This window comes from Schistocerca gregaria, chromosome 1, assembly GCF_023897955.1.
Source record: "Schistocerca gregaria isolate iqSchGreg1 chromosome 1, iqSchGreg1.2, whole genome shotgun sequence".
NCBI lineage: Eukaryota > Metazoa > Arthropoda > Insecta > Orthoptera > Acrididae > Schistocerca > Schistocerca gregaria.
Window position 1 is genome coordinate 1018930974 of NC_064920.1, and position 1153433 is coordinate 1020084406.

At 42.5% G+C, this 1153433-nt stretch overlaps 1 long non-coding RNA gene and 1 pseudogene across 1 annotated transcript; both read right to left on the reverse strand.

Annotated features, from left to right (window-relative positions):
- Positions 1-78421: 78421 nt before the first annotated feature.
- LOC126291564 (5S ribosomal RNA) lies at positions 78422-78539 on the reverse strand (annotated as a pseudogene).
- Positions 78540-439208: 360669 nt separating this feature from the next.
- LOC126312789 (uncharacterized) lies at positions 439209-967754 on the reverse strand. Its single transcript, XR_007554815.1, has 3 exons — positions 967714-967754; positions 636929-636966; positions 439209-439250 (listed from the first exon to the last, which is right to left on the reverse strand). It is a non-coding gene; the product is annotated as an uncharacterized LOC126312789 (long non-coding RNA).
- Between the last annotated feature and the right edge of the window lie 185679 nt (positions 967755-1153433).

Consider the following 1153433-nt stretch of genomic DNA (forward strand, 5'->3'; position numbering starts at 1 on the left):
CAAGCGCCGCTGCTCTTGTTCGTTAAGTGTAGGCCATCAGCCACTGCGTCGTCTATAGTGAGAGGTAATGATGGAAATCTGATATTCTCGGCACACTCTTGACACAGTGGGTCTCGGAATAATGAATTCCCAAACTATTTCCGAAACGGAATGTCCCATGCGTCTACCTCCAACTGCTATTCCATGTTCGAAGTTCGTTAAATCCCGTCGTCCGATTACAATCATGTTGAAACTTTTCAAGTGCAATTGATAGCTTCGCAAATGCACTGCCCTTTTATATCCTATGCACGCAGAACTTCGGCCATATGTACGAGTATGTGAGCATATAGCTATCCCATGACTTTTTGTCACCTTAGTGTTTCTTAGAATCTGTAGGAATGTCAACCACGAACTCGCTGTCAACGAAAAGAAACTTTCAGTTTGAGAAAGAATATTATCTAGAAAGTGATGGACTGCCCATGGGATCCCCAATATCAGGAACACTAGGAAACATTTTCATCAGTCACCTAGAAAATCAGATATTTGAAATGAAAACCCCTAATGAAAGTTTCAAAATCATATATTGGTACAGAAACGTGGATGACATTATTTGTCTGGTAGATGAACCAAGTGAAAAAATAAATGAACTCTATTCAGAAATAAACAATGCTCATCAGAACATAAAATTCACACTTGAAAAAGAAACAGAAAATCAATATTTTCTTGACATTATAATAAAAAAAAAGAAAATGGCAAACATTCAATTAACATCTTTGGAAAACCAACAGCCACAGACACAATAATACATTTCACATCCAACCACCCCCACAGCCAGAAACGTGCAGCACTAAGCCACATGTTACATAGACTAAACAGAATCCCACTCAGCAAGAGAAACTATCTACAAGAAATGAGTACAATCATACAAATAGCTAGGAACAACGGGTATGACACGCATGTGGTACACAGGCACAATCAAAAAATAAAAACACAAATACAAAGCAAACACAACATTTCCAGAAAACAAAAGAACTCACCAGCTGAAAACTTACAAACACACTCAACAAACACACACAATGACAACACCACACAGAAAAAAACCAGATGGTACACCATGACCTACACACATAAACTAACACACAGAGTTGCAAACATACTAAAGAGACAACGCTTCAAAATAGCATATAAGCCTGGGCAAACCCTGCAATCACACCCAAGCCAGCCAGCTACCAAGAGGCACAAATTCCAACAATCAGGAATATATAAACTTGAATGTCAAAGTTGTGATGCACTATACATAGGCATGGCATGCAGGGATTTTGAAACAAGATAAAAATATATTTCAGATGTTGGAAGTATGAAACAAATCATTCCACATTTGCAGAGCATTTAAAACACAGTAACCATCATCCTACAAACATGGAACAAGGAATGAAAATAATGAGAATAAGCAACCATGAGAAACATCTTATATAAAAGCAAGAAAACTTCCACATCCATAGCAGAAAACAAACATGTGATAAATGAACAAACACACGTCAGCACAGGCTCCTTGCTATTATTAATAAAGGAAGTGATAACATAAAGCAAAAAAACTCTTCCCCACACCATCTGGATACACACACACACACACACACATACGCAAACGCACACACAAATGGATACACGAACAGATCACAGATACTTCAATAATTACACTCGAAAGTTTCGCAATAACATTCGATCTTCAGTAAAAACATTTGACGGTCGTCAACAGAAACCAAAACATTGCATTGAAACAAGCGTTCAGTTCATAGTGCTGTGGAATGTGGGGAATAAGCCGCAAATTGGCATTCATAAGAAGAAGAACAACACCAACAATTCAGCAGGAGCGTAATATGTAAGAAACTGTCCACGCAACCTGTAAGTACAGTTCAAAACATTACTACTTAATAGGAAATACCAACCACCAGAACTGTTTCTAAACTATAGGCACAGTGACAAAAATGTAAATTAAATAGCTAATATAAGTGCATATTCCAGGCCACTGATGATGCCTTGCAGAAAATAAAGGCGAAACGCGTATGGCACTAAATGGTGTTTTAATCAGTTGCTGTCAGACGATCCATAAGTAAAAATTATCAATATACCGTAATATTACACCCAACTGAGGAATACAGGACTAAAAAAGTTGAAAAAATACCAGTTTACCTAAATAACTTTCTCGAAAAAATAAATAACCTGGAAATTCCTTAGTGTTTCCGAGAATTCAGGATTCAGACGACAAGCTGCGCCTTCTCTAAGAGCTCACGTGCGAAAGCAGCCGTTACGGAGCTGGCCGGCCTTACGTGGCTGGAGTGACGCTGAATGTTGTCGGCGACGCATTGTGCGTTCTCCCGTCCACTGTAGAAAAGGTTGCTACAAGGTTTCACCATTAGGCAAGCAGAGTCGTGCAGAGCCTGACCTGCAGCGGCATCTGAAAGAACACAGACAGCAGCCGGCGTGAAGCCCACAGGATCTCTTACAGTGGAGTGGTGCTGTAATGTTTACTGACACGGTGCGTTTCCAGGTAGCAGCCCAGGTACCTTTGCTGAGGTGGGTTCCAGCAGGTGTGCAGTAAGGAAATAAAGGCGATAATGTTTTGGGGACATTCCGAGATTCTTATATTCTGACTTACATCCTACGTACTGCACCATTTAATATCTTAGGGAACTATATCTATGTGCCTTATGACACTACAGTAATCTGTCAGTACTAGGTTGCTGCATTAGTTTTCGTTTTGTACGTTAGTATTCTGGTTGCTGTTGGTTTATTTACTGACTGCCAGTTTTTTATTTGTAGTTCACTGTTGCTGTCTAAGGTTACATTTGTCATTTGTAGATAATGAGTGACGCTGTGGACGCTATAAAATGGAGTGCAACTCAGAATATTTCCGACATATTTCCTCAGTAGAGGAGTGACAGCATCGGAGGCAACCCCAAACATTGGCGCCGTGTCTGGGGATCATGCCCCTGGTTAGAGAAGATCAAGAAAATTATTTTCTCGTTTTAAGGAGGATCGTTTGGACATTAGTGACTCTCCACGTTCAGGAAGTCCTTCGGGGTTTGATGATCAGCGTTTAAACTCATTAATTGAACTGATCCACCTCAGTGTACTCGAGAACTGGCAAGTGCCATTAACTATGATCATTCCACAATCGTGCGACATTTGTTGGGAACGGGGAGGTTCAAAAACAGAGTGTATGAATAGTACCGCATGCTCTAAGTCAAACTCACAAAAATCAGTGGGTGGCCATATGGGGTCTTTGCTAGGTCTTCATCAACTGGCTCGTGAACAGCACCGACTATTCCCATCCTGTATCTTTACTGGTGACGAGAAATGGTATCCTTAGGCTAACATAAGGACAAGAAAGGATTGGTTTAGCCCAAACAGAGAAGCAACTCCTTGTGCGAGGACCTGCGCGCATTCACCAAAGATAACATTCTGCATATGGTGAAACAGCGACGGTGTGGTGCCCTACCAATTACTTCCCGAGGTGTAACCATCGCTGATGACATACATTGTCAACACCTGAGTCGTTTTGCAGACGCAGTCTAACAACGGTGACCAGGAAGATGGCGTAAAGTGATGCTACCACACAATAATTACCTTCCGCAGTCTGCTAGACTAACAAAAACGATTGTACAGGAGTTGAGTTGGGTAGTCATTCTGCAGCCACCTTATTTCCTTGGTCTGGCGCCCTCATATTTTCTTTCTCGCTCTCTATTGAACAACCTTTCCAGCTGACACTGCGCTTCGAACAAGGCTCGACGAGTTCTTAGCCTGAAAACCACGTGATTTCGACATCCACTGAATCGAAAAGTTACCCCAACTTCGGCAGCCTGCTGTAAACAGTGAAGGATAACATATTTTTGATGACTTACGTCTCACTTATGTGTATCTATTGAGTTTGTTAAACTTACGGAGAAACGCTACGGACTTATGCACCAACCTGCTATATAAGAAATGTTAGATGTACGCTATAAACCAACCGAATGTTAATTTAATTAAACGATCTATGCTCTCAGAATGAGATTTTCACTCTGCAGCGGAGTGTGCGCTGATATGAAACTTCCTGGCAGATTAAAACTGTGTGCCCGACCGAGACTCGAACTCGGGACCTTTGCCTTTCGCGGGAAAGTGCTCTACCATCTGAGCTACCGAAGCACGACTCACGCCCGGTACTCACAGCTTTACTTCTGCCAGCATCTCGTCCCCTACCTTCCAAACTTTACAGAAGCTCTTCTGCGAACCTTGCAGAACTAGCACTCCTGAAAGAAAGGATATAGCGGAGACATGGCAAGTTTCAGACCTATGCTCTGTTTAAAGGTTCGATATTATAATAATTCTGCAACATATACTATCTAATATCATTAAATCGAATTACTGCGTTCATATGACCACATCCCCGCAGGCGAGGGAAGTAAAAAATGTAAGCAGATGTTTCTGCTTTTATCTGTCAATTCCAACGCCATTCCGGTGATTTGGGATATTTCTGCATTACTGTAAGGCCATGTTGTTCCTTGGACGTTTTCTCACTTTTGGGGAAAACTTACTTTTCCAGATTAATATTTGTAACCTTAGAAAATGACTGCAGCACACAAAGAGTAAATGCTATCATATAAAGATGAAATAACAAAATGTATTAAAAGTCTATTTGTCATGAACCTGGTATCCACGGAACCTCTGCTTGTTAACCGAAATGTTTGATTCCGTATGAGTTGTGGCTAGACTTTGGTTAATTTTCCTAATTAAATTACATATTTATGATCTGATGATATCTCAGAACATATTTGATTACCAAATAGATATTTTTCTGATGATACATTTATATTATTCATATCGTTCCGCTTTGTAATATTGATCTTGTAGCAATCACATTTGTTAACCTAAGTGATCAAAAAACAAATTAACAGTAAATATAGTATTTTCATGCTTCAGTTTTCATGTAACCAAAATTGCTGTCTTCATTTATAAGTTTTCTCATTTTACGATCGATAATGAAACAGACTGCATAAAATAATAAGAAGTTACCACTTCTCATATTGTCGTATTTTTCAACCTGTGTTAGCATATTGTCGTATTTTTCCAACCTGTGTTATTAACCATTAAGACTGTAAATCTTCACTGAAATAATTATTTTCAGTATACAGGATATAAAAACCGAAAAAGAATTTCAGGTAAGACACTTGTGTAAATGCCAATTTGGACTATATCCCGTTTTAGAAGGCACTGGAGGCAGTAAAATACACTGTGCATCAAAAAGAATCATGCTATTTGGCACGCCCATATTTATGAAACTAATATACATACAAAATGAACTTCGTTTTTGGATGAATGGGAAATTCAAAAGTTTTTTTCGATATTTTTAATAGGTGTTCAGCATGCTCCCCTCGAGATGCACGGCATATGTCAATGCGGTATTCAAATTGTTCACAAACTTCGGCGAGCATATCTGGAGTTACAGCTTCCACAGCTGCTGTTACGCGATGCCTTAGTTCATTCATTGTTGTTGGTAACGGAGGCACTTAGCCAGAGTCTTTTATAAACCCCTAAGAAACAATCATATACAGTCAGGTCCGGTGAGCTTGGAGGCCAGTAATGAAAGGCTGAATTATTTGGTCCAGTGCGACCGATCCTTTGTTCAGTAATCCTTTGCTTTAAAAATTCCCGCATTTCCAGATGCCAGCGTGACGGTGTCTTGTCCTGTTGGTAAATGAAATCGTTCAAATCAGTTTACAACTGTGGAAAAGAAAGTGTTAAAAGCATATCGAGAAATCTGCTTCCTGAACAAGTTTTCTTGACAAAGAAAAATGGGCCACAAACCTTATCTCAAATAACATAATAGTTTTCAACTTTTTGAAATCGGGTGATACTTTTTTATGTACCATGTAAAACTCGAGAGTTTTCTCTTTGCAACAGCACGTTGTTCAAGCACATATCTCAAATAACGTAACAGTTATGATTTTTTAAAATCGGTTGATTCTCTTCGATACACCCTGTGTGTTTACTAATTTTTGGATCCAAGCGCATGGTTTTATCGTTTATTGTGTTTGTTACACGTTGGTGTCTGATCGATTATGCTCTTTGAAAGTCTCAGCTACGTTGTACAATGTACACTACTGGCCCTTAAAATTGCTACACTCCGAAGATGACGTGCTACACACGCAAAATTTAAACGACAGGTAGGAGACGCTGTGATATGCAAATGAATAGCTTTTCAGGGCATTCACCCAAGGTTGGCGCCGGTGGCGACACCTGCAACGTGCTGACATGAGAAAAGTTTCCAACTGATTTCTCATACACAAACGGCGTTACCTTGTGAAACGTTGTTGTGATGCCTCGTGTAAGGAGGAGAAATGAGTACCGACACGTTTCCGACTTTGATAAAGGTTGGTTTGTAGCCTATCGCGGTTTATCGTATCGCGAGATTGCCGCTCGCGTTGGTCGAGATCCAATGACTGTGAGCAGAATATGGAATAAGTAGGTTCACGAGGGTAATACGGAACGCCATGCTGGATCCCAAGGGCCTCGTATCATTAGCGGTCGAGATTAAAGGCATCTTACCCTCATGGCTGAAACGGGTCGTGCAGCCATGTCTCGATCCCTGAATCAACAGATGGGGACGTTTGCCAGACAACAACCATCTGCATGAACAGTTCGACGACGTTTGTATCAGCATGGACTATCAGCTCGGAGACCATGGCTGCGGTTACGCTTGACGGTGCATCACAGACAGGAGCGCCTGTAATGGTGTACTCAACGACGAACCTGGGTGCACGAATGGCAAAGCGTCATTTTTTCGGATGACTCTAGGTTCTTTTTGCAGCATCATGATGTCGTATTAGTGTTTGGTGACATCGCGGTGAACGCACATAGGAAGTGTGTAATCGTCATCGCCATACTGGCGTATCACCCGGCGTGATGGTATGGGGTGCCATAGGTTACGTCTCAGTCACCTCTTGTTTGCATAGAAGGTCCTTTGAACAGTGGATGTTACATTTCAGATGTGTTACGACACATGGCTCTACCCTTCATTCGATCCCTGAGAAGCCCTACATTTCAGCAGGATAATGCACGATCGCATGTTGCAGGTTCTGTACGGGCCTTTCTCGTTACAGAAAATGTTCGACTGCTGCCCGGGCCAGCACATTCTCCAGATCTCTCACCAATTGAGAACGTCTGATCAATGGTGGACGAGCAACTGGCTCGTCATAATACGCCAGTCACTACTGTTGATGAACTGTGGTATCATCTTGAAGCTGCATGGGCAGCTGTACCTGTACAAGCCATCCAAGCTCTGTTTGACTCAATGCCCAGGCGTAACAAGGCCGCTATTACGGCTAGAGATGGTTGTTCTGGGTACTGATTTCTCAGGATCTATGCACCCAAATTGCGTGAAAATGTAATCACATATCAGTTCTAGTATAATATATTGGTGCAATGAATATCCGTTTATCATCTGCATTTCATCTTGGCGTAGCACTTTTAATGGCTAGAAGTGTATATCTGAAAAGCGTCAAATATGTGATTGTAAATGTTATCCTAGAAAAAGCAAAAATGATTAAAAACAACATAATTTTCCAGCAACTTGTCATTTAAACGATCCTGGACAAATTTCTTACCACAGGTACACAGGAACAAAGGAACCAGCCCCGGAACTGAAACCAACTTCGCACGATAAATATTATTTACCTGCAAATGTAATGCTCTTTCTCCTTCAATATATTTTAATGTTGTTTAAACTAGGAGATAGTTGTTACTCAGTAATAATTGTTCCTCGTAATACAAGGTCTGTAAGTAAGGGAATAACAGCGGAGTCTGAAGTCTGACAAGTACTCCTAAGTACAGCACACTGCTCTACAAGAATTGTTTCTGCGAGTGAACATCAGAAAAGAAATCCAAGATGGTCTGTTGTGGCTGAGTATAGCAGCTTATTTGCACGCCACGGCGACTGGCTAGCGTGCTGCACTGATGTTTGACATGAGGGCCGAGAAGGCGTGGACTTTGTGCGGGGTGGAAACGGCCCGGGCTGTGGAACTGTGGAAGTCGTGCGGGTCCGGACGTAACGTCACGTGAGTCGTTGCGATTCGCACAAATGATAGCCAGCATTTGCACATGTCTGCAGACGTCGAGCAAAAATCATAAGGCTTACAGCAGAGTACAATACATCAACTCGGAGCACAAAAAAAAACGACTCTTCATAAACTTAGGGCTGTGGAAATCATGTATTTAATTAGTTTTTAAGGAAAGAAGGAATCAGTGAAGATTCAACAACAAGGTACTAAATAAGCTAAAGAAAAGATCTACCAACCATATGAAAGCACTCTTCGAGACGAATCCATTCAGCTATTTGCATGTTTATTTGTTTACTTAATTCGCCTATGAGAGCTGTTTGAATCAAATGTTTAATTAATTTTAGCATAATTAATTTTACAAGATATATACAAGAATAACATGGTAGCATGTGATGGATATCGTTAGCACTTTTCGTAAACAACATTCAGATTCTAATGTGTCTATGTTCAATTACCGAATTTAATTAACGAATAAGAATATTTGATATTTTTACCCGTATAATAATGCTTCATTGAAGACACGTAGAGTTAGCAGCAGTGAAAAAAGCAGGTCATTAAATATGTGACGGATGTGCCATTAGTAAATTTATTGTAACTGTTCGAGTCGCAGGGGCAAAAACTAAATATCGTTCTCATTATATGAAATTTTCAGTAACTTTAATTACTGCTGGGGAAACTGCTCCACCAAAAAATTACTGTAATATATCATTCCAATCACCATTTGAGTATGCATCTTGATGAACTTCTAGTTTTAAGATAACATACATGAATAGAAAGTAATGTTTTGGAGTAGTGAAATCTTCTGCTAGCTTTATGACGTCAGTTCATGGAAATCCCGTGTCATGATTGACCACGCCCATAAAAGTGGGTACAGGCGTAATAGACGGACAGTATCTATCCCTCTCTCCTTGGTGATTAAGTTGCTCGATTTTGTCATAGAATATTTAGCTTCTGTAGTCAAGGAATCTTAGAATAATTTCCGTGTTATACTTGCGTTTTGCACGTGAAGAGCCAGTCTGGACTTCGAATTAGTCCAACTGGCTGAGAAATTATTCTGACTGTTGAATGTAGACTCAGGATATTCCGTGTTTGTGGACAAATAGAATTGTTTCGCAGGGAGTTGATTGGATTTGTGTTATTCACAAGTAGTCTGGCCTCAGAATGTTATGCACTGTTCTTAGAATAATTTTGAAGTTAAGAGATTTTATTTGTAATATGGTGGTTCAAGTCACATTTACATCTGATTAGCCACATCAGTTAGTTTCACTGCAATCTGATATTTATTACGTGGTAGTACTGATCTTTAGACATGCTATTGGGGAACATTATTTATAAGCCACACCTGTTAACCAACATAACAGTCTAAATTAGTTAAAATTTTTGTTGTAAAAGCGACCAATGGGACCACAAACCCTACCATATACAGGCGGGCTAAAGACAGCCGTCAAATGTTTTTATTCCCACATGATAGTCTTCGAGATTCTGCAAAGCTACACAGCAATCTCCTGATCACGAGGTGCTCGGACAACATAACTGTGTCAACCGGATGACCGAAGACGCTTTTCGGCTCCTGACGTTTCGTCCAGTGTTGCGACTGATATCTTCGGAAGTGCTCCTGGCGACACTGAGTCTTGCCTATTTTCTTGTCTGTATCGAGCCAATTATAGGAATGCTAATCGAATTGTCATTTACCCCAAAGTTTCAGCGTCTAATTAATGCAGTTTCAACTGTATGTAACTTTCAATAATAGCCGCTCGTTTACAATTGCTCCGAGATAAAAATTCGACGTCTACCACAAACAGCGTTTTATAATCTCGCCACACTGCTGTGGTTTCTAAAACCCATCATACGGGTTTACCCACCTCCCAATCGCCTCCTTACGTTCGCACGTACACACACACACACACACACACTCACTCACTCACTCACTCACAATATCTCCCCATTTCTTAGGTTATTTTACTGCTACGTCTGTCGAAATCAGGGCAACAAAGGACACCAATGGAGCAGAAATGAAAGCTCTACTCTACCTTAGTTTGAACGTTCCTGACTTATTTTGTCAATCCCACAACTGACAAAATCCGTCATGAACGCTCCGATCTGAATGCAGCGACGTCCGCATGCATACTGGATAGCCACCGGGTCTCGACGCCGGTACACGCCGCCCCCCCCCCCCTCCACCCCCTCCACCATAACCACCGACGCGGTACCCCCTTCTAGAGGAACGTGATTGGCCGGCCTACAGTAGTGGACGACGGCCAAGCAGCTATACAGGGTGTTACAAAAAGGTACGGCCAAACTTTCAGGAAACATTCCTCGCACACAAATAAAGAAAAGATGTTATGTGGACATGTGTCCGGAAACCCTTAATTTCCATGTTGGAGCTCATTTTAGTTTGTTCTTCCACCTACGCTCAACGGAGCACGTTATCATGATTTCATACGGGATACTCTACCTGTGCTGCTAGAACATGTGCCTTTACAAGTACGACACAACATGTGGTTCATGCACGATGGAGCTCCTGCACGCTTCAGTCGAAGTGTTCGTACGCTTCTCAATAACAGATCCGGTGACCGACGGATTGGTAGAGGCGGACCAATACCACGGTCTCCACGCTCTCCTGACCTCAACCCTCTTGACTTTCATTTATGGGAGCATTTGAAAGCTCTTGTCTACGCAACCCCGGTACCAAATGTAGACACTCTTCGTGCTCGTATTGTGAACGGCTGTGATACAATACGCCATTCTCCAGAGCTGCATCGGCGCATCAGGGATTCCATGCGACGGAGGGTGGATGCATGTACCCTCGCTAACGGAGGACATTTTGAACATTTCCTGTAACAAAGTGTTTGAAGTCACGCTGGTACGTTCTGTTGCTGTGTGTTTCCATTCTATGATTAACGTGATTTGAAGAGAAGTAATAAAATAAGCTCTAACATGGAAAGTAAGCGTTTGCGGACACATGTCCACATAACATATTTTCTTTCTTTGTGTGTGAGGAATGTTTCCTAAAACTTTGGCCGTAGCTTTTTGTAACACCCTGTACAGATATTCAGAGCACAGATCCTGACACTTCGCCAGAAGATAATGGGTACGAAACTCATTGAAACGTTGCGACAAGACGGCGCAAATACTTGGCTGTTAACCCGAGAAGAATTCATCATCTGCTGCATGTTCGACCTCTTAAGCTATCACAGTCAAGCAGACAGTTTTTCATGCAACGTAATTTTTATCTCTTGGTCTCCCTCTACGATTTTTACCCTCCACGCTGCCCTCCAGTACTAATTTGGTGATCCCTTGACGCCTCAGAACATGTCCTACCAACCAATCCCTTCTTCTAGTCAAGTTGTGCTACAAACTCCTCTTCTCCCCAGTTCTATTCAATACGTCCTCATTAGTTATGTGATCTACCCATCAGCATTCTTCTGTAGCACCACATTTCGAAAGCTTCTATTCTCTTCTTGTCTAAACTATTTATCGTCCATGTTTCACTTCCATACATGGCTACATTCCATACAAATACTTTCAGGAACGACTTCCTGATACATCTATACTCGATGTTAACAAATTTCTCTTCTTCAGAAGCGCTTTCCTTGCCATTGGCAGTCTACATTTTATATCCTCTCTACTTCGACCATCATCAGTTATGTTGCTCCCCAAATAGCAAACCTCCTTTACTGCTTTAAGTGTCTCATTTCGTAATCTAATTCCCTCAGCATCACCCGACTTATTTCGACTACATTCCATTATCCTCGTTTTGCTTTTGTTGATGTTCATATTATATCCTCCTTTCAAAACACTGTCCATTCCGTTCAACTGCTCTTCCAAGTCCTTTGCTGTCTCTGACTGAATTACAATGTCACCTGCGAACCTCAAAGTTTTTATTTCTTCTCCAAGGATTTTAATATCTACTCCGAACTTTTCTTTTATTTCCTTTACTTCTTGCTCAATATACAGATTGAATAATATCGGGGAGAGACTACAATCCTGTCTCACTCCCTTCCCAACCACTGCTTCCCTTTCATGTCCCTCGACTCTTATAACTGCCCTCTGGTAAGATAAGTCGTAGGGTCAGTGTTGCCTCACGTGTTCCAACATTTCTATGGAATCCAAACTGATCTTCCCCGAGGTCGGCATCTACCAGTTTTTCCATTCGTCTGAATATAATTCGCTTTAATATTTTGCAGCTGTGGCTTATTAAACTAAGAGTTCGGTAATTTTCACATCTGTCAACACCTCCTCGCTTTGGGATTGGAATTATTATATTCTTCTTGAAGTCTGAGGGAATTTCACCTGTCTCATACATCTTGCTCGCCAGATGGTAGAGTGTTGTGAGGACTGGCTCCCCCAAGGCTGTCAGTAGTTCTAACGGAATGTTGTCTACTTCCGAGCCATGTTTCTACTTAGGTCTTTCAGTGCTCTGTCAAACTCCTCACATAGTATCATATCTCCCATTTTATCTTCATCTACCTCCTCTTCCCTATCCATAATATTGGCCTCAAGAACATCGCCCCTGTATAGACACTCCATATACTCCTTCCACCTTCCTGCTTTTCCTTCTTTGCTTAGAACTGGGTTTCCATTTGAGCTCTTGATATTCATGCAAGTAGCTGTCTTTTCTCCAAAGGTCTCTTTAATTTTCCTGTAAGCAGTATCTATCTTACCCCTCATGAGATAAGCCTCTACATCCTTACATCTGTCCTCTAGCCATCCCTGCTTAGCCATTTTGCACTTCCTGTCGATCTCATTTTTGAGACGTTTGTATTCCTTTTTGCCTGCTTCACTTACTGCATTTTTGTATTTTCTCCTTTCATCAATTAAATTCAGTATCTCTTCTGTTACCCAAGGATTTCTACCAGCCGTCGTCTTTTTACCTACTTGATCCTCTGTTGCCTTTACTATTTCATTCCTCAAAGCTACACATTCTCTTCTACTGTATTTCTTTCCCCCATTCCTGTCAAATTGTTCCCTTATGCTCTCCCTGCAACTCTGTACAACCTCTGGTTCTTTCAGTTTATCCAGGTCCCATCTCCTTAACTACCCAACTTTTTGCAGTTTTTTAATCTGCAGTTCATAACCAATAGATTGTGGGCAGAGTCCACATCTGCCCCTGGAAATGTCTTAAAATTTAAAACCTGGTTCCTAAGTCTGAATCCTTCTAGTATGTCCAGGGTTTTTCCAAGTATACAACCTTCTTTCATGATTCTTGAACCAAGTGTTAGCTATGATTAAGTTATGCTCTGTGCAAAATTCTACCAGGCGGTTTCCTCTTTCATATCTCTCCCCCAATCCATATTGACCTACTACGTTTCCTTCTCTTCCTTTTGCTACTGTCGAATTCCAGTCACCCATGGCTATTAAATTTTCGTCTCCCTTCACTACCTGAATAATTTCTTTTCTCTCATCATACATTTCATCCATTTCTTCATCATCTGCAGAGCTAGTTGGCATATAAACCTGTGCTACTGTAGTAGGCGTGGGATTCGTGTCAGTCTTGGGCACAATAATGCGTTCACTATGCTGTTTGGAGTAGCTTACCCGGACTCCTATTTTTTTTATTCATTATTAAACCTACTCCTGCAATACCGCTATTTGATTTTGTATTTATAACTCTGTATTCACCTGACAAATAGTCTTGTTCCTCCTGCTAGCGAACGTCACTAATTCCTACTATATCTAACTTTAACCTATCCATTTCCCTTTTTAAATTTTCTAACCTACCTGCCCGATTAAGGCATCTGACATTCCACGCTCCGATCAGTAGAACGCCAGTTTTCTTTCTCCTGATAACGACGTCCGCCTGAGTAGTCCCCGCCCGGAGATTCGAACTGGGGACTATTGTACCTCTGGAATATTTTACCCAAGAAGACGCCATCATCATTTAATCATACAGTAAAGCGGCATGCCCTCGGGAAAAATTACGGCTTTAGTTTCCCCTTGCTTTCAGCCGTTCGCAGTACCAAAGCAGCAAGGCCGTCTTGGTTAGTGTTACAAGGCCAGATCAGTCAATCATTCAGACTGTTGCCACTGCAGCTACTGAAAAGGCTGCTGACCCTCTTCAGGAACCACACGTTTGTCTGGCCTCTCAACAGATACCCCTCCGTTGTGGTTGCACCTACGGTATCTTTGAGGCACGCAAGCCTCCCCACCAACGGCAAGGTCCATGGTTCATGGAGGGGGAGGATGAGAACAGAAGCATTTAAGATGAATAGACCATTTATGATTTGGTGCTAGAGACGAATGTTGAAAATTTGGTGGACTCATAAGGTAAGGTATGAGGACGTTCTCCGCAGAATCGGAGAGGAAGGGAATATACGGAAAACGCTTACAAGAGGAAGGGACAGGATGATTGGACATCTGTTAAGTCATCGGCGAATGGCTTCTATGTTACTAGAGGTAGCTGTAGACGATAAAACTGTGGAAAGACAGAGATTGGGGTAGATCTAGAAAATAACTGAGGCCGTAAGTTGTGAATGCTACTTGAGGTGAAAAGATTGGCACAGGAGAGCAAATCGTGGCGGGCTGCAGCAAACCATTCAGAAGACAGATGACTCATTTAAAAAAAAAGTGGAAAGCAATAAAAAATAGAGTAGCATACCTTCTCTCAAGGTATGCTCCTGTGATTCACCACACATCGTATAACATTTATACATATTTTCGCACACTCCACAATTTCGTGACTGCTTTCGTACATTACTTATTGCACGAAATTGCTGTAGTGCGTACATGTTACATGATAGAGCAGGATGTGATGGTCGGGAAGTTTAGCAATTTGTGTCATCGTAATTGGAGGGAATTTATCGCTGTAGATACAAGTGTACGAAAAATGAAATTGTACATGTCACTGACGACTGGTGAAGGTTCTAACAACCCTACCACAACAAAGGTCAAAAATTAATTATGATTGTAGTGTTGCTCACGCTATAAAATATTGCATTTTCGGGCAACAACAACGTTATATTATGTGGCAGGTGACATTAGAGCACAGTTAATAAAGTCATTTCATAAAATAATAAACTAGGCACTCATCTTTTCGTGTTTCCCACACTGGTCTCGTTGTGAACGCATGGCTCAATTGTCGAACATCTAGGTAGTGAAGATTCCAAGCTGGGATGCAAAGAGGCCTAGGTGTTATTCTGCGATATTCAAAAGTTTTATAGATGTGTTTCATAAACCATTCTTGAAGATTTTGAAAGTTAGCAAAATGATGATGTAAAAAAGTACTCAACACTTCTTTTTTATTACTTTTGCTGCAATATCACGTAATTCACAGAACATCAATTCAGAATATAAAATATACTTCAAAATATCTTCCTCACTGTTAAAGTTCACATTTTATGAACTGACTACAGTTTGCGTCTTTTCAACATGACGACCAAGACTTGACTTTCTAATAACCGCTTACGCGCCCAAAAATCAGAGTTACAAGTACGTCAAAGATCATAGTGACAAAAGAAAGAATACACATAAGAATAATATCATTGCAATATAAACATATCGATGTATGAAAGTACCTCTACATTAATGAAACCAAGTCTGAATGTTGTCTCAGAAATATGTAAACTACGTTACAGAAACACAGTAGATTATTGCTGGTATCGAGAGGTTGAGCTGAGGTGCCGTAATGGTTACCTAATTCAAGTACCATTACAAGGTTCTTGACAAGGAATGTGAGCAGACTGGATTGGGTAGTGTGCCAGAGGATTTATTAATCAACACCCATTAAAATGGCCGCTAAATGCAGGATTCAATGGATACAGCATGGAGTGATTGCTAAAGAATGATTGTACCTTTACCTGTAACAATGTGTGCAAACTATGGGTGTAAATTAGTAGGGTCCCAGCATCAGTTCTGTCAGTGGATTATGTTGTGATATTCGGAGGGAACCACAGTGTCAAGAGTTTGCCGAGGCTACCAAGTTATTAGGCATTACCTCTTACCACGAAAAATACAGTTGCCGACGGCCTTCTCTTACGGCTGACATCAGCGGCGTTCCTGTGGTGTAGCCAGTGCTAACAGACAAGCAGTACGGCGTGAAATCATCACACAAACCACTGTAGGGCGTACGAGAAACGTATTCGTTAGGACAGTGCGGCGAAACGTGACTTTAATGTGCCACGGCGGTAGAAGACCAATGGAGTGCCTTTGCTAACAGCACGACATCTCATGCAGCACCTGTCCTGGGCTCGTGACCGTATTGGTTGGACTCTAGACGACTTGCAGTCCGTGTTGTGGTTAGAAGAGGCCAGATTTCAGTTGGTAAGAGATGAAGAGTGTGCCGCAGACCCACGAAACTACGGTCCCAAGCTATCAACAAGGCACTGAGCAAGCTGGTGGTGGCTTAGTGGGCTGTGTTTACATGGAATGGACTGGATCGTCTGGTCCAACTGAACCGATCATTGACTGGAAATGGTCATGTTCGTCTACTTGTTGACCATTTGCAGCCCTCTTGGACTTCATGTTCCCAAACAATGATGGATTTTTTTACAGATGACAATGGGCCGCGTCACCGGACCACAGTTGTTTGCGAGTGGTTTGAAGAATATTCTGGACCAAAAAAAAAAAAAAAAAGAAGTTATGAAAAAAAAGTAATGAAAATATAAAACTTTGAACATAGCTGCTAAGTTTCAGTGACCGTGTCAGAATTATATTAGAACAAATAAGGCCTCGGTCACAAATACTAAGTTAAAATTGACCAGGTTTCGACGCCATTATGAGCGTCGTCTTCAGAATTAAACTAACAGTTCTAAAACATATTAGGTATATAATACATTAATAAAAAGTCCAGTCAGTACAAACTTTAATTTCATTAATGTATTATATACCTAATATGTTTTAGAACAGTTAGTTTAATTCTGAAGACGACCGAGGGCTTATTTGTTCTAATATATATACTGGACAGTTCGAGCCAACGATGTCGCCACCCATATCGTCCGATATGAATCCCATCGAACTTTTATGGGACATAATCGAGAGGTCAGTTTGTGCACAAAGACTGCGCCCGCAACACATTCCCAGTTATGGACAGCTACAGAGGCAGAACGGCTCATATTTCTGCAAGAGACTTCCCACGACTTGTTGAGTCCATGCAACGTCTAGTTTATGCATTACCCCGGGCAGATGGAGATCCGACACGATATTAGATGGTGTCCCATGAATTTTGCCACCTCAGTGTATGTCCGAAGGCAGCTGATGTGGCAAAAGCAAGTGCGCGCTACATTCAAAACGAGAAATTGTAGTCTGGGTTATTACTTAGGTCACTCTTACTTTAAACTGGTAAATCTCGCGAGCTTGTGAACTTACGTTTATCACCGGTTATTACGCGGTTATCACCGCGCAAAATATACTCTCGAAAATCCTTTTCCTCCATCAAATGCTCTTCAATATAAAGCGATGCAATGACCAAGCACCACAGATAGGTTTGTCCACTATTTTAGCGTAGCGTAATTTTGTCTTCATTAACTAATAATGGAAAGTTATGCGGATACAAGAATCTACCGGATAAACGTTTTCTGCGGTTTTAATGTCATAACTTCAATATTTAGTTTTTCCTCTACACAAAAAGTATTTCGCTTTAAATTGCTAGGATGCATGTAATTCTAGTGGAATTCGAACACCGTGACGCCAGACGCTTTATTTATTTATACAAATTTTACGTTGGGTAGCTGCCGCACATTTCAGTGATTCGCTCCCATCGCATGTCTGTTTCGTAAATATTGTCTTAAACCCCTGTTTCAAAATTAACATTCTCTAACGCTTGTTAAATGTAAATAGTAAATATTGTCACAGTGTTTCTGTTGTAGTTTGTAACATCAAATAAAGCTTTAAAACAAACTTAACACAAAGTACTAAATAAACACGACAGCTATTTCTGTGACTGTAAACATGACAGAGCGCTCTCGACCTACTTTGTTTCGCAATCAAATTGGTACAATAAAACATATAACACTCAACGCTGTACAAATGCAAGGAGACACGGCATGTATGGTGCCATTTTTTAAAGTTTTTCTATAGACGGGTCACAATCATCAGGATCATGTGTCCAAAGCTAATATCGTCTTCTTGTCAAAATTGCCTACAGTTCACGTTTCACTACCTTGCAAGGATACACACCAGATAAATACCTTCAGAAGAGCCCAACACATTTATGTTCGATGTTAACAAATGGTTCAAATGGCTCTGAGCCCTATGGGACTTAACAACTGAGGTTATCAGTCCCCTTGACTTAGAACTACTTAAACCTAACTAACCTAAGGACAACACACACACACACGTCCATGCCCCATGCAGGATTAGAACCTGCGACCGTAGCAGAGGCGCGGTTCTGGACTCAAGCGCCTAGCGGCCGGCTGATCATACTTTTTTTTGTTTTTTTGTTTTTTTGAAACCCTTTACTAGACACGTGCAGTCTGCAATATTCTCACGACCTCAAACATCGTATGTCGTATGTTATTCTGCTGCCATAAAAGCAATACTTTTTTATAACTTATAGCGTCTGATTTCCTAATGTATCCCCTGATTTAATTCGACTACATTCCATTAGACTTATTCTGCTTTCGTTGACACTGGCCTCGTAACCTCTTTTCAAGATTCTATCTGCTTCGATAAAAAGCTCTTGCAACTCCTTTGCCTTCTCTAAAAATCAGAACACCTCTGACATATGCTGTTCCGTAAATTCCAACAAAGTGAAACAATGCGTTCTTTCCCTAGGGCATTTAGTACTCATTTTGCAAGAAAAAACGAGTTCTTCCTTGTTCCGTCCTATAATTTGATTTGTTATTTGCCAGTGGTCCAGTACACTTCATGCAAGAAGCCAGAATTTTCTTTTTGCTTGGATGAAATTAAATATTATCATTTTGGCGCATATATAATATGTTGCAGAGAACAGCTTATGCGTCTATTTCTTATTTGTTCCGTTTCTTATTAAAGAGCTTTTACATTCCAGAATGAGATTTTCACTCGGCAGCGAAGTGCACGCTGATATGAAACTTCCTGGCAGATTAAAACTGTGTGCCCGACCTAGACTCGAACTCGGCACCTTTGCCTTTCGCGGGCAAGTGTCTACCATCTGAGCTACCGAAGCACGACTCACGCCCGGTAGTCACAGCTTTACTTTTGCCAGTATCTCGTCTCCTACCTTCCAAGCTTTACAGAACCTCTTCTGCGAACCTTGCAGAACTAGCACTCCTGTAAGAAAGGATATAGCGGAGACATGGCAAGGTTCGCAGAAGAGCTTCTGTAAAGTTTGGAAGGTAGGAGACGAGATACTGGCAGAAGTAAAGCTGTGAGTACCGGGCGTGAGTCGTGCTTCGGTAGCTCAGATGGAAGTTCCGCTTGGGACGCGACAGCGACCGGACGTGTCGGTACTTCCGCGTAGTCGTAGCGCCGCAAGCCGTGTTTATAATAATTCTTGGATTGTAACCTGTGATATTCTCAGTGTTTCTTCACTTCCGTCGTATATAATCTTCTTAATTTACTCAGAGCGGTCCCGACCGCTCATAAAGTGCAGTTATGGCTCCCAGTGTACCTCGTAAGAACACCCTGTGTTTTGCATTTGAGAAATCTTCCAGGAATGTGCAACCGAGTTCTCTAGAAATCCATGACGGGATAGTAGATATTATTGGAATCACATCCGATCAGGTCCACACAGCATATTATGACATGGCGGAATACTGTTTCTTTGTGAAGTTTTTAGACCAGATACAACTGGAGAAAAATTTGGTGAACACTGGTGGGAAAACAGAGTTCCGACATCGTGATCAGTCGGTAAGTACAGTTTCAATAACTAACGCTGACAATGAGTATAAACAAGTGCGAGTGTTCAATTTGCCATCTGAGGTTGAGAATTGTTTTCTTAGAGATGTCCTCGCCAAATACGGAGACATCCGACAGATTAGAAACGAAAAATGGTCGAGCCGTCAAAAACTCCAATGTTATAGTGGGGTTCGTTCAGTTGACATGGCCGTTAAAGTCAATATCCAATCCTATATAATTGTTTGTGGTTATAAGGCTCATGTCCTTTACGAGGGGCAAGTAGGCTCTTGTTTTATTTGTAACACGAGTGGCCATTTACGAGAGGATTGCCCACGGTGAGTTGTCGTACTTCGAAACAATCTGCAACAACGACAGAGATTAACATTGGCTGATTTCCTAACTCAAAATCAGACGCCTTCTGTGACTGACTCCCAACCGAGTGCATCTGTGTCAGAGGACAACGATCTCGGTAACAGCACCTTCCCGCCCTTGCCTCAAAAACCCGTGGCCAGTCACGCCTTAGTCAACGGTGTTGCATTATCTGTCGGTAACAAACGACGACGTACTATAAGTGACGGTAGTGTTTCCAGCGACCAGGTAGTAAAAAATCAAACGGATGACTCGGAGCCACGGTCCCCCACACAGGACACGCATGTGTCGGGTGGCGGAGTTACGACCCGCCAAATTCCCGTTCATCCGCCCGACGCAGAAACTGTCAATACGAGTGCAGCCGAGTGTTTACAGCAATCCGTTCCGATGCCGCTTGCCGACTCGCCGCAGGTGGCCAACACACAAGAGGCGGCAGTCAGTCAACTGCAACTCGTAAACACGGCGGATGAAGCACGCGGTGCAGAGCATGACATAAAGAGCCACCACCTCGAAACTGCTTCCAAACAACACGAGGACCCGGACAGCTGTATACAAACAGCCAGTGCGGCTCCAAGCAAAGCCGCATCTTCAGACTTGCCGTCACCCGTTCCGAAGCAAGGACATTCACATACTGCTTACAGCCAAGACTCGCCGACTCCGCCGTCTTCAATGACACTTCGGACGACTTTGCGACGGCAAAATAAAGTTAAACCAAAGGACTCTGTGGCTGGAAGTAACTCAAAAAGTAAAGTCAGCGCGAAAACTGGTACAAAACATGCGGATGTAGGTTCGAAGTCCGGCGGTGAGATGGACTGGGCTTCCTACGCTTCCCATCACCCACAAGTATCGGACGATCATGAGTCAAGCTGATAAGTCTTTGTCCCTGAACATAAATAGAGTTAGGACACATTTTAAATTAGCAATGCTACGGCAGTTTATCTGTGAGTCCGAAGCTGATATAGTTCTGTTACAGAAGTGTCCATTTTAAGTTTTCATGTATCAGGATTTGCAACAATCGTAAACACCGTGGCGGACGTGGGTACAGGTACGGCCATTCTATCACGAGACGGAATCCCAGTGAGCAATATGGAAATGTTGGACTCCGGTAGAGGCATAGCTTGCCAAATTTTTGACGTCACCCTCGTCAATATCTATGCTCCATCAGGAACGACCTTAAAATCAGAAAGAGCTAACTTCATCAAACAAGACATCATATACTTGCTACGCCGCAACCCAACCCAGTTGATAATTAGTGGTGATTTCAACTGTGTGATCCACAGGAAAGACCAATCGCCAAACTTTAATTACTGTAGGGAACTACATGATCTGGTGCGTCACCTGCAGCTGAAGGATGCGTGGGAACTAAAATTTCCTACCCTGGTAAGGTACACGTACCTGACCACCGCCGCATGTAGCCGTCTAGACCGTTTGTACATCTCTGAGAACATTTGCCAACATGTTCTGGACGCCGATGTCATTCCGGCTAGCTTCTCCGACCATTGCGCTCTCTGTGTCACGATAAATCTGGCCAAACAGCATACTAAATGGCATAGGATTCCGTGGAGCCTAAATGTTTCTATTCTCGCCGATGCCTTGCTACAAGAAGTCATCTCCACGACATGGGCGGACTGTCTCAAGCAATGCTGCAGATATCCGAGCATTCCTGGTGGAATTCTGTGGTCAAACGGAAAATGCGATTATCCTTAAGAAACTACAGTTGGCAACGGGCGCAAGATGTCAAACGCACGATTGATTTTTACCAAACAGTTTTGCGAGAGTTGTATGCGACTACGACACCAACCAACACACAGCTGACGACCATCAAACAAATAAAGGCGAAGCTTATAGGCATAAAGCGAACGCAGCTCGAAGGACTGAAGATCAGATCTAAAGCAAAATCGCTTCAAGAGGACGAACGTGCATCGTTGTATCACCTCTAAAACATTGTGCCCATCGCAAGCAAGCTTTTATCGGGGAGCTGGACACAGATGATGGACTCCGTTTGACCCGACAGAGTGATATTCTTACTGCAGTTTACCGGTACTTCACGGATCTGTACTCGCAATGCGATACAGATGGTGATGACGGCGGCGATATCGTGAGTGCTCTGCCCACCGTAGTCACGTCTGCGGACAACTCGGCGGTCGTACACGATTTTGCTCCAGACGAAGTCCTTGAACTGATTTCTGGCTCGCCATCGAATAAATCCCCTGGTCCTGATGGTTTGCCACGGGAATTTTATGTGCGCTTCTGGCCCATAATCGGACACGCATTTACAGATGTTCTCAATGAAGTGATGCGAGGGAGTGACGTGCCGGCCGAAATGAAGGAAGGCCGAATTGTATTGATACCAATAAGCAAACACCGAAAAACCTTAGATAACTTCCGACCTATTACTTTACTTAATTTTGATTACAAAACCTTCGCCAGAGCACTCAACAGTAGATTGTCTCCGTTAATGAAGCAAGTGATTCACAACCATCAATCATGCATCCCTGGTCGCACTATTATGACACCCTTTTCGGAATATAGAGATGTAATAGCCGTAGCGTCAGTCACTAACGTGAATCTCGCATTGCTGTTTATCGACTTTTGCAAGGCTTTTGATCGCGTCCGCCACGAGTACCTCCTACAGCTACTGCAGCGTTGTGGTTTCGAGCAACGGGTTATAAATGTCGTGCAACATTTCGTCACGGGCATTACAACCAGAATCAGCGTAAATGGACAGCTTACTCAACCCATCGAGGTCCAAAGAGGAGTACCGCAGGGGAGCCCTCTCTCCATGATGTTATTTGTTTTGTCGCTCGAGCCGCTCTTACCCTCTATTCATGACAAACTTGCAGGCCTTTCGATCGCCGGGACGTCCTTCGTGGTTCATGCTTACGCCGACGACGTCGGAGTGTTATTGCGCAACGACGGAGACGTATCAACCCTCAAGACCGCCGTAGACGAGTACTGTCGTGCTTCCTGTGCTAAAATCAACGCCGGTAAATGCACCTTTGTCAACATTCGAGGATTCGACGCAGTAAATATACCTTGGGCGAAGCGTGTCGAAACCCACACCACTCTGGCGATGATTATAGACAAATGCCCGCTAAAAATGAATGCAAAAAATTGGAAGCAGGTCATCAATAAAATGCAAGGTGCCATCTATGAAAACAATTGGCGGTCCGTTGATATACTCCAACGCATACGACTCCTCAGCAGTTATATATTCAGTAAAGCGTTCTATATGGCCCAACTATTTCCAGTCCCCAAGATGCAGGCCAAACACGTGATGAAACTCTCTAATAGATTTATCTGGCAAGGGCATCTATTCAAAGTGAAATACACCAGGCTGACGTCTTCCAGACAGGCCGGCGGACTAAACATGCCTGACATTAACCGAAAGTGTACTGCTTCATATATTAAACGAATCACCCATTTGTTGGACAAGGAACCTCTCAGCGTAACCAGTTGGCTCTTCCGAACCTTACAACCCACCGATATGCATCCACCCATTGATGTAGGTAGAATACATTACAAATTACGACATGTCAAGCAGTTTTTTCTTGATGTAAGTTATATTGATGGACATTATTTAACGCTGGATTTACCGACGACGCGCCTGTTATTAAAAAGAAGGACATCTCCTATAGTCCGGAATCCCATTGATTTTAAATAACCGAGTGTTCATTGGAAGGCAGTTTGGGACAACGTAAGTTTAACTGTCCACACTACTGAAGTGGCGTCCACGTGGTATAGAGTGGTAGACGATGTTATACCCACTAATGAAACGTTGCATAGAATCGGTTTAAGTGACAGTGATAAATGTGCCCGCTATGGTTTAGTCGACACCTTATGCCATCGCATCACTTGTGGCGGTCATCTCACTAAGTGGAAATGGGTGCAGCAGAGACTGGGCCTGATTACCCGCAGCAGCCCAGCCAGCCACTGCACCGACATCCTGCTCTGACCGAACATGAAACATTTTCCCGCCACCAAGAACAACACCGTGATGTGGATGTTAGGACAGTTTGTGACATATATCATCATCCACAATAGTGAAGATAATCTCATTAGTTTCGAGGCTTACATGAGAACGGCACGCTGGAAGATGAAACGTTGCCCAAATTTCAGGAAAATGTTATCTAACATGTTAGACATAATTTTTGAAAAACAAGGCGTAGGGTAATTCTCGATGCCGGTAAGCACACAAATCACATGCAATACTATGTAGCGAACAAAAAACACAACGAATAAGGGGTCATACCAGATCCTAGGACTACTCCCGACTTCTCATTGGTGTTATAAACTTCATTATGACGTTTTCATTAATTTATGTTCCTGTGCATCTCTTGTTATCCGTTTGTGTGCTCCAAATGACTTTGAGCTTTGGACGGTTATGAATCAAATGACAGATCTGTCAATCCAGTTAATACAATCAATTATATATATGTTTGCATTTCGGTTCTACGTCTCTGACTGGACTAAAGAGGCTATTTTCAGTTTACTATAATGTTCTATTTTGTAAGCTTACAAATGGCACTATATTGAAATGTATTCTTCAGTCTATTGTAGGATACATTTCGTGTTGAATCAGTTCCAGCACTTCAATATTAGTTTTTGTGCTTATGTACATATATGGTTGTTTTAATAAAGGAAAAAAAGATGGTAGAGCACTTGCCCGCGGAAGGCAAAGGTCCCGAGTTCGAGTCTCGGTCGGGCACACAGTTTTAATCTGCCAGGAAGTTTCAGATTTTACATTATTTCTTCATTTCTGGGCAGTTGCCGTATTTGCAAAAATTCCTCCTTCATTAACTGTTTCCGTTCGTTTCATCTCCAGTCGTATTTTCTTTCTTCACGACCAGTATGGTTTTATACACGGTACCTGTCGTTAAACTTGCAACTATATTATGATGAATCTGTTGAGACACATATCTTATTAATAAGGATTGGAATGCTTGTGGAATGTTCTGCCTCTAGTTAGTTATTGGAACATCTACACTATTAACCGACGAAATCTTGTGTCTGTCGAATATAAGATTATCTCCTCATATGCTTCTGAAGGCATTTATTAATAACTGTTTAATTTAGAATATTCCATTACCTTACTGTTACCGTTTTCCAAGTACATTTGACACTTTCTCCGTCCTGTTTTCGTACCAGTACAATGCGTTGCTATTTCCGTGGTTAACATTGTTAAATAATTCTCCCTTTCGCCCGTATCTGCTTAATGTCCATTTATAAGATTTCTAACTTGTTGCTTCGCTTAATTTACACTTCTCACTGCCAGTCCTACAATTCATTTCCTCTGTAGTCTTGTATCTACTGTTTCTATGTACCTTACGAAAGCTGGCCATTTGAAATTTTATAAACTGGTTTGGAGCGGGCACACCCGGTACATTTTCTTTTGGGAAATACACTAGTTTAATTGTTGGGCCCATTTGATCATTGTTGAGATCCAGAAGAACGGCTTAAGAAAAATACATTTTTCTTCTATGTATATTCCACTGAAGTACGACTTGTATCATTTCTGATGCCTTATCTGAAATTTACTAATGGAGTAGTCAACGTTACATTGCATTCTAACGCTTTACAGGTTAGGCATTGCTTATCAATAGTAAATTTCGGTTGATACCAAGATATGCAAATACAGTAAGCAGATGTTTGGAATAGGAATCAAAATCCGCGGAGAAGAAATAAAAGCTACAGAGACAGCACAGGACCTGGAATAATAGTTGATGGAATGGATAGTGTAGTTTAAGAAGATTGTACGATGAACAAACACAGTAGGATGTGATCCAATTTAATTAGGTGGTACTGAGATAGTTAGATTGGCGAGTATTGTTATCTGTGGTGCAAAATAAGGAGTAGAGAGCGTAAAATGAAGACTCGCAGCGGAAAAAAAGTTTTTATGAAAAAAGAAGTTATCATCTAATAAACACATCAAGTGTTGGGAAGCCTTTTCTGAAAGTATTTGAATGAAGATATTCAAGTCAAATGACTAAATTACAGCTATCGTTTCATTGAACAAATCCCGAGACATCAACGATGGGTCAGTTTTACGATAGAGGAAATTGTGTAGCGTATAAGTTGTTGAGACAGCAGAGGCTTCACTATAGTAATTAGTTCCAAGAGGCTTTAGCTTTGTAGTAGTTATGCACAGAAGACGAGACCTGGAGGGAAGGACTAATTTGATATGCTATATGAATTCAATTTTCAGACTGACGACAAAATTTCTCTGAGCACTATGGGACTTAACATCTGAGGCTATCAGTCCCCTAGAACTTGGAACTACTTAAACCTAAGGACATCACACACATACATGCCCGAGGCAGGATTCGAACCTGCGGTTCCAGACTGAAGCGCCTATAAATGCTCGGCAACAACGGCCAGCAGACTGACGACCAAAAGCAGATATATGACTCAAACTGGAACAGGTCTATTGGGAGTTTGTTATTCGCATTTCGGGAATTTCGATGTACTCTGGATGTCTCAAACTCTAAGTGACAATTGTGTCGTTGGAAGGTGCGCTTGTTTTGCCATCGCTTCTAGGCAGTGAGGAGTGCAGGAGTTCCATTGTGAGAGGATTAGTGAGACAGACTCCGAGCAGAGGACTCTTGGCAAGGTAGGCGTAAAGTTAAAATGCATCTGTGTTTAAGTAAAATGATTTGGGTTTGTAAGTTGAGAAACAGAGGGCAAAGATTTGATTAGGGATTTAAAATGAAATGAGATTAGAGAAGCATATGAAGAGGAATGAAGGTAACATGTTTTATTTACAGCACTGCAGTCGCACGTAGTTTGGAACCATTACTCAACCATTCTTGAATGAGACAGCCATCACAGAGATCTTTACATTTTTCAGTAAAAATTGAGTAATAGTTCTCATTATAAAGTATTTCTCATTTGTTTGTCTAACATTTGTGTGAGTAAGAGTTTGGTATTAATTTTGCCCTCTATAAACGTCAATGAGCGTTGATACATGAGTTTCATACTAGTAATAATATATCAGATAATTTGAAAACAGTTTGTTAAAGGAAAATTTCACCTAAGAACATTGTCCATAGCTTCGACGCAAGTCATTTTTACTTGAAGGGTGTGTCACTCAATGATTCTGTCTGGAGCATTGCACTAAGCTCTCAGCAATTGCAGTTCGAAATTTACAGTTGTCTCATAGAGAGCAGTAAACATAGCTTTTAAAAGCAATTACATTACGAGGTAAGATGTTTTCATTTCAGTATCAGTTTGCTACGAAAATTATCAACGCACAGGGAGCATTTCATGAACAACATTATTAGGCAGATCATTAACGCACAGGGGAGTGTAATTAAAGAAATTAATAGTAAAGATCAGTAAATATTATAAAACACTGTACAGTATTCTCGTAAGCAGATATATTCGGTTTCTCTCGCAGGTGTAAAGGCACGATTCACCCAACTGCAATAGCAAAGTTACAACCAACTAACCAAGTCAGTAAGAGTTCAATATTTAAAAAAAATACTTTTTAAAGAAAACTTTAAAAACGTTTGTGTGTTTAGTTTAGTGTGCATCTGTAATTATGTCTGCATAAGCCGCGCGGAGTGGCCACGCGGTTAGAGGCGACATGTCATGGATTGAGCGGCCCCTACCGCCCCAGATTTGAGTCCTCCCTGGGGCATGGATGTGTGTGTTGTTCTTAACGTAAATTAGTTTAAGTAGTATGTAAGTCTAGGGACCGATGACCTCAGCAGTTTGGTCCCATTGGAATTCACAAACACACACACACACACACACACACACACACACACACACACACACACACACAGACACACAAGACTTATATCTATAATATGAACTAGTTGCGAACAACTGAAATACGTTGACATTGTAATAAGAGTGAAAAGTGCGAAATAGCGATATAGGGGAGAGGAGAGCGCTATACCTCGACGAAAGCGAACGTAGGAACACATGATAGTTTCTGCTCGGTGTTTGACTTCCGTGATTTATTTTGGAATCGCATGAAGGAACACGCACTAGAAACCGCCATAAGCGGTTTCCGCGTTTTTCAACTGTTTTCGTTGTATTGAGGAATGAGGTCGTGTTATGTGCTGTGTTTGTGAATATTGCGAGTTCTATATACGTGGGTAAGTAAATTATCATCTTCCATTTAGTTATATTTTTGTTTATTTTGGTAGTACTGTCGTTTTACATTGATGACGCATGCTTTATTTATTTATTGTCACACCTTTGCAATTTTCAATCTTCTGGTTTAGTTTCCTGCTCCGCTGTCTATTTGTACCAAAAACGGCAACTTTCGGTGATACGTATTGTTTAATTATTTTTATTTTTGTGGTCGGTAGGCCTATCAGGGACAGAAATTCATCGAATCCTTTCAGTACAGTACGGGATCAGTGTTTTGCCACAACGGAGTGTTTACGAAAGGATTGAAAAATTCCGAAATCGTCGCACAAGTGTTACGCACGATTAATGGGCCGGACAAACATTAACCGCCTCAAATGAAGAAACCATTGAGCGTTCACTTGAAATGATTCTCATAGACAGAGGATTAATTATTGGCGAAATGGCACATCGTCATCAAATTAGTTACGGTTCTGCCAACGAAATCATCCACAACAGACTTGGGTTTCATAAAGTTTGAGCAAGATGGGTCCCAAAACAACCAACTCAGTTGCATAAACAAACGCGCTTGGACATCTGCAAAAAACATTTGGGTCGCTATGGTAACGAAGAGGACAACTGCTTGGACAGAATCATTACTGGTGATGAGACATGGATCCATCATTACGATCCGGAGAGTAACGGCAGAGTATGGAATGGAAACATCCAAATTCGGAGTGCCACAAAAAGTTCAAGACCCAACCGTCCGCAGGAAAACTGATGCTTACGGTTTTTTTGGACGTACAAAGTCCAGTACTGGAACATTATACGGAAAGGGGCACAACAATAAACAGTGTACGTTACAGTGAGATGCTTACTGCCAGGCTAAAGCCTGCAATTCGAAGTAAACGCCGACGATTGCTGTCAATAGGTGTTGTGTGGTTGCACGACAATACCCGTCAGCATACTTCTGTCCACACTTCTGAAACGCTCCAGAAATTCAAATTTCAAGTACTGGATAATCCTCCATATAGTCTCGATCTCGCCGCTTCTGACTATCATGTTTGGCCCACTCAAACAGGCATTAAGGGGCAGTCGATTTGCCTCGGATGAAGCAGTGAAAGAAGCGGTGCATTCCTGACTCGCACCTCAACCGATAACATCTTTCATGAGAGCAACAGGAAGCTTGTAAAACGATGGACCAAGTGCGTTGAAATGCGAGGAGACTATGTCGAATAATGACGTTCTTGGAAGTTTCTTATTTGATTACAATAATATTTTACAACTCCTTTGCGGCTAATAATTGTCTTACCCTCGTAGTTTGTTGTCCGTTGTCGATTTGTAAAGGTGAAAGACCCTCATAGAGGGGCTTGGGATTCTATTCCCAACACTGTCACGGCCTTTTCCTTGACTGGAGAATTGGGTCGGTGTGCACTCAGCTTTTTGATGATAACTGAGGAGTTACCTGACTGAGGTAGGGGGACCAAGGTCTAAACGTCGCCAACGGCCGGCACTGTGCTGAGCTTACTCCATGCCCTACCAAACCTCATGATGAATGACTAAGTATGATATGGCGGTCGGTCGACTATCGGGTGATCTTCACAGCCTGATTAGAGGGTGAAAGGTTTTTACACACAATGTCGGATAGAAAACGGAACACCAAGAAGTTGTGCGACAGATACGAAAGTTGCCGGCCGGGGTGGCCGTGCGGTTCTAGGCGCTACAGTCTGGAACCGAGTGACCGCTACGGTCGCAGGTTCGAATCCTGCCTCGGGCATGGATGTGTGTGATGTCCTTAGGTTAGTTAGGTTTAAGTAGTTCTAAGTTCTAGGGGACTGATGACCTTAGAAGTTAAGTCCCATAGTGCTCAGAGCGATTTGAACCAGACAGATAAGAAGGTTGATAGCTGTGTTTCTACATCTGAAAGATGATGTCTGTTCAGATTTTGCACCCATCACATACGAATGGCGACAGTAGCGCCACTATGGTGATGCAAATCGGATTTGCTTTAAATACGCGCTGTAAGGGTCGTGGGCGTAAGTTACCTTTGAGACTGGACATGTTGAGTTGATGTTAGTGAAGAATGCCTTCAAGAGACTACAGAGACGCCTCTACCAACACCTCACTGAGTTTGAACGAGGTAGTGTAGCACGGCTACGACAAGTTGCATATTCCTTCTTCGATATTGCAGAAAGACTTGGTACGAATTTAGCCACTGTAAATGACTGCTGCCAGCGGTCGCAAGAGGATCGGGCTCCGGATGGAACTATCGAGAACGAAAACCACCGTGTTCAGCTTATGGCTCAGGTCCATCGTACAGCATCTGCAGCAGCAATCTGGACATCTCTTGGCACCACAGTGACCAGCTTTTAGGAATCGGTTACTTCAGTGACAGCTCCGAGCCAGATGCCCTGTAGCGTGCATTCCACTGATCTCAAAGTACCCCAGTTGCCGCAGGTGTGAAGCGCAATCTTATTAAAGGACAGGGGTGGGATCTGTTATGTTTTCTGAGGAAGCTGGTTCAGCCTCGATGGCAGTGGTGGCCGTGTGTTGGTTAGAACCCCATTTGATGGACTGCACCCACTCTATTTGCGTGCTAGGCACGCTGAATCTACATCTAGAGTTAAGGTCTGGTGTGTCATTTCGTACGACAGCTGAAGCACTCTAGCGGGTATCCCGCGCACCCTTAAATACAAATTTCTACAGTCTGATGATTCGACGTCTTGTGCTGCCGTTCGTGAACAGCATTCCAGAGGTTGTTTCCCAACTGGATAACGCTCTCCCACATGGCCGAGAGGTCGTAGGCGATTCAGTTCGGAACCGCGCGACTGCTACGGCCGCAGGTTCGAACTCTGCCTCGGTCACTGATGTGTGTGATGTCCTTAGGTTAGTTAGGTTCGCCGTCCTTAGTGGCCGTGCGGTTCTAGGCGCTACAGTCGGGAGCCGACCGACCGCTCCGGTCGCAGGTTCGAATGCTGCTTCGGGCAGAGATGTATGTGATGTCCTTAGGCGAGTTAGGTTTAATTAGTTCTAAGTTCTAGGCGACTGATGACCTCACAAGTTAAGTCGCATAGTGCTCAGAGCCATTTCAACTATTTAGTTAGCTTCAAGTACTTCTAGGTAGTCGTCCGATGTTAAGTCCCATAGTGCTCTGAGCCATTTGAACCATTTGAGCTCTCCTTCATACCGCTGTCGTACCCAACATGCTTTCAGAACATATGGTACAATATCGGACGACAGCTGCAGTATCATCAACAAATAGCGTTAATCGTACCTGTATCGACCGACGAAGTGCAATAGGCATGGAATTCCGTCCCATAAACATTTACATGCTTGCAATGAACTTTCCGATGGTTACTTTGGTTGCTAATCTACCGGCATTTCACATTTTCAAAGGCTTATCTCACACTATTTTACACTGTTATCCTGCAATGTTAATTACTTAAATATGTTACTTACACAAATGTATACTCGAAATTTCATTATTCTACGTTTATTACTCCTTGTTGTTGCGGTTTTTTGCTGTTAGTGTATGTAGAGGGCATTTGGAGGAAAGATGCTGTTGTAAGCATTCTTGATCACCAGACTTAATGACAACGTCCTGGGTTACATTCTACATCTTTCGTCACTGACATTTTGTGACATGTGACATTGTTGATGTTGGTACGTTCCTCGAATGGGGACGTTGAGTTCAACCTGCATTTGGGAGGAGTACGCTGAATGCAAGTTCCTCGTTTCACTCTTCAATGTTAGGATAAACTATCTCCACCATCATCTGCGTCCACAGTACACTCTCAACGGTCACTTACAATCGACTGAGTAAGGTGCTTGATAAGAATGTCACAGAACTGGAAAGTAAAGAAACTCTTGTGCGAGATTGGAAGTCATACGACTAAACATAATAAGGGCCAACATAATTACTGAAAACTCCAAAATTACAACTCTACGTCACTTTATTTGAAACACTTTTCAATGACTTCTGTGCATCCAGAAAAACGTGGGTAGAGTGGTCTGCAAGTTTTTTTTTTGTTTGTCCAGAATCCCAGAGCGCCATGAATAATAAGATAGTTGAGGCAAGAAAATGAGCTCTCTTGCAGAACTGGGACTCTACGCCTCACTAATGGGTGCGTCGCCCTTCGCTACAGTCTTTATCCAAACAAAGAAGTTCGGTCCAGAAAGGGTGACGTGTCGTAGACGCGCCGCTGAGTTACTGCCGACATTCGTCGCCTCCACCGCGCCGCGCAGGTGCATTCATCACGGGGTAAATGGAGAACGGTGTAGCGTTTTTCCAAGTTCCTGATTCCTTTTAAATAATTAGCAGGCGTCGTGCCGAGACAAATGGCGACAGCAGCGTAACAAATGCCGACGTCGACGCCTCTTTGGCTCGCATCGCCTCCCGCCGCCCAAATTAACTAGCGCTCATAGTAATGCTCAAATCCTTTAACGTCAGTTTTTACCCTGCAGCGTAGCGAATTTGCTCTTTCGCTCTTGGCGCCAACCCAGAAAGGCCCAACTACAGTTGGCCTAGCTCACGACATTATTTATGCTGCCGTTGCTCTGAAAAAGGAGACCCGCTCCTAAGGCAAGCCTTTTTATTTTCATCATCGTTACAAGGTATTATACTTTGCTCTCTTAGGGTTCACTTCGAAATTTATTTGAGAGAGAGATGCGAGTTACACAGAAGATATATGATCGGTTACAGCAAGAGAAAGTTCACGTAAGTACGTAACAACAAGTAATAAGGATGCAAAGATAGATAGCGGATATATTTTTCATAAAGTCAGAAGATGGCCTCACCTTCTGCGACAATTGTTCTTACCGACTGAGCTAGCCACACATAACTCAAGGAACGCCCCCCCCCCCCCCCCCACCAACTTCTTATTCACCTTTAACCCTCTCCTACTTTACGAACTATACAGAAGCTTTCCTGTATAACACGTAGGACTAGCACTCCTCGAAGAAAGTATATTACGAAGTGGCTTAGCCACGTTCTATGGTAGTATTGATTCCGTGTTGTACACTACTGGCCATTAAAACTGCTACACCAACAAGAAATGCGGATGAAAAACGGGTATTCATTGGACAAATATATTGTACTAGAAGTGACATGTAATTACATTTTCACTCAATTTGGGTTCATAGACCCTGAGAAATCAGTACCCAGAACAACCACCTCTGGCCGTAATAACGGCCTTGATACGCCTAGGCATTCAGTCAAACAGAGCTTGGAAGGTGTGTAAAGATACAGCTGCCCATGCAGCTTCAATACGATTCCACAGTTCATCAAGAGCAGTGACTGGCTTATTGTGACGAGCCAGTTGCTCGGCCACCATTGACCAGACGTTTTTAGTTGGTGAGAGATCTGGAGAGTGTGCTGCCCAGGGTAGCAATCGAACATTTTCTGTATCCAGAAATGCCCGTACAGGACATGCAACATGCGGTCGTGCATTATCCTGTTAAAATGTAGGATTTCGCAGGGATCGAATGAAGGGTAGAGCCACGGGTCGTAACACATCTAATGTAACGTCCACTGTTCAAAGGGAAGTCAATGCGAACAAGAGGTGACCGAAACGTGTAACCAATGGCACCCCATACGCCGAGTGATACGGCAGTATGGCGATGACGAATACACGCTTCGAATGTGCGTTCACCGCGATGCCGCCAAACCCGGATGGGACCTTCATGATGCTGTAAACAGAACCTGGATTCATCCGAAAAAATGACGTTTTGTCATTCGTGGACCCAGGTTCGTCGTTGAGTACGCCATCGCAGGCGCTCCTTTCTGTGATGCAGCATCAAGGGTAATCGCAGCCATGGTCTCCGAGCTGATAGTCCATGTTGCTGCAAACGTCGTCGAACTGTTCGTCCAGATAGTTGTTGTCTTGCAAACGTCCCCTGGTGTTGACTAAAGGATCGAGACGTGGCTGCATGATCCGTTACAGCCTTGCAGATAATATGCGTGTCATCTCGACTGCTAGTGATACGAGGCCTTTTGGACCCAGCACGGCGTTCCGTATTACCCTCCTGAACCCACTGATTCCATATTCTGCTAACAGTCATTGGATCTCGACCGACGCGAGCAGCAATGTCGCGACACGATGAACCGAAATCGCGATAGGCTACAATCTGACATTTATCAAACTCGGAAACGTGATGGTACGCATTTCTCCTCCTTACACGGGGCACCACAACAACGTTGCACCAGGCAACGCTAGTCATCTGCTGTTGGTGTATGAGAAGTCGGTTTGGAAACTTTCCTCATGTGAGCACATTGTAGGTGTCGCCACCGGCGCCAACCTTTTGTGAAAGCTCTGAAAAGCTGATCATTTGCATATCACAGCGTCTTCTTCCTGTCGGTGAAATTTCGCGTCTGCAGCACGTCATCTTGGTGGTGTAGCAATTTTAATGGCGTGTAGTGTATGTTCCATCGCGCAGCGGATTGTGAGCTGTATTTAAACTCCCTGATAGATTAAAACTGCGATAATTATTTTAGAAAAGGAAATAACTTCATACTAAAAGAAGCTTTAACTACAGATCTTTATGCTGTTGAGGCATACAAAATTTTTTATTTGGTATTAGATGCGTAGATCACTACCTCCTTTAAGTATTTTATGAAGACCGGTAGTGGGTAGAGCATAGTTACAGATGGAATAACTCTGGAACTTTTAAAATGTGCCAGTGTTAAATGGGGAAAGTTGTTCTGTTGCTGAATGATATTTGGTGCTTAGGCAAAATTCCAGTGGAAGAGAGCAAGAATTATAAATATGTAGAAGAAAGGAGTTACAACGGAACTGACAAATCCACATCTACAGCTACATCTTCATCCATACTCCGCAAGCCACCTAACGGTGTGTGGCGGAGGGTACTTTGAGTACCTCTATCGATTCTCCCTTCTATTCCAGTCTCGTATTGTTCGTGGAAAGAAGGGTAGTCAGCATGCCTCTGTGTGGGTTTTAATCTCTCCGATTTTATCCACATGGTCTCTTCGCGAGGTATACGTAGGAGGGACCAATATACTGCTTGACTCCTCGGTGAAGGTATGTTCTCGAAACTTCAACAAAAGCCCGTACCGTGTTACTGAGCGTCTCTCCTACAGAGTCTTCCACTGAAGTTTATCTATCATCTCCGTAACGCTTTCGCGATTACTAAATGACCCCTTAACGAAGAGTGCTGCTCTCCGTTGGATCTTCTCTATCTCTTCCATCAACCCTATCTGGTACTGTAACCTACTTCCTTTGTTTTTGGATTCCATTTCCTTATGATTCTTCCAATGAACCTCAGTCTGGCATCTGCTTTACCGACGATCAACTTTATATCATAATTCCATTTTAAATCACTCGTAATGCGTACTCCCAGATAATTTATGGAATTAACTGCTTCCAGTTGCTGACCTGCTATGTTGTAGCTAAATGGTAATGGATCTTTCTTTCTATGTATTCGCAGCACATTACACTTGTCTACACTGAGATTCAATTGCCATTCCCAGCACCATGCGTCAATTCGCTGCAGATCCTCCTGCATTTCAGTACAATTTTCCATTGCTACATTCTATCGATATACAACAGCATCATCCGCAAAAAGCCTCAGTGAACTTCCGATGTCATCCACCAGGTCATTTATGTATATTGTGAATAGCAACGGTCCTACGACACTACCCTGCGGCCCACCTGAAGTCACTCTTACTGTGGAAGACTTCTCTCCATTGAGAATGACATGCAGCGTTCTGTTATCTAGGAACTCTTCAATCCAATTTTTTTCATTAAACGACTGTGGGGAACTGTATCGAACGCCTTGCGGAAGTCAAGAAACACGGCATCTACCTGCGAACCCGTGGCTATGGTCCTCTGAGTCTCGTGGACGAATAGCGCGAGCTGGGTTTCACACGACCGTCTTTTTCGAAACCCATGCTGATTCCTACAGAATAGATTTCTAGTCTCCATAAAAGTCATTATACTCGAACATAATACGAGTTCCTAAATTCTGCAACTGATAGACGTTAGAGATGTAGGTCTACAGTTCTGCACATATGTTCGACGTCCCTTCTTGAAAACGTGGATGACCTGTGCCCTTTTCCAATCCTTTGGAACGCTACGACCTCCTATAGACCTACGGTACACCGCTGCAAGAAGGGAGGCAAGTTCCTTCGCGTACTCTGTGTAAAACAGAACTGGTATCCCATCAGGTCCAGCGGCCTTTCCTCTTTTGAGCGATTGTAATTGTTTCTCTATCCCTCTGTCGCCTATTTCGGTATCTACCATTTTGTCATCTGTGCAACAATCTAGAGAAGGAACTACAGTGCAGTCTTCCTCTGTGAAACAACTTTGGAAAAAGACATTTAGTATTTCGGACTTTAGTCTGTCATCGTCTGTTTTAGTACCATTTTGATCACAGAGTGTCTGGACATTTTGTTTTGATCCACCGACCGCTTTGACATAAGAATAAAATTTCTTACGATTTTCTGCCTCCTCACACTACATTTTGCTGCGCGTAATTTTTCTTTGTCTGCAAGGCTTTGGTTGTGTTTATGTTTGCTGTGAAGTTCCCTTTGCTTCCGCAGCAGTTTTCTGACTCGGTTGTTGTACCACGGTTGCCCTTTTGCATCTCTTACGATCTTGTTTGGGACATACTCATCTATCACATATTGTACGATTATAGGGGTGTATCCATTTCAAACGCTGCTGATAGTATCTATTTGTCTAGAGTTGCACTGTGTGTTGTAGCGTATTTCTCAGTAACCACTGTTGTAGGAGAAAATGGTAGACAAAAACAGACGGAATAGAACGATGAGTTTCACTACTACGCATCCTCTGTTCGTTCATTTGTTAGAGCGATATTTGTACCTTCTGTGGGACAGGGTTCTTCAGAGATAGACCATATTTCTTGCTCCACTTCATTCACAATTCTTCATTATCGACACGTGTAGGCGCAAGCGCATGAGCCGTCACGTCGGAGCACTTTTCAGTTAGGTCACTCTACAGGTGAAAAGGCTGACTTCGAAAGTATCATCTGAATTTAATTCTGTATTACGCTCAAGATTGAGCAGTTCTCTTAGATTGTTCGCAGATGATGCTGTAATTTACCGTCTAGTAAGGTCATCCGAAGACCAGTATCAGTTGCAAAGCGATTTAGAAAAGATTTCTGTATGGTGTGTCAGGTGGCAGTTGACGCTAAATAACGAAAAGTGTGTGGTGATCCACATGAGTTCCAAAAGAAATCCGTTGGAATTCGATTACTCGATAAATAGTACAATTCTCAAGGCTGTCAATTCAACTAAGTACCTGGGTGTTAAAATTACGAACAACTTCAGTTGGAAGGACCACATAGATAATATTGTCGGAAAGGCGAGCCAAAGGTTGCGTTTCATTGGCAGGACACTTAGCAGATGCAACAAGTCCACTAAAGAGACAGCTTACACTACACTCGTTCGTCCTCTGTTAGAATATAGCTGCGCGGTGTGGGATTCTTACCAGGTGGGATTGACGGAGGACATCGAAAGGGTGCAAAAAAGGGCAGCTCGTTTTGTATTATCACGTTATAGGGGAGAGAGTGTGGCAGATATAATACACGAGTTGGAATGGAAGTCATTACAGCATAGACGTCTTTCGTCGCGGCGAGACCTTTTCACGAAATTTCAGTCACCAACTTTCTCTTCCGAATGCGAAAATATTTTGTTGAGCCTAACGTACATAGGTAGGAATAATCATCAAAATAAAGTAAGAGAAATCAGAGCTTGAACAGAAAGGTTTAGGTGTTCGTTTTTCTCCGCGCGCTGTCCGGGAGTGGAATAGTAGAGAGATAGTATGATTGTGGTTCGATGAACCCTCTGCCAAGCACTTAAATGTGAATTGCAGAGTAGTCATGTAGATGTAGATGTAGATGTAGAAGATAACGAACCCCGCCCTTGCATAGTCATTGCTGTGACTTCAGATGAGCGCGAAATCTTGGAACTGAAGTTTTAGTAGCCTATCACAACATAATTACTTTTAAAATCCACGAATAATTGTTTCCTAATCTTATAGGTGGAACTCCAACACTACATCTGAAAACATTGAAGAAATTTGGGTTACGTTTGTATGTTCATCGCAGTTGGGCGGAAAAAGAGTCGCCCAGTGCAAGGAAGATTTCCACTTGCGGCAGTTTTCTCCGGAAGTCCCAGAACATAGCACGTGCGCCATCTGCTGTGGGCTACGTATACTGGCCGTGCACTTCTTATACTTTTCTATGCCCAGCACTATGGGCACAGCCAGCACTACGAACAACTGCTCCTCCTCGCAGCTATGCAGGCTTCATCTTTTTTAGTGGACGTGGATGCTGTCGTATATCTGACAAGGACTACGTGCGAGACTTTTTTTAAAATAAAAAAGTTAGAAATGCAACTACCTCCTGGGGTTTGATGTGTTTCAGGCATGGTTCCCCGTGCATATAAGATCTTCTGTATCAGGCACCGCACAATTGCTTTTTTTTTTTCAGATTCTGACCGCGGCGGTTTCCTACTGGGACATTTGTATGCGCAGCATTCTACGTGCATAGCAACATATTTTGTCAGCCAGTCTGAAGATGCCTTGTATAAGGCCAAACGAGTCACTGGAGGATAAATAAAATTTATGCAACTTTGCAACCAAGACTTTTTGTTCTTTCACATTCATTTGATGTATTCCCAGGTGTGATTCGAAGGCTTGCGCACTCATTGATTGTACGATTATTGTGATGTAATCCAATATAACACTGTTAGCGAAGATTTTGGAAGGCTAGAGCTTAACGGTAGATGATTATATCATTGCAACATTTGTTTACCGGACAATATCAGTATTTCATACGCCAAGATATATTGGCTTCTATCAGACTGGCAATGGCAAGGAAAGCGTTTCTGAAGAAGAGAAATTTGTTAACATCGAATATAGATTTATGTATCAGGAAGTCGTTTCTGAAAGTATTTGTATGGAGGGTAGCCATGTATGGAAGTGAAATGTGGACAATAAATAGTTTAGACACGAAGAGAATAGAAGCTTTCGAAATGTGGTGCTACAGAAGAATGCTGAAGATAAGGTGGATAGATCACATAACTAATGAGGAGGTATTGAATAGGATTGGGGAGAAGAGAAGTTTGTGGCACAACTTGACTAGAAGAAGGAATCGGTTGGTAGGACATGTCCTGAGGCATCAAGGAATCACAAATTTAGCATTGGAGGGCAGCGTGGAGGGTAAAAATCGTAAAGGGAGACCAAGAGATGAATACACTAAGCAGATTCAGAAGGATGTAGGTTGCAGTAGATACTGGGAGATGAAGAAGCTTGCACAGGACAGAGTAGCATGGAGAGCTGCATCAAACCATTCCCAGGACTGAAGACAACAACAACATCAGACCGTGACTACCACACGCTATTTCGTGTTCCTACCGCTCCTCACTTGGCGTTCACCTCAATACCTGGTACCATATATCAGTTCCTGCACCTCTAGACATAGCGTTGTAGCTGCACCCAACCACAAAAGAAAAACATTCACATGCTTCTTTCATGTAGTTGATGTCCACCTGTAGAATAAGTTACTCTGCATTCTGCGAACAATTCAGTGCTCTGTTGATTTTAAGAAGAAGCTGAAGTAAATGTCAAACAGTGAAGTAAGTGCTCCCATCTTCTAAATGAAAGTTAACACGCTTGTGGACTATATAAAAGTGATTGAGAACCTGGCAGTGCCCAACACAATGTAAGTTATCCTGGAAGGGTCGTACACAATGAAAATTATCCTGGGATGGGACGCCACAATGAAAGTTAACACTTGGGGTGACTATATAAAATCGTTGTTTTGATTAAGAATGCAAGCAAAATTTAGTTAACTGACAACATTTATTTTCCCAAAAAAAAAAAAAAAAGAAACAAAGCCAGGCGTAACTAAAGTTAAACAGATTATGGTAGAATATCATAAACAACTAACAGGTGTGTTAAGACCACAATGGACAAGCATCCTTGGTGGCAAAAGTGATCAGATACTCTTGCCCTAAAAAATGTGTACAACACAATCTGAATTGTTCTGACGCTGAGCAGACTTTGATCAATTGATCTACAGAAGTCTATATGGGTGCAATTGAAAGCAGGTGGCGATTGAGATTTCTACGCCCAGACAAGGCCGGAGCAGCAGAATGTTACCCCGTTTGCTTCGTGCACCGATGTAATGTGCAGCTACTAGACATGTGCGGCAGAGACGAGGTGTAAGGCAGCACCGGTGAATCGATGGCGGCCACGTAAGTAATGCAAAATCCTGTAGACTATGCTGCAAATGGTGAGCTCTGCTTTCTTCCCGCAAACAAGACTGGCAGCATTTACCACTTCTGACAGCCGCTCGAAACCAGAGAGAACCTCTTCCGATCCAAAGCGACACGCATCATCATTGGTACCGACGTGAGCCACCACCTGTAGTTGGCTGTACACTGTGCTCTCCATGGCATCCAGAAGGATCCGTTCCACGTCTGCAATGGCTCCACCCGGTGTGCAAACGGAGTGCACATTGGCTTTCTTCCCCTCCTTGGCAAATATGTCTCTAAGGGGCCTCATTATGTGCCTGACGTTGGAGCCCCTAATTACCAATAATCACACCCTCTGTGATTGCTCGGATCTTGCAGACTGAAAGGTTTCCTCTGATACATGACAGGCAACAGCATCTGGCTGCGTGACCGTGTCAGCCACAGACATCACCTGAAACCTATTTGTCAGACTAACTGGAGAGGCCTTACTTGCAAACGAGCGAAGTAGTGCAGTGGATAGCACACTGGACTCGAATTCTGGAGAGCGACAGTTCAATCCCGCGTCCGGTCAACCTGATTTAGGTTGTCGTGATTTCCCTAAATCGCTTCAGTCAATGACTGGGATGATTCGTTTGAAAGGGCACACCCCACTTCCTTCCGTAATCCGATGAGACCGATGACCTCGCAGTTTGGTCTCCTCTCAAACACGTCAACCCTCTCCCAAATCTACCCATGGCCGTCCCACAATAGTGAGGCCCATCACTGCATCTTGAAGCTGTGTTACCGAAGCCATCACAGCCTGGTGCTTAGAGCGAAGGGTCATCACTGACCTCGCATCCGCACACTGCAGTCGCGGTCCCTATCCACGTTAAGGACCGTGGAAAATTGTACTATGCAGACAAATAAAGGCTTATTGTCACACTCTATGGAGCTTACTGTAGATACTGACGAAAACGCGAGAACTGTGTTTAATAAATTAGATTAACAAAGCAGAGATTCAGAAACGTAATTACCAAAGCACTCAAGTGAGACAAAATAATTCGCTCCTCATTAGGAACTTGGAATAAGTCAGAAATCGGTTTTTTACCGGCACAACTGCAAACGTGAAAATCGTGTCTATTAAATATTAAATGAAAACACAGAGATTCAAGAAACTAAACTACCAATCGGTTACTTCCTTGTCGTTGCTTGCGCCTCGGCCGGTTGCTTGTGCTTGACTTGTCTTCTTGCGTGTAATTTTGTCTGGTTTTGGTTAGTGATTTTCATATTGATCTTAGTCGCCAATGTGGATCAGCATTCCGAGATATTTTGAGCCTATTTGTAAGAGCGAACGGAAGTTAGATTTTAATACTGATTGATTTTCTGGAAGTATTATTTCTGTTTTTAGTTACTAAAAAGCTGTTAAATTTTTCTAACCGCGTGCTTCTTTATGGAGGACTTGTGTTAAAACTATTACCAAAAGTTAATCGCTTTGTCAAATTGCCTCAATTATTTTCAAGATTTCTAAATTACAGTTAAAGCTTGAAAGAACCCTCATGAGATTTTTCGCCGTGCGATTTGTGTTTCTTTTTGTTGTTGGTACCTTGCGTCTAAGCGGTTTTTTACCTAGTTTGTGATTTAGGATATGTAATCTAAGCTGAATGAAAGGCCTGAGCGATGTCTAGGCTAATTTCAAGACGGTCACCTTATTTAATGCCTAATACGATAGCCAAATCTATTTATTACACCTCCTAAAATTGGGATTTAATTTTGTCAATGGTTTCATTACGACAATTGTGTTAATACTGACGCTCTCACTGTTGACGTTATTCAAAACACATATGAGTCAAATTTTAAAACTTCCATTAAATGCCAAAATAATGTTTAGTGTCGTTCTCATTGATCATTTTATTAATCTTTAAATGTCGTCGAGTCGAAAATATGTTTAAACAGTTGCTTCTTTTGGGTTCAGCACTTTAACACTCCCAGTTTCATCCTCCATACTATTTCAGTGTTTTTTACATTCGAACTTGAAAATAAGTGACTGTACGCTAATGAAAAGCTGTGACTGCAGTGATGAACGGCTTTGTTTCAATGATTGCCTCCCCAACTGGCTTATCACATCCGTGCCGCCCCTTCGCTAATTCGCGATAATACAAAATAAGCTCCATTCTCTAAACGGTTTCGGTATCTTCCGTCAATACTATGTAGTAGGAATCCTATGCAGTGCAGGAATACTTTAGAAGAGAATGGACAAGCTTAATCTAGGGAATCACTTTAGGAGATTATGTGAAACTACTATCAAGATTAATTAAATCACTCAACATTCTATTTCAACGGCTTCCCTGAAAGTGGAATCCCAGGATGTTGACAATATCTGAACGTTTTCGTAGTCGATAGTACTCAGCCACAGCAGGTTTATTAGTCTGTATCAGAGGGTACTCTGCCACGTCAGGTTTATTTGTCTGTATCAGGCCGGTATACTGTCATTGCTGCATGCAACGTTCTTGGTCTGTATTAAGAGCGACCGGTAAGTGTGGAATCTTATGCACGTCCACATTGTGTAGAATTAAGCCACACTTCACAGATCTAACAAGTGTGGCTGTCTTTGGCTCTGGCCGGAAAACGATCTTGCCTTTAAATATGATACGAAAGACAGATTTTCAGTGAATAGTTGGAAGGCCGTGTAGTTGAACTTTTCCTCTTTAGCTTCTAGAGGTGGCATATTCAGCTTCGATTCAAACTGCAAAGCATTGCCTATCTTCCGGTAACGGACAGCCATTACTGATACATAGACACTATCTCTAGAATCTTCTTATAGAGGCATTCCAGTTATAACTGTAGAATGTCGTTATCAGCAACAATATATGCTCAGTGTGCAGGTGTACTGAGGACACTACTGATGTGCCCTGGGTGAGGAAAAAAAGTTGATAGCTGTACGACTGACAGTAGAAAGATTAGCATCTTTGTATACGGTTGAATTTTCGCAATTTTATTGATCAAGTAATACGCTGTGAAAATATGAAGATTCACAAAATAAACGTGTGTGTCGTAATCCATGTAGTGAGACATTAGTAAAATGCCAGGTTAGAAGTAAGAATGGGACTGGCGGACCTACTGTTGTCAGGTTAAACGACACAATAAACAATATGCTATATGCAGTAAAGTCACTTCCCTTGCTCACTGCACTGTGCCTAGGTTGCTGTATACGTTTATGGTTTCATCGCGGTGCGCAGGAACGGAGTGTGGCGCATTTCAGCACTTGGAACTAGACCATCCATCATAGACGCATAGTGGCGGTGAGCGTGAACACAAAACTACTTGTTGTGTTGCGCGCTGGATGTAGGCAGTCGTACATAATGCAAAGCCAACGCCGCCCGCTGCGCTACCCACACACGCCCTGCCGGTGGCCGGAATGCATATCTATAGCGCTGCAAGCAGCGCGTGGGTGGTGAATGACCTATACGTGTGTCCGCATCCCCAAGCGCAGGAAATAACGTCAAGCTTAATTACATGTGAAGTGACCTGCGAAGCACGGCTCGAACTTGCTCAGAATTCCTAGTGACAGAAGTGGCGTTCCATCCATTTTGCGATAACACTCGAGTGCTAATCAGTATTCTGAAGATCTTTCATGTTGCTCTGCCCATTAGTATACACACGACTGCAATATTTGTCTTTCACGGATGTGCTATGAGGCACCATACACAGTGATTTGTTCCACAGTCAATAATCGTAACTACTGACATATATTGCCGACCGATTAAACGGATTGTCATCATGATCAAAGAGAATCGACCAAGCAGAATACACAAAATTCTGTTGGATAACTATATTGCACATCCTAATCCAATTTACACGATTAAACTAGCTATTTTGAAGCTTGCCGGGGTTATGGTTCCACGTCGAATTCACTCGGCTATTTCACCCTTCTCGTTATTCCGTGCACAGTACGCAAATAAATAAATAAAAAATAAAAATAAAAAGACCTGCATTTCCACTTCGACTTGACGTCCTTCTGAAGTAGAAACTAGTTAGATTTTTTGGACATGGAAGTGGAAACTGCGCTACTCGCCGACGACACAAGGCGAATTATTTTTACTCCTCTAACTCAAGACGCGGCGCAAGATTTTCTAGTTGACAGGAGAAGTCATCTATCACACCAGAAACCTCAAATTAAACTATATCATGTGGCTGTTGATGAATACGGTGAGGGGAAGAACGAGAGCGAAAACCAATACCAGAACATAGCACACTCTTCTCCAAGGATCGTGATAGCACGTTGGCTAAGATTCAGGAATTCCCTTTTTTATGTGATCAATTTGCATCCTACCTCGACTTCGTCTAGTGTGGCAGTATCCTCGTCACCTGTACACAAAGTCCTCTAACACACTGATCAGCCAGAACATTATGACCACCGATCTACTACCTATATAAACTCGTCCAGGCGATAGAAATGTCACCTCGCAAGACATACACAAAGTGCATGTAGCATCAGTGAGCGTACTGAACGTGTGTAGAATGGGGAAGGCTCGCGATCCATCTGACAAGGGAACCTCCCAATAGAATCCCCCTCAGATTTAGTTATAAGTTGGCACAGTGGATAGGCCTTGAAAAACTGAACACAGATCAATCGAGAAAACAGGAAGAAGTAGTGTGGAACTATGAAAAAAGTAAGCAAAATATACAAACTGAGTAGTCCATGCGCAACATAAGCAACATTAAGGACAAAGTGAGTTCAGGAGCGCCGTGGTCACGTGGTTAGCGTGAGCAGCTGCGGAACGAGAGGTCCTTGGTTCAAGTTTTCCATCGAATGAAATGTTTAATTTATTTGATTTGATTTATGATAATCACATCCACAACGAAACCTAAATCGGGCAAGGTAGAAGAATCTTTTTACCCATGTGCCAAGTGTACAAGTTAGGTGGGTAGACAATACATTTCTGTCATGTGACGCACATGCTATCACCAGTGTCGTATAGAATATATCAGACGTGTTTTCCTGTGGAGGAATCGGTTGACCTATGACCTTGCGATCAAATGTTTTCGGTTTCCATTGGAGAGGCACGTCCTTTCGTCTACTAATCGCACGATTTTGCGGTGCGGTCGCAAAACACAGACACTAAACTTGTTACAGTGAATAGAGACGTCAATGAACGAACGGACAGATCATAACTTTGAGAAAACAAAATTTTCACTCGAGGGAAGGCTTGAATCAAGGACCTCTCGTTCGGCAGCTGCTCAGGCTAACCACAGGACCACAGCTATCCTGAGCTTACGCTCTCCTTGATGTTGCCTGTCTTGGGCATAGACTACTCAGTTTGTAGATTTTGCTTATTTTTTTCATAGTTCCACACAATTTCGTCCTGTTTTCTCGATTGATCTGTGTTCAGATTTTCAAGACCTAACCACTGTGCCAACTTATAACTAAATCTGAGGGGGGTGCGATGTGGAGGTTCCCTTGTGAGTTTGACCGAGCGCTGATTGTGACGGCCCGGAGGTTCGGTATGAGCGTTTCGTAATATGCACCAACTGTCGGGTGGTCGAGGAGTGCTGTGGTGAGTGCTGTAACGACACCAAGGTGAAACCACGTCCAGATTTCGTAGGATGGGGCAGATATCGGACGTCGTAGGTTCGGCAGAGTGGTAAAAAAGGACAGGTGGCGAACTGGGGCCGAACTAACATCAGACTTTAACGCTGGACGTACAAATTTGTCTTAACATGCAGTGCACCAAACACTACTAACGATGGGCCTCAGCAGCCGAAGACCCATGCATGTGCCAATGATAACACCACAACATAGGAAATTACGACTGAAATGGGCATGTGACCATCGGCAGTGGGCGCTGGCGCAGTGACAGAGCGTTGCATGGTCTGATGAATCCAGATAACGTCTTCATTCTTCAGATGGGGGGGAGCGAATCCGACGTCTTCCAGAGGACAGCTTCTTGGCAGCGGTACTGTGGGATGGAGACAATCTGGCGGCGGCTCCATTATACTCTGCGGTTCAAGTGGGCACCCATGAGTCCAGTGAGGTTCACGCAAGGCACCATGAAGGCTAAGGAGTATCATATACTGGTTACTCACCACGCACACCCCATCGTGACGATCATGTTTCCCAACGGTAGTGGCATTTTTCAACAACATAATGAGCCATGATTGAATATCAAGAGCTCATATGGAAACTCAGTTCTAAGCAAAGAAGGTAAAGCAGAAAGGTGGAAGGAGTATATAGAGGGACTATACGAGAGCGATGAAAATGAGGGCAGTGTTATAGAAAGGGAAGAGGATGTAGATGAAGATGAAATGGGAGATACGATACTGCGTGAAGAGTTTGATAGAGCACTGAAAGACCTAAGTCGAAACAAGGCCCGGGAGTATACAACATTCCATTAGAAGTAGCAACAGCCTTGGGTGACCCAGTCCTGACAAAACTCTACCATCTGTTGAGCAAAATGTGTGAGACAGGCGAAATACCCTCAGACTTCAAGAAGAATATAATAATTCCAATGCCAAAGAAAGCAGGCAGATGTGAAAATTACCGAACTATCAGTTTAATAAGTCACGGATGCAAAATAGTAACGCGAATTATGTACAGCAGAATGGGAAAACTGGTAGAAGCCGACCTCGGGGAAGATCTGTTTGGATTCCGTAGAAATGTTGGAACACGTGAGGTAATACTGACCCTACGCCTTATCTTAGAAGCTAGATTAAGGAAGGGCAAACCTACGTTTCTAGCATTTGTAGACTTAGAGAAAGCTTTTGACAACGTTGACTTTTTACAGAAACCAGGTGGCAGTTATAGGAGTCGAGGGACATGAAAGGGAAGCAGTGGTTGAGAAGGGAGTAAGACAGGGCTGTTGCCTCTCCCCGATGTTATTCAATCTGTATATTGAGCAAGAAGTAAAGGAAACAAAAGAAAAATTCGGAGTAGGTATTAAAATCGATGGAGAAGAAACAAAATTTAAGGTTCACCGATGACATTGTAATTCTGTCAGAGACAGCAAAGAACTTGAAAGATCAATCGAACGGAATGGACAGTGTTTTGAAGGGAGAATATAAGATGAACATCAACAAAGGCAAAACGAGGATAATGGAATGCAGTCGAATTAAGTCGGGTGATGCTGAGGGAATTAGATTACGAAATGAGACACTTAAAGTAGTAATGCAGTTTTGCCATTTGGGGAGCAAAATAACTGATGATATAAAATGTTGACTGGGAATGGCGGGGAAAGCGTTTCTGAAGAAGAGAAATTTGATAACATGGAGTAATGCTGAAGATTAGATGGGTAGATCACATAACTAATGAGGAGGTATTGAATAGGATTGTTGAGAAGAGGACTAGAAAAAGGGATCGGTTGGTAGGACATGTTCTGAGGCATCAAGGGCAGCCTGGAGGCTAAAAATCGTAGAGGGAGACCAAGACATGAATACACAAAAAAATTTCAGAAGGATGTAGGCTCCAGTACGTAGTGGGAGATGAATAAACTTGCACAAGATAGAGTAGCGTGGAGAGCTGCATCAAACCAGTCTCAGGACTGAAGACCACAACAACAACAACAATGCGCCATGTCGGAAGTACAGGAATGTGATTGAGTGTTCGTGGAGACACAGTGGCAATTTTGGATTTTGTTCCCCCAAATCAACAGACCTGTTCAAGAAATGTTCAAATGTGTGTGGTATCTTATGGGACTTAACTGCTAAGGTTATCAGTCCCTAAGCTTAAACACTACTCAACTTAAATTATCCTAAGGACAAATAAACACACCCATGCCCGAGGGAGGACTTGAACCTCCGCCGGCATCAGCCGCACAGTCCATGACTGTACCGCCCTAGACCGCTCGGCTAATCCCGCGCGGCTTAGCAGACCTGTATCCGGTTAAATGTGATTGACCGTGGCGCCAGAGCCCATCTCCCCCCTCATTAAGTTTATGAGAGTTAGGCGACTTGTGTGTACAGATCTGATGAACCTCTCTCCGGCGTCCTACCAAGGCCTAACTGCTTCCATGCCACGACGCGTCGCCGCTGTTACGCGTGCCTAAGATGTACATATCGGCTGTTTGGTAGGCGGCCTTAATGATCTGACCGAACGGTGTATTTATTGTATTATTTCAGTCTATAACTAAACCAACTATTCTGGTTTCCTCTCACACAGTGGAAATTATTACCTACTGATTTATCATCCACACCCTTAAAATTGTCAACGTTTTCCAAATTTTATGAGGAAAACCTCATCTATCGCCATATGGAAGTTAATAGGAATAGAAAAAAAGGGAGGAAGGTTTATCTGTTTAGCAAGAGTAATAGAAGGCAGATTTCAGACTACCTAACAGATCAAAACGAAAATTTCTGTTCCGACACTGACAATGTTGAGTGTTTATGGAAAAAGTTCGAGGCAATCGTAAAATGCGTTTTAGAAAGGTACGTGCCGAGTAAAACTGTGAGGGACGGGAAAAACCCACCGTGGTACAACAACAAAGTTAGGAAACTACTGCGAAAGCAAAGAGAGGTTCACTCCAAGTTTAAACGCAGCCAAAACCTCTCAGACAAACAGAAGCTAAACGAAGTCAAAGTTAGCGTAAGGAGGGCTATGCGTGAAGCGTTCAGTGAACTCGAAAGTAAAATTCTATGTACCGACTTGACAAAAAATCCTAGGAAATTCTGGTCTTACGTTAAATCAGTAAGTGGCTCGAAACACAATATCCAGACACTCCGGGATGATGATGGCATTGAAACAGAGGATGACACGCGTAAAGCTGAAATACTAAACACCTTTTTCCAAAGCTGTTTCACAGAGGAAGACCGCACTGCTGTTACTTCTCTAAATCCTCGCACAAACGAAAAAATGGCTGACATCGAAATAAGTGTCCAAGGAATAGAAAAGCAACTGGAATCACTCAACAGAAGAAAGTCCACTGGACCTGACATGATACCAATTCGACTCTACACAGAGTACGCGAAAGAACTTGCCCAGCTTCCAACAGCCGTGTACCGCAAGTCTCTAGAGGAACGGAAGGTTCCAAATGATTGGAAAAGTGCACAGGTAGTCCCAGCCTTCAAGAAGGGTCGTCGAGCAGATGCGCAAAACTATAGACCTACATCTCTGACGTCGATCTGTTGCAGAATTTTAGAACATGTTTTTTGCTCGAATATCATGTCGTTTTTGGAAACACAGAATCTACTCTGTAGAAATCAACATGGATTCCGGAAACAGCGATCGTGTGAGACTCAACTCGCTTTATTTGTTCATGAGACCCAGAAAATATTAGATACAGGCTCCCAGAGAGATGCTTGACTTCCGGAAGGCGTTCGATACAGTTCCGCACTGTCGCTTGATAAACAAAGTTTGAGCCTACGGAATATCAGACCAGCTGTGTGGCTGGATTGAAGAGTTCTTAGCAAACAGAACACAACATGTTGTTTTGTTATCAATGGAGAGACGTCTACAGACGTTAAAGTTACCTCTGGCGTGCCACAGGGGAGTGTTATGGGACCATTGCTTTTCACAATATATATAAATGACCTAGTAGATAGTGTCGGAAGTTCCATGCGGCTTTTCGCGGATGATGCTGTAGTATACAGAGACGTTGCAGCATTAGCAAATTGTAGCGAAATGCACGAAGATCTGCAGCGGATAGGCACTTGGTGCAGGGAGTGGCAACTGACCCTTAACATAGACATATGTAATGTATTGCGAATACATAGAAAGAAGTATCCTTTATTGTATGATTATATGATAGTGGAACAAACACTGGTAGCAGTTACTTCTGTAAAATATCTGGGAGTATGCGTGCGGAACGATTTGAAGTGGAATGATCATATAAAATTAATTGTTGGTAAGGCGGGTACCTTGGGAGAGTCCTTAGAAAATGTAGTCCATCAACAAGGGAGGTGGCTTACAAAACACTCGTTCTACCTATACTTGAGTATTGCTCATCAGTGTGGGATCCGTACCAGATGGGGTTGACGGAGGAGATAGAGAAGATCCAAGGAGTAGCGGCGCGTTTCGTCACAGGGTTATTTGGTAACCGTGACAGCGTTACGGAGATGTTTAGCAAACTCATGTGGCAAACTCTGCAAGAGAGGCGCTCTGCATTGCGGTGTAGCTTGCTCACTAGGTTTCGAGAGAGTGCGTTTCTGGATGAGGTGTCGAATATATTGCTTCCACCTAATTATACCTCCCGAGGAGATCACGAATGTAAAATTAGAGAGATTAGAGCGCGCATGGAGGCTTTCAGACAATCGCTCTTCCCGCGAACCGTACGCTACTTGAACAGGAAAGGGAGGTAATGTCAGTGGCACGTGAAGTGCCCTCCGCCACACACCGTTGGGTGGCTTGCGGAGTATAAATGTAGATGTAGATCCGGCCACTTACTTTTCATCATCCTTCTGTAATACCACATCTCAAACTCTTTGATTTTCCTCATTTTCCCATTTCCCAGCAGTCCGTTTGTGGTACTTGTTTCTTTATTAACCGAGTCATTAGACGAATTTAAACCTGAAAACGTAAAATACAAATTTTGTATGCTAAGATTAGACACGTCACCATGGTTTTCTCTCAGCTGTCGTTCTTAAAAGTCACGGTTGAGCAGTACTGGTGCTCCTCGGTTGCTGTTTGGTGGTGAAAGTTTATCCACTTGTATAGATTTTATGCACAAATTCCGCACCGCGTGCGAACTCTGTTTAAAATTTTCCATCTCTGATGAGGGAGATGAAATCTTCTGGCAATTTTTGATAGATCTGTCACGTAAGCAACCGGGGACATTTTCATTCCAGAATATCGATCATTTAGCATTGAGTTGCCAGCGAGCTGTTGAACAAGGCCCCAGTGGCTGTTCTGGGACCGCAGCTGATTCGTTGCCAGACGTGGTATTTCCTGGAGGATTGACAGTTTAGAATTGTTCACGATTTTTGTGCATTCGTTTATGAGTGCTTACAGTCTACACAGAGTGGTTGGAGCTAATATGACTGACTGATGGAAGCCAATACAGTGTACACATGATACACCTGGTAGCCATCTTCATTGTAGTACGTAATTCGACGGCAGTCGTGTTGCAGTGAGCGCTGTCCAAACAGGCTGATGCACAAGATCTGGCCACAGAGTACACCTGACGTATTGATGAGGATCTAAAGCGTTTGTCGAAGCTCCCCATGTAGCGCCATTAGGGTATTGGATAATCTTGCTACATGTCGTTATCTTGGAGGCAGTATTTACAATGTTTTGTTTGAAGAGTAAGATGCTGTCTAAAGTCACTTTTAGATATTTAGTGTTACTCGTATTAAAAGAGATTTTCAGTTGACGAACTGTATATCTATTACCTAGGTGAAAAAAAAGTATCCGGTCAAGATACAATGTAAATCTCCATATCTTGGAGTTTCGTTTAGAGTGTATGAATCATGTGTTAAAATATTAGTAATCTCGGAAAATTCACAGTTTTTGTGTTGAAGAGATAAAGCTAGGTCGTCACCATACCCAACAGTTCTTTGCAGAATTGTTAGGAAGTTCTCAGGCACACTGAAGATCCAAAGAAACTCCTACATCTGCCTAATATCATCTAGGGTCCCCCCGAGCACGCAGAAGTGCCATAACATGACGTGGCCTGGACCCTACTTATGTCCGAAGTAGTGCTGGAGGGAACTGACACCATGAATCCTGCAGGGCTGCCCACAAATCCGTAAGAGTATGAGGGGGTGGAGATCGCTTCTGAACAGGACGTTGTTGGCATCCCAGGTATGCTTAATAATGTTCATGTCTGGGGAGTCTGGTGGCCAGCGGAAGTGTTTAAACTCGAAAGAGGCTCCTGGAGCACTCTGTAGCAATTCTGGACGTGTGGGGTGTCGCACTGTCCTACTGAAGCTCCCCACGTCCGTCTGAATGCACAATGGACACGAATGGACGCTGGTGATCAGATACGTTGCATACGTACGTGTCACCTGGTAGAGTCGTATCTAGACGTATTAGGGATCCCATATCACTCCAACTGCACACGCCCAACATCATTTCAGAGACCCCGCTAGCTTGAACAGATCTCTGCTGACGTACAGGGTCCATTGATTCATGAGGATTTCTCCATGCCCTTACACGTCCAACCACTCGATACAATTTGAAACGAGACTCGTTCGACCAGGTAACATGTTTCCAGTCGTCAACAGTCCAATGTCTCTGTTGCCAGAGTGATGACATTAGGTAGAATGGTTTACACGCTGACACTTGTTGATGGCCCAGTATTGAAATATGAAAAAAATCTGTGGCATGGTTGCACTTCTGTCACGATGAACGATTCTCTGCAGTCGTCGTTCGTCCCGGTCTTGCAGGATCTTTTTCCGGCCGCAACCGTGTCAGGGTTCTGATGTTTTACCGGATTCCTGATATTCGCGGTACACTCGCGAAACGGTCGTATGTGAAAATCCCAACTTCATCGCTACCTCGCAGATGCTGTGCCGACTATAATTCCATGTTTAAACTCACTTAAATCTTGATAACCTGCCTTTGTAGCAGCGGTAACCGATCTCAAATCTGCGCCAGACACTTGTCTTATACACTCCTGGAAATTGAAATAAGAACACCGTGAATTCATTGTCCCAGGAAGGGGAAACTTTATTGACACATTCCTGGGGTCAGATACATCACATGATCACACTGACAGAACCACAGGCACATAGACACAGGCAACAGAGCATGCACAATGTCGGCACTAGTACAATGTATATCCACCTTTCGCAGCAATGCAGGCTGCTATTCTCCCATGGAGACGATCGTACAGATGCTGGATGTAGTCCTGTGGAACGGCTAGCCCCGCCATTTCCACCTGGCGCCTCAGTTGGACCAGCGTTCATGCTGGACGTGCAGACCGCGTCAGACGACGCTTCATCCAGTCCCAAACATGCTCAATGGGGGACAGATCCGGAGATCTTGCTAGCCAGGGTATATGACTTACACCTTCTAAAGCACGTTGGGTGGCACGGGATACATGCGGACGTGCATTGTCCTGTTGGAACAGCAAGTTCCCTTGCCGGTTTAGGAATGGTAGAACGATGGGTTCGATGACGGTTTGGATGTACCGTGCACTATTCAGTGTCCCCTCGACAATCACCAGAGGTGTACGGCCAGTGTAGGAGATCGCTCCCCACACCATGATGCCGAGTGTTGGCCCTGTGTGCCTCGGTCGTATGCAATCCTGATTGTGGCGCTCACCTGCACGGCGCCAAACACGCATACGACCATCATTGGCACCAAGGCAGAAGCGACTCTCATCGCTGAAGACGACACGTCTCCATTCGTCCCTCCATTCAAGCCTGTCGCGACACCACTGGAGGCGGGCTGCACGATGTTGGGGCGTGAGCGGAAGACGGCCTAACGGTGTGCGGGACCGTAGCCCAGCTTCATGGAGACGGTTGCGAATGGTCCTCGCCGATACCCCAGGAGCAACAGTGTCCCTAATTTGCTGCGAAGTGGCGGTGTGGTCCCCTACGGCACTGCGTAGGATCCTACGGTCTTGGCGTGCATCAGTGCGTCGCTGCGGTCCGGTCCCAGGTCGACGGGCACGTGCACCTTCCGCCGACCACTGGCGACAACATCGATGTACTGTGGAGACCTCACGCCCCACGTGATGAGCAATTCGGCGGTACGTCCACCCGGCCCCCCGCATGCCCACTATACGCCCTCGCTCAAAGTCCGTCAACTGCACATACGGTTCACGTCCACGCTGTCGCGGCATGCTATCAGTGTTAAAGACTGCGATGGAGCTCCGTATGCGCCGGCAAACTGGCTGACACTGACGGTGGCGGTGCACAAATGCTGCGCAGCTAGGGCCATTCGACGGCCAACACCGCGGTTCCTGGTGTGTCCGCTGTGCCGTGCGTGTGATCATTGCTTGTACAGCCCTCTCGCAGTGTCCGGAGCAAGTATGGTGGGTCTGACACACCGGTGTCAATGTGTTCTTTTTTCCATTTCCAGGAGTGTATAAGCCTTGTATGTGAATACTCATACCTATACCAGTTCCTCTGACTCTTCAGTGTATAAACACCAAGTTCAGTGGGAACGGGAACAATCACCTTCCCCCTTTCCCACAGACCTTGAATTACTTAAGTAATATGTATGTACTCAGATATCTATTTGTCTAATTAATGCGTAGATTTGAACTATTAGTTCCAATGAGGAACGTAGCCCTATTTCGATCTGCTTCTTACGTCCTACTTGCTTCGTTCACCGTGCGTTAATATCCTCCCAGGCAGCAATATTCTGTCACATCGTTTACCATGAGCTACCCAGTTTGGTTTCTACGTTTATAGATAGTTCTGTTTCTGCTGCTTCTCAATACGTCGTTTATCTCGTTGTCTACTGTCGCCACATATTTTGCATTCAGTTAATTTCGTACTACCAGAATATAACAATGTCATCGGCGAATTTTGTCATTGACATCCTGTCGCCATAAATTTTAAGCCAACTTCTTAACACTTCTTTTATTTTCTACTTTCTTCTTCGATGTATAGGTTGAATAGCAGAAAAGAAACGCTTCTGTTCTGATTTACGTACATACACTCGCATATACATTACCAGCGATCATTACACCTGAGGAACAGCGCTGCTTCTAAAAACTGCCTTTCTGTTTCGTGCTGCCTCCCGTGGTGGCCGAGCGGTTCTATGCGCTTCAGTCCGGAATCGTGCGGCTGCTACGGTCACAGGTTCGAATCCTGCCGCGAGCATGGTTGTGTGTGATGTCCTCAGGTCAGTTAGGTTTAAGTAGTTCTAAGTTCTTGGGGAGTGATGACCTCATATGTTAAGTCCCATAGCGCTCAGAGCCATTTGAACCATTAGTTTTGCATTCGGTTTGTCCACGTGTCTTCAATCTCCAGGATTACCAGGACCGTCGCTAGGTCTCCCATCTAGCTCTTTTTAGGTCGACCTATGGGGCATCTTAGTGTTTGGTTTCCCCTCTAGAGCTTTCGTAACCTGTCTGGGGTACGCGGCTCATCCACTGGACTCTTTTGCTCTTCAGCTTCTGTAGGATTCTTGTTTGGTTCACCCAAAGGCAGATTTCTTCTTCCTGATTCTCATTCCCCTTAATCTAAGATCGGTCACCACATCTTCCTCATTAATCTTCTTTCAAATATTACTAGTTTTCCCTGTTCTTGCTTAGCTATGCTCCAGTTTTCTGAAATGTAGATGACTGGTGAGCAAATCACAGAGTAATACATTCTTATATTCGTACTCGCTAACATTGATTCTGAGTTGAGCGTCTTCCTCAGAAGATACAGGGTGGGTCACTAACTATTGCCACAAAGAGTAACTCCGAAAACATTATAGGAGCTGAAACGTTTGTGGGACAAAAGTTCTATGGGACAACAGGGACCATAATATCATGTGGTTTCTATGTTGCTATGTGGGATCGCTTCAGAGATATTAAGGTCAACTTTTTTTTATGGGATGACCTTTGGTATCAATGCACTGCTGCAATCTTCTTATCATGGATCGAGGGTTGTTGCTTATCACATCGGTACATTTCGAAGCAAATGCTCTGACAATTCTCGCTGGTACATCTTCAGGTGTAGTTGTAACGTCTTTATAAACAATGTGTTTTATGAATATTCACAAGAAAAATTGCAGAGGCATCAAGTCTGGCGCACGAGCCGGCCACAACACATCGTCGGGTCCAATCCAATGATTTGGGAATTGTCTCTGGAACTTATTTCTAGCCATCAACGAAAACTGTGTCGGACAAACATTGTCTTGATGCCACATTCTGTTCCTTATTCCTAAAGATATGTCTTCCAATGACAGACCTAATGTTTCTTGCAGGAATATGGTGTGCTTACTACCACTAAGATTTCCTTTGATGAAATAGGGGCCTATAATTCTGTCCTCCAGAATCCCACGACATACGTTCACCGATCACGGTTTTTGGTGTGCAACTTGCCGCAGCCAAAATGGATTTTCAGTTGCCCAATAATGCATGTTATGAAGATTAACGTGAATGTAGCCTCTTCAGTAAATAAAATGAAATTAATAAATGTGCTATCCCTCTGAATCCGAAGTTGAGTCCATTAGCAGAATTCAATTCTTGGTGGAGACTGATATGGTAAGGATGATATTTATGGCGATGCAGAACACGAACAACACTTCTCTGGCTCATGCCAGAGTCCCTTGCGAATTGACGGGAACTAACACAAGGATCTCGAACCACAGTGGCAAGAGAACCAATTTACATTTCCACGTTAGTAACTTTCCTTTACCCGATATGTTTCCAATGCGTTAAAGATCCAGTTGTTCTCAGTTTATCATACACATATTTAAACGTACGGCTTGTAGGGTGAGCACGTTGAGGATATCTTTCAGCGTAAAAGTCTCTAGCTCTCACTTAATTTCTTTGTCATTATCCGTAAATGAAAAGGATATCGACTTGTTCTTCCAAGGAATATATCATTCACATTCGCCTGATTCGACGATGCTACTCTTACCGTTCCTATTAGTGTTGTATTGCTCAACCGACGAATGGTGTTCAAATATCAATGGCACGTTGAAGGATACGCCATATTCGGCGAATATTTACTATCAGCACAACATACGAGTGAGAATTGTGGGAAAATGTGCTTCGACAAGTGCCGAAATGGTAAGGAATACCACTCAATCAATGATAAGAGGATTGCAGTACTGTATTGATACCAATGGTCATCACTTCGGACACCTTCTGCAAATGGACCTTCATGCCACCTTTTCGTTGACCTTCAAAGACCTTACTGTTACACGTCATTGGATTCGTCTCGATAACAGCTATCAGAAAATAAATACCAAACCAAACCATTCCATTAAAAAAAAAGTTGACCTTCATGTCTCTGAAGCGAACCCACCTAGGAACAAAAAACCAACGTCATATTATGGCTCCCGCTGTCCCATGCAACATCTGTCCCACAAACGTTTCAGCTACTATCATAGTTTCGGAGTTATTCTAGTGGCACTAGTTAGTGACTCACCCTGTATATGCATTTTATTCCTCATACTAATCTCTCCTAATTATCCGTTCCTTTCCTGTCGTCACTGGCAAAACCAAGATCCAGAGTATTGGAACTGGTGAACTGCTTTGACCGTCATCCTGTCTGCCTCAAGAAATCTTTATGTTCTTGCCTTATTCGTAACTACGTAATTTCCTTTTTGTCATCATTCACCTTTATTCCAAACTTTTGTGCATAGCTGTCCTCTCTTTGGTACATTTCTTTCAACACATAATTTGATTAACTTAGTAGTACTATATCGTCTGCATATGCGCAACAACTGCTAACTACTATCCATCTGTACTTCAGCCCACTACTGTTGCCTTCAATCCCTTATTAGTTCGTCTAAGATGACAATGAACAGAGTTGTTTGAACCTTCTTGAAAGATTAAAACAGTGTGAAGCTGAACCCCAAACCGACAATATTTTCCTGGCTTGCAAGGGACTGGGATTGAGTCCCAGTCCACCATGCAATTTTGTTCTCCTTAGATATTTCACTTTTTGGTTTAAAAATTCCTTCATAATGATTAAAAAGTGTTTTAGTTCATTAAAAGCGTGCTGGGAACAGATATTTTCACAGTGCGACAAGGTAACCTGATTCTGAATTATTATAGCTTTGTTAGTAACAATTATTTTTCTTATACAAGTGTTTTATATTCTACAGAATATATTATTTCAAACAATAACTTGTGAGAAACAACTGCAGACAAGCTATGTTTTGAAAAGTACCTCCAAAGATTTTTACATTGAGAAGCTCGAGAACTGTGGAACGTGATGCAATGTCCAGGGGATCATCAAAAATTGTGGAGACATTTTAATTGCTGTTTTTTAATGACAATCTCATTTCTGTTCATCTCACTGAGTCATTCTTTCAGTTACCATTTGTACTAGACTGTAGCAATTCTTTCTATGTATGGTGGAAGTTCCGCAGGGCTATGTTGCTTGGCAGTGACACACCACCCGAGAGCTATTTTCGTCCTTAAGTTTTGCAATGATGTATTATACACGTATCAATAGTACTGTTCATTAAATCTAACTAGAAAAGTATTTTATTTTCCATTATATGTTTTGCATTTTATATCAAATTTAAATTTATGAGACTGCTACTAGTTTTACGCAGTTAATATTGAAAATAAATGATACTAATTTTATTAAAATTTATTATTCAATACAAGTTAATTAATGATTGGTCTGATAACAAATATAGAACTGAAATAAAAATGTGACTGATAGAGAGAATCTAGTCAAAGATTTCACGATTACAACAATAAAACACTATGCAGTGGGCTACTAGAAGCTGTTTTTAAATGACTGAAATGCTTGTACACCATAGCGCTCCAAAGCGATTTCCTCGAGTTTATTTCAGAAATGCGTCTTGCTCCTTTATCAGCTTGATGACGGGTCTCTAAGTATCAGGACACGAAGAGGTTAGTCCACAAGGCCCTTAGATCTGCCTTCCTTACCTAGCATACATGCTACATCCTGTCATATAGTAGCATATGCTTTACACAATACGCTTTCAGTGCATCACTTGTTTTCGTCTCTCCATGTTCCACATGGTTGCAGCATGTGCTTGAAGAACGCTACTTCTCGCATTGTTGGCATTTCTTCGAGAAAGGAAGGTAATTTTTGTTTGTTTTTAGTAATTCTGGAATACAGTGTATTTGGAATATGCTGCGATATGCCAATACACCACATATTATCGAATAACTGTCGTTCTTTCATCACAACAAAACAGCGGAATATTTTTTTATGTAGCGCTGAGACTACATTTTGCAATGACCCGCACTTTCAAATTCCCGTGGCATTATTTTCTTAATCATTAATTGTTTCATATTGCTTTTTTGAGTAACATCAGACTTTTAAATATAGTGTTTTAATCTTATTTTGAACCAGTATAAAATATAGACGACCAATATAAGCTTCCCATTGATAAAAGCTCAAGAAAAACACGGCAGGCGACATAATCAGCTCGCTATCCTCAGACGAAATGGAGGCATAGTGGTTATCGTCAAAGTTTTTTAATTTTTGCGCCCCGTAATTGAAACTCGATGATTAATTTTTTTTCATTTGTACACACATGACTATACGAATCTTTTGCAATATGTATTGAAATAATGTTGTCCTTATTCGCCTACTAATTGTATGTCAGATGAATTAATTAAAACAGAATGAGAAAATTATTTGAAACCGTTGTCAGTGAAATTTTTGTAGCGTATCCTGATCCATAATCAACTGCAAGCGCCAGTTTTCGAAAACGTGATTCATTATACATGTTTTGCTGTGAAATCATTTGTGTTTCGAACCATGGAAATGCACCAAATCGTCCTGGCTAAAGTACAAGAATTAATACAAGATTTTGTATGAGAATGAAATATTAGATTCTTACCCTCAACATACCATACACATATATGTTATTTTATCTTAGCCGCTGCTGCTTCGTTCCAATTTCGTAGTAATTACATGTAAGTAATTTTATAAACATACCTTAGGTCTACTGAAAAATTGATCTATTCGTGAGCCGTTTCCTTTTCTATGCAATTCTGACAAAGTAGATTTGTCGTGGTGACTGTAACAAAGCTTTCTTTGATTTAATTCACTAATTGTATTACCTCCCAAGTTTTTCATGCTAATTATGGATTCTGAAGCATGGTATTTTCCGAATGTACTTCCGACCAAAATGCAATTCTTGTGTCGGAAGTCCAAGGTTCTTGTTAATCACGTCTTTTCCGTTATTGTGGTGATATTTGCATAGAAACTTTAATCCCGTTATACATACTTCTTTATATCTAACCGAGAAGTGAAATACCGTGGATTTAGCATTATTTAAGATAACAAAATATTTTATGAAGAAATTCCACCTATTTCACCCTCTTGGGGACTGAAATTGCCAACACAGTGGAAGACGTACATTTTTTTTATTTCTACCAGAGATGGAAAGGTAAACTTTGAGAGATTTAGCTTTGAAAACTGCTCCCATGTGAATAAGAATTTTCATCCCGTTTTTCGCTCCTTTGGGGTGCTGGATTTATAAAGATGCTGTAAGATGTATTTTTTTAGTTCTAACCGAGAATTCAAATACCAATGTTCATAGATGCAGCTTTAAAAAATGGCCTAGTAGTTCTTTAATAATGATTTATTCTCAAAAATATTTAATAATTTTAGCCTCCGAGTGGTTGAATTTCCAAAAATTCTGAAAAATGTATCTTTTTTTTAAAATTTCTAGCTGAGAAACCAAATACCAATTCTCGTACTATTAGCTTCAGGATTGTCTTCATAGTGAGATATTTTCAAGACTTCCATCTCTTATATAGCCCCGTTAGAAGTAGAATTTCGAACAGTACTTTTTTGGAATATGCCTACAGTACAAGGACAACACCCTTGCAAAATTTCAAGTTTCTATGCTTTGCGGTTTGGTCTGCGTGGTGATGAGTCGATGGGGAGACTGCCTTTTTATATACAGAGATAACAAATGTATGGCATTTATGGTGAAATCCAGTTGCAATTTTGAAATTAATATAGCCCTCTTGTATTTCCTAACTTGGTAAGAAATGTTCGTGTATTAACTTACTGTGGTCAAGGATAGATAAATGAAAACAAAAAAAAACGAAAATAAAATATATAAAAGAAATAATCGTATTTCTAATACGTGGAACAAAACGAAGAAACTCAACTTTTTTATGTCTTTTTTAATCTGTAGCGCGAAAACTTTGCTTGGTGATACCTTAAAGTTCACTTTCAAAGAGCTGTATTTTTTTATAATGCACTAACTGCTTATACCTGCAGGAAAGAAAGGACACAGTCATCCTGAGACTGGATGGTGGCACGGGAAGGGCGGGGGGGGGGGGGGGGGGGCAGGGATCGAATTTCGAACCCTTACTCCTGGCCACGATGCCACACCTCCCTCCTGTCACTGTGCTGCTCTCTCACATGGTTCCGGTCTTTTCTAATTCCTTTACTTCTGTTGTTTTTATGGTTTTGAATCCTTACAATTATCTAAAAAAGAAAAGAAGTTAATACTATTTGGCTTTCACTACTCAAAGGAAAAGAAATTCGCATCTTCATATTTTCACTCAGTTTTGATGTAGTGTCGTTGTTAACAAAAGTTGTTTCTGATTTTAAAAATTTTCACTAATGAGATTTCAGTTTTGTATGGACATATTTTGACGTATTTTTTATTCAATAGCGAATTTCATGACTAGACTGATGGTGTCACCATGCGTAGTCATTTGGCGCCCTTGGTGGCCAACATTTTTATGGAGGACATCGAAGAGAAGGCGCTGCAATCTGGTAGCTTGAAGCCCACAGTTTTTTGGAGGTATGTTGATGACACCTTTGTAGTGTGGCCTCGTGATGAAACAGGTTAAAAGAATTTGTAAATAATTGGAATTCCATCCGCAGACAAATACATCTCACGATGGGTATCGAGAGGTACGGCGCGATGATAGTGGCAATTTGGGACATGCAGTAGATCGAAAACCCGCCAATACGGATTTATTTTTACATGCAAAAGGCTACTACCATCGTCATTGCTGACGGGAGTACTGTGGAGGACGAGCCTTTACACCTGAGAAGACTTTTCGAAGTCAACGGGTTCTCCCCACAGCAGATACGTAAGACACAGGTGGATACACAAGCGGCCAAAGACACTGGTAGCTAGGGCATAGCCACCTGTGGTAAACTAACATACGCAAACAGCGACAAACGTCGGTAAGCCCCTGCACATCAGCAACACTGACTGGCAACTACCAGCTTCTACTAGAGCCGATCAACAGGCCACAGCAGGGACACCGACGAGCTCGCCCACAGACGCACAAACAATCTGCCAACATTCCCTCACACTGTACTTCCGGTATTTGACCTATCGGACACAAGATCGATAACAAACCTAACTGTTGCAGGTTGCTGACGCTGAACGAGGACTCCGTACCAGCACCCAGCGCCAGCCGCCGAGCAGCACAACGCACAACGCCAAGGTATCGACAAGCATGATACCCACTACTAACAAAGCCTATCCTTGCACAACCTATCACAGGCAGCAAGACAACCGCTACTGCTCTTACCACCCGATCTAACTATCGCAGAGGTTTTTTTCCCTTGGCTGTTGCCCTGGCACTTTTTTTCCTCTGCCCTTAAAACCGCTACCCTTCGTCAGATTTCGACCAATCTATCTCCAGATGAGCGCGTATTAATGGTTAATCCTAACGAGACGTACGCAAACATCGCAGTACCCACATCCTGCGACACCTCGCTTTAGTGAATACTAACCCTTATGCAGAGATGGCAGTAGACCTTTTGTGTTGGCCATTATGCCGGTGCGTGCGAGGAGGGGCTCCACCTCTATTTAAAAAAAAAAAAAAAACTACAAGTGCAACCGACAGTGGCTGTAAGAAAAGCAGAAGAAGACACGGAAAGTTTTTAATCTATGGCTTTTCAGCCATACGTGGCAATCCTATCGACAAAAATAGGACGCATCCTCAGTAAGTCGCCCTCCACCAAAGACAGCAGCACTCCTCAGAACCGTTAACGATGATTTGGTGCTTCGACAGCCTGGAGCTCACAAGATCCCATGTTAGTGCGGCAGTTCATTCATCGCGCAGACGACACGTTCAATGCAGGAGAGATGCACAGAGCAACGCAGGTACACGCAGCTCTCACAATAAATCTGCGGTGGCAGAGCACTGCATTGACACTGGGCACTCTGTGGCGTACGATAACGTCTAAATATTAGCCCCGACTGCATCTTTCTGGGATTCAGTAGTGAAAGAAGCGCCAAAAATTTAATTGACGGAGATACGGGCTTCAGCTTGGACAAATCATGGAATCCGGTACTCTCTGTAATAAAATCACAAAGACGTCACGATGGTACAGGTCGCATTGATACATCGATATCTGTGTGGACGGACTGCGCGACAATCGATCTAATTCCATCCATATTTCATACCTCTCTGCCGCCGATCAACGCCCATAGCGCCTTGTGTATCTGTGGCCGCATGCACGGTGGTTCGGTGCATGAATTTAAAGGGACGAGCAGGTGCTGGAGCGTCAGTCACCTCGGTTCACTCTGAAGATAGCTGTGAAGTATTCAGACGAAATATTAGAAGAAGAAGTCGAATTGCCGGCCTCTGTGGTGGGGCGGTTCTAGGCGCTTCAGTCCGGAGCCACGCAGCTGCTACGGTCGCAGGTTCGAGTCCTGCCTCAGGCATGAATGTGTCTGATATTCTTAGATTAGTTTAAGTAGCGCTGTCTTGGGGACTGATGACCTCAGATGTTAAGTCCCATAGCGCTTAGAGCCATTTGAACAATTTTTTTTGAAGTCGAATTTACGCAGCTGAACGTCCGAAAATATATATATATATGGAACAGAAATTAAATCATTTCCACTCGTTGCCTGCAACAACATTTGTTCATTTTTTTCTTATTAATTAAAAAATAAACGTGAAACAAAAACGCTCACAAAAATGAAATGAATTGCGTAACAGTACTTCTGAAAAGGGACCATAACGAGAATACCACAAGGCCCACTTACCCCACAAATACCTTGACGATGAAGCCACAGAACCACCTCTTCGTCTGACATCGCGAGGTAAAAGGCACATGCAATACATCGAAAATATCTCGAAGCCTTTGACGTACTCTTTTTTCTTTTTTTTTTTTTTTTTTTTTTTTTGAAACGATCGAGTATCTACAGATAAAACTACACACGTGCCCTCTTATTTTGACCCCTCTTCCACTGAACGAAGTTTTTGGGAAGTTAGGTGACGGTACTTGCCTTATTCTCCTCGTTCGCTCAGGACGGCAAGGTTAGACTGAAGCCTGTGTAGCGACTTGAGGGCGTCTCTGTGGACAGACCAGGTGCACCAGCGGTGGAGCTGACGTAGAGCCGCCGTCAGATTTGGCGTAGCGGACGTTGCGGGCAGCGGGCGATTAGGGGCGTCCCTTCCGCCGCTGTTGCCGGACTCGAGGGCGGCGGGCGCCGGGTCCCGTGAGGGGCCGCAATCGATAACCGATCGAGTGTCAGCGGCTGGCCGAGAGCGGCGGCGGCGGCTTAACTGTCCGCCGCCGCAATGGAATTAATGCGCGCTCGGCCGTGCAGTGCCCGCCGCGGGGCTCACGTCAGTGCTTTCCGCGTGCCGCCCACCTGCCGCTTCGAACCGAACCACTTCAGCGCTCGTAGCGCAGCCTCTTGTCGGGAATCCCCCTGGCGTGCTCTGACTTTGGCTACCGAAGACGTGAGTTGTGCTTTTCATTTGCACCGCACGATTCATCTTCATGAGCTCTTCATAGCCTTACTGCCTTAGCTAATGCTTACGAAAAATACATCTTGAATTACACTGAACAGCCAAAGAAACAGGTACAATTGGGCAGTATCGTGTCAGGCCACCGCGAGTACGCAGAAGTGCTGGACTCTAATAGTCTCTGAAGTAGTGCTGGAGGGAACAGACACAATGAATCCTGCAGGGCTCTCCATAAACACGTAAGAGTGCGAGGGGGATCTCTTCTGAACAGCACGTTGCAAGCGTCTCAGATATGCTCAGTAACGTTCATGTCTGGAGAGATGTGTGGGTAGTCCCATTGTATTTCTGAAATTGCTCAAGTCCGTCGGAATTCACAACGGACATGAACGGATGCAGGTGATCAGACAGGATGCTTACGAACGTGGCACCTGTCAGAGTTAATTGGACGCAGGTGATAATACGGGATGCTTTCAAACGTGTCACCTGGCAGAGTCGTATCTAGACGTAGCAGGGGTGCCATGTCAAAAATAATGACTCTCAGCACTATGGGAGTTGAGGTCATCAGTTCCCAAGACTTAGAACTGCCCAAGGCATGATTCAAACCTGTGACCGTAGCAGCAGCGCGGTTCCGGAGAGAAGCACCTAGAACGGCTCGGCTAAAGAGGCCGGCTGGTCCCATACCACTCCAGCTGCACACGCCCCACACCCTTACAGAGCCATGCATTCATGAGGTTACCTCCATACCCGTACACGTCCATTCTCTCCATATAATTGAAACGAGACTCGTCCGACCACGCAATACGTTTCCTATCATCAACAGTCCAATGCCGATGTTGACGGGCCCAGGCGAGGGGTAAATCTCTCTGTCGTGCTGTCATCATGTATGGATGATGTTTCTTTGAATGTTCGCCCGCACTGATGGCCCGTGCAAGGGTTGTCACATTAAAGGACTCTCTTTAGTCGTCGTTGGTCTCGTTCTTGTAGGATCTTTTTCCAGCCGTAGCGATGTTGGAGTTTTGATGTTGTACGAGATTCCAGATATTCATGGCACACTTGTGAAATGGTCGTACGGGAAAAACCCCACTTCACCGCAACCTTGGAGATCTTGTGTCCTATCACTCATGTGCTGACTATAGCATCAAGTTCAAACTCACTTAAATCTTGATAATCTGCCAGTAATCGATCTAACAGCTGCGCCAGATACTTGTTGCCTTACATAGGCGCTGTCGACCGCAACGACGTGTTCTGCCTGTTTGCGTACATCTGTATTTGAATACGCGTGCCTATGCCAGTTTCTTTGGCGATCCATTGTATAAATACAAATGCCGCTTAGGTAACTTGTTTATTCTAGGGGATTACCGGTTTCCACCCTTTTCTAGAACTGCCTCAGAACCAGAATGTACTGAAAACGAAAGACAGATAGATCAAAGACACTCGATAAGTTACATAAAAATACACACATGGCGAAATTGCAAATTAAAATAAAAGGATATTAAACCTAACTACAGCAAACTGGTGAGCGATAGATGGCAAAGATTCATTTACACAGAAGTGGCCGAAATAACCTACGAAGAAAGATACGCATACACTGCCGCGTGGTTAATAATATACTTTACCATCTTCATAAAAAAAGAAACACCTTCTCAATAAGTTGACATTTTTTCTGCACGTTTTTTCAGGAGAAATGGTCAGTATTCAGAGATATGACGCGAACGATCATTCGAAGCAAAAAAAAAGTGTATTAAAATGGCTCTGAGCACTATGCGACTTAACATCTGTGGTCATCAGTCGCCTAGAACTTAGAACTAATTAAACCTAACTAACCTAAGGACATCACACACATCCATGCCCGAGGCAGGATTCGAACCTGCGACCGTAGCAGTCGAGCGGTTCCGGACTGAGCAAAGTATATTAAACATGAGATCTAAATTATCTTTAGAGATATGAGCATTTTTAATCTTTGATACTGTGAAACAAATCTTTTCTAGTGCAAGCTCTTTGGCTTTCGTATGTTGAGATGAGAAAATAAAAAAAAGTTGCCCAGTAAACATGGGCTCTAAAACGCCTACTTTCTAAGCTGTGAGCACTTCCAGAATGAGATTTTCACTCTGCAGTGGAGAAGAGATGCGTCTCACAGCAGCGAAGATGAAGAAGTGCTCATAGCTCTTAGGGTATGCCCTTTAATGTTCAAGTTTACTAGACATTTTTTCTTGCTTTGGTCCATAGTACCGCCTCTCAAAACATGGAAAGCAAAGAGTTCACTGATTCGTAGTATCAAAGATGGAGAAATGGTCATACCTCTTCGGGTACGCTTTTTAGAGCCCATTGCTCCTGGGACAGCCTGTTTACAAGGAGAGTAGTCATGGTGCCCTACTGACATTGAGTCTTCAATTATAAATTAGGTCTTCGAAAACTGTCGCGAGTATTTAGAAGTATTTTGAGAAATTCTTTCGCAATCTGCGTGTGTTTTAATTCAGTATATGGACATAAATTATGATGAAAAATTAATGTTTTATTATTCAAACAAGGCAGCAGTTAAGGGAACGAAAAATGATGCCAGCGTCTGACTTTTTTTATTTAAACTTTTAAAATTAGTCACTGCTGGACACAGCAGACAAAATCTATTTCAGTGACATCTAGTCGTGGGTGGCAAAGTCTTTGAGAATACAGTGATGATGTGAACAGCGGACTTCGTGATGTGTACTTAAGCGCCTGCCAAGAAAGTAATATTCGATGATAATTGAATTTTGCCTCATCTGAGAAACGATACGTTAATAGTCCTAAATCTATGGTGAAGTCAGATGTGAAATTTTTTCCTTGATGAGCATGTGTAAGCGTTGCGCAAATTTACCTCTTTAGGTGAGCAGATATTGAATAGCCGAAGTCTGTATTTTAACTTGTTTGTGTAGAAGTTCTATTTTTGCGAATAATGCAGCTGATATAATGTAGTTGTTACTCCGATGTGTGTAATACGTCTGTCAATATTGAATTTTCTGTAAACGTATATTTCACTGCAAATTCTGTGAAAGTCTTGCTATTACGTAGGAAAAATTCTTTTGAATAATTTATAAGCACATTTATATTTCACAGAAAATCCTCTGGACTAGCTGAATGTTTTTACTAGTTTAATAAACAACTTCTGGGAATACATATAATATTTGTTCGAAGTGTTGAGAATTGTGTGTTTGAATATCGTTTACTTCATGAGTAATAGGTTAAAACTGCTTGTACAACGAGAAACTTTGTTTTAGAGGAAAGAAAAGATGACCACCGTGTTGAAGACAGATATCAAAAATTAAAGCTGAACAAAAATTAAGAGAGAGAAGTGAATGAAAATTCTCAAGTGCCCAGGACCGACACCATACGCCCCAGTTACACTCCTTGGACGTTACACACTACATTACAGCATTTATCGCCACATTCAGAGCTGTTTCAGTGGCATGAAATCGAATGTCATACGCTCCCCAAAGACGATATCTACTGAACAGCTTCGACCAGGGTGAACTTGTTTAGAGTGAAGAGTCTAGCAACTTATACCACGTCACCAATCAGTCTGATCTCGATCCGCGCCTTTTCCCTGTCAAGATTTCATTGTTATTATTGTTGTGTTGTTTTTGGGGAAGGCCAGACAGCTAGGTCATCGGTCTCATCGGATTAGGGAAGGACGGGGAAGGAAGTCGGCCGTGCCCTTTCAAAGGAACCATCCCGGCATGTGACTGGAGCGATTTAGGGAAATCACGGAAAACCTAAATCAGGATGGCCGGACGCGGGATTGAACCGTCGTCCTCCCGAATGCGTGTCCAGTGTGCTAGCCACTGAGCCACCACGCTCGGTGTTACTATTGAAATGCAGGTTATGTCAGACATTAGATGTCAAGTTGTCACAAAGTTGATAATTATTTACATTGTTCACAATACCCAGAAACTGCTCCCTAGTGTGAAAATTATCCAAAACGCCGATAGCATAGTTACTGCGGGCACTTTATTGCTTTCCCTTTGGGTTCAATGATTTCCACATATCTCAGCACCGTGTACCTGCTGCATTACTTTGCACACCTTCGGCCTACGCAGTTTTACGTTTTATGTGCTCGTTTAGTAATCTTTACAGTCCTCATAGTCAAATCTTCCTCTTTCTCAGCGCCACTAAAGTTAATAACGCTAAGATTTTCTGTACTTTCACTGTGAGGTGTCAACGTGTACTACTGAGAACTGAAATGTAGCTGTACCTTGTATGTGACCAAGTTAGTTGCCAGTAATGCCTGGTCTAAGGTTCACTTTGTTGAGAAACACAGACATTCGTCACAGTCGTCCAGAGAATGTGCATATTCACTTCGCACCTCTTACCAGATCGGTGCAAGGGAACAGTATACCACTTCCACTAAGAAATTGTCCGGGTTGGTTATGCGCGATATCTGTAACTGCCCTAAAGTCTCATTTCCTGGGTATGAGAGTAACTTTTTTAAAAATGGTTCAAATGGCTCGGAACACTATGGGACTGAACATCTATGGTCATCAGTCCTCTAGTACTTAGAACTACTTAAACTTAACTAACCTAAGGACATCACACAACACCCAGTCATCACGAGGCAGAGAAAATCCCTGACCCCGCCGAGAATCGAACCCGGGAACCCGGGCGTGGGAAGCGAGAACGGTACCGCAAGACCACGAGCTGCGGACCAGTACCTTTTTAAAATAAGGGTTTGTGCAGAATGTCGCTCCTACGAGTTTTAGCGAAATTTTCAGCATCTGACTCCTCGATGCCTGCCACAGCAGACGAGGAGACCAGCTCCACAGCCTCCATATTTGATTGACTTCAGCTGTCCGGATTGTTTGGCTGTGATGATGTCTAAAACAATTTGTCCAACTGGTATATCAAGCGCAACAACTTTATAATTGCATCATAAAAACCTACCGAACTTTTCAAAAGAGTTCAGGAAATTTTGAAAATTAATTTTCGCTGGAAATAAATGTCGATTGTATATTCCATGAGGTTCCTTGCCTTGACATAATTTTTAATATGAACTCGTGGGTGCAAAGTAGTAGTGTCAACTTTTCAGCATTCTTTCAGTAGTGGTTCACAAAAGAAAAGTAATTACATGATACATTTGAGCATTTTTTAAGAAAGGAATCAGACCACAAAAATTTCATAATAATTTTTGGCATGTTCGAATACGTAATTACGCAAGGCTAGTTAGAGAACTTATCATGAATATGAAACAAATCCTATAATCGGTAAATTAAGTTGGTCGAAATTCACACATGTCTTAGCAAAAGTTATCAGTCTTTAAAAGTTCAATGAGTCAAAGCGGAAGTTATTCCCACTATATAAATATATGGAGTTCAAACTTTCACGATTAAAATTATTTTGCATATATATTAGAAAGATAAAAGGATAAAAGTTATCTTACATCGTGACAAATAATACACTTTCAATACCATAAAAATTTTAAGCTCACGATTTTGAAAATCGACGGAATGGGACACATGTGTCCCATGAACTTAACTAGATCGTAGTTTTCATTTGAACCTAGGATTTTCAGAATTAATTATTTAACTTCAGAATGATTTTATCAGGATGGCAGTTATAGCAAAAAGTGCAACGAATCACTGCCAACACATATTTATTTTTCTGAGAATGAAAAACGTAAAATATCGCGGAGATATTTCCTAATAAAATTTTAAGATAGCTTTGACGCAAAACATACCAATGTTTTTTACTGTCTGTCAAGTTTTCTGTGGCATATACGACCCATTACGTATACATTATGTACAAACCAACGAAGTTACTGAAATATGTAATAATGTACCATAACACCGAGGACTTGTTCACGAAAGCTGACTGTTGCACAAAGTCAGGCAGGATTCGAACCTGCGACCCAAGCGATCGCTCGGTTTCAAACTGTAGCGCCTAGAACCGCACGGCCTCTCCGTGAACTGGGTTTATCGAGCGTTTCAATGAATGGTAGGTAGGGGTTATTAATCTGACTTCCTGTGGAATGTCAGGTCAAGAATGACGAACTGGCAGAAGCTATCATTTTGACCGTGGAAGGGTACTGATAGCTATTGAGAAATATGTTTTGAAGGTGTAGTATTCTTCATCATAGTCTAAAGACCGTTGAGAAAGAAATGTCTAATAATTGCATGTAAACAGGTAAGCAGTAGTAGTATCACACACTGTTTGCCAGATTTATTTTTCATTGCTTAGTGTAGTTCGTTGGTGACAAGTTCATTATCTGAAAGCAACACATACACATACTTACTCCTTTTTTTCCTGGACTTCACTCCGTATCTTCAAAGGATCGGTATGTTACTCTGTATTGGACAATGTTAGTGATAATGTTTGGCCTGATAGCCATCCTGTCACCATGCCTTTCCCACTGGGACGGAATATGTATACCACAACTGTTTGCGTTTAGTGTTAATTCCTTGTGAAATTGTGATATCGTTTGTGCTAAGATTACAAGTCCTGGAAGTGTGGCGGGACGTGGGCACCGGCCTCATATTAATCTAGTCGGATGTGGAAAACCACCTGAACGTCTCATCCAGGCTGGCCAACACATCGGCCCTCGTCGTTAATCTGCCGGGCGGAGTCGAGCCGGGACAGAGCGTGTTCGCGAATCCCCGAAACAGCGTGTAAACGCGACTTGGCGTCTGGCTGGGCAGAATACCACACACACCTAAACACATGATACTATGGAAAACATCCTTCCAACTGAATTTACAAAATTTTAAGGTTGCACATAAAGTAAACTGTTTCTGTTCTACGGATCTTTATTTCAAACTAATTTTCGTCATACTGAGCCATCATCAGGAAAACTTATTAGCGGCTGGAAGGGACGCGTATTCTTAGGTAAATTCTTACGTAACCAAATATTATAAGCAAAGATACAATCCTCTTAGACAGAGTATTGTGCATGAAACTTGTTACTTAAAGTTGAAATTGTACGTTGCGCAATGGACATTATTAAGCACAATAAATAATTAAACTTCACAGTATTGCAGGTTAAATGGTTATAAAGAAGAAATTGTGAAGTCTTGACAGTGGCTGAGAAACTGTTAAACTGAGTACTCTTCAGTGACGTTGTGAAACAAACATGTTTCTTAACACTGCAATTTAAAATTTGAACAATGGCTAGTATTATGCACAATAATTAAAATACACAACATTGCAGTAATAAAGGTCATATAGTGATGAGTCATAGGTTCTGAGACTGTGAGACTCGTTGAGAACTATCTAACTGAGCAATACTAATTTATTTTGGGCAAAAAACTTGTTTTACATTTTAAATTACATTTTATGCAATGACCAATATTAAACGCAGTAGACGGCTAACACAAACGATTACTGTATTACAAGCTATATTTCTGAAGTATGTGGGGTAAGCAAGGCAAGGAATAGGAAACTCTATTTTGTTTTAATTTTTTGGGGATGTGCTTTTGAGCCAAATGCTCGTTTACTCCAAGCACTTCTGACAGGATTAATTTCCTTCCTTTGTTGACTACATACACTTGATATCTCTATCCTTCCATATTCCACAAACTTCAACCACATGACTTGTAATGTTGTAATACTGTCTACGAGTATTTTAACGATGTAATGTGTTTAATATTGCCATTTGCATGAAATGTAATTTACAGAGTAAAATATGTTTGCTGCACAACTTAAGTTACTGGCCCTCTGTTAGACAGTCCCTAGCCAATATCACGACGTCACAAACTATGACATCATAACCATATAACATGTGGTGCTATAAAATTGCGTATTTCAGTTATTGTGTATAAGATTGTCCGTTGCCTGAAGTTTAATTTACAGTGTTAAAAATGTGTTTCTTGCAGAATGGAAATGGAGTTTCTCAGCCAATATCAAGACCTCATAACTTAAGTATTAGAGCCATTTAACATGTAACAACATTTAATTATTTATTGTGTTTAATAATCCATTGTGCAGCTTACAATTTCAACATTATGAATCTGCCAGGAAGTTTCATATCAGCGCACACTCCGCTGCAGAGTGAAACATCTCATTCTGGAAACAAACTTCCCCCAGGCTGTGGCTAAGCCATGTCTCCGCAGTATCCTTGCTTTCAGGAGTGCTAGTTCTGCAAGGTTCGCAGAAGAGCTTCTGTAAAGTTTGGAAGGTAGGAGACGGATACTGGCAGAAGTAAAGCTGTGAGTACCGGACGTGAGTCGTGCTTCGGTATCTCAGTTGGTAGAGCACTTGCCCGCGAAAGGCAAAGGTCCCGAGTTCGAGTCTCGGTCGGGTACACAGTTTTAATCTGCCAGAAAGTTTCATTATGAAACAAGTTTGTGCACAACAGTCTTCGAAATGGATTGCGTCTTTGCTTATAATGTTGTGATATGAAAGAATTTGCCGAAAAATTTGTATCCATTTCAGACGCCGCTCCGTTCTTTCTGAGGCTTGACCAATAGGCCGAAAACTAATTTGAAATAAACAAAAATCAGTTGGAATAAAAGAGGAGAGTAGTTCTATATCGTTTACTATAAAGTTTACGAGCAATAAATTAATATCTAAACGCAATAAAATTGGTATGCCAAGCATCCGATACGAGTATACTCCCGTCAGTAACGTATTATTTTATGAGTAAGTATGTGCTTTTCCCTGTAATATCATCACCATCACTGTGACTATAAATATTTTAGATGGAATGTTATAAAATATTATGGTCACCGTAATAGATGTAATCAGTGTACAACGTCCGCTTTCATGCAGACCATAAATATTTATACGTGTTTGAATAACTACCAGTTATTTTCATACGATAATGTCGCCTATAGGTTGTGAGTGACACAGCGGCGATATTAAGCGCATGACTACACGTGCTGGCATGAATATGTCATTAAATTACCCAGCATTACTAATTATTACGCCATACGCAATGTAAACTGAACCTCAATAAAACAGTGATGCACCAACGGCAAACAGTCTAGACTAAAACGCTCATCTGCAATGCGCACAAATAGTGGCTTCTGTCGGGTAGTGAAGGGACCAGACATTCAATTGTAGTTTCACGGAAAAGAAGAGGGGATTCTTGAAAGTGTTTAGGTTCAACTGAGCTGTGGTAAAATTTGCTGTTTTGAAGAGCACGCCGCAGCGCGCCATGTACAGCAGTCGCCCTCCGTTTCTGGCGGTGGCGCCGCTGTGGCAATCGCAGCTTTGGTGTCTCCCTCTGGTGTGAAAGGGGAAAGGTAGTCTGTTCACATGCATTTAAGGGGCGCTATGAGCTCACTAGGCGGCAAGTCTGATCAGTTGGTCAGCCGGGTCAGTGTGGGGTAGTCAGTGTCTGTCTGTTGTCCGGAGTGCTAGTACGTGTTAGGTCGCCAGTGTGCTCCAGTTTGTTCAGGCAATGGTCAGTGCCGGTTGGATCGATCGGTTGGTCGGTCGCGCACTGGGGCACAAGATGACTTGTCCGCCTTGAGCATCGCCGCATGTGAGGTCGCCACGTGAGTCCAGTGGGCCGCGCCGCATGGAGAGGGGTAGTGGCTTCGCGGCCGACATGAGAGCGTGAGCTGTGACGTCTGAGACGGGAGATCGGCGCGCCTTCCTGCGTCCGTTGAAGCGGCCGGCAGCGGACGGTTCGGGAGAGCGTTTTGGGGCTGCTGCGCCAGGTCTTCGCCAGACATCGCAGTTTATTAGAAGTTCAGTGATTCGTGATACGTTGTTTCATTTACTTGTTAAATTCTACTTGTTTTCTTGGTCAGTCTCTCGTCCCCAGCTTGCTCGTCTGTCTCTCGTCCGCTTTTGTTAGGCAGTTTGCGACTGTCTGTCTGTCGGTCTACCGTACGTTAATAGCTGCCTCTGTCATGTTTGTCAGATTCGGTGTTATCGAATTTATTCCTTGAAGTGTAACGGCCGAATTCCTGAAATATGTTTTTATGTTGCTAATCATCTTGAGAGGCGATATATGTGTAATGTAGAGCACTTGCCCACGAAAGGCAAACGTCCCGAGTTCGAGTCTCGGTGCGGCACACAGTTTTAATCAGCCAGGAAGTTTCAATGTAGAGCATGTTTGTACATTTTATGTAAGACTGTATTTCATGAGTTTTTATTTAAATGGTCATTTTAGTATATAAAGTTGCCACCCTTCCACCGTAAGAATTTTCTTTTAAAAACGGTGGCAAGTAATTTTTTTTCATGTGAGTGTATTGTACCATTTCCACCCCTCCTACGGGGTGCATAGTTTGTGTGTTTGTGTGAGTTGCTAAAATTTTTAGTTTGAGGTATTCTGGTGTGTTGCAGATTTGTACCAGTGTAATCTTCCAGAGGTTGTTGTGAGCGGTCGTGACTACGGCCATGTTAAAAGGGAGCGGCAAGGATCTCAGCCCGAAAGACCATACTGTCAAAAAAAAAAAAAATGTTATTTCTGCCTCTGAATAAATTGTAACTTGATATTTAGAGGGTGCTTTCTGATAATAATTTTTAAATCTGATTACAATTGAATTTTTTTAAAAAAGCTTTTAGGGAATAAAATTTCCATTTCTTGAAATGTAATTTGTTTTCATCAGTTACCCACTGGTAACTACTTCCACGATCACATAGTGTGATTAAATGTGTTAATGTTCATGATGAATCGCTAGTAAACAAAGTAAATTCTTTAAGCAAAGATTTTGAAGGTAAATCCACGGTTCAAACAATGTGCATTGGTCATTCTCGTTTGAATAGATAATATCTCCAATATTTCTAGTTAGATTATTATTATTATTATTATTATTATTATTTAAATTTTCAGTAAGTAACCATCAGCCAAATCTTTCGTTGGTTGCTTTTACTTTATTTCTCAAAAGTTCTGTTATGGAATATTTCTTTTCGTTTGTAGTGGACATTTTACTTTCAACTCCTACTTACAGAGGAAAAAAATTGTTAGTTACGCAAAGAAGTAATTAGAAGTAAAGATGGTAAATTATTAATAATAAGGCATAAAATTTAATTGTTATTAACAAGTAGTTGAAACTGAGTGGTTGAAAGTCAAGTGAATTGCTTTTCGTACCTATCTGAATTAATGAACTCAGAAATTGGTTGTTTATCGAGGGTAATGAGGTAATTAGTTAAAATCGATAGAGTTTTGGAAAAATAAGGTATTGAGCTTAAGCTCAGAAATCGGCTGAGTTAGTTAAATAGATTGAATTAAAAAAATCCGTTGAGTTAATTCGAAAATGTGGTACTGACCTAGTGATTGAGCTAGTGAGCTAGAGTCGGGTATTTTATTCTACTTTTGAAGGAAACAAAATGTCCCGTCCCTCTTGTTTCATTACCGGGCAGTGTACTCTTGAAATTTTCTAGTTATGACATCGTGGCTGTAACGCGATGTGTAAATTATATAGGTGATGGTAACACTTTGCTGTTCATGGTAGCCGCTCGGTCTAGCGCGCCTTGTCCGGTTAGAGTGGCTCTCCTCATCGGAGGTTAGAGTCCTCCCTCGTGCATAGGTGTATGTGTGTTGTACTTAGCGTTAGTTTCTTTAAGTTAGATTAAATGGTGTGTAAGCCTAGGGACCGATGACGTCATTCAGTTTGGTACCACAGGAACTTACCACAAATTTCCAATTTTCTTGACTCATTTCCGAACGTAATCTTCCTGAGGTTTGTGAGTGAAGCCCTCCACAGTGGGTAGCTCACGTCGATTTGAACGCAGACTTTAAATGCAGCAGCATGAGACAAAAAATCAGGGTCGCATGGGAATAGCTGTTTAACGTGATATGTCGTCTCAATGTTCTCCAGCGGCAGTTGTGGGTTGTATCTGGCTTGCAAATCACAGAACTTGTTTACGAAAATGGACAATCATAAAACTCCTACGTCAGCTCCATTAAAACGCTCACTTTCTCTCTTGTCTATAGGATAGCAATGGACATGGAAATGAGCGTTTGGCGTCGTTGGCAGGGAGGTCCTGCCGTCTTGGCGCAGGTCTTATTACAATCGACGCCACATTGGGCGACCTGTGCTCCGGATGGGGATGATATGTTGGTGAAGACAACACAACACCCAGTCCCTGAGCGGAGAAAATCCCCGACACAGCCAGGAATCTAACCCGGGCCCGTAGGACGGCAATCCGTTACGCTGACCACTCAGCTATCGGTGCTGACACAGAATAGCAATGTTGTCTGTTTATCGTATGTGCTTGAATACCCACGAACATATTATAAGAAAAAAAGGAAATTTACATCTACAGTCATTAACGGTATCAACTTATACAGTTTTACAATTTTCGTGAAGAGTTAAAAAAAGTATTTCATCCTCCTTTTCTGGTAAAACCATAATGACATTCTTACACAATCACTGTTTCTATTTATTAGAACAGTTTTTAGAACGTATGAAATATAAGTCTTGAAACAAGAAAGTGCAAAATATTCTGCTGAAAGTAGTGCGATCTGTTATAGGATAAGAAAAAGAAAATCATTTATTTATTGCAATTTTTGTAATATTGCTGTCATAATTTCTGTACTTCAGTTTGTGTGTGTGTGTGTGTGTGTGTGTGTGTGTGTGTGTGTGTGTGTGTGTGTGTGTGTCTCCACACACGCGCACGCACGTGCATGAATCCACACAACCTTTAACTATATTTATAAAGGAACTATGTATCCCAAAGTCTACAACGGTTGTTAGATGAATGAACTGCGAGCGAATGAAGACGTGATTTATAAAGCATTCGTGCAATGCTTTGGCTCTCGTTCCTTGGCATGTTTACAAAATCGAACAAACTCTCCCCTGAGAGAGTGCTCTTATGTCTATATGACATCGGATGTTACAAAAAGCACTATTACATTAATCAGAAATAACCAGAAAAGCTTAGAAAACGCGGATGCGAAAATGTTTTTTTTAGATACAGCAAGGCGCGAAAGAGCTACACATTACTTCGCAGACCTGCATTTTTATACGGTACACTGCACTGAACTCAACGATAATGGCTTTTATCTTACAATCTCCTGAAGGATTGAATAAACTTTGCTTAGATTTGTCAGACTACTTTAGGTTATAGTAGTTTTCCTGATAGCTTTGGCCAGTGAAGATAGTACATGCATTACTTATACATTGGGTGTTCAAAATGGTTCAAATGGCTCTGAGCATTATGGTACTTAACTTCTGAGGTCATCAGTCCCCTAGAACTCAGAAGTACTTTAACCTAACCAACCTAAGGACTTCACATACATCCATGCCAGAGGCAGGATTCGAACCTACGACCGTGGCGGTCGCGCGGTTCCAGACTGTAGCGCCTAGAACCACTCGGCCGTACATTGGATGTGTTGCATACCTACCGGACATTACCTCATAACGATCGCATTCCTTACATATTCGACCTGTGTTTTGCTAGATCCCTATAAGAACCGGAAGCCATGAACCATCTTAAAACTGAATGAGGATATTCGTAGGTTGAAACTTAAATAGTGGAAACACTGCTGTGGAAACACTATGCAATGGAATCTACTATTGTCGCTGATAGCACAAGTTGTAGATATACCAGCCTTATTTTTTTTTTTAAAAATTAACTCCTCCCGGACAGGCCATGAAGGTCCAAAGGTACTGACCGGCCACCGAGTCATCCTCAGCTCACAGGCGTTACGAGATGCTGATATGGAGGGGCATGTGGTCAGCACACCGCTCTCCCGGCCGTATGTCAGTTTCCGAGACCGGAGCCGCTACTTCTCAAACAAGTAGCTCCATCGTTTGCCTCACAAGGGCTGAGTGCATCCCGCTTGCCAACAGCGCTCGGCAGGCTGGATGGTCACCCATCCAAGTGCTAGCCCAGCCCGACAGCGCCTAACTTCGGTGATCTGACGGGAACCGGTGTTACCACTGCAGCAATGCCGTTGGCCGACATACCTGCCTTACTTCCAAGCAAATGGACTCACCCGTCCCACGTCACCGTCGTGCACACAAACGAGGGAAACACAGTGAGCGAGCGGTCTATCGTAACGGTGTCAGTATGTTTTCGAAGCAGGAACAACGAATTTTGATCAAGATTGAATGCGCCAGAGGTCGTGCAGCACGGCAATGTCGTCAAAGTCTTCAAGAGACGTGCGGGGAATCGGCATTGCCGTACAGAACAGTGGCACGTTGGGTATAAGCCCTCAACGAAGGTCGGCAAACTTTGGTAGACATGCATCGGGCAGTCCTTGCGTCTCTGAAGAAGTGCATGCTGTTGCCGCATTAGTGGACACTGATCGACGCAATACGATTCGTGAGATCGCCCACGAAACCGGATTAGCGCATACGACTGTGCTTCACATCCTGAAGTAACGCCCAGACATGCGAAAACTTGCATCACGAGGGGTTCCGCATAACTTGACGGAAATGCAGAAATGGATGCGTTACTACGCTGCTCAGACGCAGTTGGAGCGCTATGAGTGCGAAGGAGAGGCTTTATTACGCCGTATCGTAACACTGGATGAGACGTGGCAACATCGTACGATCCAAAACTGTAACGCAAGTCCAACGAATGGTGTCATCATAGGTCGTCTCATAAGTCGAAAGTGCGTCGGAGCCCGAGCCCCAGTATGGTGAAAGTTATGGTGATTCTCGTGTACGAATGTGATGGTGTAATCCTAACGCATTACGTTCCTCCACGGCAGACCTTCAATGAGCAATATTATTGTTCGTTTTTGGAGCGTCACCTGCGACCAGCTTTGCCGAAGAAGCGGTGACACTTTCTGCGCAACCCACCCATCATTTTCATGACAATGCGCGGGCGCATACAGTGCAAAGCTGGGCTGTTCTGTTCGGTCGATGGGACTTGGAAGTATTGTACCAGCCACCATACTCCCCGGGCTTAAGTCCTTGTGACTTTGATTTGGTTCCGAAGATGAAGGAATCACTTCGTGGCATTCGCTTCAGAAACAGGTACAAATATGTAACTCTTTCGTATCGGTTGTTAATAAATAGTTGCCACTGTTAAAGTTCCAACCCTCGTATACAGAAATGGAGGGCTGGGTAACCAACGAAATGTTTTTTCTTCTACACATGTATCCTCCTCTCCGTATTCCGGAATAAACAGTACTTGTAGGAAAACTAAAATTTTAGATGCTTAGTTGAGGTTTTATTCGAAAATTGTTAATTTGTAACTTGGAACAAAGGAAGGTTGTATGAAAAGTTATAAAAACAATACAGATTCATTGTACCAAGCTAGAAAACGCAATTTCGTCAACAAAAACGGAAAATGGAAAAAAAGACGCAAAAAATATATCTAACGTTGCTTCTTCGTCGAAGTTATATAAAACATGCTTCTGTCTTTCACAACTAACTTTCTCATTTATCAATAATAACAGGAAACTCTAGCCTTTGATCATGGTGAAGAACGTTCTATTGAGAACAAAATAACAATCCATATGTTTTACGTTTGTGTACATAAACTGTACTTTCCTCAAAAGAAATTGTTTTGGTTACACAAAAGAGCAGAAATTACATGATCCACTGATATTTGTTACTTATAAAATGTAATTTATATTCCATAAAAATATAAAATTCACAATGGACGAACACAAAATGATGTGTGGCTCTAATTATGTGCAAAACATTCAATCAAAGAAACAAAAAAATAAAAAAAAACTGTTGCCTTGTCCCACCTTCTCCATTAAACATTCATTTATTTTTCTTTCTCTACCAATTCTAGCAATATTGCTGGTAATCCTACCATTTACTACTTCGTAAATGTAGTGTACCATAATAACCACAAAGTACGCTTCACCATACGATAGGTGACGGATTAAGTATGTAGATGTACATGAAATAAGAGCTTCAACTGGAAACGACGAAATCCAATATGACGTCTCCCAAGCGCTGCTTGTGACATAGAGAGCTTCATACCTCTTAATGGTCAAACGATGCATTGCACATTGGTGAAATATCGCAGAACTTGAAACGTGTTTCACGCTCGGCGATGCTTTCTCGAAGTTCTTAGGAACAACACATCGAGCTCTATTCACTAGATAGTTTTCAGTAAAATCGTTTGTAAATCAGTTGTCTAATCCGATATTCAGTACATGCAGATGAGTTTCATGTGACTCTTCCTTAAATGCACTGATACCTTGTTCGAAACCAAGAAATGTATGTTTCATGTTACATGGATAATTTGTAGGGAAGAGTACCTTGAAAACTTCTCTCACATTCTCGCCTCTGGCTAGTCATGTAATATAGACTAAATATATTTTCTGATTACACTTTAAAACGATGGCATTCATATTATATCTGCTGACGTCTTCTTCTAAAATTACAAAAATTACTCTGGAAATGTAAGTTTTTCCAAAATGAGTACATGTTACAAGGGGCAACATCGACATGTACTTAGAACCAAACCTTTTGCTGAAATTTAAAAGCACTGCAATCGAAAAAATCTTGTCAATACTGTTGTAGACGTCTATCAGTTACATTATTACTCCACCGCACGCCGGTAACAATAGCCAGCAGTAAGAATGCAACTAGGATGAAATAAATGTTTGTTGACGTTGCCGACCACACTGATAACGAAAACGACATTGAAAAACTATAATTAGCCATCTTTCCCAATTTAAAGGGATCTCATTTAATTATAATTATATTTTATTAGCATTTGTTGTGCATCCGTTCCTATCTAGGCTTCGAAATCTCGCTGATCGTAGAAAGAGTGATTGAGTTTCAGGCAACAATAGCTGTGTGTATTTTGATCATTATTTTTAGTCTGGGCCCACAGCAACAAGGGGAAGGAGAAGAGGAAGTTTATGAAGTGTGTTTAGTGCGTGTGATCATTGTAATTCATGTGATTCAATATGCCTCGCAAATGCGTAAACAGTTCTGACAGTTTTTGTTACACTTACGGACAGGATAACTGAAATCGCAAAAGGTGCCAATGATGCCACATATTAAAAAGGACGTGCATGGTGTACTTCTTCTGTAAAATCAGGGGCCAGGACAAGCCCTGTGCACTTCCTGTACGTTGCACGTCTTTTTTCTCTGGTCTTTGTTCGTGGTGGAACCGTAAAAGAACTTCCATAAACTTTACTATACCCATGACCTGCCGAGAACAATAAAAGCTTATTACTTTTCTATCATAGCTCTTTAAACACAGCTATTTGCAAGAAGGAAATGTCTTCCTTGACATATCCTAAGGTTCCGTCGGTCATGTGATCACGGAGAAGGACTGCATATTCATGTTCGGCCTGATTGTAATAGTGACGAGGGCGGCAGTGAAACTAGTGCTGCACCATCATCTCCAAACACAGTTCTTTGAAAGATCCTGGTGCTGCGTTTAACGATGAGTGTACAGCGACTCACAAAATAACACAGTCTGAACTTAATGACCTAGTGAGAGATCTGGAATTGCCGAAAGGTAAAGCTGAACGGCCGGCGTCAAGCCTACGAGAGTGGAATTGTCTTGATAAGTCGTCAAATGTTACTGCTTTCCATAAAAGCCATGTGCCATTCATTCCATTTTTAGAAAAAGAAAAATACTTGATATTTTGTAGTGATTCATTGGGACTAATGGCAGGAATGGGCGTTGACTATAAAAGTGATCAGTGGAGGCTGTTCATCGACTCCTCCAATGTAAGTCTCAAGTGTGTTCTACACATAATAACAGCGCGCTGCCGTAGATTCCGTCTAGCATGCACCTTACACGAAAGAAGCATATGGTAATAAAAACAGTTACTGCGACTAAACTATGACGAGTTTAAATGGCAGATTTCCGTGGATCTGAAAGTCACAGGCGTATTCGCAGGTACCTTTGACTGGGGGACAGTTGCGCCAAAGCACTTCATTATAAAAAGAAAGACTGGCCTAAGCCCATGTAACCTTATTATAGTCCAGGTAACATGCCTGTGACTTTCAGATCTCTGGAAATCTGCATTTGAACTTGTCATAGTTCAGTCGCAATAACAATTGTTTCATATTATCGTACGTTTCTTTCGTGTAGGATGCATAATCAATCGGAATCGATTGCAAAACGTAGTCATTATGCAGTAGCATCTCTGAACCAGGATCTCACAATGTTATGAACAAACCACTTGTCGTATAAAAGAACATGATTCTCTCTGCTCTTCATATAAAATTCGGCCTAATTACAAACTTCATTAAGGCCATGGACAAAACTGTGGAAGCACTTCTCTAATTGTGCGAGAAATGTCCATGTCTTAGTGAATCGAAAATGGAAGAAAGATTTTAGACACGCAAACTGTACTAAGATGAGCATTTCAATACCATCCTGACAGGTGATGGGAAGCTAATTTGGGATGCTTTTCTTAAAGTGGCAAAAAACTTTCTAGGAAATAAAAGGGCGGAAAACTATAGGGATATTGAGGCAAATCTTCTGCACTGGTGGAATAGACTAGGGTGCAACATTTCCTTGAAGTTACATTTCCTAGGTTGGCATTTCGACTTATTTCATGATAACAAGGGTGCTGTAACCGATGAGGAGGGAGAACGCTTCCATCAGCAAGTTTCGGACATGTAAATGAGATACCAGCGAAAGTGGAGTGCATCAATGTCAGCCGATTACTGCTGAACACTAATCAGGGAATCACCAGTAGAAAATTACAAACGCCAAGCAAAGTGGCTGCGCCTCAGTGACCTTCCTCTGAAAGATAGCACCTAGGTAAATATGGGCGTAACTTATACAGGAAGTAACGCAAAGTTACCACAACTTCCAATCGAGAGCTGATCTAGCATTTTCATTAACGTTTTCGTTATAAGAACACTACAAAACATGAAGATAAGCTATTAAGACAGTTACTGAAAAAAGTAAAATGTAGTTGGTTAGTGTAATACGTAAGTAAAATCAAACAAAGCAGACATACTGTTAAAAACCTGTTACAAGTTAAATACATTTTTATAGCTACTACAACTCTATACAAATTTTAATTTTCAAGACAGTGAAAATTGTTGACTCGTTAATGAAACACAGCTAATTTCCTAATATCACATGATCCATTAGACGATACCTTTCTGTGCACGACTGATGAAGTATTTCTTAACTGTTCACTCATTATGTAACTGGCTTTAAAAATATATGGAATTTTACTTGCCATTAATTTTTGTAACTGGAGGATTGACAACGTATATCGAATAGCTTTAATACACTATACAACACTTAAATGCTTCAGGAATTACTGCAACCAATCGCCGTTTTTTCTTCAATTTTTATTTATTCATGACTGGTTTAAAATCGCCTGGCGATTCATCATCAAATGATACAATTTATTTTGGAGTATTGTGAGGGTCGTGCATCTGTGGCAAATATACAGACGAAACAATGAGCACTGTGTGTGAGAAGACTATTAAGATCGTAAGATTAATTTGATGGTATTACTCACTTTTTATTATCGTCGCAAGTCCTGCTCTGGAGAACACAATGTATGCTTTGCAATATTGTTAAATATCAAGTGAAACAGGCACTTTTCCACCGATGGCGACTCCCACATACTTTACAAGATATAAACAAACCAAAGGATGAGGCTGTTGTTGTCTCCAAAGAGTTTTATGGAGTCAGATTTCCTTTGTTCGTTTGTCGTTTTGTATGGCACATTCGCAATAAAATAACAAGAATAAAAGCAGTGAGTAATACCAACATATTAATCTTACAATCTTAATTGTCTTCCCACATACAGTGCTCAGTTTTTAGTCTCTATATTCGCCAGAGAAGCACGACCACCACAACACTCCAAATTAAATTGTATCATCTGATGATGAATCACCAGGTGATTCGAAACCGGTCACGAATAAATAAAAATTGAAGAAAAAACGGCGTTTCATTGCAGTAATTCCTGAAACCTTTAACAAGACAGCCGCAGTGATCCAAATCCAGAATGGATAAAAGTTTTACAATAATTAAACGTATGGACCTCGAAATATTTAGAAATGCTGCTCAAAACACAACTTCGTATCCAACACTAAGAAACTGTAGAGAACGGCGGAAACTGCTTATGGCGTTCTCTAGTGCACGTTCCTTTATATGATTCTAAAATCAGCTACTACAATGAAGTTTTGAACAGAAAACATGGCGTGTTCCTAGGTACAGTATCTTCTAGGAACAACACATTCACCTGTAATTAATGGCAGCGATGTGGAACGAGTCATTTCAGATGTAAATTATAGATTTATGCATAAATACAAAAATATGTGCTGTGTATTTACAAAGATTTTTAATTAACATTAATGTGTGGTGGTAGTTCCCACCTACAATCTTGCACATATTACGTAGATATAAATTCTTCTAGGGAATAGAAGAGGTTGTCGTGAGGAAACTTTTTCAGTTTGATTTCAAATTTACCTTGGTTATCTGCCAAACGTTTATCACCACTCGATAAGTGGTGTAAAAATTGAGTGGCAGCTTTTAGCACACTTTTTTGTGCTAAAGACATTCTTAAGGAGTAATAATTAACAGCATTCTTTCTTCTGGTATTATAATGAAAACCACTATTGTTTTGAAACGTAATGCCTTACTTAAAACAAATTTTGTGATGGAATACACATATCATGGCACAGTAGCCAAAATGTCTAATTCCGTGAATAAATGGTTGGAAGATGATCGTGGGTAAGTACCACATATTATTCTTTCAGCATATTTTTGAGCAATAATTCCATAAATTACTGAATGAAAATTCGCAAACCGTATTAACTTAAATAGCTCCAAGATTTATAGTTCATGTGACTAGCCTATAATATAGCCTAAATACTATCAGTGAGGACACCTAAAATTTTTGATGTCGTCACCATACTCATTACTTCCTCCTGTTACACCTGTCACTGGTTTAGTACCTTAACATGTGCAGAACTGATCGTGTTATGTCTTCTTTTTTTAAAATTGACAGTGAGACTGTTGGCAGTAAGCTCCTCAAATAATTTTTTAGAACATTACTTGCTTTTCATCTGTTGCTCTGTGTATGTTTGTATCGGCTTTAATACTAGTGTTAGCTCCAAACGAAATGATCCTGCTTGTTGTACAATAGATGGAGAGACTTTTACATATGTCAGACACAACTGCACACCTAGGAATTCATTTTGTGAAACCCCACAAGTGATTACTCACCTGTCAGGAAATTCTCCCCTGGTTGCATTGGTTAAACTATTAAGTCCAACATCCTTGATTCTTTTAGTTAGATATCACATTATGCATTGGTTGGTTCTACCAACAATTAGACAAGAACTCATATTATCTAGGAGGATACTGTGAGTCAAATTCAGCAAATAAGATAGGTCACAGAAAATACCGAATCGTGGTGTTTTGTTTTTAATACCAGTGCAACTCAGTGAACCTGTAAATGCTATTATCAGTTGAGCAACTCTTCTTACGTCCAACTAAAGATATTATCGTTGCTCAGGTCCCTGTCAAAAATTTAAAAAATAATGTCAACAGTGAAATGCATCGCTATTTACTCTCATATCTTTTATAGAGGGATTTAGCAATAGGATATTTTACTCTCTCTTAAAAAATGAATAAGTTATGCCTAACATATTTCAGACAAGGCATTCATTATTATATGGAACATAGTCTCCAATCCACTGTTGGTAATATCATAAACTGCATATGATCTTTTATTTTTGAGATATTATTCTTTCTTTAGTTTTAGAAGGAGAAATTGGTAAGGCACCTGTGTTTCATATGGGTTGCTTTTTCAACATACTGCTTTCATTTTTTCCTTTATTCACTTGTCTCTATATATCCAACTAAATTTAAGAAATTATTATTAAATTTACCTGATATCTCTGATTCATCATTTATAGCCCCTCCATTCAAATCAGTAGCGATGTTATTCTGCTCTGTGACCTTCGTTCTGTCTCTCGTTTCGCTACATTCCGTTCAGAATTACATTGTCACAATTACTGATTTAGACATAACACACATGTTCCTCGGTTTTTTAATACTTCTCTAACTGATTCTGAGTAGTTTATGTGGGGTGCAGTTACTGTAAGTTGTTTTCTTATACTTTCCAATTGTCCCTCAAGTAATTTACGGTTTCTTACATGGCTGTTGAACTTCCTTTCTCATTGTGAAAAAAGCTATTATCAAGTAGTGATATGAATTTATCATAAAACAGATTTATTTTATGTGAGCATGTGATTCACTATAAATTACATCCAGAGTCTTTTTTTGTAAGCCATTTACAAATATATTTGTCCCCACTGAGGGGAACCTATACTGTTAGATACGATCTTATTTATCCTAACAAATCGTGAATGAGAACCAGAGAGAGCATTTATCGCTAAGTATACAACTACTTCATTGCACTTAAATTCTTTGAAGTAAAATAATTATCAATGAAAGTTCTACGGCAATTACCCACCTTTGCTGGAACGAAAATTAATGAGATAAAACTGTAAGAGAGAAATCAGATTTCGGGATGATTACGCCTGTGGGAAAATTTAGACGATCTCCTCTGATATCACCATAGACTGTTAACTGTTCGTTGTTGTCTGACATAAAGCACAGGAAGAAAACTATTTGCCTTATAAGTAGTTCAAAATTTCTTAGTGAGGATATTACATTAATACATGAAGTATTTTTCGGTTTTAACACACAGTCAGACGTTTCTGTATGCTTATATCTACAACAGCTACCTGTTTCAATGCTTTTGAGCGTTCCTTCACTAATTAGTTCTATATGAGTAACGTGCAATATTGTGTACTTAAGTTCTCTAACGTTGTGGTCATATGGTTTCCCGTGGTGGTGAGCCTACGTGATCGTTCCATCTCATAGCACTATAAATTGTTCATGGTTTTACATTTCTGGAAATTTAAGGCACGATGGCAATCATTGCACCACTTACAAATCTTATCAAGGTCTGGCGTAATATTTAAGCAATTTCTTTCAGACAGTAGGTCATTGTAGATAACTGTATCGTCCGTGAAAAGTCCAACGTTACTTTTTTTTGGGTCATCCGTCTACTGACTGGTTTGAGGCGGCCCGCCACGAATTCCTCCCCTGTGCTAACCTCTTCATCTCAGAGTAGCACTTGCAACCTACGTCCTCAATTATTTGCTTGACGTATTCCAATCTCTGTCTTCCTCTACAGTTTTTGCCCTCTACAGCTCCCTCAAGTACCATGGAAGTCATTCCCTCATGTCTTAGCAGATGTCCTATCATCCTGTCCCTTCTCCTTATCAGTGTTTTCCACATATTCCTTTCCTCTCCGATTTTGCGTAGAACCTCCTCATTCCTTACCTGATCAGTCCACCTAATTTTCAACATACGTCTATAGCACCACATCTCAAATGCTTCGATTCTCTTCTGTTCCGGTTTTCCCACAGTCCATGTTTCACTACCATAGAATGCTGTACTCCGGAAGTACATCCTCAGAAATTTCTTCCTCAAATTAAGGCCGGTATTTGATATTAGAAGACTTCTCTTGGCCAGAAATGCCTTTTTTCCCGTAGCGAGTCTGCTTTTTATGTCCTCCTTGTTCCGTCCGTCATTGGTTATTTTACTGCTCAGGTAGCAGAATTCCTTAACTTCATTGACTTCGTGACCATCAATCCTGATGTTAAGTTTCTCGCTGTTCTCATTTCCACTACTTCTCATTACCTTCGTCTTTCTCCGATTTACTCTCAAACCATACTGTTTACTCATTAGACTGCTCATTCCGTTCAGCAGATCATTTAATTCTTCTTCACTTTTACTCAGGATAGCAATGTGATCAGCGAATCGTATCATTAATATCCTTTCACCTTGTATTTTAATTCCACTCCTGAACCTTTCTTTCATTTCCATAATTTCTTCCTCGATGTACAGATTGAAGAGTAGGGGCGAAAGGCTACAGCCTTCTCTGACACTCTTCTTAATACGAGCACTTCGTTCTTGATCGTCCACTCTTATTATTCCCTCTTGGTTGTTGTACATTTTGTATATGACCCGTCTCTCCCTATAGCTTACCCCTACTTTTTTCAGAATCTCGAACAGCTTGCACCATTTTATATTGTCGAACGCATTTTCCAGGTCGGCAATCATATGAACGTGTCTTGATTTTTGTTCAGCCTTGCTTCCATTATTAGCCGTAACGTCAGAATTGCCTCTCTCGTGCCTTTACTTTTCCTAAAGCCAAACTGATCGTCACCTAGCGCATTCTCAATTTTCTTTTCCATTCTTCTGTATATTATTCTTGTAAGCAGCTTCGATGCATGAGCTGTTAAGCTGATTGTGCGATAATTCTCGCAATTTTTTCAGCTCTTACGTTACTATTAATCCGTAATATCACATTTCAATGTCGTATCTCTGCATTAGTGGCTTTTACAAAAGCTTTCATATTGGCACTTATAACTTGCGTTTAGAGCTTTACTAATAAATATGTTTTCTCAATTGTTTCATTATTTTTTGCATTGATGAGGTGGGTACCGCAAGTGTGTGATATCATAATTCTTCATTTTCTGAATACAAATAATAAGTGTGGAAAACTATTTGCAATGTTTTTTTTTGTTTCTCCTAACAAATGCAACATTTGGTAGTTAGAATCTCTTCTATTTCCTTTTTCCACCTGACGATGGTTACACGCAGAAATATATCCAAAGCTTTGAATTAATTCTGGATATTAATGAACTGTCTCACGATGAGAAATCAGTTTATGATTTCTTTTAAATTTCTTTTTGTGGTTATGATGTAAGAAGCTTATACGAAATCTTCCTCTACTGAGTTAACCATTGTTTACATAGTTTTAATACTTCTTATATCGACATGTTGCGAAATGGGACGCCGCGTTTCTCTCCAGCGGACATTAAACGCCTAAGAATTCGTTTCTGTGGGCCGGAAGCTGGCGGCAGAGTTATTTTTCGGAGCAGTCAAGTGGAACAGCGAGTTTGGCGGCCCCGAATGGGCTGCAAGTATTTATGCGGGAGAACTTGCCCTGGCCGTCTCGCCGCAATAAAAGCGGCGGCAAGTGGCGCTGCGCTGTGGCCGCCGCCTAACTTTGGTTTAGGGCCGACTCAGCGGGCGCGCCCAGCGATGCCGGACAAATACCTCCTGGCCTGAGGAGGAGCCGGGGCCAAGCGGTAAGCTGGAATTATTTCGCGCGCGCAATTCTCGCAGGCGCTGCGTGCGAAGCAACTTTATTCCGGGATTAGGGCGAGCCGGGGAACCCTACTCACGGTGAAGGTACATGGCTACAGCTAAAAACTGACTATGAAATGTTCTTCAGCCCCCCTCCCACATACAGTGTTATGCACTTATTTTACTGAAAATAAGTGGAAGATATGCTGAAACTCATTTCACGGAGGATGTAACGTGTTATTCAATCCACTCAGTCCACTGACACAGACTACATGTACTAGATGGTTATAATTAAACTGCAGCTATTCAGAGAGGTCCTGTGTGGGCTGTAATTACCCTATGGCAGCAACACTAGGTGTGTAGTCAAATCTTTTAAAGTGGAACCGATTTACGCTGCACAAATATAGTGCCAGTTCTGACCACCAGGTTCATAAATGGCGATGAAAGTGCAAGAAACAAGTACAGAAATGTTCTGTTATGTAACGCTTGAGGACTGGGACGAGGGCAGGAAAGGTCAAGCAACTGAGAAAATCATAATGTTGATTTTATTAATAATCGCCGCATTCACAATTCGTTCAGTATGAGAACCGGACACGTCCATGAGACGCTGCATCTGTAAAACGACATTATCGACAGTTGCTCGCAACTGTTCCGGCGGAACCAGAGCCACATCACCCGGTGCATTGGATTTCAGATCGGGTAGAGACTGAACGTGTCCCTGATCAACCGTGTTCTATTAGGTATCCACGGAGCCAGAAGCCACATGGGATCAGATCACGTGATCTTGCAAGCCATGGTGAGCGATGCAAGGCTCGTCTTGGTGCCATATCTCATTTGACATCATATTTTTACTGTACTACCACCGCGTTATGTTAATTTCAATTACTGGTATCACTGAGTTGCCGCCTTGCCTCTCCATAAGCGGCAGCAGCGGTGCTGATCGATATAAGCCCTGTAGTAGGAGTAATCCATTTAACTACAGACCTATATCATTGACGTCGGTTTGCAGTAGGGTTTTGGAGCATATACTGTATTCAAACATTATGAATCACCTCGAAGGGAACGATCTATTGACACGTAATCAGCATGGCTTCAGAAAACATCGCTCTTGTGCAACGCAGCTAGCTCTTTATTCGCACGAAGTAATGGCCGCTATCGACAGGGGATCTCAAGTTGATTCCGTATTTCTAGATTTCCGGAAAGGTTTTGACACCGTTCCTCACAAGCGACTTCTAATCAAGCTGCGGAGCTATGGGGTATCGTCTCAGTTGTGCGACTGGATTCGTGATTTCCTGTCAGGAAGGTCGCAGTTCGTAGTAATAGACGGCAAATCATCGAGTAAAACTGAAGTGATATCAGGTGTTCCCCAGGGAAGCGTCCTGGGACCGCTACTGTTCCTGATCTATATAAATGACCTGGGTGACAATCTCAGCAGTTCTCTTAGACTGTTCGCAGATGATGCTGTAATTTACCATCTAGTAAGGTCATCCGAAGACCAGTATCAGCTGCAAAGCGATTTAGAAAAGATTGCTGTATGGTGTGTCAGGTGGCAGTTGACGCTAAATAACGAAAAGTGTGAGATGATCCACATGAGTTCCAAAAGAAATCCGTTGGAATTCGATTACTCGATAAATAATACAATTCTCAAGGCTGTCAATTCAACTAAGTACCTGGGTGTTAAAATTACGAACAACTTCAGTTGGAAGGACCACATAGATAATATTGTGGGGAAGGCGAGCCAAAGGTTGCGTTTCATTGGCAGGACACTTAGCAGATGCAACAAGTCCACTAAAGAGACAGCTTACACTACACTCGTTCGTCCTCTGTTAGAATATTGCTGCGCGGTGTGGGATCCTTACCAGGTGGGATTGACGGAGGACATCGAGAGGGTGCAAAGAAGGGCAGCTCGTTTTCTATTATCGCGTTATAGGGGAGAGAGTGTGGCAGATATGATACACGAGTTGGGATGGAAGTCATTACAGCATAGACGTTTTTCGTCGCGGCGAGACCTTTTTACGAAATTTCAGTCACCAACTTTCTCTTCCGAATGCGAAAATATTTTGTTGAGCCCAACCTACATAGGTAGGAATGATCATTAAAATAAAATAAGAGAAATCAGAGCTCGAACAGAAAGGTTTAGGTGTTCGTTTTTCCCGCTCGCTGTTCGGGAGTGGAATAGTAGAGAGATGGTATGATTGTGGTTCGATGAACCCTGTGCCAAGCACTTAAATGTGAATTGCAGAGTAGTCATGTAGATGTAGATATTATCTTTGCTGACTGGTGTTACTTGCCGCTTGTTGTGTGTCCGGAGTTAGTTCGGATCTGCCAGTGAGCTGGGAGACGCTAGCATTGCAGTTCGGCCCTGGCAGTGTTTGACTTCAGTGTTCAGTCGGGGTGCGGCTGCAGTGAGATCCAGACAGCCATGACTCGCCTGATGCTTGCCGCTACGTATGAGCTGAGTGCGCACCACCTTGGCTGGTCGTCGGTCGCTCGTCTTGTCGGACGACGTGTGTGTTGGCCGGCGATCGCTCATGGGTTGCCTGCGTGTGCCGACTCCTGATTCGTCCTTGTTAGTACACAGTCGCTGTCGTTAGTGTTGTTTAGTCCTTCGTGCAAGTGTTCGTGAAACTGTGCGTAGCTTGTGATGTCGACTGCTCAGTTATTTTAGTGCTGTCTCTGTGCTGATGTGTGGCAGTTGGTCGGTTGGCGTTGAGCAGCGAGGAAATCTGCGTGGGGCGTAGTTTGGCAGGGCCCGCTGGCGGTCTCTACACAGTGTCGGAGTGTGTGGGGCTGTTCCCATTGCTAGGAGGTCAGTGGCTCACCGGCCATGGACAAGAAAGTTGAGTTTGGATTTAATTTTTCAGCAAATCAACACTGTTCGCATCGTGCTGTCTCGTTCACATTGTTGGCAGTTGGGGCATTCCCGCGAGCAGCAACGTGTGTGTTCGAGTTGGTGAAGGTTTAGCCACCGTCTGGTGGAGTCTTAACTGCATTTGGTTATTTGCAATTCAAGTGCACCAGCGGAATTTTCTGCCATGTGACCGATTACGTTCCGCTTACCTGCCTTGGCCGTTGACATAAATTCAGGCAATGTCTTTTCCTCACCGTGTTGTCGCTGTCTAACACGGTATGTAGATTGACAGCTTAATGAATGCTTGGCTGTGGGCGTTCATGCATTTTACGATTTGCATTGAACTCCCGGTTGTGTACTGGCCGAGTGCAGCACACGTTACCTTGCCGGTGGGTCCGTTGACAGTCTGTCGGTTGGCTTGTCATCGGATCGAGGACGCTTGGGCCGACTGTCTACCTCACCTAAGTGAAGGTTTGTATTTCAAGGGCTGGCCGACCTCCGAAACTTCTGAGCCTTCAGCCGCTTTCAGATTAAAATCTTTGCTTGTCAGTGTTAGATTGTTCGGGCCATCGGCCTTATTAAAATGTTGTTTATAGATGAAGCCTTGCGTCTTCTGTCTACTAAAAATTGTTTTAGTTACGTTTTAAGTCATGGGCCTTCAGCCGTTTTTAAATTAACGATCTTTGCCTTTCGAGCATCAAAATGTTTGGGGCCTTCAGCCTGATTGAAGATAAGGCCTTCTACCTTGTGTTTTTAATTTAATTTTACCTTGAGTCTTAAATCATGGGCCTTCAGCCGTCTTTAAATTAAGTTTGTTGCTTTTAAAGTGTTAGATTTTGGGCCTTCAGCCAAATTGTAAAATTTACTTAACGTGACGTCTTCTGCCCTCTAAATATTGTCTTTGGCGTCTGAATTTCGAGTTAATGGCATTTAGCCGTTTTCTTTTAAAATTGAAGTGGTTGTGCCCTTAAGGAATAACATAGTGTGGCGTATTCGGCCGATAACTAAGTTCAAGAATTTGTACTGTAATGTTTGGAGAAATAAATAAAGTTATATGTGTTTGAGTGTAACTCACAGCCGCTCATTTTGGCCCCTTTCCACGATTCCAACTACCTGTCCTGTCCAGCGGGTTTACCAGGGCGTTTCACATGCATCTGGAAAATCTCTGGAAATAACACTTTCGTGGAAGCTCGCGTTTAGCAGCTCTTTCGCTGGGCGACCGACACGAGATGTTGCACCATCTGGCATGTAAGCAGTTGTTTCCATACAGCAGCGCTCTTCCAAAGCAGGAATCGTATGCCGTCCAAGGAGGCCTCGATAACGTGGAGGCGTCACGATACATCTGACAGCCCCTATGGATGCATTCTGTTCGAAAAAGGACGGACCGGTAATAAAGATGGTTGTTAATCCACACCATGTAGTCACACAAGGCGAGCACTGTAGCTCATCGTGCACAACGCTTGGTTTAACAGCCCAAAATCCGGCAGTGCTGTGTATTCACTGCACCCTGTATCCGCCCCCGGTAGCTGAGTGATCAGCGCGACTGAATGTCAATCCAAAGGGGCCGGGTTCGATTCCCTGCTGCGTCGGAGATTTACTCCGCTCAGGGCTGGGTGTTGTGTTGTCATAATCATCATCATATCATCCCTACCGACGCGCAAGCCGCCGAAGAGGTGTCAAACCGAAAGACTTACACCCGGCGAACGCTCTACCAGACGGGAGGCCCAAGCCACACGAAACACACACTGCATCCTGTAGTGTAAAATATGCCTCGTCGTTCAACAGAACATTTCCTGATGACACGTCAGCAACTTTGATCCGCGCCAAAAATGGAAGAGGAAATTCAGAACGTTGCTGCGGATCATGAAATTCCAGGTGCTGCACCATATGGATCTTGTACGGGTACCAGCGTGAAACAGACTGCAAAGCATTTCGTACTGTTGTATATCGGATAGACAATTCTCGTGTCACCACACGAACACTGGCACTACCCGTGGCACGTGTTATATCAGCAGTTGCAGCACCACCAATGTCGTCAGTAAGTCCTACCGGGCCACGACGCCTTGCCCCTCTTGAATCTTGGCGTGGCATGTAGTAAGTCGAATCTTGGCGTGGAGTGGCATGCAGACGTGTTCGGCAAACACTCCGCTTATTTTTTTGTTTGTGCCGGGAGAATGTAGAGAATGTATCGTGACGCCTCCACGTTATCGAGGCCTCCTTGGACAGCCTACGATTCCTGCTTTGGAAGCGCGCTGCTGTGTGGAAACCACTGTCACGTTACGCAGTAAATATTAGCTCCTGGACTGTAGTTTTTGCCGTGAGAGGTTTTCCGTAACAGGGAATGTATTTTTTGCGCGCCATATGGCAAGTTTCGTAGGCGGAGTGGAAGGCCATTGTCTTCCCTGGCGCCTGCGACTCGTTGCGCCTTCTGCTGACGCCGCGGCTTGCAGGGGGCTTCGGTGACGTCGAACTTCAACGGTGCTGACAGCGTATCTTGCGGCGGGCTGACTCCGCGAGCTACAGCTGATCGTTACGTCAGTCGTCCCAAACAGAGCGGCAGACTCAGCAGATGCCGTCTATGGAAAGCTGGCTGCAGGTATTTTCAACCGGCGTGCGGCTCTTATTTCTTCGCTCTTCTTTGACTTTGGCGCCACGTAGTACCGGCGCGGCAAACTGTGGAACGAATCACAGAGCGCACTGCGCTTATTGCGACTGATTCCACTCTGTTTAGAGACGAACTAAACGGACCCAGAATTCGGCAATTGGCGGCGGTACAGAAAATTTCGTACAGTGCATGCTCGTTTTGCCTTACTTTGTCGAGCATTTGGGACATGTGCATCGGGTTTTTGACTAACCTGAGTTCCACGTCCTCGTATATGCACGGACATTGGAGCATACAACCTGGTCCACGGGCAGGAGTACAGGGGAAATAAGACGAATTGTATATAGCGAAGAGTTAATTTCCAAAAGAAATGTTGAACGCTGCAGGCGAGATCGCAGCAGAGCTCTAGAACGAACCAAAACGAAACAGGGCGTCAAAAACAATTGCAGGTTAGAGATAAAGTTTGGGCACCTGCACTAGGTGAAAACAGGCTTTATGGACAAAATGAAGAGCTCAGCACTGAAAACGCCACACTCAGGAAAGAACTAGCTGTGGCAAACGCACCACATGCACAGAAACGCATTCAGCGCCTCGAGCAAGAAATATCGGGACTCAAATCCGAAAATCACTGACTAAAGTCAGGGAATAAACCACTCTCACTTCAGCTGTTGCGACTGCCGACCCGATTGTAAAACCTGAAAGCAAAGTTCCAGAATGAATCCAACAAACAAAAGCTAAAATGTCTATCATACCTTTCTTGAATCCAGAAACCAAGATGCCAGAAGCATTAGAGGAACCATCACTTAAATAATTAACCCCAAGCAAGACAAATTAAAAATAAAATCAGTCATACCAACAGCAAAAGCTGTAATAATTGAAACTGAATCACAAGTAGACAAGAGATAGGTAATAGAAAAAACAGCACAGCTTAATGACAAGAACTCATGAAATTTAGACCCCTTCTGGCAGTGCACCACACCTCAAAATATTTAACAGATCAGGAATTGTTAGGAAAAGCTATATGAAATAAATCTAAGCGAGCGCATTGCTAAAGACGAGTTCGGTGGTGAGGCGAGGGTAATATCAAGTTTAAAGTGGCAAAAGGAAATTAAACAATATTTTAGAAGCATTGCCAAGAGTGCGATTACTGCTGCTTCAAAAAGAAAAGGGTTTTTATTCAGTTTGAATCTTTTTACATCAACGATCTTGTGGCTATACGAAAGTGTTTCACCTGTTGGGGTTTCGGCCACCCAACTAAGCGTTGTGAAAAGGACCCAGTACGTGGGAGACCTGCAAAACCAGGACACAAAAAGTCGGAATGCAGGGAGGAAAATCCTGTGGGTTGCGTACCATGAAAGCACATAAACAGCTCTGCGAAAGACAAATAGGAAGACGCCCATTGATAAGGAGTGCCATAGTAGCTGTCAGTATCCCCCCGCCCCCCGCACCCCCCCTCCCCCCCGGACCCTAACACACAGGAACAAACGTAGCTAATAAAGCAAACAGGCAAAGGTACAGATCGCCGTAGACTAGGATGAAAGGCTGGCGGCGTGTCGTTTCCTGGTGGCAGCACACGCGGTTATTACAACCCATAAACGCAGATATTGATCATAATGAAATGGCTCAGTTCTGGGAGACAATACAGTTTAGGTACTTCAGAATTACCTTCTACACAGACGACATGTGCATGCAGGGTGAAACTGAATATGAACTGGCCAGACACCTAAAACGTCACGTGTTTTACTGGACAATCTTACAAGTTGGTCTCCTTTTAGAGTTGAAAAACTGAAAGACGAAATTCTACGAGATAGTACAGAGAAATGTAACGGCAGCCTTGAATATTCTGAGGATGAAGATGTCACAGAGTTCACAAGAAATGCAACACCACAGGCAAACACGAAGACAATTTTACACTGCCTGCACAACAAGTACAATACGATACAACCAAATATAGATACTACACCATAACAATTCGTTTTGTGTACGGGCTCATCATTCGATATGTCTTCAGGGTTATCACACACAGTCACTATGAAAAATAGAACAGTAAGGTAGCCGAACAAAAAGACATATACTGTACCGACACAACACCAGGCATAGGCACTAAAGAAACTGACTTTGCCGGCCGGTACGGCGAGCGGTTCTAGGCGCTTCAGTCTGGAACCACGGGACCGCTACGGTCCCAGGTTCGAATCCTGCCTCGGGCATGGATGTGTGTGATGTTCTTAGGTTAGTTACATTTAAGTATTTCTAAGTTCTAGGGGACTGATGACCTCCGATGTTAAGTCCCATAGTGGTCAGAGTCATTTGGACCATTTTGAAACTGACTTTGTGCAACAGTCAGCTTTCATGAACAAGTCCTCGGTGGCGATCATACACCACAAGTCACTAAAATGCCCAATGCTCAGCTAAAGCTCATCAAAGTTCACACTACCAGAAACCATGAAACAGAGAAAACATTCGATACTACAAAATTACTCGTAATCAGAGCACAAACGAAAAATCGTGAACACCAACCAGACAGAACCGAGGACTCCAATTTGAATACCGTTAATCACTTGGACCATGACAGAAGTTAATCTGTGGCTTAGCAGACTAGAAAACAAGGTTATGTTTGAAACAGCTCTTCACTACGCGATACGAACCAAGCACGAAATGGAAATAAAGTATGCCTCCCAACTACAGATCAAATTAACAGGTTGATCCTAAGGGTTGAAAATTTCTCGACAAAACCCAAAGAACTGCGTAGTGACTTAGGAGAGGCACATACGCGAAGGAGAGAGGTCCTGAACCTAGGGAAAGTATACAAGGACCTCTTGAGGGCACATGGACGTGTGATTCTGGATTTTAAAGAAACCACACCCTAACTTTTTCCCTTCATTAGATACCCCTTGTGAATATAATAGAACTAAATTACCAGGGCAGTAACCAAGTAAGCGTGGAATTAGGTAAGCTCTTAGGCGATGTCTACTTTTGTTTCATCTGAGTTCAGGAACCCTTTCTGTAAGACGGAAAGTCTCCAGGGCCCCCTTACATTACATCATAACAGGAGCACCAAATGCGAAAGCTGCAGCTATAGTAGTTAATAAAAACCTCAACACAGATCACCAGTTTTGCTCTGAACACATCATCACAACAGAAATAAGAGACGGATGGGATGTATGACTGACGTCTTCTATATACGCACAACTAATTCTGAAATATACATCTGTGTAGACCAGGGACACCAGTACATGTTACACTACTAAACATCATGGCAGCACATGTGAGATAAATACAGAACGAAAGCGACATCACTAGAAAAATAGGTGCCTCAATGATTGGAACACAATAACTAATGTAGCCGATATTATATTGAACACACTTCATGAAGAGAACGAGCGCGAAAACCAGTATGGAAGGGGGTGTAGATAAGCACAAACAACACAAAAACCACATTGGAGGACACAAGCACAACTGCTGATTTCGAAACTGAGGAAGGAATCAACACACTCAATGAACACGACACTGCATGCCGTAACACAGCCGCAAATAGCGCAAAAGGCAGTAACAATCATATAACAAAGCACCTACACAAACAGTTACATCGCATACGAAGATTGTAGTAATAAGGTAACATCGCTTTGGAGGAGGAGGCTCTAAGGACTTTTGTTCAGAGAATCCTCCTTCCCAATGAATCAATGCATATAGCTGTGCACATGCATTAATGTATTTTTAGTCTTAATATGTGTAGGCAAAAGCATATTCTCTTCTTTATGTAAAGCTACAATCAATGCATTTTATATATAAAGTGCGTTTTCTGTATAAACCTTATAGACAGAAGTAAAAATGTAATGTAATACCACAACTACCAAGAATTAGAGAAACAAACAACTACTGAATATTATGTAATGTCCTTCCCACACGTAACACTCAAAGGAATATATCAATACACACAAACACAACAAACATACGTAAACAAACATCATTTCTGAAGAGAATAGCTCGAGGTTGCACCGAGACTTCCTCACCTGAAATAGCCAATTATAAACCAATAAGCTGCTTAGAGTATATTAGATAACAAAATATAGTGTATCACTTCACTCTTCATATTGGAACATACTTTCACCACACTTATTGCAGTACATTTTTATACATTTTAATTATATAAATTACATTCTCCTCAACTAGACAGAAACAAATTACGTAGAACCACTTTAATAATTGTAAAGCATTAAATTCTCTGTAACCTTAGAGAAATTTTTATATATTATGTTCTTTATAGAATTAAAAAAAAGCATTAACAATTGCGTACCAACAAGACTGTAACAGTAAGAAGTGATAATATTCTTCTCGGGTGTGCAGCCTGATCATAACGTCATCTTGACACAATATTTCAGCGGTCCAACTGGCCGACATCTTCAGGTGAGAGTGCTGGTACACGATCTCAGTTTACCTGAGAGCCCGCGGCCCACCTATCGTTGGCTGGGGTGAGGAAGCACGCTTCTGACGTTTGAGCTAAGTACAGCTATTGACATAGTACACATGCACCGTTTGTTTTACATTTTATGCGAGTCTTTTGCCCTTTTCGGCGTTCTGTATTAATGTTGGACCATGCCTCTTTAGGCAGTTTGTAGTTTTAGTGTGTTTCGAAGACGCCGTGGTTACCCGCGCCGAAACCTAGGTCAACATCTGGTTTCTATTTGCAATCGAGACGGATTCTTTATAATAATTCTTCTTATTTCGATTTGACTTTAAAACTACAATTTGACTTGTATTATGGGTCAGTTTCCTATACATACCAACGCCAGCATTCGTAGATGACTGGTCTCAATACTAAGATAATTTACATATGTAGGCTGTATTATAGTTACCAGTGAAATTACAATGAAATTAAGCTGTTTACAGGCGTTGACATACGTCAAAGGGGACAGATGAAAATTTGTGCTCCTACTGGGACTCGAACCCGGGATCTCCTGCTTACATGGCAGGCGCTTTATCAATCTGAGCCACCGAGGACACAGAGGATAGTGCGACTGCAGGGATTTATCTCTGGCACGCCTCCCGTGAAACCCACATTCTCAACGTATTGTCCCGCACTACATTCGTAGTGCCCCCGCCCATTATACCCATTACTCGCGGCGCGTTGCCGATTCCAGTAAGAGTTCGGGCACTTTTTGTGCATTCGCACAGAAGAAGAAGAGGGTCAAGTGACCGGTGAGCCTTAACTATGTATATACACTAAGATGTTATCTGTTCTTTCGGACATGTCAGAAAGAACATATACCATCTTAGTATATATATAGTTAACAGCACATACTGACACAGGCGACAGCATACGATAACTGAAGCAAAGTAGTTCCAGTAAACATTGTTTTGCAGGCTAACCGTTGGGGTGATTGATGTGTGGTTAAGAGAGACCACCGACTTCCGTACGATGTATTATATTTGTACTTTTATATTAAGTCCTTAGTTAACAGGGCTAATGTTACACCCATAGCCAGCTTTGACAAGAAATACTATTTCACCATTTTGGTACTCTCGTACATTTACAGAGGTGTTTCTCGAGTCGTCCAAGCATTTTGATGCATAGTTCACTGTTTCCTGCAGTGAGTTACGTATTCGAATACAGAGTATCTCGTAAAGTTTTACAAGACTGCTCAGTTTGCTGTTCCAGAACGTAAACCGTTACAGTGGGAGAGCTGTATACTTTACTTTTGACAAAAATCTAGAAAACAGAAGTTAGTTAGAGGTCAAGATGCACGCCTTACTCACCCATCCTTTGTACAGAGTATGATGGACATAAATGGAAGTATTTCTGTTGGCGATTGAGGAGGGAGTCCGAACAACATTACATCAGCACGTACGTCAATGGCTGACTAAGAATTTTTTATACTTACAGCAAGTAGATTTTAGGCTGGTTGGTACCTCCCAGAACACATAACAAGACTAAACAAAAGTTTTTAGTGGTAGACGTAATCATGAATACTGTGAGCAGGATGAAAAGGATGCAGATGTCAGTAATTATGTAGAGATTAGTAGGCTTGCACGGGTTATACTAGCCTGGAGAGAGACATCAACCCAGGGTCCTGACTGGAGACTACAACATCAAGTTTCCTGTTACATCCTTTTCCCCAATCATTTCATTGAAGACATTATTCTTCTACCATTAGACTAAGTTATATAGGGTGATTCAGTTGCCCCTAGCAATGGGTGTTAAGCAACGAGCAAGTGCAAGATTTTCATAGTCTTTCACTCGGTACATGCAAACTATTAGTAGTACAGAAAAAGTCAACAGGACCATCTTGTAGGAAGTTTAATGCAGTTTAACATTGTGCCGGGATACGTTTTTTCTACAAGCTTTACTTTTCGAAAATCGCACAAAATTGTCTTTCAGACGCGTTTTCCTTGAATAATGAGGAAACAATATTCTGCAACAAAAATATATCCCAGTACAAAATTTAACAGTCTTAAGTATCATACTGTTCATTTTTTCTGTAGGACTAACAGTTGGCGCGTAGTGAGTAAGAGAAAATGAAAATCTCCCTTGTGGCTTTCTAAGGCATTGCGGGTTGTATGAAACGCACCGGTAGGGGCAGATGAATCATACTGCGTATCTAACCATGTTATTAAATTATATTATATATATACATTTGATTATATATACTTTGCATTACAAGCAAGGAGACCTTGAATGCGAACGACCAAAATGAATATTTCTGTTGTACTCTAAATACGGAGGAAATTAAATGAGATTCGTCGAGCTCCAGGGCAAGTGCTAGCTAGAGATATTCTGGGCCGTGTAAAAGCACATCCTAGAAGTAAACTGCTTTTTATAGCAGACAGCAATTTGAGGTTCCCGTGTTCCCGTGACTTAATTAAGCTGGCGACTGAGGCGGAAGCATTTCTCGCGGAAGCGACTGGCGTCACAGCGACGTTGTCTCCAGCTCCTTCTTGCTCCTATCTGCACTCGTTGTAGGTGCCCACTACCCAGTTCTTCATTTGCAGGAGGAGTCCTGCGTAATGACGTCTCCCAAAGCTAATATCTGAAGTAGTGGTTTATTTTCGTCTGCATTCATTGTTGTAGCCTTTAAGTACTTAATGCTGCCACGATAATATGTAGTAATGTCATCTTCTTAGTGTGTATTTCGACAAACGTGGCACGCTGTTCTCGTTATTCGACATACTTATTATAAATTTGTTGCCAAATGTCATTCCTGTCATCACAGTTGTCAGTGAAACCAAGTAGGGAAGTTGTGTGCGCCACCTGTCAGTGAATCGAGTTTACTTTGTCCTGCGTGTCGCCGTATTTTTTTCTATATCGTATTTTTTGAAACAGGGATCCGAATCAGTTGAATACCACCTAAAAACCTCCGCCAAGTCGGACGGTGTACCAGGCCAATAGTCGTTAATCTGCTACACGGATTCAATACAGGTCTGGCGCACCGCGTTGTCATGCAGGCTGTTTGTGTCTCTTACACATATACACTGAAGCGACAAAGAAACTGGTACAGGCATGCGTATTCAAATACAGAGGTGTGTGAACAGACAGGATACGGTGATTCGATCGGCATCGCTTATAAAATACGACACGTGTTTGGCGCAGTTGTTAGATTGGTTACTGCTGCTACAATGGCAGTTTATCAAGATTTAAGTGAGTCTGAACGTGGTGTTATACTCGGCGCACTAGTGATGGGACACAGCATCTCCGAAGTAGCGATGAAGTGGAGATTTTACCGTACGACTATTTCACGAGTGTACCGTAAATATCACGAATCCGGTAAAACATAATACCTCTGACGTCGCTGTGGCCGAAAAAAGATCTTGCAAGAACAGGGCTAACGACGACTGAAGAGAATCGTTCAACTTCACAGGAGTGCAACCCTTCAGCTAATTGCTGCAGATTTCAATGCTGGGCCGTCAACAAGTGTGAGCGTACGAACCACTAAAAGAACCATGATCGATATGGGTTTTTCGGAGCCGAAAACCCACTGGTGTTCCCTTGACTGCACGACGCAAAGCTTTACACCTTGCCTGGGCCTGTCAACACCGACATTGGACTGTTGGTGACTGGAAACGTGTTGCCTGATCAGACAACTCTCGTTTCAGATTCTATAGGTCGGATGACCGTGTACGGGTATCAAGACAACCTCAAGAATAAATGGACGATGCATGTCAGCAGGGGCTGTTTCAAGCTGTTAATGTAATGGTGTGCCGCGTGTGCAGTTTGACTGATACTTGACCGCTGATACATCTAGATACGACTCTGACAGGTGACACGTACGTAAGTACCTGCATGCATTCATGTCCATTGTGCATTCCGACGGACTTGGGCAATTCCAGCAGCATAATACGACACCCTACAATTCCAGAATTGCTACAGAGTGGCTTCAGTAACATTCGTCTGAGTTTAAACACTTCCGCTGGCCACAAAATTTCCCAGACATGAACATTATAGGACGTCAAGAACGTGCTGTTCGGAAGCGATCTCGACCCCCTCATACGCCGGCCCGTGTGGCCGTGCGGTTCTAGGCGCTTCAGTCTGGAACCGTGGGACCGCTACGGTAACAGGTTCCAATCCTGCCTCACGCATGGATGTGTGTGATGTCCTTAGGTTAATTAGGTTTAGGTAGTTCTCAGTTCTAGGGTACTAATGACCTCAGATTTTAAGTCCCAAAGTGCTCAGAGCCATTTGAACCATTTTGAACCCCCTCATACTCTTACTGGTTTATGGACAGCCCTTCAGGATTCGTGGTGTCAGTTCCCTCCCGCTCTACTTCCGACATTAGTTGAGCCCATGCCATGTCGTGTTGCGGCATTTCTGTGAGTTCTCAGGGCCCTACCCTATATCATGCAGGTGTACCAGTTTCTTCGGCTCTTAAATATATATGGTGGTCAGAAACAATCAGACAATGTTGTAAGAGTGTTGCAGAGTAGGCTGTGCTTATCAATAACTGTTAAGAAAGAAATTCGATACTTTGCGCCGTTTCCGATTTACTTAGCAATGAATTAGCTCATCGAGCCGTTGCGCGCACAAAATCGTGTGGCGCGTCAGGGATGGCATCGCCAAACGTGTCCTTCGTTTGGTTACTAAATCGGAACAAGAGAGCGATACAAAAATTGGAAATGGGACAGTAATAAGTATCGAATAAGAGCGAAAGGCTGAGCAGTCTCGTGCTCTATCGTCTACGTTATGAGCACAACAGACACTGACATTGTGTCTCGGGAGCCAGTTCACCATACGCGCGCAACGGCGTGATTGGCTAACTTGGATGCTAAGTAACTCCGAATTCTCTTCTTAACAGTTATATCTCAGTGCAGCCTACCAAGCAACACTTTTACCATATTTCCAGACTGTTTCTGACCTCTTTGTGTAATACTCCGCAAACCACCATATGGTGCCAGGCGGGGCCTACTTTGTACTGCTGTTAGTCATTCCGTTTCCTGTTCTATTCGTAAATGTGCTTGCGTAAGAGCTCTGAAGTTTCTTGTCTAGGAGATCATTACATGATATTAATGTTGATAGTAGTTTGGACAGTTCTGTAGTTTGCCGCAAATGATGGTTCTCAAAATTTTCTCATTAGCTCTTCGTACCTCCATGGGCTCCCATTATAGTTTATGTGGGACATTGCGTGTGCGCTACACACTAACGGCTGCGAAAATCTGCTATAACCAGAGAATGGTCCAATGAATCTCAGCTTGCAAGAAGCGTAGAATTACATAGTAAAATTAAGTAGTAAAATTTTGATGGAGGAAGGTGATTACGCAAGCCCAACAGTGCGTTCTCTTGAGTAAACAGTAGGATGTGTGTGATATCTTATGGGACTTAACTGCTAAGGTCATCAGTCCCTAAGCTTGCACACTACTTTAACCTAAATTATCCTAAGGACAAACGCCCACACTCATGCCCGAGGGAGGACTCGAACCTCCGCCGGGATCAGCCGCTCAGTCCATGACTACAGCGCCCTAGACCGCTCGGATAATCCCGCGCAGCTCAGTATTACACAAAGCACTGTTGGTGCAGAGCAGGGGTAGCCAAGATTTCGGCTCGCGACCCATGCCCGGACCCCAATGCTGAAGGGGTTCAGCCTTGCTTCACATTTCCCCGACCGCCATGCCGCGCTGTCTAAGCGCTAGTAGGTTGCAGAGAGGAAAACAGCAAACGCGCCGCAATCAAATGTCAGCACAGTCATACTGCATATGACGATTTATATTTCATACCACAAACGAAACAAGTTAACAACATTAATTAATCATTTTTCGCGCGATGAAGGTATAATATAATTTTTACCTGGTAAGAACTGTCGGCAGACGGACTGACGTGGTACACTTTCACAGAGTTTCGTACTCCAGTTGCTAAGTAATCATGAAATTTTTAGTTTCATAATGGGAAAAAGGTCTTCCACGGAAACTTCCAATATCTACATGAGAAAAGCAATGTAGAAGTGCTGGACAGTTTTGAAGTAAAAAAAATAAATAAAATTGTAATGTGAACTGAAATTACACTGCAGGTCAATCAGTCCCATCTGCACATGCCCCGGGGCGCTTTCAGATGAAACGGCAAACTGTCTCGAAAACAGGTGGAAAACAGATGTAAGAGTGACAGTGCCCTCAAAACCTTTATAAAACCACCGTTGTAATTCCTGAGAGGCCATAATGACTTCTTTCAAACTTGCACTTTCTTTAACTCCAGGGAACTCGGAAAACTGGTTTGTTTATGTAAAAATGCGTCCCTTCTGCAACGTAATTTTCTTTTTAAATGTGTCCCCGTCAAATAAGCAAGAAGTTATCTTGCAATGTCATCCTGTATGTCGTAATTTTCTTTCTTACACTCCTTTTCTCCTCGTAACTTAAACAATAGCGAGATTTAAATCAAAAAATCGTTCCAGTCATGCCTCTTGACTTAACTAAAGCAGTTTGCAGTAACATGTGAAATCTCTAGACTCTTCGTTCATTTCCACTGAAAACTGTTGTAAGTGAAAATAGAATAATGGATGCGACTTCAGATATTTTACAATTCATACCGGCAATTTATGCAAATGCCCTGTGCCTCAAAATGTTGCACGAACTGCTTCTTGATATACGGAACAATGAATCCAGTCAGTCTAGCGGTGATTGTCATCTAAACGTTTGAATTTTTTCTGCATGGTGGAATAATGTCGTTTCGTAATAAATAAGCGGCACCCGTCTCTTATGCGAATTGAGAATTCTCATTTCTCTCTTCTGATATTAAAATTCATTTTAAAGGATTAAAGATGGATTGCTAGACTGCCTCTTTTTGTGCGAACAGCCACTGGACCTGTGAACGTCCTTCATACCACGAACAAATAGCGAACAGTAAACAGCACTGCCACCACGATTCTGCTGAACTGAAAAAGTTGCGCCGCCTGCAAAATGACGCACCGAAATTCTAAATGAAACGTCGCGCTGTACCGAGTACCTCCGAGGACGACCGAACAAAGCCGAGTGACCGAGCGAGCCTTGGCCCACCCGCGGGGCTCTCACGCTGCACACGTGAAGTTCAGCATGCAGTGGCCCGCCCTCGTGTAGAGCCATCAAATGATGTGAAAACGTGGAAAAGAGTGCCAAGTATCAACAAATGTTGAAATTTGTGTGAAATCTAATGGGACTTAACTGCTAAGGTCATCAGTCCCTAAGGTTACACACTACTTAACCTAAATTATCCTAAGGACAAACACACACAACCATGCCCGAGGGAGGACTCGAACCTCCGCCGGGACCAGCCGCGCAGTCCATGAGTGCTGCAGCGCCTGAGACCGCACGGCTAATGCCGCGCGGCCAGTGTTAACATGCGTCGTCGACTTTAGAGGGCACAATCAGCATTTGAGTGAGGTCTGACGCAAAAAGTGTGACCAGACTAGATAAAGTACATCACGACATTTCAACTAATGTTGTCTTCATCGGTATGTTAGTGTTTCATTAGTGGATTCAACTAGATAATTTATCATGAGTGTAAATCAAAATTGTTTGTTCAGATACTTCAATCAACGGAACATTCAACGATCTAACATGAAGCCAGACGTTACCTAAAAGTTACAATCTTGTGTGGACGGCAGTAAATAAAAATTGACATTTGATATTAATTTCATTTAGTTTTATTTACCACGTCACTTTGTATGTGGCTCCATTTTAATTTGTTTCTTGAAGTACAGCACCCGCTCAGAATATTCATGAAGCTCTCTACGTATACGTTCTTTAACATAGGAACACCTAAAATCCTAGTTACCACATATATTCAATCATAAAGTTACGTGATACGCGGTAAACAGCTGGTCTTTTCTATACCGTTAATATAAAAGAGAATTTATGCAGCTCCTTGCTTAAAACGACTGTTCGCAAATAATTAACAGCTGTTTCTTGTCGATCTATGAAAATACTGGAAAGTCTCGAAGTACTGCGATTTTTTAGAGGTTTCAAACTTGATTTCTCCGGAGTGTACGTTTTGCATAAAATTGTACCAATACGTAGTGGAAACACATGCTGGGCCCTGACTCACGCGAGTTCGGCTCAGTTGTAAGTAAAGCAAGTGACAAGCATCACCTCACTATTACGATATTGTGAAAAAAGCTCCCCATATAGGTGACTCCATACGTAACACTCTTTAGATTCATTCTAGAAGACTGGTCAAAAGTATTTATTCTTCACTGAGATTGTAAAAGAATATGTTGTGCCCACATTCCAGCATAACATGTGCTTCATGGTTCTGTGCTTATACCACACGGACTTGACCTTATAGTTTACCCCCTTTTTTAAAACTGTATTCCTGTTTACGTCCTCTATGTAGTGTCATATGATCTTATGTTTCATTGTCTTGGTAAGACATAAAAATAACGTGAATAATTCTTCGCCTTATTAAACTTACACTATCTTGCATAACTTGCTGCGCTGTAAGGAAGTATTTTTTTCATTTTTTGAGATGAGGAGTAACATAGTTACAGCACATGCTGTATAGTTCTCTTAAGCAGAGTTTAACATTTCTTGTTTATAACAGCTCTACATGGATACCAGTGTAAAGGTGCACTAAATCCTTCAGTTGTAATGTGCCTTGATTTATTACATGTCACTATATAATTGTTTATTGAAGTTGGGCAGTATCATATTGAATGGCTTTGCTACAATACTTGGAATCTGTAAATTGTGGTTCTCAGAAGAGACGATACAACATGGATATAATAGTATAATTATGGACCCCCTAATCTCAGATAAACATGCGGCATCACTTTACAGATCAGAAGAGGTCAGTGTGAAGCTTGAACCTGGCTGTCAAAAGTTTCTTCAAAAGAAATACAGATAGCTTCTTCCATTCTCAAATTATGAAAAATTTTAGTCAACACTGTTCAAGTTTATTTGACACATACTATATTGTACTAATAAGTAATATTACACTATACACAGAAGCGCAGCACGATTGGTGAGAGATGTGTTTGATCCACTGGAGAACAAAACGTAAACGCCGACACAAGAAGATAGATAACTGTCTCTCAAGCTCCACTTACTAAAGAATCCCAAGTAAGTGAATACTACAGCTCACTACCTATCATTCACGTAGGGATCAAGAAGTCAAAGTTTGTCTGATTACAGTACACTGGACTCGCATTCGGAAGGATGACGGTTCAAGCCCGTGCCCGGCCAACCGGATTTAAATTTTACGTGGTTCCCTAAATCGCTCCAGGAAAATGCCGGGACTGCTCCTTTGAAAGGGGATTGACACGTCGTCCTCCCGAATGCGAGTCCAGTGTGCTAACCACTGCACCACCTTGCTCTATAAAGTCAAACGTGGATAATGGGAAACGTAGAAAACAATAAGTATGAATAATTGGAAATATGATGCTGTCAAAAAAGTAAAAAATTTGGTAGACTGGTAATCTGCGAAGCGATGAGGTTCTGAAGACCAACAACCAATTACATGGAAAATTCTCACTAGCAGGATGACAAGTTATTGGGATATAGACTATAGTGTCCGTTAATAAGTAACTTAAACAACCAATAGAGGGAAAAAACTGAATGGGCTTACAAAGGTAAGACTATGTAATAAAAAGAAATACATTTTTTGTTTAGTACACGAAGGAAATAGTTTACTAGACAGAAAAGACAGAAGACAGCATTACAACACTTGAAAACTGAGGCTCTGAAAAACTGTGTGATACTACAAATCAAAACAGCCACCATAGAGTAGATTTTTTAAGGGATCCCTGTTGCAGTTAACACTGTATTTTTCGTGAGCCTTTAGAAGGACTTCCTCACGATGGAATAGTCTAGTTGATTAGATCTAGTAGCAATATCTCGATCCGTTTTCCAAATTAGAACTTAAGACACGGGTAGTTGTTCTGTAGACTGAGGCGTGGAATGGCTTCGACAAGAACTGGAACAATGTTGATTCTGAGAAATGTATGAAGAAGCGTTTCACGGTTGTTTACGTACACACTGGCATAATAAACGCGCTTCGGAATGAAACTGAGATGAATAGTATTTTTTTTACATTGTTTCTTCGTGCACGGACTGGTAGGAAAGATTACGAATAATAACTAAAAGTATAAGAGCAATAATGGATCCAATTCCTGAAATAATAAGCGGGAATGCTTTCTGTGGAGAGCTAGCTCCCACTTGTGTGAAATAAAGAAACATGTGCCAAACAAAGGAAGTTAAATATTGAAATCGTGGTGTGGTGCGGTGTTTGCTAGCTTCACAATGCCCTCCACCTTATTGTCTGGCAGAGTCAGAGAGCGAAAGTTCACTGCCACAGTTTGCAACTCGGCTTTCAGGTGCGCGAACTACGGCGTACGGTGGAGTCAAATATTGCAGCAGACCTACTTACCAGAGAAAGCTGTAATTTGAATGTTACAGCTCGATTTGCTAAATGTTAACACAGATCACAGTTTGAAGGTGCCAATTAGGACTCAACGTTGGTTGCAATATTTATGTTACAATATATATAGAATAGTTCAACTGTATTTTCTGCCTCAGGTAACAGTACATGTAAGGACTGGGATCATTGGAAATAAGTTTGTATTACATTACTACTCAAGTACAGATTGAAAAGCTAATTTCTACAATTTTATTACTACTATAATTGCACTCACAGCACGGTATTACAGATATAATCTGTTTCGACTAGTAAGGTATGAAAATTGGTGCTATCCGAGGACTACATTTAGCTGAAACAGTATACAACTACAAATTAGAGTATTGTGCAGTTGCACCGTCGGCGAGCCAAAGCGGAAGGCGTGCTTTGTTGGGGTCCATATTTGATATTGTCTTAGTGAGACGTACTGACGCTGAAGTGTTCGGATTTAGTAAGCTCATGTAAAGGGTGACTCGAAACCAGCCAAGATCAAAACCAGTGCGATACACTCAGTTATTTACTTCATATAAATAAACCGACTTTCAAAAATTCTTTTACCACGTGAGAAAGATGCATTTGCTTCGAAATGCTAGGTCCAAACTCATCACGTAAAATTTATACATGCTTTTGCGATTTTATCGAAACTCGTGCTTGAGTTGTGTTATATTGTATATTTCCGTACGATGAGTGCCGCGAAAGCAATATTTTGTGCTGCAATCTCGCCTGTAAAAAGTATTGGTGTTTCTTGAAGTTTTAGCAGCAATATCCTAAACAATAGGGTCTTTCGCCCAGAATTTCAATGTGTGTCTCCGTTAACACTCACATAGTTTTTTGTCCGCAACTTGTGGTCTCTCGGTCGCATTCTCGCTTCCCGAGCACGGGTCCCGGGTTCGATTCCCGGTGGGGTCAAGGATTTTCATCTGCCTCGTGATGATTGGGTGTTTGTGATGTCCTCATGATTTCATCATCATTCATGAAAGTGGAGAGATTGGACTGAGCAAAGGTTGGGAATTTGTACGGGAGCTGATAACCACGCAGTTTAGCGGCCCACAAACGAAACATTACCGTCATCGTATAGTTTTGAGATTTTCCAGAAATCACGTAAAATGCAGTGTACTATACGTGTTTTTGGTATACAGTTAGTGCAGTAAAAATTATAACTAACAAATCGTGTAACGACAAGTTTTGCCCAATGATGAATATTGTTAGCATTTATTGTAAGTGAAACCTAGTTTTTAGTTTCTCAGTAATATAGCCTCAAAATTATTTCAGGGAATTAGTAACTTTTGTTCCAGTCTACTTTGTTACTCCGAAAAGAAGAAAAAGAGACCTCCTATGTACTAAATGCTACAGTTCTTGAAGGGAATGAGTAATACTTCTAGCTTAACAGATCCATACGTTGAAAGACAATCAACAAGCTTATTTTAGAGTTATTTGTTTATTCCTGAATGAGATTTTCACTCTGCAGCGGAGTGTGCGCTGATATGAAACTTCCTGGCAGATTAAAACTGTGTGCCCGACCCAGACTCGAACTCGGGGCCTTTGCCTTTCGCGGGCAAGTGCTCTACCAACTGAGTTACCTAAGCACGACTCACGACCCGTCCTCACAGCTTTACTTCCGCCAGTATCTCGTCTCCTACCTTCCAGACTTTACAGAAGCTGTCCTGCGAACCTTGCAGAACTAGTACTCGTGAAAGAAAAGATATTGCGGAGACATGGCTTAGCCACAGCCCGGGGGATGTTTCCAGAATGAGATTTTCACTCTGCAACGGAGTGTGCGCTGATATGTTCTGAAAAACAATGCCCGAGCCATAATTCACGATCACTGTAAATGCTGTTTTCGAACATAGAATCAGCTACTCGACGTTCATAAAGAGATAGAAATAGTGCTGATTATTTCCAGTTTCTGAACGCATTTGCGAATGTTAATGCTGGGAGGGTTCTAGAGAGTTGTATACTAGATACCTAAGGTACCTCAAGTACCATCCCGTCCTGTGGGTCTTCTTGAGACACATACGTACCACAAAATTAATGTATTATTTATGGTCCTTGGGAAGCATACTTACCATCAGCTTAGGGGTATCCCAAAGCTTTTGAGAATTCGTAGTACAGGCTCTGTCTATGCCTGACATCTTGGGGTAATACACCGCAAATGACTTATGAGAACTACTGCAGTAACCAGTTTCTGTTTTTCATGGATCAACTGTTGACGCACGAAAGGGAAGTGGTAAATTCCTTTACCACTATAGTTTTATATACCTCATAAAGATGCTATGGTGATATATGTACTACCATAGTTTTGGTCTTAAATCACAAAAATAAAATTAACAAAAAATAAATATCGTCAGTTGATCACAGTTCTAATAGAGGACAGAAGACATTTATCTTGGCTGAGTCGTTATATATAAAAAAAGAGCTCTAGCGCAACGGTTTGAAGACGGTGAAACACTCTTCACCTACTGGGAAACCTGCTGTGTCATGTTTCAGGAGCAAGCAAACGTCACAGGGTAGACGTATATTAATCGTATTAAACATCAGAAGTTCAAATTACGACGAGTGATGGTACCTCTTAGGGAAATGGCTCCAGATGTCGGAAAGAAAACTAGGTGCAGCGACAATCAGTGTGTATGCCTAGGGGATTAATCAGTATACCGAAGAAGCAACTTCAACAATCATCAAGGGAACTGGGAACAACCAAATACAGATGTCGGCGAACGTTAGAACCTCTTAACATCACCTAGCAGAGATCCCAATACACCTCCTCCAATAAATCAAAAACAAATACTGTATGTTTGATGACATCTAACATTATTTGCTCCACAATTCGCCTCTAGCGATCTGAATGGAAAGTTCTGTCACCCAACAGACAATCATTTGCATTATCATCAGATTCTAGCGCTCTAGTTTCATAAGCAATTTTATCATCACAGGACAGCATGTTTCACACAACTTTTAAACATGGAATTGTGCCGATAACAATAACAACAGTCATGAATCACTAAGAATAGATGCACTCGATTACTATTAGTTTTATGAGCAAAACAGTTATAGTTTGAGAGCATACCGTGTATTAAAATTACAAACTGTCATACAGAAGGGCATTATTTTCATTTCAGATCTATGAAATACTGATCAGGTGAGCGACAATACAGTCATTTAGTATCCTCAAGGGCACTCCTCATCATTATTTTGTAATATGTAGGGTAGGTAAAAAGCTACAAATTATCTGATCCAAACAATAACCAATCATACCACTCTTTGTAACAGGATCTCTTATAAAATGTTACTGCGTCTTTCTCTTTCTACTTGCCGAAAATATACCATCTGTATATTGACATCGTGCAAGTTACATATCCACATATCATTCCACTGGAGCAGGGGGCTAGTGGTCGAAGTAGCTTATACAGTCCTGTGTAAAGTTTTGTCGCCTGTACTGGAGGAAAGCCATATCCAACAGGCTATCAATAACAAGAGAGGGGTCCCGTGTTGTTCTTTCATCAGCAGTTTAATATATTGATTTTCAAATGTAACGTATGCAAGCACTGCATGACTACAGCTTTGTACACTGCCATACATGGTGTTTTTCCACCATGATTTTGTCTTCTGTGTCACGTGCTAAACCGACATTAACACGTTTTGATCAATTCATTCTTACAGAAAGCTGAACATGTCATGGTGTAAATTATGCAGCTCCCACAGCACACAGGATGGTGGAAATAAAACACAGAGGCGATGTTTATCAGTGACAAAAGAGTGGAAGACCTCGGAACATATTTGAAACCGGATGAGTTTGTGCCATTGTAGAGCGTTTCCAAGCAACTATTTGAAGATGGTGACCTATACAGCTAATCTCACCTTCTACAGTGACAGGCTGGAAGATTTCTCAGCATTCCATTTCGAAGACCTTTGTTCCCTCATTTTGCAGCCATGCACACAATTACTCTTCCAGTGTTGAATATCACCGGATGGTGCTGCTCACAACATGTCTGAGGTAGTGCAAATAAAAATAAATACTGTTGCCTTATTGGTGAAAAAATGGGAAGGGAATCGCAGCTTATGGCAATAGGACGAGTCTGCAGCATTCAGGAATGCTTCCAAACAACTGTCTCAACGTCATGATCTCTACATCTAATCCCTTGAACCACAGTGACAAGTATGACATATCCAATCTCCTGTCAACGCTCTCTCCAACTCAACCAAGTCGTGTCAGTGAATCACTATGTTCCAATCAGCAGTGGATGCATGGGATGGGAAAGACATGACCGATATGGGACAATGTACCGAAATACACACTGTAGTTGATAGGGTGATCAATTATAGCGATATTACCAGTTGTTTCGTAATTTCAACGATAGCCAATGACTCAGCAGAATGGTTCCCAATTTCTGTATATTCGCTAAATCACCCTTTCACTACTTTTCAAGTACCATATACTGCATTGTCAACGCAGATAGATGACTGTGCAGTATGTCCAATCGGCCAAATATACCAGCGTATGCCAGACAGAGTCCTAGGCAGATGCAGTTAGGTTATCTATATATTTCCAGGACATCGATCAAAGTGCAGAATATACGATTACTAAAGGCCATCTTTCTCTGTATTGATGAGAGCCATTCGTAGGAAATTTTTGGAGATTGATCGATTCGCCTCCCCCTCTCCCAAATTGTCCTTGACCAGTCCTCCTTACAACACAGTCGCCAATTTAATCTGCAACTGACCAGAAATATGAGGTTCCTGTACCCACTACTTTCGACGTCTTGTGACGGAACAGAGAGAGCTGTGTCTGTAACTGCTTTTCAGCAAATACTGATCCACGCCAATCTTACCAACAGCATCCATACAAGGACACTAGATTTCACCAAATGCGCGCATGTCGAGGAAGGTAGCACCCTTTATCGACCTATGGCAGACATGAGAATGTTGTGGTGATATACAGACGGTTAAGAGGAAACGTTTGGTTTATAAATGATGGAGCTCCATACTGATGGAATTTGAAATATTTTACGTAAATCAACTGTGCTATCAATTCTGAAGTATTATGCATTGTCTGGAGCCAGTACTAGAAAGGTACCGCAATGAGAGAAAACATCATAAAGCAAAAACACACACTCCTAAGACCACACGTTTTGCACCTAAAAATGCTATACTGTTAAAACTACATGGTTTTCGAAGCACTAGTCCTCGGTAATACAGTGCTGTTAATACTGTAATGCATAATATATTTGTCCAACATCAGACATCTAACCACCCTGCAAGTTTCCTAATCCAACCACTACGGTAACAAATGTTAAAATGATAAAACTACTTGCTTCTGCACTATTGTGGTGTCCTACATGGTCATCGTCGGGGTATATACGTAGCTCGAGCTGCTTATGAATTAACTAGAATGAAGTCAGGAGACTGCTGTTCCGTCTCTTAGGAAATTAATGGCTTTTATGCGTCTTTTTGAGTCAGAAACGTACGTACGCTCGATCAGACTTCCCGCATCAGTTTGTTTATTGCAACTAGTAGTAGTGATTTTGACACTTGCGACTATGTCTCACTGGGATATAGAGCGGGAAAAACGGAAAAAAAATTACATCAATATTTGCGATAGCTGATACACTGAATTACCACCAACTTCTTGCTGCATGAAAATTAACACGAAGAAGCTGCAGCTTCTTATGAGGGTGTGAGCATCGTGATCAGTAGCCAAAGGATACGTAACAGTCCTCTTTCTGTTTACAGTAGCAATACAACGGCTCTGGTAGTTTTCCTTTTGCACACAGGAGTTATGGTCTGATGTTAGGTAGCTTTTGCTCATTAGTAAGACAATACAGAAATTTCGTCCTAACAGCACGTCTCTTGAGTACACCGTCGTCAAGGTGATGTAAGGTGATCTATGTGGCATAAGTCCGCTCTCCTACAGAACACTCTAGGAAGGGGCTTAAGTCTGATAAATGCATTGATTCCTCTCCTTAATATTGCTTGTGAGAACCGACCATAATTCGTTAGTATCGATATTGGAATGTATATGAGGGAACAGAGTTCCGAATTGGGATACATATACGTTTCAGACAGAGCATAGTTCTTAGGCTTTTATCTGTCTCGAAAACATTATATCAGATTGGGAGTACCACTTACGCCCATCTAGAGAACGAATGGTAGAAAAACACGTCCTTCGAGATCGCTTGTGAAGCCGAAGAAATTGATAGAGAGGTCAATTCATTCTGTAAGAATGAACGAGGCTGGCAATGCAGTCGGACCCCTTTCATTTGCCTACGTTTGAGTTGGAGAAGTTTGGCCTTCACACAGTGGACGTCGATGACCCTCAAGGGGGCATCACAAGCATTATCGTAAAGATGGCGAAGGACTGCATAATAAAATTCCCTAGTGCGCCTTATTTCAGCCGCTTTTTCAGCGTTAAAATACTTTAGTATATTTCGAATCCGGGGTTTAGCAAAGGTAACCCACCATTCGAAAAGTGAGGAACAAAGCGTCTGGGACTTTCAGTTTCCACAAAGGGCACGAAAGGTGGACCCACTGTGGGATGTGGTTAAAAGTCATTGAAACAGCACAGTGAGCAGTGAAGCTGGCAGAAATTACATCAATCGATGGAAGCTGACTACATATGGGGCAGATAAATAAAAGCGATCCAATCGGATACTTGAGGTAGCTGTAAAAAAAAAACGTAAACCGCACGAATGAAAGATATCTGCAAACCCAAGCATCCTGGAGATGCAAGGACGTCACCATATCATTAAGTTCACGACAAAATGTATAATTGTGGGTCTGATCAATACGGCGTAAGAAGCAGTTAAAATTGCCCCCTAACAAAACCTTGCGCGGGTTCCGTCGGAGTAAATAAACAACTTCTTCCTTATATAACTGCTCGCGATCCGATGAACGACCGGGTCCAGACGGAGCGTAAAGAGATATTAAGGTGAGGTTATAAAAACTACAGCCTATACCGCGACTATAATCTAGCGTTTCGAAGTCCGTCAGCGGGATTGCATCTCGATAAAACAAAGCCATACCGGTAGAATTTTCAGGCGTTACATTGAAAAACATAGAATATCCAGGAAGATGAAACACATCAATTAATATCTCTTGTAAATAAACTGCTGTAACGCAGCAAGCCGTAATTGGGAACGTATTCTATTAACATAGAGGTTTAGAAATGTATATGCCTGCATCCGTTAACACATCTAAGTTCAATAAAACGACATTAAGGTAAAAGCACTATTACGTCCGTCTCTCCCCAACGTCCGGAGGTGGGGAAAGGAAGGTATAACGTAGTTCTCCCCACCTGACGCCGAGGAATCCTCACTTTTCCTTTTTCGACGCGCCGCGGCACGGGAAGGTTGAAAACGCTGTTTCACACCACTCCGTGAAAACATACTCTCTTGATGCGGAGGTGTTGGGGGCACGTCAAGCTCCGATTTGACAGAGGAGCCATCGTCACCGCACTTATCGGAAATCGGGGAACACAACTCAGAACGACCAACAGCAACATCAGCAACAGCAGACAGGTAATGCAGTGCCGGTGTCGGGTGGCATCTCCTGAACATCAGGAAGAGAACCCGTAGAATCCTGTTGCTCGACCGTTTCTGCATGGAGGAGGGGTGGTAATGCACTAGAACACTGTAAAGCCTGGCCAGCAGGCGGCGTCTCTGCGGTAACAACGGAACCCACGGGAACTTGCACGTCGACGCAGATTGAACGCACATTTCAACGTCAACAGAAGCAGCTACAACCTCTCTGGTAATACTGGAATCACAATTAACATCAGTAGACAACGCATTACCGCCAGAAGGTGCACCTTCTGTCAACGCAGTGACAGAAGAACGAGACTGGAGTTAGGCGTCCTCGAAATCTGTACCGTCCTCAGTCCGCCGGCGTTTGACGTGCTCTTCAGGAGCCGTCGTCCCCTCGTGAACAGAAGCCGCACCGGTACGCGTCGCTAACGGTGTAAATTCGCGAGGAGTAGGGGGTAATGTTGCCCCTACATCGCTTAAAGCTGGAGACCGATGACAGCTGACTGCGAAGTTACTATGACTGCTAACGTTAAAGGAAGACGTTTTTGACAAGAGGACGTCAGAACAGTAGTACGGCGATGGCAATCAGATCTGCGAGGACCGCTTTCGTTATAGAGAAAACAAGTTCCTTCTTGCCCTGTATACGTAACATGGATTCGGTGACCGCAAACAGTTAAGTGGGAACGAATATTCTTTTTAACGCACATATCCACAGTCTGGATACCTTTACAACATTGGAAGCGATTCTGTGCCTACCAGCGTTCCCATCGGATATGCCGTATGACTCCAGACGAAAGCAACGCTGTTTTAAGAAATGAACCGTCCACTTCAGGAGGAAGGTTATAAATTCTAACCGGAGTGTACTCGAGTGCCGCATTTTCAAGGAGGACTTGACTAACAGAACCATCGCAATGTGTAAACACTTTAGAACCAACCCGGGAGAGTAGTCTTTCCATTTGAACGGGGTCATAAAACTTCACTAAGAATGCATAAAAATCAGAATCAACGTAAGCAGCATGTACCTGATCGGGTGTAACACGGATAACATCAGCCAACCAATCGTGAATTTCTAAGGAACCAGGCTGAACGCGACGCGTACTCTCGTCAAAACTGAAACGAACAGTTAGCTCGACGAGGCCAGAGAACACCGCCGCCATGAGGAAAACGACAACAAACTCTGTTACGCAACTACGATGTGACTCCGGCGGATACACCAACAAGACTGAGCAGCTTCGACACAAGCGGCGCTGCGGCACAGGCGGAAGTTCGTAACCTGCTCGCTCTATGCGCAAGGCGACACTGATCAAGTTCGTGCAGACGGCTGGGCTTACAGACTTCTGAGTGGTGTTCACTTTTATTGGCGTTTAAGCGAACGACTCGGATTCAGTCTCTACAGCGACCAGCCAGCGGCCAGGTTTTATGCAAAAGACTGTACATGTTATGGCCGTACTATTCTGCACAGCTGAGTGAACTATATGGTGTCTATCATGTAGCATCTTGAGGTCCTGAATCCAATTAAACTGACCAACATGTGTATCAATGTTCCCAAACGGCAAATGCAGTATCCTTAAGCCACGGTGTTGCCCACCTTTGCACTCTCATACACGTAGCGCTTTTCTTACAAAACGGTTTTTTATTAACACAAAACGTTGAAATGGGATTTCGAAATAGTAAATCCGCTGCAGAATCTAAACCTACTAGAAGCCAGTAATGCATTCAGGTTAATCTGACGATTGATACAGGCCACCTTCATCGTGGAGCAATGTTAATGCGAGCCATGTACGGTATATGTTTTATTGCGTAAGCAAGCGTTTCACGCTTGGGTGATTTACACATTCCGAAAACAAAATGAAGATGTTCTGGTAGTTCAATAAGAGTATTTTAATAATTCGTGGTAATGTAAATGAAGATGGCCTACTCGGGAAATGAATCGTGATTTTCTTGGTTCCAAATAAAGAACCAGAAAGTCCTGGGGTTCCGTTCAAGTAGCTTGAGTTATGTATCTTGCTTTAAGTTTCCGTAAATCACTTCAATAGATTACGTGGCCGTTCTTTTCAGCAACTTACATTCGATCCATACTCCACACCAGCTGCACTTTGAACAGTGGTCTATAGACTTCGCTGTCCACATCACATCAAACTTTCCGTTCATTCGTTCGTGACTTAGGAGCCGAGAGTTATGCATCGTTTCGCTTGCATGCCGCTTTATGACACTGAAGAAAACCCTAGCAGATAAATTTAGCTATTCGGTGCCGCGATCATGTCTTCCACTTCACTGAACACGAAACTGCACCATTTTCTGCGTACGATGTGGTGGACGTATGTGCGTTTTGCGGTGTAACGCCCACACGAAGGCGCTGATAGAGCAAATCGCATCTCCCCCCATTATCGGAGCTGCGTCTGCGTGCTGTCGCCTCTACCTTGTCTCTGAAAACGCTGCGCAGGCCATAGCTGCTCCAAAAACTTTTCACGGTCGGAAGCATTCAATGGCACCTCGGGGCACTGTGCTCTGGCGCCGTTCTACGCAGCTGTGGCCGACTCCACGGCAACGTGTTTAACGGGACGCTACCATAAAAAAACGTCACCGGCGTCGTGGGATACCGTGACAAAACAGAAGCTAAGATTTCCGGAAATCTGTTACGCGGAGCATACGGAATTTGTGACCTTCCTCGTCCCGAAGTCTGAAAAGTGGTGTTGCGCTGACAACAAAAGCCTGTGTCACTTTAGACTTGACAGCAAGCGTTCCGGCTTTGGTTACCACTGGCTGGACCATCAGTTCAACTACAGTAGCTGATACCATTTTGCTCTCTCTGACTGGTAATCTGTTATTGTTTATTTCTCTTTTAAATTGTTTTAATTCTCCACTATATTGTCCTGATAAACTAAACAGTCGGTGGATATCCAGCATTCTTCCTAACGTAGATGAAACCAACCTGATCAGTAACATACAACTCATTTGCCCCTATTACCCTCAATTCGTAATACATGCAACGTCAACCACTAAATACGTGTAAAACAGTATCAAAGCAAACCACACAGAGACATCAGTCTCTCAATATGGAGAGCTAATGGTTCAAATGGCTCTGAGCACTATGGGACTTAACATCTATGGTCATCAGGTGTGCTAATGAGCGTGACTTTATGTACAAATGAAGTGTCATATAGAACATAGAAAACATAGGAATTGAAGAATATGTATCCCTATAGTACACACTTCCTTTGGTGAGTATTTCTTTACTGGCGTTTGCGTGTCTACCGAACATTTAACTTTCTCGCTAAACTGTCCAACAGCAATCATCGACACTGATCGCGTGACTCCGTGATGTCACGAAAATTTTCACTGCTTTCGTCGCTGATAGAACGCAGGTTGTCTGGGAAGAAGTCAAAATGTGAGTCACGGAGCTGAATTTTGGAGAATGTGTTGTCAGTCAGCTGTTTGTAACGAATAATGCGCTTCTGCTCAGCACTTATGTAGTCAGTAGATGTATTTATAATTTACAACTAAATTTGCTACGACTGACTTGAGTTCTGTCTATTCATGCGTCCTAGGACCACTTAATAAGGCCCTCACTTGGGTCGTTTTCTGCTGTAGCCTAGTACACTGCAGCTGTAATATCGCTCACGTCACTTAGCCAAGTACACTGCAGCTGTAATATCGCTCACGTCACTTTCTCTTATTTATTTTTTTATACTTGACATAAACTGTTTTCGTTTGTATGACACTGAAGTCACCACAGTGTAATGAGTATGTAATTTTGATTCTTCAGCTTCTCCCGGCGTATTTATTGCTCGAACAGTCCACGGGTGTACTGCCGGTCCATAGTGTCCAATGGGCACAATATTTCGCCGATCAGACATGCCGCCTTCGTCAGGTGCGCTGACGAACTGAGCCCCTGAGGGGGGGTGGGGGGGCTGTCCTAAATCCCCTTCCCCCCACGAAGTGGATTACCAACATACCACGGTCTTGGCACAGACGTCTAAATACTGGGACAGCGTCGTTAGGCTATCGAAATTCGTACCAGGGACGGAGTCATCAACAGAGATTGCGGCTATAACCTCAGCAAGGCATGGGAACCAGCACTTAGTCAAAAAGAGGCTCAGCAAAGAAAACGAACGAGCGACCAGGGCGGACGAGGCAGTTACACCGACGCCACCACAGACGCCGACGCCAGCCTCTCAGCGATCGCTGACGCGCGGGCGCGGACTGTGGAGAGAACGCCTGGCTGGGGAAGGAGATTTAGGACGGCCGCCCGCCCTCAGCAGCTCAGTTTGTCAACGCACCTGACGATGGCGACAGGTCTGATCGCCGAAATACTGTGCCCGTTGGACACTATTAACCGGCAGTACACCCGTGGACTGTTCGAGCACTATGTAATTGATTTGTTGTTTTTATATAAACCCAAAATTTGTGATTTTCCACAATTTTACAGCTATACACATCTCGAGAAATCGTATGTCTCTTATATCACAGTGTCGAGGAAACGCACCTGAAGAGAATCAAATCAGTTCCTTTCGCGTGTATCACATAATAATACATGAGTTACTTTTTATTATACATTGACGAAGAAAGATAAGAGATTGCGGTTTATCAATACATGGACGAGGAGATCATACTCATAAGAAGAGGTATATTAGAAGAAATCTGGGTAATACTCAAGTGGGTAATGTTGCAAGAATCCAGTAACAGTTACAAGACACCAAGTATGAAAACTATGGGAGTAATCACACTTTAACCAATAACAGTTATGCACCTGACACGATTAAAGAAATAAAGTTTTACCGCAAACTGTGATCCATAGTTTCAGAAACATATCTGAGTAACTAAAAAGAAGAACAAATTCTTTTCTTTTTCAGAAGGCGGACTTACATAATTCAGACCCTCGTAAACAGATCGTGAATCTTACACATCCCCAACCTAATGAGGCAAATGCAGAAACAGAGCCCCAGAAAAACGAGCATAGAAACCGTAAAGCTGCCTGATTGTGTGCGGATTTTGCCTTTGAAGCACAATAAAGACAACAGTTGAAATAGGGAAACACGTCATACAATCGAAATGGATCTAACCCTTTTCCTTGGAGTGGATGCTTATTTGATACTTACTAGGACATTAAAATTGTGAGTCGAGCTGGGATCCGAAAGTGGAACATTTGATTTTCTCAAGCAAATGCTCTACCGACTGATCTACCGAGGCACAGAGTTTTAATTTGCCAGGAAGATTCAAATGAGCACACACACACTCCACTGCAGGGTAATTTTTTTTAATTCAGTCCCATAAACTACGGTTAAGCAATTTCTTCGCAATATCATCTCTTCCAGTCTGTCTTGAGGCCTCGTCGTGACGTGTCACTGAGCTGTGAACTGCAAGAAGCAGGGCAAGTTGCCGTATTGGTCGTTGAGCATTTGGCTACTGTACTGTTGTTTCTGTGGTTTAACTATGGTGCACTACAGATCGACATGGATGCTGTTAATTTTGTTTTCATTAGTATATATTTTCTGAAGCTGGTTTTCATTTCAGGAAGAGATCTTTTAAGTTGGGTTCCAGTGTGCGTGAATGACTCGTGGTGAATTTGAGTTTCATAGTTTTATTGTTGAGATACTAAGAATATCTTTATATTTACAGACGTGTAATTCTATGAAATCCACGTAATTATATAATCAATTTTTAAGTGAATACAGACTACTAACTTCTGCTAGTGAAGAGAGATGGGGTCAGGTGTTTTGCTTCCCTGTTGTTGACGGAGTTTCTCAAGTTCAGATTGGCTTCTTTCCCTTGCCTGTTCGCAGTGGAGTTTTTCTATTTTAAGTTTGACTTATTGAAACACGTTCCGTAATTCACAAATGTGTCCCATGCATTGGTAATCTACTGCGTGGTTAACATTAAATTTTCTGAATTAAACATGTTACAACACGGAAAGTAATTGCCGTACGAGTACCAAACTTGTTAGAATTAAAGTCCAGAGCGTGAGGTGCATGATTTCCATGTCTCACATGGCCACCGTCCAGTTCAAACTATGGCCACCAAGAGTCGTGATCACTCATCGTGATTCATAATCTCACACACCTGACCAGTCGCACTGCACTTGTTGACGAGTCAACATGGGCTTGAACAAAAGGAGCAGGGCATTATTGCTGAAGCTCTGTTATCAAAACAACAGCAATGCTGCAGCTGCACTTTAGGAATATCGTCAGCGGAAATAATTAAGGAAGGGTCTCTTTCTCCACCTGCTGTGCTGAGCATGAAGAAGTAGTTTAAATCAGCTGGAGAACCTGGCGTCGATCCGGGAAGAGACCGAAGACCGGTTGCACCACAGGTGGTTCATGAAATCGCTGTTGCTATGGCAGACAACGTTGCGCGCAATTCCCCATCGTTATGCAGTGCGCGTAACGTATCACGACAGTTGATCATCCCGTGGTTCACTTTACGATCCATTCTCAAATGGTATCCGTACAGGATCCAAATCGTACAGCAGTTTGCACAACACGACGTGTTGATTTCGCTCTTCACTCTCACGCAAGGATTGAAGATGACAAGGGCGGCCCCGGACCATCCTATGGACAGATGAAGCACATTTTTCTCCGAGGGGTGACGTGAACACACAAAATTGCCGTGGGGATCTTCACCTTCAGTCACTGTGCATGAAGTTCCTCTGTGTGGTGAATGTGTTACTGTATGGTGTGGTCTCAAGGTTACGCTCATCATTGGCCCATTCGTTTTTGAGCAGCTTGACGCTCAAGGACTAAAGATGCGCAGTCTGACTAGCCAGGGTTACTGAAATATGCTTCGCGAGCTCGTCATATCCACCCTGCAGTAGAGAGAAACATTGAACTCAACAGTCTTCATGCCAGATGGGACCCCACCCCACATCACTCATGAAGTTCACCGGCTTCCCCGAAACACAATTGGGAAAGACAGAATTATCAGCTGGCCGTTTCCAAATGATTGGCCGAAACGATCATGTGATCTCACTCCCTGTGGTTTCCGGTTGTGGTGCTACCTGAATGATGGGATTACTAGGGGAACATTCACTTATGTGCTGATCTGGATACAATTGTACGCTTGCAGACTCTTCTCTACACTGATGTGTACGTAATGTTCTGTTGTACGTGAACATACCGCTGACGTATGCGTGCACAGTCGCCAGTACAGCCCAGCCCCGCATGTGACGACAATGCCCCAGAAACGGAAAAATAGAACGTCTCACACACTTAAAACTGAGGCAAAGACTCTGAGTCTGGACGAACCAATTGCAGTCAACGAAAAATAGGACATACATAAAACACTGAAAACTGTGTAGTTCCCCACATGAAATCCATAACGGATGCCATAACTATAGCGGAAACAACTGTAAGCGTAAGACGAACAGCTTATCCAGCAACTGAAAATTAGTCTTCCAAAACAGAGGACAAATCTCGTCAAATCAAGGTTTGTTCTGGACTCAATCCTGAGTTACTAAGGCACACAGTGGGAAATTTGTGGCATTGTATTACTGGAGGTCATGATCTCCGTTCATTATACAGGGCTATTCAGCTGCTCCTAACGATGGGTTTTATGCAAGCCGCAATGCCTTCAAAGACAACATGCGAGATTTTCATATTATCTTGCTTTTCATATTCTCTCGCTTACTAAACGCAGACTATCAGTACTACAGAAAAAATGAACGGAACTTTTTTTTATAGGAATTTATGTACTTAAGTGCTGTTCTGGGGTGCGTTGTCGCTGGTGGCCATGATTTTCGAGTTATTTAAGAAAAAACGCGTTTGAAGGTCCCCTTTGTGCGGTTATATTCATTAATTCGGAACCTGCGGTGTACATTAAATTTACTGCAATGTAAATATCGTGTGACTAGGGCCTCCCGTCGGGTAGACCGTCCACCAGGTGCAAGTCTTTCGATTCGACGCCTCTTCGGCGACTTGCGCGTCGATGGGGGTGAAATGATAATGATTAGAACAACACAACACCCAGTCCCTGAGCGAAGAAAATCTCCGCCCAGCAGGTAACTTTTTTATTTTTGGTCTCTTTTTATTTTTTAATTTACTTTTTCTTTTTTTAAGTTGCAGGTAAGGAGAAAGCAAATAAAAACCTCTTGTGTATGAAAATAAAAGACGACGTTCTTCATAAAAGAACAGTGAAAACTTTGAAAACGGAAAACATAAAAGGTAGCTATATTTCCGCAAAGGCCTTTTTTATTTATTTATTTTTATTTTATTTTATTTTTGTTTCGTTTTTGTTAACATAAATGAGTATACAGTCTCACCATCAGCAGCAACTCAATTTTTTTATGTTATTGTTTTTGGGGGGAGGAATTGAATCCAGGCCCTTAGCATTGACATTCTGTCGCACTGACCACTCAGCTATCGGGGGCGGACATTTCCTGCTATAATGTCCTGTTCGTTTTTTCTGTACGACTAATAGTTGGCGAGTAGAGAGCCAGAGAATATAAAAATCTTTAGTGTGATATTTGAAAGCGATTCTCTTCTTTTCCCGTTTTACACTGCCCGTCATTCAGAGCCGTACAATGGTTTACTCCAAAGTAATATTATCAGATATTTTTCCTCAAGCTAAGACTTGTGTTTATTACTTGTAGATTTACTTTGGCCAAGAATTGCCTCTTTGCCTGTTCTAGTCTTTTTTGTGCTCTATTGCTTCATTCGGCATGGTTTATTTTGCTCCCAAGGTAGGAGATTTCTCGTCTGCTTCGTGGCGACAAATTTTGATTTTAATTTTGTTACTATTGGCATTTCTGCTACTTATTGCTTTCCTCTTTTCTGTCATCAGTGAATGCTGTCATTTCACTCATTTCACTCTCAACTTATCCCACGATTGAACCTTTCTTTTATTTCCGTCATAGCTTTCCGGTGTATTGATTGAACTTTAGGGGCGAAATAGTGCGTCCCTGTCATACGCCCTTTTCAGTTAGACTACTTAGTTCTTGATATTCCATTTTTTTTGTTCCCTTTTTGATTCTCGTACTTACTGTACAGCTCCCGTATTTCCTGTGGCTTACTCCAATTTCTCTCAGCATATCCAATATCTTGCACAAATTGGCACTGTCGAATGCTTTTTCAAGATCGACAAATACTATGCACGTATCTTGATTTTTCGTAGCATACATTTCTCACGGTTACCTCCCTCTCGGACGTTCCTTCCCAGGGATTCGAATGGCGGAATAGCCGGGAATCTTCTGCCGTTGAAGAGATCATCATGACATTTTTCAATTACAGCTTATATGTTCAGTGGATACACATTATGTATCTTTAACGCAATGGTTTCCATTCTCTTCTGCATTCTCTTACCACCTTTAGGGGCAGTTTCCCACCCCAAGGGCAAGAGAGTCCCTTAAACCTCTGTCCAATCCTTCGCACTTTAACAAGGCCCTTTTATCAGAGCGAGGGTGACTTCTTACGCCGAAAGTCTTCAGTCGCTGGTGATAATGATATTTATCCAAAATGTAAGCTGTGACTAGGTTTGAACGCGGGACCCCTGACTTCTTTGGTTAATAGGCAAAGACGATACCCTCTTTTGTGGTAGCAACTGCTGCAATACGCTTTGACTGCAAGCAGAACAAAGACAAAAATGACGTTGTTCACCTTAATATTAGAAGTTGCTTGAAATCTGAGGGGGGGGGGGGGGGGGTAGTTTCTGGCGCAGGTCATAAGTGCTGTCTGGTTTATGGCGAGCTACGCTCATAAAATGCAGATGACCCGGGCTCTGGCGCGATCGCTAATGTAATTGCCCATTTCCATAGGCCAGGCGCGCCTCGCCGTGCGTTATTGCGCTGTCGGAATCGCGATTCAGCCAACGCTAATTTATGCATGATTCACCAGCGCGCTGTTTTGTAGCTGAATATACTGTGTACTCCATTACCCATGTATGGAATTAACCCTATACTGTTATTTATTGATGTCTGCTATGTGTGGCAGACACTGTACGCCACCAACCATTAGTTCACCCTCTGTACAAAACACTGTGGGGAATAGATATCTGCCCTTTTTTTATTTACTTTTTCACAAAAACGAAACTAACTGTGCTGGGATGCTGTCGATACGAGCGCTTGTTTATCGAATGGGACAAAGCGTGTTACTATCCACTTTGCAGTGAATTATCGTTTCTCTTGAAATTGGTTGGTGTCTCACAAAAACATTTAGCGCCGTGTTTACTGTGTCATACTATTATTTCATTGTTGATATTGATGTCAAGTGACAGTTCCCTAGAAACTAATAATACGTTTGCTAGGCTTTGATAATGAAGCACGTCAAACATTAGCGTGAACACATGAATGTAATGGGTTGCTAAAAAAGGCTGCCAATAGTTACAAAGTTTTAATTGTCACTTAATAAAATTAAGTTACATTATAATTATAAAAAATTATATTCAGGTATGTATTCAGTCTTGTTAAAAATTGTGCATATTGAAATACCTGCGTCACACTGTAGATAATCATGTACGTAGAGCAACCGCAGCTAGGGGTAATCATCTTGGATATTAACAAACCGCGTCACCCGTATTTAATCCCTTATATTTAGATCACTACCGACTAAGATTTGATATTTACAGAAAGCCAATCAAGCTATCAAGTACAAGATGTCGGCTGTCAGGTGGTTTCTATACACGCTCCATAGTGTACCGTTTTCAAAGGAACCCTTCCACAGAGAGTCTCAAATTCTACACTACATAGCCTACAAAAGTGGTTGTGACAGCTCGTCAGTGGTATTAATCAAGCTACCCTCAGAAAGGTAAGAACGAAATCTAACTCAACATACAGTTCCTTATCAATGCTGATAATCTGAATGCCGCTGGTACCATGTATCTTAAAATTCAATATTTCATCAGTATTTCCGAAAAGATCCACAAACAGCTTCGTTCTAAATACATTGAATCAGATTTCTTGATTCCCGGTTAAGTTGGCACTAACTATAGGCACAGAGAACATGCCACTTGTTTCACAGATTATGCAGCTGGGGTGTATTGCATCACTCGCAGTGATCGCCCGTGCGGTACATTACACAAACTGGCAAGAATCTTACTACCAGATTTAAAGATCATCTTAGGGTTTGTAGCTCAGTATCTGCTTTGAGTACCCACTTCCGTGAGCAGAATCCCGTGACCGGTCTCCCTAGTAATTTAAGAATTTTACATTGTGAAAACAAGAGCCACACTTTTAGTATCTTGGAGGAGGTCGAAATTATGAGCTCTATCCATCGTTTTCCACACCCAACCTTGAATGGGCAAACGGAGTCGAGACTCCGTAGCATTTCAGCAAATTTCGACTGCTTAAATTAGACGACGTAATACTCTGTAGGTTGTTTAACTAGTTCTTCTTTGTTCCCCTGGGCCTTTCCAATTTGCTCCCCATCCCCTCCCCACCTCAGTTCCCCACTTCCTACGCATCTTACTTATTATCTTATGTTTTGCACATCTTCCTTTAAAGTATGTTTTAAAAAAAAGTATTATCTATATTTATAAGTGACAAAATTCAGTAATCTTGGATCCTTTTAACTGTAAAAGACACGAATTTTTGAAACATTTTTACAAAACAATAATTTTTAGAATTTTGAGGTCCCTACAAGTTTTTAGAGGTTTGGTGTATTCAGTGGACACTGTTGGTAAATCTGTTTAGTTACCGTAATATATTCATATGATCTTCGTTTTTTTTGGTCATTAAACGTTCGAGAGGTACCTTGGGTTAGCGTAACTTAGTAAGTCTCTTCACCCAAATCAACAAAACCCCAAGTACGGCCAGCAGATGTCGATGACTAACAATGCCAGGCCGCGTTCTAGGGAGGCTCGCTCCGAGGAAGGTGTCAGTGATCATAAGGCTGTCATAGCATATGTGACAACGGGTCTTACAAAGAATGTTAAGGAAAGTAGGAAAATATTTTTGCATAACAGGAGTGACAGGGTATAGATTTATGAGTATATGAGCAGTCCGTATCAAATATTCGGTGATGAGGACGAAGAAGTGGAGAACAAAAGGAAGAAATTCAGAGGCGTCGTGCAATATGCCCTAGAGAGGTATGTTCCGTGTAAGATCTTAAGGAATGGGAAAGGCCCATCATGGCTTAACAACTCTGTTAGGAAACTAATAAGTGAACAAAGAAAATATCTCAGATTCAAGAGAAGAAAAAATTTAGCCGACAAACAATGGATGATCGAAGCGAAAATGAGCCTAAGGGAGCAACGAGAGAAGCCATCAATGACTTTCAAAGTAAAACGTTGTTAACCTACCTGAGCAAAAATCCTAAGAGGATTTGGTCGTATGTTAAGTCTGTAAGTGGGTCAAAGCGTCTGTTAATTCAATCAGAGACCACGCAGGCACCGAAACGGAAGATAAAAGAGAGAAGAGCGAAATACTGGTTTCGATCTTCCGAAATTGTTTCCTCACGGAAGATCGTAGCATGGCCCCCCTTTCTATTGTCGAACGAACATCCAACTGACAGATATTGAGATAACCGATTGCAGAACAGAAAAGCAACTACAATCTCTTAGTAGTGGAAAGACGACAGGACCAGATGAGATACCTATAAGATTCTACAAATAATATGTGAAAGAACTTGCTCCACTTGTAGCAGTAATTTATCGTAGATCGCTTCAGCGACGAAGGGGTCCTAGCAAGTGGAAGAAAGCGCACGTAATTCTTATTTTCTTTCTAAGAAGGCCCTTAGGACAGATGTACGCAATTATAGACCTACATTGTGGTCGTCAGTCTGTTGCAGAATTATGGCACATGTTTTGTGCTTCAAAATTGTGACGTTTTTCGAGAGTGAAAGTCTCTCTATAAAATTCAACATGGATTTCGCAAGCAAAGATTATGTGAAACCCAGTGAGCTTGTTAGATAGATTCTTAAGTACTGTTCATTTGTCTGGGATACGTACCAGGTAGGACTGATAGAAGAGATGGACAAGATCCAAAGATGAGAGGCGCGTTTCGTCACGGTGTCGTTTAGCCGGCGCAAGAGCGTTACGGAAATCCCAACGAACCCCGCTGGCAGACGTTACAGGAGATTACTATTGAAATTTCAAGAAGCAATGTCCGGGAAGAGTCGGAAAACATATTACTCCCCCGCCCCCATCCCCCACCGCCCCTCCCCCCCCCCCTCCCCTCTTCCCCCCCTCCCCCACTTACGTCTCGCATAATGAACATGAGGAGAAATTTCGAGAAATTAGAGTCAGCGCAGATGCTTACCGACAACCATTCTTCCCACGTTCTACTCGCGACTGGAACAAGATTGGAAAGCTCAGATAGTGATACAAAAGTACCCTCCGCCACACAGTACAAGGTGGGTAGAGGTGTACGCTATAGATGGAGATCTAGATTACCCATCCCCCAGCAGACAGACCATAGAGCGAGTTGCGCGCGTTCCTAAATGCCGCTCGAGGCATCGCAAAAATTGCTCCTCACGCGACGCCTTGGAAACAGTAGGTATGTAAAGGACCAAAAGAAGTTTCGCAAGGACAGGTTTTATCGATATGAGCACGCGGACAGCTTATAAACACATGCTTTTATTCGATAATGTAGAGGGTCATCTCAAAAAGCCGCTATGCATTGTATTTTCCTGCAGAGGTATGCCTAGATAGCGCAGAGCGTACGGGATACCTACACTTCAAATGGAACATATTTTTCACGTTTTCGGGGTAGGTTCCTTACATCAAACCCAGGAAGAAAGCATACATAAATATATTCCAGTGTTGATTTACTGAAGAACGACGATTCTAGTAATGTCTCAGGTAAGAAATTCACAGCAACTTCTAGACTGTTTTTGTTGTTAGGTGAATTACGACCAGTGAATTGATACAAGCTTTTATCTGAACGTCGACAAATTCAGTCTTATCCATACTTGGAAAGTATGAACTGCTGGTTGCGGTCTGGTTCAAATGGCTCTGAGTACTATGGGACGTAACGTCTGAGGTCATCAGTCCTCTAGAACTTAGAACTACTTAAACGTAATTAACCTAAGGACATCACACACGTCCATGCCCGAGGAAGGATTCGAACCTGCAACCGTAGCGGTCGCGCGGTTCCAGACTGTAGCGCCCAGAACCGCTCGGCCACTTCGGCCGGCGGGTGCAGTGTCCCCGTATAGCTGCTATAGCAGGTTTCCATGTCAAAAATGACTGGCAGCCATCGAGTGTTGAGGGTATTGTCATGGAACTTAATCTCAACCGATTCTTTAGTTATGTCGACTCGGCACTACTTTTTTTCTACAATTAGGAAGAATGTCTTTCGCTGAAGTTGCGTATAACCACTACTGACGTATACCGCAGACGTGTGCACCTAACGCGTTCCACGAGGCAGAGAAAGACAAACTCCTCTCTGTCTCCTACATCAAGCCTCCTTCACCCAAAACTGTGAGAATCTCCGGTATAAAAAGAAAATCAAAGCCATCTTTCCACCACTACAAAAAACGAAAGATATACTTGGCCCGGTAAAGGATGTACTGCACCTGCGAGTGTCAAACACAATTACTCTGGATCATGAAGATAAGTCAGCTGTATCAGAACACAGCCTCAACAGAGGATATAAGATCGAATTGTTGTGCCGAGTTAGAGCATCATTAACGAATAAGTTGAGATAAGGGTTGGAACACAACAAAGTGCATAATAAATTTTTCGCATAATTAATTGTGTAACAACAATGCAACTGTGATGTCATATCTGTTACATGTACATTTTATTATTTTATTAATGTCATCATACAGTTATATGTCAATGAATTAATTTAAATAAACGAATTAATTAAGAATATTGTAATTATAACGAAGTGGAAACACTGACGTAGTCAGGGACGTTTGCTATTGTATGTAGTCGAAAAAATACGTTTGAAGTAAGGAGTTGTTCGCTGGGCCCGTAAACGCGGGCTCGGGCCAAGGTAGTTGGCAGAGATTGCTGCTAGCGACAAGTAGTCAGCTGTAGACGTTTGTGCGCGGGGATGTAAGTAATAAACTGTAAGATTTTTAATATATTGCTAGGTACATTATGAGGTTTTAAATGGCACAGTACGTTGACGCCAAGAGAAATTAATATTCAAGATGAGTACCTTGCGCCCAAACTGTTTATGCGGAGCGACGATAAAGAAGAGCCTGCTGCCTTACAGTGTTGACGAATAAGGCGAACAATGCCTCACATCGCACTAGCAGTAACTCATCAAGGTAAGATCCAGACAGTGTCATCTTTAGACCGTACAAGGTTAGTCAGCATAATAGTTCTTCTTAACTGAATAAGTGTTTAGTGGAGCAACCTTTTCATCTACATATATACTCCGCTAGCCACCAAGCGGTGTGTGACAGAGGGCACAAATTGCATCGAAGTTATATCCCCCTCCCCCCCTCCCCGTTCTACTCGTGGATAATGCGAGGGGCCGGCCGCGGTGGTCTCGCGATTCTAGGCGCTCAGTCCGGAACCGCGGAACTGCTACGGTCGCAGGTTCGAATCCTGCCTCGGGCATGGATGTGTGTGATGTCCTTAGGTTAGTTAGGTTTAAGTAGTTCTAAGTTCTAGGGGACTGATGACCACAGATGTTAAGTCCCATAGTGCTCAGAGCAATTTGAACCATTTTTTTGATAATGCGAGGGAAAAACAACTGTCCGAACGCCTCAGTACGAGCTCTAATTTCCCTTGTCTTGCAATGGTGATCACTGCGTGATTTGAAAGTTGGTGGTAATAATACAGGGTGATTCAAAAAGAATACCACAACTTTAAAAATGTGTATTTAGTGAAAGAAACATAATATAACCTTCTGTTATACATCATTACAAAGAGTATTTAAAAAGGTTTTTTTTCACTTAAAAACAAGTTCAGAGATGTTCAATATGGCCCCTCCAGACATTCGTGCAATATCAACCCGATACTCCAACTCGTTCCACACTCTCTGTAGCATATCAGGTGTAACAGTTTGGATAGCTGCTGTTATTTCTCGTTTCAAATCATCAATGGTGGCTGGGAGAGGTGGCCGAAACACCATATCCTTAATATACCCCCATAAGAAAAAATCGCAGGGGGTAAGATCAGGGCTTCTTGGAGGCCTGAGATGAAGTGCTCTGTGACGGGCTGCTTGGCGGCCGATCCATCGCCTCGGGTTAGTTGACGTTCAGGTAATTACTGACAGATAAGTGGCAATGTGGTGGCGCTCCATCCTGCTGAAATATGAATTGCTGTGCTTCTTGTTCGAGCTGAGGGAACAGCCAATTCTCTAACATCTCCAGATACTGTAGTCCAGTTACAATAGCACCTTCGAAGAAAAAGGGACCAAAAACATTATTGGCTGAAATGGCACAGAAAACGTTCACTTTAGGCGAGTCACGTTCATACTGAGTTGTTTCCCTAGGATTGTCAGTGCCCCATATACAGACATTGTGACGGTTGACTTTCCCGTTAGTGTGGAAAGTTGCTTCATCACTAAACACAATCTTTGAAACGAAAGATTCATCTGTTTCCATTTGAGCAAGGATAAAATCACAGAAATCGATTCTTTTAATCTTATCAGCTGCAGACAGTGCTTGAACCAATTTCAGACGATAAGGTTTCACAACTAACCTTTTTCGTAGGACTCTAAATACAGTTGATTGTGGAATCTGCAGCTCTCTGCTAGCTCTGCGTGTCGATTTTCCTGGGCTGCGAACAAATGCTTGCTGGATGCGTGCTACATTTTCATCACTCGTTCTCGGCCGTCCAGAACTTTTCCCTTTGCACAAACACCCATTCTCTGTAAACTGTTTATACAAACCTATCAGGAGGTTTAACACCATACTTCGTTCGAAATGCACGCTGAACAACTGTCGTCGATTCACTTCTGCCGTACTCAATAACACAAAAAGCTTTCTGTTGAGCGGTCGCCATCTTAGCATGAACTGACGCTGACACCTAGTCAACAGCGCATCAAGCGAACAAATGTACAACTAAATGATACTTTATAGCTCCCTTAATTAGCCGACAGATAGTGCTTAGCTCTGCCTTTTGTCGTTGCAGAGTTTTAAATGCCTAAAGTTGTGGTATTCTTTTTGAATCACCCTGTATATGCTCTACATCCTCGGCAAAGATCAGATTTCGGAATTTACTGAGCAGTCGCTTCTGTTTAGCGCGTCGTCTATCTGCAAGTGTGTCCCACTCCAAACTTTCTATTAGATTTGAAACGCTCTCGCAATGGCTAAATGTACCAGTCACTAATCTTGCCGCTCTTCTTTGGACCTTCTCAATCTCTTGAATCGGACCCAACTGATAAGGGTCCCATACAGACGAACAATACTCTAAGACTGGACGAACTAACGTATTGTAAGCAATTTCCTTTGTTGAAAGACTGCATAGCCTTGCCAGCTACTGGTGTAATCTGATCATTCCATTTGAGATATTTTCGAATAGTCACACCCAGATAATTGGCGGATGTTACCTCTTCCAAAGACTGGGCATTTATTTTGTACCGGTGCATTAATGGGGATTTTCGCCTTGTTATACGCAGTGGGTTACAATTACTAATATTGAGAGGTAACAGCCATTCATTACACCACGCATTTGTTTTCTGCAGATTCTCATTGTTTTGTTCACAACTTTCGTGTGATACTACTTTCTTGTAGACTACAGAATTATCGGCAATATTTACCTTACAGGATCGTATCCTATCACCGCTACTGGTTCCGAGAATCAAGTGAAAGAATAGGTAAATACTGAAAGTGATGAGTTTGTTTTATTTCGGTAACTAAGAAAAGGAAATGCAATTTGCAAAAGTGAAAATCAACCAAAACTGTCATCTAACAACAGTGAATTTTGTGGCTCGGTACAACAATAATTAATAACAGTAAAAATGTAAAAGCATAATTCAAATGAATGTTGGCAAAATATTACTTCAGAATAAAACCTTTCATGTTTTTTGAGTGCATTGCAAACACTGCTCACATTTGAAAATTACGTTAACAGTGTAGCGTAAAATTACTAATTCTTTGGTAAATGAAACATTACGGTCTTTCCACAAATAACGTACTGTAATAGTAAACAAGTATTTATGAACATTTCCATTTTTAAATTCAGTAATGGTTAGCATCGCAATGAGTGACGCAAAGTCTAGAAGCGAACTACTCTGCAAACAATTAACTTTACATATATGTTTTCATTAGAATTTAATTTGCAGCTTTTCTGATTGACTTTAACTCATAGTATTAACTGTGTGTTTGCATGTGAGCTCGAGTCACTGCTTTTGGTTCCGCTCTCGCGTGATTAAAATTCAGTGACTGGTTCGTAATTACTGTCAATAATCCGTTAGAAATCACGTTGTAATTTTTTCTCACACAGTGAGATGAGGACTGTACTTAAGTAATTTGCATTATAAAATTATAAAACATTCACTTTATTTGCTTCAAATTTCGCTATTTATTTATTATTTTTACTTTTTTTGTCAAATTTCTTTCGATCTGTAGCGTTCGAAAGAAGTCGCACCATAACGCTTCCTTTCTAATGCAACTGCACGTATCTGAATATTCACTCTTTCCCAAACGGCAGGGAATATTAGGTGCACATGTCATTTAAAAATATTGATTAACTGGAAGTGCACGTCCGTTGTAAGATCCGTGACAGTTTCGTTAACTTGGACGAGGGCTACCGTTAGGACGGGGGTGGAGAGGACACGGACGCTTAGGTACACATAATTAACAATCGTCTGATATTTTTACGAGCCACCACCTACTCACGTTGGACGCATTGTTTATAGTGACTACGAGGCAGTGCAGTTTGGTACTTAGGCTGTTCATGAACATTAGCCAAAGTACGTGGCATACAAATGGCTTCAGAGAACCACTCCTCAGGATGGGATCCTTGCAATTCAAATGACGCACAAGAGAGCGTTAGGTATCACACGTGAATCGACCGGTAGGACTTCGTGGCCATCAGTTGCCTCCAAGGGCGTAACAACAGTAGTCGTTCTAACTTCACCTGAATGGGTGACCTCAAGGGAACAGATGAGTTTCGGGGAGCCTCAATTTCCTGGAGATGAATGATTGGAACTCCTGAAAGCTGAACGACATCATCACCCTGGGGTTGTTCCGGATGAGTTATCTCAAACGCGGGAGGAAAACTAGAACGAAGATTAGAGAGCTCGGGAGATGTTTTCGCACCAACGGCCCCATCAGGAGTGTAGGACTAAGCATTACAAGAAACACCATCCAACAAACACACTTCAGTGAGGGGAGGGTAAGGGGAAGACGTATCTGACTCCTTACCATGCTGCTTACGACGGCTCTTATGTTGCACTTCCGGCTTGGCAACAATCGTATCAGGACCGCGTTGCGATGGCGGAAATTATGGAAGCTGCACATCCCTGTGTAGTTCCATTTCACCGAGGACATACGGGGCACCTATCTCTAGAGCCGTAGAAACGAGACCAGCTTAAGTCAATTTCAAATGATGTTCAAATGAGTACTTCGATGGAAATACCCGCCGAGGGCAATTAGTTCTCAGGTGGTTACAGACCTATAGATGGGAGGCAATACATCGGTTGACTATCTTCCCTACTAGAATGAGATTTTCACTCTGCAACTATTACAATGCAAACGGTGTTCAGTGTACCAGCACTCGTTTCGTATACACCCCTCACGTCATCACAAGGGACCAAAATCTCCTTAAGTAAACTGTCGTCATCTTGTGGAGGGAGACTGGACACTCTGACATTTATACAATCCAGTTAAACGCTAGGAAGAAGCACCATAAATGCCGAATAATACCGATGCTTAAGGGGAACTTGAGAACCATTTCGCAAAAGCAGCCTATCTACTTGGAGGGGATCCAAAAACTTAACGAAAAAGTCATAGTTATCAGAATCAAAACAGACGCTATTAACCTGATCAAACGTTACATGAATGCTGTCAACGAGCCAGTCATGGAACCTCCTAAGATCCCAGCTGCACGGAACGCTTGAATTCGTGAAAACTAAAGCTTACTGTACCGTGGACTACGCCGCTACAAACGAACGCACACGACAACTAGCGGTGCAGACCCAACTACGATGTGACACAAACGAAGACACAAACAACACTGAGGGAAAGCTGTCCAGTCTTGCACGGCGCTGGGATGAGATAGAAAACTAGCAACGCTCCCGCACGGCGCACCTGGCCGGGCTTCCGTTGGACCACCTGGATGTTATCTAAAGGTTTTGCTTAGTGAGTTTTCACGTATCAAAAGATGTGACATATATGGCCGTATCTTTAGATTGCCTTGGCTTAGGAGTTTATAGTTTTTACATCGCCGAAGGACCGTAGAGCTTAGTATGTGAAACAAATTTTAAGGTGATATCTCTAACCATTTCTGAGAAAAAGTGGTCTTGACAGTCGGAAAGATAGACAGGCAGACGGACAATAAAGTGATTCGATAACCATTCCGTTTTTACCGACTCAGTTATGGAACACTAACGCCGCGAGACAAGGAAAAACGTTTTGTGAGTGTGACTGTAGGCTTTCCCGGCTTAAACTATTGATGAAGGTTTCTCGGGTCTCCAGCCGGGTGGTAGCGCTGATATCTCGCGACGTTTCGGGAAGTGTCATACTACCCATCTTCTGGCGACACTTCCCGAAACGTCGCGAGATATCAATGCTACCACCTGGCTTGGGGAAGATGGGTAGTATGACACTTCCCGAAACATCGCGAGATATCAACGCTACCACCCGGTTGGAGACCCTAGAAACCTTCATCAACGTTTTGTGAGATCAACTGGATTAATTAATTAGTTTTGATGTAAAATAAATTAAATCGTTATTGGCATTTCTCACTCACAGAAATTTTGTGTTGTTGAGCACCAGAGTGTGGTATCTACACTCCTGGAAATGGAAAAAAGAACACATTGACACCGGTGTGTCAGACCCACCATACTTGCTCCGGACACTGCGAGAGGGCTGTACAAGCAATGATCGCACGCACGGCACAGCGGACACACCAGGAACCGCGGTGTTGGCCGTCGAATGGCGCTAGCTGCGCAGCGTTTGTGCACCGCCGCCGTCAGTGTCAGCCAGTTTACCGTGGCATACGGAGCTCCATCGCAGTCTTTAACACTGGTAGCATGCCGCCACAACGTGGACGTGAACCGTATGTGCAGTTGACGGACTTTGAGCGAGGGCATATAGTGGGAATGCGGGAGGCCGGGTGGACGTACCGCCGAGTTGCTCAACACGTGGGGCGTGAGGTCTCCACAGTACATCGATGTTGTCGCCAGTGGTCAGCGGAAGGTGCACGTGCCCGTCGACCTGGGACCGGACCGCAGCGACGCACGGATGCACGCCAAGACCGTAGGATCCTACGCAGTGCCGTAGGGGACCGCACCGCCACTTCCCAGCAAATTAGGGACACTGTTGCTCCTGGGGTATCGGCGAGGACCATTCGCAACCGTCTACATGAAGCTGGACTACGGTCCCGCACACCGTTAGGCCGTCTTCCGCTCACGCCCCAACATCGTGCAGCCCACCTCCAGTGGTGTCGCGACAGGCGTGAATGGAGGGACGAATGGAGACGTGTCGTCTCCAGCGATGAGAGTCGCTTCTGCCTTGGTGCCAATGATGGTCGTATGCGTGTTTGGCGCCGTGCAGGTGAGCGCCACAATCAGGACTGCATACGACCGAGGCACACAGGGCCAACACCCGGCATCATGGTGTGGGGAGCGATCTCCTACTCTGGCCGTACACCTCTGGTGATCGTCGAGGGGACACTGAATAGTGCACGGTACATCCAAACTGTCGTCGAACCCATCGTTCTACCATTCCTAGACAGGCAAGAGAACTTGCTGTTCCAACAAGACAATGCACGTCCGCATGTATCCCGTGCCACCCAACGTGCTCTAGAAGTTGTAAGTCAACTACCCTGGCCAGCAAGATCTCCGGATCTGTCCCCCAATGAGCATGTTTGGGACTGGATGAAGCGTCGTCTCACGCGGTCTGCACGTCCAGCACGAACGCTGGTCCAACTGAGGCGCTAGGTGGAAATGGCATGGCAAGCCGTTCCATAGGACTACATCCAGCATCTCTACGAACGTCTCCATGGGAAAATAGCAACCTGCATTGCTGCGAAAGGTGGATATACACTGTACTAGTGCCGACATTGTGCATGCTCTGTTGCCTGTGTCTATGTGCCTGTGGTTCTGTCAGTGTGATCATGTGATGTATCTGACCCCAGGAATGTGTCAATAAAGTTTCCCCATCCTGGGACAATGAATTCACGGTGTTCTTATTTCAATTTCCAGGAGTGTATAATATACAGGGTATCACAGGATGAATAGTCAGTATTTAGGGATATGTTCGTAGCAAGAAAAGCCTACTAAATGTGGTCTTTAAAATGCGTATCTTGAGAGCTATGAGAACATTTGCATCTTGGCTGTTGTGAAACATCTACTGAACAAGTGCTCATAGCTAGTAATTTATGCATTTTACAACCTCTGTTACTAGGCCGTTGGTTTTTGTTTTGGTCCATACTACCCCCACACAAAATGTGGAAGACAACAAGCCGGTCTGGTGGCCAAGCGGTTCTAGGCGCTACAGTCTAGAACCGCGCGACCACTACCGTCGCAGTTTGGAATCCTGCCTCGGGCATGGATGTGTGTGATGTCCTTAGGTTAGTTAGGTTTAAGTAGCTCTAAGTTCTAGGGGACTCATGACCTCAGAAGTTAAGCCCCATAGTGCTCAGAGCCATTTGAACCATTTTTTTGAAGACGAAAAGTTTGCAGAAGAAGAGATGTACTTCACGGTATCGAATAAGAATAAGTGATCATAGCTCTTCAGGTATGCATTTTAGAATCCGCCTATGCTGGACTGTTTTCCTTCAAATGGCTATTCCAGTCACATCCCTGAACACTGTACATTCCGCCTGAGACATCCTGTGTAGTGCATAGCACACTTTGTTACTAGTGAACATACGTGTGATACCGAACAAAATTTTTCTCTCATTTTACATTGCCATATCATATCGAACGATAGAGTTACTACCGGCGTCGGTGGACGAGTGGTTCTAGGCACTTCAGTCCGGAACCGCGCTGCTGCTACGGTCGCAGGTTCGAATCCTGTCTCGGGCATGGATGTGTGTGATGTCCTTAGGTTAGTTAGGTTTAAGTAGTTTTAAGTTCTTGGGGACTGATGACCTCAGACGATAAGTCCCAAAGAGCTCAGAGAATTACCTTTATCACGTTATGTGTTGGCTAGTGATAAGGCATGTATCACAGAACAGTCCACTTTATTCTGCTAAACATAATTGACATGCTGATTCTTTGTGTGGAGTGTTTCCTTTCATTTAAGTCTTTCTACTATTCATATAAAATGTAACATCTACGCATAATAGCTGTGCTAAAGACAGAGAGCTGTTAAGTATCGATATTCGAACAACAAACACTGTGACCGTGTGCAGTACAGGTAGATAAGAAACTATTACTGCTAGACGTAGCTCGCTGGTAATATAAGAGTGATCAAAATAACTGTTTTATGCGGTAGAAATGTCACGTTTAGTAAGTGCGGGCGAAAAAAGATAGCACTAGTGGTTACCTCCAGTGAATGTGTATCCTGCGGGAGCAGACATAATTATTGGTATTAATGAGTCTAAACCGACTTTACTCACATCAGTTGGAATGCATCGGCTGTATTTTGAATACGTATTTATAATCATACTACGTCGTTCCCCCACCACCTAGCATCAGACATCGCTGGCAGATATAATTCAACACGAGCTTACAGCAACACGAGAAACACTCTCCCTTAGCAAAATATGCAATCAGTTACATTTTCTTCTAGAAGGTATACACGTGTTAAATGATTCGTGGAATTATTATTCTGTGATGAATTCGCTTTCAGTGAAGCCTGAACGTCCACTTCCTCATTGTTACTCCCTGTGTTCACGTGGCACATAGTGAAATTTTTATTTCACTCATTTTCCGTAATTCTATTTCAAAATAAACGAACTAAAAATTATTTTTGATTTTGCATCCACAATGACATGTTAAGCTGTTTCAACTTCTGTTTCGATGTCGATACACAAACGTCACATTTTTAGTTATCAAACCTAAATGCGATTTCTGAGTTGGCGCATTTCTCGATTTTGTCATTGAAAATGATTTGTGGTGTCTTTTGGGGGATGTATACTCACACGAAGTTTAGCGCTTTTACGTGTCTTTGTGTCGCAGTTTATGAAATACGCTCAGCTTTAATGTTCACCATTAGATGTCAAACCTCTTGCTAATCAGAACATAGCAAGTTATACCTCATTACTGGACACTTGAGGAAGCGTTGGTGGATGTGAACTGACAGGTAGCTGAATAAACCTTTAGCTTACTGTCGGAAACATGTCAAATTGCAGCTGGATCGAGCAGTCATGGATAAATTTCCTTGTTCTCTCAGTTATTATTGAGTTATTCATGGACATAAGTATGGTCTATGTTGGTTTCTATGGTGAAAGTGCTCATGTTGTTTACGTAATTTACATGCATTTTTTTAACGGGTTTCCTAATGGCGACCTTGGCTTTCTACCAGTAACTGTGACAAAGAGACAGGTTTCTCCACCCCTTTGTTTCTAGTCTATTTTGAATATAATTATGCAGTGGCAGTCAAAATAAAATGAATTTTTTGCATATAGTCTTAGAATGGTTGGACTTCATACAGAGTATCGATAGCCATGAAAACTCGGATATCACCATTTCATTACAGTCTATGACGTAATTGTTATGGGAGACACCAGCCAATCCGCTCTTAAAAAACTTTCGGAACATAGCCTCAGAAAACGGCTTGACGTACTGAGATCACAGATAACTCTTCCATCAACTATAATTCAGCACTCAAAGAGGAGGAGAGTGTTGTTCGCACAACTTTCTGATCGTGTCGTACAGGACAGTTGTTTCCACTGTAATCAGCTTGTACCGATTTCAGTCTGAAATGCTATATCCTAAGCAAAAAACATACAACATTACATGTCTTTCTGTGGCATAGGAGATGGATGAGGGCACAACAAGTCCAGCCTTGTATTTAGTTGTTTCCTACTTCTGCATTACGTATGAGTAATGTAGTTAGATTCGAAATGATATTTCTCGTATTCAGTTTCACATATTCACAACGTGCCTACTCGGTGGACAATCACAGGTCACACTAAAAATCACATTGCCCTTCGCTGAACTGTACTGTATGAGGGAATGAGCAGAGTTATTCACAGGCGGTGTGTGAGAGATGTAATGAGACTTTATCTACAAAAATTTTAATTTTTTTCATACTACAATACTTTCCCCTTCAAAAAAGTTCCCTTCGGCAGCTATACATCGGCGGAGTCATTGTTCCCAGGATTCACTTGGTGGGGCTGATAACTATCGGTCACATTCTTTTGAATATTCTCCACAGTCCAAAAATAACGTCCTTTTAAGACATTTTTCAGTTTCTGGTAAAGAAAAACAGTAATTGCGATTCAGATCATGTGAATAGCGGGGGATGGGCTGTGAATCAACAGGAATGCATTTTGAGACCAAAACTTCCATGTTGGAAGTGGCTGTGTGATATGATGCAGCTTCCACTTGTCTGCAATGTCCGGTCTCACTCGATTCACCCTTTTCCTAAGCCTTTGGTTGGTTGGTTGATTGGTTGAGATGAGAGGGGGGGGGGGGGGGACCAACAGCGAGGTGATGGATCCCATAGAATTACGAAAGGATGGGGAAGAAAGCCGGCCGTACTCTCTCGAAGAAACCATCCTGGTGTGCGTACTGTAAGACCTTCGGTACACACAGCATCAGATTATTTGACTTGTCGCTCTAATGAAGTAGGCGAGTGTCAGCAATATGTCTCGTGGTCTTATTGTGGCGTGTTTATCTTCTGCCGTTAGGTCAGACGATAGAAATGCCACTTGCACGCTTAGAGTAGCCGATTGACGGTGACAAACTTTAAACACAACTTGATTAATTTTCACACACATTTATTAAAATAATAAAAGCATAGACATTACGTAACTTGGTTCTCGATGCTGTTTACAATTGTCAATCTGACGTTCCTTTGGTCTTATTGTTTCAAAAACTTTCCCTATTACCGGAAGTAGGGTGATGGGCCGATAAGATCTTGGATCATTTGGTGGTTTCCCTGGTTTGGGGAGCATTACTATTTTCGCTTGTTTCCAGTGTACTGGGATATTGCCTATTTTCAAGGTCGCATTGTACAAGGTCTTTAGACAGGTGATTATCTTTTCTCTAGGGGCCAATCGTATCTGGATTCTTTTGATGCCATCTTTTCCCGGTGCGCTGTTTTTTCCATTTAGGATTGCTTCCTCCACTTCTGAGTCAGTAATTTCCGCCGTTAGCGCTGCTTCGGCTTCTGTCGGTGTAACAACGGTTTTTTGTAGTTTATCTAACTCAAGTGTGATCTCCCTTTCGTGCCTTGAGTCGAATTTTGGGTCAGTTGGGAAGCTGTGTATTTCGTCTTGAACTTCTGTGAATATATTAGCTTTTTGAAACTTCCTGGCAGATTAAAACTGTTTTAATCTGCCAGGAAGTTTCATATCAGCGCACACTCCGCTGCAGAGTGAAAATCTCATTCTGGATATTAGCTATTCGTTTGTCATCTGTTATAATACTTCCTTCATGGGGAAGGGGTGGATCTGATTTGTGGTGGATTCCTGTTACTTTTCTAAAGGCATGCCAATATCTGTTTGTATGTCTGTGATCTAGGTTCTTGCTTTTTCCTGCCCACTTGTCTGATGTGAACTCTTTCAGCTGCTGCCTGACCAAATTGTTTAATCTATTCTATTCCCGTTTATATGCGCAGTCAGCCGTTTGTTTGAAGAGCTTGTAAATGCGTCTTTTTTCTTTTATTGTACTGAGTATTGTCTGCGGAATTCTGTCTGCGTTGGGTTTAATGACTTTGATCGGCGCGTTGTTTGTCGTCGCGTTCGTGATTGCCTGTATAATGTTGGTGTTATATTGTTCCAGATCTTCAATGCTTGCGATTTCTTTGGCTGGCGGTAGGCTCTCCGTGAGTTCATTTTCGTAGTTTTGAACGTTTGGATGTTTAATGTCGATTATGGCTTTTCTATTTTTGTTGTTATGTGGTGAGTGCATTAGGTGCGTTCGTGTTATTAGCGGCAGGTGATCTGACCCTGTACTGTCGCCTGCCCATGGCGGGTTGAAGTGTGTGTATGTATAGATTTTGCACAAATGATGTGGTCCGGGATGGAAGTTCCCTGGTGGTTAATAAAAGTTGGTTTGTTGTAGGGCAGTCTTACTCCATTTTCGATGTTTTCCAGGTGTGTTGTTAATGCTATTCCGTTCCTGTTGTTCTTGATGTCCCGAAATGTTTCTGGCCTTGCGTTAAAATCCCCCATGATTATAAAGTCGCCTAAGTTGATGATGTATAGAAGGAATTCAATTGGAATTTCGTCACCAGGTGGGATGTATACGGTTATTAGGTGTAGGAATTTCCTTACACGTGTTTGTAACTGTAGGTGAATTGCCTGGACATGTGAGAACTGAGGCGGTAATTCGACCCTTATAGCTGGGGTGGAAAACCGCCACGCCGCCTTTAGGAGTGCTTCTGGGCACGGGAATGGCTTTTAGTTCATGCGTGACGAAGTTAAGTAAGCGTAGAGGGTAGTTCGTTTTCGTCGTTTCCAGGACCCCTAGAATGGCGCGCTCTTGTGCTTAGCGGGGCGCGCTCTAGTGGGAAAGTTGTGTACGCGCTGACTACGCGGAACTATGTACACAACAGGAACTCACTGAAAAGTTAAATCAGGATGGCCGGTCGCGGGTTTGAACCGTCGTTCTCCCGAATGCGAGTCCAGTGCGCCAACCACTGCGCCACCGCGCTCGGTCCTAAGTCTTTCAGCGTCATCTTTATAAAGCACTTGGCTGACAATTTATCCTGGAGGAAGAAATTCTTTATGTACGATACAACTACAGTCAAAAATGCAACTCAACGATGTTTTCATCCGCTTGTCTCAGGATAGTACTCAAAACTTCACACGACTCATCAACTGTGAATCAAGTGAATCATTCGTGGTCATTGTCAATCCTCTCAAGAAGATCAACGCACACGTATCTTAGATTGCCTTTCTGCACAGTTGTGGCTTATTTCTGCACCATTTTGGCGCAAACCTTTCGCATCTGCAAAACGTCGGTCAAAATATGATGTAGAGTGAAAGTGTTATTGTTAAATGTCGGTCTGATTTCACAAGATCGCACATCCGTTAGACGTTTTCGTCGGTTCCCCTGCGCAAGATTCATCTTAAATATGTTCTTGGTCTTCAACGAATGATTTGTGCCAATGAAAAGCTCGTGCTCTTGATAAGGAACGTTACTCATAGGCCTGTTTCATCTTTTCCAAGGTCACACTCGCGGATTCCCCAAGTTTAACGCAAAACTTGACGACGTAACATTACTTTTAATTCCGCTGTTCCATTTTCGTAACCCACGACAAAAACATCACTGATCGCACTCTCAAAAATAACATAATGGTTGCTCGGAGCTTAAACTCGAACTGAGCGTCTGAAAGGGATGAGCAAACCTGTCTACACAAGTAGTACAACACAGCATTGCCAGATCGCTCGCATTGTTTTCGGTCTCAATACTTTTATCGTACACCTCATAAATACCTCTGGGGTTTCAGAAGACGACTACGTGAAAACTACGAGACTTACATAAAACAGCCACTCATACAATTGGACGAAGCCCCTCTCCAAGTTTTGATTCATAGTCGGCGCCGTGGCGTGGTTTCAGAGACGCACAGCTAAGAAGAGATCGATTTAATGGAACGATGCGTTTTGTTCTTAATTTGTGTTAATCGAGACAGTTCAACGATAATTTCGTACGAAATGTCAGGTAAAAGGTCCATCAAATAAAAGAGTCCGGGTGCGGCAGGCTACAACACATTGCGTGAGACTGGCTGCGAAGAAAACAGGGTGGCGGGAATGTTATCACAAATGGAGCGCTAGTGGAGATCACTCGTCAAGAGCTCATTCTGCGCAAAAGTAAGCATGTAAAACCATAAGGTCTCCATTAGCTGTTACATGCACAAGTAAGGAGGACAGTGAGCTTCAGTCTGACTTTTTAAATGCATTTGTGCCAAGTTCGCTCTAAAATTTATGTACTAGTTTTCTTTGACGCCACAATTACACCTAATCAGACTTCGCTTTTCAACGTGATGATGCTTCACCACAATTTCTTTCAGATGTTCGTAATTAGCTCAGTACCAAATGTCTCAGCTTCGTATTGGACGTCTTTTGCATCATGATTTTCCTCTTCTCAGTTGCCCCATTGCTTGTAACTGCTTGTGACTTTCTCTTATTGTTATATGCCAAATGTGCCAACGGCCTTGCCATAGTGGTAACACCGGCTTCCGTCAGACCACCGGAGTGAAGCGCTGTTGGGTTTGGCTAACAGTTCGATGGGTCAACGTCCGGATCTATGAAGCTCTGTCGGTAAGCAAGATGCCCTAAGCCCTTGTAAGGAAAATTGAGGAACTACTTGGTTGAGAAGTAGCGGCACCGGTCGTGAAAACTGACAACGGCCGGGTGAGACGTGTGCCGGACACATTCCCCTCTGTATCTGCATCCAGTGACACCTAGGCGTGAGGATGACATGGTGGCCGGTCGGTACCGTTGGCTCTTCAAAGCCTGTTCGGGCGGTGTTTGTTTTATATGGCAAATATCATTTGTTCCTGCCTACACTACAATTTAAAACAGGAAATTTGTAAGGTAGGATAAATAATGCTGTAGCTTATATGATGGAGTGCCTGTGGCAAGAGTCTTACTATCGTAATGACGTTTCTTGCGTCAGGCACGCTACTTATATTGAGCACCTGTGATGTGAGTTACAAATTTGGAGAGATGATGAATTCATTTATGTGTGTTTCTGTACGTCCTTTGGTTTTTATGCAAACTTCTTTTGTAAACCAACCGAGTACTATCTATATCCGCCCCAAATTCAAGTGATCGTATGAATTTAGGGAATCAGAAGATGGAAATAACATGAAATCAAAACTGTTCCACGATATTACAGAATTATACGATATGTTGCTAGCTTACGGTTGGTAGGTCAAGTGAGAGCCTAGGCATTATTCGGTATTTTAATAGTGTTATTACATTATGGAAAAAGACTGTTAAAGCTGCAATAACGTAGCGATGAGACTATGAGCATGTAGCTAGATAGGCTTTTATTTAGTCGTCAGAGTGCGGGATGCATTGCCACCCGGTCCGTCAGATTTCGAGTTTCATATACTTCCTCACTTCATTTTGCCGGAAAGCGATGCTGTCTTTTCAAAGACATACCACTGGAGGCGTGTATAAAATCCTAACTTCTCCAATTGACACAATTCTCTTAAGTATCACACAATTTTTAATTTGGCGGGACATGGAACCTGTCTCCCTGTTCGTGCTGTCTCTTCTCTTAGTTATTCTGGATGTTTAAGAAGTGTTATTCAACCAGTGAAGTACAAAACACACTGACTACACATAATATGTAAATAAAAAAGTGCCAAAGGAGGCACACATCTAAACTGTAAAGAAAACACTTTCTTAGTGATGTGTAAAGTTTAAATGCAGTAGCATGATACTGTCATATTTATGGACTATGAAGCCAATAACACCATTTCTCTTCAGAGACATGGTAAGCATGATACATGCAACAGATATTAGCTTAAAAAGTGAATATACAGTTTTTGGAATTAATAAAGAAATATTAGCAGTTATATCTTACTACAGAAAAAATGAACTGTATGTTAAATGCAGATAGGTGAAGGAACAAATCTAAACACCATTTTTTGGTATGACTGTTATGATTACAAGGAGCAAATGCCAGTTAATTACCTTTAGCTGTATTTTGACAGCTCCCCTATGAATCTGAGAAGAACGGATCACTTACCCTGAAAACAAAAGAAAAGAAATCTGTCAGTATAGAGTAAAATAAGTAACTAGAAATTAATCACATTGGGTGCTTAACTGGAGAAGAGATGCAGGAGGACTGCCTCAAACTTAGTGTATATGCGTCCGATTTTACAGCACAACAGTGAAACCTCATCGTGTGTACCTCCCATACGCGGTGATCGCAATACGGCTTTGAATTGTTTTTCTGTTCCACGCGCTGTTAAGTCGGAGACTTCATTTTTTTTGTGAATTCTTTTATTGTTCTACTACTCTTTAACTGTTGCATGGCATCCGTCTAGCGGTGGACGCGGCAAGTGGGAAGAACTGGTAGCTTGTACTGCAGGGAGAGATGGATGCCTTAGTGAACAAACTCCACCTCCGTTTACTGTAAGTACTCAATGCAGGCCACTGAAACCTGTAATATGAGCTTCATTGAGCTCCTGATAATCTGTTTCCTTTTACGAACTCGGTAGACTGTAGGCCAGCAATTGGTTCATCACTCATTTTCGAAAACGAGGCAATGAAAACGGCGCAATAATAGAAGAAAACAATAGAAAACTATCACCCAGAAAGAAATACTAACAACAAACACAGCAGCAAGTTGAAAGTCAAGCTGTTCATAATCAAATTGCCTAGGTACGATACTATGCCGCAGGCGATAGCGAACCCTCCTCATAGGATGTCAAATTCAAAGTGACTCGATGCTGGTGTGACGACTTTTGCATACCCATTATACCGCGTAGTGAGATATAATGGTTTGTTGGGTCATGCAAGACGCGCAGTCTGAATGGATTTTCCAGACTGCACATTAGCTGCTGTGGAATATCTACTGCTGTCTGGAGTGTTAGGCACACTGTTTCCTTTCACTGAAAGACACAACCAGTATTGAAGCGCCTTGCTTGTGATGATGATGAGGAAATCTTGGTCAAACATCTATTAAATCCCTGTCTTGTCAGTATTTCTCCTGACGTTTTCTCGCAGGTTACTGCTAATAATGAGTAGTCATTTAGAAGCCACAATAACTCATTTCCTTGTAACTGCCTGATAAAGTATTAAATTCTTCATTTCGCGAAGCTTGCAATACAGAAAAACGTGATTACTAGTTTCAGCCGCTTAAACGATCGTCTTCATATCAGGGCAAGAACATGGTGAGTGTAAATCAAGAGAATAAGTGAGACACTTTGTTAATATAGTGCACACAACTTCTCCGGTTTCGGCAGTTACCAAAGAATGGGTTGGGGTTGGGTTGTTTGGGGAAGGAGACCAGACAGAGAGGTCATCGGTCTCATTGGATTAGGGACGGACGGGGAAGGAAGTCGGCCGTGCCCTTTGAAAGGAACCATCCCGGCATTTGCCTGGAGCGATGTAAGGAAATCACAGAAAACCTAAATCAGGATGGCCGGACGCGGGATTGAACCGTCGTTCTCCCGAAAGAATGGGTAGCCATTCCGCTAACGACCATCATAAACCTCACCAAAAGTGTCCCTAGCAGAGTTGAAGCCGTCAGAAAGACGAAGGGTGGGACACACACTATATTCATTTCCACTGATAGGTGTCTGGATACTTTTGATCGAATTTTGTAGTTATTAATAAGAGAAATAAATTTCTCAAAATGCAAGTCTCGACTACAGTGTTGTATATAAGAGAATCGTTGCGTCCAGAGAAACCGGAAAAGAGGAGCCTCTAAATGGTTGAGACGTGAAGACTGATAACAAAGGAGATTTTCCATAGAAGCGACGAGAAAGGAAATATATCGGTAAGGACGACTGGAAGTAGGAACAGCGCGATAGAAAATTTGTTTGGGCACGTTGGGATAGCTTCCATGATAGTAGAGGGAGTCCCAGAAGACCTTGATGGTACTTTGAGATTAAGAGACTGGTACAGCAAAGGGAATCGTAGAATCCGTATCAAAACTAATGACAGAAAGCATTATCTAAGATCAATAATTTGGATAATGTGCTTCTGTAATAGCGTACGTTTCAGATAAACTCCTGTTTCTTTCACGGCCTTTTTGAGCAATGAATACAGAAAATAACCTTGCCGATAGACACAAATAATATGCATCATATCCGTCTCTACAGGACAACCACCTTTTGTCAACAAAATGTCATTGGAGCGATGATGTAAAACAAAATCTCTAACACTACAGGTTTTGCTGCATTTCTTTTTTGATTAAAAAATAACAGTTCTGACAGACTACTTGTCACAGTATTAGATGGAACTCATGGCTACCTTGTTGATGCTTACCTTGTAATTTACCACATGCGCAATGTAAAGGACCTAATTCTAGTTCCAGGTCTGTAACGAGGATCGTTGTTTGAAGTGTGTTTATCTGTCACAGGAAAATCGTTCGTTCACCTACGCCAGGAGTTCAAGAACAGAAAGGTATCATTACCGGTGAAATGAGAAAATAACATTCATCACAGGACTCTTTGTCATTGTACGAATATTATTACTAGCTGCAGAATAACATCTTTTGTTTGCTAGCTTTACGTGACGACATCTTGCGAACGGAAACGCTCTGCTTATAAAGGAAATATTAAAGCTCAAGAGAAAGCTAAATGCCAATCATAAATGTAAACCACGTTAACACACTCTGCGAAATTAAATACCGATCTAGACAAAACATATCTATTTACTTGCTACTCATTTTCGGAACGTTTCCGTCGTGAATGACAAACTCCCATAAATAACAATACCAGCCGCCTTATCCATGGTACTTATAGGACGTAACAGCAGAAGTTAAATGTGGTTATGTTCGCAATTTAAACAACCGAATATTATGAAGCCACAATCACTGTGTCAGAATTTACTGTTTAATGGCAGAAATATTTCCTCCCTAAGGTTTGCAAGAAATTTATCTGTAGCTGTATAAGTGATGATTATAATGCTTTATGGAAGAAAATACCTATTTCTTACTGTTTAAACTCAAGGAAAAACTGTCAGGTGGACGCTTCGCGCTCCGAGAAATACCAAAGGACGACGAAGATCCTGTGGGATTTATGACGACACATGTAAGTTTATAAACAAGATTACATTTTCGGAAAGTAAAGTGAATGTAAGGACAACTTCGTTAACTTCTATTTATCAAAACGACTAGACGATTTGATGAAGTATGTAATCAATTAGTGTTCCTAACGTGTTATATTCAATCAATAACTTCATTTATCATAATGAAAGCGACAGACTGCAGCACACCAAAGAAAAGTTTGACCTTTGGTAGCCTTGGAAAGCACACAGGAAGCGTGTCTGAGTGTCGTTAAGAAGATTCTGGAAAACGTTGAAAATCCGTTCAACATTCATGAGCTAAGCTTCACTAATCGGAATATTTATGATCTAGTTAATAAAGGAGGCCGAAGAACTACTCTTTTTGAGTAGGTGAACTGTGCAGACTCAAAGGGTCCGACTTTTTTATTTCCACGATTAGTAAAATGAACGACCCAATGTATCTCAGTATTTCAAAAGCACTTCACATACATGTACTAGGAAGAGCCACGTATAAATTCATTTTCTGCAAACTTCTTTAGTTTTCTTTTCCCATTTACTACTAATCAAGCCGCGTCTAGTTGTGTGATTAAAGCATGAGTTTATGAAAAAGTATATATAGAGTTCTGATTTGAAAATTGAATTTCCTATTAAGTAAGTGCTTCACAATAGTTTTATCTAACTTTCGAAATATTCATTGCCTTGAGTTTCTGGGAAATAATGATCATTTCATTTATTAATAATTCTTAAATAATAAGTATTTAAATCACTCAGATTTTAAAATACTGTCGTAAAAATATTGCTTACAATTGACACTTTTTTAAGAAGTAAAACAGAATTACACTGTTTTCCTTTGAATACTGAAAACTTCGCAAACGGTGAGCGAAGACTTTTCAGTCGGCGGCAATTCTGTGTCACATTTGTACCATAAATTTGCAATTCGCCGCATGTTTCATTCCTTGCTCCAATCACCCAACTCCATTAGACTACACCTACATGACCGTGTTTTATTCTCGTGTTTCTACCAGCAATAGAAGCATTGGTCACTGTTTGTTGAACGGGACTGGTTCTACCACTTCTTTTTGCTCACTGCGAGCCACTGAATTCTGCGTACACGCCGCGCGAACGCGTTGGGATGCATTAGATCTCAGTTCTTTTCACTTTGGGCGCTAACCACATTTGCGGGAAATGCGCTGCGTTTTTATGATCTGTCTGGGGGAAGCAGCCTTCCAGGAAGAACGGCTGTACAGAATCTGTTACCTGGATACCTGCACAGTGAAGTGACCGGTGATTTACGGAAATTCTATTCGTGTGCGTTTCTTAGGTTTCATCGTGGTTCTGTTGGTTTTGATGTAAAGATAAAATATAATTAAACTAAATTAAAAATTTCATATCTTTTGATACGTTACGGTACGAGACTTCTGAGATATAGGAAATATCAGGAATAAAGGACATAGCACAAAAAGAGCGCTCCTGAAAATCTGAATCGTTTCAGAAACCTGCTTTGTTCACGCGCTGTTGCTCCGGAATTCATGCAACACGCGCAGCACTGTCAGTGTTGGCCACACGGGCCCTTTTCTCACAAAAACAAAAAGTTCAAATGTGTGTGAAATCTTATGGGACTTAACTGCTAAGGTGATCAGTCCCTAAGCTTACACACCACTTAATCTGTTTGCTTCCTACCGCCGTTGGATAAGCAGCTGCAGCAGTTTGTCGTATACCCCTAACTTCTTTATTTGTTACATAGTTTAATTCTTAATTTCTTTGGGTGTTTTTGTTACTTGCATTGTTTAATTCATAAATTTCGGTCGTATTTTAGTATTTGAGAGTAGTAGCATCGCGCCTTAGTACCTGAATAGTTTAAATTCGCGTAATCGCCTGTCTTCTGTTTTTGTTTTGAATGGCCAGTGTCGGTTGGTTACAGCCAGCGTGCTCCCTACCGCCGTTGGATAAGTAGCTGCAGCAGCAAGTCGTATACCCCTAGCTTACTTATTTGTTACATAGTTTAATTCTTAATTTCTTTGGATGTTTTTGGTACTTGGATTGTTTAATTCATACATTTCGGGCGTATTTTAGTATTTGAGAGTTGTAGCATCGCGCTTTAGTGTTTACTTCGTAGATTCTTACTTAAATTGCGTGTGAGTATAGGAGGTGTAATTTCGAGTTTTACTTACTGTAATCGTAAATTCAGGCAGATTGTAGCGCAGTCGTTAGGCATTTGTACATGTTAGTTAATACATTCTTTGCGTGTTTCGTTTTCGTTATCTAGGCACAGACTCTTGTTTCAGTAACTGTTGTTCAACATCGATTAGAATGGAGAGGGACTGCGATTGCTGTGTTCGGATGAGGGCAGAGTTGGCATCCCTTCGCTCACAGCTGCAAGCGGCGCTGACTTCGGTCGTGCAGCTTGGGGCTGTTGCCAATGGGCACCACTGTGGGGAGCCGGACTTGTGTATCACGGGGATGTCAACCTCGTCCCGTCTGTCCCCAGATCGGTCTGCCGCTGTGGTTGCCCCGGTTGCTGTCCGCAGTGGGGCTGAGCCCTCACCTGTGGTTGATTGGGAGGTCGTTCCAAGGCGTGGCAGGCAGCGAAAGACGTCCCCGGAGGCTGATCAGAAAGCCCCCCCCCCCCCCCCCCCCGGTGCGTCTGACAAACAGGTTTCAGGCACTGTCTCTGGCTGAGCCAGATGCAGCTGCCTGCCCTGTTTCAGAGGATCATTCTCAGCCTTCAATGTCCGGGCAATCGCAGAGGATGGGCTTATTGGTAGTTGGGAGCTCCAATGTTATGCGCGTAATGGGGCCCCTTAGGGATATGGCGGCTAAGGAGGGGAAGAAATCCAGTGTGCACTCTGTGTGCATTCCAGGAGGAATCATTCCTGATGTGGAAAGGGTCCTTCCGGATGCCATGAAGAGCACAGGGTGCAGCCAGCTGCAGGTGGTGGCACATGTCGGCACTAATGACGTCTGTCGCTTTGGATCTGAGGAATTTCTCTCTGGATTCCAGCGGCTATATGATTTGGTGAAGGCTGCCGGTCTTGCTTACGAGATGAAGGCAGAGCTCACCATCTGCAGCATCGTCGACAGAACTGACTGCGGACCTTTGGTGCAGAGCCGGGTGGAGGGTCTGAATCAGAGGCTCAGATGGTTTTGCGACCGTGTTGGCTGCAGATTCCTTGACTTGCGCCATAGGGTGGTGGGGTTTCGGGTTCCGTTGAATAGATCAGGAGTTCACTACACTCAGCTGGCGGCTACACGGGTAGCGGAGGCTGTGTGGCGTGGACCGGGCGGTTTTTTAGGTTAGAATGCCTTGGGAAAGTACGGGGTGGGCTGCAATCTCAAAGTGTGCATGGTAAATACAGGACGTGCTTGGATCAAGGAACAGTCGAAATTGTAGTTATAAATTGTTGTAGTTGTGCTGGGAAAGTCCCTGAGCTTCAAGCGCTAATAGAAAGCACAGAAGCTGAAATCGTTGTAAGTACAGAAAGCTGGCTAAAGCCTGAAATAAGTTCTGCAGAAATATTTACGAAGTCTCAGACGGTGTTCAGGAAAGATAGATTAGGCAGAATTGGTGGTGGAGTGATTGTGTCTGTCAGTGGTGGTTTATCTTGTAGTGAAGTAGAAGTAGATACTTGGTGCGAATTGGTATGGGTGGAGGTTATACTTAACAGCCGAACTAAATTAATAATTGGCTCCCTCTACCGACTCCCAGACTCCGATGATATAGTTGCGGAACAGTTCAGAGAAAATTTTGGGTGGAGGTTATGCTTAACAGCCGAACTAAATTAATAATTGGCTCCTTCTACCGACTCCCAGAGTCCGATGATATAGTTTGCGGAACAGTTCAGAGAAAATTTGAGTCTCGTAACAAATAAATACCCTACTCATACGGTTATAGTTGGTGGAGACTGCAACCTTCCCTCGATATGTTGGCAAAAATACTTGTTCATAAATTGTGGTAGGCACAAAACATCTTCCGAGATTGTCCTAAATGCTTTCTCCGAAAATTATTTTGAGCAGTTAGTCAACGAACCCACGCGAATTGTAAATGGTTGCGAAAACATAGTTGACCTCTTAGCCACAAACAATCTTGAGCTGATAGAGAGCTTCATGACTGATACAGGGATTAGTGATCACAAGGTCGTTGTAGCTAGGCACAATACCGTTTCTTCCAAATCCACCAGAAACAAACGCAAAATAATTTTATTTAGAAAAGCGGATAAAGTGTCACTAGAAGCCTTCCTAAGAGACAATCTCCATTCCTTCCGAACTGACTATGCAAATGTAGACGAGATGTGGCTCAAATTCAAAGATATGGTAGCAACAGCAATTGAGAGATTCATACCTCATAAATTGGTAAGAGATGGAACGGATCCCCCGTGGTGCAAAAAACAGGTCCGAACGCTATTGCAGACGCAACGTAAAAAACATGCGAAGTTCAGAAGAACGCGAAATCCCGAAGATTGGCTAAAATTTACAGACGCGCGAAATTTGGCACGGACTTCAATGTGAGATGCCTTTAATAGGTTCCACAACGAAACTTGGTCTCGAAATTTGGTAGAAAATCCGAAGAAATTCTGGTCGTATGTAAAGTACACAAGCGGCAAGACGCAGTCAATACCTTCGCTGCGCAGTGCTGATGGTACTGTTACCGACGACTGTGCCGCTAAAGCGGAGTTATTGAACGCAGTTTTCCGAAATTCCTTCACCAAGGAAGACGAATGGAATATTCCAGAATTTGAAACACGAACAGCTGCTAGCATGAGTTTCTTAGAAGTAGATACCTTAGGGGTTGCGAGGCAACTCAAATCGCTAGATACGGGCAAGTCTTCAGGTCCGGATTGTATACCGATTAGGTTACTTTCAGATTACGCTGATACAATAGCTCCCTACTTATTACTCATGTACAACCGCTCGCTTACCGTTAGATCTGTACCTACAGACTGGAAAATTGCTCAGGTCGCACCAGTATTTAAGAAGGGTAGTAGGAGTAATCCATCTAACTACAGACCTATATCATTGACGTCGGTTTGCAGTAGGGTTTTGGAGCATATACTGTATTCAAACATTATGAATCACCTCGAAGGGAACGATCTATTGATACGTAATTAGCATGGTTTCAGAAAACATCGCTCTTGTGCAACGCAGCTAGCTCTTTTTTCGCATGAAGTAATGGCCGCTACCGACCGCGAATCTCGAGTTAATTCCGTATTTCTAGATTTCCGTAAAGCTTTTGACACCGTTCCTCACAAGCGACTTCTAATCAAGCTGCGGGCCTATGGGGTATCGTCTCAGTTGTGGGACTGGTTTCCTGATTTCCTGTCGGGATGGTCGCAGTTCGTAGTATTAGACAGCAAATCATCGAGTAAAACTGAAGTGATATCTGGTGTTCGCCAGGTAAGCGTCCTGGGACCTCTGCTGTTCCTGATCTATATAAATGACCTGGGTGACAATCTGAGCAGTTCTCTTAGGTTCTTCGCAGATGATGCTGTAATTTACGCGTCTAGTATGGTCATCCGAAGACCAGTATCAGTTGAAAACCGATGTAGAAAAGATTTCTGTATGGTCTGGCAGGTGGCAGTTGACGCTAAATAACGAAAAGTGTGAGGTGATCCACATGAGTTCCAAAAGAAATCCGTTGGAATTCGATTACTCGATAAATAGTACAATTCTCAAGGCTGTCATTTGAACTAAGTACCTGGTAGTTAAACTTACGAACAACTTCAGTTGGAAAGACCACATAGATAATATTGTGGGGAAGGCGAGCCAAAAGTTGCGTTTCATTGGTAGGACACTTAGAAGATGCAACAAGTCCACTAAAGAGACAGCTTACACTACACTCGTTCGTCCTCTGTTAGAATATTGCTGCGCGATGTGGGATCCTTACCAGGTGGGATTGACGGAGGACATCGAAAGGGTGCAAAAAATGGCAGCTCGTTTTGTATTATCACGGAATAGGAGAGAGAGTGTGGCAGATATGATACGCGAATTGGGATGGAAGTTTTTACAGCAAAGACGTTTTTCGTCGCGGCGAGATCTTTTTACGAAATTTCAGTTACCAACTTTCTCCTCCGAATGCGAAAATATTTTGTTGAGCCCAACCTACATAGGTAGGAATTAGCATCAAAATAAAATACGAGAAATCAGAGCTCGAACAGAAATGTTTAGGTGTTCGTTTTTCCCGCGCGCTGTTAGGGTGTAGAATGGTAGAGAGATAGTATGATTGTGGTTGGACGAACCCTCTGCCAAGCACTTAAATGTTAATTGAAGAGTAGTCATGTACATGTAGATGTAGATACTAATGACAAACGCACACACCGATGCCCAAGGGTGGACTCGAACCTCCGCCGTGATCAGTCGCGCCCTTTTCTCACACAGTGTGAAAACCAGGGAAGTTCTGTCTGTAGTACGTTAGTGCAAGCTGCGACAAATGAACTGGGCACAATTTATTTCAACTATTACGTCTCAAAAAATAGCCTTCCAATATGATTTAACCAAATATCTTGTATATTAAACGCATTGAAACAACGCAGTTACATGTCCACAGGCGGTAATGGAGTATTCGCACTTACAACTATTCTGAAACACTTCAAAGAAAGACATTCGTTTGTGAAATACATACGGACTGATAGATGTTGTGGAATCACCATTGCTTCCCTGGTTTTTTAAATATTTCATACACCTATCTCGCATGGTTTTTCTTATTTTGTGTAGCTCTATTCATAAAAGATCCTGATTGAAATGGTTATCGATTTGTGTACTTCCCTGTTCTTATTTAATAGTTTCTAACTGAAACTAAATAATTTGATAGGTTTGTTTATGAAATAACGTCTTTCCTAGCAAGCCAAGAATTTCGTTTTCTTTATATTTTGCACGACACATTTCAGAAACGGTCCAGATTTTTCTGTGTGCTTTGCCATTTATTCGAGATGTTTTTCACGTCTACAGTGCTGCATTTTCCTGTTCTCTTTACTGTCATTAATTAAAAGACGAGGTTTGTTTCATAAACGATCGATCTTTATATGTAGTTTCGCCACTAACTCCACTAAAGGATCGATCATTAATAAAAAGTTGTGCGTGTCTTTATATCTTAAAGGCAAGAGAACAATGTAAATAAGGTAAAGTATGCATCAAATAGAACTTAGCCCAGTGGACTGCACAGCTATCCAGGTAACAGATCCGGTACCACCATTCGTCCTGGAAGGCGGCTTTCTCCAGCCATATCATAAAAACACAGCGGTTGCAGTCGGCGTGGGCAGCGTCCAGCGTGCAAAAGAAGCAGATCGAATGCGCCTCAACGCTGTGAACGCAGAAGAATGCGAATGTGCAGCGCGCGAAAACGCGTTTTGTGGCCGGTCTCATTCAACGAACAGTGGTCTCCATTGCCGGCGTTAAGTCCGTCCCAAACGCACTTGCAAAGCACGCTCGTGTGGTCTTAGTCTAAGTGCTGTTCTCGCCGTTGGTACCACTCCGAACCTGGATGGGGAGCGCGAGATGGGCTGAGCAGCACTCACGCTGGAGTCTTGGACCAACCTACGGGCATCCTGGACGGAACAGTCGGCCCTTGGTCTGCGAGTGGCGGCGCGCGATGGGCAGCACAGAGTTGTCCTGTGGGCAGTAGTCGCACACATGCGCTCTAGTGGTTGACCACAGAGCAATAGGAGTGCAGTCATTTTGCGGAGAGCCAAGAATGAGATACCTTCTTCACGGTGGTACGCCAGGGAGCTGTCTACATCACCTCTCTATAGTCATCCTCTCACGGTATGTGAAAACACGTCACGAGAAGCTGTTGACGTTACAGCGTGGAAATCCGCGTTCCACATCACCGTGGAGCATGAAATAAGGAATCTGGCATGTTAGATACATTCCTTGTGGAGGGGAACGTGGCCACTGCTTTGTGACATAATCTTACGTCCCAAGCAGAACATAGGAGCCGCCATATTGTATGGCGTTAAACGTAGTATTTGGTGGATTTTCTTTCTCATCAGCACGTGGTACAAATATCAGCTGTTTCGAAATGTCTCCAAATGGAGGATCTCTTGAGAAAGCGATGTTTTAACTACAATTTGTTGTAATGCAATGGCAGGAAACTACATAACATTAGGTAGCGGATCCCTGTAGTTGATGTTTCTAGTGTTGTAACTTGTGCTTTTACGAAGGTATACCATTTCAGCGCCACGGCACAATGATGATCTATCAAAAGCGTGTCTTTTTGGTACAGTCTCCATATTCAGTATCGAGTAATGATGTTCGTACATACGGACTTCAGACAGAGTACGTTATATTCGAGGTGTGGCTGCAATGTCGAAATTATAGGACAGTTGACAGTGTTGTGAGGTTGCAAGACGTGAAAAGAAAGGTACCAAATTCTCATCCACCTCCTTCCTATTTTTTTACCTTTCGTTTTTCTAAAAGTTTCTGTGTCTTTCGTATTCAATTAATAAAACTATCGTATCAAAGGTCGATACTATTTTCTATAAAAAAAAAGCATTTGCTGCAAGTCTTGTTGCGAAGGTAACGACTGAAATGTTTCCCCAATGGCCAGACACCTTAATTTATGTATGTATGTCACCGGCCGCTATGGTCGGGCGGTTCTAGGCGCTTTAGTCCCGAACCGCGCTGCTGCTACAGTCGCAGGTTCGATTCCTGCCTCGGGCGTGGATGTGTGTGATGTCCTTAGGTTAGTTAGGTTTAAGTTGTTTCACTTTTTTGTAATATACATCTCTTCGATGATAGTGAGCAGCTTTGAAAAAATCTCCTCTTCCATTCGAATGAAATTACGAAACGCATCTCGATCTTGGAACCTGTGATGAAGTACGTCGTATGTGATGAACTTATTGCCCTACCACTACTATTGCAATTTAGTATGCTTTAACGTAAATAACAGAAACCCTGTCTCTATATTGCCACGTATAACCCTCTTATTAATATTTAGTTTAGTTTAGAAATACACTATGGGAGGATAATTCTTTTAATGGGAAAAGCTAATCATTGCAGTTACCATTTTTACAGGATTTAACCGTGTGTTGTGTCTAATGGATATGTTAATTAGACTATTCAATCCTTTTCTTAAGATCTTACGCAGCGGTTAGACAGAAACGCAATATGAATAGTGTTATATTAAAGCTAGGACAGCTCAGTTGCTAGTTCATGTAGTAGTTTAAAACACGTACTAACGGTAGCCAGGCAATGAAAAGTGAAGTATTGGAAAAGCAGACGTATGAATTTTGCCCACATTCATGCTACTGTTTAAGATGCTTCTTCAAATGAATAATGCTTCACGTAAACAATGTTGGTGCAGACACCGGAACTTCTTTTAGACTACTACACCTTTATACATTACGTTTTTGAAACAGAAAAAGACCCGTAGATAACCTTGAGGAACCTAAAAAATTGACACGGGGGGACCTTCAGAAAAACATTTTTCATTATCAACAAACTTAAATACTAAAATACTTAAGGCACTAAAGCACACACCTTTTATACTGAACATTACACTTCAGTAAATGTCATCAGAAAATTATTTAACTTAGTAAACAATTTACATATTATTCCACATACATCACTCACATAAAATGCAAAGAACTTTAACGTGCAGTATAGTACACTTTACTTTAGATATAGAGAAAATATAGTACCAATATGTGAGAATTTTAAAGGAAAAAATTATAAAATTTTAAATCAACCATAAACAAATAAAGTTATAAAGTATGTCATTTCAGAATGTTGGTAGTCAATGAAACGTCGAAAATACCTATATTAGGCGTGTGCAAACTGACATTAGACACAAAATATTTGCTACGCTCCAATTAGAATTGAAGATGAGAGGAAAATACAAGTAACTTAATGAGTAACATCTGCAAGTATGTACCTCAGATCGTTTCGTTGTACAGCAGTATTTTGTATTGTACGTCTACAACGAATTCGCTGTTTAAGCTATCGACCAGTCCAACCTCCTTCGCAATTTACTCCGCTCTTCTGGTAGCAGAGCTAACGCAGATATTACAGGAGTGTCCATTTTGGTAAAGAAACTGTGTGGTTTTCGAGCCAACTAAAGCCGACAACGGCCGCTGGAGACCGCTGACAGAGCAAATCACATTAAGCACATCGTCTCTCCAATGTGCCGACGGCGCTGTCTGTCGTGAGGTCGGGTGTCCCGACTGCGTTCACGTCAACGTAAATTTTTTCATCCCGTGGGAGGACGGCTTAAGGCTCAGCGCCGAGCGTGTGGACACAAATCACCCAGTGCGGCGATTTGTGTCTTTTCCCGGTCTATGGGGTGACGATTCCAGTGGAGTCGCAGACAAGGGCCACCATATTACAAGAGGAGCGCTAACTTGGGGATTTACTAATTGGTGCAATGATTTATCATAGATTACAGTGAAGTCGACAGTTCGTGCATTCAGTGTATTGGATGATCGGTAATATTACATACAGATGATCCGTGGGTACTGTGCGTCTGTTATATGTGTTGGGATGCTTAGTTTGCGGATGTTTTCTCAAAACGACAGCGGTGATGATTTTGCTATCACTGTGAGCGTCATTAATTTTGTGTGTGCATTTTACTGCAGGAGATCTTATTACTACGCTGTGAGTTTGGCTGACAAGGTTTGTGCTGTTGTATCGAAAAGCCGGCCGGAGCGGCCGAGCGGTTATGGGCGCTACAGTGTGGAACCGCGCGACCGCTACGATATCAGATTTGAATCCTGCCTCGGGCATGGATGTGTGTGATGTCCTTAGCTTAGTTACGTTAAGTAGCTCTACGTTCTAGGGGACTGATAACCTTAGAAGTTAAGTCCCATAGTGCTCAGAGCCATTTGAACCATTTTTGTATCGAAAACTACACTCCTGGAAATTGAAATAAGAACACCGTGAAATCATTGTCCCAGGAAGGGCAAACTTTATTGACACATTCCTGGGGTCAGATACATCACATGATCACACTGACAGAACCACAGGCACATAGACACAGGCAACAGAGCATGCACAATGTCGGCACTAGTACAGTGTATATCCACCTTTCGCAGCAATGCAGGCTGCTATTCTCCCATGGAGACGATCGTAGAGATGCTGGATGTAGTCCTGTGGAACGGCTTGCTCAGTTGGACCAGCGTTCGTGCTGGACGTGCAGACCGCGTGAGACGACGCTTCATCCAGTCCCAAACATGCTCAATTTGGGACAGATCCGGAGATCTTGCTGGCCAGGGTAGTTGACTTACACCTTATAGAGCACGTTGGGTGGCACGAGATACATGCGGAAGTGCATTGTCCTGTTGGAACAGCGAGTTCCCTTCCCGATCTAGGAATGGTAGAACGATGGGTTCGATGACGGTTTGGATGTACCGTGCACTATTCAGTGTCCCCTCGTCGATCACCAGAGGTGTACGGCCAGTGTAGGAGATCGCTCGCCACACCATGATGCCGGGTGTTGGCCCTGTGTGCCTCGGTCGTATGCAGTCCTGATTGTGGCGCTCACCTGCACGGCGCCAAACACGCATACGACCAACATTGGCACCAAGGCAGAAGCGACTCTCATCGCTGAAGACGACACGTCTCCATTCGTCCCTCCATTCACGCCTGTCGCGACTCCACTGGAGGCGGGCTGCACGATGTTGGGGCGTGAGCGGAAGACGGCCTAATGGTGTGCGGGACCGTAGCCCAGCTTCATGTAGACGGTTGCGAATGGTCCTCGCCGATACCCCAGGAGCAACAGTGTCCCTAATTTGCTGGGAAGTGGCGGTGCGGTCCCCTACGGCACTGCGTAGGATCCTACGGTCTTGGCGTGCATCCGTGCGTCGCTGCGGTCCGGTCCCAGGTCGACGGGCACGTGCACCTTCCGCTGACCACTGGCGACAACATCGATGTACTGTGGAGACCTCACGCCCCACGTGTTGAGCAATTCGGCGGTACGTCCACCCGGCCTCCCGCATTCCCACTACACGCCCTCGCTCAAAGTCCGTCAACTGTACATACGGTTCACGTCCACGCTGTCGCGGCATGCTACCAGTGTTAAAGACTGCGATGGAGCTCCGTTTGCCATGGCAAACAGGCTGACACTGACGGCGGTGGTGCACAAATGCTGCGCAGCTAGCACCATTCGACGGCCAACACCGCGGTTCCTGGTGTGTCCGCTGTGCCGTGCGTGTGATCATTGCTTGTACAGCCCTCTCGCAGTGTCCGGGGCAAGTATGGTAGGTCTGACACACCGGTGTCAATGTGTTCTTTTTTCCATTTCTAGGAGTGTATTTGTTGCTTCACCCTGTAAGACTGATCTGTTTTGTATGTCATATTGTATAGAAAATCTTATTGAGAAATTTCCGTAGATGGTTGATGAAATGAGCGTTTGGCGTCGTTGGCCGGAAGGCCCCTTACGGAGCAGGTCCGGCCACCTTGGTGCAGGTCTTACTACATTCGACGCTACCTTGGGCGACCAGCGCGCCGGATGGGGACTGGGTGCTGTGCTCTCCTCATCAGCATACTTTCATCCTCATCGACTGCAGCTCGCCGAAGTGGTGTCAAATTGAAGGACCGGCACCTGGCGAACAGTCAGCCCGGGGGGTAGGGGGTGTGGGGGGGGGGGGGGTTGGCTAGCCATACGATAAAATAAAAATAAATAATTCAAGGATCCAGTATCTCACAGGAATCATGAGAATAAGATAAGAGATTTGCGTGTGAGTCAAAGAATACAGTAAATTATTTTACCGTAGTTCCATACGCGAATCACATAGGGTAACACTTGCTGGCATGTGCTGTGCAACCTGTAGCAGACAGTATATGAAAGTGTCATTGCCAGTGTTTACAAATGTCAACGCAATTTTTGTGTTGTATTTGATTGTTAGTGACAAACTTAAAACGTTTTGTTGGTAATTAATTTGAAATTCATCATGCTTCACAAAAGGACACTAGTCTACTTCTATAGGATGAAAGCAGCGTTATTTCCAATGGGGTGATCCCATCATAAGATAGCTACTTGGAAAAGTACGTTTTTAGTATGGCTCACGGCAGCGTAATGAGGAAAAGTCTTATTGCTTTAGCTAAGTTTTATGTTTTGTGTAAACTGAAGGTGAAGGCGCGATAAGGAAAGGGAAGGAATGTAGAATATCACTGCATAGGGAATTTACAATCAATTACCGTATATTATCAATTATTATATTATGTATCACAGTTGCGGATCTCGCGTGGTGTATGTCCTTTCGGATATTTATATAATTGATTCGTCTGGCCGGGCAATGAATCCAGAATCTTCACTGTGGATGCACATTCCGGTTGATCTCCTAAAAAATTAATAAGAAGGGGGACATGGACGGGAATGATAGATAGGTGGCGGTAGATGAGAGTGTGAGCCTGCCAAGGGGCGTGTCTCGATAGTCTGCGCATTTTCGATGAACGCTGTGTCCGGATGGCACAGTGGTTGACGCGGCTGGAGCGGGAGGTCCGGGGTTCGAGTGCCGGTCCACACAAATTTTCAGTCGCCGTCGCTGATTGAGCATAAAGTCCCGAAGCACGAGTTCATTCACTCTCCTTTCTTTTCTCCCTCCTTCACATTTAGTTGGGTAATACGGATCACAGCTGTGAGTTTTGCATTCAGATAAGTTACCTTTGTGGAATCTTTCATTCGCCTTCAGCTTCATGCTACATATTGAACTACTTTAAAAGACGTCTTAACCTCTTCTCATAAAATCATTTTTACAGACACTCTTATCAACACATGCAACTATTATTTCTGTTAGTGCACATATATTTGTTATTGTTTTTGACATCAGGGTAACTTTTCTTTTGTTACTGGAGGGGAAACTGATGCCGATGAAAGTGAATCATCTTGGGCTAGCCATGCCAGTAGGTCCAGCCACTGTGACTATAACAATTTGTAGAAAGGTGTTGATGTTCCGTGTAAATTCACTCTATTCTGTGAAAATGACTGGGTATTTTTCCTTTAACAGCCTTTGTTAGCATAGCTGTGTTGGCAGCTCAGCGAACACGTTAACAATGCTATATTTTTAAGGAGAATTATGCTACTGTTATGTACTTCACTACAATAACCAGTCACTTTCTGTAAAGAATTACTTGTTTATTAATACGTCTCAGATTCAGCTCATTGTCAAGTCAAAAACAAAGGTCTTCATGCAGTGCGTGGAGTCACATGTGCGATGGGCGCTCAATATGGATGAAACCCTTTTTTTTAATCAGGTTGGTTTTACTCAGAATTTCAGTATACAAAACTATTCGCCACTCTTTTCGTTACAAACACTTATTTTTCAACATAAGCTCCGCTCAATGTGACGGCCTTACCCCACGTTTCTGGGAGAGCCTATATGCATCGTACCACCCTACTGGTGGCGTCAGAGCCAACGTACTGCAGCAACCGTAACCTTCTCATTACCCATATATTGCTTACTGCGGTGTGTATCCTTCATTGGGGTGAACGAATGGAAGCCGAAAGTTGCAGGATCTGTGTGTGCTGTTGGGCGGATGAGGAAGAGCAGTCCAATGAGGTTTTGTGATCTCCTTTAGAATAAACATACTTTTGTGAGGCTTAACGTTGCCATAGAGATGTAGATGTTCGTTTGCCTTTTTGTTGCGACGAAAATGCTGAAGTCATGTCTCTAATTTCCTGGAAGCAACACGATACACTTCAAATTATATTTATGCACCATGAGGGAAGACTTAAAATAGCGTCCCAAAAGTCCGTCGGCATGACATTACCGGCTGAGAGCGCAACTGGCCATTAAAATGGCTACACCACGAAGATGACGTGCTGCAAACACGAAATTTCATCCTCAGGAAGAAGATGCTATGATATGCAAATGATTAGCTTTTCAGAGAATTCACACAAGGTTGGCGCCGGTGGCGACACCTACAACGTGCTGACATGAGGAAACTATCCAACCGATTTCTCATACACAAACAGCAGTTGACCGGCATTGCCTAGTGAAACGTTCTTGTGTAAGGAGGAGAAATGCGTACGATCACGTTTCCGAGTTTGATAAAGGTAGCATTGTAGCCAATAGCGATTGCGGTTTATCGTATCGCGACACTGCTGCTTGCGTTGGTCGAGATCCGATGACTGTTACCAGAATATGGAATCGTTGGGTTCAGGGGGGTAATACTGAACGCCGTGCTGGATCCCAACGGCCTCGTATCACTAGCAGTCGAGATGACAGGCATCTTATCCGCATGGCTGTAACGGGTCGTGTAGCCACTTATCGATCCCTGAGTCAACAGATGGGGACGTTTGCAAGATAACAACCATCTGCACGAACAGTTCGATGACGTTTACAGCAGTATGGACTATCAGCTCGGAGATCATGGGTGCGGTTACCCTTGACGCTGCATCAGAGACAGGAGCGCCTGTGATGGTGTACTCAACGACAGACCTGGGTGCACGAATGACATAACGTCATTTTTTCGGATGAATCCAAGTTCTGTATACAGCATCATGATCGTCACACCCGTGTTTGGCGATATCGCGGTGAACGCACATTGGAAGCGTGTATTGGTCATCGCCATACTGGCTTATCAACCGGCGTGACGGTGTGGGGTGCCATTAGTTACACGTCTCGGTCACCTCTTGTTCACATTGAACAGTGGACGTTATATTTCAGATGTGTTACGACCCGTGGCTCTAACCTCCATTCGATCCCTGCGAAGCCCTACATTTCAGCAGCATAATGCATGTCCGCATGTTGCAGGTCCTGTACGGGCCTCTTTGGATACAGAAAATGTTCGACTGCCGCCCTGGCCAGCACATTCTTCAGATCTCACACCAACTGAAAACTTCTAGTCAATGGTGGCCGAGCAACTGGCTCGTCACAATACGCCAGTCACTACTCGTGATGTACTGTGGTATCGTGTTGGAGCTACCTGTACACACCATCCAACCTCTGTTTGACTCAATTCCCAGGCGTATCAAGGCCGTTATTACGACCAGAGGTGGTTGTTTAGGGTACTGATTTCTCAGGATCTATGCACCCAAATTGCGTGAAAATGTAATCACATACCAGTTCTAGTATTATATATTTGTCCAATGAATACACGTTTATCGTCTGCATTTCATCTTGGTGTAGCAGTTTCAATGGTTAGTAGAGTATTTTCTTTGGAGGAGAAGTGGTATGGTGCCACTTCGTGGTTTGCCGTTCTGTGTCCGATTTATAGTGATTAAACCATGGTTTCACCTGTGACGATGATCGACAAAAAATTATCGCTATTAGCCTTGTGATGCACAAACAATTCCGCCAACATGCTCTTTCGTTGCTCTTTATGATCTTGTTTTATGGGACAAGGAGCACAGCTGGCACACACATTTAGGTATCCCGACAAGTGGACGAGTGTGTACCCACTACCAACGGATACCTCTAGATGAGCAGTGATCCGTCGATCACCTCCAACATTGCAGGGGTCACAGCTGCGTGCGGTCTGCCGGCCCGGGGGCGATCGGACAAGTTTGCGCGACCTTGAAGTTACCTTAAGTTAAAATCCTTTGGATTATTAGGCCGCGTCATATTTCTACTAAAATGATCGACGTTTCGACCGCTCTGCTGGGATCTTCCTCAGGATGTTCTGGTGTCCACTACTACTGTTCTAGCAATATGACGCGGCCTATAAACCAGAAGATTATAACTTCAGTGACCACGGCCACCAAAGCCTGCAGAATTACATAGAATTACATATTACGGGACCTTGTTGCGATGATGTCAGGATCCTCGCCCAACGACTCACGGTACTTTTGTTCACAGCGAGGTTTCCGAAGACATTCTACAACTGCCTATGAATATCTCCGTTGCTCTACTTTTCTGCCAAAACTAACTCAATGACACTCACTTGGACCACAACTCCGCTAAAGACACCATTTTGAAGGCTACGTATATCGCCACTACCAATCAGAGCTTCATGAAACTACTGAAGTGAGGCTGGTGTATTCCGCAATGTCCCACAACAAATTCCGCATCTTTTCCAACCGAAATGGCTGACAAAGAGAATGTGTTGCATTACGTGCTGAACTCCCCTTATCATCCGTCACCATCAGAGCTCAAGATAAGATGATAATTTAAGAAATATTTACAATTCATACATGTAACAGAAAAAGGATATCAGGGCTGTTTTCTTACAGACATCTACGACAATCACCATCCCCTCACAGAGTCGTACGCAATTACGTGGATAGATGCAATGAATAACTGCAACGCTTCAGTCAGTAACTGGGAAGACGCTTTATGCGTGTAACAACCCTTCGTCTGAGATCCCTTCATTAACACCATCTAGGAGTAGTCAACGATCATTATAAGTAACATGTCCGGACATTGTAGGAACAAAGCGCTCGAAATATACTGAAGAGCCAAAAAACTGGTATACCCGCCTAATATCATGTAGGGTCCTCATGAGCACGCAGAAGTGCCGCAACACGACGTGCCATGGACCTGACTAATGTCTGAAGTACTGGCATGAATCCTGCAGTGCAGTCTATAAATCCGTAAGAGTACGAGGTGTTGGAGATCTCTTATGAGCAGCACGTTGTACTACATCCCACATACGCTCAATAATGTTCATGTGTGTGGAGTTTGGTGGGCAGCATAAGTGTTTCAACTTAGAAGAGCGTCCCTGGAGACACTCTGTAGCAATTATGGACGTGTGGGGTGTCGCGTTTTCCTGCTGGAATGCTGGAATTGCCCAAGTGCGTCGGAATGCACAATAGACATGGATGGATGCAGGTGATCAGACAAGATGTTTACGTACGTGTCACCTATCAGAGTCGTATGTAGACGTATCAGGGTCCCATATCACTAGTCCGCACCTGGTGGTCTCGCGGTCGCATTCTCGCTTCCCGAGCACGGGTCCTGGGTTCGATTCCCGGCGGAATCAGGGATTTACTCCTGCCTCGAGATTGTATGTTTGTGTTGTCATCATTTCATCATCGTTAATGAAAGTGGCGAGACTGGGCTGAGCAAAAATTGGGAATTTGTATGGGCGCTGATAACCGAGCAGTTGAGCGCCCCATAAACAAATCATCATCATCATTATCATCATCATCATAATAATCATCATCATCATCACCATCCTCATATCACTCCACCTGCACACGACCCATACCATTACAGACGCTCCAACACCTTGAACAGTCCCCTGCTTATATGTAGGGCCCATGGATTCACAAGGTTGTCTCCATACCCGCACACGTCCACCCACTTGACACAATATGTGGAATGAGACTCGTCCGACCAGGCAACATGCCTCCAGTCATTAACAGTCCAATGATGGCCTTGAGGAGCCTAGGAGAGTCGTAAAGAGTTGTGTTGTGCAGTCATCAAGGGTACACGAATGGCCCACAGGCTCCGAAAGCCCAGATCGATGATGTTTCGTTGAATGATTGGCACGCTGACCCTTGTTGATGGCCCAGCATTGAAATATGCAGCAATTTGCGGAAGGGTAGCACTCCTGTCACATTGAACGATTCTCTTCAGTCGTATTTGGTCACGTTATTGCAGGACCTTCATGAGGCCACTGCGATGTCGGAGATTTGACGTTACCCTATTCCTGATATTCACGGTACACTCGTGAAATCGTTGTACAGGAAAATCGCCATTTCATCGCTACCTCGGAGGTACTGTGTCCCAATGCTCTTGCGCCAAATATGTGACCACGTTCAAACGCACTTAAATCTCTACAAACTGCTATTGTAGTAACTGTAACCGGTCTAACAACTGCGGCAGACACTTTTTGTCTTATATAGGAGCTGCCAACCGCAGCGCTGCATTCTGCCAGTTTACGTATCTCTGTATTTCACCACGTATGTCTATACCAGTTTCTTTGGCGAATCGGTGCGTATTTGGGAGTGACTGTAAGAAGAAACATAAATCTCAGTTAGCCACCCCAGTCACCTTTAACAACGCGAGCACTACTACGGGATCGTAGGCTGTTTTGTTACGAATTGCTTTCACTCTGCGCCGACACAGATTCACCGGAGGCAGCAACTTCTGGTGCAATAACAGGGATTCCACATTACAGTGGATTCGAGGAACACTGCCAGACGATACTGCGTGGTAATTAGTTTCCCACACAATGTTGCACAGGTTCTCTAGAGACTGGCAGTAACAGATTTAATGGCTTTGTGAGAGATTGTAAGGCATGTTGTTTGTGCGTAGGTGTGTTGTGCTTACGCGTGAAAGGGAACGTGTAACCTGAACAATCGGAGCAGGCTGTGATGAATGTTGCGGCGCTGTCTGAAGGAGCAGTAATTATCCGAGATCAAGTTTCAACCCACAGAACATGAGACTGTCTGCTGTCTTCTGAGCTTTGTATCTCCTTTATCTCTGTCCGCAAGTTACTAGCGAAAGAGAGAAGAGGTGCACCCGGATAAATACGTCACGATCAGTGTACTGCAACAAGTATTTAGTCGCTTTCTGTTATATACTGGACAGAAAATCGCATTGCGCTTATATCCATTCCACGATGATTTTTGGACAGTCTGTTGCAACGTTCAGGGAGAGGAAATAAAAATTTTGCTCATAGGTAAAGGATCTTGACGGGTAGTGGAACACATATCCGTATATTAAAATTATTTCTGTACTTTCGATGTGCTGTACTCCCCCTGTGAGTGTGTGTCATATGAAACCTTCGACTCTCTTAGCTCACGTTCTACCAAGCTCCTGCATGTTGGCTTTGTTCCTTTCATCCCGCAAGTTGCTTCAGATTGGAAGAGCCCCAGTCACATTATAAGAAAAAGTGACGGGGAAACTGCAGTCGGGGCCTGCTATGCACTCCGCCAGATGAGAAATGTCTTCAGTTTAAGAGGGCGGCAGCGTGTCTCGGCTGCTCCTAAGAAGCGGGTGGCAGCCATTGTAGTCCCCTTTCAGCAACGTCTGATTCCATTCTCGAGGCTCCGTACTTTACCTGGAACGTGTGATACTCTACGTAATGGCGTCTTTCAGCCGCTTTCCTCTCGTGTGGCAGAGTTTGTAGTTGCGAAGAACCGTTCTAAAACATCAGGAGCGCAAACAGAAAATTAATGTACTGGCCCTTCCATTGTTTCTAGTATGAAATAACGTCAAAAAACTGAATTAGACTTTGGGGGAAATTTCTGAACCGAATAATCTGTTCAGTGTAAGATCTGGAGGACTCTGAGACAAAGAAAGTACCCGTAAAACATCAAAGTACCTTGTCACCTTCCTGTAGCTGAAAAGGGCCCACGTGAGATCGCTTACGAGGAAAAGTTACCGGCTGTAAATAAACGATCTTGATGAAACTTGGCGGGAACGAAAAGGGGTCAAAATTACCCCATACATATTTTTGGTTTTTTGCCCAATTTCAATTTTAGGGGATATATCACCATCTCGAAATGTAATTTCACATATTAGGTTTAGAGTGAATATTTTCGAAATGATGAAATACGAGAAATGTGTTTCATAAAAACACAGAAAAATAATTAACGCTCTTCAACAATGTAAAATCAATTATATAATAATTTGAAATTTTGCAGAACACCCCACCACCATTAATTAATTCTGAAATACTGTCTTTGGAAAATAAGCTGTACGCAATGTGCTGTTGCAGTATTTTCAATATATCTAATTAAAATGTCTAAACGTTCATTATTTTTCTAACTTATTTTGGTTTCAATGTCTAAATGGTCATTATTTTTCGAACTTACTTTGGTTTCACATTTCAAGTTGTTACTTTTTGTTTGTAATTCATGTTTTCTTTGTTTCAGATTTGTTTTTTTGATTTTCATTTGTCATTTTACACATGTGTATTTCGTTAATCGATAGTAGTAAGTAAATCATTATTATAATACACAATGATTGCAATAATGATAATCCATCAAAAATGCTTAAAACAACGCATTTTTCCATCATGCACATAAAATGCACGAAATATCTTCACATAATACACACGACCAACAATACAATGTAAAACAAAATTCAGCAGGGTTTCAAACTTCGGCAGGTGATTCCCTAAATATCTTACCTGCACCAAGTATATTTCAGTACACTGGTAAACTTCAGCGAGGGTAATTGATACTAGTGGCTAAAGTTAGATTACTTCGTTTCTCAAACGAAGACGGACATCATGATCATTCTAATCTAGATCTAAACATTTTCTCATAAAGTTCATCCAACATCGACTTCCAAAACGGTTTTCTCACACTGACGTCCTTTTCATAATTTTAAAAGAAACTAATGTAGAGTTTGGATCGAGAATTCGAGTATCTCGTTTTGAAGACTGCAGATAATCTTTTGACGGCATATAAATCTGGTAAAGCTAACGTCTGATCACGTCAAAAGATTCCTGGGATGGACATGCTTATATATGTCATTCTCAGAAAGTTGGACGTATAAGCTGATGAGCTGATTATGCGATAATTCTCGCACCTATTTGTCATTGCTATCTTCAGCATTGTGTGGACGATATTTCTCCGGAAGTCTGCTGATTTGCCTCCACACTTGCAGATTGTAGAAACCAACTTGAACAGTCATTTTGCTGCCACTTCTCACTACGATTGCGCAAAACACATAGAAAGTGAGTAATTGGCATTTCCTGACGAATAAATATTTACGTCAGCACTCAGCAAGGCAAATTACCTGTTTTCCACACTCATTTCCTGTTGCATGCACTATGTGTGAGCACATGAGTTCGAATTTCTACAATCTTATCGTCACGATGATTTCACGAGAGGTATGTGCGACGAAGTAATAACACTTGTCTTGACTCATGTTGGAGTGGCACACTCTAGATTATGACATTAAACAACACAATGTTAGACAACATCTCCCTTGTTGCGTTCGCGACTGTAGTAGTCCCACTCAGTCCGTGACGTAACACGCTGCTCTTTTTTAAATCCTCCATCTCTTCAATTAATCCCACCTGGCATTGGTCCGAGACTGATGAGTATCAGTCTGAATGAGGGATTTGTAAGCTACTTCCTTCCAGAGTGAATTATATTTCCTTATGATATTTTCGTCTGAGATCAGCCTCACGTAAAATTTGTGCTGCTACTCCGTTCAATAACCTGATGTACACTTCTGCTCCTTTAATATTTTCCAGCTGATTTCTAGTGAATGAATTTAATCCCGTTTTTCACAAGATTCGTTTTGGTGGTCATTCGTCTTTGAGATTTTGCTATCCACGTTACATCTTGCAATTTTTCTTTCTGAAACCTATCTTACTTTCGTTCTACAAATTTTTTCTCTGTGTTTGTTAGTAAAACTACCGAATTTAGCAATGAAGTGAGAGAAAGAATTTTTGAATTTTTGTGATTATAGATGTTGAGACTATCAGGACAGAAAATATAAAACAAAGAGAAGTGCAAATATACAGGGTGGTCCATTGATCGTGACCGGGCCAAATATCTCACGAAATAAGGGTAAACGAAGAAACTACAAAGAACGGAACTTGTCTAGCTTGAAGGGGGAAACCAGATGGCGTTATGGTTGGCCCACTGGATGGCGCTGCCATAGGTCAAACGGATATCAACTGCGTTTTTGTAAATAGGAACCCTCATTTTTTATTACAAATTCGTGTAGTACGGAAAGAAATATGAATGTTTTAGTTGGACCACTTTTTTCGCTTTGTGGTAGATGGCGCTGTAATAGTCACAAACATATGGCTCACAATTTTAGACGAACGGTTGGCAACATGTAGGTTTTTTAAATTAAAATACAGAATGTAGGTATGTTTTAACATCTTACTTCAGTTGTTTCAATGTGATACATGTGCCTTTGTGAACTTATCATTTCTGAGAACCCATGCTATTACAGCGTGATTACCTGTAAATACCACATTAATGCAATAAATGCTCAAAATTATGTCCGTAAACTTCAGTGCATTTGACAATACGTGTAACGACATTCCTCTCAACAGCAAGTAGTTCGCCTTCCGTAATGTTCGCACATGCATTGACAATGCGCTGATGCATGTTGTCGGTGGATAACGATACCAAATATTCTTTAATTTTCCACACAGAAAAAAATCCGTGGACGTCAGATCCGGTGAACGTGCTTCGACGACCAATCCACCTGTCATGAAATATGCTGTTCAATACCGCTTCAACCGCACGAGTGCTACGTGCCGGACATTCATAATGTTGGAAGTACATCGCCATTGTGTCATGCAGTGAAACATCTTGTAGTAACATCGGTAAAACATTACGCACGAAATCAGCAAACACTACACCATTTAGACTGATATCGATAAAATGGGGGCCAATTATCCTTTCTCCCATAATGCCGCACCATACATCTACCCGCCAAGGTCGCTGATGTTCTACTTGTCGCAAACATCGTGGATTTTCTGTTGCCCAGTAGTGCATTTTATGCCGAATTACGTTACTGCTGTTGGTGACTGACGCTTCGTCACTAAATAGAACGCGAGCAAGAAATCTGTCATCATCCAGTAATTTCTTTTGTGCCCAGTGGCAGAAATTTACACGACTTTCGCCATGCAATTCCTGGTGCATAGAAATATGGTACTGGTGCAATCAATGTTGATGTAGCATTCTCAACACCGACGTTTTTGAGATTTCCGATTCTCGCGAAGTTTGTCTGCTACTGATGTGCGATGTACGGATTAGCCGCGACAGAAGCTAAAGCACCTACTTGGGCATCATCATTTGTTGCAGGTCGTAGTTCACGTTTCACATGTGGCTGAACAGTTCCTATTTCCTTAAATAACCAAACTATCTGGCGAACGGTCCGGACACTTGGGTGATGTCGTCCAGGATACCGAGCAACATACATAGCACACCCCCGTTGGACATTTTGATCACAATAGCCTTACATCAACACGATATCGACCTTTTTCGCAATTGGTAAACGGTTTATTTTAACGCGGGTAATGTTTCATGAAGTAAATACCGTCAGCACTGGCGGAATGTTACGTGATACCACGTACTTATACGTTTGTGACTATAACAGCGCCATCTACCACAAAGCGAAAAAATGGTCAAACTAAAATATTCATATTTATTTACGAATTACACGAATATGTAATAAAAATGGGAATTCTTACTTTAAAAAATCAGTTGATATCCGTTTGACCTAGGGCAGTGCCATCTATGGGGCCAACCATAGCGCCATCTGGTTTCCCCTTCAAGCTATACGAGTTTCGTTCTTTGTAGTTTTTTCATTTGATGCTTATTTCGTGAGATATTTGGTCCGGTCACTATCAATGGACCACCCTGTATACTGAACAATGCTTTCTAACAAAAGCATCCTATCTCCCTAACGACGCTTCTAGAGTGTGCGTTTCACCAGTTTTGGCTTACCCCGGTAAGAGTCCACGTTTAAATGCAAAAATAACGTTTAAATGCTCATTGAGCTGTTCTGTAATAGATACTGAAAATTATTAGAGCGGACAAGAAGACAATAAGATTGTATGAGTGAACTGACTGCAGTGATTATAACACTGCAGATTCTGTTACTTCTCCATGTACGTCAGTCCAAGGGTGCATACAGCTCTATTTTCATCGAACAGCTCAGGAACGAGAGGATATTCGGCGACTTGACTGGTCTTCCCCTGTGCCCTGACTTAAATCTCACTGTGTACGTTGGTATGTGATGCACAGACGTATTGTTGCACGTCCACGTGCACCAAGGACCATCCATCACTTGTCAACAGCGTTGTTGGAAGAATGGAAACTCCTTCGAGAAGAACACTTGCAGCCAGCTTGGAAGCCCGTTTTCAGATTGCGCTTTTCCGTCCGTGGTGATCAGGCACCCTTTTACAACAGTTTACCCTCCTTTCGTAAAAAACAGAGTATAATCATGACGCTCGGTGACTTAAGTGCAAATATTGTCTTTTAATTAAAGTGTTACTTCCGTTTGTCGCATTGCAGATTTCTTTATGTTAGTCACTGCACGATATTATAGTAGTACTTTCTACACTGAAGAGCCAAAGAAACTGTTACACTTGCCCAATAACGTGAAGGGCCCCCTCGACCACGCGGAAGTGACGCAACATACGGTGGCATGGACTCGACTAATGTCTGGAGTAGTGCTAGAGGGAACTGACAACATGAATCCAGCAAGGCTGTCCATAATTCCCTAAGAATCCAAATGGGTGGAGCATATCTCGCTGCGAGTCATCTCAGATATGCCCAAAAATGTTCATGTCTGGGAAGTTTGGAGGCCAGCGGAAATGTTTCAACTCAGAAGAGTGTTCCTGGACCCACACTATAGAAATTCGGGACATGTGAGGTGTCGCATTGCCCTGCTAGATTTACCCAAGTGTGCGGGAGTGCACAATGGACATGAATGGATGCAGCGATCATACATGATGCTTACGTACGTGTCACTTGTCAGAGTCCTATCTAGACGTAACGGTGGTCCCATATCATTCAAATACACACGCCCCACACCATTATAGACCTTCCACCAGCTTGCACCGTCCCCTGCTGACATGCAGGGTCCATGGATTCATAAGGTTGTCTCCGTACCCGTACCGATGTTGGAGATTTGATGCTTTACCGGATTCCTGATACTCATGGTACACTCGTGAAATGGTTGTAGGGGAAAATCCCTAGTTCGTCGCTACCTGGGAGACACTGTGTCCCATCACGCCTGCACCGACTATAACACCACGTTAAAACTCACTTAAATCTTGATAACCTGTCATTTTAGCAGCAGTAATTAATCCAAAAACTGTGACAGGCACTTCTTTTCTTATGTAGGAGCTACCGACCGCAATGCCGTATTCTGCCTGTTTGCAAAACTCTTAATTTGAATACACATACGTATACCAGTTTTTTTGGCGTTTCAGTGTATTTATGGTGCAAGTTTCATCGTACTATGTTACTTGGCGATGACAATGCATATCAGAATTACTTTCAGCTTTGCATTTTGTACAGCAGTATATTTTCCAATAAAATTTCCACAGCTGCATCTTCGTATATAAGATAGTTACTGTATTTAAGGAAATACACGGGATAACAGTTACCTTTAAAATATTCATCGTCAGAGTACGTGCGTGGGAATTGGTTGGTCGCTCCAGATCTTTATCCTTAAGCTTTCAGTACACACGTACACGAGCCAACACACACACACACACACACACACACACACACACACACACACACACAAATTTAAACCAGTTTTCTCTTATTTCATTGTGGGAGGGACATCTGAATTAGATTTCTTAAGTTATTGTTTAATTTATTCCCATAACATTGTCAGTTTCCTCACACATAGGATCACATAATTTGTCATTTCATGTATAGCCGTTTTAAGGCTATATAATCTCATTTTGAGATACCGACACTGTCTCGGAATCGAGTGCAGTTAACTACCTAAAAACGCTCGTCTACCAGTTCTGCACTAGCGCTCGTGGTGTTATTCGATTGTGGGAGCTATACTTACAAAACCAATGATTCTATGGTAAGAGCTTAGTTAAAAAAGATACCTGTGGCCGTTAGACATATTTTTTAATTTTTTTAATCACGTATGTTGTGCCCACACTAAAAACAATAAATTACATGCAATGAGGACCTCACGGAATTCGTTTAAATTAGGTTATCACCATTTTCATGGTCATAAGGGAGATTTAGGATCACCTTTGTAATATTAGGCGAATATTGTAAGAGAATTGCTAATTTTGTGGTTGAAGTAGTGCAGACAGTCGAATTTTTCGCCAGAGTGAAGGTAGCTAAATGAATGTAAATATTACAATGTATGCACAGTGGTGTCCGTGTAACTCCAGTTTTATTAGACAAATTCTAATAATTTTATTACTGTGAGTGTTCTTAGTATTATTTGTCTTCTAAATTACCCTATATTACTGCAGCGTGGTGGCGTCTTTGCTAACCCGTCTGCCCATGCAAAAAGTATCAGTCAGCCTGTTTGCTGCCTTGAACGTGTTAACCTCGACCGAATCTATGGCGAGGCACTGTGGCGTACCTTATGTCACATTCAACTTTCTACAGCCATGTTTAAGAGAATCCCGGCTAAAATGACATACCATTTTGTTTTTAGGTCATTATTGTTTCATAAACCATAATGTCAAATAAAATTTGTATCGGGACCAATGAAGACCTGTAGTTTTCGCTGTTGAGTGCCATGTTTTTAAAATACCTTTTTGGCATTCTTGTAAAATGTGCATAATATGTCATTTGAAACCGATGTCACGGTAAATGACAAAGAAGGAATTTTTATATTTTATACATTCCGCGGCCCTGTCAGCAACTGTATAAATATAAATTTTAAATTAACAACAGCTTCGGTCGCAATGTTTTCCTACATTTACCTAGGTTTCAGTTGGGATAACCCAACCTTCTTCAGAATAAAAGGAGCTACGATTTGTCCATAACGGAGAACGTCAAAAACCAAAAACTATAATTTAGTAATATATCGTCATATTGCATTAACATATCTGGGAAACAGCCTCGGCCCCACTTCGCCACCGCAGTACGGCAGCAACGGACGTTGTACTGGAAGTGGCTATAGCCTCGAGAGCACATGCTCGATAGTGGGCCATGCGTACTTGTTAACAGTGGTACCAACATGTACTCCTAAACTTAAATTTTTTTAATGAATAACCAGGTGCGCCTAACGAAATTGACGCATACGTTATCTTGTGAGGAACAAAGACATAGCGACTGTCTTAACATTCGTAATAATTTGTTGGACGTCAAAAGTGAAGGGAGCAACGCGTTTACTATTTTAAGCCAACCTAGCATTTTCGGGCTAATCATCGAACGTGACCGCATAAAGATAGCTGCGGGTTTGAAATATCAGGCAATCCTAGCTATTCAGCAAACGGGAGTGCTAAAAACACGTTGGCAAGTGTATAATGATTACTCCCTAAAATTATGGCGGATGGAATAACGGTAGAAAATCTTCAAACAAGCTTTCTTTCGTAGCTGCAGCTGGTCGTTAAGAATGTTATTTTTGTCATATAGTAAGTGTTTAAAAATTTGTATTTCTTCCAAAATATGCAACCTCGCACCCTTCACTTCGCAGTGCAAGAGCTGAGTGTTATCCGGAGGGCCGGGTGCGTGAGCCGTTTGCAGTAAGTGTTCAGCGAATGTCGAACCACGCGTGCCATCTCCAACTTTACTAGGATATGTTCCTTGTATCTTGTTAATAAGGCTCTTCCTGTTTTGCCGATGTAAAATTTCGGGCAACTGGCACATGTAACCTTGTAAACGCCGGATAATGACAATTTATCTTTAGGCTTTTTTAAAGTGTGAATGTCCTTCTACTGCTTTTGACGCCCGCTGCCATGCCATCTCGCCGATAGCAACAGCATCTGTAGCCTGCAGCTTGTGCACCGCATCTCAAGACTACGTTAACGATTTCCTTTCTTTATTGCCTACCACCTGAAAGGGGAAATTCACCTTCTTTTGATAGGCTTGATTGCATTTGCAAACCACCTTACATTTAACAATTCATGTTTAATGTTTCGTTTATTTTATTATAGAATGACATACTTCGGTTTTTGTTAAATTTAAACAGATACATAAAATAAATAGCTGAATTAAAATCAGAGGTCACACAAGGCAATACTAGAGTCCACGTCGGGGTAAGATGACACTGAGTCATTTTACCCCGACGCATGGTATGTCATTTGTAACCTGAAACACCTTCTTTGATTCATCCGAGAAGCGCTCTACTACTGCGTGCTCTAGCAGAATTTTCTTTCTCTCAAAACATAGCTAAAAGTATGCTTTGAAGATAATTTATACGCTTCTTAAGCACGTAATTACCCACAATATTAATAAATCAATACAAGTGAATAAAAGTAAAAAAAAATTGGGGGCTCACCTATAAGTTTTTCGTTCCTAGTATCCAGACAAAAGCTAGCAGCTTGTCGCCATATTCATAGAACAAGGTTAGCTATCGACCTTTCTATATAGGTTATTATTAGTGCAGGAGGCACCACTCAATTGGTTTCGTCCATAGCTTTGCTATGTGATTTTACCTGGGTAAGTCGTTGTAACCTGACTTCACCTACATGGTATTACCACATACATGTAAAATGTTGCACTTACATTGATTGTAAATAGCATTGCAAGAAATGTTTTTATTGGAATCTTACTACACAAAGCTTCATGCCATTGACTTTGGATCATACTCATTTAATTAATTGTAATTTGTACTACAGTTGACATTTCCTTAAGGATGTTACACCTGAAATTACTGTGTGTTGCCTATTCTCTTGATGTAGCCACCACACCTTTGTATCCTAGTATGTAGCCCCAAATTTTTTTGTATAATTACGTTTGTATTCCGAAGTATTTCTAATCTGTGACCTTTTGTATCCATTTCCAGATCCGATAATGACAGAATAAGCGGCCGAAACTTGTAATCACTGTTTCCCTCATTATGATCTTGGCAAATATAGGTTTGAATAAAACATCTATACCATTGAAATCCACTACTGCTACATAAAATTTTGGAAAGCAGTATTAATAAATATAAATACGTAGATTAAGACAGAGTATAAAGTCAATCAGAAGGAAACCGACAGGATGAATGAAGAAAACGAATATACCTAAGACTTCCTTAATACCTAGCTAACGTAAGATAAGGTAAAGCTGCTATCAACTTGAAGACTGGTTTGAGATTTGAGCACCCCAGTTCTCTCGTACGTATGGTTCTGTAGGAAATAGTATGCCGTTCTTTACTCAGAACTTCGAACTGCCTTAGACAGTCAGTTACAGTCAGAGACCTACATTCAACGTGTACTCCTAATCTCGATTCAAGTTGGAAATTTTCACAAACAAACATTTTCAGAGGTGAAGGAAGAGATAAGTGACCGGTAAAATCCTAGAAGCGACCAGGTATTGAACCGGAAACCTTCGGCTCCGTAGTCTGGCACTGACCATTGGGAACCGCTGAGCCACTAACATGACACTGTCATACTAACAATCTGTTATTGTGATGAAATATAATGAGTTACGTCGTTTTACAAGTGTTGATACATTGCTTAACTATAAATAATACATTCTCATACATTTTATCAAGGTATTAAAAAACAATAAGTAAAATATTTATAATATGAAAAGGAGGCAATGACAGTATACATTTTCTATCCATAATAATATGATACTATTCTAAACATCATAAATTGATCTGAAGTACATCTTGGAGAAAATTTTTCTGTATTATGTTGCTTTGCTGACTGAATTTCTTTTTTATGTAAATTAGAGATGTTATTCAACAGAACTGCATAGACACAGAATGTAAGTTTCTTTCCTAAAATAAGATTTTTCACCAGTATTACAAATAAGTGAACATGTGATACAGCGGTTACGACATGATTTACTCGAATTTGTTGTACACGAAAGTGATTTGCCCTAATTTCAGTTAATTAAACTGTATACAGAATACAATTACATGTGAAATGCAAAACATCTGAATTTCTTCATTTTAATTTGGGAAAGAAGGAAACGTTACAACAATGAAATTTTATCAATGTTGCACTCACAAAAGTGTATTTTCAATCTATTTTAATCATAATTTAAATGATTTTTGCAACTCTCATGTTCCATCAAGTTCTTTACTTTCTTGAATGTGTACTGTTCAATCTTAAAGTGCTTTGAGAATTGCACGAAGGTAACTGTGCACTTAGTGTAATCTGAGATTATGAGTATCTTGAGACAAGGATGCCTCTGACCTTTAGCAAGAGCCTTAACACCCTCTCAGTAGTACAAGGGACAGAAGTAGCGTTATTGTCAGTATACGAGTTCCGTTGTTTTAACATCTGCTCTCGTAGTTTAAGAGCGGAATAAAGGAAACAGTGAGGGCGCAGTGATTCAGCGTTTCTTCAGAAAGGACGGAGGCGACGCGGCTGGCAGGGTATTTGTCGCCGTAACACTTTGCCGGACCAGAGGCGCACATTGCTGGCAAGGGGGGGGGGGGGGGGGCGGTCGGTCCTAACTCTCGCCTAACTGTGCCGCGGCCGTCTCCGCCGACCTAATGGCGGTAATAACCGGGTCGCTATGCCCTTTGCCGCTCTGCTCCACCCATTCGTCTATATTTCGCCCCGGATTCCTCAAACACTTCGCAAAAAATGCCTCGTAAAACACGCGGCAATTCCAGAAAGTGGACGAAATTAGTGCAGTTGCTTCCGGTAGGGCATCAACTTCCTGAACAACTTTCCTTACAGTGGGAGATTTATATTTTTGTAACAATCATGTACTTCGTCCTCCAAAACAAGTGTAACTGCGTTAGCTTGAATGCACGATTACTTCATTAATTGTGCAGCAGACTAGTATTCGTGTAAAATTACGTCTGGAAACACAGAAGATTCCTCACATAACGTAGACACCTCAAATGTTTCATTAGGTCAGTGACAGGGTGTTAGAAAGCAGCAAGTAGGATTAAAATTCACCGTGAAGAGATGTCAGTAATAAGATTTACTGATGGCTTTGCTATCCTCAATGATTCTAAAATCCAAATAAAAACATTACGCCAGCATCTCGTGGTCGTGAGGTAGCGTTCTCGCTTCCCACGCCCAGGTTCCATGGTTCGATTCCCGGCGGGGTCAGGGATTTTATCTGCCTCGTAATGGCTGGGTGTTGTGTGATGTCGTTAGGTTAGTTAGGTTTAAGTAGTTCTAAGTTCTAGGGGACTGATGACCATAGATGTTAAGTCCCATAGTGTTCAGAGCCATTTGAACCATTTCTTGAAAAACATTCCCGATCACGTTTCCAGATTTTTATTCGTTACTAATCGGTTTCGGACCTTTCCTCAGACCAAGAGATTTCTCCTCGCCATTGTGGCTGCTGCTGGCGGCAAACGGAGCGAGATCCACAGAAGTAAGGATGTTACTGCAGTGCTAGCCTGAGGAGAGCGACGAAGCCGGTTGCTAGCAAATAAAAATCTGAAACAAGATGGAGATGTTTTTACTAGATTTTCAGCGTTTTATACCAATCGCTGCTTGGCTCAAAATGTAGAAATCTGTCTAAAATTTTAGAGTGAAGGACAATTAAAGGATCTGTTAAATGGAATGAACTGCCTAATGAGTACAGAAAGCGGAATGAGAGTAAATCGATGAAAGACTGGGGTAATGTGAAGTAGCAGAAGTCAGAACAGAGAGAAACTTAAACATCAGAATTGGCGATCACAAGCAAATGATTTTAAGGATTTTGGCAACCTAGGCACCAAAATAACCAATGATGGACGGAGTAAGGAGGATGCAAAAAGTAGACTAGCACAGGCAGGAAGTGCACTCCGGTCAAGAGAAGTCTGCTAGTAACCATCATAGGCCTTAAACTGAGGGAAAAATTCCGAGAATGTACTTTTGGTGAATAGCATAATGTGGTACTGAAACATGGACAGTCTGAAAATCATCGAAGTATTTGAGGTGTTGTACTACAGAAGAATGTTGAAAATGAGGTGAACTGATAAAGTAAGGAAGAGAATGTTCTCCACAGAGTCGACGAGGAAAGGATTATATGGAAAGCCTTGAAAGAAGCAGGGACATGATGGTAGGACATGAGTTAAGATATCAGGAAATAACTTCCATGGTACTAGGGGGTCAAAACTGCAGAGGAAGACAGAGTGGAATACATCCAGCAAGCAATCGAGGACATAGGCCATAGGTTGCAAGTGTTACTGTAAGATGAAGAGTTTCATCCAGAAGAGGATAAATAGCAAGAGAGTACCAAGTGAAGAGCACGAAAGTATAGTTCATGTTCCTCCTTCCCCTCCCCACCCCCCAAATTCAGTGTGGCCCTCCACCGTCAGCCCTACCTTAATAAAAAAATGTTTGCCAACGAAACTGGCATCTACCCCTGAAAACAAGACAGATGTATCAACTTAGTACCGGTCTGAAGAAAGTCAGGACATGCCATTTGTCACCAAATCGCTCACCTACGCTGCCAGAAAAAGAATTTCGACATCTCCATACCTAGTAGCGCCAGAATGTAACATGTTCATCCTGAAGAGTTGTTCTGTTAGTGATTCTTTTGTCACGCTCATCGGCGATCAGTTGGTTCTCCGGAGTCCTGTCCGTGCGCTCTGCCTTTCCAACTAGCTGGCAGTCACTGGGCTGAGTTTGGAGATGAACAGCATTTGCAACGTTCATTCTAGGACACAACCGTGCCCCATTGAAGACTACGTTCTCCTGCTGAACAACTTCTTCCGTTTGAGCAAAGTGGAATTTTGATGGAAGTACTGCTGAACAGCTGCACCTGTAGGAAATAATGTATCGGTGGCGAGTAATTGGTCTGAGTAGTGGCCTGCGGTGGCCAACCGAACATCATCCAGGGAAAAAATTCGGGCATTCGAGCATATATTCCCATGTGCTGTGTCACCGAAGAACAAAGAACCGTCTGCTTGCAGCAGGCCCATCTTCATATGTGCCTTTGGCCCAGATTACATCGACGTAATGACACTGCCAAGCACGGCTGCTAAGTTGCCTCGAAAGTACTTTGAGGCTTGGAGACTCAGTAAGTTCTCAGTTCCCCACGTCCCACAATTGGGGAGAGATCTGGTGCCTTTTCCAGTCCATGGCCGTGGTAGTACTCCATTTTAATATGTGCCTCTGACCAAGATAACATCGACGTTATGACAGTGCCAAGCACGGCTACTACGTTGCCTCGAAAGTATCGACTGGAGAGTGCAACGGCGCTCTGCTGTAATCAATGTCTCTATGTGAGTGTCCGACGTACACATGTGCGTCGTTAACCTGGTCAGCGGCCTCTTTAGTAGTGCATTCGCCCACTGCACAGGTTGTTGTTCGTCAGCTAATGTCATTTCTTCGACACAGAGGTGATGTGCTTTTTCAGCAAAATAGTGCACATCCACGTACGGAAGCTGCACCGAAACGTACTCTTCATGGAGCGCTACCACTGCCCAGTACTGCAAAAGGCACCAGATCTCTCCCTAATTGTGGGACGTGGGAAACTGAGTCTCCAAGCCTGCAAGAACGACTGCCGAACTGTAACAACAAGATGCCTGGAGCACTGAATCGCAGGAAGCGATTCGGTAGCTATATGTTCGCTTTCATGCGAGAGTGCACGCCTTCTATGGCACCAGGGGAGTGGTGGGGGGGGGGGGGGGGGGCGGTACATAGTGTATTCATGCGACTGTTTGGGCATCCTTTACTGCGACATGCGTATTTCATTTGGTCTGAATATGTTATCGTGTACTACTACAAGGTACACAAATCACTTGCACATAAACTGGCGCCGGCCGCGGTGGTCTCGCGGTTCTAGGCGCGCATTCCGGAACCGCGCGACTCCTACGGTCGCAGGTTCCAATCATGCCTCCGGCATGGATGTGTGTGATGTCCTTAGGTTAGTTAGGTTTAAGTAGTTCTAAGTTCTAGGGATCTGATGACCAAAGATGTTAAGTCCCATAGTGCTCAGAGCCATTTTTGAGCCAATAAACTGGCCTTGTTCTCGAGGAGCTTCATTTTTTCTTTTCAACAGTGCGTTTCGGCGTTCATAAACTTCTGTAATGTTTTGCTGTAGTCAATATTTACGCCTTCCACTTTACATAATTAGTCCTATTCTTGTCAGAAATCGTCTTCCTATGTGAAAAAGCGTAGTTGAGCGGCTGTAACTTTGTCACTCATCGTGATTGGTAATTATTTTTCCAGTACTTCGCTGCAGCGGAACAGTCACAACTGGTATTCCGAATATTGCTCTAATATTTGTCTTCTATGTGTTTAGGATATCCGCCTTCGTATAATCTCTACCATGGCCTGTTGCCGTTCACTCAGTCTATGTCCTTTTTGAAGTACTTGTATTTTTCAGCTAGTCGTACAGTAATAAAAATTTTATCAATCGACGAACGTTCTTTCCTTTTTATTTCTAATTAATCTTCTTTGTAGATATCACGTACATTCAGTCTTACTTAGTTTGCGAAACATTCAAAACAGACGTTGACATTATACGACTGCTGAATGTCGAAGTGAAACACGGTTATTTTCGTGCTCGCTTGATCATGAAATGTCAACAGCATGGTAGCACTGGAGACCCGACGACCTGTTATGTCGTCTTGTGCTGAAGCTAATGTACCACTAAACAGTGTCGGCGGAGGAATACTGTATATGGCCAGCACACAGTTTACCCTGCCTTTATTTGGTAGCTACTCCAATGTCCGAACGAGTGTGACAGAAGCATATTGCACACCATTTGAGACTATCGATTATCGCTCTTGAGTCTTCAGTTTGGCATTCAAACGCCGACTTCACCGGTATAAAGAACGGCAAATATTCATTTTTTTTCAAGTAAAATTCGCATTAACAGTTACAATGAAACCACAGTTTGTCTGGGCTCACGTTCGAAAATAGAAAATAATGTCTCGAGGCACGAACGTTTTCCTTCCATGTGTGTATTCGGTATCGAAAGTGGGCAGTTCTGCTTATCAAATCCATAGGTATCGTTTCACGTCAATGAATCTTGACTAAATAATTCAATCGCTTACGTCCCATTTGGCATACTACAAAAAGTGTAAAATGTTTGCGTATCTGAATTATTTATCATATTGACCTTTTGAAGCGAAAATATTCCCCAAGCACATAAGAAATCACATGAACAGCACAACTGAGAATGGTCAGTATTGCTGAGCAATAGCAGTGATGTCAATGTACGATTTCTCTGGAAATACGTGGTTTGCTATAGTGGTTTTATGCATTCAATAAAGTAAAATAATCACATAATCTTAAGGAAATTTCAAAACATTTCTTCTGAGACCATGATGCAGCGTTTTATAAAATGCGTTGACTGTATTCAAGCTGCCTCGGCAAGTGCAACGATGCAATCATGCCACGACGCATTAACTTTCATTCAAATCGTATTGTCCATTATGTTTCCCAAGTGATGACTGATTTTGCTCACATGTCTTGCACCTCACGAAGTTTTATATTTTTTTGTCGAACTTGCACTTGCAAATGATGGTGTCCTGAAAAGCTCTCACAAAGGATTGTCTAGTCTGGTATGCCGAAACCTGGCCTGGAAACTATTAAACAGGAAGAATACAACGAAATGAACAGAGTGTCAAAATCTTAACTGCTAAGACACACTGCAAGTATTTAAAAAATATGGAAATATGCCAGATTCCTTGCCGGGTGGCTGGAGAACAATACACCGCTGCAGTAGCTGCAGCAGCCAGCGAATGTAGAACACGACAGGTAAACATCCTTGATTGACGGCACATCGGTAAACAGATAATACGGCACAACACCATCGTAACTTGTAAAGTGAATTTCAGCTGCCGTTGACAGTTCCCCTGATGCAATGTCTCACAGTTAGTATTCCCGCGAATTTACAACTCATTTAATATCCATAATAATTAGCATTGGCCTTTGTGGCATCATTAAGTTTTAACAATAGGAATAAAAGTAAATTTTTCTTGTTGTTTAAATTGAAGGTAATCACTGCTGTCAGCTGCAACGAAACATAACACTGAATTAGCAGCGATGAGTGAAAATGTGTACCGGACCGGGAATCGAACCCAGTATCACCTCCTTACTAGGCAGGTGCGTCAACCACTGCGCTATGCGGGACACAGCTTTATGATAACTGCTAAGACTATCTCGTCACGCCTTCGGGCCGGTGCACATTCCGACCGAGCGCCACCTGTCCACAGTCCATGTCCATTGGCACCTGTTCGCTACTCTGAGACAAAACGAATTCATTTTGATTTTCTTTGTGATTGCTTGACACATTCTTGCTGAAAACATCTGTCTTTGTTCATTACTAATGTGAAATCCTATTAATTCTGAAGACCTACATGCATGTTATTTATTAGGTAATTTCTTGGACATTCATTTCTGAGCGCCGCTCGTGTTCATGCCGTTTGTTGTTTGTCATCTTCTATTACGGTATTACCGATTTGTTTTCTTATTCCATTTACTGGCGTTACTAACTTCCTGCCTTCCCTGCCCTGCAGTGCTTATCGGTAAGTGCACTGTCGTACCATCCCTGGAGCGACCGAAAGTATTTCCGGGTCGTATTGTGTCGGCAGTACAGTTGCGGACGACCCAGCAGTGGAGTCAGTTGGGGGCTCAGTGGGGACGCAGCAACACTGAAGTGCCGTCGGGAACGGAGCGCTAGTGAGGCGCGGACAGCCAGTGCTCGCCGACCGCTGGCGACACACATGAACTGTTCGAAGGAAGAGCGGGACGACCGTCGGCTGGTCGTTCTGTTTGTCGTCTCATCGGGCTACGTGTATTTGGTCTTTCGACCGTGTCTGGGCCTCGTCAGTTGGTCATCTTGCGGGAAGTGGGTCAGTTCCTTGTTCAGAGATGTCGTGGCCAATGGGTAAGAGTTACCTATGCGTGGTTGGTTCAAATGGTTCACATGGCTCTGAGCGCCATGGTACTTACAATCTATGGTCATCAGTCCCCTAGAACGTAGAACTACTTAAACCTAACTAAGGACATCACACAACACCCAGCATTACGCATGGTTGGGTCCGAGCCAATGTGGCCGTGTCTCCGAGTTCCTAACCGACATGGAGTCAAGTGGGATTGGAGCTGCAGTCAGCTTCGGACATCTAGGACTTTCCCGATCGTTGCCGACGCACGTAACTTGAGCGGGAAAGACGTGGTTTGGTCCTTCTGTCAGTCATCTCATCGGACGACATGTGTTTGGTCGCCGAGAGCTTGTGGAAACTCTCTGTGTGTCCAATTTATTCCTCCTTGTTGTTCCACAGCGACTGTTTTTACGAATGTTCGAGTTCTTGCTCAAGTGTGTTTACGTGGAACCGTGTGTAGCTTCCGCGATTTCCACTGAGCATAAATGCTATCTGCATACTGTAGTAGGCAGTTGGTCGATTCAGATAGAGGGAATTGATTAGACTGTTGGTTGGTTCTTCAGCTGTCCCTAGGTCGTTCTGCAAGCCGATTGTTTAGTGTTACGCATGGTTGCCTGTCTCACCTAAACTGTTATTAGAGTTTTCTCCCCAGGCAGACCCTTGGAACACTTCTGACCAATACTGTTTGTTGTTTGTGATTGTCGTTTTATTTTGTCGCAGGTATTGTGCCTGGCCTTCAGCCGTGTATTAATAATGTATGTTTTATGTTTAGTATATGGCCTTCAGCCGACTTCATGAGAACTATTTTAAGATTAGTTTTTCAGCCGTGTTTTATTTAAAATGTTTTTTTTCTCTGTATTTAGGCATTCAGCCGTGTTTGTTTCAGAATCTGTGGCTTTAATATGTAAATCCTTGTCTGTAGGGTTTCACTTTAAATATCTCGAACTCTTGAAACGGTCCTCAGCCTTGTTGTGTAAGTGTTTATCTTAAGGTTGTCTTTAATTATTCTTGAGTAATTGTTTGTCTATTTAGCCGACAAGATACTTCAAGTTTTCTTATTATGTTTTTGTTGTACTGTGTAAAACCTTATCTTGAAAGCATCTCTTTTTTACGTAAAAAGTTGGTTATTGGGCTTTCAGAATAAGAATATATTTGAATTTTCCTGAATATGGTCTTTTGCCGAAAATTGTAAATGCTTGGCTTCTAAAGAATATCCTTAGCTGATGTGAAATGTTATTTCGGCCTTTATCCAAGAAGATATTGCAGTTTTACACAGTAAGGCCTTCAGCAGTTACTCAAAATCCTGGTGTTTTAAAAGGAATCATTTAAACGTATTTTGGAGAAGTTACTTGGACCCTCAGTCATGAATTGTACTTTGTTGTTTAAAGAGAAAACTGTGCATTGGTTCGAGCAATGAAGTTGTGTGTTCTTGTATAACAGTAATTGACCTTGACCCCTTTCCATAACCTGATCCGTTCCGTCCTGCAACAACCAGGATTTCAATTCGAGTGGTATCCAATTGTAACGAGAAATTGCGGAAATATTAGAAGAAGCAGGCAAAATCTGAGAGAATGCTATGATTTGTGGCTTCAAAGATGACTGTTTTATTAATTAATGTCCAGAATAGAAGTACAGTAACTTCGAAGACCAAACAAAACATGTACGTCACAGCGACGAAGAAAAGACTGGAAATTCTTTCGTTAAACGAAGAAATGAGAAGAAGTTTTAACTTAAGCAGGGTGCAAAGCCAGTTTCTTTCCATAGCATCTTAACATAAATTGTCTACATGAAAGAGAGACTGACATGAAGTAAGAAATATGCACCAAAATGAAACTCTCTTAATTGCGAAAGAAAAACTATTTTCAAGAGTTACAACAGCTCATGAGAGTCAATGCAACGTCACTGAGGGAGATCTGCAAGACTGGGAAGCCCTGAATTCCTAGCGAGATGAATATTACTTATTTCCGGGCTTCTTCAGCCTGGGTAAACAAATTCAGTAAATTATACATTAAAAGGAAGTCGTCAAATTAAGAAGTTTAGGTAGACGACATGCCATTAACAGGTAATACTGTAGAGAAATTGGTAGCTGATGTGAAGACGAAGCTTCTTGTTTTCCCCAAAAAGCTGCGTAGAAACCCAGTCAGTCAGGTTCCATGCAAACCGCACTTCATCATTGAAGCGGAGAAAAGACAGAGTTGGTCGTGCAGTTGGTGAGTACTATGACACATTTGCATATAAAAATGCCAGTAACAAATATCGGTGGATTATTGTTTCCACATCTTTCTCTCTGTCTTGAGGAACATCAAGGAAACTTAGGGCCAAAAATTAAAGAAAAAGGGTTGTTTACTAGCAAAAGTCTTGTAATCGACGTAGCCAAATCTCGAAAAATTGACGAGAGTAACTTTCAATGTTAAATCAGAAATGTATTCTTACGTTTTTCAGAAAATAATCCATTAATTCTGATGGAATCTTGGCCTAGCCGTAACTTACGTTTTGCAGAAAATAAGCCATTAATTCTGATGGAATCTTGGCCTAGCCGAAGCAACACTTCTGTGCTTAGAAAGACAACAAAAAGACTGTTAAAATAATTCGTATGTAGATATTCTACCCGAAACTAATTATGTGATTTATCTTCTAGAGAAAAACATTTTATGCGATCTAAAGCATTTTTCAACTACTTGTCGTACAATATAATTTCCGATAGCTCTTCGCTATTTCAGATTTATCAACAGAACTTTACAGTTGAACTTCAGTCATTTCTGCATTGCCTGTTTTCATCACAATATCGTAAGAATTAGATCAAGTATGCCCAGTACGCAGCTCAGTATGTGGCATAGTGACTGAAACCGTTTCTCAGTCCAGTCCAGTTCTGTCTAAAAATGCTAGTAATTAATATTAAGTGCCAATGCTTGGTGTAAGGAACACGTTTGTTTTCGCCATCCAATAGACACTTCGCATTTTTGTGTCGACAATAGGAATAAAAAAGAATTTGAAACACGAACATCTGCTAGCATGAGTTTCTTAGAAGTAGATACCTTAGGGGTTGCGAAGCAACTCAAATCGCTTGATACGGGCAAGTCTTCAGGTCCAGATTGTATACCGATTAGGTTCCTTTCAGATTACGCTGATACTATAGCTCCCTACTTAGCACTCATATACAACCGCTCGCTCACCGATAGATCTGTACCTACAGATTGGAAAATTGCGCAGGTCGCACCAGTGTTCAAGAAGGGTAGTAGGAGTAATCCATTTAACTACAGACCTATATCATTGACGTCGGTTTGCAGTAGGGTTTTGGAGCATATACTGTATTCAAACATTATGAATCACCTCGAAGGGAACGATCTATTGACACGTAATCAGCATGGCTTCAGAAAACATCGATCTTGTGCAACGCAGCTAGCTCTTTATTCGCACGAAGTAATGGCCGCTATCGACAGGGGATCTCAAGTTGATTCCGTATTTCTAGATTTCCGGAAAGCTTTTGACACCGTTCCTCACAAGCGACTTCTAATCAAGCTGCGGAGCTATGGGGTATCGTCTCAGTTGTGCGACTGGATTCGTGATTTCCGGTCAGGAAGGTCGCAGTTCGTAGTAATAGACGGCAAATCATCGAGTAAAACTGAAGTGATATCAGGTGTTCCCCAGGGAAGCGTCCTGGGACCTCTACTGTTCCTGATCTATATAAATGACCTGGGTGACAATCTGAGCAGTTCTCTTAGGTTGTTCGCAGATGATGCTGTAATTTACCGTCTAGTAAGGTCATCCGAAGACCAGTATCAGCTGCAAAGCGATTTAGAAAAGATTGCTGTATGGTGTGTCAGGTGGCAGTTGACGCTAAATAACGAAAAGTGTGAGATGATCCACATGAGTTCCAAAAGAAATCCGTTGGAATTCGATTACTCGATAAATAGTACAATTCTCAAGGCTGTCAATTCAACTAAGTACCTGGGTGTTAAAATTACAAACAACTTCAGTTGGAAGGACCACATAGATAATATTGTCGGGAAGGCGAGCCAAAGGTTGCGTTTCATTGGCAGGACACTTAGAAGATGCAACAAGTCCACTAAAGAGACAGCTTACACTACACTCGTTCGTCCTCTGTTAGAATATTGCTGCGCGGTGTGGGATCCTTACCAGGTGGGATTGACGGAGGACATCGAGAGGGTGCAAAGAAGGGCAGCTCGTTTTGTATTATCGCGTTATAGGGGAGAGAGTGTGGCAGATATGATACACGAGTTGGGATGGAAGTCATTACAGCATAGACGTTTTTCGTCGCGGCGAGACCTTTTTACGAAATTTCAGTCACCAACTTTCTCTTCCGAATGCGAAAATATTTTGTTGAGCCCAACCTACATAGGTAGGAATGATCATCAAAATAAAATAAGAGAAATCAGAGCTCGAACAGAAAGGTTTAGGTGTTCGTTTTTCCCGCTCGCTGTTCGGGAGTGGAATAGTAGAGAGATAGTATGATTGTGGTTCGATGAACCCTCTGCCAAGCACTTAAATGTGAATTGCAGAGTAGTCATGTAGATGTAGATGTAGATATGAAGCTGATATGTGCACAGATATCCTTGGTGATCTTGCAGCTCTAGAACAATGAAATTATAATGAAATCTAGACCTTTAGCTGCCTGTTTCATTGTTAGTAAACATACATTATTCAAAAATTGTCATAAGAGCTGTGGTACAGGAGTTGTTATAAAATATTTAATGTCAGCAAATTAAAGTCCCGGTTGATGGAATTTGTCTAATGTAACATATTACAATGCCTTGGTTAAAAAATAGTTAATCATATTAGACATTTTTGTATGGTTTGTGAGCTTAAAATTCACTTGTCTGCTCTTTGGACTTCGAGCTATGTGGCGATAGGTCTGCTTGTTCACCGATTCTAGAGCTACGCAGGAAGGGCTGTACAAACCGCTGTCAAATGCCGTTACTCTTGGGGGGAGGGGGCCAAAATTGAGTATTTGTTTATTTATGGTGAGGAATTTAAGTAGATTTCTGTTTTGGATCACGTTATTGTGCATTACATATACTCACAGACAAACATCTACTCTTTGTATATGTTCAATAGATTTTTGGGATGCCGTGAGGAATTCTTCAAAGTACTCACTGAACGCTCTGGCGCTGCTTTCTTTTCTGATGTGTTGGATGGACTACTTAGGCGCGCCGCAGTCACATGCTCGCGAAGACAGCAGCCCTAATTTGAATAGTGAGACAGCACATCCACCACGCACACCGAGCGAGGTGGCGCAGTGGCTAGCACACTGGACTCGCATTCGGGAGGACGACGGTTCAGCCCCGTGTCCGGCCATCCTGATTCAGGTTTTCCGTGATTTCCCTAAATCGCTACATGCAAATGCCGGGATGGTGGCAACCTGTTGGGGCATTCTGGAGCCAATCTCTTCTCCAAGAGTTGAGGTCAATCCCAGTGAGGATGTCGAGAGCAAGTGGAGGATCTCTTGAACGAAGCCTCTTTATACTCGGATCAGGAATATCGATGTATACTGTAGTTCAGTGTTTCCTTCCATCTTGTAAAATTGAAGTATACCTTGACCACACACGCCTCAACCACAACATGGAGTCAAGGTACCTAAGAGCCACGTGAGACAGAACCTTGCATTTAAATCACATCTTACAAAACGAGTTGCCAAGGTGAAAGCAAGAAACAGCCTCATCCTAAACTCTGCAATACCACATGGGGATCAACGGCTACAGCCTGAAGACGTCTGCGCTGAGCCTGGCATTCTCTGCGGCGGAGTACGGTGCACCAGTATGGCTAAACAGTAGCCATGCCAACAAAATCGATGTTGAACTAAACAACAATATGCGCATTATTTCATGAACCGGTAGTTCTACAGCTCACATATGGCTATCTGTCCTGAGTCATATACCACCCCCAAAAATGCGACGAGAAGCAGCCTTGGTCAGGGAGAAATACGGAACATTTAAAAAAAGTATTCGCAGTGCGCATTAGCAATTAAAATTTTGACGTACACTTCTTTCAGTGTATACTACATGCGTGAAAAATTTCAGGATTGGTTTCGACATGACGGATTGGAGCATTCCCCTGTGAGTCAGAAATGAAGAAATGGAAACTTCCTGGCAGATTAAAACTGTGTGCCGGATCGACACTGTAACTCGGGATCTTTGACATCCGCGGGAAAGTGCTCTACCAAACGAGATACCCACGCAGGACTCGTCCTCACTTCGTACAGTACCTCGTCTCCTACCTTCCAAACTTCACAGACACTCTCCTTCGTCCCTCGCAGAATCGTCAATGCACACTCCGTTGCAGAACAAAAATTTCATTCTGGAAAAATCCATTAGTCTGTGGCTAATCTATGTCTCCACAATATCCTTTCTTCCAGGAGTGCTACTTCTGCAAGATCTGCAGGAGAGCTTCTGTGAAGTTTAGAAGGCAGAAAATGAGGTAGTGGAGGAATTAAAGGTGTGAGTAGGGCTCGTTGGTTGTGGTTGAGTAGCTCAGTTGGTAGAGAACATGCCCACAAAAGGCGAAGGTTTCGAGTTCGAGTGTCGGTCCGGCAAACAGTTTTGCTCTGCCAGGAAGTTTTACTTCAGCGAAGATTCCGCTGCAGACTGAACATTTTATTCTGATGAACAGATACGTTTAACACAACGGGGCAGGTCTCAGTCTCGCAAAGGAAAAGGTGTTGTCACTGTTGTGGCCACAGCCACGAATGATCTGGCACAGTTCTCCACGTTAGTCTGTTCTGTGCAGCACTGTTCATCTCAACAACCTACATTCACTTGAACTCTTTCACCGTTTACATTCCTTGTTCTCCCCTACAATTTTTGTGTCAACTTTCTCCATTATCAAATTAACTAGTTCTTGATGCCACAGGTTGCGTCCTATCAATAATCAAACTAACGCCGAAGATATAGCACTTCATTAATTGCTGTATCCACTCACCTAACGTTCAACATTCTTGAACAGTTTCAATCACTACTAGTGCTCTCCATTATAATCACACTGTCCATATGACTTGCTGATTAGGTCCATCGACCTCTACAACATCCCATAAGACGGAAACAATTTTTCCATCCTTTATAGAGGTCATATCAATCCTAAATCTGAGAGCCCGCCGGGTTGGCCGAGCGGTTCTAGGCGCTACAATCTGAAACCGCGTGACCTCTACGGTCGGAGATTCGAATCCTGCCTCGGGCATGGATGTGTGTGCCGTCCTTAGGTTAGTTAGGTTTAAGTAGTTCTAAGTTCTAGGGGACTAATGACCTCAGAAGTTAAGTCCCATAGTGCTCAGAGGCATTTGAACCATAAAACGGACAAAACAAAATATCTGTATAGTCATGTGAGCAGTACAAAAAAGTAAAAACACATGTGAAGCAGATGGCTGGCAAGCTAAAGACGGAGAAACGGTCGTTTGGAAGCCTTTATGAGCTTGTATAAGGTTAAGTGGAATTCGTGGTTACCAGCATGAAGTTCTTGGCGTTCTAATTTCGCTAGTTCGTCTTCAACAACAAAGAAATAACGGCTTTGAGCCTATTAAAGGCATATAAGAAACCTACGTAAAAACAATAACTTACTTTCTTGAATACTTACACCCAAAGATATGTATGACCCCCATGTATCATAAGGTTAATTTAGCGAAACTTTACGGGAAAATACGCACACAATTTGCCTAGCCAGTATTCGGGCAAGTCTTTACGCAAAAAATCGTTATTCGATTACGTCATTAGTCGAGCAATTCGTTATTGGAATGCCGCCTAGCCAACCGGTAAGTGTATGTCTGTCTAAGAAGCTGAGTATGAAAGTTCACGATTTTCTCCTAAATTAGCCTTAGAATATGCGCGATCAGTTCATTATTTGTGAATCCCTGATGTGTGTAGAAGTACAAGGATCCTGTAAATATTAACTGACATCAGAATAAACTCATAAATACACACAATAAATGATCAGTTGCTCTTAATGGACTACAGGTGGGAGGAATTATTAGTGATATGGCTATGTTAGCTGTCTTCCGAATTAGGAATCTCATAATGATTCTGCTCTAGGATATAACGCAACGAGTTGCGTACTGTACAAAAGATCTAGAGCTGGAGGTTTGTCAGTAAATTGGTGTGGAGCGTTGCTGCGGTTTCCCGGTCCAAATAAAAGATGGCATGAGAGACGGATTTTTATTTGTTGTCTTAAATCTTGCTCACGTTCTCTCATTTCGTTCTGTCCGCGTAAGAAAGAGGTAGGCTTGCGCCTGCCGAGGGCCATTTCCCGCTTGGTTATGAGTTCCGCATCCTGCACAGAAGGAAGAAAACCTCAAGATACATGTCGCTACGCACTGGAAAAAGGCAAGGACTATTCTTGTGTCCGCAGAGATATTCATTCTTTTATAGTGCCTGAAAATTATTTCCACTGAATACACCAGTGAACTTCTTGTCTGCATGTTGCTCTTCAATATTGATTAAATTATACATGTCTCTTCTTTTTCCCAAAAACTTTTTTCTTTCAAACCCATTATGATAGTTACTAGTTATTTATACAGCCTTCTTATTCTCGGAATTGCTCTTCTGGTCAGGACTCGTCACTTCTCCATAGCCTTTCTATCGCCTCTTAAGTATATTCTCATTTAGAATAATAGATTCACTTATACAAGAACAAATTAACACGTATTTTGTCTTCTCTTATGTTGATATTAATTACGAAAAAAATTCCAGTAGATTTAATCAGGATTCAAAGTATCTCTGGTTGCACCTAGACGACAAAACGGACAGCGAAACACTTCGTAAAATGAAGGGCAATCACTATTTTATTTCAATCCACGGTGCATTTCGAGTGCTAGGGGCTCGTTTTCTGGTGCTATGGCAGTTTATGTCGTTCATCTTCTTCAGATTTAATTAATAGTGGTCCTGGTAATTTACAATGATATGCTGTATTACAAAGTGGAACATCGTGAACAGAACTTTACAGAGCTAGTACAAAACTGAAAAATAACTTACTGTTTCCAAAACTTACTGCTTACAAAACTATAACAAATTGGGAAATACGTTACTGGGAACAGTAAATCATTTTTCGATTTGGTTAGATTCGTAAACTTATATTCACAATGTACCACTTTGTAAAAGATCAGGACAAGGACCAGAATTAACCTAGTTCTAAAAAAAAAAAAGAAAAAAAACCGATCGATTTGACTTAATCCAGTTATCCTTAAATTTCCGAAAGTAATGCGGTGATAGAAAGAAGACTGATAGCAATGGATGAAATTATGTAAAAAAAATACGTAACAAAGTGGTTACCTAGGAATCACTAGGGTTCTGAATTCTGCATATACATCAAAGCCATACTGCCGTATAGAACTGAAGTCCTAATATCTCTTGACGTACTTCCACTGGAATTGGAAGACAAATTAAGCTCTGCAGCTATGAGTATAATTATGCAAATAGTAATTACGAATGTTTTTGCTAGAAGAACCTAGACCTTTTACAGTATGAAAAATTAATCATCTTACTATCAGGCCGCAAATAATACGGTTTTTTAAGACAGGAAGTGCAAAAAATCACAAAAGGGCCTGTTCAAGAACAAACGGTTACTTCCCATTCCCACAAAAAGCAAACTTAGCCACTCTGTCATTTCAGTTTGACTTAAGTCATCACTAAATTAAATTTAACGAAATAGGATTAAAGAAAAGGTAAATAACATTTAGATCTCTTAAGATCCATCTCCATCGACATGATTAGTATGTACCCTCTGATATAACTATGGCAGGTGTTAACTGCAGCCGGCCGTGGTGGTCTAGCGGTTCAGGCGCTCAGTCCCGAACCGCGCGACTGCTACGGTCGCAGGTTCGAATCCTGCCTCGGGCATGGATGTGTGTGATGTTCGTAGGTTAGTTAGGTTGAAGTAGTTCTAAGTTCTAGGGGACTGATGGCCACAGATGTTAAGTTCCATAGTGCTCAGAGCCATTTGAACCATTTGCTAACTGCAACCTTGTTGTTAATGCTGATTAAAGTGTATAACTATGGAATCACTAAAGTGATTCAAGTTATTGAGATTCTTTAAGCGATTTATAAGATAGAAGTGCAGATGTATGAGCAGTAAATGACGGGATAATGAAAATTCCTACTGAATTACGACGAAGAAAGGTTGATTACTAAATAATACTTTTGCGAAGGTGTAAATCCATTATGTGTCTATTTTGTTTAATAAAACATTGTGCCCATAACATTATATATTGAATGTAGAGACCACGTACTGAAAAACGGCGATTGTGAGTATACCGAAAATATTAGTCTTGCTTGGATATTCCTGCATATACTGCCCTAACTGTATTTATATTCCTGCTTGCAAGAAAATGTTTTGAATGGAGTATGTCGTTCACGAGCGTAAATAATCTTTCTACTACATATTCGTTTAAAATCAATAATTGTGCCATTTCATCTTAGCAAAAGCAGCAGTGAGAGAGATTGCGGCATCACACGTTGTCTTCATATCTTATGACACAGAAGGAAATTCTTTGCTTATGTATTTAAGCATTTTAAAATATTGACAGAAAAGGTAAACAAAGTAGAGTCACCTATGAATTTGGTTTTCCTGGAGCCCAGGTTTCTGAAACGAATAAATTTTCTATAATGGGGTCTCTACGATGCTTTGGTGTGAGCAGCGATTCTACATCGTATCGCAACATTGGTGCTCGCGTTGGTCAAGATCCAATGACTGTTAGCAGAATATGGAATCGGTGGGTTCAAGATGGTAATACGGAACGCCGTGCTTTATCCCAACTGCCTCGTATCTCTAGCAGTCGAGATGACAGGCATCTTATCCGCAAGGCTATAACGGATAGTGCAGCCACGTCTCAATCACTGAACCATCAGATGGGGACGTTTGCAAGACAACAACCATTTGTACGAACAGTTCGACGACGTTGCAGCAGCATGGACTATCAGCTCGTAGACCATGGTTGTGGTTACTCTTGAGCTGCATCACAGACAGGAGCGGCTGCGATGGTGTACTCAACGAGGAACCTGGGAGCACGAATGGCAAAACGTCTTTTTCCGGATGAATCCAGGTTCTGTTTACAGCATCATCGTGGTTGCATCCGTGTTTGGTTACATCGCGGTGAACGCACGTTGGAAGCGTGAATTCATCGCCATACTGGCGTATCACCCGGTGTGATGGTATGGAGTGAAATTGGTTACACGTCTCAGTCACCTCTTGTTCACACTGAACAGTGGACGTTACATTTCAGATGTGTTACGACCCGTGGCTCTGCCCTTCATTCGATCCCTGTGGAACCCAACGTTTCAGCAGGATAATGCACGACCGAATGTTGGAGGTCCTGTACGGGCCTTTCTGGATACAGAAAATGTTCGTCTGCTGCCCTGGCCAGCACATTCTCCAGATCTCTCACCAATTGGAAACGTCTGGTCAATGGTGGCCGAGCAACCGTTTCGTCACAACACGCCGGTCACTACTCTTGATCAACTGTGGTATCGTGTTGAAGCTTCATGGGCAGCTATACCTGTACATGCCATTCAAGCTCTGTTTGACTCAATTCCCAGGCGTATCAAGGCCGTTATTACGGCCAGAGGTGGTTGTTCCGGGTACTGATTTCTCAGGATCTATGCACCCAAATTGCTTGAAAATGTAATGACGTGTCAGTTATAGTATAATATATTAAGTCCAATGAATACCCGTTTATCATCTGCATTTCTTCGTGGTGTAGCAATCTTAATGGCCAATAGTGAATTCAGTCTTCGATACTGCTAGTGTTGAGTTTTGGCGAGTGCGCCAAATACACCATCATGGCGTGTCAAGGTGTGTTGGCCTTTCAGCGCCGGCCCTGCTACCAGCAGAGGGCGCGTAATGTGCCCACTGCCACTGCGTTAGTGGAGGCCTCGTACTTGTCGCGCTAGCTGACTGTCCACGGCGTCTTCTGCTGTCACCGAGAATACGGAGGACTGCGTCTTCCCCTGTGGTAAGGGCAAATGAGCCCACTTCACCTGTGGAGACGGCATGATCTCAGCGCCGGGGACTATGAGGGTGCGAGCGCGCGCAGCTCCTCAGGACCCGGTTGTCATGTGGCGGTCTAAGTTTCTGGGCCCGGCGATGGTGGTGGCAGCTGTGTCACTGGTATAACGTTGCCTGGCACAGTCTGGATGCCACAGCAAATCCAAGTTCTTCGACGATGGCAGCCTCGAATCGCGGGGTTCAGATACGGCTATCTATGGATGACCATGTGAAGGCGTTGCTTTTCCATGTGATGCGGAAGCGTCTCGAACGTGGGGCAGTGACCTACCCCGCCCACTGTTGTTGTTTTTTTTTTTTTTTTTTTTTTTGAGTCTTTAGACTTCTGTCTGGTTTGATGCGGTCCGCCACAGGTTCACAGATTCTTCTCCTGTGCCATCATTATAATCTAAAGTAGCAACAGCAACCTGTGTCATGATGTATTCCAGTCTATTCCTTCCTCTACAGTTCGTAACCTCTGTCTCAGTACCGTACAATCATGTACTCCAAATTCATATTCTGAGATATTTCTTTCTCAGAATAAGTCCTATGTTTGATAATTTGACAGTACTGCCCTTCCTTCCAGTGGTACTCTGCTCTTTATGTCCTCCTTGCTGCATTCGTCCTGGCTTTTTGTGCTGCCTACAGAGCAGAATTCCTTAACTTTATCTACTCCATTATCCCTTGCTCTGATACGTTTCTCGCCCTTCTCTTCTCTGCTACTTCTCATCACTTTCGTCTTTCTTAGATTTACTCTCAGTCTATACCTTGCACTCATTAAACTGTACACTCGTTTGTAAGAGTAGTGTCATATCGCTGGCTTCGTTGCGGAGTATCCTTGCGGGCAGCTGCGACTGTAGAGTCGAGCGCGGGACACTCAACTGTTGTGCTGTGGATAGCTCTGCATGTAAGATGCATTCTTAGTATGGAAGTCGAAGTGTTGCTACAAGTGCTGTTCCAGTAAAGTGATGAAATATGTAAGTGATTCAGAGGAAATTGCGCCAAGAAGTAATTTAAAAACGAGCAGTGCTGCTGATAAAATATTTGTGAATCGTAACTATTTGCGTATCCCCTCGTTTGCGTGTCGCACAGTATCAATCATCCGCGCCGTGTTCGGTCTCCCAGAATGAACTGATGTCAACCAGTAGAAATTAGTTACCATAAAAGAGTGCAGTCAAGTGCCAGTGTTTAGTAGCGAGCGTGAGGACGTGCGTTCGATCATCGAGTTTTCGCATTATCAACAATCAGCCGCGCCGCGACGGTTACGCGTACGCTCCTACAACTGAGAACTGTGAACTGTAAATTTAACTTTGTGAACAGTGTTAAAGTATCATTACTAGTGCCGAGGAGGACTGGTATTAGATATCTGTGTATACGTGACGAACATAAGAACTTTCGTTGGATCAATCGGCTTCCGGATCATCAACAATCACCCGCGTCGTGTCGGTTACGCGTACGCTTGTCCGAATGAAATTGTGGACTGTTAATCATCAAGACTGTCATTTGGGATAAACATTTATGAATTAGAATGTAAACACTGCAACCTGCGATTTCCTTTAATCGTCTCAGAATATAGTTGTTCATACCAGACGTACAATTGTGTTGTGTTCTGACTATGAGTGGCTTCCCTGACTCGCTTGCATATTTCGATAGATAATTTCAAGCAAGCAAGCAGCAGTGTGGAGCAGAACAATACGACCGCCGCGGGATTAACAGGTACGTGGTGTGGACAGGGCGGACCGTCTACAAAAGTCGAAACGACAACCACTTTAAGATACCCCACCCAATTGTACTCCCAGGCGTGTTACACGTTGCAACAAGGATGGAACAGTGTAAGCGCCCAACTCTCCTGTGTGCTAATTCGGCAGGTCATTGACTGCGGTTGACGCAAATGACTCTTAATATATTAGATAAAATACATGATTGTGGCTGTTGCGTGTTCCGTTACAATTCGATCTTAACAAAATTATCTTTTTCGCAACCGATGCCCTGTGCATCATACTGGCTTCTACTTGAGAGACATAACTACACGCAGCCATTTTGGGAAGTGCAGGCTACCAAACGGATACCAACAAAGAAGCAGCTGGCTCCGGGGCCCCACAGACTAGTGATCACCATCGCTGAAATCTAGCAGAGTGTCAAGAAAGTTCCCGGAGGAACCTCCTATACGAAGTGGTGCGAACTTTCATCAATTGCAAGTCGACTATTTAGCAGTCAGTAACATAATTGGTAACCATGAGCTTTATATTCAGCTATGGTCTTATACATTCAATGTAGCTACACTCCTACACTAACTTTTACTGAACATGAAGCACTCCTTGTCGTAGTCTACCACTTCTGAATCCCGGCTATTGCATTGTATCATGCCCACTGTCAAACACCCTCTTCCCGCCAAACGCAGAAAATAAATCTAACTAAAGCAAGAAGAATTTTCCTATCCCTTAAGACTTCCATCAAGTAATATCTAGGACTGAGTTATATAAGAGTTTGGAGATTTGGAGGTATAATATATTCGGAGGATGATACACAGGTTTTCTATTGCCTGTCAATTCTGCCACATACCACTTGTGGCATTTCGAAACCTGCCTTAATATTAGAGCGGTTTATAATGAATATTTCAAATGTAGCCTGTTTACATATTATAGTACAAGAAATGAAGGGCATAAAATCGAAATCTGTTATTTTTCTGGAAGTACTGAAAATTCAAGCTTCATCACTATTACGACAGAGCAAATAATGTCCTCACCGCAGAAAAATCTTTTGCTCTTACGAACGTATTTTCTGTCTGCTGCCGGGACTTAACATAATATTTTCAGGCAAAGCTCTTTTCTTGGGAACGGAACGACAGGATAAATATGAAACTCAAAGAGAAAAACAGCTGTTTTCTTGTATGTTTTTGTGATATTTGCAAGCAGACGAAAGGGGAAGGAATTTTGAAACATTAGCTTAGTTGATTTCTCATCTCTCAAACTGCACTGAACGTTGTCATGCTATATTGCAGAGGCGAATACCTTCTTAGAGATATTTCTCAGATATCCTGCTTTCGCTTCACGTGAATATCAGACAACTTCCAGCTAATTGAAACAAAAGATTCTGGTAGTGATGCGCCCACGTTGCGTTGAGTTTCAAGGAAAAGTGATGCGGGAGAAGATATTTGCAATTCTTATGGATGCAAATTTCGAATTTCTTCTTTGGTACTGCCACAACTGTTCGTGAAATAGCCGTAAATTCCATCTTTCCGTGACTTTCTCGTACTTTCTGGATAAAGAAAGAACGCTGCTTGAGAACGTTCCCTACAGAAAGAAATTTTACTCTGCCTTAAAGGCTGCATTACAAATTTTCTTCATTCTCTCTTGTGAGAAGGAGATAATCCTCAAGGAAGACTTAAAATATCATAATAAAAAGGAAAATAAATCTTAGATAAACCGTGTGTCATTATGTTGTTATTTGTGTGACTAAATTCAACAAAAAATGTGGTTATGATCATATGCGATATACTGTCACCTTCGGGGGCCTCGTAACCTCAGCATAAGCAGCTTAATTCAGTTTTTCGCTCGTTTTCCTAAGACCATAAATGTTATGAAACTATTCTGGTCTTTTGAGGTGACACTTAGGCTACTAAATGCCAGAAACGGTTCTCAAACCATCAGGTCCTAGGCCTTTCGGATCCATATTGGTTCTTGTATTCTCACATCACCTGGTTTTTGTTGTTGAGCTACTTGGTCTGTCCTAGATTCAAGTATACGTTGCAAGTGCTGTCAACAACTCTCACCTCAAATACGTATTGCCAAGCGACAAATAACACTCAACTTATTACAGGAATTATCAATATACCGTAATACAGGAATTTCATTTCCGTCACGTGCATAGGTTTCTCTTAACGCTATTAACATTGTCCCTAATTCTCTCCCATTCAGCATACAGGGCACTAAAATTACTTTACATAACCTAAGCAAGTAGTCATCGCTACAATGTTCTCACGAGATATCTAAATAGCCTCAAATACCATGAGTAAGATTTTCATATTCTCTACCTGGCTACTGCAATCTATTAGTCCAACAGAAATAAATGAACAGGGCCCTTCTGTAGGAAATCTGATGTAGCTAAATTTCGGTCTGTGATGCGTTTTCGTTAGGGGCTGTACAGCTCACTGACACAGTTCTTCAACACTGCCAACCGGAGTACTTGTTTACATTTTACTTCACCCCAGGCAATAAAAAAGAGAGGAATGCCACCAGGTGACGCAGGCCGCTCCTAGTCTCGGCCATCTTGGGCCGAAATGTTGCTTAGACGCTTTCTTACAATAGCAGCATAATGAGCCAGCGTCCCATCATGCACCTACAGCATGAGCCATGAGTGAAATGAGAGCCCAATTAGATGGAAACTTAATTTGCGTTAACTAGGACAACGAAGTCAATGTCGATTTGTAACCATACGTTAGTAACTGTGTCGCAATGCGAGATTTGCGGACCCAAGATTAGTGGAAATTTTGAGCTTCTACTATCGTTTGCTTTCATCAGTGTGAATGGTCGCTCTTAATTATGGTTCGCCCACTGTAGAAGCAGAATCCTGTCAATTACACACAGGACCTTTGCCTGATTCCTTCATTTCTCTATGTTTACCAGTTCCATTTGTTTTAAATATTGTAGAACTTCTATTGTCAAACGATTTTATTACATTAATAAAGTGTACTTCCATGTCATGTCTTCTCAAAGTAGCCGTTTTCCATATAGAAAACAATTTTGTTGCCTGTAAACGAGACGTTAGTTGTCTTCATAACCGTCAAAAAATACGGTTGCGTAAGATCTTACCTTTAATAATTCATGTTAGGCTTTCGTTGTATACGTTGCCATAGTTGACAGAACCAACATAATATTTTATTACATAATTGTAGAGAGAGATCAGTTAATTTATTCCTCTGGTATTAGAACAGTGACTTCTGTCGCCTTCGCTAAAAATTAATCATTCAATGAATTTAATAAATGCGTCATTCGGATAAATATAGGGCCAGAACAATGTTTTTGGGGTTTTCAGGATTGATCAGTTTGCCCTCCATGAATTCCTCTCCTGCGCGAACTTTGTAAGAAGTTCATAATTAAAGAATTTGTTGCTAGCGCACTCGAGCTGATGTAATTTCGATGAATTGCTCACGCGTTGCCTGCGATATGTAAGCTAGAAGAGAATCTGAGACCAAAGAGCAGTATCGACTGCACTAGGAACTGTGTAGGAGTAGCAGTGTGTTGTTACTAGCGAGCAGTCGTGTCTGGTGTATCGTGTTGGCTGGGCCGGTCGTGTGCAGCGATGGCGGAGCCTGAGCGTTGTAGGACAAGGTGAAAGCAGCCTCGCGCATATGTAGTATTGTTACATCAAGTCCCATGTAAATGTTTAAAAAAAACCTGTTAATAATAATCTTTCTCATAAAAAGTAACTTTTGACATTTATCTCAATTTAAAGGATTCACAAATTTCTCCAATCCTTGGCAATCCCGATTATTGAAAAGAAAAGTCAGTTCTTTCCTTTTTTATAAGACAAATCTATCGGCCAGCACTGCACTTAGCTGCGCCAGGAAAATTTCTTATAGGAGCAAATATATACGCGTTATCCGGCGATCTAATTAAAGTAAGATTTTTCAGTTTATTCAGAACGATGTATCAGGGCCATGGCGCAGCACTGCTGTCGCCCAAAATTTACCAGGTTAAATTGACAGTCAATTATTGAAAGGTTATAGGTTTGTCACATTGTATTATATTTTCACTGTTGGGTAGTTACGCTAAATGAGAGTATTATTCATATTATTTTATTTTGTGGGGAGGTTACACTTATCGACAACCGACCAGGATCGTATTTTTGTGAATTTCTTAGAAGTGGTCAGCTATATATGTGCTCTTATTTACTTAATATTAAAAGTAGTTTGCATCTGTCGCAACGCATTTAATAATTTGTCACTTTTTCTTTCACAGATCATCGGCAATTTATTGCACTTTGTTGTAACTGTATTTGTTCCATTTTTGCTTTGTCTTTGTTTGATTTTGTGCTTAACTTGGAGTTGTGAAAATGCCGCGAAAAACTGCTAACAGTACATCGCGAGTCGTAATGAGTGAAAAAGCCGACTTTCATAATTTGACTGATAATACTAGCGGCACTCAGTGTCTTGATGATAATCCTCCAGTTACAGACAATCAGTGCGTACCGATCACTAGTAATGATTTTAATGCTAATGATGAGCAAAGAAATTCAATTGTGTCCTCTGTTAATTTAACGACAATTGATGACGCGGCACTTTCCGTTACAATGAATGCTGCCCAGTGTAACACACCTGATTCGCAAAATTTACACAGTAAACAGATAAATTTTTCTCACGAAGATGAACAATGTAGTCAAAATACGTCAGATTTATTTGATTCCGAGGTAGTGACCCACAGTGCACGTCCAAGTAGCAAACCTTTTCGTGAATCAGACAATGACCAAATGGTTTCACAAAACGTGACAAATCCAGACACACCATCACACAGTACAGAGAATAGAGTCGGTAATTTTGGCTTGGATCAAGTTGTAGCATTACTGCTACAATTCAATGAAAAACAAGACAACAATTACAAACAACTTAATGAAAAACTTGACAACAATTCCAAACAGTCGAATGATAAACAAGATAATAATTACAAACAACTTAATGAAAAACTAGATAACAATTCCAAACAACTTAGTGAACAGATTACAGCCGTTGCCGTGCAACGTCATGATACTAAAGAACAATTACGTGAGGAAATTAAGGCTTGTGCTAGGAACAGTAGTGAAGAAATTAGATCTGTGGCACAAGAATTAAGTAATACACATGCAGCCACAACTAAATTACTTAGAGATGAAATTAGTGCAGTCGCTAAAAATGTTCTGAAAACGTAACACAGTTACGCGACGAGTTTAAATTAATGTCAGCAGAACTTTCACACACGCTGGACGCGAAAGTAGACAAGAAATTCGAACAACAGAACAGCATAATTGACGAACGTTTTAATCACCACCTACAAAACAGTGAAACGCGTTACCGTAAATTCATACAGGAACAGAACAAAGTAAAGAAACAAGTCATGGAAACAATTACTGCACAGAGACAGGAAGATAAGCGTAATTTATTTACGAAAGCAAAAACATACGTAGACAATAACATTTCTACAGTATCAGACGAAATCAATACTATTAAACAGTTGAACACCGAATTGCATGATGAAATATCCGATCTTAAAACAAAAACAGACACACACACAGTAGACTTTCAGTGACCAACAGACTTAAACAATTAGAATTAATACAGGATCCCGATGCCATTAAAGCAGACGTTAAGAAATTGAATAAAACTGCCCGTAAAATCCAAAAACAAATTAATGCTTATGACACTACAAATGATGATCAGGTTAAACCATTGACTGAAAAATTTGATGAATTGGCCAGTCGTATTGACGTTATCAAAAATAACAATGACACCAAATCAGACGATACGTCACCAGTTTCGTTTAATCAAACACCCGAATTCCAAAATTTACAGCAGACGATTAGTGAGATAGGTTCGTCCAATAATACATTACGTAGAAAATTTTCATCTTTACAGCACGAATTGACGGAGATGAAAAATATTTCAGCCTTTAACACATCACAGCATACGCCACTTTCCGAACATTTCTCACACTCACACAGCCAGTACAATTTAGGTAATTTACAGAGAGTACTTGACTTAGATTCCGAACAGACACAGACAAACGGATTATCATACAATCCTGAACCAGTTCACATATTCAGAGACGATAACGTCGACTATAAGCAAATTTTATACGTGAAAAAATATAAGGTATTTAAAAATGACAGAACACAAATACATGCTTTGGACTGGATACGACAATTTGCTTTTGTATTTTCATCAGCTTGGCGTGTAATGCAGAAACTAGAATTGGCCTGGATACAACAATTTACTTTTGAATTTTCACCGACATTGCCTGTAATGCAGAAACTAAAAATGATTTGCAGCGCGTAAGAGACCTCAGGGGATTCATTACATTTCGATGAATATGTGCCGTAGCGTGCACAGGGCCCCGAGCCGTAGTAGTGCTATTTCATCTTTAGTTTTCTGCACTGCTGCCTTGTCTTTTACTATCCTTTATATCTATCAAAACAGCTCTTCAACTATCGATCTATCTAGGATTAAGAATAAGTAAAGAAAACCTTACATGACAAGTTTTACCGAAAGTGACAGTTTCCTTTAGACACTCCCGAAGCGATAAGAACTACCAGCGTAATTTTAATAACAGACAAAATATTAATCATCAGTATGTACAAAATTTTCAGCAATCGCAGACAATTTGGCAACAATAGAGGCTTTTCTCCACAACGTCAACAAAACCAGTCGGTTAGCATACAATGTAGTCTGCAAGGTCAACCAAGCTTTAATGTTTCGCCGCCTACACGTATAGCGTCGGCTCCACCAAATAGTAACGCACAGCAACTAGGAAATCACTACGTACAGAAAACACACCATTTCAACTCATATCGCAATGCGCCGTATAGCAACGATTATTATGGCAGACATAAAAGTAATGAGCACAGTTTTCAGCGTAACAGTCAGTCTTACCAGCAGCAGAATCATCGGCAACAGCAGATTATCATGAATGAACCAGACAGTAGATATCATCCCGAACGTAATACGTCAGGGAGAAATAACAGAACAGTACAAATAGTCGAGATGCCACAGCATCCTTCCGCAAATAACAGCATGTCAGAAAGAATTTAACTAGATACAGTACAGGTTGCATCTTCCAACAACGTAAGCACTACTTTTGACACGCAGAATGTTATTCACGAAAATGTTATTACTTTTGACGACATCCGAGACACTCTTTTGCACGAAAAACCAGTTATTCAAAAAACCATTTCCCACCCTGTCATTGAAGTAAAGATTGGATCATTCACATTTCCAGCAGTAATCGACTCTGGATCACCTATGTCAGTTATAAATGAGGAAACTTTCAACGCTTGTAACAAAGAGAATACTTATCCTACATTACCATTAGGCAAAACTAAAGTAAAAGGAGCAGTATCTGGTAAAGGAGTAGATGTAAAATTACAGACACACTTATCATTTTCTATTGCAGGTCATACGTTCCACTCAAATTTTTGGATTGTTCCCTTATTGACAACAGACGTTATTTTAGGTACGAATGTTTTGGTACAACACGACGCAATTATTGACTTTCAAAATTCCTATTTAATGTTAAAGGATAAAAATGTACAACTGGCATTAGATTTTTAGCACTCTTTATCTGCAGAAGAACAAACAAATAATCGGACAGAGGTCATTTCTGCATCACGTAACATAGACTGTCATTCCACATTGTTCACATATACGTTCGTACACAACTATAATATACCAGACGAAGCCGACTATGACGTTATGCAAAATGATTTCTGATAAAGTTAAACAGAGCAGCGCAAATACAGACGACGAACGTACGCAACTACGCAAGATTCTTTTACAGCAAGCTCCAGTTTTTGACAACATCCCTGGTACTATGTCCGGTTTCATGTATGAATTTCAAGTTAAACAGCACGACACGTTTAAAGCCAAACATTATCCCATTCCGTATATTCACAGAGAACAAGTTAAGAAAGAATTGCAAACTATGCTTGACCAAGGTATTATTGAACCAGCAGTTAGTCCATACATAAACCCGCTCCATATTGTTAAGAAAAAGGATGGCTCACTTCGACTCGTACTTGATTCGCGTCACATCAATGACATTATTATTAATGAAACAGATCGCCCACAAACATTAGAAGAACTTCTACAGAAATTTCATGGTACTGCTATTTATTCCACATTAGATTTGAGATCGGGATTTTGGCAAATTCAGCTCCATCCGAACTGCAGAAAGTACACAGCATTTCTCTGTTTTGGTGACTGTTAACAATTTTGCAAATTACCGTTCGGTTTAACAATTTCTTCAGCAGCATTTATTCGCGGTTTGAATACTATACTTCCGACAGAATTAAAAGACAGAATCACAACGTCTGTAGACGACATTCTTATTGCAGAAGCTAAATGGTCTGAACACAATCTGATTCTTGAACAACTGTTGGAAACTTTTCGTGCACAAGGGCTCACAGTTAATCTTAACAAATCGCACTTTGGCAGAACTTCCATAAAATTTCTTGGACATGTAATTTCAGCAGAATGCATTGCGCCTGACCCGGAAAAACTTCAAGCTTTACGTGACATTACCGTTCCAACGACGAAGAAACAACTACGCAGCTTTCTGAGTTTAATTAACTTTTTCCGGAAATTTATTCATTACTCTGCTTTAGACACCCCTAGATTATGCCAACTGACGGGTAAAAACTCTATTTGGTCCTGGGATAGCCAAGCGCAGTGTGAATTTGTCAATCTGAAACAAGCTTTGTTGAATGCACCACTTTTATCATACCCAGATCTCACTAGAAATTTTTCCATTGCCAGTTCTAACACGGCTTTAGGCGTACACATTTTTCAGGAAATTGAAGAAGACGGTAATACAGTAATTAAAAACATCGCTTTTGCAAGTCGCGTTCTGTCACCTGCTGAACGCAAGTATTCTGTTACAGAACTTGGAACATCATGTGTTGTATGGGCATTTACCCGATTTCGGCATTTTCTTTATAGAAGACATACTACCGTTTACACAGACCGTAGAGCTATCCAGTTTTTACTTTCCGCTAAACTTACACATGACAGATTAAGCAGATGGAAACTGTATTTACAGGAATTTAATTTTACAATTGTTCACATTCCCGGTACACAAAATATTGTAGCAGACGCACTATCCCGTTCTCTCTGCAACAATCAGCAAGACATCGCAACCAACTTCTGCCAAGCAAATTCTAGCGTCATGTATATTCAACAAGTCGCATTTGAAAATTTCATTTCATCTTCATTACGAGACATAGCACAAGAGCAGAGTAAAGACAACGTATGGAAAGAAATTAAACACCTTTGGCCAGATAAGAATAACGTTACCATTAGAAACCATTACACGGTACGCAATAACATTCTGTTTCGCCGCTCTCACCCTGGGCAACAACTGGTTATTGTGCATTCCTGACGAACTTGTTAACAAATTAATTTGGTATACTCATTTAACCTACGCACATTATGGAGCCAGAAAATGTTTTCTTATACTGAGACAGAACTGTTATTTTGCCAACAGGGAGAAACGTATTCGACGAGTTTTAGCGTCATGTAAAATCTGCCAGAAGGCTAAATCAGATACGACTTCACATATTCCTCCGTTACATCCCACTGTACCTGTTAAATTGAGACAGATGGCCGTTGTAGACATTTTTGGACTGATTCCCAGAACTAATAGGGGTTTTTCTACATCTTTGTCGCTGTTGAACTCACTTCGAAATTCGTTACCTTCACTCCATTGCGCAAAGCTACTGCTAAATCTATTTCGAAAGCATTTGTAAAACATTTTTTATTTCATGTAGGGCATGTATTGAAAGTAATTTCCGACAATGGAGCACAATTTCGATGTGCGATATGGACACGTGTGTTACGAGCTAGAAACATTTCTCCGATCTATATATCCATGTATCACGCTTTTTCGAACCCTTGTGAACGACTGATGAAAGAAATTGGTAAACTGTGTAGAATGTACTGCCATAAAAGACATGTTGATTGGGATACACACATACTCTCATTCCAGGATGTAATCAACTCCATACCAAATGAATCTACTATGCTATCTCCGACTGTTGTATTGAATAATGTTGAACCACCTAACAAAATTAAAGAATTAGTATCCTTTCCTACATCTCGTCGACTACGCCACCATGAAGTAATTGAGATTGCGCTCAAGAACATCAAAACGTGCCGCAGAGCGCCGGAGACGACAGCACAAACAGGTTTGTACACGCCGTGACTTTCACATTGGACAGAAGATATTAGTTCGCACACACTATTTATCCAAGAGAGGAAAGAGTAGATGCAGTAAATTTGAACTTCTATACGCAGGTCCATACAGAATTCGCAGCGTTCCTCATCCCAATGTGGTACATGTTGAAACTTTGAGAACCAAAAAAAGCAAAGGCAATCATCATGTCGCCAATATTAAACCCTTTATTGAATGGACATACTTTGTGATTTATCACATTGTAATGCTTTTTCCGGTTATTGATATGAACACTTACTGATGATTATCATATTTTTTCCTGGCAAGTGCCCGGCAAGGTAAGGTTAGCAGGTCGCTTTTCTTGTCGTTATATATCAGACCGTGCACATTTTCGATTTTTTTGTGTATGTATGATTGTTTTCCAATCGAAAGGAGAATTTTTGTCTGTATGCACTATGAAATGTTTCAGATGTAACAAACACCAGTTGACATTGACATTTTGCATTATGATATCTCAACATCTTGACTATTTTTTACATTATTTTGCTACTACCTTATGATACTGTGTGTACATTTTTTGCACTTAAAAACTGTCTATGTTGTTGACCTAATACGTTTTCTGCCATGCTATGCTGTATGCTTAATTATATCACTAGAAACAAGTTTTCATTTAATGAGTATGTGATTAAATGCAAGATATTAATCCTTATTCATCATTTTTCAGAAAGCAATACCGTGTAAAAGAAATGAATTAAACAACCACAGTGGTTTACTATGAAATGGAAATTTTACCATCAGAATGAACGAAAGAAAATGCAATACTATGTCATGAAGAGCAAATGGATCAGAATTATCAAGCATTAACCAGAATATACTATACACATCGTATGACAGCAGTCTTGACTAATTATTTTTCTTTCAGAATACAAGGCGATTGATGCAGACTGTCAAACAGAACTACAGATGTTAATTTTAGTGATGAAATATGCTAGAAGTAAGAAACTATACTATATGAAGTAATGAATGATAATGAATATTTGTATGAAGTAAATGGTAATATGAATATGCATAATGAAGTGTCTATTTTTTGCAGATGATGATAAATGATGATGAATAGTTATATGAAGAATATGGTAATATGAATAATGAAGTTTTTCTTTAGAGATGATGATAATATTTACTGTTAGTTAAGAAATGCTATGTAGTTATTTAAGTATTTGTTGCAGTTCCTTTTGACAGTATGTCTTATGTCGCATAGTATAATGACTGAAAGTTTTGGGAAAGACAGCTAGAGTACATACATATTGAGTACACGTTTCATTACCTGTTAATTCGAAGTTCACTACTTTTCAGCATAACATGCATTTCTTCTTTCAGCTCAATAATCCACTTTGTATTTTTTCCAGGAGAAGCTTTTCATGATACTTACTATACCTATTACTTATTAAACCTGTTCTAGTATTTGCATTGTTTTACCAGTTGTGTCTATCATTTATGAATGTGATCATATATACTGTACTTGTTTCATAACGTTGCTACAGCTGACTCATAATGAATGATGTTAATAATCCTTATTTCCAGAAATAAGTCAAAAGCAAATATTTTCGTGCCCCAGCAATTAATTATCGATCCCAGTGCAATGCATTGCCAAAAAAAAAATTATTAGTCCGAACTATTACCAGTATAAAACTAAATAATGCTATCAGTTTAAGATATATTTTTAGTCCTAAAGATAATGCAAATTTTCTGTATATTGATTCCATTATGTCTATGTATTATTGGAATACCGACCTTGAGTAATAGTTCCAATGTCTTACATTTTAAATATGTCTTATGTCACTTACATGATATCGTATATAAACACCAGTAACTTGATGCTACACTCAATAACTCCTGTTTTAAATGATGACTTGTGTATAACACTGAATAATGTTTTGTAACACTATTGAATACTTTGTAAGTGGCCAATGAGTGCCAATACACTATATGAATACTTTGTAACTAGCCAATGAATGTCAATAATGCAATAGCTCCTGTTTTAAATGATGACTTGTGAATAACACTGAATAATGTTTTGTTACACTATATGAATACTTTGGAACTACCCAATGAATGCCAATAATTATTCAGATCGGTTGATATATTAGTGTAATTCTATGATGACTAGCATAAGACTTAATGTGTCCTTCACCTTCTGACCTAATTACTGCAATATCCGTTTATCCTGTCCATCCTCATGATCATGGAGCACTATATTGGTTTTTGCACTAATTCTACGTTGCTGTAAGAGTATGGATTCTACAAGAATATGGTGTTGACATATCAAGCTGTCCACAACCTTGAACGATGGAGATGTTATTATGGTCCCACTGTTTGGTGTACCTAATGTACTACCAAAATGATAACATTGAATATTAATACAACATTTCAGTGTCTTGGCTACACTGATAAATACTTCAGGGAAGAGAACTTCATATTGTCTCACTTGGTGTTGTGCTTCTGCAGAAAGATATGGACTTTCAGTGCAGCTACGTGCAACCTACTGTGCTACAACCATGATGCAATCCTTCCCATTCCTGTCCTAGTTTTTATAAAATGGTGAAGACTTATACAGTGCGTTTAAATTTTTCTAAAACGGTAGAGACTTATGCAGTGCGTGTGCACTTTATTTAATTTCTTAATGTTTTCAGTTCATGTAAAAAAAATTGTAAAAACTTATACAGTGCATTTAAATTCTTGTAAAATGATAAAGACATATACAGTGCTTGGGCACTTTATTTCATTTGTTAATGTGATCAGTTCATGTAAAAATGCTAAACACGTATACAGTGCGTGTGCACTTTATGTCATTTGTTAATATATTTTGTACTCATTGCGTATATATACTTTGTCATTGCTGAATATGTTTTGTACTCAGTGCGTATGCACTTTATTTAATTTCTTAATATGTTCTGCACTTATCAAAGATGTATATACTCTGTGATTGTAGACTTAGTAAACTAAATAGATTATAGAAAAATTTGTTGCTCATGGCAAGTCCAATTGACTCACCATCGCTGCTAAATTCTTGCCCCCCAGTGGAGGGTTATGTAAGAGGTCCATAATTAAAGAATTTGTTGCTAGCGCACTCGAGCTGATGTAATTTCGATGAATTGCTCACGCGTTGCCTGCGATATGTAAGCTAGAAGAGAATTTGGGACCAAAGAGCAGTATTGACTGCAGTAGGAACTGTGTAGGAGTAGCAGTATGTTGTTACTAGCGAGCAGTCGTATCTGGTGTATCGTGTTGGCTGGGCCGGTCGTGTGCAGCGATGGCGGAGCCTGAGCGTTGTAGGACAAGGTAAAAGCAGCCTCGCGCATATGTAGTGTTGTTACACCAAGTCCCATGTAAATATTTTAAAAAAATCTGTTAATAATAATCTTTCTCATAAAAAGTAACTTTTGACATTTATCTCAATTTAAAGAATTCACTAATTTCTCCAATCCTTGACAATCCCGATTATTGAAAAGAAAAGTCAGTTCTTTCCTTTTTTATAAGACAAATCTATCGGCCAGCATTGCATTTAGCTGCGCCAGGAAAATTTCTTATAGGAGCAGATATATACGCGTTATCCGGCGATCTATTTAAGGTAAGATTTCTCAGTTTATTCAGAATGATGTATCAGGGCCATGGCGCAGCACTGCTGACGTCCAAAATTTACCCGGTTAAATTGACAGTCAATTATTGAAAGGTTATAGGTTTGTCACATTGTATTATATTTTCACTGTTGGGTAGTTACGCTAAATGAGAGTATTATTCATATTATTTTATTTTGTGGGGAGGTTACAACTTCTTCATCTGAGAGTTGCGTATGGGTTGAGCATCTGTAATTATTTGTTAAATATAATCCACCTCTGCACCTCCCTACTGTGTTTACAGTCTTCACCTCCCTCAAGTAGCATGGTATCTTAGCAAATGTCCTACCACCCTGTCCTTCCTTCGTCTTCGTCTTCTTCTTCTTCTTCTCAGTATTTTCTACATATTACTCTCATCCCCGTTTCTGTCGAGAAATTCCTCATTTATATGGAATGATGATTAAATCAAGATCCTAAGTTGGCGACAGGCGTTGATATACATCAACGGGGACAGGTGAAAGTTTGTGCTCCGACCAGAACTGTAACCTGGGATCTGCTGCTTACATGGTATACGCACTATCCACCTGAGCCACCGAGGGCACAGAGGATAGTGTGATTGCAGGTATTTATCCCTTGCACGCTCCCCGTGAGACCCACATTCCCAAATTGATGTCCACACACTACATTCGTAATGCTCCTGCCCATTACACTCAGTACTCGCGGCAGACAATCTTACCGTGTCTCATAGGAATTCGGGCAATGTGCGTGCATCCAGAACAGAAGAAGGTCATTGGCGGGCTAGCCTTAACTATATGAAGATGGTATCTGTTCTTTCGGACATGTCCTCATTTACATTCTCAAGTCCACCGAATATTCAACTTTCTTCATAAACATAATATCTGAAAAGCTTCGATTCCCTTCCTTTCCCGTCTTTTCACAGTTCATGGTTCAGTACCATATAGTGTCGTATTTCACACGTATATCCTCAGAAATTCCTCCCACAGATTAAGGACGGTCGTTGATGTAAGTAGAGTTCTTTTGTCCGGGAACGCTCTCTTTGCCAGTGATACTGCTTTGCATGTCCCTCTGGCTTCAAACGTCAAATGTTAGTTTGCTTCCAAGCTATAATTTCTCCACTTCACGCGCTTTGTGTTCACCAAGTTTGGTGGTAAGTTCGTAGATGACCTCATTTCTGTTACACATTAATTTCGGCTTTGTTTTCTTATTTTGAGTCCGTCGTGTGTGATCATTTCACTGTTCATAACTTCAATCACGACTTTCACAGAGTGCAGATGTATTGTGCAGTACAATTCACACGGTTTCTGAACAAGGGGTAAGTTTTCTTTCAAGTGCGTTCGACGGTGTTTTACGCACACCGACAGCGGGTTGCGTTGCGACACGTGGTATAAGGTTTGATATGTTTTCTGCAGTTGCAAATACTGTGTTTGGTTTTCATATGTTTTCTGCCACTGCAAATATGTCACCTTTACTGTATTGAGATAAAGGTGCATGAGTGCATTGCACGTGTAATGAATACGATCCTTGACTCTGTGTTCAATATAATCTGTGATACGCGTGGCCCCCAGTCAGTTATGCAGCGTTAGGGCACTGTAATTAGTGGAACAATAGAGAGCAATTGAGTTTCGGAGAAGGACATCCTATATTTGTGAATGTGGGAATAATTATGTGGAATATTTTATTATGTAGATGAAAAGTTGTTTGTAAAATTATTTTCGTGACTGTAGGGATGGACGGATTTTTGGAGCAATATTTCAAGGTAACCAATGCACTCGCAAGAATGAAATGTACATTTGCCAGAGCTGTCAATAGGTGGATATCATTGTCCCTCGGGTAAATAACAGTACTCATGTTTACTGTTAATTCGATCTCTTCGTTTTCATTACGCTACAAAAAACAGAATTGTTTGAAAAGTCTATAGTGAGCAAATTTAGTAATTCTTAGCGTCTTATGTTGTACACTCTTTTTTGACAATAATCACAATTAAATTTTTCAGGAACACTTTTCTTTAAATTAAAACCATCCTCCATCACTCTTAGTAAAGTCTGAAATATTTCCTCTTTCGTGAACTGCACTTTCACTACACACAGCCATAGACTGTTTCTGACAAGCAAAGAAATAGTTACTAGTGAGTAGATTATTTTTCTTTAGTTACTGCATTTGCTGATTTCAATTTGCTCTCGAGAACGTCATTATCTCAGACACAAATTAGCAAGCTGAGCAACAGGGAACTTACTTTTCTTTCAGGGCAGATCTCACATTGAATTCGTGTGAGCAAACAGTACATAGAATTTTTAGGTGTTAAACAGGTTAATTTACAATGGACAGTAAAGGTAACTTTAAACAGTATTCTTCTTCAGAGATGAGCAATACTTTATTTTGTGGATATTTCGCGTCATACGTTGCACGTCGTGTAACATAACTTCCGTAACTTACTTCAGTATTAAGTTTCAGTTAGATAGTTTTCACTAAGTAACAATTAATTTGTTTTGCGATTTAACTGGATTCACTTTCATTATTTTAAGTTCTGGATTTCATTAAGATTAACATTTTGTTTCACTATACTATTTACAAGCGCAATACAGGGCCAATATGCAGTTAGTATCGCTGAACAATTGAGTAATATGCCTTGTTGCAGTTGTTGTGGTCTTCAGTCCTGAGACTGGTTTTATCAGCTCTCCATGCTACTCTATCTCACAGTACTTACTGCAACCTACATCCTTCTGAATCTGCTTAGTGTATTCATCTCTTGGTCTCCCTCTACGAATTTTACACTCTACGGTGCCCTCCAATGTCAATTTGTGATCCCTTGCTGCTTCAGAACATGTCCTACAAACCTGTCTCTTCTTCTTGTAAAGTGTACCACAAACTCCTCTTCTCCCCAATTCTATTCAATACCTCCTGATTAGTTATGTGAGCTACCCATCTAATCTTCAGCTTTCTTCTGTAGCACCACATTTCGAAAGCTTCTATTCTCTTCTTGTCCAAATTATTCATCGTCCATGTTTCACTTCCATACATGGCTACACTCCATACAATACTTACAGAAACGACGTCCTGACACTTAAATCTATACTCGATGTTAACAAATTTCTCTTCTTCAGAAACGCTTTCCTTGCCGTTGCCAGTCTACATTTTATATCCTCTCTACTTCGGCCATCATCAGTTATTTTGCTCACCAAATAGCAAAACTGCTTTACTACTTTAAGTGTCTCAGTACCTAATCTAATTCCCTCAGCATCACATGACTTAATTCTACTAGATTCCATTACAATCGTTTTGCTTTTGTTGAGGCACTGTCTGTTCCGTTCAACTGCTCTTCCAAGTCCTTTGCTGTCTCTGACAGAATGACAGTGTCATCGGCAAACCTCAAAGTTTTTATTTCTTCTCCATGGATTTTAATACCTAATCCAAATTTTTCTTTTGTTTCCTTTACTGCTTGATCAAAATACAGATTGAATAACATCGGAGATAGGCTAAAACACAGTCTCACTCCTTTCCCCACCACTGGTTCCCTTTCATGCCCCTCGACTCTTATAACTGCCATCTGGTATCTGTACAAATTGTAAATAGCTTTCGCTCCCTGTATTTTACCACTGCCACCTTTAGAATTTGAAAGAGAGTATTCCAGTCAACATTTGTACACTTAGCTTTCTCTAAGTGTACAAATGCTAGAAACGTAGATTTGCCATTCTCAATCTTTCTTCTACGATACGTCGTAAGGTCAATATAATCAAAACTGATCTTCTCCCGATGTCATCTTCTACCAGTTTTTCCATGCAGCTTTGACTTATTAAACTGACAGTTCGGTAATTTCAACATCTGTCAACACGTGCTTTCTTTGGGATTATAATTATTATTTTCTTATTGAAGTCTGAGGGTATTTCGCCTGTCTCATACATCTTCCTCACCAGATAGTAGAGTTTTGTCAGGACTGGTTCTCCTAAGGCTGTCAGTAGTTCTAATGAAATGTATATTACCATGGTTTTGTTTCGACTCAGGTCTTTCACTGCTCTGTCAAACTCTTCACGCGGTAGCGTATCTCCCATTTCATCTTCATCTACATCCTCTTCCGTTTCCATAACATTGTCGTCAAGTATATCGCCCGTTTATAGACCCTCTATATACTCTTTCCACCTTTCTGCTATCCCTTCTTTGCCTAGAACTGGGTTTCCATCTGAGCTCTTGGTATTCATACACGTGGTTCTCTTCTCTCCAAAGGTCTCTTTAATTTTCCTGTAGGCAGTATCTATCTTACCCCTAGTGAGATAAGCTTCTATATCCTGACACTTGTCCTCTAGCCATCCCTGCTTAGCCATTTTGCACTTCCTGTCGATCTCATTTTTGAGACGTTTGTATTCCTTTTTGCCTGCTTCATTTACTGCGTTTTTCTATTTTCTCATTTCATCAATTAAATTCAACATTTCTTCTGTTACCCAAGGATTTCTACTAGCCCTTTTCTTTTTACCTATTTGATACTCTGCTGCCTTCACTGCTTCATCCCTCAGAGCTACCCATTCTTCTTCTACTGTATTGCTTTCCTACGTTCCTGTCAATTGTTCCCTTATGCTGTCCCTGAAAGTCTGTACAACCTCTGGTTTAGTCATTTTATCCAGTTCCCATCTTCTTAAATTCCCAGCTTTTTGCAGTTTCTTCAGTTTTAATCTACAGTTCATAACCAATAGATTGTGGGCAGACTCCACATCTGCCCCTGGAAATGTCTTACAATTTAAAACCTGGTTCCTAAACCTCTGTCTTACCATTATATAATCTATTTGATACCTTTTAGTATCTCCAGGGTTCTTCCATGTATACAACCTTCGTTTATGATTCTTGAACCAAGTGTTAGTTATGAATAAGTTATGCTCTGTGCAAAATTCTGCCAGACGGCTACCTCTTTCATTTCTTACCCCCAATCCATACCTACCTACTATTTTTCCTTCTCTCCCTTTTCCTACTCTCGAAATCCAGTCTCCCATGACTATTAAATTTTCGTCTCCCTTCACTGCCTGAATAATTTATTTTATCTCCTCATACATTTCATCAATTTCTTCATCGTCTTCAGAGCTAGTTGGCATACAAACTTCCACTACTGTAGTAGGCATGGGCCACAATAATGTGTTCACTATTCTGTTTGTACTAGCTTACCCATACCCCTACTTTTTTATTTATTATTAAACCTACTCCTGCATTACTCCTATTTGATTTTGTAATTATAACCCTGTATCCACCTGACCAAAAGTCTTGTTCCTCCGGCCACCGAACTTCATTAATTCCCACTATATCAAACTTTAACCTATCCATTTCCCTTTTTCCAAGAGGACGCCATCATCATTTAAGCATACGGTAAAGCTGTATGCCCTCGGGAGACGTTACTCGAGGAGAAAGTTTTTGGAAAAAAGAATATTCAGTATTTCAGATATAGATAAATTACTTAGAAAAATTTACAGGGTCAGGTAATAAAACCTGTGAGATATGCCTATTACCAGGCTCCTTTACAAAAAGCTACACCATGGGCAACGCTGGTAGTGCAACAGCAACAACACCTACCAGCCTGAAAATTTCTCGGGTATTCAGCCGGGCAGCGTCGTCCTAAAGGCGCGATATTTTGGCAAGCCGACTTCTTGATATCTTCAGGCGTTCTTGGAGTCTGATTGATCTCAGATAGATGCCGACTTTATATAATCTTAACCACTCTCCCGCAGCCTCCGTCTGGGCGCTTCCAAGGGTTCCGCGGTCGGTGGTGGGGGAAGAGCGGCGCTTGGTGGTGGGGAATCGCGGCGCCCCGCCACAGATCATGGGCCGCAGTCCTTGCCGCGACAACGGCCGTTTGCGGAACTCTGCCGTCGTGGTGACAATGCTTCTTCTTCAGGTGTCCTGACAGGAGCGCATTTTCGTCTAGACTATCGTCTTTTAATCGTACTTAAAGCTGGATCCCAGGCTTTGCTTAACTGGAAACCGCTGTCTTTATTTATTAGTTCGTCATGCACCCCGATCTCCATTGCCTCTTTGAGGATACAATCCCAGAAGGTGTTCGATTGCTGTAACACCTTTGTGCCATCGTAGTTCATGTCACGTCCATGCGGGATGCAGTACTCTGTCACGGCGGACTTGGTCGGCTGTGCGTTGTCTGTGTGGCGTTTATGTTCACATCTTTTCTGTACCGTTCGGATGGTCTGTCCTAAATACATTATCCCGCACTGGCATGGGATGCGGTAAACTCCCCGTTTCCCGAGTTCTAAGCCGCCCTTGACTTATTATATAAAGTCTGCATCCATCAGAGATCAATCAGACTCCAAGAACGACTGAAGATGGCAAGAAGTCGGCTTGCAGAAATATCGCGCCTTTTGGACGACGCTACCTGGCAGAATACCCGAGAAATTTCCAAGGTTTCTGGACGCCAGGAAAACCTCAGATCAAACATCTACCATACCAGATTCTACAATAGCAACAACAAAGACAGCAATGCCAGAAACATCGGCAACAGTCAATTCTGCAGCAGCAACAATAGAAGTTTGTACGTACTATATTGCCAGGAACAGGGGCTACAGCGCTTTCCGATACAAGAGCAACAATAGAACCTACAACAACAACATTGGACACAGTTAATGCGGCGTCAATCAGGAAATCCTCAACAACGATGGAAACAGCAACAGCTTATTGGCGAATGTAAGTGCAGTTTAAGATGATACTGAAGCATAATTGATCTCTTAATGGAATCTGGTCACATGTTGTTAAGCTTTCTTCCATACTGACGTGTTACAAGAGCAGATAATTTTTTCAAAGCCTGTCAAAGTCGCGAGCATAAGCTAACTTTCAAAAATTATTCCAAGTAAAGGTACTGGAGGTACTACAAAACTATTCAACAAAAGTATTTATACAAAACAAATGGCCTTCATACAAAGTATGGCGCTACATACGTACATCCTCACAATCAGTGCTCAGCTGTTGGCATCGCCATTACAAATCTTAGCTAGCAAATGTGTCACTAAATAGCGTAGCTTGACCAGTACAATGGTATCACTGGCTTCAATAGAAATAAATAACGACTTTGTAACAAAAGATTAGAATTGTTTAAGGAAACAGGGTCAAAGACCTATATACAAAACGTATACACAGAATATTTCAAACTGTATATACAAAAGTGCATTAGTGCATCACACGGTTCATTTTGAGGCATATAAGGAAAGGGATGAAAGGATAACAGGAGAGAGAAGGGGACAGTAGCATGCTGGGGTAGTAACAAACCTATCTAAATCCAGAATTCGTACAAAGAACCAAAATACGTAAAAGAAGAAGGTCACACAAAGTACTAGATAAAATTCTGATACAAGCGGCATAGCGGATAAAGGAAGACAACATGGATGGGGAGGAGGAAGGTTATTACATAAATGGTGCCACTGCAGAAACATAATATATAACACACGACTGAAACACCTAGTAATCTGTGCTTTTACAAGCAACATTAAGCATCGTTACATCAGCTAAGTAAAAGTAAACATTGTTAACATGAACGTATTTACAATTACGATTGCAAACGAGTAAAGAGAAATAAGGAAATAATGTATTTTATAGTTGAAAATGAGGAACTTTCTAACACTGAAGATATTAGCAGGATAAACAGAAATCGCACAGGCACAGGACATAATGTTAATTGATATAAAAGTTTTCTGGGTGTGGTACGGCGCCATAATGTATAAAAGTACAGCTGCTGGAATCATCGTGAAACGGAGTTACACAATTTTCATGAATATTTGAACAACGTGCACGAGAAGATACAGTTCACGCTCGAAGTAGAGAAGAATGGTCCAATTCCATTTCTAGACGTCGAAGTACACAGGACAACGGACGGCACACTGGGGTACAGAGTATATCGCAAGCTTACACATACATTTGCACGCCCAGTCCGACCACCACTCAGCGTAGAAGAACTCGGTCATCCGTTCTTTGGCAATCTGCGCGCAGCGCCTATGTGATGTTCAAAACTGCCACCTGAGCTTAAAAGGCTAGGCACAACGTTTCTAGCCAATGGCTACAGCCATAAGTCGATCCATAAAGCCTTGTCGACGAACACAAGTAAGAAAGATCAGCAAGAAATAGACAAACCGTAGCCAAGAGTGCGCTTACCTTATCTGAAAAATGATACTGACCGAACACCTTGGCCGCGTTGGGGTGCAACATGTCTTCTGTAATGGTCGAAGGATCCAGGGACAAGATAGATGCATTACATACTGCGTGGTAGAATACGAATGTGGAGAGGTATACATCGGCGAGATTGGGAGGCCCATAGCAACATGCATTCTGGAACACGAGCGCTATATTAGTCTAGGGCAACACAACAAATCTGCAGTGGCAGAACATAAGAAAGCAAAATTTAACGAAACCTGTGTGTAGGCCAAGCAGTGGGTTATGACGAAACGAAAAATCAGAAAGGCCATCGAAATACTTAAACAACCTAATAACATGAATAGGGACGATGGATTCAGGCTTGCCCCATCTTGGCTGCCAGCAATGAGGGCCAACAGACCACATTCTCAACACGAAGCACGAGCACTACCGGCGAGTAACAGCCGCCGCGCGGCCGACGTCCAGCATTTGGTAAACAGCAGCCAACTTCTCATTCGACGGTGACCACCAATCATGGCAAAAAACACAAGAGCCAGTAGACAACATCGCCTGTACCGCAATAACCCATTAAAATATAGCTCCCTCTCCTTCTTCCTTACGTGACCCATGAAACGAACTATCTTTTTAAAATTATGACGTAATACTCATGAACAACTAAAAAAAATATATAAGGGGACATTGCATAACTAGAACGCACCACTCGACCCAAAAGAAGGCTGCTGCAACCGTGGCCGAAACGTTGCTTTTTCTCCAGCAGTAGCAGTAGTTTTATACATTATGATGCGGTGCCACACCAAGAAAACTTTTATGTCGACTGACTCTGGCCGTGGAAGCCTACGCTACTATACCGGGTGGTCCATTGATCGCGACCGGGCCAAATATTTCACGAAATAAGCATCAAAGGAAAAAACTACAAAGAACGAAACTTGTCTAGCTTGAAGGGGGAAACCAGATGGCGCTATGGTTGGCCCTCTACATGACGCTGCCGTAGGTGCCACGGGTAACAGCTGCGTTTTTAAAAATAGGAACACCCATTTTCATTACATATTTGTGTAGTACGTAAAGAAATATGAATGTTTTAGATGGACCACTTTTTTCACTTTTTGGTAGATGGGTCTGTAATAGTCACAAACATATGGCTCACAATTTTAGGCGAACAGTTGGTAACAGGTCAGTTTTTTAAAATAAAATACAGGACGTAGATACGTTTGAACATTTTATTTCGGTTGTTCCAATTTGATACAAGTACCTTTGTGAACTTATCATTTCTGAGAACGCATGCTGTTACAGCGTGATTACCTCTAAATACCACATTAATGCAATAAATGCTCAAAATGATGTCCGCCAGTCTCAATGCATTTGGCAATACTTGTAACGACATTCCTCTCAACAGCGAGTAATTCGCCTTCCGTAGTGTTCGCACAGGCATTGACAATGCGCTGACGCATGTTTTCAGGCGTTGTCGGTGGGTAACAATAGCAAATATACTTCAAGGTTCCCCAGAGATTGAAATCCGGGGACATCAGATCCGGTGAACGTGCGTGCCATGATATGGTGCATCGACCCAATCCACCTGTCATGAAATATGCTATTCAATACCGCTTCAACCGCACGAGAGCTATGTGCCGGACATCCATCACGTTAAAAGTACATCGCCATTCTGTCATGCAGTGAAACATCTTGTAGTAACATCGGTAGAACGTTACGTAGGAAATCAGCATACATTGCACTATTCAAATAGCAATCGATAAAATGGGGGCCAATTATCCTTCCTCCCATAATGCCGCACCATATATTAACCCGACAAGGTCGCTGATGTTCCACTTGTGGCAGCCATTGTGGATTTTCCGTTGCCCAATAGTGCTTATTGTGCCGGTTTACGTTACTGCTGTTGGTGAATGACGCTTCATCGCTAAGTAGAACGCGTGCAAAAAATCTGTCATTGTCCCGTAATTTCACTTGTGTCCAGTGGCAGAAATGTACACGACATACAGAATCGTCGCCATGCAATTCCTGGTGCATATAAATAAGGTACTGGTGCAATCGATGTAGCATTCTCAACAACGACGTTCTTGAGATTCCCGATTATCGCGCAATTTGTCTGCAATTGATGCGCGGATTAGCCGCGACAGCAGCTAAGACACCTACTTGGGCATCGTTTGTTGCAGGTCTTGGTCGAAGTTCCACATGTGGCTCAACACTTCCTATTTCCTTAAATAACGTAACTATCCAGCGAAAGGGCTGGACACTTGGATGATGTCGTCCAGGATATCGAGCAGCATACATAGCACATGCTCGTTGGGCATTTTGTTCACAATAGCCATACATCAACACGATATCGACTTTTTCCGCAATTGGTAAACGGTCCATTTTATCACTGGTAATGTATCACAAATAAAATTCCGTCCGCACTGGCGGAATGTTACGTAATACCACGTACATATACGTTTGTGACTATTACAGCGCCATCCATCACAAAGCAAAAAATGTGGCCCAACTAAAACATTCATATTTCTTTACGTACTACACGAATATGTAATAGAAAATGCGGATTCCTATTTTTAAAAAACGCAGTTGATATCCGTTTGACCTATGGCAGCGCCATCTAGCGGGCCAACCATAGCGCCATCTGATTTCCCCCATCAAGCTATACGACTTTCGTTCTTTGTAGTTTTTTCGTTTGATGTTTATTTCGTGAGAAATTTGGCCCGGTCGCTATCAATGGACCACCATGTATAATGCTAACTCTCCATTAGTGCTAAGAGACAATGGGGCGATAATATGATCCGAAATGTCAGCTAACATCAGTGAACAATCATGCAACAACGTAACACAATGCAGCATAATAGTTGGAAGTTTATTTTATTTTATTTTATTTTATTTTAAAATAGAAATGACTAAAGAGAGAGATGAAAGGGTACAGTAAACTTAAAACCTTTGGTACACTTGCCCGTAATAGAGCCAAATTGTAGAGGAAAGGACAATGCTCAGACAGCCTTGTGCAATGGAATGGACATACAAAAAGCATAACTGAGTGTCTCTTCATGTGAAGTACGTATGCTTCAAATGTGCTCTTTACATACCATAATTTTGTTTGTCTGAGAAGCCGAAGTTGTTAATGAGTTTGACTGCACCATCACATGAAATGGCAGCCCTCATGAGCATCAGCATCGAGAGGTTTATAACATTCTGGATCCAGTGGGAGCAGAGATAGGAACAAAGTAATGTTTTTCCCTACTCTTCGTTTACAGGCTGCCATACATGACAAGCACATTGTACAGGAAAAGTGGTGGCTGAGAGATCGACCTGCTTCACAGGGCGTTCTTCATGTCAGATGCAAGAAAATCTTTCCCAGCCCCAATTATGGAGTACTATTAGTCTAGATGGAAGGATGCCTAGGGAGTGAGAGACGCAGGATGGGGTAGCTAGAGAGAAAAGGGAAGAAGGGTGGCGCCAGAGACTGGAGCAAGACAGCGATTGGGGGAGGAGGAGATGCACAAAGAGTGTGGACGAGAGGTGAACACCATGGAGAGGGGGCAGAAGAATTGGACAGAGAGATGGGGGAGGTGAGGAGGGACGGAGAGAGGGGAAGAAGGAAACGTTCAGAGAATAGGGGAAGTGAAGATGTACTATGAGAGGGGGACAAGGAGGATTACCGATGGGGAGGAGACTTACACAGAGAGAGGGGTACGAACAATGATCAAAGTGGGGGAGGGGGGTGACGAAAGAGAGAGGCAGAAGTGGAGCAAAATAGAGAGAGGTGGGGGAGGAGAAGGAGAGAGGGAAGAGGAGAAGGAGATGCAGAGACAGAGAGAAATGGGAGAAGATAGATAGGTGAGAGGATGGGGTGGACAAATTGTTCAAGGCTGAGGTGAAAACAGAGTGAGTGGAGGAGGTGGGGGCAATATTGTGTGGAATGTTCATTTTCTCCCAGAGTATCAGTGTATTGCATTGAGCTCTCTCTGTGATGGTGTTCCCAATATTATACAGGTGCCACAACAAGAAATTCATTTCTTCTTTTAATCTTGAAAGTTAGTTAGGTCATTTATAATTACATGAATTAAATTAAGCTTACATTTCGTTGTTATACATGTTTCAGCAGGATTATCAGTTATCTGTTTGAAAAATTGTCAATTTGACAGTTGTAAATTGTGTTGGATTCATTCTGAGCGTAGAATTGGTTATTTGGTCTTTTGTGTTTTTTCTTCTTCTGTGTTTTGAGTTGGCTAGTGTGGAAGGCAGCTTGCACTAACGACTGCTAAGCCCTGATCGACTCGCGCACACGGACAACAAAAGTATAGACGGCTATATCTCAAACTTTCTCTGTAATGATACAACAAGGAGGTCTTCGCAACGTCTTTCTCGGGCTTGGTGACGCTTCAGACAGCAAGGTGGAGACACATGCACAAACGTCCACAGCTCCGAAGTAAAAGTGATTTGTAAGATGTGTTCATGACGTCACCAGATTTCTGTCCAACGCCATCTTGTAAGAGTCACATCATGAGAACGTCGACTCACTTGCCCTTACTAGTCCGTTTCCTTGCAGCCTCTGCTACAGAGGTCAGTCGTGTGTTTCTCAGAATTTAAATCGCACGGTTTCCTTATGAGTGGACGATTCAATCTTACTCTAAGGATACCGCGAGGCTGCAGTCCCACTGAATGCGATCTCACACCTTTCCAATGTAGCGTGACCGCGTTTTTTATTCTGGTACCACTAGAGACCATTCAAAACCACTCAACCAAATTTGAACGTGGTCCGGTGCAGAAAACCATTCCCCTTTACTCGCCCTCCTGTGGCTGGATGGGGGAGGAGGTGTGGAATGGGAGGTATGACACTCACTCATGTATGCGTAAAATGGCAAAGGTTCCCTCTAAGACCCACTTGTTAGGTAATATCCTCAGTGCCACAAACACAATTGGGAACTTTCAGAATGCCCGTCTTCAGATAGACTCATTCACTGTTCTCCAGACGTTGGTAGAATGGGCAACCCTCTCGATATCACTTGTATTACGTATGTGGTCAACAAGCGACAGTGCGAGGTCAGAGCGCTTTTCAGCTTTTTTGATTCGATGCAAGATAAAATATTTTCAGGATAAAGAAAAGAACACATTCAGACTTTAATGATTTTTTAAGGATTTGAATGATTTTTATGTCATTGTTGGCACTTCACCTCGTATCAGTCAGAACCATCCATCAGTGACTGCAGCTGTGGATCAAGAAATTGTTGTAGGTGTGGGGATTTTGATCTCAGTTTGTAATGTATGCGTCAATTGTTCAGCTGTTTCTGGCTAGGGATTTATGCGACTTAGTCTTCGACCCATGGAACTGTAGACATGTGTAGTTGAGTTTCAGTGAAGATTGTTGGCAGGCCATTCCACCACAAGGATTTCCGCTGTAATTCGATGATTGGGTGGTGTGAGGCCGAACATTGTCCTGTATCAACGAGAAGTGTGGTTGAAAGACTGCGTCTTCTTGAATGGCTACTATCTTATCCATTTGGACCTTCTGTTTTGTAGGGGCACAACGACAAGGGTCGTTTTTCAGTTTCGCTAATGCCTTACCTTATCACAGCAGGTCCATGTTATGTATTGGTCTCCAAACAGAGTAATAGTTTGACTAACCTCTTCGGAAGACATCTGCATCTGTAACATAATTCTGTAAAACGCAACAAATATTTCCTTTGGTGAAATGAGCCAGGGCCCAAGGAACATCATTACTCACATCAGTACTGATGACCGAGAAAGAAAAACACTACAACATGTGATAGCTGCTTGCAGAATGATTTTACTGTGCATTATAACAAAACAGCTGAGTGGCATCAGTCGCCGGACGGGGTGGCAGAGCGGTTCTAGGCGCTACAGTCTGGAACCGCGCGACTGCTACGGTCGCAGGTTCGAATCCTGCTTCGGGCATGGATATGTGTGATGGCCTTAAATTAGTTAGGTTTAAATAGTTCTACGTTCTAGGGGACTGATCACCTCAGAAGTTAAGTCCCATAGTGCTCACAGCCACTTGAACCATTTTTGGCTTCAGTCTGTCACATTGTAGTCCGATTCGTGAACAATGTCAGTTCCCACAGCCTGAGGCACAGACAGAGCCTGCATTTTTGCCAGTTCCAAGCCTCAGTCCTGGTATGTGCATACTCGTGCTTTGTGTCTGAAATGTGTATCGAGCGAATTGTCTTCCGCTTGCATATGTAGAATTTATCACTTACTGCTACCATCGACAACGACAGTTAATAAGAAGTGAGACCCAATTCAATAAGTAACTCACGTTTAATGCTCACACTGACTACGACATTCACAGTAGCGCGTCCAGAACATCGCTGAACGCTCATTGCCTGTCAAAGAATGCGTGATGTACGTGCGCAGAACAAGCCCAAACTTATCGCCTATCACATATGACTCCAATTATGGCACTTACTGGCTCCAAGCGAAATATGAAGGGCGTCAAAAGGGTTACCTATCTCAGTGGCGCTTAGAATTCAGTAAACGGTTTATTTATATACTGACTTTTAGAAGTGTTGACAAAGGGTATAAAACGGTGCTAAGGGTGTTGCGAACAGTGAGGGTAGGGGAGAGGGCACGGTATTACAGGGAACCTTGCCATTTTATTCAAGCAACTGTAATGTATCTGGCCCTCTCACACAAGAGCTAAAGGCCACGAGAATGGAGAGATGAAAGTGTAAACACTTTTTTCTACTTTGGGTCACTTTCAAAATTGGCCAGTTTTGAAAAGTTATTAGCGGTTGTGACATGCACACCAAAGAAAAAATTGGGGTCATGATACGCTCCAAAGGGGTTGCAGCCTCGCTATGTCCTTAGAACAAGATTGAATCGTGCGAGGGTTTCAGGCGCCAATTGCCTCGATCCACATATAAACAGATCTAGACTGTGTAGAAACTCATTGGTTTATCGTGGTTTGTGTTACAAGGATAAGATACTACGATGACATGTGTACAAGTTTGGGTATTTTTAAAGTTTTTCAAGTGCTGTAAAGCAGCCGTTTGAGGTATACCAACTGAACATGGCATTAAGGCGAAAATTGCAATTGTGGAAGTAAGTACGTTCTACAATCAATGATGAATGTGATGGCATTTAGAAAGAAAAAAACTAGTTTTTAAGTACATTTGATTGACATACTGAAAAATAGTAGAATCAATAATGTTAAGACTAATCGTTATACACAGTCTGACATGTTGCATATCGTTTCGATTAAAAATTGTTCAGTTGATGTGTGCAGCACCAAAGTAAGTAACTAAAATAATTTTAGTATAGGTATTGTATATCAAGCGTCTGTCCCTACAGTTTACCTACCACTTTTCTGAAAATGGTTCAAAAGGCTCTAAACACTGTGGGACTTAACATCTGAGGTCATCAGTCCCCTAGAATTGCTTAAAGCCGGCCGCGGTGGTCTCGCGGTTATGGGCGCACAGTCCGGAGCCGCGCGACTGCTACGGTCGCAGGTTCGAAGCCTGCCTCGGGCATGGATGTGTGTGATGTCCTTAGGTTAGTTAGGTTTAAGTAGTTCTAAGTTCTAGGGGACTGATGAAGCTTGGCCACAGCAGCCGGCTTCCACTTTTCTGAGAATTTCGAGTATTTTGGAGCATTTTACATTGTCAGATGCTTTTCTTATATTCTACACACCCTGTGAAAGTGTCCATTTTTTTTCTTATGTATTGTTTCCATTGTCCATATGCACCGATGCAGCGAAGCATTCGGAATGAGGCCGACCCCGCTGTTGATTACAGGACACAGGCGGTTCCTGCGCCCTTGCCCTTTACGTTGATGACGCGAGATAATGTAGAGCGGCGGTGGCGAGGTGACAGTAACGAACTGCACCTCCTGTGGTCTCGCCAGCACACGCACAGACGCACGACGCACGCGAGCCGTCAGCGCTGTGACATATTCCGCTCTCTGCGCGAGGCGCGGCTGAATTATTCATACGCCGCGGTGTGGCAGTCTCGTCCGTCCGTCTCCTCAACTCCCACCGCGGAAAATACTTGTCGCTTCGACACGTGACTGGAGAGCGCTCCGGGCAGTTCTTTGAGATTTCCTGCGGGCGCTGCCGGCGTAAATCCCGCCGGCAAGACGCCGGTTTCGTAACGCGGCCGCCCGCTGTTTACGCCGGTACATTCTGCACGCGCAGCGCGCCACCTTCCCGTCCAAACATCGGTTTCCGTTTAACGCCTCCGTCTGGCCCCAGGGCTCTCCCCACTGTACAACCCGAAGTCTGACTCTCTCCAGATCCGCTGTTCTGTACCAGTGAGCCGGAACAGGTACTAAGTTACACAATTAACTCTTTACACAAGCTCGAGGAAGATTTAACTATTAAGCAATAAATTTTCTAATCATGCAATGTGTTCACAAATTCCCGTTACAAACTCCTAGAACTTATAGAGGGGAGTGAGTGGATAATACCTGGTGATAAAAAAATCAGTATAAATCTTAAAACTTAATAAACCACGGAATAATGTAGATAGAGAGGTAAAAATTGACACACTTGCTTGGAATGACATGCGGTTGTATTAGAACCAAAAAAATAAAAAAAAAATAAAAAAAGAAATTCGCAAAATGTCCGACAGATGGCGCTGGACAGCAAAACGTGAAGGTGAGAGGTACGCTGATATGTTATAGAATCGCATCATCCCCAACCTGGCTGGTAAACACCTGCTTGAACGTACGATGTTTATGCAGGATGGCCCTCCATCCCATATTGCTAGACGCGTGAAAGATCTCTTGCGAGCGTCGTTTGGTGAAGTTCGTGTGCTCAGCCGCCACTTTCGTCATGGTAGGCCTCCCAGGTCCCCGACCTCAGTCCGTGCGATTATTGGCTTTGGGGTTACCTCAAGTCACAAGTGTATAGTGATCGACAACAACTCTAGGGATGCTGAAAAACAACGTCCGACGCCAGTGCCTCACCATAACTGTGCTGTTCACAACATTATTCCTCGACTACAGCTGTTGTTGAGGAATGATGGTGGACATATTGAGCATTTCCTGTAAAGAGCACCATTTTTGCTTTGTCTTAGATTGTTACGCTAATTATTGCTATTCTGATCAGATAAAGCGCCATATGTCGGACATTTTATGAACTTTTGTAATTTTTTGATTCTAATAAAATCCTATTTCATTCCAAGCATGTGTGTCAATTTGTACCTCTATATCTACATTATTCGGTGATTTATTGAGTTTTAAAATTTATACTGACTTTTTGATCACCCGGTATTTTGAGTTGGAGCTCATATATGTAAACATACCGTTTCCTTACTACAACCATTTGAAAACACACAGGTAACGCGACCACGGTGTTAAGGCGTGACCCAGTACATCACTTATTTTTCAGGTCTACATATTAATAGCGAAAGAAATTGCTCGCCTACTCGCTGGCTAGTTCTCTTCAACGTGATGCAGTACGCGTGTGTGACGTCTTCTTGGAGCATCGCAGTCATGCCTGCTGACGGTGATGGTACCCATTCTCGAAGCCGTTGCGTGATTGTGGCGAAAGGGGACGGACTTTGTGGAGAGGGATCTCGATAAAGGAGTTGAGCAGCTCTTCCGTTACTTACAGCTTCACCATTCAGAAGGATTATGGTGGTGTAGTCTGCAAACGTGTACTCAGCCATGTTGCTTTGACACTTGCCGATATGTGAATGGGGTTCGAGCCAGGTCAGAGACGTAGGATGGAAGTCAGCCGCTCCCACGAAACCATCCCCACCATGACTACCCAGTGGCATACCTACCTAGCAATTAGGCACTCAAACGGCTGCAGCGCGGATCCGGTACGTTTCCGGAAATGGATTCCTATTCAAAATACACTGAAACGCCACAGAAACTGGTATAGGCATACATATTCAAATACAGAGATACGTAAACACGCTGAATACGGCGCTGCGGTCGGAAATGCCTATATAAGACAAAAAGTGTCTGGTGCAGTTCTTAGATCGCTTACTGTTGCTTCAATGGCAGTTTGTCAGTATTTGAGTAAGGTTGAACGTGGTGTTATAGTCGGCACATGGGACACAGCATGTACGAGTTAGCGATGAAGTGAGGGTTTTCCCTTAGAACCAATACACGAATTTACCATGTATATCAGGAATCCTTTAAAACATCAGATCTCCGACATGGCTGCACCCGGAAAAAGATCCTGCTAGTACAGCAATAACGACGGCTGAAGACAATCGTGCAGCGTGACAAAAAGAGCAACCCTGCCGCAAATTGCTGCAGATGTCAATGCTGGGCCATCAACAATTGTTAGCGTGCGAACCATTCAACGTGTACCCTTATGACTGCACGGCACAGAGCTTTATACCTCTCCTGGGCCCCTCAACAATGACAATGGACTGCCGGCGACTGGAAACATGTTGCATGGTCAGATGAGTCTCGTTTGAAATTGTATCGAGCGGATAAACGTATACGGGTATGGACACAACCTCATGAATCTGTGGACTGCACCTCAGCAGGGCACTGTTCAAGCTTGTGGAGGCTCTGTAATGGTGTGGGACGTGTGCAGTTGGAGTGATAAGTCACCCCCGATACGTCTAGATACGACTCTGACAAGTGGCATTTATGTAAGCATCGCGTGTGATCATCTGCATACATTCATGCCCGTTGTGCATTCCGGAGGACTTGGCCAGTTCCAGCAAGACAACGTGACACCCCACATGTGCTGAAGTGCTACAGAGTGGCTTCAGGAACACCCTTCTGAGTTGAAACACTTCCGTTGGCCACCTAACTGCCCAGATATGAACATTATTGCGCATGTCTGGGATGCCTTGCAACGTGCTGTCCAGAAGAGATCTCCGCCCCATTGTACTAATGGATTTATGGACGCCCTGCTGCGTTCATGGTGTCAGTTCCCGGCACCACTACTTCAGACATTAGTCGAGTCCATGCCACATCGTGTTGCGGCATTCAAAGTCCTAGAAGTTTGTAATGGGAATTTACAAAAAGGTAAATGCATGAAAGTGACCTATCTGACGTTACCATTTTATGATGAAAGCAAGACTTAAGAAGAATGAAAGACAAGTTCATACTATTTGTGGACATAGAAAATGCATTCGAAAATGTGAAATGGTGCAAGGTTATTGGTGTTCGCAAGAAAATAGGTGTAAGATAAAGCAGAAGGCAGGTAACTTACAATACGGACCCGAACCATGAAGATAAAATAAGAATAGAAGACCAAGAACGAAATGCTGGATTATAAAAGGAGTAAGACGGGGACGGGGAAGCAATGGGAGAAATGAATGAGGTTCCAAGACTCGGATTAAAATTCAGGGTGAAAGCATACCAGTCACAGGATTCGTTGACGACATGGTATCTTCAGTGAAAGTTAAGAAGAATTACAATATCTGTTTAACGGAATGATCAGTCCGTTTGTTGATTTATTTATTTCGTTTTATGCGATATCTACTATTTTATCAGCTACCGTTTTGTTTATACATCTAGATAAGATGCAGTTCTTAAATGTAATGTTACATATGTTAATGAACAGTACAAAGAGTTTCCCGTTCGTTCTGGTAACGTGGAGCTGTCTGTGTAGTTTTGGATTTGTTTCCTACAACAGACATTGTCATATTCTGTACTTCTGTACTTTTTGTCAGTGATAGCGACTAAAATATCTTGTATCCCAAGGAGGATAGCTCATACGGATAGGTATATTATGGTTTACCCTTGTGTTGCAGGACTAATGGTAATAATACTCGACGTAGATAACAGTTTGTTATAATAGGAGTCCTAAGAGCATTTAACTATTTTGCTGTAGAGTCTGGTTTAATTGTCGGATTTTCCTGTTGTTCGCCATACTGGGGTCCGTGTGTCGTGTCAGTAAGAATTTTTTTGCAAGTAACTGGCGCTGAATGTGTAATTGTGTTTGGTTTCCTTCTGTAAGGGGTGTATTTGCCGGCAATGTCGACATTGCATATAAGCCTTTTCTCTTTGCCCAGCATTGTAATTGGTCCATCTTCTCTAGCACACTGATTGCTACATTTCCGTAGGATATCCACCCACAACCTACCTGTAGGACACAGCGTATTAGAGATCTGTAGATCAGAAGATGAGTCTACGTCTCATCTGGCCAACATCTGCGTCCTGTGAATCAGGGGAATATTCAGCTCTTGATATATTTTTACTTTTTCATAACTGATGTGTTGATACCATGACAATCTGCAGTCAACATGTCACAGGAACCTTACTGACGGGTTATGAAAGAAGGTATTCTCAAACAGTATCTGTTGTCGGCGTCAGCTTTTTGGATGTAAGGGTAAAGACCCGCAGTTTATCTGCTGAGAGTATGACAACTGTTTCTACAGATCATGCAAGGAGTGCTGTCATTGCATCAAAAACTCACAAATGAGTAAGCCTTAAGAATGATGATGAAAGGTATATAAACTAGAGTAACTTTAGATCGTGAGATTTATGGAGGACTTTCAAGTGTGAACACATGTTGTATCTGTTGTGTGCTTTATATCTACTTACTCGCTACCGGCGTTAATGATTTCTTTTGCAGAATACTATTATGTTTGCTAACTGTAAAAGGAATCTCAGCAGATGTTGGAAATAATTAAGGTCAAGAAAGTTGTTCTGTTTCTGATGCAATGGGCGTATTCATAAGTGATGCTTGAGATAATTTATAGCAATCACATGCAATTATTTTGTAAATCTAAATGTTAATCTCTAATCAGTTTATTGAGTGTGTTAATTGCGAGCATTAATAATTTTCAAAGAGTCAAACTTCACGTTTTAAGTTAGCGCAGTCTTGTTATGTACCCCACGTCAATACCAGTACATGTCATTTACGAGTAACTATTTTTCTCAAGAAATTATTGTCTCAGTCATATTAGATTTAACTAAAATGTATGCTAAGCAACAGCCTTGCATCATATGTGCTTGGTAACTAAACAATTTAATGTACTAACAGAGGGAAGTGCGAAGAGCGTTACCATTGCGCAGATAAAGATAAGAAACTTCATTATTTCAGCGGTAGCATTCATTAAGCACAGGGACCACTATTTTCAAACTGATCAAGTTTCGTTTTATTACCAGGTCCAATATCAAATCAATAGCATTGCATCCGATTCAGTTTCTTTGTTACGTTAATTCAAGCAGTTCCTGTTTGGTTTAAAGTTATTAACAGTTTACAATCTCGCAGACAAAATTAAATATACATGCTGGCAGCCAGAAAAGTTCAGTACAGGCAAAGGTCATAAGTGACGAGATAAAATACACGTTCACATGCCATTCCCATTCTAAAAGTTGTGTTTCAGACTACTGTCAGTTGCGTGTTTTCAATCATATTTCCAACGCACATTGTTCAGTGACGTAACGTACAGGAAGTCCACATATCGTCTGCGTATTGGAGACTGGGAAAGGTGTTTTAGAGATCGGCTGCGTACAGCACACACAGTATAGGGTTCACAAAAGCCTTTCGAGGTAGCACTTCAGCTGCGGTATTTGAACCTGCATTATCCTGTTCGTTTGGAGAGAATTTCTTAGATATTGTGGATATACATACCTACTATTAATTGAAGTCACAAAGTCTGAAAATTAGTACGTGATCATATTTTGGCACTTTATTGACAGGTACGTCTTGATCACATAAACTTTTACACCTCACTATTACCGGTTTAGAAACTGCCATCTTCGGATTATAAAATATGCAGATGTGGGCATCACCGTCAATTATACATGTAGGTAGGTAGTAAGTGTTTCGCTAATAGTGAAGTGTCAAAATTTGTGTGATCAGGACAGACCTTTAAAATAAAGTTCATATCCGCTAGCCGTATAATTCCGTTTTGTTCATCAGTACTGTTAATTTCACGTTATCATAACCTCCCCTAACATCGAAGAATGCTGCTTTCAGATTTCCTTGCACCACGAAGGTGTTAGTATCCTAACATTATCCACGATGCATATCTTTTCCTAAAACCCAATTGTGTAACAAGGTGTGTGTTCCTAACCATAATTTAAAATGAGCTTTTATAATATGTCTAGACGTCTTACAGACACAAGAAACCAAGAAAATGTGTAGAGAAGAAGAGATCATGTTTTAATCCTCTCCTGGCTTCGGGATGGAAATGACTATATGTGCTCCAGTCCGCTGGATATGTGATGTTACTCCATGGCGGACTGCAAATTTCGATGAGTAATCTTTTAGCAGAACTTGAGGGTCCGCAGATCACTGAGTAAGTTACGTAGTTAATTCATTATGCTAGCCCTTGAATTCAATCCTTGTTCCGACTCTGCTATTGTTAATGATTTTTACAAAAAGGAAGGAGAGGCACACAGCAGTCAGCCGCCATCCCATTAGCTGTAAATGGCCATCTCCAGTGCACTTGAATTAGATTGAGTTTGCACTGAAGATGGCTATTCATAACCGAAATGTATTTATGCAGGAGTAATAAAACCTAATGGGATTAGTTTTGATTGCTGTGTTCTCTCCTAGTTTGTTGTTCACCGTCGCTGTGGCCAACACTTCCTTATGGGATCAAATTTCATTTTTACAATATGTGGACCGGGTTTCCGTGGGTGTTGGAAGGCTCAAATGAAGACATCACTTAGGTGCCCTTTACGAGCACAAGTCTATGTGCGAACTCCTCTGTCCAGCATCTAGAGAATGACATCCATTTGGTTTCTTCTTCAGAATTTTGATCAAAACCCAATCGTCAGCTAGAAGACTGTTTTTATTGATGACAATAATCGTGTAAACAATTTCGCTTTAGTTGCTTAAATGTGTGCTTCATCAGAGCACCAGATCTCTTTTACATTTAATAAAATTACCCAACTACTAATTTTTTTCAATATCCTAAAGTCTGAATTTCGTTACCTAATAACAATCTTACAATGTATTCCATCGGGGTACCGATGGTCCTCTCGGTATGTAGCCTTGATTAGTTATAAGAACTAATGCAGTCACTGTATAATTGATAATACATAAAAAAATAGCACTATCTTTCCACCGGAGGTGTTAATGAGGTTAGCGTCTTCATCCGTTACTCTATTATTGCTTAATTTTTCACCCAGTCTGCTTTGACAAATTTCCAGTTTCTTAGTTTGTTATTGGTTATCCATCGGTAAACTTAAGTTGTTTGTATCTCTACGGCATAGTGATCTGATCCAAATTGATAGTCGAAGACATTTCGGCCGAAGTTTTATAACTGACACACCGCTAGAGATGTTTGGTGAACACAACTTTATATCGATGGCAGTTTGGCGTTTCTCTGGTTTCGGAACCAGTACGGACTATCCATCTTTCAATACATAAAAAACGATGACATTCGCAGTCTAAAGATCAAAGGAGGTTATATAAAATTGTTTAGTTGCTTTTGCCTTTGATAGAACAGATAGTTTAGCAGACCATCATTAATAGTGGTTCGTGTAAGAGAAACGGACCATAAATGAAAGTTGCTTTATTTTTTATTATGCACAACAGGTAACTCAGACGAAAGCCACAGCCTTTGGATTACGAATCTGGGACTTATAGTTTTAATTTTATCACTAGGTTTTTGCTCCTGTCTTAGCCCGCATCTGCTTTGAACCCAATATTGCCACCGGCCGTTGTGACCGAGCGGTTCTAGGCGCTTCAGTCCAGAACCACGATGCTGCAACGGTCGCAGGTTCGAATCCTGCCTCGGGCATGGGTGTGTGTGATGTCCTTAGGTTAGTTAGGTTTACGTAGTTCTAAGTTCTAGGGGAAGTATGACCTCAAGTGTTAAGTCCGATAGTGCTCAGAGCCATTTGAACCATTTTTGAACAATATTGCCCACACCTCCTTCCCACTCTCCTTTCCCACCTCTGCCTCCGTTACTTTGTCCACGCCCTCCCCCCACCTTCCTATCTCCTCCTCCTGTCTCTTTCTGTCTCTTCATCTACTCTTCCTCCTCCCTCTCTCTTTCTTCTCCTCCCTCCCCCCTCTCTTTCTGTCTTACTCCACCTATGCCACTTTCACCTCCTTCTTCCTCTCTCTATGCTTTCTTTGTTTCCCTATCTTTGTGCATCTCTTCGCCAAATCAGCACATTTCCATCACTCTCACTACATCTTTTCTTCCCTCACCCTCTCCCCCTAAATATCAATTTATTTAAATTTAGGTTTTATTGATTCACAGTTACTTTCGTCAAACGCGTTAACAGCAGTATGCTTACAAACTCAAGTCTTCTTTTTAGACCAGCATGACAGTATTCAAATTTATGGAAACAGTATCTAATAGAACGCATCTGAATGTACTCTGGGAGACTGAAGATTGACATGTAAATCACTTTCCAAAATCTGTGTAACTCATAACAAACGCATGTACTGGATAGCATTAACTCTACATCCTAATATGATAACGAACGATTAAATTCAGTTCTAAGTTGCGAAACAGACTCGAAAACTGCAAAAATTAGAATGCTAAGAAAGACGCAAACCTAAAAGCGACACTTACTCTAAACTCGCTCAAAGCCGAAGCCCAGAACAGAACAGAAACTTTGCAACGACGTGGCACTAGTAGCCGCTGTGTGCTCACCGCGAAAGCGGCTCTTCTACTCTCCAAGGGAAATCGGACTAGATGTATCTCTCACACTCCTCAAAACTACAGGAGGATGGGAGGAAACTTCAGGGTTTGACACAGTGACAACTTAAAACCTGCATGTCTCTTCCTGCGAATTATTTATTATTATTTATTTATTTACTCGATCGGCATTTACAAGGCGAAATATTAAATTTGAACATTACAGCATTAAAAATGAGACATTCAGCTTTACCTAATTACATAATACAAAATACAAAATTTTATGCTATATGACTTATTTTTTTTAGCCATTCAATGGCATTGTCCGTGAGATTATGTATATCCTCCAGTTCACCATTAAAACCATGCACAGTACACTCGATCAAGTGGCCCATTGATTGATTGAGTCCACATTCGCACTGAGGGTCGTTCGCGAGGCCCCATGTTGTCATCATCTCCCTGCATCTTCCGACACCCGTCCTCACACGGTTCAGCGTAGTCCACACTCTTCTGGGAAGCTTAAAGCCCTCTATTTGTATGCTTGGGTCAGTAACTAGTTTTTTGTTCTTTACTGCGCTTCTACTAAATAAACTTTTCCATTCATTTTCTTCACCTATTTGCCATAGAGGTGACCTCTATCTCAGGCGTTTTTTTGGTGTCAGGTCCTGATGTATGGGTAGGTTTGGATTTGACAGTATTTTGCTATATTCTCTTGACAGCAGCTGATTTCTTCTGATTTCAGGTGGTGCTATGTTGGACAGTACGGGTAGCCAATCTATAGGGGCAGGTTTAAGTGCTCCCGATATTATTCTCATTGTTTCTCTAAGCTGGATATCGATTTTCGATACATGCACACTTCTGGCCCATACAGGTGCACAATACTCGGCCACGCTGTATACCAGTGCCAAGGCAGAAGTTCTCAAGGTATTTGCATCACATCCCCAAGTGGTTCCGGTGAGTTTAGCTAGAATGGCATTTCTAGTTTTCAGTTTTTGTTTTGTGTCCTCTAAATGGGCTCTGTACGTTAGGGATCGGTCGAGCTTCACTCCAAGGTACCGAGGATTGTCTTCATGTCTAATGGTCTGGTTATTCATGCAGATGTTCAGCTTTCTCTTGGCTGCTCTGTTATTGAGATGCATGTTTACACTTACTGTCTTATCTGGATTTGGTTGGAGATGCCATTTGGTGTAGTATAGGTGCAGCAGGTTTAGGTCTTCGTTCAATTTCCGCTCTATTGTTTCAAAATATTTGCTTTGATAAGCCATTGCCATATCGTCCACGTATATAAACTTGCGGGACGCTGTTTCTGGGATATCCGCAGTGTACAAGTTAAACAATAAGGGGGCCAGTACCGAGCCCTGTGGGAGTCCGTTGTTGAGCGCTACGCATCTGCTGGTTCTGCCATTAAGAGTAACTCTAATTTTTCTTCCAGTTCGAATGTTCTTCATAAGATTATAGGTCTGGCTGCTCTGAATTTTTTCCATCAGTTTATAAAGTAGGCCATCTCTCCACACTGTATCGTATGCTGAGATTAGATCCAAAAGGACAACGCCAGTTTTCTTCTTATCCTGATAACCCTTTTCGATAAAGGTTGTGAGGGCAAGGACTTGATCACAACAATTTCTTTTAGACCTAAAACCTGCTTGCTCATTTGGCAGGGAGGGTTCTATATATGGGGAGAGTCTGGTCATCAGAATTCTCTCAAATAATTTATATACAGTGCATAAAAGAGAAATTGGTCTAAAATGTTTGGGGTTTTCTCCAGTCTTCCCTGGTTTCAGGACAGCGACTACCTTGGCTTCTTTCCATATAGAAGGTAGTTTGTTCTGCTTGATGCACAGAGAGAAGAGTTTTGCTAGCCAGTTTCTTCCTGCTGGTCCTAGATTTTTAAGGAATTCTGGTAGGATTCCATCTACTCCTGCTGCTTTGCCAGCTTTCACTCCTTTCAGTGCGTTATTGATCTCTTGAAACTCTACATCTTTTATCAGATCTGTGTTCTCTTGTTTGTTCTTCTTTACCTCTTTTAGCATATGATCGAAGTCCTTCTTTCCAGATGTTCTTAGATGGATTTTCGAGGTTTGTTTTATGTGCAGCGCTATCTGGGTGGGTGTCATTCTCGTCTGTGGTCTGTGTAGGGTTGTAGCTCCTCCTAATCTTCTTAGCAGACTCCAGCTCTTGCGGCTAGAATGGGTGAAATCCATGCTCTCCATCGTTTCCATCCATCTACACCTGCGTTCTTCGTTCATTGTTTGAACTAGTTGTTCCGCGACCTCACAGTTTTCTCTCTCCTGGTATTCTTCCAATAATGATTCACACTCTCGCGTCCAGCACGGAGTGTATTCTTTCCTCGCACCGCGTGGGATGCTTTTCAGTGCAGATTTATATATCAGAGTAGTGAACCGCTCATAGTTCTCTGGTATAGGTGGAATATGGTTCACTGTTCTCTCTGTAAGCGTCCGAAATGTCTCCCAGTCAGCATGTTTTAGATTCCATCTTGGGATTGGAGGGCTTTGTATGACAGGAATTGACAGTCCCACTTCGACGATCACAGGTCGGTGATGGTTTCTAGGGAACTTTGGTAATACCCTACTTTGCGCTTGGAGCACGTCTCCTGTTGCTCCCGTTGTAACGAATGTCAGGTCAGGTGTTGTTTGTGATCCCTATGCTGTTGATGAAAAGGTCGCTCGGTCTTTTGGATCGTACAGGAGGTGGAGATCTCTTCCTTCAGCCCAGTTACTCAGTCTTTCGCCTTCTGTATTGCATTCTGAATAACCCCATTTAGTGTGGGGAGAAACTCTCGCAGAATTTTCTCATCCAGCTTTTGTTGTATTCTCTGTTAACAACTAACAGCTGGTAGAATACCGGCCTTCGCCTTATGATTGGCGGAAATATGTGTGGGTGTGTAAAGGCAGTTAGTTTGCAACGCGTTTCAGAGGAATGTAGTCGTTCAAATCTCTCAGGGCTTTACATGGCTCGTACTGCCCTGAAAGGAGATTTTGTAGCACTCTCTGGCTTAAAGGATACTCAAAGTGGCTTGGTCGCACAGCTGCTGCTCGTGAGAATTTCTGGTGAGAAACCTCTCAGGTATCCACTTTTGCTAACCCACTGCCTAAGACTTGCAGGCGCCACATTAGACGATCCGAAGAAAGTACGAGCTAATATTCCAGAATTCATAGGCCCTGCTTTTACATTCAGGAAGTTCATGAGAATATGACATGAAATTGTTATATACACTCTCACCTAGCGACATGTGACAAACCAATATTACCATAAGGCTGTAGGCAACTTCGAGCCAGATTTCGAGCTTCCATATCGCAACGGGAGAAACTGACTGGATTTCACAAAAGTGATCCATTAATTTTGTTGAATAGTTTAATTACCACCTACTTCCACAGGCCTAATGATAGACCATGTCAGTCGAAGTTGTATATTTTGGAGACCGTCCATGTAACATTTCTAGGGCAGAATCTGTTGAACGAGAGAAAAAGTTAGGTGCATCGACTGTGACTTAAAATGTACTTCACTTTTAAAAAAAGCCATTTTTATTACAAGGCGAGCAATTTTTCTTCTTAGTCTTCTAACACTTCGGAGCTACAAGCTTTTATCGCTTTCTTCCAGACTCCTGAACGAATTGAAAAATTACAAAAATAGTATCACTGTTGACCATCAATAGCAGTTTATCTTATCGGCCAATAGTACTAAATTTTAGGTTAGGTGCAAATTGTTCTGAGCAATATGGGACCTAACATCTGAGGTCATCAGTCCCCTAGAACTTAGAACTACTTAAACCTAACTAAGGATATCACACATATCCATGCCCGAGACAGGATTCGAACCTGCGACAGTAGTGGTTGCGCGGTTCGAGACTGAAGCGCCTAGAACAGCTGGGCCATACCGGCCGGCTCTAAGGTAGGTCTGTCTTCAGTTACAGTACATATATTTTCGTGTTTAAGTTCGTTTCGGAACTACGCTTCAAGGTTCAACGAATACCTTAAAGTTTTTGGTACATCAGCACCTAGCAATATATGAATTTCTTAAGAGAAAAGTGAAAACGAAGAAATAAAAGCGCCCTTATGGCTTACCTTCACATGCGCCCAAAATGTTAATTTTCTGCATCGATGAAACACTCTCACGTTCGCTAATCTGCACCGAGATATCGAAATTCATTTACCAATTAAACGTTTTGTTTTTTTAACTTCAGGCACTTAGTGAAAACGTTTTCAGCTTTCAGATTTTGTTGCTGTTTGATTATTGATACAGGCACTGCTTTCGTGTCGCTGTAATTATCATCAGAGCTACCAATTTAAAGTAAAAAATACAATTTCTCACTACCAGACCAAGAATGCTTCTTCTTTGAGTGGGAGCACACCGTGAACACGTGTTTTTCGTACGTCCTATCACATAAGATAATTGAACTCGGTAAAGAGGATGACTGCTTTTGGAAGCTAATTGCTTGTGTTTCCACTGATGGGTGTTACTGAAATTGCCAACTGTCTCGCGTCGTTGAAAAGAGTTTCTTTCCACCGCAAACGTCGAGTCATTTCTTCGATTGGAAATTTGTTCCTTGCTTGTCTGAGCATTGACATTTCGACAATCATATTTAATGTGTTGACGGATGTCAGAAAAAATCTGAAGCTAAGTGTTTTGATTAAATGCCGTAATCTCCCAGTTTCCATTGGTGATCACGCACTTCTTCATGCTGCGTTTCAGTGAGTCATTATAACTTTTACGTTGTCTTCCCACTTTATGTTGTCCACTCTGAAGTTGCACTTTCATGATTTCCTTGGCATCACTCCACTCAAGCCGATGTCTGATTATTGACGATGTTTCATTATTGATACTGGCATTGCATTCTTAGAGAGAACAGTTTTTGTTAGGCCGGTTGTGCAACTTTGTTCTACGTATTTTCATGCGAGGTCTCAACCAGAGGCTTCGTCGACTTTGTGACGGTCTTGGTTGCAGATTTGTAGACTTGCGATATTGGGTGCGGAATTTTAGGACACCCCTAGATAGTTCAGGGGTGCACTACACAAAGGAAGCAGCTACTCGGGTATCAGAGTACATGTGGCCTACACATGGTTCTTTTTTTTTTTAGGCTATACAGTAGACTCACCAGTCGACGTACAGGCAGACAAATCAGGACGCGCTCAGTGTAAAGACAGTTCAGCTATCAAGATATTAGCAGTAAATTTTTAGAGTGTTCGGAATATAAAGCTCCTGAATATACAGCCCTCCAGGTAGTGTGTGGCGCGCAAATTATTCACGGGACTGAGACCTGGCTGAACCCTGAGATAGGACGTTCTGAAATATTTAGTGAGGGATCGAACGTGTATCGGAAAGACAGATTAGACACCGTAGGAGGTGTTATCTTCAATGCAGTTGACAAAAATATTGTGTCTACTGAGGTCGAAGGAGAGTGTGATTGTGAAGTTATCTGGGCACGTTTAACAGGGCTAGGGGAAATAAAGTTAATTTTTGGTTGTTATTACCGGCCACCAGGCTCCACCGTGACAGTTCTACAATCATTCAAAGGTAGTCTACATTCTCTATCGCAGAGGTACCCGGATAATGCTATATTAGTCGGAGGTGACTTCAACCTACCTAGTATTGACTGGGATATCTAAGGATTCATTACAGGTGGTACAGACAAGCCATCGTGTGAAATACTTTTGAAAACATTATCCGAAAACTGTCTTGAGCAGCTAAATCGACAGCCAACGCGTAATTGAAATATTTTAGATCTGGTAGCCACGAACAGACCAGACCTCATCGACGGTGTCAGTGTCGAGACACTTAAAAAGTCGGTCAAGTAGGCTAGGAGAGCATTCTTACTAGAAAGAGCACATAAGCAGTTGTAAGCACCCCACTTAGTAGATCAATCGACTTCATTTACTTCCGGTACTATGGACGTGGAAGAATTATGGGCAAATTTTAAACACATTGTAAATCACGTGTTGGACATGTATGTGCCGACAAAGTGGGTTACTGACGGAAAAGACCCACCGTGGTTTAACAGCGCAATTCGGAGAATGCTCAGGAAGCAAAGGCAGTTGCACTCGCGTAGCAAGAAAGATCGGGAGAATGAGGACAGGGAAAAGATAGTAGAGATTCTTGCTCCTGTAAAAAGAGCGATGCGCGAAACATTCAACCACTACCACCGTCATACCTTAGCAAAAGATCTTGCTGTAAGCCAAAGGAAATTCTGGTCTTACGTAAAATCGGTAAGTGGGCCGAAGGCTTCCATCTAGTCACTCACTGATCAGTCTGGCCTGGCAACGGAAGACAACAAAACGAAAACTGAAATTTTAAATTTAGCATTTGATAAATCTTTCACGCAGGAGGATCGTACAAACATACCGCCATTTGAGAATCGTACAGATTCCCGTATGGAGGACATAGTGATAGACATCCCTGGGGTTGTGAAGCAGCTGAATGGGCTGAAAGTAAATAAATTGTCAGGTCCTGATGGGATCCAATTCGGTTTTACAGAGAGTACTCTAATGCATTGGTTTCTCACTTAGCTTGCATTGATCGCGAATCTCTTGCCCAACGTAAAGTCCCGAGCGACTGGAAGAAAGCGCAGGTGACGCCTGTATATAAGAAGGGTAGAAGGACGGATCCTCAAAATTACATACCAATATCCTTAACATCGGTTTGTTGCAGGATTCTTGAACATATTATCAGTTCGAATATAATGAATTTCCTTGAGCCAGAGAAGTTGCTGTCCATGCATCAGCACGGCTTTAGAAAGCATCGCTCCTGCGAAACGCAACTCGCCCTTTTTTTCACATGATATCTAGCGAACCACGGATGAAGGGTCAACTGGTGTTTTCTATCTACATAAATGATCTTTTGGATAGGGTGGATAGCAATGTGTGGCTGTTTGCTGATGATGCTGTGGTATACGGGAAGGTGTCGCCGTTGAGTGACTGTAGGAGGATATAAAGATTACTTGGACACGATTTGTGATTGGTGTAAAGAATGGCAGCTAACTCTAAATATAGAAAAATGAAAATTAATGCAGATGAATAGGAAAAATAATCCCGTAATGTTTGAATACTCCATTAGTAGTGTAGCGCTTGACACAGTCACGTCTATTACATATTTGGGCGTAACACTGCAGAGCGATATGAAGTGTGACAAGCATGTAGCCAGCCGCGGTGGTCTAGCGGTTCTAGGCGCTCAGTCCGGAAGCGCGCGACTGCTACGGTCGCAGGTTCGAATCCTGCCTCGGGAATGGATGTGTGTGATGTCCTTAGGTTAGTTAGGTTTAAGTAGTTCTAAGTTCTAGGGGACTGATGACCACAGATGTTAAGTACCATAGTGCTCAGAGTCATTTGAACAATTTGAACAAGCATGTAATGGAAGTTGTTGGGGAAGGCGGATAGTCGTGTCCGGTTCATTGGTAGAATTGGGAAGATGTGGTTCATCTGTAAAGGAGACCACTTATAAAACACTAATACAACCTATTCTTGAGTACTGCTAGAGCGTTCGGGATCCCTATCAGGTCGGAATGAGGGAGGACATAGAAGTAATTCAGAGGCGGGCTGCTAGATTTGTTACTGGTAGCTTTGATCATCAGGCGAGTGTTGCGGAAATGCTTGAGGAACTCGGGTGGGAGTCGTTAGAGGAAAGGAGGCGTTGTTTTCGTGAATCGCTACTGAGGAAATTTAGAGAACCAGAATTTGAGGCTGACTGCAGTACAATTTTACTTCCGCCAACTTACATTTCGCGGAAGGCCACAAAGATAGGATAAGAGAGATTAGGGCTCGTACAGAGGAATAAAGGCAGTCATTTATCCCGCATTCTGTTTGGGAGTGGGACAGGAAGAGATGATACTAGCTGTGGTACGAGGTATCCTCCACTACGCACCGTATGTTGGATTGCGGAGTATGTATGTAGATGTAGATGTAAAAGATGAAATTTCTCCAAGCACATTAAGAGCGTCTTTTCTGTGGTCCAACTCCAACAATGTGATGGAGGCTTCATATTGTGACTTGCAGTCCGAGTACTGCTCATATGGACTTAATCTGAAAAAATAGGTACATTTTTATATGTACTGCAAATACTGAGAAGCAGTTAAGGCGGTAAAAGAATGATTCATAAGTGAGATTCAGATTCAGGGTAAAAATGTACTGATGGAAAAAAAATCGCAACACCAAGAAAGAGTTGAGGGGTATAAAGCAAAGTTGGTAGGCGTGTAAGCAAATTTCGCGCCAATTGCTCTTGTAGCGCCGCTGTGAGGATGCAAATCAAGTTTGGTTTAAATAAACGCGGCATCGGGAATGTGCGTTAGTTACCATTGACACTAGACGTGGTGAGTTGATGTTACCTCAACAATGCCTTTAAGGCGACGCAGACGCCAGGGTCAACACCTTCGTTTGAACGAAGTCGAGTAATATGGCTACGAGAAACTGGATGTTCCTTCTCCTATATTACAGAGAGACTGTGAAGGAATGAGACGAAACGGGACGAAAGACGATCGTGTTCGGAGTATGACTTTCTCGCATCGTATTGCATCTGCACCAGCAATCTGAGCAACTATTGGCACCGCAATCACTGAAAGACCTGTAGCATATCGATTATTTCACGATCACCTCTGAGCCAGACGCTCTGTACTGTGCATACCACTGACCGCAAACCACCAACATTTCCGAATGTAGTGATTTCAAGCAAGAGAACGTTGGAGGACGGGGTGGAGGTCTGTTGTGTTTCCAGATAAAAGCAGATTCTACCTCGGTGCCAGTGACGGCCATGTGTTGCTTAGAAGGAGGCCAGTTGATAACCTGCATCCAAGCTCTCTGAGCGCCTAAACAAGCTGGACCTACAACTATAGTTATGGTTTGGGGTGCGATATCGTATAACAGCAGGAGCACTCTCGTGATTATCCCATGCACCCTGATTATAAAATTTTACATGTCTGGAGATTCGACTTGTGGTTTTCATGTATTGACGCCATACAGCCAAGTACATTGTTAAGCTTATGGCTGTTGGGAACCATCAAGGACACTACAAGATAGGAAATCAGAGACATAATGCATAGAACAGGCAAAAGTGATACCGTTTAGTTTACCAGAGATAAATAGTAACACTACAGCCCCGCAAACTGCAGACGCTCTGAACAGCAATCCCAGGCGGTAAGTTTCATCTCAGAAAATTAACTGGTAACTCCATCCACCGCCTAGACGCTGTTGTAAGGCGTCACTGTAGAAGATGATCTCGGAAAGACAGGTCTTAGTGGAGGCAGCAAGCTCCTGAGAACTGTAGCGTAAGTTGGTTTACACAGTTTAGAGTGCTTCTACAGCAGTTCCAACCCACAGTTCGGAAGGCGGGACCAACTAACGTAAAGCACTGTTTGGTTGTTTGGGGGGAAGAGACCAAACAGCGAGGTCATCGGTCTCATCGGATTAGGGAAGGATGGGAAAGGAAGTAGGCCGTGCCCTTTCAAAGGAACCATCCCGGCATCTGCCTGGAGCGAATTAGGGAAATCACCGAAAACCTAAATCAGGATGGCTGGACGCGGGATTGAACCGTCGTCCTCCCGAATGCGATACAGCACTGTTGTTTCTGGTCATAATAGGTGTGGCAAAGACATTTAGCTTTCAGCTGAACGCTGTTGATATCAAACTTGGAGTTTTTTAATGTAAAATCCAGAAGCATCCATACCTAAGGAGTAGGATCTTGGAAGGAATCTGTAGTTGGCCACAGCCGCCCTGTAGGTCAGATCGACTAGCCAACCTGGCCAAAGCTTGTTAAGTGCCGGTGGACTGCTGAGTCGACTACAGGGTTGGGGGAAATCGTGCAGCGCCATTATTCCTATATAAAAACACATTCTTTTGTATTGAGAAGGAGTTCTCAATCAGATTGCTAGGGCGTCGACTACATGTGGCTCGTGGCCAGACGCGGTAAGGTCCGACATGTGCGTTTTTCTCACTTGGCGTGCTGCTCTCAAGTTGAACGTGAGGTGCTGCTAGCGTTCGCTGCTTCTGTTAGCACCCCCCCCCCCCATCCCCCCCGCACCCACCCCTCATGGCTTCAGCACTGATTTCTATCGTGCAACCGGTTGCCTCCTATGCCTTCAGCGTATTAGCTAGTTGTTTTGTTGTTGTCTTCAGTCCTGAGACTGGTTTGATGCAGCTCTCCATGCTACTCTATCCTGTGCAATCTGCTTCATCTCCCAGTACCTACTGCAACCTACATCCTTCTGAATCTGCTTAGTGTATTCATCTCTTGGTCTCCCTCTACGATTTTTACCCTCCACGCTGCCCTCCAATGCTAAATTTGTGATCCCTTGATGCCTCAAAACATGTCCTACCAACCGATCCCTTCTTCTAGTCAAGTTGTGCCACAAACTTCTCTCCTCCCAAATCCTATTCAATACCTGCTCATTAGTTACGTGATCTACCCATCTAATCTTCAGCATTCTTCTGTAGCACCACATTTCGAAAGCTTCTATTCTCTTCTTGTCCAAACTAGTTATCGTCCATGTTTCACTTCCATACATGGCTACACTCCAAACAAATACTTTCATAAACGACTTCCTGATACATAAATCTATATTCGATGTTAACAAATTTCTCTTCTTGAGAAACGCTTTCCTTGCCATTGCCAGTCTACATTTTATATCCTCTCTACTTCGACCATCATCAGTTATTTTACTTCCTAAATAGCAAAACTCCTTTACTACTTGAAGTGTCTCATTTCGTAATCTAATTCCCTCAGCATCACCCGATTTAATTTGACTACATACCATTATCCTCGTTTTGCTTTTGTTGATGTTCATCTTATATCCTTCTTTCAAGACACTGTCCATTCCATTCAACTGCTCTTCCAAGTCCTTTGCCGTCTCTGACAGAATTACAATGTCATCGGCGAACCTCAAAGTTTTTATTTCTTCTCCATGAATTTTAATACCTACTCCAAATTTTTCTTTTGTTTCCTTTACTGCTTGCTCAATATACAGATTGAATAACATCGGGGAGAGGCTACAACCCTGTCTCACTCCTTTCCCAACCACTGCTTCCCTTTCATGCCCCTCGACTCTTATGACTGCCATCTGGTTTCTGTACAAATTGTAAATAGCCTTTCGCTCTCTGTATTTTACCCCTGCCACCTTCAGAATTTGAAAGAGAGTATTCCAGTCAACATTGTCAAATGCTTTCTCTAAGTCTACAAATGCTAGAAACGTAGGTTTACCTTTTCTTAATCTTTCTTCTAAGATAAGTCGTAAGGTCAGTATTGCCTCACGTGTTCCAACATTTCGACGGAATCCAAACTGATCCTCCCCGAGGTCCGCATCTACCAGTTTTTCCATTCGTCTGTAAAGAATTCGCGTTAGTATTTTGCAGCTGTGACTTATTAAACTGATAGTTCGGTAATTTTCACATCTGTCAGCACCTGCTTTCTTTGGGATTGGAATTATTATATTCTTCTTGAAGTCTGAGGGTATTTCACCTGTCTCATACATCTTGCTCACCAGCTGGTAGAGTTTTGTCATGACTGGCTCTCCCAAGGCCGTCAGTAGTTCTAATGCAATGTTGTCTACTCCGGGGGCCTTGTTTCGACTCAGGTCTTTCAGTGCTCTGTCAAACTCTTCACGCAGTATCTTACGTCCCATTTCGTCTTCATCTACATCCTCTTCCATTTCCATAATATTGTCCTCAAGTACATCGCCCTTGTATAAACCTTCTATATACTCCTTCCACCTTTCTGCCTTCCCTTCTTTGCTTAGAACTGGATTGCCATCTGAGCCCTTGATATTCATACTCGTGGTTCTCTTCTCTCCAAAGGTCTCTTTAATTTTCCTGTAGGCAGTATCTATCTTACCCCTAGTGAGATAAGCTTCTACATCCTTACATTTGTCCTCTAGCCATCCCTGCTTAGCCATTTTGCACTCCCTGTCGATCTCATTTTAGAGATGTTTGTATTCCTTTTTGCCTGCTTCATTTACTGCATTTTTATATTTTCTCCTTTCATCAATTAAATTCAATATTTCTTCTTTTACCCAAGGATTTCTAGCAACCCTCGTCTTTTTACCTACTTGATCCTCTGCTGCCTTCACTACCTCATCCCTCAGAGCTACCCATTCATCTTCAACTGTGTTTCTTTCCCCCATTGCTGCCAATTGCTCCCTTATGCTCTCCTTGAAACTCTGTACAACCTCTGGTTCTTTCAGCTTATCCAGATCCCATGTCCTTAAATTCCCACCTTTTTGCAGTTTCTTCAGTTTTAACCTACAGGTCATAACCAATAGATTGTGGTCAGAGTCCACATCTGCCCCTGGAAATGTCCTACAATTTAAAACCTGATTCCTAAATCTCTGTCTTACCATTATATAATCTATCTGATACCTTTTAGTATCTCCAGGATTCTTCCATGTATACAACGTTCTTTTATGATTCTTGAACCAAGTGTTAGCTATGATTAAGTTATGCTCTGTGCAAAATTCTACCAGACGGCTTCCTCTTTCATTTCTTAGCCCCAATCCATAATAACCTACTATGTTTCCTTCTCTCCCTTGTCCTACTGACGAATTCCAGTCACCCATGACTATTAAATTTTCGTCTCCCTTCACTACCTGAACAATTTCTTTTATCTCATCATACATTTCATCAATTTCTTCATCATCTGCAGAGCTAGTTGGCATATAAACTTGTACTACTGTCGTAGGCATGGGCTTCGTATCTATCTTGGCCACAATAATGCGTTCACTATGCTGTTTGTAGTAGCTTACCCGCATTCCTATTTTCCTATTCATTATTAAACCTACTCCTGCATTACCCCTATTTGATTTTGTGTTTATAACCCTGTATTCACCTGACCAAAAGTCTTGTTCCTCCTGCCACCGAACTTCACTAATTCCCACTATATCTAACTTTAACCTATCCATTTCCCTTTTTAAATTTTCTAACCTACCTGCCCGATTAAGGGATCTGACATTCCACGCTCCGATCCATAGAATGCCAGTTTTCTTTCTCCTGATAACGACGTTCTCCTGAGTAGTCCCCGCCCGGAGATCCGAATGGGGGACTATTTTACCTCCGGAATATTTTACCCAAGAGGACGTCATCATCATTTAATCATACAGTAAAGCTGCATGTCCTCAGGATAAATTACGGCTGTAGTTTCCCCTTGCTTTCCGCCGTTCGCAGTACCAGCACAGCTAGGCCATTTTAGTTAATGTTGCAAGGCGAGATCAGTCAATCATCCAGACTGTTGCCCCTGCAACTACTGAAAAGGCTGCTCCCCCTCTTCAGGAACCACATGTTTGTCTGGCCTCTCAACAGATACCCCTCCGTTGTGGTTGCACCTACGGTACGGCCATCGCTGAGGCACGCAAGCCTCCCCACCAACGGCAAGGTCCATGGTTCATCTAGTCCGATGGCAAATTACTGTTAATCAGTCCCCCGAATTCCACGCGTCTCCTGCTGCAAGCATCCTGTCGAGTCCCAAAAACCGCATCTCTCGTAAATTATCTGTGACAGTGTTTGGCGCGATCCAAGTCATCAGCCTGCCTTCACAGGGAATTCGGATTTCTGCATGTGCTCCTCACCGCTCGGAAACTGCAGCCTGATCGCAATCAGGGGGGATTCCCTCTATCCCATGTCAGGACACGACTTGGTGCCATTCACACAGAGCAGCCCAGGGGAGGTTTTCCTGCAGGATAACGCTCTCCCACATCCACTGTTGTAACCCGACATGCTGTACAGAGTGTCGACATGTCGCCTTGGTCTGCTCGATTATCAGATAGTATTCAGTCGATCATTCATGGGACATCATCGGACGACAACTCTAGCGTCATCCAAGATCGGCATTAACCGTCCCTGTTTTGACTGACCACATGCAATATGTCAGGAAATCCATCCCACAAACTGACTTCCAGCACCTGTAGAACACAATGCATACACGTCTGTAGGCTTGGATTCAACATTCTGCCGGCTAAATCAGTCATTCATGTGCTAGCATTTCACATTTGCAATGGCGTATATCGCGCTTACATTAACCAGTGATCTTGTAACGTTAAGCACTAAAGTATGATACCTAGGCAAATATATTCGCCCAATTTCATTACTCTACATTAATTATATTCTTTAATTTTGTGATTTCTTTTCGCCAGTGTATATAAATGGTAAGATTCGATGATGGAATTGCTGCCTTCTGTGAAAAAGTTACAAGACGAATATAATGAACATTCGACTGACTACAGATTGTTGAATGAGGTTAAAGTAAAACGAGTAAACTATTAATGAGCAGCAAATAGGATTATAGAGATAAACTTCGCACCAGAGTTAGGACAGTAGGTAAGAAAGTTTGTTATCTTGGATTCCGAATAATGTGTGACGGATGGAGCAAGAAGTGTGTAAGAAGCAGATAATCATAGGGAAAGAGGAGATTTCTCAGTGAAAGATTTCAACTCGATTACAACGTGGAATTTATCTTGAGGATGAAACTTTGTTTGTAACTCTAGTAAGCACTGCATGGAAGTGAAACGTGGCCTGTGGAAATATGAAGATAAATTGAAGTGTTTGTTACATGGTATTGTGCAAGGATGTGTTGAATTAAGAAGATTGAGAAGATAAGAAATGAGGAGGTTACTCAAACAAGGTAAATAAAATAAAGTAAGCAAGTTTGGGCCCGTCTACAGCGCAGTCATTAGAGACGAATCACAAAATCGGATTAAGAAAGGCTGGGGAGAAAAAGGGACTTAGGGAAATCACGAGAAACATAAATCTGGTTGGTTCGACGAGAATTTGAACCGTTGCCCTCCAGAATGCTGGCCAGTGTGCTAACTACTGCGCCACTCCGTTCACTAACTAGGAGATAGTATAGAATGATAGAACATGAGGCATCAAGGAATAATTCTGTGAAGTGCCCGTTGAGCACTTCAGCATTCTCCTGATACGCTACACTTCTATGCCCGCTGACCTGCAGAGATAGGAAGTTCCCCAGGCGTCATGCGAATTAATGGGAAACGAGCTTTGCAATGGATAACTCCTTATGTAATTAAAATCACTAGGCACAATGAAGCATTAAGAAACGAGTACTGCTCCCCGCCCCCTCCACCCCCCCCCCCGCCCCCCCCCCCCCCCACACACACACAAACACTGTGATGTTGGGGTCAATTAGACAGTGAAATGAATCAAAGAATCACTATAATATTTAAATTATGATCAAAAAGCATTAAAATGTTTTGTCTACATAATGCACCAGATTTCAGTAATTGCCACTTGGCCTTCTCCCTCAGGAGCTCGCATTCGCTTGCTAAGAACGGGCTTGGCAAGCACTGGTAAAAGACGCCAGGCCCCTGTCACTGTGAGTTCTGAGCGTTTTTCAGCGACTATTGTTAAGTCGTGGTAGTGGAACGTTGTGAGTGACAGAGAACGGGGATCTGGGCTTGAACGCCCGGATCGCGAGGATGGTCAAAACCTTTAAATAAACCTCTCAATTTCTAGGTGTACTGCACGTTGAATTGATGCATGGATATTGAGGAGGACCTGTATTAGCGGGAAACCTTCGCACCATAGTTCTATACGGCTTACCTTGGCAATCGGGGCCCAGTTTAGGTGTATTTTTATTTCCCTAGCTGCTCGTGGGTCAGTGGAATACGTAACAGGAAGCGTGCTGCAGTACAGAGTTTTTTTTTTATTGGTTAAAAGGAAAGAGGCAAGTTCTGATAAAGTTTCACCTTTCTGCATACAAATGATTTGAAGGGATTGCAGGGACTTTACAATCAGTTAAACAGTTACGAAATTGGACACTGTTAGTGGAAAAATCAAGTTCCCAACAAGTGATGAACCTGCTGACGGCCAAAAGGAATACACCATTCAGACTGAGCTCCGCGCCACATTAAACTATGGTAAAAGTCTAAGTTTAGGCTTCCGCGGCCGCAGTCACTGTCAATAAAAATTTTCTGTGCTATTGACCGCATTGACAATATATGAAATCGTCCGACTTTTCAGCCACTGTTGCGGTCATCCCAGCCCTGAGGAAGACTACCTGCAACAGTGACCGAAATTTCGGACGATTTTATACATTGATAATGCCGTCAACAGCCCAAAAGAATTTTATTGACATGTAGTGAAAGTGTTGTGACATGCAGAGACGTGGTGGAAATCCCCACAGAAGACCTTAAAACTGAATGAGTCCAAGAATGCATTGCAGATGTGCAGATTATTATGAAATGGGTGGAAACGATCTGACTCATCCGTCTTGTTCACACTCACTTTTAATAGCACAACTCCGGAATACATTAAGAAAGGTTCTCTTCCCACCGTGCAGCCTTATGTCCCCTATCCAATGTACTGTTCTGAATGCCAGCGCCTTGGGCACACCACTCTTGGATGTAAGGGAGAAGCCCCTTGTGCCACGAGGGACTCGGATGTTCGCCTCCTCCAAAGTGTGTGAATGTTCTGGGGCTCACTCTGTCTGGACTACAGACAGTTATCTCTTCCTTGAAGAATGGAAGATACAGGAGATTAAAACTACGTGACGGATTCCCTATGATGAGGCCAAGAAGATTTATAAGATCATTTAGCCCTCGACGTTCTCCACCATCTTTTCTTAAAGCAGTATAGAAAAGCGATGATGCTATGCAAACTGAAGCAGCTAATGTTAGCACTAGTAGCTGCGTTTTTCTGTGTACTTGTGATGCTGCAGTTACTTCAAAGCCTACACTTCCTCCAAAGCATAGGAAGATATTGTGGTATTTAACGTTTCGGAGCTGCCCTTAAGGTTCAGTGTAGTCCACCGTCCAACGCTGACGCCACCATTGCCGCGGTTGTGGCTTCGAAGCCAAACCATGATAAAAGAATCAAAGGCCCAAGTGTCCCCAGCGATGGAGTACGATGATGTCGACTTCCTAATGTCAGTCGGCTCGGCGGAGGTTCGAGTCCTTCCTCGGGCATGGGTGTGTGTGTTTGTCCTTAGGATAATTTAGGTTAAGTAGTGTGTAAGATTAGGCACTGATGATCTTCGCAATTAAGTCCCACAAGATTTCACACACATCTGAACATTCAGTCGTCCCTCTTGACTCTTCGATAGAGCTCATGGAGCAATCATCTCGTTCCAAGACTGAGCCTTCACCCATTATGGGCTCCTCTACCTGGCGGAAAGACAACTTCCGTGACAGATGGCTACCGTATTACAATGGGTTCAGGACAAATGTGGAAGAACTGCTATTGCAGGTACACCCCCTGTGTATAAGAAACATGGTTTAAGGCCACTGACAGTCCTGTGCTACTGGGATATACCCTTCACTGAAAGGATGACCTGACTGGGAAAGAACGAAGGGAGGGGTTGTTGTTATTGTCAGTAACGTTCATTACTCCTCTGCTCTCCCCTGGCTACTGACCTGAAAGCAACTGCTTGAAATTCATGGCTGTTGGAGGATCACTGTTTGCTCTCTGTATCCACCTCCGCTGGATGCAATAGAGGCTTTCATATGTCTTGTGAAACACCTCCCGCGACCGTTACTCCTACCTGGAGACTTCAACGCCAATCATGTCTTGTGGGCTTGTCTTCTTCTTGCACTTAGGATCGGGTTTGGAGTGCTTCATGACTTCACACGAGCTGTGCGGCCTCAACACATGTACTGACACTCATCTCTGCACTGCCAGTGGCTCGTTCGGAGTGATCGTTGGTTCAAATGGCTCTGAACACTATGGGACTTAACATCTTAGTTCATCAGTCCCCTAGAACTTAGAACTACTTAAACCTAGCTAACCTAAGGACATCACACACATCCATGCCCGAGGCAGGATTCGAACCTACGACCGTAGCAGTCCCGCAGTTCCGGACTGCAGCTCCTAGAACCGCACGACCACCGCGGCCGGCTCTGAGTGATCGATCGCACTTTCTGCTCTCCAACACTTTCAGACTGTTCAGAGAGAGGTCATTAACAGCTATCATTCCATTTCACTTGTTCTGCGACAGTATAGGAAGTATTCAGCAGGATTTATGGAGAAGGCAGTCATTTACCAGTAGCAGCAGTACTGAAAAAGGGATGTTTCCAAATACAGACGCTGGCAGAGAACTACTGCCAATGCCAGCCAGGATCCGGCGTTTCGTTGCTACCGTGCGACTGTAGAGAGGGGGAAATTAAATCGTCCTCAAATGTTTTAATCGTATATGACAGACAACTAACTTCCCCAACTCGTAGATACAGGCAGTTTTGATTCCTCACTTCAAACCAATAAAGGACCGCACCTGGCCCAATAGTTATCGCAGTATCCCCTTAATGAGCTGTGTAAGTAAGACGATGGAGCGAATGGTTAACAGTCTGGTATGGTTGTCAGACACCAGGTAACTCCTTAGCCGCACTCAGTGTGGATTCAGGAGTTTTCGGTCCCTTTTGGACAACCTGTTCATGCTCGAGGCGGCTATTCAGCAGACTTTCCTTCGTAAACATCACAGTATCGGCCAATTCTTTGATATCACTAAGGCGCACGATTCTACTTGGAGACATTGTATTCTCTCACAGCTGCACCAATGGGGCTTGCGTTGCCAGCTCCCAATTTTTATGCAGTCTTTTTGTCCCAGAAGGTTTTCAGGGCCCGAGTTGTGACTCGCTGTCAGATCGTTTTGAGCAGCTGATTGGTGTTCCTCAGGGCAGTGTTTTATGTGATAACCACTTTGCCATAGGCTTAACAGTATCATGACTACGGTAAGGAGTCCTGTAGAGTAATCCTTATTTGTGGACCATTTTGCTGTTTTATGTTCCTCCTCCAGTGTTGCAAAAACGAGCCGTCAGTTGCAACTTACAATACGAAGATTAGAGGAATGGGCTGAAAAAAACGTGTTTTCAGATTTCCACAGGTAAGTCTGTGTTCATTTTAATCATTCTCGTCGTGTTTTTACTTTACTTGTCCTACATATGAGTGACACCATCCAGCATTTTAGAGACTCAATGAGATTATGGACTAATTTTTGACTGCAAATTGTTGTGGTTGTCGTACTTGAGAGACCTGAAAGTCAGAACCCGGAATGCCGGAATATCTTAAACTGCCTTAGCCACAGGTATTGCGAAGCGCACAGGGCGTGTATGCTCCAGTTTTACATGTCTTTGGTGCGTTCGCGGATGTACTATGGGTGCACAGTGTATTGATCGGCGAGGACATCTTATCTGTAGATCATTGACGCCGTCCACCGTGATGGGACATAAGGTACGGAATTAGAAATTTAACTGTAGAATCGGAAAGGACCATGTGGAGAATATTGACAAGAAGAAGGTAGGATATCAAGATACCAGGGTACAACTTCCATGCTACAAGAAAAGAAAAGCTATGGGTAAACATAGAAACCAAGTTATATCAATTATATAATTGAGAAGGTTAAATTTAAATGCCAGACGTAAATAAGAATTGAGCTCTGTAATTCGGGTAGCCGGCAGTCGTCGAATATCATAACGAATGGAACTAAAATTGACCGCTAAACAGCTTTAAATGGTGATTTCTTGATTGTCACAACCGGTCTCGCTGCATTAAAACAGCAACATGGTGAACTACGTAAAAAAATGCAGATAACGCGATCCTACAGTTTCTCACAAAGGCCGTCAGTCCAACGTCAAACTTCCCCGTTAGTACACACCTGACTGCGTTCCGTGCCCTGCTCTAGCAACCGTCACAGTGTACGTAAAGATTCTCTTTTTATGTTCCTTAACGTTATCTTAGTCATTTACTTTCTTATTAGCTTAAATTTATGCCATGGTTAGGTGTCTTTTCACTTCATATAGTCTGCGTCACAAAAAAATTTAACGTGTCAGTAGTTATGTCAGTATGTTGCGGTTTGAATTTACTTTGCTTCACTTAGTGGCTTCCACATGTATGCGATTATCGGCTTGTAGCTCAGTCAGTCTTCTGCTCTTAGCATTTATTCACACTGGTGTGGGGCGGGAGGATGGTTATTCAGCACCCTCGGGGCCCGAATTTTCCTTTTTTTTCGTTTTCACTCATTGTACTGATATTTGGTCTTTTATGGTAATGAACCACCACAGTATTTGCCCCGATGTCCTGTTTTATTGATTTTGATAACTTTCCGTCTTCAGGGGTTTGACGTTGACCACGTCTCGGTGCTCTACGTGACACGTTGAAAGTCCGCTTCAGTTTTGATTCTTTCTATCTGTTTAAATTCTTTTCAAAGTATTTATAGAAATAGTAGACCGTTTTCTCTTAAAAATCTCAAAAATGTTAAAAAAATTTAAAAGAACATTTTAAAAGTTTCTTGAAGTATTTTGATCTCATATATTAAATGGGTTCGTAATGTTCCTATGTAGTTCACTTGAGGATGTTGAGCCGACCGGGGTGACCGAGCAGCTCTAGGCGCTAGAGTCTGGAACCGCTCGACCGCTACGGTCGCAGGTTCGAATCCTGCCTCGGGCATGGATGTCTGTGATGCCCTTAGGTTAGTTAGGTTTAAGTAGTTCTAAATTCTAGGGGACTGATGACCTCAGAAGTTAAGTCGCATAGTGCTCAGAGTCATTTGAACTATTTTTTGAGGATCTTGTTTTAATGCAGCGAAACCGAGTGTGACAAATCACCAACTGCAGCTGTCTTTCGGTTCATTTTACTTTTATTCAATGTTGTTGTTGTTGTGGTCTTCAGTCCTGAAACTGGTTTGATGCAGCTCTCCACGCTACTCTATCCTGTGCAAACTTCTTCATCTCCCAATACCTACTGCAACCTACATCCTTTTGAATCTGCTTAGTGTAGTCATCTCTTGGTCTCCCTCTACGATTTTTACCCTCCACGCTGCCCTCCAGTACTAAATTGGTGATCCCTTGATGCCTCAGAACATGTCCTACCAACCGATCCCTTCTTCTGGTCAAGTTGTGCCACAAACTTCTCCTCTCCCCAATCCGATTCAATACTTCCTCATCAGTTATGTGATTTACCCATCTAATCTTCAGCATTCTTCTGTAGCACCACATTTCGAAAACTTCTATTCTCTTCTTGTCCAAACTATTTATCAACCATGATTCACTTCCATACATGGCTACACTCCATACAAATACTTTCAGAAATGACTTCCTGACACTTAAATCTATACTCGATGTTAACAAACTTCTCTTCTTCAGAAAGGCTTTTCTTGTCATTGCCAGTCTACATTTTATATACTCTCTACTTCGACCATCATCAGTTATTTTACTTCCTAAATAGCAAAACTCCTTTACTACTTTAAGTGTCTCATTTCCTAATGTAATTCCATCAGCATCACCCGACTTAATTCGACTACATTCCTTTATCCTCGTTTTGCTTTTGTTGATGGTCATCTTATATCCTCCTTTCAAGACACTATCCATTCCGTTCAACTGCTCTTCCAAGTCCTTTGCTGTCTCTGACAGAATTACGATGTCATCGGCAAACCTCAAAGTTTTTATTTCTTCTCCATGGACTTTAATACCTACTCCGAATTTTTCTTTTGTTTCTTTCACTGCTTGCTCGATATACAGATTGAATGACTTCGGGGATAGACTACAGCCTTGTCTCACTCCCTTCCCAACCACTGCTTCCCTTTCATGTCCCCTCGACTCTTATAACTGCCATCTGGTTTCTGTACAAATTGTAAATAGCCTTTCGCTCCCTGTATTTTACCCCTGCCCCCTCAGAATTTGAAAGAGAGTATTCCAGTCAACATTGTCAAAAGCTTTCTCTAAGTCTACAAATGCTAGAAACGTAGGTTTTCCCTTCCTTAATCTAGCTTCTAAGATAAGTCGTAGGGTCAGTATTGCCTCACGTGTTCCAACATTTCTACGGAATCCAAACTGATCTTCCCCGAGGTCGGCTTCTACTAGTTTTTCCATTCGTCTGTAAAGAATTCGCGTTAGTACTTTGCAGCTGTGACTTATTAAACTGATAGTTCGGTAATTTTCACATCTGTCAACACGTGCTTTCTTTGGGATTGGAATTATTATATTCTTCTTGAAGTCTGAGGGTATTTCGCCTGCCTCATACATCTTTCTCACCAGATGGTACAGTTTTGTCAGGACTGGCTCTCCCAAGGCCGTCAGTAGTTCCAATGGAATGTTGTCTACTCCAGGGGCCTTGTTAAGACTCAGGTCTTTCAGTGCTCTGTCAAACTCTTCACGCAGTATCGTATCTCCCATTTCATTTTCATCTGCATCCTCTTCCATTTCCATAATATTGTTCTCAAGTACATCGCCCTTGTATAGACCCTCTATATACTCCTTCCAACTTTCCGCTTTCCCTTCTTTGGTTTTATTCAATACAAAAAAGAATATTACAGAGCCTAATAAAAAGCGATAAGTTACGTGTACCAAATCTGAAAAAAGAATGTTAAAAATTAACGTGCTGACAGATGTGGCCAGAGATTTTTGACGTTAAATGTGTTCAAAAATTTGTCACGGGCGTTGACTTTCCACGTTCGCACGTTGCACGTTGGTTGGATCTCACGGCTTCTTAGAGGAGGAAGCGTTAGCCGAAGGAGCAAGAGAAGGACGAACTTTCTTCCGGCCCACCGCACTAACTTCTGACTTTTCACGCTCGATGTTCCACCGCGCGGAAGTCATTACGACGCTCGATAATTTCCCACGGCACGTAAGCTATCGGGTAATGAGCGCTGCGGGTCCCGCGAATAGTACGCGACGGCCCCGTTTTTAATGGGCTGGGAGGAGCTGGCCGCGCCCTGTTAGGGGGATGCTCACCATTAGGGTCGCAGCAGGTGGGCCGTTGTAGGGCAGCAACGGCGCCGGCGGCGTGGGCGTCGCGATGCCTGTCTGGGGACCCGGGGCAGGGCGGGCGTGGCGCGACGTGACGGCTGCCGAGTAACGACGCCTCGCGTCCCTGCCCCTGGCAGGGGGAGCGTCAGGCTGCGTTGCGGGATAGCTGGGCTAAGGGGGCATTGCTGTCACGAATCTGTTGCGAAAGTCTGGAACACATTACATATCATCAGGATACTGTGACTTGTGAGAGAGTCAACACAATCTTCAGCGGCAGCACCACCACCACTTTTTTCTAGTAAGGGTCTTCCCTCTCCGCAACAAAAATTCACTCTATTCATTCCCTCTGCCCTTTTCATCAACATCAGTATTTTGCAGATCACACTTTGTTTCGAGAAAGGACTACGCTTTCAATTTTTCCCATCATCTTTCCAGGAAAAACAGCGATCTTTATAACATTATAACTCATTTCAATATACACAGTCGAGATGGCATTTAAGTTGGTTTTTTGAATCTTTAGATGGTCGGGTTCGATCTTCTGAGAGATCATCCTCAGATCTTCCGTTCTGTGTACAGGAATGAAACGAAACGCTTCAGTTACAATCGAAACGGACACTAAAATAAAATAATGCAATAAAACATCGCATCGTGATATACCTCTGATAACCATAGGAGCTGATGGCGTGGAGCAGGCCCATCTATCGCTTGCTGGAAGAGCCTCCCATTCTCTCTGGCCTAACGTCCCTGGTAGCCAATGGTCGTAGGGCATGATTACACTGTGCGAAGAATATGTTAGACGTATAATTATTTTGAGTTCAGTCCTTGAGAAAACAACAAAGAATGTTTTGATGTTACAAAGAATAACATACGTTATAAAAAGCGACGAAATAGATGAATAATTAGTCAATGAGAGGGCTCATTTGTACGTGGGCTGCCGTCTCAAGAGTCGCTACAGATAAACGTAGCAAAGACGGTCAGTAGGTAAACATAGCGAAGACGGTCCGTAGGAAGCCAGGTTGGTACCCATGGAGATGATATATTTCCACAACTAAAAGATGTTATGAATCCCTGTCGCAAGAAGGACGCCAACTAGTAACCTTTTGGAAAAGATGTGGAACCGTTAAGTACTGTCATCTACCAACAGATGTACGTAACCATCTGCAGGTAGTATAATACCCTTATGTAATGTGTATTTTGCGTTAATTAGCTGTTTGTTTTGACGCAATTGCGTAGTGACTGTTTCTCTATTTCCTCGCCTATTATAAGAAATGATCTTCTTTATAACGAAGTGTTCTTAGTTATTTTCTCAAACATCAAACTCCTAATAATTATACATTCATTACTTGCTCCTCGCACAGTGTAATCAAGTCTCACGGCTGTCGGCTACTAATGAAGTTATGCCAGAGACAACGGGCGGGGCTTCCACTGCTTAACTACCGGTACCCGAGCCGTATGTAGCAGTGCTCTCTACTCCTGGACACCTCAACTTGTGTCATGTCGACGGTTCCTACGGTCATCAACGGTGTATCGGCTGCGCTTTTTTACTGTATTCTTTTATTTTAGTGTCCGTTTGCATTGCAACTGAAGCATTATGTTTAATTCCTCTTCACTGAATGTAAGATCTCAAGATGATCTCCTACTAGATCTAAACGGGTCATGTAGGTACAGAACTAAACAACTTAAGTGCGATGCCGACTACGTATATTCAAATACGTTATAACAACATTTTCGACTGCATTATAAATTATTTATTCACCACGCTCCCGATTTTTGCCTCTTGTATCACTTTCTAGTCGTATCTGTAACAACACAGCCGGTCGGAGTGGCCGTGAGGTTCTAGGCGCTACAGTCTGGGGCAGCGAGACCGCTACGGTCGCAGGTTCGAATCCTGCCTCGGGCATGGATGTGTGTGATGATCTTAGGTTAGTTAGGTTTACGTAGTTCTAAGTTCAAGGGTACTGATGACCTCAGAAGTTGTGTCCCATAGTCCTCAGAGCCATTTGTAACAACACAAACAAGTTAAAAGACCAGTTAGTCTATGAATACGTTCTGTTCGCTCTTCCGACCTCACTACGAAGTGCATCAATGCATCGCTCCTTTAATGAGGGCATTGTGATGTGTCGGTAGCAGAGAGGTGAAAATCGCTTACCCAGTACGAATTACTACTTCGAAGATTCTAATGAATGCAGACTTTGCTCTCTGAATGCAGACTGAAGTAACTACAAATTTAGGAAAACTTGTTTCAGTAGTTCCTGACTGGGAAGAATAATCTGCTAATAAATGGCGTCCCATGGAGTGATTAATTCCGGTTCTGCACTACCCAGGACGCAGTGTCATTGTGCCTTCAAGCTCTGCAACGACTTACGTTATTCGTCATCCATCTATTCGTCAGAGTGATACAATCGATCAATCCTAGGACGTTTTTCGTGCCACAGTCTTCATGGAAAGAAACCTGCCTACTACTCTTGTCAAACTGTTGTCCTGTGTATATCTCGTCACTACTTGTTCAGTGTAAGCTATATCTTCCCAATTTTAACTGAAAATTCTGTACTCCTGGGCCTTTAACGAAGATGGCTTATATCAAACCACGAATAGTAATGGAAAATAAAATGTGTGTGACGTGCCTGTAATTATCTACCACAATAATTAATAATAAATGATAGTAAGGAACGTAAGAGTGTTCTAAAATAAAATATGACATCGTTGTACGTATTTGTTGAACTCCAGCGAAAGAAAAACAGATATCCGTATCTCCCTCATATACACTGATAAGATGATGATGGTGTTTGATTTGTGGGGTGTTCAACTGTGCGGTCATCAGCGCCCGTACAAAGTCCCAATTTTTACACGGTCCAATTTTTAAACAGTCCAATTTTTACACAGTGCAATCTAGACACGGCCACGAATGATGATGGTGATGATGATGATGGAAGAATGAGGACAATACAGCCACCGTAAAGAAAGTATCCAACCCAGCTGGTACTCTAAGACTTGACCCAGAGGCAGCAATGCTAGCCACTAGATCACGAGCTGCAGACTCACACTGACGAGGTGTGCAAATGCAAATTGCCTTCAATCTGGAAAGCCACAAACTGTTCAGCCTTCCTATATCTATAAATTATGTCTCTCAATACGACTTTTAAACTTCATCAACTTTAAATTTGTATGTTTCTCCCACCACGTTATTTCAACAGATTCTCTGTCGGTCGATTCCAGGCCGTTACTCGCTACGCACGATCGCTACTGATTTGCGTTGTCGGCACGACACGACAATGCCTTGTGCGGAACGACAGAACGCTCTAGAAGCTAAGGCTCATCAGATACCTTATGTTACAAGATAGATCGCTCAGAAGGATCTCGAACACGATACTAGTAGGGAGATGGAGGAGCTGGCGCAATTTTGATATCAAATTCATATGCAAAATAATTAAATTAATCAGTTAATTACTCTCCACAAACACCCACCCACCCCCACACCCAACCCAACCTGTGGACGAAATCATGTGGTTTCCTTAGCTTGCACGTCGATCCACGCCCCTCTCCCTAACCACCCACCCACCGTTCTCCCTCCCGTACCTGACCTGCTGTCAGTAATTTCAATTTTTCGCGTAATTTCAAACTTTGGTGGGGATTTCCAATTCTGGTTGGAATTTCGAATTTTGGTGGGCACTATTTTATCCCAGGGCTGTGCTGATGTCCAATTCCATCACGCACCCGAGAACTGGAGGGAAATTAAAAATGGTTGTGCCGTTTCTGGGACTCGATCCCTGTTCATTCTGCATAGAAAGCCAGAATTTCACCCAGCAACACGTGGAAACTACCCAGATACAGGAGAGGAAGGTTAGGTTAGTGCACTATATTTATTTTTGTTGGGAAACTAAAGTAAAGATCAGTCACAATGCCCCGAGGCATTTGCTAACCTGTTGCTGTGGAAAACGAGATACCCTGCATAGGGTAGTTGTTGGAAACGCTTTACAATGACAAAAACTCTTCCGATTTCCATACGTTGAGATGTATTCCACATTTTTGTGACTAAATGTCGTGTGACTAGGGCCTCCCGTCGGGTAGACCGTATGCTATTTGCAAGTCTTTCGATTTGACGCCACTTTGGCGACTTTCGTGTCGATGGGGATAAAATAATGATGATTAGGACAACACAACACCCAGTCCCTGAGCAGAGAAAATCTCCGACTCACCCAGGAATTGAACTAGGGCCCTTACGATAGGCAGGCTGCCTCGCTGACGATTCAGCTATCCGGGGTGGACATTTTTGTCACTGAGAGATTTTGTCCTTGTGTTTTGTTTCTACCAACCTGTATTATAAAAGCTGCATAGTTAATACCAAGTGATGTGCAACTTTGTGAGAAAGCCAATGGATCGAAATATGTTAATGTCACTTTACCACCTTATACAGATCTCGAAGTCATGACAGGAAAACGAAGTTTACGGCATTGAACAAAGCTGTTGTCATACACTGTTTGGACGTGTCACAGCTTGTAAGTAGTCTGTTTAGGTTTTTTATATTGGTAACGCCACGTAGCGCTCTGTATCAAAATCACAGGCTGTGCTGTGTGCAGTCTGTGGCTAGTTTGCATTGTTGTCTGCCATTGCAGTGTTGGGCAGCTGTATGTTAACAGCGCGTAACGTTGCGCAGTTGGAGGTGAGCCGCCAGCAGTGGTGGATGTGGGGAAGTGAGATGGCGGATTTTTTAGAATAGATAATCTGGAGGTGTGTCCATCAGAAACAGTACATTTGTAAGAATGGATGTCATGAGCTGCTATATACATTATGACTATTAAGGTAAATACATTGTTTGTTCTCTATTAAAATCTTTTATTCGCTAACTATGCCTATCAGTAGTTAGTGCCTTCCGTAGTTTGAATCTTTTATTTAGCTGGCAGTAGTGGCGCTCGCTGTATTGCAGTAGTTCGAGTAACGAAGATTTTTGGTGAGGTAAGTGATTTGTGAAAGGTATAGATAGGTTAATGTTAGTCAGGGCCATTCTTTCGTAGGGATTTTTAAAAGTCAGATTGCGTTGCTCTAAAAAATATTGTGTGTCAGTTTAAGCACAGACTTGTATAGTTTATCCAAGGGCACGTTTCAAGCTGAAAAACAGTGTATTCAACTGCTTATGAAAGAACGATATGGGAACCTTCTTTAGTGATCCATAGTCCGTTGGATATGGTCTTCCTTCAGTATGCTGACAAAATTTTTTGCTGGTCTGATCATGTGACTTCGATCACTGGGCAACAGCTCCAAATGAGTGATAAGTGTATATGTAATATTCTCGATGTCATCACGCAGAGGGTACTAATTTTTCAATTTGTCAGAAGAGGGAGACACCATAAAAATTTTTGAGGGTATCTGTTACAAGACAGGTTCACATAATTTGTTTTGTAAATGCAAATGTGTTATCGCATTGAACTGGTAATACGGGATCTACCGTAGTGTACAAAGCAGCAACATCCTGTTGAACTATAGCTTTTTGTTGATGTACATAAAATGATTGTGTTTTTTTCTGACATGTGATCAAATGGCTTGAAAGACAGTATTGTATATTTGTATTTCATGCGTCCAAACAGTTTGTAATACATATTTCCATGACGTTTATTTACAGAAAGTGATTTGAATGCAAGAGATTCTCTTACTTGTCTCATTGTTTAGTTTCCTTCACATCCTTCTGTGTTAGCGAAGGGCAAATTCTTTGACTATCGCCTCAAAGTGGCTAGCGACCTGAGGCTCATCCTCCATGGGAATGACAGTAGGCCACGAAACAGGATGTGGCGTGCAGGAGTGGTAGCAGCTGGCCATTTGAAGAGGCCTATGTCCCTGCAGTAGGTGAGGGAGGAAGGCAGGGAGGGGGAGGTATGAGGGGAAGTAGGAGTGCATGTGATTTCTTTTGTTCTCAGCTATATGTTGTGGTGAATGCACATTCGACTACAGATTTGTGCAGTCTTTTGGGACAACAATTTTCTCCAATACATGTGCTGCATTGTGACCCATTGATTATGAGCGCTGGTTTTACTTTCATCACAATTTCGATGTGTAGTTAAAACATTGAAGCATTTTCCATCAGTTTTGGTAGCTTGTACTGGCTTCGATTACCTGGGCTGCAGTGTGATGGTCGAGCAGGAGTATGTAGCGAACTCTGACATCAAACAGCAATAGATACAGTCCTGTATGCTTATAGGTAATACAGTTATTAAATTCGTCTGCTTTCAACGCCAGCATCTCGTCAGTTGACCATATTTCCAGCCAAACAAGAAATAAGGATGGTACCTTCCACTCCAGGCTTTCTTTCCAATCAGTCTGTAGGTGGCTGGAATACTCTCTTCCAAATTCTAAAGGTGACAGGGGTAAAATACAGGGAGCGAAAGGCTATTCACAATTTGTACAGAAACCAGAGGGCAGTTATAAGAGTCGAGGGGCATGAAAGGGGAGCAGTGGTTGGGAAGGGAGTGATACAGGGTTGTAGCCTCTCCCCGATGTTATTCAATCTGTATATTGAGCAAACAATAAAGGAAACAAAAGAAAAATTTGGAGTAGGTCTTAAAATCCATGGAGTAGAAATAAAAAGTTTGAGGTTCACCGATAACATTATCATTATGTCAGGGACAGCAAAGGACTTGGAAGAGCAGAGTCTTGAAAGGAGGATATAAGATGAACATCAACAAAAGCAAAGCGAGGATAATGGAATGTAGCCGAATTAAGTCGGGTGATGCTGAGGGAATTAGATTCGGAAAAGAGACACTTAAAGTAGTAAAGCAGTTTTGCTATTTGGGGAGCAAAATAACTGATGATGGTCGAAGTAGAGAGGATGTAAAATGTTGACTGGCAATGGCAAGGAAATCGTTTCTGAAGAAGAGGACTTTGTCAACATCTGAAAGTATTTGTATGGAGTGTAGCCCTGTATGGAAGTGAAACATGGATGATAAATAGTTTGGACAAGAAGAGAATAGAAGCTTTAGAAATGTGGTGCTACAGAAGAATGCTGAAGGTTAGATGGGTAGATCACGTAACTAATGAGGAGGTATTGAATAGAATAGGGGAGAAGAAGAGTTTGTGGCACAACTTGACAAGAAGAAGAGACCGGTTGGTAGGACACTTTCTGAGGCATGAAGGGATCACAAATTTAGTATTGGAGAGCAGCGTGGAGAGTACAAATCGTAGAGGGCGACCAAGAGATGAATACACTAAGCAGATTCAGAAGGATGTAGGTTGCAGTAAGTACTGGGAGATGAAGAAGCTTGCACAGGATAGATTGGCATGGAGAGCTGCATCAAAACAGTCTCAGGACTGAAGACCACAACAACAACAACTGTAAGTGAAAGATAGAGTCTGAGTGCATCTGCTACTAGTTTTGAGTGGTATTGTGGAACTTTCTCCCAGCTGGATAATACTATCAACTTTTGACCTCTATTGCGATTTTAGGCATTCCTTGTGTAGCGCTATGCATGTAGTTGTGTAATTGAAACCTATTTTTATGATTAATAGCATGATTAGGACAGATCTTTACTTTGGTTTCCCAACCAAAATCAATAAAGTACACGAACCTAAGTTTCCTTCCACGTATCCATATGTTCGGTGATGCACTTCAGCTTTCTGGCATGTTAGGCCAGTGTTAGAGTATTAGAAAGGGCACTGCCACTTTTAATTTCTCGCCACTTTCCGAGTGGGGAATGTGGTGGGACTTCAGCACAGCCCTGGGACAAAGAAATTCCCGCCAAAACTCTAAATTACAGCCAAAACTCGAATTGCCAAGATAGGATAGTTGGGGAAGGTGTTGGGATGGGGGTCGGTGGGGAGGGGGGGGGGGGTAGGGGCAGGGATCCACATGCTGGCTGACAAATACATATGACATCATCTGTAGCCGGGGTGGGGATGAGTATGTGTGAGGATGTAACTGATCAATTAAATTAATTTCCATATCAATTTGATATCAAAATTGTACCGCACCCCCTTCTCCCTACTACGCATCTGTTATCACCGCACTACAGTCAGCTGTTGGTGCAGGCTGTTGAAATGATTCCCCCGTAATGTACAGGCGCTCGTCTTCTGGAAGTGCTGTTTTGTGATGTCCAAATGAAAAAAAAAAAAAAAAAAATTGTCGACCCATCCCCTTCTAGCCTGAAGACATTTTTTAAAAAAATTGTAAATAAGATTCTATAAAATATTTTGGCATATTGGAACTACGTAAGATAATATTTTTCCAAAATAGTTTTACTAAGAATTTAATTGGAAAAGCACAGTCGTGCGAATCAGGTTTTCATTTCGTCGTAATTGACTTCTGAGTTAGAGTAACACACATCAGTAATGGATAAAAGTTTGTTCTCTTTTTATTTTAATTTCATAGAAATGCTAGAGAAACTATACACAGTTTACAGTATATCTTTTACGACATAAAACTTAAACAATCACAGCAAACCGATAGCTGTTTTGCTACAAAAACATGGCGCGGAATTTTTCAGTACCTTTTGGAAGAGTTTGAAATAGTCCTTTCCCTTCGAAAAACAGAAGTACTGATTGCATTTTGTACCGTTTAGTTCTGACACTGCAGTGCTTATATTGAAGAGTTCATGGTGACAAAATGTCATCCACTGTGGACAAGTGCTCATATGAATCGTAAAGCGTGTCTTGGTATGGTTTTTGCCTTTTTCGAAGTGCATGAGCCACAGTATTCTGCTCTTCTCTTTCTCTTTACAGAAGCCAAAAGTGTATCATCGAGAAACATCGTAGCAATGGATTAATTCAATGTGCTGCCACTACATTATTTTTCAGCATACGCTTTGCAATAAAGAGATTAATCACGTGAAAGAATCAGTTTCTAATGCTTCTGCTGAGTCGTTTCGTTCAGCGCAATTTGTTGCTGGTGATTTAATCATGTGTTCCAGAAAAACTTGAAGCTTATCTTATACAAGAATCGTTGATATTACTTCTTGCATTGATTTCCCGGACAGTCAAGTAAAATATTATGTTTGGTGATACACTTTCACATTCACCGTGTGAACAAGTTGCCAAATCTCGTCGTTTCCCGGGATAGCGAACCAGACGCTAGTCTCATTGCCATGCATGAGCAGTATTTATTGACATTGCACTTAACTGACTGTCATGTAAGGACATTAAAGGTGTCTGAGATGTTTGTATTTGATGTCAACTGCAACTGCACGTCTTGTGTGTCACCTGTCAGTTACCTTTCTTACAAACGCACACATTCAAGCACGAACACATGCAGATGCATAAATGAATGTACCTCTTCCTTCCTCTCCTCCTACCTTAAGACCCTACCGCCACTCGCAGACTTACGACTCAACTCTTTTTTGACAGAACTTCACCACAAGCGTCTCAGAGATTTTATGAAGCATTCTGTTCGATAGATGAATTACGCACCACTCAAAGTTCTCTAGTTTACAGCTCAAGTAATGCATAATCCAGATGCATAATCTGCATCATAATAATTTAAGAGATTTAGTACCGACTCGTGGTTTACTTATTCACCACTCACAGTTATCTAGTTCCAAGCTCATCAGACTAATGCATCTATACACTGAAATAAATGAAAGATTTAGTACTAAGTGTCGTTTTACTGCCCCGTAGTTTCGACGCGTGTGTAAAATATTGCACTGATCAATCCTTAGAGAGATAAATTATGCTTGGGGAAACTACGTCTTACCTTGTTACGCTACATTACAGAGTTTTGTTCGATTGGAGGGATCTTCTTTAGGTTATCTTCGAAACACTGCAGAGAGACAGGGACGAGTCGGACTTATCATCTGTTAGCTATATAGAAGTTATTACTACATGGCATACGGGAGAGAGAGAGAGAGAGAGAGAGAGAGAGAGAGAGAGAGAGAGAGAGAGAGAGAGAGAGAGATTCCTATATTCCGTTGTCTGTAGCTGTGTCCTTTTCTGAAACCGATCGGCAATTAGCCAAAAATCTGTCATTTCCACACGTACCTGTACCTTTGTGTTTTAATACGTTACATATGAATTAAATCATGGGAGCTGAATTTTTCGGAGACTACTAATGATAATTTCTGCTCTCATACACTACAGAGGTTAAGTGGGAAAGATTGTTAATTATTGAATAATATCTGTTTCGATGCACGAAAATTGGCTGTGGTGCTCTTTCTTGACAAACGCAGTTTAATTACGTGAGGATTTATAATGTTGTATTTAGATACTCACACTCGTGAATAGCCAACGCAATCTTGGATAAGTACGAACATAAGTCAGAACGCTCGTGTGTGCTCGATTGCTTAACAAGCTTCTGAGACCGTGCGTTAATCACACGAACTAGCTGATTCGTACCACCAAGCCTCGAAAACGTGATACTATTTTATTACTAGTTCAGCGTATATTACCGGCACTTAATCGTCGACCGTGTTCAACGAGCGAGGTGCTTAGGTGACTTACACTGGACTCGCTTTCGGTAGTAGATAGTAGCAAATCCCAACCAAGAATTCTGAAACCAGCTTCCCTTATTTATTGGAGGACGGAAGGAATATTAGAGGTCCCATTGACAGTGTGGTAATTGGAGCACAAGTTAAGAAATCATACGTGAGCTTTTCAAAGAACAAGCTCGGCATTTGCCTGGGACTATTCTGGGAATTTATGGGAAACCTATTTGTGGATGAAATGCCGTCCTTCCAAATGTGAGCCCAGTTTGCTAATCTCTGCTCCTCCTCACTCGGTTCATTGAGTAAATGGCTCTACGCGCTATGGGACTTAACATCTGAGGTCATCATTCCCCCAGACTTAGAGCTACTTAAACCTAACTAACCTAAGGACATCACACACATCCATGCCCGAGGTAGGATTCGAACCTGCGGCTGTAGCAGCAGCGCGGTTCCGGACTGAAGTGTCTAGAACCGCTCGGCCACAGCGGCCGGCGTTCATTGAGTAGAACAAAGTTTTGGCTTGGGGTGAACAAAGTCCGCTTCTTCCTGTATCGTTACAGTAACTCACACTCCGTATGTAATCATCTCATCATATATAGGATTGCGAGAAAAAGAAAGAAACCTTGAATTCTTGTCCTCCTAATGGACTAACACAACAAACACGGCGATGGTATCGTTACACAGAGTATCGAATGAAATTTGTGACTGTACTGAGAAGTTCGTGGTAGGGTACAGGAATAGATTACATCTGATGGAAGTTCATCGACAGATATAGAAGAAACTCCATGTGTGCCCCAGAAAATTTGTTGACTTCCTTCCTGTCGGTGTTGTGCGTTAATCTTGTGACAGACATTAATAAAAATAACTTCAGACATTTTCTCAGACGATGCTGTTATATAACTAAGTACTTTTTAAAAATACTGTATACGTTGTTCTAACAGATATTCGTAAGATTAGAAAATAAAAATTATTGGTAAGTTGCTTTGAATGTTCAAACACGTAAAATTATGTACATAAGGTAATTCAGAGCATTCAAAACCGTAGTATGCTATGACTACAATATCCGTGTGTCACAACTGGAATCAGTCAACTCATACGCATTTAACAGCGTATAGGGAAATTAAATGAAATGATCCTGTCGGCTCAATACAGGGTAAATAATGTGACAACTTGCGTTCTTTGGTACGATACTGGCAATAGAACAATGTCTACAAAATGCTTATATGGTGCTCGTGCAGTCTACCGTGGAGTATTGATCAAGTGAATGGACCCACACCAAACTGATGACAGAAACAGGGGAAATACAATAATATGGGCAATGAAAATGATCAAAAGTTCATTTGATTCCGCGAGAGAATGTCACGAATATGGAAAATCTAAACAGGCAGATACTGGGGGAAAGTGTTATGAAAGACTTATTATAAAGATTCGAGAACCAGTATTAAGAGGAACCACCGAATATATTAACGCCCCTACAAGACTCCAGTCCGTGGAGGGGTATTTAAATATTGGTCTTCCCATCCTCTGTGTGTGAACGAAACAAGAGGAAACCCTAAGGCGTCTTCAATGGAAAGTGCCTTCTTTCAGGCACTTCGAAATAAATACAGCAACAGTAATAGAGAAACTGAAAAGAATGACCACAGAGGAAGACCCACTTGTGAGAACAACCGAAGCATGCCAACGAAATTTGATCCAGAAAACAGCAATGTTAATGTTTCATAGAAAATTATACAGACGAATGGGGTTCTCCAAGCGAACCTTGTCCAACGTTGTTGAACATCCATACAGCAGATATGACAAGTATAAGAGAGAAAGACTCAAAAGCAAAATTGATTCTGTTCGCAGACCACAGGTAGACAGAATTAGCAGTAAGAGAGGACGTACAGAAGACACCAAAAGGACTAGAAACACGGGAAAAGGAAAAATGACCTAAAAGTAAACCACGAGAAGAAATTTAAAAATAACTTTTAGGAAGGGAGGAAGACTATACCCAAAGACCATGTAACTGTATACAATTAACCACTGCAAATAATATGGAAATGTGTTTTATAGATTACAGCACAGTCTTTCAGGATGCATAATCAGGAAAAAAGCAGCAGCAGTCATCAAAGCCCCGTACAATATCTTAAACATAACGAACCTACCGGCAAGCACAATGATGTCACTATTCAAAGATGCAGTGGCACCAGTCGTAACATACTGAATAGAGATCATTTGGGGAGAACTTACCGTCGGTGATATGAAAAAAAAAGAACAGAAAAATTTCAGGCGATATTCATGAAACAGGTCGTAGGAGTGGGAAAAACAGCGCAATCCCTACTCGTGAGACTAGTTTCGTGGAGGACATCAGACTTCAACACTACATTCCAGAGAACCATACTAGAAACTGATCGACATCAGCGACCGGAGGGAGAAGAAGATACGACTGGAGTTCTACGGCACAAAAACCACGCTGTAAGAGAGCTGCAGCAGAGAATGTAAGAACCAGAAGCAAGCAACAATAAGACCTGCAATACATGCATTTTATCATAAAATCTCCCATGAAACGAGAAACGATTGTAAATGTGTGTTATGTGGACAAGCGTGTAAAAATTACTACAGTATAATGTGTATGAAGAGAGAAAAATTATAACGACTAAAAACACTGCTATATTAATGCTCAATCTGAGCACATTTTTCACGTTAACCATAGAACAGAGATTTAGGTAGTATGGATGTAGATTAATCACAGCTGGTGCCTACCAGGACCTCACTGCTATTCCATGAATATCCACAGATGTTTTCTAGCGTAACTGACGCAACGGCTATTCTGACATAGCACAAATACAACGATGGTATTCGAGTTTCAGTCTGTCGGTCAGTTCTAATCCACTGAAAAGACACTTTCGTAGCAGTGCACGGTGGAATAGTGTTCCCGAAGTGTCAAAGCAGTAACCATGTGATCCGCTGTACCGAGAGAAATGTCACTTTATGGAACATTATCGGACGGTGTGGGAAATTTGGTTAAAACTGCGAGTGCAGTTCTGCGTGTTGTTAGGAGGTGTTTGGCAGAAGCGCGCACCTCCTCGTCCTCCGCTGCCGAGGAATCGGCTCCGGCCGCCGGGACGCCCTTCTGAATGAATGAGGCCTCTCGACGTAGCCAAAGCGCCCGCACTTGAACACGTCCTGCGCCCAGCCATGGTCTCGCTTCGCGATGGAGTGTCGGAGCATCTGTTGGCTTCAGCTAATTTGAACCTTCTTCTATTGGTACCATGTTCTAAGGCAGATAAAGAGTCATAGTCCTGCGACAAACTAAGTCTCGTGAAGCGTTAAAATTTCTTATTTTTATGTTACTGACGGTGGAAAATCTGAGCCGGAGTGTCTTTGGGAGAATTTGGGGCGGGGAGGGGGGGGGGCAGGGACATAGTTTAATGCATCATACAGTTGTCTGTATTAGAATTCTCACTGACACTTTGATTCTAAAACATCGATTATTTTCACGTCGGGGTCTTGTTGCTCCGTAGCGTTCGTATTTCATAAGCTGACTGTTATAGAACACCACAGAGGATCTGGCAAACAGCGCAGATTTTTACTAGACAAACTGTAAGCAAACTCCACCGTTTGTGCACTTGGTATCTCTTTGCTTTTTTCAGTATATCAATCCTGGTAATCTAACGACTGCTCCTGTCGGTTCGCTCTCTCTATCTCTCTGTCTCTGTCTCTGGCTCTGGCTCTCTCTGGCTCTCTCTGTCTCTCCCTCCCCCCTCTCTATCTCTCTCTCTCTCTCTCTCTCTCTCTCTCTCTCTCTCTCTGTGTGTGTGTGTGTGTGTGTGTGTGTGTGTGTGTGTGAGAGAGAGAGAGAGAGAGAGAGAGAGAGAGAGAGAGAGAGAGAGAGATCCCAAATGAACAGTTGTTAAGTGCCAACACTCACGTTCAAAACATAAGCAAAGGGACACCAAGTCAGTAAGCCGTGTTAGGACGGAGTTTGCACACACTTCTTGTAATAAAAACCTGCAGTGCGTGAAACGTGAGAAGGGGTTTGCCGCAGAAGCTATGAAAAATACATAACATCAAGACAACGACATGATAGTAAATCGGTGTTTTATAACTGAACTGACAGTGAAATGTCCAGCATATAACCAAATGAGAAAGAAGACAGAATATTTCCGAACAGACAGGTAGGTGTAATCTACAATTTGTTCGCATAAAAATTACTCCTATGATGTTGACTGTTCAGAAATGGTTCAAATGGCTCTGAACACTATGGGACTTAACATCTGAGGTCATCAGTACCCTAGAACGTAGAACTACTTAAAACTAACTAACCTAAGGACACCAGACACATCTATGACCACGTTAGGATTCGAACCTAAGACCGTAGCAGTCGCGCAGTTCCGGACTGAAGCGCCTAGAACCGCTCGGCCACCGCGGCCGGTTTGTTAACTGTTGGCTAATCTATAAGTATCATATATAAAACTAAAACTATTATTCCACTTAAAATGTGCTAAAGATGCCTTAATGTAAAAGCCGAAACCTATGGAAAATAAATACTGCCAAACAAAAAAACAATAAAAAATGTTTCAGTTTTTGAAGCGACACTTTTAACTTTGACAGGCTACGTTTTTTTATTTTACTAAACAAAATTGCAACAGGATCACAATTCTGGTACCTCGACAGAGGGATGCAGCACCACAATGTTCCTGGATGGATATAAGGACTTGGTTGGGAATTTAGACAAACAGCCATTTTGAGGTATTGCTTTAACTAGCAATCGATACCCTAGATATCGGCTTTCAGATGGAACTGACATCGGAGCTCATCCCACATATGTGTTGGCTTGACTGGTCGGGTAATCCAGATGGCCGAAGGGTTCAACATAATACAGGTACGTGATACAGACATGTTTCTCTCCTGTTGAAAGACTGTACCAGGGTATACGTCAAGAGGACATAATACAGGTACGTCATACAGATTTGTTTCTGTCCTGTTGAGAGACTGTACCAGGGTATACGTCAAGAGAACATAATACAGGTACGTCATACAGACTTATTTCTGTCCTGTTGACAGACTGTACCAGGGTATACGTCAAGAGGCCAAGTTCTGGGCAGACAATGGCTGCCATGCCGCTCATCGGCTACTTGAAGTCAAGCAGTGCATATCTCTGTACGGGTCTAACAGAATGGATTTCTGGTGCACCACTTTCTAATCTGAGGCGTACTGACTCATCATAGACTATCGTTCACCTCCCATTGGTTTGCTGGGGTAACGTAAAGCACGTTCATCATAACTTGTGATTCTCGTGATCCGCGGTTTTAGCATGCGGAAACGCCTTCTCTGCGATTATAGGGACCCACCTTAGATCCTTTTGCTCTCGGAAACCCGGATCGTTACGTAATCTTCTTTGTGTGATAGTGTACACGTTTTGCAACATTTATCAACACACGTTCCAAATCGGTTAAATTGTGGTTCATTGGACAGATGCCCGTCCCAGTGTGTTCACATTCCACGTGTGCACTCTCGCCATACGCTGCAACTAGCTGCAATGTTCGAGTGTCATGTGTGGCACATCTTCAAGTGGAACACCTCTTTCCATAACTTTTCGTCCCTCTGTTTGTCTCATTTTAGTTAACATGTAGGGGCAAGGAACGTGTGTGACATACTACTGAGCATACATCATATGTCTCACGAAACACTTGGGTGAATCTATCTGCTCTCACACCCCACCCCATCACCGTTGCAGGCATACTCGCAAATAATGTAGGTAGAGCAGGACCGACGTTCATTGCTAAAAATGATGCTACCCAATCCCTCGGCAGTCTGCCTCCCAGATACTGTACCATTCCAACACATTCATTTGTGTTGTGACGTCAGTGAAATAATACTTATAAATGTCGATTTCAGCATACCTCCAACCAATGAGTCGAGACACCACGGAATGTTGTTAATCGCGTATTTGTGCCCGGGTGACAAGTGACGAGGTTACTCCGTGTTTAGCGCACATTGGGGTATTCCCCTCATGGTTTGGTCTCAGTCAGATCTTATATGGCGGGTATTGTCAATCTAAAATTCCCATCCAACAGCAGACCACTGTATAGTACACACGCCCAAATTCGAACAGCCACTTACATGCACCAGCATTGTTACCTCCTTTAGTATCCGTCAAGCAGTGGTAAATTGTTTCATTCGAGGAAGCGTAGTTCGTCAGGGGCCCACTGGACGAAAAATCGTAAGAAGTTTTCATCTTACGTTAAATAACTAAATGTTTCGAAACCACCGATCTAGGCACTCTGAGACCGTAATGACACCAAAACTGATGTTGACAGCGACAAGGCAGAAATATTGTACTTATTTTTCCAATGTTTTTCATTGAGGAAGATCAGTGTAATTACTCTTAAATTGTCGTATGAGCATAGTTATGACGGATATCGAAATAAGAGACGATGAGATAGAAAAGCAGTTTAAAACACTCAATATAGGAACGGTCACTGGACCTGACGGGACAGTGTATTCACTGAGGTGACGTAAATCATGGAATACCTTGTAATATCATGTCGGACCTCTTTTTGCCCGGCACAGGAAAGCAACTCGACGTTGCATGGGTTCAACAAATTTTTGGAAGCTATTTGCAGAAATATTGAGAAGTGCTGAATCTATCGCCATATACAATTACGGAAGTTTTGCCGGTAAAGGATTTTGTGCGCGAAATGACTTCTCGGTTGTGTCCCACAAATGTTCGATGGGATTCATGTCGGGCGATCTGAGTGACCAAATCATTCGCTCCCGTTGTCCAGAATGTTCTTCAAATCAATCGCGGACAAATGTGGGCCAGTGACATAGCTCATTGTCATCGGTACAAATTCCATCGTTGTTTGAGAATGAGAAATGCTCGAATGGCTACAAATGGTCTCCAAGTACCTGAACGTATCCATTTCTAGACAATGATCGCTTACGTTGGACGAGAGGACCCGTTTTGGAGCTACCACAAGCTTGCACCGTGGATTGTTTACAACATGGGTCCATGCCTTCGTAGGATCAGCGTCACAGCGCCACACTCGAACGCTACCATCAGCTCTTATCAACTGAAATCTGGATTTCTACGACCAGGCTACTGTTTTCCAATTGTCTAATACACAGCCTTTATAGAGAGGCGGTGCAAACAATGTCATGCATCTAATTGTCGTCTCCTGCCATAACCATTTTACACATAATTTCGCCACATTGTCCTCAAACATACATTTGTCGTACGTTTCACATTGATTTGTGCGGTTATTTCACTCTGTGGATTGTCTGTTAGTACTGGCAGCTCTACGCAAACCCGTGGCACTCTGTCATTAAGTGAAGGCTGTGTGTCTGTGGCGAGAGCTGATGCGGAATATTTGGGATTCTCGGCACACTCTTCATACTTTGGATCTCGGAATACTGAATTCCCTAACAATTTTCGTAATGGAATGTCCCATGCCTCTAACTGCAACTGCCATTCCACGTCCAAATTCTGTTAATTCCTCTCGTGCGGCCATTAGGTAGTCGGAAACCAGTTCACGTGAATCACCTGAATACAGATGAGAGCTTCGTCAATGAACTGCCCTTTTATACCTTGTGTAGGCGATACTACCACCATCAGTATATGCGCCTATTGCTATCCATGACTTCTGCCACCTCACTGCAGGGTGCGCGAAGTAACTTATTCCTCTTTTAGCAGCAGCGTACCTTCATTCTAGTTTCAAACAGAAGTCGTTGAAGAGAGGGAAAAATAATAGACCTATATCTCTGACAGCGGTCCGTTGTAGAATTTTGGAACATGTTTTGTGTTGGCGTATGACACGTCTTGAGATTGCAAATCTCCTCTGTAGGAACCAACATATGTTCCGAAAATAAGTATCTTGCGAAACCCAGCTCGCTCTTTGCGTCCACAAGCCCAGAAAGTAATAGTTATAGGATCACAAGTTGATTCTGCGTTCCTTGTCTTTCGGAATGTTTTTGATATTGTTCCGCACTACCGCCTAGTGAACAAAATAAGAGCTTGCAGAATACCAGACCAGCTGCCTGACTGGGTTGAAGAATTTCTAGCAAACACAACACAGCATGTCATTCTCAAAGCAGAAAAACTGAGACATAAAAGTAGCTTCGGGTGTATTGAAGGTAGTGCTAAAGGATCATTACTTCTCACAGTATTATATGTAAATGACGTAGTGGATAAGGTCGGAAGTTCGTTGAGGCTTTTTATGGATGGTACTGTTGCAAACAGAGAAATCGTAACGTTAGAAAAATACATCGTAATGAAGCAAGGCTTTCAGAAGGTCGACACTTGGTGTACGGATTGACATCTAACCCTGTTTTGACATCTGACTCTCATACAAAACAAATAAAAGTTATTGCCCATAAATAAGCAGAAAGACATATTATTGTATGAACACAGGATTACAGAACCATCAGTGAAAGTTTTTGTATGCCCAACATTTTAGTAGGACGTCTCTGGGACGACGGACGTGTACCATCTTGATAAAAAAATAAAAACAGCTACAGTCGTCCTTATAATTTTATTTTATTTTGTCGCTACCAGTTACGACGCCTCATTGCGCCGTCTTCAGCCTGATTTTATTTTGTCGCTACCAGTTTCGACGCTTCACTGCGTCATCTTCAGGCTGTTTTGATGCGGTACAGGTGGATACGATTCCCATGCATAACCCATCAGTTGCCAGCCTTACTGGATTCGCTGAGATGTCATCACTCCAACCATCAACTAAGAGTGCTGACACATTATCTGCGTATCCAGTAAGGCAGGCAACTAATGGGATAGCCGCGCGGGAATAGCCGAGCGGTCAGGGGCAGCTGATAGCGGCGGAGGATCGAGTCCTCCCTCGGGCGTGGGTGTGTGTGCTTGTCCTTAGGATGATTTAGGTAAAGTAGTATATAAGCTTAGGGAATGATGATCTTAGCAGTTAAGTCCCATACGATTCCACACATATTTGAACGTTTTTTTGAACTGATGGGTTGTGCATGGGGATCGTATCCACCTGTACCTTTACAGCCTCAAGATAACTCAATGAAGCGTCGAAATTGGTAGCGACAAATAAAATAAAATCATAAGGACGGCTATAGGTGTTTTTATTTTTTGTCGAGATCAGTGAAAGTAGTCAAATACATAATCTATCCAGAAGTGGGCGTGTGAAGCTATTTAAAGTCAAACGACTGCATTAAACTAACTGTAGGTGAGGTAGATGCCAGAGTGAGGCTCATTCGAAGAATATTCAGAAAGTTTAGTCCTTCCACAAAAGTGGTAGCTTACAAAATCCTCTAAGGACCAATGCTTGAAAGTGGCTCATCCTTCTAGGATCAGCGCCAGATAGGACTGATAGAGGAAATAAAGAAGATCCAAAGAAGAGCAGCACGTTTTGTTACAGGTTCATTTAGTAAGCGCGGAAACCTGTCGGAGGTGCTCAGCCAAGACGAGTCACAGACACGGCAAGAGAGAGCTTGCACTTCGCAATGAGGTCTACTGTTAAAATTCTGAGAGTGTACACCCCTAGAAGAGTCAAACAATATATTCGTTCCCTCCACGTATATCTCACAAAAATACCATGAAGAAAAAGCGGGGTTCGAGCTCCCACAGAGTCTTACCAACAGTCGTTCTTCCCGCAAACCATTCGCAAATGGATCAGGAAAGGGCGGGAGGTAATGGCAGTTGTGCACAAAGTATCCTGCGCCAGACACCCTAAGATGCTTGAGGAGTATAGATGCTCTGCACGCACAACATATACTCCGCAGAACTGATGAGATGCTCACATGGTACCAATACTAACGCATTCTGACGACCGTTCTAGCCATCACAGACGGTTGTCACTCGCATTTCTTGCATTCCACCTGGGGATATGGAGAGGTTTAGAATGGCGTAGACAACGCAGACTGCTTTCCCGGCGCCTAATTTCTTTTTGTTAGTGTGCCGTGAAACTGACCGAAAGGTGAAAACCGGTCGTAAACTCAGTTTAATTTTTCGTTCCTGCTATAGTTATGTTTCACTTCTGCTACTGGTCACATTTAAGAAAAAAAAAAATACTGTGCAGCTGTCTGAATGAAATATCAAAATTATTCTTCCACCCCGAGAGCTTTTCGTGGCAATCAGGATGCACAGATACACAAGCACGAACAGAGAATTCAGAGTGATATAACGAAGGAAATAACGTACGGGTAGTGCAGTATCGTTACAGCGTTACCGTATACCAGGTACAGACGTACCAGGGGCGGTTGTATGGTGGGTTGGAGAGACCGTGGGTATTTTTTGAATGGCTGGCGCCAGGTGCGGCGAGCGATATTGAGCGCCCATTGCGGATCGGGCAGTGCGCTTTTATTGGCACTTAGCGCACCTTAACCGAGCGCCCATCATTACGACTCGAAATTTCCCGCTACACGCCTGTATTCAGTTTTATGGCTACACGTTCAGATAGCGGTGACGGATGATGGATTGTACCACTTTCTGTCTCTCCGTGTTTTTCAGACGCCCAAAGATATTTTATTGCACTCTGCAAGGGCAGTGTCAAACTAAGGTAGAATTTTTCAGCTGCAAGTATCCCTTGTACTTATAGTAACCCCTGATAAAATTTGGCGAGACCATGTTAGATGATGGAAATTTACGAAGTGCTTCTATTAAGTTGGCTATGAATGGCCTACACTGCTAATGTTAAATCATCCATTAATTTTTAATGGTCTGCTTCATGAAACTTAATGAAACTTTCGCAGATTACATGTAGGTGCTTCGTGTACTTACTCCTCTACTTTGGTTGAAGTTTGTATTCTACGAGTTAGGTTAGAATTTCTTCTGATGTATCTCTTTTGTTACATTTTCCTTCAATTATTGTGCAATATCTTAAGTGTATTATAAACTGTAGAGCCAATGAAACTGGTACGCCTACCTAATATCGTATACGGCCCCCGTGAGCACGCAGGAATGCCGTAGCACGACGTGGAATGAACTCGACTGATGTCTCAAGTATTGCTGGACAGAACTGACACCATGAATCCTGAAGGGCTGTCCATAAATCCGTAGAGTACGTGGGGGTGGAGCACAGCACGTTGCAATTCATCCCAGATGTGCGCAATAATGTTCATGTCTGGGGAGTATGGTGGGCAGCCCACGTGTTTAGACTCAGAAGAGTGTCCCTGGAGGCACTCTATAGCAACTCTGGACGTCTGGAGCTTCGCATTGTCCTGCTGGAACTGTCCAAGATTGTCGGAATGCACAACAGACTTGAATGAATGCAGGTGATCAGACAGGATTCCTACATGCCACCTGTCAGAGACGTATCAGGGGTCCCATATCATTCCAACTCCACACGCCCATTACAGAGCCTCCACTAGCTTGAACAGTCTTCTGTGACATGCAGGGTCCATGGATTCATGAGAGTGTCTCCATACTCGTGCACATACAACCGCTCGATAAAATCTGAAACAAGACTCGTCCGAACAGGCAACATGTTTCCAATCATCAACAGTCCAATGTCGATGTTGACGGCCCCAGGTGAGGCGTAAAACTTTGTGTCGTGCAGTCAACAAGGGTAGACGAGTTGACCTTCTGCTTCGAAACCCCATATCTATGATGTTTCGTTGAATGTTTCGCACGCTGACACTTCTTGATGGTCCTTCACTGAAATCTGGAGCAATTTGCGGAAGGGTTGCACTTCATTCACGTTGAACGATTTTCTTCAGTCGTCGTCGTTGGTCCAGGCGGTAGCGATACGATTTAATGTTTTGCCGAAATCCTGATACTCACGTGAAATGGTGGTTCGGGAAAATCACCGCTTCATCGCTGCCTCGAAGATGCTGTATCCCATCTCGTGTGTGCCGACTATAACGCCATGTTCAAACTCACTTAAGTCCTGATAGCCTGCAATTGCAGCAGCAGTAACCGTTGTAACAACTGCGCCAGACACTAGTCTTATATAGGCGTTGCCGAACGCAGCCCCGTATTATGCCTGTTTACACTACTCTGTATTTGAATAAGCATGCCTATAATAGATTCTTTGGCGCTCGAGTCTAAAGAAACTGTAAAAAACTCAAGAGTGTATCTTTTATAGTTGCTGAGACCAGATAAAACTGGTCATGAAGGGATATGAAGCAGAAACAGGAAATATTAATGCAATTTATTAAGCAAATGAATAAAAGGTTTACTAAACTTCAACACCCATATTTTGCACATGATTGCTGGTAATTTGCAACAATCATTGGCTAAAAAAGCATCACTTGATTTCTTGAGGTGCAACTATACACCTTTATCTGAAACTTTAAAAACTATATTATGACCCCGACTGCCTTAGCTGAGGTCACGAATTCGTCAGAGCTCTTCGTAGGTCGGCTCTATGTTGACCTCAGTACCAGGGCGCTGCCATGGTGGGAAGGGAGGGAGGCCTGACTTTCAGAAGCACCTCAGATTCGTGGCTGCGGTTTGCAACCAGACATCGCTAACGTCTGTAATGTCGATGTGCATTGCCGATTTTGATGTGGAACCATGATCTCTGGACGATATCACAATAGTTCCTGGGCAAAGTGATCATTTGTAGGAGCAAATGTTGTTTTTGAAACTATAATTACACATTAATTTAAATTAAAACTCACATTTTACTAGCTGCAGCAGTTAAAGACGGAGCTCTGTAATCTTCATCGCCTACAGTGTCTGAACACATTATCTTCCTCCTCCTCAAAGTTCTTGCCTCCTTGGACGCTTTTTGAATTTGTAGCTCAGCTTTGTCGACTCACTCTCTCTGCAGTTCCTCCAGTATGGTTATTGTACTCCAACCAGTCATCACTCCAAGCTCTTCTAGACATTCGGTCTACCAACATTACCATTATTAAATGTAACGACAACGTCACACGCACCAAGCCTCAGTGTATAGAATCCCACAGATACATTTTGGGTTCTCTTATCAAGAGTGCATTGTTGAATGGCCCATTCACATTTTATAGTTTCCCTGTCAGATATTTCTTCAATAGCTCTAGATTTTCCAAATGTCTACAAACTCTAATAGTTATAAGTAACGAATTCTTGTGAGTAAACTTGTCTAAAGTTATAGCTGATTCAATTTTCTTTATTATCATATGTAAACCTCTTCGCCCTTTTCAAGTTTGGCTTCAGCGTAGTATTTGAATAGTTGACTGTTTGTATTGTCTTGCAGACGACTCGAAGTAGCCTTGCCGTCATACTGCGCTGTCTACACCAGCTCCTTCACCTTGTATTATGCCAAGAACATCGCACACACTACATAAATAACAAACACAACTGTTATGCCAGTCCTAACAACTTACGTAGCACGTTTTTCCCACTAGACTTTAAATCACACTACAGCCATCTAGACTTTACGGTGTTCGATATATTAATTTTATCTCAACGTTGTTAGTGAATTAGAAAAACTGTGCTTCGCAAATAATTAAATTGAGTTAAACAGACGTCCAGTCAAAAAAGTTCAATAAATCGTGGACCAAAATGCCCAGTCATAGTCCCCCTAAACACACCTTTACCTCGAGTCACAGTATAAAAGGCCTCACAGCTAAGCTATTTTTCTCTGTAACTTTCAAAATGAAAGTAAAAGGTTTAGATATGTAAACAGAAGAGAAGTTATTATTTCTGCACAGTTATGAACATAGTTTACTTATTTGTATTCCGGACTTACAGCAAGAAGCTTTAATTTTTTAAGTACAATATTCTCTTTTTTATCAGGTAGCCGCGTGCAAATCAATTCATATCAAATTTATGTCAGTTTTAGCTAGGGAACAACAAACGTTCAGAGGTTTAGGGGTGAATGCACCACGCTGCCCATAATTAGCTGTGTTCACATGAATGTTGTGGCGGAACGTTCATTAGGTAACATATCCGCATGAGTGCCCATTTTCCTGAATGCGTAACTCAATGCGCGTTCTAAATGACCTGCGAATTAGATATCAAATTGGCTCTAAGCACTATGGGACTTAACATCTGAGGTCATCAGTCCCTTAGACTTAGAACTACTTAAACCTAACTAACCTAAGGACATCAAACACATCCATGCCCGAGACAGGATTCGAGCCTGCGACCTTAGCAGCCGCGTGGTTCCGAACTAAAGCACCTAGAACCGCTCGGCCACAGCGGCCAGCATGAGAGATCAAGTTGCTAGCATTATGGAGTGACAAGATTCTTTGATGCGTTGTTTATGGTGATCTAGCGTTGTTTATTCACCATCAGTATCCACTGCGGTGTGAACCACATATGTTTTTACATTCCGACCTCCTTTGTCTCCGTCATCATGCCGCAGGGGAGTGTGAAACAGAAGCACTCAAAAAGCATAAGCAACCTTTGCTGCTTCGGATGATGTTCAAATTATGTCTCATGGTTTTGAACGAGCCTGAGTGAAGCCACCCCGAACACCAGAATAAAAATTTCGGTCATACTGCACAACAAAGTGGTGACTATCTGTTCCATGTTGACCTTAGAGAAGCGCTCAGGCGTCAGATAGATGGCAGCATTATCAAATATTGTCACGTATCTCTTCCCATTGCTCATCGCACTGCACACTGTTTTCGTTTGCGAAATGTATGGTAATCAATATCCGGAGGAAAGGTGTGGCTCCACTGACTCTTTAATACCGTTGCGGCGAGTAGTTTCAGCAAGGAGAGAGCCCATGGTTCAAAATGGCTCTGAACACTATGGGACTACACTTCTGGGGTCATAAGTCCCCTAGACTTAGAACTACTTAAACCTAACTAACCTAAGGACACCACACACATCCATGCGCGAGGCAGGATTCGAACCTACGACCGTAGCTGTCGCGCGGTTCCAGACTGAAGCGACTTGAACCGCTCGGCCACTATGGCCGGCGAGAGAGCACATGGCAACCACGGATCAGGGAAGATTAATATACATAAAAGAATGAAATGTGCCCGAAAAAAGGTGAAAGTATAGATAACCACAGCGAATACAGTCGCGCATAGACTCTAAATACACGTTTACTAAAGTGAAGATGTGGTTTACGCTTGGCCGTCTGAGGAATTCGTATTCTGGTTCAAATGGCTCTAAGCACTATGGGTCTTAACATCTAGGGTCATCAGTCCCTAGACTTAGAACTACTTAAACTTAACTAACCTAAGGACAACACACACATCCATGCCGGAGGCAGGATTCGACCCTGCAACCGTAGCAGCCGCATGGTTCCGGACTGAAGCGCCTAAAATCCCTGATATTCTGTGGTTAAGTGATTTTTTTGGGGTTGATTGTCTATTGGGATTCGTAATTCCATCTTCTTTATTAACTCAGCACCTCTATTTCATTTCCAGTCCACAGCACAGATTGTTACTTTATGGTTTAACTAAAGCCCTGTAGGAAATCAAGTGGTAATTCTTGGATACGTCAAAAATAAATAAATTATATTGTAACATGTCCACCGCTAGGCTCTACTACCTAAAAAAATAAAGCTCTACTGCCGTTTTAGCTGAGTCAGAGCAGCGAATCAATTTTCTTAACACATTATATTATATACTGGAGGATCTTCCAAGTGACAATGGTGCTTTCCTACCACGAGACTCACCAAACATCCATTGATATTTAATTTAAAAAACGTTAGTATCACAAAACAGGTAAATAAACTGGCTGGAGACTGTAGGTATGTACTCATCCAACCGTGCCACTATACTTCAACGTTTGCCTCCACAGCTGAGAGGTCAGTCCGCATTTGTAAGTGTTACTGTATGGTCACGTGCCTGTGTTCCGTGCGCGGGGCAGCGCTCCCCTGGGTTTGTATTTATATCGGCTATTACGCGCTCGACAGTTGTAGTAGCAAGACAACATGGCGAACCAATAACGTAAAGCAACGCTGTGATTCACCTTTTGCCCCGACTTTGCACGACTCAAAGAACTCGTGAAATGTCTTCTGGTGCAATACACCGGTAAGACAATTTCTGCCTGCACTATTACAAAGCCATGCCCCAGGGTCAGGAAACAGGATAGGAGAACAAAGGTTCTACATCACTCCAACAAATTAGTAACAAAGTCACACAAATGAGTTAAAAGGGTTTACTTATCTTTGTGACTTTTCGAATAATGAAGTCTGCAACACTCCATGTAATATAACACAAAAAAGGCCCTCAACGGCTAAGTGCAGATAAGCATAGGTTAATTGCACAGTACATAGCAAATCCAATTTACAACAACGGCGCTCACTTCTAGTAGATCTCTAAACGACATTTCTTCATCCTCACCGCCGGCCGTGGCGCTGGTGGAACTCGCGCAAGTGGCGAGGCTCTATGCCACGGGCACCAACTCGCATCTTCGCGCCTATGGTGATTTGCCCTGGCTGTGTCTGTTGATAACGTGGGCTTAGGCATTCGAACAATTAGAGTTTTCGAGCTTTTTGAACTACTTGCTGAAGCTGTAATAACGGCCTTCCTCCCCTGCAGCAGGGTTCTCGTCAGTAGCCGAGAAATGGGTGGAGTTCAAGAAATATCCAGTCTTTAATCGTGTCCGACAGGTGCACGTCAATTTCGATCGACCTCCTAACCCCGCATCAGCGTCTGCAGAGTCATTATTGTATACGATGGCCAACCCCGCACGTGCTCGACATGTAGAAAGGAAGGATAACTTCGGAATGTGTACAGCAGAGGATCGTACGATTACGGACTAAGGACGTGAAGCCTCCACCAAAGCCGACCACTCCGCCAGTGACGCACACAACGGCTCTCACCGCCGCTACGATTTCACGAAGCCTGCTGCTTAGCCACCGCAGTCCGCAACAGCTACTACAAAGCGATGGTCTGAACAATACGAAGGGACCAATCCACACCCAACAATACGATCGGCGTCGCCACAGTATCAGCAGTTAGCTCGCTTATTGTGCCGTTAGAAGCTTTCAAATCTGGACGACGGGAATCGTTGCCGTCGTCTGAGGTAAAAGGATTTGTTTGAAAATGAAATTCGCCACGGCTACGCTAGAGTAGGCTCAGGTTACTACCAGGAACCAGTGACAGTCTCACGCACGATGGTTGTGACTTCACATGTGCAGACAGCACTCAACTCCTGTCAGCTGTGACAATGAGGACAACGTTGTTCAGTGACAACGCCAGCGTCCGGCCCCTCTGTGGACGGTGTAATGAACAACGCATGGTTGGAGATAGTAGTCTGCTCACAACCAACCTTCGCAGCGGAAGGATACTAAAAACTCCCCCACCACAGCGACATGTGGAAACGACGAAGAAGACGCGTCCACGACCCCACTGGGATCAACGCATCCAGTTAGCCTTATCCACCAATGACTTGCAAGTGCGTCCCCTGTGATCGGACAAGCCAAAGTGAAGTCACCCTCTCCCAACGATTATGGATCAACTTTCAGCAACCCCACAGCAAGCGTACAGAGTGGCCACAGTCAACACCAACACGATTTGCAATACAGTGAAGGTACAATTACTGCGAGATATGATTTGCACATTGGAAGTCCACATTGCCCTATTAAAAGAGGTGCATGTTGCCACGATTCAGAATGTTTACGGACGTGGCTTGTAACACTCCGTTGGAGATCAGGTACGATTTGGTATGGCGATCTAGGTCCAAGAAGGGTTACCAGTCATGGACGTGACTATCCTCCCCTATTTATGAGCTATGGCCTATACCACATTCAGGGCGTGTATTATCAATCTACACTCCTGGAAATGGAAAAAAGAACACATTGACACCGGTGTGTCAGACCCACCATACTTGCTCCGGGCACTGCGAGAGGGCTGTACAAGCAATGATCACACGCACGGCACAGCGGACACACCAGGAACCGCGGTGTTGGCCGTCGAATGGCGCTAGCTGCGCAGCATTTGTGCACCGCCACCGCCAGTGTCAGCCAGTTTGCAGTGGCATACGGAGCTCCATCGCAGTCTTTAACACTGGTAGCATGCCGCGACAGCGTGGACGTGAACCGTATGTGCAGTTGACGGACTTTGAGCGAGGGCGTATAGTGGGCATGCGGGAGGCCGGGTGGACGTACCGCCGAATTGCTCAACACGTGGGGCGTGAGGTCTCCACAGTACATCGATGTTATCGCCAGTGGTCGGCGGAAGGTGCACGTGCCCGTCGACCTGGGACCGGACCGCAGCGACACACGGATACACGCCAAGACCGTAGGATCCTACGCAGTGCCGTAGGGGACCGCACCGCCATTTCCCAGCAAATTAGGGACACTGTTGCTCCTGGGGTATCGGCGAGGACCATTCGCAACCGTCTCCATGAAGCTGGGCTACGGTCCCGCACACCGTTAGGCCGTCTTCCGCTCACGCCCCAACATCGTGCAGCCCGCCTCCAGTGGTGTCGCGACAGGCGTGAATGGAGGGACGAATGGAGACGTGTCGTCTTCAGCGATGAGAGTCGCTTCTGCCTTGGTGCCAATGATGGTCGTATGCGTGTTTGGCGCCGTGCAGGTGAGCGTCACAATCAGGACTGCATACGACCGAGGCACACAGGGCCAACACCCGGCATCATGGTGTGGGGAGCGATCTCCTACACTGGCCGTACACCTCTGGTGATCGTCGAGGGGACACTGAATAGTGCACGGTACATCCAAACCGTCATCGAACCCATCGTTCTACCATTCCTAGACCGGCAAGGGAACTTGATGTTCCAACAGGACAATGCACGTCCGCATGTATCCCGTGCCACCCAACGTGCTCTACAAGGTGTAAGTCAACTACCCTGGCCAGCAAGATCTTCGGATCTGTCCCCCATTGAGCATGTTTGGGACTGGATGAAGCGTCGTCTCACGCGGTCTGCACGTCCAGTACGAACGCTGGTCCAACTGAGGCGCCAGGTGGAAATGGCGTGGCAAGCCGTTCCACAGGACTACATCCAGCATCTCTACGATCGTCTCCATGGGAGAATAGCAGCCTGCATTGCTGCGAAAGGTGGATATACACTGTACTAGTGCCGACATTGTGCATGCTCTGTTGCCAGTGTCTATGTGCCTGTGGTTCTGTCAATGTGATCATGTGATGTATCTGACCCCAGGAATGTGTCAATAAAGTTTCCCCTTCCTGGGACAATGAATTCACGGTGTACTTATTTCAATTTCCAGGAGTGTATATGCGGCACATCATACCGACGTCATTGTTCTCTTTCTTACTCCTTAGATAATGGTCCGCATTCCATGGGGTTTCGACCACTCTACACCTCGAGGCGATTTTAATTGCAGACTGCATCCGAAAGACCCCCGATTACTCACCGTGCCGGGCCCTACGTACAAAGGTGGAACTCCGTCTCCTTAACGCGTGGAAGAAGGTCAACAACGACGCCCCCGGCCACAGACACTTTACAAGCAGGTTAGATCGCATTTACGTTTCCGACACCCTCCAGTCCGGAGTGCTCTGTCTGATGTTCGATCTTAGTTACAAGCAACACTTATGAAACATAGAGTTGACAAAAACTCCCAGGGATAACAAGCGAACAGTGTAGGCATCTGTTCTTCTTCGTTGTTACTCTGCCGGTAACAGCTCGTGTAGATTACGAGTAAATCCATAAGCCGTGGCGGTCACAGATTATCTCGCTCCAGTGGACATTCTGCGGTCTACTTTGCGTGGGACCATGTGGTCTAGAAACAGAAGAGAAGACGACAAGGACATTGGCTTCACCAAACCATACATTGTCCATTTAGCACGCCAAGTATTCCCTTTACCTAGAAGAGATTCTTATAAGCGACATGTGCTCAATATCACAGTGAGATACGACAAGCATCTCTTCTGATACAGATTATCGGGAAACTTGATGAAAATGACCAAAATATTAATTTTTTAATGGATCTTCATTTACTGTATGGTATTTAAATTCCAATTCCGCTCCTAAGTGTGACGAAAATAATAGTTAACAAAACCTTGCACAGGACCAGGTCCATTTGTTGTTTTGAATTTCCTCATGTTATTTATTCTTGCAGCGTTTACTTCCGGTTTTAAGCAGTCACCACGTGGGGAATATTTCGGTCTTTTGCAAGTCCATAACGTCTGCAAAAGTATGTGAGTGGAAGAACTCAAAATGCTAATAAAACTTACAACTTTCTGACAGGAAAACCATGTTCCATGACAACATTTGTTTCCATAACTGCGGTTGGAGTATATGATGCTAATCTTGGCAGACTATGGATTCTGTAGAGGCTATCATTTAATCGAGGACCTTTAATATTGCCGATTTTGAAGGAAATCGATAACAGCAGCTGACATTGTTGTTGCTCAGTTTGAAAATCAGGTTAAACTATAAACACAACCAAAGAAAGACTGCTTATGGATGAAAAGGAGAACGAATGTGATTTGTACAAGTTAACTCAGATAATTCTAACACCGTGAAATCTCTGATTCATGTTTCCATAATTTACATTCTGGCAACTTTGTGTTTCCTTTGCTCACAAACCACTGACATTATAGTACCTAACTTGAGCGTGCAATTAGTGAATACTACAGTGAAACGATGAGTGGAAGTAATTTTCGTTCACTGTAATAGTAAGGCATTTATGTCAGAGACAAGCTCTAAGATTTGGTACATACGAGTATTTTCACAAAAATTCTGAGAACTGTAAAATTCTAGCAAAAGAAGAGATCAAAACATGTCTTTAATTTTCTTCCGACACATTACGCTAATCCTAGTTTAGTCTATATTACAGGATCAATAAAATCTTCCGCACTGGCTGAATACTTTTATTAAAACGTCACAACCGGCTTCGCATTAGTAGAGATGTATCATCAGGTGACCTGTAACAGAATCAACACATTACAGAACGACAACGATATTTAAATCATGTTGGCAGCAGTGGAATCGTTCGGCAGTCAGTTTCAGATGCTGGTACTCTAAATTTTCTCAATAGTGCTTCTCGAAAAGAACGTCGTCTCCCTCCAGAGACACCACTTGCAAAAAAATAATCAAATGTGTGTGAGATCTTATGGGACTTAACTGCTAAGGTCATCAGTCCCTAAGCGTACACACTACTTAACCTAAGTTATCCTAAGGACAAACCATGCCCGAGGGAGGACTCGAACCTCCACCGGGACCAGCCGCACTGTCCATGACTGCAGCGCCTTAGATCGCTCGGCTAATCCCACGAGGCACCCCATTTGAGTTCCCGAGGCATCTCCGTTACACTTATGTGTTGTTCGAACCTACCGGTAACAAATATAGCAGCCCGCCTCTGAATTGCTTCGATGTTTTTCCTTAATCCCACCTTGTACCTCGAGCAGCATATGAGTTTTGTCACTTGGGGGGCCAAAGAACAGATGACACCAGCATCCTACATGCGGTCTCCTTTACATGTGAACCACTCTTCCCTAAAATTCTCCCAATAAATCGAAGTCCACCATTCGCCTTCCCTAACACAGTTCTCCCCTGCTCGTTCCATTTCATACCGCTTTGCAATGTTATGTCCAGATAGTTAAACAACTTGACTGAGTAAAGCAGGACACTAGTAAAACTGTAGCGGAATATTGTAGGTTTTATCGTCCTACTCACCCGCATTAACTTCCATTTTCCCACATTTAGAGCTAGCTGTCATTCATCACAGCGACTGGAAATTTCGTCTACGTCGTCTTGTGTCTTTCTACAGTTACTCAACTTCGATACCTTACCATAGCCCACAGCATCTTCATGTACAACCGCTCACTTGACGAAAAATGTTCCTAAAGAGTGGAAAGTAGCACAGGTTACACCAATATTCAAGAAAGGAATTTGGAGTAATCCACTGAATTACAGACCCATATCACTGACTTCAATTTGCAGTAGGATTCTGGAGCATATATTGTACTCGAACATAATGAATCACCTTGAAGAAAATGACTTATTGATACATAACCAACACGGATTCAGAAAATATCGTTCTTGTTACCATGAAGTAATGAGTGCTGTCGGACAGATTCCATATTCCTAGACTTCCAGAAAGCTTTTGATACCGTTCCTCGCAAGCGACTATTAATCAAATTGAATGCATATGGAGTATCGCCTCAGTTGTGTGACTGGATTCGTCATTTTCTCTCGGACAGGTCACAGCTTGTTGTGATAGACGATAAATCATCGATAGAACAGAAGTGATATGTGGTGTTCCGCTAGGTAGTGTCGTAGGCCTTCTTCTGTTCCTGATTTACGTAAATGGTAGTTGGGAGCTCCAAGGTTAGGCACGTAATGGGGCCCCTCAAGAATATGGCTACCAAGGAGCGGAAGCAAGCCAGTGTGCACTCCGTGTGAATTCCGGGGGGAGTCATTCCGGATGTTGAAAGAGTGCTTCCCGACGCCATAAAAAGTACAGGGTGCAGCCAACGGCAGGTGGTGGCTCATGTCGATACTAGTGACGTGTGTCGCTTTGGATTGGAGCAGATTTTGTCTGGTTTCGGGCGGCTAGCGGAAATGGTAAAGACTGTCAGTCTTGCTTCTGAGATTATGGCGGACCTCACCATCTGCAGCATCGTCGATAGAGCCGACTGTGGTCCTTTGGTGCAGAGCCGAGTGGAGGGTCTGAATCAAAGGCTCAGGCGGTTCTGTGACCGCAGATTCCTTGAGTTGCGCCATCGAGTGGTGGGTTTCCGGGTTCCGCTTAATAGGCCAGGAGTGCACTACACACAGGAGGTGGTTATACGAGCAGCGGGGTGTGTGTGGCGGTTTCTTAGGTTAGAGGGTCTCAGGGAACTATAGAAGGGACGTCCGTCTAAAAGTGGACAGTTAAACACAGTAAAGTGGTTGTAGAAACGATTGGTATTGTAGCTGTAAATTGTCGTAGTTGTGTTGGGAAAGAACCAGATCTCCAAGCCCTAATAGAAAGCACTGAAGCTCAAATAGTTGCAGGGACAGAGAGCTGGCTAAAGCCGGAAATAAGCTCAGCCGAATTTTTTTCAAACGATCTATCAGTGTTCAGAAAAGATAGATTAAATATAGTGGAGTATTATTGCAGTGAAATTCAAATAGATAGTTCCTGCGAAATAGTATGTATAGAGGTTATACCTACAATCGGACTAAACTATTAACTGGATCGTTTTACCGCCCCCCCCCGACTCTTAAGATATAGTTGCTGAACAGCTCAAAGAAAACTTGAGTCTCATATCAAATAAGTACCCCGCTCATTATAGTCGGCGGTGACGTCAATCTACATCCGATATGCTGGAAAAATTATACGTCTAAAGCCGGCAGCGCGCATAAAACGTAATCCGAAATTGTACTGAATGCTTTCTCAGAAAATTATTTTGAACAATTACTTCATGAGCCCATTCGAAGCGTAAATTGTTGCGAAAGCATACTTGACTTTTAGCAACGAATAATCCTGGACAAATAGTGAGTATTGTGACGAATACAGGCATTGGCGACCACAAGGCAGTTGCTGCTACTCTGAATACCGTAACACCTACAACCATCAAAAGAAACGCAAAGTGTATCTATTTAAAAAGGTGATGAAAATGCTCTTAACGCCTTTTTAAGAGACAGCCTCCACTCCTTCCGATCTGATCATGTATGTGTAGAAAAGGAATGTTTTCAAAGAGATAGTATCCACAGCAATTGAGAAGTATATACCACATAAATTAATAAGTGATGGTAATGATCCCTCTTGGTACACAAAACGGGTCAGATCGTTGTTGGAGAAGCAACGAAAAAAGCATGCCAAATTTAAAAGAGCGCAAAATCTCCACGATTGGCGAAGTTTTACAGAAGTTCTAAATATGGGGTGTACTTCAATGCGAGATACTTTTAATAATTTCCACAACGAAATTCTGTGCCCAAATCTGGCAGAAAGGTAAAAGTGATTCTGGTCATACATAAAGCACACCAGTGGCAAGACGCAATCAATACCTTCACTGCGCGATAACAACGATGCAGTCACTGATGACAGTGCCACTAAGGCAGAATTACAAAACACGGTTTTACGAAACTCCTTCACCAAAGAAGACGAAGTGAATATTCCTGAATTCCAAACAAGAACAACTGCCAAGATGAGAAACATGGAAGTAGATATCCTCAGTGTAACGAACCAGCTAAAATCACTTAATAAAGGCAAGGCCTCCGGTCCATATTGTATACCAGTAAGGTTCCTCTCAGAGTATGCTGATAAAATAGCTCCATATTTAGCTATTATATACAACCATTCTCTCAGAGAAAGATCCGTAACTAAAGACTGGAAAATTGCTCAAGTCAAACTAATACTCGAAAAGGGAAGTAGGAGTAATTCGCTGAATTACAGTCTTGTAACACTAACGTCGATTTACAGTTCGGAACATATACTGTAATCGAACATTATGAAGTACCTCGAAGAAAACTATTTATTGACACATAGCACGGATTCAGAAAATATCATTCTTGTGAAACACATCTAGCTCTTTATACTCATCAGGCCCCTTTCGACAGGGGATGTCAAATTGATTCCATATTTTTAGATTTCAAGAACCGTTCCTCACAAGCGCCTTCTAACAAAACTGCGTGCCTACGGACTATCGCCTCAGTTGTGCAACTGGATTCGAGATTTCCTGTCAGAAAGGTCACAGTTCGTAGTAATAGAAGGAAAGCAATCGAGTAAAACAGAAGTAATATCTCTCGTTCACCAAGGAAGTGTTATAGGCCCTCTATTGTTCCTGATCTATATTAACGACATAGGAGACAATCTGAGTAGCCGTCTTAGATTGTTTGCAGATGATGCTGTCATTTACCGTTTTGTAAAGTCATCAGAAAATCAAAACGAGTTGGAAAATGATTTAGTTAAGATATCTGTATGTTGAGAAAAGTGTTAGTTGACCCTGTACTAAAAGAAATCAACTAAATTTCGATTACGCGATATGTCACACAAATCTGAAGGCTGTAAATTCAACTAAATACTTAGGGACTACAATTACAAATAATCTAAACTAGAACGATCACATAGATAATGTTTTGGGTAGAGCAAACCAAAGACTGCGATTCATTGGCAGAACAGGTCTTCTAAAGAGACTGCTACACCATGCTTGTCCTCGCTATTCTGGAGTATTGCTGCGCGGTGTGAGATCCGCTTCAGGTGGGACCGACGGATGACATCGAAAAAGTACAAAGAAGGGCAGCCCGTTTCGTGTTATAGCGCAACAGGTGTGAGAGTGTCACTGATATGATACGCGAGTTGGGGTGGCAATCATTGAAACAGAGGCGGTTTTCTTTGCGGAGAGGTCTATGTACGAAATTTCTATCACTAACTTTCTCTTCAGAATGCGATAATATTTAGTTGACACCCACCTACACAGGGAGAAGTTATCATCATAATAAAATCAGAGCTCGAACGGAAAAATTTGTGTGTTCCTTTTTCCCACTCGCCATCCGAGGGTAGAATGGTAGAGAAGTAGTATGAAAATGGTTCTAGAAACCCTCCGCCAGGCATATAAGTGTCAATTGCAGAGTAACCATGTAGATGTAGATGCAGAAGTAGAAACAACCGCAGATTTCTGCCGAACCTGTACGCTAAATCATTTATGTATATTGAGTATAATAGCGATCCTATCACACTTCCTTGGGGCACTCCTGACGATACCGTTGTCTATGATGAACACTTGCCTTTGATGAAAATATAGTGGATTCTATTACTTAGAATTAAAATTAATGTTCTAGAGCTAATTTCCCATTGTCATAAATACCTCTCATACTACTACCATTCTCTATCCTCTCTAGTTTGGTTGCCATCGGTTATTTTGTCGCCCAAGTAACAAAACTCATCTACTGCCTTTCTTCTTCAAGGCACTATACTTTCCGTTTATCTGACCTTCAAAGACCTTTACTGTCTCGGACAGTCAAAACTGTCAGCAAAACTCTCTTCTCCTAAAACTTTAATCCACTTTCCAAATTATTTTTGGTTTTGCTTCACACTTGCTCTGTACAAAATATGTAACACAGGAATTGGGAAGAACTGTGTTTCATTCTTTTCTCTACTTCTACTTCCCTTTGTGTCGTTAGATTCTTACAACAGAACTATAGTTTCCGTCGAAGTTGTACGTATGCTTTCGTTTCTTTTATTTTAATCCTGATGTATTCGGAATTTCAATGAGCGCAGTTCAGTCTTTACGGCGAGTAAAAGCTTTTTCTAAACCTCCATACGCTATAACTGTATGTTTGCCTTTCTTTGGCCTTCCTTGCAAGATACATCATAGGGGCCGGTGTTGCTCCACGTGTGCTGGAATGTCTCCGGAACCCAAACCGATCTTCCCAGTTTACCGTTCGTCTGTAAATAATTAGTGACAGTATTTTGCATACAGACTTACCATGCTGATATTTCGGTAATATCCACACATGCCAGCACCTGTTAGTTTTTCAATTGGAATCAACACACTATTCTTGAAGTCTGAGGTTATTTGGCCTGTCTCATATTTCTTGTCCACCGAATGGAGTAGATTTCTTATGTACGCTTCCCACATGGATTACAGAAAATCAGAGAGAAATCCGTCTACTCCAGGGGTACTGTTTTGGCTTGAGCATTCCACTGATATGTCAAATTTTACTTCCAATATCCTATCTCCCATCACATTTTTATTTACGTCAGCTTCCTTTTCTATATTGGTTCCATTTCCATTGTGCAGGTCTCCTTCATATTCGTTCCACGTTTCGCCTTTTCTTATCTGCTTAGTACCGGTTTGCTATCTTAGCTCTTGATATTCATACAGCTGCTTTTCCTTTCTCCAACGGTCTAGATAGCATATGTCTCTCCCTCAGTCATACAGGCTTCTACCGTCTTTTATTTGTTTTTGCTCCTGACGTCACTCCTATTTTAAGACAAATGTATTGCGCTTTGCGTGCTTCATTTGCTGAATTTTTATATTTTCCTCATTCATCAATTAAAAACCATACTTTGTTTGATGACCAATATCCTGGGCCTTGTCTGTTTTGCCCATTTCATCTCTCAAAGTTACCCATTCGTCTTGTATTGTCTTCCTATCGCCTATTAAGTCGTTGCCTAAGCCTCCCTTTTAAATTCTTGACGAGCCCTAATTGTTTTAATTTATAAAAATCCCATTCCTGTAATTTCCTGCCTAGGTGCATTTTCTTCCGTTTTAACCTGCAGGACATAGTCAAAAGATTAGAGACGGAATCCACATCTCTCACAGTTTACCGGAGAACTTACCTGCGGACGAGATGGTTTGTGTTCTGATGAAGCGGACGCTTAGGAAGGCGGTAGCGCAGCAACTGTCAGGGTAACGCAAGTCGCGATGGTCTCTGCGAAGGAACGAGGCGAAATGTATCTCACATCGCCACATCTTTATTTTATCCTGTCCCGTTTATCGTCTGTTTCTGGTTAGGTAGATAGAGCTTAAAAGCGCACAGAATCTACCTAGAGCATGGTAACCCGAAGTACTTCCCGATTCTCCAACGCGAGGGTTGAATCTTTCGCCCAGCTCCCCATCATTCGTAAAGCACAGATATTCGGCTCGAGATATCTGTCAAAGGCCTCGGATGAACAATGTAATATCACGGAGACGAACGTGGCTACGGAAAAGGAATTATTTCTAGTAACATTGAATATAGAGGCCTTAAATACCAAGAAAAATGAAGTTTACGAGCTGGAAACGTTAAAGTTTGAAACAAAAAGGGGGTAAGGAAATGAAATGGTGGGAGATTATACTCATTTCTACAGTGGTGTCAACAAGGAGCAGATGGCCCAGAGTGTTGTGTCGATAGTGATACATAGAAAGGATAAGCAAGACATTAAGTGAGACACGAGGGAATTACAGGCATTGGCTGAGACATGGCATTGATTGAAATGAATGACGAAATTTGAAAATTTGAGCCAGAGCGGAAATCGAACCTTCGCATCCTGCTTACGGGGCAGATACTTTGACACTAAGCCATCCGGACACAGCGGTTATTGCAACTGCACATACTACCCTAGCACGCCTTCTGTCAGACCCAAATTCTCAACTTACCCACACACATTACTAATGTAGTGCCCCTGGCTCATTATCCCCATTACACTCAACTTTCCCCATTGATTTAAATCAATACTTGCTTGCAGCGAATGTAATTCGTTTGTGTCTTAATTCATGATGGCTGATGGATCAAAATAGATTCTGTTCTTTTGGACATTTCCGAAACAATAGACTCATATATATGATTTGTTCAGTACAGAGGCACAACAGTTTCGAACACCTACCGAAATCGTTGAAATGCCACGAGTAATAAGGAGAATGGGCAGAGGTCACTACATTGGTAGTGTGTGGATAACTTGAGGATTTGGGTATGACGAGAGGCGTGCTAGAGTAGTCCCTGTGTGAAGCGACTGTGGCGTCTTTTGCCGTGCATAGTGGCCTCACGGTTTGAGGCGCCATGTCACGGATTGCGCGACCGCTCCTGCCGGAAGTTCTAGTTCTAGCTCTCCCTAGGGGAAGGGTGTGTGTGTGTTGATCTTAGCATAAATTAGTTTAAGTAGCGTGTAAGTCTAGGGACCGATGACCTCAGTAGATTGGTCCCTTAGGAATTCACACACATATGAACATTTTCTTGACTTTGGAGTTTTGCAAATATGGACATGACTACATTAGTGGGAGTATATTCTCCAACAAAAGCCACTGGTAGCTAAACCAAAAATGGATTTTATGAGGAAATGACAACTGTCATGAGGAAAATAATGCGTAAAATAGAAACAGTCCTTATGGGAAATTTTAATTGGAGAATGGGTTCAACGGTGCCTGTTGAAATAGTAGGAATATATGGAGAGGTAGTCATAAACGAAAATGACGAAACGCTAGTACGAGGGTGAGTCAAATGAAAACCTTAAATTTGTAATAACAAATCTAAATTTTGCGCCATTATCCTGTACGTTGGTAAGCATGCTACAAACAGCGTGTAGAATGGCCTGTAGGGGGCAGCATAGTGCTGATGCACACATACCGTCGCAGTATCAGTATAAAGATGGCCGCCCCACTTGCGTCTTGCACCATGGAAGAACAGCGTTCTGTTATTCGGTTTTTGCGTTGTGAAGGCGTGATACCTATTGAAATTCATCGACGAATGAAGGTTCAGTACGGTGATGCATGTTTGTCACAGCTGAGAGTCTACGAATGGAGTAGGAAGTTCGCAAATGCTTTGACATCAGTGGAAGATGCTCCTCGTCCAGGTCAGGCACAACGAGTTATGACTCCACAGAACATTGCAGCAGTTGAAGCGATAGTGAAGAAAAACCGTCGAGTGACACCGAATGACATTGCAACATATTTACAGATTAGTCATGGATCAACACACCACATTGTGCATGATGTGCTCCAGTTTCAAACAGTGTCTGCAAGATGGGTTCCACGGCAGCTGACTCATGAAATGAGAGAACGACGTGTTGATGCCTGTGAAGAACGAGAATGTGATGGCTTCCTTACAAGAATCGTTACTGGGGACGAAAACTGGGTTCACTTCCACAAACCGGAAACGAGTGTCTTCCTCATCCACCATATAAGACCTCGCAACAAGTGATTTCCATATGTTTAAACCAATCAAAGACGTAATGAGAGGAAAGAAGTTCCGTTCTTATGAAAAGGTACGCCACGCGGTGCAAGCGCGGACTACTAAGAGAACTTTTTTCTATAGGAATTTGTTCACTTTGTAAGTGCTGGGGGATATTATATTGAAAAGTGATACAGCTTTGAACTACTTCTGGGCAATAAATAACATTTAAAAAATATTTAAGGTTTTCATTTGACTCACATCTCATAAATGCTCTCTCGCCTTATAAGTGTATACATAAACACAAGTGTCAGTCATTCAAGAGATTTGAGAACAGTGATAGATGGCATGAAACAAAATAAAATTTCTAGAGTTAGGGAAATGACGTAGATCATACAGAGACCCGGAATGTGGCCGCCACCACTTTCTACTTAGGGAAAAGATTGTCTTTCCACATGATGCAAAAAGATACTTCAAGAAAGCTGTATTCCTATTAAAATTCTGGATAGTGTTAAACAAAATATAAATAGTCTCGGAGATGAAAGTGTTTAATTTCCTTATATACTAAGACTATTAAGTAACCTGCTAAATTTTGTTACAGGCGGAAATGTTGAGGAAAAACTATCAACGAATTAAGAGATGCAGACATGAGGAGGTAACTGAGACACATAGTCAACAAAGTAGAAAAAGGAAAGATTCCAAAGTGGCGGACAGAGAACATAGCAGAAAAGAAAAAAGTGAATAAGAAAACGTATAACACTTGACTGGGGACGAAAGAGCAGGATGATAGAGAAGAGTATCTGGAAATAAATAGAGAGGTTGAAAAATAAATTCTTTTGAGTTACAAATCTCTCGGTTTTTTTATGAAGCCTGCCACGGATTTCTCTCCCTTGACAATCTTTTCATTTTAGAGTAACACTTGAAAACTACGTCCTCAGTTAATTGCTGGATGTATTCCAGTCTCTGTCCTCAACATTTTCTATCTTACACAGCTTCCACCAGTAGTATGGGAGTTATTCTCTGGTGTCTTGACAGATGTCCTATCACCGCGACCCTTCTTCTTGTCAGTGTTTTACATATGTACCATTCCTTGCCGAAATTTCGTCAAAGCCTTTCAAACTTACAGTAGTCTCGAAACAGAGATGTTGCTTGTCCTCTACATTGTTTACAATATGCTTTCATAAACTCTTAGACTTACGGGGGTAAGAAATGAACTGGAATGGGTACTCACATAACAAATTATCAGTTTGTGTACACATTGTTCTCCGCAAAAGATCAGTTAGTCGGGGCTAGTGAAGAGAATGAAATCTGTTTTATGTTAAGAAATTTATCAGAAGGACATGACAAATGTGGGCTGAAATTTTTTTCGAAAAACTGAATAGCTATGTGATGTAAAAATGCACGTGTCTAGCACATCAAGGCATGTAAAAAATGAAACGTTTTGGTAGCATCATATCGGAAGACGGAACAAGCAATTGGGAAATAAATAGGCAGGTAGCCCATGGAAAAGCAAGAACCCAGAAGCGACGCCTTCTGGTAAGGTCTTCCAAGATGAGCTGGAAAGTAAAGAAGATCCTCGGTAGAAGTATTGTAGAGCCTGTAACAACTTATGAATGCGAGTGCTGGGACTTAGAGGGAAAAAAATGCAAACTGAGTGTTGTAGAATCTTAGAAGATCGTGTAGAATACCTTGGCGAGAACACATAAGAAAAACATTTGGGATATGATCCACGCTCAAAAAACAACACTGCAGGGAGGAACGGCAGCTCGCCTGGCATAGACATGTAAAGCGAATGACAGATTACAGAGGGACAAAGAGAACCTCGATGTACTATTCCAAGAGAAGTTGGTGAAGAGGAAGACCGGAGATTGTCTCGCTAAAGAGGTAAAGGAACTCATGACAAACAAAGAAATAGGGCGAGAAAAGGCAGCATGCAAATATAGAAACCAGTAGGGATAGACGTGTGATGTGCGGTGACAGCTATAGAAGAAGTGTCGACATCAGCATCTGTAAATGTTTTGTAGTTTAAACCCTAGTTTAGAAATCTCTGTCGTATCACTATATAATCTACCTCAAAACTTCCTTTTGCTCCATGTGTCTTTCAATACGCAAAGCAGCTAGTAACTCTAGACTACTAAACCCCCGAAAAATTTACGAAATTTACGATTGTAGTAGAGCGTAGAACGTTTTGTACTTAATTTCGTAGGTAACGTACCATAGTACATCTAATAACTATAATTAACGAATGCATAACGTCTTCCTTTGACTAAAATTTAGCAGCAATGTAACATCCGCCCTCTCCCCACCCCCATCCCAAGTTCTAGGGTTAAAATCGCTATAGTGTGTCTGTCACCGAATTTTTGACGTATATAAACTGAAATAGTTGCACCTGTTATCGAGGTACTAAAAATTAGGCTGAGTGTTAGAAAATGATAGTAATTACAGTTGACAATGAGTCGGCAGTAAGGCGAAAGCCAAACGTTTTGTATCAAGGAGAATGTTATTCGTAAAGAACGAGAAAATAAGATTCAAGATGAAGTACATATATTCTTATCCTGAAGGAAGTGGTAATTCCGGGTATTCTAATTCCGATGATGATAATTAAGATAATGTTGGTGACAATGAAATCGATGGAGATGATGCTTGCGATTGTGATGGTGGTGATAGTTGTGGTGATGTACAAAATCTTATTTTGAATGCAAAATCTTGAGGAAATTTCACGAAGTAATGTAACTTGGCTCTCGAAAATAGAAGAACAGAAGGGGAAAAGTACGTTCCTACGAGTTTATAAACTGGTGTTTGTTTCACAGATGTCTGACCCATAGTCATGTGGACTTTTGGAACAACAAATGATTTATACATAGTTTTTTGTTGCTGGTGGAGATACCTATTAAAAGCTATTTTGTACGATTTATCTGAAAAGAACTTTGAACCAGAGGTTGATGGGCTATGAAAGGCATTTGTGAGCAATGGAGCAATGGAGCTTCATTTTTTAGTCTTCCAACATCCTTTCACAATTGTGGAACAGATACGCTCAAAGCTCCAGTTTGGGTAGCCTAAAAAACTACAGGAATCGTCTGTTACCCTTTGTTTATTTGTCTAAAAGCATTGGTCGCATTACATTGGTTTCGTTTGCTCTTTAAACTAAAGGTCCTCCGTCAGTAGGGCAACAGGTTAAAGTTCAGTGAGGGGCAAGAGCGCTGAAATTACAACAACAAAACGCTTGAAACCAACCGCTCAGCGGATATCCGATATATTTCACACCTTTCTATTCAGAGGCAGCTTTCTATTCAACGAAATAAACAAGAAGTATCTAGTGGGGAACCAGAATTATCTACTTTATGCCTGATTCTAATGGCATACTCATATTTCCGTCTGAGGATTTCCTTGCTGCATTTCATTTCATTTCAGTTCGTAATAAGTACAAGAAATGAATAGATGTAATTGTTTACTTTCACAGGCAAGAAATCAATCAGCCATTGGCCAGGTATGAACACTATCACAAGATGTCACTGCATAAATGTTGTTCTCCAGTTTCTTCATCTGGGTGTAAGACCGATATAAGTCTCCTGGGTTACCAAAAGGGGCCACAACAATGTTTTACCTTATTACTGACAGAAATGCATTGCATGCGATTTTATCTGAGTTATCTTCTGCATTAATTGACATAGAAGAACCGATGACAAATCATAGTATCGTATCAGATGAAGGGCGAAAGCTCGAGACCGACCGGACTACATTTTAACACTCAAATGACGAAACTGTTATCACTGAAGCAATTCTACATGATAGCGACTCTCATTGGTAGAAGTATTATTGAGATTGGAATATCTTCACTTCCACAACAAACTGTATAATTTATTGCTTAATATACTGTAGATGTAAGGTGCAAAGTTTCAAGCACATTATTCCTACGTGTTATATGTTCGGCTTCTCGAATTTGCCCCAACGGAAGTCTGGAAGCAACAAGAACAGCATGGCGGGAAAGACTAGTGGCACTGTGGCGCAGCTGCTACTGGTACAGCTTTGGATCGTGGGCTGTCCTGGGAGACGGCTTACCTCGGCAAGAGGTGCGCTGCAGTCAGCTGTTGCCTGCGCCGGTGCCGCTGGCCCGCCGACTACCTTTGCGCTTGGAGGCGGCGCCGGGTGGCATCCAAACCACCCCACCCCACCCACCACACCACTGCGTCTGCGCCCCGGTCTTCTCTCGGCTGCCGTCAAGAGGGTCCCATTCGAAACGATTTCCCCCCTATTGCCAAGGCCCCACAGTCGTGTAAGGGGTCTACTACGAACAGCGGACAATTTGAACGGCACCTCGGCGGGCATTGTGGTGATAAACTAATCGGCTTTGATAATAACACATCTTTCTTTCAGTTACATCACAAACATAATGTCTCATTTAAATATGTAACCATCAAACAGCAATTTAATTAATGAAAAAGCAGTAACGGGTCACGGCCTAAGGAAATTTTAAGCAGTAAAAGATACTTTCCGCAACTGCTTGTTCACACTATTGGAAATTTGTGGTAAGGACTATGTGACCAAACTTCTGAGGTCATCGATGCCTTCGCTTACACGCTACATAATCTAACTTTAACCAACCTCCGACGGGGTAGCCGCTCGAAACGTGACAAGACGCCCTAGACCGCACGGCTACCCTGCGTGGCTGTTCACACTAAATGCAGCTTATTACGTTAGCACGAGCAGAAAGTGTAGATTTCGTTGTTTAGTGCTCCTGATTTCTGAAGTGTATTTTGCATCAAATGATTTTTACGGTATCAGGTACATTTTGTTTATACCGTTTCATCCCATATTATGTTGTACGCGGCAAATCCTGATACATCTCTCTGTTGTGTTCTCACTAAAATCTGAGGTATTTTACATTACCCAAAAATAAGGTTTTGAGCCTCGTGTCCACCACTAGCAAAAAATAACAGCTAGTTACTGTCCAAAGTAATAGTTACTGTCAAAAAATAACAGGTACTGTCACAAATAATACGTACTTTCGAAAATTACAGCTACTTTTAAGAATAACAGCTACTGAGAAAAAAGAAGAAAAGTCAGTAATATAGCCCTTCTGAAATTATAAGTGTTATCACTGACAGTTCATAATAGAAAACATCTAAACATTTCCATGTATCTGTGAAAAGTGATATTACTTCCTTTCCTGAATTTACGAGATCAATTAAAAACTGCACAACTCATCGCCATTTTTTCCCGCGTGCACTGGAATGTCACGTATCGTGGAACCAAAATGATCCTTAACCACGTTCAGGAGCTCTTTCTCTCCTCTGGTCATCAAAAACTAAATCTTAAACATAGGCTACCTATGCAGGTCCCTGATGAAGATGGCAGTACGTAAAATTAAGATTTATAAGTGAGGAGTGAAGTACATACGAAGAGACTGAAACGGGAAGCAAGAACTGTACGATATATCAAATCAGTGCAAGAACCAAAGAGATAACTGAAGACACTGTACTCCCAGAGGAAACACCATGCTACACATATAGCATATCAATACAAAAAAAGTGAGTACACAACATTGTTACGGCCACTGGAATTTTATACGCACAGAGAAGTACCGGTATATTACAAAACGCACTTCTTAAAAAGGTTTATATATTGAAGCGGAGCAGCAACATGAATGTGTAAACTTTTATTCAAATACAAAACTAATTTTTTATTCAGCAGTCACTTGTTCTAGCTCCCAGGAGGCACATATGTAAGGGTTGATGATAAAGTGATAGCACACTGGGTATGCCAAATTGGTATCCACTCATCTTGAGTCTACGTACAGGTAAGTTGCTAATATACTTGACATGCCGGGGACTCAACAAGTCGTTAGAACTCCACTGCAGAAATGGTAAGCCTTGCTGCGTCTGCAGCCGTCCGTAACCGCGAAATCGTTGCAGGTGCTGGATTTTGTGCGGGTCCCATAAATGCTCGATGGCATCCATGTCGAGCTATCTGAGTGGCTAAACCATTCGCTCAGAACTCCGTAATCTTCTTCTAACTCTTGCCAACAATTGTGGCCCAGTGACAATGCACATTATCTCCCACAAATATTTCATCTTTTTGGTAATATGACGTCCATGAATGGCTGTAAATGGTCTCCAAGTAGCCATACGTCCAGAGCACCCTGTCCATTCTGTGTAAAGACAGACCACAGCGTTATAGAACCACCACCATCTAGTGCACCATGTTGACAACTAGAGCACATGGCTTAGTGGTTTCTGCGCCACATGCGAACACTACCATCAGCTCTTACCAGCTGTAATCGAAACGCATCTGACCAGTCCAAAGTCTTCCTATCATGTAAGGTCCAACCAGTACGGTCAGGTGTCCAGGAGAGGCACTGAAGGCTATTTCATGCTGTTAACGAAGGCACTTACGTCGGTCTTCTGCTGCCACAGCCTGTTAACGCCAAATTTCGCCGCACTATCCTAGCATATACATTCTTCGTATGTTCCACGTTGAATCATGTGGTTATTTTACACAGTGGTGCTTGCCTGTTAGCTCTGACAACTCTACACTCGCTGCTCTCGGCCGTTAAATGCAGGCCGTCAGTCGCTGTGTTGTCTGTGATGAGAGGCACACTCTTCACACTGTGGATCGCAAAATACTGTGTTTCCTAATGATTTTCGAAGTGGAGTATCCGATGTGTCTAGCTCAATGAGTCCAAATGATAGCTCCATCAATGCTCTACCCTTTTATACTTTGTTCACTACGCGATACTACCGGCGACTATATATGTGCATATTGCCATCCGATGACCTTTGTCACCTCAGCATACGTAACGGTGTGTAGGATAGAATGTTCCAGTGAGAAATTTTTAATAAGCCACCTCTCCAACATTCAACAATTCCATTTATTCGAGTACCGTTTACAACATTTAATGACTTTGTTGAGTTCGTGCATACAACATCCAGAATATAAACGGAGAGCACTGTTATAACCCAAATACGAAAGAAGGGACTTATGTATGCTGTGTGTCCAAGTGATGTAATTCCGTCGAAAAGGGTAGTACCAATACATGAGTGTGCTTAAACTGACACACAATATTTTTAGCGCAACGCAATCTGACTTTCAAAAATCCCTACGAAAGAATCGCCCTGACTAACGTTAACCTATACGTTTCACAAATCACTTACCTCACTAAAAATTTTCGTTACTCGAACTATTGCAATACAGCGAGCGGCACTACTGCCAGCTAAATAAAAGATTCAAACTACTGAAGGCACTAACTACTGATAGGCATAGTAAGCAAATGAAAGATTTTGATAGAGAACAAACAATGTATTTACCTCAATAGTGTTGAAAAGTCATAATGTATATAGCAGTTCATGATATCCAGTCTTACAAATTTCAAAACTCGGCCATCTCTCTCCCCACATCCACCACTGCTGGCGGCTCACCTCCAACTGCGCAACGCTACGCGCTGTTAACAGCCAACAGCCCAACACTACAATAGCCAACAACAATGCAAACCAGCCACAGACTGCACACGCACAGTCACTGATTTTCATACAGAGCGCTACGTGTTGTTACCATTAAAAAACCCTAAACAGCCTACTTACAGTACTTGTTCCATGCTTTCGCACACGTGTTGCCGTGATCTCTGCTTGGCAGAAAGTGCAACGGGTGCCAACAATAACTTGCACATCATACATCACGGCGACAGTAGCCCAGTACGCGTGAGTCGGAAATTCAAAACCGCCAGCTTACGAGTGGATCAGCAGAGGGCGACATCAGTAGTGGTTGCAGTAACAGCTCCAAGGCGTAGGCGCACCCCCCCCCCCCCCCCCCCCCATCAACGCACGCATGCCGACCTACTTCGTACTTCTACGGAACCTAAGTTTGAGCCAATCAGACGAAAGCTTTACTCCGCTAGACGACTATTTAGGCCCGCGCAGCTATGGCAACCGGCAGTTCCAGCGCAGCTAGCCGCCTCAGCGAGGCGTTATCACGATGAACTCATCGCCATGATAGGGAAGTGGGACTGGAGAAACGGGATGCCGCCAAGTGTATAGGACTTGCTATTCTGTTTTGCTACATCTCCTACACTCCGAAAACACGAAAGGAAATTCACCTATCAGTGTTACTACGTGGAACGTAGATTATTGCAACATTCATTTGATCAAGATTTTTTTTTCTTCCTTTTCTTCAATTGCGTTCACCTAAATCTGTATTTTGTTTTTGTGTCGCAAGCAAAACTGTTTAATCGCTATACCTAGTCAATGTCTTGTGTGATATCACCCAAGGAAGGGACAAATCAGTCTCCGTGGCAACAAAATGGAATCTTCAAACAAATGCTCAGCTGTAGGAGATCCCGGGTTCGAGTCCCTTCAACTGTCCCCGTTGACGTTTATCAACGCCTGTATGCAGCTAGGGGTATTCGTTTCATTGTAATTTTATATTCTGATGTCATATATTTTCGAACATAACAAAATAAATAAGATTGTAACTAACTTGCCCTAAAATCAACTGAAGCTGTTAGATCGATAAGCTTATACATATACAGTTCCTTAATAACTCATTCGCTATTCCCACTGTCATATTGTAGCTTGTAAAATTCACAAGGACCCACTCAGATCTCAATGTCTCCACTATATTTCGGCAACCTGTCTTGTTGCCATCTTCAGACGATTGTTGATTACTACTGCTCGGCGTTTTATGTACCTTGGCCATTACCCTCCACCTCTCCCCTCCTGTCACTGTCCTTGCAGTGACTGCTTTGGGTGATGGCGGTGATGGTTTGGCAACGCCTAGTTGTGTACTGTGGCTCCCAGTCCCCGCAATATCGCCATAGGACACAGGCCTCACTGTACTGGAGCGTCTGTTTCTTCTCAGCGCAATGAAGGGTTCCACGTGTGACTCAGTTGCTTGCTGCTATCTTTGCTAATTGCACTGTCTTAAACACTAGTTTCAGTGTCATCTCTAATCAGTTAATCCCAGACGGTGGAGAGCTGCCCAAGTAACTTGAAAGTAATCTATAGTACTGCCGCTTATTATACTATGGTCAGCCTTGCCTTATTTGGTGGCCTGGTTTAATTCAGGGTGACGTCTATGTTCAGAGAACCTCTCTCTTAGCCTGTGTACAATTTCCACAATATGTCTTTCCACAGTGGCAGACAATTTGGTAGCCCCTCTTTCCTGAACGTCTAGATCATTCCTAGTAGACTGTAGTAATATCAAGGTCTTACGGAATGAGCGAAATGCATACTTCACATTGTGTTTCCACTTCCACAATATCACATATCAAAACTCTCTAAGCTGTTCTGCCGTCTCCAGAGCAGTGTGTGCGTTTCTGCACCATTTAGAGCAATACTGCAAACTTCACTAATCATTTCCTCTTTTATTCAATTGGAACACGGAAAATGTTGCTCCTTTTGTAATATCTTTCGTTTTTCAATAGTAATCCTTCTTATTTGTTGACTAGTCGTCATTTTACATCCTAGGTATCTGAAGTTATCTATTTCTTCCCGTAAAACTCATCGTAAGTATTCACTTTCAATGTTCTTGATTTCAATATACAAGCAGTTACCTTAGTTTTTCTTCACCTTTAGCTTCATCCGATATTAGCCGCCACTATTGCTCAGTTCTATTGACGTATAATAAATCCCCTTTTCATTTCATTTAGTTATACCATGTCAGCAGCAATTCTTATACATCTGATTATTCTTTCTCCTACTATAACACCAGAAACTAACGAATGAAAAGTAAGAAAGAGGAAACTGAGTACCTCTCGTCATTTATACGCAGTGGGTGAAATCAGTTTAAACAAACCCTCAAAAACCTTCCACTAAACAACTACAATATACATGCAAGAGGTAAAAAAAGATTTATAAAGAAACAACATAAGAGAGGACGAAAAATCAGATGGGGACAGTCTTACAATAAAAGTGTTACCAACGGCAGTATTCCAGCGCAGGAAGAAAAAAAATCTAGAAAATACACCAGAATGGATTGTTGTGAGGTAGAGGAAGGCATGACAGCAGATTGTGAACTACTGATATTGGCACGTGGTCCTCAAAGAATGTTTTAGAGAGGGGGAAATGGCATCTTTCTAGTGACTATAAAATTCTGAAGTCCAACCATGGAGCCGTAACACAACCTTCTTTCATACTTCATAACAAGGAAGACAGCTTTACGGCACGAAATAAATTTTGAATGAGTAGAGTAGCGAAAATGTATGGATTGTATCCTGTAGGATAAATTTTACGTTACACAGTTGCTGAAGAAACTTGTTTCCTTAAGACGTAGACTCCTACCTCTTCTTTGAATGCCTCATCCTGTGGTATGACATTTAAGTTAGTCTTTGAATTTAATTTCACACTGTCGTGTCAGCGACATCGACCGACCTCATGGTCATATCTTACGTCTTACATGAACGATATAAAAACAGTCATAACCGAAATCATGCGAGGAGTTCGTTACAAATTCTCTACAGTGAAATAAAGCGTTATTATGACTAAGATATCGCCAACAAAAAGAAGCTAGCAGGTTTCTCTTCAGGGCTAAGAACATCAACATGCAACAGCAATGTCGGCAACACAGGGTAATCCTGACCTCCATTGACAAAACTTGTGAGATTTTTCATGTATATTTTCTGAATATTTTGTTGTTAGGAAATCACTATTTTCGACATCTCGGTACAGAGTAATAGTGTAATTGTTACTTTTTCACTTTTTTATTCCCAGTGACCTTTCCTCCATCAAAACATGGGTGCAGGAGTGAAAAATCTTGTAATAGGCCATCACCAAAACACACAATACAAAACACAGGGTAACCCAATGACCTTCAGACTAAACGCGTACTCTGCCACAAGGGAACAACTCGTTGTTGTTCCCTTCCATTCCATTCACTGAATCCGTACACGAGTCATGCAACTCCCCATCCGTACAGCTATCCTTGCTGTGTGCATAACTGTTAATGTGCAACTACTACTGCTGGGAAATCAAACCCAACACAGAATCGAGCAGTACTTTTAGCAAGGTTCAGAGCGAATAGTTACTGTTGTAAACAATAGGACCCATGGCGCATACTGCTGTGGAGATATTTTCAGGGCAACACAGATCCAATGATAAATGAGGTGTGAAATCACACGAAAATCCATTAGGCTGCAACGAGCCAAACGTGGATTACGAGACCCTTGCACCAAAACACTGAACACAAGATATGACGACATGATACCGGCAGTATTAAAGGAGGCGAGGAGTACTGTGTCTCCAGTAGAGAATTAGAGAGCTCACTGACTTAGAGTGTGAGCTAGTCACTGGATGTCACCCGAGTAACAAATCCAAGAGAGAGAATTCATCCTTTGTACGGTGTCCAAATCAACTGTTGGCGATGTCACTGGTAAGTGAAAACGCGAAGGAAGGCATACAGCTAAACCAAGAACAGACAGGCTTCATGTATTGGGGGACAGGATTGCCTAGCCTTGCCGAGGACATTTGTAAGTAATCGCACCAAATCAGAGGATGGAACCACTCGTTGTATGAAAAGTGCTACCAACTGTAGAGGTAGCACTACGATTCTGCGTGATGAGTCCTAAAGAATGTGGCAGAATGGTCGAGCAGCACCTCATAAGCCACACGTTTTGCAGTCGATGTTAAGCGACGCTTGAGTTGGTGTAAAGAGCTACTGAACAGCGGATGACTGGAAATGAGTAATTTGGAATGATAAATCAGGTTACACGCTGTGGCAATCCGATGGATGCGTTTGTTTTAGTGAATGTCTGTAGAGTGCCACCTTCATCAGGTGTAGTGCCAACAACAAAATTCGCAGGAGGTATTACTACCTTATGACGATGTCTCAAAATTCAGATGTGTCCTCTTTATTGCGCTTAAAAAATGTCAAGTGCATTAGATTATAGATACATTTTACAGAATTGTGTAACGCATACAGTAGAGGTTAAGTTTGGAGATACTGACAGTATCAGCTTGACAATGGGTCCTGTCATAAGGCAATGGTTTAAGGCCAATAACATTTCTGAAATGTCGAAGAAAAGACATTTTTAATTGTTTGCTCACAAAACTGGTACTTATTTATTGGATGACTATCTTCGTGCTTTTCCCATTTTCACTATCCACTTATTATAGAGAAAATAGTTTTATGAGTGGATGAGTCGAATGGTGATAATAAAGGTACCAGTAGCTACACAGTCTGTTCACTACAAAGTAACCACCTCTGTCTGCCGGGGTGGCCGACCGGTTTTAGGCGCTACAGCCTGGAGACGCGGGACCGCTACGGTCGCATGTTCTAATCCTGCCTCGGGCATGGCTGTGTTTGATGTCCTTACGTTAGTTAGGTTTAAGTAGTTCTAAGTTATAGGGGACTGATGACCTTAGAAGTTAAGTCCCTTAGTGCTCAGAGCCAGCTGAACCATAACCACCTCTCAAAATCCCGAATAACCACCTTGTGCAGCGCGGACTTCTGCTGGACATAAAGGAAGAGAGTGAGTGAGGTTCTGGAAGGTACTGACAGAGATTTGGAGCCATGCCGACTCCAGTACCGTGGTCAGCTCCGCTAGGTTTCTCTGTTGAGGACCCATGTCGCGAACAGCCCGAACGAGATGGTCCCTATCGAGGTGGTCCCACAGATTGGCGATTCGGTTTAAATACATGGACTTTGGTGGCGAAGGGAGTGCCCGAAATTCAACCTGGTGCCCTTCCAACCACGCGCGTACACTAAGGGCTGTGTGACACGTTGATAGCTTGCCGAGGTAACAAAAACTACATATTTCGGCGGACATGGCCCCGAGGATAGACGTATACTTTTTATTGGTCCATCGCGCCTTCGACAAGATCACCGATGGAATTCCACGGAAACGTTTTCCAGACCATAATGATCCATCCTCCGGCCTCACCTTCCGAAGATTGTTTGCCTTCAAATGTTCTCCCGCAATGCATGACATCTGTCCGATGGAGCATAAAACGTGATTCAGTAAAGTAGCCACTTGTCGCCACTCAGTAGACGTCTCGTCGCGGTATTGGCTAATTCCAGGCTTCTTCGCCTATGATCAGCAGTCAGCATGGATTCATGAACCAGGCGTCTGTTCGGAGGCCAATAAGGAGTAAAGTTAGCTGATTGGTGGTTGAGAAGACATTGTTGGTAGACCATTGTTCACCTGGGTGGTCAATTGCTCAACAGGTGCCCATCTATTCGCCCGTACACAAACGCATTTCACACCTGTCACTAATGCCCCATGGTGTTCCACAGCTGCCTGGAACCGGTTTTGGATGCACGGTATTCTTTAACCATGGCCGCACGTAAACGGTCTACAAACTTAACCGTTTAGGAAATTCTTCCACCCGTGGCCAGAAAGCTTACAGACCTCAGATAAGTCACCCGTTTTCACATTAGGACAACGACTGCATTGTTTTCGCCGTCCCTCCGACACGATTCAATTACTGTCCACTGCTACTGCTGCATCGAGCCGTCCATGAGTGGTCACTGCACGTTGATATCGAAGACCGGCGGGGTTACATTAATGTGACTGGTCAGTGGGCTTGGTGTGGACAGTTCTTTTTATGTCATCGTACTTTCACTGTACCTCTGATCTGCGTTAAAGTGTCACAACTGTAATTATACACTCCTGGAAACTGAAATAAGAACACCGTGAATTCATTGTCCCAGGAAGGGGAAACTTTATTGACACATTCCTGGGGTCAGATACATCACATGATCACACTGACAGAACCACAGGCACATAGACACAGGCAACAGAGCATGCACAATGTCGGCACTAGTACCGTGTATATCCACCTTTCGCAGGCTGCTATTCTCCCATGGAGACGATCGTAGAGATGCTGGATGTAGTCCTGTGGAACGGCTTGCCATGCCATTTCCACCTGGCGCCTCAGTTGGACCAGCGTTCGTGCTGGACGTGCAGACCGCGTGAGACGACGCTTCATCCAGTCCCAAACATGCTCAATGGGGGACAGATCCGGAGATCTTGCTGGCCAGGGTAGTTGACTTACACCTTCTAGAGCAAGTTGGGTGGCACGGGATACATGCGGACGTGCATTGTCCTGTTGGAACAACAAGTTCACTTGCCGGTCTAGGAATGGTAGAACGATGGGTTCGATGACGGTTTGGATGTACCGTGCACTATTCAGTGTCCCCTCGACGATCACCAGAGGTGTACGGCCAGTGTAGGAGATCGCTCCCCACACCATGATGCCGGGTGTTGGCCCTGTGTGCCTCGGTCGTATGCAGTCCTGATTGTGGCGCTCACCTGCACGGCGCCAAACACGCATACGACCATCATTGGCACCAAGGCAGAAGCGACTCTCATCGCTGAAGACAACACGTCTCCATTCGTCCCTCCATTCACGCCTGTCGCGACACGACACCACTGGAGGCGGGCTACACGAGGTTGGGGCGTGAGCGGAAGACGGCCTAACGGTGTGCGGGACAGTAGCCCAGCTTCATGGAGACGGTTGCGAATGGTAATCGCCGAAACCCCAGGAGCAACAGTGTCCCTAATTTGCTGGGAAGTGGCGGTGCGGTCCCCTACGGCACTGTGTAGAATCATACGGTCTTGGCGTGCATCCGTGCGTCGTTGCGGTCCGGTCCCAGGTCGACGGGCACGTGCACCTTCCGCCGACCACTGGCGACAACATCGATGTACTGTGGAGACCTCACGAACCACGTGTTGAGCAATTCGGTTGTACGTCCATCCGGCCTCCCGCATGCCCACTATACGCCCTCGCTCAAAGTCCGTCAACTGCACATACGGTTCACGTCCTCGCTGTCGCGGCATGCTACCAGTGTTAAAGACTGCGATGGAGCTCCGTATGACACGGCAAACTGGCTGACACTGACGGCGGCGGTGCACAAATGCTGCGCAGCTAGCGCCATTCGACGGCCAACACCGCGGTTCCTGGTGTGTCCGCTGTGCCGTGCGTGTGATCATTGCTTGTACAGCCCTCTCGCAGTGTCGGGAGCAAGTATGGTGGGTCTGACACACCGGTGTCAATGTGTTCTTTTTTCCATTTCCAGGGGTGTACTTTACTGTAATATTTCAGTGTTTAATATCAGTGTATAATGCTCACAATGCAAATGAAATAAAATGTCTCTTTTACATAATGTTGGAAATAAAAATGAAATGGACAAAATGAATCGATCGTATGACTTTCAAGATGATGGCTGGCTCTGAGCGCTATGGGACTTAACATCTAAGGTCATCAGACCCCAAGATCTTAGAACTACTCAAACCTAACTAACGTAAGGACACATCCATGCCCGACGCAGGATTCGAGCCTGCGACCGTAGCGGTCGCGCGGTTCCAGACTGAAGCGCCTAGAACCGCTCGGCCACACGGGCCAGCTTTGATGATGATAATTTCTGGTTTGTGGGCGCACAGCTGCGCGGTTATCAGCGCCCGTACATTTTCCCAATCCTTACACAGTCCAGAGTGCCGCTCACGAATGATGGTGAAATGATGCGGACAACACAGACACCCAGTCCCCGATCGGAGAAAGTCCCCAACAAGGCCAGGAATCGAACCCAGAGGCAGCAACGCTAGACACTTTTCTTTGCATTTAGTTCGTTATTGATCGTTGTGTTTGGTCGTTGCGGACGTCACATGACATCCGTTCAAGTTCGTTGTTGATCGTATCACTGTTTTTCTTTTTAATTACAGATCTCTCTGACCGAACACGCTGAGCTACCGTGCGGGCTGCCACTAGACCACGAGCTATGGACGCATGACATTGATGACCGGGAGTCGGCACCTAGAGAAGTTCGGCCACCGACATGCAATTATTTTCAGTTGACGCCACATTGGGCAACTTTCGACTCGATAACGATCAAATGATGATGAGTACAACACAACATCCAGCCCCAGAGTGGAGAAAATCTCCAACTGCGTCAGGAATCGAACACGAGTCTTTGCGTTGGAGTCAGATGCGTTGACCACTCAGCCGGACAGAAATATAAATGATATAATATGACTCCTCTTACAGAGCGCAAGACATACAAATAAAGTAATATGACTTCTCCTACACAATGCTGGAAATGCTAATGAGATTTACGTCGCCTCTTGCTGGCCGGAGTAGCCGAGCGGTTCTAGGCGCTACAGTCTAGACTCCGCGACCGCTACGGGCGCAGGTTCGAATCCTGCCTCGGGCATGCGTGTGTGTGTCGTCCTTAGGTTAGTTAGGTTTAAGTTGTTCTAAGTTCTAGAGGACTGATGACCTCAGAAGTTAAGTCCCATAGTGCTCGGAGCCATTTTGTCGCATCTTATATAATGCTAGAAATTAAAAAAATAAAAAAAACCTGTCCAATTTAATGTGATGGAACACTTCTTCTCACACTGAACAAAGTCATGATAATTTGTTTCCAAAACTGTCAAATTTGTAATAACGCCTATGTTACATAAGCCAGGGTGACATACAGTGAACTCTAACGAGGAAATTTCGCTATTTTACATCAAATATCGTTGTCACATGGAAGAGATCATACCGGATAATGAAGACACTACAATTAAAGTAAGTATATCTGATACTCATAAGTCTGTACATCACAATAAAGTGTAATTGAAAATGCAATTATGACGTGTTTTAACGCATATCTGAGATTCATCACAAATGTGATGACATAAATGACACTGTCCAAGCGAAGTTTTTTTCAAATACATAATACCATCTGGACCATATTATTGCTGTGAACGTTATTACGCATATCCTATGCATCTACTCTTAAAGTTTTGTTCTCTGTAATAGGTGGTTTTTGAAAACAGGCGATACTCGAATTCGATCAGTCAATAAACAAGTAGTTGCTTTGGTGCAAGCAATTAAAAAGTCATTTCTTCAGTATTTAAGAACTGCAAGGTTTGACGTTCTGAAAAGGACTCTCCTGCCCAGAGCCCCGACCTGAATTCAACGGATAATTTTCCGATTATTTAGAACGTCCACTTCGGTCCAGACTCCAGAGTCATCACTGCCTTCTCTCGTTTCCGCTCTTGAGGAGAATAGATCACCATTCCTCCTCGATAATTCGTATGTGCGCAGGAAATGTCCCCAGGAAAGTTTAAGTCGTCATAGAAGCGAATGGTGGGCACACCCCACATTAATGTTCAGTAACAGGTGTCCAGATACTTTTGATCGGATAGTGTAGTCAGGAAAAAGTGCTCAAGAAACTCGGAAATATTGTTGGTCTTTCGGGTTCGCCATATAAATGTGACGAATCAATAAACCCATCCAGCTGATGTTGAACATTCTCATCTCCGTTCACGGTGTGGATAAATCCAGGGCTTTTTGGCTCTTATCGAAGTCATCAAATTTCCAACTGGAACAAAACCGTCGGTTTCGGTGATGAGCATTCTTGATGTGCCTGTGTGGAGCTGTACAGTAACTGTAAGTTGCTGCGATTGTGGACTGCGTTAAAGATTTCCAGCGATGTTGAACTGAGTGGTCGGTTCTTCCACAGTATTATCTCTATAAGCCACTTACAATATATAATTTGATTTAAGGAAAACCGATAATTAGTTTTCTCAGTTTTTTCCAAAGCTCATCAAGCGTTTGTTTATCTAGTCATTACACTGCAAAGTAGTATTATAGTTTGGAGTAGATGTTTTAAATTATTTTGATCAAAAGTATAATATAAAGCGAAATAAAAATATTTTCCTTGCGGCGCTAGCTTTCTTTTTCGTTTTGAATATCTCGGCTGCTACAGCTACTGCAGCTAAGATTTTCTCGTTTCCTGTATCCGTTCTTGGTAGACGGGAGCTTGAAGTGTGAAGTCTCAGGTGCGTGGCAGACGTGCCGCTGTTCCCAGCAGAGGTTCTGACGCTAGGTGCACCTGCGCCTGTCCGAAGATGAATTGCACAGCACAGCACTGTTTGTAAGATTCCTGGAGAGAGACCGACGTCTTACAGAAATGCTGTAACTTAAAACTCGAGGAGGCCTCCTGCCCAGAAGATTGATGATACGAAATAGTGCAACAAGGCGTAAAGTCGGAAGAAATGTAACAGTGGGTTTGACAAAGCAACGGGGGAAAGAAAATGAATCTCCAGTGCGATAGTGCACATCAAGGTCCACGCATGAAACCACTTCAAATCGGCACTCTTACGGGTTACAAACGGGAGGAAATCGAAAATAGTTTGCTCCCTCTTTTCCTTTAGGATCCAGAACTGAAATTGTGAAACTAACGTCTTTACAAAAGAGTGTACTAACAAATGATATGGGCCCCCTTAAGTTACGTAGTCAGAGCCCCAATCAAATTGTTTCTATTAATATCACGCCTGACAAGCGAATTGATGTCTGCTCCGCTTGCCGAAAGCTACATTTCTAACACACTTTGTATTATAACAAATACGTATTGTGTCTCCCACTCATTATTCTAGCTTGTGTTACTAACTGCTTCCTGCGGAGGACTATCACTCTCAGCAGCTATGTTGTTTCGAAATCATAATTAAAACTTATTGGCTGTACGTTGCCGCGTGTATTCAGCAATCTGTTCCACGAAATACGTTATGAAAATGGTGCAAAGTAATGTAATGGCATTTAGACTCAATAAGTCTATTCTTAGTATATTCAAAAGATTTTATTAAACCACGTCGAGAACTTCCCATACTTCAGCATCTAAGACAGTACTGTTCCTTTTGTACCACTTGCATATTTAAAGCACCTTTTGTAACTTGGCCGGATTAAACGCCGAGCTTAAGGGCTATTAGTATTTGCGTGCTTCTTTAGGATTTCGGGAGACTTAATAAATTCTTTACTATGTGCAAAGATGGAAACTTTCCTACGTTCAGAATATTTTAGTGCCATTCTTTATACACTTCAGCAGCATTTAAAACTACATTCTGTTTGCTTGTCTTTGAGAATTGTAAGGAGATGTCACGCGGGAGATCTGCCTTCTTTACTATACTTTCAGCGAAGTAAAAAGGAAACGACGTTAAGAAAGTTTAACGACGGCATTAAAGTGACATGTAATTGGTGTCTTAAATTTGAAATTTTCCTTAATATATTGCATCCTCTTCTGTAACGATGACGGGCGATGAAAGTAGGCATACGAATGGACTTGTGCAGATGGAAGAGAATTTCTGCCCAAAAGAAAATTCCTAGTATGAAATACAGACCTTAATTTCAATATGGGATTTCTGAGAATGTGCTCTTGGATCACAGAATTGTATGGTAGTGAATTAGTGAATCATGAATCATAGAAAAATAGGAAAAGATGAGAATCGAAGCGTCTGAGATGTGGTGCTACATAAGGAATCTGAAAATTAGATGGACTTAAGGAATGAGGAGGTTCTCCGTAGAAACCTTGAAGTAAGAAACATGTGGAAAATATTGACAAGAGGAAGGGACTGGGCTTTAGGACATCTTTTACGACATCAGGGAATAATTTTCTTGGCACTAGAGGTACCTGGAGAGGTTTTAAAAACTGTAGGGGATAAACAGATTCGAATGCATCCAAAGCATGACTAAGGACGTAGGGTGCAAGTGCTTCCCTGAGATGAAAATTTTAGCACAAAAGTGGAAATCGTGCCACGCACCTTCGGAATAGCCAGAAGGCTGAAGAAGCAACAAGTCAAGTGTGTTGTATATGACGGTAAACATCTCCACCTAAGTTGAGGATTGCAGGTTATTCTTATGTGAGTACTGTCAAAGTTATAATCATCCTTTGTTTTCTTAAGGATGTAACAGCAGCTGTGTTTGTAGAACAAATTGCATTCCGCTTGTTTATATAAATGGCAAAATTCTTCTTTCCTTACAACGCGTTTGTGCTGTTACGAAAATACACTTAATATTTCAACGAAACAGGAATCCCGCTGGTGATGGCAAAATTTTCTGAAACTTGATTATGCAACACGTAAGATATGAATAAATTTGTAGTTCCAAGGGGCCTCTGGCTATTGGACTCTGCGTTTAGCCATGCCATAGGATTGCAGTGACCTGGCAGTGGCTTGCATATCTTGATTTTTGTACTGGTCACCAACTGTTTTAATGCCGTGTTTCTTAAACTGCGATGCACCGCATAAGCAGGTCGCTTAGAGGCGCCATCTAAATTCTCCGGCGATGTCTGCTGCAGCCAAGTCCACAGACGCGTAAACAGATCAGGGCCTTCTGATTCTGAGGAACCTACGCGATAGTAATAACGGCTTCAGATCTACTACTACAAGGACGGCATCGGTATACTTTGTAAAAATCCTAAGTGGTGAGGCATTCATGTAGAGAAGGCGTTGTGTCCTTACGAGAATTCTACATTTTAAGTTGTCAGCGCGATCTCACATTCATACGAAGTTATTCAACAGGCTTGAAGAGTCCCTCGGTACTAAGGACCACGAACGTCCATTCTGACGTGTGGACTGTCCATGATGATTTCGTTCTCACTAGGATTTTATAAGTAGCTTCAGAGTAGGTACTGAAGTTGTCCTGGCAGTAAATCTAATTCTCTGTATAGTTCAAATATAAAGTAATCAACTTCAATTTGATCTTAATTAATTTTATTGTATGCAAAATAACTCCCACCGGTTATGAAATGTAATTTTTTTTCAAAATTACAGATAATTTGAAACCGATGGCAGCCGTAACTAAAGTAATTATAGGTAACTGATAGAATAATTCATACAGCATGAGATCTACTTGTAAAAAGCTATTATATTGTATGAATTGGACAATAAATTAGTTTTTCTTGAAAATATTATTCATAGCGTTCTCAGGCAATGTTATTTGAGCAAGTAGCATTGTCCTGTCCGGTGACCCTAACGACGTGGTAAATAATTAATTATGGTACGTCCATCAACTGTCGATGTTTAAGGAATGCGCCAACGACTTCTCTAAGCATGCCCGCGTTACCTGAATGACACCATTCCAGGACGTTGAATTGGAAGAGGAGAAGCAGAACTACATCGCCGTTGACCTCCTAGGTCTCCAGACCTCACACCTTGCGACTTTTATCTGTGGGGTTTCTTAAAAGACCTCGTTTTTATCACCCTGACACACTTGAAAGTCTAAGACGTCGAATTGTTCAGGCTGCGAATTCGATCACGAGAGACAAGCTGCTTCGTGTGTGGCAGCAAATGAGCCACTGTTTTGATATTTGTCGTGTAACATGTGGTGCTCACATTGAATGCATAACAATTGTGCTTTTCTCTTTCCAGGAACGTTGGAATTGTGTTTCTAGTTTGGAAGCAATAAATATTTTAAATTTGTTTCTTCTTTTTGAATAGCCCTGTATGCGGTGCATTTGAACTGCGGTCGTCGCACGGCGACGCTGGCAGCTGTCCACATACGCAGAGGTGTGTTGGCGCATGTCAGAGTACCGTGCAGCGAGTAAGTATGCAAACGTTTTCAGACTAGGGTGACTGGAGGCTGGTCAAACACAGCAGGTCGTAGCACGGGCCCTCCGTGTGCCACAAAGAGTGATCTCAAGTTTATGGCAATGATTCCAGAAAACAGCAAACGTGTCCAGGCGCGGTGCATTTGAACTGCGGTCGTCGCACGGCGACGCTGGCAGCTGTCCACATACGCAGAGGTGTGTTGGCGCATGTCAGAGTACCGTGCAGCGAGTAAGTATGCAAACGTTTTCAGACTAGGGTGACTGGAGGCTGGTCAAACACAGCAGGTCGTAGCACGGGCCCTCCGTGTGCCACAAAGAGTGATCTCAAGTTTATGGCAATGATTCCAGAAGACAGGAAACGTGTCCAGGCGCTACAGTACGGGACGTCCACAGTGTAAAACCCCACAAAAAGGCCCATATCTCACCGTCAGTGCCCGCAGACGGCGACGGAGTACTGTAGGTAGCCTTGCTCGAGATCTTACCGCAGCCACTGGAACGGTTGTCTCCAGACACACAGTCTACAGACCACTGAACAGGCATGGTTTATTTACCCGGAGACCTGCAAGGTGTATTCCACTGACTCCTGGTCACAGGAGAGTCCGTAAAGCCTGGTGTCAAGAACACAGTACATGGTAAATGGAACAGTGGTCCCAGGTTATGTTCACGGACGGTATAGTCTGAACGGTGATTCTCGGCCTGTTTTCATCTGGCGTGAACCAGGAACAAGATAACAATTCCTTAATGTCCTCCAAAGGGACCTGTATGTAGGTCGTGGTTTGATGGTTTGGGGTGGCTTCATGATTTGTGCACGTACACCCCTGCATGTCTTTGACAGAGAAACAGCAACAGGTCAGGTGTATCGGGACGTCATTTTGCACCAGTATATCAACGTTTTCAAAGGTGCATTGGGTCCCACCTTCCTTCTGATGGATGATAACGTACGGCCCCACAGGGCTGTCATCGTGGAGAAGTACCCCGAAACAGAAGATATCGTGCAATTGAAGTGGCCTGCCTGTTCTTCAGACTTAAACCCCATAGAGTGCATCTGAGATGCTCTCGGTCGACGTATCGCTGCACGTCTTCAAACCCCTAGGACACTTCAGGAGCTCAGACAGGCACTGGTGCCAGAATGGGAGGCTATACTCCATCAGCTGCTCACCCACCTGACCGATAGATGCCAAACCGTTGTGTGGCCTGTGAACGTGTGCATGGTGATCATATCGCATATTGATATCGGGGTACACGCGCAGGAAACAGTGGCGTCATGTAGCACGTGTGTTTCGGGACGGTTTTCTCAACTTACAGCCAACTCCGTCGACATACGGATCTGTGTCATGTGTGTTCCCTACATGCCTATGCCATTAGCGCCAGTTTTGTGTAGTGCCACGTTGCGTGGCACCATATTCTGCAATTATCCTTAATTTATGAGCATGAGTGTACATCACCCGCAGCTATAAGAGGCGATCAGGAACTTTTTGTTCGAGGGCCGTACGGTCTAGGATCATTAGGCCAATAACACAAAACCGCCATGAGCTTGAGGTAATCATCCTGACGAAGCACCAGGTTGAAGATGATTTTTTGGTAAAATACCATACCCTGCTGCGTGAAGAAATCCGTAACTGCCTGCTACACATCCCCGTCTGATAGGAATGGTTCACCCTTCGAGGTCTTTTTAAAGAATCGAAGGCGTGATAATCGCGTGGGAAGAGATAAGGTCTACATGGAGGGTGCTCGAGAGTCTCCCACTTGATTTGGCGTAACTTTTGCGTTACGACATTTGCGGTATGGGGAAGTGCGTTATCATGAAGCAGTAGCACGCTTTGTCGCATTTTTCCCAGACGTTTCGCCTTAATTGTACACATTCTTCTTTCTCCAATGGAAGACTTCTGGTGTTAGTATTCGACAGCCGAGGTAAGCACAGCAGCCCGCTGGTCCTTTTTGGACGCATTTGCTAATAACGTCGCTATAGTTCAAGTTTCTGTATTTACAGCACACACGTGGGAAAGACACGAATGCTGCACTGATCCCTTGCTAAGATGTCGGCGATAATGCACCCCCATCGGAGTCGCGCTACGCTGAAACTCCCTCAAGCGGAAACTCCTTGATCGCCCTTTATATATCTATTCTTTGGTCCACATCTGCCAGACACAGCTGTACTTGTGACCTCGTCCGCCCTTTATGAGCTACAAAATAGAGCACAGCTCCTTGTATTCTCACGTCTGCTTCGTAATAGAAATGAAACATTTCTCATTAGCTGTGTTCTGCAGACGCAAACAGGTCTTTTCACGAAGATAACCTGGATCGCTCTTGCTTTCTCATTCCAGGAAAGTAATTTTCACGGACAAAATAAACTGCTTTATTGAATCAAATTACATGAATTCCAGCTACAAAATTTTCATCTCTCTCAAACTTGACAGTACTTCCTGGAATTCATTTACGTACTAATTGAATGTCTTCGCGCAAGTTACAGATAAAGCTTTCTCAAACAAAGCTTATTTGTACCAGCAGTTGATAAAAAAAAAATATTTTCTCCAAGCATAACCATTTTGATCTACTGCTACACGAAGCCCTTAGGAGTTCTTACTTAATTTGTTTTATAGCTCATGAGTACATTCTGCTTATTTTTCTCTTTCATTGTCACAAAAATGTGGTTTTCCTCGAGAAAAATTCCTGAACACGCTCTGAGGCTTCCCTAGAGGTTTTTGCGAAACAGAAAGGACGTCACACCCCGAACTAATCACTGCAAAATGTTGTACATTCTGGAACTTGTCCAAGACAGTTACCTCGAACATTGTGATCGTTATTTGCTGGTAGGAGGGGCGTTCAATAAGTAAAGTAACACATTTTTTATCTAAAATGGGCTGGTTTCATTCCTGTTTCCAATACACTAAATGATGCCCCACTCTTTTGGCTACAAAACCCTATTTTTCTACGTGATTTCCGTTCAATGCGACGGCCTTACGCCACCTTGCCTTGAGGGCCTGTATGCCCGAATGATTCCACACTACTGGTTAACGTCTGAGCCAACGTCATGCTGCATCAATAAACTCCCGTCATCCACGTACTGATTCTAATGTCTCTGAGCACTATGGGACTTAACATCTGAGGCCATCAGTCCCCTAGAACTTAGAACTACTTAAACCTAAGGCTGCGTCCACACTGCCGGCCGGGCCGGGCCGGGCTGACGCGTAAAGGCTCGGCTCGTGCCTGGCCAGCCCAGGCCGACGTGTAGTGCATTCACATTGCGCGCCGCGCCGATCCGGGACGGCGAAATGGGGGAAAATCCACTTCTCCGAATTTCATGTTTTAAAAATTCTGAGCGGTACATAAGACTTCGCCACATCGTTTTATGAACTTATTTTTTCCTGAAAAGCGTTACTTACGTCGTGAAAAAAGAAAAAGTCTACTTTTCGTTTCGCGTGATTTCTTAGTTTCGTAACGCTTCCCAACGGGTTTTGAAGAAAGTACGCGGCTAAAGAATCTGATTTTTGTACACTTGGTAGTTCAACATCTTAGCTTCGTATCGAATCATTTATCTTTCCATATTTATTAACAGTAACTGTGAAATGTTGCTATTTGTTAACGTTGTGTACTTGATTTACAAATCTTGTAGTGAAACAGTTATGTAGCGGGTAGCTTACTGGTAGATCCGTTTTAGACCATACATTGTTGGGAATGAAATGTAGCTTAAAGTACGCAAAAGTTTTTGAAATGATAATGATACTGATATCTGTCTCTGGTCTCAAGTAATGCGAGCTATTCAGTGGCGTCAGTGCCGCGTCCGCAAGCCACGGAGTTCGCGCCGTTACAGCTAGGTGTAGTGTAGTCATATAATGCAGGACAGAAAAAAAACTAATTACTAGTGATCAGCGCAGACCTAGTGCCGGTCCCTCGTATTATTCTAATGGTCTCCTTCTCTAGATAAATCCAAATGTATAAGAATTTTTCACTCGGCTACTGGACAATCAATTGCTATGCTTTTATAATTGGCCGCACGTTGCATCACAAAAGACAAACAATTATTTGTCATCAACATCCTAAAATTAGTATGATGTACATTTCGTATTTCGAACTAAAAGATAACTGAAGCGCAATTCTGTAGTCTCGCTGTCTACTCTGACAGAAAAAAAATGGAGAGTTAATGAAACTACTGTAGATCGGCACAGATGTGCGTTTCATTGTTCTTCAGGGTTTTTGTTTTGTTTTCTTCCTTGGCGGGCTGCGCTGCACTGTCAAGGTAATACTCACTCTTTGGCTAAATGGCTGGCTGAAGGCCAAATAAATAAACTTAAAAAGATCCCCACACTTCGACAGCTGACAAGCAAGTCAGAAGAAAACGCAGCTGCAGTCAACAGTTGCTCGCCTTTAGCTAGTCTGTGCTGTCGTGTAGAACAATGTCTTCACTCTTTTATTGGTATTGTTTTGACTCTGCAGTAACTCGTCGAGTTCTGAAGTACAGAAGAACTAGGATGTTATGGATTCATACATAAATAGCGACAGACATTTAGGAGAGTTTTTTTCTTTATACGAAGAACTTAAAAACTATCCTGAAAAATTTTATTCAAATTACAGAATGAATCATAATACATTTCAGTATGTGATGCAGAACATTCAAGATAAAATTTCTAAACAGACCACAAGTTTTCGCAGAAGTATAACCGCAGAAGAAAAATTATGTATAACGATAAGGTAAGATTCGTTAGAACACACTTTTTGGTTTGCAGTACAACTTTGTACAGCATTCACTACCTCCAATTAATTGTAGTCATGCTTTTGTATTTTAAATTTCACAAACGCTTACCTCTGAGGGGAAGAGAGTTTATGGGACTCGTGAGAATCATCAGGAAGTAATTAGCTTCGTCATTTTGGGTAATGTCTTGCTGTGCCTTCAACGAAGAATCGCAGAAATACTCCTTCAGAATTTTCCAACTTTTCTCTTCATGATGCAGCGCTTGGCAGTGGTGATGGTTCATCATGTGGAGCCACTGATGACCTCACAGAATTCATTTCATTACCTTGTAAGATAGACAGATTGATAGGCGAAGAGTTTTGAGATAATGCCCTTTGACTCAGTGATTCTATTTCCACTGATAGGGAACTGCCACAGCACGACTTTACAATGCATTATCATCTGGTAGGGACACATTTCCGTCCCTCAGTGACACTCATATCTGTCTCCGTTTACAAGTAAACGCGAAATATTCAGTGGCGGCAATGCCGCGATCGCTGGCAAGCTATTGTTGTAAATTCATGTAAATACTGTAGATTAAATAAATGAAATAAAAGTAATTTCTCATGTATTATTATAATAAACGTGATTTTTACTCACTTATTGTGAAATGTGAGGTAACATCTTAAAATAAAAGACTGATGAAAGCAGAAGGGAGACGTGTGATGCGTGTGCTGCAGAAGCTGTAGTGCTGCTCCACAGGCTCGCGCCTCGGGAAGTCGCCGGCTCGGCTCCGGGAGGCTCACGCCGTGTCGGCGCGGCCCGGCCGCCAGTGTGAACACCGCAATTCAGAACCATGTGTCTGATATCTAAGCGGGCGGCGGCCCGGCCAGGCTCGGCTCGGCCCGGCCGGCAGTGTGAACGCAGCCTTAGGACACCACACACTCATGCCTGAGAAAGGACCAGTGCGTTCGCGCGGTTCCAGACTGAAGCGCCTAGAACTGCTCGGCCACACAGTACTGATTCTCACGGCGTGCATTCTCCCATCGGCCAAACTGATGGAAATATTCTGTTAGGCGGCTAGAAACCCGGCAGGAACCATCTTTCAGTTCCCCAACTTGGCAATGAGTTTGGTAGCACTGCCAACACAGACTTCCAGTTTTTCAGTGAGGTGTCGGATTGTGATCGGTCAGTCACCCCACATGAGTGTGACCAGACGCTCCAATGTAGCAGGAGGCACAGCAGTGTGTGGCCGTCCGGCACACGGGAAACTGGACAGGTCTGGGCGACGTTGTTGCGTTGATGACAGACGCCTAGCCCAATGACTCACCGTGCTTTTGTTCAATGTCTTGTAATCGTTGATATTCTGCAAGGCCTATGAATATCTGTGCTGCTCTGGTTTTCTAGTGAAACAACCGCAGTGACAAATCTCTCATTGGAATGCACCTCCGTTACAGACGCCATTTTGACGTCTACGTTTTGCGCGCCACCAACTGGACCTCCAAGAAACTACAGGGGCTGAAATGGGAAAATTTAACGGTGCCGCACAACAAATTCCGCGTTTCATCAACCTAAATAGGCTGAGAAAAAAAAAGCGTTGCATTAAATATCGAACGCCTCTATTATTTTCGTTCAGTTATTTATGTTTAGGAATCACATTCCTGATGGTTAGAAGGAAGTTACAGGAAACATAATTACTCGTATATGACGTGAAACCTAATCCCTCGAATTAATCTTTCTAACTACAGATATGGGCATTTCATGACTCCACGTACGTTGTTTCCGATTCCTGTCCTCGAGAGAAATTTTAACAACAGCGTGACAGGTGGAAACGTAATCTAATTGCATGCACTCTTAGGTAATGAAAGTAGATTGGTTAGTTTCTACTGACATCGAACAGATTGAAGAAAGTCCTTGTGTAGGGATCGGACAGAAGATACCAGACAGCGGGTGGACTGGATGTTGATCATGCCTTAATGGGGAGACAATAATGAAATTTCGATGCGGAGGGTACGTCAAGGTCTGGTTCCGAAATTTCACGCAAATCTGTTTGTTCCGAGCGTAGAAGCTCAAGCGCAAAACATCGTTTGCTCTCCGCACAGCCAACAATATTACCGAATGCGGTACAGTATAACGCTACTGGGACGTGTACGCGAAGAAAACGGTTGGCTGCTTCCTAAGGCACTCATGGGACTTCACATAGTCTCCAGCAATCGTATTATGGATTTCCCTCCATTCTGAGGTCAACGTGTTTTTTTTTTTTTTTACTTTATTGAGTTTAGATTCCCCCCCCCCCTTCCCAAAAAGGGCGCGGGGGGGGGGGGACGAAATCGCTCTCCAGCTTACGGAATTTGTTTTTAAAAAAATGAAGATATTAAATAATAAAGTAATGGTACAATGGCAGAAAATTGTGGAACTTAAAACATAAAACAAAGGGTTGGTGATGATAATAAAATACATAGGAAGCAGACAGGTAAAATAATAAACAAAAAATTAAAAAACACCGCTTCAGTCTGGTTTCTGTTCACAAGAGATATAAAAACAACACCCAGCGAGAGCATGATTTTTGATCGCAACACTGGGGAAAGAAGCACAACACTGAACACTCACTATAACACTACACTAAAACGTTGGCACAAATATGACATACCACAGCCGAGGGCAGACGGGGGGCACCTTGACAGATGATGGGAAAGAAAAGGGGGAAGAAGAGGAAAAAGGAAATGGGGTGGGGGGGTGTGGAGGAGCCGACGGAGCATGTTGACTCACAAGAGGGGAGGAGGGGGCGTCAAGTGAATGTGGAACGCGCTGAGGAGTCAAAGGATTATGACCGTTGCCCTGCACGAGAATAAATATCGCTTGGAGGTACTGCGAGCACAGTACGCAGTTACGAAACTACAGAGAGATTATAATTTAAAGCCGGCCGGGGTGGCCGAGTGTTTCTAGGCGGTTCAGTCTGGAACAGCGCGACTGCTCCGGTCCAGGTTCGAATCCTGCCTCGGGCATGGATGTGTGTGATGTCCTTAGGTTAGTTAGGTTTAAGTAGTTCTAAGTTCTAGGGGACCGATGACCTCAGATGTAAAGTCCCATAGTGCTCAGAGCCATTTGAACCATTTTGAGAGCCTGTGCACAGACAGAGAAGGGGCAGGCGTAGATGGAACAAATACATCTAGATCTACACAGATACTCCGAAGGCCGTCGCACAGTGCGTGGTGGAGGGCACAATGAGCCATTACTAGTCATCCTCTCCGCTCTTCCACTCGCAAATAGAATAAGGGAAAAACGACTATCTATATGTCTCAGTATGAGTCCTGATTTCTCTTATCTTATCGTCGTGGTCCTTAGGCGCGATGTATGTTGATGGCAGCAGAATCGTTTGGCAGTAAACTTCAAATGCTGGTTCTCTAATTTTTTTTCACTAGCGTTCCCTGCCGCAGTTCTCAGGCGCGTTGAGTAGCCGTGCGGTCTTTGGCGCCTTGCCACGGCTCGCGCGGCTACCACCGTCGGAAGCTCGAGTCCTCCCACGGCCATGAGTGTGTTGGTTGTCGTTAGCGTAAGTTATTTTAAGTTAGATTATGTAGTGTGTAAGCCTATGGACCGGTGACCTTAGCAGTTTGGTCCCATAGGAACATACCACAAATTTCCAAATTTACCACAGTTCTCACTTGTTTGCTCCACTTCATATCGCTTTGCACTGTTAAGCTCAGATGTTTAAACGACTTGACCGTCAAGCGGGACCTTACCATTACTGTATACAAACGTACAGCTTTTTTCTTCCTTCCCATACGGATTACTTATGTTTCTTTACAAGTAGAGCTAGCTGCCATACCTCACACCCACTGGAAATTTTCTATAGATCGTCTTGTATCTTCGTAAAGTCACCAAATCCCGACACCTTACAATACACTATAGCGTCATCAGCAAACAACCGCATATTGATGCATACCCTGTCCGCCAAATCATCTATGTATAGCAACAGTGGTCCTATCACACTTCCTCGGGGCACTCCTTACGATAGCCTTGTCCCTGATGAACACTCGCCTTCGTGAAAACATATTGGGTTCTATTACTCAAGAAGTCTTCGTACCATTCACATATCTGTGAACTTATTCCACATGCTCGTACCTTCGTTAACAACCTCCAATGGAGCACCGTGTCAAATACTTTCGGGAAATCTGTAAATATGGAATCTGCCTGTTGCCCTTCATTCATAGTTCGCCGTATATCATGTGAGAAAAGGGCAGGCTCAGTTTCGCACTAGCTATGCTTTCTGAAACCATCCTGATTCTTGAATATGCTTCTCAGTGTCAAGAAGGTTTATTATATTCGAACTGAGAATATGTTCAAGGACCCTGCAGCAAAACGAAGTTAGCGATATTGGTCATTTTGCAGGTTCTTTTACCCTTCTTATAGACTGGAGTCACTTGCGCTTTTCTGGGCGAGAAATTCACGATAAATTCAAGCTAGGTATGGGGACAATGCCGTAGAGAAGTCCTTGTAAAACCGAACTGGGATTCCATCTGGACATGATGATTCATTTGCTTTCAAACCTTTCAGCTGTTTGTTTACCCCAGGGATGCTTATTGTACGTCGCCCATGCTTGTGTCTGTCCAATGGTCAAATGACAGTATGTTAGTACGATTCTCCTGTGTGAATGATTTCTTGAACGTGAAATTGGCTTTCGTTTTGCTATCTTCAACTGCCGATTCAGAAAATGGCTCCGAGCACTATGCAACTTCTGAGGTCATCAGTCGCCTAGAACTTAGAACTACTTAAACCTAACTAACCTAAAGACATCACACACATCCATGCCGGCGGCAGGATTCGAACCTGCGAACGTAGCTGTCGTTCGGCTCCAAACTGTAGCGCCTAGAACCGCACGGCCTGCCGCATCAGACTGGTCGGCAGGGGCTGAATGGAAACCTCGGACCTGCTTACCGATTTTACATACTACCAGAATTATCTAGAGTTCTCTGCCAGATCCTTTGGCGAGGTATGACGGTGATAGTTACTGTATGTATCGCGCACAGCTCTTTTGACAGACGCACGAAGCTCTATTAACCTTTACTTGTCGTTATTTCTGCGTTCTATTTTGAACCATGAGTGTAACAGCGTCTTACAAATTTCGTTATCAAGCCATAGTTGGTCTTTTCCTTCCCTTATCCACTCTTACTGCATATAAGTGATGTCAATTCACTGTATAAGTGAGATGCTAACAACTGCTTATCTTCTATATGTAACACCATTCACCTCCTTGCGTTCTTGACTGATTTATTAACTTTCGTAGCAATAGTTGCTACAATTACATCATGATCGCAAATCTCCGTTTCTTTACTGACATTGTCGATAATGTCCGGACGGTTCGTAGCTGCAAGGTCCAAGATATTTCCACTGCGTGTGGGCGGCCAAGACAGCTGCAAAACACAGTTTTCACAAAACCTCTTCAAAAGTATTTCGCCTGACTGTCGGTCTGTACGTCCCGCAATGAATCCATAGGCATGCCAGTTTATAGTCTGTAGGTTAAAGTCACCTCCAACTAGTAACGCATGATCCAGATATTTACGTGCTACTGTCTGCATACTTTCTTAGAATGACTCTAAAATTGTCACAGCGGAATAGAGTGGCCGTTAAAAACAATCAACAATTAACTTGAAACTTTCCTGGCAGATTAAAACTGTGTGCCGGACCGAGACTCGAACTCGGATCCCTTAACTTCCGGTAGAGCACTTGCCCGCGGAAGGCAAATGTTCCCGGGTGCGAGTCTTGGTCCGGCACACAGTTTTAATCTTACTCGAACTCGGGACCCTTGCCTTCCGGTAGAGCACTTGCCCGCGGAAGGCAAAGGTCCCGAGTTCGAGTCTCGGTCCGGCACACAGTTTTAATCTACCAGGAAGTTTCATATCGGCGCACACGTCGCTGTAGAGTGAAAATTTCATTGAACAATTAACTTGGTTTCATTTACATCTGCTGTAAGCGAGTAGATAATTTCACTGTTACATTCAACTTCTCCCTGAGTAGAGACAATATTTCTATCAACTGCAGTTAACACTCCTCCTCCAGTGGTCCCTAATCTGTCTTTCTGATATACATTCCACGACTCGCTAAGTATCTCAGAGCTCTCCACTTCGCGTTTCAGTCAGCTCTCGGTACCAAAAAAGATTTGAGCGCAAGAATAGCACTAAATTCGCGAACTTTATTGCGAATAGTTCGACAGTTTACTGATGAAATTTTGACAGTTGAAGTGTCTTTACTCTGAACGCCGTCTGAATACCCACTTTCACTCCATCTCCTTCTCCCATGTTCATCTCCTCTTCCCTCTCTCTGCCTATTTCGTCCTACCCATCTCTCCGTCCATCTCCTCCTCTCCCTTTTCCCCGTCAGTTTCCTCCTTCCTCTATTTGTTTTGTTTTGAAGAGAAGCATCCGTTCATTTAGAAAGCTAGTCAGCCAGCAGCTCTCAGCTGACATACAGGTATATCTGCGGAGCTGCAAGTTAAGTATTTATATTTTCCTTGTTTCTGTTTAAGAGGGTTAATCTCACGTTTGCGTAAGGGTAAATGCACTTTGTGTCTAGCGCAATAGTTGCTCACTCAGCAACCAGCTACGTAGATGGATACCCCTTGATAGGTCATGGGTGCACTACACAAAGGAAGCAGATATTCGGGTAGCAGAGTACTTGTGGATTGCACATGAGGGATTTTTAGGATAGGCGGTAGTTTGAGGTTCTCGAAAACTTGCTAGTCGATACGCAACAAGGGAGCGGAGTAAATGATTACAGTATTCGAAAAGACAGAATTCTTTTTTCAAGTACATATGTGAAATGGACCAAAGTAGTTGATCCGAAGACAGCATTTTATGAGAGTTCCAGTGGTAGAGTGCAGACGCGCAGTGCACGAGGAACTGCCCAACAGTTGGGCATGCCTCTGTGCACGGTAGACAGAATTCTACGAAACATCCTGCACTGCTTCGTCCTTCGGTTCCGTAACAAGCTCATTTTTTTCCGGGGTGAGGTTGTTAGTCTCACGCCCAACCCACATCTTGGACGACCTGGACTTTTTAGGGTTCACTCCCCTAGGAGGATTGGCTTCCATACGCCTATCGAGCTCCCCGCCCCCTTCCTGCCCAGTGTTGCAAGACACACTTCATCTGTTTGCTCCGTTGAGACCAATCCGGCTCAGGTGATCCTGCCAGTAGCTACGCCGCCGTCGGCACAGCTCTCGGTTTCATCGGATCACGCAGACCTTCCCACCTGGCACTGGAGGTGTCCCCTGGAGGGGGTGTCCACTGAGATGGGAAAGGAAGAGGCTTAGGAAAATCTACAGGCCTGTAATGATAGGGGTTTTTGGAGAATCGGAAATAATAAGGAGATAAGAGAGTTGTATAGCTAACCAGATATCGTCACAGAAATAAAGACTAACTTGACTACGTTGGTTGCGCCGTGTAGAAATAATGCTGGGGAAGAGCACAGTCGAGAAAATTTTCAATGGAAACCCCGGTGAACGTCGTTTAAGGGGCAGACCAAGGACCAGATGCCTAGACAACGTGGAGGAGGGCTTAAGAAGGCTGGGAGTTAGAAGATGGAGAGCAAAGGCAGCCAGCAGAGAAGAGTGGGCAGAGATTGTCCAGGAGGCCAAGACCCTACAAGGGCTGTAGCACCAAAGAGTAAGTTTCATATACAAAGATTCCAATAATCAGGAGTTATCGTAATTTTTAACTGTTTTCCGTCTTGTCCTTTAGTTGCTTTAAATTCGTGTAGGTATGTGCCGTCTATGCAACTAAGTGAAGGCAGTTTGTTTGTTGCCATACGCGTTTCGCTTCATTTATTTGGGAAGCATCATCAGTGGCCAGACATTACTTCCAATTTGAAAAGGAATTTTACTTACAAGAAGATGGGCTCCCAATGGGATCCCCAATTTCAGGAACACTAGCAAACATATTCATCAACTACACGGAAAACACAATCTTCGATACAGTCATCACAAAGAAAGGATACAAAATTGTTTACTGTTACAGATATGTAGATGACATAATCTGTATGGTAGATGAACAAACAGAGAAAATTGATAAAATTCATACAGATATAAACAGCATACATAAAAATATTCAATTTACCGTAGAAAAAGAAACACAAAAGCAAATACATTTCTTGGATATACCAATAAAGAGAGAGAACAATAAACACACATTTGACATTTTCAGAAAGCCTACAGCCACAGACATAATCATACATGCTTCATCCAACCACCCACAAAATCAAAAATTAGCGGCCCTACGACACATGTTACACAGGCTAAATAACATCCCACTCAGCAAAGAAAATTATGAAAAAGAGTTACAATCAATAAACTTGTAGCCACTAACAATGGTTACAGCACCCATATGGTACAAAAACTCAATGAAAAAATTAAAACACAACTAAACAAAAATCAAATCAAGCAGAGATTACAGAACCCCACAAACACTACAGCACACACAGAAACACAAAACAATAACACTCATGACATGAATAACAGAAAGAAATGGTATACTCTCACATTCAAACACAAAACAACACACAAGATAGCAAATACATTAAAGAAACAGGGATTAAAAATAGCTTACAGAACAAGAAATACACTCCAATCACATTTACAAACAACAGAAAAACCAGACAAATACCAAGGAGCAGGTATATACCAGCTAGAGTGCCAAGAATGTAAAGCAGTATATCTGGGGATGACAAGCAGGACTTTAAAACTAGGTATAAAGGACATATAAGAAGTTGGAAATATGAGAACAGTCATTCTACCTTTGCCGAACACCTGATAAAACATGGACATGAACCATCCAACATGGAATGTGACATGACAGTTATCAGAGTGAATAATCACAACAAAAACCTCCTGCCATTGCAAGAAAACTTCCACATACAAAGAGCCATTGCAATGGAAAAGAAGGTACTCAATCACCAAGTCCATATAAAAAATAACTCGCTGATTATGCTAGCCACCAAAACAGTAACAAACTGAAGTGCAACCAGGATAAATAATTAATGAATTCCTTCCCCTCTTCTCTCTCTCTCTCCCTCCTACCCTCCGCCCCCATACACACACACATACTCACAGACAAACACATGAACCCACAGATTAAAGGAAAAGTAATGCACTCAGCAAATTACACACACACACTAAAACTCATACCAAAAAAAAAGAGTGAGGATTGCACACACACACAGACACACAACAAATGAAAACCACAAAACACAACAGAAACAAAAGACAAACACATAACAACAGCTGGCAACACTACACACTGCAAACACACAAATGTTGATCGCCAAATGGCAGTGAAACTGAAATGTGATGTGACAAATGGCTAAACAACACCTGATTCGGCTAACTGGAGCATGAAGACCAGCAAATACATCACCGGAAACACATATATGTGTTAGCAGCGCTGGAAATCGTAAGTAAAACGAAAGATACATCATTTTATGGAACTTGTGCTACAAAAGTTGCTTCTAACCTAAAAAACCCGACAAAATGTAATATATCAACAGATTATATCTAGCAGATAATACGCTTGTTGTATATATAAAAAGAAACATGTATTTCAGGCCACTGATGATGCTTCCCAAATAAATGAAGCGAAACGCGTATGGCAACAAACAAACTGCCTTCACTTAGTTGCATAGACGGCACATCCTCCACGAATCAGGAGTTACTTTATTCTGACCTGCCAATTTATAAAATTTCTCCTTAATATCTTTCATCATCATCATCATCATCATCATCATCATTTAAGGCTGATTATGCCTTTCAGCGTTCAGTCTGGAGCATAGCCCCGTTATAAAATTCCTCCACGATCCACTATCCAGTGCTAACATTGGTGCCTCTTCTGATGTTAAACCTATTATTTCAAAATCATTCTCAGCCGAATCCAGGTACCTTCTCCTTGGTCTGCCTCGACTCCTCCTACCCTCTACTGTTGAACCCATGAGCCTCTTGGGTAACCTTGTTTCTCCCAAGCGTGTAACATGACCCCACCATCTAAGCCTGTTCGTCTTGACTGCTACGTCTATACAGTTCATTCCCAGTTTTTCTTTGATTTCCTCATTGTGGACACCCTCCTGCCATTGTTCCCACCTACTAGTACCTCCAATCATCCTAGCTACTTTCATATCCGTAATCTCAACCTTGTTGATAAGGTAACCTGAATCCACCCAGCTTTCACTCCCATACAACGTTGGTCGAAAGACTGAACGGTGCACAGATAACTTAGTCTTGGTACTGACTTCCTTCTTGCAGAAGAGAGTAGATCGTAGCTGAGCGCTTACTGCATTAGCTTTGCTACACCTCGCTTCCAGTTCTTTCACTATGTTGCCATCCTGTGAGAATATGCATCCTAAGTACTTGAAATCGTCCACCTGTTCTAACTTTGTTCCTCCTATTTGGCACTCAATCCGTTTATATTTCTTTCCCACTGACATTACTTTCGTTTTGGAGATGCTAATCTTCATACCATAGTCCCTACATTTCTGATCTAGCTCTGAAATATTACTTTGCAAACTTTCAATGGAAACTGCCATCACAACTAAGTCATCCACATATGCAAGACTGCTTATTTTGTGTTCACATATCTTAATCTCACCCAGCCAGTCTATTGTTTTCAACATATGATCAATAAATAATATGAACAACAGTGGCGACAGGTTGCAGCCTTGTCTTACCCCTGAAACTACTCTGAACCATGAATTCAATTTACCGTCAACTCTAACTGCTGCCTGACTATCCATGTAAAGACCTTTAATTGCTTGCAAAAGTTTTCCTCCTATTCCATAATCTCGTAGAACAGACAATAACTTCCTCCTAGGAACCTGGTCATATGCCTTTTCTAGATCTATAAAGCATAGATACAATTCCCTGTTCCACTCATAACACTTCTCCATTATTTGTGTAAGCTAAAGATCTGGTCCTGACAACCTCTAAGAGGCCTAAACCCACACTGAGTTTCATCCAACTAATACTCGCACTTTCCTTTCAACAATACCTGAGAAGATTTTACCCACAACGCTGATTAAAGAGATACCTCTGCAGTTGCTACAATCTTTTCTGTTTCCATGTTTAAAGATTGGTGTGATTACTGCTTTTGTCCAGTCTGATGGAACCTGTCCCGACTCCCAGGCCATTTCAGTTATCCTGTGTAGTCATTTAAGATCTGACATACCACTGTATTTGATGAGATCTGACTTAATTGCATCCACCCAAGCTGCTTTATTGCACTGCAATCTAATGACCATTTTCTCCACTTCCTCAAATGTGATCCTATTTCCATCATCATTCCTATCCCATTCTACCTCTAAATCTGAAACATTACTGTTCGTATTTTCACCTACATTGAGCAACTCTTCAGAATATTCCCTCCATCTGACCAAGGCATCCGCAGGATTCACCAGCAGTTTTACTGACCTGTCCAAAATACTTGTAATTTCCATCCTAGCTCCCTTTCGAAGACTGCTAATTACACTCCAGAATGCTTTTCCAGCAGCTTGAGCCATAGTCTCCAACCTGTTTCCAAAGTATTCCCAAGATTTCTTCTTGGATGCTGCAATTATCTGTTTGGCTTTGTTTCTTTCTTCAACATAACTTTCTCTGTCTACCTGAGTTCTAGTATGTACCCATTTTTGTTACGCCTTCTTTTCCCTTTTACAGGCTGCCTTGACTGTGTCATTCCACGAAGCTGTTTGCTTCTTCGTACTTTTACACACTACTGTTCCAAGACATTCTTTAGCCACTTCTAGCACTGTGTACCTTGTCCATTCCTTTTCCAATGACTGTAATTTTCTACATTCAACTAACTGGTACCTTTCTGAGATTGCTGTTATGTACTCGTGCCTTATTTCCTTATTGTGAAGTTTCTCCACTCTTATCCTCCTACACATGGACCTGACCTTCTGCGCTTTCGGCCTCACAATGCAAATTTCACTGCAGATTAAATAATGATCAGTGTCGTCAAAGAATCCACTGAGTACACGTGTGTCCCTTACAGCCTTCCTGAATTCCTGATCTGTTATTATATAGTCAATGCCTTCCCAAGTATACCTGTGAATGTTCTTATGTTTAAGAAAGGAGTTTGTGATTACTAAGTCCATACTGGCACAGAAATCCAAGAGTTGTTTCCCGTTCCTGTTGGCCTCCATATCCTCTCCAAATTCACCCATAACTTTTTCATGCCCTTCTGTCCGATTTCAAATCCTGGCATTAAAATCACCCATGAGCAGAACACTGTCCTTGTCCTTCATTCTAACAACTATATCACTGAGTGCCTCATAAAAACTATCCATCTTATCTTGATCTGTCCCTTCACAATGCGAATATACTGACATAATCGTAATTTTCTTGCTAGACACTGTCAAATCTATCCACATCAGTCGTTCGTTTACATACCTTATTGTAACTACGCTGGGTTCCATTTCTTTCCTGATGTACAGCCCTACACCCCATTGTGCTATTCCTGCTTTGACTCCTGACAGGTAGACCTTGTATTCTCCCACTTCCTCTTCTTTCTCACCCCTTACCCGAATGTCACTTACAGCTAAAACGTCCAGCCCCATCTTACTTGCAGCCTCTGCCAGCTCTACCTTCTTTCCAGAGTAGCCCCCATTGATATTAATAGCTCCCTATCTCATTACCATTTGTTTGCCAAGTCGTATCTTAGGAGTCCCTGGTTTGTCAGTTAGAGGTGGGACTGATTGTTGCCAGCATCATATTTAAAGTACCAGGGAAGCAGGTTGCAAGCCTTACTTGCCCTGAGTCCCATTGGGTATTACTCCTAACGGTTGAGGGACTAACCGGTGGATTTCATAGTCTTTGCCGTATGAGCACAAAGGTGACCACGACTCAGAATATGTCCGAGATGCCCTGCATTATTCCAAAGTAACTGGTACCCCGACTGTCGGGACCACTTACTTGGTCACTCATACGTTGCCCGTAGTTCATGAACTAGGACATGACTACAGGAACCCACACCATGAACCACTTAATATCTTTGCATAGTTAAAACTAATACCATATCCTAGACAGGTGAAGTGGAATGCTTGTTCTAAAATGTTTTTGTTAACTATTATTTGCGATTTAACTGGATTCTTTCCTTTTGCCTTACGTACAAATATAGTTGTCATATATTGCGTTTTGGCTCTGTGTGTACACTGCTCTTTGTAATTTATCTTCTCTTTCCTCTATGAATACCTGGCTATCAGCATATAGCAGATTATTTAATGGTACGCTATATCGTATTTTAATTGCTAACTGTACTTCATCTTTCCACTTCATAATTACACCATCATAATATAAAATACACTCCTGGAAATTGAAATAAGAACACAATGAATTCATTGTCCCAGGAAGGGGAAACTTTATTGACACATTCCTGGGGTCAGATACATCACATGATCACACTGACAGAACCACAGGCACATAGACACAGGCAACAGAGCATGCACAATGTCGGCACTAGTACAGTGTATATCCACCTTTCGCAGCAGTGCAGGCTGCTATTCTCCCATGGAGACGATCGTAGAGATGCTGGATGCAGTCTGTGGAACGGCTTGCCATGCCATTTCCACCTGGCGCCTCAGTTGGACTAGCGTTCGTGCTGGACGTGCATACCGCGTGAGACGACGCTTCATCCAGTCCCAAACATGCTCAATGGGGGACAGATCCGGAGATCTTGCTGGCCAGGGTAGTTGACTTACACCTTCTAGAGCACGTTGGGTGACACGGGATACATGCGGACGTGCATTGTCCTGTTGGAACAGCAAGTTCCCTTGCCGACACTATTCAGTGTCCCCTCGACGATCACCAGAGGTGTACGGCCAGTGTAGGAGATCGCTCCCCACACCATGATGCCGGGTGTTGGCCCTGTGTGCCTCGGTCGTATGCAGTCCTGATTGTGGCGCTCACCTGCACGGCGACAAACACGCATACGACCATCATTGGCACCAAGGCAGAAGCGACTCTCATCGCTGAAGACGACACGTCTCCATTCGTCCCTCCATTCACGCCTGTCGCGACACCACTGGAGGCGGGCTGCACGATGTTGGGGTGTGGCGGAAGACGGCCCAACGGTGTGCGAGACCGTAGCCCAGCTTCATGGAGACGGTTGCGAATGGTCCTCGCCGATACCCCAGGAGCAACAGTGTCCCTAATTTGCTGGGAAGTGGCGGTGCGGTCCCCTACGGCACTGCGTAGGATCCTACGGTCTTGGCGTGTATCCGTGCGTCGCTGCGGTCCGGTCCCAGGTCGACGGGCACGTGCACCTTCCGCCGACCACTGGCGACAACATCGATGTACTGTGGAGACCTGACGCCCCACGTATTGAGCAATTCGGCGGTACGTCCACCCGGCCTCCCGCATGCCCACTATACGCCCTCGCTCAAAGTCCGTCAACTGCACATACGGTTCACGTCCACGCTGTCGCGGTATGCTACCAGTATTAAAGACTGCGATGGAGCTCCGTATGCCACGGCAAACTGGCTGACACTGACGGCGGCGGTGCACAAATGCTGCGCAGCTAGCGCCATTCGACGGCCAACACCGCGGTTCCTGGTGTGTCCGCTGTGCCGTGCGTGTGATCATTGCTTGTACAGCCCTCTCGCAGTGTCCGGAGCAAGTATGGTGAGTCTGACACACCGGTGTCAATGTGTTCTTTTTTCCATTTCCAGGAGTGTAAATAAAGTGGCTGATAGACTGCACCCTTGACGAGCACCCTGGTTTATTAAAACTTCATCTGACATTTTCGAACTTCAACTTATAACTACTTGGAATTTACGTGTAGACTCTTTGTGATGTTAATAACGTTTTTTAGGAAAACGTTTTATTTCCAATATTTTATAAAAAAAAGGTGTCTTTTTACCTAATCAAAGGCTTTCTCACAGTTAATAAATGCCAAATGCATTTCTAAACCAAATTCCCGACGTTTTTAAATAAAGTGTCTAGTTGTAAACGTTTTATCACTGCACTAACGTCCCTGTCTAAGGCTTGATTGTACTTTCGAGATTATTGCATGAGAGTTAGTTTTTAATTTTTGGCTAAGAATTAAAGACGGCATCTTCAAGCTTTAAAGCAATGTCAGACTCGTGCTACCATGAACTTAGGAACATGTCACTTAACTCACGTTGATATCTAGGCGACCATATTCGTCTGATCTGAAAGTGATGTAACAGATGCATGGTCAGGAATCAACACGCATGTAATTTACGGGAATGGCAGGACCTGTGCGAAGACATTTTTTGACACAAATCATTTCGTGATAACTACCAAGAACTTGTCGCATCCGTGCCACACTGAAACACGCTGGTAACCAATTTTGGCTCATCCACTGATCACTGCACATGAGGCAAGATAAAGCATGTCCGACGTATACCTAATTACGAAAAAGTCAAGGGCGTCGAGTACAATTAATGAATTAGCGAAAAATCCCCCACACACTGAAAACTACTATCAGATTAAAACTTTGTGCCCCATAGGAATTGGAACTGCTTTACTTTCACCAACACCTCTTTAGCATCTTCCAATTCTCACAGGAATTCACCAGCGTGTCCAGCTGGATTAGCACTCATGAAAGGAAGGATGCAGTGGAGAAATGGCTGAGACACTGCCTAGGGTATTGTCCTCCAAGATAGGTTGCTGATATTTTAAATATCCTGATAGGTTATAACTGTGTTCCTGGCCAGGAGTCGAACCTGGGACCGATATGAACTCGATTCCTTTACCAATAATGCAGCCTCATCAGCACGGGGTAGGATTGTTTCCATATATTAAGTCATAACTTTATAAACATGCGAAGTACTATATTTTTAAAAATCGACTTTATTCGCTCTAACCCGCTACATCCACACGAGTATATTATACTAAAAGCACTTCATCGTATGACGAAGGTAATGAATCGAAATGGTGACTAAGAAAGCGCTGGTGTTACCTCCACGGTCCTCTTCATTCTAAACGTTCCTGGCAGTCTGCGTTGAATTACATTAAATCAACGCGCGAACATAATAGTTGCTATATTGTTCGTCATGTTGTGGTGGTAACAATTATACATTAGCAATCGCTCTGCAACTAGTAAGTATTGTTTGTTCCAAGTCTTACACATTCGAATATGTTCTTGATACGCTAGCTTTCATATTACATGCTCACGACAACCGTGATGCACTAATGTAGATGTCTCCTAGAGGAGAAGCTCCTAGTAGAGTTGGTTACTTAGTATCACGTCTATTCCACGTTCAGAATTGCACTAAAAATATCGTCAATATAACGGCCGTAGTGTCTTATGGCCTATTTGATTACATGATTGCATATAAATACCCAGTTTGAGATCACAGTTTCAAAGCTTTGGATAAAAAAGTTAGAAAAGAACAAGAGGATAGTATTACGTTTCCGATGATTTACAGTATGTAATTACTTCAGTACGCCTTTCTGCGCCATTGAACACCATCAGAATGAAGGAAGAGGATTTTATTGACTTCCAGAATGCTTCTGATAAAGTCAGCCACACAGCAAAGCTGCCCACGAATTTTGTTGCGCGAACTAAGATCACCCCACATGGAATAGTACATATGAGAAGGACGATCAGTGACATTAAACAGTAGGAAAGCCTAAACATCCCAAAGAAAGGCAAAACTGTTTGCGTTTTCTTTCATACACAGCTTTCATTAGCGCAAAACAATTTACGTCCGTCCGCTAAAAAATGGGACTGGCTTGCTATGTTACCCTTTATATCACATTCCTATCGGCAGTATTTTACTGATATGTTTAATAATACTGCAAACTGATGATTTTTGTTTCGAATTGTTTACATCCGGTAAGATACTGTCATTAGGTACTTGTGTCAACCATTATAGCCAGATTCTATTGCATTTACACCACTGTCTGAATAAGGTAATGTGTAAGACAGTTTCTGCTCTGACGTTTTTAATTTTCTTGTTCTGGACAATACAATGAATTTTCTTACACCTTGCGATACAGATTATATTCCTGGGTGATAATAAACGTTTAATACTATAAAAAAGTGCGAGCTAATTCCGTTTATCATGGAATGTGCTAATTTTGTACATCGTGTAATAACATACATGAGCAAGTAAAATTACTTTTAAATCTCCCAGCAACTCTAAGATGCGAAAAAGAAAGTAAAAGCAAGAACTTCTGCATCGCGGTGCATATTTCGAAGCGGTGAAGTGACACACACATTGTAGGTATCGTATATAAGTCGTCGAATGCGTTAAAAAAATAACCGAACAGAGCGAATTATTTCCACAAATCGTCCGTGTGGGTGGTAAATAACAGAACGTAACTGGAACAAATGCTTTTATAACAAATAATAAACCTATGCTTTGATGTACAGGCTTTCACAGGCACTGTATGAAGACTAAAATAATTAAAACACAATATGCCAATAATTAAAAAAAACATTTTATACGTTCCGCAGCTAGTTTCATGTTATAGGTGGAGATCCACATTAGCGTCAAACTGTTCGAAGGCAATTTTGTGTACGTTGGATGAGATCTTATCTTTCGTGGAATTCCAGTAGCATCGAGACCAGTAAAAGACAGTCATCTTCTCCGTGTTACTGGAATTTATACAGTACCTTGTAAATTTGGTAGCAGAACACTGCAACGGGCATCGATTACAAACTAAATACCACGATTTCGTCAGATCTGCTGTTGCCATACACAGCCTCATGAAGAAACTCACAATTATGTTTGATGAAACAGAAAGGACGAACCACGAAGGATGTATACGAACGGGACGGAAATATGTTGATTTACTTACGTCTAGAGACAAACAAGTGAACATAGTATCAAAAATAACTAATGAACTATTCAAGTGAAAGAGATTTACAAACTGATCAAGACAGTAGCGCTTTGGTCACCTGTGACCCATACCAAGCATTTATTCGGTTTGGCTTTGTCAGAGTTGTTTAATGCCCTCCTCAGGTATATCGTGCCAAATCTTGTCCAACTGGCGCGTTACACTGTCAAAATCCCGAGACCGTTGGAGGATCCTGCACATGATGCTCCCAACGTTCTCAGTTGGGGTCAGATCTGTTGGCCCTGCTGACCAAGGTAGGGTTTGGCAAGCACGAAAACAAGTAATAGAAATTCTCGTCGTCTGTGGATCACGATTATCCTGTTGAAATGTAAACCCAGGATGACGTGCCGTGAAGGTAACAACATAGGGCATAGAATATCACTGACAGATCGCTGGGCTGTAAGGATGCAGCAGATGACGACCGAAGGGGACCACAAATAAAAGAAAATAAAACACCAGACGTTCACTACTGGATCTCAGCCCGTTCGGGGTCCACCGCTGTCTGGGACGTACACAGACACGTCTTCGCATGTCATGAGGATTCACTTCGAAGTGGGACTCATCTCTGAAGACAATTCTACTCAATGAGATTTAATGCCGAAGTCGTATCTCTAGACGCGACAGGTAGCGGTGGGATTTCCAACCTGACTGACGCCCATCGTACGGCTCGACAAGCGGGAAAGGTGGTCTGGGCTGTCATTTCCATTCATAGTAGGACCCTTTAGTTGTCATCTGCGGCACTCTTACAACACATCGGTATCTCGACGATATTCTACGCCCAGGTTTGTTGCAGTCCATGGCAAGCCAACACGGGCTCACAATCAGGAAGATAATATCCGCCCGCACACGTTAAATGGTTCAAATGGCTCTGAGCACTATGGGACTTAACAGCTGTGGTCATCAGTCCCCTAGAACTTAGTACTTAAACCTATCTAACCTAAGGACGTCACACACATCAAAGCCCGAGGCAGGATTCGAACCTGCGACCGTAGCAGTCACACGGTTTAGGACTGCGCGCCTAGAACCGCGAGACTACCACGGCCGGCGCACAAGTTAGGTTTTCTACATCATGTCTTCGTGCTTTCCAGACCCTACATAGGCCGACAAGGACGCCAGATATTTCCCCGTGAGCCATGGTAGAATTTGCTATTTTGAAGAGCGTTCCGCAGCGCGTAGTGTAAAGCAGTCGGCCTCCGTTTCTGGCAGTCTCGTACCGCTGTGGCTATCGCAGCTTTGGTATCTCCCTCTGGAGGGAGAAAGGAAAAGCTTGCCTGTTCACTTGTATTTAAGGGCCGCTGTAAGCTCGCCAAGTATTTCCCCCTCCCCCCTTCACTTTTCCTCTCTTTCCCCCCTTTTTTCCCGTCATCCGTCCAGTTTCTCCCCACCTGCTCTCGGTTTTGGTATGTCATGTTTGTGCCAACTTTTTAGTGCAGTGTTTAAGTGAGTGTTCAGTATTGTGCGTCTTTCCACAGTGTTGCGAACAGAAATCATGCTGTCGCTGGGTGTGCATTTTATATCTCTTGTGAACAGAAACCAGACTGACGCCGTGTTTTTTTAATTGTCTGTCTATTATTTTTCTGCTCCCTGTGTATTTTATTCGCACCATCAACCCTGTGTTTTATGTTTTAAGTTCCAGAATTTTCTGCCATTTTACCTTTAAGTCACCGATTTTATCGCCAACTGTTATTTTTTATTATCTTCATCTTTTTAAAACAAATTCTGTAGGCTGAAGAGCGGCGTAATAAGCTGCTGCCAGCCCGCCCCCTTCAGGATGAATCGAAACTCAATAAAGGAAAAAAAAGCTCGCCAAGTAGTCAGTTGGAGCCAAGGAGGTATTCTGTCAGTCTGGGCGACTCTAGTCGGTGGGTCAGTCGGCCAGTCTAGGCGATTCTGGTCAGTTGGTCAGTCGGGTCAGTGTGGGGCAGTCAGTGTCTGTCTGTCGTCCGCAGTGCTAGTACGTGTTAGGCCGCCAGTCTGCTCGAGTTGCTTGGGAAACGGTTATTGGTGGTTGGATCGGTCTGTTGGTTGGTCGCACACTGAGACGCAAACTGACTGGTCCTCCTCGAGCTTCGGCGCATGTGCGGTCCCCACCAGAGTCCAGTGGGCCCCGCCAAGCCGTGACTTCGCGATCGACACGAGAGCAACAGGAGTCCAACCACGACATCGGGCTGGCCGGGGCGAGCTGCGACGCAGTGAGACGGGAGATCGGCGCGCGCCTTCCTGCGTCCGTTGAAGCGGCTCGCAACGGGTGGTTCGGAAAAGCGTTGGGGCTGCTGCGCCAAGTCTTAGCCAGAAATTGCAGTTTATTATAAGTTAATTAATTGCAGGTATGATGTTTAATTTACTTGTTAAATTATACTTTGTTTTGGGCTCGTCCCACCATTCTTTTCCGTTTGAACACCCGCGGGAAGGTGGTTATTTATTAATTGGGTGGTCCGTTCTCCCGTGTGGTGTTGGGGCGGGTTAGATCAATCTGCGGTTCAGGTTGTTCAGTAATCCCCCTGTCAATCTGCCATACATTAATAGCTGCCTCCGTCATGCTTGTCGGATTTGGTGTTAACGAATCCGAATTCGGGAAATATGTTTTTATCTTGCCTATCATTTGGCGAGGTGGTATATGTGTAAAGTAGAGCTTGTTGGTACATTTCATGTAAAACTGCATGTCATGGATTTTATTTAAATGGTCATTTTAGGATATAAAGTGCCACCCTCCCACCGGAGAAGTTCTTTCAAAAACAAGTTGCTCTTTCGGTGGCAAATAATTTTTAATGTGAGTGTTTTGTACCGCTTCCATCCCTTTTATGGGGTGCATAGTTTATGTGTTTGTATGAGTTGTTAAAGCTTTTAGTTTAAAGTAATCTGGTCTGTTTTAGATTTGCACCAGTGTAGTCTTTCAGAGGTGGTTGTGAGCGATCGTGACTACGGCCGTGTTAAAAGGGAGCGGCAAGATTCTCAGCCCGAAAGCTCGAGTTATTTCTGCCTCTGAATAAATTGTAACTTGATATTTACAGGGTGCTTTCTCATAATAATTTTAAACCTGTTTCAAAACAAAAAAAGGGGCTTTTAAGAAAAAATCCATTTATTAGAAAAAAAAATTTAATTTGTTTCATCAGTTACCCTTTGGCAACTACTTCCACGCTCACATAGTGTGATTAAATGTGTTAATGTTCTTGATGAATCGCTAGTAATTAAATTCTTAACAAAAGGTTTTGAAAGTAAATTTATCGGTCACTCCTATTGAGAACGTTTGGAGTATTATGGGCATGGCTCTCCATCCATTCTGGATTTCGATATGCAACACGCCAGTTGGGTGGAATTTCGTACGATATCCTTCAGTAGGACACTAAAAACTCTATCAATAAATGTCAAGTCGAATTCGAATAACTGATCGCACAATGGCCAGACGTGGACGAACGCATTATTGGTTCAAATGGCTCTGAGTACTATGGGACTTAACATCTGAGGTCATCCGTCCCCTAGAACGTAGAACTACTTAAACCTAATTAACCTAAGGGCATCACATACATCCATGCCCGAGGCAGGGTTCGAACCTGCGACCGTACCGGCTGCAGTAAAATGGATAAAATAAGGAATGTTACAGTAAGATCAGATTTCAAAGTATTTGCGTTTAATATAATATAGAAGAGAGTAGAATAAAATCGGATGGTCATGTTGGTAGAGTGATAGAAAAATGATTGCTAAAAAGGATAATGAATTATCCACCGAATGGAAAGAAGGACTAGGTAGTTCTCGTAAGAGATGGATTGATGGATGATAGAGACTAGAAGATGTGGGGAACCACAACACTAGAAAGAACTAGCTATGTAGCTATCGTAAGAGACACATTGATGGATGATAGAGATTGGAAGACGTGCGGGACTACAACATTTAATCCTTCGAAGGAGATGATGAATGGAAGGAGTGGGCTATGTCGACCTCTGGCAAGACCAATTTGGGCTCCAGAGAAATGCTGGAATGTGCGGGACGATACTGACCTTACGATGTATCTTACAAAGAACCGAAGAAAGGCAAATCTACATTTTATAGAAGTTGTAGCTCAGAGAAAGCTTTTAATAATATTGAGTGGACTACACTCTTTGAAATTCTGAAGAAATCAGCTATTAAAACAAGGAGCGAAACGTTATAGAAACTACCCATGTTCGTCAACCCGTTTATTATCTGCGCCCCTTAGTGAAGATTGTTTAAAAATTATTTAAGTGATAAGCTAAAGCTCCTTTGAGATCCAAATTTATTGACAATTGTTGAGTGAAATGAACTTGGAACAATATTTTAGTGTACGAAAGCTGTAATTTAATGTAAATAAAAAAACTGATATCTACCGTTTTACAGATATTAAATGACATTTATGATCTGAAAAAAATATAGCGGTAAAATTGCAAATAAAAGTGCTCTCGTCAAAACGTCTTAAATAGAAAGCCACAAAAAGAATGTGAAAGTTACACAGAAGTCGCTGCATGAAGTCAACATCGATGTAGAAGTACTGAAACATATCATAACAGATAATGAAACATGGATTTACCGATATGTCGTCGACACTATGGTTCATTCGTCCCTTTAGGAGCATTTCGGATCAAAGAAACGGAAAATATATCAGGAAGTGCGATCAGACATGAAGGTTGTCGTAACTGTGTTTTTCAATTTTTAACTGCGCAGTGCACTATGTGTTATAGGTACAAGATCCAACGATAGAAATTGAATACTAATACAGTACATCAACCAGACTGCAGTTATAAGAGTCAGAAGATATAAAAGCGAAGCAGCGGCTGAAAAGGGACTGAGACAGGTTTTTAACCCAGGGCCAATGTTATTCAATCTGCGCAATATGCAGACCATGAAGGAAAAATTTATAAAGGGAATTAAAGATCAGCAAGGAAAAATAAAATGACTGAGATTTGCCTGTAACATCATAAAGCTATCAAAACATACTTCATCAGTTTTTCTTGAAATGTTAGTTGAATGGTATGGAAAAGAGACTATATGACGAAATACCTCTTCGTTATCCTGGCGTTTATCCCATATCTAGACGGTATCGATATATTAATCTGGCAGTTGTCAGTGCTGATGTAGGGTGGTGAGATACCCTTCCCGTCGCCACCCCGCACCGACTTCCCTCCATTAGTAACGAAATTCTGTACCCCATACTTTTTCTTCTGGCAATGGCTTTGCCGCAGTGGGTACACCGGTTCCCGTGAGATCACCTAAGCTAAGCGCTGTCGGGCGTGGCCGGCACTTGGATGGGTGACCATCCAGCCGCCATGCGCTGTTGCCATTTTTGTTGCACTCAGCCTCGGGATGCCAATTGAGGAGCTACTCGACCGAATAGTAGCGGCTCCGGTCACAGAAAACCATCATTACGACCGGGAGAGCGGTGTGCTGACCACGTGCCCCTCCTATCCGCATCCTCAACTGAGGATGACACGGCTGTCGGATGGTCCCGATGGGCCACTTGTGGCCTGAAGACGGAATGCTTTTTAATACTTCTAGTGTAACGTATGACGAATATCAGGAAAAGTAAAAATGTATAACAAAGGTAAGGGAGTGTAGTCGAAGTGAATCATAGATTGCTAAGTATATTAGGATATTAGACACTTAAAAGTAGACGATATGTATTTTTATGCGGGTAGTAAAATAACTGACGAGGGCCGAAGCAGGTCGGATATAAAATGCAGACTGGCTATGGCATGGGAACCCGTTTTGATAAAGGGCATTTATTTAACGCCTGATATAAATTTAAGTGTTAGCCTTTTCTTAAAGTATTTGGAAGTGAAGGGAAATTTGAACGGGTTGCACTTCAGACAATATGAGATGAGAGGTTTGTCGAATGTGGTGTTACAGACCAATGCTAATAATTAGATGAATAAATCGAGTAATAATGAGGAGGTATTGAACCGGAAAAAGAAATTTATGGCTAATATTGTCAAAATGAATATTTCAATTGGTGCTACAGGTTCTGGTATGAAGGATCATCAATTTCTTAAGGAAACGAAGTGCGTGGGGGAACGACAGTAAATTGTCTTTTTCGATATTCATGGAAATGAATATCTTCACTGCGTTCCTGAAGGACTATTACTCAGCTACACTCTCTTGAGGTTCTTCCACAAAGCTGTGTGAAAATAAGAAAGAAACCAACCAGAATTGTAGAAGAACAAGTCATTAATGTTCTCAATTGTAGACAGACACATGATTTGATAAGCACGAAGACAACCAGCGAAACTCTCGCTGTTTGGGGGAGAGTAGTATCTTGCAGAATAAAAGACCAGACTGGCTTGCTGTGAAGGGCAACGAGACGGTGTGGAGGATAGCCAACAGGGGTCCCGCTTTGAAAATAAATGGCAGCCCAGACTATCGCTCCTTGATGTCGTCCGTGTGGCGGACGCCAGTTACGTCGGTACCCCACATCTGTCTGGGGCAACTCCAGACACGACATCGGCCTGGAACCTCATTGACTGGAATAGATTTATCTCAAGTGATGTGTTGCACCTCGAACTGAGCCACGATAAACAAGGAAGACATGTTTGTGAAGCTATTTATCTTAAAGAAATCGTCAAGTTTTTCTGAAATTGTAATCATTTCTTTTCTGTACATATATGTCACAATTACCGCATTCCGTCCATTTATTTAATTATATCGTGATGCGTTATTTTTTTCGGCTGTCATCAAAGACAAATCTGAATGTGTAACAACAAATTAAACCGGGATAGCGGATATACCCCTAGTAGTGTGTGGAAACAGCTGTTGGTCCTGTATGGCTTCTGGGAAATCAATTGAGTCTTCCATCTACTAACTAAATCAGCATCACTCAGTTTTTTTCAATTAAGCAAAGTGACATGTTGTCTGGTGGTATATGGAAGTTCCGCGAAGACTTCATGACGTAACTTGGCCAGCCAATGTGCCGAACGGCCTACTGAAATCTAATTTCCAAACGATGGCGACGGAAGAAGTCATCGAGGGCTTGGGAAGAGATTATAAATAAAATGCGCCAAGAGCTTTCCATGAAGCCTTTATTCATGTATATGACTCTGCGATAGCATGGCTTTATGGAAATCAGCAGGAGACAGTTCAGTTTCAGTACAAATAGCACTAGATAACTGATGGACCCACGCCAGTTAAGGCATCTCAAGCGGTGGTGGTAGGTATCATTATCCTAGCAGCGCATGCACTCAGGTGCGATGGTGTAAGACCGATGTGTTAAATGTTTCTTTGAGCACTTGTGACTGACGGCCACGCCTCTGTTTAAAAGATCCTTAGCCTGTATGTTAGTCATTTACATGCTCCAGAAATAGTACTTTACATGGTAATGATATGGATCAATTTACAAATCACCAAATTAATTTTTACTGCAAAATTGATACAGGTTGACTATTTATTGATCCGTTCATATAACAAAAACAGTATTTAGTTTAATAACAAAAGTACATTGTTTTTATTTTTGTACTGTGTAGGATACAAGTAAGTGAACAAAAATTCCTCTTTGCGGTGGAAGCAGGTCCACAGAAGCCTTATTTCTTGATTACTTCCTAATATAGCTTTTAGATCGGTACCAGTGGTAAGAGTCCACCTTAAAATTAGATTCACGAAGAGGGGTAGCGATCTTTTAAATAGTTACCGGAGCGACTGTCTGTATACTGAATTATCTGGCTATTTCGTAACTTTTTTAAAAGTGAATGAAATAAATCATTCTGTTACATTTGGAATGAAATGTTTTGTTAAAACTTCTCTTTTATGTTTGTTAAAAGTTACGACTAAGTTTTCTCAGGGCGCTATTGCCAGAAATACCATACGTATTAAAACGCGAAGACATCTGCCTTACTCACGATGGATGAAACACATCTTTCTTTATTTAGCCAATTAAACACAATGCTAAATATTTCCTTTTCCGTGATGCTTGATATCCAGTTAGCTGCCTATGTGCAATGGCAGCGTATACACTTATAGAAAACATTTTTTAATGAAACTGTACCTCGCCTAAATATTGAATAGGAAAACGTTATATGACGCCGTTTTGTATTTTTGAAATTAATCATTTCAATACTTTCAGAATTAAATGACTATTAAAAAGGTTTTTATCATTTTCAATTAATACCGTCGCTTCAGCAATGCACTTACACAAAATGGCCAGGACAACATTTAATTATTACGTAACTAAATCTTGTATAGGGAAGACACTTTCTTGCTACTAACAAAAACACACTCTACAGTAATTATTTGGATATATATTTAACAAAAATTGTAATAACACTACAGATAATTGTATTAATTACAGACCGTGATTTACATGCGTCCGTCGTCTAGGACATCAGAACCAAGAAGACACAGAAGACAATGAAAAAAGAAAACGTGCGTTTCTTTTATACCACGAGACAAAGATTACAATTAATACGATTCCAAGAGCGCATTTAGCGCTTCTTTATTGTTGAATATCGGTAAGTTAATTTTGTACTCCTTCTTTTTCCGGAGGCTATGCCTTAAGGCCTAACATTACCTAACACGACCTTGCTATCTTGGTAGTGCGACGACTGAAAGCTGGGAGAAAACTTAAGGCATTTTATTTTCAGACCACAGACAGTTCTGTTACATGACTTAATAATGATACCACCCTTTTGAGTTACATACTAGTTCCTGCTAAATAAAAGGAAAATTAGCCAATTGGGACAACTCTCCGTCCGTTGCCGTTAACGGGTGCAACAGGTAGGTATGCGACATTTGTTCAATAAATGAGTAAATAAATAAAGTAAGAAGACAAAAAAACCACTGTAGAGTATCTTCTCATCCTGAAGAAAATTCGCAAATTGTCGTGAGACATGGACCAAAACTGCAAATCCTTAAATGTTTTTCTATCAAGAAATTTCTTCAGATCTCACCAGGGGTTAACGTTCCACCCATATTCTGTAAATCTAGTAAGCGCACATTGCTTGGCCACCAATGTCTTCGACGAGTAGCTCATGTCAGACGTAAATACGAGTGAATAATCGAAACCCTAAGGTTCTGCTGTCAGAGAACTTCTTGAGGGTACACAATCAGTTGGAAGACTTTACCTACTCTCTCAGAGTCTAACAAGAATAATTCTAAAACAAGTATTACCAAATCAAGCAACAGGAAAATAGAACTTACAAACTGAAACACACTCATGAACCAGAACATTACGACAACCGATCTACTCTGATATTAGTCCTGGCCATAGCAGCGTCACCTGACGAAGAATGACTGTTAGTCCGACACACGCACGGTGCATGTAGTATCAGTTGCCGTGTTGTCCGTGCGTAGAACGGGGAAGGTGGTCGATCTATCTGAGTAAGACCGAGGGCAGATTGTGAAGGCTTGGAGGTTCGGCACGAGCGTTTCTGAAACTGCACGGCTTGTTCGAAGAGTGTTGTGCTGAGTGTCTTCAACACGTGAGGGAACCAAGGTGAAACCATTTCCAGACCTCGTGGTGTTGGGAAGCCACCGCTCATTACAGATTGGGATTTCGAAGGCTGGGCATACTGGCAAATCAGGACAGGTGGAGAACTGTGGTGAATGTTACTGATGGGCAGAGTACAAGTGTGTCTGTACACAGAGTGCCCTGAACACTCCTAACGATGAGCCGCCGCAGTTGCAGCCGACGACCCATGTATGTGCCAATGTTCACTAAATCGGCAACTACGATTGAAATGGGCAAGTGACCATAGGCACAGTGGCAGAGCGTTGCATTTTGTGACGAATGCCGATGCCTTCTTCATCGTGCCAAAGGCAGGGCGCGAATCAGTCGTCTTCCAGGGGAACAGCTCCTTGACATCTGAACTGCAGGACTGAAATAAGCTGGCAGCGGCTCCATCATCTCTAGGGAAGAGCACACATGGGTCGGTGAGCCTAGTGAAAGGCACCATGGCGGCCAAGGAATTATACTCTGTTTGCAGACCACGTACACCCCTTCATGACGACGATGTTTCCCGACGGTAGTGGTATTTTTCATCAAGCTAATGTGCCAGAAGTGTTAAGAAGTGGTCCGGAGAATACAGTGGTTAGTTCCATTTGGTGTTCTGGCCCCTCACCTCACCCGATGTGAACCCGACTGAAAGTATCTGGGATGTGGTCGGACTTGGCGTCAGAGCTCATTGCCCATCTCCCCGGAATTTACTGGAATTAGGTGGTATGCGTGCGAGTTCCTTCAGACTTTAAGGGTATGGACCGTGCATGGCATTTCCACTCTAGATTGGGTATAAGGAAAGTAAAGAAAAGGAAAAATTAAAATCCATAAACAATAATTAAATGGCTCTAAGCACTATGGTACTTAACATCTGAGGTCATCAGTCCCCTAGACTTATAACTAATTAAACATAACTATCCTAAGTACATCACACACATCCATGCCCGTGGCAGGATTCGAATCTGTGACCGTAGCAGGCCCGCGGTTCCGTACTGAAGCTCCTAGAACCGATCGGCCAAAGGGGCCGGCCGACAGTTAAATGACTGCTTTCTAAGTTTATCTGTCATACGCAAGAAAATTCCTGGCAAGTGTCCTAGTGTTAAGACCCAGGTGTCTCAGTGTCTCACCAACAGGTCGATAAAAAGAAAACTGAAGTTCAAGGTCTGTGCCAGTTGTTACATAGAGAGCAGGGAGTTAGCGAGCCGTCCAGTTCAGCGCTCTGGCGCGCCACAGCATGGGTGGAACGGGTGACAGGATTTAAAGCTGCCATCAACATCGATAGCGTGACACCCGCAACACATTGTCCCAAATGAATCAGTGTGCGGACTCCCGCTCGTCACGAGAACAATGATTAACGACACGGCGAAAATGCAGATCGTAGCTTAACCACAAAAAAGACGTCCCGCTGAAACGCCTCGCTGTGCATTGTACTCCACTCTTTTCATTCTCTCCTCTTTGCAGATGCATCAGCGAATTTTTTTTCTCCCCACCAAAATTACGGACATTGAGATTCTACGTAGAGAAGAGATAAAGCGGAACTTCATACAACTACACACACATCAGTTTCTGTATAACGACTTCCGTAGTCCTGGAAAATTGTGATATAATTAAGATGAACTCTTCCTGAAAAAACGAAAATGGAGAGCAATAAAACTTGATTTCCATTGCCTGTAATCTTTCAGGTTATGTCCTTTACGAAGTAATTTTAACGATCTTAGTGTGTTTTATATGATGCTGACAGTGGGCCGTCGGCAGTGTCATTTCGTGGTTACTTGCAGTAGAGGGGCCTTCGAATATTCTAAGTTGGTTTTGAAAGATGTAACACTGATTTTTAAGCTTTTCCACTTTTGGAAAAACATTTCCTGTAGAGCACTATTTCCGGAAATATTGAGATGTGTGTGTGTGATCCGTACTGAGTATGATGCTGAAAGTCCATTATTATCTTTAATTGTTAGCTGAATGAAACACTTCATAAACACTACATAAAAATAAAAAATACTATACTATCACTCGTTAATTTAGGTGATATATATCTCTCAATTGGTGTCGATACTATGTCTTTGAAAACATTCCACAACTTTTCTACAATTACATGATCAGGTCGGAAGGAGTGAAGACTGTCTCTTAAAAAGGTGTTAAGAGCATTTTTATCAGCATTTTAAATAGATATACTCCGTGTTTCTTTTTGTTGGTTGCAGGTGTTACGGTATTCAGCCCAGCAGCAACTGCCTTGTAATCGGTAATCCCTGTATTCGTCACAAAACTCAATATTTGTCCAGGATTATTTGTTGCTAAAAGGTCAGGTATGCTTTCGTAACCATTTACGTTTCGAGTGGGCTCATGAACTAATTGTTCAAAATAATTTTCTGAGAAAACATTCAGTAGAATTTCGGATTAAGTTTTATGCCTGACGCCGTCTTTAAACGTATAATTTTTCCAGCATGTCGAGGGTAGATTAAAGTCACCACCGACTACAATTGTATGAGCGGGGTAATTATTTGAAATGAGACTCAAGTTGTCATTGAACTGTTCAGCAGCTATATCTTCTGAGTCGGAGCGTCGGTAAAACTATCGAATTAATAGTTAAGTTCGAATGACAGGTATAACCTCTACCCATACTATTTCACACGAACTATCTACTTCAATTTCGCTATAAGGCAAAATATCTCTGAGAGCAATAAATATTCCACCACCAGTTATATTTAATCTAGCCATTCTGGACACTGTTAGGTCGTTTGAAAAAATTTCGACTGAACTTATTTCCAGCTTTAGCCAGCTTTCTCTGCTTATAACTATTTGAGCTTCAGTGCCTTCTATTAGGGCTTGGAGCTCTGGTTCTTTCACAACACACCTACGACAATTTACATCTACAATACAAATCGTTTCTGCAACTATCTTACTGTGTTTTACCTGCCCACTTTTAGAGGGATGCCCCTCCTTTGGTTCCCTGAGACCCTCTAACCTAAAAAAAACTGCCCAATCGCTTCCACACAGCCGCTGCTACACGTGTAGCCGCCTCCTGTGTGTCGTGGACTACTGACCTATTAAGCGTCACAATCTGACACAACCTGAACAGCTTCCGAGAAATTTTTGCCATACCACGTTGTTCTGTTATGGGACTGCATGGGTGTAGAGTCTGCAGGTGTCTCCAAGATTACGATTGGGGCGTCCGCAGTCGTCAGAGCTGGACAAAGGTCTAGTTTGGCTAACTGTTTCCGAGCTGAACATGACATCCTCGCCTACACACTGAAAAACCGGAGTTCCCTTTGCAAAGATGATGATGAACCATAGACGTTACCGAAGATGGGTGGTTTGCGAGTTTCAACGGTACAGAAGCTGTACGTAGATGGAACCGCCCTGGAGGGCTATCTGTGGGAGAGGCTAGAATATCCAGTAGTTTCTGAAGAATAGAAGCAGCCTTTTCCGTAGTTGCGGGGGCAATAGACTGTATACGCGACTGACCTTGCTGCGCTGATACTGCGTACAGCTGAAAGCAAGCAGAAACTACAGGTGTTGTCATACCCGTAGGCTGTGGCTACAAAGATTAATGGTCATAGCATCCTCTTGGGTAAAATAGTCCATTATTTGAATCTTTGGATGCGGACAAGCCAGGAGAATAATGTCACCAGGAATTTTGGTAATAGAGAAAAGCGTGGGGAGAGGGACCAAGTTTTAAAGGTATACCTACGAGAAATTAGAGCTAATAGAGTGGAATAAGGAAGGGGTGATCTCTACCAGATGTACCATCCTCCACACCCCACTATGTGGCTTTCGCAGCACCGGTGAAGATATAGTTGTATCTGTAGATACTGAACAGGTTCAAATAGATGTAGCTTACATTCGTTATTCCGACGTGAAGAGGCTGGCGCAGGAGGAAATAGGATGGAGCGATGCATCAAACCATTCTTAGGACTGGACCACAACAAGAACTAAGAATTCATATCGAGACATTTTTTGTGCCTCATTGCATTACAATAAAAAGGGCGGAAATGATATTTATGTTGATCTCTATTCCAGTATTCTCTCCAGGTTCCGGAACTCTCAGAACCTAGGTGATGCAAAACTTCTTTTGACACGTGTATTTAGAACGATACGTCTGAATATCTGTAGCACATAGTTCTCAGTCAGCTTTCGACGAGACGAATTAAGGATCGCCACAATAGATCACCTGTTGGATAAAGGGTCGAACGTACAGTATTGTATTAACCTTTCATATTAATGATTAGTGTATCACCTAGTTGGTTGTGAGAAATCGCCTAAAAACCACATCCATGCTGGCTGTCACGGCACCCCACTTAGTTAATTCGTCAGGCGGTTTCGATCGAAGGCCAGCACACTTCATGACCCTTGAAACGACACTTTAACACCCACGTCTATCCGACAAATAGAGGGGGCGGTGGGTGTGTTAAAAGAAATTAGTGGAAGGTTGCGAATGAAACCAGAAAATGCTCAACTTACGACGTAATGCAAAAATAACTAAAGGGAGAGCCGCCAAATCCAGGAGTCGTACTCACAGGTCTGTGACGATGATGGATTGGGGCAGTTTCGTATACGTGCTCAGACACCTTAATGGTTAAGGCCTTTCCTCGTGAGAAGAAAGAACTCCAGATTCGAATTCTGATGTGGCTGGGATTGGCATGAGCCATGACATTTTGCCGCGTTTAGCTGCCTTGATTGTTGTGATTTCTCTTCAGAAGCGATTACTCTTTAGCACTAAGTTTCAGTTTTTTGCTATGGAATCAAAAGACGGAGGTAGAACACAACTTAACAAAGTTTCGTAGTGAGTTACAGTCTGCTTTCACTAGAAGACTCAATCTACTGCCGCTGATAGCTCCGCTGATAGCTGGTGGCATGGCGATCGTCACTGTCGCTTTTTCCTGTTAATCAATCTTGATTATTTGCGAAGTGTTCCTAAGACGCGCTTGTCGGGTCTGTGATGGATGGGACATGGTAGCGGTGCGCGGTTCATTCACTTGTTCCACCAGCCGCTGCCGTGACGTCGAGCGAAGCCAATCTCTTTACAGACCAGCTGCCGTCACTCCACTATGTCCGACGTCCGCATGTCGACGTCTGTAACTTATCGCCCCGTTGCTGCTACCTGTGTGTGGGCAGTTCAGCCAGATACTACCCAGTTCCTACGACTGATATCTAATTTGGTAATTATTGGCAGTGAGAAAAGTTGCGACACGGTCTTGTCATTAACTTCAAAAACGCACTTAGGTATAACGGTAGTGTAACTGTAGTCTGTGAAACTAAAAAAAATGATGTCTTACCCTAAATGTTTTCCCGTTATGTTTATTGTAAATGTGATGCATTTGTTTTATTCTGTAAATATTTAGTTAATATATAGTTAATGATACGGTACGTGTTGTGACATATATTACGATGTGTTTATTCTGGGTTAAGACCGTTAGAGAAAGTTACGAAAATCAATATCGTTGGCAAGGGATAAATACTTGCCTAGGAGGATCCGAGTGTGAAGTCAGAGCACAGCGCACAGGTAGAGCTACTTCGTTGGGAGACGTAAAAGTGAACACAAGCAAGTGGCGTGCACTGGTTGGCCTCTGTGAGGCGCAGCTGTTAATAGCGACACACCAGGACTATGAAGAGTACAGACAGATGCTAGAGGATCCGATAACATCGAGAACCTGCTCCAAAACCGGGCTCTGAGATTTAAGGTTATAACACTACCGCATGTGTGCTACTGCTGTACCATAGCCTTAAAGCAGGTTGTGAAATAAAACAATCTTATTAAAGCAATTATGGTATAACACAACAGAGCAGTGTTACCCTCTGAGAGGAATTTTTTTGTGTTGACCGTGTTGTACCTAACGGAGGTGGCTTATCGGGAGTGAAAGTCAGAATTACGGATATATTTGAACAGTAACAAACAAAATTTTGTCTACCGTCACTGTTTAACGGGTAAAGAAAACGGTCGCCAGCCTAACTAGGCAAGAGAATGATTAACATTCTCATTCAAGAAAATAGTTATTAGTAACTTTAATGGATAAACACAACCTATACTTTGTCACACGCGAGCGCAGTGAACTCTTGACACATACGTATGTTTTAAGATTGAAGCTAACAACTGGAGCAGCACAAACAATTTGCAAAATTATAACATACCGAAACACACTATTACTTTCAGGGCTTACACAAACTGGATGGTCTTTATAACGTTATTATTACTATTCACTGCAGAATCATTAATTTGATATAGGTTAAGTCTCTCTAAGTTCAATACTTTACTATTTAAAATGAAACTTAATTGGAATCCTCTAACAGGTTGCTTCTCACTATCATTTCAATAAAGAAAAAATATGAACAGTTCACAAAGTACAGACAAAATACAATTTCATAAGTGTGAAGTTATCCACCTGCGTAATTGCGTAATCATGTGTCACTGACACAGTAAAAATATGTTTGTTTCTCTGTCAAATAATCAGATAGCTGTGTAATTCCGTGTTAGAGAAATATGGTACCGATGTGTAAAATTGTATAAGCAAATACCATATTAGCTAGGGCTTCTTGTACTTGCCAAACACATGGCACACAAAGTAGGTGTGTACCCCCCTGAGGATTAATATAATTATATCCTCAGGAGTTGCAGATTACAGCAACGGAATGAAATGTATCACAGAAAACCTTTGTATCATTGTACTTCAAATATCTTTAAAAATAAATGTTTTAAGTACAGAATTAATCACTCAAATACGTGTACTGCAGGGCTAAACTGTGCGGCTTGTTGTAAGATAATCTCTGTGGAAATGTCGTAGTTATCGTTCTCCGAAAGCTAAGTTCTGCAGAAGTCAATGTACTTACCTCATGATAAACAAAAGTGAAATGCTTTGCGTATAGATATCGTAGTTAATACGCTTATTGCCGTGATGAAGTAAGTACTGCACTGTAAGGTATTGTCGTGTTACAGAAAAGGCTGTCTCATTGTAGCTATACCACAAAGTTACTACTAAAACATGTTTTCCTTTCCAGAAGAATTCAGAATAACTGTGCAGATATAAAACAGATACACCACAAAAGCACAATGTAAATTGTGTCACACATTAGTAGCGTTGTGATATAATCGTGTACCTATCGAAGAAACCAAATGCTAAGACATCTTTAATCTCACAGAAAGTACTTCAAATAAAGAATGTCTTTTCAACTAAACCAAAATGTTGCATTAAAATCTCATTAACAGTATATGTTGTAAGTATGTAAGCCTTATAGTCGTTACGTAATCGTGCAACTAACAAGCAAGAATGTACAAATAACAACACTGTGTCGTCTGTTCACTATCACAATGCATTCGTAATTTCTGTTTAAAAATGTTCCCTACGTTCTAGACTGGATAGTTAACTTCAAAACATTGTTGCATGTTAACAGTTTCTCAGAGTGACAAAGCATACTAGAAATGTGAAGCGAAATGTTTTATGGCAAAAACAAAGTTAAAAAGCAGATCATATTTCAATAAACGGTTTTACATGTGAAATGTGGTGTAAACCTTTACTCTTCCTAGTATGCAGAGTTTCAACTTCAACGCAATTATCATGTGGTACACGTCGGATTCTGTAAGGTCCATTGTCAACTAGAAAGAATTTGTGACTCAAGTGTTTCTTCTTATGTGACAATGAATGAGTTTTAATGAGAACTTTCTGACCAATATATAATTTCTTTGCATTTGCTTTACCGTGTAATTTTCTCCTTTTGTCTGCAGCAGAATTTATATTTTTAATAGCCAAATCAATTATGTCTTTGTGTCGAAGTTTACGTGTATTCGGAAAAGGTACAAGCTCTCTGATTCTATTCGGTGGTTCTTTATTCTTCAGTACAAGAACAGGTGGTAAAACAGTGGAGTCATGAGGCCTTTCATTCAGCACGTATTGAAATAAGTGTAAATATCTGTCCCAATGCTCATGCTTTCTGTGACAATAAAGTCTGCAAAGTTTATTGATTTCTTTCATAATCCGTTCAGACGGGTTACAATGTGGTGAGTACAATGATATAAAAACAGATTTTATTTTATTGTTACGAAGCATCCGTGACCAAACAGCAGATCTGAATTGCGGTCCGTTATCTGAAATGACTTTACTAACGTGTCCAACTTCACGTAAGAAATTTTTAACAAAGGCGTTGGATACAGACCGTCCAGTGGCTTTACGTAATGGAGTGAAAGAAACAAAATTTGAAGTAAGTTCAACATCGACTAGAACGTACGACAATCCATTAGACATTCTGACAAGCGGTCCCAAGAGATCAACAGCAGCAAATTCTTTTAATTTAGAAGGAATGATAGGAAACAATGGAGCACGATGCGAGACAGTAGATGGTTTCGACTTTTGACAAAGTTTACAAACAGACAAGACTCTTCGAATTCTCTTTTCCAAATTGTTAAAATAACAAGTCGTTCGAAGAATATGATAACACTTTCGTGGACCAAAATGTGCATAGCTGAAATGAATGTACCAAATGAGCTTATTAACGAAATCGTCTGGAATGCAAAGTACCCATAGCTTGTCATTAACAGTGCAGCGTTTGAACAGTATGTTGTTCCTAACCAGATAATAAGGCCGAATCTGTGTGTGTGTCTTTTCATGCCATTTACTTTTGATGTCTTTCCAAATCGGATATTTATCTTGTTCATGAGCAATGTCCTTTAAAGATGTGGTGATGAAGTTTTCAAAGGCGACTTTCTGAATGTAAAGAATACTGAGATTTTTATTGAGGTGGCTTTCTGTGTTACTGTTCTCGAGCCCAGCCGGTGCGCGTGACAGTGCGTCCGCAACAATGTTCTCCTTGCCGGGAATGTAGACTATTGATTGTAAAGTGGAATTCTTGCAGAAACAATACCCATCGTTTCAACCTGTCATGATTTAATTTTGAAGACATAAGAAATTGTAATGCACGGTGATCACTGTGTACTTTTACGTGCTTACCATCAAGAAAACAACGGAATTTGTTAAATGCCCAAACGATAGCCAAGGCTTCTAATTCAGTAACGGAATATTTTCTTTCAGATTTTGTTAGCACTCGGCTAGCGAAAGCTATGGTTTTCGGAACAGTAATGTCGTTTTCTGTGGCTTCTTGAAATAAATGGGCACCAAGACCGACTTTAGAAGAATCTGTGCTAAGGCAAAAAATCTTGTGAGAGATCTGGATGAGCTAGGATTGGCGTGTTAAGTAGCGATTCTTTCAAAGAATTGAATTCCAACTGTGCTTGTTCGTCCCAGTTCCAAATAGTATTTTTTACAGTGAGAGAACAAAGTTTTGGTGTAACTAGAATTTGCATATTCAGAAAACGACGGTAAAAATTACGAGACCTAGAAAACTGCGGACTTGTTTTTTTGTGGATGGAACTGGAATGGCTGTGATTGCTTCTATCGTTTCAGGATCCGGCTGAATGCCTTCAGATAAAATAATATGTCCCAAAAACCTCACCTTTGACCTACCGAATTCTGACTTTTCCAAGTTAACTGTAATTCCAGATTCTGCAAAAATACGTAACAAACTGTTGAGGATGCGATTATGTTGTTCCCATGAGGCTTCTGCAATTAGAATATCATCCACATATAAGGTATGTGACGTTTTAAGAAATCAGGTAATATGGAATTTAGCCCACGAATGAATGCTGCCGAAGAAATGTTCAAGCCAAAAGGAAGTTTCCGAAACTGATAACAGACGCCGAAACAAAGGAAAGCTGTGTATTTTCTACATTCTGGATGAAGTTCGATCTGATAAAAGCTGGATCTGAGATTAATGGAAGACAACACTTTTACACCATTAAAATTTTGAAGAAGTTCTTCCAACGTTTGCGGCCTGTCTGTTTCAGGAATAATGATAGTATTGATTTGTCTCGAATCTAAGACAAGCCTGATCGATCCATTTTTCTTCTCAACAACATGTAGTGGATTGTTGTATGAGCTTACTGCATCTCAATAATGCCCTCGTCAAGCATAGATTGTATTTCTGTTCTAACACGGTCCCTATAATGTGCTGGAATTTCGTATCGTCTAACACAAAATTTAGTATGCTCACGAACACGAACTTGGTACTGAAATCCCTTGATTGTTCCTGTTTTGTGAGTAAAAACTGGGGAATGTGCTTGTATAATCCCAAAAAGGTCGTGCCTATCAGTGTCATTACAATTATCAATTGTTTGAATTTTATTCTGAATTAACTCATTAGTTTCAAATATGCCGTCGATATCATCCCTGTCAGTACTTGCAGAGTGATTGTTAGTGTCTTGTTCCATAGATAATTCCGAACTGTTGTCTAACAGAAGGTAAAGCCGATTAATTTCCTCGTCATGGTTTGAGAGAGAATCTTCAAATTTCAAAGCTATTGAGTTACCTTCTTTCTCTAAACTTATTTCAGAATCGTGAAAATTTAAGATTGCTTTGTAGTCATTGAAAAAGTCTACTCCCAATATAATTTCCGTCGACAACAATGGAACAATAAGAAAGATCATAGAGAAGCTGCGGCTTTGACAAGAGAATTCTAAGTTGGTTTGTTGTACATCTAAACTTTTCCCAAAGATTGCACCTTGTAATTTAATCTTGCGTAACGGCAGTGTGGGGCAATCGTTCGATTTGTTGCATTTGCTAAAGGCTGTTTCACTAATTACTGAAAAGGGACTGCCAGAGACAAGTACTGCCGTAAATTTTACGTCATTTACTGTAATGTGAATCACAGGATATGCAATGTTGTTATGTTTTACGTTGTGTTCCTGAAGTAAGATGTCTCTAATATCTTCCATGTTTGTGTAATTACTAGCTACGACAGCTGCGTCGTCAGTTTTAGAAGTACGTTTTGTGTTTGCCAGCGGTATGAGTCATTGCCTGTTGTGTCTTTGTTGGCGCGCGTCGTTATTGGGATTTGGAGACCTAACTTCTACAAATTCATCTTGTCGAGAGGGCCCTGCTCTGTTTGAACCCCGCCAGTTCTGCTGCAATTCAGGTCTGTCGTTACGATCATATCGTCCGTCGTCATGTCGGTAGATTCCATAGTTTCTTTCTTGTCGGTCACGTGGTGGAGAATTTCTCTCTGAATTGTAACTGCGCGCTGGACCGTTGCGTCTAAAGTTATTCTGTCTCCCTTGATAATAATTATTTTGGTTCCCATATTGTCTGTTTCTCTGATTGTCTCTGTGATAGTTTCTACCGCGGAGAATTGATCTTTCCCTGTAATTATTACTACTCTGCCAAAGGTTGTCATACGGGTGGTGTCTGTTTTGGTCACGATTTGTATTGTGAGAATAGCCTTGTCGTGTCCAGTTATTATTTCTTTCATCGTGGAATTGTGACGGATGTGACCTGTAATTGTTGTGTTCCTGTTTTCGGGTTCCACGATTGTCAGTGTCAATTTCCAATTCTTGTAACAGTTCCTGAAAAGCTTCAATGTCCTCTTTGCACCGTCCTGCCAAAATAATATGTCGTAAATGTTCAGGCAATTTGATTAAGCAAATGCAGATGAGTTCTGAGGGGCTGTATGGGTTTGAAAGATACTGATTCTTATGTAACATGTCTTCAAAATATTTCACAAGACTGGAATATTCAGATTGTTCGAAATGTTTCATCATTATGATGCCATGTTTTACTTGGTCTTGTGTAGCTTGAGAGCAATACTCTGAGAGGAAGGCATGGTAAAATTCTCCTTCACTGTGACAATCGTGAATGACCGATCGCATTCTTACAGCTGGTTCATTCTCTAAGTAGCCCCACACATAAATTCTAATCTGTGCTCTAATGACCAGTTGGGGGGGGGGGGGGACAATGAGAGAATTGATGGAGCCATGCGTGTGGATGACTGTCGTTGTCAGAATTCTTAAATGTTTTGAATTTACGTGTAGTAATTAACAGCTTATGGTCAAAATCATCATGTCGGTCATTGTTACGTCGTTTCGGCAGTTCCATCTCAAAATTCGGTGTACCTTGCCAATTTCTTTCATAATTTCCGAAGTGTCCTGTGTTTTTATTTTGTGGTTGTTCTGTATTTCTATGTCCCACTTCCAGTACTGGAGCGTGAGAGTCCTCTGAAATATGTAATTCTTGTATTACTTGAGCCAACTGATCCCGCATTTCTCTTTTGTATTGTGTGTTGATTTGATTTTGATTCTGTTTGAATTTTCTAATTTGTTCATACTCTTCAGTGTCAGTGAAGGCTACAGGTTTTGTGTCATTGAGATCATCATCTACCTTTGTAGATAAGTTAGTGAACTGATCTGAATGTTCGGCTCCTTTATCCGATAGTGAAATTATTTCCTCTGTGTGTTTTTCTGAACCAAGTTTCAGAGTGTCCATTTGTGTTGAAATCGTATCTACTGTGTCTTTTAAGTTTTCCTGAGATTTTGCAAGTTGTGTAACCGAAGCGGTAGATGCAACTGAGTCAATTTTAGCTTGCAACGTCGCATGATTTTCATGAACAATAGTTTGCAGTTCTTTTATGGCTGCTTCGTGATTCTGTAATGCATTTTCATTCCGCGAAAAAATAGGTTGAAAATGCTCACAAATTTGTGTTTTTACGTCATTACAGATTTTTTGACATTTCGATTCAATGTTATGTAACTCATTAGTTAAATCTTCACGTGTTTGTTCAAGCGTGGTGTCTAACTTTTGAAGCTTTTGTTCCAATGTGTCTACCTTTGAAGATTTTGTTCCATTGTGTCTAACTTTTGAAGCTTTTGCTGTGTTTGTCTCTGATTTTGTTCCATTGTGTCTAACTTTTGAAGATTTTGTCCCATTTGTTTCTGATTTTGTTCAAGCGTTGTGTCTAAATTTTGAAGATTTTGTTCAATTGTATCTAACTTTTGAAGCTTTTGTCCCATTTGTTGCATTAATGGTAATAACAATGCACTGGTGTCTGAAACATGTTCCTCAGTGCTATTCGGCAATACATTTGAACCGGCAATATTAGCAGTTTGAAAAACTGAAAATGTGTCTTGACTTATTTGAGAAAACGGTGAGGACACAAATCCTAAACCCACAGTATTTGCAAGATTGTGTCCTGTCATTTCGGAATCCTGAGGCGAGCTGGTGCCGACCGATCGATCGATAATGCTTCCCTGTTCACTAATTGTTTCACTGCCTACACCATTATTGCAGCCTGCTCCATTTCCCTATGCACAATTACTGAATTACTACTTTGAACATTAGTTAATTCATTACATGGTGGCGCTAACACAGTGCTTTCGTCTTCACTGTCATTTCTCAGTTTACTTTGGAGCCTAGTATTACGTTTTTCACACGCCATTATTGTCACAATGTTTGACACGATAACACAGAAAAGCACAATTTGAAGAGCAAAAATAAGAGAACACAATAACGTAGCACTGAAAATAATATCTAGTTAATTGCAAGCGCAGCTGCGAAATACTTGGTGCAAACCTACATGCATGCCACAACTGTTTTACTGTACAACAATAAAAAAACTACAACTACAAAGGAGATTCTCTCTACAATTACACGCTAGCAATACACTAACTACACAAACTACAAGAAAAAATCAGAAGATTCCATTGAGGTATCCTCGGCTAAGGGTCGACATGTGAAACGTCCCCTTAGAAAAATTATACACGACTGTGCTTAAACTGGCACACAATATTTTTTAGCGCAATGCAATCTGACTTTCAAAAATCCCTACAAAAGAATGTCCCTGACTAACATTAACCTATACGTTTTACAAATCACTTACCTCACCAAAAATCTTCGTTAGTCGAACTACTGCAATACAGCGAGCGCCACTACTGCCAGCTAAATAGAAGATTCAAACTACGGAAGGCACTAACCACTGATAGGTATAGTTAGCAAATGAAAGATTTTAATAGAGAACAAACAATGTATTTACCTTAATAGTCATAATATATATATCAGTTCATGACATCAATTCTTACAAATTTCAAAACTCCGCCATCTCTCTCGCCACGTCCACCACTGCTGGCGGCTCACCTCCAACTGCGCAACGCTACGCGCTGTTCACATTCAGCTGCCGCTGCCCAACACTACAATGGCAGACAACAATGCAGACCAGCCACAGACTGCACACGGCACAGCCAGTGATTTTCATACAGAGCGCTACGTGGCGTTACCAATAAGAAAACCTAAACAGCCTACTTACAAGCGCTCACCGTTATAGAGCCGTGTTAGTGTAGGAAATATTAATAATAGTAAATAAAGTAACACAGATTTGAATTATATATATTTAACCTCATTTGTACACAAGCGGGCTCTTCTGCTTTCCGTGAAGACCGAAAAGGTGCTAAGAAGTAAGTGAATGATACAGGATTATCTGAACTCGACATCGTCAGTTGTTTTAAAACAAAACCATACCAAAAAATCTGCATCTTTGAAGGCTGGGGATCTTTTTTTTACAATGGTCTGTTACATGTTATTCTTAGACAGCTCAAGCTTAGTTGGTTTGATTGTTGACACCGGATTTCGTTAACTGTTTTACTATTAACTTTTCAAATCAGATGTAGAAATCACGTAGTGAACCCGTTATACAAAAAGTAAGAACATTCTAAATGCACCTTTTTCTACCGGCTCAGTTGATCCGTGCATTCCAAATTACTGGATATTCATTCTCAGAATAACACTTCATGTTGACGTTAGAGGATACGAAAGAAATGGACATCTATGTTGGAACCTGCTGTAACACATTTTCTGTTGATGGACAAAAAATTGTCCTACTGCTCTACTGACCATTGAGAATTTCAACATCACGAAGGCGGAATTCAGTCAATGTCAGATTAAAGTGAAGTGTGATATGCAAATGATTAGCATTTCTGCTCAAACCGCACAGAGTATATACGAGTAAAGCCATCTACATTGTGAGTGCCACAATAGGATTCTCGTCCAGAAATAGCATTTGAATCGAGATTCTTCGTGGGAAGACCATGTTATGTCGCGTGTAAGAAGGGGAAAAGTCTACGAGCCCGTGTCAGAATGGTACCACTGCTGGGTCGAGACTATCAAGACTGCAGTTTTTCGTTACACGATATTGCTTCTAGCGTTGGTCGGGTACCCAAACGAGTACACACAGCCGGAAAAAAATGCAACACGCTCAAGGACAAAGTTATTTCACTGACAAGTGACGCATCAGATAGCTCACTACTGTAGGAGTACGTGATCGATTTAGAGCAAATGAAACAACATGTCACAGTAAAGATTGCTCAAGCAATCGCTTCAGTGCACAGTGTACAGCCTTCTGGCGACAATGCAGACTTGTATCCTCGCATGCAAACGATCGTAAAGGTTTCGAATGTCCTAAGCATCTTGCACCTTTTGTTGCAAGCAGACACTTCGCAATTGTCACTGATGATACAAAAAGCGCAACATGTGCAGGGATTTCAGTCGGCTACGGCTGCCTCCACAATACGTCGATCTCGACTTCCAGAACCTGGTTTGCAGGTATCGGAATGTTACACAGCCCTCTGTTGAAAACAGCGGCACAGCACCGATACATTTGTCCATCAATTGCAGGATCCCATCGATACATCCATTGAGCTTACCGCAGGCCCAAAATATGCAACCTCTTAAGTGGCTGAAACTGATCAACAGGAGTGTGTTCTCGCCCGTGAGACATGGTTGTATTCCAGGATTAATTTTGTAAAGCTCTAAACTGACCACAGTTACTGCCCGAAAAGTCCAAACAGTGTCTTCACAGACAGTCCTCGTGAGCGTCATTTGATCACTGGTACGTTTCCCAGATGATTCGCCTAGAAAAGCACCTATAACATCCCCCTTTGCCGTTGAAGGCAGTCCTACAGGATGCTGCAGTTTTTCTGACAGTACAGAATCAGTCGGTTTAGGAGGAACGTAAGCAGTGCCATGCATCACCTCAAGGGAACCCCGCGGCTAACGGCCGCAGCGGGTATACATAGTGTCCATTGTATTGGGCTGCCACGTCATGTAACTTGAGTCCCGAGTCGGTCTCGTTCGTAGTAAGACAAATATCCACACGGACAGTGCGACGACATGTGGAGAACAACAGTGTGTCGGCACGGCAATCAAGCGGGAGCAGAGAGAAGCGCGCCGACGGCAGTAGGCCGGGCGTCAACACCGCACGCGAGAGTGGTTTCACCTGATCTTCTCAGGAGAGCTCTCGTTCCGTGTTCAACATAATGATGGAAATACCCATGTGTGGATGCTCAGTGGAGAGCGAACGTTGTCACTAGATTACATTCATCATCGTCATCCTGGCTCAGCACTTCGGGTCACTGCGTGGAGTACAGTTGGATATGCAACACAGTTACCTCTAATTCGCTTAACTGCTAAGCCGGCTGATGTGGCCGAGCGGTTCAAGGCGCTTCAATCTGGAACCGCGCGACCGCTACGGTCGCAGGTTCGAATCCTGCCTCGAGCACGGTTCTGTGTGATGTCCTTAGGTTAGTTAGGTTTAAGTAGTTCTAAGTTCTAGGGGACTCATGCCCTCACATGTTAAGTCCCATAGTACTCATAGCCATTAACTGCTAAATTACATAGCGGCTGTTCCGTTGCCAAAGTGTTAAGTCTGGAGACTGTGTCCTACCTTCAAGATCTCCGAGGCGCTGTACACACGTAAACGAAAACATTATGACCATTAAAAATGTTCAAATGTGTGCTGAGGTCATCAGTCTCTAAGCTTAACACTACTTAACCTAAATTATCCTCAGGACAAACACACACACCCATGCCCCAGGGAGCACCCGAACCTCCGCCGGGACCAGCCGCACAGTCCATAACTGCTGCGCCCAAGACCGCTAGGGTAATCCATCGCGGCATTTCTATGACCATTGCATACGGCGACATTGGATAACGCATGGTGGCGTTGCGGACATGTGACGAGGTAATAAAAGTATGTAATAGGAGCCGACAAGGACTGGGGATCTCCCGAGTGAAGATATAAGCTGTAGATGGGGAAATCCATTGAGATAAGCGACTCTGACGAAAGTCAGTTTGTTAGAACTCACACTCTGTGAATGAGTATCTCGAAAACGGTGAAGGTGGTCGAATGTTCGCGTGATACTGTTGTGAGCATCTATGGATTGAGGTAAAAGGGCAATTAAACTACCAGTAGACTCTACATATTTGGACGTCCACGGCTCTTCACAAAAGAGGGGCCCGGAATCTTCTCTGCCGGCCATAGTGGACGAGCGGTTCTAGGCGCTAGAGTCTGCAACTGCGCGACCGCTACGGTCGCAGGTTCGAATCCTGCCTCGGGCATGGATGTTTGTGATGTCCTTAGGTTAGTTAGGTTTATGTAGTTCTAAGTTCTAGGGGACTGATGACCTCAGAAGTTGAGTCCCATAGTGCTCAGAGCCATTTGAACCATTTTTTAATCTTCTCTCTGTGCAAAGTAGGATAAATGGTGATTTGTGGCATCTGTGATGAAAGAGCACAATGATGGTACATGTACAAGTGTTTTGGACCACATCGTTCATTGTACGCTGTTGAACATGGAACTCCGCAACGGAAAACGCCTACGTGTTCGCGTGTTGAGCCAACGACATCGTAAATCACGATTGCAGTGGATACGAGATCTTAGGGACTCGACCGTCGATCAATGGAAACGAGTCGGCTCTTTGGTTGAATCCCATTTTTGCTACACTAGGTCGCTGGTCATCTCCACAAACGCCGTCATCGATGTGAACGACGGTTCGAAACGTGCACGGCACCAAGGACGCAGGCTGATGGGAGAAATAAGATAATAGAGGAGTCTTTCTTCTGCGCTTGCATGGGACCTAAGTTTTCTGTCTAATTTTTCTGTTACCTGGCTAAGGCTACCACTTGGTTTCACAAAACTAGTGACCTGGTACCCTGCACCTAATTTCTCCTGAAGCTGCTGGACCACACCCCTCTTATGACTCCTGCCTATAAGCAGAATTCTACTTTTCCTATTCTGGTTTGATACCGACCTGTCTTTTTTCTTTAATCTGATATTCTGCTTCACCCTACTTTCAACTACACCTGGGTGAGTCGCTTCCTCCACTTCAGATAGCAACCCAAATTGATTTACTAATTCAATTTCTGGAGTTTTTTCAAGTGTTTCCCTTTTTTTGGCCTTTGATTGTTACCTTTTTCCAGTTCCTAGCCTCTTTTTCCTCCCTTAACCTACATAATTGCGCGTTTTCTAATTCAGCCTTGAGAGCACAAATTTTTGCCTCCTGTTCAACGATTTTTCTGTCCTTTCTACATAACCTACACTGCCATGGAAGAGCCTCATTTTCTACCCTCGTTTCCTCGCCGCTACATTCGCCCCAATGAAACCATAACTTAACAGTCTACACAGAACACCCTCTCTTTCAAATTTCTACTGCACCCACTACATTTGTCACACATGGTTTCATAGGCAAACATAACACAAAAGCAGAGAATAAGTTGGCACAAGACCACAATAGTTTCGTAACCTGTAGCCTACTAATCCGTAGCCGGCCTCTGCGACCGAGCGGTTCTAGGCGCTTCAGTCTGGAATCGCGTGACCGCTACGGTCTCAGGTTCGAATACTGCCTCGGCCATGGATGTGTGTGATGTCTTTAAGTTTGTTAGGTTTAAGTACTTCTAAGTTGTAGAGGACTGATAACCTCAGATGTAAGTCCCATAGTGCTCAGAGTCATTTTTTTACTAATAATGTAAACAAACTTTGAAACTTACTTCCGAAATTTTAACTACCTAAACTCTGTATGACTGACACGAATTAATCTGACTTTGAAGCGATAACTCTAATCAAAAACGAGAATCTACACTCGCGTGAAATTTACGACTAAAAGAGTAGGCAAAACTAGCTACTACCGGCCTTTTACGAAATACTTCCTTTTCAATATGAATACGGTCAGAAAAGCAAAACCTGCAATAGATAGCCTAGAGAAGAATTATATACACTAGTCGAAAATGCAATATTAGCAAAATTAGCTCTTATTTCAATATTAATCACTTTACTTAGCGAGAGCTTCGTATCCTCGCGTCTACCTATCTCCAGAGATTATCAAAGTGTTAATATTCGAAGACACACCGACAGCTGCGAGTCACCTGCACCCCTTCATGCTTCATGGCTTCCCCAATCGCGATGTCATTTTCCAGCAGTGTAATTGTCTGTGTCTCGGAGTCAGAACCGTGCTACAATGTTTTAAGGGGCATTACAGAGAACTTACCTTGACGCCTCGGTGACAAAACTCACCTGATGTAAATTGAACCCATCTGGGTAGTTATCGTACGCTATCACAACTTACGTAAATGAGAGGCCTGTATCTACGCTAAATACATGAAATGTGCGTAGACATCTAATGCCACATACCTCCACAAACCTGCCAACAATCTGTCGGATCCCTGATACGCAGGATCAGTGATGTATTTCGCTCCAAAGACAGATATAAAATCTATTAAGCAAGTGGTCATAATGTTTTGGCTCATCAGTGTATAAGGCATGCGCAAGTGAAAAGAAGACCTTCGTATTGAATGTAATCACAGTATGTGACTGTGTTTGCCAAGAGATGTAGTGGCATTCTTAAGTGACTGTGCTTGCAACGACATGCAGTGGTATTCTTAGTTGCTAAAGTAGAGTTAACGGCTTCACAGCAATTTCCTGATTTGTGGAAGGTTGTTCCCGCAGTTCGTAGGATTACGGATTTCTCAAATTCATCAAAAGAGCGATTATACAGTTTCTGCATAAAGAAAGGGAGCGTGTTTCATAAATTTATCACAGTATGAAAGAGTGCGGAGAGCAGTGTCTCGCATGGTGTAAAATATTGCGTTCATGTCAGCTTCTGAGACGTGACTTGGGCAAGCTGCTACCACTATTGAGGAGCTCATCCAGACCAATCGTCGGATCACCGCACGTAACATTGCTGTTGAACTGTTGATAGGAAAAGAGCATCACAAAATTCACAAGAAGCTCCGTTATGTCAAAATCTGCTTATGGTGGGTGCAAAAGCGTCCTTCAGGGAATCAAGGGACACATCTGTTTAGTTACGCGGATCAAGAAACAGATTTCATTGCTCAGATTGCGGCATGTGATGAAACTTGGTGAGCATGGAGTGGTGGTACCCCGGGTCCCTAATGCAAAAATGGTCCACTGTGCCGCGAAGGCAAGGAAAGTCATACTTTGTTTCTTTTTCGATGGAGAAGGACTTCTTCCCATCAACTGGCTTACAAGGGGTGCGACAGTTAATCCTGAACTGTGTTGTGACTTGATAAACAAGAGGATAGCCAAGCTCTTGAATAGGACTGCTTCTCCACCTCAACTACAGGCTACATATGGCGAAAAGACCCTCGAGATCCCTCAGAAATTCCGATTGCAAGTTCTGGAACAACCTCCTTACAGCTCCGATATCTCCCAGTGTGACTCGCATATTCTCGACCCATTAAAATAATCTCTGAAAGGTTAGAGGTTCATCCTCGTAAACAAATGTAGAAGACTATGGAGATCTGTATTCCCCAGCAACGCAGGCGTTACACTCTCTTCCTATGTGGTGGGGTCGGTATATCAATGTCAATGGGAACTAGGAATATTTTTTACTCTTACACGTGAACTGTAACTATAACATTGTTATTAAGATTTCTTTACACATACTTTAAAATCCCAGTTCACTGAACTCGGCTCAATCAAAACGCCTCCAAAAATCGCAAATGAAAAAGCTGCGATGCACGGTTATTGAGGAGAGATGAACGCCTGACGTTCAATTGCTTCGCAGCTCAGCGATTTACCAGTTCAATCGAAGTTAAACTTCATAAAATAGTATATTTGAGTGGTTGTTTCTGTCCGTTGCGTGTGTAGTTTTGTGCTGTGGCGGCTTAGCAGAAGCATGTTGTGATTACTTTCGCTGATAAATTAGCTGCTAAAAATGACGTTGATAAAGGAAATAGGTGAAGTTCTTTGTCTTTGGTTCTCCAAACAACGAGGAAGGGGCATATCTCTGACTGCAACGATACTGGACGGAAAAGCTGAAATGTTAGCAGCGTTGTTCGTTGAGGACGGAAAAGATTTTTCTTCATGCTCTGGGTGGTTAGGTTAAAAGCAGATACGGCATTCTGCAGTTGAACGTAAATGGGGAAAAGTTATCAGCAGACCCAGCCGCAGCTGATGTTTTCAAAACAGAGTCTGAAGATTACAGGACCATATTTGCTATGCGGATGAGACTGGAGTTAATTTCAAGATGCTGTTTACAAAATCGCATTCCTAAACCTCTCTTTTATTTCCATCATTGCTGGTTCGATGTTCAGATTGAACAGCAGCGGTTAAAGACTACGTCTTTGCCTTAATCCATCTGCAATCGGAGGACCTCCAGTTTTTTGTCCCTTCTTGTATTTTACCCGTCATTGCCTATTTTTTCTTAGAATTTTGAACGTCTTGTACTGTCGAATGCCGTTTCTAAATCGACAAATCCTATGAACGTGTCCTGATTTTTCTTCGGTTTTGCTTCCACTATCAAGCGTTACGTCACAATTGCCTCTCTGCACCTTTACCTTCCGTAAAGCCTAAACACCTCCATATTACCTGAAATTTTTATCATGTGTTCTTCATAATGTAATGTAGAAGCAAAATAAGTAAAATTTCTTATTTCCTATATTTCCTGATGTGGTCACTTCGTACAGGCAATGCTTCCGCGGACATTCTTTTCACAGGATTGAATGACAACAAATATTATTCCTTGCGTCAAATAAAACAAAGAGACCGTATTTTTGTAAATCGGTATCACGAAGTGTCTCTCCAGCTGCTAGTGCTAATCCTTTTACTTTCCGTATAAACCAGATAATGTAGGGGAAACCGTATCATGAGTCAGGCCGCAGTAACTCGAAAAAATGGTTCAAATGGCTCTGAGCACTATGGGACTTAACTTCTGAGATCATCAGTCCCCTATAACTTAGAACTACTTAAACCTAACTAACCTAAGGACAGCACACACATCCATGCCAGAGGCAGGATTCGAAGCTGCGACCGTAGCGTTCGCGCGGTTCCAGACTGTAGAGCCTAGAACCGCTCGGTCACCGCGGCCGGCCACAGTAACTCAGATTCGTTACTGTCTTCTTTGTCTGTCCAGTCCTCGCTTCATGAAGTCTTTGTCAGACTCTTATTTTCTCCAATTTTTGACCAGATTAAACGTATAAGGAGCTTAAATGAATGGTGGGTTTTCTGAAACTGTTTGGATACGTGAAACAGTGCTGCGATGTAATAAACTCACGATGAACATACCTTTCGTTTGTGAGCTGATTCCGTAATGGCCCTGGGTGCAGCATTATTGTTCTGAACACGAGATAAGAATAGTGCTTCAGATGATACGTTTTATCTGATGAATAAAGTACGGTCGGCTGATTGTGATTGATGCTGACCTAGCGTGTCAGCCGGGCGACCGACGCCACGCCTTTCAATCTCGTCAACTGACTGCCGTGAGGCTCCACTTTCATTATTAATGAACGCTTAATGTAGGCTGGAGTGGGGAGCCTGTTTCGCTGCGCGGATCACTCCTCATCCACACGTCAACGCACAATGAAGCCTCCCTATCAAAGGCATGACGTGACGCTTTTTTTCCACCGTGTCCCAGCAACGACATAGGAAATGAGGTGCTGCGAAGGGAACAGAATTTGAAAAATAAATTTTATAGAAATCTTCTTACCAACCTATAGTCTCTTTTCTCTTGTGTAACGATATCGCCCTGCCAACAAAATGTGTACCCACGGTGTGCGTCATAAGGCTGTGGCTATCGGTCCATTGAAGCCAGCAGAACGGTAGATAACAGATGTGTGGTAAAGCCACCTCTGGAGATGGTCAGACCCCATGGAATGGACAAGATAATGAAGCTGATGTCGTTTTGTAGCACATGGTAGATCGCTTCAATGAGGCCACTCCTTCATATCAGTATAATTTCTGCATTTACACTCCCCGTCAACCACCGTAAGGTGCACGACAGTTGGTATCTTCCATCATTGCTACTGGTTTCCCATCCCTCGCCTACTCACTAGTGGACCAAGGGAAACACGACTGTCTATAGGCTTCATCATATGAGTGTCCACTAATATGTGTCGACACTTTTGGTGAGGCAGAGTAGCTTTCCTCCCGTTTCTTTAAGACAGATTGAAGCCTGATGGAGACAGTTTGAGTGACGTGCCTGAATATCTGCGGAGGAATAGCATTCCGTTGTTCCTAAACAGCTACAAGGAGAGAAGGTAGAACTGATAAACGCTGGTGATTGAGCGAAGACAACATGCGAACTCATCCTAAAGATGTTTCACTGGGTTCAAATCGAGTTTCTGGTCAAGTACATTCTTCTCAGTCGTCTTATTGCCGACTAAACTAATGTCTGACAGACGCTGATTTATGACAGGGTACACTGTCATGTTGATAGAAACATTAGTCGCCTCTGAACTGTTTCTCAACTGTACACAATACACAGTCCTGTAGCGTTCTCTTACGCGTAGTACGAAGGTCAGACCCTAATCACAAAAAACACCCCATACCGTAATTTGAAGTGGGATACGGAAGTACTAACGAATGAAAAGATACGCTTGAAGTTCTCTAACGCCATAGGTACAGCAATAAGAAATAACTCGGTAAGAAGCAGAGTTGATGAAGAATGGCCATCTCTAAAAGGGGCAATCACAGAAGTTCGAATGAAAAACATAGGTACAAAGAAGGCAACTGCGAAAAAACCGTATGCACAAAAAATACTTCAGTTATTGATGAAACAAGGAAATACCGGTGTACAGAAATACAAGTCGTTGAGGAATGAAGTAAATAGGAAGTGCAGGTAAGCTAAGACAAAATAGCTGCATGAAAAATGTGAAGAAATCGAGAAAGAGACGATTGTCGGAAGGACTGACTCAGCATATAGGAAAGTCAACACAACCTTTGGTGAAATTAAAAGCAAGGCTGGTAAGTTAAGAATGTAACAGGAATTACACTGTTAATGCAGAGGAGAGACCGGATAGGTGGAAAGAGTACCCTGAAGGCCTCTATAGGGGGAAAGTTTGTCTGATGTGATACGAGAAGGAACTAGATTCGATATAGAAGTGATAGGGGTCCAGTATCAGAGTCAGAAATTAAGAAAGCTTTGGAGATTTTATGTTCAAATAAGGCAGAAGGGACACACAACATTCCATCAGAATTTATAAAATCATTGTGGAAGTGGCAACAAAATGACTTTCACGTTGGTGTGTAGCATGTATGACTTTAGCGACATACCATGTGACTTACGGAAAAGTATCATCCACACAACCAGGAATACTGCAACAGCTGCCAAATGTGAGAATTACAACACAATCAGCTTAATAGCTCACGCATTCAAGTTACTGGCAAGAATAATACGCAGAAGAACGGAAAATAAAATCGAGGATGTGCTAGATGACCATCAGTTGGGCTTTAAAAGCGGTAAAGGCACCAGAGAGGCAATTCTAACGTTACGGTTGGTAATGGAAGCCAGAATAGAGAAAAATCATGGCACGTTCACAGGATTTGTCGACCTGGGAAAAGCGTTCGAACAATGTAATGTTCGAAATTCTGAAAAAAGGAGGGGTAAGCTATAGGGAGAGACGGGTAATATACAATATGTACAAGAATCAACAGGGAATATTAAGAGTGCACCATTAAGAACGAAGTGCTCGGACTAAAAAGGGTGTCAAATAGGGAGGTAGTCTTTCGCCCCTGCTGTTCAACCTGTACATCGAAGAAGCAACTATGTAAATAAAAGAAAGGTTCAGAAGTGGAAGTAAAACTCAAAGTTTAAGGTTATCGATGATGTGATTTGCTGATGACTTTGCTCTCTTGAGTGAAAGCGAAGAAGAATTACATGATCTGTTGAATGTATTGAGCAGTCTAATGACTACAGACATGGGTTGAGAGTAAATGTATCAGTATTTACAGGAGCGAGAAACGTAACCTCATGATTGATGGCCACGAAGTAGATGAAGTTAAGGTATTTCTGCTACCTAGGCAGCAAAATAGCCATTGATGTTCGGAGCAAAGGCGACATCAAAAGCAGAATAGCACCGGCAAGAATGGCATTACTGAACAAGAGAAGTCTGCTGGTGTCTTAGATCTGAACCTGTGGAATCAATGTTTGAGACTGTATGTTGGGAGCACAGCATTATTTGGTGAAGAGATATGGACTGGGGGAAATTCGGTACAGAAGAGATTCGAAGAATTTGAGATGTTGATGAGGAGGCTCTGCATAGAATCGGAGAGGATAGGAATACGTGGAAAACTGAGAAAGAGAAGGGACAAGATGATAGGACATCAGGTAATGACTACCATGGTACTAGAGGAGCTGTAGAGGGGAAAATGTAGAGGAACTTAGAGGTGGGAATACATCCAGCAAATAATTGAGGACGTAGGTAGCAAGTGCTACTCTGAGATGGATGAAGAGTTTGGCACAGGAGAGGAATTCGAGGAGGGCAACATCAAACAAGTCAGACGAAAAAAAAAAACCGTAACACTTCCTCCTCCGTATTTCAGTGTTGGCATAGAACACAATGGCAGATAAAATCAGCAGATTATTAAAAAAAATATTCAAAAAACTCAAATCTTCCGAAAGGATTTCCACATGATGTAAAGCCTTCTGTTGGTCAAAATCACACGTTTATGATCATCCACTATCCATTAACGTCGCTGTTCACACCAGCTCAAAGTGTTTTAGCGCTGAAAACAAAAATATGTCGATTATAAGAAGCTACTCGATCATTGTACCACATTCTTTTTAACTCAGTATATGTGGCGTCTACTCTTTCAAACTGTTCGCAAGAACAGACACCTTCTTGATCCCGTAGCCACTGCAAAGCAAGACTCAAATAAATTAAAGACAGCTGCCAGTGGGCAATGATTTAATTCAGCGCCCACTGACAGCTAATGTTTTTAACTCTTTTCTACGTTTTTAATTCTGTGCGCACAGTAATTGTGCTAAGTGGACTGCTGGTATCACTTTGGAAGTCGCGACTGGTGCCATCCGCTAAATTTACGCGGTTTTGTACAACCACCCTTCGCAATACTAGATGCCCCCAGTACGATAATACATTAGGTCTGTCTGGCCTTTGCTCAACCGTGCTCATTCCTTTGCGTTTCCACTTCACAATTACATCACCAACGATCGACATGGTCAGCTTTCCTATTTTTAAAGGTCCCTGTTGGATATGATACTCAGTCCACATTCGAATTCGCTGAGCCGCGCGGGATTAGCCGAGCAGTCTGGGGCGCTACAGTCATGAACTGTTTGGCTGGTCCCGGCGGAGGTTCGAGTCCTCCCTCGGCCATGGGTCTGTGTGTTTGTCCTTAGGATAATTTAGGTTAAGTAGTGTGTTAGCTTAGGGACTGATGACCTTAGCAGTTAAGTCCCATAAGAGTTCACACACATTTGAAGATTTGAATTTTTCGAATTCGCTGAGCTCTACTGACCGACCCATTCTGCTGTTACTGCTTCTACACCGGTAACAGGTCTGGCTCTCGTAGCATCTAGTTATCAATACGGCATTACATACTTCAGTTCAGGTAGTGTACCTCGGTAGCAGTTGAATCGTTCTGAAATCAGCTGGAAATGTCGTTTACCTAAATTTCTCAAAAGTATATTGCAAAAAGAACACTGTTTGCCCTCCAGGGATTTCGTTCTGAGTTCACGATGCATCTCCGTAATAATCGCTTATTGATCGAACCTAGCTAGAAGTGGATGGCACTAATTTTCCGCAAGCGGTCTTGATTACAGGTGACCTACAGTTTCGTGGAATTCTCCCAATAAACAGAACTCAGTTACTCAGCTACCCTATTACCGACCTTACGCGCTCGTTCCATTCCATATAGGTTTGGAATGTTTTGCCGAGATATTTAACCGACATGACACTGTCAAGCAGTGCACCGCTAATGCTGTATTCGAACATAACAGGATGATTTCTTCTAGTCAGATAGCTAATTAAAGCACATTTTTCATAATTTAGAGAAAACTGCCACTCATCACACCAAGTGATCATCCGGTACACTAGAGCGTTATCCAGCAACCAGCTGTAGTCTGATGCTCAGCCTATTCTTCGGACGCTTTATGTATACGAGCACAAGAGCGGTGTAGCAACGTTTGTAGAGCACTTGCCCTCTAAATGCAAACGTCCCGCCCCGGCGCGGCACACAGTTTTGATCTGCCGCAGAGTTTTGTATGAGCGCACTCTCCACTGGAGAGCGAAAATGCATCCTTGAAGAAGTCTGCCGGATCGTGACTGAGCAATGTCTCCGCAATAGCCTTTCTTCCAGGAGTGTTAGTTTCGCATGTTTAGCAGGTGAACAATAAAGTATGGGATGTAAGGGCTGAGGAACTGGTGGAAGTGATACTGTGAGGAAGGGCTGTGAGTCGTCCTCGGGTAGCTCAGATGGCGAAGCAGTTGCCAGAAATATGCAAAGGTCCCGTGTTCGAGTCCTGGTCAAGCACAAATTTTTAATCTGCCAAGAAGCTGCATTGCATCGCAAACTACGCTGCAGAACGAAAATCTTAATGAAATGCTGAGGATGCTCGCGTCTGACGAGAAAATCTGCCAAAGTATAATGCCTGACAAAAAGCAGAAGTACCCAGAAAAGAAGAAGGAAACGAAATGGAACGTCACGCCGGCCGCTGTGGCCGAGCGGTTGTAGGCGCATCAGTGGGGAACCACACGACCGCTACGGTCGCAGGTTAGAATCCTCCCTAGGGCATGGATGTGTGTGATGTCCTTAGGTTAGTTATGTTTACGTAGTTCTAAGTTATAGGGGATTGATGAGCTCAGATGTTAAGTCCCATAGTGCTCAGAGCCATTTGAACCATTTTTTTTGGAACTTCACTGGTTCAACAGGTATGTGACATCATTTAAGTTACTACTAAGTTAGGTCAACAGCATGAGTCCACTTATGATGTTCCACCTCTGCCGGATGCATACAGTGATCTGGTTGGGTAGGGCTTCATGAAGCCTTAGTATCCTCTCCTGAGGCAGGCTGCCCACAAATGTTGCAACTGCGCCTTGGTAACCTGGACACTCGCACCGGGATGGAGCTGACATCCGAAGTGGTCCAACAAGTGTTCTATGGGATGCATTTGAGAATTTTACTTGCCACTGACCACACAGACAATACATAGAGACAAGTACTGTGCGGAGATGAACATTGTCAAGTACAAAAGTTGCAACGCCTTGTGTGAGAGGAAACACACAAGTGCGCATGTTGTCCCTGGTGTACCATTTGGGCATCACAGTTCTCCCGTACAGCACACAAAGCACGTCCAATGCTTTTGGCTCGATATGGCCGCGTGTAGCCAACTGTCGGAGATGCTTACCCTTGGCTTGTCCAAGGAAACAATCGAAAATCGTTCCTTTAGGTCTGCCCAGCCTTAGTTGGTATCCTGAGCCAGATGGTGAGAGAATCATTCAGCATACAAATTTGAATGGTGAAGCTACAAAGCCGCTAAAATGTAGCTATTAAATGGTATGTTACTAAGTCGCTCTTAGTCTTCCCCTGGAAGAATCAGGAGATCAGCAGCATCGTCGACAGTAGAGATGGGAAAAACTGTTCTTTTCAGAGATCGGATCAGAACTGTTCACTCCCTGAAATGAACTAGCTCTTTTTCATGGCTCACCACTCATTCACAATAAGAAATAAATGGAAGGCTCATTGCCCTTTAAAATTGGTTTACTCCAGTACTATACCTGTATTTTGATCTTATTTGATTCTATTTTGAAGTAACACAGATAATAAGTAAGAATTTTGTATTTTTATTGAAATTTCCACGATATGTCAAAGTTTTTGATTATTGATTTATTTTGCACTATCATGGTTTTTTGGCTGATCGGAAAATGTTGTAACTTGAGATTTACATTAACAACATATTTGGCTATAATGTCTTAAAATTTCATTAACCTCGTACAAATACATCGCAAGCCATGTTATTTTAAAGTGTACGTTTCCTTCAGATGACGCCTAAAATCGCAAAATCCGTACAAGAATATGAAAATATATATATAAATTTAACTATAAGACTAAAGTGCTGCATATAGCCTTACACAGAATAAAAGAAGGAAAATATTGGTGTATCACATTTTGCGATACGTTTATCGGTTCGCTCGTAATTAAAGCCTAAATTCGAGTGTCCATAATAAAAATCCTATAGTAAGAGGAGTCATCAGGAACCTAGTCTGATCAGTTTAAACAAATAAAAATAAAATAAATGATGTATACATAACATAATAATGTAACATACATAGCAGTATTATTACAAAGAACAATATCCAGTAGAGACAAACTCCGATGCAGAGGCGCTGAGTCAAGAAGTTCGAGCCACAAGCTGTATTACTGCGTGAGGTGAGACCGCAGAGACCAGAGTGACACCTGAGTTGCTTTGCTCAACGCTCTGGCTAGAGTCGAGAACTGTGGGATGAGCGTTGAGCGGGCGCGTTCCGAGGGTGGGGGAAGCGGTGAACAGCCACCAGTCACCTGCTCCGAGACAAATCGTCCGTTCTCTTGCGAGCAGGTTGTTGCAAGTAGTTCTTATGTTCTCCTATAGGAGGCTCTCTGTCCTGTTGCTCGCATCAGCTGCTCAGAGGGCAGGACGTGCGACTGAAACGATCGCCGACGGAGTGCGATGCTAAGTTAAACTGCGCCAGACACTCAACGCGACAGAGGAAGCCCAGAGACGGCACGGCATATGTGAAACACCAAATCCAATGGGGTGCTGCTGCACAATGCAGGCAGCCAAGGTAGAAGCAGGGTAGGGGCTGGCGCTGGCTGTGTTGTGTGACGTGCAGTGTGCTCTGACCAACAGAGGCCCCACTGATATGCTCTGTCTGTCTCTCTCTCTCTCTCTCTCTCCCTGCTGTGGGAAAAGTTTGGAGCTACAGTTCTTTTTTTCTGAATCACTGATTGTTCACTCCTTTGAAAGATACAACTCTATGAATCAGTTCAGGAGCGGATCCCCCATCTCTAGTCGACAGGACTGACTGCGCACCTTTGGTACAGAGCCGAGTGGAGGGTCTCAATCAGAGGCTGAGACGGTTCTGTGACAGTGTGGGCTGCAGATTCCTCGACGTGCGCAATGGGGTGGTGTGGTTTCGGGTTCTGCTGAGTAGGTCAGGAGTCGACTACACACAGCAGGTGGCTACACGGGTAGCAGCGGGTGTGTGGCGTGGACTGGACGGTTTCTTAGGTTAGATGGCCTCGGTCAAGTACAGAAAGGGCAACAGTCTCAAAGGGTGCGGGACAAAGTCAGGACAATCGGTATTACAATTGAAAACTGTCGAAGCCGGTAAAGTACCGGAACTTAAAGTGCTGATAGAAAGCACCGAAGCTGAACTCGTTATACGTACAGAAAGCTAGCTGAAGCCAGAGAAAAATTCTTCCGAAATTTTTACAAAGGAACAGACGGTGTTTAGAAAGGATAGATTGCACGCAACCGGTGGTGGCGTGTTTGTCGCTGTTAGTAGTAGTTTATCCTGTAGTGAAGGAGAAGTGGATAGTTCCTGAGAATTATTATGGTTGGAGGTTACACTCAACAACCGAGCTAGGTTAATAAGTGGCTCCTTTTATCGACCTCCCGGCTCAGCAGAATTAGTGGCAGAACAAGTGAGAGAAAATCTGGAAAACAATTCACAAAAATTTCCTCAGCATGTTATAGTCTTAGGTGGAGATTTCAATTTACCAGAAACCGACTGGGACACTCAGAAGTTTAGGACGGGTGGTAGGGACAGAGCATCAAGTGACATTATACTGTGTGCACTATTCGAAAATTACACTCCTGGAAATGGAAAAAAGAACACATTGACACCGGTGTGTCAGACCCACAATACTTGCTCCCCACACTGCGAGAGGGCTGTACAAGCAATGATCACACGCACGACACAGCGGACACACCAGGAACCGCGGTGTTGGCCGTCGAATGGCGCTAGCACCGCCGCCGTCAGTGTCAGCCAGTTTGCCGTGGCATACGGAGCTCCATCGCAGTCTTTAACACTGGTAGCATGCCGCGACAGCGTGGTCGTGAACCGTATGTGCAGTTGACGGACTTTGAGCGAGGGCGTATAGTGGGTATGCGGGAGGCCGGGTGGAAGTACCGCCGAATTGCTCAACACGTGGGGCGTGAGGTCTACACAGTACATCGATGTTGTCGCCAGTGGTCGGCGGAAGGTGCACGTGCCCGACGACCTGGGACCGGACCGCAGCGACGCACGGATACACGCCAAGACCGTAGGATCCTACGCAGTGCCGTAGGGGACCGCACCGCCACTTCCCAGCAAATTAGTGACACTGTTGCTCCTGGGGTATCGGCGAGGACCATTCGCAACCGTCTCCATGAAGCTGGGCTACGGTCCCGCACACAGTTAGGCCGTCTTCCGCTCACGCCCCATCATCGTGCAGCCCGCCTCCAGTGGTGTCGCGACAGGCGTGAATGGAGGGACGAATGGAGACGTGTCGTCTTCAGCGATGAGAGTCGCTTCTGCCTTGGTGCCAATGATGGTCGTATGCGTGTTTGGCGCCGTGCAGGTGAGCGCCACAATCAGGACTGCATACGACCGAGGCACACAGGACCAACACCCGGCATCATGGTGTGGGGAGCGATCTCCTACACTGGCCGTACACCTCTGGTGATCGTCGATGGGACACTGAATAGTGCACGGTACATCCAAAATGTCATAGAACCCATCGTTCTACCATTCCTAGACCGGCAAGGGAACTTGCTGTTCCAACAGGACAATGCACGTCCGCATGTATCCCGTGCCACCCAACTTGCTCTAGAAGGTGTAAGTCAACTACCCTGGCCAGCAAGATCTCCGGATCTGTCCCCCATTGAGCATGTTTGGGACTGGATGAAGCGTCGTCTCACGCGGTCTGCACGTCCAGCACGAACGCTGGTCCAACTGAGACGCCAGGTAGAAATGGCAAGGCAAGCCGTTCCACAGGACTACATCCAGCATCTCTACGATCGTCTCCAAGGGAGAATAGCAGCCTGCATTGCTGCGAAAGGTGGAAATACACTGTACTAGTGCCGACATTGTGCATGCTCTGTTGCCTATGTCTATGCGCCTGTGATTCTATCAGTGTGATCATGTGATATATCTGACCCCAGGAATGTGTCAATAAGGTTTCCCCTTCCTGGGACAATGAAATCACGGTGTTATTATTTCAATTTCCAGGAGTGTATCTCGAGCAATTAATCAGAGAAGCGACTCTTGGAGATAACATCTTGGACCTACTGATAACAAACAGACCTGAACTTTTCGACTCTGTAAGCGCAGAACAGGGAATCAGTGATCATAAGGCCTTTGCAGCATTCCCGAATACGTAAGTAAATACGAATTTTAAAAAAAGGGAGGAAGGTTTATCTGTTTAGCAAGAGTAATAGAAGGCAGGTTTCAGACTACCTAACAGATCAAAACAAAAATTTCTGATCCGACCCTGACAATGTTGAGTAATTACGCAAGAAGGTAAAGGCATTCATAAAATGCGTTTTAGACAGGTACGTGCCGAGTAAAATGTGAGTGTCGGGAAAAACCCATCCTGGTTGAGCAACAATCTTAGGAAACTACTGCGAAAGCAAAGAGAGCTTCACTCCAAGTTTAAACGCAGACAAAACCTCTCAGACAAACAAAAACTAAACGATGTCAAAGTTAGCGTAAGGAGGGATATGCGTGAAGCGTTCCGTGAATTCGAAAGTAAAATTGTATGTACCGGCTTGACAGATAATCCTAGGAAGTTCTGGTCTTAGGTTAAATAGTAAGTGGCTCGAAACAGCATATACAGACACTCTGGGATGATGATGGCATTGAAACAGAGGATGACACGCTTAAAGCTGAAATACTAAACACCTTTTTCCAGAGCTGTTTCAGAGAGGAAGACCGCTCTGCAATTCCTTCTTTAAATCCTCGCACAAACGAAATAAGTGTCCAAGGAATAGAAAGCAACTGAACTCACTCAACAGAGGAATGTCCACTAGCCCTGACGGGATACCAATTCGATTCTACACAGAGTATGCGAAACAACTTGCCCCCCGTCTAACAGCCGTGTACCGGAAGTCTCTAGAGGAACGGAAGGTTCCAAATGATTGGAAAAGAGCACAGGTAGTCCCATTCTTCAAAAAGGGTCGTCGAGCAGATGCGCAAAACCATAGACCTATATCTCTGACGTCGATCTGTAGTAGAATTTTAGAACATGTTTATTGCTCGCGAGTCATATCATTATTGGAAATCCAGAATCTACTCTGTAGGAATCAACATGGATTCCGGAAACAGCGATCGTGAGAGACCCAACTCGCTTTATTTGTTCATGAGACCCAGAAATTATTAGATACAGGCTAACAGGTAAGTGCCATTTTCCTTGACCTCCGTAAGGCGTCCGATACAGTTTCGGAATGTCGCCTGATAAACAAAGTAAGAGCCAACGGAATATCAGACCAGCTGTGTGGCTGGATTGAAGAGATTTTAGCAAACAGAACACAGCATGTTTTTCTCAATGGAGAGACGTCTACAGACGTTAAAGTAACCTCTGGCGTGCCACAGGCGAGTGTTATGGGACCATTGCTTTTAACAATAAATATAAATAACCAAGTAGATATTGTCGGAAGTTCCATTCGGCTTTTCGCGGATGATGCTGTAGTATACAGAGAAGTTGGAGCATTAGAAAATTGCAGCGAAATACTGGAAGATCTGCAGCGGATAGGCACTTGGTGCAGGGAGTGGCAACTGCCCCTTAACATAGACAAATGTAATGTATTGCTGATACATAGAAAGAAGGATCCTTTATTGTATGATTATATGATAGCGGAACAAACACTGTTAGCAGTTACTTCTGTAAAATGCTTGGGAGTATGCGTGTGGAACGATTTGAAGTGGAGTGATCATACAAAATTAATTGTTGGTAAGGCGGGTGCCAGCTCGAGATTCATTGATAGAGTCCTTAGAAAATGTACTTCATCAAAAACGGAGGTGGCTTACAAAACAATCGTTCGACCTATACTTGAGTAGTGCTCATCAGTGTGGGATCCGCACCATGTCGGGTTGACAGAAGATATAGAGAAGATCCAAAGAAGAGAGGCCTGTTTCATCACAGGGTTGTTTGGTAAGCGTGATAGCGTTACGGAGATGTTTAGCAAACTCAAGTGGCAGACTCTGCAAGAGGCGCTCTGCATCACCGTGTAGCTTACTGTCTAGGTTTCGAGACGGTAAGTTTCTGGATGAGGTATCGAATATATTACTTCCACATACTTATACCTCCCGAGGATATCACGAATGTAAAATTAGAGAGATCAGAGCGCACAAGGAGTCTTTCCAGCAGTCGTTCCTCCCGTGAACCATATGCGACTGGAACATAAAAGGTAGGTAATGACAATGACACCTAAAGTGCCCTTTGCCACACGCCGTTGGGTGGTTTGCGGAGTATAAATGTAGATGAAGATGTGAGAGCAGTTTCTCCACATGGGGAGGGCTCGTCTCCTTATCACATTTCCTTGCTGCATTCTCCATCCTCTTAACTCTCGTTGCGCCGCTGATACATCTTGGGATAACTAGCTTTGAAAAAGTAATGTGTTCTTCCTATGTTTTCTGTTGAAAGGGTGTTTTTGGATTGCGTGATAGAGATGCTCGGAAGAGCCAAAGAAACTAGTACAGCTGCCTAATATTGTGTAGGGTTCCCGGCGAGTATACACTGCCGCAAAACGACGTGGCATGGACTCGACTAATGACTGAACTAGCGCTGGAGGGACACCGTGAATCCGTCAGAGCTGTCCATAAATCCGCGGCTGGACATCTGAACAGCGCTTTGCAAGGCGTGTGGAATGCCGCATTGTCCTGCTGGAAGTTCTCAAGTCCATAGGAATGCAGAATGGACATAAATGGATGCAGGTGATCAGACAGGATGCGTACGTACGTGTCCCCTATCAGAGTCGTGTATAGACGCATCAGAGGTGCAAATGGTTAAAATGGCTCTGAGCACTATGGGACTTTACATCTCAGGTTATCAGTCCCCTAGAACGTAGAACTACTTAAACCTAACTAACCTAAGGACATCACACACATCCTTGCTTGAGGCAGGATTCGAACCTGCGGCCGTTGCGGTATTGCGGTTCCAGACTGAAGCTCCCAGCACCGCTCGGCCACCAGCGGCCAGCATCAGAGGTGCCTTATAACTCCTACTGTACACGCACCACATCATTGGAGACCCCCATCAGCTTGAAGAGTTCCCTGATGACATGCAGGGCCGATGGATTCATGAGATTGTCTCCATAGCTGTACATGTCCATCTACTCGATACAATTTGAAGAGAGACTCGTCCGACCAGATAACATGTTTCCAGTCATCAACAATCCAATGCCGATGTTTCGATGTTTACGGGCCCAGGCGAGCTTAAACTTTGTGTCTTGCAGTCATCAATGGTACACGAGTGGGCGTCCGGCTCCTGAAGCCCGTATCTACGATGTTTAGTTGAATGTTTCGCACGGTGACACTTGTTGATGGCCCATCACTGAAATCTTTAGCAATATGCGAAAAGTCTGCACTTCTGTCACGTTGATCGATTTCTTCAGTTGTCGTTGTTCCGTTCTTCGGTTTCTCCGGCCGCAACTATGCCGCACATATGATATTTTGCCGGTTTCATGATATTCATGGTACGCTCGTCAAACATTCGTACGGTTAAATCCCCAATCATCGATACCTCGTGGATGCTGTGTACCATCTCTCGTGCGTCAACTGTATCACCACTGTCAAATTCACTTAAATCGTGATAACCTGCCATGGTAGCAGCAGTAACCGATTTGACAACTGCGCCAGACAGTTATTGTCTTATATAGGTGTTTACATATCTCTCTGTTTGAATACGCATGCCGATACCAGTTTCTCTGGCGCTTGAGTGTAGATAGCACGCCCCATTTTCCGAACACTTTTCCATTTAATTTTAAGGTACTCTGCTGCTAGGCGGCAAATCCTGTTGTCGGTACATCGTTGACGCGACACGAGGGCCACCTGGGGTGGTTGCGGAGTGCTGGGCCACGAGCAGCGAAGCAGTCGGTGTCTGGTCGTGAGCAAATACTGACTCGAGAATACGCCTGTCCTTCATTACATAGTAGAGGACTCCGAGAAAAAGATCAACTCTGCTAAGTGTCCTTCTTCATGGTGACAGTGTAATCTGCATTAACACCTACCCTGAATGGAAAGTATTTATTAGCGACACGTGGATACTGAAATTGAATGCTGAAGTGCCAGGGGAATAAATAATTATACATATTTAAATGATAATCTGACCAAGATTTAACGTAGCGGTATGTCATTTCCGTTAGATAAATTGATTTAGGTAAATCCAGACTGTGCGTGGAGTGTAGTACTGAATAGGACTGAAGTCTCTTGTTGACTTTGATTGTGTCAGGATTGGTGCGGGTCGGATAGCTAGAATACTATTTCTTAGGTCGTGCTCATCGATCTGAATTAATGGTTCCGATGCTACGTTTACCGGAGAGGTGGCAAGTGACTGCCGCCTCCACGGCATTTTTTAATACGTTGCCTCTCGTGTGGGTATACGTAATATCGATTCATTAGTAAGCTTGTTGCCCATGGTATTTGGTGTTAGAATATTTCCGCTGTACTTGTAGTTAGCGACAGGATGGTAACACGGTAACCAGTTACATGTAGCACTTATGCTAAAGGTTGTTGTTTAGATTTTTGTAAGGATGTTTGTTGCTTTTAATATTTTGTAATATTTGCAACTGCCAGGCTTTTTGATATCTGATGATGGCAGTAGCCGAAACGAAGTAATAAAGAAAGAAAATTTCAACAGCAAGCTAGACGTTTTTGTTCAGAAAATATTCACAGTGATCGCGGACTCCTACAGGAAATCGAATTCCTTTATCAGTAAGTCGAAGACGCATTTCTACCATTTTAATTTTAGGCAAAGTGAATTATTTGTTCGGTGATCTTACAATCTGCCAGGAGTCGCTATTTGGTTATATCATAGTTTTTCTGATTTCTTTTTTCTTTATCCTCATTCTCATAAGCTGGGAGTGTACTTCATGGGCAACTTACCTTAAGGATCTGCTACATTTAAATTTTTCTGTAATAATTGCAGTCATCTCTCTTCATATAATTATATTTCTTTAACTAGTTTTTTCCATGTTCAACTATCTATCTCTGCCTCCCCTGCTTTCTCATTCCGTATCCACTCTCTCTTTGGCCACACATGCGCGCCTGTACACTGATAGGCCAAACCATTATGATCACCTGCTTAACGGCTTGTTTGTCAGTCTTCGGAACGATATGCATCACTGATTCTGCGTATCCGGTATCCGACAGTGTCTCGGTAGGTTTGCGGAAGTATGTAGAAGTGGATGTCTACGCCAAAGTCATGTAATTCGCGTAAACTGTGGGATGCTGATTTGCTTACGCGGTGATGGCGCCGTTAGCGACCCACTTTGGTGGCTATCGGGCGCTATACTGGTGCATTTTTCACCGAGGCCTCAATGTAACCACTATAACGCTCCTCGGAATACTGTAGGACGAGTCTGGCTCCGAGACACGGACAATTAAACTGCTGAAACAGGACATCGCCTGTCAGTGTAGTGTATCTTTGATTAGTAACACAGGTCCCGTACAAGCGCAGGAGAATGTCTCCCCTAGCATTTAATACTGCTCCTACCAGCCTGCTTCCGTGGAGCCCTGCACGTCTCGAGCCACCGTTCACCTTGATGACGGCGTTTGTGGAGACTACCACTGACATTGTGTAGCAAAAATGTGATTCACTCGAAGAGCCGACACATCTCAATTGATAGACGGTCGAATCCCGATGATCCTGTGCCCACTGCAATCGCAATGTACGATATCATAGGGTCAATCATGCGAACAAGAAGGGGTAGTCAGTTACGCAGTTCCATGTCCAACAGCGTGCTCCGAAACACTTGTGCGTGTAGCAGCACTGTGCTCTTTTGACTTTTATGCCACAGGTCCATCCTACATAACAGGACAGACAAGCCTCGGAACCCGATGTTCTGTGTAGAGTCGTGGATGTCCAACCATTTAGCGCCTAGTGGTAGTTTCACGGTTTCTTTACCTCTTTCCATAGATGCTGAAGGCGGTAGCACGTGAGCATTCGACCACATTCGCCGTTTTCAAGATTCTCGTTCACAGGCTATGAGTAACAATCAGCCCCTTGCCAAAGTCTCTTATCTCAATGGATTTCCCAGTTTAGAGACTATATCTACTACCCGTCCGTTTCTGCTCCCCTTACATATCTTTGTTACCGTGTCACGTGCACTATATACCACAGGGCGGTATCCATCGTGGCGATGACCAGTGGTCATAATATTTTGACTTATTAGTGCATTTGTGGTTCAAAATGGTTCAAATGGCTCTGAACACGATGGGACTTAGGATTTGAGGTCATCAGTCCCCTAGAACTTAAAACTACTTAAACCTAACTAACCTAAGGACGTCACACACATCCATGCCCGAGGCAGGATTCGAACCTGCGACCGTAGAGGCCGCGCGGTTCCAGACTGAACCGCCTACAACCGTTCGGCCACATCTGCCGCCGAATTTGTGGTGTATATACACCCTACAGAACTTACCTAAGCTACAGCCATGCATGTCGCGCAAGATTTTTAGTATACTCTCACTATTTTCGCGCAAACTACAAAAAATTGAATTGAACCTTACTACAAATTTAAAATATTTCAATATTTTAGTGAAATATGTTATCACAAGCGTCTGCAGTTTTCGATTTATACAAGAAGTACGTTCAAAATGTGACCTTAAAGCTCAACCCCATCGCCACACTCCTACTTCGTCCCTCCTCCCTCCTTCAGGACTTTTATTACGTATTTCATGGCGCTCCCCCTGCCCTACCACTATAATAATTTTACGACTATAGGATTTATTTCCCGTACTCGACCATTTGAGATCTTAATTGACTGAGCTATTACACCAGTGAGTTATCGGCTGTTTGACTGATATCATCAAATGAACTTTACCGTGTGGGAAAATGAAAGAAAGAAGGCTTTTGTAAAAAAAAGCTAATTACGTTTACAGTTCAAAATAAACTTAATCGTTACTAACACAGAAGTGTCGTAATATGAACTCAAGAAAAATAGAACGATTTAATTTACTTTACGCAATTCTTATACAATTAATTGCGAGGTAACATTTACACAAATGCCAATTTTACAATGTTTCAGTGCACTACTAAACACGTGGAGTAATATCCAGGTAAACGAAGATCAAAAAAGGGTCGAACATGGGAAATTATTCAGTAGCCGAAAATTTTTTACTGTGAAAGAAGGGAGTGCCATGACCAGAGGGTGGTGAGTGTGGAGGTTGGGGGTGCATTTGAAGGGTACTTCCAAACATTTAACTCGAAAACTGTGGCCTGTTGCGGAAAAGTAGTCTAGAACAAAATTAAACCATATTCAGTTTCCTACAAGAAAAGGTCGTACTAATTTATTTTTCTGGGACTAACAGTCCACGTGAAGAAACGAGAGGAAATAAAAATCTCGCACGACGCATATTCTCTATAACTTGGTGGTTTTTGTGGAGCAGTTTTCCCAGCGTCCGGGACCACAAGTGTCCTGAATCAAATAGTTGGTATCGGCTTCCTCTACGCCATTGGGGTACATCGTAAACATTTATCCTTTTACATTCTGTACACATATTTTTGTGTGTGTGTGTGTGTGTGTGTGTGTTTGAGTTTCTGTTCGTACTCACACAAGGCATGTCGCAACGGAGAGGAGAGAGGGAAATTGTGAAAACTGCAGTAACACCAACTCTCTTCTGATTGCGTTTGTGTTTCTACCACCAATACTGAAATTATTCTGTCCGTGTCGCACCGTAAATGCTATGCACCTGAAATGACGTCAGCAGCCGTACGAGGTTTGCGTGTGGTTGGACAGTGGTTTAGTCACCGATTACAATGCCGTTTAGCTCTAATGAAACCGCATTTCCGATCTGCGTCACTTCGTTTAACACTGTCTGCAGAAATGTCGCTTCGTGCTTGTGACACGTTTTCCGTATCTAAACGTCGTACTGAAGCATGTTTAGTTTAATGTAAGGTCTGCGGAAAATCCGACAAGAAATCATAATTCATCAGCCTGCAATGAAGGAAATAGAGCGCCATCAGTGTACAGCAACATCATGATCGTACAATATTTGAAACCAATTTTTGACGTTTGTTTCAGATTATATTTGTTGGTGGGAATGCCGTACGCGAAGAGACGTTCGTATACCGAAAGTCGACGAATGGATATATTGAAAAATGATGAGAAATACTTCAACTGATCTACAAAGTGGCTGCCTGAAGAATGCTAAGACAGACCTCCCGACACAGCAGCATTAGTGGCAGAACAGCTGTGTGAACATTTGGAATACATTTCACATAAATTTTCTCAGCATATTATAGTCTTAGGTGGAGATTTCAATTTACCAGATATAGACTGGGATACTCAAATGTTTAGGACGAGTGGTAGGGACAGAGCATCGAGTGACATTATACTGAGTGTACTATCCGAAAAATACCTCGAGCAATTAAACAGAGAACCGACTCGTGGAGACAACATCTTGGACCTACACATAACAAACACACCCGAACTTTTCGACTCTGTAGGTGCAGAACAGGGAATCAGTGAACATAAGGCCATTGCAGCATCCCTGAATACGGAAGTTAATAGGAATATAAAAAAAGGGAGGAAGGTTTATCTGTTTAGCAAGAGTAATAGAAGGCAGATTTCAGACTACCTAACAGATCAAAACGAAAATTTCTATTCCGACACTGACAATGTTGAGTGTTTATGGAAAAACTTTAAGGCAATTGTAAAACGCGTTTTAGACAGGTACGTGCCGAGTAAAACTGTGAGGGACGGGCAAAACCCACCGTGGTTCAACAACAAAGTTAGGAAACTACTGCGGAAGCAAAGAGAGCTTCACTCCAAGTTTAAACGCAGCCAAAACCTCTCATACAAACAGAAGCTAAACGATGTCAAAGTTAGCGTAAAGATGGCTATGCGAAAAGGTTCAGTGAATTGGAAAGTAAAATTCTATGTACCGACTTGACAGAAAATCCTAGGAAGTTCTGGTGTTACGTTAAATCAGTAAGTGGCTCGAAACAGCATATCCAGACACTTCGGGATGTTGATGGCTTTGAAACAGAAGATGACACGCGTAAAGCTGAAATACTAAACGCCTTTTTCCAAAGCTGTTTCACAGAGGAAGACCGCACTGCAGTTCCTTCTCTAAAACCTCGCACAAATGAAAACATTGCCGACATCGAAATAAGTGTCCAAGGAATAGAAAAGCAACTGAAATCACTCAACAGAGGAAAGTCCACTGGACCTGACGGAATACCAATTCGATTCTACACAGAGTACGCGAAAGAACTTGCCCCCCTTCCAACAGCCGTGTACCGCAAGTCTCTAGAGGAACGGAAGGTTCCAAATGATTGGAAAAGAGCACAGGTAGTCCCAGTCTTCAAAAAGGGTCGTCGAGCAGATGCGCAAAACTATAGACCTATATCTCTGACGTCGATCAGTTGTAGAATTTTAGAACATGTTTTTTGCTCCAATATCATGTCGTTTTTGGAAACCCAGAACCTATTCTGTAGGAATCAACATAGATTCCGGAAACAGCGATCGTGTGAGACCCAACTCGCTTTATCTGTTCATGAGACCCAGAAATTATTAGATACAGGCTCCCAGGTAGATGCTACACTCCTGGAAATTGAAATAAGAACACCATGAATTCATTGTCCCAGGAAGGGGAAACTTTATTGACACATTCCTGGGGTCAGATACATCACATGATCACACTGACAGAACCACATGCACATAGACACAGGCAACAGAGCATGCACAATGTCGGCACTAGTACAGTGTATATCCACCTTTCGCAGCAATGCAGGCTGCTATTCTCCCATGGAGACGATCGTAGAGATGCTGGATGTAGTCCTGTGGAACGGCTTGCCATGCCATTTCCACCTGGCGCCTCAGTTGGACCAGCGTTCGTGCTGGACGTGCAGACCGCGTGAGACGACGCTTCATCCAGTCCCAAACATGCTCAATGGGGGACAGATCCGGAGATCTTGCTGGCCAGGGTAGTTGACTTACACCTTCTAGAGCACGTTGGATGGCACGGGATACATGCGGACGTGCATTGTCCTGTTTGAACAGCAAGTTCCCTTGCCGGTCTAGGAATGGTAGAACGATGGGTTCGATGACGGTTTGGATGTACCGTGCACTATTCAGTGTCCCCTCGACGATCACCAGAGGTGTACGGCCAGTGTAGGAGATCGCTCCACACACCGTGATGCCGGGTGTTGGCCCTGTGTGCCTCGGTCGTATGCAGTCCTGATTGTGGCGCTCACCTGCACGGCGCCAAACACGCATTCGACCATCATTGGCACCAAGGCAGAAGCGACTCTCATCGCTGAAGACGACACGTCTCCATTCAGTCCTCCATTCACGCCTGTCGCGGCACCACTGGAGGCGGGCTGCACGATGTTGGGGCGTGAGCGGAAGACGGCCTAACGGTGTGCGGGACCGTAGCCCAGCTTCATGGAGACGGTTGCGAATGGTCCTCGCCGATACCCCAGGAGCAACAGTGTCCCTAATTTGCTGGGAAGTGGCGGTGCGGTCCCCTACGGCACTGTGTAGGATCCTACGGTCTTGGCGTGCATCCGTGCGTCGCTGCGGTCCGATCCCAGGTCGACGGGCACGTGCACCTTCCGCCGACCACTGGCGACAACATCGATGTACTGTTGAGACCTCACGCCCCACGTGTCGAGCAATTCGGCGGTACGTCCACCCGGCCTCTCGCATGCCCACTATAGGCCCTCGCTCAAAGTCCGTCAACTGCACATACGGTTCATGTCCACGCTGTCGCGGCATGCTACCAGTGTTAAAGACTGCGATGGAGCTCCGTATGCCACGGCAAATTGGCTGACACTGACGGCGGCGGTGCACAAATGCTGCGCAGCTAGCGCCATTCGACGGCCAACACCGCGGTTCCTGGTGTGTCCGCTGTGCCGTGCGTGTGATCATTGCTTGTACAGCCCTCTCGCAGTGTCCGGAGCAAGTATGGTGGGTCTGACACACCGGTGTCAATGTGTTCTTTTGATGTAGATGTAGATGTAGAACTCATCAATTAGGTTTAAGCAAAGATACTATGTTTTGAATCCTATATGAAAACTAATTCTGACGTAATCAGCACAACCGGGCTCACCCTGGACAACGTTGCATATTGGCAGCAGCTGATTCTTCCAGCACTGGTCAACACAGAAGTAGTAATCTTCTTAAATTCTAACCGGACTTGGAAATTAAGTGAATGAATGAATTCTGACGTAACCAACAACGGGTAAAAGTATTATCGCAAGATAAATTTGACCATCGATAAATACACTTCTGGAAACGGAAAAAAGAACACATTGATACCGGTGTGTCAGACCCACCATTCTTGTTCCGGACACTGCGAGAGGGCTGTACAAGCAATGATCACACCCACGGCACAGCGGACACACCAGGAACCGCGGTGTTGGCCGTCGAATGGCGCTAGCTGCGCAGCATTTGTACACCGCCGCCGACAGTGTCAGCCAGTTTGCCGGACTTTGAGCGAGGGCGTATAGTGGGCATGCGGGAGGCCGGGTGGACGTACCGCCGAACTGCTCAACACGTGGGGCGTGAGGTCTCCACAGTACATCGATGTTGTCGCCAGTGGTCGGCGGAAGGTGCACGTGCCCGTCGACCTGGGACCGGACCGCAGCGACGCACGGATACACGCCAAGACCGTAGGATCCTACGCAGTGCCGTAGGGGACCGCACCGCCATTTCCCAGCAAATTAGGGACACTGTTGCTCCTGGGATATCGGCGAGGACCATTCGCAACCGTCTCCATGAAGCTGGGCTACGGTCCCGCACACCGTTAGGCCGTCTTCCGCTCACGCCCCAACATCGTGCAGCCCGCCTCCAGTGGTGCCGCGACAGGCGTGAATGGAGGAACGAATGGAGACGTGTCGTCTTCAGCGATGAGAGTAGCTTCTGCCTTGGTGCCAATGATGGTCGAATGCGTGTTTGGCGCCGTGCAGGTGAGCGCCACAATCAGGACTGCATACGACCGAGGCACACAGGGCCAACACCCGGCATCACGGTGTGTGGAGCGATCTCCTACACTGGCCGTACACCTCTGGTGATCGTCGAGGGGACACTGAATAGTGCACGGTACATCCAAACCGTCATCGAACCCATCGTTCTACCATTCCTAGACCGGCAAGGGAACTTGCTGTTTAAACAGGACAATGCACGTCCGCATGTATCCCGTGCCATCCAACGTGCTCTAGAAGGTGTAAGTCAACTACCCTGGCCAGCAAGATCTCCGGATCTGTCCCCCATTGAGCATGTTTGGGACTGGATGAAGCGTCGTCTCACGCGGTCTGCACGTCCAGCACGAACGCTGGTCCAACTGAGGCGCCAGGTGGAAATGGCATGGCAAGCCGTTCCACAGGACTACATCCAGCATCTCTACGATCGTCTCCATGGGAGAATAGCAGCCTGCATTGCTGCGACAGGTGGATATACACTGTACTAGTGCCGACATTGTGCATGCTCTGTTGCCTGTGTCTATGTGCCTGTGGTTCTGTCAGTGTGATCATGTGATGTATCTGACCCCAGGAATGTGTCAATAAAGTTTCCCCTTCCTGGGACAATGAATTCACGGTGTTCTTATTTCAATTTCCAGGAGTGTATTTTACCACTGATGGGTGTAACAAGAATAAGTTTAGGTAATCACGGGATGTTTGTATAGCCACATCCTGTAATTAAGTTAACGCACGGTTGCTGGTCCTCAGCCTTCAAAAATGTTTAAAATTTCACTATTGTGGTTTTTTTCTGTCAGCCCTCACTACAAATGAAGAGAGCTCTTAAAATAGTCAACTGTCACTCGTGATTGACAGCCCACGATTTGCTGTTTTTGAATTGTCAGCAATAATTTGACAACATTCTCGGTTGATGTTGGTTTTCCCAGATCAGAGGTCCCTGATATTTGTGCAGAACACGCCATCTCGAGGACGCGGGGATATGACTCTGGAACTGAGACAGACCTCATAGCTGCAGAACGTACCTGCGCCTATTTCCTTACTATCGACATAATCTCCACGGAAGTACTGTAGGATGAGGGAGTCGTGTTTCATGTGTAGAGTATTACCAGGCGCATAGTTACACTTTCACTCATGGTGGACCTCAATAGATCAGGTGAATACTGTGACTGATCCTGCAGACACTTCAGCAATCACTGTATTGTTGTGGTATCTGACGCCTAATGTGGCGTGAAGGTACCAAATGTAGTGGATGGTGCCACGAGGTGCCGTATTAAAACTCAGTGAGACCCTTCCAAATGATTTATTCGTTTCCACTACAGTGCTTTGTCCATCTCGGTCCGTGACACAGGCCCCGCAATGATAGGGCCACTGACCCAGCGACCTGTTCATTGCAACGCTGTGTACTGCTGGCCTTGTTCGCCATCTGTAGAGTTCCGATTACGTCCGGATGGCTGCACCAGCAGCCGACTCAGCGACCACTATCCTCGTTGTCTCTGCGCTACTCCGCTGGGAGCCGTAGGTCGGCCCCGTTGCTGCTTCTTCCTTTGCTGGCGTAGCTGGGAACGAGGCGGCAACGACCGCCCGCGATCCAGCGTCCGAATCTGCGGCCCCTCGCCTCGTAAGTCTCCGGCGAGTGTCGGGAGCTGAGACGACTGCCCGCTGTAACGAGCTGAAGAGTGCCCGCCCTATCTGGCTGCGGACCCCACGTCGGCAACAGAGGGTCGAACCAACGACCCGCAGTGGACTAGGATGCTGTCGCCCCACCTGTTGCTGCCTGTAGCCTAGCGGAGTGACACGCCCCGCTGTCTAGGAGAGCTGCCACAATTCAATGAATCTCTTTAGAAAACAATACCTACTTATTCTCGGCTGCGTGCCACTGTTTTGCTAACTCATCGCTCCGAGTCATGTATGCAATACACCCCGGTTGCGCCAGTGGGTCACTTCTGCCTATAGCTTGCACCATGCAAACCACTGCGTTTACTCTTTTCAGCGGTTCGACTGCCCTGTGGTCGCCATTCCTCTTCGCATCCGCTGGTCAGCGTAACTTACTGCAATCCGGCCCGCACCTGCCTGTAGCTTGTGCTCAGAATATCACACAAAACTAAATTTCCCTATCCTAAACCGCGCTGCCACTACAATACGCAGCTCTCAGAGGAGAAATTTTAGCACGCGAGCGAGTGAAGCAATCCATGTTCGGAAGTGAGGGCTACTTGCACTGTATCACCACTCCGATCATATGTCGGAAAGCTGACTGTGTCAATACTTTGTCCGGTGTGCACTTTTGTGGCACTTGTGCCGTAACATCTGTAGTGGAGCGTGGACTAGGGTAAAAGCTTCTCTTGTGGAGGTGGAGAGTAAGTGCAGAAGATGTAGGTAGCCAGTGGTGTCACACAATTTATATGCTACTGAGTTCGACATGGGTAGATACAACGTCCACAAGAAGTTGGGGGCGTTCGGGTGCAAAGAGGCCGGGGCGGGTAGGCGAGGATGAGTCGGCGTCATTGCTTTTGTCAGTGCGACACGATGGCGGCCTTGCTAGTTGTACATTTTTCGGTATTTGCAAAGCCAGGAGGCACGCTTTCGCTCTGGTAACTGTCGTCTGAATGGGCAAGCATGCGGCCCCAGCAGTGGATGACGGTGGCAAAAGTCGATCCCGAGCCCGGTAATTTGGTATCTGTAGCAGACGCTGACGGAGCCCAGTGGCTCGGAACTGAGAGAACGTTAGGTCGACCTCTGGCCCATCCAGGCTGCGGCTCAACCTCGGTGAACGGACGTTGGCGGCTTCACGGCGAAAGTCAACACACAGAGAAAGCCGACCTCCATGTCCTCCAGGCTCGCCAGTTTTAGATTCCCGCGTTTGCGTTCGACCTCCAGCGCGTTATAAAATCATTGAGCATGGAAGACAAGGGCGCCGACTGCGGACAGGTGGAGCTATGCGGGAGTGTGCCGAGGTGGGCCACGCTTCTGAGATAAATACTGTGACCTGTGGGCGGGGTGGTCGGCCCAGCTGCCTAGTAAGCAGAACATCCGAGGTTCAAGTCCCTGCCTGGCACACATTTTCACTCGTCACCGTTGATTCCACATAAAGTCCTGATGCAGCTGATAACATCAGTCCCTTCCTTTTCCCTTCCCTTCTCCGCTCCCCTTCTATCCTTAAGTTACATAATAAGTGCTGAACTTGCAGGTGTTGACAAGTGTTTGGATTTGCGGCATAGAGCCACTGCTTGTAGCCACGCGATTACATGTCTGACCACCATCTGCAATCCCCAACTGTTGCACCTTCATACAGAGTTATTTGGATCGATCCAATAGTGCTAATGAATGGATGTTGCCATTCTTCTCACGCACTGGAATTCTACCCAATAAACTCTCCATTTCCAATGAACGTCGTTTTCTGGTTGTAACTTGATTAAGTGCTCTTGGACGTCGTGATGGCCCACTGGATTCATATTAGGGAAGACAGTGGTTCAAAGTCCTATATAGGAAGTCAGATTTAGTTATTGCATGGCTTCCATAAGTCGTTCAAGGCAAATTCGGGAATGATTGCTTTGAGAAGAACACTTCCGAATTCCCGCCCCCATACAATTCAGACTCGAAATTGTGCTTCGTCTCTGACAATCGCGACGTCTACGGTAAGTTAAACCCGAATATTTCTTCCTTTTGTACTTCTCCCGAACCCTTGAAGTTTGTTCTGAACTTTCTAACCGACTGCTTACAAATGTTTAGAACATTATTATATTATTTATATAATCGATGGGAATTACGAATGATTTGGAACGAAAGAGTTAATAACTTAAATCAACTAATTACAGTTAGATTCTTTAGCAACGCGCACCTACATATAAAACTTTGTTTATCTCTTGTACACATGGGAATATTTTGAGTTTTGTTTAGCAGATAGTGCTTCAGTGGCCTGCCAATTACCACACAGAACACTGTAGATTGCTTTTAAAGTTACTTGTTTTTTACCTACATAATCTTTTTTTAGATATCGTCTGCAATCTTGGCTGATGCTTTTAAACTGCTCAACAGTTACATAAAATGCTCGTCAGTCATTGTTATGTTGTATAGCCCAAATCTAGTAACTGAGTTAGTCCCTCTATTTTCACTCCTAATGTAGCATCTTATTTATGGGCGTCATCGGTCTGTCTTTGCTGCGCATTCTGGTATTTTGCCTCTGTTTCCGCATTAACCTTCACTTCTAAGCTGACATGAATAATTACAATAAATATAGCACTGCCAATGAAAACTTTTTCATTTCCTATCTCTAAATGAAGCAAAAATAATTATTGTCGTTTATTCTTTAGGAATTTTCTGAAAATAGTGGAGACTGAGTATGAGTAAATTCGAATATTAGAAAGTTTATGCTTGAGTTAGCCTAACAAAAGCTTTTTTTATCCTGTGTAATACTGCAACGAATTTCACGGGTCAACCCAGCGATATTATAGTGCAAACACACACTAAGATTTAGAGCATACAAACAACTGATTGGCCACCTTTCATAGACGATTAAACGAACATGAGACGTCGAAAGTAATATGAGTTACTGTACTGCGGAACACAGCTTATCTCTTACAGTTAAGCCGTAATGAGCAGATGACTACTTAATACAGAGAAGCACCTGACAGTGTGCATGTTGCGTTGATTTATAATTATTGTGAGCTGCCGACGTTTTTATTTGAATAATTTATCGGGATTACGCCGTAGCTGTTGAGAATTATTACATTCAGTACATCCTCTATGATCTGTTTTTGTTGTTCTTTAGCCCGTTTATGGAGTACGTAAACATGGAACGACCATATTGCTCTGACACAGATGTTACTGAAAACGATCTAAACCCTGAGAACGTGATAGGCTGCGCAAACGAAGCAACGAAAAAGTATAGCGTTCGCCACTAGCACAAACAAAATTTTCATTACGTGGTCTGTACTGCAACAGAAGACACATCGTTGCTACCATTCTTTATATTAAGCAAGTGAGGTAAGGAGTTTTGATCGGTATACATACAAAATTGGCTGCATTTATTGATAAAATTGAAATAGTTGGATAACATTTTGTGTTTTACAGTTGTATGGTGTTACCAACTGTAAAGATCAGAAAGAGAATGCGTTGATAGATGTATATAAAGGAATTTACCACCAAAGTGCAATTTTGCGGTACAAGCAAGCATAAATATCGAAGTACCATACAAACATTCTGAAAAATTCCAAGAAACAGAAGTGAAGTTTTATGGCGATAAAGATCAGGTAAGTTTTGCTGGGAATGACGGCGTAATACTACAAAGCTAAATTTTCCATCCTGTGGTCACACTAAGGGGCTGGATTTTGAAATAAACAAAATATATTGAAGAGTGGGCCCTGTTTAGCAGATTTATCGGTTCATAATGTTGCGGTTTCCGTACACACATTCTCGGGAAGTTTCAGAATTCCTTGGCGTTCTCTGCCGTAATTCCTTAACCGACATTCTCATAAGCATTCCTGTCTCCTCTTCTCGTCTTTGCAGCCAGCAACACAACCTGATAAGTGATTTGGGATTGTGGAGGAGTGAACCATTCCCAAGAAGCAAATCATCTTTTAAAAATGTGGATTAAATTAATAGAACCATAAATAAAATTTCTGAAATGTCTTCAGAATCAATAGAAGGAAACGTTTTGTGAGAGGAAACTTAAGCCTACGATTTTAAGAACAGCAATCAAAATCTTCTTTAATGATGCACGAGGAATATAAAATGTTCCGGTAAGTGATCACTCAAAAACTGTGATTCACATAACAGTTTTTATAACCTCTGTTATTAAATCCTTAGTAAGTACTACACATACCTACGAAAAAAGGTGCATGAAAGTGATTTTATTTGTTTGAATTTATCCACAATTAAAGGAGTAAAACTTGAAGAGGGCAAAGCCGATGTTAACGATACCGACAAAAAATAAATTTGTACTTAAAACATAGATCACAGCCGGCCGGAGTGGCCGAGCGGTTCTAGGCGCTACAGTCTGGGGCCACGCGACCGCTACCGTCACAGGTTCGAATCCTGCCTCGGTCATGGATGTGTGTTGTGTCCTTAGGTTAGTTAGGTTTAAGTAGTTCTAAGTTCTACGGGACTGATGACCTGAGAAGTTAAGTCCCATAGTGCTGAGAGTAATTTGAACCATTTGAACCATGGATCACACATGCCATAAAATAAATGATCTCTAATCTTTTTTGCTCAAAATCCCGGCATAGATAAAATGAAAGAACGAAGTGATGTCCGTCTGCTTAGCTGGGTGGTAACGTGCTTGCCTTCCATGCACTGGGCCCGGGTTCGATTTGCGGCTGGGTTGGGGATTTTCTCCGCTCGGGGGCTGGGTGTTGAGTAGTCCCCACTATCATTTCATCCTCGTCATCGGCAGCCAAGGCGCCTAATGTGGCGCCAACTGAAATAAGACTTGTACTTGACGCCCGAGGCCATTTTGGTGCAAAGTAGCACATCGAACCATTTAATTTTTTTTTTAAACGAAGTATACTTTTGTCACATCCCAGTTATACTGTGGAGGTGTAGAGTCGTTTCTTTTAGCAAATTATAGTCACAGCGCCTGGTTCCATATTCAACAAATTTCTCAAGTCCCTCTTTTACGTTGACGCGCCCACATAACACACATATTCTCTGTTCCGTTAAGACTATGTGTTGTCATCAACCTGCGAATTATATAGAAACTTCGTAATAATTATACATTGATTAGTGTCACACCCACAGATCAGCATTATTTCGTGGAACAGCATTTTGCCTTGAGATGGCTTCACACAATGCAGAGCTATGTATGGTAAGATTTCGTATTTAACACACCGACTGCTCATTTTCCTACATGCTATTCGCGAGCGGATGGCTGATATGTCTGACTCTGATACTGGTTTTCGACTAGGGGCCACGCGTACCTCCTGCCTCTCAGTGTGCAATCGCGAAGTTGCTCCCACTTATTTGCTTGTAGGGTGCTGTGCTCTCACCACCAGGGTAAAAGTATCCAGGCACCTATTAGTGGACATTAATACGGATTGTCTGTAGTGGTCGAAATGGAGACCGTATTTAAAATAAAAATCGCTGCTGCCAGTGGAAGAAAAATTTATTTCATAATCAGATCCAATACTTACGTGTACCGAATTTGTGACCATTGGTCTCGTACGAAGGTCAGCCTGAAATTGTGGTTTTGGCTGGTTTAGGACTTTCGAATACGCATTTTGCAGGTTGGCTTCTCACCTCTCCATTATAACTGCTACTGTGCACCTAGGGAGTGTAGGAGCGAAGCATATTGGTGGTTTAACTGGACTAATGTCTTTTCATTATTTATTAATGAAAACAGTCTAAACAATACAGTTCATTGTAAGAGTGGTTTCAGTATAGCTCACTATAACATAGCTTAGTCCCTAGGCACATTAAATCGCATTTGGTAATGAGAAAACAAGTCCTTTATCTTACACCTACGAATAAAAATACATGTTGCAGTAATCTTTAAGGCACGTAATAAAAACAAGAAAACAGTGAGCCATATACATACTATTAAGGCTCCACCACTCACGAAAAATGATAACAAAACTTACTAAGATGATCAATCTCAAAACAGAAGATGTTATGACGAACATCTAAAATAACAACAGGAGCTTCGCGTCCAGTGGTACGTTTTTTTCTTTAAGAATCATCTATGTCGTTTACAAGTAGTTTGCAGTTTCATTGAAAATAAAGCTTTGACACAACACCCTCCAAAAATATACATGAGAGTTCATATATCAGTTGGTTTGGTAAACATTGTCCTCTTCACATAACCATGTAGTGACTGTGGACAAAGTTTCACACAATTAAGTGATGACAACCTTTCATAAATAGCTGTCACATACATCTAACTGTCTGTTGCACAGTCATGGCGCTCATTAAATATTTACAAGCTATCAGGTGGTGGCAAGCTTCATAAATTAACCTCGCAATAAAAACATTTCATGCAACACTTAAAAGACGCACGCTTACAGTCATTTGTAAGCAAAATATAAGGCAAACTTATCACTAGTGCTAAATAGGGGACTGAAGAATAAAAAATCTAGGCAACAAATCAAGCCCCACACTTACACTAAAGACTAATGCACTTACATAAGCAGTTAGTAAGTACTCAAACTCACTCAAGAAGGCAACATTAGCTCAACGCAAAGAATGACACAAACATGACGGAAAAGACACAACTAAAAGGACAATGCTGTAACGGACCTCAATGGCAGCCGAAATAACATCGCTCTTATAGCGATCAACTACAATATCAGCCAAGAGGTGAAACCCAAATATTAATCAACTATTATGCCTGCCGAACGTCTTCTCCCAAACAATGAGGAACCACACTTTACATACCAGTCACAGCTACAGCGGTAAAGAGGAAAACAGACTGAACAGCCTCTACCAGAACAGAAGCCAATGTGAAACGCTGCAAATAGATAGTAACTTCAATTTCAGTGAGCACAGCTGACTACCACACTAGCAGAATCAAATTATTTCCACTTCCAACCTTATTGGAACGTGAGATACATGTAGGGCTCCGTACTCCACACCTGGCAGTCAGACCGGGAAGCAAACGGCACTCGTTGCCTATAACTCGGCATTGCACTCATCGCTCAACGGTCGCACCCGTATGACTAAAGTACAAGAAACTGTCTGCTCACCTGTCCACTCCAGCACACAGTGTGTTCACTTCATCATTCCCAGACAGACGCCTTGCCGAGATGGCTCACTCGCCGAAGCAGATTCACTTCTTCTTTGGGTGCAGATCAAACAACTCTCACACCAAGTATTCTTTGATATCGATAGGGAGTGGTGTACCCGGAATGGCTCATCCAGAAGTATAGGAGCCGAAATGAATCTTCACTGATTAGGTGGATATGTCATATTGTTTAGCGAATACAAAATCGAGATAAATTTACAAACAACATGACAGTGTTAGTCTATCTATGGCTCATCCAGAAGTATAGGAGCCGAAATGAACCTTCACTGATTAGGTGGATATGTCATATTGTTTAGCGAATACAAAATCGAGATAAATTTACAAACAACATGACAGTCTATCTATCAAGGTGACGTTGCAAAGTATGTGGCCTTGATCCAAGCATTGACTCCAATAGGAAGGCAGTCATAATGTCGTTGTATCCTCTCCTGAGGCTCAGTGGCCCAGAACTGCTGTAAATGGACCTTGGTATAATGGATACTGGCTCTGGGACGAAGTTGACCTCGAGGCTGGTCCAACACATGCTCTGTCCGGGATAAAGCTGGGGATCTTGCTGGTTACAGGAGTACGTTATCACTCCGGCGGGTATGTGGGGTGATATGAGACCATACACCATTTGCACTTATTGTGCTTCATTACTTACTGATCCAACAGTAGTCATGGTCTCCGACATCTCTTTCCTAGCTATGATCTGAGGAATCAGTAAAAAGAAATACCAATAACTATTTCTTTAATTTATGAAAGAACGGGAGTGGGCAGTTGAGATCTTCAAAGAGTCCAGCTACTTTGAATGATTAGTGTTACGAGCAAATAGCTGAAGTTGACAAAACATATTACAATGAAATTTATCATTTTTTGATTTCAGACAACATGTCAGCTCATTATAATGTCCTGTAATTGAGGAAATTGTAGCGAAAACTATTGTCCGATAGATTAGAATTTAAATACAGGTTATATTTGTCGACTGTACTTGATGGAAAACTTGTTCGGGATGGCATAGCGCTGACGTCGATAATGCAAGTATTTTAGACATAAATGATGACGAATATTTGACCTCAAGTTGTAAAGAGGACGAAGAGAGTGATGTAATGAGGAGGAAGGTGAAGATAATGAAGTTGACGTCATTCATAGTGATGATGATATAGCAGTAATTGAGGACAACACTATGAAAGATTATTTCACTGGAAAAGCGGTATGATTTAGTACAAAGAGATTCCAAGTAAGTGCCAAGCTCCATCTCATGATATAATTCTGGATAAACTTGCGTCTAAAGCGTCCTAATAGTGTAATATGAAACACTTTTAACGACATAGCAATAATTGAGTTATTTGGTACTCAAGGAAACTAAAATTTAAACAAAAGAAACTTATTTATTTTGTAGTACGTTGTTTACTGAAATTTCATTATGAATTTTTGCAATACTGAGCCGCTATGTGAATATTTATAAGTATGAGAGCACGAGCGACTAGTCTTATGTGAGCCGCAGCTCCATAAAATCATTATCACTTATGCTAAAAGCGTCCACGTTTATGGGACTTCCTAGAATTACTAATAGCTACATATAGGAGAACGACCAAATTATTCCCGTCACTAAGCGTAAGTGAACGTAACGTACCGGCGGCCTTCGTCTTGCTTACTTCAATATCGTCTGTCTTCTCTACTTGAAGGAGCTCTTCTGTCAGACCGCATAATCTACTTAGAAAAGGTAATTGTATTTGAAAACACACGATGCAGCCTGGTAGTGCAATACATTCCTCATCAAGAACTCTCGAAATCAGATATATCTTTGCATCATACTACGGGATCCGTGGCTAAGTACTTTATCCAAATGTCACCTTCTTCCTTCTCTTCAACCATAACAACACAAATCTAACACAGTGTTGTACAAGGACGCATCGCAGTGATCTATACGATAAATATCCATAAGGGCAAGGGCAAAACACCTCCAGTAGCACAATGCCTAGAACGGCAATGCTGGATTACTGCACCTGCTTCCTTACTCTCACTACATGGGTATGGATCTACTTTCACTAATACACATACATATTACTAAATTAAACTCGGCCTCTAATAATAATAACTATAAGCCTTTTTATAGTAATTTCTAAAATATGATACACTGGACAAGTAATTTCGCACAAGTATGACACAGATGCGTGTTCACCAGTATTAATTTATACCCAGCCGTTAAAATTTACTGGATTTTAAGTGTGTGACGTTGCTATTTAGCTTCCTCGCGGAATAATTTTCTATGAAGTTATGATATATTATGACGATTGGTTTCAAATGAGTTTTACTACATGGATGCGATCTGACATACTCATATCCGTAGATAATTCATCAGTTCAAGTTTACCGAATGCATACACACTGAAGAGCCAAAGAAACTGGTACACCTGCGTAATATCGTGTAGGGTCCCTGCGAGCACGCACAAGTGCCCCAGCACGACCTGGCATGTACTCGAACAATGTCTGACGTAGTGCTGGAGGGTACTGACACCTTAAATCATGCAGTTCTCTCCACAAGGGAGTGGACATCTCTTCTGAACAGCACGTTGCAAGGCATCCCAGACATGCTCAGTAATGTTCATTTCTGGGGAGTTTGGTGGCTAGTGGAAGTATTTAAACTAAAAGAGTGTTCCTGGTGCCACTCTGTGACAATTCTGGACGTGTGGGGTGTCGCATTGTCTTACTGTATTTAACCAAGTCTGTCGGAATGCAAAATGGACATGAATGGATGCAGGTGATCAGACGGGATGCTTACGTAGTTGTCACCTGTCAGAGTCGAACTAGATATATCAGGGGTCCCATGTCACTCCAACTGCACACGCCCCACGCCATTACAGAGCCTTCATCAGCTTCAACAATCCCCTGATGACAAGCAGGGCCCATGGATTCATGATGTCTCCATACCCGTACACGTCCATCCGATCGATACAATTTGAAATGAGACTCGTCCGACCAGGCAACATGTTTCCAGTCATCAACAGTCCAGTGTCGGTGTTGACGGACCAGGCGAGGGGTAAAGCTTTGTGTCGTTCAGTCATCAATGGTACACGAGTGTGCCTTCGGCTCCGAGAGCCCATGTCGATGTTTCGTTGAATGGTTTGCACGCTGACCTTGTTGATGACCTAGCACTGAAATCTCTGAAATTTTCTGCAGTTTTCGTTGGTCCAGTCCTTGCAGGATTTTCCGGAAGCAGAGATGTCGGAGGTTTGTTGTTTTACCGGATTCCTGATACTCACGGTACGCTCGTGAAATGGTCGTACGGGGAAATCCCCACTTCATGGCTACGTTGGAGATGTTGTGTCACATCGTCGTGCCCCGACTGTAACACCACGTTCAAACTCACTTAAATATTGTTAACCTGACGTTGCAGCAGGTGCAACTGATATAACAACTGCGCCACACCCTTGTTTTATATGCGCTTTGCCGACAGTTGAGCCGCATTCTACCTGTTTACATATTTCTGTATTTGAATAGGAGAGCCTATTTAAATTTCTTTGGCGCTTCAGTATATTATGACAGACTGTGGCAGCTACTGGTCCGTCTGTAGGTACAAGTAACAATATTATTCATACATGACGGCAAGTTATTAGTAGGATAATTGTCAGTTGCATGATTGTAAAGCTTTAACTATGCATTTAGATGGGATTTTTTGTATCTGTTCATGGCGAGGGACAGAACAGTAACACTGTGTCGAGAGCATCTTCGTTGCTGCCGGCAACCTGAAAGCTGACTCCAGTTATTCACCAAGCGAAACCTATCGGGCGGAAGAGGATTTTGTCGGCACATGTTATCGCCCTGTGGTTTACATAAAATTAAATGAATTTAATTGTCGTTAACAAACTTAATAAACTATGACCAATGTTGTAAGTTGGAAACGTAATACTGATTAATTAGTTCTTATCTTGACCTAATACGATTTACATCGATGTTAATGTAAAATTTACGCTGTAATGAAATACAACGTTGGAAGTGAGAAGTTATTTATTTATCCATCATGATTTTCCTGAACTCATTACACATGTAGAATAATAAATAGCATTTCAATCTCTTTTCATCGCAAGCAGACTGATTTTTTTATGCTCAAGTCTTGGACAGAATTTTGGAGTTTATGGAGTTTGAAGTGAATTGAAGATCGATAGCTAAAGGCAATAGTGTAGATAATACCCTAGCTGTTAATGTTTGGGAAGACACCGAACTTTTGTTGAACTTTAAAATGAACATAAACAGTCGAGAACGTAACAAGCCTTTATTTTTGTTGTAACCGATCTCAGTCAGTTACTGACCATCTTCAGAAGTCATATCACTTTGGCAGTAGGTGATGGTGAACGGAGAATGCGTTAACGAACTCGACGAATGTGGACAGCTCTGAAGACGGTCAGTAACTCACCGAAACCGGTAACCACAAAAAAATACTTCTTGCGGTCGAGATTGTTTATAGAAATTTTAAAGTACTGTGAAAAACCGCTGTTATCCACGACCAAAGTTCACAAATATTACTTTTATGGAACTGGTTCAAATGGCTCTGAAAACTATGGGTCTTAACTTCTAAGGTCGTCAGTCCCCTAGAACTTAGAATTACCTAAACTTAACTAACCCAAAGACATGACATACATCCATGCCCGAGGCAGGATTCGAACCTGCGACGGTAGCGGTCGCGCGGTTGCAGACTGTAGCGCCTACAACCGTTCGGCGACCACGGCCGGCATGGAATTGTAGATACATAGAATAACTGAAATTTAGTTCTTTTCTACTTCCGTGCTTGCAGAGAGTTGATCTAATTGTTTCACTGAACTAATTCAATTCGCACCCCTCTGGATAGGAACACTGAAACGGTCGAGTTGAATTACTAAATTTAGCTGTCTCAAAGTTTCCGTCAACTGGGTGTTAGGTATAACGTTTACTGATATTGTATGTTTAAATAATAGCATAAAAATAGGGTGTCGCGCCACACAGGCATTGGCAGACACAGGTTCTTGCAAATGTAGTTCTTTCAGTTTTTTTATTTTTTTACGCACAGACCTAAGTATTAAGTTTAGTAGAAGCCAATTATTCTTTTCATTGTTGATGAGACGATGGGGAACGCAATAATATGATGATTTAGAGGTAAACATAAATTGACATAGGTCGCAATTAAATATTCCACTTATTATTATATCATGATCGATTTTGAGGATTTCAGCCAATCATCAGATGTGCCAGATACACATATTTCGAAGCTATATGCGGTACGTTCATCTTAGAGCTGTGTCTTAGTGACATTTATTTTCCTTCAGTAGCGTGATTGTGCACTACTGCCACTAATTGTCCTTCAGTGACGTAGGTGATGGAGAATTAGTGTCATCAAGAAATGATCCTAGTATGAGCATACCGCACATCGTTTGGACATGAATGAACAGGTGAACCTGATGGTGTGGCTAGAAGCATCGAAATCGATCATGGTATACAAAACGAAGGCGATTAACTACAGCCCGAGGCAAATTCCTATTGTCTAACCAAATATCCCTCCATATATTTTTCGGACTTCTGATGTTGGATATGAGACGTGTCACGGGTAGTCACACAGTCGAATTGCACCGATAGGGAACGCGCAGACAAATTAATATTCTCCGTCCGCTTGTCCGCAGCGGGTATTGTATTCGCTTGTGCAAACAATGCACGCTGCGTGCTCAGCATTCCGCCCATTGACCCATTGACTTTGGCGAGTAACCTGCATTTACGCTACAAATGGCGAAGCGCTCATGGCCGGCTCACAGCTGAGCTGATGGTCAACGGACCCGGAAGCAATTAACCGTCAGCGCAGCAATCGGCAGCTGCAAAGGGCTCTCCACTTCTCTCCCCCGCCTGCATTGAAATTGATGGAAGCCCACTGCTCGGCTCCGGCTGTTCACTTTACAGGGAGCATTCCAGCCTCACGTACTGCCACAGCGTCCCTCCCACGCAGAGTAAGTGTGTGTTAATAACGCAAAGGTGACTCAAAAGGTCAGCTGTGAATTCTGTCCTTCTTTCAGTCAGGACGTTTCAATAATAGGTTTTCCACTCTTCTGTAGAAGTAAAGCATTCCAGCAACGTCTCAATGTTGTATTCGCGTTTGTATGAATACCTTCCATGATTTATAAACTTTTGCCTGCTTCTAGATTGACATAGTGCCCTGTCTCTTCCCAGAATTGATTCTACACTACTGGCCGTTAAAATTGCTACATCACGAAGATGACGCTCTACAGCGAAATTTAACCCAAAGGAAGAAGATGCCGTGATATGCAAATGATTAGCTTTTCAGAACATTCACACAAGTTTGGCGCCGGTGGCGACACCTGCAACATGCTGACATGAGGAAATTTTCCAACCGATTTCTTATATCCAAACAGCAGTTGACCGGCGTGTCTGGTGAAGCGTTGTTGTGATGCCTCGTGTAAGAAGGAGAAATGCGTACCATCACATTTCCGACTTTGATAATGGTAGGATTGTAGCCTATAGCGATTGCGGTTTGTCGTATTGCGACATTGATGCTCGCGTTGGTATAGATCCAATGACTGTTAGCAGAATATGGAATCGGCGGGTTCAGGAAGATAATACGAAACGCCGTGCTGGATCCCAACGGCCTCTTATCACTAGTAGTCGAGATCACAGGCATCTTATCGGCGTGGCTGTAACGGATCGTGCAGCCACGTCTCATCCCTGAGTCAGCAGATGGGGACGTTTGCAAGACAACAACCATCTACACGAACAGTTCGACGTCGTTTGCAGCAGCATGGACTATCAGCTCGGAGACCATGGCAGCGGTTACCCTTAACGCTGCATCACAGACAGGAGCGCCTGCGATACTGTAGTCAACGACGAACCTGGGTGCATCAATGGCAAAACGTCATTTTTTCGGATGAATCCAGATTCTGTTTACAGCATCATGATGGTCGCATCGGTGTCTGGCGACATCGTGGTGAACGCACATCGGAAGCGTTATTCGTCATCGCCATACTGGGGTATCACCAGGCGTGATGGTATGGGCTGCCATTGGTTACACGTATCGGTCACCTCTTGTTCGAATTGACAGCACTTTGAACAGTGGACGTTACATTTCAGATGTGTTACAATCCGTGGGTCTACCCTTCATTCGATCCATGCGAAACCCCACATTCCAGCAGGATAAAACACGACCGCGTGCTGCAGGTTCTGTACGGGCCTTTCTGGATACAGAAAATGTTCGACTGCTTCCCTGGCCAGCACATTCTCCAGATCTCTCAGCAATTCAAAACGTCTGGTCATTGGTGCCCGAGCAACTGGCTCTTCCCAATACGCCAGTCACTGATCTTGAACTGTGGCATCGTGTTCAAGCTGCATGGGCAGCTGTACCTGTACACGCCATCCAATCTCTGTTTGACTCAATGCCCAGGCGTATCAAGGTCGTTATTACGGCCAGAGGTGGTTGTTCTGGGTACCTATTTCTCAGGATCTATGCACCCAAATTGCGTGAAAATTTAATCCTGTCAGTGCTAGTATAATATATTTGTCCAGTGCATACCCGTTTATCATCTGCATTTATTCTTGGTGTAGCAATTTTAATGGCCAGTAGTGTAAATACTTCCTTCTCTAGCCTTCTCCTTTTCTCATTACAATGTGATCTGTCTAGAGTGTTTTGTGCTATTACTCATTTATCATAAGCAGCTCTCTTCTTAGCTACAATATTTCCTGTTTCTTCGTTACACAGTGGTGTACATTTGCTGTACGCTTATGGACCACTGTTTTTCTCTCGTGGCTTTATTTACAGTTTTATATATGCATGTTTTCAAATTTTCGTATATTTCAATTGCCTAAACTTCTCTTATAATTTCCATTTTCGTAGCTGGCCTCACCTGGTCAAGATATTTCGGAACCCGTCCTATTGCCGTCTTCCATCTTCGGGCGTTCCTGGAGTCTGATTGATCTCTGATGTGCGCCGACTTTATATAATCTTCACCGCCCTCCTCTTCCGCATCCACAGTCTTCGCGCTTCCGTACGGTCAATATGGTGGCTGCGAGGGGGCCATAAGATCATATAAAACCGGCGTCCATCAGACATCAATCAGACTCCAGGGAACGCCAAAAGATGTCAAAAAGCCGATTTGCCGAAAAACGCCCCTGTTGGATAATGCCACCCGGGTGAATATCGGAAAACTTTTCAATATTTCCGTAATACAGGAAAACCTCGGATCAGACACTTCGTTGGTTTCTTTGGAGAATTTATGTGTCCCCTTTCATTACACCTATTGACTCTGTTTCACAGCTGACATGCTTCACCCCAAGTCTCATCCTCACTTACTATACCACCGACAATTTTCTTGTGATCTTCGAGGAAGGTTAGCGCTGCAAACAGCCTTCGTGTTTTGTGGTGTTCCGTCATGATTCTGGGAACCCATCTACCACAACATTTGTGGTAACCTTCTCCGCCGGATGCTGTGGCCGAGCGGTTCTATGCGCTTCAGTCTGGAACCGCGTGACCGCTACGGTCACAGGTTCGAATCCTGCGTCGGGCATGGATGTGTGTGATGCCCTTAGGTTAGTTAGGTTTAAGTAGTTTAAATTTTTAGGGAACTGATGACCTCAGATGTTAAGTCCCATAGCGCTCTTAGCCATTTGAACCATTTGATCCTTCTCCGCCACAAAGTCAAGCACCAAACTCTATAAAATTTCTCAAACATTTTACAGGACCTTCGTAATCGTGAAACGACGATTTTTACGAATTTGGTCGATGATTTTCGTCGCCAGTTCATCAGTCACAAATCTAGGTCTGCCACTGCGGTCTCATCGTGAACACTGGTACGAACATGTTTAAAATCGATGCACTATTGCCTCCCTCGAATTTCACTCACTACTCGTTTTCCGTTCGCATCACAAAGGTCGCGATAAATTGCAATTGGTTTGCAGTTGTTTCCCAACAGAAAATTAATCACAGAACGCACCTCAAAAGTGGGATGTCACTGTGAATGTTAGATGTAACATTATGGCCTACATTTTCTTGTGGAACTGACAGTATATTTCCTGTGTGGTGTTATGGGATCAGTTTAGAATAAAAATGAGATATCTGAAAGAAAATAGCTAACAAGGGACGTCTTTCTGATACGCTAAAGAAAACTGCAGTGTTGGTGTAAAATTTATGAAACCATCGGAAACTGCTGGAAAACTGTAAAGAGAAACAGAGACTGACTTCAGCAGCTTAGGCAGTAAGAAGATGTAGCAGAAATTAGGATAGCGAGAAGTTTAGCATTAAAACCGGTGATGAAGAAGTAGACGAAGTTGGGAAATTCTGCTACCTTAGAAGGAAAATATTCCATGACGGACGAAGCTAGGAGGACATAAAAACTAAGGATAGCCATTAGAAAAAGACTATTCCTCGACAAGAGATGTCTAATCGTTACTAGTATTAAATATCGGCGTTAGCGGAAGACCGCTAATGTGCATTTGGAGCATAACATAGTTGATAGTGGACAGCGGGAAAAACTGGAACACGCGGGAATCGAAGCTTTTGAGATACGGTGCTACTGAAGAATTACGTAACTGATCGTTTCTTAGCTTACTGATGATAACTTGATACCAGTGTCTATGAGTTTAATTTGCACACCAAAGAGAAAGATGTTAATTAATGTTATTAGTGAAGAAATGTTCATTGGATGCTATTTATGAAATTGCGTTATAATAAAGAACGACAAATAATGGAGGTTAACAACGTTGCGTGGTTAATGAGCATGTCCTGTCCAGTTCTGTTACGTACTTCGACAAAATCAATGGACCCTTATTTATAAATAGGAAATATTTTCAGTTCATTTAGTGAGTACTTATTTTCAGTTGTTAAGTGAGCTTTTATGTAAACTACATTCCCAAAAACAGGGACTTATAAGTGTTTAATTTGTAAGAGTGATGTTGGCAGTGACATTTGTAGTGTTCGTGGGAAAGGGACTGGATCGATGAATGTATCACCTGTTGGATTCTATCGTTCACAAAGTAATGCAAAGCGTGTAATTCCGTTGCAGTCACTTGGTGGTGAAATAATGAATGACCACAAAGTTATGCACTGCTCTCAACATTAACTGTGTTACTGGTAGACTGCGTACATATTTTCCATTCAGGAAGTGCTGGAATTTATAGAGTGGGCTGTATTGAGTGGAGAAGCTTGCAACACATGCACAGTATATTCCGTCAGTAAGAGGGTAAATGCCCTTTCAAACCAAGATAATCAAATTTCAACGCCAAAAGGAATTCGTGAAGTGTGGCAGATTTTTATGGTGCTGATGGCTTAGATGTAACTTATGTTTTTTGTCACGTCCTTTGAAAGTTGCTTTCATTAAAACGTTTAAAACAGAGACATAGCATTTAGCAGTACTGCACTGTGCTTAAAAATGTTACTGTTATTCGAGAGGCAAAAATATGTAGCATGTAAGCAGAAGAACTAGCTCTAAATATGAAATGGAAAATACATAGTTAGTTGGGAAGGAAGTGTCTGTAAAACAGTACCAGTTCACGGTTTATTCTTTGTACGTAGTAAGGATGTGTTTGTCACTGATAAGTCAGATATACGTACAACATTGATCAGTCACGTTCTGAATAGGTGACTTAAATAAAAAATTACTTCCTTCAGGGAATAATATAAGTCTCTTAGAAAACGGCTTTAGAAGACTGCTAGCTAAATACACCTCCGCTATACTGAGAAGAGGGAGACAGAGTCAACAATTAAATCGCTCAAGGCTAAGGACTCTCACAAATGTGATGGGGTATCTAGCAGAATATTAAAGTACTGTGATCCATTTGTTAGCACAGTATTTATCCATATTCGTTGTTTTAGCTTTTAGAATAAGTTCCCAGATCCGTTAAAGCAATCAGTAGCAAAATCGCTTTACAAAAAAAAAAGGAAAAGGAGATTATTTTAGACCCATTTCCATTCCATCGGCGTTTGCTAAAGTTATTTGAAGAGGCTTTATTTATAATGGTTGATTATTTCAGTTCACATAATTTGAGTCAAACGTTAGTAACAACAAATAACACCAAAGTAAATAGGTACTGAGATCAACGTGAAAGAATTAATAGACTGCTGAAAAAGAGTGACCAAGAGATATGTGAATTTACACCATGTACTGTTCGGTCTACCCGTTTCTGGGCCAAAAATACCTTGTGTGAATGTCAAAAATCACCCAAAAGTACAATAGCACATGTCATAAGCGAATGATAAAGACAGAAGTCGATCAATTTCCAAGTTGGACTATCACTTATGCACATACTTCTCTTATGGTAAACGTAGTAGACTTCAGGTTTTGAAGAAGATCCTGGACAAGGGCTTCGCATGACAGCTTACCATGTTTCTCAACTTTTAAGATTTTGTATTGTTCATAGTCATTACTCATATACCCATTCTGTGTAATCAAAATGTCAGTTTTAGATAAACTGGGTATTACAAAATTAGAAGTAATGAGACTAACAGTGATTAGTGTCAATTTATTTTCAACAAGCCAGGAACATAAGTCTTGAACTGCACTTTTTGATGCATTGCCTATATTTCATTCAACGCCCTTCATTAACAAGTTATTGCCGTCACTAAACAGAAATATTGCAGCTTCAACTGTCAGATTACAAGGCACATTATTTATATACACTATATATGAAGATAGTAACTGTTCTCGAAAGAACAGATACCACTGATGATCGTGCAGCTTCTCTAGAATAAATGATAATTAGATGAAACTCTCAGCTGCCGACAGGTGTTGCTCGTATACCTCAATGGGGACAGCCCAGATAAATAAAGCGTCTGCCATGTAAGCAGGAGATCCCGGGTTCGAGTCCCGGTCGGCATACATTTTCAGCTGTCCCCATGGTAGTATATCAATAACACCTGTCGGCAGCTGAGGGTTTCAACTAATTATCATTTATTCATATACACCGCCGGAAAAAAAATTGCACCCGAAAGAACGACATCCATGCTGATCCAGTGACGGCATATACTGCATCGGGTATAGCAGACGTACTGATAATGATTTCAGCGTCGTCCACCAACAGAAGGCGTAGTGGTACGGCTACCAGTTCCATCTGTTTATGCCCTTTAATATTGAATGGCTCAGTGTGGTGAAAACGTTCGAAACAAGCAGGAAACCGTGTCCTGGAGACGCACTCATGCTTCCTGCAGCCAAATGAGCGAGTTTGAAAGGAATGAAGTAGTAGCCTTTCGATTGACGGGATGGTCCTTCCGAGAACTGCCACACAAGTAGGACGTCCTGACTCACAAGTGCAGCGATGCTGGCATCAGAGGTCACATGAACATTCTCACAACCGTACACGAGTTTATGTACTTCCACGCGGCACAGACTTACGCCAGGTTCGTCTTTGGGGCAGCAGCGGCAGTTCATACATGCACCTATGACACCACAGATAAGAGGGGTTGTCAGTCTAGACGTGTCAACATGAACTGTTCAAAATGTTTCAAATGGCTCTAAGCACTATGGGTCTCAACATTTGAGGTCATCAACCCCACAGACATACAACTACTTAAACCTAACTAACCCAAGGACATCACACACAGCCATGCCCGAGGCTTCTAAACATTCATTGTGGTGTCTGTTTGTTGTATATCGTGTCTCCCTACCACTTTCACGCAACGACGCTCTGAGCGTGCTTCTTTTTTTTTTAGGGAATTAATTAGTTTGAACCTGGGACCTGTTGCTGGAAAGGAGACGCCAGACCACACATGACATGCAAAAGTTCAGAAGAGTTTAGTGAGACTAGTGATGATATAACCAAATTCTTAATGATCTCAGAGTCAGCTCCACTGCACTCCCTGTAAAAGAATCTTAATACTAACTACATTTAGTGGCAGGGGTTCAAGGCTTTCCTATTTTTAGTTAGCTTGTAAAATATCGTCGAAAAAGCAGTTACGTTTACCATTGGAAATTTTATTCTACTCACAAAACATCGTTTATAAATTGCACTATTAATAAAAGAGAATGTTTTAATACAGGATGGTAAAAACCAACTGCGTTCAACAAAAAAGTGAACGAATATTCCCTGAATGGTTTTCCAAGTTCTACAATCGATCTAAGGATGACCTATGACATATCACATCTATAATCTAGGTTTAAATTAAGTTTCACAAGAGAGAAAACTATCAAAATGGTCTACAGTGACCCTCAATTATCTTTAATAACTTATAGAACGTGTAAATTACAGTGGCTGATGTGGCTTCTCAATAACTATATAACAGAAAAATCATCGCGTTTCAAATTTTTACTTCAAGTGGCAAATATGAACACAATGAGATTTAATTGACGATCGACACTAGTATTACGCAAAAAAGGAGGTGTAACAGATGAGACTTCAGCATTTCTGAGTGAAGCTTTATGAGCTCAAAAATGCGGCATCATGTGCGTTCATTACCTTGTCGGTGTTTAGGCAGCGTCAGGGCGACGGCGGGCAGCACAGCTCCGCTCACCTCGCCATCTCGGAACTAACTCTCTCCTAACATCTCCTTACAACAATTTACCGAAGTTGGTTTAAAAAAACTATCTGGCTGTGTTTTCATCTGACCAATCAGGGTCTCAATGTTAACCTTAAGCTCCGCCTACAAAAATTCTGTCTACCCAATAAGAAACTTCATACTTTTCGCTGTGAGGCAATGTTTTTAAAGTTTGCAACGTAACAGAGACCCGAAAAAGTCTCACGCTAAAACCTGCAGCTGGTGTGGTCCTTTTAGCGTTATCGTAAGATCTATACTGTTCTCCTAGAGGGCTCTATCTTTTAACATGGGCTGGCGGGTGATCCTAATGTAACAGAGACGTGAAAAAGCCTCACGCTAAAACTTGCGGGTGGTAGTGGCCCTTTTTGTGTTATCGTAAGATCTATACTGTTATTCTGGAGGGCTCTAGTTTTTAACATGGTCTGGGGGTGGTCCTTGACATAACAGAGACGCGAAACAGTCTCACGCTAAAACGTGCGGGTTGTGTGGCCCTAGTGTTTAGCTGGCGACGTGGGTGTCCAGTCCGTCCCTTATCGTAGGGCCTTCTAGCTTAACACGGTTCTGCTCTCAGCTGCTGTTCTCGTTTCTCCCCTCGGAACTGCGTCTGCCTCACGGTGGAAAGGTACGACATGCATTTAGGCATTCTTGTGTTAGTCTGTGGTATTCCATTTGCTCAGTCGTTACTCATATTACTTTGGTTAATTTAATGTCACGATTTATTCGGAGCTATGTGACATACTTCTGGAATTGCTTATCATGTCAGGGTTTTCATGGAAGGTGTTGGATTTGCCTGACACCTTACAGGTTGGATTCGAAAAATGGTTCAAATATGTCTGAGCACAATGGGATTTAACTTCTGATGTCATCGGTCCTCTAGAACTTAGAACTACTTAAACCTAACTAACCTACGGACATCACACACATCCATGCCTGAGGCAGGACACGAACCTGCGACCGTAGCGGTCACGCGATTCCAAACTGAAGCGTTTAGAACCGCACGGCCACATCGACTGACGGCTGGATTCGAACGTGGGACCATAGCAGAAGCGTGGTTCCCGAATGAAGCGCCTAGAACCGCTCGGCCACTCGGCCAGCCATGAACTGCTGCGAGCCAGTTAGTAACAGGGGATCTGCAGGCACGTATACCTCTAGCCCGTCTTCCACTAACGTCACAGCATTGATGTACACAGTACGACTGGTTCCGTCAAAGTATCACTTAGAAAAGAGAATAGGCCATCTTCGTCTTCAGCGATGGAAGTAGATCCCGCTTGCAGAATGTTATGAGACCCATTTTCTTGCCCTTCTTGTGGCAGGAAGATGACGTGTTGTTCCAACAGGATAATGCTCACCCACACACTGTCTGTGAAAATAATTCTGCTCTGCAAGACGTGCCACAGCTTCCGTGGGCTGCATGATCTCTGGACTTGTCTCCAAATATGAGAAGTGACTCATCAACCAACAACCCTTACAGAACTACTTGGAATGGTCAAACAGGAGTGGAATAATGTATTCCAGGATAGTACGATCGACTGGATGCCAGAGTCAGGTCCTACATTCCCGCCTGCTGCGGCTATAGTATGAACTAATATGTTTCAACATGGGCTGATGCCTGGTACTTCAGCACCGCTTGTGCTACAGGTCTGTAAATGTAATCAATTCTTATATTCCATATGCATTGTAGCACCAATAAATCTTGACTGAATTGAATTGGAAACCTCTAAAACTTAGTACGCAAATACCAGTATTGGCTCCAACACTGATCTTTAAGGCATACCCTCCCTACTTAATTGCGCCCAAATCAGACACCACGGACTCCACGTCATAGCCACTTTCCACACTGTGGTGAATGACCTTATGCTGTCTGTTGTTTAAGTATGAGACGAACCACTACTCTTATTCCCTTATGGTCAAATTTCTGCAGTGATATATTGTGATGAATGCAGTCAAAAGCCTTAGTTAACCCAAAAAATATGCCTAGTGTTCTAACGTTTTGTTTAATCTTTCCAGTGCATCACATTCATTTACTACTATGCGGGAATTCAACCCGCATTTGAACCGCATCTGCTTGGCTCTTGTGCAGATTGCGTATAGTATTCTACTGCACTGATTTTCAATAAGACACAATAAAATTAAACTGTATCAGCTGTAAGTCACACGCGTTCAAGTCTAATTTTCTCAGCGTCAACTCCTACTCTGTCAGGGAGTTTCTGGAAAGAAAAATGAAGGAAGTTCTTTTGTATATCGTTGATTATGCTAGTGTATACTCAGCAGCTAGTCGTCTGCATGGGATCTGTGTAAATTTTAATTTGTCTATTATAAATTTTAATGATGTTTGTTTCATTTGTTGGATAGCTCCATTTATTCTTTCAATATATACTGTGGTCGCGTATATTAGAAAAGTACTGTGTGCAGCTTAATTGTCACACGTGCCAAATGGTTACCTTTTTCTACCGACTGTCAGTCCTTAGAATTCAAAATGGTCAAATTCACCGACTATTTGACCATCTCCGGACAATGTAACCTCCCTTTTAATCAGAGATACTTCCTATATGACTTCATCCTAAAAGTGCCTATCCCTTATACTCAGGAATTTGGTCTTGATTGAGCGCGGATCCACCTATTTAACTGTCACTTATAAACTTCACCAACTTTCCTTTCCCAATCCCATTCAGTTGTAGGCAGTAGCCAGTATAGATCAACCCATGAACACACCCGATTGGGATCATCAATTGTTGTCTTGTCAACAGCAATCAGCACTCGACATTATCTCGCCTCACAGCACTGACAACATGAGGCTGACAATAATGACGGAACAGCTGTACAAATCAAAAATTGTAGGCCACGTCTGAGTAGCAATACTGCACAACTCACCTTCTATATCGCAGTGCTAGCCCCTAACGAGAGTAATCTCATCCCCTCCCACTATCACTAACTGTACCTAAGCCCTTACACAAAACGCCTAACATTTCTGTCGCTTTATTGCCCAGCCATTGATTTACGAACGCTGGTAGCTTGATATTTCCCATCTAATGTCTCCTGAAATTGCTGTTCCGTACTGCGCCCATGAGTTCTACCTAGCATTGGAATCCTACTCTCTACTTGTCCCGAACTAACTAGGACATCTTAACAACGATGGGTGTTAGCTGCATGTTGCCTGCTCCTACAACTACTGAACACTCCTCTCCATATGTCTCTGACTGTTAAACTTATTCCGAACATTCAAAATAAAATAACCAGAGCGAGTCTTCTTCTAAATAGGGTTACTACTACCTATCACTTACCTCTTTTCCATCTCCTCCTCGGTAGATTCTGCAGTTGTTGCATGCCATCCTCTAACTGTGCCTGAAGGGCACATATTGTTACTTGCTGGTTCGCTACTAGTCCACTCCAGGGACGACCATGATTTCAGCACGTGAGTGAGTCAGCTCTCTCTTCTGGCTGCACACGTCCCCTCACTACCACACTAAAATGTTTGTGGGTGGGAAGGGGAATTATACTCAATATTTATAAACGAAACAGATCACAAACAAACAAATTTCCACATTATATAGTTTTTTGGTGCACTAAAGTCATGATATAGGCTTCATCTGGTACAAGCTGCTGGCATTTGGGCAGACGTAGGCAGTTTCACGTATTTTCGCTGTCAGGTTTCCTTGTAATTATTTCAGGGCCCCAATGAACTCTTCAAATCTGTCGTTTAGTTAATATCAGTGAGCTTCGGGAAATGAACGGTGCTTTATGTCAGGTACTTTACTTTTAAAATGCATCCCATTACAACGGAAATAAACTATTCCTCAGCTTGCAATGTTTTACTGTTAGCAGTGTGCAGTGAAGTGCACTTGAAACGTGAGATCTGTAGTTCAGTGAGGTGTCTAATTTTCGTTCTTACTTTCTCTTTTGCCACACAAATTCAACAATAGAGGGTTTTAAATCGAAAAAAAAACCATTCTAGGCATTTCGCTTGATTTCACCAACGTCATTTACAGTAATGTGTGAAGTCTCCATATACTTCGCAAAACTTTGGTCGATATCTGTTGCTATTGACATTGGATACAACTTCAGAAAATATGATAACCGTTCCACCAAATTCATTTCGTGCTCTGTGGGTGCAAAATTACACAAAGGGATTTTTGATATATAGAGCAATGTGCCACATCTGTCGGTTCTTTTAATTTTTTGCTCTTTCGTCCTCAACTAGATCTTTAATTATTTTCTACATTTTGATATATTCGTCCATAGCATATTTGAAGTCTCCGCAGATTATAGGCCTGAATGATCGTGTGAATACTCATCAATATTTTCTTTCATTCCCATTAATTTTAGCTTGTGACGATAGGTCGCTAGAATGCTTCTGTAGTGCAAACAGTAAGAGGATCTGTAAACTTCCTTTTTACTACGAACAAATAGTGATGGAGCTGACACCACGATTCTGCCGAACAGAAAAATGACGTACCGACGGGAAAATGCCGCACCGCAGTGCTAAATGAAACTTCTCGTTGGACCGAATACTTCCGAGTAGTACCGAGCAAAGCCGAAACAGATCGTGCCTCGGCCAACACGCGCTCCTCAGATCAGCACACGATGGTCGACCGTGGTCGCTGCCTACTACATGTCCTTCAGCAGAAGAAGAGGGCCTCGCTAGATTCCCCACTAGTTTCCCTGTGACATTCACCCCTGTGAAGTCACTCGCTGTACAGTTCATAACGTAATCTACAACTCCGACAATTTTTGCACTCAATGTAATATTTTACAATTCTTGGAACAAATAGAATGAAGTAAAGGGGAAACGTCCCATATACACAACCACTCCGTAAACTGCAGTGCACGAAACTTCCAGTAAACAGCCTATCTTGTCTTACTTAAAACACGAAAACTGTAAAGGGGTAGCTTAGCTTCTGTTATTTTTGGATCAGTCTTTTGACTGGATTAATATGGCCCACCACGAATTCCTCTACTATGCAAACCTCTTCACCTCAGAGTAGACTTGTAACCTACGTCCGCGATTATTGGCTGGATGTGCCCCGAACTCTAAATTCCTCTACAGTTTCACAGGTCTTGCCCTCTACAGCTCCCTCTACAGTATCTTGGTAATTATTTCCTAATGTCTTAACATACGTTCTGTTATCCTGTCCCTTCTTCTTTTCAGTGTTTTCCATGAATTACTTTCATCATAGATTCTGCGGAGTACATCTTCATTCCTTATCGTACAATTCCATCTAATTTTCAACATTATTATGCAGCTCTGCATCTCAAATACCTCTAATACGTTCCTGTTTTCCCACATTTAATGTCTCACTGCCATACAGTTTTGTACTCTAAATGTAGATTCTCAGAAATTTATCCCCAAATTAAGACCTATTTTGATAGTTGTAGACTTGTCTTGGCCAGGAATGTCTCCTTTTCCAGTGCTAGTCTGCTTTTGGTGTCCTCCTTGCTCAGTCTGTCCTACCTTGGTAGCAGCATTTCTTAACTTTATCTACTTCGTGATCAGCATTCTGGATATTACGTTCCTCGCTGCTCTCATTATGGTACTTTTCATTATTCTCGTATTCCTTTGATTTACTCTCAATCCAGATGGTGCACTGTTTAGGCTGTACATTCCATTCGAAAGATACTATTATTCTACTTCTTTTTCAGCGAGGAAAGCAGCGCCATCAGGGAAACTTAACATTGATATCCTTTCGCCTTGAATTTTAATCCCACTCGTGAACGTTTCTTTTATTCCCGTCATTGCCTCTTCGACGTATACGGTGAACAACAGGGGCGAAAGACCCCATCTTTGTCTCACACACTTTTTAATCCGTGCTCTTCATTCTTGATCTGCCACACGAGTTATCACGTCGTGGTTCTTGTATGTATTGTGTATTACTGTCTTTCTCTACAGCTTACCTCTATTCTTCTCAGAATTTCGAATATCTTCCACCATTTTACAATGTTGAACAGTTTCTGCCCAACGACCGATCCTATAAACGTGCCTTGATTTTTCTTCAGTCTTGCTTACATTAGCAACCATTGTGTTAGAACTGTCTTTCTGGCGCCTTTACCATTCCTAAATCCAAACTGATCGTTATGTAACGTATGCTCAATTTTTCTTTTCCATTCTTCTCTATATTATTCTCGCCAGCAACTTGGATGCTTGAGTTATGAGTTATTTGTGATAATTCTCGTACGTGTCGCCTCCTAACAATCTTCTTAACTGTGTGGATAACGTCTTTCCGAAAGTTTGATAGTATATCTCAGTCTCATACGTTCTACACACCAACATGAAATGACGGTTTTGTTTCCATTTCCCCAACGATTTTGGAAACTCTCATGTAATTTTACCTATTTCTTCTGCCTTATTTGATCTTAAGTTTACAAGAGCTCTTTTAAATTCTGATACTAATACTGGATCTCCTGTCTCTTGCCCAATCGATTCCTGTTTCTTCTCCTGCCAGGTTATCAGGTAAGTCCTCCGCCTCATAGAGACCCTCAACGTGTTCTTTCCACCTATCCGCTCTCTCCTCTGCGTTTAACAGTGGAATTCCCGTTGCAATCTTAATGTTACTGCATTTACTTTTAATTTCATCGAAGCTTTTGTTGACTTTTCTATATACTGAACAAGTCCTTCCTACAATCATTTCCTTTTAGATTTGTTTTCATGCAGCCATTTCTTCTTAGCTTCTCTGCACTTCCTATTTGTTGTTTAATTCTTCAGTTTCTGTATTTTTGTACTGCCTTCTTTCGTCGACCAGTTGAAGTATTGCTTCTGTTACCCATGGATTCTTTGCAGCTACTTTCCTTGTACGTATGTTTCTCTTTCCAGTTTCTGTGATTGCCCTTTTTAGAGAAATCCATTCCTCTTCAGCCTAACTGCCTACTAACCTCTTTATTAACGCCGTATTTATAGCCTCACAGAACTATATATCTTCATTATCCACCAGGTTAGCTGGAAGCGCTAATGCGCTGCTTCCTGCACTTGGGTAGGCCTGCGGGCCCCGGATCGAATCCGCCCAGCGGGTGAACGACGAGGGCCGGTGTGCTTGCCAACCAGGATGTGGTTTATAGGCGGTTTTCCACATCCCACTAGGTGATTACCAGGCTGGTCGCCACGTCCTGCCTCAGTTACACGCCTCGCAGACATCTGAGAAACGTTCGCGGTATTCCATGGTATACACTTGACGCAGACAGCTGGGGTGCACTGATTCCATCCCAGAGGGTATGGGGTGGCGGCAGGAGGGACATCGAGCCACCACTCAACCATGACAAATCCGAACTTAACCATGCCGACCCTGTACATGATGCAGGACAACGGCACTAAAAAAAAAAAAAAAAAAAAAAAAAAAAAAGGAGCAGAACTATATCCCTTCATTCCTTTGTGCTTCTCTGTCACATTACGAACTCAGTCTATATCTTCTCCTGGGTACATTTCACAATCCAGTATCTGATTTCTGAATCTCTCTCTGACCATGATGTCATCTCACAGGAATCTTCCCTTCTCTCCCGGTCATTCCCAGATATACGTCTTTCTGTCGTGATTCGCTACTGCTAGCTGAAATTTATTGGAGAACTCAATTAGTCTTCCTCCTCCCTACTACCAAGTTCACATTCTCCTCCTACTACCAACTCACAAGCCGGCCGATGTGGCCGTGCGGTTCTAGGCGCTTGAATCTGGAACTACGTGACCGCTACGGTCGCAGGTTGGAATCCTGCCTCGGGCATGGATGTGTGTGATGTCCTTAGGTTAGTTAGGTTTAAGTAGTTCTATGTTCTAGGGAACTGTTGACCATAGATGTTAGTGCTCAGAGCCATTTTTGAACCAACTCACAATTTCCTGTAACCATTCCTTGTATTTCTTCCCCTACAACCGCATTCCAGCCCCTAAGACTGTTAGACATTGGTGTTGGTTTGCCGTCGATTCTGATGAGAACAACCCTTTTGCAAAACTGTTCATAGTAACTCACCTACTGTGCGACCTCCCTATTAATGGCGGATGTATGCTGCTATTGACATTACCCTACACTCACCTGACCAAAAATTCTTGTCTTGCTTCCATTTCATTTTACTCATGCCCATGATATCTAGACCGAGCCTTAGTGTTCCCCTTTTCATATTTTCTATCTTCCTTGATACGTTCAAGCTTCTGCGATTCCAAGACGCACCTCGTAGAACGTTATCATTTCGTTGGTTTTTGAATCTTTTTGTCATGATCACGTCCCCCTTAGTCCCTGCGCGGAGATCCGAATGGGGTCTAGTCTAGAATATTTTGCCACATGTCCTGTGAACACTCATTCACATGTCCTGCGAATACACGTCATGTATCTCTTATGTTTTGGATTCCATTGTCTTCTGTATCCTCATGCCATTGATCATTGCTGATTCTTCCGCTTTTGAGGAGCAGAAGGGGAAGCGAGTGCCATGAACGTCTGTCCGCTCCCCAGCCATTTGTGTCAAGGCCGTTGGCTGAATGAGGGCTACTGTTTATGCCAGAAGTTTTCGGCTGGTTTGTTGCTGATTTTTATGCAAAATTTAAGCGTTGTCAGTTTTCGTAATTCGGACAAAAACTGTTTCGATTACTACCCCTACACCACAGACGCAGATTTTCAGTATGCAACTCAAAATATCGCAGTCAAAATGAACATAGCGTTCAGAATAGTGAGTAGCAGCTGATGATATCACAGCAACGAACTTCTCGCTGTGTTGTGATTAATAACATATAAGTGATCAACCTGTTGCCATAATTTTTACTAATAAACTGTGCTGTGATCGTAAAACTGACATCACAGCGAGAAGTAAAAAGTATGATTTATAGAACGTGCAGTAAGTGACGTAAATACTTTTAAGTATACGCAGAGATTCATGCAGGGTGATTATGCTGCTCGTACCAGTGAGCTGTATGCAAGCCACAATGCCTTCAAATACCAAGTGCTAGGTTTTCATATTCTTTCACTCAGCATGTGCAAATTATTAGTCCTAGAGAAAAAAGCGAACAAGACTTTTTCTTAGGAAATGTAATGTAGTTAAATTTTATTGTAGGATACGTTTTTGCCAGTTTCCGGATCATTCAGGAGAAACATACGAAAGCTTCATCGGAAGACGATTTTTTTGAACAACCCAAAAACCGAGGCTTCCAGAAAATACGTAAAAAGCACTCCGTCTTCAGGCTACGAGCGGCCTACCGGGACCGTCCGACCGCCGTGTCATCCTCAGAGGAGGATGCAGATAGGAGGGTCGTGGGGTTCAGCAAACCGCTCTCCCGGTCGTTATGATGGTTTTCTTGACCGAAGCCGCTACTATTCGGTCGAGTAACTCCGCAATTGGCATCACGAGGCTGAGTGCACCCCGAAAAGTGGCAACAGTGCACGGTGACCTGAACGGTAACCCATCCAAGCGCCCACCACGCCCGACAGCGCTTAACTTCGGTGATCTCACGGGAATCGGTGTATCCACTGTTGCAAGGCCGTTGCCGACCAAATACGTAAACCATTAAAAAATTTAACTACATCATGTTTCCTGCATGAAAAGTCCTGTGAATTTTTTTTGTGTAGGACTAATAGTTCGTGCGTAGCAACTGAGAGAATAAGAAAGTCTCGTGCATAGTTTTTGAAGACATTGCTGGTGCAGAGAACCAATCAGAAGGGGCAACTGAATCGTTTTGTGTATGCCAGCTTTGATTACCTCTGTGTTCTTTTTTGAGATCATATGCACAACAGAAATGGTGTTTCTTATTTCTTAAGCATATCATCTTGCCTTCCCAGCGTGCATGTTTATTCTGTACTGGGACCGGATTGGTCCCTGGGGCCGGGCACCATTTCGCTGAAATCTGCCCGCGGCCTGTCTGCCTGCCTTACCTCTGCAGTGGTGGGGCGTGCGGCGGGCGGCGGACGATTGCTGCCGATGCAGACGGGGTGCGGCCGAATGCGGCTGTGCAGGCTATTGTGTCCGGGGCGGCCGGGAATATTTCCATTCTCCCAGATGGCTTCTGCAGGCGCTGCCTCCACGCTGCGGCTGCTTTGCAAGCAATTCCTGCGGCGACCCCGCTCTCCCTGTGCTCCCGCCTTTTGCCACAACACGCAATTTCGGACACTTAGCATTCACAGAAAAAGCGTTCTCTACATGCATCCTTCTTTACCTTCGCCAGTTCCTGCACCTCTTTCTTTTTCACTGTGTAATAACACTCCAGTTCAGAATTTATCATATGCAAATGGGCTTAATGTTTCCTAACTGAGAGCATTATCTGAGTACAGTGACTTGAATTTTTGAATCATGTATTTCCAAAATTTATCATGATCCACAAACGAGACATTATAACTACATAGCTTACATTTTCCTTGTTTATAGCCGGCCACTGTGGCCGAGCGGTTGTAGGCGCTTCCATCTGGAACCACGCTGCTGCTACTGTCGCAGGTTCGAATCATGCCTCTGGCATGGATGTGTGTGATGTCCTTAGGTTAGTTAGGTTTAAGTAGTTCTAAGTCTAGGGGACTGATGACCTCAGATGTTAAGTCCCACAGTGATTAGAGCCATTTGAACTTTTTTCATAATAAATGACATTTTCTTATTGTTCTGCAAAGTATTCTTTATTTGACCAAGAATCCAAATTAGGACACATTCAGGTGATGACTGAATGGGACTACCACAGATGAAATGAATTACGACTTACGAAGAATATTAATATCTACCGAATGTGCAAGCGTATTATGAATACAGCCAAGTCAGTGTAACGCTGTTGGTTTATATTTTGTGATAAGACTGAAACAATAACATTACAGAAATTAATATTTGTCTTTAGCTGCAGAAATTTGTTATATCCTAGCGACTAGACCCAGTTTCGCACGGATAGTAATAACTATCCATGCCTGAATGATTTGTTTAGAATATGTCGTGAGGAGCGAAATAATGCATGATGCTGCCAATCAGAGTTACGTCGCGTCTTGCTTTCGGAAGTAGTTTACAAAGAGTGAGTTAAAATCTGATGTCCTCGAGCAGCAAAACATCTCACCCCATGACCGTCATCGGATTACTAAGACTGCATAATCTTCAGTCTCTTAGCCATTTTACTCTAATGAGGTCTCGCCCGTTTTCTAGGCATTTTATTCGTAATTAAAACAAATTAAATCATAATAAGTCAGCACCCAAAACCCAAAGCAAAATCAATAAATTCGTTTTTTCCAGCCAAGAATTGAAATATAAGTAAAACCTGTCGAAAGAAGCATAGCAGTTTGGTTAGTGTTTTAATACAAAAAACGAAATCAGTAAATTGAATATCTTGTCTGAGTAAATGTAATTGTAAATTCCTATTTGTAAAAATAAGACTGCAGCACCTAATTCTGTCATGACATAAAGTTAGGTAAACATCTGTGTCACTGAAGTAATGCACAGTAACAATGCAATCTATTCATGCTTTTGTCTACTTTGAAATCTCTTGGTTCTTTGGTACACTACACTGTGATGATCGTGTCACTGTGGTCAGATGAGCAGACTCCTAGAACTTTGAATTGAGATTTATGTTCTACTGGAATCAAATTTTATGAAATAAAGCCTGTAGTTGCCACAAATTCTTCACGAGTTAACTATGAAAATGTCAAGAACATTTATCTGTTTTGGAGATCAGCGTTTTTAAACATACCGACAAAGTTTCTAAAAACAGTCTTATTGTGTTTGTTACACTCACTACAACACCAGAAATCATATTTTGACAATTTTTTTAATGTACAGACACGATGATGTTGCAGTTTCATTTCTCCGGATTCCATCGTAGCGACCGTCGTATCATGGAAGGGAAAAAAAAAAAAAAGCTGCCGGCCGAGGTGGTCTCGCGGTTCTAGGCGCGCAGTCCGGAACCGTGCGACTGCTACGGTCGCAGGTTCGAATCCTGCCTCGGGCATGGATGTGTGTGATGTCCTTAGGTTAGTTAGGTTTAAGTAGTTCTAGGGGACTAATGACGACAGTAGTTGAGTCCCATAGTGCTCAAAGCCATTTTGAAAAAAAAAAAAGGCTGTAAATCAGATGGCTACGCAGCTCAACTTCCCACTACATGAAATGAAAACCATCAGTCATAAAATCTTTACAGAAAATCGTATAACAGTCTATGATGTAGTTACTAGCACAAAACAGATGCCGCGCGGAGTGGCTGCGCGGTTTAGGGCGCCATGTCACGGACAGCGCGGCCTCTCCCGCCGGAGGTTCGAGTCCTCCTTCGAGCATGGGTGTGTGACTTTGTCCTTAGGATAATTTACGTGAAGTAGTGTGTAACCTTAGGGACTGATGACCTTAGCACTTAAGTCCCATAAGATTTCACACACATTTTAAACATTTGAACAAGTTATGCATGCCAGAAGGGAGTCTTCGTCTCACTTATTACCACTAATGTTGACTGAGTACACTGCGACCTTTAAACAGCAGAGAAAATTGCAGATCGTACCCTTTTTCAACAGCGTCATTGTGTTACCCGCCAGTGAAATTGTCGGTGGCCACTGTGTCAAACGGTGCCTGTCAATCCAGAACAGCTACCTAACGCAAACTTTATATCATGCTCCAGTTGTGTTGTCCTCATCAATATTTCATCCCCATCACCGGCCCGCAAGTCGCCCCGTGCGGTGTCGAGTGAAATAAGACTTGCACTTGGCGGCTAAACTTATCTGGATGGGGCCTCCCAGCCAGTCTGCCTCGGTCATGGATGTGTGTGGTGTCCTTAGGTTCTTTAGGTTTCAGTAGTTCTAAGTTCTAGGGGACTGATGACCTCAGACGGTAAGTCCCATAGTGCTCAGAGCCATTTGAACCTCCCGGCCAATGATGCCATACGCTCATTTCCATTTCCATGTAGCTCCAGAGTGAAATGGTTACTTCTCACACCGAATTCTGTGAGCAGAATTCGAAGTCATTCTCTTGCCCGTCCTGTCTTCCGTCGTAACATTTGCCCCTGCTCCGGCAGCCAGTCCCAGCCATACAGCAATCATGCAATGACAAGTCAGTTCTCCTGGTGCATCCTCCCATTTCTCAGTAATTTTCCAAAACGGCTACGACAGACTAGCATCACCAATCAAATTTCTGCATGTTCGGGCTGAGAGACCCACAGCGAAAGAAAGGAATATGTCTTGGCTCTTTCCTGCGGTTCCTCAAAGGACTGCGTTATTGTGTTACAGCAAGTTGTTTGCTATGATCCTCCTAAGATTCTCATCTACTTTGTATATCTGAGAGATGGGCTACAGGTATTTCTCGGACCAAAAAGTTACAGTCTTGCACACAGAATTCTCACACCTCGCCTGCGTGTTCTGTGAAGGGCATATAGCCACATATACCAGCATCTTTTACAAAATTTGCATAGTGTACACTGATAAATTGTTCTCCTATCGGCAGACCGGCGCCGTCTTCTCTGCATTCTCCTCCCAAAGCTCAACTTGTCCACTTTCTCGGAACTTTACTGTACTTTACAAAGCTCTCAACGCAGAAAAACGCTTTAGGAACGTGAGAGTGGCGGTCATCTCAAGCAGAATTCCAACGAATCCTCCGTAGCCATCCGGACAGCTGTGGCATTGCTTCCTTGTTAGTATTGTGTTGGCTCGAGATGGGCATTCTCTTGTCTTGTCCAGTACTCTCAACAGGCTTCATCAAAGGCTGTCCTGCCTTGGGTCGACGTCACCTTTCACGACCTGCATTCACGATCTGACCTTGTCCAGTACTCACAACAGAATTCATCAAATGCTGTCCTGCCTGGGGTAGAATTCATCAAATGCTGTCCTGCCTGGGGTCGACGTCACCTTTCACGACCTGCATTCACGATCTGACCTTCACACTGCTTTGATCTGCTGTCAGGCTGTGAAACTGCAAACCTAGCCAAACGTAATGTTCAATAAATAAAACCCATAGCAGTACTTCATGTACTGGTAATCACCATCGGATAATCTTTAATTAAAATAAATACGCTATTTTCAAATAACTTAATTCGATCTACAAATTACTCTACATAATTTGCATCTGAAATATCGATAATGCGAAAGTCAACGAAACACTCAGTTTCACTATATTTCAACAGTAAGACTGACACCGTGCGTGGAAGCTATAAGGCATAATAAGACTTCTGAAACTAGTTGAATGTTTTGTGCGGTCCTTTCTCTTAATAAGCATCCCAAGACTTAAACTGCTCCTACACAAATTCCTTAATTATAAAAAACGTTTGCAAGAAAGTAGTGAATTTAAGCTCACCAACAACGCAAGTAAAGTTTGAAGCCCAATTCCGACTGTTTCGTACTAGAAGTGCAATACACACGATGCCACGCTGAAACTGCAGTTCTTGGCGATTGTTCATTGAAGTATTTGCCAACAAAATGGTGCAACACGAAAACGCGTAACCGTCACTGACACTCAGTTTCACCTTTAAGAAACTTGATTTGGAGATAAACGTCGTACTTCTAATGAAACGACAGTTATGAAGATAGTATATCTATTTTAACAGGTGAAATTACCGTCATCGGTGACGAGGAAATAACACGTAAGTGTCCAAAACATGTAATTAGGCGACAATGCTTTACATAGTTTGTACGTATTTGCTAGATACGTTTTCTGAGTTTGGTGAAACGTAGCTAATGATCATGAAATGTATTCCTGACGCTTATGTAAGCTTTCTTAAAATAAGAGTGAGACTGTAATTATCTGCTCAAATACCCGAGATAAACAAATAGACAGCTATAGGCCTCTTTTTACAAAGGTACCTATTTACTTCTAGAGAGCTATGTGGAACTGGTTCCAGCAGAGTGAAATATCATCACACGGGTACGTATCAGCCACAACATACTTTCACATTCTCAAAAACTGCGTCAATCACTTTCAGTGGATTGCACCACCATGTTTATTGCGCTCAAAAGCCGCGTAGAGGATCGACAAGTGAAGATACGCCACAGTTGAATTCTACTGGGATGGACTTGTTCAACAGTTGCATGTCTATTTTTACCACTCCTAGCAGCTAAAACATGTATTTAACTTTTTATGTGTAGAACTGAGTACTTTCACAATACCATTCGTTAAGTTACTGAGGATTTTCATTGTAACAGGAATGCACAGATAATCTAGAAGGCTATGGATCAAGGATATATTTCTTCTGACTTGCTCCAACGGCAAGCCAAGATTTCTTTTCCTATGACTATTTCTTCATCAGAAAGTAGTACGTACCTGTATATACAACGTACTTCACTATTTGTTCTCAACCTTCAATCTTTGCCCTCTACGCCTCTCTTTAGCCCCATCTGTTTCTAGTTCTCTAGATATTTCTTCTCTTGCCGATTCTGCGGATATCTTCTTCATTTCCTAATTTGTCAGTTCACTTAATTATCCTTGTCTAATACTACATATAAAACGACTCTATTTCCTTATTTTCTGATTTTCCCACACTCCATGACTCACATCCTTAAACTGCTGAGCTCTAGACGTACACTCTCAGAAACGTGTAGCTGAAATAGGCCTCTGTTTGACACTAGTAAACATGTGACTGATTACGATTGGTAGAGCAGACAGTTCATTCTTAACGTAACCAAAGACAGTCAAGTGAAATTTCAAATGGAAAGGCATGCTATCTAAAAGTATTCGGATGTTTTTGCATCTTTGTAGGTTATTATTATTATTATTATTACTAACAATATTAGTGTCAAACTGTTAGCGAGCAACATGGGATAATATTCACCAGAAACATGGAAAATAATATACACGTTTTTATTATATATTTCAGAAAATAATAGTCACTAACCTGTTTTCTATTTCAATAATGCAATATAAAGGGTGCTCAGAAAGAAGCTGAAATGTTTGTAAGGATGTTGCTGGGGGTTGTGCTGAGAAACAAAAGTCAAGAAAAAAATTCTATACCTTATATCGTTTACGAGTTAATTAGTATCCGAATTAGCCAATCAGGCCGTTGCGCACTCAAATTTATTCTGCCTTCCAAAGACAGTGCCGCAAAACATATTCTTCGTTCGGTTTCCTAAAACCCCACAAGTGAGTAATAAGTAAATTAGACATGGGGCAGCACTAAATATCGAACCCGTGCCAAGCCTGAGAAAACTCGCGCGTTATCATCCATACAATGAGAACAACTGACACTTATTGTATCTGGTGGCGGATCGCTTAAATTTGCGCACGCAACGGCCAGATTGGCTAACTTCAGTGCTAAATAATTCGGAAACGTAACATGTCGAATTATTTTATAAACAATAACTTCTCAGCAGAATCTACCTTGCAACACGCACATTTTTCAGACTGTTTCTGACCACCCTGTACTATGTGTATAAACTTGAGATTCGCTGTCGTCTGCAGGACGAGACTGATGAGCACTTTCCCGTGACGGGTTAAAATAAGAATTCCAACTGACCTTTGACATGTATATGTCAAACGAAGAAACAACAAAAGAAAAAAAAGTGAGATCTATCAGCATTACGGATTGCTTCATTGCGCCATTAGCTACTTCTCAGATTGCGAAAGATAATTAAACTTACTGAGAATATATGGTTCACTTGTGCAAATCACTACTTGGAAGACATAGTTCCGAGTATCCTGTCTGCAGTTACCACACATCAAAGGTACTGTGAATATGGGTCCTCTAATGTGTAAATTACGGATGAAGCGATGACTACTCGTTGCATCTCCGTTTCTTTAGTTTCATTCGATATTCAACCCCGAATCATATACAGATTAGACATTCTGTGATGCAGAACATTAGTGCTCCAATATTTCTCAAAGAAATTAGTAACTAACAGTTCTCACTTACTTGGTTGCTACAAGTGGCGGCGTCGTTGACGCGTCACAGAACTGCAAAAGAGAGACAAATATCTTAGGATTCTTTTGGCGTTTAATCTACATGATGGGATGAAAAGATAAATACAAAGAAATACAAAGTAACAAAAGAGATTCTGTACTAATAAAAAAATAAAAGAATTGATTGAATTATATATAATATTATTGATCTCATGTATTAAATTTATCGTATCACGGACAATTGTTTCTCGTTGAGCTAACATTTTTTTGTCATTGACTCTGAGACGGGCGCCAAGGGCAGTTATGACAGGGCCAGGCAAGCTGTACCGTATGTACTAAAGAATGAGTGTGACAGCTACCTCTACAGCATTAATGTTTTTACTTCTCTACTTTGAGACCGTAGATTAGAGCAGAAATCTAATAAACTGACGAGTATCTGCTTTACTTAAGTTTCCAGGAACCTATTGCATTCTCTTTGATGGGTGAAATTATTCAGCCTTGTCTGAAAGCACTCAAGAAATTTCCGAATATTTGTTCTTAATTACCCCTCCCCTTGCTTCAAATATCATTTAGAAAGCCTTATTTGAAAAATTTGCCATAGAAATTTCTAGTTTGAACATCGAGACGAAGTGTAAAATCATCCCATGTACTTTGAAATAGATTTAAAGATCAACAAAAAGACACTTTGCCTTATTGTAACAAATGAAAAATTTTAATAAACATTTTTTGAACAGCGATCAAAAAATTTTTAAAATTTTTCTTTTTAAAATTCAGTCTTGATCGCACCACGTATGCTACAAGAACATAGGTGACCGGTATCGATCATATCACATGACAATCGTCAGAACACTTTTTTACGTTTTGACGATTATGTGAACCCGTTTTACACTGATTGGTTGACGTGAGGTAGAGGGAGAAGAAGTAGGCGGAGCATCTTCGTATTTAAGCGTCTGCCTGTCACTTGCTGGCACCAGTTGACATCACAGCAGCTGAGAAGGGTGCTCCACCTACCATCTTCGAAGGATGCCATGGGTACAACAAGTCTTATTGTATTTTATCCTAATATGCATTTTGTAATATTTTATTGTCAATCGAGAAAGGGTTCTATTACTAAAATTAAATTAGTGGTCTGATGATGGTTATGTGATATGACCGAAACCGGTCACCTATGTTCTTGTAGCATGCGTGGTGCGATCAAGACTGAATTTTAAAAAGAAAAATTTAAAGTGAAAAATAGTTGAAAGGAATGTTACATCTTTCACAAAATGTAGTAACTGTAACAAAGTATAAAAGAAAAGTGTAATGTAACGAAACAGTTACGTGAACATTGTCATTAGTTTTAGCCTTACCATTCATAAGTACATATGATTTATTCCCTCATACGACACTTTTTCTTTTTTTTGAGCGATCCAACAAATTAATATGAGGTCATGACTGTTATTGAGACAAAACATAAAATAATACATTACATTCTGCATCCCTACACATGTGGATTCTATTAAACCGGGAAGAGAATGTTACCCTTACCTGTCTATGGCAAAGGTATGCTGCAAAATCGTACAAGTTGCAAATGGAAAACCTCATACATGTAAAAGGAAAAGAAGACATGTTTAAACGGATCTTGAAGACTTGTAGGATGGAGAGTATCTGTCCTGAAATGTAGTACAGGAGGAGTATGGAGACGATGTTGAAGAATTACACTGCTGTCCACTAAAACTACAGCACCAGGAACGGCCTATTAAAAACAGTACACCCAGAACACAAGAAGCGACATGTAGGGACCCTCCAGTAAGGAAAACACTCTGACAATACCCAATAATGTTATTCCTTCTATACCCTATGAATGTTGCAGTTCAACCTGAATAATAGTTCTGCAACTGGAAAAATGTCTTAGAAATGGTCAGCTATCAAAAGCATGTACAGCGAATTCACTGATTACTTACCTTTACCCTGTTGTTGTTCATTCTGTTGTTTACTTATTTACTGTGATGGGATAAAAAATAAAGAAGACTCTAGGTTCAGGTTACATCATATCTAAGAAAATGTTAAACATCAGCTGTCTTGTACCTGCGTTCACACAATAGCATTTGGATGTAATAATTTTCCACATACGAAAAGCACTTCGTTACTTGCACTTTTGATACATGCTAATACATTCTTTGCGAGCACTAAGGGAGTGGCCATAAAGTTTCAAATACCAACTCGAAAAATTAAGCTGTGACCATGAAATTTGACTATAGTATCAATCTTTTATTCTCATATTGACCCTACAATGTTACACTTCTTTACAAAAGAACTATAGATTGGTGAAGGTCTTGGCTGTAGAAGTTCCGCCTTGAACATCACGTCGTCGTCTTTCCGGAAATAGCTGTCACACAATTGTTTCTTCATCCATCGTAAGAAGGAGAAGTCACTATGTGCCATGTCAGACAAATATAGAGATGGGGTCAAATTTGGAAACCCATAGAAGCAGCACTTGTGACTGCATGACCTGAGCAGCGTGACCTGGAGCGTTATCGTCAACACAAAGCGGCCATTTGGAAAGGTTCACACGTCGCTTTGTCTCGACAGTCTCCTGTAACCTGCTCAGAAGATCCGGCAGCATGCTCCCGTAAAGGTTTGCGCCGTGCGAACACTATTTGTTAACACCATGCTTTGGCAGTATTACCACCTCGCCTTTAGCCTTTTTACTGGACATAAATCAACATGTTTCCATTTCTTGCTTTGATCTTTTCGTAGAGAAACGTCCTGTACTCGTCTATGGCTATAGGAGTCTGCAAGGGGGCACAGAAGGGGCCGCCTTTCCTGCCTGCCCCCCCCCCCTCTAGAATCTTGATTACGAAGTTCTTAATTCTTATTCATATATATACTTCTGGAATTCTATTGTACACTCCTGGAAATGGAATTCATTCTCCCAGGAAGGGGAAACTTTATTGACACATTCCTGGGGTCAGATACATCACATGATCACACTGACAGAACCACAGGCACATAGACACAGGCAACAGAGCATGCACAATGTCGGCACTAGTACAGTGTATATCCACCTTTCGCAGCAATGCAGGCTGCTATTCTCCCATGGAGACGATCGTAGAGATGCTGGATGTAGTCCTGCGGAACGGCTTGCCATGCCATTTCCACCTGGCGCCTCAGTAGGACCAGTGTTCGTGCTGGACGTGCAGACCGCGTGAGACGACGCTTCATCCAGTCCCAAACATGCTCAATGGGGGACAGATCCGGAGATCTTGCTGGTCAGGGTAGTTGACTTACACCTTCTAGAGCTCGTTGGGTGCACGGGATACATGCGGACGTGCATTGTCCCGTTGGAACAGCAAGTTCCCTTGCCGGTCTAGGAATGGTAGAACGATGGGTTCGATGACGGTTTGGATGTACCGAGCACTATTCAGTGTCCCCTCGACGATCACCAGAGGTGTACGGCCAGTGTAGGAGATCGCTCCCCACACCATGATGCCGGGTGTTGGCCCTGTGTGCCTCGGTCGTATGCAGTCCTGATTGTGGGGCTCACCTGCACGGCGCCAAACACGCATACGACCATCATTGGCACCAAGGCAGAAGCGACTCTCATCGCTGAAGACGACACGTCTTCATTCGTCCCTCCATTCACGCCTGTCGCGACACCACTGGAGGCAGGCTGCACGATGTTGGGGCGTGAGCGGAAGACGGCCTAACGGTGAGCGGGACCGTAGCCCAGCTTCATGGAGACGGTTACGAATGGTCCTCGCCGATACCCCAGGAGCAACAGTGTCCCTAATTTGCTGGGAAGTGGCGGTGCGGTCCCCTACGGCATTGCGTAGGATCCTACGGTCTTGGCGTGCATCCGTGCGTCGCTGCGGTCCGGTCCCAGGTCGACGGGCACGTGCACCTTCCGCCGACGACTGGCGACAACATCGATGTACTGTGGAGACCTCACGCCCCACGTGTTGAGCAATTCGGCGGTACGTCCACCCGGCCTCCCGCATGCCCACAATACGCCCTCGCTCAAAGTCCGTCAACTGCACGTACGGTTCACGTCCATGCTGTCGCGGCATGCTACCAGTGTTAAAGACTGCGATGGAGCTCCGTATGCCACGGCAAACTGGCTGACACTGACGGCGGCGGTGCACAAATGCTGCGCAGCTAGCGCCATTCGACGGCCAACACCGCGGATCCTGGTGTGTCCGCTGTACCGTGCGTGTGATCAGTGCTTGTACAGCCCCTCGGAGTGTCCGGAGCAAGTATGGTGGGTCTGACACACCGGTGTCAATGTGTTCTTTTTTCCATTTCCAGGAGTGTAGAATAGATAATTCTCATATTTCAGGGATATAACGAATTATTGGTTTCACCTATAAAACCTTAGTATTGTGGCATAACTTATTTATACTGAAAATGGAAATTTTAGAGAGTGTTTTCCCTGTCACCCCACCCAACACTATCCTTCACAATCGTAGCAGCACCACTAAGTGGATTATGCCTGACAGTGTAGACTAAACCTTTTGCACAAATGCAGCCACACTTCAAAACCTGACCTGCTGGCCAGCGGAAAATTGGCATTGTTGGACTGCTCTTGCCACATGTAATTGGAGGTGCAATCCACCCTAAAAATATACGTCTCCTACCTTACGACTTATCTTAGAAGAGAGATGAAGGAAAGGCAAACCTACGTTTCTAGCATTTGTAGACTTAGAGAAAGCTTTAGACAACGCTGACTGGAATACTCTCTTTCAAATTCTAAAGGTGGCAGAGGTAAAATACAGGGAGCGAAAGGCTATTTACAATTTGTACAGTAACCAGATGGCAGTTATAAGTGTCGAGAGGTATGAAAGGGAAGCAGTGGTTGGGAAGGGAGTGAGGCAGGGTTGTAACCTCTCCCCGATGTTATTCAATCTGTATATTGAGCAAGCAATAAAGGAAACTAAAGAAAAATTCGTAGTAGGTATTAAAATCCATGGAGAATAAATAAAAACTTTGAGGTTCGCCGATGACACTGTAATTCTGTGAGAGACAGCAAAGGACTAGGAAGAACAATTGAATGGAATGGACAGTGTCTTGAAAGGAGGATATAAGATGAACATCAACAAAAGCTAAACAAGGATAATGGAATGTAGTCGAAATTAGTCGGGTGATGCTGAGGCAATTAGATTAGTAAATGAGACTCTTAAAGCAGTAAAGGTATTTTGCTATTTGGGGAGCAAAATAACTGATGATAGGCGATGTAGAGAGAATATAAAATGTAGACTGGCAATGACAAGGAAAACGAGAAGAGAAATTTGTTAACATCGAGTATATATTTAAGTGTCAGGAAGTCGTTTCTGAAAGTATTTGTATGGAGTGTAGCCATGTATGGAAGTGAAACCTGGACAATAAATAGTTTGGACAAGAAGAGAATAGAAGCTTTCGAAATGTGGTGCTACAGAAGAATGTTGAAGATTAGGTGGGTAGATCACATAACTAATGAGGAGGTATTGAATAGAATTGGGGAGAGGAGAAGTTTGTGGCATAGCTTGAGTAGGAGAAGGGATCGGCTGGTAGGACATGTCCTGAGGCATGAAGGGATCACAAATTTAGTATTGGAGGGCAGCGTGGAGGGTAAAAATCGTAGAGGGAGACCAAGAGATGTATACACTAAGCAGATTCAGAAAGATGTAGGTTGCAGTAGGTACTAGGAGTTGAAGGAGCTTGCACAGGATAGATTAGCATGGAGAGCTGCATCAAACCAGTCTCAGGACTGAAGACCACAACAACAACAATATCTATAATTGTTAGTCTGCAAATGAAGTAAGTACTGATGCGATGTTGTTCAGTAAACCATTCTCAGTCACCAATAACAAAATCAGAATTTGTACCATTTGCATTCTGTGTCAAGGTGATATAGTTAGCATTCCAGCGATGTGGCGCTGATTCAGGCTCCAACACATGGCAATAGGAAGCAGCAGGAATAGCAGCTGCATCTACTCGTGTGAATACACGAATCAGTGTATGAAGCACCGCAGAATGTAGAGCCTAGCAGTGGACTGCAGCGCAGACAAAGGCGGCTCACAACAGTGACTTGTACCCGCAAAAGCAACGATGGAGACCAGTAGAGATCGCCCTCATACACAGGCGATGCTGGAGACCAACACAGTTCACCCACATGGGAGATGATGGCTGGGAAGTAGACACCAACTGCGGACTCACAGAGCAGATGGCCACAAGAATGTGGACGCTAGCCAGCAAATGGCATGCTGGTTTAACGGTACGAAGCCAGTAACATTCAGATTTATCGCAGGTAACAGAACCACAGTATCCAGCGGCTTTTTTATCCGTTTTTATTTGCAGACTAGCGCAGAACTCCCGTTCTGCCGACTGAAACAGCCTTTGTAAAATTGGTTGTAACGGGTAGTCACATGTAAAGTGCAACTGCTCATGGATGTCCAGTGTAGGCTGTAATTATAGTATGGTAGTGAAATTTGGTAGATATGCTGTTTTATGTGAGCGGTAGACAGGAATCCTGGCTTGAAAGTCACAGGAGAGGCCCTGTGTCGTTAAATGGTTTGAAGAAAATGATAATGAAATTCGAAAATGAGGGTGAGCTTGGTGTAGCACCTAGAAGAGCAAGGTGGAAGTCATTGACGAGGTTGCTGTTATTGTGACTGATCAGGCAGCAACTGCCGCGCATATTGGTAGTCCTCATGCAGTGCCACAGAGTTGTCCATCCCATGGTCAACAGTATGGAATATTTTGTGCTCTAAATTACATCGATACCCATGCATGATCCAGAAGACGCAGCAACTGAAACCTCACGAACTTTAGCAACGTTATGAATTCGCTCTTCGGTTTCTGGCACGGATCGAAGCTGATGACATGTGGTCGGCCAATATTCTATGGAGCGACGAGGCCCATTTTACACCACTGCTAAATTTTGGGTACCGTTAAACCGCGTGTTGTGTACGAAGAGCCGTTGCACTCGCCTTATCTGATTTGTGCTATGGCTCCGGAAGCACTTTTACACTCGGTCCGTTCATCTTTGAAGAGAATACTCCCAGAGGTAATGTGGAGGTGTACTGTGACGTCTGCAAGTTATCGAAACTTCCTTGTGCAAGATGTGATTCCTGCTTTGGAAGAGCGCAACTGTGTTGGAACTAGTTTTCATGCGAGATCGAGAAACACTTCATGTCGCTCGTCTAGTGCATGATCTGCTTAATTCAACCTTCCACGAATATCTTATGCCGCGGAGGATTAGCCTTGCGGTCTGAGGCGTTGCAGTCATGGACTGTTCGGCTGGCTCCGGCGGAGGTTCGAGTCCTCCCTCGGGCATGGGTGTGTGTGTTTGTCCTTAGGATGATTTAGGTTAAGTTGTGTGTATGCTTAGGGACTGATAACCCTTGCAGATAAGTCCCATAAGATTTCACACACATTTGAACATTTTTGAACTAATATGTTAACCCCAGAGGTTTACCATATGCATGGCCTGCAAGATCCCTTGATCTCAGTCTATGTGACTTTTTGCTCCGGTGAAATTTAAAAGAACGACAAGGGGCACTTTTGGTTTCTGCCTGATCAGCAAAAGCATCAGGTTGCTCGGTTCCACCTGAACTGCTGCAAGTAATTTTTCATCGTCGACGTCTCCAGTACTTATATTGATAAGATTGTGTTAGTGACTCTAACATCCTGGGTGGTGTCTGATTGTTCTATATCATGTCTCCCTACCACTTTCGCGCAACGACGCTCTGAGTGTGTTTTTTTTAGGGAATTGACTAGTTTGAACCTGGGACCTGTTGCTGGTAAGGAGACGCCAGACCACACATAACATGTAGAATTCAGAAGAGTTCAGTGAGACTATCGATGATATAACCAAATACTTAATGATTTCAGCGACAGCTCCACTGCACTCCCTGTAAAAGAATCTTAATACTAATTAAATTTGGTGGAATGGGTTCCAGGCATTCCTATTTTTATTTAGCTGGTAAAATAACGTCGAAAAAGCAGTTACGTTTACCATTGGAAATTTTATTCTCCTCACAAAACATCGTTTATAAATTGCACTATTGATAAAAGGAAATGTTTTAATACAGGATGGTAAAAACCAACTGCGTTCAACAAAAATGTGAACGAATATTCCCTGAATGGGTTTCCAAGTTCTACAATGGATCTAAGGATGACCTATGCCTTATTACATCTATAATCTAGGTTTAAATTAAGTTTCACAAAAGAGAAAACTATCAAAATGGTCTACAGTGACCCACAATTATCTTTAATTGCTTATCTAACTTGTCGTTAATTACAGTGGCTGATGTGGCTTCTCAATAACTATATAACAGAAAAATCATCGCGTTTCAGATTTTTACTTCAAGTGGCAAATGTAAACACCAAGAGCTTTAATTGGCGATCGACACTAGTATTACGCAAAAAGGAGGTGTAAAAGATGAGACTTCTGCAGTTCTGAGTGGAGCTTTATGCGCTGTTATGCGGGATCGCGTGCGTTCATTACAATGTCGGCGTTCGTCAGGGGGCGGCGATCAGCACAGCTCCGCTCACCTCGCCGTCTCGGAAGTAACTAACTTCTCCTAATTTCTCCTTCCTACCATTTACCGAAGTTGGTTTAAAAAAATTATCTGGCTGTGTTTTCATCTGACCAATAAGGGTCTCAATGTTAACCTTAAGCTCCGCCTACAAAAGTTCTGTCTATCCAATGCGAAACGTTATACTTTTCGTGGTGGGCAATGTTTTTAAAGTTTGCAACGTAACAGAGACGCGGGAAAGTCTCACGCTAAAAGTTGCAGCTGGTGTGGTTCTTTTAGTGTTACCGTAAGATCTATATTGTTCTCCTGGAGGGCTCTATCTTTTAACATGGGCTGGGGGGTGGTCCTAACGTAACAGAGACGCGATAAAGTCTCACGCTTAAACTTGCAGGTGGTGTGGCCCTTTTTGTGTTATTGTAAGATCTATACTGTTTTTCTGGAGAGCTCTAGCTTTTAACATGGGCTGGGGGGGGGGGGGGGGGTGGTCCTTGACGTAACAGAGACGCGAATAAGTCTCACACTAAAACTTGCAGCTGGCGTTGTCCTATTGGTTAGCAGGCGACGTGGGTGTCCAGGCCATCCCTTATCGTAGGGGCTTCTAGCTGAACACGGTTCTGCTCTCGGCTTCTGTTCTCGTTTCTCCCCTCGGAACTGCGTCTGTCTCACGGTGGGAAGGTATGACATGCATTTAGGCATTCTTGTGTTAGTCTGTGGTATTCCATTTGCTCACTCATTACTCGTATTACTTTGGTTAATTTAATGTCACGATTTATTCGGACCTATGTGACATACTATTGGATTTGCTTATCATGTCAGGGTTTTTATGGAAGGTGTTGGATCTGCCTAACATCTTACATGGCGGTCAATAATAAAATAAATCTGAAGGCCAGTAAAAGCATCAAGTTGCTCGGTTCCACCGGAACTGCTGCGAGTAACTTTTCATCGCGTCGTTTTACGGATGCATCATCTCCTCGATGTCTCCAGTGCTTATATTGATGAGATTGTGTTAGTGGCGGTTAATAATAAAATCAACAATATGCCTTTACCGCTTGATTGGCTTCTTGAGCTCACGTTCCGTTCCTAATCTATTACACGAGGGAACTATATGTGTGTCTTTCTTGCATTCCTTCTTGCAGCTACCACGACGGATTAGCACCTGGTGTCCAAAATTGGAACTATTTCTTTTCCAGCGTAAATCCGTTCCGCATTAATGCATTACAATATGTACAACGTTCTGTTGTCCTACGATAATTACAACCCACACGGGATATCTGTCAGTAACTGCATCTTAATGATAACCAACCGATATTTATGCGAATTTGGTTCGTCGCTGTTTCTGAAACGGTGCCACTTTTCTCTCCTAAATCACGACAGAACCCAGACCCAAGGCTTTGTCGTTGGCCAACCGGCACATCACTGCCGAAGCCTCTGTACAAACAGTTTCACAGTCTTGGATGTGACGTGACGGTATAGCGATTTCTGTTTGGTGTCAGCGTAATTTGCTTATAGCAGTAACTCAAGCAAGACCAGACCTACTCCTGTACTGCCGTTTCTTGCATCAGCGTGCCATGAATTCTCCTGCTACACGGGATGTTTCTGCTGCTAGAGGCTGAGCTGTGGTGCAACAGTCGTGAATTACTCGTGTATTCAGAGAGAGACCCTTGATTCTCTGTCTTTACCTTATCATTAACACGGCAGAGAAAGACTGCTGGCGACGAAGTGCGTCCTGTTTACACGGAGCGGCAACGCAGCGCCGGCGGGGGCGCTACAAAGCCGCACGGGACACACAGGTGCGGGCGGCATCAACAGCCCCGTAAAGACCGCTCAGCAAACACTGCGCACCGCCGGGCCTCGCCACGCCACACGGCCGCTGTTTGCGCGCGCTGCGGCCGCGTGTGCAATCTCTCCCACACTGGCACAGTTCCAGGCGCCACCACTCGCGCGCTGCTCGCTGGAAGAGGGCTGTAGACCCACACAGTATACAGATAGCGTTGACATTTAAGACAGCTTGTGCTTGTGATATTCCACTTGCCTGATGCTCAGTTTGATCGGCGGAACAATTTATTTCATGCTACGTTAGAAAGCAGTACTGTAGTGTCAGAGACGTTAACCGTATGGGCTGGCACACGTTATACAGGGTGTTACAAAAAGGTACGGCCAAACTTGCAGGAAACATTCCTCACACACAAAGAAAGAAAATATGTTAAGTGGACATGTGTCCGGAAACGCTTACTTTCCATGTTAGAGCTCATTTTATTACTTCTCTTCAAATCACATTAGTCATGGAATGGAAATAAAACAGCAACAGAACGCGCCAGCGTGACTTCAAACACTTTGTTACAGGAAATTTTCAAAATGTCCTCCGTTAGCGAGGATACATGCATCCACCCTCCGTCGCATGGAATCCCTGATGCGCTGATGCAGCCCTGGAGAATGGCCTATTGTATCACAGCCGTCCACAATACGAGCACGAAGAGTCTCTACTTTTGGTACCGGGGTTGCGTAGACAAGAGCTTTCAAATGCCCCCATAAATGAAAGTCAAGAGGGCTGAGATCAGGAGACCGTGGAGGCCATGGAATTGGTCCGCCTCTACCAATCTATCGGTCACCGAATCCGTTGTTGAGAAACGTACGAACACTTCGACTGAAATGTGCAGGAGCTCCATCGTGCATTAACCACATGTTGGTCTTACTTGCTAAGGCACATGTTCTAGCAGCATAGTTAGAGTATCCCGTATAAATCATGATAACATGCTCCATTGACCGTAGGTGGAAGAACATGGGGCCCAATCTAGACATCACCAACAATGCTTGCCCAAATGTTCACAGAAAATCTGTGTCTATGACGTGATTGCGCAATTGCGTGCGGATTGTCGTCAGCCCACACATGTTGATTGTGAAAATTTACAATTTTATCACGTTGGAATGAAGCCTTATCCGTAATGAGAAGATTTGCACTGAAATGAGGATCGACACATTGTTGGATGAACCATTCGCAGAAGTGTACTCGTGGAGGCCAATCAGCTGCTGATAGTGCCTGCTCACGCTGTACGTGGTACGGAAACAACTGGTTCTCCCGTAGCACTCTCCATACAGTGACGTGGTCAACGTTACCTCGTACAGCAGCAACTTCTCTGACGCTGACATTACGGTTATCGTCAACTGCACGAAGAATTGCCTCGTCCATTGCAGGTGTCCTCGTCGTTCTAGGTCTTCCCCAGTCGCGAGTCACAGGCTGGAATGTTCCGTGCTCCCTAAGACGCCGATCTATGGGTTCGAACGTCTTCCTGTCGGGACACCTTCGTTCTGGAAATCTGTCTCGATACAAACGTACCGCGCCACGGCTATTGACCCGTGCTACTCCATACATCAAATGGGCATCTTCCAAATCCGCATTTGTGAACGTTGCACTTACTGCCAAAACCACGTTCGTGATGAACACTAACCTGTTGATGCTACGTACTGATGTGCTTGATGCTGGTACTGTAGAGCAATGAGTTGCATGTCAACACAAGCACCGAAGTCAACATTACCTTCCTTGAATTGGGACAATTGGCTGTGAATCGAGGAAGTACAGTACATACTGACGAAACTAAAATCAGCACTAACATGGAAATTAAGCGTTTCCGGACACATGTCCACATAACATCTTTTCTTTATTTGTGTGTGAGGAATGTTTCCTGAAAGTTTGGCCGTACATTTTTGTTACACCCTGTATACCCTAGTCTACAGTGTCGGCTTGAGTTCGAGATTGCGCTCCTTCATCACTTAATAAACTGTAGCGCCCCCCTCCCCTCCGCCCGGTATCTGAGTGGTTAGCTCGACAGAATGTCAATCCTAAGGGCCCGGGTTCGATTCCCGGCTGGGTCCGAGATTTTCTCAGCGTGTTCGGTCAGAGGGCTGCGTGCTCACTGTAATAAAAAAACTGAGCAAGGCATCAACGATCAACTTGAACAGAACTCATTTGACGTCCGCCCAGGCCAAGCGCAGCGAACAGTACAGAACAAAATGAAGATAATTAAAAAAATAGTGGTCAGCGCGACAGAATGTCAATCCTAAGGGCCCCGGTTAGATTCCCGGCTGGGTCGGAGATTATCTCCGTTGTTGTCCTAATCATCATCATTTCATCCCTATCGACACGCAAGTCGCCGAAGTGGCGTGAAATCAAAAGACTTGCATCCGGCGAACGGTCTACCCGACGGGAGGCATTAGTCACACGACATTTATTTTACTTAATACTCTGGCACATAAAGCCTGATCTACCAAAATATAGAGGTGAAGTAATATTTACCTATCAACGTGACCGATATCGCTGCGGCCACCCACCTATTCAGCTTAAAACGGGTGAGTCAGGAGGAAAGATGCGTAGATATGGGGAAGTCATTTAAAATAAATGTTCTGTTCTTAATAGTTTCCGAGGAAACGAATGAAAACAACGGGGAACAGGACAAATGTAGATGATAATGAATGATCTAATGTTTTCTCTGATTATGTCCACTTACGCTCAAAAGATCTTCTAAATGTACACCGTAAAGTGCATGGCATTTTGAAGCTCTTGTAGTCAGTTGTTGTGATGCTAATCTGAGCTCGTTCATACGGACCTTTCCTTGAGGAAACGGTTGTAAATTACGAGGTAGGAGTTCCTCCCTTGTGTCCACTCGAGCCGGCCGGGGTGGTCGGGCGTTTCTAGCACTTCAGTGTGGAACCACGCGACCGCTACAATCGCAGGTTCGAATCCTGCTTCGGGCATGGATGTGTGTAATGTCCTTAGGTTAGTTAGGTTTAAGTAGTTCTAAGTTCTAGGGGACTGACGACCTCAGATGTTAAGTCCCATAGTGCTCAGACCCAGTTGAACCATTTTTTGCCGGCTGGAGTGGCCGTGCGGTTCCAGGGGGTGCAGTCTGGAACCGAGCGACTGCTACGGTCGCAGGTTCGAATGCTGCCTCGGGCATGGATGTGTGTGATGTCCTTAGGTTAGTTAGGTTTAATTAGTTCTAAGTTCTAGGCGACTGATGACCTCAGAAGTTAAGTCGCGTAGTGCTCAGAGCCATTTGAACCATTTTGAACCATTTTTTGTCCACTAGACGCTTTGCAGACTTCACTCTGAAGTCAACCTCACAAACAGTAATCTGATGGGGTAAGTTCGCATGACCTCGATGGTAAAGTAGTGATTCCACAGCGACCTATTCAAACCCCAGGATAAACAACACTTGCAGGACTCGTCGCCCAACGATGCTCGAGTGAAGTGAGCGTTGAAATAGTTAAGACAAGACTATGTATGTCGGCTAAAGTCGCCTTTGGGTCAATTTTCTTGTGAGTGCAGGTCACGATAGGCATGCGACCGACTCCCATCGTTTCCAAACTGCTTTATGTAGGATACGATGCAGAAAAGGGCTTACTTTCATTTAAAGATTTTGTTGTGTCCAAGCAATACAATTACACCTCAAAGCATGTAACTGTCCTCCGTCTCAACCTGTGTGCGCTGATAAGTCAGTACAAGAAGACGAATCGCGTAATAGTGTTGGTCCACATCTCGAACGCAATATAACAGTCAATCGATATGCCATGGATTCGATAAAGCCTTCGCAGGTTTCCGGATCTATTTTCCACAGCATGTGGACGCGCAAGTCAAGCAGTTACGTAAATTAAGGACCAGTATATTGTATGCACACAGTTAGAGTTCCATAATGTCTCAGATGTGGTCCATCGCCTTCAAATCTAAGAAACCTGTTGGCCAGAATATCAACCTGAATTCACTACCATGTTGCTGAAACCAAGTTGCACGAATGTGACTTTGTGAGACTAATAATTATCCTGGTGGACAGTATCTTCGGGGAAACATAAAGCATGATAAGATACAAGCGTTCGGCAATGATGTTCACGTAGTCAGCAGTCCTCATGGTACCGTTGGGTGATACCACATATCCCATGGAAACAGCAGAGAAACATGGCTTTGCACAGCCTCGCAGGCCTGAGTTTTTGACGTCTTATACGGAGTGAATCTTCTGAAACATGCACCGCAAATATTGCATAAATGAAAAGTGCTATTGATGTGTGGTTTTCACATAATGACTTGGTAGTCAGGGGCTCGTATTGTTTGCCAATCAACAGATTGCAATAACATATAGGAAGTGTATTTTTTGTGAAACCATACGCTTTTTAAAACACAACAATGACTACTGACACGAACAAAGTAAATGTAAGGTAATTTTGGATGTCAATGGTGTTTGTTGCAGGATTCCTGTGAGAATATACGACACAATTTATTTTGAAAAGTTCCGACATCGACACTTTTGCAATAACCGTGGTAGCATACACTAAAGAACAACACAAGTGCATAGACTCTTTACGTGGATTTGACCAGTAACAAGACAATTGACCATAGTAGGTTGTGTTCAAAATGACCATTGGCAGAGGCAATACGCGCTTGCAGTCTGGTACTGAACGACTGCTGCACATGTGCTAGCATTTCATCGGAGATGTCCGAGCAGGAAGCAGTAATACGTCGGTGCACAATAGCGGGTGTAGTTGGTATGTCCTTGTAAACAGCGTCTTTCAGCTATCCCCACAGAAAAAAGTCTACAAGCATCAAATCCTAGGAACGCCCGATCAAGGTAGGCCATCATGTTGCTACCACAGGTTCCTCTTAATAAGCAGAGAAACATCTTCTATTACACGTGGAAGGTGGTCTGTTAGAAGGCTGCGATACTTGGGCACGTTAAGTGTACTGTCAATGGAAAATGATTCACTGTCCCATACCAGGCGTTTAAACTTCATGGACGTTGACGTTCCACCTGAAGAAGCCAACGGGGATTGTCAACAGACTATTCGTGTTTGTTTCAGCTGTTTACCTAGCCATGACTGACAAACGTGGCTTCATCACTAAACAAGATATATGATACATCTAGAGTATCCTGTCGTAATGGCCACGCACAGAAGTTAACACGATTTTCATAATAGTTCTCAAACAACTCTTAAGGAGAGAGAAATGGTAGGTATGGAAGCTATGTTGATGGAGAATGTGTAAAACATTTTCCGGACTCATGCCACTTCCTCATGGGATTGAGTGGGAGCTAACGTGTGGATCAACTGCAACGGCAGCAAGAACATTAATTTCTCCTCTTCTGTCGTCACTGTTTCCTACTGTTGCGTTGTGTAGGTGTTACGCTACCACTTTCATGTAACTATTTGAAGAAGCATACAAATAACTCCCTAGATGGTTGACGTCTATTGGGATAGTTTGCCGCACTCGCCGTACAAGAACGAACTGCAATCTTCCTACTCTTTCCATGTATCATGAACATAACGGCTTTCTTTTTACATTGAAAAATCCCATCGTCCACTTAGGTTGTACTGCTTGGACTGTCGCACACCCGGCCGGTGTGGCCGAGCGGCTCTAGGCGTTTCAGTCTGAAACTGCGCCACCGCTACGTCGCAGGTTCGAATCCTGCCTCGGGCATAGATGTTTGTGATGTCCTTAGGTTAGATGGTTAAAATGGCTCTGAGCACTATGGGACTTAACATCGGAGGTCATCAGTCCCCTAGAACTTAGAACTACTTAAACCTAAGTAACCTAAGGACATCACACACAACCATGGCCGAGGCAGGGTTCGAACCTGCGACCGTAGTGGTCGCGCGGTTTCAGACTGAAGCACCTAGAACCGCTCGGCCATACCGGCCATCTCCTTAGGTTAGTTCGCACAATACGATAGCTCCTAAACGATTGATATCGTAATTTAGGCAACTTTTTGTTTTTTAATGTCAAGAGACAAATTTCCATTTAAAAATATGTTTGTAAAAAAAAAAAATACTCTTTCGAAGTATTATTACAATCTGTGTTTGGCTAACAACACGAGTCCCTAACTACCAACGTATTCTGTGAAACCACACATCAATAGCACAGTCCATTTCCGTAATATTTGTGGCTCAAGTCGTAGATGATTAACACAGTACATACTATAAGCTAAGGGATGTTGCGTTAAATTGATTCCAATTGGCGCGTTACATAATTAAAATGCAGAGCTGATTAAAGACGTTCCAGACGTTCTCAACTGGGGGAAGATCCGGCCGTGGTCGAGTTTGGCAAGTACGACGACGAGCAGTAGAAACTCAGCCGTGTGCGGGCTGACATTATCTTGTTGAAATGTGCACCCTATGAAGGGCAACAAAACGGGGAGTAGAATATCTTCAACGTACCGCTGTGCAGTAAGGGAGTCGCTGATGACAACCAAAGGGGTGCTGTGGAATACGTGGCACCCCAGACCATCACTCATGGTTTCGGGACATACGGTGGACAACAGTCAGGCTGGTATCCCACCGCTGTCCGGAGCATCTCCAGACACATCTTCGCTGGCCATTGGCGCTCAGTACGAAGTGGGACTCGTCACTGAAGATAATTTACTCCACTAAATGAGATTCTAGCCCGAAAAGGTTTCAGTAGGCGCCCACGGCAACGGTAGAATACCAAACTGACCTTCGCCCGCCATACGGCCAGACATCGAGGAGACATGGACTGGGGTACCACTTCTTTTCATAGTAGGACCTCTTCGGTTGTCATCCATAGCGCCCTTAGAACCCAGCCGTACGTCGGCGACATTTTACTTGTGGTTATTTTGCTCTTCATCGGAAACCATTCTGGCTTACATTTCAGCAAGAGCTGAACGTCCCCCATACAGAGAGAGTTTCTACTGGTTGTCTTTGTGCTTACAAAATTCTAGTTTTGGCAGTACGATCACCATATCTCTCCCCAGTTGAGAGAACGTGGAGCATTATTGGCGAGGTCTTCCAACCAATCCGGGATTTTGAAAGCCTTGTTGGGAAAATTGGGCACCACATCCCTGAGGAGGGGCACACACCAACTCTGTCAATCAATGCCAAGCTTGCACAAGTCACAGAGGTGAACCGACGCTCTATTGTCTTGCTCGGTCTGTGAAGCTCTTTCTCTAGAATAAATTATCCAATTTTTATTATACTTTATTAATTTGTTTGTCAGTACATGTACATCATATCTGTAGATTTCCGTCCCATTTGGATAAGTCCTTCGTGATGCACAATTTTTTTTCCTTTTGTTCAAATGGCTCTGAGCACTATGGGACTTAACTTCTGAGGACATCAGTCTCCTATAACTTAGAACTACTTAAAACTAACTAACCTAAGGACATCACAAACATCTATGCCAGAGGCAGGATTCGAACCTGCAGCCGTAGCGGTCGCTCGGTTCCAGACTGTAGCGCCTAGAACCGCTCGGCCAACCTGGCCGGCTTTTCTTTTGTATTAAAGCATGTATAGAAGGATATACACATGGTGCCATAGGAAGAGTGATCAATCTTCAGGAATGTGACAGGAACTATGAAGAAAAACATGTCGTTGTATGCCCTATTCTTCAAAATCAAATGGTTGAGATGGGTCTAAGCACAATTGGACTTAACATCTGAGGTCATCAGTCCCCTAGGCTTAGAACTACTTGAATCTAAGGACATCACAAACATCCATGCCCGAGGCAGAATTCGAACCGGCGACCGCAGCAGCAACCCGGTTCCGGACTGAAGTGCCTATAACCGCTCGGCTACAACGACCGGAGCGCTATTCTTAATTGTTTCCGACATAGAACACATTTTTTTACGTTAGCAATTATTTATCTTCCGTATTATTCAACACATAGCAAGGTTTACACACATACAACAGTTTGTAGACATTGCAGCATGCGCTTTATCAAACGAAAAATAGGTATTTTTAACATATTCACCCCTAAGAACTACCTTATGCGCCACGTTGTAGCTGTTATATAGTTCAGGATCATATTAGAATGTCGCACCGTCAGTTTCATTGCATTTGTGCACTCAGGCAGAACGTGTTCCTTGTGTGAGTGTCTCTGAATGTACAAGGGTAGCAGCTTTCGTGATGCGACCAAGTAGTTCATTACGCGTTTTCACCCTTTCCTTGTAGATCTCAGACCTCATTCAAGCCGATAAAGAAAAATCTAATGGCATAAGGTCTGCGGATCTTGTTGCTACCACAACTAATCCCGCGAGACTTTAATGCCCGTGGCTAGGCATAAACATAAATGTACCTTGAACGTGTTATGTCTCGGAAACGTTTCAGAATAGGCCAATGCCCATATGACAGGTAGATGCCGTGTGTCTTGGCTTCCGCAAGGCGTTACATACAGTTCCCCACAGTCGTTTAATGAACAATATAAGAGCATAAGGACCATCAGACCAATTTTGTGATTGGATTGAAGCGTTCCTAGACAACAAAACGCAGCATGTCATTCTCAATGGGAGAAGTCTTCCGAAGTAAGAGTGATTTCAGGTGTGCCGCAGGAGGGTGTCGTAGGACCGTTGCTATTCACAATATACATAAATGACCTTGTAGATAACATCGAAGTTCACTGAGGCTTTTAGCGGGTGATGCTGTCGTATATAAAGAGGTTGTAGCAATGGAAAATTGTACTTAAATGCAGGAGGAGCTGCAACGAATTGACTCATGGTGCAGGGAATGGCAATTGAATCTCAATGTAGACAAGTGTAATGTGTTGCGAATACATAGAAAGAAAGATCCTTTATCATTTAGCTACAACATAGCAGGTCAGCAACTGGAAGCAGTTTAATTCCATACATTATCTGGGAATAGGCCTTAGAGTGATTTAAAATGGAATGACCATATTCAATTAATCGTTACTAAGCAGATGCCAGACTCAGATTCATTGGAAGAATCCTAAAGAAATGCAATCCGACAACAAAGGAAGTAGGTTACAGTACACTTGTTCGCCCACTGCTTGAATACTGGTCACCGGTGTGGTATCCGTGCCAGATAGGGTTGATAGAAGAGACAGAGAAGATCCAACGGAGAGCAGCGCGCTTCGTTACAGGATCATTTATTAATCGCGAAAGCGTTACGGAGATGATAGATAAACTCCAGTGGAAGATTCGTGCAAGAGAGACGCTCAGTAGTTTCCACGAACAATACGAGACTGGAATAGAAGGAAGAGTCGATAGAGGTACTCAAGGTACCCCCTTCCACACCACCATCAGATGGCTTGAGGAGTAAGGATGTAGATGTAGTTTCCTTATTTCAAATGAACGTTCCCGTCATATTTCTGAATACTGACTGTTCCTGCTGGGACATCCTGCATAAATGATAACTTACAAAGAAGCATAAAATTCTTTGAACGCAAATGAGTAAAAACCGACAACAGCAGAACAATACAGAAGCTTATTATGTTTCAGTTACGGACGAGACAGAATATAGACTGATATTCACTGCCAGCAAATTTAGTTAGCTCTAAGACTTACTTGTTTCAAAAGATAAAGTAAGGCTAAGGATTCCTAGAGCAGCAGCATAACAGATCAAAGGTAATTGTTTTAAATAATCCAGCTGAAGCAAGTTTTTTTAGAACGTTCTGATATCAGTTATAACTGTGGCAACGATAAACAATTAAACTAGTTCGTAGCTACAAATGAAATAATTAAACCCAAACTGTAAAGTGAAAAGAGACTATAAACACAACTCGAATTCTATCAATTTATAGCTGTACCAGGACTTACGAAAGTGACATTCCAATAACGATGAAGAAGGTCGAAAGCGATGTAGAGGAGAAACCCGTTACATCAGTCTAGACTAGAGAAAAGTCTTCCACCCGCATAGCGATTTTACGTAGGACCAGAATTTTCTCAGGTTCTCTAAAGTATACGTGAAATGTATTCGCAGTTGCGAATATGGACAACCATCCGCTGTATAGTGGAATGACGACAATGAAAATTCGCGAGCGGTCGCCTTACTATTTGGCTATCCGCGCACGACCCAGGGCCGCCCAAACTTCCGTATGTTGCTAACCATGCCTGTCCGAAGGAACACTGCATCGTAATTCGGAATAACATAGGTACTATGGTAACAGTTGCATGTTTTGCCGAGGACGAGTTAATACTAAAAAATTTCTGTCAACCGTTATTTTCGCGTTTCTTTGATTTTGATTTTTTTAAAAACAAATAGTGTATCAGCCGTTGTTTCCGCAGCAATCTCCGATCTTTTTTTTTATTACACTACTGGCCATTAAAATTGCTACACCAAGAAGAAATGCAGATGATAATCAGGTATTCATTGGACAAATATATCATACTAGATCTGACTAGATCACGCAATTTGGGTGCATAGATCCTGAGAAATCAGTACCTAGAACAACCATCTCTGGCCATAATAACGGCCTTGATACGCCTGGGCATTGAGTCAAACAGAGCTTGGATGGCGTGTACAGGTACAGCTGCCCATTCTGCTTCAACACGATACCATAGATCATCAAGAGTAGTGACTGGCGTATTGTGACGAACCAGTTGCTCGGCCACCATTGACCAGATGTTTTCAATAGGTGAGAGATCTGGACAATGTGCTGGCCAGGACAGCAGTCGAACATTTTCTGTATCGAGAAAGGCCCGTAGAGAACCTGCAACATCCGGTCGTGCATTATCTTGCTGAAATGTAGAGTTTCGCATGGATCGAATGAAGGGTACAGCCACGGGTCGTAACACATCTGAAATGTAGCGTCCACTGTTCAAAGTGCCGTGCTGGATCCCAACGGCCTCGTATCACTAGCAGTCGAGATGACAGGCATCTGGTGACCGAGACGTGTAATCAATGGCACCCCATCATGCAGGGTGATACGCGAGTATGGCGATGACGAATACACGCTTCCAGTGTACGTTCACCGCAATGTCACCAAACATAGGTGCGACCATCATGATGGTGTATACAGGACCTGGATTCGTCCGAAAAAATGACGTTTTGCCATTCGTGCAACCAGGTACGTCGTTGAGTACACCATCGTAGGCGCTCTTGTCTGTAATGCAGCTTCAAGTGTAACCGCAGCCACGGTCTCCGAGCTGATAGTTGATGCTGCTGCAAACGTCATCGTGCAGATGTTTGTTGTCTTGAAAACGTCTCATCTGTTGACTCTGGGATCGAGACGTGGCTGCACGATCCGTTACAGCCATGCGGATAAGATGCCTGTCATCTCGACTGCTAGTGATACGAGGCCGTTGGGATCCAGCATGGCGTTCCTTATTACCCTCATGAACCCACCGATTCCATTTTCTGCTAACAGTCATTGGATCTCGACCGACGCGAGCAGCAATGTAGCGATACGATGAATCGCAATCGTGATAGGCTACAATCCGACTTTTGTCAAAGTCGGAAACGTGATGGTATGTATTTCTGCTCCTTACAGGAGGCATCACAACAAAGTTTCACCAGGCAACACCGGTCAACTGCTGTTTGTGTATGAGAAATCGATTGGAAACTTTCCTCATGTCAGCACATTGTAGGTGTCGCCACCGGCGCCAGTCTTGTGTGAATGCTCTGAAAAGGTAATCATTTGCATATCGCAGCATCTTCTTCCTGTCGGTTAAATTTCGCGTCTGTAGCATCTCATCTTCGTGGTGCAGCTATTTTAATGGCCAGTAGTGTACATCACATTGGATCTTTCCCGTCCTTAACCCACTTTATTTGCTCATACTTCTTCAAAATGATGTCCATTCACTATCTAAATGGGATGCTAATAACTGCACATCTGTTCTTTCCAGCAAAACTATTCTCCTAGCCTCTTCTGATGTATTTATTAACTTCGGTAACCACTTCGCTATGATGACATCGTGATCTCTATCCCCTGTCTGTAATCTGACGCCGCTGTTATGTCAGGCTCGTTTGCAGCTAAAATAGCTAGGTAACTTCCCTAATACACGTGACCATCTATCTCTGCTATTGTCAGAATATTTGTTGACATGTATGGGAGATTAAGTAAGAACAAAAGTACGATTTAGGCAATTTATCACGTGAAAACTATAATTTACCTTTCTTTGTTGCCAGTTAATTACAGAAATACATGTTTCGCAACGCTAGGAAGAAACCTTGCACAGATATGAAATATTATTACAGATTGAAACCGTGTGCTGGACTGGGTCTCGAACCAGAACCTTGCCTTTGGTTGGCTGTGTTCTTCCAGAATCGTCTATCCAAACATGTTATACAACAGGGCTCAAAATCTAGTTCTACCACTATTTCTCCATTACTTTTCACAACTGTTGAGATTATGGTTAAGGTTATTCTACCCATTTGGATTAAATCAGAGTGCTGCTCTAACGTCGCGTTACTTGTTGTAAACAGATAAACTCTTTACTCTGTACAGTGTTCTGCCACAGTGCTATGATCAGAGACTAGACTGCGTGTCGCCCCCCGTCGGGTGTTCAAAAACGGTAAGCTGTTTGGCAGGGGATACTCAGGTATTCGGAATGTATGAGGAGATACACGGCACCACAGGTCACTCACTTCCTATAGATTACTAAGTGCTAGTTTGTCAGTTCTGTAGTGACACTGTAGGGCGCCCATGCACACGCTCCTCAAATCCTGAAGCCAAAACACTGACTGTAGTTATTCGAAAATGCTACGCTCTTTAGGAACATTATCATGTATTATCTTAGATGCTGAGTTCTGTAAGTACCACAGGAGCCGTGTTAACCAATTCAGAGTTTTCCTCGTGGTAGCATTACAGCCATCTGCGTCTATCGCATAATATAGTTCTTGAACAGGCGTCCTCCTGGAAGACGTGGTATACTGGTACGCCAATGACGTCATATAATAGAGAACATGATTCACTATTAGAAATCGGATTTACGACCCCGACACATCTTATTCTCTGTCAGTTCTTCATCACATTACCACGCGTTCTGCCACACAACGCTCATAATTACGGCTTAAATTGTCGTCGACGGGTTGTGGACAGCTTACATCTACGACATTATTTCACAAACATTCTACCACTTACGTAAGACATCAGAAAAATCATATGACAATGGCGACGCGGGATAGCCGCGCCGTCTGAGGTGTCTTGTCGCGGCATTGGCGGCTGTCCCCCGTCGGAGGTTTGAGTCCTCCCTCGGGCAGTGTGTCGGTTCTCCTTAGCGTAAGTTTGTTTAAGTTAGATTAACTAAAGATAACTAAAGATATTCTCGTTACTCCTGGAGGACCGTACGAAAATACAGGACCTACTTCAGGCAAATTATGTAAAAAACTAAATTTCCCGTAATCTGTCTAATGATTAGCCTTGGTCTCTGATGATGTGATGCACACACTATACTGCGTCCCATCCACTGCATGTGAACTATGTATATTTGTTTCGATGGTACAGAGTTGGAGTTCACGTTATGACTTATTACACACTATTATCTGACATACGGAAAATTTCTATAAAAGTTTTCCACGCTTAGACACAAATCCGTGTTTACGTTTACAGTCTGTTCGCCCTTTAACGATCTACCGACTTCAGTGTAACTAAAAGACGACAATTATTTTCTGGGTGTAGTGGAGTGCAAGATTGTACAAATATTCTCAATAATGACAGGATATCCTACTTCACGAACATTAGTAACCGCGTCATGTCCTCCTCTTCGTTCAAAACAATCAGATAATAAGTATTTTAGAACGGATAAAAATGTGCTGTTTCCGGCGTGAAAAACCTAGCGGCTGTTGCAAAATCGTAAAGAAGAGCAAGATTAAATAATGTGTTTTTGCCACTGCTTTGTGACTGTAAATAGCTACTGGCAATTAAAACATCTGAACAGCTAAAATCCGCGTTCTCGGAAATATTGGGATAACTATGTGTTAAAAGGTGTTATAAGGAGGATACACGTGAAACATGTTACACATTATTATAATACGAGAACCAGCGCGGCGAATCATCAATATCGCACGCGGTTTCCTCGAAAACGTCGGTCAACAGAGCCGCAGTGTCTATATAAGGAGACGTGGCGCCCCTGAAATTCAGTCCAGTTCAGCAGCAGCAAAGTGCAAGATGGGGTGGCAGCAAATGCAAGTTCTGACGTGAGTGTACCTATCTGTAATTCAACGATCTCGTCAGCAAATTCTCACCTGCTGCTCTTCATATCTGCGGTCCTTCATATGTACGTCTCATGACTACTCGTTGGCGACCTCACGTGTCTGAGGTTTAACACATCTGTCTGGCAATACTCTTTTGTGACTCCTACGAGTGTGGTAGAGTATTTCACTGAATCTTTACCTTTTGCGCCTACAGGCCTGTGACAGAGACATATTTAGGACTGCACATCTAGCACTCTTGTGTTTCTATGCCCTACATGTCTGTGAATCAAGACTTCGGGGCCTCCACGCAACGCGTCTGAGAATCGTTGCCAAGAGGTCGCGGTTTGCGAATGTGCACTACGCATCCACGAAACTACGCATCCGCGACTCTACGCTATCCAACGCATCCACGAGCCTACTCTGTGTCTACAAGCATGTGCTGTGCCTACGACCGTGTGCGTTGTTTTGGCCAGGAGAAGAACGCTGCACAGCAATGGCATAAGCCTATAAATATAACGCGACACTTTTCCGTGTACTTATGTGTTATGTGACTACCCGTGGTTCTTTTGTGACTATCCGCCGAATACCTTGCATTGCCTTGGTGGACGGTGCATCGGTCTTTCACAGGAGAGTCTTTGCAGTTCACAGTTGAGGAATGGGAGAATGGACGGATAGCGTAGTCTCTCGAGCATGAAGCGCAGGCCGCGTAGTGTAGATTCGTGCACATGTGCTGGGGAGTCGTGAACACTTACATATATGGGGGACTACTAGCGACCGCCTGGCTCGCAGACCTGAAGAGTGCAGGCACGTAGGAGCGTTAGATGTGTTGTCGTTAATGTAGCCAAAACTTAGGCAAAACTCGTAGTAAAGTCTCTGTTCTGCCACCAGGCATATCGGCGTCACAGAAGAATAGTCCCATACAAGTGCGTCGAACGAAGCTGCCAATGTGTAGTCGTGCAGGCGTGTGAACCGCAGATGTGAAGAACCGCAGATCTGAAGAGCCTCGAATGTGAAAAGCGGCAGACGCGTGTTCACCAACAGAGCTTCTGGATTTAACTTGCCTATATTCATGTAAAAGAGTCTCCTCGGTGTAAAGCTAGCTGCCTTTGCCCCGTATTGCGTTCTCCCGCTGAAATGAACTGGACTACTACGCTACGGATCGGCGACAGTCTGCTACATGTTGGCCACTCCAAATTCTAGTTCAGCGACTCTACCACATACTAATGTCGGTAACGCACCGTTGTGCGACGCTTCTACGTGACGGCTGATTAGCGTCGTGACACCGCGGATTGTGCCCAGGCGACTACGAACAGCTGGAACGTCAGTTCCGACCAAGGTTTTCTGGAGGTTTTCCTTGGTTGTAAGGCGAATGCTGGAACTGTTTACCCCCCTCCCATCGATACAGACAGACATAACCAGGAGGTTGGAAAATAAATGCTATAACCTTCTTTTGCTCTGACTTGAAATGTAAATCATGTAACCAAGAGGCTGGAAAATAAATGCTATAACCTTACTTTGCTCTGACTTGAATTTGTAATATAAATGAGTTGTCTTATAGGTGACACTCCCATTTACTGTCCCCCCTTCCATCTCTCTCTCTCTCTCTCTTTCTCACCCACCCCCCTCTCCCTCCCTCTCTCCTCCCTCCCCCCTCTCCATCTCCCTCCCTCTCTCCCCCCTCTCTCTCTCTCCCTCCCCCCCTCTCTCTCTCTCTCTCTCTCTCTCTCTCACACACACACAACAAAAGCGAAGAGAGACAGAGAGAGAGCGAGAGAGCAAGAGAGCAAGAGAGCGAGAGCGAGAGCGAGAGCGAGCGAGCATGGGAGAAAACACGCACACGTATTTATGCCTGGGCTGAAGTGAATGAGTGAGAAACACGATATTACATCTTCAATATTTTATATGTATACCTAAATCATTTCCGCTGTGGTGATTGCTGCCTAGTATCTTTCTGACAAAAGCATTTGTCAGCGTAGTATTGAGAGACAGGACGCTGCTTGATATCAGGAGAGTTAGTTACAATTTCTTCGGCGAAAAATCTTCGTAATATTCAGTTGTTCTTAACTCAGAACTCATCGAAGTGTCAAGTGTTTCCTTTGAACTACAGCAATGTCTGGCCCGGCTTTTACTGGCCACTGTGTTACGTGTAGATTCTCAATGGAACCAAGCCAATGGACATTTGAGTTTGTATTCTGATCGTAGCGACCTGCGTTTTCCGTATAGTCAGTGTGATAAACCAGTTAAATGGAGTACTTCGAAAAATTGGAATCTACCCATACAGTTTAGTGTCTTCTTAAATTCAACCGTGGCCGTAATGAGGTCTTTAATGCATACTTATGCGATGGCACTTATATGGAAGAGATGTCAGTTCGAACCAGGTTTTTGGTGGTAGGGGGAACAGAATTTTCACTGCCAGGTCTTGGCTGGTAGCACAAGCACTCGTTACAACTACCCAAACGATACCGATAAATTCCTGCCAGTTTACAAGAGGTTGGGGTAAGGAATTGAATGCTTGCCATTTTACAAGAGGTTGGAGGAAGGGAATGAATGGCAGATCACGTTCACTAGGAGCTTGCCCAGGACGTCGAAGCAGGATTTGCATCTTACATTTACTTAAACCCGCTAGACCCGCGAGGAAAAAAAAGAACAAATACTGTGCCGTTTGAAATACAGTAACGGTATGCAGAACTGTATTGCAGTTCCAAGGTGTGTAAATGACCTCACTGTTGTGAAGCAATATTCTAATGTTCAGTTACAGAATCTATTTGAACGTGACCTAAAGCACTGAAGGGTACTTAAGCTTTTTCAGCCCTCATACTTCTCGCACTCCTGTGGCATGGGAACGTGTGAGGCAGTCCTAGGCGCCTGGAGAAAGATTCCTAGGATTATTTTCTCTGTAAAATCTCATTTTTAAAATTCTCGGCAAACGTCTACGTCTACATCTACATCTACATTCATACTCTGCAAGCCACCCAACGGTGTGTGGCGGAGGGCACTTTACGTGCCACTGTCATTACCTCCCTTTCCTGTTCCAGTCGCGTATGGTTCGCGGGAAGAACGACTGTCTGAAAGCCTCCGTGCACGCTCGAATCTCTCTAATTTTACATTCGTGATCTCCACGGGAGGTATAAGTAGGGGGATGCAGTATATTCGATACCTCATCCAGAAACGCACCCTCTCTAAACCTGGTGAGCAAGCTACACCGCGATGCAGAGCGCCTCTCTTGCAGAGTCTGCCACTTGAGTTTGCTAAACATCTCCGTAACGCTATCACGGTTACCAAATAACTCTGTGACGAAACGCGCCGCTCTTCTTTGGATCTTCTCTATCTTCACTGTCAACCCGATCTGGAACGGATCCCACACTGATAAGCAATACTCAAGTATAGGTCGAACGAGTGTTTTGTAAGCTACCTCCTTTGTTGATGGACTACATTTTCTAAGGACTCTCCCAATGAATCTCAACCTGGTACCCGCCTTACCAACAATTAATCGTTCCGCACGCATACTCACAGATATATAACAGAAGTAATTGCTACCAGTGTTTGTTCCGCTATCATATAATCATACAATAAAGGATCCTTCTTTCTATGTAGGTCTATGTTAAGGGTCAGTTGCCACTCCCTACACCAAGTGCCTATCCGCTGCAGATCTTCCTGCATTTCGCTACAATTTTCTAATGCTGCAACTTCTTTGTATACTACAGCATCATCCGCGAAAAGCCGCATGGAACTTCCAACACTATCTACTAGAACATTTATATATATTGTGAAAAGCAATGGTCCCATAACACTCCCCTGTGGCACGCCAGGGTTTACTTTAACGTCTGTAGACGTTTCTCCATTGATAACAACATGCTGTGTTCTGTTTGCTAAAAACTCTTCAATCCAGCCACACAGCTGGTCTGATATTCCGTGGGCTCTTACTTTGTTTATCAGGCGACAGTGCGGAATTGTATCGAACGCCTTCCGGAAGTCTATGAAAATAGCAACTACCTGGGAGCCTGTATCTAATAATGTCTGGGTCTCATGAACAAATTAAGCGAGTTGGGCCTCACACGATCGCTGTTTCCGGAATCCATGTCGATTCTTACAGTGTAGATTCCGGGTTTCCAAAATCGACACGATACTCGAGCAAAAAACATGTTCTAAAATTCTACAACAGATCGACGTCAGAGATATAGGTCTATAGTTTTGCGTATCTGCTCGACGACCCTTCTGGAAGACTGAGACTACCTGTGCTCTTTTCCAATCATTTGGAACCTTCCGTTCCTCTAGAGACTTGCGGTACACGGCTGTTAGAATGGGGCCAAGTTCTTTCGCGTACTCTGTGTAGAATCGAAATTGTATTCCGTCAGGTCCAGGGAACTTTCCTCTGTTGAGTGATTTCAGTTGCTTTTCTATTCCTTGGACACTTATTTCGATGTCAGCCATTTTTTCGTTTGTGCGAGGATTTAGAGAAGGAACTACAGTGCGGTCTTCCTCTGTGAAACAGCTTTGGAAAAAGGTGTTTAGTATTTCAGCTTCACGCGAGTCATCCTCTGTTTCATAGCAGTAATCATCCCGGAGTGTCTGGATATGCTGTTTCGAGCCACTTACTGATTTAACGTAAGACCAGAGCTTCCTAGGACTTTCTGTCAAGTCGGTACATAGAATTTTGCTTTCGAATTCACTGAGCGCTTCACGCATAGCCCTCCTAACGATAACTTTGACATCGTTCAGCTTCTGTTTGTCTGAGAGGTTTTGGCTGCGTTTAAACTTGGAGTGAAGCTCTCTTTGCTTACGCAGTAGTTTCCTAACTTTGTTGTTGAACTCCGGGATGTTTTTCCTGTCCCTCGCAGTTTTACTCGGCACGTACCTGTCTAAAACGCATTTTACAATTGCCTTGAACTTTTTCCATAAACACTCCACATTGTCAGTGTAGGAACAGAAATTTTCGTTTTGATCTGTTAGGTAGTCTGAAATCTGCCTTCTATTAATCTTGCTAAACAGACCCTTTTTTTTATATTCCTATTAACTTCCATATTCAGGGATGCTGCAACGGCCTTATGATCACTGATTCCCTGTTCTGCACTTACACAGTTGAAAAGTTTGGGTCTGTTTGTTATCAATAGGTCAAAGATGTTATCTCCAGGAGTCGGTTCTCTGTTTAATTGCTCGAGGTAATAATGTCACTCGATGCTCTGTCCCTACAACCCGTCCTAAACATCTGAGTGTCCCAGTCTATGTCTGGTAAATTGAAATCTCCAAATAAGACTATAATATGCTGAGAAAATTTATGAGAAATGTATTCCAAATTTTCTCGCAGCTGTTCTGCCACTAATGCTGCTGAGTTGGGAGGTCGGTAAAAGGAGCCAATTATTAACCTAGCTCGGTTGTTGAGTGTAACCTCCACCCATAATATTTCACAGGAACTATCCACTTCTACTTTACTACAGGATAATCTACTACTAACAGCGACAAACCCGACACCACCGGTTGCATACAATCGATCCTTTCTAAACACCGTCTGAGCCTTTGTAAAAATTTCGGCTGAATTTATCTCTGGCGTCAGCCAGCTTTCCGTACCTATAACGATTTCAGCTTCGGTGCTTTCTATCAGCCCTTGAAGTTCCGGTACTTTACCAATGCAGCTTCGACAGTTTACAATTACAATATCGATTGCTGCTTGGTCCCCGCATGTCCCGACTTTGCCCCGCACCCTTTGAAGCTGTTGCCCTTTCTGTACTTGCCCGAGGCCATTTAACCTAAAAAACCGCCCAGTCCACGCCACACAGCCCCTGCTACCCGTGTAGCCGCTTGCTGCGGGTAGTGGACTCCTGACCTATCCAGCGCAACCCGAAACCCCACTACCCTATGGCGCAAGTCGAGGAATCTGCAGCCCACACGGTCGTAGAACCGTCTCAGCCTCTGATTCAGACCCTCCACTCGGCTCTGTACTAAAGTCGCGCAGTCATTCCTGTTGACGATGCTGCCGATGGCGACCTCTACTTTCATCCCGCTAGCAAAACTGGCAGCCTTCACCAAATCAGATAGCCGCTGGAAGCCAGAGAGGATTTCCTCCGATCCATAGCGACACACATCATTGGTGCCGACATGAGCGACCACCTGCAGATGGGTGCACCCTGTACCCTTCATGGCATCCGGAAGGACCCTTTCCACATCTGGAATGACTCCCCCCCGGTATGCACACGGAGTGCACATTGGTTTTTTTCCCCTCTCTTGTTGCCATATCCCTAAGGGGCCCCATTACGCGCCTGACATTGGAGCTCCCAACTACCAGTAAGCCCACCCTATGCGACTGCCCGGATCTTGCAGACTGAGGGGCAACCTCTGGAACAGGACAAGCAGACATCTCCGGCCGAACATCAGTATCAGGCGGAGACAGAGCCTGAAACCGGTTCGTCAGACAAACTGGAGAGGTCTTCTGTTCAGCCCTCCGGAATGTCTTTCGCCCCCTGCCACACCTCGAGACGACCTCCCACTCTACCACAGGTGAGGGATCAGCCTCAATGTGGGCAGTATCCCGGGTAGCCACAGCCGTAGTCCGATCGGGGGATGCGCGGGACGAGCTGGTCGTCACCGACAAACCCCCATCCGGACCCCCACAGTGATGCCCATTGGCAACAGCCTCAAGCTTTGTGACCGAAGCCAACACTGCCTGAAGCTGGGAACGAAGGGATGCCAACTCAGCCTGCACCCGAACACAGCAGTTGCAGTCCCTATCCATGCTAAAAACTGTTGTGCAAAGAACGTCTGAATTAATCTACAGAGAGCACAAACAATTCGACACAAAATTTAAACGGTTATTAAAAAACAAGACTGCCTAGTAAATGCAGTAATGCTGCTACTTGCGCACTGCTGACACACTGCTTGTCGGCGGAAGGAGACTACTCGATTTTACACTATTCAGGTACTAAAACGCGATGCTACAACTCTCAAGTACTATAATACGCCCGAAATTTATGAATTAAACAATGCAAGTACCAAAAACACGCAAAGAAATTAAGAATTAAACTTTGTAACAAATGAGTGAGCTAGGAGTATACGACTTGCTGCTGCAGCTGCTTATCCAACGGCGGCAGGGAGCACACAAACGTCAGTGGGAGTCACTGAGAGTCTTTGGCCTTTTCATTCACGCTTGTGCAAACGTCACGCTACCTATCCACCTCCACGTTGATTATACCACAGAAGTGCGCAAAATATGAAAGTACCCGTTTGTTCCTTCGGATCAGATTTCGTCGTTGAGATTGAACGATCAATAGTGATACAAAACTGTCCACGAGTGCAAAAATTGCGTCCGGGCTACAATGCGAAAGGGTGCGATCCCTTTCATTGCGGAAGCAGCCCCACAATGACCTCAGAGAGGGGTCGAGTCAACCGGGCGGGTCAGAAGCGTCCATATTATTCACTAACGTAGTCCTCTTGATGACTGCATTGAGAACTATTATTTTCTACCTCAAATTGTGCACGAAATGGGTTGTTTCCTTTTTGTGTCATTACTGAACGGTAGTTTGTGTGAAATCCTATTCTGAGTCACCTGTAAGAAAAACACTTGGTGTCGCCTTTGTGACCTCAGTCGCAGAGACATAAAGAGAAGGGATGGAATTAGTTTATGAGGGATGATGATGGCTTTCGCATCTTGTGACACGGCCACAGTGGTGTTCTACAGAATTGTGTTGAAATTTGGTGTCAATGTGACATCATTAACCTGCCTTACTCGTTACATGAACTTCTGAGCTCTGGAGTTTGTTCTGCGTGTGTCTACAAATTGCTGTTCGAAGCATCGCCCAGCCCTTTGGTAACGTCGCAGGCGCACACGTTTATGCACAACTGTAAAGGAAGATTGTAGGTACATTTGGACAACATTTCAAACTTACACGTCGTAGTGGGAGGCAGTTACGGGATTTCGATTAAGTGACCCTTTAACTACGTTGCGCATTGTAGAAGCGACCCTATTGACGTCAACGAGTCGGGCTGCTAAGCGGAGGACCAGGATTCTATTCCCAGTACTGGAAGGACCAGAGAAGGGTGCATTCAGCCGCGTGATGTCACCTACTTTAGAGCTAGCAGGTACAACGTCAGGAAAGCCGAGTGCAGTGTGCTGGCTGACCCCGCGAAACCGTATCGAATGCCATCTGAAAATCAAGGAAAACTGCATCAGCCTTCACGCCTTTGTTTACAGCGCCGTGGATATACATCTACAGAGATACTCCGTAAGTCACAGCACGGTGTGTGGCCGAGAGTACCCTGTACCACTACTAGTCATTTCCTATCCTGTTCCACTCGCAAACAGATCGAGGGAAAAAATACTGATTAATAAAATTCTTTTCCGGGCTATTATGCCGTGGTCTGATGGATTTCGCATTGTAACCCAACGTTTCGTCCCCATCTGCGGAGGACATCTTCAAGGGGGTTCGTGGCTTCTGTTAACTTCCGAAACACACACTGTCTCACTACTGACTGCAGCAAATTTTTGTTTTCGCGTGCTCCCGCGCATAGGCGTGACGTCACATGTTTTGAATACGCGAGCGCAATTGGCCGTTGTCGGTTGCCGCCGTCCGCTGTTGCTATCATCCCATGGCGGAAGACTGGTACACATCTTCTTCAGCACCGGCATCCAGATGTCATTCAATTTCACGCCCTCCTCCTTCCTATTAAAATTCCTGGGGTGTTTCATAATCTCTATAGCCTCTCTGTAAAGCCTTTCATGATATCCGCTTGTGGCTGCCAGTACTTGAGTTCTATCAAAATAAATGTGGTGGTCTCCTGACTGCAAAGCGTGTTCCGCAACAGCTGATCTATCAATCTCTCCCCTTCTACAATTGCCCTTGTGCTCTTCTAGTCGTTTTTTGACCGTTCTTTTTGTGGTACCCACATATACCTCCCCACAACTACACCGGATCCTGTAAATTCCTGCTTTTTTCAGCGGTTTACGAGCATCCTTAGCCAATGTCAGGTGTTCTTGTAACTTCCGGGTAGGTTTGTAAATCACCGCGATATTCCGTTTTTTCAATATTTTCCCTATGCGGTCAGTGACGCCCTTAATAAAAGGCAGGAAAACTTTCGATTTTGCAAGCGCTTGTGCATTGCTATGATTTTCACGCGGCGGTCTTAACGCTCTTCTTCTTCTTTTTTTTTTTTTTTTTTCTCAGCAGCCGAGTAACCATTCCCTTTCCACGATCCTATTACCTGTTCTGCCCAGTGGGTTTAGCGGGCGTTTCAAATGTTGTTGCTTAACATAAAATAAAATCATATTCCACACGCTACTTAAAAGGAAACTCTTGTCCCTGTTAACAATATTATGAAATGATCGAATTTCTGTAGATTCATTTAGAACATATTTCCAGTAGTGGAAATCAGGAGCGACTATTTGTGTCTCATTATACAGCTTAAGACCACTGCTGATGCCTCTGGCTGTAGCATACGAGTGTAACGTTTGTGTTCTACGCGTCGGTCCTGAATAGCAGGGATAGTGTGTCAAAAATCATCCTTTACTGATCCAAAAAGGGCCGACTCCTATTAAAATTATTGAAATTTTTAATGATACACTCCCAGGAAAAGACAAAAAGCGGCAGATTTAAAAGTATTCTCTTATGGTTTCCCCTGTCGTCTGAACTGAAGAACAGCACTTATTTTTGATCAGTATAACCTTTCTGCACAGAAGCAGTTTTAACGGGGCCAAATTCCTGTATCAAATTTCCTGCGTCGGTAATGGCGTAGGCTCTCTTCGCCTAACTCTGCATTACTCCTGTACATTGGTGTGGAGGATGGTCATTCTTTCATGGTTTGTCCTCTTTGGGCAGAGGATTTGAATCGTTTTTTTGATGATTTTAACTGTCTCCATTTTAGTATTAAACACGATACAAGATGAGCAGGATGGAAAACTTCTTATTTTTGGTAGTTTGGTTCACAGAAATGGCGAAGGGACTTTGGGGCACAGTGTGTATCGTCAACTTAGTTGATCAGTATGTTAATGTCGCCAGCTTGTCATCCTCCACACCAACGCTCTGGGTTCTTGCGCACCTTTGTGAAGCAGGGCTGTGCCATTTCTGATGCAAGAAATTTGGTATAGGAACTGGACCACGTTAAAAGTGCTTACAAGTGGAGTGGTTATCGTGACCAACAAGTATGTCATGTTACTCAGTTCAGACGGCAAGCGAAACCATCACAGGATTAGCTCCTTTTTAAAAAAATTCTGGGAGTATATCCTTGAAAATTTCATGAATTTTGAAAAGGTGTGACATCAAAAGTGTGTTTATGCCACTGGCTAAGATTAGAGCCCTTCCTGTATCAGTAAAGTAAAATCTGGGACAAAGAAAATACAGAGTATACAAAATTTCTTGTCATTATCGGATGGCTTATTTGGACTAACCATATGTGCTACTCATGACTATATATAGAGCACCATCCTTACACTCGTTTGCTCCACTCAGATAAATCTGCAGTGGCAAAAACACTGTCATAATGACGAATATACGCTGCCGTATAATGAGACACAAATGATTGCTCCTGCTTCCCACTGTTGGAAATGTGATCTAAAGGAATCTATTGAAATTCAAGTACCTGATAATATTATTAATAGGGGTAAGGGTTTCCTTTTAAGTAAGACTTGGAATCCAATTATGTGATATGAAACAACAACGCTCTGCATTTCGATGAGTGGATTCTTTTAGTAAGTGTTGTGCTAGAATTATATCGTTTTGCGGATTTCTTCCACCGGTGCACTATTAGTTCACTTGTGTTGAGGGCAGCAGAACTGCTGCTCGCACAGGCGCTGTTGGCCAGCCGCAGTATACAAGGGGGCCGCCGATTCTGTATGTGACTTCGTTTCGGCGAGATTGTGCATCACTATACCCATCTGAAGAAGGCGGGCAGTTGAGCCACTGAAACAATGTTTAATGATGACTACCTTATCTGGTTGCATACTCGAGAAGAGTCAGTTCGCTAAGAAAAATCATAATAGTATCAAGCCCCTTGACTGCATTGATGAAAATGCATGCAAACGAGGTAGGGTTTTTACTTTGGCAAAGTTTGTATTTTTTCCACTAATCTCAGATATTCCTACTAATTGGAATAAAGAGCTCTAGCTGTTTTCCTGCAGAAGTACAGAAAACAAGTTTCCTTACGAAACTGGTTTTGATAATGCCTTAACAGTAACAATGCAGTCAATGTACGAAATACGAGAGTGGTTTGAAAAGTTCTCGGAATCACCACAAGAGATCAGCGCTAGAGCAACGAGTTGTTCAAGTATAATCATTGGACTGTTGCCTGTAAATGATGGCCACATCAGTGCTCTATGAAGAGAGCTGTGACTGCGACATGGCTCTGTTGTTGTTCCCGCGTAGTGATTTGCGAAGATGGGAAAAATAGAGATTCAAGCAGTGATTAAGTAGTTGGTGAGGAAAGGCATGAAAGCAAAGAACATTCATGCCGAATTCCAGAATACACGGGGGGACTCTGCTCCTTCGTATTCAACTGTTGCCTAGTTGGCAAGGCCAATTTTAATTTGGTCGGGAAAGCTTAGATGATGATCCGCGCAGTGGTTGGCCAATATGTGTCACAGCTCCAGAAATCATTGCCAAAGTGCACAAAATGGTCATGGAGGATCATCGATTGAAAGTGTATGAAATTTATCATGCTTGCCACATGTCATCTGAAAGGGTTTATCTCATTTTAACTGAAGAATTAGAAGTGAAAAAATCATCTGCAAGATGGGTCCCACGATTCTTGGGCCGGCAGCAATGGCCGAGCGGTTCTGGGCGCTTCAGTCCGGAACCGCGCGACTGCTACGGTCGCAGGTTCAGGGTTGGGGTTGTTTGAGGGAAGAGACAAAACAGCGAGGTCATCGCTGTCATCGGATTAGGGAAGGATGGAGAAGGAAGTCGGTAGTACCCTTTCAAAGGAACCATCCCATCATTTGTGTGATGGCCTTAGGTTACTTAGATTTAAGTAGTCCTAAGTTCTAGGGGACTGATGACCTCAGATGGTAAGTCGCATAGTGCTCAGAGCCATTTGAACCATTTCGAACGACCCTTGACACTAGATCAAAAACGCATTATTAAGATTTTTTGCGACGGTTTGTGACCACAGATGATACTTGGGTGCACTGCTATACACCACAGACAAAACACAGTCAAAGCAGTGGATATATGCTGATTCTCCGCCACCAAAGAAAGCAAAGACATTTCCTTCGGCGGGAAAGGCATGGGTGTTCTGGGATGCGAAGGGGAATCTGTTTGTAGATTATCTGCCCACTGGGCAAACAATTACTGGAGAATGCAATTCTAACCTCCTGGATAAATTGCAACAAAAGATACGCGACAAAAGGAGAGGTTTAGCAGGGAAGAAAGTCATTTTCCATGAAGACAGTGCGCGCCAGCACACATGTGCCGTCGCCATGGAAAATTAGACGAACTAAGGTATGAATAGTTGTCATATCCGCCTTATTCACCTGATATGGCTCCGACAGACTTCCATCTCTTCACAAAACTAAAATTTTTATTGGTGAACGAAGATTCACTTCAAACGACGAACTGACAATCGGAGATACAACTATTTTGCAGGCCTGGAGGAAAGTCATTTTCGAGATGGGATCAAGGTACTGGAAGATCACTGGAACAAGTGCGTTAATCTACAGGGAGACTGCATTGAAAAATAAAGAAAAGTTTCTGGGAAGTAAGTCGTTTTTTTCTATTCCGCTCAGAGAAGTTTTCAAACCATCCTCGTATTTTCGAAAATGTGACTCGCGTTTACTGTATAACTACGAAGATTGCTGAAATTAGGTATCATTTGTTGTCTCCCAACCCTTGTTGTGCATGGATGTTGCACAATCGAAAAAATTAAAAAAAAAAAAAGACATCAAATTACGGCGGAATGTAAATTATGATTTCATCCACCAATCTTTCCCGTCTGGTGTCGTGAGAAGCTCGTTCCAAATTCCAAGAACTTCTTTCCTTCGAATAAATTGATAACTTGGCGCTTTTATTATCAATGTGGCTTCGTTACCAGGTAACCGAAATACGTCAGAAAGATGGAGAGTGCTTGACACCGCTAGGACGTTTAAATAATTCTGATCGAGGAGGAGAATTTCACCACTCGAATACGAGGCTTTCCTTAGATGTAGTTCTATCTTAAAGGCTTTTTTGGTGAGCATGCATCCCGAATGAGTGGCCTGTGTCTCAACGACTTCCTCACCCGCTGGAAAACCATTCTTTGTTGTTCTCCCTGCCTTGTCACACAATTCACTACACAATGTGGACAGAGAAACGTCATCGCGTCCACTCTATGGAAAATATTTAATCTGGGGTACAACCGCAACTGAAGAACTTATTTATAGGACAAAAATCTACCTCAGTTGCCAGTAATTTCACAATTCCAGAATGAGATTTTCACTCTGCAGCGGAGTGTGCGCTGATATGAAACTTCCTGGCAGAATAAAACTGTTTGCCTGACCGGGACTCGAACTCGGGACCTTTGCCTTTCGCGGGCAAGTGCTCTACCAGCTGAGCTACCGAAGCACGACTCACGGCCGGTACTCACAGCTTTACTTCTGCCAGTATCTCGTCTCCTACCTTCCAAACTTTACAGAAGATCTTCTGCGAACCTTGCAGAACTAGCACTCCTGAAAGAAAGGATACTGCGGAGACATGGCTTAGCCACAGCCTGGCGGAAGTTTCCAGAATGAGATTGAAGTTTTGAAGGTGCAAAACATGCATATAAATTGTATCGTGACCAAGGTATAACTAAATGCTGTAATAATAATCAACCATTCATCATAATCATCTCATGGCACGTAAAGGTTTCGAGTTCTTCCTTGCGTTGACCGTCGCCTAGGTGAAAATTCAATACGGTGAAGGAGAATTTCGCGCGTAGAACAATCGTTAGCTTTGTGTATCAGTTGTCCTTCCGAGCTACATCTGTTAAAATGTATTCCAGGCAGGATGAGAACTGGTGACCTATGGATTTCTGCTTACAGAACCACTATAGTCGATAATCCATCTAAATTCTTCAAGTCTTAGATCGAGTTTTATTTTCATTCTAAGTACTTTTTCATTTTCGTTTGTAATTACTTGCAGCGTCTTAGGAGCCTACGACCAGCAACCATAGCGTCCTCTTGTCTAGGTGAACGTTTTTTTTACACATTTCAGTGCTGTTACATTAACTGATCAAGAGAACTTTTCGTTTGTGTACTTGAAGACTTCCTTGAATAGCGCTGTTTACTTGGGACTCTTTCACGTAGCTTTCTTAATCTCCAAAACTGTCCTTAATTTCTGTCAACAGATAGACCAAAGTGCATGAGCAAGAGGTCGAGCTAAATTGTGCCTTCTTGTACGAATGGAAGCTGACATATTTATGCCAAATATAACAGAAAGCTGTATGTCAGCTGAGCCTTTTAGCGGGAACAGACAACACAGGAGCTGAACTATTAAGCCCGGTGCACTCTTTACGTCTGAAATCGCCTAAGAGCAAAGGTATAATCCAGTATATAACGGTGACCCGGTCACATAAAACGGCACTGCAGTGTAATTCAAGGCTTCTCTCGTGTCTTACAGTTAATATGATGTAATCCGTGAGCTGACGCAGTCGGCGGTCACCAGGCGACGACGAGTTAACTCCCTGTAGCTAAAACACGGTTCGCTGAAGCGGCAGATCATATTAGCTCGCGCCAACTGCCGCTCGTAGAGACAGCAAATTCAGACGCTGCCTCGAGAAACGTGTTTAACAAACTGTTGTTCGTCGGCTTGCAGGTACGGTAGCCTTTGGCTGTAGCTCTCTACGCCCTGCACGTACGTTTAGCTAAAAGACAAAGGAGGAGATTCAGAAAACACAAACTTAAATTGCTACTAAACGTTATTGCAGGTCATGTTCAGAAATATTTAGTTACATGTCTGGTTGAACAGACATTGTTGAAGGAAGGCAGCCATCTGAAATATTTCGAAATAAATTCGCTGATTGCGAATAACTTGGCTTCGCTGTGTTATGTATGGCTGTACTACCTACTGGTGACATATGAAACTTTTTGTCTGAGTGGTACTGGAATCTGGACTTCCCAAGTATAGCGATCTGTCGCCGTAACCGTTTTTTTGTCCTCTTAACCATTTTTTTTTTTCTTCCGGAACTGAGGTTACACATTTTTCCATGTAAAATCTCATTCTATTTACATGTTCACATGCCATTTCAAGGGATGAACGTCTATAAAATGCCTTTACTTGAGTTTGAATCTGCATAAAATTTCATTTTCCTTCTTCAGTGAATTATATTAACATTTAAACAGGAACAAGAAAATAAAAATTGCCTCTATGTTCCAGTCCAAAGAATGAGAATAACATTTTTTTCCTTTGAAAACTTAACAGAATGACAGATAAGATCCTAACATGTAATAAACATTGTAATAAAGAAGCATACTTTGTAAAGTGAATCAAACATCAGATACTGAAAAACACAATAACATTATTTTTAAAAATACTTCTCCAACTATATTTCAAATTTAGTGAAAATCTTTCGCATTTCACACTAAAAATTTAATCAAATCCTGTTACATGTATAACATGTACGTAAATCTGAATTCCAATAACAACCACTTCATTGTCGTACCACAAATAATAATTCTCTATTGCCTGAAAGTTAGGTAAACGTAACACTGTTTTCTTATAACATAAAGAAACAAACATGCAGCACAATGGAGAATTTGATTTCCACTATTCCCGCTACTCTTTCTTCCCAATATGTGTTCTCGTCAGTATAAGGCATCCGCACTTTTGCCCATTAAAATTGCAACATCAAGAAGGCGGCACGCAACAAGTGTCAAATGTGCATGCATGGCATACAAACGGAATATATTTCGGGTTAGCCCCAGGTAACAGATGGAAGCATTGTGATCTGTATTCTATATTTTAGTTAAGAACAGTCTTAGTAGCAAGTTATTCTTTTGTTAATAACGGTTTCCGCCTTCATGCGGAATCTTCAGATTATCTATAAGAATATCAAAATAAACAAAAATTAAGGAAAGGTTGGACGATTCTAAATGTGAATTAACAATTGTTACTCACATTAACATTTTGCTGCTACAATGAATTAAAATCATAAAACAACTCTGTGCTACCCTGAAACACAGGTCACATCAATCCTTGGAGCTGGTCAAAGACAATATAATATTGTGTAATTACGGGATAGAACGCTGAATTAACTATCAAATTGAACGAGATATACCTTAATAAAGTCGTACGAGCAGGGCACGATGGTGCAATGATAGGAGCATGCACACCAAAGAAGTTTACAAATTTAAATGTAAAACCCCGTGTTGCCCCCTTAAGTTCACGGAAGAAGTATCCAGCGGTACGCAAGCGAACGCTGGTATGAGGCTTGTATGCATTGTCTGCAGAGGACGCATTTAGATGTCATTCAAACGAAATATGGGAAAGTCAGCACATTTAATGCTTACAAGAAAATGATCTAAAATGGTTGATTCACTATAATGTAATGAAATGGTTTTAGTTAATCAGGACACGATCTCCCATAAAGGAAAGTTTAAATTATTAGTCGAAGTAGATAAAACAGTAGCATCAGCCGATTCTAAATCAGACATTAAGAAAACCACCAAAGATGAGCGTTATCCCAATAAGGGGGGATAAAATAAATATCTAAAAACAGCATCTACACTACTGGCCATTAAAATTACTACACCACGAAGATGACGTGCTACAGACGCGAAATTTAGCCGACAGGAAGAAGATGCTGTGATATGCAAATGATAAGCTTTTCAGAGCATTCACACAAGGTTGGCGCCGGTGGCAACACCAACAACGTGCTGACGTGAGGAAAGTTTCCAACCGATTTCTCATACATAAAAAACAGTTGACCGGCATTGCCTAGTGAAACGTTGTTGTGATGCCTCGTGTAAGGAGGAGAAATGCGTACCATCACGTTCCCGCCTTTGATAAAGGTCGGATTGTAGCCTATAACGATTGCGGTTTATCGTATCGCGACATTGCTGCTCATGGTGGTCGAGATCCAATGACTGTTGGCACACTATGGTATCAGTGCGTTCAGGAGGGTAATACGGAACGCCATGCTGGATCACAACTGCCTCGTATCACTAGCAGTGGAGATGTAAGGCATCTTATCCTCATGGCTGTAACGGATCGTGCAGCCATGTCTCGATTCCTGAGTCAACATATTTGGAAGTTTGCAAAACAACAACCATCTATCTGCACGAAAAGTTCGACGACGTTTGCAACAGCATGTACTATCAGCTCGGAGACCGTGGCCGCGGCTACCCTTGACGACGCATCACAGGCAGGACCTCCTGCGATGGTGTACTCAACGACGAATCTCTGTGCACGCATGGCAAAACCTCATTTTTTCCGATGAAACCAAGTTCTGTTTACAGCATCATGATGGTCGGATCGGTGTTTGGCGACATTGCGTTGAACGCACATTGGAACCGTGTATTCGTCATGGCCATACTGGCGTATCACCCGGCGTGATGGTATGGGGTGCCATTGGTTACAGGTCTCAGTCATCTATTGTTCGCATTGACGGCACTTTGAACAGTGGACGTTATATTTCAGATATGTTACGACAATGATCGGCCTGAGCAGTGCGACGATGTATGGAGTGCCAAGGACGTCAACATGGCGATCATCGTAGCGGCTTCACTTGAGGCGGCTGTAGAGGGATGCGTACTGACAATGGAGCATCCAACGACTACACTGAACGCTGGAGAGGCACAATGTTGCCTTTTCAGGCAAATCATCATACCATGTTCTACATCACAGTAGATGCATCCATATGTGGAAACTCCTAACCCAACGAATCTTTCCATACAGTGTAGCTCATCGTAATACAGTGTGTGATTATGAGCTGCCATTGAGTTCTTCAGCTACGTTTTCTACTGAGATCATCTGATCACAGGTTGTCGACCCACTAGTGCGCCAACACTTGACAGACAGTGCAATGTCCCTGACGTTGACTTCAAGCCGTATGGCACGACCCAGCCTGATCTGTCAACCACGCTCAGGTCGATTCGATCCTGAATCGTGTTAGAGTCGTTGTTGCTGCGCGAAGAATGACTTCTGTCGACAAAATTTCTCACCTTACATACCCCACACGTAAATTATATCACATCGTGTACTGTTTCTGCTATACTGTACAGGGTGTTTCAAAAAGAATATACGTATTACAAAATATATTGCCAAAACTACCATCTGCGGCACACACCAGTATTGAAGGAGCGAATACATTGTCTAGTTTATATTCATTACAGCCAAATGTTGGTTATCTTCCGCTTGCTTGGTTACGGTTACATGTTGTAAAATGGTTACCCCTCAGCAGAAATAATTATGTGTTCTAGAGTTTGCGAGGTATAATTCCCTGTACGCAGTGCAAGGGGGCTTAGCTTGAGTACCACCATGGTTTACGGTTGGGTGGAACATTGGCAGTCTGTATACACAGTACGTGTACATAAAGGAAAATTTCCTGGCCGCCTCGTGTGTTCGACGTAAATGTCGCACTAATTCAAACCGCTTTCCAGCGTAGTCCTACAAAACCAAGTCGTTGTGCGAGCTGGGAGTTACAATTGCCTACAACAAAAGTGGCTCTGAGCACTATGCGACGTAAGTGCTGAGGTCATCAGTCCCCTAGAACTTAGAACTACTTAAACCTAACTAACCTAAGGACATCACACACATCCATGCTCGAGGCAGGATTCAAACCTGCGACCTGTTTGTTATGAAGCCGTACGACGTACAGCTCTTTATGTCATAACGACAAATGCAAACGTGTGGCATTTTCTGGCCTTCTTCAGAATGCTGTTGACAATGATAACTCTTTCGCACAATACATCCTGTTTAGTGATGAATCGAGAATCAAAATATTTGCGAAAGTGAATAAACACAATATTCGAATTTGTGGCCTACAGAAAATACATACACACACTGAACATGTGCGAGATTCACCCAAAGTCAATATGTTTTTTGCGATGCCCTACTTACCTGTTTACGGTCCATTCTGCTCTGATGGAAACGCTGTTAACGGCCATCGATATCTTGCTGTGTTACAAAACGGGTGATTTCTGAGGCTGAACGAGGACAACTTTATTTTTCACATCTGAAAGAAATTCCACCAGCGACTTGGCATTTCTTAGCTGGCCTCCAATGTCACAGGATCTCAGAATCTGAAACCCTGTGACTACATGATGTGCGCTTTCTTTAATGACTAAATTAATGTACCAACAACACCACGAAACCCAGAAGAGTTGAAGAACCGAATCCGTACTGCCATAATACCAGCCACAATGGACGTGCTTACTGGAACATGGGAGGAATTCGAGTATCGATGTGATGTTCAACTCGCTCATGGAGGACATATTGAACATCGGTAATTTAATCCTGAGACATTCATAAATCTGTGACTCAAGTTTAATAGTTCGTCTTACAGTTCAGTAAATACAGTATGTTCAATGAAAATTTTGAAACACACTGTATAAATGAAATAGGTAAAAATTTTTAAACACTATCCTCTCTACTGTTGAACAATTAATTGCTTTTGTTGAAAACCTGAATACCCAGTACCGATTTTCCACAACAATATATATTAATGGTTCGGTATCAATCGGCTTTCGGCATTACAGGTAATCATCAGATAACTAAATGCTAAATAGATAGTCCATACAAAATTGGTGAGACTTCATAGCTGTAGAAAGTTTAGTACTGATTATATATCGGTACTAAAACACAAGAATAACCTAATTCGCAAATAATCTCTGAACAAATAAATCTTACATTACTTTATACTTAAAGATGAAACGTCTAGGAATGTATCAGCAAAACATTTGTACAAATGAGGTATGGAACAAAGTACAATGTTATATGGCAAATGAAACCGGCGAATATCAAGAAAGGCCAAAAAAAGGCGGGAGAGTGGGAAATAAATAAATAAGTCCATGCATCCATGGAACGTGGGTTTGAACAGTTATAGCAAGCATATTATCTACGGGCGAGAAAAATATTAATTGGCTGCTACTGCTTTTATTAAGGACGAATAAGGAAACTGCGTTTGTTCATTGAGGGCCAGGACCGGATCTTTTGATTTATAATATTAATAATCGTAATTCCCAATACTGCTAGAGTTCTATCTTTAGTACCTCAATTATGAACATCACATTTAATATTTTAACAATTACAGTCGTTCGATGCATGTTCAATAAGTGTGGAATCCTACTTTTCCAGTTTCTTTTCATGCTCAGTCAGTCTAGTAGTTATAGTCCTACGTCACTGGCCTACGTACACTGAAGCCCCAAGAAACTGGTATAGGCATGCGTATTCAAATGCAGAGATATATAAACAGGCAGAATACTGCGCTGTTGGCAACGCCTATGATAGACAACAAGTATCTGGTGTAGTTGTTAGAACGGTTACTGCTGCTACAATGACAGGTTATCTAGATTTAAGTGAGTTTGAACGTGGTGTTATGGTCGGCGCATGAGCGATGGGACACAGCATCTACGAGGTAGCAATGAAGTGGGGTTTTTCCCGTACGACTATTTCGTACCTTGAATATCAGGAATCAGGTAAAACATCAAATCTCCGACATCCTTCAAGACCGGGATGAACGACGGCTGAACGTTCAACGTAACAGAAAGCAAACCTTCCTCAAATTATTGCAGATTTCAATGCTGGGCTATCAACAAGTGTCAGCATGCGAACCATTCAACGAAACACCATGAGTATGAGTTTACAGAGCCGAAGGCCTACTCGTGACTGAACGACACAAAGCTTTACGCCTTGCCTGGGCCCGTCAACACCGACATTGAACTGTTGATTACTGGAAACATGTTTTCTGGTCGGACGAATCTCGTTTCAAATTAAATCGACCGGATGGACGTGCACGGTTATGGGGACAACCTCATGGGTCCATGCATACTGCATGTCAGCAGGGGACTGTTCAAGTTGGTGGAGGCTCTGCAATGGTGTGGTGCGTGTGAAGTAGGAGTGATATGGGACCCCTGATACATCTAAATACGACTCTGATAGCTGACACGTACGTAAGTATACTGTCTGATCATCTGCATCCATTCATGTCCATAGTATTCCGAAGGACTCGGGAAATTCCAGCAGGACAATGCGACAAGCCATACGTCCAGAATTGCTACAAATGGCTCCAGGAAACCTCTTCTGAGTTGAAACAAATTCGCTGTCCACCAAACTACCCAGACATGAACCTCATTGAGCATATCTGAAATTCCTTGCAATGTGCTGTTCAGAAGAGATCTCCACCCTCTCGCACTCTTACGGATTAACGGACAGCCCTACAGGATTCAAATTTCAGTTCCCTCCAGAACTACTTATGACATTAATCGAGTCCATTCTACTTATTGTTGCGACACGTCTGCTTGATAACGAGGGGCCTACACGTTATTAAGCGGCTGTATCAGTTTCTTTGGCACTTCAGTTTATAATACTTTTCTACAAAAATTGCAGGAAATGCCAGAAATTCCAATCTATTTTTTAAAATTTAGCAGCTTCCGGAACATGCCAATGCAGCCATCTGAATGTCACTTATGGTGATACGAATTTAAGGGCAACACAACACCCGGTCCCCGTGTGGAGAAAATAGAACCCGATCCCCTTTTCTAGGTAGGTCTTCATAGGTGCTTGGCAACAAACTAAAATCCACGAAATATACTCCAGATTGTTATAATACTGTGAATACTCTTAGCCACATTCTGTTCAACATTAAAGAGAAGCACCAGCCTTACCACAATGAATTTTATAGCATTTCCTGCTGTCTGCGTGGTAAATTATAAATAGGTCATTCAAGTGCAGCTATAACTAGTAGATTGACTGAGCATGAAATGAGACTGTAAAAGGAAGTTTCTACTGCTGATGAATATGCTTTGAATGAATGTTATCATATTAAATGTGAGGTGCTAAATGCAGAAAACTTAACATTACTTGAAACTCTGGCTATTAATAAACTGCAATCAAAGAATCCTGACCTAGACCTTAATGACAGAACACTAAATTACCAGCAGCCATTTAGTATTTTTCGGACCTATAGATAAAATATTTCTTATAACTGTACCACTGTCATGTTCCATGGACTCCATTCTCCCCTATTTCTCCTCTTCCCCTTTTCTGTCTGTTCATCACTTTCGCCAGTTTTTCAATAAAACATAGTTGTTTGTACCATTACTCACTTGTACATACTTGTTTTTGGCTTATACATTTCTGTACGTTTAATCCGTAAGTATAAAGAGTTATTAAAATTATTTGTTGAGAGCTTCTTTGGAAATTAAATTCTATTTGTGTTTTCATATCGTTGTTGTTGTTGTTGTTGTGGTCTTCAGTCCTGAGACTGGATTGATGCAGTTCTCCACGTTTCATATCGATGTATATCGTGAAATATTACATATCTTTGAGAAACAAACTTTGTAAAGCTTTGAACTCTCCCTATGTTGTGTGGATTATCTGTTCAGTACTAATTTATCCGATGCTGAAGTATAAAAGCGAAAGCCTATCCATAACGAAAAATTCTTTAAATATTATTGTGGTACAGCAATGCTGGCTATTGAGGTTTTTAATATGTTTATGTTCCTACAAATATCGACAGAATATTTCATAAATATTATCAAAGTATTGCACTTTATGTAATGGAAACACACTGAAAATCACAATTTAATCTGCAAATCTATGATGGAGTTTTGTTTGGACTTGGAACACATTTAATGTCGTTTCTCGTTAATGGTAAGACAATCGATGAGGGTCTTCTATGCCGATGTAGCGCTAGCTGCTGTGGCAAGTCTGAGTTACGAACGTGCAATTGCCGTCACCTGATACCGACCGCTCTCCTCCCAGACTGTAGAGGGATACTGATATACCAATTACGGGGGACAATGCGGGTATCGTAGCATGGGGGTGACGGTAATGACCAATTTCTAAGCGGTATCAGCAGGCAAGCGACAAATCACGACGATTCAGAACAAGAACACGCGGCTCGACTTAAGACTACGTCGTATTCAGTAATAAGAATGCATTGTCGCTCTTTGTACATTCACCATATGGCTCAATAAAAGTTAGACCATATATTGGTGTGTACGTATGAAGAGGTACGGCAGGAAAGTGTGGATAACTCTTCGACGTGACAGGCACTGTCGCAATAGATACGCACTCTACGAAGCCGATTATGGAGTGCCAAATTCTGTGGTTGGTTGCTTAAACGTGGCATATTCACATTAAATGACAATAAACAAGGCGACATAAAATTGTGCACTTGAGTGCTATGGATATAGGGTCTCCCACAAAGGGCTTAGAGTAACTCACGAAGTATTGACGACAACCTGATCCAGCTGCGATTATGTGGTGCTCTCATGACTGTTTCGGGTAACCACTAGTTTCTTTTTCTTTTGTTTATTTTCAGTTGGTCGTAACTACATGGTAGTTGGTAGCAATGGTAGTTGGTAGTAATGACACGATGGATGGATACTTGCCCTTAGAGCAAAGAATGTGGGATGTAAAGTGTTACTGGAGACGTGAAAACATGAAAGACACAAGCGCAGAGACGATGACGGGCAGAGTCACGTGTAACAATGACAAAATTACGCTACAAATTTGAGAGGAAGGAAAATGTGCGTAATCTGAACAAAGCTTGATATGGCAGGAAGAAATCATTAGCGTACGAAACGTGGGTGGACGTGGTGGTACAGGATCCTCAGAGAAAACCATACTACAAGCTGCTCGTGAATCAGGTGTAACAAATCAACTGTGCACAGCATTTTAAGCAAGCAAAGAGGAAACTCTACGTTCCCAGGTTCCTTAGCGCGATAGATGAAGACAATTTGGATAGGCGCCTCGAATTTTGTGAATGGATTTGCGATAGTGAACAGTTGACTGATGTCACTGTTTGGTGTGATGAGACTACATTTAAACTGCAGGGAACCATCAATCGCCATAACAGTGTGTACTGGCGAGAGATAATCCCCATATTAAGCTGTTAATCTTCCTTTGTCATCAGAGTAGTGTGGTATATCTGTCTGTGGACCTGTAGGGCCATTCTTTTTTGAAGGAACAGTGACAAGTGTAAAGGATCTTATGTTGCAGGTACGAATTGTACCAGCTGTTCACCAACTGTACCAATTTCACAACTGCTTTTTTCAACATGACTGTGCACCATTACGTTACCATCATGAAGGGTGGCAATTCCTGGCTGAAGCATTTGTTGAGAGGTGAATAGGACGACGAGGAAGTATTGAGAGTCCACCCAGATCTCCCGATCTAACGGCGTTAGACTTCTTTCTGTGGGGCACTCTGAAGGACAAAACCTACGCCACAAAGCAACATACACTGGATGACATGAGAGAGATGACTGGACTACCTGTGAATCCATTCCAGTGGAAATCATAAAACACATCTGTTGATCTACTCCGTTGCGTTAGAGATACTGTAATGTCGTCAACTGAGAAAATTTTGAAATTATCCTACAGTAAAACACCATAAGTACAGTCGTGACCATATACGTGACTTAAAAATTCATATTTTTGTTTATTTTTTTCATGTTACAAAAATTCAGACTGTGCAGAGCCCTTTGTGGGACAACGTGTGTACATTGGATCAGATGCAACATACACAGAAAAGGAATCACGTGTAGTACAATTAGTATTAGATGGAAAGTACAATAACCAAAGTCAACAATCACAAATGTACGTGCAGCATTATGACAAACAGTAAGTTTCTTCTAAGAGCAACCAAGATTATATTTACAGCATAGTAATGAATAGGACATACGTTATAAACCAAGACAACACATGTACATACTTCTTAGAAGAGGAATTAGAAAGGAACCAGTTTTCGGATACATCGGGTAACAGAAGCGAATTTTGGAAAAAGACGCAGTGCCCCATGAGGAGTATTTTTTATTATTTTAATCAACGCAAAGTTAATTTGATTGTCAAGTATGTTCTCTTGGACTTTAACGAGGTGAGGTCTTACAATTCTGCTTTTCTGTCAAGAAAAGCTTTGGTGTTCTAGCACGTTCAAAGGCGTCTTGTGACGGTCGGTACGGCTCCCCCATCGGAGATTTAATTTCTCCCTCGGGCATGGGTGGGTGTGTTGTCCTTAGCTTTAAGTTAGATTAAGTAAGGGACCAGTGAGCTCAGCAGTTTCGTTCCGTAAGACATTACCACAAATGTGTTGAGCAAGAAGTTGCTCCAACGTGCCGGCCGGAGGGGCCGTGCGGTTCTAGGCGCTACAGTCTGGAGCCGCGCGACCGAAATGGTCGAAATTTCGAACCCTGCCTCGGGCATGGATGTGTGTGATGTCCTTAGGTTAGTTAGGTTTAAGTAGTTCTAAGTGCTAGGCGACTGATGACCTCAGAAGTTAAGTCGCATAGTGCTCAGAGCCATTTTGCTGTTGTATGTCCAGATTCAGTTTGGTCTAAAACGGGCAGTCAAATAAAAACGACAGACTATATAACGAGCATTGCGCGGACGTTGGTAACCATTTAAGACTAAATACTGATAATTAGATATTTTAATTTTCTGTTTTTTGTTAGATTACTGGACATTCATTGAGACAGAATGTTACGTACGTTAATTGCCACGTACTGAGTGGTTTCAAATGGAGCCTCTGGGCATGATTTGTGGTTACGTTTGGTGGTAAGATAAAACGCAGATCCTCCCTCCAGGTAGGCATAGGGCTACTCGACGGAGAGGAAACTTCCATCGGATTCTGTGAGGTTCCTTCTTTCTGTTACAGTGTACACAGTGTCTTGAGGTGCCATGTATTCGTAGATGCTCTGCTTCTGTTGCTTGTTACACTTCTTTGCCAATGGTTCTGATAATTTACTTGAACGTCCAGGACTTTCTGATTAATCGGGAAGAATAATATACCCGAATAGAGATCATTGTCTTCAGCTGAATCTCCACTTCCACTGATGTTCTCCATCTGTGAATCTGCATCAGAAAAAAATCCCTTCCAAAAGCACGCCATAATTTCCTATTTCTTCATTTTGGACGAGCACATAGTGTGAAACTGGAAATACAATGACCTGTCATAGCCAGCCACATTGCCGTTAGAGCTGCAGTGCTTTCAAAAGGAAGCACCACAGCAAATTCGAAAATAAATACACAAATTTAGTGGTTATCTTAACACAGAGTATAGATTTGAAAAGGTCAGCTTTATGTTTCTAATCCACATGCAAGATATGCCTTACAGAACAAATTCAGTCGTAATTTGAAAAGAAATAAAATCATTGCGTGAAGGTTTGAAACATGTGAAGTACTTCAAGCTGCAGCTGCCAGAGGGCAACACCTAATGGAGACGCAAAGTGTGGATACAGATGTAGCTTCTGCGCATATCCCACGAAATGAGTAAATCCTTGGTAACTAGAAACAGAACCATGTCCTCTGAAAGGGGCATCGCAAGTAAGCGTGTTTATAGGAATGTCCTTTGCTGAGTGTCGGGAAGGAACAGCACGAACGTTTATCGGTGAGTCATTTGTCTGTTAGATGTGCTCGACGTGAGACCAGCGAGTCACGCGAGCTCGCGTTTGTTTGTTTGTGTGTGTGTGTGTGTGTGTGTGTGTGTGTGTGTTTGTGTGCGTGGTCGCAGCATAGTGCGGTTTTTGACTACGAGAAGAACGCCAGGAAATGGTATTCATGCTAGGGTGTCTACTGTGAACGTCAAACAAAATAAGAAAAGTACTAGTGTGTTTGCGTTGAATACATAATACAGAGGTCGAGTACCACTGAAGGATAGTAATCAGTCATGTCAGGCCCATTGCGCCAATACACTTTGCTTCATCACTGCAATTGATGCTATTGTCAGAAATGAATGGTGGCGGTCTGTGAAAGACATTCGGCTCATGTTGGGCATCAGTCATGGTACCTTCCACGCCATCATGACAGACGAGTCGTGACGATAACATTGAAAATGTAGGACGTCTTGTTCCTGCGGATCGTCGATTAGATGTTCATACATCGATTAGGGCGGCCCGATGTTATTTGAATAGGAGAATTTCATTGCACACAGTTTCTACGTTTGGGGGAGTCATTATTTTATCACAGTGAATCGATGTAGTTAATTTGCAAGAGAAATATGGGGACAGATACTTGACTTTCTTTGCGACGGACGTAGCCACGGGCACCTCGCAGTGGTCTCTCTTTTAAGTAATTACGTGCCGTGTTTCCTTGATTATCATGTGTGATCGTAGTTGTGAGCCGAGTATCTTGCCGCAGTGGTAACATCGGTTCCCGGCGGATCATCGAAGTTGAGCGCTGTCAGTAGTGTCAGGCTGGGCTAGCATTTGGTCTTGCTGAGCGTTGTTGGCAAGCGGGGCGCACTCAGCCCTTGTGAGGCAACCTGAGGAGCTACTTGATTGATAAGTAACTGCTCCGGTCTCGTAAACAAATAGGGCAGGGAGAGCGGTGTGCTGACCACATGCCCCTCCATATCCGCATCAAGTGACGTTTGTGGGATGATGAAGATACGGCGGTCGGTCGGTATCGTTGGGCCTTCATGGTCTGTTCAGGTGGAGTTTAGGTTGCTTACTATTTTAATTATCATAGGAGTTGCATCTTGATCGGAGTCAATTTCGATGTCTTTGAATAATCTAAAATTTGGCCTTTTCAACCACAAATGAAGCATGGCAATGAATGTGCTTTTGGCCATGTACGTACAAAGCCTTCAGAACTAGAGTCTAGAAGTTACTGTTATGCAATTTAGTTTGTTTAACAAAGGAGTGTCTTATATATTCGAAGGACGACTGCGTGTTGTAGCTTCATTGTTGAATGTCGGTTTGTTTCGGAACTGGTGCAGTCCTCAATCCCCGTAAGTTGTGCGTATGGTGGTGCAATATGATGTTTCATGCCTGTTTTGAGTCGTGTGAGACAGAATATTCTATCCACTCACTTCTTTCATTTTTTCGTAAGATCCTTCAGCTGGTTTTTACTTTACAATTAGTATCCCTGCGGTATTTTTCATCACTAACGAAGAACGATCTTTACAACATATTCGATGTTGTCTTGTTCATGCAAAGAGGACGGTTGTCGTCAATAATAAATTTTGTCAATTTATAAAATTCGTTTGTTAAGAGTAACTGTACCTCAAGCCACTTTCTCTCCTCCTTCTAACATTAGCTCCTTATAAAAAAAAGTACTGGAAAAGGTTCTTAAGGCCACTAACATAGTTGAAATGATCTCATTCAGATAATCCAAGCCAACCCCTATATGTAGTCTGGTTCGATGAAAGGGTGCCTCTCCATTGCGCATGATTCATATCAGGATTATTTCCTAGTTTTAAATACCGTTTGAACAGAAGTCTTCCGAAGTAAGAGTGATTTCAGGTGTGCCGCAGGGGCGTGTAGTAGGACCGCTGCTATTCACAATATATGTATAAATTACCTTGTGGATAACTTCGGAAGTTCGCTGAGGCTTTTTGCGGATGATGCCGTAGTATATCGAGAGTTTGTAACAATGGAAAATTGAACTGAAATGCAGAAGGATCTGTAACTAATTGACTCATGGTGCAGGGAATGGTAACTGTATCTCAATGTAGATAAGTGTAATGTGCTGCGTATACATAGAAAGAAAGATCCTCTATCATTTAGCTACAATATAGCAGGTCAGCAACTGGAAGAAGTTAACTCCATAAATTATCTGGGCGTAGGCATTAGGAGTGATTTAAAATGGAATGATCAGATAAAATTAATCGTCGGTAAATCAGATGACAGACTGAGATTTATTGGAAGATTCCTAAGGAAATGCTATCCGAAAACAAAGGAAGTAGGTTACAGCACGCTTGTTCTCCCAATACTGGTCAGCAGTGTGGGATCCGTACCAGATAGCGTTGATAGAAGAGATGGAGAAGATCCAACGGACAGCAGCTTGCTTCGTTACAGGATCATTTACTAATCGCGAAAGTGTTACGGAGATGATCGATAAACTCCAGTGGAAGACTCTGCAAGAGAGACGTCGTCGTCCGAGGTGAATCGTTTGCCCCTCAGAGCCTTTTTAAGGGGACTAAAGATGACGTAATCACAGACAGATAGATCAGGGCTGTGCGGAGGGCGGCCGAGAACCTCCCATTTGAATTTCTGCTGGACCGCTGAGACCGTGTTGCCGTGTGCGGCTTTGCGTTTTTCATGTGGCACGATGACTCCATTGGTGAAATTGCCTGGTCGTTTTGATTGGATCGCATGGCGAAGGGTGGTCAAAGTTTGCGAGTAACGCTGGACATTCAATGTTGTCCCGTGCTGCAGGAAGTGGATCAGAAGGGGGCCATCTTGGTGAAAGAAGCACGCTAGAATTTCCTTTAGTGCATTCGTGTGGAACTGGTCAACATTACAGCCCCGGGGAATTTTATGAGACAGCCATTCACCGTCTTGTGCCAAGATCAACATTTCTAACGTACAGGCACTAGTTTATGTAATTATGCCTCCGGCTCGTTTCTTTTTGAAGCCTATTATACTAAGATGGAATGTAGTCGCCCGTGGTATCCAGAAATCAGCAGAATGGCACCCACGTTGGTATATTCTTGCTTGACATCCGTACGGTAAGGCTGAATACTGATCCCCTCTATCGTTTACTGGACAAGTCCTAAATCGGACAAGCACTGTAACGAGCTCTGAAGTTTTTCTGCACCGCCAGATCGACATTGGAGAAGTGTATTAAGATATGAACCAGCTTGGGTCAACATTTCCACACTATCTCTTGCTGACTGGTCTGGTGGTATGCATGTCTCTGCTTCGGATTCAACCGTCGAGATATCAGAAACGCCACTGACTGTATGGGCAGCAGATAGCCGTCGCTATCGTGTTGACTGGTCAAATGTAGAATTTTCGGGCGGTTCCCGCGACATGTTCCAGTGCAATGCTGGACTCATAAGCACACTGAAAGAAACATTATAACCACTATCTTAGGAAAATCATTCTAGTACCATAAACAACCACCTGTAGACTTCTTAATGGAGTCAGTTCGGTGAGGAAGAGACTCCGAAAGTTTCTTCAGGTACGTCATAATCAGATGAAGCCATTCACAAATAATTATCATCCCCAAGTGATACCAAATTTCGGGTATGGTAACTGCTACGATTTATTTGCCGTTCCAAATTCTCCCAAACATATCCTCTGGGATTTGGTTACTTAACGGGCCGTGCGAGACGTGATGGCGTGCATGATTCAACAAACGAGATAAGTCTCCGTACAGCTCTCTGTAGTCGGCTGTTGACATCGTGATAGAGGGAATATCCATAGCACACCGATCATGGAGCTGTAGTCGAAAGGGCAACACTTGATCACCGCGATGTTGAAGTGAACATCCTGGTATACGTTCACGGAAATGTTGATGATTGAGCACAAGTTATTATTTGAAAAAAGTCTCTAAAATACCACAGAACTATTTCCAACTTGATTTAACAACTCCATACATTGATTTTTACTTGCATGTCTAGATGAACAGACATTCACAACGATAGACGGCATTTCGAAATTAATGCCAAATAAATTCGTTGAAAGTTAATAATTTGGCATCAGCTGTGTTACGTATAGATGTACCCCCTATTGGTGCTATGAAAACTTGTACCCGACAGGGGGAATATAAGAGAATGTAGGAGACCACGGTATAGCTTTGAGACGTAAAAAAAAAAAAGAAAAAAACTGATTCAAATGGCTCTGAGCAATATGCGACTTATTTTCTGAGGCCATCAGTCGCCTAGAACTTAGAACTAGTTAAACCTAACTATCCTGAGGACATCACACACATCCATGCCCGAGTCAGGATTCGAACCTGCGACCGTAGCGGTGGGTCCACTCCAGCCTGTAGCGCCTAGAACCGCATGGCCACTCCGGCCGGCAAGAGGCGTACACTGATAGCCTACTGGTTTAGGCGAGGGTTTAAAGCGGGAAATCTGGGCTCAAGTTCCAGTTCGGCACAGGCTTTCATAGTAGATCTATACCTAACACAACTAACGAAAAGTTATTCGCATTCAGCGAATGTATTTAGAATCTATACGATGAGTTTTAAATGTCTCACTCTGGCATCACAGCATCTTACATCACATGAAATGAAACCAAATCGTGACTTAGGACAACATACACCTCCACTCGGTGGCTGCCCAGTTTCAGTGCATTTTTTTCCACAAATACTTGCTCTAGAGGCGTGCTACGGTACTGTAGATCGAGAATTTCAATGTATGCCGGGCTTCAGACACATATTCAATACATTTCATGAAAAATCTTTATCAAACTAGGAATCTTCAAAAGCATGCAACGGATTTACGAAAGAGAGCAGCGTCGCCCTGCTTTCAGAGATTACCTTTTCAGTATCCCAATTTCTTCCATTGCAACTCTACTGCTGTGATCCTTAACAAAGCATCACTGAACTTATTCGATGCACTCCAATTTCACAAAACACATGCAAGAAATATATGTTTTTCTTTGGCCCACTTGATGGCTTAATTTAAGTTTTAATTACATGTAGTTTATCCTAGGTATTTGAACAAAACGCTCTGCCCAGTCTTTCTTCATTTTTTAAATGGACATTTATTTCAATTTATCCGCGTTTAAATGGGCCTAAAATTGAATACACAAAGTGCAAACACTGTCTAAGGCGTTCAGAATTTCTCCACAATCATCCATCGACAGCTGTTTAAGCGAACAGACTGATGCTACATCATCAATAGTTTATGTATACTCAAGTATCAACCGGAAGAAGAATTTTTAATCTCTCTACACAATGTGATCAAAAGTATCCGGGACCCCAAAAACACACGTTTTTCATATTCGGTTCATTGTGCTTCCATCTACTGCCAGATACTCCACATCAGCTACATCAGTAGTGACTACACATCTTGAGAGAGCAGATGGGGCACTCCGCGGAACTCACAGACTACGAACTTGGTCAGGTGACAGGGTGTTATGGTGTGGTCGTGTTTTTCATGGAGGGAGCTTGCTCCCCTTGTTGTTTTGCGTGGGACTATGACGGTACAGGCCTACATTGACGGTTCGAGCACCTTCTTGCTTCCCACTGTTGAAGAGTATTCGGGGATGGCGATTGCATCTTTCAACACAATCTAGCACCTATTCATAATGCACGGCCTGTGGCGGACTGATTACACTACCACAACTTCTCTGTAATGGACTGGCCTGCACAGAGTCCTGACCTGAATCTTATAGAATACCTTTGGGATGTTTTGGAACACCGACGTCGCGCCAGGCCCCTCCTCAGTACAGATCTCCGTGAATAACGGGCAGCCATTCCCCAAGTAACCTTCCAGTACCTGATTGAACGTATGCCTGCGAGAGTGGAGGCTGTCGTCAAGGCTAAGGATGGGCCACCACCATATGGAATTCCAGGCACTATGAACTTGTAAGTCATTTTAAGGTCGGTGTCCGGATGCTTCTAATCACACATTGTACTTCATCCTAATGGCATGTTTCATTAGGATTTTCAAGTGAATTTTTAGTCTGACAATTGGTTTTGCTATGATTAGTTTCATGGGATCTTTCAACTTCAAGTCTCTCCGAACGCATAGTGTCAGACGTTTCATGGATATGAATATTTTCAGTGATTGTTCGCCAGCAGTGTGACACACGACCGCAGGTGTATTTACTTACACAAATGATGGGAGACAGAGTTGGAACAAGTTTGAAAACAAGCACTCGTCGCTGATCTCACCTGTACATAACAAGGTTATTGAAACTGAACTCCGCCAAAACAGGCCATGAAGGCCCAACGGTACCTACCGGCCGCCGTGTCATCGTCAGCCCACAGGTATCACTGGATGCAGATATGGAAGGGCAGGTGGTCAGCTCACAGCTCTCTGGCCGTAGGTCAGTTTCGAGACTGGAGCCGCTCCTTCTCAATCAAGCAGCTCCTCACTTTGCCTCACGAGGGCTGAGTGAACCCCATTTGCCAACAGCGCTCGGTCACCTATCCAACTGCTAGCCCAGTCCGACAGCGCGTAGCTTAGGCGATCTTACGAGAACTGGTGTTACCACTGCGGCAAGGCCGTTGGCAACAAGGTCATTTTCCCACAGAAAATAGAGCATTTATTATAAGTCAATAGCAAGATTTTTTGGTTTGTGAGCCGGCCGGAGTGGCCGTGCGGTTCTGGGCGCTACAGTCTGGAGCCGAGCGACCGCTCCGGTCGCAGGTTCGAATCCTGCCTCGTGCATGGATGTGCGTGATGTCCTTGGGTTAGTTACGTTTAATTAGTTCTAAGTTCTAGGCGACTGATGACATCCGGAGTTCAGTCGCATAGTGCTGAGGGCCATCGTTCTGATCGTTCTGATGTTTCATTCATATTCCGTTCAGTTTGATAGGAAAAGCTTTTCTTTTACACCAATAGGCATTAGTGTAATCAATTTTCCCTCTTTCACACACGTGACATTTTTCATCTCGTTAGTTATATTAACTATGTCGCCCACCTTTGATTTATATCTGTTTAATGTTGGTGCTAAACAGTGTGATGAGGCAAATCCACAGTTTGGAGAAGGTTGAAACGAGTTCAAGAAACACGTAAAGATACCAGTGCTGGAAAATAAGTTTCGTTTAGTCAACGTAGAGATTAAATTATGGTGAAGACTCAGTTGCTGAAGAGCTCAATGTACCTTTTCCTCCTAATGAAGAAAAAAGAAAGAAAAGCAACTTTCTTTCTGACGGCAAAGTATTTGTGGGAGAAACGTTGAATAACCGTACGTTTAGCATTGCCATTCAGGAGGAAACCTACACAGTTGAAAACTCCTTAGTAGTTCGTGTTCGTGACGAATAATGGCAGCGTCACAATCGCACGTTGATATTTGGGCCACAGTCTCTGAGAATGTCCTTTCACAAGGAACAACTAAAAATTCATTATTTGTTACGATAGCAGCACTGTCAGTTTCTTGTATTTCCTCCGACTGTATTTTGCGTGTCGCTGAAGCAGCGCACCTTCGAAGTTCTAAGCCTACGGCTAATGTAATGCAAAGCATATTTCACAGAAAAATACATGATGCAGAACGCAGGGAAAAAAGAAATATTAGTACAAGACACACCGTTCGTTATGCATCCTTCTTATGAATACGACACTTCTACCAAGGATACATCCAAAATCTGAGAAATACTCACCTTTTAGATATCTCGATTACTGTTGGTTTTACTATGTGCTGGTGTTGCATTATTCCTTTGTTTATCGACAGTGAAATCTTCTATGAATTATTTTCTCAACATAACGTACACGTCATATAAATCAAGATACAGGTATTTCCAGAAAAAAATTTACGAAACCTTTACTGATGTGGATTTACGACGGAAGAATTGGTAAACCACGCATTGTTTAACACACTATAAGATAATTTTGATTAATTGTTAAAATTCTCGTTTAAACCATCAGCTGGCATTTATTTTGCACGATTCGCTATTAGTTTCGATCAGTGAGCATTATCAAGCCTAATAGTGTTCATCGACGAATCTAGCGGCGAACTGTGCAAAATAAATGACAGCTGAAGGTCTCACCGTTAATTTTGACAATTAATTTTCGACTGAATGTCCCCACCTGTAAACATATATAAAGTTATTATTAACGCAAGAAGAATACAAAACTACTCATCTGGCGCTCCTAATTGGTACGTTGTGGTTGTCTTATCGTGTTACACAATGCGCACCTCCTAGATGTTTGCTTTGCAGGCATATGTGGTGCTTCATTTATCCATTTAGGTTATAAGACGTATGATTTCTAACTGTTAATATGCAAATGGCGACAGCTGCTGTCAACACGAGGCTGCAGTATCAAAACCTTAAAGTTCTTTAAACGCATTGTATCTTCTACATCAATTTTGCTAAATTTTATGCCTGCATTGACTATAGCCACATTAAGAAAGTCAAAAGAATCGGTGGCAACTTTTCATATTCATGGTCAATGTTGCATGTTACTGACTTCTGATCACCTGGTAATTCATCCACTAGCTGATATATCATTTCACTAGTTACGTCAGCAGCGTACTGATTCCATTATTCCATTGCTAAAGGTATAGATCGCCCCTTTTTTTTCCAGTAGCTGTAGACTGAGACGACTCATTACATAGTTCAGTGGGAATGCTAGCTCGTGATAAAGACTTTCTGCAAAGAAAACAAATACAAATGAAGCTTCAACATTTGACGTCAAGAAAAACTCAAATTCTCTGGACTGTACAATCACAACTTACGAACAGACGTTTACACAAGAAGCGTGAGCTACAATGGAAATCTGATAGACAGGAAAGACTGGTAATATACATAGCTCAGAACCGAGTATCTCAGGTCAGCAGCTACGAATCAGTCCCATGGTTCCGTTTTCACACAACTGCTAACCTACACCATTGTTTGTGAAAAATGGAACATCAAGAAAGAGACTTGTGATTACACTGAAATTTATTCTACAGTTTGGAGACACGACAGTACACAACAGATTAGAAATACAGAACTGTACATGCACTCTGATTGTAAGAATGCCGGATGGTGTGAAGCTTCCATGTTGTACAATCAGAGCCCCTAGATGTCATGGCATGGAATCAAATAGGGATAGGATATCCTACTGAGCAATTCAGTGCCACGTTTTTGATAGGCGCACTTAGAAACCATCGACAGTGATTGAAGGAGGACCAGAATGAACAAGTTGCTGAAAAACCATATCCGAAAAATGTTCGATGGATGACTTGTAAGGTAAACTTGCAGTCATTGAAGAAGGTTTACACATTCCTCGCCACATATGGCCAGTCTTTGTTGTGTTAAAAATGGCATAAGGAGATGTCTTTAGGAAGAGCAATACCTCAGTCTAAGACTTCCCAGATGTAGTGGTTTGCATTTCAGTTTGCCCTCAATAAGTAGGAGACAAGATTGCACGTAATAGCTAACGGTGCCTCTCACTTGTCCGCTATGCCAGTCAACTTTGTAGACTGCCCCACTTGGTTCCCATAGTACCATGTAACACGTACGTGGCCTTCAATTTAAGACAAGCTGAAGAGTGATTCTTTCAAAAACTCTTCTTTTTGCATTTCTGGACACCAGTAACGGCGATCACTTTCCAATTTCAGTCTGAGGCGATGAGAGTTTCTGGTCAATGAAAGACGACACAATGGCTTGTGTGACACCAGGCCAGCCGTCGACGTATGCATCTCTACACACGAACTCCAATATGTGGATAACGCTGTTGACAAAACTCTCGTGTCCATTAAAGCCATGCAGGCAAGATGGCAGGCATCCTAGGCTATGGTCACATTGTGTAGACCAGCACCCACTCCTCATTGTGTACGACCCCCACTACCCACTGGTTCCAGACACACATCACTGTCGTAGAAACACACGCCGCAATGACACGGTGTGACAGATCCGTTTCACTGAGACCAATCACTCTACCCTAAATATTGCACTAACTCACCTACTGATACCTCGCTGAAACTTCCTGGCAGATTAAAACTGTGTGCCGGACCGAGACTCGAGCTCTGGACCTTTGCCTATTGCGGGCAAGTGCTCTACCGTCTGGGCTTCCCAAGCACGACTCACGATTCGTCCTCACAGCTTCAATTCTGCCAGTTCCTGGTATCCTGCCTACCAAACATCACAGAAGCTCTTCTGCGATTTCTCCACAATATCCTTTCTTCCAGGAGTGTTAGTTCTGCAAGGTTCGCAGAACAGCTTCTGTGAAGTTTGGAAGATTGGAGACGACGTACTGGCAGAACTGAAGCAGTGAGGACAGGTCGTGAGCTGTGCTTGGGTAGTTCAGAAGGTAGAGCACTTTCCCCCGAAAGGCAAAGGTTCGCAGTTCGAGTCTCGGTCTGGCACACAGTTTTAATCTGCCAGTAAGTTTCATATCAGCGCATACTCCGCTGTGGAGTGATTTCTCATTCTGATATTTCACTCTTTGACGTTAATCGGGCATACCTAAACTTGCTTGCACGTTTCCACTTTGTTCGACAGTTTTCCACCAATTTGGCGTGGCATAAGAGTGACCTGTCCATACACACAAAAGAGGGCACTGCCATCTCACTGCAGTCTTAATCACTTAATTCGATTTCGCAGTTATCCACACATTCCGATTTTGTAGTGGTTCAGACCATTATTTCGATGTGCAGTAGCTTTCAGAAATAAGTAGGTGTTGTTAGTGGATCTGCAAAGGTCGTTTCGCAGAGTAAACATTGGTAAACAAGCGTTTAATTTTAATTAGAGGGTGTGTATCTTGTAATGGCAGCTTGTTTGGTGATCTACAACGGAAACAAGCCTTCTGAGTGGCCCAGTACAGTTTTAACATCTTTATCATTATCCATTTGTCGTTCACTGCTGGGTAAATACCTCCCTCAGACGTTATATGCATTATAGACTTTCGCTATACGCGCCATATAGCTACACACCGTCCACCGTCGTCCCGTTGATTTCTTATCACTTGTAAACCTGAAAATAACGTCCTTGGCCAGTCTACTGTCCTCCAGCCTGGTTATATGCCCCACTCAAGTCACTACCATTTTCTTTAGAGTCATAAAACAGTCTTTCATCCTAAAATCGTCCAATGTTTTTTTTGACTCTATTAGTAATTCCCATCATCAACATATACGGTTCGTCGTTTCTTGAATGGTTCATGCGTGAAAAGGCCGAGATTGCAAACATTCTTCCACAAATACGTCCGAAACTTTACTTCCGAAAATATTGTTTAGTTTACACAAAGCACTCCGTTCTGTTTTCACTCTTATCATCATTTCTTTTGGTCTTCTTCTAGTAGTGAACCTCAATAAGCCTAAAAACAAAAGAACACATGAACTGATTCCGTTAATTCATTGCTAATCAGCTTTATTTTTATGCATTATTAATACACTATTTTAGTCTTTGTAAATTACACTGAAGTCATCTTTTAAGATACTTATTAGGTTCTCCGATACTGACTTCAGTCTGTACTCGAGGCAAACAATAAACATTCATGTAATTGCGTAGGCTTTCGCGGCCAGAGACAGTCGATACAAAAGTTTTCTGGGTATGGGACTGCGTCATGTTGAATAAAACTACTGCCGGAGAAAACCAACGATTCGGCCACGATTGCAGCGACATTCTTCTGAGTCTTCTTAATGGAGACCCAGAAGAAGGCCGCTGCAAACATGGCCGAAACGTTGATTTTCTCCAGTAGTAGTTTTATACAACATGACGCAGTACCATATCCAGAAAACTATTTTGTAAACATTTATCTATTTTTCCACTCACAAGAACTCTTTCTTCATTACCCACATTAATGACTTGAAAGCTTTCTATAGGATGAACTAAAATAATTTTGGTGGCGTAGAAGCTCTTAGCCTGGCTCATGAATTCTGAATTTCTCACTGATGAAGTCTAACTGAACCAACAGTTGTAACGTGTATTTCGCTCAGTGAAAAGAGAAATTGAATTATTGTTTGGTTTGTCAAGGGCTGTTAATACAAATTATGATGAAAGTTAGTGAACCCTTTCGAAAATCTTTGATCCGAAACAATGGAGCAATTACTATTTTTTACCTTTACTGCAGCTTTTGCATTTACGACTTGCAAATGTTCCATTGCTCCTGATACATTTCTGAATGTGTCTTGTTCCTTTGCATAACTGAAGTACAATGTTTTTTGGTTTATTTGGCGGACGTTTTAGTGAATCTCATCCACATGATTTACAGAAAGTTGGAAGTCTATAGTTCCATGCTACGTATGTTTTCGTTTTCGTGAAGCTGATTAATTTTTGTTTCATTTTAGTTTCTGTAAATTACCTTCATCTTCAAATGTTTTGTAAGTGATTTCGGCTAAGCATTTTACATAACATTTTTCCAGATTTAACTGTGTCTAACAAAGGGCTATCACCTGCACACGTGTTCCTTTACTTCAGACCTCGAATGGATTTGTAACCTTATTTGGAATTACTTTTGGAAAGACAACTTCTTTCATCGTTAAATATCAAAATTGCTGATGCGTCATTGATCTACACATTTCGGGCAGCTCAGGAATGTTCGTACAACCGTTAAGAAAACAGAATCGATAATGCACTATCCTGACAGTGATTATCATAAACTCTGAGGCTTCATCAGTTTACTGCAAATGAACGAGTCTCTAAGACTGTATCTCTGCTACTGCACTTTAGATTTACTGGCAGAGTTTCAGTTAATTAGGATGTCAGTCTCTCAGTAGTTTAGGTGCTACGTACGGTGGAAGTTCCCCAGTTTCTGCAAGTTTATAACGAGCAGCGTCTTGTAGATAATCGTATTCCGACTTAACTGCCCTTTTATTAGAATAGGATACTCGCATCTGTGTTTGTGAATCTCTCTTACTAAGCGAGTTTCCCAAGACAAATCAGTAAAAACAAAGTACGTTTGGAAATAAGAGACGGAAAGAATTAAATCTATGCATTTGGATATTTCCTTTCTTTAACAGTGTCCAAAGGTACATATATTTACTGGGTGTTAACTGCATTTTCATGTGTGACTGGTATGTATGAAGGACAATCATAAAGGAGTGTTTAGTATTGTGGGAAAAGACAGGGCGTGACTAAGAGGCTGATACGTTTTGTTCCTAGTTCTTCTGTCTTGTGAAGTGGTGTAGTATTCGAAGGTGGATTTATTATGTCCTACAGTTTTATGTATGTGTTGATTTGTCTCTACCGTCAATTTGCGGTACAAGGTATTCCGGATTTTAAGAACTCTTAAATCGGTCTCTTTGTTTGTTAGGTGATACTTTTGCCCTCTCAGGTGGTCAGCAACTGTTGAATGCAAGTTATCCTAAGTGCTCAGTGTACCTCGGTGAAAAAAATTCAAACGTGTTGATACACATGCGAAGACTGACTGACAGGAACTGCCGACGTAATATTATAATGATACATTTACGAGTAATAATCTTTTATTTCTGAGATTTCTTTATCCTAAGTAGTTAATTGTGTACACACCATATCTGATAGTAGATTATCTTCTATGCGTCCAGCATTGTTATCGTACGTAGTTTGAGTCTGCTTGTTGTTTGTTGTTTGCTGATTTAACGTCATTGGTTTGGTGTCTCTTTGTGAATTGTTTCATGTCTTTCGATCTGTTTATTGAATGTATACTGTGCTCCTCTCCTCCGCAACTCTTTCACCCTCCCTCCCTCTTCTCTCTCTCTCTCTCTCTCTCTCTCTCTCTCTCTCCCTCTCTCTCTCTCTCTCTCTCTCTGTGTGTGTGTGTGTGTGTGTGTGTATGTGTGTTTGCGTTATTATTTCCTGTCCCGCTTAACTAGATGTCTAGTTAATCTAATGTTTTATTTTATACATAAATATAGTACTGTTTGCTCACGTACGTTCAGTTCAGCTTTTGTAGTTAGAATCTGCTGCTGCCTTGTTTATGTTCCATTAAGTATTTAGATTGGTTGTGAATAATTAGGTTTCTTGTAGATTGTGAACTCTTGGTAGTTGCTTTCCACTATGAGTAGCTCTCTTTCGTATTTGAAGACGATAGTGTTCTTTTCATGTCACTATTTCCATTATGTGAATATGCATTTTGCCAGCCTTGTCTATTACTTCAGCTAAATACCGGTAAATGTGTTTTTGTATTGCTTTTGTATTTCTATGCCGCCGAAGATTATTTTCCTTTTCAGCCTCTCGAATACAAGGGTAATCCCAAAAGTAAAGTCTCCTATTCTTTTATAAGTACATAGACGTGTTTATTTCTACAATAGCTTATAAGAGTATACAGCTTGAACATTTAGCTTTTTTTCTACATAATTACCATTACTGTCGATGCATTTTTGTAGACGCTGTGCCAGTTCTTGTATCTCCATGTCATAGCAGCTGTTCAGAAACTTATGAACCTCTTCTTTCACATCGTCGTTGGAGCTGGGACCACAATTAACAATGACAGGTACTGTGAGACTTTGAAAAAACTGAAACGAGCAATTCAGAACCGGAGAAGAGGAATGTTAAGCAAGGGCGTACACATTCTCCATGACAACGCTCGCCCACACATTGCTCGGCAAACCGTTGCTCTTCAGTGGATCTTAATCACCCACCCACCCACCCTATCGTCCTGACTTGACGCCAAGTTACTATCTCCTGTTCCCTAGGTTAAAAGAACATTTTGCCCGAAAGCGATTCAGCTCCGACGACGAGATGATGGAAGAGGTTCATAACTTTCTGAACAGCATGGCGGCGAGCTGGTATGACATGGACATACAAAAACTGCCACACCGTCTGCAAAAATGTATCGGCAGACATGGTGATTATGTCAAAAAATAGGTAAATGTTCAAGCTGTAAAATAATGTAAACCATTGTAGAAATAAACAGGTCTATGTACTTATAAAAAAAGTACCCTCGTATATTAAGCCATAACAATGCCACTAGTTAGTGACTCAATGGGTATTCCAATCTCTGCTTTCCTCTACAGTTCTTACCCTCTACAACTGATTCTGGTACCATGTAACTTATTCCCTGGTGCGCCAACAGACGTCCTAGCATCCTGTTCTTTCTTCTTATGTGTGTTTCGTATATATTCCTTCCTTCGCCGACTCTGCGGAGAACCCAATCAGTCCTTATCTTATCAGCCCAGCGAATTTTCAACGTTCTTCTGTAGCACCACATTTCAGCGTTTTGGTTCTTTCTATTCCAGTTTTCCCTTAGTACAAGATCCACTAACAAACAGAGCTGTACTTCAAATGTACATTCTCAGAAATTTCTTCCTCAAATTAAGGCGTGTATTTGACACCAATATAACTCTCTTGGCCAGGACTATCCTCTTTGCCTGTGCTAGTCAACTTTTACCTGCATTTCTTCGACTTTTATGGGTTTCCTGATCCAAGGTAGCAGAATTCCTTGACTTAAACAACATAGCGTTCACAAATTTTGATATTAAGTTTCTCGCTATTCTCGTTCTGTCACTTCTCATCACTTTTTTTTATATTTCCGGTTTGCTTCTTCGGTGTATACAATGATCATCCAGAATCTTATGAGCACCGGCCTACAACGATATAAGTCCGTCCAGGTGATATTAGCGTCAAGGGATGAGGAATGACTGCTAGGCACACACACGCACACACACACACACACATACACACACACACACACACACAAAGACGCGGCGAGCGCGTGGGGTATGTAGTATCAGTAAGTATGCTGTTTGTGTGTAGAATGGGGAAGGCGCGCCGTCTACCTGGTTCATCGACGGCAGCTTATGATGGCCCGGATCGACACGATGAGCATTTCCTAAACTGCACGACTTTTCGGTTGCTCGAGGAGTGCTGTGGCTAGTGTCTTCAAACGAGGCGAATCCAGGCTTAAACCACGTCCAGCCGTCGAGGCTTACGGCAGCTACCTTCGTTACAGATGTTGGACGTGCTAAGCTGGGTAGACTGGTAAAACAGGGCAGACCACGAACTCTGGAGGGAACTAACATCAGAATGCGGGGCAGAGTACAACTATGAGTGAACACACAGTGCACCGTACACTCCTAACTAAGGGCCTCCGCAGACGACGATCCATGCATGTGCCAATGTTAACACCACGACATCGGCAACAACGACTGAAATGGGCACATGACCGTCGGCACTGGACGTTGACGCAGTGGCAGAGCGTTGCATGGCCTGATGAATCCCAGAACCTTCTTCATCATGCCGATGGGAGGACCTGAATCCTTCATCACCAAGGGAAACAGGCCCTCACACTTGCACTGCGGGACGGAGGCAAGCTGGCGGTGGCTCCAGTAGGTGAACATTCACGTGGGCATCCATGGGTCCAGTGGAACCAACGAGTATCGCACGCTGGTTGCAGACGATTTACATTCCTTCATGACGACCACGTGTCCGGACGGCAGTGGTACTTTTTAAAAAGATAATGCACCATGTCACGACGCCAGGAGTGTGATGGAAATGGCTCGAGGAACACAGTAGTGAGATTCATTTGATGTGCTGCCCCCCCCCCCCCCCCAACTCGCCACATATGAACACGATGGAACACATCTGGAATGTGACTGAACGTAGAGTCAGAGCTCATCGACCCCTACCCGGAATTTACCGGAATTAGATGACCTGTGTGCGCAGATGTGGTGCCAAATTCCTCTGGCAATCTACCTATGCGTCATTGGTTCCATGCCACGGCGCGTCACCTACGTTATCCGTGGCAAAGGTCCACGTTTGGCGCAGATAACAGCAGCCACGTGTGGTGTCACGGATGCAGTGAGGCTATTAGGTTGGTGGTCGTAACGATCTGGCTGTTAGTGTAGACTGCACAGCAGACGTGGAAGACTGCATCCCTGCCTTACATCCTTTTTAAACTGAGAACTTCGTTCTTAGTCTTCCTGTATTATTCTTCCCTTGTTCTTTCTTGTACATATTGTATTAACCGTGTTATCCTATAGCCAACTCCTATTTTTCTCAGAATTTGGAACATCTTGCACCTTTCTACGTTGATTAATTTTTCCAGGTTGACAAATCCTATGCCCATTACTGGATTTTTTTTCAGTCTGAAACCCTTAGAACTGCCTCTCTCGTACCTTTACCTCCCTTAAAGGTACATATATGCAAATGACTCCTCCCCCACCCTACTCCCTCTCCACCCCGTCATTCCACATACTCGCGTACGAGTAGAAGAGTCTCTTCTGATGTTCAAAATGATTTGAAATTGTAAGGAACTACAAATTTTAGACAATTGAGCATCATCAGAAATATTAATACACGAAATGATTGCACATTCAACCTAATCACATGTATCCCATAGAATTACGCAAAAATTTGGATAGGAGCAAGGTGATGCCGTGGTGTAACAAATTAATCTGCAAGGAGCAGGGCAGACGACAGATACAGTGCTCATCCATTTATCCAGAATTAGTTTCTCCACGATTTCCCTAGATCAACATAGGCCGACTTCCCTCTTCAGCTTTCACCAATTTGCAATTCAGCACCATATCTGTTGCCTCTCTCGCCAGAAAGACGAAAGCTAATATGCATTCCATCCTTCAAAAATTGTGACAATGTCAACCTCAGTGATAAATTTAAAAATTTTTGTAGTACCGCATCAGACATTGATTTCTCACTGATACAGCAACCACTTCTGAAAACAATGGAAAAAGAATAATATGCGTTTTCACTGCCTATGAGTAAAACCTTTTAGAAACGTATAATTTCCGAAAGAAACAAGGGAAAGTTATTTTACGAGTAGTAGCTACTTTCCATTTAATTCTATATTTCTATCCCAATTCCTTCACTTTTCGTAGCTGTATTTACAAATTAAACCCATTAGCTCGACAAATGTATTGTGTAAAACTGGTAGTTTAATAGTATATGAAAGAATAGGAGAATAAAAGTTGGCTGTATAAAGCTGTTCGTTCCTGTCTAATCAGTCAACGACACGGTCACGGAGTCGAGGTTTTTGTAAGCTATCAACACTTGCCCACATTAATCACATCACTTCATTCCAAAAAAACGTTCGTTTTACACAACGTATATTTCTTACAAATTCCATTAGTTTCTCTTAAAAATCGTGGCTTAAGGAGTTATTCACGGAAGAACACGAATTAGTCTGAATTAACGCTGACTGTTACGCCACACGGGTGTTCTAGTAAAGAAATGTAATTAGTATCCGCTCAGTTGAAAAGCAGTGTCGCAAAACCCCGGTGCCGTGAGCTCGTTGTAAATTACATTTGCTCTTTGAAAAGGCTCGTGATGCAAACATAATTTACTCATGAATAGCGGTGGCGCAACCTAATTTTCTTAGGCGTTATAAAATTTGACATGTCTCATACTTCTCATTTTATATGTGTTGAGAACACACACAGCCTACAGCTCTTCTCTAGCAACGACATGTAGCGCACCGCACACAGGTGCATTGAGAGCTAACTTAAATGATTTATTATCCACCACTCGCGCTGATGCTAGATTATTAGAGATACGAAAGAATCTTTGCTCATCAGGAAGAGTAGAACTTCAATCTAAGACCTAATCACACTTCTAAAACAGGAAGACGTAAATGATGGTGTTATTCGGACGACTGAAAAACAGTGTGCGTTTTAGTTATAGAAGAATTGGATAAAAATAAGGAAACACAGCAAAAAATGTGTGCTTGAGCATAAATTCAGATACTACTCACGTGCTGCCGAAGCCATAGGACTTGGACTATGGAGTGATGGAAGAAAGTACTTTCGTTGGATGAATGTTGCTTTACATTGTTTCCACCTTCTGGCCGACTTTAAGCCCAGAGAGGGAAACATTGCGAGGGTTGCACAACCGTGTAGGCAGCCATACGTTGGTATTTCATGGCACCACAGGTAGTCTACAGAGTAACATTACTGACTAAGATTATATAACCATTTTGGACGATCAGGTGCAACCCATTATAAAATGTTTGACTCTCAATGTTGACTCTGTGTTTCCAGGCGACAGTGCCCCTGTTCAGACAGCTCGCATTATCAGGGATTGATTGTGTGATCACAGTGTCAGTATTACTGAGTCTCGGTGGTCTGCTTTGAAGTGAATGGTAAATGATTGCTATCCAATTCCATCATCATTACTTGAAGTTGTCACTATTTTTCAAGAAGATTCCCTTTAAGACTATGCAGGACCTGTATTTATCCATTTCCAGACTACTGGAAGCTATTGTAAATGCCAATGGTGTTTCCCTACGCCGTATCAGGCATGGTAATATGTTGTGTTTGCGGTGTTTCCGTATTTTTATCAACCTCCTGCATATTATCAGCACAATATGAGATGGGTATAAAACTGAGAGAACTCTCTAATGACTGTATACCTCAATCACATAATTGGCTCATCGGCAACTTACCCAATGGTAGTCATTCAGTCGTTTACGCCAGAGATTTTAACTCTCATCATACTAGATGGGACTGTTTGAAGTTCACTGCTCCATCCATTGGATACAGCCAGGATACAGCGAGCCCGAAACCAAAGGCGTAACCTTCTTCAAATATGGAAGAACAGGCACACCAATGCAAGCTTGAAGGAGGGCTCTCGAAGCGTTCCAGCTGGCCCTAGACTCTCCCATGAGCGTAGAGATCCTATACTGTTATAAGAAGCCTCCGAAACGCACGTGGAACCTAAGGAAAGCTGACTGGAATAAATATCGATCCTACATTGAGAATAGGGTACCGCCAAGACCTAAAAACTAAATATTATTCTCGATTTTTACACAAAGTAATCTCAGATTCTACTCCTCGCGTGGTTAGGTTCAAATGGTTCAAATGGCTCTGAGCACTATGGGACTCAACTGCTGTGGTCATCAGTCCCCTAGAACTTAGAACTACTTAAACCTAATTAACCTAAGGACATCACACACATCCATGCCCGAGGCAGAATTCCAACCTGCGACCGTAGCCGTCGCACGGTTCCGGACTGCGCGCCTAGAACCGCGAGACCACCGCGGCCGGCCCGCGTGGTTAGGAAGGAATGTAATTCTTGCTGGACGAAATAATGCGAAACACTAATGTAGAAGCTTAAGAACAGCAGAGACAATTGATGAATGATATAAGAGGCAATCAAATGAAAACAAGACAAACTGAAAAAAACCTTCAAGAAAACTGCTGATAATTTCAAGGCAAGATGTTTAATGTCTTCAGGGAAATGCGTTTGCGGTTGCTTAAGGAACTGTGTACTCAGGTACCAACGGCCTTGACAGATTGGTAACACGTGTTTCACCCAATCATCGAAGCTAAGCAACTTAGGGCCTGTCTAGTACTTGGGGAGGAGACCATTTGGGAAAACAGAGTGCCGTTGGCATTAAGAACAAGCCAGTAGCCGGAATGCCGGCTCGGGAACTCAGCGTGTTTAAAAAAAAAAAAAAAAAAAAAAAAAAAAAAAAAAAAAAAAAAAAACCAATATTCGACCATGAACTTGAAGTGGTGTCATGTGATGTTTAGCCAGACCAAATGTCAAGAACAATGACGAAACACATGACACAAACACGGTAAAGTGCTGCTAGGAAATCAATAGGGTTTATTATCGATCACATCACAGATAAAAAGAAGAATAAGTGGCGTCCAAGTAAAGACTTCCACCAGGCCGTGGTGCCACACCGCTTCTTTTTTCTTTGCTTTATACGCAGGCTTGTACTTATTCATCCGAAGGAAATTAACGGCCACATATGTCTTTCTTCAGAGCTCCAAAAATAATAAAATAGCATGGGAAAAAATCAGAACTGCACGGGGGTGTGTAAGGGCTTCCGAGCAAAGCTTCTGCAGCATAGTTGAGATAACCTAGCCAACATGTCCGCCCAAATAAAACGTGAACAGCTTTGAATCTTGTCAGAACGAGTGTTAGTAAATGTTACCAACTGATGAACAAGAGGGGCCTTTAGGAGGTCTCTAAAGCGAGTGCAGTGATATACAGTTAATATACCATTTAATTGTGTGTGAAACGCAAGGTTACAAGGGTCAAATATGGTTTTAGACAGACTGTCTGACTCCATTATAGAGTCGCCGAAGCACATTTATAACGAAGCGCTCGCTACCGATATACGGGAAAGTGTCAGACCCGATCCGCATTGTGCCGGCGGATACCGACTGCGGCCGGTGTGCCGACTAGACTCTATGTGGATTTTAGGCGGTATCCCACACCCGACTAGTTGAGCATTGGACTAATACCTGCGCCTCGCCTCAGATAGAGGCTACGGACACATCTAGCAACTGCTAACAAATTTGAATATGTGACAACACTAGACGCAGGCATGTCATGCACACAAATTCTGTCTTGGGTGGAAGTGGTGGAGTCAGGGAAGTTAACCACCACTCAGTACCCTTAACACTGCCTAATTCGAAGTAACATGCAGATACTTTGATGACATTGGGAAGGGTTAGGGAGGAGATGAATATGATGGTGAACAAGAAGACTGTAATACACCACCAAAAAATTTTGCAGATTACACACTGAGGTAAACATGTATTGTGATGACTGCCTTTGTAAACGCCGAGTGAGTTAATAAGCCATTCTTAAATAAGTAAAATATTTCATTAGTTTTCCCAACAAATGTTTTTTTTATTCCAGTCTTTGGTCACAAATAAATTCCTTTGACGGTGACTGGTTTCAGTCAGTAAAGACCATCTTCAGATCTGTTATACACCATGTAGCAAGATGGTCATTACCGACTGAAACCTGTCATCGTCAAAGGAATTTGTATTGTTAAGACTGTAATAGAAAAACATTTGACAGTATTGGATCTCTGTTCATATTCGCGACTATGTCGCAGCTGTTTTCCCAAAAAAGTATTCCATAATCAAATTCTGTACGTCTAAAACTACGTCATACTTCATGATCATAGAAGCTGATGACAGCATTTTACATTTCATTTCCCATAAAATTTAGCACTACATTGTTTGTTTTTAGTATACACTGCTGGAAAAAAAGCAACATCCTCAAGGAAAAGGCCATTTTATTGGCAGCTGTGACAGGCTGTTCATCATGGTAGGAGTGGGTCATAACGAATTCAGACGAAATGAAACACTGAAGCCACTGGAAAGTTTGCCGAAGCACTTGCATCAATACATACTATACCACCATCTGGTGGCAACAGAGACATCTTGTTGCAATTTGTCTCCTTTACGCACATCACGTACATTTTACTACGGTCTCGCAATTTGTCTCTCATCCAAAAAAAACACCTCGTTCCTCCTCGAATGATTTCGTCACCTCGCTATGTATGCTTCACCACCTGGAACCATATAACCCACGCAGCACAGAATGCAACTCCTGTAAGAGGCTGCGATTGCAACACGCAGTCCAGTTTGGAACTTCGAATACATGATCCGCTCTCGAATTGCACTGCGTTCGTTTCGTGTTTGTTACTGTCTACTGTTGCAAAATTAAATATCTTGTGGCGATATTATTCTATGATTGTCGTATTGTTAAATTAAACTGCAATTTTAAAAGGTAAAGTGGAGCACTGGCTTAAAAGCGTTTTAACAAAAATATTGCATCGAAAGATCAAAGTTGGATTTCTCGGAAGATGCCGCATAAGCCTCAAAGATTTCTAATCAAGGTTATGCGACATAATAATGTGACGTAACGGCTTGAAACCCCATAGTTTCAAGCAGTAAGACGCGTAATGACTGAATAAAGGCAAAACAAATTTGTAAAGAGAAGAATAAAGAATTTTTATACGTAAGAATACTTATTAAGAAATCACGAAAATATGAAGTATGATACCGTAACTGTGAATTTAAAAAACCAGAGAATCATCGTATTTGGTAAGTAACCACATTACTCAAGTGGACGAAATGAACTCTATGGCCGACATAACACAGTATATGCCCAATGTAAAATTCTCAAAGCATCTCTCTGATATGTCAATTTTCAAAGAACTGTTTCGCGTCAAATTAACGACCTTGTTTGTTGTATCAAATGAGTTGAGTTTGAATCCCTAAGGGACCAAACTGCTGAAGTCATCACTCCCTAGACTTGCAAACCATTTAAACTTACTTAAACTATTTTAGGCTAAGAACAACACACACACACACACACAAATACACACACACACACACACACACACACATGCCTGAGGGAGGGCGCTAACTTCCTCCGGGGGGTCCACGCAATCCGTGACATGGCGCCTCGAACCACGCCTATATCAAATAAGACCTACAATGAGCAACGGAATTAAGCAATCACTTTTTTCGGAACCCCGTAATTCCCACCCATAAGTTCATGTGACGTGTAAGATGCGTAAATGATGTCACATTTGCCAAAATTTCACCAAATTTCTTCCCAGTTTCACCGTGGTTGTGTCACAAGATCGGAAAGTCGTCACACCCCCTCTTAGCGATATTTACTCATTAATTTGACGCCTAAGTGACAGTGATCATAAACACAATGCACATCGCCGAAATCACGCGGATTACTTATAAGTGGCCGAGGAAAATATTCCAGACACATCGCCGCTCAAATTCGGCACGAAAAGGCTGCAAAGGGTGGAATAAAGGGCGTCAGTGAAACCACCCCTTGCCATGGGCTGTTGATTATCTCATATTTTGAGGTCGAAAACGACAGTTCACAGTGCAGTGAGCAAGACGAAGCCGTTCATGACAACCTTCGACACTGCTGACACGCAGTTTCAACGTTTTCCCAAATACACTGTGCGGCTGCAGCCTCAACAAACGCTATCGACACCCCCTCTAAACGCAAGGGCGACGGCAATTTTTGCTCTCGTGTACAGGCTTGAACCACTAGGGACTGTTTAAATAGATTCCATGAAATTTTAATGCGATCCGAGGCAGCTAAGGGTGCTTATGCTTTTCGAGTGCTCCTGTTCTGTGTCCACCTGTGGTTGGGGTTGGGAAGTAGTGGGGGAGGGGGGGGGGGGAGGAGGCTGCTGGATACGGCATTGACAAATGCATGAATGAAACTTTCAAAATATATCTATAGAGACCAAACCGGTAATGAAGTCTTAGGTGCTTGCAGACCAGTAACACCGTCGACACTCTCCGATCCCGCATGGTCTGCTATCAGGCGCAAGACCATCAAGCAGCAGTGCAGCGGCCTGCCAGCAGGCGCCTGTGCTCTCGTCACGACTTCTGACTACTGGTACATTCTTCAGGTGCTCAAAAAAAACCGGGTTGGTGGCACCGATAGTTTTACCGAACTGGTGGGTCTTAGAAGGATGTTTTTCCATTTTATTCACGCGTTACTTAATGTCATATGGCACAGGAAGACGCGGAATACTTGGGACGAAAAAACACAAGCAGTCTTTTCTCCCTCGTCAAATAGTGCTGAACGATCCCTAGTAGTTCCATCCTCTATACAGACATCAAAAAAAGATTTGCATCACCTCAGTTCCGAGAGTTTCGGAAGCTGTACAGAGAATTGGAATACAAATCAACGTAAACATCATTCCCACCCAATTCATTGCTCATGAAAACCACACATTGCATGTTGCACCACCATACATCGAGACCTCCGGAGGTGGGGGTTCAGATTTCAGTACACACCTGTACCTCTAATACCAGTAGCACGTCCTCTGGCATTGATGCATGCCTGTACTCTTCGTGGCATACTATTCACAAGTTCATCAAGACACTGTTGGTCCAGAATGTTCCAGTCCTCAACGGCGATTCGGCGTACATCCCTCAGAGTGGTTGGTGGGTTATGTCGTCTCTAAAAAAGTCTTTCTCAATTTATCCCGGGCATGTTCGATAGGGTTCATGTCTGGAGAATATGCTGGCCGCTCTAGTCGAGCGCTATCGTTATCCTGAAGGAAGTCATTCACAAGATGTGCACGACGGGGTCGCTTATTGTTTGTCGTCCCTGAAGACGAATGCCTCGCTAATATGCTGCCGATATGGAGGAGGGCATTCACGTATGGTACAGCCGTTACGGCGCCTTCCATGACCACAAGCGGCGTACGTCGGCCCCAAATAATGCCACCCCAAAACAGCAGGAAGCCTTCTCCTCGCTGCCGTCACTGGTGTCTAAGGCGTTCAGCCTGACCCGTTTTCCTCCAAACACGTCTCCGATGGTTGTCTGGTCGAAGGCATATGCGACACTCATCGCTGATGAGAACGTGATGTCAATCCTGAGCTATCAATTCGGCATGTTGTTGGATCCATCTGTTCAGCGCTGCATGGTGTCATGGTTGCGAAGATGGACCTCTCCATGGACATCGGGACAGAGGATGCGCATCATGCAGCCTATTCTGCACAATGTGAGTCGTAACACGACGTCCTGTGATTGAACGAAAAGCATTGTTCAACGTGGTGGCGTTGCTGTAGGGGTTCCTCCGAGCCATAATCCGTAGGTAGCGGTCATCCACTATAGTAGTAGCCCCTGCACGGCCTGAGTGAGGCATGTCATCGACAGTTCCTGTCTCTCTGTATCTCCCCCATGTCCGAACAACATCGCTTTGGTTCACTCCGAGGCGCCTGGACACTTCCATTGTTGCGACCCCTTCCAGACACAAAGTAACAATGCGGTCGCTATCGAACCTCGGTATTGACCGTCTAGGTATGGTTGAACTACAGACAACACGGGCCGTGTACCTCCTTCGTGTAGGGATGATCGGAACTGATCGGCCGTCGGACCCCTTCCGTCTAATAGGCGTTGCTGATACATGGTTGTCTACATCTTTGGGCGGGTTTAGTGGCATCTCTGAAGAGTCAAAGGGACTGTGTCTGATACAATGTCCACGGTCAACATCTATCTTCATGAGTTCTGGGAATCGTGGTGATGCAGAATTTTTTTTTATGTGTGTACGAGGGCGCACACTTCGGTCGCTCTGAGCTCCAAAGGAATCAGATCGCGTTTAAAACATACACTGTCCTTAGAGAAAGGTTGAAACCTCCTAGTGTGTCAGCAGTGTCAGAGGTCCTACTCATCGCACTGTGATCACGCAGTGTGTGGGAATCAACGCCTCAGGGAAAGGGGTGATTTCATTGAGCTCGTTTATGCTATCTCCTGAGGCCTTTTCGTGCCGATTCTGAGCTGTGGTGAGTGTGAAATGTTTTTCTCGGCCACTCATAAGACGAATTCCTGACTTAAACGCTATGGATCTCGACTCTAACCTCGCAGAGGCGTGAAACGAAAGGGTGAAACATGGGAAAGTGGGGATGTGACGATCTTTCGATCGCTTGACACTTCCACTGTAGTGATGGACAGAATTATGGTGAAGTTTGGTGCCAAAGAGACATAATTAACGCACATTATAAGTCGCATGAACTTCTGAGCTGCAGCCTTTTTCTCGCATGTATTCGCTCTTTGCTGTTTCAAGTGTCATCGAGCCCAAGGGTGACGTTGCAGGGCGCCACATTTTGTACAATTAGAGAGCAAATTTTACGCACTTTTGATCCAAATTTCAAACTCAGCTGTTGGAAATCATGGAATTTTGAAAAAGTGATTCGTCTTCGACGCAACAAATTCGTCTTGCAAATGGGGGAGTCGATTGTTGTTGCTGGACGCGCCGTCTTCCTGAAAATTATACGATATCCGTAAAAACATTCGTTCTAAGAAGACTTGCTTCGCTGCCAACTAACACAACCGGTAAAAGAAACTTTAACACGTTTAACATTTTCTTTGATGTAAACCGCCTCGATTGGAACGACTCTACCGATACTTTTAGAGACGGTGCCAAGGCAGTCACTGGTAACATGGCAGTTACAGCCACTGTGTCCTGCAAAGAAGAGCATTGCTTATAAAGAAGTTGCCGCCAGATCTAAAACTGATATTTGATTAAGCAGTGGAAATTCCTAAATCAGTTGGTTTAAGTAACGCACTCTTGGTGCCGATTGCTTTCAATATCACGTGAAGACCGTGGAAGTAGTCATAAAACACTACTTTTCCACGCTAAGGCTACATAGTTACCTGGGATAAGACCTCAACAAAATTATTCGAACTCAGGGAGCAATTAAAAACTTGTATGATTGACGTTTCTTGTTGTTCTGACTACCTGCTTTTGGTAGATATTTGTGGAAGAATTAATGAACTAAAACTGCCTTTACAAGGAAAACAGACAAGTTTTTAATACAAATAACAAAGTAACTGCTTTGTTTTTTGGATTGTTTTTGTTGTCAAGAGAGAATTAGAAATCTTTTTAGCACTGAATGTGTGTGTAAGTGACACAACAGAATTACCAAATAAAATATTTGAAGTGTTTGTCCAGAGTCTCCATGAGACGCAAGCATCGTTTAAGGCGTATTCTCCTGAAGAGCAGAACACAAACTCAAAACGAATTCAAACGATCAGAATCCTTTTGCACCGAATTTGCTGAAGATATAAAATATGTCAAACAAAACCCATGAATTCATTTTAGAAATAATATCAGTTGCAAGCTTGGGCTCACTATTCAAAACAAATTAACCCGAAGAGTTTTGCTGCAGCGTACGTGATCAGTACCGACATCTTGCCGCATAGACACTGTTCCTCTCACGTTCCCAGCAACATACGAGTACTTGTGTAACACTGGATTCTCAGCATATGCAACTACAAAGATAAAACACAGCAAAAGACTGGATGTAGAACCTAACATGCGTCTTCAGCTCTCTTCTATCAAGTCTGACATTAAACAGTTGGTCAAAAATAAAAGAAGTGTCATACCTCCCATTAAACGGAAACAATTTTACAATCTTACAGTGGAATCAATACATGGTTATCTTGTGCATCGTATTACTGCATGCTGTTTTGTAAACTGTTGTAGACCGGAGCAGTGCATAACATACCTGTTTTCGTAAAATTCTCATTAAATGATCATAATTAAAGAATGAACATAAGACCAGGTTTTGTTTATTTTAGGTCTGCCTAAAGTATTTGATATTTTAACAGGGTTCCGTCTCTAAAGAGTGTGATAACCGTTAATCTAGGGAAGAATAAAGTGAAAATTGCGAGAAACCTCCCTCGCAGATTGTTCAACATAGATCTCCACATGGAACCTCTCGCTAACTATAACTTGCATGATTACCACCTTCGAAGCAGTAATTTGTCACAGCAGGGACATTTCTCCTAATTTCTACAAATTTAGAAAGTTATACCACTACAGCTTTCCTCTAGAAGTCTTCCATTAGACAAAGTTCGTCCATATTATACGCTGAAGAGCCAGAGAAATTGGTACACCCGCCTAATATCGTGTAGGGCCCCCGCGCCACGCAGAAGTGCTGCATTCCGACTTGGTATGGTCTCGACTAATGTCTGAAGTAACGATGGTGGGAACTGACACCATGAATCCTGCAGGGCTGTCCATAAATCCCTAAGAGTACGAGGGGATAGAGATCTCTTCTGAACAGCACCTTGAAAGGCATCCCAGATATGCTCAATAATGTTCATATCTGGGGCGTCTGGTGTGCAGCAGAGATGTTTAAACACAGAAGAGTGTTGCTCGAGTCACTCTGGCAATTCTGGACATGTGGGGTGTCACGCTGTCCTGCTAGAATTTCCCAAGTCCATCGGAATGAATGAAGTACATGAATGGATACAGGTAGTCAGACAGGATGCTTACTAACGTGTCACCTGTCCTAGTAGTCATATGTACGGAGCCCCCACCAGCTTGAACAGTTCCCTGCTGACATGAAAGTACATGGATCCATAAGGTTGTCTCCATATCCGTGCACGTCCATCCGCTAGACAGAATTTGAAACGAGACTTGTCCGAAAAGGCAACATGTTTCCAGCTATCAATAGTCCAACGTCGGTGTTGACGGGGCCAGGCGAGGCTTATAAGCTTTGTGTCATGTAGTTATCAATGGTACACGAGTAGGCTTTCGGCTCCGAAAGCACATATCGATGATCTTTCGTTGAATGGTTCGCACGATGACGCTTGTTGATCGTCCATCACTGAAATCTGTCACGTTGAAAGATTCCCTTTAGTCGTCGTTGGTCCCGTTTTTCCACGATCTTTTCCAGCCCCAAAGATGTTGGAGATTTGATGTTTTACCAGATTTATGACATTCACGGTACACTCGTGAAATGGCCGTACGGGAAAATCCCCACTTCATTGCTAACTCGGAGATGCTGTGTCCAGTCAGTCGTGCGCCGACTATAACACCACGTTCAAATTCAGTCAAATCCTGATAACCTCCCATTGTAGGAGCAGTAACCGATCTAGCAACTGCGTCAGACACTTGTTGCCTTACATACGCGTTGCCGACCGCAGCGCCGTGTTCTGCTTGTTTACATATCTCTGTATTTGAATACATATGCCTATGCCAGTTTCTTTGGTGCTTCAGTGTAAATGAGTTTACGTATCTGCATCATTGCATACAGCAATGAAATGCTACTCTCCATTGCTAATTTTTCCACTTGCATTTGTAGTCCACGTGCGATCGTATAATGTGTGAAAGAGGTTAATAAAACACCAAATTATTTCCGCTTTACCTATTTCACTTGGAGAAGGTGCATGATGAGAATAGCCGTACAAATCTGGCCGAATGTATGCAATTTTCCTGTTGAAATACTATGAGAAATGTATAAGGGAGAAATTAATGTTTCCCGTTAGTCGACTGGAACTACATTTGCTGAATATTTAGAGCATGCATTTCCATGAAGCTGACCCATCTTTCAGTTTGTTGAACTCTTTTGTTTTGTACCCATGCTTACTAAACAATCTTGTGATGATCCTTGCAACTTCTCTTACCTTTTACTTGTGTCAATTTAATTTGATAAGTGTTCCATATGAATGCAAGATACTAAAGAACTGTTTTAACAAACCACTTGTAGAAACATCGTAAATCCATAACACGACATGAATAAATAACTTTTTTGCGAGATATATGAGACAGTCTAGTGACAATGAGACTCGTCGGAAAAAGTAAACTGTTTACTATTTCAAATGTAATCGCCATAGTTGTTAGGACACTGATCTCACTATGAAATAAGACTGTAAATTCCTTTGTGGAAAAATGTTTGTGATTGCCTACGAAATCATTTACCGTACCCAAGCGTGCACTTCTTCGTACGAAGCAAATCTACGGCGACGAATATCTGTTCTCAGAGACCCAGAAGATATAGAAATCATATGCAGAGAGATCCCGATAGTTTGAAAGATGTGTAAGAGTTTTCCAGAGAACCTTCTGCAACGTATTGGAAACCACAGCCCCGGGAAATTCATTATGACCTTTAAGTCGAAGAATGTTTGTGGAATGCATCATACTGTTGCTCGATAATGATCGTTGTCATGTTGCTAAGTCTGTTTGCACTATGCAGGGAAGACCTTACACATTCTCCACACAGTTCCACTGTCTCTCCGAGTGATTTCCTTACTTTTGAGCCATGAAGAAACATATTCGTGGACATCGGTTCACTTTGGAAGAAGAGGTGAACGCCTAGGTCAATCATGTTTTCGTAGAAAACCACTAACGTTTTTCCATGAAGGTATTGACCGTCTTGTCTCACAGTGGGATAAATGTATTAACGCTTACGACGAGTACTTTTCAAATAATAAACAATTCACTCTTTTTTCAGCTGTCTTGTTTTCATTTGAGTGGCAACTGTAAATTCTCTCGTGCTTCCAGCCGCGGAAAACGGTATAAAATCTGCTGGAACCCTGAGAAAATTTTATCACCCTTGTTATGCTGTTGATGCTGTTTACATTGTGTATGTTCCGTTCTTCACAACTTGAAAATTTTGAATCTGGTACAGTGGGCTTCTCGTCTTTGATGCCGAGCCAAATTCTTCCCGACACTTCACTGTACAATTACATAGATATAAAACAGTATCCTCGTAAAAATATCGGAATAAAATTTGCATGATGATTTCCAATAAAAACGGTGGTAAACCTTCTACGTATCCCTATCCTTACATACAGGCTCTCTACCATTTAACTTCAGATTTATTGTGAACACCAGAGAAGCGAAACAAACTTCAACTTGTATTTGAAATTGACTAGAATTTTTCCCATAGATATGAATCCCGATAGACATATAGACTAGAGCCTGTGGGCCGGTCGATAGCGGAGTGGCCGTGCGGTTCTGGGCGCTACAGTCTGGTATCGAGCGACCGCTACGGTGGCAGTTTCGAATCCTGCCTCGGGCATGGATGTGTGTGATGTCCTTAGGTTAGTTAGGTTTAAGTAGTTCTAAGTACTAGCCGACTGATGACCTCAGAAGTTAAGTACCATGGTGCTCACAGCCGGTCGGTACCGATGGGCCTTACAAGGCCTGTTCGGACGGAGTTTAGTTCAGTTTAGTTTTATATAGACTAGAGACAGACATGATATTTAGTGCAAGTCTTTATGATGAGGAGGAGCACATTTGCAAATTGGTTTTGACGACAGTATTGTTGTCCGAAACTCTCCCCATGGGATATGAGGCTTTCTGTTCGGGTTTACACCCTGTCGCCTAGGCAGACACTTCACAAGGAAGAGTTTCTAACCGATTAAGGAAAGTTAACTACATAATTCACATTGAGATCAAAATGTCACTCAACAGTGAATATTTAATGATGCTGAAAATTTCAACTCGGGTGCATTAGAATCAAGTTCCGATAACTCGCGCCAGGTTTTCGTGGTGGGTCTGAACTATGTTAGCGAGTACCTAGAGTGGTTTCCTAAAGAGTGTTGCAGCTGTTATTTTCCGTCCTTCTCTGTCCAACTTTCCGTTCCATTTTTGTTCTGAAGCGGACGGACTACAGATTCATCTGCACTGATCTATAAGCGAAAGCAAGTCTAGTTCGTCCAACAACGCAAATTACGATTACTTCGCCCGTGCTCTTCCCCGTGAGCCTTCTGTCTGTGTCCAATAAACTCAGTATGGTCATAAAGTAAGTTTGTTCTTGTTCGTTTCTAATCGTAGAAATCGTTTTACATGCTTTCCCGTTACCTGCAAGATAAATGGGAAGATTTTCAAACGCCTCGAAGTATGCCAGATACAAGAAATAATTCTGGATACACAAAAATTACAAAATTTTTTGGAATGAACTGTGCCCCAACAGCATAAAACCAACTTGAGTGTAATGCCTTTGGTTTCTTTCCCCTAAGGGAGAGTAATGAACAAACTTTAATCCCATTTGCGATGAAGAAGATTTTCAAAATTTGTCAAGTAGAACAAGCGAATCATATTAATCAAGCGCAGTTTACTCGGTTAATATCGCTTCTCTGTGCGAGGTGAGGGAACTAGAAGGTTGGCTTAGCACTACTTTTTCGAAAGAGAATTACGTAGGAGCTTCAGAAAGTAAGTTACACATGTCGACCCATGCTTACACCATTTATCAACAAAAGTGGCGCATTGTCGGCAGAGAGTATGTGTTTTGGTTTTCCTGCAGACACAGTTCTGCTGCGGTGCAGATAAAAGGCGCATCACAGTGAGGGAGTGAAATGCCGAGGAACCTGAAACCTCCCACAAAGCTGAAGTACGCGGGCAGTAAAATTCTGGGGTGAATGTCAAAATGGTTCAAATGGCTCTGAACACTATGGGACTTAACATCAGTCCCCTAGAATCTAACGAATCTAAGTACATCACACACATCCATGCCAGAGGCAGGATTCGAACCTGAAACCGTAGCAGCAGCGCGGTTCCGGACTGAAGCGTCTATAACCTCTCGGTCACAGCGGCCGGTCTGCAAAATGTCCAAATACAATTTGGTATCCAGTCGCAGTGAAATGATGCGAACAGTGTCACCAAGGCCGCACAGTCGTCTGTCATGCTGTTCGGAATGGAAGATGTTAGGCATCAATGGTTTTCTCTCTTTTCGGTATTGTGAAAGAACATCCGGGGAAAAAAGACTTTCCTGCGATGAGGACTTTCACATAGAAGTTCTAGAACGGCCCGGTGACAAATGAGTGGATTTATATCGTCGAGGAACTGAACGGTTGGTAGATGGTTGCGATTGTTGTTTACAAAGACTTGGTGTCCATGTAGAAAATTGAGACATGCATCTGTGTCACTCTGAAATGTACAGCATACAACAGAAGTTACTTGGCTCGACATGTAATGTTTAACTTACTTTTTGAAGTCATCTCGTGTCATCACATTATCAAAGTAGGGCATTGCTGATAACATGAAAACGATCGGTGAACAGTGTGATATGCGCTTCAAAATTGCTAACTAGAATAAGGGTCAGAAGAATAGAAACAAAAACTGAGGACGTGTTGAAGGGTAGATCAGACTAGAATTTCCTGTTGAAAGTAGCATAGCTTACGGGAGCAGCTAATCAATTTTGTTCATTTTGCATGTACGAATGTTATAAGCGAATGAAGTGAAAGAGTACGAGAGCAATATAAGTTCACGGGGAAAACAGTAATAAAGCTAAGATCAAAAGACATCACCACCACCGCCTTCCCATCGCTGTGATTAGTAGGAAATTAACGTGGAAAGAAGCTAGTGACGACAGTAAGAAGATCTTAAGGACGCTAATCTAAGCAGGTGACCAAAGCAAAGAAATAACTGAAGGGAGGTAGGTACAGATGAATAAAGCTTTTCGCAGTAATCGGACTGTATTGGTAGTAGACAGTGATACGGAAATAAGTAACAGTTTCTGAAAGTGTATGTCCAGAGAGCAACATTGTGCGCCATCAGATGTGTAAGGAAGTAAACCGACAAGGTGAAGAAGAAAATGTAGTAAGCCTAGTATTTTAACAAGGGAACGATCAGTGGGGCATAGGTAATGTTATCCAGAAATAGTTAATATGGCTTTGTAATGGACAGTAAAGGGCGAAAAGTAGTTTGGGGAAATAAGGACTAGAATATGAAAACGGTTTATAAAGGTTTGTGGATGAAAAAGCCACGGTAAAATGTTAGTACGAGACAGGACAGGGGAATATGGAGGTGTGTGTGTGTGTGTGTGTGTGTGTGTGTGTGTGAGAGAGAGAGAGAGAGAGAGAGAGAGAGAGAGAGAGAGAGAGAGAGACTGTATTTGTCAGTTTGTGGGAAAATACCTACTGTTCTTGGAGAAATGAAGTCAGGGGTGACCTGCAGGGTTAATTGGAAACGGAACCATTTCACTAACTGTTGGCTAGTAGGAAGTCACACAAAATTTTGCTTCTGCTCCAAGCAGCGATACGGTGCGGCTCCTGCGTAGCTCTGAGAAATCCCCACAGCGACTGGACTACAAAGGAAACGCACGCAGAAGCTGTAGTTCTGTTGTGTCTACACACTCAGGCCGCAGACAATGCGCCGCTGCTGTCAACACGCCAGCCCAGGCACTACTACTTGTGCTCACTGCCTTTCAGTGGTACGAGCCGTCAGGCGGTCTGTTGGAAGAGTTGCTCGTTGCGGGCAAACTCGGAGTTAATCCTGCAGAACCTCCAACCGAATACAGCACTGCAGCTACGTATATGTGGCTGGTCTCTGTTCGTAACTCCTGGACGAGATACCATCGAGTCTCGCAAGTAATTCACTACTGGCCGCATTTCACTTCCTATCAGTACTCCTTTCTGCATTACATGGCTAGTGAGTTTCAGTGTTTGTCTTGAACGGAGTTATTTTCTTTCATCTGGTATTCCTTATTTAAGGGAAACACTTTACTACCTTGGCGATTAGCTAATTTATACTGATGGGAACTGCCAGCCACCAAGGTCTACAAACAGTAACAAAAGATACGGCACAATAATGACGTCCACCAGCAATAGCAAAGTAATTTTCCTATTACAGTGCAGTTTCACTCCGTTTCTTTCTCGTCCCCTAAATAGAAATACAAATACTAGCAAGGGAACCTATAACGCCAGAAATCCATATCCTCCTATTTCCATCTATTGCACATTTTACTTGTTTTGTTACCTGAAGATATAAAATTTCTGTGCCTTCGTATATTGTAACTGTTTTACTATTTGTATATATATATATATATATATATATATATATATATATATATATATATATATATATATATATATATGCATTTATGTCGATGTATAATTGGTTTATTTTGTGAATATTATTTGTATTTTACGCGGCGTCTTGCCTAAGCCAAACTATGCTATCGGCCGAATACATCGATAGGTCGTGTGGAGAACCGAAGTGTTTAGGATCTTTGGTAGTGTGAACTCTGCCGCGTGGAGCGCGGGCAGAGCAGAGAGAGTCTGGCTGGGGTAGGGCGGTGGAGCAGGTGTGTTGTGTGACGCTCCCGGGAGTTGCCGCGCTTTCGGGGTTTGGCAGCATGTAATTGCGCTCTGCTTGCTATGATAGTTTCTGACACGGTGTCGCGGACGGAAGCATTAGCTGGCGCGCATCAACAGCCCGTTTCGCCTGGTGACCGTGTCGAGAAGAAGGCGCGCCAACATCCAGCTTCTGCAACAGCGACGGCCGACAATGAGTGACTGTCGCCACCTCCTCGATCGACGGCTTCAAACCTTCAATCAACCAACAAGGAAGACTGGAAGCACGTAAAGTTTTATAACTGTATGGCAGGCCTCAGCTTTTCAAACTGTTCCATTTTCGTAATTATAATTACAGCCACTTAGCATGAACATTTCTTGCTCATTGTCCCAATTGCATTACCAAGCAGGGTCCCTTCCTTTTCCGGAATGAAGCCGAGTGTCGTTGAAATTCAAACGCCAGCATTAAAGTAATATTATTCCATTTCACTGCTTTAACTTAAAAGTTCAGTTAAAGTATTCATAGCTGGCTACAATATTTACACAAGCACAAATTATGAGTGCGAGTTTTGTTACCACATTTTAGCTTACCGGTGACTGCAGCTCGGCTTGGTACGTACTAAATTTTACTATTGTTAATTGTTCATAATCATTTCATTCAAGTTCAAAGTTAAATCTCTTATTTCCTAATTGCGTAGATTCAAGTAGCTTTTGAAATGATTGTTGAGGTAGCCCAAGACCAACCGTATTTTACTGAATTTCGATGTGCTTCAGAAACAAAGCTCACTAATAATTTCAGTCACTAAATTAACTTTCAATTTTCCGGTTTTATTAATTCTTTTGCTAAATTAACTCAGAGTGTAGCGAGATTTTTTACTTCTGACAAACTTTAAGTTTTCACACAACACGTGTCAACCTTCAGTTGCCACGCTTTTAATGCTAATTATATGTGCACAAACCTTTCTTTTTCAGTTATTATAGTAGTTGGCCATAGAACTGGCGACCGTAATTTTTCCCAAATCTCAAATATCTAATTAACGACAATTAATTGTTGACGTGACTATCGCACATTTACTTGCTTTATTAATTTTACCCTTTTCTCAAAATAAATTTCCACCAATTTCATTTGCATTTTTCATTTCTGAACACAGATCAATCGAGAAAACAGGAAGAAGTTGTGTGGAACTATGAAAAAGTAAGCAAAATACACAAACTGAGTAGTCAATGCGCAAGATAGGCAATATCAAGGATAGTGTGAGCTCAGGAGTGCCGTGGTCCTGTGGTTAGCGTGAGGAGCCGCAGAACGAGAGGTCCTTAGTTCGAGTCTTTCCCCCACTGAAAAGTTTATTTTCGCAAAGTTATGGTCTGTCCGTTCGTTCATTGACGTCTCTGTTCACTGTAATAAGTTTAGTATCTGTGTTTTGCGACCGCACCGCAAAACAGTGCGATTAGTAGACGAAAGGGCGTGCCTCTCCAATGGGAACTGAAAACATTTGATTGCAAGGTCATAGGTCAACCGATTCCTCCACAGGAAAATCTGATATATTCTATGCGACCCTGGTGGCGGCATGTGCGTCACATGAGAGGAATATGTTGTCGCCCCACCTAATTTGTGTACTTGGCTGATGGGTAAAAAGATTCTTCTACCTTGCCCGATTTAGGTTTTCTTGTGGATGTGATAATCATAAATTATATAAGATAAATTAAACTTTTCACTCGAGGGAAAACTTGAACAAAGGACCTCTCATTCCGCAGCTGCCTTCGCTAACCACTGGACTACGGCGCTCCTGAGTTCATATTATCCTTGATGTTGCCCATCTTGCGCATGCACTACTCAGTTTGTATATTTTGCTTATTTTTTCATAGTTCCACACGACTTCTTCCTGTTTTCTCGATTGATCTGTGTTCAGTTTTTCAAGGCCTATCCACTGTGCCAACTTATAACTAAATCTGAGTGGGATGCGATGGGGAGGTTCTCTTGTAGGCAAGACTGAGATAACTCGTAAGATATTCAAGGGAATAATAGAACACAACTTTATGAAATGTATCACAATACAACGGGTTTCTGAATAACTGAGTTGTTCCACCTCTTTCCCACCTCACCTTTTTGCTTGATCTATGTCAGTCTAATGGTCCGTGCCAGTGTATAGAGAGCCACCTGGATCTCTTTGCTTTACTGAGATAAAAAGCCCCAGTCACATATCTCTCACCTACGATGGGAAACCGAAACTGCTTTCTCCGAAAATCATTTGGAACAATGATAAAATCTTCTCGAGTTGACAGCCGACTCAGTGATTTGTTCTCCAGCAACGTTTCTTACTTGCCATTATCAGGCGAAGTGTCGGCTTCACGTCTCGTCCGGATCTTTATAGCCTCTGGACCGCAGGCTTCTGTGAATCCTCGGCGCAGGTCGGGCCCGTCAGGTGCAGCGGCACTTGGTGGGGGGAGCAGCGAGTGCCGGTCCTGGCGTCTTGTCTGTGTGCGGCTTGTTTATTCAATCGGCCGCCACATACCTGCCTCCATCGGCGCGCTCTCATCTTATTCTTGCTAATCTTGTGTTCCACGCGGTGCTGAGTTGGAAGCCGGGACAAGAATAATTCGCTGCTGCAGGACCAGGCCTACACGTGGAGAAGGGGCCTACAACACCAGTGAGCACAAAGACCATCGGTCTTCTCAACGACTCAGGTCTGGACCAGAACCTGATAAAAGGGCTGTACCCCAGAGCTCCGGTTTCACCACGGTTATACGGCCTCCCCAAGATACACAAGAAGGAGGTATTACTACGCCCGATTGTAGACACGATCAGTTCTTCGATCTATGGTGTTGCCAAACACCTGGCACAACTACTGGGTATATGTCCCCACAACATCAAGAATTCCACAGGGTTTGTTAAAACACTCAAGGACTGCCGTCTTCACAGAAAAGATATTATGATCAGCTTTGACGTCACATCTGTTTTCACGAGGCTACCGCTAGAGGACCCCTTGAAATTACTGGAAAATCATGTCGAAGAAGATACAATGGAATTATTCCGCCATGCACTCCTGACCTCGTATTTCCAGCGTGGGGGAGAGTTTTAGGAGGAGGTGGATGGAGTCGCTATGGGGTTCCCAGTGGCACCATGTGTGGCCAATCTGTTCATGGAATAGTTCGAGGCTATCGTCTTGGAAACAGCACGCCTTAAACCCAAGGTCTTTTATCATTGCGTGAACGATACTTTCGCGGTCTGGCTGCACGACGAGGACACATAATGAGGTTTGTCAGTAATCCGAACAGCATACACGAGAACATCAAGTTCACAATAGAATTAGAAGAACATGGGTGTCTGTCCTTCCTAGACATCCTAATAAAGAAGAAAACGGACGGCACACTGGTACACTCGGTCTACCAAACGAAAAGACACACAGACCTGTATAACAACGCCAACAGCTGCCATCACCCAGCACAACGGAAATCCGCGCTCACTACTGTTGTTCGCTGGGCTCGTAACGTATGCGACAAGAACAGTTTATCTACTGAGACTCAACACTGGAAGAAAACCTTCTAGAAGAATAGTTACACCGAAACGCAGATTAGACGCATTCTCAAGATGAGCAAGACTAAGAAGGAGGACCTTCAGGAAGAAGAGAACAACAAGGGTCTGGCGTTTCTCCTGTACGCAGGGCCGCCCACGGTAAAGATTGCCAGGAAGAACACGATAAAAACCATCTTCTGCCCTCCAGCGAAAATCAGTAATATGCTGGGCTCAGTGAAGGACAACTTGGGTCTTAGAACACGGGGTGTCTACAGCAATTCCTGTGAATGTGGAAAACAATATATCGGACAGACCAATCTCTGAACATGTGAGAACCATTCGCCTTGGACGAGAGGAAAAATCCTCGGTAGCGGAGGACAGCCTCACTGCAGAACACATGTTTCAATTTGAACAAACAAAGAGACTGCGCATATCGAAAGGTTTCTGGGACTCTCTCTAATAAAAAGAGGCAGTAGGCACACGGGTCAGTGATGACCTGGTTAACCGGGATAGCAGCTTCCAACTTCGTACCGCGTGGAACACGACATTCGCAAGAAGAAGATGAGAGCACAACGATGGAGGCAGGTCGGTGGTGGACCGATGGAATAAACAGACCGCACCGAGACGAGACGCCAGGATCCAGCGCCCATGGATCCCTCACGCACGCACGCACTCGCTGCAGCTCATTTCGTCGCTCGCTGTTAGTTTGCTTACGTCACCAGCAGAACGAAATAGCCGGACGCAGAAAGGGAGGAAGTGGCAAGATTTTTGCCGTTGTCGAGCTCCTGCTAAAGGCAGCCGGGACCGACGGGTCACATAGTCAGGACCTGCAATGGTGCGGTTGCGTGTGTGAAGAGCGAGAAACCGCATGATACACGTAACTGCGACAAACCAAGAGACACCGGGGCCGCGTGCGTGAATTGTGGCGGCGCGCAGGTCTCAAATTCGTGCAGCTGCGACTACCTGCAGGCATGGAAGCGGCAGAAAGGGGTCACCACACACGAAGAGGAAGAGGTGGCCCAAGAAGACAAGGGGGACACTCGCCCCCCCCCCCCCCCCCCGCCCGCTTTTCAAGTAGGTGAACAGGGCCGGGCCGCCGCAGAGACGTCTACGGTGGGTTCCGCGAAACGTTCCATGAAGTCACCGATGACGCCGTAGCCGCGTTCAAATCCGTCATGGCGGAGGAGAGGGCGGTCCTGAGGGAGGAACTGGACGAGATGCGTCGTGAGGGGATACAACTGAGGGTTTCCCTGTACCTAGCATCGCGATACCTGAAGAGGTGCTGACCCCCACCAGTAAGGGGAAAGACGTGGAAATGCAGACGACCGTCTCCCTGGCTGACGTGGAAACGCAGATTGCTAGAGAAGCGGTGACACCCGCCGACTGCAAGAAGACGGTCCCCTTGGAAACGGTCGCCCCTTCTGCATCTGCAGATACGCAGACGGCGGAAGAGATGCCCATGGAGACCAAGGGAGAAGAAGACGAGCCGTATTTCGAATGCTGCCCCTCCCCAACAAGAAATGCGTGAGGAGGGTACTCACCAGGATCGCAGACTCCCTACGAGATTGCAGCTATTCCCACCATGGAAATCCACACCTTTCACAGAAACCAATACCCCTTCTCTCCCACACAAACCTTAATCATTCCACTCGGCGTGTGAAACCCTAAACCAGAAGATTAAAGGGAGGGAACTCGTCCGGCGTGCGCATCTGAAGCCAATAAATTGCTACTTATTCTTCAGCGACCGGACGTACATAACGGGGCAGACGTCCTGTACATCAAACAGAACTCGCCGCCAGTGGTCTACATCAGTCTGACCAAAATAGACTTCGGACAGCCAAGAAACAACAAGAAGAAGAATAAGAGGCCGCCCTTTCGCTCGAGATAATCCAGAGGCCCATCCAGACACAGAGGTACCAACAATTCGACCAGTCAGGAATAGAGGGGAACAGCGTCTTGCAGCTTAAACTCCTATGACTCGGACCAAGGCTAAGGCCCGTCATTTTAGCGTCAGTGTCAGCGAACCCGACACTTCGCCTGAAAAGGGTAAGTAAGAAACTTGGTGAAATGTTGTCGGAGAAGAACGCATTGATTCGGCTGTCAAGCTAGACGGAGTGGCAGCGTGGTTAGAGGTGCAATGCCACGAACTGCGTGACCCCTCCCGCAAGAGATTCGAGTCCTCCCTCGGTCATGGGTGTGTGTGTGTGTGTGTGTGTGTGTGTGTGTGTGTGTGTGTGTGTGTAGTTCTTAGAATAAGTTAATTTAAGCTAGTTTACGTAGAGTGTAAGTTTAGGGACCGATGACCACAGCATTTCGGTCCCTTAGGAATTCATACATATTTGAACGCTTTCGGCTGTCAACCCGAGAAGATTTTATCATCGAGATTCGCCGAGAAAGCCTGCATTCTGGTTTAAAACCATTAATTCTAGAGCCGACACGAAGTGTAAATGGCTGCGACAACATACTAGACCTCTCAGAGAGAATCGTTGCGGAAACAGCCATTAGTGACCAAAAAGTCGCTGTAGCGAGACAGAATACCTAACATCGAAATCCACTCAAAGGAAACTCAAAATACTACTTCAAAAATCAGGTAAAAGTATTGACGCCTTTTAAAGCGACGGTCTCCATTCCTTACACACTGTGTTATCGTCGACCAAATATGGTTTGCATTTAAAGACATAGTATTGACGGCAGTCGAGAGATTTGTGTCAAGCAAATTAATAAGGGACAGAACTCATCACCTACGGTACACAAAACAGGTTAGCTCACTGTTACAGAAGCTACGAAGAAAGTTTACCAGATATAAAAGAGCGCAACGGCTCCAAGATTGATGGTGTTTTATAGAAGCTCGAAACTCGGTGCGCCCTTCAACAGTTTCGACAAAGAAGCATTGTCTCTAAATCTGGCAGGAATCCAAAGTGATTCTGTCCATTAGTATACTCGTGGGAAGAATTAATCAATACATTCACTGCGTAATAACATTGGTAGTGTTGCCGATAACGATCCGGGCCAATGACGAACAGACTAAATCGGAATTAGTATTGAAATATGTCTTACTACGGGAGAAAATGTCAAACGGGAAACATACTCCAGTTAAGAGTCATTAAAAGAAGTGAAAATTTGAAAAGATTCACGTATGCATTTTCCCGCATGTAAAATGAACATTCCAACAGTGATGGAATTATTTCTCAGTCTTGCACTTTCTTTGAGTACTTCTGTAGGAAAATTTAATTATTTCATTACTGAAAAACGTTTCATTACTATTTCTCCCATCATAGTATGTTCAGCCCAGTGTTTGTGGATAGCATCCGTTGTTGTTCATTGACTTTTGGCCATGAAACATTAATAAAATTCCAACGTCGTGCAGGTGTAAAAAATTAATACGATCTGAGTTTGTCTCTTACAATGATAGGTTCTTTCTCTAATCCGAGAAAGACTAAGGAGAGAACCGAAATGAATCTCAAACCATTTCGTCACTGAAAAATGCTGTAGCAATCCTCGTGAAGTCCACGTCCCGTGAAAATATCAGTTTACGATTCTGATTTATTAATGACATTGGAAATGGGTATGTCAAACATTTATACTAAATAAAACAGAGTTACATTAATTAAGTCAGAAGCTATTTAGTAAACGATTTACACACTCCGTAGAGACTGGTAAGAGAGTGAGAATCTCTACAAGACATTTGCAGCATTCTAATATTCTCTTGCTTAAAAAGAGAAATGGAAAGACATGTAAGCGGCTTCTTAGAATGCAAAAAGAAAGCAAGAAAACTCTAGAAGTTAATTAATTTTTTAGCACTTTGTATATGAGTAGTACAAAATCTGTCACAGTTATTTGGTGAACGCAACTAGCCACAAACACTTTTTAAATATTTTCTTTTATTGCCATAACTGGTTTCGGGCAACCGTGCCCATTTTCAGATGGCTAATATTTTTCGTTACGTAGATGTTTTAGTTAACAGCATTTCGTCTGATCTGCACTGCACAAGAATATTTGAATATTTGCTTCTACTTTATCCTTTGTTTCATTAATAAAAATATATTAAGTTGCTTCCCTGACGGAAAATAGTTTTGTTCCCTTACATGCACTCCAGTTCATGGCGGTTCGTTTTGTTGTGGTACATGTTGTTTTTAGCTCCATGCAAATGTTCTTGAATAATACTACAAAACACATATTGTACAAAAGTTATTCTGACACACTTCACAATCTTGTTAAAATGCATGTTCAGCATCGCACATGTGTTATACACATGACGTTTTTCTTTACAGTGGTTTTCACTGTTCGGATGCGGATTTAAGAAGCTGCAACGTCGATCAAATACAGATCAGTCATATTTTCTTGAATTTGGAAAGATAGTGTTATCCCACATGTGGTTTTCCGAAAGTTATTCACCAAACAAGACGACGTAAATATTCCAAAACTCGAATGAAGAACGGTTGGAAACATGATTGATTTAGAAATATACAGGGCGAAACACCTGAAACTTGCACCGCAGATATTGTGGAAATGAGAAGTGCTATTGATGACGGTTTTCGTAGAGAGGATTGATAGAGACATTCTAATTTACCCTCAGTTTCCATTGCTAACGTCACTAGGCATTGTTCCTGTCAAGAAGAACATATATACAAAAAATACATTTTCTAAGTATTATTATAATCTGTTGGCTGGCTAACAATACGAGCCCCTTAGTTAGGAGCTCTATTCGGTGATAACCGCACGTCAATAGCATTTTCCACTTCCGCAATATTTGCAGGGCGAGCCTTAGATGATTGACCCTCGGTGTAGTCAAGCATCTTAAATCACTTAATAAATGCAAGTTTTGGGCCTACATTACTTGCTATTTAAATTCCTTTCGAATTTGCTCCATGAAAGATATATATCTGGTGAAGTTGTACATCACGCCAACACAAAAGAAAGGAATTGGAACTGATCCCCTGAATTATAGACCAGCGTCACTGAAATGAAGTTTTACTAGGATTTTGACATATACTCTACCTCGAAAAAAACGAGTCATTATCACAAAATCTGCACAGATTCAGAAAATATTGTTCTCGTGAAACACAACCGATAGTTTATTCTCACTAAGTAATGTGTGCTGGCGACAGAGGACCTAGATTCCATATTTAGCATTTCCAGAAGGCTGTTTTGATTTTTATTGATTTGCTTTCAGAAGGTGTCCACACAGCAATCTCAGCTATGGAAATGTTCTACTACAATTTCTTTTGACAATCCAAAAACACTTTAACTTCAGTCGTAGGCTGGTACGAAGTTACGTAGACTTAACAAAAGACAGATCCCAGTATAAAACAAATTGTACATCCACAATATACTGGAAGGAGCACGGAAGTCGAAAAATGTCATTCAGGATACACAGTGATAGTATGCTATAAAAAACCTATTCGTAATACAATAAGAAATATTAAATTCTCGTTCGTACACATTTTCGATAGTCCCAATTCAATCCGTATATTTCGAATGCGTGGTGACTGTTCTTTCGGATATGTCCGAAAGAACAGAGACCAGCTGTGATACAATGTATGTAAATTGAAGGTGGAAGGGGAAAAATGAAAGCAATGGGAAGGGATTACTCATGTCAGCTGCATCGGGACATTACGCGGAATCAGCATCGCCGAGTGAAAATGTGTGCCCGACCGGCATTCGAATACTGGGTCTCCTGCTTACGAGTCAAGTGCGTTAACCACTGCACCACCACAGACTATGTTCATCGTAAATGCACGGACTATCCCAGATCGCCTCATGGCCGACCAACATTCCCACCGAGTGTCCCCTATTCGCAGTCCCTGTCGATTTCTTCCAAGCTCACTACTCTGAAATTGCCGCAGGAGGTCGGACGTACTTGCGCATCCACAATGAGAAGGTGCATCCAGTGCCCATCTAGGGGAATCATTGTGTGAACGTTGTTCTTTCGGACATATCTTCCTGCCCCCTCCACTTTCAATTTACATATAATCATTCAATACAAGTGGCTAGACATCTAAATTAGCAAATTTTGTATGTGCTGCAGGAATTTTTTTTACAAGCTTCGGATAGAGGATTGAGTATCTGTGCAGATTTGCAAGCACCATATAGACAGAACATGAGAATAGCGTACAAGAACCACATTTGTATATTACAGCCGTACGCATAGATGAACCAGTATTCGGACTCATAGGTAAAGGAGTTGCATAGTGATATACGTACAGACGCTGAGCGTTCCATATTCTGATGAGTAGCTAGTCGGAATGTGCCTTGATCTTCCTCTGGAACTCTCCATATCAGCAGTACTGGATTGGCTGCACAGGAAGCTATATAGGAGCGCTGTCACTGTTGATGATCTCGTACAATATTTTATACGGTGAATTTTAACAAAGTTAGAAGGCTAGTTGGGAACTGATGATCAATATCCCGAATGCTACTTGCAAGTACGTTTGTGTGATATGTGCTGCGAGGACATTGTAGGAATGTGTGGTGGATCTTCTACCTCTTGGCAAACACATTGAGGGGTAGCTCTTAATCTGAGCCAATAGAAGTGATTGTTGAGCAACCAATGATAAAATTTCAGGTGGGCTATACCTATTGCAAAGCTCCCCAATATTTGTGTCTTATTATACCAAGGTGATTTTGAAATAGTGGGATGAATTAGGGCATAGTGACTTTTGATTTCAGATTTCCACGGCCATTCCTATTTCCAGTCTAATGACAACCGCTTTCTGAGCGTGAATATCATACCTGTGAGAGGGAGTTGTTAGATTTGATACCTCCATGTAGAGATACTTGTTTTGCCAGCACATCTCGTTCATTTGCAGGTATTTCATGGTGTCCTCTCATCCATACCGCGGTTGCTCCTCTGCACCCGAAACACTACGTCGTTAATTGCTGCAACTATGGGGTTGGTACAAATGTTATGATGGTTTCTAATCAGTCGTAAGGCTGACATACTATCAGACTGTTGGGTCCGTTATGGTCTTATGTCCAAATAGCGAGGCTTCCGTAATGGAAAATCAGCTTGGCTCCCATAATAGCAGGATGTAGAACCAGCTTGTGCAGGCTTCGTCTTTTGCTTTGGGGTACGCTACAGGCAATACCAGCGACTTCGGCAGACTTGCATCCACGCACATGTCGTGACATTGAGATAGGAATTCCATTACCGCTGGGCCATGCTTTGAAACATTAAAGTGTCGATGTACCCTATGGCGAGCTGTACAGCGACAGAAGAGGACTTTTACACTTTCGGAACGTGATCTCTGATGTTGATCCGTAGTACAGGTGTCATTAATCAAAGCTTTCTAATTAGTAGAGACCGATATAACGTCATCGCTGTCCGCCCATCAAAGCCCTACCATATGCCAGTCCTGGCCCTGGTGAGATTCCACGCTTTTTTACATCTTGTAGTCAGAATGATTGACTTCTACAGCCTTGACAACCAAACGGCCTTGCTGCGCTGATACTGCGAACGGCTGAAAGCAAGGGGAAAGTACAGCCGTAATTTTTCCCAAGGGCATGCAGCTCTATACAGGGTTGTAGCCCATTCAGATGTCATTCAGAAGGTATACTGAGCAAGTAGTAAAGGAAACAAAAGAAAAATTTGGAGTAGGACTTAAAGTGCAGCGAGAAAAAATATAGTAACTTTAAGGTTTGTCGATTGCATTGTAATTCTGTCAGAGTCAGCAAAGGCTTTGGAAGAGCAGTTGACCTGAATAGGCAGTATGTTGAAAGGAATATATAAGATGAATACCAACAAAAGCAAAACGAAAATAACGGAATGTAATCAAATTAAATCAGGTGAGGCTGTGGGAAGTAGATCAGAAAATGAGTCACTTAAAATATTAAATGAATTTTGCTATTTGGGAAGCAAAATACCTGATGATGGCCGAAGCAACCAGGTTACGTATTGGGCACTGCCTTTTCAGCCATCACCATTTGTTTAATGGCGCTGTCCCACCAATTTGTTCTCACATTGCGTCCCAGTTTTAACTATTCGCCATTTCATGACGCAGTTCCCGCTTGGGTTTGCCGTCTGAGTTATCAGCGGTTTTAGCGAATGACAAGCGATCTGTCGATCGCATTTTACTTTTTATTCGTCGTAGCAAAATTGCAAAGACCATCTCATTTTTAGTTCTGGAGCTCCGTTTCCTTATGGTGTATTTTATAGACCTTTCTGCACGTCCCTGTTTTTAGCTGTCCTCCCTTCTTTCTGTTGGGATTAACATGTAGTCGTTTTTTTAAATTGTCTCTTTTTTCGTATGCTATAGCTACGAATTGAGCGCGTTTGACCCCAGTTGTTTCTGCGCCTAAAACAAAACAAAACAAAACAGGTTATAAAATGTAGATTTACAATGGCAAGAAAGGTTTTTCTGAAGAAGATAGATTTAAGTGTCAGGAAGACATTTCTGAAAATATTTCTATGGATTGTAGCCATGTATGGAAGTGAAACGCGGACGATAAACAGTGTATACAAGAAGAGAATAGAAGATTTTGAAAGATGGTGATTCAGAAGAATGCTGAACAATGGATGGGTAGATCACGTAACTAATGAGGTGGTACTGAATAGAATTGGAGAGAACTTTGCGCTACGATCTGGCTGAAGGGATCGGTTGGTAGGTCACATTCTGAGGCATCAAGGGCTCACCGGTTTAGTAATGGAGGGGGGGGGGGGGGGAGGGAGACCAAGAGATGAAGACGCTAAGCAGATCCATAGGGGTGTAGATTATGGTAGTTATTCGGAGATGAAGAGACTTGCACAGGACAGAATAGCATGGAGAACTGCAGCAAACCAGTCTTTTGACTGAAGGCCACAACAACAGCAACAACAACAAAAAATAGTACGTTGCATATGATGAGCCCATCTTCGATTATCATCGATGATCATCCATAGATAATGTGTTGTTTTCAAAACTGGAAAGTTACGTTGTCCCAGTGGCATTGTTTGGAAAAGTGGAAAGTTGTGGCGAGTAAAGGTAATTACAGTAGACTTGCTATTCCAGATATCGAAGCAACATACTGTGCCCCACTCATGCAGGCGTATTACAGCCGTGTGCATTTTCAGATGTCGGGACTGAAAAGTCAGAACACTTTGACACATTACCTCACAATCGGCTTCTAATCAAATTTTCATGCTTATGAATTCCGTCCCATTTGCGCAATTGGATTCTTGATTTTTCTATTAGAAAGGCATAACATGTAGTAACTTACGGAACGTCGTCCAGTATAACAGAAGTGATAGGCAGGGTTCCCCAAGGAAGTTAAATAGGTAATCTGCTGTTCTCAACCTATATCAACGCTGCAAGAAACAATATGAGTACCCCTCTTAGACTGTTAGCAGATGATGCTTTCGTTTGCCATATAGTAGATCAAAACGAATTGAAGAATGGTTTAAACAATATACCTGCATCGTGCGAAAAGTGGCATTGACCATAAACAAGAAATCATCTAAAATATTGAACATGAGTACTAAGATCTAAACCCGTTTAATTTAAAGGTTGTCGACTCAGTTCAAAAGTTGGATATTTCAATTAGAAATAACTTAAACTGGAACCTCCAAATAGAAAAATGTGGGGAAGACGAGCTGAAGACAGCATATTATTAACGAAATACTTAGTAGAAGATTGTCCGTACCCTTCTGGAGCTTTGTTAGGCGCTACGGGATCCTTACGAGATAGGATAAAAATTTCAAAGAAAGGGATCTCGTTTAGTACAGTCGCGAAATAGCGTGACCTGTATTATAATCGAGTTTTAGAGGCAATCATGTAATAACAGGCGGTTTTCATTGCATCAAGAACTTTTCATGAAATTTAAAGTACCAGTTTTCTCCTCCGATGGAGAAAATGTTTTTTTTACTCCCACCTTCTTAGGGGGAAATAATAATTGGAATCGACAAACTCCATGCGAACAGGTTTTGAAGGCCCCACGTTACGAACCGCACCGCCGTGTCATGGCCATAGACGTCACTGAAAGCTCATGTGCAGGAGCCAATGGTCAGCAGATTGCTCTCCCGGACATTGTTAGTTTCCGTGACGGGAGTCGCAACTGCTCAATCAAGTAGCTCCTCAAGTGGTCCCAAATGGCTGAGAGCACGCCATTTGCAAACATCGGTCGGAAGAGCCGGACTGTCAACCATCCACCAACTGGCCAATCTCGACATCACGTGATCTAACTAGAACCGGTTTGACTATAGCAAGAAGGCCATTGTCACCTAGCGTAATGATGCGGGAGAACTCAGATATCACAAGGAAAGAGTTTGGTGTTCATCTGTCCCAAGTGCTACTCTACAGTGATGGGATAACCTACTAGGCCGAACGGGATTAGCCGAGCGGTCTACGGCGCAATAGTCATGGACTATGCGGCTGGTCCCGGCGGAGGTTCGAGTGCTCCCTCGGGTGTGTGTATTTGTCCTTTGGATAACTTAGGTTATATATTGTGTAAGCTTAGGGACTGATGATCTTAGCAGTTAAGTCCCATAAGATTTCACACCCATTTGAACATTTCACAACCTACTGACCGGCCGCGGTGGCCGTGCGGTTCTTGCGCTGCAGTCCGGAACCGCGGGGCTGCTACGGTCGCAGGTTCGAATCCTGCCTCGGGCATGGGTGTGTGTGATGTCCTTAGATTAGTTAGGTTTAAGTAGTTCTAAGTTCTAGGGGACTTATGACCTAAGAAGTTGAGTCCCATAGTGCTCAGAGCCATTTAGCCACAACCTTCTGGTTTCAACAACAGATTGTCCAGTCGGCTGTTTTCTCGTTCATTTCCCACGTCAACAGTATGAATGTTTATCACTTGCTCTCCAGATCTGAGTAGTTCGATTTCACGTAACACTAGCGACTGGCACAAGTATCTGACAGTTATATCTGTCACATGAAAGATTCCACTCATTCTCATTCAAGAATCAATTGATAGTTGGTTTTAATGATTTGTAACTTGTGCTACATTATAAATTTATGTTTAAATTATTGGAAAAATACTGTACTGATTTAAACTGGTTGAATCTGTCTCCCTCTACCCGATAATTCTCTTTCAGCAGCTGCTGAGGTAACGCTAAAGAAAGTAAATAGGATGCTTTTTGAATCTGGTGACTTAATCTTTTGCTTGTCATGCTTATACTACCAGTTGACGGAAGTATATATTTTTCGGAAAATAGTCATTCGTTAATTTTATTTGACTATGTTTAATTAATACATTCAGAATATAAGTGATTGATGCAGATACTATAGAATGCATAATGACAATGGATCAGTTTATATCTAGTCGTATCGATGTCTTCCTTTTCCACGCTACTGGGAATTTCGGTATTTTCAGCTACACACAAAGTTCACATGTTGGCAAAATAAAAAGAAATATCTTAACTTCTATAACAGTGACTCCAGTCAGTAACAGAGAGGAGAAAAATTATCACGTGACAAAACGAAATCGACCGTTTTTTCCATTCACAACTGAATGCGTCGAGACTTAGGCAGGCCATTTGTCACGCCTGGCATCCAGAAGAGTGCAAACTTGGTTACTGCATGCTTTAAATTTGTCTGTGTTGACTACAGATAGTGTTAGCTGCGAAACAGAAGAACCAGTGAATGGGCAGTTCTTCAAGCCCCTGGTACACCATATCCGATAGTTTTCCCAGGCTGTGGGGTGTAAACAGGTTTGTGTGCTCAGCTTTCATATGTTCCTACGTACTGTTGACGTAACTTTCTGCACAGATTTACCACAGCACAAACGTACAGGTAAATAAATATTTAAGGGTTGGATTCAAATCATTCCATGAAAAGAAATATTACTCTATCCGTTCACTGGACATGTAGCTTGTTTTAAGTGTGGCGTACCTCCTGGGATGTCTTCACATATTCCTGGATGTTGGAGTAACCTCCGGGGGGTATGTGTATTAACAAACTAAACTACTACAAATTAGTTTCATGGTAAAGAATAAATGGATAGACTAATCAACTAAAACATTACAGAGTGGTGTCAGCTGAAGGAAAGACTACAAGGTACAATCAATAGAAAGTACGACAAACTGATTTCACTTGAAAAAGAAATGTAATTCAGGCAGTGTTCAGAGGAACGACGGACTGTGCCGATTTATTTCATTCTATCGCTTCCGCAAACTGGTTTCATTCGAAAGAAATGAATGAGTAATAAATCAACTATTTCGTAAAACTAAAATGACCGATCTGAATGTTTTCGTTTGTTTGTTTCCAGAAATGGTTTCACTCAAAACAATGAATGAACAGTCACATAAATTTACAACTGAATGAGTTGATGTTTATTCAGCAACTATCTGACTCTATTTTCTGTTACGGTTTTTTGCGTCTTTACTGTTTGAGAATGGAATGGTTGAGAAATAGTCTGAAAATGCATCTATGAACTCTGTCAGGAGTTTAAGTGTGAACTGCAGTGTAACTATGTAGATGCAGATGTAGATGTTAACATTTCCATCTCACCCTATATTCCGGAACTTGTATGTCTCCAGTAGTTTGTTAGCCACAAGAGAGGTAAATTTACATACAATAGCTTTAACTTGATTTCCATTGCATCATTTCATAATTAAGGGAGATTTATAAAATAAGTTTCTGTATCTAATAGACTCTATTCAGAGTAAAAATCTGGCATCTTTTCAACATTTAGCGTAATATTTCTGCTAGACGCACAGTTAATGGAAATTCTTGACTTCAGTCTTATCAATCTAAAGGCGAGTGATGTTAACACTGTCAGATTACGCTTTGTACGCATCTGTAATGACAGAAAGGTAATGAGACTATGTTTCGAAACGGCCCCCATACAAACAACTTCACGTGCACTTTAAATCTTATTAAGGAAAACCATAATTTCCTTTACTTACTGTCTGATGGTTATTTACTTGTGTCATCCACAAGATGTAATAACTATGGGAACAGGGTTATGACTTGAGCAAACACAGTTTTCTTCTTCAAACCCATGAATATTTCGTGAGTTCATTTGACTTTTTAAATGTGATGGTTGTACGTGCAGCTGTCTGCCATTTGAAGTAGGTGGTACTTTGCTCCAGTTCGACATATGTGATTTTCATTATTTCCACGTTGTTATGATAGAAAGCTTAGCAATAGATATCTCGTAATCTGTTATAAAGTGGCTTTTGGCAAATATAATTTCCATAGAGACGTGAGAATGTAGAAAAAACTTTCAGATGAGAAACTTGAGTAAAATATCAATTACATTGCAAATGATACCTACACTAACATCAGTATTCCATATTATGGAAATAAAATGAACCCACTGATGATTATGATGATGATGATGATGATGATGATGGAACTTCGCCGATACGTGTATGGGAGTTAAAGAATTAAATTGTGGTTGCTTAGTGCACAGCCCTGTTTCCATAATTATGTACCTGGATGGAATAACAGACAAAAAGGGATCTTCAGCCATTTGATGAATAGCTCATTCACATAGTTAAATGACAATATAGAGCTCCTGACTGAACTTCGTGGAGCGCCTTGGTAATTTTTTCCCGTTCAGGAAAACGAAAAGTGGTAAACAGTACGTAGTCTGAACAATAATTAGTAAAAGAACTCAAATTTTAAATTTATATGCTTACCAACAGTTCCAAATATTTTCTACAAGTTAAAGAGGAATCCTGACTGCGACGTATGATTTAAAAGAAGTACTTCGCAATTAACAACATACCATTTCGGTTTCAAACTGTATTACATAAATATCTCTTATTCACTACAGTATCCCTTAAGAACTAACTGTAACAGACTACCTTCCGAAAGTTGATGGTAGATGGTATAATTGGAGAGATGGCCAGTAATACCAAATCATTCTCTATACAGACTTCAAAAAAATGGTTCAAATAGCTCTGAGAATTATGCGACTTAACTTCTGAGGTCATCAGTCGCCTAGAACTCGGAACTAATTAAACCTAACTAACCTAACGACATCACCTACATCCATGCCCGAGGCAGGATTCGAACCTGTGACCGTAGCGGTCGCTCGGTTCCAGACTGTAGCGCCCAGACCGCACGGCCACCCACAGACGTCAATGCAGGCTTCATATTTCCAGCATAATGGGAAATAATGCAAAATTAATGTAGCAATATGAAATTCATAGGGATATTAGATATCGTAGAGGCACATCTTGTTACTGTTCATTTGGAAATTTTATTTGTCTTACACAAAATTCATGCTCTGAAAGTCTATAATTTGTCTCTTACGTCAGAAGGAATTACACGAAAAGAGTAACGTTACTAAATTTTCTACATATTACTGTTCAGTGGATCATTCGTGTCAGTTTCTTCAGCTCCATTCCGAAAAATGTTCCTTAAATCACTGTCTATAAAGGTAGTGCCGTTCTCCTCCTCAATAGCAATACTGTCGTAATTTACGATTGCTCCCGTTATCTTCGTTTTAATAATACTTTACTTTATTTTACATGTGGCAAGTGCCTTATCGACCATACGACTGCTCTATGAGCTTCTTCCACTTCTGACTGTCCAATGCGCTGTTTGTCCAGTTGCTGTTGCTCTTCATCCTAGTTGTGTCCTCCCGAATGTTATCCCGCCATCTGATTCTTTGTCTCCCTCTTCCTCTCGTTCCATCTATTTTTCTCGTGACTGTCATTTTAGGTAGCCCATTCTCTGTCATTCTTGCTATATAGTTTACCCAATTCAACCTTCTCCTTTTGAGCACTTCGCCGATGCTACTGTGTTTGTACAGCCCTCTTAATTCCAAATATCTTCTTATTCCCCATTCCATGTTTTTTCGTCGTATACAGGTCCAAAAATTTTCCTTAGTACTTTTATTTCAAATATTAACAGTTTTTCTTCATCTTTCTTTCTAAATATTAATGTTTCACATCCATATAACATCAAAGGTATAATGGTCGATTGATGTAAGCTGATTTTGAAGTTACTGCTAAGTGATCTTTTTCTTAAAATTTTGATGAAACTAAAAAGTGTCTTGTTTGCTGTTGATAAACGGACATTTATTTCCATATCTGTTCTGTTGTTACTACTAAAAAGACTTCCTAGGTACATGAAGTGGTCGACAGGAAATTGAATTCATCTACAGCCGCCGGCCGCGGTGGTCTCGTGGTTCTAGGCGCGCAGTCCGGAACCGTGCGACTGCTACGGTCGCAGGTTCGAATCGTGCCTCGGGCATGGATGTGTGTGATGTCCTTAGGTTAGTTAGGTTTAAGTAGTTCTAAGTTCTAGGGGACTAGTGACCACTGAAGTTGAGTCCCATAGTGCTCAGGGCCATTTTTGTCATCTACAGCCTGAGGTTCCTCTTTTCTGGTTTTCTTACTTTTGGTGAGGTAATCTGTCATTTCTTCATTAACATTTAATCCTGTTTTCTCACCAGTTTTGTAGTAATTTTGCATCATTCTGATTAATTCTCTTTTGGAACTACTTATTAATGCTACATCACCTGCATAGGCAAGTCTTGTAATGTTCACATCCTGTAGCTGGATGGTTTTAGAAAATTCTCTGTCGATCTTCTCTAGGACAAGGTTAAACAAAATATGTGGAATGGCATCCCCTTGTCTCGGTCCAGAGTACACCTTAAAATCTTCCGTTTCTCCAACCGGTGTCTTTATGCGACATAAAGTTTCATATATACACATTTTAACTAATCTGATTAATTTTGACGGTATTTTGAATTCCTTCATTATATTTAGGAGTGTCTGCCGGTGTATGCTATCAAAGGCCTTTTTAAAATCTACGAATAAAATGTAGACATCTACATTGAATTCCCACGCTTTCTTACTTACTTGTCTTAGAGTGAATAAGTGATCTAATGTGGATCTGTTTCTGCGGAAACCGCATTGGTAGTCTCCAATCATTTCTTGTGTTATTGGTATCAGCCTGTTGAATAGGCAGCTCCATAAGATTTTTTAGGTGATATCCAGTAAGGCAATTCCTCTGTAGCTATCACAAACTAGCGGATCATTCTTCTTAAATATGGGAGACACAATTGCAGTTTTCCAATCTGCAGGAATGGTTGTTGTCTTTCAAATTGTTTCTATTAACGCCTGTATTTCTACTTCCAGTTGTGGGCCTCCATTCTTTAATAACTCAGCCTATATCTTGTCCTCGCCACAAGCTTTGTTATTCTTTAATTTCTTTATTGCTTGCTGTATTTCATTTACTGATGGGGTAGTAACTTTGTCACCTGTATCAGTTGTATCAGGTTCTTCCAGTTTAAAGTAAAAGTGTGAGTCATTGCAGTTGAGAAGTTGTGTAAAGTATGTCTTCCATCTGTTTTGTATGCTACGTTTGTTGGTCAATATTTTCCTATACTGATTCTTTATAAACTGTTCCCTTTTGTTGAATTTACCAAAGGATTTCTTTGTATTTTGATACATCTTCCTTGTCCTTTGATGCTGAAAACCATCCTCTGCTTCTTTGATCATATTGTTACAGTATTCCCTTTTCTCTCGTCTTAAGGTTCTTTGCGTTTCTTGGCGGAGTTTATAGTACCTTTCCTTCAATGTCATATTATCCCTTTCTTCAACCATGCATTCCTCGCATTTCTTCTTTCCAGCACTTTTTCATGACACTTCGTGTTAAACCAAATTTTATTAGGTCGTTTATTAGGTCGTTTTAATAATATTCCATGTATTTTTTTTATTTCCCTGACCTGACAATTTCAGACTTTTGCAATATTTGGAATATTTCATAATATTTAACACATTTAGATACAGCACCACACCACGCTCAATGAATTGCTCCTTCTAGATATTCTATTATATGCATTTTTATTTCTGAATATACTAAAATGTTTACTGTGATATAAAGTTTCTTTAATTTATTATTAACTCATTTATATGTTTACTTCTGACAACCATCTTCGAAAATGCTTAACAGGTACAGGCCGCAAGTAAGATCAATCTGTAAAATAATGTGTTTTGAAGCGACACTCCTTCGAACTGACGTGCTGATTCTTTGGAATTCGATATAGTCTCCTGTTTGTTCCTTTCTTTAAGCGCTGGCGAAAAGCTTTAGGCTTCCTGTTAGGCAGTGAATTCCCACACATTGTACTAAACAGCGCTTTGAAGAACACAACATCCTTTATCGCACAGTTACCACTGTCTGATAGTCGCCTGTGTATTTCTGGGAAAGTGCGTTAAACAGAGGGAGAAATCCAATTTGCGGAGGCTGCAAACAGAAAAGGCTCGCGCAGAGCCTTCATTCCGAGCAGGAAATAAGAGCCTGGAACCGGAGGGCAGAAAGGCACTACTGAGAACGCACACAGCGTACACACATCGCCGTCGGGAACTGCTTCTTGTAGCCGCGTCTTCCGCTCGTATTTGCGTTGATTTGTCTTGATATCCGTAAAGAACATGTAGCAGAAACCCTGTGAAGACTGTACGGTGATGAAAACGTTTCAGAAATAATGTGAAATTGCGCTCCAATTGAGTTGGTGAACGAGAACTCTATCTTACAGTTCCAATAATAATATTTACTATACATGCAAGATATTTTGCCCCTTAATCCAGATGTAATTTCAGAAGTTTCACATCAGCATCAGTTTTCAGGTAATACTCATTTTTGTAAATGCCTACCACATATCATGTATAACTAGCGAATATATTTGTATTAAACAACATGTAGCCAATGTCTGTCCAAACATTTATTGGAGTGTGATATAAAATTTATGAATGAAATTGATCAAGTTTTTTTCCAAGATTTTTGCGGATATCCTTTCCTGTTGACATAGTACATACCCTGGATGAACCGTTCTCCATGTTCGCCACTAACGGTGGCGAGGTTATCTGGAAAGAGTCCCAAATTATCATCCAAGAAATGTAGTTTAAGTGACATGTTACATCCTTTAAGCTGGTATTACCTCAGTAGTTCTTGCACAGCATCACAGACAGTAAATCACAAGACTGCAGGGTTTTCTTTGCTTTCGAGGTCATTCGCTGTATTTTTCTCCGAGAACATAACAATCTGATGTGCGGTCTGCAGTTTCCCTCGAAATCATGGGAGCAGCAAAGAGCATGCGACGTGACATTTATAACCAGTCTGTTGGAAGTGCACTGTTTGACGAATACCATACATGCAGCGACAGATCGTTGTTTCTCTGGTCGCGAAACTGTACACCGAATAAAGTTCGCAGCATTTCTGTGCAAGAGGGTTAGGTTTCAATTTTTGGGTCTATAAATTCTCCACAAGATATAAAAGAATTTTCGCTGCTGCATCTACACTGCACTTACTATCTTCGGAACTGTGTGGGAGTTTTACGAACGTCTAATTGTATGTCGCCAGTCTTGTAGATTCTACACACAAACAAGTATTGTAATTTGGTTGCCACTTTCCACAATGATTTTAGAAATTCCAATGGAATATCATCTATCCCTTATGCTTTATTTGATCTCAAGTCTTCCAGAGCACTTTTAAATTCGGGCTCTAATAATGGATACCCAAATTTTTTCTTACCCAATCTAGTTTCTTCTTGTATCAAGCGATCATACTAGTTCTTCCCATTATAGAGGCCTTCAGTGTACCCTTTCTATCTATCGGCTCTTTCCTCTGCGTTCAACAGTGGAATTGTCACTGCACTTTTAATGTTAACACCACAGCTATTAATTTGACGTAAGGTTACTTTCAATTTTCTATACGCTTAGTCACTCCTTCCAGCGAGCTCTGTTTTTTTTCTTTCTTTTATTCACATATTCGTATTTGCTTATCGTCACTTCGTATTTATTTAATTCCTAAGACATTTACATATCTGTATTCCTGTCTATCCTTGAACATTTTTGTACTTCCTCTTTTCGTTGAACTGTTGAAGTATTGCTTCTGTTTCCCAAAGTTATTTCGTAATTACCTCCCTTTGAACTGTGTCTGGCTATCCAATGTGTGTGTTTGCCGTTTTTAGAGATTTCCCCTCTTACGTAACTGACATGTCTACTGTGTTATTCCGTATCACAGTATCAAGATCCCAAGCGAAATACAAACGCGTCTCATTCTTCCACAGAACTGCAGTATCCCACTTCCGTCCACAATGATTCTTCCTGACGCTTCTCCTGAACTTCAGTCTAGTTTTCATCACTACTAAATTACGATCTGAGTCCATACCTGCTCCTGGGTTCGCCTTACGAACCAAATTTGATTTCGATATCTCTTTTTGACCATGAACATCTCCAGCTCATGTCCAGCTATACGTCCTCCTCTTGTGATTCTTGAAAATAGTATTCGCTATTACCATTTTAAATTTGATGACGAACTGAATTAGTTTTACTCCTACTGCCCAGCCCACACTTTCCCGTATCCTTTTCATCTATTCCATTCCGTACAACTGCCCGCATCTCATGGTCATGCGGTAGCGTTCTCGCTTCCCACGCCCGGGTTCCCGGGTTAGATTCCCGGCGGGGTCAGGGATTTTCTCTGCCTCGTGATAACTGGGTGTTGTCTGATGTCCTTAGGTTAAATAGGTTTAAGTAGTTCTAAGTTCTAGGGGACTGATGACCATAGGTGTTAAGTCCCATAGTGCTCAGAGCCATTCCGTACAACTGCGCTCCGACACCTCTTCATTATTAGATTTTCATACACGTTTACGTATTGCATTAACTGTTGAATATCGTCATATACTTTCTGTACCTCTTCATCTCCAGCTAGCGACGTCGGCATGTATACATAAACTATTGTCATCGGTGAGAGTTTGCTCTCCGTTAAGTGAACAGTTCACAGAAACTCAATCTCTGTCCTACCTTCCTATACATTACGAATCCTTTTCCCGTTATACCATATTTTGCTGACGTTGGTATTACCCTATAGTAACCTGACCAGAAATCTTTATCTTCTATCCATTTCACTCCACTGATTTCCACTATATCGAGAGAGAGAGAGAGAGAGAGAGAGAGAGAGAGAGAGAGAGAGAGTGGGATTTTCTAATTTTCCTATTAAGTTCAATTTCATATTCCATGCTCAGACTCGTAGAATATTATTCCTTCATTTGTTATTCCATCTTTTCCTCATGGCCACTTCCTGGATGTCCTAATGGGGGACTAATCAGACATCTTTTGCCAATGGAGAGATTATCATAAAACTATCTCAATTACAGACCATATGTCCTGTGGATACACATTATGTGTCTTAAATGCAGTGGTTTCCATTTCCTTATGGTTCCTCATGTCAAAGAACACTACCAATTCTTTCTCCTTTTTTGGGACAGTTTCCCACCCCAAAAGCAAAGGAGTTCCCTTAACCTCTGTTCGCATTTGCACCCTCTCTGACAAAGTCCCTGGCAGCGAAGCTGACTTCTTACGTAGGGCCACCGTTGCTTATGTATGTTATTCAAAATTTAAGCATTGGCTGGGTACGGATCTGGGGCCCATAACAGATTAATTACCAGTCAAAGACGTTACCCCCCCCCCCCCCCCCAATTGAGTGTGGCAGTCAGCGGCAACACCAAGAGAAGTTGTGATGGTCGATGGCAGGAATCTAAAATAATCTTTATATAACACCTTCAGATTAATAGGACATTTCATTTCCAAAAAGGAAAGAAACATAACTTGATTTCTTTCTTATGAAGTGGCTAACTGTGCCTCCTACATACAATTACATTTACTCTCTGTTGCCACTGGTAGAACACATGCTAGTCCCCTCTTCGTATTACTCATTACTGATCCTCTGAAAGTCTGTTGCCGAATGGGGCCGACCAGCGATGGGCTACAGGTTAAATCAGCATTGACAAGGGGTGCTGGACTTGTCTTCCTGGAGGTGTAGCGCTGCCCGCTATCCATTGGCTCGCGGGTCAGCGCCTTCTTGATACAGTTCCGCGGCGCTACGGTAGTCGGTGTGCAATCGATGCTTTAGGACTACACACCGAGGCCAGGAGTTTTACACGGGGAGATAGCGATTTTTACCATGCAAGATTCATGAATGGGAGAGTAAAGGAGGGAGTAGGAAGGAAGATGGTACATGCAGTACACAGGTAAGGTGGTTTGTGTTGAACAGAAGTAGACGTAGAATGATCCAGTTTCCAACTAAAAGATAATCACAGGGTTTTTGTGTCACAGAGTATGGTGGAGGGTATATCCTTCGGCTCCTCCTCATGTTTTGTGGCGGTCGACCATTAAATTTGACTGTCATTAGACACTGACTGCTTAGAACGATTCCGCATTCGTCTCTGCTAAGCTTACATTCTTTCCTTCTTCTTCTTTCCGTCACGTGCCCCAAACTCCACCAGGCAGTATGCGGTCATGCGATGTTCGTGGTCGTAAAGATTTGGTTCATCGGTGTAGCTGTGAATGAGTGTCCGTAAGGATGCTAATGAGATATGTTAATAAATATCAGATGACGGTGTTAAACGTTAAGTCCGTCACAAGCGGACAAAGGAGGTTATTGACCGTATTTATAATTTTTTCAAACGTGCCGTTGATATTTTAAGGACAGAAGAAAGTATTGCAGAAGTATGTCGTGATGATGAGAGAACTGTACAGGACATCGCAAACAAAAGTATTGATGTTAAAGAGGTAGTAACGTTAGGAAAAATTGGTTCCAAGACATCTGCCAGAAATCTGCAACATTTTTAAGGCTACCGTAATCTCAGCGAGGTACCTAATAGCAGGTGCTAGCTGGCGATCCTTTGGTTCTAGAACTTTATGTTGTCTGCTGCCTTTTCCGGGGGACAGGATACTGGCGTGTTGCGAATACACGTATTGAGTACACCATCGCAGGCGCTCCTGTCTGTGATGCAACGTCAAGGGTAACCGCAGCCATGGTCTCCGAGCTGATGTCCATGTTGCTGTAAACATCGTCAAACTGTTCGTGCAGATGGCTGTTGTCCTGCAAACGTCCCCATCTATTGACTCACGATACCTTACAGCCATTTGGATAAGATGCCTGTCATCAGCACGTCGTTCCGTATTACCCTCCTGAACCCGCCGATTCCATGTTCTGCTAACAGTCATTGGATCTCGGCCAACTCGACCAGCAATTTCGCGATACGAAACCGCAATCGCGATAAGCTACAATCCGTCCTTTAACAACGTCGGAAACGTGATGGTACGCATTTCTCCTCCATACACGAGGCATCACGACATCGTTTCACCAGGCAAAGCCGGTCAACTGCTGTTTGCGTATAAGAAATCGGTTATAAACTTTCGTCATGTCAGCACGTTGCCAAATTTGTGTGAATGCTGTGAAAAGCTAGTCATTTACATGTCATAGCATCTTCTTCGTGTTCGTTAAATTTCGCGCCTGTAGCACGTCATCTTCGTGGTGTAGCAATTTTAATTGCCTGCAGTGTAATGTCTGACGTAATAAATAAAGGAATTTTACTAAGGGACCTACACGGATTTGCTAACAAAATTTCCACAATGATCGCTGACTCATACGGGAAAATAATATTTCTTATTTATAACAAATGCCCTATTGGGAATGGCACCATGATGCTGTGGCACACACATGTGGACGCACGTCGTCCGTGACGCACAGTTGAGCAGTCAGAGTGTCACTAGCCATCACCAGCCGTGACCTGAAGTCATACCTGATGACTTCCAACATCATGACGCCAGGAGTAAGGACGGTGATCCTTTGTGATATACACTGAAGCTTCAAAGAATCTGGTACATGCATGCCTATTCAAATACAGAAATGTAAACAGGCAGAATACAACGCCACACGATCGACTACGCCTATATAAGACAAAAGTGTCTGGCACAGTTGTTAGATAGGTTATTGCTGCTACAATGGCAGGTTATCAAGATTTAAGTGAGATTGAACGTGATGTTATCGTCGGTGCACGAGGGACGGGAGCAGCGTCTCCGGGGTAGCGATGTAGTGGGGATTTTCGAGTACGAACATTTCACTAGTGTACCGTGACTAGCAGGATATGGTAAAACATCAAATCTCCGACATCGCTACGATCGGTAAAAGATCCTGCAAGAACGGGAACAGCGACTGCTGAAGACAATCGTTCAACGTAACAAAAGTGCAACCCTTCGGCAAACTGCTGCAGATTTCATTGCTGGGCGATCAACAAGTCTCAACATGGGAACCATTGAATATTATCGATATGGCCATTAGGAGCCGAAGGTCCGCTCGTGTACCCTTGATGATTGGACAATACAAAGCTTTACGCCTCACTTGAAAGCGTCAGCACCAACAGTGGGCTGATGATGAATGGAAACATGTTACCTGGTAGGATGATTGTCGTTTCAAATATTATTGAGCGGGTGGACGCGTACGAGTTGGAGACAAAGTCATCAATCCATGGACCCTGCATGTCAGCAGGGGACTTTTCAAGCTGGTGATGGCTCTGTAAGGGAGTGGGGCGTGTGTAGTTGGAGGGCACTGATACGTGTAGATACGACTCTGACAGGTGAACTATACGTAAGCGTGCTGTCTGATCACCTGCATCCATTCATGTCAATTGTGCCTTCCGACGGACTTGGGCAATTCCAGCAGAACGATGTGACACTTCACTTTCATAATTGCTACGAGGGACTCCAAGAATTTTCTCCTGCGTCTAAATGCTTCCGCTGGCCGCCAAAATCCCCAGTAATGAACATTATTGAGCATATCCTTTCTTTGGCCCTTCAGTGTAGACGATAGGTGTAATAAACAAAGAAATTTTATTAAGCGAGTATGGTGGATTTCAAGGACCAGTTATAACACCCTCAGAGAGTATACAAAGACTTTGTGATATCCTTCCCAACCGAATTAGCGCTTGGATCAAGGGAAGGGCAGGGACGCAGTGTCACACAGACAAATGGGCTGATACTGCCAATTGCTTTGTAAAGCTGACTGGATTTTGTAATTACTGAAACAACATCACACACACACTGTCAATGAGTGAAGTTTGATTTCGTTTCCTTCTCCAATTTTTGGTGTTTTTTTCTTGTCATGCTTTGTATTGCAATAGTAGTATGATATGATCAGCCAAAGGTCTACAGAGGGATGGGTGGGGAAGGACAGCTGCCCTTCTCCTCCTCTCCCCTTCTCCCCCTCCTCATCTTAGATTTTTTGTATCAGCTTCGGAAACGGACCTCGCAAGCCTGCCGCCTGATTATAGTTAGTAGGTAATTAGTAATAACAGTTTTTGGTGCTTTTGAATTTTTTAAGAAATTTTGCTTTGTTTGCTCCACCTCTCTTCGTTTCAATAACGTAATATGGGTGAAGTCGTCCCCCATCTCCGTCACGTTTAGATGTTAGCTACACCGTTATTTTCAACGAATTACTTGTCACACAGATAGTAGCAGAAATTTAACGAGGAATTTACGCTATACACCAACAAAGCAAATTTATTCAAAGACCTCAGTTACATTATTTCCCACGCCACAGCAGTTCCTTGTACATACCTTCGCCGTAAACGTGGGAAGCCTGTAAGTAAGTACTCCAGAAGCTGAATGAGCTTTTTGCCTTTTTTGTCCAGTTCTGTTTCATAACGAGTGGAACCTGAAAGCACAGTTATGGTGAATAAGAGCTCCAGGTACTTTCTATTTCAACATCTCTGCTACTCTCAGCTTTTGCCTAACTTCTACAGAGTTAAACTCTTACTCAAATTACTTGCCGACTTATTGTGTGAGCTTTGTGCTGTACGTCTGGGATGCGAAAGAGTGTTCCGTAATTGGTATACTTTTCAGAATAAAAAGGAATAAATTGTCTACTGGAACTTGTTCTAAAAGAAATTCGATGTGTAAATAGATACGCGAATAACATCAAATCTAAATCCGAGACTCTTTGGCTTTGACAATCGTACAAAACCTGACTAAATTTGAAACGTAATTAATGTTGCTGCCCATAACAAAAACGATAAGAATACGAGGTCCCAGTACTTGATTTAATTATATTCTCTCTTTGAAAATGAATGCATGGTTGAATCTGATGTAACTTAATATTTCTACACTGTCAGTAACTTTGAGGATTCTGCATGTTGCGTTCTCTGAGTGTCGATGTCTGTAACGAATGCGATATTGTTCTCAGAGACGACCATACGTTTTGGTACAGTAAATTATATAGCTTTGTCACAATACCTTATTCAGGTCCGAGATTAGTGTTCGTGGGGTCTTCGTAATTTATTCGAGAAGAACACACTAACAGTATGATCCTCTAGACAGAAAGTAGGGGAATACGATTTTCACACGTATTCTGTGAGGAAGGTGCGTAACTTACTATATTTACTTCTGCTGAATACTGCATGGGCCATTACAAATAGCAATTTACTGTTTATTCACTTTTTCTCTATGAGTTGGTTTAGAATTTCAGCAGAGACGAAGAAAAAACAAGGAGGGGAAGTCTTAACAAGACCACAATCCAAAATGGCTTGCATAATTCGATCAAATTTTTCCTTTCTTGTTGAAGGCATCAATGCGTTACTTCCAGTATGTTTTAAGAGTCAGTTTTGGCGTAATTTATTCATATTTGTCGATACTCCTGTTTTTCCTTTCTTACATCAGTCAGCGTGAGAAAACAATTATTTTAGATTATATGTTCATTCTTGTCTGTTATTTTATATCTAAAGTACATCTGTCATGTGTCCACGTTTAGCCTGGAATATATTTCACGAAATAATGCAGTGTGGAATATACAAGGTCCTATAGGACGAAGTCTGCGTTGATGAGTCTATAGTCTTGTTCCACAGGACAAAGTCGTATTCAGAGGTTTGACAGGAACGATTGTTCGATTCAAAAGTGTAGTAAACAAGAACTCTAAAATGCATACCTTAAGACCTATGAGTATTTGTACATCTTCGCTGTCGTGAAACACACGTCTTCTACTGAACAATGGCCTTTAAGGTATTCATATGAGATTCTATTTTTACTAGACAACATTTTGTTTTGGTCAATACTGCTTCCTCCCAATGTATGGAAAACGAAGAGCTTACAGTAAACGAGATTTGTTTTATAGTATCGAAAATGAAGTAGTGTTCGTAGCCTTGAATGTATGCATTTCAGAGTCCGTGTTTATTAGAATTTTTTCCTTCTAATGGGTCGTTCTTGTCATATACCTGTACGTGGCTTTGTCCTGTGGGCCAAGACTATTGTATCGCCGACGTAAACATTGTCCTATGGGAGATGGACTTTTGAATCACCCTGTTGATTGGTTGGTTGGAGACAGCGTGGTCATCGGTCTCATCGGATTAGGAAAGGATGGGGAAGGAAGTCGGCCGTGGCCTTTCAGGGGAACCATCCCGGCATTTGCCTGGAGTGATTTTGGGAAATCACGGAAAACCTAAATCAGGATGGCCGGACGCGTGAGAATCACCCTGTATTTCTCAAAATATACTAAAACATGATTTTATATTAGAGAATTCAGACAATCGCAAACCTCTATTTTTCTTTCTCTCGGTCAGCTGTACATGTTTGGCCACTATACAATAGGATGGGTGAGTTATTGCTAATTCATTCCTCTAAAAGTATTATAAACAACGTATTGCTTTCTAATTTAAACACGTGATTTTTTTTAAGAATTTTTGGCCTAGGAGCAAGAGGTAGCTTGGGAGGCGATGTCCATTTCCTTATTGCAGATAAATGATGATTAATATCATATCCCGACACTAGTCAAGTCGCCGCAGTAAACCGTGGTAACGTGTGAAAACCGAGATCGACGATAACTCGATAGCAGAAAATTCAGCTGCAAGCGAACATTACTACCTTGTCATAGGATTTCGGTGGAGTGGGGTTCGAGCTGGTGGTTATCCGGGCGTGGGCTCCATTTTATAAACAACTTGTTAAACATGAAATATTCTTATTGCCAGCAGAGAAATGATAACAAAACAGAATTCACTGCCCAATAGACTACTTAGGGGCATTGCTCAGGGAGAGAATAACTATATAAAACTAAACAGAACTTAATTTACAGCGCAGTACAGTACTTGAGGGCACTGCTAAGAGAGAGAATAACAATATAAAATACTTTCAATACAATGAAATCAAAATTCGAATCGACATCACCCTATCACATGCAACTGGACCAACAATAGTTTACAATAATAGCTTACATTATTTGGCTCCTAGACACAGACAGAAAAATAACAATAAAATCAACTTCTGCAATGAGCATAGCGCTGCAATTACAAGACAACTCTTTAACTCAGTCAACGAAACATAAATCCTAAACAAAGATCTGTGAACACTCCCAGTATAAACCAATCACTGAAGCAACGCTATTGTCAGCCATTTACAGGACTTCGAAACGGACCACTGCTACAGGACAAAATAACTGGCAATTTTTGATTCAGTGGTACGGAAAAGATCAGTCTTCTTCACGCCGTCATAAAAAGATGTATGCAATGGCACGTATAAGTCAATCATGCTCGTGGTGTCTAAATACCACGACCAGTATGGGTCTCACTTTCAAAGAAACGTCCAAACGGCCAGTTGCAGCCACGCAACAACTACAACACGCCACACACTTCCCATGGACCTACCATCTAAAACCGACCATCCGTACACTCAATGCACTGCTTATACACTTCACTGTACACTATGTTCGATTACCAGTCGAATCCAAAAACTGTTATTGGCCACTGAAGTATCCAGTCTGTGCTCCTCTTTTAATACTATAGGTCCTGTCAGCGTATGCACTGGATTTTCCGTCCCCTTCCCCGGAAAAGACACAACCTGCCCCACTCTGTTGTTTGCCTTGCGCTGACCATTAGTTTCTTGCGGAAAGCTCTTTGGCGTAGCAGCTTAGTCAAGACTTCCTATTCTTCGCTCTACGTCAACTAACGGCCTCCAGCTGCTCTTTGGGTGCACACATGAGTGCGTAGACGGCCGTGCACACGGCACGTATCAAGAACAGCCACCTCTGTTTGCAAGACGACTCCTGGCAGCCGTCCCTCGTCGCCACCTGAACGAAGTCCACCACACGCTGGCAGTTGCAATCGAAGACCCGACAGCTCTGTCTAGCTCGCCTACTGATCAGTAGAAGACTGCGACTCATGTGTTGAGCCGGCCGGACTGGTCGAGCGGTTCTAGGCGCTACAGTCTAGAACCGCGCGACCGCTACGGTCGCAGGTTCGAATCCTGCCTCGTGCATGGATGTGTGTGATGTCCTTAGGTCAGTTAGCTTTAAGTAGTTCTAAGTTCTAGGGGACTGATGACCTCAGAAGTCAAGTCCCATAGTGCTCAGAGCCATTTTTTTCGTGTGTTGGTCACCCCTACATCCTCTGCTCCCGACTCGCGCTGCCCTTCCAGGCTCGGAGCGACGCCAGCAGCTTCACAGACGCCGCCGACCGCGCCTCTGCTCATTGTTTACATGCAAACTGAGGCCGTTAGTGCAACAGGCACTTTGACACCTGAACGAATTCGGGCCTATGCCCTTCCTTTACATGTAAAGAGTAGGCTAGAACAGTGATTCGTAGCGATTTACGCGAATGATATTAACATTGGCAACATTTCACCTAATTTACATCGTTTCACGACGCACAGAGCTCTGCACTCGTCTGTCCGCCCCATTAGCTGAATGGTCAGCGCGTTGGGATGCCACGCTTGGAGGCCCTAGTTCGATTCCTGGCTGGGGTGGGCGATTTTCTCCCCTCAGGGATTAGGTGTTGTGCTCACCTCGTCATCATTTCATTCCAATTGTCGAAGAGCAAGTCGTCCAATGTGACGTCGCACTCAATAAGACCTGCACTTGGCGGCCGAACGTCCCGCCTGGAAACTCCCGGCCATTACGCTCATTTCCATTTTTGCACTCGTCTGATGTTACTGTTTCTCTGCAGGCCTGTTTTCACCTAATTTTAAAGTCCGCTGTGGGATGAAGCAAAAATATTTTGCAATACCACTAGAAAATGGCCCAAAGGTCGAAATAGGAATTGCAAAGTAAATAATTTCTGCTGTCAACGGCGAATATGATGTCCTTCAAATAATTATACATGATTCGGTACCCCTACTATGTCCAGGTAAATCTAAATCCGTCTTCAAAATTCAGCGTAACTACGTGCATATTTACTTATGGCAAAGGGCCACGGGCATCACCAATTGGTGTGTTTGCCGCCACTCCTGCGTTGCTCTTGCTGAAGGCGGAAATAGGAACCGTACAAACAATGTCGTCGTTATTCTGTGAAGCCCACTCTGTACAGCTCCAGTTGCCGGATACGAGATTTACTGACAAACGTACTCGACAGTGCCACAGATATGCTCATCTAAAGACTGGAAAAGTGACAAGCAAAACATCACTTAGGCTAATGGTTGAGCTAAACCAGTTCATTCATCATACCGTCGCTGGATATTAGATATACAGACAACTACCACCACTTCTCCCAAAAATCATTTAGCTTATAATCAAATGCAAAAGCTCTGAAACGACAGAAAACTTAGTCATGTTCACGTACGCACCCCAACTTTCGTATTGAAAAATATGTATGGGAGAGAGATAAGGGAAGCAAAAGCTGCAGGCGACTCCATATCGCCTATGGAGGAACTGAAACGGTATTTTAGCGACAATTACGATTCAGCATCTAATAAAATAAGACACTAGTTAGGTAACAGAAACAAATTATGGAACCGGCGATAATGCGATGCATGTTGCTGAACCATCTACTGGACACAATAGAATATTATAGTGCTAATACTTGCAAACGTAACAGCCTAAACTATTCTCCTTGAGCTTTGCAAGAATTGCACTTATGCTTGACCGCCTGGATATCATGCCTGTTTCAAATGCATAAATAAGGAATTACAATTCAGCTATGAAGCCAGAGCGTCTTTATCCAAGCGAGTGTCTAACAGTAAATCACAATTTAGGTAAATGAGAATTATTAGAAAGGCGAATTCATTCAGAAATATTAAGCTCGCGTAGAGCAATATAATGTTGAAAATTACGTACTGTGGAGGGCAACTACTCGTATGAAGATAACACCAGCAAATAGGGCAGCAGAAAACATAATTCCTTTAAGGAAATGGAGGAAAGTTACTACACAGATATCTTAAATTAAAAAAAGGACCTCAGTACACAACAGACGAAGACGGTAAGATTGAAAAAAGTGTTCAAAATAAGATCATAACTATGGAGGAGGTGAACTGTGCACTAGTTAAAATAAAGGAAGGCCGATCAGCTCATCCTGCAAATATTCCTGTGGAATTACTGAAAACCGAAGGACAACATCTGAAAAAAGGATAGTGCAGCTTATGAACGGCTTTTCTAAATTGACTGAAATTAAATCAGAGTATAAAGGAATATATAGATTCCTTTTTCAACAAGGGGAATAGAAAAGAGACTAACAGCTACAGAGACTTTAGTGTGAGATGCTCAATAAGTCTGCTATTTAGAAAAATCATGTATGAGAAAATGAGACAGAATGTTGGCTAACACTGTAATGTAACTTGTCTGTCACACGTCGCTACCCGCTCTTTAATCCGTTTTAAAATAGCTATGGTTTCTTAACTTGTTGGGAGAACAGACACATTTAGTGACTCTTGAAACGAAGTTAAAATATTTCCTCTTGTGCGTAACAGAAGAGCCCAGTCAGAATCTCAGAATCGAGCTGTGCGATGGTGGGAGAGGGGGGGGGGGGGGGGCGGTTATATTTGCTTCGGGACGTAGAGCTCTTTCCCTAAGCTTCTCAACGGCCGCGAAGTTCTAAGAACTCACAACATGCCTGTTGTGACCATTCATCACATATACATCTATATCATTACTCTGCTATTTACCGTTAAGTTCTTGGCAGGGGGTTCATCGTACCGCCTTTAAGCTACTCCCCTACCACTAAAATCTCGAACAGCGAGCTTAGAAACTACTGTAACACTTAAATCATTCAGTGTGAGCTCATGTTTCCCTTACTGTACTATGATGATCAGAGGATCAATTCTCCCTATTTAGGTGGGTGCCAAAAAACTTTCACACTCTGACAAGAAAGTTGGTGATTGAAATTTCATGAGAAGGCCATGTCTCAGAACAAAACGCCATTGTTTTAACGACTGCCACCCCAAGTAGTATATCAGTGGCGCTCTTCCCTTTATTTTGCAGCAATACAAAACGAGCAGCCCTTCCTTGAGCTTCTTCCATGTCATGCGGATCCCACACCTCAACGCAGTACTCCAGAAAAGGGAAACAAGCGCAGTGTAGGCCGTCTCTTTAGTAGACCTGCTGCATTTTCTCAGTGTTCTGCAAAAGAAACAGCTGTCTTTGGTTTGCATTCATTGTGATATTAGCTATGTGATGACGCAGTTAAAATTATTCGTATCTGTAACCCCTAAGTATTTAGTTAATTTGTGTGATTTATCGCGTAACTGAAATTTAGCGGATTCTTTTTAGTGCTCATGTGGACGACTTCACACTTTTCGGTATTTACAGTCAACAGCTACTTTTCGCATCTAGCAGATATATTGTTTAAATCATTTGCAATTCGTTCCGATCATTCATGACTTTACATGACGGTAAATGACAGTATTATCTGAAAACAATCGAAGAGGGCTGCTCAGATTGTCTCCTAAAACGTTTATGTAGGCCAGAAACAACAGAGCACCTATAATACTTCATTGGGTAACGACAGATATTGCTTCTCTATTATTATATGACGGTACCCCATAGACACGCAATTAATTCAGAAGTTGATTGTGAGAAACGGTGTCGAAAGCGTTCCCGAAATCTATAAATATGGAATCAATCTGATGTCCCCCGTCGATTGCACTGATTACTTTTTGGGAATATAGATTCAGAATGGTTCAAATGGCTCTAAGCACCATGGGACTTATCATCTCAGGTCATCAGTCCCATAGACTTAGAAGTGCTGAAGCCTAACTAACCTAAGGCCACCACATACATCCATGTCGGAGGAAGTATTCGAACCTGCGACCGTAGAAGCAGCACGGTTCCGGACGGAAGTGTCTAGAACCGTTCGGCCACAGCGGCCGGCGGGAATGAAGAGCTATTTGTATTTCACAAGAAGGGTATTTGCTAAATCCGTGTTAGCTATTTGTCAATAAGTCGTTTTCTTTGATTAGTGATTCATAATGTTGGTGCACAGATTATGTTCCATAATCCTATTGTAAATCGACGTTAGTAAAATGTGTCTGCAATTCAGTGGGTTACTCCTATTTCCTTGGTTACCGGTATGTCTTGTTTATTGGCAGGATGTCTACACCCGGTAGCTGTGTATTCAGCGCGACAGAGTGTCAGTCCTAAGGGCCCGGGTTCGATTCCCGTCTGGGTCGGAGATTTTTTTCCGCTCAGGGACTGGGTGTTCTTTTGTACTAATCATCATCAGTTCATCCCCTTCGACACGCAAGTTGCCGAAGTGGCATCAAATCGAAAGACTTGCACCCGAAGAACGGGCTACCCGACGGGAGGCCCTAGTCACACGACATTTTATATATTGGCAGGATGTTCTGTTGAGTCCTAGAAGTGTTCAAAAGTGGGATGCATCTGCTCTCCCTGCAGGGCACTGAAGTATGCGACTCATCCATATTCTGCTTCCACGGCGTGAGACCTTTCCGGATCTGGGAACTCCCGCAGCCACGCACCTTCATTTTAGGTATATCCAATGAGCGGCGAGATAGCAATCGGTGTGTCAACCTTGAGACAACTGAGGAATACACAGTGGATGCTTTTCAAGAATATTAGAACTTTCCCCTATGCGATGTGTGCTGGAAAGAGAAATTGTGGGTTGTGAGGCTGGTAATCAAGATAGACGCTCCGCTCGGGGACGTTGTTTCCTGGAGTGAAAGTATGGTTGTAGAGAGAGGTCCGAGAGCGGCACATGGGCCCATATGGTCCTGTTTCATATCGCCGAGAGGCAACCTTGGATGGGTTAACCGATGAGTAACAGCGCAGTCCTCTATCTTCTGAGAGACTCGCAGCTTGTGTGTCCTCTCAGTCGCAACGTGTGTTGTATTTGCATTTATTCAGAGTTAGACTCAGCATTCAACAGTTTCATTTAATTGCATTTGAGAGCTGCTGAGACCTATTGGGATGCCATCTGTGCTTCTGCTAACAGTCTTTCTTGTTTTAGTTTCGATTGCTCATAACTACTGTATTATCCATTCGAAATAATCGCAATCAATTGTCTGGGCTCATAAATCGGCTTTCTTTGTGAAGAGTCTTTGTTAATGATCAGTTTATTGGCGTTTCACACCCATGTTCTTGACTCTTTTAGCATTTCATGGATAGTTAAGAGTCCACGAGTTTAGTTTCAATCTAGCACTTCTTTATTATACCGTTCTTACGGAAAATTCTGTTTTCTTATACGTACCATAGACCTCCGATTATTTGGAGTATTCTACATCGACGAAATAAACTTCATTAATCTGAAGTGATCAGTTAAACATACTTTTCTCAACTTCATGACTAAACAGATGGCCATTTAGTGTTCAAAATTTTATAAATATATTCAGTCACATTTATTTATTTTAATCTATACTTTCATTGTACCGGCAATCTCTTGCTATACAGGTACCCTCAATGAGATCAGTTTGGAGATCTCATTTTTACTTTTATTTCTTATTTACATTTATTTATTTATTTCTTGAAAGCATGAAGGCATGAAATTGCCGAGACAGTTTTCCCTTTTTATTGAGTTCGTGAGAGTGGCAACCATCTTGCACGACCGCTAACGAACACTGCAAAATCTCATTGGAAAATAAAAGCAATATAAAAAAAGAAATCAAGTGTTCGAACCTGGGATCTTCTAACGCACAGTCAGAACGGCACCTAAAGCACATATTAACATGCAAGTTTTGCTGTAGTGATCAAATGATGGTCATACTTATTTTGTACATTACTCGGTTTTTTTTATTTACAACAACGGCAGCTTCGCTACTGATAAAAATTTTATGTGTCAATTTTATTGATATACTTTGGGGTACTTTATTAAGTGGAAGTATACCACTTAACTGCAATGAAAATATTTCATCTGTTTAAGAGTTTGCGTTTGTGGCCTATATTTCTTTTTCTGTGTTGGTTTACTATACTGTAAACTACTTTTACGTAAAAAAAATTGAGCAGACTGAGTCGGGTGTTAGAAGAACAGAAAAGCCTAACTGAATTGGAACAGAGTACCGAAGAATCTCCAGATGGAAAAGCGGCAGCAGCAACTGCTGCAAAGCCTGCGACCCAGGTCTGGTATTGACGATTAATGTGAATCAAACTAGTGAAAACGAAACAGATATAGCACCTTGCACGCGATTTTGGGAGCAATGGGGGATATTTCACAGTGGATTAAAAAACGTTAGGTAAGGCAGAATAAAACATAGGAATTCGAAGAAGGATAGACGGAAGGCAGAGAAACACCAAGAGAAGGCGGAAGCCGGTAGACAAGGAGTGAGGGCCGATATGGAAGCAGCAAGAAAGAACAGAAAAAAAGTTTGTTATAAAGAAACTGGCTGAGTTAGTCTAAAAAACATGACCTTATGTTCAAGCCCTCGAACTGATGAGAGATCTATCAAAAAAAGTAAACTGTGATGTAAACACACTGCGAACGGTAAGAGATTGATTCAGTAGAAAAATTAGATGAAAGGGGCATCTCTTGTAGGAAATATTGAGGTCGAAAATAAAAATTTAGCACACAGAGTGTAGGCGCTTTAGGAAAAACAAATTACTGAAATAACCAGGTCAATTCAGTTTACTGAGACTCATGAATTTGGTTCGCTAAAACGTGATCTATGGAAGTTAAAAAGCCGAATACACGCTCATAGTGGAACCACTGTTATCTGTTGTGCATATGAAAACCCCATTTGACTGACACAGCATCTGTCGTAATGAAGAGGGGTCTGAAGCAATAAATTAAACCACCTCAGACACAGAAGTGACCACTTTATGATTTCACAAATTTGAGAGGTTTTAAGCAACAGTAGGAACATCCAGCTAATGATTTAACAGATTATGAGGATGTGGAAAATGTGTTCAGACCAACAAGGAAACGACCATCACGTGAGAAGCAAATTTTGCACTCTCCACTTCAGCAAAAATCGCCGTATAATGACGTAAGGGATGTGAGGTGTTCGAAACATCTTTTCATGTCTTCAGAAAAGTTAAAAACCACAATGTATAAAATGTCTGATTAAATGAAATAAGCAGTCTTTTTAATTCACCTCAGCCGGAAGTACTGCCAGTAAATCAAACGTCTGCTGTCCTGAAACAAGTGTTGTCATTACTACTGATAGAAACTCAACGTATTTCGTTGTCTGTTACACAAGCAATCAAAAATTCCACAGTGCAACAAAAAGCTACTGGTCTGTTAAGTGCGAAAAGAAGGAAATATAATCTGCACGAAAAAGAAAAAATCAATAAATAGTCACTCTACCACAGGAAAGGGAGCTAAGGGGAGCTTATTATTAATCCTGATGTTGCTAATGTAATTGCACTAAGAAATCTAAGGACGTAAATGAGAAAGTGCCCCGGAAAAGTGATATATCTTTCTTTTTCAGATTATGTGAAACACGAGTCCACAAAAATGTACTCAACCGAGGTGTTACTGAATTCTGACCGAGAGGACAGAATGAGACGTGGTCCCTTTTACGCCTGTGTTGCCGGTGCGGCATCGGCAGATTATTCAGGAGGCCATTGGAAATATCAAAAGAGCGGCAGAGCAAAGGGAGAGGAGGAGCGAGAGAAATGTAAAGCAAAGGTTTTTTTCGCAGGACAGAAAGAGTTACCAAAATATCACACGCTATCGTGCAAAGCGAAGAACAAAGCACAAAGTTTTGCTCTCTTTATATTGAACCATCCTGCACTAAACGTATGGTTTTCTCAAACGCTACCGTGCTCGAAACGTTGCGGACAAAGAAAATCAGTGGCACTCACCACTTACCTAACCTCAAGCCTTCAGTTTTAACATTAGGCTTCATAGTTTTTAGTGTATGAGTGCTCTTTTCTTATAAGCCATAGTTTAAGTTACCCATAGATGCAGTTACTCTTTTTGTATATGTAAACTTTTAGATTTTTATGTCTTCAGTGTTAGTTTACGTCTTATGTGTGTAAAGTTTCACGTGTAGATAATACTGTTGCACAGTTTCAATTTTGGAAGTGTGTTTCTAATACATATGTGGCCATGAGTAACAATATGATTTCCACTTTTCCTTGAGCGTGGAAGATTGTGTTAACAGCGCGACTCGCGTATGACTGAAAGTTGTTTGCCATCGGAAACACGGTTTCTCTTCTAATACGGGCTCGTTTTTACCCTATGGATAACGGTGTTAGCTGCTTTTGTAACGTGTCATTATCGACTGTTTTAGATTAATCCATAGCACGTTGAAGAGTGGGAATAGGTGGCAGTTTCAGCTGGGGAACGTTTATCTGTCGTTTGTGGCAATAATAGTGAAGACGCCTAACTGCCGAGACATTGAACACTACATATAAACTGCAGCACCAATTTTGCTTTTTTGCCTTGAGTTTTTGTTGCTTTGTTTTGTCTACAGACAGTTCATACCATATATGCAATGAGCTAGCCAGACGGGATCCCTTTCTATGTGTTTCTTTTGGCATACGTAATTCCCGCCTTTATCTTTGTGTTCTTAGTGAGTGGCGTGCACAAGTGAGGTTTGATATCCCCACTGAAGTGCAGATAATGTCCTTCTCACGAACTCCAGTCACATGGACTGATTTCGAAAAAAAGATGGATGACATCAAATAGCCTTGAATTTAAATGTTTTTCAGGGAACTTAATAGTGTTTAATTGTTCACGAAATTATCGTTCCAGTTGTTATTTTGTTCTTTACTATTAAGTTTCTGTGATTCATCACGACTACCGCAAATAATTTTGAAATAATTAAAAATTATATTGACATTTCCTTCCACAGATTCGTTATTTCAACAAAATTATCAGCAATATAGTCTAACAATAAAATCATTTCTAATAACTTGCATCAACGACTTTATCTTAAATTGTGAAGAAGAGAGGGCTAGAGAATAGGGTTTTCAGATGCACTTGCTTTGTTTCAGTACAGCCTGTGCCACCATGCAGCCGGCCGTTGTGGCCGAGCGTTTCTAGGCGCTTCAGTTGGGAATCGCCCGACCGCTACGGCCGCAGGTTCGAATCCTGCCTCGGGAATGGATGTGTGTGATGTCCTTAGGTTAGTTAGGTTTAAGTAGTTCTAAGTTCTAGGGGACTGATAACTTCAGAGGTTAAGTACCATAGTGCTCAGAGCCATTTGAGCCACGTTGCAGTTTGAATCGCAATGCCCGAGCGAACAGCATCAAGCAGGTATCTGGTGTTTCGAATTGCAGTAACCCCTCGGACAGTGCTTTTCGCATGTAATCTGAAGTTTGTCTATCGGCTACGTTTAAGTAGTTCTAAGTTATAGGGGACTGATGACTTCAGAAGTCCCATAGTGCTCAGAGCCATTTGAGCCACGTTGCAGTTTGAATCGCGATGGCCGCGTGAACAACATCGAGCAGGCATCTGGTGTTTCGAAATACAGTAACTCCCCTGACAGCCTCGGACAATGATTTTCGCATGTAATCCGAGCTTTGTCTATCGGCTGCTTCTTTCAGCAGTGCCATCAGTCGGTCTGCTCAAAGGCCTCACTGGATGTCAACACTTGTGACGGACAGGTTCGGCACGTGACTCTGCTTTAGGACAGTGAGAAGCCCTAACACCAACTTCGTAAACTCTGGTGCCCATGAACCTAAACCCAAAGCACATAAAACACACGACACGGAAACGTAATTCATTAACGTATCAAATTTTGAGAGTTTTCGTTCCGTGGAGCGTCACATCAGGTAGCCACCCTTTTTATGTTTCTGTATAACTATTGCTATCTATTCATATATATGCACTTTTTAAGTCATAATACACATTTCTATGTCAATAAGTACTTTATATCAGTTTCATAAAAGCCTATTAAATATTAATGTGATATTAGTTTTTACTGTAAAGTAAACCTGAAATGCCATATCGAGGTCCATCAATAAGTAATTCTTTTTTCTTTGTCATTAATTCAGAAAGAAATTCACCCCCCCTCCCCCCCCCCCCCCCGCCCCACCAAAAAATTTTTTGTTGCCTAAAGGTAGGCTGTTAGGAGTACATGTTCTGTTTTACTAGCGTCCGAATTTCTTTTGAAGAATAATTGAATTGTTTAGTATACCTATGCTTTGGCAGTTGAGTGCGACTTCCAAGGAAGCTCTGCTGAAGAAACAGGGTACGACATAGGGGTTATGTAACATAACTTATCTAGTACATGTCGCTGCTTGATCTTTATTCTGTCTGAAAATATCGGTGTTTTCTTAACTGTGCTGGGAGAAAAGACATGTCTAGTGACTGTAGGAGTCAAGTTGAAATATTTTCTCTTGTGTACGACAGCTCAGGTAAGTTAGCATGTTGAGTTTGAGGACTGGTCGCTTAGTAACACAGGGCTGTTTCTCTAAGCTTGTGAAGGACCGCTTCTAAAGTCTACTAACTCACAGGAGGCCAATGACCACCCTTCTTTGTCGTTAGGACAGTGTGCGGCTATTGAAGTCAGGAAGTTCCACTGACTCCAGAAAGTGTCCACAAGCGCGATGAACACGCTCTCCCTGCAGGCATCATTTCCTGCTTTCACAGCTCAAGAAGTTTTCGTATTCTGGATGCTCCAACAGCCATCAGCCTCTATTTTTGGTTTAACGAAAGAGCGGCGAGATAGTAATCAATGTGCTGACCCTCAGACAACTATACACTGGGTGGTGTTTAAGATTTTTAGCACATTCTCTTCTACAATTTATGCCGGAAAGCATTGTCTGGCTGGTAATCATGATAGGCGCTTCCCTCGAGGGCGTTGTGTTCTGGAGTGAGAGAATGTGGTCATAGAGAGAGGGTGGCGAACAGCACGTGCGTCCACTAGGTTTGAGTTTCGATCACCGAGGTACTTTTCTGCACCCTTTAACTGGTTTACTGTTTGAGTAACTGTCGCAATTTTGCAACTGCGCAGTTGTCTTGCCTCCGAGCAACTCGTAACTTACGACTCATTTGAATCGCAAGTTTTGTTGCATTTGTTTTAATTCTGAGTTGGACTTAGTATCAACAATTTCCCTTAACTGCATTTGTAAGGTGCTCAGTCCTGTTGGAATGCCACTAGCCACTTCTGCTAGCACTTTTCCCAGTTATTAGTTTCAATTACTCATAAATAATTGTGGTGGTATCCATCCCAAATAATCACAATCAACTGTCTGCATTCATAAAACAACCATAGTTGTGAAGAGTCTTTGTTAATAACCAATTCAACGGTATTGCATAACAAAGTTCATGACTCTTTTAGCAATTCGTGGATACTTAAGATTCCATGATTTTCCGTTGCAGGCTAGCTTTTTCTTACTACACTATTCTTGCAACAAATTCTGCTATGTATGTGTATTATTGATCTCAAATTTCACTGATATTCTACATAGTTAATGAACGTTTGGAAAATATTTTCAGTCACATTTTTTATTCTAATCTGTGCTTTCACTGTACCGTTGAACCCATAGCAATACAGTATCTTCCACCGAAAGCAGTTATTAGGACATTTCAGTGGGAAAAGTTAAGTGTTGCATTCCGTATGAATAATTATTTTTGAAGGTATGAAGTAGGTGGGAGTTTTTTTTTTTTTTTTACTGAGCTCTTAAGAATAACATGTGGATTGCACGACTACTGCCGAACTTCGGAATACCTCACGAAAAATAAAATCATTATAAAAAGAGGAGATAAGGAGATACTAAGGCAAACAGATGGCGTACAGAAAACTTCATTTTACAACAGCTGGTGGAGAATTTTAGAGCATTAGGGAACTAATTACACATTGCCTTTGTACATATAGCAGATTACAACACAGTTGCTACAGCAAAACTGTCGGAAGCTTCGAACTATACAAATATGGATGATCACCTTTTACTGATTATTAAGGTGCAGATTTAAAGAGATTCAAAATTATCAAAACCCATTAACGTCGAAAGAGGACTGAGACAAGGTTGCAGGATGTCACCCATATTGTTCAGTTTGTACGCAGAAGAGCCTACCCGAAGATGGGGGAACAGCTGTCAGAGAATGGGAATCACTGTTAATGAATCACGGATGTTTTCCTTAAGTTTTGCTGATGATCAAGTCATTCTAGCGCAAAAAGTATACGATGTTCAGCTCACAATACAATGTTTATATCAGGTATATGACAAATGGGGATTACAGATTAGTTCAACAACAACCGAATACCTAGAAGTGAATAATGACACTATATTTTAAGTTCACTTCAGTTACGAAAATTTGATGCGACAGATAGCAAAATTAAATATCAAGGGACATATATCGACCCAAAATCGATGGAGCAGTACAGAAGTAAACAAAAAAGCAGGAAAGTAATATGGTGTATGAATCATTTTTACTAAGACAAGAACGTTTCTAACAACAATAAGAAATGAGCAGGTAGCGTAATGGTTGAATCTGTTTTATGATACTGTGATATGGATCAGATCTATAGATTTTAAACGCTGATTTAAAAAGAAGACTAATGGCTGTGGAAAGGTTCTGTTTATGAAAATGCACAAGAATATCAGGAATCGAGAAGAAAAATTAATGATTAATTAAGACCTAAAATGAGCACAAATGAGAAGTAACTAAACCGAAAGAAAAATAATACAGTAGTATGGGCGTCTGTTGTAATGTATTCGAATTAAGTCGGGTGATGCTGTGGGAATTAGATTAGGAAACGAGACGCTTAAAGTAGTATATGAGTTTGCTATTTGGGGAGCAAAATAAATGATTGTCGAAGTAGAGAGGATATAAAATGTAGACTATCAATGGTAAGGTTAGCGCTTCTGAAGAAGATAAATTTGCTAAAATCTAGTATAGATTTAAGCGTCAGGAAGTCGTTTCTAAAAGTATTTGTATGGAGTGTAGCCATTTATGTAAGTGAAACGTGGACGATAAATTGTTTAGACAAGAAGAGAATAGAGGATTTCGAAATGTGGTGCTACAGAAGAATGTTAAAATTAGACGGCTACATCACATAACTAATGAGGAGGTATTGAATAGAAATGGAGAGAAGAGAAATTTGTTTCACAATTTGACTAGAAGTAGGGATCGGTTGGTAGGGCAGAATCTCAGGCATCAAAGGATCACCAAGGGCAGCGTGGATGGTAAAAATCGTAGAGGGAGACCAAGATATGAATACACTAATCAGATTCGGAAGGATGTAGGTTGCAGTAGGTACTGGGAGATGAAGAAGCATACACAGGATAGAGTAGCATGGAGAGCTGCATCAAATCAGTCTCTGGACTGAAGACCACAACAACAACAACAACAACAACAACAACATGGGCATGTGTTGTGAATGCCATTGCGTCGGTGGCCGAAGAAAATTTTTGAATGTAAATCACCTGTCGGACGTAAACTCGAAGGACACAGGTCAGTACTAATCATATGAAAAGTTTCCCTATTGATCTGACAAAATAATGACTAAGCAGGTTGGTATGACGAAAGTAAATAAATATCACAGTCACTTCAGTTTATTACACTAAGGGTGCTCGATAATCATCTGACAAAGATTGATCAATCGAAACAAATACCTTGGGAAATCTGATTATACGATCTTGCGTCTGATTCCAATAACTGTGTATCCGTATAAAACAATTCTGTTAACAGAATCATACTATGAACGCCAAAATGTTAGTATTAAAAGACAGGTAGCACTAGAGAAGGGTGTACGTTTGGAACTGTGGCCGTAGTTGAAAGCGTATTGATAATAAGATCCGCAGGTAAGTTTTCGGAATGAAACATAAATTCACTGAAACTTAATAAACATTATGTGAACGTCCCTACGGCTTATCTCGTTGTAGTTGCTAGGTCTCACCCATGTTCATCAACATGTGGATGCTGAGATGGCTGTTTAGTTTTGGTTTTGCCACCAACAACCTGTGTCTTCGGCGAAGTTCAACTCACCCAGAAAATTTTACAAATCCGTTTCTCATCGTTCGGAGAGGCATCTGGTTGTAGAGATGCACAGCTGATGAGTTGGCGGACAAGTTATGTGGGGCAGAAGAGTCTGGGGTAGAAGTGATTTTTTTTGTTTTTGTACCATCTGCTTCCTAAAAGGAAGACATATGTTTATGTGTTTTCGCGTTTTCTGGTGTCACACAACTTCGGCTGGCTGAAATACAGATAATCCGAGTGTCAGTCAGTAAAACGATGCCTTAACAGAAGCTAGTTAATTTCCCTGACTCACGTTTCTGGCATTTAGCCAGTAGTGTTCTCCCTAACATTTGGTGCTGGAAACTGTCCCTCTCTCTCTCTCTCTCTCTCTCTCTTACTGTCTCTATCTGCAGCCAGTGAGGTAGGACCTGGGCAGCACAGTCGATTTTCTATCTCTCTCTCTCTCTCTCTGACTTCTAAATTATTTATGGTAGTGAGTTCTGGCTGTAGTAACATTTGTGTTAAGCATTTGGTTTTAGTTGCGGCGGTGCTCGGCGGCATCTTACACCATCTAAGGTATCCAAAGTCCTCGGTTCTCATTCAACTTGTGATGCTTTAGATGGCGGGTTGTGTATTTCCAAGAAGCTCTACTTTCTACGTTCTGATCACAGTAGCATTCTTCTATGCCTCGATAATATGGCACAGCCCGTCCATCCACATTCATATTGTTAAAAAAATAGTTGTTTCTAGTGGCGGTGGCAGGGACAGTGGTTGGAGCAGTGGTAAACGGCTCCTAGGGTTGGTTCTTCAGTGCAAAGGCCAGCTGACCAAGTGGCACTGTGGTCCAGCGGGTGAGTCTTCTCACGAATACTCCTGAGTGTGGAACACTATGCCAGAATACACGACATTCTGCTCTCTCTCTTGCTTGTTGCTCAGCTCAGTTTATCTCCATATGGGCACGAGTAACGAGGATCACTAGCACTACTATATATATTACTTATGAGTGAGTATTAATTATTTCAAGCTGATTGGCTTTTTTAATTCTTGTTGTATAATACTTTTAGAACAGTTTTTGGGAAAAATGGCTTGTAACAAAACATGACAGACAACGATGTTCTTGGAATGAGCACATCAGCAAAATACCAGAACGTCGTGGTGTATGCAAGGACGATGCCCTAAATAGAATTGCTTCGAGAGGGTAAAAACAGTTCAGTAAATTGTTATCATTAATTTACCTTTGCATTTTCTTGAATATTAAAATTTATTAAGTTTTTCAGTTTGGCCACTGTCTGGTTTCAGAGATTTCAGTGCCTTCCAATGATAGTAAAAAATTTGGTTAAATCTGTAGAAATTCTTAAGCTGGCCCCACTGGCTACTTCTTCCAAAAGATCGATTTGTGTTACAGCACATGTCACATTTTCTAAAAGTACAGCAGTCATCTGCAAAAACGAGACAATGTATTCATAGTTATACTTCTTCTCTCCAAACATATTGATGAAATCTTGTAAAAATTCAGTTTTTCATTCCAAATTCTAATTTTTTCACGGATATTATGAAAGCGAAAGCTCTACTCTTGATACTGCGTCTGTATCACAAATTAGATCTACACTTTACATCAAATTTGTGAATTAGGATTATTTTATCTTTAGTTCGGCAGTGACATCCAAGGCCTTTTAGAATGCAGGAAACACTGTTATAATGTCTTCTGAATTCAGTGATCTGTGGCGAATGTCTGACTTCAGGTTAAATATTTGTACAGAAAATTACAGGTACTTCCTATAACCAACTTGGTGTTCACCTAAACGACAGTCTAGTATTGTTTATATCGTGTTTAGTAAAATCATGTAAAATATTTTATATGCAACTAGTAGCAAAGAAATTCCAATCTAGCTGTTAAGGTCTTGCTTACCACAATTTTTATATAGTGGGCACCTGGAAGTTTTCTGTTTTCAAGATTTCGTCAAAGATTAATTTCAGTCTAAATGTTAATTTTAATACAGACCATTTCTCAAGGTCTGCAGTAATAGAATCTTGACTACTAGTGTCGCTGCTTCAATATTTCAATTATTTCTTCAATATCTTTGGAAGTTGGAGGTAAATTTTCTTCCAGATTTTTATGTGTATTGGGTACTGCAGTGTATCGATTGTTTCTGTAAAGTTAAGAAGCTGATCGAAACAATTTGCAACTATTTCGTAATTTTCGTTTTGCTTAAGCCAAGCTGGCTCCTTTCATTCATGCATCACGCAATTAGGATATGTTATCCTTTCATGATAAAATTCACGAACATTGTACACTCCTGGAAATTGAAATAAGAACACCGTGAATTCATTGCCCCAGGAAGGGGAAACTTTATTGACACATTCCTGGGGTCAGATACATCACATGATCATACTGACAGAACCACAGGCACATAGACACAGGCAACAGAGCATGCACAATGTCGGCACTAGTACAGTGTATATCCACATTTCGCAGCAATGCAGGCTGCTGTTCTCCCATGGAGACGATCGTAGAGATGCTGGATGTAGTCCTGTGGAACGGCTTGCCTTGCCATTTCCACCTGGCGCCTCAGTTGGACCAGCGTTCGTGCTGGACGTGCAGACTGCGTGAGACGACGCTTCATCCAGTCCCAAACATGCTCAATGGGAGACAGATCCGGAGATCTTGCTGGCCAGGGTAGTTGACTTACACCTTCTAGAGCACGTTGGGTGGCACGGGATACATGCGGACGTGCATTGTCCTGTTGGAACAGCAAGTTCCATTGCCGGTCTAGGAATGGTGGAACGATGGGTTCGATGACGGTTTGGATGTACCGTGAAATATTCAGTGTCCCCTCGACGATCACCAGAGGTGTACGGCCAGTGTAGGAGATCGCTCCCCACACTATGATAACGGGTGTTGGCCCTGTGTACCTCGGTCGTATGCAGTCCTGATTGTGGCGCTCACCTGCACGGCGCCAAACACGCATACGACCATCATTGGCACCATGGCAGAAGCGACTCTCATCGCTGAAGACGACACGTCTCCATTCGTCCCTCCATTCACGCCTGTCGCGACACCACTGGAGGCGGGCTGCACGATGTTGGGGCGTGAGCGGAAGACGGCCTCACGGTGTGCGGGACCGTAGCCCAGCTTCATGGAGACGGTTGCGAATGGTCCTCGCCGATACCCCAGGAGCAACAGTGTCCCTAATTTGCTGCGAAGTGGCCGTGCGGTCCCCTACGGCACTGCGTAGGATCCTACGGTCTTGGCGTGCATCCGTGCGTCGTTGCGGTCCGGTCCCAGGTCGACGGGCACCTGCACCTTCCGCCAACCACTGGCGACAACATCGATGTACTGTGGAGACCTCACGCCCCACGTGTTGAGCAATTCGGCGGTACGTCCACCCGGCCTCCCGCATGCCCACTGTACGCCCTCGCTCAAAGTCCGTCAACTGCACATACGGTTCACGTCCACGCTGTCGCGGCATGCTACCAGTGTTAAAGACTGCGATGGAGCTCCGTATGCCACGGCAAACTGGCTGACACTGACGGCGGCGGTGCACAAATGGTGCGCAGCTAGCGCCATTCGACGGCCAACACCGCGGTTCCTGGTGTGTCCGCTGTGCCGTGCGTGTGATCATTGCTTGTACAGCCCTCTCGCAGTGTCCGGAGCAAGTATGGTGGGTCTGACACACCGGTGTCAATGTGTTCTTTTTTCCATTTCCAGGAGTGTATTTTGAAATGTGTTTTCAATTTCTTAAGTTTCCTTTTTTCAGCATATCTTTTAGTCCTTGCTATTTCTTTTATTTGCCGTTTCAGCTGATAATAGTATTCAATTTTCTTCCTTTTTTGCCCCTCTCTATTAGCTTCTGTACATATTTCATCCACCGATATTTTATTTCTGTATTTGATTTACCCGAATACTTTGCATGCAATATTATTAATTTCTCTAGGCAATTCTGGCCAGTATTTTAACCTTCCCTTGAGAGTTTTGTACTGATTCTGTTATTGTACTGAGTCTGCCTGTATTGTGTTTTATTAGTTTTGTGATTCATGTTTTATTTTACGTGACAGGAGTTAAGACCTTAATTTTATAGAGGTACTGATCAAAATCAAATTTATCATTCATTATTATTTTGTAATTCGCAGTTTACTTACACCTATTTTGAGAAACAACTGTAAGACCTAACTGAAATTCTCTCAACATGGCATTTGTAGATATCCATATTTTTGCTTTTTTCTGGGAGCGTCCTGAAGAAGATTGACATTAGTTTCATGTGAAAATCTGAGAAATGTTGGTCAGTCTCATAACATTTCAGTTGGTTCTTTTGTGCAGTGTACAATGCCCTACTGTGGTTCTAATTTCAGATGTATGCAAATGTGTTTTTCACTTCTGTTACTACTGGTATTATTGTTATTATTATTATTATTATTATTATTATTATTATTATTATTATTATTATTATTATTATCATGTAATTAAACAGTGGTGTGAAAAACGTTGTATGTGGAAAATCTATGTCTAGTGTAATACCACCTCATTAAAAAAGATGTTCATAAATGTTGGTCTGCTTATTTTGTGGTAGTTTACTTTCAAAGACGACCTAAAGGCGAAAGTGACTTTATCAGAAGACTGAAGGTACAGAGCTTGTCATTTTAAGAACAGTGATAAAGCAGTTGTTTTATAGTTTGACCTTCCATACTAGCACATAATGTAGGTTTCAAACTTAAAGAGAAGTTGTCACTTACCATTGTAAGTTCTCTACATTTAATTTGCTTCCATGAATGTCGTAGGCTTTTCATAAATTCAACAAATGGGATAAAATTCGAAATAATTGCCTTCTCTTCAAGTGCCTCAGTTTACTCCAACTACAGTGGGGCACATGATATCAGTTCCAACCATTCTTTATATGAGAAAACGTCAGCCGCAAAACTGTTACTCTATTTTGAATGGAAGTGTATTGTGAGTCTCCACAGTTCACAGGGGTCCGGAAAGAAAGCTGTAGAATATTGGGTTACAACTCTTACGGACAACTATGCAGAGAAACACAACTCACATTATTCTATTCACTGTCAATGCAGCGATAGCTGCCGTATATTTCTACAAAAGTGGATTTTTCCTCACCATCTATTTGAAGAGTTGAATGCAACCCTAGAATCTGTGGCCAGTCAACCGTTAACTCACGTGCAAAACGGAACAGCACTCCGATACCGAGAAAACAAGTACAGTCACCACTAAATGTATTGTGAACCGAATGATAATTACTGGAAAATGTAACAGTGCCTCACCAAAGAAAATTATCTTTGTCCACCAAATATAGTCCTCCTTTGTTACAAATTATCACCACAATATGTTTGTTTGATACTATCTTCAGTACATATTTCACTGGGTAAGCTATTCAGGGTCTGGTTTACAGGCAACCATACATTGATAGTAAGTTAACATTACAGTTTCTGTTGCGAATGAGCAGTGCATAATTATAATGGCAACATAAATATCATAGTCACTACATTATGCGCAGTACACTAGCAGCACACAACTATAATGGCTGTGAGGATGTAGAATATGGGTGAATTAATTTGAAATCTGGGAAAAGTGGAAATAATTCAACTGAAATAATAAAGAAAAGCAACTAATTTACTATGATTAAGGGCGAATGATATTCCAGAATTGGTACCATCTTTCAACGGCGACAGAAAAGTATCTGGTTCAATTAAATCATAAAATTTCATCACAAGTCATACTCCTCCACAAATGAACACTTGCATATACAAGTGGCTTTTTGGAGTAATAATAATTGTGAAATGCGGCCAAAGTAGTTCCAAAAGATTGGTTATACCTTGTGTTTTGAACTTTTAGTATTTCAAGTGCTCTTTGGGCAAAGTGTGGCGGGTGCAGTTGGTCAGCAGATTCCCTAGGTTGCGGTGGGTGTTACATGTAGCTACCCATTCCATGCTGAATGTCAAAGCGGACCTCAGAATATTTTGTTGTATGAAAAACTAGGAAGGAGCCAGTTGACAATGAACACAAGTATGTGAAATGGGAATTTATGTAATATTTTTAGTTTCAATATGAGCTTAGAAACTGCTCATTCTGGTATTTGTAATCATATATTTATGTTCATCATAATTTCAAAAGGCCTAAATCTTTGGTCACATAATCTGGTGCAGTGTGTAGCTTAAAACAACTGGATCTGGTATTTCACACCAGTCTAGATTATTTACCATATCATAGAACATTTGTTTTTCTTCACGACTAGTGTTTTCTCGTGGTTAAACAATATTGACATTACTAGATTTGAAAGTGCTATATTTCTTTCCATTTCGACGAATATTAGACACCTGTATTTCGTTAATATTTGGTTAATAGTCACTTACATGATTTCAAATGTTTAACAATGACACGAAATTAATTCTTGGTTTTTACATTTATGCTAACAATTTGTGATAAATTTGAAAGTCACTTGATGTAAAAATGAATTGCCTCATACATCCGTATTTTTATCAGGCATTATGAGTTTAGACTATTACTAGATTCAAGATTAAATAAATTATATTCTGAGAAAGATAATCAAACTGTGAAGTATCTACTAAAAAAAAGACAACGGAAAGACTGAAGTGTTATGTTATGGATATGAAATACACGAATGCATCGGGTTGTACATAAGTTTCAGGTATCACGTTCTGAAGTACTTCTTGATCCTGGCAGTTACATCAAACGCTACTAAGTAAATTATGTCTGCAGCAAGTAACTGATTTGAAGAAATGCAAGAGTTGATAGGGCCACGTTAACGGATGAGGATGAGGCAAGAAAGCCGGAAAAGATAGGGATGAGGAAAGCATGGATAATATTGACAATGCAACAGAAGTTACAGTTCTTTGGTGGATATACTTGGGGGCACAGGTGTGGAAAGAGCTCTATGGAGAACCTTTACCTGATACAGTTAATAAAATGTTGATATAGATGTGGAAGAGTAGTTAACTTGACGCATGAAGGAACAGTAAAGTGGAGTCTCAATAGGACCACACAAAGATCAGAATTTATCGCATACGTTATTGGGAATGTTGGTTGTAATGGATATGTAATGACATTACCAAAAGTTATTGACGCTGAACCAGTAAAAATAGAGTTGATTTTTAAAAATGTTCATTTTACCCGGACCTGATGTCACTAAGACATTAACTGAATAGATATTACAAAACAATTCAGACTTTATGCCGGATATGGAGGTCGTAAACCACTTCATAAGTTCGTATTATCGGTAATTCGGAGTGAAAACAAACCTAAAGAAAACTCTTGAAGGAGTGCGTCAGAAATTTAGGTCATAACGTGTATCAGATTAATCTAATCAAAGAGTCCAACACCTTATAAAATATTGATTATACCGACATACAGAAAAGAGGTCAGAATTGAACGCTCGAATTTCGTTCCAACTGTTTTATGTGATGTACTGTACCTCCGCATTCAAAAATTATAGGACGGAAGCCTTTGACGCGTCTGATGGGAAAAATTTAACGTAACGCGCTATGATCGGACTATAATGAACTGTGGTCTTGAATGAAATGTTCTTGGCCTTCCATCGACCGAGTGTCCTCGATCATTGTCATATGGAAATTGACAGTCTTGTCATTTTTCATTAATGAAGTGTATTTGATTCGCTAGGTAGAGTTGATTGTTCACATAACGACCAATGTAGAAGCAGGGTCTCATACGCTAAAGACCAGATTAGCTGGTATAAGGGGTATTCCATTTGGGAATATTGGGGAAGGAGGTTATCAGTTCCGGTATTTGCATTGCAATATAAAAGTCTTTGTCAGGACTGTAGGGTGGAAAGTATTTTTAATTCTATGGTGATATATCGCAGATGAAAAAGGGATCCCTTGCATGTGAAACAATATTTGTTTATAAGTACACAGAGTGAAGTGGATCACGTGCTCGACACGAGTTGTGTACCAACATTATATCGCAGATGGAAAAGGGATCCCTTGCATGTGAAACAATATTTGTTTATAAGTTCACAGAGTGAAGTGGATCACGTGATCGACACGAGTTGTGTACCAACATTACTACCGTGGGTGCACTGCCGTGTGGTTGCTGCCATCATGCTCGTAAGACAGCTGTGGTACTGGTGACTTCACCGGCAATCTATCCATGACCATACGAAGTAATGTGATTCTTGAGTTTCTCCCGGCGTATTTCATAATCAAAATATCATGATGGTGACATGTTTGATCGCCGAAATATTGTGCCCGTTGGACACTATAGACCGGCAGTACACCCGTGGATATTTTGATTATACAAAGTAATGTTTTCATTTATTTTGGTGTCCGTAGATTCTTTACTTACATAATTGCTGAAGCAGTTAGCCTTCATGATTATATGCTGTGCGACGAATGCAATTTTATGTGTGCATTCTAATGCTTCTTCTGCTACCGCCAATTACAATCGGTGGTGTAACCGCTGACATCAGTCATTTTCATTTCGGCATTGTTGAGATTTTGTGAAATCGATGATAGGGTGAATTTTCAGTATGTGTCCAATCCGTTCATGACACCATGAACAGTTCTGCATCGATTTCATTTCCGTAAAGTGCTGTGTTACACCAGTCCACCACCTATCACCTGTAATTTCACTGTAAACTTTGGGAAATCGACGATCAATCGCAAACAAACCGGACATAGCTGCAGAAAAGGCAGAACTCTGAATCGTCATCAGGTATCTGCAGCTTCGAAACATACATCCTTCGTCTCGAAGCAATGGTGACAGCACACTGTGGCGTGATCGAGATAAACTGCAAAGTGCCTCAGATCAGGGTATGGTAAGCAGATCTGTATGGAGGCAATATTTCGCTATACGGACTTCAATCATTCGTTTTTTGAGACAAATCATTTGTTTAGAAGCATTCAAACAGACAAAATTAAATTAATATGTATGATATTTTATTGGTCGTTCCGGAGTGTGCGTACACATCATCAAATTTTGAAATTTTGACCAGGACAGTTGTCAACGTCGTCCCAAAAATAAAGTCTATTATTCTAAATCTTCTGGCACCATACCAGATTTTTCGGGAGTTTCTCTCGATTATCAGTCTTGTCGTGGAAGCCACTTTGGTCATAAGGAGGCTACAGAAATATCTGGGTGAAAAGGACGGTCTGTACAATACTCCAACCGCTTCCATGAATATGGATTAAAAGCTGTTAAAAATGTTTAAAGGACAAGAAAGAATTAAATGTTGCGAATTTTTAGATATCATACCCTAAGCTATCAATAAATTTTCAGCAACAATCTCATTAACGAAACAGCGTATGTTCAGAAACATGTGCCATTATTAACGACAATCACAAAGGCTGTTTGTGAATAATCACGCCATAATCTTCGTTGCGTTTCAATCAAATAATGAATGACGCCTCAACATACACCACAAACATTCTGATAATCCCGCAACAGAACTAACATATTCTTGTTAACTGTAATGAAAACCTACATGTGTCGTTGTTACGCATTTAAGTGACCTTGTATGTATGTGTTCAGCTGAGCTGTCAAATCAAAGAATAGTGTTTCAGGGCAGTTGTCTGCAAAACTGCTCTTTAAAATAATTAATAACTCACTATTCATTTTGACTACCAAATCAATTCAAATTTCTAGGTATGCAGAAAGTGGGGCAGCAACTGAAACTAACACCAAGGATTGTAAATCTAGTAAGTCCTCTCAATTTCATTTCCATACGATGAAAAATATGTGTATCTCTTTTGTGTAAGTTGGATCCACTGGCTGACTGTGGGGGAGTGAGGGCAACAGGGGAACAGCGAGTGAATCATAATAATGTGGAAGGAAGAGTCTCGAGCCAGATACACACTGAACGGACGGGAGCTATCAGAGACGGATTCCACGTTCCGATAAGAGCCTCTAAAAAGGGCTGGAGATGGCACGTGACAAGCTGTAAAGTTCCATAGTGAGAAACAGCGCAAAGAATTCCTTTCAACCAGACAGAGATCAGCAACGCAGTGGGAAAACACGATGCACTCAGACAGAAGGATCTTAGGATCCAAAGGAGGCCAACAGGAGCTGATGTTTACGTTCTGTGAGGCAGTTGTGGACTGGGTCACCAAAATCATTTTTGCAGCAGGGGAGAAGATTTTCGAGTGCAGCTGGTTTTATTGGCCAAAACGTGAACCATTCTCGTAGTGGGACAGAATTTCTGGCTTCTCCCCCACTCTAAAAGAGAAATATGTATTACTGGTTTATCACAGCAGATTCTTTAGGATAAGGGAAATGGTTGCTGTTGCCCTTTCTCATTAGTCAGAACTCGAAATCTCTACAGCTACTGGTCACCGAGAATCTGGTGCTGGGAGAACTAGCACGATTTTAAAAAGAGGAGGTGATAAACACTTCGCCTTAGAGCTCCAGAAGACGGTTGTTTTCATCCTGAACCGTCAGAGGGAGAGATGATCGCCTTAGAACGACAGAGAGCAATGACTTCGTCCTAATTCTGATCATAGATACCAGAGATGAACGTGCAACTCTCATCTCACTGCAGCCATCCTCAGCACCTCGTTTTCAGAATGATAGTAAGCGTGAGGCGAGTTTTTGTATTCTGACTGGAAAAAAATCGCACCTCCGAGAAGAAATTGTACGAAGTGAACTAAAGTTGGTAGTCGTGTTTCTACATCTCAAAGATTATGTCTCTTCAGATTTAGCATTGGTCGCATAAGAGTGGCACCAGTATCGTCGCTATGAAAATGCAAGTCAGGTTTTCTTTAAATACACGCTGTAACGGTCGTGTGCGTTATTTGCCTTTGAGACTGGACACAGAGCGTTGATGTTAGTCAAGAAAGCCTGTAAAGCGACATGTACGCCATTGTCAACACATCACTTAGATTTAACGGGGCCATGTAATAGGACTACTAGAAGCTGATGTTGCTTCTGCGATACTGCGGAAAGACTTGGCAGGGATGTAGCCATTGTACATCATTGGTCGCAGCGGCGGCCATGAGAATGTATGGTCGCAAGAAAACCAGGCTCTGGACGGCCACATGGGGCTACCGGCGTATAGCTCTGTCGTGTAGTACTGCTTCTACAGCAACAATTTGAGCAACATTTGACACCACAGTGGCGCGTCGAACTGTTACTACACGGTTACTTCAAAAACAGCTACAAACCAGACGCACTGCAGCGTATATTGTCAAAACCAACGAGGAAGAGCTCATTGAAGGGCAGGGTGGAGGTTTGTTGCGATTACTGATGAAAGCTGGTTCTGCCTCTGTGCCAGTAATGGGTGTGATTCGTTAGGAGAAGGCCTCAACCAGCCTGTCTTCGTGCTATACACACTGGACCTACATCTGGAATTATGGTCTAGCATAAGATTTCGTTGGTTACCCCGCGCCCACTGACCTCAAATTTATACGTCAATCTGGTGATTTGAACTGTTGTGCTGCCATCTACAAACAACGTTCCAGAGGTGTTTTCCAACTGGATACCGCTCGCCCATACACCGCTGCTGTAACACAACATACTCGGCAGAGTGTCAATATGTTGCCTTGGTCTCTTCGGGCAGCAGAGATGTCTCCAATTGAGCACATATGGGATATCATCGGACGACCAGCATCGTCCACAAACAGTATTAACCGCCCTAAACTGACCGACCAAGTGCAACAGGCACTGAACTCCATCCCACAGACTGACTTCTGCCACCTGTGGCAAACAATGCAAGCAAGATTGCTCGCTTACCTTCAACATTCTGGTGGTTACACTGGTTATTACGGTACCAGCATTTCACGTTTGAAAGGGGTTAGCTCGCGCTTACATTAACCTGTGTTCTTCCAGTGTTAGTCTGTTAAATACGTCACCTATATAAAACGTATTCCCAAAATTTCATTACTCTGCGTTGGTTACTTATGGAGTTTCGATTTTTTCCCGTCAGTATGTGGCACGACGACGGGACTTCGAAGAGATTTGTTTCGAGTAGACCTTTGCTTTACTGAATTAACTCATGCACTCAGATAGTACAAATCAAATTGCGCGTAGACAAGGAAACTGGTGCTTGTATATACTTTTATAGGTCTTTTTCTTAATATGTTGGCTAATTCAAAAAACACTTTGCTTTTATGTGCATCTAGCTGCCTGTATCATTTCATTTCCAATTCCATGCACTGCTGCCAAGGTACGTTTGGTAATTCGTTTGATCCTCGTGCATTTCACAATTATTTGTTTTACCTATTCAATGACTGGAATTAAGCGATACACAAGTTTTTATTATGCTTTTGGTTTCAATTAATAGTCCGATGAAACCCCTTTGTCATCATACCTAGGTGAACAATGGTACCAATACTTCGTGATTAATTTAGCCACCCCTGTTTAAAATTAGATGTTGATTAGTCTCCGTTACGTGACGTTCTAAAGATGATGGTGATGATGTTGGTTTGTGGGGTGCTCAACTTCAAGGTCATCAGCGCCCGTACAAGCTCTCCATCATTCCAGTTCCAAACTCGCAAAACGTCCCGACGTTTTCGTCATAACGGTTTGTTCACTGTAGGTCACCGAGTTCAGATGTTGTTAGCATATCCGGCGTATGCAACATGCTCAGCCCCAGTCTCCCAACAGCAGCAGGAAGAGCTCAAAAAAAAAATAGTTTTACATTACCATTTGGAAATAATCGAGGAGTGATAGAAGATAAATCCATTCTCATAAAATTATGTCTTGTACATCAGGGAAGACAGCAACTTCAGTCACTTTTAACGTACGCTTCAAAAATAAAAGATTACCCCAGCAATAGTTCTTGTAGTTGCTGGTAGAGGTCTTCCTGCTGCACATAGTTCTTTCTCTCTCGGACTCGTCCATTATCCAATGTACATGTAGTTCACCTATACTGCAGCAACAAAAACGGTGAAGAGGCGGCAAGCTAACTGCCTGTGAAAACTTACAACCTTGGTCCCCTATTGGACTGAAGGTCGGACCTAGTGATTACAAAACAGGGCAATAACACTATAAACATTCGTCATTAACAGTTTCACACCTAGCAGTATCTCGTATTCGACTGCTATGAACAGCGGATCACGGATCCGTTTGGGCTAAAATGGCTTCGTCTTCATTTAGCCTCTTCATCTGCTAGCAGCTGGTCTAGCCACCAAGAAGAGACCACCATCAGGGTGACCTCACCTTGCCTCAGGGTGCCTCCGAGTGGCCTTGTGTTCAGGGAGTGCCTCGCACCTAATTCACTTCTGCAGCAGCCAGCCCCTTGGCATACACTGGCCTACTGGTACAGAATTGCCTAACGGTATTCTTGTGCCTCGTACGTTGACACTGCTACTTTGGTGACACCACTCTCCTGCTGGTGTCCACACAATGCCGTGGCCAACCACGCTACTATAGGCTATGCTTTTGTAGACACTGCGGTGTCAACTCATGCCTTGTAATCACTCTCTTCAAGCACTGTAAAAGAAAATTACTAAATAAAGAATATTTTTGAAGTGAGGACGAGTTTCTGGCGTTTTGCAACTCACAACCCTCCGTCCTGAGCTAAGGGACAATAATCTACATCTACGTTTATACTACACAAGCCACCCAACGGTGTGTGGCGGAGGGGACATTACGTACCACTGTCATTACTCCCCCTTTCCTGTTCCAGTCGCGTCTGGTTCGCTGGAAGAATGACTGCCGGAAAGCCTCCGTGCGCGCTCAAATCTCTCTACTTTTACATTTGTGATCTCCTCTGGAGGTATAAGTAGGGGGAAGCAATATATTCGATACCTCATCCTCATGGACAGCAAGCCACACCGCGATGCAGAGCAACTCTCTTGCAGAGTCTGCCGCATGAGTTTGGTAAACATCTCTGTAACGCTATCACGCTTACCAAATAACCCTGTGACGAAACGCGCCGCTCTTCTTTGGATCTTCTCTATCTCCTCTGTCAACCCGACCTGTACACTGACGAGCAATACTCAAGTATAGGTCGAACGAGTGTTTTGTAAGCCACCTCCTTTGTTGATGGGCTACATTTTCTAAGGAATCTCCCAATGAATCTCAATCTGGCACCCGCCTTTTCAACAATTAATTTTATATGATCATTCCACTTTAAATTGTTCCGCACGCATACTCCCAGATATTTTACAGAAGTAACTGCTACCACTCTTTGTACCGCTATCATATAATTATACAATGAAGTATTCTTCTTTCTATGTATTCGCAATACATTACATGTGTCTATGTTAAGGGTCAGTTGCCACTCCCTGCACCAAAGTGGCAATCCGCTTCAGATCTCCCTGCATTTCCCTGCAATTTTCTAATGTTGCAACTTCTCTGTATACTACAGCATCTTCCGCGAAAAGCCGCACGGAACTTCCGACATAATCTACTAGGTCCTGGCAGTTAACAGTGGTTCCCGGCGTCCGATCCCATTGCGGCTACACAACAGAGGAACGACTTTCGTCGAGAATTCTACACTGCACTTCCTACAACTCAGAGCAGCTAGCGATGTCATCATTAGCGTCTGTACACTGGTTGTTTGTGTAGGGAGAAATCCACACGTTACTTCTGTGCGCACTTCCAAGACGTAGAGACCTCTCAAGAGCTCATTTCCACGTAGTTCTCGTGGTCTACTCGCCATGCCAGCCGAAAGTTGACCTTTCTCACGTGGCTGTCTGATGTATTTTGCGGCAACATCTGGATTTGAAACCACACAGGATTCCTTTGCTATAACCTCCTCTCCATGGCGATAAACTACAGCGTGCAGACTTTTCTGAATTCTTTGTAAGTGTTTGGTATTCATTGATGAGTCTATGTTACATTTAAGTGGAAAAAAGAACCAGTACAGCATAAAGACATTGGGAACAGAAGCAGCTAAGAACAATAAAGTTATAGGACCATTACCTGTCAAAAATGCGCAAATAACCTAGTAGGAAACGCCTGATGTATCATGACCTTTTCGTGAGTGATTTGTATACAGAGAAGTCGCGACCCCTGAAAATTGTGTCGAAATGCAGGAAGGCAGGCAGAGGGTCAATGCTTGGTGCAGAGAGTGACATCTGACACTCAGTATGAACAAATGTAACGTATTGGGAATATATAAACAGAAAAAACCCTTTGAGTGTATGATTACATAACTGCCGAACAATCACTGTAAGCAAATTTTTTTCCATAGAATACCTAGAAGTGTGTGTGCGCAGCAATTTGAAGTGAAACGACCACATGAAGTTAATCGCGGGTGAGGCAGATGCAACAATGGTCGGCAGGGTCCCCAGAAAATGTAGTCCATCAACAAAGGAACGAAGTTACATAACAGTTGTTTGAGGAATACTTGAATATTGCTCGTCAGTATGGGATCCATATCAGAGATAACTGATAGAGGAAATAGTGATGATAGAATGGAGAACAGCACTTATCGTTACAAGTTCATTTAGTATGCACGAAAGCGTGATAAAGATATTCAGCCAACTCCACTGGCAGACGCTGCAGGAGCGGTGCTTTGTTTCATGGGTTGGTCTACTGCTAAAGTTCGGAGATAGTACGTTCCTATGTGAAACAACAGATATATTGCTTCCTGCTATGTATGTCTCGTGAAGAAATGATCAAGATAAAATCATTGAGAGATTGGAGCCCACATGGAGGCTTACCAGCACTTGTTCTTCCTGCGAACCATACACAGCCGGAACATGAAAAGGGGGAAGTGATACGAGAACAAAAATGCCCTCAGCCACACACCGTAAGAGGGCTTCCGGCATATAGATGTACATGCAGATACTCGAGCTCAAGAAAGACAATGTTTCATACAGTCTCACAAGAAAAGATTTACGGGACTTTTTCCTTGTGCAAGGTTACAGGAATAACGTTCTTGAAGATTCTGCAAAATCAGCTTTTCCAAATCTACGAGAACAGGCCAGAAATATCTATGCGATTAAAAATGACAGATATCATTGTATTTTTTATATCTAATCCTAAAGGATGCGACTTAATTCCATTTCTTGATTATCATACCTTGAGCTGGCCTCGTCTGAGGTGGACATATTCTGCCGATCACCGATTTGTAATCACATTTAACTCGCTTGTGTATAAGAAGATATTGGAGATCTACTGAGTTTATTTCAATGTGTCAACATTTATTTCATTTTCTTTTTTTTAAGATAATAGGAGTGAAATTAAGGGGTAATGCTGAAGAGGCAGTAATGTTATTTTCGCTTGTTAGTGGCGAATGTCAGCACAAGAACATGGCTTATTTTAGTCTTTCCGTTTCTCTGAGTTTTTGATTTGCAAGGAAAGGACAGAAAAATCAGCATGAAACATTAGCACGATTGAAAAAACTGAAGCGACTTCCCAACGCGAAATTAAATGCAACTAGTGCGATGCTGGGGAGAGCGTAGTTTATGAAGCGTCGTTTTCAATATTTACTCAGCGATTTTAATGGAACTTCAGACTTACGTAGTAGGTATTTCAGTATTACATGCGTTTAGCATTTTACTAGACAGCAACCATCACCACTTATACTTTATTAGCTCAGAATGTTCTTTAATTCAAACGCAAATAACAAAATTAGTCTACAATGACAGCAGTACTTCGTTAAATTACGCAGCTCGGCAAGCAAAGAACAAATGAAGAGGTTTCTGGAATAATGATGTAATTCAGTTTTCCTCATTTTGAGAAACTGAACGTTTTGCGAAACACCATACAGAGAAATCAGGAATGCCTAACAGAAGTACTATTAGGTATTGATTTATTAATAATGGAGGATAAATTAAGAATACTGGATTAATATTATCACCATAATTATTATAAATTCTGAGAATTTCATTGTGAACTTATAATTTTACTTTGAATTAACAATACTTTAGCACAATTAAGGCTAGTAGCATTAATATTATCTTCAAAATTGTGTATAAATTGCATGAATTTCCTCTGCATCTACATGTACGTGATTAGTTTTCTATTCACAATAAAATGCCTGGCAGAGGGTTCAGTGAACCACCTTCAAGCTGTCTCTCTACCGTTCCATTGTTGAACGGCACGTGGAACTGATTTCTCTTGTTTTATTGTGATGATCATTTCTCTTTATGTGGGTGGGTGGCAACAGAATGTTTTCGCAATCGGAGAAGAAAACTGGTGATTGAAATTTCATGGGAAGATACCGTCGCAACGAAAAACGCCTTTGTTTTAATGGTTGTATGGTTGCCACTCCAATTCATGTATCATGTCTGTGACACTGTCTCCCCTATTTCACGATAATACAAAACGAGCTGCCCTTCTTTGTACTTTTTCGATGTGATCCGTCAGCCCCACCTGATGCGGATCCCACACTGCACAGCAATAATCCAGAATAGGGCAGGCAAGCGTTTTTGTAAGCAGACTCTTTAATAGACCTGTTGCACCTTCCAATGAATCGCTGTCTTTGGTTTGCACTACCCACAATATTATCCGTGTGATCGTTCCAATTCAGGTTATTTGCAATTGTAATCCCTAAGTATTTAGTTGAATTTACAGCCTTCAGACTTGTGTGACTTGTAGCGTTATCGAAATTTAGCAGATTTCTTTTAGTACTCATATGAATAACTTCACACTTTTCCTTATTCAGGGTCAATTGCCACTTTTCGCACCATACAGATATTTATCTAAATCATTTTGCAAGTTGTTTTGATCATCTGATGACTTTACAATACGGTAAATGGCAGCATCATCTGTAAACAATCTAAGACGGCTACTCAGATTGTCTCCTATAACGTTAATATGGATCAGGAACAACAGAGGGCCTATAACACTTCCTTGGGGAACGCCGGATATTACTTCTGTTTTACTCGATGACTTTCTGTCTATTACTACGAACTGTGACCTTTCTGATAGGATATCACCAATCCAGTCGCATAACTGAGGCGATACTCCGTAGGCAAGCAGTTTGGTTAGGAGATGCTTGTGTCGAAAGCCTTCTGGAAACCTAAAAATTTGCAATCAATTTGACGTCCCTTGTCGATAGCACATATTACTCCATGAGTATAAAGAGCTAGTTGTGTTTCGCAAGAACGATATTTTTTGAATCCATGCTGACTATGTGTCAATAATTCGTTTTCTTCGAGATACTTCATAATGTTCGAATACAGTACATGTTCCAAAACCCTACTGCAAAAAGACTTTAGCGATATGGGCCTGTAATTCCTTTTGAATTTATACAAAAATATGCCTGTCATCTTTGTCCTCATAAGTTACTGTCAGGCAATGAAAGAACACATGGTGAACATGACAGATGTATGTTAACAAGTCTAACGTCCCCTTTTTCTTCAGATTACTGGCTAGCTGTATGTTATTCTGTTGAGTTGGACTGAACATCCCTTTATGTTTATCCAAGATGGAAAACTCCATATTAGCATCCATAGTTGTATTGTATCTTCGTAGGTTCAGATGTTTTAAATTGCAACCACTCAGTCTGTAGCCAAGATATTGCACACTTCAGTTCATTAGTTTTGAAGTTTACAACTGCGTTTTTCAAAGCTACCATCGAGACAACCTCTGCTTGCTTCGCCTGTACTACAGTAAAAGCCTACGTTCTTCCTCACTCAGCAATGATTTTCTAACAGTCCGACGGTGTGCAGTTAGTTTTTCTTTGCCTGGAGTTCCACAGAGCCAAAAACAGCATCGTTCGTCGGATACTAGAGCCCATTTATCATAAAAATATCCATGAAAATCCACTTGAAGAAACGGACACGTCGTACATTTCAACAGGAAAGCGCCATTTTAAAATTTCTTTTCTCTACTGCAGGGATAACTGTACATTACTATGCATTTTCTCGTACTAGTCACTTCTTTTATGTGTTTTACTGTGCATGATGAAATTTCCTGCGGTCGTCTCGAAGCTGTAAGTTCGTCCCATATATGAGACCAGAGTCAGTTGTCTGGCAATGACAGCCAAGATTATAACAATATAATCTGCGTTTAAAGTACGCTACTGAACATGTTAACTTTGAAACGACACGGCTTTTCCCAATTCAAATGTAAAATCATAAATATCTTTGAAGTTACATTTTGATAATTCCTTCCACACTTTCATTGAATTTCGTGCCGATTTGGCTCTTCCTAAATATACTTCATGTTCAACTTCTCACTGTTTGTTTCCACCTTCACCAACTTATATTCCAGTCTGGTAAATTGATATGTTGTGCATGTACTTCTTGTTGGAGGATTAAAATTTAGATTAAAATCGTGACTGAAATTGTTTCTATACTAGGCCTCTGGGAGTGATTTATTGTTATCTTCAGAAAATTTTTCTTTATAATAAGTTCTACGGAGGTAAAATAGTCCCCCATTCGGATCTCCGGGCGGGGACTACTCAGGAGGATGTCGTTATCAGGAGAAAGAAAACTGGCGTTCTACGGATCGGAGCGTGGAATGTCAGATCCCTTAATCGGGCAGGTAGGATAGAAAATTTAAAAAGGGAAATGGATAGGTTAAAGTTAGATATAGTGGGAATTAGTGAAGTTCGGTGGCAGGAGGAACAAGACTTCTGGTCAGGTGACTACAGGGTTATAAACACAAAATCAAATAGGGGTAATGCAGGAGTAGGTTTAATAATGAATAGGAAAATAGGAATGCGGGTAAGCTACTACAAACAGCATAGTGAACGCATTATTGTGGCCAAGATAGATAAGAAGCCCACACCTACTACAGTAGTACAAGTTTATATGCCAACTAGCTCTACAGATGCTGAAGAAATTGAAGAAATGTACGATGAAATAAAAGAAATTATTCAGATAGTGAAGGGAGACGAAAATTTAATAGTAATGGGTGACTGGAATTCGAGTGTAGGAAAAGGGAGAGAAGGAAACATAGTAGGTGAATATGGATTGGGGCTAAGAAATGAAAGAGGAAGCCGCCTAGTAGAATTTTGCACAGAGCACAACTTAATCATAGCTAACACTTGGTTTAAGAATCATGAAAGAAGGTTGTATACGTGGAAGAACCCTGGAGATACTAAAAGGTATCAGATAGATTATATAATGGTAAGACAGAGATTTAGGAACCAGGTTTTAAGTTGTAAGACATTTCCAGGGGCAGATGTGGACTCTGACCACAATCTATTGGTTATGACCTGTAGATTAAAACTGAAGAAACTGCAAAAATGTGGGAAATTAAGGAGATGGGACCTGGATAAACTGAAAGAACCAGAGGTTGTACAGAGTTTCAGGGAGAGGATAAGGGAACAATTGACAGGAATAGGGGAAAGAAATACAGTAGAAGAAGAATGGGTAGCTCTGAGGGATGAAGTAGTGAAGGCAGCAGAGGATAAAGTAGGTACAAAGACGAGGGCTGCTAGAAATCCTTGGGTAACAGAAGAAATATTGAATTTAATTGATGAAAGGAGAAAATATAAAAATGCAGTAAATGAAGCAGGCAAAAAGAAATACAAACGTCTCAAAAATGAGATCGACAGGAAGTGCAAAACGGCTAAACAGGGATGGCTAGAGGACAAATGTAAGGATGTAGAAGCTTATCTCACTAGGGGTAAGATAGATACTGCCTACAGGAAAATTAAAGAGACCTTTGGAGAGAAGAGAACCATGTGTATGAATATCAAGAGCTCAGATGGCAACCCAGTTCTAAGCAAAGAAGGGAAGGCAGAAAGGTGGAAGGAGTATATAGAAGGTTTATACAAGGGCGATGTACTTGAGGACAATATTATGGAAATGGAAGAGGATGTAGATGAAGACGAAATGGGAGATACGATACTGCGTGAAGAGTTTGACAGAGCACTGAAAGACCTGAGTCGAAACAAGGCCCCCGGAGTAGACAACATTCCATTAGAACTACTGACGGCCTTGGGACAACCAGTCCTGACAAAACTCTACCAGCTGGTGAGCAAGATGTATGAGACAGGCGAAATACCCTCAGACTTCAAGAAGAATATAATAATTCCAATCCCAAAGAAAGCAGGTGCTGACAGATGTGAAAATTACCGAACTATCAGTTTAATAAGCCACGGCTGCAAAATAGTAACGCGAATTCTTTACAGACGAATGGAAAAACTGGTAGATGCAGACCTCGGGGAGGATCAGTTTGGATTCCGTCGAAATGTTGGAACACGTGAGGCAATACTGACCTTACGACTTATCTTAGAAGAAAGATTAAGAAAAGGCAAACCTACGTTTCTAGCATTTGTAGACTTAGAGAAAGCTTTTGACAATGTTGACTGGAATACTCTTTTTCAAATTCTAAAGGTGGCAGGGGTAAAATACAGGGAGCGAAAGGCTATTTATAATTTGTACAGAAACCAGATGGCAGTAATAAGAGTCGAGGGGCATGAAAGGGAAGCAGTGGTTGGGAAAGGAGTGAGACAGGGTTGTAGCCTCTCCCCGATGTTATTCAATCTGTATATTGAGCAAGCAGTAAAGGAAACAAAAGAAAAATTTGGAGTAGGTATTAAAATTCATGGAGACGAAGTAAAAACTTTGAGGTTCGCCGATGACATTGTAATTCTGTCAGAGACGGCAAAGGACTTGGAAGAGCAGTTGAACGGAATGGACAGTGTCTTGAAAGGAGGATATAAGATGAACATTAACAAAAGCAAAACGAGGATAATGGAATGTAGTCAAATTAAATCGGGTGATGCTGAGGGAATTAGATTAGGAAATGAGACACTTAAAGTAGTAAAGGAGTTTTGCTATTTGGGGAGTAAAATAACTGATGATGGTCGAAGTAGAGAGGATATAAAATTTAGACTGGCAATGGCAAGGAAAGCGTTTCTGAAGAAGAGAAATTTGTTAACATCGAATATAGATTTATGTATCAGGAAGTCGTTTCTGAAAGTATTTGTTTGGAGTGTAGCCATGTATGGAAGTGAAACATGGACGATAACTAGTTTGGACAAGAAGAGAATAGAAGCTTTCGAAATGTGGTGCTACAGAAGAATACTGAAGATAAGGTGGATAGATCACGTAACTAATGAGGAGGTATTGAATAGGATTGGGGAGAAGAGAAGTTTGTGGCACAACTTGACTAGAAGAAGGGATCGGTTGGTAGGACATGTTTTGAGGCATCAAGGGATCACAAATTTAGCATTGGAGGGCACCGTGGAGGGTAAAAATCGTAGAGGGAGACCGAGAGATCAGTACACTAAGCAGATTCAGAAGGATGTAGGTTGCAGTAGGTACTGGGAGATGAAGCAGCTTGCACAGGATAGAGTAGCATGGAGAGCTGCATCAAACCAGTCTCAGGACTGAAGACAACAACAACAACAACAAGTTCTACATAATGTTGATGTTGAGTGAAGGACTCAGCAACCTCTATTAGGATTTACCGTTCAAGATAGATGTGAGTAATGAGATAGAACATTTTTAATGTGGGAATAAATGAATGAATATGACAAACTGTGCTTACTGGAGCTTTATTGGCAGGGTTATGATGACCTCTTCAACCACTAAAGATTCCTCTCCTTCCTTTACTTTTCGTGTAAATCCAGTTACCTTCCCATCGAAAATTTAAAAATCTCTCAGAAATTATTTTTATCGAAGTTAACTATATAACTTTCAAAGTATAAGTGATATTTGGATGTCGAGATCCTGTTCATGGTCATCTTGCTACAAGCGATTCCGTTTTGATTACTTCACGTATTTAGACATTTTGAGCTTTTTTTTATTTTTTTTATGAGACTTACCATCTGAGATCATCAGCCCCCCAGAACTTAGAACTACCTAAACCTAACTAGCCTAAGGACTTCACACACATCCATGCCCGAGGCAGGATTCGAACCTGCGACCGTAGCGGTCGCGCGGTTCCAGACTGAAGCGCCTAGAGCCTTTTGAGAGTTAAAGGACTTCATTTTCCTAAAGCTATCAGAAATATCTATTATATTTTCGTCTGTTTTTTTAAGCACATTGAAGTTTACGGGGGAAATCGTCATTACAAAATATTTTCTTAGAAATTGTTTTATTCCATCTGGTATTGTACAATTCCACTCGAAACCTTTCCAGTTTCATCTCCTGTCTTCTATCTTCTCTCTGTCGTTTTGTTCCGTATGATTGCTGTTGTTCATCTTCTTCATTAGACTCACTTTTGGGTGGATGATATTCTGAAACAGAGTCCGAAATTTCTTCTCTTGGTTCACGATTTCTCTAACCAGTTCTGAATCACTCATATTACCGTAAACATAAGCTCATCCAAATGCCAGTAACAACTTGCAGTTTTCAAGCGAGGGGTTTAGACAACAACATAATAATATAAAACTTGTCTTAGAATAGTCCAAAAAACGTTATCATACAAAACAGTTTTAATACTGTTAACATAAAACAACATTTTCTAAATAATAATAATAATAATGAAGAAAGGAAAACTTTCCGATGGTGGAACAGGAAACCTAATTTGTTTCATGGTATTATGATGCAAGACACACTTACTTTATTTTACTGTAATATGTAAACATAAACCAGATTCTGTTTCGAACATGTGGAGCGATCTGTGATAATATTGTGTATAAAAATACACACATCATTATGCTACCTAAAAGAGGACAGTTTCTACTGTGTAGCCGAGTACTTAACTCACTGTTGTCCGAATCCGACTCACACCATTCTGCCTCACTTTCGTCCGAATCCGACTTACACCATTGTGCTGTAAACTCCTTGAAATATGTAGGTGCTAAATTTATATAAAATAACGTTTTCTTAGAGACTGTGTGTAACCACTATTTAAAATTTCCAACCGGAATATGACCGTCGCAACTGACCTCTACTATGACAGTAAAGTTTCTAGTACTGGATAACACTGTGTTAAATATAATACGACCAGGCCGTTTGTTTTCGCGGAAATATAAGTAGGTCGTGCAGGTCTGGTGTGTTGTCGTTTGGTCGTCGTACAAAATGGGTGTTAAGATCTTTTTTTTTCTTTTTTTTTCGAGTGTCAACTATGGGAAATAAACGTCGTGAAACTAAACAGCTTATCAGTAACAACTGGAATGATTTATGTAGACCCGTTGACTGTGGTTTCAACTGAGATGAAAAAGGTTTGGAGCATCAGCCGTAGAATGGAAACTCGTGAAAAAATAGTAAACAGCCAATCAGTAGCAAAAGGATGATTTACTTAGACCCGTTGTCTGTGGTCTCAACACAGAAACAGTATTTTTCAGAAAGAAAACAGCCACAACCAAAACAAGTAAACTACGATTACGTGTTAAGCTATATAGAGTGCCTCATTTAAAAGTCGTCAGGCGCAGTTTCGGAGTGGTTATTTGCGATCATCATAAAATGAAGGCTTTCACGACCGGATGACACAGCTGCTGGAAAACCTTTCGGGATGTGAGGTCGGGGTCCAAGAAACTCTTCTGTTCCCGTTCGGCAAGAATCAGCGGAGAAGCGTCTCTGAGGACGCCCAGCGCAATCGTGGACGAAACGTCAGGAACAGATGAGTTTCTTGGACAACGGTCTGACATCACGAAAGGTTCACCAGCAGATTTGCAATCATCGTTTTTGTGCTCGTAACTGGAGTCACCCCGAACAACTGCTGCTCTCCACGTATCTCCAGCAAGGCCCAGCGTCGGTTGAAAGCATCGAGTTGTTTCCTTTGCAACCACTCAGAAGAGTAATAGTACTGTAATTTGTCACTACACATACTGGTTAGGTGCCACTCCATTTCAAAACCAGAACTTAGTTCTCTTTGTCAAACATGTAGTCATAGAATCCTCGGTCCTTTTCTTTTGTCATACTTTTCGAGTCAATCAAAGGAAATACATTATTTCGGATCTCTCTTATTGTTCTTGCAGCTTTCATTTTACTCTTTCTGAGTGTGATCAGTGTGTCAACACTGGTGAAAAAGTTGTCAATTAAAAGCTTATAATTCGGATACTCTGATTCTGGAATCATGCTGGTTACTTCATTTATTACCCTTGCACCTAAAGTGCAGTCAGTCTTGCCACAGTGTGGCGAAAAATTATAAAGAAAGCCATTGGAACTTGTAAGACACCAAATTCTACATCCAAATTTGACAGGCTTTCCTCTCAGAAACATTTTAGCTGAATTTTTGCCATAATAACGTACCATCATTTCATCAATTGACAGTTCTGAATGAAATATGCCAAATTTACCAAATACCTTTTTCAGCATTTCAAAGTATAATCTCAGTTTGTACGTATTTTCGTTTCTGTCTAATTTGGAGTTGTCATTGGGATGAATGAATCTCTTTGTTTCCCGAAACACATTTCTTGACATGGAGTTGAAGCTAAAGGAACGCAGACATCAGGAGCCGGTTTCCAGTACACATTCTCGTGGAGAAGCTTATGATAACCACTCAGAAGTAGTATGCCAATAAATGATTTCAGTTCTTCTTTGGTTAGTATACAATTTATTTTGTTATGTTGGCAAGCATAGATCCAACTTCGTTCGATAATAGTATCCATTAGTTTTTCAGAAAAAAAATCTTCAAACACCTGGGGGTACAACTGTTGCATTATCCTCAACTCGGCTGGTTATGAGCTCTAAAGTACCGGCCACATCTTGTACAACAGACTCATTGTTCAGTACATTTTCGTCAATGCCTTGCTCACCTGTTATTACATCTGTATCAGGTGGAATAATCGCCCATTCTATGTCATCGTCGCTCTCTTGATGGTTCCCTGGTTCTGCTAGAATTTCTTCAAGTGTAAGTCCACGTGGCATGTTTTTATCCTGTTGGAATCGTAAAATTCGAATAGAATATGAAAAAAAGCAGATATAAAGAACGTAAAATGCAATTCTTCTCTGTATAATACGTGTATACAAGAATAGGGCACATCAACAATAAATGATAGTTTAACTGGCCATTTCCCCATTATTGGGACCCATAAAATATATCGATATTGCACTTACTTGATAAAATCTGAAGAATACTTAGTCTTACATTGACATCCATATGTTCATAACAAACACACCCAGGCAACCAAATCACAGCTCATTGTCGTCCAGAAACTACCAGCAGACATACAGTGCTGCCAAGTGCGAGAGCAAAAACTCGGCAAATGTATAATTTTCCTGACGTGAAGTACTCAGAAAAACGTTATTTATTTTACATTTACAGGCATTATAGCAGTTAGTTGAACCTACAGGTGCAACAATAAAGGCTAAAAGCTCCATTGCGTATGTAGAAATTAGTAAAATATACGCGTCCCAAAAAAGGGACAGTCGGCCGCGGTGGTCTCGCGGTTCTAGGCGCGCAGTCCGGAACCGTGCGACTGCAACGGTCGCAGGTTCGAATCCTGCCTCGGGCATGGATGTGTGTGATGTCCTTAGGTTAATTAGGTTTAAGTAGTTCTAAGTTCTAGGGGACTAATGACCACAGCAGTTGAGTCCCATAGTGCTCAGAGCCATTTGAACGAAAAAAGGGACAATGGCCAGTAAGGTGTTAACAGGGCTATCAAAATACGAAGATTAACCAGTAGTCTGGCTGCGACAGCATCGCCCTGGCCCTCACTGATTGCTACCGCATCCAGAACCGCTGCTGGAGTTGTGATTATTCTTCGGGCTTTATTGTTCCTCTTAATAGAAATCAGTAACGAATAACGCGTTGGACTAATATGGGACCGCTCTATAGAATGGACGCATAAAATTCAGTTTTCGAAACCTTTCTCTCCTTTTTTATGTAATGAGAAACAAATTATGTATATCGGTAACGTGCTGCTTTCTGGACTCAGGTAGACGCGCAGGCCACGGATCGAACCCGCCTGGCGGGTTAACGACGAGGGCCAGTGTGCCAGCCAGCCTGTATATGGGTTTTAGGCGGTTTTCCACATCCAGATAGGTGAATACCGGGCTGGTCCCCACGTTCCGTCTCAGTTTCACGACTCGCAGACATCTGAAAACATTTACACTTTCCCATGGATTACTTTAGACACTGACAGTTGAGGTACACAGTTCCAAACCAGGGGGTATGGGGCGGTGGCAGAAAGGACATCTAGCAACCCCTTCACATTAACATGCCACATCCGATTCACCAGCAGACCCCACAAGTCGGCATTAAATGCTAGGAAAGAGATATGTATATATGACTAAAGTAACTAGTATGATCCTGGGTAGAGCATAGCTTAGGTAACAATGTTCTCAGTATTTACTATCCTGCTTAATCGAACTTCGTGGTTAGTCTGTATTTCAATAGCATTATTCAAACTTAAATGGGTTACGTGTTGTAATGGAGGTACGTTAAAAATATGGGTCAGTAAAATGTAAAACTTTACCTCCATAATATCAAAAACATACACAACATGGTGTTCGTCGTTGAGTAGAACCTTGCCAATGTAACATGGACTAGCGTCACGTACGTAGCGCCTGGGCTACGGAAAGATACTGGCTAAGAGCGCAGAAGAATGCGCGTGGCGGGTGTGCATTAGTGAATGAAAATTAGTATATCATATTCAGCTACGTACAAATGAGAAATAATGAAAATGGCAATAAACAATAGTTTACTTTCAAAGAGAGATTATTGTTGTGAAATCAATTTACGTACACTGTGACGCAGCGTAAATAATATACAATACAACAATACTGGGGTGGAGAAAAGGGGGACAGGGGAGAAGACGGTAAAAATCAAGTGTAACTATAAAAACGCCTCATATCTGAGAAATCATGGCCATCAAAACATCAGGAAATACATTAACATCATAATAAAGAAGAAACATCGTACTATCAGCACTAACAGACCATGAAAATAACATATGAAATAGACATATAGACGATCGACTTTAACGAAACTAGGTGTACGAAACAAAAAACCTTCTATTTTTCAGTTGCACCTGTTTATTTAAAATGCAACCATCTTTGTGAGCAAGATATTTAAAAAATTGTAATTCTTGTGACAGGTCAATCCTGCCTCCTGTATTTGCTTCTTGCAAAAGTTCTACGTTTCCTTGTCTTTGTAGTGTGTGTTGAAGGAGATGCAGATATTCAGCAAAAGTGAAGTTGTACACTTTCTAGGAGATAGAAAAAGATAATAGAATTCCATAGATTTTAAATTCAGGTCAGTCAGCAAAAAAATCCGCTTTGACAGCCCCCATCGAACGTTCGAGTCGTCCCTCGAGTATCGGTGTGCGTTTTGTCCTTAGCGTCAGTTTAAGTTAGATTAATTATGTGTAAGCTTAGGGACCGATGACCACAGCAGTTTGGCCCCAAAGTCCTTACCACATATTTACACCTTTTTTTCGCTTTGACATCTTCCGAATAACACTAACCCAGGTGACTCCTGTCACCAACACATTTACAAAAACTGTCTCTTCTCTTCTGAAACACAAAGCACAATGCGTACTCCTTTAGTATAGTGCTGTTTTCAAAGACAAATATCCGTAATAAAATCCATTACAATTAACACATGATATGACCTTTGCTTGGTTGATCACATTGTGCAGAAAAACACAGTTGTCAAATGTTCAAGTTTCTGTAACAACAGCTTGAAAAGCTTCTATAGCAGGAAGCATCAAGCATCTTCAGAATTATGGAAATACGTTGTGTTACACTAGCATACAATAACATAAATTAATAGATCATACTTACAACTCGACGACTTACTTTATGTGGTCGAGGGCACATCCGTTTCAAATATTGGGCTATATGTAGCGCAGTCGTCATACATAAAAAGGAGTGAGTTCGTTGTTTGCAGTTAACATAAACTCTGTTTCGGGCAGGTGCATTCTAAGATTAATCAGCGACAGATACCATTTCTTGTTGAGTGAGTGAAAACGCTAACTATATACGCTTACGCTGAAACTACCTCATGAAGCCTTATATAAAGCTATCTAATAAAAAAAGAAAGAAACATTGACATTTACTAAACCATGGGAAATATCTGCTGCTTTTTCTGGCATTCACACATACATGTCTAAACAGCATACCCTATTACTAAAACAATTTTAAAGGGGCAGAGTAAATTGAAAATTACAATTATTATTGCCACTTTTGCAGGCGTTAATATAGGTGTCATGTAGTGACAAGTAATTAATGGCATTAAAATTGACCTATATGTAGATTTAACACAGTTCTCATAAGTGGGGTACGATTCCTCTTGCACCTACAATTATTAAGAGTTCTGGATATGGAGAGGGATATGTTTTATAATATACATCTATATTTACAACTTACATATTTGCTTACAAAAAAAATGTTTTTTATATACAGGGTTTTACAAAAAGGTACGAACACCTTTCTAAGATATATAACTGGGTGTGCGATACGGTGATGCAACATGCTGTATTTTCACAGTGCTGAAGATGCCCGCCTTAGATGACTGAAACATTTAAAACAATGAAAAAAGCACAAGCAGAGGCCCTGAAACTCTAAATTCTAACGGTAGCTGTTCCACCGCAGGAATATGCCTGCCATCGCTAAATATTATAAAGGTTGGAACAATGGTCAGGGGATTCAGACAAACCTTCCATTTTGCAACTAATGGCTGTTAATTCTCGAAGATTACATGGTTCCGTGTTTCTCTGTAGCATTATCACGTTCGGGATATTCTTGCATCAGGGCCGAAAGCAGAATAAAGTCAACATCATTAGTGTACAGTCAAAAGTGAAAATGTAAACATTGTGAGTACATGCCTTTAGATTTCATTTTGAGCACATTACACTTCATGTTGAAGGTGTGAAGTGATAACACAGTGTAGCTCTGGTAATAATTATAGGACAAAATTAATAATAAATTATTTTACGTGATTTTTTGAAAAGTGTAGGCAAGGGCCAATTACGCTCTATAACTAAGACTAAAGTAACGAGGGGATGAGTGTCATGTGATTGCTGCAATGCCAATCGAAGAAGAAGGAAGCGTTCAAAGAATGGTAATACGTTAAAATAAAGGTCAAAATGCAGGAAAACAATGGACGTAATGCTTATGTTAGTTCGTTGAGTATCGTGTCCTAAAGCGGGTCAAAATTTGCAGTACCTTGGTATGTAATGACAGAACTGTGAGTTTCACAAAAACTGCATACACAACGGTACAGTTCCAAACTCTTTATTCTAGTGAGCTATTTCTAGCTTACAGCGAATTCCATCGTAAGCACCAAAGTAAGTGACCTGCACGTGTAAGGACAGTAGTACTGAGTGGTTACAATTTAAGTGGTGCTGCTTACGGAGGTCTGGTGTGGGCTGTAATAATTGGGTAGTGGTGAAACGTGGTAGGTACGCTGGAGCTGTAGAGCATCTCGTCGACATCGTCGGTGTTCATATTGAAGAAACTGCGTAAGCAGCGATTGATTATAAAATCTTGTCTGCCCACGATCTCATTCCTAATCCATTACTTATGGAAACATTTCTGTATGTCTTACTTGCGTTACAGCGCCAGATTTGCACCTGGTGGTTAAAACTGGAACTAACTATTTTCTATCGTAAATCGGTTCCACATCATCGCATTAGAATATCTGCCAAGTTTCGCTGCCATTAGGTAATTACAGTCCACACTGGACCTCTGTGCTGGCCGTTGTGGCCGAGCGGTTCTAGGGGCTACAGTCTGGAACCACGTGACCACTACGGTCGCAGGTTCGCATCCTGCCTTGGGCATGGGTTTGTTTGATGTCCTTAGGTTAGTTAGGTTTAAGTATGTTGTTTACATAGTTACGTGTAGCCAGCACGAACACACCTTTCCTAGTAGAGCGCGCCCTGATAAGCACCCCAGTGCAGGCGCAGCGCTCGTCCGTCTCCGCACTACGAGATGACGCTGCCATAGAGACGGACCAAATTCTACTTCCGCCGATCCGCGTATTAATATGTAAAGCAGGCAATGAGATTGCTGCTAACGTAGAACCTTTTCTCCTCGCGGATCACATTCGCGCAGTGATACATGAATGCGCGAGGTATTATTACGGGTGTACAGACCTCCGATTAGTCAGTCTGCATTTGTCTGCACCAGTCTGCATTTGTCTGCACCAGTCTGTACGAGTTCTACATTTGTCTTTACCAGTCTATAGTCAAGTTTCAGTCTGCGCCAAATGAGATTACCATATTCCTGTACATAGCCATGAAGATAAATATATAGCCACTTTTGTCAAGTATCAGAGATATATGTGAGAATAAGATTAAAGTGGTCCGCAGCTCGTGGTCTTGCGGTAGCGTTCTCGCTTCCCGCGCACGGGTCCCGGTTTCGATTCACGGCTGAGTCAGGAATTTTTCCTGCCTCGTGATGACTGGGTGTTGTGTCGTCTTCATCATCATCATTCATCTCCATCACGGTTGGAGGAAGGCAATGGCAAACCACCTCCACTAGGATCTTGCCTAGTACAACGGTGCGGATCTCCTGCATCGTCCCCTACGCTCCTCGGAGTATGGGACACATCATCATCATCAAGATTAAAGTACCAGTACTAAAGGAACTTCATACTGTCATTTGTAAATAGCATCCAAAACCAAGTTAAGTAATTTGTATGCTTGTTATTATTTTAATAAATGTGTGTGAAAATTAATCAAGTTCTGTCACCATAACTCTAAGCGTGCCAGTGGCATTTCTATGGAATGACCTAACAGCAGAAGATAAACACGCCACCATAAGACCACGAGACATATTGCTAACACTCGCCTACTTCGTTAGAGCGCCCAGTCAAATAATCTGATGGTCTTTGTACTGAAGGTCTTACAGTACGCACACCACAAAGTAGTTCTAAGTTCTAGGGAACTGATAACCTCAGAAGTTAAGTCCCATAGTGCTCAGAGCCATTTGAACCTTTTCTTTTTTTTGACCTCTGTGAATAGCTCTACTTCAATTGCAACCTCCGTCTACTTATTTATGACAACACGTCCGCGAATGCGTTTGAATGTAACACCACATCCATAACAGTGAGTATCTTCGACGCCCTGTAAGCAGTTCCGGCTGCATCTCCCACTGTAGGCTGCCGCGCCTCACGTCCTGTCCGTTCTGCCGGGCAGCGAGCCACCAGGAGCTTTAGCCGCCGCCCCACTAAGCGGCTTAACAGGGATTTTCATTCACGCAGTTTAACGTTACACTGCTGCCCTTTAAAACGCGCTTTTAGTGGCTTGATAAAATTTAATACGCTCGGCATTTTCTATCAATAACGAAATTTAAATACCTAAGGTTCCCTTGAAGAGAACGCACGCCAGTGGAATCCTGTTAGGAACGTATAATGTTCCAGAATGATACTTTCTTTATTGATAAACGATAAATCATGACATTCTCTTCAAGCGGACGGTAATTTCATTGATTTATCGATGTTAATCACTGTGAACGGTAGCTCATTCAGCAGTTTATTTATTTAATTCATTGGAATAAAACATTTCGCTAATATGTGTCCTTCGTTTCACTTTTTTAAATAAATCGGATGAAAGTTGGCATGAAAGCTACAAATAACAGGCTTCGTAAACCACATTTTTGCTGTTACTGAACATCACAGTATTGCAACGTACAGGAGGTGTCTGAAATTCTCTGACAAAGTTGTGGGAGTTTTACCAGCGCTGTTAGATGAATGGTTAGATGCTGGGAGCCGTTGTCCCGCACTGGCTGATGAAGAACGTGTGTCATGCTTCTTAATTAACGATCCTTTTTATGGTGTTCTCCACTGAAAATCTATTAACGTATCGTCTAGCCTGACAAGTCAAGAGAACTATGATGTGTACAAAAACAGGTAATTACTCGTCTAATTTATAAAGAAAAGTGTAAAGCAACAAATCTTTACAGGAGTTACCCGTTATGGCAACAACCACAATCACGAAACAATTAACCGCGAAGAACTGAAAAGCTATTTCTATTGGATAAACATGGTTATTTCTGCATATGGTGTACAAATAATTTGTTTGTAATCTGTTGTGAATACAGCCGCAAGCATTACTAATCTCTGGGCAGAAATCTCAGATGTCATTTTCAGATAAGCATAAATACAGCCGCTAGTACTGAGAGAAGTGTTGCAGTGGTTAGCACTAGACTCGCATTTGCGAAGACGACGGTGCAAACCCGAGTCCGGCCATCCTGATTCAGATCTTCCGTGATTTCCCTAAACCGCTTCAGGCAAAGGACGGGATTGTTCCCTTGAAAGGGAACGGCCGACTTCCTTCCTGATCCTTCCCTAATGCGATAGGACGGATGACCTCGCTGTTTGGTCCATTCCCTCCCCTCCACCCCCCCCCCCCACCACATCGAATTTTTATATTTCATTCGGTCCGTCCTGTTTGGCAGTTGAGAGATGTCCGGAGTGTATTTGTGCCTGCGTGTATATTTGCATTGATCATTAGTGATAATACACGAAACTGCAGTCGGAACAAAATAGAAAAATATGAGTCATTTGACAACTGTAAGCGGAAGCAACCATGTTTAATAAATACGTTGAAGATTTTATCCATTCAGCCCCAGACTATTCACTTATATACGAGTACTATTGCGCCTATTGCTGTCCAGTAAGTAATGCACCCTGAAGCAAAAGTCAACACAGGTACGAGTAAAACACAGCTCAGGAGCAAGACTGACGCGGAAAAAGGGTGCGAGCTACCGTGTACCCATTACCTATGGTAGATTTTTCTTTTCGATAGATTCTACAGATGTCGCATTCGTGACATGGGTTTTGCCCAGTGGTAAAGTGACGGGTTTCAAACTGTTAAAGTATTCGAAATGGCGACTTTCATCTAGTTGTGTCTAGATCATGAAGCAATTAAAAGGTGTCATGGTTCGAGTGAGGGTATCTGTTGTTTGAATAAAATGTTTTGTTTGTCACTGTTAGCCAGTTTCAGCATATTGTCATTATGGTAAGGCAGTTTTCCTTTTTGTTTGTGCATGCATGAACGGTAAGTTATTAGTATGTATGTGATTATATGCACATGACACTTGATCAAGTCAACTAAGCTAAAAGTGGTCAGTTGCGATGAATCAAATATTTTATTCAATTACAGACTCCGCGCAATCATGGAGTCCTTTAATCCAAGTCTGGCAGCCGTGAATCTGAGCACGGAAAATAAACAGAAGTTACGTTGGCCGTATATGAAGACGAGAAATCGCTACCTTGTACGTTGCTCGTATTTATTTGACATAACTCAAGCAGTAAAACACATGAGAAAAAGTGCCAGTATAAAGGCAGAGATAATGAGCTTTCAGGCCGTTCTGCTTGGTGAATGAAACCTATCTGCAAAATAAAGTATTTAATTTTTTAAAAGCTATTAAAATTTTTTAAGACCTTTTATTAGCCACATTGCCTGTTAGCAGTTCTTTGCTGGATCATTCACAACCGATTTCACGATGATTTAATCGCAGCCTCAGGCTATACATATAACTAATTTATCATTGGTTCGTTTAAATACACTGTCTCTCAACGTTCGGAAGGCGTTCGAATTACCATAATATTTAAATTGGATGGAGGTTCTGGTAATTCAAACGCCGTCCGAAAGTTTGGAGGCCATGTATTTCAATTTCGCAAATAAGTGTTTTGGATGGATATAAATTGTATGTACCACAATTCGTGAGTATAACATAATGAATTACGATGTTTATTACTGCGTTTCAACCATCTAACACCGGTTTGAAGATAGCAGTGCTAGCCGACAAATGAAACAGACACTGCTGTTCGCGATCTGTCAGCGGTCGGATGATGTTCACGAGTGTTCACTGCATACACTAGTGTCCAAAACTTAACTATCATGATGAAAACTCGGAAATGAAAAGAGAAAAGGTGGGCGATCACCCAACATCACCGCAAAAATTTACCTATGAAAGCTACTTGTTCGCTCTGTTAGGACACTCACGTCCATATCTACATGATTGCTCTTTAATTCACAATTAAATGTGGGACCAAGTGTTCATCGAATGACCTTCAAGCTACTTCTCAACCGTTTCACTCTCTAACAGCGCACGGTAAAAGCGAAAACTTAAATGTTTCCGTGCGAACTCTGATTTCTCTTATTTTACTATCGGCAATCCAGTTCGTGTATCATATCAGTAGCAGCCTCTCCCCTAATCTGCGGTGGTACAAAACGAGCTACCCTTCTTTGAACTTTTTTATATCCTCCGTCAATCCTATCTGACATAGGTCAACACACCATATTGCAGTACTCCGGAAGAGGGCGAACGAGGGTAGAGTAAGCATTCTCTTTAGTAGAAGCGTTGCATTTTGTATACAGCCAATAAACCGTAGACTGCGTTTGCTTTCCCCACAACATTATCTATGATATCGTTTCCATTTGAGTTATTTGTAATTGTAATTTCTCTGTATTTTGTTGAATTTACAGACTTTAGGTTTTTTTTATCTTGTAACCGAAATGCTGCAGTTTTCTTGTAATAATCATGTGGATGATTTCACACTTTTCATTCTCTGGCTCGTTTGCTACTTTTCACACTACAGAAATATCTTGTCTCAATCGTTATGTAACTTGTTTTTATCATCTGACAACTTTATAGGATGGTGAATCACAGCATCACACGCAAGCAATCTAAAGGCGGGGCGCAGATTGTTCAAATGTGCGTGAGTTCTTAAGGGTCCAAACTGCTGAGGTTATGGGTCCCTAGACTTACACACTACTTAAACGAAATTGTGCTAACACCCCAACACCCCCCCCAACACACCAACACACCAACACCCCCCCCCCAACACACCAACACACCAACACACCAACACACCAACACACCAACACACCAACACACCAACACACCAACACACCAACACACCAACACACCAACACACCAACACACCAACACACCAACACACCAACACACCAACACACCAACACACCAACACACCAACACACCAACACACCAACACACCAACACACCAACACACCAACACACCAACACACCAACACACCAACACACCAACACACCAACACACCAACACACCAACACACCAACACACCAACACACCAACACACCAACACACCAACACACCAACACACCAACACACCAACACACCAACACACCAACACACCAACACACCAACACACCAACACACCAACACACCAACACACCAACACACCAACACACCAACACACCAACACACCAACACACCAACACACATGTCCGTCCGAGGGAGGACTCGAACCTCCGGCGGAAAGTGTCACTCTGTCCTTGACACACAAACCGCGCGGCCTCTCAGCGCGGCATTCAGACTGTCTCCTAAAGCGTTTATGGATAAGGAACAGCGGATGACCTATAACACCATCTTGCGGAACGCCAGAAATCACTTCTCTTCTACTCGATGACTTCCATCAGTTGCTACGAACTGTTACCTTGCTCATAGGATATCACGAATCCAGCTGTATTACCCAAACGATACTCTATAGGCACGCAATTCGGACGGCCGACGTAACATTTCAGATGTGTTCAGGTCGATGCCTACGTCCATTCATAGACGGCTCTATGATATCTTCTATGAACGAGATAACGCAAGACTGCATGTTGGTCGGGTTGTCCTGGTCTGCCTTTGTACTGGAGGTGTATAACTGTGCTTTGGCCAGAGCGTTCACTACATCTGCCACTCACTGAAATCATCTGGTCATGGACCTCTGAGCAACTGCTGTGCAGTTACTTGTGAAACCCTACAACTGACCGAGCTTGGCGGCGTAGTGGTTAGCACATTGGACTTGCATTCGGGAGGACCACGGTTCAATCCCGCGTTCTTCAATCCTGATTTAGGTTTTCCGTGAATTCCTTAAATCTCTCCAGGCAAATGCCGAGATGGTTCCTTTGAAAGAGCACTGCCGACCTCATTCCCCGTCCATCCCTTTTCCGATGAAACAGATGACTTTGCTGTTTTGTCTGTTTCCCCAAACAACTCAAACCATAACCCTCTACGACTGACTCTGGCACCGATGGTTCGATGTCCAGTACAGTTAGATTCCTTTTCGTTGATAACACTATATGTCGATGGCAACTCAATATCTTTCACACCCTATATAACTACTTACAACGTATAAAGTTAATCATGTATTCTTCCTACTACAATTTATACGCACAATAATTAAAATTGTCGCTCTTCCTGATACAGTAATTGTATTGACCAGCAGCGAACATTGCCGTCACTCTATTGATAAATAAAGAACCCGCTTTGGTCAGTTCGAAGTCCTGATCACTGCATGCTTCATGTGCTTTATCGTAATTATGCCTCCAATATAGCATTTTCTGTATCAACAACGGCTCTCCTGGGTGTGGTTGAACCAGCATAGCCTACCATGTCCTGAGAACAGACAAACCTCACTACCATGTCGAGGTCACATGCCTGTGGGGAGGTTTCTTGATTTATTTTTCACATTTTCCTGTTTTTTGTTTTTATTATATTTACTATTTTGTTTTATATTTTAATTTGTTTTACGTTTTACTATTTATCGGCTTTTTATAATTAAATACATCTGTTCATATTGTCTTACTATTTTTTGGCTTTCTTATAGTTAAATGGATCTGTTCATGTTGGCATGAAATTGTGTACGCGAAAGTATAAAAAAGTAACATAAATTCTTGACACAAAGCAGAAATTAAGAGCAAGCGTAAATTTCATACCGAACGAAATATCAAATACTGTGCGAGGTTAATAATTTTGTCGCGAAATATTGCAACAACCATTCCAAATTACGTATGGGTATGACTTAGTGAAATAAACAGAAGAACTGCGAAACAATGTATACACAACCAAATACCATCAACTTGTAAAACCTGTTCGAAAACTGACGAACGTAATCTTGTTTTGTCCGAAAATAGGTTTTCTACAAGAGAGCAGAGCAGTCTTCGAAAGAACGCAGTAAAACATTTCCTATCGTCTAGGAATGAGGTGACATTTTCTGACAGTTATTTTTGAAGCAGTTTCGGGGTTAGTTTAGATTTTTCGCGTGGTCATCAGTAGGGCTTGAAATTCTCGATCGAAGTGTATACCGTTTTCCGCAAGTCTGGGCACGATTCTGGTAAAAATTAAATGTCGTGTGGCTAGGGCCTCCGGTCGGGTAGACCGTTCGCCTGGTGCAGGTCTTTCGAGTTGACGCCACTTTGGCGACCTGCGCGTTGATGGGGATGAAATGATGATGATTAAGACAACACAACACCCAGTCCCTGAGCGGAGAAAATCTCCGACCCATCGGGGAATCGAACCCGGGCCCTTAGGATTGACAATCCGTCACGCTGACCACTTTTTTTTTAATTATCAGATTGACTTGGTATATTTCACGAGAATTCAGACAACCATAGTCAAATCATCATTTAATATTAGCTGCAAAAAGAAAATCAACAAATTAGTTGAAACACAAATAAAACATTTCTCCTGAAGGGGAAGACCAACCCGTTATCCCACCCGTATGAATTTTGGGTGTATATATATACATGCAAAAGAGAGAAAAAATTACGAAAAAATACAACAAGGGAGGGGACTCAAGCTCAGGGAAGAAAACAGGAATCACAGGGGAACTTAACCAACACCTTGACGGTTAAACACAAGAAAAAGCATATTCGCAAAAAGCGTTCGGTATTGTGGTAACCGCTGCCATTTCCAATGCGCAGTTGACAAATAATGGTGAAAAACGCGGGGATCTGGGTCATTACCGCCTTCAATGACGTAGTGGACATAGTAACCCAAGAGCCAGACAATCGTGTTCGTTTTTGTCTGAGGAAAATAAGAGATGTCCGGATGTAAGAAGATGTCTGGGAATGCGGTTTCAGGCCCTCTAGTAAGAAAAGCTAATTGACGACGGACCCAGAGCCAATGATCCCGTCCGCAAGCAACTAGCCTGTGAAGTAAGGTGTCAGTTTGATGACATTCCTCACACTGATCAGTCGGACGAAGGCCAATACGAAAAAGACGATCACCAGTAGGTATCAGACGGTAAATGACCTTATACCACGTTGAAACAATCTCCATCGGCAAAATGGGAAGACTAAGATGAGACCAGACCGTTTTCCACGACGTTGACGGGGAAGCAAGTTCAACAGAAGAAGGGAAACATGCTGTACCCCAACGGATTTGTAGCATGTTGGTAGTAATATGCGTCATAGAAAGTATATCAGCACCCAGAATACCGACAAGTACAAAGTATTCACGCATGTGCCGCAATTTAGGATTAATCCGTCCAACATCAACAGGAGGGGTCAGACTGGCCGGCCGGAGGCGGGAAAGTAAACGAGAGGTGACTGAATGCGGAGCCCGCGTACAGGTTAAAACATTGCGGCGGGCAAATAAGATGGACGTCTTCACTTTGATATCTGAAAGACCCAATCCTCCAAGCTTCCGAGGCCTGGCCACAACTTCATACCGGACACGGAAGACATGGCGGCGCCACAGAAATCGACTAGACAGCTGTTTCAGCCTGCGGGCCATCATCGCGGGAAGCGGGAAGACCTGCGCAACGTAGTATATTTTACTGAAGACATAGGTCTCTAAAACCCGTGCCTTGTGAAGGAGGCTAAGGGAACGGCGGTCATGTTCAAGGATCGCCCCGTGAACACGACTCGTAACCTCACGCCAATTTAGTGCCGCCATTTTGATCGGATTACGATCCACTATGATCCCCAAGGTCTTATGGCGATCGACAACCGTCGCCCAAGGAATGACGACATGATCAAAGCCTCTCAACGGCAGGAACGTGCATTTGCGATCATTAATGCGAGCACCAGAAAGACCACAAAATGAATCCAAGGTATCCTTAAGCCGCGGTATGTCCTCGGCATGTCGTACTAAAACCATGACGTCATCGGCGTATGCACGGACTGCAAAAATTTCCCCCAATATATTCCAGCCACGTAATTGCATGGTGAGATGGCGAAGTAAGGTCTCTAAGGATAGAACAAAAAGTGACATGCATAAGGGGCTTCCCTGGGGTAACGCCCGTCTGATCGATATCCGGGGGGGTAGGGTGACCGTTCACAATCACCGAGACACTGATACCGGTAAAAAGATTAGTTAAGACTTGTCGAGCATCATTATTAAAGCCGACAGCGGTGAGCACTCTCGATAGAAAATCATGGCTGACGCGATCGAACGCTTTTTGGAAATCAAGAAAAAGCAAAGCCCCTGGGATATTAGCGGCAGCCGCCACCGAGATTACATCGCGACATTCGAGAACGGAAGTCAGTATCGTGCGTCCAGGCACACAGCTTTGGTGGGCGGCAATAATGGTATCGAGCAGCTTAGAGAGACGGATATTAATTGCTCGAGCGACAAGTTTATAATCAAAGTTGAGGAGAGTAATAGGACGGAGGGAATCAATTACAGGTCGACCTGTGGATTTCGGGAGGAGGACCATTCTGCCTTCCTGAAAAGGAGCAGGAAGTGAGACTCCCCGCATCACTTCATTTACCATTGACGTTAAGGTGTCACCAATGAGCGGCCAAAATTGAACATAGAACTCCTTAGGAATACCATCTAATCCAGGCGACTTGCGGGACTGCGATCCTGCAACAACATCATATATGGAATCCTTCTGAAAGGGACGCAGAAAGGCGTCGTTTAATTGAGGAGTGACGACGCGAGGCAGCAAGGAGGTAAAGCCGTCAAGAGAGGTTTCCGCCGGGACATGAGTATCGTATAGATCAGTAAAATAGGTGTAAACGAAGTCAGAAATGTCACGGTGAGAGGTGAACACGCGGCCGTCAGCGGTTGTGAGGGAGGCAAGGCACCTACGTTTCCGGCGCGACCGTGAACGGACTAGATGGTAGAGTGACTTCAGTTCCTCTTGTAGAAGGGAACGTGGTTGAGACTTCGTCCGCAGGCCCTCCATTTGAATGCGTTTGAGCTGCAGCAATTTGGCTTTGATGCGCTGTATATCAGTAACCCGTAGGGGAGCATGCGTAGCACTATCGTACAGTTGACGTAATACAGAATAGTAAAATTCCTGCGTTCGTCGATCTTCTGCCACCTTCGCAGCCCCAAAACGTATGAGAGCCCTACGGATGTGTGGTTTTGCATACAGTGTCCAACATGCCACGATAGACGGATACCGGCCCATAGTACGAGAACGAGTCCAAATGTCCTCCAGGACGATACCAAGGGAGGTATCTTGCAAATACGCGATATTGAGCATCCAAGGAGGACGAAACAATTTTACCGGTTGTCGCTCGTAATTAAACGTAACGGCTACAGCGCAATGATCAGTAAAACAGGCTGGTATCACATCAACAGCCAGAAGTTGCCCACACAAGGAATCGGAAAGGTAAAAGCGATCGAGGCGACTGCTAGACGTGGGAGTAAAGTAGGTAAGTCGCACAAGTGTAGGATTGCGAGAAACCCACACGTCACGCAGGTGCAAGGAGCGCACAAGGTCGTCGAGTTCTTTACTGAAATTGAAATTAGGAGACTGATCTACCGGCCGTAGAACACAATTGAAGTCCCCACCTAAAATTATCTTTGTCGGGGATTTACGAAGCAGGTAAATGACTTCTTCTTTATAGAAACTCGAACGTGCGGTAGTACAACCCGAACCAGAAGGGGCATAAAGAAGGAGTAAACTGAGATCATAAAACGTGCACCCGATCCCCCTTCCACTGTCGAGTACTTCGAAATTCATCAACGGAATGCCTTCTCTATAAAACAAGGCAGTGCCCGTAGAAAGTTCGGAAGCGACATTAAAAAACGTCGAGAACCCAGGAATGTAAAACTGGTCGAATAGGACTTCCTGTAAAAAAAACAACATCTGCCCCAGACTGATAGATAAACTGTCGCAAAGCGGCGAGCCGAAGCTCAGAACATATTCTGTTAAGATTCAGAGTAAGAAATGTATATGCTTGCATGGAACTTCAACCCAGAAAGAAGAACAAAGATCGGTAGAGAGCCGTCAGCTGACGGAGCAACATACAAGTAATCATACCAGAAACAAGCGCTGAACCACAGAGAGAAAAACTACGAAACAGAACCCTCATCTTCCCACTGCTTTTTCTTCGGCCGTGACGCGGCTCTCTGTGGCTGTTTACGGATTCGACTGCGGCTCCGCGGTGCCGACGCTGCAGCGTTCGGCTGCGTGGGAGCATCATGTAGACATTCCGTGTCAGATTGCGGGAGAGAGGCCTCTACATCCCACTCGTCCGCAGACATGGGTTCATGGTGGGACAGTTGGTGAATAACAACGGGATCCACTGGCTCTGGAGAATCAATCAGTTGTTTGATGGGAGGAGGCTGTGACCCAGAGGGGGCGACAGAAATTCCAGAAGGGGGATGCGAAACAGAGTCAATAGGAGAAGTGTCAGAGAGAACCGGAGAAGACACGTGACAACCAGAAGCAGGTTCCGTCACGGGCGTCTCCGAAGAGGCTGCCGCGGCAGCAGGAACAACGTCAGATAAGGTGTCAGGGAGCTTCTGCAAAGGCGTGATAGCACCTGTGGCGTCCTCATCCACGATTTCCGACTGAGAAAGAGAGTCCTTTACCGGAGGCCCATCGGAAGGGCGAGCCAATAAGGAAGATTCATCAGCCGCATCATCCTGTGTTCGCCGACGCTTGTTGTGAGAAATCAGCGCGGGCACAACGGAATTAAGGGCAGCAACATCCCTACTCAAGGACAACGGGGGAAAATCACGGCAGTTGTCGGGCAACGGATCACTGCGTCCCTCAGTAACAGTCAGTCCGAGATCCTTGCGGGAGAAGATCAGCTAAAGTCAACTTTTTACGCTGTTCGTATGTAGGTTTTAATACCACCACACGCCGCGGACAATTAGTACGGAAATGACCAGTTTCATTACATAAATAACATGTTCCTTCCTGGCCACTGTACGTGATATGGACCCTATAACCACATACCTGTAGGTGAGAAGGGATAGGTTTTTTGACCACCATTTCCACCGACCGAATACCACTATATACCTGTAAGAGGTGCTGAGCAGACCAGCGTTCCTTTCGAATATGGCGTACGTCCCCATAAGGAAGCAAAACGGACTTCAGAAAACAGTCGTCAACCTCGGGCGGAAGGTTAAATACCCGAACATTCGTATATATCACTTCTGCATTTGCCAAGAGAACCATACTAGTGGAACCATCACGGTGCGTAAAGGGTACCTGAGAACCATGACGAGAAAGTAGCCTATCAACCTGGAGCGGGTCAAGAAACTTAACAAAAAACACATATAATTCGCTGTCGAAATATGCGGTATGCACCTGATCAGTAGTGACCTTAACTGTATCGACTAACCAGTCATGTATCTCCAAAGAACCGGGCTGGACGTGACGCGTGGATTTGTCAAAGGTAAAACTGACTGTACCTGTACGCGGAACTTTCGTGGGAACCATGGTGGACATCACGGCGAGAGACGAGGCCGCGACAGGAAGGGCCGCACGAACACCAAACACCAGCCGACAACCAGCGATGCGACGCGCACGGAGACCAACACGGCACTAAACTGCCAGGAGGAAAACACGCTGCGCTACGGTAGAGGCGGAACTAAGAGCACAACCTAGTGGCCCGACGCGCGAAGCGAGAACTGAGACCACTCAGCTACCGTCGGCGGACACGATTCTGGTTTGGTAAATGCGTTGTTTTTCACATCAAAAGATTCCTCTATGATTTTAAGCCAATCGTAAATAAAATCTTTAATGGATAAGCTACGAAAAATAAATATAATAATCGATTTTTTAATTATATCCAAATCATCATCATCAGTTATCTGCTATATTAGCAGGTCCTTTGCCTCTCCATTTTCTGCGATCCATTGCTTCCTTCTTAAGGCTGCTGTTTGTTCTACAGTCCATCTTGTCATCCAGTATCTGGAATCTCTTCCTTCCTTGCTTCCTTTTCCATTCTACATAACATTCTAAAACTGTTTTTATCAGTCCGTCATTCTTTCTTAATATATGCCCAATCCAATATATTTTTCTTCTCTTTATTACATTTAGTAACTGTCCTTTCTCTCCCACTCTTCTCAGTACTTCTTCATTTTTTACTCTGTCTATCCAACTTATTCTTTCCATTCTCCGCCATGTCCAGATCTCAAAAGCCCCCAGCCTTCCTCTGTCTTTGTTCCATGTTTCAGCGCCATATAGAAGAACACTCCATAGAAGACATTTTATGAGTCTCTTCCTGAGTCCTGTGTCCAGACCGCTGCAGTAAATTCTCCTTTTCTTATAAAACGCCTCTTTTTCCATTTCTGTCCTTGTTGTTTCTGTTGTGCACTTCCAGTCGGTGTCCATCCTGCTTCCAAGATACTTAAAATTTTGCACCTGTTCTAGTATTTCTCCATTCAGCATAATTTGTATTTCCCCCTAGTGCCAATACTATTGTTTTATTTGTGTTAATTTTCATTCCATATTTTTTGCCGTTAGTTTCAATGGTGTCAACCAAATCCTGTAATTCTTATTTCCCCTGTGGCTAGAAGGACCATGTACCATCAAATCTCGCCCCAGGCTGGAGTTATTTAAAGATGATTGTTTAGCCCGTAAGATCCGAGCGCTGCAGATGTAAATCGTATCATTAGCATAGAATTAATTTTACTCCAGTCAGAATCTTTTGCACAAGGAATTAATCAACTATCTCAATTTGTCTGGGTGCCACTTCCGGTTGGTCTTTCAAACCATCCTTTATATACTGTAGCATAGCCACATTAAGAAAGTTGATCGAATAGCTATACAAAGGGGTACGAAACGAGCCCAAGACCCCCCCCCCCCCCACACACACACACCAAATGGCCAATCCGCGCGGGGCCTTTTCATACATAACTACATTGAGGAGCCAAAGAACCTGGTACACCTGCCCAATGTTGTGTAGTGCTGTAGGGAACTGACACCATGAATCTTGCATGGTTGATCATAAATCCCTAGGAGTACGAGGGGGTGGAGATTTCTTCTGAACAGAATGATGCAAGGCAATGCAGATACGCTAAGTCATGTTCATGTAGGGGGATCTTGGTGGCCAAAGGAATTTTTTTAAACTCAGAAGAGTTTTCCTGGAGCTACTCTGTAGCAATTTTGGACCTGTGGGGTGTCGCATTGTTCCACTGGAATTGCTTAAGTCCGTCGGAGTGCACAATGGATATGAATGGATGGATAAGACAGGATGCTGACGTACGTGTCACCTGTCGGAGTCGTATCTAGATGAATTAGGGTTCCCATATCATTCCAGTTGGACATGTCCCACACCATTAGAGAGCCTCCAACAGCTTGAAGATTCAATGAATTTATGAGGTTGCCACCATACCTGTACACAATTTGAAACAAGGCTCTTCCAACCAGCAACATATATCCAATCATCAACAGTCCCATGTCTGTATTGACGGTCCCAGACGAGTCGTAAAGCTTTGCATTGTGCAGTCATCAGGGGTACACGAGTGGACCTTCGGCTCCGAAAGCCTTTATCGGCGATGTTTCGTTGAATGGTTCACACTCTGACACTTGTTGATGGCCCAGCATTGAAATCTGCAGCAACGTGCGTAAGGGTGCACTTATGTCACGCTTAACTTTTCTCTTCAGTAGTCGTTGGTCCCGTTCTTGCAGGGTCTCTTAACAGCCACTGCGGTCGGAGATTTGATGTTTTACCGGACTCCTGATATTCACGGCACAATTGCGAAATGGTCTTACGGGATAATCCCCACTTGATCGCTACCTCGGAGACGCTGCGTCCGATCGCCAGTGCGCCGACTACAGCACCACATTCAATCTCACTTAAATCTTGATACCCTGCCATTGTAGCAGCAGTAACCGATCGAACAACTGCGCCAGACACTTATCGTGTTGCTTACCGCAGCGCCGTATTCTGCCTGTTCACGTATATTTTTCTTTGAATACGCATGCCTATAACAGTTGCTTTGGCGCTTGAGTGTATTATGTCAAATAGGCACGTTTACTGTTTACTTCGTGTAAAAATATACACTCCTGGAAATGGAAAAAAAGAACACATTGACACCGGTGTGTCAGACCCACCATACTTGCTCCGGACACTGCGAGAGGGCTGTACAAGCAATGATCACACGCACGGCACAGCGGACACACCAGGAACCGCGGTGTTGGCCGTCGAATGGCGCTAGCTGCGCAGCATTTGTGCACCGCCGCCGTCAGTGTCAGCCAGTTTGCAGTGGCATACGGAGCTCCATCGCAGTCTTTAACACTGGTAGCATGCTGCGACAGCGTGGACGTGAACCGTATGTGCAGTTGACGGACTTTGAGCGAGGGCGTATAGTGGGCATGCGGGAGGCCGGGTGGACGTACCGCCGAATTGCTCAACACGTGGGGCGTGAGGTCTCCACAGTACATCGATGTTGTCGCCAGTGGTCGGCGGAAGGTGCACGTGCCCGTCGACCTGGGACCGGACCGCAGCGACGCACGGATGCACGCCAAGACCGTAGGACCCTACGCAGTGCCGTAGGGGACCGCACCGCCACTTCCCAGCAAATTAGGGACACTGTTGCTCCTGGGGTATCGGCGAGGACCATTCGCAACCGTGTCCATGAAGCTGGGCTACGGTCCCGCACACCGTTAGGCCGTCTTCCGCTCACGCCCCAACATCGTGCAGCCCGCCTCCAGTGGTGTCGCGACAGGATTGAATGGAGGGACGAATGGAGACGTGTCGTCTTCAGCGATGAGAGTCGCTTCTGCCATGGTGCCAATGATGGTCGTATGCGTGTTTGGCGCCGTGCAGGTGAGCGCCACAATCAGGACTGAATACGACCGAGGCACACAGGGCCAACACCCGGCATCATGGTGTGGGGAGCGATCTCCTACACTGGCTGTACACCTCTGGTGATCGTCGAGGGGACACTGAATATTTGACGGTACATCCAAACCGTCATCGAACCCATCGTTCTACCATTCCTAGACCGGCAAGGGAACTTGCTGTTCCAACAGGACAATGCACGTCCGCATGTATCCCGTGCCACCCAACGTGCTCTAGAAGGTGTAAGTCAACTACCCTGGCCAGCAAGATCTCCGGATCTGTCCCCCATTGAGCATGTTTGGGACTGGATGAAGCGTCGTCTCACGCGGTCTGCACGTCCAGCACGAACGCTGGTCCAACTGAGGCGCCAGGTGGAAATGGCATGGCAAGCCGTTCCACAGGACTACATCCAGCATCTCTACGATCGTCTCCATTGGAGAATAGGAGCGTGCATTGCTGCGACAGGTGGATATACACTGTACTAGTGCCGACATTGTGCATGCTCTGTTGCCTGTGTCTATGTACCTGTGGTTCTGTCAGTGTGATCATGTGATGTATCTGACCCCAGGAATGTGTCAATAAAGTTTCCCCTTCCTGGGACAATGAATTCACGGTGTTCTTATTTCAATTTCCAGGAGTGTAGTATCCATACTGTCTTTTTCGTTATAACAGAGGGTCTGTGGACCCTGATCTGGTCTAAGGCAGAAACAGACAATTATTTAGCTTTTCTGTGTTGCTGAGAAATTTATGCTTCTGTATTAGCTACTAGTAATTTCTTGTACCGTGAATGAGTATCGTTAAAAGTAATTGCCTTATATATTGAAAAAATAAGCCACTAAATATTGGATACTGGTCACAATTAAAAAAAATTAAATCGAATAAAATTTAAAGCACCATTTTTATCAATCACGATTTGAAAGAAATTCACAAAAAGTGTTTTTTTTCAGTAGTTATCAGCTTATTCCCGTTAAAAGTAACACTTGAGAAATAATTTTCTAATAGATTTTAATTTCAGGAAGATGCTCTGAGAATATACACTCCGAGTATAGCATAGCATGGAAGAGATAAATGGACCATTGGAGAATTGGGAAAGACGAGAATCGAACCATTTCAGGCGTATTGCTACAGAAGAATGTTGAAAATTTTCAGGATAAGGAATGAGGATGTTCTCCACCAAATCGGTGAGAAATTCAACATATGTAGAACACATGTAAGGAGAATGCAGTATAGTCAAACACGTGTTAAGACATCAGGGAATAACCACCACAGTACTAGAGTTGTTGAGGGTAAAAATTGTAGGGAAGACATCCAAAAAATATCTGAGTACGTAAGTTGCAAGTGCTACTCTGACATTAAGAGTTTGGCACGGAAGAGGAATTCGTGTCGGGCCGCATCAAAACAACCAGAAGACGATAACGACCAGGGAAAAAGATTAAGTGTTCCATGCCGCCTGCCTTTTCCTTCACACCAGTGAAAGATAAACAGTAATAAATCTTTTGTTGATTAATGTTTGCGTAAGTATGAGCGACAAATTTTTGTGCAGCAAACTTGATTCAATCTGCGTCACGCTGCCGTTGAATAATGATAACTGCTGTAGCGATACAACGTTAACGAAGCGTTACATCCTGTATCGGTAAAGAAGTTTGCTGGCAGAAGCCACAGCTGCCTCTAGAGACTGAGAAATAATCTACTACAAGCGAACTAAGGAAGTTTTAGTGGGCCAGATACCAAGTTACGTATGACAGACGACCATTAATTTAGTGTGTTGCGACAAGCTGTGACCCAAGTACGGAGTTAAGAAGACAAATACTGTTGTTAAGTTTTATAAAGTTCTTTCAGAAGCACAGCACGAAACTTGGAGTAATCTCAGACCATTGTTACGACCTGATTCGTCAACAAGATATGTTTATGTGAGATGCGCGTTTCCGAAAGTTTGAATTCCACATACTTCACAGTAAATGCTGCTATGGTTTCACAACCTCGTACCCGTTACTGACATCGCAGTCCAGACACTTAGTCAGCCTTACAATTGGTAATAAATTTTATACCCGTTTAACATTGATGTATTACTCAACACAAATTTCTGCAACTTGTTTGTTACGTGTGCTTCAAACGCGGTGTGTGTAAATCCATCAAGTCCATAAAACATGAGTTTTTCTAAGAGAAAAATTCAGCCTACGCAATCAAACGTCTTGGAAAGACAACATTTAATACTAATTGGTGATATTTTATTATTTAAGCGTCGTACTGCTTGATGCATGAATATGTAAATAGCACTGTCAGTGGAAAAAGCTTTCTGGATTCCAAACTATAATGTATAATTTCCGCTTAAGTGTAGGACTGTCCTTGAATGCTTCAATTTCTCGATTATTTTGGAAAAGGTGGTTATGAAATTGGATGAGAGTTGTTTAAGTCTTTCTTGTCACCTTCCCTATGAAGAGATTTAGCAGCTGTATATTTTAGACCGTCTGGAAACATTTCCTGTACCAGTGCTGCATTAAATATATCACTAAAGACTCTACTTATTAAGTTGGAACAACTTTCCAGAATTCTATTTGAAATTCCATAAAACCCAACTGAGTTTTCCTCATAGAATTTTTATTATTCTATTAATTTCAGTGATGGATGTTGGTGCTACCTCATGTTTCTTAAATGGAGGTAAATCCTTCAGCGGCAGACGGTTGTAACTTGTGTCAGTGAAGCGGGAAATTCGACCTAGTAATATCCGTGACATGTGCTTATATTAACCGATACTGACATCAGAATAAAAAATTCCGAGGCATTATTTTTTAGTATACACTCGTATGATAGTAGTGTAACAGTCAGCTGTGTTCCAGCGTGTTTGATGACTGATCTCTGAAATTCACTAGGGAGACGATCACCTAGAATATATGAGGAGGCATTGGTATCTTCCGTTCGTGGCTTCCCTTCTGCGAATTTTTCCAAACTTGACGTAGCTGAGTAAGAAAGCATTTTCCCGAACTTGCACGAAGCTGAGCAAGAGAGCTTACTGATGTATCGTACTGCGTAATGGATCTGTTAGAAAACTGTCTGATCCCCCCTCCCCCACCTCCACACACACATACACACAAACACACACACACACACACACACACACACACACACACACACACACACATACACACATACAGGGTGTTTCAAAAATGACCGGTATATTTGAAATGGCAATAAAAACTAAACGGGCAGCGATAGAAATACACCGTTTGTTGCAATATGCTTGAGACAACAGTACATTTTCAGGCGGACAAACTTTCGAAATTACAGTAGTTGCAGTTTTCAACAACAGACGGTGCTGCAAGTGATGTGAAAGATATAGAAGACAACGCAGTCTGTGGGTGCGCCATTTTGTACGTCGTGTTTCTGCTGTAAGCGTGTGCTGTTCACAACGTGCAAGTGTGCTGTGGACAACATGGTTTATTCCTTAGAACAGAGGATTTTTCTGGTGTTGGAAACCCACCGCCTAGAACACAGTGATGTTGCACCAAGACGAAGTTTTCAACGGAGGTTTAATGTAACCAAAGGACCGAAAAGCGATACAATAAATGATCTGTTTGAAAAATTTCAACGGACTGGGAACGTGACGGATGAACGTGCTGGAAAGGTAGGGCGACCGCATACGGCAACCACAGAGGGCAACGCGCAGCTAGTGCAGCAGGTGATCCAACAGCGGCCTCGGGTTTCCGTTCGCCGTGTTGCAGCTGCGGTCCAAATGACGCCAACGTCCACGTATCGTCTCATGCGCCAGAGTTTACACATCTATCCATACAAAATTCAAACGTGGCAACCCCTCAGCGCCGCTACCATTGCTGCATGAGAGACATTCACTAACGATATAGTGCACAGGATTGATGACGGCGATAAGCATGTGGGCAGCATTTGGTTTACTGACAAAGCTTATTTTTACCTGGACGGCTTCGTCAATAAACAGAACTGGCACATATGGGGAACCGAAAAGCCCCATGTTGCAATCCCATCGTCCCTGCATCCTCAAAAAGTACTGGTCTGGGCCGCCATTTCTTCCAGAGGAATCATTGGCCCATTTTTCAGATCCGAAACGATTAATGCATCACGCTATCTGGACATTCTTCGTGAATTTGTGGCGGTACAAACTGCCTTAGACGACACTGCGAACATCTCGTGGTTTATGCAAGATGGTGCCCGGCCACATCGCACTGCCGACGTCTTTAATTTCCTGAATGAATATTTCGATGATCGTGTAATTGCTTTGGGCTATCCGAAACATACAGGAGGCGGCGTGGATTGGACTCTCTATTCGCCAGACATGAACCCCTGTGACTTCTTTCTGTGGGGACACTTGAAAGACCAGGTGTACCACCAGAATCCAGAAACAATTGAACAGCTGATGCAGTACATCTCATCTGCATATGAAGCCATTCCGCCAGACACGTTGTCAAAGGTATCGGGTAATTTCATTCAGAGACTACGCCATATTATTGCTACGCATGGTGGATATGTGGAAAATATCATACTATAGAGTTTCCCAGACCGCAGTGCCATCTGTTATTGACAATTGTAACTACTGGAATTTCGAAAGTTTGTCTGCCTGAAAATGTACTGTTGTGCCAAGCATATTGCAACAAACGGTGTATTTCTATCGCTGCTCATTTAGTTTGTATTGCCGTTTCAAATATACCGGTCATTTTTGAAACACCCTGTACATACACACAGTGAAAAACATGTGGCTCAGAGAACCTAAGCAAGGGGATGACCAAGGCATGAACCTAACATTGTTCTACTTTGTTATTATAGATTTATAAATCGCTTAATATACACGATCAGCCAAGACAATATGCTCACTGTCCACCGCAAGACTGAATGACCCCTGCTGGTATATTGGGCACATGATGCTTATAGGAAACTATGGAAGCGGCTCAGAGACGAATGAAGAATCATTCTCGGGGCAGTTACCATAATCATTTACATTTTAGGGTAGGACATTTTTGCCTATTCAGAAACCAAGTAATTTAAAGCTGACCCTACCATCTACTTCGTGGGGGCTGCATTCTTCTTTTACCCTGATGTCCATAGTTAAAGCTTCTTTTGGTATCTGACTTGGTCTGTACGTATTAGACAGCCATGCAGTTCCTTTCTATAGTGCTGGATGATTTCTGCTGTTCCCAGAATGTGGAGCTCCTCTCCCATCTCAGTGTTCCTTTCACGATCTTCTAATCAGTGTCTTGCTAAAGGTCTTAGAATTTTATTTCTGCCGCTTTAATTTCTACATTTTTTTGGCCTTGTCAAGTCCATACCTCGGATCCACAGGGCAATAAAGGTGCAACAGCAATATTACTGAATGTAAGTACTGTGTCTTCCTTGGATTTGTACAGTAGCATTCTCTTAATCTTATCTAACACGTGTAAGTACCTTTGCAATTTCTTTTGACCATCATTACTATAAGCATAAGGAGCATCACAGCCCAGGTAGTTGAACACATGCCTCCATCCATTGCGTTCTCTTCGATTAATGATTTTAGCTCCAAGATGATCTTTTCCACAAGTGGCCATTACTTTAATGTTCTTTGGGGTATGGTTAAGTTATATCATCATCATCATCATCATCATTTAAGACTGATTATGCCTTTCAACGTTCAGTCTGGAGCATAGCCCATTTATAAAATTCCTCCACGATCCCCTATTCAGTGCTAACATTGGTGCCTCTTCTGATATTAAACCTATTACTTCAAAATCTTTCTTAACCGAATCCAGGTAGCTTCTCCTTGGTCTGCCCCGACTCCTCCTACCCTCTACTGCTGAACCCATGAGTCTCCTGGGTAACCTTGTTTCTCCCACGCGTTGTATCTCTTTGCCATTTTGTAGAACAACACAGTTCGTCATGGACTGTCTTCTATATCCGTCAGTAAAATCTGCGCGTCTGGTGAAAGGAATAAAATACTGTACTGGACGATGGGCGGGAATCTTCCACATTCTTTCACGCTTTACTATCGTGATGTGTGGGCTACAAACAGGGAAATCCACTGACATAAGTGCCTTTGACATGGGGTAAGTTATTATGGACCTGGGCTTGTGAATGAGCATATCGGAAAAGGCGAATCTGGTCACCTGTTCGTGTGCTGCTGTCGTGGGTGGGCAACGAAGTACTACACGTTCACCACTCATCACAGAACATGGCCGCTCTATAATGGTGAATGCATGGTGGTCTGTCAGAATATAACGGCTTTGTGCAGTGTGGTTGTATTAAACTTTCGCTACTGAAGCCAGTGTTAAGGGAAAACTATTTATTATAGGGGTACGAAACTTTATACTAACAATGCCAGACTACGTTGCAGGATTTACGTTGTTAGTAGTGTCAGTGGGACGATTTCCCTTTTGGAGCCGTGACTGGTGCAACGATGTAGGGCTGAAACACAAGCATCAGTGCTCATTACAGCTGTAGGCAGTCAGCACGGATCTGGACGAGATGAACACGGCTAGACTCATAAAGCTGTTTCATCAAAGTAAGAACAAGAGTGTTGCTGCTCTTGACGAGCAGCAATACGGAGAAGTCCTCTTTCCGCACTGGGGTTGAAGTAAATGAATCGCAAGACCGATTTAACTGGTACGAGTAGTTTGGGAATTTCTCGTGCAAGGCAACGACGGCCAAATGATTCACAAACTCTGGAAGAAGTTACTGTTGCCATGGCTTAGAATGCTGGACGCAATGTGCGACCTGTCCACCAGCGCACGAGCCGTCTCGTGAAAGTGATGAAAGTTTAATTATAACCACCTTGCGCAATGCTTATTCAGATTAAGGCACAAGTGTTGGGGAGCACACCATTCAGCGCACATTAGTTAAACATGAGACGTCGCAGCAGGTGACCTCTATGTGTTCCCATGTTGACCCAACGACACTGTCAAATTACTAGTGCAGTGGGCATGATATCATCGAAACTAGCCCAAACATAAGAAGAAACATGTCAGTCTGCTCAGATGAACCACATTTCTAGTTACATCAGACCGACAGTCATATCTGGAAAGAGCCGCTATCCAATTATCCAGACAAAAGGTTTCTCGAAACTGAGCCGTGGAAAAAATGCTGTTTTGAAGAGCGCACCGCAGCGCTTTGTGTGAAGCAGTCGCCTACCGTTTCTGGCAGTGCCGCCGCTGTGGCAATCGCAGCTTTGGTGTCTCCCTCTGCCGTGAAATCGGAAGCGTAGCCTGTTCACGTGATTTAAGCGGCGCGATGAGCTGGCGAAGGGCGTCACCCTCGACCGTTGCCTCTCCTGGAACCCCATCTCCGGACAATCCAAGCCAAGACTCCGTCTCTTCAAGCTCCTTTCCGGCCGTACGTGGGGTCTGGACCCCTCCACCATACTCCACAACTACAAATCCCTCATCCGCCCTATCCTTTGTTACGCCCATCCGGCCTGGATCTACGCCCCCCCTCCCACCTTTTACAAATCCCACCTATTCCTTGAACGCCATGCTCTCTGCCTCGCCTATCGCATCCGTCTCCCCTCCCCGACACGGATCCTGTATGATCTCATTCCATTCCCCCACCTCCTCCTTTTCCTTGAGAGGATACGGATCCTGTACACCTCCCGCAAACTCGATCCTCCTCACCCGCTTTTCTCGCCCATCCTCTCCCACCCAAGCCCGCTACCACGCCTGTATTCCCACGTCCCACCCGGTCTCCATCTCTCCACCCTCCATACCCTCTCTCAAGGTGGCTTCCTCCAGCTCCCCTCTCCCTGATGGTGTCCTTCTCCCCTCCATATACCCCTCCTACTAACTTTGAGCCTCCTTCCCTCTTCCTATGTCTGTTCCTTTGGGCACCCTCCCTCCCTCCTCCCTTTCTCTCCACTTCTACCCCAGGCTTCCCCTCCCCTGTCCCTCTACTCCTCCTCCCATCTCCTCAGCCATTGGCGTCTTTGTTCTCCCCTCTCCACCCTCTCCACCCCCCAACCCGCCCTTCTCCCCCTCTTGGCAGGTCCCCGGACTCGCACACGCTATGTGGACTTTCGCGGGCCGGAGATCATCGCCATCAGTGCCTCGTGTGTGCCGTCGTGTTTAGTGTTCAGTGTTCACCGTCGCACTCCATCGTTCACCTGTGCCATCGCCGTCTTCAGTGTTTGTGCGTCGTGTCAACAGTTTCAAGTGTGGATTATCGTCGAGTGTGAATGGCTCCGTATATGTCTTTCTGTGTCAACTGTTTTCTTGCCCACCGTTCTGTAACCTATGTGTAATCTTTCTGTATTTCCTCATTGTGTACCCTATGGCCGAAGAGCAGCATAGAACGCTGCTGACAGCCTGCCTGTTCTACAGGTTTTAAAATAACAATAAAGAAAAAAAACTGGCGAAGGGGGAGTGTGGTCTGTTCGTCAGCCAGGTTGGTGTGGGGCAGTCAGTGTCAGTCGGTCGTCCGGAGTGCTAGTATGTGTTAGGCCGCCAGTCTGCTCCAGTTTATTCAGGCAATGGTGATTGGCGGTTGGATCGATCGGTTGGTCGGTCGCCCACTAAGACACAAGATGACTTGTCCGTCTTGAGCGTCGCCGCATGTGAGGTAGACACGACAGTCGAGTGGGCCGCGTTGCATAGCGAGGGGTAGTGGCTTCGCGGCCGACATGAGAGCAATAGGAGTCAACCCACGACATCGGTCTGGCCGGGAGATCGGCGCGGCTTCCTGCCTCCGTTGAAGCGGCTGGCAGCGGACGGTTCGGAAGAGCGTATGGGGATGCTACGCCAGGTCTTCGCCAGGCATCCCAGTTTATTAGAAGTTAAGTGATTCGTGATATGTTGTTAAATTCTACTTGTTTTCTTGGCCAGTCTCTCGTCCCCAGCTTGCTCCTCTGTCTCTTGTCCGCATTTGTTACGTTGTTAGTGTCTGTCTGGCTGTCTGTCTGTCGGTCTGACGTACGTTAATAGCTGCCTTTGTCATGTTTGTCGGATTCGGTGTTAACGAATTTATTTCTTAAGGTGTAAAGACCGCATTCCTGAAATATGTTTTTCTCTTGCCTTTCATCTTGAGAGGCGGTATATGTGTAATATAGAGCATGTTTGTACATTTTATATAAGACTGCATTTCATGGGTTTTTATTTAAATGGTCATTTTAGTATATAAAGTTGCCATCCTTTCACCGTAAGAATTTTCTTTTAAAAACAAGTTGAACTTTCGGTGGCAAGTAATTTTTTTTATGTGAGTGTTTTGTACCATTTCCATCCCTCTTAACGAGGTGCATAGTTTGTGTGTTTGTGTGAGTTGTTACAATATTTAATTTAAAGTATTCTGGTGTGCTGCTGATTTGCACCAGTGTAGTCTATCAGAGTTTGTCGTGAGCGGTCGTGAGTAGGGCCGTGTTAAAAGCGAGCGGCAAGGTTCTCAGTCCGAGAGCCCATATTGTCAATTAAAAAAAAGTTGTTAGCTCTGCCTCTGAATAAATTATAACTTGATATTTAGAGGGTGCTTTCTGATTCTAAATTTTAAATCTGTTTTTTTTTTTTTTAAAGAGGAAATGGTTTTTTGGAATAAAATTTCCATTTGTTGAAAGAAATTTGTTTTTTTCAGTTACCCACTGGCAACTACTTCCACCCTCAAATAGTGTGATTAAATGTGTTAATGTTCTTAATGAATCGCTAGTAAATAAAGTAAATTCTTAAGAAAAGGTTTTGAAAGAGAATACCACGGTTCAGAAACATGTATTGCGCAGTGGATGCAGGTAAGTTGGACAGTATTATACTGTGGAAAACATTCAACTGCGCTTCCATGAGATCCGTGGAGAGCTGTGGACTACATGTGAAATATTGTGGACCACCTGCATCCTTCATTCTGGATGTCTCCCCTGATAACGACATTCTTGAGCCGTAGTTGTGTCCGGCTCTTCAGAAAGCGCGCCAGGCGCAGTGCTTTGGCGTAGCGTCTTGTGTTTGTGGTGGCGCTTTCGGTGTGGCGCACTGTCTGGATCGCTGTCGTCTTCTGGCGGGAGGTGAAGCAAGTGTACCGTCGCGTGACGATCGAGGAGTACGTACTGGGCGGTGACCGAGAGAGGTGGTGGCGCGAGCGGAGCCTTGCTGTTGGGGGTCGTCACTGCTCGCCTCGTTCTTTGACCGACCTCTTGGCTTTCAGGGGCTAGGTCTGCCTTACCCGCATGTACGTGGATTATGAAGCTTAGAAGCCGTGGTTCAGGAGATCAGCGCGTGGGACCGTATGTCTTCTTATCGGCCGTTAAAACCACTGGACGCGGTTGGCTCTGACCAGCATTTGGAACTGCGACATGTTCCCGGCGCTGGGGTAGAGTGTGAGAAGTTGAGTACCGTTTTTATGTATATAAGAGAAGATTCTCAGGTTCTAGTGAAAAGTATAAGTGGTTTTGTTGGAGTCGTCTCATCACAGTTTTCGTTTGCTTGTCCGCGGGAATGTGGTAATTACTTCTTGGTCGGGCTGTTTCCATTCAAACATCCATTGGGTGATTTAGGGTCGGTTTCACGGGTCTCTGTGGTTCGGAGTCTGTGCAGGCACCGTCCTAGCTACATCTTCTGGTTTTGAGCAACTCCGGAAGGTGGCGGGTTGTAACGGAAGTTATGGGCCTGATCTGCTATGGTCGTGTAGACCACCAGTAACTATTCCGCCCATTGTGATTTGGGCCTCTTTACAATTGTCACTCCCTCACCGAGCTAAGGAATTTTGTTTTTTGGGAACTGCCTTTAATGTGAAGGTTTGTGTGCTGTCATATTCACAACATATTTTCTATATTTTCTTAGTACAAGCTAGTTACTTAAAGTTTTTTTCTGGAATTGTTAGCTTATTGATATAAAAAGTTAAGATCTTCTTATTGTTAACGTCAAACCTTGAAATATCCCTTCTATAGAGCTATCTTTAAGTGATTTTCTACTGTTGTCATATATATATATATATATATATATATATATATATATATATATATATATATATATATATAAGTTAAAATATCATTATTGGCAAGTTATTAATGTCATTGTCATACCTGGTAATCTCCTTTTCATAATGAAAATTCTCAAGCTATTAGAAATTGTTTTCTTTTTAAAAAAAGCCAACCTTAAAAATGTATTATTGAGAAAGTCTTTTAAAATAAAAAGGTATCTTCAGCAGTGTGTGTTATTTCACCAGTACCTCCTGGCCCCTACTTCAACGATAACATTTTGGAATAGCCGGTGTACTTGAGTTACTGTGTGTAACCGCCCTAATTGATGGTTCAGTTACCTTCAAGACAGTATCACAAAACCAGACTCGTGCTGCAGTCGTTTTAAGAGAATAATAGTGATGTTGCGGGGCGTCGATGGTCGAACGTCGGACTCCAGATGGCCGAGCTGAAGCCGGGACCCACCGCGCGCTTTCCGTCAGGAGGCCGAGCAAGTTCAAGAGCGTCAATGGGCAGTGTAGAGTGGTACAGCGGTATTCGGAAGCGTTTCTTTATTCAGATAAGTTACTGTACTACGCTGAGGGCAGCGCAGCGTCGGCGTTCCGCCGGCAGTGTTGTCCCGCGAGTCCAGCCTGCTCAGCAGCTCCTGGTATGCCGACAACGCTCCTGCCGCTTGCAAGGCCTCTCTTTTGGAACTCGGCAGCGCTCGCCCAATCGCTGCTCGCCGATGCGGGGCGTCTTGCACCGCGTAGCTGCTTGCGATTCCTAAGACTGGTACAGTCCTTGGTGTTCGCTGCCCACCGCCCCATTTGCCCTGCTATGTCTGACTATGGGATGGAGGTGGATGTGCTGGTTACCCGTGGCCCTCCGGCCGCCGCTGCTCCCAGGACGGGACCGGACTCGAACCCGTGCCCTCTTAGATTCCTTGCCGCAACTTGCCACTAGTGGTGATTGCCGGATGGCAACACCCGCCGCCAACTCTGGCGTTGTCCCTGCAGCGTGTGCCTCGACCAGGCCCCGGTACGCCAGGTAGGAAGTGAACGTGGCCCGTCCTGGACCCGCTGCAGACCGCTGTCACTGACCTCCTTCAGGCAGACCGTGCAATCTCCAAGTACACGGCTGCCATTGCGTCACGTCCCGGTGTTGTGTCCCCGGAGGCAGAATACAGCCCGAACAAGTACAGGACATAGAAATAAAGTACAGGTTTACATAGAATACCGGCTGGAGTGGCCGAGCTGTTCTAGGCGCTACAGTCTGGAACCGCGCGACCACTACGGTCGCAGGGTCGAATCCTGCCTCGGGTATGGATGTGTGTGATGTCCTTATCTCCTTAGGTTACTTAGGTTTAAGTAGTTCTAAGTTCTGGGGGACTGATGATCTCAGCAGTTAAGTCCCATAGTGCTCAGAGCCATTTGAGCGATTTTACATAGAATATTTACGACATCGCTGGCCAGACTGGCCCTTATAAGCCTAGACCAGCACGGGTCCGACCCGACTCTCGCTGCCCTGGCACACATTTGTCTTTAGCTAAATTTGCCCGTCTATTTATACTGCTTTCCCCCTCGCTTCTGACGTAGTGTCAGAGAGAGGCAGAAACTACTGCAGAGGTAAATTCCCATACGTCAGCCATTTACACATCGCCCTCCCGGCTCTGGCTTACTGCCTCACTTCATGCATAGCAATAACTTCTAACCACGCTGCAGTTTCCTGCTTCGCTGTTGCTTCACACCAAACACATCTTGCGTGCAATAACGCCGTCGTAGCTTAGCGCCCTGTTTATTCTGCCTGGGCTAATGGCTGTCGACTGTTACTACACACTGCCAGCGGCTCCAGATTTCATCACCAAACCGCACCTTTACTGAATGTTATCAAAATTCCGCTTTTCTACAACTAAGACTAATACCAGCGCAGAAATGAACTCACGTAGATTTCTTGTTGGTCAAGCAGTTCGCATCTATCATATGCTAGCTCCGTCCTCACAAGCCACCGGCCCCTAAGTGACGCAATTGCGTTACGTTTGCATAGACTCGCCTTCACAAACCTACAAAGGGGCCCGTAATTGCAGTAAGAAATCAATTTTATGCCACGTTAGTTCACCCTATATCCAATCAGACTGGATGCAACCTGAGAGGTGTCGTTACTTTCACATTTTTAATTTTTTTTATCGGTTTCTTGGTCACTGATGTGCCCTATCTATGTGCCAAGTACATATACCTATCCTTATTCCATTACCTCCATACGTGTAGCATCATTCTTGAAGTGTGCATAAACACTAAATATTTCTCCATGTATTTCACCATTCCCGTCATGCGGCTGTAGAAAAAAGTACCCTTCAACTTGAATCTTATTCGATACTACTTTGCTCTGAGCAGTAGGCTAAAACTTTATCAACATTCAGCAGCATATCGCAGATGTTTTCTTTCTGTCCAACTGAGAACTAGTATATCTGTTACATTATAAATTATGCACGCTTCTCTCGTCCCTTTCTGTGTCTACTTCCTTCCTTTCATCTCATCAGCTTTCCTGGTGCTACTGTTACGTTTGCTATAACCGGCGAACTTCTTCTCCTCATTGATTCCTTTGTGATTTCTGTTCCGTATCATCACTCCCAACCGAGGAGAACGAACTGAAATTGGGTTAAAGACAATTTTAATAAATGTACATAATTATTATTAACATTTCTTGTCTTTAATATTATCGTCTTTCTTCTTCTTCTTCTTCTTCTTCTTCTTCTTCTTATTATTATTATTACTATTAGTAGTAGTAGTAATATGTACACGCTAAGGCTATCTCGTTAGTTGTAAAAGAGAGCCTAAAGGACCTATTATTCTTGCCAGGTGAAATAAATCCCTAAACAAATAAACAATACTTTACTTTATTTCTTACGTTTTCTTGTGACCGAGCTCTTCCAGCTGACAATTCATTCCGTTTCATTAATCCAGCGAACGAACCGTAGATCTACGCCGAAGTATCAGAAGGGTGTAAGAAAGCATTGAGGAACGATAACACTCGTCTCACGGTGATCTACATTTACAAAAAATGTTCAAATGTGTGTGAAATCTTATGGGACTTAACAGCTAAGGTTATCAGTCCCTAAGCTTACACACTACCTAACCTAAATTATGCTAAGGACAAACACACACACCCATGCCATGCACACAAACACACACACACCTCTGTCGGGACTAGCCGCACAGTCCATGATTGCAGCGCCCTAGACCGCTCGGCTAATCCCGCGGGGACCTACATTTACGTCTACACACACGCTCGGCAAGCTACCTTACTGTGAGCTGGGGAGGGTACTCTGTACCACTATTGGTAATTTCCTTTCCTATTTCAATTGCAACAGTGTGGGAAAAACTGCTAACTACATGCTTCCGTTTGAGCCCATATGTCTGGTATCTTGTTTTAGTGGTAGTTATGCAAAGTGTGTGTAGCTGTAATCGTTCTTTTAGCTTCAAAGTGTTCCTCTAAAATAACGTCGCCTTCCATTTAAGGATTCAATATCAGTTCCTGAAGCATCTCTGTAACACGTGTCTGTTGTTATAACGAATCTAGCAGCTCACATTTAAACTGCTCCAGTGTCCTCCTTTAATATGAACTTGTACGGATCTCAAACACTCGAACAGTACTCAAGAAGGGTCATGTTAGCGACCTAAATGCGTTCCCCTTTACAGATGAACCACACTTTCCCAAATTTCTCCCAATAAACCGAAATCGAAGACTCGCCTTAACTATCACAATCCTTAGCAGCTCGTTCCATTTCACATCGCTTTGCAACGTTACGCCTCTATAATTAAAGGATGTTATTGTTTCATGCGGCATACTACTAATACTGTACTCAAATACTGCAGGTTTGATTTTCTTACCCATCCGCATTAACTTACACTCTTGTTTTACATTTAGAGTTAGCTGCCATTCATCACACCAACTACAAAATTTTATCTAAGTCGTCTTGGGTCCTTCTAAGTCAATAAACTTCGACACTTCGAGGTACTCCAGAGCATCATCAACAAACAATCGCAGATATTTGCCCAGCGAGTCCGACAAATCATTTATGTATACAGAGAACAACAATTGTTCTATCACAGTTCTGACCATACCCTGATGAACACACGCCGCTAAGTGCAACATACTAGGTTCTATTAGTTAAGAACTCTTCGAGCCATTCACAATTACGTGAAAATGTACTTAATCCATTAAATAACAAGTTACAAGTAGCAGGTATTTTCTGTGATTCGTCAAAGGCATTCGATTGTGTAAACCACAACATCCTTTTAAATAAATTAGAATTCTATGGTGTCACGGGCAGTGCTGCAAAATGGTTCAAGTCATACCTCGCTAACAGGAAACAAAGGGTGTCAGTGCAAGGGACTAGTGAATTAAGTCATCAGTCATCACCAGAATGGGAAGAAATTACATGTGGTGTCCCACAAGGATCCATCTTAGGGCCATTGCTTTTTCTTGTGTACATTAACGATCTCTCATCAGTTACACTGCCAGAAGCAGAGTTCGTTTTGTTTGCAGCTGATACAAGTATTGCAATAAATAGCACGTCGAATGTCGTTCTAGAAAGATCTGCTAATGATATTTTCATGGATGTTAATAAATGGTTTAAAGCCAGCTCACTGACATTAAACTTCGAAAAGATTCACTATATGCCATTCAGAACCTGTAAGAGGTTTCCACCCAGTATATGCATAAAGTACGAAGAAGAGCAGATAGAAGAGGTTGACAGTCTTAAATTCCTGAGATTACAACTTGATAATAAATTCAGTTGGGAGGAGCACACCACAGAACTGCAGAAACGCCTTAACAAATCTGTATTTGCAATTCGAGTGTTAGCAGACATAGGCAACATAAAAGTGAAAAAGCTTGCATACTTTGCCTACTTTCATTCCATAATGTCATATGGTATAATATTTTGGGGGTAACTCTTCAAGTCAAACAAAAGTTTACAAAGTCCAAAAGCGTGTAATGCGTATTATTCGTGGAGTAAACTCACGGACGTCTTGTAGAAACCTCTTCAAAGATCTGGGTATACTAACTACTGCCTCTCAGTATATTTACTCCTTAATGAAATTTGTCCTAAATAATATATCTCTTTTTCCAACAAACAGCTCAGTTCATACATACAATACCGGGAACAAAAACGATCTGCACAAAGACTTAAAGCACTTTCTTTAGCTCAAAAAGGGGTCCACTACTCAGGAACACTCATCTTAAATAATTTGCCAGCAAACATAAAAAATTTAGTAACAAATAGAGATCATGTTAAAAGGAGCCTGAAAGACTTACTAGTGGCCAACTTCTTCTACTCCATTGACGAATTTTTTAATAGAAACAAATGATGTGTTGTATATATTTATACTATTAGTATTGTTATTTCAGCTTTATATATATATATATATATATATATATATATATATAAAATTGTGAAATGTTCCACATCCATGAGGATCTCCTAAACACGGTCCTATGGAACGAAAAACTAATCTAATCTAATCTAACCTAAGAACATATTCCGTATGCTCGTACCTTCGTTAATAGTCTCCGGTGTAGCACCACGTCAAATGCTTTTAGGATATCAAGAAATACGGCATCTGCCTGTTGCCCATCATCCGTAGTACGCAGTCTGTCACGTGAGAAAAGTACAAGCTTAGTTTCGCATCACCGATGCTTTCTAAAATTCGTGAACATAAGCTTCTCAGTGTCGAGAAACTTTATTATATGCGAACTGAGAATATGTCTAAGGATTCTGCAGCAAACGGAAATTAAGGGTATTGCCTATAATTTGGCGGGTCCGTCCATTTCTCCAGTAGCTTGAGATTTTGCGTTGGGGGAGATATTACGATAAATGCAAGGTAAGTAAGAATCCAATGCCGTAGAGTATCCTTTGTAAAAACGAACTGGGCTCCTCGTGGACCTACTCTTTCAGTTGTTTCTTTACAAATGGTTCAAGCCGGCCGCGGTGGTCTGGCGGTTCTAGGCGCGCAGTCTGGAACCGTGCCACTGCTACGGTCGCAGGTTAGAATCCTGCCTCGGGCATGGATGTGTGTGATATCCTTAGGTTAGTTAGGTTTAAATAGTTCTAAGTTCTAGGGGACTGATGATCTCAGATCCCCATAGTGCTCAGAGCCATTTGAACCATTTTTGAACAAATGCTTTAAATGGCTCTAATCGCTATCGGACTTAACATATGAGGTCATCAGTCTCCTAGACTTAGAACTACTTAAACCTAACTAACCTAAGGACATCACACATATCCATGCCCCAGGCAGGATTCGAACCTGCGACCGTAGCAGCAGGGCGGTTCCAGACTGAAGTTTCTCTACGCTAGGAATACTTACTACCATATCAGTGATTAAACGACGGTATGTTTGTACGACTGTCCTGCGCGAACGATTTCTTAAACGCGAAGTTAAAACATCATCTTTCGTTGTTCTACCTTCAACTGTAACACCAGACTGGTAAACGAGCGACTAGATTGAATCCTTTGACAAGCCTCCCGTCATTACAAATTTCTCGGGTTCTCGTCCATATCTTTTGATACGGTATGACTGTGGTAGTTGCTGTACGCTTCACGCCTAGCTCTTTACACAGAAGCACAAATCTCTGCTAACGTGTGCCTGTCGTCATTTGCGTGTTTTCTCTTGAACGGAGAGAGCAACAACCTTTGCTTCCTTCGAATTTAACTACTAAACCACGTGGGTCTCTTTCGTCCTTAATCCACTTATTAGTCACTTACTTCTCCAGACCATGGTTTACAGTCTGATTAAACTTTGCCCATAATAACTGTACGTCAATCTTACTGGATCAAAGTGATGTCAGTTGGCACTAAGTGAGATACTAAAACCTTCTTATCTGCTCTTTCTTGCAGAAACTCTCTCTTAGCCTTCTTGACTGTTTTATTAACTTTATTAATTGTTATCGACATAATGAGACCATGGTCACTAACGCCCATCTCCATACTGACACTGTCTATGAGATCCACCTGTTTATAGCTCGAAGGCCTAAGATATTTCCACTGTCTGTGGGCTGTCGAATACAGCTGCTCAAGACAGTTTTCAGAAAAGTTGTTCAAATGTAATTCGCACGGCTGTTTGTCTGCACCACCGCAGTGAACCCATAGACGTCTCAGTCTATACTCGACAGCTTAAATTCGAATCCAAAAAGTATTGCATGATCCGGGTATTTACACGCTACTGACCGTAGGCTTTCTTTGAATGCCTCTAGAAGCATCACAGAGGAATCGGACAGCCGTTAAAAACAGCCAACAATTAGCTTTATTCCATTTCGACGTTTTATACGCGACCGGGTAACCTCACCATCACACTAAAGTTCAACCTCAATCGAGACAATACTTCTGTCACTGCAACGACCAGCCAACCTCCTATGGCGTGTAATCTGTATTTCAAATATACTTTCCATGACTCACTAAATATCTCAAAGCTTTCTTCTTCAGGCTTTTCTTACCTCTCGGCCCCAAAAATAATTTGAGCGCGTGATCTTTGCTAGAGGGCAGTAAAATTCAGGAACTCTGTCACGAATGCTATGACATTTTACAGATAAAGTACGTGAGGGATAGAGGGATCCAAGTAGAAGCGTGATAGTTTGTACGTTTAATGAAGTCTCAAATTGGTGTGGAGAGGCGGTCAAGAAACAATACGTAGCAAGAAAAATTAGATACGTATGAACGATTGGTCCTCTGGTGTAAAAACATCGAGAGATCTGTGTGTAGTTGAATCATATCCAGTCCTTACATCATCATTTTTATAGGTTTTAAGCTACACAGTCTCCACCAAAACATCAAGGCGTATTTGCTACAAAGTCTCTGAATCCACACGAACAATTTATTTTGTCTGAATGATATTTTCATTAAGGCTTTGTGGTGCCATTTTTATGAAAAAAACTTCCTCAGCAAAGGAGTCGACTTCCTTTCACTGTGGTATAAAATGTACGCAGAAAATGTACGACCTAGCGAAAAAGCTTTACAAAGAGTTCACTGACCTTCGTGGCCACGGATGGCATTGAAGCCTACTATAGCACAGGTCGTGAGGTGGTTGTTTTAAAACTGCCACAGTTATATGCGTCCGATGTAGCGCCATAACTGTAGAAACCAAATATACTTGCGATGGTTGTTAATGAAGTGAGGAAAATACTTTGAAACATGTGCACAAATGTAAAAAAAGTGAATTCTTAGGCACCTTTAAATACTCAAATTTCGCAACAAATGCACTATTTGCATTACTTACTATTCGTACAACGAAAACGAGAATTCCGTCAACTGTTTCTAATTTAGTGAATACTAAAACAGGAAATAAGAAATAAACATGAGGACATGCTTCTAACTGTCAAGTTTATCACAGTTTTTGCGAAGAAAGTAAGAGCAACGTTAACAACCTAAGACCTCACTCTTGTAACTGTTACGTGACGTCTGATGCCACCAAAATGATGCACTTTCACGAGAGACGAAACCACAAGTAGATTCACGAAGAAAGAAGGAAATCTTCAGTCTGTATCTCAATACATCGGAGACTGCACAAAATACCGCACTACACTTAGCCAGAAGGTAATGTAACAGATACGTGTGTATCGAGCTTAAGATAATTTTCTCTTATTTGATAGCTGTCAAAGTTGTTAGATGTGCATACGATTTCGCTATAGAATCTTTCACTGATCTTATAATGTCGAAGGAATACGGCCACAAGTTAAAGTGATGTTAACACAAAGCAAACGATCAAATTTTCAGCATTGATTTCTGGTTTCCAGACATGGCAACAGCTTGCAGCGTACGTCACATGGATAGGGTATTTATCTACACAGTTCATGCCAATGAAGCAATGAAAAGTATGCTTGTTTACTGATGCGCCTGTTGATTTAGACTATTGGATGATGAATATGGTAGCATTGCTTGAGTGGCTAAAATTAATGGTGTGAAGCCTGATCGACTGTTTCAAAATGTACCCTGCCAAGTAAAAAAAAAAACTGCAATTCTCGGTTTGACATTTCGCTATAGCTTACCAACCTTTTGGGTCAAGAGACTACCAGAACAAATATTAAATCCCTCTCCTAAATAGAGGAGCTCCTCTTTACAAAGTTTGGGGGAATTTTTATTTCTGAGATAATCCGTGAGGGAAACTCCGACTTCTCAGATGGAAACAAAATCCTGGACTGGACGTTTAGTCTGGCAAACAGTAATAATATGTCAGAAATGTTCATATCAGTGCAAGCGTTGCAGGTTAAGACAATGTGTGTTCAGCTTGAAACGTGGCTATTACAGCTGCTGATACGCTTTCAAGCTTATCTCATAAACGTTTTGGTTTTGATCACAGACGACGAGTCTAGATCACCCAGTAGACAGATATAACAGCAAAACTCTATCGGAAGTTCATGGATCTTTTCAAACGAAAAGTGCAAGTAATTATGGGACCTTATATTTCTTACCTTAAAAGGAACGCGATGATATGCTGAGGTTAGAGGCACTGTGAACAAAAGAAAAACTAAGGGTCATTAGCAATCGTTACAACGTCTTTAAGCGACATAATCTATCCTTACATACTCCTAGCAAGCAACACGACGTGATAAAGAATTACTAAAGGCAATGTATACAAATTAGTTTGAACGAAAAATTGCACTACAAACTTCTCGCATTGGATTATAATTTCTATAGGAAATGCAGAACTGAAATAAAGAGCTGGTCTAAGTAATTCGTAATTAATGAAACTTATCGATATTAAACGTAAACCAAGATTTATGTAGTCTGCCCAATGGAATAAGAAACCAAATATGGATGTGAATATTTACAGGAAATATGTTAATAAAGAAAATTAAATTTGAACAGTAGTGTGCATTAAATATTGTAAAGAGTTTTATTGTTTAGTTTAAAGAAATACGTATGTTTGACAGACTGTTCGTATAACATGACGTACACGCTTGAAGTTATGTAAATGCTCAAGCGTTCAATTTACCAAAGTTAAAGATTATTTGAGGACACGTTTTTACTTTGTTCTAGTTTCTCAAAGAGAATGTGAAGAAAACAGAATCAAACGTCTACAGTTTGACATTATTTTCCTCGTACCTTACTGAGCGAGCTAAGTTGTAGCAAGGTCATGAAAATTAATATAATTAGTCATCTAACCTTTGTGTGATAGCAGCGTGTTCTAATTCATGCTAAGAATTTTGATGTAAAATTCTTGTTATGTTTGAGAGAGTAGCCAATTATTTACTTCGAAATTTGCAATAATGAAAATAGTTTCAACAAAATTCGTGACATTTAAAACGTGTCTCAAATTTTGCTGCAATACAGTGGTGTCAAAAGTAAACACTTCTGAGTCCTACCTAAGCAGGCTATGCGATGCAAAATACTTGATATGCTCAATATTGACAGTGATGTATTATGATATTACCAATAAGATGTTACTTCACTCAACATTAACAAAAAGGATGTGAATAGCTGCCTGGAATTTCGTAGTCTTTTTAGCAAAGTAATTTTTTTAGGCGTTGTCCGTAAGGCTACAAAGGGTACCTGTAGCCTTTGATGGTATCTACGTCGAAACATAGTAGCAGTGCTGCTCTGTTGTATGTTGGGAAACGTCTAATGAAGAGACGAATTCACTCGAAAAATTAGAGCAATAATTATACCATTTTACCGTACAGGACACGAATAGGAGAAAATTCGAACTTAAGACTTAAATTAGCTAAACTATATTCCTCGTTCTATTCTTCGCAGGAAACAGTTAGGCAAAGATAGCTGCTCTACTATTTCTGTCAACCCTAGGCTGCAACGGTTTTCGAGTCCAAAGCAATAACACATGACTGCACAACAGTGGATAACAGATTTAAAAACGTTACTGAAATTCCGTTGCAGTGAATGTCCAGAGTTCCATGATCCAGTACCTCTTGTGGAGTAATATTCATTTCGAAAATTCACGCCTCAGCCGTTCCGCTGAGTCTCCCCTCCCTTCTCCTCTTCCATCTACTTCGGAGTCAATTACCGTTAACTAGCTGCGACACCCGGACACCTGTACCACGGAATGCGGTCCAGTCAACGGCTTGCGGCGACACCGCTGCCGCCCGCGTTCCACCCTCTCATTAATGTCGGCTACCGTAAAAATCATCCAGAAAAAAAAATGACAATAACTCTTCCAGCATGCAACTTTCACGAGTAAATAGCGATGTTAATTAACGTGTTGGGTACATATGAAGTTGACATGACACTACGGATTGTAATGGATTTTGAAAACGGTCAGACTCGAGGACCGCCTAAATAACAAATCAGTAAAATCTTAACACAGTTTCCAGGCTGATCCGTGCCCATAATTAGGGGACGATGATACTGGGAAACACGTTAGGGTGTACTCGCCTGTAGCAGTGTAACCATTACAATTTCAGTCTTCTACTTAAGTCAGTGAGCAATTACCTGTCACTGATGTATTTCGCCTCGCGGGATCTGCCGAGCGGCCTATGGCGCTGCAGTCATGGACTGTGCGGCTGGTCCCGGTGGAGGTTCGAGTCCTCCCTCGGGCATGGTTGTGTGTGTTTGTCCTTAGGATAATTTAGGTTAAGTGGTGTGTAAGCTTAGGGACTGATGACCTTAGCAGTGAAGTCCCATAAGATTTCACAAACATTTGAACATTTTCGAACAGATGTACTTCCTTCACAATGATCAAGATACAGAGAAGCGGCAGAGAAACCGATATAGGCATGTGTATTCAAATACAGAGATACATAAATAGGCAGAGTATGGCGCTACTGTCGGCAACGCCTTTATAAGACAGCAAGTGTCTGGCGCAATTGTTAGATTGGTTACTGCTACTACAATGGCATGTTATCAAAATTTAAGTGAGTTTGAACGTGGCGTTATAGTTGGCGCGCACGAGCGATGGAACACAACGTCTCTGAGGTAGCGATGAAATGGTGATTTTTCCCTACGACCATTTCACGAGTGTACCGTGAATATCAGGAATCCGGTAAATGAAATCTCCGACATCGCTGCACCGTGGGCCTGTAAACATCGGCATTCGACTGTTGATGACTGGAAACCTGTTGCCTGGTCGGACGAGTCTCACTTTAAATTGTATCGAGTAGATGGATATGTAAAGGAGACAATCTCATGAATCCATGGGCCCTATATGTAAGCAGGGGACTGTACATGCTGGTGGAGGCTCTGCATAGGTGTGGGGCGTGTACAGTAAGAATTATATGGGACTCCTGATACGTATAGATACGACTCTGATTGGTGACACGTACGTAAGCATCCTGTCTGACCACCTGCATCCACATGGACTTGGGCAATTCCAGCAGGACAATGTGACAATTCACAGGTCCATAATTGCTGCAGCGTGGCTCCAGGAACACTCTTCTGACATTAAAAATTCTTGCTGGCCACCAAACTCGCCAGACATGAACATTATTGAGCATAACTGGGATGACTTGCAACGTGTTGTTGAGAACAGATCTCCACCACCTCGTAGTCGTACTGATTTGTGGAGAGCTCTGCCAGATTCATGCTGTCAGTTCACTCCAGGACTACTTCAGATATTAGTAGAGTCCATGCCAAGTCTAGTTGCGGCACTTGCAGGTGCTTGCGGGGGCTTTATACGATGCTAGGCAGGTATACCAGTTTTGTTGGTCTCATTATCTCTCTGTATACATGTCAAGCAAACGATATTTAAAATCGCATCATGTTTAATCTCTCAAACGTATGTGTTAACTGTTTCTTACCCAGGCAAATAGTGGCAAGAGGCTCATAAAAGAAGCATAATACATTGTATTTAAGTGTCTTTAGTAATCATCGAGATGACTGGGATATGCTATCTATTGACACCAGTATGGCAGAGACGGATGAGAGACGCTTTGATAAGTCAGATAAGAAATTACTAGATAAGAGGACATTGTTATTCCTATTGTTAACGTTTCTTAATCTTCCAGACCATCCCTCACAGCACTAAACATAATGATCAGCATTCTAACTATATACACTCCTGGAAATGGAAAAAAGAACACATTGACACCGGTGTGTCAGACCCACCATACTTGTTCCGGACACTGCGAGAGGGCTGTACAAGCAATGATTACACGCACGGCACAGCGGACACACCAGGAACCGCGGTGTTGGCCGTCGAATGGCGCTGGCTGCGCAGCATTTGTGCACCGCCGCCGTCAGTGCCAGCCAGTTTGCCGTGGCATACGGAGCTCCATCGCAGTCTTTAACACTGGTAGCATGCCGCGACAGCGTGGACGTGAAACGTATGTGCAGTTGACGGACTTTGAGTGAGGGCGTATAGTGGGCATGCGGGAGGCCGGGTGGACGTACCGCCGAATTGCTCAACACGTGGGGCGTGAGGTCTCAACAGTACATCGATGATGTCGCCAGTGGTCGGCGGAAGGTGCACGTACCCGTCGACCTGGGACCGGACCGCAGCGACGCACGGATGCACGCCAAGACCGTAGGATCCTACGCAGTGCCGTAGGAGACCGCACCGCCACTTCCCAGCAAATTAGGGACACTGTTACTCCTGGGGTATCGGCGAGGACCATTCGCAACCGTCTCCATGAAGTTGGGCTACGGTCTCGCACACCGTTAGGCCGTCTTCCGCTCACGCACCAACATCGTGCAGCCCGCCTCCAGTGGTGTCGCGACAGGCGTGAATGGAGTGACGAATGGAGACGTGTCGTCTTCAGCGATGAGAGTGCCTTCTGCCTTGGTGCCAATGATGGTCGTATGCGTGTTTGGCGCTGTGCAGGTGAGCGCCATAATCAGGACTGCATACGACCGAGGCATACAGGGCCAGCACCCGTTATCATGGTGTGGGGAGCGATCTCCTACACTGGCCGTACACCTCTGGTGATCGTCGAGGGGACACTGAATAGTGCACGGTACATCCAAACCGTCATCGAACCCATCGTTCTTCCATTCCTATACCGGCAAGGGAACTTGCTGTTCCAACAGGACAATGCACGTCCACATGTATCCCGTGCCATCCAACGTGCTCTAGAAGGTGTAATTCAACTACCCTGGCCAGCAAGGTCTCCGGATCTGTCCCCCATTGAGCATGTTTGGGACTGGATGAAGCGTCGTCTCACGCCGTCTGCACGTCCAGCACGAACGCTGGTCCAACTGAGGCGCCAGGTGGAGATGGCATGGCAAGCCGTTCCACAGGACTACATCCAGCATCTCTACGATCGTCTCCATGGGAGAATAGGAGCGTGCATTGCTGCGAAAGGTGGATATACACTGTACTAGTGCCGACATTGTGCATGGTCTGTTGCCTGTGTCTATGTGCCTGTGGTTCTGTCAGTGTGATCATGTGATGTATCTGATCCCAGGAATGTGTCAATAAAGTTTCCCCTTCCTGGGACAATGAATTCACGGTGTTCTCATTTCAATTTCCAGGAGTGTATTTGTTACACTCTTTCTAATGCAACACACAGAGGAGTTGCACCACTTAATTCGTCTCATAGAACCTAAAACAAATAAATATTTAAGTTATTTGAACCGTTGCTAATTATATCTTGGTTATTTATAACGAAAATTCAAATAACATTGGCCATTATTCTAGAGAACTCACTATTTTTCGACACTTTTTGAAAATGTCATACATTGCCTGGATTGCAAACGTTAGCCCCAACACTTTATACAAGTAGTCAGATTTCTGTGAAAGTTAGGGACAACGAAGAAATCCTTCATTGATATACTGAGTAAGATCCTAGGGGAAGTATTTTGTCTTCGTCTTCCCAAACCCGTTATGAAGTGTGTCGTGCGTGCCTTTACTTTGTGAATGACGGAAAACTGCTTTCTCAATGTAGGGTACACGTGCAACGACTTCAGTGCATTACTGACCAAAGGAATATAATTGTTTTCATGTAGCACTATGTTTCTGGAGACGGAAAAACTCCCTTGCTCGAACCATAACGGATTCAAGAACCATGTTATGTGTGAAACATAGCTTCCTAGATCCACTCACGACAAAAATTTCACGACTTCCGCCAAAAAAGTTCCAAGACTGATTTTATTCCTGGCGTGTAAGTATTGTCAGCGCAGTAACTACCATGGCAGCTTGAACTAACAACTATCAACAGACGTGCGTTCAGCGAGTCAGTGGTGTGCAGGTAGTGATACGCAAGTAGTTTAGTCACAAATCACAATGGAGCTACAGTCTAAATCAAGTGTTTAAGATGTTCCCCAGAATACTTTGAATAAGCGAAAATCTGTGCGAACTTTGTCCCGCACACCTTAAGTACCTAATACAATGGCGTGTGGACGCCTGTCACAAATTGGTTGAAATGTAAATGAGACTTGTCAATATGAACATAACCCAAAATAACAAATTGCAGGAATTCATAGCGAAGGTCAACATTTTGACAACATACACCATACTAAAGTCCATGTGACGCGCTAATTGAACAACATCCAAAGAAGGAGTTTTCTGGAAATTTCATACGCTTGTATTGCTTTCTTACTCATTTTACTCGAGTGGGATGAGATTATGTAGAACTCGTGAAGCCTTAGTTTTTATTAATTCAGACTCAAAGCGTTTTGGTCTGACGGGATATATGTGAATCGTCACCTAATGATCAATGTCAATGCTTACGGAACATCTGATCAACATGCGATTGCGTTGAACACTTCCTGTCAAAAACGGAACTGTGTAGTCGATTTTAATGGCGGGGAATTAGCAGAAGCGCTGGCGCATTTCAGTGTACAACAATGAAGTATGGTTCTAAGATAACCAACTCAGCGCTTTGAAGCTGATCGTAGACGATGCAGTTGTGTGGTGGGAAACTTTTTGAGATGTGCAGGATAAATTGAACAAATAACAGCATGAAGGCTGGCCGAGCGGTTCTAGGCGCTTCAGTCCAGAACCGCGCGACCGCTACGGTCGCAGGTTCGAATCCTGCCTCGGGCATGGGTGTATGTGATGTCCTTAGGTTAGTTAGGTTTACGTAGTTCTAACATCTAGGGGACTGATGACCTCAGATTTTAAGTCCCATAGTGCTCAGAGTCAATTGAACCAGTAGCATGAAGTTGTTAGTGGATTGTCACAGAAAGTCATTGCAACATAATGATCATAAACAGATTTATAATTTATGTAGTCATTTCACAATGTAATTGTGCAGTTGTTGGAAATGACAGCCATATTCGATAATGTTCCTGTGTGGCTTACTTGTACCTATCGAGAACTATTCGATTACTCGATTCAGTCGCGTCGACAGACGAAAGAAACGAACAAATAGCGTGCGGACAGGCTGGCGGGGGCGAAGCGGGTGGCAATGCGGGCGGCCACCGCCACTGACTTGTTCCAGATATGGACACTTTAAAAAAAATATCGTCTTATATCGATATTGTATGTCTATATCTGAAATATCGATTCAGTGTGACGATTTATTGGATTATTCATTAAGAAAAATGTCAAAGTCCACGATCCAGTTGTACCAGAAAAAAAGTTTTTAACCAGAAACACATGTGGCCTGCAACAGACAGCCCTTGCTCTTCAAGAACGACTTCTTGTTGAGTGTCATACTCTTCAACAGGCATACCACTGTTATGCAACAATTTTCACAGGCAAAATTTTTGAAAGGAAAACTTAGCGATTTTAAATTAATGATCCTTTTTTTGTAGTTTCTGTTCGAACCTTGTATAAGGATTTTCATTACTGTATTCCATTTTGTAACTTGCTTTACGTTTATTGCATACAATTTTTACGTCATTTTATCAATACTTTCAGATCATTTTACGATATTTCTCAAATATTTTATATCATTACAACATGGGCAGTAAGGAAAGGTTTACTACTGCAAAGTTGGTCTATACGCCCTACGTTTATAGATCCAAAAAATACAACGGAACAGCGGCAGGAAATACGTGTTTATCCCGCTGTGTTCGCAACCTCGCCATATAACTTTATGAGCTTAAATTCTCACAACCGTAAATATTGAGTCCATACGAATGAGGAGGGAAAGCGTGGTTAAAGCGGAGTCGAATGGTGATGGAAATAGTTGATGAGTTCAATTGTGTTCTCGTAAACTACGGCCTAGTACGAATTGCAGGCTCTAATGAAGCATAGCCTTCACGTTCACTTAATTGCGACACGTTACACATCTCCTGCCATTGGTGTATTGACCTCACTTAAGTAGTCTTCGTACGGCAATTTCAGATCGAGGAAGTTCTTACAGAAGCATCTCGCTTCAGCCGATACCAGATTTGGAATCCACCCACAGCAGATCGATTACGTGTCCCATACTTGTACTCAATACATGTTTCAGTACTACATGCCGTATACAATGAACTGCTGTTGTGTTCCATCACCGGTACTGAATATTAGAATGTTAGACGGAGGTGGTCCGACAGCCGACCAGTTCTAGGCATTCCACCAGGAAGGAGGTACTCAGATCGCGTTGTCTGTAGCTCAACCATGCCTAGACGGTCAATACGGCGGTTCGATCACGGCCGCATTGTTACTGTGTGCCAGGAATTGTCCAAGCGTCTCGAAGTGAACCAAAGCGATGTTCTTCGGACATCGGGAAGATACAGAAAGACAGGAACTGTCGATGACAATCCTCGCTCAGGCCGCCCAAGGGCTACTACTGCAGCAGATGACCACTACCTATGGATTAAGGCTCGGAGGAACCCTGACAGCAACGCCACCCTGTTGAATAATGCTTTTCGTGCAGCCACAGGACGTTGTGTTACCACTCAGACTGTGCGCGATAGACTGCATGATGTGCGACTTCACTCCTGACGTCCACGGCGAGGTTCATATTTGTAACCACGACACCAGGGGCCCAACAACATGCTGAATGGATCGCTTAGGTTTGGCATCACGTTCTCTTCACCAATGAGTGTCGCATATGCCTTCAACCAGACAATTGTCTGGGACATGTTTGGAGGCAACCCGGTCAGGCTGAACGCCTTAGACACACTGTCCAGCGAGTCCAGTGAGTGCAGCGAGGTGGAGGTTCCCTGATGTTTTGGGGTGGTATTATGGGGTGCCGACTTACGACGTGGGTGGTCATGGAGGGCACCGTAACGGCTGTAGGATACGCGAATGCCATCCTTCGACTGACAGTACAACCACATTGGCATCACATTGGCGAGGCATTCGTCTTTATGAATGACAATTCGTGCTCCCATCGTGCACATCTTATGAATGCCTTCCTCAGGAAACGACCACGCTCGACTTAAGTGCCTAGCATGATCTCCAGTTATAAACTCTATCGAACGGGTTACACTGATAAGTGCTGTTTATGGGCAACGTGACTCACCAACCACTCTGAGGGATCTATGCCGAATCGCTATTGAGGAGTGGGACAATGTGAACCAATAGTGCCTTGATGAACTTGTGGATAGTATGCAACGATGATTACAGCCAAGCATCAATGCAAGTGGCCGTGCTACTGAGTACTAGAGTTACCAGTGTGTAGAGCAATCTGGACCATCACTTCAGAATGTCTCGCTGCATGGTGGTACAACATGCAATGTGTTGATTTCATGAGTGGTAATGAAATCTGGACTATAAGGACAGGGAGGATCAGGTTGTAGTTGTGGAAAGAGGCCAAAATCAGTTACTGTCAGTTGCACAAAACATTGAAACTTTATTTTCGTAATACATTCACGTACACGTGCCCTTAAAGGCATTCAAAAACAATACGGCTGAAGGGCCGAAAACGACTTATTAAAATTGCCTTAAGGAATACACGCGGCTGAAGGCCTTAGTTACAAAATTTTACACAACAATTCAAGGCTTAAGGCCTGGATAACAATAGGGTTTCCAATGAGAAAAATCTTCCTTTAAAAAAAATCTAAGCAAGAATCATCAAGGTTTTAATTCAAGACGCCTGAAGACCTTATCTTAACATTAAAACAAACTAAATTAATAGACGGCTGAAGGCCTCGCACAGTTCTTGAGACTGAAAGAAAAAGAATCTAAAACAAAAGAACAGTTGTGCTAAGAAGTTCTCCAAGGGTCGGCCTGAGGAGGTAACTCTAACGTAGGTTTAGGTGAGGCAGGCAGCCAAGCGTAATACCAAACAAACGGATGGCAACCCGACCCAGGGACAGCTGAAGAGCTGACCAACAACGTAATAAGTTCCCTTCCACCGACCAACGGCACGACAACGGAAAATATCAGCCGAGGACGAAGATACCAGCAGCACTACGTTTTAAAAATTGGCGTCTAAAAGCAGCCAAGGCACAATAACCACTCAAAAATATGAGCAACACCTAAGGTTGTCGAAGAACACGCGGTACGGACAGCATCAATACGGCGAAGAAGAACACACTGAGGAACAGTATGCTAATGACTTCTCGATTATGTTCCATAATTGGTCGATGGGATTCGAGTTGGGCGTTCTGGGCGGTAAAATCATTAGCTCGAGCTGTCCAGAATGTTCTTCAAACCAATCGCAAACAGTTGTGACCAGTGACGTGGTGCACTGTCATGCATAAAAATTCCAACCTTGATACCGCACATGATATCTAGGTAGCTGAATATAACCATTTAAATTCAATGATCGATTGAGTTTGACCAGAGGAACAGGTTCATTCCATGAAAACACTGCCCACAGAATTATCGAGCCGGCACAAGCATACACGGTGCATTGTTGACAATGCACTACACTCGAACCCTGCCATCAGCTCTTACCAATAGAAATCGGAACTTATCTGGCAAGACCCAGGGCTTCCAGTCTTCTAGGCTTCAAACAATGTGGTCAACAGTCCAGTAGATGCGCTGCAAGTGGTATAACGTAGTTAGCAAAAGCATTTGTGTCTGTCGTTGCTGCCGTAGTTCACTAACGGTAAATTACGCCTCAATCTCGTGATGGTTACGTTTGGCCACTGCGTTGTCCGCAGTGAGAGGTTATTCCTAAATCTGGTGTTCTCGGCACATTCTTGATACAGTGTATCTCAGAATACTGAATTCCCTAACGATTTTCGAAATGGAAACCACCAGTCCGATTCAAAGTCTGTTATTTCCCGTTCTGCGGCTATAATCACGTCGGAAACCCTTTCACGTGGATCACCTGAGCATAAATGACAGCTGCTTCAACGCACTGCTCTTTGATACGTCGTGCAAGCGATACTACAGCATCTGTACAAGTGCATATCCCATGACTTACGTCAGCTCACTGTTATGGAATACACAGGAATAGCTCTATTGCTATAAGGACCAAAGGATGATACAGAAGCTCTGAAATGGATTTAAAAATTCTTTTAAAAAGTCTGTGACTTTTCTGGTAGTTGTTGGATTTCCTCATAGTAGGACAGTGAGTATACAAGTGGGACATGAAATCACCATCTGTTGCGGATTTTCACGAACAGAGTTAACGGATGTAGTTACTAATATCAGGGATGACTAAGTGCTCAATGCGGGTTGTGAGTTATCGGATGTATCAACGTACATCGTTTTTGGCATTCTAGTTTTCCTTCCTTCATTGCCGTTCCCACCAAAGCGAACTACTTTTAGTTAAAGCTTGGTTGCCGACTAATAAATATTGGGCTTGCTATCGAGTCTTCCACGTAATTCCAGTCGCACCATCTTATTCGTTTCTTGCTAACGGAATAGTGTAAGACTGTAAAAACTCTTTTTAAGCAAGGATATAGTGTTGAATAATGGTTAAGGGAAACACAGGGAATCAGTGTGTACGAAGAAGCAGTGATGAATGGGGCTCAAGAACCCATCGACGAAGAGGCTACTACGTACGATGCTGAAAGAAAGTGATGGAGAAAGAAATCGACCTCACTGACTTAAAAAAAAAAAGGTGACTGGAAAAGGATTGTAGGCGTGTGCCTCAAAAATGCGTTACGTAAGTCAGTGTTGAGTGATTGTACAACGAATAGATGAAATCGTTCGCGACAACGCTTGACGGAAAGCTGATAAGCCAACTCGATAGATTCTTCACGGTCAAGGATGTGGGCCCATACTCCTAAAAGTGCAGATTTGGCGCCAAATTACTTGTATCATTCTCCGAATGTGAATAAATGATTTAACGAAAGACGATCCATCACATACGAAGAATTGCAGGGCACACTACTCAAGACGGAGACGGCTGATAAAGATGCCGAAGTCCAAACCAACGGCTTCGACAAGTTGGTAACATCGGTTGTCCAATCGCCCCGTTGGGGCGGCAAGTCCTGGTTGGGTATCTGTCCGGGAAAAGTTGGGTGCCGTTGTTTTTAAGACACGAAAGTCGCCGAGGTGGTGCAAAACTGAAAGACTTGTACCAGGCTTTCGTGCCACACGACACCGTTATTATACCCTAGTACACAAATATCAGTAACCATAGTCTTTTTCTTCTTTCTGCGAGTTTCCTACGGCGTCTCTCGTATCCAAGTTTCCATCTCCTCTTACCTTGCCTGTCATCTTTTTTCATCGCCGTGTCCTGCATCGCACGCCCACTCCATCATTCTAAAGGAGCCGGGATCTTCCTCATTTTCTGTGTCGTGGGTTCTGCATTGCATATTTTAGAAGGTCATTATCCTCTGATATTTTTCTAAGATGCCCACACAAAGTTAGGCGTTAAATGATAGACCACATCTGTATTTACGCGTGCGAGTCAAATGTAAAACTTTGAATTCGTAATAACAAATCGAAATTCTGCGCCGTTATCCTGTAAGTTGGTAATCGTGCTACAAACAGGGTGTAAAATGACCTGTAGGTGGCAGCACAGTGCAGATGCACACATACCATCGCAGTATCAGTATAAAGATGGCCTCGCCACTTGCGACTTGCACCAGGGAAGAACAGCGTTCCTTATTCGGTTTTTGCGTAGTGAAGGTGTGAAACCTATTGAAATTCATCGACGAATGAAGGTTCAGTACGGTCATGTATGTTTGTCACAGCAGAAAGTCTACGAATGGAGTACGCAGTTCGCAAATGGTGTGACTTCAGTGGAAGATGCTCCTCGTTCAGGTCAGTCATAACGAGTTGTGACTCCACAGAACATTGCAACAGTTGAAGCCATAGTGAAGGAAAAACGGCGAGTGACACTGAATGGCATTGCAGCATGTTTAGAGATGAGTCATGGGTCAGCACACCACATTGTGCATGATGTGCTCCAGTTTCACAAAGTGCCTGCAAGATGGATGCCACTGCAGCTGACTCCTGAAATGAGAGAACGACGTGTTGATGCTTGAGAAGAACTTCTTCGGCGCTTTGAACGAGAAGGTCATGGCTTCCTTGCAAGAACCGTTACTGGAGACGAAACCTGGATTCACTTCCACCAACCGGAAACGAAGAGAGCGAGCAAGAAATGGCGCCATTCCTCATCACCAAAACCAAAGAAGTTTCGAACAGAACCATCAGTAAGGAAGGTTATGCTGAATCTCTTTTGCGTCGATGAAGGCGTCATTTAGGAGCATTACATGCTAGAGGGACTGCATCATATACAGGTCTCTTAAAGAAACATCAGCGGCCTGCAATCAAATCAAAGTAACGTACATTGCTGTCAACAGGTGTCCTTTTACAACATGAAAATAAGGCCCCACACTGCCCGTACAACAATTGTAACAATCAAAGACCTGCATTTTGAGTGTCTCCCGCATCCGCTATACACACCAGACCCTGTCCCAAGTGATTCCCATATGTTTGGGCCACTCAAAGTTGCAATGGGGGGAAAGAAGTTCCGTTCTGGCGAAGAGGTACGCCACGCGGTGCATGAGTGATTGCGCAGACTACCGAAAGAATTTTTTTCTAAAGGAATTTATGCACTTTGTACGCGCTGACGCACTTGCATTGAGTGTGGGGGAGATTATGTTGAAAAGTGATACAGCTTTGTACAACTTCTGCACAGTAAATAATAATTAAAAATATATTTAATGTTTTCATTTGACTCACCCTAGTAGCATCTTTCTGATATTCAATTTCTTTTAGTTTCTGCGGCTGTAGAAAAATCTCCTTGTAGCTGTAAATGGACTTCGTCATTACTTCCAGACACTTATTTCACAAGAGAAAGGTACCTGTGAAAGCACCTGAGTTTTATGTGCAGTTATCCATTTTGTAGTTACATTCTTCCGTAGCTGAGTGGTCAGTACGGAAGACTCCTACGTGGAGGAGCTGGGCTCGATTCCTGATTGTGCCAGTGAATTCTCCGTGGTGCCAGGACTGGAACTACGTGTGATCAGACTCGAGAGTCGGTTAAGGAGGTACTTGACCGAAGCTTAGAGGTTCTAGGTAATGAAAACTGACAAATCCATTGAGACCGGTCTCCTGACCCTGTGTCCCTCCTTACCGCATCCAGTGACACTATTGGCGGAGGATGACACCTCAGGCGGTCGGTACCGACGCATCCGCCGGGGCATGTGGACGCAGCTTACATTACCTAGTTGACCTCCCTTCCGGCACATCTCGTTTGCCGAGAGGGCGTGAAAAACTTGCTGGACAGCTTGTATCGCCTCGCCTCACTCGGGCTGATTGGCTGTCGGTGTTCCGTGTCGCGACGCCGCCAAACCGTCAAATCGATACCAGACTGTATTAGCAGCGACACGCACACAAAGAGCAGAAACCCTTTCCAATGTTCTCCAGCAGACCGCCTCACCACATCGGAAAGGCAAGAAAAATGTTTCTGCTATTTAAAGGCGACTCGGTTGTTGAAGGGGAGATCACTTTGCTAGGCTACTGCCGCCATCTACAAAATGTCCCGTTAACAGCAGATCTTCATCGGATTTAAAATTTTGTTCAATTAAGAGTTAAAATCAAATGTGGCTTATGTGGAACTCCTCGACCATTATACTGCATTATTTTTAATTTATTATGCACAGTAATTGTGCCAGCTGGAGAGCTGATAGCTCGGTGTTTCGTGGCTACCAAGCCCGTTAAAGTCTTAACGCAGTCACTCAGTATCCCTTTCACTCACGTTAGCAAGTTTATGGTGTTGCGTTTCTCGAAAATGTAATAAAAACAAAAATACGGATTGTTTTTGATTGAGAATGCTCACCAAATATTAAGTCTGTTGGTACCTAATGCAGCCACAGTTTTTAACCACCGACTTGCTCAATACGCCACGAGGAATATATGTCTTTTCTCGTCACAAAATTCACTTAAAAATTCCGAAATTTCTATACACCCATCGGAATAATTATGCCGTCACCTTACAACAGTTTTGATGTATGAAACACTGCTAGATCAGGCATCTTATCATTTCCATACTACTACTACACACGTCGAACTGTCTCCTGGCTAGGCTCCGACTCCTCTCTACAATACTCTAAGTCTTCTCTACCAGCAGAGAAAAGCTAGCAAAGAATATTGCTTTACTACTCTTCAGTTTAGTCAACAGCCAATAGCAAAACAACACACTCCCGCGTCAGTCAGCGCTTTTCATCAATAACCAATCGCAAAATAGTAAACCTAACGATTGCACTTTTTACCGACGTAATTATCTAATATGCTGAAGTTTTGTTTATGCATACAGTTATTTACTATTGTTATTTACACCTGAATTAACTTTCCCTTTACCATAAATTTACTTTACAAACCTATTCTACAAAAATCCCCTTTTTTCCACATCCATATTTCTTCGAAATGTTCCCACATTCAACCACACTACATAACTCATTAAACAGTTATCTTCATATTAACCTTAAACCACACTCACTCATCATTCATATTGGCACACATCAGCAACCTCATATTGTTGTAACGAACGAATCTGATCCTAACACAGTAAATATGTAATAATACTGCTTTGATGATTCTCGGTAATAATTAATATTAGAATCGATTAACTGTAGAGCTAAACATAATCAAAATTATAATTGTTCAAATTTGTATAGTTGGAATTATATCCCATTGGTTGCTCCCAATTGTGAACAAATAAATGTGATTGTTAAAAGGGGAAAATAATCTTGATAATCATTTAAGGCTGTTGTAAGATTTATGTTTTCGTTTGTTCCTTTTTCTGCGTCTTGACACAGTAAATTTAATGGCGCCTGTGCGTTGTTACTCCAGGCCATTCTAGTGCGGGAGAGTGCCTGGAAGCAGCGGTCCGTATGCCTCCGCACGCTCTGCGCCTCTCCACTGGATGCTCTTATCGTTCTTGCGTGAAAGATTTGAGGAAGGAAGCAAACTACTTCACAGGCACATGGAATGCTGCCTCTCGAAGCCTTTCGCCAGCAGGCTTTCGTGCCAGGAACAGAAAATCTGTTTAGAAGTTCTACCTCCTGGAACCTACCCCGGGTTGGGGGTTCTTGTTTACTGACAAAACAGAACGACCTTGAACTGGAGACGTCTCTTTGATGTAGCTCTGTTTTCTGCTGCATTTGGAGTTGAGAGAGGTTTGGCACATAGTTTATATGTCCTAAGTGATAGTAGACAACATAATTAGTTGAGAAACTTGTTGCGGGTGTTGTTGGGTGTATAACTGGATCTTGCATGGGTCTCTATAGACTGTCCTCTTAAGAGCCCCCATTAACACACGCCATCGAAAAACGGAAGAAATGGCCATCGGCAAAGTTCCAGCTTTTATTGTTCCCTAGCATATCGCTCACTTGCTTAACTTCTGTTCCAGGCTTCGTTTCTTTCAGCAGGTGTTTCGTAGACTTCCGAAGAACTGATTAACAAAGAGAGACATCAGGGAAGCTACAGATCAATGAAAGTCACTATGGTCGGGCGATGCAGCTGCTTAAAAATGAAGCACGTACATGAGAAGTGGCACCGGCCGCGGTGGCCGAGGTGTTCTAGGCGCTTCATTCTGGAACCGCGCTGCTGCAATGGTTCGAATAGTGCCTCGGGCACGAATGTGTGTCCTTAGGTACGTTAGGTTTAAGTAGTTCTAAGTCTAGGGGACTGATGTTAAGTCCCATAGTGCTTGGAGCCATTTGAACCGTTTTTTGAGATGTGGCCCTGCACAAGTTTCCTAAACTATGACTCACAATACACTTAGGTGACAAAAATCATGGGATTACGATCTGCACAGGTACAGGTGGCGGACGTGTCACGTCACAAGGTATACAACAGCAGTGAATTGGTGGAGTTGTCATTTGTACTGAGATGATTCACGTGTTCCAGAGTGATTATGACCGCACGACGGAAACTGACAGACTTTGACGCGGAATGGTACTTGGAATTAGAAGCGCGGGACATTTCATTTCGGAAATCATTATAGAATTCAGTATTCCGAGATCCACAGTGTCAAAGATGTGATGAGAATAGCACATTTTAGGCATTACCTCACCACACGCAACGCAGTTCGCAACGGCCTTCACTTAATGACCGAGGGCTTCAGTGGTAACTGGGAAGCAACACTGCTTAAAGTAACCGCAGGAATCAGTATGGGACGTATGATGAACGTATCCGTTAGGACACTGCCTTGAAAACTTGCATTAATTGTTTATGGAAGCAAACTACGGACGCGACTGCTTTTGCTAACAACGCGACATCGCCTACAGCGCTTCTTCTGGGTTCGTGGTTATATCGGTTGGAGCCTAGACAACAGGAAAATCGTGACCTCGTCAGATGAGTCCCGATTTCAATTGATAAAATCTTATGGCAGAATTCGGGTGTGCCGCAGATCCCACAAAGCCATGGAAACAAGTTGTCAACAGGTCCTTGTGTAAGCTGCCGGTAGCTCCGTAATGGTTTGGCTTCGTTTACACGGAATGGACTGGGTCCTCTGGTCCAACTGAGCCGATCATTGACTGTAAATGCTTACGTTCGGCTACTTGGAGGCCGTTTGCAGCCATCAAACAGTTCATGTTCCCGAATAAGGAGGTTATGACTATAGACCAAAACTGTTCGCGATTGGTTGGAATAACATTTCGTCCCAACCACCCAAATTGCCCGACATGAAGGACATCGTATTTTTATGGGACGTAATTGTCAGGTTATTTCGTGCACAAATTCCTGAACCAGCAACACTTTCGCAGTTGTGGACGGCTGTAGAGGCAGCATGGCTCAGTATTTCTGCTGTCAACAACGACTTGTTGAGTCCATACCTGGTCGAGTGATTGCACTATTCCAGTAACAATGAGAGCCAGCCCGATATCAGGAGGTACCCCATGTATTTTGTCATCGCGGTGAAATGTAGCCACTCGGTAAGCAATGGACTTGCTATAGAACAAGTCAACAGAATAAAAACTCGTACAAATTATAACTTCTTCAGTAAAACTACCAGTCCCTAGAGAGCGCGCAGAAATGAATTTACATGAATCACTATTACTAAAGAAGCAAGCCAATGATCAGGAATACGATTACAGTACCAGGGGTCGGGCACAATAGCTTAACACGCTACATGTCAATTCGCAGCGCCGATATCTGGCGGTGCAAACGTAGCCACAGAACAGTCGCAAGTAACTTAATTGGGCGTGATTCGTAATTCTAAAGATCACAGGCAGCTCGCTCATAGCCAACATGAAGCCGCTGCTAAGGTAATGGAAAAACACTTGCCACACAATGGGTATAACTTCTGTACGATGAAACTCGCGATGTCGACACATTTAGAAATTTCAAAGAAATGGGGCTCTCCAGGCTACTTAAGGACTTGGTCCTTGAACTAAATGCATTTACGCGTATACGAAAAGGTCCTTGTTTCAAAGCTGACAGAGATTGTAGGTGTAACTGTTCCTTCTGTTCTTACCAACTGGAGCGATCGATTTCCTGCCTTCAGGTTGGGTGGCCCAATTGTCGCGGATTCCTAAAACGCAGAAGACTTTGTATGTCTCCGACAACGTGTGTTTCCAACGACGATTCGAAATAACGGCCAAGAAACCAAGCCAGATTTCGCCATCTAGGGAATTCAAATATTATCCTACCCCCCACGCAATGATCCTCTATGTAGACAATGTAGACAATACCTCGGTGGTGGCTAGGGAACTGCGAAAATTAGTTCAGTACTATTAAATTACATGAAAATTGTCAATTAATTAACTGACCGAGTCTGGAATTTTGTACTGAATTCGAATCTGTGATCAAAATTAATGGATTAAAGAGTAACAAAATTAACTCTCTCATCCTTCGTGGTGGAGAATTGTCTCAACAGACGCTGCGACCTCGGCTCGTGAGTTACGTGCTTCAGGTTCGAATAGCTCTGAGCACAATGGGACTTAACATCTGTTGTCATCAGTCCCCTGGAACTTAGAACTACTTAAACCTAACTAACCTAAGGACATCACACACATCCATGCCCGAGGCAGGATTCGAACCTGAGACCGTAGCAGTCGTGCGGCTCCAGACTGAAGCGCCTAGAACCGCTCGGCTACCATGGCCGGCGCGTTACGTGCTTGACAAAGTCAGTGCGTTATAAACTCTTCAAGAATTGCTTTTGTGTCACTGCTGGTGTGGTTTAGTGTGTTCGCCTAAGTTGTAGATAGTATATTTTAATTTATTAATGCGTGTCTTCTATCACATATTTTGAAAACAAAGAGCAAAAACATACATTACAAATACTGGCCGTGAACCGTTTCTCGCACTTACAGTGTACCACTGTAGCAGAAATTTATGATTAGATTTATTGATTAATGATTTTATCATGGATTGGATGAGGGACCGTCATTGGTAGTTCGTCACTTTTTCTATCTAGCACACTCCCTAACTATATCATCGAAATCTTCTGTGTGTATGAAAAACTCTACTTGTGAGGTATGTATATTATTTTAGTCACTCTGTAAAATCTGTTTCTTACGTAAATATCGATAATCGCAGCTCACACACAGTGCAAAATCATTTAACTGATTAATCTCTGTCTATTGCTACAATATCTTTGTGTTGTTAAAATATCTTTGTGTCTTTAAACCACTTCTGCCTGAGAACACTAGAAGTTACACGCAATTATAAGTTGAGCAGTGTTGAATAGCAGACGAATTTCGAAGAATGGTCTGAAATTTTTTATAAGTGTGATATGAGATTGATGGGATCGGAATATGAATATTTTTGGTGTGATTATGGAGAGAGATTCTCTGAGATTGTTTGTGAGTTTTTCTGCAATATTGAGAGACTGAGGTGAGCACACAAGCGCATAGCGTTATCTGGTGTTATTGAGACTGAGGTAACAAAGATCACATGGTAGGATCTTCATATGGACTGCTTTTATAGGAAGATGAGATTCCCCCTTTCTTAAAGATATTTCTTAAAACCACGTTATGTGAATACTACTGTGAACATTCAGTTGATTTTATGGTATTACTTTTAAATGTGTAGAGTTTAATTTGAATTTTGTCAGAAGCCATTTCTCACCAGTTATATCTCCCACACTTCATTCACTTTACTACGTATGTGCACATATTGCACTTTGTACTTCGGAGTTGCCGGTCGCAGTTTCTAATGTTGTGTCGCTGCTGTATGCTAAGTGCTGCTTTCCAAAAATCTGCAGAAATGTTTGTCAAGATACGAGTTAAGTGAAAACATACTTTACGGCCCGGAATTACTTGGCAAGATCAGTTGCACATTTGTTTCCGAAGACACGTTACGTTCAGAAGTTCAAGTTACGAACCAGTTTGTTTCGTATACCTTTTTGAGAAGATTTGTAAGACAATTTTTGTAAGATTCACTCGAATAGGGAGAAGGAGACGCGCGTTAGTTACATACTTATACTGTCACTCAGATTCTACATTCTACTGACTGATTCCGAAGAAGGAAGGCTGTACTACTACGCCCAGTCAGCCTCCGTGTTGGTGGTCGACATGTTTTGATCAGTGTCTTTTCGAGTCTCATCTTTCATTTTCAGTAATCGTTTCTCCCGGGTAAGTGATGGCACCCCCGTTGCTTTGCACGTTTTGCCTCTTGAGACTGCAGAAGAGGAAGCAGTGGCTCCTTCAACTTCCACGTTTCTTTCATATTTTAGTTGTGTTACTACAATTTCTATTACAACATAACGTGCACAGTTGTCGGGCCTGGTAACCTAATGGTTTTGCTTGCCTGAAAACGAGAATTCGCTGGATTGAATCCCGGCCGCACTAAGGAAACTTTCTGTCAGCTAGAGTGGACACAAATAATTAAATTTCATCCAACCACATTTTCACATTTCACTGTACGATGAATCAGTTCTGTACTATTGAGAAACACTGACCAGCGCCTGTAAAACTTGTGTAATACTTTGTGAGTACATCAATCATTTAGTTGGTTTAGGGATTTATACTCGTATCTTTAGAGTCTAAAACATTCAGTAAACCACAACAGAATACTCGTGTCTGTGTAGATTGCCTATTCATTGTCTGATGGTGGCCTAGAAAGCCGAAGAAAGTTCACAACGAAACATACAATATATATTATTGTGTACTGTTTACTTCAGTTTTTAACATGCCTATGTACTCCCAAGTACCGACGGAAGGCTCCAATAATGTCTGTCAACACAATTAGCAGTAGATTGTGTTTAATAGGACAGTTATAGCACACAAAATAAACTGGTGCCTAAACTGATTATCGAACAAGGGAAAGAAAATAAATAAAAAACAAGGAAAGCGCATAGCATAGGAGATTTGCTAACCTGAAGTAGTCTGTTCGCTACTTCATTCATTTGTGCGCGAAGATTAGTTTCATGGTCAACTAAACGTGGTAATGTCATGAGCCAGTTAAATGCTGAAATGGCCTTACGGCCCGGCCAAACAATTGTGTTTGCTATAGGAATTCGATTGACCGCCACGATCCCTGTGGCCATTAGAGGATTACGTTTGTTTACGGGAATAGCACACAGTGGCATCTGTTTCAGCAAGTGATATCTTCGTCGATTCTGGGTCAATTCTCTAACAACGCCTGCTATTAGATGCCAGAAGAAAATGTACTCCTACTACACGTTTTAGCATTACGTAAAATGAATAGCTTCTCAACACTGAGTACTGCTTGTGTTTGACGTGACGCTCTACCCAGTATCCAGATTAGGTTTAGCACCTCATGTCTCATATACTACTTCACGATTCATTCCCTTTTCATTTCTCGAAGTTTTCTCGAAATTACAATTTTTCAGTTAGCTGTCCAGTTACAACTCCCAGCTTCCACAATTCTCTTTATCAGGAGCTTTATCGTTGGTCTTATTACATATCACTAATCGATACATGCATGAGCCGTCGACTAACTACTTTTCCTCCGCCCTTAATAATGCAGATACTGGTTTGAAGACATTGGAAATATCTTGTCTAATATGAATCAGATCTTAAATGCCGCTAAAGGTCATGGTATTTCATTTCCAAATCTCTTATTCAGTAAAATGTAGCTTCTGGAGGATTCCTCTGCGACCACTTGAAATAACCGTCCATACTCCAGCTACCTTGTGTATTGTATTCTTATGGATCCCACATTCTCTAAGCAGACTGAATAGATCTTAAAAGTGGAAAAATGTCTACATAGCACATTAAACGCTTTTTACATTCACCCCTCGGTTAACGTGGTGGCAAGAGAGGTCTGTTACTTCGTGACTATTGGTAACTACGCAAAGAATACACCCTGAAGCATGTTTTCCGAACAAGAGGATGACATTAATATATTGTCGCCAAAGACAAAGAAATTCTGCCAACCTGTGGATGAATGAGTCCATCGATTTCAAACATCTGCCTACCAAGTTTATATTCCTGTTGCATCATTTGCTAGTGCGATACTAGTTACTGTTGATATTACACTAGTTTCAAGCAGATACACCGAACAATGACGCAACACGTTCTCATACCGCCCATGTCAAGCGTGCAAGCTGTTTCATTCCTCTGTGTTTTAATCACTACAATGAAAATCCACTTTCTCATTTCGATGATGTGTAAGAGAGAAGTGCACGGTAACACAGCAACTACTCATTACACGGTAGTGCTTCTATAGATGGTAGCCTCCATAAATCTACTGTACACAGACGCAACGTTTAGAGGTAGATCAATGTAATGGGTGACAGAACAGACAACGGCTCCCTATATTTAAATCATTTTATTCGGATTTTGCTGTTCCAGCTGAGGTACGTGCCGACTGTCAGTCTCATCTATAGTAGACCTGTAAGTATGTAAATGTCTGTACATGTAAATTACTTTACTTGTGTTCTTCTTAAACTGTAATACCGTGACATGTCCAATATCGCTGTGAAAAAGAAGAAAGATTAAATAAAACTACTACTACTTCCGCTGTAAGACCGACACGGTGCGTAAATATTCTGATTTTGCGCTCTGCATACTTCGTCTCGACATAATGAGCAATATTTGTTATGGCCAACTGCTCTAAAGAGAGTGCCTAAATAATAACCCTCTGAAAGCTTGTGGTTAACTATGGGGCTTGGAGACTAACAATACTTCCGCTCGTGATACTACTCACCCTTAAGGGTTTCATTTTGACACTCAAGCTGCCTTGCGGCTGCAATGACTTGCGAAATGAGTCCGTAACTTCCCTGAAATTACATTTAACTACGTAGTTAGGATCTTGAATAATAAATGGTAAGATATCCAAACATAACATACACTCCTGGAAATTGAAATAAGAACACCGTGAATTCATTGTCCCAGGAAGGGGAAACTTTATTGACACATTCCTGGGGTCAGATACATCACATGATCACACTGACAGAACCACAGGCACATAGACACAGGCAACAGAGCATGCACAATGTCGGCACTAGTACAGTGTATATCCACCTTTCGCAGCAATGCAGGCTGCTATTCTCCCATGGAGACGATCGTAGAGATGCTGGATGTAGTCCTGTGGAACGGCTTGCCATGCCATTTCCACCTGGCGCCTCAGTTGGACCAGCGTTCGTGCTGGACGTGCAGACTGCGTGAGACGACGCTTCATCCAGTCCCAAACATGCTAAATGGGGGACAGATCCGGAGATCTTGCTGGCCAGGGTAGTTGACTTACACCTTCTAGAGCACGTTGGGTGGCACGGGATACATGCGGACGAGCATTGTCCTGTTGGAACAGCAAGTTCCCTTGCCGGTCTAGGAATGGTAGAACGATGGGTTCGATGACGGTTTGGATGTACCGTGCACTATTCAGTGTCCCCTCGACGATTACCAGTGGTGTACGGCCAGTGTAGGAGATCGCTCCCCACACCATGATGCCGGGTGTTGGCCCTGTGTGCCTTTGTCGTATGCAGTTCTGATTGTGGCGCTCACCTGCACGGCGCCAAACACGCATACGACCATCATTGGCACCAAGGCAGAAGCGACTCTCATCGCTGAAGACGACACGTCTCCATTCGTCCCTCCATTCACGCCTGTCGCGACGCGACTGGAGGCGGGCTGCACGATGTTGGGGTGTGAGCGGAAAACGGCCTAACAGTGTGCGGGACCGTAGCCCAGCTTCATGGAGACGGTTGCGAATGGTCCTCGCCGATACCCCAGGAGCAACAGTGTCCCTAATTTGCTGGGAAGTGGCGGTGCGGTCCCCTACAGCACTGCGTAGGATCCTACGGTCTGGGCGTGCATCCATGCGTCGCTGCAGTCCGATCCCAGGTCGACGGGCACGTGCACCTTCCGCCGACCACTGGCGACAACATCAGTGTACTGTGGAGACCTCACGCCCCACGTGTTGAGCAATTCCGCGGTACGTCCACCCGGCCTCCCGCATGCCCACTATACGCCCTCGCGCAAAGTCCGTTACTGCACATACGGTTCACGTCCACGCTGTCGCGGCATGCTACCAGTGTTAAAGACTGCCATGGAGCTCCGTATGCCACGGCAAACTGGCTGACACTGACGGCGGCGGTGCACAAATGTTGCGTAGCTAGCGCCATTCGACGGCCAACACCGCGGTTCCTGGTGTGTCCGCTGTGCCGTGCGTGTGATCATTGCTTGTACAGCCCTCTCGCAGTGTCCGTAGCAAGTATGGTGGGTCTGACACACCGGTGTCAATGTTTTCCATTTCCAGGACTGTATATAGTGCGCAATATTATCAGACATGTAGTGATAATAAAAATTTCGGTTTGATTCTGTTGTCATTTAAAAGAAACTGCAATTTGCAATACAAATGCTGCAGGAGATTTTTGCCCAACGATCCGCTACCAGTTTGGCACGAAAATCTATGGATGACCGGACTGTGTTCGTGGTGGCATAAGGTCTTTTTTTTCTGCACCTGTTTCACAGACTCAAGTACACTGTAACTTCAGTAGAGGGGATTAATAGGGAGTCTTACCAAGTACTGATGAGAGACGCTATATAGAAGTGTAATTAACAAGTTTTCGTACACAGGCGGCAGTAGTACATAGCTTTTGAAAAGTCGTAGATAAATAAGTGCTCAAAGTGAATAAAGGCAAAGCTGCTGTCATCATGCCACGAGACGAGTACATTAACAACATCAGTGTTCTGTTGTACGACTCAACATATAACAGAATCCAAAAGAATCAGAATAACCACATAACGAGGAAAAATTTAACATATTTGATTACCAGTTATCTGCGGTTGGATGTTTGAGACGAAGGGGCTCAGTTCCACCTAGGCCGTAAGGGCTGCCTGGGATTCACAAACAATTCGTGTCTCTACGACAGGGACGATCAAGATTTCGGCTCGCGGGTCTTGCCTTGTCATGAGTATCTGAGCGCTAAGCCTCGCTGCCCATTTCCTCTACCGACACAATACGCTCTCTGAGAGTTTGGATTAGAGGGGGGGGGGGGGGGGGGGGGAGGGAGAAGGAAACTGCGAAAGTGTTGCATGCCACATTTATATGGAAATGCAGGTACACTGCGTAGGACTTGTCTTGTGTTTCGCATTTATTAATAACATACATCAAAAACTGGACAAATTTTCAGTATTATTTAATTATTTTTGGCACCCTAAATGCATGATATAAGTTTATCTAGTACAAACTGTTGGCATAAGGACGGAAGTAGACCATTTCACAGATTTTCGCATTCACGTTGCCACGGTATAATGACTTATTATTATCATAATCGAAAAGAGGGAAATGCTAAGGCTCGATCTAGACATAGTGGGGCATCAGTGATGTGAAAAGGAAAGAAGACAAAGCTTTCTGGTCAGATGAATACAGAGTAATTCTCAACACCAGCAGAGAACTGTGTAACGGAAGTACGATCGCTATGAATAGGAAAGAAGGCAGAGATTGAGTTACTGTGAACTGTTCAGTGATAGAGCTGTTCTCATCGGAATCGACAGCAAATTATGAGCGATAATGACAAATCAGATATACATGCCGACATAGAAAGCCAAATATGAAGAGATAGAGAAAACGTATAGGATACCAAAAAAGTAATTCAGTACATAAGGAAGATGCAAATCTATCAGTGATGGGAGAATGGAAAGCGGTTGTAGGGGAAGGTGTAAAAGAAATGGTTACGTCATGATACGAGCTTGGTAGTAGGGTCGAGTTGTGGAACAAATTTCAGTTAGTGATATTCTGTTCGAGAATCACAAGGGGAGAAGATATACTGTGAAAAGGCTGGGAGATGTGGGAAGATTTCCATGAGCCTGTATCATGGGCAGGAAGAGTTTCACAAATCAGATATTGGGCATACCCAGGAGCAGATATAGATTCAGATCACAATTTAGAAATGATGAAGGATATGCTGAAGAGACTAGTCAGGCAGAATAAATGCTCAAAGAAGTGTGATACGGCACTCCTAAGGAATAAGGAGATGATCTTGTAATTTTCGGAGGCTACAAGTACTGCAACAAGGAATAGCTCAGTAGATAGTTCAGTTTCAGAGGGATGGACGTCTCTAAAAAGGGCAAACACAGATATTGCAAAGAAAAACTTAGGTACAAAGAAGGGAACTGCGAAGAAACGATTGCTAACAAAAGAAATACTTCACTTATCGATGTAACAAGGAAGTTGAAACATATTCAGGCAAATACATGAATACAGAAATACAGAAGCCTTAGGATAAAGGAAATGGGAAGTACAGAGAAACCAAGGAGAAACTGCTGCATGAAAAATGTGATCAAATTGAAAAAGGAATTATTGTCGGAAGGGTTGGGTCAGCATATAGAAAAGTCAAAAAAACCTTCCGTGAAATAAAGCAAGAACTGTAAAATTAACAGTGAAATCAGAGCTCCACTGTTAAATGCAGAGGAGCGAATGGATAGGTGGAAAGAGTTCATTGAAGGCCGCTATGAGGGAGATCACTTATCTGACGACGTGATAGAAGAAGAAACAGGAGTCGATGGGGAAGACATAATGGATTCCGTATTAGAATCAGAATCTGACAGAACTTTCGAGGACCTAAGATTGAATAAGGCCTAAGGACAGATAATAATGTATCAGAATCATAAAACTATAAATAGAAGTGGCAACAATGTGATTATTCCCGATGGTGTGCAAAATGTATGAGTCTGGGGATGTACCATCAGACGCTCAGGAAAACATCATCCACACAATTATGAAAATTTGTAAGAGCCATCATGGATGAGACATTTCGCACAATTTCGTGCATCCAAGTTATGAATAATATACAGAAGAATGGAAAAGAAAACTGGGGATGTCTCAGATGATGTTTGCCTTTAGGTAAAGTAAAAGCACCAGAGTGTCAATTCCGACGATACGGTTGATGATGGAAGCAAGACTAAAGAAAAATCAAGACGAGTTCACAGGATTTGTCGAATTGGAAAAAGCTTTCGACATTGTCGAATGGTGTAAGATGTTCGAACTTCTGAGAAAAACAGGGTTTAGTTTCATTGAAAGACAGATAGTATATTCCATGTACAAGAGCCAAGGGGGAACAATAACAGTGGAAGACAAAGAACGAAGTGGTCCGATTAAAAACTGTGTAAGACGAGGGCGTAGTCTTTCGCCCCTACTGTTGTCTATACATCGAAGAAGCAGATACACAAATATAGGAAAGGTTGAGGATCAGGTCTCAATCTCAAGGTGAAAAGGTATCAATGATGAGATTCGGTAATAAAATTGGTATCCTCAGTGAAAATGAAGAAGAATGCGGGATCTGTTGAATTGAATCAACATTCTAATGAGTACAGAATATGGATTGAGAGTGAATCGAAGAAGGACGAAAGTAATGAGTACCAGAAATGATAGCATCAAGAATGGTGATCACGGAGGACATGAGGTTAAGGATTGCTGCCACCTAGGCAGCAAGACAATCCATGAATTACGAAGCAAGAAGGACATAAAAAGCAGACTAGCAATGGCAAAAAGGGCATTCATGGCCATGAGAGGTCTACTAGTTTCAAACGTGGATCTTAATTTGAGAAATAAGTTTCTGAAAATGTGTGTTTGGAGTACATAATTGTGTGGTAGTGAGAGATGGAGCGTGGGAAAATCGGAACACAAGAGAATCGAATCATTTGAGATGTGGTGCTACAGACGAATGCTGAAAATTAGGGTAAGGAATGAGAAGGTCTGCAGATTCGGAGAGGATACCAATGACACGATTCGCGGATGACATTGCTACCCTGGGCGAAAGTGAAGAAGTATAACATATTCTGCTGAATGAAATGGACAATCTAATGTGTATGGGATATGGGTTGAGGGTATATAGAAGGAAGACGAACTTTATGAGGGGCAGCAGAAATGAGAACAGTAAGAAATTTAAAATTAACATTGATGCATTGAAGGTCACGAAGTACGTGAAGTTAAGGAATTCTAGTACCTAGACAGGGAAAAAAACACGTTAACTCCGTCCACAGACCCTGGCTGCCCGAGCGGTACCTACCGGTGGCAGTGTTATCCTCGGCCCAGCCCACAGACGTCACCGGATGCTTGTACGGAGGAGCGTGTGGTCAGCACACCGCTCTCCCAGTCGTGTGTTAGTTTACGAGAACGGAGCCGCCAATTCTCAATCAAGTACTTCCTCAGTTTGCCTCATAAGGGCTGCATATTGTGCATATATTTTAATAGTTCTCGAAATCTTTTCAAAACTTGTGAAACTGTATCCAATCTGGACGGCAAAAACAGAACCAGCCTACAATAAGCTGACCGACGACTATTTTGTGAGTATCGGGAAATCAAAATCTATATTTTCCGATAATGGGGCATAATTTTCTTCCATATTGTGGACCGAACGATTTATTAACAGTGGAGTAGAAGTGAACCACATATCAGTATCTTTCGCAAGAGGAAATATATTTGTGTTTGAAAGTCTTTGTTTGAGCAGATAATGAATTCTTTTACTCATGCGTCAACAGGTTTTACACTGGAGTTTTATTGAGTACAAAATCAAGAAGCATCGTAAAGAGGTAAATGTCTTTCTTAGACGGAATGAAATTAACTAGCTGCAAAGGCAGAACAGTTATGAGGAAAGATGAGGAAGAAAGCTGAAGCCAGCATTCGTTGCCACGATGCGAAAGCACGATTTGTGAAGTTTAAGATAGATGACCTTATCTGCATCAGAAGTCAAGTGAAACTGATTGCGAGATCTGCGAATTCTTATACAAAGGACCCTTGAAACTGATTAGTATATCTCATGTTAAAGTTTATTCTTTGGCTTACCTAAATTCTGAAAAACCGCTTGGTATATGTCACACTGCAGATCTGAAATTGTGTCGACCAAGAACAATATCGTTTCAGATTGTAGCAATTATGTAAAGTTTCTGTGAAAGTGTAATTATTTTGAAATTTATATGCTGTTTCGAAACGGACGTGAAATTATAGTGAACATGATTTTTCTTCACATGAGAGCAGTTTCTAAATTTGTTGACGAACCAAAGCCAAATTTCAGACAGTGGCGTTTATATATATGTAAAGTTCATATAATTTTGAAACGTGTAAATTGTATTATTGAAAATTTATGTATGAAAACCTCTTTCTGATGCACTTAAGGTGTTTTAAGCTACAGATATCGACGATTGTGTCATAAACATGACAGTGTTCAGCTACTGTGTATAAAAGTGATTGACTTCTTTGAGATAAGTCAGGAGCTGAGTGAAAGGGAATGGAATGCTGTCGGACGTTGTTACACGACAGGAGCACGGACGACAATACGACGTAGTACGACACGGAGCCATCCCACCCCCTTTCTTCTCAAATGTGGTCATATTTTTGTAAACCCCCTCCCATAATGTGACGCAACATAATTTGCAGTTTTAGATGTAGAAATCATTAAATTAAAACAGCACTTCGAAAATTATTTCTATACTCGTATTTCCATATAAAATACTTCTCTCGTAAAATCAAGAGTAAATTCAAAGTTTTGGACAATTTACAAAACATAACAAATCAAATTAACGACGCAACGTTTAATCATCTTGTGTACAAGGACCTTCAACCGATTCCCTTATATTATTTATGACTAGCATAGGATGTGTCCGTCTTCTAGCATGTTTACCCGCCATTCTTTGAGGCTGAATTTTCGTGATAGGTGAAACATCTTGTTGGTTCTTATGTGATTGCATATGTTGGTTATTATCTTTGTCTGATTAAAAAGTGTAGACCACAGATACCACACGATCGTTTAAGTAAGTACGCTTTGACAGTGGGGCAATAGTCATCGTACAGAACTTTCTTCAAATTTGATAACACTCAGTGATACAAAGGTAACCGTAGTAACAGCGGAGTAAATTTACCTTCGGAGTCATCATTGTCTGGATACATACCCGTCTGAGGTGTGTTTCAACAAAACAGATTGTAAGGGTACAGAACATTTTCAAAACTGTACCCTTACACAGTACCGATCATACGCTCTATGCAGCGATCGTAAACAAAAGCAGAGATTGCACTGCAGTCAACAATGTGCGAGTGGGTGAGTGGGAGTCGAGTGTTAACGAGACGTTGAGAGGAAGCCGGATGTGCGAGAGGCTAGAGACGGTTGTTAGGTAGGGAGGCCGGAGATTTGTGGCAGAATGTAGGTGATTTCAGTTAATTCTTTATAAATGATGATTTACAAAAGGGTGTTTTAATTAATGAAATCCAATATTTGAGAAAGGACATGATATCATTTAGTAGATTTCCTTAGATTTGACAATAACAGAAGGGCACGAAAATGAAATTGATTTAAAGGAGCTATTACTGATTATCCTAAGTTAATTAAACATAACTTCATCTTCAGCGTATGCGAATAATGAAGTTCGGTACGAAACTGGAGGAGGGAAGGGGGGGGGGGTTATAAGGTGGTGCTATGAACCGCTCTCGTAATAATCGCCGCAGACTAGATAGTCGCACACTGCAACACGCTAAAACCTCACATTGTGATTAACGTACGTGATTTGTGTACCAAGTAGCGTCATTTTTCAAAGTTCTAGCCTGTACGATATCCCGTCTGAATGTATTCGGCGACCACAGGAAAATCGTCAATGACCAATTGGCTACAAATATTAGTCAGCTCGATGGCTGCACTTCCGAAGTTTCATTTTCCTAGCTCCAAGTCAGCCATTAGATTACTGGAATCAAGGTGTGAACCGAAACTGTCATGTCTGAATACAACTTGAGTTCAAACTAACGATTAAGTGCTTCCATTCGTCGTCCCGCTTCTTAAATATATTTCTTCTTGGATCATTTGTGGAAATATAAATAGCACCAAATCTGAATCTCTGAAATGTTGTACAGCTGAAAATACACTCCTGGAAATTGAAATAAGAACACCGTGAATTCATTGTCCCAGGAAGGGGAAACTTTATTGACACATTCCTGGGGTCAGATACATCACATGATCACACTGACAGAACCACAGGCACATAGACACAGGCGACAGAGCATGCACAATGTCGGCACTAGTACAGTGTATATCCACCTTTCGCAGCAATGCAGGCTGCTATTCTCCCATGGAGACGATCATAGAGATGCTGGATGTAGTCCTGTGGAACGGCTTGCCATACCATTTCAACCTGGCGCCTCAGTTGGACCAGCGTTCGTGCTGGACGTGCAGACCGCGTGAGACGACACTTCATCGAGTCCCAAACATGCTCAATGGGGGACAGATCCGGAGATCTTGCTGGCCAGGGTAGTTGACTTACACCTTCTAGAGTACGCTGGGTGGCACGGGATACATGCGGACGTGCATTGTCCTGTTGGAACAGCAAGTTCCCTTGCCGGTCTAGGAATGGTAGAACGATGGGTTCGATGACGGTTTGGATGTACCGTGCACTATTTAGTGTCCCCTCGACGATCACCAGAGGTGTACGGCCAGTGTAGGATATCGCTCCCCACACCATGATGCCGGGTGTTGGCCCTGTGTGCCTCGGTCGTATGCAGTCCTGATTGTGGCGCTCACCTGCACGGCGCCAAACACGCATACGACCATCATTGGCACCAAGGCAGAAGCGACTCTCATCGCTGAAGACTACACGTCTCCATTCGTCCCTCCATTCACGCCTGTCGCGACACCACTGGAGGCGGGCTGCACGATGTTGGGGCGTGAGCGGAAGACGGCCTAACGGTGTGCGGGACCGTAGCCCAGCTTCATGGAGACGCTTGAGAATGGTCCTCGCCGATACCCCAGGAGCAACAATGTCCCTAATTTGCTGGGAAGTGGGGGTGCGGTCCCCTACGGCACTGCGTAGGATCCTACTCTCTTGGCGTGCATCCGTGCGTCGCTGCGGTCCGGTCCCAGGTCGAAGGGCACGTGCACCTTCCGCCGACCACTGGCGACAACATCGATGTACTGTGGAGACCTCACGCCCCACGTGTTGAGCAATTCGGCGGTACGTCCACCCGGCCTCCTGCATGCCCACTATACGCCCTCGCTCAAAGTCCGTCAACTGCACTTACGGTTCACGTCCACGCTGTCGCGGCATGCTACGAGTGTTAAAGACTGCGATGGAGCTCCGTATGCCACGGCAAACCGGCTGACACTGACGGCGGCGGTGCACAAATGCTGCGCAGCTAGCGCCATTCGACGGCGAACACCGCGGTTCCTGGTGTGTCCGCTGTGCCGTGCGTGTGATCATTGCTTGTACAGCCCTCTCGCAGTGTCCGGAGCAAGTATGGTGGGTCTGACACACCGGTGTCAATGTGTTCTTTTTTCCATTTCCAGGAGTATATATATATATATATATATATATATATATATATATATATATATATATATATATATATATATATATATATTAAAATAGTGGGGTGGCTGCAGAAGGCATGCACACGCTAGTAAAACCTAAAAGCAAAAATTAAGAAAAATGAATACTGCAATAGATAACTTTAGAGAATATAATGCAGTTAAATGAAGTAATGTGGAATGTGCTTTGAAATACACGACACTGAATTTAGTGGAACTGAGAATTACTACACTCCCTGATTATTCGGTGGCAGTAGATACTGAGAAAACACAAATTAGGTGAAGTTTAATCAAATAGTTGGTAATAAGATTTTTTATCGGTTTTATAAGTTAACTTGAGTGGAAACTAATCTTGCGCATGATTACGAGAATTGGAACACATTACTCCTACAGCTCTTTGAACCAACGCAATGCACTCAATGATTATGATATTCAGAAATTTTATGTGGAGTTGGTATTTAAATATAATTGTCGCTAATTTACATTTACTTTTATTCTCAAACTCAAAGTGACCACAACCTGTTATTATCACGCAATACGAGCTGTTAACTATATGAGGCGTTCTAATACTTACATGTAATTAATTTTCAAATAGAAAAGCAAACTGGCAGACTTTTAATTTACTTATTCAGTTATTTTCTGTCAGACACGGCCCTCGGATTTGCACACAAAGAAAGGTTTGGACCTTACCTAGGTTAAAGTAACATTTAAATTAAAAATTGTAATTGGAAATCGTTATTGTCTGGTTGATTATTTGGAAGATGATCAAAATATAGTTACTGGGCAATGTCACACGATTTCTGTGCAAAGTGGATGATTTTATACGATCACACAGTTTTTGTAATCGCTTAGAAGCTGTAGTTGTCGTAGGCGATAATGCTCCACCGACTCCTACTTCGGCGAGCGCTCTTGCGTTAACCACAGCAGAATCAGCAGCGGGATGTGGACGTAGTAGGTGTTTCCTTCATCAGCCCACACACTTGCCATGAAAGCACGCACCCACTATATATACATTAAGTGGATTCACATTACCAAGCAACACAGAGTACACTTCTTGCGCGTCCAACTACTTCCAGCACACAACCCTCAGTAAATATCTGCTACCTCGCTCGCTCTCTAACGTCACATCTTAATGACCAGAGACTATGCTCTCGACCTGGCTGTACTCTTTTATCGTTGGCAACTATCCAGTATTATTAGAAATCTCGACGCAAATAATTCTTCCTTACGTAACACAACATTTGACGCATTTACATTCTAAATAAATAGAAACTTAATACAGTACATAAAATTGCCTCCAAAATTAGGTGGCACTCTGTGTTATAGGCGTCACACGTGCCCCACATTTCATGACTTCATCTTGACAATGACTAAATCAGGAAATTTCAGAAATGTCGTTTGAGAGAACGACAACGCAGATGTGCAACCAAATTTTATTGTGTCTTTGCATTTGCATTTCTGTCTATGTACGGAATAAACATATCTCATTAAACAATTTAAATACAAGTACTCGTAATGAACATTGAGTAGCACCAAATAGCTTGAAAAAACGTGAATAAACTCACAAAGTTTTCATCAGTGTCAGGGAACTGCTGCTATAGTCTCAGTTTCGACTACTGCCTCGGGCATAGATTTTTGTGATGTCCTTAGGTTGGTTAGGTATAAGTAGTTCTCAGTCTAGGGGTCTGATGACCTCAGATGTTAAGTCCCATAGTGCTTAGAGCCATTTGAAGCTACCATAAGAAAAATAAAGGAATATCTGTGGCCATAAACAAAGTAGCAACTTCACGTACGAAGACCTGCGCACATCCAAAAAAGATAATGGTATGCATCTGATGGAACAGCGGCCGTGTGGTGTACTACGAATTGCTGCCCCGAGGATTAACCACCACTGCTGACATTTGTTGTCAACAGCTTAGATGTCGTGGAGACGCAATTCAAGAACAACGACCAGGAAGACTGCGTGAAGCGATGCTACTGGTGTATAGCGCCCACCCACGTTCTGCTCGACTAACTAAAAAACACGATACAGGAGTTGGGTTAGAAAGTAATTCCATACCCACCTTATTCCACCGATCATGCGCCCTCACATGTCCAAGTTTCCCGCTCTCTATCGAACAATCTTGGGGAACTCCCTTTCCGAATGAAAATGCACTCAGGAAGTGGCTCGACGAATTCGTCGTCTTAAAGTAACGTGTTTTTTACAGGTATGGGATAGACAAGTTACCCCGGTGCGGGCAGACTGTTGTAAATAATACAGGAGAACATGTTACAGACGAACTAAAGTCTGTCTTATGAGTATCTGCTATACTTATTTAACTTACGGAGAAACGTTAGGAACTTTTATACTATTCCAATCACATGTGTCGTTGAAACACAGTAACTGACTTAGGCATTGTGTACAGATGTCTTACAGTGAAGTTTGTGCACTGACCCTCAGATGTCGCTTGCCGCCGCGCGTGTAGTTTGACAGACGAAAGGAACTAACATCTAACTCAAACAGTTAATACTTTAAGCTCATTCATACTAGTGCACTTCCCTCCTTAGAAAAATTTTGATATGAACTGTTTAAGTGTGGGTCTTCGTGGTTGCATGTCTTGGGGAAATTTGTTGCGATAGATGTACGCTGCTGAGCGAAAACAATTAGGTCAACGTAGAATGCCGCCTAGTGAGACTGAGGGCTTGTGAGATTGTGTAGAACGTGTATATGTGGAGCAGAGATAAGTGAGAAGTCCTTACAGTGACGGTATAGACCACAAATATGGGGACAAATCTTGACAAAGGACAATTTATTACGCCTAGGCGCCTGGGAACAACCGTACACGAAACGGCGAAGTTGGCCGCATGTTCGCGTGCTACTGGCGTGAGCATACATGGAAGTTGCTGAAGGACTGTGAAACCACGAATAGGCCGTAGAGATCAGAACTGCACTCGCCAGCGAGTCCGATAATGTCGTATAACAACTCGCCGTCTCCCGGTGCGGGAAAGTATAAACGCGAGTCTCTGCATTGCCCGCTTACCCGAAAACTTGTCATACACCACACAGCATAGCGATGACAACGAGCACACGAGTCTTAAGTGCCGCTACATACGCAACAGTTCGGCATGATGTTTTTTACATGTCGGTACGAAGTCTGATCGGTTAGCAGGTAATATCGTTCTTTTTATACCTCTTAGCCACAAACAATCCAGAGCCGATAGAGAGCATCATGACTGATACAGGGATTAGTGATCACAAGGTCGTTGTAGATAGGCTCAATACCATTTCTTCCAAATCCATCAGAAACGAACGCAAAATAATTTTATTTAAAAAAGCGGATAAAGTGCCACTAGAAGCCTTCCTAAAAGACAATTTCCATTCCTTCCGAACTGACTATGCGAATGTAGATGAGATGTGGCTCAAATTCAAAGATATAGTAGCAACAGCAATTGAGATATTCATACCTCATAAATTGGTAAGAGATGGAACGGATCCCCCGTGGTACACAAAAAAGGTCCGAACGCTGTTGCAGAGGCAACGGAAAAAGCATGCGAAGTTCAGAAGAACGCGAAATCCCGAAGACGGGCTAAAATTTACAGACGCGCGAAATTTGGCACGTACTTCGATGCGAGATGCCTTTAATAGGTTCCACAACGAAACATTATCTCGAAATTTGGTAGAAAATCCGAAGAAATTCTGATCGTATGTAAAGTACACAAGCGGCAAGACGCAGTCAATATCTTCGCTGCGCAGTGCCGATGGCACTGTTATCGACGACTGTTCCGCTAAAGCGGAGTTATTGAACGCAGTTTTCCGAAATTCCTTCACCAGGGAAGACGAATGGAATATTCCAGAATTTGAAACACGAACATCTGCTAGCATGAGTATCTTAGAAGTAGATACCATAGGGGTTGCGAAGCAACTCAAATCGCTTGAGACGGGCAAGTCTTCTGGTCCAGATTGTATACCGATTAGGTTCCTTTCAGATTACGCTGATACTACAGCTCCCTACATAGCACTCATATACAACCGCTCGCTCACCGATAGATCTGTACCTACAGATTGGAAAATTGCGCAGGTCGCACCAGTGTTCAAGAAGGGTAGTAGGAGTAATCCATTTAACTACAGACCTATATCATTGACGTCGGTCTGCAGTAGGGTTTTGTAGCATGTACTGTATTCAAACATTATGAATCACCTCGAAGGGAACTATCTATTGACACGTAATCAGCATGGCTTCAGAAAACATCGCTCTTGTGCAACGCAGCTAGCTCTTTATTCGCACGAAGTAATGGCCGCTATCGACAGGGTTCTCAAGTTGATTCCGTATTTCTAGATTTCCGGAAAGCTTTTGACACCGTTCCTCACAAGCGACTTCTAGTCAAGCTGCGGAGCTATGGGGTATCGTCTCAGTTGTGCGACTGGATTCGTGATTTCCTGTCAGGAAGGTCGCAGTTCGTAGTAATAGACGGCAAATCATCGAGTAAAACTGAAGTGATATCAGGTGTTCCCCAGGGAAGCGTTCTGGGACCTCTGCTGTTCCTGATCTATATAAATGACCTGGGTGACAATCTGAGCAGTTCTCTTAGATTGTTCGCAGATGATGCTGTAATTTACCGTCTAGTAAGGTCATCCGAAGACCAGTATCAGTTGCAAAGCGATTTAGAAAAGATTGCTGTATGGTGTGTCAGGTGGTAGTTGATGCTAAATAACGAAAAGTGTGAGATGATCCACATGAGTTCCAAACGAAATCCGTTGGAATACGATTACTCGATAAATAGTACAATTCTCAAGGCTGTCAATTCAACTAAGTACCTGGGTGTTAAAATTACGAACAACTTCAGTTGGAAGGACCACATAGATAATATTGTCGGGAAGGCGAGCCAAAGGTTGCGTTTCATTGGCAGGACACTTATAAGATGCAACAAGTCCAGCAAAGAGACTGCTTACACTACACTCGTTCGTCCTCTGTTAGAATATTGCTTCGCGGTGTGGGATCCTTACCAGGTGGGATTGACGGAGGACATCGAAAGGGTGCAAAAAAGGGCAGCTCGTTTTGTATTATCACGTTATAGGGGAGAGAGTGTGGCAGATATGATACACGAGTTGGGATGGAAGTCATTACATCATAGACGTTTTTCGTCGCGGCGAGACCTTTTTACGAAATTTCAGTCACCAACTTTGTCTTCCGAATGCGAAAATATTTTGTTGAGCTCAACCTACATAGGTAGGAATGATCATCAAAATAAAATAAGAGAAATCAGAGCTCGAACAGAAAGGTTTAGGTGTTCGTTTTTCCCGCTCGCTGTTCGGGAGTGGAATAGTAGAGAGATAGTATGATTGTGGTTCGATGAACCCTCTGCCAAGCACTTACATGTGAATTGCAGAGTAGTCATGTAGATGTAGATGTAGATGTAGATGTATGCTGTAACGGGTTTATACCTGAGGACGGTGTACTGCACAAAATAACAACTTACATCAGTATTTACACAATTTGCTGATTATTAATTCGACTGTTCTTGGTATTAACATCGTACAATGGAGAAACTGCGTTAAGAAGTTCGCCATGATTGTTGCTTTGTTATTTCTCTCCTGCATTAAAATCGTATCTCTACTACCGCAACTTAAGCAGCAATAGCAATCTTCAGAATATTGCGAGTCATCTAAGGAACTCATTCACTGATGAAAGGAATCGCAAGTTATGTTTCAATGTTTTAAGTACTCGCGATGTTTATCGTCCTCGCTACTAAGTTTGGAGCACTGTAATCTTAGGTTGCTTGTAGTCAGTAATAGCTATGCTCACTGTACACATAGACTATGAGTACGAGTATAGCCATCATTAAAATTAAAATATTACGCTAGGTTAGGTGGATGAAATAATCTCTCCTGCGTCAAAAGAAGCACCTAAAAGGTTTTTGCACAACAAGTATTTTGGGAAACAGTATAATTTAAGCATTTCATTTTAACATAACACAATTTTATCACGGAAGATAACTCCTTACAAACTAATGGGTAACCCTTAGCTGGATCGGCATCATCGTCCACATCGGAACGCAATGCAACTCTCTTCTCAGTAGAGTGTCAGAACACGTCGATGTTCAAGTAATGAAGGGATGACCAGTAAATGGAGTAGGGATCCACTGTCATTGTTAATATAGGGAAGCGTCAAGGAAACTGGCATAGGCATGCATATTCAAATACAGAAATACGTAAACAGATAGAATAGGGCGTTGCGGTCGGCAACGTCTATGTAAGACGACAAGTGTCTGGCGCAGTTGATAGATCGGTTACTGCTGGTACAATGGTAGCTTATCAAGATTTAAGTGAGGTTGAAAGTGGTGTTATAGTCGGCGCACGAGCGATGGGACACAGCATGGCCTAGGTAGCGACGAAGTAGGTATTTTACCGTATGATCATTTCACGAGTGTACCTTGAATCTCGGGAATCCGGTAAGACATCAAATCTCTAACATCGCTGCGACCGGAAAAAGATCCTGAAGTAGCGGGACCAACGACGACTGAAGAGAATCGTTAACATCGCAAAATTGCAATCCTTCCGCAAATTGTTGCAGATTTCAATGCTAAGCCATTAACAACTGCCAGAGTGCGAGCCATTCAACGAAACATCGTCGGTATGGGCTTTAGGAGCTGAAGGCCATTTCATGTACCCTTGATGACTGCACGGCACAACACGTTACGCCTCGCCTGGGCCCTTCAACGTCAATGTTGGACTGTTGATAACTGGAAACATTTTGCATAGTCGGACAAGTGACGTTTGAATTGAATCGAACGGATGGACGTGTAGGGTCACAGAGACAGTCGCATGAATCCATCTATCCTGCATGTCAGTAGGGAGTGTTCAAGCTGGTGGAGGCTCTGTAATGGTGTGGAGCGTGTGCAGTTTGAGTGATATGGGACACCTGATACAACTAGATACGACTCTGATAGGTGAACCGTACGCAAGTAACCTGTCTGATTACCTGCATCCATTCGTGTCCATTGTGCATTCCGACACACTTGGGTAATTCCAGCAGGACAATGCGAACCCTCACACAACCAGAATTGCTACAGAGTGGCTCCACGAGCACTCTTTTGAGTTTAAACACTTCCGCTGGCCACCAAACTCTACAGACATGAACATTATTGAGCATTCTGTGATGCCTTGCAACGTGGAAAAGACCTCCACCCCTTCGCGCTGTCGCGGATTTATAGAGACCCGTGCGTTAGTTCCCTCCAACACTACTTCAGACATTAGTCGAGTTCACGCTACGTCGTTCTGCCGCACTGCTGCGTGCTCTCAGGGGCCTTGCACCATATTAGGCAGGTGTGCCAAGTTCTTTGGCTCTTCGATGTAAATAGAGTGCAGGAAAGGCTCAGCAGTGGTTTGGCATACAAGGACCGATAGAGTGCTGCAATTCAGACTAGATTAATGAAATCTGGGCGAGATAGCAACTTATAAATACTGAAACGTTTTAGTAAATGGGCAGAGTATTTTTGAACTATTTTCGGAGATAGAAGTAGACAGCGACAATTCATTTTTCGAAGTGTAAAAAATGTTAGCAAAAAACAGATACGAAATGTAACTGAATCAACAAGAAAAGTTTCAAGACCTTATTCTCCAACAGTTTCTGGGAAAAACATTAAGGTGTGTCAGCAAATATTTCTGCAGAGCCTTTCTATCACAGATAACTGGATGAGGATTGCCACGAAGAAAAACGGGGAGAGGACGGAATTTTGTTCCCTGATATGAGAGAAATGAAGGAGGCAAAAAGAGAATACAAACGTCTCAAAAACTAGATCGACAGGAAGTGCAAAATGTCTAAGGAGGGATGGCTAGAGGACAAATTTAAGGATGTAGAGGCTTATCTCACTAGGGGTAAGATAGATACTGCCTACAGCAAAATTAACGAGACCTTTGCATGAACATCAAGAGCTCACATGGAAACCCAGTTCTAAGAAAATAAGGGAAAGCAGAAAGGTGGAAGGAGTATATAGAAGGTATATACAAGGGCGATGTACTTGAAGACAATATTATGGAAATGGAAGAGGATGTAGATGAAGATGAAATGGGAGATACGATACTGCGTGAAGAGTTTGACAGAGCACTGAAACACCCGAATCGAAACAAGGCCCCCGGAGTAGACAACATTCCATTGGAACTACTGACGGCGTTGGGAGAGCCAGTCCTGACAAAACACTACCATCTGGTGAGCAATATGTGTGAGACAGGCGAAATTCCCTCAGACTTCAAGAAGAATATAATAATTCCAATTCCAAAGATAGAAGGTGTTGACAGATGTGAAAATTACCCAACTATCAGTTTAATAAGTCACAGATGCAAAATACTAACGCGAGTTCTTTACAGACGAATGGAGAAACTAGTAGAAGCCGACCTCGGGTAAGATCAGTTTGGATTCCATAGAAATGTTGCAACACGTGAGGCAATACTGACCCTACGACTTATCTTAGAAGCTAGATTAAGGAAAGACAAACCTATGTTTCTAGCATTTGTAGACTTAGAGAAAGCTTTTCACAATGTTGACTGGAATACTCTCTTTCAAATTCTGCAGGTGGCAGGGGGAAAATACAGGGAGCGAAAGGCTATTTACATTTTGTACAGAAACCAGATGGCAATTATAAGAATCGAGGTTCATGAAAGGGAATCATGGTTGGGAAGTGAGTGAGACAGGGCTGTAGCCTCTCCCCGATGTTATTAAATCTGTGTACTGAGCAAGCAGTAAAGGAAACAAAAGAAAAATTTGGAGTAGGAATTAAAATCCATGGAGAAGAAATAATAACTTTGAGGTTCGCCTATGACATTGTAATTCTGTCAGAGACATCAAAGGACTTGGAAGAGCAGTTGAACGGAATGGACAGTGTCTTGAAAGGAGGATATAAGATGAAAATCAACAAAAGCAAAACGAGGATAATGGAATGTAGTCGAATTAAGTCGGGTGATGCTGAGGGAATTAGATTAGGACATGAGACACTTAAAGTAGTAAAGGAGTTTTGCTATTCGGGGAGCAAAATAACTGATAATTGTCGAAGTAGAGAGGATATAAAATGTAGACGGGCAGTGGCAAGGAAAGCGTTTCTAAAGAAGAAAAGTTTTTTAACATTGGGTGTAGAATTAAATGCCACGAATTCGTTTCTGAAAGTATTTGTATGGAGTGTAGCCATGTATGGAAGTGAAACGTGGACGATAAATAGTATAGACAAGAAGAGAATAGAAGCTTTCGAAATGTGATTCTACAGAAGAATGCTGAAGATTAGTTGGGTAGATCACATATCTAATGAGGAGGTATTGAATACGATTGGGGAGAAGAGGAAGTTGTGGTACAATATGACTAGAAGAAGCGATCGGTTGGTAGGACATGTTCTGAGGCATCAAGGGATCACCATTCTAGTATTGGAGGGCTGCGTGGAGGGTAAAAATCGTAGAGTGAGACCAAGAGGTGAATACACTAAGCAGATTCAGAAGGATGTAGGTTGCGGTAGGTACTGGGAGGTGAAGAGGCTCGCACAGGATGGACTAGCATGGAGAGCTGCATCAAACCAGTCTCAGTACTGAAGACCACAACAGCATCAACAATATGAGAGGGAATCATGCCAAATGGAGTAGTACAATACAGCCTGAAATACTCAGTGTAAGAAAATATAAAACGTTCTCCTAAAAGGAAAGAAAGAAGCAAAAAATACCTTCATGACGAGCTGAGCACAACAGAAGTGCACAGAATGTATTACGAATGGCTCAAGGAAAATAACTTTGGCTTCTTGAATCCTTCCACATTAAGGCGACAGAGCAATATATTCGAAAAAGAATATAACTTGTTCTTCAATAAGCCCAAAAAGGGTGTGTGAATTTTGCGAACTTTATGCTAGTTCTTCTGGAGAGGAGTAGCAAAGCTGAAAGACAAATAGTTCTGTGGCTTCTCAAATAAAACTATTGTCAGGGAACTAAAGGTCTCACATAAAATCACTTCCGTCCCAGACAGTTCCATTATCTGCTCATTCTGAAACATTTCACTTTCAGTTTCACAGTATGCGACACGAGAACAAGGATGGACAGTGCTATGTTTCATATGATGCCACGGCCCGTCGCGGTCCTAACGACACAGCTAGCTTCTTTACTGTTTCTTACAGATGCAAGCTGGTAAAACCGACAAAACATTCAAACTCTAGTCGGATCACTGTGTTGGGGGAAAGAGGAACCGATTCCTATTTTTTGTGTTTTTCGTTGCATTAATTAAGTTAGAATATCAATCACATCGCTTCCTAGTACAAGGGCACTCCCAGAATGAAGGTGACTCAATGCAGCTCTGATTGAAAGTAGAACGAATCTGTGTACGACACAGACCAGGAGGTCACCTTAGAGAGTAAGGTCATCGGCAAGCCATACACAGTTAAAGAAGTGGGTCAGGGCTTGATATGCGACTCAGGAAAGTGATGCAGAAACAAAAGTTGATATACGACACCAGTAAAAACAAGGTGATGAGGAGTAAAGAACGGGAAACTGCTGTCTTAGATGGACGACCGTATTAAGTATACTTCAAATACACTCCACAGAAAGTTACAAAGTGTATACTCGTATTTGTCCAATAGCGATCTAGAGGAAGGCAGCTTCCATCCTGCTACATCCTTGAACAGGCATATCAAGGGCTTCCACCTATCAGCGAACAGATGTTCAAAGATCTTTTGACCTTAGGTGAAAGAAAGTGTATCCCAATTGCTTGTTAGCAATTTTATCCAATCCTGGCTGCAATACAAACAGGAATACCATAACATCGTGATTGTGATGCGCCAAGCGTTGCTGAATGATGCCCACGTGTGAAAAATGCACACGAACAAGGTAGTAAATTATATGTCGCTATTTGTTATCATAAATCTACTGTATTGCAACTTACCGGTACAAACGCTGTAGATTTTTACAGTTAAAACACTGTAACTCCGCGAAGTCCATTCTTAAAAATAGGTAGAACACGTTAGAATAGGACTTTCCTTTAAATGCCTTCATTTATGTGTGAAGGTTCTCCGGCCGGAGTGTACGAGCGGTTCTAGGCGCTACAGTCTAAATGTGAGTTAAGATGTTAATACTTGGAGTCCTCGAATTACTTGTTGAACATGAGACGTTAACTGATGACGTACCTCGCCGCACGTGCAGGGGTTCGGATTGTGCGAAGCGATGATGGAGCGATACAATACTTACATTCGAGCAAACGTGCAATTTCGGACACCTTTTGTAAATGTCATCCGTTGTACACGTAGAAGCTACAAAGTTATTCTCATTGCTGTAACCAAGTAAAATCTGTTCTTATTTTGTGATTATTTCCTTTTGTCCCTTTTTCTTTGTTTACAGACATTATTTAGTAAAGAAAACGTAGGTCATTTACTGGTAAAGATGCAATTAGTAAGCTTATATTCATTCACTTATGACGCAAAAAGGTAGGTAGTTGTTGTACAGTACTTTGCAACAGATCATCTCGGCCTGTAAATAAAATAATGAACCGGCAAAACTCTGTATTAGAACGCTAACATTCGCTCGGTAACGTCGCAAACGTGGGCCCACATCCACACCGACGTGAAAATTTGGCTAGTGATGGGATGATCAGGTGTAACAGACGGGTAGGCTCAACCGCTCATCTGGTGCTGCATGTTCAGCATTTCTCATCCACTTTTGGGATGTTTGCAGATATTTTCGGCCCCATGTATCTCATATTAAATTACTTAGTGTCATCTACTAAGCTTCTTCGCTTTGGAGAGTTTAAACCTATAATGAGAATCACCCCACATATATAAATACGAGGTCTGTTCAAAGAACTCCGGCACTTTGTTCACAAAAGTTTTCTACGCTTACCTTTTACTTACTATTCTGGTCCCTTTCGAAATACTTCACAATTGATACACCGCTCCCAACGCCGTTTCCAATTCGAGAAGCAGTCTTAGTATGCCCCTTGCTGGGTCGTACGAAGCGACACTGGCGAACTTTCTTTTATCTCGTCTGTCGCTGCAAATATCCGTCCCTTCATCGGGGTTTTCAACTTTGAAAATAAATCGTCCACAGGGGATAGGTCTGTAGAGTATGGAGGATGAGGCAGCACAGTGCATTCAGATTTTGTGCAATAGTCACGCACCAACAGGGGTGTATGTGCTGGTGCGTTATTGTGATGCAAGAGCCATGAAATGTCTCGCTATATTTCAAGCCGTTTCCTTCTCACATTTTCTTACAGGCGTTACAATACGTCCCGATGTACGATTAATAGTTTCTTCCTGTGGCACGCATTCATGATGATATAATCTTTCAAAGTCAAAGAAATCTATAAGCATCGCATTCACATTTGAACTGACCTAAAGAGTTTTTTTTTTGGTCTTGGAGAACCTTTTCCAACCCATTGTGAAGGTCTCAATATCATTACTGTAGACCCACTTCTCAAAACCAGCGATGAGTCTCTTACAGAACATCTGGTTCTCATTTGCGAAATCCTAAATCTCGTCACAGACAGCGAGGCGAAGATCATTCTGGTCTTGACTTATGAGCCTTGGGACGAACTTGACGGCAAAATGATGCATTCGTAGATGCTGTGTCAGCACTTCATGACATCGTCCACTTGAAATGTTAGATTCCTCTGGAATCTCTCGGATAGTCAGTCCGATTGGGAGGTATGATTTCGTTGATGTTCCTGATAAGAAAGTCGTCGGTAGACGTGTAAAGGTGTCATGAACTAGAATCATCTTTAACTTCCGTCTGACCGTTTTTAAACCTTGTGCACCATTAGCAACACCGAGTACGGCTTCATCACACATCACCGTAGGGTGCCTGCATTACTTGATGCGTCTCTGTAAAGGTTTACTTGAGTTTCACGCAAAATCAAGTGCAGACGTGCTGCTCCTCTGACTCTACCATCTCGAAATTCGTGAACTGTGCGACACAACGCACTCAATATAGCACTGAACAAAGCTGTAGACATACAATAGTGATGCTTACAGCAGTTACACATCTAACACGGGCCTGTGCAGGGATGCCAACCGTATTTTACTCCAACACACCCTCTCTTTCCAAGCATTAATTCCGACTTCACGGGGTCTGCTATTATGGTTAATCGGATTTGGCGTGTTAATTGTAAGGGGTAGCCAGATGCCCTTCATGCCGCCACCCCATACCCTCGGCATGAAATTTGTGTACCCCAACTGTGTCTACTGTAATCCATGGAATAGAGCGAATGTGTTCAGATGTCTGCGAGCCGTGTAACTGAGGCGGAACGTGGGGGCCAGCCCGATATTCACCTAGCGGGATGTGTAAATCCGCCTAAAAACCAAATTCAGGCTGGCCGGCACAGCGGCCCTTGTCGATAGTCCGCTTAGCGGATTCGATCCGGGGCCGGGGCCGGGGACGGCGCCGGAGCGCCGTCCCCGAGTCCAGGAAGTAGCGCGTTAGCGCTCTCGGTACACTGGCGGGTATTTCGCTCCAACACACTACTGGTGCGAAACTACGAATTCTCCAGAATTTTTAGCGATATATATTGAAGAATACCACAAAATTATTTTTATTATCTTTTTCAGAGGCTATCTGATCGCAACAGTTGGCCATGCTAAGTCACGACTAGCCTTACATTCCTACTCGCTTCAGTAAGAGAAAACCAGCCGGCAACCAGGAAGCGATGCAGTGCTACCGTTCTCAGACGCATGATACTGGCGGAACTACAACGGCAAGGGAAAAAGTCGTTATAGCAGCAGCGCCTTGATTGCTAGTGTAGCCAACCTACAATATTACACTCGTACTTGATTTATCCTCTAATCTCCAGTAGGCCACAAGGTGTTGCATGTACAAACGTCTTCACAAAACGTGGATGTCACAGAACTGCCTGGTCTGTAAAGTGCGGTCGGTGCTTAACTCTGGCAAACCTGACGACAGAGTATCATAATAAGGCAGGAGAAAGTCTTTTGCAGCAGACAGTTAAGCGCAGGGCTTTGCAACAGAAGAGTGTAATGTTGTAGGTTGGCTACACTAGTAATCAAGAAGATACTGTTCCTATCACCGGCCGTTGTTGCCGTGCGGTTCTAGGCGCTGCAGTCCGGTACCGCGGGACTGCTACGGTCGCAGGTTCGAATCCTGCCTCGGGCATGGATGTGTGTGATGTCCTTAGGTCAGTTAGCTTTAAGTAGTTGTAAGTTCTAGGGGACTGATGACCTAAGATGTTAAGTCCCATAGTGCTCAGAGCCATTTGAACCATGTTCCCATCTTGAGTCAGTATCGTCAAGTGCCATGGCCACAGGATCATCGAGATGGAATCATGGGATTATGTCAGCGTTATCTGGTTCTATTAATACCATTTTTGCAACAAGAGGTCGCTAGTGATGTCCAGATGTGCCTTCATACAGACATACGTCTGCCTGATACATGCACATACACATATTATGTTATGAGGGATTTTATCGAGGGGTTCCATGAACCTATGGCAATAACCAAAGTGTCATGACAGCAGTGGAATACAAGACCATTACTGCTCTTCTTGTTGGAAGTCTTCCTCCATGGTGATGGCATCTTCCAGCTGTTAACTGTCCATGTCACAAGGCCAATATATTAGTACAGCGGATTGAGGAGCATGATGTCTTCGTCACGAAATTCGGATGACCTGAACCCAGTACAAAACATCTGGGACACTACTGAAAGATTGCGCCACGGTAACGGAATTCCAGCCCGTAACTTAAAGAAACTGGATGATTTATACATTACTGGACATTAAAATTGCTACACCACGGAGATGACGTGCTACAGACTCGAAATTTAACTGACAGGAAGAAGATACTGTGATATGCAAATGATAAGCTTTTCAGAGCATTCACACAAGGTTGGCGCCGGTGGCGACACCTCCAACGTGCTGACATACGGAAAGTTTCCAACCGGTTTCTCATACACAAACAGCAGTTGACCGGCGATGCCTAGTGAAACGCTATTGTGACGCCTCGTGTAAGGAGGAGAAACGCGTACCATCACGTTTCCGACTTTGATGAAGGTCGGGTTGTAGCCTACCGAGATTTCGATTTATCGTATCGTGACATTGCTACCCGCGTTGGTCGAGATCCAATGACTGTTAGCAGACTGTGGAATCGGCGGGTTCAGGAGGGTAATACGGAACGCCGTGCTGGATCCCAACGGCCTCGTATCACTAGAAGTCGAGATGACAGGCATCTTATCCTAATGGCTGGAACGGATCGTGCAGCCACGTCTCGATCCCTGAGTCAACAGAGGAGGACGTTTGCAAGACAACAACCATCTGCACGAACAGTTCGACGACGTTTGCAGCAGCATGGACTATCAGCTCGGAGTCCTTGGCTGCGTTTACCCTTGACGCTGCATCACAGACAGGAGCGCCTGCGATGGTGTACTCAACGACGAACCTGGGTGCACGAATGACAAAACTTCATTTTTTCTGATGAATCCAGGGTCTGTTTGCAGCATCATGATGGTCGCACCCGTGTTTAGCGACTTCACGGTGAACGCACATTGGAAGCGTGTATTCGTCATCGTCATACTGGCTTATCACCCAGCCTGATGGTATGGGGTGCCATTGGTAACACGTCTCGGTCACCTCTTGTTCGCATTGACGGCACGTTAAACAGTGGACGCTACATTTCAGATGTGTTACGACTCGTGTCTCTACCCTTCATTCGATCTCTGCGAAACCCTACATTTGAGCAGTATAATGCACGACCGCATGTTGCAGGTCCTCTACAGGCCTTTCTGGATACAGAAAATGTCCTACTGCTGTCCTGGCCAGCACACTCTCCAGATCTCTCCCCAACTGAAAACGTCTGATCAATGGTTGCTGAGCAACTGGCCCGTCACAAAACGCGGTTCACTACTCTTAAAGAACTGTTGTACCGTGTTGAATCTGCATGGCAGCTATACCTGTTCACGCCATCCAAGCTCTGTTTGACTCAATGCCCAGGCGTATGAAGGCCGTTATTACGCCCAGAGGTGTTCTAGGTACTGATTTCTTAGGATCTATGCATCCAAATTGCGTGAAAATGTAATCACATGTAAGTTCTAGTATATTTGTCCAATTAATACCCGTTTGTCTTCTGCATTAATTCTTGGTGTAGCAATTTTCATGGCCAGTAGTGTATGTAATCATCTGGTGGCATGTAGCTCTTGAAACCTACCAAGTACTTGTCGAATCGATGCCAGGCAGAACCACTGTTGCATTGCACCTCGAACGTTATCACAGCACTTTTGCTGATTAGTGTAATTTCGAACTTTGACTGAATTTAATTTATCATTGTATCTCATCACTAAACAGTATTCATTGTTATCGTGTGCGTCGTCTGTGTAAACTCAAGTGCTTGATGACTGATTTACGTTTCAACTCACTACCACTTTTTGGTAAGCAAATCTGGATATTATTTTCAGCAGTAATTTACTAATTATTCTATTGTCTTCACAGAAACGATGTTACTAATGCTGGAATGGATCAAAGAGCAAATATTCCACGCAGAGTACAAAACTGTGTCACAGTTATAAAACTAAACTGAACGCTTTCCTCTAACAGTGAGGTATATCTAATCTTCCTCTTCCTTTCCGTCATGATCTCAGTGCTGTTATTTTCCCTTGGATGAAAAACTTTCTGTGACTGACTTTTCGTGTTCTAACAGCAGTATTGCACACACGTGTACGCAGTCTCATAAAACAGAAGCGAAACACTTTCCACCCAAATTACTGTGCGGATAGTCATATCTACACCGCATTTACTCAGTAACAAGAACCACTCAGCTTAATACCACTTTAAATACACGTCAATGCTGTTCGCTTTTATTTACTCGTGCTTACGGCACTTTTCAGTAAAAATAAGAGCAATACTGTCTCGCCTTTGGTGTCGCCTTTCCAGTGAATTTATTGCTACTCCGAGGAAAAGTAAGGCGTTTCGTTTCACGCTGTAGTCTTGCAGTTTTCCCTCTCTTTTTTTTCCTTTTAAGATGCGTGAATGTCACTTCGAAGAAAGAAAACAGTTTCCATTCAAGTAAATGAAATTTTTTTTCCTAAGTGGCGTAAATTTTAAACGTTGCGAAAAGAAGGAGCTTCCGTAATTAAGGCAGGACCCGAGAGACAGAAAAGAGAGTAGTTGGCTGGGAGTGGGTGGCTTTGTGCAGCAGCGAAAGAAACGCTAAGGCAGGGGGGTGCTGCAGGAACGCGATTAAGGCCGCTCACCTGAACAAAAGCGCAGCGGCGCTGCCGCTGCTGCCACCCCACGGCTCATTTCCGCACTTCTTGCATAGCCGCCATCGCCGGCACACGTCTGACATACCCCTTACCGGCGGCTTCTGGCAGCTTTGGGAACCGACGAGGCGCCGGTGCAGCCATTACGAGAGGAGTATGTGGCGTCGAGACCGCACACTCGCGAAAATGCTCACGAGGGAGGGATCTGTTTAACTGCTTCTTTTAACAGGAGGCTAGAGAGGAAGAACAAGCGGCAAACCGGTAATTTTAAAAATGGGGAGCTCTTTCCGAGTCCATTAGACGGTTTTTAGCTCAACAGTAGAAAAAAATAACATCTTTATCATTCGTAAACTATTTTTCTGACGCGTAATCCAGTAAAGATAACAATGTATTTAATTGTCTAAATGTTAATGAATTGCCATTTGACCCATTATACACTACTGTGTTTCGGCATACAGCTATTTTCAGGTGAATCTGTAATCAACATACACAGCTCATAATAAGAACATTAAAGCTGACGACATGAAAAGTTTTACTGAGGATACTATTAAGAGTTGCCGTAAAATTACAACGGCTTAGCCTGCACTAGTCATTGCACCCGTGGTCCTGTGATAGCCTCTTTGATCAGTAATCGAAACATCCTTGGTCCTTTTCGAAAACAGCCACAACTTAAAGTCTGATTAATAATCAGCATTCAAGCATAAGAGGTCACTCTCATGCTGCCAACAGTCTTTTCAGAGGGCGGAGGAGCGGACAGAGGGTTAGAGCACTCTCTGTCCTTGGGGTGGGAAACTACCCCTAAAGGCGGAAGAGACAACGATGACTAACGGCATGATGATGCAGAAGTCAATGTAAACCGCTCTATTAAAGACACATAACGTCTATCCACAGGAGGTGTGACCTGTAATTGAAAAAGTGTCATGATGATCTCTCCATTAGCAAAAGATTCCGTACTGATCTCCGATTCACATCTCCGGGAGGGGACTGACAAAGGGGAGGTCACCATGATAAAAAGATTGAACAACCTTCAAAAAAATAACATCCTACGAGTGCGGGGGGGGGGGGGGGGGGGGGAGGGAAGTGAAACAGAAAGAAGACAAAGATTTCTGGCCAGATGAGCATAGGGTAATGACAACAGCAGCAGAAAATGGTATGACGTGAGTAGGATTCGTTATGAGTAGAAGGGTAGAGCAGAGAGTGTGTTATTGTTCAATGATAGGGTTTTTCTTATCCGAATCGGCAGCAAATCATCTCCGACAAGGACAGCACAGAACGCACACTCAAGATGAAAAAAAAATTTAAAAAAACGAGTTTACTGGAAGCAAAACGCGGTGCGTAAAGGGAAACGAGAATCTAATATTTGTGGGGAACTGGAGTGCAGTTGTAGGGAAAGGAGTAGAAGAAAAGGGTTCCGGAGAATATTGGATAAGGACAAGGAACGAGAGAGGAGAAAGAGTAATTGAGTTCTGCAGTAAATTTCAGCTAGTAATAGCGGATACTCTCTTCAAGAATCATAAGAGAAGGGGATATACTTCGAAAAGGCAGGGTGATACGAGAAGATTTCAGTTAGATTACGACATGGGACGGTAGAGATTAGAAATCAGATTCTGGATTGTAATGAGTACCTAGGAGCAGATGTACAGTAAAATCACAGAGTAGTAGGGATGAAGAGTAGGCTGAAATTTAAGAGATTAGTGAGGAAGAATCAAACCGCAAATAAATGGGATACATAAGTACTAGTGAATGACGAGATACGCTCGTTTGAGAGTAAATCGAAGAAAGACGAAAGTAATGAGAAGTAGCAGAAATGAGAACACTGAGGAACATAAAATCAGTATTGGGGATGACGAAGTAGATAAAACGAAGAAAGTCTGCTTTCTAGTCAGCAAAGTAACAATCCAAACAGAGCAAGGAGATCATTGAAAGCAGACTGCACTGGCGAAAAGGGCATTTCTTGCCAAAAACTGTCTACTAGTAGGCTACGAAACATAGGCCATAAATTCAAATGGTTCAAATGGCTCTGAGCACTATGGGACTTAACATCTATGGTCATCAGTCACCTAGAACTTAGAACTACTTAAACCTAACTAACCGAAGGACATCACACAACATCCAGTCATCACGAGGCAGAGAAAATCCCTGACCCCGCCGGGAATAGAACCCGGGCGTGGGAAGCGAGAACGCAACCGCACGACCACGAGCTGCGGGCCATAGGCCTTAATACGAGGAAATAATTTCTGAGAATGTTCGTTTGGAGTAGAATATCGTATGGTTGTGATACACGCGTTGTGGTGATCTCTTGTTTCTGCTCATCCCATACCTTCTGAAACTGTCCACGATTTTGTGGACTCACTGTACAGATCTTAACTGAATTGTATACCTCCTGAAAGAAGGAGATCTTGCTTCTCTTGTATAGCATTTATTTTTCACTTAGGCTGATTCATAAAGATCTTTTCTTTTACACGTCTATGTTGTGACTTAAAGGCATTTTAGAGGGTATACCCATAGCGAATTACTATTCCCATGAAAATTACAGCGAACTTATGTGACGTGCTGCGTTTCGTAAAGGCTTGCAAATTTTTCTGTTCACCATGGTTTGACAAATATTTTGTGCAATCAATTTAAAAAAAGCTCGACTTACAAGTTCTTCTTGTTCTTATCCAATCCTGCGACCATATTTTCTTCAGTATGTAACTACTACACAGTTAATGTTCTTTTGTTGTTTTTTTATTTATTTGCAATAATATGTTCTATTACAATACTTCTAATACTATGTGCATGTATATTGTTTGTACATTACGTATGTATAGTGTAGTGTATTGTTCCTGTAGTATGAATATGATTGTGCCACGTGTCGAAAGCTTCCGCAAACTTTTGCTATTGTTCGACTTTGTGCCTCTCTGGTGGAATTACTGGTTGTGTAGAATCTCTCTACCAGAGAGGCTGGTGGTGTGAATGTGGCCAGCGAGGCGGCGTCGCTTGGGCAGCGAAGGAGTCTTGAGTTAACAGCGGCATGAGGGAGGTGGCGAGCGGGACCCTGCGTTGGGAGCAGCCCGTGTCTGGGCCGGAGAACGACTTGGCCGCACCTAGAGTGATAGTGGGTCCCAGTTGTAGTTGAGATCCGTTGCTTGTAAAGCTGAAATTTGGAAAGAAGCTTCCCTTTCGCATGTAAGGGCGCTTCGGTTGCACAATCCTGGTGTTACCCCAAGGGGATCGGCGTGTGAAGAAACGGTTGGAGGCCGTTACAGAGTTACTACCCTGTCGCTGCGCCATCGTCGAATCTACACACGAGTGCTGCATAACTGATTGTGAAGCTGAGTAACTTTATCATTGAGTAGCTGCTCATCTGTATTTTAGTTGTTCGTCTTGCAAGATTGTAATTGAGTTTTTTATTGTGGGGCGCTATCAGTTCCGCTATTTCGAGACTAATTGAATTGTTGTTTTAACTGTTTATGTTACAAGGTCGTCATTGAGTTTGCCCTGGTACGGGCCATTATATTGTAAGGATGTGTGGGACCAGTGGTTACACATTTATGTTTAAGGTCATTTCACGCCACAATACTGAGTATTGTAATATATGCCAGGAAGTGTGCACAAAAGTGACGCGTGAAATAAAATGAGATTTTAAGATTACCGCTCTGTAAACCCACCGGTAGCAGCGGATGAGTTATAATGCAGCAGATCTATTCTTGAGTTCAATGATTACCTTTTGTAACTGAACATTTCACGTCTCTTAATTTTGTTTTCATCTGAAGGAGTTTTCGGACGTAAACTTGTTTTGAAGTTGTTCGGAACTCCGTCGGCCAGAGTTGCCGAGCGGTTCAAGGCGCTTCAGTCTAGAAACGCGCGACCGCTACGGTCGCAGGTTCGAATCCTGCCTCGGGCATGGATGTGTGTGATGTCCTTAGGTTAGTTAGGTTTAAGTAGTTTAATTAGATTCAAGTACTTCTAAGTTCTAGTGGGCCGATGACCTCAGATGTTAAGTCCCATGGTGCTCAGAGCCAACCTCCACCATGCTGCACTTGCTGGACAGTGTGTCTAAGGCGTTCAGCCTGACTGGGTTGCGTCCAAACACGTCTCCGACCATTGTTTAGTTGAAGGTATATGCTGTAAGTAGGCTGTATAGGTTTTTTTATTGGTAACGCCACTTAGCGCTCTGTACGAAGGTCACTGGCTGTGCTGTGTGCAGTCTGTGGCTGGTTGGCATTGCTGTAATACTCGCCATTGTAGCGTTGGGCGGATAGATGTTAACAGCGCGTAGCGTTGCGCAGTTGGAGGTGAGCCACCAGCAGTGGTGGATATGGGGAGAGAGATGGCGGAGTTTTGTAATTTGTAAGAATGAACTGCTATATATACTATGACTATTAAGGTAAATACATTGTTTGTTCTCTATTAAAATCTTTCATTTGCTAACTATACCTATCAGTAGTTAGTGCCTTCTGTAGTTTGAATCTTTTATTTAGCTGGCAGTAGTGGTGCTCGCTGTACTGCAGTAGTTCGAGTAACCAAGATTTTTGTGAGGTAAGTGATTTGTGAAGCGTATAGTTTTAAGTTAGTCAGGGCCATTCTTTTGTAGGGATTTTTGAAAGTCAGATTGCGTTGCACTAAAAATATTGTGTGTCAGTTTAAGCACAGTCGTGTATAATTTTTCTAATGGGACGTTTCATATGTCGACCCTCAGTCGAGGATACCTCACTGGAATCTTATGATGGTTTCTTGTAGTTTGTGTAATTATTGTAGCTTTTGTTTATTGCTAGCGCGTATTCATAGAGAGAATTTCCTTTGTAGTTGCAGTCCTTCATTGTTGTACAGTAAAACACTTGTGGCATGCCTGTAGTTTTGCACGAAGTATTTCGCAGCTGCGCTTGCAATTAACTAGATATTATTTTCAGTGCTATGTTAATGTGTTCTCTTACTTTTGCTCTTCAAATTGTAGTTTTCTGTGTTATCGTGTGAAATATTGTGACAATAATGGAGTGTGAAAAACGTAACACTAGGCTCCAAAGTAAACTGAGAAATAATAGTGACGACGAGCGTAGCTTACCAGCACCACTGTGTAATGAATTAACAGACATTCGAAGTAGTAATTTGGTAACTGTGCATAGGGAAATGGAGCGGGCGTCAAATAATGGTATAGACAGTGAAACAGGTAGTGAACAGCGAAGCATTATCGATCGATCGGTCGGCAACAGCTCGCCTCAGGAATCGGAAATGACAGAGCACAATCTTGTAAATACTGTAGATTCAGGTTTTGCGTCCTCACCGTTTTCTCAAATAAGTCAAAACACATTTTCTGTTTTTCAAACTGCGAATATTGCCGTTTCAAATTCATTGCCGAATAGCACTGAGGAACATGTTTCAGACAACAGTGTATTGTTATTACAATTAATGCAACAAATGGGACAAAAGCTTCAAAGGTCAGACACAATGGAACAAAATCTTCAAAAGTTAGACGCAACGGAACAAAAGCTTCAAAAGTTAGACTCAGTCGAACATACGCTTAAACAAACACGTAAACATTTAACTACTGAATTACATAAAATCAAATCAAAATGTCAAAAAGTCTGTAATGACGTAAAAACACAAATTTGTGAGCATTTCCAACCTATTTTTTCGCGGCATGGAAATCCATTACAGATTCACGAAGCAGCCATAAAAGAACTGCAAACTATTGTTCATGAAAATCATGAGACCTTGCAAGCTAAAATTAACTCAGTTGCATCTACCGTTTCGGTTACGCAACTTGCAAAACTCAAGAAAACTTAAAGGACACAGTAGATACTCTGAAAATTGGTTCAGAAACACACATGGCGGAAATTAGTTTAGTATCAGAGAAAGTAGTTGAACTTTCGGATCAGCTAAATAATTTATCTACGAAGGTAGATGATAATCTGAATGACACAAAACCGGTAGTCTTTAATGACACAGAAAAGTGCGAACAAATTAGGAAATTCAAGCAAAGTCTGAATCAAATTAGTACGCAACACCAAAGAAAAATCCGGGAAGTACAAGATCAGAAGACACAGGTAATACAAGAATTACGTATTTCAGAGGACACTCACGCTCCAATACGGGAAAAGGGACATAGAAATACGGAACAGCCACAATATAATAACAAAAGGCACTTCGAAAATTATGAAAGAAATTGGCAAGGTACACTGAATTTTGAGATGGAATTGCCGAAACTACGTAACAATGACCGACATGGGACACGCCGACATGACGATTTTGAATATAAGCTGTTCATTACTACACGTGTCGGCCCCCGGTAGCTGAGTGGTCAGCCTGACAGACTGTCAATCCTAAGGGCCAGGGTTCGAATCCGGCTGGGTCGGAGATTTTCTCCGCTCAGGGACTGGGTGTTGTGCTGTCCTAATCATCATCATCTCATCCCCACCGACGCGCAGGTCCCCGAAGTGGCGTCAACCCGAAAGACCTGCACCAGGCGAACGGTCTACCCGACGGGAGGCCCTAGCCACACGACATTTCATTTTCATTACTACACGTAAATTCAAATTATTTAAGAATTCTGGCAAACGACATTCATCCACAAATTTGGCTCCATCAATTCTCTCATTGTTTTCCTCCCAACTGGTCATTGGAGCACAGATTAGAATTAATGTGTGGCTATTTAGAGAATGAACCAGCCGTAAGAATGCGACCAGTCATTCACGATTGTCGCAGTGAAGGAGAATTTTATCATGCCTTCCTCTCAGCGTATTGGTCTCAAGCTACACAAGACCGAGTAAAACATAGCATCATAATGATGAAACGTTTCAAACAATCTGAATTTTCCAATGTTATGAAAGATTTTGAAGACATGTTGCTTAAGAATCAGTATCTTTCAAACCCATGCAGCCCTTCAGAACTCATCCGCTTTTACTTAATCAAATTGCCTGAAAATTTAAGAAATATTATTTTGGCAGGACGTTGCAAAGATGACATTGAAGCTTTTCAGGGATTCTTACAACAATTAGAAATTGACACAGACCGTAGCCGGATACGAAAACAGGAAAACAGTCACTACAGGTCACATCCGTCACAATTCCGTGACGACAGAAACAATAACTGGACACGAGAAGTCTATTCTTACAACGCAATTGGTGACCAAAACAGACACCACCCATATGACAACCACTGGCAGAGTAATAATAGTTACAGAGAAAGATCGCATTTACGTAGTAATGAATATGACAGAGATAACCATAGAAACAGACAATATGGGAAAAAAAACAATTATTATCAAGGGAGACAGAATAACTTCAGACGCAACGGTCCAGCGCACAGTTACGATTCAGGAAGAAATTCTCCACCACATGACCGACAAATAAGAAACTATGTAAACTACCGACAAAACGACAGACCTGAATTCCATCAGAACTGGCGAGCTTCAAACAGGGCAGGGCCTTCTCGTCAAGGTGAATTTGTAGAAGTTAGGTCTCCAAATCCCAATAACGACGCGCGCCAACAAAGAAACAGACAATGATACACACCGCAGGCAGCCACGTGCGCCGGCTGGCTCAGAGAAAAATAACATAGACGCAAACCTTGAGAAAAATTCCAATATTCTTTACCGACGTATACCGCATGATATTTGCGTTCAAGTTAACTCTGAGCACTAGGAAGAGAAAAGGATTGTACTACATTTCACATGTAAAACCGTTTATTGAAAGATAATCTGCTTTTTAAATTGGTCTTTGCCATAAAACTTTTCACTTCACATTTCTAGTATGCTTTCTCAGACTTAAGAAATTGTTAACATGCGACAGTGTTTGAAGTTAAATATCCATTCTAGAACCTAGGGAACATTTTTAAACAGAAATTACGAATGCATTGTTATAGTGAACAGACGACACAGTGTTGTATTTGTACATTCTTGCTTGTTAGTTGCACGATTACGTAACGACTATCAGGCTTACATACTTAGGACATATACGGGTACTGCTAATGAGATTTTAATGCAACATTTTGGTTTGCTTGAAGAAACATTCTGGATTTAAAGTACTTTCTGTGAGATACCAGATGACACAGTGGTTAGTTTATGTGACAACTACACGATTTTATCAGGACGCTACAAAGGAGTGACAATTTACAATGTTGCTTTTGCGGTGTATCTGTTTTATATCTGCACAGTTTTTCTGAATTATTCTGGAAAGTAAAACATGTTTTAGTAGTAACTTTTGTGGTACAGCTACAATGAGACAGCCTTTTCCGTAGCACAACAATACGTTACAGCACAGTACTTTTTCATCACTGCAATAAGCGTAATAACTAAGATATCTATACGCAAAGCATTTCACTTTTGTTTATCATGAGGTAAGTAAATTGACTTCAGCAGAACTTTGCTTACAGAGGACGAGAACTACGATACTTCCACAGAATTATCTTACAACAAGACTCATATTTAGCGCTACAGGACACGCATTTGAGTGATTAATTTTGTACATGAACCATTTATTTTTCAAGATTTTTGAATTACAAAAGGTTTTCCGTGATACATTTCATTCCATTGCTGTAATCTGGAACAGCTGAGGGTATAATTACATTAATCCTCAGGGGGGTACACGCTTACTTTGTGTACCATGTGTGTGGCAAGTACAAGCAGCTCCAGCTAATATGGCATTTGCTTATACAACTTTACACATAGGTACCATATTCCTCTAACACAGACTTACATAGCTATTTGATCATTTAACAGAGAAAGAAACAATTTTTTTTACTATGTCAGTGACAGATGTTTACGTAATTACATAGTTGGATAACTTCACACTTACGAAACTGTATTTGTCTGTACTTTGTGAACTGTTCATATTTTTTCGGATCCATTGTGATACTGTGAGAACTTTGAATGTCGTATTTGGTATGGGATCATGATTTTTAAAATACGTTTGAGGTAGATGACACTATTGAAATGAGTAGAGATTTTTTTTAGGTTTTGACATTATTGCAGAAAGCTATGGTGTTTTAGAGATTTGACTGAGGTGTTATTTTTACGACGACAATGTGTATTATGCTGTTGAGGTATGTGTATGATCAATAAGATGATGCTACCGTATATGAGGAATTAATGCTAAGTATTTCTTATCATTAAATATTGAAGAAGTGTCGACGAATATGTATATGTGTAGTAAAGCAAGGAATAATGAGTAGTGGTTAGGGACTCTGGTTTGTGAAAAAGGATGTTTGAAACCGAGAATCGTACTTTAAGAGTTATGAAATGTGTGTATATGGGTGAATGTATCACTGTTGTTGTTGTTGTTGTGGTCTTCAGTCCTGAGACTGGTTTGATGCAGCTCTCCATGCTACTCTATCCTGTGCAAGCTTCATCATCTCCCAGTACCCACTGCAACACACATCCTTCTGAATCTGCTTAGTGTAGTCATCTCTTGATCTCCCTCTACGATATTTTCCCTCTAACCTGCCCTCCAATACTAAATTGGTGATTACTCGATGCCTCAGAACATGTCCTACCAACCGATCCCGTCTTCTGGTCAAGTTGTGCCACAAACGTCTCTTCTCCGCAATCCGATTCAATACTTCCTCATTAGTTATATGATCTACCCATCTAATCTTCAGCATTCTTCCGTATCATCACATTTCGAAAGCTTCTATTCCCTTCTTGTCCAAACTATTTATCGTCCATGATTCACTTCCATACATGGCTACACTCCATACAAATACTTTCAGAAATGACTTCTGGACACTTAAATCTATACTAGATATTAACAATTGTCTCTTGTTCAGAAACGCTTTCCTTGCCATTGCCAGTCTACATTTTCTATTCTCTCTACTTCGACCATGATCAGTTATTTTGCTCCCCAAATAGCAAAACTCCTTTACTACTTTAAGTGTCTCACTTCCTAATATAATTCCCTCAGCAACACCTGAGTTAACACGACTACATTCCATTATCCTCGTTTTGCTTTTGTTGATGGTCATCTTATATCCTCCTTTCAAGACACTATCCACTCCGTTCAACTGCTCTTACAAGTTCTTTGCTGTCTCTGATAGAATTACGATGTCATCGGCGAATCTCAAAGTTTTTATTTCCGGGGGCCTTGATTTGACTCAGGTCTTTCAGTGCTCTGTCAAACTCTTCACGCAGTATCGTATCTCCCATTTCATCTTCATCTACATCCTCTTCCATTCCCATAATATTGTCCTCAAGTACATCGCCATTGTATAGACCCTCAATATACTCCTTCCACCTTTCTGCTTTCCCTTCTTTGGTTAGAACTGGGTTTCCATCTGAGCTCTTAATATTCATACAAGTGACCCTCTTTTCTCCAAAGGTCTCTTTAATTTTCCTGTAGGCAGTATCTATCTTACCCCTAGTGAGATAAGCCTCTACATCCTTACATTTGTCCTCTAGCCATCCCTGCTTAGCCATTTTGCACTTCCTGTCGATAATTTTTGAGACGTTTGTATTCCTTTTTGCCTGCTTCATTCACTACATTTTTATATTTTCTACTTTCATCAATTAAATTCAATATTTCTTCTGTTAGCGAAGGATATCTACTAGCCCTCGTCTTTTTACCTACTTGATCCTCTGCTACCTTCACTACTTCATCCCTCAAAGCTACCCATTCTTCTTCTATTGTATTTCTTTCCCCCATTCCTGTCAATTGCTCCCTTATGCTCTCCTTGAAACTCTGTACAACCTCTGCTTCTTTTATTCTATCCAGGTCCCAACTCATTAAATTCCCATCTTTTTGCAGTTTCTTCAGTTTTAATCTACAGGTCATAACCAACAGATTGTGGTCAGAGTCCACAATTGGCCCTGGAAATGTCTTACAATTTAAAACCTGGTTCCTAAATCTCTGTCGTACCATTATATAATCTATCTGAAACCTGTCAGTATCTCCAGGCTTCTTCCATGTATACAGCCTTCTTTTATGATTCTTGAACCAAGTGTTACCTATGATTAAGTTGTGTTCTGTGCAAAATTCTACCAGGCAGCTTCCTCTTTCATTTCTTTGCCCCAGTCCATATTCACCTACTACGTTTCCTTCTCTCCCTTTTCCTACTACCGAATTCCAGTCGCCCATGACTATTAAATTTTCGTCACACTTCACTATCTGAATAATTTCTTTTATTTGATGATACATTTCTTCAATTTCTTCGTCATCTGCCGAGCTAGTTGGCATATAAACTTGTACTGCTGTAGTAGGTGTTTTCTTCGTATCTATCTTGGCCACAATAATGCGTTCACTATGTTGTTTGTAGTAGCTTACCCACATTCCTATTTTCCTATTCATTATTAAACCTACTTCTCCATTACCCCTATTTGATTTTGTTTTTATAGCCCTGTAGTCACCTGACCAGAAGTCTTGTTCCTCGTGCCATCGAACTTCAGTAATTCCCACTATATCTAACTTTAACCTATCCATTTCCCTTTTTAAATTTTCTAACCACCTGCCCGATTAAGGGATCTGACATTCCATGCTCCGACCCGTAGAACGCCAGTTTTCTTTCTCGTGATAACGACATCCTCTTGAGTAGTCCCCGCCTGGAGATCCGAATGGGGGACTATTTTACCTCCGGTATACTTTACCCAAGAGGATGCCATCACCATTTAATCATACAGTAAAGCTGCATGCCCTCGGGAAAAGTTACGGCTGTAGTTTCCCCTTGCTTTCAGCCGTTCACAGTACCAGCACAGCAAGGCTGTTTTGGTTATTGTTACAAGGCCAGATCAGTCAATCATCCAGACTGTTGCCCCTGCAACTACTGAAAAGGCTGTTGCCCCTCTTCAGGAACCACACGTTTGTCTGGGCTCTCAACAAATACCCGTCCGATGTGGTTGCACCTACGGTACGGCTATCAGTATCGCTGAGGCACGCATGCCTCCCCACCAACGGCAAGGTCCATGGTTCATGGGGGTGTGCTGGCGAAAATTTGTTGGACACTGTTATGTCAATAGGATTTTGTTTCTATACATTTGTAACGCAAATTCTTGACCTGAGAAATTTTTTATATGAGACTGCCACTGTAGCGGTAACTTATGTCGTAAATATTTCGTTGAGAAAGGCAAGTGACCTTCACGTAATGCGTCGCTGACGCCCAGCTGTGCATCGCCTGGAAAAAAGCCATTAGTGTATGGCTTTCACAGGCACAGGTGGAGGAAAAAGGAGACCATTAACCTCGCTGTTGACATTCCTTTGTAGAAAGCATCGCAAATACGAGACGCTCATTACTTGGAAACGTATCGTACTTTCTGATATTACTGAAATGACTAATGAAATGACGAGAAATAGTTTATGCTACACATCTGATCATGGCTGTTGTCTTTCTAGGTGAGAGTTTTTTACTACTTATGAAATGCCACATGGCTATTGAATTATGTTCTTATGTTTTGCTTTGTACATAGTTGCTTATTTCATTTGATATCTGTTTTCCAGCTGTGTTGCAGCATTGGATTTATAAAATAAACTTAAATGCATTTGCTAATGTGAACACTTTCTGTCAACAGATCTATTGAATTATTATTTTATGATCCACATTGTTCGAAAAAAGAGCTCTTGGAATGGAAAGAACAATAAGAAGCGACTAAAAGCAGTAACTGCATACATAATTTTGTTATCAAGTACTTGGTAATTTTTTGTAGAATTAGTTTTTGTGGTGCACCACTTTAATTACATAGACATTCAGATGTGAATAGACATTTCCCTTCTCTGCATTGTTGTCTTTAGTGTACTATTTTTTCTGCTTGATCTTTGTCATGTTTAGATATAAGTTATTGCATTTGCTGCGGCTGTTTCACTTTGTATTACTCTGTTAAGCTAGTTTTACTAATGATTTAGTTTTCTTGTTGCTGCACATTGGCTCATATTAGTTGTAATGTTGCATTGCTTGGTAATTTAGATTTACTGTAGCTTGATTTGCCAATTTCCATTTTTTTTGTCATTGATGTTTGTGTTAATTATTTTGTGCTGCTGCACTGCCTCGTCCCTTAGTTTATGTATCTGAGGTCACTAGATTTAAGTTAGCTTAAGAGGGGGTAGCCAATATAAAAGAATGAGTTGCGATAAATTTGAAGAAATGCACTGAAAGGTTATACAAGAAAAGTACAGAAAGCAGGTATACATAGGACATTTTGGAAATAATGAAGAACGAAGGGAGATCTCCGAGAAGTAAAGAAAGATTTGTTTGCAAAATACTGCAGTAAAACAAACCCTGTCCTTTCGTTGTGTTATCCCGCTGTGTGTTTGTGTACCCTTGTGTATTTATGTTTTTCCTGTCTTTATTTGTTCATGTGATAAGACTTATGTTGTAGAATTTTCTAATACTCAGCTACATTCACTATGATGAGGAATACTGTTATCCTCAAATATAATTTGCATTAATAATATGTCATTTTCTTTGAAAAAAATGTTTAGAAATTATTTATTCTGTTTTGTTTCAATGCTCATGTGTGAATTTGATGTTTAAAAAGTTATTCTGATCTTTTATGTATGTACTTATGTCATAATTCTTGTAAAACTGATGTATATGTTTATTTCTATTCTTTTGTAAAGCCCTCATTGCTACAAATGTTATCTGTATTGTTATGTTCTTTAATGATGTATTTTGTACCTTTGTTATTGTATTCTTATGTTATAAAATTGTAATTGACACCAGTTCATCAAATTAAGTAACTTATAAGTTACATTTCGCTGCACACGTTTCTGTTGGTCATAGTATATCAACAATATGTGAGAAGTAAGGACTGATAGTTTTTGCACGTGTGTTAATAGTTCAGCAAGGGACTGGATAACAGCATTGCTGGTTCTCAGGACATTTCAAACAACTTCTTTGTGAGTTGACAAGTGGTGGTTTATTGACTTGCTATATTCTCTGCAAGACTCTTTGATGGTGATTGTGCAGCTGCACAGCTGCAACAGATGGCTGCTGGCCGTCTCTACAAGGACTACAGTGGGTCTGCACCATTGATGACCCACTAATACCATTATTTCTACGAGGACGCACCAATACCATAATCTCTACCAGGACTACAGTGGGTTTGCTCTGTGACGACCTACCTACCAATATTCTTCAAAACTTCGAATGACTCTGCTGTGGGTTTGCTCTGTTGTGACCCATTACCTGTCAGCATGTCAAGAGTCAGCACTGTCTTTCCGTTAGAAGAACAACAATACTTCTTCAATACTGCATGGAAATCCACTACTTCTGTGTGCATTATCTTTTACTGCTCAGACTTTGAAAAAAAAGAACACTATAATTTTACTGTGATGAATGATCAGGACTGTCTTTATGGGACTGTGAGAAAATTTTAGCTTTTGACCAACATTGTATCAATAAGTGTGTGCATTTGATATCTTTGTTATTGTAATTATGAATTTTTTTTTCAAATCTGTATTGGCCTGTGCCCAAAGCAGTTTGTAAAATTTTTTGTGGGGAGCATGGGGGCTATGTAAGTAGGCTGTTTAAGTATTTTTTATTGGTAACGCCACGTAGCGCTCTGTATGAAGGTCACTGATTGTGCTGTGTGCAGTCTGTGGCTGGTTGGCATTGCTGTAATATTCGCCATTGTAGTGTGGGGCGGATGGATGTGAACAGCGCGTAGCGTTGCACAGTTGGAGGTGAGCCGCCAGCAGTGGTGGATGTGGGGAGAGAGATGGCGGAGTTTTGAAATTTGTAAGAATGGATGTCATGAACTGCTATATACACTCCTGGAAATGGAAAAAAGAACACATTGACACCGGTGTGTCAGACCCACCATACTTGCTCCGGACACTGCGAGAGGGCTGTACAAGCAATGATCACACGCACGGCACAGCGAACACACCAGGAACCGCGGTGTTGGCTGTCGAATGGCGCTAGCTGCGCAGCATTTGTGCACCGCCGCCGTCAGTGTCAGCCAGTTTGCCGTGGCATACGGAGCTCCGTCGCAGTCTTTAACACTGGTAGCATGCCGCGACAGCGTGGACGTGAATCGTATGTGCAGTTGGCGGACTTTGAGCGAGGGCGTATAGTGGGCATGCGGGAGGCCGGGTGGACGTACCGCCGAATTGCTCAACACGTGGGGCGTGAGGTCTCCACAGTACATCGATGTTGTCGCCAGAGGTCGGCGGAAGGTGCACGTGCCCGTCGACCTGGGACCGGACCGCAGCGACGCATGGATGCACGCCAAGACCGTAGGATCCTACGCAGTGCCGTAGGGGACCGCACCGCCACTTCCCAGCAAATTAGGGACACTGTTGCTCCTGGGGTATCGGCGAGGACCATTCGCAACCGTCTCCATGAAGTTGGGCTACGGTCCCGCACACCGTTAGGACGTCTTCCGCTCACGCCCCAACATCATGCAGTCCGCCTCCAGTGGTGTCGCGACAGGCGTGAATGGAGGGACGAATGGAGACGTGTCGTCTTCAGCGATGAGAGTCGCTTCTGCCTTGGTGCCAATGATGGTCGTATGCGTGTTTGGCGCCGTGCAGGTGAGCGCCACAATCAGGACTGCATACGACCGAGGCACACAGCGCCAACACCCGGCATCATGGTGTGGGGAGCGATCTCCTCCACTGGCCGTACACCTCTGGTGATCGTCGAGTGGACACTGAATAGTGCACGGTACATACAAACCGTCATCGAACCCATCGTTCTACCATTCCTAGACCGGCAAGGGAACTTGCTGTTCCAACAGGACAATGCACGTCTGCATGTATCCCGTGCCACCCAACGTTCTCTAGAAGGTGTAAGTCAACTACCCTGGCCAGCAAAATCTCCGGATCTGTCCCCCATTGAGCCGTTCCACAGGACTACATCCAGCATCTCTACGATCGTCTCCATGGGAGAATAGCAGCTTGCATTGCTGCGAAAGGTGGATATACACTGTACTAGTGCCGACATTGTGCATGCTCTGTTGCCTGTGTCTATGTGCCTGTGGTTCTGTCAGTGTGATCATGTGATGTATCTGACCTCAGGAATGTGTCAATAAACTTTCCCCTTCCTGGGACAATGAATTCACGGTGTTCTTATTTCAATTTCCAGGAGTGTATTTCTATGCCAACAGCGTTTGCTTAAGTTATTAAAAAGGTTTTGTATGTAAGGATAATTAATCATTTTAGAACACATGTTTTGCTGTCAAATATGCAGTTCGGCTTTAGAAGTCGTTTAAAATCTGTAACTGATATATTCTCTTTTCTTTGGATTAAACAAAAGGTTTCGAACGCTAGGCATATTGTTTGATTTAACATTGCTCCAAATGTTGGACCATTACGGAATATGGGGAGTAGCTCACAATTGGTTCACCTCTTACTTTAGCAACAGGCAGAAAAAGGTAATTATTCACAATGTTGAGAATGGCTGTGACGTGGGGTCTGAGCCGGGTACGGTAAAATGGGGGGTGCCCCAGGGATGAGTGTTGGGGCCACTCCTGTTCCTTATTTATATAAATGAAACGCCTGCTAGTATTACAGACAACTCCAAAATATTTCTGTTTGCTGATGACACTAGCTTGGTAGTTAAGGATGTTGTGTACAAACACTGGCTTGGTTTCAAATAGTGCACTGCATGACCTAAGTTCATGGCTTCTGGAAAATAAATTAACGGTAAATCATAGTAAGACTCAGTTTTTACCGTTTCTAACGCACGATTCAACAAAACCTGACGTTTTAATTTCACAGAATGGGCATATGATTAGTGAAACTGAACAGTTTAAATTTCTAGGTGTTCCGATAGATAGTCTTGGAAAGCCCGTGTTCAGGATCTTGTTCAAATACTTAATGCTGCCATTTGTACTATTCGAACGGTATCTGAAGTGAGTGATCGTTCGACAGGAAAATTAGTCAACTTTGCTTATTTTCATTCGCTTATGTCCCGTGGTATCACATTTTGGAGTAACTATCCCACTCTAAAAGGATATTTTTTGCTCATATATGGGTGGTTCGGGCAATAAGTGGTGTAAGTTGACGAACCTCTTGTCTACTCCTGTTTACGAGTCTGGGTAATTTGACGTTGGCCTCTCTCTCTCTCTCTCTCTCTCTCTCTCTCTCTCTCTCTCTCTCTATCTATCTATCTATCTATCTATCTATCTATCTACCTACATATTTAGTCATTTCTTGTTAACAGAATTATCCTATTCCCAAGCATAAGCAGCTTCCACTCAGTTAATACTCGGCAGAAACCAAACCTGCTTTGGGATCGGACTCCTCGACTCTTGTGCAGAAAGGTGTCCAGTATACTGTTGCATCCATTTCCAGTAAGCTACTACTCGTATTCAAAACCATTAGCAGCAATCCACCCGCTTTCTAATCGAAACTAAACAGTTCCCTCGTGGGTCATCCTTCTATTCTGTCGAGGAGTTCCTTGAAAAATTAAGCTGATTCTTGTTGTATTGTTGATTGCCCTTACGTAAACTTATGGATTTTGGTTTGCGACTTCACAAATATTTTATTTTTATCTGATATTACTTTTACGTTGTAATTTCATGTACAGACACGTTTCATGACCTAGGAGATTTGCTCCTCAATTTGGTCCTACGGAACTTGACATGTACATAAAAATAAATAAACGAAAACGAAAAGATAACAGATTACCTTGTTGAGGCATGCGACATAGTCTAATGAAAGCAAAACAAGATCAGGCCTACACAGATCTGTCACCACTCAAACATGTTGGAGGTATACTTGCTCATCTCCGGGCTGTGCACTTAGTGCTGGACACGGGAACACACTGCGGTGCGTTCTAAGTGTCCGCATCTCACAGCTGATGGAGTTACTGGGCTTTGAGTTACAGAGTTTTATTTAAAATGGTTCAAATGGCTCTGAGCACTATGGGACTTAACATGTGAGGTCATCAGTCCCCTATAACTTAGAACTACTTAAACCTACCTAACCTAGGGACACCACACACAACCATGCCCGAGGAAGGATTCGAACATGCGACCGTAACGCCCGCGGGGTTAAAGACTGAAGCGCGTAGAACCTCTCGGCCACACCGGCCGGCAGAGTTTTATTTAATTGCTACAACCTATAGAGGGTGAAATAGCAAACTATGAGAGCTATTTCAAGTTATGTATAAAATTTATATAAATACTAATCGTACTACAACTGTGCGTAATCCAGTTACAGATGTGGGCCAAAATAACAAGACACAAATATTGTAAAATTGCGCACTGTAGTGCTGAGGCGTAAGAAACCATGAAGGAGTATCAAACGAAAATGACAGTCGTCAAAGATGGATGCAAATGGTATTTCGTTGTACAAATAGAAGGATATGAAAAAATGGGAAAAAATTAAAATTGTAACGCAAGATGGCTAAAATGGGAATTATTACAAGTCATGTATATAACCGATATGAAGGTTATGGGTAGTCCATTCACAAACATGGGCAAAAATAAAGAGATAAAAGTAATAAATAAAGTAGTCCGTTGCAGTGTTGAGATGTAAAAATGCATAATGGAACTACAAATGGTAATGACAAGCGTGAAAAATTGATGCAAATGGTAATTTATGGTACAAATAAAGAACACATAAAAATTAAAGTTAAAACTGAAATAAAATTGGAACATTAAGTAAGAATGTTGCCTAGAGTCAAGTGGCAGAGGTCCATAATCTCGTAGGTACAAATCAATAACTACGGTTAATAAGTTACGTATAAACGTGAATCTGCTTACTGGAAGTAATAAGGCATGGAATCGCTAGAGCGTATTATATTATGCGCACTTGCCACAAATATCTTAGGGATCTTCAATACTACACGAAGGTTCTTTGCGAGCGTGATAACCTTCATAGTGTGTAGGATGCTGAGCGTATAATAAAGCCTATAACAAAGTTGTAGGTTAAACAGAAAACCTAGAAATTACTGTTTAAAGTATTCTACGTTTCTTATAAATACAATACAAGATAGCTCAGACATGTTGCATGGGATCCTAATTCCAGTTACGACCTCATAGCATCAAAATATACTTGATTCTTTCCAGCCAGTTGGCCGTTTAAAAGTCGCCTATCTGTTTTTACTGTATGCTTACCTATTTCCATTTCTTCCACGATATTAAGATTTGCTTCTTTTGAGTACAGCGAAGAATTTTTAGATTCTGCAACGTGGGGGAGCGATGGCCATATGCCTTCAGATGCTCTGCAATTGCCGAATTATGTGTAACTTTGCCTTTTTCATTCAATATGTGGTCGGAGAAATATGGATTTGTATCTATGTTGGTCCATTACGGCCAGGATACATTGGCTGCTACGTACTTTTCAATTCAATAAACTTTACCAACAACCGTACACTTTAAGATATTTTATTTTATTTTGAAAGTAACCAGTTTCGACATTTCCTTTCTTCAGGCCCCACACGCTTTTTTCGAATCAACGAACTTATTGTACAGCGCCATAAAACTGGATATCGTGGATCCCAATCGCTGTGCAGCTGATTCATACGAAAGGGTGAGTTGCCAAACTGGTTGCTATCAAAGTAAAATAAAATATCTTAAAGTGTATGGTTGTTCGTAAAGTTTATTGAACTGAAAAATGGATTTGAATGTTCTGCCAGTTTTGACATCATACGCTATGTGACAATCGCTACATTCAAGCAAGTATACACTTGAACTTAAGTATTTATTTCTGTTTGACTGCTTATTCCGTATGTACATATAATGAATATTGGTACCCGCAGAGAAAACTATTCTTACGTCCATCCTATGGAAAAGTCTAGTTGAATGTTAGAGAAAGGGCAACCACATAGTTATTTTTGCAACTGACGCGTTCTACGGGGACCTTTAGTGAATTTAGGACATTTTGGCTTTATAAATTTTATTTACAATGGAACCACCATAATCATTCTTCATTGCAGTGTCCGAATTAGTTGGCTGTATCCCGTTTTATTTATTCATAGGTTATTGCGCAGTGTTTCCAGATATTCGACGAGGGGATTAATATGCTGGGACCTTCCGTATGCTAGGTATCCCATGTATCTAACACCATTTACTACACAGTAAGATGTGTTACAATTACTTGCCAGTAACTGCAGTTTTGCAATATGGAGTCATGTTACTCCTAACGAAATATAAATTTTTGTGTAGGACAGTTTGAAGATGACTGAATCAGGCGAAACGTGTCATTGGTAAATAAATAATAAATACACTCCAGCAATCAAGACTGACTGTTTGTTCATCGTGTATTACTGGTTTCTGTACCATCCCTGGCATGTGGTGGACAACGTTTTATGGAAGGCTGTGACCCTGCAATAGAAACGACAGTAGATTTAATATACGAGTAATGTCATGGCCACTGCTTCCGAATATTCAAATGGAATACAGTGCAAAAATTGAAATAATCACTGATAATTCTTTCAAAAGCCCTCTGGTGTTAAATATGCGAGAGAAGAGGCCTGCGTTTCAAAAGGAAGAAAATCCAGTAACCCCAGAAAGAAATTGTAGGGAGTTGCAAGTAACGTAAAAGTTTCGGCACAGGTGAAACGTCCATCAGTAGGTCCGTAACACACAAAATCCCTAAATTTATTCCTCCCATAATGGTTAAAAGAATATGATTGTAGTTCTAAATATTAATCTCACTGTGTTTCGATTGAAACTGTTCCTTACAAAGAAATATAAGGTTCATGGAGGATCACTGTATTCCATGGAATAAATATTCTCTCGTAATTCAATTGACGTTCTTCACATTAACTTAATGTCTGCATTGCTTATTAACCATAAAATTAACACTTTGCTGTCCGCACGCCCCGTACAAATTGATTTCGCTTGACGCCGGCAGCGCTAATTCGGATTACTTGGCTTGTCGCCGGCCGTTCTTGACATTATCGAGAGATGACAAATTCTGAAGTCTTACTAATCTCGTCATTAGTTCTCATACGTTCTCAACCCTGTTCCCCCACTTTCACGAAATTTCGAAGATATACATACGTAAATAAATACAAAATTTGTTTATTTCATATATTTGTTTATTTGCATTGTCTTTGGTACTTAGTATTTCTTTTTCACATGATATCCGGCAAAACAGTCTCCATGATGTAACGCAACTCCACAAGACCTGCACATTACGTTTGTTGTTCTTCTTCTTTTGTTTTTGGAGCATATATGGCAGTTTTTGCGTTTTCGTTTATTCGTTTCGGAAATAAATATTACCTGGTGTTGCTTTATGTGACCGGAAAATCTGTCAATCGGATCATGATGAGATGCACACGATGTAGTTGCAAACCCACCAAGTTTTGTTAAGAAACAGGTACATGGTCTTTTACCCACGAATCAGACACTTTCAATAAAAAATCGTGAAATCGGAGACTCTTGTGGTCTATATTGAAATGTTGCCATGTACGGTACGCATTAAATAATGCGCAGTTAAAGAGATACATGCAAACCTTTTTTGACTATTTGTTAGTTTTTCTGAATATAGCTTAATAACTGAAATATTGGTCTGCCCTATCCACTCATTTCATGTATTTGTTATAGTCTAACATACTTTTAGGTTTTTTAAAATTGTGTACTTGGTTTTTGTACATTTTCTTTGAGCGTCAGGCAAAGTGGCATTATGTACTGTAGAGATCATTCGCATCGTTTTAGTTTTAGAAGCTCTTCATACCTATGCGAGAACTTCACCTTTCCGTGGATGACAAGCTTCGAACACATTGACTTTTGCGCGCTTCAATTTTTCCGGAAATCCTCTGTTATGCCGTATCGTTCCACAGACTCCAATCTTCTTTTAAAGTAACTTCTCTGCAAGTTCTGCACTGTTATAATAATTATCCATGTAGAGGTGATACCACTTACCATCGGAAGGTGTCGATAGCTCCATCACAGTTTTTGCTAAAGGCTGCCCAGCGCCGGAATATAAATGTGGAAATGAATCCCGTACTCTAATCATAGAGCATCCGATTGAATATATCGCATTTCGTAATTTTCGACGGATTGTAAGCTTCAAAATTTGACCGGCCACGCCACAGTATCATTCCTTCATCAATTAAGATGTTTTCACCTAGATTAAAAGTTTCTTGAAACTCTTTGGAAAAATAATCAATTACGAATTTCACACTGAAAAGCCGGTCGGCATTACCCAGTTTATTATTGTTGTCGGAAAAAATGTTAAAATGATAATATTTGTCTGAATCGGTTGTGAGACATAGTTTTGAGAAATATCAGTGTGTCTATGGATGGATTCGTTGACCAATAATCATCGAGCCTTGCTTTTTTAACAGTTCCCGTAAGGATAGCAAGCCGAAACAATTTTCTAAGTTCGGGTCCCGTAACGTCCACAAATCTGGCACGTTTTCACCCAGTTTCCTTCTATTGCAAAGTTGGTATCGTTGCTAATATATTCAAATAGGTCGTTCCAAATATATAATTCTACGATATCCTCGACGCTCTGTGTATCTTTGGGAAATATGTTTGGACCCGGAGATCCTTCAAATTTCTTATTAGTCCTCGGTAAATCAAAGTGTGACCACTGTGCATAGTCTTCTTCGTCTGAGTCGCCGACTCATTTGGTAACCTTAGCGTTTGCCGAATTATTCAGCTTCACTTTCATTTTTGTGAGGTCCTTTGTCTTCTTCCCAATCGGCCAAGTCGTCCGGAACGTCAAACAAGACGTTCGCGCATTCATCGTTAATAATCGTATCGCCTCTTTCGTGTGACATAATGAAAGGGCACAAGTACTTATAAAACAAAAAACTTGTTAATGCGTGTAACTTATTCTTACCTAAACAAAACACCAACAGAATGTAGAAGATACTTAAATGCTCTCGCGGGCCACTGAGCGATACCATGCACACGACACCACTGAGGTGTCGCCGGCCGTTGATCGCTATTTCGGGCACGACACCACTGTGGTGTCGCCGGCTGGAATAGTGCTAATCATCAAACTTTGAACTACCACTCTAATATTTCCATACATCCAATGAGAACAACAAACACTGGAAAACACAGTTTAAACTATAGTCTTTAAACATCTGCTTCAGGCAATGCGCTACGAAATTTCCTATCTATTCTTGAATAATTCTAAAAGTATCTAAAACTGCTTTCACCAAGCGTTCTCGAGTGGGGTAACATAAAACCAATACGCCAGTCTGACAGTTATAGAAAGGCTAAGGCTAGTGTTTAACAAAGTTTTTCCAATCTTCATTAGATTGTGTTGCATACCATGACGGGTAACCCTTTGTGAGGCTGCTTTAGCCCCGGAGGCTGCTACGGCCATTTTACTGTGCTCCCCAGCGACTCTAATTTCTGGGAGACGGCGTGTCATTCTTTCTACAACATTACAATTAATGTAAGGTTTATTCCCCACCTGTAGCCTAATCCTGTCGCTCTACAACGTTTCCTTTTAACAACACCCCGGCATTACTGCTTAGAGGAAATGAAAACGGCGTGAGGATGGCCACTAAAGTTGCATCATCACAAACTAAATGTCTGCGTGAGTAGTCAAGGTTGCTCACGTTCGTTCTCGTGAGTTTGCGATTTCTACACTACATTCCTTGTCAGACACATTATTTTTATTTGTAACGATGATTGCACTCTAAGACAAAGAAAAAAGGACGTCGCACCACAAACGCGTTATGAAAGTTGGTCACAAATTCATGTTCTTACACACATCGACGGAAAACTGTCAAACTCTGACAGCCAAAGGCTGAATGGATGAATGCGAGACGACGCAGAGCAGTTTCAATAATCAGCTGGCAACGATAGAGGAGGAGGAGGAGATTAATGTTTAACGTCCCATCGACAACGAGGTCATTAGAGACGGAGAGCAAGCTCGGGTTAGGGAAGGATTGGGAAGGAAATCAGCCGTGCCCTTTCAAAGGACAACAATAGAGAGACATGTAGTTACCAGGGCATAAAGCTGGTAGGAATGGGTAAATCACGTCAAGAAGGAAGTAGTCGACTTAGAGATACGACACAACTTGAGGAACGCCACGCGGGATTAGCCGAGCGGTCTCAGGCGCTGCAGTCATGAACTGTGAGGCTGGTCCCAGCGGAGGTTCGAGTCCTCCCTCGGGCATGAGTGTGTGTGTTTGTCCTTAGGATAATTTAGGATCAGTAGTGTGTAAGCTTACGGACTGAAGACCTTAGCAGTTAAGTCCCACAAGATTTCACACACATTTGAACATTTTGAACGTGAGGAGCAAACAATCATCAGAGAGGCAGTCCGAGATCCGGACTCATCATTGTCGATGACCCAAAGTGAAACAGGTGCTTCAGTGACCACAAGGTATCTAATAGGTGTCTCACAGGAAGGGGGATCATCTCGTGGCGCCCCGTGTTCCGACTACCTTTGACCTTTGTACTCCAAAACATCCGGCTGCAGCAGTGTCGGGCACGTTAGGCTTGGAATACCATTGACTAGAATGGAACTGTCTTCAGTGATGAGTCCCACTTCATGTTGAGCCCCAATCCCTAGTCTGGAGACACCCCGGACTGCAGTGGGATACCAAATCTGACTGCAGTCCGTTTTGTGGGCAAACAACCTGCCATTCAGTTTAATAGCAGGACACCTATGGTTAACATCCGTGGCACCATTACATCACAGCGGTACGTCGACGACATTCTGCACCCTAGTTTGTTGCCCTTCGTGCCAAGCCAACCTGGGCTTACATTTCAGCAACATAATGCCCTCCTGCACTCTGCGGCAGTTACTACTGCTTGTCTTTGTGGTTACCAAACTCTACCTTGGCCAGCCACCTCACCAGATCTCTCCTGAATTGAGAACTTTTGGAGAATTGTGGGCAGGATCCTCCAACCAGTTTAGGAGAGAGTTGGGTTGTTTGGGGGAGGAGACCAGACAGCGAGGTCATCGGTCTCATCGGATTAGGGAAGGACAGGGAAGGAAATCGGCCGTGCCCTTTCAAAGGAACCATCCTGGTATTTGCCTGGAGCGATTTGGGGAAATCACGGAAAACCTAAATAAGGATGGCCGGACGCGGGATTAAACCGTCGTCCTCCCGAATACGAGTCCAGTGTGTTAGCCAGTGCGCCACCTCGCTCGGTGTTTCGGAGAGAGTTGAGCACGGTAACTCCAAGAACTTTCTCAGTCAATGGCAAGGGAATAACTGCTTGTATAAGGCCAGTGGTGGACCACGACTTCACTTAGTTGCTCAATTTGCGAAGCTCTTTCTCTAGAATAAATCAAACGATTTTCTTTTGGTCGTCTGTATACGTACATGAAATCTATCGATTTCTGTCGCTTTCCAAAACTCCCCTTTCTTATTATTAGGATATTAGCAGCGGATAGAGTAACTGGTCACTAAACACATAGCTGTACCGTTTCCTATGTTCCTGTTTCGACATTCCGTGTGAAAGTGCCGTGTCGAGGTATCGTGGTAACCAGGGAGGAGGGAATCCGGCGGTGTTAGCGATACGTGATGGAGGCATCCGGCCAGCGGACGGGTGTTAAAGGTAGGGGCAAGCGGGCTCTCCCAATGGGGAACGCCAGTAATTGCTCGCCGGCAGCCTCAATCGATAGCAACGTCGCTCCAGGAGTGCTGGGCCGGAAACGACAGACCCGCCTCCCCCCCCCCCCCCCCCCAATTCCAGCACCCGCTGCGCGGCTGTTTTCAGCAGGCTCGTAACATCTCTTAAATGTGCTAGGCCGGTGTGTGACTCAACGGCGCAGTCCCGACTAGAGGTTTGCGAAACAGGCGCAATTTTCCGTTTTTCTGAATCAAAACAAAAGCTACTGATCGATCTGTGCATTGAACAAGCAATAACAGAAATGACAGAAAGCTCGGAAAACAGGTTAAATTTTTATGGTGAAAGAGGGTGAAACCTAAGATTTTCTGGTGACATTGCTATCCTTAGTGGAAGTGAGGGACATTTAAAGCACCTGTTGAATGCAGTGAACAGTGAATGCAGTGAAGCCGAAATTAATGAGAAATTTCATAAGTTAGATTAGCGATAAACTCACTAGGCAAAGGTATTGTAAGTGAAGTGAATGGGTTTCACTACCTTGGAAACAAAATAACAAATGACGGACCAAACAAGAAAGGTAGAAGAAGCAGAGTAGTGCAGATGAATAGGGAATTCCTCGTCAAAGGAAGCCTACAGGTATCAAATTATGATTCAATTTGGGAAGGAAAGTTCTGATAATGAGCGCGTGAAGCACACATTCATGTGGAAGTGGACCCAGAGTAGACACTGTGAAAACTGGAAGATAAGAGAGTAAAAGCATTCGAGACATATTGATACAGAAGTGGACTGACTGGATAAGGACTAAGGACGTTCTTCGGAGAGCCGGTGGCATAAGAAATATGTAGTAAAGTTCAAGTTGATAGGTTATTTGGTAAGACTTCAGAGAATACTTCCATGGTATTCGAGGGAGCTGTAGAGGGCAGAAGTTGTATGGGAAGACAAAGACTGGAATATATCTCATATATAATATATTACATTGGTTGTAAGTACTGCTATGAGATGAAGAGAGAGGTTGGCACAGGAGAGGAAGTCGTGAGCGATCACCGATAAGGAAAAAAGAAGTATATGAGGGAATTCGTTATCGTCTTCGTCTTACACACAGGTGTTGGTCATCTGGCTGGTCAGTCTCCAAAAGTTTATGTGCATTGTTTCCTTTGTTCATTTGCGTCTGTTCTTCCTTTCGGGTTCTATTTCACCATTTTCTTCGTTATTTCTGTATTCATATATTTCATCATTAACTCATTAATAACATGCACATTCATCTCATGCCCATTCCTGTGCAATCCTTAACTCTTCTCAGTACCCACGTCTATATCTCTTGTCGTTCACTGTCATCTTTCTTTCATTTACCGAAATTTTGCTTGCATGTAACATTACGATTGTCTTTGATATCTGTATCTTTTAAGGGTTGGAATGTAGTGTTCCTTTATTGTTGCTTCAAACTTGCACAGCTTTTCATCTGTGACATTATCAAAATCATTACTCATGTTGTAGACTAGATATTTACAATTGAATTACCTGTTAAATTATCCAATTATTAATTATAATCTTTGACCGGACATTTATCTGGAATGTCCACTAGTTTCGTAATATTAAATCAGATTTTAAGATCGTACACCCTATATATCTGGTTTCGCCGATGTACTGCTAATTGTAGTTTATCTTCATTAGTTCTATTATCACTTTATAACCTCTAAATAGTGGTGCACATATTGCTGTATTCATCTAATGTAATTACTGGGTAACTATCTGAACAATATTAAAATGTATTGCCTTTACAAATGTAAAAAAAAGTGGGTGACAGGAACCACCCGTGTCTCACACCTTGATTGATTTTCGTATCACATGCCTTTTTTATCTCCAGTATTTATTGTAATCTGTATTTCACAATTTAAGTGTTTTTGCCCTAGTGAGTTGTAGTGGTCCACTGTCACCATTGTTCATAATTTCTTAAGATCGACTCGATCGAAGGTTTTCTCTGTGTATATGAAAGTACTGTGGGTCTCAAGATTAACTTCGCTTTCTTTTTCAATTAGTTTTTTCGTGGCCGTTTTTCTAAGTCCGTTTTGATCTTCTCTCAGGGATAATTATGGAACATTAAATGTATTTGCAGTTACGAGTATGGACAACATTTAGCTGCAAAACAGAATGGCATTGGAAATCTATACCGGACCGGAACCGAATCGAGATAAGCCGCCTTTCGTGAGCGGTCGCCTTATCATCTGAGTATCCGTGCACGACACACGTCCAGGCTCAGAGTTTATACATCGTCAACCATGCGTCTACAATCTGTACTGGCACATCAGTTGCGTAGATTCCTGTACAAGTGAGATATTTTTAGTTGAAAATCGCTTGCCCGCTGTCGTCGGATAAACACGATATGGCAGTTCCTGTTGTTATTCCGAATTACAATGCAAAGGATCTTCGGAGGTGCTCGATATATGAATACTGGTTTAAGACGCATGGTTGACGACATATGGAAGTTTTGTTCTGGCCGTGGGTCTTGCAGGGAGAGCCAAAATGTAAGGCGACCGCCAGCGATAGGCGCGAACTCTGGGTTCGAGCCCCGGTCAAGCATAGATTTTCACTGTTGTCATCCCTTCGAAAACTGATGGTTGTGCATACTCACAATTTCGAATACAATTAATGCATTTCATAATGGCTATATACGCCTAATGGATGTCCAAAATAGGTTCGCATTGCAATTCAGACTAACACAAGCACTGCAGTATCGTAATCTTAGAACGGGTTCCACATTGACAAATTATGGCCTTCGTGATAGAAAAGATTGCTAAAGTCTACATAGATACACCTAAATAGTGATATTGGGAGAATCAGCGCTCTCTCTCTCTTTCTCTCTCTCTCTCTCTCTCTCTCTCTCTCTCTCTGTGTGTGTGTGTGTGTCAGACGTCCAAGACATACAAGTATCCAGTTTGCTGTAAACGATTGTTTCTCGTTGTTACGAAATACTTCGACTGCGGGAAGGCAAGCAATAGATTTTTCGACACGTTCACCAAGTAAAAAATATAAGAGCTTACAGAATATAGGACTACCTTTCTAACTCGCCTCTGGCTTCTATAGCAAAATTCAGCATGTCCACATTAACGGGGCGTCAAATATAAAAGTAACTTCCTGCCGGCCTTCCTACCCCAGCAGCGTATCATGGAGCCTCGTCAGATGACGTTTACAGCTCAGTGGGGCGGTTCGTAGGTGATCTGTTGGATCTAGGAAAGTCGCAGCGCCAGAAACTAGGGGCGAAACGCAGTAAGAAATGCAATAGCTGATATTTGAACGTCAACAAAAACAAAACTAATCTACTATACTGCAGACAATTGCTAAAAAATAGGTACACTGATAAGGTAAGAAATGAGGTTATGTGCAGAATCGGAGGGAAAAGTGTGGGCCGACGGATGGAAATTAATTAGTTAATAATATGGAAATGTGGAATGTAATGTAGAAAAGATGCATTTCCCGCCACATGCACCATATGTGGGGCATTGGGTGAAAATATTTGTATAATAAACGTGAAATGCCTTTCCCGGCCGATTAGCAACATATGTGGGGCGGCGGGTTGAATTATTGTTATTAAAATGTTCCTATAATTTATTTAATGCTGTTGTTTGCCGTTCTCAACACTGGCTCTCTAACTACACAATTGGCAACCAGAAAGTCATTAGCAAAACGTGGAGCCTGTAATTAGAATTCCTAGTGCCCACTTCATCTGAGAAATACACTTATGGCTACAGCTTATAGGTCTGAGGAATTAGGAGACTTTCTGGGATTCATAATCAAAAACGATTCACTCTAAAATGTTCACTATATTCTGAAAGTCACAGACCAAAAAGAATCCACACAATCCTACTACCAGAGTAGTTCAGAGTCTAATGCGCTGATGCAACTATAACTGTTCAAATTAAATGTTTAAGTGAATGATCGCTATAATTTGATGATAATGTTCATCGAACGCCACGCTAAATAATGGTAGAATGTCTGTCTCATGGCGGCACGTGAAAATACGACATACGCAAAGTGAAGACAGATCCTTAAAGTCATCACAGAATTAACACTTCATTTGAAAACTATTTCATGGTTATGTGTATCCCGAGTAACTTATTACGGCATCCGAGGCTTTTTATAGCAACGATACCGACGCGACGCGACTCCCGGCACAGATGATGCGCTAATCAGTGTCTGGAGAAAACTGGGACCTTAATTTCTCGCGCAGAGTTCTTATATATAAAGCCGCGGTGCGGATGTCTGAGGGAACGCCTGATTAAATCCGCTCTCCCGACCAGCCGCTGGGCTAGTAATGCACCACTTTAAGTCATAGAATAAATCATTGCTTCCTTTGTTGATGGCTGATGAAGCTCTCAATTTAAATGTGCAATCAGCACACAGGTAAGTAATCATAATAAAAGTCTGACGTGGCTAAGTCAAATATTTTGGGCGAGAGAATTAATTTAATTACGCTATACACAGAAGATGATCTCTGAACGTGCCCTTTGGAGATACGCTATCGCTATAGTTTTATAGTTATTCAGTTGAAACTTCTCAGATCTTTATGATTATAGCGGATCTCCCTTCTACTTAAATTTAAACATCCTAGCTTTATTTATTTGCCTACTTAATCTACCTTGCTTCCTTAATTTTTAAGACACAAAATAGAAAATAATGAATTTCAACTAAAATTTTAATTTATGAGATCCAGACTACTGTTTCTACTAAATTATTATGCAAAAGAAATCTAAATATAAATTTTTAAGTTTCTAGCTCTTTTCTGTTACGTAAATGATTTTTACAGAAAAATGTCCAAATTTCGAAAGTGGTTAAAGTTATTGAAGTGATATTCAACACATACTGATTTAGTGTTACTTCTGACATGCTAGAAACGTATCAGGTTATTTACTTGATTTTTAAAGTATTGCGCAACATTTATGACGTCAGAGCTAGTTACAGCGGATTGGCTGGCACACAATGATGTGAATTTTATACGGCGTGAGTAGGCTGCTTCCCTACAAAAGGAATATGTAGAAAACACTGATATGGGGAAGGGACAGGATGATAGAACATGTGTTAAGACATGGGGGAACGACTTCCGTGGCACGAGAGGCTGCTGTAGAGGGCGAAAATTTTGGAGGAAGACAGAGATTGGAATAAATACAGCAAATAATTCAGGACATAGTTTGCAAGTGCTACTCTGAGATGAAGAGGTTGCACAGGAAAGCAATTCGTGGCGAGCCGCATCAAACCGGTTATAAGACTGATATCCCCCATTAAAAACCTATCCATAAACAGGAAGAAAGTAACACTACTTTCCACTAACATGGTTAGCGGTTAAAGACTGGATACCGGAACATTCGTAAAATATCGAGAGTATGCATTGGTAGCGACATAAAGTGCAATGAACACTTGAAACTATCTCCTACAGAAGCAGGCTGAGAATCATAGGAAAACTTCTCCCATAAACTTAGGAGGCTACTATCCGACTGAATTATGAATATTGTACGTCAAATGCTATTACCGAACAGGATTAATAGAGAAGAGAGACACGATCCAGAAAACAGCACTGCGTTTCATCTCGCGTGGGTTTAGTAAGTGCGGGAACGTCAAAGTGGTGCCCATCGGGCGCTGCAAAAGAGCCGCCGTTAAACTTCTGACACTGAGAGGGTGCGTTCTCGGAAGGGTCAAAGAATCGATGGCCGTTATATGGGGTCTCATGTAGTTACTAACATAAATTTTTGGGACTTCGCGTGCTCTTATTTCTCCAACTACCAACTGACCAACCGTTTCCTTAATGATCCTAATTTCAGAGGACACAAAGGCACTAACCAAAATTTACATTCTGACGAGGCTTGCACAAGATACACGAGCACGCAAAAGTGCATCAGACTAGTCTTCTGACTGAAAACCACAACAACAACAATCTGTAGAAATTCGAGTTCTACGTTTGTAAGCTCGAGTTAAGTAGAAACATACTGTTAGCAAATAAATTCTTCATAAATATAACTGCTTATATTTCTTGTACAACAATGAAACTTGCCACTGATGAATCATTCTATAATGTAGTTTAATTTGCTTGTTTACAGATCACGAGTGTATCTGAACTGTCTCACTTCACCGTTCTTCTGTAATATAATATACGCTGATGAGCCAAAACATTCTGACCAATGACGACCGAGAGATCATTGTAGCTGAGATAAGGACCACTGACATACCCGACTTCAGCATAGGTCAGAATGTGCCTGCCCTGCGCTTGGGAACTAATATCTCGGAAACGGTAAAGCTACTTAGTTGTTTGAGTGCTATTGTCAAGAGCCTCTATTGAAAGAGTACTTGAATTATGATGACAAAGAAAGTGGCTATATTTGAATCTAACGTCATTTATTCTTTTTAAAACATACTATCAGTTTCGACACCACGAACGTAACGTGCCATCCACGACTGTTTTCATGTGCAATGAACAAAATGCACAGGGTCAAAATTAACTGCATTCCGTAACTTCCGTGGAAACAACAAGCCCACCATGGTCGTATTCGGGGTCTAAAGATGAGACCATGTGGTTTCGTAAGTGGTAGAATGTTTTCAAAAAATAAACGGCATTAGATGCAAATACAGCCGCTGGTTTTGTCGTCATTATTCAAGTACTACATCTCCGGCTGCCGTTCCAGAGACTGTAAGAAATGAAATGTTCGTATGGCATTTATTTGCCGGGATATCCCCTTCGGGGTTCGGCCACCGTACTGCCAGTCTTTTTAGTTGACGCCACTTCGGCGGCTTGCGTGCCAATGATGATGAACATGATGATGATGATGGGCGCACAAAACGCAGTCCCTTCGAGGAATCGAACCCGGGCCCCCTTCGGTGGTAGTCGGTTACGCTACCCTGTGCTACGGAGACGACCCAGAGACTGTATGGAAACAGGTTGATGGACGGTGAAACCACGAGCATGCGACGTCTGTGCATCGTCATAGAATATGGTCATCGGAGGCTTGCCAGGTACGTGAAGCAGGACAGGCTGTGATCTGACGCAGATCTGACGACACATTTCAATTCTGGTGGAGACAGAAGTGTTTTGGAGTACAGTGTTCAGCGCATGTTGAACATGACGCGCCGGCTCTTGTGGCCGAGCGGTTCTAGACGCTTCAGTCTGGAACCACGCGACCGCTACGGTTGCAGGTTCGAATCGTGCCTCGGGCATGGATTTGTGTGATGTCCTGAGGTTAGTTAGGTTTAAGTAGTTCTAAGTTCTAGGGCATTGATGACCTCAGATGTTAAGTCCCAAAACCGCTCAGAGCTATTTGAACATGAGACTCCGCTTCAGGAAAACACTACGTCGTCCCATGTTGATCCGGCACTGTCAGTATTGTACTGGACACAAGAAGTCAGCTTTGTTCTACCGACGGCCACACAAGTGTTCAGCATAACGAACATTTTGCCGCTTTTGCCTTAGAGTTCTTGTAAGCACATTTACGAACTGAAAAAGTTTAAGATTGTGTAGTTAACTAATGAATAATAACGCCGTCCCTCGTCCTTAACGTTTGGGCACAAAGCTGTGAAACTGTGGAAACGAGCACTTTGTATGGGCTGTGTCGCTATCAAAAGAAGCCGACGAACACCACCATATCGTTCTCAATTCTGTACATCCCCCTCTCCCCACCTCAAGCACCAACACAGCGCAACCTCCACCACAATGCGGTGTTGGAGCGCGCTATTTTCTCCGACGGTTTTAGTGTAATGAAAAACGTAATACTCCAGCCGGGAAGAAGTCGTAGTACTCACGGCGAAGCCTAATGCCGTTTTAATGAAGTCACGAGCCACTGTGGGCGCCGTAACGACCGCGCTGGCACAGACTTATTTCCTCGCGGTAAATACTGCAGGCCAGGGGCGCGAGGCTTGCGGGGTTCGCGTAAGCCGACACAACCACAGCCACGGCCGGCGCCGCAGGTGTTTCGGGTAACGAGGGTGCGCTGCCCCGCCGCGCCGCTCTGCGGCCGGTGGTTAAATCATTTAGAGAAACTCCGCGCCTAATCCGGCTGCGGCAGACCGCATGAATTAATAACTGCGCGCGCCGCGGGCAACGCTCTCGCGCGATTTGGCAGGCGGCCGCAGTAAACGGGGGAATCCCCTTCACAGAAAGGCAGAGATAACGCACGCGGACGCTCTTCTCTCTGTGTTAGGGTTTTGCAGTTTGTGTGAAGCTTACTGGGATTCCGTGTATACGGGTAAATGGTATGAATGGCTTTCCGGAGCCAAGTGACGTCTCCCGATAAACTTTTAACGCAGGACGCATTTATATATTCGTCACGCTTAGCAAACGCTTCCACAAACACTCCCATCTCCAAATTACGCACTGAAACTTCCGTCTCTTCCTGTAAGAAGTGACCGAATATGATTTCCATCTCTGTCGATTATTAGACGACGGTAGGACGTAATGCTTTTTGAAGTGAATTTGGAGCTTGGTTTAGCGCTTGTGAGATTTAACCAAACAGATGACGAATTGGTCGCCTGATGGACATAACGTATACTGATCATTTATCCTCTTTCTTATATGCAGACCAACAGCATTATTGAAAGACGCGACTGACAGTGCAAAATTGGTTAATGGAATTGATAGTTCCTTTACACATTATTTTTCCGTTTTGTAACTATGTTAAACTACCAAGCACTTGAGATAGACTTCCAGCGTTCTAGAAATGGCTAATTTGAGTAAAGGTTCTCTTCGTGTTCCCCAGGGAAGCGTCCTGGGACCTCTGCAGTTCCTGATCTATATAAATGACCTGGGTGACAATCTGAGCATTTCTCTTAGATTGTTCGCAGATGATGCTGTAATTTACCGTCTAATAAGGTCATCCGAAGACCAGTATCAGTTGCAAAGCGATTTAGAAAAGATTGCTGTATGGTGTGTCAGGTGGCAGTTGACGCTAAATAACGTAAAGTGTGAGATGATCCACATGAGTTCCAAAAGAAATCCGCTGGAATTCGATTACTCGATAAATAATACAATTCTCAAGGCTGTCAATTCAACTAAGTACCTGGGTGTTAAAATTACGAACAACTTCAGTTGGAAGGACCACATAGATAATATTGTCGGGAAGGCGAGCCAAAGGTTGCGTTTCATTGGCAGGACACTTAGAAAATGCAACAAGTCCACTAAAGAGACAGCTTACACTACACTCGTTCGTCCTCTGTTAGAATATTGCTGCGCGGTGTGGGATCCTTACCAGGTGGGATCGACGGAGGACATCGAAAGGGGGCAAAAAAGGGCAGCTCGTTTTGTATTATCACGTTATAGGGGAGAGAGTGTGGCAGATATGATACACGAGTTGGGATGGAAGTCATTACAGCATAGACGTTTTTCGTTGCGGCGAGACCTTTTTACGAAATTTCAGTCACCAACTTTCTCTTCCGAAGGCGAAAATATTTTGTTGAGCCCAACCTACATAGGTAGGAATGATCATCAAAATAAAATAAGAGAAATCAGAGCCCGAACAGAAAGGTTTAGGTGTTCGTTTTCCCCCTCGCTGTTCGGGAGTGGAATAGTAGAGAGATAGTATGATTGTGGTTCGATGAACCCTCTGCCAAGCACTTAAATGTGAATTGCAGAGTACTCATGTAGATGTAGTTAGTCCGTGATTTTTAAGGACAATTACATTTAATATGAGTGTGGGGAGTTTCACACAAGGCATGTAGGAGACTACCGCTGTCCTTCACGTGCTGTCTTCTTAAACAACAGGTGCCGAACAACTATAATTACCAAAACCTTGGTGTTATAAAAGCTGTTCATTAGAGAAGAAAGTGTTTCTCAGTTCCACTTGAAGGTTATTGCTGTTCTGTCACTTCTTTTCTTTGGTGACCGATCCTACTTCCAGAGACCTTGTAAGTAGGCTGTTTACATTTTCTTATTGGTAACGCCACGTAGCTCTCTGTATGAAAAATCACTGGCTGTGCCGTGTGCAGTCTGTGGCTGGTTTGCATTGTTGTCTGCCATTGTAGTGTTGGGCAGCGGCAGCTGGATGCTAACAGCGGGTAGCGTTGCGCAGTTGGAGGTGAGCCGCCAGCAGTGGTGGACGTGGGGAGAGAGATGGTGGAGTTTTGAAATTTGTAAGAATTGGTGTCATGAACTGCTATATATATTATGACTAGTGAGGTAAATACTTGGTTTGTTCTCTATTAAAATCTTTCATTTGCTAACTATGCCTATCAGTAGTTAGTACCTTCAGTAGTTTGAATCTTTTATTTAGCTGGCAGTAGCGGCGCTCGCTGTATTGCAGTAGCTTGAGTAACGAAGATTTTTGTGAGGTAAGTGATTTGTGAAAGGTATAGGTTAATGTTAGTCAGGGACATTCTTTTGTACGGATTATTGAAAGTCAGATTGCGTTGCGCTAAAAACTATTGTGTGTCAGTTTAAGCACAGTTGTGTACAATTTTTTTAAGGGGACGTTTCATATAGACCAGTTATGTACAATTTTTCTAAGGGGACGTTTCATATGGCGACCCTGCCAGGAATACCTCACTGGAATCTTCTGATTTTTTTCCTTGTAGTTTGTGTAATTAGTGAAGCTTTTGTTTATTGCTAGCGCATAATCATAGAGAGAATTTCCTTTGTAGTTGCAGTCTTTCATTGTTCTACAGTAAAATAGTTTGGCATGCATGTAGTTTTGCACGAAGTATTTCGCAGCTGCGCTTGCAATTAACTAGATATTATTTTCAGTGATATGTTAATGTGTTCTCTTATTTTTGCTCTTCAAATTGTCCTTTTTTGTGTTGTCTTGTGAAATATTGTGACAATAATGGCGTGTGAAAAACGTAATACTAGGCTCCAAAGTAAACTGAGAAATGACAGTGAAGACGAAAGCAGTGTGTTAGCGCCACCATGTAATGCATTAACTAATGTTCAAAGTAGTAATTTGGTAATTGTGCATAGGGAAATGGAGCGGGTTGCAAATAATGGTGTAGGCAGTGAAATAATTAGTGAACAGCGAAGCGTTATCGATCGATTGGTCGGCAACAGCTCGCCTCAGGATTCCGAAATGACAGGACACAATCTTGCAAATACTGTAGATTCAGATTTTGCGTCCTCACCGTTATCTCAAATGAATCAAGACACATTTTCTGCTTTTCAAAATGCGAATATTGCCGGTTCAAATGCACTGCCGAAAAGCACTGAGGAACATGTTTCAGACACCAGTGCACTGTTATTACAGTTAATGCAACAAATGGGACAAAATCTTCAAAAGTTAGACACAATGGAACAAAATCAGAGACAAACACAGCAACAGTTGGACACAATGGAACATAATCTTTAAAAGTTAGACACAATGGAACAAAATCAGAGACTAACACAGCAACAGTTGGACACAATGGAACATAATCTTCGGAAGTTAGACACCACACTTGAACAAACACGTGAAGATTTAACTACTGAGTTACATAATATTGAATCGAAATGCCAAAAAATCTGTAATGACGTAAAATCACAAATTTGTGAGCATTTTCAACCTATTTTTTCGCGGCATGAAAACTCATTACAGAATCACGAAGCAGCCATAAAATAATTGCAAACTGTTGTTCGTGAAAATCACGACACCTTGCAAGCTAAAATGGACTCAGTTGCATCCACCGATTCGGTTACGCAACTTGCAAGAACTCAGGAAAACTTAAAGGACACAGTAAATTCGATTTCAACACAAATAGACACTCTGAAACTTGGTTCAGAAAAACACACTGAGGAAATGTGTTCACTATCGGAGAAAGTAGCCGAACTTTCGGATCAGTTCACTAATTTATCTACGAATTTAGATGATAATTTGAATGACACAAAACCGGTAGTCTTTAATGACACAGAAGAGTGCGAACAAATTAGGAAATTCAAACAAAGTCTGAATCAAATTAGTACGCAACACCAAAGAGAAATCCGGGAAGTACAAGATCAGCTGACACAGGTAATACAACAATTATGTATTTCAGAGGACACTCGTGCTCCAATACGGGAAGAGGGACATAGAAATACGGAACAGCCACAAAATAATAACACAGGGCACTTCGGAAATTATGAAAGAAATTGGCAAGGTACACCGAATTCTGAGATGGAACCACCGACACGACGTAACAATGACCGATATGCTACCCGCCGAGACCGAATGGGAAGAGGGACATAGAAATACGGAACAGCCACAAAATAATAACACAGGGCACTTCGGAAATTATGAAAGAAATTGGCAAGGTACACCGAATTCTGAGATGGAACCACCGACACGACGTAACAATGACCGATATGCTACCCGCCGAGACGATGATTTTGTCTATTTTGGCAGGCCGTTGCAAAGACGACATTGAAGCTTTTCAGGGACTCTTACAAGAATTAGAAATTGACACTGACAATCGCGGAACGCGAAAACAGGAACACAACAATTACAGGTCACATCCGTCGCAATTCCGCGATGAAAGAATAATAACTGGACACGACAAGGCTATTCTCACAATACAAATCGTGACCAAAACAGACACCACCCGTATGACAACCGTTGGTAGAGTAGTGATAATTACAGGGAAAGGTCACCTCTCCGCGGTAATGACTATCACAGAGACAATCAGAGAAACAGACAATATGGGAACCAAAATAATTACTATCAAGGGAGACAGAATAACTTTAGACGCAACGGTCCAGCGCGCAGTTACGATTCAGAGAGAAATTCTCCACCACGTGACTGACAAGAAAGAAACTATGAAATCTACCGACATGACGACAGACGATATGATCGTAACGACAGACCTGAATTGCAGCAGAACTGGCAGGAATCAAACAGAGCAGGGCCCTCTCGACAAGGTGAATTTGTAGAAGTTTGGTCTCCAAATCCCAATAACGACGCGCTCCAACAAAGTCACAATACGCAATGACTCATACCGCTGGCAGCCTCAAAACGTACTTATGAAACTGACGACGCAGCTGCCGTAGCTAGTAATTACGTTAAAATGGAAGACATTAGGGACATATTACTCCAGGAACACGACGTAAAACATAACAACATTGCATATCCTGTGATTCACACTACTGTAAATGACGTAAAATTTACGGCAGTACTTGACTCAGGCAGTCCCATTTCAGTAATTAGTGAAACAGCTTTTAGCAAATGCAACAAATCGAACGATTGCCTCACACTTCCGTTACGCAAGATTAAATTACGAGGTGCAGTCATTGGAAAAAGTGTAGATGTACGCCAACAAACCACCTTAGAATTCTTTTGTCAGAGCCACAGCTTCTCTATGAACTTTCTTATTGTTCCATTGTTGTCGACGGAAATTATACTGGGAGTAGACTTTTTGAATGAATACAAAGCAACCTTAAACTTTCACGATGCTGAAATAAGTTTAGAGAAAGAAGGTAAGTCAATAGCTTTGAAATTTGAAGATTGGCTCTCAAACCATGACGAGGAAATTAATCGGCTTTACCTTCTGTTAGACAACAGTTCGGAATTTTCTACGGAACTAGACACTAACAGTCGCTCTGCAAGTACTGACAGGGATGATATCGACGGCACAATTGAAACTAATGAGTTAATTCAGAATAAAATTCAAACAATTGAGAATTGTAATGACACTGATAGGCAGGACCTTTTTGATATTTTACAAGCACATTCCACAGTTTTTACTCACAAAACAGGAACAATCAAGGGATTTCAATACCAATTGCGTGTTCGTGAGCATACTAAATTTTGTGTTAGACCATACGTAATTCCAGCACATTATAGGGACCGTGTTAGAACAGAAATACAATCTATGCTTGACGACGGCATTATTGAGCCTGCAGTAAGCTCATACAACAATCCATTACATGTTGTTGAGAAGAAAAATGGATCGATCAGGCTTGTCTTAGATTCGAGACAAATCAATACTGTCATTATTCCTGAAACAGACAGGCCGCAAACGTTGGAAGAACTTCTTCAAAATTTTAATGGTGTAAAAGTGTTGTCTTCCATTGATATCAGATCCAGCTTTTATCAGATCGAACTTCATCCAGAATGTAGAAAATACACAGCTTTCCTTTTTTCGGCGCTTGTTATCAGTTTCGGAAACTTCCTTTTGGTTTGAACATTTCCTCGGCAGCATTCATTCGCGGGCTAAATTCCATATTACCTGAGCTCTTAAAACGTCTCATCACCTTATATGTGGACGATATTCTGATAGCAGAAGCCTCATGGGAACAACATAATCGCATCCTCAACAGCGTGTTACATATTTTTGCAGAATCTGGAATTACAGTTAACTTGGAAAAGTCTGAATTCGGTAGGACAAAAGTGAAGTTTTTGGGACATATTATTTCTTCTGAAGGCATCCAGCCGGATCCTGAAAAGTTAGAAGCAATCAGAACCATTCCAGTTCCATCCACAAAAAAACAAGTCCGCAGTTTTCTAGGTCTCGTAAATTTTTACCGTGGTTTTCTGAATATGCAAATTCTAGTTACACCAAAACTTTGTTCTCTCACTGGAAAAAATACTATTTGGAACTGGGACGAACAAGCACAGTTGGAATTCAATTCTTTGAAAGAATCGTTACTTAACGCGCCAATACTAGCTCATCCAGATCTCTCACAAGATTTTTGCCTTAGCACGGATTCTTCTAAAGTCGGTCTTGTTGCCCATTTATTTCAAGAAGCCACTAAAAATGACATTACTGTTCAGAAAACCATTGCTTTTGCTAGCCGAGTGCTAGCAAAATCTGAAAAAAATTATTCCGTTACTGAATTAGAAGCTTTAGCTATCGTTTGGGCATTTAACAAATTCCGTTTCTTTCTTTATGGTAAGCACGTAAAAGTATACGGTGACCATCGTGCATTACAATTTCTTATGTCTTCAAAATTAAATCATGACAGGTTAATACGTTGGGCATTGTTTCTGCAAGAATTCCACTTTACAATAGTCTACATTCCCGGCAAGGAGAACATTGTTGCGGAGGCACTGTCACGCCCACCGGCTGGGCTTGAGAAAAGTAACACAGAAAGCAACCTCGAGAGAAATTTCAGTATTCTTTACATCCAGAAAGTCGCCTTTGAAAACTTCATCACCACAGCTTTAAAGGACATTGCTCATGAACAAGATAAAGATCCGATTTGGAAAGACATCAAAAGTAAATGGCATGAAAAGACACACACACAGATTCGGCATTATTATCTGGTTTCTAAGGGGACGTTTCAACCTCAGTATAATTATGATTTGTATAACTAAAATGTGCATCTACGAGAGCGGATTAGTAGGACTATTATTCAGTGTCTTTTTTGTCGAGATGGTGAAATATCGGTGTTTGTGGCGCTGGTGCCCTCCCATAGACGTGAGATCGCCACTGGCATGCTGCCCGCTCATCTAAATGGGGAGAGTGGCACTTTTGCAATCTAGTAACTGGTCACTAGGACCAACTGATACGATTCAAGCACTGAGCCATGCACCGCTCATGTTCGTCTCATTCATTGTTTGTCACCTATTATGGTTGTGCTGCCTCTTTTTCTTATTCCATTTACTGGCATCACTAACTTCCTGCCTTACTTGCCCGTGAGTGGCACCTGCAGAAGCGCGTATCGATAAGCTCACTGTTGTGCAATCTCTGGAGCGACCGATAATATTTCAGGGTCGTCGTGTGTGAAGTAAGGGGTGAGTGGGAGACGCACTAGCAGTGCAGTGGCGACGGAGCAGCAGTCGCTGACGGACCAGCAGTCCAGTCGGTCGGTTGGCGTGGAGCAGCAAGCAAGCCGCCGTCGCGCTGAGTCGGGCTGGAACAACACCGACTAAGAGGAAGGCCTCGGCGCTTGTTGGTGACGTCACGTCAGCTACGCTCGGCGAACGCCACGTCTGTTGCAGGCAGAAACGCCTGGGCGTGCTTATCAGCTTACCACTATAAATCTCTTATTTTTGGACAAAATGTTTGGTATTGTTTTGGATCCTGCAGTTTTATTTAGATGAAAGATTTTCTTACTATCGTAAAGCTGCAAATGAAGATAACAGTTCTGTATTACTGAATCCAGTCGAAAAAAAAGTAAATCAATATGAGAGGATGCTTTGCCCCATTGCAAGCTTCGGAAATTTTACATTCAAGTAACTATATTTACTTGATCCATTTTGTTATCGAAACTTCCCCCAACCCCCTTACGATGAACTCGTTTCTTTTATTTATTGATTTATTTTCGTTTGACATCGTCCCTGGAAATGTGAACTAATTTAAAAGTGTAAATGTCCAAATGTTGCCAGTCATTAGGTTACAGTCGTTTTCAACGAAAGGAATTCTAAACAGGAAACAATATAGCTTCGTACTTCGAAAATACTGCTGAGCTTAAACTTTTTTAAACATGCACATTTCAAAAGATAAATATTCCCCTCTTGCAACTGAAAGAAGAAACTTTAAAAGGTAAAAATATTTTATTTGATAAAACAAGTATCTCTGTTTTGCCTCTTCTTCTGTCCCCCATCCCCTCCCGCAACGTGCACAAGTTATTTCATTAATATTCAGTGCTCCTCACCCCATAGTCAACCAAGATAGCTAAAGAAGAGCACCAATATGTTCACAGTTTCTTGTAAAAGCAACCCAGTACAAACGTAACTTCCTCAGATCTACAAATAAGGTAAAGAAGCACGAATTCTGTTGCTGCTGGACAATTAAGTTGTTTTTGTATGTCAATTCTTAAAACAGGTGGAAATTTAAGTTTAGAAGTACACCATTTGTTAAGAAGTGTAATGAATTGCACAATCAATTGATTGAAGAAATCTCTCAGAACAATGTGTGCTTGTCAACTACCGCCAATAGTTTCACATTGTCCTATCTCAGAGAGGGAGACACCATCATTATGAGTATGCCTGTAACACACCTGGCGTTCGCTGTGCCTAGCTGACGTGACGTCAAGAAGAAGCGCCGAGGCCTTCCTTTGAGTCGGTGTTGGCTGGAGCCGCTGGCGGCGTGCACGCGCTGCTGGAGTGTGAGGTACTGCTTAAGAGTGCTACGAAGTTTGTCGCCCACCGATCTTCGACATGAAAGTTGAGTCCTCACTTATTATCGAGCCTCCACTCTTTACATTTCTTCGTGTGATCCTGGTTGTCGCTTGGGACATTCCCGCGAGCAGCAACGTGTGTGTAAGTCGCCTAAGATTCCAGCCGTCTTCCAGTGAAATTTAACTTAATTTATTCCCTATTGTGGGAGTTCACCAGCGTTATCTTCTGCCTTATGGCCGTTGACATTCCAGTTACGCGCCCTGGTCGTTGACGTAAGTTTAGCAGGGTATTTTCCTGGTCGTGTTGTTGCTGTCCAGGGCGGCGTTTAGTTCGACAGCTGAGGTGTTGTTGGTCGTTGTGAGTGCCAATATTCTGTGTGTCGTGTAGTGAAATCTTGTGGTCGTTTTACTGGTTGCGTGGAGCAGAATTCATTTGGTTGAATGGTCAGTCGGCTGTCTGTCGCTTGGTTTGACTCCAGATTAAGAAGTCGTTGGACAGGCTGCCTGTCTCTCCTAAATGGGCATTAGTGTTACAATTCCAGGCCGACTCTTGGAAACTCCTGAGCACCGTTCCTTGTTTATGTTATGAAGTACTCTCCCTGTTTGTATTTTAGTTATTTGGTTGATGTGTGGCATTTAGCCAAGTATCAATATATATTAAATTAATGTTCTTGTCTTGCCCTTAAGGCATGAGACTGTTATTTTTATATGGGGTCTTCAGGCGAATTTTACTGCAGTGGTTTTAAGATAAGGCCTTCTGCCTTTTAGATTGAAACTCTTTGTAGGCATTAAGCTGTTAAACATACTTGTTGATATGTGGTCTTCAGCAAAATATTAATATCCCTTAAATTAATGTCCTTGTCTTGCCCTTAAGGCATGAGATTGTTATTATTTATTTTATATGAAATGTATTAAGATATGACCTTCTGCCCTTTAAAATTCAAACTCCTCTTCTAGGGCTTAAGCCGTTGAATTATTTGTTGGTGAGCGGCCATCAGCCGAGTTTCAACGTCTCTTTAATTAATCTTCTTCTCTTGCCCTAAGGGAAGAATATTGTTAAGCTTTTGAATGGGGCCTTCAGCCCTATTTGCATGAAATATTTTAAGACTCCTTCTGCCTTTTGGTTGGAACTCCTCTTATTCCTTAATATAAGACCTCCACCCTAGTACCATTAAATTTAAATTGCTATGGCCTTCAGCCTATTAGACTGAAGATTTAAAAAAATATTCTAGGGTGAAACCTCCAGACGAACCTTTTATTTCAATTCTGCTTAAGCCTTGTGTCTCGAATTTTTAATGTGGCCTTTAGGCGATCTAAAGTTAATAGAAGGAGGTCGATAAAAGTTTTGAGTGTTTTTCATCCTTGTTGTAATATTGTGTGTTGATAAAGTTTGAATGTTGAGTGCAACTGACATGAACTCATTTTACGCCCTTTCCACAGCCTAATCCTCTCTGTCCTGCTAGCCCACGCATTTCAAGCACATTTATGTGTATATTTTGGAACTGAAATTAGGATACTATCAGTAATAGAGAGAGGGGGATGTGATTGATAAATGTATTTTATAATCCTTCGACATCAGAAGCAGACATATTCCAGTAATCGCGAGTCCGGAAACGAGCCGTCTGTCAGACAATTACGTATGTGTGATTGTGAAGGAAGGAAAGAAAGAGTGAAGGAAAGAAGGTTAGAGATTGAAGTCCTATCGACAGCACGGTAATTACACACGGAGCAACAAGGTGGGACAGAGTATGCTGTTAGCTCCATACTTAACAATCATATACAACCGCTTGCTCGACTGAAGATCCGTAATCAAAGGCTGTAAAGTTTCACAGGTCACACCACTATTCAAGAAATGTAGTGGGAATAATCCACATAATTACAGACCCAAAACAGTAACGATGGTATGCAGCAGGATTCTGGAATGCATTTTGTGTTCGATTATTATGAGTTACGTCTAAGACAACGGTCTATTGACACACCGTATAAACGAATTTAGAAAATATCTTTATCGTGAAACAAAACTAGCTATTTACTCGCACGAAGTGATAACTGCTGCCGAGAAGGAAATTCAAATTGATTCCGTATTGCCGCGCGGTCTGGGCGCTGCCGTCATGGACTGTGCGACCGATCCCGGCAGAAGTTCGAGTTCTCCCTCGGGTGTGTCATAATTTAGGTAAATTAGCGTGTAAGCTTAGGGACTAATGATCTTAACAGTTAAGTCCCATGAGATTTCACACACATTTGATTCCGTATTTATAGATTCCCAAACGGCTTGTAACACTGTTTCACACCAGCAGTTTGTAGTAAAATTGCGTGCTTATGGAATATCGTCTCAATTACTTGACTGGAGTCGCGATTTCTTTTCAGAGAGGTCACAGATCTTAATAACTGACGGAAAATCATTGAGTGAAACAGAAGTGATTCCTGGCGTCTCCAAAGGTAGTGTTATAGACTCTCGGCTGTTCCTTATCTGTATAAACGGTTTAGGAGAATCTTAGAAGCCGTCTTAAGGTTGTTTACAGATGATGCTGTCGTTTATCGTCTAGTAACTTCATCAGATGATAAAAACAAATTGCAAAATAACTTAGAAAATATATCTGGATGGTAGCAAAATTGGCAATTGACCCTAATTACGAAAAGTGTGAGGACATCTACATTACTGCTACAAGGAATCCATTAAACTTCGGTTATACGATAAATCAGTCAAATCTAAAGCCTGTAAACTCAACTAAATACGTAGGAATTATTACGAACAACTTTAATTAGAAAGAACAAATAGAAAATGTTGCGAAGCAGACAAACCAAAGAATGTGTTTTATCGGCAGAACAATTATAAAATGTAACCGATCTACTAAAGAAACCGCCCTCACTAATCTTGCCCGTTCTCTTTTGTAGTGCTGCTGTGCGGTCTGGGATCCTTACCTGATAGGATCAACTGAGTACAATGAAAAGTTGAAAGAAGAGAGGCATGTTTTGTATTCTCTCGAAATAGGGGACAGACTGTCACTCTGACATTATATAGGATATCATTACAGCAAATTTTCGACTTTCCCCAATGATTTCAGTTGATATCCGCTCGCATCCAATGTCTTTAATTCCTTTGTGCCTTACATCAGAAATTGTTTCCGGCCCCTTTCTGCTTGAACTATTTTGCTTCGATCATCATATATTTTTATCTGTGCTACTTTTCTTTCTTAATAATGACGCACCCTGTATGTTAACAAGATTACAGCCTTTGTTAATAAACAGTCTATGTGAATCAAAAAACGGTCTCCGTGTTCCTGTTTTAGGTTGCCTCTCTGACAGCTTCAATGAGGAACAAGAATTTGATTTTCAGAAGTATGTGCACGATAGTGCAAGATACCAGTATGTTCCAAAAAGACACGCGCGTAAATGTCAGTTTTAAGGGGTCATATCTCGGGTTGTGTTAATCCCACAGATAACAAATTCAGTGTTTTCTTGGGTAGCCTTTGTCCTAGCAACCACTTTTATACCAATCGGAAGGTCGTACTGTAGCTATCCCACAGAACAGACTGGAAATGTAATCGATATTGCCGTCCTCGAGCCCATGCAAATTGAGCAAATAAGTTAATTCGTTGGCATTAGGTTAGGTCTAGGATGAACCTTATGCGGCTTATAAAAGCATTATTTGTGCATGGGCGTTGCCTGGGGAAACTACTAAAAGCTATGATTCTTGTGTGCGAAAAGTACCAATTGTGGAGATGGCTACTTGTATAATACCTGCTCATGGCAGAGTGTCGAAATTTTTACCAGTTCTTCTTAAGATCATATTCTCTGGGAACCTGGAAACATTTTCCGATAAGAATATTACAAAGAGAGACGGTACCGGTGGGAAAGTAAAAGATTGGAGAGAATGATGGTGGGAGAGAGAAAGTTGTATTGAAAGAGAAAGAGGGACACAGAAAAGCAGTAGCAGTGGGAGCAAATGTGAGAGGAATTTGACTGTCAGACAGAGACAGTGGCAGTAAAACAGAATAAGAGTGTGGAGATGAATGCAGTGGGAGCGAGAGAGAGGATAAGGTGGAAATGAAAAATACAGATGGGTGGACACCATACATACGCTTGGGAGGTCTGGACCCTAACATCTGAGAAGTTTAGCTTGTAAGTATAGCGGAGAGCGTATTTTGGGCCGCATTATTCAACTCATAGATGTAAGGGGAAAATGAGCTACACACCCCTCTCCCCTCCCCCACCACCACGACAACGCACACAAACACACACACAGATTTTTGAGCTGTCAAGCTTTTGTGGAGAGAGTGGTTGTGAAAAAAAGGAGACTAAAGGAGACAGTGTAAAATAAAGGGGCGACTTTAGCAGTTACATACAGGGTGGTCCATTGAACGTGACAGGGCCAAATATCTCACGAAATAAGCGTCAAACGAAAAAACTACAAAGAACGAAACTTGTTTAGCTTGAAGGGGGAAACCTGATGGCGCTATGGTTCGCCCGCTATATGGCGTTACCATAGGTCAAACGGATATCAACTGCGTTTTTTTAAAAATAGGAATCCCCATTTTTTATTATATATTCTTGTAGTACGTAAAGAAATTTGAATGTTTTAGTTGGACCACTTTTTTCGCTGTAATAGTCACAAACATATGGCTTACAGTTTTAGACGAACAGTTGGTAACAGGTGCTGTTGTTATAGTCTTCAGTCCTGAGTCTGGTTTGTTACAGCTCTCCATGCTACACTATCCTGTGCAAGCTTCTTCATCTCCCAGTACCTACTGCAACCTACATCCTTCTGAATCTGCTTAGTGTATTCATCTCTTGGTCTCCCCCTACGATTTTAACCCCCAACGTTATCCTCCAATACTAAACTGGTGATCACTTGATGCCTCAGAACATGTCCTACCAACCGATCCCATCTTCAATCAAGTTGTGCAACAAACGTCTCTTCTCCCCACTCGTATTCAGTACCTCCTCATTAGTTATATGATCTACCCATCTAATCATCAGCATTCTTCTATAGCACCACCTTTCGAAAGCTTCTATTCTCTTCTTGTCCGAAATAGTTATCGTCCATGTTTCACATCCATACATGGCTACGTTCCATACAAATACTTTCAGAAACGACTTCCTGACACTTAAATCAATACTCGATGTTAACAAATTTCTCTTCTTCAGAAAGTCTTTCCTTTCAATTGCCAGTCTACATTTGATATCCTCTCTACTTCGACCATCATCAGTTATTTTACTCCCCAAATAGCAAAACACGTTTACTACATTAAGTGTCTCGTTTCCTAATCTAATTCCCACAGCATCACCCGACTTAATTCGACTACATTCCATTATTCTCGTTTTGCTTTTGTTGATACTCATCTTATACCCTCCTTTCAAGACGCTGCCCATTCCGTTGCTCTTCCAAGTCCTTTGCTGTCTCTGACAGAATTACAATGTCATCGGCGAACCTCAAAGTTTTTATTTATCCTCCATGGATTTTAACACCTACTCCGAAATTTCCTTTTGTTTCCTTCACTGCTTGCTCAATATACAGATTGAATAACATCGGGGAGAGGCTACAACCCTGTCTCACTGCTTTAACAACCACTGCTCCCCTTTCGTATCCCTCGACTCTTATTACTGCCATGTGGTTTCTGTACAAATAGTAAATAGTCTTTCGCTCCCTGTATATTACTCCAGCCGCCTTCAGAATTTGGAAGAGAGTATTCCAGTCAACATTGTCAAAAGCTTTCTTTAAGTCTACAAATGCTAGAAACGTAGGTTTGCCTTTCTTCTAAGATATACGTCATAGGGTCAGTATTGCCTCACGTGTTCCAACATTTCCACCGGAATCCAAACTGACCTTCCTCGAGGTCAGCTTGTACCAGTTTTTCCATTCGTCTGTAGAGAATACGCGTTACTATTTTGCATCCGTGACTTATTAAACTGATTGTTCGGTAATTTTCACAATTGTCAGCACCTGTATTCTTTGGGGTTGGAAGTATGATATTCTTTTTGAAGTCTGAGGCAATTTCGCCTGTCTCATACGGTAAAGTTTTGTCAGGACTGGCTCTCCCAAGGCCGTCAGTAGTTCTAATGGTATGTTGTCTACTCCCAGGGCCTTGTTTCGACTCAGGTCCTTCAGTGCACTGTCAAACTCTTCTCGCAGTATCGTATCTCTCATTTCATCTTCATCTACATCCTCTTCCATTTCCCTTATATTGTCCTCAAATACCTTGCTCTTGTATAGGCCCTCTTTATACTCCCTCCACCTTTCTGCTTTCTCTTCTTTGCTTAGAACTGGGTTTCCTTCTGAGCTCTCGATATTCGTACAAGTGGTTCTCTGTTCTCCAAAGGTCTCTTTAATTTTGCTGTAGGCAGTGTCTATCTTACCCCTAGTGAGATAACCCTCTACATCCTTACATTTGTCCTCTAGCCATCCCTGCTTAGCGATTTTGCACTTCCTGTCGGTCTTGTTTTTGAGACGTTTGTATTCCTTTTTGGTGGTTCATGGTGTGGGTTCCTGTAGTCATGTCCTAGTTCATGAACCACGGGCAACGTATGAATGGCCAAGTAAGTGGTCCCGACAGTCGGGATACCAGTAACTTTGGAATAAGGCTGGGCATCTCGGACATATTCTGAGTAGTGGTCAGCTTTGTGCTCATATGGCAAAGACTACCAAATCCACCGGTTAGTCCCTCAAGCAACCTGCTTCCCTGGTACTTTAAATATGATGGTGACAACAATCAGAGCAAAATGCCTCTGACCTTTGGAGGTGACGGAGTCCTACCTCTAACTGACAAACCAGGGTCTCCTAAGATACGACTTGGCAAACAAATGGTAATGAGATGGAGAGCTATTAATATCAATGGGGGCTACTCTGGGAAGAAGGTAAAGCTGGCAGAGGCTGCAAGTAAGATGGGGCTGGACGTTTTAGCTGTTAGTGACATTCGGATAAGAGGTGAGAAAGAAGAGGAAGTGGGAGAATAGAACTTCTACCTGTCAGGAGTCAAAGCAGGAATAGCACAATGGGGTGTAGGGCTTTACATCAGGAAAGAAATGGAACCCAGCGTAGTTGCAATAAGGTACGTAAACGAACGACTGATGTGGATAGATTTGACAGTGTCTAGCAAGAAAATTAGGATTGTGTCAGTATATTCGCATTGTGAAGGGACAGATCAAGATAAGATGGATAGTTTTTATGAGGCACTCGGTGATGTAGTTGTTAGAGTAAAGGACAGGGACAGTGTTCTGCTCATGGGTGTTTTTAATGCCAGGATTGGAAATCGAACAGAAGGGTAAGAAAAGGTTATGGGTAAATTTGGAGAGGATATGGAGGCCAACAGGAAATGGAAACAACTCTTGGATTTCTGTGCCAGTTTAAACATAAGAACATTCACCGGTATACTTGGGAAGGCAGGGGAACCAGATCTGTCATTGACTATATAATAACAGATCAGGAATTCAGGAAGGCTGTGAGGGACACAAGTGTATTCCGGGAATTCTTTGATGACACTGATCATTATTTAATCTGCTGTGAAATTGGGATTGTGAAGCCGAAAGTGCAGGAGGTCAGGTCCATATGTAGGAGGATAAGAGTGGACAAACTTCAGGATAAGGAAATCAGGCACAAGTACATAACAGCGATCTCAGAAAGGTACCAGTTGGTTGAATGTAGTCAATTACAGTCATTGGAAAAGGAATGGACAAGGTACAGGGACATAATACTAGAAGTGGCTAAGGAATGTCTTGGAACAGTAGTGTGTAAAACTAGGATGTAGCAAACAGGTTGGTGGAATGACACAGTCAAGGCAGCCTGTAAAAGGAAAAAGAAGGTGTATCATAAATGGCTACATACTAGAACTCAGGTAGACAGAGAAAGTTATATTGAAGAAAGAAACAAAACCAAACAGATAACTGCAGCATCCAAGAAGAAATAATGGAAAGACTTTGGTAGCAAGTTGGTGACTAAGGGTCAAGCTGCGGGAAAACTATTCTGGAGTGTAATTAGCAGTCTTCGAAATGGAGGTAAGAAGGAAATGACAAGTATTTTGGACAGGTCAGGAAAACTGCTGGTGAATCCTGTGGATGCCTTGGGCAGAAGGAGGGAATATTTTGAAGAGTTGCTCAATGTAGGTGAAAATACGATCAGTAACGTTTCAGATTCCGAGGTAGAATGGGATAGGAAAGATGATGGAAATAGGATCACATTTGAGGAAGTGGAGAAAATGGTCAACAGATTGCAGTGCAATAAAGCAGCTGGGGTTGATGAAATTAATTTGGAACTCATCAAATACAGTGGAATGTCAGGTCTTAAATGGCTACACAGGATAACTGAAATGGCCTGGTAGTCGGGACAGGTTCCATAAGACTGGACGAAAGCAGTAATCATACCAATCTTTAAACATGCAAACACAAAAGATTGTAACAACTACAGAGGTACCTCTTTAATCAGCATTGTGGGTAAAATCTTCAGGTATTGCTGAAAGTAAAGTGCGAGTATTAGTTGAGGACCAATTGGTTGAAAATCAGGGTGGGTTTAGGCCTCTTAGAGGTTGTCAGGACCAGATCTGTAGCTTACGGCAAATAATGGAGAAGTGTTATGAGTGGAACAGGGAATTGTATCTATGTTTTATAGATATAGAAAAGGCATATGACCGGGTTCCTAGGAGTAAGTTATTGTCTGTTCTACGAGATTATAGAATAGGAGGCAAACTCTTGCAAGCAATTAAAGGTCTTTACATGGATAGTCAGGCAGCAGTTAGAGTTGACGGCAAATTGAGTTCATGGTTCAGAGCAGTTTCAGGGGTAAGACAAGGCTGCAACCTGTCTCCACTGTTGTTCATATTATTTATGGATCATATTTTGAAAACAATAGACTGGCTGGGTGAAATTAAGGTATGTGAACACAAAATAAGCAGTCTTGTATATGCGGATGACTTAGTTGTGAGGGCAGATTCGATTGAAAGTTTGCAAAGTAATATTCCCGAGCTAGATCAGAAATTTAAGGACTATGGTATGAAGATTAGCACCTCCAAAACGAAAGTAATGTCAATGGAAAAGAAATATAAAGGGATTGAGTGCCAAATAGGAGGAACAAAGTTAGAACAGGTGGACGGTTTCAAGTACTTAGGATGCATATTTTCACAGGACGGCAACATAGTGAAAGAACTGGAAGTGAGGTGTAGCAAAGCTAATACAGTGAGCGCTCAGCTACGATCTACCAAGACTAAGTTGTCTATGCACCGTTCAAACTTTCGACCAACTTTGTTGTATGGGAGCGAAAGGTGGGTGGATTCAGGTTACCTTATCAACAAAGTTGAGGTTACGGATATGAAAGTAGCTAGGATGATTGCAGGTACTAGTAGATGGGAACAGTGGCAGGAGGGTGTCCACAATGAGGAAATCAAAGAAAAACTAGAAATGAACTCTATAGATGTAGCAGTCAGGGCGAACAGGCTTTGATGGTGGGGTCATGTTACATGCATGGGAGAAGCAAGGTTACCCAAGAGACTCAGGGGTTCAGAGGGTAGGAGGAGTCGGGGCAGACCAAGGAGAAGGTACCTGGATTCGATTAAGAATGATTTTGAAGTAATAGGTTTAACATCAGAAGAGGCACCAATGTTAGCACTGAATAGGGGATCATGGAGGAATTTTATAAGGGTGCTATGCTCCAGACTGAACGCTGAAAGGCATAATCAGTCTTAAATGATGATGATGATGTATTCCTTTTTACCTGCTTCATTTACAGAAATTTTATATTTTCTCCTTTCATCAATTAAATTCAGTATTTCTTCTGTTACCCAAGGATTTCTACTAGCCCTTGTCTTTTTACCTACTTGGTCCCCTGCTGCCTTCACTAATTCATCTCTAAAAGCTACCCATTCTTCTTCTACTGTATTTCTTTCCCCCATTCCTGTCAATTGTTCCCTTATGCTCTCCCTGAAACTGTGTACAACCTCTGGTTCTTTCAGTTTATCCAGGTCCCATCTCCTTTAATTCCCACCTTTTTGCGGTTTCTTCAGGTATTTTAAATTAAAGTACCGAAAGTAGGTACGTTTGAACATTTTATTTCGGTTGTTCCAAAGTGATACATGTACTGTTGTGAAAGTATCATATCTGAGAACGCATGCTGTTACAGAGTGATTACATGTAAATACCGCATCATTGCAATAAATGCTCAAAATGATTTTCGTCAACCTCAACGCATTTGGAAGTACGTTTAACGATATTCCTCGATCACAGCTTCGAATCTTGCCTCGGGCATGCATGTGTGAGATGTCCTTAGGTTGGTTATGTTTAAGTAGTTCTACGTTCTAGGGGACTGAAGACCGCAGCAGTTAAGTCCCATAGTGCTCAGAGCAATTTGAACCATTTGAACCAATACCACTTCAACTGCACGGGAATTAGTGTAGGACATCCATGGTGTTAGAAGGACATCGCCATTCTGTCATGCAGTGGTACATCTTGTAGTAACATCGGTATAACATTACGTAGGAAATGAACATACATTGCACCATTTAGATTGCCATCGATAAAATGGTGGCCAATTATCCATCCTCCCATAATGCCGCACTATGCATTAACCCGCCAAGTTCACTGATGTTACACTTGTCTCAGCCATCATGGATTTTCCATTGCCCAATAGTGCATATTATGCTGGTTTACGTTACCGCTTTTGGTGAATGACACTTCGTCGCTAAATAGAACGAGTGCAAAAAATCTGTCATCGCTCGGCTCCAGACTGTAGCGCCAAGAATTGCACGGCCACTCCGGCCGACGCCGATACGAACACATGGATGATGTCGTCCAGGATACCGAGCAGCATACATAGCACGCGGCCGTTGGGCATTTTGATCACAATAGCCATACATCAACACGATATCGACGTTTTCCGCAATTGGTAAACCGTCCATTTTAACATGGGTAATGTATCACGAAGGAAATACCATCCGCACTGGCGGAATGTTACGTGATACCACGTAATTATACGTTTGTGACTATTACAGCGCCATCTATCCCAAATCGGAAAAACTGGTCCAACTAAAATGTTATATTTCTTTACGCACTACACGAATATGTAATAAATAATGGGGGATCCTAGTTAAAAACGCAGTTGATATCTGTTTGACCTAAGGCAGCGGCATCTAGCGGGCCATCCATAGCGGCATATGGTTTCCTCCCCCTTTAGATAGACGATTTTCATTCTTTCTAGTTTTTTCATTTGACGCTTATTTCGTGAAATATTTGGCCCAGTCACGATCAATGGACCACCCTGTATATAGTAAATCGATGGGAGGGGGGGGGGGGGGGAGACAGAGAGAGACGTGGCACTGAGAGGGAGATGGCGAGTATGTAGGCATAGCTACAAGGATTGACTGGGTAAAAGGATTTAGAATGTTCTGCTTTAAAAGAATGAATGCATGCTTGTCCGAAGGATCGAACGCTGCATCGTTCTGCTTAACAATACCGGCACAGCAAAATTGTATTTATCCTTTGATGCCAGGCAGCAACCTTCACTTACAATGTTCTCCCCTGTACGGGAATGGCGTAATTTGTGTACTAGTACAGGCTGTGATTGAAGAACGACATTTTTAGTTTGGGTCTGGCTGCGAGTCGAGCATTTATACCCAATGCGGTTAAGGTGACGTTTCATGTAAAAGCGGAAAATACAGGTTCGAAACACGACCCGGCACAGATTTTCACTGTCGTCATTCCCATATATACATGATAGTTATTCGTATTTGTAACTGCGAATGTCAGCCTCGTGATGCCAATTGAGGAGCTACTCTGCTGAATTGTAGCGGGGAAGCGGTGTGCTGACCACACGCCCCTCCTATCCGCACCCTCAGCTCAGGATGACACGGCGGTCGGATGGTCCCGATGGGCCACTTGTGGCCTGAAGACTGAGTCCTTAAGTGCGAATACATTTCTTACATTTTTGCTTCAATTGGAACATTTTTTCTCTGATTTTTATATAATTCTCCGCAATCTACTCATTCGAAAGTATAATCTTACGTTAAAGGTTTAACATAATGGGTCAAGCATCAAAGTTAGAAACTGTAAAAACTTTTTCCAGCCTAAATCAGGGCACGTAGATTATGCAGACTACACTCATCCAGTATCTGAGAATTAGACCACTTAGAAACTTCCAGCGGAGTTTATATATAATTTGAAAATATTTCTGCAACTTTTTCTCGTTGACACCCCACACAAAATTATGAAAGGAGGAAAGTTTACAGCTTACTGCATTATCGCTGGTCATGTAGTAGAACTCGAGCATCAGACATCATTTGAATTTATTACTTCCTTACTATCAAACCCATGCTCGACACATTTCGAAGAAAGTATCCACATTTACCACTCAAAGCACCTGAACAATTATACCGTTGTACGAGACATGATTCAGGAAATATAACGTCTTAAACATTGAGACGAGTGAAAAACTAGATTTCCTTAAAGCGGACTCACGTTGCCCATAATACTGCTGAACTGCTACCTGATAACTTTGGTTTGGTAACTGAGTCTTCCTATAATTATGCCTAAAATGAACCGTTTGACAATCTACCCTGTTTGCCAAAAACGTTTTACAGAAACATGTAATGCGTTGTCAATATTTTGGTTTACTAGTTTTGGTTTTAACTTTTTCATTAGACTGGGGTTAAGTACCACAAAACTAATAAAAACGATGTATTTACGGTTTTGTGGTTTCTAAAACGCTTTACATGCTTGACGTCAACTATTTAACAAGTTAACTCGCTCGTAAAGTAATCAGACGTTTGAATGTGTTTTACACAGATAGGAGAGGTGAGGAAGAAGAGTGTAAGCCCCTCCTACTTACTGCAGGTATGGGTGATTATTCCAGGCTTTTGTCTGGCTCGTTATGAAAATTGGGCATAGGATATTCACAGCTAGCCAGTTTTGTAGGGACAACTTAAAAGTACATGCGCCGATCTAATGGTCTGGCTGTGAGCCTATGACATTTGCCCAGTATATACCTCACACTGTTCTATGACTCTGTCCCTTCCAAAATATTATATTCAAAATAAAGAGATTGGAAGATATGAACACTTTTCCAGGACACAGTTAATTTATTCCACTTTAAATTCATATACTAAAGAGCCAAAGAAACTGGTACGTCTGCCTAATACGTGTATGGCCCACGCGAGCACGCAGAAGTGCCGCAACACAACGCGAAATAGACTCGACTAATGTCTGATGTAGTGCTGGAGCGAAATGACACTATGAATCCTGAAGAACTGTCAACAAATCCGTAAGAGTACGAAGGGTGAAGATCTGTTCTTAACAGCACGTAGCAAGGCATCTCACTCATACTTAATAATATTTAAGACGGGGAGTTTGGTGGCCAGCAGAAGTGCTTAAGCTCAGAAGGGAGTTTCTGGAGCCACTCTGTACCAATTTTAGACGTGTCGGGCGTCGCACTGTCCTGCTGGAATTGCCCAATTCCGTCGGAATGCACAATCGACATGAGCGGATGCAGGTGATCAGACAGAATGCTTACGTACGTGTCACCTGTCAGAGTCGTATCTATACGTACAAGGGGCTCCATATCAGTCCAACACCCCACTCAATTACAGAGCCTTCCCAGCTTGAACAGTCCGCTGTTGACAAGCAGGTTCCATGGATTAATGAGGTTGTCTCCACAACCGTACACGTCCATCCGCTCGATACAATATGAAACGAGACTCGTCCGACCAGGTAACACGTTTCCAGTCATCGGTGCTGACACCTCTAGCGAGACGTAAAGCTTTATGTCGTGCAGTCATCAAAGGTACGCGAGTGGGTGTTGGGCTGCGGAAGTCCATATCGACGATGTTTCGTTGACTGATTCGCACGCTGATACTTGCTGCTGGCGCAGTATTGAAATCTGCACCAATTTGCGGGATGGTTGTGCTTCTGTTACGTCGAATAATTCTCTTGAGTCGTAGTTGGTCCCGTTCTTGTAGGATCTTTCTCCGGCCGCAGTTTCGTCGGAGATTTGATGTTTTCCCGGATTCCTGATCCCGTGAAATGGTCGTACGGGAAAATCCCCACTTAATCGCAACCTCGGAGAGATGGTTTGTCCCATCGCTCGCTCGCCGACTATAAAACCACATTGAAACCACTTAAATTTTGATAACCAGCCATTGTAGCAGCAGTAACCGATCTAACAACTGCGCCTGACACCTGTTGCCTTGTACAGGCGCTGCCAACCGAAGCGTCGCATTCTGCCCGTTTACGTATCTCTCTACAAAGTGTTTCAATACTCATGCCTATACCAGTTTCTTTGACGCTTAAGTGCATAACATGTCTCCACTGGTTCTGATTACACTCACTCTATGATTACAGTCACTTATTTAGAAGCGAACTTGTGGTAGTTTACTACTCCACATTCATTACTGCACGGTCAGCTTTTCATAACTTAACAATTTCCCGGATACGAAATTTAAATCTGAACTTAAAAATTCCCACTTCGCTCACACACTTACGCTTCCTGCTTCCGTTTAAACTATGATACGACTTCCAATATTTTTTTCACAAAATATTTCACTTTTATACACTCGAGATCTGCTCTGCAAGTATGTCAGTCCTGAACGGCGCTGCTGCTGCGGTAGCAGGTTAGAATCCTGTCTCAGTCATGGATGTGCGTTATGTCCATAGGTTAGTTACGTTTATGTATTTCTAAGTTTAGGGGACTGATGATCTCAGATGTTACGTCCCCTAAGCCATTTGGACCATTTTTCCAAATACGCCCCGGCTCTACTGCCAATCTACATCTACATTTATACTCCGTAAGCCACCCAACGGTGTGTGGGGGAGGGCACTTTACGTGCCACTGTCATTACCTCCCTTTTCTTTTCCAGTCGCGTATGGTTCGCGGGAAGAACGACTGTCTGAAAGCCTCCGTGCGCGCTCGAATCTCCCTAATTTTACATTCGTGATCTCCTCGGGAGGTATAAGTAGGGGCAAGCAATATTTTCGACACCTCATCCAGAAACGCACCGTCTCGAAACCTGGCGAGCAAGCTACACCGCGATGCAGAGCGCCTCTCTTGCAGAGTGTGCCACTTGAGTTTGCTAAACATATCCGTAACGCTATCACGGTTACCAAATAACCCTGTGACGAAACGCGCCGCTCTTCTTTGGATCTCTATCTCCTCTGTCAGCCCGACCTGGTACGGATCCCACACTGATGAGCAATACTCAAGTATAGGTCGAACGAGTGTTTTGTAAGCCACCTCCTTTGTTGATGAACTACATTTTCTAAGGACTCTCCAATGAATCTCAACCTGGCACCCGCCTTACCAACAATTAATTTTATATGATCATTCCACTTTAAATCGTTCCGCACGCAAACTCCCAGATATTTTACAGAAGTAACTGCTACCAGTGTTTGTTCCGGTATCATATAATCATACAATAAAGGATCCTTCTTTATATGTATTCGCAATACATTACATTTGCTTTGTTAAGGGTCAGTTGCCACTCCCTGCACCAAGTGCCTATCCGCTGCAGATCTTCCTGCATTTCGCTACAATTTTCTAATGCTACAACTTCTCTGTATACTACAGCATCATCCGCGAAAAGCCACATGGAACTTCCGACACTATCTACTAGGTCACTTATATATATTGTGAAAAGCAATGGTCCCATAACACCCCCCTTTGGCACGCCAGAGGTTACCTTAACGTCTGTAGACGTCTCTACATTGACAACAACATGCTGTGTTCTTTTTGCTAAAATCTCTTCAATCCAGCCACACAGCTGGTCTGATATTCGGTAGCCTCTTCCTTTGTTTATCAGGCGACAGTGCGGAACTGTATCGAACGCCTTCCGGAAGTCAAGGAAAATAGCATCTACCTGGGAGCCTGTATCCAATATTTTCTAGGTCTCATGAACAAGTAAAGCGAGTTGGGTCTCACATGATCGCTGTTTCCGGAATCCATGTTGATTTCTACAGAGTAGATTCTGGGTTTCCAAAAACGACATGATACGCGAGCAAAAAAACATGTTCTAAAATTCTACAACAGATCGACGTCAGAGATATAGGTCTATAGTTTTGCGCATCTGCTCGACGACCCTTCTTGAAGACTGGGACTACCTTTGCTCTTTCCCAACCATTTGGAACCTTTCGTTCGTCTAGAGACTTGCGGTACACGGCTATTAGAAGGGGGGCAAGTTCTTTCGCGTACTCTGTTTAGAATCGAATTGGTATCCCGTCAGGTCCAGTGGACTTTCCTCTGTTGTGTGATTCCAGTTGCTTTTCTATTCGTGGGACACTTATTTCGATGTCAGACATTTTTTCGTTTGTGCGAGGATTTAGAGAAGGAACTGCAGTGCGGTCTTCCTCTGTGAAACAGCTTTGGAAAAAGGTGTTTAGTATTTCAGCTTTACTCGTGTTATCCTCTGTTTCAATGCCATCATCATCATCCCGGAGTGGATATGCTGTTTCGAGCCACTTACTGATTTAACGTAAGACCAGAGCTTCCTAGGACTTTCTGTCAAGTCGGTACATAGAATTTTACTTTCGAATTCACTGAACGCTTCACGCATAGCCCTCCTTACGCTAACTATGACATCGTTTAGCTTCTGTTTGTCTGGGAGGTTTTGGCTGCGTTTAAACTTGGAGTGAAGCTCTCTTTGCTTTCGCAGTAGTTTCCTAACGTTGTTGTTGAACCACGGTGGGTTTTTCCCGTCCATCACAGTTTTACTCGGCACGTACCTGTCTAAAACGCATTTTACGGTTGCCTTAAACTTTTTCCATAAACACTCAACATTGTCAGTGTAGGAACAGAAATTTTCGTTTTGATCTGTTAAGTAGTCTGAAATCTGCCTTCTATTACTCTTGCTAAACAGATAAACCTCCCTCTCTTTTTTTATATTCCTATTAACTTCCATATTCAGGGATGCTGCAACGGCCTTATGATCACTGATTCCCTGTTCTGCACTTACAGAATCGAAACGTTCGGGTCTGTTTGTTATGAGTAGGTCCAAGATGTTATCTCCACGAGTCGGTTCTCTGTTTAATTGCTCGAGGTAATTTTATGATAGTGCACTCATAATGTTACTCGATGCTCTGTCCCTACCACCCGTCCTAAACATCTGAGTGTCCATTCTATATCTCGTAAATTGAAATCTCCACCTAAGACTATAACATGCTGAGAAAATTTATGTGAAATGTATTTCAAATTTTCTCTCAGTTGCTCTGCCACTAATGCTGCTGAGTCGGGAGGTCGGTAAAAGGAGCCAACTATTAACCTAGCTCGGTTGTTGAGTGTAACCTCCACCCATAATAATTCACAGGAACTATCCACTTCTACTTCACTACACGATAAACTACTACTAACAGCGACAAACACGCCACCACCGGTTGCATGCAAGCTATCCTTTCTAAACACAGTCTGTGCCTTTGTAAAAATTTCGGTAGAATTTATCTCTGACTTCAGCCAGCTTCCTGCACCTATAGCGATTTCACCTTCGGCGCTTTCTATGAGCGCTTGAAGTTCCGGTACTTTGCCAATGCAGCCGAAAGTTTACAATTACATTACCGATTGCTGCTTGGTCCCCGCATGTCCTGACTTTGCCCCGCACCCTTTGTGGCTGTTGCCCTTTCTGTACTTGCCCGAGGCCATCTAACCTAAAAAACCGCCCAGTCCACGCCACACAACCCCTGCTACCCGTGTAGCCGCTTGCTGCGTGTAGTGGACTCCTGACCTATCCAGCGGAACCCGAAACCCCACCACCCTATGGCGCAAGTCGAGGAATCTGCAGCCCACACGGTCGCAGAACCGTCTTAGCCACTGATTCAGACCCTCCACTAGGCTCTGTACCAAATGTCCGCAGTCAGTCCTGTCGACGATGCTGCAGATGGTGAGCTCTGCTTTCATCCCGCTAGCGAGACTGGCAGTCTTCACCAAATCAGATAGCCGCCGGAAGCCAGAGGGGATTTGCTCCGATCCATAGCGACACACATCATTGGTACCGACATGAGCGACCACCTGCAGATGGGTGCACCCTGTACCCTTCATGGCAGCCGGAAGGACCCTTTCCACATCTGGAACGACTCCCCCCCCCCCCCCCCCCCCCGGTATGCACATTGGTTTTCTTCGCCTCTCTTGCTGCCATATCCCTAACAATATTCCGCAATAGCAGAAAACTAATTCACATTTTTAGGGGCGATGCGCGGAACACCAGCTCCCGTGACCTGTCCGGCAGGCTTGCTCGGGCTAGGGTTGGGGTACCGGACGTCGAAATATCGATATATTGGAACTAATTGCGCGAAATTTTTTGTATGTATCAGTTTAGGCAATATATCAGTAACATAGACATTTTGTGGAGGTATAATCGGATAATATTATCATCATGTTGCTTATAACTTTCTCTTCAGTATTGAATATTTACAATATAAGAACGTTACCTATAGCTTTTACTTTGTAGTTTTTAAAGGAATTTTGACTGCGTTTTTTCGTAAACTCTCACATTAAAGTAAGGTTGGCAGATGTATTGGAAATGTGGGAGCTAAGGAAAAGAAGGAAGACACTACTTCAAAATTATCAGTATACAACACTGGACGCTTAGGAGATAACTTATTTTCAATCGAGCGAAAATATCTCAAATTTTGCAGTTTGTGTCAGATAGCTAGGAATTACTTATGTGTTGTAGGGACTTTAGTTCAAGTAGAAATAAAATTTTCAAACGTTTTTGCTGAAGGTAATAGATTAAAAGCATAACATGCCAACAAATTAATTTTGTAAGTTCCTTAGTAAATTAGCTTTCGAACTAACTATTTTTTCATTTATATTATCTTTATTTTGAGTAATTCTTACCTGTCTATTTTTTCATATGCTGTTGTATAACTTCTTAATTTTTTCTAAGTTTTATCTCTTCATATGTGAAATGATGTATAATTCATTCTTTCCCCTTAATTATTTTATTAACTCATCGAGTACGTTCCTCATAGTTTTAAATACCACACGTAATCATAATTAATCTTAATTTTAAAAGTAAATTTTTGATAACGGTTTATCGAAACATTGATACATCTCATCTACTAATCGTCTGTATAGATATTAGTACGACGATATTCCATTATATCGAATTGTGAAAAATAGCCTCCGATTTGCCATCCCTCGCTCAGGCTCGACAGAATCACTTCTTAGTGCCAAACGATCCCGAGGCATCAATCACTTACTTCTTGAACTATGGGCTTCCCCATCAGCGATGTCGCTGCGCTGTAGCAAAGAGGTGCAAGGGTAGATTCGATCTTTCAGGTTCAGGATACATATCTGTACCTTCAAAACGGAGGATGTATTATTCCTGGTACAGTAACTATAACCAACTTAAAATAACTGTTGCATCACCACCATGACTTGCACAGTTTGTGATTATTTCAAGGTAAATATCTTACCCAGTACTCTTTTAATTAAAGGAAAATGGGACTTACAGACTCTCGTGTAATGTAGGCAAAAGTGAACCTGTATTCTATGTAGAGCTAAGTAAGGCGCGCTTTGCCTAGAACCGTGAACGTGACTCTGCGACTCAGGTACAAATGCTCCGCCAAAGTAGAATCATGAACGATAGCCCGTTTCTTCCCTAGCAAGTGTTCCTTAAGTTAAAAGCCCTACCTGTCTGTCCGATATGAAGTACAGATCACATACCATAAATAATTCTCTAAACTCCTGAGCTATGTAAAGGTTCATTTGAACTTTTTAAACTATGGATTTCTTTTTAAAGACTGTTATCTATGAAGAAAACTGTGATTTTTTTAACTTACAGACGACGAATCCTATACGATACATTATGTAAGCTAGGTATTGAAAATGTTTTTCTTTATCAAAATGCTCGTTCAGATCGTTACCTAGAGAAGTGATTATTTTGTAAGTTTTCGCTTAGAAATTTTTATCCAGTAGTGAGGGTTCATTACTGTAATTAGAGGGTCCAATTTTAATTCCTTTCTTTAGTTTAACTGCTGATAGTGATGTGACTATAGCGTGATGAACAGATGAATGAAAGAAAATTGTTTAATGGGACTGAGGATGTGCTGAATCCAAAGGCCAAATCTGATCAGTATTCGTTGCCTTACGGAAGAGATTAAAAATTACTTTATCGTCTACTATAGCCAAACTTAGATCCAAGTAATTTAGCTCCCGTTTTTCGTTTTGTAACTCTCAAGAGAAACTAAATTTCTCATGAAGATTATTAAATATTTTTAAAAAGTTTGTTAATCTCTTCATTCCGTTGTATTTAACCATAACATCACCCACGTATCTAGATTAGGTCTGAATGCCTCATTCTGTAACACAGAAATTCTGAAAAATTTCACTTCTAATGGTTTATGAAAATGTTTGCTAGAAGGCGCGCTAACGGATTACCCATCACAGGCCCATCTGGTTGCTGAAACAGTTTTCCGTTAAATTCAGAATATTTGTATTTAACTGCAACTTTTAGTAACTGAATAAAGCCCGTCATTTTTTTGGTTGTTTATATCTTTTCTGAAAGCATGCATGTTTTTCTCCACGATTTCTACAATTATTTGAAATGATACATATTATATAATACTGAACAGTTCCTATATCTTACTTTTATTTCTCTGAGATTTTGGAATACTATTCTCCAGTTTCAAACGCTTCTTCTAGGTCAACGAATCTCAATGAAAATTTATAGATTTTACTTACATCTTCCGCCCCCCGTGAACCATGGACCTTGTCGTTGGTGGGGAGGCTTGCGTGCCTCAGCGATACAGATAGTCGTACCGTAGTTGCAACCACAACGGAGGGGTATCTGTTGAGAGGCCAGACAAACGTGTGGTTCCTGAAGAGGGGCAGCAGCCTTTTCAGTAGTTGCAGGGGCAACAGTCTGCATGATTGACTGATATGGCCTTGTAACACTAACAAAAACAGCCTTGCTGTGCTGGTACTGCGAACGGCTGAAAACAAGGGGAAACGACAGCCGTAATTTTACCCGAGGGCATGCAGCTTTACTGTATGATTATATGATGATGGTGTCCTCTTGGGTAAAATAATCGGGAGGTAAAATAGTCCCCCATTCGGATCTCCAGGCGGGGACTACTCAAGAGGACATCGATATCAGGAGAAAGAAAACTGGCGTTCTACGGATCGGAGCTTGGAATGTCAGATCCCTTAATCGGGCAGGTGGTTAGAAAATTTAAAAAGGGAAATGGATAAGTTAAAGCTAGTGATGTTTGGTGGCAGGAGGAACAAGACTTTTGCTCAGGCGAATACAGGATTATAAACACAAAATCAAATAGGGGTAATGCAGGAGAAGATTTAATAATGAATAAAAAAATAGAAGTGCGGGTAAGCTACTACGAACAGCATAGTGAACGCATTATTGTAGGCAAGATAGGCACGACGTCCACGCTTAGTACAATAGTACAAGTTGATATGCCAACTAGCTCTGCAGATGACGAAGAAATTGAAGAAATGTATGATGAAATCAAAGAAATTACATGGATAGTGAAGGAAGACGAAAATTTAGTATTCATGGGTGACTGGAATTCGGTAGTAGGAAAAGGGAGAGAAGGAAACATAGTAGGTGAATATGGACTGGAACTAAGATATGAAAGAGGAAGCCGCCTGGTAGAATTTTGTACAGAGCACAACTTAACCATAGCTAACACTTGGTTCAAGAATCATAAAAGAAGGCTGTAGACATTGAAGAAGCCTGGAGATACTGACAGGTTTCAAATAGATTATATAATGGTAGGATTTAGGAACCATGTTTTAAATTGTGGGATATATCCAGGGTCAGCTATGGACTCTGACCGCAATCTATTGGTTATGAACTGTAGACTAAAACTTAAGAAACTGCAAAAAGGTGGGAATTTAAGAAGATGGGACCTGGATAAACTGACTAATCCAGAGGTTGTACAGAGTTTCACAGAGAGCTCAATGGAACAATTGAGAGGAATGGGGGAAAGAAATACATGAGAACAAGAATGGGTAGCTTTGAGAGATGAAGTAGTGAAGGCAGCATAAGACCTAGTAGGTAAAAAGACAAGGGCTAGTAGAAATCCTTGGGTAACAGAAGAAATACTGAATTTAATTGATGAAAGGAGAAAATATAAAAATCCAGTAAATGAAGCAGGCAAAAAGGAATGAGATCGACAGGAAGTGCAAAATGGCTAAGCAGGGATGGCTAGAGGAAAAATGTAAGGACGTAGAGCCTGATCTCACTAGGGGTACGATAGATACAGCCTGCAGGAAAATTAAAGAAACCTTTGGAGAAAAGAGAACCACCTCAATGAATATCAAGAGCTCAGATGGAAACCCAGTTCTAAGCATAGAAGGGAACGCAGAAAGGTGGAAAGAGTATAAGAGGGTCTACACAAGGGCGATGTACTTGAGGACAATATCATGGAAATAGGAGAGGATGAAGATGAAATGGGATATATGATACTGCGTGAAGAGTTTGACAGAGCACTGAAAGACCTGAGTCGAAACAAGGCCCCGGGAGTAGACAACATTCCATTAGAACTACTGACTGGCTTGGGAGAGCCAGTTCTGACAAAACTCTACCAGCTGGTGAGCAAGATGTATGAGACAGGCGAAATACCCTCAGACTTCAAGAAGAATAAAAAATTCCAATTCCAAAGAAAGCAGGTGTTGACAGATGAGAAAATCACCGAACTATCAGTTTAATAAGCCACAGTTGCAAAACACTAACGCGAATTCTTTACAGACGAATGGAAAACTAGTAGAAGCCGACCTCAGGAAAGATCAGTTTGGATTCAGTAGAAATATTGTAACACGTGAGGCAATACTGACCCTACGACTTATCTTAGAAGCTAGTTTAACGAAAGGCAAACCTACGTTTCTAGCATTTTTAGACTTAGAGAAGGCTTTTGACAATTTGACTGGAATACTTTCAAATTCTGAAGGTTGCAGGGGTAGAATATAGGGATTGCAAGGCTATTTACAATTTGTACAGAAACAAGATGGCAGTTTAAGAGTCGAGGGACATGAAAGGAAAGCAATGGATGGGAAGGGAGTGAGAAAGGGTTGCAGCCTTTCCCTGATGTTATTCAACCTGTACATTGAGCACGCAGCGAAGGAAACAAAAGAAAAATTCGGAGTAGGTATTAAAATCCATGGAGAAGAAATAAAAACTTTGAGGTCCGCCGATGCCATTGTAATTCTGTCAGAGACAGCAAAGGACTTGGAAGAGCAGTTGAACGGAATGGATAGTTCTTCAAGGGCGGATATCAGATGAACATCAACAAAAGCAAAACGAGGATAATGGTAGTCGAATTAAGTCGGGTGATGCTGTGGAATTAGATTAGGAAATGAGAGGCTTAAAGTAGTAAAGGAGTTTTGCTATTTGTGGACCAAAATAACTGATTATGGTCAAAGTAGAGGGGGATATAAAATGTAGACTGGCAATGCCAAGGAAAGCGTTTCTGAACAAGAGACATTTGTTAACATCGAATATAGATTTAAGTGACAGTAAGTCTTTTCTGAAAATGTTTGTATGGAGTGTAGCCGTGTATGGATGTGAAACATGGACAATAAATAGTTTAGACAAGAAGAGAATAGAAGGTTTCTAAATGTGGTGCTACAGAATAATGCTCTAGGTTAGATGGGTAGATCACATAACTAATGAGGAATACTTAGGAGAAGAGAAGTTTGTGACACAACTTCACTAGAAAAAGGATCGGTTGATAGGACATGTTTTGAGGCATCATGGGATCACCAATTTAGTACTGCAAGGCAGCGTGGAGGGTAGAAACCGTAGAGGGAGACCAATAGATGGATACGCTAAGCACATTCAGGAGGATCTAGGTTGCAGTAGGTACTGGGAGATCAAGAAGCTTGCACAGGATAGAGTAGCATAGAGAGCTGCATCAAACCAGTCTCAGGACTGAATACCACAACAACAACTTACTTCTTTCTTTCACAATCTCGGGCAACGTGGGGACTGCCTCTATGGTGCCTACAACCAAACTAACTGTCATCTAAGATCACTTACATTTGACACTGTTTCGATTCTACATTGGAATTTTTGCTTAGAAGTCAACAGCACTTGTAGCAAAAAAAGAATGTTCACAATTCTGTTACTAAACCGAATACTCAGCCATAGGCCAGTGCTTAAAACCGATACATGTTAGTAGCATGCAAACTAACTATTTGCACTTCATTACAACTCGACGTGCAAGTAACCCATGGAACATGTACCTAACTAGAATGCATAGTTACGTGTCGTCCGTTTAGGGACGAGATAACTAGGAAGGTGGCGTGATGGCGTTAACAAGCTCTGACCTGTTTTGCTGACCACCATACATGCAAATTACACCAGTCAGGCTAGCGCTCAACTCTCTGCGCAGAGCAGAAATCCTCTCCACAATGCGGGAGTTTCGGCTAAACGTAAATGACGATGTGAACTGAAAAAAGAAGTAAAAGGAGACAAGAGAAATGGGTGGTGATCCCACTCCCGCTTCAATTAGCTTTGCCCTAGCTGCGAATATTTCATACAATCAGCTTCGACAGTTATTCCCGTTGGATTCGTTTGGATCTATATTACCACCTTTGAAGGAAGTAACTTCCCTGCATCTGCTGTTATACACATTTTATTTTGATTTTCGGTACTTCGGCGTTTCGATTTTGTAGATATTCTCAAACAAAAAGTTTGAGCCTTTAATCACATATGTAATTAACTACGTTTGCAATTAACGACAGTAATTACATACGTAATCAATGGTTTAAACATTTTATTTGAGAACGCATACAAAACCGAATAGCTGTATCGATGAAAATAAAAATAAAATTATATATTACAGATGAGCCGGCCGCGGTGGTCTAACGGTTCAGGCGCTCAGTCCGGAACCGCGCGACTGCTACGGTCGCAGGTTCGAATCCTGCCTCGGGCATGGATGTGTGTGATGTCCTTAGGTTAGTTAGGTTTAAGTAGTTATAAGTTCTAGGGGACTGATGACCACAGATGTTAAGTCCCATAGTGCTCAGTCATTTTATTACAGATGTAACAGCCGATTTAGGAAAGTTATATCTTTCACAAATTTTATTACGACTGTGGACCCTGTAGTGACTAAATTATATCGCCGCCGTTCCTTAACTTACACTAACGACAACCCTGTTGTCTTCATGAAAAAAAAAAAAACTCCAGCTACGAACGAGTTCACTGTTAATGGTCTTTAATTTTAGAGTTGGGTTATCGGACTTCTGTTTGATGGGTCCCTGAAAGACTTCCTCTCCAGTGACAAACTTTCCAGTCGTTCATTGGCTATATTAAAATCAAGTTGGGGTAATGCAGTAATAGGTCTAATAATGAGAATGAAAATAAGAATGCGCAAAAGTACCATGAACAGGTTAAAATTTTGTCTTCGTGGGAGGTCCACGGTCTCAACGAGTCTTGAGAGTGAAAACATGGTTCAATTAGGCTGCATTCTTTTTATTATCCGCACGATCGGCCAGTTTCAACCTTAAGTCATTTTCAAGCATTTTTTATTTGGAAGCTTCAGATACGTTCCTCAAAATGACCTAAGGCTGACGTTGGCCCATCAAACAGATAACAAATAGAATACAGCCTAGAATGAGATTTTCACTCTGCAGCGGAGTGTGCGCTGATATGAAACTTCCTGGCAGATTAAAACTGTGTGCCCGACCGAGACTCGAACTCGGGACCTTTGCCTTTCGCGGGCAAGTGCTCTACCAACTGAGCACTTGCCCGCGAAAGGCAAAGGTCCCGAGTTCGAGTCTCGGTCTGGCACACAGTTTTAATCTGCCAGGAGGTTTCAGAATACAGCCTGCTTGGACCACATTTTCATTCTCATACTATGAACAACTCAACGAACGTATTACTATAGCTAATGATCAAAGCCATCACCTACCACACTAGTACATGTCTACATGACTACTAGTTCTGTGGATGATGTTGATGAACAAGTTGGAACAGAAAAGGTATAGCGAGGGAAAATAAAATACTCAAATCGTTAAATTTAGTTGTGATGTGAGACAGGAGGTCAACCCTTGGAAAATAAAGGGGAATATGGACACCCTGAGGAATGAAAGAGGGAACTACCTGGGCGAATTTGGGGAGAGCTCAGTTTCATTATTGCTAACCTTTTAAAGATATTATATGTGTGTAAGATATCTGGAACTATAAGACTGTTTCATATAGACTACAAAAGGGTAAGATACAGACTTGAAAACCGATTTTTAAACTGCACAACATTTGCAGCTGCATGTGGGGATCCCGATCGTAGTTCATTGATTATGAACTACAGATTACAAATGAAGAAACTGAAGAGGGAAGGAGCTTGCGCCGTAGGGACTATGACCGACTGGAAGAAAACAGAGGACTTTGTGAGTTACCAAAGCAGCTTTGAGCAATGATTCATTCAAATGGGAGCAATGAATAAAGGAGAAGGTGATTGAATAGCTTTGACAGATGAAATAAGAAGTAGATAGAACAGCCAAAAAGACAAGGCCTGGCAGATAGCCTTTGGTAACACACAAAATACAAAAGTTAAGTTTAATTGGCGATAAACGAAAGAGACACAGATTGCAGAAGGCGCAGGTCTCCAAATCAGGAATGGTTAGAGAAAAAAATTCAGTGTTGTAGAAGCATGGAAGACTATGGGATAGTAGGATGCCACCTACAGGAAAGTTGTATTTGCAGAAAAGGGAAGCATCTGAAGAAATATAAAGAGCTTGGATGGCAAGCCACTAAGCAAAGACTGGAAAGTTGAAAAGTGGAAGGAGTGTATAGGAAGGAGTGTATAGAAGAATTACGCAAAAGAATGATTTAGAAATAAATATTCTACAAATGGAAGAGGAAATAGTGACGTTGGGAGACACGACACTGCGAGAAAATTTGACAGATCACTAAATCGAAACAAGGCCCCTGGAGTAGATGACATTCCGCCAGAACTACAGATATCCTTCAGAAGGCCATCTATGACGAACTTATTCCATTTGTTGTGAAAGTTACATTGAAGAAGAAGAATATATTAATTCCAATTCCAAAAAAGTAGGTGCTTTCAGGTATCAACATTCCTAAACCATAAGTTTGATATCAATATAAATACTGATACGAGTTATTTAGTACAGAATGGAAAAGTCGTGGAAACGGACTGTGTGGAGGACCATTTTGCGCTGACCCTACACTTTACCTTAGAGGATACGGCGGACATTTATTGAACTACATGAAATAAAAACGTCATAACTTCTGAACAGTTTGCGTTAGGACGTTCAAACTGCACGGTTGGCTGGTGGGTACGATGGGAACTAATAGAATGTTAATATGGTCTGGTTTAGCAACGAAGCTGACTTTCAGTTGGATGGGTTCGTCAATTAGCAAAACTGGCATGTTAGGGGGACTTTGAACCCGCACTTCGCGATCGAGAAGTCTCTTCACCCTCAACGGATGACCGTGTGGTGCGCAGTGTCCAGTCAATCAATAATCGGTGCGATATTCCTTGATGGCATGGTGACTACCGAACTGTATGGTAAGGTTTTGGAAGATGATTTCACTCCCATTATTCAAAGTGACATTGATTTCGACAGGATGTGGTGCATGCAAGACTCCGCTCGACCGCATCGAAGCAGGGGAGAGTTTGATGTCCTGGAGAAGCACTTTGGGGACCACATTCTGGCCGGCATGGGCCTAAATTGACCGCCACATTCTTCGGATGTGAACTCGCGGGACACCTTTTTGCGGGGCTATTTTAAAGACAAGGTGTACAGCAGTACCCCAAAACCACAGCTGAGCTGAGAACAGCCATTCAGAAGATCAACTTCGACGATGTTCCGACACTTCATCGGGTCATGCAGAATTTCCTATTCGTCTGCGCTACATCATCGACGATGATAGCAGTCATATCGAACATGTCATAAGCTAAATCCGTATATCTGTAGTGGCTTTTAACTGTTGAATAAAGTGTGTACACGCCGTAATTTGTAATTAATTTACGTTTTTTTAAAAGTAGTTCAGCAACTGTCGCCCTGTATGTAGCAAAAAATCAAACCAACATATAGTACGAATAAAATACAAGGATCTAAACTTTATTTACAACTTTTACAGAAACCAGACTGCAGTCGAAAGACAGAAGATGAAAGCAAGGTTAAGGAGGAGTGAGACAGGGTGGTAGCACATCCCCATGTTATTCAATCTGTGCGTTGAGCAGGCTGTGATGAAAGCTAGGAGAATTTCAAATGAGAATTAAAGTGCAGAGAGAAGAAATTAAAACCTTTCGTTTGGCGATGACATTATAATTTTGTCAGAGAAGATTGGCAATTGAAATTTAGTGAGATGATCCCGTTTGCAATGAACTAGTCCCCTATCTCAATGACTGTCGTCCTAGCTCCCTTGTGATACCCATAACAGTTTCTCCCCTACTTTATGATAATGTCTATCCCCATTGGTACTCTTGTGCGAAACATATGTTTTGTTCCTCAGGGTGAATGCTCACTTTTCGCCCCATGAGGATGTCGTGTATGAATCATTTTGCAATTTGTTTCGATGTTTTGATGACGTTGCTAGACGGTAAGCGACAAATTTGTCTACAAACAGTCTATGAGGGCTGCTCACATTGTTTCGTAAGTCGTTTGTATAGATTGAGAACGTCAGAGGGCAATTAAACTTTCCTTGTGGAGCTCTATATATCTCTTCGATTTCATTGTTACGTACTTCAGTTCGCACCATTAACATGATACTCCACATGCAAGGAATTCAATGAGAAGCCGCTTGTGAGGAACGGTGTGGAAAGCTTCCTGAAAATTTACATGTATGGAAACAACTAGAGAACCCCCATCGATAGCACTTATGAGCTCGTGTAAATAGAGAGTCAGTACTAAATAAAAGCGGTTGTAGGAGCTTCAGTCTGGAACCGTGGTGCTGTTACGGTCGCAGTTTCGAATCCTGCCTCGGGCATGGATGTGTGTGATGTCCTTAGGTTAGTTACGTTTAAGTAGTTGTAAGTCTAGGGGACTGATGACGTCAGATGTTAAGTCTCATAGTGCTTAGAGCCATTTTGAACTAAATAGGAACAATATAAAAGGAAGAGTGGCAACAGCAAGATCAATATTTTGGAGAAAGAGAAATTTTTAATGACTTCAGTGAGAATTTAAACGTCAGAAAATCTTTCCTGGAGGTATCTGTCTCTAGTGTAGCATTTTAGGGAAGTGAAACCTGGACCATAAACAGTTCAAATGTGAAGAGAGTAAAATAATTTTAAGAGTCCTGCTACAGAAAAATGCTGAACTTTTGGATGGTAGAATGTGAAAGCTAGGGATACAATAATGAATTTATTTGAGAGAACGTTTTCTACAGAACGCCGAAAAGAGAACATCGTTTGAGAGGCTGTACCATTAGATCAGCGTACATGATTCAACAATATACCTCATTTTACTATGTTAGCCAAATATAAACCACATTTTACTATAATATTTTAAACATACCTGCACAACAGCAACGGTTCCACGTAATAAAATTATAAGCAGCCAGTCGGTTGTGAGCTCTGCAAGATCCATGTATTAATTTGTATTTATGTGACAAACCCTAATTCTAGGGCTACATTTCATTTTTCACAAATGGATCTATGCCGACATTTGTAAAAACGGCGCTGGTACATTAGTCCTTTCTATTGTAAAATTGTAAGTACCAGTCGTCGTTCTCATATTTCTATAATTCAAGAGCTCTCTAATTTGTGCCAAAATTTATTCTTGGCTTAAGTTTCATACTTTTCTAATGTAAGCTATGCTGTTCATTGTCCTTAGGCCACCTTCTGAAGAAGACAGATTTGTAATTGTCGAAACCTAGGTAAATAATTATTTATCCATTGCAACTGGTCGGCTGTTTATAATTTTATTACATTGTACTCTGTTAGCCAAATACGTAACATATGACCCTCTACGGTGCTGTTTTACGTTTTTGTCAAACATGGAGCGTGTCTGACGTGTTTCAGAGAAATTTTGACTAACAGGAAATTCGACAAGATGGCGTACATTGTTTATGTTGATGTCTCGCCGCGTATGTAGTGAAAAAGACTTTTAATACAATTTCTCACTGCCCGTGAGTTTCTACAACTATGAAAACTATTGTCAAGGATAAAAGCAGAGTAGCACTGGCAATTACCAAAATGGTAGCTGTCTCATCTTTCTCGTCCATATACTACGAAGGACGAGGTTAAGGAGAAAAACGTTATTTTGTATACGACATACAAGAGGGAGTGCAACAAAATTAAAAAAAAAAAAAATATTTGGCCTCTACGGTTCTTCAGCAAACCATGTAGACTATGTGTTCCCACGTTGTTATTTCAGTGAACTATCATTACAGGACCAAGTAGAAGGCACAAATTTTCTCATAGCCCACTTTTGTCTTCTTTTTCAATGTGAGAGAGGAGTACTTCTAAACAAGTCTCTTTCTTCTTTAAACGGAATGAAAAATGCAATAAATAGAAATGCCTGCATTAGGATCCACTGCCATCAATTTCAAATGCAGAATACACAAGCAGCGTGTGGTAAACTTGTTACATCGTGTAGGGTATCATTTGACGTATCTGTGGATTGATATGTGAGAGAAAAAAGTTTAATCGTTTACGGAGCCTAGAGCCATCAGGGAGTAGTCAATCAGGCAGTGGAAGAATGTGTGGGGTAACAAGTGTAGGACTGGAGAGCAAGGCATGACTACAGGAAGCTAGCTCAAACGATGTGGCGTGGATGCTTTCTGGCTATGTATCGATATGATCTTTGAATAACATGTTGCCGTTGTAGCGCAGCGCCTGTTGGTGTGGCGGCCGCTTTGATGGCCAGCGTGAGCTCAGGAACGAAGTTGCAACGAGCTTTCCGTTGAGTCTCTTCCCCCTCGAGTTAACTGCTGGCGGGCGGCCAACACTGGGGTAAGTTATCGCGTACCGACGTGGCTCGTTCTGTGATTTATCAGAAGTGTACTGAGTTGTCACGCAGTGTTCACTGTCAGTTTGGTCTGTCTTCCTTCTGATTTTCGGGTACGGATGCCCGAGTCCTCATGGTATCCGAAGGGCAATGTGATTGCAAGACCTGGTAGATATTTTAGATTGATACATTGGGTGATATCCCACTATAATTTGTTTTACGTGTTAGCCTTGTGTATCCGTGGTGCTTGTGAACCTTCAGCTTGTGTAAAGCGCCGTTTCCAGAAGATAGCTTCTTTTGAAGGTTGGCGGTGTGCATCAATATAAGGGTTACCTATTCTTGTCCTCCTCCCCTTAATTCTTCTGATTTCTGAATCAAGTAATTGGTCATGTAAATGGAGGGGCAGTGCCATGTTTAGTATTACCACTTATCACGGACGATTAATTATTCATATCAGTGTGTGTGTGTGTGTGTGTGTGTGTGTGTGTGTGTGTGTGTGTGTGTGTGTGTTTTGCTATTTTATAGGGCTATTTATAATGTGCTTTTGTTCTGGTTTCTTTGAAGCTAATACTAAAGTCCTATGCTCTCTAAGAAATTATCAGTACGACTGTTATATTTAAGTTACTCAGATAAGTTTCAGTCCCCTCCAGGATGCATTTTTGCTCTCCAAACACACTACGTACTAATGCGTGTTCTGATAAGCTTTGAGTGTCATGCGAGTGTCCTTGCGGCTGCGTTCCTAAATCTTTCGCTTAACTTATTATAAAGCAGTTAAGTTGTCATGGTTTTGTTAAGAGCTCAGATTAATTAATTCTACAGTGAGGGTTATTTATTTGATGCATGGATGTGTGTTGGAATTCTGTCTAATTAAAATTATTTGTGCTGCAGGAATCTGTCAGTAATCTCTTGTACGCCATTGTTCGCACAAGTTACCTAGGATCGGGCCCCACTTACGTGTCGTCGGCTTGCTTAGCGTCGTTTGGAGTGCATGCGCTCGGAATTTCTCAACGCTGTCTGTAATTCGTGCTGTTTCCTCCAACTGCAGCAGGACTACTTAATGATCCTGTTAAAGTTTATACAAGGAATAATTATGACTTTGTATTTGTTAGCTTGTGGCCTTCACCTAAAGCAAATTTTGATGTGTTGGGATCCCAACTTATACCTTAATTTGTTATAATTTATTCTTGCATTACTGAAAAGTGTATTAAAATTTTAATTGGTGTATTTTTCTGTTTTTAAAATTAACTTAACTTATTGTTCAAATATTTTTTATAGTTTTAGGTATGGTTTTAGGTTTATTGACTAACGTTTAAAACATGTTTTATTCTCACCATTCCGTAATTAAGGCCGTATCATTTCCTCTGTTTAGATTTACGTCTTCCTTTATTATGGCTTCAGACTTATTACATGGTGTGGCTTTTATAGAGCGTTATTGGCTTAAAGAATAATTACCTTGGGTTGAAGATAACTTCAAAATTTCTGTAAATTATTTAAATTGACATGGAATTTCAAATTATATTCTCATTAAGAATGAGATTATCTCTGTAGCGGAGTGTGCGCTGATATGAAACTTCCTCGCAGATTAAAACTGTGTGCCCGACCCAGACTCGAACTTGGGACCTTTGCCTTTCGTGGGCAAGTGCTCTACCAACTGAGCTACCGAAGCACGACTCACACCCCCTCCTCACAGCTTTACTTCTGCCAGTATCACGTCTCCTACCTTCCAAACTTTACAGAAGCTCTCCTGCGAACCTTGCAGAACTAGCACTCCTGAAAGAAAGGATAGAGCACTTGCCCGCGAAAGGTAAAGATCCCGAGTTCGAGTCTCGGTCGGGCACACAGTTTTAATCTGCCAGGAAGTTTTATATTCTCATTGCATGGCCTTTCCATTAATTTAAAAAATAAGTAAAAGCTTAACTGGCTGCTACGTGACAATCTGCGTAGAATAAATTTTCGTTGTATCTGTGAATGAAGTATGTAAAATCACCATGGGTCCATCCCTTTCTGTTTTTCTTCCTGGCGGAATTAAGAGCCCTTAATTATCACCATTTCAAACAGACGTAGATTTGAAGCGGTGAAGCACAGACTACCAAGCAGAGTTGCAGAAAACCATTTTGCGGACTCCAGAACAATAACATTACAATCTCCGTTTTCCCTATAAGCGTCGCGCGGGTTAGTCGCGTGGTCTCTGGCGTCTTGTCACGGTTCCCGTGGTTCCAGACCGTCTGAGGTTCGAGTCCTCCCTCGGGCATGTGTGTGTGTGTGTGTTTGTGTGTGTGTTGGTGTGTTTGTGTGTGTGTGTGTGTGTGTGTGTGTGTGTGTGTGTGTGTGTGTGTGTGTGTATGTGTGTGTTTGTGTGCGTGCGTGTGTGTGTGTGTGTGTGTTTTAGTTTAAGTTAGATTAAGGTGTGTGTAAATCAAGGGACCAACGACCTTAGCAGTTTGGTCCCATAGAAACTTACTAAAAATAACAAAATTTTTTCCCTATAAGTTTTGCCTTATACGGCTCACTGTAGTACACTGGAACTTCACATATTTATTAACAAATGCGCTACTGTCGTACGCTTTCTATGTCAGTGCTTTCAACATTCTTTTCCTTGCCTAATATATACCTACATTATTCACAATTAAGTGCCTGGCAGAGGTTTCATCGAACCACTTTAAAGCTACTTCTCTACCGTTCCGTTCTCGAACAGCGCGTGGGAAAATCTAACATTGTCTCTTTCCATGTGAGCTCTGATTTCTCCTGCTTTATTATGATGATCATGTCTCGCTATGTAGATAGGCCTCAACAAAATATTTTCCTACTCTAGGAAGAAAGCTCGTTATTGGAATTTCAGGAGAATGTCATGCCGCAGCGGAAAACGCCTTTGTTTTCATGATTTGTCACCCCAATTCGTGCATTACATCCATGGCACACTCTCCCCTACATGGCGTAGATACAAAATGATCTTCCCTTCTTTGAACTTTTTCGATGTCCTCCATCAGTCCCACCTGATGTTGATCAGACACCACACAGCAATAGTCCAGAAGAGGGCGGGCAAGCCTAGCAGTCTCTTTACTAAACCTGTTACATTTTCTAAGTATTCTTCCAGTAAATCGCAGTCATTGGTTTGCTTTCCACTTTTACATTAGCTATATCATCGGTCCAATTTAAGTTATTCGTAATTGTAGGCCCTAAATATTTAGCTGAGTTTACAGTCCTTAGATTTGTGTGATTTATATAGTAATTGAGATTTAGAGGACTCTTTTCATGATTTCGAGTCAACTGCACCATCTTGCATCATGTCATCTTCATCATTTTGCAATTCCTTTTGTTCAGTTGATGACTTATCATGATGGTAAATCACAGTATCATCTGCAAACAATCTAAGCGGGATACTCAGATTCTCTTTTAAATAGTTTGTGTAGGTCTGGAAAAACAAACGGCATGTAACACTTCTTTAGGGAACGCCACATATTACTTCTGTTTTAATCGATGCTTTCCGTCAGGTATTACGAAATTTCACCTTTCTGACAGCAAATCACGAATTCAGGAAGACAACACGGAAATTTTTATTTCATTTTTTAAATAGATTTAATTTTTGTTTACGTTTAGTGGACTTAGATCTTCGGTAATCAGGTTAGCTACAACAACCTTGTACTCACTTCTCCCTCATTAGTTTGACACGATCTTTGTGTCTAAGAGATCAAGTACGTTTTCGCAACCATTCACACTTCGAATGGGCTCCTAAGCTAATTGTTCAAAAGATTTTTCTGAGGCGTTCAGTACTATTTCGGACGGCTTTTTATACTTACTGTCGACTATAAACACATATTTTCGCCAATACATCTAAGGTAAGTTGAAGTCACTACCTTCTATAGTTGTATGAGTGGCATACCTATGTAAAATGACTCAAGTTTTCTTTGAACTGTTCAGAAACTGTATCGTCTGAGTCGGTGGGTTAGTAAAAGCGACCAGTTATTTATCTGAGAAGCTGTTCACTTCTTATCCGTCGTCTGTAGCACCGCATCTCCAAACTTTCAGTACTCTTTTTGTCTTGTATTTTCGAGGTCTACGAATCACCTCCATAGAGAACGATGAGTGTTCGTCCATTTCAAAATTGTCGTCGACTACTTGAAAGCAGATTGAAACTCAGCCCTGTAATGCTGCCAACTGCTCTAGTGTAATCACACCAATCCTAACCGCGGAAGACGATCAAGTGACTTATACACTATGTGATCAAAAGTATCCGGACACATGGCTAAAAATGACTTAAAAGTTCCTGGCGCCCTCCATCACTAATCCTGGAATTCAATATGGTGTTGGCCCACCCATAGCCTTGATTACCGCTTCCACTCTCTCAAGGGTACAGTCAATCAAGTGCTGGAAGGTTTCTTGAGGAATGGTAGCCCATTCTTCACAGAGCGAAAGAGAGGTATCGATGTCGGTCATTGAGGCCTGGCACGAAGTCGGCGTTCTAAACTATACCAAAGGTATTCTATAGTATTCATGTCAGAAATCTATGCCAGACAGTCCATTACAGGGATGTTATTGTCGTGCAACCATCCGCCACAGGGCGTGCATTCTGATCAGGTGCTCGATCGTGTTAAAAGATGCAATCGCTATCCCCAAATTGCTCTTCAACAGTGGGAAGCAAAAAGTTAATTAAAACGTCAATATAAGCCTCTGGTATGAAAGTGCCACGCCAAAGAACAAGGGAGGGTGCAAGCCCCTCCCCCCCCCCCCCCAACCCCCCATGAAAAACAAGACCACACCACAACACCGCCGCCTCCGAATTTTACTGTTGGCACTACAGACGATGGCAGATGACGTTCACCGGGCATTCGGCATACCCGCACCATGCCTTCGGATCGCCACATTTTGTACCATGAGTCATTACTCCACACAACGTTTTTCCACTGCTCAATCCTGCAATGTTTACACTCCTTACAACAAGCGAGGCGTCGTTTGGTGTTTACTGGCGTGATGTGTGGCTTACGAGCAGCTACTCGACCGTGAAATCCAAGTTTGCTCACCTTCCGCCTAACTGCCATAGTACTTGCTGTGGATCCTGATGTAATTTGGAATTCCTGTGTGATGATCTGGATAGATGTCTGCCTATTACACATTGCGACCCTCTTCAACCGTCGGCGGTCTCTCTTAGTCAAGGTCTGTACGCTTTTGTGCTGTACGTATCCTTTCACGTTTACATATTACTATCACATGTGAAATAGTGGACCTAGGGATGTTCAGCAGTGTGGAAATCTCGCGTACAGACGTGTGGCACAAGTGAGACCTCATCACCTGATCACGTTCGAAATTCGTCGAGTTCAGCGGAGCGCCCCATTCTGCTCCCTCACGATGTCTAATGACTACTGAGGTCGCTGATACTGAGTACCTGACAGTACGTGACAGCACAATGCACCTAATATGAAAACCGTGTGTTTTTGGGGGTGTCCGGATACTTTTTATCACGTAGTGTATATTCTTATACTGCACATTATTTGCAGTTTTCTTTGAGGAATATCGCAGGGCACTGAACGAAGGAAGACGATTATAACACATTTATCAACACAAAATCTGGTGTCGGATATCTGTAGTACAACAAGCATTCCGACTTACGAATTCAGAGTATAGCATTGCTGAGGCTACTAGATCCTTATAGAGACTGGCAGCCATTTGCAAACAGATTCTGTGTAGATTGCAGGGTGTATGTAATGCGTTTCGGCTACAGCCATTATCAGGTAAAGCAAAATCTGAAGCGAGATACAACGTGCCTTCTTGACAATTGTACTGCACTTTACAGTGATAAGTGAGTCTGTCACTGGTCCCTATAATGTATAGAACAGTTGTTGAAGCGAGATATTCTATCTACGACCGAAACTCAACGCAACGAGTAATAACACACTTCAGTCTAGATAAATTATGTGCGTAAGTGCAAGTAGATAGCCTATCATTAGTATTACTTGGTAAACTCTGCTTTAGTGGATTCGGGTAAAACGTCCAGCAGTGTCCTACTGTGAGGAAATTCGGAAGAGTTCCTAGGCTCTGTAGGCTGCTGTAGTTATTTAGAATAGTTCAAAGGTTCTATTAATAAGACAAATTTTACAATCTGTGTGCCTTCCTAAGCTAAATTTTTGTTATTATATTACACGTACTAAAATTAGCACACGTCGATGGAAAGCCGCCACTGTTATAAGCAGTTGTATTGCTGTACTGTCCGCGACCATCAGAACAAATTATAACGTCGAAGATAATTGTTTAGACACCAACTATCGCATAATTTACTTACGAAGACCTTTCCTGAATGGTAATACTGCTGACAATATCATACGACGCAGCTAACTCATGCCGGGGATATTGTGTCACTCAATGTGCCAACCGAAAGCGAGTACATCTGCGAGGAACGGCATAAATAGAATTTCATTAAGATTAAAGGAAGCTAGTGAAGTAAGAAAGGTCTTTCATTAAATTGGTGTCAATTACACGGCACGTCCAGAAATAGTGGCCCTGCTGCTCTGATGTGGGAGCACAGGTAAATGGAGGCGTCTTTAGAAGTTCGCAGTAATTCAGGCTCAGAGGTTCCGACCCATCGATCTCAGACAACGAGAGACTGTGTGAAATCCTCCACTGTGCCAGCGGTTGGCGACAGTTTGGTTCAGGTAGCAGTTTTTACACAAGCATTAAAAAATGCTGATATACGGTTAATGCGTGCAGGTAATATTTTAAGGCAGCCTACATTCGTATCCTTGTACAAGTTAAATGATATCCACATATGAATTTTGTTGGCTTATATTTGTACATCTAGATAACAATACTGGTCCTCGCTGTATAAAGAAGAAGATAAAGAAATGACACGAAGGAAAATGCTGGACGATATGTGGACTCCATCGGTCTGGGAACCTATAACTATCAGCTTGGTGTGCTCCTCGGAAAATACTAATCTCATCGCAGCTGTGGCAGGTATACTAATTAGAGGATGTTTTATCCTTCATCTTATGCTTTCCGTCTTCTGGTGCTCTTCATTTCTCAGTGTACCCTAGAATTAGCATTTATATTGATAGAAGTTAAAGACTTCTGTATTCCTAACAAAAGTTCTTTGTGGTAGTCCATGATGAACCTCATCAGAATTCGATACAGCTGTTAAATCTATGACAGCAATAAGAGTAAATAGAATATGAACGGAAAATACTGCACAGTCCAAAGGAATTTGATTTGTTTTAGTTTCCCACTGCCTTCAAGAATTATTGAATTTTATTATCTAAATTAAAAGTTACTGATTGCTGTATTGCAAGCAAAAATCGATTGCCGTGCCACAAATCTGATATTCTTGCAGGACACGACGACTTGTATTAGAACGACACAAAACTGTTTAAGTATTTTGAGCAAACGTATTTACTAAAGGACTTATATCTTATTTTTATTTTCATATTGTACGTTAAAATTAGTAGCTATCCATAAATTTCTCCGCGGCTTCATGAAACGAATGTTTCCTAAATGCAAGACATACAGAAAAATAAGACATACAAGTGGATAGAGCATGTCCCCAAATAAATTGAAGGGGATTACGGCTTTCAGCTGCAGAGGGACGTTACGCAGTATCATCGACTACGAGCGAAAATTTGTACCACACTAAGATTGGAACTTGGGAACTCCTACGTACCTCACAGGTCTGTTCACCATTGCGCCATCCAGGACACAGCATTTAACCGCAACTGCGCGGGCTATCTCGGCTAGATTCACGGCCAATCCACGTTCCCATCGAACACCACCTATCCGTTGTTCCTATACATTGTACTCAATGTCCACTACTCTGAAATTCTCACAGATAGCAGGACGTATATGAGCATCCACACTGAAGAAATTGGATCCATTGCCCAGCTAGGGGAATCAATTATGAGAATTCAGTTATGTCAGAAAGAACAGACATCACGCACTCATATAATTTCCCCAAGTTTCAGATCGTAATACGGTGCCTTGGAGTAGTTGCAGAGTGTACCACCAGGAAGCAGGAGTGTTGGAATATGTTGTCTAATAGAGTGATGCAAGCGTTCTGCGTACTTGAATTCACTAAATGTGAATCAGTTGTTCAGCGACGATTTCGTTCCAGATATCTGGTAAAAAGTCCACGAGGCAAAACAATCCATGGCTCGTACAGTATATCCTATTAAACAGGCTGCTCATGCGGTGTGAAAAATGAAGGAAAAGAAGAGAAACGGCTGACCGGGACCGCCAGCTCAGAAGGTGGAGCATGTGAGGGATGACTCGTAAGGAGCCCTAGAAAGTCGAAGACATGTGCGGGCGGAGAACTGGAGATACCGCAGTCAGCTGTCCCCGTAACATGTTTCTCAAATTAGTGTGTGTGTATGTGTGTGTGTGTGTGTTTGTTTTACGTGCAGCGCGGGAAGAGCCGAGCGGTCTTAGGCGCTGCAGTCATGGACTGTGCGGCTGGTCACGGCGGAGGTTCGAGTCCTCCTTCGGGCATGGGTGTGTGTGTTTGTCCTTAGGATAATTTAGATTAAGTAGTGTCTAACCTTAAGGACTGATGACCTTAGAAGTTAAGATTTCACACACATTTAAACATTTTTTGTTTTACTTATTTATACATTTTTGAAGATAGCACAAACACTTGAGACTTAACTAGACAGGACTTTTTCCCACAGTGTAGCGTGTGCCAACTGTTGAGTGTTGTCAGTTGCTGGGGTTTGTCAGTTATTGGGGAAAGTATATGTAACTCGTTCTCTCTGTAATATAACACAACATAATGCATAATGATTCTCAGTCGTAAATAGAAAAACAAAATAGTGGGTTGCTGTTTGCTGCTGACCAGCTGCAGATTGCGTAGTAAACGTAAAGTTACTATCATGAACACCCAATAGCTTCAGGTGAGGCTTATAAACAGACGCAAACATCCACTTTATTTCCAGATGTTCTAGGAAAATTAGAACATTTAGACATATTGTTAAAAAACAACATAGAATGCCTCACTTCAGTGAGACATGTCTGAACTCTGTACCGCTTGTGAGCTGAAATTTAATGATGAAACAGTACAGTATTTACGAAGGTACAACGTTAAGCATTGTGTGTGTGTGTGTGTGTGTGTGTGTGTGTGTGTGTGTGTGTGTGTGCGTGTGTGTGTGTGTGTGCGCGCTTGTATTTATGTTGAGGGCCATCTGCAATTCACTGCACCAAGTGTTGGTCCTCTGCAGGTTTTCCTGCCTTTAAAGATACTCGTATTTCTCTTGTAATGTGCAAGTCGTTCGCACGCAAGAGTCCCTGTTTACGTTACATAGACGGGAAGTATCAAATGACCGTGGAAAGGGTGGATCCAACCAGTAAGAACACGTAAAGTGATACATCTTCAAAAGGGGGGAAATCCTACATGGGACCAACGCATCGTGCAATAACTAACAGTTTCCTCTCGACGTAAATAAACTGAACGTGTCGTTGGACTAGTGGGTGAAAGAAGCGTCAACGTCAAAGTATTAGGTACTTTGCAATAGTCTGTTCTATTTACTAGTCGACAGGGGCGATGAATTTTTTCAAGTAAGTCGTTTTCCTGTTTAGGCTTTTGTTTTATTTCGAAATAACAACTTTAGTTAATAATTTAGCGCTTAGGTAATATGCTCCCACGAGCTTTATCAAGCTGCATCACAATGAAAAACAGTAACGCAATAGAGATATCGTTTTATGGAGGCAGTTACACAATTAACAGTCATAGTACAAAGACAATAATATTGTCTGAAACTAGACAACATCGTTAGACTGGTAAGTGTTCATCTGCAGTCTTCAGCCGATTTATATATGTAAAGCTTCTTTCTCCCTGGCTCTCATTCTCTCTGGTTGTCTTCCAATGCCTTATTACTTATACTTGTTAACCAAGTCTGTAATGTAATTTACTGAGCTGATTTCAAGTATATAATCAATCGTGAGTTGCGTTTTATTTGTAGAAGTGTTAAGCGTACATAAAACAATCCCAGTTTTCAGAATAGTAGCCTTGTATGCAGAGGAGCGACACCAGAATCGCTGGTACGCTGCAGTCCGCCACCGTTACGCGGCACATTTAAAACTTCAATTACTGTTTTACAGGAGCGTTACTAACAGAGTAGATTAATTAATAATTATTCTGCTATCAAAGCTGCCGACCTGGACCAGGCAAGTTTAATGACGGATTTCCCAATCATTTTAACATATTGTGGAATTAGACCCGGAGCTGTACTACGTCTAACGGACGACTTTCATTACATAAAGTGAAGATTATATTTGATCTAGCGCGTTGAAAAGCAAAGTGACAGCTAAAAACATATTTATGTTCACTAAAATTTATCAAGGTGCACTTGGGTGAGTTTTGATGTGTTCGTAAGTTATCTATCGTATGTGGCTTAGTATTTGCATAGCGTTGATAGACTGTAGTACCTGTTCTATCAATTGTAGCAATGTTACGCCACATATAGAGAATGTCACTGAAATGATAATATAAATATTTAATTAGCATCATAATAAGAAACTGAAATATAATTTAAACAGAGTACGGGAACGACAAGGGTGAGCACCGAAAAACGTTTCCAAATTCTTAGCAGACAGTTGGTTGTTGATATTTCATGAGAAGATCCTGCCTCAACGAAAAATGCTTCTATGATCGCCACCCGCCCCCCCCCCCCCCCCACCCCCCCTAATTCAGGTATCGTACCCGTGGCGCTCTTTCTCCATTCCGCAGTAGTACAAAACGAGATGAGCTGCCCTACTTTGAACTTTTTCGATGTCCTCTCTGATGCGGGTTGCACAGCGCATAGCAGTACTCCGTAGGAGGGGACGAGGACGTACAAGCATAGTGTAGGCAGTCTCTTTAATAGACCTGTTGCATTTTCTCAGTGTTCCACCAATACCTCGTAGGCTTTGGTTTACTTTACCCACAGCATTTTCTTTGTGATCGTTCCAGCTTAAGTTAATCGCAATTGTAATACCCTAAGTCTTTAGTTGAATTTACAGCCTTTAGATGTGTGTACTCATCGTGTAACCGAAATTTATCAGATTCCTTCTGGTACTCGTGTTGCGAGGTAACGGGCGAATTGTGGCGCCCTAAAAATATTCTAAGATGGCGTGCCCGCAGTGGGCGCTACTCAGTCGGGGCCCGGCAGCAAACACGTGGTGGCAAACGTTAGCCGGACGAGACTGGTAACCCCAGCGCGTAGTCCAATGGTCCAGCCGCGTGACTGGGAATTCCGCTGTGACGAGGACGGTGCTTTGTGACAATGAAGGGAACACGCCGGGAGTGCCAAAGATGGCGGACTTTGTTAAACCTTAATGGAAAACATTTCACAGTTCGTATTGAAATTAATTGTAGCCAGATGAATCATGATACTTCAAAAAGAAACATGTACATTACCATTAATTGCACGACGTTTATGATGGTGTTATTAGATTTTTGCTATTTGGAGGAACAAAATAACTGATGATGGTCGAAGTAGAGAGGATATAAAATGTAGACTGTCAATGGCAAGGAAAGCATTTCTGAAGAAGAGAAATTTGTTAACATCGAATATAGATTTATGTGTCAGCAAGTCATTTCCGAAAGTATTTGTATGGAGTGTTGTCATGTATGGAAGTGAAACATGGATGATAAATAGTTTGGACAAGAACACAATTGAAGCTTTCGAAATGTGGTGCTACAGAAGAATGCTGAAGATTAGATGGGTAGATCATATAACTAACGAGGAGGTACTGAATTGGATTGGGGAGAAGAGAAGTTTATGGCACAACATGACGAGAAGAAGGGATCGGTTGGTAGGACATGTTCTGAGGCATCAAGGGATCACCAATTTAGTGTTGGAGGGCAGCGTAGAGGGTAAAAATCGTAGAGGGAGACCAAGAGATGAATGCACTAAGCAGATTCAGAAGGATAGGGTTGCAGTAGGTACGGGGAGATGAAGAGGCTTGCACAGGATAGAGTGGCATGGAGAGCTGCATCAAAGCAGTCTCAGGACTGAAGACCACAACATCAACAAAATTAGATTTTCAATATCTTTATTAGTTTAAAGCTTATTACGTGACGGCAAATTATACCAGTAACACCCAGAAATGAATTTTAAAATATAAACACTTCATCTGATTTTGTCGATCGCCATGTCTTTAGAAAGCTATTAGTATAAACCTAAATTGGTATGAACTACAGGCATGTACATGAGTTATTGGGCGTCAATGTGGCCGATTACTATCGATCGCGTCAGGCCATAAAATGTTCGAAAGCAGTATGCGTTCCAAAATCTTACTGCAAATCTACGTTAGTGATACGAACCTGTAATTCAGGTAATTACTCCTATATCCATCCTTGGGTATTGGTGTCACTTGCGAATCTTTCCCGCCTTTCGGTAAGGATCTTTCAACAGGCGATCAGTTATATATGATTGCTAGATATGGATCTATTGTAGCAGTATAGACTGGCATATAGTTAGGACCGGAGGGCTTACCTTCATTAAGTGATTGGAGGTGCTTTGTTAAACGGAGGATATCTACCTCTAAATTACCCACATTGACAGTTGTTTTTAGTTCAAATTCTGGAATATTTACTTCGTTTCCTTTCGTGAAGAAATTTTGGAATATCGTATTTCGTGTTGTTGTTGTGGTCTTCAGTCCTGAGACTGATTTGATGCAGCTCTCCATGCTACTCTATCCTGTGCAAGCTTCTTCATCTCCCAGTACCCACTGCAACACACATCCTTCTGAATCTGCTTAGTGTAGTCATCTCTTGATCTCCCTCTACGATATTTTCCCTCTACGCTGCCCTCCAATACTAAATTGGTGATTCCTTGATGCCTCAGAACATGTCCTACCAACCGATCCCTTCTTCTGGTCAAGTTGTGCCACAAACGTCTCTTCTCCGCAATCCTATTCAATACTTCCTCATTAGTTATGTGATCTACCCATCTAATCTTCAGCATTCTTCTGTAGCACCACATTTCGAAAGCTTCTATTCTCTTCTTGTCCAAACTATTTATCGTCCATGTTTCAATTCCATAAATGGCTACACCCCATACAAATACTTTCAGAAATGACTTCCTGACACTTAAATCTATACTCGATGTTAACAAATGTCTCTTGTTCAGAAACACTTTCCTTGTCATTGCCAGTCTACATTTTATATCCTCTCTACTTCGAACATCATCAGTTATTTTGCTCCCCAAATAGCAAAACTCCTTTACTACTCTAAGTGTCTCATTTCCTAGTCTAATTCCCTCAGCATCGCCCGACTTAATTCGACTACATTCCATGATCCTCGTTTTGCTTTCGTTGATGTTCATCTTATATCCTCTTTTCAAGACACTATCCATGCTATTCGACTGCTCTTCCAAGCCCTTTGCTGTATCTGACAGAATTTCAATGTCATCGGCGAACCTCAAAGTTTTTATTTCTTCTCCATGGATTTTAATACCTACTCAGAATTTTTCTTTTGTTTCCTTTACTGCTTGCTCAATATACAGATTGAATAACATCGGGGAGAGACTACAACCCTGTCTCACTTTCTTCCCAACCACTGCTTCCCTTTCATGTCCCTCGACTCTTATAACTGCCATCTGGTTTCTGTACAAATTGTAAATAGCCTTTCGCTCCCTGTATTTTACCCCTGCCACCTTCAGAATTCGAATGAAAGTAATCCACTGAACATTCTCAAAAGCTTTCTCTAAGTCTACAAATGCTAGAAAAGTAGGTTTGCCCTTCTTTACTCTAGCTTCTAAGATAAGTCGTAGCGTCAGTATTGCCTCACGTGTTCCAATATTTCTGCGGAATCCAAACTGATCTTCCCCGAGGTCGGCTTCTACTAGTTTTTCCATTCGTCTGTAAAGAATTCGCGTTAGTATTTTGCAGCTGTGACTTATTAAACGGATAGTTCGGTAATTTTCACATCTGTCAACACTTGCTTTCTTTGGCATTGTAATTATTATATTCTTCTTGAATCCTGAGGGTATTTCGCCTGTCTCATACATCTAGCTCACCAGATGGTAGAGATTTGTCAGGACTGGCTCTCCCAAGGCCGTCAGTAGTTCCAATGGAACGTTGTTTACTCCGGGGGCCTTGTTTCGACTCAGGTCTTTCAGTGCTCTGTCAAACTCTACACGCAGTATCGTATCTCCCATTTCATCTTCATCTACATCCTCTTCCATTTCCATAATATTGTCCTCAAGTACATCGCCATTGTATAGACCATCTATATACTATTTCCACCTTTCTGCCTTCCCTTCTTTGCTTAGAACTGGGTTTCCATCTGAGCTCTTGATGTTCATACAAGTGGTTCTCTTATCTCCAAATGTCTCTTCAAATTTCCTGTAGGCAGTATCTATATTACCCCTAGTGAGATAAGACCCCAAATCCTTACATTTGTCCTCTATCCATCCCTGCTTAGCCATTTTGCACTTCCTGTCGATCTCATTTTTGAGACGTCTGTATTCCTTTTTGCCTGCTTCATTTACTGGATTATATTTTCTCCTTTCATCAATTAAATTCAATATGTCTTCTGTTACCCAAGGATTTCTGCTAGCCCTCGTCTTTTTACCTACTTGATCCTCTGCTGCCTTCACTACTTCATTCCTCAAAGCCACCCATTCTTCTTCTACTGTATTTCTTTCCCCCATTCCTGTCAATTGCTCCCTTATGCTCTCCCTGAAATTTTGTACAACCTCTGGTTCTTTTAGTTTATACATGTCCCATCTCTTTAAATTCCCACGTTTTTGCAGTTTCTTCAGTTTTAATCTACATTTTGTAACTCTGCCTTAGTGGCGCTGTCATCAGTAACATCATAATTGTTATTGCACAATTGAAGGTACTGATTGCGTCTTGCCACTTGTGTACTTTACACACTACCAGAACGTCTTTACATTTGCTGGCAGATTTCGAGACTGAGTTTCGTTGTGGAAAGTGTTAATAGTATCACTTTGAAAATCAAGCATCATTTCGAGCTTCTGCAAAGATTAGCAAAACATGAGGGTTTTACGTTCTTTTAAATTTGGCATACTTTTTTCACTGCTTCTGTAACAGTGTTCTGACCTGTTTTGTGTTCCATGGGAGATCAGTAACATAGCTTGTTAATTTATTTGATATATGTCGCTGAGTAGCCGTCGATACTATTTCTTTGAATTTAAACCATGTCTGGTCTATGCTTAGATATTCATACTGGAAGAAGTGGAGACTGTATCTTTGGAAGATGTCAAGGGAATTTTTATCTGCTTTTTTTTTAAATAGATCTATTTTCCTTTAATGTTGCGTGGGTTTGATCGTTAGGTCGTCAGTCTCGCTACAACTACTTTGTGGTCACTAATCCCTATATCCGTTAGGATTTTCCCTATTTGCTCAGAATTAGTGGTTCATAAGAGTATGTTTTTGCAACCATTTACCCTTCGAGTGAGCTCCTAAACTAACTGTTCAAAATGATACTCTTAGAACGCTTTCGGAACGATTTAGGGCAACATTTCATCCCTAACTACAACTTTAAACATTTATTTTCGCCAACATATTTAGGGTGGATTGAAGTCATCACCAACTACTACTGTATGGATGGGGTACATATTTGAAAAGAGACTGAAGTTTCCTCTGAATTATTCAGAAACAGTACCATCTGTATCGGGAGCGGGGGCGTTCTGTAATATATAATTTATTCCCGTTGTCAAGAATAGCCTCCATCCATACTGACTGACAGGAACTATCCACTTCGAATTCACTACGACGTAAACTAGTTCTATAGCAATAAACACTCTACCAGCAACTGCACGTAATGTATTCTTTCTGAATACGGGTAGGTCCTTTGTAATAGCTTCGGTTGAATATATTTCCTGTCTTAGCCCTCTTCCTGTACCTATAACGATTGGAGTTATATGCATAAAATTTTTTTACTGTTGTTTTGCTTGATAAACTTCAAGGGAGCAAATTAGCCAGTCTGTAAATTAATAAGTAAAGCGTTCTCTCAAAATGAAACAATAGCCTACAAAGGTATGACATTTAAGACAATAATGACACCAATACTGTACACATTAAACATTAAAGACCAGTGCTAGAGGGTAGATTTTGCTGAGATTCGTATGGGGAACCATCGCAATGAATAGAAATGAAATGAGAAAATCCTAGGAAGATTAAACGTTATTGAAGTGTCAGAAGAAGAGACTCCAATCAAATGGGTACATCGTGGGAAAAGTAACAGTTACGTGTAAAACTAGTGTTGGACATAGTAGTAGAAGATTTGTGAAGATGAGTAAAAAAAAGATGTCAATCGACTGAGTTTTAGTCGGCAGAAGGAAAAACCAGTAGACAGTGTCAGAATGTCTGTGTTAAAAGAAACAAAGCTACCAAATGCCTCGACCTTGTGTAAGCAAACAAAGACGTCACAGAACAGGGACGTTCTCATAGAATGGTCCAAAGATCCATCATTTATCAGTCATTCGTTTTCTGATCAGTCACTGTATCAGTAAATATGGTTGGTTGGTTGCTTGCTTGGGGAAGGAGACCAGACAGCGTGGTCATCGGTCTCATCGGATTAGGGAAGGATGTCGGCCGTGCCCTTTCAGAGGAACCATCCCGGCATTTGCCTGGAATGATTTAGGGAAATCACGGAAAACCTAAATCAGGATGGCCGGACGCGGGATAGAACCGTCGTCTTCCCGAATGTGAGTCTAACCACTGCGCCACCTCGCTCGGTCAGTAACAATGAACCAGTAACAGAGGTACTTAGAAGTGTATGTTTTCAGAGGTTGATACTAGCTACAAAACTTGTTGGTTTATTCAACTATTTAATGGACTATTGGGTTTCGAACTGCGAACTTCTTTTACAGGCTACAACGGCAATACAAAAACATTTAAAACATTTTTCGTACTAAGCTTGTTAGTTATCCTTTGTTTGCCGTGCGATTGGCCAATTTCGACTCCAAGCCATTTTCTAGCAGTTATTCAGAAGGATGTGCTGCATACCGTACAAGTTGTGGTACACAATCGAAAAAAACCATTTCATTTGTTCATTCATATGTGGAGTAATACATCTGCATTGCAGTCTGAGATGGAAAAATTACTGCTAGAAACTGGAAAATGGCTTAAGGTCGAAATTGGAGAATCGCAAAACGAAAGGGATAACTGTACAGCCTGCTAGGTTCAAATGGCTCTGAGCACTATGGGACTTAACATCTGAGGTCATCTGTCCCCTAGAACGTAGAACTACTTAAACCTAACTTACCTAAGGACATCACACATATCCATGCCCGAGGCAAGATTCGAACCTGCGACCGTAGCGGTCGCGCGGTTCCAGACTGAAGCGCCTAGATTCACTCGGCCACAAGCCTGCTAGGGACATAAAGGTATTAAAGTTGCTGTTCACAGTTTTGGCATGTGTTGTGGTGATCCTGCGGTGACTTGCTGTTTACACACAAAATTTTAAACAATCACTCACTTTGTTCATACGAAAAGTCTGTCTTCTTGTGGTATGGTCACTTACCGCGGTTGCTGTGGCTGAAATTCTAAAATAGTTAGGTTGACTGTATGACATAGTTACGATACGGATTTATTTCGCGACTGAGTATTCTTCTATTCCTCTGTCAATACTTGAAGCAATTTTAACATAGCTCCCTTATAATGTTGTAACAACATTCAACGAAAGCCACCAGTTTCACGAACAGTTCATTGTGAAATTTGTCACAGTAAATATGTTTGGCGACAAACTTCGAATCAGCTGGTTCGATCTCAAGCCTGACATACTGAGGCAGCACTGGCATAAGGCACTTTCATTACAGCCTCAGTAGTTCAGGCTTGAGAATGAACCAGCTGGTTCGAAACTAGTCGTCAAGCATATGTACTGCAACTGTGACAGTCTGTTAATAAACGCTTTATGAAATGTTAAAAGGTTGGAGGTCCTTTATCAACAAAACATTGAAATTGAAAAGAAACGATCAGTTTGGTTGCTTTATCTCTTTTGCACGTTCGGTCATACTGTATCTTTTGTGTCTACGTTATTAATGATGTATGATTGATCTGTGAAATCGTAATTACCGTTTCTGATATTTTTAACTAAATTCTTTAAATTGTATAACAATTGAATTATTGTCACACCGACCAAATGACAATTCAGTTTTGTGTAAGCACTGTCTCCTGTTCCGTTGCTAGTGAATATTTTTGTTTTGATTAATCATATAGTGTCTTTTAGGGTTACGTACCTTAGTCGATAGAAACGGAACCATTACAGGATGATTTTGGTGTCCGTCTGTGAGTCTGTCCGACTGTTAAAACATTTTTTCCTCAGGAACAGGCACCCGTGTCAAGTTGAAATTTATGTCACTTCCTAAGGCATGCGGCCCCTAAGTTGTGTAAAAATTTGAAGTTCCTGTGTTAATTCAGTCAAAAGACACTGCCATTTATGTCACAGATTTTCATAGTCGAAAACTCACCACTCAACCTCTGCAGTGTGCTTCTCATTGAGAAAGAAACGTGAAATTTAGCAAGAAGCAACTTTTCACAGAACAACTACAGGGAAATATCCGAGAACTGTTAATTTGTACGTATATCACATTCAAAAAAGGGTTTTTGGCGTTTCTTGGTGGTGTAAGAAATCGACGCTGTTAAGTGAATGCAGTTAAATTATAGGGCTGGATATTTCACGTATTTTGATATTCGAAAAATCACTCGTTAGAAGCTGTAGGGTACTGCCCATTGACATAGAAACATGAAATTTGACGGGAAGCAAGGTTTGACAACTCGATTTCAAGAATGAATGAACTGTATATAAACACAAGTTTGTGTGGAGTCCTCGCAGTATGAGTCCTACTGTTATCTGGCCAATTTTTACTCTTTAATTCCAGTTCTCTACTTAAGGTTTTGTCACCATTTGTAATAATTATAACACCAAATCAGTTATCGCTCAGAACAGAGGCCTAGTACGAACTCTGTACGTTTACCTCTTTCACGGAGCGGTCCTGTCCGGATAATTTTCTATACGCAGCATTCCGTACCTTCCCTCATTACTTCCACCAGGCGACTGGCAGAATGTTTGTGATCATTGTTTCTGGATTTGGAATTAAGTGTTTCATAAGAGAACCAGACAATTTGTACCATGTCTTACTTTCTACTCGTTGAGGACTGTTGCCAATGTGAGTTGCATATTTTACTTGTTTAGTTGCTGTAGCATTACTTAATTGTAATAATGCAGCTGGGGTGCTCTCATTTATCATTACACTTCCTTGGGGAACACCTGACAATATCATTTTCGCTAAAGAACACTCGCAGTTGAGGACAACGTACAGGATTCTGTAGTTAATTTCCTGACAGAGTGATACTGTACATAACTTCAGCGTGCATAAGCTAGAGGTCTATTTACAAAGGACCACTGTTACCAAAATATGGGGAAAAAACAGCGAATATGAGATACAAATATTTCACTAAAATAGAGAATCTTCCTGTTAACGCAACGAAAGCATGGGGCACTATATACCAGGTGATCCAAATGTCAGTATAAATTTGAAAACTTAATAAACCACGGAATAATGTAGATAGAGAAGTAAAAATTGACACACATGCTTGGAATGACATGGGTTTTTATTAGAACCGAAAAAAGTTCACAAAAAGTCAGACAGATGGAGCTGCACAGAAAAACTGCTACCGTGACGGGTGAGGGGTACGCCGATATGTTACAGAATCGCATCATCCCCAGCCTGGCTGATAAACACCAGCTGGAACGTACGATGTTTATGCAGAATGGCGCTCCACTCTATATTGCTAGACGCGTGAAGGATGTCTTGCCCGCGTCGTTTGGTGATGATCGTGTGCTCAGCCGCTCCTTTCGTCATGCTTGGCCTCCCAGGTCCCCAGACCTCAGTCCGTGCGATTATTGGCTTTGGGGTTACCTAAAGACGCAAGTGTATCGTGATCGACCGACATCTCTAGGGATGCCGAAAGACAACATCCGACGCCAATGCCTCACCATAACTCCGGACATGCTTTACAATGCTGTTCACAACATTATTCCTCGACTACAGCTATTGTTGAGGAATGTTGATGGACATATTGAGCATTTCCTGTAAAGAACATCATCTTTACTTCATCTTACTTTGTTATGCTAATTATTGCTCTCTGATCAGATGAAGCGCCATCTGTTGGACATATTTTGAACGTTTGTATTTTTTGGTTCTAATAAACCCCATGCAATTCCAAGCGTGTGTGTCAATTTGTATCTTTCTATCTACATTATTCCGTGATTTATTCAGTTTTCAAATTTATTCTGACTTTTTGATCACCCGGTACATGAGCGTAAGCACTGCCTCTTGGCAGTGTTAAGTAACTTTATTTTACATTAAAGCAAAATGACAATCTCTTATAGAAGGATAGTAATAAGTGCAATAATTTTAGAGATATACATTAAATAAAAATTTATCTGTAAAACATTTGTATAGCAGAGGTATAAAATGCAACTAACTCAACAGCAAGATGACGTGCAGAGTGGCCGCGCGGTTTGAGGCACCGTGTCACGGATTGCGCGGTCTGTCCCGCCGAAGGTTCGAGCCCTCCCTCGTGCATGGGTATATATGTTGTCCTTAGCATAAGGTAGTTTATGTAGTGTGTAAGTCTAGGACCCATGACCTCAGCTGTTTGGTCCCTAAGGAATTCACACACATTCAAACATTTCTGAACAAATGGATCAAATGGCTTAAGCACTGTTGTTGTTGTTGTTGTTGTTGTTGTTGTTGTCTTCAGTCCTGAGACTGGTTTGATGCAGCTGTCCATGCTACTCTGTCCTGTGCAACCTTCTTCATCTCCCAGTACCTACTGCAACCTACATCCTTTTGAATCTGTTTAGTGTATTCATCTCTTGGTCTCCATCTACAATTTTTACCCTATACGCTGCCCTCCAATGCTAAATTTGTGATCCCTTGATGCCTCAGGACATGTCCCACCAACCGATCCCGTCTTCTAGTCAAGTTGTGCCACAAACTTCTCTTCTCAGCAATCCTATTCAATAACTCCTCTTTAGTTACGTGATCTATCCACCTTATCTTCAGCATTCTTCTGTAGCACCACATTTCGAAAGCTTCTATCCTCTTCTTGTCCAAACTATTTATCGTCCATGTTTCACTTCCATACATGGCTACACTCCATACAAATACTTTCAGAAACGACTTCCTGATACATAAATCTCTATTCGATGTTAACAAATTTCTCTTCTTCAGAAACGATTTCCTTGCCATTGCCAGTCTACATTTTATATCCTCTCTACTTCGACCATAATCAGTTATTTTACTTCCTAAATAGCAAAACTCCTTTACTACTTTAAGTGTCTCATTTCTTAATCTAATTCCCTCAGCATCACCCGATTTAATTTGACTACATTCCATTATCCTTGTTTTGCTTCTGTTGATGTTCATCTTATATCCTCCTTTCAAGACACTGTCCATTCCATTCAACTGCTCTTCCAGGTCCTTTGCTGTCTCTGACAGAATTACAATGTCATCGGGGAACCTCAAAGTTTTTATTTCTTCTCCATGGATTTTAATACCTACTCAGAATTTTTCTTTTGTTTCCTTTACTGCTTGCTCAATATACATATTGAACAACATCGGGGAGAGGCTACAACCCTGCCTCACTCCTTTCCCAACCACTGCTTCCCTTTTATGCCCTTCAACTCTTATGACTGCCATCTGGTTTCTGTACAAATTGTAAATAGCTTTTCGCTCCCTGTTTTTTACCCCTGCCACCTTCAGAATTCGAAGAGAGTATTCCAGTCAACATTGTCAAAAGCTTTCTCCAAGTCTACAAATGCTAGAAACGTAGGATTGCCTTTTCTTAATCTCTCCTCTAAGATAAGTTGTAAGGTCAGTATTGCCTCACGTGTTACAACATTTCTACGGAATCCAAACTGATCCTCCCCGAGGTCCTCATCTACCAGTTTTTCCATTCTTCTGTAAAGAATTCGCGTTACTATTTTGCAGCTGTGTCTTATTAAACTGATAGTTCGGTATTTTTCACATTTGTCAGCACCTGGTTTCTTTGGGATTGTAATTATTATTTTCTCCTTGAAGTCTGAGGGTATTTCGCCTGTCTCATACATCTTGCTCAGCAGCTGGTAGAGTTTTGTCAGGACTGGCTCTCCGAAGGCCGTCAGTAGTTCCAATGGAACGTTGTTTACTCCGGTGGCCTTGTTTCGACTCAGGTCTTTCAGTGCTCTGTCAAACTCTACACGCAGTATAGTATCTCCCATTTCATCTTCATCTACATCCTTTTCCATTTCCATAATATTGTCCTCAAGTACATCGCCCTTGTATAAACCCTCTATATACTCCTTCCACCTTTCAGCCTTTCCTTCTTTGCTTAGAACTGGGTTGCAATCTGAGCTCTTGATATTCATAGAAGTGGTTGTCTTCTCTCCAAAGGTCTCTTTAATTTTCCTGTAGGCAGTATCTATCTTACCCCTAGTGAGATAAGCTTCTACATCCTTACATTTGTCCTCTAGCCATTCCTGCTTAGCTATTTTGCACTTCCTGTCGATCTCATTTTTGAGACGTTTGTATTCCTTTTTGCCTGCTTTATTTACTGCATTTTTATATTTTCTCCTTTCATCAATTAAATTCAATATTTCTACTGTTACCCAAGGATTTCTAGCAGCCCTCGTCTTTTTACCTACTTTACCCTCTGCTGCCTTCATTACTTCATACCTCAGTGCTACCCATTCTTCTTCTACTGTGTTTCTTTCCCCCATTCCTGTCAATTGTTCTCTTAAGCTCTCCTTGAAACTCTGTACAACCTCTGGTTCTTTCAGATTATCCAGATCCCACGTCCTTAAATTGCCACCTTTTTGCAGTTTCCAGTTTTAATCTACAGGTCATAACCAATAGATTGTGGTCAGAGTCCACATCTGCCGCTGGAAATGTCCTGCAATTTAAAACCTGATTCCTAAATCTCTGTCTTACCTTTACATAATCTGTCTGATACCTTTTAGTATCTCCAGCATTCTTCCATGTATACAACCTTCTTTTATGATTCTTGAACGAAGTGTTAGCTATGGTTAAATTGTGCTCTGTGCAAAATTCTACCAGACGGCTTCCTCTTTCATTTCTTAGCCCCAATCCATATTCACCCACCGTTTCCTTCTCTCCCTTTTCCTACTGACGAATTCCAGTCACCCATGACTATTCAATTTTCGTCTCCCTTCACTATCTGAATAATTTCTTTTATCTCATCATACATTTCATCAACTTCATCATCTGCAGAGCTAGTTGGCATATAAACTTGTACTACTGTAGTAGGCATGGGCTTTTTGTCTATCTTGGCCACAATATTGCGTTCACTATGTTGTTTGAAGTAGCTTACCAGCACTCCTATTTTTTTTATTCATTATTAAACCTACTCCTGCATTACCTCTATTTGATTTTGTATTTGTAACCCTGTATTCACCTGACCAAAAGTCTTGCTCCTCCTGCCACCGAACTTAACTAATTCCCACTATATCTAACTTTAACCTATCCATTTCCCTTTTTAAATTTTCTAACCTACCTGCACGATTTAGGGATCTGACATTCCACACTCCGATCCGTAGAACGCCAGTTTTCTTTCTCCTGATAACGACGTCCTCCTGAGTAGTCCCCGCCCGGAGATCCGAATGGGGGACTATTTTACCTCCAGAATATTTTACCCAAGAGGACGCCATCATCAATTAATCAAACAGTACGGCTGTATGTTATCGGGAAAAATTACGTCTGTAGTTTTCCCTTGCTTTCAGCCGTTCGTAGTACCAGCACAGCGAGGCCTTCAAGCACTATGGGACTTAATATCTGAGGTCATCAGTCCCCTAGACTTAGAACTAGTTAAAACTAACGACACCACACACATTGAAGCCCGAGGCAGGATTCGAACCTGCGACCGCAGCAGCAGCGCGGTTCCAGACTAAAGCTCCTAGAACCGCTCGGCCACTGCGACAGGCATTTTTGATAAGAGGAATTATTTTAAGGCAAACGGTACATGCACCATTGTTTACAGAGGAGGTAAAACAGATATTATGTGACCATGAGTAGCTGTTTAAAGCCATCAACGATGTGCTTGGTTGCGAGTTGCAACTGATCGTCCAAAATGTTGTGTATCTCTTAACAAGATGTTTATAAATTTGAAGGTCTTCAGATAAATCCATTTTGCAGCCTTTTATTTGCCTACGTAAAATTACCCTTTCTTCTAATTCCCTCGGAGAATGGTCTGAAATATGTAAATGTTCAGCAGGAAAAGAATTATGAGCATTTCCCCCTTTCTTTCTCAACAGGTGCTCCTTATATCTGGCTTTTATAACGTTACCAGTCTGTCTTAAGTAATATTCAGGGTAATCTTTACAGAAGATGGCTCCTGAATTTGTGAAAGGTTCTTGTTCAGCTATATACTAAATTTTTCTTCAAACTATTGTTAGTAGAGAAGGTAATTTTACAACGGTATTTTCTTGTAGAATATACTAATGAAATATGGTATAGAAATGAACTTGTCGTTTCCCTTTATATCACTCTTCAGTTTGTCAATTAATGTTAAAAAAATTTATTTGCTCTTTTGTTACTAAATATCTGATCGATTACCTCCCATTTATAATCATTATTGTTAGCATCAGCTGAAAAGAAACTGATTTTTTTTTCCTAAACCGTTGTGCTGTTTTCTCCTGATAAGCAAAATCCGATCTGTGTGTCGAGCGTGAATGACGGACTTTCTGAGAGGAAGGTGAAGGTAGAAAGAGAACACACGGCAGATCTCTCCAGCCTTAACAACATGTACGAGGTGCTAACGGTGTTGGAAACATTTCTGAGCCATCACGTGTCGCCTGTCCTGTTGCACCAGGGCCGATTTTTCTGCCGAGTCCGGACGTGCGTAGAAGGCGGGTAAGCTAGTATTGGGAGCTTCAATATTAGGCAAGTTATGGTGCCCCACAGGAAAACAGCGGACATATCTGGAAAGAATGTCAGTATGCAGCACTCGCCATGTTTGCCGGAGGGCTAGTCCGAAACGTGGAGGAGGCTCTGCCGACTGCCATCGAGCGCACTGAGTGCAACCGGTTGCCAATCGTGGCTCATGTCGGCCCGAATATCACCGGCCGCTTGGGTTCTGACGCCATCCTCGCTTCCTTTCGGCGCGCGGCAGATTTGACGAAGACAGCTAGCTTCACACGCGGGATGCTGGCTAAGCTGTAGCATCGCACCCGGAGTCGATCGCAGTCCTCTGGTTTGGAGCAGACGATTATGCGTTGGCATCGGATGAGAATTTCTTGATAACCGCTATCGGGAGGAGAATTTTAGGGTCCCATTAATAGACCAGGCGTGCACTATAGACAGCAATCGGCTACTAGGTTAGCGGAGTGCGTGTGTCTTGCTCTTGTGGTTTTTCGGGAGAGAGGAACCACTACCCCCCTCTTGGGATCCGAGATCAATTGCTATCGAAATAGAAGAAACATCAGCCACATACATGGTACAGTCACAGAATCTGAATAGCTTTTTCAAATTATTAATGCCCAATTAGTATTAGGAACAGAGGTGGTTGGAACAGGAACTTAACACTACGACACCCTACATTCAGACTGGAATGTTTGTCGTAACGATAACGAATTTATTGCGGTAAGGAATTTGATAACATCTACTGAGCTTATTATTGATTCCAAATGTGAAATAATCTGAGTGAAGTTAAGAATCAAAAGTGGCTCAGAAATGGTTGTAGACGGCCAGTGTCAGGAACTGTAGTGGTAGACCGCTTCAGAGAGAACTTGCAGAATTTCGTGAATACCTTCCTAAACATGCTTTTGTAGAGGGAGTAACTTAAACTTGGCGAGTATGAAACCAATGTCAGAGGTAGGGACTCGTGTAACGTTATTCTGAATATCTTGTTTGACAATTACTTCGAGCAAATAGAGAACCAACTCGTGAAGGTAACGTCTTAAAAATTCTTGCAACTCACAGACCTGACCTTCTCGAGTAAGTTAACGTATTGGAGGATATCGCTGATCGTAAGAAAGTGATGGCATCAATGACTACTAGTATTACAAGGAATGTTAAGAAAGGTAGGAAAATATGTTCGCTTAACAAGAGTGACAGGATACAAAGTGCTGAGTATTTGAGAAATCCATATCAAACGTTCAGTGCCGAGGACGAAGATGTAAAACTCAAGTGGAAGAAAAAAATCCAACAGCATCGTTCAGTATAGCTTAGGCAATCATGTTCCGATCAAGATCTCCACCAATGGGAAAGACCACATGGTTAAAGAACCGTGTTAGAAACCTGCTATGTCAACGAGGAGAGTTTCATTACAGATTCAATACATAAAAGAGCTAACAAAGAACAGCTGATCTAGGCCAAAATAAGATTAAGGAGTGCAATGAGAGAAGTGATTAATGACTTATAATGTAAAATATTGTCACGCTATTTGAATAAAAACCCCAAGAAGTCTTGACCTTAGGTAAAAACAATAAACAAATCGAAATCATTTACTCAGTCATTCAAGAACCATATTAACACCAAAAGGGAATATAACAGACGAAATGCAGAAATATTGAATTCCGTCTCCCGAAATTACTTCACCATGGAAGATGGTAATATGGCACCTCCTTTGAATCATCGTACAAACATCAGAATGGTAGATATTGAGATCAATCACAGCGGAATAGAAAAACAACTACAATCACTTAATAGTGCAAAGGCATCAGGACAGATGAGATGTCTGTAAGATTCTACAGAGATTATAAGTAAGAACTCTCTCCCCTACAGGCACCAGTTGATCGTGGGTCGTTGGGACAACGAAAGGTTCTTAGGAAACATACACATAATTACAGGTCCATAGCACTGACATTAATCTGTTTTAGAACAATAGGAAATGTTTTACGCTCACGTATTATTTCGATAACGCACATCTCCTCCATAAAAACCAATACGCGTTCCTCAGACATCTTTCTAAACACACCCCGCTATGTTCCTCCTTGAGATCCACAGAGTTGAAGACGTCAGTGCTCGTGTTTATGTCATGTTCCTAGACTCCGGAAAGGCAGCTGACCCCGTCCCGCGCTGCCGTTTAGTGAAAGGGATGGTAGCTTAACATATTTGCCATTACATTCAAGACTTCCTTGTAGAGAGATATTAACATGTCTCTCTTAACGGAACAAAATTGACAAATGTAAATGTAGTTTCCTTTAATTGACGTCTATGGTCACAATCTTTTTTTCTTTAACAGCTTACCGGTTTCGGTCTTTAATGATCATCATCAGATCTGTTTCATAAAAACAAAGTCCTACAGTACTGCAGCCATAGTGGCATCGTCAAATGTTAAATGCCTCTATGACTGCAGTACATTAGGACTTTGTTTTTATGAAAGAGATCTGATGATGGTCATTAAAGACCGAAACCGGTAAGCTGTTAAAGAAAGAAAGATTGTGACCATAGACGTAAGTTAAAGGAAACTTATTACATATACGGGTCACTGAGTTTTTTCGCGACGATGTTGCAGCTTGTGAAAATGTAAGTGTAATTTCAGGAGTATGCCAAGTATGTGTGATACGATCGCTACTGTTTACAGTATAGATAAGGGCTGATCAATAAAGACGGAGACTGAGTTCTCCCACAGATATTTATTGCTCAATTTCAGTCTTTGCCTGATGGTTTCAAAGTACACACCTCCTAATTGAATGCAACTTTAATAGCGTATCTGCCAGTTCTGGAACATGAGTTGCAAACCATTCTCTGTCAAGTTCTTGAGAAGCGCTGCCCTTTCCTGGAATACTGCTTCAGAGTTGTCAAATCGAATGCCTAGAATCTCTTCGTTTCGTTACATTCTCAGCACTTTGCTGACGTTACGTAATGTTATCTCTCCGATCCTTACGCTCGATCACAGCAGGTGTGTTGATGCTGACGGAGGGTGTACGCATGTATCCTCGCTAACGGAGAACATTTTGAACATTTCCTCTAACAAAGTGTTTGAAGTCACGCTGGTACGTTCTGTTGCTGCGTGTTTCCATTCCATGATTAATGTGATTTGAAGAGAAGTAATAAAATGAGCTCTAACAATGAAAGTAAGAGTTTCCGGACACATGTCCACATAACATATTTTCTTTCTTTGTGTGTGAGGAATGTTCCCTGAAAGTTTGGCCTTACCTTTTTGTAACAACCTGTATAGAGGGTCTATACAGGGAAGATGTTCTTGAGGACAATATCATGGAGATGGAAGAGGATGTAGATGAAGTAGGAGATATGATACTGCGTGAAGAGTTTGACAGAGCACTGAAAGTACTAAGTCGAAATAAGGCCCCGGGAGTAGACAACATTCCACTAGAAGTAGTGACAGCCTTGGAGAGCCAGTCCTGACAAAACTCTACCATCTGGTGAGCAAGATGTATGACACAGGCGAAATTCCCTCTGACTTGAAGAAGAATATAATAATTCCAATCCCAAAGAAATCAGGTGTTGAGAGACGTGAAAATTACCGAACTATCAGTTTAATAAATCACAGCTGCAAAATACTAACGAGAATTATTTACAGACGAATGGAAAAACAGGTAGAACCCGACCTCTGGGAAGATCAGTTTGGATTCGACAGAAATGTAGGAACACGTGAGGCAATACTGACCCTACTACTTATTTTAGAAGCTAGAATAAGGAAAGGCAAACCTACGTTTCTAGCTTTTGTAGACTTAGAGAAAGCTTTTGACAGTGTTGACTGGAATACTCTCTTTCAAATTCTGAAGGTGGTAGGGGTAAAATACAGGGAACGAAAGGCTATTTACAATTTGTACAGAAACCAGATGGCAGTAATAAAAGTCGAGGGACATGAAAGGGAAGCAGTGTTTGGGAAGGGATTGAGACAGGGGTTGTAGCCTCTCCCCGATGCTATTCAATCTGTATATTGAGCAAGCAGTCAAGGAAACAAAAGAAAAGTTCGGAGTAGGTATTAAAATCCATGGAGAAGAAATAAAAACTTTAAGGTTCACCGATGACATTGTAATTCTGTCAGAGACAGCAAAGGACTTGGAAGAGCAGTTGAACGGAATGGAGAGTGTCTTGAAAGGAGGATATAAGATGAACATTAACAGAAACAGAACGAGGATAATAGAATGTAGTCGAATTAAGTCGGGTGATGCTGTGGGAATTAGATTAGGAAATGAGACACTTAAAGTAGTAAAGGAGTTTTGCTATTTGGGGAGCAAAATAACTGATGGTCGAAGTAGAGAGGATATAAAATGTAGACTGGCAATGGCAAGGAAAGGCTTTCTGAAGAATTGAAATTTGTTAACATCGAGTATAGATTTAAGTGTCAGGAAGTAGCTCCTGAAAGTATTTGTATGGAGTATAACCATGTGTGTAAGTGAAACATGGACGATAAATAGTTTGGACAAGAAGAGAATAGAAGCTTTCGAAATGTGGTGCTACAGAAGAATGCTGAAGATTAGATGGGTAGATCACATAACTACTGAGGAGGTATATAACAGAATTGGGGAGAAGAGGAGTTTGTGGCATAAATTGACTAGAAGACGGGATCGGTTGGCAGGACATGTTCTGAGGCATCAATGGATCAGAAATTTAGTACTGGAGGGCAGCGTGTAGGGTAAAAATCGCAGAGGGAGACCAATAGATGAGTACACTAAGCAGATTCAGAAGGATGAAGGTTGCAGTAGGTACTGGGAGATGAAGAAGCTTGCACAGGATAGAGTAGCGTGGAGAGCTGCATCAAATCAGTCTCAGGACTGAAGACCACTACAACAACATTGGCTGTCGAACTGGCTGCTCAAAATAGTTTTCGGAAGAAGTGTTTATACAAAGTTTTCCGTCCGCAACACCTCCAAAGGATCCACAGACGTCCGAGTCCACACTCTACAGGTAAAACCCCTACCTCTAATACTGCATACAATGGTTATTTCCAAGCTACTGAGCGTGGGATCTCTTTGAATGATTCTGAAACTTGCTGTCACGGAGGTACCAGATGGCCGGTATAAACGATACAAACACGTTTCTTATTCTGATGTTGCATCAACGTTGGCTCATGGACTGAATTCAATGTTATAGGAAGGGGTGTCAAATACAAAAAAAATGTAGAATATTCTTCTTTGTTTTGAATGGTCTTGTACTTTTTCTCCAAGTGAGCTAAAAGAACCTCGTCTTTACATGTGGAAATAAAGAAACAACTTCCGAATGTGAATGTCAGGCGATAAAGTTGTGCACCTCGTTTGGTGTAAAATTTAAATCCCAATAAACTGATTTCATTTTTCAAGAAGACTTATTCAGATAACAGTGACGAAGAAGCCTACACTGCCGATCGTAGATCTCAAATCATTATGCAAAAGTCAGTTTCAGTGTCCTTCTACATATTTCTGCTCATATTTTCCTTATCATTAACGACTTATTCATTATATTTCAAACAAGAGTTTCTGACATTAGCCAATGTGTAAAAAATTAGTGAATGTGAAGAAAGTGCGCCTGATTTTAAAGACTTCAAGGCCAACATACGGAAGAACCAGTAACTAAACGTCCTAGGAATAATAGCGCAGCCATTTGAAAACAATGTTTGGAAATATCAACTGTAAAATTTAACATTAACTTGCACTCTCTGTTATTTTCAGAATTTTTAAATACCTTGTTATTCGGCATCATAAACTACCAGTTCAATGGGAAACCAGTTGCAGTTGCAATGTTCACTTTTTTATTCACTCTATGACTAGTTTCTGGCCAGGACCCATTTTCAATTCATCATGACACAGTCAAAAAATGATATTTCTGAAAATGCTTGAAGTTCGTAAATGTAAACCATGTTTAGCCTTAAGCTGAATCACAATTCCTAAAAGCTTCCGAAGGACCAGTTTAAGGTTTTTTTTTTCGTTTAACTTCGCAGCTAGTGATTGCGTACGTTACTAGTGAAAAGTGATTTGGAAGTGTTATTGATTTGTTGAAGTTTGTTGTTAAATGGGCTCCATTCTGAACACTGCGAAACTTTAAACTTTATTCTAGCATCCAGTGCCTTAACTGAGACCAGCTTTTCAGCCATATGGAGATAAAAATCTATCCATGTAGTCATCACTTTTAAGAACAAGGTAAAATCTCAGCTGTGTTATTAATTGAAAAAGATCTCCTGCGGGGTTGAGGTCTGATTTTCTTAAGCCGATGATCAACCAATACTGCAAAACAGTGATTTCATATTTGAAAATAACATTTCTTTCAGCTATAACTGCTTATCTTGAGGAAAAGTTCAGTACATACCGCTGTGACGTCCTCTAGGGTAAGCAGACGGAAGTTAGAGCACAACGAACTTTAGTACACGCTGGCGTGTAATGGACGCAACGTACTCTCCTTACAAGAATAGAACATGTTTGCTAACTCAGCTATGAAATTTTGGAGTGCCCTTAAAGGAAATGATCAATAGTCTGTAACCTGGTAATTCCTATTGTACACCCATCGGTCAGCATCTTTTCCGTGTATTTTCGCAGGTGGGCGTAAGTTTTTATTTCTTCATACACGTCAAAGAACTACTGTTTATTCTTAAATGAAGAATTACAGGGTTGTTTCCGATACTGCGGGCTGTGTGACTCTCTTGAATGAAAAGTGCTGCGTTTCTCCTCGTGTCATCCTTTAAAATTCTCTAACGTTTGCCAGATGTAGCTGGACTTAAAGTCAGAGCAGTAAGAGCTACTACTACGGCAACAAAGTGTTACAGAAAAGCTGTGCAGTGGGGAATTTACGAGTAGTGCAAAATGCGTAAGACGCATTGCTGACACATCCAGAACGTCTTCGCGATGCAACTCCCGGTCTAATACCATGTGCTTTGTGTGTGAAACAACTTATAAGGCTAGTCTGTCAACGTCGAGCAGAGAACGGGAAAGCTTTATCCTTAGCTCCAGACAGGCTGCGTTATTCATGTCAGCGCTACGAAGTGGCCCCCGCTTTTAGCGTCGCGTTTTGAGGATCTGAAGACAAAAGCGGATTCTGCTGTAAGCCTAGTGAGTGTTATTACCGATGCAGATGCCATAACACTACCCACTCTGTGCCACCCCATGATGTAATGAGCTTACATTCTGTTGAAATAATGCATTAATCTTCTTTATTACGTTTGTTGCGCTCTAAAACGTAATGTAGTATAAGCCCAGCTACCTACTTGTCACTGTCCTCCAGCAAGATCTCTACATGAAGAGTAGTACATATGCCTCAACACTTGTTGAGCTCTTTCGCTAGTGTGCATGAGGAAATGTTAACAGTTAGGCTGCCTGATTTTCACACGTCTGATAATGAAAGAGAACCCGATTTGTGTGGAATAGTATATCTACATCTCTCTCTATTCTACGAAGAGGATTTTATCTGTGTTCATGTGTAATGTCTCGTTACGAAACCAATGTCGTATAAATTTCATGTCTGCAGTAGCGTAGGTTTTGACAATGTAAGCAGCTTACCAGGCTAATGCGTGAAACGTGATGAATTCTGAAAATCCTAAGGAGCCATTTCTAGAGGATGAATACAAACAAAAAGGAAAAAGTAATATAATTCACCAATAACGCTTACCGCAAGAGTCAAATGAGAATACAAAAAGCTTTATTAACCACATGCAAAAGTTGTTGCTGTTGTTGTTGTCTTCAGTCCTGAGACTGGTTTGATGCAGCTCTCCATGCTAATCTATCCAGTGCAAGCTGCTTCATCTCCCAGTACCTACTGCAACCTACATCCTTCTGAATCTGTTTAGTGTACTCATCTCTCGGTCTCCCTCTACGATTTTTACCCTCCACGCTGCCCTCCAATGCTAAATTTGTGATCCCTTGATGCCTCAAAACATGTCCTACCAACCGATCCCTTCTTCTAGTCAAGTTGTGCCACAAACTTCTCTTCTCCACAATCCTATTCAATACCTCCTCATTAGTTACGTGATCTATCCACCTTATCTTCAGTATTCTTCTGTAGCACCACATTTCGAAAGCTTCTATTCTCTTCTTGTCCAAACTAGTTATCATAGTCCATGTTTCACTTCCATACATTGCTACACTCCAAACAAATACTTTCAGAAACGACTTCCTAATACATAAATCTATATTCGATGTTAACAAATTTCTCTTCTTCAGAAACGCTTTCCTTGCCATTGCCAGTCTACATTTTACATCCTCTCTACTTCGACCATCATCAGTTATTTTACTTCCTAAATAGCAAAACTCCTTTACTACTTTAAGTGTCTCATTTCCTAATCTAATTCCCTCAGCATCACCCGATTTAATTTGACTACATTCCATTATCCTCGTTTTGCTTTTGTTAATGTTCATCTTATATCCTCCTTTCAAGACACTGTCCATTCCGTGCAACTGCTCTTCCAAGTCCTTTGCCGTCTCTGACAGAATTACAATGTCATCGGCGAACCTCAAAGTTTTTACTTCGTCTCCATGAATTTTAATACCTACTCCAAATTTTTCTTTTGTTTCCTTTACTTCTTGCTCAATATACAGATTGAATAACATCGGGGAGAGGCTACAACCCTGTCTCACTCCTTTCCCAAACACTGCTTCCCTTTCATGCCCTTCGACTCTTATTACTGCCATCTGGTTTCTGTACAAATTATAAATAGCCTTTCGCTCCCTGTATTTTACCCCTGCCACCTTTAGAATTTGAAAAAGAGTATTCCAGTCAACATTGTCAAAAGCTTTCTCTAAGTCTACAAATGCTAGAAACGTAGGTTTGCCTTTTCTTAATCTTTCTTCTAAGATAAGTCGTAAGGTCAGTATTGCCTCACGTGTTCCAACATTTCGACGGAATCCAAACTGATCCTCCCCGAGGTCTGCATCTACCAGTTTTTCCATTCGTCTGTAAAGAATTCGCGTTAGTATTTTGCAGCTGTGACTTATTAAACTAATAGTTCGATAATTTTCACATCTGTCAGCACCTGCTTTCTTTGGGATTGGAATTATTATATTCTTCTTGAAGTCTGAGGGTATTTCGCCTGTCTCATACATCTTGCTCACCAGCTGGTAGAGTTTTCTCAGGACTGGTTGTCCCAAGGCCGTCAGTAGTTCTAATGGAATGTTGTCTACTCCGGGGGCCTTGTTTCGACTCAGGTCTTTCAGTACTCTGTCAAACTCTTCACGCAGTATCGTATCTCCCATTTCGTCTTCATCTACATCCTCTTCTATTTCCATAATATTGTCCTCAAGTACATCGCCGTTGTATAAACCTTCTATATACTGCTTCCACCTTTCTGCCTTCCCTTCTTTGCTTAGAACTGGGCTGCCATCTGAGCTCTTTATATTCATACACGTGGTTCTCTTCTCTCCAAAGGTCTCTTTAATTTTCCTGTAGGCTGTATCTATCTTAGCCCTAGTGAGATAAGCTTCTACATCCTTACATTTGTTCTCTAGCCATCCCTGTTTAGCCATTTTGCACTTCCTGTCGATCTCATTTTTGAGACGTTTGTATTCCTTTTTGCCTGCTTCATCTACTGCATTTTTATATTTTCTCCTTTAATCCATTAAATTCAATATTTCTTCTGTTACCCAAGGATTTCTAGCAGCCCTCGTCTTTGTACCTACTTTATCCTCTGGTGCCTTCACTACTACATCCCTCAGAGCTACCCATTCTTCTTCTACTGTATTTCTTTCCCCTATTCCTGTCAATTGTTCCCTTATGCTCTCTCTGAAACTCTGTACAACCTCTGGTTCTTTCAGTTTATCCAGGTCCCATCTCCTTAATTTCCCACATTTTTGCAGTTTCTTCAGTTTTAATCTACAGGTCATAACCAATAGGTTGTGGTCAGAGTCCACATCTGCCCCTGGAAATGTCTTACAACTTAAAACCTGGTTCCTAAATCTCTGTCTTACCATTATATAATCTATCTGATACCTTTTAGTATCTCCAGGGTTCTTCCACGTATACAACCTTCTTTCATGATTCTTAAACCAAGTGTTAGCTATGATTAAGTTGTGCTCTGTGCAAAATTCTACTAGGCGGCTTCCTCTTTCATTTCTTAGCCCCAATCCATATTCACCTACTATGTTTCCTTTTCTCCCTTTTCCTACACTCGAATTCCAGTCACCCATTACTATTAAATTTTCATCTCCCTTCACTATCTGAATAATTTCTTTTATTTCATCGTACATTTCTTCAATTTCTTCATCATCTGCAGAGCTAGTTGGCATGTAAACTTGTACTACTGTAGTAGGTGTGTGCTTCGTATCTATCTTGGCCACAATAATGCGTTCACTATGCTGTTTGTAGTAGCTTACCCGCATTCCTATTTTCCTATTCATTATTAAACCTACTCCTGCATTACCCCTATTTGATTTTGTGTTTATAACCCTGTAGTCACCTGACCAGAAGTCTTGTTCCTCCTGCCACCGAACTTCACCTATTCCCACTATATCTAACTTTAACCTATCCATTTCCCTTTTTAAATTTTCTAACCTACCTGCCCGATTAAGGCAGGGATCTGACATTCCACGCTCCGATCCGTAGAACGCCAGTTTTCTTTCTCCTGATAATGACATCCTCCTGAGTAGTCCCCGCCCGGAGATCCGAATGGGGGACTATTTTACCTCCGGAATATTTTACCCAAGAGGATGCCATCATCATTTAATCATACAGTATAACTGCATGTCCTCGGGAAAAATTACGGCTGTAGTTTCCCCTTGCTTTCAGCCGTTCGCAGTACCAGCACAGTAAGGCCGTTTTGGTTAACGTTGCAAGGCCAGATCAGTCAATCATCCAGACTGTTGCCCCTGCAACTACTGAAAAGGCTGCTGCCCCTCTTCAGGAACCACACGTTTGTCTGGCCTCTCAACAGATACCCCTCCGTTGTGGTTGCACCTACGGTACGGCCATCTGTATCGCTGAGGCACGCAAGCCTCCCCACCAACGGCAAGGTCCATGGTTCATGGGGGGCATGCAAAAGTAGATGAACGAAAAACTAAATGGGAATGTGCGGAAATGGATAATTATTCGTCAAAGAATTGATTTACATAAATTCCATGTTAATCAGTATTTGACGACATTTGTTGAAAATTAATTCCGTTCAGCTACGAACATTTCCAGATGTGTTCAGTAACTGATCGCGAGCTAGAGTTGAAAATTCTAAATGATTAACAAAAATTAAACTCAAAGTTTTCCTAGTAATACACGCCATATGTTACACAAGATACTTATCGCTCATTTCGCTGCCACGTGCTGTATCAAAAAATGGTTCAAATGGCTCTAAGCACTATGGGACTTAACATCTGAGGTCATCAGTCCGCTAGACTTAAAACTACTTAAACCTAACTAACCTAAGGACATCATTCACATCCATGCCCAAGGCAGGATTCGAACCTGCGACCGTAGCAGCAGCGCAGTTCCGGGCCGAAGCGCCTAGAATTACTCGGCCACAGCGGCCGGCCTGTGCTGTATCCATTGCGATGTTATGATACTGGCGTCTAAATAACAAAATTATTTCTACGTCAAGTAATAAGTGACGTTTGCCGGTTTATACATGAAGAGAATTAGACTTCATCAACGTACATAATAATCGTGGTCCGGGCAATCGCAGAGGGTGGGCTTACTGGTAGTTGGGAGCTCCAATGTTAGGCGCGCAATGGGGCCCCTTAGGGATACGGCGGCTAAGGAGGGGAAGAAATCCAGTGTGCACTCCGTGTGCATTCCGGGAGGAGTCATTCCTGATGTGGAAAGGGTCCTTCCGGATGCCATGAAGAGCACAGGGTGCAGCCAGCTGCAGGTGGTGGCACATGTCAGCACTAATGACTTGTGTCGCTTTGGATCTGAGGAAATTCTCTCTGGATTCCAGCGGCTGTCTGATTTGGTGAAGGCTGCCGGTCTTTCTTACGAGATGAAGGCAGAGCTCACTATCTGCAGCATCGTTGACAGAACCGACTGCGGAACTTTGGTGCAGAGCCGGGTGGAGGGTCTGAATCAGAGGCTCAGACGGTTTTGCGACCGTATTGGCTGCAGATTCCTTGACTTGCGCCATAGGGTGGTGGGGTTTCGGGTTCCGCTGAATAGGTCAGGAGTTCACTACACTCAGCTGGCGGCTACACGGGTAGCGGAGGCTGTGTGGCGTGGACTGGGCGGTTTTTTTTTTTTTTTTAGGTTAGAAGGCCTCGGGAAAGTGCGGGATGGGCTGCAATGTCAAAGGGTGCTTGGCAATTACAGGACGTGCTTGGATCAAGGAACAGTCGGAATTATAGTTGTAAATTGTTGTAGTTGCGCTGGAAAAGTCCCTGAGCTTCAAGCGCTAATAGAAAGCACAGAAGCTGATATCGTTATAGGTACAGAAAGCTGGCTAAAGCCTGAAATAAGTTCTGCAGAAATTTTTACGAAGTCTCAGACGGTGTTCAGGAAAGATAGATTAGGCAGAATTGGTGGTGGAGTGTTTGTGTCTGTCAGTAGTGGTTTATCTTGTAGTGAAGTCGAAGTAGATACTCCGTGCGAATTGGTGTGGGTGGAGGTTATACTTAACAGCCGAATTAAGTTAATAATTGGCTCCTTCTACCGACCCCAGACTCCGATGATACAGTTGCGGAACAGTTCAGAGGAAGTTTGAGTCTCGTAACAAATAAATACCCCACTCATACGGTTATAGTTGTTGGGACTTCAACCTACCCTCGGTATGTTGGCAAAAATACTTGTTCAAAACCGGTGGTAGGCAGAAAACGTCATACGAGATTGTCCTAAATGCATTCTCCGAAAATTATTTCGAGCAGTTAGTCCACGAACCCACTCGAATTGTAAATGGTTGCGAAAACACACTTGACCTCTTGGCCACAAACAATCCAGAGCTGATAGAGAGCATCATGACTGATACAGGGATTAGTGATCACAAGGTCATTGTAGCTAGGCTCAATACCATTTCTTCCAAATCCATCAGAAACAAACGCAAAATAATTTTATTTAATAAAGCGGATAAAGTGCCACTAGAAGCCTTCCTAAGAGACAATTTCCATTCCTTCCGAACTGACTATGCGAATGTAGACGAGATGTGGCTCAAATTCAAAGATATAGTAGCAACAGCAATTGAGATATTCATACCTCATAAATTGGTAAGAGATCGAACGGATCCCCCGTGGTACACAAAAAGGTCCGAACGCTGTTGCAGAGGCAACGGAAAAAGCATGCGAAGTTCAGAAGAACGTGAAATCCCGAAGATGGGCTAAAATTTACAGACGCGGGAAATTTGGCACGTACTTCGATGCGAGATGCCTTTAATAGGTTCCACAACGAAACATTGTCTCGAAATTTGGTAGAAAATCCGAAGAAATTCTGGTCGTATGTAAAGTACACAAGGGGCAAGACGCAGTCAATACCTTCGATGCGCAGTGGCGATGGTACTGTTATCGACGACTGTGCCTCTAAAGCGGAGTTATTGAACGTAGTTTTCCGAAATTCCTTCACCAGGGAAGACGAATGGAATATTCCAGAATTTGAAACACGAACATCTGCCAGCATGAGTTTCTTAGAAGTAGATACCTTCGGGGTTGCGAAGCAACTCAAATCGCTTGATACGGGCAAGTCTTCAGGTCCAGATTGTATACCGGTTAGGGTCCTTTCAGATTACGCTGATACTATAGCTCCCTACTTAGCACTCATATACAACCGCTCGCTCACCGATAGATCTGTACCTACAGATTGGAAAATTGCGCTGGTCAAACCAGTGTTCAAGAAGGGTAGTAGGAGTAATCCATTTAACTGCAGACCTATATCATTGACGTCGGTTTGCAGTAGGGTTTTGGAGCATATACTGTATTCAAACATTATGAATCACCTCGAAGGGAACGATCTATTGACACGTAATCAGCATGGCTTCAGAAAACATCGCTCTTGTGCAACGCAGCTAGCTCTTTATTCGCACGAAGTAATGGCCGCTATCGACAGGGGATCTCAAGTTGATTCCGTATTTCTAGATTTCCGGAAAGCTTTTGACACAGTTCCTCACAAGCGACTTCTAATCAAGCTGCGGAGCTATGGGGTATCGTCTCAGTTGTGCGACTGGATTCGTGATTTCCTGTCAGGAAGGTCGTAGTAATAGACGGCAAATCATCGAGTAAAACTGAAGTGATATCAGGTGTTCCCCAAGGAAGCGTCCTGGGACCTCTACTGTTCCTGATCTATATAAATGACCTGGGTGACAATCTGAGCAGTTCTCTTAGACTGTTCGCAGATGATGCTGTAATTTACCGTCTAGTAAGGTCATCCGAAGACCAGTATCAGCTGCAAAGCGATTTAGAAAAGATTGCTGTATGGTGTGTCAGGTGGCAGTTGACGCTAAATAACGAAAAGTGTGAGATGATCCACATGAGTTCCAAAAGAAATCCGTTGGAATTCGATTACTCGATAAATAGTACAATTCTCAAGGCTGTCAATTCAACTAAGTACCTGGGTGTTAAAATTACGAACAACTTCACTTGGAAGGACCAAGTAGATAATATTGTCGGGAAGGCTAGCCAAAGGTTGCGTTTCATTGGCAGGACACTTAGAAGGTGCAACAAGTCCACTAAAGAGACAGCTTACACTACACTCGTTCGTCCTCTGTTAGAATATTGCTGCTCGGTCTTGGATCCTTACCAGGTGGGATTGACGGAGGACATCGAAAGGGTGCAAAAAAGGGCAGCTCGTTTTGTATTATCGCGTTATAGGGGAGAGAGTGTGGCAGATATGATACACGAGTTGGGATGGAAGTCATTACAGCATAGACGTTTTTCGTCGCGGCGAGACCTTTTTACGAAATTTCAGTCACCAACTTTCTCTTCCGAATGCGAAAATATTTTGTTGAGCCCAACCTACATAGGTAGGAATGATCATCAAAATAAAATAAGAGAAATCAGAGCTCGAACAGAAAGGTTTAGGTGTTCGTTTTTCCCGCTCGCTGTTCGGGAGTGGAATAGTAGAGAGATAGTATGATTGTGGTTCGATGAACCCTCTGCCAAGCACTTAAATGTGAATTGCAGAGTAGTCATGTAGATGTAGATGTATATAACAATACCGCGGACAGATATGGTGTGGAACTTCTCACAACAAACCTAAGGAAAAATATCCAGTAGACACATTTGTCGTAATCTCAAAAAAACTCTAGTATGTGTGCGGTGAATTGCCACTCTCACAAAGGCTGTGCACAGTATTATTTTACCCAACATGTGGTTGGTTTTGTTATCAAGCGATCACATATCCTTATGAACACTGACGTGGACTGTAGTTCATGAGGTTCGAATGCTTTTGCAGGCTTCCATGAAATAAATATTGCTTCGCTGTGTGCGGACTGATTATTGTCGGAAGTAGGTCTTTCAGGTATACACAACGAAAACAAAATCGAGAAGCTGAGTTTCAACTACGTGTAGTACTCAAACTGTCCTACCATCCCATTTGTCGTGATAATCTTTAGTTCATGTTGAACAATATGATTGAAAAGCGTAGAAGATGCATCGTACATAGACCATATTATCTTTCTCAGTTCTAGCATGATATTCCGTAGAAAGTTTGGGACATTACATGAAATGTTTAGACGACTATGTTGTCCTGGCATATGTACATGTTCGTATCACAAATGTGTTCGATTGCTGACATCATAAAAAATGTTTACTACTTTTTCTCCCTTGGCGTAAGGAACACACTTCGGAATGATACGAAATTTTTTATATCTCTTATGCACAGCATGCTCCTAAATTATCGTATAAAAAGCACGGTGAGTCTGGACATTTTAAAAATTTGGGGACGGGTCCATTACGCCAATCATAAAAAAGTCCATTAAACATGGGCTCTAAAATGTGTATCTTCAGAGCTGTAGCACTTGTTCTTCTTCGATGCTGTGTAGCACATCTCATCCACTAAATGTTTTTTCCATACTTTATTCAGTATAAGATATCTGTTTCACTGTAAGGTGTCAGGCAAATTCAACACCTTCCATGAGAACCCTGATATGATAAGCAAATCCAGTAGTATGTCACATATCTCCGAATAAATCGTGACATTAAATTAACCAAAGTAATACGAGTAACGTGTGAGCAAATGGAATACCACAGACTAACACAAGAATGCCTAAATGCATGTCGTACCTTCCCACCATGAGACTGACGCAGTTCCGGGGGGCGAAACGAGAACAGAAGCCGAGAGCAGAACCTGTTAAGCTAGAAGGCCCTACGATAAAGGACGGACTGTACACCCACGTCGCCAGCCTACTGCTAAGACTAACACACGCACGTTTTAGCGTGAGACTATTTCGCGTCTCTGTTACGTCAAGGACCATCCCCCAGCCCATGTTAAAAGCTAGAGCCCACCAGAAAAACAGTATAGATCTTACGATAACGCTAAAAGGACCACACCAGCTGCAGGTTTTAGCGTGAGACTTTTTCGCGTCTCTGTTACATTGCAAACTTTAAAAACATTGACCCACCACGAAAAGTATAACGTTTCTCATTGGATAGACAGAATTTTTGTAGGCGGAGCTTAACGTTAACATTGAGGCCCTGATTGGTCAGATGAAAACACAGCCAGATAGTTTTTTTTAAACCAACAAAGCTCATGGTGTTCACATTTGCCACTTGAAATAAAAATCTGAAACGCGATGATGTTTCTGTTATATAGTTATTGAGAAGCCACATCAGCCACTGTAATTTACGACAAGTTGGATAAGTTACTAAAGATAACTGAGGGTAACTATAGACCATTTTGATAGTTTGTCTCTTTTGTGAAACTTAATTTAAACCTAGATTATAGATGTGATATCGCATAGGCCATCCTTCGACCCATTGTAGAACTTGGAAACCCATTCAGGGAATATTCGTTAACATTTTTGTTGAACGCAGTTGGTTTTTACCATCCTGTATTAAAACATTTCCTTTTATCAATAGTGCAATTTATAAACGATGTTTTGTGAGTAGAATAAAATTTCCAATTGTAAACTTAACTGATTTTTCGGCGTTATTTTACCAGCTAACTAAAAATAGGAAAGCCTTGAACCCCTTCCATTAAATTTAGTTAGTATTAAGATTCTTTTACGGGGAGTGCAGTGGAGCTGACGCTGAAATCATTAAGTATTTGGTTATATCATCGCTAGACTCACTGAACTCTTCTGTATTCTACATGTCATGTGTAGTCTGGCGTCTCCTTACCCTCAACAGGTCCCAGGCTCAAACTAGTCAATTCCCTAAAAAACACACTCAGAGCGTCGTTGCGCGAATGTGGTAGGGAGACACGATATAGAACTAACAGACACCACCATGAATGTTTAGATCACAGTATCGAGGAAGAGAGAGTGCCTCAGTTCTTAAGATACAGATTTTAGTGCCCTTATTTACTGGACATTTTTTTCTTGTTTTGGCCTAAGGAACATGTCCCCAAATTTTTGAAACCTCATTCTGAAACACACTGCATTAAGCACTGTCATTAGGTAATATCTTGATAGGAAGCTCTCATATTACGTATTGTTCCGCGGTACAGAAAAAAAAAGTGAAACGAAGTGTTCAACTCGACGCTCTCTGTTGCGTGAAAGAGTGCGAGAACAATGGTAATTATTGTGATTCTTGTGTTTCTCCCGGCGTATTTGATAATCAAAATATCCACGGGTGTACTGACGGTCTATAGTGTCCAACGGGCACAATATTTCGGCGATCAAACATGTCGCCATCATCAGGTGAACTGACGGACTGAGCTCCTGTGGACGCGCCGGCACGGAGATCCGTACGCTATGGCTGCTTAGGGGGTACTGGGTTCGGTCGCGGCGGCGGCCGATTTAAATACCCTCCGCCCGCGGCGCGCTCCCTCAGCCGTCCGCGCCACGGTAGCGCGGTGGAACAGATTGCGACGGCGTCTGAGATGACGTCGGTGTGATGGCTCAGTCCGCCGTGGTCATACTTCTTCGTCCTCATCTACACTAAACCAGTGCACGAATCTTTATACACTGAAGCTCCAAAGAAACTGGCATAGGCATGTGTATTCAAACACAGGGTTATCTAAACGGGCAGCATATGGCACTGCGGTCGGCAACGCCTTTATAATACAACAAGTGTCTACCGCAGTTGGTTCAAATGGTTCAAATGATTCTGAGCACTATGGGACTTAACATCTACGGTCTCGAGTCCCCTAGAACTTAGAACTACTTAAACCTAACTAACCTAAGAACATCACACACATCCATGCCCGAGGCAGGATTCGAACCTGCGACCGTAGCGATCTCGAAGTCCCAGACTAAAGCGCCTAGAACCGCACGGCCACACAGGCCGGCTTACCGCAGTTGTGAAATCTGTTACTGCTGGTACAATAGCAGGTTATCAAGATTTAAGAGATAGCGATGAAGTGGGGATTTTCCCGTACGACCATTTCACGCGTGTATCGTTAATATAAGGACTCCGGTAAAACATCAAATCTCCGACATCACTGCGGCCGGAAAAATATTTTGCAAGAACGGGACCAGCTACGACTGGAGAGAATCGCTTAAAGTGACAGAAGTGCAACCCTACCGCAAACTGCTGCAGATTTCAATGCTGGGCCATATACAAGTGCTATCGTGAGAACCATTCAGTGAAACAACGATATGAGCTTTCGGAGCAGAAGGCCCACTCGTGTGCTTTGATGACTGCACGATACAAAGGTGTTCGACTCACCTGGGCCCGTCAAGACTGACATATTACTGTTCATGAGTTGAAACATGTTTCCTGGTTGGACGAGTCTTGTTTCAAATTGTATCGAGCGGATGGACGTAAACGTGTATAGAGACAACCTCGTGATTCATTGCACCCTGCATGTCAGCAGGGGTCTGATAAAGCTGGTGGAGGCTCTGTAATGGTGTGGGGCTGGTGGTATTGGGGTGATATTTGACCCCTTATACGTCTAGATACGATTGTGGCAGGTAACACGCACGTAAGCATCCTGCCTGATCACCTGCGTTCATTCATTGGAAATTTGTGGTAAGTTTTATGGAACCAAACTGCTGACGTCATCGGTGACTAAGAATACACACTACTTAATCTAACTTAAACTAACTTACACTTAGGACAACACACACACACACACACACAAACGCACACACGCACACACACCCGTGCCCGAGGAGAGACTCTAATCTCCGACGGGTGGGGGCTGCGGGGAGGTGGGCGGTGGTGGCGGGGGGAGCCGTACGAACCGCGACAAGGTGCCTCACTCTGCTCTGACCGCACTGCTACCGCGTGCGGCATTCATTCATGTTCTCTGTGCTTTCCGACGGACTTGGGCAATTCAAGCACTTCCGCTGGCCACCAAACTCCGCAGAGATTAACATTATAAAGCATACCTGGGATGCTTTGCACCGTGCTGTTCAGAAGAGATCTCAAACCCCTCGCTCTCTTACAGATTTATGAACAGCCCTGCAAGATTCATAGTGTCAGTTCCATATCTGGTACCGCGCGCCGCGGAATTTGAATCACGCCAGACGTCATGGATGTAGAGGACCCATAGGGGTCGCTGCACCGTAAGCTGTGGCGGCGCGCGCCTCCTGGCCCGCGTTTGGTGTGGGGGCGCCACAGTGGAACACGTGGTCCCAGCGGCCAACAGCGGCGCCCCCGAGAGCGTACTTAAGTGCCAGCTACTCGCTCATCCAGGTTCCTCCACACGCGAGACCCGGACATACCACGACGCCACCGGCAACTCCAGCGACACACCCGAAACTTGCTCGCGGCTAACAAACGCCGGGACTGGCGACAGACCTGCACCCATTTAAATGCTACTCTTCCCAAGAACTCGTCCAAGTTCTGGTCAGCCTTCCGTCGCCTTACCGGAACTAAACCCTCCCCCTACTATCCTCTTCTCCATGATAATCACACCTTCTCTGACACTCTTAGTAAGGCCAATCACTTTGCCCCATACGTTTCCGACTCTTTTCCATCCCCGACGATCTCCAGTTCTATTACTCCCTCTTTCCGGATGTCCGCGATAGAACTCACACCTCTGTCCCTCCCCTCGCACCTGGTGTCCAGTACTTGGACAACATTTCACACACGGAACTCAATGCCCCTATCACTACACAGGATCTCATTGCTACACTCCGCACCAAACGCAACACCGCTCCTGGTGACGATAGTGTAACCTACCGTCACATTCGTGAAGCTCCTGTCTCTTTCCTCTCCACCCTGTCCAGGCTCTACAATGTACTCCTGTCCACCGGTTACTATACCGACCTGTAGAAAACCTCCCGTATCCTGATGTTCCTTAAACATGGTAAACTGCCATCCGCCGTCTCCTCCTACCGTCCCATCAGCCTTACCTCAGTCTTCAGCAAGGTCCTGGAATCTATCCTCACCCATCGCATCCACCACCATCTCCGCCAGCACCGCCTCCTTCCCATTACCCAGTGTGGCTTTCGGCCATCCTTCTCTTCCGACGACCTTCTCCTTCACCTCACTCAACTCCTTTCCGAACAACTTAATTCCCGTCGCTCCGCAATCTTCCTCTCCCTGGATCTCGAACATGCCTATGACTGCGTATGGCATTCCGGTCTCCTCTTCAATCTCCAAACTGTCGCCCTTCCAATTAAATACGTCTGTCTAATAGGCTCCTTTCTCTCCCACCGTCCTTCCTATGTCACCATCCATAACACGGATTCTTACACCTTTTTACCCTCCGCCGGTGTGCCCCAAGGCTCTGTCCTCTCCCCCCTTCTGTACCTTATGTATAAGGCGGACATGCCGCCGCCGTCACCCCCGTCCACCTTCTCCAGTTTTCCGATGACACCGCCTTCCTTGCCCTTCCCCTCACCCTGCAGCGTTCCCAACACGTTCTCCAATCCCATCTTGACAGGTTCACTGCTTGGTGCAACCAGTGGTTGCTAAAGTTCAATCCCTCCAAAACCCAGGCGATCATTGTAGGCAAAACCACCACTTCCTTCCGCCTCCTCGATTTCTATCTAACTATCTATGGCTGTCCTATCGCCCTTACCCCCACCCTTAAGTACCTTGGTGTCACCCTCGTCCGTCGCCTCTCTTGGACCCCCCCCCATCTCCGGACAGTCCAAGCCAATGCATGCTCCCGACTCCGTCTCCTCAAGCTCCTTTCCAGCCATACATGGGGTCTGGACCCCTCCACCATACTCCACATCTATAAATGCCTCATCCACCCTATCCTTTGTTACGCCAGTCCAGCATGGATCTCCGCTCCCCCCTACCTTTTATAAATCGCTTCAGGTCCTTGAACGCCATGCTCTCCGCCTCACCTATCACATCTGTCTCCCCTCTGCCATGCGGCTCCTGTACGACATCATTCCTCCTCCTTTTCCTTGAAAGGATACGAATCCTCTACACCTCCTGCAAACTCGATCCTCCTCACCCACTTGTCTCCCCCATCCTCTCCCACTCGCACCCACCACCACGCCTATATACCCATGTCCCACCTGCTCTCCATCTCTCCACCCTCCTTACTCTCTCCCAAGGTGGCTTCCGCCAGCTCCCCCTCCCTGATGATGTCCTCCTCCCCTCCATCTACCCATCCTATCAACTTTGATCCTCCCCTCCCACTTCCTGTGTCTTTTCCTTTGGGCATCCTCCCTCCCTTCACTCTCCTTTTCCCCCATCCACCCTTCCTCCACCCCTCTTCCCCCGGGCTTCCCCTCCCCCATCCTCCCTCCCCCCTATCTCCCGTGCCTGTGGCACCTCTGCTCTTCCCGCTCCCTCTCCCACCTCCCCCCCTCCTCCTCTCTTGGCAGGTCCCCGGACTCGTACACGCTCAGTGGACATTCGCACGCCGGAGATCATCGCCATCAGTGTCTCGTGTGTGTACCTTCGTTTTGTGTTTAGTGTTCCTTCGCCTCCACGCAGTCGTCCGTGTTTTGTGCGCCGTGTCAACGGGTTTTAGTGTTTTTCTCGTCCAGCGTGAACGGCTTAATGTTTATTGTTTTTCGTGTCTACAGTTTTTGCCCGCCATTTTTATTGTATTATCTGTACCACCTTTATGTCATATTTATTGTACCACTCGCGGCTGAAGAGCAGCGTACTATGCTGCTGACAGCCCACCTTTGTATAAGGTGATTAAAATAACAATAAAGAAGAAAAAAGCTCATCCAGGCAGTCTAGTCTCGCTTACGTTGGTTTACACCTCGCTTGCGCTAGACTGTTTCTTCCTGGTTCGTGTACGAGTTTGTTTCCTTGTGACTCTGTTGTTCGGTGTTGTCGTGTTCGTTGTATCCTACATTGGTCGTGTGCGTCCTTCTCCGTTGTGTTGTTGTTTGTGGGCCTCTTCGCGGGTCCCGCCGCGCCTTCCGTCAGTGCTACCCCGCGACAGTCCTGGTCGCAGTTACAACAACCTCCAACAACACTTCAGACATTAGTCGAGTCCATGCCATGTCGTGTTGCGGCACTTCTGCGTGCTTCAAGGGGCTCTACACGCCGTTAGGCAGGTCTACCAGTTTCTGTGGCTCTGCAGTGTGTATCTGTCATTAATTGATACGCAGGTATTTATTTTCGTGAACGTAGAGGGAAATAACCCCCTTCAGTCTGTCATGACAATAAGCATGGGAGTCTGAAATCATAGGTAGCATCTATTGAACAAGTTATAATTCGGTGAACATCACTTAAGAGACAGACGTATAGGATTGTGGAATACCGTTGTCAAGAAACAGCATCCTGCAATTATGCATTAAGACAGGCATAAGAAAGATACCACAGAACTTCAAAAAATATGAAGTAATGAATTGTAATGGTTACTACTAGCATTCACACTCATGGTGAAACTTTTACTGTTTATGCTGTAGTTGCTTACGAAGTGGATAAGCTGAAATGGACTATAATTTCGTAACTGTCTGCTTCTTTCAAGTGCGTAGTCGATTCACAGCTATTTTAGTGCACATTTCATTTAATATGGTTATTATCTGCCATGTTTTCTCGCATACAGGGTGTCCTTAGCGTGTTATACAGGGCGTACGAGCTGGAACTAACTGCTGCATAGACGGGCCCTGCCTCCTGTAAGCATGATGCCATGTTGTCTTGCCGTATGACGGTTTCGGATACATGTCTCCGTCCTCATTTCATTTTTCTCCTGTATACAAAAAAATACTGGCGATTTCAGAGATTCCAGGAGAAAAATAAACTGTAGATGCAAACCCGACACCCGCAGGGGTAACAGAGCATCGCATCCACATGGGTCAAGGCCTTAGTACGTAGGAGCTTGCTCGATCTCCAATGGCGATTGCGGCAATCAGTCGCGATCACTGAAAAACAAACAAAATTGTGAGATGTTCCGTCTACGGTCCGTCAGCGAACGAAGTCACGTTTGCTGCAGAAGACATTGACTAGTGTTTGGCGCCGGCGACTTTAACTTAGATATTAAATAGCGACGTTGGATGATGTTTCCACATACGGGTTCCTATCCTCGATTCATTCCTCAAGACACCCTATACAGCCTCTGGAAGCCTGACACAATCTTTCCGGGACACCCTGTATTTCTGGATATGTTGTGCATAGTGCATGGATATTTCCGATATTTCCAGAGCGGATCCATCTGACCTCTAGTTATTAACTTTGTAACTAACTAGTACGATCACAATGTCCTATGGTAATAACTTGTTACAGTGGAATGACATGTGGATTGTCTGCAGCAGAAGATGCAGATGCGTTGAAATTGCGTGACTTGGTTGAAACGCAAAACGCGTACAACTGTTTCCTGGAAAATATCATCATGCGTGACGATACTTTGTGTTATCAACGCGAATCTACCCCAAAACGAGAAAGTACAGAAATTCACAAGAAGGCTCACGCTTTGACTACGTAACCGAAATTCAAACAAGCTGAATATCTCAGAGGAGAACTTTCCTGACACTTTGATATGATTGTGTGAACCTTCTATGCTTTTTAGAACACATGAAGCATTAAACCACTACCTGAACGTTTTGCTGTTTCTTATTAACCCAGCCTCGAGACGTTTTTGCATCGGCGGGGTACATACTCTGCTAGCCAGGGTACAGGTAACCGCTGAGGGCACACCATATCAGTGTTAGCGGTTCTTTATCGTATTCAGTTCGCGTACTGACAAATCCGTGCAGAAAAAATTTGAAAACACATGCAGTAAATTAGCAATGTCAACTTCTGTTAGGAAAAATATGCACTCAGGAAGAAATTTCCCGGAGGACTGGGGTGCAAAACCAACTTTCGACCATACACGTAAGTCCACATTTACAGCCACTTCAGTATCAGTCAGTTTCCGGACTTCCATGACATGCTTCTTCAAGAACGTGCTGGTGGTTCTGTACTAGATGTTTCGACAATTAATCCACTAGCCACAGTAGTATTTGAAGCTGCTCTCACCTAATCTCTTTCTAGCAGCTGGTAAGTCGAGCGTCCAGAATCTCGTTTGCCATGCAACGAGGGCACTCTCACAAGGTCATTCTTATGGACCTCAAACTTCTTGGACATCGGCGTGATCTCCATAGCTACAAAAATCAGCCAAAAGTGAATAAATAAGATTCATATTACACTGAAGTGCATGCATAGATTTTCTACGTTATGTCGCATATTTTCAGTATTAATAATACGGAAATAATTTACATTACCTCTGTGGTTAACAATTTCGAAATAATTTGAAAAGCAGTAGTGTTTGCAGTGTTTGATCTTCGTTAGAAGAAGCATTTGACACCGTAATGAAAATGGATGTAACTAGGAACTGAAATCACGACAGTCTATTTGCTGTACGCACGCCGCGGAAGAAACTGTAAATATGCTTATAAACGACTCTCACGATGACTCTATACTTTACAATATACTACTGTGATGGTCAACCGAACTTACTGTCATTTATGTTAGAGGAAAGCAGAAGAGTAAACCACAACTGCCAAACGATAGCTGAACACCAGACCTGCTCTGAAGATGAATGCCTCAATGGTCATCCATGAATACTCGTCCATTACTCACGCGATCGCTGATATCGCATGTCTACCGATGAAGAAATAAAAACATGGTATTCATTCATATTACAGAAACTATTGTGAATGTACACTGAAGAGCCAAAGAAACTGGTACACCTGCGTTACACCGTGTAGGTCTACCACGAGCATGGAGAAGTGCCGCAAAATGACGGTGCATGGACTCGACTAATATCTGAAGTAGTGCCGGAGAGAACTGACACCATGAATCCTGCAGGGCAGTCCATAAGTCACTAAGAGTACGAGGGGGTGGAGATCTCTTCCGAACAGCATTTTGCAAGGCATGCCAGATATGCTCAATGATGTGCATGTCTGGGGAGTCTGGTGGGCAGAGGAAATGTTTAGACGTAGAAGAGTGCTCCTGGCGCCATTCTGTGCCTATTACGGACGTGTGGAGCGCCGAATTGCTCTGCAGCAATTAACGAAGTCCGTCGGAATGCACAATGGACGCTAATGAATGCAAGTGATCAGACAGGATGCACACGTACGTGTCACCTATCAGAGTTGTATCTAGACGTATCAGGGATTCCATATCACTCCAACTGTCACGCCCCACGCCATTACAGGGGGTTCAGTAGCTTTATCAGTCCCCTACTGACATGCAGGGTCGATGGATTCATGTGTTTGTCTCCATACCCGCACGTGTCCGTCCGCTCGATACAATTTTGAAACGAGAATCGTCCGACCAGGCAACATCTCATTAAGAGTCCAAAGTCAGTATTGACTGGCCCACGTGACGTTAAAGCTTTGTGTCGTGCAGCCATCAAGACTATACGAGTGCGCCTTGAGCTCTGAATGTCCATATCGATGTTGTTTCGTTGAATAGTTCACACATTAACACTTGTTGATGGCCAGCACTGAAATCTGGATCAATTTGAGGAAGAGTTGCACTCTTGTCTCGTTGTAGGATTCTCTTCAGTCGTCGTTGGTCCTGTTCTTGCATGATCTTTCTCCGGCCGCCACGATGTCTAACATTTGATGTTTTGCCGGATTCCTGATATTAACGGTACACTCGTGATATGATCGTACGGGCGCATTCCCACTTCATACATTCGGGAGGACGACGGTTCAGTCCCGCGTCCGGCCATCCTGATTCAGGTTTTCCGGGATTTCTCTCAATCGCTCCAGGCAAATGCCGGGATGGTTCCTTTCAAAGGGCACGGCCGACTTCCTTCCCCGTCCTTCCCTAGTCCGAAGAGACCGATGACCTCGTTGTCTGGTCTCCTTCACCAAACAACTCCCACTTCATCGCTGCCTCGGAGATGCTGTCTCACATCACTAATGCGCCGATTATAGCACCCTGTTCAAACTCTCTTAAATACTGATAACCTGCCATTGCATCTGCCGTAGCTGATGTAACAACTGCGCAGGACATTTGTCTTAATAGGCGTTGACGACCACAACGGCGTATTCTGGCTGTTTAAATATCTGTCTGAAAACGGTTGCCTATACCAGTTTCTTTAGAGCTTCAGTGTATTAACACAAATAGAAGCGATTGTTTCCAATACATAAAGTAATAAACAACAAATGTGTATATATTTACTGAAATCGCTCCTGCTAAATAGCGATTTCCTTCCCCACCATGGACGTAGTGTCCTCGACATTGACGAGACGTTAAATCTTAGTCGCTCTTCCTTCTTTCGGTATCACGTAAAGGGCTAAGCGAGGATGAATTCTGTCTATCAGTCTCTGTACTTTCCTAATCTCTCTCGCCTTATCCTCGAGACTGATACGCGTGGTACTCGATGTTGATTCAAATGGCTCTGAGCACTATGGGACTTAACTGCTGTGGTCATCAGTCCCCTAGAACTTAGAACTACTTACTAACCTAAGGACATCACTTACAGCCATGCCCGATAAAGAATTTGAACCTGCGACCGTAGCAGTTGCGCGGTTCCCGATTGTAGTCCCTAGAACCGCTCCGCAGGCTACTCGATGTTGGTCGCACAGTTTTTCTCAAAAATAGTGTCTCTGAAATTACGGTACGGAGTTTCGCTTTAGCAACGACATTTTGTTGCCAGGATTGTCCATTCACTTCCCCGAGTCCTTTCAGAAGGACTGTATCATCCTGTTCCTGTGTTTGTCCTGTCGCGTGTCTTTGAATTCGTCTCGGTATTTGCTGCCGTGCCTACTTCAGAAAGACTACAAACACCAAAACAATACTCCAGCACCTTGTAAGCAACTAACTTTACAGATGCACTGCCGCTTCACAACACGCCTCCAACAAATCTAAGACATCCATTTCAATTCACGGGTATAATTTTTAACAGATCTTCTCGTTTCATTTACCTTCTTAGTACTAAGCGTTAACATTTTGTAACGTGCTTAAGATGTGTAGAAATCTACTAATCCAATACTGTCTGGTTCTTTCTCTTTGCGAGAGGCAATATCGAGCTTTAACGCACATTGAATATCATTAAATCACATCGTTAGTAAATGCCTTTATTTCCGTAAGGTTATCTTATAATAGATCACATCACTGATCTCCCCCTGCGGGTCCGGGGGTTAGAATAAGCCCGAGGTATTCCTGCCTGTCGTAAGAGGCGACTAAAAGGAGTCCCTCCCCCTCAAGGGGGTAGTTAGCGCCTGCGTCAGGAGACGGACGGTTTTATGACGTATATTTGCGTTCATTTTGGTTTTTCACTTCTTTTGGTTTCTTCCTTTGGTTGGTTCCTTTCTTTGTTCTTCTCCATCTCACTGTCTTACTTACTCTTCTCCTTGCCTTCTTCTCCTTGCCTTCTTCTCCTTGCCTTCTTCTCCTTCTCTAGTCTCCGCTTCGGCGTTTGAGACAGTATGTCTTTTCTTTCCTTCTCTCCTTCCTTTTTCCTCTTCTTCCTTCCTCTCTATGCGTGCCTGAAGACCGACCCACGCGTTCGCACGCGTAGCTGGTGACGGGGTAACGCGTAATTCCCCGCCCTGGGTAGACAAGTAAGGCACGCACGTACCCCCTGGTAAAGGCCAGGCCCAGGGAGGGGTGATTGCCTGAGCTGACACCTTCCGACCATGCCGATTGGTCCCTCCGTCCGTTTCTCGGGAGGTGTGACCTGAGGTGTGAACAATCACCTAAGGCGGGAGTGCCCTCTGAGAGGGTTCCCACAAGGAAGGAGCGCGCCATCGGAGACGCTGGCGATCATGGGGGATTCCTCCGCAATGGATTTCTCTTCTTCTTCTCTCTCGACTTCTGCCCACAAACGGAAACTTGACCAGCCACCAGTGACAAAAGTACTACCGCCTGCCCCACAGTTCCTCGTAGTTTCTCGATCTGAGGACGGTAAGGATTTTTCCTCTGTCAACCCTTTCGTTATCCAGAAGGGCGTAGATGCCATAGCCGGATCTGTCAAGTCTTGTACCAGGTTGCGTAATGGTACCTTGTTACTAGAAACTGAGAGCGCCTTTCAGACACAAAAACTGCTTCGGGCCACACTCCTGTACACGTTCCCTGTCCTGGTGGAGGCTCACCGCACTTTGAATTCGTCTCGTGGTGTGGTCTGTACTAGATCACTCGACGGATTAACTGACGAGGAGATTGACTCTCCTCGCTGAGCAGGGCGTGACGGCTGTCCACAGGGTCATGAAAAAGTTCAACAATGACCTTGTACCGACCCGGACACTTTTCTTGACCTTTGATAGTGTTCAGCTGCCGTCGCGCATCAAAGCGGGCTACGAGGTTATTTCTGTTCACCCCTATGTCCCGACACCTACGCGCTGCTACCAGTGTCAGCGTTTTAATCACACTCGCCATTCTTGTTCCAATGCGGCTACATGTGTGACTTGTGGCAGGGATGCCCATGAAGGTGACTGTCCACCTCCGTCTCCTCGTTGTGTGAACTGTCGCGGTGACCATGCAGCGTCCTCCCGCGACTGTCCCGTCTACAAGGAACAACGCTGTATCCAATAAATTCGGGTCAAAGAGAAAGTCTCCACCTCGGTTGCTCGCAAGCTATTCGCTAGTAGGAAGCCCACGTTGCTCCCAGCGGGGAAGTACAGTACTGTCCTCGCCTCTCCTCGGACTACCAGGGAGGTGGCGACGCAGACATGCGATCTGACCTTCAGCACTACGGTCGTCCGTTCGGCCAGTGCTAAGATCGCCCGGTCGACGTCTCCTCTTCCTCCCGTCGCCCCTCCGACACAAGCCCTGTTATCAGCTTCTGCCAGGACGAAGACCCAGAAGTCAGAAGCACGGGCCTTCAAGAAAGAACCGTCTCGTGCAGACCTTCTACGTAGCTCGAACCCTCAGCCATCGACCAATCCTTCCACAAAACGGCCTTCCAAGAAGGCTCATAGGAAGCACAGTTCTCCTTCCCCACCACGGCGCATTTCTCCTCCTGCGCCCCCCAGCGGTTGCCGCCCCAGGCCGTCATCCGTTTCGCCTGGCCGCACCGCTGGTAGCCGAATATCTGGCCGTTCACCAGCGGAGGAAGCTCCCCCTCCCGGCCATCTTCACAAGATGGCCGATGAACCTATAGAACAAATCTACGATGACTGTCCGCCTCCTGCTAGCGGCGGCGGCGGCAGCAGTTCTCGCTCGAAGCCGGGCCCTCAGCGGCCTTCTAGATGACCCCTTCTTGCATCTTCTTCTTCTCACGATGGCACTTATTCACTGGAATATTCGCAGCATTCGTTACAACCGATAGGACTTGAAATTGCTTGAAACGAAGCTACGCCCATGCGATCAAATTGCCTTGGCACACTACACCTCTGAGCGTTTTGACTTACCCCCTGTGGCAGGTATTCCGGCTCATGGAGGGGTTATGTTGCTGGTCCGGGATGATATCTACTATGATCCCATCACATTGCACACCGGCCTGCAGGCAGTTGCCGTCCGCATTACTCTCCCCAATTTTACACTTTACATTTGTACCGTTTACACTCCATCGTCGTCTGCCGTTACCAGGGCAGACATGCTGCAAATTATTGCTCAGCTCCCTGCACCATTTTTGTTAACTGGAGACTCCGCCACACGCCGTCAGGTGGCTTTCGGAGTATGGATGTAGATGTAGATGTAGACTTCAATGCTCACCATCCTCTTTGGGGCTCTCCAGCATCCTTTCCGAGGGGCCCCCTGTTAGCAGACGTTTTCAACCAGCTCAATCTTGTCTGCATCAATACTGGCGCCCCTACTTTCCTTTCAGACACCTCTCACACCTATTCCCATTTAGACCTCTCTGTATGTGCTACCCAACTTGCACGCCGGTTTGAGTGGTATGCGCTTTCTGATACATATTCGAGCGACCACTTCCCATGTGTTATCCATCTCCTGCATCATACCCGCTCTCCGTGCTCAACTAGTTGGAACATCTCCAAAGCAGACTGGGGGCTCTTCACTTCCAGGGCAACCTTTCAGGATCAAAACTTCACAAGCTGCGATAGTCAGGCCGCACACCTCACGGAAATAATTCTCACTGCTGCTGAATATTCCATCCCTCACACTACTTCTTCTCCACGCCGCGTACCGGTCTCCTGGTGGACCTCCGCATGTAGAGACGCCTTACGTGCTCGTCGACGTGCTTTACGGATCTTTAAACGCCACCCTACAGTGGCGAATTGTATCAATTATAACCGATTACGTGCGCAGTGTCGTCGTATTTTTAAAGAAAGCAAGAAAGCCAGCTGGGCTGCTTTCACAAGCACCTTCAACAGTTTTACTCCTCCTTCTGTTGTCTGGGGTACCCTGCGCCGGCTATCTGGCACTAAGGTCCACTCACCAGTTTCTGGCTTGACGGTCGGGAATGACGTTCTTGTGGCCCTTGAGGATGTCTTCAATGCCTTCGGCCGCTTTTTCGCAGAGGTTCCGAGCTCCACTCATTACCCCCTGCCTTCCTCCCCCGAAAACAGGCAGAGGAGGCTCGGCCACCTAATTTCCACTCCTCGAATTGTGAAAACTACAATGCCCCATTCACCATGCGGAAACTCGAAAATGCACTTGCCCGGTCACGGTCCTCCGCTCCGGGGCCTGATTCTATTCAGATGCTGAAGAACCTTTCCCCTGCGGGTAAAGGTTTCCTTCTTCGTACTTACAATCTCATCCGGATTGAGGACATGTTCCCGCATGCTGGCGCAAGTCTATTGTTGTACCGATTCCTAAGCCGGGGAAGGACAAGCACTTGCCTTCCAGTTATCGACCCATCTCGCTTACCAGCTGTAAGGTGATGGAGCGAATGGTTAACTCACGGTTGGTTTGGCTGCTCGAATCACGACGCCTACTTACCAATGTAATATGTGGATTTCGTAGGCGCCGCTCTGCTGTTGACCATCTGGTTACCTTGTCGACCTTCATTATGAATAACTTCTTGCGGAAGCGCCCGACCGCGGCTGTGTTCTTTGATTTGGAGAAGGCTTACGAAACGACTCGGCCCCGTTGCTCTCCCATTCGTGGAGACAACAAAATTTTTAGGTCTTACATTTGACAGGAAACTTAGTTGGTCTCCACTTGTGTCATATTTGGCTGCCCGCTGTACCCGTTCTCTAAATGTCCTCCGTGTTCTCAGTGGCACGTCGTGGGGAGCGGATCGAACCGTCCTACTTCGCCTATATCGGTCGATCGTCCGCTCCAAGCTGGATTATGGGTGCTTTGTATACTCCTCTGCACGGCCGTCCATCTTACGCCGCCTCAACTCCATACAACATCGGGGTTTACGGCTTGCGATCGGAGCGTTTTATACTAGTCCCGTCGAAAGTCTTAATGCTGAAGCCGGTGAATTGCCACTCACCTACCGGCGCGATATACTGCTTTGTCGTTACGCCTGTCGGCTACTGTCAATGCCCGACCACCCATCGTATCGTTCCTTTTTTGACGACTCTCTCGACCGTCAATATTGGTTGTATGTCTCTGCCCTGCTACCCCCTGGAGTTCGCTTCCGTCGCCTCCTTCACCACCTTGATTTTTCCCTCCCTGCAACCTTTAGAGTGGGCGAGAGCCACACGCCACCTTGGCTCCAGGATTAGGTTCGCGTTCACCTTGACCTCCGCTCGCTCCCAAAGGAGGTTACCCCCGGTTCAGTATACCACTCCCGTTTTGTCGAACTTCGTTCGAAGTTCATTAATATGACCTTCATTTATACAGATGGCTCTAAGACCAATGACGGGGTCGGGTGTTCTTTCATTGTCGGTGCACAAAGTTTCAAATACCGGCTACATGGCCATTGTTCGGTCTTCACAGCTGAGCTCTTTTCCCTCTACCAGACTGTTCTTTACGTCTGCTTATGTCATCTGCTCCGATTCTCTGAGCGCCATCCAGAGCCTCAGTGATCCGTATCCGGTTCACCCTTTCGTGGACCGGATCCAATCCTCTCTTCAGCAGCTGGTGGACGACGGGTCTCCAGTTAGCTTTATGTGGGTTCCTGGCCATGTTGGTATCCCTGGGAACGAAGCTGCAGATGCCGCGGCCAAGGCTGCGGTCCTCCAGCCTCGGACGGCTTCTTGTTGTGTCCCTTCATCAGATTGTAGCACGGTCATTTGTCGGCGCATTTTATCGCTGTGGCATGCCGATTGGGCTGCACTTAGGGACAACAAGCTTCAGGCCTTGAAACCTCTTCCCGTAGCTTGGACGTCCTCCTCACGTCCTTCTCGGCGGGAGGAGGTCGTTTTGGCCAGGCTACGAATTGGACACTGCCAGTTCAGCCATCGCCATCTGCTGACGGCAGCGCCGGCGCCGTTCTGTCCATGTGGGCAATTGCTGACGGTCCGACACATTTTAACGTCCTGTCCGGATTTTACTACGCTGCGTCTTGATCTTGGCCTGCCATGTACTCTGGATGCCATTTTAGCGGATGACCCAGGAGCTGCTGCTCGCGTTCTTCGTTTTATCAACTTGACACACCTGTCTAAGGACGTTTGATTATGCTGTAGTTTTTTAATCCTATGTCTGTTCATAAGTCTTTTATAGTGTTGACCCTTTTAGTCGTTGTTTAAACCTTGTGCCTCGCGGTACATTCCCAAATTAGTCAGGGCGCTAATGACCATTGTAGTTGTGCGCCCTAAAACCACAAAAAAAATCACTGATCGCTAACACTTTTATGGTGTAGTAAATAGCTGGTGTGTAAGAGTCACTTGCGACACACCCGATGTTACTTTCATTTCCCCACACAGTACAATGTTCTGAGTACTATCCAGTCAAACGTCCATCGACTCAATTATACATCTGCGAAGACACTTCGTACTATTGTTAGTGGTGGACGATTTGGTGCAGTGGCGATCGACTTTGGGAAATGCGGAAAGATGAGCCTACATCCATTGCTTTCTAAGTGTCAGATATGAATATAGTAAGAATTCAAACTAATTCTTGGATAGAAGCTCGTTTTTCTCATGAAACAATGTTGATGTTTTGCATGTGTTCCGTGCTCGTGCAAAAGAACCACCTGAGGAGTATAGGTCTGTAACCCAGTGCAGTCTTTCTTCTACCTTTTCTGTAAAGAGGAAAAAACTGCAGGACTTCTTTCTGCGTAAGAGATTCTCTATTAATATGAACCTATTAATGAATTCATTACGTAGGGTCTTTATCGTAAAATCTAATAAGATTTCTGGCTTTCTGGTGCCCTGTTCATTTTAAGTAGCCTTAATTGGTTTCCAATATCGGGGTAACTTTTAACAATGCAGGAGTGCACTGTACAATGACTCAGTACCAGTAAAGAAATTTCGTCGTTAACGATCCTTCTCTGACCGAGCAAGGTGGCGGAGTGGCTAGCACACTGGACTCGCATTCGGGAGGACGACGGTTCAATCCCGCGTCCGGCCATCCAGACTTAGGTTTCCCGTGATTTTCCTAAATCGCTCCAGGCAAATGACGGGATGGTTCCTTTGAAAGGGCACGGCCGACTTCCTTTCCCTTCGTTTCCTAATCCGATGAGACCGATGACATCGCTGTCTCGTTCCTCACCCAAAACAAAACAAACAGTCCTTCTGAATTTGGTGTTTCTGGAGCGGCCGCTAACCAATGCTTCGTACTTGCACAGTGTTGTTACAGGAAGGTCATGTGATGTTTTCCAAGACGATAATTTCCGCTCACTCACTGCCCGTGAAGCTCAACATGCTTTGCAAGACGTGCAGCAGCTCTCCCGGCCGGCACGATCTGTGGACTTGTCTTCAATCGAGAACGTGTGAGATATGATGGGACGAGAAGTGACTCGTGCGACTCCTCAACCAACCACTCTTACAGAACTATGTGAACAGGTCGAACAGGCGTGCGTAACGAATCCCAGGACAGTATTCGCCGTGTTTACGATCGGCTCGATGCCAGGTGCACCACCTGCATTGCTCTCCATGCAGACTACACGACGTACTATTATGGTTATCTCATCCTGTGTCAATACTTGGTACCGCAGAACCGCTTGTGCTATTGATCTGTAAAAGAAATCATGTCATCTTCTCCACAGGAACTATTATAGCAATGTATCTTTAGTGAGCCAGCCGATATGGCCGAGCGGTTCTAGTCGCTTCAGTCTGGGACCGCGCGACCGCTGGTTCCAATCCTGCCTCGGGCGTGGATGTGTGTGATGTCCTTAGGTTAGTTAGCTTTAAGTAGTTCTAAATTCTAGGGGACTGATGACCTCGATGTTGAGTCCCATAGTGCTCAGAGCCATTGTTTTTTAAATCTATAGTGAACTGGAAACCTCTAAAATGGTCTACTAATTTCTTCTCGGCAGTGTATATCGAAACCACATCATTTGTCCGCTGGCTCTGAATTCCTCGATCTAGGAGCGATCATTAACTAATGGAAAAATTAAATACAGTAAGTTTGAAGACAGTCCTAATAACCAATTACAATAACACGAAAATAATGAAAAATCAATATATGGAAAAGAAAATACACTGTTGGAAATTGAAATAAGAACACCTTGAATTCATTGTCCCAGGTAGGGGAAACTTTATTGACACATTCCTGGGGTCAGATACATCACATGATCACACTGACAGAACCACAGGCACATAGACACAGGCAACAGAGCATGCACAATGTCGGCACTACTACAGTGTATATCCACCTTTCGCAGCAATGCAGGCTGCTATTCTCCCATGGAGACGATCGTAGAGATGCTGGATGTAGTCCTGTGGAACGGCTTGCCATTCCATTTCCACCTGGCTCCTCAGTTGGACCAGCGTTCGTGCTGGACGTGCAGACCGCATGAGACGACGCTTCATCCAGTCCCAAACATGCTCAATGGGGGACAGATCCGGAGATCTTGCTGGCCAGGGTAGTTGACTTACACCTTCTAGAGCACGTTGGGTGGCACTGGATACATGCGGACGTGCAATGTCCTGTTGGAACAGCAAGTTCCCTTGCCGGTCTAGAAATGGAAGAACGATGTGTTCGATGACGGTTTGGATGTACCGTGCACTATTCAGTGTGCCCTCGACGATCACCAGAGGTGTACGGCCAGTGTAAGAGATCGCTCCCCACACCATGATGCCGGGTGTTGGCCCTGTGTGCCTCGGTCGTATGCAGTCCTGATTGTGGCGCTCACCTGCACGGCGCCAAACACGCATACGACCATCATTGGCACCAAGGCAGAAGCGACTCTCATCGCTGAAGACGACACGTCTCCATTCGTCCCTCCATTCACGCCTGTCGCGACACCACTGGAGGCGGGCTGCACGATGTTGGGGCGTGAGCGGAAGACGGCCTAACGGTGTGCTGGACCGTAGCCCAGCTTCATGGAGACGGTTGCGAATGGTCCTCGCCGATACCCCAGAAGCAACAGTGTCCCTAATTTGCTGGGAAGTGGCGGTGCGGTCCCCTACGGCACTGCGTAGGATCCTACGGTCTTGGCGTGCATCCGTGCGTCGCTGCGATCCTGTCCCAGGTCGACGGGCACGTGCACCTTCCGCCGACCACTGGCGACAACATCGATGTACTGTGGAGACCTCACTCCCCACGTGTTGAGCAATTCGGCGGTACGTCCACCCGGCCTCCCGCATGCCCACTATACGCCCTCGCTCAAAGTCCGTCAGCTGCACATACGGTTTACGTCCACGCTGTCGCGGCATGCTACCAGTGTTAAAGACTGCGATGGATCTCCGTATGCCACGGCAAACTGGCTGACACTGACGGCGGCGGTGCACAAATGCTGCGCAGCTAGCGCCATTCGACGGCCAACACCGCGGTTCCTGGTGTGTCCGCTGTGCCGTGCGTGTGATCATTGCTTGTACAGCCCTCTCGCAGTGTCCGGAGCAAGTATGGTGGGTCTGACACACCGGTGTCAATGTGTTCTTTTTTCCATTTCCAGGAGTGTAATACCAACTGATAATGAAATCATAAAGAAATAAAAATTTATTCGTATATTCGTTCGGTGAACGAAACATGATCCCTAGTGGTTAATCAGTTTACCAGTTACGCTAGTGGAAACTTTGCTCTGTAGTTAATCCCAATTTAATAGACGTTCAAAATTAGTGCTGTGTATGAAAAGAAGCACCAGATATGAAATCAGCGTTGTAACAAAATTCTGTCGAAAGAATTCCTCTCAGCAACCGAAATTTATCGGTAACTGAAATTTACGCATGAAACACAATGAGGCCTGCAACATTTCCTTTAACGTTGTAAGGAACGCAATTTCAGCACGCTCCATGCTATAATATCGGTATTTAGTTTGTCACGATTAGTTTCAGCAGGTTGCTGTTGTCGGTAGCTGCCCAGATGATGATTACACGCTTTTTGTTTGGTTATATTTTCGCATGTGTGATGTTATAATTGCTGTAGGATTTGCCAGTTGCGTTCGATGCCGAAATATCATTGGCCTCAGTATCAAAAAGCGTAATCCATGTTCTTGAACTTATTTAGCTTTCTGTGTCCCAGACAGGTACTCCGTATTATCTCTGGACGTAAATCAAGATTTATTTGAATTATTGTAAGACACACAGGGTGATTCAAAAGGTTGAGAAAGAACTGAGGGAGCTATACATCAACTTTAAAACAGGAACCTATAGCCTTGGAAATCCTGAGTCAATAGAAGCGGTGGATTGGCAAGAACAACAAGGGCAATGAACGATAATGTACCGCTTAGTCAAACATGTTGCAAATTACAGTAGGTATTCAAAATGGCGACCACCACGTTCTATACAGGCATGAGTTCTTCGTAGAAAGTTCTGGCCTACTTTACCAAGTACACTAGCGCTCGCACGAATCTCACCAGACGCTGCAAGATACGTTTCTTCGTCGGGAAATTATCTCACGTACACGAGGCTTTGATATGGCACCACAAAAAAAGAAGCGGTGGGCATGAGACGATACCAGGTGTTGGATCGATCTAGTTGCATGGCCACATAGTGAATGATGTGCTAAAACGTGTTTTTGATAAAAGTAAAATTTGTCAATACAAATTAAAGATAGCAAACTGGAATATCAGAAGCCTCGCCAACAAAGAATCTGAATTAGTTAAAAAATGAAACGAAAGGAAATACTAGCTGCAACGGACACGACGAAAAACTTTAGATCAGAAGTGATTAATGAAGAGATAACGTTTTATAGCAGAGTACTGCAAGAACCAGAGCTCAATGGGAGGTGGCCATATTTGTGCACAAAAAATAGGCATCTAAACTAGACATATTTGGTTTTATTAATGAATCAGGAATGACTAAACATTGAAGTACAACAAACGCGACATGACAGAAACATGCAGTAGAAGAAGGAAAGGAAGAGAAATCCAAAGAATTTTATTCTGTTTTGAAACATGAAATAGACAAGAAAAATCGAAATGACTTAATGAAATTTAACGCAAGAGTGGGAAACTAACCTATAACTAATGTAAGTAGTACCCAAGGGGAAAGTATTATAATTAAAGAAAAACATTTCGCACTTTTAATAACCTAAAAATTAGTAACACATTCACAGACGGAATATCACAAGTACACATTCTCAGCTAGTGATCAAAGGCCATTTACTGATTGCTTAATGATTCATAAAAAATGAAGCGTCACTGATGACCGACACAAGAGTAGGATCTACATTGAGCAGTCTACATCTATTACATATAATATTCTAAAATGGACATGGTAACAAAATGGAAAAGGAGTAATAACACAGAAACAAAGAAACATTCAAAGTACGTTTATCACAAGACGAAGTGTGCAAACCTTTTGCGAAAAAAGACTGGACGAACAATCGTTTACTCACTATATTCGCAAGAAATTCCTTAGGGAGTATCCATATGTGCTGCTAAATGCACCTACAAAAGTAATTTACATTGGTACCACGTATAGTTTACGAGATGCGACGTCATGAACACTAAGATGTATGATAAATTTCTGCATTGTCCATAATGTTTAAATTTATTACTTCTATTCTACTAAACCTAAATTGGTATAAATTACAGGCATGTAAGTTGAATAGTACATGAGTTATTGGAGGTCAAATTGGCCGATTACTATCCATAGCGTCAGGCCATAAGTACTCCATAGTTAAACGAAGAAACGGCAGCAGAATGCTTATAAATATATTTATTCTTCTATGTCTTTGTTTATATCCGATATATACTGCACATGAAGAAATTGGTTTAATACTTAGTGTGTTTTAGAAAGCATAGGGACATTTAGTCACTGCCCTACATCTTGTTCTATTCCTTTCTATATGTTTATTTAATTTGTTTATGTGTCAGATAATGTGCGTTAAAGCGTGTTTATGGCCCATCGGCAGGAATATTTATTTAATTTCAAGTTATTTAAATGTAAATCCAGTATTTCGTATTTCTTTCAATATGTTTGTGAGTGCACTTTGGCTTGGAGACATGGCCGGAGCGCTGTAGCCAATCACAGCGCTCTTTACTCAGACAGACATATGGAGGTTGTGGAGGAGCATCGTTTCCGGAGAGGACATGAGTGCGGAAGAGCGCGGCGCGAGGCGCAGTGTGGGAGAGGACCCGGACGTGAGTTGGGACAGTACAGGCGAGGGCGAGGGACGCATGATGGTGCGAGAGACATGGAGTGTGGAGCGGTTTGCGCGGAGTCGCAGCAGATAGAGATACTTCGGATTACCGACTTGTGCACTTGTGAGATTTCCTTAGCTTCTACAGTGAAGACATAGTGTGCGTTTAGAAGTGAAAATCTCGCGAGCTATGTTGTTGTTCGTAATTAATACCGCTAATTACGTGTAGTAGGAATCTACTGTTTCCCTGTTTTTCAACTTATATTTTACTTAATTGCTGGACCATCGACACCAATAAGCGTTTTGCATAAATATAACACACTCTCAAAAGTACTTCTACTATCGTACTCATTATTTAAAGTCGTTAAGATAGTACCTGCAGATATTATTTAATTGCAATATGTCATTTATAAATTTCTACGTTACTTCCGCAACTACCAAGTGATAGGAACCTTCGACCATTCGATTCATGTGTATATTCATATTGTATACCGTAGACTCAGCAATATTTGTCTTGTAATGCGGGAACTACGTATCCCAGCCCCTAGACAGTGAAACCAGCCAAAACTTTCAACATTTCAACTTTGAGCCTGAGGGTCGTCGTTGAGAGACACCACAACACCACCATCATTCCATACCCTTTTTCGGAAGCCCGCAGGCTGTGGGCGAAAACGTTAGCCGTCTATAGAGCTATGAAGAGGCGTTGCCATAGAGACGTTTACAAAATGGCGTTGTAGACACGTGATGCACCTGCGCCCAGCGTACAGAAACCGTAAGGGATCGCCTTCTTAATTTGAGTACTGCAGGTCAGGCATATTTTTGTTTATAACAAAAAAATTGGCAAATTGGAAAATTCCAGAGTTCGTTAGCTAGTAAAGAGCAAAATAGCTAAATTTCAGAGTGTCTGTGAAATAAAAGAGAACTCCAAAGAAAAATACATGTAAAGGAACTCAATTGATATTATATAAACCACTAGCTACCCCAGTGCTACTTAGGCATCTGAGGCTTCGACAGCAGACAAGGAAGACAAATTCGGACTGTGAGTGAGAAATGAAATTCTTCTCATCATTTAAAAGGCGTAAACTAGAAGACAGTATAAGAAACAAAGATATTAGAAATAAAATATTTGTCATAATCGGAAAATGTCGGCGCATATAGACTAAAGCGGGAGCAACATCTAGACAGAATGCATGAAGGCAGATATCAAAAAAAATGTTGCAATGTATACAAAGGGATGTTCAATCGGAATATGTTTATTGAACATAATCGACGGAAGTAAATGGCGACGGTGATGATTACATATAAGACGTTGGTTCCTTCAGTACGGAGAGAGCCAAACGGATGATAACGGTGCCACTTGATTAAAATCTTGCAGGCAGGTCTCCATTACGAAAGACGTCATTAGTCATTTGCTGGTGTTATCGTTGAAGACATTCGGAAAATTGATAGGTGACTGAAATACTGCGACAGAGTGCCAGAAATTGCTGTTCTCAAAACGCCTATTTCACGAACATAAAAAAAAATTCCATTTACATAATTAATTTTTTTCGCTGGAGGCGTATTACGAGGGTTGTCCAGAAAGTAATGCACCATTTTTTCTTCTTCACCAATTCCTTACTGAAGATATTGAGAATTACACATACGAAAGAAATCCCTTTTATTTACACTCCCTATTTTTTTTATATTTGAACCCTAATAATATAAACAACTGTTTTAACCAATAATATTCACTTGTATCAATCGATATCTGTTCATTCGTTGACCTTCCTCCAGCGCGAAACAAGGGCTTCGTGTGCCCTGTCGGTACCAATCCTTGTGCTGGTGACGGGGCCAGAGCTCACTTTGTGAATCACCTCCTCATCGTTTTCAAAACGTCTTCCACAAGTGGAAGTCCGAGGGTCTAGGTCATGGGTGTCAGGCGTGACAGCTGTGGATGGTCACCCCGACCGCTGCAAATCGTGGAGCTCCGCCGAACAACCTTCGGATGACCTCCACCTCTGTGCCCAGCAACTAACTGTACTTCTCTCGACAGCAGATGCTCCATAGACTTGCGCAAGCGTTTGTGAGTATTCCCCACAGTTTCTTTCCCAGCAGTGACAAATTCAATGTCGGCAGGACGCCTGTAACATGCATCACCTAGAGGCGCCATTTTGAAACTGTCCTGCAGCTACGCTACCTGTCGGAAGTTACGGAAACTAGGCGCGCACACTCAGGAGACTTCATACATATATAACCTTTCGCATTCATAGCATTGTTTTCGACTAAGACAAAAAATGCGGTGCACTAATTTCTGACGAGCCTTATATATTACTCTAGCATGTCAGCGCATTGTATTAGTGTATCTGCTTACGACGTGTCTTAAGATAAATGTTCATAAGAGAACATAAAGAAGTCGAAAAAAAAATCAGGAACTGCGCGTCGAAACGTTGAGAAGCCTGGCTCCTCTTCGAGTGGTACGGCCGGCACGAACCAGTATTCACTGCTTTCGATAGCAACGAGATATCGAATTTCGATGCGCACGTGGTCCATAACAGAGGAGATGCGATCATGTCTCCGAGCACATTTCATATGGCCGCGGCCGAAAGAGCCGGCGGTGGCGGCTGCTTGCTGTATTATTCAGGCCGGGCCTCGCCGGCATTTCAAAGGCGCGGCCGGCGTGTGGCCAGGGGACACACTTTCCGTGAACTGACACGCCTGCCTCACAGCACCGCGATGGATGAGCGTCGTCGTCTCCGGGGACATTATTTCGTCAAAAATGACGCGGCGGGAACATAAATAAAGGAGGACGCATTGTGATAAAACTGTTTCTCTAACTTGACGCCGGCAGAGTCGGATCTCCGTCCTGTTTCTTCGCCCCCTTCATTCCATAATGCCACTTACGTACATGCTCATTATTTGTAGAATTGATAATAGAAACAAACAAGGCATATACGGCTGCCAAAAAAACCAAAAAAACACTTTATTTTAAAATTATAACTACATCTATTATATTACCATGGAAAGTTGATTTGCTCCATTATCCATTACGATCACACAGACATTCCGAAGGAAAATTTATAAAGTAAATAATTCGACGCCAGCGTATCAACCAATGCAGTTGTCTTGAAAGGAATATTCAATTCTCGCGTCCATACCACTTCCTTCCCTGATGTAATAACAACTTACGGTAGGGCAGATTCTAGTTTTTATTTATTTATTTTTGTAACTGCGCTTCTGTTTATGATGCCCACTGCTGATGCCCGTCGCTGTGTGCTTCGTCGCCAAATATTCTCCGAACCGTGTAAGACATCGCATTCCATGCTTACACTGATGAATGACGAGAAAGCCCTCACTGTAACGAAATATAGACTACCGGCCATTAAAATTGCTACACTACGAAGATGACTTGCTACAAACGCGAAATTTAACCGACAAGAAGAAGATGCTGGGATATGCAAATGATTGGCTTTTCAGAACATTCACACAATGTTGGCGCCGGTGGCGACACCCACAACGTGCTGACATGAGAAAAGTTTCCAACCGATTTCTCATACACAAACAGCACTTGATCAGCGTTACATGCTGAAACGTTGTTGTGATGCCTCGTGTAAAGAGAAGAAATGCGTACCATGACGTTTCCGACTTTGTTAAGGTCGGATTGCAGCCAAACGCGAATGCGGTTTATCGTATCGTGACATTGCTGCTCGCGTTGGCCGAGATCCAATGACTGTTAGCAGAATATGCAATCGGTGGGTTCAGGGGGGCAATACGGAACGCCGTGCTAAATCCCAACGGCATCCTATCACTAGCAGTGGAGGTGACTGGCATCTTATCCGCATTGCTGTAAGGGATCGTGCAGCCACTTCTCGATCCCTGAATCAACAGATGGGGACGTTTGCAAGACAACAATAATCTGCGCGAACAGTTCCACGACGTTTGCAGCGGTATGGACTATCAGCTTGGAGACCATTCCTGCGTTACCCTTGACGCTGCATCACAGACAGGATCGCCTGCGATGGTGCACTCAACGACGAACCTTGGTGCACAAATGACAAAACGTCATTCTTTTGTATGAATCCAGGTTCTGTTTACAGCATCATGATGGTCGCATCCGTGTTTGGCGACGTTGCGGTGATTGCACATTGGAATCGTGTATTCGTCTCGCCATACTGGCGTATCACCCTGCGTGATGGTACGGTGTGCCATTGGTTACACGTCTAGGTCACCTCTTGTTCGCATTGACGACACTTTGAACAGTGATCGTTACATTTCAGATGTTTTACTGCACGTGGTTCTATCCTTCATTCGATCGCTGCGAAAGCCTACATTTCAGCAGGATAATGCACGACCGCATGTTGCGGGTCCTGTACGGGCCTTTCCGGGTAAAGAAAATATTCGACTGCTGACCTGGCCAGCACATTTTCCAGATCTCCCACAAATTGAAAACGTCTGGTCAACGGTGGCCGAGCAACTGGCTCTTCACAATACGCCAGTCACTACTATTTAAGAACTGTGGTATCGTGATGAAGCTGCATACGTGTACACGCCATTCAAGCTCTGGTTGACTCAACGCACAGGCGTATCAAAGCCGTTATTACGGCCAGATGTGGTTGTTCTGGGTACTGATTTCTCAGTATCTATGCACCCAAATTGCATGAAAATGTAATCACATGTCAGTTCTAATATAATATATTTGTCCAATGAATAACCGTTTATCATCTACATTTCTTCTTGGTTTAGCAATTTTAATGGCCAGTAGTGTAGTTTGGTGTGGTATCTATAGGAGCGTTCCTAAAAGTAACGCCCGTAAACTTTTTTTAGAAAACTATTAATTTTTTTAATAAAACGAATTTTATAACATTTTTCGTGTCTACACATTTATTTCTGAAAATAGTCACACTATAATCGAACACGTTTCTCCCATCGAGTGACCAGTTTGTTGATTACGTCACTATATATGGTTCGCCTTTGTTGACAGAGCCACAATCCCAATTCTGCTTGCTCCGACTCGTCACTGACAAAGAGGAATGCTCGAAGGAATTCTTTTAGTTTTGGAAACCGATGAATATTGTATATGGAGCTAACTCGGGACTGTATGGATGACGTTCGATGACCGTGAGTCCAAAGCGTCGGACTGTTACAGATGTGGCAGCGCTTGTGTGTCGTCAGACATTTCCTACTGAAGAAGCGGGTGCTCCAAGTGTGGACGAACTCTTTCAGTTCGAAACTCAATTACAAAACAGTCTTTCTCACGCAACGATATAGTTATTTTACACCCCGCCAAGTTACGTGCTACGGTTCTAGCGCCAGAGGGTTGGAACTTGCATAGCGAATTCAAAAAAAGTCGACTGCGTAATGTGTATGACATCTAATATATCGACCGATACTGAGAAGACAATAAAAAAATCGGAGGAATTACTTTACCACGCTGTCGTATATAAATTACACAGCCATTCAATTTTGGACGTTCACCTTTTTTTGAAGGCTCTGGCAGGAACAAGTGCAGAAATGTTACGACAATTACCTGGTGAATCACCTTTAGATGTCAGCTCAGTTGCACTCCACTTTGTGTCTCAGTGCACTTACATTAATAACTTTTCTCCATTATTCCACTTTTGTAAGCAGACACTCTTGACTGTCAAGCTGGAGAGCTCCAGCAGCCTGAAGCGACCGTTTCGTATAACAACACGAACTTCCGCGGAAAGCCACGTTCTGCCAGAAGAAGGAATTCTGCACCGCGCGTTTTGCGTCTGCACGGATGCAAAGCTTAAATACAATGCGCATCTGTGTTTTGCTAGGGAAAGAAACCGTAAGAGCATTACATGCTCCGTACACAAATGCTATCTGGGAAAGAAGAGCAAAGTGTAGCTACTTTTAGCAAAGTACTGATATACTGTACGATGCTGAAATAGCGCATGGAAGGAAAGGGAAACAAACTCTCTAGTCTGATGATAGCTCAACGTAACATAATGGACGATGAAGAAGGCGTCTGCTCGCACCACCCTCCCACGAAGCGCAGAAAAACCGTCAGCAGTCTTTGAGAGTGCGCCAATTAACAGTGCATCTTTCTCGGCACTGAAATTTACGTACAGCTTGTTAGCAGACATTGTCGCCATTTTCCACACGAATTTTACTTATATTGGAGCAGTTACTTCACCAGGACGCAGCATACAACAGGTAACAAACATCCTGACGTAAAGCGCTGGTGCACTACACATTGCGCCCTCTCGGCCAAATCTTAAATATTTTGTTACAGTCGAGAGGAGACGCACTACGCTGTATATGTTACGTATTATGTTACGAAACATTTCCGCTTCTAGGAGAACCCCACTCAAGCGTGTGTCGAGACCCAGCCAGGAATCTAAAAATTCGTGACCAATTTGACATCTGCCGTCGACAACACTCATTACTTCTTGTGAATAAAGAGACAGATGGACTTTTTCTGAATCTGTGTTGGTTCTTTGTCAGTAAACCGTTTTCAGTATATGTTTCAAAATCCTACTACAAATCGACGCTTCCGGTGGGGGTATGTAATTCATCGAAATACTCCTATTTCCTTATTTGAGTATTGGTGTGACCTGTGTCGCTTTCTGGTCTTCAGGAAAGATCTTTCGTATATGAGTGTTAAGAATGGAGCTATTGTGTCAACATAGTCTGAAAGGAACCTAAGTGGTGCACAGCCTGGAGCGCAGGCCTTGCGTTTATTAAGAGATTCAAGCTGATTCGCTACCCTGAGGTTATCTACTTCTAAGTACCTCACACAGGTAGTCGTTCTTATTGCAGTTCTGAAATATTTTCTCGCCTTATTTAGTGAAAGGAATTGGGTAGAACGAGGTCAGTAAGTCCCCTTTAGTGACGCTGCCGTCGGTAACATAACCGACGCTGTCGTATAGTATACACTCCTGGAAATGGAAAAAAGAACACATTGACACCGGTGTGTCAGACCCACCATACTTGCTCCGGACCCTGCGAGAGGCCTGTACAAGCAATGATCACACGCACGGCACAGCGGACACACCAGGAACCGCGGTGTTGGCCGTCGAATGGCGCTAGCTGCGCAGCATTTGTGCACCGCCGCCGTCAGTGTCAGCCAGTTTGCCGTGGCATACGGAGCTCCATCGCAGTGTTTAACACTGGTAGCATGCCGCGACAGCGTGGACGTGAACCGTATGTGCAGTTGACGGACTTTGAGCGAGGGCGTATAGTGGGCATGCGGGAGGCCGGGTGGACGTACCGCCGAATTGCTCAACACGTGGGGCGTGAGGCCTCCACAGTACATCGATGTTGTCGCCAGTGGTCGGCGGAAGGTGCACGTGCCCGTCGACCTGGGACCGGACCGCAGCGACGCACGGATGCACGCCAAGACCGTAGGATCCTACGCAGTGCCGTAGGGGACCGCACCGCCACTTCCCAGCAAATTAGGGACACTGTTGCTCCTGGGGTATCGGCGAGGACCATTCGCAACCATCTCCATGAAGCTGGGCTACGGTCCCGCACACCGTTAGGCCGTCTTCCGCTCACGCCCCAACATCGTGCAGCCCGCCTCCAGTGATGTCGCGACAGGCGTGAATGGAGGGACGAATGGAGACGTGTCGTCTTCAGCGATGAGAGTCGCTTCTGCCTTGGTGCCAATGATGGTCGTATGCGTGTTTGGCGCTGTGCAGGTGAGCGCCACAATCAGGACTGCATACGACCGAGGCACACCGGGCCAACACCCGACATCATGGTGTGGGGAGCGATCTCCTACACTGGCCGTAAACCTCTGGTGATCGTCGAGGGGACACTGAATAGTGCACGGTACATCCAAACCGTCATCGATCCCATCGTTCTACCATTCCTAGACCGGCAAGGCAACTTGCTGTTCCAACAGGACAATGCACGTCCGCATGTATCCCGTGCCACCCAACGTGCTCTAGAAGGTGTAAGTCAACTACCCTGGCCAGCAAGATCTCCGCATCTGTCCCCCATTGAGCATGTTTGGGACTGGATGAAGCGTCGTCTCACGCGGTCTGCACGTCCAGCACGAACGCTGGTCCAACTGAGGCGCCAGATGGAAATGGCATGGCAAGCCGTTCCACAGGACTACATCCAGCATCTCTACGATCGTCTCCATGGGAGAATAGCAGCCTGCATTGCTGCGAAAGGTGGATATACACTGTAGTAGTGCCGACATTGTGCATGCTCTGTTGCCTGTGTCTATGTGCCTGTGGTTCTGTCAGTGTGATCATGTGATGCATCTGACCCCAGGAATGTGTCAATAAAGTTTCCCCTTCCTGGGACAATGAATTCACGGTGTTCTTATTTCAATTTCCAGGAGTGTAGGTACTGACTGTGATTTGCCGCTACGCGCAGTCCGGAACCGTGCGACTGCTACGGTCGCAGGTTCGAATCCTGCCTCGGGCATTGATGTGTGTGATGTCCTTAGGTTACTTAGGTTTAAGTAGTTCTAAATTCTAGGGGACTGATGACCACAGCAGTTGAGTCCCATAGTGCTCAGAGCCATTTCTTTGGTTTGCCGCTGATATACACTGGACCAGTTTCGTCGTTGAAACACCTACCTTTGAGGTCCACGCAGATTGTCGAGCTTTAGTAGAACATCCTCAGTCTTGGAGATTTAACTTTTTTTTAATTTTGCTCGCCTTTTTGTATTGCTTCTGCAACTGTCCATTGACATGTTTCGTTTACAATGGGAGGTCGGTACCATCCCTTATTAATATATTCCATAAATATCTCTTCATTTGCTGTCGATACTCTTTCTTTGAATTTAGCCCTTCGGTCGACGCGCCTACGGTAGTTAGCTACAAGATTTAGTCTTCTGTTAGTTTCACAGAGAGCGTTTAGGTTGTATGCACTTCCAGATACATATTTGTTACTCATAACAAATGTCACCTCTTATTACATTTAGTCTATTCAGCTGTTTAGTCGCAATTGTTGCTCGGAAAGTGGGTGTTGTGTTTGCGGTGTGTTTGCCGCTACGCGTCTTCTGTAGTGAGTATTTTCTATACTTGTGTTTTTATTTAACTTCAAGGCATTTTTTCTTTTACTATAGTATGTAGTGTATATTCGAATCGAATCAAAAATCCCATATGCATTTTTCAATATTTTTAGAAGTCTTGGATATTGTTTTGCGACAGTATTTTCATTTTACAAACATTTGCTTCATTATGTTTCACAAAAGTGTGGAAATAGAGAATAAGACGGAATTATACACTGTCAAATTATACGTGCAGAAGCCACTGAGAAAGTATTACGAGAATTGTCAGAAGAAAAATTATCAGAACCGTCAGATTCGTGTGAATCTGAGTTGGAAGTTATCGAAAAAGAAAATCGCAGCAGTGACTCCAAACAATCAACAGAGGAGACCGATGACGAAATGGTTGAAAATGAACGTCAGCAAATTGGTCATTATCATTTGTACAGAGGAACAGTTGAAGAAATTTGTAGGATATGTGAACTATTTACTTCTCGTTCTAAACCCAAAGTCAAGAACATTGTAAAAATTTTGAAGGTCTAAAATACGTAAAAAAATTACGGAAAATTTGAATTTGTGTGTTTTACCCATTTATTACTGATAGGATGATTGATAATATTGTGGAAAATATAACGTGATACATCCAGAATACTAATAGAGTTGATGTCCAGTATTCAAAAGAAGTGACTACCGAGACACCACAAAACCAGAAATAAGCCCTATTTTATTATATATAATAGGTATAAAGAAAGGAAGACACAGGAATTACTTTGAACTTTGTGATTCAGATGGCACATGAATGATTATTTTACGACCGCTCTTCAGCTATAAGCACTTTTAATTTGTGCTTCGAGCTTGTACGTTCGACGACTTGGCCACCAGACTGAGGGAAAACAAAGTGACAAGCTAGCACCAATTCGGCACTTCCATCAAGAATTTGTCAACAGGTGCCTTGCTCATTACAATATTAGAGAGTTTGTCCCTACTGACGAGATGTTGCATCGTTTCAGAGGACTTTTTTCTGCACTTTAACTGTGTCAAATTCAATTGTACTTTTTTCTTATCTAACCACAAAGAGTTTACCAAAGAAAATCTATTTTCCGCAGCACCATTTGACCCAGAAATTTGCCAGACAAAACTCCCCCAAGTGAATAATGATTTTCAGGTTAATGTTTTTGCTGTCGAATTAGGCAAACATTTTACACCAATTGCACTAAGGCTTTGATTGTCTCCTCCTCCACTTTTTATTAAGTTCTATAGACATGAAAATTCATCGAAGAGTTTGTCTAGTCAACAGAAAAATTCGGTACAATACTTCTAACAAAGGCACAACATGTATGAATATCCTTCCACCGTAGTTGCTTCTTTAAAAGACTCATAGAAGATGTCCATGTAGCTACGAAATTCTTCAACAGTAATTTCATTGTCTTCTTCTAGCTCCTTAGCTGCTCATGTACAAAGGATGTGAGAAAGCTTTCAGATTTTCTACGCTGCCGTTTGCCCAAAATTTGTACATCTCTTGATACGTAATCAGCATGGTTCCAGAAAACACCGTTCTTCTTTTGACACCGTTCCTCACAAGCGACTTCTAATCAAGCTGCGGGCCTCTGGGGTATCGTCTCAGTTGTGCGACTGGATTCGTGATTTACTGTCAGAAATGTCGCAGTTCGTAGTAATAGACGGCAAAACATCGAGTAAAACTGAAGTGATATCAGGTGTTCCGCAGGAAACCGTCCAGGGACCTCTGCTGTTCCTGATCTATATAAATGACCTGGGTGACAATCTGAGCAGTTTTCTTCGGTTGTTGGCAGATGATGCTGTAATTTACCGTCTAGTAAGGTCATCCGAAGACCAGTATCAGTTGAAAACCGATGTAGAAAAGATTTCTGTATGGTGTGGCAGGTGGCAGTTGACGCTAAATAACGAAAAGTGTGAGGTGATCCACATGAGTTCCAAAAGAAATCCGTTGGAATTCGATTACTCGATAAATAGTACAATTCTCAAGGCTGTCAATTCAACTAAGTACCTGGGTGTTAAAATTACGAACAACTTCAGTTGGAAGGACCACATAGATAATATTGTCGGGAAGGCGAGCCAAAGGTTGCGTTTCATTGGCAGGACACTTAGAAGATGCAACAAGTCCACTAAAGAGACAGCTTACACTACACTCGTTCGTCCTCTGTTAGAATATTGCTGCGCGGTGTGGAATCCTTACCAGGTGGGATTGACGGAGGACATCGAAAAGGTGAAAAAAAGGGCAGATCGTTTTGCATTACCACGTAATAGGGGAGAGAGTGTGGCAGATATGATACTCGAGTTGGGGTGGAGGTCATTAAAGCAAAGACATTTTTCGTCGCGGCGAAATCTTTTTTCGAAATTTCAGTCACCAACTTTCTCTTCCGAATGCGAAAATATTTTGTTGAGCCCAACCTACATAGGTAGGAATGATCATCAAAATAAAATAAGAGAAATCAGAGCTCTAACAGAAAGGTTTAGGTGTTTGTTTTTCCTGCGCACTGTTAGGGAGTGGAATGGTAGAGAGATAGTATGATTGTGGTTCGATGAACCCTCTGCCAAGCACTTAAATGTGAATTGCAGAGTAATCATGCAGATGTAGGTGTAACTGCAATTACATTAGTGCACATTCTTGTTTCTCAGCACATTTAAATGTTGTGGAGATAGGTTTTAGCTGGCTAACAAATAAATTTATAAGAATAACAAACAAAAGGTTTTCGAAGAAATTTTTAAGAATAGCAAGATCTTATTAAAGGAAATGAAATAAAATTTTAAAGCAGGATGTATGTCTATAATATTTTCCAATGCTGATAACAGAGGTAACCATGTGTCTTGCTGTGTCAGAGTACAGTTTTGTATTTAGTGTCAATAAAATTACACGACGAGTTGAGTGATTCAACCTTTACTATACATACGTGGAAAAGCTGGCTCATTTTGTTCACAATTGACTGGCAGTCGATGAGTAAGCAATCAGAGCTAGTTTGTAAAGAATAATGCACCACGTGTGGTGGGCAGCCAACAATTATATTACTCACTACCTTCTGTTGTAATTTCTGGAACACATTAATCTTTCTTTTCCTTCATTTACCGCCAAAATTGGTGTCAGTGTTGTCTGCGGAAACTGAACTACCTTTTTCTGAAGATTAAATTTCTTTACAATCTCCAGCACATAATTCTGGCGTTAATGTGAAGATTATCCAGACAGATTAACCAATTCAAGCATTTTCACTATGAATCCAATTTCTGGGTCAAAATATCCTATAAGAAGAAAGAGTAGCTTCAAATCCAGATGTTTCGGTATATGAATCATTACAGAAATGAATCGAGCACGTTTTAGTTTATTTAAAACCTTATGAGCTGCATGTGCTTCAATAACATTTGAAACGACCGTATTGCATTTTGTGTGTTCACATGTAAATTTAGGACTGTAAAACTTTGTTAACTACTGCTGTAGTACACCCCACTAACTTAAAGCTATGGTTATGTGTTGCACAATGGTAGGCAAACGTAGCTTCTTGCGCTGCCACCTGCGTATCCATTTCATTTACTGTTTTCAACCATACGTAGTCGTCACTCTTACTTTTATTTGCACTTTTAGTTTGGACAGCCATGCAATGTTTTTCCGTTTTAATACTATTGACAGTGTCAGAACTTCCACTGTGTCCAATAGCCAGTTTTGGTTAGCAAGAGGTTCAATCTACAGTTTCCCCAATACCAGTGATATAAGGAACCTCATATTTTATATAGCTGTTAAAATTGCACTTCCGTTTTGTTATGATGAAACTAATATCTACGTAGATTTAAAATTGGCACATATCCACCCTAACGGCTTCAGACCCCTTTCAATAACCAATTGATAACACAACATGAATCGGTACTGCGAACAGTGCGGAACATTAACAGTGGTGTGATGAAAGCAAGTAGCAGTGTTGTTAGTTATCTCTGGACTGTAATGAGAGACTAGAAGTAGATGGTCTTTGTTGTTATTCATAACCCAGTTTTATGTAATTGCTTTACTTGTTGTGTTGTTCTGTTTGACTTCTTTCAAAGTAACAAAGAACTAAAGTGTTAGAAGCCATCACAGCTTTAATTAATTATGGAGCATAGTATCCAGAACAGTAAATAAATCAAGTTTGAGAGCAAGTTCTCATAGTGGCACTTCCTAGCGTATTTATTCGCGCAGCTAATCGCAAATGAAACATCCGATAGAATACAATAATTCAAACAAGCGAATTCCCCAAAAAAACTGGATATTTGAGAATCACTAAAAAACATTCTCGACGGTTGGATACTTTGGAAAAAAAACGGTATCTCACGGCAAAAACGGGACGAATGGACACCCTAGTACAGATATAGATGTATGATATTGCCTTACTCGACACAATCTAAATAATCTACTTCGGGGAGACACAAAAATGGATTTTTAACCTCAGTCGAGAGCAAATATTAACTAGCAACAACAAAAGTTTGTATCAGGTAGATCAAATATTTGGATTTGAGTGTGAAAGCTGTCAGAAGCGACCTATGTATAAATCACAGACCATAAAATTCAAATCGGATAGTGAGGTATCATGGTGCCTTGTGGTGGCATACACTTGCCACATCATTCACTTGCCAAGAGGGGTGCAGTAGTCAGTGCAGTAGTATTTAATGGTGTGAACTATGAGCCATGAAGCAACCAAAAACTTCCACGCGCATTGGTTCGATAATAGTTTACATATATTATCAGTTTTTTCACATTCGGTTGCTCACAATCGATATTTTTTATTATGCTTGAGAGATTCTTAGCAGAGAGAGAATTATAGATAACGGAAATATCAGTTTCTTATAACGCAGTGAACTGATAAATGTGTAATTAAATTTTCTAACCAAATTAATGATTGACTTAACGACATTGGAATGGTTCAAAGCATCGGCGCGTATCACTCGCGCCAAGAATGTCTTGCTGTACCTGATGTCGAGTCTTGCCTACCTGCTCCTGCTTAAAGCCATAGTGATTTGTACTGAAATCATTTCATTGAGCTTTGGATATAAGGTATCTCCACAGTCTACAAATGGTGGTATTGACGCCGCAGTTTACTGTTAATGCAGTTATGGTACTTTCTCCTGTCATATACCTCAATTTTAAATGTGAGAAAAGCTTCTTGCAAAGTTATAAATCTCTGTTATCAATCTAAAACACATTTAGTATTCTATACAGTAGAACGCGACTACTATGAACATAGATTTTTTTCAATGTTCCTTTCAAAGAAGAAAACTATTCTGTATTGGATATCTGCATTCCGTTATATTAAATAGTGCAGTTCTCGTATTTCTGCGAATTAATGAGGAACCTGTTCACCAAGTTTTTGTCGTAACGTTACAGGATTTTTGTATGTGTGCCAAATTATTAATTAATTTTACATGTTACTGATGTCAGTAACTTATAGAAGAGAATTAATTTCTTGTATCGAATATACAAACCTTAATTTGAATGTGTAATACAAATTTATTCTCTGCACCTTTTCTGTACAGTTCTTCGATGCTGCAGGCATATGTCATTTTTGCTGTGGCACTAATACTAAATTGTACTCACGGTCTTCTCTTCCCATACCTCATCATACTCAGCACCACGAATTTAGTTATGATTAATGGTATCTGACTAATGACTCTCCTATCGTGAAAAACAAGCCATTGGGTCTTTCGACATTGTTTGGGTTTCTGCTCTGAAATGGAAGATGTCCATACTGAAATTGCAGATTTGGTATAGCATGTTAGTTATCGGTTTGGTTTTCTACCATAGTTTCTTCCCAGGTAGTGAAGCCTGGCCTTTTCCGTTCTATTACGTTGCATGGGAATGCATGTTTCTCCACGTACTCGTCTCGTAATCCCGTCCCATGTTTACACCATCAACCAATAAAGCGCACGAGTGATGAGCGCTGGACGGGTATTCCGCTAGAGTAAACATCATGTGCCGGCAGCGAAGTCGAATTCCAGTGCGTTCCTGGACATCCATCCTACTGTCGAGATCCTTTGATGAAGTAAATTCAATATTTGACTAGAAAGGTAATGTAATACTCGTTTAGCGATGGCCTTTCGAAAGCAGGTATATGACCCCGCTAAGGAGCATGCTAGCTATCGTGATATCGAACTGAAAACTGTTCGTCTAAATCATGAGAAAAGGATATGTGGACTCGAGAAGAAGATAATGTCAATGTTTATTGTAGTTGAAATAAGCGCTAAGAAAAGCAGGGAAGCAAATGTTAAGCAGAACCTATGTGAAAATGATTAAACTTTGTATCGAACGATGACGATGAAAGTATGCAGGACCTCATATGAATATCATAACACGTAGTACGTAAGATTTTTGTGTCCGACATTCCATCGGAAACTTTGGTGAAGACACACCACCGTTAAAATACGGTCATAAAAAATCATAAAATCGAAACATCCGCTGGGATAATTCAAAATATTCTACATGGTCCACACAAAAAGTTTTATGAATAGAAATAAATATGGTACCTATACAAACTGAGCGAGGTGACTCACAGGTTAACACAAAGGACTCACATTCTCGAGGATGACTGTTAAAATCCCCGTCCGGCCATCTAAATTTATTATTCCGTAATTTTCCTAAATCGCTCCAGGCAAATGCTGCGATGGTTCCTTTGAAAAGAGCATAACTGATTTCCTTACTCATCTTTCCGTAATCCCAGCTTGTGCTCCGTCTCTAATGACAGCGCTATCGACGGAATGTGGAACTATGATCTTCCTTTCCTCCTTTCTGATACCAACATAACATTCAGTGCTCCTTAACACTAAATTTGAACATCGAATCGTCAAAAATTCACGAACCGCTGTTGTCGCCTGTGAAAGCCGCTGCATCAAAATCTATGCTACATTTGCACGTTTATGACTCAGTAATGAAGGATTAGCTACAAAATTGAAGAGTGGAATTTTCAATGCTGTCATGGAATATGTTTCGTGAGAGAAGATGACGTGAAAGTTGGCTCATTCCGTGGTAACAGGGACAAAAAGAAACGCTGGTGCATAGAAAAGTACGCGCGGACTCCAGAAGCACTGAAAAGGAACTCTGGAATAAAAAAAAAATAATAATAATAATAATCTGTTAGATTCGGTGTCGAAGATCACTAATACGAGAGAGCATTCCTTCAAATGTGAAACGAGACAAATACATCCAAATTCTAATAAACAGTGTAGAATAAACGAGGACAGTTTAAAAAAATCTCAAAAGAAGACCACTGATTAGTTGTGAAGTTACTCCGCACTTGCTTCTGTTATGGATGTGAAGCAACTGAATGGGATACAGTTGTAGATGACTACATTGCGTAAATATTCTATATTCTCTACGCTTGCGGAAAGGATGGCTGTTATAGAAAATGTTACTAAGTAAATAACATCTATGAGTGAAAGATATTACAGTGAATAATTTTTTTTAAGTGTTCCAGTCTCCTGGCTGACAAGTAGAGCATTCTGTTCTAGATACAAGTCAGTCTAGGGCCTATTCTTTCTTGGCCAAATAACTCGTTAGTTGGCAATGGAAATAAGAACGTTGTCCCATTTAGGGATGCAGTTTAGGACAAAATAAAGAACAACAAAGGAATTATAAGAATGCGAGGGAAATTAGTAGATACACTACTGCAAATTTAAATTGCTACACCATGAAAATGACGTGCTACAGACGCTAAATTTAACCGACAGGAAAAACATGCTGTGATATGCAAATGGTTAGCTTTTCAGAGCATTCACACAAGAACGGTGATTCTTTTCCATCTCTCACGATCTTGCTTGGCACATACTCATCTAACGCATATTTCACGATGGTTTTGAACTTTGTCCACTGATCCTCAACACTATCTGTACTTGAGACAAAAATTTTGTGTTGAGCCGTCTGGTACTCTGTAATCTGCTTTTTGTCACTTTTGCTAAACAGAAAAATCTTTCTACCTTTTTTAATATCTCTTTTTACGGCTAAAATCATCAATGCAGTAACCGCTTTATGATCGCTGATTCCCTGTTCTGCGTTAACTGTTTCAAATATTTCGCGTCTGTCTGTCACCAGAATGTCTAATACGTTATCGCCACGAGTCGGTTTCCTGTTTAACTGCTGAAGGTAGTTTTCAGATAAAGCACTTAAGAAAATGTCACTGGATTCTTTGTCCCTGCCACCCGTTATGAACGTCTGAGGCTCCCAGTGTATATCTGGCAAATTAAAATCTCTACCCAGAACTATAACATGGTGGGGAAATCTACTCGCAATATTTTCCAAATTATTCTTCAGGTGCTGAGCCACAACAGCTGCTGAGCCAGGGGGCCTATAGAGACATCGAATTACCATGTCTGAGCCTGCTTTAACCGTGACCTTCACCCAAATTATTTCGCATTTCGGTTCTCCGTCAATTTCCTTCGATACTATTTAACTTCTTATCGCTATAAACACGCCTCCCCCTTCACTGTCCAGCCTGTCTCTGCGGTATACATTCCAATCTGAGTTTAGGATTTCATTACTGTTTTCGTCTGGTTTCAGCCAACTTTCTGTCCCTAGTACTATATGGGCGTTTTGATCGTTTACTAATGAGAGCAGTTCTGGTACCTTTCTGTAGACGCTCCTGCTGTTTACTATTAGCACACTAATATTGTTATTCCCTGTGGCATTTGGTCTACTCCTACCATGCCGCGCCTCAGGAGGCGTCTTGTCGGGCCTATGGAGGGAATTCTCTAACCTAAAACGACGGCGTTTGCAGCAGTATGGACTATCAGCTCGGGGACCATGGCTGAGTTTACCCTTGACCCTGCAACACATGCAGGAGCGCCTGCGATGGTGTACTCAACGACGAACCTGGGAGCACAAATCGCAAAACGTCATTTTTTTCGCTTGAATCCAGGTTCTGTTTACAGCATCATGAAGGTCGCATCCGTGTTTGGCGACATCGCTGTGAACGCTCATTGGAAGCGTGTATTCGTCATCGCCATACTGGCGTATCAACCGGCGTGATGGTATGCGGTGCCATTGGTTACACGTCTCGCCGGGTCACCTCTTGTTCGCACTGACGGCACTTTGAACAGTGGACGTTAAATTTCAGATGTGTTACGACCCGTGGCTCTACCCTTCATTCGATCCCTGCGAAACCCTACATTTCAGAGGGGTGATGCCCCGCCGCATGTTGCATGTCCTGTACAGGCCTTTCTGGATACAGAAAATCTTCGACTGCTGCCCTGGCCAGCACCAATTGAAAACGTCTGGTCAACGGTGGCCGAGCAAATGGCCCGTCACAATCCGCCAGTCACTTTTCTTGATGAACTGTGGTATCGTGTTGAAGCTGCGTGGGCAGCTGTACCTGGGCACGACATCCAAGCTCTGTTTGACTCAATGCTCAGGCGTATCAAGGCCGTTATTACGGCCAGAGGTGGTTGTTCTGGGTACTGGTGTCTCAGGATCTATGCACCTAAATTTGGGTGAAAATGTAATCGCATGTCAGTTCTAGTACAATATATTTGTCCAATGAACACCCGTTCATCATCTGCATTCTTGGTGTAGCAATTATAAAGGCCAGTAGTGTATGATGTGCACGAACGGAGAAATAAATGTTCAACAAATGTTCAGAAATTCGGTATAAATGGATGATTTGTTCAAGACGAAGAACTACACAAACTGATCGTTGATCCACCTATGGCCGTTATGAGAGTTATTATTCGGCTTGCCATTGATTGACAGAGATGTTGGTTGCTATCCTGAGAAGTGGATTCGACAACATCACTCCTAGTCGTCAGCCCTTATGGCTGACGACAGTAATTAGTATCCCAATACTTTGTGGGGCGTCTCCAGACGCGCATTAGCTGGTCATCGGAGCTCGATTCGAAGCGGGACTCATCACTGAAGACAATGCTACTGCTGTCAATGAAGCTCCAAGCCGATGATGTGTATAGAGATGCGTCTGACAGTGGTAGTATACCAGTGTTGTGGTATGACTGTTGTCACATTACTCTTGCTCACCACATGCCATGACGACCAGGTGTGGTGCTCTGGGGCGCCATTTATTTTCATAGCAGAACCTCTTTGCTAGTTATCCGCGGCACCCTTACAGCTCAGCAGTACGTCTATGATGTTGTATGGCCCGTTTTATCACCCTCCATGGCAAGTCATCCTGGGTTTACATTTCAGCTAGCTAATGGTCATCCGCACATGGGAATGGTTTCTACAGCTTGTCTTCGTTCTTGCCAGGCCCTACCTTGAGAAGCTACATAGCCGGACTCCCTATTATTGAGAACGTTTTAAACATTACGGGCAGGGCCTATCAACCACCTCGGGATTTTGAAGATCTAACGCGTAAATTAGACAAGATTGGTATATTATCCTTCAGGAGGGCACCCAACAATTCTGTCGACAGGGGCAAGCCGAATAATTAGCTACATAAGAGCCAGAAGTGGACCAACGCGTTGTTGACTTGCTCAATTTGTGAAGCACTTTCTCTTAAAGAAATCATGAAATTTTACTGAAATTGTAATCACTTTTTTGTCTGTACATATGCATCACATCTACCGATCTCCATTGCATACGGGTAATTCCTTCGTGTAGTGGCGTTTTTTAGCTTCAGTATAAGGCCTATATTAGGAAGACGATTTCCTGATCCAGTGTTTTCCTTATAATCAAGGGAAACCTACCAGGACACTTGGTCAGAATGGGAAGGGCTGAAGGTAGAAGGGGCGCGGAGAAATTCTATCTGTTTTTAAGTTATTCGTTTGATACGAAGTCCCAGACAAATATCTAATGGGCTTGTAGGAATGTACGTGTTTGTGTTTAAGTGTGTGTTTGCATACGTAAATGATAAAGTTCATGACTTGCCCGATGCTTGTAGCGATAGATTTGACACATCAAACAATGTAAGTGAAAAACAGCAATTGCGAGCCTGACAGAGGAATCGTTTGCTCGTCAAGATTCTGCACCTCACTTCATATAGGATCACGTTCTTTTTGCCCCCATTTCCTCGGACTTGTTTATCTATGTGAAAACAATGTAAGTGAGAAACAGCAATTGCGAGTTTGACAGACGAATCGTTTGCTCATCACGATTCTGCACCTCACTCCTTATAGGATCAGTTGTTCTTTCTGCCCCCTTTTTCTCTGACGTACGTCTTTATGTGTGTGTTTACATAAGTAGATAATAAAGGTGATGACTTGCCCGACGGTTGCATCGGTAGCATTGACACATCAAACAATGTAAGTGAAAAACAGCAATTGCTAGTTTGACAGAGGAATCGTTTGCTCATCACGGTTCTGCACCTGACTCCTTATAGGCTCACGTTCTTTCTGTCCCCTTTTCCACTGAAACGGAAGAGGTATTAAGTTGAATTTTACGTCAAATACTGAGGTCTATGTTGCCTTGGCAGTGTAAAATCTGTAAGCTTCTAAGTCAACGTAATCAAAAGGTACGATCAGTTTTTGATACTCTCAAACTCACTTATCGAAACGTGTAGGGAACCAGGAACACCTGTTGACCTAGAAACATGATATCAGGGACCAAGCAAGGCTTTATAGTACAAGTAAAGGAAAATGTATGGAAACTGTAGTAATTACATTACATAAGAAATATTTTTGCCATTACAAACTTACATTGCATTCTTAATCACTCACAAATCATAGGAGCCATTGTGGGGATTTTGATTTGGTTTTCAGTAACAGGTAGAGTGGTTAGCGAGAAAGGTTTTTGTGGATAATTCATAAATATTTCGAGCTAATAGGCTGAGCTACAACTAAGTGCAGCGTCCTGCCGTTGTTAACACGATGCCCTTACCATCTATCAGTGATACGTGTACGGTCGGTCGACTACAGCACCACGCCAGCGCGACCTTTGCAGCTCCTTTAGAGACTGTTTATTCCAAGTACAAACATTTCCTGGCAGTCTATGCCTACGATACACACAGACTCGTTAATGTTTCAAGCAAAGGAATAATGGTAATTTAACCAGGATTGCACGTTTGTTGTTTGGGGTGGGGTTTCGATACCCCATAAAATATCCGTAGAGAGAGTGCACAGAACAATTTGTCATTTTCGTAAGAACATTAGCATATGGCCAGCTGTACTTCCTTCTCTTGAGATTTTCGTTTGAACTTACCAGTAATCGCAAGAGGAGCAAGAGCAGCATCTGCAATAGCTGATTATCATAGCATGTTAATATAACTTGAAAACAAATTATAAATTGCAGTAGCGAATTCAAAATTACACAAAAACTGAAACTTGAAATTAAAATTAATACACTCTGGAAAGTCTTGGAATTTGCCAGGTTTGATATCTTGCCAATATCGATACTGCGAAAATCGTAGAGATCCTCGATTCGCAGGATCGTTGAACGTAATTCTGTAGGGAACCCTCGGAGGGTGAGCACTATTCACGCTTTCACTACTTTTTATTTTGAGTTTAGAATGGAGACGTTTGCTGTCGGTATCTAAATCTTTCGAAGCGATTGTTATAAATGCAGTAGGCAGTGATGTTCCTTGACCCTAACGTCGTTAGTTGATGTTTAAAACAAACAAGCTGACCAAACTGAACTCTTCACTGAGCAAAGTTTGATTAAATTTTAAAATCAATTGACGTCTTTAGAGCCTCTGAGCATACCTTCAGCATTTGGAAACGAAATGTAGGCACATAAACATGCCTTCTATCGCAGACTGATTTCCATCTAACAAAAGTCACCAAGCATATTTTTAGATTTCCCAAGACACCATATATATCTTTCATGTTTATGTACTTTACCCTCAAACATTCTGGGTTTCAAATAATTAACGCAATAATACACAGCAGAAAATTTTTCGTAAACTGTGAATTCGATGAGAGTGTCCTATTTTACTTAATTTTCTAGTAGTAAGTGAAACATCATAATTTCTTGATGTGGGTTTATATTTTCTGAATGGAAAATTATATTCGTCCTGTTAGTTTTAAATAACAGTTCTTTCCTCCCCTGTTTACTATGTTGGTGCTTCCAGGTATATAAAGGGATGAGAATTAGAACAGAGTAGCATTTCCTCCATTTTACTGGTTCGTACAATCTCTAATCGTTTGTATATAATCTATGTTCATTACATCTGGTGGTTTGTGCCTAGTTTTCATAGATTATGGATGCCACCCGAGATAACTTTTTGGTTTCTCTATCTTCTAGTGAAGTAACCGAAGAATCGTAGTTTTGCTGCCACACATTGAACTGTATCCGAATTACCAAGTTAGTTACAAAGTAGAATTATTTTTTTCTTATAAACTGCCGGCAACGAGTACCAATATCTCGAATTTTCTATTTCATGTTTTTTTGTTAATATGTCAAAGTAACGGTCATTAACAGAATATAAGGGGAAGGAGTAGCTTTACAGATTGAACAGCACATAAATTAAAAAACTGATAAAAATTTCTCTTACTTGACACAACCTCCGTATTTTGGAACCCCTTGACAGCTAAATATTGCAGATCGGATGAATTCGTAAGTAGCACACAGGCTACAACTACTCCATAGACACAGAGTTAAGGGGATACATTCCTGGAAGTGATTCTATGAATTTAAATCTGTTACATACATCACAGGTATCCCTAAACCTGAAGTAAACTAGTTTGATTTTATACTTTGCTATGATCTGTATTTTACGTAGAAGGATTGTACATTAATTAGCACTATCTGTTCACAGACTTATTATGCCCCTTATCTCAGGTAATTGACTGTAAGCTAATATCGTCCCCGGGAGCAACCGTAGGAAGCTGTGCCTTAGTACTTGAATGTGATACACCGCACCGCGCGATATTGAGTTACTGGTAGTTGCCGAGCAGAACGCTCCCCCTTCTCTACGTCCCAACCAGCAAACCCCCAAAGTCCCATCTTTCTATGAGCTCAAGAACAACAATCAATGTCATCTGCAACCCTAGAACTAGCAGGACAAGACGTTAGTAGAAGATGTGTCGTGTGTTGGCGTTTTCATTCACAATATATCCTTCATTGGTTCGTTTCTAGTTGCAACATGTTGTTGTTTTTACCTTCGGTCCCATTCACAAACATGCAACCAAACATCTAATGTTCCGCTATGTGTGTAATCCCTCATATTCCGTCCATGTTTTTAGATTCATGGTTAATACATGCAGAACCTTTAGATTTCACAGACGTACAACTGAATGTACAGAAATTTCTGGTGTGGAGGATGGGGTGAGGGCTTTAAATTGGTTCAAATGACTCTGAGCACTATGGGACGTAACTTCTGAGGTCATAAGTCCCCTAGAACGTAGAACTACTTAAACTTAACTACCCTAAGGACAGCACACACATCTATGCCCGAGGTAGCATTCGATCCTGGGACCGTAGCAGCAGCGCGGTTCCGGACTGAGGCGCCTAGAACCGCTCAGCCACAACGGCCGTCTTACTCAAAACAAATAACATAGCATTTAATTTGAAAGCTGTATGTCACGAGGTTCTGGGTTAAGGTGCACACCTGTGCTTAAAGCTTAAACAGATGAGCAAACAATATGACAATGATAAGGCTTACTTTAAAGCAACCAACCTCTTAATTTCAATCTGCAACCAAGGTGTGACTGGATCCCAGTCCGTACCTGTTGACAGTCTTATTTTGACTATAGCTCTGATGACACTTGGCTGTTAATATTGTAAAAGTTAAACTGACTGTCAGTTACTAAGGCCGCTATGAAGAAACATCTTAAAACACTTGTGAATACTTATCAGAAGAGAACTCACTCAGCGGAACCATGAGATACAGCTAAAAATACAGCAATAATGACCCGGTCTTTCAAAGACAGCAGCGCACGGTTTACTACAACAGGTTGTTCAGATTATAACTAATGCAATTACAAAAAACGGTTCAAATGGCTCTGAGCACTATGGGACTCATCTGACGTCATCAGTCCCCTAGAACTTAGAGCTACTTAAACGTAACAAACCTAAGGACATCACACACATCCATGCTCGAGGCAGGATTCGAACCTTGGACCGTAGCAGTCACGCGGTTTCGGACAGAAATGCCTAGAAACGCACGGAATACAATTACAATCAAATCTAAATCTCACCACAAGGCCTCTGTTTTGTTTAACGGCAACCTGTGTTAATACAATTGTTCTGGCTGTACTTACGACCAGGGGCAGATTCATTAGAACATTAATGATCGGAGTATAAACCAGAAAGGAAAGACAATATTATAGCGAGACAAATTTTCAAACGGCAACTAGTGTCTTAATACAATACTACGGCCCACATTTACGGCCAAAGAGCCGACCGAGTAAAACTCTGAGAATCGAGTACAAAGCAAAAAATAATTAGGAGAGCAGGTAGACAATAACACAAATCACCACGAGGGCTACAGAAAGATACGCCCTTTTATGAGCAACCCGTTCCATGGATGCACGGTGCGTTGCGGCGGTTACTGAGTGGTGCCGATGAAAGCCAAGTAGAAGAGGGCAGCCTACCACGAGCGGTCGTCCGACACGAATGTTGCCAAACCAACAAGCGAGATGTCGTCCTGCTGCTTGTAGTCGACGCTGAGCCCGGTGATGTACTCCGGTATCTTGGCACTGCGAAGGCCCTCCTAGAGCAGCTCGTGGCTTCGGCTACTCGGACCTCCTGACCAACGCTTTTCGCGACGCAACTGCTAATCCCCAAACTTCGTGCCTCCTTATCGCGCCAGCGAAATCTGTACATATATCGACAAGCAAGGACCTTCTAAGGACGCAACCCACAGATACCAGCTCGTCCTCATAGACATTGGCAATGGTGCCGCAAGAGGCATAGTCGATACAACACATGAGCCTGTGGCGCCAGACAGAACAGCCCACTAATTGAATGGCACCATGGCTCAGGCAGGGCACCACCGAAGCGGAGATACAGAATACAAATGGGGAACACTATTGCATTGAGTGACAGGTTGCTATTACGCATAGACTGTGAAGCTGGTCCATTGTTAACTTGCTACCTTTTGTGTTAGCAGAAGAGCTAACACCGTGTTACGAGTGGAGGCCGAAATACACACGTTTTAGCTCACGCGGGCTGGCGTGAGGAGTGAAGTACTGACGTGAGGTCTGGAACATAAGGAATGAGAATTCAGGAAACGGACGTAATTACACTCCTGGAAATTGAAATAAGAACACCGTGAATTCATTGTCCCAGGAAGGGGAGACTTTATTGACACATTCCTGGGGTCAGATACATCACATGATCACATTGACAGAACCACAGGCACATAGACACAGGCAACAGAGCATGCACAATGTCGGCACTAGTACAGTGTATATCCACTTTTCGCAGCAATGCAGGCTGCTATTCTCACATGGAGACGATCGTAGAGATGCTGGATGTAGTCCTGTGGAACGGCTTGCCATGCCATTTCCACCTGGCGCCTCAGTTGGACCAGCGTTCGTGCTGGACGTGCAGACCGCGTGAGACGACGCTTCATCCAGTCCCAAACATGCTCAATGGGGGACAGATCCGGAGATCTTGCTGGCCAGGGTAGTTGACTTACACCTTCTAGAGCACACGGGATACATGCGGACGTGCATTGTCCTGTTGGAACAGCAAGTTCTCTTGCCGGTCTAGGAATGGTAGAACGATGGGTTCGATGACGGTTTGGATGTACCGTGCACTATTCAGTGTCCCCTCGACGATCACCAGAGGTGTACGGCCAGTGTAGGAGATCGCTCCCCACACCATGATGCCGGGTGTTGGCCCTGTGTGCCTCGGTCGTATGCAGTCCTGATTGTGGCGCTCACCTGCACGGCGCCAAACACGCATACGACCATCATTGGCACCAAGGCAGAAGCGACTCTCATCGCTGAAGACGACACGTCTCCATTCGTCCCTCCATTCACGCCTGTCGCGACACCACTGGAGGCGGGCTGCACGATGTTGGGGCGTGAGCGGAAGACGGCCTAACGGTGTGCGGGACCGTAGCCCAGCTTCATGGAGACGGTTGCGAATGGTCCTCGCCGATACCCAAGGAGCAACAGTGTCCCTAATTTGCTGGGAAGTGGCGGTGCGGTCCCCTACCGCACTGCGTAGGATCCTACGGTCTTTGCGTGCATCCGTGCGTCGCTGCGGTCCGGTCCCAGGTCGACGGGCACGTGCACCTTCCGCCGACCACTGGCGACAACATCGATGTACTGTGGAGACCTCACGCCACACGTGTTGAGCAATTCGGCGGTACGTCCACCCGGCCTCCCGCATGCCCACTATACGCCCTCGCTCAAAGTCTGTCAACTGCACATACGGTTCACGTCCACGCTGTCGCGGCATGCTACCAGTGTTAAAGACTGCGATGGAGCTCCGTATGCCACGGCAAACTGGCTGACACTGACTGCGGCGGTGCACAAATGCTGCGCAGCTAGCGCCATTCGACGGCCAACACCGCGGTTCCTGGTGTGTCCGCTGTGCCGTGCGTGTGATCATTGCTTGTACATCCCTCTCGCAGTGTCCGGAGCAAGTATGGTGGGTCTGACACACCGGTGTCAATGTGTTTTTTTTTCCATTTCCAGGAGTGTAGTTTGATACTTAACTTTAATCCATTAATGATGAACGTCGCTGTTGACGGTACATGATTCAGAATATTATCTGTTCAGAATACATTCTTCTACATATACATCTACATGACTACTCTGCTATTCACATTTAAGTGCTTGGCAGAGGGTTCATCGAACCACAATCATACTATCTCTCTACTATTCCACTCCCAAACAGCGAGCGGGAAAAACGAACACCTAAACCTTTCTGTTCGAGCTCTGATTTCTCTTATTTTATTTTGATGATCATTCCTACCTATGTAGGTTGGGCTCAACAAAATATTTTCGCATTCGGAAGAGAAAGTTGGTGACCGAAATTTCGTAAAAAGGTCTCGCCGCGACGAAAAACGTCTATGCTGTAATGACTTCCATCCCAACTCGTGTATCATATCTGCCACACTCTCTCCCCTATAACGTGATAATACAAAACGAGCTGCCCTTTTTTGCACCCTTTCGATGTCCTCCTTGAAGATAGTACTTATAGTAACTGAATATGGCGTCTTTCTAGGTCGTAGCAAATGACGTAGCTGAAAGCTATGCTAAACTGTCGTCTCTGCAAATGAGAGCTCATGTAGACAGTGAACCATCGCTAGCAAAGTCGACTGTACAACTGGGGCGATTGCTAGGGAGTCTCTCTAGACTAGACCTGCCGTGTGGCGGCGCTCGGTCTGCAATCATTGATAGTGGAGACACGCGGGTCCGAGGTATACTAATGGTCCGAGGCCGATTTAAAGGCTATCACCTAGCAAGTGTGGTGTCAGGCGGTAACACCACGCTGCCGTTGTGAGCATCTACGGAAAGAGTTAGGACAGTGAAACTGCCACAAGATGCTAAATACTTGGATGTCCACGACTCTTAAAGATCGTGGGTTTCGGAGGCTTGTCTGCTCTGAAACGTAGGGGAGATGCGATCTGCAGCTTCTCTACCAAAAGAGCACAGTGGTTGATCACGCGCAAGTGTTTCGGAGCATACCGTTCATCGTACGCTGTTAAACACGGAGCTACGCAGCAAATTACCCCGGAGTGTTCACATGTTGACCCAAAGACACAGTCAGTTACGATTGCTGTGGGCACGGGACCATCGGCATTCGACCAACGATCAATGGAAATGTGTCAGCTCTTCGGGTGAAACAAATTTTTACTACTCTGGGTCGCTGGTCGTCTCCTGAAACGCCGCCATGGAGGCGAACTGCGGCTATAAACGTGCAACACGCTACCGTCGCAGGCTGCTCAGGAAAGCATTATGCTGTAGAAGACATTCTCCTGCGCTTGCATGGGACGCTGATAGCTGCGAACCACTTGCATCCCTTCATGCTTGATGTCTTCCCCAAAGGCGATGCCATCCTTCAGCAGTTGGTTGGGTAGTTTTGGGGAGAAGACCAGACAGCGAGGTCATCGGTCTCATCGGATTAGGGAAGACGGGGAAGGAAGTCGACCGTGCCCTTTCAAAGGAACTATCCCGGCATTTGCATTGAGCGATTTAGGGAAATCACGGAAAACCTAAATCAGGATGGCCGGACGCGGGATTGAACCGTCGTTCTCCTTCAGCAGTATAATTGTCCGTGTCTCGGAGCCAGAACCGTGCTACAGTGTTTGAGGAGCATTGTATGAGCTCATATTGTTGTCTCAGTGACCAAATTCGCCTGTTCTAAATTCTGTGGTATCCATCTGGGCTGCTATGGGATGCCGTCACCGTTTAAGTTACGCAAATCAGCGGCAGATTATTTACTCGAATTACACGACCTGTGCGTAGACATCCAATGCCACATTCTTCCACATACCTACCAACAAATTGTTGGAACTCTGACACGCAGAATCAGCGATGTATTTTGTTCCAAAGCGTGTGGTCGTAATGCTTTGACATATCAGTGTATGTATATTCATCATGTGCCTATGAGCCGCCACGTCCCTCTCCCTCAGTGGTGATTCCTCTGCCTTTAAGAACAATTTCCCACCGCTATTGCAAAATAATGCCCGTAACATATATCCGATCCTTCCCCTGCTTTGGCAAGGCCGTTTGTTGAATGAGAGTGTCTTCTTATGCCGGAATTCTTCGACCGTTATAGTATGATGATCTTTTTTCGAAGTTTACGTGGTTGTGGGATACCAACACGGAACCAAGAACTTTTTGATTAGTAATTAAGGACCTTACCCCTTGTGTGTACTGCAAACATCTAAGAGGATCTACTATTTTTTTCCGGAGGTGTGTTTCTACGACTAATATTTGCACCCATCGTACGGTGCAGGGTGTTTATTGCCTTGTACAACTGCTAGTCATTCGATTTCCTGTTCCACTCGTAACTGTAGTGAGAGAAAAGCGCTTGTACGTATGTTGTTGTATGGGTAGTGATTTTGTTGTCTGCGAGGTTGTTATGTGGGATGTACATTTGTGAGAGTAGGAATGTTCTGCAGTTTCACGCAGAAGTCCGTTCTCTAACTTCGTTAATAGTGTGTCTCAAAAAAGGCGAGAGAGACAAACTGTGGGGCTCTTTTTCCAACATGGCGGCTATAATAATTTTCAAATGTAAAGGGGGTCATGTAAAATTCGACATAAGTAATTACGAAGGAGAAAATGTGGTGCCTTTGATTTAAGTACAGCTTCTCCTATCCAGAATAATGCCGCACTCTGTAAGTAAGAAGGCGAAATTTATACCATTTTTTTTTTTGTTTTAAGTATTCGACTCCACCTCTAATATGTATGTATCGTGTTTCATGTCGTCTATCGTTGTTTGTGATTGTTTTTGTCCAACAATCTCTTTGTTCTTGTGAGTACTCAGTGTATACTGGAGAAATGCGTTTGGAAAAAACTAGGGCTGGATAAACGATGAGGAAGCTCCACATGGCTCTTTTGAAACTGAGGGAGATATTTTTGTGACTGAACTCCCACCACAAAACAATGTATCAATTCAAGACATACAATCTGTAAAGGAGTCCGCTGTCATTCTGACGCACTTTATTTGTAAAGATCCATCTTGAACACAAGAACTTTACAGTTCACTATTACCGGTTTTGGCTGCTGCCATTTTCAGATCATAAACCTTTCTGATATATGGATCAACGTCAATATCTACACATGTGGAGGTATGTTCCTTCTATGCAATGTTGTTAGTCTGTGTGTGTTGTCCTAATACCACCGAAAATCTTAAGAAAACCTAACAACATTTAACCTCACTTAATTTCTGCAACATAAGTTGTTTCTAATCTGAAAAATAAGAGAAACATACAACCAAATGTAAGTAAGTAACATATTATAACTACTATCTAACACATTTATTATATTTACAAAAAGAAACTTGTATTACGGGCCACTGAAGATGCTTCATGAGCAATAAGCGAAAAGTTTATGACAAAAAACGAACTGCCCTTCATTTAGTTCCCTTAACGGAACACACCACCAGGAATTCTGAATCAACTGAGGAACGACGGAAAAGCCGGCCGGAGTGGCCGTGCGGTTCTAGGCGCTACAGTCTGGAACCGAGCTACCGCTACAGTAGCAGGTTCGAATCCTGCCTCAGGCATGGATGTGTGTGATGTCCTTATGTTAGTTAGGTTTAATTAGTTCTAAGTTCTAGATGACTGATGACCTCAGAAGTTAAGTCGTATAGTGATCAGAGCCATTTGAATTTGCACGACGGAAAACTGAAAAATAACGTGTACAGATTTTGACGTTGACGCCTACATCAAAATATTTTGTAACCTGAAGATGGTAGTAATCGAAAAAGGTAGTAGTGAACTGTAAGACGTGTCATGAAGACGGACCTTTACAAATAATGTGGTAGACCAATATGTTGATAAGAAAGATGTAACAACGGAAATCTGGAAATTTGTGGTAAGGTCTTACGGGACCACACTGCTGAGGTCACCAGTCCCTACACTTACACACTACTTAACCTAACTTAAACTAACTTACACTAAGGAGACACACACATACACACACACACACACACACACACACCCATGCCCGAGGGAGGACTCGAACCTCTGACAGGTGGAGCCGCGCTGTAACAGAAATGCTAATAATCAGTTATGTTGAGTTTCGTATGGATGTAGATATGAAATGATCATTAGAAGATACGAAGATCAGTCAGAGATTTAAAATAAAATGTATTTGGAGACACAGATCCAGTCAAGACCCACTAATTAATAATACACCTAGATCGATAACAGAACGTCGATTGCTTGTGTGAATAACGTGGTGTCACTGACCTTCTTACATGGACAACACCCTCGTATACTAATTGCATGCTAAAGCTTGAAAAGGTTTGTAGGGAACCTATCAGTACCAAGTTAATCCTCAGGAAGTCCGAGTTAGCAGAACTCGGGTCCGCTGTGATGGATCCAATCAGGACGTGGCGCAGCAGGCGGGCAACTAAGTTGTCGGCACGTGGTACTTGCAGCGGAGAACAAAACCAAGTTTGCGGACGTCTCTCGGAGAAGTTGCTGCGGCCCCTGGTGGCCTCATTCAGAGGGGAAGTGGCGGTAGAAGGGGATCTTCCGGAAGGAGCAGTACTGCATGCCGGCGTCTGACACCGGTGGATGCATCTTCGCCCAGTTACTGAGTTAACGACACTGCGGCAAGTGGCGTCTGCAACTACCTCGTTATTCGCATTCAGTTAACTTTGCTATTGCTTGGCTCTTGTCTAAAGATACAATCTACATACTAATTCCGGCAGATGATTATGCAGTAGTTTCAAGTTCTGAAATGTGTCGCGACGGCCTTTGAATAATAGAAAGTTATGAAAGGGTGTACAGGGACCCTTCACCCTATTTTCTTACTGCAGATGCGATCTACATACTAATTACAGCAGATAATTATATAATAGTTCGAAGTTCTGAAATGCTTAACGGCGACCTTCACGAAATACATAGCAATGAAAGACTGTTATCGAGGTTTCACCTTACTTTCTTTTCGTAATTATAATTTTCTCTCTTTATCTTTTACTATGGGTGTGGTTTAGATTAGATTTTCGTTCCATAGATCCGTGCTGAGGAGATCCTCGTGAATGTAGAACATGTCTTTTTTTTGTTTTATCATAGCATGAATATGTAGAATAGATAATTTTTTTCTCTTAAAAAATTCGTCAATGGAATGGAAGGATTTGGCCACTAGTAAGTCTTCCAGGGTCCTTTTAAACTGATCTTTATTTGTAACTAAATTTTTTATCTTTGCTGACAAATTATTAAAGATGAGTGTTCCTGAGTAGTGGACCCCTTCTTGAACTAAAGTAAGTGCTTTTAAGTCTATGTGCAGATCATTTTTTTTCCTGGTATTGTATGTATGAACTGAGCTGTTTATTGGAAAAAGAGGTATTTTATTTAATACAAATTTCATTAAGGAGTAAATAGACTGAGAGGCAGTAGTTAGTATAAGCAGTTCTTTGAAGAGGTTTCTACAGGACGTTCGTGAATTTACTCCACAAATAATACGTATTACACTTTTGCTTGACTTGAAGAGTTACCCCAAAAATTATACCATACGACATTATGGAATGAAAGTAGGCAAACTAAGCAAGCTTTTTCATTTTTATATCGCCTATGTCTGCTAACACTCGAACTGCAAATACAGATTTGTTAAGGCGTTTCTGCAGTTCTGTGGTGTGCTCCTCCCAACTGAATTTATTATCAAGTTGTAATCCCAGGAATTTAAGACTGTCAACCTCTTCAATCTGCTCTTCTATCTGCTCTTCTTCATACTTTATGCATATGCTGGGTGGAAACCTCTTACATGTTCTGAATTCCATATAGTGAGCCTTTTCGAAGCTTAATGTCAGTGAGTTAGCTTTAAACAATTTATTAATATCCATGAAAATATCATTAGCAGATCTTTCTAGAACTACACTCAACATACTATTTATTGCAATACTTGTGTCGTCTGCAAACAAAACGAACTCTGCTTCTGGCAGTGTAACTGATGAGAGATCATTAATGTACACAAGAAAAAGCAATGACCCAAAGATTGATCCTTGTGTGACACCACATCTAATTTCTTCCCATTCTGATGATCACTGATGACTTAATTCACTAGTCCCTTGCAGTGACACCCTTTCTTTCCTTTTAATGATGTATGACTTCAACCATTTTGCAGCATTGCCCATGACACCATAGGATTCTAATTTATTTAAAAGGATGTTGTGATTTACACAATCGAATGCCTTTGACAAATCACAGAAAATACCTGCTGCTTGTAACTTGTTATTTAATTAATTAAGTACATTTTCACTGTAGGTGTAAATAGCCTTTTCGATAATAGAACCCTTCAGAAATCCAAACTGTGTTCTTGATAATTATTTGTGGTCAGATGGATGAGAAGCTGCCTGTACATTACTTTTTCTAAAATTTTTGAGAATGCTGGCAAAAGTGAAATCGGTCTGTAGTTGGATGGTATCTCTTTATCCACTTTCTTGAATAGAGGCTTAATATCTGTATATTTTAGCCAGTCAGGACATGTCCCATGACTGGTTACACAAGTAACTTTGAATTGCACTAAACTCACAAGAACATGCCTTAATTAACTTTGTTGATTTTCATAGTAACCACTAGAATGGTTTGTTTTTAAAGATTTTATTTCGGAAGTTATTTCTTTTGGTGAAGTGAGTGACATATTTGCGTACCTGAAGCTAATTATAAAGGCTAGTTTGAGGTATTCAAAGGCATTATTTACTGATCCCATTCTATCAGTGACGGATACAAAGTACTTGTTAAATAGATTTGCCAAACTATGCCCATCGGTTACTAATGTGTCATCTACCCTAAGTGCTATTTGCTCTTGTTCCTTTCTGGTTCTGCCAGTCTCCTCTTTCGCTATATCCCATATTGTTTCATTTTGTTCCCTGACATTGCTATCTACTTCTCGTAGTACATTTGTTTAGAAGTCTGAATTACTTTTTTCAATATTTTACAGTTCCTTGTATTTAGCTAAATCATCAGCATTGGAGCTATTCTTGGTCGACAGATACATTTTCCTTTTTGTCTTACCGGAAATCCTTATTTCTTGTGTAATCCACGGTTTTACTATAGACTTCTGTTTAATTTGAGTAACTTTTAGAGGAAAACAGTTTTCAAACATGGTACTGACATTGTTCATGAATGTGTTATATTTTTCATTCATGTCACGAGCACTATAAACATCTTTCGAGTTCATATCTTTGATCAGTTTTCTAAAACACTCAATTTTTGGTTGATTGACTACTCTCCTGTACTCAGATTTAGCAGTATTGATAATCTGCTTAGGATTTACATCTAAAACAAGCAACTGCATGTCATGATCTGATAGTCCATTTATTACAGGTTTTATGATATGATTTTGTTCCTTTCATTTGTCTATAAAAATGTTATCAATGGCTGTCGTTGAGGATTTAGTGATCCTAGTTGGAAAGTTTACAGTGTGAGTTAGATTGAAAGACAACATTACTAACTGCAGTAAATGTTCACTGGTAGATTGCATTAGAAAATCTGTATTAATGTCAGCAGCATTCAAAATTCCTTTGTTTCTTCCTGTTAAATAACCCAAAAGAGCTTCTAGATGATTTATGAATAGATGATAATTTCCTGCAGGTTAAGCAACGTAACCATCCTAGAACCTTGTTTGTCTATTGTAACGTGTAACTTCGCACTCGCTGCTAAAAACATCAGTATTAACACTTTGAACAATATTTTAAAGATTACTTAACACTCTTACTAAGGCTAAAAGCACTTGTACCTGTTTGAATTTTAAATAGACTACTGTACTTCTTCCTGAGGAATTTAAGGTGTCTTCATATCCAGGAACAAAGTACATAAACTGTTCACTTACTACTATCTGCAATTATCGTTCTGATGCTTAATGTTAACCATTAAATAACTGTGACAGCATTTACCACTGGATTAGGAACCAATACTACTTCACACTGTAAAATTTACTCCAGAAAATCAAAAATTCTACTGGCTAAAATCAATCGCCACGTCCTTAAAGGACAAATATTATAGGTTTGTTTATTCATTTTAAAACAGATGATGCGTTTATAACACCAAAAATGTTGTTATAGATTTTTTTCCACCTGAACAAAACTCACAAGATCTTGAATAATATTCTTTTGAAACATTTCTCTACAAATTTTTCAAAGACAGAACGAAGTTAGTATTTGTCATTACACTGTTACTTTAACCTGGAGACTTTTACTGAAGGAATTTAAAGAAATGGAATTTAGTCATGTACTGTGACATGCTAATTTTAAGATCTTATTTAAATACAATGAATGACTAGTACTTGAAATAAAAGAGTAACACTGGTCAATACATCGAACTGAATGTGCTTTTCATTGCTGTTTGTCAAACAAGTCTTGCTCCTTGTAAATGAATTATGAAATAAAACGTAAGAAGTTTTCCTTTTCAGAAGAAGTGCTGTTGAGAATGCTGTGCAAAAATACTTCCACATGTTTTTCATGCCTCTTCTTAATTAGAGAGGCTACCATTGAAATAACATTATGTAATTCTTGCAACAACATGTTCTTTCTGGAAATATCTTGCATCCACGGCTACAATTTAAGTGAGACGAGTTACTACTGCAGAAATGCTAATTATCACCTTTTTATATAAACTGTACCAACGTAAACACAAAATATTTAGTATTTTGACGAGCACACCATAAATGATCTCACTCAGCCACTCCTTAGCGGCTTCTCTCCGCAGTCTAGTATGTCTGCGGTATACTTCGATCCACATGAGAGGTATTCACAAACCAACAAGACACATCCGGCAACCCTAACTAGACACTGAGTCAGCCTACGGCGCATTTTCATTCGTCGAAATGGAATTCACGAAACGAAACAACAGGGAAAATAGTCGGTCGCCCTCAGCCCTAATAACCTCATTTCTTTGGCAGAATGTTACGCTTTTAGCAATGATAAAAACATGCTTAGAAAGAACTAGAGCAACAATCGTGAAGAAATAAGTCAATTCTACATTTTACGTACGCTTTTCAGCTCCTTTTTAACGTACCTCCACTACAACATGTAAACCAGCTGTCACTAATATCCTTCTGAACAACACAATTATAAAGGTTGATGCCACTGTCTTGGGATTTAAATAAACCTTGCATTTTACAGCGGATTGGCTGCTTATTTTTTTCTTCACGAAGGCCTTACACATATGATTGTTTTAAATCATTAAGTATGTAGCAATGAAATCAAACTGCACTTACTTGTCACTATTTACTTTTACAGTTGCCTGATAACATTTCTATCGCTATAATGATCACTAAATAATCATTACCACATTATGAGGAAAGTCAAAATGTAAAGGCACTTTACAGAAAAGGAATATTTATTCTAACGATAGAAAGCTCAGACGTACATTACTGTTCTACATAACCTCCCTACACTTCAACGCACATTGTCCTACATTTCACAAGTATTTTTTGATTGCAACTGCAACCAGCTTTGCACCACATCAATGAATTTTATATCGTTTGCAAGTCTTCTTCCCCAAACGCTTCCTTCAATGATCCAAAAATATGGAAATCGCTTAGAACCACATCCCGACTATACGGTGGGTGTTCCAGCAATTCGAAACCCAACTCCTTCATTGTTTCGGCCGTTCTTTTGGCTGAATTTAGCCGAGCGGGATCTTGCTTTAGGATGACACCTTTTCGCAATTTTCCGCGACATTTGGGTCTGATTGCAGATTTTACATTAGTTACCAAGACATCACAAAATTTTTCACCGCTCACATTTTCGCCTCTTGGGGTGAAATGAACGGCTACCACACCTTCCATGTCGCAGAATAGTTTTAGCACAATCTTACCAGCTGATGGTAGACGTTTAAGTTTCTCATCTTCTGGTGATGAAGGGTGTTTCCAAACCATGCTCGCAGTCTTACTTCTCGGTTCGTGATGATGAACTGACGTTTCGCCTTCAGTAAGAATTTGCTACAAAAATCCATGTCTAAGACGATGATAGCTGGCCATATGTTTATGAGAGATGTCCATCCTGTGCGCTTTACGCAGCACTGACAATTCCTTCGGTACCCACCTACCACACACTTCACGAAAATTTAGCCTCTTGTGTAAGATGGAATACGTTGAACCATGACTGATATGTAAAGTGTTGGGCACTTCGTCCACCGTGATTCGTCTGCTTTCGATCGTCCAGATGTCAAAATTACCTGACAGTCAGTATAATAAGTCACGGATGCAAAATACTAAAGAAAATTCTTTACAAACGAATGGAAAAACTGGTAGAAGCCGACCTCGGGGAAGATCAGTTTGGATTCCGTAGAAATATTGGAAGACGTGAGGCATTACTGACCCTACGACTTATCTTATAAGAAAGATTAAGGAAAGGCAAACCTACGTTTATATCATTTGTAGACTTAGAGGAAGCTTAAGACAATGTTGACTGGAATACTCTCTTTCAAATTCTAAAGGCGGCAGGGGCAAACTACAGGGAGCGAAAGGCTATTTACAATTTGTACATAAACCAGATGGCAGTTAGAAGAGTCGAGGGACACGAAAGAGAAGCAGTGGTTGGGTAGGGAGTGAGACAGGATTGTAGCCCTTCGCCGATGTTACTCAATCTGTATATTGAGCACGCAGTAAAGGAAACAAAAGAAAAATTCGGAGTAGGTATAAACATCCAGGAAGAAGAAATAAACACTTTGAGATAAGCCGATGACATTGTAATTCTGTCAGAGACAGCAAAGGATCTGGAAGAGCAGCTGAGAAGAATGGACAGTGTCTTGAAAGGAGTATATAAGATGAACATCAACAAAAGCAAAACGAGGATAATGGAATGTAGTCGACTTAAGTCGTGTGATGCTGAGGGAATTAGATTAAGAAATGAGACACTTAAAGTAGTAGATGACTTTTGCTATTTGGGGAGCAAAATAACTGATCATGGTCGAAGTGTAGAGGATATAAAATGTAGACTAGCAATGGCAAGGAAAGCGTTTCTGAAGAAGAGAAATTTGTTAACATCGATTACAGATTTAAGTGTCAGAAAGTCGTTTCTGAAAGTATTTGTATGGAGCATAGACATGTATGGAAGTGAAACATGGACGACAACTAGTTTGGACAAGAAAAGAATAGAAGCTTTCGAAATGTGGTGCTACAGAAGAATGCTGAAGATTAGATGGGTACATCATATAACTAATGAGGAGGTATTGAATAGGATTGGGGAGAAGAGAAGTTTGTGGCACAACTTGACTAGAAGAAGGGATCGTTTGGTAGGAAGTGTTCTGTGGCATCAAGGGATCACCAATTAAGTATTGGAGGGCATCGTGGAGGGTAAAACTCAGAGGGAGACTAAGGGATGAATACACTAAACAGATTCAGAAGGATCTCGGTTCCAGTAGGTACTGGAAGATGAAGAAGCTTGTACAGGATAGAGTAGCATAGAGAGCTGCATCAAACCAGTCTCTAGACTGAAGACCACAAAAACAACCCTCAACGACGTTCTCAATTGTTGGCGTCTTTTGTCACACGTTGACGTTCTGCCCTGTTTGTGGTGGTCCATCCACTCGTAGATCTTCCTTCGCAGTAAACAGTTGTCACCATATTACATTCGACGAATAATTTCCGCAGTTTCAACACAATTCGCAAATAAAAAGTGAATCACTGTCCCCATGTACTTCTTGGTGCAGATCGACAATGGAACCACCATGTTTCATGGTTTGCTACAATAGAACCAATAACATGGGTATAAGAGTGACTAGTTGTAAAGACCAATTACAGGGGACAATACTTCAGGCGATAAAACTGCGGTCCTAGCAATGCTACCGTACCCGACGGACAGAAACTGCGAAATTCCTTTCATCTTTTTACTTTCCCTCGTATCTGAAATATCGACAACACACTATACAGGAAGTAAAAGCAACGCTGTTCCAGTACAGCTATAATTTCCATATGTCTCTGAGTAAACTCGAGTTCTCTCGTCCGCATCAAAAATTTATGCAAGATGGTTTTTAATAAGGAACACCATGTATCAGTACCAGGAATGTTAATCAATCGCTGTCGAAAATGTGTGATATTTACACAATATATGCTAAAGCGCCAAAGAAACTGATACACGGCATCCGTATTCAAATACAGAATATGTAAACTGGCATAGGACGGCGCTCCGGTCTGCAACTCCAATACAAGACAACAAACGCTTGGCGCAGGCGTTAGATCAGTTACTGCTGCTACAATTGCAGGGTATCAATATCTGAGTGAGGTTGAACGTGATTTTGATCAGCCGCGCAAGATTAGCCGAGCGGTCTAAGGCGCTGCAATCATGTACTGTGCGGCTGATCCCGGCGGAGGTTCGAGTCCTCCCTCGGGCATGGGTGTGTGTGTTTGTCCTTAGGATAATTTAGGTTAAGTAGCGTGTAAGCTTAGGGACTGATGACCTTAGCAGTTAAGTCCCATAAGATTTCACACGCATTTGAACATACTTTGATGTTGACTAGTCGGCGCACGAGCGATGGGACACAGCATCTCCGAGGTAGTGATGAAGTGGGGATCTTCTGGTACGACCATTTCATGAATGTACGGTTAACATCAGGAATCCGGTAAAAAATCAAACCTCTGACATCGCTGTGGCCGGAAAAATATGTATTAAAAATGGTTCAAATGGCTCTGAGCACTATGGGACTTAACTTATAAGGTCATCAGTCCCCTAGAACTAAGAAATACTTAAACCTAACTAAGGACATCACACACATCCATGCCCGAGGTAGGATTAGAACCTGCGACCGTAGCTGTCACGCAGTTCCAGACTGTAGCGCCTAGAACCGCTCGGCCACCTCGGCCGGCTAAAAGATGGATGAACTTTCAGAAAGCCTTAAGCACGAAGTGAAACACATCGAGAGAAAACTAAAGGAATATTCATTTAGGCGTCCTTCCGTGAAGACAAGATAAGTAAATTAGTAACTGAGAAAAGTGGCAGGAAATAATGGAATTTTTTTTCCGAATTTATCAGTAATAAGGCCTAAAAACAAGTAGGTGGTGGTAGCCATTCCGTTGACATAGTTTCTAATCCAAGACAATTTAGTATCATTTTCACATTTCTCAGACAGTAATAACTACTGCAGGGAAATACAGCAATGACCTACAAACTCAAAGTCCCATGACACTGGCCAATGTATGTTGAAAATTATTGCCTAGTGTAATTTACAACAGAATATTTAAGAGGTGGACAAAAATATGCAAACACTAAGAACATATTACCATGCATAAAAAGATGTAGGGTACCTGTTGGCATTTAAAACAGATGTCTGTCGTTTCGTAATGCTAAATATAGGTTCTGTACGGTCTTCAAAGGCGTCTTACGCCTTTCTTCCTGCAAACTAGGGGCAAGTTCACGTAATGATGACAGAGGTTTATAGCAACCACGCACCCTTCTCTCCAAAATCAAAAGGCTCTATCATATTGAGATCTGGTGAGTGTAGTGACCAGGGGAGTAGTGGCAGTTCATCCTCGTGCTCACAAAATCAGACCTGGATGTGGCAAGTTGTGTGAACAGGGGCTCCATTGTCTTGGAACAGAGTAATCATTGGGAAAGAAACATTGCACCGTAGAATGGACTTGATCAGACTAGATGTTCACCTAAACCTTGGCAGTAAGCGAAACTAACAGAGTAACCCTAGGGCTCACGGAATACGACGAAATGTCCGCTCAACTCATCACCGAACCCCCGCCATGTTTCACTCTTGGGACATACACGCAGCCAGAAGCTGGAAACTGTGAGAAAAAAAAATACATCCATCCAAATGACACTCTTTCATTGCTTCAGAGACCAAGTTTTATGGCTTCGGCCCCACATTTTCCTGTAAAGTAGTTGCACTGATGAGTCGTTTTGGAATTTCAGCTCACCCGGCAGTTCTCTATTTCGGGCTGACAGAGACCGCGAGGACGACATTCAGGTCTGTACTGACCTTTTCAACTGTCATCTTGTTTTTCGTCAGAATCCTCTTTAACGAACGCCTGTCACGATCACTCAGCACTCTCTTTTTTCTGCTTGGTCACTCAGCCGATGATGTTTTTACCGCTTTGCCTGAGCGCGGTATAAATCTTCGATGTGGAGCTTCTTGAAACACAAAACATCTTGGCTACGTTGGTTATGGAAGTACTCACCATACGGGCACCAACCATCTGCCCACGTTTGAATTCCGTTAGCTCCAAGGTAATACACTTGAGGCGTAGCGCCGTATAACGATCCTGCCTTGGAGGCGGTTAAGTGGGAGATGTGTCTCAGAGCTGGATAGTGACATATGGTGACGCGATACTGGACGCGCACGTAGTTTATGTATCAGCCGATAGAGTATAAATATTCGATAGGGAGAATGTGATTTTAGATTCGATTGTGCCCACTAGAGTGCACTAAAGTAATAGAATGTTTTTCATAAACTGTTCTACTATTTTCATAAAGTGTTGTTATTTCTTTTTGTGTATGTAAAATGTTATAAATGTGTTTTAGCAGTATGAATGATGTGTGAGTGTGGTTTAAGGTTAATATGAAGATAACTGTTTAACGAGTTATGTAGTAGGATTTAGTGCGGGAATATTTCGAAGAAGTAAGGAGATGCACAAAGGGGATTTTTGTAGAATAGATTTGTAAAGTAAGTTTATGATAAAGAGAAAGTTAATTCAGGTATAAATAAGAATATTAAATAACATTATACAACACAAAACTTCAGCATATTAGATAATTACGTCGGTAAAGAGTGCAGTCTTAAAGTTTACTATTTTGCGATTGGTTATTGATGAAAAGCGCCGACTGACGCGGGGGAGTGTTGTTTTGCTATTGGTTGTTGAGTAAAGTGACCAATGGCAAAGCAATATTCTTCGCGCGCCTTTCTCTCCTGGTAGAGAAGACTTAGTGTATTCTAGAGAGGAGTGGGAGCCTAGCCGTGAAACAGTTCCGATGGAAACGATAAGCTGCCGGATCTATCAGTGTTTCATACATCAAAAGTGTGGTAAAGTGACGGCATAATTATTCCGTTGGGCGTTTAGAAATATTCGAATTTTTAAGTGAATTTTGGGACGAGAAAAGACATATATTACGCGTGGAGTATTGAGCAGATCGGTGGCTAAAACCTGTGAATGCATTTGGTACCGACAGACTTAATACTTGGCGAGCATTCTCAATCAAAAACAATCAGTATTTTTGTAACTATTACGTTTTCGGGAAATTCAACACCATTAACTTGCTGACATGAGTGAAAAGGATTGTGAGTGACTGTGTTAAGACTAGCACGGGCTTGGCAGTGATACTTGTTCATCTAAGTTTCAGAATATATTAATTGAGGACAAAATTTCCAACCTTTCAGTTGCGTGAAAACTTTTTTTCCGAAACGTAGATAAGTGACTTAAATTGCAGCCTGGTTGACGTTGAAGTACAGTACGCCTCACTCGGCTTCCCTACTGATGATCTGCTGAGACAATGTTCACAGGTAGGTGCAGGTTCGTCGTAAAGGGACGGAAAGAACTGCGCCGCCACACACTCACAACTACACAGAACACTGTTTTGATCACGACAGACACTTGCAAGGCATTTAGGACACCGCACAGGTCCCGCTGATGGTAAAATTCAACAGAGCAACCTACATGTTTGGCTAGCACCTGCATTTATGTTCAACCAAGCATTTCTCCTGGTGTTTTCATATTTTTGTCCACTCCCTGTATACGATTAGTGAGAGCACGTTAACAGCCCCTCCTCTCCCCCACCTCTCTCCCTCAGATCTTACTTGATTTACATCAAACTGGAGTTTTCACCGTTTGCTGGACATATCTGTGGTGTTCGTCATTGAACGGCTTTGACATGATGGGCTCCTCATACCTTTTTCTAAATGGGTTGTGGTCTCGGATTAATAGGCTTATTTCGAGGACGTGTCATTTTCCCAGGATGGTCGGTGTTTTCTAGCACCTCGTCTTTGTCAAAATAGCCAAGAGTCCATAGAAAGTGAAATAAGAGCTGTAGATAATGAGCGAACTGACGTGTAGGATTTCTTCCTACCTGCATACTTCTTAGCGCCAGCAATATGTAGATTCTGACCATGGGTGGCACCTGGCCCCACGCCAGGCACTCCTGGGTGAACTTAAAGGGATGCAGTCGGATGACGTCATCGACAACCGCAGATATATCGACAGGTGCAAATCCTGTAATTTTCGAAGCACAAAAGTAATGAGACACCGCGCAAGGGAATTTAAACCTCCGTATATGGATCTGTGCCACCCAAAATCTACAGTATGGCGTGTTCAGAAAAAAACACACACAAACACACACACACACACACACACACACACACACACATACACACACACACATAACCAAAGATGACCAACGTATGAAGTTATCGCTACTGAATATTAGTTACCTGTGACCGAGCAAGAAGCATTAGCTCTGTCTATGGATTGTATGACCAGCAAGCGAGCAGGATTCCACCTGTATTTCTATAGTAACTTGCTAAATTAATTTCAAGTGCTTTCTTAATAACACTGTCCCAACGAAACTACACACTAGAATCTGTTACATCTACATGATTACTCTGTAATTCACATTTAAGTGCTTGGCAGAGGGTTCATCGAACCACAATCATACTATCTCTCTACCTTTCCACTCGCAAACAGCGCGCGGGAAAAACGAACACCTAAACCTTTCTGTTAGGACTCTGATTTCTCTTATTTTTATTTTGATGATCATTCCTACCAATGTAGGTTGGGCCCAACAAAATATTTTCGCATTCGGAAGAGAAAGTTGGTGACTAAAATTTCGTAAAAAGATCTCGCCGCGACGAAAAACGTCTTTGCTTTAATGACCTCCACCCCAGCTCGCGTATCATATCTGCCACACTCTCTCCCCTATTACGTGATAATGCAAAACTAGCTGCCCTTTTTTTTCACTTTTCGATGTCCTCCGTCAATCCCACCTGGTAAGGATTCCACACCGCGCAGCTGTGTAAACTGTCTCTTTAGTGGACTTGTTGCATCTTGTAAGTGTCCTACCAATGAAACGCAACCTTTGGCTCTCCTTCGCCACAATATTATCTATGTGGTCTTTCCAATTGATGTACGATGACCGATACTATGGCAGTGTTCTACAATAGATGGTTTTCTGGGTTGTTATAAGCGTGTATGATGCTAATGCACAGTGCCTATACACTTGTTCTCCAAAGTCTTTTTGGTCTGACTACGTAATACATACCACAATTGCAAAGGACACGGCAGACTCCCATCTTAGGCAAACGAAATTATCCTACCCTAAAAGGACCCTAATCTCGGGTGGTTTCCGAAAAGAACAATTCACGCCGTCTTTCCGTAGAATACTACCAATCCTATTGGAGGTACCGTAGACTAATGGGTCACTTCGTCGTTTTCATTACTCACTCGATTCACTCACTGTTGGTCAACAGCGCAAGGCTTTCTCTATAACCAAGAGTAATAGCGCAGCCGTCGATTGGACTGGTTCGCGTTTACTCAGCGTGGATTCTTATGATTTCATCTTACCCACGAACTAGGACAAAGCTACGGTTGTGTTGCACAAGCAGAATTATGTTCAAAACATGCAGTGTATGCTACTTGATCCAGTGTATCGCAGACTCAGTGCTGAACCTATTTGCACTATTGTGATGGTTGTTTCCCTTGTGTCTATCTTGGATAGATAATACGTTCACTATGTTGTTCCCAGAAGCTTACGCGCACATTTATCTTCTCATTCACTATTAGAACTACTCTTGTATTGCCACTGTTCGATTTTGTGTTAATCTTGTACTCAGTTGTCCGGAAGTCCTGTTCCTCATGCTACCGCTCTTCACTAATTCCCACTACATCCAACTTCATCTTGTGAATTTCACTTTTTAAATTCTCTAGCCGACCTTTCCAATTAATAGAGCCAACATCTCATGTTTCGAATTGTAGACTGTAAGTTTTTTTTTCTGAGAAGCCTCCGTCCATAGGTACGATGGGAAACTATTTTGCTTTCAGATTATTTTACCAAAGAGGATGCCATCATTATTAAGCCACAGAACTGAGACGCATGTACTCTGGAAAAACACCGGCTATAGTTTCCCCTTACTTTCAGTCTGTTGCAGTACCAGAACAGCAAGGCCTTATTGACTAATGTAATAAGGCCACATTAGTGAATCACACTGACTGTTGTCCTGTAACTACTGAAAAGGAACCGTAGATCACTGTGACCTCTCCGTAGATACACATCAGCTGTGGTTGCTATCTGTACCCATGAGGCAAGCACATTACCCAAATCGACAAGGTCCGTGGTTCACGGAAGGGCCGCTGACACCAAGGGAAAAAATTGCCGAAATCAGACTTTGGAACTGCTACTTCATTTTTCAGCTACACATACCTATCGAAAAAGTACAGAATACGAAACGACCATTTGCACCACTCAAAGTGTATGTCATAAATAACAAAATTTCGATTACATCAGAACCAATGAGTGAGAAATATTCGGCGAGATCAGTGACTAAGAATAGAATTGGGGGCTTATGAAATGTGAAAAGGTTAAATACCAAAGGAGTAGATAAAATATTAAGGTTAAACAAGACAAAGTATCTAATGCATGAAGTAAATGATAGTGGTTTCTATAATTACGACAAATTTTGTTTCTTTTCTCACATTATCTTTCCACACGTCACTGAAAAATTTGAATTCAGTGGGAGATTGATTATGGATCTATACCAACACCGTCGAATAGTGTGTTTCTGACAATACAGGGAACTGATAGCGGAACATAGCATTACAGGTTCAATTAGGAGGAGAAACAAATTTATCCGATCAAGCCCTATATGCCAATCTAATGCTTACATTGAGCTGTACAAAGCTAATAAGGTAGAACCATAGTAACAACAGTACATTTGTTCTTTAAGTGATTAATTTACAACATAGAAGCACATTTGAACACTGACGTGCAGAGTATTAGAAAACGGCACCGTAATTACCTGTTATTACATGTAATTTCAAATACTAAAAATAACACTTGTGTAATTTTACTTCACTGACGTTTACTAGGATAGGCAGTTCTGTTCCTGTGTAATGCATATTACCATCTAGTACTTAGTAGGGTCATGTAAACAACTTGTAGTGCGGTATAGAGGCATCACAAGGAGAAGGCATGAAAAGTTGTTTTAAATGTTAGATCATTGGCGAATTGATACAAGGCTGTTCATTAAGAATAATGAACATTGTTTTAACAAAAGTTCAGACATTAAGGATTTATTCTATAAAAAATGCAAAGAAATACCAGAACCCCACGTCCCACACACATTTAGGTCGACGGATTACTATTGCAACTAGCGAAAGACAGGGCTCATCGCTGTACCTGGATTTTTGAAGCAGTAGTGACAAGTGTTAATGGAGGAAACTTATTTGGACATTAATATGGCGGTGACCTTTTTTCTCTTTTTTTTAAATGTGACACTGTAGGCCAAATCGCCGTGAAAAGTGTTGTTTGATGCAAAGGTGGCAAGCTATGGCGTCAAGCAGTATTTCCATTAGACGTTTCCAAGCCACTTTGGCTGTGAGTCCTCCCTTTTGTCTGCAGCGCGGAGCTGCTATGTTGGTTTTCCATAATCCGTGTAAAGTGCGATGTCAGGGAGAACCGAATGGAGTACTGGTTAATAATACGTGAATTCCTTATAACAGTTAGTACAGTGAAGTCATACTGCGCGAGTAAATGGCTTCGCCAACGAGAACCAGAAGCATATCATTCTGTATACCGAGCAGATTTTCTGAAACGCGACAAGAATTCTGGGAGATACAGTGAACTCCAAAATCTAAGAGCCGATAGGCCAGCCCTCCTCGGTGTAGTATGCTTCTCTTTGGTGCCCTGTTGCGGAAGTAAAAATTTGATTTAAATTCTTATTACATTAGATTGTACTCAGCTGGTACATATACATCATCTACGTGATGTGCTGTCCATTATAAAGTTATTAGTCGTTGCTGTAACTCTCGGTAACTAAACAAACTGTGTTCATAACTCCGCAAGAGGAGAATCCGTCCTTACGTTTAGTTGGCTAAATAAATATCCCGTTCACACCGTATCTAAAACACACGGTATATGAGAAAGCAAATGGACAGGAAATATTAAGCTTTATAAGTCTGCGTTAATACACTCTCCACTCCCCACTCACTTTTCGTTATGACGGGAGCTGTTCGTTTCACAATGTATTGCACAAAGTCTTCATTTACCTGGCTGGATATTATATTCATAGTTAAAATACGTGAATACCCAGTAATCAACTACGTTGACCTCTGCATTCGTTTTAACAGATGCTGATAATGGAAATACTTTCGAAACGACTAGGATCATTAAATAGTTATTAAAATTAAGAAAGAACAAGAAACACTATACATTTACTTTATATTTCATAGTCGCTACTCGTGCAACGAAGAAAATGAAATTTCTGAAAAACTCTTAGAAAATGCTGATGCGACGGTAGTCTTCAGAAAGTCAGGGTACTGCAATGCGCTGAGTTGAAATCGCTGCTCATACGAGTGCCCTGAAGCCGTGGCATGGCACGATATGGCCTTACTATGCAAATGGAATAACTTCTGCGTCTCGAGAATCTTCCACAAACAAAACTTACCTGCAGGGTGTTCCTCGCTACTTTCGCTCTACCAACCACGGGAGCGGGCTCTCGCTGAACATGAAAGAGTTAACACATTCAGTAATACAGACCAGCTCTAACGTCCAAACACTTATTTGTACCATGTTGTATTAACGAATTTGTGAACTTGAAAATGATTGATTGAAATTATTAACTGGAATCCTGTTTTCATTCTTAAGTGAATTAATAGTGAATATTAGCTTTAGCTGTAAATTGTAGAAATATAACAACATAGTCTACAAACGGTTACATTGTTTGGAAAATGACGAAAATATGGGTCTGGCCGATCTGTCAATATTCTAATAGAGTTGTCTAGCGGTGGCATGCTTTATACTAAGAATGGTGACATATTTCACAGGCGTTCTTCATTACATATCATAGGATTGCACTTAGTGTATCTTTCAGATCACAACTTTACTTCTGAGTGGTCTGACATGCTTCCTTATTTCTCTGGAGGACGTGATAAAAACTTTGAATTTTGTCAGTTTTGTCTCGTGAGGTCGAGAGAGAAATTTTAAATTTAAACAGTTTTGTCTGTATCAACTTTTCGGTAGTTTTAGTTCGGCATCAGCACTGTGTTTACAGTTTCTTCGTTTACGTTTTCAAAGGTTATTATCGCAAATAGCGGCAATATATAAATTGACTTTTGCAGTACTGCAACTTTTCTTAATGAAAATGGTGGGTTCAGCTGAACCCACACTCTCAAGAACACTGTCACCCATGTCAGAGGTTACTTTAGGTTGATCCACGTATTAAGGTTTCATCTCATTCCATTATTTAACTGTATGAGATCCAAATTCTAGACAAAATTCACATACTTAGAGGATATTAGAATTTTTCTTAATATTTATTGAATATAATGTAAAAGAAATGACATGTTATTACTTGTTGTACCTAACTTACGAAAATGTCTTCCTTTTGGGGCCAATGCGCTACCTTTAAAGGACGCAACGAGTAGTTCATTATACCTCATACTAAATTTAATTGTTATTGGAGAAAATGTGTTAATGAATGTGCACTGACGCTTTGTGAAATTGAAGTCCTTCACAGGTTGCACTGGGGAAATTTAACAGACAGCTCAACGTCGTTAAGATTTCTATAATTCCATTGTTTTGTCATCTGACAGTACATCTCCTACAGAATAGGCAATGTTTTTGTAACTTTCACCTGGTGTAAAACATTCACGTGAAGTACTATGTGCAGCTCCACGAGTAGAGAAATTTATGAATGTTTCTAAATTTAAAACTGTTTTCTCAAAACGAGTATTCTGTCACATTCGTTTGGAACTTAAGGTGAATATCGTCACACATGGGTTATTCTTTAGTGGATGCTTCTTACGGAAACTACAACCAGACGTTTCCTAGTATTTTATATAATAATAGGAAGACGAATCATATTATTTTTATTTAAAGGCGGTTCATAATTTAAATAAATTGTAGTTAATTGCTGGAGTTGTGAAGTTGTCAGTTTAAGTCCTGAACTTCTAAGATTAGATGACGGTTGTGTAGAAGTTATTGGTTGCACTTTAAATACAAACGAAGGATATTTTAAACAGTGCCATAGGATTCAGTGTCCAAATGAGAAGATGAATGATAATTATGTCTCTCTGATACAATATAGGAAAATTTTTCGTTAAACTTGCGAAGTGTGCAAATTTAAATCAATCGAAATTATGGGGGAGCAATTAAACCATGAGCACCATGCAAAATGTCTGCCGTTTATTCTTAGATGTATTTGCTTTGGATCCCAAAGGAAACCCTTAAGCAGGTTGGTGTGGCCGTGCGGTTCTAGCCGCTTCAGTTTGGAACCGCGTGACCACTACGGTGAAAGGTTCGAATCCTGCCTCGGGCATGGATGTGTGTGATGCACTTAGGTTAAAGTAATTCTAAATTCTAGGGGACTGATGACCACAGATGTTAAGTCCCTTAGTGCTCAGAGCCATTTTTGACATCCCCCCCCCCCCTACCACCTCAATTTACAGTTAGATTAGATGTAGTAAATGACGTTCACGATGGACACTTACAATTTTACAGTGTATTATAATGCCACTCAACAACGCTTATTCTTGTACTGCAAAATATTTATGGCAGATAACATCTCATAAGAAAATTATATTAAAAAAAAACAACGAAAAGAAAATCTAAGAAAACAGCTCATATACTGGTTGACTTGAGTTGTAAGCGGCAGCTTGCTGATAAAATTCGCTAATATTAGATAAATGTCCAAAACATTTGAAAAGAATCCGTTTTCTCTTTTAATGCACTTATAAGCGTCCCACTATTGTTCCAGCAATCATATAACGGTCGCCAAAGCGGTTGAGATGTTTACTTTCATAGTCTACCTATAGGGCATCAAAACTGAGAACAAGCTAAATAGTTTACAGAACAGGGAAGGATCCGGGTGAGACCCTTTTTTTTCAGTTACTTGACGTAAATCAAAATGGTTTAAATGGCTCTAAGCACTACGGGACTCAACACCGGAAGTCATCAGTCCCCTATACTTAGAAGTACTTAAACCTAACTAACTTAAGGACATCACATACATCCATGACGGAGGCAGGATTCGAACCTGCAACCGTAGCAGCAGCGCGGTTTCAGAATGAAGCACCTAGAACCGCTCGGCCACATAGGCCGGCTCTGACTTAAATCCTACGACTCTGTGTGCAAGGGACATCTTCTAGACTACAGTAGGTGAATGGATGCTGGTACACTGGCTTTAGACTGGTGGGTCAGTAGTACCTACGGTATGACTTATTATACAACGAATATTATTACACATCCAACTGTGAGGTTCGGTGGGGAATCATGGATTTTAAATCGTTGAGATAAGGACTCATTAGACTTAATTTTCAATTTCGTTGTGTAAGATATTGAAACGGATATGTTTTTATTAACATGTGCGCATTCATGTGAATGTTCAATCATTTACACATTCTGCAATTTATTGTTTAAAATATCTCTACAGCTACATGACTACTTTTCACAATTAAGTGCCTGGGATAGGGTTCGTCGAACCACCTCCAAGCTGTTTCTCTCCCATCACACTATCGAAGGGAGCGTGTTAAAATGAACACTTCAGTTGCTCCGTGCGAGACCCGATAACTCTCATTTTATTACAATGAACACTCCTTCCTATATAGGTGATGACGAATAAAATATTTTCGCATTCGTAGTAGAAAGTCGGTGACTGAAATTTCGTGAAAAGGTAATGCCTCAACGAAAAACGCCTTGTTTTAATGATTACCACCGTGATTCACGTATCATATCCGTATCACTATAACCCATATTTCACGATAACACAAAACCAGCTGCCCTTCTTTGAGGTTTCTCGATGTCCTCTGATGGTCCCATCTGATAAAAATCCCCCACCCGCGATCGTAAAACTCTAGAAGATAACGGACAATCACAGTGTACACAAAAAAATGAAGTTATCGTATGGCATTGTTGGCTGGGATGCCCCATGAGGGGGAGTTCGGCCGCCGTATTGGAAGTCCTTTTTACGTTGACCCCCTTCGACTTGCGGGTCAATGGCGACGAAAAATGATGACGAAGGACACACAACACCCAGTCACCTGACGGAGCTCGAACCCGGGTCCCTTACGTGGTAGGCGGAAACACTACCGCTACGCTACGGAGGCGGACACGTGTTTAAATTTCTAAGTGCTCCACTTTCCTCACGATATCATCTATGTGATCGTTCCAGTTGAAATTATTCATAACTGTAAACACTACTTGTATACTAATCACTAAGTATATACTCGAATTCACAGCCTTTACATACGTGTGCTTTATCGTACAACCTAAATTTTGAGGCTTCCTTTTAGCACTCACGTGCATGACTTTACACATTTCAGTACTTAAAGTCAGTTGCCTTTTTCCACAGTACACAGAATTCAGATATCTGGCCTACATCATTTTGCAATTACATTTTAGCATCTGGCAACTTGCATTTTTGTCATCAGTCTCCTGACTGAATTGAAGCTACCTTCCATAATTTCCTTTCCGTGCTAGACTTTAGATCTCAGAGTAGCACTTGCAACCTAAATCCTCATTTATTTGCTGAATGTATTCCAATCTCTGTCTTCCTATAAAGATTTTGTCCCTACATTACCACGTATATCATTCTCTGATGCCTTGAGATATGTCACTGTTCCCCACTTATCCAACGGGGTGCTGGGTGTGACTCCTGGCTGGGTTGAGGATTTTCTCTTCCAAGGGAATGGGTGTTTGTGTTGTCGTCATCGTTTCATCATCAGCATCATCATTCGTGACAGTGGCTATATTGTACTGTGTAAGAAACTGGACTGTGAAAAAATTGGGGCCTTATACGGGCGCTGATGACCACGCAGCAAGGCGTCCCACAAACCAACCATCATAATCATTATCCACATACCCGCCTAACATCAAATATTTTTTCTGTACACCACATCTCAAGTACTTCGGTTCTTTTGTCTTCCAATTTTCCACAGTCCATGCTTAACTACCAGTCAATGTTATGCTCCAAATGTACATTCCCTGGAAGTTCTTCCTCAAATTCATATCTATGTTTAATGCTAGTGGACTTCTCTTGGCTAGGAACGCCCTTTCTGCCAATGTTATTCTGCTTCTTATGTCCTTATTTCCGCCTGTCAAGAATTATTTTGCTGCCGAGGTAGCAGAATTGGTTCAAATGGCTCTGAGCACTATGGGACTCAACTGCTGTGGTCATTAGTCCCCTAGAACTTAGAACTACTTAAACCTAACCAACCTAAGGACATCACACACATCCATGCCCGAGGCAGGATTCGAACCTGCGACCGTAGCAGTCGCACGGCTCCGCACTGCGCGCCTAGAACCGCGAGACCACTGCGGCCGGCGGTAGCAGAATTCCCTAACTTCTTCTACTCTGTGATCACCAGTTTTCATGTTAAGTTAATCTCTGTTCTCAGTTTGTGTAGTTCTTTCATAGATTTGCTCTCAAACTAAGTTCTGTACTCATTAGGCTGTTCATTCGATTGAGCAAATTCTGCAGTTCTCCTTCAGCGACTCTTGTCATTGATATCCTGTGTTGAATTTTAAACCAACTCTGCAATCTTTCTGGTACTTTCATCATCGCTTCGTGGATGTTTTTGTTGAACAGTAATGTGAAAGACTACATCCGTAAGCCACAAAACTTTTAATGCGAGCACTTCGTTCTTTGTCTTCCACTATTTTTTTTTCTTCCAGATACAGTATATTAGCCGTATTTCCCTATAACGTCACCCTCTATTCCTCAAACTTTCGAACATCTTGCACCAAATGACAGTGTTGAACGCTTTGTCCAAGTTGACAAATCCTAAAACGTGCCCAAACTTTTCTTCAGTCTTGCTTCCATCACCTATCCCAACTTCAGAGCTGCTCTCTGGTGTCTTTACTTTTCCCGAAGTTAATCTAATGTTCATCCAACAGATTGTTAAATTTCTTTTTCACTCTTCTGTATATTTCTGTTATCAGCAACATGGATGCGTGAGCTGCTTATTGTGCAATACTTCTCGCACTTGTCGGCTCTTGTAATCTTCGTAATTGTGTGGATGATGCTTTACCGAATGTCTGAAGGTTTTGTCGCTAGTCTCATACATTCTACACAACAACTTAAATAGTTGACTTGCTGCCACTTCTCCCAATTATTTTATAAATTGCGGTGGGAAGTTATGTATACTTTTGCCTTATTTGATTTTCAGTATTTCAGAGCTCTTTTAAGTTCTAATTTTAATACTAGATCACCTATCTCTTCCCTGTCTCCTCCCTGATTCTTCTTGTACCACGTTATCACCTAAGCCCTCGCTCTCATACAGGCCTTGAATGTAGCCTTTCCACCTAATCACTCGCTCCTCTGCATTTAACGATGGACTTCCACGACACTCTTATTGTTACCATCCATGTCTTTAATTACCTGAAGGCTCCTTTGATTGTTCTATATGCTGAGGCACTCTTTACGACTATCATTTCTTTTTCAATTTCTTCTCATTTTTATGAAGCTATTTCGCCTAAGCATCGGTGTACTTCCTATTTATTACATCTCTAAGTGATTTGTATTTATGTATTCCTGAATTTCCTTGAACATATTTTTACTTCTTTCTTTCGTCGACAAGCTGATGTATTTCTTGTTACCCACAGTTCCTTCGCAGTTAATGTCCTCGTAGATATGTTTTTTTCATACTTCTATAATCTTCCTTTTTTTTAGGTGTCTATTTCTCTTTAACTGAAAGATCTACTGAGCTGTTCATTATTGCGATGTGTATGGCGTCAGAGAACATCAAGAATTTCTCTTCATTAGTATCCCACTTCTTTGCGCATTGATTCTTCCTGACTAGTCTCTTGAATTTCTGCCTGTTTTCCATCATTGCTGGATTGTGATCTGAGTCTGCGTGCTCCCTACAATACAATGTCTGATTTTGGTATGTCTGCCTGACCACGATATAATCTAACTGAAATCTTCTCGCGTCTACGCGTCTCTTCCAAATAAACCTCTTCTTGTTGTGATTTGCTGTTACTACAAGAAACTTATTCTAGAACTAAATTAGTCCTAGAATAAGTTTCATTCCTACTACCTAGCCCATATTCTCCAGTAACAGTTTCTTCTGTGCAAACAACCGCATTCGAATGTAAAATGACTATTAGATTTTCATTTTGTTTACATACTGCATTACCATTTCAATATCCTCTTACGATGAAGAGAAGCACCCTTCCCTTTATCTTCTGCTTGCGATGTTGGCATGTACACCTGAACTATTTGTGTCACTCTTGGTTTGCTGTCGATTCTGCGGAAAACAATCCTACCATTGAACTGTTCGTAGTGACTCGCTCTCTGCCCTACCTTCCCATTCTTTTAGCATTTCCCTTTCCTGATTTTCTAGCTTCCCTACTACGTTCAAACTTCCAACATTCTACCCTCCCCCCTCCCTCTTCCCCCTCTGAAGTGTAGAAGTGTAGTCTTTTGTTGTTTATTCACTCTCCTCCTCACGGTCACCTCCCCCTGGCAGTTCCAGGAGTGACTAAGCAGAATCTTATGCCCATGGAGCGATCTTACGCCACTTTACCAATTGTAGGCAGTCTTCTGCCTTCTCATGCTTTTAATCATTTCTGACTCTTTCACCTTTTAGGGTCAGTTTCCCACCACAAAAAACATAATGCCCTGAAACTCTGCCTGCTTCTCAGCCCTATTTGACAAGGGAGTCTTTTGCCCTGGCCAGTTTTCGAGGAGGTAAATGGCTGTATCATCTGTAAACAATTTAGGAATGCTGCTCAGACTGTCTCCTAAATCTATTATATAGATTAGAACCACCAGAGGGCCTTTAATAATTGCTTGGAGTACGCCGGATATAACTTTTTATACAAAGACGCAGCCGTGGCTGCAAGTCATTTTTATTAGAAATAATGCTTTATTACAAATAAAGCGTCTTCAGGTTTTTGAAAGGCTGAGAAACTCGATGCACGCCACTGGCTAGTCGGGTGGGCAGTCAGAAGTGTTGTAACAACAATCTGAAGGAAGAACCGTAGAAAAAGAACTTGTGATAGTCGCCGGGTGAAGTGCAGCGTAGAGCCGCATTTAGATTTAATGAACCTGGAGGGAAGGTGAGTAAACGGCCTAATAGACGGACACACTGAAACTAGAGTGCAGAGGAAAATGATGTTTTCCGCGCTAGTAGGGCGGTACGTCAACCGAAGGGCCTAGTGTGGTGAAACGAAACTAATGTAGATGTAAGACAATAAAAAGTTCCACTTTAACTGACAATGTATGTTTGCGCACAGGATAAAAATTAAAAATTAAAAGAACATAACGAGTAACAAATACAGTAAAATCAAATGTTACCATAGAAACAATAACGAACCCCAGAAGGTTAAAAATGGGTGTACATAAAATATAACCAGAATAACTACGCGTGTGGAAGTACTGATCTGGAAGCACACTAGTTAGATATATTTTAAGACAGTTATCATGAGGTCTGATTGTTACTGTCCAAGCAATCATTCAGAAGCCCACCATCATTGTCAATTAAATAAAGAGAATTTCCATCTCTTGGAGTGAGTTCAATTTTTCCCTTTTTTTTCAAAAGGAATTTCAATTAAATTATTTAAGACCGAAAGATTGTGACAACAATATTTAAAGTGTTCGGTAAGCGCCCAGTGGCGTACGATATACCTTTTTTGTTCGTAAAATGTTCGTGGAATCTTGTTTTCAACATCCACGAAATTTGTGCAACGTACGATACATCGAAATCACTGCTGTTAGTCATGCATACCCCAGAACGACTAAATTTGTCTCTATATGGTTGTTCATTATGAACATAAGAATTCTGCACTTTGTTAAGTGATAAATGTATAGAATTATTGTCGTGTTTTTGAAAGAATTTGGCTAAGGCGTACGAGAGTTCCCCACGAAGTTGCTTTTCACCAATTTGGAGACAGTAGTTGGGGATTTTTTTTTTTTTTTGGGGGGGGGGGGGGGGAATGTTCTCATTTGGCGTAGTTTTGTTTCTGTACAAAATGCCAACTGCCAACTAGCCAACTAGTTATAGCAGTTACAAATTGCAATGTATATCAGATTATACAGCTCTTTCTCTATGCGGAACAGGTGACAAGCGGAAGCGTGTATCATCATGTCAATCGTAGATGGTTTTCAGTAAATATCTGCTGTCCATTGAATCGGACCTGCATTTTTAAATAGTCAAGTATATTACCTGTATTCATCAATTCGTTGGCGAATTTCATTCTGGGATGCATTTTACTGAAGTCTTCTACTAAAAATTGCGCGTGTTCCCTTGGTGCACTGAAAATAGATAATAATTATAGGGTATTGCAGTGCCTGTGTTGTTCAGAAGAACGGTAAAATAGACTCTTCCGATTTTAATTTATCATTAGTAGTTTTTAATGATAAGTAATCAACATGTTTAAATTTCTTATGAGAGGCTTTTACTATGATCTCTTTAAGTCTACAAGTGATTTTAAGCTTGAGATCTCTCGTGCAAGAAGAAGTGTTGATACCTATTTCCATCGTCCATCTAATATTGTTTGGCTGCAGTGTTTCAAACCCTTATTTAGCAGTTGCATTTATTGCTGATCAAAAACTGTTCTAGTGTGATTAAGCACTCTGCGAGCGAACATAAATTGACCTTCGGTCTCGGCACCTCTTTTGTTAGGTGTGGGACAATAAATATTCCTAAGTTTATTTGATATATGCGAATGGATCCTAGTGATCAGTTGGCCAGTATTCCAAACGTTTTAATTAACTACTTTCACTGAAACATTCACTTGGTCACGCAAGAGCTGTTTGACAGCGGAAAAGTGAGTATGGTACGAAGAAGGGTGCGATTACCTCCTTCTTAGTGTAAACGACTTATGCGGCTCGAAATGAGAAGTCTGCTACACTTAAGGAAGATTTTTACTCGGAAGTTCATTCTCGCATATTCTTAAATTTGCGTATAGGTGGAGGGGGGGATAAGTTTTTGTCGAAAACATTGTTTGTTGAAGTATATATTCATCGTAGTCTTAATTACACTACAGGCTATTAAAATTGCTACACCAAGAAGAAATGCTGAAGATAAACGGGTATTCATTGGACAAATATATTATACTAGAACTGATATGTGATTACATTTTCACGCAGTTTGGGTGCATACATCCTGAGAAATCAGTACCCTGAACAACCACCTCTGCTCCTAATAACGGCCTTGATACGTCTGGGCATTGGGTCAAATAGATCTTGGATGGCGTATACAGGCACAGCTGCCCATGCAGGTTCAACACGATACAACAGTTCATCAAGTGTACTGACTGGCGTATTGTTACGAGCCAGTTGCTTGCTCACCGTTGACCAGACGTTTCCAGTAGGTGAGAGATCTGGAGAATGTGCTGGCCAGGGCAGCAGTCGAACATTTTCTGTACCCAGAAAGGCCCGTACAGGACCTGCAACATGCGGTCGTGCATTATCCGGCTGAAATGTACAGTCTCGCAGGGATCGAATGAAGGGTAGAGCCACGGGTCGTAACACATCTGAAATGTAACGTCACTGTTCAAAGTGCCGTCAGTGCGAACAAGAGGTGACCGAGACGCGTAAACAATGGCACCCCATACCATCACGCCGAGTCATACTCCAGTATGGTGATGATGAATACACGCTTGTGCAGTCCAGTGATGTCGCCAATCACGGATGCGACCATAGTGATGCTGTAAATAGAACCTAAACAAATCAAAATAAAATGTTTTGCCATTCGTGCACCCAGGTTCGTCGTTGAAAACACCATCGCAGGCGCTCCTCTCTGTGATGCAGCGTCAAGTGGAATCGCAACCGTGGTCTGCGAGCTGATAGTCCATGCTGCTGCAAACGTCGTCGATCTGTTCGTGCAGATGGTTGTTGTCTTGCAAACGTCCCCATCTGTTGACTCAGGGATCGAGACGCGGCTGCACGATCCGTTACAGCCATGCGGATAAGATGCCTGTCATCTCGACTGCTAGTGATACGAGGGCGTTGGGATCCAGCACGGCTTTACGTATTACCCTCCTCAACCCACGGATTCCATATACTGCTCACAGTCATTGGATCTCGACCAACGCGAGCAGCGATGTCGCAATACGATTAACCGCAATCGCGATAGGCTACAATCCGACCTTTGTCAAAGTCGGAAACGTGATGGTACGCATTTCTCCTCCTTACACGAAGCATCGCAACAACGTTTCATCAGGCAACGTCGGTAAACTGCTGTTTGTGTATGAGAAATCGGCTGGAAACTTTCCTCATGTCAGTATGTTGTAGGTGTCGCCACCGGCGCCAACCTTGTGTGAACGCTCTGAAAAGCTAATCTTTTGAATATGACAGCAGCTTCTTCCTTCCGGTTAAATTTCGTGTCTGTAGCACATCATATTTGTGGTGTAGCAATTTTAATGGCCAGTAGTTTATCTTAGTCTTCTATTTCCTTAACGTAGTTGCAGCCCACTTGCATGCCTGTTAGAGCCATTCCTTATACAGCTTTCTTCATTCCGTGATTATATATAGCGACAGTCTCGTTTACCCAGTTATTTTTACTATTAATAACGTGATTCACCTGGATTCCTCAGATTTTTGAAACGCCATCATTACAATGCATATCACCCGTTTGTAGAGCATTTAGTGAGAACGATGGTAACAACTCTCTAAAGTATTGTCAAACAAGATAGGCTTGAAATAGTCATAGCCACAAGGTGAATCGCAGCGTAGAGCCACAAGTACACTGTTTGACATAGAACCTGTCCGGCGGCTTGCCGCGCCAAATCTTAAGTCCGCAGCGATCGCGACATGGGTCAAACAAAGTAGCCACTATGATAATTCTCTAAATTCGACTATGTGCACAATCTGGCAACAATGTAGACTGCGGAAATTCCTACAGGAAGGCTAGCATTCTGTTCGAGGCGTTACGTTACGCCTTCTCCCATGGTCTAGTGGTAAATAGAGCACCATCTGAGTGCCACGTCTCGCATTCGAAATCACTGCTTGCCTAAATGTTCATAGCGGCTTTCGTGTGATTGCCGAAGTCTTTAGTGTAATGGTGACACAGCTACAAATTACATCAGACATAGTGGTGATAAAAGTTGAGTCCAAAAATTTTATTGCGACAGTATTCTTGAAAGACTCTGCCTCTGAACGCCGCTTTCATCAAAGATCGCCGGGGTCCATTCGCTGCCACCGGGCAGCAATTTCCACGGCGGCATTACACTCCCACGCACTTTGTCGAAAGCGTCAGCCACCGCTCAATGCTTTAAAGAATAAAAAGCTTATTGAGTGGTACTAGACAAAAGATGTCTACTATTTGCGTTTCACTCTCGATAAAACGGAAGCAGACGACTTGTACTTACATCATGAGTATTGCATTATACTAATATGCAAACATTAATACTGCTAAAAACTAATTTCATAGTTTTGAAGCAGAGACAATTACTTTGCTAACTCTATTCGATATAATGCGTGGGAATTATTCAGAATATTTCAGTTAGATACCAAGAAAAAGTCAAGCGAGTTTAGCGGTATCCACCAGTCACACATCCGCAAATCACTGTTATGACAACAGAGTTGCAAATAATGCCTAGTACGTTGCAAAGTCTTGACTACACTAGTGGCAAGAAGAAAGCGTTTACCTACCCGGAATCGTAACAGATCGGATCCGGGCATCCAATGTAGCAGAATGCAGCAAAATCATTGTGCCACCACCTTTGGCACATGCAAAGCTCCCAGTACCAGTCCATTACCAGTCCATTTTCAACATGACACTTCATGTTGAGAAACAAAGCAAATTACTCGATTATCATTTCCCAAATAAGGGCATTAACGAATTTCGGAATACTTGTGCGGTATGAACATATATACAATTAAAGGGTTATAATTGTATCACCAGTAGGCCTCGCACTGTACACTGCGGAACGCTGAAAAACACAGATTATTTTTCAAGACACAATCACAGAGTTACATAAGCTCTGAAAGTCAGGCAGTAGTGTCTTCTTAAAATTTCTGACACTGAAATAACCAGTCGATTAACGGTAGATGCGAACTTATTGTTCCCCAGAACTTTATTTTGCTCTTGGTCACTTCTTATTAGAGAATTCAAAAAAATTAAGATAACGTAATCACTCTTGAACTTTAGCGTAATTGAGTTTTAGACTCCGAGTGTATAAAGTTTGCGTTACAAGAGAAAGTTATTTACGCAGGCACTTAATGAGTCCCGAAAAAGACTTCCAAGGAAAAAAAAAGTGCTGCTCGTTTATTCGTGGGTTCATCAAATTCTCCAGCAAGAACTTCGTGTAAACCGACCGGGAGGTGCTACGAAAATAAATTATTTTGTGGAACATATTTTTTTTCAAACGTGCCTATGTGTTGCTTAATTTCATTTTTTTAGTTTAAATACAAGTGTAGGACAATTTATTCATATATTATTTTATTTTTGTTTCTCTCCTTTTTTGAACGAAATAATCGACATAGGGAAAACGTTTCACCTAGAGTTAATATTTAACTCTGCAACAGTATGTGCACCGTTGTATAATTTCCTGACCTATTAAAACTGTGTGCTTTAAAAGAGTGCCTTATCTCAGATCCATATCAAAGCTATGAAGCTGAGTCGTTCCTAGAAAGCCCACTGAATAGGATTACAGAACTTGGAAGACAGTGTCAACTGCATAGGAATAATCCACCATCACAGATTCGCTTACTTAAGCATCTAGCTGATGAAGACGCGGAATTCGTTCTGCCACATACCCTTACGTCTGTGTGAGCAGAGCTATGAATCATTACATAAGTTAGTAAGTCATCCACCCACAAAGCTATAGTGGTGTCCACTGACTCATCAATGCAGCAGTTATTTTCGTGGTCCGAACTAGCATTTTTAGCAGACAAATATATTTTTACCGCCACAGCAATGACGTCTTATCATTCGAAGGCCATTACACGTAAAAGAAAAGTCAAATGTCATTTCCGCAAACTGTTTTAAAAATTGTCCATTCACAGTACTAAAGTTATTGCGTCAGCCGCACTGTTACTCCAAGCAGTTGTATCTTTATTCGTCGTATCATAGCACATTCCGAAGCACCTAATGTTTGTTGCATCTATGGACATTCCGAAGCACCTAAGGAATAACATGGTTGTCGTTTCTGAATCAGGTTAACTGCGATACTTCCACTGTTTACTTGTTTAATGATTCAGCTGAAAACTATTCTTTACAGAACTTTAGGGCCAGTACTTACGACTGTGAGATGGATCAATACAACTCAACTTAAGAAATTCTACATTCGCTAATTGGTTTTCTCGAGCACTATTAACTACGCCAAAATGACTGATTTCACAAGATTACATTTTGTCATGAATGAGGATAGAACCTTGCGGCGAATCTTAACTTGCACGTAGAACTGCTACGGTTTATTTTCAAAAGAACCGTCCCATTTTACAAGCGCATAACTACCTTGATGTACGTTTTACGAGTACGTTTAAGACAAGAATTTACGCCGTGTGGGTTAACCGCGCGGTCTTGACGCCTTGTCACGGCCCGCGCGGCTGCTCCCGTCGGAGTTTCGAGTCCTCCCTCGGGCACGGGCGTATGTGTTTCATCCTTAGAGTAAGTCAGTTTAATTTACATTAAGTAGTGCGTAAGCTTAGGCACCAATGACGTCAGCAGCTTTGGTCCCATAAGACCTTACCACAAATAACCAAATTTTTATTTACCTTTCACAAATGTCGAATGTGTCTTCCACCGAACTCACTAAAAGCACACAGGTGACAGTCAAGCTCGTTTCATAAATTTGCGAACACGTATAGAGCCGATTATTTTGGCTTTCCGAAATGTAAAGATGCCACCGACAGAAATCTGACGTTGCGACTGATACTGAGGCGTAGAGCGCCGCATACCGATCCTGCCTTGGAGGCGGCTAAGTGGGAGATATCTCAGAGCTGGATAGTGACAGGTGGTGACTGCGAGACTGGACGCTCACGTAGTTTATGTATCAGCCGACAGAGGACAGTATTGGATAGGGGACTGATTTAGTTTAGATGGTGCCCACTAGAGTGCACTAAAGTAATACAATGTTTTTCATGAACTGTTCTAGTATGTCCATAAAGTGTTGTTATGTCTTTCTGTGTATGTAAAATGTTGTAAATGTGTTTTAGCAGTATGAATGGTGAGTCAGTGTGGTTTAAGGTTAATATGAAGATAAATGTTTAACGAGTTATGTAGTAGGATTTAGCGTGGGAACATTTCGAAGAAGTATGGATACGGACAAAGGGGATGTTTGTAGAATAGATGTAAAGTAAGTTTATGGAACAGGGAAAGTTAATTCAGGTATAAATAAAAATAGTAAATAACTTTATGCATAAGCAAAACTTCAGCACATTAGGTAATTACGTCGGTAAAAACTGCAGTCGCTAGGTTTACTATTTTGCAATTGGTTATTGGTGAAAAGCGCGCATTGACGCGGGTTCAAAATGGTTCGAATGGCTCAGAGCACTATGGGACTCAACTGCTGTGGTCATCAGTCCCCTAGAACTTAGAACTACCTAAACCTAACTAATCTAAGGACATCACACACATCCATGCCCGAGGCAGGATTCGAACCTGCGACCATAGCAGCAGCGCGGTTCCGGATTGAAGCGCCTAGAACCGCGAGAGCACCGCGGCAGGCTGATTGACGCGGGAGAATGTTGTTTTGCTGTTGGCTGTTGAGTAAACTGACCAATGGTAAAGCAATATTCTTCGCGCGCCTTTCTCTGCTGGTAGAGAAGACTTAGTGTTCTAGAGACGAGTGGGAGCCTAGCCATGAAACAGTTCGGTCGTGTGTAGTAGTAGTTCCGATGCAAACGATAAGTTGGCGGATCTAGCAGTGTTTCATACATCAAAAGTGTAGAAAAGTGACAGCATAATTATTACGATGGGCGTGTAGAAATTTCAGAAACTTTAAGTGAATTTTGTGACGAAAAAAGACATTCCGCGTGGCGTATTGACCAGGTCCGTAGCTAAAAACTGTTACTGCATTAGGTACCGACAGACGTAATATTTGGCGAGCATTAACTGAGGACAAAATTTTCAAAATTTCATGTGTGTGAAAACTATCTCCCGGAACGTAGATTAGTGACTTAAAATGCAGCCTGGTTCGCGTCGAAGTGCAGTAGCTTTCGCTCGGCTTCCCTACAGATGATCTGCTGAGACAATCTTCACAGGTAGGTGCACGTCCGTCGTAAAGGGACGGAAAGAACCGCACCGCCGCAATATGGAAGCAAGACTTAAGAAAAATCAAGACACATCCATCGGATTTGTCAACCTAAAAAGAGTTTTTCGCAGTGCAAAACGTTACAAGACATTCGAAGTACTGAGGAAAAAGGAATAAGGCTACAGGGAAACACTTGTAATAAGCAATACGTACAGGAAGAAAGAGGGAACAACAAGAATGGGAGCACAAAAAACGAAGCATTTGAACTAAAAACGGTGTAAGACGCTGGTGCAGTCTTTCGCTACCATCGTTCAATTTATACATCGAAGAATCAATGACGGGAATAAAGAAAATACTCTAGAGTGCGATTAAAATTGATGGTGAAATGGTATCAATGAAAATATTCGCTGATAATGTTGACATCATCAATGAATATCATGTAGCATTACAGGGTGTCTTCAATGAAATGAACAGTCTAATGAGTAATCGCTGTAGACTGAGTTAATAGAAAAAAGACGAAAGTAATAAGTAGCAGAAATAAGGATACCGGTAAGTGAACATCAGAAGTCGTTTAGAAAATTTTGGAGGAAGACATAAGGGGATTTTAGAGAATATTCAAAGAAGAAAGTCTCTGTTTCAAAAGGCGGGATCATATTTTAGTATTAACTAACAAGGAGAATTGCCAACACTTAGTTGACCATTTCATAACTCTTCTAAACTGTGAGAAACCTCTGGAGACACTAAATCTCACGAAAAAATGGAGCACACACAACCCTAGTCATAGCCACAGAAATTAAAGGCAATAATAAATTTATCAAAGAACTTAAAACCAATAATGTGCCTTTGAAGGGCAGAATAGTATCCGAGATGTTTAAATTTGGAGAACGAAATACAGTATAAAACTTAAATCATGTAATTCATGATATCTGAGAAAAGAAAGAATGATAAGTAACTGGAAATATGCCCATATACGCCAACTACGTAAGAATGGAGTCCGCACAGATCCAGATAGCTACCGAGGACTGTAGATACTGAAGGTAAAATCTTCTAAGTTGTTACACCGTATGAAGCTTTTCTTCTACACGATTAACGTTTCGACCTATTTGTATGATCATCTTCAGAGTATTCTAGTGTTTTGGTTAGGTGAACATTGTCCTGGAAGAGGAACACGATGCGGACGGAAAACACAGATTTTACCTTAAATGACAATGGCTTACGAAGATATTTTTAAAGCTTTATTTATCATTTGCAGAAATGCTCTTTTGTTTGCGGACTGCATCATATTTATTTTGACCGGTTTCATTTAGTTAAATAACCACAAAATCCAAGAAAGATCATAGGATGGTAAACTTAAATTGAATAAACGACAATCGTGTCCTTATCTGTGTGACACTACTAACAGTCCAAAGATGCTGCCTACCATAGCGAAACCGGTCGTTAATAAATCATCACTTCACACTTTTTTGCGGTTTATTCCAGTTCAGTTGACCATAAACATCAATAGATGTGAGTGAAAAATCATAACATCTGCTGGTTTAGGAAATGCATGTTTCTCTTACCACTTTCATGTACCAGAAGTGTCAATGGTAAAACGTGAAATGCAACACAACCACATTCTGACATCATCTTGAAATTTTAGGTAATATGAACATACACTCCTGACAGTTAACAGATGACTAGTCAACTACAGAAATTTTTTAATTTTGTCAAACAAAGTTCAAATAGATGAATACCGAAGAGGCTTCAGAAAAGGACGATCTTTTGTGCAACCTATTTTATGTCTGTAAAACATCCTCAGGTTAAGAGTAAAAAGAAATTGTTGTTGTCTTCAGTCCTGAGACTGGTTTGATGCAACTCTCCATGCTACTCTATCCTGTGCAAGCTTCTTCATCTTCCAGTACTTACTGCAACCTACATCCTTCTGAATCTGCTTAGTGGATTCATCTCTTGGTCTCCCTCTACGATTTTTACCCTCCACGCTGGCTTCCAATGCTAAATTTGTGATCCCTTGATGCCTCAGAACATGTCCTACCAACCGGTCCCTTCTTCTTATCAAGTTGTGTCACAAACTCCTCTTCTTCCCAATTTTATTCAATACCTCCTCATTAGTTATGTGATCTACCCATCTAATCTTCAGCATTCTTCTGTAGCACCACAATTCAAAAGCTTCTATTCTCTTCTTGTCCAAACTATTTATCGTCCATGTTTCCCTTCCATACATGGCTACACTCCATACAAATACTTTCAGAAACGACTTCCTGACACTTAAATCTAAACTCGATGTTAACAAATTTCTATTCTTCAGAAACGCTTTCCTTGCCTCTACATTTTATATCCTCTCTACTTCGATCATCATCAGTTATTTTGCTTCCCAAATAGCAAAACTAATTTACTAATTTAATGTGTCTCATTTCCTAAGCTAATTGCCTCAGCATCACCTGAATTAATTCGACTACATTCCATTACCCTCGTTTTGCTTTTGTTGATGTTCATCTTATATCCTCCTTTCAAGACACTGTCCATTCCGTTCAACTGCTCTTCCAAATCCTTTGCTGTCTCTGACAGAATTACAATGTCATCGGCGAACCTCAAAGTTTTTATTTCTTCTCCCTGGACTTTAACACCCACTCCGAATTTTTCTTTTGTTTCCTTTACTGTTTGCTCAATATACATATTGAATAACATCGGGGACAGGCTGCAACACTGTCTCACTCCCTTCCCAACCATGGCTTCCCTTTCATGTCCTTCGACTCTTGTAACTGCCATTTGGTTTCTGTACAAATTGTAAATAGCCTTTCGCTCCCTGTATTTTACCCCTGCCACCTTCAGAATTTGAAAGAGAGTATTCTAGTCAACATTGTCAAAAGCTTTCTCTAAGTCTACAAATGCTAGAAATGTAGGTTTGCCTTTCCTTAATCTATTTTCTAGGATAAGTCGTAGGGTCAATATAGCCTCACGTGTTCCAACATTTCTGCGGAATCCAAACTGATTTCGCCGAGGTCGGCTTCTACCAGTTTTTCCATTCGTCTGTAAAGAATGCGTGTTAGAATGTTGCAGCTGTGACTTATTAAACTGATAGTTCGGTAATTTTCACATCTGTGAACACCTGCTTTCTTTGGGATTTGAATTATTATATTCTTCTTGAAGTCTGAGGGTCATACATCTTGCTCACCAGATGGTAGAGTTTTGTCATGACTGGCTCTCCCAAGGCCGTCAGTAGTTCTAATGGAATGTTGTCTACTCCCGGGGCCTTGTTTCGACTCAGGTCTTTCAGTGCTGTGTCAAACTCTTCACGCAATATTGTGTCCCCCAATTTCATCTTCTTCTACATCCTCTTCCATTTCCCGTTTGTATTCCCTTTTGCCTGCTTCATTTACTGCGTTTTTATATTTTCTCCTTTCATCAATTACATTCAATATTTCTTCTGTTACCCAAGGATTTCTAGTAGCCCTCGTCTTTTTACCTACTTGATCCTCTGCTGCCTTCACTATTTCATTCCTGAAAGCCACTCATTCTTCTTGTACTGTATTTCTTCCCCCATTCCTGTCAGTTGGTCCCTTATGCTCTCCCTGAAACTCTGTACAACCTCTGGTTTAGTCAGTTTATCCAGGTCCCATCTGCTTAAATTCCCACCTTTTTGCAGTTTCTTCAGTTTTAATCTACAGTTCATAACCAATAGATTGTGGTCATAGTCCACATCTTCCCCTGGAAGAGTCTTACAATTTAAAACCTGGTTCCTAAATCTCTGTCTTACCATTATATAATCTATCTGAAACTTGTCAGTATCTCCAGGATTCTTCCACATATACAACCTTCTTTTATGATTCTTGAACCAAGTGTTAGCTGTAATTAAGTTGTGCTCTGTGCAAAATTCTACCAGACGGCTTCCTCTTTCATTTCTCTCCCCCAATCCATATTCACCCACTATGTTTCCTTCTCTCCCTTTCCCTATTCTCGAATTCCAGTCACCCATGACTATTAAATTTTCGTCTCCCTTGACTACCCGAATAATTTCTTTCATCTCATTATACATTTCATCAATTTCTTCATCATCTGCAGAGCTAGTTGCCATATAAACTTGTACTACTGTAGAAGGCGTCGGCTTCGTGTCTATCTTTGCCACAATAATGCGTTCACTATGCTGTTTGCAGTAGTTTACCCGCTTTCCTATTTTTTTCATTCATTATTAAACCTACTCCTGCATTACCTCTATTTGATTTTGTATTTATAACCCTGTATTCACCTGACCAAAAGTCTAGAAAAACTATAATTATGTTCGTTGAGTTTGAAAAAGCATGTGATTGTTTTGGAAGAATTCAGAATGAATGGAGAAACTAGGGTAATTATGAATCAAACGGAGAGGGGAACAATCTCCGAAGTAAAATTTTGTGGGACTAATTAAAACCCATCAACATTAATATGGAAGCTAGGTAGGGATATGAACTGTCATTTTGTCCAACACCATTCAAAAGAAGATAATGAGGGCATGGATAAAGCCACGAAAGAGAGAGCACAATGAATCTGTTGAGGTCTAAGAAAGCAGTTTTTGAAGGTGAAGTGCCTAGCATTCGCTGATGATTTATGACACTGTGTGACACCGAAAATATCGCTGCACCACCCAGAACGTCTCGCCATTTTATATCCAGTTAATATCTTGTACTATACCGCTAATTCTTAATCTGTAACCTTCATTACAAAAACTGTATTTAGTATGTAACAGATTCAACGGTGTATTTATTTATGAATATACAAAATTGATTGTAATTGTGTATTTATTTGTGACGGTATATAATTGATTGTAATTGCAATGCAAACATACTAAATTGCTGGGTAATAGCCAACGGAAATTTATTTAAATGCATGGATACCAACGCCGAAATGACAGTAGCTCTGCCATTGTTTATCTTTGCTTATGTAGAGTCTCTGTCGCACTGTGAGCAGAGAGGAAACAGAGCAGTGTGCAGAGGTGATGAAAGAGTGTAGAGGTGTTTGTTGGACACTTCCGCAGACGCTGTGTGAAGCTATGATGGCGCCAATGTATATGCACCTAATTCGTTAACCCGTGAGTATTGAGAGGAACAGGCGGAGACATTATTACCTAGCAGGGTCCCTCTCCTTCCCGTACAATCACCTAGTGTAGCAAGAATATGAAAATTAACTATTTACTGACAGTTTTGTGTGTTTACTAATGACCGTTTCAGTCAAAATTTAGTACCTCAGTATCTGTTCATTCTTGTATTGGCTTAATTAATTTGCAGTTTTGGGTATTGTCTTCCTTCACTTAAAGTAACGTAAGATTTCACTTGCAAAACTAATAACTGAGCATACAGCACAAATTAAGTGTGAACCATTTTATTTATTCAGTATTAAGATTAGCTAGTTATTTCTGCTGCCTTATGTATTTTATTGTTCTTATATTAAAAGTAAAATCAGTCGCTAATTTGCTTAAAGTAAATTCAATTCAGTCCTTCAATAATAAAATGAAAGTTGCTTGGGCTTTTCCAAATTTTGCAACACTTTATGCAGAGGTTACTGAAAGTCATATTTTTACAAAACCAAGTTTAAGTAACAAGTTTAACCACAAACAAAATTTAACTTTACTTTCGACCTTTAGTATCTCAGAGTAAGCAACTGCAAATTCACTGCTTTCTGATCAATTTCCTCGTAAACTGTTGTGTTGTGTAAAAGTGTGATAACTTTCTGTTGCCAGACCAGTGATAATTTGCTTGAATTTCGTTGCCACTACCTTTCTTAGGCTTGTGGAGATTCATTGACCTATCGGACTGGCGACCTTTTTATTTTCCCCCTTTTATTAGTATTTTTTGTATTAAAATACTACGTAGTACCCTTCCCTCCCACTCCCCCCCCCTCCCCCCCCCCACCTTTGTGCTTCGTGAGACGTTGAACTATATTCCACCGATTTCGAAATTGTCGTAAGTATTTATATTACGTTTCAAATAGTTGTTCCCTTCGGAAGGGTCTGTTGTACAGTCTCCTCCTACTTACCGGCGATATTTTCCTTCAGTAGCGATAGCCTTATTCACTGTAAAATATCATTAGGCATACGCGATCACGATCAGTTATATCGCAATAGAGTAGCCCGATTAGGAAGGAGGAGGTTCAGCTGTTACCCGATGATAAAGAGGAAGTTCCAATAGTGGCGCAAAAATTGCAAGAGAGGGCAGATAGAAATAAGACTCGTGATCTCGTACGACAAAGAAAAAGAAACTCAATATACAGATTACAAACTGGTGAAACTCATCTGAATACAGGTTTTGGAATGTATGAAGGGAACAGATAAAATTATTTTGGAGAACAGATCTCACCGAATGGACTTGACAAAGAAGTAAACAAGTGAGGGGCTAGAAAAATGGAAGTAGCATACGTGCTGTGCTGTACGAAAATGCACTCTCCGGCTCAACGGTGGTTTCTTGGTATGTTTCGGGAGGAGACATAATAGAGTTTAACATATAAAATATTACTTCATTATACTACACTAGAGATCTGAAGAGTTGCTTGACTTTCTACAGTCCATTTCCACTGGAAATGTTTTGAGTATTTACAACAGTATCTTGAATATTAAAGTACGCTCTGAGACAAAAAAGCGACAGAAGATACCATGAAGGTATTATTAGAATGGAACGTAAATCGGTAGATGTGCTATAGATGTACAAGCAAACAAATGATTACAATTTCAGAAAAACTGAGTGATTAGTTTAAGAGAAAGAGCTTCACAAATTGTGCATGTCAGTAAGGCTTTGGTCAATCTCTGGCCTTCCGCAAGCAGTTATTCAGCTTGGCAATGATTGAAACAGTTTTTGGATGTCATCCTGTGGGTTACAGTACCAAACGCTAACCAATTAGCATCCTTCTATCGTCAAAGTCACGATCTAGTTGCAGAGGCCTGTAAACAGTTTGGGATAAATTTGGTGATCTTGCTGGCCACGGCGGGGTCTAGAAAGCACGAAGGCAAGCAGTGGAAATTCTCGCCATGTGTGGGCGGCTAGTATCTTGCTGAAATGCTACCGTATGGGTGGCTTGTATGAAGGGCGAGAAAAGGGGACGTAGAATATCGCTGTAAGTGTGTCACGAGTGAGAATAGGTCCTGCTGTGAAATAAAATGGCATCCCAGACCATCACTCCTTCTTGGACAGTTGGCTGGTGACAGTCAGGTTGGCATCCCACAGCTGTCCGCAGTGTCGCCAGACACTTCAGGGCGTTTCCAGACAAATCTCCACTGCTCATCTAAGTGGAACTGATCACCCAAGACAATTAATTATCCTCCAGGCAATGAGACTCCAGTTCTGAGACGCGCAGAGAACGGTGTGATACCAATATGACTCTAGCCCGCCATACAGTCCGACAACCAGGACTGCACGTTGTTCTCAATGGAGAGACGTCTACAGACGTTAAAGGAACTTCTGGTGTGCCACAGGGGAGTGTTATGGGACCATTGATTTTCACAATATATATTTCACCTAGTAGAGAGTGTCGGAAGTTCCATGGGGCTTTTCGCGGATGATGCTGTAGTATACAGAGACGTTGCAGTATTAAAAAATTTCAGCGAGATGGAGGAAGATCTGCAGCGGATAGGCACTTGGTGCAGGGAGTGGCAACTGATCCTTAACATAGACAAACGTACTGTTTTGCGAATACATATAATGAAGGATCCTTTATTGTATGATTGTATGATAGCGGAACAAACACTGGTAGCATTTACTTCTGTAAAATATCTGGGAGTATGCGAATTGAATGATTTGAAGTGGTATGATCATAAAAAATTTTTTGTTGTTAAGGCGGGTGCCAGGTTGAGACTCATTGGGAGAGTCCTTAGAAAATGTTGTCCATCAACAAAGGAGGTGACTTACAAAATACTCGTTCGACCAATACTTAAGTATTGCTCATCAGTGTGGTATCCGTACCAGGTCGTGTTGACGGAGGAGGTAGAGAAGATCCAAAGAAGAGCGGCGCGTTTCGTCACAGTGTTATTTGGTAAGCGTGATAGCGTCACGGAGATGTTTAGCAAACTCAAGTGGCAGACTCTGGAAGAGAGGCGTTCTGCATCGCGGTGTAGCTTGCTGTCCAGGTTTCGTGGGGGTGCTTTTCTGGATAAGGTATCGAATATATTGCTTCCTCCTACTTATACCTCCCTAGGACATCACGAATGTAAAATAAAGAGATTCGAGCGCACACGGAGACATTCCGGCGGCCGTTCTTCCCGCGAACCGTACGCGACTGGAGCAGGAAAGGGAGGTAATGACAGTGGCACGTAAAGTGCCCTCCACCACACACCGTTGGGTGGCATGCGGAGTATAAATGTAGATGTAGATATAGAATTAATGGTGTCGGGTGCCATTTCATTTCATAGCAGGATCTTGTTGACTGTGATCCACGACACCGTTACAGAAAAACTGTACGTCAACGGTATTCTACGCCCCGTTTTGTTGCCCTTCGTGGCCCGCACCCAAACGTCGAGGTACTGTTTGCCTTCGTACTTGCCAAATCATACCTTGACCAGTAACGTCGCCAGATATTTCACCAGTTGAGATTGTTTGGAGAAATACTAACAGGACCCTCCAACCAAATCGGGATTTTGACGATATAACCGGCTGACTGGACAGTATTTGGTAATATATCCCTCAGGAAGACATCTAACATCTTTATCAACCAATGCCAGGCCGAATAAGAGATGACACTGTGACACTGTTCATTCGTCAGTTCGGCATGCAGTGACTATACCCTAATGTGGTTTCGTTACGAGGGGCCAAACCTTCTTTAGCTTCCCACTCCTCGGACAACGCCACAAGAATAAATACAACAAAAGAATAATGTCCTGCTACACCAAGTTTAGCCACTACACTACAGCTGTTTAGCTAGAAGCAGTTTACATATACGAATGAGGGAATAAGAAAGGAGAAATGCAAGAACAAGAGAAGAAGGAAAGAAAAATTTTAAGGAATATCACATACCACATAAAAGAAAAAGTTAGTAAATTGAAGAAGAGGATTAATGATGGTCTTTATAAGCAGATGAAGATCACAGAAACTATATGGAAGAGAAGGCTGTAGGTTTATGGGCCTCTCTTCGGAATGATTGACTGCAGATCGAGAACGAAAATTTTGATGTACATTACCATAGAAAGATTTAGGCTGCCAAGATGCCGTACAGAAGATACCGTCGCCGTTCCAAACAGACAGTGTACAAAACTATCGAGAACATCGAGTTTGCTACAACATCTGGAGACAAGAAGAATCGTATACCAGTCAAGTCTGTCGCTGCTCAAGCCTTGCTGGACGGACCTTCTGTTTTCTGTGGCTACCGACTTAATTTTAGCTTAGATATTAATGATTCATCTGGTCATGATAACGGATGGTTCACTGTAGCCATTGTTCGTGGAGGTTCTGGAGTACCAAATGTTCCTGAACTCGAAAGTTTTGTTGACAGAAACATCATTGACAAAGAGAACACCGATAACGAGGAATTTCGGATGAAGTTTGGGAAACTGAACGAGTACCAGGAATAAAAAGTATAAGGACCAAGATCTTCTGCAGACAGGAAATGAGGAGGAATCTCAGCGAATAATGAACAGCTTCTGGGAGGAGAAGAAAGGATTAATCGGAAACCAGTTGTCTCCTATGCAACACAGCTGGTCGAATTCGTAAATGAAAATAAAGAATATCACCATTGATGAGTTTAGGAATTCAACTATCTTGGAAGCAATATAACGAAGGACAATCAAAGACAACATGAAAATCAGAACTAGCACATGTGAAGAGGGCATTCCTGACCAAAAGAAGTCAGCTAATTTCAAACATCGGCCTGAATTTGAGGAGGAAGTTCTGAGAATGTAGATTTGCAATGGACAAAGAAGTTTTGATAGTGCACTTTTGCATCCTTTCGCCAAGAAAGAAGCAGAAAGGTTACTTAAGAATAGTGCTAATGCAGAGCAATTTAATTTTCCGATGTTTTCGGATAAAGATAATGTGAATATTGATGGTCCTGTCCCTCCAGCGTCTAAGAGCTCAGAAATTCGTTCTCTCCGTTTCACGGACTCGCCTTACAGGAATGAAACCAATGGTGAACGCTGGCGACTTTGCACTTGTCTCAGTGGCAGGAAATTTACGCAAAAAGCCACCCATGCGTAGCCGGAACTGGCGTGAGATGGTGTATACCGTACACAAGCACACTGGTTTTACCAGCTCAACGGCTCTGTAGTGGGTATCGATCGCAAACAACTTAATTAGCTGTGGGTAGTCTTTGAAGTAAATGGGATTTTTTTTTATAATTTCTGTATGAGCGAGATAATCATATTGCTATCCTCCTCGCGGGGCTAGGGACGCTAGGGCCTTTGTGTAGGGACCCTGGTGTCTTCCGGTGTGTAGAGAAAAGACGTGTTGGCTGTAGAGTTCCACAGGTTTCAGGTCTTTGGTCGGTGATTTTGTCAGATGTTGCTAACAAGGGAGCCTCCCCATCGCACTCCCCTCAGATTTAGTTATAAGTTCGCACAGTGGATAGGCCTTGAAAAACTGAATGCAGCTCAATCGAGCAAACAGGAATAAGTTGTGTTTAACTATGAAAAAATAAGAAAAATATTCAAACTGAGTAGTCCATTCTCAAGATACGCAACATCAAGGACAGTGTGAGTTCGGGAACGCCGTGGTCCCGTGGTTAGCGTGAGCAGCTGTAGACGAGAGGTTTTTGGTTCAAGTCTTCCCTCAAGTGAAAAGTATACCTTCTTTATTTTCACAAAGTTATGATGTGTCCGTTCGTTCATTGACGTCTCTGTTCACTGTAATAAGTTCAGTGTTTGTGTTTTGCGACCGCACCGCAAAACCGTGCGATTAGTAGACGAAAGTACGTGCCTTTCCAATGGGAGCCGAAAATATTTGATCGCAAGGTCATAGGTCAACCGATTCCTCCACAGGAAAACACGTCTGACATATTCTATACGACACTGGTGACGGCCTGTGCGTCACATGACAGGAATATGTTGTCGACCGACCTAACTTGTACACTTGGCGAATGGGTAAAAAGATTCTTCTAGCTTGCCCGATTTAGGTTTTCTTGTGGATGTGATAATCACTCCCAAAAAAGTGATGAAAACATAAGAGTTTGTCACATAAACTGCAACAAATGAATGCAACAGTTTCACAGTCGCACAGTTTCCCCTCTGTACTCTGTCAAAACCTATGTTTTTAAAGTTTTCAAATTTTTACGTGTGTAGACCGTGAAATCCTGCATATGTCCAAGCGTATCTGAACATGTCCTGGAATTTTTGAGAGCGAAGTTGTTTATGTGTGAGTGCCTGAACTTTGATAATTAACACACTATCACCTCGCATCGGACGGACAGATAACTGTCTGAAAATAAAAAATTGAACTTTTCACTCGAGGGAGTACTTGAACCAAAGACCTCTCTTTCCGCAGCTGCTCACACTAACCACGAGACCACGGCGCTCGTGGGCTCGCCCTATCCTTGATATTTCCTATCTTGCGCATGGACTACTCAGTTTGTATATTTTTCTAATTTTTTTCGTAGTTCCACACAACTTCTTCCTGTTTTCTCGATTGAGGTGTGTTCAGTTTTTCAAGGCCTAACCTCTGTGCCAACTTATAACTGAATCTGAGGGTGGTGCGATGAGGAGTTTCCCTTGTAAGCAGCATGCAGGGCATGCATACTTGCTATACTATTTTTATAAAGTTTCTCAATGAACATGTGATCTTTTTTTAAATAATTTCTCAGAGCGACGAAACTTCTGTAACTCTCGTGTGTTGTACACGCTTCCGTCATGCGCACATCGGTTTCATGTGTGCAAAATCTGCTTGCTATCAATACCACAGTGGAGTCATTCTCTCTACCAGTGAATCATTTTAAATGCCTCGCGGTTTACATTGAACCTTGTCTGGTTGAATTCGGAACTCTGCGTCCCATGTGCTTCTTTATAATAACAGCACGTGTAATACCATGTTTCACATGCTCATTTTTCTATTGGAAGAACTAGTGACTTCTACTCTGCAGCCCATGTAAGTTTGCACTTTGTGAAATGAACCAAATACCTTCAGCAGTTGGTAACGTTTACACCAATTTCTTATTCTCATCAAAGCTAACATCAATCTCCTGAATGTTATACATCCCACATTTTTAAACGTTTTCAGCAGATAAGTTGGTGCACGTTGTAGGCACGCTATGCTTTGCTTTACAAAAGGCGTATATGTTCCATACTGCATAAATTGAAGTGCAATCATCAGATAGCGATACCCACCGTTACAGTTGGCGGTAGTATCATATATAGATGTAAACAAGGTGTGGAAGGGCAGTGCATTAGCGGAGCTATCATTTGTACTTAGGTTATTGATGTGAAAAGATTTCGGAAGTGATCATGGCCGCACGACGGGAATTATCACACTTTGATCGTGGAACGGTCGTTGACGCTGGACGTATGGGACATTTAGATTCGGAAATAGTTGGAAGATTCAATATTTCGAGATCCACAGTGTCAAGAGTGTACCGAGAATACCAAATGTCAGGCATTACCTCTCACCACAGCCATTACAGTGGGCGACCGCCTTTGCTTAACGACCAAGAGCAGCTGCGTTTGCCTACAGTTGTCAGTGCCAACAGGCAAGCAATACTGCGTGAAATAACCACAGAAATCAACAGGGAACGTACAATGAAGGTATCCCTAAGACGTTGTTGTTGTGGTCTTCAGTCCTGAGACTGGTTTGATGCAGCTCTCCATGCTACTCTATCCTGTGCAAGCTTCTTCATCTCCCTGTACCTACTGCAACCTACATCCTTCTGAATCTGTTTATCGTATTCATCTCTTGGTCTCCGTAAGACAGTGAGGCGAAATTTGGCGTTAATGGGCTACAGTAGCAGACTACTGACGTGACTGCCTTTGAAATCGCATGCAGCGCCTTTCCCGGGCTTCGGTTGGATCCTAGACGACTGAAAACCCGTGGCCTGGTCGGGTGAGTCCCGATTTCAGTTCGTAAGAACTCATGGTAGAGTACAGACCCCACGAAGACACAAACCAAACTTGTCAACAGGGCACTGTGCTATCTGATGGTGACTCCATAACTTTGTGGGCTGCATCTACCCGGGCTCGACTGGGTGCTCAGGATAATCGACCAGTTGGTCAAAAAATGATTCAAATGGCCCTGAGCACTATGGGACTTAACATCTTAGGTCATCATGACCCCTAGAACTTAGAACTAATCAAACCTAACTAACCTAAAGATATCACACAACACCCACCCATCACGAGGCAGAGAAAATCCCTGATCCCGCCGGGAATCGAACCCGGGCGTGGGAAGCGAGAACGCTAGCGCACGACCACGAGATGTGGGCTCGACCACTTTGAGACGCCATTTTGACAAATAGCAATGAATTTTTTTTATGGATGATAATGCGCCATTCGCAGCGCCGCAATTGTTCGCAATTTGTTGGAAGAACGTTATAGAAATTCGAGTGAGTGATTTGGCCACCCAGATCATCCGACATGAATCTCATCGAATATCTACGGGACATAATCGTCTGGTCAGTTCGTGCACAAAATCTTGCACCGGCAACACTTCCGAAAACATGGAGACGGCTGAGGCAGCATGACTCCATATTTCTCCAGGGGACTTCCAACAGCTTTTTGAGTCCATCCCACGTCGAGTTGCTGCATTGCGCCTGGTAAAAAGGGGTCCGATATGATATTGAGAGATACGCTGGGACTTACGCCACCTCGGTTTGTTTGTGTGTTACTGTACAGCTTTGGGCTTACATCCCAATAGGCTATAAACCACGTTGTTTAAACAGTTTATGCCTGACGTGGTTGTGGTGAAACAAGCACTGTGTGAATTGAGAGATACAGAGCCGAGCGTGTTTTCGCTGTCTCTGCTTTGTTATTGCTCGCGTAACAACTATTATATTGATAAATGTATGGGATTAATATGTTGCTACGAAAAGAGCCCTGAAATACTTTTAGGGATGCTATGCTGTGACTTTCTTTGAATCATTAAATTTCAACAAAACAAATATATTATGTTCTTACTTTTCTGGATCTGGCATTCTATTAAAGTAACATTGTTTCGTTACTGTAACTCACTATAAAGTGCAACATGTCGTCCTTACTTTACAGTTATTGAAAAGGTTGTTCGTTATCAGTGCTGATGTTACAGCACGGAATGTTTGGCTTTGCTCTGAGCACTATGGGACGTAACTTCTGAGGTCATCAGTCCCCTAGAACTTAGAACTACTTAAACCTAACTCACCTAAGGACATCACACACATCCATGCCCGAGGCAGGATTCGAACCTGCGACCGTAGCGGTCACGCGGTTCCAGACTGAAGCGCCTAGAACCGGACGGCCAAACCGCTCGGCACGAAATGTTTGTTCAACATCAAAATTTTGCAGTGGATTTTTGTTAACAGTAAAACGCCAATAAGTAGCACGACTAACACGAGGACATGAGACTTCTCAGAGAAAAAGATGTTTTTACTACAATGTTTGCCAGACCAGAATTACGCACAGCAAGGTTTCTTTTATGTCATGAAGGTAAATTATCTTTTTGCACTGTTAATAATATATCGTCTACAGCCCGCGTCCGCCTGCAAAATACATAATAAAATCTGACGCTCGGCCCTGTAATCCCGAAAGCTGAAAGAAATAATTTATAATTTTAATTCACTATTACATGTTTGCTTGTTTGCGGTATGATTGGTTTCATTTAATGCAGTTTGAATGCGCCGTGACAGCGGCTCGTTCGTTCGTAGTCCATTACTGCACGACTAATAATATTAAAACATTTAGACAGATTAAATTATTACACACCTTTACAAATCAGTACCTAACGGCGTGCCGACTGCGGTGGTCTCGCGGTTCTAGGTGCGCAGTCCGGAACCGTGCGACTGCTACGGTCGCAGTTCGAATCCTGCTTCGGGCATGGATGTGTGTGATGTCCTTAGGTTAGTTAGGTTTAAGTAGTTCTAAGATCTAGGGGACTGAGGACAACAGCAGTTGAGTCCCATAGCGCTCAGAGCCATTTTGAACCTAATAGCGTCCTTCTCTGAATCTTGACAAAAGAATGCTGCACAAGCATACAATATAGCGTCACAGGCTCTTCCTACCAACGTAACTACAATAAGATGACAGATACATTTATGCTTTTCACTATTTATAGGTTGACATATTCTCATCTTTATTTGATATTTAGTGCGTATGGTCTGTGGCGGTTTCTGTACTCGCCGACAGAGATATTATCTTTAGAAAAATCAGTACATAATTCTAAACAAGTATAGAACATGACACATAATGATTCTCTTTATTCTATAAAGTTCACACAATCATTTTACACGCAGCAGTAAAATTACAATCATCCGGATCAATATTTTTTTTCTTTTTTACCACATGTAATATGTGTTTTTCCAGGAGACGTTACAGTGTGTGTGCCGTGACTTATCCAGTTCACTGCTGCTAGCGCCACGTCACCATAACGCGTCTGTGAGTAGCACACAAGTCTTGCACCATAATTTAAGAATGACGTTAAAATTAAAGTAGCTTTTCCAAATTTTGTCAACATATGCTGCAGTATATGAATGTTTAAATTTTGAAATATCAGAGTGATCACATAAATATCATTCCCTAAATACATTGTTATAATAAAAAACCAAGTGACGCTAAACAATAAAGATAGAAAGCCAAGAATTTGTATGAAGCTTCCGTTTGACATAAAAAACAGTAACTACGTGACTCCATTAAGTTGCCTCTAATAGTCTTCCAGTAACATAATAAAAACTAAATTTTGCAGAAATAATGTCTTTATTTGTGGTAGATTAAGTATCAGCTATAATAATGCTAGAAAGTTCTGATTATAGCCCGTGATTAAACCCATTAAGTAATAGAGGAATAACAAGTTTTGAGACTCTGTTGTAAGTAACATTCAATACACTGTCTCTTAAAGTTGCAGTTCACAGGTCATTTTCTACTGTCAGTTCCATTCTAAAAATTTTAGAGGGCAAAGCTTAAAAGCAGGCGAGCTAACACTTTTTCTGTGATTTAAGCCTGCACCCGTGGTCTAGGGGCAGTCTGCTTTCGGCTGCGGTGGGGCGAGGACGTCCGCTGCGCCTCGCCGTGCGCGACCGTGAGGGCTTGCTTGTGTTTACCTTCTCGCGGCGCGAGTTGTATTAGTTCCAAGTTCAGTGCGACTATGGCACACACATGGCGCCACGATACGATCAAAATTACTTTCCAACCAGATCACGCGCGTCCTCGAGCCTATGAAATAGAACAGTTCATACGCGACGATCTACGTTTAGATCCGGCGACTGTCGTCGGAATACATTTTTCTATAACGGCGAGCGTGGTTTACGTTAAAATGACCAGTGCAGAGGTCTGCGCGACAGTGGTGTCTAAATACTCGAACTCTCTCAGATTCAAACGTTCTGACGGGCATATCGGTGCAGTGACGGTGGATCATGCAGGCATGGGCCTAAGGACTGTGAGGGTTTTTGAGCTCCCCTTCGAGGTCCCAGAGGAAGTTGTCAAGGACGCCTTCCGACTATATGGCAATGTTATCAGCCACGTTGCAGAAAAGTGGCAAACTTTTTCGACGTATAAGGTCTACAATGGTGTGCGCCAAATTAAACTTGAGCTCAAGAAACATGTGCCGTCCTTTTTGAACATCGGTGGCTGTCGTGCAATCATCATGTACGACGGTCAGCCACGTACCTGTTCCGGATGTGGGCAGGAAGGCCATGTTCGATCGAGCTGCTTACAACGTCGAATTGCGCAGATACCAGTGGGAGACTCCGTTTCCCCGACGGGGACGACAATCCTGCCCCTCACGTACGCTCAGACGACGATGCGCACCATAGTTGAGGACGAAACGAGCGATCAGACTCACCCATCGACGCCAGAAGTACTAAGGGAGGAAGAGGAAGGACCCCCGATACCAACCCATATGTCGCCCCCTCCACAGCAACAACAGCAGCAACAGTTCCACGGACTCCAGACGCAACGTAACATTCAGAACGCGATGGACGTGGACGCGAACATTGTCCCAACCGCGGCTTTCCTAGCGGAAGGTGATACGACTCTGGATTGCCTCCCACATTCGGATACGGATGTCCACGTTCGAAAGCAACGTTCACCTTGACGACGGAAGCGACGTCGGCGGACCCCTTCTGACGATTGCCTCCTATACACGGTCGGTCAAGAAGCTGACATCTCATCCGACGGCATGGATGCTGCGCCTGCTGAGGATCTAAGTGGTGTAGACGGTTCACTTTACCATACCACGAGTGCCAAGTTACTTCTTGCACCACAGATGCAGCAGGTCGCGTCGATGGATGGCGCTGCGTCTACCTCTACCAAAGACCCCGTACGTGAGGGAGATTTAGGTGCCGATCAGCTACACAGCATGGTGTTGCAGCCACTGTGGTCGGACGATGTTGAAGAACTTCCTGAAGAGGGCACGAATGACAGGGGAGGGGGTGGCATTGGGGATGCCACTCCTAGCATGAAAGACTCTTAATTTGTAACTGTTTTGGTGGGTCCGGCATCTCTCGCGGTTAGCTTTGATTGCTATGGCGTCTACCCTAGGTGAAGAGGCTAGGCAGCACACCTTTCGCCTTGCCACAATCAATATCAACGCGATAAGGGCACCATACAAGCTGACAATGCTACAACGCATGCTTGATGCGGCGGACGTCGACGTGGCCCTCTTACAGGAAGTATGTGTCGCTAGTTTCCCTGACTTCTACGGATATACCGCCCACATCTCCCACGCCTCTTCTACCGATTGTGGTGTAGCTGTTCTGCTACGAGACGGTCTGACGGCTACGGACGTACTGTACTTACCGAGTGCAAGAGCCATGGCGGTAACTGTCAACGGTGTACGACTCATTAATGTATATGCCCCTTCAGGATCAGGGAGACGGAGAGATCGGGCCCGCTTTTTTTCGGAAGATATTACGCGTCTATTTATGGGCCGCCTAGATGATATGGTGATCGGAGGAGATTTTAACTGTACATTATCTCTGCCTGATCAGCAGCCACATCACGTCCCGTGTGCGGAGTTGGAAATGCTAGTGCGTGACCTCCACCTTATTGACACGTGGCGCCTCATCCATGGCCCAGCTCCTGGATACACCCATTATACAAGTCATTCATCAAGTCGGTTAGACAGGATTTACGTCACAAGCACCCTTTCGATGGCGACGAGAGGAGCAGAGCTCTGGTCCACTGCATTCACCGACCACACAGCCTATATTTGCACCATTGCCCTCCAACCTGCACGTGTGTGGCGCAGTAGGCCCCCCTGGAAACTGAACGTCGCCCATCTGGACGAGCCGGCATGTAAACGTGCTATCGAAGAGTCGTGGAACGCGTCCTTACAGCGTCGTGGTCGTTACCAATCGACCCTCAGTTGGTGGATTGAATATGCGAAGCCAGCTCTTAGGCGCACCTTCATGGCTTACGGCCGGGAAGCGGCGATATGGAGGAGGAGCTCGGAAAACTTTTATTACACCATCCTGCGGGAATGTCTTGCTATGGAGCCCTCACTTGACCGGCAGATCATCGTCAATCGCGCGAAAGTGCAGCTCGTCTCCTTAGCACGCCAACATTTACAAGGCGCTGTTATACGGTCGCGTGCTCCAGACATGATACAATCAGAAAGGCCATCTATGCACCACGTGCTCCTAGAACGCAGGAGGCGCCGTAGGGCACTGTAACCGACATGATAACGGATGACGGACGACACGTGGCAGAACAAGCTGATATAGCAGAAGCCTTCTATGGGCATTACGCTCAACTTTATTCAGCAGTGCTCCCTGTTATGGCGACGGTAGACACCGTTACAGCACATGTCCACGGTACAGTTCCACCAGACATGATACCGACTTTACTGGGAGAAGTGACAGAAGAGGAAGTGCTCGACGCCATTGGTAAAGGTACTCCCCATAAATCACCAGGAATCGATGGATTACCATTAAAGTTCTATCGAGTATTTAAACAACTGTTGGTACCGTGTTGGGTTGCAATTTGTCAGGAATTGATGTCCCCGGGTATACCGTTGCTTGCACTGTTCTTGGAAGGACTGATTGTTCCCATCCATAAGCCGAAGGGACGGAATCATGTCCGCGATTATCGCCCCTTAACGTTATTGAACAGCGACTTCAAGATCTTTTCGAGGCTGCTATCAGGACGTCTTCGGGGCACACTATTTCACGTCCTGTCCACTGATCAGATGTCCTTAGGAGGACCCAACAACATCAGAACTGCGTTATGTCGTTACAGAGATCCCATCTCCCTCGCACGGGTGAGACGTTTGCCGGCAGCCCTGGCGTCTATCGACTTTAGCCAGGCTTTTGACCGTGTGGGCCACACTTTCCTCACGGCCGTTCTACGGCGCATGGAATATCTCGACCCCTTTATCACAGTGTTGACACGCCTTCTGCATGGGGCTACTTCTCGAGTTCTTGTTAATGGAAGACTGACGGCACCTATGCCTATCCGCCGATCAGTACGACAGGGATGTCCATTATCAACGTTGTTATTTGCATTGACCTTAGAACCTTTGTTGTGTGGTCTCCGAGACAGGCTCACTGGGATACAGTTCTGCGTCTCCATCTATTGATGCACCGTATATGCGGATGATTTGATGATCGTCATACGAGGAGCTGACGATATGGCCGCGGCGTTGGACTGGATTGCAACCTACGGTACAGCTTCTGGTAGCCAAATCAACGTTGACAAGTCTGTCGCCTTGAGCATCGGGATTGGGCTACCGCAGGAACACATTGCTTCCTTACGCTTCGGTGATACTGTCCGCTTCTAGGGCTTAGAGTTCATGAACGACATGCGAATCGCGACGACGCTCAATTATCGACGCCTTCTTCACCAAATTAGGGCCGGAATTGCAAATCAGCGCTTGCGATCCCTGAACATCGTTCAGCGGGAGTATTATGCCAATGTATACCTTGCACCCCGCATACCGCATGTCGCCCAAACGCTACCCATTCCGAAACCCTTGGGTCGTAGCATTATGGCAACTCTGGGAAACCGCGTCACCGCTGGTATGTTACTGAAGATCAGATACGTATCTCTTACCCTCCCCAAGGGAAAAGGTGGTCTCGGCCTAGTCAACGTCCATGATAGGGCCATTGCCCTTTATGTTAGTTCACATTTATGTCCGATACGCCGTTGTCCTACGAGCCTCACGAGTCTGCTTCTGACGGCGCTACGACCTGCTGCACTAAGAGCGCCGGTGCCACTACAGGACATCCCAGCACCCCTCTTTTATATAGGACGTTTCTATTTAGAACAAAGTTATTGCAGTGTAGCGCTCACGACACCACAAATGGCCACGACACGACGCCTATATCACGACATGCTGCAACGCCGCCCCCTAAATGTGGTCGAACTAAAATATCCTGACGTACGGTGGTGCGTGGTGTGGAAGACTGTACACGATGCCATGCTTGATTCCGACGTTGTTTCCCAATGGTACGTAGTAGTTAATGGGAAGCTGGTGACGCAAGAACGTCTCTAAAATATCCACATGGCAGAATCTCCCAATTGTGTGGATTGTAACACAGTAGATACTGACGAGCACCGCATCAGCTGTGGAGAGGCGGAACCGGTTTGGCACCTAGTGCGGCAGATGCTGGCTGATCTCTTGCGAGTTAGGCCGGAGCATAATCTGCACGCACGTTATTATTTCCGGATGAGACATTTTACCCCAAGACTCGAAGCAACTCCGTCACCTGGATACGTGGACATGCTGTCCATTACCTCTGTCGTGACGGACACAAGAATTTCCTTGACTTCTGGCTCTATTTGCAAGAAAGACATCATGCTATTTCCGGGCATACCAGATATCGACAATGCTTTGCAAACTACCAATGGAGTACCTTTCACAGCCCGCCGCGCACCTGGAATGTTCCAGGCAATGGCAGATGAGGTCAGAACGAACTGCAAACGAGCATATATTGAACAATCTTTATCAGTGGGCGCAGTCGCTGGGAAGCCTAACTACGACGTGGTAGCTTTCTTTTCATGTTACTTACGTTTAATATCTTCCACGGTGTCTTCATTCTGGTTTAGGTTTTCCAGGCTTGATTAATTATGACTGTTCGCACATTGATTCCGATATAAATAAAAAAAAAGATTTAAAAAAAGTGGGCTGGAGACCAGCGTTTCCAATCCAAATAAATACACAAGAACAAACTAAGAACAAAATGAACAACAAATAAAATATAATAAAGTATTATACCCTTTTCCTTTCTCCTTTTATCATTATTTTTTTTAAAAAAAGTTCAGAGGCATATTTAATTTTTGTTGCGTAAAAACAATAAAAAAATAAAAAAATAGAAAAAATAAAAAAATAAAAAAGGGGTAGCGTCTTTGATTCATAATCAAAACGTCTTCGGTCCCTGGTTCGATCCCCGCCACTGCCTAAATTTTGGTAAATAATCAGCATTGGCGGGCGAAGACTTCCGGCATAAGAAGTCAGCCTCATTCTGCCAACGGCCTTGTCAAAGAGGGCGAAGGACCGGATTGAGGTTGAGGGCACTCTCTTGTCCTAGGGGTGGGAAATTGCCCCTAAAGGCGGAAGAATCAGGAATCATCAACGACATGAGGACGCAGAAGGCAATGGAAACCAATGCATTAAAGACACGTAACGTGTATCCACAGGACATGTGGCCTGTAGTTGAAGAAGTGTCATGATGATCTCTCCATTGGCAAAAGATGCCGGAATAGTCCCCCACTGGGATCTCCGGGAGGGGACTGCCAAGGGGGAAGTTACCATGAGAAAAAGAGTGAATAATCAACGACAGGATAACGTTCTACGAGTTGGGGCGTGGAATGTCAGAAGCTTGAACGTGGTAGGGAAACTAGAAAATCTGAAAAGGGAAATGCAAAGGCTCAATCTAGATATAGTAGGGGTCAGTGAAGTGAAGTGGAAGGAAGACGAGGATTTCTTGTCAGATGAGTATCGGGTAATATCAACAGCAGCAGAAAATGGTATAACAGGTGTAGGATTCGTTATGAATAGGAAGGCAGGGCAGAGGGTGTGTTACTGTGAACTGTTCAGTGACCGGGTTGTTCTAATCAGAATCGACAGCAGACCAACACCGACAACGATAGTTCAGGTATACATGCCGACGTCGCAAGCAGAAGATGAACGGATAAAGAAAGTGGATGAGGCTATTGAAAGGGTAAGGCAGTATGTAAAGGGGCACGAAAATCTAATAGTCATGGGCGACTGGAATGCAGTTGTAGGGGGAGGAGTAGAAGAAAAGGTTGCAGGAGAATACGGGCTTGGGACAAGGAATGAAAGAGGAGAAAGACTAATTGAGTTCTGTAACAAGTTTCAGCTAGTAATAGCGAATACCCTGTTCAAGAATCACAAGAGGAGGAGGTATACTTGGAAAAGGCCGGGAGATACGGGAAGATTTCAATTAGATTACATCATGGTCAGATAGAGATTCCGAAATCAGATACTGGATTGTAAGGCGTACCCAGGAGCAGATATAGACTCAGATCACAATATAGTAGTGATGAAGAGTAGGCTGAAGTTCAAGACATTAGTCAGGAAGAATCAATACGCTAAGAAGTGGGATACGGAAGTTATAAGGAATGACGAGATACGTTTGAAGTTCTCTAACGCTATAGATACAGAAATAAGGAATAGCGCTGTAGGCTGTACAGTTGAAGAGGAATGGACGTCTCTAAAAAGGGCCATCACAGAAGTTGGGATGGAAAACATTGGTACAAAGAAGGTAGCTCCGAAAAAACCATGGGTAACAGGCGAAATACTTCAGTTGATTGCTGAAAGGAGTAAGTACAAACATGTTCCGGGAAAATCAGGAATACAGAAATACAAGTCGCTGAGGAATGAAATAAATAGGAAATGCCCGGAAGCTAAGACGAAATGGCTCCAGGAAAAATGTCAAGGCATCGAAAAAGATATGATTGCCGAAGAACAGACTCAGCATACAGGAAAGTCAAAACAACCTTTGGTGACATTAAAAGCAACGGTGGTAACATTAAGAGTGCAACGGGAATTCCACTGTTAAATGCAGAGGAGAGAGCAGATAGGTGGAAAGAAAACATAGAAAGCCTCAATGAAGGTGAAGATTTGTCTGATGTCATAGAAGAAGAAACAGGAGTCGATTTAGAAGAGATATTGGATCCAGTATTAGAATCGGAATTTAAAAGAGCTTTGGAGGACTTACGGTCAAATACGGCAGAAGGGATAGATAACATTCCATCAGAATTTCTAAAATCATTAGGGGAAGTGGCAACAAAACGACTATTCACGTTGGTGTGTAGAATATATGAGTCTGGTGACATACCATCTGACTTTCGGAAAAGCATCATCCACACAATTCCGAAGACGGCAAGAGCTCACAAGTGCGAGAATTATCGCACAATCACATTAACAGCTCATGCATCGAAGCTGCTTACAAGAATAATATACAGAAGAATGGAAAAGAAAATTGAGAATGCGCTAGGTGACGATCAGTTTGGCTTTAGGAAAAGTAAAGGCACGAGAGAGGCAATTCTCATGTTACGGCTAATAATGGAAGCAAGGCTAAAGAAAAATCAAGACACGTTCATAGGATTTGTCGACCTGGAAAAAGCGTTCGACAATATAAAATGGTGCAAGCTGTTCGAGATACTGAAAAAAGTATGGGTAAGCTATAGGCAGAGACGGGTCATATACAATATGTACAACAACGAAGAGGGAATAATAAGAGTGGACGATCAAGAACGAAGTGCTCGTATTAAGAAGGGTGTAAGACAAGGCTGTAGCCTTTCTCCCCTACTCTTCAATCTGTACATCGAGGAAGCAATGATGGAAATAAAATAAATGTTAAGGAGTGGAATTAAAATACAAGGTATGGTTTGAGAGTAAATCGGGGAAAGTCGAAGGTAATGAGAAGTAGTAGAAATGAGAACAGCGAGAAACTTAACATCAGGATTGATGGTCACGAAGTCAATGAAGTTAAGAAATTCTGCTGCCTAGGCAGTAAAATAACCAATGACGGACGGAGCAAGGAAGACATTAAAAGCAGACTCGCTATGGCAAAAAAGGCATTTCTGGCCAAGAGAAGTCTACTAATACCAAATACCGGCCTTAATTTGAGGAAGAAATTTCTGAGTCTGTACGTCTGGAGTACAGCATTGTATGGTAGTGAAACATGGACTGTGGGAAAACTGGAACAGCAGAGAATCGAAGCACTTGAGATGTGGTGCTATAGACAAATGTTGAAAATTAGGTGGACTGATAAGGTAAGGAATGAGGAGGTTCTATGCAGAATCGGAGAGGAAAGGAATATGTGGAAAACACTGCTAAGGAGAAGGGGCAGGATGATAGGACATCTGCTAAGACATGAGGGAATGACTTCCATGGTACTAGAGGGAGATGTAGAGGGCAAAAACTGTAGAGGAAAACAGAGATTGGAATACGTCAAGCAAATAATTGAGGACGTAGGTTCCAAGTGCTTCTCTGAGATGAAGAGGTTAGCAAAGGAAAGGAATTCGTGGGAAAAAAAAACATACAAAAATAACGAATATTCTCAACTGATTCATGACAGTGTCTGATAAAGCGGTCATTAAGAGGCTATTACCGGGGACATCAGTTGTTCCTTTAGCCGCCGCTGTGCCCAGTATAAAAGCGGCCTGAGAGGCATTTACTTCACTCCGCACCCAGCTACAGTACTGTCCGCGTCAGTCAAACGCCGGCTTAAGCGCTGCCTATGGTGACTTCACAACCTGGCTACTACGAAACGCATGTTTTTAGTAACAGTAAAAAGTGAACTCGCGTGGACTGTTCAGTCCTGGATAGTTCAGACATCCTGAAAAGATTTCACTTTGCACCAACCTACCGTACGGTCCGCGACAGTCAAACGAAGTACGCGCTGTCTCAGTTGATGTCACAGACAAGCTGTTATTAAACCAATATTTTCAGTAAAAATAGGAAGTGAACTCGCAAGGACTTCACACAGTCCAGGATCGCTTAGATTTCACTGAAGTAACTGTTTCTGTGCCGTCCGTAATGTTAATAAATCCTCGTGGCAAGTGGTCGTAGTAATTTTCTTCTTCTGTGGCGATCAATTATTTTGATTATCAGATGGTTCAAATGGTTCAAATGGCTCTGAGCACTATGGGACTTAACATCTATGGTCATCAGTCCCCAAGAACTTAGAACTACTTAAACCTAACTAACCTAAGGACATCACACAACACCCAGCCATCACGAGGCAGAGAAAATCCCTGACCCCGCCGGGAATCGAACCCGGGAACCCGGGCGTGGGAAGCGAGAACGCTACCGCACGACCACGAGATGCGGGCTTTGATTATCAGAAGTCACGGCGAAAGACCAGTTAATGGGAACTTACCGTAGAGGTCTCCTCTCAACTGCTCATAGTGCTGTTTAGGATAGAGACAATTAATATTAGTATTATCGTAAGGAATATTACTATGCTGTGCGTGTGAAAGTTGGTCAAATGTATCTGTCAATTTGAACACTAAATCTTCGATAATAATCATAGTACCTGATACCGCAGAGTAAACAGAGAATAAAAATATTTCTTTCACTGGGTTGGACAAAAATGCCGACTTGCAGACTGGAAACTATAGTCGTTTTCTGGCTAACCACAGAAACAGTTTTCAGGCTCTCGTGAAAGACGCCGCCGCCCCACAACGTAACTGATAAGATTCCCGATGTTCACTGGAATTTAATTTCGTTTTTTCTCACTATAAACTAATGCGAACCAAATGTAAGCGGTCTCTGTCTAAAAGTTATTTTAGGCAGTTTGCGTTATAAAACTTAACTAATGATTCAAATCTTGTTATTTAGGGGTCATAACGGGAGTCTTGCAAGTGAAAATACAATAGTATTCTAGGTTCCTGGCAGTGTATAAATGCTTGGTAGAATCCGTAACGTTATATTCGCAAGCGGCTACTTATTTTGAGCATAATTAATTAATCATAAATCTTGAGTGCCAGTACTTCATTAATGTGACATTGCAGGTGAAAAACCGCCCTATGAGCAAGTTGGGCCTCAGATAATAACTTTCTTTATAGGTACTTTTTTATAATCACTTCCGCTGTCAACATTATGTCTTTGTTTAGGCACATCACCTACACTGGTATGATACACTGCGGTATCTGAAGGTAATCGCCTTTCAGAAGCATCAACAGCCATTAAAACATTAACAACAGTTTCCAGACGGTTTCCTCAAAAAGATTAGGCCAATTTCAAAAGAATATCAATATAAATTAAAGACCATGTGAAATAAATATTAGGTTTGTCGCTAGTTGTTAAGTACTTGTTCATGCAGTTAGCGTTACGGTTCCCATGGCGTTGCTAGGTCTTTTCGCTCGCACTGGCCCGCGTTCGTTTATTACAAAAATAGGTTGGACCGAATCGCCGATAACGTCGAAAAACGGGCATTTGATTTCTCGGGTTCAAGGTGCAATCCACAGCTCACGGCGTCTGACAGTGTCACTAGCTGTTTCATAATACTGGTTGTTATGTAAGGGAAAACCTCCGGGCCAACCCAGTATGTTCGTCCAGGGAGTAGAGAGTATTAAACTGAATTTTTCACGAAATCCACAGATGTCTTCTCCTTGTACTAGCAGGCAGGTAATCACTAATCGTGATTATGGCGTGTTTTGCGGAAATATTTGTGATTCAACCGGTGGAGGTTAGTTAAATGAAAACTCAGAGGCTAGTGCACCTAGGAAAACACGATATTTTTTGAAGGGTCTGTCTAGTGACTGATTCTAGAATCACAAGAACGAATGCACACTACGCACCACCGTAAGCTTTTTCCGCCATTTTCTACAGGATTCTGTCGTTGTAAGACATGAGGTTTTGTACAGCATTTGTGTATACTTCAGTTCAACCCATCTAAATACTACATAATACGCTACAGTTATATTGTTAATTGTTCACGCACAGAATTTTATGGCGAGTAAAATCCTATATATTTTAGCACCGTTTGCATAACATTAGGATAGTTGAGCCGTACTTCCCCGGTCGTGCACCATCTTGCACCATCAAACAGGAGAACGACTTTGACTATGCAGCCATAGATATTTGCAAATAAACTGAGCTTCTTTAATGTCGTAACCGTTTCCCCTGTCTTGAATCTGCAAATCCGTGTCAGATCCCAACAGATTCTATTTCAAAACTGTATTGGGCATGATACCAGTTTCTCATGACACTTGTGCTTCATTTTATTTCACTTCCTCATTATTAGTGCGCAATAGAGTGATAATATAACAGATATAGACTATTAAATACATTATTGTCAAGATTTTCTCGATTGCAACACTTTTAAATTTCGATGAGATATTGCTGTGAATATGTTGTTAAGAAGAACGATAAAGTGTTCCTTCGGACATGCGTGCATTTCTGAAGGAACTGGCGCTGCAGCGTCTACAGCCGTTGCAAACACGAACAGCCATCAGCTCTGTAAGAGAATGACGACAGTGAAAATTTCCGCCTGACCGGGACTCGAACCTGGATTTCCCGGCTTCAGCTTTATTTTCATTTTTTTTTCGTTACTGTTGTAGTCGTTTCGTCTGAGCAGATGACAAATGAATGATAACTTTTTCTTTTTCCCAGAGGGCAACCAGCCCTCTGACCGAACACGCTGAGCTACCGTGCTGGCAACTTCGGCCATCCGTGTACGACTCACTGCCAAAGACATACTTCGACATGTTGCCATTCCTGTGTCACAACCTGCACTCGTACAGGAATTATGTAATTCCTGTACAGGGGACAACGTTGCATCGTTTTTCTGAATAACATAGGCACTGCAATATCTACTTGCCCTCCGAGGCCAAGCAGTTACTTTCACTTAAAATGTCGTCTCCTGTACGGGAATTACATAATCCGTGTACGACAGTCTGTGTACGTGTACAGGCTGCGACGCGCGAACGACGACATATTTAAGTGGACATGGGTCTTGTGCGGATAGCCAAAGTGGTTACGGCCACCACTCAAATAAAGCAAGAAATGCGGCTTCGAGTCTCGACATGGTACAAATTTCCATTGTCATTCCCTTATACAGCTCATGGTTGTTTTCATGCATTTCACTTGAATAGTTGTTCCGATGTACACGGTAAATTTAAATGTCGTGTGACTAGGGCCTCCCATCGGGTTGACTGTTTGTCGGATGCAACTCTTTCGATTTGACGCCACTTCGGTGACTGGCACATCGATGGGGATGAAATGACGTTGAGTGGGACAACACAACACACAGTCCCTGAGCGGAGAAAATCTCCGACCCAGCTGGGAATGGAACCCGGGCCCTTAGGATTGACCACTCAGCTACCGGGGGCGGTCGTGGACATGATAACGTCGTACCTTCTAACATGTTTCCGCATTTGAAAAAATCTTACTTTTCAAGAATAATTGTTTTAATTTCAGAAATAGACTGCAGTACATAAAAAATTTACACCATGATTTAAAAGCGAAATCAGAAAGTATATTGAACTTCTATTGCAGTGCTGGCTACAGGTCAAAGGCTCAGGAATATACCAAGATACAATATATTCCTCCATATGTAGGCTATATGTGATTACACGCACATGATATACCCTTGTAAAATCGTGCAGCATTCTGAAGCTAAATGCTTACTAACACTATAAGTTAAAATTAACCCTGTGGCTCCATATTAATTAGTGCTGAAGATACAGTTTTATAATTTGGTTTAATCTTTTTGATGCATCGACTATTCGAAAGAATTGTGTACTATAAATTATTAATGTGTTCATATATTTGTAGGTGATGAATTGCGTAAACTCCTCTGCTGACATGTGGAAGTGCTGCTTCTATGTGGATGACTGTGACAAAAGTTTCTCTCCGGATTTCTGCACGGACATATTTCGCAGTTGGCAGCGGGAGAGATTTTTTGCGGAGCCCAGTCAGCCGCAGGACGAAGCAGGCGGCGATCTTTCTCGCGTTCGCCGGACCGCCCCCGCCGTATATCCGGGCCGGCCGACTGAACCATGAGGCGGGCGTGGTGTGAGCCGCGGTCAAGTGGTCTCCTATCGGAAAGCAATGGCCGCCCCCAGGACCCGCCGCCACCTCCGCCGCCCCCGCGCTGCTGATGGCTGCCGCCTTTTTGCCTCCGCCACACCAAGACCGATGGGACCCCAAGCCAGGTCGCTTCCTCGGCACCCTTTTCCACCACACTACAGCTCTCCCTGCTGCTCAGCTTCGCACTCTGCATCCGGCCTGTGCCGTTGAATGCATGAATGGCAACAAAATTTATATCGTGTTCGAGGTCTAGTAATCGGAGTGCAGTCGATCAGGCCATACTATTAGCCCTTGAAACATGAATGCAGTTCCGCCTCGTTTCATTGTTTACTGTAGGCTGTTATACGCAAAGATGCTTGCATGTCTACTTGGGAAATATGCTTTCGGCCTGACATAGCCTGCCGGAAAGGAAATCAGTACAACTGGATAGACGAAGAATTTGATCCACTGGGTGACAGTAGATATGGTGATATTAACTTCGTCATCTGTCAAACCGAGCGAGGTGGAGCAGTGATTAGCACACTAGACTCGCATTCGGTAGGACGACGGTTCAATTCCACGTCCAGACAAAGGGCGCGGCCGAGTTCCTTCCCCATCCTTCCCTAATCCCATGAGACCGATGCCCTCGCAATTTGATCTCCTCCCCAAAATCAACCCAACCCCTCGCCCGTGAACAGATAGTGTCGTGACATAGCTACCAGAGCACCGTCTGTGTCTTCTTTTTAATAAGAATTGCTCAAAACCAGAACGCTCATTTTAGTGAAAACGTGGAGCAAGCAGGCAACCATGCCATTGAGACGCACAAGCACTTCCTACAGGCAAGTGAGCGACTCAAGTTGCGGCCTTCCGAATGACAGGTATGTCCTTTCTGAGAAAAGCCACACGATTTGGACTTACTACTTTAATTGGGCAGCGATTCTGGCATCACTGGTCAAGTAAATATCCTACGCCTCGTAAGATGAGCTTCTACGGGGAACTGTGGCAAATCGTGCAGCTACCACAACACAAATAACCCTTTCGTGGTTGCTAAGACCATATGTCCCATTAATTTTGGGCCTTAGTTAAAACACTGGGAAGCGAGTTGTATATTTCTGCTTAGTCCTGCCATCTGTTGACAGCTCTTCTGAACTCGGAAAAAAATCGCGGCACTGAAATTCTCAGTCTATAGGAGGCTGTGACTGATCCAGTGCGTTGTCGCGTGAGTTTCCGCTCCAAAACTTCAATTCCTTGTGTCTCGAGACACTTTTTGGCGTATTCTGACTACGAAAAATGTCCGAAGTAAGTATTTTTGTTATTTTCAATTTCTTAGATATTTACAAATGGCAAATACACTTCCTAATGTGTATTTTACTTCGAAAATATTTTTTTAGCGTAGTTGCAATTAGTGAGACACATGTGTCCCAGTAACCATTGTATGACCCTATAGTTCCTTTATGTTAGGTTAATGTAGGACTTACATTTCAGAGAAACAGCTTTTTTCTCTAACATTTTGTGCTAGTAAAAGTATGGTATGTGGTTTAGAACTGAGACATATTATTGTTACTTTATGCAGAAGCTGCGAGACAGCGAGATCCAGGATTTTTTATTTTCACTGCCAGATAATCCAGAAGAATCGGACATTGAAGCTGATGATGATGATCTAGAGGAGGTTATCTAGAGGAGGTTTTTTCATCTCACGATCATCTATGTTCTCCACTCACACCATTAGAAACATGGGCACACAATTATATGGAGCAGATTGTCAACAACGATGTGCAACTAGATTCGTTGATAGATGAAAACATCAGTGTTGCGAGTGAAAATAGAGTGAATTGTGAGCAAGATGATGGAACTGGTGAATTTACAGATTCTCACTGGGATGATGATGCAACTCACTTTGAAAAACTAAATTTACCCTGAGTGATCGATCCAAAACCAACAGTATAATTTGCTTTGGCAGACAATGAACTTGTGTATGTTGAAAAGTTATCTGACTATTGGATGATGCAACAGATCTGCTTTCAAACAAATTTGTATGCCAAACAGGAGAATAGTGCACAGTGGAGGGAGCCCTCACAGTTCAGGAACTAAAAGCTTTGCTGGGTATGATCATAGTAATGGGTATTCATCAATTACCTGAAGCAGCCAGTTACTGGAGCTCAGACCCATATCTAAATGTAAATGCAGTATCCAATGTTATGACACTTGCTCGCTATAAGAAAATAGAGAACCTTCACTGCAATGATAATTTGTTTCAGCCAGCAACAAACGATCCTGGTTATGACAAATTGTACAAAGTCAGACCACTTATCTCAGCCCTACATAAAAACTGTTTGAAAGTATATCACCCTTCTACTTCACTTGCAGTTGATGAGTCAATGGTTGCATTCAAAGGAAAAACAAGCCTGAAACAGTACATGAACATAAAACTTGTAAAAAGAGGTTACCTGTAAGAGAGGTTACAAAATTTTCTGCCTTGCTGATGCAAACACAGGTTTTATTTCAAATTTTGATGTCTACACAGGCAAATCTGCCTGCCAGTAGAGGGGAATTCAAAGATTGCCATATGTGTGAAGGAGTAGTGCTGGAACTCTGTAAACAATTTTTTAATTCCAATAGAACTGTGGTTTTGGGTAATTCCTTTTCAACATTTACACTAATGAAGGAACTGAGAAAACGGAGGCTTTATAGCTGTGCAACCGTCAGAGGATACAGAAAAGGCCTAATTCCATTTTTTGCGAGTAAATTACCAAGTCTAAACCATCAAATCTGGTGTTGCTGCTGTTAAGTGGCAAGATAACAAAGCAGTCCCCTTTCCACTGCACGTAGTACTAAAGATGTTGTATTCATCAAAATAAAATTGAAAGATAGATCCACAATCAGGATTTCATGTCGTGAAGCAGTACGAGTTTATAATAGTACTATGGGTGGAGTAGATCGTTTTCACCAGCAATGAGAAAGGTATATGGTTGGCAGGCGATCGATAAAAATAGTGGCGCCGACTATTTCATTTTTTTGTTGTTGACTTAGTCGAAATAGTACATAAGAGTTAACGATGGCTAAGACGAAACGCAAACCAGCTGTCATTTCGAATTAGACCAGCAAGGCAGTTGATAAATCTATTTTCATCAAGAATGAAGAAGGGCCCATCACCTGCTTTCTGTTCTATCAGTGCCACAGGAAGTACATCTACATCTACATGACTACTCTGCAATTCACATTTAAGTGCTTGGCAGAGGGTTCATCGAACCACAATCATACTATCTCTCTACTATTCCACTCCCGAACAGCGAGCGGGAAAAACGAACACCTAAACCTTTCTGTTCGAGCTCTGATTTCTCTTATTTTATTTTGATGATCATTCCAACCTATGTAGGTTGGGCTCAACAAAATATTTTCGCATTCGGAAGAGAAAGTTGGTGACTGAAATTTCGTAAAAAGGTCTCGCCGCGACGAAAAACGTCTATGCTGTAATGACTTCCATCCCAACTCGTGTATCATATCTGCCACACTCTCTCCCCTATAACGTGATAATACAAAACGAGCTGCCCTTTTTTGCACCCTTTCGATGTCCTCCGTCAATCCCACCTGGTAAGGATCCCACACCGCGCAGCAATATTCTAACAGAGGATGAACGAGTAGTGTAAGCTGTCTCTTTAGTGAACTTGTTGCATCTTTTAAGTGTCCTGCCAATGAAACGCAACATTTGGCTCGCCTTCCCGACAATATTATCTATGTGGTCCCTCCAACTGAAGTTGTTCGTAATTTTAACACCCAGGTACTTAGTTGAATTGACAGCCTTGAGAATTGTACTATTTATCGAGTAATCGAATTCCAACGGATTTCTTTTGGAACTCATGTGGATCATCTCACACTTTTGGTCATTTAGCGTCAACTGCCACCTGACACACCATACAGCAATCTTTTCTAAATCGCTTTGCAACTGATACTGGTCTTCGGATGACCTTACTAGACGGTAAATTACAGCATCATCTGCGAACAATCTAAGAGAACTGCTCAGATTGTCACCTAGGTCATTTATATAGATCAGGAACAGTAGAGGTCCCAGGACGCTTCCCTGGGGAACACCTGATATCACTTCAGTTTTACTCGATGATTTGCCGTCTATTACTACGAACTGCGACCTTCCTGACAGGAAATCACGAATCCAGTCGCACAACTGAGACGATACCTCATAGCTCCGCAACTTGAACGGTGTCAAAAGCTTTCCGGAAATCTAGAAATACGGAATCAACTTGAGATCCCCTGTCCATAGCGACCATTACTTCGTGCGAATAAAGAGCTAGCTGCGTTGCACAAGAGCGATGTTTTCTGAAGCCATGCTGATTACGTGTCAATAGATCGTTCCCTTCGAGTTGATTCATAATGTTTGAATACAGTATATGCTCCAAAACCCTACTGCAAACCGACGTCAATGATATAGGTCTGTAGTTAAATGGATTACTCCTACTACTCTTCTTGAACACAGGTTCGACCTGCGCAATTTTGCAATCTGTAGGTACAGATCTTTCGGTGAGCGAGCGGTTGTATATGAGTGCTAAGTAGGGAGCTATAGTATCTGCGTAATCTGAAAGGAACCTAATCGGTATACAATCTGGACCTGAAGACTTGCCCGTATCAAGCGATTTGAGTTGCTTCGCAACCCCTAAGGTATCTACTTCTAAGAAACTCATGCTAGCAGCTGTTCGAGTTTCAAATTCTGGAATATTCCATTCGTCTTCCCTGGTGAAGGAATTTCGGAAAACTCCGCTTTAACGGCACAGTCGTCGATAACAGTACCATCGGCACTGCGCAGCGAAGGTATTGACTGCGTCTTGCCGCTTGTGTGCTTCACATACGACCAGAATTTCTTCGGATTTTCTACCAAATTTCGAGACAATGTTTCGTTGTGGAAGCTATTAAAGGCATCTCGCATCGAAGTACGTGCCAAATTTCGCGCGTCTGTAAATTTTAGCCCATCTTCGGGATTTCGCGTTCTTCTGAACTTCGCATGCTTTTTCCGTTGCCTCTGCAACAGCGTTCGGACCTTTTTTGTGTACCACGAGGGATCCGTTCCATCTCTTACCAATTTATGAGGTATGAATATCTCAATTGCTGTTGCTACTATATCTTTGAATTTGAGCCACATCTCGTCTACATTCGCATAGTCAGTTCGGAAGGAATGGAAATTGTCTTTTAGGAAGGCTTCTAGTGACACTTTATCCGCTTTTTTAAATAAAATTATTTTGCGTTTGTTTCTGATGGATCTGGAAGAAATGGTATTGAGCCTAGCTACAACGACCTTGTGATCACTAATCCCTGTATCAGTTATGATGCTCTCTATCAGCTCTGGATTTTTTGTGGCTAAGAGGTCAAGTGTGTTTTCGCAACCATTTACAATTCGCGTGGCTTCGTGGACTAACTACTCGAAATAATTTTCGGAGAAAGCATTTAGGACAATCTCGGAAGACGTTTTCTGCCTACCTCCGGTTTTGAACAAGTATTTTTGCCAACATACCGAGGGTAGGTTGAAGTCCCCACCAACTATAACCGTATGAGCGGGGTATTTATTTGTTACGAGACTTAAACTTTCTCTGAACTGTTCCGCAACTGTATCATCGGAGTCTGGGGGTCGGTAGAAGGAGCCAATTTTTAACTTAATTCGGCTGTTAAGTATAACCTCCACCCATACCAATTCGCACGGAGTATCTACTTCGACTTCACTACAAGATAAACCACTACTGACAGACACAAACACTCCACCACCAATTCTGCCTAATCTATCTTTCCTGAACACCGTCTGCAGAACTTATTTCAGGCTTTAGCCAGCTTTCTGTACCTCTAACGATATCAGCTTCTGTGCTTTCTATTAGCGCTTGAAGCTCAGGGACTTTTCCAGCGCAGCTACAACAATTTACAATTCCGACTGTTCCTTGATCCAAGCACGTCCTGTAATTGTAAGTAAAGTAAGGCTTATGAATGTCAGGTCTCATACTCCCGAGGAGAAAAAGACCAGGAGGCGGTGTAGGTTTTGCAGCACAAAAGACACTGAAAAACGAACTAAATATATTTGTTCATCCTGTAATGTGCCACTTTGTATTTCACCTTGCTTTCCAAAATTTCACGCAATGTAAGTAATAATCACTAAGTAGCAAAATGTACTTTTGTTGGAAATGATAAAGTATCCCACATGTTTGCATATTTGCAAAAATGAGTTACATTTAATTTCCAATATATTGATGTTAAATACTGGTGCAAATAAGCCTTATTCATAAATTTTACACTAATTTGTAGTAACTTCATTGTGCGTCCCACTTTTTTATATTTTTTTTTTTGAGAAAATGGTTCAAGTTAAAAATTATTCAAAGGCATATTTGTAATTCTGAACCAAATAAGACTCTTTAACAATCTGTGGTATCTTAATAAATTCTAAAAAGAATGAGTGAAAACCACGAAAGGGATAAGAGGGCTTGTGTGATAAGACGTGTAAACACAAACTTTTGCGAACCGTTTATTAGCAGTGCGTCTATGGGAACTCACTACCCTAGCCCAGAATCTTCCTATATCCGACTTTTCGCTGTTCTTGCAGCATTAAGGTTATGCGTTTTTCCGACAGGATAACGCACGCTCACATATTGCCCGTGAAACTCAGCACGCTCTGGAAAATATGGGGCAACAGCCACCACGATCTCCGGACCTGCCTGCAATCCAGCGTATGTGAAGAATATGATTGGACAAGAAAGCCGTGCATCTCTTCACCTAAAATCTCTTACAGAGCTACGTCATTAGATTGAGCAGGCGTGGCAAAATGTATCCTAGTACAGTAATCGCCATCTGTACCATCGACTGGATGCCAAAGACAGCGCCTGCACTACCGACACTAGATACTACTCCATGTACCAATATGGATGTTTCAGCACGGGTACCTCAGAACCGCTTGTGCTAGTAATCTGCTACCAAGATAACTTAGAACTAAATATCCTCGGTGCAGCGAAACAGCTTAAATCTCTTAATAAAGTCGAGGCTTCCGGTCCATATAGCATAATGTAGTCTTTCATGTTCTTCTTACGCGCTGTTGCAACACAAAATCTTGATGAACTGAAAAACTCTAAATCTGTGTACTAAGTTTTGCACGGCAGTGTAGGACAGAGCGATATTAACGTCTCGTCAAGTCTTTTGTAGTGGTGACCTATCACACCTTGCACAGGAAAATTTCAAAGGGTCGAATTTAGCAACTGTATGGATTCTTCCCTGATGGGCGGATGTGTTACGAATAACGGAAGTTGTTACCATTTCATATCTCCGTTGCACGCCGCTATACACATTCTCTTGTTGGATTTTTGTATATACTTAATTTGCGACTTTTACTTTTGTGTCAGACTGACTTGCAAAGAGGTGCCAAATAAATATAGTGAAAATGGAATAAACATTGTTACTTAATATCTGTCCTAAGCTGCCATAAACCTTCAGCAACTTCACTATGGACCAGTTTAACTGTGCTTCCCTTTCGAGATGTCTTGCATTAGTAGATACATAGTTTAGTGTCTTGGAGATCAACAATTTACAGTGAACATTCGAGCAGTACATCCAGTCACCAAAAGAATTACGTCTTCTTGAGCCAGTAAATTGGTCTCTCTTCAAATCTTGAATTAATATATCTGTAATTGGCACTCAATTACGTATCGCTCCATCTTGTTTGCTTTCCAATAAACAAAAAATATTTGCATGCTACACAGATTGCACTCGCATGTGGATTGCATGGATGAATCCTGTAGGACAAAGCCATTTGTACTGATGTTCTTACATGCAGTTTTTAAAATTAAAATGTAAAAGAAACAATAAGCTTTCACCGTTCAACTCGTTAGATTATATCTCTTAATTCCTTAAATCCTTTGGTACTTTCTTAATCTCTTCGCAAATATGAGTGCCCTTACAGCCATTGGTGTATTGCTGCAGCTATATTTTGTCAGTTTGTGTCATGACGAGCTATGCAAGGCAAACCACTTTAGAGATTGTTAATAACAGAGTGCAGCCATCAAAGACGAGGTCGTTTCAGAAGAAGCAGTTATACGATGCTGACAAAGCGGTTTCCCGACTTAGGTCATTCCTGAGTATACATGCTGAAGAGAGTGACGTTTCTGATACAGTGATTTGCGTAGTGACAGAACTGTAGAAATTCATTCATTCATCATCATCATCATCATCATCATCATCATTTAAGACTGATTATGCCTTTCAGCGTTCAGTCTGGAGCATAGCCACCCTTATAAAATTCCTCCATGATCGCCTATTCAGTGCTAACATTGGTGCCTCTTCTGATGTTAAAGCTATTCCTTCAAAATCATTCTTAACCGAATCCAGGTACCTTCTCCTTGGTCTGCCCAGACTCCTCCTACTGTCTACTGCTGAACCCATGAGTCTCTTGGGTAAACTTGCTTCTCCCATGCGTGTAACATGACCCCACCATCTAAGCCTGTTCGCCCTCACTGCTACATCTATAGAGTTCATTCCCAGTTTTTCTTTGATTTACTCATTGTGGACACTCTCCTGCCATTGTTCCCATCTACTAGTACCTGCAATCATCCTAGCTACTTTCATATCCGTAACCTCAACCTTGTTGATAAGGTAACCTGAATCCACCCAGCTTTCGCTCCCATACAACAAAGTTGGTCGAAAGACTCAACGGTGCACAAATAACTTAGTCTTGGTACTGACTTCCTTCTTGCTGAGGAGAGTAGATCGTAGCTGTGAGCTCACTGCATTAGCTTTTCTACACCTCGCTTCCAGTTCTTTCACTATGTTGCCGTCCTGTGAGAATATGCATCCTAAGTACTTGAAACCGTCCACCTGTTCTAACTTTGTTCCTCCTATTTGGAACTCAATCCGTTTATATTTCTTTTCCATTGACATTACTTTCGTTTTGGAGATGCTTATCTTCATACCATAGTCCTTACATTTCTGATCTAGCTCGGAAATATTACTTTGCAAACTTTCAATCGAATCTGCCATGACAACTAAGTCATCCGCACATGCAAGACTGCTTATTTCGTGTTCACATATCTTAATCTCACCCACCCAGTCTATTGTTTTCAACATATGATCCATAAATAACATGAACAACAGTGGCGACAGGTTGCAGCCTTGTCTTACCCCTGAAACTACTCTGAACCATGAACTCAATTTACCGTCAACTCTGCTGCCTGATCCATGTAAAGACCTTTAATTGCTTTACCTCCTACTCCATAATCTCGAAGAACAGATAATAGCTTCCTCCTAGGAACTCGGTCATATGCCTTTTCTAGATCTATAAAGCATAGATACAATTCCCTGTTCCACTCATAACACTTCTCCATTATTTGCCATAAGCTAAAGATCTGGTCCTAACAATCTCAAAGAGGCCTAAACCCACCCTGATTTTCATCCAATTGGTCCTCAACTAATACTCGCACTTTCCTTTCAGCAATACCTGAGAAGATTTTACCCACAACGCTGATTAAAGAGATACCTCTGTAGTTGTTACAATGTTTTCTGTTTCCGCGTTAAAAGGTTGGTATGATTACTGCTTTTGTCCAGTCCGATAGAACCTGTCCCGACTCCCAGGCCATTTCAGTTATCCTGTGTAGCCATTTAAAACCTGACATTCCACTGTATTTGATGAGCTCCGACTTAATTTCATCAACCCCAGCTGCTTTATTGCACTGCAATCTATTGAACACTTTCTCCACTTCCTCAAATGTGATCCTATTTCCATCATCATTCCTGTCCCATTCTACCTCGAAACCTGAAACTTTACTTATCTTATTTTCACCTACATTGAGCAACTCTTCAAAATATTCCCTCCATCTGCCCAAGGCATCCACAGGATTCACCAGCAGTTTTCCTGACCTGTCCAAAATACTTGTCACTTCCTTCTTACCTCCCTTTCGAAGACTGCTAATTACACTCCAGAATGGTTTTCTAGTAGCTTGACCCAACTTCTCCAACCTGTTTCCAAAGTCTTCCCAAGATTTCTTCTTGGATGCTGCAATTATCTGTCTGGCTTTGTTTCTTTCTTCAACATAACTTTCTCTGTCTACCTGAGTTCTAGTATGTGGCCATTTTTGATACGCATTCTTTTTCCTTTTACAGGCTGCCTTGACTGTGTCATTCGACCAAGCTGTTTGCTTCATCCTACTTTTACACACTACTGTTCCAAGACATTCTTTATCCACTTCTAGTACTGCGTCTCTGTACCTTGTCCATTCTTTTTCCAATGACTGTAATTGACTACATTCAACTAGCTGGTACCTTTCTGAGATCGCTGTTATGTACTTGCGCCTGATTTCCTTATCCTGAAGTTTCTCTACTCTTATCCTTCTACACATGGACCTGACCTCCTACACTTTCGGCCTCACAATCCCAATTTCACTGCAGATTAAATAATGATCAGTGTCTTCAAAGAATCCCCTGAATACACGTGTGTCCCGCACAGCCTTCCTGAATTCCTGATCTGTTATTATATAGTCAGATCTGGTTCCCCTGCCTTCCCAAGTATAACGGTGAATGTTCTTATGTCTAAAAAAAGAGTTTGTGATTTCTAACCCCATACTGGCAGAGAAATCCTAGAGTTGTTACCCGTTCCTGTTGGCCTCCATATCCTCTCCAAATTTACCCATAACCCTTTCATACCCTTCTGTTTGATTTCCAGTCCTGGCATTAAAATCACCCATGAGCAGAACACTGTCCTTGTCCTTTACTCTAACAACTACATCACTGAGTGCCTCATAAAAAGTATCTATCTTATCTTGATCTGTCCCTTCATAATGCGAATATACTGACTTAATCCTAGTTTTCTTGCTATACGCTGTCAAATCTATCCACATCAGTCTTTCGTTTACATACCTTATTGCAACTACGCTGGGTTCCATTTCTTTCCTGATGTAAAGCCCTACACCCCATTGTGCTATTCCTGCTTTGACTCCTGACAGGTAGAAGTTCTATTCTCCCACTTCCTCTTCTTTCTCACCTCTTATCCGAATGTCACTAACAGGTAAAACGTCCAGCCCCATCTTACTTGCAGCCTCTGCCAGCTCTACCTTCTTCCCAGAGTAGCCCCCATTGATATTAATAGCTCCCCATCTGATTAGCATTTGTTTGCCAAGTCGTATCTTAGGAGTCCCTGGTTTGTCAGTTAGAGGTGGGACTCCGTCACCTACAAAGGTCCGAGAAATTTTGCTTTGATTATTGCCAGCATCATATTTAAAGTACCAGGGAAGCAGGTTCCTAGTCTTACTTGCCCCGAGCACCATTGGGTTATACCCCTAACAGCTGAGGGACTAACCGTTGGATTGGGTAGTCTTTGCCGTGTGAGCACAAAGGTGACCACGACTCAGAATATGTCCGAGATGTCCAGTCTTATTCCAAAGTAACTGGTATTCCGACTGTCGGGACCACTTACTTGGCCACTCATGCGTTGCCCGTGGTTCAAGAACTACGACATGACAACAGGAACCCTCATCATGAACCACATTGGGCTAATTTCCAGTCAACTTAATATGTAGTTGGAAGTCGTTACCGTGGCCATACGAACAGATGGGGTGTAGTCGAAAGTGACGTTCGTTGCAGGCCAGATAGCAGTTACAACCTGCGTGTACTACTGGGTGTACCGGCCTTTAGGTGGACGGGTAGGAATATTAAAAGGTTCTTCTACTTCCACATCGAGCGGTCCAGAATTCAGTAACATCCACGCAGCTAAAATTACTAAACTTCATACTTCACTTGAGGATTAACAATATTTCTTAGGCATGGCTGTCACTAGAGATGGATCTCTAGCACTGATTGGACAAGAACTGATGATAAAAATGCTTTGTGCTCTAGCACAAGCTATGGGGATTTGGTTCATGACACAGTATGGGACGTTTCCTTCCCTGTGTCGCTCTTTTCACTGCCACTATGTTTCTAAAAGGTATCATCTCCTGGATCTAAAATACTGAAGACGCCGCCGCAAGGAACGTGTGAAACATTGTCAGACCATGACAGATCATCCCCTTCACTCTTAGATATGTATGTTTCTCTCTTAGGTCTGTGTCCGTATACCTGTGGTCTCACGTAAAGTACACCAGAAAAAGACGAATCAATACCTTCACTGTGCGATAACAGTGTTGAAGTTACTGATGACACTGCCACTAAAGCAAAATTACTAAATAGGGTTTTCTGAAATTGCTTCACAAAAGAAGACGGAGTAAATCTTCCAGAATTCGGATGAAGGACGTCAGCATGAGTAACTTAGAACAAAATATTCTAGGTGTAATGAAGAAGCCTTAACCTCTTAAATAAGGCGAAGCCTCTGGTCTAGATAGCATACCACTCAGGTTCCATTCAGAGTACGCTTATACAATAGCTGTATACTTAGAAATCATATACACCTGCTGGCTTACAGAAAGATCCGTACCCAAAGGCTGGAAAGTTGCTCAAGTCGCACCAAAACCCAAGAAAGGAACTAAGAGAAATCCGCTGAACTACAGATCAGTATCACTAACGTCGATTTTTAGGAGGATTTTGGAACATATACTATGTTCTAACACTACTTATCACCTCGAAGAAAACGATTTATTGTCAAATTGCCAAATCAGATTTAAAAAATATCGTTCTTGTGTAACAAAAATAGCTCTTTATTCTAATGGTATAAAGAGTTATATCGACAGAGGATGTCGAAATCATTGCATATTTTTAAATTTACAGAAGGCTTTTGACACCGTTTCTCGCGAGCGACTAATCAAATTGCGTGCGTTTGCAGTATCGTATCAGTTGTGATACTGTATTCGTGATTTCCTGTCCTGGTTCGTAGTAACTGAAGGAAAGTCATCGAGTAAATCAAAATCCTCAAGGAAGTATTACAGGCCCTCTGCTATTTCCGACCTACATAAAGGACATAGGAAACAATCTGAGCAGCCCCTGTTATATTTTTTGCAGATGATGCTGTCATTTACCGTCTAGTAAAGTCACAAGGATATCTAAACCAACTACAAAATGATTTAGACAAGATATCTGTATGGTACAATTGACACTACATAATGAAAAGTGTGAAGTGATCCACTTGAGTACTAAAAGGAATCCATTACATTGCTGTTACAAGTTAAATCAAACAAATTTAGAGGCTAGAAATGCAACTAAATACTTAGGGATTAAAGTTATGCATAGCTTATATTGAAACGATCACATAGATAATGTTATAGTGAACGAAACTTAAGACTGCCATTTATTGGTAGAAAACTTAGAAAATGCAACAAGTCTACAACAGTAACTGCCTATTCTACGCACACTACTAGAGAGTGGAATGGTAGAGAAATTGCTGAAGGTGGTTGGATGAACACTCTGCGAGGCGCTTGATTGTCGATTTCAGAGAAATCATATAGATATACACTCCTGGAAATGGAAAAAGAACACATTGACACCGGTGTGTCAGACCCACCATACTTGCTCCGGACACTGCGAGAGGGCTATACAAGCAATGATCACAAGCACGGCACAGCGGACACACCAGGAACCGCGGTGTTGGCCGTCGAATGGCGCAAGCTGCGCAGCATTTGTGCACCGCCGCCGTCAGTGTCAGCCAGTTTGCCGTGGCATACGGAGTTTCATCGCAGTCTTTAACACTGGTAGCATGCCGCGACAGCGTGGACGTGCACCGTATGTGCAGTTGACGGACTTTGAGCGAGGGCGTATAGTGGGCATGCGGGAGGCCGGGTGGACGTACCGCCGAATTGCTCAACACGTGGGGCGTTAGGTCTCCACAGTACATCGAGGTTGTCGCCAGTGGTCGGCGGAAGGTGCACGTGCCCGTCGACCTGGGACCGGACCGCAGCGACGCACGGATGCACACCAAGACAGTAGGATCCTACGCAGTGCCTTAGGGGACCGCACCGCCACTTCCCAGCAAATTAGGGACACTGTTGCTCCTGGGGTATCGGCGAGGACCATTCGCAACCGTCTCCATGAAGCTGGGCTACGGTCCCGCACACCGTTAGGCCGTCTTCCGCTCACGCCCCAACATCGTGCAGCCCGTCTCCAGTGGTATCGCGACAGGCGTGAATAGAGGGACGAATGGAGACGTGTCGTCTTCAGCGATGAGAGTCGCTTCTGCCTTGGTGCCAGTGATGGTCGTATGCGTGTTTGGCGCCGTGCAGGTGAGCGCCACAATCAGGACTGCATACGACCGAGGCACACAGAGCCAACACCCGGCATCGTGGTGTGGGGAGCGATCTCCTACGCTGGCCGTACACCTCTGGTGATCATCGAGGGGACACTGAATAGTGCACGGTACATCCAAACCGTCATCGAACCCATCGTTCTACCATTCCTAGACCGGCAAGGGAACTTGCTGTTCCAACAGGACAATGCACGTCCGCATGTATCCCGTGCCACCCAACGTGCTCTAGAAGGTGTAAGTCAACTACCCTGGCCAGCAAGATCTCCGGATCTGTCCCCCATTGAGCATGTTTGGGACTGGATGAAGCGTCGTCTCACGCGGTCTGCACGTCCAGCACGAACGCTGGTCCAGCTGAGGCGACAGATGGAAATGGCATGGCAAGCCGTTCCACAGGACTACATCCAGCATCTCTAAGATCGTCTCCATGGGAGAATAGCAGCCTGCATTGCTGCGAAAGGTGGATATACACTGTACTAGTGCCGACATTGTGCATGCTCTGTTGCCTGTGTCTATGTGCCTGTGGTTCTGTCAATGGGATCATGTGATGTATCTGACGCCAGGAATGTGTCAATAAAGTTTCCCCTTCCTGGGACAATGAATTCACGGTGTTCTTATTTCAATTTCCAGGAGTGTATATGCAGATGAGAGATACGATACCGTTTCAAAAAAATGGTTCAAATGGCTCTGAGCACTATGGGACTCAACTGTTATTGTCATTAGGCCCCTATAACTTAGAACTACTTAAACCTAACTAACCTAAGGACATCACACACATCCATGCCCGAGGCAGGATTCGAACCTGCGACCGTAGCAGTAGCACGGTTCCGAACTGAGCGCCTAGAACCGCGAGACCACCGCGGCCGGCGATACCGTTTTTCCAGCGACCTGATGTCATAGGCTTTCTAGTTGGTTATGCGACTAAAATGGTACTGAATTGTCTGATAAGGCTACTAGCGGAGTTGGAAGTCAGCTTGAGACTTAAAGAGTGAATTAACTGCGATTGTGAGCATAAACTGCCACAGATACATTCAGCAGAGATGAATTTCTCACGACTGGAAAAGCCTTCAGATCTCACGTTTGACAATAAAAATAAGTAGAACTATTTGAAAAAACTACAGTCTCTTACCAGTTTTATCAGTTTGCTGTAGGATATCAGAGTTTAAACGTAATAACCTGAAACAAAATAATCTTTATCACTGGGCTAAATCAGTTACTCGTGGCTTCAGCCATGTTGTAGAAATGTTTGGGAGCAGCACGGTCTACAGAAAAGGAAATGGAAAGATCACCAGGGATCACACAACAATAAGGGAAATGGAAGTTAGGATTCATGGATTACCCATATACAAGAATGTTATATGAAAGATAATTCCTGTTGCCAGACAAACAGAGTAATTCACTAATGTATAAAAACGAACAAAGCAAATGGCCATGACCTCCGTATACTATTGAATCAAGTATGAGTTTTCAGCCTGAGATATTGAATAACCAGCTGGCCATTAACACTGCAATACCATGAAGACAGCAGTGTTGCTGTTGTTGTGGTCTTCAGATCAGAGACAGGTTTGATGTAGCTCTCCGTGATACTTTATCCTGTGTAAGCTTATTCATCTCATAGTACCTACTGAAAGCTACATCCATCTGAATCGTAGTATATTCACCTCTTGGTCTCCCTCTACCATTTTTACCCTCCAAACTGCCCTCCAATACTAAATTGATGACCCCTTGATACCTCAGAACATGTCCTACCAACCTATCCCTTCTTCTAGTTAAGTTGTGCAACAAATTTCTCCTCTCCCCATTTCTGTTCAATACCTCCTCATTAGTTATGTGATCTACCCATCTAATCTTCAGCATTCTTCTGTAGCAACAAATTTCGAAAGCTTCTATTCTCGTCTTGTCCATACCATTTATCGTAGATGTTTACTTCCATACATGGCTACACCCCATACAAATACTTTCAGAAAAGATTTCCTGAAACTTAAATCTGTACTCGATGTTAACAAATTTCTCTTCTTCAAACACACATTCCTTGCCATTGCCATTCCACATTTTATATCCTCTCTACTTCGACCATCATTAGTTATTTTGCTCCCCAAATAGCAAAACTTCGTTACAACTTTAAGTGTCTTATTTCCTAATCTAATTCCCTCAGCATCACCTTATTTAATTAGATTACATTTCATTATCCTCGTTTTGCTTTTGTTGATGCAAATCTTATATCCTCCTTTCAAGACACTGTCGATGCCACACAGCTGCTCTTCCAGGTCCTTTGCTGTGTCTGACAGTATTACAATGTCAAAAACTTCACAGTTTTTACTTCTTCTCCATGGATTTTAATTCCTGCTCCGAATTTTTCTTTTGTTTCCTTTACTGCTTGCTCTATATACAGACTGAATAACATCGGGGATAGGCTACAACCCTGCCTCACGCCACTCCCAACCACTGCTTCCCTTTCATGCCCCTCGATTCTTATGACTGCCATCTGGTTTCTGTACAAATTGTAAATAGTCTTTCGTTCCCTGTATTTGACCCCTGCCACCTTCAGAATTTGAAAGAGTATTCCAGTCTATAGTCAACAGATTACTCTAAGTCTACAAATGCTAGAAACGTAGGTTTGCCATTCCTTAATCTTTCTTCTAATAAAAGTTGTAAGGTCAGCATTGCCTCAGGTGTTCCAATATTTCTACGGAATCCAAACTGATCTTCCCCGAGGTCGGCTTGTACCAGTTCTTCCATTCGTCTGTAAAGAATTGGCATTAGTATTTTGTAGCTGTGACTTATTAAACTGATAGTTCGGTAATTTTCACATCTGTCAACACCTGCTTACTTTGGGATTGGAATTATTAAATTCCATTTGAAGTCTGAGGGTATTTCCCCTGTCTCACACATTTTGCTCATGAGAGGGTAGAGTTTTGTCATGGTTTGCTCTCCCAAGGCTGTGAATAGTTCTAATGGAATGTTGTCAACTCCTGGGACCTTGTTTCGACTAAGGCCTTCCAGTACTCTGTGAAAGTGTTCACACATTATCATATCTCCTATTTCATCTTCATCTACATTCTCTTCCATTTCTATAATATTGTCCTCAAGGACATCACACTTGCATTGACCGTCCATATACTCCTTTCACATTTCTGCTTCCATCTGATCTCTTGATACTCGTACAAGTGGATCTCTTTTCCCCAAAGGTCTCTCTAATTTTCCTTTAGCATCTATCTTACCCCTAGAGATGTATGCCTCTACATCATTACATTTGTCCTCTTGCCTCCCCTGCTTAATCATTTGGCACCTCCTGTAGACCGCATTTTTGAGAAGTTTGTATTCCTTTTTGTCTGCTTCATTTATTGCATCTCTATATTTTCTCCTTTCATCACTTGAATTCAATATATCTTCTGTTACCCAAATATTTCTACTAACCCTCGTCTTTTTACCTACTTGATACTCTGCTGCCTTCACTATTTCATCTCTCGAAGCTACCCATTCTTCTTCTACTGTATTTCTTTCCTCCATCTTGTCAATCGTTCCCTAATGCTCTCTCTGAAACTCTCTACAACATCTGGTTCTGTTTGTTTATTCAGGACCCATCTCCTTAAATTCGCACCTTCTTAAAGTTTCTTTAGTTTTAATGTGCAGTTCATGATCAATAGATTGTTGTCAGAGGCTACATCTGTCACTGGAAACCCCTTACAGCTTGAAACCTGGTTCCTAAATCTCTGTCTTACCATTATATAATCTATCTGAAACCTTCTATTGTCTCCAGGCCTCTTCCATGTGTACAACCTTGTTTCACGATTCTTGACCGAAGTGTTAACTATGATTAAGTTATGCTCTGTGCAAAATTCTACCAGACGGCTTCCTCTTACATTTCTTACCCCAATTCCATATTCAACTACTACGTTTCCTTCTCTTCCTTTTCCTACTACTGAATTCCAGTCACCCATGACTATTAAATTTTCGTTTCCCTTCATGATCTCAATAGTTTCTTTTACCTTATCATACATTTCATCAATCTCTTCATCATCTGAGGAGCTGGTTGGCATATAAACTTGTACTACTGTAGTAAGCGTGGGCACCGTATCTACTTCGGTACAATAATGCATTCACTATATTGTTTGTAGTAGCTTGCCTGCATTCCAATTTTTTTATTCATTATTAAACAAACTCCTGCATTACACATATTAGCTTTTGTATTTATAAATCTGTTTTCACCTGACCAGAAGTCTTGTTCCTCCTAAGACGGTACGTAGGAATCGTTAAACTGGCAGGAAGTGTACTACAAGTTTTGTCATGCAAATGAGCAGCGTTTTAGCGCAACCGCACGAAGCAGTTAAGAGTAACACCATCTACATCCCGTATGTAAGGGAAGAGCTCGCTATTTATTTAGAAATACCTTCTGAATGACGGTTGTTTGAGATAAGACGGTGCTGTGCTTACTGTAAGAAGGAGAAACGCCTACTAACACGCGAGGGAATTCGACAGGCAGTTTTGTGGCCTATAGAAATGGAGGTTTCTTGTTCCTAGAGTCGAGGGATATGAAAGGGAAGCAGTGGTTGAGAAGGGAGTGGAGACAGGGTTGTTGCCTCTCCCTGATGTTGTTCAATCTGTATATTGAGCAAGCAGTAAAGTAAACAAAAGAAAAATTCGGAGTAGGTAATAAAATCCATGTACACGAAATAAAATCTTTGAGGTTTGCCGATGACATTGTAATCCTGTCGGAGACAGCAAAGGACCTGGAAGAGCAGCTTCGTGGCATGGACAGTGTCTTGAAAGAAGGATATAAGAGGGGCATCAACAAAAGCAAAATGAGGATAATGAAATGTAATCTAATTAAATAAGGTGATGCTGAGGGAATTAGATTAGGAAATGAGACACTTAAAGTAGTAAAGGAGTTCTGCTATTTGGGGAGCAAAATAAATGATGGTCGAAGTAGGGAGGATATAAAATGTAGACTGGCAATGGCAAGGAAAGCATTTCTCAAGAAGAGAAATTTGTTAACATCGAGTATGGATTTAAGTGTTAGGCAGTCGTTTCTGAAAGTATTTCTATGGAATGTAGCCATATACGGGAGTGAAACATGGACGATAAATAATTTGGACAAGAAGAGAATAGAAACTTTCGAAATGTGCTGCTACAGAAGAATGCTGAAGATTAGATGGGTAGATCACATAACTAATGAGGAAGTATTGAATAGGATCGGTTGGTAGGACATGATCTGAGGCATCAAGGGATCACCAGTTTAGTATTGGAGGGCAGCGTGGAGGGTAAAAATGGTAGAGGGAGACCAAGAGATTAATACACTAAGCAGTTTCAGAAGGATGTAGGTTGCAGTAGACCCTGGGAGATGAAGAAGCTTGCACAGGATAGAGTAGCATGGAGAGCTGCATCAAACCTGACTCAGGACTGAAGACCCCAACAACAACAACAGACATTTCTGGTATTAGGATCCCACGACCGCCGTGCAAATATAGGGTGCAGGTGCTCAAGAGGTACATACTAAACGCCATGAAGGGTCTCAAAGATTCCGCGCAACTATAGCCCGGGAGAACACGCACATTATTCACTCAGTTATGCAGGACCGTACAATCATATCACGTACCTTCGATGAAGAAATATGCTCAGTACGTTTGCAGGGTGTCTTCACCTAAACGGCAATACCATACTATATCGAATAATTTCCCTGCAGAGGGTCCGAAATATCAAGCGTGTAAGAACACACTGAAAAATACCATGACGTGGCCTGACAACCTAGAAGATTTTACCTTCAGCGAAACGACCTAGTTTGCGCTAGTAAAAGTGTGACAACGTCTGCAGCACCACGGTCGGAAGGATAGCGACCGTTTCTGCAGCTGACTTTAACTCTGCACGCTTTTGGTGTCGAATGTGGTGCGTCCAGTGACAACAATTGACGCGGCGCTTTTCAGATGAGTACCGATTCTGTGGACGGGAACGTGAGAGTAATAGATGCCAGGACATCGATGAAAACGCATTGTACCGGAATGAATTCGTTATGGTCATATGGATCTGGCAATGGTTATATAGCATAAGGTGGCGTTGGATAGACAATACAACCACCTCCTGTTGGCACAATCTGTGATTTGAACCGTCTGACTTGTTAAGAGAGGTTGCTGTGACATGTCCTTGAGATGTCTGTAATGTTATCTTTCAACACGATAACACGAGACCGCGTGTTCTACATCTACATGTATACTCAGAAAGCCACGATATGGTTCGTGGCGGGTTACTTAAAACTACTACTAGCTATTTCTTTTCCTGTTCCACTCGCAAGTAGAGAAAGTGGAAAACGACTGCTGTATGCCTCTGTACGAACCGTGATCTCTTTAATCTTATCTTCCTGATCCCTACGCGAAATGTACGTAGACGAAACTAGAATCTTTCGTTAGGCAGCCTCAAGTGCCAGCTCTCTAAATTTTCTGAACAGTGCTCATCGAAAGGAAAAGGCGGCTTCCCTCCCGCGATCCCCATTTGAGTTCTCTAAGGCTCTCCGTAACACTTGCGTGTTATACCAACCTACTAGTAACAAATCCCCCAGCCCGCTTCTGAACTGATTCGATGACTTCATTTAATCCCACTTGGTGCGGATCCGAAACACTCTAACAGTACCGAACAATGGGTCACACCAGTGTCCTATTTGTTGTCTCCTTTCCAGATGAACCACTCTTTCCTGTGATTCTCCCAATAACCCGATGTCGACCACCCGCCTTTCCTACCACAATCCTTTCATGTTCGTTCCACTTCATATAGCTCTGCAACGTTGCGCCTAGATGTCTAAAAAATATGTGTGTGTCAAGCAGCATTTTTTTTTTTCTGGTCATCTCTCTACTAACTGGTATGATGCGGCCCGCCACGAATTCCTTTACTGTGCTAACCTCTTCATCTCAGAGTAGCACTTGCAACCTCCGTCCTCAATTATTTGCTTGACGTATTCCAATCACTGTCTTCCTCTACAGTTTTTGCCCTCAACAGTTCCCTCTAGTACCATGGAAGTCATTTCCTCATGTCTTAGCAGATGTCCTATCATCCTGTCCCTTCTCCTTATCAGTGTTTTCCAAATATTCCTTTCCTCTCCGATTCTGCGTAGAACCTCCTCATTCCTTACCTTATCAGTCCACCTAATTTTCAAAATTCGTCTATAGCACCACGTCTCAAATGTTTCGATTCTCTTCTGTTCCGGTATTCCCACAGTCCATGTTTCACTACCATACAATGCGGTACTCCACACGTACAGACTCAGAAATTTCTTCCTCAAATTAAGTCCGGTATTTGATATTAGTAGACTTCTCTTGGCCAGAAATGCCTTTTTTGCCATAGCGAGTCTGCTTTTGATGTCCTCCTTGCTCCGTCCGTCATTGGTTATTTTACTGCCTAAGTAGCAGAATTCCTTAACTTCATTGACTTTGTGACCATCAATCCTGATGTGAGGTTTCTCGCTGTTCTCATTTCTACTACTTCTCATTACCTTCGTCTTTCTCCGATTTACTCTCAAACCATACTGTGTACTCATTAGACTGTTCATTCCGTTCAGCAGATCATTTAATTCTTCTTCACTTTCACTCAGGATACCAATGACATCAGCGAATCGTATCATTGATATCCTTTCACCTTGTATTTTAATTCCACTCCTGAACCTTTCTTTTATTTCCGTCATTGCTTCCTCGATGTACAGATTGAAGAGTAGGTGCGAAAGGCTACAGCCTTGTTTTACACCCTTCTTAATACGAGCACTTCGTTCTTGATCGTCCACTCTTATTATTCCCTCTTGGTTGTTGTACATATTGTATATTACCCGTCTCTCCCTATAGGTTACCCGTACTTTTTTCAGAATCTTGTTCAGCTTGCACCATTTTATATTGTCGAACGCTTTTTCCAGGTCGACAAATCCTATGAACGTGTCTTGATTTTTCTTTAGCCTTACTTCCATTATTAGCCGTAACGTCAGAATTGCCTCTCTCGTGCCTTTACATTTCCTAAAGCCAAACTGATCGTCACATAGTGCATTCTCAATTTTCTTTTCCAGTCTTCTGTAAATTATTCTCGTAAGCAGCTTCGATGCATGTGCTGTTAAGCTGATTGTGCGATAATTCTCGCACTTGTCAGCTCTTGCCGTCTTCGGAATTGTGTGATGATGCTTTTCCGAAAGTCAGACGGTATTTCGCCAGAGTCCTATATTCTACACAACAACGTGAATAGTCGTTTTGTTGCCACTTCCCCTAATGATTTTAGAAATTCTGATGGAATGTTATCTATCCCTTCCGTCTTATTCGACCGTAAGTCCTCCAAAGCTCTTTTAAATTCCGATTTTAATACTGGATCCCCTATCTCTTCTAAATCGACTCCTGTTTCTTCTTCTATCACATCAGACAAATCTTCAACCTCATAGAGGCTTTCCATGTATTTCTTTCCACCAATCTGCTCTCTCCTCTGCATTTAACAGTGGAATTCCCGTTGCACTCTTAATGTTACCACCGTTGCTTTTAATGTCACCAAAGGTTGTTTTGACTTTCCTGTATGCTGAGTCTGTTCTTCCGACAATCTTATCTTTTTCGATGTCTTCACATTTTTCCTGCAGCCATTTCGTCTTAGCTTCCGTGCACTTCCTATTTATTTCATTCCTCAGCGACTTGTATTTCTGTATCCCGATTTTCCCGGAACATGTTTGTACTTCCTCCTTTCATCAATCAACTGAAGTATTTCTTCTGTTACCCATGGTTTCTTCGGAGCTACCTTCTTTGTACCAATGTTTTCCATCCCAACTTCTGTGATGGCCGTTTTTAAAGACGTCCATTCCTCTTCAACTGTGTTGCCTACTGCGCTATTCCTTATTTCTGTATCTATAGCGTTAGAGAACTTCAAACGTATGTCATCATTCCTTAGAACTTCCGTATCCCACTTCTTAGCGTATTGATTCTTCCTGATTAATGTCTTGAACTTCAGCCTACTCTTCATCACAACTATATTGTGATCTGAGTCTATATCTGCTCCTGGGTACGCCTTACAATCCAGTATCTGACTTCGGAACCTCTGTCTGACCATGATGTAATCTCATTGAAATCTTCCCGTATCTCCCCGCCTTTTCCATGTATACCTCCTCCTCTTGTGATTCTTGAACAGGGTATTCGCTATTACTAGCTGAAACTTGTTCCAGAACTCAATTAGTCTTTCTCCTCTTTCATTCCTTGTCCCAAGCCCATATTCTCCTGTAACCTTTTCTTCTACTCGTTGCTTTACAACTGAATTCCAGTCGCTCATGACTATTAGATTTTCGTCCCCCTTTACATACTGCATTACCCTTTCAATATCCTCATACACTTTCTGTATCCGTTCATCTTCAGCTTGCGACGTCGGCATGTATACCTGAACTATCGTTGTCGGTGTTGGTCTGCTGTCGTTTCTGATTAGAACAACCCGGTCACTGAACTGTTCACAGTAACACACCCTCTGCCCTGCCTTCCTATTCATAACGAATCCTACACCTGTTATACCATTTTCTGCTGCTGTTGATATTACCCGATACTCATCTGACCAGAAATCCTTGTCTTCCTTCCACTTCACTTCACTGACCCCTACTATATCTAGATTGAGCCTTTGCATTTCCGTTTTCAGATTTTCTAGTTTCCCTACCACGTTCAAGCTTCTGACATTCCACGACCCGACTCGTAGAACTTTATCCTGTCGTTGATTATTCACTCTTTTTCTCATGGTAACTTCCCCCTTGGCAGTCCCCTCCCGGAGATCCGGATGGGGGACTATTCCGGAATCTTTTGCCAATGGAGAGATCATCATGACACTTCTTCAACTACAGGCCACATGTCCTATGGATACACGTTACGTGTCTTTAATGCAGTGGTTTCCATTGCCTTCTGCATCCTCATGTCGGTGATCATTGCTGATTCTTCCGCCTTTAGGGGCAATTTCTCACCCCTAGGACAAGAGAGTGCCCTGAACCTCTATCAGCTCCTCCACCCTCTTTGACAAGGCCGTTGGCAGAATGAGGCTGACTTCTTATGCCGGAAGTCTTCAACCGCCAATGCTGATTATTTATCAAAATTTAGACAGTGGCGGGGGTCGAACCCGGGACCGAAGACGTTTTGATTAGGAATGAAACACGCTACCCCTTTTTTTATTTTTTTTATTATTTTATTTATGTCTCATTTTGATCGTTTTCGTTCGTTGTATCTGCTCGGTGCGGACGTCGCGAGACATCCGTTTATGTTCGTTGTTGCTCGATTAACACAGTTTTTTATTACAGAGGGCAGCTAACCCTCTGACCGAACACGCTGAGCTACCGTGCCGGCCTACCACGGGTTAGTCTACGTTATATTCGAACATTATGGGCTTGATTTTCCTACTGATCTGTTTTAACTTGTGTTTTTTGTCTTTAGGGCTAACTATCATTCATCACACCAGCTATAAATTTGGTCTACGCCATTTTGTACCCTCCCACAGTCACTCAACATCGACCCATCCCGTACACCAGAGTATGATGAGCATAGAGCCACAGATTGGTGTTGACCCTGCCCCCAGATCATTTATGTATACAGCGGTCCTATCACACTTACCTGGGGCATTGGGGCATTCCTGACGATACTTTTTCTAGCAGTGGAAGACAAAATACCTTATGTTGCTTAAGGAGTCTTCGAGCCAGTGAGGCTTGGCCGTGAAGCCTGAGCTACCTCGATAGAGAGTGTTTTTGATTGTCGACCGATCACTTTCTCTTAATCTGTCAACAGCTGGACATATCAGGTCATGGACTGTGTAGTTAATGTCATGCCGTCATACCACGACTAATAGTGGTCATTCGCTACGATGTCCTACCGAGCTTACCCGTTGATGCTGCGAGAGGTGCCAACGTTGTGTACCAATTTCGTATGCTGTATACCCCTAGATCAGTCCGCAGCTCGTCGTCTCACAGTAGCGTTTTCGCTTCCCGAGCACGGGGTCCCTGGTTCGATTCCCGGCGGTGTCAGTGATTTTCACCTGCCTTGAGATGACTGGATGTAGTTCTGTCGTCTTCATCATCATCATCATCATCATCCATTCCCATTACGGTCGGAGGAAGGCAATGGCAAACCCCCTCCGCTAGGACTTTGCCTAGTACAGAGGTGCGATTTTCCCGCATCGTCCTCTACGCTCTGTCGAGGTGTATGGGGCTTCATCATCATCATCATATCGCCTTCATATTTAATCATGCATTTCCGCTACCATAGCGAGCCGCGCTGCGAGATCAATAGCTAGCGTCTTGTGAGCTAAGCGCTTTTTTTTTTTTTTTTTTTTTTTGGCGGTTCGAGGTTTTCTGGTCTCTCTCTCTGACGTAGGAAGGAAGCAGTGGAGCGAGCGAGATGACATTGTGGAAGCTAGCGGCGGTTGGTAGTGGTGTGCAGCGAAGCGTACGTGCTTCTTGGGGACCAACAGTTGAAAACCAAGAGGAAGGGAAGCGCCAAGCTGCTTCAAACAAACTGTATGCAACCGAGGCAAGGTTCTGTCAAACATTAAAAATGACTATCACACATCAACAAAAGGAGGCAGGTCGTAACTCTGTCCTCGGCTGGAAAAAGAAAAGAGGCAGTGGCCCAGAACACCACGACAAAGACATTCCGAGCGAATAGGGCAGCCCAGGGTACGATTCCTAGGCTTCTCCGAATCGCGCTGACGTCTTCAGGACGAAACCTGTTACAAAGCGAACTCTCACAGCCTCGACAGGGTTAGCCTCGCCAAAAAAGATCGCTTTCACAACGACACCGTCCCGTACGGTCAACGCCGTGTTTATACCAGCTCTAAATGTGATACCTTTTTTAGAGCTGTACTAAAGGCTTTAGCTTTGCTTTACCGTTTCACTATTTAAGGCAGTGTTTGATGTGCATGCTGCAGCGCTCGACTTACTCTTGCCTGTCGGGGGATGTGGTCCGAGGTCTATACGTGGGGTCTGTGGTGCCGAGAGCGGGCTTGTGACCTGGTCTGACTTCGACATTATTGATCAATATTTACTGTGTGTGTGTCTAAAATTTTGAAGCATGTCTAAACTGTTTAACAAATGGTATTTGGAGTTTAATAATTTTTCTTAAAATTAATCTTTAGTATTATTCTCGTTTTGCAGTAAAAATCTTCGGTGGTTATACCTTGCTCCTGGTTTGGAAAAGAATTTATTGGTGGCCAATCAATTTTTGAAGGAAGTACTTAATAACAAAAGATGTTCAATGGCTTTCCCTAGTCCCTCCCCCAGTGTCTGACTATTCCCTATAACTAGGTACGTACCCTTCTTGCCTGTTACACATACAGAGCGAACATTAATAAAACCAACAACCTGCAGGGACGGGTTCCTGACTTGTAATGGGGGGAGAAGGTCCTATGAACTTGTGACCGAAAATGCATCGTTGCCACGGTAGATGACATTGACGAATGAAAGTTTCTCTGACCTCTTGACAAGTGTTCCGGGTTTGTTGCAGGCTGTGTGATTGCCGCTGCTTACTGCACGTAGGTCGAGAGGCTGCAAGGATACATTCAAACAAAAATTTTTAACGTGGTGCCGGTGAGTCAGCAAATGTAAAATGGAATTATACACTCCTGGAAATTGAAATAAGAACACCGTGAATTCATTGTCCCAGGAAGGGGAAACTTTATTGACACATTCCTGGGGTCAGATACATCACATGATCACACTGACAGAACCACAGGCACATAGACACAGGCAACAGAGCATGCACAATGTCGGCACTAGTACAGTGTATATCCACCTTTCGCAGCAATGCAGGCTGCTATTCTCCCATGGAGACGATCGTAGAGATGCTGGATGTAGTCCTGTGGAACGGCTTGCCATGCCGTTTCCACCTGGCGCCTCAGTTGGACCAGCGTTCGTGCCGGACGTGTAGACCGCGTGAGACGACGCTTCATCCAGTCCCAAACATGCTCAATGGGGGACAGATCCGGAGATCTTGCTGGCCAGGGTAGTTGACTTACACCTTCTAGAGCACGTTGGGTGGCACGGGATACATGCGGACGTGCATTGTCCTGTTGGAACAGCAAGTTCCCTTGCCGGTCTAGGAATGGTAGAACGATGGGTTCGATGACGGTTTGGATGTACCGTGCACTATTCAGTGTCCCCTCGACGATCACAAGAGGTGTACGGCCAGTGTAGGAGATCGCTCCCCACACCATGATGCCGGGTGTTGGCCCTGTCTGCCTCGGTCGTATGCAGTCCTGATTGTAGCGCTCACCTGCACGGCACCAAATACACATACGACCATCATTGGCACCAAGGCAGAAGCGACTCTCATCGCTGAAGACGACACGTCTCCATTCGTCCCTCCATTCACGCCTGTCGCGATACCACTGGAGGCGGGCTGCACGATGTTGGGGCGTGAGCGGAAGACGGCCTAACGGTGTGCGGGACCGTAGCCCAGCTTCATGTAGACGGTTGCGAATGGTCCTCGCCGATACCCCAGGAGCAACAGTGTCCCTAATTTGGTGGGAAGTGGCGGTGAGGTCCCCTACGGCACTGCGTAGGATCTTACGGTCTTGGCGTGCATCCGTGCGCCGCTGCGGTCCGGTCCCAGGTCGATCGGCACGTGCACCTTCCGCCGACCACTGGCGACAACATCGATGCATTGTGGAGACCTCACGCCCCACGTGTTGAGCAATTCGGCGGTACGTCCACCCGGCCTCCCGCATGCCCACTATACGCCCTCGCTCAAAGTCCGTCAACTGCACATACGGTTCACGTCCACGCTTTCGCGGCATGCTACCAGTGTTAAAGACTGCGATGGAGCTCCGTATGCCACGGCAAACTGGCTGACACTGACAGTGGCGGTGCACAAATGCTGCGCAGCTAGCGCCATTCGACGGCCAACACCGCGGTTCCTGGTGTGTCCGCTGTGTCGTGCGTGTGATCATTGCTTGTACAGCCCTCTCGCAGTGTCTGGAGCAAGTATGGTGGGTCTGACACACCAGTGTCAATGTGTTCTTTTTTCCATTTCCAGGAGTGTATTAAATTTCAACCTCCAGATGAATAAGCAAAGAAACTTTACCTAGGTTTAGGCTATAATAATGTAGCCTTCATCACAAATTTCACAATATAAAATTAAATTAAAACTTGACAGATATTAGCCTTGTAAATCTTAAAATGTTAATGTTACAGCACATAGTCATAAGACTGCGTCATTTCTACTACTGCTTTGCAGATAGGTCACACCAACAGGCCAGCAGATGGCTCCCGGACGCTCAGTCGTAATTCACGCAATGTTTCAAGCCCTTTTGTTTGGACGTTTGTTTGATCGTAGGTCCTTTCAGATAGACGAAGTTGCAGGCGGACTGTAAGAATACCTTTCATGGAGGAACCGGTTTTTAGAGTACATTGACACCAACTCTACTACAATCTCCAGACAAATGGCTCGGAACATGGTGGAAGCCAAAGGTCGCACCCCATGGAAAAAAAATGTTGAAATGTGTGTGAAATCTTATGGGACATAACTTCAAAAAAAAAAAAAAAAGTTTCAAATGGCTCTGAGTACTATGGGACTTATCACCTATGGTCATCAGTCCCCTATAACTTAAAACAACTTAAACCTAACTAACCTAAGGACGTCACCCAACACCCAGTCATCACGAGGCAGAGAAAATACCTGACCCCGCCTGGAATCGAACAAGGGAACCCGGGCGCGGGAAGCGAGAACGCTACCGCACGACCGCGAGCTGCGGACGGGACTTAACTGCTACGGTCATCAGTCCCTAAGCTTACACACTACTTAACCTAAATTATCCTAAGGACAAACACACACCCCCATGCCCGAGGGAGGACTCGAACCTCCGCCGGGACCAGCCGCACAGTCCATAACTGCAGCGCCTTAGACCGCTCGGCTAATCCTTCGCGCACCCCATGGAGGCCACTTTGAATATCTGTTGTGGGATGGATGCGATGCTGCTCTAATGTGTTCCGGGACATTTTGTTGCCATTGCACGCCGAGCGGTCTAAGGCGCTGCAGTCATGGACTGTGCGGCTGGTCCCGGCGGAGGTTCGAGTCCTCCCTCGGGCATGGATGCGTGTGTTTGTCCATAGGATACTTTAGGTGGTGTAGTGTGTAAGCTTAGGAACTGATGACCTTAGAAGTTAAGTCTCATAAGAATACACGCACATTTGAACATCATTTCAAGCACACCGTTCACATATGACCTGTTACCTCCATTTCCCGTCAGGAGTAAGTCCCAACAATTTGTTGCATCTGTACTGTATACGGATGATTTTAATAGCCAGCAGACGTGGATCGTTTCAAGGCGTGGATGGTGGACAGTGCAAGCCTCAGCCAGAGGCTGTCTCGCGCAACCTTTGCCCGCCACTGGCCCGCAAGTCGTCGGCGCCGCAGCAGATGTGGCCTCGCGCTGTGTCCCCAGCGGAGCGGCCGCCGCAGCCATAACCGTAAACACGCGCATTTCCCGCCGCATTTCACCCGAATGCATGCGGAGCGCTGCCCGCAGCGCCGGCGGGCCGCACACAGCCACACGGCCGCTGCGACTCCGGGCCGCAGTCACTCCAGCGCCGGCGCCGCGCGCTCTGTCATCCAAACGGCTGCCATTAGGGGCCTCAAAAAGTTTCCTGCCACGCCGCGCTTTGCGTTCATATTGCTCGTTTTCTATCACGATTAGATATACCTCCTGCAGACACAAACACACACACACACACAAAATCACACATATACACACAAACGAGCGCGCTGGCTTTCGACACTGCAACATGTTACGACCATAAGCTACGAAATACCATCCATAACTCAGCAAAATCACAACCGACTCCAATTTTTATGATCGCCACCTAAATCTGACGTTAGCAGCTCGTAGCTCATAAAGAATGACGTGTGTTGGAAGCTCGTGTCACCATGGTTGCGCGATGAATGTAAAACGCAGTCCTGCACGTACGTAATACGCACACGTCAGTTACTTCCCGCACGTACAGGAAGAAGGGACATTACGCGACTACTCAACAATAAACGATTTCGTAGCGGGTTGGCATTTAGCCGCTGAAATGCTATTTCTTCTCTTGCTAATTCGGCCGTATATCTTTCGGACGCCTTCCGAGTGTGCCGATAGATCGATGCAATGGTTTTCTTTCTGATCTGAAGTTTAAAGTGAGGCCACTCTTCTGGGGACCTACGCCCCCTGGTAAGAGGCGGCGCCCGGCCTGGATGGAAGGACCTTAATTGTGGTTCCTCTCTTTTGAGCCCAACCCGACTCTCACCTATGGTAGTTCGGAAAAAGCCACTGTTCAGGTCGTGTTGTCGGCGAGGCCGGGAGGTGCTTGCGCCTGATGTACTCTACTAGGAGCCTTGTAGACTCAACACAAACCGTTAACGTCATTACCTTATTACCTTTACCACAAGTACCCTTTCATTAGCAACTTTGAGCCAAGCACAAAATCATTTACCTCTCTATTATATATCGTAAATAGTTTAGCAAGCTGGACATGGAGGTCTTAGTCTTAGTTTCTTGCTTTAACGTACCTAATCTCTTCTACTTGTTAGTTTTCAGGATGGTAGATGTTAAAGGCATGGTGAGCGACGGCCAGCGTCTTGAGGGTCATTCCAAGACCCGGGCCGCTGCCCAAAACCAGGTGACGGGCAATATTATACCTATCACTTCTCTATTCAATTCTCTTCCTTCCTTCTTTCTAAATATTTAATTTCGTTTTGTTTATTAATATATCACTTGATTTTGTATTAGTTATACGTTTTTCTAATGCTGCATAAAAAAGATATCAAATGGATGTAAAGAAATAGAACCTGCCTCCACGTGGCGGGACACGGGCAACGGTGTGAGAGGGGACGGGAGCCGGGGTGGTGTGTTACTTTCAGTCACACCGAACGCCGAACCAGTCACAGTGGCTAAGTGGCAACATACGACCCACCGTAGGAAATTAGACTGTGGGTCATAAAATATAAGCAGCTAGTGAAAGAAAAAAAGTGTTCTTTCGCACCGGCCTTTAAACCCGCTGACTGCCTCACTAAACATACGGCCATAGACAACAAGCGATAAGGATGCCGCTCTGGAGCATAAAGTGTTGTACATACTGAATCTGTTATTAGCCGTGTAACTAACCTGTTTCTACGGGTTATTAAGGTAAGATTAGGGTCGCCTCCGACTCTAACCTTATAACTAATGGAAGGTTTGAGCGAGTCGGAAAATAAATTAATTTGATCAGAGACCAAAAACTCATAAAAATGCATACGTCGTGATATCGCTCATAGAGGATGCGATGTAATTAATAGTATTGCCCGTGCACTGTTCACGAGAATCAAACATTTAAAATAAAATAGAAAATGCATGAACAATGTGCGTAAGATCAGCTACCAGCAACACACCTAAAAATAAGACTCAGTCTAAAGCATTCCTTTTAATATAAAAGGGGAAACTAATCACTGGACCTGTGCGTAAGGAAACGCGTTGGATGTGCTAACGGGATGGCTACGAGTTGAGTGGCTTAGGTGCTAAAACGTAACGTCGGAATACAAGAGAAAATTGTGGATAAAATTATTTATCCCTAAGATATGGCATGTTCACAATTCCTGAAAACATTAATTCTTAAAACATTACAGAAAAGCACCGATACATTCACCGTTATAATCTACACCTAAAATCATTGGTGTGAATCATTCGTACAACTACTAACTGATCGTAATAACTCATGAAACGGTACACGCGTGCCCACGTGGTTTGTGGAGACGCAATTTCTAGGTATCGTGGCCAAGTTGCAACAATATCACATCACATAATCATGAACAGTTAACATTCTTTAAAACAAGCATGGGATCGGACAGTTAGTGATGACGGTAGCTCAGCAAACTCTAATGTTCAACCACGTGGTTGGCTCCCCAGACGAAAGATACATAAAACAAGGAAAATTTACGAGAAGGCAAAGCTATTAATATTTAGAAAAATAAAAGCTTATACAGGCACAGCTGAAGGCAAACAGACATTCATACAGAAGCGAGTGCTTACTTGTTATCGACACCTATGTGTGGCGCTCTTCCAGTGGATCCAAGTTTGCTATAGAAATTTTTGCAGAAAGTTTTGCATTCCTTGCTGCGACAAGGCAAAGCAATCTTTCAGAGATGAAAAGTGAGACCAAAAGCTATCAGCTCTCCTCTCGCCAAGTAAGAACGCACCACGTGGTCAGTGTAACTCAACCTTCTTCGACTGGAGCACAGCTGTGGACGTTTCCCGTACCGGCGGCAGAATGCCTCCCTTTTCCTTCTCCATCTTCTTCCAAGCTCCGCGTGGCCAGGAAAACCCAAAGATGCCATTTCCGCCACCAACCTAACGCAGGTGGATTTCTCACAAGTAGCGCAAACCTCTTTGCCTACTTGACCACAACGAGAGTTGGCTATTTTGTACAGCTGCTGCTGAATCTGTATGACTATCGCAGACTTTCTGCAGCAGACTACGCCACCGTCTAGCAACATGACACATTCGTTCAATGTTATGAGAGTTATGAGAAAGGAGAAACTAGGGAAAGAAAGAGAAATGCTAGTGAAAATGGGCTACCGGACTAATGAAAGGTGGTGTAACATCCACGTGATAAATTTTTGTCTACAGTGCGACGAGAGGAAATTATGCCTCTAACAGTTATAAACATTATGTATTCGACGTATGAAAAAACAGTGAAAACTTATAAATATTAATTATTTATATAATATTCAATGATGTAATTAGACATATCGATGTGCATCATACAAAGACAATGATAATTGTAAATTCCTATTATGATCTGCATTTGTCTTCCTTTGTTTTTACCTTTCGTTGGTTGGCTTTTGTAAGTTGCAGACACATATCGAACTGAGGTCTGTTAAGAATTTGTAATTATTTGTTAATTATTACTTGAAAATAGAGTTCATTATTATTATAAACATGAGTGAATAATTATTTGTAACTTTAATTCTTCTCTCAGTAAGCATTATCTGTGTTAATTATTTCTGTCCGCTGCAAGGTGCGCAGCCATTGATGATAGCGATTTGTATCGTGTTTTTGTCTGTGTTTTCCTTAGAAACAGATCAAATGTTTGCTTGATGAAGTCTAAATAGTGCACAATACGAAAGTAGAGTTTCTGTAAAGTTAAATAAGCATGTAAAATACTTATTTGTTCTAACAATAGAAAGTCTCTATCAATTGTCTGCCACCGTCTTAACAATTGTCTCAGCGGAAAATTCAAATTACGCAACTCCGCAGACACACATCCCGAACGTAATACAAATGTGTCAAAACAAATGTGCACCGGTGGTTCCGAACTCATTTTAATGAAAATGATTAGAATCAGAATTGTTCTTTAAAAACAATGCTCACAGCACGATCGTTATAACAAAATTTTCTAGCTAATGTATGGAGCCGACAATAATTATGCACGAGTTGGGAAGAATATTGGTTTAGGTAACATCGTCAGTGTTGTGCACAGCTGTTATTCGGTGATTTTAATGATCATTTTGCTGAAGATAACTGTTCCCATCATAATCCATAGTTGTATAGAATCCGTTGTATGAACTGTGATTTAGTGACTCTTACACAACTTACAGACAACAGTTTAACACGATGTTAACTTAGAGTTCTTTAGCAACTTGATCAAATCTTTAGCCGGGAGAAAAATTATTTAGTAGTTACTCAATGTAATAAAATGAGATTATCATTTCCATTTACAAATTAGTTAAATACCAAACCACTGAATAACACAGCGAACGCCACAGTAGCTACAGAACCCTTTCAGACGGTCGATCCATGATGAAATATCGATGTGTCAATATCTGCTGCACTGTAGTGAACCGTTCGAAAGTCTATTAAAGAAGGCGTCAAATTACGTTTTTTGTACAGACAGAAACTGGTAACTCTATGGATAAAATTCTTCGTCAAACGAATATCTATTACTACCTTCCGCACCAAATGCCAGGGAGGCGTTGACGTTAGAATTCGAACATTTTCATACGGCAGTGATCAGCGTGTTGCACCACAGCTGAATAATTTGATGTTCTATGCGTCTTATATGGACCGTACGCGTCGTCTATGTGACATATGAAGGGCCATACCCACAGGCGATCTTGTAAGTCCCAACGTAGTGCAGCCTTAAGTCATATTTGAAAGTACCTAAAATAGCTTCCGTCTTCGGTTGAGGACATCAAAACACCATCATTTGTCATAACCTCGTAAGTCCGAACGTAAAGGTGGATTAAGTCATCATACACGGAACCTGAAAAAGCTAGTGTCCTCGTTTGAGGACGACAGAACACTCTCGCTTGTGTTTGATGAGGATCAGACCTCTTTTTGACGACAGGCTATCCACGTTTAGCAGAAAAGCCGTGGAATTAAAACTATATATTAGTCCTTGTTATTCTTGTTATTCGTACCGCCTTATGTGTCTGTTATGGACAGAATCCATTTGCTTCAAAAACTCGTTTTAAGACTGGAAGCTTATCTTGCACTCTCATCAATGACCCTGTGTGCTGTATGAACCAAAACAGTAAGAATAACAATTTCCTGCGAAGGGTTTCGGCGGCTGTTCATACGTAAATACAGAAGTCTGTATGAGTTGAATAAACTGCCCCTCCAGGTTGCCACCGTTTGGCCGAACCAAAACAAGTGGCTCTGAGCACTCTATGGGCCCGCCGCGGTGGTCTAGCGGTTCAGGCGCTCAGTCCGGAACCGCGGGACTGCTACGGTCGCAGGTTCGAATCCTGCCTCGGGCATGGATGTGTGTGATGTCCTTAGGTTAGTTAGGTTTAAGTAGTTCTAAGTTCCAGGGGACTGCTGACCACAGATGTTAAGTATCATAGTGCTCAGAGCCATTTGAACCATTTTTTTAGCACTATGGGACTTAACGTCTGAGGTCATCAGCCCCCTAGAACTTAGAACTACTTAAACCTAACTAACCTAAGGACACCACACACATCCATTCCCGAGGCAGGATTCGAACCTGTGACCGATGGGGTCGCGCGGTTCCAGACTATAGCGCCTACAACCGCTCGGCCACCCCGACCGTTGATTTGGTGGTGGTTAGTGTTTAACGTTCCGTCGACATCGAGGTCATTAGAGAAGGATTGGGAAGGAAATCTGCCGTGCCCTTTCAAAGGAACCATCCCGGCATTTGCCTGAAACGATTTAGGAAAATCACGGAAAACCTAAATCAGGATGGCCGGAGACGGGAGTGAACCGTCGTCCTCCCGAATGCGAGTCCAGCGTGCTAACCACTGCGCCACCTCGCTCGGTCCCGACCGTCGAACCAAAACATCAAGAAATGGAAGAGATCCTTGATTTTCAGTTTCCATTGTAAATTGAATATTCCCGTGGTGTAATTTAGAAACTTTAAAACTTCCTGCAGTTTGTATCCACTTTGGGGTCACACTGCAAGCGAGTCAACCAACTGTCTTCAAAAACCTGTTGGTGTTAAATTGTACGTTCCAAGGTCCTTTCCTCGAAGTCGTAAAAAAAAAAAAATTTCGTCGCCAAGAGTGGAAAGGGACTACCCGAGGCGGCATAGTGAGTTTGCTCGAAAATTTCACTAATATGAAAAATTAAGTCAAGGTCAAAACATGTTTGAACATAGCTGTAATGTCTTTTGCCAGTAAGAGATAAGGATTCTGAAATGGTGATCTTCATGAATGAGGAAACCATATCAAGCTAAGTAATAAATTGCGAATGTCCAGTATGGGTGATTTATGTTTGTCGCTGAAGTTCACTGAGTTATAAATATGATGAGCATAATTTCCCATCAAAGGTCTTAGTGATGAGGTTAAGTGTTAATCAGATTCATATTTTGGAGAACCTATGCTACTCACTATTGGTAACATAGACATATCTTTCTGATGGATTTTTGGGAAACCATAAAGCCACGGAGAGACTGCACCCATTCTCTTCAGTCTGCACGCAACATTCCTTTGTATTCAGGCCACTAGGTTTAAGATACTTGTCCTGATAGGACGTAACAGTGTTTTCAAAACTATAGTTTTAAACTTGAGCGCATCTTCGCTTTCAGTCTATGAATAATTGTCCCATTTTGAATATTACCTCAATTAAACAGTGTTTCTTAGGCTTGAAAACAAAATGCAACTTGAAACAAGCTCTGACACATTTGTGTGCCTCACGGCTGGAATCAAATTTTTGGGATGCAACTCAATATTACTCTTTGACCCGCCTGTATGCCTTTCATTGGATACAAAGAACTGTCGTACATTGCTATAGGTGTCATCACCGTGGTTATGATAATTCATTGGCGATTGCTTTCAGTTCCGATTCTATTCACTTATCCTAACTTTCCGCCTAGATAACCAATTGTGACAATATTACGAACAGCACTTTATGATAATTTATTCCTCGGTAACTAGACGTTCATGTAAAATTCTGATTTTAGTTTACATTCTAATCAGTTGCACAACGAACACGTTTTTTCTACCCTGGGAAAACTGCCGCTGCAAACTTCTTGCGAAATTCTCATGCAATACTGGAAACTACTGAATGAAGAAAGGATATAATAGCTTCTGTGTTTGTTCCAGAAGTCGAATTGTAAGAAACCATTTCGTATTTCAGTGTTGTAATCTGTTCTGTTTCTTTTTCAAATCCGGTATTCCAGCAAAAATGGACGTGAAATAACTTTACGTTTGAAAAGCTGTCAAACACCGTTCATAAAAATAATATTGTTGCTTCAGTCTTAGAAACAGAAAAGTAGGCCGGCTGGGGTGGCCGAGCGGTTCTAGGCGCTACAGCCTGGATGTTTGTGGTGTCCTTAGGTTAGTTAGGTTTAAGTAGTTCGAAGTTCTAGGGGACTGATGACCTCAGAAGTTAAGTCCCATAGTGCCCAGAACCATTTGAACCAGAAAAGTAGTACCAATTTAATGTACTTCGTCAAATCTTTTTTGAAAAAGCAAAGTGACACATCTTTCGTCAGTTCAACGCACCTTTCTGCAGTGATGCTTCCCTGTTGGGAAATCTGACAAAAATATTAAGTATTTACTATAGGAAAATTCACTCCCTCCGTTCACTAGAAGCATTACTGGTACTAAATTTAGAAAAGTTGAATATTTCTCAATGGAAGCAACGTTGAGCTAAGTGCCTCTAACTAAAAATAGACAAATTCTTAAAATGAGATAATTTCTCCTCTAACAGGCGCATTCCTTCCCTGGATGGTTGCGAGTTTTTAAACTTAGGACACGCTTTCGAACCCTCGCTAGCGTTTGCCTCAACAGCTGTTAAGCAGTGATAGCTCAGATTTCAAGTTTTATGAATTATGATTGCTCTTTAATGTGACAAATATTATGCCATCAGTACGCCTGATTTCTTGCAAGATGAACTCGTTTTTCGCAACTCCTAATAGCCTTCTGAATGTGACTGAAAGTTGCTATACCGTATCTGTGATCAACAGTATTGATTTTAAATACAGGAGTACTCTTAAAGTTATAGAACATTAACAGAATTAACATAACCACATAGCAGTTGAGCCAGAGATGTTCATTTCATATGAAATTTTCTCTTACACAAAACTGCTTGCCTTAGAGATTAATAGCTTTTGATGTTCTCTGGAAACAGTGTGCATACGGCTGTAATAACTTTAAAATTGCTTCGATTAAGGGAGCGCTTTAAGGGGTGCAGTGAACATTGCAGAGATAAAGCAGTACATAGATATTAATAACTTTCACTTCCCAGATATGCTGCCAGTTACAATCCGCATGTCTGTATTTATACTTAGGTAATGGAAACGAATTATTGAAGTATATAACACCCATTCTTAAATCATAGAACCTGAATTGCGTATTTCGTAGTGCTATGTGTTCTTTGAAGACATGAACTAGTCCAATCTCGGTTTATTTTTCCCATTAGCAGTTATTTATGTTTCTTAATCATATTATATTTCAAACAGTAACCACATAGCAGTTAAGCCAGAGATGTTCATTTCATATGAAATTTTCTCTTACACAAAACTGCTTGCCTTAGAGATTAATAGCTTTGATGTTCTCTGGAAACAGTGTACATACGGCTGTAATAACTTTAAAATTGCTTCGATTAAGGGAGCGCTTTAAGGGGCGCAGTGAACATTGCAGAGATAAAGCAGTACTTAGATATTAATAACTTTCATTTCCCAGATATGCTGCCAGTTATAATCCGCATGTCTGTATTTATACTTAGGTAATGGAAACGAATTATTGAAGTATATAACACTCATTCTAAAATCATAGAACCTGAATTGCGTATTTCGTAGTGCTATGTGTTCTTTGAAGACATGAACTAGTCCAATCTCGGTTTATTTTTCCCATTAGCAGTTATTTATGTTTCTTAATCATATTATATTTCAAATAGGTCAGTTTACAGAGTTATATTAACGTTACCAGAAAGAAAAAGCATGCATTGTTGAGGGTGGAAAATGGTTTACTGACACTAAAATAATTAATGGATTTTCTTCTAGGAATAACCGGAATAATTTAAATAGGGTTTTAGATTTGGGTATCTCAATCCTTCCTTTCATGGTGCTCTGGTCTCACAGAATTCGAACAGCCACGTTATTCTTTGCTGCTAACAATTCGGTCCTGTTGCTTGTGTTTCCATAATGCTAAGTTCATGATTAATTTTAGTTAGTGGGCCTGAGCAGAGGACAAATACATCACTGTCTGTCGATCCACTATTATACTATGTATTGTTAGTCCGCACGGTCAGGTGTCAGTATGGGTTTCTATGTTGAGAAACCTCTACATGTTTTATGAGCGCGGGTAGACACTTCCTCCTAACACAAACAGATATTGTTTTCCTATTTGGGTGGACTCTAGGATCGTGACAGACTGATAGTGACAGGATGAAGAAATTTTGGCGTTTGCTTTGCAGGAAACTATATAAATGCTATTAATGTTTAACATTCATTCACCAATTTATCTGCTGTATTGAACTGACAGTGTCATATAGTACTGCAGCATTCTGCTAGATAGACTGTAATGTAGAAGACGACAAAGATGGCTATCCAGAGAAGATTATTACCATAATATAATTATACACTCATGAAACATTAAAAGCACCATATGAAATTGTTTCTTCTTCCTTTTTATTTTTATTTTTTATTTGTTTATGTGTACTTGCACCTGTACAGTGGGAGACACCAATGCGAGAATAAGAACTAAACAAGCTTTTAAGTATAGGATGCCTGTTTGGAGTATCAGCTTGATTTTACCAAGCAGCAAATAAACTTTGCTGACGAATGTAATATTACAGCAAATTAACGATATAGTTAGTTGAACATTAAGAAAATACTGTGTGTTCTTATTACACTTGGGATAGTGCACAGAGTGAATATACAGAGAAGATTAAAAGTGCTATTGACGAGTTTCCCAATCTTTTCGCTACAGAGCGAGATGTGGATTGTATAAGAGATGGAAACAGACCTAAATTATCGAAAGTGGGAACAATATTTTCTAATCGTGTTGTTGAAATGCTTTATTCTGCTGGCAATGTAACGTAAATTAGAGTTCTACCTTAGGAGTCAAATCAATCTTGGGCGAGTGAGAGAAGTAGTAGAGCAAACAGCACACAGCGATCAGCACTGAGGTCTTGTATTCCAATGGAGCAGAATCCGAGTCTTCGTCCGCCTGTCCTGATGTAGGTTTTCTTTTCCTGTTTCTCTAAATCTATTAAGAACAACTGTTGGTTTTCTTTTCAGTATCCTCTCTTGTACTCGATCTCTAGTGCCCACGTCGTTAAAGGGATGTTTACTGTGATAACCTTGAACAACAGACAGCTTCAAACGACGGTGAGTAGACGCCTTGTAGAAATACTGCGCTACTTGTACGCACATGGCCCAAGAGCGTCAGCAAAAACTCTTTCGCCTTTAATAACACCTCTCCTGTAACACCGAAAACAAATCAGATATTCATTAAGCACACGAAAATTAAAATTGTATATAGGTTTTATTTAAATTTCAATGTGTTTTTCAGGTACTGTGACGTATGATGCCCGTGCGTGATAAACAGAGGCATTTCACAACACATGCTCCCAGTGATATAGCAGCAAGACGCAGAAAAGAATGAAGCTGAATGCTGGAAATATATTACGCTTACGGTAGTGTAGTAGTTAGAGAAGGATTTTAGTCATTTAAATGTTTAAGAGTATTTGAGGCCATTGAATGGATACCTCAGTAGATAAAGGGAGATGATAATCTAGTTATCAGAGAGGATTGGAGAATTGTCGTACGGGAAGTATTTAAAGATGGCGTTACAGGAGTATGTGGGCTCGGTACTAGGAATGGGAGAGGAGTAATGATCAAGATACGGGAAAACTTCAGTTACATTACATCATGATGAGTTAGATTCCGAAATCGGACTGTAGGGCGTACCCAGGGCAGATTCAGATTTAGATCACATTTAAAAAACAATGACGACTGGGCTGAAATTTAAGTAGGCATGAAGAATCAATGCGCAAAAGGTGGGTTACCGGTATAATAAAGAATGAAGAGACGCGGCTGATGTTCTCTGTGGCTGTAGATAATGGGATAGTGAATATTTCAGTAAGCAGTTTTAATATATCAGTAAGTAGTTCATTGGAAGAGGAACGGACATCTCCAAAAAGCGCAAGAATAGAAGTCGGAAAGAAAAAATGTAGGGAAAAGGAGGTTAAATGTGAGAAAAGTCAGGGTAACAGAAAAATACGGTTTATCGAACGAAGGAAGTACAAAAATGCTCACGCAAGGACAACAATAAATCAATGTTAAGCATTTAGGAATACAATAAACAAGAAACACAGGGGAGATAAGGTGAAATGGCTGCAGGAAAACTGAAAAGATATCATAAAGGAAATGCTTGTCGGAAGGACTTATACAGGAAGGACTATACAGAAAAGTCGGAAAAATTTTCTATAGTATAAAAAGTAAAGGTGTAGACCGTCCCGTGACATATTTTCGTTGCCGGGAGACGTTTGGTGTCTTTGGCTTAGAGCTGTGGCGCCACATTCGTGGCGAAGACGAGGAGGAAGGCAAGAATGACCGGCAATGTGGCCTGCTTTGAGTCTCCCAAAGGGAAGGTTGCCTGGCGGAGTAGTAAACTACTGCTGGAGACGGAAAAAGAGTGACAGCTCAGGTATCAGTTATACAAAATGGGAAGAGAGATGGCGTAGTCGTTTTACTGATTGCGGTATCACCTGCAGCACGTCGTTTGATAAAATGTGCTCTGGAATGTGGCAAAGCCCACTGCGCTGTTGATGTACGAAACCACGTCTCTCAACGAAAACGTTGATGAATTTGTTGTAGAGAGTCGAATTTGCATGAGGGAATATGTCTTGGGCTGATTCACTCCATTCAGCCACATGCGGAATGCAAGTGATACATTCCGACTGTTCTCTAACTAAGGCTCTTTAATTGTAAAATGTTTCTGGAGTGTCTCCTTTTCAAGGCTTTCAGACTTCGTATGGGTGGTCCTGGGTCTGTTTCTAAACTCATAGCGTTTGCCTGTACGAGTAGCCTAGAACAGAGCTCGAACGTGGCGCCACCCCATGTTGGTTCCAGTCACTGCGAACGTAGTTAGTTAAGCACTGGAAGCAGTTGTACGATGGAACACAGAGTTGGTGTCGAGTGTGAGTGGTACATTGGCCATTTGTAAGGAGTTGTGTACTGGGCACGAGTTGCTTTCTGTGATTAATGCACTTACCTCTGGACTTCATGGGTGGGCAGAGAGTGTTAATGTATCCGTCATAAATATTTTCAAGCAATAATTTTGTTGTTGTTAGTTAATTGAATATTAGGTGTGGTTGTATTGCTGTTTGAAAGTTACGTGATGGAGCACATTTTAGTTATTTTATGAAACGTTATCTGAAGCTTATTCCCAGTCATACTTGTTTAATTTTTATCTCCTAGCTGGAAGTGCGTTGTTAAAATATTACGTATCTTCAATGTGCAGTAGGAAGGAATTTCATTGCATCGGAGCATGTTAGCTTACAGATTGGCCAAATTCTAAGGCAATCTTTCTTCAGGTGAGCAGCGTGTACTTTGTATGTAGTGTTGAAGTCGGTGGTCAACAAGGACCATATGTAAATGGCTACCCGTGAGCTGCGGAGCAACGTTCTTTTCCAAGAAGTGAAGGCAACTACTCACTATTTTTAGTGTAAAGTGTCAAGTCACGCTTTGTATTTGGCATCTGTTGTGGCATGAATTTGATTCTTCAATTTCTCCAGGCGTATTTTATGACGAAATAAATCTCGGGTGAACAGCTTGATATGAGTGTGTATAGGATACAATATTTCGGCAATCGGAAACGTTGCCATCATCAGGTGCGCTGATGTACTGACCGGCGGTGGGCCGGCGCTATGTATATACAGGACAATCCCCCTCCCGCTCCTCCCTCGGTCGCTACCTGTGGGTCGGTGCAGTCCGCGCCCCGCGCGCGGTCCAGGTACAGCGTCCGTTCTCCCGCCGTCTGGGCGCTGCGTCCTAGGTCTTCTAGTTTAAGAGGGTCTGCCGGTACCGCTCTCGTTATTCTTCCCTTCTCCCCCGGAGTCTGGGAAATATCCTCTTTCTTCTTAATCCGGGTGATCGCGGGTTCCCATACCTTGCTAAGGGTGTAACCGCTGTCATGATTTAGTTGTGGCTCCGTTACTCTGTCTGATCTCTATGGCTTCTTTGATGACACCGTCCCAGTATCTGGAAGTCTGTGTCAGGACTTTGTGTTCTAAGCACACTCATACCAGGTTTTTCACCCAAAATTTATATCGTCATGTAGTTATTTCATTTTGACTCTCATAATTTGTAACACGTAGTAGATAAATATTAGATAGTCATTTCCACTACCAATCGATGTAACAGGTGTCAGCATTAGGGGTGGTGGAGGAATTCCGCTGCTGAATGTAGAGGAAGCGGGTAGTGGGAAAGAACTGAAGGCCTCTACGAGGGGCAGAAATTGTCTGCTGACGTGATACAAGAACTGGAAGTCGATTTGGAAGAGATTTTGATACCCGAACGATTATTCAAGTTGGTGTGTAGAACCTGTGAGACTGGATGCATACCTTCAAACTTTCGGGAAAATGTCGTTGGTACTGTTCCGAAGATATCAAGACCAGATAACTGCGGAAGCTGCAGCACAATCTGCTTAACCATTCACTCATCCAAGTTACTGACAAGTATAAAGAATAGAAGCATAGCAAAGTGAACGAAGGGTCTCTTACGCGAAAACCAGTTTGGCTTTCTTAAAGTTGTGGGCACCAGAGGGGTAGGTCTGACGTTGCCATTAATTGCGGAAGGATGACTTAAGACAAATCAGGATATGTTTTCAACCTAGAAAAAGCTTTCGACAATGTAATTTGGTGTAAGATACACTAAATTCTGAGAAATAGAAGGGTAAGCTAAAAGAAACGACAGGTGATGTACTACAAGTGCTGAAATCAAGAGGAAGCAACAAAGATTGTAATATCAAGAACGAAACAATCGGATTAAAGAAGGCGTAAGACCAACATACATTCTTCCGCCAATATATCGAAGAAACCATGACGGAAATAAAGAGTGACATTAAAATTCAGGGTGAAAACATAATAATTCGATTCGCTCATTACATTGCTATCCACACAGAAGGGGATGAAGAATTACGGGATACGAAATGAATAAAGAGTCTGATGAGTACAGCATTTGGATTGAGAGTAAACCGAAGACAGTAACAAAAGTAACGAGAAATACCAGAAATGAGAGTAACTATAAATTTAAAAGCAGAAGAGGGTGAAGTAGACGAAGAAATTTTTCTGGCTTGGAAACAAAACAGCATGTGACGGACGAATCAAGGAGAATATAAAAGCATTAACTCAAACAAAAAGGGCATTCTCGATCAAGAGTAGTCTGCAACTATGGACTATTGGACTTAATTTTAGGGAGGAATTTCTGAGAATGTACATCTGGAGGTGAATATTGCATGGTCGTTAATGATGGTCCGTGGGAAATAAGGAAAGAAGAGAAACGAAAGGTTAACATGTTATGCTGTGGAAGGGTGTTGAAAATTAGGTGGACTTAGAAGCAACTTGGAAGTTCTCCGAAAAATCTATGAAGTAAGGAACACGTGGTGGATGAAGAACGAGGGGAAGTCGTCTGCCGCTAAGCATGTTCAAGGAAGTGTGCCCAACAGGGTACTCAGAATGCCGATCCTGCTCCAGCAGTGTACATTGTTGCCCGATTTCCCACAGGTCGCCGCCTACTTTGCGAAGAGGACACGCCTCCGACCTTCGCCTTTAGTGAAGAGGTTTGGACGTCCACCACCTTTCCTCCTACCCGTTGTTTTTCAACAGATTTCCTAAAACGTTCACTATAGTAGCACCGGAGCAGCTTACTAGCTTTGCAAACTCCGTGATACTCGTCGGTTACGTGCCCGCAACGCCGCCATGCAGCGCTCAATGTCGCAATGAACAGGGGTTTCTCGGTTCATCAGCGTAGCTCTGCATAGGCGTCGGTGCATATCTCAGTGAAAAAGCAGAATGCTATTTGTGTTATTTCTGGTATTCTCATCCGTTAGCTTTCTGCTGTACATTCTTCCTCTGAGAGTTACTAATCGATGTATAACTGATGTTAAATAATACAAATCATAATATTCTTAGGCGCTATTCTTCATTTTGGCACCGACGTCTGTTCAAGATGAGATCTCGTATTAGATGTTTCATCAGTACACTATTGTGAAGCTTCGTCGGAGATGTCACGGATCAAGGCGAAACACTTGGGAGGTCGCCGTCCCTGTAGAATACGCGGAAGCGCGCCATAATCGGTTTAAGCTGCCGGGCTGCCAACTTAACAGACAGACGACGGAGGTGTAACAGTCGAAATCAAGACGGCATTGATAAAGTTTATTTCTTCCTCGCGGAGTTTGTTAAAGTCAGGCAACGTGGCGTGACGGTAACGGCTATAACTTCTGCTTTGGAAAATACGGCGCTTCTGGGAACTTTATTGCGGCCGACTTGTGGCAGAAAGTACGCGGCTTCTGATTGGAAGATGGAAGCGTGCTCTTTATCTCGGTGCGGGGTCAGTGGTCGCGAGCCGCCGTAAAGCCGCCCCCTGCGCGGCGGCACTCCCTGCTGCGATACTATGGAATTAACTACTGCCGTTGACCCGCTCGCCTGCGTGCCGCGACTAGCTAACGCCCCGTCTAGTGCTAGCTCAGACAGGTTTTATGCCCGCTGTCCGGGTTGGCGGGGGCGGAGGAAGCGGCCCTCATAAAACAAACATGAGCGTTGCTAGGGAAATGTCTGGTCGAGTACATAAAAGTCGTGAGTGGAGCACCGAGCTACTCTAGCGGCGTGTTATGACTTTCCGGAGGAGGGGCCACTGTCTAGAACTGCACGACAGGTGCCACTGGACCGTTACACAGGAGTCATGGCGCAAGTGATTCTATACAAGGATTGTCATATAGGTCTGCGGGGTCGGGGGTTTGTAGTTACTATTAGCCAATTTTGTGGAGGCTATGTAACCTCGGAAGCATGTCCCAGGTTCTACCATAGTCGAACATTTATAGTGACGACACTCAATGCTGCGGAAATTGTTAGCCAGCAACAACTGAGAACACACTGGCGCCCTTTGCGACAAGGAAACCGTTTGCCACTTAATGCCACATGTACTATAAGATTACTGTTCCTCTTTAGGTCTTTCTTACTTAATAATTATTACATTTCTGCGTCCCAAGTGTTAGTAGAATGTGTATAAGAGACGTTATAACAGTAAAATGAAAGTAAGCCAAGCCAAACCTCATGGATGCAGTGACATCAGCGGCAATTTCTTTTCATGAAGAAGTTCTCTGGAAATGGCAACTGGTCCCATTGAAACCAAGACGATATAAGTACAGTATTTAATCTATAATAAACATATACCTCAATTGCTAACTGTTCTTGCGATTGGTACTTTCTTTGACACGCAACTGTTTCCCACAAAGTCTAAATATCAGCTGACGCTTGTAGATCACTCGACTTTACAATGCACGAATACTTGTTTAATGTAAGTACTTCATGAAAAGACTGTTGAATAAGTTTGATATTTCTGGCTCTGAAACAGCAACAATTTTCTAACGATTTCTTTTCAGTGACGGAAAAGTTATGTTTCTTGCCGTTTTATTACCATGCTTTTGTGGTAGTATTTCCCTTCGCTACAGTTATAAGGGCTTATTTGGTACGTTAAATAATACAGGTACTGTGTTCAGTACCAGTTTCCTATTTTTTAAAGCATTCGTGAAATGATTTGTTTAGAAGTGTAATGAACGAAACTTCACATTATAATGTAGATCTGTGACGTGTGTCAACAGTCTATCATTTCTGTTGGTGTTTACTACCTATTTCTTGTTCTTAAATAGAATGGTTATTCTTCTGCAAAGGGCTGTAGATTACAAGTAAATCGTAACTAAACAGTCCTGTAATGAACTATTTCATACCACTTGTGGCCCTTAGCAAAACCTGTAAAATATCATAAATTTTCAACATCAGATTTTGCTGCTCTCCCATTAGCGGTGTTTGCAGATAAAAGCTGCTGGATGTAGGGTTATTCCGTTATGCAAAACTGTGTTTTTTGTATGGAGCGAAACATGATTCTGCACATTTCCGGCATACTCAGTGAGTGTTTCTTTTTTAAATCATAATTTTAAATTATGAAGTCCTTCAGGACTTTCTGTCTATTACTGTACATCATATAATTAAATAAAGAAAACGCATTTAGCATGACACAAAGGTGCTGAAACCTCTTTGGATCTTGTGAAAAAAACTGTGTTTTGCACAACAAGCAACCCTTATATCCGACAACAAAAATTGTTTCCTTTTTGTTATGTCTGCAGTTCACTACGGTATCACAATCCCATCTATACGAATTAAATCAAAAATCTCTGTAAACTATACTGTTCGCATTCACCGGCCATCGTATTCAGTAGTGTAGCTTACTGTGTGCTTCACGCACTCTGGTCACCGTCTGTAAGAAAAACGTACAGGAGTGTCGACACTGTGTGTGTTAGACTGCAATTCTACTAACATGTGAGCTTTAGAGGAACTTGTAACTGTTTCGGCAGTTCGTAATTCTCATTGATCTCCTTCCGTCTCTAAACCTCCTTGCGCTTGTTTGGCGTATTAAACAGCAAATTATACCACATGTGAGCGTCGAATGGTATTTTTTGGCAGGAACATCCCAAGGGTGGGTTAGGCCGCCTGTCGGAAAGGGTATTTTTCTCTTACAAGAGGACCCTCTGTACTGTAAATTACGGATTTAATGCGCTCCAAGTATATTGTAGAGGCACTTACCCTGAGCACCAGGTTATCCGGTTTTTTAGCGAGAGACCTAAGTTCTTGAGGAAATCGAATTTGAAGTTCATTGCGTGTCTTGTATACCGGTAAGATTATATGTATTCACAGATAGCGTAACGCAGTGATAAAGGCTACCGCGCTGAAGGTACCGTGTAAGAATCTTGTTCGTGTACTTTTTTTTTCAAAATCTACCGAATTTTTCAATTTTATTTCAAAAAGTATCAACAACCAGTATAAGGTGTGCGAAATTATACAGTTATATCCAATAATTAATTATTTCTGTCATACAATATTACAAAATCTTATTTTCCATCTGCCACATTGCTTGATGTGCCACAACAATATTGTGGGTGATACTTATCAAAGAAACAGCCGAGGCACAAATTTTCGCAGCTCACGCGCATTTTATGAAACCAACCTTCTTGCAGGCGCACGGTTTCTTCATGAGCGATACCGGGAAACACAATTCTTTTGCATTCAAAAACATTTCTGTTTCATCGGTTATTTTCGATGCGAACCTTGCGTGTCTAATCATGCTTTCAGAATTAGTTGCGCTGCACTGATGTAGGATTAGCGAATGTAATTTTACCAAATCTTCCCTAGAAGCGATCTCTCTATTGTTTTTCATCAAGTCGGGAGCATTCTGAATAACTTCCGTGAAGATTTTCCACCTGTCGGTAAAAATAAACATCTCAGGGATGGCAAAGTTGAATCGGTTCGCCCTCCCCACGAATCGATAATGTAGAAAAAAAGAATTCTGGCCCACGTCGGAAGAATTACAGTATGCAAAAGTTCTTCGTACACCAGTTTCGTGAGCTTCCCGGACTTCGTGCAGAACACGACTACATTTCTATATTTCCCAGTTAATTCGTCTAATCGTTTTTGAATGTTAGGACCAAATTTTCCGGGCGGTTCTTACATACATAAAAATATGGGAGCAGAATTCGAACACGGTACCTCCACGGCGGTAGCCGTGAACTTTTATCGCTGCACTACGCTGACTTGCTCGGAACATATGTAATGTTACGGTATACAAAGCGTGCAAAGAACTTCAAAATTGATTTTCTCACAACCCAAGGCCCGTCGCTAAAAAACCGGATATCCAGGTACTACAACATATTTGGAGCGCATCAAAATCCGTGATTTACAGTATGGAGGGTTCTCTTGTTAGCCCAGAGACTCCATTCTTTACGGATATGTGAGTTACGCCGTATGTGTATTTGGAGACTGTAGGTGAGTATAGCAGATGCGATTATTGTGTATATAGTGCAGTGTTATGTTCACGTTGCATGACCATTGTGAGAGAAGGGAGGAGGTGAAACCCAATGCCGGGTTTCCTCTCGAGTAGCACAAAGGGGACCCGCCGAGCTTAACAACCCTACTCGATGGACGGATCACCTTCAACAGAACTGAACACCTTAAACAAGCTTTATCATCCAAGTTTTGTATTAACGCATTAATTACTTAAGTGAGATAGTTCTTTGTGAAATAGTGTATTTTATTCCATGCACCTGCACATTTGAGTGTGCCCACAAATCTGCTTTACACTGCTTTGTAATCTGGCCACCTGTCCATCATTTCTGTTACTAGCTTTATGATAATTACGGTGATCAAGCGAGAGGCCAACGCAACTACGAGGAAAAGTTGTTGTCTAGATCTGATTGTGGACTGGAAACTCTATGCGGTAGATGGCCATTTTAGCAAGAGCAGGAAGTACGCAATCGAATACAGCTGTCTGCAGTGAAAATTCCAAAGCAATCTACTCAACATTTTGATGACCATCGACAAGCCACTTGAAATTAAGTCGAAATAATTGACTGATAAACTCCCGCCATTGCCAACAAGGGACTGACGATTCTTCAGTCTCGAACTAGACTACCATACGATTACAGCAACTCTCTGTTCACTTCTAACATCGTAAAAGAGGTGTTTCCGACCTGCTCGAATGTCATAACGCTCAGCACACTAGACTGCGAGGCAGGAAGGTGGATCGACCTGAGTGGGGGATTGACAGTTGGTCTGATACACCAACTATCTGAAAAGTTCTTTTTAGGCGGTTTCCTCCCTCGTTTATGCAAACATATGACTGGTCCCAGATCTTCGCCTCAGGAAATAGGGTACCCAAGCAAGTGAAATGCGACGTCGAGAACGAAGCTCACACGGTTCACATGCAGACGACACGTACGACGTAACTCCGTTAGGGAACCTGATACTTTTGGTTAGATTAAATATACCGGAATAAAAAATAAATAAATAAATAAATTTGCTAAATCATGAAAAATAGTGGACCATATATGACGCGTCATACACTAGGACCGAAACAAAACAAATATGACCGTTTAATGGCTTTGCAATCTACTGTAAAATGCCGTGTGACTAGGGCCTCCCGTCGGGTAGACCGCTCGTCGGGTGCAAGTCTTTCGATTTGACGTCACCTAGGCGACTTGCGGGTCGACGGGGATGAAATTATGATGATTAGGACATCACAACACCCAATCCCTGAGCAGAGAAAATCTCCGACCCAGCCGGGAATCGAACCAGGGCCCTTAGTATTGACATTCTGTCGCGCTGACCACTCAGCTTCCGGGGGCGGATGGCAATCTACTGAAAGCAATGTTTACTGATAATTATCTTCGCACTTGCATGTGTGATGACAGTAAAACACGATTCTAGCTATAGAAATCTGTTTCTTAAAATGTACGAAATAAACATGTCACGAGAGCAGATTGCCAATGAAACTTATATTACTTGTACCTGCAATTTGAGCAACTCTTATCTTTAACGCTTTGGTAGATTTCTAGATTCCAAGAGACATTTTTGAAACGTACAAAATATGTCAGCTACAATACTAACAACTTAAATACACTCCTGGAAATGGAAAAAAGAACACATTGACACCGGTGTGTCAGACCCACCATACTTGCTCCGGACACTGCGAGAGGGCTGTGCAAGCAATGATCACACGCACGGCACAGCGGACACACCAGGAACCGCGGTGTTGGCCGTCGAATGGCGCTAGCTGCGCAGCATTTGTGCACCGCCGCCGTCAGTGTCAGCCAGTTTGCCGTGGCATACGGAGCTCCATCGCAGTCTTTAACACTGGTAGCATGCCGCGACAGCGTGGACGTGAACCGTATGTGCAGTTAACGGACTTTGAGCGAGGGCGTATAGTAGGCATGCGGGAGGCCGGGTGGATGTACCGCCGAATTGCTCAACACGTGGGGCGTGAGGTCTCCACAGTACATCGATGTTGTCGCCAGTGGTCGACGGAAGGTGCACGTGCCCGTCGACCTGGGAGCGGACCGCAGCGACGCACGGATGCACGCCAAGACCGTAGGATCCTACGCACTGCCGTAGGGGAGCGCACCGCCACTTTCCAGCAAATTAGGGACACTGTTGCTCCTGGGGTATCGGCGAGGACCATTCGCAACCGTCTCCATGAAGCTGGGCTACGGTCCCGCACACCGTTAGGCCGTCTTCCGCTCACGCCCCAACATCGTGCAGCCCGCCTCCAGTGGTGTCGCGACAGGCGTGAATGGAGGGACGAATGCAGACGTGTCGTCTTCAGCGATGAGAGTCGCTTCTGCCTTGGTGCCAATGATGGTGGTATGCGTGCTTGGCGCCGTGCAGGTGAGCGCCACAATCAGGACTGCATACGACCGAGGCATACAGGGCCAACACCCGGCATCATGGTGTGGGGAGCGATCTCCTACACTGGCCGTACACCTCTGGTGATCGTCGAGGGGACACTGAACAGTGCACGGTACATCCAAACCGTCATCGAACTCATCGTTCTACCATTCCTAGCCCGGCAAGGGAACTTGCTGTTCCAACAGGACAATGCACGTCCGCTTGTATCCCGTGCCACCCAACGTGCTCTAGAAAGTGTAAGTCAACTACCCTGGCCAGCAAGATCTCCGTATCTGTCCCCCATTGAGCATGTTTGGGACTGGATGAAGCGTCGTCTCACGCGGTCTGCACGTCCAGCACGAACGCTGGTCCAACTGAGGCGTCAGGTGGAAATGGCAAGGCAAGCCGTTCCACAGGACTACATCCAGCATCTCTACGATCGTCTCCATGGAAGAATAGCAGCGTGCATTGCTGCGAAAGGTGGATATACACTGTACTAGTGCCGACATTGTGCATGCTCTGTTGCCTGTGTCTATGTGCCTGTGGTTCTGTCAGTGTGATCATGTGATGTATCTGGCCCCAGGAATGTGTCAATAAAGTTTCCCCTTCCTGGGACAATGAATTCACGGTGTTCTTATTTCAATTTCCAGAAATGTATAAACAGCAACCAATTATACTGCCAGTGATGCAGCCGATGAGCTATATAGGAAATAAATAACCCCCCAACGATCTCGGTGCATAACACGTCCTTAGAGGGAGTAGTAAGCAACACTGGGCCATACTTTAAGCGTCGGCACCGTGCTGTTCATTTGCTAATGACTGAAATAAACTCCATAAAGAAGTCGGTGATTATTGCAGGTCTTTAACAATAAATCCAAATTGGTCGCCTCAAGTACTCCCAATTGTTACAACTTTCCGGGCATCCCAATCATCGGATGGAAACTCAGGCCTTTGAAAACCTACCTCACAGTGAGTCGGCGCCCCAAGAACTCGATGAAATAGATAGATACAGCAGCCGAAACGTCATAAAAATTGAATCTTTACTTAACGCTCCAGATTAATCATAAGAAACGGAGCAGGCAGTGTCAGCTAATTTAACTGGGTCGTCGTGGAGTGACTTCGTTCTTCAAATTTTTCTTCATTGTCTCACCTTCATGTAACATATTACTTTTATGTCACAGTATATTTCGGTAGGAAAAGGGATACTCTCGCCTATTCCCGCATGTCCTACATTTTCAGCAGATCTAGTCGTAAGTTGTACCATGTCGACTGTATTTCAGCTTTGTCGTATCTCTGATACTTTTCATGAATTCTGCTCCACTTGAGTCAACGTAAGGTATTAATTTTGAATAAATAGTGCAGTAGATACAATCAGGTCAAACAGGTAAAAACAAAAAGTAATGTCTACTCTTACAGTTGTAAAAAGCTAACAATGAAAAATTATTAACTGAAGGATTTGCCCAATATAAGCGAACCGCAGATTCTCTTCTTCACGTCCCTGAAAGCTCACACTTCTAGACATATTCAGCAATTACGTTGTGCATCTCAACGTATCTCTGCCCAAACAGCAGACAATGAACAAATTGTAACATGTTGTAGTACTTACCGCTCACCGTGAAGAAACAGCGTTGGTGAAATCTTGGGCCTGAAACCAACAGATAGATTGTATGAAACTCCACTTTTTCAGAATAATGCATAAGAAAAACAATTGTTCACATCTTTCCCACTTGCACGGAAAATAAAATGGAAGTAAGCAGACACAATGTAAGATAGATAATGCATCTGGAGATGAGTGACAGTTTTCAAATTAGTTGAACAACCTTGTGTAGTTGTCAAAACAAATTACTATTCAATTTTCCTTATGACGCTCTTTGTCAATCGTGATTCCTAAATTTGAACAAAAGGGAAAGACTAGAATTAGGATAATGCACGAATTCGGTTAATACATGACATCGTAAGTAGAATATACAGCAACACGAAAACATAAAAGATAGATACAATGCATTTCGTCAAAGCGTACCGCATACGAAAAAAGTAAGTGCCTGACTATATCGTGGCAGCTGCGATAGTGAGAAGAGGTTTCCATCAAGCTACGCTATAGTCACATTACGGATTTACAAAATGTTGAGCATGAGTTTAGAATGAGTGAGAAAACGCTTATTTAGTTTAATGCTCGGCGACGTCTTTTGTAGTCTTCAAAGCTATACTGAGAAGTAACGTTGCCAAATTCTTATTCTCAGAGCAGCACTTGCAATCTACGTGCTCAATTATTTGGCGATTGTATTACAATCTCTGTCTTCCTCTACCGCCTTCACTCTCTAAAGCTCTCTCTAATACCATGGAAGTTATTCCCTGATGTCTTGACAGATGTTCTATCATCCTGTCTATGCTACTTGTCAGTGTTCTCTACGTTCTTTTCCTCTACGATGTCCGCGCCCGGTAGCTGAGTGGTAAGCGCGATAGAATGTCAATCCTAAGGGCCAGGGTTCGATTCCCTGCTGGGTTGGAGATATTATCCACTCACGGACTGGATATTGTGTTGTTCTAATCATCTTAGTTTCATCCCCATCGACGCGCAGATAGCCAAAGTTACATCAAACCGAATGATTTGCACCCGCCGAAAGGTCTACCAGACAGGAGGCCTGAGTCACACGACATTCACATTCATTCCTCTCTGATCCCGCTCAGAACCTTCTCATTCCTTGCTTTATCCGTCGACCTAATTTTCAGCATTCGTCTGTAGCACCACATCTGAAATGCTTCGATTTTCTTCTGTTCGGATTTTCCCATAGTCCGTGTTTCACTATTATACAATGTTGGGCTCCAAACATACAGTCTCAGATATTACTTCCTAGGATTAACACCGATTTTTGACTAGCAGGTATCTCTTGGCCAGGAATGCTCTTTTTTCCTGTATTAGTCTACTTTTTACGTCCTTCTTGCATCGTCCGTCATAGGTCGTTTGGCTTCCAAGGTAGCAGAATCCCTTAACTTGTTCCACTCCGTGATCATCAATCCTGATTTAACATCTCTCGTTATTCTCATTTCCGAAGCTTCTCATTACTTTCATCTTTCTTCGGTCGTGTTCCCGTATCATTACAGTTTAAACTCGCTGTTTATGTAATGGGTAGAATTTTCCTCTGATCATTGTTACAATTATTTTATTTACACAAACAGTACGTCGGAGAAAATAGTTTTACGGCTGAGACATGAATCAGTACACGCCATGTCCTATGACCAAATGCACACAATGAACGTACTGACATTGGCGATTACGTTTGGCACCAGTCATACAAAAGAGCAAACGAGTATCTTCTTAATTAAAATGTTTATGCTGAGAATGAGTAATGAAGACTTTCTGGATAGTTTTATCCACACTGATGAATTTTGAGTTTACTACTACGAACCACAATAGCAAAAATGGAGAAATGCTGAGTTTCAGTGTTGTCACTGAGGGCAAAGGCGGTATGCTCGTCATCGAAATGGGAGTCTGTTTTAAAAATTCTGAGGTAATAGTTTAGCAGTGATGGTGTTGTGAACTGTAAACTATGATGGACTGAATAAAATGACCGAAAGATACTCACATACTAGCTTTTTACCTGCAGATTCACATGCACACGTGTATGTCACATATATTGTCTTATTCTCTGTTGTTTTACGCCATACAACTCCAGTGAGTATATTAAATTTATCCATGGTAAAGATCCACGTAGCATGAGCTTAGTTCCCAGAACAAGTTAGCAAAATTACTTGCTCGCTGGAGTGCTCAACCTTGCTACTTGGTTGATACACCTAACAGCACAAATAAGGGGGAAACTACATTTTTGCCAAGTCTATTGACCAAATACATGTTGTTTTAGAACATTCCTCCACATCGACCGCTTCTCATCTCCATCCCTATCTCTAATTGGTGAAACGTCTGGTTAAATCCGCAGGACAGAACAGGTAGTTGGAATTGTGGAAAGGGGCCAAAAATGAGCGGCTGTCAGTTACACTCGAACATACATAACTTTATGTAGCTGCCAAGACATTTCAGAGAAAATTTTCGAGCTTAACTTTCAACTAAATATGTCACACAATATTATGGCTTAAGGGAAAAACCTCTTTAATTTTTGAAACGACTGAACGCAAATTGTTTAAAACACTAGTACAACAAATTTTTAAAGGTATAAGACCCAAAGCTTTATCCTTAAATAATTTAAAAAAGGATGCTGAAGGCCCAAACAATCTAAGATTTAACAAGTAAGGAACTTTATTTTAAAACAGCTGAAGACCCATGATTGAAAAACACAACTACAAAGTTACACTCGAACATACATAACTTTATGTAGCTGCCAAGACACTGCAGAGAAAATTTTCGAGCTTAACTTTCAACTAAATATGTCACACAATATTATGGCTTAAGGGAAAAACCTCTTTAATTTTTGAAACGACTGAACGCAAATGGTTTAAAACACTAGTACAACAAATTTTTAAAGGTATAAGACCCAAAGCTTTATCCTTAAATAATTTTAAAAAAGGAAGCTGAAGGCCCAAACAATCTAAGATTTAACAAGTAAGGAACTTTATTTTAAAACAGCTGAAGACCCATGATTGAAAAATACAACTACAAAGTATTTTCAAAAGGTAGAAGGCCCCAAGTTTAACCAAAAATATATTTTTAATGAGGCTGGAAGCCCAAACAATCTAAGACTTAGCAAGTAAGGAATTTTAAGACATCTGAAGGTCTATGATTTAAAACCCATCTAAAAGCGCACAAATTCAGACCATCGGCTATGAGCCGTTGAAATACACAATAAACCGCCAATAAGAAAAGGTAGTACAGGCAGTGGCGCTCAGAAGCTTCCCAGGGTAGGTCTGCACTTGAAATATTAACATTCGCTTAGGAACTTCAAAGCCAAAACGTAAAAGGCGTAGCCGCCCACAAACAGGTGTGCATAAAGTGTCAAAACTACACACACGTGTTGGACCACGCCAACACGGTGGGGAAAGGACATTGCCTGAATTTGACGTCAGCGGCAAGGCACGTAACCGAAACGCTAACGGCCACAAGGCAACATTCCGCTGGTGCACTTCACTTCAAATAAGCAAACTACAGTTAAACTCCACCGGATGGTGACCAAAGTTTCACCAACTCGAACACCTGCTGTTGCTCACGGGAATACCCACAACAGCCAAACATGAAAATCAACGGCGCAATGTGAACAGAGTGGCTTCGGTAGTTAAATCACCACTCAACTTTGATGTCCTGGGTTGGTGAGCTACGAAGCTCATTTCAATCGTAACATCTCCACACACTCCAACACTGCGCCACTCCGAGGTTTCCTGGTTGAGCCACACCAGCCGACCAACTGCCGCACTCTGCGGAAACTATAAGCACCTGACCAATGATAGTACAAGGTGCGAATATCAATACACACCGATGCTGCCACAAGTAGAAAGAGGAAGCACCACGGCATAACCGCAATAACCGCGGGAAACCAAACGTAGGGTAACAGTCAAGGTTTAATCCAACGCATAAGTTGGGCCAAGCACAGCGCATTTGGAGTGAGGTTATCTTCCTCGCACATTACTTTCGTACAAAGAATGAGTCATACACATACAAAATTTGATTGAAATAGCTCCAGCATCACCGAGTTATACTAGGGATATTCGGAAAGCAAAATCTGATGAAGCTTTGCACAGATGCGATGGACACGGTGTCTAGTATCCCTTCCCTTCCCTTCCCTTCCCTTCCCTTCCCTTCCCTTCCCTTCCCTTCCCTTCCCTGAAACGTCAGTAGTACTGTCGCCCATGAGCCTCACAATAAGCCACATACCTCTCATGCATGAATAATATATAAAAATAATGTGAAATTTAACCTACACTTTCAACCTGAAACTTTACATTTGGACTAACTCTAAATCTCTGTTGTACATGAATCACCTAGTTTCATTTGTCGGCTTCTAGTGCAGTTGTGAAAACAAGGCGAAGATTTCGTTTTTGAACCATATGGACCAACACCACACCGGTACCTGATTGTAATAGTACTTACGAAAAGTGAGAATCCCCAAGGATGGCTCGGGATGTAAGGATCTCGCATTGCACCACTTGCAACCAACGTTGGTTTAGGTCATCATGTTTGATTACATTTGTGTGAGACTCCGCCTAAGTGCGTCCCCTTCTCATCAACTTTGGATGAATTATAGAGTAAATAATGGACATATTTCAAAGCTCACGATGCACAGTTTCAGTTTCTAATACAACATATCTACTGATTAATACATTTGACTTCTGTAGACCAGCCAATGTGGCCGAGCGGTTCTAGGCGCTTCAGTCTGGTCGCAGGTTCGAATCCTGCCACGGGCAAGGATGTGTGTGCTGTCGTCAGATTTAAGTAGTTCTAAGTTCTAGAGGACTGATGACCTCAGATGTTAAGTCCCTTAGGGCTCAGACCCATCATCAATAATGTAAGTATTACGATTTAAAAATATTAAATTGCAATTACAGAATGAATGGTACCAAAACAGTATAAAATGAATTAATACTATTCTGTGGAAGTTGGTCAACATCTGTTACAATGAATTAAGGAAAAAGTGTTTCAATTTATGAAGTGATTATTTCTGTACTTCTACATCTACATCTACATCTACATCCATACTCCGCAAGCCACCTGACGGTGTGTGGCGGAGGGTACCCTGAGTATCTCTATCGGTTCTCCCTTCTATTCCAGTCTCGTATTGTACATGGAAAGAAGGATTGTCGGTATGCTTCTGTGTGGGCTCTAATCTCTCTGATTTTATCCCCATGGTCTCTTCGCGAGATATACGTAGAAGGGAGCAATATACTGCTTGACTCTTCGGTGAAGGTATGTTCTCGAAACTTTAACAAAAGCCCGTACCGAGCTACTGAGCGTCTCTCCTGCAGAGTCTTCCACTGGAGTTTATCTATCATCTCCGTAACGCTTTCGCAATTACTAAATGATCCTGTAACGAAGCGCGCTGCTCTCCGTTGTATCTTCTCTATCTCTTCTATCAACCCTACCTGGTGTGGATCCCACGCTGCTGAGCAGTATTCAAGCATTGGGCTAACAGGCGTACTGTAACCTACTTCTTTTGTTGTCGGATTGCATTTCCTTAGGATTCTTCCAATGAATCTCAGTCTGGCATCTGCTTTACCGACGATCAACTTCATATGATCATTCCATTTTAAATAACTCCTAATGCGTACTCCTAGATAATTCATGGAATTAACTGCTTCCATTTGCTGACCTGCTATTTTGTAGCTAAATGATAAGGGACCTATCTTTCTATGTATTCGCATCACATTACACTTGTCTACATTGAGATTCAATTGCCATTCCGTGCACCATGAGTCAATTCGCTGCAGATCCTCCTGCATTTCAGTACAATTTTCCATTGTTGCAACCTCTCGATACACCACAGCATCATCTGCAAAAAGCCTCAGTGAACTTCCGATGTCATCCACCAGGTCATTTATGTATATTGTGAATAGCAACGGTCCTATGACACTCCCCTGCGGCACACCTGAAATCACTCTTACTTCTGAAGACTTCTCTCCATTGAGAATGACATGCTGCCTTCTGTTATCTAGGAACTCCTCAATCCAATCACACAATTGATCTGATAGTCCGTATGCTCTTACTTTGTTCATTAAACGACTGTGGGGAACTGTGTCAAACGCCTTGCGGAAGTCAAGAAACACGGCATCTACCTGTGAACCCGTGTCTAAGGCCCTCTGAGTCTCGTGGACGAATAGCGCGAGCTGGGTTTCACTCGACCGTCTTTTTCGAAACCCATGCTGATTCCTACGGAGTAGATTTCTAGTCTCCAGAAAAGACATTATACTCGAACATAATACGTGCTCCAAAATTCTACAACTGATCGACGTTAGAGATATAGGTCTATAGTTCTGCAGATCTGTTCGACGTCCCTTCTTGAAAACGGGGATGACCCGTGCCCTTTTCCAATCCTTTGGAACGCTTCGCTCTTCTAGAGACCTACGCTACACAACTGCAAGAAGGGGGGCAAGTTCCTTCGCGTACTCTGTGTAAAATCGAACTGGTATCCCATCAGGACCAGCGGCCTTTCCTCTTTTGAGCGATTTTAATTGTTTCTCTATCCCTCTGTCGACTACTTCGATATCTACCATTTTGTCAACTGTGCGACAATCTAGAGAAGGAAGCACAGTGCAGTCTTCCTCTGTGAAACAGCTTTGGAAGAAGACATTTAGTATTTCGGCCTTTAATCTGTCATCCTCTGTTTCAGTACCGTTTTGGTCACAGAGTGTCTGGACATTTTGTTTTGATCCACCTACCGCTTTGACATAGGACCAAAATTTCTTAGGATTTTCTGCAAAGTCAGTACATAGAACTTTACTTTCGAATTCATTGAAAGCCTCTCGCATAGGCCTCCTCGAACTACATTTCGCTTAGCGTAATTTTTGTATGTCTGCAAGGCTTTGGCTATGTTTATGTTTGGTGTGGAGTTCCCTTTGTTTCCACAGCAGTTTTCTAACTCGGTTGTTGTATCACTGTGGCTCTTTTCCATCTCTTATGATCTTGCTTGGCACATAATCATCTAACGCATATTGTCCGATGGTTTTGAACTTTGTCCACGGATCCTCAACACTATCTGTACTGGAGACAAAAGTTGTGCGTTGAGCCGTCAGGTACTCTGTAATCTGCTTTGTGTAACTTTTGCTAAACAGAAAAATCTTCCAACCTTTTGTAATATTTCTATTTACGGCTGAAATCATCGATGCAGTAACCGCTTTATGATCGCTCATTCCCTGTTCTGTGTTAAATGTTTCAAATAGTTCGGGTCTGTTTGTCACCAGAAGATAAAATATGCTATCGCCACAAGTCGGTTCTCTGTTTAACTGCTCAAGGTAGTTTTCAGATAAAGCACTTAAAAATATTTCACAGGATTCTTTGTCCTTGCCACCAGTTATGAACGTTTGAGTCTCCCAGTCTATATCCAGCAAATTAAAATCTCCACCCAGAACTATAACATGGTGGAGAAATCTGCTCGAAATATTTTCCAAATTATTCTTCAGCTGCTGAGCCACAACAGCTGCTGAGCCCGGGGGCCTATAGAGACATCCAATTACCATGTCTGAGCCTGCTTTAACCGTGACCTTCACCCAAATCATTTCACAATTCGAATCTCCGTCAATTTCCTTCGATACTATTGCACTTCTTATCGCTATAAACACGCCTCCCCCTTCATTGTCCAGCCTATCCCCCTTCACCCAACAACGCACAGTACTCACATCAACAAATGCTGTCAAGAATTCAATGACTGCATGTTGCTTGGAATTTTTTTGTTTTGTCACATATTAAAAAATTTGGTAGTAAAATTATTGTGTGTTATTTTCTGATCTTCTCTCATACATACTCTATAAGCCACCACATGGTATGGCAGGTGGTCCTTGTACCACTACTAGTCATTCCCTTCACAGATCCACGAATGGAGCGAGGCAATAATGACTGTCTATACACCCCTGTATGAGCCATAATTTCTCTTACAATGACTTTGCAGTCCTTACACAAAATGTGTTTGGTGATCACAGAATCATTCAGCAGCAAATGTGGGTTCTCAAAACGAACGTTCTCTTCATTCCAGGGATCCAGAGTACATAAACCATCTCTGTGATACTTGTGTGTTGATTAAATCTACTGGTAACAATTTGGCAGCCCAGCTCTGAATTGCTTTGATATCATCCTGTAATTTGACCTAGTGGGGATACCAAACACTCGAGCTGTACTCAAGAGTGGATTGCACCATGGTTCTACATGCGGTCTCCTTTGCAGATGAAACACAAATTCCTAAAATTTTCCCAGTAAACCGAAGTCGGCCATTCGTCCTCTCTACTACCATCCTTATGTGCTTGTTCCATTTGATACACTTTGCAATGTTACTTCTAGACACTCAATTGATACATCTGTATCAAGTAGCACATCAATAACATGGTATTTGAGCATAACAAGACTGTTTTTCCTAATCATCAGCATTAACTTACATTTTACTACAGTCAGAGCAAGGTGCCATTCATCACAACAAATAGAAAATCTGCCAAAGTCATCCTGTATTCTTCTACAGTCACCCAAGGTCGACACCTATTAAAGCATCAGTTATAGCTGCTCACACTATCCATAAGATCATTTATGCATACAGAGAAGAAGTGTTGTCCCATTGAACTTTATTGGGGTGCTCCTAATGATTCTCTTGTCTCTGACAACAACTTTCTGTCAAGGAAAACATATTGGGTTCTTTTACTTATGAAAACTTCAAGACACTCACATATCTAGGAAACTACTCTAAATGCTTTACCTTTGTTAACAGCCTGCCGTCGGACAACAAGTCATATGCTTTTTGGAAATCTAAGAATAGGGAACCTATATGTTGCTCTTCAAATATCATGTGAGAAAACAGCAAGTTGAGTTTCACAGAAGCAATGCTTTCTAAAGTCATGTTAATTTGTAGACAGATACAAATCATATTGAAACATAGAATATGTTCAAGAATTCTACAGCAGACCGATGTTAAGGATATACTGGTCTGTAACTGTGCAAGTATAGTTTTTTTTTATATATATAGGCTTCAGCTGTACTTTTTTCCATTCCTTGGGACTTTGAGCTGGCCAAGAGTTCATGTACAGACAAACAGTCTACACTACTGATTCTGTTCAAATAGAGATTTGCATCTAATTGTTCTTGCTACTTTGCAGGTAGACTTTAGTGGTATAGTTGGCATCTATCTTCACACATCTGCCAGTTCTGTGAAGCTATCCCTTGAGTGAAACACACTTGTGAGCATTTGTGGTGTTCTCCTTTGATTCTGTAAAATATCCTCCATTAGTTATATTTGCTATGCATTCCTCACACTTGAGTAAGCATAAGTATTTTCTAAGCAGTCTACTTCTGTGGATTGTATTTTCCCTCAGCCCACCCATGGAGCAAAGTCTGCCAACTTCTTTACTTATGAATGGGTTCCGACAATTATTTCTATTATGTCTCCACCAATTATAACACAGATACAGTATTTTAATGAGTTGATTGATTGTAACTGTAACTTACTGATATTGTAATCACATGCTACTACTTTTTGGCACTTGATGAAGTGCACAATTTTACACAGCCAATCTTTGCATCACTTTGAAAATTCATCAAGATCTGACGCTATTTGTGTAGATTTTCAGACAGTGCTGCAACACTGAAAACAGTACCATCTGCAAAAAATCTGCAGGATGCATATTTCTTGGGAAAATTAGCTGCCTATGACGAACAGGGAAAATAACATCTGAAGCCATCTGCTTGAAGTAATAAAGTGTAATTACAATTTCTCAATTGTCTACCAGGTCATTAACAAATAACATGATCAGCAAGTCTTCTAACACATTTCATACGAAATTATTTCTACATCTACCAGTGGCTCTCTATTGAGGGTAAATGCTGCATCCTTCCTAACACACAAAATTTAATTTAGTCACAAACTGCATTTGATACCCAATGTACCTGTATTTTTATCATTAACCTCTAGTTTGATGCCGAGACTATGCTTTTCGGAAGTCAAGAAACGATGCATGAACCTGATTGCCTTAATTCATGACCTTGAGTATGTCATTTGAGGAAAGAAGAGTTGCAGTTTCAATGACCAATGTTCCCAGAATCCACGTTCGATAGCATGAAAGAGGATGATAATCTACAACAGGGGGATAGCAATAGATACTTGCTGCGGATAATGGTGACAGACACAGAAATTTAATGAAAATATGTATTTTATTTCAAATTTTCTACTTAAATTATATTTTGCAATGTTCACATACAATACATTTCGCCCTAGGTCCATAGTAGTATCGTTTATTCATCAAATATCTTTTGTTCTCTCGGAGCGTTCTCATAAACATGCACCACTGTGAGTGACCAACACGGAGCATGACAGACCAATCACCGTTGGCTACTCGTTGACGTAGTGTCAGCTCCACTCTGGATGCTTTGTCCCTCACCTGCTTTAAGCTAGCGATGACGTGAACCGTCTCCTCTTTGTCTCTCTCTCTCTCTCTCTCTCTCTCTTTCGCGAAATTCTCCGTCCCTAATCCTGGTTTTCTCGACCACCCTGGATGGCTTACGACCTCACTTGTCAAAGGAGTCGGGAGAACAACGGTCCAAATCCCTTCCAGCTATTCAGACTCAAGTTTTCTGTAATTTTCCTAACGAGCCGAGGCGTCTGTCTGGATATCAACCCTCATCATCTGTTTTAATCTTCGATCATCGGCTGCTGCTCGAGTGCGATGTGGTACACTCTGACGGAGAGGAAATGGGCCGCTGGACAGAGGTTAGCACGGCTGTTCAATCCCGCGTCCGGCCATCCTGATTTAGGCTTTCCGCGATTTCCCTAAATCGCTTCAGGCAAATTCCAGGATTATTCCTTTGAAAGGGCACAGCCGATGTCCTTCCCTAATCCAATGAGGCCGATGACCTCGCTGTTTGGTCTCTTCTGCCAAATCAAACAAAAAAGAGGTAAGACAGCATGTACCTAGCAAGTGTCTCGTGAGATGGTCGTCGATTTGGCCGGCTTCGGCAGTACTTCCGTTGTGTTGCGGGCTAGCAGGAGAGCTAGGCGCTTGGGAGCCGCTGAGAGCTGTTACTATTTGAACCAGTTTCGCTTAACTGCCAACTGGTCAATTTATGCTGTCAGACGTGTACTATTGGAGACGTTTCGAGGGGATTTTCCCGTGTTTACGTCGTTTTATTTGAACTTCTTTCTGGCCTCTATATCTGCGTGTGTGTTTATGCTGAAGTTCTAATCAGTGCATTTTGCGTTTGCTCCTGAACTCTGATTTTATTATTCACGATTTATTGTGCTGGTCAGTGTTACGATCAGTTCAGTTCAGTTCAGAGTAGCACTGAATAGTAATTCAAGCTGTACGCGATAGGGTTTGAGCTGTTTCACTGATATTCTTACCTCGAAAATCAGTGATCATTTTCGGTATTTGTTGTTTTAATTGTCCTTTAGTCAGTTCCGGCTAGCACTGTGTACTGTTGAGCGGAGGTCATATCGGAGAGCCTTGTGATTTCGCCAGATATTTTATGGGGAGTTTTGGGGGTTGCCTCTGCACCGGACAGAGGATTAACAAGCCTGGCAGCTACGGTAGGGTTTGAAATGATTTGAATGGTTTAAACTAACAAAAGCGTTATTTGCAAGCTACAGTTTCTAACAATCCTACCACAACAAAGGTCAAAAATTAATTATGATTGTAGTGTTGCTCACGCTGCTAAATATTGCATTTTTAGTCAACAACAAAGTTATGTTATGTGGCAGGTGTCATTAGAGCACAGTTAATAAAGTCATTTCTTGGAATAATGGATAAACTAGGCACTCATATTTTCGTGTTTCCCACGCTGGTGTCGTTGTGAACTCATGGCTCAATCGTCGAAAATGTAGGTAGTGATGATTCCAAACCTAGATGCAAAGAGGCCTAGGTGTTATTGTGCAATATTCAAAAGTTTTACAGATGTGATTCATAAACCATTCTTGAAGGTTAAACTTTTGCAAGTTAGGACAATGATGATGTAAAAAGTACTCAGCACTCCGAATTTAAGTTACACTTCTTTTTTATTAGTTTTGTTGCAATATCACGTAACTCGTTCCAAAACATCACTTCACAATATAAAACATACTTGAAAATACCTTCCTCACTGTTAAAGTTCACTTTTCATAAACTGACTACAATTTGTGTCTTTTTAACAACATGACCAAAGCTTGACTCTCTAATAACCGCTTACGCAAACAAAAATCAAAGTTACATGTACGTCAAAGATCGTAGTGACAAAAGAAAGAATACACATAAGATTAATATCATTGCAATATGTACATATCGATGTATCGAAGTACCTCTACATCAATGAAGTCAAATCTGAATGTTGTCACAGAAATATGTTAACTATTTTACAGAAACACAGTAGAATATTGCTGGTATCGAGAGGTTGAGGTGAGGTGCCGTAATGGTTACGTAATTCTAGTACCGTTACAATTGCGGTAGAACACAAGTATCAGTTGCAGTACTGCACAATCTTAGTATCCTTCCACGGTCGCAGACCCACTTAGTTGTATTCATCACACGGCATCTCTTGACGCGCAGCCTGGCCGGCTTAGGAAACAAGTTACTTCTGTTATACACCAAAGAAAGTATTAGAAGATGGCTCGTTTTATGCCACCTGCAAAATCCAACCAACCTTTTGCATGTAGTCAATATGCGCAAAGTTCTTAGAGCAAATTCCAACACTTTAAAGCATAGAAGACATTTTCATTGCAACTTTGACCATCAAATGAGCTACGTAGAAGGCTTATTGAAACATTATAGCAGTGGGAAACGCAGTAAAAGTGCAGCTCATTATAGGGTTACGATAAAAGTACTCCCTTAACATTACAACTAATAGCATAATTTGAGCTTCTTGCACACACAGTTGAGCAGAGATAACCAGTATGTAATCAAGTGCTGAAAGAGCCATTACCTGTAGTTTGACTGACAATTACGACTACACACGCTGTTATTCATACGACTTGCTACAAACAGCATAACAGACCTTACTACAGTCGCACCTACAGAACTTGCCTGGCATTGGGCTTGAAATCAAACAGATATTAGTCCAGCAAACTTTGCCGGACGCAAACTCTGAAAAGTATGAACAATTTTCACAGCTTTGGTAAGTTTGATTCAGTAAATTATGCAATAGGCAAATGTGGTGGTTGTAAGCAAAGTGGCACCTAAACTGCGACAGCACGTTTGAGATACCCCAACTCAACGTGAAAGTCGTAAAGGGTCACCCAAGAGTTAATCGTACAAGAATGACCCTGGATGACCAAAAAGCTTATCTGCCGGAATTAACACAGCTTAAGATAATCTTGGATGACAAAAGAGCTTACCTACAGAATTAACACAGCTGATATCTTGGCACGGGGATAGGGTGCAGATGGTTGTATTCAGGGCCCTGAATGGCTACGCTGTCCTCCAGATGTAGCAAGGCCCCAGCTCCCCTACTAAGACGAAGTCTCACGCCAAGTCGTCCACTCACGAATATTGCTTCCGTACTCGGCGAAAACAAACTCGGGGCTCGCCTGGCACACCACCGACCACTTGACAGTGCTGCAACGACGACGACTGACAGGGTCACTGTCCTCTCTACATGGCCGGTGTGGCCGAGCGGTTCTAGGCGCTACGGTCTGGAGCCGCGCGACCGCTACGGTCGCAGGTTCAAATACTGCCTCGGGCATGGATGTGTGTGACGCCCTTCGGTTAGTTAGGTTTAAGTAGTTCTAAGTTGTAGGGGACTGATGACCTCAGAAGTTAACTCCCAAGGTGCTCAGAGATGTTCGAACCATTCGAACTGCACTCTCGCGGTAATCAGCGTAACTTCCACCGCGTCTCGTAGCAGCGCCTACTATCCTTCCAGTCTTTTTTTCCTTTAATGTATTTCGATTCCTCCCCCCACATCAGAACCTGACAGCAGCTTAATACGCCCCTCTACAGCCGGTAGAAGAGTTAAAAAACATAATGGGAGGTTGGCAAACAATATGTAAAGGCGATAAAACGGGGACTTTGTTAAAAACAATAAAATGTCAGAAAGTCGCAGAAGTTAAAATAGAAAAAACAAGGGGTTGACGATGCTAATGAAGATACACAGTAAGTACAAAGGCACAATTAAAAGACATGGTCACAGTATGGTTTCTGTTGGCAACACTTTAAAAGTGGGGCACATAACACTGAACACTCAAAACAGTGCACCAGATATTAGAGACATAGATAACACTCCACAGCATAAAGCAGACAAGGAAGGGGGGGGGGGGAGAGACTTGACAGTTGAGGGGAATATAAGGTGGGGAAAGCAAAAAGGGGAGGAGGGAGCCGATGGACGGACACTGGAAAGGGGGGGGGGGGGGGGGGCAGCACGGCGGATGCGAGAAAAGGAGTGGGGATGACAGTGGAGGAGAAAGAAAAAGTACTTGGGGGGAGAGAATGGAGTCAAGGAGTGGGTAGGTGGAGAAAAAACAGGATGGAAGGGGGCAGAGGGAGCGGTAAAAAGACAGAGGGAGGGAGGTGAAGGTGAGGGTGAAATATGATAGGAGGGATAAATGGAGGGGGAGAGGGCATCACTGGGAGCGGGAGTTGATGAAAGCCACATCGGGATAGGAGATGAAAGGTGTGAAGGTGGAGTGTCCTTGCAATGTTTCCAAGCGCTCCTAAATAGGCGATCGAGACCAATAGCACTGTGGCAAAGTGCAGTCACAAGAAAGAGCTGACACACTAACTGCTTCAGAGAGAAGACTCTTATGCAGATTTATAATTTTGTGAACTAGTTTTATGAGAATTTTGATGTGGTTTTCACCTAAGAATTTTAAGATATTTAAATATCCTTGGGTTGTTCACTTCTTTATGCTGTACCTTCCATGTGTTCGTAGTTTATATTTTGTACACCCAGTTGAAGTACTTCGGGGTTTACTGGGATATCCTGGACTTAGTTGTGTTAATTTACTTTCGTGTGCACATGATTTGAGTATCAATAATTTAATACTTACTAAAGTATGCTCTGCACTCCACGCATCTACACTAAACTTGATTGCTTGTGGGACTTGTTCCGCTATGTGCGGGGTTTGCGTTTGGGCTTGGTTTGGGCTTGTGTTCCGTGTTTCGCACGCCCATAGTCTATCAGTACACTGTTTGTTTTTCCGTTGGCTGTTGAGTGCAATAAACTATGCCTAACACTGTGTGCGACGGTGTTACCGGACTCCTTGTATTTGTTTTGAACTACCCCTCAATGTCTCTTACCTAATAACTTGTGCTGTCCAAGCCACCCTCAATGTCCCTTACCTAATAACTTGTGCTGTTCAAGCCATCACTAAGTTCTGTGTTAAAGAAAAGGGTTTTAATTTTGTATAGTACCATACCTTCTGGTCGTATATTGGGATAGGTATCTTTTTTACAGTTGTTCTATTTTTATATTTCGAAAAGAAGAAAAGGTCATATATCAATGCTTTCCTGTAAATGTTGGTGGGCATGAACAAAAATGTCTCTGAGCACTATGGGACTTCACATCTGAGGTCATCATTCCCCTAGAACATAGAACTACTTAAACCTAACTAACCTAAGGACATCACACACATCCATGCCTGAGGCAGGATTCGAACCTGCGACCGTTGCAGCATCGCAGTTCCGGACTGAAGAACGTAGAACTGCTCACCCACAGCGGCCGGCCTGTCATTATTCATTTGACTAGATGTTAATTGCTTAAATTATTGTTAAGTGGTTCATATGGAATGAAATGCTACTTACTGATCTCTTGTCTCCAAAGTGGTTGTTGTTAAGGATATCTAAACAAATTTTGAAGCTCCTTTAGATTAAATTATAGCCTGACTTTGAAGGGCCTTTGTATTTTCAAGTAAAGTTTATCTCCTTTTTAAATTCTGAAACCTTTTCTGAATAAGTCTCTTGTGTCCAAAAAATGCTGAACGATAATACAAACACTAGAATCTAATCTTTCCACCAAAATTCTTACTGGTGAATTTGGGGGCGCCGAGGTTTCCCCATTACACCTAAATCGCTTAAAGCAAATATCGGAATTGTGCCCTTGAAAAGAGCACAGCTGTGTCCATTTCATTCCCTGCCCTTCCATAAGCTTCTGCTGGTCTCGAACCATCTCGTTATCCACGCGACGTTAAACTCTACTCTTCCTATCTTCCTTTATTGTGAATGAACTGTAACCCCGTATAGTGTTGAATGGAGTACTTCCAGACATTCTTCGAAAATTGTTAATTTTTTTGGGTGGGGGTGGGGGGGGGGCTGTGATAAGAATGTTTGTCGTGGATGTAGAGGGGGGAATATTAAGCATTTGAGAAATATTGATGAAAACTTTAACACGGACGTAATTCTAAAAAGTACCCAAATGTTATATGTCAAAGCATACAAGAGATGTACCCCTGCATGATCAAATAGTTAATTTAAAAGTACGAACTTTTTAGCGCTACTCGTAACTTAGCGTGGACGCGTGCGGAGGATATAGTCTTGTGAGATCGGCAGAATTTTTTGTAACATCCCGCATAACGAGTTCTAGCAAAATCTGTGCAATAAAACACTAAGAAAACCGTACCACCTCCATCCCGTGTCATACCAGTTACTGATTCGTTGTACTCAGAAATTGTAAGAGAAGTTAGAAATATACTAATTTCGTAAATGGCGTCGGCTAATATAACACCCGGACGTAAGTAAAGTTCTGTGATTAAGCGTCATACTACAGTAGACGTATTGACGGCTGCCGGTCAGTGGCGGTGTCCCCTCGGTCCTTCTTCGTGCTCTGGTAATGTGTGTTTTCAGCGAGGCGTGGCCGGTGGGCGACACGGCGTGATAAGGAGCCGGGCTAGGCGTAGCAAGCCGCCGAGCGTCCAGCCAATCAGGCGCGATCATAAGGCGGGCGAGGCACACGAGGCGAGCCTTCTCCCGCGCTGAGGGCCCGGTTAGAATTTCATTACGGCTTACGAGCTGTAACGACAGCAGACTTATCTACGCCGCGCGGCTGGGTCGCCTGCCGCGGCGGGGTGGGGTGGTTCGCACCGTCGCCGCCAGGGACGCTGTCGTCGACTCGCCCCGCTGGCAGTAAGAAGACATAGCTAAAGTGCGGTTCTCAATAAGCGTCTAACTGCAAAAATGGCAAAAGAGCTGTTGAAGGACTATACGAAACCACGAAAACTGATACATTCAATGAATACATGTAATGAATAGAAACATCTCATTCTTTGATACGAGGGGCGTTTGAAAAGTACGTGCAAAATTCGGGAGATGACACCAACGGCGCGTATCAGGCCACGTTTAGTTAGTAGCATCTTTGGAAAGAGCGCTAACTAAGTTTCGGCGATATTTGTCTATTTCTTTGTGTTTGGCATTCGTATGAATCAAGGAAGTCGAGTTATTGTCAAAAAATGGACGGAGAAGAATTTCGTGTGGTGGTTAAGCATTTTTTTATGAAAGGAAAAACGCCTCAGGAGACTAAAGAGAAGCTTGATAAACATTACCGTGACTCTGCACCTTCGATCAGAACAGTTTATAAGAGGTTCCAAAATTTTCGGTGTGGCCATATGGGCACAAGTGTTGCTGAATGTTCTGGATGCCCTGTGGAGCTTAGGACTCCAGAAATCATTGATAAATTCCATGGTATGGTGATGGATGACAAAATAATTAAGGTACGTGATATTTCTAGTGCTGTGGGCATCTCGAATTTGCGGATACATAATATTTTGCATAAACATTTGGACATGAGAAAGCTATCCGCAAGATGGGTTCCGCGACTGCTCACGCTTTACCAAAAACGGAATCGTGTGAAGTGTTGCAATGATGGTTTGCAGCTGTTCAGGAAATATCCGCAGGACTTTAAGCGTCGTTTCGTCAGTGTACATGAAAGATGGATACATTACTATACTCCTGAGACCAAACAAAAATCTAAACGGGTCACCAAGGGAGGATATGCACTAAAAAAGGCGACTGTCTTTTGGGATTCGCAAGGGATAATCCTCATGGACGATCTGGAAGAGGGTAAAACTATTACAGGTGCATATTATTCATCGTTATTGCACCGTTTGAAACCCGAGCTGCAAGAAAAACGCCTGTGATTGGACCTCAAAAAAGTACTTTTCCACCACGACAATGCACCAGCAAACACATCAGTAGTTGTGGTTGCAAAATTAATGGAAAAAGGATTCCAACTCGTTTCACATCCCCGCTGTTCTCGAGACGTGGCTCCTTTGGATTACTATTTGTTCCCCAATTTTAAGAAATGGGTGGTGGGACAAGGATATTATTCAAACGAGGAGGTGATTGCAACAACTAATAGCTATTTTGCAGACTTGGACAATTCCTGTTACTCGGAAGGAACCAACAAATTAGAACGGTGTTGGACGAAGTGTATTAGTCTAAAAGGAGACGATGTCGAAAAATGAAAGAAATGTTTACCCCAAACACGTAAGTAGTTTTCATTTCTGCACGTACTTTTCAAACGCCCCTCATACATACAATGAATACATGTAATGAATAGAAACATCTCATTCTTATGTTCCTTTTATCTTAACTACATATCTGATGACAAAAGTAGCTTAAACGTTGTGATATACACTGAAACGCCAAATAAACTAGTGTACGCATGAGTATTCAAATGCAGGTATACGTAAGCAGGCAGAATACAGCGCTGCGATGGACAACGCACATATAAAACTGCAAGTGTCGGGTGCAGCTGTTAGGTCGGTTACTCCTGCTACAAAGGCAGTTTATCCAGATTTAAGTGAGTTTGAACGTGGGGCTATAGTCGGCGCAAGAGCGATGGGTGGTAACTTCCCCGAGGTAGTGACGGTCTTCCGGTACGACCATTTCACGAGTGTACCGTAAATATCAAGAATCCGGTAAAACAACAAACCTCTGACATCGTAGCGGCCGGAAAAGGATGCTGCAAAAACGGGACAAACGACGACTGAAGAAAATCGTTCAATGTGACAGAAGTGCAACCCTTCGCAAACCACTGCAGATTTCAATGCTGGGCCATCAACAGGTGTCAGTGTACGAATTATTCAACGAAGCATCACGGATATGAGTTTTCAAAGCCTAAGGCTCACTCTTGTACCCTTGATGAGTACACGACACAATGTTTTACGCCTCACCTGGGCCCTTCAACAACGACATTAGACTGTTGGTTACTGGAAACATGTTGACTAGTCGGACGGGTTTCGTTTCAAATTGATCGAGCGGATAGACGTGTACGGTTATGGAAACAACCTTGTGAATCCATGGACCCAGCAGTTAAGCAGGGGCTGATCAAGCTGATGGAGGGTCTGTAATGGTACGGGGCGTGTGCAGTTGCAGTGATATGGAGTGATACGTCTAGATACGGCTTTGACAGGTGAGTCGTACGTAAGCATCCTGTCTAATCACCTGCATACATTCATGTGCATTGTGCATTCCGACGGACTTGAGCAATTCCAGCAGGACAATGCCACACCCCATACGTCCTGAATTGCTACAGAGTTGCTCTAGAAGCACCACTTTTATGAAATTAAACACTTCCGCTGGCTACCAAACTCCCCAGACATGAACATTATTGAGGATATCGGTGATGCCTTGCAAAACTCTGTTCAGAAGAGAACTCGACTCCCTCGTACTATTACGGCTTTATGGACAGCCCTGAAGGTTTCATGACGTCAATTCTCTCCAGGACTACTTAAGACATTAGTCGAGTCCACGCCACGTCTTTTTGCGCCACTTCGGCGTGCTCGGGGGGGGGGGGGGGGGGGGGGGAGGGGGGGGGGGGATATTAGGCAGGTATACCAGTTGTTTGGCTCTTCAGTGTAAAAGAAATTTTATAATAAGCGATCTGCACGGCTTTGTTCACAAAGTATCCAATATGATAGCGGCCTCAACCAGTAGGAAATATATTTCTTTTACTAACACAGGGTCTGTCTGCAGTAGTGTGCAAAAATAAAAAAATATAACAGGACATAGAGAATGCTGCACTGAACAATTTGGGGTAGGGAACCCGGGGTCGGAGAAGCCAACTTGAGGACACATGAAAGTAAACTTGTCTATAGCTTTCTCTGGCATTACTGCTTCCCAGCTTATTTACAACTAACATGCCTACTCATTTGCACGTTCTGCACTGTTTATTTACATGTATAGCCTTTATTTCCTGCAAGGAAACAATGAGTTCTAGCCGGATTACTAGGAAGCCATGATACAGGTTTTGTTTACTTATTTTGTTAATAAGGTGGCTCTGTTGTATTTACATAGTCCCATGATACACCCTGTATGAATCAACGACAGACTTATTCATAACTCAGTGTTGTCGAGAGACATACAGTACCATACGATGGGGCTTTACCGGTTCAGTTTCACAGAACTCACTGACATGTACCTCGTGTATGGGGAAGTACGTTGCAACACTCTCGCTGATCAAAGACAGTACAGGGAACGATTTCGTAACAGGTATCATCCGTAACGACGAGTGTTTATTTCTCTCTATCGACAAACTCAGGAGACTGATTCACTGAAAGAAGCAGCAAAGGACCTGGCAACATGAGAACCACTCGCACACCACATTTTCAAGAGGATGTGCTGGAACGTATTGCAACGGACCCTATTGCAAGTACTAAAAGTCACTTGTGTGTGGGTCCCAGGTGTAAGGAGGAGGAATTACTTGCAGAATTGTAGCTGCCTGTGCTTTGTTTCGAAATGCACCAGGGATGGTTCAAAAAATGGTTCAAATGGCTCTGAGCACTATGGGACTCAACTGCTGTGGTCATTAGTCCCCTAGAACTTAGAACTACTTAAACCTAACTAACCTAAGTACATCACACACATCCATGCCCGAGGCAGGATTCGAACCTGCGACCGAAGCAGCTACACGGTTCCGGACTGCGCGCCTAGAATCGCGAGACCACCGAGGCCGGCTGCACCAGGGATATTTGTTAGATTGCATCAGAAACTTGTTGTCCGATGTCACGCTTGCAGTGAGCTTGATGATCGTCAGTTCGAGCACATTTTGTCAGGTACAGTACAAATGGTACATTCACCGTGTCAGTAATGGTATTTGCAGTTAACTGTAACTAATGTAAACAGGAAAAGAGGCAGTAATGTGATTTTATTCCTATTATCTCCTTAAACTGGCTTCTCCGATCCAAGGTTCCCTACATCAAATAGTTCAGTGGAGCATCCTCTATGTCCTGTTAAATTTTTGCACGCTGTATGGTGTTAGTGTTTAGATCGAAGATAAAGAAATGCTTAACTTTTAAACTTAACTTTTTGTAGACGCTCAGACTTCCGATTTCGAATAACATTGCTGGCTATTAACTCTGGAACGCAAGGGAGTATCTTAAATAACTGTACTATGTTATTTTCGGCTTTCTCGGTGAATCAGGTTGTTGCATTTTTGTTGGGTGTACAGCCGGGTGTTTGCTACATCCCTTCTCCTTTTTTGTTCTGATCGCTCCAGACCCCTTTCTCCTCTGCCAGGCCCACGTTACGGCGCTTGGTGGACTAGGGAGGGGGGAGGGGAAGGTGGGCCGCCGCCAATGGATGCCGGGCACGAACTGTGGTCCCTTAATACTGCTGTGGCCAGCGTAGGGCGCAGAAATCGCGCTCAATCGACGCTGTGATTTTAGATGACTGAGCGATGGGTCCCAAGCTCTGAGAGCGAACCCAGTGCCTCTGTTGATCAGCACGTCGTGTTCTCTTTCAGCACACAGATTCAAAACGACGAGGTGTGTCAGCACTTCCGGTTCTTCATACACCATGAGTCACCTGCAGCCAAACAACATTATGTAACCGCAAATGTTGTTCGTTGCTTAAGTTCTGTGTGTCTTCTGTGTTCCATCCCTTTTGATTGTCCGTACAGTCTGCCCTATATACCCCTTACCGCATTTACGAGGAATACGGTATCGCTCAAGGATGACAGCTGACAGCGCAGAGATACAAATCAGTGTGGCTGCCTTTGCAGTACACACTGTGTCCTATACTACTGCCGTCCGTTCTGCGATTGACTAAGACGTCTCAAAAGGAGGTTAGCCACTCCCTTCCATCTTCATGTTCAGTCTGGTACTAGGGTCGACCTTGTTTGTGGAGGGAAGCCTGGAAACAGCTGAACTGAAGCCTGTGTGCTTTTTCAGACTGTTGATGACATGTTTGTGGTGTGGTCACATTGGAGTTAAGGACTTCAGCATTTCCTCTCACATCTGAACACTCTGCACCCTCGATAGGCCACCATCCTGCCATATACGAAATCCGACACGCGTTCGTGAACGTTTCTTAGTCTGCTATCAGGATTAAAAGTAACTAACCAAAGTCTAACAACTTTCAAATTCGATTTCTGAATGGAAAACGCCTTGAGTAATAGATTCTTAAACACGGAACTGTGGTTGCATTCTACTACCACTTTGTGGGGTCATGTTGAAATGCAAATCATTTGCCTACCCAAGGATGCAGTACACGTGATATCAATTTGACACTTGTTGCACGCCGCCTTCATAGTGTGGCAATTTTAATGGTCAGAATTAGAGATACCTCGATTCTTTCCACCTTCTTCATCCAGTTAATCGAATGAGACATGAATTTACCTCGTGGGTTTGAACTTCTACCGCATATAAAAATGTATTATACATTGCCTTAACGAAATGGATTGTTTTTGGCAAACCATTCCCAGAGAAATGTTTTATGAAACAAACATTGTAGTTGCAAAATATTATAATTACATATGACCCCTTTGAGTCGTTTTATTGCTGTTGAAGAATGCGGGACTCTGATCTTCTGACTTGCTAGAACACCCACTTTCCGCCTTCGTTTCACTGAGCCCATCTTGCATGAAGCAGTTCGCCAAATTTTCGCCCTCATTCACCTCCATCAAACGAAACACTATGCTTAAAAAGTAAATACGTTTTTTAATCCACCTTAAAAAAATAACAATGTCTCAATTACGCTGAATAAACTATAAAATTCATACACTTTGTCTCGATTACAGCTCTATCTGGAAATTATACCACATCATTACTTCTGCCGTCATTTGAGCAAGTAGAGTTTCTACATTCACACCATGATGGACTTCGGTGATTAATTGGATCCAGCAGATCCCAAAACAAGCAACAGTACTGTGGTTACTCGTATTTTCCAAGCCCTTGTTATATTTACCAATGTATGATCAAAAATGCCTTAAAATGTAGCTAGAATTATCAATTTAGTAACCAGAGGACACCGTTTACAGACCTAACCCTCGGTGACATAAAACCCATTTTGGTTACCCTGCATAGTTAGCACCTCTGTCAAGCCCCTTCTGACTGAAGTTGCCCAATTCCTACAATCAGACACCAAGTAACATAAAAAAGAAAAACCTGATTTCATTAGAATACAGTTGAGTTTTGCTCTCTGTACATGGTCTAATTTCCACCCAGGTGGGTCTAATAATTTTCAGCGTAAAATACATTCGAAAACCTATGAAGCTATAGCGCAATTGCTGTTTCGATCCATTTGTGATTTTTATCAGATGGTAAGTTTGTATCGTTTCTCTGTTTCTCTCCTGTTTCTAACGTACTACGCCTAGTGACTGATAATGTGAACACTCTTATGTTTTATTTACGGGTCACACTCCTTTTCCCTCCCTCAAATTCCATCTTAGGGTGTCTGAGTGCATGGAAGTGTGTGTGGAGTATATATAGCGAGATCAGGGTTAACCAGGGATAGTTGTAGTAGAAAAGGTTTGCACCAACTTAACCTTGTGATTAAATTCAACGAACGGAAGCTTGAACCGAAGGTAAACCAAGCTTGCAGAGTGCAGCTTGTCAGAATGGTCACTGCTCACTGCTGAGGGGGGAGTCTCACCGCCTGGGCTAGGTTTGAATTCAGTGCGGTTGTCTATGCATTTCGGTCATGTTAGACTAGGAGCGGTTGGCGGACAATACGAACGTAGTTGCGTGGAGCTCTTCATGTCATTATGAGAAGGAAAGTATTAGAATGTTTCACTTTGTCGCATAGAACGCTAGTAGTGTTTGTTTCGTGATCTGTTTAGGCAGAGTCACTTTTAGCGCTGTTTCGAATATTATTATTTTGCGGTATCAGATGCTAAAAGTAGTGGACTTAATGGTGAGACCGTGTCTGGTACAAACCATCAGTTCGCGCTCTCATTTCAATTGTATGGCGGTTTCTCAGTGTTTCAGTCAATGTAAAAAATTCTGTTGCCGAAGCGGTGTAATTTTGTTTTATTCCGTTAATAAATTCAGAATTTTTTTTCTTTGTGTCCAGTACTTGGTCACACGGTGGCGCTATTTGCCGCGACCCTGCTTAGCTGACCCTAAATCTCACTGTAATGTGTTTTTTATTGTGTTCTATAATCAACTAAATGAACATGATTCCAACTGTACCAATTGTGTAGAGTGGTTTTATCGGATTCTTGGTGTTTATTTGCGACTTGTGTGTTCGCTCCATGCACCTTGTGATTTTCTAATTTGGTTCAGCTTAGGTTTTAAAATAATCTAATTAAGATAGAAGCTCATTCAGTTCGATATCTTTCTGGAAATAACCGATATGTCGGGAAATTTCACTTAATTTGTGTCGTTTCCTTTGTAAATTGTACTCTGCCGTCTGATTGCGCCAGTGGCTATCTCATAGATTAAACCTGTTTCATTAATGTCCTCCCGTGATATTTCAAGAACTCCAAAATGAAGTAAAAGGTTATAAATAAATTCTATGACCTTTCGTGTGAGAATTTTATTTAGTGATATTGTGTTTCTTTGTGGCTTGTGTCCGACGCATGGCCATGCTTTCAGTGGTATCTTAGACGAACCCCCCCCCCCTCATGGCATTTTGTTACGAACTACTTGCTTTACAAATTAATCAGCAGAGACATGAGTGTACTGATACATATTTTGTGGGGAAATTTTGTTCCTTTTTGCGGTTTCGTTTCGCCTTTAGTGTCCACCCACGTGTGAATGTTGCTCACTACATACAAGACGAGGGATCCCTTGAGATAAATCACGATTTTGCTCAGCTCCCGATATCCATTGATAGCTATTCTCGTTGGAGTGTACGTAGTTTAATAATTATTGCTGTGATTTAATTGTGAGGTCAGTTGACTATGCGTTATCACCATTAGCTGTTTTTTTTTTGTGGTCTTCAGTCCTGAGACTGGTTTGATGCAGCTCTCCATGCTACTCTATCTTGTGCAAGCTTCTTCATCTCCCAGTACCTACTGCAACCTACATCCTTCTGAATCTGCTTAGACTAGTCATCTCTTGGTCTCCCTCTACGATTTTTACCCTCCACGCTGCCCTCTAACACTAAATTGGTGATCCCTTGATGCCTCAGAACATGTCCTACCAACAGATACCTTCTTCTGGTCAAGTTGTGCCACAAACTTCTCTTCTCCCCAATCATATTCAATACTTACTCATTAGTTATGTGATCTACCCATCTAATCTTCAGCATTCTTCTGTAGCAGCACATTTCGAAAGCTTCTATTCTCTTCTTGTCCAAACTAGTTATCGTCCATGTTTCACTTCCATACATGGCTACACTCCATAGAAATACTTTCAGAAACGACTTCCTGACACTTAAATCTATACTCGATGTTAACAAATTTCTCTTCTTCAGAAACGCTTTCCTTGCGATTGCCAGTCTACATTTTATATCCTCTCTACTTCGACCATCATCAGTTATTTTGCCCCCCAAATAGCAAAACTCCTTTACTACTTTAAGTGTCTCATTTCCTAATCTAATTCCCTCAGCATCACCCGACTTTATTCGACTACATTCCATTATCCTCGTTTTGCTTTTGTTGATGTTCATCTTATATCCTCCTTTCAAGACACTATCCATTCCGTTCAACTGCTCTTCCAAGTCCTTTGCTGTCTCTGATAGAAGTAGGATGTCATCGGCGACCCTCAACATTTTTATTTCTTCTCCATGGATTTTAATACGTACTCCGAATTATTCTTTTGTTTCCTTCACTGCTTGCTCAATATACAGATTGCATAACATCGGGGAGAGACTACAACCCTGTCTCACTCCCTTCCCAACCACTGCTTCTCTTTCATGTCCCTCGACTCTTATAACTGCCATCTGGTTTCTGTACAAATTGTAAATAGCCTTTCGCTCCCTGTATTTTATCCCTGCTACCTTCAGAATTTGAAAGAGAGTATCCCAATCAACATTGTCAAAAGCTTTCTCTAAGTCTACAAATGCTAGAAACGTAGGTTTTCCCTTCCTTAACCTAGCTTCTAAAATAAGTCGTAGGGACAGTATTGCCTCGCGTGATCCAACATTTCTACGGAAACCAAACTAATCTTCCCCGAGGTCGGCTTTTACTAGTTTTTCCTTTCGTCTGTAAAGAATTTGCGTTAGTATTTTGCAGCTGTGACTTATTAAACTGATAGTTCGGTAATTTTCACATCTGTCAGCACCTGCTTTCTTTGGGATTGGAATTACTATATTCTTCTTGAAGTCTGAGGGTATTTCGCCTGTCTCATACATCTTGCTCACCAGATGGTAGAGTTTTGTCAGGACTGGCTCCCAAGGCCGTCAGTAGTTCCAGTGGAATGTTGTCTACTCCGGGGGCCTTGTTTTCGACTCAGGTCTTTCAGCACTCTGTCAAACTCTTCACGCAGTATCGTATCTCCTATTTCATCTTCATCTACGTCCTCTTCCATTTCCATAATATTGTCACCATTAGCATCCAATCTGTATTTAGAAGTAATGACGGAATCATCATTAATGCTGTTATATTCCATCTAGATTCAAATAAATGCAAAGCTATAATGTTTTGTAATCCCCGTGATAAGTGATAAATTTTGTTTCTTTCCCTCCTCTCCGCAGACCTCCACCACCCCTCACCCCCACTCCATTCTCTGCCCATCAGCATCAGATCTGCTTCCATGTGAATAGGCTTCACTGTGTACCTTCGGATTCCTACCGAATTTACTGAGAGAATGAGACGATTACGCGGATTTACGTAAACTAGCGAACGAGTTTAAATCAGTTTCAAGTAGTCCCAGCAGTTCTTTTACGTAAACTTTGTGACCAGATAAGACTTAAATAATACGTTGTTTTTGTTGCCACTTCCCCTAACGATTTTAGAAATTCTGATGGAATGTTATCTATCCCTTCTGCCTTATTTGACCGTAAGTCCTCCAAAGCTCTTTTAAATTCCGATTCTAATACTGGATCCCCTTTCTCTTTTAAATCGACTCCTGCTTATTCTTCTATCACATCAGACAAATCTTCACCCTCATAGAGCCTTTCAATGTATTCTTTCCAACTATCTGCTCTCTCCTCTGCATTTAACAGTGGAATTCCCCTAGCACTCTTAATGTTACCACCGTTGCTTTTAATGTCACCAAATGTTGTTTAGACTTTCCTGTATGCTGAGTCTGTCCTTCCTACAATCATATCTTTTTCGATGTCTTCACATTTTTCCTGCAGCCATTTCGTCTTAGCTTCCCCTTCACTTCCTATTTATTTCATTTCTCAGCGACTTGTATTTCTGTATTCCTGATTTTCCCGGAACATGTTTGTACTTCCTCCTTTCATCAATCAACTGAAGTGTTTCTTCTGTTACCCATGGTTTCTTCGCAGCTACTTTCTTTGTACCTATGTTTTCCTTCCCAACTTCTGTGATGGCCCTTTTTACAGACGTCCATTCCTCTTCAACTCTGTTGCCTACTGCGCTATTCCATACTGCTGTATCTATAGCGTTAGAGAACTTCAAACGTATCTCGCCATTCCTTAGAACATCGGTATCCCACTTCATAGCGTATTGATTCTTCCTGATTAATGTCTTGAACTTCAGCCTACTCTTCATCACTACTATATTGTGAACTGAGTCTCTATCTGCTCCTGGGTACGCCTTACAATCCAGTATCTGATTTCGGAATCTCTGTCTGACCATGATGTAATCTAATTGAAATCTTCCCGTATCTCCCGGATTTTTCCAAGTATACCTCCTCCTCTTGTGATTCTTGAACGTTGTTTTTGTCCGTAGAGAGCTGAGGTCAAAGCTTTCCTTAAATTGCTTACTACCTTGCATCGCTTGTGGTTCACACCCCAAACTGTATTAACCACTTTCCCATGAATGTGGCATGCTTGCTGTATTCATTAGTATAATGTTCATATACACCTCCTCTCCCACCAGTAAATCATGTGCGATGACAGCTAGGTTCGTAAAGAGGCGAGATTGCTTGCCGTCCTATGTGGGCTCAAATGTTGAGACAAATTGCTAGTTTAGTGTTTTATTTGCTTGAGTTTAAAATAAATCTGAATCTCAGTTAAAGTAAAACATTTTCATTGCTACTACCCCTCAGCCAATTTAGAGAAATAATTTTACCCGATATTTACTATTGTCGGCATTACTACTTCCAAAATTCTACGTAAATTAAATAACGAATATTAGCATTAGATGAAGTGGAATCTACGGCAATTTTGATGATGGTACACGTTGACCCAGACACTAAAAAGCTTATCGGGCCTCTTCATTTGTCAAACATGGCACACAATGTGTAGCAACGTCAGGAGCACTCCTGTCAATGAGCAGACATTCAATATTCTTAAAAAGTAAGCAACAGGCGGTAAACTTACATGAATTTTAACAAAACTCACTCAACTCCGCAGTCATTTTTGTGCTCCAAAACTAAAAAAAATTAGACTTACTTCCATACCAGTCTATCTCTCTAGCTTTTAATTTTAGAAATCTTATGTGTACAAATATGGATTTCCTAATGTATACTACTGATAAAAAGCTCTCGGGTTCCCATTGAAATGGCAGCATTGAGATACCACCACCGACAAGAGTCCACCTTCGCGAGAAGTGTGCACCTCCTCGTTTGGCCTCACACGAGGCTGACTGGACCCTGTTATCAACCTCACTACCAGGAATCGAACCAAGTTCCATCAGCACCGAAGCCAGTGACGTTAACCATCGGGCTACATACGTGGTCTAAAATTATATTTCAGAACGCTCGAAACATACCAGTGACAGTACCGTTTTAAGTAAGCTCACCAAACCACATTTTATTCATTAAACATCACATTTTATGCGGCCGTTTAGTACGTATAATAGTTTAGATTTAGTTTACTAGCTGTATAACAGCAATGACGACTCTCTAAGTACTTTAAAATAAGCATGGCAGTATTCGGCTCCTACTGCAAATTTCAGGCAAAGTTAGTATATTTTGGAACTGCTCTGATGAAGCACCCTATACCGCCTGGTAAGTGAAATATTAAATCAGGCTCCTGTTCGCGTCGTGAAGGTAGATTAACGCTGGGCGGTCAACGTAACGATGTGCTACGTCATCACGAAATGGCGGTATGCTCACACTAGACATAAAGTGGCTATGGATAGCATCCGTCTCACAAAAACCTAAGAATAAGTCATAAGGAAACACAAGAGTGATGGGGGTGTTAAACTCATGATGAGTATTACTAAAGGATCTCACAGAGTGATAGTCGAGTGTATAAATGTGCAAAGCAAAATTTGTAACCGTCGTTCTGCACAACGCTTGTAGCTTCAGTTTTCATAGAAACTGGATGTGAAAGAGAAGGAAAACTTGGAAAGGGAGAAGCTGGTGGTCTATTAACATTCTCCATAGTGACTGAAGCATGAAAAACCGCGATTACGTAACAAAGGAAGATATGTCCATTTCTAATCACAGGAGTCGGAATCCGGAAGCTCGCCTTCTCTCCAAGATGTGGTATGGTGCAGATCTGAGGACATTTCCGGCATAGGCAAAAGTATTGCGGAGCACAGCTTTCAGTGTACCTTGTTGAACAAGCGGCCCCCCAGAAAACGACACATACGTGTCCCCATGTTGCCCGAAACACCTTCAAATACCGCAGTGGGCATGGAATTATCGGTATTGGACCGTGGATCGATTGAAACATATCCCCTGGTTGAATGAATCACGTTTCTTGCCTCAGCAGTCGATGGCAGCCGTTCGCCTGCTCGAAACATCCACTGTGCTACGGACGCTGGCCGTTGATGACTAATATTCTATAGAGGTTATCTATCTGGGCTTCCACGGAACTTCTGGTACTTATGGGAGGCACCACGGTAACTATTGGGGACTGATGACCTCAGATGTTAAGTCCCATAGTGCTTAAAACCATTCGAACGGTAGCTATTGACCGCGTGAACACCATTGGAGACCACCTGCGTCCCTTCTTGCTTGAAGTCTCCCAATACGGCGATTATATCTTCCAGCAGCGTAAGTGTCCGTGTCACAAAACCATCATCGTGTTGCATTGGTTTCATTAGCATGACAGTGAACCTGTGCTGATGTCTTGAATTTGCCTGATTCGATTCCAGTGATTATCTGAAGCCAGCTCCGAGCACACACACCATGCGACTATAATGTAGGGAAATGGTATGATCTGTGCGTAGGCGATTGGTGCGACATACCTTGGAAAACAAGCAAGCACTTGCCATACGGAATCACCGCTATACTCAGTTCCAAATGTGGACCAACATATTGTTAAGTAGGTGGTCATAATGTTTTTCTAATCACTTTATTTACATTCGTACAAACTCAACAAAATTTGCCTGTCGTCGTATTCTGACAGGTTTGATGAAGTCCGCAATGAGTTCCTCTCCTGTGTCAACTTTTTCATCTCACAGTAGTTTCTGCAAACTTCGTGCCCAAATATTGGCCGGATGTATTACAAGCTCTGTTTTCCTCTGCAGTTTTTATTCTCTGAAGCCCCCTCTAATACCAAAGAAGTTAAACTCTGATGTCTTAGAAGACGTCCGATCATTCTGTTCCCCCTTCTTGTCAACGGTTTCCATAAATTCCTACCCCGACAACTGTGAAAGGAACGTCCTCCTTCCTTACCTAACCAATCCTGCGAACTTTAAACATTCCTCTGTAATGCCACATCCGAAACGCTTCAGTTCTCTTCTGGTCCTCTTTTCCCATTCTCATTATTTTCGTCTTTCTTCTATTTACCATCAGTCCATATTCTATGCTCATTATATCGTTATGTTTAACAGTTCTTGTAATTCTTTTCCGCCGCGCGGGATTAGCCGAACGGTCAGGGGCGCTGCAGTCATGGCCTGTGCTGCTGGTCCATACACATTTGAACATTATTTGAATTCTTTTCCACTTTTACTGAGGACAGCAATGTCTTCAGCGAATCTTATCATTAATATCGTTTCCATCTGAATTTTAACCAAGTCCTTAATATTTTGTTTTATTTCTTTCATTGGTAATTAGATGTACTGAACGAAGAGAAAGACTACATTCCTGTTTGACACCCTCTTCAGTTCGAGCACTTCGTTCTTGGTCTTCCAGTCGTATCGTTCCTTCTTGGATTTTGTACACATTTTTATGCATATTTTTTTCAGAATTTCGAACGTCTTGCACCATTAGAAATTCTTGAACGCTTTTTCCAGGCCTACAGTTTCTGTGGGCGTGTCTCGATTTTTCATCAGTCCTGCTTCCATTATCAGTCACAACGTCAAAGCTTCCTCTCTCGTGCCTCTACCGTTCCTACAGCCAAACTCATCACTATCGAACAGATTCTTAATTATCCTTTCACAAACAGGCAGCGTCTTCGGCCTGGAATCTTACTGAATGGTGCAGAATGATCTTTAGTGTTGAGTCTCGCTTTGAAATGAACCCCAGTGACCGGTGAAGATGTCTCTTGAGAAGGGCCGGATACCCGTGATATACCAACCACACTGGTGGCTGTCAACCAGGAGTGATGGTCTCAGGCGCCATTTATTTTCATAGCATCCACGGTAATCTTACAGTACTGCGGGACCTTGATGATATTCTACGCCCCCTTTTTTGTCCTTCATGCCAAGGCACCCTGGGCTTACATTTTAGCAAGATAACGCCCGCCTGCACACGGCGAAAGTTTCTGCTGCTGCTTCTTGTCTTTGTGTTTGCCGAACTCTATCCTGGCCCTGCAAGTTCGCTGGATCTCTCCCTAACTGAAAACGTTTGGAGCATTGTGGGTTGGTGCCTCCAAGCACCTCGATAGTTTGACTATGTCACTCTGCTTTTGCGGAAAATTTGGCACGATAACCCTCAGGAGGATATCCAACAACTTTAACAACCAATGCCAAGCCGAATAACTTGGATAAGTGCCAGAGCTGAAACAATGGGTTACTGATTTATTCAATTTGTGAAACTCTTAATTTGGAATAAATGATCAAATTTTTCCCAACTGAGAATCATTTATTTTTATCTATACGTACTCACATCTACTGATTTACATTACATTCTGAAAATTTCTATGTGGTGCATTGCTTTTTTGTGTTTGCGTATATTTCTAAATAACTCTGGCCAAATCATATATATCCGGGACAATTTAACTATGAAGAGAAGAACTTGTTTAAATTCAGTACGGAGATCCGGCTACGACCTGCAGAAAAATACATACCTATATATTAAGTGAAACTTCCTCTGGAACTAGAACAGGAAGGAAAACAAATGAAACAGCACCCATTCAGTATTTATTCCACAACAAACGCGCTTTATAAAAGCATGAGCACTGCAGTTGAAACAAGATGCAGTAAGAAATGAAAGGATTCTACCCAGCTTCCATTGTAAATTCTTTTTCCCTGTTGCGCCCAGCAGTGGCATTATCAGTGGAGTAGTCTCGGTAGAGTTGCGCGCCACGGTAGAACAAATAGAAACGAGAAAAACTAACTGCCGCCAGAGTCCAGTATATGGGATGCTTTGTATGCAAAACAGGAAATTACGTTTGGGTTGGCTGCACTGCGCCGCTATATTGCTGCGCGGCAGGGGATCCCATGTTTCATGGTGGCCACTGCCCGTGCGAGACTGCTGCGGTGGCGACGCGTAGCGGGCCACGTATGAACTGGGCAACCCTCGGGAAAGGCGGCATTAATTACGAGTACCCGCCCACACAAATATCGCGCAAAGTCGGCGCCTCTTTCTTCCGCCAACGACGCTCGTTTCATTTTTCACTCCAAGATAAATATCACAAGGCTCACTAGACCGAGTCTTGCTGTCCAGATATTTTCCTTCTAAATAGAAAGACGGTCTTTTGTCACAGGAGAAGTGAGTGGTGTGTATTGTTATGTTACGGTCATAACAGTATAGCTCATGTTAAGATCGAATCACAGGCCACCTTCAGGTTAAACGCTAAAATAACGGGGATTGGGGAAAAAGACATTAAATTTTTGTTTGTCATTTTAGCTATTTACAGTAATTTTCAACTGAGGTAAATGCGTAAAATATAAGGTTGTGATAACCTAGCTGACCAAAACTGGATTTTAAACCAAATTTTCGGTTCATGAAATTCAATAACGTCACTTTTGTGAAAGACAGGTTACGGAGAAAGGGTGGAACGAGGAAATTTCGATATGCTGAGGTTCCTCCGAGAGGCATTCTGAATACAGATTTAGAATTGTGAAGGTATTCAACCTACCATTCGGATATCCAAATTGTGTGAAAAATGTGGTGTTCCATTTAGGTATAAAGACGTTTCTATAGATTAGTACAAAATAAAATCACTTCGCTCCCATGACTGAACAATGAGCTTTCATATCATACAATGACCAGCCGCAAACATGGATGATCTGTAATTGGTTCAACATACACATGTAAATTGGACTAAAAGGAAATCAGTATAATGTCCTCTTGACAACGGAGTCAGCAAAGCGACCTCACAAATACTAGTGAACAGCAAGAGATCAAGTATAACAGACACAGTTCAACAGAACTTTCTAAGACCTGAAATCACACAATATACCTGTGAGACAGCAGACGTACCGTCAGACAAGACTAAATATCATCCACGTTATCCACATGTGCACATAACTGCAAGATCTGTCACATGGTCTCCTCAACTGAAGAAACATTAAATCACGTTCAGCAGCATTGTTGGCATCGTTCGACAATATGAACTGATGCAAAGGGTTCAAAATTCTCAGAAAAGTAATTGTAAGTTTTAGGGAAGGACGGGTAATAATATACCCAACGCACAGTAACAATAACAATTAGAAGAGAAGACCAAGAACAGAGTAGTCTGGCTGAAAACTGTGGAAGACAGGAGAAGACGGGAAAGCACTCTTTCGCCCCTACTATTCTATCTGTATATAAAAGAGGCAATGGCGGAAGTAAAGTCAAGATTCTGGAGTGGAACCGAAATTTGGAGTGAAAAAGATATCAATCACAAGATCCGCAGCTGATATTGCTGTACTCCGTGAAAGCGAGGAAGATTTACTGGACAAACGGTTTGGAATGAAGGAACACTGAAAACAAAATATGGATTGAGAACAAAACGAAGAATGACAACATTAACTAGGAGTAACAGATATGACATTATTGAGAAAAATTATTTCAGAACTGAGAACCACGAAGTAGAAGATATACAGGACTTCTGCGACCTTGGAAGCAAAATAACACATGTCGGACGAAACTATGAGGACATGAAAAGCAGAATAATAAAGGGAAGTCTGTTAGAGCTAAATAACGATCTCAATTAGAGAAATAAATTTCTGAGGATGTTGATCTGGTTTACAGCTTTGTTAAAAAAATGGTTCAAATGGGTCTGAGCACTATGGGACTCAACATCTGTGTTCATAAGTCCCCTAGAACTTAGATCTACTTAAACCTAACTAACCTAAGGACATCACACACATCCATGCCCGAGGCAGGATTCGAACCTGCGACCGCAGCAGTCGCGCGGTTCCTGACTGCGCGCCTAGAAGCGCTAGACCACCGCGGCCGGCCACCTTTGTTCGGTAGTGAATAATAGAATGTGAACAATCTGAAAAGAATAGAATCGAAGTGTTTGAGATGTGGTACTACAGAAAGATGATGAAACGTAGATGGTGTAATAATATAAGAAATAATAGGGTTCTCCATGGAATAGATGGAGAAAGGAACATACGGGTAACACAGAAGAAATGAATGTATAGGATGACAGGACAAGTATTAATATATCAGCAAATAGCTTACATGGTAAAACATCAGAAGGAAGGCAACAGCTTAGCAAATGAGGACGTAGGGAGCAAGTGCGCCTCTGAGATGTAAATGATGCCACAGGAGATAAGAATGTTTATGATTTTGCTCATAGCTACGTTATAGGGTACCGTGAAATGCTAAACGCTGCATATCAAAATATGTAGTAGACTTGATGTTAATTAGAGGTTTGTTGCATGTCGCCTTGCCGGCCGTTGTGACCGTGCGGTTCTAGGGGCTTCAGTCTAGAACCACGTGACCTCTACTGTCGCAGGTTCGAATCCTGCCTCGGGCGTGGATGTGAGTGATGTCCTTAGGTTAGTTAGGTTTAAGCAGTTCTAAGTTCTAGGGGACTGATGACCACAGATGTTAAGTACCATAGTGCTCAGAGCCATTTGAATCATTTTTGAACATGTCGCCTTCATGGTGTTCCAGCTTTATAGGCCAGCATTGTACGAGGTGTGACCAAAACATACGGCGAATGAATATTTTAGCAACTTTTGTTTCCACGGACTTTGCAACTTGTGGAGCATCACTTTCTACGAAGCAACTGCATATCATCCAGAATGTAATGGGCTCATTGAGATGCTGCGCCATATCCTCAAGGTGGCCCTAAACTGCTATGGAGTTGAAGGAATGATGCTCCCCTGGATTCTTCTTAGTGTGCCAACAGCTCGCTTGCTGAGTTGTTGTACAGTGAGGTATCGCCCTGCGCAAATTTCCCACTGTGATAACTCTTCTGCCCTCCCTCATTGGCCGACTGAGAAGACACATTTGCTGACCCCACATACGTCCCCCCCCCCCCCCCCCCGCCTACCATTACTCTATTCCGAAAATCTTTCTCTCCAAAAGTCTTGCAATCTGCAGGTTTATCATGGTTTGTGACGACATGATATGTGAAGTCCTTCAGAGCCCCCCCCCCCCCACCCATATTCAGGCCCTCATAAAATGCTTCATCATGGTACTCACAAATCGGTATCTTTCTGCATGGAAAGTCTATCATTGTCACTCTCAGCAGCCTCGAACTGGCCTGTACACTTAACAATGAACTTACGGTTACTGACACTTGCACTTTGTGTATCACTGTGACTTACCCGTACCTGCTCCAGTCAGAAATACACTCCTGGAAATGGGAAAAAGAACACATTGACACCGGTGTGTCAGACCCACCATACTTGCTCCGGACACTGCGAGAGGGCTGTACAAGCAATGATCACACGCACGGCACAGCGGACACACCAGGAACCGCGGTGTTGGCCGTCGAATGGCGCTAGCTGCGCAGAATTTGTGCACCGCCGCCGTCAGTGTCAGCCAGTTTGCCGTGGCATACGGAGCACCATCGCAGTCTTTAACACTGGTAGCATGCCGCGACAACGTGGACGTGAACCGTATGTGCAGTTGACAGACTTTGGGCATGCGGGAGGCCGGGTGGACGTACCGCCGAATTGCTCAACACGTGGGGCGTGAGGTCTCCACAGTACATCGATGTTGTCGCCAGTGGTCGGCGGAAGGTGCACGTGTCCGTCGACCTGGGACCGGACTGCAGCGACGCACTGATGCACGCCAAGACCGTAGGATCCTACGCAGTGCCGTAGGGGACCGCACCGCTACTTCCCAGCTAATTAGGACACTGTTGCTCCTGGGGTATCGGCGAGGACCATTCGCAACCGTCTCCATGAAGCTGGGCTACGGTCCCGCACACCGTTAGGCCGTCTTCCACTCACGCCCCAACATCGTGCAGCCCGCCTCCAGTGGTGTCGCGACAGGCGTGAATGGAGGGACGAATGGAGACGTGTCGTCTTCAGCGATGAGAGTCGCTTCTGCCTTGGTGCCAATGATGGTCGTATGCGTGTTTGGCGCCGTGCAGGTGACCGCCACAATCAGGACTGCATACGACCGAGGCACACAGGGCCAACACCTGTCATCATGGTGTGGGGAGCGATCTCCTACACTGGCCGTACACCTCTGGTGATCGTCGAGGGGACACTGAATAGTGTACATCCAAACCGTCATCGAACCCATCGTTCTACCATTCCTAGACCGGCAAGGGAACTTGCTGTTCCAACAGGACAATGCACGTCCTCATGTATCCCGTTCCACCCAACGTGCTCTAGAAGGTGTAAGTCAACTACCCTGGCCAGCAAGATCTCCGGATCTGTCCCGCATCGAGCATGTTTGGGACTGGATGAAGCGTCGTCTCACGCGGTCTGCACGTCCAGCACGAACGCTGGTCCAACTGAGGCGTCAGGTGGAAATGGCAAGGCAAGCCGTTCCACAGGACTACATCCAGCATCTCTACGATCGTCTCCATGGAAGAATAGCAGCCTGCATTGCTGCGAAAGGTGGATATACACTGTACTAGTGCCGACATTGTGCATGCTCTGTTGCCTGTGTCTATGTGCCTGTGGTTCTGTCAGTGTGATCATGTGATGTATCTGACCCCAGGAATGTGTCAATAAAGGTTCCCCTTCCTGGGACAATGAATTCACGGTGTTCTTATTTCAATTTCCAGGAGTGTATTTAATGGAAGAACGATTGATGGTAGGCCTTGTAAGGTGTCACCTTCCATAAAAACCCTGACATGATAACCAAATCCAATAGTATGTCACATAGCTCCAAGTAAATCGTGACGTTAAATTAACCAAAGTAATACGAGTAACGAGTGAGCAAATGGAATACCACAGACTAACACAAGAATGCCTAAATGCATGTCGTACCGTCCCACCGTGAGACAGACGCAGTTCCAAGGGGAGAAACGAGGGCAGATGCATAACAGCGCATAAATCTTCACTCAGAATTGCAGAAGTCTCATCTGTTACACCCCCTTTTTGCGTAATGCTAGTTTCGATCGTAAATTAATCCTCATGGTGTTCACATTTGCCACTTGAAGTTAAAATCTGAAACGCGAAGATTTCTCTGTTATATAGTTATTGAGAAGCCACATCAGCCACAGTAATTTACGACGAGTTAGATAAGTAATTAAAGATGATTGAGGGTCACTGTAGACCATTTTGATAGTTTGCTCTTTTGTGAAACTTAATTTAAGCCTAGATTATAGATGTGATATGGCATAGGTCATCCTTAGATCCATTGTAGAACTTGGAAACCCACTCAGGGAATATTCGTTCACATTTTTCTTGAACGCAGTTGGTTTGTAGCATCCTGTATTAAAACACTTCCTTTTATCAACAGTGCAATTTATAACCATGTTTTGTGAGTAGAATAAAATTTCCAGTGGTAAACTTAACTGCTTTTTCGACGTTATTTTACCAGCTAACTAAAAATAGGAATGCCTTGAACCCCTTCCACTAAATTTAGTTAGTATTAAGATTGGTTTACAGGGAGTGCAGTGGAGCTGACGCTGAGATCAATTAGTATTTGGTTATGTCATCGCTAGTCTCACTGAACCCTTCTGAATTCTACATGTCATGTGTGGTCTGGCGTCTCCTTACCAGCAACAGGTCCCAGGTTCAAACTAGTCAATTCCCTAAAAAACATGCTCAGAGCGTCGTTGCGCGAAGGTGGTAGGGAGACACGATATTGAACAATCGGACACCACCATGAATGTTTAGAGCCTCTGTAAGGATTCATATCTCTCTAATGTAATAAAATAAAATATCATTCCTGATGCAACAGTTTTGTTACATAAACAGCGAAAATGTAGTAAGCAATGTACTTGTTTTTATTTCACCATTTTATGGACAAGAAAAATTTTCATAAGGTTTTGAAATTATGTGTAAAGTATGTTGAAAGTCACTAACTGGATATTGCGCATAGCAGCTATACGTTACACAGTGAGTACATTATGCAATGAACAATGTGGAAGTATGGATTAAATACACTGAATATTGTACAAACATTGGATTCATTACCTTGTGTCGTATCAAGGAGCACATACTTTGCAAGAAAAGCATTTTCATAAACCAGATAAATTTAAGAGATTAAAGAGTAAACACATTTCTCAAAGGGTAAATATTTTTCCCAAATTAGCAGAAATTATCTTCCACTAGACACTTTCTACGGTACCCTGTTGACGCAACAAGTAATCATTTGATACAATTTGTGCAATAGCCAGATCCGTTGAGACACACAGCGTCAAGCCGGATAACGTTCTGACTTGCCGGTCAGCGTCCGAAGCTCTACAGTGAGGTTGTATTTAAAGTGTCTGTCGCACATCCTGGATTTCTAACAACGAATGAGCATTAAGTTCTCCTTCAAATCGCAAAAAAGTGCCAAAGAAACTCACGAAATATTTAAATTGTTCCACGAGAATCACAATGTACCTCTGAGGATTACTTAGAAGTGGTACAAGAGATGTAAAAGTGGAAAAGAGTAGATGCAAGACGAACACATTTTGGAACGTCAATTAACCGCAAAAACAGACGACAAATCGCAAAAAGTGGCAAAAATTGTTGTTTAAAACATGGGAATAGCTGGTTTGAGAGCTTCCCCAAAAACCCAACATCTTCTACTGGTTCTCGAAAAGTATTTAAACCGATAACTTGCAAATGATACGAGTGAGCGTAAAATCTGTTCACAGACTTTTGAGTGATGAACGGAAGGAATAACCTGTATCATTTCGTAAAGAGTTGAAAAATCGTCTTTATTGAGATCTGGACTTGAAGTCGAAAAGTGTAACTGAAAATGGAACTTGCGTCTTTGGATACGACCCCGAGGCTAATATTCAGAGCCCCCGGTGGAAAACCAGTGAATATCCTAGCCCTAAAAGGCATATCAATTAAAATAGAATGTCGAACTCATGCTCATTGTTTTTTTTTCGAAATTGAGGGCATAGAGCAGATTTAGTTCTGAGGGGAACAACTGTTAAGGCCAGCTTTTAGAAGATCGATGTACGAAGAAAGACCAGATAAATATGACAGTCTTCGCCTTTTGATTCGCCAGGTTTTGGTCAGAGAAAATGTTCCTGGCTGTCAACATCCGTTTTACACACCAGACTTTGCGCCATGCGACTTCTGGCTCTACCGAAAAATTAAAACCATGCTTAAAGCATAACATTTTGACACAATTCCATGTATTGAGATGATTCCAGTAGAGCTTCTAAATTTCCTACCAAAAGAAGCCATCCAAAAATGCTAACAGTCAAGGACTTAACATTGGGATAAGTGCACTGCTAACCGAGGAGTTTACTGTGAAGTAGATATTATAAAGTCCCATGAAAGCTTATTACTTTGTTACTAATAAAGCTATTCAACGTATTTTTGAGCTCATGTTCCACATTTGTCGGCTCACCCGAAACATTTGTGTTTGCACTTTCGATTTGTTGATATATTCTACAGATATATCCTGAGTAAAATACTTGTACATACCTTTCTCACAGCATAACATCGGATTTAGTTTTTTATGTCTTTTAATGTGCTTCAACAAATTTTGTTAATTTTAATTCATGCTTACAGAAAATCACATTCTGTTGCGATTGTCTATTGACAGGGGACGAGAGAAGTTTCAGGCTGAGTTACGGAAATTGTGTACTTCGTGGTGGAATTGTTTCCCTAATCGCACCATACGTGACATCGGATGGCAGTACATGCCAATTAAGGAAATAGGCTTAAATTCATGTCAGATCACATCTACGAACATTATATAATGTTATGATTAAATTTACAGCAGAAGTAACATATGCGATTATTGTCCTGCAGATATGTTCCTTCGGATAACTGCTCATAAAATTGAATTTCTGTTACCTACATTACCCGAAGCGTCCGTCATTTTCTCTGGCTGTATGTCAAAATTAAATTTTCTGTGTACGTTAAACGAAATATTGTAACATTGAAATGTTCATGTAGCAGACAATAAAACACAGATAAAATGTTATTACGTCCTTCACAGAATTTGCAGTTTGTCGCAGTTGCGTAATAATCACGCTCAGTTGGTCCCTGAGGCATTAATTAGCGCACGCTGTCAAACGTACACTTTCACGCGCGCTCCAATTGCAGCTGTCACAGCTGGCCTGGCAGGTGGCGTGTGACGGCCACTGGGCTGCATCGCGCAGATGCCTAAGCGTCAGGGGCGCTCTGACGCGCACAATTCCCCGCGGTGCCCCGAAGCGTTGCTCCGCAGCAAATTCAGCACTGTTGTTAACGACGGGGCAGATTGTGTTTCACAATCTCACCGGACAAAGTACACTACTGGCCATTGAAATTGCTACACCATGAAGATGAGGCGCTACTGATGCTAAATTTAACCGACAGGAAGAAGATGCTGTGACATGCAAATGATTAGTTCTTCAGAGCATTCACGCAAGATTGGCGTCGGTGGCGACCCCTACAATATGCTGACATGAGGAAAGTTTTAAACCGTTTTCTCATACACAAACAGCAGTTGACCGGTGTTGTCTGGTGAAACGTTGTTGTGATGCCTCGTGTAAGGAGGAGAAATGCGTACCATTTCGTTTCCGACTTTAATAAAGGTCGGATTGGAGCCTATCGCGATTGCGGTTTATCGTATCGTGACATTGCTGCTCCCGTTGGTCGAGATCCAATGACTGTTAGCAGAATATGGAATGGGTGGGTTCAGGAGGGTAATACGGAACGCCGTGCTGGATCCCAACGGCCTCGTATCACTAGCAGTCGAGATAACAGCGGTATCGTGTTGAAGCTGCATGGGCAGTTGTACCTGTACACGCCATCCGAGCTCTGTTTGACAGAATGCTCAGGCGTATCTAGGCCGTTATTATCCGCACGTCTGTAACGGATTATGCAGCCAAGTTTCGATCTCTGAGTCAACAGATGGGGACGTTTGCAAGACAATAAACATCTGCACGAACAGTTCGACAATGTTTGCAGCAGCATGGACTATCAGCTCGGAGACCATGGCTGCGGTTACCCTTGACGCTGCATCACAGACAGGAGCGCCTGAGATGGTGTACTCAACGACGAACATGGGTGCATGAATGGCAAAACGTCATTTTTTCCGATGAATCCAGGTTCTGTTTACAGCATCATGATGGTCGCATCCGTGTTTGGCGACATCGCGGTGGACGCACATTGGATGCGTGTATTCGTCAGCGCCATACTAGCGTATCACTCGGCGTGATGGTATGAGGGGACATCGGTTACACGTCTCGGTCACCTTTCGTTCTCATTGACGGCACTTTGAACAGTGGACGTTACATTTCAGATGTGTTACGACCCGTGGCTCTACCCTTCATTCGATCCCTGCGAAACCCTACATTTCATCACAATAATGCACGACCGCATGTTGCATGTCGTGTACGGGCCTTTCTGGATATAGAAAATGTTCGACTGCTGCCCTGGCCAGCACATTCTCCAGATCTCTCACCAGCTGAAAACGTCTGGTCAATGGTGGCCGAGCAACTGGCTCGTCACGTTAAGCCAGTCACTACTCTTGATGAATTGTGGTATCGTGTTGCAGCTACATGGGCAGCTGTCCCTATACACGCCGTCCAAGCTCTGCCCAGGCGTATCAAGGCCGTTATTACAGCCACAGTTGGTTGTTCTGAGTACTGATTTCTCAGGATCTATGCACCCAAATTTCGTGAAAATGTAATCACATGTCAGTTCTAGTATAATATATTTGGCCACTGAACACCCGTTCACCATCTGCATTTCTTCTTGGTGTAGCAATTTTAATGGCCAGTAGAGTATTGCTCCAGCCGTGATATGTGCACTGTAGATCAGGGTAGGCCATAGTGTGAAAAACCTCACGCATCCACTATGTGGTGGTGCAAGGGTCAGCCAGTCTCGCCAGTACTTGCACATCTCGGTCCTCCTCGGTATAACGTGACATCTCATTTAGCAGTGCAACGCCACACTTTCTTTCACCATTTAAGTAGGCTTATTTTGCTCAGCACAACTTTCTTCTGTTCGACAGAATGTTATTGTTCAGCACCGTTTATATTTTGGTATTTGTTTCTGGGATTAAGGAAATTCACAGACTCAGTGGCTGTCTGAGCAAAAAACAGGCAATCTTTCAAAAATGAGTGGGTATCACACTGGAGAAGGATGAGAGTCTATTATCTATTACGTAGTCGCATACTGGACGGATATCTCAAGTTTCTGTGAAAAGCACTACAACACCATTAAGGAGTAATTTAGGGACTTAGTTGTCGATTAAACAGCTAGAAATTACAACGATCGATGGAAAATTTATGGGATTCATTGTTACGTGCATCAAGAAGCACTTATTGTTAAATGTGTAGGCGTTAGAATTCACAGCATCAGAAGTAAACTTGCACGCGTAATTACATCGTCAGTTGCAACAGATTTCTTAGAAGCAATAACATGTGTTTCCTAAGCTGACTGGCGTTAAATAAAGCGCGGATGCGAACAATTCATTGTAATACTGAAACCGCCCGACCTGCAATGGAATATCTGTTTAAAAGACAAACTCTTTTACTTTGGAACTGTCCTGGAGATCAATGTTGTTTTCCTCGGGAAGATTCTACATCTCCATAATTGGGTTGCAAACGCAATATCAATGTTTCAATCAACATATGAGTGTGAAAGGCTTTTTCGATTATGAAACCAAGTAGCCCAAGGTTACGTGGAAAACGGAGTTACAAAAATTTGTGAGATGGACTGAATATGACTATATGTCGACAGTTTGTGCCATGTATAAATTTTGTTATGTGTTCAGCGCGCCATAAGTAATTAAAAAATATCAAAAATTGGTTTTGTTTGTGATTACGTTGTTGAAAAAACACTTGATGTGGAAGGGGAGTGTGCGCTTGGGCGAACGAGAGTGACACGCCCGCACAAACACTGCATACGAGCGCAGTTCTTGGTCGTTTCCGCTGTAGATACTGTAGGCGTAATACCAGGTGGGCACAAGGCCACCCCATTGACACAGGTAGTGCCAATGAAGTGGGATCTATGTGTCGCCCAGCGGCATACTTACAAAGTTGTTATTCAATGGGGAATGGAACATAATATCACAAAAGGGTTATTGTACACGAACATACCGATAACCATATCGTGAGTAAAGCTGCTTGATTTGTTTGTGCGCCACTGCGAAACGTCCAACAAATCAACAACGACTGGTGTATCACTCGCACCCAATTATCATGGAGCACGGTAGTTGTAAAAAGATGGTAACCAACAGGAAGCAGCCTTGAAAAACCCGAGAACAATAGCGTCTGTAAGGGAAAGCAAGTCCATTTCAGTTTCCGAGACGCATTGCGAAGAAAATCATATGCAATGAGCACTTAGGGTCGTGCTAAAGGCCATTTCTCACAGAGGCGCAAATAATGCGAACACTGGAAGAGAGTAATTTAGATCGACGACTCTCTGTTCTTTTACTTTTCCGACAATGCCAAACGTCACGTCCACTGCTAGCGCAACAAGTTTCAACTTCAGTGGTGTGGCGGGAGGTAGTTCTGTGATGCTTTGAGGATGTTTTTCTCGTATCATTAATTAGGTTTATCTTTGAGCTTACAGTAAACATAAACCAAGGTATTTAACATTCTCGGTGAGCCAGTGGAGCCCTTTCTTTTCTGTCTTTCTTCCCACTCCCAGGGCTATACGCATATGCTCCTGGTTTGACAACTCTCAGCCACAGTGTCACTCCCACAGAAAAGGTCAGGAATCGCCTACGGAACTTCTCTCTTTGTATCTCTCTCTCTCTCTCTCTCTCTCTCTCTCTCCCTCTCTCTGTCTCCATACACGCATAAGCTATCTGCCAAATACGGGAAGCATCCCTTAGACTGCTGTTTTATGCGGGAAAATGAGAGAGGTATTTAACAGGAGTCCTTGGAGGAAAGAAAACATTTCCAGAAAATCTGTGGAGAAGGGTTAGAGGATGTGCATTTTTTGATTCACTGCAAAATGATTCTGTTGCGTAAAATCATAATCTCACTTTAGCTTAACATTCAAAAATTTCCTTACAAACTTCTAGGACTTGTAAAGGGGAGAGAGTACATAATAATTTCAATAGGAACCCATCTACTGAAACGTACCGTTTCCGTGCTGCAACTGAACGTTTGTCCTAGCTCTCTGACCTGATTCAAGCCTTATTTACGCGTCTGTGAGTGTTAGAGCAACATGGAGGAGTACACGTTTGCAGAATACCTATACACTATTATTCTGATTGGCGAAGCTCACGGTAATGGAAGAGCTGTTTGTCGCCTTCATGAAGGTCGGTCTCCACAACCACTGACTCCATCGCATTCACTTTTCGCCACAGTTTTGCAACGGTTTCGAGAAATGGTAGATTTACCGTCAGCAGGCGTGACTGTGGTGCTCCAAAGACACGCTGCATACCAGAACTGGAATAAGCTGTACTGCATCACGTTGAAGAGAACCCGTCAACGAGTAAGCGAGCAATTTATTTGCCTGTTACTGAGTGGAACTGTGAAACAAATGGTAACTGAGTTACGCCTTGTCAATTACTTGTAAAAGTGCTTGCTTTACCAACATGTTTACTCACTCCTCTGTACAATTCCTAGAAGTGTATAACGGGAATTTCCGAACAACCTGTACGTGAGGTCTTGAACACCGAGTCCGTTTGCGTGTGGAACAATAGGGGAAATGATTAGCAATGGAACGAAGTACTTTCCACCGTGAACTTCATATTTCAGTCCACGGTGTGTGGGTATACATGTAGAAGGCTGAAATGGTTCAAATGGCTCTACACACTATAGGACTTAACATCTGAGGTCATCAGTCCCCTATGTAGAAGGCTTGAGAGAGATTATTTATAAGTAAGAAAGAGATTTTAAACCCCATAGCATTTCCAGGGGAAGATGTGAACTATGAGCAAAATTTATTGTTTAGAGTAGATTAAGAGTGAAGACGTATACAAGTTGAAAGAAGCAGTGCTTGTTGAGAATTTCAAACGGCGTAATAGGCAACGACTGTGTAAAAGAGTGGCAAACAATGCAGCTAAAGACGAATGTGTGACTTTAAGACAAGAAATAGTGAAGGCAGTAGAGACAAAAGGACAGCCCAATAAAAATTCTGGGGGAAACAAAGGCGGAATCAAACGAGAAAATATAAAAATGCACGAAAGGACTCGCTCTGAAGGTAATACTGACATCTAGAGATCAGGCACAAAACGAATACAAAATGGGTAAGCAAAGAATAGTCAGAATAGACATAGTTGGCTGGAAAGTTGCACATGACAGTGGGAAAGACAGACGTCACCAACAGATACCTTTAGAAATAAGGGGAGCAGTTGTAAGGAAATTAAGACCGTAAATGACAAGAAAGGTAGGATAAAAGTTGGAGGAACATACAGGGTGTTTCAAAAATGACTGGTATATTTGAAACGGCAATAAAAACTAAACGAGCAGAAATAGAAATACACCGTTTGTTGCAATATGCTTGGGACAACAGTACATTTTCAGGCGGACAAACTTTGGAAATTACAGTAGTTACAATTTTCGACAACAGATGGCGCTGCAAGTTATGTGAAAGATATAGAAGACAACGCAGTCTGTGAGTGCGCCATTCTGTACGTCGTCTTTCTGCTGTAAGCGTGTGCTGTTCACAACGTGCAAGTGTGCTGTGGAGAACATGGTTTATTCCTTAGAACAGAGGATTTTTCTGGTGTTGGAATTCCACCGCCTAGAACACAGTGTTGTTGCAACAAGACGAAGTTTTCAACGGAGGTTTTATGTAATCAAAGGACCGAAAAGCGATACAATAAAGGATCTGTTTGAAAAATTTCAACGGACTGGGTACGTGACAGATGAACATGCTGGAAAGGTAGGGCGACCGCGTACGGCAACCACAGAGGGCAACGCGCAGCTAGTGCAGCAGGTGACCCAACAGCGGCCTCGGGTTTCCGTTCGCCGTGTTGCAGCTGCGGTCCAAATGACGCCAACGTCCACGTATCGTCTCATGCGCCAGAGTTTACACCTCTATCCATACAAAATTCAAACGCGGCAACCCCTCAGCGCCGCTACCATTGCTGCACGAGAGACATTCGCTAACGTTATAGTGCACAGGATTGATGACGGCGATATGCATGTGGGCAGCATTTGGTTTACTGACGAAGCTTATTTTTACCTGGACGGCTTCGTCAATAAACAGAACTGGCACATATGGGGAACCGAAAAGCCCCATGTTGCAGTCCCATCGTCCCTGCATCCTCAAAAAGTACTGGTCTGGGCCGCCATTTCTTCCAAAGGAATCATTGGCCCATTTTTCAGACCCGAAACGATTACTGCATCTCGCTATCTGGACATTCTTCGTGAATTTGTGGCGGTACAAAATGCCTTAGACGATACTGCGAACACCTCGTGGTTTATGCAAGATGGTGCCCGGCCACATCGCACAGCCGACGTCTTTAATTTCCTGAATGAATATTTCGATGATCGTGTGATTGCTTTGGGCTATCCGAAACATACAGGAGGCGGCGTGGATTGGCCTCCCTATTCGCCAGACATGAACCCCTGTGACTTCTTTCTGTGAGGACACTTGAAAGACCAGGTGTACCGCCAGAATCCAGAAACAATTGAACAGCTGAAGCAGTACATCTCATCTGCATGTGAAGCCATTCCGACAGACACGTTGTCAAAGGTTTCGGATAATTTCATTCAGAGACTACGCCATATTATTGCTACGCATGGTGGATATGTGGAAAATATCGTACTATAGAGTTTCCCAGACCGCAGCCCCATCTGTTGTTGACAATTGTAACTACTACAATTTCGAAAATTTGTCTGCCTGAAAATGTACTGTTGTCCCAAGCATATTGCAACAAACGGTGTATTTCTGTCGCTGCTCGTTTAGTTGGTATTGCCGTTTCAAATATACCGATTATTTTTGAAACACCCTGTATAAAAAGAGTAAAAAAGGGATTGGAACTTGAGGACAATATTATGAAACGGGAAGGCAAGGTAGATGAAGACGAATTATGACAGACGTCACATCAACAAGAATTTGAGAGTTCTGAATGACCTAAGATGAATCAAGGCTCCTGGAGTACACGATATTCCCTCAGTATTGTTCAGACTATTGTGAGAGCAGCCACTCCATAATTACTCTGGTTTACAAGACAGACAAGACAGGTGATATGCCCTCAGGCATCAAGTGGAATTACTTCTTCGGACTGGAAGTACGAAAGGTTTGACACATGTGAATACAGCTGTGGCGTCATTGTGAAAAGCCATGTTTCGAAAATACTGATACTAATCAATTACAAAAGCATGGAGTAACGTTTGGAAGGCGATTTGTAGAGTTTAGGAGGAAGGTAGGACCGCGTAAGCAATACTGACTTTACGACTTGCCTTACACTGAAGAAACCCTTACCTAAGTTACCCTGTATGCTGACGTATAGAAACATTTCACCTGTGTTGATTGGAAGAGCTATTTAAAAATTCAGAATGTAGCCGAGATAAACTGAATAAAGGTAAAACAAGTGCAGTGTTATTCAGCCAAATTAAATCTTGTGATCGAGCAACTAAAGTAGCAGATACATTTTTCATATTTAAAGTAAATGCCAACCGGAAATATCTGCAACAGCGTTTCTGGAAAAGAGAACTTTGTTAACAATGAATATAAATTTTGGCGTTAGAAAGAATTGGTGAAAGTAGTTCTCTTAAGTGTAGCTGTGCACGGAAGAGGAACGTGGACTATAAAAAGTACAGAAGAGAAAACAGCATTTAAACTGAGATAGGACTGAAGATTGCTGAAGGTGGGTAGATGGAATAAAAGATGAAGAGGCACCGGAAACAATTAAAAAGAAAAGAAATTTATGGCTCAAGTTGGCTAACGGAAGACGCCCTGAGGCAGTAAGGAAACGTCAATTTAGTAATGAAGTGCTGTGTGAGAGTACAAAAATTGTAGAGCGAGACCAAGAATTTACTACAGTCCACAGATTCACATGGATTTACTCGTATGTTGCAGTAGAGATAGAGAAATGGAGAGACGTGAATGAGGTAGACTAGCGTGGGGAGCTGTCACAACGACAGATAGACGGAAAGACATGCTCGATATGATACGATATTCCATTACGAACAACTTAAATTGGAAAGGACACACAGAAAATGTTATGGGGAAGGCTAACCAAAGGCTGCATTTTATTGGCAGGACACTTAGAAAATGTATCAGACCTACTAAGGAGACTGCCTACACCACGCCTGTCCGTCCTCTTTTAGAATACTGCTGCGCGTTGTGGGATCCTTACCAGACGGGACTGACGGAGTACATCGAAAAAGTTCAAAGAAAGGCAGCACATTTTGTACTATCGCGAAATATAGGAGAGAGTTTCACAGAAGTGATACAGAATTTGGCCTGGAAATCATTAAAAGAAAGGCGTTTTTCGTTGCGACGTGATCTTCTCACGAAATTTCAATCACCAACTTTCTCCTCCGAATGGGAAAACATTTTATTGACGCCGACCTACATAGGGAGGAACGATCACCAGGATAAAATAAGGAAATCAGAGCTCGTACGGAAATATACAGGTGTTCAACCTTTCCGCGTGGTATTCGAGATTGGAATAATAGAGACTTGTGAAGGCGGTTCGCTGTACCCTCTGCCAGGCACTTAAATGTGATTTGCAGAGTATCCATGTGGATGCAGATGTAAATGTAGACGGAAGAGCCACCAACAATACACAGCACATAATAGTAGCTAATTGAATGCCTAGAAAAGAAAACAGGAAATAAATCGACGTTTAACTGAGGATGAAGTGGACTGGTTCTTAATGTTTTCGCTCTCAGCAATCTACTCAGCTCCATCAGGTCTAATATGAAATTTATGCCTTGATGCGTATCATACCAAAGTTCATCGCCCATCTATTCACCAATGGTTGTGTGATCTTGAACACCTGCAGATCCAGCATCGGTATTATATCGATATAATTTTTCATATTTTGTCTGCAAAAATCTTTCATGGCTTATTAAGTCTCATAGAAATTACACGATTACACTTAACTCACTGCACTGTTATGCACCTTATATCTTTGCATCAACCATTGCCTGAGCTGCTCAGAAGTCTCTTTCCGTCTCTAGTGATGAAATAGCGCGGCAGCCGCAGGTTTTTATCTACAGCTGCCTTAGTATGAACTTATTAACACTATTTTGCAAGATGTTAATCCGGGAGATCGTTAGAGGGTTCAGTGCGCTGAGAGACCTGTAACCTATCGAAACCTAGATATACAGATTACTATTGTGGACGGGGTTGAGCAAGCCGAGCAAAGGAGAGGGAGGGCGTGGTCTCAAGCTTTTGCCAACCCTAGTCCAGGAGCGGGTTCCGCTAATAAGGTGAGGCTATGAAAGGTCGTTGCCACCGTCATGGTGGGCAGGGACATTTTGCCCGACATTGTGAGTCCAGCAGCAAGGAACGTTGTAACAGCTGACGCCAGAAGAGGGCACGGCGTGGTACCATTTCAGTGTTGCCGCGTCATTATAATATAGTTAAAGACGTGAGCAACAATTATCTCCTTTCGTTTCCTGTTATGTAGCCATGAGCCCTTGTGTAGTTTGTTGGACTCCGGTAGTAGTGTTTCGCCAATAATTCGTTGGTGCTGTTATAGTTACCGACACCTTTGTAAGCAACCCAACTTGAAACGCCCTAGGCATATCTTGCATACAATTAATGGTCAAACTTTTCCCCTCATTGGCCGTGTACGTATTTCTTGTGGAATGGCGAGATTCCTTGGCCTACAGGGGCTTTGTAGGCAGTGGATCTCAGTACCGAAATTTTACTGGGATACGATTTTGTTGGTCGAACTGACCTCTTGTTAGATTAAGCGTGCCGACTGTTTTATTTTGAATTTCTCCCTGAAGTGAAGTTCAGTTTGCGCCATCATTCTAAGAGGGTGATACCGTGTAATAACCATATTTATAGTACGACTTCGATGTTGCGTACCTCTCTCCCAGTCAAGCTCAGGGCTTGTTAGACATGTTCTGTAGTTTTCTCAGGGTGTAGACTGACAGATAAGTGTTACTAGTCGCATTGAATATCGTATTTTCTTGTCTGATCAAGTTCAGGTCGGACAGTCACCGTATCGGTTGGCCCCACCTGAAGTGAAAGTGGTGCGTGTGTTGGTTAACAGAATTCTCGAGGAGGGGGATATATGGCCGTCCACCTCACCATATGTCACGCCATTACTTTTCGTCTCGAAGGATTATGGAGGGGGGTTTCGGACGGTTCTGGACTAAAGTATTCGTAATCAAATGGTCACCTTGGAGTCCGTTCTCCTTCCCGATTTGCGTGGCAGCTTTTCTCTGTTTTCGGGTGCTCGCTACTCTTCGGCTTTACATTTGCATCAGGGTCACTACCAAATTCCTTTGGCTGAAGAGTCCAAGACGGCTACAGGTTTGTGTACCGACTGGAATTTATACCAGTTCAACCAGGTTCCTTTTGGCCTATTTACTACCGCTACAGTTCTTTCCAAGTTGCTTAATTCCGTTTATAAGTGTGGGCCCTCTTAATCTTAATTATTGAGTCCTTCTCAGTGAGGACTTCACTTTGTGTTTTTTCTACTATCTTATATGTGGTTGTAACGTTATGCTAATAGTCGTGCGCTACCTCCTGTCAGTCAATGGCTCGTTAGCCGACCAAACGCGTTAGCTTGGGGTTTAGTGCTCCACTCCGCGTCGCAGTTACTTATTTACCTCTCGCAAGTTTGTGCAATATTTTGGTTAGCAGTCGAATTTCCTGGTCGGTAACCTTATTCGGAACTATGTTTAAATTTTGGTCGCCACACAAGTTTCACTGATTTGACTCCGTTAACTCAATGAAAAATAATTTACATGTTTTTCTTGTTACTGTGACTTTGATTGTCGTGCGGCTCTATAGTAGCAGCCTGGCTCACTGCCTGTACTAAATTCTGTATTGCTCTGTTAATTAAGCAGCCATTTGTCTTTCCTTTGTTAGGACTTGGGTGAAATTTCCTAGTTGCTAGAGCAGGCGCCGCTTCTGTAACCAGAGCTAAGTATGCGCTTGATCGAACGGACTGGCGGGTGCAGGTGGTCCTGCACCATTTACTCATTTTGAGCGCACTACAGCTTGACGAGACAGAGTTGCATTGTACATCGATGTGTTTATGTCTTAATCATTGCGCGCCAACTGTGGCTCCCCTTTATTTATTTATGTTTTTATTTGTAACTCATGTGAATTGTTGACAGGTTAACAGGCTAATTCACCAATTTAGTAATTACTAGATTTATTTTCTGAAGTATATTTCTGCAAGTGTGGCTCGGTCAACTGAATGGTTAATGACTGAATGGATAATAGTCAAAATGGCTTGAAATTATTATTCTTGTTTCTATGCACTGCTGGTTTTTTAACTGGTCGAACACCTAATGTGTTCATTTAAGACCTGTCAATTTCATGAAAGTTGTCACTGCCTATTCGTACCAGTCAGGAGGCAAAATGGAAGGTCAGATTTGTCTGGTTATCTCTCTTGCACGCCTTGCATACCGCCGTTATCCGGTGGTATAGTAATTTCCTTATATGGAAGTTATTTTCGGAGTATACCTCTGTTTTAGATCGTAAATTTTTAAGTTCCCATTCGAGTAAGAATTTTTAGCTCTATTGTTGTACTCCTACAGTTTTCATTGGTTTATTGAATCTGTACGCTGTTAGTAAATCAGGTACAGTTATGTGATCTGCTTCTTAGTAGTTGATATCACAAGTGGTGTTTTTTCAATGAATCTTTCATAATTCTAAATAAAAATATAAAGAAAGTTCACAATATGAATAATGTTCACTCTCTCTTTGACCCTGTCCTTCTCACCACAGACAGCCTGACGAAGGTATTGCGTTCCAGGTGGTAGGGAATGTTTCAAAGTAACAGAAATTACTTGCCATGGTGAACAGGGGCACCAGTTGCAAACCTACCGACAGTAACGATGCGCGGGTCAATGTAACTGAAGCTCGCGTGCTCCGTACCAACCACGTGGGAATATAAAGTATAAACCCAGAACGCCTGGAGGCCCACCGAGAGCTATGGACCACAGGGGACCCCGTGAGGCACCAGCAGTAAGTCGCTGGCTGCACCACAAAACAACGCCTCCCTCCGGTCACCAGTGTCTAGGGGGCAGCACATCTCTTCCTGAAGACAGACTACTGAAGCCAAACCAGGAACCACTGCGAACAGTTACCATCGATAAGAGGTGACCGGGGCTTGCGCCGAATGCTTCAAATGGCTCTGAGCACTATCGGACTGAGGTCGTCAGTCCCTTAGAATACTTTAACTAACCTAAGGACGTAACACGCATTCATGTCCGAGGCAGGATTCGAACCTGTCACTGTAGCGGTCGAGCGGTTCCAGACTGACATGCACCGACTGCGTGTAGTCCATCACTTCAGTTATCGTCGACGTGCCACTGGAAAAGCCGAGAAGTTAGATTTCGTTGAGGGCAACAGTTCTTCGAGTGCTTGATTTTCCCGTTTTAATCCGGCTCCCGGGAGTTCGTTGGAGCCTATATCTCAGAATTGCATTTAGTTGGAAAGGTGACGTTAATTTCTCATTGTCCCTACTGTACTCTCTAGTTAATTGCAAGGTAATAAAGAAGCTGTTTGTAACATGTTCCGGGCTCTCCTCAGTTAGTAACAAAAAGGTGACATTAATTTCTTATTGTCCCTACTGTACTCTCTAGTTATTTGCAAGGTAATAAAGAAGCTGTTTGTAACATCTTCCGGGCGCTCCTCAATTAGTAATAAAAATATGGATTTTTCACTACACTTTCGCCAGACGAATGCGTCAGTTATGGCCTTACAAAACTTGCATAGAATAATGACCTATATAACATAGTAGTCTAACGTTTTAGAAGTTTCCATCTGATTATTTTTGCTACAGTGCAATAGAGTATATTGATTACATTTACAGATCAATAGCACCAGCGGTTCTGAGGTATCAGGCATCGCTCACTCTGGCATCCAGTCGATCGTACAGATGACAATACTATCCAGGGATACGTTCCGCAACGTCTACTCGAAATGTGTAAGTTGATCTTGTAACACCGTAATTAATTTTGTAAATATTTTGTAGTTATTACTCCTGTTTAATGTCAAGTATTTTCTTTTTTTTTTTACTATGAAGTGTCTTTGACCTATTGTAATGAAGTGAAAAGTTCTGTAAAATGTTTTCTCTTTGCCATTTAAATTCTTTGTATTAATTGAAGGAAAATGTTACATAAATGTGTGGCTTTTGTATTGACATGTTAATGTATTGAAATATTTAGGTTTTATAAAAGATGTTTCTTTACAACTACGAGGGTTGTTTTTAAGTAAGGGCCGTTTTTATTTTTAAAAAAAGAGACAAATACTTTTGTAAAAAAACTTTTATTTTCTGATTTTACACACTTTTACCTATTTTTCTACATAGTTGCCTTGTTTATTTAAGCAGTTGTCATACCATACAACTAAGTTTTTAATTCCCTCTTCAAAGAATTCGGCCGCCTTCTCCGACAGCTAAGAGTTCACGGCCGCTTTCACTTCATCGTCGTCATTGGAGCGCTGCCCGCCAAGATGGTGTTTCAGGTACCGGAAAAGGTGAAAATCGCTAGGAGCAAGGTCGGGGCTGTATGGTGCATCGTCCAAAACTTCCTAGCCAAAAGAATCAATCAAATCCCGAGAGATGTGAGGCCTGGGGTTATCGTGCAGGAGCAAAACTCCTTTTGTCAGTATGCAGCGCCATTTGTTTTGAATTGCTCTGCGGAGCTTCTTTAGAGTTGCACAGTAGGCATCTGAGTTGATTGTCGTTCCTCGTCCACTAACAAAACACCGCGCCGGTCCCAGAACAGACTTGCCATAATCTTGCGCTTTGACAGCGTCTGTTTGGCTTTGGCCTTGACGGGTGAGGTTGTGTGTCGCCATTCCATCTATTGTCGCTTCCTTTCGGGAGTGATATGGGATACCCATGTTTCATCTCCAGTGACAATTTGACTTCTTCCTCTTAACGAATCAAAAACTCCAATGAAGAGGCAAATCTCTTCCCTTTGTCGTCCTCTGTGAGCAGTCTGGGTACCCACAGAGAACACAGTTTCTTAACGTTTAGGTTTTCAGACACAATTTTGTACAAAACCGATCTTGAAACTTGTGGAAATTCCAAAGAAAGAGTGGAAATTGTGAATCTTCCGTCCTCACGAATCTTTGTTTCGACTGCAGCCACCAAATCATCAGTGATCACAAAGGGCCGGCCTGAGCGGTCTTCGTGATGGACGTTTTGACGGCCATTTTTAAACTCTCTAACCCATTGACGAACTTTACCTTCACTCATTGCATTCAAGCCATAAACTTAACTGACGACGAATTTCTGCAGCTAATAGGCTTCTCGCGGTCAAAAAACGTATCACTGACCGTATCACATACGCGGCGGCCGATTCAATAATCGTAAACATTATAAAGCAGCACAGCGATGCGTACAAGTCAGCTACAGAGCTGCAACTTGCATCAGTGTGAACGGGAAGGATCCCGGCAAGTGGCACGGTGGCTTGTTGCGGCGTCCACGCGAACTACGCGACTATACGCGCGAACTGCCCTTACTTAAAAAACAACCCTCGTAGTACAAAGCTGGTTCATACCTAGGGAGTGCACCGTATAAAATGAAAAGCAACAGTAATTCCCATTTGTAACGGAAGTGAGTTGGCGCGCGAGAAAATGTGGTTGGCGCGGGCTAAAAGGTGGATGTGGCGCTCAGTCTGGGCGCCCAACGAGAGAGCACAGCCAGTAGGCAACTAACTACTTGATAAAGCTAGTCTGAGCAGCAAGTGAGTGAGTAGCGCAACTTCCGAAGGTGGCATCCAGTACCTGGATTAATATGGAAAGGCCTCGGGTGTGTGTACGGCTCTAAAATGGTGCTCTGTTTTTGGAAAAGGCTCTAAAGATGGTAATTTCGTCGCTAAAAAGAAAGTAATAGAGCAAATTATATCCAGAGGAAAGACCAGGTATCCACCATGAACTCGCCACAAATATTGTGCCATCACTTCTGCAACTCTAAGAGCTCAGATTCATGTCGAAGTATGAACCAGTACATTTAAGTGTTGCTTAATTTGCAATAATAAGGCAAACTATGTTAAACTGTGGGGCCGACCCTTGAATTGATTCCTCTCATCATGCCTCTTAGGATCCATTTCACATAATTACTAACATCCTAGTATCCTGTATGTGAAAAACGTTTGAAAATGAGTGATTGTTACTGTTGCGTAATTTTGAATGCAACAAGATATATAGAAATACTGTGCGTTTCACTGAAATCAAGGGAGGTAGTTAATATATCATTTATGAAAACCTCCATAATGTCTGATTAGTTATAATTCAAAGTATTTGTGCTTCAGAGATTTACTGCATTTAATTCTGTCACTGAAAATTACTGGTTGTGTTAATGACAGAAGGAAGAACGATATTTTGAGGTTAGTTAAAGTAAACTGCATTGAAAGTCATACTTAAGGACCTGTATAAAAGATCAATGGCATTACCTGTTTTAAAAATCCTGCAAGGTTATGAAAGAATAATACCAAAATTTCCATCCCACAGTTTGTCTCAGAAAAGTGTGTTTAGTTTGCTTTATAGAAATGGAAAGTTAAAGGGTCCTCACTTTTGTGTTGCTTAATATGAGAAAACATTCTTGAACAACGAGTTTACTAATTGCATTTTGAAGGCATTCTATAGTTTTGTGTGCTTTGTGTAGTAAAATTTGGAAAGACAGTTTGATGGCCCCCACCTATGCCTATGAAAGTTAAAGTTACGGTAACTGCTGTCATCCATTAAAATTTGAAACAATATTACTTCTTAATGAGTGTAAAACTCTTATAGCAAGTGACTTTTAATTACAGTTGTACTATTTGGAAAGTAACTGTTGAAATAGGATTTAGTCCATGTCCAATTTCTGGTTTAGTACTGACTTTTATAACTTTTGGTGATCACATAATTCATATATAACAAAGTAATTACTATTCAGAAGAAATAACCCGTTAACGGTTTCTGTGAGAACTTGCATATACTATTTATTGCTGCTAGCATCACTGTACCACTTGTATGGTTATGGTAGAGTTCATTGCACTTACCTGGGAAAGAGGTAATGGTAGCTTTCCTTTACCAAAATTCAATACAGATTCTTTAATGGTAATGTTTCATATTACTATGCCTAAATAGGCTGGCGACCTTATTTTATTTCAGGTAAGTAAACTTGGTTACTTAAGCAATTTTCCAAATTTCAATCTTTGTACTGTCATATTAGACTCAGGTTCAATAATCCAAATCCATTAGGTAGCTCACGGACAAATTACATAAATCCTCCCAGATGGTAACATTTACTGCAACGTAATACCATATTCGGTAATACACGTTGTGCCAGTGTAACAAGCGGCGCAGTATAGTGCTGTATTTGGTTTTTCCCGCTGCTGGGCAGTAAATCTGCAAGAGTTATTCGTCTACGCGTCGCACGAGTTATTTGTCGTCCCATCGTACACCACAAGTCTGGAGTTCGGTCTGGTCAGGAAGGTTGCTGCAGGTCTTGCACATCACGTTGAGTTTCACGGGCAGTGTGGTTATCCTGTTGGAACAACACATTACCTTCCTGTTGCAAGAACGGCAAACTAGCCAGTGTGTCTTGGAAGAATGCGCTCAGGGGGCTGATCTCATCACGTATACATTATTTGTGCTAAGGACCATCACTTGCCTGTAGCCAGAATCTGCTTTCATCGCTGAAGGCCACGGTGCGCCGTTGCGTCTTCCAAATGATCCTCTGACGGTAGCAGTCTAGCCGTGATCGTAGATAATGCCGCATGATTGGAAGACGGGCTAGAGGTGTGCGTGCCAGCAGAACCACTCCTAATAACTGGTTCGTAACAGTTCGTGTTAACACGTGTGGTCTCACAAGCCCTCTTACCTGTGCGTTGGTAGCAGTTCGATTGCCCACTGCTGGCGTCACAATAAGACGATCCCGTCGTGCGTCTGTGCTGCATGCACGTTCAGAACCTCGCCTACCAATGTGAGAATGTTCAAGTGACACTGATGTCAGCGTTGTAGCACTACTGACGCATGACGTCCAACTTGTGTGGCAATTCAGTGAAAGGACCATCCCACCACTCGAGAAGGCCATATTTGACACGTTTCAAACTCGCTCAAATATCTGTAGGAACCGCGAATGCATCTCTGTGTCATGGTTGCCTTCGATTTCCCACGTTCTGGCAGTAGCAATCTTCATTAAAGGGTAGACAGGGATGGCATCTGGTAGCTACGCCACTACACTGTCTGTTGGCGGACGGCGCTGAAACAATTATCTCCCAGATGGCATATGCCGTCGCCGGATCAAAATCGGCGTAGTCTATCCATGTGAACTAAATTTCTTTTTCCCGGCAGTGTATATACGGAAAGTTCCTTGCTTCGCGAAAGTTTGATGGATATTAATACACTCCTGGAAACTGAAATAAGAACACCGTGAATTCGTTGTCCCAGGAAGAGGAAACTTTATTGACACATCACATGATCACACTGACAGAACCACAGGCACATAGACACAGGCAACAGAGCATGCACAATGTCGGCACTAGTACAGTGTATATCCATCTTTCACAGCAATGCAGGCTGCTATTCTCCCATGCAGACGATCGTAGAGATGCTGGATGTAGTCCTGTGGAACGGCTTGCCATGCCATTTCCACCTGGCGCCTCAGTTGGACCAGCGTTCGTGCTGGACATGCAGACCGCGTGAGACGACGCTTCATCCAGTCCCAAACATGCTCAATGGGGGACAGATCCGGAGATCTTGCTGGCCAGGGTAGTTGACTTACCTTCTAGAGCACGTTGGGTGGCACGGGATACATGCGGACGTGCATTGTCCTGTTGGAACAGTAAGTTCCCTTGCCGGTCTAGGAATGGTAGAACGATGGGTTCGATGACGGTTTGGATGTACCGTGCACTATTCAGTGTCCCCTCGACGATCAGCAGAGGTGTACGGCCAGTGTAGGAGATCGCTCCCCACACCATGATGCCGGGTGTTGGCCCTGTGTGCCTCGGTCGTATGCAGTCCTGATTGTGGCGCTCACCTGCACGGAGCCAAACACGCCTACGACAATCATTGGCACCAAGCCAGTAGCGACTCTCATCGCTGAAGACGACACGTCTGCATTCGTCCCTCCATTCACGCCTGTCGCGACACCACTGGAGGCGGGCTGCACGATGTTGGGGCGTGAGCGGAAGACGGCCTAACGGTGTGCGGGACCGTAGCCCAGCTTCATGGACACGGTTGCGAATGGTCCTCGCCGATACCCCAGAAGCAACAGTGTCCCTAATTTGCTGGGAAGTGGCGGTGTGGTCCCCTACGGCACTGCGTAGGATCCTACGGTCTTGGCGTGCATCCGTGCGTCGCTGCGGTCCGGTCCCAGGTCGACGGGCACGTGCACCTTCCGCCGACCACTGGCGACAACATCGATGTACTGTGGAGACCTCACGCCCCACGTGTTGAGCAATTCGGCGGTACGTCCACCCGGCCTCCCGCATGCCCACTATACGCCCTCGCTCGAAGTCCGTCAACTGCACATACGGTTCACGTCCACGCTGTCGCGGCATGCTACCAGTGTTAAAGACTGCGATGGAGCTCCGTATGCCACGGCAAACTGGCCGACACTGACGGCGGCGGTGCACAAATGCTGCGCAGCTAGCGTCATTCGACGGCCAACACCGCAGTTCCTGGTGTGTCCGCTGTGCCGTGCGTGTGATCATTGCTTGTACAGCCCTCTCGCAGTGTCCGGAGCAAGTATGGTGGGTCTGACACACCGGTGTCAATGTGTTCTTTTTTCCATTTCCAGGAGTGTATGATTTACACACCTTTCCTCGTAGCTTTGAGCTGTAAACAATTCAAATTGTAGTCAACGGACAGAGTTTAATTTTTAAGGGGTGTTCACTTTTCAGCAATGTATTAAATCAGAGATTTTCGTACAGTGCTAGGTATCTTCAATGTTATCACGCTTATATAATTGTCTAATTAACGTCGTCAAGTGGAATAAACACTGTGAATCTTAGTATAGTTCCGCTTCCCGAGATAAACTTTGAATTAGGTACATACTAAAAATAACATGCTGCATGCTAATGTCATTGACACCATTTGAAACATTCATACATGTCAGTATCCTTGCCTGCAAAGATACAGAGCATAGACGTCGTTAGCCGAGTAATAAAACTGCGTTTCACAACTTCGCAAATTACGCGCCTCCTATCAAGTAATGGCATGTTTCGTAACTGAAAACGAAAGAGACAAACTGTTTTGTATCCCGCAACGAAACCTCGGACAATGCTTTATTAAGGGCTAGGGAAATAGATTCTGTTTCAGTGCTCTGTAACCTATACATGCCCCAATTAATTCATTGTACCAGGAAGCTCCTGCGAATGGGAACTAGTCTCTTGGCTCGAGTCACTCGACTTTGCGCAGCAACTATGGTAGTCGACTGCGTTTTCTTAAAACATTAACAGATACATTTCCCGAAAATGTCACTTACAGGATACGCATTCAGTGGCCGCACTCGTTTTGCCTTGAGCTTCATTTTCCTTTTACCTCTTACGTAATCTTACGTAACGGCTATGGAGGAGACAAACCACTGGGAAGTTTGGTCCTTCTTCATCCGCCGAATGTTACACTCATTATAGCCTCTATCTCGCGGTTGCATTAAATGTTCCCATTAGTGTACTGATCGCCTAAATACCAGCACTGTCCACTGGAGTCAAGGAACATACTCAATCTGATCAAAAATATAAGGCCTTGGGCATTAATATGGGATATGTAACACGTTCTAGCATTAACCAAAATTCATGAGCCCTGTCAATTAGGGCCTCTTTCGAAAACAATGGAAGAAGTTAATGAAAACATTTATTGGTACCAACGTGTAAAGCATACCAGACATCAGAGACCGCCCAGAGGGTTGGCGTCACATGAATGGCATTCGGGAAAAACTGACTATATTCTTCGCAAACCGACTGTCCTCATAAAATTATAAAGGAAAATTTGATACGTGCATTCTGCCAGTAACAGTACGGACTTGAAACAATGGCACCGCAAGCTGGACGAGAGCTGTCAAAGAGAAACAGAGAGAACAATGCTTGGAACGAGTCTGAGAGGATAAAGAACGAAAAAAGTAAAGAGAACAACGCCCAATGGCGTCGTCGAGCCGACAATGTGACTGAGGTGATGTTGGCCAGGAACAACGTAAAATAGATCGAAATACAGATGCATTGGCGTCCGATGGAGTCGTTACCCAGCTAAGATCTAAATGGAAATATTTGGAAGGAGCTTATCACCGACTGATGATATCTTGAGGCAGAAGAAAAAGTGTCCACTCTTCGCCTTCATGACGCCTTCATGTCCGCTGGGGGCACTTTTAATAAGAGTCCATTTTTATTCAAGAGACGAAATCAGAAAAGGTACTCACGTTGAAGTTTGGAGTTTAGTCGACGTTTCAACACATCTCTAACGTGCTCTATTGGAGTCAGGTAGGAACTTTGGTAAGGTCAGTTCATTTGAGAAATGCTGTTGTCCTCAGACCATGACAGGTGCACTGTCCTGCTGATGCAATCATCGTTACTGAACTGATGGTGTATGTCATTGGCAAACGCCATCTTTCCTTCCTTGAATCGCTTGCTCCAAGGATTGAGTCTTGGTCTTCTTCTGAAGCTCAGCAGCAAGAGTGGGGCTTAGGGCACTTATAGGGGCCACACCTTCTTCACGGTCAATGGCATTATGATCAATGGAGCGGATTTCGTTTCACGGCCTCCGGATCGTTCCTTTTTGAATTACCCTAACATCTCTGGTCAAGAATTTATCTTATTTGATTGTGATTGTTCAATGATTTCAACTGCTATGTAGGCTATTAGTTTTACTACGTGTACTTTTTTCCTTATGTTGAGCGTTATATTTTGCACGTGTTGTACCCTCTTTCACGTCGCCCTTGCACACACACACACACACACACACACACACACACACACACACACACATGCGCGTGCACGCACGTACGAATTCGCAGTTTTTTTCAATCCTTGGTCTTAATTTATCATCAAGTTTCTTTCCTTTATGTTACTTTTCCCGACTTAGCTTCAAAATTTTCAATTACTGGACGGATATGTCATGAGAACTAACTGTAAGATGAACCTATTATTTATTGTCATGCACTACTGTACGTGAACACGAAGAATTGCTTATTGCTCTGAAAGGTTGAGTGATCATAACTACGCAAGTAAATTCCAAACCACCACCTAATTTACGAATGTAATGTAAAACGCACCTAGCTAATAGGCCCTTTAGTGCTGTTTCTGTAAATTTCTCTATGTAGTAAATGTCGATTTAGTATTTAGGTTTGTTTTACTGTTTAACAGTGAAAATGTTTGTTCAACAAACGCTGGAAAATAGGAAAAAATATAAATGCAAATGCTGTCAAGTATCATAATGTATTGGTTATAGAAAGACCTACTGGTAAGCACTACCTACAACTGAAAATCTTCGGCTGATCTAAGAGTGTTCTTTGTACACTGTAATACAGCGCAAAATGTTATGTTCAGTACCATTCCTCAGTTTAAGTGGTAAGTCGAAGAAAATAATTACTTAGACTGTACATTGTTATATTGTGTTCTTACTAATCAACTTCAGCTTTAAAATTTTCAATTACTTTCCTATTTTTCTGTCAAAGAAGACATTTACTCTATATTTGCACCTTACTCTCCATGTGTAGTTCGGTTTCAGAGTTGGAATATTGTCAGTTGACTTATTTCTTGTATTTCTCCAACTTCCGTTAAAATATTTTACTGCCGTTCCGCCAACTGGAGTGGCTAATATTGTCAAAGGTTCATCTACCATTAGAGATGGCGGGAGCAGTTGAGGCCGTGCCTGGAGTTTACAGATACGTGTCGCCTCAAATTCTGAAGGCCTTTCTCTGCTCAGTATCTGCTGCGCTGTTACGTGCAACTATGATTCGCTGCAGCACGGGAATCCAGCATCTTTCTACTTGAAGGTTTCCTTCTTCTTAGTTAAAAGTGTTGCTCTGTTTGTGAATTTCTATGTCTATGAACAAACGAGCGTGGTAGCTCTTCTCCACAGGGAGAACAACCGTGTCAGCGAATTCAGTGCTCCAAAATGTGTCCATATCCTTCAGAATGTAGCTTTTCCTTATGTGCAGTAAAGGGATCATATTCAAACTGTGTAAAAGACCTCCGTTGGACAATAACACCTCCTCCGTAATTCGCTGCTGGCACTGAAGGTAATGGCAGGCAATGGTCCTCCGACATACGCCAAACCAAAACCCTTTCCATCTGATAGCGTGTTTCGTCACTCCAAATCATTCATTTCCAGTCATCCGCCGTCCTTTTAGCGTCACTCTTTGGACCACCTCAAGGTTCACTTTGCGTTAACTACAGAAATGTTTCTTGACTACAGAAATGTTTTCCTTATGTGGAGCTGCCCCATCACTGAGCATTTCTTAACAGTCGATACTCAGTCACTGTGACAGGTAGACGACTTATAGCCCTTTGGAACTCACGACTGACTCCTTTCGCTGATTTCGTACAAGACCCTCCGCAATGCCGTGACTCTGTGAGGTCTGATTGGCCATTTTTTCGCTGTAGTTGTTCTATCGTGTTTCCACATCACTAACAGCCAACTTGGGCAGCTTTAGATGGAACGTAATTTGTCTGATTTAATTATCGGTCACCCGGGTTCAGAGCCAAGTCAGTTTCCTTATTACAGACAGGTGGCAGGTTAGTTTTGATCAGGAAGAGTAAATGTTACCGATTTATTTATTACATACGAAGCAAATATCATGAAACATAAACATGCGTGGCTTAACTAACAGTAAAAATAAAGATGTTTTAAATATTACGTAGCTGCAGAGCAGAATTTGAACACTAATTTACAGTTTTTGCAGCCCCGTCTATGAGTGAAAGTCAGGATATGAGCAGCACTAAAAAAAGAGTGATATTAGGTCGATTAAGACAAGCGTTCACTAAACAGAGACTCCATACTGCAAGGTCTGAAGCTCAGTTTTGCGGCATGAGGCATGAGATCAGAATTTCCTGAATGGCTTCCTGGTGGATCACGATTCCTCCTACTTAGGTGTTATCAATGTGTCAAGATGCAGCATTCCAAAACGCCACGTTTAAAACGTAATTCCTTATTGGGGCCCTATGAGGGCTCAATTACTTTAGGGGAGGTCTCTCTCTCAGTCGTGAGCATGCATGCTGAGAACCAAACAGTTGTTAGCTTCAGATGTTCTCTATATGATCTGTCATTTCCTCGCTGCTCTCTCTCTTTGAATATAAAGAGGAGCATTTCGAGCGTCAGAATTTGATTTCTTCCAGAGAAGCCCTACAGGCAGTGGGTACTAACGCATCACGTTCCAACAGTAACTACATTCGCGGACTCGGTATGTTGAGGTGCTTACGAAGCTATAGCAGCAAGTAGAGTCACTCCAACAGTTTCAAATAGCGCTCCACGAGCTACTGCTGTCAATTTCTGAAATACACTCGCTGTGGGGCGTTCCAGTGGTGTTTCTTACTTCATTAGTTAGTTAATTCCATGTTCCATAGCTCACTTGAACGATTCTTTTATGGAACTAATGTGGAACGAGTCCTTTTCCCGGTTATGTACTCATTATTAGTGATAACATTTCTGTGAGATACCAATTTATTATTAAAAATTCTACACGGAATAGAAGGACTTGTCCTGGATACAGAATTTTAGATTATATTGGAAACGTGTTTTGTTCCCTGTCATATACTATTAGGAAAATGATCAGTTATTAGGAAAATAATTAAAACTTTTTATTGGTACATACTGAACTCTTCTCTGGGACACTGACGACTTCAGTAATAGGTAACAAAGATCATGTATTCCTCTAATAATCACTATCGTTCTCAAATAGTGATGGATTACTTATGTACTTATAATTCCTTTAGGGAATATTTGTACTGCGTTGACGCTGCCGGAACGCCCAACTTCAGATATGGCTTTTACACGAACACTGCGGGTGAATACCACGTATTATCCTTAATGTTAGCTTTAGTGCAATCAGTACCTCTTTTCTAAATATTGAGTTATCCATACATTACTCCACAACAAGTTATTTAGTGGAAATATCCAAAACATGTCAGGAGGCTGAATCGTCTGTTTCCATGATCAGCAATTATAGGAGGAGCAAATATCGCTTTATTTAATTGCTTGAGCAACTCAGTAATATTTTTCTTCCTGTTCAAGATTTCGTCAATATGTAAACCAAAAAATTAGGAGCTTTCTGCCCTATTTACAGTGTCCTGTTCACGTGCTACATCAGTTGTTCATACGACACTGCTTGTTGTACAGAACTGAATATAGTGTGTTACCTCAGAATTTAGGGAGATACTATTCTCAGGTAAGTACTAAATAATTCTTTGAAAAGCTTCAAGAAAAACTTCTGTTGCTTTCTCTCCAATGGGATTTACCACAACACCAGAATCGTCTGCAAAAAATACCAATTCCGTCTAATGAATATTAAGTGGAAGGTCATTAACATATACAATATAAAAAATAGGAATGGACGCAAAGTGAACCTTGTGGATATCTCTTCATGATTTATCTCCAGTTACAACAATTTTATGCCATTATAGCATTGTTTGAATTATTCAGCACAGACTTTTTCATTCTGTTCGTGAAGTGCGATTTAAACGCGTTATGTGTAAAGCCAATACTTCCGTAAGACATAAGTTCTTCTAAAAGATTAATGTGAAGTCAACAATCAGACAGCTTGGAACGAACACAAAAAATACCAAATGGTGATATTTTATTATTTAAATCTAGTAATATTGTGAGGTTGTATTCAGTCAAGTAACCCTTCAGGAATTCAAACTTTGATGTGCTAAGTAAATTGTTTCTATTTAGGTGTGAGTACATTAGTTTTTCGAATATTCTGGAGAAAGACACCATAACGAAACTGCAAGATATTTATTTAAATTTTTTCTTGTCCCCTTTTTTATGAATATTTTTAACAATTGCATTAACCTTTCTTTAAAAAAATTCCTTGTGCCAGTGATGCAATAGTTATATCATTACGAACCTTAGTTAATAGTTTCGAACAAATATTCTTAAATCCGTTTGACATTTTATTAACAGAAAATGTGCTTTTCCTTTTAAGAAATTTTATAATTCTATTAATTTCAGTGAATGATGTCGGTGGGCTCAAAGCATTGTGGATGGCTTTTTAATATATTCTCTTGCTCCTTCTGCTAAACCATTTAGTTTTATTTTCGTTGGTACATTTAGAAAGTGATTTCGTCGTGTCCGAGGTATCAGTCACCAATTGGTCATTTTGTTATTGCGGTATCTCATACAATGAATTCTTTAAAGACGTAACTTTTAAGTACAGTAAAGCTGCGCAGATGTGCTACATTTTATGAAAGTAGTTCTGCATCAGTTCGATACGTTGCGAATGTATGTTGCTGTTGTTGTACCCAACCGAACGTCATCCTGACGTTGTCTGTACACACACTCATACCATGAGTACTACGTTTGGGTAGAAAGCCAAATTCGAATAGATTGCAGCATTTCAGTCGAAAGTAAACACCAGTTGGGATGCATTAGAGACTACTGTGGAACAGTAGAGTAAACATTCACCGAGTCCGGACAGCACATGACAGTCCACGTGTGATAGGATCGGATGCCCAGCGGTCGGTTCATCCATAGTTTTATGAAACTGGACGTCATACTGGGAAAAAACCAATTAACAGCTATCGCGGATTTGGACTTCCACTCAGTTTAATATAAACTATTTTACCATATTTGATTTTTAACTGCTACATTATTCTTCGCTTTATGTATCAGGAGACAACTGTATGATGCAAATCTCTGTTCCTTACGACTTTAGCGAGCACCAAGCCGCATACCAGAACACCATGGACTCCGTTACAGACAGGAAAGAAATCATGCAGAATGGACGCTCCACGACTGGCGTTGGGTGGCATTTACGGACGAAACTCAGATCTCTTTGCACCCCGTTAATGGCAGACAAAATGCTTGGAGACAACCACGTAATATCGAACACCTCGGCATTGTTTTCGAAGTGTGCAAGAAGGTGGTGGTTGATTGATGTTCCCAGATGGCATGAAATGGGACCATCGTACACCTGCCATGTTTATTAAAGGCAATCTGACTGCTCTATCATACATAAACGAGATGGTACAACATTTTGGTGACAATTTCCTCTTAATGGATGATAAATCGCGTGATGATCGTCCTGTTTCCATGAAACCGGTCCTTTAGCATGTTAGTATCACCAGAACGGAGTGGCCTGCCCGTTTCCGGGACGCCATCGGCGGATACGTAAATTATAGAGTCACAGTTCTCAGTTCTCTGTAACGGGACAAATGGGTACCGGTGCGCATTTGTGCTACCCTTGTTTATTTATGTTACCTGTATGGTATAAAGCGTTCGTGAACAGGGTGACATGTTTACTGATCCTTATGTAGAACACGGAGAGGCCGCGTGCTCGTGTGACGCAACGTTATCAACACCTGAATGTGTTTCAATGGTGTCTCATTGTGGGCCTCCGTCTTGCAGGCCGATCGAAACCTGCCTTACGCAGAATTTTTAAAAAATTTATTTTATTTATCATTCTCCATAGAACCAAATTAAGCAACAAGTCTCCATGATCATGGAACGAGTCGGTATGTGAAATTATAACAAAAGAATAATAATAGATAAAATAAAACCTATATGTATCCTATGCAGACGACAAGACAAAACATTAAATGAACAGAATCAACAACGATTTGTGGGGCATCCAGATGTGACTTAGGCTCGATTTTGGGCGATATGGGGGACAATCGTCATCAAAGCTCTCATCGACCATGTCCGACTTCCACCAGGGAAGACTGCCGTATTGTACACCGAGCACATCGCAACAACTTCTCTCTTGCAACTACAATCCGAGGACAGTAATGGACTCCATGACATACTCTGTGTCCCGCACACCATGTGTCATGGACTAGCAACGGCCGAACTGGTGAATTACTATCCATTCAGTAGGCTGCCATTAACACTGCCACAGAAATGGCGGCGTCTGAGTGGTAAGGGTAACGGGAAACATAGAATTGTTATGAATGGCGTCGCATTTTGTTCAAAGATGAATTACAGTTCTGCACGCCATGATAGCAGCGACCTGAGGAGAGATCCTATTCTTCCAGTGTTGTGGAGAGGCAAAGCAGTATCACTCCTGGCGTTATGGTGTGGGTTGCCATCGTGTATGAAACTCCTGTCCGAAAAAGCTATATCAGACGCAGGAGCGCGACCTCATCCTGTGGTGTAGCCTGACGTTGATTCGTATTTGTTTGTATCGATATAATGGTGACAAACGTCCCTGAAGGTCTCTGCTGCATGCTGACCAGGCGCGAGAGGCAGGGGCGGTCAGGTAAAGCTAGTGCAGCATTCCCGCAGGTCGACGCGACTGAGCTTGGCACAGCCACCTGTTCGTGGTGAAGACTCCGGTGACGACACAGGTCTCACAGCGATTCGAACTCCTGACCTCGGAGTACGTGTTGTGGGCTGATGTTGACGACAACTGTCCAGCATAAGCTGGACGGTCCAGTAGCGTGGTATCTATATAGTTACTGTTGCCGGATCGAAACACTATGGTGGCTCGATAAGTAGTTGACTTTTTGGGTGTCTCTCAGAGAAGATATGCTCCGCCGGTCAGCGTGTAACACCATAGCTTACACACTACATATTATTTGTTGATTCATGTAGCTTTCTGTTTTGTTCAGCATCCCATCGCTGAACTTCTGTGATTAGTGAATGATTGATTCGATACTGTAATGAAATGTAATCTCTGTAATGTGTACGATATGAGCAAATGATATGATTCGTCTTTCTCACATAATCTTATTAGTTATCTTTTAGGTTGAATAATTTTGTTAAATGACTTTTTTTCTGGAGAAATGTCAATATGTGCAAATGTTCTGTTTTGTTTAATATGTTTAGTTGCTGTTATGTAAACTGCTGACTTTGGGCTCTTAGTTATTTTGTAAGTAAAAAATGGTGTGATTCCCCTCGGGAACGGAACTGTGTAGCACGCGCAAAATGTGGCGGACATGGATAGAAAGATGGAACCAAGAGTCAATCAGAGACGAGCCATCAAACCATCAACTGTTCATGTAAAAGTTGTGTATTGCGTTGGTTCCGAGAGAGGCTTTTCCTGACGCTTTCCAATGCTTCGCATGGATGGATAAAGAGCTGGAACTATTCTGGAATTGTTATCTATCATCGCCACGAAGAAATACCAGAGTCCAGCAACTCTATCTGCAAATCCACCTACCAACATGCACTCGCCACCACATATGTGGAGAATTATATACTCATGTTTGCTAAGTGTTTGTCTCTCTTGTGTACTGGAAGTGCATATAAACAGTGTAACAGCATCCCAAGTTTGTCTGTTGCGCTTATGATAAGCAACAAGTAACAGAAAGACCAGTATCTATGAAAACAGTAACTAATATTATTCGCGGGTAGTGAGAAATATTTTACTAATGAGTACTTTTTCATGTCAGTTAGAAAAGTAATAAGTTCAAAATGGTTCAAATGGCTCTGAGCACTATGGGACTCAATTTCTGAGGTCATTAGTCCCCTAGAACTTAGAACTTGTTCAAAAATGGCTCTGAGCTCTAAGGGGCTTACCTTCTAAGGCCATCAGTCCCCTAGAACTTAGAACTAGTTAAACCTAACTAACCTAAGGACATCACATACATCCATGCCCCAGGCAGGATGCGAACCTGTGACCGTAGCGGTCTCGCGGTTCCAGACTGCAGCGCCTAGAACCACATGGCTATTTCGGCCAGCAGTAATTGGTAAAAGAAAGATTAAACCTATGCCAAATTTATAATTTTTCAGTGAACTTTATTCACATCTCATGTAAGACAGTATACTCCTAAAGTTCACTTTAATAGTAATATTTTTGAAACCATTCAGTTTGACCAAGCCTTGAAGTTAAACGTGTATATCATTGTCTGTTGTCCTTATGCTGTGTTTGTCGATTAAAGTTGCTCATATCTATTTTCTTGAACAACAATGTTACTCATTCATATGCCTAATTAGGCTGGAGACCGTTTTTATTATCATTTGGACACTGTGGATAAGCAAAATATTGTTTGTTACTGTTTAAATATTTACGTAATTCTGGCTTTCACTTCCAATAAGCCACCTCCGTTAGGTAAATCACGGTCAACACAACTACGTTCCTTTCAGAGGGTAACACTGCTCTTGTTCTTTATACTGCAATTTGCTTTAATAAAAATAATTTCATTTATACGACCTGCCTCCAGCTTTGAGGTTATCGTATAGCAGTGGCAGGCGGTAGTGTTACACGTGGCTTTTTCGTGATAGGACTATTTTGTTCTGTTAGGGCACAGTGCGTAGTAAACCAAACTGGGTAAATAGGTAGCTCAAGCTACGTGAATGCAGTTATAGTGTTATAGGCGCGATGCAGTATCGACGGGGCGTTACGAGATTCTTTCCCCAAGTTAACGTAACGTTTGGCATGGTTTGGAACTCAGCAGCGTGCCTTCAGAATGGTGATTGGAACAATGTGTTCTGACTTTCTTTAATGTTGTGATTACCCATCCATACTGCAAGAGAATGATTAAATACACTTAAAGACTCACGAAAACGACGCACCACAAAGGAATTATCTGGGTGGGACGGAAATCGGTAGTTGCTTTGTACATGGACAGACAAACAAATGATGCCAGTTTCAGATAAACGGATGATTTATTTAAGAGAAAGAGTGTCATAAATTGAGAAAGCCAATAACACGTTGGCCCACCTATGGCCATTACGCAAGCAGTTATACGGCTTGGCATTAATTGAGAGAGATGTTGGGTGTCCTCCTTCGTGCCAAATTCTGTCCAAGTGGAGCGTTACGCCGTCAAAATCCCAAGCTTCTTCAGGGGCCCTACCCATAATGTTCACAACTATCTCAAATGGGATGAGATCCGGTGACCTTGCCGTGCGGTGGGTAATTACCTTGCTGAAATAAAAGCCCAGGATGGTTTAGCATGAAGCGTAATGCAAAGGGACATAGAACACCGTCGACATAACGCTATACTATAAGGGTACAACCAGTAGGGCCCTGCTGTGATCCATCACTTCTGATTCTACGGCGACAGTCAGGTTGTCATTCCACCGCCGTCGGGGGTTGTGTCCAGACAAGTCCTCCCGGATTATCAGTTCGCAGCGCGATTCGTCACCGAAGACTGTTACACTCCAGTCAATGAAATTCTAGGACAAAGTCGTGTCTGCAGATGCCCAGGACAGCAGTGGTTTCCCAACCTCAATGGCGCCCGCCAAACAGTCCAACGAAGAGCAGCGATGATCTGGGGTGCCATTTCTTTTCATAGCAGGACCCTTTCGGTTGTAATCAGTAGCACCCTTACAGAACAGAGGTACTTCGTCAACATTTTACGCCTCGTTTTGATGCATATTATGGCGACACATCCTGGGTTTATATTTCAACAGGTTAATGCCTTCCCGCACTATGCGAGAGTTTTTACTTCAGGTCTTCGTGCTTGTGAAGCCATACTTCGGCCAGAAAGATCGCCAGCTACCATCACCATTGAGAACGTTTGGAGTATTATGGGTAGGATCCTCCCACCAGCTCGGTATTTTGACGATATAATTCGGCAGTTGGACAGACTTAGGCACGATATTCCTCAAGAGGACATCCAACAACTCTGTCAGTCATTGTACGAGTAAAGACGAATAACTGCTTGTGTTAGAGCCAGAAGGTACTGGAGTGCTCAATTTGCGTATTTCTTCCTCTTGAATGCATCTACTAAATTTTCTGAAATTATAAACATTTGGTTGTTTTTCTGTGCATGCTCGTACATCGCATCTATAAATTCCCGTACCATTTGGAAAATTCCTTTGTGATGAGTCCTTTTTTGTCTCAAAGTGTATATTCCTACTCGTACAACAGGAGAGCCTCACGCTATCTGTGTGTATTTAATGAAAATCTACTTCTACATCTACATCCATACTCCGCCCAAACCACCTGACGGTGTGTGGCGGAGGGTACCCTGAGTACCTCTATCGGTTCTCCCTTCTATTCCAGTCTCGTATTGTTCGTGGAAAGAAGGATTGTCGGTATACCTCTGTGTCGGCAATAATCTCTCTGATTTATCCTCATGGACTCTTCGCGAGATATGCGTAGGAGGGAGCAATATACTGCTTGACTCCTCGATGAAGGTATGTTCCCGTAACTTCAACAAAAGCCCGTAACGAGCTACTGAGCGTCTCTCTTGCACAGCATTCCACTGGAGTTTATCTATCAATTCCTTAACGCTTTCGCGATTACTAAATGATCCTGTAACGAAACGCGCTGCTCTCCGCTGGATCTTCTCTATCTCTTCTATCAACCTTATCTGTTACAGATCCCACACCGGTGAGCAGTATTTAAGCAGTGGGCGAAAAAGTGTATTGTAAACTACTTCATTTGTTTTCGGACTGCATTTCCTTAGGATTCTTCCAATGAATCTTATTCTGGCATCTGTTTTACCGACGATTAACTTTATACGGTTATACCTTTTTAAATCACTCCTAATGCGTACTCCTAGATAGTTTATGGATTTAACTGCTTCCAGTCGCTGACCTGCTATTTTCTAGCTAAATGATAAAGGACCTTTCTTTCTATATATTCGCAGCACATTACACATGTCTACATTGAGATTCAATTGCCATTCCGTGCACCATGCGTCAATTCCTTGCAGATTCTCCCGCATTTCAGTACAGTTTTCCATTGTTACAACCTCTCGATACACTACAGCATCATCCGCAAAAAGCCTCAGTGAACTTCCGATGCCATCCACAAGGTCATTGATATATATTGTGAATGTCAACTCACTCTTCTTATCTAGGAACTCTTCAATCCAACCACACAACTGGTATGAAAGTACATATGCTCTTACTTTGTTCATTAAATGACTCTGGGGATCAGTATCAAACGCTTTGCGGAAGTCAAGAAACACAGCATCTACCTGGGAACCCGTGTCTATGGCCCTCTGAGTCTCGTGGACGAATAGCGCGAGCTGGGTTTCACACGATCGCCTTTTTCGAAACCCATGCTGATTCCTATAGAGTTGATTCCTAGTCACCAGAAAAGTCATTATACTCGCCCACAATACGCATTCCAAAATTCTACAACTGCCTGACGTTAGAGATATAGGTCTGTTCGATGTCCCTTCTTGACCTGTGCCCTTTTCCAATCTTTTGGATCGCTACGCTCTTCTAGAGACCTACGGTACACAGCCTTAATAAGGGGGGGGGGGGGGGGGCGTCAAGTTCCTTCGAGTACTCTGTGTAAAATAGAAATGGTATCCCATCACGTCCAGCGGCCTTTCCTCTTTTGAGCGATTTTAATTGTTTTTCTATCCGTCATCTATTTCGATATCTACCATTTTGTCATCTTTCCGACAATGTAGAGAAGGAACTACAGTGCAATCTTCCTCTGAGAAACAGCTTTGGAAAAAGACGTTTAATATTTCGGCCTTTAGTCTGTCATCTTCTGTTTCAGTACTATTTTGGTCACAGAGTGTCGGGACATTTTGTTTTGATCCACCTAACAGTTTGACATAAGACCAAAATTTCTTAGTATGGACACGACTCGATTTTTATTTCATTAAATGTAAACTGAATACGAATGAACTATATACTGATCGAAACATGAAGTTTTAATGTAAACAAACGGCTGTGGAAACGTCTAAGAAATAACGGAACACATCCCTCAGGTGAAGAATCACTACGTAAATTGTTGGGTTTCAACAGTAATAATAATCGCTATTGGGCCGGAGTTGCAAGTAGAGGTAGAAATTAAACTGCCTGTTTCACGGAGTACTATAAAAGAAGTTGCAGCGTGTGTGATCAGAAGTCATTGGTGTCCAGAACGTAACATTCCGGCGCTTCTTCCCTGTGACATCAAGACGTCACTGCTGTGTTTAACCTAAAAATGGGATCTTGAAATGATGACTGGCACTGCGCATAAAGAATTCCTTAAATGATTCTCTTTCATATCTGATCCATGTGTTTTTACCTTTGCAAATACATTCTAGTTTGCTGAAATTGCGTAAACGTTTCGCTGTTAATAGTTCAGTGACGAATTGGATTCTAAAAGCATTGTGAACAGAAATTGCCGTTCAGCTCTCCCTAACTCAAAAATTCAGAACATTTTGTGCCGCTTAGTAGCCGTCTTACTCAAAACCGATCAAACCGGCAAGTACTCTAGCGTTTGGCCACTACGAGTGCCCTAGCTTTGGCACTCGAAAGTTTAGAAACTCTTCCTCCATGAAGTAAATTTTAGTGAAATCCAGTCCATTGTTTTGAGCAACCATCTGCAATTACCATTGTTTTATATCTTGCGATGGAACAGAGCTGCGGAATTGGTGATCAAGTAGGGCTGGAGTAAGTACGAGGGAATTCAAACAGTAAAGAAACACATTTTTTTTACCGAAAGTAGGTTGGTTTTATTCAAGATTGGACTACACCCCACTCTTTTGGCTACAAAACCCCATTTTCCACCATAATCTCCAGTCAGTGCGACGGCCATACACCACCTTACTTGTAGAGTCTGTATGCCACTTTATTGCATGCTGCATCAATAACCTTCCCTTCATCGACGTAGAGCTTCCCACGGATAGATGGAGAGCTACCTCCATTGGGCCAAACAAATGGAAATCGGAAGGTCCGAGATCCGGAATGTAATGTGGGTGAAGTACAGTACACTTCTGTGAACTGCTTTCTGCTGCGCGGACTTTTGTGATGCCTTGCGATGTCTTGCAGAAGGAGAAGTTCGTTTGCATTTTTGTAACGATGAACACACTGAAGACATTCTTCAACTCTCTAAGGGTAACCCAATACACTTCAAAGTTGATCGTTGCACATTGGCGGAGGACATCAAACAGAATAACGCCAGCCGCGCGGGATTAGCCGGACGGTTTCAGGCGCTGCAGTCATGGACTGTGCAGCTGATCCCGGGCATGAGTGTGTGTGTTTGTCCATAGGATAATTTAGGTTAAATAGTGTGTAAGCTTAGGGACTGATGACCTTCGCAGTTAAGACCCATAAGATTTCACACACATTTGAAACATTTGAAGAATAAGGCCAGCTGAGTCCCGGAAGATAATCGCCATGATTTTACCGGTAGATGGTGCGGCTTTGAACTATTCCTTCGGAGAAGAAGAAGTGTGGTGTCACTCCATGGATTCCTTATTGGTTTCCAGTTCGAAGGGATGAACCAATGTTTCATCGTCTTGACGATGCTCCACAAAACCTTGTTACTGTCAGCTTATTAACTCGCAAGCAATTCCGCACAGATGATTGTTCGTCACTTCTGTTTGACGGCGAGGAACTCAAGAATGACACATCTTTGAGTACCCCAAATCGTGGACGTTTGTGTCAGCACTACGAACAGCGACGTCTAGTTGTGCAAGGTGTTTCATTTTGATACGTCGATGATCAGGAATGAGAGTGTCCTCAAGTTCAAAAATTACTGGAGTCAGATCTGTGTCCTGTCGGCCTGCACGTGGGGGGTAGGAGACGTTTGTGCGACCTTGTCGTGGTGATGACAGACGCCTTGCCCAACGACTCACCGTGCTTTTTGTCACTGACACGTCTTCGAAGACATTCAGCAAGCGCCTATGTGTATCTACGATGCTCTGGTTCCTTGTCGAAAGAAACACTCTGATTGGAATGCTCCTCCATTACAGACATCATTTCAAAGGCTACGTTGTTGTTGTTGTTGTCTTCAGTCCTGAGACTGGTTTGATGCATCTCTCCATGCTACTCTATCCTGTGCAAGCTGCTTCATCTCCCAGTACCTACTGCAACCTACATCCTTCCGAATCTGCTTAGTGTACTCATCTCTCGGTCTCCCTCTACGATATTTACCCTCCACGCTGCCCTCCAATGCTAAAATTGTGATCCCTTGATGCCTCAAAACATGTCCTACCAACCGATCCCTTCTTCTGGTCAAGTTGTGCCACAAACTTCTCTTCTCCCCAATCCTATTCAATGCCTCCTCATTAGTTACGTTATCTATCCACCTTATCTTCAGTATTCTTCTGTAGCACCACATTTCGAAAGCTTCTATTCTCTTCTTGTCCAAACTAGTTATCGTCCATGTTTCACTTCCATACATGGCTACACTCCAAACAAATACTTTCAGAAACGACTTCCTGATACATAAATCTATATTCGATGTTAACAAATTTCTCTTCTTCAGACACGCTTTCCTTGCCATTGCCAGTCTACATTTTATATCCTCTCTGCTTCGACCATCATCAGTTATTTTACTTCCTAAATAGCAAAACTCCTTTACTACTTTAAGTGTCTCATTTCCTAATCTAATTCCCTCAGCATCACCCGATTTAATTTGACTACATTCCATTATCCTCGTTTTGCTTTTGTTAATGTTCATCTTATATCCTCCTTTCAAGACACTGTCCATTCCGTTCAACTGCTCTTCCAAGTCCTTTGCCGTCTCTGACAGAATTACAATGTCATCGGCGAACCTCAAAGTATTTACTTCGTCTCCATGAATTTTAATACCTACTCCAAATTTTTCTTTTGTTTCCTTTACTGCTTGTTCAATATACAGATTGAATAACATCGGGGAGAGGCTACAACCCTGTCTCACTCCTTTCCCAACCACTGCTTCCCTTTCATGCCCCTCGACTCTTATTGCTGCCATCTGGTTTCTGTACAAATTATAAATAGCCTTTCGCTCCCTGTATTTTACCCCTGCCACCATTAGAATTTGAAAAAGAGTATTCCAGTCAACATTGTCAAAAGCTTTCTCTAAGTCTACAAATGCTGGAAACGTAGGTTTGCCTTTTCTTAATCTTTCTTCTAAGATAAGTCGTAAGGTCAGTATTGCCTCACGTGTTCCAACATTTCGACGGAATCCAAACTGATCCTCCCCGAGGTCTGCATCTACCAGTTTTTCCATTCGTCTGTAAAGAATTCGCGTTAGTATTTTGCAGCCGTGGCTTATTAAACTGCTACGTGTAGCACTGAAATCAATCGGAACTTCATAAAACTGCGGGGGCTGCAATTGGAATATTCCTAGAAGTCCCACAACGTAGCATGCGTTTTTTCAGTGGAAGTGTCGAGGAAAAAAATGCGTTTCATTTCCTTTTCCGCCGAAAAAAGCAGGAAAGAGGGAATACATGACGGGGACAGGAACAATGCTTAAATTCAATACCCTAGTTTTTTTCCTGTATGTTTGAGACTATATTTGGGAGGAAACGTGGGATGAGAGGTGTTTGTAGCCCGTGGGGAAATTAGCTGCGACACAGTCCGCTGGCCGCTCCGTACTGAGCCGATAAACTTTACGGGGCCATCCGCGAGGGGACGCAGACTTATACGGCGGCCTGGCTCCAGCGCTGTCCGATAAGGCCGCATTTATAACTCCATACACCCACACGGAGCCCTCCCCTCCCCACCTCTTCCCCTCCACTGACGTAAGGTTCAGTCACGACCCTGGCGGCAGATGACGGCTGTAGTTACGATGGCTGCAAAAAAGCGACGGAAGTTCACTCCGGCGTTTACTGCCCCACGTAATACACCCTATCAATATTATGACTCTTTCTCTGATCCTGTGGCATCAGACAAATTGGACACCACTTTCGTGGTCATTCAGAGCGGCCCAGTAAAGGCAGTGTGACATAAGCTTCTTTTTCACTTTCGTGGAATTTCGGAGAGATATGAAGTGCCAGCTCTGCAGTTTCTCGCGTTACATCGGAAGTTATATTCTTTCCAAGCGTTGGCTGAAACAGTAAAAAGAGAAGTCGTCGACAGAGTATTAGGACTGGTGTGCTTCGCAAAACAACTGTAGACACAATATAAGCCTGCGTGGGATAATACAACGAAGAATGAAACCAGCCATGGCGTTGTTTAACGGACCATTCTGTCGCAAAGTGATTCTGGCTGATAATTTTCAACCCTGCCCTTCTAAATTTCTGGTGAAACTAATTAGGCGATAGGGATAGTTACGATGTGTTAATTTTTGTGTCTTTGAAGTAGCCGGTAAAGGAAGAACTGTGCTGTCCTTCGATAAAATGGAAAACCGTACGATAATTAGTTTTCGGAGTAACAGAAGCATTGAGATTCTTCAATTTCTTCAGGCGCATTTTATGACGAAATAAACCTCGGGTAAACAGCCTGGTATGAGCGTGCATAGGACATAATATTTCGGCAATCGACCACGTTGCCATCATCAGCGCACCTGATGATAGCAATGTAGTCTATTGCCGATATACTGTGTCCTATGCACACTCATACCAGTCTGTTCACGAGAGATTTATTTCGTCAACAGAAGCATTGCAGCTGCGTCAAGCCAATCCAGAGATTAAAGAACTCATTTGGACTGCTTTGAATCAGTTACGTATATTCCTGTTGCAGCCAGAGACAATTACCGCCAACATCTTCAACTTTTCAGTGGACTGCGTAATCGTATTTTGCATCTTACAGCGGAATGCTACGTTACTCTGACTAGGGCACTACTATGCACATTATAACTTCAAAAATGTGCCTGTCATAAAAAAAACATTAATTACAAAGCATTATTTTTTTGGGCTGGTCATTAAAACTTTAGTTCCGCATACAACGAGACATATACAAGATACAATTCAAGACGAGAGTAAACTACATCTACAAAAAGGAAATATTTTAACATATTTGTATTATGTAAGTAATTTTTCTGCATGTTGCCATTAATTTCAGCAGGCTGGACCTCCGACCGCCACCCTCCCCCTCCCCCCTACGCCCGCCCTCCCCTCACGCCCTTTCCATGCTGATTTTTATTCAGCTCACTTTTGATCACAGCACAGTTCTCGCCTTATGTAAAATTCGTAAACCAAAACTAACGGAAGCACTTAATGTGAACCCGCAGCAGCTTTTTTAGATGTGCCATCTCTTGAGGTAGTTAGCTTTCTTTTAATTTACTTTCACTCCATTGCGTTCCCATTTCGCAGCGGTAATGTAAATAGTTACACAGTGGATAAAGGCATAAAATACTGATAGTGGTAGTGGACCAAAGAAGAAATTTACATACATCTAAACTATGTCGAAAGAAACTATGTTAGTGTTATCCACTAAGCAGAATATGTATTACAATATACAGATTTTTTTTCATTGATGTAACGTGTTGCTAACAATTTAAAATAAAGAACCTGTGGAATGATGTGTTCGCATAGGCGTGAATGCTTTTTGTATAAGGGCAAGCAATTATTCCTCCACCACAGCACGTTTTGGTCAAAGAGTACTTTACTGGCATTTCCCATGACAGATAATGTGACATTAATGCAACACTTACTAAAATTACATCAATGTGGAAGCAAGACAGTTGAGCTTTAAAAATTTAATTACTATCAAGAACTTGAATACCACTGTCTAAGGTGGTAGCCCTATTTGAAAGCATGATTTTCATGATTTGTTTTTCAAGAAAAATAAAAAGTTGTGATAAATAATGTGCTGTAGTTTCATTTCTTATACCTTCGTGTTCAAGAAATCATTTTGCTTTCCACATCGGCTGCTCCACGTACCCGCTACACTAGGTGGAAACACGCATCGCAGGCGAAATATTGGTCATCGGCGAGTATTCCCGAAGCCTTACCATTTCACATATTACAAAATAATTTTGTGTAAGTCATTTTCAGTATATTTTCTATTAGCATACATAGGAATATTGCAAAAACATAAATTTTTAACGAAATGGCGACGTGAAGGAACGAATACCATTTTCTTCCACTGTAAAATCGATACAAAGCGGGCTTCGAAAACGGACTTCATTGCAGAACGGCTACGTGTGCTGATAGAGTTCTATTTAGAATCCCAGCATCAAATTCCGATGAAAATCGTATTTTCCGCTCTCAGGTTATGTTCCCCGCCAATCTGAAAAATGAAGTATCGAGAAAAACGCGTTTTAAGTTTTATGCTACATTTTTGTAGTTAACATACCTGTACCCAGCAGTCCCTGGTTCAAATGGTTCAAATGGCTCTGAGCTCTATGGAACTTAACTTCTGAGGTCATTAGTCCCCCAGAACTTAGAACTACTTAAACCTAACTAACCTAAGGACATCACACATATCCATGCCTGAGCCCGGATTGGAACCTGCGACCGTTCGGTCGCGCGGTTCCAGACTGTAGCGCCTAGAACCGCTCGGCCACTCCGGCCGGCAGCAGTCCCTGGACCACACAGCAATCCTTCCAGATCCGAAAGGAGGTCCTCTACCATCTTCTTCATGGCAATGGTTATACTGCGTGCCCCTCTGTGTCAGCTTCTGTCATCCGTTGTGCAGGAGTTGTAACAGGCTGAGCCAAACACAAAGTACGTCTATAATTCCCGTAATGACCATTAGGCTATCGTTGAAATTGCATGCTGCCTCAATGGCTGTGATGTCGATTTTTTGTTGTTGTCAGTGTTTTGCGGAGACACTTTTACAGAAATCGTCTTGCTAAATAAACGATTCATTGAACTTATCGAAGAGGATTGCTGCCTTAAGATATGGAAAATAGTCGTTTTTACGTTCATTCTTCCCTTCTTTTGATTTACAAATGTGAAATTAGGTTGCAAAACTGATTTTCAGCTCACCTCCTGCTGTTAACAAGGTGAGTAGCACTCATATTAGCACGGATACAATACTGATAGTAACCATGCATTAGCAGGTGGGAGCAATAGTAACACAATCATGCTACTTAACGCTTGGGTTAACATCTTATTAGACGTTAGGCGTCGAGACTGAAATTGTTGACGAGAAGTGTCTTCGCCATCATGATAACTATATTGCTCGTTGTACCCACACACTGGCCCACTACATCGAGCCGAATTTGTCACTCCAACAAAAAAAAAAAAAACAAAAAAAAAAAAAGTAAAACGTTTCACAGCACAAACAATCGCACAGCAATTCTCGTACTTTCACATTTTGAGTCCCATGTTTTTTAGACGCTACATCTTAATCGACAGATCTGTGAAAACTAAATAATGCCACCCGTCTCTCTTTCTCAGAACAGGGCACATTGTATTGTTAGTCAATATTCTTAGATCACCCCTTGTGGCTAAATAGTTACCTATAGAAATATTTCTCCTATGTGTGCTTGTCCAGTTAGGCATTAATCGGAGTTTCTAAAATGTGTGGTAGACAGGAATTAGGTGCTGTCTAGTGGAAACAGCAAGGTAAACAGTTTCATTTCGAAAATTGGCATTCGTATTCTAAAAATGGTGTGTCACTCAGTTTTCATTTGACAGAAACTTCCCAAACAGATAACAAATCCCAGCAGGTCAAAACATTCCTTTAGAAATACTATCGTAGTCGACATGGTCAACACAACAGATTGTTAGCAATGTGTTTTCGTGCATATGGAAGTCTGACTCACGTAAAGACCTACACACATAAATTTTGTGGCCCTGATACAAGCGAACTCTAAACTTGTTATTGTTGTTCCTAAACCATTTCTGTGTCAAAAATGACGACGTGAAGGAACGAATAACATTTTCTTCCACCATGAAATCGAGACAAAGCGTTCATCGAAAATGACTTCATTGCAGAACGGCTACGTGTACTAATAGAGAATTCTATTTAGAATCTCTGCCGCAAATTCCGACCAAAATCGTATATTCCGCTCTCAGGTCATGTTACCCGACAGTCTGAAAAATGTAGTATCGAAAAAAACGGGTTTATGGTTTTATTCTACACTTTTGTAGTTAACATACCTGTACCCAGCAATCCCTGGTTCAAATTTTTCAAATGGCTCTGTGCACTATAGGACTTAACTTCTGAGGTCATCAGTCCCCTAGACTTAGAACTACTTAAACCTAACTAACCTAAGGACATCACACACATCCATGCCCGAGGCGACCGTAGCGGTCACGCGGCTCCACGACTGTAGCGCCTAGAACCGCTCGGCCATTCTGGCCGACTGTTTCACAAATCATATACATCCATGCCCGAGGTGACCGTAGCTGTCACGTGGTTCCACGACTGTAGCACCTAGAACCGCTCGGGCATTCTGGCCGACTGTTTCTGTTCATGCAGGTCGTTCACAATACGAAACAAACTAGGATAATCGAAGGAAATACTTTAATTCGTAAACAGCTGCTTTCTATTGTAAGTTTGATCTGTTAATTACAGTTTCTTATCATTTGTACCATCTGGATCTAAAATTAAGTCAAAGCTAGAAACGACTTTAGCTTTCCTCCAGTTGAGTTAGCAGTACCCGTGTCAATAGCTGTCAGCATATTCATGCAAGAACCAAACCTAGTCTGTCACACTGATAGGAATCAGTACGCAATGAATGAATTCGCGAGCGGGCAGATTAACTGCGAGATTGGCTTCCTCCGGGATAGAGTCCCTCTCGTTCCGACAAGCGCTGGTTGTTGAATCTGTGTCCGTGCCGTTGGACGCGTTCCAGGAACCTGTAACTTGGCCGGAAGCCTCATATGCTCCTCTCCTCTCTTTCGTCCGCCTCTTTTTATCTCCCTTGCTGTCTCCTCTCAGGAGGAGGGGCGTGTGTCATGTACGTGCGGTTTTTGTCCCGTGCTGGCGCAGAGTCGTCGACAGGCAAGGCGGCTCGTTCATGTTTCACAGGCACTCGCACACACAGGGGCCGGGTTGTGGGGGAAGATGATAAGCAGGACAGCAGAGGAAGGAGAGAACAGGCAGGGAGGAAGAGAAGACGGCAGAGAAGGGGCAGCAAGGGGCAGGTCAGTCACCGCCTGACCTTCCACAGTGCTGCAGAACTGCCGACCTTGGGCACAGTCGACTCTGGATCGCCAGGCTCCAGTCGACTGAACGCTTCCTAATCTGCGCGGTAGCAACGAATCTCCATGGAGTTGTATTGTGCTTTAAATGACGAGAATGCAGATGATTTCATCTCTCTTAATTTTGTTGCATTTACGAGGCTATAGGTACTGTTGTCCTTGCACACGACTCGAACTGGTCGACCATTTGACAACACAGCTCGACAAATCTCTTGCTTTGCTCGAGTCTTCCCTCATCGCGGGGTCTAGCGACTTCAGTTGTTGCTGTCTCCTTGACGTGTCATTGCCTTATTGTGAATTTTAAACATACAAAGTAGCACAGAGACACCTACTGCAAATCCTCTGACAGTTCAGGTTTTTTTAACGAATATATTATCCCAATGGCTGACATAAAACGTCCCGATGTAACAAATAACTTTACTGGAAAAACCAAATTTTCAGCCATTGTAACAGTGGCCTCCTTCTCCTTGATCTACTGATGTGCCTAAGCTGCGAGGCGTCGCTTATACAGGGTGTTACAAAAAGGTACGGAGAAACATTCAGGAAACATTCCTCACACACAAAGAAAGAAAATATGTTATGTGGACATGTGTCCGGAAACGCTTACTTTCCATATTAGAGCTCATTTTATTACTTCTCTTCAAATCACGTTAATCATGGAATGGAAACACATAGCAACAGAACATAACAGCGTGACTTCAAACACTTTGTTACAGGAAATGTTGAAAATGTTCTCCGTTAGCGAGGATACATGCATCAACCCTCCGTCGCATGGAATCCCTGATGCGCTGATGCAGCCCTAAAGAATGGCGTATTGTATCACAGCCGTCCACAATACGAGCACGAAGAGTCTCTACATTTGGTACCGGGGTTCTTAGACAAGAGCTTTCAAATGCCCCCATAAATGAAAGTCAAGAGGGTTGAGGTCAGGAGAGAGTGGAGGCCATAGAATTGGTCCGCCTCTACCAATCCATCGGACACCGAATCTGTTGTTGACAAGCGTACGAAAACTTCGACTGAAATGTGCAGGAGCTCCATCGTGCATGAACCACATGTTGTATCGTACTCTAAAGGCACATGTTCTAGCAGCACAGGTAGAGTATCCCGTATGAAATCACGATAACGTGCTCCATTGAGCGTAGCTGGAAAAACATGGAGCCCAATCAAGACATCACCAACAATGCATGCCCAAACGTACGGTAGAGCAATGAGTCGCATGTCAACACAAGCACCGAAGTCAACATTACCTTCCTTCAATTGGGCGAAATTGCGTTGAATCGAGGATGTACAGTACATCCTGACGAAACTAAAATGAGCTCTAACGTGGGAATTTAGCGTTTCCGGACACATGTCCACGTAACATCTTTCCTTTATTTGTGTGTGAGGAATGTTTCCTGAAAGTTTGGCAGTACCTTTTTGTAACACCCTGTATTTTGTCGTTGCCTTCACTGAGCATAGCGATACATCATAATTTTGAAAGGTCGTATTTGTGACTGGCCAGTTGAGGCAGAAGGAGCAAATAGGTTGCTGTGGTGGGTGGAGTTGGGATCTATTGCTTCTTGCAACGTTTGCTTTGACAGGTGCTCGTCGGCGGACTGGCATGGGCTCCTGTTTTCGTCCTGATTGACGCAGGACGCGCGGCGGTAGTTACTCGAAGGCAGCTTTAGTGTAACGTATTGTTGGTGCAGTCTGTTGGACTCAGAGTGTTGGCAGAGACGATGGGCAAACTTGTATCCATCATCTCTTTGCATGCTTTTGGGGTATTTTATTACTTCTGTGGTTTCTCTGATTTTGCGTTTCGTTAAAATCAGCTGTTAAATTTGTATTTCTTGTCGCAGCCTTGTTGGTGTACCTATTATAATAAAGTTCCCGCTCCTTCCGTCTCAAGTGACCAATCACAATCCGGTCTTCAAAAATTATGACGTCACGTCATGCTCAGTGGGCGTAAATGGAAAATAAGCAACTACTCTCAGCTTAAGCACACCACTAGACTCAAAAAACGGCCTTTGAAAGCGTCGCCGAAACGTTGGTTTCTGCAGTAAATTTCTTAAATTATGAAGCGGTACGAAACTCAGAAACCTTTTGTATCAACTGACTGGCCGCGAAATCCTAAGCACTTATATCTCAATGACTACTCAACCTAATTCTTGAGCTCCAGCTCGTCCTAAGATCTACTGATGTCCCTTGGTGCTACCTCCACAACGGCTCTTGCCACTGTTATTTATTCTCGCGATCGCAAATACGGTCAGTTAACCAAGAAATACGCCGTTTATTACACATATAGCTACAGTTTTATCTTAATGTTAGTTATTGTTTTAAAGCTGAATCAAAACGGGGAACATTTTTACTCATCAAAACGATCGTACAATATGCGTTACATGAGTATGTGCCAAGCAAGATCGTAAGAGATGGAAAACAGCCACCGTGGTACAACAACCGAGTTAGAAAGCGGCTGCGGAAGCAAAGGGAACTTCACAGCAAACATAAACATAACCAACGCCTTGCAGACAAACAAAAATTACGCGAAGCGAAATGTAATGTGATAAGGACCATGAGAGAGGCGTTCAATGAATTCGAAAGTACAGTTCATTGTACTGACTTGGCAGATAATCGTAAGAAATTTTGGTCATATGTCAAAGCGGTAGGTGGATCAAGACAAAATGTCCAGACACTCGGTGACCAAAATGGTACTCAAACAGAAGATGACAGACTAAAGGCCGAAATACTAAATGTCTTTTTCCAAAGCTGTTTCACAGAGGAAAAATGCACTGTAGTTCCTTCTCTAGATTGTCGGACAGATGACAGAATGGTAGATATCGAAATAGACGGCAGAGCGATAGAGAAACAATTAAAATCGCTCAAAAGACGAAAGGCCGCTGGACCTGATGGGATACCAGTTCGATTTCACACAGAGTACGCGAAGGAACTCGCCCCCCTTCTTCCAGCGGTGTACCGTAGGTCTGTAGAAGAGCATAGCGTTCCAAAGGATTGGAAAAGGGCACAGGTCATCACCGTTTTCAACAAGCGAAGTCGAACAGATGTGCAGAACTATAGCCCTATATCTCTAACGTCTATCAGTTGCAGAAGTATTATGTTCGAGTACTATGACTTGTCAGGAAACTGGAAATCTACTCTGTAGAAATCATCATGGGTTTCGAAAAAGACGATCGTGTGAAACCCAGTTCGGGCTATTCGTCCACGAGACTCAGAGGGCCATAGACAGGGACTCCCATGTAGATGCCATGTTCCTTGACTCCCGCAACGTGTTCGATACTATTCCCCACAGTCGTTTAATGAACAAAGTAAGAGCATATGACTATCAGACCAATTGTGTCATTCCCAATGTAAAGAAGTCTTCCGAAGTAAGAGTGATTTCGGTGTGCCGCAGGGGAGTGTCGTAGGACCGTTGCTATTCACAATACACATAAACGACCTTGTGGATGACATCGGAAGTTCACTGAGGTTTTTGCGGATGATGCTGCAGTATATCGAGAGGTTGTAACAATGGAAATTTGTCCTGGAATGCAGGAGGATCTGCAGTGAATTGGCGCATGGTGCAGGCAATGTCAATTGAATCTCAATGTAGACAAGTGTAATGTGCTGCGAATACATAGAAAGAAAGATCCCATATTATTTAGCTACAATATAGCAGGTCAGCAATTGGAAGCAGTTAATTCCATAAATTATTTAGGAGTATGCATTAGAAGTGATTTAAAATGGATATGATCATATGAAGTTGATCGTCGGTAAAGCAGATTCATTGGAAGAATCCTAAGGAAATGCAACCCGAAAACAAAGGAAGTAGGCTACAGTACGCTTGTCCGCCCGCTCCTTGAATACTGCTCTGCAGTGTGGGATCCGTACCAGACAGGGATGTTAGAAGAGATGGAGAAGATCTAATGGAGAGTAGCGTGCTTCGTTGCAGGCTCATTTGGTAATAGCGAAAGCTTTACGGAGATGGTAGATAATCTCCAGTCCAAGACTCTGCAGGAGAGACGCTCAGTAGCTCGGTATGGGCTTTCGTTGGAGTTTCGAGAACATACCTTTACCGAAGAGGCAAGCAGTATATTGCTCCCTCCTACGTATATCTTGCGAAGAGACCATGAGGATAAAATAAGAGACATTAGAGCCCGTACAGAGGCATACCGACAATCCTTCTTTCCTCGTACACCCTTTTTTTTTGGTCATCAGTCTATTGACTAGTTTGATGCGGCCCGCCACGAATTCCTTTCCTGTGCTAACCTCTTCATCTCAGAGTAGCACTTTCAACCTACGTCCTCAATTATTTGCTTGACGTATTCCATTCTCTGTCTTCCTCTACAGTTTGTGCCCTCTACAGCTCCTTCTAGTACCATGGAAGTCATTCCCTCATGTCGTAGCAGATGTCCTATCATCCTGTCCCTTCTCCTTATCAGTGTTTTCCACATATTCCTTTTCTCCCCGATTCTGAATAGAACCTCCTCATTCCTTACCTTATCAGTCCACCTAATTTTCAACATTCCTCTATAGCAACACATCTCAAATGCTTCGATTCTCTTCTGTTCCGGTTTTCCCACAGACCATGTTTCACTACCATACAATGCTGTACTCCAGACGTACATCCTCAGAAATTTCTTCCTCAAATTAAGGCCGGTATTTGATATTAGTAGACTTCTCTTGGCCAGAAATGCCTTTTTTGCCGTAGCGAGTTTGCTTTTAATGTCTTCCTTGCTCCGTCCGTCATTGGTTATTTTACTGCCTAGGCAGCAGAATTCCTTAACTTCATTGACTTTGTGACCATCAATCCTGATGTGAAGTTTCTCGCTGTTCTCATTTCTACTACTTCTCAATACATTCGTCTTTCTCCGATTTACTCTCAAACCATACCTTGTATTTTAATTCCACTCCTTAACATTTATTTTATTTCCATCATTGCTTCCTCGATGTACAGATTGAAGAGTAGGGGCGAAAGGCTACAGCCTTGTCTTACTCCCTTCTTAATACGAGCACTTCGTTCTTGATCGTCCACTCTTATTATTCCCTCTTGGTTGTTGTACATATTGTATATGACCCGTCTCTCCCTATAGCTTACCCCTACTTTTTTCAGAATCTTGAACAGCTTGCACCATTTTATATTGTCGAACGCTTTTTCCAGGTCGACAAATCCTCTGAACATGTCTTGATTTTTCTTTAGCCTTGCTTCCAGTATTAGCCGCAACGTCAGAATTGCCTCTCTCGTGCCTTTACTTTTCCTAAGGCCAAACTGATCGTCACCTAGGGCGTTATCAATTTTCTTTTCCATTCTTCTGTATATTATTCTTGTAAGCAACTTCGATGCATGAGCTGTTAAGCTGATTGTGCGATAATTCTCGCACTTGTCAGCTCTTGCCGTCTTCGGAATTGTTTTGATGATGCTTTTCCGAAAGTCAGATGGTATGTCGCCAGACTCATATATTCTACACACCAACGTGAATAGTCGTTTTGTTGCCACTTCCCCTAATGATTTTAGAAATTGTGATGGAATGTTATCTATCCCTTCTGCCTTATTTGACCGTAAGTCCTCCAAAGCTCTTTTAAATTCCGATTTTAATACTGGATCCCCTATCTCTTCTAAATCGACTCCTGTTTCTTCTTCTATCACATCAGACAAATCTTCACCCTCATAGAGGCTTTCAATGTATTCTTTCCACCTATCTGCTCTCTCCTCTGCATTTAACAGTGGAATTCCCGTTGCACTTTTAATGTTACTACCGTTGCTTTTAATGTCACCAAAGGCTGTTTTGACTTTCCTGTATGCTGAGTCTGTCCTTCCGACCATCATAGCTTTTTCCATGTCTTCACATTTTTCCTGCAGCCATTTCGTCTTAGCTTCCCTGCACTTCCTATTTATTTCATTCCTCAGCGACTTGTATTTCTGTATTCCTGATTTTCCCGGAACATGTTTGTACTTCCTCCTTTCATCAATCAACTGAAGTATTCCTTCTGTTACCCATGGTTTCTTCGCAGCTACCTTCTTTGTACCTATGTTTTCCTTCCCAACTTCTGTGATGGCCCTTTTTAGAGACGTCCATTCCTCTTCAACTCTGTTGCCTACTACGCTATTCCTTATTGCTGTATCTATAGCGTTAGAGAACTTCAAACGTATCTCGTCATTCCTTATAACTTCCGTATCCCACTTCTTAGCGTATTGATTCTTCCTGACTAATGTCTTGAACTTCAGCCTAGTCTTCATCACTACTATATTGTGATCTGAGTCTATATCTGCTCCTGGGTACGCCTTACAATCCAGTATCTGATTTCGGAATCTCTTGTACAATACGAGACTGGAAAAGAAGGGAGAACCGATAGAAGTTCTCAAGGTACCCTCCGCCACACACCGTCAGGTGGCTTGCGGATTATGGATGTAAATGTAGATATAGATTATTCTAATATGTGAATAAGGTTCGAAATTCTCGTTGCAACTCACCTGGTAAAGTATTGCTCTTCTTCCGTTTCTTCTGCCTTTGTTCCACATCGGCGCTGCGTCTCCATGGCTATTAACAGACTTGACATGGTTAATTAAACGTGTGCCCAATATTCCTCCTGTTACTAGCCTGTAAGCGTTGAAAACGGGGTGCGTGTACAACAACTGTTTGCGTGTTTTGTCATTCACGTGTAACTGAGACAGAACGATAACGGCCAAGGAACTGTAGGTAACAAGAAATACTTCTGCTGATTCATGAAGGAAAGAAGTGGAAATACGTTCCGGCAAATATATGGGAAGTGCAGGAAAGCATAGGTGCAATAGCTGAAAGAGTATGCAGTAAGCAATAGAAACCACTGCATTAAAGACATGTAAGGTGTACCACAAGACATGTGTCATGATGATCTCTCCATACGCAAAAATTCCTGAATAGACACCCATTCGGATGTCGGGGAGGGGACTGCCAAGGGGGACGGGAGCCATGGGAAAAAGACTGTATAAACAACGAAAGGATAATGTTCTACGAGTCAGGAAAGGAATGTCAGAAGTTCGAAAGTGGTAGGGAACATGGGAAGTTTGGAAAGGGAAATGCAAAGGTTCAGTCTAGAGACAATGGCAGTCAATGAAGCGAAATGGAAAAAGACAAGGATTTTTTGGTCAGATGAGTATAGGGTAATATCAACAGCACAGAAAATGGTAGAACGGGAGTAGGTTTCGTTACGAACATGAAGGTAGGGCAGAGTGTGTGTTATTGTGAATAGTTCAGTGATAGGGCTGTTCTCAGCTGAATCGGCAAACTAACACCGACAACGACAGTTCAGATATACACGCCGACGTCGACAGCAGATGATGAAAAGACAGAGAAAGTACAGGAGGGTATTGGAATTCTATGCCTAAATGGAGATACAAATATAATAGTCATGGGGGCTTGGAATGCGGTTGTAGGGAGAGGGGTAGAAGAAAGGATTACGGGAGAATATGGGCTTGGTACTATGAATGGGAGACTAGACTAATGGAGTTCTGCAATAAATATCAGCTAGTAACAGCAAATACTCTGTTCAAGTATCACAAGAGAAGTAGATGTACTAGGAAAAAGCCAGCAAATATGGAAAGATTTCACTTATGTTACATCGTGGTCAGGCAGAGATTTCAAAATGAGATACTGGATTATAAGACGTATCCAGATTAAGAGCACAATGGGAATTCCATTACTAAATGCGGAGGAGAGAGCGGGTAGGAGGAAGGAGTACATTGAAGGGCTCTTCCAGGGATTATAATTGTTGATGACGTGACCGAAGAAGAAACTGGTTGCGACATAGAAGAGATGGGCGATCCAGTATTAAAATGAGAATTTTAAAGGAAAACGTGTGAACGAATAAGGCTGAAGGGATAGAAAACGGTCCTCCAGTATTACTAAAATCATTGGGGGAAGTGGCCACAAAACGATTCCTCAAATTGGTGTGTAGTGTGCGATATACCGCCCGACTTTCGGAAAAACATCATTGTTGCAATTCCGAGGATTTCAGTACTCGACAAGAGCATGAAATCTGTCTGTCCATCTTTTCAGAGATGAATGCGGGACTCGGCTGTTTCGTCTACTGATTACTCAGCAGATGATGGTTGAAGTGGTCGCTGTATCAAGCAAAAGTCGATAGTTGCCAGTATTTGAAGGCTGGCTCCTATTTTGACAGGAACTCAGGCTGTAATCTTCCTACATGTCGGTCAGGGGAGCTGAAGATGGCGTAGTAAAGCGCCAAAACTTCTACCCAAATAAAATAACAGTTCGGAAATTAGACGGCTGAAAGTCGTTCGATTAGACATCCCTCTAGAGCGAGAACTATCTTACGATCAGCGTCACAGCTTAGGCACCAAAGTTGCTGACAAGAATGACATAGAGAAGAATGGAACAGAAAACTGACGATGTGTTAGAGGACGATCAGTTTGGCTTTAGAAAACGTAAAGCCACCAGAGAGGCAGTTTTGACGTTGTGCTGATAACCAATGCAAGGCAAAAGAAAGATCAAAACACCCACGCGGGCTTTTTCGATCTGGAGAAAACGTTTCAGTCGGAGAAAAGCAGGGATTAGCTATAGGGACACACGGGTTACAGACAATCTACAACAGTCAAGAGGAAATAATAAGAATCGAAGATTAAGAACGAAGTAGTCGGATTAAAAAGGGCGTAAGACAGGGTTGCAGTCCCTACTGTTCAATCGATACATCGAAGAAGCAGTGAGGGAAAGAAACAAAGAGACAAGAGTGGGATTAAAATGCAGGGTGAAAGGATTTCATTGACAAGATACGCTGGCGACATTGCTATTCCCAGTGAAAATGAAGAACAACTGCAGGATGTGTTGAATGGAATTAACAGTCTGATGAGAACAGAACGTGGACTGAGAGCAAAAGACGAAAATAATGAGAAGTAGCAGAATGAGAACTGCGAGGAACTTTGCATTACAATTGGGGACCACGAAGTAGATGAAGGCAAGCGTTTCTCCTACATAGGCATACTTTGATTAAATGGTCATGCGGCTGCTCATAAGCCACACATCAGGCTGTTAAATGTCAAATGGCGTCTCGCTTGGTGTAAGGTACTTAAACATTGGACGTTCGAACAATGGAGGAACGTTGTATTGAGTGACAAATCACAGTTCACAATATGGCGATTCGATGGCAGGGTGTTGGTATGGTGAATGCCCGGTGAACCTCATTTGCCAGCGTGCGTAGTGCCAACAGTGAATTCAGAGGCTGTGGTGTTGTGGAGTGGTCATGTTTTTCATGGAGGGGGCACGCACCCCTTGTCGTTTTGCGTAGAACTATCGCCGCACTTGTCTACATTTACATTTTAAGCACCTTCTTGTTTCCCACTGTTGAAGAGCAATTCGGTGATGGCGAACGCATCTTTCAACACTATTGAGCGGCTGTTCATAATGCACTCCCTGTGGCGGAGTGTTTACATGACAGTAACATCCCTGTAATGGACTGGCCTGTACAGAGTCCTGACCTGAGACCTATATAACACTTTCGAGATGTTTTGGAACGTCGACTTCGTGCCATACCTCACCGACCGAAATCGACGCCTCTCCTCAGTTTAGCATTTCGTGAAGATGGGCTGCCATTTCCCAAGAAACCTTCCAGCACTTGATTCAAGGCATGCCTGCGAGAGCGGAAGCTGTCATCATGGGCCAACATATTGAATTCCAGCATTACCTACGGAGGGCGCCACCTACTGGTAAATCATTTTGAGCCAGGTGTCTGGATATGTTTGATCACATAGTGAGTGTATGTTTGGGGAACTGCATTGTTTAGTAGTAATAAATGGCCTTTGGGGAAACCGGAATCGAAGCATTTGGGATGTGGTGCTAAATAACAACGTTGACAATGAGGTGTACTGATAAGGTAAGGAATATGGAGGTTCTCCTTAGAGCCGATGATGAAAGGAGTATGTGGAAAACTTTGGCAAGAAGAAAGGATAGGATGGTAGGACATCTGTTAAGACCTCACGGAATAACTTCCATGGTGCTAGAAAGAGCTGTAGAGGGTAAAATTGTAGAGGATAAAAGATAAATACATAATTGAGAAGACGTAGATTGTGACAGATGACTTTAAAAATAATCTGTTACGCAACTTGAGTTACTTCGTTTTTTCGGACTGTTCTTATATATTGGAATTCAACACAGAACTACCTTGAGTTAACTATCACCATTCCACCTGATTAAACGTCTTTTCTACACGTAGTTAATTTTCATGACATAGTTGCTTCTTCCACTTGAAATTATTCTCTTTCTGTTTGACGTAACGAAAATACGCTCTTTTCAGATAACCACGTTCTTTTTAATTCACTCACAAGTCTCGAAAAGAAGTCATTCATAATTCATGTAATAAATATAAGAACGAAGTAGGTACTCATCTTTTTATGTCGTTGATGAAATGTGGCAGCCTTTGTCTGGGTGGTACGAAAGATCACTAGGATCATGCTAGCAGGAAAGACATTGTTGTTGAATATTAATTATTTTATTTATTTCACAGATGTTTCACTAATCTTTGTCAGTTATTTTTCACGTGTGTCATATTTAAAAATTTAATAGTTCGTTTTTCTTCAACAGCTTTGACGTTCCTGCCGAAGATGTAGCTTTAACTATAACATGTTTTCATCAGCTCAAATAATTTCATTTGCGTGCCATTTTAGATAGAAAAAAAGACCCTAAGTGCGAACTCCTTACAGAAACATGGGAACTATGATGTGGCTCATTCCAATGCAAAAGTCGAAGCAAGTCTTTAGCATGCTTTCAGAGTTGTTTATGACTTAGAGTTCCCACTAGAATATCTTGTAAAACTATTTCTCAAATTAATTATGGTACTGACACCCAATTTTTGAAAGAAGTGATTATATAAGTAAAAATGTGTATTGTTATGGCTAGAAAAATGTGAGAATTAAAAAGATATTTTATATACTCCTTAGAGATTCCATAGAATTCTACATGAAAAGCTTTCTTTACATTTGAGAATTATACGGGTTTGTGGCAATTGAAATAGTTTCTGATGAAATTAACTTGTTCTCGGAATAAGAAATTGGCTATTTACCTAAAGAGTAATAAATTACATTTTGGTATAACTTACACACTGCCCAGTCACACTAACGTGACCATCTGTCGAATGCCGGAATAACAACATTTTGCAGAGCGAACCTCTGTGAGACGTCTAGGAAGAGAGTCACTCATTTCTGCAATGTACTGACAAGCATGTGGAGCGATGTCGACACCATTACCATGGCCGGATGTGCTAGGTTTCTCGGTATAGGATCCATGGTGTGAAAAGCCTGTTCGAGGTGATGCCAAAATTCCTCAATTGTATTTACATTTCGTGTGTGTGGTGTCCAGTGGAATACGAAAAACGCATGCTGGTGCTCTTCGAACCATGCACGTGTACTGCGAGCTGTGTGACACGTTACATGGTCCCGCTGTTGGATACATCGTGCTGAGGAAAAACAAATTGCAAATATGAGTGTTCATTGTCCCCAAGGATTGATGCCTTCTTGCGTTGATCCAATGTTTCTTACATAATGACTTGGTCAATGTTAGGAAAACATTCCACAGACCATAAGGCTTCCTCCTCCGGCCAAGACCCTTCCACCGATTGTTGGAAAGTGTTTGTATTATGTTGTACATGTGAATGGTCTTCTGTCCGATGGAGCATACAAAACATGTTTTGTCTCACAAGACCAAATGTCGTCATTCAGTTGATGCCCAGTGCGGTACTGATGTGCAAATTCCAGTCGTAGGTGAACAGCAGTCAGCATGAGTGCAAGAACCAGGCGCTTGCTGCGAAGGATCACACGCAGCAGCGTTCACTGAACGGTCGTTGAGGACAGGCTCTTGTTGGCCATTGGTTCATTTGGGCAGTCAGTTAACTAACAGTTGGACGTCTGTTCACCCGTACTCATCTCCGCAGCAGTCGTTGCCCTGTATCATCTACCTACTCTACATCTACATCCATACTCCGCAAGCTACCTGACGATGTGTGGCGGAGGGTATCTTAAGTACCTCTATCGGTTCTCCCTTCTATTCTAGTCTCGTATTGTTCGTGGTAAGAAGGATTGTCGGTATGCCTCTGTGTGAGCTCTAATCTCTCTGATTTTATCCTCATGGTCTCTTCGCGAGATATATGTGGGAGAGAGCAATATACTGCTTGACTCCTCGATGAAGATATGTTCTCGAAACTTCAACAAAAGCCCTTATCGAGCTACTGAGCGTCTCTCCGGCAGAATCTTCCACTGTAGAGTATCTATCATCTCCGTAACGCTTTCGCGATTCCTAAATGATCCTGTAACGAAGCGCGCTACTGTCCGTTTGATCTTCTCTATCTCTTCTATCAACCCTATCTGGTACGGATACATCACCAGTGAGCAGTAATCAAGCAGTGGGGGAACAAGTGTACTGTAACCTACTTCCTTTGTTTTCGGATTGCATTTCCTTAGAATTCTTCCAATGAATCTCAGTCTGGCATCTGCTTTACCTACGATCAACTTTATATGATCATTCCATTTTAAATCACTACTAATGCGTACTCCCAGATACTTTATGGAATTAACTGCTTCAAGTTGCTGACCTGCTTTATTGTAGCTAAATAATATTGTATCTTTCTTTCTATGTATTCGCAGCACATTACACTTGTCTACATTGAGATTCAATTGACATTCCCTGCACCATGCGTAAATTCGCTGTAGATCCGCCTGCATTTAAGTACAATTTTCCATTGTTACAACCTCTCGATATACCACAGAATCATCCGCAGAAAGCCTCAGTGAACTCCCGGTGTCATCCACAAAGTCATTTATGTATATTGTGAAGAGCAACGGTCCTACGACACTCCCCTGCGGCACACCTGAAATCACTCTTACTTCGGAAGACTTCTTTACATTGAGAATGACATGCTGCCTTCTGTTATCTAGGAACTCTTCAATCCAATCACAAAATTGGTCTGATAGTCCATATGCTCTTACTTTGTTCATTAAAAGACTGTGGGGAATAGTATCGAACACGTTGCGGAAGACAAGGAACATAGTATCTAACTGGGAACCCCTGTCTATGGCCCTCTGAGTCTCGTGGACGAATAGCCCGAGCTGGGTTTCACACGATCGTCTTTTTCGAAACCCATGATGATTTCTACAGAGTAGATTTCCAGTTTCCTGACAAGTCATAGTACTCGAACATAATACTTCTACAACTGATAGACGTTAGAGATATAGGGCTATAGTTATGCACCTCTGTTCGACTTCGCTTCTTGAAAATGGGGATGACCTGTGCCCTTTTCCAATCCTTTGGAACGCTACGCTCTTCTACAGACCTACGGTACACCGCTGGAAGAAGGGGGGCGAGTTCCTTCGCGTACTCTGTGTAAAATCGAACTGGTATCCCATCAGGTCCAGCGGCCTTCCCGCTTTAGAGCGATTTTAATTGTTTCTCTATCGCTCTGTCGTCTATTTCGATATCTACCATTCTGTCATCTGTGCGACAATCTAGAGAAGTAACTACAGTGCAGTCTTGCTCTGTGAAACAGCTTTGGAAAAAGACATTTAGTATTTCGGCCTTTAGTATGCAATCTTCTGTTTGAGTACCATTTTGGTCACAGAGTGTCTGGACATTTTGTCTTGATCCACCTACCGCTTTGACATAAGACCAAAATTTCTTAGGATTTCCTGCCAAGTCAGTACAATGAACTGTACTTTCGAATTCATTGAACGCCTCTCTCATGGTCCTTATCACATTACATTTCGCTTCGCGTAATTTTTGTTTGTCTGCAAGGCGTTGGTTATGTTTATGTTTGCTGTGAAGTTCCCTTTGCTTCCGCAGCCGTTTTCTAACTCGGTTGTTGTACCACGGTGGCTGTTTTCCATCTCTTACGATCTTGCTTGGCACATACTCATCTAACGCATATTTTACGATGGTTTTTAACTTTGATCACTGATCCTCAACACTATCTGTTCTTAAAACAAAACTTTTGTGTTGAGCCGTCAGGTACTCTGAAATCTGCTCTTTGTCACATTTGCTAAACATAAAATTATTCCTACCTGTTTTAATATTTTTATTTACGGCTAAAATCATCGATGTACTAACCGCTTTATGATCGCTGATTCCCTCTTCTGCTTATAGTTCTGGTCTGTTTGTCACCAGAAGGTCCAAAATGTTATCGCCACGAGTCGGATCTCTGTTTAACTGCTCAAGGTGTTTTTCAGATAAAGCACGTAACAAAATTTCACTGGATTCCTTGTCCCTGCCACCCGTTATGAACGTTTGAGTCTCACAGTCTATATCCGGCAAATTAAAATCTCCACCCAAAACTCGAAATTTTTTCCAAATTATCTTTCAGGTGCTCAACCACAACAGCTGCTGAGCCAGGGGGCCTATAGAGACATCCAATTACCATGTCTGAGCCTGCTTTAACCGTGACCTTCACCCATATTAATGCACATTTCGGATCTCCGTCAATTTCCTTCAACATTATTGCACTTCTTATCGCTATAAACACGCTTCCCCCTTCACTGTCCAGCCTCTCTCTGCGATATACATTCCCATCTGAGTTTAGAATTTTATTACTGTTTACATCTGGTTTCAGCCAACATTCTGTCCCTAGTACTATGTGTGCATTGTGGCCGTTTATTAATGACAGCAGTTCTGGGACTTTTCCATAGACGCTCCTGCAGTTTACCATTAGCACATTAATATTGTTATTCCCTGTTGCTTTTTGCCTACTCCTACCTTGCTGCGTCCCAGGAGGCGTCTTTTCGGGCCTAGGGAGGGAATTCTCTAAACTAAAAATCCACATGTGCACTCCACACGTAATCCGCTACCCTTGTAGCCGCTTCCGGCGTGTAGTGCACGCCTGACCTATTCAGGGGGATCCTACATTTCTCCACCCGATAGCGGAGGTCGAGAAATTTGCACCCCAGATCTTCGTAGAATCGTCTGAGCCTCTGGTTTAAGCCATTTCCACTCGGCTCCAAACCAGAGGACCGCGATCGGTTCTGGGAACGATAGTTAGCTCAGATTCCACCCCGCGAACGAGGCTTTCCGCCTTCACCAATTCCGCCAACAGCGTGTACGAACTGAGGATGATCTCTGAACCCAGACGGCAGGAGTCATTGGTGCCGACATGAGCAACAATTTGCAGTCTGGTGCACCCAGTGCTCTCTATCGCCGCAGGCAGGGCCTCCTCCACATCTCGGATGAGACCCCCACGGCAAGCAGACAGAGTGAACACTGGCCTTCTTCCCCGACCTTTCCGCTATATCACAGACGGCCCCTGGTGCACCACATTTGCTTTGGCGCAGTTTTTGGGAAACGTAATTTCGTCATGCGTGCTGATTCGTGAACGGGTTAACAACTTAGCCGTTTCGGAAACGCTTTTATCCTTGGTCCGAAATCTAATGATAGTGCCCTTTCGGACCTCTAATATATCGCTCCGGTTTCACATTACGGCAATGACACACTGTTTTCTGCGTCCACCCTCCCCGCCACCCCTGAGGCGCTTTAAGTACCCTCCGCTGCTAGTGCTGGCACTTACCGCCTGTAAAGTAGTATTGCACGTTGTTGTCCAACTAAGGCAGTGTCGACTATGGATATATCGTAAATACGCGCAGCATTTGTTGGCAAATTGTAAGAATAACATGTAAGCAAATTAATCTTTAGGGATACAAATTCTCCCCTAAATTACTTTTTCGATTGCTTTTAGAGTGAAAGTAGTAGGAAGAGTTTGTTTTCGAGACGCTCTGTACCACTGTAACCCATATGATGTTTTCGTAATTTACAAAACGAATACGGAGCATGCACATCTCCGAACTACTCCCGTGTATCACGTATTTATGTAAAGATCATGAGTTGTGTGCAGTACTGCTGATATCGAAACAAATGTCACCAAATTAAAAGTGGTACTGTAAGATTAAGTTGGCCCAATAATCCTTAATCTTGTTTTCTTTTGCACGCACTTCATCTATTCTCTGGTCCATTGTTTGCATACCTCTCTTTCCTAGCAATTTCCATCAGGAACCGTAGGCCATTGAATGTTCTCACGTTCGAAGTCCAGGCCCACGTGTCGTATGACGAAACTAGTGTCACTGATTGCAAGCATTCCTTTTTAGACATAGATTCTGTATCTTTCTTTTGTTCCTTATCCTCTCATATATAACTGCACAAAATAAAAAATCTCATCAAGTGCAACTGTGACTTCAGTATCTCGTAAGTGAAAACCAGGCCTTATTTCACACTTGCACTGATAGAGTATTCTATTCGTTATAAAAGTTTATTTGCAGGTGAGACAAGCATTAGAAGTTGTACAATGAATGAAAGTGATCAACTTATGTTCTACGGACACATGTTACTAATAATCGAAATTATAGCGGTGATGTTTGAATTCGTGTCCCAACGTAGGATTTTTCTTAAAATTTGTCAGTTCAGATTTTGTTTCAGTCAGTCAGAAGCTTTATCAAAAACTATGAATCTCACACGAAGTTGTAGCCTACTTTATAATCGCTTCTACGATTCTGTTCATGATTAGGAAATGCACTTTGTGTGATATTCACTTTTAAAACTAAAACTAGGTCGTTCCTTCCCTCAACTAAAATCCATCTCTCTCTCTCTCTCTTTTGTTTTTTTACTGTAGTTTTCTGAATATCTTTTACACTAGGGAAAAGAGGGTGAACAAGTACTAGTTGTTCCAGTTGAACGGAACTGCGTTTCCCAATAGAAACAGGCAGGCCATCTTTAGCTACTTTAGTGACGTCATCGTTATTCCGTTCTTTTTCCTTGCATTAAATTCTATGAACGACTACAAAAATCTCGTGGCAAAGTCCACCTGAAAACATCGCTTTCGGCGACATCGTACACGGATTCAAATTTGAGACTTACCTTCCCCTATGGTCCTTGTTACCCAAAGTTGCAGTAGTTTCCCTCGGTGGTTTCTTGGGAAAACGAAACGATTCTGGATTACGTAGAAACGTAGCTTAAGTCACAGTCTTAAAATCTGATTTACGTTTTCTGTGGCTTCAGTAAATAAAGGCACCAGTCCTGGGTCAATATCCCTGCAGAGATCCACAAACGAGTCCTTTAGTAATTCTAGCGCTAACCGAGGGAGTGCTACGACTCTAATGGCGTCGATACCGGTGGGGCGTTAAAATTTAACGTCCCTTCCATCCTTAACGAGAAATCACGCTCAGGAGACCAGCACAAACGGGTCTAAAGTAGATATCGTCAGAGACAACTAAGACGAAAGAAACAGTTTTTCAGCAGCAAATGGCTGACGAAATTAAATGGTTAAAATACGAGGATCGTACTATTTCCTGGAGTCGAAGTATTAACACTATTTTTCAGGCTTCATCTAGGAAGTTATTTACTAGCAAGTATCCTTAAATTATTTTATCAATATACACCTTCAGCTGGTAGCAATGTAATGGTAATTTAGATATCGGGGAACAAGAAACAAATGAAGTGAACGATACTACAGTAATACAAAATATTAACTATGTAGTACTTAAATTTAAATGGTAACTTCTGTTAATTTTGCTGAGGCGACGGAGCGAGGGCGTTAACATGCATATGGTCTTCAAGAACATGATTGTTTTATCTGCGGCCTGTCACGAGTTACTCTGCTCTGCCATTCTTCAGTCAAAGACGTCAATTATTTTTTGGACATATTCCAATCTGTACAGCATTTACCCTCCCCCTCTCCCTCAAGCGTCATGAAAGTTATTCTTTCATATCTCAACACATCCCCTATCATACTCTCCCTTCTTTTTCTTTCAGTGTTTTAGCACGTTCCACTGCTCGCTAATGCTGCAATGAACCTTTTTATTCCTTACGAGTATTTTATGAAACTACTTAATTTTCAAACGTCTTTCTATGACGTCTGTCCACCTCGCCTATCTACTTTTCCGGTTTTCACACTGCCTATATATCAGATCCATCCAGTGCTGTGCACCAAACATTCACTCTCAATAATTCTTTTCTAAAATTAAGGCGAATATCTGATAATATCCTTCGGTCAGGAATGCCATCACTGCCTGTACTAGTCTGCTGTTTATGTTCTCCTTGCATCATCTGTGATATGTTATTTTGCTGCGAATCTAGCAGAAGCCCTTAACTTCCTTTAATCGCTAATCTCATTTCTGCTACCACTCATTACTATCGACTTTCTTCAGCTGACTCGTATTTTGTAGTTTGTGATTATTTATTCCATTTTAAAGGTCCCACAAAGCTTCTTCACTTTCACTGAGGTAGTAATGTCGTGAGCGAGTCTTATCCTTTGCTGTTGAATTTTAATCCCGCTCCTTAATCTTTTTTCTTTTCCTTCACTGCGTCTTCTCTGAAGACTACATCGTAGAGTGAACTGTAGTGGCAGAAGACTACACCACTGTCTTACACCCAAGTTAATCCGATCACTTCGTTAATGCGCTTCCATTCTTATATTTTTTTCTTGATACTTGTATAAATTTTACACTAGCCTTTTCCCTGTGGTTTCGTCGACGTATTGGTACGACATTTATATTCAGCATACCTCCTCTTTACTATCTCTGTGTCCACTTGTTCGCCCCTCTGTCTGCCGACCTCACACTCTCACTTCCATGTGTCTGTCTCCTTCTCCCTACTCTCTCTCTCTCTCTCTCCCCCTCTCTCTCTCTCTTCATCACCTCCTCTTCCTCCCTCTCTTCATCACCTCCTCTTCCTCCCTCTCTAACGATTTTCTCCTCCCATCACACTGTCCTCACTGTTATCAACCTCAACCTGTCCCTACCCATGATCATTGGCATTTGTAGCCACTGCAATAGATTTCAATAAAGCAGGCCAATACCATCTTACAATATGTCTATCATGCACGGCTGGCTACACATCAGGGACTTGAAAGTAATTTCTTTGCTCTAGATATACAGGCCACCATGCAAAAGCATGTAGATAAAGCAGACAGATACTACTCATACACAACGTTCCTGTCACACAGCACGACAGCCTACATGTAGGGGCCCAGGGAAGTGCTTCTTACCCTTGACACATACGTTGCACTAAAAAACATGTTTATTTGGCAGGCTGATATTGCTGCTGCAAAACATGCCTGCCTTACAAGGAGCCCAAAAGGCAGCCCAAAAGAAAAAAACCCGTTTTGACCGTATCACCACTCCTACTAGGGGGTTTCTTATTAACTGCACAATGTTGATACTCTTGTGGCATATCTACCAAGTTTCGCTACCATCCCATAATTACAGCCCACACTGGACCACAGTGAGTAGTTACATTTAATCATAACCTGTTTTATATTTGATAGAGTACCTGCATTTTCCAATAGCTTATATGAACTTCCTGATAATTTCCAATATCCACTACTTTTTGTAATGATGAGCACCGTTTCTAGACCAGAAAATCAGTCTGGTGCAAGTGTACTGATTTTTCATAAGTCTTGCATCCAGTATCAAGGGAAATGTCAGAATCATCTCTTGGTGCTTATACCGTTTCTAAAGATAAACTGATAATCAGGTAACAGATCGTCATTCTTATGATAAGCCTTTACAAAGGACCTATAGAGAGCAGTAACCATGACCTGATAGCTGTACACCAGAGGGGCAACTCACACTTTCCTGATTGCCATAGACCACATTGTCCTACGATTTAGTCCACACAAAAATAATTAATTTCAGTAGCGAACAGAATAAAGCATAATTACATTATTAATCTGTAGCGATCCACTGGAAACCACCAGTTCGTTATACTGAACTGTTCACAAAGTACCACTGAAGAACCTCACAAATTTTGTCAGCGGACGACTGGTTCATGATAAATGCTAAATCATATGAAATGCTATTGAGCAGAATGATAGGGCATAATTTCACCTCAGCAGTAGAGAAGGAGATCTGGTGGTTTGGCATGATAATTGTTCCAGGAAATATTCACGCCTGCTCCCACCTAGCCAAGGTCGGGAGGTACTTTATGTACGATCATATTATAGCAGAGTAAACAATTTCACCAGCTGATGAGTACAATGTGTGTAGGTACATGCACTACAAATCTAGATGTATTTTCCTACGTGCTTCTCTTATGGTTGCAACAATATACTTGACTTCTCACCAACAAACAATCCTGAGAAAATAGGGACATCATGACAGATACATGGGTTAGTGACTACAAGGTTGTTGTAACGAGACTGAATCCCGTAACATCCAAAACCATCAAAAATATACGCGAAGTATACCTATTTAAAAAATTCATAGCAAAATTCGATTGTTGACTTTTTAAAAGACAGTCCCAACTCCTTCCGATCTGTCTATACAATCGTAGACCAGATGTTGACTGGTTCAAAGTAATCGTATTAGCTGCACTTGAAAGATATGTAACAAATAAATTAATAAGAGGTGGTAATGATCCCCTAAGGTGTATAAAACGCGTAAGAACTCTCTTGCAGAGGGAACGGGAAAGGGTGCAAAATTTAAAAGAAGTCCCCAAGACTTTAGAGCAAACTTCAACGCGAGATACTTTTAACAGTTTCCTCAAGGAAGCTTTGTCTCAAAATGTGGCAGAAAACAGAAAAAGATTCAGGTCATATTCAAAGTACGCCATCGGAAAACGCAATCATTGTCCTTCACCCCGCGATAACAATGATGATGTTACGGATGACAGTGAGACTAACGCAGAGTTTTAAATACGATGTTCCGCAACTCATTCAGAAAAAGAAGACGAAAGTAAATATTCTAGAATTAGGATCTAGAATAACTGCCAACACGAATAACTTAGAAGTAGGTATGCTCGGTGCAGCGAAGCAGATCAAATCTCTTAATAAAGGCAAGGCCTTCGGTCCATATTGCAAACCATCCAGTTTCCTTTCAGAGCGTTTTCATACAGTAACTCCATACTTAGTCATCAGATACAACCGCTCACTCGTCGAAAGACCTGTAACTGTAGACTGCAAAGTTGCACAAATCACGCCAATACCCAAGAAATACTACACTGAATTACAGATCCATTTCACTAACGCCGATTTGCGGTAGGAGTTTGGAAAACATTCTGTATACGAAAATTATGAGCTACCTCGACGAAAACGATTTATTGCCAAACATCAGCATCGATTCAGAAAGCATCATTTTTGTGAAACACAACAACCTCATTATTCTCACCAAGTGATGAGTGTTATCGACAGCGGATGTCAAACGATTCAATATTTTTACAGTTTCAGAAGGCGTTTGACACCGTTCCTCACAAGCGACCTCTAATCAAATTGTGTGCTTATAGAGTATCGTCTTAGCTGTTTGGCTGGATTCGTGACTGCATGTCAGAAAGTTCATAGTTCGTAATAAGTGATGGAAAGTCATCGAGTAAAGCATAAGTAATATCTGGCGTTCTCCAAGGAAGTGTTACAGGCCCACTGTTGCTCATGATATACATAAACGACTTTGTAGATAACCTGAGCAGCCCTCCTAGACTGTTTACAGATGATGCTGTCATTTACGGCTTTTAACAGTCATTAGAAGATCAACACTAATAGAAAAATACTGTATACAAGATATCTGTGTTGTGCGAAAAGAGGCAATTGCTGTAAATAATGAAAAGAACCCTGAACACTGGCCTGTCACAGGACTCCGTGCTGGCTCCACTATTGTTCAGTTTGTATATTGCCGATAAGCCATCCACATCATCCAGAAAGTTTGGTTACGCAAACGATTGTGTCTCGGCAACACAACACAAGAACTTAGAGGTCATGGAAACAACCCTGATATCTGACTTGGAGACATTAAGTGCATACTTTCGCAAATGGAGGTTACAGCCAAATCCTACAAAAACTGAAACTACATGTTTCCATCTTAGTAATAAGTTAGCAAGCAAACAACTTGACGTTCGTCTCGAGGGAAATCGGCTCCGATCTGATGAGCATTCAAAGTACCTTGGAGTCACTTTGGACAGAGTGCTGATTTACAAACTACTTCTGGAAATTACTGCAGCCAATCGAAAGACGAGGAATAATATTCTTCAAAAGACGTGCGGCAGTACTTTTGACTCCTCGGCTGACAGGCTACACACGTCGGCACTAGGGATGCTCTACTCGGCCGCGGAGTACTGCGCTCCAGTCTGGATGCACAGTGTTCATACAAAAAAAATCGACGTGGAGCTGAAGCGCACGACGCTAACTTTTCAGCGGAACCATGAGATCAACCCCAACACATTGGCTGCTAATTCGGAGCCACATACTACCTGCAGACCTAGGTCGGAAGAATTTTCTTGTTCGAGAATATAGGAAGATAATCGACAACGCCCAGCTCACTATATACTGCGACATGCCTGATCTGGAAAGAAACATACTTCGGTCTAGACGTCCAACAATAATAACAGCCAAGGAATTGCTGTGTATAAACTTTCATGCAATAAAGACCTAGAGGAAACAATAGCGAGAGGTGTGCCCTGAGCATTGTCAAGCCTCCCCTACATCACTGAGAGACCGCCCGGATATGAGCTACCGCGTAAAATATGGTGATCCCTTAACAGAATACGCACATATCAAGGAAGATGAACAGATACTCTTTAACAAATGGGGAAAAACACCAACTCCCAATTGTGCCTGCTGAGCCAACAGACAGACAATCCGACACATCGTCCAAGAGTGCGAAAGAAGAGCATACAGTGGTAAGTTCAGTGATTTTCTGATGGCAACAGACGCAGCAAAAGACTTTATACTTACTCTGTATTTAATTGTATTGACCACATATAATCTTGATGTTTGTATTTAATTGTATTGTCCATTATCTGTATGTTTTACACTTTTTACATAGCATATTTTATTGTGTTTTCTATGTATATCATTGTTTACACATTTGTAAGAAGCATAAAACCATGTTCATTGGCACACGCTAAATAAATAAAATAAATAAATAAATAAATTATTTGCTTAGAATGTTCACAGGAGCGTATCACTGAAGTAAGTTTTCTTAACCTCTTTTCCATTTCATTTAGTGAGATTGAGTTTTGGTTCTGTTGTGAATTTGGAACTACCTCGTATAAATTATATAATTTTCTTTGCTGCTAAGCGAGAGCAGCAGTTGTGCCAAAACATGTAATTTCTTGTTTTAATGTTTGAAAATTAATTTCGGCATCACGAGTGATTTCCCCGCAATCTTAGTAACATATTCTCACTACCTGTTACCGGTATTCTTTCATCATGTAGTCTTCTGTCTATTAAAATATTGCACAGCAGCAAAGCAATGTTCCTTTTTTTAAAAAAAAATATGCTTCGTTAAGGTTAACTCAACAAGCTGGGACCACAAGTGTTACAAAACTTTGTGAGAAGGGAGGAATTCAGTCGAGGCCTGGGGAGGGAGAGGGGGCTGACGAGGTCATGAGGCAGCCAGTAATGTATCAACTCTCTAAATTCCCTTTGTGATGTGGACAAAACAATGGTGACTTCTATAGTCAGATGGGCGTATACTTGTTCAATTATTCGTTTAGGTAGGTTCAAGGTTAATAAAAACAGCGCAAATATGTGCTATGCTCTAGGTGAACCTACAAGGAATTCCTGTTTAGAATAGCCAAGTGTTATGCGCTTCCTGTGCTTAACCTATTGAATTAAATACTTTGGTAAGTACTCACTTGGCCTACCATAAGGCCAGTGCAGTTATTAAACTAGAAAGAGCAACTGAGATTCATTTGAAAATTCCTGCAATCATTTTAAATTAATTCGTAACCAATAGATAGTTACGTTTCAACTTATACAAAGTTCCCAAAAGTAATTATATTGCTGAGTAATTCTATATTTTTCATTGTCGTTTCGAAAATTCTCTACCGATAAAGACATTTCACAATACATGATACGTAAGAGCCAAAGGACGAACCCGTTCGCATAGTATGCGACGAAAAGGTAACAGCAGGTGTTACTGCCATCAGTCGCTTCTCGTTAGAAGCGTCCGACCTTCATTAGCGATCGCCGTCCGATCCCTCCTCGTTACTCCGCCAAATATCCGGCCCGGATAACTGGCGCCAGCGAATTCGGCTAATTGGAAGGTCCAGGTAATTGGAGGAACGAACCGTACCATCAGTTTTCGTCGACATTGATGCCACGATGGAGAGCTCCGAAAAGAGGTTAGAAAAACTATTTCTTTGCTCGAACAGGTTCGAAGAGGGCTTTAAGGTACGAAGGAGCTTCTTGACCTTCATGCCAGGAAATTTCCTACGAAAGGATATTCACTGTATAACTGTTGTCTGCTAAGGAGGTGTACACTCACTATCGCTGCATTCACTGTATGGCTATTATCTGCTAAGGTGATCTAAACTTTCTACCGCTGCAGTATAGTGAGATAAGGCGATCAAGGAGCGCCTTTATTAATCGATGCAACCATACAATTGCATACGACTCTCCAAGATCTACCAGCATGCGGTGAATTGAGTAAAATAATGAAGTACTAAAGTAGACACTTGTAGTTCATTTCGTTTCATTTCAGTTTAATTAGTGGCGACAATGCCTATTATTGTTAGTTACGAAACTCAGTTTTGTCTTGTATTATATCGAAAACGATTGGTTTGCAGAAATTTTAACTTTCTCTGTTCATCTCTAAATTTTTCCAAGTTTGTACGTGACAGAAGTCAGCTTAAAAACCGTTGTAAAATATATGAATCTGAGAGGTTTTGATTTAAATGCCGAGTGGCATAGAAGTATAACGTTACCCTGCAACTTATTAACAGGTCCTGTCTCCATGGGAGTGTTAGTGTGTGAATCGTCTTAATGTGCCTATGACAAACACGAGACGGGCACACTTATTTCTGAGACACTTCAGTTCACAAACCGTTCGGTGTGATTTCGTTTTCAGTATCGGCTGGTTACAACTGAAGGGCAGGTACGGGCTGTAATAATAACATGGCAGTGAAACATAGTAGATATGCTAATGCATTAAGACGTAACCGACTCACACTGGAAAAAAATTAATTCCAGTTTTGGCCACCAGGTACAAATCAGTTATAATGATCTGGTACTGGTCATTTCGTACCCGTAAACGTACAGTAACCTGTTTAAGTAATAATCCATTGGGGACTCACGGACTTTTCAGCAATGAAAAAAGCAAATAAAAAAGCCTAGTTCGTAGTGAGTCATAAGGTTCCTAATTGGTACTATTTGGAATGGGATATCTAGGTACATTATCTGCATAACGAGGTAATAACCAACCAGTTGGTAATAACCAATCAGCTGCACAAAATAAATTTAATTTCTATGCGTTTTTCGGCACCCCGGCCCCGGCGCGTCGTGGGTCTGGGGCTTCTGACTGGGGACCATGGCATTTTGCTGCATGCATCTTATTGTTCGCGCTCACAAATAATGTGATAGGTATAACCTTCTGAAGAAGGGCACTAAGTGCACGAAAACAGCGAAGAAATTAAATTTCCTTTACTCAACTGGTTCTTTATTATTTCGTTACGTACCACTACAGTTTCTGAGGATGGATAAAATGCTAACACATCTTTTGTCTTACAGCCAATGGAAACTTTCCAAAACCCTTGGTCGAATCAGTGTATGAAAAACTTATAGCGGTTAAAGAGTATTTATTTATGGTATACACTGTAAAGCCGATGACTTCCACGATACGTGCACTACACTTATGCAAGTGAATATTCTGACCTTTCTACAAATTCTACGCGTCTTATTGCTGGTAAAGATTCTGGATTTTGCACGAATTCTGTGCATTGCCTTGCTGGTAGTCTAAATGCTCAGGCAAATTGAGGTACAAGTAGAATCCTGTTGAGGACTATTTAGCCGGCCGCTGAGGTCGAGCGGTTCTAGGCGCTTTAGTCTGGAACCGCGCTGCTGCTGCGGTCGCAGTTTCGAATCCTGCCTCGGACATGTATGTGTGATGTCCTCAGTTTAGTTAGGATTAAGTAGTTCTTATTCTAGGAGAGTGATGACCTCAGATGTTAAGTCTCGTAGTGCTTAGAGCCATGTGAACCATTTTTGAAGGACTACTTGATGAGATAACAGAATTCCTCATTATCTTGTTTCTGTATTTGGCCAAATATGAACCACGTAGAATATCAAATATTTGGCCTTTCTTTCCCTCTCTTCATGGAACCTCTTCATTCTTTCAAATCTTTTTTTCTATCCTCCTCTGAAATTTAACGTTTGGATCTCCATGTTAGTAGTTTCGGTTCAAATCGGATTTCTGACTAATTTCATGCGGCTCACTATGAATTGGCCTCTTGCGCCAACGTAACCAATGTTTCCTCTGCATTAAACACTGAAATTCACATTGCACTCTTAATGTTACCATCCTTGCTTATAATTTTACCTTAGATTGTTTTGAATTTACTGTATACTGAGTCAGTCCTTCCGACAATCATTCCTTCATCGATTTCTTCACATATTCCATGTAGTCATTTCACATTGCTTCCAATACGGAAACTATATGTGCAACACAAAATCGTCTGTTGCTAACGTCCAGTACCGCTTGCGTTTGTTGAATATTCTCAGGTGTCAGATGGCAAGGACCTATGTGGAAGTTTACTTAAAAATTAAAGCATGTTGTTTTATGCCTATCTATATGATTCTGTAAGTATTTTCAAGAGTACAAAGCACTCAACAAGGTACTGCGCACCCTTCACTTGAGGATGTTCACTGATCGTAAAAGGTAGTGTAAATTAAAGCACTTATTAACAGCAAAATAAGTGATATTTTTATGGATACCTTGAAGTATTGAGAGCTGTGGCAACAGAGTGCTAAGCAATTAGAGGCCAGAACACACTAGCAATTTTTGTCAACATGAAATTAGGATACGAATCAATTGACAGACGAAGTTTAGTTGGCGGTCAAAGGAATTCGGAACTGACAGGAGTACAAGGGAGTCGTAAAACAAACCCAGACAGAGGCTATCACAAAATTTAGGACTTTTTTTCATTTTGAGAAATCACTGAGGTCTTTGAAATACAGATAGAGGTCAGACAAGAAGATGGATTATAGGCACTTCTCTTCAATATCATGCAGGAGAAAATAATGAAAACCCGGAAAGGAGATCTGAAGTTGGAAGAAATAAGTCGAATATAACTTGGGTGGCAATTAAGACCTCGGAAATCAAGTATTAAATTTTTACGATGATCTTGCCCTTTTATCTGAAAATAGGGAGATGCGCAAAGAATAATGGAGATCTTGCGTGAAATGGATGAAAAAGCGAGTCTCAAAGTCTCTTGTGGAAAGTAGGAATTTACGAAACACAGTCACCAACCTGAGAAATATAGAGTGTTATATGAAAGACGTTTAACTTCGAAACTTCATACTCTATTATAAATTTAACCTACAGACAAAATTCTGGTGTCATTTTACGGCAAGAAGGGGTGTATAATATTCCATTGGAATTTTCTAAAACAATGGGGAATTGGCAACAAAACCATTATTCACACTGGTATGTAGAACGTATGACACCGGCGATATACCATCTGACTTTCGGAAAAGCCACACTCGACAAGTGTTAGAGTTACAGTACTGTCAGTTTAACAGCTCATGCATCCAAGTTACTGAGAAGAATATATTCAAAAGAATGGAAGAGAGGATTGAGGATATGTTACAAGACGTTTAGTATGTCCTTAAGAAAGGTAAAGTCACCAGAAAGGCAGTTCTCTGCTTTGCGGTGGATAATGGAAGCGAGGATGGAGAAAAGTCAAGTTTTTAGGCTTGGCGACTCGGACAAAGTGTAAAATGGTGCAACATATACGAAATTCTAAAAAAAATAAAAATAGGGATAATCTATAGAGAAAGAAGGTTCAGATACAATATATACAAGAATCAAGTGCAAACTATTAGATCAAGAACTAAGTGCTCGGGTTATAAACGGTGTAAGACAGGGACGTAATGTTCCGCCAATGCTGCTCAGTCGACGCATCGAAGAAGGAATGACGGAAGTAAAAGGGTGGAGTGGGATAAAAATTCATAGTGAAAGGATGTCAGTGATAAGTTTCACTGATGATATTGGCATCCCTACTGAGAGGGAAGAAGGATTGCGGGACCTGTTGGATACAACGAACAGTCTAATAATTACAGAATATGGTTTGAGAGTACATTGTGGAAGGAGGAAAACAATCAGACGTGGAAGAAATAAGAACAGTGAGGAAGTTAACGTCAGAATTAGCGATCACGAAGTGGACGCAGAATTCTGCTACCGCCACGCGGAGTAACCAAGCGGTCTCAGGAGCCTTGTCACAGTTCGCACAGGCTCACCCCCGTTTGAGTCCTCCCTTTGGCATGGGTGTATGTTCTGTCCTTAGCGTAAGCTAGTTTAAGTTAGTTTAATTAGTGTGTAAGCCTAGGGACCGATAACTTTTTCAGTTTGGTCCCATGGAACCTTACCAGAAATTCCAAAAGTTCTACTACCAAGGCAGCAAATTAAGCCAAGCTGGGCAGAGCACGGAGCACATAAAAAGAAAACTAGCAGTGGGAATAACAGCAATCTTGACCAAGAGAAGTCTGCTAGTATATAACATAGGCTTTAATTTCAAGAAGAAATTTATGAGAATATACGTTTGGAGCTCAGAATTGGGTGGTAATAAAGCATGGACTGTGAAAAAACTAGAACAGAGGAGAATCGAAGCCTTTGAGATGTGGTGCTACAGAGGAAAGCTGAAAACGAGGTTGACTGATAAGGTAAGAAAGAGTAACAAAATATCTCAAATTATTGGGAGAATGGGCAACGACTATTCACGTTGATGTGTAGAATGTATGAAACTGGCGATATACCATGTGACTTTCTAAATTACATCATCCGCACAATTTCTAGGATTGCAATAGCTGAGAGGAGCGAGAACTATCTCCCGACAAGCTTAACAGCTCATGCACCCACGTTTCTGACAAGAAGAATTTACAGAAGAATGGAAAACGGAATTGGGGATGTGTTACGTGACGATCAGTTTGGCTTTGGAGAAGGTAAAGGAACCAGAGTGCAATTCTGACGTTGGGGGTGATAATGTTAGCAGGACTAAAGAAAAGACAAGACTCGTTCATAGGATTTGTCGACCTGGAAAAACGCTCGACTACTTCAAGTGGTGCAAGATATTCGAAACTATAGGCCAAAGGGAGTAAGCTGTGTATAATACAAAACACATGCACGAGCCAAGAGGAAATAATGAGAATGTACTGTCAAGAAGGTAGTGCTTAGATTAAAAAGGTGTAAGACAGGGACGTAGTCAATCTGTGCATCGAAGAAGCAATGATTGAAATAACAGAGGTTCAGGAATGGAACTAAAATTCAAGGGGGAAGGATATTAATCAAACGATTTGTTGATGACATTGCTATTCCGAGTGAAACTGAAGAAAAATTACGGGATCTGTTGAATGGAATGAACAGTATAATGAATAGAGAATATGGATTCAGAGTAAATCGAAGAAAGACGAAGGTAATGTGAAGCAGGAGGAATGAGAACGGCAAGAAACTTAACATCATAATATGTGATCACGAAGTAGATGAAGTAACGAAATTCTGCTACATGTGCAGCAAAATAACTCATGACGGTGGGAAATTGTTCAAATGGCTCTGAGCACTATGGGACTTAACTCCTAAGGTCAGCAGTCCCCTAGAACTTAGAACTACTTAAACCTCACTAACCTAAGGACATCACACACATCCATGCCCGAGGCAGGATTCGAACCTGCGAACGTAGCGGTCGCTCGGCTCCAGACTGTAGCGCCTAGATCCGCACTGCCACTCCGGCCGGCTGTGGTGCAACAGAATAATGTTGAATGTTATGTGGACTGATAAGGTACGAAAGGAAAAGGTCTCTGGAGAATCAGCGTGGAAAGGAATATATGGAATCCACTGACAAGAAGAAGGAAAAGGACTGTAGGATATCTGTTAAGGCATGAGGAAGTAACTTACGTGGTAATAACGGGAGACGTAGAAGGTAAAAACTGCAAGGGACGGCTGAAATTGGAATACATCCGTAAAATAGTTCAGGATGAAGGTTGCTACTCTGAGCTGAAGAGGCTGACGCAGGGCAGGGATTCGTGGCTTGCTGCATCAGAAGATTCAGAAGACTGATGACTCAAAAAAAATTAATTATAAATCTAAAGGGACGAATGAAAATTTGTACGAAAGTCAAAGCTGGTCTCCTGGTCACGAGGCAGATGAGCTAAACAACGTGGCACCTTCACTTAGTAGCTTTGCACAATTGCACAGAATACCGCCCGCTTCCATCCTCAGTCCGAATTATTTTTCACATCTCAGCTCAGAAATATTTTCTGACATTCCCCAAAAATTGCTGAGACGTGAATGGAACTTTAGGCTGAAGAGGGCGGCGCGCTCGGTTATTCCGTGTAGTAATGCAAAGCCACTGGACCAGGATCGCATAGTGGTTAGTGCAAATTCCACTGAACAAGAACCATGTGTTCGAATCCCAGCCTTGGGACAAATTTCCATTCGTCACTACAGTGTGCAAATATACATCACAGTTATCTGAGCCTTAAAAAACTCTCTGGAACTGTATAGCCTCATTTTTATCCTTATTAAGTGTCACTAACTGTGTTAGTAATGATTGGTTTGGTGCATAAAATCGTAGTCTTTTCTCCATAAGTTTAATAAACACAACAAATACACACAACAGAAACTGTAGTCTTAAATAATACACACTCTTCCACTACTTCCGATAGTCCGCCAACACTGGGGTAGCTTTTCGATTCCCTGGCCATAGAAATAACGTTGTTTTGAGGTGAAGAACTCGTCGACCCATGTTAGGAGAGCATTTTCGTCCGGAAAGGAACTTCCTTAAAGGTTGTTGATAGAGAGGGTAAAAGGTGAAACGCTGAGGGCACAAGATCAGGAGAATAAAATGGGTGCGGAAAGACCTCCCAACCCAGCTGCTGTTAGTGTTTTTGGTAAGTCTAGCAAAATGCAGTCGGACATTATCGGGTAATAGCAAAACTTCACGCAGTGTTCCTGGTCACCTCTCTTGCACTGAGTCTGCAAGGAGTCTCAGTTGCTGACAATAAATGTTAGCAAAATCAAATGGCTCTGAGCACTATGGGACTCAACTGCTGTGGCCATCAGTCCCGTAGAACTTAGAACTACTTAAACCTAACTAACCTAAGGACATCACACACATCCATGCCCGAGGCAGGATGCGAACCTGCGACCGTAGCAGTCCCACGGTTCCGGACTGCGCGCCTAGAATCGCGAGACCACCGCGGCCGGCTAAATGTTAGCAATGATGGTTATACCTCGGGGAGGCAGTTCGTAGTACACCGCACTAACACTGTCCCACCAGATGCACGACGTTACGTTTTGTGGATGCGTACAGCCTTTGTACAGTCTTGCTATTTTGGTCAACCAAGCCTTAGTCGTCACCAGTAATGACGCAGTATGCAGATGATCGATGTTATTCATGAGCCATTTTCTGACGAGCAAGCAGAAATGCGCATAGGGTCACTCGCAAATTTTTGTTATTTTGGTTTAGGTCATGCGGTAAGCATACACCCGATTTTGAACATTCTCCAAAGCTTGCAATTGTTACACCATGGCGGAAAGATCACAGTACATCACAGCTACCATTTCCCGAGTATACTGAAATGGACCATTCTGGATTAAACGTTTTTAAACTATGTTCATCGAATGCAGAAGATTAAATCGATCTTCCTTAAAACGGAAAACCATTTTTTTGCCGTGCTCTGTCTAATGGTATTATCTCTATCCATACACGGCGCAAATGTTTATGGCAGCCACCGCTGCTATCATCCCTCCACTGCATTCACAGAAGAATATGTCAGAAATGTTACAAATTCTCCAACACTCTTTTCTAGCGTCTATAGCTCCAACTATTATCTCCAAATGATAAAAATGACAAAAATTATAAAATATAAATCAATCAGTAACAGTGAACTACAGATAAGAATGACAATCGACAAACAAACCCACAGCAACCGGAGTTACAAAACGCATATCGAAAACGCTACGAACTTATGCACCAATCTAACACAGTTTTTCATGAAATAATTTGCCTGATGCACATAACCGAACTAGCACTTCAAATTGAGAGCATTATGTTGTATTTTTTGGGAATGTGCTATTAACTGGTCTTGTAAAGGGGACAGCCTTAAGGCACTAATGTAGTCAGGCTAAGTAAACAATAAATGAATTATACTGCGGTCGGACATGCCCGGTAAACAAACTTCCTCAGTTGTCTCATAAACGCCTCGATTGACGACCCTTGTTTACTCAGATCTTTTAACTTCTGTTGCGGTACACTGTCGCCTCCGTTAATTTTCTCTCATAACTATGATGGAGAACAGTGATCCAGAAAGTGTGGAATAAACTTCCTTTATTTTCGTCTTTGCACCCAAAATTGCTAGGTCCGTAGACTAGCGGTTTGAGTCAGCAGTGACCATCTTCAAATCTATTTCAAAATATGTCCTAATATAATTAAGTCATAGGACTTATTCTAAATGCGATCTGTAGATGGTCATCGCTGGCCGAAACTGGTAGTCTTAAGAACCTACCAATTTTGTTTCCATGTTGTTGTTGTTGTCGTCTTCAGTCCTGAGACAGATTTGAAGCAGCTCTCCAGGCCACTCTATTCTGTGCCAGCTTCTTCAACTTCCAGCTGCAACCTACATCCTTCTGAATCTATTTAGTGTACTTATCTCTTGGTTTCCCTAAACAATGTTTACCCTCCACGCTGCCCTCCAACGCTAAATTTGTGATCCCTTGTTGCCTCAGAGCATGACCTACCAACCGGTCCCTTCTTCTTGTCAAGTTGTGCCATAAACTCCTCTTCTTCCCAGTTCTATTCAATACTTCCTCATTAGTTATGTGATCTACCCATCTAATCTTCAACATTCTTCTGCAGCACCCCATTTCGAAAGCTTCTGTTCTCTTCTTGTCCAAACTATTTCTCGTCCATTTTTCACTTCCATACATGGCTACACTCCATACACATACTTTCAGAAACGACTTCCTGACATTTAAATCTATACTCGATGTTGACAAATTTCTCTTCTTCAGAAACGCTTTCCTTGCCATTGCCAGTCTACAATTTATATATTTTCTACTTCGACCATCATCAGTTATTTTGGTCCCCAAATAGCAAAACTCCTTTACTATTTTAAGTGTCTCATTTCCAAATCTAATTCTCTCAACATCACCCGATTTAATTCGACTACACTCCATTATCCTCGTTTTGCTTTTGTTGGTGTTCATCTTATATCCTCCTTTAAAGACACTGTCCATTTTGTTCAGCTGCTCTTCCAAGTCCTTTGCTGTCATCTGGTATCTGTTCAAATTGTAAATAGCCTTTCGCTCCCTCTATTTTACCCATGCCACCTTCAGAATTTGAAAGAGAGTATTCCAGGCAACACTGCCAAACGCTTTCTCTAAATCTACAAATGCTAGAAACGTAGGTTTGCCTTTCCTTAATCCTTATGCTAAGATACGTATTGCAACATTTCTACGGAATCCAAACTGATCTTCCCCGAGGTTGGCTTCTACCAGTTATCCCAATCGTCTGTAAAGAATTCGATAGACGGAAATTAAAAAAAAAAGTTCAAGTGTGTGGGATAACCTATGGGACTCAACTGCTAAGGTCATCAGTCCCTAAGCTTACACACTACTTAACCTAATTTATCCTAAGGACAAACACACACCCCCATGCCCAAGGGAGGACTCGCACCTCCGCCGGGTCAACCGCACAGTCCATGACTGCAGCGCTAGACCGCTCAGCTAATCCCGCGTGCCACGGAAATAAAACAAATTTATTCTATGATGCCGACGGAAAACTCGCACAGTGCCGATCCCTAATACATGACAACGTAGTTATGGAGATCGAGCGGCAGTAAGTGAAGCGGAATGAAGAGTGCGCCGTGGGTCTGAGGGCGTGCCTGCGGCCTGTTGGTTGAGCAGTGGTCCCGGGGCCCGGACAGCCTGCGCCTCCTTGTTGTCCCCCGCAGGCCGTCCTCTGCTCGTCTCCAGGCGGCTCGGCGGCTCGTAAACCAGAGCGTCTGCCTGCCCACTGCCGCAGCCCGCTGTCCGCTGTCCGGCTCCAATCGGCGCCCCTCATAACCGACCGCTGTAAACCTCACGGCCGGCCGGGCGCGCCTGATTTACGACCCGCGCCCGCTCTGTATGGTAAATCATCTACAGGCACTGTGCGGGCCGCCGGCACACGCGCTGCCTCTCTGCACAGACCCCCGTGTCTCTCACGTCTCACTTAGCCTGGCCCACTAGCAGCAGCGCGAGCTGCCGGTCTGGCACCGAACACTCCTCAGCTCCAGAAACGACGGCAAATAAAGAAATTTTACTTACTGTTCGTATCTAACAAATTGAAGGAGAATTACATTTTCGGCCATGGTTGTTACGAAATCACAGTCACTAGCACTAGGATAACCTAATAATGCTGTTAGCCATGTTCACCTGCGTATTTCTATACTCCAAAATTTACACTGTCAAGTAGAATATAAAAGAATTCTGATTTCAAAAATGGTTCAAATGGCCCTAAGCCCTATGGGACATAAGGAAGAAGGGAAAACAGATGAGTTTAAGTAATCCGGTGTATACGAAATTAAGTGTGGAGAATGCGCTGTGACATACATTGGCCAGACGGGTAGGGATTTTGCCACAAGGTTTAGAGAACGTAAATAAAGTAATAATAGTGGGCTGGGTTGCCATATGAGGGAGACTGGCCACAAGCTGGCCCCGGTATAAGATAGCCTAAGGATTCTGCCGGCCAGTGTGGCCGAGCGGTTCTAGGCGCTTCAGTCTGGAACCGCGCGACCGCTACGGTCGCAGGTTCGAATCCTGCCTCGGACATGGATGTGTGTGATGTCCTTAGGTTAGTTAGTTTTAAGTAGTTCTAAGTTTTAGGGGACTGATGACCTCGGATGATGTCCCATAGTGCTCAGAGCCAGTTGAACCATTTTAACCTAAGGATTCTGAATTTAGAACCAAAAGGGAAGATTTTAGATAACCTTCAAGATCTGGAGATCTATGCTTGTATATATCACGCTGCCCACCCAGTCTTTAATGAACAGGCTTCCGGCTGGACTTTTGGCTTGTTTGAATGGATATTATTTTGAACTTGGTGTTTATTGTCCCCTCATAAGAAGCAGGAAAGTGTATTTTATAGGAGCCGGTGGTGTTCTGTGCACGTACCGTTATGATAGGCTAGGTTTTTTGCTGAGTGGTTGGCTAGTTTAACGTCATATGGAGAAAGTTAGATGAATAGATAGGTTGGAATATACGGATTTGTTCACCACCCTACCCTTTGGGTGGTCCATGGCAACAATGCTTTAGTTTATTGATTTTCACTTTTAAAATTTAACACTCTCAATGTTTTGTTTTTTGTGTTTAAAAATCTAGAGCTCTCAGATATCGGGATAGCATAGGTAGGACTCGTACAATTGTCGTGCCATTAATTTATACGAGGAATGTATGACGTATAACCCACGTGTGTGTTTTGGGATTTTGTGAAAATACTCTTCCTCTCACCATTAAACTTTTTCCGTGTTGTAGAGAGATGGATTCTATTTGGGCAATCGTGGCCCATGAATATCACCTGGCTGTTAATTCGATAGGTGAATGGCTGCCGACGATGTGGTTGCCATTGGGTTTACCAGATAACGCCTAAAACGTTTGCGTACGCGAGCTGATCACAGGGTTTTAGTTTATGACGGATAATGTTGGTTATATCTAATTTGGTGGTATTATTTTACAGATTTGAGAAGTTGAAAGGTTTATTCATGAGAGAACCCTCCCCCCATTACGTATTTTATACTGACATATGGTCTGAGTTGTGCTTAGTGCCACTACTGGCTATAGGTATAGTATGGCAATGTAAAAAATTTTGAAGTTTGTAAATTTTTTTTAAAGACTCCTTTAGTGTTAACGTGTACTGAAGTACTATTCCGGTTGCTAGTCGTAATTACACCCTGTTAGATGTTATATGCTGAGTATATTATTATTAAATTACAAGTGAACGCATGAAGCACATGACCATACAGCGCCCTCTACCGAGGGCGCTTCGCTGCTAGTTGACTTGTTTAGCGTCAGTATACGCTCTGCTTCTAGACTGCTTGTGTCACAGTCAGATGTTATTCGACACTTTGTTTGAGTTGTCGAGGCTGTGCGCCTGGTTGGTTAGGAAGGAGTTGAAGTTTGTGGTATGTAAGTCATATGACCCGATCTCATTTTCTGTAACGTTGAGACGTGTTGAGTCTGCTGTTCACTTATGTTTCGTACTTTTTTGTAACAGATGTCTGAAGATACGTGGAATCTCGAAGCGCGTAACATGTTTTAATAGAAGAATCAATTGAACATCTCATGACTTTATTGCCATTGTACAGCATTGGTTACCAATTATTAGTATTGGACTTAACATCCGAGTTCCCCTAGACTTAGAACTACTTAAACCTAACTAACCTAAGGACATAACCCACATCCATGCCCGAGCAGGATTCGAAACTGCGACCGTAGCAGCAGCGCGTTTCCGGACTGAAGCGTCTAGAATCGCTCGACCACAGCGGCCTGATATTCTGAATTCATTTCATAAACTGGGTTACTACCCTGCTCAAAGAATTAGGAGATCCTGAATTTGGGCGTCTGCCATACTCCACTGAGCAGTAATTTAGGAATGGATCTGTTACCAAATTATACTCTTTATTTTCCACAAATTTAGTCGCCAGCGAAATATCATTCCATCGTCAATCGTTTACATCAATAGAATTGAAATGTCCGACAGGTATAGAAAGTGAAGTGGAAACGATCATTCATCCCGTTATATTGGATGCTTTTGATTAGACTTTTGAGAGCTTCGATAACGTCGATGCCCTTCGTGAGCGTTTATCACTGGCCGACAACTTGGCATGATCCGCATATACTGGGGTGATAAAAGTCTCGGGACATCTCCTAATGTCGTGTCGCACCTCCTTTTACTCGGCCTAGTGCAGCATATCGACGTGGCTGAACACAATATGTCGGTGGAAGTTCCCTACAGAAATATTCAGCCATGCTGCCTCTTTAGCTTGGTTCAAATGGCTCTGAGCACTAAGGGACTTAATATCTGACGTCATCAGTCCCCTAGAACTTAAAACTACTTAACCCTAACCAACCGAAGGACATCACACACATCCATGGAATAGGCAGGATTCGAACCTACGACCGTAGCGTCGAGCGGTGCCCGATTGAAGCGCCTTGTACAGCTTGGTCAATGCGGCCGGCCCCTCGATAGCCGTCCACAAATGCGAAACAGTTGCCGGTGCTGAATTTTGTCCCATGAATGTAATGCGGAGTTCAATTTGGGTATCTGGGAGGCCAAATAATTCTCTCGAATTGTCCAGAATGTTGTTCAAACCAATCACGAGCAGTTATGCCCACGTAACATGAAGCATTGTCATCCGCAAAAATTCTATTTTTGGTTGGGATAAGGTCCGTGAATGGCAGCAAATAGTCTCCATGTAGCCGAACACAACCATTTCGAGTTAATGATCTGTTCAATTGGACCAGCGGACCTAGTCTATTCCCTTTAAACTCAGTCCACACCACTGTAGAACCCCTGCCAGCTTGCGCAGTGCGTCGTTGACGACTTGGGTCCATGGCTTTGTGCAGTCTGTGCCATACTCGTACCCTACCATCAGCTCTTACCAACTGAAATCGCATCTCAACTGACCAGGTCATGGTTTTCCAGTCGTCCAGGATCCAATCGATATGGTAATAAGCACACGAGTGGCGCATGAGTCTCGGCGCTGCCATAACAGATACGTTCGTCGTACTTATCACATTGATTTCTACGGTTATCTCACGCAGTGTTGCATGCCTGTGAATACTGACAACTATAGACAAACGCCGCTGCTCCCGGTTGTCAAGTGAAGGCCGGCGGCCACTGCTCTGTCCGTGATGAGAGTTAATGCCTGTAATGTGATAATCTCGGCACGCTCTTGACACTGTGGATCTACGAATACTGAATTACCTAAAGAGTTGGGAAATGGAATGCCCCTAGGGTGTAGATCCTACTAACATGCCGCGTTCAGTCAGTTAATGCCCGTCGTGTGACAATAAAAACGTGGCAAACCTATTCACTTGATTCACCAGAGTAATAGCTCCGCCAATGTATTTCCCATTTGTACCTTGTGTACCTTAATCTGTATATGTGCATATCACTATCCCATTACTTTTTACTTTCGTCATCTCATTGTAAGTCTGCGTAGGTCGTCATCCTATGTCTTCCGTTCCCATTCTTCAAGTAGAACCCGTGATAGTTGTTGGAGAGTCTGTAGTGGGACACGACGACCATGAACGTGTCTGTTACGCACGTCTCACGTATGGGCGAGGGTTCAGCCCGGTTCTCGTCGCTGGCCTGTTCGTTATTTCAATATCCAGACTTCACAAGACATCCCTGCTGAGCCCGCCTTATGAGCATTGCCAGGAGAAGGCATTCAGGGCACCACCATATCCAGCATCCACTACATGGTCCAACAGGATTTGTCCGATGTACTGCCTGGAGGTAAGGCGATCACGGGCAATGACGGGACCCATATGGCTGTCAGCGCTGTGTTCCCCTTATTTCTTTTGAACAGTATATGTGACCGACATAAACATGGGCATATTTCTGTGCACGACGTGGATAATACGCATGAAGATTTTAAACAGAACGACAAAAGATGTATACTAGTGAGACAGTGAGCATCCGGAACGTGTCTAAGGTACTATCGCAAGGCAGTTGTACTGTCAGTCATGCTTGGCTCTGTAACCAATTCGACGTTCTAACTCACCCCGAAGGTGTTCTATTGGATTCAGGTTGGGTATCTGGACATACATGTCCATTTCTACATCTACATCTACATCCATACTCCGCAAGCCACCTGACGGTGTGTGACGGACGGTACTTTCAGTACCTCAATCGGTTCTGCCTTCTATACCAGTCTCTTACTGTTCGTGGAACCATGTTAAGCCATGTTACTGTCCACAAACCACTGCTTCACAGCTGCTTCTTTATGACACGGTGAATTATCATATTGGTAAAAAGTTCATCGTTTCCGTTCTGTTCTTCTACTGCATACACCATAAAATTCTGCAAAATTTGAGCATAACCTTGGGCAATTAGCAATTTCGTAAGCGCAACAACAATATCAAAGCCACAAAAAACACCACTATATGGTAACACCAATTACCCTATACCTAACTTGTGGCACTACACGTGATGGATGGTAACGTTCTCCGGGTTTTCACCGAAATCAGTTCTTTCCTTGCGATTCCCAGAGCGTACAGCGTCTTTTGTTCTTTTTGCTTCCAGTCATCCACCACATAGTAGCTTCCCTCTTTACACAACCTCAAGTGTCGCTTAACATAATCTGTTGCTTATGCGATCAGACATAATACTCCACATATGCAATTCTCACCGCAATCATTCTTCTAGCTGGACTGTGAACGCTTTGGAACGAAGGAGTGGCTCCTTGTGCTGACTTCAAGTGATTGTTTACAACTATCCTCCTAAAAGCTTGGCTGTCCCTGTCCGTCAATAGGCCTTCTATCTGCACCTGTCGTCTAAGGCAGCCAGCACGGTACTTCAGCGTGTTCCACCAGAGAGTTAGCTGCTCTATGTAATTAAAAAAAACTGAGTCAATGGACCAACTAAGAACCTTACGGGTGTCGTGGCACGTCCATCCTGAACAAATTCAACGAAAAATAATGAGGGAAAAAAGGGGTAGCGTTTTTTATAGTAACCAAAACGTTCTCATACCTGGGCTCGAAACACGCCACCATTTTAATTTTGATTACTAATCAGTACTGGCGGCTGAAGACTTTCGGCATAAGATGTCGCCCTTTTTCTGCCAACAGCATTATCAAAGAGGTTGGAGGAGCGGACAAAGATTCAGTGCACTCTCTTGTCCTTGGGGTGGGAAACAGATATTAAACGCGGAAGAATAAGTAGTGATCAACGGCATTAGGGTTCAGAAGGAAAGGAAAACCACTGCATTAAAGACACATAACCTGTATCCACAGGACATGTGGCCTCTAATTGAGGAGGTGTCATAATGCTCTCTCCACTGACAAAAGATTCCCGAATAGTCCCTATTCGGATCTCCGGGAGGGGACTAGTAAGTGGGAGGTGCCCATGAGAAAAAGATTGAATAATCAGTGAAGGGTAACATTCTACAAGTCAGGGCATGAAATGTCAGAAGCTTGAACGTAATAGGGAAGGTAGAAAATCTGAAAAGAGAAATACAACGGCTCAGTCTAGATATAATAGCGCTCAGGGAAGTGAAATGGAAAGAAGACAAGTACTTCTGGTCAGATAAGTATAGCGTAATATCAACAGCAGAAGAAAATAGTATAACGGGAATAGGATTCGGTATGAGTAGGAAGTGAACAGTGCAGCAATAGAAGGTTGTTCATATCAGATCCGACAGCAAATCAATACAGAGAACTATGTTCAGTTATAGATGCCGACGTCACGAGATGAATATGAAAGAAAGAGAAAGTATACGATAATACTGAAAGGGTAATACAGTACGAAAAGGAAGAGGAAAATCCAATAGCTCAGTGAATACCAGAAAGACGCACAGAAACGTTTGCGTTTGTAATGGAATAGGAATGCGATATGGCAGGAAAGTTCAAAAGAGTGAGACAAGCAGAATTTTATATTATCATGACCTGTCACTTACACAGTATTATCAATATGAGCACCGGAAATGTCGATGAGATTTTATACAGCACAGTATTTGACCTGATGACCAAAATTAGAACCATTTTTTCAGTGTACGTTGGCAGTGGGTTTACGCGTTACTATACCTACCAAGGTCAGCTCTCATACAATAATTACAGCCTACACAGGATCTCTGTGAGTAGCTGAACTTTAATTATAACTACCCATAACTGCTTAGCGATTTGTTCCTTTTAGCAAATGGTATCCTCAACCCTCCTACTTGAGACAAATACAGTCTATGATCTACACCATTCATTGAAAAATATATTAAACATCTCTAGGCTACTTACTTATCTTCCAGTTGTAGCAGCAACAACCGAAGTGTTACTGTCTCCTCGTGTCCGAAGTCTTATAGCTCCATCAGTAATTGCTGCAGCGTAGTGCTGTTTGAAGCTGCCTCGATGCGTACTACAGTGCTTCCATACTCCAGACTGGACTCCATTGCATGTCACAATTATGACTGTCCTTTGATACATCTGTTGAAAGCCTTTCCCACTCACGGACACAGCAGAACGTCCAGTCGACATCAGCTGATCGTAGTATAAATGACAGTGATTTTATAATAGCGAGATTGGATAACGAACCAATAAATTTGTGGCTGTGGCAACCTCACCAAATGAACTTGTAGTATATGATATAGTTGATAGAACACATTGTAGGTTAGCTACAGGTGAACCTTTCGGGATGTGATGTCATGGTCCAAGAAACTCTTCTCTTCCTGACGTTTCGTCCAGGACTGCGGTGGTTATCTTCAATGGCCCTCCTCCGTGGGTCTTTCCGACGAAACGTCCTGGACGAACGTCAGGAACAGAAGAGTTTCTTGGACCATGACCTCACATCCAGAAACGTTTATCAGCAGCTGTATCATCCGTTCGTGAAAGCCTTCACTCTATGAACATTGTAGGTTGTTTGGGTTTTTAAATTAAGTGAAATGCGGTACACCGGTCTCCAGCAGCTGACAGCAACAACAGCTCTAACACGCCTGGGCATCGAGACGAAGATAATTTGGATGATGTGTACATCATTTCATGCCACTTCTCTGTTGTACCAGATTTCATCAGTCTTACACCTGAAGGACCTCCTCTGCGCACTAGGCGCATACAGCCGTTGCACGAAGAGGTAACGTGGGGCATGCAGCAGTGCAGCGGCACACTTGCTTCAGAACTGCACGCACGAGCCACCAGTCTCATGTACAGGAGGTTTCCCATGCCAGACGATGAGACACTTGCCTCTACTTCCGTGCGAGACAAACACATCCGCGAGTAGTCGCAAGGTGAACAGGTGAAGCCGCATAATTCGTGGGTAGTGAGTGCTAGTGTACCAGTTCTCAGCAACGACGGCCACGTGCATCCATAGGGTGACGGATTTGGGAAACGAGATGACCAGCGCAACAGACAAAAACTCACTGTTTTGAGGCAGTTCAAGACAACACGGGATACACGCGACTCTGCGTTATCTTCTAGAAAGACAATATCACACAGAGACCTTGAAGGCGGGGCACAACCAATGGCCTTAACACGCCTGCTCGACAATTTCCGGCTCTATGACCCAGAAGCGGTCGTGTTGTGTATCCAGTGGCTCTCCATACGATAGCGCCAGGTGGTGGGTTCCTTTGATAATATTACATGCTATTGGGCAAAGATCATCCTCCTCATAACCTCCAAATACAGATAAATCCACCGTGATTCAGTTTGCAGAGCGATTCGTCAAAGGAAGCAGCAACAATTGGTGCCGTACAGAGAGTACGTGGCTGTCAGAGGTCGTCGACTTTTATTTGTATTTACTTGTCTTGACGTCAAATATCCCATCTGGCTACTCAAGGTATAAGACATGACTGTAAACCCTGTTTTGGCAGAGCGAGCAATATCTCTATCCACTTGGGTGCTAGCTGTATGTTGCCACTGAAATGTCGCATGGCAGTGGGTATGAACGTGATTTCATTCATAGATACTTTATACCCGTGGGGTCTCGACCAACGTAAGGAGCAATACTGGAGAACGCTTAATCGCATTCTCGGTAGGCTATTATAAAATTTCGACACTCGCTGGCAGTCGCTTCTTCGTCTCTCATGGGGCGTACAGTGATTTTCTCACAAAACGCCGACATTCAAGTGCGATATATAAACAAAATTTATAAATATAATTTCTTGATTTTTAAAATGATGTGTGCCATCAAAGCCTGTACTGTCTTTCCCTAGCCTCGCTTCCCTGTCCCCCCCCCCCCCCCCCCTCTAACGCCACATTTAACATTCGCACTAACCCGAATGTCTGTTCAATCGTTAGCACAGACCTATTATCTGAGCATATATATAAAATTTAATTATAAATTTAGCTTTATAGTTCGTCTTAGTATCGCAGATGTTCATTATGGTCTTTAACGTTCAATAAATAGTCTGTTAACAGCGTTCCTCTCAAGAAAGAGAGATAATAGCATTTCCAAGAGAATCTGAAAATACACTACGCAACACAACTGATAGCATCATTTTCTTTCGAAGCTTCGTATTTGTCTCTTATTGGAAAGAATGAATTTGAAATCTGCCTGGCGCTCGGCTACGCTTCAGTTATCAAGCTGTCGAGGCATGCGAAAGAAAGGCCAGAGCCGAGAAGTCAGTGTGATCCGTAAAGTATGTTAATGCTGTAACATGGGCACCAGATTTCACCATAATTCAGCCCAATGCCGCCATGAACGTGTGACACAGTACGAAGGTCGTCAGGCTTCCTCTTACTGTCATCCCACTGCTTCTTTTGACGCCTCTGTAATGGAGGTCAGAACCGCAACGCCCAGTGTTGAAATTACACGGTTTCCTTGTATGTGGCCAATTTAACGTTTCAGGCACACCCCTTCTTTTGGGGTGTTGATTCCCAAACATCAAACACTTCATGGCCGAGAACAACAGCCCGCAGAACGACACTGTTTGACAGACTTTGATGAAGATGTTCAGTTTGTGGGGCGTTCAACTGCGCGGTTATCAGCGTTTGCCCCGAGTGCCAATCTTTACACCGTCCAATCCCGGCACATTCAGGAATGATGATGAAATGATAAGGACTACGCATCCACCCAGCCTCCTGTCAGAGAAAATGCCCCAACCTGGCCGGGAATCGAACTCAAGATGACTGGGTGTTGTGTGATGCCCTTAGGTCAGTTAAGTTTAAGTAGTTATAAGTTCTAGGAGACAGATGACCACAGATGTTAAGTCCCATAGTGCTCAGAGCCATTTGAACCATTTTGAACTCAAGAGCCCGTGGTTGTAGAGGCGGCAACGCTAGCCACTAGACCACGAGATGCGGACACAGCATTTGATACCGCTCACTCCCACCACCACCCACCGCTCCCCGACCCCTCCCTCACGATTCAACTATTTTCTAAGGGCATTGCGGGTCAGCAGTGTTCGAAAGTCTTGGAATTGCTGTGCAACAGCATTCTTTGCTCTAATGTGCAAGATGGAACCGATATGACCGTTCAAAGCCATTCGACGGACTTCGAACGTGATCTAAGCCAGGAAAGGGAGCTTGTGGCTTTTTAGCGCTCTTGTTTAACGCCCTCCTGTGATGTGACCATGAAAGGATGCGGTAACGACAGTTTTTTGTTTTTTTTTTTAACTGAGTCTTCAGTCTTCTGACTGGTTTGATGATGCCCGCCTCTCCTGTGCCAACATCTTCACCTGAGAAAAGTGCTTACGCCCTACATCCTCAATTATCTGCTGTTTGTCTTCTAATCTCTGTCTTCGCGTATAGTTTTTACCCTCTACAACTCCGTCTAGTATCCCCTGATGTCTTTTACAGATCTCCTGTTCCCTAGTCTTGAGGATGTTTGCTTATATTCCTTTCCTCACCGATTCTTCGAAGAACCTCCTCGTCCTTTTACACAAATCCACACGATTTTCAACGTTCTCCTGTAGCACCACATCTCGAATACTTTGATCGTCTTCTTGCCTCCCTCCCCCCCCCCTAACACCTTTAAGAAACTTAAATATTTATCTGTGCAGAGACAAGCTCTGACGGAGTCCTAGGTGGTTGCAAGCAGGCAATCCCTTGATGCCCTTCGCATTGCGCAAGCCTGTTACCAAGTGCAAGAACTGCAGTGTACACTGCCTCGAGGTGCATAATATTGTTGTTACAGTTTGTTTCTGAACCGTTACACTTTTAAAGTACTCAATGAACCTGGCCAGGTGACACAGATCGTTATTACCAAACTGGGTGGTCTCAGAGGGACACGGCCGTCTTATTCACTCTTCGGTTGATATGTGATTGTCGCTACCCTCCCTGATCACGTTACAGAAGGCTGACAAACACAAGGGTTGGTAAAACACAAGCACGCTTTACTTCTGCGGATCGCATTCAAATCCCGTCGAAACGGTCCGTATTGGTTCCACCCTGTACACCACGGGAAAAACGCGGTCGCAGTGCACTCCGAAGGGTGATTACGTTCAGTAGGGTTGCTGGCCTACCATATCCTTAAAGAAGGGTCGAATCTCTATGAGTGTGGGGGAGGGTGATTCAGCAGTCACAAAGATTGTCAGAGAACGAAATCGTGAGTGCGAACTGTAGTTTTCGACCGCGAAAAGTGTGGGAATCCAAGCCACAAGGGAAGGGGTGGTTACGCCACCCCCTATGACGTTTTCGTGTCGAGTCTGAGCAACGGCGGGTATGAAATGTTTTCCTCGGCCTCCCATAAGGAAATCGCTTGATTTCAAATGTGGGTGTCGCAGTTACGGCCTCGATCGCGGAAATGCAAGAAGAAATGGTGATATGTGGGTACAACGCACCTCCGTGGACGAGGTCGCTAACGCACACTTCTAGGTGGCACTATACTCTGCTTTAAGCCAGTTCGAATCCTGGCAGTGGTAAAATTTTTACTACCAATATTTGAGTGACAAGAGGAGAGGTGGTGTCGTGAAATTCTTGATCACCAGAATTTGCACCGATACCCTGGTTTGAATACCAAATAGCTGTGCAGTGTCTCACGGTGTGAGGTCATGTGTGACAGTTGATGGGGGCTTTAAGCTCGGTGGTACTCTTGGTGTTATTCGCGAGGAGTAGGATATGTCCCGACACCAGGTTTCACCCTAATTTCTCTTATCATCATAAAGCAAACATTACACTACACTTCACACCCACACACACACACACACACACACACACACACACACACATACACACACACACACACACACACACACACACACACACACACATACATACACGCAATACAAACGAGGTCAATTCAAAAAATTCCGCGACTTGGTCCATAAAATTTTGCCACGCTTACCTTTGACTTATTTCTCATGGTTTCCTTCACAATACTCTCCTACGCACTTGGTACACCGCTCCCAACGCCGTTTCCACTTTCGGAAGCAGTTCTGGTATGCCTCTAGCTAGATCGCGCGAACCGCTGTCTGCAAATTTTATTTTATCTCGTCTATCGTCGTAAGTCTTCGCTCTTTCAACACGGTTCTCAAGTTTGAAAATAAAAAAAGTCGGCAAGGGCCAGGCCTGGAGAATACGAAGGATGAGGCAGGATAGTGATTTCGTTTTTGTGCAATAGCCAAGCATCAACAGTGATGAACATGCGTGTGCGTTTTTGTTATGCAAGAGCCATGAAATATCGGTATCTCGCCACATTAAGACCGCTTCCTTCTCATGTTTTCTCGCAGGCGTCTGAACATGTCCCAATAGTACTGGCGATCAACAGATTTGTCCCTATGGCATGAATGCATAAGGAATTAATACTTAAATGTCGAGGAAAACCCACTGTGAAGACTGAACCTTGGGCTCAACATCATAACGGTAGACCACCTCTCATCAACAGTTACGATTCTCTTAATGCACATCTCGTTCTAATTTGTGAAAAACTGTTTCTCAACATCATAACGGAAGACCCCCTCTCATCACCAGTTATGATTCTCTTAATGAACATCTCGTTCTAATTTGTGAAAAACTGTTTCTCAACATCATAACGGTAGACCCCCTCTCATCACCAGTTATGATTCTCTTAATGAACATCTCGTTCTAATTTGTGAAAAACTGTTTCTCAACATCATAACGGTAGACCCCCCTCTCATCACCAGTTATGATTCTCTTAATGAAAATCTCGTTCTAATTTGTGAAAAACTGTTTCTCAACATCATAAAGGTAGACCCCCTCTCATCACCAGTTATGATTCTCTTAATGAACACCTCGTTCTAATTTGTGAAAAACTGTTTCTCAACATCATAACGGTAGACCCCTCTCATCAGCAGTTATGATTCTCTTAATGAACATCCGTTCTAATGAGTGAAAAACAGTTTCTCAACATCATAACGGTACACCCACTCTCATCACCAGGTATGATTCTCTTAATGAACATCTCGTTCTGATTTGTAAAAAACTGTTTCTCAACATCATAACGGTAGACCCCCTCTCATCACCAGTTATGATTCTCTTAATGAACATCTCGTTCTAATTTGTGAAAAACTGTTTCTCGAAATCATAAAGGAAGACCCCCTCTCATCACCAGTTATGATTCTCTTAATGAACGTCTCGTTCTAATTTGTGAAAAACTGTTTCTCAACATCATAACGGTAGACCCCCTCTCATCACCAGTTATGATTCTCTTAATGAACACCTCGTTCTAATTTGTGAATAACTGTTTCTCAACATCATAACGGTAGACCCCCTCTCATCACCAGTTATGATTCTCTTAATGGACATCTCGTTCTAATTTGTAAAAAACTGTTTCTCAACATCATAACGGTAGACCCCCTCTCATCACCAGTTATGATTCTCTTAATGGACATCTCGTTCTAACTTGTAAAAAACTGTTTCTCAACATCATAACGGTAGACCCTCTCTCATCACCATTTATGATTCTCTTAATGAACATCTCGTTCTAATTTGTGAAAAAATGTTTCAGATGGGACAATCTTACAACAACACATGTATCGCAAGATACTATGTCAGGATTTCATAACATGTTGTAAGTAAAATATTCGATTCTTGTGCAAACTCTCAGTCAGTCTCCGATTGGCACTCACAATTTTCTTGCCGTTCCTGACATGGGCGTCATCGGTGGGCGTCGAATGCCGTCATAAACGAGGGCCATCTTTAACTACCGTCAGGCCATTTGTAAATCCCGTGAACCTTTCGTAACAACGACTACGGCTTAAGCACTCATCACCGTAGGTTTTCCTCATCATTTGGTGTGTCTCTGTAAACTGTAAAGGTTTTTTTTTTCAGTTTCACGCAAAATTTCATGCAGACGCGTTGCTCCTCTAACCCTGTCACTCTGCCATCTCGATATTCGCAAACTGTGCGACACAACATTGTACTCAATACAGCCATGAACAATAACAGACATACAACAGTGACACTTCCGACACTTGGACAATACACTCAGATGTGTGCAGAGATGCCAACCGCATTTAGCTCCAAAGCACCATTGGTGCGAAATGACGAATGTTCCCGGCTTTTTTGAACAGAACTCGCACGCGTAGTATCACAAACATTGCAGAGAAGCATTTTGCAAATAATTAAACAAAAGGAGTGCTGATAAGAGCGCTGTTGTGGCCTTCCCATGAAGTGACACGTGCGCAGAATTGTGGTAACATTTGGCGCTTGTCAGACATGTCAGACATCATGAGTACCTTTTGCACCTCGCTCATGAACTTTTTCTCGCACATGTTAACATGTTAATATTCGAAGCGTCGCCGACTATGACGGTAACACCATAGGGCTTCACGCTTTTGCATCGCAACTGTCACTTGGACAAGAATCGTTTCATGTATCTCTTAAGGCTCTAATTAGGTAACTGAAAACATTAACATTACTGAAAATTAGTTCTACGCCTTGAGTTGCAACATCAAGGGGAAGAAGGTCTCGATACCTAATAAAATATTTATAGTCTCATGTTGCCCTCATAGCGAAACATTCCTGATAAATTTTCATAAGAAATAGCATGCAATATTTCTAGTAGTTTTCAATTACGCCTGTTATTAAGTTGTACCGTATTTCTGATTTGACACAGAAAACGTAGGTTTTCTGGACTTCATTTATACCTCTCCCGGCATTGTATCAAGCCTGATTGTTCTCGAGATAGTAGCGGCTATTGTTCAGCTTTTGAACGGACCGGAAGGTGGCAGCTACGTCCCGATTGTATCCGGCGACATCCCTTCCCAGACGGCGTTCTTATGTCTGAGAGTTCCTTTCGATTAGGTACCTTAATTACTGTCGGTTTTGTGTCAGTGAGTGTGGAACTGTGGAATGCCGCTCATCTGTTCTTTACTGCAGAGACGAGCCTTTAATGGGTAGATTTAAGAGCAACAGAACTATGCACCACCCTGCAGGAATAGCGCAAAATCACTGTGATTACTAACACAGTTCATAGATATTCAGCTTAAAGTCGCTTTGTGCTAGTAACTTAAATTTAAGTTCATGTAGTTAATCGCTCACGCAATAAACTGAATATAAATGTAGGTGTTGTTTTCACGATGCTGAAAAAGAGACTAAATTTTTATCAATGAATCCTCCTGTGTTAGCTACTTGTGATATTGAAAAATGTCGTCATTGTCTACAACTTAAGATTGTGGAAAATCCGTGCACTTGTTTGTGGCAAATGCAACTCCGGCTTTTCTTTTTAAAAGGAACTTATCACTAACTTTAGTCAAGACTTGATGTTCCTAGTCGATCGTTAGTCTCTCATGTGTTGCCAAAGTCTAAAAATTCGAAAATATAGTGCCCCAAAACGTTCCTGTGTTCATTTAGAGATCTGTCGTCTGTGCCCATGGACCGATATATGTGGGAAAAATTAAAATGGAAATCGGTCTTGCAGCATGAACTAATACAGTCATAACACGAGGGACGAACGCACGTGACTTTCATGATTCCAAGTAATGTGTCAATTGAAACTCTCGAAAGTTATGCTCTACATTCATAGAGTATGGAGATTATATTTCGTGTCACTGACGTATACGTAGAACCACTACCGTAAGTGTAAGAATTATGTCCATTCCGTGTTAAGCAAGCACCAGTCTTTCGGTCTGTTTCATCTCGAGCTCTATTTTCCTCTATTCTACAGCATTCTATTAACTTCCTCATTTGTACTGAAAACAATCTAAACTGATTTCTTGAATAACAACCCCAGCGAGGATAAATAAACAGAAACATTACAATAAGTGTCATGTCGTTACAATCTATCTTTATCAAACCTCGAAGTTCTTTCTGAATGTGGAGAGCCAGAAATAACAATACGATCCTCACTGAAACGAGAATAGCATCGAAAACCATTTTCTTTCCTTGCTCTGTCCAACGGCATTATCCACAGGCAAGGCCGAAATGTTTCTGTATTCCTGTCCTGCTGTCACCCCTCTATTAAATTTAAACAGAAGAATATGTCGGAAATGTTCAGATTTTTCCACTTCGGACTCCATATTTAGCGTCTACAGCTCCGTTCACTATCCCCAAATTACAAAATGAGAAAATGGAAACTCAAATGAAAATGACTATTGGTAAATAAAGCCATAGCTACCGGAATATCAACAAGCAAAAAATAAATAAATAAATAAAACACTCCTTACTTACGCACCCAGCTAGTACTAACCATAAATCTCATAGTGACAAAAATGCGAAAGAACTTTCTGTGTTCATTACATGGTACTAATGTCCAATTTACTGCAGAAAATGAACCTAATTATGACCTTAAAACTTATATCGAAATAACCAGCAACCAGCGGCATTAAAGAAATTTTAATTTCTTAGCCGTTTTCTGAAGAGGACCATTAAGTTCCCAGAAATGGTTAATGGGGATATTTCTTTTATATAACTGTTTACTATTTATTTCGATACACACAGTCTCAGTTACTGTAGATCGCTAAAATATTAGATCTTGTATCAATTGTTTGGAAGTAATTGTTTATACGATTCACAAAACGACGGCTATGCAATCCATAAGAACAATATAGTTGGCACAATTTTTCAAATGCGTCTACCCAGTGCTGAGTTGTACATAACTTTTACACCACACCAGCCTTTCGAGAATGTTTGAGGTTGGATCACAGCTTCAGATTAACTGGTATAAAATTTGTGGCGTGTCGACAGTTGAAATTTCTGCATGTCGACAGAAGTCAAACACTTCATGTAGTAAGCTCTGCCTATCCCGTATGCAGCCGATAAGTACTCGAGTCACGTAAATTGATTCCGCTAGCCATTCATCCACTTAGGGAGCCAGACGGGCCGTGGACGTGCAGTTAAATTTTATGACGGACCGTCACTGCTGAAATCGTAATTGGTTGATGCAGAAAGAATTTAATTGCGTTGCGAATTAGCGTGATGGATAGCAAGAGCGTATTCATGGGCTTCCGATTTACGGACGCGCCAAGTGTCCATCTCGTTTTACTCTTCCATAAATTTGTTGGAAAATGGCCTACGGTCGTTGGGGGCTTTTTACGTTATTGCCCTAAGCGAAGAGGCTATAAAACACGATGCAGTCATCGGTGCCGCTACGGATCAACTGTCTAAGGGCTGTTACACTGCGGTGAATCAGTAGCCGTTTGTGAAAAACAGAAAAAGTCTACGGCCCATGAAAAAGGCATGTCGGCAGTCTCCATTGACTATTTCATGCAGAAATCTGTTCCGATGTATAGCTTTGAGTAAGTCTTGACTATATTAAACGAACAATTATGCCTAATAAAATACTGGTCTGTATTGTTATTGGGAAAAGAGGCTGATATTTTTATGTCATATTGCAGCGTATGCAACAGAAATTTTCCGATTACTGCAGGCTTGATGTGACTCTCGCATCTAATCATCGTGAACATGACGTTCACTTTCAGGGATTAGGCATGGCGCTTATGTCTTTTTCGTGGATCAGTTTTATTTAGGCAACCTCTTCTTATGGCCTGCAAGAGTTCTTCTTCCACGCGATACCAGTTTCATTACTTGTAGCACTAACCGTCTCTGTGACGTGCTTTTCTTATGGCCTATAACGGTTATCGGGATAATGTCATGTTATTAACAGCTCCTGTCTCTCCGTATCTCCTCCACGTCAGAACAACATCGCTCTGGTTCACTCCGAGACGCCTGGACACTTCCCTTGTTGAGAGCCCTCTCTGGCGCGATCGAACTGCGGTATTGACCGTCTATGCATGATTTAACTACAGTCAACACGATCCGTGTACTTCCGTCCTCATGGAATGATGAGACGTGATCGGCTGCCGGACCCCCTCCGTCTAATAGGTGCTGTTCATCCATGGTTGTTTACATGTTTGGGCTGGTTTTGTGGCATCTCTGGACAGTCAAAGGGACTGTGTCTGTGATACAATATCGACGGTCAACGTCTACCTTCAGGAGTTCTGGGAACCGGAATGATGCAAAACTTTTAGTGATGTGCGTATAGAAAGAAGTTCTTTGGTTTATAGGACAGGCTTTTTTGATTTTGTATAGTCGACTATTCATGCCATTACCTCAGTCTTCATATTACTTCATACTACATGCTGGCCTTAATAAAATCAGCTTGTGAGCAATGATTTGCATTTCATTTTCTTCAACATAAAAAGTTAACTTATCATCAGCGAATAGACGAAGTCTACAGGAGAACATTACAGCTGAGGAAAAGGAGTGACATATTTCGGTGGCTTAGGATTCTGAATAAAATGTGTTGATTACAGAGAACATTCTCAGATGATTGTAGGACTGCCTTTGTTGTGTCTCAAGTCTAAAAATTAATTCGAAAAGAATGAGGAAATTACAGGGGTATAATTGTGAAGTATGTAGTATACAAAATATGTATCGGCATGAACAGTAAAAAAGTACAAACAACAAATGATGGCCCGCTTTCGGAGAAACAGAATCGTTTACCGAGGGAAGTTCTTGCGCCAACTTATAAAGAAGTGAGTGAGGGATAGAGTATGTGATGCAACGCGTTTTATCTTATAGATTTCCCCAAATCAAACGAGAAAGTTAGCGGAGAGCATGCATCAATACCAAAACTGAAGTTTTTAATTTTTTACGTGAAGAGTAAGAGATCAACTTACAAGTGACCTCTCCATCCCCTCCCCCCCCCCCCCTCTCAGAGATTTAGTGGTAAGATAGTTGAGCCGTGGCTGGCTCGCGTTGAAGTCTTGTTCTTTGGCATCTGTCACAATCGAGTGACGTCTTATTTCTCCCTGAGTTCCTGCCATAACGAGTTGCTGACTTGCCTCCATCAGTGGCAGTAGCAGCGCTTATCGATACTAATACTGCTGTACCATCTTTGGTGTGCTACTACAGTTCCGTGTGTGGTGTGTGTGGCAGTCGGTCGCTGCGAGGAAGTCTCCACGGCCGGGGCCGCTGGAGGCGTGCACGCGCGGTCGGATTTGTAAGGCGCTAGCTGCGAGAGCTACAAAGTTCGTTGCCCCCCGAACCTGGGCACTGAAGTTGAGTGATCAGTTAACCTGTTATGAGACGTCAACTACGGTGACATTTTTTCGTTCATTGCTGGTTGTTGCGTTCTGGGCCGTTCCCGCAACCAGCTACGTATTGTTTGTTGGAGTTAGCAAGATGTTGCAGCTGTCTTCCTGTTTGGTGTTTAACTATTGAATTGTTTGATGCTTATTAGTAAAGTGTACAAGTGGTATCATCAGCCTTGTGGCAGTTAATGTCCCAGTTACTTGCCCTGGTGATTAGCACAGTTTTCCGGCAGTGTGTTTTTCCTCATTGTGTTGATGCTGTCCAGGACGACGTGTAGTTTGACATCCTTTCGTGTTGTTCATATTTTTGAGTGGTTATTGTGTCTTGATTGTATTTAGACGCCAATTTATAAGATGTAGTGCTGCTGGTATCTTCGTCCTCGCTGATTTTTCCGTTGTTATACAGTTGGTCAGGCGCTTCGTAGCCTGTCTCATCTAAACTTATGATAGAGTTACCTCCTCAGGCCGACCCTTGAACATTTCTGAGCACCACTGTTTGTTGTTATAGATTGTGATTTTCTTCTAGTATCAAGTGCTGTGAGTGGCCTTCAGCTGAACTTTGTTATTTAGTAGGTAGGGAACCGATTTCCGCTCGTTTGTATTCTGGTGCGCCCACTTTCACTATTATGCTTCAAACGGTTTTTTGAATTTGGTCGTCTTACAAAATTTCGGTCGGTGTCTTCTCTGGTGCAGAGATGTTAGGTGGCCAAGGGCCAGGGGGAGTATATCGGTTGGGGATTTCTCCTGGCCTTTGTTGTTAGCCATGGTCAAGAAGCTGCTGGTCGATTTAATTTTGGGCTGCGATTTCATCAATAAAACTGGGTTAGTCTTGGATTATTCCTGGCACACCTTCTTCTTTAAGTTCGCTCCTGTGCAGAAGTTTGGTTTCTGTAAGTGCGCTAAACGTACTGTGCATCGAGATGCTGGCATCCTGGCTGTTGAGACTGTGCCTAATGAGTTCGGTCTCGCCCATCTCTCGCCATATCAGGTCTCTCAGTTATAGGATTTTCTACAGAGGTTCTTGGAGCTTCTTTGTGATAGGTTGGGCATGACTTATGTTCTTAACTACCATATCCATCTATTTGACGATATTCCTGTTAGCCAGTCCCCATATCGCCTCTCACCCCCTAAGGTGAAGATACGGAGAGCTAAAATATCCCAAATGTTTGAGCATTGGGTTATTAGGCTTTCAACATCTGCCTATGCTTCCCCCATTTTCCTTGTCTCTAAGGATCAAGGGCGAGATTTCAGACTTGTTGTTGACTGAACGCTAAGGTTGTCCTCGGGTCTGTTCCTCTACCTGATCTTCATAACTCTTTTCTTGGTTTGACGGTGCTAATTGGTTTACTGTTCTTGATTTGAATCAAGCGTATGATCTGATTCGATTACTTTAACTAAGTAAACATGTTACTGCATTTTGTATTGATTGGAATCCGTTTGAGTTTAACAGGGTTCCCTTTGTTTGGCTACCGCTGCAACAGTTCTTACTCGTTTTCTGGATAATATCCATGCATATCCATGTGTGTGTGTATATATAATTATTTGATCGATTTAGTTATTTATAGCCATTAGTTTCAGAACGATTTGGATCATATCCTCCAAGTTTTTTGAGATTTTAAGGAGCCGAATTGACAGTTAAACCCAGTAAATTGACGTTAGCCAGGCAGCAGGTGTCCTTCTTACGTCACCTAGCGTCAGGTCAGAGTATTCTCACCGACCAAGAACGAATTAAGGCATTACGAGCTCTGCCTCCACCTACTGATAAACGTGGAATTGCTAGGTTCATAGGCATGGCGAACTATTTTAGGCGTTTTGTCCCTATTTTTTCTGAGTTGGCGGCGCCCTTAAATGAACTGCGCTGGAAAGGAGAGCGTTTTGAATGGGACCAGGCCAAGAGACCGCCTTAGAGCACATGAAGGCAGCTATAGCCAACCCTCCCGTTCTCGTAGTACTGGACTTTAATAAAAGCTTATTGTCCAAACTGACGCATCTAATGCCGGTATTTCGGCTGTCCTCCTCCAGGAGTTCGAAGGTCAGAGGTTACCATTAGCGTACGCATCTCGTCGGTTAACTGGTGCCGAACTTAAAGATTCCGTCTTCGAGTGCGAGGCGTTGGCCGTTTTGTTCGCTCTGGATAAGTGCCGCCTCTACCTTGAGCACCGGGAATTTCAGCTAGAAACCGACAATGAGGCATTGAGCTGGGTGTTAACCAGGCCATGTAAAACTATCCGTATTGACAGGTGGGCAGTAGGCATTTCAATTTCAAGTTAAACATTGAAAGGCACAGAAAATGTCCTTACGGATGTCCTGAATCTATACTTAGTGAGGGCCCCAAGGAGACAGATGGAGGCAGTCTTAGCTGCATCGTGTTAGGTGAGATTCCTCATGCATTTGATGATTCCCAGCATCAGGATCAGGACCCTGCTTGGGCGCCTGTTAAGCAACGCCCTTTGGTTGGGGAACTGTCGGATGAGTATGTTGTTAAGAAGGACATTTTGTGTAGAGGGGTGGGGCGTGCTAAGCAATTCAAAATCTGTTTGCCAGTAGCTCTGATTCGCCCTGTTTTTCGTTACTTTCATGGTTAGTTGATTAGTGGGCACTTAGGACCTTACAAGACTTTGCAAAAAATTGAGGACTGTTTGACTTGGCCCTCGATGGACCGTGACGTGAGAGAGATGGTTTCTCGATGTCAGTTGTGTAAAGCTCTTCAACAGGGTCTGTTGAGTTCTGAGCGTGAGTCCTATCCTATGCACAAACTCTATACCGATTATGGAGGCCCTTACCTCATACTAAGAGAGGTTACCGGTACGTATTGGTTATTATTGACGCGTTTTCTAGATTTACCTGGGTCCTTCCGATCCCGTAACGTGACTGCTACCACCACTATTTCGCATTTAATTAATGTTTTAGGTGCTTTTAGACCCCCCCCCCCCCCAAACTAATTGTTAGTAATAATGCACCCGCCTTCCTTTCGACTCCCTTCAAGGCATTCTGCTTTCAGAACTGTATTAAGCATATCACTACTACACCGTATTATCCGAAAAGAACTTTTGCGGAGAGTGTCAATCGAAATCTTAAATCCACTGTGATTGCTTATCATCAGAGAACGCCCAGTAAGTGAGACTCTAGTCTTCCCTTGCTTAGTTTTGATTTCAATACCGCCAGTCATGAGGCCTTAAAAGCTACTCCCGCCTCCTTGACCCTCGCCAATCGTGTTAATTCCCCTCTTTCAAACTTGTGGGGAATTCAAGATCTAATTCCGGCGGATATTACCTCTTAAGTCGTCAAGGAAAACCGAAACGGTGCCAGACATAATACACTCACGGCCCACAATAAACAAGCTGAGCGTTACAATCGTAATTGGCGAGCCTTCAGGGGAACGCCACGAGATCAGGTCTATGTCCGTAATTTTCCCGGTAGGCAGGTGCGTGTCGGAGATCTTAGTAAATGTACTCCCCATTTTGTGGGCTTTTGCTCCATTGTGCGTATTTTAGGCCTGGTGAATCTGCTGGTTAAGGATACCCATACCGGTAATCAGTACCGCGTCCACCTTAGCCAAGTTAAATTTGGTTCGTCCTATTGTTAAGTCCCCCCCCCCCTACCCAGGTTGGTGCTAGAGGAGGGGGGGGGGGGTTGAGTCGTGGCCAGCTCTCGTAGAGATGTCATTTTCTTTGGAATTTGTCACAGTGGACTGGCGTCTTATTTCTCCCTGAGTTACTGCCATAACGAGTTGCTGACGTGCCTCTATCAGTGGCAGCAGCAGCGCGTATTGATACTAGTACTGGTGTGCCATATTTTGTGTGAGCTCTATATTTCCGTGTGTGGTGTGTGTGGCAGTCTGTCGCAGTGAGGAAGTCTCTGCGGCGCGCGGTCAAGCTGGGGACACTGGCGGCGTGCACGTGCAGTCGGATAGGTGGGGCGATACCTGCGAAAGCTAAGAAGTTCGTCGCCCACAGAACCTGGATACTGAAGTTGAGTGATCAGTTAACCTGTTGTGAAACGTCAATCACTGTGACATCTTTTCGTTCATTGCTGGTTGTTGCGTTCTGCCCTGTTCCCGCAAGCAGCAACATACGGCGTTTTGGAGTAGGCAGAATGTTGCAGCCATCTTACTATATGGTGTTTGACAATTGAATTGGTTGATACTTATTAGTAAAGAGCACCAGCGGTATCTTCTGCCTTGTGGCAACGTTCCAATACCCGCCCTGGTCGTTAGCCTAGTTTTCCGGCACTATTTCTTTCCTCACCGAATTGATGCTGTGTATCACGGCGTGTAGTTTTACAGAATTTAGTGTTGTTCATATTTTTGAGTGGTATTGTGTCTTCACTGCATTTAGACTCCAATTTTCAAGACGTAGTGCTCCTGGTATCTTCGTCCTCGCTGATATTTCCAATGTCATGCTGTTGGCCATTCCTTCTGCCATCCCTCGGTCGGGTAGCCATCCGATTATTTAATATTACTCTTGGCTGCCTGCCTGACATAAACTTATGTTAGAGTTACCTTCTCAGGCCGAACCCAGGGACAATTTTGAGTGCCACTGTTCTGTTATTTCAGATTGTGATTTTCATTTAGTCTCACGTAAGGTGCGAGGCCTTCAGTTGTCTAATAATTTAGTTTGTTTTAATGTTATGATAGAGCCTTCAGCGGCCTTAAATTAAAACTTTGAAGATTCTTGCATAAACTAATTTTTTTTTTAAAAAAAAGGGATTTTGCTCATTGGATTAGTTATTTCATGCAGGCCTTATGCCTTGGGTTGTTTTATGTTCATTATGTGGCCTTCAGCCAAACTTTATGTGAAATATTTTAAGATAAGGCCTTCAGCCATCTTAAATTAAAATTTGAAAAGTCACTTGCTTAAAACCTCTTAAAATTTTTTTCTCTATCTGAAATTCTTGTTATCCAGGCTTTAAGCACTCAGTTCTTCCATCTCCACTGTGTCGAATTCAGCCGAGATTTTATGTAAAATTTATTAACTAAGGCTTTCACCTGAGTGTATTCCTTAAGGCTATTTTAATAACTTGTGTTTGGGACTTCAGTCGTATTGTTTAGAATGTTTTTAAGGACATTTGTGATTAAGTGTTTTAGGAAAATAAGGTTTGTATGTTTTGTGCAATTGACAGTAACTAATTTGGGCCCATTTCCACAACTATAACCTGATTCGCTCTGACCTGTGAAAGTAGTTTTTGTCGCACTATCCACTGGGCCATTTTACCACCACATCTGAGGGGGGTGCAGTGGGGAGTTGTTTTACCTTCAGTACGTGACCTTCAGCCAAACTTCATGTGAAATATTTTAAGATAAGGCCTTCAGCCACCTTAAATTAAAATTTAAAAAAAAATCACTTGCTTAAAACTTTGCATATATTTTTCTCTATCTGAAATTCTTGTTATCCAGGCCTTAAACCTTGGTTTGTTCTATGTACAGTCTGTGGCCTTCAGCCGAACTTTATGTGATATATTTTAAGATAAGACCTTCAGCCGTCTCAAATTAAAATTTGAAAGTTTACTTGCTTAAAACCTTTTAAAATTTTCTTCTCTATCTGAAAATGTTGCTATCCATGCATTAAGCACTCAGTTCTTATGTCTCCAGTGTGTAGACTTCAGCCGAGTTTTTATGTAAAATTTTTTATCTAAGGCCGTCGGCCATGTGTATTCCTTAAAGCTATTTTAATAACTTGTGTTTGAGCCCTCAGTGGTATTGTTTTGAATGCTTTTAAGGGCATGTGTGATCCTGAAGAATAACCTGATTCCCTCAGTCCTGTGAAACCAGTTATTGTCAGAATATCCATTGGGCCATTTTACCACTCAATCTGAGGGGTTGCAGTGGGGAAATGTTTTATGTTCAGTATGTGGCCTTCAGCCAAACTTTATGTGCAATCTTTTAAGATAAGGCCTTCTGCCATCTTAAATGGAAATTACAAAAATCCTTAGCTTAAAACTTTGCAAATAATTTTATCCGAAATTCTTGTTATCTAGGCCTTAAGTTTTGAGTTGTTCTATGTTCAGTCTGTGGCCTTCAGGTGAACTTTACCTGAAATATTTTAAGATAAGGTATTCACCCCCATAAATTAAAATTTGAAAAGTCACTTGTTTAAAATCTTTTAAAATTTTCTTATCTATCCAAAATTCTTGTTTTCCAGGCCTTAAGTACTCAGTACTTCTATCTCCAGTGTGTGGCCTTCAACCGAGTTTTTATGTAAAATTTTGTAACTAAGGCCTTCAGCCGTGTGTATTTCTTAAGGCAATTTTAATAACTTATGTTTGGGCCTTCAGCCGTATTCTTTTGAATGCTTTTAAGGGCATGTGCGAATAAGTCTTTTAGGAATATAAAGTATTTTTTGTGCAACTGACAGTAACTGATTTTGGCCCCTTCCCACAACTCTAACTTGATTCTCTGTCTTGTGGAACCAGTTTTTGTCGGACTATCCACTGGGTTATTTTACCACTAAATCTGAGGGGGGTGCGGTTTGGAGTTTCCCTTGAGTAACTAACTACAGATTGTTGTTGCATTGCCTCATCTACAGAAAACTATATTTCTTGACTCACATAAGATGGCCTGTAAATCATACGTTACAGCTGCTCAGGTCAACCAGCGCTCCGAGTTTCAATGAGCGCTACGGCAGAGAATTGTATCAGTTCGATATCGCATTTGTCCTATTGTGACCTTGCTTCATATACATTTCTATGTAAACCACTAATGTGGGTTATTTCTGCATTATATTACGACTCGCACCACGTATGGTACCGCGTATCATGTCACCCCAGTGAGAACTGTGCCTAATAGAGGCAGTAATACACAAAATACTCTCAGCTAGGTGATTAATGAACTGGTGATTCTAATTTCTTCTGATTTCAATGTATCTTCATCTTATAGTTGAAGTTTCTCTCCGGTTCTTCTGTATAGGTTCTGTTGGTTCCAGTCCTCGGATTGTCTTCTAACTTATGAAATGGAATGCGGTGAAAGACTTCATTTGGGGTTGTTTGGCAGCCTGGTTCAAGTCTTTCTGTTTCACGCCACTTTGCCTATTTGATGAGAAGAAATGAATAGGATAACACAAATACCCGATTCTCGAGCAAATAAAATCTTCGACACCAAAGGGAATGTGACCCGTGAGCACGCTATGTAGAGGCCGCGATTCTAACAATGCCAGCTACGGACTTCAGGACAACGATTCTTGGCGAATGTTCTAAGTGCAAATCAGTCCAATATCATTTCATCTGAGATGCCAGTTGCCTGAGGATCTCCTCCAGTTTAGATAAACCAATTGTTCTGACCTTTCATTCAGATGAAAGAATTTAGGGTTACAGCTCAACTCAACGCAAAGCCACTCAGGTAAGTCGTTGCTGAAACCAGCGGCCGCTGACTTGATGGTGCGTCCTTATCACATGGCATTGGTGTTTTGCGTTGCCCAACCTTTTATGCACTGAGTATCTGCCCTAAAGACATTATTGTTTTAACGATGTAGGCATCCTATATTCTTCGCCACGTTTTAACGTTTACATGCAGATGTTTCTCCTCTCTCAGTATCATATTAATTGATTATCTGGACAATGAACGATATGGTTTTATGGTTGGGCTTTCTATATTTTTCGGCGTGTTGTTCACCATGCTTTAATGTTTGCGACTATGCGCAGATTTTTCCATCCTCAAACTTCTTATTCATAGACTCTTCGACCTAGAGACATTGTAATTCAGATAAGAAGGTTAAATGTTCTATATTCGTCGCCATGTTGTTCACCGTGTTTTAAGGATCATATGCACCTAATGATGTGGCTAAATACCATGACAACCGGCCGCTGTGGCCGAGTGGTTCCAGGCACTTCAGTCAGGAACCGCGCTGCTGCTACGGTCGCAGCTTCGAATCCGGCCCCGGGCATGGATGTGTGTGATCTCCTTAGGTTGGTTAGGTTTAAATAGTTCTGTGTCTAGGGGACTGATGACCTCAGATGTTAAGTCCCATAGTGCTCAGAGCCATTTTTAAATGACACGACACCACCTCAGATGGGACATAATATCTGAGGTCATCAGTTCCTTAGACTTAGAACCACTAAAATCCAGCTAACAAAAGGACATCACAAACATCCATGCGCGAGGCAGGATTCGAACCTGCGACCTTAGCAGCAGCGCGGTTCAAGACTGAAGCGCTAGAGCCGCTCGACCACAGCACGACACCGGTAATGGCTGAATGAGATTGGCTCAAAATACAGCTGTTTCTGGAGATTTTGCTACCTAATGAACCATCACAGTTGCGGATGGCTCGGTCGCAGAGTGGCGTGCGTTGTTCCTGAGATTTCAGTTTCGTCTGAATTACTCCTATGTAACGACCTCCCTTAGAACTATTCTTCTGTGTGCCTACGATTAACGATATACCTCCAGTTATCAAGACTTCCAAGGCGTATAACGCTTATGATTTTATATTTATGATGTAAAGTGCCGGGATATTAAGATTTTGTTGTATGAATTCCATATCAACCAAGAAGTTCTTTCTATGTACAGAATTTTAACATATTAAGTATGGAGACCAATTTGGGCTACGATTTCGTCAGGATTTTTTATCATGTAACTCGCTTCCATTCTATTGTTGGGGTGAGCTGGTAGGTTGCCAGAGAATTTTAGCAACTATAAATGAACTACATTTTAACTTAGATTTAAAAACTGTCCAAAATCGTTGACAGTCATTTGTCGTAGAATCTCAGAAAGTATTCTAAGCTCGAAATTAATGTATCGCAATTAAATGTCATCCTACACGTCAGCCAGTGTGAATTTCGAAAACATCGGCGATAAGAAACTCAACTTACGCTTTTTTCACACGTGGTACTGAAAGAAACGGATTAAGGAATTCAGATGAATGCAGTATCTGTTGACTTCTAAAAAGAATTGGAATGAGTGCCATACAATGTGTGTTATCGACAATACGGTCGTATGAGATATCAAAGAAACTTTTGATTGGACTGGGAATTTCTTTGTTGTGGGGATGCAGCGTATAATCTTTTATTCAGTTAGTCGTGCTGCTCATCTTTTGTGTTTCTGTAGAGATCTTTATGCCAACCTATTTTGTACAACTTGATCTCCGCATAAGTCCTTTATTCTTCATCCTTGAAGAATACTTGAATTTGCTTTGCTACACTGAAGCCTGGGTCTGTCTCCTCAGTTTTTACACCCAACAATTCATTCCATTACAATACTGAAGATTTATTGGTACCTGAGGAAGCTTAGTATCAGCCGAACCCATTTTTTTTTTCAACTTTTGCCACGTATTTCTCTTTCTCAATTTGAGATTTAGTTGAGTATAACAAGTGTCCTGGTGCTCTTTCGACAGTGTAAATCATGGTTGCAGTGCCCCATCCCAATGGGTATATTGAATCCTTGTTCCAAAGTTTGGTACAGTGTCTCTGTTAGTTATCGCTGTACCGTCAGATTTGAAGCATTTTTCAGTACCAGCAACTTAACAGCTTACATTCTCTTCATGCTTGAGCAGTCTATCGCCCACGTTTCACCTCTGTACAAGGTCAGTATATACAATCCAATGCATAGCTTTTGTAAAAGATGTGTAGTGTACGAACACCCCATACAAATGTCGAATATATTTCAAGGAGAATCATCGACAGATATATAAGTAATTTCAAGGAATAAAGAACAAACCGCCTTCAGTCACAAGTTGCATTTATTTATTGCACTATGCATTTCGAGCCCTGGAGGCTCATCTTCAGGTGCTTTTTAGTGATTTACTTCATGTGTTTTAGTTGTTTGCAATGTTAACTGCAAACAACTAAAACACATGAAGTAAATCACTAAAAAGCACCTGAAGATGAGCCTCCAGGGCTCGAAATGCATAGTGCAATAAATAAATGCAACTTGTGACTGAAGGCGGTTTGTTCTTTATTTTACGAAAGTAAAACAGTCGCGGACGAAACACTGGTAAACAATGGATAAAATTAAATTTCAAGGAAGCCCGAGAGAACTGCACTGAGACCTTTGATATTCATGTTGTATGTCAATGATGTGACAGACATTATTTGTATAGCTTTATGGGATGGTGCAATTGTCTTGACTGAAGTAATACCTGGCAATAAGTCGTACCAGAGAGATCTTGACAAGTTTTCATAGTGAATTATTGGTAACTAACTTTAAAAGTACAGAAATATTAAATGCTGCACATGACCAGAAACAGAGAAACAGTGACCTATACAACAACAACAACAACGAGTCACATTTGGAGTCTATCAAATTCTGAAAATACCTGAGTCTAACAATTTGTTAGGATATGAATGACATCAATGTCATGAGTTAAACATGTGGCATACATTGGTTGAATAATAGGATACCGGTAAAATGCAGTCAGAGAGAAAAAAGTGCTTAAAAAGCGTTAGTGCCACTCTGAATATTGTTTGATTCAAATAATCATTGGAGCAGTGGTATCTATTAAATATCTGTGACAATGCGTACGGATTAATTTAAAGTGGGACGACCGCTTGACTACTCATAGGAAAGGTAAAAGCCAGACGGATTCACTGGATGAATTCTCAGGAAGTTAAGCCTATCGACTGCAGAGATAGATTAAGGAACACTCGTTCGTCCGATACTTGAGTAATGTTTGTCAGCCTGCTATCCTTACCAGACAGGACTAATAGCGAACATATACAATTTCCAAAGAAGAGCAGCGCATTTAATCACAGTTTTGACTAGTATGTACAAGAGCAACTCCAGTGGCGATGTGCATACTTCTACTGAAATTGGGAGAGCTTACTTTCCAGCAAGTGTCAATCAATATTTTGCATCCGCCTACTTACATTTTACGAAAAGACTACGAAGGCAAAATTCGAGAGATTCAGGCTTGCATAACGGATTACGGACAATCGTTGTTTCGAGACTGCAACAGAAGAGACAGGAAGTGACAATCACCCGCATCGTCATAAAGTATAAGGTGGTTTGCAGAGTATAGACGAAGTTGGAGAAGTGTGTAGGGCCCATAGTAAAAAGGATTTGAGCGATACTGAGGGTAAGAGCAGCATGAAATGTCACAGGGAGTGCCTCACGAAGTAAATGAAGAACCTTAACTTAGAGTCACGATTATCCAGGGACAGAATGCTTAAATGTTTGAAGATCAAATATTAAGTGTAGAGCCTATGAATTATGGTGAAGCAGACTGAATGCCACAGCGCAGTGAGAGGTTGAGTCACGCAAGTGGCCGCAAAGACACAGGAGAGACGACTAATCTCACCTCTCAAACACCCCGAAGTTATGGCAAAGTGTGGCAAGAATCCTTTAACTGGCACTGAAACAGAATTACTTTAGGCTCCGGCGTTTGTCTTCGCCGCCAGACATCAAAACAGCGCAGAGCCGAACACTTAAATGGTAGAGTGAGAAGCACTGTTGGACGACGTGGCTCACCAACTCCATATTTCGGCCCAGACATCCACTGTCAAACAGCCAGCGTCCACTCTCGTTGCGGTTCGCGGTGCAACATCCACGATATAAATTTTGGCTACAGTGAGACGAGAAAAAATTATGCCTCCAACAGTTAAAACATTACCTGTCCGAAATATGAAAAAACAGTGAAATAAAAGATGATAAATATTAATTATTTATATAATATTTTATGATATTGGACATATCGATGTGTATCATAAAAAGACAATGATAATTGTACATTTCTTTTAGGATCTGCGTTTGTCTTCCTTTGTTTTTACTTTTGTTGGTTGTCTAATGTAGGTTGCGGACGCAAGACGCATATCAAACTGAGGTCTGTCAAGAAATTGCAATTATTTGTTAATTATTACTTGAGAATAGATTTCGTTATTATTATAAATATGAGTGAATAATTATTTGTAACTTTAATTCCTCTCTCAATAAGCATTATCTGTGTTAACTATTTCTTTCCGCTGCAAGGAGCGCAGTCATTGATGATAGCGATTTGTATCGCGTTTTTATCTGTGTATCTTACGAAAGTATCAAACGTTTGGTTGATGAAAATTAGTCTAAATTAGTCTAATTAGTCTAAATTAGTCTGAAAGCAAAGTTTAATAAGCGTTTCAAATACTTATCCTGTTAAAATGAAATTTGCTCTAACAATAGAAAGTCTCTATCAATTCTCTGCCGCCATCTTAACAATTATCTCAGCGGCAAATTCAAATTACGCAACTCTGCGGACATAAATGCCGAAGGAAATAAAAATGTGTAAAAATAAATGTTCACCGGTGGTCCCGAACTCATTTTAATGAAGATAATTCGAATCAGATTCCTTCTTTAAAAACAGTGCTCATAGCACGATCCATTAACAAACTTTTCTTGCTGATGTATGGAGCCGAAATTAGTTACGCACTAGTTGAGAAGAATATTTTTTCAGGTAACATACGTCAGTGTTGTGCGCGGCTGATATTCAGTGGTTGTAATGATCATTTTGCTGAAGACAACTGTTTCCATTAATAGTTGTATAGAAACTGTTGTATGAACTGTGATTTAGTGACAAACAACTTACAGACAACACTTTAACACAACGTTATCTTGGAGTTCTTTAGCAACTTGACCAAATCCTTAGCCGGGAGAAAAATTATTTAGTAACTACTCACTGTAATAAAATAAGATTATCATATTCATTTGCAAATGAGTAAAATACCAAACCACTGAATAACACAGCGAACGCCACAGAGGTTCGACACTGCCGTGCTGTCCTAGGAGTTCCACGATCCCGGCTGGTCTTCGCCAATTCGCATCTACGCTCCTGTCCGAAAGAGCAATGTGCTCTCCGCCATTGCAGAGCACCATAAGTACGGGGATTGTTCAATAAATAAAGCAACACTTTTTTCTCGGTCATTTTCGGTTGGAAACATGACTAATTTTTTGTGGGACGTTGCGGAAGACCGATAATTGGTGGCGCTATAAGTAGCCTTCGAAATGGTGTTTGTAACCGAGGTGGGTTCCAAGGAACATCAGTCATTATTTTTCCTGTGACAGAAAACCACAGCGTCGCAGTTATTCAAAGGCACTCTCAGAGTGTCTGTGGGGATCAGCAATGTAAAAAAGCGCAGAGAGTCGTCAAATGAGGGGCCTATCATCATAGCAGCAAGGTCGCGCAAACCTCTTCGATCTAAAGTGTGCCGGCCAGTCGCATACAACTGTGATTCCTGTAATGTCGGAACTTGGTGCCATTGTCGAGGTGATGACGGATCTCAAACACCTCACGGCCAAACTGGACCTCTGTATTGGTAGTGCTGACACACTCGTCCGTCAGTTGTGGTATTCGATGGCGTGTGCCCGCTGGGTTTCTTGCCGCCTAACAGAAGACGATGAAGAGTGTACAGTGGGAGCCACTACTGAATGGATTTAATATTATAAAAATTTAATTTTTTATTTTTCACTTGATTTTCGCCAGTGCCTTGTGCCTGGCGGCTAGTTTCAGTGTGTAAGTCACGTTGCACGAAACCGGACGAACCACTTTGAAACTCACGTGTTGAACCATCAGCAGATGAACTCACGTGTCGCTGACGAGGTAACGCTACCGACATGCACGTCTACAATTTGCATGTCCAGTAGGGAGGGTTGGAAGAGGTCACGTGGGGGGTGGAGCCGCTCTCTTCTGCTTACAGCCTCCGACCCAACTAGACGCTCTCCTCTCCTGCTCGCTTAAGCAGCAGCCCATTCTGTTTCGGCAGCTTCTCTAGGCCTGCCATTCTTGCTGCAGTAAAACTGCTTTCCCTTCTTCGCCAATCCTGACACTTTAATAACAGCAACGAAGGACCATCTGTGCGGAATTTCTCGCGCGTTACGAGGTTGATCGTGACAATTTTTGTCTAATATCTCGGGTTTCTCATTTCGAACCGGAAACAAAACAGTAGTCTGTGCTGTTGCGCCAAACCACCTCTCCCCCAAAGAACAAACTCAAAGCCGCCGTCAAAGTTATGACGACGGTTTTCTGGGACTCGCTCTCCAAGACGACGCAAGGCCTAACACAAGTGTGTGCACTCGATAAGAGCTCACAAAGTTTCTTTGCATTGTTCTTCCTTATCCGCCCTACAGCCTAGATATCGCACCTTCCACCTTCCGTCTGTTTCGCCAATGAAGGAAGGATTCTGCGGGAAGCAGTGTTTGGGTGATTGTGGGGAGCAATACACTGGTTCCAACGTCGACCAGTGGAATGATACCATTCATGTGTACCTGCCCCCGCTGCCTTCATAAAAATGTGTTGCATTTTATATTGAACGGTCCTGGTATGCCTTCTGCTAGCAACGTGCGTCTTCCTCAGACACACCCGCCTCTAATACAGCAGGTTCGAATACACTGTCGGGCGACTCCAAGTTCCACCTGCCGGAGGAGATCACGCACCTATGTTTGCCCTAGCTCGCGTACCAATAATTCGTCCCATTGCAATAAAGTTTGCAGTGGCCATTTTCATGTTTGACTGACTCTTGAGTCACTCTCCCACCGGTTGTACCCACAATACCTAAGTGTGAGAGCGGCTGTGCCACGCCTGTGAATAAGCAATACTTGCTGTCCTTCCAACGACGTACCGTGAAAACAGCTAATTACAGATTATGCCACAGCTCCTATGCATTCCCATAGGGACATTCAACACAAGTTTAGACTAATTACAGCTGGAATTAAATACTCAGTCTTCCTATGTTCCATATGCGAACGGAACAGGAAGAGGTCCTAATCTACAGGTGCTTCAGCTGTACGTACCGAAGCCATTTCATGGAACCCACAGTCCTTCAAAAACTAATCACGATATTTCATATTCTCTCACTGGCTACGCTACATTTAGTGCAACATAACAAGTTAATAACACTTGTCTGTAGGAAATTAACTGTAGTAAAATTTTGTAATGGGATTTGTTTTCGCTAGTTACCCAAGTTATTCAAGAAAAACGTTCAGAAGTGACCTTCAAATCCACCAACACTCCGACACTCTGACCCTGTCGTTAGGATTTCTAGTACACTTTTAATTGCACTCGCTCCTACCACTATAATATCCAAACTCTTTTGTCTTCATTGACTGGCCTTATTATGCCACCGTGTAACAACAAGGACTCTGTACTATTGTACATATAAGAAATTCTTTTCATCTTATTTTTCGATAAACTTGTGTAATTGATGTTTTTATTTCATTTCTTTTTTTTTAATGCCATTATGTTAAAAAAAGGTTTTAAATTGAAAGACATTTCCAGCGACAGATGTGGACTTTGACCACAATCTATTGGTTATGAACTGTAGATTAAAATTGAAGAAACTGCAAATAGGTGGGAATTTAAGGAGATGAGATCTGGATAAACTGACTAAACCAGAGGTTGTGCAGATCTGGATAAACTGTCTAAACCAGAGGTTGTGCAGAGTTTCAGGGAGAGCATAAGGAAACAATTGACAGGAATTGGGGAAAGAAATACAGTAGAAGCAGAATGGGCAGCTTTGAGGAATGAAATAGTGAAGGTAGCAGAGGATCAAGTAGGTAAAGACACGTGGGCTAGTAGACATCCTTGAGAAACTGAAGAGATACTGAATTTAATTGATGAAAGGACAAAATACTAAAATGCAGTAAGAGAAGCAGGCAAAAGGGAATATAAACGTCTCAAAAATGAGATCGACAGGAAGTGCAAAATGGCTAAGCAGGGATGGCTAGAGGACAAATGTAAGGATGTAGAGGCTTATCTCACTATGGGTAAGATAGATATTGCCTACAGGAAAATTAAAGTGACCTTTTGGGAAAAAAGAACCACTTGTATGAATATCAAGAGCTCAGATGGAAACCCAGTCCTAACCAAAGAAGGGAAAGCAGAAAGGTGGAAAGAGTATATAGAGGATCTATACAAGGGCGATGAACTTGAGGACAATATTATAGAAATGGAAGAGAATGTAGATGAAGATGAAATGGGAGATACGATACTGCGTGAAGAGTTTGACAGAGCACTGAAAGACCTGAGCCGAAAAAAGGCCCCGTGAGGAGACAACATTCTATTAGAACTACTGACGGCCTTGGGAGAACCAGTGCTGACAAAACCTTACCATCTGGTGAGCAAAATGTATGAGACAGGCGAAGTACCCTGACACTTCAAGAAGAATATAATAATACCAAGCTCAAAAAAAGCAGGTATTGACAGATTTGAAATTTACCGCACTATCAGTTTAATAAGTCAAAGCTGCAAAATACTAACGCGAATTCTTTACAGACGAACGGAAAAACTGGTAGAAGCCGACCTCGGGGAAGATCAGTTTGGATTCCATAGAAATATTGGAACACGTGAGGCAATACTGACCTTACGAATTATCTTAGAAGGCAAACGTACGTTTCTAGCATTTGTAGACTTGGAGAAAGCTTTTGACAAAGTTGAGTGGAATACTTTTTTCCAAAATTCTGAAGGTGGCAGGGGTAAAATACAGGGAGCGAAAGGCTATTTACAAATTGTAGATAAACCAGATGGCAGTCATAAGAGTCGAGGGGCATGAAAGGGAAGCAGTGGTTGGGAAGGAAGTAAGACAGGGTTTTAGCCTCTCCCCGATGTTATTCAATCTGTATATTGAGCAAGCAGTAAAGGAAACAAAAGAAAAATTCGGAGTAGGTATTAAAATCCATGGAGAAGAAATAAAAACTTTGAGATTCGCCGATGACATTGTAATTCTGTCAGGGACAGCAAAGGACTTGGAAGAGCAATTGAATGAAATGGACAGTGTCTTGAAAGGAGGACATAAGATGAACATCAACAAAAGCAAAACCAGGTTAATGGAATGTATTCGAATTAAGTCGGGTGATGATGGGGTAATTAGGTTAGGAAATGAGACACCTAAAGTAGTAAAGGTGTTTTTCTATTTGGGGAGCAAAATAACTGATGATGGTCGAAAGAGAGAGGATATAAAATGTAGACTGGCAATGGCATGGAAAGCGTTTCTGAAGAAGAGAAATTTGTTAACATCGAGAATAGATTTAAGTGCCAAGAAGCCGTTTCTGAAAGTTTTTGTATGGAGTGTAGCCATGTATGGAAGTGAAACATGGACGATAAATAGTTTGGACAAGAAGAGAATAGAAGCTTTCGAACTGTGGTGCTACATAAGAATGCTGAAGATTACATAGGTAGATCACATAACTAATGAGGAGGTATTGAATAGATTCGGGAGAAGAGGAGTTTGTGGCAGAACTTGACGAGAAGAAGGAACCGTTTGGTAGGACATATTCTTAGGCATCAAGGGATCACAAATTTAGCATTGGAGGGCAGCGTGGAGGGTAAAAATCGTAGAGGGAGACCAAGAGATGAATACACTAAGCAGATTCAGAAGGATGTAGGTTGCAGTAGGTACTTGGAGATGAAGAAACTTGCACAGGATAGAGTAGCATGGAGAGCTGCATCAAACGAGTCTCAGGACTGAAGACCACATCAATAACAACAACATATTAAGAAAACTGTAAATAAGTTTCATTGCGAATAATAATGTTTATGTCAAATGTCAAGTAATATTGTAACAGAATTGAAATGTAACAAATGTTGAAACAGTTGTAAGATGTTTAAAATTGTGCGTCTGGACCATACGTAGCAATGTGCTAGGATATGTAGAATGCAAAACCACTGGTGAATACCCGGTCTGTCAGGGAGCGGTAAAAGGTGGATGGCAGGCGAGCGCGGGGAAATGCGCGCGGCCACTGCGAGGAACAACGGGCACAGTAGTAGTTGGAGTTTGCCACTGGTTTGAGCAACACCTTCTGGAGCGAGGAGGCTCTCCTGGAAGACTTAGCTTCACTGAGCCTCGGGTATGTCGTTCCAACGCCCACACAGCATGGCAAAATTCCATAGGCACTAAATGGAAATGTATTGCGACGCTAAGAAGAATTAAAGTGCCGGTAGGTCAAGAGTCATAGCTGTCATTGTATGTGCGCCATCTTGCCGCCCGCCAACCGCCGCATCGATACTAGCAGGTTAAAACTTTTGGTAGGGTATTCATATGGATCAGAGAGTGAACTGTGTTTGTTTGGTGCATTAATAATCTAAATTTTACCAGAAATTTTCCATCATTTAATTATCCTCACTACTGACCTAGACAGGGTCATTCCCAAAACGTTGTGCAATCCGAGTGTCCCGAAATGAAAATTAAAAATTGTGTTAATAACTAGTTATACTAGAATGGTGTTTAAAAAAACCTTTTGTTAATGAACTAGTAAATGAATAGCGAAGGTTTAACGAAGTCGAAAGATAACTTTAGTATTGCTATAGTAATGAAGTTTATTATTTCGATACAGATTTAAAGGCATTTAAATGAGCAGTAAATAAGGTAATATAGTGGAAATCTTGAACGAATAATAAATTCAGTAATCATTTGTTTTTAAATCCAGCGATCATAAAAGTTTCAGGGTCCCCCCCCCCCTCCCAAATTGGTTTGACCAGCAGAAGTTAAAGTCATAAAAGTCAAAATTTATCAGTTTTTATCTTTATGAAAACTGATATTTTGTGTGTGGCATGAAAGTACAATTTCTTGGGTAACCTATGTCCGATTTTATCTGATTAATAGACAGTATAAAGTTTTGCAGTAAACATTATAGTGTATAGTGTATATGTATTGATGGTTTTCGATATCAGTACAGAACGTGAAACTATCAGTTCAACAGATTTTCCGGTTATAAAATTTTACTATACACTCCTGGAAATTGAATTCATTGTCCCAGGAAGGGGAAACTTTATTGACACATTCCTGGGGTCAGATACATCACATGATCACACTGACAGAACCACAGGCACATAGACACAGGAAACAGAGCATGCACAACGTCGGCACTAGTACAGTGTATACCCACCTTTCGCAGCAATACAGGCTGCTGTTCTCCCATGGAGACGATCGTAGAGATGCTGGATGTAGTCCTGTGGAACGGCTTGCCATGCCATTTCCACCTGGCGCCTCAGTTGGACCAGCGTTCGTGCTGGACGTGCAGACCGCGTGAGACGACGCTTCATCCAGTCCCAAACATGCTCAATGGGGGACAGATCCGGAGATCTTGCTGGCCAGGGTAGTTGACTTACACCTTCTAAAGCACGTTGGGTGGCACGGGATACATGCGGACGTGCATTGTCCTGTTGGAACAGCAAATTCCCTTGCCGGTCTAGGAATGGTAGAACGATGGGTTCGATGACGGTTTGTATGTACCGTGCACCATTCAGTGTCCCCTCGACGATCACCAGAGGTGTACGGCCAGTGTAGGAGATCGCTCGCCACACCATGATGCCGGGTGTTGGCCCTGAGTGCCTCGGTCGTATGCAGTCCTGATTGTGGCGCTCACCTGCACGAGGCCAAACACGCATACGGCCATCATTGGCACCAAGGCAGAAGCGACTCTCATCGCTGAAGACGACACGTCTCCATTCGTCCCTCCATTCACGCCTGTCGCGACACCACTGGAGGCGGGCTGCACGATGTTGGGGCGTGAGCGGAAGACGGCCCAACGGTGTGCGGGACCGTAGTCCAGCTTCATGGAGACGGTTGCGAATGGTCCTCGCCGATACCCCAGGAGCAACAGTGTCCCTAATTTGCTGGGAAGTGGCGGTGCGGTCCCCTACGGCACTGCGTAGGATCCTACGGTCTTGGCGTGCATCCGTGCGTCGCTGCAGTCCGGTTCCAGGTCGACCGGCACGTGCACCTTCCGCCGACCACTGGCGACAACATCGATGTACTGTGGAGACCTCACCCCCCACGTGCTCAGCGATTCGGCTGTACGTCCACCCGGCCTCCCGCATGCCCACTATACGCCCTCGCTCAAAGTCCGTCAACTGCACATAAGGTTCACGTCCACGCTGTCGCGGAATGCTACCAGTGTTAAAGACTGCGATGGAGCTCCGTATGCCACGGCGAACTAGCTGACACTGACGGCGGCGGTGCACAAATGCTGCGCAGCTAGCGCCATTCGACGGCCAACACCACGGTTCCTGGTGTGTCCGCTGTGCCGTGCGTGTGATCATTGCTTGTACAGCCCTCTCGCAGTGTCCGGAGCAAGTATGGTGGGTCTGACACACCGGGGTCAATGTGTTCTTTTTTCCATTTCCGGGAGTGTATTATGCAGTGTTACAACTTGCATGAATATACACCAATTTGTACGGGGAAGAACCTCAGTTAATGCCTAATTAGGCTGGCGACCGTGTTATTATCGCATTGGTAGCATCTTCTGGGTTGCTTTTGATCCATCCTGTAGTGTATTTGCATTTCGAAATTACTTGACGTATCATTGTTATTACAGAGTGGATGTAAGTCTGATTTGCCACCATTCAGGTACACGCCGTCGATATCTATGCGAAAATCCTTTCTCATAAGGTGAATCCCGCTCACTTACCATAGCACAGGCTTTAACGAGTACTGTGTCAGGGATTACAACCGGCTTGTCGGGAGGTTATAAATTGTAAAATTTAGGTTTGTGTAAATTTTACGTAATATTTTTGTAAATTTTAACAGCACAATATAAACAATTACATCATTATATTATTCAGATCTCGTGACTACGAATCTACCGTTCTTATAAGGATCGAATTTTCAACATAACTGGATTTAGCATTACCTTTACCAAAGTAGTTCTTCCTTCAAGGAAAATAAAGTTAATGAAATAGCCAACTATGTTGGTGGTGCAATAGCCCAATCAATTAAGACTAAAAAAGTCGAATATCGGCAGCGGTTCGCGTAGTCCGATATTTTTGTACAGTAGTAGTAAGAAGTGCCACGAACAACATGCTCAACATCACGACTGACAGGGCATGAGTCTTGGGGTGTGGAGGTGCGTTTGAAGGTGTCTTCAGCAGAAACGTATCTTGGTACAAACTAGAATTACATTAAAATTCATTCTCACAAATGGATCGTGTTCCTATTTCTACAGGGCTAACAGTTTACCCATAACATGTGAGAATATATGAAAATCTCGCGCGTGGTTTATGAATGGCAGATATAACATTCCGGGTTGCATAAACGACATCGGTAGGCAGCTGAATCACCCTACATATTCGAGCAGAAAATACCCTCGGAGATGACAGAGGTTTGCTGTTAATGAACGCAGATACAGTCTGCCGACAGTAATTCTCTTTCTACCTTTCCTCGTGTGCGCTGATTACTTTATACTGCTGGACACTTAAACACTTGCAGATCGCGACGGTAATGTCCAGTGCAATGCGGCTGACGGCACGGGAGCTGGAGGAGGGTGCATTCAGAAGACAACAGACAGGCAGCGAGCTCAGGCGAATGCCGCGGCACGCCAGGTCCTGCAGATAATGCCCGCCGCCATCGCCCACCGGGGCTCCGAGACAATGCGAGGCGGGAGCTTCCGCCGGCCCTTCATTGGGACGCGGAATTTTCTCCGCCACTGGAGGCACCACTGCTGCGCTGGAACTGACAAACTCACTTTACCGTGAAATCAAGTTAACGGGATGAGGAGCACATGAGAGAGAGACAGAGAGAGAATGCCGCGCTCTGCAACTGAAGCCGGAATACCTCTTCCCTTTGTCTCCCTCTTCAGACGGGCCTTTCACTGCAGCTCTCTCCAGCAGAACGGATGCCATTCAGAACATATCGAAGGAGTGAAAGCTATCTTTGGAGCGTCAGATCCATACCGTGAACTGATAACTAAGTTTGCTCTTGACAGAATTTTTCGTTGGTTGACTGAGTTGTATCTCGTTCAGTAATGTTTTAAGGGACTTCCCAAATATGGATTGTCAACTCCCCGGTTTGCTAGTAGTCTACCCAGGTCCATCATTTTAGTATCTTTGTATATACCGGGTGATCAAAAAGTCAGTATATTTGAAAACTTAATAAACCATGGATAATGGAGATAGAGAGGTAATGACATGGGGTTTTATTAGACGCGTGAAACATCTCTTGCGCGTGTCGTTTGGTGATGATCGTGTGCTCAGCCGCCACTTTCGTGATGCTTGGCCTTCCAGGTCCCCAGACGTCTGTCCGTGCGATTATTGGCTTTGGGGTTACCTGAAGTCGTAGGTGTATCGTGACCGACCGACATATCTAGGGATGCTGAAAGACAACATCCGACGCCAATGCCTTACCATAACTCCGGACATGCTTTACACTGCTGTTCATAACGTTATTCCTCGACTACAACTATTGTTTAGTAATGATGTTGGACATATTGAGCATTTCCTGTAAAGAACATCATCTTTGGTTTTTCTTACTTTGTTATGCTAATTATTGGTACTATGATCAGATGAGGCGCCATCTGTCGGACATTTTTTGAACTTCTGTATTCTTTTGGTTCTAATACAGCCCCATGTCAATCCAAGCATGTGTGTAAATTTGTACCTCTCTATCTTATCTACATTATTCCGTGATTTATTCAGTTTTCAGATTTATACTGACTTATTGATCACCTGATATTACAGTAGATGGATGGGAGATATCACGTATCGTAGATAAATATGAGAGAATAGGCAAACGGAAACGCCACTACACTATTTCCAGTGAACTGTACTTGCTGGTAACCGACAGAATGACCATCTGCCACTCAATGTACCACGCAATCTGGATTCCAGCAGCAGATAACCAACAAGATGTTACGATATTTCAGTTCGCAAACTTGTTGCCATTATTGCGCAAAAAAAGTACCACCTAAAAGTTAGTGAATTTGGTAATTAAATTACTTAGTCATTTCAGCTACGTGTGGGATTGTAACATTATAATTTCCATCATTGCAAAATTAACAGAATTCGATTTTAATATTCGTGTCCAATTTCTGAACGTTCAGTCCAAGCCTTCGTAATTGTCCATTCCTATAGTGACATGAGTGTCTTTGTGTTGTTCCTGTCCGCCACGGAATCCTGGTAATCTCCTTTTGTTACTCGAATATGCGTAATTTCAGTGCCTGCGTTGTTCAGACGTTCGATGCAATGGTCTTTCGAACATGCACACTGCATCGTCATTCTGAACAACAGAGGCACTGGAATATCGCATTTACCCGCCGACATCGGGGAACCAACTATCAATTAGAATGTCTGCCCTGCATGGGAACATGCACAACGGATGTATGAGTGCAGGTTCCAGATACATGGTTGACAACATACAGAAGTGAGGGTCTGTCCATAATGTGTGTTCAGATAGCCTAGTGGTAGAGGAACAGCTCGCGATAAGTGGGAAATCCGAGTTCGAGTCCCGATTCGGCACATATTTTCATTATCGTTATTTCATTACACAACTCATGGTTGTACATATTTGCAACTGCGAACACATTTCATGTATTCTTTTGCTATCTCCTTCAATGCCCCAACCGACGTTCCAATTACACCATAAGTGACGTGACCGGATCTTTACAAGGCTCGTTTCAATTTCTAGAAACAACAATGCCCTTGGAGTGAGGTCTGGTGAGTGTTCTGGCTGAAATGGTTATTCGTGTGACTGATGATACAAAATTAGTTAATTGACATATCTGAGCACTTAGATGCATTGTCATGGAGAAATAACCACCAATGTGACAAGGCCGTACAATCTGAGGCAAATAAAAGTGGCGTGGAGAACAGTTCTAGGGCACAAAGAAACACAGCTGACTACAACAGATGTTGAAAGTGACCGTAGTAATTCATCCCTTGGCCCTTTTGGGCTCTGGTCAGACAGTTTCTGAAGCCGGATCGGAGCTGGACTGCTGGAGTTGCTGTAATTTCATCCGAAAAGTTCCGCTTTAGCTCTTGAAGACTGTGAGGGTTGTTGCGATACTCCTTAGACTTGAGGGCTCCCTACGCAAAGAAACTACGCACTCACAGATGGGGCGGCGTGGGTGACCTGCTAGGGACGCGACCAGATTGACCTCTACTAACAACTCTGTCAGGCCTGAAGAATGTGTAAATGTACTCCAAGGTCGCCCGGTTGTATGGGCAGTCACTCCATCCTGTTGGAAGTAAATGTAGGCCGTTTCCCCCTCTGTTCTGCCACAAACTGTTTCCTCTGGGCCACTTTTATTTGCCCCACCATGTATTTTTTCATCAAATTTTTTTTTCGCACAACCATTTAAAAGCAGTAGAAAAGACATAAATTGGAATTTCGCAATACCTTTTACATCGATGATATGTTTCACTTTAACGTCGGCTTCAGACTTTTGCTTTCTTTCGCAGCTCATTGTGATGGCTATATTTTTGTTCCTTATATTATCCGCACCTAAACACAGCATAACCTTTTTGTAATTTTTCAATTCCACTCGTTATTGAGCTCTCCAATAATCAAACGAGGAATAAATATTTTCTCTCATCGATCTCCCTTCGTTTAAAATATCACGAATCGGACCGACTAAGGTTCAAACTGCCTCTGCAAATGTTCTGGCAAACGGCACTTACGGATCATAGCGTATGGATCCGCGTAAAACTGCAGTTGTTCCCTTCTACCTTGGTAGCTCATACACCGTGACAGCCGACATATTCTGACCTACTCAGCCTTCGAAACAGACAACTCTCTCAGCAAGACAAAATATTATAGTTGTCTAGCATTTATATACAGTACGTGGTATCTCCTCGTAATGGAGCACTTAGAGACATAAATATAGCTTTACTACCATCGAGAGTGTGTTTCTGTGACGGACCTGCTAATTTTTAACGTTTATGCAGAAAGTGTACTCTAATATGGGAACGATTCAATCGAATGTTATTAATGAAAAGGAGGGTATTTCCAGTTTGTAGTTGGTCTTCTGAAGGCGGTAAAAATCTACGTAGACACATTACTCTACTGATTTACGGTATATGCCAATCCTGCACTTGCTGCTACACCCACGGTTCTTCAGACTGGCGTCCTCTACCTTCCCAGTAACCATGTGGTAAAATATTTTGTATGAATGAAGTCACACCATTGACACATGTCCTGTACACAAGACTTTTAAGCACGTTCCCACATGAAATACGTACATACGCTAAAATCAGTTGAAAGAGATGCCAACCAAACAGCTATTACTTAGGAAATCTCAGTCGTACACGCATAATTATTTCGACGATTGATCATTACTACCGTGGTAATGCTGGCCTCATAACAGTACATATCCAAGAGAGAGAAAGCCTACAACTGAGAGCTGCGGCACACGTTGACTGATCATGAAGGAAGTTAGCGGTAGTTAAAGTGCCCCGCGTACAGGAGCGCTCACGAGCCCTCTCGGCCTCAGTTCGGGTGTGCGATGGCGAGGTGAGCTGGCATCAAGCGCGATAGAACTCTGCTGCCGCTAATGGACTGGGGTGACAAAAGTCATAGAACATCGATGTACACATATACGAGTGGCGGTAGGTGTATACAACGCATAAAATGGTAACGCACTGGTGGAGCTGATATATGTACTCAGGTGATTCATGTGAAAGGGTTTCCGTAGTGATTAAGGTCGCACGATAGTGTTTAACAGACTCTGAACGTGTGTAGTGATTGGAGCTGAGCACTTGGGATATTCCATTTTGGAAGCCGTTAGGGAATTCAATATTCTGCGGTCCGTAGGGTCTATAATTTATTGAATATTCAGGCGTTATTTCTCGCCACGTGCGGCCTTCACTCAACGATTCAGAACAGCGGCTTTTGCGTAGAGTTGTCAGTGCTAACAAACAGGCAGCATTGCATGAAATAACCGAAGAATTAATGTAGGACGTAGGACGAACGTTATTCGTTATGACAGAGCGGCGAAATTTGGCGTTAATGGGATTATAGCAACACACGATGGATACGAGTGCCTTTGATAAAAGCATAACGTCGCCGTTCCTGGGCTCGTCGCCGTATCTGTTGGACCCTAAATGACTGTAATATCGTGGCCTGTTCAGATGAGTCCCTCATTCAGTAGGTAAGAGCCGATGGTAGGGTTCGAGCCGTGGACCCAAGCTGTCAACGGCACTGTGTAACCTGCTCACAGATTCATAATCTTGTGTGCTGTGTTTACGTTTCATGGAACGGATTGTTGGCTGGAAATGGTTATGTTCAGATACGTGGTGCCTATTGGCAACCCTTCATGATGTTCATGTTCCCAAACAACAATGGAAATTCCGTGGATGACATTATGCCATGTTGTTAGCGATTGGTTTGTAGGAGATCAGGACAACTCGAGCGAATGATTTGGCCATCCAAATCACCCGACATAAAACCCATCGAATATTTATAGGACATACCGAGCGGTCAGTTCGTGCACAAAATTCTACACCCGCACTTATAGACGGCTATAAGAGCAGAATGGCTCAATATTTCTGCTGAGGGCTTTCAACGACTTGTTGAGTCTATGTCTCGTCGAGATGTTCCACTACGTCAGGGTAAAAGAAATTCAGACATTATATTAGGAGGTATCCCATGATTTATTTCATCCCATTTTATACAGAGGCACTTCCTCGCGAATTTGTGGTTGCGACTGCAGCAGGAGTGAGTAGTTGTGGGAGTCCAGTGCCTACTTCTTCTGTGGCAGAATGGTACGTCAACAGCGCCTAGTATGTCACAAAATGCTTGTTTCTGCAAAGAAATACAGCATCAGTACAATCGCCTTGACACAGTAGATTATGATCGAACAGAAATTGGTGTTCGCAGATAACTCAATTACGATCAGGGATTTTTTATAACAGTAAAAACTTAATTTGAATGCTGCAGAAGAAAACCCAAATGAAGGTGTAATCCGCGCAAGTTACAAAGTACCACACGTCATAGCACTGACTGGCAAACCATTCACTTTGGGACCTCTCGTAAAATCTTGCAGAAGCAGAAAGCATAGTTCCAAGTGAATTAACATCGTTTGAAGGCGTTTGTCTCGCAAAGCAAATGGTTTTCCTTTCAATTCTCGACATGGAAGCTAATTTAGAGGCACAAATCAGGAATAAAGCCCAGCATTTTCACTCGATGGAATACAGATAGAATCGATAGTGGTCTACTTTCTGTTTGTGTACATGCTGTGGACATGAACCTGCGGGGTACAGAGGGTTTGTTAGATACTGTATCACAGGATTACGCAAGAACAAGGCTCGATATTATTGAATTCGTGTGTGTCTGTCGATATGTTATTACACATTCTGTGGCCCCTGACGATGTGCCACTAATGACTGAGTGTCAGCAACTTTGTCTCTAATAAAAAATAATTTAATGAGTGATTGTCTAAAGGACATCTGCGCTATACACTATTTCACTCATCAAAAGACAATGTGTGCTGAAACTGGGGACCTCCGTCAAGTAATATACACTGTGGTGAAGTGTGCGAACTTTGTACGAAGGAGCGTTGTCAAGCGTCATACGATCAAGGATTTTCTTCGAGACAGCAAAGCAGAGTATGGAGATATACCTTACGAGATTTAATTGGAAACTTTAATTCTCTGTGCCGTTACACACAGTGTCGGACATCATAGGGGTCAGAAACCTCGCTTTGCTCCAATTTTCACTATCACTATACCGTCGTTCGTTGCTGTGTAACAAACCAACAGGTTCTGAAGGACTCCCAGATACGATAACGAAAGTGTTCTCTGCAGACAATCATAATACGAACTGGTCGCTAGGTTTACAGTTAGAATGAAACCTGCAGGGTAAGTCATCCGCTCATACCGCTGTCTTTTTATACAATCTGGTTTGAAGCAGCTTTCCATGCTACTCCATTCTGTGCAACCCTCTTCAAATAATAACTGAAATCTACATCCTTCGGAATCTGCTTACTGCTTGTGCAGTCTGTAAACTTTTTACGTCCCACACCTCCCTTTAATACTAAATTCGTGATCCTTGATATCTCAGAATTTGTCCTACCAACCGATCCCTTCATCTAGTCAAGTTTAGCCAGAAATTTCTTTCCTCCTAAATTATATTCAGCATCGCCTTATTAGGTACGTGATGTGAATCGTATTGCTATAGATATTTCCGTACGACGTTCTCAGGCTAAAACAGTTCCTCTATTACAACTTCCATTCTGTAGCTTTAAAGTTTAGCGGGAGTGAAATTTCATTAATCCATTTATAACTGCGAAACTATCTACCAAAACTCTACAGAAATTTCTGTACATCAACTTGACCCTAAACTATGTATGAATTTAAAATTGTAGCTTCTTTCTTCAGATTTCAGTTGATGTGAAATTTGTTTAAAACTTCAATTTCTGTAGATGGTATTGAACTTAAGGACCAAACTCAGGTTTAATACGCCAGTATAGTTCTGAACCACCTTAATAATAAACAATTATACACTATGGAAATTTTGAGTGGGTAACTGTGCAGGCATATGGCGACATGTTCAGAAAGTAGTCATGTGCTTGGCTTAGCAGCGAGGAACAAAGGTAGAGAGGGGTTAGTTGTGCCCTCTTCTAGTATTAATTCGCACCTGCCCACATCCATTCCCCACATTCGCACTCCATTCGCACTCCTAAGACGCGATTTCGGTGCTTACGCTCCCTGGGTTCCTTAACCTTATCAGACGCTCTGACTACAATTGTGTACGATAACGTTTACCGTTTCTTAGCTGCAATAGAATTATTTTTCCTAGTGGCAAGCTGACGTACAAAATTGCAAGTGCGGCCAACTGTTGGGCATCACTATGAAAATATTTGCAAGTAACTTAATATCAGGACTGATGCTCACGAAGTAGATGATGTTAAAAAATTCTGCTACCTAGGCAGCAAAATAAACAAGGACTGACGAAGCAAGGAAGACATTAAAAGCAGACTGGCAGTTGCCAAAAACCATTCTTGGCTAAGAGAATTCTTCTAGTATCAAACATAGGGATTAATTTGAGGAAGAAATTTCTGAGAATATATGTTTGGAGCACAGCATTGCTTGGTAGTGAAACATGAACTGTGGAAAAACCAGAACAGAAAAGAATCGAAGCATTTATGCTACAGAAGAATGTTGAAAATTAGGTGGGCTCAAAAGGTGAGGAATGAGGAGGTTCTGCGCAGAATCTTAGAGGAAAGGAATATGCGAAAAACACTGACAAGGAGAAAGGACGGATAATGGGACATCTGTCACAGCATAGGGGACTGACTTCCATATTACTAAGGGAGCTGTAGGCGCCAAAATTGTAGAGGATGACAGATATTGGAAATCATCCAGCAGCTAAATGAGGACGTAGGTTGCAAGTGACACTCTGAAATGAAGAGCTTGGCACAGGAGAGAAATTCGTGGCGAGCTGCATTAAACAAGTCAGAATACTGTTGACTAAAAAAAAATTCAATATTGTTATTTTTATTTTGCATGGTAATTAATGAATGATCATTTTACTAGTTATTATGCTGGAGAGTATTTCGTAGTTAGTTATTTTAGTCTGCAATATCTCTTTATATTTTACTAATTATCCCTGCACAATTCTATGAGTGAATTGTGTTTCCTACTTGAGCATCTATATACTCGCAGAATCGATGCGCAAAGTAGTACAGTACTATTACTATTCCATGAGCGCATAATTACTCTTTGTAATATTCTCTCTGATGGGTTGAGGGGACTTCTAGGATCTTCTCTGTGCCGAATAGCCGGACTGAATAATTGTAATTTTGCTATCGAGATTACTGGAAGAAAGAGATAGAAGATATATTGTATGCTACTCAAGAAAATATATACTGAGCATTTACATCAAATGTGTGTAACGAGTTTGATTATATATGTGCTCTCTAATTAGAAATTTGCACGGAGGTGTCGTTTCGTTGGTAATCAGAAGGGAACTTTCAATAAATTGGAAACGGACCTGCAATTATTAGATCCAAGATTTCCATTATTTCATCAGATAATTAAACTCTATTAAAGCAAACTTTCCTCTTGATCTGAGGTTTCCCGACTGACTACGCAACGCAAGAAAACCAAGACATTTTATTTACACAGGATTGCAGATCGCTTCAAATCATCGAGACTGCGGACAAGGAGAGTCGTCGTTCGATTCTGATTAAACAAGTAAAACTTAATTATAACTTTCTTTAGAGGCTGTGATAACTGTGATGCGGCTGGTTCTGAATGGGATCATTAATAAAATACTAATAACTAACTTTCCTCGTCACCAGCAATCAGTATAAACACAATATTAATTGCAGTTATAAGTCCATAAAATGAAGCCAAGTGAACAACATATGTTTTGAAAATGCATAGAAATTTTTGTATAAGTCTTGCATTTAAAATTATTAAAAAATCACCTAAGGGCATTACCACATAAACGAAAATGCACTTTCCTACATGAAAATTCAGGTCTCAAAAGGATAATGAATTGTCAATACGCAAGACCGTATATAAAGTGTATGATGCAGTTACGATATATTTGCTTCACGCTTTGAGAGACGTTAATTTTCCATCACTGAATAACTCACTTGCGATCGTGTAGACGAGGCGCCGAAAGCCAGTCAGAGGTAAGTGTCTTGCCCAAGTGGCTTCGCATTCCTTTACGCCTGTCGCTGTGATGCTCTTGCTTGTCGGGGTGGGAGTGCTGTTCAGCTGGCTCCAGAGGCTCCAGCAGTGTCAAGGGACGCAGCAGCGAGTGCCACTACAAAGGCCGTGCTAATCAAAGCCACGGAGTGCAGAGGCCCGCCGACGCGGGCTAGGGACGTGCCTGCCACAGAGGTGGGCAGAGCGATGCGGTGCGCCACCGCCACGCACTGCCACCAGGTAGGACGTCGAGGAAGGCACAGCATTGGGGTCTGTCCTTCTATAGCGGCCTGTCGCGATGCTGCTTGAGGGTCCCTCACCCTCCTGCTGGAAGCAACAGGTTTCGTTCACCTGCTTCGATGCACTGCGATCTTCTTCTTCTACTTCTTCTTCTTGCCTTGCGTTTGTCCCGCGTGCTGGCGGGGTTCTCTGTTTTGGCTCGTTGTCACCACTTCATACTATCGTGTGCTTGATCAGGATGAAGGCCTCAGATCTTGGGTCTTAATCCAGGGTGTCAAGCCACTGCTGCCTTGGTCGACCTGCTGGCCGTTCCACATTTACATTTAGGCTGAAACTAGTCTTTGCCGCTGTTGTCTCGTCTGCTCTAAGGACATGCCAGTAGCAACGTAGGTGCGTTTCTCTCATTTTGTCTACTATTAGTGCAACACCGTATAGTCAACGAACTTAATTATTTGTGACGTGGTTCAAAAATGGTTCAAATGACTCTGAGCACTATTGGACTTAACTTCTGAGGTCATCAGTCCCCTAGAACTTAGAACTACTTAAACCTAACTAACCCAAGGACATCACGCACATCCATGCCCGAGGGAGGATTCGAACCTGCGACCGTAGCGGTCGCGCGGCTCCAGACTGTAGCGCCTAAAACCGCTCGGCCACATCGGCCGGCTGTGATGTGGTCATGCAATGTTAATCCCGATGTCAACCTAAGCATTTTCGTCTCCATATCACCAAGTCTTTGCACTACTTCCTTTGTTGAAGGCCAGTATTCAGCCCCATACAGTGCAACTGGAAGGATTACCGATCGGTATACTTTTTATTTGAGCCTGTTTGAAATTCCCTTGTCGCGTAGTACTCCAGTAACGGAACGCCATTTGAGCCACGCGCTGTTAAGACGGTTGGAGGTTTCTGCTCTGAGATTTCCAGTGGCAGAAATTGGTGAGCCCAGGTACTTAAAAGTCTTTGATCCTGGGAGGGCAACTCCATTGATTCTGATGGTTACAGAGCCATTTAAATTCGTCGAAAGGTAACATGTTTTCAACACATTTAACCGCAGACGTACGTCTGCAAGGAGGTCATTCCAGGCTTGAACGTAAAGTTGTAGATTATTCGTATCTTCATTGGCCAGTAGCACATCATCATCATGCAGTAATGTCCAGGGTGAAGTTTTCTTCAGGTTTCTTGTGACGGCCAAACTCTAGGATACTTCAGATCTGCCAAAGTCACTAAGTTTGTACCATGCCGAACGCAATATTTAATATCAATTTTGTGTGGTTATTTCTTGCACAACTCCGTTATCCGGGGGTGTAGTAATTTTCTTATATAGTCTACTTCTGTTTTGGAGTGTAAATCTTGTACTTTCTTCCAGGAATTTTTTTTACTCTTATTTTTAAATGTACTGTTCATTTTTTTACTATTGTAATTAATCTGTTTGCTATGAATGAATCTGGTACCGTTCATGCTTGTAAATTATTTTGTTTCTCATTAGTCAATACCCTTCGATGTGTTTTTCCAACAGATGTTTGGTAAATCTAGCTTTGTCTGCCATGTTACAATAAAGAGAAAGTTCCAGCACAAAGCTACTCAGTCTCCCTTTGGCCCTGTCCTTCCTACCACACACAGGCTGATGCGATTATTGCGTTCCACTAAGTTCCCAGGTTAATGTAAGCGCGAGATAAGCCATTGCAGGTGCCAAATAGTGGTACAATAATAACAGATGTAGCCACCAGAATGTTGAATGCAAGCTTTCAGACATTGATGCATTGTGTTGTAAATGTTCGGAACGTCAGTTTGTAGGATGGAGTTCCATGCCCGTTGCATTTGTCCAGTATAGCGACGGTTGATGCTGGTTGTAGATGACGTTCGAGTTGTTGTTCCATGATGTCCCACATATGCTGGATTGGAGAAGAATTTGGTCATCTACAGGGCCAAGGCAGCACGTCGACACTCTACTACAGCGGGATGTGGGCGGAACTTATCCTGTTTGAAAACAACCCCCTGAATGCTGTCTATGAATGGCAGTACAACAGGTCGAAACACCAGGCTGACGTACAATTTTGGGACAGACACCAGCGTAGTCTTGCTGTCATACGAAATCCCACCCCAGACCATAGCTCCAGCTGTAGGTCTAGTGCATCTGTCAGAGAGACAGGTTGTTTGTAGGCCTTGAAATGGCCTCCTCCTAACCAACACACGGCCATCACTGGCACCGAGGCACCACCAGCTTTCATCAGAAAAGACCTCCACTCAGTCCTCCAACGAGCTGTCACTTGACACCACTGATGCTGCAAATGGTGGTTGTTTTGGGTCAGTGGAATGCACGCTGCACGGCGTCTGGTTTGGAGCTGTCCTTGATGTAACTGATTTGTAACAGTTCGTTGTGTCACTGTGGTATCAAATGCTACTCAAACTGTTGCTGCAGATGCAGTACGACGCGGCAGAGCCCTACTCAGAAAACAACCATCTCGGTATTGCCTCTTGGCAGTCCGGAGCACAGTCTCCTGGTCACTGTACCATCTCCTGGCCACCGCTGCTAGTAACAGTGTACTGTGGCTAGTTTTCTGCCAAGTTATTATGTAATATCACACAAGTAACAGTCCGCTTCTCGTAGTCCTATTACACGAGATTGTTTATCTCAGTGAAGTGTTGAGAATGTCGCCTTTGTCGTCATAAAGGCATTCTTGACTAACATCAACTCACTATGTACAATCTCAAAGGTTATTAACGCTCACGTCTGTTACATCGTGTACTTAAAGAAACCTCGTTTGCATTCTCATAATGTCGCTACTAACGCCAATCTTCTGTGACTGGCGTGAAAACGCAGTAGACATCATCTTTCTGATGCTCAAAACGCCTACCAACTTTCGCTTATGTTGCACAATTCCTTCTTGCTGTACAGAGTTTTTTCCGTCAGTCGATTCTTGCGTCGTCTCCACCTTGAATGAAAAGACTACAGGGTAGTCCATTGTTAGCTACCGGGCCAAATATCTCACGAAATAAGCTTCAAACGAAAAACCTACAAAGAACGAAACTCGTATAGCTTGAAGGGGGAAATCAGATGGCGCTATGGTTGGCCCACTAGATGGCGCTGTCATTGGTCAAACGGACATCAAATGGGTTTTTATAAATAGGAAACCCCACTTTTTATTAGATATTCTTGTAGTATGTAAAGAAATATAAATGTTTTAGTTGGGCCACTTTTTTCACTTTGTGATGGATGGCGCTATAGTAGTCACGAGCCTATAAATACGTGGTATCATGTAACACTCCGCCAGTGCTGACGGTATTTGCTTCGTCATACATTACCCGTGTTAAGATGGACCGTTTACCAATTGCAAAAAAGTCGATATCGTGTTGATGTATGGCTGTTGTGATAAAAATGCCTAACGGGCGTGCGCTATGTATGCTGCTCGGTATCCTGGACGACATCATCCAAGTGTCCAGACAGTTCGCCGCATAGTTACGTTATTTAAGGAAACAGGAAATGTTCATCCACGTGTGAAAGGTAAACCACGACCTGCAACAAATGATGATGCCTAAGCATGTGTTTCAGCTGCTGCCGCGGCTAATCCACACATCAGTAGCAGACAAATCGGGCGAGAATCGGGAATCTCAAAAACGTCGGTGTTGAGAATGCTACATCAACATCGATTGCACCCGTACCATATTTCTATTTACCAGGAATTGCATGGCGACGACTCTGAACGTCGTGTACAGTTCTGCCACTGGGCACAAGAGAAACTACGGAACGATGACAGAATTTTTGCACCCTTTGTATTTAGCGATGAAGCATCATTCGTCAACAGTGGTAACGTAAATCGGCCTAATATGCACTATCGGTCAACGGGAAATCCACGATGGTTGCGACAAGTGGAACATTAGCGATCTTAGCGGGTTTATGTATGGTGTGGCATTGTGGGAGGCAGGATAATTGTCTCCCATTTCAGCGTTGGCAATCTAAATCGTGCAATGTATGCTGATTTCCTACGTAACGTTCTACCGACGTTACTACAAGATGTTTCACTGCATGACAGAATGGCGATGTACTTCCAACATTATGGATGTCTGGCACATAACTCGCGTGCGGTTGAAGCGGTATTGAATAGCATATTTCATGACAGATGGATTAGTCGTCGCAGCACCATACCATGGCCCGCACGTGCACCAGATTTGACGTCCCCGGATTTCTTTCTGTGGGGAAAGTTGAAGGATATTTGCTATCGTGATTCACCGACAACGCCTGACAACATGCGTCAGCGCATTTTGAATGCATGTTCGAACATTACGGAAGGCGAACTACTCGCTGTTGAGAGGAATGTCGTTACACGTACAGCCAAATGCATTGAGGTTGACGGACATCATTTTGAGCATTTATTGCATTTATGTGGCATTTACAAGCAATCACGCTGTAACAGCATGCGTTTTAAGAAATGATAAGTTCACAAAGGTACATGTATCACATTGAACAACCGAAATAAAATGTTCAACCGTACCTACGTTCTGTATTTTAATTTAAAAAACCTACCTGTTTCCAACTGTTCGTCTAAAATTGTCAGTCATTTGACTATTACAGCGCCATCTATCACAAAACGAAAAATTGGTCCAACTAAATATTCATATTTCTTTACCTACTACTTGAATATGTAATAAAAATGGGGGTTCCTATTTTAAAACGAAAAACGCAGTTGATATCCGTTTGACCTATGGCAGCGCCATCTAGCGGGCCAACCGCAGCGCCATCTGGTTTCCCCCTTCAAGCTAGACAAGTTTCGTTCTATGTAGTTTCTTCGTTTGACGCTTATTTCGTGAAATATTTGGCTCGCTCATGATCAATGGACCACCCTGTATACAGATTGCGGTAACTTGACAGCTGTTATATATATATATATATATATATATATATATATATATATATATATATATATATATATATATATGTGTGTGTGTGTGTGTGTGTGTGTGTGTAAATGTCTAGGTGGGTACACATGAGCCATACACTGAAAAATAGAAGAAAGTAGTGTATCATACGTCAGTAGAATTATTGTTAGTTCGACAATGAAGCTGAATCGTCTACACTATTTGATCAGCACGACGAACTGAACTTCAAGCCGATGTGCCTTTAATAACATTTGTCCAGCACCAATAATGTATTCACTTACTTAAAGTCCAGGACAAAAAAAAACAAAAACGCAATAAATAATTCAAACGCTGGTTGAAATCTGGTTCTGAAGTACCACCTGACATATTTGGAAAACGATATCTCTGGTCGTATTGAAAGACATTTTCCAGCTTATGAGCCGAAGTAGGATAAACAGCAAAAACGTCAGAACAGGATCACTTGCAAAACCAAAATAGTGACATTAGAGTCTTTGTTGTTCTCTGTACGGAAATCAATCACAAACAGAGATAATTATACCTTCCTTCAAAAAATGGCTCTGAGCATTCTCGGACTCAACATCTGAAGTCAAAAGTCCCCTAGAACTTTGACTACTTAAACACAAATCCATGCACGTGGCAGCATTCGAACCTGCCACCATAGCGGTCGCGCGGTTCCAGACTGAAGCGCCTAGAACCGTTCGGCCACCCCGGCCGCCTATACCTTTCTAATCAATTTTTTTGTATTTACGGTTTTCTAAAACATCATTTGAATAAACTACAGAACTGCTATCTTGTAAATAAAATATTGATGTGGTTATCGTATACTCGAAATCGATCATGTCAAAATAAAATGATACAAAGATGTCGTTTGGACAGTGGGTTGCTTGGACGGGGCTACTTCAATACATCACATTTCTACATCTACGTCTACATCTACATTTATACTCCACAAGCCACCAAACGGTGTGTGGCGGAGGGCACTTTACGTGCCACTGTCGTTACCTCCCTTTCCTGTTCCAGTCGGGTATGGTACGCGGGAAGAACGACTGCCGGAAAGCCTCCGTGCGCGCTCCAGTCTCTCTAATTTTACATTCGTTATCTCCTCGGGAGGTATAAGTAGGGGGAAGCAATATATTCGATACCTCATCCAGAAACGCACCCGCTCGAAACCTGGACAGCAAGCTACACCGCTATGCAGAGCGCCTCTCTTGCAGAGTCTGCCACTTTAGTTTGCTAAACATCTCAGTAACGCTATCACGCTTACCAAATAACCTTGTGACGAAACGCGCCGCTCTTGTTTAGATATTCTCTATCAGACCCGTCAACCCGACCTGCAATGCTCAAGTATAGGTCGGGCGAATGCTTTGTAAGCCACCTGCTTTGTTGATGGACTACATTTTCTAAGCACTCTCCAAATGAATCTCAACCTATCACCCGCCTTACCAACAATTACTTTGTATGATCATTGCACTTCATATAGTTCCGTACGCATACTCCCAGATATTTAACAGAAGTAACTGCTGCCAGTGTTTGTTCCGCTATCATATAATCATACAATAAAGTATCCTTCTTTCTATGTATTCGCAATACATTACATTTGTCTATGTTAAGGGTTAGTTGTTACTCCCTGCACCAAGTGACTATCCGCTGCAGCTCTTCCTGCATGTTGCTGCGATTTTCTAATGGTGCAACGTCTCTGAATACTGCAGCATCATCCGCGAAAAGCCACATGGAACCTCCGACACTATCTACTATGTCAATTATATATATATATATATATATATATATATATATATATATATATATATATATATTGTGAAAAGCAATGGTTCCATAACACTCCCCTGTGGCACGCCAGAGATTACTTTAACGGCTGTAGACGTCTCTCCATTGAAAACAACATGCTGTGATCTGTTTGCTAACAACTCTTCAATCCAGCCACACAGCTGGTCTGATATTCCGTAGGCTCTTACTTTGTTTATCTGGCGACACTGCGGAACTGTATTGAACGCCTTCCGAAAGTCAAGTAAAATGGCATCTACCTGGGAGCCTATATCTAATATTTTCTGGGTCTCGTGAACAAATAAAGCGAGTTGGGTCTCACACGATCGCTGTTTCCGGAATCCATGTTGATTCCTACAGAGTAGATTCTGGGTTTCCAGAAATTACATGATACGCGGGCAAAAAACATGTTCTCAAATTCTACAACAGATCGATGTCAGAGATATAGAACTATAGTTTTGAGCATCTGCTCGAGGACCCTTCTTGAAAACTGGAGCTACCTGTGCTCTTTTCCAATCATTTGGAACCTTCCGTTCCTCTAGATACTTGCGGTAAACGGCTGTTAGAAGGGGGGCAAGTTCTTTCGAGTAGTAGGTGTAGAGTCGAATTTGTATTCTGTCAGGTCCAGTGGACTTTCCTCTGTTAAATGATTACAGTTGCTTTTCTATTCCTTGGACACTTATTTCGATGTTCGCCATTTTTTCGTTCGTGCGAGAATTTAGAGAAGGAACTGCAGTCCGGTCTTCCTCTATGAAACAGCTTTGTAAAAAGGTGTTTAATATTTCAGCCTTACGCGTGTCATCCTCTGTTTCAATACCATTATCATCCTAGAGTGTCTGGATATGCTGTTTCGATCCACTTACTGATTTAATATACGACCAAAACTTCCTAAGATTTTCTCTCAAGTCGGTACATAGAATTTTACTTTCGAATTCACTGAACGCTTCACGCATAGAGCTCCTTACGTTAACTTTAACTTCTGTTTGTGCTATTTCTTATTACAGAGATATGAAGCCTTTTTTTATGGAACCCTATGTTAAATTATTGCGTAACATGATGAGCTTAAAAAGACTGTTTCAAATATGTGTATATCATAATATTTAGGCGAATAGTTTTTGAGACATGCTCCCGCATCGTATGCGTCCTTCAAAGCAGCGTTGTCCTATGAGACTTTTCCTGTTGACCACTGGGGAACTTAACAGGGAAGACGTTGTTTCCCTGCTTCTCGATAACGCCGCAGGGTTGACGCACGAGGTAGCTGGAGAGAAGGGTATAAATGTGCTGCTGGGGTAATGACACATAGGATTTCAGTCACACTTTGCTGAAGCAGACATGTACACCAACGAAGAAAAGCTAGATACGATTCTAGTGTTTGGTGAATGCAGAAGAAATGCTGTTAGAGCAATAAAGCGATATGGAGAGCTGTATCCTGATCTTGAGCGTCCTACGCGCCAGCTTCTTGCACATACTTGCAAGAAACTACTTGAATCTGGATTATGGAACGCCTTACAGAGGACAAGGCAGAAAACTGCAACTGTCGAGGTACATGAAGAGGGCATTCCAGCGTTGGCGCATAACGACCCTACTGTTTCGTCGCGACGTATCGCCTCCAAATGTTCGCTGATATCTCACCAGAAACCCTCGCTGCCGTTCACAAATCATTCGAACGGCGACTACAAATGTACATTGCAGCAGAGGGGAAGCATTTTGAGCACATGCTTCAGAAAAGTTTTGTATCAAGTACGGTATATATTTTGCATCGTTGTGTGTATTTTCTTCGTATTGTGATCAATAGTAAATATTTTCAAATAAAAAACAAATATGTAAGAAATAATTGTGACCAATAAGAGCCTCCTCATTTACATTTGTATATCTGTTACTTAAAATGTATTACCCACTTGTAGTATTTTAATACTGTATGTTGTCTGTTATTTAGGTATCACAGTTGTCCAATAACTGAATTATGTTTGCGCGACATTATCAGTTAATTTTTGTGCAAAATATCGCAGTATGTATTACGATTTCGGGTAAACGGGCGTGTTTCTGTAAGGACGGACTAGCGACTCTACACAACAGGAAAGGTAGCATTGGATAACGCCGCTTCGCAGGACTACCACGATAAAAGAACATATCTGTGTCTCAAAAACTATTCGCCTACATATTACGATATACACATATTTGAAACGGTCTTTTTAGTCCCATCATGTCTCGTATTACGGGTGGGGAGATACAAGGGGTGTTTTGACGTAGCTGCCTCACCCTATATATATATACTTCAAAATTTTTCGCAATCCATTCATTGCTGGGGATGAAAATAAACTTATATGCCTATTTACGACCTGCTGCATTCCTTATTTATCAATAATTTCCATATCTTTGAAAGCCACATGGCTTAATGCTCAGATGCATCCATTCCCAATTATGTCAGGTGATCAGTGGTAACTACATTAAGACTGCTTGGATGTGTGCCCCGGACACAAATGACTTCATGCTACACTCTATCGCTAACATTTCCAGATTCTAAAATCGACACGTCGACGTCTTGAAGATATGGGATAAAAATGGATAAATAAAAATAGGACGATGATAACCGTAGTCATGGAGTCATCCTGGATATGCTAACTCACAAAATGGAAAGAATTTATGACGGGTATCTTTCACAATTATTGTTTTGTAAGTTACGGATTACGATTATACAGTTACAATAAATCTCGTTCTTGTTAGAAGAAATTCAGCTTTGGATTATGCGTTGTACCATTGTTTTCATTTTGTCGTAGAAAAAAGACTTATTGAAATGTGTATATTTTACTTCACTGTTAGGTCGTACTGATTTCACTATCTGAATAAGACGACTACGCAATGCTGAGGATTGAAAAACTAGGATAGATGTCGTTATTCTCATATCTATTAATTGCCAATGCTTCACATGACAAACAATCAAATTTTATCGTTGGATTTCATCAAATTTTGATTCATTTCACTTCTAATACTACATTTATACACGTAGAACAGGTACGAAGAGAGGGGTGGAGAGTACATTCTACGTCAAAATTTTACACAAGTAAACTTATATGGATATATACGACCTGCTGCTAACCTGATTTTATCTTGTCTATGTACATACACTGAAGAGGCAAAGAAACTGGTACACGCGCCAAAACTGCCACACACAGCGCAGCATGGACTCGACTAATGTCTGAAGTTGTGCTGGAGGAAACTGACACCATGAATCCTGCAGGAAATGGAGATTTGTGGTAAGTTCGTATGGGACTACTTAATCTAACGTAAACTGACTTATGCTAACTACAACACACGCACCCATGCCCGGGGGAGGAATCGAACCTTCGCGCGAACCGTGGCAAGACGCCCAAGAACGCGCGCCTACCCAGCTCGGCATGAATCCTGCAGGTCTGTCCATAAATCCGTAAGAATACAAGTGGGTGGAGCTATTTTGTGAACAGCACGTTGCATGGCATCCCAGATATGCTCAATAATGTTCATGTCTGGGGAGTTTGGTGGAGAGCGGAAGTATCTAAACTCAGACAAATGTTCCTGGAGCCACACTGTGGAAATTCAGTATGTGTGGGGTGTTGAACAGTCTCTTGCTGACATGCAGCGTCCATGGATTCATGCGGGTATCTCCGAGTACGTACACGTTCATCCACTTGATACAATGCGAAACGAGACTCGTCTGACCAGGAAACATTTTTCCTCTCATCAACAGTCCAATATCGGTGTTGACGGGTCCAGGCGACACGTAAAGCTTTGTGTCGTGCAGCCATCAAGGATACACGCGTGGGTCTTCGGCTCCGAAAGCTCATATCGATGTTTCAGTGAATCGTTCACTCGCTTTGTTGATGGCTCAGCACTGACATCTGCAGCAATTTGCGGAAAGGTTGCACTTCTGTCAAATTGAACGATCCTCTTCGCTCGTCGTTGGTTCACTTTATGTAGGATCTATTCCCAGCTGCAACGACGTCGTACATTTGATGTTTTACCGGATTCGAGATATTCAGGGTGAAATGGTCGTTCTGGAAAATCCCCACTTCATTGATAGTTCGGAGATGAACACCACGTTCAAACTCACTTAAATCATGATAACCTGCCATTGTAGTAGCAGTAAGCGATCTAACAACTTCGCCAGACACTTGTTATCTCATGTATATCCGTTGGAGATCGCAGCACCGTATTCTGCCAGTTTACATAGCTCTGTATTTGATTGCACGTGCCTATACCTGTTTCTTCTGCTCGATACTTTCTGTTGTACCATGTTGTACATTTTCTTTCGATTTTATTCCCGGGTGGAGCGTGGAATTAATCTCGTACGCCTCTCGGTAATCCCCTGTTAGCTTTATTTTATCTCCAGGATCTATACGGAATCGGGAAGTACTACAGTTACCAATAGTCGTAGTTACCTTTCTGAAATTTGGTTCTGGAATTTTGTTAACAGTTGTTGCGAAATATACATCGTAATTCTTCGGGTATTTGGTTAAAGTCTCTCAACATTTGCTGCACTACATCACAAGTTAATGACACCTGACCGTTTGTGGGTCCTTACTTGCATACCACAAATAGATGTGCAACTGTTACGTAGGCAGCGCCTTTTGTGAAAAAATGCAGTATTTCAGTGTCCTATCAATGAACCGAAATCTGCCATCTGCTGCATCTAATAATATGCGCTAATTCATTAATGTTGTTGTTGTTGTGGTCTTCAGTCCTGAGACTGGTTTGATGCAGCTCTCCATACTACTCTATCCTGTGCAAGCTTCTTCATCTCCCAGTATCTACTGCAACCTACATCCTTCTGAATCTGCTTGGTGTATTCATCTCTTGGTCTCCCTCTACGATTTTTACCCTCCACGCTGCCCTCCAGTACTAAATTGGTGATCCCTTGATGCCTCAGAACATGTCCTACCAACCGATCCCTTCTTCTTGTCAAGTTGTGCCACAAACGTCTCTTCTCCCCAATCCTATTCAATACTTCCTCATTAGTTATGCGATCTACCCAGCTTATCTTCGGCATTCTTCTGTAGCACCACATTTCGAAAGCTTCTATTCTCTTCTTGTCCTAAGTATTTATCGTCCTTGTTTCACTTCCATACATGGCTACACACCACACAAATACTTTCAGAAAAGACTTCCTGACACTTAAATGTATACGATGTTAACAAATTTCTCTTCTTCAGAAACGCCTTCCTTGCCATTGCCAGTCTACATTTTATATCATCTCTACTTCCACCATCATCAGTTATTTTGCTCCCCAAAAAGGAAATCTCCTTTACTACTTTAAGTGTCTCATTTCCTAATCTAATTCCCTCAGCATCACCCGACTTAATTCGACTACATTCCATTATCCTCGTTTTGCTTTTGTTGATGTTCATCTTATATACTCCTCTCAAGACACTGTCCATTCCATTCAACTGCTCTTCCAAGTCCTTTGCTGTCTCTGACAGAATTACAATGTCATCGGCGAACCTCAAAGTTTCATTTCTTCTCCATGGATTTTAATACCTACTCCGAATTTTTCTTTTGTTTCCTTTACTGCTTGCTCAATATACAGATAATTCATTAACGTAAAACGTAAATACTGAGGGAATTATTACACGTAGCAAAGACATGAGTACTCTCCATTTAGAATAATTCTCAGGGGCATGGTAGTCAGAAAGTTTTCCCTTCGCTCACAAATATATTCAGATATCACATGCGAATATACATTGGTTAGGAGTCGACTTAGTACTGAACAAAAATATTTCCAAAAGTCTATAAACATCGACTCAATTTATCCGCGACACTGACAAAATTAAGTGTGAATAAATGCGAATGCTGCATGAGGGTAGCAAAACTTGGCGATCATGGGCAGTCGCTCTTCCGAGGCTAATTCCACTATCCAGCTGACGTTGTTTGAAATCAGCCACTGCCCGATACAATAATTCGGATAGGTTTGCAATTTAATTTTTTCCCCTCAATCTAGTAATTTTCATCCACGATCTAGTCATTTCTGCTCTCGTGTTGCCATCTATTGATTCTGAAAATTATATCTTGGCCTAATTCCCACTATCTTCGTAAATTCTTCTGTTACTGCAAGGTACAATAAAAGTTATCGAAGAAAACAGAAACTGCTCGGCAGTATTTTATTTTTGAATGAGATTTAGGTTCAGGTGTATATCATCAGACTACATTTAGTTTTCGTGAGAGAAAGGAAGGTAGAATATTGGAGTTCATGTTTCCATTTTTTATTTACAGACAGCTTCTGGTTGTTGAGGAGCACGTTGGCGTCGATTGTTGCTATTTATGTACAGTGGAGCAGTCTAAGAAATCGTTAATGTAGTTCTGAATATATAATAATGTGTTATTTTTACTCTATTTCTGAAATAACCTGTTACTGCCACAATTCACACACCTCCCTGTGGCACGTGCAGGCGAATTTTTATGAGGCCTACCCTGTGGAAACGTGCCAGCCAGTCGACTGTGAGGGCCATCGCTGTGACCGTTGTACGCTGGTCGGGCTGGCTTGTTAACCACTCTCGGAGGTTGCTCGCCCGTATATTGTTCTCACTGTCTTCATAAATGGCCGACAGTGTCCGATAAGGGTCCGTATGGCTGACGTGATGTGTATTACCCTCATGATATATAAACCTCTCTAGAGGTCCGTCACATTAATGATACGTCCTTTAGCATTAATAATACGGTCCGTAGCCTACGATATATGAAAGCCCAGTACTCGTATGTGTGACCTACACAGCAATTTACGATCCGTCTCTAGTTACATATTCTGACGCCTTCTCATGTATACACGTGTCACATACATTTATATTTCCTCTCTTTCGCCCTGTCTCTCCGTCTCTCTTCTCTCTCTCTCTCTCTCTCTCTCTCTCTCTCTCTCTTTCTCTCTCTCTCTCTCTCTCTCTCTATCTATCTGTCTATCTATCTCTCCCAAACACACACACACACACACACACATTTCATATTCACTTAAAATATTTAACACATGTATCTCATATCTGTAGCGTCTTCGCCCGCAGTTTCATCTTGTTCGACACATGTTGGTTCAAACTAAAAGTGGACGATTTTTGTGAGCAAAGTTTATTCAAACAATGCTTGAAGGATGTTTTGATTAAATAAGCTGTCGCTGACAAGTTATTCTCAATAAAAGTAACAGACGGGACATCTTTATATAAGTCAATGGACACTACTGCGCACAAACACAGAAAATTTCCAGTCTGTGCCACACTTCATAAGTTTTTATTTTGATGAAGCGTTTCGGGCCGGTTGCCATCACCGGATCTGTCATAAGGCATGAAGTGTTATCACGAGACATATAACTGTTTACACCTATTACAAAAAATATTTTTCGTAAAAGAAAAGGTAGCTGGCGGTGACACAGCCACCGGCTAGAAGGGAAATTAGTCAGCCACCATCTGGTTACGCTCAGAACACCATAACACGGACTCTGTATGAAATATCACATACAAGTACAAACATGAACGAAATGCGAATTCCATTACAAGTGTAGTTTTAATTTTTGTTAATGCGCGAAGTAAACATAAAAATAACAATTCGGTATTGATTTATGCATATCCACCATTGACCCAGTTGGCATGGACCATCTCACTGTCCGGCTCACCTTCCTCTAGACCACACACACTAACCGCACACCTATTCCTCCAATTTTCCCCAAACACATCCAGGACAGTTCATGTACCAACTGCGATGCCTGCCGGGTATCCATTGCTACCTAACAAGGAAGCCATCCGTAGACTTTCAACGCCGGAACTCACCACATGCCGAGTAGCCCATCTATCCACACTGTCCGGCACTTCCTCTTAGTGCTATCCTATTCCTCTACGTATCCTGTCGCCTATACCGCTCCTTCCTACAGACCCGTGACCGAGACAAATTTAGAAGCTCCCGACAGATTGTTTCCATAACGAGATTTTCACCCTGCAGCGGAGTGTGCGCTGAGATGAAACTTCCTGACAGATTAAAACTGTGTGCCGGACTGAAACTCGAACTCGGGACCTTTGCCTTTCGCGGGGAAGTGCTCTACCATCCAAGATACCAAAGCACGACTCACAACCAGTCCTCGCAGCTTCACTTCTGCCAGGCTGTGGCAGAGCCATGTCTCCGCAATATTCTTTCTGCCGGGAGTGATATTTCTGCAAGGTTCGCAGGAGAGCTTCTGTGATGTTTGGAAGGTAGGAGACGAGGTACTGGGAGATGTGAAGTTGTGAGGACGGGTCGTGAGTCTTGCTTGGGTATCTTGGATGGTAGAGCACTTGCCCGCGAAAGGCAAAAGGTCTCGAGTTCGAGTCACGGTCTGGCACACAGATTTAATCTTCCAAGAAGTTTCAAGTAGAATGCTGTTTTAGAGGTGCTGAAAGCAAAGAAATGCCGAACTTGGGGCCAAACTTGCAGGTTCAACGTTACACTGCCCGTAAATTCTTCCAGGCCCTAGAAGGGATTTCACCACCTCACTGGCAACAGTCTTGCTCCCTCCTACCGCCTCCTGCCGACAACCTAACCAAAGCACTTTGAATTCTACCTCTCAGACAACTTGAACATTCCGACGACCCCAACTTCGATTAATTCTTATTCCAGACAGTCCATGAGACAATCAATACTTCATTCACATCCCTCGCTCCTACCTTCCACTACCTCGACAGCGTCTCACAAACAGAACTCAATACTCCAGTAATATCACAAGACATTCAACAAATAGTCCATAGCTAACACAACTCTTTTCCCGGTCACGATTGCATAACGTACAGACACCTGAAAGAATACTTCCTCTGTTTCCTATAAACCTTAACCATCCTTTGTACGAGGGTAAGTCAATTATTACCCGCAAAGTTGTTATAAAATTTTATTGTAATCAAATAGGAAACTTCCAAGGACATCCCTTTTCGACATAGTCTCCTTTCGTTTCAACGCAGTTGTACAAGCTTCCTGATGCCCTCATAAAAGAAGGTTCTCGGTTGAGCTGCGAGCCAGGAATGAACTTCCTGTTTCACTGCTTCGTCCGAGGCAAATCGAAGGCCCCTTAATGCCTGTTTGAGTGAACCAAACAAGTGATAGAAAGGGCAAGATAGGGACTATATATAGGATGATCCAGTACTTAACATTTGAGTCTCTGGAACGTTTCAGCTGTGTGGGCAGCATTATGCAGATGGGCGTTGTCGTGCAACAACACAACACCTTTTGACAGCAATCCTCAGTGTGTGCTTAGAATTGCAGACTTTAGCCTGTGCAGAAAGCATCTCACTGTAACGTACATTGTTGTGCCCCTTTCCCCAATATGTTCCAGTATTGGAGCTTGTGCGTCCCAAAAAACCGTAAGCATCAGTTATCCTGCGGACGGTTGGGTCTTGAACTTTTTCTTGCATGGCGAGTTTGGATGTTCCATTCCATAGTCTGCTGTTTACTCTCCAGCTCGTAAAGATGGATTCATGTTTCCTCATCAGTAATGGGCCTGTCTAAGAAGTTGACCCCTGCGTTACAAAAGCGATCCAAATGTTTTTGCAGATGTCCAAGTGCGTTTGCTTATGCGACTGTGTGAGTTATTTTGAGACCCATCTTATACAAACTTTAAGAAACGCAGGTCTGTCATGGATGATTTCGTAGGCAGAACCGTGACTAATTTGCAGACGATGTGCCACTTCGTCGGAAGTTAATCGTCTGTCTCAGAGAATCATTTTACGTGAGCGCTCAATGGTTTCTTCATTTGTGGCGGTAAACGGTCGTCCGGCTCCTTCATCGTGCGTAAAACTTGTGCGACCATTTCGGAATTTTTCAATCTATTCACAGACACTCCGTTGTGGCAAAACGCTGTTCCCGTTCTGTACCGAAAGTCTTCGATGAATTTTGGCCACTGATACGCCTTCCCAGCACAGAAAACGGATCACTGAACGTTGCTTTTGTTTCGTGGAAATAGATAGCGGAGCAGTCATGACTAACAGCACGGCAGCGATAACGAAAGTAACCTAGCAGCTTGATAATTGCAAAGATATAAAAACAAATAAACAAAGCATGCGCCATCAACGTAAAACGACAGTACTACCGAAATAAACAAACAAAAGAACTAAACTGCGGATAATAATTGACTTACCCACGTAGTATAACAGTGCACAAGGGTTTCTGTCCTGAGCCGCAAGAAACCTTTCGGAACCTCTTCCTCAAACCTAATAAACTTGCCACTGATTCCTCCTCCTACCCTCCCCTACCCACGTCAAGGCTCGACTTCTCTCGACTCCACCCACTTTCTGATTCATAAACCTGCTTTGACTAGATACGTTAATGGTCTAAGAACTTATAGCATTGTACTCGACAATGACATAAGAAAGGCCGAAACTAGATAGTACAGAGGCTAAATACAGTAATATACAGTCAATGACTTTTTTTTTTTGCTTTTGCAATGGGTGCAGATAGTTGAATATGCAAAGAAAAAATTTTTTGTCTTATTATAGATTCAATGATGACAGGTACTAAAATAAGAAGAGTTGTCAAGACCTAAAAAATTTGTGTGTTTGATTCTCCATTATTTTTTACCATGCGACTCCAGAGACTAGGATAAGCGCAACTGTTCTACTCTGGCCTGTGGCATGAGGTTTGAACCCGGAATACGGTGAAAAAATTTGTGGCTCATAGAAGTTCTGGCGACGTGATGACAGAAATAAAAGAACAATTGCGTTTCGTTCGTTCCAGCAGCTCACCTATATGTAGTAGAGCTACTTTAAGCAATTTTTTTATATGAATAGCCTCATTTCTGTAACTTCCTGGCAGATTAAAACTGTGTTCCGGATCGAGACTCGAACTCGGGACCTTTGCCTTTCGCGGGCAACTGCTCTACCAGCTGAGCTACCCAAGCACGACTCACAGCCCGTCCTCACAGTTTTACTTCTGCCAGTACCTCGTCCGTCTCCTACCTTCCAAATTTTACAGAAACTCTCCTGAGGAACTTGTAGAACCTTGCAGAAACACCAGTTTTTATGCCAACTAGCTCCGCACATGAAGAGACTGCAGAAACGTATGATAATGATAATATGAAAGAAATTCCTCAGATAGTTGAGGCAGACGAAAATTTAACAGTCGCGGGCGACTGGAAACCGGCAGTAAGAAAAGGGAGAGAAGGAAAAATAATACATGAATTTGGAACTGGGTAAGGGAATGAAAGAGGAATTGGCCTGGTAGACTTTTGCACTCAGCATAATTTAATCGTCGCAACAGTTGGTTTCATGGTCATGAGAGAAGGTTGTATACTTGGAAGAGAACTGCAGACGCTGGATGGTCTCAAATTGATTATATAACTGTCATACAGTGATTTCCTAATCAGGTTCTAAGTTGCAAGATATTTCCAGGGGTAGCTGTGGGATCTGAACTCAGTTCATTGGTTCTGAACTGTAGATTAAAACTGAAGAAACTGCAAAACGGCAGGAATTTAAGGAGAGGGGACATTGATAAACTGAAAGAAATAGAAATTATTGAGAGTTTCATAGGGACCCTCGGGGAATGATTGACAAGAACAGGTAAAGTAATACAATAAAAGAAGAAGAGGAAATAGTGTTGGCAGCAGAGGATCTAGTAGGGAAAGAGACGAGGGCTGGTAGATAGCCGTGGGTAACGAAAAAGACATTGAATTTAGTTGGTGAAGGGAGGGTATATGAAAGTGCAGTAAATGAAGCAAGCGAAAGGGAATACAGACGTTGAAAAAAAGAGATTGACTGGAAGTGCAAAATGGATAAGCAGGGATACCTAGAGCATAAATGTAAGAATTTAGAGTCATAAATCAATAGGGGAAAGATAGATACCACCTACAGAAAAATTAAAGAGACCCTTGGAAAAAGAAGAACTACCTGTATGAGTATGAAGAGCTCCGATGAAAAACCAGTCCTAAGTGTAGAAGGGAAAGCTGAAAGGTGCAAAGATTAAGTTGAGGATCTTTACGAGGGAGGGCAACATTATAGAAATTTAAAGAGACGTAGATGAAGATGAGATAGGAGATAAGATACTGAGTGGAGAATTTGACGGAAAATCGAAAAACTTTAGGTGAAACAAAAAGTATGAGAGAAGAAAAAATATCAGCAGACTTCAAGAAGAATATAGTAATTCCAGTGCCAGAGAAAGCAAATGCAGACATGAGTGAAAATTACATTACAATCAGTGTAATAAGTCACACGAATTCTTTGCAGAAGAATAGAAAAACTGGTAGAAGCCAGCCTCGGGGAAGATCAGTTTGGATTCTAGGAAATGTAGGTGAGCCATGCGGTTCACATGTTGCGGTCAATTCTTATTTTGATATCTTCGGTGTTGTCCTATCTTGCCTCCTTAGCCAATTTTGGTTTCGAAATCGGCGAGGGATCGTGTGTTGAGCGAGTGTTAGGACACCGGCCGTTAGTGGGTTTGTGGCAGCGAGCATTTACAGACTGTACAGAGATCGTAGTCATTGAGTGCCGCACATAGAAGCTTGCTGGCCTTCCGGAACGAGTCGCGCCTGTGTGGCTTTAGTTGGCCGCCTTATGCTCCATGACGGATAGTTCTGTACAACTCGGCAGGGATTACTAACTCAACTGGAAGTGCTCTTCTGCGGTTATAAGCCACAGCTGTATCTCGGGATATTGACTGTTTCCAGGCACGACACCTCGCTGGTTTGTACTGCTGTCCGCGGCCCTCTTTGGCAGTTCTGACTGTTTCAAATCAATTAGCAATTAACCCCGCTTGTTATCTGTTTTGCTACAGGCTTGTCACTTTAGTGATCCGATACTAGCTCAAAACTAATACTAACTCACTTTTGTAAAGTTTGAGTTTCAAGTTGTTATCGGTTATCAAACCGTTGTATGTATCCTGTCTTGTTTAAGGGAATATTTTACAATAATAAATGAAAAGCACCAGTTTTGTAGAACAAAAGCAAACTGGTGCTATTCATTTACTATTATAATGTTATTCTACCAAGAACCGACGGAAGATT